Source organism: Dipodomys spectabilis, unplaced genomic scaffold (assembly GCF_019054845.1).
Source record: "Dipodomys spectabilis isolate Male_0828 unplaced genomic scaffold, ASM1905484v1 ptg000085l, whole genome shotgun sequence".
Classification (NCBI taxonomy): Eukaryota; Metazoa; Chordata; class Mammalia; order Rodentia; family Heteromyidae; genus Dipodomys; species Dipodomys spectabilis.
In genome coordinates this window covers 552,815-1,525,000 of record NW_024870762.1, presented here as the reverse complement: position 1 = coordinate 1,525,000, position 972,186 = coordinate 552,815, and the positions used below count along the sequence as shown (strand labels likewise).

The window sequence follows — 972,186 nt, the reverse complement described above, 5'->3', positions numbered from 1 at the left end:
GGTCTGCTCAAGAACTAAGGAATCAGCTTAGATCTCTAAACACCGACACCTAGAATGTTCGGGGGAGGAGGGGCGCAGAGAGGACAATGGGGCGCTCTGAGGACTCCCCCAGTCCCTTCCCACACAGCCAGTCCTATCCACAGGAGAGAGAGTTCCACCAGGGCCTGGGGATGGGCTTGCTTCATTGTCTGCTGCCTCGTGTGTAAATATTTTATATCCCCATTGAATATTTTGGGATGATTATGAATTCTTGATGTGATAAGAACCTTGGTATGTATGAGATGCGGCGCGCCGGCCACTGGGAGGGGGAACGCAGGGGAAGCCAATGAGATCAATCATTTCACACCCAGAGCCCGGAGAACCGCTGCCCTGCGCACCGCTGCTCCCCCAGTGTACGCATGCACACACGTGCAAATGTGCTCACGCATACGCACACACACACACACCACCCACCAATACAGTACCCACACGCCACCCACACCAACTACAAACCACGCACACCACACACACCCCATCCACTTCCTCTCTGACCGCTGCCTGCCTCCCCGTCCACGCAGCCATTCCCGAGGTGGTGACTTCCACCATGCATTTACTACAGCACAGAGACAGAAACCCCCCCTCTCCCTGCCCCCCCTCCCAGCCCGCCCAAGGCCAACACGGAGCCCAAATGACTCTTGGCAAGAAAAAGCTGTTGGCTTGTGTTAAACAACCTGTTTCATTTGGTACTTTAAAATGTCCAGCCCCTGAAGGAGGGGGAGAGAAAGAGGCCAGGAAAGCAGGTCATCAGCATGCCCAGAACTACAGAAGTTAAGCTAGGAGGCCTAGGGTGCCATTAGAGTACGCCTTTACCTAGGGGTAAGTTTGAGGTATTCCATAACAAGGCTCTTTTGTTGTTGTTGTTTTGTCAGTCCTGGGGCTTGAACTCTGGGTCTGGGTGCTGTCCCTCAGCTCTTCCGCTCAAGGCAAGCATTCTACCACTTTGAGCCATACTGCCACTTCTGGTTTTCTGGTAGTTAATGAGGTAAGAGTGTCACAGCCTTTCCTGCCCGGGCTGGCTTGGAGCCACAATCCTCAGATCTCGGCCTCCTGAGTAGCTAGGATGACAGGCATGAGAGCCACTGGCACCTGGCTGAAGGTAATTTTTTAAAGTCTAGTCTGTGTAGGCCGGAGCAGCCCCGCTCCTGTCAGTCCACAGGGCTTCCTGCTGCACACCTGAGATGGGCCCATCCCTGGCACTCTCTGTGAGGGAAGCTCTTTACTTGTCTCTCTTTTGCTTCTTTTCCCCTCCCCACCTCCACACCAGCCCATTCCTTCAAGCTGGCCAATGGGATATACGTGGAAATACAACAGATTTCCTGAAAAGTAGCCATCTGTGCCTTTGTCCTCTTTGACTCTTGGAACACAGAAATGATGGCTGGAGCTCGAGCCACCATTTTTGGATCATGAGGATCAGCAGACAAATCAGTAAACTAAAATGAGCTTGTGTTCTAGCGACTTTATGGAGTAGAGCCCTATCTGGGCTTTCTAGGAAAGAGAAATGACATCTAAGTTGTTGTTAGTTGTAGTCTCTATTATTATAGCTGGATGTAATGCTAATAAAATCAAGTAGAGAGCTAGGATTGTGGCTCTGAGTCTGCAGTTGGGGATGCAGGGAGTCTTGGCTGGGGCTGGGACTGGCAGGATGGGAGGAACATACAGTTCAGGGGCAGATCCCTGCAAGAGGATTGGGGGGGGGCGGTGATATGCAGATGGGGAGGGAGAGGCACTCAGAAACTGAACCCTCTGGTCTACATGGTTGGATGAGAGCCAAATGTGGCACCCCCATTTTCAGACTGAGGGACAGAGAGGGTGGGGTGCCCGTTGAAGGCTTGGAGATCGAGGAAGGACAATTTAATTTGCAAAGGAAGAATCTAACAAATTGATATAGACAAATTGAATTTGAGTTTCCTGCAGGAGAGTCTCATGGCAGTGTCCGGGACACACGGGGAACGGGGTCCGGCGTCCTTGGAGAACGATCAAAATGGAGGTTAGAGATGCATTTGGGGGTTTTCTGCTTGGGTGTTTAAAAGAATGTGATCAAAGTACATTATATGCAAGTATGGAAGTATCATGATGCAACTCTCCATGTTAATGCATACCCATTAACAATCATTTAAAAAGACGCAAAGCTGGCCATGGCGGCTCAGGTGTATTCTCCTAGCTACTTGGAAGGTAGAGATCAGGCGGTGATAGTTCAAGGGAAGCCTGGGCTTGCACGTTCACAATGCGCCATCTCAACCAAAAGCCGGATGTGGTGACTCACGCCTGTGATTCCAGCTACACGGGAAGCACAATGGCTAGGTGCCATGTTGTCCCTAGCAACACCAGGAGGTGTGAGTCAGCAGAGCACAGCCTAGATATGAAGCTAGACCCTACCTCAAAAATAGACAATGTAAAAAAATGAGGGGCTGGGAAGGTGGCTCAGTGGTAGAATGCTTGCCTTGTATGCATGAGGCCCTGGGTTCGATTCCTCATAAACAGAAAAAGCCAGAAGTGGCGCTGTGGCTCAAGTGGTAGAGAGCTAGCCTTGAGCTGAAGAGCTGAGGGACAGTGCCCAGGCCCAGAGTTCAAGCCCTATGCCAAAAAGAAAGAAAGAAAGAAAGAAGTCAGTGTGGCTCAAGTGGCAGAGCAGCTGCCTAGCAATCGCAATGCCTTGGGTTCAATCCCCAGTACCACCTAAGACAAAGGAATGACTTGAAGACAAAAGGATCACGAGCTTATACAAGGAGCTGGCAGTGTGGGATGTGAGCTCAGCTAAGGATGGCGTCCCCCAGGGCTGTCTGCACAGAAGGGAGGGACAGAGAAAGAATGGTAACAGAGTTGAAGAAGATGCCACCCGAGAGGCGGGAGGGAGGTGGTGGAAGAGCTCTGGGTCTGCAGCCTAGAGACAGAGAGTTTCAAGAAGGAAGGAAATAGACACCAAGCATCCTTGCTTAGCCCAAGTCCCCCAGCCCAGCTGGAGCCTATGGAAAGAGGGCGTGGCCCGTGGAGAGAGGGCGTGGCCGGTGGGAAGTGGGCGTGGTCACCTGGAGGCGGAGGACAGACCCAAGCCTCACCCACTCCTTTCAAACTGGCCAATGAGAGCTCTCTGAGCACAAGTGACTCCACGCACCTCATATGAAGTCCATTTTTACATTCTTCTGTGGTGTTTAAATTACTTTCTTTAACGCAGCTAGTCATGCGGTCTCACCTATTTGACAGAGAAATGTTTCTAAATTAATTCTTATTCTTTCTCACCCAGACAAAGGCTTCTTGGTGACAGGTGTTCCATGACAATGTGTGCACAGGACAGCTCGTTTGCAAGTCAGAAGTGCAAGACTGCGTGTGCATGCATACACGTACACACACACGTAAGTGTGCTCAGGGTTAGGGCCCCTGCAGGCCCCTGGCCTGGGGACTGATCTGGACGACAATGCTTGTGTTGCTATCGATCGTTATTTAACTGAGTGTGCTGGTGGGTGTCTTGTCTGGGAAATAGCTTCTATTTCTTATCTCCCTCATCACCCCCATGGTGCACGGGATGGGGGAGGGGAATCCAGCCACGGTGTCCCCAGCTCCCTGGGGGCACAGAGACACTTAAGGGATTCACATTTCCCCTGTCCTCATGCCATGGTGCCCTTTCTGAGATAGTTAGAACGACTCCTGCAGGGCCCCTGATTACCTGCCCCAGGTCTTCAAGCCAGGGAGAAAGGCAGGTTCCCCGTGAGCCAAATAGAACACCCTGGGGCCCCCAGCTCCGCAGTGAGGAGCCAGCACCCCTGCCATCGCTCCCTTGGTCCCCGACGACTACAGCTCCACAGGCGATTTTCACACATGGGGAATATTAATAGCTATCGGGGTGGGAGGGTAGCTCGGCAGCAGAGTGCGTGCTTAGCATGTATGAGGCCCTGAGTTCAGTTCCCAGCAGCAACTAAAAGCATACCGCAAACACCACCAGCAACAACAAAGAAGCTTCGCTCCAGCCACACCTCCCTGTCCCCACAACACCTGTCTACCAGATCCTCAGGTACCCTCCCCTCAGGAGCTCTCCAGGGAGGCCCTGGGGGGTGTACACCCAGGGGGTGTACACCCCCTCCCCCGCTTTTCTTCTTCTTGTAGTTCTCAAGAATTCCTGCAGGCTCTGCTAAGAATGCAACCTCCTGACTGGTGGGACTGGCCAGAACATTCTGGACTCTTTTGCAGTCCCTTCTAGAAGCAAGTAGCTGGAAACACAGTCATGATACACTGAGAGATAAAGCCCAGGGCAAGCTGCTTTCTGAGCTCCCCTCAATTGGTGCAAACAGGGGCTGGGAAGGTGGCTCAGTGGTAGAGCGCTTGCCTTGCATGCATGAGGCCCTGGGTTCAATTCCTCAGCACCACATAAGCAAAAAGAAAAAAGCCGGAAGTGGTACTGTGGCTGAAGTGGTAGAGTGCTAGCCTTGAGCTGAAGAACTGAGGGACAGCGCCCAGGCCCGAGTTCAAGTTCAGCCCCACAACCGACCCCCCCCCACCCCGCAAAAAAATGGTGCAAACAGGGTATGCATAGAGGAGACTCTGCCCCCTCCACCCTGCCTCCCCCCACCCTGCGCCCCACTTCTCCCACCCCCTACCAGGCAGCTCTCTGGAGACTTGGGGAGGGTGCATAAATCCATGGCTTCTGTGGGCCCTGCTGCTTCCCTGTTAGTAACAACCCTGCTTCATGTATGTCAGGTTAAGTGTGTGCATGGATCATGTCTTACCAGACTTGGACAGGCGACCAGCACACCGTGACCCTGCTTTGCGCTGTCAGTGCCTTTTGCTTCTCCTGTAGGCCCCACAGACTTGAACAAGCAAATGGCCAGGTGTCCCCCCTCCCACTCCTATAATAACCGATTATCTATGAAGCCTGGATTTGTCTTAAGACAGTGCACACAGGCTCTCATTAAATCTTGCATCAACTCTACAAGGCAGATGCTCTTCTGACAGGCACCTCATTTTACAGGAAAATGACACGCTGCCTGGAACTGGTTTTAAGACTTGGCTAACAACAAGGTCAGGAACGGGGGGGGGGGGGGGGGGGGGTGTGTGTGGAATACGGAGAGCAAGACTCAAGATGATGTGAGCAAACTGGGTGTTGAGATCATAGGAGCTTGTTGTTACAATCGTAGGGGTGTGTGTGTGTGTGTGTGTGTGTGTGTGTGTGTGTGTGTGTGTGTGTGTGTGTGTAAATTTCCATCATTAAAAGCAAAACAGTAAAAAAAAAAAAAAAGCAGTCCAGACCTATAATATAAGCTTATCTTATGTTTATTATTATCTCCTAAGGATTAAATAAAATAATGTAAAGAATCTACTATAGGGCTGGGAATGTGGCTTAGTGGTAGAGTGCTTGCCTAGCATGAAGTCCTGGGTTCAATTCCTCAGTGCCACATACACAGAAACAATTGGAAGTGGCTCTGTGGCTCTAGTGGTAGAGTGGTAGCCTTGAGCAAAACAAGCTCAGGGACAGTGCCAGGCCCTGAGTTCAAGACCCAGGACTGGCAAAAAGAATCAAAAAACAACAATCTAATAAGTTCTTCTCCAAATAAAAGATTGAGCAGGTCTGGGGCTGTTGCTTAGAGATGGAGCAAGGCTCTGGATTTGAACCCCAGAAACACACACACACACACACACACACACACACACACACACACACACACACACAGATCGAATGACATTATTTGACTGTTGTTGTTGTTATTATTATTATTGCTACCATCCCCTAGTTAGAGCAGGCTCCTCAGTCCTGCCTGTCACTTGATACCTCTAGTACTGCCCCTCCCTCCTACCCCAGACCTGCCTCCTAGCCTGGTTTCCAAGGCCAGCTTCATCCTGCAGGGAGTCTTAATCCCTCCCACCTGTCCTCCCCCTGGACTCTGGGAGCCCCTCTAGCACACAGGGAGCGGGGGCAGAGCCCATCTTCCCTCCATCCAGCAGATTTTGCAGACAAGGCCACCATGGCACCCCTTGCTCTGATGGTCCCCAGACTGCTGGGGTGAGGTGGGGTGGGGCTCTCCTGCCAGTCCCGAGCCACTCCCAGATGCCCACAGTAGAGGGCAGCCTCCCAGAGCTCTAATTTTAACCCCGAGGAAGGTGCCAATCGTTCATTTTCAAAGCTGTTTCAAAGTGACTCTGATAAGCAAATTGCTGGCAGCCCTGGCGGGTGATTATTCCTGCATTAATCAGAGGGAAATTATGCCAGTTACTGATTAACTAATTACAGCAATCAGATCGGCTGGGAGAGCAGGGCAGGGGGAGCAGGCCAAGGTAAACACAACCTGGGAAAGGTGAAGGAGGCCATGGGGTGGGGACAGAGGGCAGAGGCAGGCGGCTGCTTCCGCCTCCTCCTGCCCAATTCCTCCCCCAGCTCTGAGGCCACAGCTGGGTGTCTGGTCTGCTGGGGCAGGCAGGCCCAGAGGCAGATCATAGAGGAGCTGTGCTTGCCCTCACTTTTCCTGGGACGCCCCCCCCTCCATTTGCGGGAGTCCACAGGCTTGGGTATGGGAGGCCTACCTACCCCACTCCCTGGAGGGAAGAGACTGGAGGAGCAGCCCAGCTGTTCCAATCCAGTCTGAAAAGTAGGTGCACAAGGACGAAGAGTGAACCCAGAAACCATCTAGTCACCCCCGTGAGTCACCACCCTCTGCTCACTGGCTCCCCTCCACACCCCAAGACCATGCAGGGGCAAGAGGACAAGCATCTCTGGATAGTCTTCCCTTCCGTACAGGGGTGAGGCTGGAGGGGAGGGGCCTTCCCAGAATCCTTTGGGCTCAGCCCTGATTTCCGGTCTCCCAGATGGCTCTCCTAGAGTTGGTGTGGGTGTAGGGGTGAGGTGGTGAGGTTTGATGGCCATGAAATCTGGCTTAGAAGGGGTCCCTCATGGGGAGCCTGGTTCTAGATAAAGCAGGATGAAAAAGGACAGCTGTTTTCTCTGTGTGGTTTGTAACAAAGTTGGGGGAGTCATGGGGGGACCTGATGTCCCCCGACACGGAGTGGATATGTCCCTCACAGGCCCCTGATGCTGGTCCCAGCTGTGTGTGTACATGGGGTATCTGCGGTTTGAACTGTAGGGTCACCAGGGCAAGGCCCCCAACTCCTCTTCCCCAGTGCTCCTTCGCATGGAGTGATCTGCCTTCTGTCCTCTCCCCTAGTTCCATGTGAGTTCCTCTCTTAGACCCAGAGAATGTCTCTCCTATTCATAGATATTCAAGTTTCCAGTCTCTTTGCTATCAGCAGCAAGAGTGCAGTAGGTATCAAGTACCGATCCCCGGGGGCTGGTGGTTTGGTTTGGTTTCAGTTGGATAAATTCCACAGAAATCAACCTGCTGGGTGAGAGGGACAGAGGCAGACCCACTCCTGGATGGAGAGCCACAAGGGCAGACGAAAAGCTCCTTTCTTGAGACTTCACAGCCGGAATTCCCTTCGCCACCCCCTTTCCCTCAGCCATGCCCAATCCCTCAGACAGTCACCAGGGTAAAAGCTTTTCTTCTTTCTTTCTTTTCTTGGTGCTGGTCCTGGGCTTGAACTCAAGACCTGGGCACTGTCCCTGAGCTTTTTTTTACTCAAGGCTAGTGCTCTACCATTAGAGTCACAGCTCCACTTCTGACTTTCTGGTGGTTAATTGGCAATAAGAGTCTCACAGACTTTCCTGCTGGGGCTGGCTTTGAACCATGATGTTCAGATCTCAGCCTCCTGAGTACCTAGGATTATAGCAATGAGCCACTGGTACCCAGAAGATATAAGCATTTTTACCCAACAGCTGGAAAGGGGATTGGGGCCTCTTAAAACTCACTAGAAGGCCTGCTCAGTCCCAGGCAGCTCATCATTTCCCCGGAGTTAATCTTGCCAGTGACGGGAAGGGCAGTTTAGAAGGGGAGATAGAGGAGACCAAAGGCAAACCCTTATGCAAAAACCCAGAAAATTCAGCTTGAGATTTCCACCAGGGCATTCTATGCAGGAGATGTCTAGCTTCCAGTCATCAGCAGTGCTTACCTAGCAAGCATAAGGCCCTGAGTTCACATCCCAGTACTTCTAGTGCAGTCTCAGGCGGGTCTTCCCTCCCTGGCCTCCATATCCTGTAACGGGAGAGTCACTGCTCTGTACCTCTGCTCAGGTCTGCCCAACCCAGGGCTCCACCTCCCACACCACTCTCAACCCTGCCACCTCATTGTCCTGTGTCCCTTCTGCCACATGATCCAGAAGAGGGGAGTAGTAGCCCCTGCCTCAGTTTCTCAGGTTGCAGTTGAGCGTCCTCATTCCCCTAGGCAGGTAAGTAAGAGCACAAGTCAGGGAAGCAAGCCATGGGCCTAGAGAAAGGGTCTGCAGTAGAGCTGGGGTGGCTGTCAGGGGGGCGATTTAGGGCGATTGCTTTCCGCTGGGCACATTGTTCCACCACGGCAAATATTTCCTCAGCGTGGCTGCAAGACGTCCATTCGGCGGGCCCGCAGGCTTTGCTCTCTGCCGGTAAAGAGGCTGGGCGGGCATTGCTGATGACTGGAGTAAATCTGAGCTCACAATTAAAATCTCTTTAGAGATTGCGGCCGAGTGACTGATGGATAGGACCCCAGGCTCCATCCGTCCCCTCCGCACTCCTGCGCCAAGACAGATATCGACAGGGCATCATAAATAGCCTCGCAAACGCAGGGCCTCTGCAGGCCAGCGGAGGTGTGGCTACAGAATTCAAAGAAAGGGCTGAAGGGGGCTCTGTTCTGCAGGGCCCCGGGTGCGCAGGGGCTCTAGGCAGATCGGCTTGGATGGGTAGGGAAGATGTGGTTTTTTAAAGTTGCCGTTCTGTAATGCAGAATGCTGAGGCCTGGGCGTGCAAAGCCAGGCTTCATGCACTGGAATGTGGGTGCCACTTAAGACTATGGGGGGGGGGGCGGGTCCTGAGGTCGGCATGCAGTTTGCCCTTCCATATGTTTTGCATCCAGATTATCCTTCCCTTCCAACACCTAACAGTGCTGGGTGGCGGTGCCCACTGCCCCTGGTGCCACTTCAGAGCTCACTGGCTTTATGCCCTACCAAGAGAACCGGCATCAATCTGCTTGAAGGCTCTCTCTGGCTGACAGCAGACCCAGGGTACTGGGACACCCGGAGCAGCCTAAAGGAAGAAGAGTATAAAGTCTGGTGCTGGTGGCCCATGCTTGTAATCTAAACTACTCAAGAGGCTGAAATCTGAGGATCACAGTTCAAAGCTAGTGGGGGACGGGGGGGGAATCTGTGAAATTCTTATCTCCAATTAACTACCACAAAGCCAGAAGTGGAGCTGTGGCTCAAGTGGTAGAGCGCCAGCTCCTTCACCGCTCGCTTGGCATAACCCTGAGCCTTCTCTACCCGTGTCCCCGAAAGTCCTGGAGGGGCTGAGCCCCTGTTGCCCCTGGTACTCCTTGAGGCAGCTGTATGGATCTCCATCCTCCGAGTCTGTCCTCCCTCTTCCCTTGCTAGTGCTCCCTGAGATGTCCCCAAACCAACAGCTCACATTCCTGTCCTTGTCCCGGGGCGTGCTTCTGTGGGAACCCACCAAACCCAGCCGAGCCCAATGTGTTCTCTCCATGCAAGAAACCTCTCTGCTCTCTCCCTGTGCCGTGTGCAGTGCTGGACACCCTGGCATGACACCTCAGCGCTTCCTGGTAAAATCAGCGTCCAAATCCATTTCCCCCGCTAGGTAGGAGTCTCGGGCAGGCAAGAGCCTAGGTTGGCATTCTCCCTGTGTTTCCTGAACTCAGCACAGGGCCCGGCACACGGCTGAGGTTCATCACTGTGGACTGAATAATTAACAGAACGGATGAGCCCAGGGAACAAGTTCAATGTTGTTGTCAATTAAACCAGGACCCCTTTCTTTCTACAGACATAGAAATAAGTGAGGAAGAGCCATAGGAACAAAAGAACAACTTAACTTAGCTTTGTTTTGTTTTAAGCAAGGAATATAAAGCATTTTATCGATCTGCCTTTTAAATTAAGAACAGGAAACGTAAAGCCATTCAATAAATAAAACATAATAAAAACACTTCAGCTCCAAAGTATGGCTAATTAAGGGAGACAGAGAGAACAAAGAAGGAGGGGAGAGGGAGACAGCAAGGGGTTGGGGAATGAGACCCCAGAGAGGGATGGGAACCGAGTGAAAGTCAGCAAGACACAGACAGCAAGACAGCTGGTGGCCGTGAGTCACAGGGTTGCGGGAAAATGTCTGAAGCTAGAGGTCAAGCGCAGCTGGGCCTGGCCTGAGGCTGGACAGCAGTTGGGGAGCAGTAGAGAGAATTATCTGTCAACATTTGGGAGTTAAGAGTAGAGCTCTAGGGCTGGGAAGGTGGCTCAGTGGTAGAGTGCTTGCCTTGCATGCATGAGGCCCTGGGTTCAATTCCTCAGTACCACATAAACAGAAAAAGCCCAAAGTGGAGCTGTGGCTCAAGTGGTAGAGCGCTAGCCTTGAGCTGAAGAGCTGAGGGACAGCGCCCAGGCCCAGAGTTCAGGCCCCATGACTGGCAAAAAAAAAGAAAGAGTAGAGCTCTATTACCAGGAAGATGACTGCTTCAGATCTGGAAGAAGAGAAAAGGGGAAATCTTTGATCCAGGCTGATCAGGACTAGAGAGGGCAAGACGGTCAGGTCAAACTGGAAGGCAAAGTTCACTTAGACACTTGCATTATTCACACTAATAAATATTGTGGGTCAAGCATTTCCCACCTGTAGACTTTCTGGGAGAATATTTTGAGTTCCTAGGTGCATGAAGCATTGTAAGAATTCTGCGGGGGCATTTCTTTTTTGATTTAATTTTTTAAAATTGTTATTATAAGGGTGATGTTCAGAAAGGTTACAGCTACATAAGTCAGGTCATGAGTACATTTCTTTTTGGACAATGTCACCCCTTCCCTTGCTGTCTCCCCTGGGGTCATTTTTTTTTTGTCCCCGTCCCACAGACCAGAGAAGAGGCTAAGATGTCAAGTAACTTGCCAGCCCCCCACACCCTGAAATCTGACCTTATACCTTTTGACGTCAGAGCCTGTGTACTGCTCTGTGCACCTCTGCACTGCCAGTAGGAGAGGAGAGGCCACACAGGGAGAGGGGGTAGTAGTTCTGGAAGATTCACAAAGACAGATTTCTTGTCTACTCCTAAGGCCTGAGGGGGTATGGGGTGTGTGCAGGGTCTTCTGTGTGTGCTGTCCCTCTGTCCTTCCGCACCAGTTCTATGGGACCTGGACACTTGCATCTGCCTGGCCTGAAGTCACAGACACTCCAAAGCCCAGAACTTGGCTTTCTTCTGCAGTCAGGTTCCCCTGGCTCTCCTGACTCCCCTACCATTCTTTCAGCCCTTCAGGCCCTGCTCTGGCTTCCTTCTGCTCCATCTTCTATCCACCACGTAACTGGCTGGTCATGTACCAGGGGGACCAGGCCTCAGGGCAGAGGCCTAAGGGCTCAAGGATACTACTCTTCTCTTGGAAAAGGAATTGGGGAGGGGACGACCTCCCCCACACAGGGTTCTCTAAGTACTCCATGATCTCTGGGTCATAATCTAACAACAATGTTTTTGAGTTGGGGAGGGAATTAGAAGAGGAGATTGAGAAGGTGGGAAAAGATTTTGTGATTGAGAGCATTCTAGCCCCCCCCCAGCTCAAAACCAATAACCAGTCAGACATACCCAACCCCTCACCAGTGTCCACCCTGGCACGTCCCCCCCAGCCTCCGCCCAGCCTTTCCTATCCTTCATTCTTGACCTAGGTCAGGCCACGCTTCTATCACCTCCTGGTACCCGAGCAACTTCTCCAGTGGATTTTAATTGCCTGACAAAAGTAATACCAATATTTATAAGGGAACAAATACGGATACCATAAATAAATACATTACTGGCTCATTGAATTAATTAGTGTTTAATTACTGGAAATTACCATCAGTTACTACCAATTACCTGAACAAGGAATGCATTCTTTTCCCATTACCAATGGCAATTCCCAGGAGGAATGCCAGAGACCTTGGCTGCAGCAAAGACCTCGGGGGCCCAGTCAGCTCTGGCTCAGCCCTTCCCCCACTGGCTGCTTGAATGGTCATTCACCATCCATGTGTTTAGGAGCATTCGTGATGTGTCAGGCACTGTCCTTGGTATTGGGGAATGCTCTTGCAGACAAAATTCCTCCTCTTGTGAAAGTTACACTCCAGTGGATAGGAAATTAAAATGATGGTTTTATTATTTTTTTTTAGAAGGTAATAAGAAAACTCCACAGGGAAGCCAGGTGCTGGTGGCTCATGTCTGTAATCCTAGCTCCCTGGGAGGCTGAGATTGAGAGGACAGAGAGTTGAGGTCACCACGGACACTGTGGCATACCTGTTATTCTAGCTACCCGGAAAGCCTATCATGGGCAGGAAAGAGGAATGGATGTGGGGTGCATATCCATGCAGGGTGGCCACCGTGTGGTCAAGGGGGTAAGCTGAACACCTCTCCCCTGCCCTGGGGATCCGCTCTCTAGCCTCTCTTCCCTGGGAGCCTTGGTTTCTGTGGGCTGCTGGATTCTGAGGGGTTTGGTCACAAGGCGGTCCCTGTGGAGAGCAAAGGGCAAGCGCTTGGGCAAGGCTGCATTCCTGCCCAAATACCCCAGCACTAACTACCAGGCCACCTTTTCTGCACAGCCCTCTGGGTCTCCTGGTGCTGTAGCAGCTGCCAACAACCCCCCCACCCCTGCCCCATACCCAATCTGGCCTTAAGGTGGTCCCAGCCCTCCCTACACCACTGTTAATAACCCAAGCATCCCGTCCTGGCCACCATCCCGCCCTACACACGATCCCCACCCACACCCCTTCCACGCATGTCCCAGAGGATCTGAAGTGGGGCTCACCATCTTTCCTCTGGGACCTGGCAGGCGGGGGCAGCCTCCTTGGCAAAGTGACATTAAAGAGAGGTGAGGAGAAGCCGTGTAGGGATGTGGAGGCTCAGGGCACAGCCACTGCCCAAGTCAGAGTCAGGGAAGGTGGCTCAGTGGTAGAGCACTTGCCTTGCATGCTCGAGGCCCTGGGTTCGATTCCTCAGCACCACATAAGAAAAAAGAAAAAAGCCGGAAGTGGCGCTGTGGCTCAAGTGGTAGAGCGCTAGCTTTGAGCTGAAGGACAGCGCCCAGGCCCAGAGTTCAGGCCCCACGACCGGACCCAAAAAAAAAAAAACAAACAAACCAAGTCAGAGTCAGAACTAACTTGGCATCTCTGTGGCTGAGCGGAGAAGACGGCGGGGGGGGGGGGGGTGAACAGCAGACTGTGCCAGGTCAGGCCCCATAGGCATGAGAGAGACTTGGTGCTATCACTAAGACAAAGAAGACTCCTGTGTGGTATTTGGGGGCGCTGTTGGGGTTGGTTGTATTTTATGTTTGGTTGTACAGAACTTGGCCTTGAACTTGCTTTACCACTTGAGCCACATACCCAGTCCCTTTTCGCCTGGGCTAGCCTAGAACTGAGATCCTCTTCCCTACAAGGCCTCCTCTGTAGCAGGGGTGCCAGGCGGGTTCCACCACACCTGGTGTGGGCAGGTTTTAAGCAGAGAAAACGACTTGTCTGGACACCTATATATAAAAGTACAACGTTGGACCATCAGGAGAGAGAGGACCACTGGAGGGTCTAGCCGCAGACACACAGGCAACAGGCGGTGGCACCGGCCCCAGGGTGCAAACACTGGAAAGGGTGAGACAAATTTTGAAGTAGAATGGAAGAAAGGAATTAGCGAGTGACTCCCACATTTGGGGACCTGAGCAGCTGTCAACGATTTGCTAGGATAAGGAAGACCAAGAGAAGCAGCTCCCCCCTCCCTCCCGAAGATGCAAAGTTCAAGCTCATTAGGTGTGCTGTGCGCCAGGAGTTGGGAGGTCACCTTGCCACCCCGACCCCTAATGCATCATTCTGAGTCTCCCCAAACATACTGGACTTCCCCTCCTGTTGTCTGCCCCTCCGTTGGAAGCTCTCCCTTCACTCCAACCCAACTCCCCGCTCTCTGGAGCAGTAGATGGCAACGTGCCCAGGTTGGACATACCTGGGAATAGAGAAGGAGAAGAAACGAGAGAACCCGCAGGAAGAATCCTGCCTGGCTAGAGTGGAGGAGGAGGGAGGTTGTTTTTCTCTTCCAGCGCCTCAGGAAGCATGTGCCAAAAAATAAATGTGGATTGAGGGTAACCCCAATCTCAGCTGGGTCAGAGTAATCAAAATGTAATTGGGTTTGTGAATAACTAATGTTTACACTGATGTTGTCCTAATGGACGATGGGACCCAGAGATGTGACTCAGCCATCCCCGCTCGTGAGAAACGGGTTTTCACAGAAACTGGGTCAGACAGTGGGAGACAGGGAGAGAAGCTACTGCTATCTTGGGCAAGGTGACCAGCACAGCGGGAGGTCCAGAAAGTTCTCTGGGTGGAGACAAGGAGGCTGTCATGAAGAAATGTGTGGCAAAGTGAGCAGTTTCAGCCTGGTATAATGGTGAGGATGCTAATCATTCTATGTGCTACTATTAAACACCAACTGTATACACGACTCCTCACATGTTTATCTACAGTAAACTCATGAAGTGGGTTTTACTAGATCTACTTTGTCTGTAAGACTACCATGGCGCAGGGAAAATGTGCTTGCTCAGACCTCTCAATGGAGTGCCAGGCACAATGTCCAAAGCCAAGTCGACTAGTCTAGAGCTGAGCTCTCCTTGTGTCCCCAAGTCTGCCTCCATCAAACCAGGGGAGCCATATAAAAAAGCCCGGACCCAATCAGGGAAATGGCAGAAATCAAGAAGAGTGTGGCACTTGTGGCTCACGTCTGTAAATCTATCGGGTCAGGAGGCTGAGATCTGAGGACTGACGTCTAAAGCCAGCCCAGGCAGAAAAATCAGTAAGACTCTTATTCCCAACTAATCAGCAAAAAGCTAGAAGTGGAGGTGAAGTTCAAGTGGAAGAGTGCCAGCTGGGACTGAAAAAGCCAACACACACACACAGACACACACACACTCACACACACTCACACAGAGGCAGAAATAGCTGTGAAAATTTGGGTTCCCTGTTTTTCTAAGCCAACCTAAGGGTAATAATGCATCCAGCTGGTGAAGGAATCTCTCAACTCAAAATGCCTGGGAACAGAATTGTTTCGGTTTGGGATATTTTCAGATTTTGAAATATTTGCATATCAGTAGCAATATATATATATACATGGGACGGGACCCAAGTCTGAACATGAAACTCAGTTATGTTTCACGGTGCCTCAGACACATTGCCTGAAGGTAACATGATAAAATATTCCCGGCGCACCTGTGTTTTGGCTGCAACCTGTCGCGTGGGGTCCGGTGTGGAATTTCCTGCTTTGGGATCTCATGTCTGCACTCAGAAGCTTTGGGATTTTGGAGCATTTTGAGCTTCGGCTGTTCCAGTTTGGGAATTGCCCTCCTGTGTGTGTGAGCAGCTGGCGTGATGACGGCAGACTGAAGACCAGGCTACCAGTGGTGGCCCTGTAAGCAGTGGCAGTGGCTGGTGGCTCAGGGGATGCTGCCATGAGTGGATGATGGTGCTGACATGTCCTGGCAGGCTGAGTGACATCCATCCTCCTGGGCTGCCGGATGCAGGCTGCCATGGCTCTGGTCCTGCCCCTCCCCCACCAGGACAGCCACTCAGGGAAGGGGACAGGGCTCGGGGCCTCCTGTAGCACTGGCTTTATTGCATTCCCCATTCTGGACAGTGTAAACGATGGCCCTGCCTCTCCAGAGGGACAAATATGATAAATAACCAGAGAGGACAAGCGGGAGGAGGTGGCCCAGACACCACAAGTCATAAGTCTCTGTCCAGCTCTATGGCAGGCTCATTACAGAACGCTCCAGGGCCATCGCAGGCTCCAGGGCGGGGGACCCGAAAGATCCCCCCCCGCCCCCCCCCCCCCCCCCCCCCGTGCTCCTGATGGATCTGGAATGCTCACAATCTCACCATCCCCACCTCTCCACGCCGCCACCCCACCCCCCCCCCCCCCCCCCCCCCGTGCCAGGTCGGGGCCCGGCCCACCCCACTCTACCTCTGCATCCAGAGGCTCACACTTCTCTTAACCCTTTGACCCTCAAGAAAGGGGGAGGAGCTTTCCTGATGATCTCAGTGATGAAGTGAGCAACCATGAGCAGCACTGGGCTGCAACCGACAGAGGCCAGGCTTGTATCCCAGCTCTGCTACTTAAAAGTTCTGTGGTTTCGGCAGTTCGCTCAGCCCACCTTCTCCACGGCAAAACAGAGACCGCAGCACCAACGATTTCATCAGGTTGAAAACGTAAGATCACACATATAAGCTCCGATTCCCTATTCCCATTTAGCCTCTGGGTGCCTCCGGTGAACCTGTTATGCATCTTTACAAAAATGACCTTCTGTAAGTTTCACACTTACCCAGTACTGGTCAAGTGCTTTCCTGTCTGTATTTACTAAAAAAGAAGCCAAACCCAAAGTTACTATTTGCCGACGGAGACTTACCTAGTTAGTGAAGGAAGCACCCTTTGAATTGGGCCATCTAACCTCAGAGCCTCTTGACCTCTAAATTGCCTGTGTGGAATCCATTAGGGATTCCACAATGGACACCTATTGAGCAGCTACTACATTGAGCTAGACTTTTGGGATTCTCTGGCCTTCAAGAGAGATGACATTTGCATAAAATGTCATCTTTTAGACACGGTTTTCCTATTTAACTTGTGGGATAGGAGTCTTTGGTTCCCAGAGGAGCAGATGCTTAGAAATAGTGACTGACCCAAGATCCAGAGATAGTGAGTCCAAAGCCGGGTACCAGTGGCTCACGTTTACAATTCTAGTTACTCAGGAAGCAGAGACGTGAGGGAGGAGGTTTAAAGCCAGCCCAGGGAAGGCAAAGCTGAGAGATAAGAATCTACAACTATGGGCTGGGAAGTTGGCTCAGTGGTAGAGCGCTTGCCTTGCATGCCTGAGGCCCTGAGTTCGATTCTTCAGCACCACATAAGCAAAAAGAAAAAAGCCGGAAGTGGCGCTGTGGCTCAAGTGGTAGAGCGCTAGCCTTGAGCTGAAGAGCTGAAGAGCTGAGGGACAGCGCCCAGGCCCAGAGTTCAGGCCCCACGACCGGACCCAAAAAAAAAAAAAAAAAGAATCTACAACTAACCAGCAAAAAGCTGGAAGTAGAGATGTGGCTCTCAGGTAAGTACAGTGTCAGCCTTGAGCAAAAAAACTAAGCAAGAGCATGAGGTCCAAAGTTCAAGCCCTGGCACTCACTCACTCTCTCTCTCTCTCTCTGTCACACACACACACACACACACACACACACACACACACACATACACACACAGAGCAAAGAACCACAAAAAATATGGTGCATCAGTGCCTGAACTCAGGGCTCGCTCCTCCCAACTAACCTCAGAGTCCTTCTCAGTACTATGCTGCCCACCCCTCCCATCTTATCCCCCAGCCCTGTTGGGGTGACTTCTTTGCCGTGTCTCCTTCATTCTATCACTTCTGTATTATATCATTTTCCACACTCTCCATCTCTTCTCAAGGAAAACATGGTGGCCTGGCCACAAACAATGGCGAGAATCACAAGCTTCTTCAAATCCAGCTTTTCACTACAGGGGTGCACACGTGCTCGGCTGCTTCCTGCGATCAAATACACTCATTTGAAAAGAAAAGAAATAGTTGAAGTTAAAAGTAGAATAAGGAATCACTCTGAATACAGAAAAGAAAACCACTACAAATCAATAAGAAAAAAGGCAGACAACCCGGCAGAAAAATGAGCCAAAGATTCACATGTACACTTCACAAAAGAAGCTACCCAAATATCTAATCCACACATGAGAAAGTGCTCCCACTCAATGACATGTAACTTAGTGCCCACAGGAGGGACAAAACTAAAAAAAACCAATGATCCCAAATGTTGGTGAGAATGTGGCGGTGGTATACAATGGCGCAACTGCTTTGCAAAGCCCTTTGGCAAATCAACAAAACGCATCCATCATTGACAGAGAGATTCCACTCAACATGTAAGAACATACATGCCTTATATTCCAAATAACAGGACATCAATGTCCCAAACCAGAAGCCACACCGATTGCCAACGATACAACAAATAAACTTACACAGTGCTGTGTTCACGCAAAGAAATACTATATCTCATACATCCACAGTCAGGTACAGTGCAGATGAATTCTGCATACAATGTCGAGCAAAAGAAACCAAACACAAAAGAATTTCTCTTGTATGATTCATCTCCACTCTATGGTGGGAGAGGGTGATTGGAAGCAGGAATGAGGGCTTTCAGGGTACCAGGGCTGGGTTTCTGTTGTTGTCTGTTTTTTATTCTGGGAGCTGATTGTGTACGTGTACTTGGCATTTTTGTGGAAAGTGATTGAAATGTGTGTGTGTGTGTGTGTGTGTGTGTGTACACTTGTAATTTGACAACTCTTTTGAATGCATGCCTCAACATTTTTTTTTTGGCTAGTCCTGGGGCTTGAACTCAGGGCCTGGGCACTGTCCCTGAGCTCCTTTTGCTCAAGCCTAGTGCTCTACCACTTGAGTTATAGCACCACTTCTGGCCTTTTCTGTTTTATGTGGTACTGAGGAATTGAACCCAGGGCTTCCTGCATGCTAGCAAGCACTCTACCACTAAGCCACATTCCCAGCCTCAACAATTTGTGTGTGTGTGTGTGTGTGTGTGTTTTGTTTTACTTTGTGCCTATAGTGAGGCTTGAACTCAAGACCTCTGGGCATTTTCACTCCTGGCTGGTACTCTACCACTTGGCCTATGATTCCATTGTCAGATTTATTTTTATTTTTATTTTTGCTGGTTAACTGGAAATAAGAGTCTGTGTTGTCTGTGAGGGCTGGCTTTAAATCAAGATTCTCAGATCTTAGCCTCCTGAGTAGCTAGCATTACAAGCATGAATCAGTGGTACCAGCTTTTTTCTTTTCTTTTCTTTTCCTTTCCAAGTTGGCCACTCTTCTTTCTTTGACAAGGTTAGTAGACTGACGGGAGGAAACGGTGTCACATGCCATGTAATCTGGACTTCACTGTGGGCTGTGGCAGGGCCGCTCTGATGTCCTTGAGAACAAATGGCCAAGCATGGCTGGGTGAGCACGTAATGAGGTACACCGAGCCAGCATCCCCAAAGGGTGCTGATTACAGAAACTGTGTTTACCCCAGGGAAACGTCTAGTGCTCTGGGCTCTGTCCTCAGCCTGGACAGTGGAACGCTGTTAGCACAAACAGCAATGAAGACATAGCAGGTTCATCACAGCTGACATGGTGGCAGGAAGGAGGGGAAGGACAGGCCACCAGAAACAAGATCCAAAGTGGTTCTGGCAGAATGGCCAAGCAGAGCAAATGTAATAAGAGGAAATTGAGTGGAGGACCACGCAGAAGGCCCGGGATTGGGGCTAAAAGCTCACTTGGTGGGGAGGGGTTAGGGGGAGGAGGGAACATGGGTAAGGAAGGGGATAAAGGTTAAGACCCTACAGCTACAGCTCTGGGAGTGGAGGAGGAGAGTCCTTGAACATAGGGACCCTCATGATTGACATCTGCATGCCCCCAGGCCTATCCTAAGGCCTGGCAGAGATGAAGCTCACAGAAATAGTGGCCAAATTAATCTTTGATTGACAGCTGGGCAGCTCCAGCCGACTGTGACACTTCAGCCCCAAGGCCATTTGAGAGATCAATGGATATATTGCTGGATATCCCCTGGGTGGGAAGGGGGGAGGGTGGGGAGCACGGGTGGGAGGGGGGCTGTCACTCCATTCTGGGGTCATAAACAAACTGCCCCCAGGCAGAAATAAAGACACGTTTTGAAGGACCCACTGGAAACATTGGTCATATTTAATCAGCAAAAGAGAAGGCCAGGGGGTCGGCCCAAAGGAGAGGATAGGTAGTAACCTCAAACACCTGAGATGGTCCTGACCCCTGCACAGAGACTCACTCACCATGCAGCCCAGGGTCTAACCCTGTCATAGTTCATCATTGAAACGCTATCCCACGATCCCACAGCTTCCCATTCCCTCTTTCCCCCAGTCCCTGGCTGAAGATGTTATCCACTCTTGATATGTCATGTAAGTGGATAACACACTATTTGTCTTATGTGACTATTTAAGGCTTTTATTTCTGCCAAAGTTTGAACTCAAAGCCTCCTGCCAGGTCAGCTTGTTTGCTAAGCTGGCTCTCTACTACTTGAGCCATCTGCTAACCCTTGATTTTGTGCACTCCTGTGTGTGCACACACACATATTTATGCCTGTACTATGGTTTGAACTCAAGGCCTGAGTGCTGTCCCTTAGTTTATATGTGTGTATGAGTATATGTATGAGTTCTGGAGCTTGAATTCAGGGCCTGAACCTCTGTCCCTGAGCTTTGTGCTCAAGGTTAGTGCAGTACCACTTGAGCCACAGCTCCACTTCCAGCTTTTTGGTGGATCATTGGAGATAAGGATCTCATAGACTTTTCTGCCCAGGCTGGCTTTGAACTGCCATCCTCCGATTCCAGCCTCCAAAGTAGGTAGAGTTACAGGCATGAGCCATCAGTGCCTGTCATATTTGTGTTTTTTTATTTTTTTAAGGTTATCTTACTACCAAGGAAATGCCTAAGGATCGCTAGCTAGCACAGGGCTTGGGATTAGTTGCTTCCCAGATGATGCTAATAGGTCCCAAGCCATGCTTGGGGAAGCGCTGGTGATTGGAACTGGTGGCTGCCTCCCAGAGCCCCTGGAATAGCATGGGAAGACACAGGCAGTGTGGGGTGCTCAGAGACCTCCCCCCCATATCAAGCCAAGTTTGGCTGAGACTTTGAGTTCCCCCCACACACACTTTCTGAGAAGTCCAAAAAGCACATTGACCCAGCATACAACTCCCCAACCCCTCCTCTCTGCTCCCCAGCCCCTCTTGGGCCACAGGATCCAAGGGTCACAGGGCCGGGGTTGGCAGAACTTACCTGGTACCAGCGTCGGAGTAGCTGTCATGCGGCCTGCTGTGCTGGTGCAGGAGGAGCGGGTGCTGGCTGCTGAGGGCCTCCCTGGATGGATTGATTAATTAATTACTGCCAGCCTGACAGCTCCGGGCTGCTGGCAGGGCCCTCAGCGCCCCTCCTGGCTCCTCCTGGCAGCTGAGGTCTTCATTTCCCAGCACTTGGCAGAGTTGGGCCTGAGGGGGAGGTGAAGGTTGGGAGCAGGGAGGCAGAGGGTACGGGTGGGGCAGAGGGGTTTCCAAGGCTCCTGCTCAGGGTCTTCTTGTAGAGAATTCGTTCCACTGGCCAGATTGAGAAACTGAGGCCTTTAGAGATGTGTCTAAAGTCCCAGATGTGGTGAGGAGAAGTCCACACCCCAAGCTGTTTACCTTAGGAATTGGGTTGGACTGTGGATGGTGAGGGTTGGGTGGCTGGAGAGGACGGATTGGGTTGGATTGTGCATGGGGAGGGGGAGAGGGTCGTTCCTAGTAACTTCTCTCTCCTTTTTCAAAGGCAGTGCCTCCCACCCTGGGGCAGACAGTGTGGGGACAGAGGGCTCCAAATCCCAAGGCACGTTCACAGGTCAGAAGGCTGGAGTGCTCAGCCTGCAACTTTCCAAGCTTCTCCCCACCCCCTGGCCCCTCTCCCTCCCAATCTCCTCTTGCCAGAGGCCCAGGTAGAGCCCACAGCTGTCAGGCTGGGAGGAGTGAGTGACAGATACTCCTTAATCACCACACGTGCAGAGAAGGAGATGGGGTGGGGGAGGGGAGGGCTCTCTGCCAGGAGGGGCAGGTGTGGAAGTCCACAGGGGCCTGGCGTTCCAGGGAAGGCCCCTCTGGCCTTCTCTTGGTTGCCTCCAACCCCTCCAGCTCTATTATGGCTACCAGCTTGGCACTGTTATTTGCAAAGCAGACAGTGGAGCTGTGTGCTCTTTGAGGGAAACCTGAGGGTTCACCTCTCTCTGTGTCAGATTCCCCATCTCTCTGGTGGAGGCAGTGCGGATTCCTATCTCAGGGATGGTTGGAAGGAGTTAGGGTAAAGCAGAACAGTGCCTGACACCTAGTAATCACATATTCTCTGGGACTCTCAACTGTTATGGCAACCGGGCACTGTGGCTCATGCCTGTAATCCCAGCTACCCAGGAGGTAGAGACTGAAAGGGTCACAGAAAAATTAAAAAATAAAAAAAGTAAGACCACGTGTCAATCGACAAGCTGGGCATGGTGGTTCATGCATGCCATACCAGTTATTTGGGAAGCTTAAAAAGGAGGATCATTGAGGCCAGGCCAGGCCAAAAACATAAAAACTACAAAAATGAGATGCACCTTGAAAAATAACGAAAGCAAAAGGGCTGGGGTGTGGCTTGTGCGGTAGAGAGCCCGCTGGCAAGCACAAGACCCTGAGTTCAAACCTCAGTACTGTGAAACAAAAGGAAAAGCTGTCATGTGGTGGATACAGCGTGCAGCTCGTGGAAATGCAAACCAAATAGAACACTTCAGAAAATCATTCTCAGAGTCACTACTTGTAAGAAGCATCCAGTTGCTGGGGTGGGAGGGGCTGGGAGTCTCAGAGAGAAGAAATATGGAGAAATATGCTCCTTGTTACTGCGCCCTAACTGAAGCACTCAACCCCCACCAGCTGCGCGGCAGGTGCAGAATAAACATTTGTTGAAGGGAATGAATGAGTGACAGGTGGGCAAAGGGAACCAGGCACCTCCCACTGCACATCTCCAGTAGCCCTGCAGCACGGTGGAACCTGGCAGGGCACCTGCCCTCTTCAACCCCACCCCTTTGCCCATACCCCAAGCCCCGGCAGCGCTCCCAGCAGTCCTTGTGCCCACCGGCCTGGGCTCCTCTGAAGCAAATGACTGTTGCCTGGGGGAACTGTGTGTGTGTGTGTGTGTGTGTGTGTGTGTGTGTTCCTTTTCTCCTTTCTTCCCTAGAAAGAGGTTCAAATCTCCGCTGAAAGCCAGATTGCCAGTGGCTCACTCCTAGCTACTCAGGAGGCTGAGATCTGAGGATCATGATTTGAAGCCAAACCTGGGCTGGAAAGTCTGTGGCACTCTTGTCTGCAATTAACCACTAGAAAGCCAGAAGTGGAGCTGTGACTCTAATGGTAGAGTGCCAGCCTTGAATAAAAAAGCAAAGGGACAGAATCTAGGCCCTGAGTTCAAACCCTAGTGCAGCCATCCAAAAAGAAAGAAAACCAATCTCAGCTGGCGTCCACAGCAAGGCCGTGGTCCTGCTGCTTAGTTGCCGGAACTTCAGTTTTCCCCATCAGTAAAATGGAACATAGCCATAGTCGTTCCTTCCTGCACAGGATTGAATCTTTGTGTCGGGTCTGGCAGCCTCCGCCTCTCTTCCACCTGCCCTCCTCCATTCCCACTCCTGCTTTTATTCTCTCCTCCTCCCCCCTCCAGCCCTGCTCTATATAGCCTACTTAATGCAAACACTGATTAATTTCACTCTAGCTGGTAAGATGCACTTTAATCCAGGGGGGAGAAGAGGGGGAGGCGGGGAGAGAGGGAGAGGGGGACAGGGGGAGGGAGGCAGGGCCCAAGGCCGGTGGAAGCCCCCAGCAGAGCCGGTGAGGAGCTCTCCTCACACCGAGGCCCCACACTCTGGTTGTTCCCACAAAGATTTAATTTGTGTCTTAATGGGCCTCAACCTTCTACATAAAAGCCCTAAAGTGCCTTTTATTTAAAAAAAAAATACAAGTTGCTGATTGTGTCTTCTGCTTCCTGGGGAAGAGGGGAGAGAAGGGGAGAAGAGGAAAAGGTGGGGGACACGGGAGTCAGCCTCCCTCCTACCCCCCCATCCCCTTTCCCAGGCCCGCATTGGCGGTGCCAGCCCTGGCAGGGGGTAAAGCGGTGGATTCCTCCGGGCTGGCTTTTTGCAGGAGTGTTTACCGCCTGAATCACTAGAGCTTGTTTCTAGGAGCACAGAGTGTCCGATAAAGCTATTCAATCTAACCCAGGCACAACCCTAACTGAGCCTTGCTCCTAGGGGCTGGGCCCCGGGCTCCAGGGAGCACAAGAGAGAGGGGAGAAGAAAGAGAGGTGCACCATTTTGCCAAGTGCTTATTTGACCCTCCCTGGAGATCCATAACCAGTTCCCCCTCCCTCTGCCTGCGACACATAGCAACCCAGCAACCGCTCAGCCCCCTTCGAAGTCCTCTGCTGGAGGAAAAATGAGCCGAGACCTTAGCCTTGTTGAAATACAACATTACAACAAATTTAGTTATGGATCTAATCGGGCTTTTATTTGTGATTCATGAATCAGCAGCCGCTCCCCTTTGACAGAACACAATGAGAATTCCCACGGAGCCACAGCAGAATGGCGGGTTTGTAAGATGGGAGCAAGAGGCAGGCAACAGAAAATACTACTCTCTCAGCAGCGGGTGCCTTGGGGCACTTTTCTTTTGGGGGGGCGGGGCTAGGGGTTGAGGCCCAGAGCCTTCCTTATCTCACAGACTCAGTGGAGTGGAATTTCCAGTTTTTAAGAAAATCTGCTGGGTTTGGGGTGGGGGTGGGGCTTAAAGTCAGCACAGGTGACTCCATTTTAGTTTGGGTGGCCTGTTGGGGCCTATTGCAGGAGTTTAGTACTGGGGCTTGAATTCAGGACCTGGGTACTATCCCTTAGCTTTTTCACTCAAGGCTGACACCTATCCACTTGAGCCACAGCTCCACTTCCAGCTTTTTGCTAGTTAATTGGGGAGCAAAGTCTCATGGACTTTTTTTTTTCAGCCAAGGCTGGCATTGAACCACAATCTTCCTTCCGATCTCAGCCTCATGAGTAGCTAGGATTACAGATATAATCCACCAGCTTCTCCTAGTTTCTAGTGGCTTCAGGTAGCTTGGCTTGTGGCTACAAACCTCTCATCGCTGGCTCCTTCGCGTGACCTTCTCCTCTTCTATCTGTGTTGCTGAGCAGGACACCTTTCATTGCTTTACAGCCCATCTAGACATCATGGATGACCCCATCCAGGATCCTTAATTCTACCTGCAAAGTCTATCCCTCCAAATCAGTTCATACTACTGGAGTCTCAGGTTCCGCAGCCAATGACATGTGTGTGTCTTCTACTACTGGCACACAGCGGGTAATTTACTGGAGAAAGGATAGAGTGAATGTCTCTTCTCCCAATAGTGGGCCTCCAGCTCTCTTCCCCGACTCTGATCTTAGGTTGATACCCTGGGTGAGAGATGGAAGACTGTCTCCTTAGAGAAACAGCCTGTGTATCTGACATTGTATCTATAAAGAAAGCGGCTAGATTTCCTCCCCATCACCCTTCCATGAGGCCCACTGAGCCGACAGGTTTCCCATGGAGCTGTCAAATGATTCCCCCAGTAAACCACTTTTAAATATGAGCAGACAGCAGGGATCCCCACATGTGTATGGAAAGACAGAGACCAAAACCAAGAGAAAAAGAAAGAAAAGAATGAAAAGAACTACGATACTGCCCAGGAGAGACAAAAACTTACAAAAGAAAAAAAAATATTGCCATCTGCAAAGAAAAAGGAATCAAAACAAACTGAAATTTTTTTTTTTCTCATAAGTAGATGCTCTGCTGGGCACTGTGGCTCAAGCCTGTAATCCTCACTACTTGGGAAGAGGAGAAGAGGGAATCACAGTTCAATGATAGCCAGGAAGGATAGCTTGAAGGGCTCCATCCCAGCCAATGGCTGGTCAGGATAGCAGGTGCCGGCTGCTTGGGAAGCTAAGGCGGGAGGATCACTGGAGTCCAGGATTTCAAGACTAACCTGGGCAACACAGTAAAACCTTATCTTAAAAACGAACCCCAAGCACAACAACACAAAAAACTCACTGAGGAAAAAAAAATGAAATGGCTAGGTTGCCCAATGTGTTTAAGGTATCAAAGAATTGGATTTGAATTTTATATCTATCTATGGAGAAAGAAAAAAGAGAGAGAACTAAGTAATTTGTTTTTAAAATAATTAACTCTGCCAGGTGCCAGTGGCTTACACCTGTAATTCTAGCTACTTAGGAGGTTGAGATTTGAGGATCTGGTTCAATCACAGTTCAAAGCCAGCCCAGGCAGAAAAGGCTGTGACACTCTTATTTCTAAAGAACCACCAGAACATGGGAAGTGGCGCTGTGGCTCAACGTGGTAGAGGACTAGTCTTGAGCAAAAGAGCTCAGGGACAATGCCCAGGCTCTGAGCTCAAGCCCCATGGCTGAAAACAGATATATTAAATAAGTAAATAATAAATAAAACCATTAACTCTGGGGGTGTGTGGGGGGGATGCAGCTAAAATATATGGCAGATATCTTACTCACCATTGAACATGTCTGAAACTGCAAATATCATGTACTGATTTATTAAAAAGCAATAAAATTATATTCAGGGGAGGAAAAGTGGAAGGGTAGTACTTAATAAACTTAACTTTTCATTTTCCACAGAACAGAAGTCAAGTCTGAGGTTAGTGATCAATGCTTGAACCTGAAAATAGAAAAATGAGCTCCACCCCTCCTTAAAAAGCTGAAATATTTCCTAGAAACCAAACAACAACAACAACAACAAAAGAGTGAAAATAGAAGACGTGGCCACCTTGGGGACAGGTCTGTAGGATGGGGAAAACGTGTTAGAAATGGCTCTTTCAAGCCAGGCACTGGTGGCTCCCTCCTATAATCCTACCTACTCAAGAAGCTGAGATCTGAGCATCTTGGTTCAATGCTAGCCTGGACAAATGAGAGAAAGAGAGAGAGAGAGAATCTTATCTCCAATTAACCAGCAAAAATGCTGGAAGTAGAGGCATGGCTCAAGTAGTAGAGCACCAGCCTTGAGTGAAAAAGCTCAGCAAGAACAAGAGGCCCTGAGTTCAAGGTACAGACATAAAAGCAAGAAATAGAGAAGGGAAAGAAGGAGGGAGGGAGTGAAGGAGGGAGGGAGGGAGCAAGGAAGGAAGGAAGGATTGATTTTAATTCATTATCAGCTTTGTAGCTGACTTTTTAACCATGTGCATGTATTTTTTTAAATTTATAAACTTTGACAATCTTATACTAATATGATGGCCAAATAGAACTGCATGAAATCTTTCATCTTCAACTCCTGTGTCCAGCCTTTATCCCCAGGTCTCTTTTGGCTGTAGTTCCTAGCTGCACCTTAACGTCCTGCGTGCCTCCTAACTAGCCTGTGAATCTCAGGATCTGCTATAGTTTCCCTCCCACCTGGCTCCTTTCCCAGGTTCCGCCCTGTCCTCTCCCCCTAGATCTCCTCCGCAGTTCAAAGGGTGAGTGGACCATATTGTCTTTTGACCTGGAGTCCAGCATCTCCTGATCCGGTCTCTATTTCAAAGGTTAGCATCATCAGCCTTCTGCCTCTACAAGTTTCACCTCCACAGATTTAACCATCTGCAAATAGAAAATCATTGGAATAAAAATTGCATCTGTGCCAAACACAAGCCTTTTCTTCTTGCCATTATTCCCTAAACAATACAGTAAAGCAACTATTTGCAGAGTATTAAAGTCTATGAGAGGACGTGCATAGGTTATATGCAAATATGATATTATTTTATGGAAGAGGCATGAGGATCTTCAGATTTTCCTGCCCACAGAGACTCCTGGAGCCAATCCCTGGTGACTGCCGAAGGTACGAATGTATTTGGTTCATCACTGCATTCATTTCTTATTGCTGTGGTTACAAATTACCACAAGCCCAGTACCTTAAAGCAGTGCAAATTTATTATTTTACAGTTTCTGTAAATCAGTCTAATGTGTCTGACTGAGCTAAGCAGCAAGGTGCCAACAGGAGTTCATTTCTTTCTGGAGGTCCGAGGGAGCCTTTCCTCGCTTCTAAAGGCAGCTTGTCCTCAACACGGCAGCCCCTGTCATCTTCCACCGCATCTTAGCGCACCTTAGTACCCATCACGCTTCACTTCATTCTGTGTCTGTGGTTACATTTGCTGCCTTAGTCCTGGCCATCCCATTGTCCCCGACAATCTAAGCTCAGCCAATAGACCACCTGATTCTATGGGGAATTCTTTTGTTTCCCTTTGTGCCAGTAGTAGGGCTTGAACTCAGGGCCTGAGGGCTGTCCCTTAGCCTTTTCACTTAAAGGCTGGCACTCTACCACTTGAACCACAACTCTGCTTCTGGCTTTCTTTCTGCTTCGGGCTTTCTTGCCCAAGCTGGCTTGAAACCACAATCCTCAGATCTCACCGTCCTGAGTAGCTAGGATTATAATTATAGCCAGAGCCCCCAGCGCAGCCCAGCCCAGCCTCTATGGGAAATTCTAATTCTCTACAATATTACTTGTCTTAATTACTGAAGTTGTTTTGCCCCATTGCTGAGGTGGGTGGGGCACCTCACGTGGGCTCTGCCCTTCTTACCAAAGTCTAACCCTTCCATCCTTCATCCAGCCCAGTCCAGTAAAGCAAAGCATCATGGGTGGGCTTGAGTCTGCCCAGAAAAGCATCATGGGTGGGCCTGAGTCTGCCCAGAATCCAGCCTACTTCTAGGAGAATGTTTCCCTCTCTGCTCCAGCCTGAGAGGTGGGGGTTTGGGCTGCCGGTGTGGGGTTGGATTTCTGCAGGAGAGATTCTCCCCCAGGGAAGAGCCCAGCCCCAGCCCCGCACACCTGATCCTGCCTTAGTGACTGTGTGCTGGAGGTGCTCAGGGAGGCCAGGGCCTGGGGAAGAGGGGAGGGCGCGGGTGCTGAAAGAGGATCCTCCTAGAGCTTGAAGGTCACAGGCGGCCAGCGGGTATCTGGGCCACCAAAGCAGGGTGGAGAGGGCTTTGGAAGGCAGGGGTCTGATTCCCAGCCACTGTAGCAAGGTCAGGAAGGAGACGGCTGGGGGCAGGGACTGAAGGACTGAGAGAGATGGTTGGTGGGGTCAGAGAGGGGTTAACCAAGTTCAGGGGAGGCTGACATATGGTGGGCAGTACAGCTGTCAGTCTCTGGAGGGAGGCGTCCCGTATTCTAGACCTTGGCATCGCGAGTCCCCACAGTATTTGAACACTCTTCTGGTCCTCAGCTTCTCAGCTGGGTCTCCAGAAGCAGGCAAGATGATCCCATTTTAGAGAAAGGAAGTCCAGCTTTCAGTCCACTCAGAGAGCCCCTCCCCCCATCTCCCAGGTCTCCTTCTTTGCTTCCTAGCCTCTCTTATGGGAAGGTGAAGGAAGATGAAGGAGGAAAGCATGGAACAGGTGACAATTCCTAGGCCGCCACCACTGCCACCTCTAACAATAATGTTCCATCTGGCTCCGGGTATTTCTACATGGAGGGGGCCAGAAATGCCCAAGCAGCTTCTGCTCCGAGAGCCAGCATTCTCGGAGCCTAAAGAACCAGCGCAAGGGTTGGGGACCACCCCTGCTGTACCTTACAGCCTCAGAAACGCCTGGCACCCCTAGCCAGCCACACCCACCATGGCAGAGGGTACGGCATCTTGTTCTGGTCTCAGGCCCTGCAACCCTCTTCCCTAAGGTGAAGTCTGAGCCAGGGGCCTCCCTTGGGTCTTCCTTCTTGCCTCCCTCCTCAGAAGCCCCTCACTTCACAGAGAAAGTGCTACTTACTCTCTGATGTAATTTCCCTACAAAGAACACTTGGGGGCACCCAGTAGGGATATGGCAAATACTGATGGCATTCATTTCTCTCTTCCCTGCTATGGCGCAAGGCCTGCTGGGAGCCTGCCCAGGCATTTGGAAGGCAGGACTCTTCCCAGGTCCTGCCAGCTAGAAGGACCATTCCACATGTCCACCATGGCCCCATGGGAGGCAGGGAGTGGACAAAGTGACCACTCAGAGTCCCCTTCGCCATACCAGCATGGAGGGCAAGTTGGCAGCGCTCCTGGGCAGCCACAGATGGTGGAGTAGGTTCTCTTCGAGGCTGGCTCAGAACACATCAAATGAAAACCTGGTTGCAAAGGAAATGACAGGGGCACAGGGGCACTGATGATGGTAAAGTGTCCAGCAAGGACTCTGAGAGCTGAGGATCTCGGGTCAATGCTAGCCTGGACAGATAAATAGGAGAGACTCTTCTCTGCAATTAACCACCAAAACTGGTGGAAGTGAAGCCATGGCGCAAGTGGCAGAACACAGTCTTGAGAACAAAAAAAAAAAAGCTAAAGGACAGTTCAAGTCACAGTATTCCCCCATCACACACACATATGCACACACACACACACACACACACACACACACCAGACAGAAGGAAAGAAGGGAGGGAGGGAGGGAGGGAGGGAGGGAGGACAGAGGGAGGGGAAGGAAAGGAAATTCATACAGAGATGTGACTATCAGCACCCTAACTGTGAGTCACCAGTCTGGCATCCTGACCCCAGGGCTGAGGGCCACCCTGGCTCTGCCACAGGCAGGATAGTTTTCAACATGAACAAGGGCTTCTCTGAGCCTCCAGCTTCCTACACCCCTCACTGCTAGGGAAGGGGGGGTGGTTAGGATGGTACCCAGGCGGCCTGGTAACCAGAAGCCAGAGGTCTGAGACCAGACCCACCACAGCCATGCCCCGGGTCCCTCCCCTGGGCCCCATCAGAAGCGTGGAGTGCAGAACTGCCAACTATATTACTCAAAGGACCAGAGCTGTTGACCCACAACTAATCACTAATGGTTTGCATATTTTTGCATATCATTTGCATTCTCCTGAGGGTCTCTGCAATCACTCCCTAGTGCTCCTGCTCCTGCTTCTCCGGGGCCCTCCCCACACCCCTCTATCCCTTACATCCTCCAGATCCAGCCTGCATCTCCCTCTGGGTTCCCTCACCTGGTGTCAGATAGGGCAGCATGGAGTGGGGGCTATCTGTAAACCCCAAACCTTGTCCTTTGTGACTGAAGCATGCCATAGGCCAGCAGGGGGACCTGGGGGGTGACTTGGGAGGGGGGTGGCCAAGATATATGTTGGTCAGTCCTCCAGTGAATGGAGATGACCCCTTGCCAGGGATTTAAGGAAATTCAAGGGAGCCCCTTAGTGCTGTCAGCGCGGGCTCTGAGGCCCTTAGCAGGCTCATTAGTAGCAGCCCAGCCCTCCACCTTGCAATTAAGGCCCCCGAGACCCTGAGCACCAGCACCGAGACCCTGAGCACACTTCCTGCCCTTTCTTCTGCCTATTCCTCCCTCCCCCCCACCCCCACGCTCCCTCCGCACTGGCCCAACCTTCTGATGGGAATCCAAAATGACTTTCTTCCAAAGCCCATATGTCATCTGGGAAGCATCCCTGTGTGGCCCAAGGAAAGGAAAGCCCAGGGAGGGATCACCCAGCAAGACTAGCTCAATTGCAGCCCACCTTTTGACTCCCGGCCTCCGGCTCCTCTGCTTTCTTCTCTAGTGGCTCTGTTGGGAAGGTGACCTGGTTGGGGTGTAGGGGGGGATCCCCAGGCTAGCTGCCAAACACAACCACCCAGGGAAGCCCCACCATCTGCCTCTGAAGCTAAGCTTTTCAGCGCACTGGGCCTGGCCTGAGGGACTTCCAAGCCAGGCTATGCAGTTCACCATTCATCTGCTCTATGGCAGTTTTATGATCAAGGAATCCCTTGGGGTGGAAAACCTGTGCACAGCCCATTAGAAGGGTTGGTGGGGGGGGGGAAGATTGGGCATGGGGTGCGGGGGAGGGGGAGGGACTGGGCACAGGGCATGGGGGCCGGGTGCAGTGTCCATCTGTCCACAAGTGAGTTCCCACCCTGAGCTAGAACCTGCCAGGTGTGAAAGGGCACATGGATGAAAGAGACATGTTTTGTTGTGTTTTTCTCAGCAAAACAGGACTCAGACCTGAGGCTCAGGGAAGCCTGGTGGGCTGCTGGGGATTGGGTCTGGTGGGGGGGGGGCAGCCTCAAAGGGTGGAACCAGGAATGGAAAATTCCACAACTCAGCTTCAGCACCTGACTGTGCGGCCCAGTGACTTGCTACTGGTGCCCTGTTGTGTTATTCTGTTGGGTGGTAGTGGCTCTTCTGAGTTCTGCGTCCTAGCCTGGAAATTAGCTACAATAACCGCTTTTCCCAGCTTCCTAACATAGGATAAAGAAATGGCCTTCAATGTGTACCTGCTTTGTGCCAGGCACTGTGGTAGACACATTGCACAGATGGACTTCTTTTTTTAATTTATTTTAGTGGCATGGGGGTTGAACTCTGGGCCTTGCGCTTGCTAGGCAAGTGGTCTTACCGCTGAGCCATGACCCCAGCCCCTTAAATCAGTGACTCCTCATGAGGACCCAACATGATAGCCAATATTGTCCCACATTCCCATTTTAGAGATGAGGAAATCTGGGGCTCAGAGAAGTTAAGTACTAAAGTCATACTGCTTTTGCTATGCAGAGCATGAATAGGCAAAGGATGTTCTTGAAGCTTTCATCATAACAACCCAAATTGGGAAACAGCCCAGCGTCTATTAACAGAACAGTGTAATGAGTCACTGCATATTCATATAATAGAAGACTTCAGAGCAATGAGAAATAATGAGTTGCTGCCACTACAAGCAGCATGGCAACAAACAAAATTCATGGTGGCCAAAAGAAGCCAGACACCAAAGGGTATAGTCTGCATGGTGCTGTGTATATGAGGTTCACTAACCAGTAGAACTGGTCTGTGGCAATGGACTCAGAACTAATAGTTACCTCTAAGGCCCAGGTGCATAGCTCATGCCTAGGATTCCAGCTACTCACAAGGGGCAGATGGGGTAGAGCAAGACAGAGGGACAGAAAAGTTTGTGAGATTCTTATTTCCTGAGTTCAAGCCCAAGTAGCACAAAAAGCAAAGGACAGGAAAAAAAGGAGGAAGGAAGGAAGGAAGGAAGGAAGGAAGGAAGGAAGGAAGAAAGGAAGGAAGGAAGGAAGGAAGGAAGGAAGGAAGGAAGGAAGGAAGGAAGGAAGGGGAGAGGAAGGGCAGGTGAGCTTGGTGGCATACCACTGTAACCCCAGCACTCAGGAGGCTAAGGCAGGAGGAGGATGCTGCTGCCTCAAAAAAAAAAGTGTGTGTGTGTGTGTGTGTGTGTGTGTGACAGATATGTGATATACATATACCATCTTTAAAAAAAAATTACAGAGCCGGGTGCTGGTGGCTCACGCCTGTAATCCTAGCTACTCAGGAGGCTGAGATCTGAGGATCGCGGTTCAAAGCCAGCCCGGGCAGGAGAGACCATGAGACTCCTATCTCCAATAAACCACCACAAAACCGGAAGTGGCGCTGTGGCTCAAGTGGTAGAGCGCTCACCTTGAGCTGAAGAGCTGAGGGACAGCGCCCAGGCCCAGAGTTCAAGCCCCATGACCGACCAAAAAAAAAAAAAAAAAATTACAGAACCAAGATAGAACAGCCAAATGAAGCTTGGTTTTATATTCTAGGAGAAAGTTGCTGAGCCAAACTTGCAGCGATTTCTTCAGAGGGAGAGGTCCTGGTCAGTGAAGGGGCGGGGCTCATGCATCTAATGCCAGCCTCACACCCTGCTTCCAGGGCTGCACCCTGGGCCCTCCAGCCCCTTCCTCCACCTTGGAGGGGGATGGGAAGAGGGAAGGAGAAGGAAGAGCAGCAGGAGAAAGGGCCAAGCAGGGGGTGGACAGGTGCCCAGTTCCTCCGAGCCTCGGGGTGCTGACTTGGGGAGTAAAGGTAACAGGCCTTCTTGGGCCCCCCAGGGAGGAGGTGTGGGGACTGGCAGGCGCCCAGGAAGCTGGAGAGACAGAGACATTTCTGTGCATGCTGATAGGCCATGAAGAGCCTCAGCTCTGAGAGCTCAATGATATGCCTGTACATGCCCCAGACGGGGCGGACAGGAGGCCGGCTCACTGGCAGATCTGCACAGGGGGAGCTCAGATGCTGCCAGCCCCATGTTCCCAGACCTACCTCCCCTCCCCCGCAGGAGCAGGGAACAGAGCCGGCCCTCCCTCCCTCTTCTCCTTCATCCACCTCTGCTCCACACCACCTCGCCTCCCACTGCCTGCTCCTCGCCTGGATTTCCAATCCTCCCTCCCTCCCTGCCCCTCCCTGCACTCTTCCCCCACCCCTGCCTCTCCATCTCCATCTCCCCAGCCCCTCCTCCCCTCCTTCCCGGGCTTGTGTTTCCTCTCTAGCCCAATATAAATAATAGAAATTAATTTGTCAGCCGGCACAGCAGCGAGCTGAGGAGGAAAGCTGGTTGAAATAATTATTCTTGACTTAAGAAATCGTTCTTTTTATTCCTGAAGGCTAATGGAGTGAGAGTAGCGGCTGGCCAGGCTGTGCTGATGACAGGAGCTCGGGCAGGGTAAGTGGCTCTTCTGGGTCTCCAGGAGGGAAGAGACCCACACACATCCCACCCCAGCCCCATTTAAAAGGCAAATGAGGCGTCGAGAGGACTCCCGGGGTTAAGAGCCACAGCCAGGTACAGATTGGAGATAGGATTGAATTCCCCCTCTCAGAGAGGATGAACGATGTGCCAGACACCCTACATTCAATCTTCAAACACCCTAGGAAGGAAGTCTGCCCCGTAGAAATCACCAACCACCAAGGGAGATACACACATCGCTCTCCCAAGCTGAGCAGTGTGTCCACCAATCTTGACAAGAAATGCAGGGCATGTTTCTAGGCTTAAGTGAAGGGGTAAAATGAAGAAGTGATTTACTGAGAGATGACAGGGCAGTTTTCAGGAGATGGGTATGGTGGTGCGTGCCTGTAATTCCAGTTACTTGGGAAGAAGAGCCCAAGAAGATGGTGAGTTGGAGGCCAGTTCACAAAGAGTTAATGAGGCCCTATCTCAAATACAAAATACAAACAGAAGGGCTGCCGGTGTGGCTCAAGGGCTAGAATACTTGTAAGTATGGGGTCCAGTACCAATTTTAAAAAAAAAATGGACATGAGGGCTGGGAATGTGGCTCAGTGGTAGAGTGCTCGCCTAGCACGCAAGAAACCCTGGGTTCCATTCCTCAATATCCCATCAACAAAAAAAAGCCAGAAGTGGCGCTGTGGCTCAAGTAGTAGAGTGCTAGCCTTGAGCAAAAGCAGCTCAGGGGCAGTGCCCAGGCCCTGAGTTCAAGTCTCAGGACTGGTTAAAAGGACATGAATGAGTAATGGTGGCTGGCCCAGCAAGACCAGAGGCACCTGGCGCAGGGGAAGGCTGTGGGAGCAGAGCTTGATCAGACCGGCAGCCCAGGCAGCTCAGGCGTGGGGCCCCTGCCCAACTGCTGCCCAGTGGAGAGACAGGGCTGACACAAGCCCAGGCCTCTCTGTTCTCCGGCCGTGCATCTCTCCAGAGCCTCCCATTGGCTGCCCCCAAGTAGGAGCCAGAGAGCCAGCGTCCAGGCTGCAAGAAGCCAGGGGAGAGGGCGCAGACCTAAAGGAAAGAGAAAAGCCAGCCTCCCGAGGCCCTCTGGGGAGCCAGAATTCTGTGCCAGGCTCAATGACAGTGGTCTCAATCCCTGTCTAGTGGTAAAGGACCAAGTGGGGGGTCCTTGTACCCACATATCTGTTGGGGTGCCAGAGAAACCTTGACAAAATAGCCCTCCACCGCCCCCCCCCCACACATACCCTAGAAGCTGTTGAATAAGTGAGCAGGAAGAGCCAGGGCCTCCCTGGAGAGCTTGGGTCTGCCCGCAAGCTCCAAGAAGGGAGGAGGAGGAGATGGAGCCGGGGCTAATGGAGTGATCACCGGTGCCAAGCTCTGACACACTTGGAGGAGAGGATGGTGACAGGCCCAGTGTACACAAAGGCATCTGGGAGGAGAGAGGCTCAGGGCTGGTGGAAGCCAGGAGTCAGAGGACTGGCAGGAGGCTGGAGGGAGGAGGATGTGTTGGAGGGGATGTGGCCCAAGGGAGGCTCGGATTAACTGTCAGTGGAGGGGGGGGAGGAGTCACAGGGGTTGGGGGGGTTGGCTTCCAGGCCAACCAACGTGGCAAGGCCAGGCAGAGGCAGCATCCGCTGGCCTCCCCGCTGCTCCTGAGCCCCGCATCCCATCCATCTCCCTTCCCGCCCAGCAGCCTTGCCCTGTCTGTCACGCTTGAGTCCCCTGCCCTACTCCCCACTGTACAGATCAAGGCTGAAACCCTTCACGCCTGACAGCGTCGGCCCGTGGGCACCCCCTGCCTCCCCCCACACTGAATCACCAAGTGCCTGGAACATCTTCTGCCCCTGGGTTTCCCATCCTGTGCTGACCCCTGGCCTGACCGCCTCCCACGTGGCTATCTGTAGCTGTCATTACTGGGGAACCTTTAGCAATCCCCCCCTCCCAGCTTTCCAGTTCACCAATGAAATGTTATTCCTTAAAGGCACCTGCCTATTATTGTTGTTGTTGTTGTTATTTCTTTGGTGGTACTGAGATTTGAACTCATGGCCTTGTGCTTGCTAGGTAAGCACTCTCCCACTTGAGCCATGCCCCAGTGTTTTTTTTTTTTTTAACCTGAGTTGTTTTTTCAAGTAGAGTCTCATGCTTTTCCCTCACCTGGTCCAACCCAAATGGAAATCTTCCTGATCTCTGCCTCCTAAGTAGCAAGGCTCATGGCATGAGCCACCGTGCCTCACTCCTGCCTTGTACTACCTGTCACCTCTGATTGGAAATACCCAGGCCATGGGAATTTTGGTGGTGGCCGTTAACAATTCCTCTGCCAAGCTCAGCGCCGGGCCTGGCCCTGTGCGAATATGGCATAAGTCACACACGGGAACAGTAAGGCAGCTACCTAAAAGTGAGGAAGACCCAGCATGCACCACTTGGAGCCACCACCACCATCCCCTGAGAGGAGCTCAGGACGGCAGGGGAGGGCCTGAGCCTTCTCTGTCCTCACAGAACCTTTCCAGAAGCAATGCAAGAAATTGGCTGAGTTGCTGCCTCACAGGACAACTGGCTGGGTATAGATGGGTGCTGAAGGAGTTTGTGGCTTTGGGTTGGGGGGGGGTCTATATAAATAGGTAGTGATCAATTCAATGAAAGCAAAAATTGAAACAAGGTGGGAAATAGTTGATAACTAAACAAGTGACTCGGAAAACCACCCCCCCCCTCCCTCCTCCCCAGGTGTGGAATGTGTGGGTTTTGTGGAAGCAAATTGCTACAGCCACCTGCTGTTCCTGGGATAGCTGGCTGCTCAGGAAGAGGAGGCTGAATGCCAGCTGCCATTTCAGACCCACAGAGGTGGTGAGGAGGCGCCTCTTACATCTGGGATGTAAGTCAGACAGCAGAAAGAGCTCCCGAAAGCCAGACGTGATGGAACATACCTGTAATCCCAGCACTCAGGCAGGAGAGGCAGGTTGTAAGTCTGAGGCCAGCTGTGGCTACATAGAGAGTCCAAGGCCAGCCTGGCCATAAGGGAACCCTGACTCAACCTAGGGCTGGGGACGTAGCTCAGTGGCCGAGTGTTGGATCCGCAAGGCCCTGAGTATGATCCCCAGCGCCATAAAAGAAATAAGAGCTTTCTAGAAGGAAAAGGAAGGGCTGAGCTATTCTCTGTCACCTGTCCTCACAGAGCCCCACGGCTGGCTGGAGGCTAGCGCTCTGCTTTGCAGAGGATCGACTGTGGGTGTTTCTTCTTTGAAACAGTGGCCAGTGAAGTAGTTGTGGAAGTTCTACCTCAGAGTGCAAGATCCCCCCTCCCCCTTCCTGACCCTCCCCCCCCAACTTCCCCTCCGCTCTCTTGACCAGCCAATCCACATCCTTTTCAAACAAAACGGAACAGCAGATTGAGCTGAAAGATGAGTTAGCGTCAGAGGGTCAGGGGACTGGGAGAAGGGAGCTGCGAGAGGGCTGAGTTCTCAAAGGAGGGAGGGCAGCCAATTGGGAAGGAGTGGACCTCTCCCCAGCAAGGGGCTCCGGGGATGCTGGGCATGGATTTAGATGGGGCAGGAGATCAAGAGTTCAGCTAGACACCCCGAGTTTACTGCCCACGGGCAGACGAGAGGCAGGGAGCCCCGCCCCAGAGGTAGGGATGACTCTCCAGCTCTCTCCTCCCGTCCATGACTGACTCATCGCCCAGGTGTCCCCAGGCTGCAGGAAGGGGTCCTCCTCCATCTGGTCCATCTGTGCCCAGACAGTCCCGGCAGCTTTGCATCTGGACTGTTCCTAGGATGGCCACAGGGGGGCGAGAGGGAGCCAGAGCTGAAGTCTCCACCATCTGGGTGATTCTGGTGCTGGCAAGAGCACTGGACTGGGAGTCACAGGACCTAGGAGCTAGTCTTTCCTGAGCCTCCAATGTCTGGCCTCTCCCCACTACCTCCCGCCATGCCTCCACTAACTCTCACATGAGGGTGGTGGCACCTCTTCTGCCTAAAACCTGGATGTCTCATCTCTCTGTGAGGTTGTGCCTCCATTTTCCTGAGACAGGGAAGTCTTCCTGATTGGTTGATGTGGGTAGACATAACTCCAGTTTTGTTCCCTCGAAAGACTTACAAAGAAGCACCTTTCTGGAGAGGGTGGAGGTGAAGAAATGTCTTCTCTGTTAATTTTCTTGTGCCTGGAGCAAATGCCATAATGGAAGCATTATGAATTGTGTTATTTCTTTTTTTCTTTCTTTTTTGCCAATCTGGGGCTTGAACTCGGGGCCTGGGCACTGTCCCTGAGCTTCTTTTTGCTCAAGGTTAGCACTCTACCACTTGAGCCACAGTACCACTTCTGGCTTTTTCTGTGTATGTGGTACTGAGGAATCGAACCCAGGGCTTCATTCATGCTAGGCAAGCACTCTACCACTGAGCCACATTCCCAGCCCAAACTGTGTTATTTCAAGACAGGATCTTGCAACATAACCCAGACTGGTTCCAACTCTCCATCCTCCTACCTCAGTCTCCCCAGTACTGGGGTTACAGACCTGGACCACCAAACCTGGCTCAAAATAGGACTTTTGCCCATTGCATCGATGAAGACACTGAGGCTCAGAGAAGTGAAGCGACCTGCCCGAAGTCACGCAGCGATACGTTGCAGAGCTCATGCTTCTGGAGGCAGAGGGTAAAGGAGAGCTTGAAAGAGGATGGAGGTGCTGGACGCCTGCCTCGTCATTCACCAGCTGCCCGCAAGGGACATTCCTGCTGTCCAGGGCAGCACGACCCTCTTCCCGTCCCCGCGGGGGACCAGAGTGCCTCACCTTGCCTGGAGAGGCCCCTGGGAGGACAGAGCGGGCTCCCATCCCCAAGGCTGAAGCCGGCAAGCCTTAACTTGAGATGTGAATTGAGCTTAAATTCTACGCGCGAGCGAAGCCCAGCAATTTCCTCTTCACAACCCAGCCCGGCAGGTGTCTTGCTCTCTCTCAGGTCTCTTCTGGGGTTGTGTCCAGGCTTGGACTTCAAGATGCTCACCCTCGAGGAAGAAGCCCATCCTGTCCTCCAGGAGGGGCGCTCAGGGCTCCTGCTCTGGGTGCTGCCAGGGCATGGACCAGCCCGGGGCTCTGAGGCAGACTCTGCGTTGGGAGGCAGACTGTGTTGACCTTGACCTCTGAACTCTTCTGTTTCCAACACCTGGGGTGCTCTGCTCCATATAAAAAGCTGTGGGTGTCTGAGGGCTGCCTTGTGAGAGCCAGGCCCTGGGTTCAAACCCCAGACCTGCAGACTGGCTCTGGTGCATTACAGAGGTGAGTGTGAGCCTCCGTGCTGCTCACCCTGGGTGGTTTACTTAACCTCCCGGTGTGGCAAAGACGGTCACTGTTGTCCTCTCCAACATTAGCCCAATACAGGGCCATGGGAAACCTCTTGGTCCCAGACTTCATTGGCCTTTGGTGACCATGTGACTAAGTTTTGGCCAATGATATGCACACAGAAGTATCATGTGGCAGTTCTTAAAAGTCATGTGCCCAGTGCATCATTTTCCATCTTCATCCATCTTCTACCGGCAACATGTATGTGATAGCTGGAGCTCTAGCTGCCATCCTGGACCAAGACAACAAAGGGAGTGACGAGGGATGATGGAACAGTGTTTCCTGAGGACCTAATACTGCAGAGCTGCCAGACAGGCCCAGACAGCTCATAAGGAAATATCTGCGGCTGGGTGCTGGTGGCTCACACCTATAATCCTAGCTACTCAGGAGGCTGAAATCTCAGGATCAAGGTTCAAAGTTATCCCTGGGCAGGAAAGTCTATACAATTCTTATCTCCAATTAACCACCTGAAAATCAGAAGTGGAAGTGTGGCTCAAAGTGATAGAACCCTAGCCTTGAGTGAAAAAACTCAGGAACAGTGCTCAGGCCCTGGGTTCAAGTCCCATGACCAACAAAAAAAAAAGAATGAAGGAAGGAAGGAAGGAAAAGGAAAAGGAAAAAAGGAAGGAAGGAAGAAAATCTCTCTCAGAGTCTTTGTTATCTGTTCCTAACAACATTTCCTCTAAGCCCCAGTGTGCTGATGGGTGAAATCTAGATCATGATGTCTGATCAGGAGGATGGAGGAGAGGAACACACACAGTTGCACAATCGCACACACCAGTGCAGGATTGCACTCAAAGGAAATGCAAATAAAGATCTGTGCTCTTTCTGTTCAGGTGCCCAGCATGACACTGGGAATACAGAATGAGAAGGAGCAGTCACTACCCTGACGTCCCTAGACAGCGGAACAGTGCATGGCCAGTGCTCAGCAGAAAAGGGGGACCACCCCCTCCAGTGGAGGGATAGCCCCCCCCCAAGGCATTTTGGAGGGGAATTGCTGGAGGTGAACCATGAACCCCAGGAGTTCACTATTAACACTTCATGACAGGCAAGTGTGTGTTTGTATATTTTAGAGTAGGAATATATTTATAAATATTTATAAATACATGTGCACACAAAGAGTAAGATAATACACATGTGGGCTGTGGTTATAGTCCAAGTGTTGGGGTCACTGCCTAGCAAGTGTAAGGCCCTGAGTTCAAATCTTAGTGCTAGGGTTGGGGACTTGGCTCAAGTGACGGAGTGCCAGCCTGGAGAAAGAAAAGTGAGCCAGTGGGAGGCCTGTGACAAGCCCAAGTTCAAGCCTCAGACTTGACAAAAGAAAAAAGAAAACAAAAAGGACAATACACATATGTGAGCCTGTGTTAGCACTCTGCTTGCAAGCCATAGAAACTAACTTAAAGAAAGAAGGAGATGTCTACTTTCAAGGAGGAAGGAAGGCGTTGTGGGCACCAAAGCTCTTTTCACAGCTGGCCCCATTATGTACAAGGTCTCTGCCCCAAATCAGTGTCAACTCACACACACACACACACACACACACACACACACACACACACACACACACACACACCCTCTCTGTCATTCATTGACCATGTTGAATTATTTCAAACCCTCATCTCATTCTGTCCTCATCTTCTCTATGACCAACACACTCCTAAGAAAGAACTTAAAATCATTCATCGATCATGCTGGCATGGGAAGGACTGAAATGAGCTCAAAATACTCCTCTGTACTACTGGTCCCTGCAAGGCCATAGTACTTGAGTCTCTAACACCATCTAACACCTATTTATTTCCGAACAAAACCCAAACAGCATCCTAGCATTCAAGACCCTTGAGTCCCTGAAGTCAAGCAATCTCTTCAATCTTTTCTAAAAAAGTATTTTTATTATCTTTAAGTAGCAGAAAGGAGTTACCACTGAACACACAGCGGATGGATGCAATGCGTGTTCATCACTCATCTCTTTCAACTTTCTCACCCATCCCCAATCTTGTCTTTTACTTCCTCTGCACAATATATCTATTAGTTTGCACATACTTCAGACACCTAGAGTTACTGTCCAGTTTCATGAGGGAGGGAAAGGCAAAGAGAACTTGGGAGGTGTTCAAAGAAAAAGTGTCCCGGGGCTGGGAAGGTGGCTCAGTGGTACAGCGCTTGCCTTGCATGCATGAGGCCCTGGGTTCGATTCCTCAGCACCACATAAGCAAAAAAAAGAAAAAAAGCCGGAAGTGGCGCTGTGGCTCAAGTGGTAGAGCGCTAGCCTTGAGCTGAAGAGCTGAGGGACAGCGCCCAGGCCCAGAGTTCAGGCCCCACAACCGGACCCAAAAAAAAAAAAAAGAAAAGAAAAAGTGTCCCCAGAGGTAGGAAATGGTGCTAAGAAGTTGTGGCAGCAGGCGTGGCTGGGAAAAAGGGAACAGGCACGGGATGGACAGAGGGGCCTGAGGAGGTGTGTCTCCCTCCCTGTGAGATTCTCTGCCCCATGGCTGGAAACTAGAAGTGGAGTAAAGAAAAAATAGCAATAATCATAAAGTTAGTGTTTGTATTCAATAAAATAAAACAGCTGCTGAGCACCAGTGGCTCACGCCTGTAATCCTAGCTACTCAGGAGGCTGAGATCTGAGGATTGCAGTTCAAAGCTAGCCTGAGCATGAGATTTTATCTCCAATAAACCACCAGAAAACCAGAAGTGGTGCTGTGGCTTAAGGGGCAGAGTGCTAGCCTTGAGCTGAAGAGCTCAGGGTCAGCGCCCAGTCGCAGAGTTCAAGCCCCATGACTAACAAAAATAAGATAAAATAAAATAAAACAGCCAAGTATGATTGTAAGTACTATTTTTGTGGGGGGGGGGGCGGGGACAGTGCAGTCAGGTCTTGGATGTTTTCCCTTAACTTTTTGACTCAAGGCTAGCACTCTACCACTTGAGCCACAGCTCGACTTCCAGCTCTTCACTGGTTAATTGGGGATAAAACTCTCATGGACTTTGCTGCCTGGGCTGGGTTTGAACTGTGATCCTCAAATCTCAGCCTCCTGTGTAGCTAGGATGACAGGCGTGAACTATGGACACCCAGCTTTTGTTTTGAAGTACTTTTAAGTATATTAATTCATTTGATCTTCACAGTACCTGGTGATGGAGTTTGATTATTGTCCTCATGTTACCGAGGGGGAAACTGAGATGGGGGAGGTGATAGAAAGCATCCTCTTGGCGCCTCTAGGTCTCCCCAGGTCTGGGAACCTTTTTTCTTCAGTCACCTTTGTATCGGCTTCTTGTTCTGCTTCCTGTTTCTGTCCTATCTGTCTGTTTCCATCTGCCTCATCAGCCCGCATCTGTTTAGCATGTGCACACATGCATGCTCACACACACACACACACACACACACACACACACACGGACACTTCCCACTCCCATCATTCATCATCCATCAAAGCCAGGAAGAGGGGAGCTGGCTCTGGTCTTGTGCTGGGCATCCATCCGTGCAGCGCAAACACCGTGTTGGAGACCAGGGGTTGGGGGCAGGGGGTGGAAGGACAGGGGAGCCTTGCTGATTCCTGTTTGTCCTGGATGGACTTGGAAGTTAAAAAAAAAAAAAGAGGCATGGTGTAAGCCTTGGCTTTCCAGTTCTGTTCTCAGGCTGCCTCCTAGAAAGGGACCTAGTTCACGTAGTTCTCTGGTGGGACTAGACTCTGCCGGGGGGGGGGGGGGGGGGGGGCGCTCCATTCAGAGCAGGGAGGCTGAGGTAGGAGGAGGGGTCAGAGCCTCTGTGATTCTGAGACAAACAGGGATCCCACAGGTGACTGGGAGTGTTCCTTCAGTTCCACTGTGCTTGAACCCCATTCCTGTCTATCTTATATGGGGGTGGGGGTGGGGGAGGGCGCCCAGTGCCCAGCAGACCAGGCTGCAGCCTCCCACACCTGGAAGAGCTGAGGACAGATGATGCAAAGATATCATTTGCATTGGGCTCCTAGCAAGGCAGAATTAGCAAGAAAATATAAATGAGTCCAAAGACTGAACAACAAGGGCAGCGGATCTGGCTCTGCGCATTATGCTAAGTTAACGAACCCAACAGCCTGGGTCAAATCAACATCCTGCTAATAACGGCGGCTGGTGGATAGTCTCCAGTTTATGGATGTACTTTTGGGGTGTGTGGCTTTTACCGATTCAGACAGCATAAATTCTGCAGGGAACAGACTTTGGCAAGAGATAGAATGACAGCGAACACATACACACAAATCAGATTAGGATGAATACACAGACAGGAGGTGGGGTATAATTCTTTTGTGATAATGAATCCATATCCCCCAAGGGTCCTGGTATATTTCCAGGCTCCGGCTTTGTCTGTGATTAGAAATATCTTTGATTTCCTCTTGTAAGCTGGAATGTCTGGCCAGGGCTTCTCGTGGACCACATAAAAGCTTTAAGAGATTTATAAATAGAGTTAAAAAAAAAATCACAGGATTGTTTCCCACAGTTTGTTCTAAAATGGAGAGAGATGGGGTGAGGGGACCTTGTTCTTCTTCCCTCCTACCCTGGGTGAAGTCAATGGCCAGAGGCCTATTTCTATTGGAAACCATCTCCTATTTGGATTGTTTCTTTTTTGAGAATCTCCTCTGGGGCAGAAAGTCCCTCCTCTTTGAAAAAGAGCCTCCAAGCTGCACAGATGTCCCCCTTTTGCCCAAGGTACTTTTTTTTTTTTTTTTTGCCAGTGGAGGAATCCTAAAGGATTCTCCTTTCTTGGTTTCTTAGAGGGCAATTCTGGAGTCCAGAGTGCCTGAGGCAGGTGTGGGAGGGGGTGGACGAGGCTACGGAATGGAGGAGGACCAGGGAGGGCTGCTGGCATTTGGCTCAAAAGTTGAGCAAGCATTGGTTGTTCAAGTTAGAACAACATTGCTCGATTTGCAGCTATTGTATTAGGGGGACAGGCGCGAGGAGACTGGAGGCCACCAGAAAGAGCCATGGGCTAGGCTGTGTCTCTTTTCTTTCCGTGGCCCCCCATTTCCTTCTTAGGAGGCACTGGCCCCTGGGAACATCTGGAAGTTTCTGGGGGCACCAAGTGGTCATAATTAGAGGTGGGGGTGGGTGCCACTGATACTCAGTGAATAGAGACCAAGACACTGCTAAAAAATCTCACAATGCCCAGGACAGCCTGGCACAAGAAAGCAAGCATCATGTGACCCGGGATGTCAGCAGTGTGGAGACTGAGCAGCCCTGAGCATTGGGTGGGGGAAAGTGGGGTGTAGCCCCAAGGACCAAGTCCCCATGAGAGCACCACTGTAGGTGGTCCCCCTCAGTCAAAGACATGCTCTCTGTCTGGTGGACAAAGCAAACGATCATTCCACCCTGTTCTAGAATGTTCCCGGAACATGAGCGCTGAAGAGGGTGAAGAGCAGTGACTGTGGGGGTGTCCGTGGAGAGAGACAAAGTGGTCCAGGCTGGCTTAGTCCAAAGTGGGAGAAGAAGATGTGGGTCTGACTCATCCTCCCGGCTCCCTAAACTTATGGTGGGGAGGGTATACCAAGGGAACGGGGTGGGGGTGGGGCCTGAGGGAGGAAGGGGGGGCACAAACCCTCCCCACTGCCTCTGCCAGGCTGCTGTCTTCCCGGCTACTTTCAGAGGCGGCTTTACGGCAGCCATTACTGCCCTAACTAGAGACAAACACAGGAGCATTAATTTAATTTTATTTACATTTCGGGGTCATTTAGAAGGAATAATTTGAAGCAAAGTTGATGGAAAGTGTCCTCCAGGATGGGCCCTGAGCCTCTTCAGCCTGTGCGGCTGTGATGAATGCTGGCAGCGGCCTCTGCCCAGCATCCCGCCCCCCCCCCCACCCAGGGGGAGGCAGAAGGAGGGGAGGCTGCCAGCAGCGCCCAGCCCCTCTCACCCCTCTCTCCACTCCACTTATCCTCACAGGCCCAGGAAGCCCTCCCACCCCCAAAGCCATCTTTTAATTGGATCTGAACACTGCATGCAGGGATCAAGCTCTGAGCATGTGTTCTTCTGACACTTTGCTGCTGCGGTCTGGGGATACCAACAGGCCACCCTTTGCAGACTTGAGAGTCAGGTACAGCTTCTACTGGGATCAGGGCAAGTGATGTGACTTCTGTTAAATCTCTTGTTTCTTCATCTCTGGAGCAGGAAAACCCCCTGGAATGCAAGGCCTCGCCTGTGCAAGGCAAGCACCTGTCAGGGAACCACACTCCCAGGCCCTAGAAGTGCTGTTCTTAAAAAACCTCCTGCAGCCTGTGTGCTGAAGGCTCACATCTGTCATCCTAGCTACTCAGGAGGCTGAGATGTGAGGATCACCGTTCATAGCCAGCCCAGTCAGGAAAGTCCATGAGACTTCAAAAGTTGGAAAGTGGTGCTGTGGCTCAAGTAGTCGAGTATTAGCCTTGAGCAAAAAGAGCTCAGGAATAGCACCCAGGTCCTGAGTTCAAGCCCCAGGACACATACTCTCTCTCTCATACACACACACACACACACACACACACACACACACACACACACACACACACACACACAATAGCTGATGCAGTCTCTTATCTCCTGAGTAGATGGTTCTTTCGTTTAGGAAAATACACTGAGTCTTTTTGCCACCCAGACTGGATGAGGGAACCTGAGCTATGAGCAGGAGGGCAAGAGCAAAGAGAGCAATACTGGCCGGGTCTGGAGATGTGAAGGAAAGCTGATTGTAGGCCCGGGAGTGGGGAGGAGACCCAGGAGTGACCTACCCAGTGGCACAGAGAAGAGCCAATACCTTCATAGGATGTGTGGCATCTAATAAGGAACTTTTGGGCGTTTCCTGCCCTGTGTTGTAATTACTCTCTGTGGACTCTTAAGTCTTGAGTCAAAATCAACAGTGTCATGATTCGTCACTGGCACTTAGAGGGTGTGAAGGAGAGGCGGTGTCCAGGGTGGGGCATAGTGTCGGAGTCAGAAGACAGCAGCCAAGAAGCCTAGGGCAACTGTAAGGCCATCTGAGGGCAGAGGATGGTGGTAACACCCACTGTGTGCAGCTATATGGTGACCCAAATCAGGATGATGTTACTGTGTGTGTGTGTTGGGGAGTTGGCCAGGAGGGGCCTTCTTAGGTGCCAGAAACATTCACTCTCTTTGTATGTGTGTGTGTGTGTGTGTGTGTAAATCAAGCTGTATATTTAAAATTTGTGTTCATTTCTTTATGTGTGTTATACTTCAATATAAAAAATATTAGGCTTGCCAGGCACCGGTGGCTCACACCTGTAATCCTAGCTACTCAGGAGGCTGAGATCTGAGGATCCCAATTCAAAGCCAGCCCAGGCAGGAAAGTCAGAGAGACTCTTATCTCCAATAAACCACTAGAAAATAATAAGTGGTTCTGTGGCTCAAGCGGTAGAGTGCTTGCCTTGAGCTGAAGAGTGCAGGGACAGCACCCAAGCCCAGAGTTCAAGCCCCACGACTAAAAAAAATAATATATATGTAAGGATCAAAACTAACTTAATGTTAATAGAGAGCAATAGGACTCACCCCACACACTGTCTGCCCACTGTGCCTCATTCCCGCACTTTCCCCCCAGCTCTGCCTCTATAGATGGCCTCTGCTGGGCCTTTTGCATGATGGTATCAAGCAGAGATGGATGTGTGCTTCTTATACTGAGCATAATGTTTTGAGGTTCATTTACAGCATTGTAGCATATATCAAAGTAAAATTGTCGGTAGTACTCAAGTTTGAACTCAGGGCCTTTTCCCACCTGCTAGGCAGATGCTCTACCATTTAAGCCTCACCCACCCTGGCTATTTTACCTGCTTCTTGTTGGATACTATTGTAATACATAGGTATATGAAGTATCATTCCCAGTTAATGAATATTTAGGGTATTTCTACTCTGGAGTTATTAATAATGTTGAGTATTTGCATATAAGTCTTGGTGTAGACTTATATTTACATTTCTCTTGTGGGGTAGTTATGAAATGAAATGGCCAATTGTATAGGAAACTCAGACCTGGTGTATTAAGAAAATGACAATTTTTCAGAAGCGGCTGTACCACTTTATATTCCAACACTTGACATTCTGAATAAAGGTTTTAGTTTCTCTACATCTTCACAATTATTGTGTGTCAGGTGTTTGTGTGTGATTGTCATTTGCCCAGATGTGAAGTGATATCCTCTCTGATTTTGATCTGCATTTCCCTAAAGACTTCTGGCGACCATCTTTTCGAACTATTAGCTAATCCTCTATTTCTTTGGTGATCTTTTGTCTTCTTTTAATTGGATATTTTTGTGATTGACCTTAACCAGTTCTTTATATATTTTGGAAACCAGTCCTTTATCAGATTTGTAAATATTTTTCTCCCGATGTATGGCTAGTTTTTGCATTTTGCTGACAGTATCTTTTAAAACTTAAGTTTTTTTAATGGACATCTCGTAGAGGAAATAAAGTATTGTTGTGTTAAAGCTGCTGGAAAGGATCCAAAGCAAGGCTCTTTCCCTGAGTTTCCTTCAGTGTACAGGGCTGTGCAGTGAGAACAGGGTGCTACAGGATCATGAAGGAGAAAGTGCAGAGTCCAAAATGGGTGGCTGAGGAAGGAAGCTTGTAGGGGTAACTGGAATGTGAGTTAGAAGATGAGTCAGAAAGTTTTTCCTTCCTTCACTCAGCTGCCAGCTGTATCTTTAGAGAGCTGATATTCATGGTCTGAGTCACTTTACCAGTTTTCCAAACAAATTCTAGCAGTCTTTGTAATCTTTTGAAAAACACTGAAGAGTGAAATGACTTCAAAGGGAGAAGATACCTCCCACCATCCCCCAACAACATGGCTACATAAGCTTTCATTACACTGCATTATTGTCCCCGGAAGTTTCTCTGACCTTCTTCACTCAAGCCTGGGTGCTTTTCCCATCTTAGAACTCTCCCAGGACAACATTCCTTTGTACAGTAGATCTATCAGCCCTACTGCCGCCAGCAGCAATGCCTCTGCCCAAGCCCTGCCCAGGAGGAATCAATAACTCTGTTCTGGCCACAGCTACCCAGGATGGGTGTGAGGCATCTTGCCGCTGCCAGCCTCTCTTGACATGTGCAAGCTCTCAGACCCCAGAGCATCTTTCTGTGTTGTTTGTGAAGCCACCAGTGCCCAGCTTGGTGTGAGTTTTAAATGAGTTATTACTGGGGTCCAATGTACAATAGGAAACTGTGGCTTGCTTTGGAAAGACTGAGGAGGAGATAGGAGATAAATATCACTAAATATGCACTAGGAACTGCTTCCCTGGATGGCTCATTGGGCCTAGAGAACTTCGGTATCCTTATCTAAAGGATGAAGAAGATAAACTTTCTCTGGCAGAGCAGTGGTAAGGTTTATATTGACCATAATAATCAATGGTGTGAAGACTCCATTACCTTTAGCAGAAAACAAAACACAGTAGCATTATTATTTACTAAGATCTTATTTCTTTTTTGTTTTTTATTGTTTTTTGCCAGTCCTGGGGCTTGAACTCAGGGCCTAGGCTCTGTCCCTGAGCGTCTTTTTGCTCAAGGCTAGCGCTCTACCACTAGAGCCACAGCGCCACTTCCAGCCTTTTCTGTGTATGTGGTGCTGAGAAATCGAACCCAGGGCCTCATGCATGCTAGGCAAGCACTCTACCACTGAGCCACCTTCCCAGCAAGATCTTATTTCTTAAGTCATCTCTGAGAAGGAAATGGCATCCCAACAGCATCGAACTCCCAGTGTTTACATCCACACCTGTGTGCGTGTGCACACACCATATGCCTAGATTTCCACCTGCACGTACGACTGGACCCATGTGTGCACGCACACACACACACACCCACGCACACGCGAGAACACCCCTGCCAGCCTGAGCAGCATGCAGATTTCCCTCCCAGCAGCTCTTTCAAGAAGCACACGCCAGATGGGATTGGATCTGCTACATGACTGAGCAGCCCCCACATCAGAAAGCCATAATCATTGAATCCATCATGTGGCAGAGCCCCGGCGAGGGCACGGCTCCTCGTCCTGCCCGATGGGCCGTGGAGGAACGCCTCCTCCTCCAGAGCAGAGAGCAGACACCGGCAGGCAGTTGCCAGGCAGTGGAGCCAAGAGAACAGATGGCAGCTGTACAGAACCCAGCTCAGATCTCAGGCTTCTGGAAGGAAGCTGCAGGAGGTCTGGATCCAGTGGGAACCAGGCTTCCTGCGTGGGGCCTCCCTGCCCTCTGTACACCCCGGAGTAACAGGAGAAATAGCTTCTGAGTACTCTTCATTGAACTCTTAATTTTCCTTTTGACTGGTCTTGGGGCTTGAACTCAGGGCCTGAGCTCTATCCCTGAGCTTTTTTCTTTTTTTTTGGCACTTGGGTTACAGTTCCACTTGCAACTTTTTGGTGATTAGGTGGAGATAAGAGTCTCGTGGACTTTCCTACCCCGGCTGGCTTCAAACTCTTATCTTCAGGTCTCAGCCTCCTGAGTAGCTAGGATGACAGGCGTGAGCCACCAACTGCTGGCTTAATAATTCTTTTAATTTACATTTTAGGGTTGTTAATAAGATCCATAAAATTTTAATAAAAATTTACATTCATTTTTATAATATGTATATAGTTTGTTTTAGAATTTTTGGATGTTGCTATTTGTGTCCTTTTTTCATTTTCTACAAAGTATAAGATGTTTATGTTGATATTAAGTATATTTTTACTAGAATATATCAATTGTACAGAGGGGTTTCACTGTGATATTTCCATGCACGTTTAAAATGTACTTCAAATTAACTCTTTGTTCCTTTTTCTTGTCCTCCTGTCCCCCCTTTTTTCCCTGTCTCCCCCTTTAAACAAATTTTAATAGACTTCATTATTCCATTTTCATACATGTATAGGAAGTACTTTGATCATTAAGACTGGGCTCGGGGTATAGCTCAAGTGGAACAGCATTTTCCTAGCAAGATGTAGGTCCTGAGTTCAATCCCCTGTGTGTGTGTGTGTGTGTGTGTGTGTGTGTGTGTGTGTGTGTGTAAAATAACTTTAACCCTTTGTGTGTGCACTGCAAATTATTTCTCTATCATTTGGCTATGAAGTGTATCTAGTCTTTTGATTTTTAAGAGTCTAATGCTTGAATAGGCAACATGAACATTTCCCCCACCCAGAAGCCTTGAGTTGTTGCTTAAGGGAAAGAATTAAGGCTAAGGCAGGAAATGGCCGAGGGTGGAGGGCAGAGGACACAGGGCAGAAAGGACTCTTGTCTCCGCAGCCTGTCCCCACCTTCCTGCCTCTTGTGAGGCAGTCTAAGGCAAATGGCCGAGGCCTCTGTGGGTCAGCCCTGCCCCCTGGGTTGGTGCCAGCCCTGAGCTCTCTGGGATGAGCCATCCAGGATATGCACTCTGGCTTTCCCGACTTCCTGTCTAGAGGTTTAAAAAAAAAAAAAAGCAGCCCCAAGCTACAGCCTTTACAGCTATGTGACTCCCCAGCAACTGGCCTAAAGTTTCTCATCTAATTCTTAGTTCATGTTTGCAGAGATGATTTCTAGGGCTGCATGGCTCCAATATGGAAACAGGCAGGTGCTGGGGAGTCAGCTGTAGGCACTAGGAATGCCAAACAGGAGGACTGGCACCAGGAAATGGTTATGATCTAGTCCTACTAGATGCCCAGGTGGGACTGGGCAGATAAGGTTGGTGTTTTTGGTCTGGATTTCCCAGAGCAGCCCCTTGAGACAAGAATTGGCATGCAGAGGATTTCCAGGTGGCCAGTGGAGGGTGTGCCACCGAGCTGCCTATCCTTGGGCATGGCTAGAGCTCTGGCCTGTGGGAACCACATGAAACTAGAGCTTCAAGGCATTCTGCCTGAGCAGTGGGTAGTGGCAGGCCCAGTAGGCGCCCACTTCTGTCTCTTGACACGGATTACAGTACCTCAGGCTGCCTGTGCAGGCAGCTTACCTGAGGGAGTCCTTTGGCAAAGAGATACAGAGCAGAGGGCAGGGGAATTTGCTGAGCTCTCTGAAGTAGCTGTCAGGCCAAGGGACATAGACAGGGAATCTCTAGTATCTGCAATTCTCTCTCTCTCTCTCTCTCTCTCTCTCTCTCCCCCTTCTCTCTCTCTCTCTCTCTCTCTCTCTCTCTCTCTCTGTGTGTGTGTGTGTAGATTTGGGGCATGTGATAGTTGCTAAAATTATCCATAGTTTCTTCGCAAGGCTGTGATTCATTGCCTTTAAATGAACATTTTAAAAAATGTTTTCTTTACCATGAGGATAAGTTAACACTAAGGTAGACAGACTTATTTGTCTCATTCACCACAGTATTCTAATACCTGTAATACTTGATCTCAGAAGATGAAGCTAGCCACATGGTGCAGATAGGGCCCTACTTCTGAGCCATTCCTAACTCCTATGGACAGAGAAGAGGGCTTCCTACCAGGAGCTGGTGGCTCAAGCTTGTAATCCAAGAGTACTTGAGAGGCTGAGATCTGAGGATCATAGTTTGAAGCCAGCCCAGGCAGATAAATCTAACAACTGAAAAAGCCAGAAGTGGAGCTGTGGCTCAAAAGGTAGGCACCAGCCTATTGCAGATTACAAATGACCCTTGTTATAGAGAGAAACGGAGACACAGACATGCTAAATAACTTCTCTAAATTCTCTGAGCTGTTGGTTAGTAGAAGCCCTCAGGCAGTCTGATTTTGGAATCCATGCTTTTATGGTTAATTTTATGTGCTAACTTAGCACATAACCTGACATTTGGTTAAATCTATTCCAAGTGTATCTGTGAGGATATGTCCAGATGAGATTAACATTGGCTAAGGTTTGAATGTTCCTGTTTTCTTCCAAACTCCTAAGATGAGATCTTAACTCACTAAGGAGTGAGGCTAAGGTCATGAAGACATAGCTCTCGCCTACGGGATTAGGCCCTGCTGAAACTGGGCCCAGGGGGCCCATTGGGCCTCCTACCACAGCTAGAAAGCACCATCTACCACTCAGAAAGTTAGGACTTCATCACACCAAATCTGCCAGTGGCTTGATCAGTCAGAAGTGTGAAGAATACATTTTTGGTTTTATTTTTTAGCTGCTACTCAGCAGAGGGTATTTTGTTATAGCAGTCTAAATGCACTAAAAAAAAAAAAAGGTAAATTGAGTAAAGCAGATTGTCCTCCTTAGGGTAGGCAGGCTCCTTCCAATTCATGGAAGGAGTGATAGGAATGAAAGGCTAAACAAAACACAATTTGCTCTCTGCCTGATGGTATTTGGGTTGGGATGAACAGTCTTCTTTTGCCTTCAGGTTCACATTTGAGTTTATAGCTCTCAGCTTCCATAATCATATAAACCAATTCTTCATAATAAATCCCTGTCTCCAGTTTATATACATGTACATACATTCACACACACACATACACACACACACACACACACACACACACACACACACACACACACACACACTTTATGTTCCCATCCACTTTGTTTTTCTGTACAATTCTGACTAAAACATATAGCCTCCAGACTGTACCACAAAGCTATTCACAGAGATACAGTAGTTGTCCAGACATGTTTCAAAATGAAAAAAAAAAATAGCTTATGTTGGGCACTGGGTAGCTACTTGAGAGACTAAGATTAGAAGGATCATGGTTCCAGGTTACACCAGGCAGAAAACTCTATGAAGTTCCATCTCAAGGGAAGAAGCTGGGCATGGTGGAACAAGTCTGTTATTCCAGCTCCAAGAGAAGGCTGATGTAGGAAGCTTGAGGTCCAGGCATGTATGTGCCTGGGCAGAGAGAAAGACTGTATCTCAAAAATAACCAGCAGGGGGGTGGGAGGAGGATGGGAAGGGGAAACAAAGGAGGAGGCTACAATGCTTGATAAGAAATGTATTTGCCCATGTAACTGTAACCCTCTGTACAGTGTTTTCACAAAAACAGAAAACAAAAAAACCCAGCATAGCTGGATGCTGGTGGCTTATGCTTGTAATCCTAGCTACTCAGGAGGCTGAGATCTGAGGATCATGGTTCAAAGCCAGCCTGGGAAAGAAAGTCCATGAGATGCTTATCTCCAATTAAGCATCCAAAAAAAAAAAAAAAAAAGCTGGAAGTGGAGCTGTAGCTCAAGTGGTAGAGTGCTAGCCTTGAGCACAAAAGCTCAGGATCAGCACCCAAACTCTGTTCATGCTCCAGGACTGGCAAAACAACAACAACAACAAACAATGCATAAAAATGGCAGGAGGTATAACTCAGTGGTAGACCATCTGCCTAGCAAGCACAAGGTCCTGAATTCAAACTCTAGTACTGCCAAAAATAAAAAGAATCAGCTTGTGTACACCCTGTCTCGCATGACCCTGTAGATGACTATGCGCAAATGAAATGCCTAGAGGGCTACACACCAAGCTGTTAACAAAGGGTGTCTCTGTGGGAAGTGGTATTAGGGAGGACTTTTTTCCTACTATTTGAATTTTTCCCTACAAAGGTCAAGAAATTCTGGGAAAAACACAATTATTTCTATTCTTGAAAAGAAATGCAAAACTCAGTAAAATCAAATTTCACACTGAGATGGGTATGCGCAGCAGGCAGGCAACAATAACTTCACAAACACAAGGAACACGAAATTCAGTGTTCTCTCCTCTCCTCCCTTTTTTTCCCCATCCCGCTCTTCAGTTTATTTATTTTTAGTTTCCTGAGTGGGGCTAGAGACGGGATGCTTGGCTGCTTTTCCTTTCCCTTGGCTCTTCAAGTTTCTCCAGGCCAACTGGACCATAAGCTAAAGAATCGACTGCACATCAGGAAAGTTGAGGGCTAGAGGGAACAGAGTTCCACAGAGGGTCTGCTTCAGTGCCTTCTCATCACCCCCACCCACTCCCCACGTCCATCATTCCTGGAAAACCCAGCCCAAACAGGAGAGGCCAGCAGAAACCAGACATCTAGCTCTCAGAACATCATTGGGAAGGTTCCTCTCGTTCTGCATAAGGGGCTCAGTGGTTCTGCTCTAGGCCAACTGTAGCACCCAATGCTGAGTCTCACCGGTGACCTGGATTTGCAGAGGCCCGGCAGCTTCTGAATGAAGTAACAGGACATGTCTTGACTGTGCAGGCAAGAGTGAGATGTCCCTATGTTTTCTTTCCTGGAAGACCAAGGCCTTTTTCTAATTATTCAACCTATTTTCCCCAGGGGTCTAGGGTAGCTAAAAGGTTCTCTATTCTACAAGTGAGTTAGAGGAACCAGGAAAAAAATATATTTTACTCTTCCTTAAGCTCATAGAATTAATGTAGGCATTAGGTTTGAAATCTAGGATTAAATGTTACAGATAATATTTGGATCAGGATTAAGATGGAAGTCAGCGTGGGGGTTGAACATGAGGGTCAGTACCAAGTTAAACTGAATCACATTGGTGAACAGCTTTGAACTAGAGTTAAAGATAATTGTGGGGTAAGGATTAGAAACAGAGTAGTGGACCGTCTGCTTATCTGAGGTCCCTACAAGCCATTCCCCCTTATTTTTTGAGCTGGTCCTTGGGGTTTGAACTCAAGGCCTGAGCACTGTCTTTGAACTTTTTGCTCAAGGCTAGTGCTCTACCACTTGAACCACAGAGCTCCACTTCTGGCTTTCTGGTGGTTAACTGGAGATAAGAGCCTTATGGTCTATCTTGCTGAGGCTGGGTTTGAACCATGATCCTCAGATCTTAGGCTCCTAAGTAGCTAGGATTACAGGTGGAGACACCAGAGCCTGGCTAAGTCCCTTCTTTTTGGTTGTCTGAAAAGTCAAGTGGAAGTGAGATCTCTGAGCCTGTTACCAAGAAAGAAGCTCCCCTGCTCCTCAGCCATTCTAAACTTGTCCCACATGGCTTCAGTTGTTACTTAAAAAGTTCTGGCTGCTGAAGCATTACTATTACCCTTTACTAGCCCCCTCTGAGCACATAGATGGCTCCTTTTGGGCCAATGGTAATGGCAAACTACTCCCAAGGGCCACACTACAGGTTCATCTGGAACATAATCCATGCTAGAAAATAGTTAAGACAATGATGACAAAGGCACTTCTGTCAATTACCCTACACGTTAGCCTCTTAATTAGATGATACCCTGGAATGTTATGCGCTCTCTGAGCTTTTAGGCAAGTGAGTGGGCATTTTGCAGGATTTGGACCAAGATTTCTTTAAATAGAGATCTTGGGGACTGAGAGTGAAGAGTTAGCTGGTTAGGAATGAAGAAGCAGATAATCATGGGGTCTTATTTGGTACAGCTACCAGGAGACCAAAGCACTAGCAATAACTTTCAATGTTTTCTAGGGAAGGTAGGTTGGTGACTGAAACAAGCCTCCAGGATAATATAATTAAGATGTCAATCCATATGTGGGTGTCACTTTGATTAACAAATTATTTGCCTCTGTATTCACTCAATAAATATTTATTCAATGTACATAAAATGTGTCCTTAGCATTATGAATCATGGTAGACAAAATACATATGATCTGTGGAGAGGAAACACACGAATACTTAATTATAAACTATGAAAGGTGATACAAAGGAAAAGAGTGTCACGTTGTTGTAGTTCTTGTCATTGTTGTCATCATCATCATCATCATCATCATCACCATTATCCTCATCATTATACTAGGGCAATGTAACTCTAGCCTCGTTGGCTCTTTTTCTGTTTGTGGTAGACATCTTTTGGGATCTTTTCAAGAACACAACTGTTCTGTTTTCTGAGAATTGCAGCCTCTAAGGATGGTCCTCTGGCAGCCATGTTTGTGTTACAAGATCCCTTACTGCCTACAACTTTACTGGCCAACAGTGATCCAGTACCATGGCAGTAATTTTCTTTTTTAGTGCCAGGGATTCACAGGTAATGATTAGTCTCTGCTGTCTCTTGAAGCAAAAATGGTGAGCTTGGATTACAGAAGAATGTGTGACCGCAGAGATGAAGATCTTAGTGAATAGTTTCTTGGCTAACTGCTATTGTAGGTCCTAGTCTGTCTTTTGTGAGATGTTTATTTTCCTTCAGATTTTTTTCCCTACTGGTACGAACTGAGGGCCTTGTTTCTCTCAGCTTGCTTGCTTATGGCTGACCACTTGAGCCGCATCTCCATCCTGGCATTTTGCTTGTTATTGTGAAGTCTCAAAAGACTTTTTTTTGCCTAAACTGGCTTTGAACTGTTATTCTCCAGGACTCAGCCTTTTTTTTTTTTTGGTCCGGTTGTGGGGCCTGAACTCTGGGCCTGGGCGCTGTCCCTCAGCTCTTCAGCTCAAGGCTAGCGCTCTACCACTTGAGCCACAGTGCCACTTCCGGCTTTTTTTTTTTTCTTTTTGCTTATGTGGTACTGAGGAATCGAACTCAGGGCCTCAGGCATGCAAGGCAAGCGCTCTACCACTGAGCCACCTTCCCAGCCCAGGACTCAGCCTTTTAAGTAGTCAGGATAATAGGCGTGAGCCACTAGCACCTTGATCCTTTTTCTATCAATCTATCTCTGTATCTATGCATCTATCTGTTAGCCAAGGTCTTGGTCTTTAGTCAGGCTGATCCTGAACTTCCTTTTGTCCCAGCATCCCAAGTGCTGGGATTGCAAGAGTATGTCATCATCCTGTATCTTTTGTGAAATTGTTGCTTTTTGTACTGTTTTTGCAATCACTGGGGTTCTATAATATCCTCTATATATATGTATATACACATATATGTGTATACATATGCATATATACATATATGTATTTTTGTATTTAGAAGTTTAAATGTGATTGTTACTTGTAGAGAAAAGATCTTTGCCTAAGATTGGATTTTATCAGATTAGTTCTTCCATTCAGCAAATGTGGATTAACTTGGTTCCCACGTTGGTCCCAGGTTTTGTGAGATGCAATTTATATTTCCTGGTTTGTCTTAAAATGAAAATTATATATAGGGGTGAAGGAAGGAGGGACAAATTCTGATGTGGCACAGCTGGAAGGCTCCTGAAGGAATGGAGATGTCAAAAAGTAAGGCGTAGCTGGGTGTGGGTGGCTCACATCTGTAATCCTCGCTACTCAGGAAGCTGAGATCTGAGGATTGTGGTTCAAAGCCAACCTGAGCAGGAAAGTCAATTAACTACTAAAAAGCTGGAAATGACACTGTGGTTCAAAGTGGTGGAACACTGGCCTTGAGTACAAAAGCTCAGGGTCAGTACCTGGGCCCTGAGTTCAAGCTGCAGAATTGGTGTGTGCGGGTATGAGCATGTGCACACCCCCTGCCCCCCCTCACAGAGGTAATTTGAGGGATGGCAACTAGTGTCTGATTTGTAGGCATGCTGTAGAGTGGCAAGCGGAACCTAAGGACAACTAAAGCCAAATCATCTAGCTCTTATACTGGGACCTGCTAAGGATAATGCTACATTTTATTAACCCTTGTACATACTGAGTATTCAATAGGTGCTAGTTGAATTTGCTCACTGGAAAACAGGTAGGCAAGCAAATGATAAAATAAAAAAACAATCACTTTTATATATATATATATATTTTTTTTTTTTTGGGGGTCCGGTTGTGAGGCCTGAACTCTAGGCCTGGGCATTGTCCCTCAGCTCTTCAACTCAAGGCTAGCGCTCTACCACTGAGCCACAGCACCACTTCCGGCTTTTTGCTTATGTGGTGCTGAGGAATCGAACCCAGGGCCTCTGGCTTGCAATGCAAGCACTCTACCACTGAGCCACCTTCCCAGCCCCACTCTTTTTTTTTTTTTGTGTCGGTAGTGGGGCTTGAACTCTGGGCCTGGGCGCTGTCCCTCAGCTCTTCAGCTCAAGGCAAACACTCTACCACTTGAGCTACAGCGCCACTTCCAGTTTTCTGGTGGTTTATTGGAGATAGGAGTCTCACGGTCTCTCCTGCCCGGGCTGGCTTTGAACCGAGATCCTCAGATCTCAGCCTCCTGAGTAGCTAGGATTACAGGCATGAGCCACCAGCGCCTGGCCCCACTTTTATATTAACTTTCCTTTGGGTTTTAGAGTTTCTTCTTCTGAATGAAAAGGAAATTCATCCCGATGTCAATACATAGTGAGAGTCCCACTGAACCTCTCTTAGTTAAAGTCAGTCTTAGCAATGTGGCAATTTTGTCAGTTTAAGTAAAGATTTAATAGTATTATGAATCCACTGAAAGTGAGGTACACTATATGGCATTTTTCCATCCTATGAATTTTGTTTTTAAAATTTGGGCTGGGAAGGTGGCTCTGTGGTACAGTGCTTGCTTTGCATGCATGAGGCCCTGGGTTTGATTCCTCAGCACCACATAAACAGAAAAAGCTGGAAGTGGCACTATGGCTCAAGTGGTAGAGCACTAGTCTTGAGCTGAAGAGCTGAGGGACAGTGTCCAGGCCCAGTTCAGGACCCACAACCAACAAAGAAAAAAAAGAAAAAAAAAAAAAAAGAAAGAAAGGTCATTACATAGCTCAGACTAGCTTAGAACCCATGCTTCCACCTCTCCAGTACTTGGGATTATAAGCATAAATGACTACACCTGGTTCCCTATATACTTTTGGCAATAGTATTAAATATATATTATATATTAAATATATAAAATATGCATATAAATATATAATATATATAAATATATATTTAAACATTTTAAATATATATATTTTTCAGAACTCATTGTGGGGCATCTGGCTTTAAGTGGCTTGATCTGTGCCATTGCTGTCTTCACCATCAACAGCATCTTTAGGGGGATTCTATGGTAAATCTGATCTTTGCTGTTCAGAAGTTCAGAAGCCAAAAGAAACACCACCAGTGTTAAATTGGCTGTCAGAAAGAAGTAAAATGGTTAACACTGTGTAATAAAGTTAATCTAGGCAATGTCCTCTGAAGCTCGGATTGGGGATGGTGGTGGTGGTCCGGACAGTTCATGGTTGTAATTCCTCAGAGGCCGAAGTTAGCTCACAGAGCACTGAGGATCAGGTCTCCCTGCAAGAATTCCGATGGGAAGTTTACTCCGGATTGCACTGAGCCACCAACGACAGGCCTCCGACGCACAGTGAGCTAGAGAGCCAGACGAACGAAGGATCAAGCACCAAGAATCTCAAAGGACTCAAATTCCGGGCTCAAACTTCTTTAGTCCCTTGTGAATTTCCACCACACATTCAGTCCCAGTTCCCTTTTCCCCTTCCCCAACCAAACCTATCCGCTCGAGGAAGAAGGAAGGCCCTCCATGCCAAGGCACTGGGAGGACTCGTAGCTCTGAGGCTCAGGGGCACTATCGACCCGGCCAAGCCCTCCCCTGGCTGATGGCAAGAGGAACCCCTGCCAGAAATGCATTAAGGGCGAGGGAAGAAGGGCTCCGGGCACCACAGGAAGAGCAGACGACGGGCGAGCCACGGGGAAGTGAGATCCAAAGTGTGCACTTCGGGTGTAAACGCTTCCTCGCACCGCCCAGAAGCGAGAACATCTCGGAGGCCTAAAGTGGCCGAGGGAGACCCCGACAGCTGCGGGAGCTTCAGACCTACTTCCGCGTTTGGAGTTCTCCACCCCCCTCCTCCCCTCCAGATACGGGGTCTCTAAGCGCATGCGCCGCCGCTCCGGGACTGGCCCAACTTACCCTAAACTAAGCCTGCCGCCCCCCACCCCCGCCCGGGGCGTACCATTTGCTTTTTGTGTGTGTGGGGGAGAAGACAAGGCGCCACTGTGTACGCAAAAGCCCGCTTCCCTGCCTCAGGCCGGGGAGCGGTAGCGTGTCTCAGATCTGAAAAGTTGCAAGAAGACGGAGGCCTCGGAAGGCCCGTCGCTCGCTCTCCCGGCCCGGCCCACAGTCCCACCCGACGTCTCCGGGGCGCTGAACAAAGTGGCACGCCCGGATCCCAGCTGATCGGCGCCTGGGCTTTGGCGGCGGCCCCCCCCTCCCCGGGCGAAACCATTGCGGCTCCTCGGGAGGGGTGTCCGCGGAGAGGAGGGGGCGGAGCGGCCATTGTCCGGTCAGCGCCGCATCCGGGGAGGGGAGAGTGTTCCGAGGGGGTGGGGGGAGCCCGGGGCGTCACAGCGGCCGCTGCGACTCCAGAGCCGGCGGGGGCCTCAGGTCCTTCCCCGCGCCGCCGCACGGGACATCGCTCGGGCTGGGGAGCGGCGGTGGGAGCTCCCGAGGGCGCCGCGTCTCCCTGCAACCCGCGGTCCTCGGCTCGCCCGCACGCCCCTCCTCCTCGCTCCCCTCCCTCTCCCTCTCCGCGCCTCCCCCGGCCCCCACCCCCCGGCTCCGCAGGCCCAGTGGTGCGGCCCGCCTCCAGCTGACCGGCCTGGAATCCCGGCTCGGAGCCCCGGACTCGCGCCCGCCCGCGCGCCCGCTCCCTCCCCCTCCCCCCGCCCCGAGCCCCCCGACGCCGCCGCCGCCGCCGCCGCCGCCTCCTTCAAGCGGGGCCCAGGCCCAGCCGCCGCCACCGCTGCCGCCGCCGAGCTCCGCCGCCGCCGCCGCCGAGCACCATGGGAGACGCCGGGAGCGAGCGCAGCAAAGCGCCCAGCCTGCCGCCTCGCTGTCCCTGCGGCTTCTGGGGGTGAGTGCTCGGCCGGGTGGGGGCGGGGGCCGGGCCGGGGGCGCGGGCGCCGGGCCGGCCGGGCCAGGCCTCAGGGCCTCGGGAGGCCGGAACCCCGGGAGCTGGGCCCAGGCCGGGCCTACAGGGAGGGGGCAGGGGCCGCGGCCCGGGGAGGGATGCGGGCCGGCGGGAGGGGGGACGGGGGGGGGCGAGGAGGTCCGGCCTGGGTGCGCTGCCACCTCGGACTCGCCGGCCTGAGGGGGAGGCCGGGCGGCCCGGGGTGAGGGAGGCCTGGGGGTGGGGGTGGGGCGGGGGGGCAGTGGCACCTCCTGGAGGGGCAGGGCTGTCCCCTTCGCTTGGCCTGTGGAGGAGGCCAGCCCTCCTCGCTGGGCCTGAGTGGGTGCCCAGGCACCGGGAGGGTGTATTTCCTCCGACTTCCTCCCCTCCTCCTCCCTGTCCCTGGTGACTTGCATCATCACTTCCTAAATTATATCCCAGTGCCCCATTTGCTTTTAGGAAGCTGTTTACACGTCACCCATTTGTACTAGTACCGGGTTCTCGAGGTCGCAACCTCGAGGGGTTGGGTAGATCTGTCAAAGTTCCTTGTGGTAAATATGTATAATATATATGACTATATATATATATATATATATATATAATAAAAGCACAAGTCAGGCTAGGGGAAAGAGAGTTTCCTCATTGGCTCTCAAATTTTTCTTTGCTGATTTAAAAAATAATACAAAATGATAAAAATGTTCACAGAGGGTCAAAGGTATCTTATGATTTGGTTATTTTGTGTTGGGGCAAAAAAGGGTGAGGTAAGGAAATGAACTCTCCTCAACCCCAGTTAGTTTAAATTGTTGTGGGAACACTGGATATTCATGAATTGGCACCTAACAGGTGCCTTCATCATGCCACATGACTGGGAAACTGGAGACTTCGAAGGCTAACTTTTATGATTGAGTTCCCCCCCCCCCCCCTCTCTGGTCTCTGTTTCTCTGTCTTTCTAAGATTCGTTGTATTGAGGCAGTAGGGAAGTAATTATTTCTGGTGAGAATTTTCTCTTTTGCTATCTAATGGCTAACATAGAAGTCAAGGGTTTCATTCTAGTAGTGCAGGAAAAGGTTACAGAATGAATCTGAATGTAAATTTTTGTGGAATTGTTTTTTGAGTTTTCCAAGTGGAGCAGAATATGCTGTGGCATTACCAGTATCCTGAAGATGCGAAAATATTTTAGGTTCATTATCTTCATTTTGATTTGAAAATGATTATTGAATTGTCTACCAAGTGCTTTCATAGGCAATTGTAATTCCCATAAGAATCTCACTGGGTAGGAATCATTGTCTCTTTATTACCAGATGGAGAAACTGGGGCTTAAAGAGGATGGATAATTTGCCTCTCCTTGTAGGGAGTGTAGGGTGGAGCTGTGATTTCTGTAGAGTGCTTAGTGCCATCCCATTTATGACATCAGTCTGGTGCCTGGGAAAAATCTAGTGTCACAAGCCTCAGATTGTAACTCATTATGTAAGACATGTGGCCCAAAGAAAGTAGCTGCCAGTGACAACTGCTGAAATGCCCAGGATGTGTCAGAAGTCTGTTTCCTGGCAACATCTTTATGTCCTTCTTTGAGACTATCATGAGTGGAACACTTACTGAAACACTGATGCCATGGCTTAGAAACTAAGGAAATGGAATAGCCATTTACTTTTAGCCAGCAAGGTTCTGAGGAAGGCTGAGTTTGGTAGCAGAGAAGTTACACTGATGTTGCACTTGGTCTAAAGCAACTGGCACTCCTTTTTTTTTTTTTTTTAATATGTTCATTCTAGCATTTTTAATTGACTTCAGTGTGCCTAAACAGGAGTAGTAAACACAGAGCTAATACTTTTAAGGTGTAAAGAATTTTTTTGGTGTTGTGTTTTAATCCTTTCCTAAGGATGTATGGAGACACCTGTGTAGTTTGTATTTTGTTTTACTGTTTTTATTGTTTTTGTGCCAGAGTTTGTGGGCTCTGTCCTTGAGCTTTTGTTTTGTTTTGTTTTTGTTGGTGGTGGGGCTTGAACTCTGGGCCTGGGTGCTGTCCCTCGCTCTTCAGCTCAAGGCAAGTGCTCTACCGCTTGAACCACAGTGTCACTTCTGGTTTTCTGGTGGTTTATTGGAGATAAGAGTCTCACAGACTTTTCCTGCCCGGGCTGGCTTTGAACCTCCATCCTCAGTCCTCTGCCTCCTGAGGAGCTAGGATTACAGATGTGAGCCACTGGCATCTGGCTGTCCTTGAGCTTTTTTTGCCCAAGACTAATGCTCTATCACTTGAGCCACAGCTCCACTTCTGATTTTTTTTGGGGGTGCTTAATTGGAGATGAGGAATCTTACAGACTTTCCTGCCTGGGCTGCCTTCAAACTGCAATCCTCAGGTCTTAGCCTCTTGAGTAGCTAGAATTACAGGTGTGATCCATTGACTCCTGGCTAGTTTGTATTTTACACAAAAGTAACAAAATTGTCTAATTTCCACCATGTCATACCTGATTTTGAATATATTCTGTTGCATAGGCCACATGTATACTCTGTTCATTAAGTGAACTTAGAATATATTCAATCCATAGATGAGTGCTTCTGATATACTGGTAGACAAGGGGTGTAAGCCTCATCCTCTGGGGCAGGGGACATAGAGATGTAAACTGATAGTAACTATAAATCGTCCGGGGAACCTTGAGAGGAGCACCTACCCTTACTTCTCTTGAGGTAGAAGAGGAGGAAGTGACTGGAGGAAGTGACTCTTAAGAAGAGACCTTTGTGTAAGAAGAGTGGAAGGAAGAGAGAATGAAATGGAAAGGGAAGACTGTTTCAGACAGAGGAAATGTACATGAAGGCCAGGATATGTGAGAGAAAGCACCATAGGAACAGAAAGACACAGTGGAGGGTGATCAACTGGAGATGAGTCTGAGGCAGTACTACGAGTTGGTGATAGCTAAGCTCTCATGGGTAATGCTGAGGTCTTTGGACTTTTATCCTGAGTGCAAGGGGAGCTAATAAAGAACTTTGATCGAGGATTGCTATGGTTATGATGTTGATCTTGAGAGAATGCTGGGTGGGTATGAGTGTTTGTGTCTGTATGAATGTGGCATCTGAATGAATGTGGGGTGTTACAAAGTCTGGATTTATGAAACCTGTTAGGAAGAGTGACCTAAGCTAGCAGTGGCATTAACAGTATAATTGCAGAAGAATAGAAATAGGCAGAGGGAAAGTCATTCAGGAAGAACTGTTTACCTTTTCCCTTCATGAAAATGAAGGCAGGTCTGCAAAAACTTCTGTGTAGCTTAGCACTCTGTGGGATCTATAGGTCTTCAAAATCAGTTGCCAGGGCCCATACACACTCAGCAGAATATTCTGGCATCAGCAGAGGAAAGGCAGTTCCTTTAGGATTGCTGTTTTCTCCAGTGACTCAGGCTGAGGCATTTGCTGCTCAGCATATCTGAGTCAGGACACCAATCAGTGGGACTTGGTAAATTGGAAAGCTTTAAGGCCTGTCCTTTGGGAGCACAAAAGAAAGGAGAATGCCAAGAGGAGCATACAGTTCAAATGTGTTAGTGCTTTGAACACTTAGTTTCCAGTATTCTTGGTTTATACATATAATTGTATATTGGTAATTAAATTCTTTTATCTTCCCTCTGGGAAAATTGAAAATTGTTTGATTGCCCTGTTTGTTAAAAGTTCTTTATGTAATAGATTCAATGCTTTTAGGATGAAAAGTTTGTTCCCTATAATAGGTACTTAAAACTTTGATGAAATAGGAGCATTTTTCTTGCATTTTAGGCATTCAGTAACTGGGCCAAAATTTGATAATGGTTATGAAGTGAAACAGTTGTTTCAATTTCAAACAGTTGTTTGAAGCAATTACTGTATTTTCTTTATATACCTACATACATGAAAGTGCTTAAAAACTATATAGATATAAATAGTAGCTGAATCTGCATTTAAGGTTGTTTATACATTTGGTATATATGAAGGCACATAGACTCTTAAAGAATTACTTTGAAAAGTTGCTGAAAGAACTGATTTAAAACATTATAAAAAAAGACAGGAAAAGGAAGAGAGTAAGAATATACCACATGTACTTTAGGAAAATAGAAAGTAAGAATGGAAGATAGGAGGATAGAAATATTCTACTACTCAGTAGTGTAAAAACTTAATTACTATTATTTATATTTTTCTTTCATAACCGGAGAGAACTTGTCATGAAGTGTTATGGAAAACATGAAAGTACTATGTGTTTCATAAAATAGTACAGTAGCTACAAATTTTAGTTTTGTATTTAGGAAGTAATGGATTATTTAAATATGAGGCTTACTTTATTATTTTGAACACTAAAAAAGAAGCTCTTCTGATAAATCATAAAACAACTTACATAGATATGTTTTCTTCAGGATTTGATTTTATTAATATTTCAATTTTGTCACAATTCCATTGAAGAATTTTGTGTATTTACAAGCTAACGCTTGGAGATAAGAATGTATTTCCGGTGAAGATGAGGATAGGCAGATACATAAGCAGGAGTAATCTTATGAAATAAATACCATCCTTGAAATGGTTACTGGTAGGATGTTGATTGAAAGCATATTTTATTCTATCTATGTGTGTTGGTCCTGGGGCTTTAACTCAGGGTCTTACACTCCCACTTGACTTTTCCGCTCAAGGCTGGTGCTCTCCACCGTTTGAGCCATACCTCTACTTGTGGCTCTTTGCTGGTTTATTAGAGATGAGTCTCACTGAGTTTCTTGCCCAGGCTGGCTTTGAATTACATTTCTTAGATCTCAGCCTCCTGAGTAGCTGGGGTTACAGGTATGAGCCACCAAAACCTGGCTTTCATCACAAGATATTGGATACTGATCTTTGTGATCTCAGGCAGTGAATCATGTGGTTCATCTGGCCAGAGTTCTTGGCTCCCAGCAGTGTGTGGCCCTCACATTCCTTTTGCTGCTTCATTCCTGGTGTCATACTGCTGCACTTCAACCAGCTTAACCTGGGCTTAACCTGTTAATGTGAACATGCATGAATCACAGGTAATCAGTATCATGTTCATGCCCATGATGTCACTAATTATCCCTTAATTATAAAACTCTTTAAACAGTCCCTTAAAAACAAACTAGCTTGTTTATGCAGTTTTACTTTGCATCTTGAGTATGTTTCTGAAGATACAATATGATTTAAATTAAGTATGTACTTTTATCTTTTTTTATTGTGAAAAATACTGTACAGAGGGGTTACAGTTACATGGGCAAGGTAATGAGTGCATTTCTTATCAAACATTGTTGCCTCCTCCTTTGTTTCCCTTTCCCATCCTTTCCCATCTCCTCCCTCCACCCCCTTTTATCTTTTTTTTTTCTGGATTATATTTGCTATATTCAGAGATGTGACTTTTGCTTCTTTGATATAGTGAAACACGGGAAAAATCTATATGTACGTATATATGTACATATGTATGTATCTTTATTTCTGCTGGTTTGAAGGAGTCAATTTTTAAGGCTTAGGTCCAGTTAACATATAGATAAAATGATTCTTTGGCTTTAATCTTTTATTTTCCTTCTCATTTTCCCTTTAGTCTTCTTCCCATTCACCCTCTACCATTCTCCACCACACAAAAAGGAAAAATTTATATTACACAAAAAGAAAAATTCAGTATTTTAAGACATAGTGAAGTGTGTGTGTGTGTGTGTGTGTGTGTGTGTGTGTGTGTGTGTGTGTGTGTGTGTGTGTGTGTGTGTGTGTGTGTGTGTGTGTGTGTGTGTGTGTGTGTGTGTGTGTGTGTGTGAACTCAGGGCTTGGGGGCTGTTCCCTGAGCTTGTTCCCTGAGCTTTTGTTCTCAAGACTAGTGCACTTCCACTTGGCCCCAGCTTCACTTCTGGCTTTTTTGGGGGTAGTTTTTATTGGAGATAAAAGTCTCATGGGCTTTCTCCTGCCTGGTTTGGCTTCAAACTATACTCAGATCTTGGCCTTACTTAGCTAGGATTATAGCTGTGAGCCACCAGTACCCAGTCTCAAATGTTTTAACTAAAAATCATTTCTTATCCTTAATAATCATTAACAGTATCAAAGTTAGCATTAGTTTTCACAATTAATCTTTGCCTAGGTGGAAAAATGAGAGGAGTAAAGAATCTTTGATATGAATTCAGTTCTTTAAGAAAAGCTATGGAAAGTGTATAAAATGTTATTTATTTGGAACAGTATACTAAGATGCAGTATACAAAAAAAATCTAAGAAATTATTTTAAAATATGTGATTTTGTTGTTATTAAGATGTTGTACAGAGGGGTTGTCATTTCTTAAATCAGGTAATGATACATTTCTTTTTTTGGACAATACTACCTCTTCCTTTGCTTTCCCCCAGTTTCCCCTTCCTTTCTTTGCCCAAAAGTTACATAGTTCTAAAATTTAGATTTTTTTAAATGAGTTCATAAGGAGGTTATGTCCATGCACAGTGATGCAGTGTTTTGAAATCATATATAGTTATCAAAATCAACATTGAGGCTAATTCTTTTTTCTTACCTGGGCCTTTTCTTACCTGTGTAGCCAAGGCTAGAACCCAAGCCTAATGAAATTCTTCCTATACATGTGTTTTCCCCTAATTCTCTTTCTCTTTGAAAAAAGCTTAAAATGGTTATTTCAGGAAAGCCACATGAAGGAAGTGATTGGACATGACCTAACACTTTTATAATTTTAGTGATACACACTTAAAAGTCATCCATACTCATTATCTTGCCCATGTAATTGTAACCCCTCTGTATGGTATTTTCACAATAATAATAAAAAAGTTATCCAGGTTTTGGCTTGTTGAATGTTGTAGAACTTTGTGTCAGAGTGGCTAGCAAGGAGGCCTTTATCCTGCTGTGTGGATGGCACTGATGCTACTCACCAGTACAGTGAGCTTTGAGGAACACCGGATGTGCTCTGGGCTAGGAACCTACATAACAAGATCACTTTGCTGCAATCACATTAGTGCAAGATAGAAATTTCATGTGTGTGTGACATGCAGAAGGGATGCTAAGGAATTTTATTTAAAGAGTTTTGTAACCAGATTTATGACAGTATTCTAGAAATACTGTGCATGGCAGCTACAAGTTACAAGTAGCAGTTTAAGTTCAGATTAAATTTAAGTAAAATAAAAGTTTAGTTCCCCAGTCATATTAATTATATTTTTATTACTCACTAGCTGAAAAATAGTGACTATTCTATTGGGGAGCACAAGTAACTGTAGCACATTTTCATTCTCCTGGTCAGTTCTGGATAGTGCTGTTCTAGAACCTTCACCTGATAGGCAGCCAGACTTTCCAGGACTCTCCTTCTTTCCACTTCCCTCATCTACCCTTTTTCTTCCTTCCTTCTTTCTCTCCTCTCCCCTCCTTCCCTGTCCCTCATGCTCACTTGACTGGTTTCATTGGCTGATTCCCTGCTACTTGAGCCATACTGCCAGCCTTGCTTTTTGTTATTTTGGAGGTGGAATCTCAGATTTTTCTGCCTAGTCTGGTTTAGAACCGAAGATCTTACAGATTTTCATCTCTTGAATAGTGAGGATTATAGGTATAAGCCACCTGCCCTGGTCCAAGCCTGCTTTCTTAGAGGTACTTCACATCCCTTTTCTCTGAACTGTAAAATGAAGGACTTGCCTACTTCAGCTCTAAGTTTTTCTTCAGCTCTAATAGTTAATTTCTATTAAGAAAAAGTAGTGTTGCAATGTTAATCTAGATTCCTGGGAAGCATGACTTTGACCAATTTAGGAATTAAAATTTCAGTATCAGTTTGTAATTTGAACTTTTTTCATGCTGGCTTTTAAGCTATCATCTTAGCTCTTTTCTTTCTTTCTTTTTTTTTAGCAGTGTTAAGCTGGTTACCTCAGAGGTGCGGGTAGGTATTGGTTTAATAATCTTTTTTTTTTCTTTCCCTTTTCAGTGAGAGTTTTTTTTAAGTGCTCACCTTTTTGAAGGGCCTGTGACTTTTGTAGGGCATCAACACTTGTTTCCACAAATGTAAATATTACTTGTCAGTTTTTTAAAAGCAAGGCAAGAGGTGTGACTCAAGTGGCAGGGCATCAGCCAATCAAACCAGTCAAGTGATTGTGAAGGGACAGGAAGGAGGGGAGAGGAGAGAAAGGAGAAAGGAAGAGAAAGGGTAGAAGAGGGAAGTAGAAAGAAAGGTTCTTGGAAAGTCTGGCTGCCTATCTGGTAAAGATTCTTTTTAATGAGTAAGTGCATTGGTTTTTCTAGCAAAATCAAATATATGTTTCTGCTGAAGAAAATGGAATGCATTGGAATAGTCAGCAGCAGTTGACAAAACCAACCTAATCTGTGATGTACTGGGCTGTAGAAATGACGTGAGATGGATGAAGATGCCATGTTGCCCAGGTGGCCAGAGGTCAGGGTAGTGAACAGTGCTAGTCAACACCTGAAGTATGGCTGCAGGTGTTAATAGAGGAGAACGAGCTACAAGCTAGCTGCAACTCTTCTTTCATAGGTCCCAGATATCTTGTGTCAAAGGCGGGTTTGAGTTTTTTTGGGGGGGAGTTGTCATGGGGCTTGAACTCTGGGCCTGAGCGCTGCCCCTCATCTCTTCAGCTCAAGGCTAGTGTTCTACCACTTGAGCCACAGCACACTTCGCAGGTTTCTGGTGGTTTATTGGGGATAGAGTCTCACAGACTTTCCTGCCCAGGCTGGCTTTGAACCTCGATCCTCAGATGTCAGCCTCCTGAGTAGCTAGGACTACAGGTGTGAGCCACTGGTACCTGGCGGGCTTGAGTTTTGAATTAGGATAGAAATATGTCTTAGGATAGACCACTTATGCTGACTGCTACTGTTTTCCCTTTGGATGGGGAGAGGAATGTGGATACACCCTGCAACATTCTGAGTTGCTAGTTTTTGGGTAGGCTCTACTGTAACCTTATTGCTGCCTAAGTAATGCTGTACTTGGGGCCTTGTAGAGAATTTTTTTCCCTCTCATTTCCTTTCACTAAAAGTGGAGGATGTGGAGTCATAAGTTGTTGATGGTCTTATATGCTTCTTGTACTCTTACACACTAAGTTGAAGTGCATTTTTACAATACTCTTCTGAGGAGAAACGTTCTGACCATTCAGTAGTATTACAGATACTTTCTTGTGGTCAGATTCTTGGGCTAACATTTATTTTCTCTTAAAAGCTTGTGATGGTAGCATTTCTGTAGGTTATAGTATATAATTGGAAGAGCAGAGGCTGAAGTTAGGAAGGGCCTTGCTGCCATGTTTGTTGCTTTCAAAATTTTGCTTGTTTCAGGTCATTTTAAATTTCAACTCTTTCTAGGATGCCCTGTATGGATAAATGGATAATGTTGGGCAAAGTTATTTCCTGAAAGGACACAATAAAATATATTAAGTAATATAGTTCTTGTGTGCGTACGTGCGCATGTGCGCTGGTCCCTCTTGCTTGAACTCAGGGCCTGGGTGCTATCTCTGAACTTTTTTTTTTTTGGCTTAAGGCTAGCACTCTGCCATTTGAACTATTGCTCTATTTCTGGCTTATTTGGTGGTTAATTGGAGATGAGTCTCACAGACTTTTCTGCCCAGGCTGGCTTTGAACAATGATCCTTAGATCTCAGCCTTCTGAGTAGCTGTGACTACAGGCCTGAGTCAAGAGCTTCTGTAACCCAGCTACCTTTGAACTAAGCCTCTGATGTCAGACTCCTGAGTCTGGGATCATAGGCATGTGCCTGCATGTCTAGCCTAGAAGTACAGTCAGAGTGTTTTGGCTACAAAGAAATAGTATGTGTGTGTTTGAATGTGAATTGTTCCTAGCTTTATGCTTTCTTAGTTTCTGTGCTTGTGAAGGCATGGGTGGTGTTCTTTTTCTTCTTTAGTTGCCATTGAAATCCAGAAAACCAGGCTTTTCAAGTCTTTGTGTGTTTGCATCTGAAACTTTGTATATACAGAATCTTTATAGTGTATGACTTCACAGTTTTGTGTAGTTTGCCTTTTCTTTTTAATATAATCCAAAGATATGCTATGCACTTTGAAAAGGAGAGGAATGTTCTTGGATGTTGTAAAAATATTGTTGCACATGGGAACAAATACATTTGTTGGTAGGGCAGTGTGTATATTCAGGGCATTTTCTGTTCCTTGCCTTTTCCAGGCTAGCTTTTCCAAGATATGTTTGTCATTTATTTTATTTGTAAGGCTAATCTTGTTCTTTAGTGCAAATTAATACTAGTCTTAAAGAATGGAATATTGTACTATATATACTAGAATGTCTTTAGGGATTTATATCAATAATAATAGTAAAGATTAACCACCATAAATCTCTGTGAAATATATATTCCTATGGAATGCATGTATTTACCATTGGTTTAAACTGTCTAGGATTAGATAGACTTATTTAACGGTAAAAGCCTTCTGAATTTGCCTCAATAGTTTTTGTTGTAAATAAGTACTTAATAATTGTATGTGCTTTTTTTTTTTTAAATTTAATTTTATTTGAGTGTGCTTTTTTTTTTTAATGTGAAAATACCATGCAGAGGGGTTACAGTTACATGGGCAAGATAATGAGTACATTTCTTATCAAGCATTGTTGCCTTCTCCCTTGTTTCCCTTTCCCATTCCTATTAGTCTTTTAGTCCTTTAGTGAATACTTTGTCCTGAGTCTCATTTTGTAGTGAGAATCATATATAATATTTTTGAGCATCCTTCTGGAAAGTTCCTGTGCATGCACTGCATTTGTCTTTTTCTAAAGCAGTAGCATACTACACAGTATGCTTTGTGTATTTTAGTGGTGCCCGGGTATCAACCCCAGGGCCTTATGCATGCTAAGGAAGTGACCTTGCTTTTTTCCCCCCACTTAGTATAAATTAGACTTCTTCATATATATGTATTTGTATATATTTCTTCACATATTTTCTAGCTTCTTTTAAATTGCAGTATATTATTCCGGTAGATGCCAGTACCAGATCTTATCTCGTCTCCTCTTGATGGGTATTACTACTTTGCCTAAGTTGAATTTTCAGGACTTATGAACCATCTACATGAGGAAATACTAGGTTTCTGAAGTATATTAATGTTGAATTTTATATCATTTAGTGTCACATAAGTGCATGGGTGTACCTGAAGCCAGGTGTCAGGAAGGGTCGCATAGAGAGCACTGTTAGACTAAAGATTTTCTGTGGGATTCAAGGAGGCTGTTAGAAGCCAGTGTAGTGGGTCAGGTCTGAAGTGAACCCTCCCCCCCCCCCCTTCCTTGACTATGTCTATGTGCTTATGTTTTGTTTTTAACCTCTGTGTGCCATATTTTTGATACTCAGTGGTATAAAATGAGAGATCACTGAGGATTAACACTTGTGAAACAAACGGAAAAAAGAAAAGGATTTTGGAAATGAAACTAGATCGACAGATCAGTATTACAGGTATTTCAAAACCAGGGGAGGGGAGAGTTCAAAGAGGAAGTGATAGTAGAGTCAAAATGCAAAGTGTAGTCAAGTAAGATGTTGGTGACCAATTTGCTTAAAGGTACTAGAAAATTAAAAAAAATTTTTTTCTCTCCCAGGCATAGAAGAATTTAATGCCTTTATAGCCACATTTATTTACCTCAGAGTTCTGCCCCTGCATGGAACAAGGGTATTTTTTTATGGGAATTTGCCATAATTGTATGCCATGCATACCAGAAATGAATGCCTTTGTTAATGCTCTATGAATCTAACAATCATGAATTAAAAGAAATTTAATTGATTTACAGTTTTGGTTTCTATTAATACTTTTCCAATAATACATTTGGCAAAATATTTGGGCAGATTTAATACAAAGCAAAATACCTGAAACTTCAGCTGTTTAACATTGCCTTCAGGTTATACTCCCTTTACTGTAGATTGAGTGGGGCTTGGTGTATGTGTTCCCATCCCTGCTGCTTAGAATATAAGAGATAAAACTATCCTCATTTTGTGTGTCTTGATATCTTACTTAGTTGTACGTAGGGAAAGTTACTTCTCTCCTAGCTTTTATTTTCTTAGAAAGAACTCTCTTTTATTTAGTCTGAACTTTTTAAAAATTTTTTTAATTTTTAATTTTTTGGGTCCAGTCGTTAGGGCCTGAACTCTGGGCCTTGGCACTGTCCCTTAGCTCTTCAGCTCAAGACTAACTACCACTTGAGACACAACGCCACTTCCCGCTTTTTTTTTTTTTTTCTGCTTATGTGGTGCTGAGGAATGGAACCCAGGGCCTCATGCATGCAAAGCAAGCGCTCTACCACTGAGCCACCTTCCCAGACCCCATATCTGAACTTTTAATTGCTGTAAAGATTCAGATTTTTTTCCCCCTAAAGTCTTCTCAGTTGTATGATATGTCTTTGTAAAGTGCACCTGTATTGCTGAAAATACACTAGGTTCTCATAGTCTCTATTTCTTTGATGTTGATTGGGATGGAGTAAAAAGCTGATCATGGCTGGGCATAGGTGACTTATGCCTGTAATCCTAGCTACTCAGGAGGCTCAGGTATAGCAATTGTGGTTTGAGGCTAGCCTGGGCAGCAAAGTCCATGAGACTCTTATCTCCAGTAAACTACCAAAAAGCTGGAAGTAGAGCTGTGGCTCAAGTGGTAGAGCACTAGCCTTGAGAAACAGAAGCTCAGGGACAGTGCCCAGGCTGGCACAAAAAAACAAAAACAAAACCCCAAAGTGGATCATGTGGCAGGTAATGAAATTCCCTTCTTAAAATTTAAAAAACAACAACAAACTTCAAGGTTATATCTTCATGAAGTAAGACATAGTATGAAATAAAATTTTTCTTATGAATCCTTAATAAAGTTTAGTATGTATATTTAGGAAAAAATTAGGTGAACTCTGAGGCAATATGACAAGACAAACTTGGACTGATACTGATTTGTATATATTAGTAAACACAAGAGGAAAGGACATACTAGAATTATTGGAGAAAGCAGTGACAATGAGATTTAAGGTCAGCATTTTTTCAGATATTCAGAAAACTCACTTTGCTGCTTGTTTTCTATAAACATTTTTCAGCTAATTAGCCATATGAATGCTTTTTGTGACTTAAGGGAATTTTAAACACTTTCACATTTGAACTGTGTAATAAAAGACCATCGGGTCATTTTAATTTACACATAGGTTCTTTCAAAAGTGTAATTATATAGCATTGCATAAATGATGAGTGTTGTAAATGTTGATATGTGTTTAATGGTAAATAACATTTTTAACACTTTATAATTATGTTGGCACATTTCAATAGTTTCATCAATATAATGGCAATTAACTATTGCTTTATTTTAGAATATCCCTGGGATGGTGGATGAGAAAGAGCTATTTTGACATGGTGCAGTTTCACAGTATAGAACTGACATAGGTCTGTAGTTGCAATGTGGGTAATGATTGCATCTGAAGACAAGAGCATTGTGCTATTTCATAACCCAGAAGGATAATGAAGTTTGTTCTCGAACTTCTGGCTCAGACATGTTTGAAGTGTTGATCAGATACCATTTTCTAGTTATGGAAGGATTGAAAGATTTTTTTTTTGGTAGGGCCTCTAGATAGTATTACTGAATGTAGAAAGTGTTTTGTTCCTCCATTTTTTTGCTTAATTTTTAAATATTGAAATGTAAGTTATCATACATTTTGAAAGTATAAAATTTATGTAGTGATTTGTAGTTGTTTCATAAAGCTATACAACAACCTACTTACTGTCTAATCTATAACATTTCATCACCTCAAAAAGCAGTGTAAGACTGGGTATGGTGGCTCTGCCTATAATCTCAGATATTCAGGAGGCAGACATTTGGAAGACTGCAGTTTCAGACTAGATCAGACAGAAAGTTAGTCTCACTAACTAACAAGACAGCTGGAGATAGTGGTCCATGCCTATGATCCCAGTTTTATGGGAGGCATAAATATAATCATTGTGGTCCAGGCCAGCCTGGGGAAAAACCTGAGGTCCTGTGTGAAAATACCTAAGGCAGAAGGGGCCGGGGACATTGCTCAAGTGATATAGCACTTGTCTAGCAAGCATAAGAACCCAAATTCAAACATAGTAATCACATACAAACACACAAAAGATCCTATACCCAATGCCAGCCTGTCCACATTTCTTTCTCTTTGCCAGCTTCTACTAACCATGAATCTATTTTCTGATTGCCAGTTCTCACATTTCATATAAATGGAATTATGTGGACATTTGTGCTTGGCTTGTTTCGCTTACCATAATGTTTTAAAAGGTTCTTCCATGTTGTATTATGCATTATGTACTTCATTCACCCATGTTTTTCTTTTTTCTTCCTTTTCCTTTCTTCCCCTTTCCTTCCCTCTCTCCCTTCATAGGTACTAAACCAGCGAACCACCTCTCCAGCCCTTTTTTGTGCTGGTTGTTTGAGTCTTGATATTTTCTTGGGCCTATAGGATCAATTTTATTTTATTTTTTGTACCTATATTGGGGCTTGAACTTAGAACTTTGTACTCTTACTTGGCTTTTTCTGCTCAAGGCTGGCACTCTATCACTTGAGCCACTTCTCTATTTCCTATGATCCTATTTTATACTTTTGGCCATAGCTGTGATGGTAGTACCATTCTGCTAACTTACTCTTGTTGAGGTGGGGCAAACTTTTATGCTCTGACTGGCCTGGAACCATGATCTTCTCTTTCAGCCTTCAAGTACTTAGGATATGGACATTATGCCACTGTACCTAGCTTCCTTAGTTTCTTTCTATGGCCAAATAATAATCTATTGTATGGATCATTCTACATTTTATGTATCTATTCATCAATTGATGGATTTGGGTTTTTTCTACATTTGAGCTGTTATATATAATAGTGCTATGAACATTTATATATAATTTAGTTTTTTTAAACATCTTTTCAGTTCTCTTGGATACATACCTAAGAGAAGAATTGCTGGTGATTTTTATGTTTAACTTTTTGAAGAGCTGCCAGACTCTTTTTCTTTCTGAGTGATTGCGTTAATTTGCATTTCCACTGGTAATGTATGAAGACTTCAGTTTTTCTACATCCTTGCCAATACTGTCATTTTGATGATAGCTGTCCTAGTCGGTGTGAAGTGGTATCTCATTATATTTTGGTTTGCATTTCTTCATGACCAATGATGTGTGCCTTTTCTCCTTTCTTTTATTTGCCCTTTGGCTGTTTGTATATATTTTCTGGAAATGTCGATTGCAAAAACTATTTAGCAGTTCTGGGGCTTGAACCCTTGGCCTTGCTCATAAGCATTCTAACACTGAGCTATACTCCTAACATTGCAAAATTTAACTTGGGTTATATATTTTATTGAGTTGCAGTTGTTTGCATATATATGTATTCTGGATCCTAGTTCCTTGTCACATGTATGATTTACAAGTGTTTTCTCTCATTCTAAAGGCCTTTTCTTTAATATCCCTCTCCCCCTTTAAAAATGTATTCTTTGAAGCACACTGCTTTTAATTTTGGTTTTAAGTCTCATTTTATCTTTTCTTGGTGGAATAATAAGAATATATAAGAATAATAAAATATTATCTAATCCATGGTTAATGAAGATGGGGGGGGTTCAAAACTCTCCATGGATACCAAAATCCATAATCAATTCCCTTATATAAAGTTATGTGTAGTGAGTTCTCCAAGTTACATGTAATTTAAAATTTTATTTATTTATTTTTTACTGTGCTGAGGATCAAACCGCAGGGTCTCTTGTTGGTGAGCTAACTCTTTCTCCCCTATACATTTAGTACCAGCTTGTCAGTTTCTTCAAAACAGCCAGGGATAAGGATTCTACTAAACTATATGAACAGTATTTACTTATCTTTTCCTAAATGAGGGTTAGTGTGGGTTAACTTTCTGTTTATCTATATCTTCAGTTTCTTTTTTTAAAGACTCTTAACAACTAATTTATTTTAAAATAGACAAACTGTTGTAGAATATAGTAACATAGCAATTTTAAATGTGCAGTTTTAACCAGTACAAAGAAAAAGCTAAGCCTGAAGAAACTTCAGTGCATGATCTCTGAACTTCCTAAAATTCTCTTCAGTTTCTTTTAATTGTGTTTTGTAGTTTTTCAGCATACACCTTAAAATTTTTGGCCTGTCCTGGGGCCTGCGCACTGTCCCTGAGATTTTGCTCAAGACTAAGTCTCTACCACTTGAGCTGCAGCTCCACTTGTCGCTCTTTGGTGGATAATTGGAGTAAGAGTCTTACTGACTTTAGTGCCCAGACTAGCTTCGAACATCGTGGTCCTCAGATGACAGCCTCCTGAGTTAGGATTATAGATGTGAGCTACCAATGCCAGCAAGTTTTGAATTTTAAATACTTACACCTATTTTGTTTTTCTATTAATTAGATTGTTCATTGATGGTGTGTACAAATACAATTGATTTTTGTATATTGATTTTCTATTCTGTAGCCATGAACTCATTTGCTTCAGTATATATATTTTTTAATCCTAAGGAATTTGCTGCAGAAAGGGGTAGTTTTACTACTACTTTACCAACCTAGATGCCTTTTCTAAAAATTTCGTTGTCATGGCTAGAACTTTGAGTAAAAGGTTGAAAAATAGGATGAGAGCAGTTATTCCTGTCCTTTTATCTCCCAGTGTTTCAATATTGAGTAATATTGTACAGTGGGTATTTTCTTTTAAACAAGAAACCTCATGTTTCCATTACCTAAAGTTCATTTTGATAAATATAATTTTTATATGATCAGATGCACGTAGGCATATATTGCATCTTTGACGGTTGGTGTTTTGTAGGTGTTTTTTAAAAAATCAGATTGAAGAAGTTGCTTTTGCTGACTATTATTAGTTTGCTGTAGGTTTTCCCCTTCATGAGAGTGTATTGGATATTGTCAAGTGCCGTTTTGAGGTTATTAGATGTTGTCAAGTGCTGTTTCTGTGTCCTAGTGATAATGTGATATTTATCCCTTGACGTAACATTAACTGAGGATTTATACCCCTAGCATTTTGATTTATATTACTTGTTGGCAATATAGTGCTTGTGAAGGTTTTTATATACTAAAAAATATTTTGAGTTAAAGAATGTAAAATTATTTGGTCAAACTAACAAATTGCCTAATAACAACTCATCACTTTGCGTGTGCACATGTGCGTGCATGTGTGTGTGTGCACACGCACGTGTGCATTTGAACTCAGGGCCTTGGTACTGTCCCCTGCTCAAGGTTAATGCACTACCACTTTGAGCTATTTCTAGCTTTTGGTAGTTAATTGGAGTTGAGTTTCACAGGCTGTCTTTGAACTACAATCTTTATACCTCAGCCTCCTGAGTAACTAGGATTACAGGCCTGAGCCAGCATTGCCTGACACAATCAGTTTTAATACTAGGTAGAGTACTGGGGAAGTCAGAACACTGTAGGCACACAGAAATTGATTTGATTGTTTTCCAAATTCTCTATTATATGATATGTAATTAGCACTATTCTAGATGCATTGACAAGAAGTTAAGTGCATTACTTGGGAACCTATTACTTGGAAACAATTCAGCAGATCCTACTCAGAGCCAAATTTAGCCAATGAATTAAGAATTAGAAATAAAGCAGTAGATTTATATTTTTAAAATGTTGAAAAATAATATTTCTATGAAAATTGTGGAACTTAGATTTTGCTGTCTATAAATAAAATTTTATTGGAACAGAGTCATGTTTCATTTGCTTAATTGTTGATGGCTACTTTTGTGCTCCAGTAGCAGAACTGAGTAGTTGTGACAGGTTATCCCCCCCCACCCCAAGTCTGAAATATTTACTGAAAATGCTGTCAGATTTTTTTATCTTAGGGTAATAAATAACATTCTGTGAAATGTCATTTGAGAATGGCAAGATTATGAGGTTGTTTTAATAGTCTTTGGGTTTAAAAGAAGTATGTATATCATAATAGATTTCACAATTTGATCCTTTGCTTATTGTCACTTGGCTTTGACAGTTGCAGCCTAGATTGGGCAACCGACTTCTATTTCATCCTTACGTGCTGAGCTGACTAGTCCATTGTATTTGTCATTTTGAAAAGCACTTTTTAAAATGGCTTACATTGGGGTTTGTTTTTGAGAAGCTACTAATGGGCAGATTGAGGCCAAGTAAAGCCTGTAGGTGCCTGTCAGGCAATGGTGAAGTTAACAATCACCTGCTGTCAGTGCCAGGGATTTCATTATCATTTTTATTTTTGAATAAATGAAGAATCATTAGATTCTTGGAGCTGCAGCATTGAATGGAGAAACTGGTTTTTCTACCTACATGGAGTATTCCCTTTGTCTTTTGTACTTCATAAATTGTTCTCTACTATTCTGTTTTTTACTTTGTTTTTAATTAGGATATGCAGAAACAGAACTGCTTTTGAGTTATCATAACTTGACTAGTTTCAGAACTTTTAAAGTGGAGAGTGAGTAGGCTAGCTTTTACGGTTACTGGATTTGTCATTGAAGATGGGTTAAACCGAGAAGGGTGTTTTTACTGTCTTAATGCTGGTGGTTTTGTATTAAGTGACACTGAAGACAATTATAGACAAGGAAGAGAGAACCATCAAAAACTGTCAGCTTGTTTAAACTTCGACTTTGTATGAAGCTGTAAAAACTGTTTTTGCCAAGCGAGGATCATCAATATAATGTTTTTTTGTTTTTTTGTTTTTTACAGGGGGAGTTTAAATAAAAAAATTAATTGTTAAATTTTGACAGAAGTCTTAAGACCTCTTATTTCCTTAAGGAAATAAGTCTTAAGGAAATAAGGTCTTATTTCCTTAATTGAGGAAATAAACTGTCTTGCAGGAACAGCACATAGCCAGTGAGCCTGAAAAATAATCTGCACTCATTTTTGTTTTTTGCTTTATAAGGCATGACTCTGGATTTTAGAACCTGGGCCAGTAACTCTTGCCATTAGAATCTAATAATACTATGGTTAAATAGTATTTTGGGGTCAATCAGGGAACTTACAGCATTGTGTATGTGTCTAAGTAAGTATAAGTGCTGGTCCTGGGGCAGTGTTCCTGAGACTCTACCACTTGAGCCACAGCTCCACTTCTGGCTGTTTTTGGTGCTTAATTGGAGATGAGAGTCTCACATACTTTCCTGCTTGGGCTGGCTTTGAACTGCAATCCTCAGATCAGCTCCTGAGTAGCCAGGATTTCAGATGTGAGCCACCAGTGCTTTGCAGAGAATTGTTTGTTTTTAAAAGCAAAATAAATTCTGAATTCCAAACAATTAAATTACAAATAAATTCTACTCTCTATAAAATACAATGTGGTTCAGTAAGTACATTATGCTTATGTATAATAGGAATACAAAGTTAGAAGGAAAATATCAAAATCCCTAAGAGTCTAAACTGTTCTGTTAGGCACCTGAATAAATAAGTAAGTTGTGTAAGAATTCTTCACTGCCAAAATAAACTACAGGGGAAAACAGCACAATCTTGTAACATCTGTTGTGTTTTATTTTCTAATTATAATGGTAATGCATACTTAGAACAGAAAACCCAAATACCTAAAAATAAGGCTTTCTCCCCCCTCTTGTTGCATGTCCTGGGACTTGGACTCAGGACTTCATGTTCTTACTTGGCTTTTTCACTCAGGGCTGGTGCCTCTGCTTGGTCTGGGGCTGGCAGAGAAGGGAGTTGCTATGGGGGATGGGGAGTCAGTTGAGTCGTAGTCCATCACAGAGAACATGGCCTGTATGTAGGGCTGGCATGGAGTACTGTGTGCAAGAATTCCTCTTTGCTCTAACTATGGAACTGGGAGTGAAGCTTTCACTCACTTCTCCTTGGTCTGTCTGCTTTACTTAATTGCTAAGGAGTGATAGTTGAATAGGAAGGAAAACCAATAGTAATTGCTGATATTATTGAGAGTTACAAAAGAGGCAATGGAAATGTAGAGAAAGGAGAAATGAAATCCACCTGACAAAATCAGTAAGGGCTTCAGAGGAACTTGGCTAAAATGGAACTTTTGAGTTTATGAGTAGGTAGAAGGGAGTACATATGTTGAGCAGAAGGTATGGCCATTATAATAGAAGTATGGGGTGGATAGTGGAGTTTGATAAGTTGAGATGAGACTTGAATGCAGGGGTGGGGTTTTGAAGGAGGCAGTTTTGTATGTGGATTTGGGAAGCTTAAAGAAAGTTTTGGGAAAGTGAAGGAGGGATATAATTAGATTTTTTTTGATAAAAATATGTCCTCTGCAGTAATAGATGATATAGGTGAGGTGGGGTAATGAGTTGTTTAACACTTTTACATTCTTGGGATAAATTTCACTTATATCTTGTTGGGTTCCTTTTGTTCTTTTGTTAAAGATTTCTTCATCTATAGATCATGATTTCCCTGTCAGATTTTATGTGGTGTCATGCTGGAACAAATTGGTAAATGTTTCTTTCTCTATTTTCTGTAAGGGTTGTGTTCAGTTGGCTAGGCTTTAAATGAGAGAATTTGCCAGTGAAACCAGTGAATTTGCCTATGGGGTTTCCTTGTAAGAATATATTTGATTAGAAATTCAAAAAAAGAAAAAGAAATTCATTAAATTAAAAAAAAAAGAAAAAGAAAAAGAAATTCAGTTAATTGTAAATAGGACTTGCTAGGTTTGTGTTATGCCAGTTTTGGTAAGTTGTATTTCTCATGAAATTCGTTCACTTGGTATTTGTCTTTTTTTTTTTTTTGGGTTGGTGGTGGGGCCTGAACTCTGGACCTGAGCGCTGTCCTTCAGCTCTTTAGCTCAAGGCTAGCCTCTACCACTTGAGCCATATACCACTTCTAGCCTTTTCTGCTTATGTGGTGCTGAGGAATTGAACTCAGGGCCTCATGCATGCAAGGCAAGCACTCTACCACTGAGCCACTTTCCCAGCCCCTGTCAGATTAATTTTTACAAACCTTTAGCCCTTGTTTTCTCTATTAATTTTTTGTACTGATTTTGCTTTTAGTTTTGTTCCTTCTACTTTGGATTTACTCTAGTTTTGTGGGGCAGAATTTCAGAAAAAATTTTTTTCCCCAATATTAAGGGCATAACTTTGTTTCTCAGTACTGTTTTAACTGCATCCTGAAAATTTTGGTATGTTTATGCTTATTTTGACTCCTTTCAATGTATTTTCTAATTTTTTTTTTTTTTTGTCGGTCATGGGGCTTGAACTCTGGGCTTGGGCGTTGTCCCTGTACTCTTCAGCTCAAGGTGAGCGCTCTACCGCTTGAGCCACAGTGCCATTTCCGGTTTTCTAGTGGTTTTATTGGAGATAAAGAGTCTCATGGACTTTCCTGCCCGGGCTGGCTTTGAACTGTGATCCTCAGATTTCAGCCCCCTGAGTAGCTAGGATTATAGGCATGAGCCACTGGTGCCCGGCTTGTATTTTCTAATTTTATTTATACTATATTTCTCTGATGCATAGGGTATTTAGAATTGTTTTATTAATGGGAATTTTTAGGTAGCTCATGTTAATTATTTCTAGTTTTATTCCATGTTGTTAGAGAACATATGGAAAAGTTACTGATCTTATGAAATATAGTGAGAATTGTTTAGGTACAGTCTGAATGACTTTTGCTAGTCTTGGTGAAATGAATATATGTTCTGCATTTATTCATTGAGTTTAATGTTCTATAGAGAGTTCCAGGTTATTGATAGCTATTGATCTTGTAAATGTAATTTTATCAACTAGTGAGAGAAGAGTATTAAAATCTCCAAAGTTATATGGATTTGTCCCTCTGTCACTGCAGTTCTAGAAATTTTTGCTTTATGTATGTGAAGCCTTTCTTTTAAAAATTCTCATTCTTTTTTATGAATTGGTCCTTTTATCATTATTAAATGCTCCTCTTTCTCTTGGGTAATACTATATGAACCCAAGTTACTCTGAAATGAATATAGCCACTCGGCCTTCTCAAGTTTATTTCTTCTTCTGAGACTTGTATTTAAAAATGTTTCTTTTTTTTACATTTTTTTTAATTGTGAAAATACCGTACAGAGGGGTTACAATTACATGGGTAAGGTAATGAGTACATTTCTTATCAAGCATTGTTGCCTCCTCCTTTGTTTCCCCTTCCCATCCCTTCCCATCTTCCACCCCCTCACCCCAAAAGTAAGTTCTTTTAGTCAGACACTGGTAGCTCACATCTGTAATTCTAATGACTCAGGAGCCTGAGATCTGAGGATCCCAGTTCAAAGCCAGCCGAGGCAGAAAAGTCCATGAGACTCTTTTCTCCAATTCTCCAGTTAATCACCAGAAAACCAGAAGTAGAGCTGTGTTCAAAGTGGTATAGTGCTAGCCTTGAGCAAAAAAGTTCAGGGACAGTGCCCAGGCCCTTAATTAAAAAACTGTATTTCCTTTAAACATTGTGTATTTGGGCTTTCCTTTTCTGAAGAGTCCTCTTAAAAATCCATTCAAGAAGATTTGCCTTTTAATTGGAGTGTGCAGTCCATTAATAGGTAATTATTGAAATACTTGAATTATTTGGTATGGTTGCACATTTTAGGCAAGCACTGTAGCACTGAGCTGTAGCTCTAATCCAAGATCTACTCTTAATATTTATTTCATTTGTCCCAATTCTTTTATTTGCTTCTTCATATTTTCCTACGTCTTTTGGCTAAATGAACATTTTCAGGTTTCCATTTTAGCTTATTGACATTTTTGCTGTATCTTTTAACAGCTTTCTGGAAACATTCAGATACTATATAATTCATGCAAAGTATGGAATACACTTTTTTAGTATTGGTTTTTAGCTTCATATGATGATTTTGGATGGACTGCTTATAAGTCCTGTATATCATCCTGTAGCCATTTTAGTTTGTGTAAATGTTCTCTGTAATGGTTATATAATGATGAAAGTGTGGTCTTCACAATGCATTTATCAGTTATATCCTGACCATAGGTGACACATGATTGTATATTCAGAGTTGTACAAACATAATTATAGCCCTTTTTTTGTTGATGTTCTTTTTGGATATGATGCTGGAGATTGAACTCAGACTTCACACATGGTTAGCATGCCATTTACCATTGGAGTATACCCTCAGCCATGATTACCATTGTTTTACCTGCACTACCTGCTGTCTTCTGCGTGTGTATTTCAGGAGTCAGCTAGTTATTTTGGCCAGTTTTTTTTTTTTGGCTAGTTTTTTACTTGCAGACTTTGGGTGTCTCCCTTTGTGGCTCTCTGCTTTCCGTATGTTTTCCCCATCAATTTCTACCTCATGGTGTTACTTAATGTCATTAAGACTAGTTTTTACCCAAATTCTATCACCTTCATGGCTTATGCCTGTCTTCACTTAGAAAGCCATAAAAAATATGGGAAACTTTTTCAGCTGTTTCCTTTTCCATTGCCAATTTCACCTACAGTTTTTGCCTATTTTGGGCCACTATCCAGTGCTTTCAAATAGTTTTTTTATGTTCTATCAGGTGTTTGTAGTTATTAGCTATAGGGCAGTTGGGCCAATTGGAACATATTAAGATGGTTGTCTTAGAAGTGGAGCCTGTGTTAACCTTTTTATTGAAGTGTAATATATCATACACATACATGCATACACGTAGAAAGTATGTCAATCACAAGTTGGCTGCTTAGTCGTCTGTTACAAGTTGAAAATTCGGACGGATGGAAGAAGAATGTTCTGTACCTATCACTGCTCCCACCTACATCTTGAAAATAGCCACTTGGCTACCTTTCAGTTCCCTAGACTAATTTACTTATTGTGGAAATTTATATAAATTCTTATGCTTTGCTTTTTGTCTGGCTTCTAAGTTGTATGCAGGAGTATTTCGTTGTCATTGCTGAAAATATTTCACTGTATGAATTTGTTACAAATAATTTATTCCTTCCACTGTTGAAGAGCATTTGGATCATTTCCAGTTTGGAGTGGACTCACAAAAGCACTTAATCTTTTACATATCTTTTGGTATGTGTATGCATTTCTACAATTGTAAGAGATACTGACAAACAGTTGGCCAGAGTTATAGTAAATTTTTTGAAATTAATAAACAATAGAATTTTTAGTTTTTTGAAAATCGGAATGAAACGTACTTGCTTCCAGTGGTTGGTCAATAAATTGACATTTTGATAGTCAATAAATTGACATTTAATTCATACATAAGCTGTTGTTTGCTTGCTACAACTTGCTGAGTTTCAGTGGAATAATTTTTGTGATCGTGTGCACAGTTCTGTCATTGGCAATCATATGAGGCATTTTCTATAGTTTTTTTTTTTTTTTTAGTTATATGGTAGTATTAGTAGATATATCAGGTTCATGATGCAGGGATAGATACATTGTTTATTGTTCTTAAAGATAGTTACTCCAATTTACTTGATGTGTTGTTGGGTGGGGGAGGGACAATTATGTAATTGTTGTATGTTTAATGAGGCACTTAACATTTCAGTTGATCTGCATTCAGTAGTCTTGGAAAGTAGGTCTTGGAAATGTAGGTGCACTTGACCTCTTCTTAGAAGAAAGGTGAATACTGAAACACAACTGAAAGACAGATGTTAGGGAGTTGAGCTCCCACAGGCTCATTTGTTGAACTTCTCTGTCCCAAGCTGGTGGTAGTATTCTGGGGGGGTCCTGGAAACTTCAGGAGGTAGGACCTAGCTGGAGGAAGTAGGTTACTGCCCCTCCCCAACCTGTCCCTTCCTGTCTACTATGAAGGTAGACAGTCTGATACTCCAGCCCTTGCTGCCGTGATGTTGTGCCCCAAGTAATAGGGCTAAGCAACCATGGAAATCACAAGTAAAATAAATCTTTCCTCTCTTTAAGTTTTTTCCTTAGGTTTCTGCCATGATACAGACTGATCTTGGGAGTGACTCTCTGAAATTTTATGAAATATGGTACCTAATAACACAAATTTTTTTTTCAAATTGTCTGTCATGCCAGTCTTAGGGCTTGAACTCAGAGCCCAAGTGGGTATCCCTGAGCTTTTGTGCTCAAAGTTACACTTGAGCCACAGCTCTCCTGGCTTTTTAGTGATTAGTTGGATGTAATTTCATGGACTTTCAAGCGATGGCTGGCTTAAAACTGTGATTCCCAGATCTTAGCCTCTTTAGTAGCTAGGATTAAAGATGTAAGCCATCTGCTCCTGGCTTGGAAAACTTTTGGTAAAGGGCTAGATAATATAATTTTTATAGGCTATGGGCCTACATGGTCTCAGTAGGGGCTTCTCTGTCTTTATAACATGAAAGCATTAGTCATAGACAATATATAAAGGAATGCATGTTACTGTATACCAGGAAATTTTTGTCTGAATTCAGACTTGAATTTCATCTACTTTTAATGCACCTTCAAAATAGTACCTTCCTCCTACCAGCCACCTGAAAATGTAAAGGCTGTTTGTATTTATGTTAGGACTGTAACAACAAAGTATTAAAAACTGGATGGTTTAAGGGACAGGCTTTATTGCCTCATGGTTCTAGGGGATAGAAGTCTTAACTAAGTCTGTGATTGACTTAAATATATTTATCTGAAACTGTTTTGCCTGTAGTTAAGTAAATATTTAAAAAGACTATTTAAGTAATTGGGATGAGTGAGCATAATTTTTCTCAATATGTAAATATTGTAAAATATAATCTTGCCTGTTATCCTTCAGAATGTGAGTTTGGATATGAGCTTTTAAATCATACTTACAAACAAATATATTTGGTATTTAAGTCTTTTGAAGTAAATACTATATTTTTGTCAGATTGCCTTAATGTGCTAGTTTGGGATTTTGGAAGAACTGTGCAATAAGGAGGCTTTGCTTGGGGACAAGCCATTAGTACTTATGCCTGGCTGTTTAAAGAGGAAAAGCAAAATCTTTTGTATATTTGGCTTTAAAAGGCTCACAAGCTTTTAGAGGTGGTGAGATATGAGTTGTTTTTTGGTATTAAATGTGAATGGACCAACAGCTATTTAAGGACTTAATTTAAAAAAATGTAGCACCACCAAAACACACACTCCGGTGTCACTTTAGCTTCATATGTCAGAACTGCGCTCACAGCTTCATAAGTGACCTGAAAAGGCTGTGTGCGCTTGGCTCGGCTTTTCTCCTCAGCATCATCCTTTGTGTCAACAGGAGTGCTGCAGCAGGTTTTACAATTTTTTTATTTTTAAATTAAAAAAAAATAAAACTTCCTTCTAGAATTGCAAAAGAAAAATATCCATATCTTTTCTTAATTTCCAAATGTCAGACAGTAGAAAAACTTTCCAAGTTGTTCAGTGAGCCACTCGAGCTACTATAGAGTTGACTAGACTAAGCCTTTTGGAATGTGAAGATCAAACCATAATTCCATTCTGGAGGACACTCCCTCTGAATTAAAAATTAAAGAAAAGGAGAAAAGTCTAGATTTAATTTGTGCAGTTAATAAATGCTAGTAACAGTGGGAAATGCAATCTGCATTATGATTCTTTGAGATACAGTTGTCTAAAGTAGTTGTGTTAAGTATTTTGTTTCAGGAGTGTTTTATGCTTTACAGATGAGGTTATATTTAATTGTGGAAAGTATTTTTTTTTAAAGCTATATAATTCTAGATCATACATTTTTGTTCTGTCATACACATTCTGAAAAGATCCATTATTAGATTTCCTACTGTTTACTAGTGTCTCATGAAAGATATACCTTGTAAGGGAAGACTGAGATAGAAGATGTCTTTTGAATTAAAGGTCTAGATGAATGGCTGGTTAGACTTCCAGTCATTATTAATGCCAAAGATTTAGATTTGATTGTTTGTTCTTTCTGCTTAGACCAGCAAGAAGTGGCATTGCTGTTGGAATTGGTTATTAGCCCTGTATTGGTTATTAATCTTTCCACAGGTTCCCCTTTCATTAATTAGGAAATTAAATAGTGTAGCTGTTGGGCTTTTATTGTTTTTCAATCTCATTATGCAGAAAGTACCTGCAAGTAGCAGTACTGGGGCTTAAACCTGGCCTCACCCTCATGTTCTCTCCCAGCCCCCCAAATGCTGATGCTTTACCACTGGAGCCATACCTCCTCTTTGGGCTTTTTTTTTTTTTTTTTTTTTTGGGTCCGATTGTAGGGCCTGAACTCTGGGCCTGGGCGCTGTCCCTCAGCTCTTCAGCTCAAGGCTAGCGCTCTACCACTTGAACCACAGCGCCATTTCCAGCTTTTTTTTTTTTTGCTTATGTGGTGCTGAGGAATTGAACCCAGGGCCTCAGGCATGCAAGACAAGCGCTCTACCACTGAGCCACCTTCTCAGCCCCTGGGCTTCTTTTTTTTTTTTTTCCCCTTCCAGTTAATTGGAAATCAGAGTTTCTCAAATTTGTCTGCGGGAGCTGCCTTTGACCTCAGCCTCCTGAGCAGCAGGATTATATGTGTGAGCCATTGGCACCTGGCTTTTGAACAAAGCAGTAGGGCCCTGAAACCAAGAGTTTTTGGTCTTGGACCATTGTAGCGTTTGTTTTTTGATGGTACAGAGATTTGAATTGAGAGCTCTTCTCTTGCATAGCAGGCACTTACTGCTTGAGCCATACCTCCAGCCCTGTTTTTGCTTTGGTTAGTTTTGAGATTAGGACCTCATATTTTTCCAGGCTGACCTGGACTCTCAATCCTCTTCTTTATCCTTTGCACCATAGCTGAGATGACAGGCACTTGCCAGTATTGATAGCCTTTTTTTTTTTTTGAGATGGGTGTCTTGTGAACTCTTTCATCTAAGTTGACCTGGAGGCGTGACCCTCATGATCTTTTGTTCTGTAATCCTAGCTACTCAGGACACTAAGACCTGAAGAATTGTGGTATGAAGCCAGCTAGAGCAGAAAAGTTGGAGAGACTCCATTTTCAATTAACCAGCAACTAAAAGCCAATCTGGTGATATACTGCTCAAGCTATGTGATTTAAAGGCTCCTGAGTTTAAGCTTGTACCAGCAAAAAAAAAAAAAAAGCGAGAGAATGTGGGAAGGGGAGAGGAAAAGGAAAATTTGAAAGAGCAGGGAATGCAAGGATGCCAGTTAGGACACAAAGTTAAAGACTTGTAGATAGTAATGTATGGTTAAAAGTGTTCTGAGTTAAAGTCTCCTCTATAATTACACAAAGACCATAAATCATTGGGTGTATAGATTAGCAGGTAGTCTATGATGTCAGGATAGTATTGTCCTTTGCACTTCTAATACCTAACTTGATTTCACTGGTGTTACAACAGCATGCCCAGTGTTGAATCTGCACATAGCTAATGCCAGATAACTGTGGTATGATGGTACTTTTTAATAGGCCAGTGTGTGGCCAGGTCACTGGGTATGAGAGAGGTTGGATTTTACTGTAGGCCTGTGTTAATGAAACCATTACTCCTAATGTGTTACTTAAAAACTTCTTATTATATTAGCAATGATTGTCTAATCTGTGTGGGAGTAGCACAGATTAAGTCCTTAAACCTCGGCTCTTCAGATTCAGTTTATTAGGGAACAGTAGTCAAATCAGAAGTGTGATATTCCTCTCTTGTTCTCTTCTCCCTTTGCCTCAGCAGTGGGTGCTTTTTAAGGTTTGAGCTCGTAGATCTAGGATTTCTCATATGCTTGAATGGTAGATTGTATTGGAAGACACTTTTTAAAGGATTAGTCCTGGGAGCCAGCCCCTGTCACTATATTTTTCCCCAGGATAAGTGGGGAACTTAGAGACCCCAATCTCACAGGTCTGTATTGTTCCTCTACTCCATTTGTGGAGAGTAGGTTCCTTTATCTTCCTTTCTGACAAGACGCTTAATCCTAGTCTAGGCCACATGTAAAGACAAAGAACAGTGAATAGTTGGCTAATTCTTTGTCATTTATTACCAGTTTCTGTGTCCATATTTGTTCAATGTGGGACTGTAATTTTTGTGTTTTTCTCATAGACACATTCTCCTTGAGACAATCCATTATTGCTTAATGTTTTCCCAGCATTAGTATATAGTTATATTTCAAGTGGTTTAAAGTTCTGATGGATAAATTAGTAATATAAATCACAAGTAGTACAGTCAATGTTCAGAGCACATCTGGAGGGCAAGTACATTATAGTATAATTTTATCTCATTGTACCAGCAGTATTATTTATCATTGTAGAGAGACTTACCATTGAATTTTTCTGTTTTGTTTTTCTACTTTGTTTTTCTTTCTCTAAGAAGTGCAAGCTTTATTTATTTATTTTTGTCCATCGTGGGGCTTGAACTCTGGGTTTGGGGGCTGTCCCTGAGCTCTTCACTCAAGGCTAGTGCTCTACCGCTTGAACCACAGCACAACTTCTGATGGTTTATTGGAGATAAGCGTCTTATGGACTTGCCTGCCTGGGCTGGTTTTGAACTGTGATCTTCAGATCTCATCCTCCTGACTAGCTAGGATTATAGGCACGAGCCACTGGTGCCTGGCTTGTAAATACTTCTAAAGTAACTAAAGCTTTAAAAATCTGTTCAGTATCTCAGTGATATATCTATCCATTTCATCATCTGTTTATTCTCCCTTTTCCCATCCACCCAAGTAGTTAATGTTGTCCATGAGATATGCTAGTTTCTATGTTATAGTCTCTTTTGTGGTACTTGCATGCCCAAGAGCTATGTGTCCTTTAGAGCTCCTGTGAACACAAAGATGTCTAATGTTCTTGCAAATAGTTATTATTACAATTGAGATTGATTTTGAACTTGGTCATATAAAAAAGTAGGGGCTTGTTGCTGTTTATGTAATCACTGTTTGAAAATGAAGAACCTCTTGGTTGATAAAAGTAGAGTTGGTTATATGTCCTTTGAGTAGTTGGTATGATGTAGTTCCCTTATGGCTTTAGGCTTAGACCATGATCCTTGTGAATGTGTCTCTATTCTGCTATTTTTCTGCTACTCTTAAGTATTAAGTGAGAAGACAATGCTTGGATTGTAGAATCTTTCCAGGTCTGTAGTGATGCTACTGAAATGCTCTTCTAATAGGGGTGACTTGAAACAACAACAACAACAGCAACAACAACTCTCAGTGGATTTCTCAAGCTAATGTTGCATAGAGAACATTTTTCCATGTGTCAGTTTCTTCAGCTCTTTCCATAGAGTAGTTTCCAAATCTATGTGTAAGCTTTTTTGGGGAAAGGATTTCACCTCTAATCTTCAAAATCCATTTTGAGATATGAGTAAATCCACATAATTACTTTTGAGAACTCTTGTTCCGAAAACATTGCTATCAATGCTCACAATATCTTGGGGGAACTTTTGCATTTATCTTCAGTGACTGCAGACCAGTCATCTTTTGGGTAGGAAGTGACTAGTATTTATTTAGACACAAGATTAAAAGGAAAAAAATGGATGATTCTCAAGCTGAAAAATAGTTAGACAAGGAGACAAGGAAAAGAGCCAACAGTGTATCAGGGGATGTGCATCTTAAACCTGTGTGACCTTGGTTTCCTCGTGCCTGAAGGATTGGTGTGTGAAATTAAAGACGTTCAGTGTCTGGTTTATAGTTGGCTTTCACTTAATTTTAATTCCTTCTTTTTTTTGGGGGGCGGGGGTCAAGCCACTTTATTGAGGCTCGGAGTCTGGGAGGGGTTGAAAATGTAACGCAGAGTGCACACTGGTGTCCTCGACGGGGAGGGCCCTTCCCGGATCCGTACTCTCGAAAGAAAAAAGCTTAATTCCTTCTATGGTTATAAATGTCTGTCTGAAGACAATTTTGAAGACTTCCAATTCTTTTTTGAGTAATAACTACTGTTTCTAAGATAACTTCCATGAGATGACTTCTTTAAAACACAGCATGTAATTGTGCATACTTTATTAAAAAAGAAGGAAGAAAAAAAGTGTAATTCTGAGCAAAACAACTTTGTAGAAAGGCTTTAAGTTCAAAGAATATGCTGGCATTTAGCCTTAGGTACAGCCAAACTAGCTAAAAAGAAAACCAGTGTTAGGTTTAAATTGAGGTGTAATATGATCATGACAAACCACTTAGGAATCTCTGGGTCTCATTTTCCTGTCTGTTCAATTAGAAGGATAGACTTGATCTATTAGAATACAAACCTAGTTGGTTTGAATGACTGAATCCTAAAATAGTACTAATTGTTTGGGCATGGCTGGTGATTTCTATTCAGAGGGGTCTGCCATAGTGATAGCATGGGTTCCATATTCATCTTTTCATACTTTTATCCAGTAAAGCTATTACTTTAAAAAATTTATGTGGCTTAGTAGCACATTCATATGAATGCTTGTGCATATACTACAAATGAAAATTCCTTGTTATAGATGTTATGATCAAGAATTATTGGTTATATATCCTGCTTCTGTTTCTTAATTCACTAATTTGTGTGAAAGTTATAAAGCATAAAGAATGCTTTAATGAAATAGAAAATGTGGTGATATGGTGGAAAAAAAGCTCCTTTGGCTTTTCTTTTAAATGTCATTCAAGGTATAAATTTTGTTCTTAGATTTGAAAACAGTGAGATTGAAGAATAATGGAAGTAATTCTCTTGTTAAGACTGCATTGGAACTAGTTCTCAGTTTAAAAGAAATGTGTTTAGTGTTCTTGGCATATGTGAGAATTTGTATTAAATAGATAATCAGGACTTTATAAAAAGTAAATCAGTACTTTGTACTAACTGAAGTATTTGCTTAGTTCAGGATTATTGAAAGAAATAGTTTTTAAATTAACATATATACACATACATATATATGTATATGTATATGTGTATGTATACCAAAGTCAAATTGGACTTTGTGATTTTGGGAATAATCTTATGATAAAAAGAAAAGCACATCTTCAGTTGTATTCCTATTATAAGAATCTTGTCAAGGCCAATATCAGAACAAAGATAAAATTTATATGTTTTAGTTTTTTTCTATTGAGATTGGAGAATTCTCTCTCTGTCTCTCTTTGTCTCTGTCTCTGTCTCTGTCTCTCTCTTTTGGTTGGTTATGGGGCTTGAACTCAGGGCCTGGATGCTCAAGGTTAGCGCTCTACCACTTTGGGCCATAGCTCCACATCCAGGTTTTGAGTGGTTGATAGGAGATAAGAGTCTCACAGGAACTTTTTCTGCTCCATCTGGTTTTGAACTGCGATCATCAGATATCAGCCTCCCGAGTAGCTAGGATTACAGGTGTGAGTCACCAGTGCCCTGCTAGAGAACTCTTTATTTGGTTCTAGATACAGCTCTCATATAAATATATCATATAGATAGTATGCATTTAGATATTTAGATGAATAAGATCTTACTTAGTATTTAGGTGTTCATTAGTGAGAATTAAATCCAGTTAGGCAATGAGGATGTTTGTTGAATACTACTTACATTTTCATGGCAAGTTTGTCTAGCCATTTATGACAGAAGGAGAGGAACATGTTGGATTACTTTTTGAAAAAATTAAGGCACGAAAAGTCTGTGAGACTCTTATCTCCAATTAACCACCAGAAAAACTGGAAGTGGCGTTGTGGCTCAAGGGGTTAGAGTGTTAGCTTTGAGCTGAAGAACTGAGGGACAGTGCCCAGGCCGAGTTCAAGCTCCACAACCGACAAAAAACAAAACAAAACAAAAACAGTAACAAAGAGAAAAACCTGTTTCCATTTCCTAGAGTTCATTTTGATAAATATTATTTTATATGATCAGATGCACATTGTGCCTTCGTGTTCTTATTCTAAGATTATTCTCCTTTGGTCCCACTGTGTGGTTACATTGTAGGACAGATTTGTTTTTCAACTATAACATCACTTAATTACCAGAAATGTCTTAATATTATCAAATATGTGGTGTTTTTATATAGAAATTCAGTAGAGTATATTTTACATATTGTATATTGTCTTTGTATCAAGAATCTTGATTAACTTTTCCTTATCATTATGATCTTTTTTTAATTACACAAAACAATGGGTTTTGTTGTGGTATTTTCATGTATGGATATACACAACTTGCCTTTTAATACTAATAACTTATAGAGGCTTTTGGGGGTTTCTTTTAGGTCCAAGACTGAGACTTGAACACAATACCTGCCACTTTTGCTCATTGGCTAGTGCTCTACCGACTGAGCCATACCTCCAACCCATTAAAGTGTTGGTTATTCCTCCTCCTCTTTTCCTCCCTCTCTTCTTCCTTTATTTCCTCCCTCCTACTCCTCCTCCCTCTTCCCTCTTCTTCCTTATTTTTAACTTTTTTGCTTTTCGGGTTTCTATTTACACAATCATGTATTCTTGATTTTTATCTTTTAGAATTCTTGTTATTTCTTTTTCACAGAACTGATTTGGTTGCCTTGTATAGCACTGAATAGATGTGTAGACATAACAGTGGTTATGTTTATCTAGTTTCTGATTTGAGACAAAGCTCTGAGCTTTATACTGTTATGTTTGATGTTCACTTTTGGCTTTGCTTACTATTATTATTATTATTAATATTATTTTTGTTAGTTGTGGGGCTAGAACTCTGGGCTTGGGCGCTGTCCCTCAGCTCTTCAGCACAAGGCTAAGACTATTGCTTGAGCATTAGCACCACTTCTGGTTTTCTAGTGGTTTATTGGAGATAAGAGTCTCACAGACTTTCTTGCCTGGGCTGGCTTTGAACCACCATCCTCAGATCTCAGCCTCCTGAATAGCTAGGATTAGAGGTGTGAGCCACCAGTGCCTGACTTGCTTATTATTTTTTGTACAGCATTCTTAATTAAGGAGTAATAAATTGAGTGTTAAATCAACTTTCGATTATCAGAATAAACCCAACTTTATTGAGTTTATTTTAGTTTGCTGAATTTTATTTGTATTCCTGGTATTTATGCTTATGCATGATGCTACTCTGTAATTTTTAAAAACTAATGCCCTTGTTGAGGTTTAGCATCAGAACTATGCAGATCTCCTCAGGTGAATTGATGGGTATTGCTTTTCTTCTGTCCTTTGCTGTCATGTTTAGGGTTGATTTATGTTGTTGTGCTTTGTATTGTGGTGTGGTTCAGGTCTGTAATCCCAGCTACTTGAAGGCAAAGATTAGGAGTATCATAGTTTAGGGACATCTCTGGAAAGGCAAGATTTCCCTCTTAAACAAAAATGGGAGAAGGGGAGGAAGGCTGGTGGAGATGGGGTGGTAAGTCCCTGCCATTCCAGCTACAAGAGAAGTTTAAAAAAGATGTGGGCTAAGTTAGCCAGAGCAAATACTTGAGGCCGTATCTCAAAAATAACCAAAGCAGAAAAGGGCTGGGAATGTGGCACAAATGGAAAGCACCTGCCTCCCAGGCTTGAGGCGCCGAGTTCAATCTTCAGTGAAACACATACACACACTTAAATGTGATTCATCATAATTCCTTTTAAAAATTGCTTATAACATCACCTGGACTCGAAATTGTCCTCATTTCTAAACAGGCTTTAAATTATGGATTTTTTCCCCTCATTGTAGGATTGATTTTCTGTTCTTGTAAATTTTGTAATTCTTTTACCCTAGATGTTTTCATTTGAATTTATTGGCATGATATTACTCATAATAGTGTCTGTGTAAACTTAAATGTCTTACAAATAGAGTATTTGATGTTTAATTTCCAATTTCATAAATGTTGATAAATGATTATTGCTATTGGTGTCTGTGACATTATATCCAAGTAATTAGAAGATGAGGATAAAAAATATTTCTGTTACTCCTGTAGGCTTTTTCTTGCCCTCTCCTACTCAAAGACCCCTCTCTAGTGAAACCATTGTTTTGATTTTTGTCAACACAGATTGTTTTGCCTATTTTAAACATCATATGCCTGGAATCATAAGCATTTCTTTATGTTTGTTTTCTTTTGCTCAGCATTTCTCTATATGATTCTTTGTTTTTTTTGTAGTAACAGTTTTTAATTTGATTTTGTAAATACAGAGCATTTATGTTTTGAGTCTCTTTCGAGTAGACTTTAAAGGTTGTCTTTGTTAGAAGTAACATGAATAATGCTGTGAATATTTTGTTTTATATATATACATATATATGTATATTTATCAGCAAAACAGTCGGTCGCTCCATTTCTTATGGATGTGCACAGAGGAAGGAATTGTTGTATAGTTAGCTTTTGCCATATTAGTCATACTAGCCTACTTTCTCAGTACCAGTGTTTTGGTATTCCAGGATCTTACATCTTTGTCAACAATTGTTTTCAGTCTTTTCTAAATTATATCAGGATGTCATTGTAGTGTTTTGTTTTATTTTTGGTTCTAGAATTTGAACACAGGGCCTCATACATGCTAGGAAGATGTTGTAGTATCATTGAATTACACCAACATGTGATTTTTAATTTGAGTGGTATAATGTCTGTTGATATAGAGCCCTTTGCCATTTTGAGCACATAACAAATTGGTGTATTTTAATAGGTTTCATCCTATATTTTCACATGTAGAATGTACTTTGTTCATATTCACATCCATTATTACCCTTTCTCTTTTCCCTCCTCCACACTGATCCCACTCTTCTTCCCAAATAGTCCTCTTCCTACTTTCATGTCCATTTTATTTTATTTTTGTCAGTGTGGGGCTTAAACTCAGGACTTGGGCCTGTCCCTAAGCTCTTTCACTCAAGGCTAGCGCTCTACCACTTGGAGCCACAGTGCCACTTCCGGTTTTTTGGTGGTTCATTGGAGATAAGAGTCTCATGGACTTTCCTGCCTGGGCTGGCTCTGAACTACAGTCCTCAGTTCTTAGCCTCCTGAGTAGCTAAGATTACAGGAGTGAGCCACCAATGCCTGGCTCTCCTTTTATTTTTAAATCTAGGTCCCATAGATAAGTAAATGTGATACTTGTCTTTCTGAGTCTGGTTTATTTGCTTAATAATGATTGCCAGTTCCATCTATTTCCTGCAAGCAACATAATTTCATTTTCTGTAAGGTACCTAGGCTCTTATGAGTAAAGGTCTGGGTATTTCTTTCTTTTTTTCTTTTTTTTTTTTTGGTCGGTCTGGGCTTGGGCTCTGTTCCTGCGCTCTTTAGCTCAAGGTGAGTCCTCTACCGCTTGAGCCACAGCGCCACTTTCGGTTTTCTAGTGGTTTATTGGAGATAAGATTCTCACGGATTTTCCTGCCCTTACTGGCTTTGAACTGCGATCCTCATATCTCAGCCTCCTGAGTAGCTAGGATTACAGGTGTGAGCCACCAGCACCCGGCTGGGTATTTCTATTGTACACAGGTTTAGGTTTGTTTGGTTAGATTCAGAAACAAGAAACCAAAATATTGGAATAGTTGATTTCTTCTTTGTTTAATCATGAAATATTCTAGCAAGATTTTAGACTCTAGTGGAAGTTTGCAAAGATTGAATAAAACTATTACTTTATGACCAATGTGCCAGTCTTTAGATTACCACAGATTTTTTGTGAATTTTATTATTCAGGTGTCAATCATCCATTTTCTGAATTTTCTCAATTACTTTTTAGAGCACTCCTGTTATTAACCTTTCTTGTTAGCTCACTTATACTTACAGGCTTTAATCCCTTTAACTAGTAGAATAATAAATTGAACAAGTAACATTGTATTAAGTCAATAGTAGCTATGATTCTTGAGTGGAAAGAATAAAAGGAAGTTTTCTATTTGGTGATAATTTTAAAGTCAAGGGTAGATTTTAATATCAATAGTAGAGTAATAATGTGAATCATTTAATCATAACTAGGTTGGAGTGATGAAAAGCTTCTTAAATTTGCAGTTCATCAAAAAATAGCTTACTTTAAAAATTGTTTCCCATAAATAAGTTGGACTGTGTGCTTGTACCTTGCTAGCTGCTATTACCAAGCACAAGAGTCCCTTTGTGAGATGTGAGAGTTTTGTTTTGTGGATATTCCCATGAGGCTATATGAGGAAATTCTGAAATAAAGGACCAGATTAACTTAAAAAAAATAAAAAAAACAAAAAAACCCAAACTACTTGGCCTACTTGGAAGAAAATAAACAACTACAGGCTACAGTTTTTGCTTTTCTGGAATGCCAAATTTTAGCTCCGAGCAAATTCTTCAGCAGAGCAATAAACCTTTGAAAATTGCTTTATAATGGAAATGCTGACAGACCATTAACTATAGTGGTGCAAATGCACTGCTCTGACATACATAAGGTTGTCCCAAGTTGCTAAATACAGTATACTGTGTTGGGCAGTGTACATTCTGTGGAAGCTTATATGTGTGTATATACAGTTCATCATGTTATGCCACCTAATTATTAATGGGGAAGCTCAAACATACCACCTTTGACATGCAGGAGAAGTATCATTTTAGAAGGAAAGAGTAGTTTAAGCTCTGCTGATGCTGATAGCTCATTTTATATTTGCCACATTGGAAAAGGCCCAGGGTAAATTTAACATGATGCATTTAATCACCATTCCAATTACAGTGCCACTGAAGCAGATCAATGTTTTCTTACTACCAATTCATTGGAACTTCTAGGTCATAAAGTATCATTATTAGGCATATTGGAAAGTCTCAGCCCAATGGAAATGTGGATTTTGGGATTTTCCAATTGCTATGAAATAGTAATGGAGGCTGTCTGGATGTACATTTTCTCTATGTAAAATGAAAACTGAAACTTAAAGGGATTTATATGCCCTAGGGAAGGAAGTAGCATAAGGTTCACACTTAAAAGTAAAATAAAGACAATGGTGAAAAGGGATGGATACTTCTACAGTACCCCACTTAATGATGGATATCCTTGCTAATAATAAGTGTTGTGAGGGTATATCTTATTCTTAGCTGTACTCATGGAATCTAGCACAATACCTGGCATATAATATGTTAGTATTGGAAGTTACTGATTTGCTTTTGCTTATTTGCTCGAAAACTATTTGAGATTGATTGTGTGAGATTCATATTATCTGTGTGTTGTAGTCTGTGTAGCTGATTTTACTCTAGAGATTACTAAAGGCAATGTAAATATAGTATGCAGAATATACCATGAATTAATGTAAAGACTCAAGTATGTTTTGACTGTAATCATGAAATATAAGTATACAGTAAATGGTTTGACACTAACTAGATTATAAATACTTTGCCTTCTTTTGCTTCAAAATCTAATTGAACTGGACTTACCTGTTCTGTTGATTCTGCTCATTTTCTCATGTGGTTGCCACCTACCTCAGCTCTTAAGAAAGCTTATGACTTTGAACATTGAACATAGAGGTTTTGAATCACTAAGTGTGTGGTGGGGCCTTGGAATCTATTTTAAAAAATAGAGTGCTATGTATAGCTAGTTTCTTTCCTTCCCAGCTGTTGTGATTTACTTTGAGATGAGTGGTGACAATTACCTTGGATGTTAGAGTTGCTTAGAAATGGTAACAGCACAATAATTAATAAGTAATGTGCTTTCCTTGTGGATGGAAAGTAATGCTACCATACCACGTTTTATCTATTTAGCTGGAAAGGTACTCTTAGGACCATGGGGAAGAATATGCTTTTTCATATGCATTGCTATGGGGTTGTATTGCTGGAAGATATATTAGAAATAATTTTGTTTATTCCCTTCCATTTTGAAAAACGTTAGGATTTGAGTCCCAGCTGTACCTCTTATTAAGTTATCTTGTTTTTCTGAGCTTCCTTTTCGTCTATGAAAATAGGGTTTGTAATACCTACCTACCTTACAGGTTTTCAACGATTAACTAAAGTATACAAAAAGTGCCTTGCTACTGTCTTGCTTGTAACAGTGTAGCAAATGTTCAGTAAATATCATGAAACCTATAACATGATCATTGTATATATAAGTGCCAAAATAAATAGGAAAATATTATAATTAGACTCAAGCTTAAAATGCTTCACTCTAACAAGCAGTGTTTTTTTTTTAAAATTGTTGTGTAGTACATATGTAATATAGCCTTCTAACCATTTTAAAGGAAACAACTGAGTGGCATTTAGTACAATCACAATTTTATGCAACCACTACCACTGTCTTAAGTCGAGAACATTTTTCATCACCTTTGTAAACAAAAACTATCTTACTAGAGCAATTACATTTTTTTTTTGCCCCTAGGAACTTCTAATCTGCCTTCCTTCTCTATAGATTTGCCTATTTTGTATCTTTCAGTCTCTAGTATAACAAAAAAAGTGAAAGTAATAATTATGATTCTATACATTGTGCTTGTTGTGTTAGCATGCTGTGTAGACTATTGATCCATACTCCTCTTGTCTACCCTCCCCTCCCCCCTAACACGTGTCTTGGCTATGTAGGGATTCTATGGTCATCATTTGCAGACCTTCGATTGTTGTCTGCAGTGGCTAACTGTTTTATATTACACTAACAAAGCATGTCCTAGCCAAAACTTATTTTTTCTTCTTTTATTTAGTTATTTTTTCTTTGCTTGTTTTTGATTATAGCTGTCCTACAAAGTGTGACTTTTCATTGTGATTTTGGTTTGCATCTTCCTTTTCAGGTGTAGGTGGTATCCAAAGCTTATTATGGATTGTATTTTATTATTAACTTCTCTTAGACTCTTTTCAGTGAAGAATATTAGTTCTCTTTTTTTCCCTGTTAATAGGGTTTGGAAAAGCATAGATCAGTTAACCTACATTTTGGATTTACATTGCTTTCTCGTGAATTGTTCAAACATATTTGGCAGGGATACTGAGCATTAAGTGAGGCTATATAGTTCACTGTTCTAGTGACTAAGAAGTGAGTTAAAGTGTAGAATCATAAAAACTTGTTATGTACTTTATTTTAGTTTAAAACGTACAGTAGATTGAATTGTAGTGACCATAATGTTAGGCTGCGTCCTTATTTTTGTAGTAAGTTTTGTTAACTTAGAGTAAGTTGTTAATACTGTATTTTAATGATAGACCTTTTGGGTTGTGTTTGGCAAGTAAGTAGGTTAATCAAGATACTATATGGTACCTTGTTCTTCATTAATCTTTCTCCTCATTGTTTCAAGCATCCTTACTTGATATAGAACATTGGAGGCTTCCTAAAATACTTTTCAAAAAGAGAATTACTTCTTTTTAAAAACACAAAGAGAATGCTTGTGTGTGTGTGTGTGTGTGTGTGTGTGTGTGTGTGTGTGCATGCACACATGCACACGTATGTGCATCAATGCTATGGCTTAAACTTGGGATCTAGTTCTACTGTACATGTGCAATGGAAATATAAAATGTAGGCTAACTGATCTATGATGCAAGGATTCTCCCCCTCTCCCCCTCTATTTTAGCCTTGTAGTTGTAGTGAATGACTAAAAATAGGAAATGGAAAATTTGAACTTTGAATTTTACTTGTCCATGACCAATGCTACCACCTTTCAAGTCTGTCCAGTCTTCAGTATGGGTCTGATACCTTCCTAACTTCCTCATGAACCCCTTGTGAATGACTTAGAAGACTGTATTATGCAAAAATGTTTGAGATTCAAGCAAATAAAAGGTGCTGTTGAGATATTAACACCATTTTGTATGTCAATGACATCTGAACATTTTAAATTGTCTTTCATTTTTATATTCTGTTTTCTGCTCCGCTCTTCTCTGCTTAGTTGATGTTATGTTCATAATTGTTTCTTTTTTTTTTTTTGGTCGGCCGTGGGGCTTGAACTCTGGGCCTGGGCGCTGTCCCTCAGCTCTTCAGCTCAAGGCGAGCGCTCTACCACTTGAGCCACAGTGCCACTTCCCGTTTTCTGGTGGTTTATTGGAGATAGGAGTCTCATGGTCTCTCCTGCCCTGGCTGGCTTTGAACCGTGATCTTCAGCTCTCAGCCTCCTGAGTAGCTAGGATTACAAGCATGAGCCACCAGCGCCCGGCTCATAATTGTTTCTTAACCTGAGTGGATGAAGCAAAATGTTGTATCATGTAGATGTCTTTTTGCTAGAATATTTCCCAGCTTCTTAAAAGTACATGGTATTTTTTTTCTCAATCATATAGCTGTTCTTACTAGCCTGTTTATGTACCTTTATGGTTTGAACTTAGAACTCTTATCTTCTAGGCTTACGTTTTACTTTTTGACACAGAAAGGTCTGATTGTAAACATGGATAACTGAATGCCTCTGCCTGAAAGCCTGAATTATCTTAATAAAGTAAATAAGTGCCCACTTCACAAGATGCAGTGTGAATATTTGCTACTTGGGTAGGGCAAGTGCATAGAGTATTCTTGAACAGTTTTGAATTAACAGTCATTGCAAAGATAACAGGAAACAAAAGTGATTCTTCAAACACATTGTGAACGCTTCATTCCCCGCCCCCCCCCCCCCCCCTTTGGGTAATGGGGTTTGAACTTGGGGCTTGTGCTAGGCTGATGCTGTACCATTTTTGTCACACTTCTCCAGTCGCTCTTTTTGTTGTTTCTTTTGAAGATGGAGTCTTGTGAATTTTTCTGCCTGTGTTGCCTTTGAACCTTACTTAGTTCTACTGATCTCAGCCTCTGACTAGCTAGGGTTACAGGTCTTAGCCACCAGCACCCAGCTCCATTTAATTATCTTAAACTTGGAGAAAAAACACTTGGACTTTCATAAATACAGTAGCTTCTTATGAGGAAGGCATCTTTTCTATCAAAATAGATTGCTTTCTTTCTGTCAATCTTGTGAGGTTTGTTTTTCTAAAGAGTTCCTGTTTTGGCCAGGTGGTTTGCTGATTACATTTTAGTTATATGGTTTTAATTAAGTGAGAAGCTCCTTGAATTTTAGTTACATACTGTTAATTAAGCCACATCCTTTTGCTGATTGTGAACCTGAGCTCAGCCAGTTAGAGCAGAGAGGCAGGGGGCCTGCTGGGTTAGGGGTTAGAAGAGACCTGCCTGCTTGCTCAGTGTGCTTGTTTGCTGGACTTTGCCTGATGGCCCACCCTTCTCTACAAGTAAATTTTGTCTTGCTGAGTTCCTTTTGAGTTGGGGGGTCCTTATTCCTGTGTAATACCCCAAGATCCTGAGCCAATTCTAACATTCTCAACTCCATGCAGAAGTAGTATGGCTGGCTAGAAGAAAAATAATGCTAGGAGTACCTTCTTACTACATTTCTTAAGTTGATTCTGTCCTGAGTTAAATTTAGATTTTTTTCTCTCATAAGTATTTGGGAAATATTTTTATATTTCAGTGGTACTGAAGTTTGAACTTAGGGCTTTGAATGCATTTGCTAAGCTGCTTGAGCCATGACCCTAGCTCTTGTGCTTTTTTTTTTTGAATAGTGTGTTACATTTATGCTGTGGGTGACCTGGCCCTGAATCCTTGCACTGCTTACTGAGTAGTTAGGATTGTTGGCCTGAGTCCCCATGCTTGGGTCTTTATTGTTTTTAGGCCATTAAAGAATATTTTCATAATAAACCAGTAGCATTGCTTATTTAGTATAGATTTTTCTGATTTTTTTGTGCCAAAATACTTGATTGATCTATAATTTACATAAAATGTTTAATCTTAAAATGTTAATCTGATAGTAACTTTTTTTTATGTTATACTGAACAGTTTCATTACTCCAAAATGTGCCCTTCATTGGTACAGAATTCTGAAAAAAATACCTTATAAAATAACTTGTATTTGATTTTTTTAAGGTAACTAGACAGCTGTTACTTTGACAACAAGAATAAATTTGAAGCATCAACTTTACTTTAATATAGAATTTGAATTTTCCAAAGTGTTATATATGAAGAGACTCATGAATATGGCAATCTTTTATTTTCTAATGAAGAAAAAAGTGTTTTAGTGGAAACCAGTGGCTTATCCTGCTAACTTAGCTACATGGGAGATTGGGAGGATTGTGGTTCCAAACCAGCCTAGACAGAGAAGTCCATGGACTTCATCTCAACTGAAGGAGCTGGCTATAGGGGCATGAGCCTGCCTAAACTAGGCATATGGTGGTGCATGCTGGGGTAGGGAGCAAGACCCTATCTGAAAAAAGTAATGCAAAAAAACAGCTGAAGGCTTAAAGATGCTAACTTTAAACCTAAGTATTGCCAAAGGGGGAAAAAAAGTATTTTGTTCAACATGAGTACAGAAGTATTGATGGCTGTAATGAAATATCCCAACTTCATAAACATGTAATTCACATGCAGATTCGTGTGTATTTGTAAAAATAAAGTTATACAGAGATATATTTCTTCTTTGCTTTACTCTTCATTGCATGTGCATATCTAAGATCACAACTTATGTAACATGTATGCATATATGTGTTTCTAATGGAAATATAAATTTGGGAATACTAGTTTTTCCAAGCTTACTATGAATAAATTTATTCAAATTTATATATCTCTCCATAGATACCAGTTTTTAATCTTCATTAAAACCATTTTAAAGTTGTTAAAATGGTATTTCAGAAGATAATGCACTTCTGCTTTCAGCTTCCAAGTTCTCTGAGATAAAGCATAGGTTTTAAGTCTGTAAATGGAAAAAATCTGAAGATGTTGCTGTCACTAGGAATTGTATCCATTCATATATTAGGAGAGTTGCTTTCATTTTGATATTACTAATGCCATCATTTTGATATTATTCTTGGCATTCTAAGGTTTTTATTGTGTTGCTGCTTCTCGATGATATTTGTAGCCTTTCTTCAGTGGCAGTCACATCTTGTCATTAAGAGATTGAATGTGCCCTCATTGGTATAGACTTCTGAAAAAATACTTGAGTATCAAATCTGTTTAAAATTTTATGTACTGTTCCCCATACCCAGAGAGATATCTTTGTTGTGGCACTTGACAAAGCATCTAAATACTAGTGTTGCTTGATGTTCTTCCAGACTTCAGTGTCTTGGCCTAATGATGAGAAGAACTTCACTGCTTTAGCCCTTGAAAGATGCTGTCTGGATACATGCTCCTGGGACCATGCCCTACAGACCTACTCTGTCTTCCTCTTTTAGATCTCCAAATGCCATTTCCCAGGCCTGAGTACATGCCTGAATTTTTTGCTTCCAGTTTTTTTTTGAAGCCTTCCCCCTCCCCATCCTGTTCATATTCAGTATAAAATGATTAGTACTTAGCTCAAAAGTAGGATTTAATTGTAAAGCAACTCCTTTCAAAAAGATTTTAGGGAAGAAACTCTTAGGTTTGAGTATAAATGGTAATTTGGTTTCATGTACTGAGTATGTACATGGTGTGGTAGAGTTGATAAATTTCTTTATGTGGAAAATGACTTGGCATTTTTATTCAGTTCATTATATGGTTTCCCTCCCCCCCCCCCTTTCTACAAAGACTTTCACAATTGTTGTTCTACTTTCGGCTAGGCTATGATGATTGTACCTCATTTTATTTATAATTGTTAAGATGATGCTAAAGTAGGATTTTAGAAATGTGTACAGGGTCAGAGGTGGTATGATTGGCTTTATGGATCTGTGTATCTTCTAGTGCAAGTACTTAACCCATACAAGACCAGAGGCATGTACCACACTCTGCTTTCCTTGAAGTTTGGTATAAAATGTCAATACAATGCTAATCTCAATTCTAAGTTTTCACATTGAAATTAGTTTGAAATGTGAGCAGGATCCATAGTTCTACATTCTAGACACCAACTCCTTTATTTATAGATCTCTATTCCTTTGTAATATTTCCTTACAAAGAAAACTTGGCAGAATCATTTCAGTGATTAAGAGTGATGTGTAGCCATTCTGACAAGCTGGTTGCACTGCTGAAAAACCTCCTTTGTCATTGCCAGCTAGGATGTTGTCTGTTTGAACTGGTCTTTTCCTTATTTGCCTGGGGTGAGCTGAGAGTGATGGTTTAGTAGAACTGTTTGCTGCTCCCTAGCTGTTGTAGAAATTTAGACTTTCTGGCTGGAAGTATGCTTGGTAGTGGGCGAATTACTGGCTTTTAATTACCTAATCTTACCCTAAAGCAATTGGAATGATTTCTTAGTATGAAGGAGGCACTGTGGTTTTTCTTTCCCTTCATTTACTCTTCCTCCGGCCCCTTTGGCCTATCTTTTGTTTGCCTCCTCTTCTCTTTCCTCCATTTGCTGGGTTAAGGAGATTGAGTCAAGTGTGACTGGTTTCCTTTGATGAAAGAAGACAATTGGTTTATATTCTAGAATTTTTTTTTTGACCCATCACTGACCTACAGAACTTAAGAAACCAGAAGATTACAAGAGGTTGGCATAATTATGTGCTGATACTGATTTTTCTTTTCTTTTTATTATTCTTAAATTTTACTTGGATCTCAGGTTCTTCCTTTACTGTTGGAGACGTAAGGAAGACTGCTTTGTAAGGAACATTGATAGTTGACAGAATTATTTCTTTAACTTTCTATCTTTGTATTAAAGTTTTTTGTTTTTGTAGTCCTGCTGTGTATGTATTTCTTTGGGCAGAGATTGAGAGAAATCTTGAGTGTGGGTTTGGAAAAAATTATAAAAGATCTTTCTAGACTTATGAGAAGTTAAACTTACTGCTACCTGAGCTGTTGCACACAATAAATAAATAATAAATTCACTCACTGTGAATTACTTTGAAGGATTATTTATTTATTTATTTATTTATGCCAGTCCTGGGGCTCAAACTCAGGGACTGGGCACTGTCACTGAGCTTCTTTTGCTCAAGGTTAGCACTCTACCACATGAGCTGCAGTACCACCTCCAACTTTTTCTGTTTATGTGGTACTGAGGAAGCCAGGGTTTCGTGCATGCTAAGCAAGCACTCTACCACTGAGCCACATTCCAACTCTGATAATTTATCTTCTTAAGTTGAAAATTCCTTTTTAAAATTACTGGTACCAATAAACCACAATTTTCCAGGTAATACCAGATCTAATTCAAAGGAAAAGATCATGAACTTAGAAGTAGAGAGTAGGGGCTGGAGGGTATAGCTCAAGTGGTAGAGTACCTTCCTTGCACCTAAGACCCTGAGTTTAATCTCAGTACTGGTCTCTGTTTAAAAAAAGACATAGAGAGAGATATAATGAAGATTGAGACTTTGGTCCTCCAGATAAAGGTAGTCTTGACAGTGGTGGAAGGGCCAGTGAAAGTGACTGAAAGGGAATAGTGAGGCTGAAGGAAAACCAGGGGAGTGGAGGATAAATATGAGCTAGGAACCTTCCCAACTCATAAGGTCCTGCTTCACTCTCCCAAGTGCTGGGATTTAGACGCTTATACTGCCATACTATGCGCTGAGGCTTTCTCTAATGGTAAAATTTAAGAAAGAGGGCAGAGAAAAGTTGGTTTATTGTCTTTGTAGGGGCAACTCTTGATCAAAGGCTTAGGTATTGGAAAGGGAAGTTTTTGATAAATAGGCCCTTGCTCAGCGTGGTGTATTCTAGTAAGTTTTTAGAAAAAAATTTAAGAATGAGTCCATCTTATAGAGGATCAGTAAAGGAAATAGCAGGGAGATAAACTTACCAGACAGGTCATTATTGCTTGCCTATTGTAGACTCTGGACTAATGAGTGGCGCCAGGTGTTGGTCTGTGAGTGACTGAAGGATTAGCTTTAGAGCTAACTCAGACCCAGGGTCAGTTTTGTAATTTTTGAGCTGTTCAAGGGTAAGATGGGAATGAGACTGGATGTCTTTGATCTCCACCCCTGATTTAGGAATACCTTAGAGGAAATGGGGGAGTATTCATTACTGTAGCCAGTTACAGGGTGGTTCCTGGTTACAGAAATGCTCATTTTTTAAATGCATTTTAGAAGCAAAGCAGTACAGTAATACCAAGAGATCCTGGGAAGATTAATAAAATACATTAAATGCTTATTCAAGTTAGTGTTCAGTGACTTCTCACTATTCACAGATGAAAGGACTTGGAAACTAATTTGGGAACATCTGAAGAAAGAATTTTAAACAACAAGGCCATAATGTGATTAGGATCTGAAATAGGACTAGAGTGATGGAAAAGAAGAGGCAGTGAAAGTTGGAATGATGTTAGGAAAATTATGAATATGAGAAGGAACTTTTATTCTTATGGGAATGAAGTTTTTGTTTACAGTGATATATTTGTTGTATATGATTCAGTGTAAACAGGAAGAATGTGCTAATCATTTGAGATAAATTGGCTCCTGTTCTATTTCCTGGATATATTTCGGTATTCCTAAGCCTACTGCTTCTTGAACTGTTGATCACAATAAAGCATTTGCTTATTCAAAATAATAACACACAAATGGGCAGTTAATTCAGGATTTGTTATTAATTTACCAGTTTAGTTGTCTGGCCATGTAATTCTTTGTCTGTGTTTCAGATATATTACTTTTTTTGAGTGATACAGATTTTTTTTTTTTTTTTTTTTTGGTTGGTTGTGGAGCTTGAACTCTGGGCTTGGGCACTGTCTTTGCACTCTTCAGCTCAAGGCCAGTGCTCTACTGCTTAAGCCAAAGTACCACTTCCGGTTTTCTAGTGGTTTATTGGAGATAAGAGCCTCATGGACTTAACTGTCCGGGCTGGCTTTGAACCACAATCCTTAGATCTCAGCCTCCTGAGTAGCCAGGATTACAGGCGTGAGCCACTGGTACCCGGCCAGAATTTTTTTTGTATTCATTCTTTTTTTTTTATTGTCAAGGTGATGTACAGAGGGGTTACAGTTACATAAGTAAGGTAGTGAGTACATTTCTTGAATTTGTTTTCCCCTCCCTCATTTTTCTCCCACTTTCCCTCCCCCGCCCAAGATGTAGCGATCATTTCCAACATATTGTCTTGTATCGCTGTTGCATTGGTTCCACCTTTGACCTTTGTCTCACCATTTTGTTGTTCCCCTTCCCTAATTCAGATAAATGTGATACAGAATTTTTAGCTCTTTCTTTCTTTCTTCCACTCTAGGTCCAGCAAGACTATGAATCTCTGTTCCAAATGCTTTGCTGGTAAGTGCAGAAAATGATTTTTTTAAAAAAGGACTTATTTTTCTTCTTTCTATTGTTTTTAACACTAAATTATTTGACCCTCTTTATATTTATGCATGGAATTCTATTTTCTTGGCATGTAAAAGCAGTTTGTCTTCAAGGTTCTTCATGTATTTTCCTAGGACTGTTGAAACAGTCTTCCCTGAGTGGAAGTTAAATTTCATGTGTATGTACTTGCACCAAATGCTTTCTTCAGTTTATTTTTGTTGGTATACAGAGGGATTATTAAAATGAGGCATTTCTAGTTGGGTGATACATATTCATCTCTTATCTGAGTTGAATGGTTAATGGTGAGTGTTGGCTTACCCATGAGAATACAACTGGAAGGATATATTCATGTTGGAATCAGGAATAGCATCAACCCCTTCTTATCACATCTCTCATTAAAATCACTCAGTAAGTCACTTAATCTCTTTGGGCCTTAGATTCATGACATGTAAAATGAATGGCTGATTGGTGCTTGATATTTGCCAAAGGTCTTTACCAGCCCCCCAGATGCTGATTGACCCCTTGAATTAAGACTGCTTTGTTAGGGGCTGGGAAGTTGGTTCAGTGGTAGAGTGTTTGCCTCACATGCATGAGGCCCTGGGTTTGATTCCTCAGCACCACATAAGCAGAAAAATAAAGCCAGAAGTGGCACTGTGGCTCCAATGGTAGGGTGCTAGCCTTGAGCTGAAAAGCTGAGGGACAGCGCCCAGGACCAGAGTTCAGTCCTACAACTGACCAAAAAGAAAAAGACTGCTTTGTGAAAGTGAAGCCTTCATTTTCAAAAAGCACTTTATTGTATGTACATATTTCATATAATAATCTAAATCTTTACTAACTAGGATATGTTTAATTTCCTTTTATTCATCTTGTCAAAGGCAGACAAAGTTATTAAAGTGATGAATTAAATTTTAATTCCTAATGTATTGGTATTGTAGAGATGATTTTAATTAGTAATATATTGGCATAGTAGAGAAAAAAAGTCTAACTTTAACTGAACTCAACTTTGATTTGTACAGAGGTGACTGGGTCTTTTTTTTTTTTTGTCGTTGGGGCTTGAACTTGGGGCCTGGGTGCTGTCCCTCAGCTCTTCAGCTCAAGGCTCAAGGCTCAAGGCGAGTGCTTGACTACTTGAGCCACAGCACCAGTTTTCTGAGTGGTTTATTGGAGATCAGAGTCTCTCTGACTTTCCTGCCCAGGCTGGCTTTGAACTGTGATCCTCAGATCTCAGCCTCCTGAGTAGCTAGGAGCCACACCCGGCAGGTGACTGGGTCTTTTAAAGGGAGAATAAGGGAATAGAGAGGGGACTGAAAAGAGTCAGAGGAGTGAAATAGTTACAAAAGGAAAAAAATTAGAAAGCGAGAAGCTACAGAGATAAGGCAATGATCAGAGTTAAGATATAGATCCTGGGATAAAGGGTTAAAATAGGACAAAATTCCCCTCTTTCTTAGTTACAATTTAAAGGAATGGCTTTCAGGTACTTGAGAAAGATACTTCCAAGTTGTGGGGAAGACATGTATGTTTTGAAGGGAACAGAGGATGAATTAGAAATTGTTAGGGCTTTCAACAAGTGTTATAAGAGAAGGGTTAGACCTAAGTGTTCTCTAGAACAAATATTAAGTTATTTTGACAGCCTTGAGTTTGAAGAGTAAGACATGTTGGAGTCATACTGTGGATTCAGTCTAGCTGTTAAAAAATAGGGTATTGCTTTTATTCTTTTTCTTTTCATGGATCAGAGGTTTTGAACTCAGGGCCTTGTGCTTGATTTGTTAGTTTGGCTGGTACTCTGCCAGGTGAGCCAGCTCTGCAAATTAATGCTGATTATTTCAGAGACTTTTCTGCCTGGTCTAGCTTCTAATCACAATCTCTGGATATCAGCCTCCTAAGTAGGATTACAGGCATCAGCTACTGGCACCCAGCTTAAAGTAAACCTTGATTCTTGTTTTTTTCTGTTTCCTTGTGAAAATTTCTGATACTGTTCCTGGTGGTAACCCCCTTGAACTTAATTTTTTGTCTACATTGAGGTGGTAAGTAAAAATATGTTATTTTCTGGCTACTATGTATAACTAATAAGTGTTCTTTACTGCTACAATTTTTTTTAAATCACTTAAAAGCCTCCATGCTTGGTTGATTCTAACAATGGGAAATAGACCTAACTGTATGTTAACAATCTAGACTATTTTTAAACATTTCTTGATTTACTCTTAGACTGAATATTCGGTACACAAAATATCCTTTTTTCTTCTCAAGGCTGGTGCTCTGCCACTTGAGCCACATTCCACTTCTAGTTTTTTGCTTGTTAACTGGAGATTAGAGTCTTTTGGATTTGTCTGTTAGGGCTGACTTCAAACCTCAGTCCTCAGATCTCAGCCTCCTGAGTAGATTGTATTACAGGCATGAGCCATCAGTGCCTGACTTGAGAAGGAAAAAAAAACTTTCATATACAACTTTGAATTTCTCCCTTCCTTCCTTCCTTCCTTCCTCCCTCTCTCTTTCTTTCTGTCTTTCTGCTTTTCAGCTCAAGGCCAGCCCAACTACTTGAACCACAGCACCACTTTTCATTTGGAATAAGAGTCTCACGGCCTTTTCTGCCTCTGCTGGTTTAGAATCCATATCCTCTCAGCCTCCTGAGTAGCTAAGATTACAGGCGTAAGATTACAGGCTTACAACTTTGCATTTGAGACGCATAAAAAACTTCTGATTTGGAGAAAAATAGGAACATAAGCAAGAAATGCCAAAAAGTGGGATACTTAGAAGTGAAAAAGTTAATATTTGTGAGAAGAGATGAAAAGCATGCACATTTATGGCTCTAAAAATATAATTAGGTCCTCAAGTGAAGGTAATAGCTTTGGTAGCTGAGGTTTCTGCAGCCCTTTTTCCAAGTTCTTTTGTACAGTATCATCTCATTTGATCCTTACATCAGTGATTTTCTATCTCCATTTTACAGATAAGGAAATGGCACAACAGACCATTGTCATGATCCCAAGCTTTTAAGTAATTTTTAAAGTCAAGAACTGAGATTTTAGGTGTTTAGATTTCCATCCTAACCTTCTCTATTATTTGATGTTAGTAGTAATGAAAGTGGTAGATTTAGATGGGATTGTAGTGAATTCAGATGAAGTACATTTAGATTGGATTGGGTACAAGGATCGGGCAGTATCACTGCTTTGGTTGTAGTGTAGGAGTATTTGCTTTTTCTGTCTGATTCAGTTGCTGTTTGTCTCTAGATCTCCAGGGAACATCAGAGAAACAGTATAGAAAGTGGAACAGATTAGCTAATTTGGGATGAGGTGTGCATGTGTGATGGGAGTATTTTTGTCTAACGAATATTCTATTTTGGTGGTGAGATTTTCATTTCTTAACATCTTTCTTGTTCTTGTTCATATAACTTTTAGCTCATTAACCTTGCTCTCTGCACTGCATAGTGAAGCACAATTTCTAGTTTAGTCTCCTGTGTTTTGCTTTTCAGATTAAAAAAAAATGCTTGAAAGTGTGATTTAATTGCAGGTCTGTGCATTGTCAGTGGGAAGGCAAAGATGAGCTTGATATTTAGTGAGTGCAACCCGTAGGTTTAATTTGTTAAGCCATCTTGTTGGCATTCCTATGCTTTCATACCTATGTGCATAATAGTGTTGAAAAAACTCTGTCCGTATTTAGCAATTGTGTTGAGTTATGGAAAAGTCTGTCCTCTGCTTTGTGTATTTGCTCATTTGGAAATCTTGTATAGTTTATAGAGACAGTAGTGATTTGTTCCCCAGCTTCCCTGTGGATTTTGTTCCATATTACAATCTAATTCCACTACCCTGTCCCATACTCCTGAGCTGTTAATTTGTACATTTTGATGCAGTTTGTTTCATCTTGTGTTTTTGTAATCCAAACTGAATGTAACGAGCTATGTGCTTTAGGGACCTGGCTTTGCCTTGCCAATTAGAACAAAGTGTTACTGAGAAAGAATATGTTTTAAATAAAACATGGCACCTTTGAATGGGACTGACATTCATTTGGGAATAAAAAGATGTAGTTTTAACTCTTTGACTCACAAAGATAGCCAATATTTTGGGGAGAGAAGAAGGCTAAGGGTTTACTTCCATAAATTGGTATTCTATATTTTAAAAGTCAAATATTTTTTTCCTCCTTTATGACCATTTGAGACATGCATTAGCAAAAATTCTCTAAATCCTGGTCTCCCCCCCCCCCCCCCCCCCTTTTCATGTGTGTGTTTGTGTTGGTACTAGGGCTTTGAACTAAGGGCTTGGGCACTATGCCTGAGCTGTTTTGCTTAAGGCCAGTGTGCTACCACTTGAACCACAGTTCCACTTTCAGCATTTTGGTGATTAATTGGTGATAAGAGTGTCATGGACTTTCCTGCCTTGGGCTGGCTTTGAACTGCAGTCCACAAACCTCAGCCTCCTAAGTAACTAGGATTACAAGTGTAAGCCACTAACATTTGGATATTCTGAGTGTTTTAACCAGTGTCTGCTGTGATTTTTGAACTGTGTCATTAAGGAAGGTAAGGATATTATGAAATCAGTATTTACACTTTTATTTTTCCAGTATAAAGCCATATTCCCAGTGTAATGGCTATACTTTCCCAAAGTATGATTGAAAAGTAGGAAAACTAATGTAATGTTTTGTGATTTTATATGGGTGCCATTTTGTTTGTAGGCTCTGATAACATTTTGAGCCATTGGTGGCTGAAAACTAAAAGCATATGTGTTTTGTTTGTTTTGTGCCAGTCCTGGGGCTTGAACCTAAGGCATGGGAGCTGTCCCTGTGCTTTTTTGCTCAAGGTTAGCACTATACCATAGCTACCCTTCTGTCTTTTTGATGGTTAATTGGAGATAAGAGTCTCATGGACTTTCCTGCCTGGGCTTGCTTTGAATCTGATCCTCAGATCTCAACCTCCTGAAAAGTAACTTGGATCTATATATAGGCAATTAACCACTGACACTGGCTAGCCCAGGTATTTTTGAATAAGCTGATAGTTTACCAATTACCTAGCCCAGGTATTATTGAATAGGCTGATAGTTTACCAATTTGCTACTCTAACAATAGTGGAATTTTGTTTTTAGCAGAGATACCCTAGAATTAAGTATTTAGTATAATGGATGTGTGGTGTCGCACATGTTTCTCTGTTTTCTGTAGCAGTTATTTTGACAACAACATAGATTGTGTCAAATGAGGGAAATTCAGGCTTGATGAGTTTTGGCATTTTAGTGTTACTAACCTGTATAATGAGAGAGAATAAGAATGCATTTTATGCAACAATAAAATTTAAAAGTACTTAAGAATGTACCTTTATTGAAAACAATATGCAAATCAGTAAATGTGGTATATTACATCAGAATGAAGGACAGAAACAAATGCTCATTTTAATGACACAGAAGGGACATTCAGTAATTCAGCATATAAAATTCAGCATTGCTTCATAATAAAAAATTTGAACGAATTAGGAACAGAAACAGAAAGTACCAACTCAACATATTTATTAAAAGCTATATATGACAGATGCACAGGTACTGGAGGAAGATGAAAGCATAAGCATTTTCTGTAATATTTGGAGCAAGACAAAAGATAATCCTTTTTTTTTTTTTTTTTTGGTGGGTCATGGAGCCTGGGTGCTGTCCCTGAGCTTCCTTTTTGCTCAAGGCTGGTGTTGTACCATTATGAGCCACAGCTCCACTTCTGTTATTCTGGTGGTTAATTGGAGATAAGAGTCTCACAGACTTTCTTGCTGGAGCTGGTTTCTAACATTGATCCTCAGATCTCAGCTTCCTGAGTAGCTAGGATTAGAGGCATGAACCACCAGTGCCTGGCTTGATAATCCATTTTTATCACTTTTATATAACATAATTTTGGAAGTCTTAGAACAGTTAGGAAAGGGATGGCAGTCCAAATAGGAATAAAAGTACTCTTGTTTTGTATAGGACATGATTTAATATTGAGAGTCAGAAAACAGAACTCATAAGTGAATTCAGTAAAGTTTCAGGATATGAATCAACATAAAACAATCTGGAATTTTTATGAATTGCTAGTGAACATATTGAAAAAGAAACCAAGGAAATAACCTCAGTTCATGGTAACTACGATACATTTCCTGAAGGAACTGAATCATCTCTACAATGAAAATCACAAAATGCTGATAAAAGGAATTGAGGACATAAAAGTTTGTGGATGGAAGAATCTGAATTGTCAACCTATCCCTACTATACACAGAAATCCACAGATTAAGTGCAGTCTCTTTGGGAATACAAGTGGCGTTCTTCACAGAAATAGAAAAGCAACCCTAAAATTAGTATGGAACCACAAAAGACTCTAAATAGCCAAAATAAGAAAAAAACAAAATTGTAAGCATTGCAACATCTGGCTTGAAAACATACTACAAAGCTGTAGTTTCAAAACAGTCTGGTAGGGGCTGGGAAGGTGGCTCAGTGGTAGAGCACTTGCCTTGCATGCTCGAGGCCCTGGGTTCGATTCCTCAGCACCACATAAGAAAAAGCCGGAAGTGGCGCTGTGGCTCAAGTGGTAGAGTGCTAGCATTGAGCTGAAGAGCTGAGGGACAGCACCCAGGCCCAGAGTTCAGGCCCCACGACCGGACCCCCCCCCCCTCCAAAAAAAAATCAAAACAGTCTGGTACTGGCACAAAAACAGACACATAGGTCAATGGAATCAATCTGAGACCCTAGTAATACATTTGCACGACAGCTGCTCTTTTCAAGTTTTATAAAAGCATACATTGGAGACTAAATAGTCTGTTCAATAAATAGTGCAGGGAACTGAATATGTAAAGAACAGAAGTGACTCCAGAATCTTACCATGTATAAAGTTCCCTGAAAATGGATCAGGGTTAAAACCTGACTATGAAACCACTAGAAGAAAATGTTGGAGAAACAAGTATAGGAAATTATTTTTTGAATAAGACTCCAAAAGCATAAACAGTGAAAGCGAAAACAGACAAATAAGACTCTAAGAAGCATTTGCAGAGCAGAGCAAAGAATTGAGTGAAGAGCCAACTGTAGTTTGGAGGATTATATTTATAGGCTGTCCTTCCAATAGGGAATTAATACCTGAATTTGTAAAGAAATTCAACTTAATAGCAGCTCTTATTCCCCAAATTCAGCTAAGAATAGGTATTCTGAACAGACATTTTTAAAAAAGAGGATATGCAAATAGTCAATAAATATATAAAAATGCTCAACATCACTAATCATCAGAATGCAAATCAAAACCGGAATGAATATTATAAAAGACAAAAATGCTGGTGAAGACAAGAAGGGAATTTATACTCTATTGATGATGAGATGTAAATTATTATTAGTTATTATGGAAAATAGGATAGAGATTCCTCAAAAAACTACAAATAGAATTACCATATGGTTGATATCCTGCATATATATTTAAAGGAAATGAACTCAGTATGTCAAAGAGATCCCTGCACTGTCATGTTTACTGTGGTGTTATCTAGAGTAGTGAAGCCAAAGAAGGTGTCTACCATAATAAGTAGATAAAGAAAACATGGTGCCTATGTACAGTGGAGTCACATCCTGTCATTTGGCAACATGACTGGAATTGCAGGATTTTATAGTAAATGAAATAAGCTAGGTAGACAAGACAAATACCACACATTCTCACTCAAATGTGAAAGGTTAAAAAAAGTAAATTTTATAGAAGAACAGAGCAGAATAGAATGGGAAAGGTGGAATGGGAGATAAAGCTAGCTTGGAAAATGGTTATCAAAGTACCGGTAGGAGAAATAGGCTGTGTATTCTCTGGCACATTGGTCTAATTGCACTTCACAACAATGTATTACATACTTATAGATAACTACATGAGTTTGAAGATTTCCAGTCTAAATAAATGAATTTTAAGAGACTTGAAATGCTAATTATATAGATTTAGATATAGTATACAACTGTTATACAGTGCCCAATAAAGGTATATAATTAAAAACGGTCGTGGGGCTTGAACTCTGGGCCTGGGCGCTGTCCCTCAGCTCTTCAGCTCAAGGTGAGCGCTCTACCACTTGAGCTACAGCGCCACTTCCGGTTTTGTGGTGGTTTATTGGAGATAGGAGTCTCACGGTCTCTCCTGCCTGGGCTGGCTTTGAACCGCGATCCTCAGATCTCAGCCTCCTGAGTAGCTAGGATTACAGGCGTGAGCCACCAGTGCCCGGCTAAATGGATTTCTTGTAGGAAGTATGTATTAGGGCCCCCTGCCCCTGGTTTGAATTCAGGGTGTTGAACTTGCTGGGCAGGTACAACTTGAGACACATCTCCAGCACTACTTTTTGATAATTATTTTGGAGATGAACTTTTCTGAACAAACTGGCCTCAAATTATGATCCTCCAGATCTCAACTTCCTGAGAAGTACTCATGTACACTATGAATAAGTAGGATTACAGGTGTTTGAGCCACCAGCACCTGATTCTGGCTCTTTTTAATCTTAACAGCCTCTATCTTTTGATTGACTTATTTAGATTCTTTATACTCAAATGTGATGATTGATAAGATTAGGCTTAAATATGTCATTTGATACTTGTTTTCCTATTTGTCCCATCTTTTCTTCCTCTTTTAGGTTAATTGAACTTTTTTTTAAATGGCTCCAGTTTATCTCTTTTGTTGAGTTCTTTTTATTAGTGCTTACTTTAGGATGTGTTATCTACATCTGTCTCACAGTCTGTCTTCAAGTGATATTACTTTACTTACTATATAAAAACTTTGTAATAGTATAACTTTACATACTTTTCCCTCCTGACCTTTTTGTACTACTGTCATGCATTTTGCTTTGCATATACTATAAAACTTCTACATTGTGTTTTTTCATAGTTCTTGGTTTAAAGACATTTAAGAAAAAAATCTTTTCATTTACTGATATAATAACTGTTTCTATTGCTTTTGACATTCCTTCTTATATATTTAGAGCTGTATCTGATTCCATTTTTATTCTTCTTAAAAGACAGGATAGGGATACTAGTGATAAAGTTTTTGGTTTTGTAGCTTTGAAAAAGTGTTTCTTTGAGGATATTTTCAATAATACAGAACTTGTAAGTTTGCTTTCCCCTTTTATTACTTTAAAGATGTTATTCTACTGTCTTGTTTGAATTGTTTGTAATGAGGCATCTGTTGTTCCTATTTTTGATCTTTCACATTTAACCTTTTTCCTCCCCTTACTTGTAAGATTTTTCTCTTTGTACATGGTCTTGAGGACCTTGATTATGATGTGCCCTGGTGTAATTTTCTACATGTTTCTTTTTTATGTATACTAGGGTTTGAACTCAGGGTCTTCCAGACTTGGCACTAAGCAAGTGTCTACCATGTGAGCCATGCCCCCAGCTCATTTTTTTTTTTTTACTTTTAATTTTGAATAAGGTCTCAACACTTTATGCCTTCAGACCTGATCCTCCTGATCTTTGTCTTTGGTATAGCTGGGATTATAAGCATGAATTAGCACTATGAATCATTTTTGGTGTGATATTATATATTGTGTTTTATCTTGTTGAATTTTGGATATTTTTGTATTTCTATATTTTATTCTGTGGTAATATTACTTGAAAATAGTTTTGACTTTTATGGTCTTAGGATTTGTTAGGTGTAATTCTTTGTCTTTCACCATCCATCGTGTTTACTTGTAGATTTATAGACACAATCTAATTACTACAAATGAGGGAAAACATGCAATCTATGTTTCTTTGGGGCTGACTTACTTCACTTAATATAACTTTAATATAACTTTTTCCATTTCCTTATGAATGGTGAAAAATCATTCTTTCTGATGGAAACATAGAGTTCCACTGTGTATATATACCACATTTTCCTGATCCATTCGGCCTCTAAGGGGCATCTAGGTTGATTCTATATTTTGGCTATGGAAAACAATGCTGCAAAAAGAATACTTGGACATGATGAATTAAACAGGACTCTAAACATTCACATGAGACCAGAGGAGGATATTCTTAGGAGTGGATCACAGAGGCTCAATAGCTGTGTGCATATGATCATATAAAATAATATTTATTTAAATGCACTCCAAGAAATGGAAATAAGAGTCTCTTTCTCTTTCTTTTTCCTTCTCTTTTTCCTTTTCTTGTTGGTCGTGGAGCTTGAACTGGGCCTGAGCACTGTCCCTGAGCTCTTCAGCTCAAGGCAAGCACTGTATCACTTGATTCATAGCATCACTTCTGGTGTTCTGGTGGTTATTTAAAGATAAAGAGTCTCACAGACTTTCCTGCTCAGGCTTTTGAACCATAATCCTCAAAACTCAGCCTCCTGAGTAGCTAAGATTACAGGCATGAGCCACCAGTGTCCAGCCAAGAGTTTTTTTGTTGTTGTTGTTGTTTGTTCTTTGCTTTTTTCCCCTCTTTGTCACTTTTTTTTCCTGCCTTTTGTCTGGTATGTAAATTTGTCTGTTTGGAGGAGGGTAAGGGGAGCACAGAAATGGTGGGACAAAGGGTGAACAAATGTAGCAGTGATATTCACTTGACACTATGTTGAAAATAAACCATAGAACTAGTCAGGGAGAGGGAGCCTGGAGGAAAAAACAGGGACAAGGGAAGAGGTAACACTGTTAAAAAGAAATGTATTCATTACCTGACTTATGTAAGTGTAACCCCTCTGTACATCACCTTTACAATAAAAATAAATTAAAAAATAAAGATTTCTTAGGCAACACTTGAGTAGTTCTCATTCTGGGGCTAATTATTCAGCCATTAAGGCAAAACTGCAAGGCTCTCCAGTGTACTAAACTTAGTGTCCCATGCATTATGAGGTTTTCTTGTATCTTGTGGAGACAGGTACATTTCTGGCCCAGGTGAGCACATAGCATTATGTCACCCCTCCCCTGTTCCTTCCCTTCCCTTTCCCTTTCTCCTCTCTCCTCTTTCTCTTCTCTTTCCTCTCCTCTCCTCTCCTCTCCTGTCATTCATGGGGCTTGAACTCTGGGCCTACACACTGTCTCTGAGCTCTTCTGCTCAAGGCTGGCCCTCTACCATTTTGAGCCACACCACCACTTCCTTTATTTACTTATTTGTTTTTTATTTTGAGTAGCTAAATGGAGATAAGAGTTTCACTGGGACTTAGAACTAACTCCAGACTGGTTTTGAACCACAGTCCTCATATCTCAGCCTCCTGAGTAGCTAGGATTATAGGTATGAGCCAGTAGTGTCTGACTGGCCTTGTTCCTTTAAAGTAGTGGTAAGCCACCTCACACATGAGTTGATCATGTGTGATCAGCTAAATACTAAACGACTGTGTGTTAAGAATTTTGGTTTCTCTCTTCTCCAGGACTTTGTTCTGCAAATTCTAGCTGCTTTGGTCTTTCTGGAGCTGCTTCCTGGTTTTATCTGTACTTTGAAAGTTTTTCCATTAAATTGGTATGACTTTGAACTTCCAGATCCAAAATCAAGTTGAGACTAAATAGAGGCAAATTCACAGGCTTCTAATTTATACTTAAAACTTTATATTTTCTTGAGAGGACACTTAAATGTGAACCTCTGAAACTTGAAAATGAATGTCATATGAAAATAAATTACATTTGTCCAAAAGTAATTTTCTTAAATATCTATCATGTTTATTGCCTTGCATTAAACACTGTGAGAAAAAGTAAATATGTAGTCCCTACTCAAAAAACCTGTAAGTCTACTTGGGGAAATAGGCATTAACATGGTAGTAGCAATACAGGGGAGCCTTGAAATTAGCAGGAAATATATAGCATCTTATTTTTCTTAGGTTAAAATGGGCTAAATAATACCCTGCCTTTCTCAGTTGTTAAGAGAATTAATTGGGGCTGGGAAGGTGGCTCAGAGGTAGAGTGCTTGCCTTGCATTCATGAGGCCCTAGGTTTGATTCCTCAGCACCACATAAGCAGAAAAAAAAAGCTGGAAGTGGCGCTGTGGCTCAAGTGGTAGAACGCTAGCCTTGAGCTGAAGAGCTGAGGGACAGCGCCCAGGCCTAGAGTTCAGGCCCCACGACCAGCCTCCCCCCCCCCCCCCCAAAAAAAAAAAAAAAAAAAGGAGAGAGAATTAATTAAGATTCTGTGTTAAATAAAAATCACAAAGCCATATGAAACTGGTTTTGCTTAGACTCACTAACCAGCCAAACAACTCTTAACCTGCACAGCTCTCCTAATAACACAGGGAATTCGAACTCAATAGCAAAATCACTTAATGTATGCCATGAATTTTGAAACCCCAAATGTCAAATCAGAAACTCAAGTTTCTGTTGGAAATACACTTTGACACAGTACGCTGGAGTTACAAATCATCATCTCAGACCTAATAGACCTTCCCATGTTTATGCTTTCCCTATTTAGAAGTTTACAAAATGTTCTATATTTACTTACTCATTTGGTATAGAAACTTATCAAAGTTTTTTACGGATTTCTAGCTTAAATGAAAGCCATTTGTACTAAGATTCCTTACCTTCATTCTTAAAAACTAAGGCCATAGTTGATTTCTAGTTCTTAGGCTTCTGTCCTGCCTCACTGATAATTTTGAAAGCTTCATTTTACATAAGAATGAATGTTATTTGATGTTGGTATAATTTGTGGAGGGGAAGGGCAAAAACAAACCATTTAAATAGAGATACAGGTGGACGCATTGCAACAATGAGATAGATGTACAAGTCTTTAAGTTGAAAAACGAACTTTACAACTTTGTGGGGGAGGCGGCGGGGAGGCACTATGGGAAGGGATGGGAAGGGGAAACAAAGGAGGCAACAATGCTTGATAAGAAATGTACTCATTACCTTGCCCATGTAATTGTAACCCCTCTGTACAGTATTTTCACAATAAAAAATTAGAAAAGAATGAATGTTAAATTTTGCTGTATATATTGATTATTGTATGTGTTTCATTTAGTTTGTTAGTATAGGAATTAGTTATACTGCTGGTAGTTGTTTTTTTGGGAGGGTATTAGTTGTGGGGCTTGAACTAAGGGCTTAGGTGCTGTCCTTGAGCTCTTTTGCTCAAGGCTAGTGCTCTACCACTTGAGCCACAGCACCACTTCCCGTTTTTGAGTAGTTAATTGGAGATGAGTCTCGCAAAGATTTTTCTGCCTGGACTGTTTTTGAACCGTGATCCTCAAATGTCAGCCTCTGGAGTAGCTAGGATTATAAGCATGAGCCACTGGTGCCTGGCAATACTGATTGTTTTTAATATTTTAATACCATGTATTGTGTTTCATTAGTACTTTAATGTATTGTTGGATATACCTTGATAAAATTTTGCTTAGAATTTTTGGATTTGTATTTATCATAGATATTAGTGTATAGTTATAGTCTTTATCTGGATTTATTATCATTTATTTTGACCTCATGAAATGGGTTAAACATTTTTTCTCTGTAGCTTTTGTAAGAGTTTTTTAGATTTGGTAATATTTCTTCCTTAAAATGTTTAATTCACTAGTAAAGTTACCTCATTTGTCTTTTTTTCATTGTAAGAGGGTTTTTAAACTACAAATGCAATTATTTTAATTATTTGTCTTAATAAACAAGTTTGTTTTTCAGTGAATTTGTTTGTTTCATGAAACTTGTATGGCATGAAGTTGCTCATAATACTCCATATGCTCTTAATATCTATAAAAGTATCTCTCTCTCTACTAGTGTTGGTAATTTGTATCTTTTCCTTTATCAGTTTATTGATCATCTAAAAAAAAAAACAGCTTTTGGTCCCATCAGTCTTTTCCGTGTTATCTATTTCATGGATTTTCACTTTGATCTTTATTTTTATCTACTTACTTGAGTTCTCCATTTTCTAATTTCCTATGGTGGAAGCTTAGTTTATTGAAAATTTGCTATGTAATTTTCCAATAAAGAACTTCAATACTATGAATTTCCACTTCTAAATATTGCTTTAAGGCTAACCTACAAATTTGATGTTTTAGAACTCTGCCATCTGTGTCAGTTCTGGGTTGATTGCCATTGATTGCCTGATGAAGGGCCATCTTTTTCTACTTGTTTGGGTATTTGATTATCTTTGGACCAGATATTGTGAATTTTGTCATCTTAGGTACTGGATATTACCCTACAAATTTTGAGCATTATTCTAGGATGCAAGTATATAGTGGCTCCCCAGTGTCCCAGGGAATAGGTCCTAAGACCCCCAGTGAATGTCTGAAAAAAAAAAGTATATTAGATTTTTCCTGTACATACATACCTATAATAAGGTTTAATTTACAAATTAGGCACAGTAAGACTAATAATAGAACAGATATATATTATGATTAAAATTATATGAACATGAAATTATTTCTAGAATTTTCGATTTAAAACTAGGATAGTTGCTCACCATTGGGTACTTAAAACTGTGTAAAGTAAAATTGCTGACAAGAGAAGACTACATACTATGTTTGGAAACAGTTTAATCTTTGGGACTTTATGATAATGGTCAAACTTGGTCAAAGTTAATTTATTGGTTAACTTACCTTACTTCTGATGTAGTACCTACCTTCTTGAGTATTTACCCTGAATCACAAGGATTCCTGGCCTGGAAACTGCTCAAGGCAGTAAGCAGAGTCTGTTGTAGGGCTGGTCTCCTTTGTCTTGGGATCACTGTCCTTTATTTGATAGATGTCCTGACTCTTGAAAACCCTCATGTCATAAAAGATGCTCTCTTGGTTATTTGGTTGTTTCAAATAGGAGGTGGTCTAGTCCCTGTTAATCCTTTTTGCATAGATGGAGAGAGGTTCTTTGTGTTTGTGTCTTTAAGGACCTTTTGGCTTCTCATGTCAAATCATCTAGGATTTCCCTGTTTGGTTTCTTGGCACCTTATTTAGATCTGTTTGGTCTAGAATTGTATCATTTGCTGTTTTCCAGTTTTAGACGGTTTTGAAATGGACACAGATTTCTTGGTAACTACTATCTCATTTTCTGAATTGGACTACTTGATTTCAAGTGAGTGTTAGCCTCCTGCTTCAAATCATTCTGGGCTTGGTCTTCTCCATGTTGCACTTAAAAACTGCAGATGGGTGAGGACAAGTCCCCCTCACCCCCCCCCTCCCCACTCCTGCAAAACATATCCCCTTGCAATGCAATTTGATCGGCATTTGTGCAATAAAGTATTAACAGCCTTTCAGATATGCCCTGCCCTATTAACAAGAATATACAGTGATACAAAAATGAATTTGTCAAGAGTTTTATGGCTCCATGATCTATTGTCCAATATTAATCCTGCCGCAGCATTATTAAGTCATTTTTCATCTCCACTCAAATTAATGTTGACATTCTATTACTGGATTTGTTCTTGTCCTCAGATTAAAACATAAAGGAAAAAAATACTCCTTGCTACATATTAAAATTAATTGTAAAGTAAGCAGTACCTTGGTTGGTAAAGTAGAATCCTTCTGGAAAAACTAAAATGGGAATTTGTTTTTTAGCTTCTCCTTATTCTTGTGCATCTGCGCAGGAGTGCACATGCATGCATGTGTGCACGCACACACACGCACACATACTATAGGAGACAGGTCTAAGGGCACCAGGAGAATACAGTAAGGGCCAGAAGGTAAATCAAAAGTACAAAATTGTCTAAGGGTGGCAATAAAATCAGTAGCTTGTGGAGGAACTATACCTAATTGGTGTTTCTGTCCTAATTGATGGTAGAAGTGCTAGTGGAGAAGGATTTGAGTTGACTTAGAATCAATCCTGTGTTTTCTCCCTTCTCCCCATAGACATAACTTGAATTCTGAGAAATTTAGGGACAAGTAAACAAAAACCACATCATGGTAAAATCAGCACTTAAAAATGAGGGGCATGTCATAATCAGAATTCTAATAATAATTACCATTGTTTCAAAATTAAGACTAAGTGATGCTTAACTAAGTGATGCTTTTCTGAGGTTTGTGCTCATGTTCTTTCTGTCTTTTGTTCTCCTGTCCTTTCTCCCTACTTTTTTTGGTGTATATTGGTTAAACAGAACTGTTTTGTTACGTTAGGCACTGGTGCTTTATGCCTATACTCCTAGCTACTGGGGAAGTTGGCATTGGGAGGACCATCATTCCAGGTAAGCCTGGTCAGTGTAATGGGCCTGGTGAAGTAGCTCAAGTGGGTCTAATAAGCACAAGGCCAGCCCTTAGTATGTGCCTTCCCAACACACATTCACACTTAAGTGTGAAATGTGTTCTTAAATGAAAGAAGCATACACAAACACACTCTTGTAGTAACTCACTTCTATAGAATCTTTATATGATAAATTGTACATATATGTCTTATGTGAAACCAAATGTATAGTGTTTGTCTCTAGGTGGTAGTATTGAAGGGAAATAATACTATACTTTAAACTTTTCTTTGTAGAAATTTGACATAGCATATATACCAAATTTCGCCAATTTTGAACATTTTTGTATCTTTGAACTAAGTAGTACAGCACCCTTGAAAGAGAGTGAATGTAGGAAGGAAAATGCATGTTGAATCCTACGATCTATCATCCTGGTTCTGATTTACTTGTCCCTCAGCTGAATTTGAACCCAGGGCTTGCTAGACAAATACTCTGCTGCTTAAATATGCATTCTGACTTTTGCCTTAGTTTTTTTTTTTTGTTTGTTTGTTTTTTGGTTGGTTGTGGGGCTTGAACTCTGGGCCTGGACACTGTCCCTCAGCTCTTCAGCTCAAGGCTCGTGCTCTACCACTTGAGCTACAGCGCCACTTCCAGTTTTCTGGTGGTTAATTGGAGATAAGAGTCTCTCGGACTTTCCTGACTGGGCTGTCTTTGAATTGCAGTCCTGAGATCTCAGCCTCCTGAGTAGCTAGGATTATAGGCATGAGCCACTAGCGCCCGGCTTGCCTTAGTTATTTTTGTGATAGGATTTCTTGCTTTTTGTTTCTCCAGAGGCTAGCCTTGGACTTCAGTCCTATTTCTGCCTCCTATGTAGCTAGGATCTTAAGTGTGAACTACCAAGCCTGGCTTATTTGTTGAAATAGGGGTTTTGCTGACTTTTTGTCCAGTCTGGCTTCTGATCTCCCTTTCCTGAGTCTTTGTTATTTGCAGGTATGAGCTCTCTTTCTTGAAAAGGACTGTTACTACTGTTGGACAGGTCTTTAAAGTTAAACATTCTTTAAAAAATGTTCTTTATGATCAGTGTCTCCCAGACTTTCCTGCCCCGGCTGGCTTCGAACCAGGATCCTCCGATCTCAGTCTCCTGAGTGGCTAGGATTACAAGTGTGAGACACTGGTACCTGGCTTTATCCGACATTTTAACTTTCTGTGTAACAGTTGTCTACCTTTAAAAAAGGTAGTACCTGCTGCCCACCCAGATGAGGTGAGAGAAAAGAAAAAACATTTTTAAAAAGTCTTTTGAGTAGACATTCTTGTTTCTTAGGTAAGAGAACTGTCCTCATTACTTGGATATTCTTAGTTTCATAGAACTTACTTTGAAAACTAGTTGTTAAGATTCCTGTAGTCAGAAGAAAATACTTTGTAAGTTAAAATTTTTGTAGTTGTTTTAAAATACCATATCGAAGAAAAATACCAATTTTGCCAATGAATAGAAAAAAATTAGAGGCAAGCAGAGTAACCGTTATCTTTGCCCTTACACAACTGCCTTATTACCCCATTGGACTGTATGATTAATGCTGATAACCATGGAGCACATAGGATTCTTTCTGTATCACTGGGTATGAACTTTAGTGTTGCTTTCCCAGTAAGCTGGGTAAACATGTGGTCTCAATATGTATCTCTAGTTTGACCTTTATGCTTTCCATTCCTGCCAGACTTTGTCCTTGCTGTGCTCTCTTGCTACATCTGTTGCAAACTCTTTCCCATCTTCTCCCTGCCAGAAATGTCACTGCTCTGAAATATATTTATTTTGTCATTTTTGTCTCTCCATTCCTGACATTCTACAATATTTTCTCCCATATAAGTCAAGCTGTTCATTTTCTTTCAGTGTAGTTATTACTAAGCTTACTGGTTTTTGTTGTTATTTAGTAAAATTATATTTCGTAAGTGCTTTTCTCAGCCTGACTTCTCCATTGAAGCCAGTCTTCATTCTGGATTAAACAAATATTTGTTTTATTTTAATAGTTATTTTAACTCTTGTTCATTCCTCTTGCTCATCAAGGGTGTGGCTATTCCTTAGATTGTTAGTGCTCCTCTATTCTTTTTGCAATTATTTGAGTATCTATTCTGTGTCAGGGATTCATTTGGCTCTACATTTAGAGCACTTTGCAGCCTCTTGAGTAGTGGACTTATTTGTAAGTTTTTGAAATGCTTACTTTTTATTCCACAGATACCTTGTTGAACATGTAACATATGCAGGGACTGTCCTGGAAATGGAACAGAATATGAAACTTAATTCTCTCCCAGAAGGAGAGAACAGTATATAGATGATGTATAAATAATTATCTCGTGTATCCAGTAGTGATGACAACAATGAAGAAGACTGAAGCATAGTTCAAAGGAAAGATGGTGCTGGGGAAGGAATGTGTAAATGTGTATACATTTCTTAACTTATGTAGGAGGCTATTCTAACAAAAATGCTATAGACTGGATGGCTTGAAAATTTTATTTCTCATAGTACTAAGACTTAAGCTCTCTAGTATTAAGGTACTGGCGAGTTTGGTTCTTGGTACAGGCCCAGTTTTCTGCTTGTAGGTGCTGTATATATTCGCATAGAGTTGAGAGAGAGAGAGAGAGAGAGAGAGAGATTCTCCTATGTCTTTTTATAAGGATACTATTCCTATTTTTAAGCCTTCCCCTTCCCCCATGACCACCTAATAACCCCTAAGTATCTAACTTTATGATTCTGTCATATTGAGAATTAGGGCTCAGTATAAGAGTGTGTCTGTTGGTGTCCCAAAACACTTGTTTTCTAGGGAGGTAAAGAGGGTATGAACAGCAATGAAGTTCTGGTGTGGGATGAAACACTGAGAGACAGGTAAGAGGTGGGGTCAGAAGTAATAAGAGACTCATTTAGGCTCTTGTAGAGGACTTAGTAAGAATTTTAGCTTTTATTCTGGACAAGATACGAAGTCAATGTAGGGTCTATTTACTTACATCAAACAAGTGATATGATCATTCTTTTTTTTTTTTTTATTGTAAAGATACTATACAGAGGGTTACAGTTACATGAGTGAGGTAATGAGTACACTTCCTCTTGAACATTGTTACCCCCTCCATTGTTTTCCCCCTACCATCCCCTCCCTCCCTCCCTTCCCCGAGGTTCTTTTTTTTTTTTTTTTGATTGTGATTAAGTGATTACATAATTTCAAAGTCACAAGTTCATTCTAACTTCCCTGGAGCAAATTGTCTACCACAGTCTGTAATATATAACAGTGTTCACATGTTATATACCATATTTGTGATCAGCAGCATGGGGATATTTAGTAGTGGTTCAACCAGATGAGCAGGGATATGATCATTCTTAATTCTCTCTATATGTGTATGTTGGTACTAGGGGTGGAACCCAGAGCATGGGCATTGTTCCTTAGCTTTTTCACTTAAGGCTGGAACTTTACCACTTGAGCCACACTTCCCTTTCCAGCTTTTTGGTGGTTAATTGGAGGTAAGAGTCTCATGGACTTTCCTGCCTGGGCTGGCTTTTGAACTATGATCCAAAGATCTCAGCCTCCTAAATAGCTAGGATTATAGGTATGAGCCACTAGTGCCTGGCATCATACTTAACTTTAAAGGGGTTACTTCCGCTGTTATATGAGGACAAATGGGAATGTAACAACAGTAGTTAGGTAGTTACTGCTATAATTCAAGATCACAGTTATGGTTTGAATCAGGCTGTGGAGGTGGGAGAAATTATTAGAATTTTGGATATGCTTTGAAAATAGACCCAAAAGATTAATGCACTTATAAAAACAGAATCAAAGATCACTCCAGAATATTGGCCTAGGCAATAGAATAATGAAATTGTCTTTCACTGAGATGAAAAAGGCTGCCAGAGAAGCAATTTTGATGGGGAAAAAAGGAGTTGGGTTTTAGACATGTTTAATTTGAGATGCTGTTAGGTTGGGTAAGTTCCCCTAAAAAGTTTTCTAATAAAATATTTCATGAAGTTTTGTATTTGCTTAGCTAAAAAGCAGACAGACAACCAGGCCCAATGACTCAAGCCTAGAATCTTAGCTGCTTGGAAGGTGGAGATCTGGGAGGCCATAGCTTGAGGCCAGCCAGGGACATAAAAGTTCGCAAGACTTCATTTCAACCAGTAACTGGATCTAGTGGTGTGTACCTTCATCCCAGCACAAAAGAGAAGCACAAATAGAATTACAGTCCAGGCCTACACTTGGCATAAAGTGAGACCCTTGCTTGAAATGACCACTGCAGAAAAGGGTAGGTAGAGTTGCTCAAGTGGTTTGAGCACTCATGTAGCAAGCATTGAGTTCCTGGGTTCAAATTCTAGCATGGACACTTCCAAAAAAAGATTCCTCCCACGCCAACAAAAATCCTCCAACCCCTAAACAACAAAAATTGCTAGACAGAATGGAACTCCAGTGATGTGTGCTGTACTCCACACTGAGATCATCTCTTACACATATTTCTTTGGTGTAGCAATTATTATATGGCTAGAACCATGAATGAAAATAATAAAAAATACAAAAAAAATAAAAAATACATATTTTAATTGTAAAGATACTGTACAGAGGAATTACAGTTACATGAGTAAGGTAATGAGTACATTTCCTATCAAGCATTGTTACCCTCTCCTTTGTTTTTCTCCTACCATCCCTCCCCTTCCCACGTCCTCAACTTCTCCCTCTTCCCAAAGTTGTAAAGTTTAGTTTCAACATAGTGTCTTGTACATCTCATTGAGTGAAACTTTAAATATACAACTCTTGTGTCTGTATTGTGGAGGTACTTTTTTTTTTTTTGGTTGGAGAATATCAGAAAATAAGTTTGAGATCCTCCATTTTTAAATATCAGTGTTGAGAATGCTGTTTGGGCATAAAGATAGGTTTTCAAAATTATTTTCCCTCCAAGGTCATCTAAAAGGAATTTCTAAAAGAAAAAGCAAGGGGAAAAGAAGGGAAGGGGATACCAAAATAATGAAGAAAATTTCAGTGTTAACTCTGACATCTTCAAAGTGAATGAATAAGCAAGATAAATGAAGTTAGACTTCCTACTCATTGCTAAAATTTCATAACTCAAGAGATTACAAAAGTGCCTCAGGGGAAAAAAAATCGTATCAAGTTCAGTATAAGAGAGTCAGCTAACCAAACTTTATTAGTACATTGGATGTTAGAAATCAACAAAGAACTGTTTGAAGGTTCAGAGTTGGAGAGTCAAATTTTATAGTAACTAGGAAATGCCTTTTAAATAAAATCTGAAGGATATGAATATATTTAACTATATAAGCTATCTAGACAGGCAGAAGGAACACTAGTGCAAAAGATTTGACCATGGGGGTAGAAATGCTCTTGTCGTTTAAGAACAAACTGCAGGGGCCGGCCAGCATGGCTGTGCACAAAGAACGTGAGGGGAGTAGTAGAGTAGGCCAGGGTGGTTCACATCATTGTAAGGGTTTTGGTGTCACGGTAAAGACTTCAGCCTTTAGAGAATGAGATGCTATCCAGTAAAGGATTTAGAGCAGAATGGTGAAATTATCTGATTTACATTTAAGGAGTGATTCATTAAGTAGTGATTCTTTGGTGTTAAGAAATGATTGAGGGACAAGGGCAAGGGCATGCTGTTAGGAGGTTACAGTGATAACCAGGGGAGAGTTCACAATGGATTGTGATTATGGGAAGGATGAAGAAAGTACTTGAATGCTGGATCTTATTTGAAGCTAGAGCTGGCAGATTTACTGGCAGGTTAGATGTTGGGGAGGAAGGAAATGGGGAGAGTAGCACGTCAAATTCTTAATTGTATAAATCAAGAGTTTTGACTTGAAGAGTTTCTGAATTGCAGAAATTGTTGGGACAGGGCAGGTTTCTGTCCTCCCCATATTCCTCATCCCTACTTTCTTTTTAGTTCCTTGTGCATGCTAGGCAGGTTTATCCAGCCCAGAAGCTTAGCAAACTGTTTTCAGACTCTGTACCTGAGTGTTTATGATGCATCTCATTTCAGACTAGTCAAATTGTTCTTCACCTTTTACCTTTGCCAGATAGCAAGCAATTTCATAAACTTCTACCAGAAAGATTATTTGTAGTTATTCAAATTTTTATGTTCATTCAGCATTATTTTTGCACTTAGCCCATTTTGAAGATAAACATATGAAACAGTTAATATTTCCTTGTCCATGGTGATTTATCATGTTCAATAGTCTAAGCTTATAAATGAGCCATTTGATAAGCATTAAAATCATACTACTCTTGTTGATTGGCTTTCTTTAAATTGATTGAGACTTTTAACTTGTGCAGTAAAGTTTGGGTACTATGTTGGTTTTTAGACTTAAGTTTTAAAATGCACTCATCCTTGAAGGGCTCTGTTTAGTATTTTCTGTGCTTTGAAAATACTTTTATCTCTGCTACATATCATACATCAGCATTTAATCTATCATATTTTACTGTAGAGAGAAAAGTCATGATGATTTTGGTGGCATTTGGAAACTGAACCCAAGTAAAATACTGCAAGTGGACGAGGAAGACAGGAGCCACCACCATACCCTTCCTAACTTTACAGTGTAATTATTGCATAATCTTTGGGGGACAGATTCATTTTTGGATAAAATTTTACATGGTCAAGAAGTTCTCTTTTATCTAGGAAAAAAGTCCCACATTATTAGCCTCCCTTTCCTTCCCCCTTTGTCTAGTTTTTGTGAGCTGTGCTCCTCTGACTTTAGGCTTGCTTTAGTTGTCGCACCATATTTGCTTCTCTTTGTTGGGAATGGAGTCCAGTAGAATTTTTCTGTCTGGATTGACCTAGAACTGTGATTCTACAATTCTCAGCCTCCCATGTACCTGAAGATGATGTAATCAGGTTAGGTAGACTACCTGGTCTATCTGTGTTTGGGATTATTTATGAGCAGGCTGAACTGCTTCTTAGGTGTCCACTTCTATGTAGAGAGAGAATGCTTGTTCCAAGCTCAGACATTACTTCCCCCCACCCCCCAGAAATTGCCTGCCATCACTTCCCTAGCAGTAGAATGACTAATTGCAAGTTGGAGTCTTAACATTTTTCACTGTTTTGACATTGTGTGCTTGGCAGGGTGTAGGGTACTTCTTTACTTCTTCAGTGTGTCCGTATTTATCAAGTACAGTGTAGATGCCTTTATAATATTAAGTATGTGATTAGAAACCCTTGCCATACAATTTTCATCAATAATGCACCAATGCTTTATTGGATTAAACAGTTTATTAGATCTTGTGGCTCACTAGAGTTATTTGAAACAATCAAGATTTACCAGGACTATAGAACCAGATATTTTATGTCTTGTAAGCATTCACTTGGCTGGGTTCAGAAAGTTTCTTCTAGGTTTCTAATGTACAGAAGAGATCAACCCAGATGTGCTTACTTATCCAAGAGAGTGTGATCCTAGTGGTTGTGTTTTAGAATGTAGTCTCCAGCTGATCCTCTGGTTCCTGCCTTGGTTGCTGGCAGTGCACAGTGGAGGTCAGCTCTTTTTAATGGGACTCCTTTGAATGAATAGAGACTGAAGGCTCCTGGAAACAGGAAAGGTGACATCATCATGGCATGGAGACACTTAGGTGAGGATGGTTCCATGGGTGCAGCAGTATGCTGTGTTGAGGATAGGAAGTCAGCTACTGACTCCTGGCAGATCCTGTTAGCCAGATGTTTTTCCTTGCTTTTTGAAATGATCAGAGTAGAAATTTAACTTGATAATATTTTAAGGAGAGGCTGGTCTCAAATTCCTGGGCTCAAGCAGTTTTTCCTGCCTCTAAGTAACATGAAGTTCAGGAATTGTTGGTTTCTTGCGCACATTGTTTTAGAATCTTCTTCCCTATCTTCCTCTCCCTCCCTTACTTCCTACAAAATTGCTATTATAGCCTAGGCTGATCTGAAGTCATGATCCTCTTGCTTTAGCCTGGAATTAGTGCTGGAATTTGCAAACATTTGCCACCATGTCCAGCTTGGGTTTTTGTTAATGAAATGTTCTAGAATAAAATAGGGGAGTGTTCTTTTAGGAAACTGCGTTAGGAGTGGAGTGTTCAGTGATAATTGTCTCTTAGACACATGTGTTACCATTTAACTGCAGTGGAAATAAAATGTTTATAAAATTCAGTTGTGATAAAGATTCATTTGCTGAATATATAGTTGCAGTAGGCCTGATACTAGGAAATACAAAAATGAAGTTGGCAGAGCTTGTTGTAATGAAATTTTACTTTTCATAAGTTTTATTTTGTTAGTGCATGAGTTTGAACTTTGGGCATCACACTTGCTAGATAGGAACTCTACCACGGAGCCATGCCTTCAGTCTTCTTCTTCTTCTTTTTTTTTTTTTTTTTTTGCAGTGGTGTTTTAGGTTGTAGTCTTATTTTATGCCTTTTCTCATGGATGAGATGACAGGTACAGGTCCCATGCCCAGTTTTTTTCTTCAAGATGGCATCCTCTGGACACTTCTGTTTTTTTGCAGGGGAGGGAGGGGTAGGCGGGGGAGGGCTTGGCTAGCTAGGAATTATGATCCCCCAATCTCAGCCTTCTACAAATCTAGGATGACACAGGCAGTTGCTGTTGTGCTAAATATTGGTAGAGAAGAAAGGTGTCTTGAGAACTTTCCTGCTGGGCTGGCCTTACCTCTGAGTCCTCTCAGTCTCAGCTTGTCAGGTAGCTAGTATTACAGGTATGAGTCATGGGTGCTTGGATTTTCATATGTGTGTGTGTGTGTGTGTGTGTGTGTGTGTGTGTCCGTCCGTCCGTCCGTCCGTCCGTCCGTCCGTGTCTGTGTCCGTCTGTCCATCCATCCGTCTGACCCAATACTGGGGCTTGAACTTGGCCTAGGCTTTGTCCCTGAGCTTTTTTGCTCAAGGCTAGTTAGTGCTTTACAACTTGAGCCACAGTTCCACTTCCAAGTTTTTAGGTTGTTAATTGGACATAAGAGTCTCACAAGCCTTTCCTGCCTGGGCTGGCTTCAAACCATGATCCTTGGATCTCAGTCTCTTGAGTAGCTAGGATTATAGACTGAATCACCAGTGCCCAGGCCCAGAATTCAAGTCCCATGACTGACCAAAAAAGAAAAAATAGAAAGTACATCACCCAGTTAGAATTACTTGTATTAATCTTCATGTGGAATTAATTTTTTTCAATAAAAGCAGATTCAGATAACAGACTTGTTTTCTGTTGTGATCCTGAGAGGTTCAGACAAGAGCTAGCTTAATTGTCTTACTTTCAAGACACATGTATACTCAGTTAATTGTAAATTCTTCCCTAACTTTGAAATTGAGAAATGAATAGTCCATAGTTCATTGCTATTTATCCTGGTCCTGTGTTTGTCTTCTCTTTTATTTAGTGCTTTTTTATATACCAGCACGCAGGCACACACACGCACACATGCACACGCACACACACACACACACACACAAGTTGAACCCCTTCCCTATTATGCATTGGGTAAAACTCAAACTTTGTTCCAATTGTACTTGAAAGGAGAACAGCTTCAAGAGTGCAGGATAATTTAGAAATGCAACAATGCTTGTATATCCTTCTGCAAAGAGGATTTGGGGATTAAATTAAAAAAAAATCTTCTGAAGGAAGTCTGAGCCTTAGTGTGGAAAATAGTCTTTTTATTTCTCCCTCTCTCTTATACTAGTGTTTGAACACAGGGCCTTAAGATTAATAGGCAGACACTCTACCACTTAAGCCATGCCCTAGCCCTTTTTAAATAAATCACTTTTTTACCTGCAGTTAGGTACTACTAACTTCCAAATTAAATACTATTGTTGATTTCTTAGAAACAGTATTATTTCTGAAACTAGTTCATTGTTCCCCTCCTAATAAGTCCATTTCTAACTTAAAGATCAGATTGCTCATAGAGCAAAAGGAAATAGTCTGGCTTTGTAGGACTTAGTAGATTCTAATATCATTGAAAGTGAGATTATCTGGCACAGTGCTTTCTTTGTATTGACTATGAACAACTATGGTTGTTCAATTAAATATATTCCATCTTTCACAAGCAAGGTCTTTATCTCTGATGATTAGACAAGGAAACTTGATCTAATTTATTATAGATGTGTTTTACCAGAAAAAGTACGGTCAAATGTGAGCTTTGTTTTAGTGCCAGTATGGGTGTTGTGCAAATGCACCTTTTCACTGTGGCTCTGGTGCTTTACCTTTTGAGCCATGCCTCCACTTGTGCTTTTTGTTCATTGCTGATTAATTGGGCAGAAGAAATTTTCTTCCCTGGTTTGTTTCTAAGCATAGTCCTCAGATCTCAGCCTTTTGAGTTGCTAGGATTATAGGTGTGAGTCATTCACACTTACATCTTTATTTTTATATATATATATATATATATATATATATATATATATATATATAAATACATAATATATTTATATATTTAGCCAGGCTAAATGTATGAATATTCTGAATGAAAAAAACTCCAGAAATGTTGTCCAATTTAATAAAATTAATGAATTATAGAATACCTCAAGATGTGATTTTCTTAAAAAAAATACTATAGTTGTTTAAATATAAGCATAAACTAGGGTTAGTTCAACAGCAAACATTTGCCAAACTTCTTTGAGAATATTATTGGTTAACAAAATTGTTACCATTAAGAGGCTTGTGGTTTAACATTAAATTATTTAATTTATAATAAAGCAACTTATACATTATATTTGATTTTAGATAGAACTAGTGGAAGCTGTGTAATTAGCTCTTTTAAAAGCAGAATCCTAGGGGCTGGGAAGGTGGCTCAGTGGTAGAGTGCTTGCCTTGCATGCATGAAGCCCTGGGTTCGATTCCTCAGCACCACATAGCAGAAAAAGTGGAAAGTGGCGCTGTGGCTCAAGTGGTAGAGTGCTAGCCTTGAGCTGAAGAGCTGAGGGACAGCGCCCAGGCCCAGACTTCAGGCCCCACAACCAACAAAATAAATAAAAAGTAAAAGCAGAATCCTAGTACTCTCATTTGTGTACCTGCTCCTTCTGGACTGAGGGGTACCCCTCAGGTATTACTTACACTATGGGTTCTTAATTACCTGTCATCATCTTTCATTTGAATCAAAACATGGACTTTTTTTTCTTCTGAACTCTTTACTGTTTAAGTAGTAATTATAACTTTTTCCTTTTAGCTTTTATTACATTTTGTTATTTAATATCAGACTGAAGGATGACCAAGATTCATTATCTAGCTTTATAGGCTCAGCTTTGTGTGGTCTTTGTTAGGGTTGTCTTGAAAATTTTGGATACTGTGTTTTAAAAGCATGATCATGCTGGGTGCTGGTGGCTCACGCCTGTAATCGTAGTTACTTAGGAGGCTGAGATCAGAGGATCTCAGTTCAAAGCCTACTTGGGCAGGAAAGTCCGAATAAAACCACCAGAAAACCAGAAGTGGCACTGTGGTTGCTTGCCTTGAGCTGAAGAGCTGAGGGACAGCGCCCAGGCCCAGAGTTCAAGCCCCACGACTGACACAAACCCTCCTCCCTCCTCCCCCCATGATCATATGAGAGGTACAGAAGCTGGAGAGGGGCTTGAAATTAGTATGCTAGCATTTGGATATACTTAGTTTGAAATCCTATGATTAGATAAAGCTTTTGTGTGTTTTGTATGATTTCTGATAATACAGTGGTCTGCTTTTTTCGTGGGGAAATATATTCCAAGAGTGACTATGACTGATAGGACAGACACATCTGTTTACCCTGTATACATATGCCTAAGTTAAATTTCTAATAATAGGCACAGTAAGAGATTAACAGTTCTAAAACTGAACTGTAGTGACAACTAAGAAAAATTACTTGAATATCATCTCTCTTAAATATCTCATATCTTACTATACTATCCTGATTCTTGTGATAATATGAAATGATACAATGAGTGATAAGAAAAAAAATTAATGATAGGAGCACTGTGACATGAGACCTATTTTAGATGGATTACTTGAACAAAGCATAATACCTTGACAATCAGTTTGATAATCAGTATAGCTGGTAGTGTATGCAGTTGTATACTGTCATTCTTTGGTATTCATGGGGGATTGATTCCAAAAACCCCACATATACCAAAATCTTAAGCCCTTTATTTAAAATGGTATAGTATGCCCTTCTTTCCATATATACTTTAGATCACTTCTAGATTGTAATACCTAAAATAATGTAAATGCTATGTGGTTATTATACTGTATTTATGGAATAATGATAAGGAAATCTGTACATGTTCAGTATAGACATTACATTTAAAAATACTTCTATTTGTTGGTTTTGTCTTTTTGATTGTGGAACACATGATGGCAGAGGACTTGTGTGAAATGTGGCTGTGATTCGTGACAGCTCAAGATGGTATGAGATTTCTTCTGCTTCTTAGAATGGTACATAATGTGAAATTCATCAATTGTTTCTTGAATTTTCCATCTATTTTTTTTTTTTTTTGTATGTAGTTGATTGTGAGTAACAGAAACCACAGGAAGTAAAACTATGGATAAGGGGAACTAACTGCCCATATTTGGGAGAATCTTGGCAAGGAGGAATCTGATTTCTATCACATTAGCTTGTAGCAGAAAATGACTGGCCAAAGAGATGTGGTCCTTGTTCTTTGTGGGATTTTTTCTTCTTCCCTTCTTCCCCACCCTGCTATGGTTTTGCATTTGTTTTGACTGTTAGGACAGTATTGTCCTGATATAGCAACACCACCCTAGAGTAAATTCAAAAACTTATCTGTTGGTTTTTTTTGTTGTTGGTGGTGGTGGGTTTTTTGTTTGTTTGTTTGTTTTTGGTAGTAGGGGATGAAAAGAAATAGATGTTCATTCAGGTGGAACTTAGCAATACTAAATACAAGTTTTTCCACTTGAATTGTTTTAGCCTTCACTTTTAAAATTTGGAATATTTGAATATGTAAAATATAAACTGATAATTGTCAAACTTGATAGCCGAACACATGTTGTTATAGAGTAGGAGTAATATGGAAAAATGAAATCCAGAGATCATTCTCAACCTTTATGTTTAAGCAAAGTTGAAATGTCTGTCCCTTTCATTCCATATGTCGTTTTGTGGTAAAGGTCTATATGCTGAGAGAGTGATAGTTCTTTTGGAGGTGTTAGCCAAATAAGTTACAGATCTTGACCTAGACTGTCTTTGTGGATGTGTCTGTCTTTCTTGAACGCAGAGGTTTGTGGAAATACATGTGTGTAGTGAATCGCTTGTTAACAAAAGTGATGGATAGCCTTCAGTTGAGATAATCAGCTTTTAAAGAGCAGTCTTTGAAGCTTTTATGTGAGCAAGATGGAAAGAAGAGCCTGTGCATCACATTTGCAGAGACTCAGATAAATTCCTTTAGTGCCATTTCAGATCCCAGGAGCTCCACATGGGGTGGTTTTATTTTGGGCTCTGCTATGGACTGTTCTATATGTCTACTGTAACTATATGGACTTGTCTAAGCATGTTTTGAAAAAGAGAACTGAAGTGTCCCAAATGGGCTCTAATGTCATTACCAAAAGATGGGAGACATTGACAGATGGTCCGAAGGATAATTCCTTGCAATCACATCTTAATTTCTCTACAGTGCCAGTACATAAAATAAATATAGCCCTGTATTATTACATTGCCAGAAAGAACTAACAGTTGATTGCCAAAATATGCTTTTAGTAGCACCTGACTTTCCCGCATTAGATTCATGTAATGTAGTAGTAGAGTCATAGACAAGGTTGACAAGCTTCTATTCTTTTCTCTACTATTGAAGTTGTGGGCAAGTCATTTAACTATTTGAGAGACCATTTCCTTTTTTTTTTTTTTAGTACAATAATGGTACCATGAGCTGGGCGCTGGTGGCTCACGCCTGTAATCCTAGCTACTCAGGAGGCTAAGATCTGAGGATCGCAGTTCAAAGCCAGCCCGGGCAGGAGAGACCATGAGACTCCTAACTCCAATAAACCACCAGAAAACTGGAAGTGGCGCTGTAGCTCAAGTGGTAGAGCGCTCGCCTTGAGCTGAAGAGCTGAGGGACAGCGCCCAGGCCCAGAGTTCAAGCCCCACAACCGACCAAAAAAAAAAAAATAATGGTACCATGTACATTCAATTATATAATTCTTGTGTTGAGTAATAATGATAAATACTAAATCCCTGAAGAATTACTGGATATACTATTGTCATAGGATTGTTTTATAATTGGTGGGGTGCTGGGATAGCTTAAAATGACTCATGGAAACAGTCTGTACAAATTAACTCTTAATGAAACCAGGGATAGTCTTTTATAGCTGAAGTTTCAGGTATAACTGTGTTTCTTGATCAGTGTAATTACTATAGCTTTTGTACCATTATTGATTCAAAGTATACTGACTTTTTTCTTTACATTCAAAATTGCTCATGTGCTTTTTGTCTTCTTTCTCCTGAATAGAATAGAAGTAAAGGATATAACATCTTTTTAACCAAAAGCATTTAAAATAGGCTTCTGAAAGGATAATGATAACTAAGTCACTGAAGTTGAAGGCATAGTCTGGATTTTAAGAGACAAGTACCTGTTTTATTAATTCATATCCTCTGTGGTACTCTTGTTTCTAGCACAGGAAGGTTCTTAAAGCTGGGCTTATTTTAGGGTTATATATAGAACCCATTAAGAGCTCTGTAGCCTTCTCACTTGATCCTAAATAAATTATGATCATGTATATTTTCAACATGGGTGGTAGAATTAATTGTTACAAAAAGCACGTAAGTGTTGACAAGCTGTTTTCTTCAAAACACCATCAAAATTAGGTTAACTTTGCTTCATTTGCTAGTAATGACAAACTGCTTTCTATTTATGCACTATTACACAGGAATCTTGGATATATTAAATCAAACAATTACTTACAGTGACTTAAAAATCTTTTTACTACTTAATGCTTTTTACATTCTGCATAGACAATAAAATGTGACTTGCAAAAATGCATTACAACTAGAACACCTTAATCGATTTCTAGAGCATCTTAAAAATAGACTTCAAACAGAAGTAGTCTAGTAGTATATTTGTTCTCATAAACAGGTCATACAGTTCGGGGGACATATGCACATGTATGTATATTGGCATGTGTTTTGTTGTTGTTGGTGGTGGTGGTGGTGGTTGTGGGGCTTGAACTCAGGGCCTAGGCACTTTTCTTGAGCTTTTTCGCTCAAGACTGGTGCACCCTACCACTTTGAGCCACAGCTCCACTTCCAATGTTCTGGTGGTTAATTGGAGAAAATAATCTCACTGACTTTCCTGCCTGGGCTGGCCTTGAACTGCCATTCTCAGATCTCAACTTCCTGAGTAGCTAGTATTATAGGCATGAGCCACTGGTGCCCGGCTTGGCAGGTTTTTAAGCCTATAATTTTGGCTCCTTGAGAATTCCTTTAAAAAGTTATTAATTAGGTAATTATAGATCATTTACACAAAAGTATCTGGTGTGCTAAATGAACTAGGATAAAGGCCAAGCCAATTTTGAGCAGTCCCCTCTGGTCTCCCCCCTCCCCCAACATGGACAGAATACATTCAAGGCACATAGTATGGTTACTCTTAGTTTGGTGGACACCAGCATCAATGTACCCCAGGTGACATCAACATGTGCCAGCCATCAGAGAAACTCATCCTCACTCACACTCATGCTTGTGAAGGGGGCAAAGGGGTGGAGAGTAAGGGTAGGGTCTTTTTAGCAGTGGGGAAGAGTGTGGGGGTGGGGGGGGGAGTAAGTTTAATGGGTTTAAAAGGAAAGTTCAGAGATGGAAGATAGATGTAAGTTAAGTTGACCAGCTGTGTGTTTCTACTTTGGTTATAATAGACTGTGGGATGGTGAGAAGTTTCACACCAATTTTATTTCACACTAATTTCTTTTTCGTATAGGATATGTGAAATTTGCGTGATTAGGAAATTGTGCTTTCTAAATGAAATGTTAAATTTGTCCCTCCCTCCCTTCCTTCCTTCCTTCCTTCCTTCTTTCCTTCCTTCCTTCCTTCCTTCCTTCCTTCCTTCCTTCTTTTCTTCTTTTTCTTTCTTTCTTTCTTCCTTCCTTTCTTTCTTTCTTTCTTTCTTTTTCTTCCTTTCTTTCTTTCTTTCTTTCTTTCTTTCTTTCTTTCTTTCTTTCTTTCTTTCTTTCTTTCTTTCTTTCTTTCTTTCTTTCTTTCTTTCTTTCTTTCTTTCTTTCTTTCTTTCTTTCTTTCTTTCTTTCTTTCTTTCTTTCTTTCTTTCTTTCTTTCTTTCTTTCTTTCTTTCTTTCTTTCTTTCTTTCTTTCTTTCTTTTTCTTCCTTTCTCTCTCTCCTTTCTGGTTCGTTCTGAGTGCATAGCTCCTTCCTGTTGTGAATCACATAGGTTACAAAACTTATCCACATAGATTTGACTTAGATTCTGGATCTTTCAGAGAGCAAAGAGATTAAAAGACATGGATTCCTTGAAATCTTAGGTTGCAAAGTTCTGAGGACTTCGTGAATTTCTGGATCTCATGTGTCTTAACTAAACACTGTGCTCACTAGAGTCAGCACAGACTTAAAATTGGTGAGGAGGATTTTTACGTGTCCACTAGTGGTTTCTAATGATCCTGCAAGCCATATAAATTGTATTGAAGGTCCAGTTTCCCTGTTTTTAGGGAAGGAAAAGTATGGAGAAGTTACTTGAATTTTGTGGGTTCTCAGATTTTTAGTAGCATCAAGCAGTTAAAAAAATTAAAAAGGTTGGAAAGTGATCAACATAGGCTGTCAACTTGTAGCTGTACCCTTGCCTTAATTTTGGCAAGGTCCTCATGCTTGTTAGGTTGGTGTTTTATCACTTGGAGACATACCTCTTTTTGCTTTTGTTATTTTACAAATAGTGTCTTGCTTTTCAAGCTGGAACTGGCTTGAGGTCCTCCTATTTTACGCTTCCCTATAGCAGATGACCCACCACTGTACCTAGCTTCTTATTGTTGAGATGGGGGTCTAATGAGCTTTTTTCCCCTACCTGTGATCCTCTCAAGTTCAGACTGCAGAGAAGCTACAGTTACAGTGTTAAGCAACCTTGGACATCTTCATTTGGACATTTGAAAGGAAAACCACCAACATACACTTAGATATAACAACCATGTAACAATGTATATTTAACTTTATGAATAATTGTTACTGTTTTAGATTCTTATTTAACTTAGTTATGTAATTTCACTACATAGCCCATGAGCTAAGATGTAGGAATTAACTGTGAACCGATTATACTTAACTTGAACAATACTATAACAGTTAAAAAAACCCAAAAATCTTGATGTTGATCACTTATCACCTCTAAGATTTATTCATGGTAGTCAGAACTGCCGCCATCTTTATTTTTCATTAATTTTGGGCACAACACCTAAAGTACGTTATAGAATATTTGAATAGTTGACTGAGAAAATAATCCAAGGTAGGTAACTCAAAAAGGTGAGTAGTATATATTCCCATGTTGAGATAGTTACAAATGCAATTCTTACAAGATTGCGAAATGAATAACTTGAATGCTTGAAGAATGATTTAGGATCTTGGTACTCAAACTGTGATCTAGGTACTAGCTCCATTAGTATTATTTGTGAACTGTTGGACATTCAGAATCTGTGGTTTAAAAGTCTTGTGCCATGTATGTGATAGGATCTTTAAACACCACAAAAGAATTCCTGCTAATGTATGTAATCATCCTATATGCTTGTGTCCAGGATTCAGAAGTTTTACTTCCCACATAGTTAATTTAGAATCTCATGGGGGCTGGGATGTAGCTTAGTGGCAAAAAGCATTTGCTTAGGAAGTGCATCCTGGGTTCGATCCCCATTACCAAAACAGAAAAGACAAAAAAAAAAAAAAAAAAGACACACACACCCAATACTGGGTTTGATCCCTAGTACGAAAACAAAAAGGACAAAAAAAAAAAAAGACAAAAAGACAAAAAAAATACAGTTAAACAAAAGAATCCTTAGTGTTTGCCGAAAAGCATGTTGTTCTTGTTCAGACACCAACTCCTAAACCAAAATTGGTTCCCTGTTTACTTGTGGTGACTCAAATTGTCCCTGGGGAGAACTGAATCATTGGACCTGGGTGGAGGGAGTTGTCATGCATACCATGTGCCTTTTAATTTTTGAATCTTATTAGTTATATTTTAAATTGAACTTGGAATTAATTAAATTAACTTTTTGAAATTATGTCAGAATTCCTGATGAGACTATTGAGAGGGGTGAAAGTAGAGGAGTAAAAACATTTTGTTTCATTTCTTCTATCTGGCCAAGGCTGCCTTGGAGCCCTTACTGTTAAACCTTTGCACAAGTGATTCTGGAAGTTTATACTGTGATTCTGAAGTTTATACTACATAGTAGTATCACTTAGATTATTCAGTGGGCTTACAGAAAGGTTTAGATTATTAGATTAGATTATTTCAGGTTCACTGTATTTTGCTTTCATTTGCAGCTGTTAGTCTTTTCATACCTTTGTTGAGGCTTTAATGGGAATGAACTAATGACAAGCTGAAAAGCTTTAGTAAATATTTCTTTAAATATGAAAGACAAAATATAAAAGACAGCTGGTGAATGCTTAATTTCAAGGTCACAATTTAAGATATTGGTTCCCATAAGTTATGCTTTACTTAGCTAGTAGTTTGTGGCTAGTCAGATGGAATTACAATTTTTTGTTCCCTTTTGGTAAAATTGTAACTTGATACTAATGTTTTCCTATGATCAGTTCGGTTATGAGTGGCATCAATGGTACACTGGGTATGCCTGAATTCATATTGGATTATTTTACGGTTCTTTGGGGGCAATTTAACAATTTCTGTGTATACTGTATTATATACACAGGCATCTGATTATATTATTTTAATAAATAAGGTGAAGTTCTTAGGTTAAGTATAGTGCTGTCTAAAGTCAGCATTGAATTATTAAACTGGTTTTAGCAGATAGCCTTGACAAGTAACTTCTTGTACATTAATACTTTTCTTTTATAAAAATAGCAAAGTTGCAAGTGTGCTATCTATCAACACTCTGTTCATGTAATTTTATATAGTTCAAGTAAATTGGCTAAGTAGGTTGTTGATAAAATAAAACTGATGAAAAAGTTGAAATGGGGAAAAGGGAAAGTACAACTGTTAATATTAGTTTGTAGAAAAATCGCAGCTTTGTACTAAGAACAGTAGTTGTTAAAGACTTTACCATGGAATCTCCTTCCTGAAGCTTGTACTCTTGATTGTGAGCCCATATATGTGCTCTCATTTCTGCCTCTTACATCCCTGTCCTGTGTTCTACATCCTTGTATACACTTGATATTAGAAAAGTTTAGTCATTCCATTGAGAATGGTAATACGATATCTCATGGTAGTTTTAATTTGCATGCGTGTGCGTGTGCATGCTTGCGGGCCTGGGGCTTGAACTCAAGGCCTGGGTGCTGTCCCTGAGCTGCCTTTTTTTTTTTTTTTTCTTTCTTCTTCTCAAGGCTAGTAGAGCCACAGCTCGGCTTCTAGCTTTTTGCTGGTTAACTGGAAATGAATCTCTCAGACTTTTCTTTCTAGTCTGGCTTTGAATTACGATTCTGAGCTCTCAGGCTCCTGAATAGCTAGGATTATAGGCATGAGACTGTGGCTGGCAGGGTATTTGTTTCCAGTAGATGTGTATTTGTACTTGTGATACTCATTAAAAGCATGAACTGGAATTTTGCATTGTTGTCTTCAGGTTTTTACCATCATTTTCTGTGGCTTTTATGTTCTTGGGACAATATTTCTCCATAATCAGTAGCATAAATATAAATTGGTTTCCTGGTTGTCTAGAAGTCTATTACTGGAAAAATGTGACCAAATACTGTAAATGATTGTGTCATTATGCCTGATCATACCTAATCAGGATTTGAGGACAATAAAACCTTACTGTTAGTTTTTTGAAAATGGTTTTAATCTATTTATTATTTAATAAATACATAGCTATATTTCATAAGCCATTCCAGGTTTCTTTGTGAAATCATAACACAGAAGTTTAAAATGTAAATGTGAAGTCATACTTAAGTCATACGTAAGCATTTGATGCATGTGGTAGTTTAGTGTTCAGAAGGAGGATTTTTTTTTTCAAGCTAAGATGGTTCTCTATATTATGTGATGGGGATGTCAGTATGCAGCATGTGGAACAGTACTTTTACATGTGTATAATGTGAGTTTCTCCATCTGTTTTGGAGAAAGAGAATCTAGTTCTTATGAAGTAGAGGAGAAATTCGATAAAATGTTGGAGCAGTCAAATAAAATCCTAACTATTAACACTTCATTGCCCGGAAGGGAACTCTCCTTTCTTCATAGTAATTTTTTTTTATCTTTAATGAGGTGTTTGAGCCTCAAGTCGAGACATGTTAGACAAGGGTGATGGGAAGCATCAGACTTGGCCACCCTCTAGTGGTTGCTGGTGGCCACATGGAAAGTTTGTCAGTGTACATGGGTATGAGGGTGAAGGGAGATGGCTGTTTATACAAAATTCTTTTGTATTGTAGAGTAGAAAATCTGGAATAACAAGAGGGATGAATACTTTAGGAGCTACTTAAAATGTCAACATTATTTGGGCAGTACAATTATGAAAGACTTTGTTTTCATAATTATAATTTTTTGTATGTTTAAATTTCATTCTGTTTTTTGTTTTGTCTGAAGCTAGAGAAATAATAATAATAAGTTCCACTTATTGATTACCTACCTCTGTGTGCCAAGCATTATAGTATACAACATCTTTAATCCTTAAAGTTTGATTACATTAAAACTCCTAGATACAAAGTTTATGTACGGTGTCTTGACTTTTATTCAACCCCATCCAGTGCTATTTTTCCAGAGTGTTTTTTCCATTCTACTTTAATGTCCTCAAAACCTCTCCTTCCTCTTTGAATATTGAACCTACAGCCTTGCAAGTACTGTGTAAGGGCTCTGCCATTTCTTACTTTGAGACTCGCACTAAGTTGTCCATTCTGATCTGGAACTCACATGTAGCCCCAGCAGACTTTGAACTCACTGTTCTCTTGCCTCAGCCTCCTGAGCAGCTGGGTTTGTGTGAGCCACAGTACCTGACCCTCTTCTTTTTCCTTTAATGGATATCTCAGATATCACTTTTCTGGACCATTCCTCATTCCTGTTAACCCTCAAAGTAAACCTGTACTGTTTCTGTTAGTCTTGAGGTATTTTTAATACCGTGCCTACTGTTCTATGGTAGTTACTTGTATTGCTTCTTACTGATTTTACTGTTCCTCTGATTATCCGGCTGCCCCAGGACAGCACATTGAAAGTACCCCAAAGTATTATCCTAAAACCATATAGCTAAAGCTTTTGCCTGCCTCAGGAATCATTTCTTAAATATTTAATATTTTAGAGTGCTGGGACAATAATATGTAGTTAAGTATCAACTCACCACTCTCTTTGTGCTTCAGGGGAACCAAGTACTGTTTCCTGCTAAAAGTGATGCAGGTACAATTTTAGAAATTCAGAAATAACTGTTGAGGTTTTCTAAACATGAAGTGATTTACTTTTTTGGGCCGGGGGGTGGGAGCAGAGAGCAGGGTTGATCGTGGAGCTTGAACTCAGTCTGGGCGTTGTCCCTAAGCTTTTCTTCTCAAGGCTCAGGCTCTACCACTTTGAGCCATAGCTCTACTTCTGGTTTTTCTGGTGGTTAATTGGAAATGAGAATCTCATGGACTTTCCAGCCTGGGATGGCTTTGAACTGCAGTCTTCAGATCTCAACCGCCTGAATAGCTAGGAGTGAGCCACTGGTACCTGACTTTCTAAAATTTTGTTTTAATCTATTTAATATCTATTTAATATTGTGGTCTTGGGGTCCTAAATGGTTAACTATACTGTTAGAAGTTTGGTTTTAAGGACTGTAGTAATTATGAAGATAGGCTCAATTTTATTACGAAGTCAAGAAATACTTAAAAATTAGATAATTTCATGCCGTTAATTGGCATGAACCAAATGTTAAATTACAATGGCAGTACCAAATGTTAGTGAAGATATATGTGAAGGTTCTTCTCTTGGTATGAATTGATTACTACTTTCACCAGGAGTTTGGCAATATTTGGTAATTTCTTTGGCATACCATTTCTAAGTATGTCCCAGAAGTTTATGCAAACAAGATAGTTTTAAGAATATGCATAATAATAGTGTTTGAATTCGTGGAAAAGTGTGAAACAAGCTGACAGTAGTGGATGAATAGGTTATTTGGTCATATTCTGAACACCACACAGTTGTCAGCTTAGGTGTATGAATGATGCATATATATGGTTTGAAAAATGGTGTTCTTTGTGGAGGCCTATTTGTAGTTGCTTATTAATAGAACTAGTATAGGGCATATAGTGGAACATATTCCTGAACCAAACTGAAGGTAATGATTACCTCTGAGAAAGAAGAGAATAAATAGCCTGCAATGCATTCTGTCTTTTTTTTTGGGGTTTTTTTTGGGTCCGGTCATGGGCCTGAACTCTGGGCCTGGGCGCTGTCCCTCAGCTCTTCAGATCAAGGCTAGCACTCTACCACTTGAGCCACAGCGCCACTTCCGGCTTTTTTCTTTTTGCTTATGTGGTGCTGAGGAATCGAACCTAGGGCCTCTGGCATGCAAGGCATGCGCTCTACCACTGAGCCACCTTCCCAGCCCCTGCATTCTGTCTTTTTAAACTCAGAAGCAAGAATAAAAAGATGTTAAAGTTGGACAAAGATACAGATAACAGGTGTAGACAACATGTTATACTCTGTGTATTTTTGTGCATTTATAAATCCATGGTAAAATACATTTGAAGTAGTATGTGGGCCACATTTTGGTCATCAGTAGTGGTGTAAAACAGCAGATTGCGTAATCATGAAGCGTACACCAGTATGATCTGGAACTTAGATTTTGGAGCCAAATATATTTGGGTTGATATCCTAGGTCATTTGTTAGCTACTGGCTTTGGGTTTAATGTGCTTATCTGTGAGGTAGCAATGGAACTTACCTCCTAAAGGTATATTGGGATATTTGGAAAGGGAAAAAGTATTCAATGTACCATAGCTTCACTTAGCCTATGACCACTTAGAATAAAGAATTCAGAAGAGAGTGCTATGGGTATGTATGTTACTACATATGTAGTATCTCTTGTTTTCTGTAGGACTAGATTCAGTGCAAGGTTTCTAAGAATTCATGCCATAACCTAGAGGACAGTAGAATATTCTATATTGAATCCTATTTACAGCTTAATTATGAAAGATCATTAAAGTTAACCTTGTTATTGTGTTTTCTTCCCAAGAATTTCCTTTTCCTTTTAAGAAGAAGAAAACACACCAGTTACAGTTGGGTGCCAGTGGCTCACACCTAATCCTAGCTAGTTAGAGTTGAGATCTGAAATATTGGTTTAAAGTCAGGACAGACAAATCTTTGAGACTCTTTGTGTTCAATTAACCAGAATAAAGCTGGAGGTGAGAGTGTGTCTTAAGTAGTAGAGCACTAGCCTTGAGCAGAAAAAGCCCAGCAAGAGTTGCAAGGCCCTGAGTTCAAGCTTCTATACTGAAACAAAACATTTACTTGACATTTTCATCAGATAAAGTCTCCTTAATGGTCTGCTCCAGCGAAAATTATGAAGAGCAGATATTGATTTGTAAACATAACAGGTATAGCAAATAATGTGGACAGAAAAGCCAGGCATTGGTAGCTCATGCCTGTGGTTCTAGCTACTCAGGAGTCTGAGATCTGAAGATTGCAGTTCAAAGTCAGCTGGGACAGGAAGGCTGTCAGACTCTTATCTCCAGTTAACCCCTAGAAAACTAGAATGGAGCTGTGGCTCAAAGTGGTAGAGTGCCAGCTAGCCTTAAGCAAAAGAGCTCAAGGACACTGCCATGTGGTAGAAATTTCCAGTGTAGCTTCTTGGAGTGGATTGGTCCAAACAGCAGTCTAAAAGGTAACGCATAACTTAGGGGGCAAGAAGCTTTGAGTAAACTCAGGAGGAAGAGCCAGTGTAAGGAGGTCCAGGCAGGGACTTTTTGGCATTCAGTTAGGAGCACCACTTTTCCATCCTACAGTGACTTCCCTGGTATTTGAAGCTAGTTATTAGTGTGCGCAGTGAGCCATGCATTCCTGAGGTAGCTCCGTGTTTTTAAAATAGGGTCTGAAAGCTGGATCTGCTTAGTTCCACTAAACCACTGTTAATTTTTTTTTTTCTGAAATCACTTTAGCAGAGACTGTCTTTTCATTATGTGAATACAAAACTGTAAAGTAACAATGGTTTTTCAAAACAGGCATTTTTAATGTTTTTGTGTTTGGTACCACATGCTTATGTCTTGGTAGAGAAGGAACATCCCTCCTATCATTAAAAAAAAATTAAGAAACATATACTTCTAATTGTAAATTTCTGTTTTCCAGAAGAATTCCTTTATATTTTTCTTTTTCAGCTCAATTGTAGACTTGTTTATTTCATTAAAAGAATTTTCTTAATGCTCATATTCAGTCTTAAACTCAGGGCCACAGTTTTTTTCCCTTGCCACTAGTACGGTACCACTTGAGCCACGTTTTCAGTTCCAGTTTTTTGCTGATTAGAGATGAGTCTCTAGACCTCAGCCTACTGAGTTATGAGCCACAAGTACCTGGCTATAGACACTGTGTGTGTGTGTGTGTGTGTGTGTGTGTGCGTGTGCGTGTGCGTGTGCGTGCGTGTGCGTGTGTGTGTGTGCGCGTGCGCGCGCGCGCGCACATGTGTGCACGCACCACGCACCTGGCTTTGAACCTTGATCCTCAGATTTCAGGCTTCTGAATAGCTTGGATTACAGACATGAGCCACTGGCACGTGGCTGGAGATACTTTTTTAACTCCTACTGCTCCTCCTCTTCCCTTCCCCCTTCCTTTCCCTCTCCCTGTGCCTCTTCCCACTCAGACTCTTGATCTGAGGTTTTTTTAATGGGCTGATGCTCTATCACCTTAGTCACACCTCAAACCCCTGTTTTAACTATATTTTCTTTTTTTTTTTTTGGTCCGGTTGTGGGGCCTGAACTCTGAGCCTGGGCGCTGTCCCTCAGCTCTTCAGCTCAAGGCTAGAGCTCTACCACTTGAGCCACAGTGCCACTTCCGGCTTTTTTCATTTTGCTTATGTGGTGCTGAGGAATTGAACCCAGGGCCTCAGGCATGCAAGGCAAGCGCTCTGCCACTGAGCCATCTTCCCAGCCCCAACTATATTTTCTTAAATCATTGGAATAAATAATATTCATGTCATTCTTGGACCTCTAAAAAATTTCCTTAATCTCTTTGTTAGAGTGTACTTTCCCTCGACATGACTTACAACCCTCTCCCCTTGTGATTTTGCATTTGTTACTCGACTAAGAAATATACCATCCCAGCTGAAGAGTCAGTTATCTTAGTGTGATATAAATTTAACATGTTTAAAGTGGCTTTCCACAAAAAGGTGGGCCAGGCAGGGAATGTCACCTGTAACTCAGCTCCTGGACAATTAAGGCATAACATAGCAATCTATAAGCTGGTTGCTAGCCTTGCCAGTCATAGTCTGTTGTTGTAAAAGGGTTGGGCTGGGAAGTTGGCTCAGTGTATGTAAAGTGCTTGCCTCCCATGCATGAGGCCCTGGGTTCAATTCCTCAGCACCACATATGCAGAAAAAAGCCGGAAGTGGCGCAGTAGCTCAAGTGGTAGAGTGCTAGCCTTGAGCTGAAGAGCTGAGGGACACAGCACCGAGGCCCAGAGTTCAGGCCCCATAACCAACAAAAAACAAAACAAAAAGGGTCGAACCACTGTCAACGTGAATTATGTCTTATAAGACGTTATAAATGGGTGTATTAAAGTTATCTCAAGTAATTTTTTAGACCGTGCTTTCAAGGCATTCATTTAATTAAGTAAACAAATATTCAACTAAATAAAACAAAAAGGGGTTATGCATTCTAAATGTGTGCTCAACCCCTGAGCTACACCTTTTGCCTCTAATTTTCAAACTAATTTAGTTTTTTTATAGGAAGTACAAACATTGTACAAGTTACTAAAAAGATATGAGAGGAACTGGAAGAGTATGAGGGAAGGGATGACATTGCCAAAAGGAAATATACGCTTTACCTGACTTAGGTAACTGTGACCCCCTTGTAATCACCTTTATAATAACAATAACAAAATTAAATTTAAAAAAAGATATCAGAAGATATATCATGCAAAGTCGATCTCCTTCTTGCCCTGATTGCCATCTGCCTGGGTAGCTAGCTGTATATAGCCTCATTTTGGTTTTCATGTTTAAACTCTATGCTATGCCATTTAGTTTCCATTGAAATGCCTTTAGAACATCATTTCATGTCATTATACAGGTGAAGTTAACCCAGTCTTTTTATGGTGTAGTTTTACATGGTCTTACATTTTATTAAGTTATTTTTCTTTGATATTTAGATCACCTCTCCCAGCTAATAACTGCACTTATCTGGGTATGTAGAACACTTTCTACATGCAAAATTGAACCTATGGGATCAACTTCTAAGCAGAATTGATGGTCAAAAGATACAAACATTTAAAAATTGGATATTGCCAAGTTGTTGCCATAACAACTCATACTCCTACTAGCAGTACTTGAGTCCTGCTCTTGTGATCTTTGCTTTTGTGTCTAGAGATTGAAAATTTTTCATATACATAGTGATTTAGATTTCTTTTCTGTAAATAGTGTTTTCATGTTCTTTTTTTCATTTTTCTTGTAGGCTTTGGATCTTTTTAAATTGTGGCAACGCTTTAAGGAAATACGTACTTTTTCTATACCGTATTTTGTAGATATCTTCCCAAATATTTGTCATTGGATTACTTATGCTCTATGTTGAAATACTGAAGGCATCTGTCAGTCTGCCTCTGTATGTCTCACTATCAGTCAGTCATCTGCTTTTGCTAGTACCAGAGTTTGAACTCAGAGCTTCATGCGCTCCCTTGGCTTTCTCTACATTTGAGCCACACTTTTACCTCCAGTATTTTTGCTGACTAATTGGATCAAGTCACAAAGATATTTTCTGTACAGGCTGGCTTAGAACTTTGATTCTCAGAACTTAACCTTCTCTCCTGAGTAGGTAGGATTACAGGCATGAGCCACTGCCCCCTTTTTATTTTTTAAAACATTGTCATATACATTAGTTTTTTCCTTTATAGCTTTAGGTTTTGTGTCAGACTGAACAGCTGTTACTGTTCTTTGAAATTAAAAAAGATTTGCATTTACTTTTAATATTTTTTTTTGGTTTTGCCTTTTACTCTTAAATAGCCTTACCAGCATTGACAAATGACATCTTACATTCCACTATTATGACATTACTGTTTTCTTACATTGCCTTTGCTACTTATTTGTATGGTGGCTAGTATGGCATAGATTGTAGATCCAGACAGGCTGAGGTCAGGCCAGAACCTTCCCATGCTGTTCTGTGAGATGGACAGATGATTATAACCAAGTCTCTGTTTTCTCCTTTGTAAAATAGGATAATTATACCTACCTTTAGGGGTGCTATGATTAGAGTTGCTATGAAAATTGGAAGCTATCCTGAAATTTGTAATTCACCATGATTTGTCATCTAGCATCTATTAACTCTTCTTTTTTTCTAACCTCAATATAGCAGAGATTGGAAAAAAAATAATTTACAATCAACTGATGGTAAAAAAAAAAGTGGTCCAAATTATGTCATAAAATTAAGTGTTTAAATGATTTAATATGAACAAACAAATCTGTGACACACCTTCTGTCCATTGCATTGTGTAGCATTATGTAGTAGCATTTACTTCCCAATGAGAGGGCAACTTCTGGATTTTACATTATGGCAAGAAAAGCTATACAGTGGCATGTGGGAAATATTTTTAAATGCTTTTTCAAAGGGAAATTTAGAAAATAACTTCTTCTTATTTTGCTCTTTCACCCATTACACAGCTGATATTGTCCAGATTGCTGCAGGTCTTTCCACCAAATGAGTTTTGTATCTCTAAGTTAATTTTCTGCCAGAATCACTTGAGGCTGATGACTGTGGTGTTTGTGTATCCATTAAGCACACTGCCAGGATATGTCCACTACTTTCCACCTCTCCCATTAAACAGCTGTCAGCAGGTTTACAGAGCTGCTCCCTTGCTCTGCATTAATTGTCCTGAGCCATGGGATACAACGTAAAATGGCCTATAAAAGAGTTACCAAGCTGGCTTAGATCTCACAGAAGGGAAACATAAATTCTGTCATCAGTTGGGTTAAATTTATTGGTGCTTTATATGGATATGAATACAAAAGATATGAAAGGAATTGAATTTTTAAAAGTCTGTCTCTTGGTTAACCTTTCACTTATTTCTTTATACAATTTCTAACCAGTGTAATTCAACAGCCCTGAACAGAAGATATTGGAAGCATCTTGGTTAAGAAGCTCTCATTAAAGTTGTGTATAGCACCCTGCTGAGCTTTACAATTGGTTTTGAAATGAAAATCTGTTAGATTAGAACAAATATTGTCCAAGCCGTTGTAATAAGTAATGTAGAGAAGATTAATGATTTGTCTGTGCAAGCCAGTGAGCATTAAGTCTGCTACTTTAGGGGTTCTTATTTTAAAAGGTTGAAGTTAGAAAGGAGGCAGGAAGGAGGCAGAAAAGACTGTTTTTCAAAGCTATATGCTTATCTTCTTTGTGTGAATTAGGGATGCCTTTGATAAAAGAAGGGAAGCTTTAAATTTCCATTATTCTCCCAAATCCCAGGACTTTTCATTGACTAGAAAATATAAGCTAGACCCTAGAAGGAAGAAAACACCTCTTTGCACTTAACATTAAAGTTTCTCACTTCTGTTTTTCTGTCTGTGATATTGTTTTCTTTTTCCCCCAAGTAGGTTTCAGTACTGTAATTTCCCCTCTCAGAACAGAGCTCTGAAGATATATATATATGTGTGAAAAATTACTGATAGTAGAGTCAATACCTTTTTTTCTTCACCCATTGCATGCATTATTGAAGGTAAAATTGAACAGGGATGCTGTTATCACCTTAGATTTCCTTACTAAGCAGGGCTGCCTAAGACAGTCTCTGCTTCCTCCATTAACCACAAGGACCTCTGTGCTCTTCCACCTTCAGTATGAGGCAGGGAAAGTTGTACCATTGTGTGAAGAGTGTTTTGCAGGACTGGGAATGTGGATTAGTGATAGAGTGCTTGCTTAGTATGCATGAAACACTGGGTTCGATTCCTCAGTACCACATAAACAGGAAGAGCCAGAAGTGGCACTGTGGCTCAAGGGGTAGAGTGCTAGTCTTGAGTAAAACAAGCTCAGGGACAGAGCCCAGGCCCTCAGTTCAAGCCCCAAGACCATCTAACTCCCCTCTACCCCCAAAAATAGTGTTTTGCAGAGAAGGATTGGCCTACATGAGTATTATTACAGGTCTACGCATATCATTACAGACTTAGGATGGTGCCAACTCCATTCTAATCCTGTAATTTGGAAATCAAGTATTTATATTACAACTCAAGTTAAATTTTGTTGTTTTGGCTCTGTGTGTGTGTGTGTGTGTGTGTGTGTGTGCATGCATGTGTGTGCATGCACGTGCCCTATTCCTGGGGCTTGCACTTGGCCTAGGCACTGTCCCTGAGCTTTTGTGTTTAGGGCTACCACTCTACTGAGTTACAATTTTGCTTCTGGCTTTTTAGTGGTTAATTCAAGATAGGAGTCTCAAAGACTTTCCTACTCCAGCTGGCTTTGAACCATGATCCTCTGCTTCTACCCTCTTGAGTAGTAGGATTATAGGCCTGAGCCACGAGACTCTTCTTTTTTTTTTTTTTTTTTTAGTGTGATATCCTGTAAACTCCTATTCCATAAAGTGTGTTCTCCATACCAACAGCATTCTTATCACCCAGGATCTTGTTAGAAGGCAGAATCCCAGATTCTGTCACTAAACTACCAAACAAATACTAATTCAGAATTCGCATTTTAACAAGACCCCAAAATTATTCAGGCACATTTAAACTTGAGAAGCTCTATAAGAAGTCATAGCCTGCTGTTCTGAAATAAACACACCTACTATGCTTTCCTTTATGCACAAAATAGCTAGAAAGGCTAAGAAGCCTTAAGTAATATGGTTTCATGTCACCAACAGGAAGTCTGATGATGGTTTTATTTGTCATTGGAATGCCTTGTTGTTTGGTGCTGTTTCTGCATCTTCCTGGACATAGAATTTATAAAGCCAGTGATGCCCACCTAATCTCTGCAACACAGATAAATCAACTGTTTTCAGCTCTTTTAAAGAACGACAATAGTTTTGGAGGTCTAGCTCAGTTGGTAGGATGCTAGCTAATAGGTGGCAGGTTTCAAGGTTTTAGTTCCAGTCTCAGACCAAAAAAACAAAACAAAATAAAGAACAACCATCACTTATTGAAAGTTTTCCATTTCTGGCCCAAGTGTGTAAAATTCTCTAATCTATAGTACCTCACCCACTTTTAAATGAGAAACTAGGCCCTTAGAAATCTTACAAGGACTTGCTTGGATCATGTAGCTCCTAAGTATTGGGATTCAAAATTGATTCATTTGCGTGTACAGCTTTTAGTTATAGTATGGTTTTTCTCTCCTGCAGTTTAGTCAGAATTTATGTGAAAATCGGTGAATAGAATGTATCATTTTTGCTAATTTGTAATATTTGACTTTGGAATTGCCTTTTTTTTTTCTGGGTCCTTTAGCACACAATACAACTTGATTGGATCAGACTAAGACTGAAATCCAAGCAAAAAAGACTTTTGTATAGTTCTACCACTTAGCTGTCTCAATCTTTCCACTTTTGTTGGCCATTCTTTTTCTTTTGTGAATTTAGGCAATGGGTTTGTATGTTGAGGAGGAGTTATATTTAAGGACAAGTAATCTTCATATTCTTTGCAAATAAGCAGTCATATTTGTTCCTAGAATGTACTATCCTTGGTTAAATCTTCAACTTGTAATTTATTGGTGGGAGGAGGATCATGGGTTTAGTACCTTTCAACATACCAATCATGAATCTGTTAAGGGTAGGGGGCCTTCAGAGCTGAACTGGCCAGAAACTGATTTGAGGGAACATTTAATCTTTCTGATTGTTTTTATTCAGAAAAGTTCTCTAGGGAGGGATTTATGAATGTGTATGTAAAATGTATTTTAAGGTAGACAGCCCCCTTTTCATTAAGTGTTGTTGTCCTGATTTAAAATTAGTGCTAACAGTTATGAAGATTTTACAAACGAAAGTTAAGATTTTGCAAAGATTTTACAAACGAAAGTTAAGATTTTGCATTTTAAAATGATCTGAGCTATATACATGGAGTAGTGCAAAAGTTAATTAGTCCAATTTAGCTATATCATAGTGTATACATATTTCAAAACAGTGTACTTTATGTGATCAATACCTGCAGTTTTTTTTTTTTTTTTAATGGAACTGGGGTCTCATATTGGTTAGGTAAGTTCTGGTCATTTTTGAGATAGGGTCTCATTTCCTGCCTTGGTTTGTACCTGGACTGTGATCCACTTATTTTAGATTTAGACTTCTTGTCTTGGCTGAAATGATAGCCATGTACCACCATGCCCAGCTTTTTCTATTGAGATGGAGTCTTTCAGAGTTTTCTGACCAGGATGGCCTAGAACTGCAGTCCTTCTGACTTAAGCCACCTACTTAGCCTGAATGACAGGTTTGTGCAACCTGTCAAGGTTCTCTTGAACTTTCCTGCTCTTGAGCCACAATCCTGCCTAGCTCAGCCTCCTAAAAAGTGAGGAGTATAGACACAAGTCACAGGGGCTTTTGTAATGTATGTAATTTTTATTTTTCATTTTAAAATATTCAAAGAAAAAACATTTGAAAATTTTGCATTGACATTGTCCTCCTTATAATCTGATTTTTCTTGTAATAAGCTAGAGGGTACATTTTATTTTGGGAAGAGGAAATACATATAAGAAAAATTTCATACATCCACTAGAAAAACAAAGTCAGTACTTGTCTGGAAAAAGTATAATGATTTAAGAAAGAAGTATCTTTAAAAAAATTGAAGTTATTTAAACAGTATTTACCCTTGATTACTTAGTTGTGTTCTTTAAAACTTTCTATCGTGGTTTAACTGCGTTGTTAAGGGGGAAAGCCAATTTAGTAACAGCAGCCAATTATAGGGATCACTATAATTGTTCATGTATGCCTTTCTTCAAAAATACATTGCTCAACCTAGCCACTCCACCAGCAGAATTGAACACTTATTTAAAGAAGTAACTTTATGTTCCTAGCAGTGCTAGGCTCCTAGCAATAACCAAAAAAAGTATTAGCCCATAAGTCTCTATTGAATGGGTGATTTAACAAATGGTAACACATATATATTGTTCAGCTATAAACAGGAGTAAACTATTGAAACTTGTCACAACATGTACATTGACAACATGTGAAAGAAGCTAGATACGAAGGACCATATAATGTGGTTTTATGTACATGCCATGCTCTAAGTAGATTGATGTTTGTATAGTTCTGGGGTGGTAGTTGGATGATTGCTAATAGGTACAAGGTTCCTTTTGGGAATTGCAAAAATGTTTCAAAATTGGTTGTTAACACACCTGATGATTACAGGAATGGATTATAGACACACCTGATGATTACAGGAATGGATTATAGACGTGGTGACTCATGTTGTAATCTCAGCAAGTTGGAGGGAGGTGGAGATAGGATAATCACAGTTCAAAGGCAGCTTGTGCAAAATCCTGAGAGTCTATATTTAAAAATCTAAGAGTGGGCTAGGAAGGTGGCCTTAGCACCACATAAGCAGAAAAAGCCGGAAGTGGCTCTGTGGCTCAAGTGGTAGAGCGCTAGCTTGAGCTGAAGAGCTGAGGGACAGCACCCAGGCCCAGAGTTCAGGCCCCATGACTAACAAAACAAAACAAAAAAACCTAAAGGCAAGAACAGCTGGGGGTGTATTTCAAGTGTAGATGTTGAGTTTAAACTCTTATACTACCAAAAAAGAAATGGTTATTATAGTGGTTGAGCAAGTCTGTGGATATACTCAAATCTCAATTGAATTGTGCACTTTAAGTGGACAAACTACAAAGTTTGAATTTGAATTGGTTGCAAGAAGAACCTAATTTAAATTATGAATTGCTATGTCTCAAAACCCTGTTCTTCAAGGAAAATTCCAAATCTCAATTCTCTAAAGACTCATTCATTTGATATGTTATACTGGATCATTCAGTATTTAATGTATTGTTTTTATGATGAATCCTGATTGTCCAGTTCAAGTCTTGGGATGACCTCTTCATTTCCTCCCTCTTTTAGCATTGTGATTGGGGCTTTGTTTATTAAACAGAAGGCAGCAGGACTCAAAGGATGCTTACTCAGTTCTGCATTGTAGTATAGATTCTGTTAGCATTTTTTATTTGCATTATTTCATTATATCTATTCAGACGAGCTTAAAATGTTTCTGCAGCCTGACAGTGCATGGCTATTAGGTGTTGTGGCTCTTTATATTGTAATAAAATACCTTGATATTTTTGTATGTGTGTTTGTGTGTAGATGTAATTTAATACTCTAGTCAGGATTTGGATACTTATTAGGGAAGGAAACTTAGCTTTTGTTCCTACCTGTAGATAAACTAGTTCACTCTAGTTGAAATTCTAGGTACACATTTTTTAATGGGTTAGTATTTAGTAAATAAAGAATCCATTTACTGACTTTTCTTTTGCAACTAAGTAAATTCCTATTCTCTTGGATCTGTTCCCAGTTCGAGAAGAGAGGTCTCTAAGAGCCTACTGGTCTCTATGGACACTAGCTCTAGTGATGGGTAATGGAACAATTAACTCAAGTACAATAGATTAGTCATGTGGATACAAACTTCTATTAGTCTCTTACTGATAATCTTTCAAGATAAGACTATAGTGATTTTTTTCTATGCCATTCTGTCTTCTTAAAAAAATGTTTCTCCCAAGTATAAATTCTGCAAGTCTGCTGAATACTTTATTGATGATAATAACTGGTCTTTTCTCATTCAGTCTTTGTTCAGAAACCAGTGCTGGATTTATGACATCTTTAAGGTCCTTCTCAAAAGAATAGGAGCTTTGAATAGCATATGGTTAACTTTTCAAGGTTAACTTTTTTTTTCAGAAGTGTATTTTAGGCTACAGTTTTCCCTTCTAAACATTCCTCTATTTTAATAAAGCACTTTAAATAGGATATATTGTTTAGCTGCCTTGGAATTAAGTCTATAAAATATTAATGAATGTACTAAGGCTTGAAAAACCCATAGGTGTTTGTGTAACTTATCTAGCTTTCAATAGCTTCAAGAGAACTAGCTTTCAATAGCTTCAAGAGAGTAGCAAGGAATCAAAGCAAAATTTTGGAGAAAAACTGTTCATGGCCGGCTGCCTTGGTAGTTATAAAATATTAATATTTGTAGAAAAGGCTGATGCTCTCAGCAGAGGCTTTGAAAGCCATCCGGATACTTTCGGCGGGTGGGAGACATGGTAGGTGAAGGACTGACTCAGCATAATTTCTCCCTCAGCCACCATCCTAGGCAGGAGCACAGAAGATCTCTGTGCATTTGCTAATTCAGCTCCTATTAATCTCTGCTTCTGCTAATCTCAGTGAGCCTGCTCTGGAGCCTTGCTTTGTTTTCTAACCCTACAGGCCACTTCCTGCTGGACAATCAAGAAGACATTGCCTTGTTCTGAAATTGAGTTCCAAATTGGTTAACTATGTCTTTAAAGGCACATATGTTGTGCTCTGCAAGTTGTCACTCCTTGAGGAGGGCATATATTTCTCCCTGAATGTTTGTCTTCAGTTTCTTGTTTTAAGGAGGAGTATAAGACTGCCTGTAACCAGTATGTCAGGAAAAAAAATACCAAAAACATGTCTTAGGTTCAGGCTGAGGCTTTTCCCTTTTTCTCTGTTCTATAGTTTGTGCTTCATGTGTTCAGACTCATGAACACCTAATTTAAATGCAAACTTTTACAAGATGAGGTTTTTAAATGTCTCATCCTAGTCTTAGTAAGCTTACGACTTCAAATACACAATGGTTTATATTCTATACTTACATTTATGACCTAGTCAAGATGCCATTGTTCCAAGTTAATTTTCTCAGGCAACTGCAGATCTGCTTGATTCGGTTCAGCTGAAGCAGTGGCACAGCTATGTCTCATTTCTCTCTAACCTAGTGCTGTTCTAGTAAAGAACTTACTGACCTCTCCTTTGCAACATAGAAATACAATAAGGTCAAAGTTAGCATACCTGTGAGTAAATTCTAAGTTGCAGCTTTTCACACTCACTGGCTGTATTGTGCTCTGAATCTTGTTCGGGCTTCTGGTTTATCTCCTGTATAGATGTCAAATATTCTAGGTAGGATTCCATTGTAATATGTAAGTGGGTGAGTTGGCTCTTTCTTTTGTTTCCCAAGAAAGCACTCTGAATCACACCCATCTTTTCTGCTTTCAAGGAATTGTTTTAATAGGATGTGCCTTCTGTGAGTGACTGTAACTCTCACTCCTGACGTGTGCTTTTCTCTTAGGGTCCTGGTTGAGCTTTACTTAATAGTGTGTCAAGGGCTGGGAAGGTGGCTCAGTGGTAGAGCGATTGCCTTGCAAGCATGAGGCCCTGGGTTTGATTCCTCAGAACCACATAAGCAAAAAGAAAAAACCCAGAAGTGGCGCTGTGGCTCAAGTGGTAGAGTGCTAGCCTTGAGCTGAAGAGCTGAGGGACAGTGCCCAGGCCCAGAGTTCAGGCCCCACAACCAGACCCCCCCCCCAAAAAAAATAGTGTGTCAAGGAAGTAGGAAGTCACTAACACCCAAATCTTTGGTTTTAAGCTTGCATAATTACTTTAGTTTTATCTGACCTAACCTTGAAAAAAATTAGTTTGTAGAAAAGGCATTAAAAGTAATTCAGTCTTCTTTACTCATCATCTTTAAGCAGAACAGTTTTAAAAACTCTATTTTGAAATGTCACCATCAAGAATTCTTCACACACTAGTGCAGGTTGAATAGCTGTCTTTCTGTTACTCTCAGGGTGCCTAGGGTGACAGTCATCTTATTGATTTATAACTTTTCAACTTAAAGGGAGCTATGCCGATTTGTTTTACCTTTGACTTTATTCTTACATTGTTGTCCATTTCTGTGTTACTAAATACCAATTAGAAAGACATTTTTACATGGTTTCAATAAAATATTTTGTGATTTCCTTATTGAATTCATAAAATATTCATATATTTCCAGTGAAATAGCACAGCAGTTTTGGTTGCAGTTCGTTTAATCATAAGCATCTATCTTGGATATATAAAGAGAACCTATATATTAATTTAAAAGATGACATATCATTCCTTCTCTTTTAATCTATATGTAAATAAACAAAGTCAAGCAGTATACATAGGGGATATGCAACTGGTACATACAAATACTTATAACTTGTAGTGATCAGGGAAAAACAAGAAATGACTTACTGGTGAGGATATAAAGCAACAGAAATCCTCATGCACTTCCAGTGGTAAATTACTGTATTATCTTATACCCCAACCCTGTATGTTGCTATGAACATGCAAAATGGTTGCTGCCTTACCTATTAGAACAAAAGCAAAAATATGAAAAACAAAAGAAAAACATAAAGCTTATGTTTCCATTGTATTATTCTATATTTATGGACTTTATTTCCATGTGTATATTTAGGCTTATGTTTTGGATCAGATTCATTCTTGACAAATGCCTCTCCTGGCAGGAAATTCTTCTACTTTTTTGGGGGTGGGAGAGGGTGGCTGAAAAGGTTTCATTCTTTTTTTTTTTTTTTGTCAGTCGTGGGGCTTGAACTCTGGGCTTGGGCGCTGTCCCTGCGCTCTTCAGCTCAAGGCGAGTGCTCTTACCTCTTGAGCCACAGCACCACTTCTGTTTTTCTGGTGGTTAATTGGAGATAAGAGTCTCACGGACTTTTCTGCCCAGGCTGGCTTTGAACCGTGATCTTCAGATCTCAGCCTCCTCTGGTAGCTAGGATTACTGGCGTGAGCCACCGGCACCCAGCTTCATTCATTCTTAATATGTAAAATTTAGAACTGCATTTTCTCCGAGTCTAGAGTTACAAGTTAACAGTGTTTTGTTTTCATCACTTTAAACTTGGCACCCCACTTTCTCGTGGCCTTCATAATTTCAGATGAGAAATGTACTCTAGTTCTTAGCTTACTCTTTAGCATGTCTTTTTATCTTCTAGTTGTTTTTAGGGCTTTGTATTTTCCCTAGGTCTTTAGCTTTTAAATGGAATATGCTGGGTGTGTGAGTGCATGTGCACCCACATGCACACAGAGGTCTTTCTGTCTGTTGTATTTACTATGTTTTTTATGTCTCTAAGCATCTTGGACTGTGTTTTGATTTTACTAATCTGGAAAAATTTTTGGCCCTATTTCTTGTAAATTTTCCCCTCCATTTTATCTCTAATCCATCTCTAACTTTACAGTTGCAAATATGGACAGGTGATCATTTTACCTGCCATGTTTGCTCCTATTCTTTATTTTCTATGATGCTTTTTCTAATTTTCATCTAGTTTGAGTAATTTTATAGCTCTGTCATCAAAACACTCATCTACATCAGTGCTTTGTCACAGTAGAACTGACTATGAGGAAGGAAGACAGAATTGGAAAACAGTTAAACCTGCTAAAAGCTGATATTTTCAGAAAAGAAAGGGCATGGTTTATTTAAAGAAGCAATAATATGATCATCAGATTTAATCAACAGAAACAAAGAAATACAGAAAGGCAGAGAGATACCATCTTTAAAAGGACAGAAAGAAGATAATTATAAAACAATATTACAAACATAATGAAAATAATCCTCAGAAATAAAAGTGAGAAAAAAGATTTTCAACCTGTCATCTGCAGCTCTGCATTAAAAGAAGTATCAAAAAATAAAAAATTAACCCTTAACAACAAATTCTTTACAAACAGGAACAACACAACAAAACTCAGGAGAGGGTGGGGAATGCTAGGTAGGCTGATAGAGGGAATGAGGAACAGAAGATAAAAGTTGTGGCTTTAATTAAAATGAATATTAACTGTAGAAACTTAACAGTTTTAGTGTCTTCTGTAGAAATGGAATGAATGACATCAATAGCAGAAGAGGGGGCAATAAATGGAGCACAAAACTTAGTACTAAAAAATGCTATAAAATAATGATGTGATTAAATTATGTGCTAGATAAGGAAACATCCAATGGAACTAGCTGTTCTTAAGCTCATATAGCCAGGGTAAAACTCTGGTCTTTCCACATCCAGGTTGCTGCATTATTCACTTGACAATGTTTGTTTGTTCTCTGGTGTGTGTGTGTATGTGCTCACACTTCTTGTGCCAGTACTAGAGCTTGAACTGAGGATCTCATAATCTTGCTTGGGAAGTGCTATACCACTCAAGCCACACCTCCACTATCAGCTGTATTCTAGGTAATTGGAGATTAAAATCTCATGGGCTTTACTGCTGGGGCTGTCTTTGAACTGAGATGTTCAGAGCTCATCCTCCAGAGTAGCTAGGATTACAGGTGTGAACCATCGGTACCCAGCTATTCTCTGTTCTTGATGCTACTCTGTTGTTGTTTGTTCTCCATCTTTTCCCTAAAATTAATACTCTGTAGTCACAATATCTGCTACAACTTTCCTGGCTTAATATTTCAATACGCAATAAAGGTGGATGTTCATTTTTCTTAGCTACCATTCTGTTGCTGTACAGTAGATCTATGTTTTGTGCCTTAAACTTTTTCGTGTGTACTGAATCAGGGCTTAAACTAAGCAAGGCCTCATACATTTCATAGCTGTTTATTACTTGAGCCACACTTCCATTCCAGCTTTTTTATTTTTATTTTTTTGGCTAGCTGATTGATTGCAGCTAGAATCTCATAAATTTTTCTGTGGGTTCTGGTTTTGAACCCAGTTCCTTAGATCTCATCCTCCTGAGTAACTGGGATTGCAGGCATGAGCCATCAGTGCTCAACAAACCTAAACTTTTGTCTGGTGATACCAACATTATAGTGCTACATTTTATCTTGCTCTTTTAGAAGTAAATTTCCTTTCTGTCCTTCATCTTTCTACAAAATTGTCTTTAACGTTGAAGTGTCACTTTTTCTAGGTGTAAATAAAGATAATCATAACCTCCTTTAAAGACTGTTGCTTGAGATATCACTTCATTGCTTAATAGAGTTCCCAGCTAAACTTTGTAAAGACATTTTCATGTGTCTTCTTTGTTACACATTTATTTTATGTCATTGGATTATCAACTTACAGTTTTGTGTCCTGTGTTTTTGATATATTATGATCATTTGTTGCTATAATAATGCTAATAAATCTATACCAGATTATGTTGTAATGTGATCAATGCAGTAATTACACCAATTATTTGTTACAGCAAAAGATAATAATCTTTATAGATACTCTGTTTTGGTTTGTTTTGTTTTTGGAGACAGGATCTTGCTACTATGTAGCTTGCTGGCCTTGAACTCATTCTTCTGTCCCAGCCAAGTACTTACAATCCACTCTCCCCCTTTTTTGGCAGTGCTTGGGATTGGACCCTGGTTATTACTCATGCTAAGCAAGTGCTCTACCCCTAACATGGTTGTATTTGTTTCTGTGGTGCCAGGAAACTAAGCAGGGTTTTGATTATAACTAGTAAAGTGCTCTACCGCTAAACTGCCATCTCTAACCGTAAGATGTTCTTAATGAGTATCTGTCATTTAATCATTCTGTTGTTATGTATTAGTTGCTTGGAAATTTGACCAGTAGAAATAATTCTACAAGAGTTATCTTTGTCAAGAAATCTTTTAGAGAGTTAAAGTTGTATTACAAATGTTATTTAAGATAGGAAATGCCTTAAGTTTCAGAGCAAGTTATAGGAAAATGTAGACCCTGATACCCAAAAGAGATAAACTAAGTAGTTATTGCCCTTAAAATGCAGCAGAGAATCTCTGCAACAGAGATGTTTCAAAAGACCTGTCATAAATATCTATATCTCTTTTAAAAGTTAGTATTTAGGGCACATGAGAAAAGTTGCTTGTTTAGTAATTCCAGCAGACCCAAAGGAGTCACTGGATTGGGTTTATTCAAATATACATGCAAAGTTCTTACCTAGAACCTAATAACCTTCCTTGCTAATATTTAGCATTTCATTATTTGAGATGTATGCTCTGAACTGAATTGTTATTTATTAAACCTAGTCATTAGAAAATAAAGATTATCTTGATTTTTGTGCCTCTGACTTTACTAGAAAGAGCCCATGTTGCTTCTTGTGTGAGACATAGGCCTTGATTATCTTCCCTAAGATGCTAATATATAGGCTACTTTGTTGGCCTAAGGTTATATATTCTGAATATAAAGCCACTGTATTTGAAAAGGTATGAGAGCCTACTATGAAAAATTTCACTATAGCTAGAATGGCTACGGGTAAACCCTTATGCAAAGAGCTACGTTCCTTAGAATGAACTTTGGAATAATTTATTTAGGTCTGGTATTTTATTACTCTATAGAAACTAGACATCATATAATGCAAAATTTATCTGTGGTGCAAAAGGATAGAGTTCAGAGATAGGCTAAGAAATATTAATCTGGCTTTGCTGATCTTTATTAGTTTATTTTCTTTTCCTTTTTTCTTTCTTTCTTTTTTCTCTTCCCCCCCCCCCCCTCCCCCCCTCCCGTGGTTAATTGGAGCTAAGAGTTTAAAGAACTTTCCTGCCTGGGTTGGCTTGGAGCTGTAATCTTTCTATCTTAGCTAGGATTGTGTGAACCTCAGGTGTGAACCATGGGCACCTGGCTTTTATTATCATCTACTTTCCACAAGAAAATGGATATACTCAGAAATATGAAGAGTGTCTCCCCTCCTCCACAGCAGGTCCAGTAGGGAAGGCAAAAAGGGTAAGCCTAAGTTTTTCCCCTCTACAATGGAGCAGAAGTGGAACCCCAGGGAAAGAGGTTCCATTCATCTATCTGGGGGCCCTGAGCCCACCTAGGGCATCAGCGGAGAGCAAGAGGTAAAGGCAGCCATGGTGTGGCCCCTCCAACATTGACATCACCAGGGGGTATCATGGGCTGAGGATTCTAGAGGACATCACCATGGCAGAGCTAGCATAAAGCTACTTAACATCTGCTTGGTGCCTCTGAGCTCTGGGAATTAGAGCTGGTGAAGGAGCAGAAGACAGTGACCCAAGTGACCACTGTTAGCTTAACCATGAGGGTGCATGTGTTGAAGATTATGCTCAGCAGGTTCATGTGGTCCAGTTTTGGGTTGTCCAGGGCTGAGTTACCCTCACTTGGCTGGGGCTTGTACTTATCACCTTGGGCCTTTGTGGATTCAACCAAATTGTTCTTTAGGTGGAAATGTTACCAGAGTTCTAGGCCACATGGGAAACCTGATTTTAAATAATACCAACAGACTGTTGCTACTTACCTCCAGAATTTGAACAGATGAAGTAATGGTGGAATACAAAATCTATCTATTTAATGGGAAGAAGGGGTATTTTAGGTCTGGTTGCTAGGCTGGGGTGTAGGTCATTATTGCTTGAGAGTTTCTGGCTTGAGATGACGGCTCCTGTTCAGGGAAGGCGTTCCCATCATGGAGTATTCTGTTTGCAGGGTTTGTGGTTACTAGAATCTGGAAAATTCCTTACTTCCATCTTTTTTCTGTCTTAAAGAAATGTTAGGTAAATTTAGGACTAACCTATCTTGTATTACCTATTATTAAACAAATATCCCCTAAGAGGGTGACTTGTCTAACTGTAGAGTTCAGCAGGAATCTGACTCCCGAGTTTTAAGGCAGCGCCAGAGACAGGTACAAAATAATCACAGAGATGTGAAATGTTTTTCCTGATTTTGTTACCCTTTGGATGTCTGCAGGTCCAAGAGTCCTTTTTTTTTTTTGTAAAAGCAGCTTCTAAGTCCCTGATACAGAAAGTTTTGCCTTTCTGCATATAAATCAAGTTGAAATGTTTTCTACCTGGAATTGATGTCATTATACTCCCTGATTGTTGGATCTCGTAAGAGGAACTTATATTTACTGTAGTGTTCCCCTGCTTGCCTAACTGTTGAGATCAAACTAGTTTTTTTGTGTGGGGCCCACAGAAATGATCTGTGGGCTGCTTTAACCAGATAATTAGAACAGCATGTGTGTGTGGCAGCTAGTGGTTTAAACAGTGCTTCAGCTCTGTTTGGAAAGATTATTCACCCTGCCATTTACTCACATTTCTGTATTTTTTTCTGAATTTTACATACCAGTCTGCACTTAGTTTTCAATGTAATGCTTATAATTGATTGTGCTTGTTACACAGTTAACAACTGTGCCTTTGGTGGAAAGCCCTTTTTATCTTTGCTTTAAGTGATAGTGCAGGAGCAGGTAGATTTTCACGTCCTCCCTTAAGGCCTTTCAGTGGTGGTTCCACCAGTCACTCTTGTGACAGTTTATCTAATGGCACTTGGTAAGACAAAATTAATAACTTAGATATTCTTAGATATTTACATAATAAGACATTAATAACCTAAGCAGTCCTTTTCAACCTAAGTTTTTTTTTTTTTAGCTGTATTTTTTTGTCTTTTCTTTTTTGGTACTGGGGATGGAACCCAGGATGTTGTACTTGCCAGGCAAGTGCTTTGCAACTTAGCTACATCCCAGCCCTCAACCTAAGTTTTATTTTACAAATGATTTGGAATTTAAAAGCACATCTTCTTTTTTTTTTTTTTTTTTTTTGTCAGTCGTGGGGCTTGAACTCAAGGCGAGCGCTCTACCACTTGAGCTACTGCGCCACTTCCGGTTTTCTGGCGGTTTATTGGAGATAGGAGTCTCACGGTGTCTCCTGCTGGCTTTGAACCGCGATCCTCAGCCTCCTGAGTAGCTAGGATTACAGGCATGAGCCACCAGCGCCCGGCAAAAGCACATCTTCTAATGAAAGAATATTGTCTCATTTGTACTTCAGCTTCCTAACCTTTTGTTAGGAAGCATTGATTTAAAAAAAATTGGACTTTCTACAGAAACTGGTTTCCTCAGATTTGTTTGTTTGCTGGCTTGCTTGAATAAACTTTATACAAAATTTTTTGTATTGCATTTTACTTTCACTTTCATCTTTTGTATGAAAGCAAATGTGTCAAACTATGTATTTCAGTGGTTTTACTTGTGAAATAGTGTCTTCCTCTTCCCTTTGGTTAAGGCATTTACTTTATTCACCTACACTCCAGCCCAAATAACAAATAGAAATGTTGATTGACCAAGTAGGCTCTTGCTAAATTGTTTTACCAAAAGTGGCCACCCAATTGCTACCCTCTTGCATTTGTTTTATTAAGAAAAAAAGTGTGTAATTTTACTTTAAAATGTAGGGAAACATTTAAGGAAGAACTTCACAAAGCCAACAGAGAGAGTTTATCTTGTATTTGATGGTTGTCCTGAATAATATGTAGTATGATTTTCAAGGACCAAAAATCAACAGGATAATTTTCTAGTTGTGAGAAAAAGTAGTATTTTCTTCAAACCAAAATGTATTTGGTATTTTGTATTGACATTTCCTGGAGCTATACTGCTTGTAACCAGCTAACCATGTTAGGAATATGAATCTTGTGTTGAAGGAGTTAAAATAATAAACTCTAATTACCAAGTATGTTGCTTGTAACCAGCTAGCCATGTTAGGGAGATAAATTTTTATCAAAGCAGTTCAAAGAATATAGCTGCAACTACCAGGTATGCTGCTTGTTAAAAAGAGAGATCTTTATCAGTGGAGTTAACCAGAATGCTAACAGAGCTTTCCACTAACCTCAGGCCTCCTCCAGCCATCCCACTCCCAGCCAGTCATGGTGGGTGGGAAGTAAACCTTTGAGAGGAATTAAACTGTGGCCCCTTTCTAACCTTGGTAATCAATTGTACTTCGAAGGTGAGCCTAACTCATTGGAACAGAGGAGGGATAGTTTGGACTGGGATAAGAACATAGCAAACTGCTCTTCCCAGTGTGCCTGTGTAGAGTAACAAGAATTGAGAAATATCGAATGGGATTTATTGTACATTTATGACACTAAGTTTGATAATATAATTGTGTTTTAAAATTTTATATGATGAACTATGAATTTGATGTCCAAACTGTGTATCATAATATAAAGAAATTAACAAGACACACTACAATTTAGAATAAAGGAAAATAAGTACAGTAGCAGAACTTTATATACATTTATATAATATACATTATACATATATACATTAAATATACATTTTATATTATATACATTAACTCACAGCCAGATCTTTTACTAGTTCTTGACTAGTTCATCTCTCTTCATCCTTGTTACCAGACCAGTTTCTCACTTGAAGGAATTGCAACCCTTTAAAGATCTTATGTTTAAGGAAATGACTCAAAATATCATTATTTATTTCAACTCACATTTACTTTCTGTAGGTGCATTCTGTTTAACAGTTTTAGGTGGTTATTTGTGTTGTTAATCTTGTTCTTGTAGCTGTTACTTACTTAAATGTCATTAATGTATGCATCTTTCTCTTAGCTTATATCAAGCAAGAATGTAGGAAAAAGAGTGATAGCGCCTGGTGCTAGTGGCTCACGCCTGTGATCCTAGCTACTCAGGAGGCTGAGATCTGAGGATCACGGTTCAAAGCCAGCCTGGGCAAGAAAGTCCATGAGACTCTTATCGCTAATGAACCACTCAGAAAACGAGAAGTGGTGCTGTAGCTCAAGTGGTAGAGTGCTTGCCTTGAGCTGAAGAGCTGAGGGACAGCTCCTCAGCTCAGAGTTCAAGCCCCACGACTGAAGACAAAAAAAGTGATAGTTGTGGGCCAAGAGTCACTCCTGCCTGCCCGCCCTCCCCCCCACCTCCCCATCTTGTATCATTGGAATATTCTGAGGGTAAGGAACTAGCACATACTGAGAGCAGAAGAGGAACAGTGCAACCAGGGACTAATCCGTGTGATGAGTGGGGCTAATGTACCTCAGGTAAGGCAGTCTTTCTAGCAGAATCCGGCAGCCCAGGTTAGGCTCAGATTGTAGAATTGATCCAGGTTTAGGTAGGGCCTATGGAATAGAAGGCAGGATAGCAAGGAGGCAGGGATTGGTGGCAATGATTCAAATAATGGATCATAGGAATTTGGGATAAGGATATATGACAAAAAGCTTAATGTGAGCTAGGGGGAAAAAGCAAGTATTGTTGGGAATGAAGAAAGAACTACAGATTGTGGAAAGCTTGTCAGAGGAGTGAGTTTAAGATTTTTGAAATGGGTTATTTGGAATCTTGTGGGTCAGGTTATTGCCTTGGGAATTGTTAGCTGAAGTGGAATGGAGGATAAATGTCATTAGAAATGAGGTGAAGGCACGTGGTGACTTCTGTATTGAGTGCTTGCCTACAGAATAAGGATAGTGGTAGCAGGTCCCATTTATTGGTTTTGCTAGGTATTAAGTGGCACTAGACTGTGTTCTTTGAATGTATTAATTCAACAGAAAGCCAGGTCAGACCCTAAGTAAAACTTCGGTAGTTTTAGAATTAGGTTGAATAAAAGATCTTTTCAAGGAAGTAGTGTTTTCTTGGGAATTTCTGAGTGCTGAATCGTGTGTGTGTGTGTGTGTGTGTGTGTGTGTGTGTGTGTGTGTGTGTGTGCGCGCGCGCATATGTGTGTGCGCGCATATGTGTGTGCATGAGCACGTTCACGTGCATGCATGTGCATGCATGTGTGTGCGGGGGCTCCCACAGGTGCCAGTCCTGGTGCTTGAGAGCTCAAGTCCTGGGCACTGTCCCTTAGATTTTATGCTCAAGGCTAGTGATAATTGGAGATAAGCATCTCATGGACTTTCCTGCCTGGGCTGGCTTTGAACCATGATCCTCAGCTCTCAGCCTCCCTCCCAAGTAGGTAGAATTACATGTGTGAGCCACTGACACCCAGTTTAATCATGTCTTTTAAGAAACCATAAAACATATAACCTGGAAATTAGGTAGTGTGGAGACAGCACAGTTACCAACATAGGAAGTACAGCCTTTTCTGCTGAGCTCTTGAATACACACTGTCCTTTATGTTAGTGTGCCTTCTTTCATGTAATTTCTGTACAGCAGGAAAAATGATCCCTACTTGCAGTTTTTTAAGTCTCACAGGATTTGTAGCTCACAAACAGATTCTTTTCCAGAGGACACTCTGGAAGAAGTTTTGATTTAAAAATATATATATATTTCTAAAAGTAATTCTCCTATCCCCTACAGGAACTATAGCCCTTGGCAACCTTAAAAATCATTTTACCTTTTTCTTTTTAAAAAGACATAGTACAGGGCTGGGGACTTGACTTAAGTGGTAGCATGCTTGCCTAGCAAAGCAGGAGATCTTGAATTCAAGCCCAATACTATTCCCCAGTAACCATTCTCCCCTCAAAAAATAAAGCATAAAAAGTCAAAACAAAAATAGAGAATTCTTGCTTTGACCACTTACTTTTACAGTTTATTATTGTTTTTTTATGTTTAGTTTCATTTTATAGGGGTTTGAGCACCTAAAGCCAGCACTTACACTGAGATGATGATTCACAGTAACATACTAATACTCAGGATTTGAATTCACTGAATTATTAAAGCTCACTGTTCTCCTAATCACATTTTAAGTTGCCTATTAAAAGTATAAGGTTGTTCATTGTTTTCATATATCTGACTAAAGCTATAAAATCGATTTGAGTAGAAATTAAGATTTTACATGTCCTGAGCTTGGTGAAAAGTTTGATTTCACATTGAACTCTAGGGGTTCATAAATAGAGGTTAGCTTTTCTTTCATAGTGGTTTTATGACACAGCGATGCATGGGATTATAGAAAGTTTGCAGATACATTAAAGTTCTTTTTCTTAGCTGAACTATGTGAGTTAAGGGATATAAATATATCCATATATCTCCATATCCATATATATATATATATATATATATATATATATATACACACACACACACCCATCTCAAATGCAGTAAAAATTGTTTTTGCTTTAGAAGTTGTCTTTTCATGTGACATCCTACACTGCTTGTTATATGTACTTTGCAGTCTCATTTTCAAAAGATATAATAATAGTCAAGCCATTTTTGTTTGAACTTTTTTTTAAACAAAAGATTCCTTTCTGCTCTCTAATTTTGCTTATTCATGGCATGCCTCATGGTTTCTAAGCAACCAAGATGATACATGGCTGGGCATGTGTATACAGCATTAAGTGATTGTATATTTTAGCTTTGAAGCCCTTAAAAATAACATTCTAGAAAGTGTAGAGTGATACTTTTTCTATTTATTCACATTCTCAATTATCAATATTTTTATTTAAGCACAAACAAAATATTACACTTCTTTAATTAGTATATGAGAACTCCTCATTAGTATTCTATGTGTGTATATGTATGCATGAGCCAGTAATTGGGTTTGAACACAGAGCCTGGGGCTGTCTCAGCTTTTTCTGCTAAAGGCTAGTTAGGACTTTACCATTTGAGCCACAGCTCCACTTACGGTTTTTTTCTGGTTAATTGGAGTTTCATAGATTTTCCTGCAATCCTTAGATCTTTTGAACTGCGTTTCTGAGTATCCAGCCTTTCAGGTGTAACCCACTGGCACCCAGCTAACCTAGTTCTTTATTTAAGATTTTAAAATTTATTTTTAAAAAGTTTCATTTTTTTCTGGGCATTGGTGGCTCATGCCTATAATCCTTAATACTCAGGAGGTTGAGATCTGATGATCACAGTTTGAAGGAAATTCTGTGAGACACTTTTATCTCCAATTAGCTACCCAGAAAAAAATTAGAAGTAGCACTGGGGCTTAAATAGGAGCTCTGGCCTTTAGCAAAAGAAGCTCCAGTGACAGTGACCAGGCCCTGAATTCAAGCCTCAGCATTGGTGCAAGATATACATATGCCATGTCTTGGTGTGGAGGATTTAATGTACATAAAGCTGTACTCTCTCGGTAGTTAGCAGAGGGAGAGAATCTCCAACTTATCATCTTTGGTTGATTGCAAGCTGAATGCAAGCTGATTGAAATGAGATACCAGTCTTCAAGCCACACTAACAGTCAAAGCTGAAAATCTTAACTGGCAAAATAGGTTTAAGCACAGCCTTTGGCCATTAGAGATTTAAAAGGTCTAGAAGATCAAGCTAAAAAAAGTAAAAACAAGGGACAGAATCTGAGTGTGGACACCAGATGTTGCACACTATCAGGATAAATAGATGACATAAATTTAGTCCAGTTAAGCGAGTGAACAGTAAGTACTATAATGAAATACATTACGTTGCCTAAAACGTCCAGTTTTCTTCGAAACGTTAGAAGTCATGCAAAGAAATGAGAAGGGGAAAGAGCAAGAAATGGAAGTTGCCTTTGAGGATGCCTAGAATGTTGTACATAGATCAAAATGTCAAATTATAAATATGTTTGAAAATTAAGTTTAAAGCAGCTTTGGTTATAGTGATTCAGCAAACTGTGAGTATTAATAAGAAACCATTAAAATGAGCCAAAAGAAATAGAAACTCAGCCAGGCCCCATTGGCTCATGCCTATAATCCTAGTGAGGCTGAAATCTGAGGATCACGGTTCAAAGCCAGCTTGGGCAGGAATGTCTCCAATTAACCACCAGAAAATAGGAAGTGGTGCTGTAGCTCAAGTGGTAGAGTGCTTGCCTTGAGCTGAAGAGCTCAGGGACAGCGCCCAGGCTGAGTTCAAGCTCCACAACCAACCAAAAAAAAAAAAAAAAAAAAAGGAAACCAAACTCTAGAAGCCAAATTGATAAGAAAATTTTAACACGTAAAGTTTAAATATACAAATACACTTTATGAGGTAAATCGTCTTCTGAGAAACTATAACATTACAATTAGTCTTATTTACAATGTAGACCTTTCGAGATCCCTAAGGCAGGCAACATTTTTTTTTCCCATTTGGTTCTGTTTAATAACAGACCAAGCTGTTTCAGTTTGTAAAAATGTGATGTAACTCTTACCTAAGGAGCAGGATCTGAACTTTAATCATGTGCTACCTGCAAATTCATCACCCTCTTTTTTCTTTGATATTTCTTTCAGTGAACAGCTTAATTTACCTCTGTTCTTAAAGTTGATTCATATTGTATCATTTGGCAGAATCTCCTTCTCAGGATTAATATTCCATTGTATGTATATATCATATTTTGTTTACTTACTTGTCAATGCTTGCTTAAATTTCTTTTATGTACACATCTTTTAAAAACTGATTATGCTGATACAATTTCAAACTTTAAAACAGCTAAATACGAAAAATATCTGTATATCCTTTACACAGGTTCAGCTATTGTTTACATTTTGCACTGTTTTACTGTTTATGTGTATGAATGTTTGTACACCCCTCATACACATCTCTTCCTAAAGCATTTGAGCATGCTCTTTTTACCCCTAAATATTTTACTGTGTATTTCCTTAAGAATTGGACATTCTCTTAGTTATGGTAAAGTGATTGGCCAGAAAGTATAGTAATAGTACAATTCTATTATCCCTAGTCAGATTTCATCATGTGTCCCAAGGATTTCCTTTATATGTCTAATTCACCCAGTTGTTATGTTTCAGTAGTCTTCTTGACCTTGCCATTAGTGAGGAGGACAGACTAGTTATTTTGTGGAATGTTCTTTAGTGTGATATTTTTCCTGATTCAGATTACCATTTTAGAGAGAAATAATATGAAAGTAATATTGTATCCTCAAGATATTATATCAGAGGGGATATGCAGTTTAAGGTTGTCTTCTCAGAGCTCTTCACTGTAAAATTACTGCATCTCCTCTCATTAACAAAGAATTTTATGGGGGCAATTTGAAACCATGTAAATGTCTTATTTCTAATCAAAATTTCATCTAGTTTTAGCAGACATTTGTGATTTTGTCAATGACATTTTTATTAGTTTTTAAAAAATAATTAACATTTCCTTTCTGCTCATTTTTTTTAATTTTTTTTTATTGTAAAGATACTATACAGAGGGTTACAGTTACATGAGTGAGATAATGAGTACACTTCCTCTTGAACATTGTTACCCCCTCCATTGTTTTCCCCCACCATCCCCTCCCTCCCTCCCTTCCCCGAGGTTCTTTTTTTTTTGATTGTGATTAAGTGATTACATAATTTCCGGAAATTCACAGTATTGTGGAATAATGATGCTCATTTAAAGTCACAAGTTCATTCTAACTTTCCTGGAGCAAATTGTCTATCACAGTCTGTAATATATAACGGTGTTCACATGTTATATACCATATATGTGATCAGCAGCATGGGGATATTTAGTAGTGGTTCAACCAGATGAGTGGGAGTTCTTTGTTTCTTAAGTCCTGTTAGTTTTGTCATATCACCTAATATTTTGGATTTAGCATCCACTTATGAGGGAGACCATGTACCGTTTGTCTCTTCGTTCTTGGCTAACCTCGCTCAACATGATTCCTTCTAGCTCCATCCATTTCCCTGCAAATGCCATTATTTTGTCATTTCTGATGGCTGCATAATATTCCATTGTGTATAGATACCACAATTTTTGGATCCATTCATCTGTGGTGGGGCACTTTCTGCCCATTTTTAATGTGTCATTAAACACCTATTGATTTTTATTATTCAGTAAGTTATAATCCATTGCTAATAATATCCCACAGTTGATCACTGGAATCTCTTTAAGCTGTTGTCTAATCTCCTCAAAACAGATAAACAAAAAAGATTTTTTAAAAAAAAGCAAAAACAACAACAAAGAAAGAAAACCTCATTTCCATTTCCTGGAGTTTATTTTGATAGATATTATTTTATATGATCAGAAGCACCATAGGCACCATAAGCATTGAATGTTTCACTCCTGTGAGTGTCTTCCTTCGGCCTCACTGTATGAGAATGCCTAGAGACCTGTAGAACTTACTATGTCACAGGATTTTAGGTCTAGTTTCCACATATAAGAGAAAATGTGCAGTTTGTGTCTCTGATGTTTGCTCTAGGTCCACTCGAGTACTGTTAATGCCTCCACAAGAACTTTGCTTAGAGAATGGAATTTTCCTTGTCAATCTGCTTTATAGTTTTTAGGAACAATAAAGGGAATTTAACATCCGTTAAATTGATAAATGAAAAAATTTTCAGATAAATTGGGAATGTGCTTATTACTACCTTCCTTGGTGAACTAGTCCTTTCCCTTGAGTGGGCACTGATGGAGAGAGCCCATGAAATTGTATAGATCCCTTTCATGAAACAGGAGCTTTGAAGCGGGTTGTGTGGGGAGGTGTTTGTTTTTTTCTCTTGATAAAGTACATTTGAAGATGCAGAAGTTTCTCTTTTCTTTCTGAGATGATCTTTTTAGATTTATATGATTTGTGCTGAGACAATTGAAGTGCAAAGTGAGTGTGAAGGAAATTGTACTGCCTTTGCAATATTTTAGTTAGCATCCCATGGTCATTTTTGGTTACTGGTCATTTTTCTGTATGGTTTTTAGAGTGGGCATGTCTTGCCTTCAAACCTGGTTGGTTTTATTTAATTGACATTTCTTCTACTTGGATTCTTTGTTTTGAAATGTAAAGTGAGAAAAAAGTCCCTAATTATGGTCTCCAAATGGAAATGTTAACACATCAGTTGTTATTTCTACCTGTATTCTCTTCTCTGAAAGACAAAGTGAAATAAAATCTGTAACTATATTTCCTCACACAAATATTCCAGTGCAGTCCACATAAAATTTTATTGCTAATTTGCTATTACCATACATTTTTGTAGTAATTTTCCTTTTAGGTTTTATCTGAAGCCTTCATTTATAGTTGCAAGATAAATAGGTAATTTCAAATGTTTATCCTTATGAAGCCTCCACATAAAAAGAGAGGTTAATGGTACTTGTTCTTATTTATCACTGGCTCTTTCTAAAGCAAGTAGTAGTTTTAGTAAAAACAAAAACACATAGCCAATGATTTTCAGAAGGCACTTTGATTTTTTGAGACAGGATATCAGTATGTTGCCTCGGCTGACTTTGAATTCTCTATGTAGCCCAGGTTGGCCTTAACTTCAGGATACTTCCATCTCAGTCTCTTAAGTGCTGGGATGATAGGCATGTACCACCGAATCTGGCTTTGCTTTTTAAATGAAGATACTAGACAAAGGGAAAATTCAGATTGATTAGTATGATGATGAGATGAATAATTTAAACACAGATTTATACCATGAACCTATGTAGAGTACAGATTAAAATCTGAACTTCTTAGGGTTCAAAGGGAAAATCAGAAACTTAATAATTGCTATGAGTTCTAAAGTAGGTAGTGAGAAGAGTAGTGAACAGTGTTTCCAGAAACTGCCCTTTTAAAAAATGAGTTCCACATTGTTTCTACAGCACCCTGTGGTAGCCTAGGGACTTGTGTGTGTGGTCAGGATGGACGTATATTTCATTTTTTTTCATCATTGGTCAGAGTTAATAATAAACCTCATCTCAGATGAGTGCAAGATATAAGCCCAGTAAATTAGAAGAAGCCAGAGTGGTTTGTAAATCCTCTTAATGAGCTGCATAGAGTAAGAGCGATAATGAGAGTTGTACTTGCAAAGAACATCGTCACTTACTGTGTTTAGTGATAACAGCGTGAGGAATGTACCTATATTACATGTTATCTGAAATTTCAAATGATAATTTAATTATGGATAACTTTTATACTTTCTTTTGTCCCTATCAAACTACATTTGTGCACACTTGCAAGTGCAATAGAATTAGTCCCAAATGAAAAATAGTCTTCAAATGTATTTGTTTACACAAATTCCTCCTGCCTCAAATGAAATATAGATAAACCAGGTTGGATTATTTCACCTAGGAATAAGGCAATTGGTTCCTAAGAAAAACTTTTTTGTTCTCACTGTGTAGCCCAGGCTGGCACCAAGCTCATGATCAGCTCGAGAGTGCTGAGATTAGCCATATGCATTACCATATCTTGTCTCTAAGAAGAGCTTTGTAGTAACTTTTCTTTATTTGATAGGGAACCACGACTGACTTAGTAGCTAGGACTATTTTATAATTAGAAGTAAAGCCTGAGTTACAATTAGTAAACAGTAAATAAGAGTCAATTTAGCATTGTTTGGACTTGTTTGTTTAAAACAGAATTTTGAATTAAAGTCAGATTATCTTTCACTTACAAAGAATAGGATCTTGCCAGCACCAGTGGCTTACATCTGCAATCCTAGCTGCTCAGGAGGCTGAGATCTGAGGATCACAGTTAAGCACTCAAAAACTGGAAGTGGTGCTGTGGCTCAAGTGGAAGAGTGCTAGCTTTGAATACAAAAAGGCTCAGGAACTGCGCCCAGGCCCTGAGTTCTAGCCCCATAACCAACAACAAAGAGAGAGAGAAAGACACAGACAGAGAGAGACACGAGGAGGAGAGGAGGGAGGGAGGGAAGGAAGGAAGGAAGGAAGGAAAGAAATTAAAAAGAATAGGATCTTTATTGCCTGGAAATCATAGTTGTTTCTGGTAAGATTTCATTGCCAGTAAACCAGTGACTATTTAATATAGGCTTATTACATTCATATACTCAGATAAATATGGCAACAATATAAGTTAATATAGCCTGATACAAAGTTCAGGTTATTTCTCCAGTCCATACTGTCTAGTAACCAGTAGTTGGAAAAACTAGATCTGGTCTTATAAAAACATCACATTAGTAATGGTTATATTGTAGATGTGACTTTTTAAAAACCCAGTCTAATTTAGGTCATTTTGGTCTGTTGGTGCTTTTTACAATATAATATCTATATTTCTTTTTCTGAGGGGAAAATGTACCTGTGTACACATACTATAGTATGTATACACATACTATAGTATGTAATTTAGTGTTATCTAAATTATGTTCAAAATTTCTGTGTACATGTTATGATTATATTATTGTTTTAGTATATTTACTGTGCCTCTTGGTGCTATAATTCTTCCCTTTATCAGGTTTGGTTATATGGCTTCTTTTAGCTAAGAAAATGTAAACGAAAAGTTCATGTGTCACTTAGGACCAGAAACTTAAAGTCTGTAGTGTGGTTACATCTCTCTCTTTTCCTGTGCTGTGTGGCCAGCAGTGTTCTAGTCAGGATCACTCCTTCATTCTGGGTCTTTGGAGTGAGGACAGCTGGCCAGGAACTGCCATGTACCCTTAGTGCATCTGTTATGGGAGCAGAACCCGACACCAGAAGATGTTAATGTCTTTTGTTACTTTGAGTAAACACAACTAATCATAGAAAATTATTGCAGTAGCTTTAGGTTAAGAATATTTTAAGCCAACACAAATTTTTGCATTAATATTGTTTAGTCAGTATAGTTAAAGGGTAGAGCTGTAGCTCAGTGGTAGAGTGCCTACCTAGCCTGCTTAAGGCCCTGGAGTCCATCCCTAGAGCACAAAACAGAAAATAGGTGCATATGAAAAGCACCTATGTTACCACTTCTCCTCACAATAACCCTAGATAGTAGGTTTTCAACATTTCTGCCAACAAGAAAACAAATACAAACACATTAAATAGCTTCCTTGCAATCATATAGCCTTTAATGTAATCTCAGGCAAGATTTAAACGTATTTTGTGATTCTCTCTTAACTCTATACTATTTGTTCTTCATCCTATGTCATATATAGTTGATGAATGATTTCCTTGATAAATGATTTCCTTATAGATGAACGTAATAATGGAGTGTTCAAAATTTATGTAATAAAACTTTAGTCATTTAAAAATAGGAGTCTTACATAATTTGCTTTTGGGGAGTAGATACGTTGCATTGTATTTTTGTCTTTTGATTGAAATTACATGCCTTTAGGTTAGACTTACATGTGTTCTTTAGCCATAGTTTTCAGCCCTCCTTAATGGTTTTGGCCAGCTGATTTTGCATATTTATGATAGCTACTTGATCCCTGAAAGCTTTTGAATTAGTAACTCCCAGATTGGTTTATTTCAGTTTATTAGTACATATTGTTAATGAAGTCATGGGCTTAGGTTTAATTTTAATCTTGTTGACAACAGAAAATCTTTTCCTATTCTCTATTAAAATTAATAACACTTAATTGTACAAATTAATGGGTTTCACTGTGACATTTCCATACTTGCATATATCTTGTTTGATTGAATCCACCCTCCCTACTACTTCCTCTATTTCTTCTCCCCTTTTCTTCCCTACTAGTCCCTCTTATATTTTTAGGTCCTCATCCTTCCCCACTCTCCCTAGTTTCCGCATGTGAAAGTATGCAATAATGTGTTATGAGTGTAGCTTGTTTTGCTCAACACGATGACATCCGATTCCATGTAAATGGCCTGATTTCTTTCTTACAGCTGAATAATACTGTTGTATGTATACACCTTCTTTTCTTGGTTGACTGGCACATGGGCTGATTTAATAACTTAGCAGTAGGTTGGGGCTAGTGTCAGGAGGATACAGGTATCCCTTTTGTATGTTGGCTGCATTTCCTTTGTGTACATATACCCAGGAGTGGTATATTGGGTTATATTGAGGTTCTACGGTTAGTTTTTTTGAGGAACCAGATAAAATCTTTCCATTGCCACATTCTCAAGTCAACAGATTTTTTAAAATGTATGCAATGAGGCAAAAGGGAAATAATCATGATTAGAGAGTTAATGTATGCTAAGCACTATTTTAAGACTTTAACATGCATTATGTATACAATAACTTTATGAGGTAGATATTCTCATGTTAAAGGAGAAAACTGAAACAGGAGAAAACAACTTGCTCAAGATCACATATCTCTTCGGAGGAGGAGATGGGAGGAGGAGAAGAAAGGAGGTTAAGAAAGACTAAGAGGAAGGTGAATTTGATCAAAGTACATTACATGCATTTATGTAAATATCACAGTGTGGAATCCTTTGTATAATTAATCTCTGCTAACCAAGACAGAAAGAGAGAAAAGAAAAGAAAGAAAAAATAAAGCCTGCAATTGATCTCAAGCATTCTGTTTCTGAACTTTACAGTCTGCTGCTGTACTCTCCAAATATTGTGTTATGACAGAGGGTATGTAGATTAATTGTACGTAAGTTTTCTTCACCAGAAGGAGCAACCCTTACAATCAACAGTCTTTATTTAAAGAACTATTAAGTTTTTGTGCTCTACAGCTTTTCCATAACTGTCAGTACTATTCAGAATACACTTTCTACTATTAAATACCCATTGAGATTGTATAAACACATGTGTAAACACATAATGTATTCTTCTGCTACGTTGGGTTCATTGGGTAAAAGTTAGTACTTGTCTTGAGAAAAGCACAGTGGTCTTTCTGAGCATTCCTGATGTACTTTGATAGGACATTTATAATTTTATCCTTTTTTTCTTAATTTTTTTTCTCTCTGGAAGAGACTGACAGTCTTTTTTTTTTTTTTTTTTGCTGGTCATGGGACCTGAACTCTGGGCCTGGGCGCTGTCCCTCAGCTCTTCAGCTCAAGGCTAGCGCTCTACCATTTGAGCCACAGTGCCACTTCCAGCTTTTTTTTTTTTGCGTATGTGGTGCTGAGGAATCAAACCCAGGGCCTCATGCATGCAAGGCAAGCGCTCTACCACTGAGCCACCTTCCCAGCCCGAGACTGACATTCTTAAACTTAGCATGCTTAAGGTGTTGATACTTAGTTCTGAACCTTTTGCAAGTTTTACTTAAGTGTGTCTGGGAAGTAACTCTCCATGTTGAATTTCCTGAAACAAATGAAGTGTTCTGCTTAGCAGCAGCAGCAGTTGCTGGTTGAGTTGAAGATTGGTTGTGACTCCGGTTTAAGACAGTGATACCAAGAACTGAGTGGAAATGGATGATCAAGAGTAGGAATAGGTAATTACTTCAAAAAAGGACCACGTTGGAAGGGTTTTGGTGATCAAGGGGAGAAATCCTGCTGCTATATCAACCACCATCCTCCTTGTTCTCCAAGAGGAAGGTGCCAGTGGACTTACTTTGTCCTTTCTCCTGTTATTTTTCCATAATTTGTAGCATAAGGACTGGATATAGTTATAAAAAATAATCAATGAGTTTTAAAAGGGTATAACCTGTTTGTAATTTATTCCCTAGTGCTATTCTAAATCTGTTCTTGTCATTGAAATCTCCATGGTACATTTAAGACTTAGATCTGGGCCAATCTTGGAGGCTCTAGCTTCTACAATAATTATTACATTCATGCCTCTTTGATGCCCTTTGAGTAACTCCAGAATGACACTAAATCCTACTGGCCTAAGGTGAAGCCCTTAGATGGTATATCAAGCTGTATACAGTAGTAACTTTTTTTTTTTTTAATGGTACTGGGGTATGAATTTAGGGCCTCTCACTTGCTAGGCAGATGCTTTATGGTTGAGTCATGCTTCCAGCCCTTTTCTTTGCATAAGTTCTCACTTTTGGCCTAAGCCCTTACCTGGACTGAAATTCTCTCTTATGCTTCCAATTGACATGGACTCTCAAAGATTTTTCTGCCTTTGCTGGCCTAGAACAGTCTTCCTGATCTGAGTCTCTGAAGTAGCTAGGATTACAGGCACGAGGGTAGTTTGTAAAATCCAAACTGCCTGGCTAATGATACTGTTTTTTGTCAGTGCTGAGGTTTGAATCCCAGACCTTGCTCATGCTTTACTGTTGAGCTACATCCCCAAGCTGATTCAAAAGAAGTTTTCAAACAAAAGATTTTTTATTTATTTTGGATCCTGGAGCTTGAACTCAGGGTCTGGGTGCTGTCCCTGAGCCTCTTTTGCTTAAGGCTAGTGCTCTACCACTTGACCCACTTTCAGCCTTTTTTCTTCTGAGTAGTTTAATTGAGATGAGAGTCTCACAGACTGTTCTGCCAAGGCTGGCTTCAAACATGATCCTCTGATCTCAGCCTCCTGAGTAGCTAGGATTATAGGTGTGAGACACTGGTGCCAGGCTACAAAAGATTTAAGGTCCAACTTGGTTATTTTATCAGTATTGCTTTCTTTAAAAAAAAAATACACCGAGTCCTATTATTTGTTAATTTCTTTGGTCAGATTGTATGAATTTGTACACATCCATTATCAAATACATATTGTGTTGAAATTAGGTTGATGTCATAATATTCAGAAAACTTGTGGTTTCTTTTTTAAAAAGATGTTTTGTGGTTAGACTAAAAGAGTAAATGTGTTTCTTGTGCACATTATTATGGTACTAATGGTTTTTTAGATACTTACTAGAATGTTAACATGTTAATATATGCCCTGTAAATGATATGAGACACTATTACTGTGAAATGTATAGTCTGCACAATAAATGCTGTATAAGAAACAAGCCTAACTCCAAATAACCTTTTTGCTAGTTCACACTTTTGAGCGGTCTCTTCTCAAGGTGTAAAGAACCTCAGGGATATATAATTTTGGTGATAAACTAGGTTATAAAATAAACTTAATTACTGATGATAATAGGCAATGTCAACTTCATGTATTCTCTTGTTTATTGATAGTTTTAGTAAGACCCATTTGAGAGCATGCTCTTGGTAACCGGCCTAATATCTTCTATCATGTAAAAGTTTATAGCTTTGTGTTCTAAGTCTATGTGCATAGGAAGTAAATTGAGGAAACTTTTGAGTCCTTCTGTCAGACCAGTTACCTGTGATGAGTACTTAGGAAGACATTTTTGGGGTGGGAGTGTTTGTATACCTTGGTTGAATGTAAGGCTTTACTCTTGCTTGGCTTGCTTGCTTATCTGATGTTCTGCCATTTCAGCCATACCTTTAACCCAGTGTTTTGCTGATTAGTTTGGAGATTGAGTCTCACAGACTTTTTTTTTTTTTTTTTTTTTGCTCTTACTAGCTTCAGTATCTCTGCCTCCCGAGTAGCTAGGATTATTGGCATGGGCTGGAATTTGTGTAGACAGGTTTTTTTTGTTGTTGTTGTTTATTTGTTTTGGTGTATAGTGGGTTTTTTTCCTCTTAAATATTTAGGGGTAGTTTGTAAAATCCAGATATTATTGACAAGGATGCTTAATGTACTTTGAGTAGAAACACTTTTACTATAAAATTTTATAGCAATTTAAAATCCATTAATAGGTAAGAAAACTAATATTCTTTAACTTTACATGTTCACCACAATCCAATAAATAAAAGTCAACAAGTCTATATTAAGTGTCTACCCTGGGTTATCTATCTTAAAGACTTCCTTGAGAAAACAATGTGTTAGGAGTTCATAGATGAATGGTTATTTTATTTATTTATTTAGTTAGTTAGTCGTGGGGCTTGAACTCTGGGCCTGGGTGCTGTCCCTCAGCTTTTCAGCTCAGGGCTAGTGCTCTACCACTGAAACCATAGTGCCACTTCTGGCTTTTACTGCTTATGTGATACTGAGGAATCAAACCCAGGGCTTCATGCATACAAGGCAAGCACTCTACCACTGAGCCACCTTCCCAGCCCAAGACGAGTGGTTATTACCAGGGTAAACATATTGTCACAGTTTCCCACTTGCCTTCATCCAATTATTCCAGGTTAAGAAAGATCATGAAATATTTGAAAAACCAAAAGGACTAGAGAATGGTTTTGGCAGGGATGGGAGAGGACTGAAAAGATAGCTAGTTCTTCTAACTTTTTAGCCATGTTTAGGACTTTAGATCTGATTGTGCAGGCGGTGGAAGGCCATTCAAGGCTTCAGGCAGGGAGGTAATACCAGATTTTTTTTTCTTTTTTGCAAGTTTTTAAACCACTCTACTGTGGAAAATGGATTCCAGTGAGTCCAATATGGATTCAAAGATTTCAGGTTAATGATGTTATTGAAAGAATCTGACATAATGGATTAGATGAGAGTGGTAATGGAGAAGTGGATGGATTTAAGAGGTATCTTGGAGTTGTGAATGACGACAGGCTTGGTGGGTTTCCTGATATAACATTAAAGAAGGAGAAATGTCGATCTCACTTGATAGGAAGAAGAGCCAGAAGGTCCTTTTTAACTCATTGAAACCTTCCTTAGTTTATGGGCATAGCTGGGGAGCACTACAAATCATCTATCATTAGTGTGTGTATGCATGTGTGTGGATATGTTTATATACATACGCAAAATATGTATTTAAGTTGTCTGAAAACATGCAGATGCAAGACAGTACCGTCATTATGTCCTGAAGTCAGTAAAGACAGTGTTTTGTTTGTTTGTTTGTTTTTTTAAAGAAAAACAATCACAGAAGGGTAGTAAGAATCTGATAAAGATTTTTTTTTCCACTCCTTTTCAAATAACCAAGGGCTGGAGCCCTGCTATGTAGCTCTGCCTAGCATTACACTCCCTATGCAGTCCAGACTAGCCTCAGATTTTTGATCCTCCTGCTTTAGTCTCCCCAGTGCTAGGATTACAAAACGTGAGTTTTGAGTAGTGACTAGCGTATAATTACAAAGAGGTTGTCCATGTGAATAGACTTGTCAGCAGAATAGGACTAAACTGCTTCCAGGAGGCTTCTAGTCTTTTTGAGGTACATTTTGTAGTAAGAAGAGGAACTTGTGAAATGTCATTCTGCAGACTGCTTATCTAGAGTGTGGACAGCTAGCCATAGTGACCATCTTGCCTTAGCTTTCTGTAGCTTATTTTAGGAGGACCTTTGTTAAGAAATTATTTTCCTCCTTAACTGATAATAAGATAAGCTACCAACATTGTGGCAGCTGTTTCACTATTAAGTGCAAAGGCTTTTGCTTAGATTTTACAAATAACAGTTTGTTTTGGAAAAGTGCTATCCATGTAAGCCCCTCTCGCACTCATGGCTTTGTGGAGGATGAATTTGCACCTCTGGGTACACCATGAACAACACCAATTTATAAAAATGGAGAGTTATTCCTAATTATTCTCTCAGTTCTAGGAGTAGACTGGCTTTGGAGATTCTCATTGGTACAGTAACAAGTGAATGGACCTTTACTGTGTCAGGCTCAGATGAAGTAGCCGGGGCCCTTCTGTCTACAGTACCTTCAGTGTAGAGTAAAAGGAGACACTCGCTGTCTCACGTTTTGTTGTTTACCTTTTTCAGATAACATAAATCTAATTCTTCTTATTAGGCTCTTCTCTTCATCATTGTATCACTCCCTTCTTTTTGGCAATAGGGAGAAATTGGATCTGTGTGAAAGGAAAGGTATAAGGGAATATGACTGACAGAAATATCACGACCCAAAGGAGGAGATGACTCTTACATAATCGTTCTTTCTTTGGCCTGGGAAAATACTTTTCACTTCTAATTACTGTCATTTGTTGAATACTAATGTGGCAAATACGTTACTTAGTCCACATTATCCTGAGAGGTTTGAATAACCTCCTCCTTTGGCTTTATAAACAAGACACTGAAAGTTTAAGCACTATACTTTTCTTTTTTTTTGGTCGTTCGTGGGGCTTGAACTGTAGGCCCGGGAGCGGTCCCTTCAGCTCAAGGCAAGCGCTCTACCTCTTGAGCCACAGCACCACTTCCAGTTTTCTAGTGGTTTATTGGAGATCAGAATCTCATGGACTTTTCTGCCCAGGCTGGCTTTGAATCATGATCCTCAGATCTCAGCCTTCTGAGTAGCTAGGATTACAGGCTAGAGCCACCGGCGCCCTGCTAAGCTATATACTTTTACCTACTCATATGCCCAATAAGTAGAAAAGTTACAATATGAATCTAGGTCCATCTACAGCTAACATTCTTGGTGCTACTTAGAGTGCTACTTTTCTCACGGGAATCAGAAAATGCTGTAGGAAAAATTCTGGATTTCTGCTGACTTGCATTAACTTTTATCTGTAAGATAAGAGACTTGAGCTGAATCTTTAAAGACATCTCTAGTTGTAAATAAAAATTTGCAGAATTGATCACCCTCTCTGTGTTTTATATGTCTACTTTAAACTGAATATAAGCAGACTTTATTTCATCTGAATTTTTGTCTTTGTTGGTAAATTTATTTTCTTTATTGTTATTGATAAACACTTATTTCTTCCATCTCTTATGCATTTTCTATTTGCTTTGTTGTTTCCTGTTATGCTATTTTCCTTCTGCCCTGTCCTCTATTGGTATAAAAATTATTTCTTCTTTTTTCTTCTATTGATTGAAAATTTAACATGCATCTTCAAGTTCTCAAGGTCTTAACATTGAAATCAGTATGTGTACCATTCTTCTCAACAATAAAAGGCATTGGGAAACCAATTCTTTTAAGCCCCTACCAGTCTCACAAGTTTTTTTTTTGTTGTTGTTGTTGTTGTTTTTGGGTCTGGTCATGGGGCCTGAACTCTGGGCCTGGGTGCTGTCCCTCAGCTCTTCAGCTCAAGGCTAGCGCTCTACCACTTCCAGCTTTTTTCTTTTTTGCTTAAGTGGTGCTGAGGAATCAAACCCAGGGCCTCATGCATGCAAGGCAAGCGCTCTACCACTGAGCCACCTTCCCAGCCCTCACAAGTTTTTTTGCCAGGATTTACTTCCACATTTTTAATCACCCAAATTATAGATTTATTGTTGCTATGGTATTTAATTTTCTAATACTGATTGTGAGCTCCTTAATATTAAAAACAGTTCTCTCCTTCTGTTTAGATTTTCAAAAGAAACAACCAGACGATGATTCCGCTCCAAGTACAAGTAACAGTCAATCAGATTTGTTTTCTGAAGAGACCACCAGTGACAACAACAATACCTCGATAGCCACGCCAACTCTTAGTCCCAGCCAGCAGCCGCTTCCGACAGAACTGAATGTAACTTCACCCAGTAAAGAGGAATGTAAGTGTGCATAGCCCTGCGGTTGACCTACCAACTGAGCAAGTAAATACAATAAGGATGCCTGGAAGTGCCCAGATCATGAAAGGTAGCAGTGGATAGAATAGGCCTAGAACCTTCCATGAGCTTCTTGGTAATGCCTAATAGCAGATGAGACACGGAAGTTCTTTTTATTCACTGTAAGTTTCCAACATATAGGACCCAGCTCAGCAAGTTAGAGAACAAGTTTCAGTCATTCCACTGAATGTAAGGTCTTCTCAGGAAGATATTAACCATCAAAGCACAAAAGGTTATTAATCAGTATAGAACCCAATGACTCTCTACCCTAGCTGCACATTAGAAGCCATTGGGGATTTTTTTTTAATTAAGAATTTTAATCTCTAGACCATTTGTGGATTCTAATTTAATTGGTCTCAGGGGAAACTTTGAGACTGTTCTTTTTAATTCTGCAACAAGGTTTAGGAATCCTGGTCCAGGAAGCTTCATCCTGATTTAGGAGCCTTGGATTGATTGCCCCTTATTGGGTCTTGACATCACTCAATTTAGAAAATATGTATTTCATTGGACATAGGCTATTTATAGAGACTAGAAAATTGTTTTTGTCATTCTTGTAAGTCTTTAGTGATAATGTATGTGATGTGATGTGTAAGTTCATTTTTACTTAACCTTTATAATGCTAGAACTGTCTCTTCTGGGATACAACTATAACATTATTTGTTGAAAACTATAGGAGTACTATGGTAGTCATTTTTGCCTCTTAAAAGCTTAACTTAATCTGGGCACTGGTGGCTGGCACCTGTAATCCTAGAAACTGAGGAGGCTAAGATCTCTGGGGATCAAGTTCAGAGAAATCCAGGTCAGGAAAGTCTGTAAGACACTTATCTCCAATTAACTGCCAGAAAACTGGAAGTGACACTGTGGTTCAAAGTAGTAGCCTTGAGCAAAAGAACTCAGGGGCAGCGCCCACGCCCATGACTGAAAAAAAAAAAAAGCTTTACCTAGTAAGGTTGGAATTTAGTGTTCCAAGGTTAATGAATATCTAGAAATATAATATGGTAAAATAGCCTGTCTACTAATTTTGGAAAGGGTAGCAAAGAACAAAATAGTTATCTAAATTTTTCATACACTATCCTATTCAGTTATAATGAAAGTATAAAATAAAGATGCTCATAGTTTGTCAAAGAATTTACTATTTAGCAGGGGAAATTAAATTTGCAACATTATATCAGAGGTTGTCAAACAGGAATAGACTCTTCTTCTTTTCCTAAAGCATTTAGTAATGTCTGGAAGCCAAGGATCCTGGTAAACACCCTACATTGCTTGACATGTCAATAATGCCAAAGTTTTAAAACCCTGATACTTAGTTGTATGCCCTGTAGTTGTGTTCATTCTTCTTATATACCAAAAACTGTTTTAGAAGGAAGGCATTGCTTATTTAAGGAAATGATACTGAAGATAGATGGAAGGTACTAGTTGTAAACAACAGTTACCCTCCTGTGCTACAGAAGAGTAGAATTTATTTGTCCTGTTTAACTGGACCTCTGTACCTATTAACTGTCCTCTCCTCGTTCTGCCTTCTTAGCCTCTGGTTACCAGTGTTCTACCCTTGTATGAAATCAACATTTTTTAAAAGTTTTTATAAATATTTTTTTAAAAATTAATTTTATTTTTTATTTTTTGATTTCTTTCTTTTGCAAATTTTTATTGTGATTAAGTGATTACATAATTTCACAAATTTCACAATATTGTGGGATAATAATACTTAATTAAAGTCACAAACACTTTCTCACCTTCATAGGGCAAATTGTCTATCATGGTCTATAAAGTTTATGAGTTCTATGGGCTTTGACAATACAATTATTTCTTCCACATCGGTTTTACAAACACTTTCATAGAACACATATTGTCTTTCTGAGTTTGACAGTTAACTTGATATAATATTCTCCAAGTTCATCTATATTGCTGCAAGTAAAGGCTTCATTCGTTATATGAGTAAATAATATCCCATTGTGTGCTTATATCACATTTTATTATCCGTTTATCCAGGGATGGATAGTTATACTTTCTTGTTTGTCACATTTGTTTGTGCTCTATATTAGAAATTAGATATCTGGTCTATATTTATCTTAACTGTTAAGTGAGTTTCCTGTGTAGGTAACATACAGTTGAATCTTTAAAACAAAAAAAAATTGGTCATCTAGTCTCTGCCTTTCAATTGGGGTAATTGTATTAATTATATTCATGGTATTTGGTAAATTTTATTTCCCTTGGTGTTTGTATTAGAGGATTATTGTATTCCTTGGGGGGTGTCTGTCATGCTTTCTTGTTTGTCATATTTGTTAGTGCCCTACATTAATATCTATGAATCTAGTTACAGCAGTCACCCTCCCTCCCCCCTCCCTCCCCCACTTCCTTCCTTTTCTTCTTTCCTTCCTTTTCTTCTTTCCTCCCAGTGCTGGGGATTGAGTGCATTCTAGGCACCCAGTTGAGTTTGAATTATTGTCCTAGTCCTACTTTTTCCTGTCATGGATAATAGAGTGTTTGTTGTTGCTGGTTATTTTGGTGGCCAGATACCATCTAGCATGTGCTCATTGGTTGTATAGGATGCTCTCTGATGGAGTGGAATTGCTGCTAGGCTTAGATGTGTGTTAGTATTGCTCCCTAAACTGTGTACTTAACACCTGGCTGGCTGTCAGAAGGGCCATCCACACATAGGACTTGTCAGTCCACTAGCTGCATATTAGTTTCCTCTGTGTACAACTCACCTTTTGTCTAAATCTTGAGACGCCACATAGATTGAAAACTCAAGGTCTTGGCCTTTCTTCTGGGCTTAGGGTCTGAGTAGCTAGTGTTCACATTCTGCAGTGAGACATGTGAATGTGGTGTAGCAATCGTAGAGTTCAAGACGAGAGGTATGTGTGGCTGCTAGCACTCGGGAGGGTGCATGCACTACAGCAGTGGGTTCCCTTTCAAGATGGAACACAGTAGCAGATTGAGTAACAGGGATGGGCAGTGTATACTGTGGGATCTTCTTCTGGGACATATTAGAACTGTGTAAAAACTATACTCGTGCTTTTGATGGTTATAGTGTCTTTTGTAGACGGCAGACACCAGCAGAGTGGGGATTATTAGAGTTCTCCAGTTTGTCTCTTCCTTGTGAGAAGTTTGTCTTTGAGGGGAAGGGAAGACAGTATAGAAAAAGCAGGCTGCCTTACCCACATGTCTGTTGTACTGTCCTGGGTTTTTGCATTCACCAGAATTGTTTATGCTTTAAACCTCTAGTATATTTCCTGATTCATTCTGGTTGGAATGTAGTTGATGCATTGTTGGTAGTTTATGTGTGTGGGAGGGGGGGAAAGCAAGCAATAGACAGCTATTCATCCATTTTGCTAACAATGTTGCCTTTAACTGTTGATTGATCTATTGCCTTAAAAGTACATTAAGGGGCTGGGAAGGTGGCTCAGTGGTAGAGTGCTTGCCTTGCATGCATGAGGCCCTGGTTTTGATTTCTCAGCACCACATAAGCAAAAAGAAAAAAGCCGGAAGTGGCACTGTGGCTCAAGTGGTAGAGTGCTAGCCTTGAGCTGAAGAGCTGAGGGACAGCACCCAGGCCCAGAGTTCAGGCCCCACGACCGGACCCCCCCCCCACCAAAAAAAAAAAAAAAAAAGTACATTAAGCAGACTGGGCACTGGTGGCTCACCCCTGTAATCCTAGCTACTCAGGAGGCTGAGAGCTGAGGTTGAGCATGAAAGTCCATGAGACTCTTATCTCCAGTTAACCACCAAGAAAAGCCAGAAGTGGAGGTATGGGTGAAGTGGTAAAGTACCAACCTTTAGTACAAAAACTCAGAGACAGTGCGCAGGCCCAGAGTTCAAATGCTAGGACCCACAGAAAAACTAAAATATTAAAACAGCAACTAGCACTTATATAAAACCATAGTTTACAATAGGATTGATAAACTTCATCACCAGTCAAGGGAGTTCATCATTAGGTTTTGTACCATCCACAAGTAAGGCATGACTTTTACACTCTCAAATGATCAAAGAAATCAAATGAACAGTATGTTGTAAAGTGTGGAAATGAGTAAAGTTTTATTGGCATACATTGTTCTGTTGTAGTTTGAATCGGAAATGGCTCCCACAGACTCAGGTATTGAATGCTTAAGTCTCCCTCTGCACTTGTCTGGTCCTTGGGGCCTCCTGTCCCTGGATCTTCCTTGTCCTTTTGTCTGCTTGTCTACAGTGAAACAGATAAACTTCTCCAGCACAGGCTTCCAGCACTGTTGACATTCTGCAGCTGTGCACGAGGCCAAGTAACTATGGATTGAACCCTAACACTGAGAGCTAGGGTCTTCTATGTTTCTGGGCTCATCCTAATATGGTACAGCACGTAGGAAAGATGTTCTCCTTCCTGCCTACATAGGAGAAAAAGGTTGATGACACACTGTGAGTTACACAACAAGGCTAGGGACAGTCATCCAGAAGATACTTTTATTGTAATCCTAAGAAAACACACACACACACACACACACACACACACACACACACACACACACACACACACACACACACACACACACACACACACACACACACACACACACACACACACACACACACACACACACACACACACACACACACACACACACACACACACACACACACACCCCAGAATGTTAGTGGAGATCTTACTTTTATTGTAATCCTAAGAAAACACACACACACCAGAATGTTAGTGGAGATCTTACTTTTATTGTAATCCTAAGAAAACACACACACACACACACACCAGAATGTTAGTGGAGATCTTACTTTTATTGTAATCCTAAGAAAACACACACACACACACACACACACACACACACACACACACACACACACACACACACACACACACACACACACACACACACACACACACACACACACACACACACACACACACACACACACACACACACAGAATGTTAGTGGAGATCTTTGTGAGCATTTTCAAGGCCTAACTAGAGTTTTCTTAAATATGACATTCATTTTTTTCCAACAGTGAAATTTTGAGAACTTTTTTTATATCATGGTTAAATTTATTTAGTGAAACAGATTTTCATTGCTTTTTTTTGAAACTGGTTTCTGATGATATCCTTGATTCTCCTTGGGGGGGGAGAAAAGAAGGAGGGAGGGAGGTTGGGAGGAAAGGAAGGAAGGAAGGAAAAGTTAATTTCATTATGTAGTTCAGGCTGGCTTGAAATAAATGAGCCTTGTGCCTCATTTTTCTGAGTAGTAAGATTACAGGCATGTGTAACAGTACCTGGTTGATAGTGCCTTTTAAAAAGATGTTTTTGGTAGAGTACCTCTGCATCTAACAAGGCCTTATCTGATCTCTGAAATATTCTGTCACTGCCACCAAGAGGCTAAACTTTGTTTGTTTTTACCAATTGGATTTATAATAATCTCTAAATAAAGCCAGTTTTCTCTTTTTCAGACTTTAGGAGGACAGATATTGGGCAGAACAGTCTGGCTTCTTTAGCAAAGCATTTGGAAAATATTACCTATTAAAATATTTTATTACTTCCTGCTGGGCTGGTTTTAAGTGAAATATGGAAGAGAGATTTATTTACAGTTCTTTCTGTGTGCCTTTCTCTCCCTTCTCTCTAATGAAGCTCAAAGCATCAGACAATTTATCAGAGATAATTATACAACAGATGGAGCATTTCTGATATATAATAGTCTCAAAGTGGAAGATTCTTTCCCATAATGAAAAATGCTCAAACTTTAAATGTCTCCTTTGATTTTAATTTAAAGGTTTTTTTTTTCCTACTGCATTTATTTATTAATCCTGAAGCTGCTTCTGTAAAGCATATGTGGCTTTTATTAGGGCCCTGTTCCAAAAAGATTGATACTTTGTAGTACAGTTTGGTAATATACTGTTCTGTTCTGCATCGAATTGAGTGGCTGTTGTATACCAGGAACCAGTATATGGGACCATTAAGTTAATCCTTATCAAATTGCAGAGAGTATCTTTAAACAGCTGACAGTATTTTCTTATAGAAGTTATTTCTGTTTTATTACATTATCTGGGTGTAGGACATTGTCCAGATACATAAGACCTTTAACTTGGTCAAAGTAAGAGCCAAATAAAGCAAAACCAAAAGTTACTCCTTTGCTGACATTTCTCCCTTTTAAGTTTGCAAGTAAAGCATGACTCCAGTCTGGTTTGTTTTAATTACAAGTTTTAAGTTTATATAACACCTCATACCTTTTAACATTTTTAACACTCCTACTCTTTTGCTACCAAATTCCCACTTCCCAGAAATAACCATGTTTATTTTGTTTATATTTTCTTTTTTACATAGTTGTATATTTGTTTATATATTACATATATACAGACAGACATGTAAGGTTTTGTTTATATAAGTGAGAATATACTACTCATTTTGCTTTATAACTTGCTTCTTACTACATTTTAGAAAGCTTTCTACATTAGTGATAAAGATCTGTCTAATGGCCTTTTAAACTGCTGCATCATGTGATTGCTATAATAATTCACCTTTTCCTCTGGAGTCTTTTCTGGAATTGTACTATTCCAGACTATTGTCGAGTTAACTTTCTGTACACAGCTAATGTAAAAAACAATTTATTGCCATTTTCCATGATAAATACCTGGAAGAGGAATGTGTGCATTTAAATTTTAATATATATGCTCCAAATTTACTTGGCATCCCTTTCTATCCTAAATAAAGTATATGTATCGTCACCAGCATTAGCTAATCCTTCCCTACCTCCCTAACCCTGCAGCTTTGGCCAAGAATAGCTCATTTTCCTAGCATCTTCTGATTGTGAAATTAGCACCATTTCATGTATAGTAGGTAATTCTTCAAGTGATTTGCGTATTTGTTTATTTGCATATTTATTTGTTTCTTACAGATTTGTAGGAATTCTTATATATTCTAGATTATATGCCAGTATATTTTTTTCTAGTATGTTACTTTGCTTTCAGTTCTGTATATGTGTCGAAATTTGTGTATTGTGTGGTAACAGTTCATCTAAGACTTTTGGAATAATGGGAGTTAGTGTCTGTCTTTTCACTGTCTTTCCAAGTGAGAAGATTAGCAAACTTATAATACTCATTTTTCAGGATCCCATAGTCTGAAAATTTGAGATTAATTTTTCATAAAAATTTCCTCAGATACCTGTAAGAGATAGTTATTGATATTCAGACTAGGTTTTGAACAACATTGTCATGCCCTCTCTCTTTGCAAATACAGATTGTAAAAAGTTCTTACTAAATTAAACTGCTCTGTGAAAGTAAAGGTCATGGAAAACATCCACACTTCACCCAGTTTTAGCCTTCTGTAGTTGTCATATTGCTTTCATTTTGCACAGGAACAGATTGTGTAATGGATGACACTACTTATTTTAAACTAAATTTAAGCTTATTTATGACACAATGTTTGACTGAAGGATCATATTATAATAGAGGCATCCATTTGAATGTGGTAGTCATTTTATCCTTACATGAATATATTTTGTGTATGAAAAGTCAGAGGTGCCAGTACCAAAAATTGACTATGCAACTACATTTTATATTCATTTCCTCTGTTATTTCATCACAGAGATGCATTTACTTTTTAATCTGCAACAAACACAATTCTTTAGATTTAGCAAAAACAATGGGATGTCACTTTGGTGAAGAATTTTTAAAATTCTAAAATACTCATATAACCCCTTTATTACGTAATTCAGAGTATGTGACATTTTCAACCACCAGTTGCAAAGAGTGATCTTATTAATTAGTAAGATCTGACAGTATTCACTACTGTTGACAAAACAAAAATTGGACCTTGGTACCTTTCATTTAGTGTCATGTGCATACTGGCAGTAGAGGTACAGCTGCAGGTGGAAGGGAATGGTTGAGCAAAGAAGCAGAAAAGGGCTCCCCTATCAGATAGTACTCATAATCCTGAATTAATATGTTTTTTTCTAAAGAAGAAGAAAGAACATGTATAGATCACTTTGCTTTAAGAAAAAACTAGCATCACTTTGTTAAACCAAGGGGGTTCGTTTTAACATGTCCACTTACGCATGCAGGGTCTTGATCAGCATCATCCCCTCCACCATTTTCTTCTCTCCCAGCTCAAAATGGTTTCATTGTTCTGTTTCATACATGTACATAGGTACTTGACACTTCTCCCTTTTTCATGTTCTCTTCCCTTTGTGAGGAAGGCGTTGTAGCCTTCTTTTAGTTTCCAGTGCAAGCCAGAATTTATGAGAATGTTCTTGTTACCTTAACTATGCTTTTAAAAAAATCTTTCCAGATGCCAAGTGGTGTCTTCATTAATGTTATGAGAGTCATACTTGTGTTGATGGTAAAATGCAAATGTTGAAATCTGAGTTGAGCCTTGGGTAAGTCTGTAAATAGTCAAAACTGAAGCTGAAATTAGAGAGGTGACAGCCCCTGATTTCATATCCATATTAAACATGTTTTGTCACGAGGAAAACAAAACAATGTCTAAAATTAGAACTGATGTTATTAGCCAGGTGACATTATAACCTCCTCAAAAAGGGGCTCTATGTTTGATCCCAAGATGTCGATATGTGGAATTTTACTGTTAATCGTTGTGCATTGTCACTTTGGCACATCTGAAAGACTGATGGTAAACAAATTGGTTTGTACAGAATCCAGAGTTCTATAACATACATTTCCTTTATAAACATGAAAAGTAAAATGCCCTGGTTCAAAAATATGACTGTAGAGTTTATTCTACTATCACCTGCCTTTAGATACTTTTTAATATTCTTTTAAAATAGGAAAATCTTTTGCTGTTGTTTACACAGAGTACATTAGTTTCTGTAAGATTAGAATAAGTCAATTGGCATGTAAGGGTATAAGGAAATTGGGAAATACATTAACCTTTAGGTTCACTATTGTATTCTGTGCCAGTGGTTCTTAGTGTGGTCTGAGCGCCTCAACATCCCCCTCGGGATCCATGGAATCTTCTCCTCTTCCAGTGATTAATCTGTCTAACATGGATTTCCTTCACTATGCTTCATATAAATACTCGCAACGGATGGATTGCATATGCAGATACAAAATTCAAATATCTTTAAGCCAGGTCAGTCTGGGGCCTTTAAAGTATGTTTCATGAAAGAATATATTTTTATGCTGAAATGTGATTACAAATTTTTTTAACACCTTCAAGGAAATTTAATTCATTTTAGATACAAAAAGTGGCTTTCAACTGGATGGAAACATTTTTTTGAATAGTCAAATACGGTTTGTGTTTAAGATTGAAATCCGATCCAAGCCAGGATTGGCTGTCAGATTTAAGGCAGCCGTCATCTGTATCTTTATACATATAGCTGCCATTAAGTGAAAGGATTTTTAAATGTTATATCTCATTTTTAACTGATACAAGCCATTAAGAATTTTTGTCATTTAAAATTTTGGATTGGTAAACTAAGAATTTTTGTCATTTAAATTTCAGATTGGTAAATACTAACAAATATAACCAACATAAACAAGTGTATGTGTTTTACTGTGCTCACTTTTAAATGTATAATGATTAACTTAAAAAAAAAAAAAAGCCTACAGCACCTGGTATTCCCAAGTGGTCTCTCCTATCCAAGCACTAACCAGGCCTGAGATCAGACAAGATTGGTCATACTCAGGGTGGTATGGCCATAGACTATATAAAGATGGTGCTAAGACAAACAAAACAAAACAAAAATAACTGTGAATCTCTTAGCCAGGTCAGCATGTGCATATGAAAATTACTTATTTTTATTTCATTTCCCTTGTGAACAAACTTGGTATAATCAGTATTCGGTTTTGCTTAGATCATTTTAATTCAATGGTGAAAAACATTTTTTGAACACTTGATATATTAGATTACTAAGGAAAGACTGCCACCACCCTTGAGGTTCCTTCCATTAATGCTATTGTTGGGCAGAGAGAGCCTCCCTTCCTCCAGTTCTGGTCTGCATAGGGATGTCATGTCTCTTCTTTGATGAATCCAGAGTATTGGGCACATGGGAAGTCCTCTTGACTTAGATTTGCTGGGCGCATGGGAGAGTTTTTATGAATATTGAGCAGATAGGCTGGTGATTACACATGTACCCATACACTCCATAGTATTGAAGGGATCCTGAACACTGTAATTAATAGGGAGTCTGAAGTTTCATTGAGAAGCTCTTTATGAGCAAAACAGATAGTCTACCAATAGCAATTTCTGACCCACTTTGAAAATCCCATCCTTATAAACTCCTAATTTAGATCTAAATGGTATGAGAGATCATGCAATAAGTTAGGATTATAACTTCTAATTGGGAGATGGAACACTTAAGTTCTGTAACAAGCCTTATAAATGGTTTAATTTGCAAGCTGCAATTGGAGAAATGGGAGGGCTATTATCTGTGCTGATTTCCTATAAACTTAGATTTCCCACACATATCTTTATGTAGCCTTGTTTTTAATCAATGGAGCTTTTCAAACTCAATTATGTAGACAGATGAGGTTTATCCTTTCTAATTAAAACAATTCATGAGATGCAGGTTTAGGGGTGAGGTTTAGGGTTTCTTTTCTAAAGAGATGGCTTCTTGTACATTCTGTGTTCCTCACATTTATTTATTGCTGTCAACTTTGTCCTATTTTAAATTTCCACTCATGTTTCAGACTTTTAGAGAAGAGCTGTTTTACTCAAGAAATGCAGATTATTTGAATATTTTTACATGACAATTTTATATTCTTAACTTGGCCACTTTAGGAGACAGTAGAGTTTATATCTATTGTATAAAATCTCCCCCCCTTTTCTATTTTGAGAGCCTATTCGACAGACTCAATATGTAGAAGAGAGAATTGCAACTCTTAAATCATTCTGAAGTCACCTTTAGGACTATGAACCTGGAAAAGTGAAATGCTACAGAGGTAAACAGTGTATGGATTATAGATAGAGTGAAATCAACAAGCTGGTTAAAAAGGATGATACATTTTTAATTAGCCCACAGTGCTTTTCCTTGGAAATTAATTAGACACTGTTATGTAAATGTCATGTTAATTAAGCAAGAAAATGGAAGCATTATAAATCTGCTAAAGGAATGGCTATTTTTGTGTATTAATGTTTCACAGTTACCTCAAATGGGCTGAGGGTAGAATATTTGATTATTGAGCTTCTGTCAGTTTTTAGCTGACTGAGTCTTTGATAGTCCATTTTTCCTAATTGATGTGTTTCAGCACATGGTTTAACTATGGTCAATGAAGGATAGTGGAACCAGGAGCCAGAAATAACCAATCATCAAAGCTGTTTCAATACAAACCTTTCAGAGTAGATTATTGATCTAAATTTCAAGGTAAAGGAGAAATATAGTTTTTCTGTATTTACTCAGCCTTGGACTTTGAGAGCCTAAGAGTATTGGTTGCATAAGTGCAGCTATCCTCCAAACTAGTATTCTCTAATTACTCTGAGTCATATTCTTATGGTGAGCCTATGGGATTGACTGCTACAGGGTGTTTGAACTCAGGGTTTCTTTTGTGTTGTTGTTGTTTTTGTTTTGGACTTGCTCAGTAACACTTCAGGAGGCTGAAGATTTTAAGAATTCTGCCATTTCACGTTGAAATAGTGAGTATTGATATTTTAAAAAGAATTGTATTGTAGGTTACAGTGAATATGCAAATTTGACCCATATCTTCAGCTTTATAGGGTTGAAATCAGTACATTTTCCCAAGGAATATCTTCTGTAGAAGTTTCTGGTTGTTGGACTACAGGTGAAGAATAACACTTAATGATTTTCATGTAAAATTGTAAATGTGATTTATAATGCCTCTTTACGTGTACGTGTGACACTTTTAATACAATAATAGACACAGCCTTAGAAGAAAACACGATACTCAGGCTGTCTGGTTACAGAACTTTAGGTTGCCCACAGGCATTGTTGCTTTATAGGTTCCAAACTAAATTGTTGAACCTGATCATTTTAGAAAAATACCTTACGAATATAATGTCAAATGCAAATGTTAGTGTGTTATTAAATATACAGAATATGCATGATGACCAAAAGTAGATTGTTTTTCAGGGTTTCAGTTTGTACCCAGGTTGGGCTCAAACTAAAAAAACCTCCTACCTCAGCTTCCCTAGTGCTAGGACTTATAGGCATGCACCCAGATGCCTGACCTACATTTAGTAATCTTGATAGCTACCTCAGAATTTCAAGAGTCTATCTTACACAGAATGTCATGATTTTTAACATTTAGAAGCCCCAAACAAGCCAGGTCCTACTGGCTTACATCTATAATCTAAACACTGAAATGCTAAAATGAAGATTACAGTTGTAGACCAGGCTGGACTGAGTCATCCATTTCACAACGAAGGTGGACACAGTGGCATGAACTTGCCATTGCTATGACATGAAGCCTCAAATAGGTAGATCGTGGCTAAAACACTCACCCTTGCAGGAAGCAAAACTTTTACCTCAAAAGTAACGAGCACAATAAAGGAGGGTTAACTGCATTGGTAGAGCATGTGCCTAGCAAGTATGAGGTACTGAGTAGTGTTTTGATGGTACCATCAAACACTTACATTTTAAAATACAGTTCTGCTAGTAGAGGCTGGAAGATATAACCATGACTCTGTTTTGTGGCAACTTTGCCCAAACTATATTTCATGCCATGGTGACTACTCTATGAACGTGGTGAATGCCAAAAAAAAAAAAAAAAAACGCTACTTGTGAATAAAAACATTCTGAGGATTATATAAGCAAAACTCTTTCCTAGAGCAGTGATAAACTCTGTGCTTGACCCCAGTGAGCTTTCCCTCTATTTTTAACAGCATCCTCAAAACTAGTAAGTGAGATTAATTCTGGTCTCTCCTAGAATCTAGGTTTTGGGACTTGTGAGTCTGAGCCTCAAAGTAAGTGCCTTTGAGATCACAGATTGGACCTCTTTGGATGACAAAGATATGTAGTTTAAATTGCTTCATTCTTAAAAATACATTTATTCTTCCAACTTCAGTCCCACTATACATACTCTCTTTTTCATCCCTCCTTCCCAACCCAAAACCTTGAAAAATCTTACTTTTTGCTCTTTATTATTAGCTCTCTTCCACTCTTTGCTTGGTTAAAAATGGGAGAAGAGTTTGCAGAGACTTTGTAATTCTCTGCATTAGAAAGTCCACAAAGGAAAAGCCAAGTCTTGATTTTTCAATGGAGTAGATACCCTCACTTTGACCTTTACCATCTGCTATAAACACTACTTTGTTTACTATAACCACCCAGGCCTGTGTCCCAATTTCTTTTGGTTGACAGAAGCCAAAAACAATTTCCCCTGAGTTGCCTATAATTTCCTGCATTCATTTTGGCAGAATTGATTTGAAATTAATTATGTAAGGCTAGATGATGTCATCTCCAGTGGTTCTTTTATTCTAGAGCATGGGAGTCTGGGTGATAATACAATTAGTGTAGTGTATGTGTGTACTCATATGCTTCTGCTCCAGATCTTAGTGTTTCCTAGAGTCTGCCAGACCAAACTTAATTCCAGGATCTCTGTTACAATATTGCCCAATTATCAAAGCTTGTATATATTATCACTGCCAGTTACTCTTGCTGTCCATTTGTCTGGGCTCAACTGTAAGTTCTGTTTGTATTTTAATGTAGTGAATACATTGGATGGAGTTGTTAGTTTAACAAGGTCTCGAGAGAACACTTTCATAATGATACATGTTGAGATATGCGTGGTAGCTATAAAGTTATTTTGTGTTTGCTAAAACCTACAGAAATTCATCAATTAGAAAATTTTGAAGGATAAACTCTCAACCTTCAGATAAATTAAACATTCTCTTAGTTGGTAATTACCTAGAACATTAATAAACAATATTCATTCATAAGTCCCAGCCAAATTTCTTTAGGGGTTTAATTTGATGATTTCCTCCCTTCTCATAATTACTAGATGAGTTCTTTTATGTCTTAAAAAAAAGTATTCTGGGGTAACAATGCTTGATAGGAAATGGACTCATTACCTTGCTCATATAACTGTAACCCCTCTGTACAGTATCTTTACAATAAAAATATATTTTAAAAAGTATTCTGGTAGTTATACTCTCATTGAATTTTGTGCTCTCTATAGCTTACTGTGTTTGTGATATCCTAGTGATACTGGCTAGATTCTAAACTAGGGCTTAAAATGATCAACTGGGCATCGGTGGCTCACATTGAGAATCCTAGCTACTCAGGACGCTAAGTCTTGGAGGATTGTATTTTGAAGCTAGCTCAGGAGAAAAAGTCTATGAGATTCTTGTCTTCAAAATAACAGCAAAAGCTTAACTGGTGATATGGCTCAAGTGGTAGAGTGCCAGCCATGAGCAAGATACCTCAGCAAATGTGAGAGCTTGAGTTCAAGCCCCAGTAGCATCAAAAGAAACTCTTAAAAAAATAGAAAACATTATCAAATATAGGAACTGAACTGTTAGTATTACAGTGTGTTCAGCTTGTTTAAAAATGCACATTAACCCAGGCTTCAGTGGTCATGCCTATATTCCTAACCAGAAGGCTGAGGTTTGAGGATCACTGTTCAGAGCTAGCCCTGGCAGGAAAGTCCATGAGTTTTAATCTCTAATTAACTACCACAAAACTGGAAGTGGCTCTGTGGCTCAAGTGATAGAGCACTAGCATTGAGCAAAAATGCTAAGGGACAGTGCTTAGGCTCTCCTCCCCTACAAAAAAGTACATTAATTTCCTCCATGCCCTTCTTAACCTATTGCATCAAAATGTTCAGATTCAGGACTTAGAAGTTTATATTTTAAAAAAATCTCAAATTTTTCTAGAAAGTTTTCTAGTATTTTAACCTGATGATCATTATGTTTTATATATATATATATATATATATATACACACACACACTAAAATCTCTAAGAATGTGCATTTAAGATGTGTGCAGTTTTTCCTAGTATAGATTGAGAATCCCACATCTAAAAATTATGTATGTGTGTGTGTATATATATATGTCTAAAACTGGGACTCAAGCTTGCTGTCACTTGTTCATTGGCTGGTGGTCTACCACCTAACTCATTCCTCTAACCCAAAATTAAACATTTTTGAGCCCCAACACAATGCCACAAAGCAATCTTCCCTATCTATAATCATGTGATGTCACATTCAAATCACAGGCACACTAAGAATGCTACATAAAATTACCTTTAAGCTATGTGTATAAGGAATATGTAAAAATGTAGATGAATTTCTTAATTAGTTTTAGGATTTACCTTATTATGTACATGAAAATATTTCCCAGAAAAATCCCTCAGAAATCCAAACAGTGCTAGTTATACATATTTTGGATTAAGGATACTCAACTTGTATTTGTTTTTATGTCTTTTTGTTATACTCTCATGAAGAAGTTGCTTGAAGTTTTGCTTTATTCCACCTATTAAATCATACTTTTTGTTACTAAATAATGCTGTTAAACACTGCCTATATAGCCACAGCCAAAGGACAAATAACAGTGAGTCTTGATTCTTGGGAGCACAAAGAGTAGTGGAAGAGAAAGTGATGATATAAGCCTTTTATTGACCCACGAACCCCCAACCTACTGACAATTGTACTATTCCTATTAATTTTGTTAAAGAAACTAATTGACGATCACTTAACCCAGGAATACTGAATACTCGGCAAGTAGAAGTAGTTAGAGGACTTAAAACTTTATCCCCTGTAAAAATACGTAGTGTCTCGAGAACAAGAACGCTTCATTTAAAAACAAAAACCTTGCAGTGGAAGTAGAGCTCCAGAATTTTATGGAGGTATACAAGCCTGTGCCTAGAGTATTCTTACATGTATTAGGCTTTTATTTGGCAGGTTGTCTCATTGTATTGCCTCTTTTCATGTCACAGTTGTTCATTTGAGCCTCTGAATTTTAGTGTATTAAGCCTTTCCTGGTGAACTCAATATTTGTAAAGGGCAAAAAAAAAAATTCAACTTTGGTCTTTTTAAACTTTACAATTTATTCTTGCCTCATTTTCAAATTCTTCCGTTTCCAGATAGGGTTAACCAATGACAGATGTTCTTCTTGATTCTGTAGAACTTCTTTTTTCCTTTTTTCTTTTCTTTTTTTTGTAAATACTACTGAGGATTGAATTCAAGGCCTTGAGCTTACTAGACAGGTGCTGGACCACTTGAACCACACCCCTATCTCCTGCATATAAGCATGAGTTCCATATTCTTTGGTATTTGCTCTTGTTTTTTTTTGTCTAGTCATTTATTCCTGTCATGTATTATCTTTTTACTTAAGTACATACATTTTTGCCTCTCAAATAAGATTACAAGCTCCCTGTGGATCTTTTCTAATATGTTTTAGAATTAACAGTGCACTTGCTCAATTTTCCTCTTAAAAATCCCTCCCCCTTTTTTTTGTCGGTCGTGGGGCTTGAACTCTGGGCTTGGGCGCTGTCCCTGTACTTCCCCTCTTTTTTTCTATACCTACTAAGTGTTGTTGCCCTATGGCCTTGATAGAAGAGAAGTTGGGATTAATGGAAAACTTCTTATAGGGGGATCTCCCAAATCCCTGAACCCATGATCGCAGGGCCATAATCACTAGAACAGGTCCCAGATCTCTCATCTTTCCTTCCTTCCTTTCAGTAACACAAAGCCTCATCATAGATTATATGCAGCTACTGCAGTTAATTGTAGTTTGTTAATTGTAGTCATCTAGGGAGCCCTTTCAGAATAGATGTATAACATTTGCTGTGTATTCTGTTCCTTTTTGATCTTTTTGATCACTACCACTGCCCTTGCCAGGTAGGTCAAGACCTACTTGGCCTTCATATTTTGTACAGTGACTTCATATTTCAGAAGGTAGGACATGGTGAGTGGTATGTGTTTATGGGGGGAAAGATTAGGGTGTGTATCATGATCAACTTCAGTATGTGCTGGTGGTTCTGAGCCTATAGAAATTATTGCTTTTGTAGCCTTTTCCTGTGGACTAGATAAATCTCTCGCATACTCTTCAATTATGCCTGTACTACAAATCTCTAGACCCACCACAATTCCATGAAGTCCCTCTCAATGTCATACTTCTTAGGATGAGACTAGAGACTCTTCTTTAGTCAGCACTGCTTTTCTTACATATTCTTACATGTTGTTTCCTAAGGAGTTTTCCTTTTTAAGGCTAGTTTTACAATAAATGTAATGACCCCTCAGATCAAAAGGGAATGCTCTGTTTATCTCTGTTGGTGAACTTATCTCCCCACATTTATGGGGAATTTCTTTTCATCTAGATCTGAACTCTAATCAAAGCTTTTATCTTTCATTTTCTCTTATTGTTTGTGATGCTGGGAATGATCTAGTGCATGCTAGGCCTGTCCTATACCAATGAGCTACATTCCTGTTCTTTAATTTTAATTTTTTTTTGAGGTAGGGTCTAGTAACTTTGTTTGTGCTGGCCTCAAAATCATAATTCTTCTGCTTCTGCCTGCTGAGTAGAGAGGATTACAGCATGTACTATACCTGGTTTCCTTTAACTTCTTACTATAACATGAAACTTAATTTTTTATGAGGCATATTCTAATATGGAAAGACTATGAATTCACAGACTATGAACTGCTGAACTAGATATGGTCCTTAGAATTAGCTCAAAACTACTGTCTTCCCTACCATCCCTCCTCATGCATAGATGGCAGGTTGTTTCTTTGCTCTCTAGTTTCTCTTTATTCATGGTGTAGCAGCTGTGGGCCTGGGGAGGATATCTGACTGATGTGCCTGCCTTTCTGTTTCTAGGTGGGCCATGCACAGACACAGCTCATGTCTCGTTAATCACACCAACCAAAAGATCCTGTGGTACAGGTATGTACAGCATTCTTACATGAATTCATCCATACCAGAATTCTTCTCAGAAATTAACCATGGGTTCTAACTTGGTGTGTTTACCAGGGTAGTCTCTTAGTTTCTTTCATCATTTGTGAAGTGATAGGTTTTTGTGCTTGGAAAGTGAGAATAAGCAGAGGTCAACATGGTGTTCTTGGGGATCAGATTGACTGTGTGATGCTGGTAGCTAGATCTAAGAGCTTTGGTGGGGGGTCATAGCTCATAGCTCAAGTGATGGTCACCTATGTGGCAAGCGTGAAACCAACTCCAGTACCATCCAAAAACAGAAAAAAAAATTGCCTACTTCTTAATATACGAAGAATGTTTCAAGACAGAATGCATAAATAAAAGGTAGACCATTGCCTAGATTATATCATGTGGCTAACTTATGTTGTCTTGGATCTTCTCAAGGAAATTTTTAAAAACATAATGTTTAACCGAACAAAAGTTTTAGTATAGAAAATCAGTAAATTGACTTGACTTTGTAGTATCTTAGTAATTTTGGGAAATTATTTTCTCTCATCTATCTTAAAGCCATAGGATATTCAATAATCATTCTCTTCAAAGACATGGAATCCTAAGAATATCTTGTACATTTATGACTATTTGTTGGGTTTTGGTTTTTTTGTTTTGTTTTATTTTGTTTGGATGGGTGGGTGTGCCAGCTTGGGCTTGAACCAGGGCCTGGGCAATGTTCCTGAGCTGTTTTCCTCAAAGCTAATGTTCTACTACTTGAGCCAAAGCTCCACTTCTGACTTTTTGGTGATCAATTAAAGACAAGAGTCTCACTGACTGTCCTGCCTGGGCTGGCCTTGAACCCTGATTCTCAGATTTCAGCCACCAGAGTAGCTAGGATACAGGTGTGAGCCACCAGTGCCCCACCATCTGTGACATTTTTATTAAATGTTAGTCTATGAATCTTCCTAATACCCATTCTTCCTTAGCCTGTATCTAATTTATTGTTTTAAATAATAACTTGCCTTTTCTAATAATACTGCCTGCTATTTAAAATAACTCAAGGATTATATTTGGAAGTCAGAATAATTATATTGTTTTCAAAAGGTCACAAAGTATTTTTCATAACTAAAGAAGTCCTTGTAACTGCCCCACAGAAATAGCAAAACTATTTCCATGTTCAGCTTACACTTAAATCTTAGCTCCTTTAAATACTCAGAATCTGTTGTTAAACCTCATATAGACCTATCTTAGCAAGATTTTAGAATAATATCCAGACACTGAACTCTAAAGAGCCTAATTTTACTTTTCTCTTCCAAATGATCCGCTTTGAGGCAGAAGTATAAGAAAATCTCTCATGCTCTTACCTAGTTGTACCCAGTCAGCAAGCTCAGTCAGAGTGAATTTCTCTGCTTCATTATCCATTGGAAAGTTGGAAAGCTAACTGTCATCCACTCCAACCAGAAGCCTGAAAACACCTGATGCATACTCATTACCTAGCTTATGAAACAGTAACCCCTTGTACCCCTTCATAATCATAATAAAAGTAATTGTTAAAAAAATACCCAGAATACTTTGATTTCAGGTCTTATACTTGCCCTGTACGGTATACATCTGTTCTATTTCTTTCAAGAAAACTTTATGTCAAGAGTCTTAGGAGATGACCTGGACACAGTTTAAATTCCCCTTCTAAACCAAAAATTCTCCATCATTTTTCTACTAGGAGATAGATAAGGACATTTAAATAAGTTCTAGAAAGTTCATAAGTTCACTGCCTCTTGTCATCTCACACATGTACACCTTAAAATCTTAACCTCTCTTTATGCACATTTTCCTTTTGTCCCTGAGGATTGGGTTTACTTTCAGCACTATCAGCATGCTCAGGTGGCAGGGAAGAAGTCAGCCTTGATTATATTGAGTCATCTATCCTTAGATATTTGAGAAAGAAACTTGTGTACTGAGGTTAGACACTGAAACCATCAGGAACATCTCCTGAATATCATGTGCTTGTTCCATCTTATAGATAGATCTGTCCTCCTGTCTGCTCCCATACTCCTTTGTGAATATTAAAAGCCATAGTAACATTCATTACAGGCTTACTATACTGCTGTATACCATTTAGCATATATTGATTCTCCTACCTCATTGTCAGGAGTGCTAAGATTACCATTACACCTGACTCTATACCCCTTATTTCTGTAGTTACAATAAGAAAAAATTCACTTGGATGCAAGTACTTCATGCCTCTAATCCTGGCTACTTGGAAACTGAGACCCAGGAGTATCAAGAGTTCCAGGCTAGCATGGAAAAAAAATTTGGGACTCCATTCCCTCCCCTGCTCAAAAGAGAGAGAGAGAGAAAGAGAGAGAGAGAGAGAGAGAGAGAGAGAGAGAGAGAGGAGAGAGAGAGGGGAGAGAGAGAAAAGCTTGGACACACAGGTACAATTTTATAAGGAATTCTAAAAAGGGCTGCAGGTCTTTATTCTATATAGCAAGCCTGAAGCCCTGAGTTCAAACTATAGTACTCACAGTTGGTTTTTTTTTTTAAGGAAAAATTCATAGGCAGGTAGGTTTGATTATATGATACTGTCAACAGACTTGCTTCATTATGTCTGTATCTATTTTTACTTTTATTCTAACCATTATATTGGGTAGATGATTTTCTGTCATAGATGTAGACTTTCTTTTTTTATTACTGGTATTTTGAACTCAGGGCCTAAGTGCTAGGCATGTGTTCTACCACTTGAACTACATCCTTAACCCCTTCTGATAGAATTAAAAAATGATACTTTTTTTAATGCTGTGTGTATTTAAAAATACAATTAGTAGACTAGCAAGTAAAATAACCACTTGTGAAGCCATAAGGGAACTGTGGTAGTGTCTTAGATTAAAGCAAACAAGACTAGAAGCTAGTCAGGTTTTTCAAAAAGCACCATCTTTGTGCTGTGTAAGAAGCATGTTAGTTTAGTTAATATCCTTGCCTGCCGTATTTCCCTCTCCCTCCCTCCTTTCCTTCCTGCATATATTTATTCTTGGAGATCACCGCATGTAGACCAGAGACATGAATTAGAATAAGCTTGTATTGTTCATTGCTGCCCCCATCCCACCCCATCAGCCTTTCTTTACTCCTTTCAGACAGGCTAGGTGTGATATTATTATCTGTTTTTACAAAGAGAAGAGAAGAGCCCCCTGTCACCTGGGAGTTAAGATTAATACGCTAAATACTTTCTCCATCTATGTCGAGAAGCCAGTTAAAGAGAAATGTTTGATTGCTGTTATGTTCCTTTATGTTACTAAAAGGTTTATATAAAATCTTTTAAATTGATTCAGAAGCTAAAGGGTGAAGGTGTTAAATCAAAGATGGTCCTGTAAATCTAGAAATACCTGCCTCTGTATATTTTATATACTGACTCCCTGAGTCAGTATTCATGGAAACATTTCAGCTGGTACATTCATTCCTAAAGAGTTGAATCTGCACATTGTACTGGTCAGCATCACTCTCTACAGGCTTTTCAGGGGTTTCATGTCTGCTTTTGCTCTGTTGGGTTTAAAGGAGGTGGCTTAAGGACTTGTTCAACTCTCATTTACTTTTTTTCTTTCTTTTTGGTCCTTCAGATAACAGCTCTTCCTTCAGGTCTGCAGTATCAGCATTTGAGGCAGAAAATTAGAAATTTGACCTACTTATGTAATATTCAAGTTCTCATCAGAAGAATATTAGGGAAGATATAAAGCTTTCATTTTTTATTAGCATTTAATATAACCATTGAGGAAAGATCAAAACAGTAAATCTGTCATGGCAAGGAAAAAAGGATTTAAAAAAATGTTTTACCTGTATACTCATCATCTTGGAGTCCTCGAGTTCATTTGGTTCCTGGGGTGTGGGAAAAAATGAATACCAAATATTTGGCAAAAATTTCTCTAATTGAAAAGATGCCACCCGCCATGGTGAGCCGTGTTAAAGAAGCAGTTCTCCTTGAAGTTTATTGCGATGCTTAAGGTGGCTGGTTACTCTGCTGCTGGCCAGATGTGGCTTTGGCCCATTGAATAGAAGATTGAGGAGGGAAGGAATCTAACTGCTCTATCTTCTTGTTCTTGCTGATTCCCCCCCCCCCCCCTCAGTAATAACTTTAGTCTACCACAGTTGCTTATGCTAAACAATAGAATAAGGGAGTAAGGCACATAAAAAGATGATCTGATAACCAGTGCATATAACAGCATTGAGTTTAAGGGCATACTGTGTGTGTGTGTGTGTGTGTGTGTGTGTGTGTGTGTGTGTGTGTGTGTGTGTATACAGTATATAAAAATATATATACAGCATATAAAATATATATACAGTATATACGGTATATAAAAGCTTACTCGCTTTTAATTGTCACTCTGATTGACAGGTCCTCTTTGCAGCCAGTCCCTGTGTTTGTGTTGCAGGCCAGCTGAGTGTGTAATGCTGAAGTCAAAGGCTTGTGTTTGGATTTTACTCAATAGAAGGCCCCCTTTCTGAGGAAAGGTTAATGTATAAGTGAATAGCAAGCAGGTCACCAGTCTTGTCAAGAGGAATTTTTGTACATGAAAAATAAAAATGTAATCCAGGATAAAAAGGAAAGAGAAGTGTGATGTGTCTTGTTGCTATTTGGGTGGGGGGGGGGGGGTCCTAGGCTTTGATGTTAACCTCTTGTGATCCATGTACTTTTCTTAGATCCATGAATGCAGCTAGAAATTATGTTTTATTGTTGGTTTGTTTTATGGCTTATTTTATTATATGTTACCAGGAGAAAGAGCCTGAACTTACATTAATTAGTTGCTTGTATGCTCCATTGGTGCAGAATACCTGTGCCAACACTATTTATATAGAATTTCGAGGAAATTTTTAATTCTCCTTTTTTGGATTTGGGAGTTTTTTGTGGGTGGAGGGTAGTTCAGATCCTGCTGCATAACACGTTAGTGCCTATCAGGGGCAGCATGTTAGAGATGTAGCGGTCTTGCTGGAAGCAGTGTGCTAGAACAGTCACAAAAAGCTGCATTATAAATCATCGGAGCCTTGCAATGATACTGCCCATTAAGGAGACTCCCCCCCCCTCAGTTCCTGGCTGTACTAATAGAACAGTGCATCAAGCAAGGCTGTAAATAAAAGTTATTACCTAATAGGTGGGTGCCGAAGTGGAACGGACGGGAGCTGAGGCATGGAGGCCTTATTACTGCTCATCAGCAATTATAAACAGGATAAAGTGTCTGGGACTTGCGCTGATGCAGCGACAGCTAATAGGGGTTGGGGATGACACTGGGCCATGATAGGATGATGTATGCTGATGGCTTTTTACTGCCTCATCTTGCCGCTTGCTTTTCAAGACAAGTTGTGTTATCCGTTTTCCTGCTTGCTCATCTGTCTGAAGAGAGACAGTCCCATTGCCTCTCCTGCCAGCAGGTGGGCTGGTACTTATTTCTCATACCTGTGTCTGCTTCTAACGCATCTCCTTCATGAAATGTCGTCAAAAATATTTCATAATCATGACCGATTAAAGCCATAATCTCATTGTATTGCCTGTTGTCATGGTTATAGATCACATCTTCAAAAGTGATTGTTTATGTGGAAGATAGGGCCAGCTGGGGCTCAGTGGTTAGTCAGTCAGTCCAACACTTTATTAAAAGACCACTATGACAGAGCCACATGCTAGTTGATTCCATAGAGACATGCAAAAGAAGTGATAAGTGTGCAGCTTTAGAGAACAGTAGATGTAACTTACATTTATTTCACAAAGTGAAGACTAGAGGAATATGACAATCAGTAGGAGCAAATACAATGCCAATGTGGTCTTATCTCTTAAAGAGTGACCTTCCTAGTAAATTCTTACTAGGAGTAATAAGAGATACTGGAATATGGAGAGAAAGTGACAGTAGGATCCTGTTTTCAATTACTAGTGGAAAGCTTCAAATAAAGCAGTACTTTTGGGTAAAACATGAATATCTAATACAGCTGTTGTTCAATTTTCACCACACACTTCACTAAATCAGAGTAAATAGACTTTTGAGGTAGGGTATTATACCAGAGGTAGGAAAGAATACTTTTGAGAAGGGCTCACCAGTTGATTGAGGAATTTATAGTGCTCTGGTAGTTCACATGTTTATCACTTGTGTCTTTAAGTGATACACTTCTTTACACAATACCTTCCAGACTAACCCATCAAGAGTCTTGTTACTAATCAATAAATTATCTTGTGTGTCAATATGGACCAAAATGAGACACTGTGGTTATTAGTTTAGTTATTACTTTAGTTATTACTATTTTTCTCTGCTTTAAATTATATATACATATATAATATATATAATTTTTATAAGACTGACATATGATAATCTTGTAAAAGAGGTTTTTCCTTGTGCATCTAAAAGAAACTTTTATTTATCAAGAGAATTTCATACTTATGTATTAGGGGAGAATTCTATGGATATTGGCCAGTGGTATGAAGAAAAAGAGATGAATCTGAAAAAGATTCTTTTGAAAACTTAACTGACATGATTTGACAGCTAATTAAAATTAATAAAGAATATAAAGTATAAATCTAGGGAATTGAAGAAGGAGAGATGTGATGTCAGTGAAAAAATGCAAAGGAAAACTGGTTGAAACTATGATATCTGATTAACTAAATTTTAGATAATCTGATAGAGAATTATAAATATGAACCTACTTTGGAAATTGTCAACCGAAGCAAGACTAAGCCGTAAGGAAATGGATGCAGGAGAACCAGGAACTAAGGACTGATTATTCTCAGGGGAACAGCAAAGAAAAGGATGGGTGAGTTAAAGAAGCTTTTTACAGAATCATTAAAGATGCATGTAAAGAGGGGTCAGGAAATGGGAAGGTTAGGAAAAGCTGTTGCTATGGTTTGTAGACCACTGGGGTGGGGCGGGGGACTGAAAGAAGTTAGTATAATGTGATCTGAGATGAGGCCCTCGGTAATATTGAAATAAAATTGGAATTGGGAATTGTTCATTATAGAGCTAGTTGCACTATTAAAAAAAAAATGAATGGCCAGGCACAGTGGTGGCTCATGCTTGTCATCCTAGCTACTCAGGAGACTGAGATCTCAGGATCACGGTTCAAAGCCAGCCTGGGCAGAGAAGTCTGTGAGACTCTTATCTCCACCAGAAAACCAGAAGTGGAGCTGTGGCTCAGGGACAGTGGCAGGCCCAGAGTTCAAGCCCATGACCAAAATAATAATAATAATAATAATATGATGATGATGATGATGTAGGGATGGCTAAAATAGTGGTATATTTTACCCTTGTTAAAATCTAAACAAAAGGGACCCAGGAATAGAAGGAAGAAAATATTAGAGAAGAAATTGAAGAGGTATACAGACAGATGAACTAGTGGCAGAAGCCCCAGATTCATTATTTCCTTCCAAGGGTATTAGGAAGAAGATACAGATAGTGATATTCTCTTCCGATGTAGAGCTGGTTAGCTGAGACAAGATGAACTAGGCAGTTCATCCTAGAACACGACTGTTTTCTGAATAAAAACATAGATAATGCCACAAGCTGAAAGTACAGCAGTAGCTCTTCACATGATCCCTGACTGTTCAAAAGATAACAGAAATGTGGACCGAAGGTATCTGAAGGATGTATTAGGGAGAAGTCGTAGATCGTGTGGTTGGGAAAATTAGGTGGACTTGGAAGCTGGCCGGTCATATTGGAAAATGCGGCTGTGGGAAGAAGGTGGTCAGTGGACTCAGAGAAGGAGAGAGAGTGGTTGAAGTCTCCTATGCTTGAACCAGTTAGAGCTAAAAATGACAGGAAATCAGAAATCCCGTTAGGCCTTGTTTAAAAAGTTAACTTATTATATTAGTGGAAAGTAATCTTTACAGAGATTTCACAAGCTTGCCTTCTTAAAAATCACAAAGTGGAGCTGTGGCTCAAGTGGTAGAGCCCCCAGCCTTGAGTAAAAACACGAGAAAGTTCAAGCCCGAGTACTGGTACAAAAATAAGTCAATCAGTACAAATCAGTGGGCCACAATCTGACAACCTCTTCCAGCAGTTGTTTCCCCAGGTGCCAGTGACTCACTCTATAACCCTGACTACTCAGTAGGCTGAGATCCCAGTGTGACTTAAGCCAGCTTGGGCAGGAAATCCTCTGAGACTCTTATCTCCAATTAACCACTAAAAATCTGGAAGTGGAGCTGTGGTTCAAATGGTAGAGCACTAGCCTTAAAGGGGCGGGGTGGGGGGGAGAGCACAGGGACAATGCTTAGGCCCTGAGTTCAAGTTCTAGGACCAGCACAAAATAGTAATAATAATAATTTTCTCCCTTCTCTCTCCCTGCTCTCATATCAGAGATCTTTTCTGACCTAGTTTTTGTTAGTTTGGTATTTTTGTTTTTCTCTTAATTTTTTAAAATATTTTTTATCTAGTTTTACAAAGGAGTTATTGTCATTCTTTTCTTTCTGGGGTCATTGCAATTTAGTGACCACGAAGCATTACTAGTATTTATATTTTATCTATCTGTATGTTATTAGTAGTTTTTAATTTTATTTGTATTTTAAAACTGGTTGTTGTATCTAAACTTCACTTGCTTGTGATTATGCATCAGATGGTTTAACCGTGGAGGCATTTCTGTCATGGGGGGCATGCTATGATTAGTCTAAAGAGCCATGTCCCTCTGAGGCTCCGTTCACTAGCCTCCCACTATGCATGTAGCATTGGTCTTGGTGCATACTCATACTCTGCCATAAAAGCTATTTAGCCTTACGCTTCCTGCCGTTCTGAATTCTCTTGTTTCATTACCAGGATCCACCTACATAGTTTCAGAAAGCCATTCCCAAATCACAGAACCACAACTCTGGATTTTAAATAAACCACTTTTCCATTAGCGCAATGGATGGGGGAATTTGTTACACACTATGCATTTCCCACATTCATCTACTCTGTAAAACTTATTAAAATATATACATATATGGGCAAGAAAATAGGTATTTATCTCAGATTATGTTCATTTTTCTGTTACTTTAGCAAGGAAGAGAGACTGTAGCAGACAAACTTTACAATTTTTACCTTTAATTTACTTGTAAAAAATATACTAGTGCTGCTGTTCTTGGTTTTTTTTTTTTCTTGAAAAGTTGAAGTCTTCCGTAAAAGATAGTGTCATTACAGTATAGCTTGAATTTTATGTCTAACATAGAAGATGGCTTTTAAAGAAAGTTGGATGGGAAGAGGGAATTTGTGCTGTCTTGAATGGAGGGAGGTATTAGCTATGGCAGCATTTGTTTTCCAGCTTGGCTCTAACTGATAGTTCCTGTAACTGGCAAGATTCAGCTTTACTTTTTCCTTGGCAACCTGTTGATAAGTCCATTTCTAGGAGATTAAAATCACATCTTAAGATCTTGGTCATCTTTATTCCTGGAACAGTAGTTACAGTAATTGACACAATTAAAAACCAGTCTTACTGGGGTTGGAAAATTATAGACTGATGGACATGTAAAAGTCCGTGACTTAATCAGTAAAGTATACTTACAGGTAAGTGTTGATTTCACTAAAACCTGGGGAAGCATGAGCTCTGACCTTTACTGTTGATTGTGTGCTACAACCATTTGTCATGCACTTTCCTATCAGGCTAAGCATAGCCACCTTTTCTGGGAAGGAATTCTGCTAAGCATGCTTACCAATCATCTTCCAAGTATGCAACTGTGGAATACTTTAAATATAATTTTAGAGTTACTAGAAAAGTAATGAGAATATTACATAAAATCCGAATGTTTTCCCACTCACATGCCCCACACTGCACTGGCTTTTTCATCTGTGTGTGTGTGTGTGTGTCTGTATATGTGTATTACCCATATCCTTAACATTAAGTTATAGACTTGATATTCTTTTTTTTTTTTTTGACCAGTCCTGGGGTTTGAACTCAGGGCCTGCGCACTGTCCCTGAGTTGCTTTTTGCTCAAGGCTATCATTCTACCAACTTGAGCTACAGTGCCACTTCTGGCTTTTTCTGTGGTACTGAGGAATTGAATCCAGGGTTCAATTGCATGCTAGGCAAGCACTCTATCACTAAACCACATTCTCAGTCCGATACTTTTTTTGTGTGTGTGTGCAGGTACTGGGGCTTTAACTCAGGGCCCCTGTACTGTCCTTCAGCTCTTTTACTCAAGGCTGGTGCTCTACCACTTGAGCCACAGTTCTGCTCCCAACTCTTTGGTGGTTAATTGGAGATAAGTGTCTCATAGACTTTCCTGCCTAAGATAGCTTCAAACTTCAGTCCTCAGATCTCAGCCACCTAAGTAGCTAGGATTACAGGTATGAGCCACAGCTTCAGTATTCTTTTATATAAGAACTAGTGTATAGTTTTTAAAATCAAGATTCTTTATGGCCACAAATAACTGTCAAAAATGGGGATTTTATATAACACTTAGTCGATTTGGAGTACATCTTGATAATTCTTTCCTCAAAGAGAGTTGAGAAGATTCCATTGAATTAAAATATTAGATATACCTGTACCCCTCATCTTTCAAATGAGAGCAAAAGACTTTATCATATTTTTAGTTTTTAAATTTATCTTTTTAACTAGCATACAAAGGATTTTTCAAATCAGCGTGTCAGTTTATGAGTACAGTATATTTTGATCAGTGTTACCTTCCATTATTTTCCCTTCTCTCCCCTACCCATCCATTCCCTCAAGTTACCTGGCCCATTTGTACATTGAAGACTAGGACTTTATTTTCCCCAACCTTTCTCTCTCCAATTGTCTGCAAAATTTCTTCCCTCTTATTTTGCAGCAACTTGTTTTACAAATGGGATTGTCTTTCCTTTGTATACCACTTTTTAAGACAGCTTTCTTCAGCTCTCCTAAACCTGTGACACACAAGGTTGTACCTAATACAGCCCTACTAAGGAAGGCCTCCTGTACTTGTCCAAATGAGATAAGCCTGCAGGATTATTGCTGGGCATTTTAGAAGACATCTGAATTTAGATTAATTTAGCTTCTCATCAGAAGGAGTTCAAGTGAGGCACATATGTTATTTATTTATAAGCTTACAGATTTGCTCAGAGAGTAATTGTCAGCAGACTAGATTTTGGGTAGGGGAAACTAAGTGATAGGTAGGAAGAGGAACTGAATTAAACTGATGCTAAATTAGAAACAGAAATAGTTTAGAAACAAATCAGCTATTTAATTTTAGCATCTACTCAGTTATGCATTCAAGTTGATTTCTTTTAAACAGCAGAATATAAACGTTCATACATTTTTTCTCTTTCATTAAACCTAGAGCACGTATCCTACAGGATGACAGCCTCTCATAGCAAGATTACAATCATTAGGAACTTGTCCTATTACTGAGATCATCTCCTTTTTTTTGTTTTTGTCCTCCTCTTCCTTCTTTTCCATCAGCATCGTCTTTTTTTTTTTTTTTTTTTTTTGTCAGTCATAGGCCTGGGTGCTGTCCCTGGGCTTTTCTGCTCAAGGTTAGTGCTTTACCACTTTGAGCCACAGTGCCACTTTTGGTTTTCTGGAGGTACAAGTCTGATGGACTTTCCAACCTGGGCAGGTTCCGAACCACAACCCTCAGATCTCAGCCTCCTAAGTAGCTAGGATTACAGGTGTGAACCATCAGCACCCAGTCATTGTTTTGTTTTTGACCATCAAATATGAAACACACCTGATTCTCTCAAATAGGCAAAACAATTAGAAGATTAAAAACACTCAAAGGGAGTGTAGATAATTTATATGAAGTACTTCTCTTTTTGTAAGTATTTTTCTAACAATAATAGAAAATTACCTAAATTAGTGTCTTGTTCATCTTTATCTATTTCTCTACCTCTATAGTCAGTGCTTTTCCATAAAAGACACTTATGTTCAGACCTCAGGCCCAGATGTGGTTCACTCCTGGTCAAGTCATAGGTGTTTTAGAGACCAAGGTACTTCCTCTGCTACTCAAAATAATGTAAGTTCGTATGTAAAATTATATGTGCATATACTTCAGGCATCACTGGAGGTAGAAGGACTTATTCCATATTTGTAGGAAGTTTAACTTCTAAGTACTAATTATTGAGAAATGAAATGAAAGTCCATGTTACACACAGTTGTATGAAAATACATGTGGATATTTAGATTTATTTTTTGGGCTCCTCAAATGTTCTCTTTCCTTGAATTGCTCAAAATAAACCTGATCTTATTCTTCTGATAGTACTGGAAAAGATAATAGAAGTTCAAGGGTAGTCCTACTAAGTATGCCTTTGAAGATGTATGGTTATAGAATGATTTGTAGTCAAGGAAATTGAGAGGGTTGGGTAGATGGACTTTCAGAAGTAACTGTTTCTCTCTGGAGTCTTAATCTTGCTTTTTCTCTGTTTTATTTTGCCTTAATACTGTTCCATTATTTTGTGTTGTTCTCTATTAATTCTACACATGCAGTATTAAAAAAAATCAATTGAATTCCCAAAATACTCAAACAAATTATAAGAAGAAAGGATTATCTATTGAGTGTTATTTGTCAGTTTCAATGAGAACTTAAAAAAAAAAAACTATAGGAATAGTGATAGGATTTAGTTGGGCAGGAAGGAAATTTTATGCTAGCATAGAAGCTAAACCAAGGATGAGCTATGCCAAGGATCAGCCACAAAGGATGGTTACAGTATTCCTTGCTGGCCTGACAGGTTTTGCCGACCAGCCGCCTCTTAGAATTTAGCTTCTGGCGAAGCCCTCTGGTTAGACAGTGACGTGGAAGTGGCACCAAGTAAGGATAGGCCTTGAGACTTTTCAAGAGAGCCCAGAAGTGCTTTATAGGCTTGTAGGCTACCAACCCTAATTTGCACCTTTTTGTAAGGAGGTCTGATACACATGAGCTGTCAGAATCTAGCAGAGGACTTGAGTAGAGGAAGTCTTGACTTCTGCCTGTAGGGCCCACGTAAAATGGAAAAGACATGTTTTGCCTTTTCTCATTATTAAAAGAAACAGAATTTCAAATGAAGATATATGGCTTTTCATGTGAAGGAACCTTTTTGTATTCCTATATGTAATCAGTAAAAAATTTTGTAGATGGATTTTTTTTTTCCAGATAACATGAGCATCTCTTAAATCCAAGAGTTAAGGCCAAGGTATAACAGATGGTACAAAGAGCATAGCAAAAGAGAGGAGGCAGGATGGAGACAGACACTGATTTTATATCAATGAAATAACTACAGCTCACAGAAATTCAGAGGGTTAGAGGGACCGGGAAGAATATAGTAATGAAAAATCTTAGAAATTATTTTCTCTCTTAAAAAATTCTTTTTTTTTTTTTTTCTGTGTGGTAGAGAGGACTGATCGGGAGACCTTATGCTGTTAAGCATGCACTCTAACACTGAGTCACACCTCCAGTCCTGTTTCCCTTAATACCTGTGCTAGCCTGGGCTGCTATCTTTCTACTGTGCTTACCCCCATTGCTGTGGATGACAGGCATACGCCCCTATTCCCAACCATTGTGGCATAGGTCATCATGACTTGTGACTTCTGAGTGTTCTATTCCTATAATTTAAGCTACCTTCTGGGGGTAGTTTGTCTAGATGGCTGGAAATATCCAGTTGGAGTACTTTCCTGTGCATGCTCAAGGCCCTGGTTTTGATTTCTAGGGGGAAATTTGCAAGGAAAGAGGGTTTACCCATGGAAGTGGTAGCTTCTGCTTTTCTGTCATGAGGCACAAAGTCAGACACTTAGGAGATTTTGATGCCTTATTTTTTAATTTTATTTTATTGTAAAGATGCTGTACAGAGGGGTTACAGTTACATGAGTAAGGTAATGAGAGCTCTTTTTTTTTTCTTTTTGAGCACACCAAGAAGTACAGAGAGCTCCAAAGCTTTGGTGTATTCTCAAGATAATCACCCTCCTGTTCTCTCCCCCATCCCCGATCTCCATATTGTATTCCCAGCAGGGAGAAGAGTCATAGTTCTTTCAGTCTCTAGATTGTAAGGCAGCAGCCTACTCTCAGCTATCTCTAATAGCAAAGGAGAAAGTTAAGAGAAAGTAACTTGGAGGTGGGGGAAAGGGATGGGGCTGGAGAAGTAGGGGATTGGTGTTTAGGGATTTTTCTGTCTCACAGGTTATAGACAGCTGACTTTAAATGGCTGTGATCCAAGACTTGGCATCTACATGTATTTTAAGCTCAATCTCCATGTCAAATGAAGATGATTGCATTTCCCACAAAAATACAATAATAGCCTTCAGAACCTCATTCTGTGTCCACATAATGGGTTAACTAAAGACTAATTATTCCACAAATGTTCTAGGGTCATTAGAAAGAGAAGGAGGAAAAAAATCCTAGACAAAAAAAAATGTTTTTAGTATCTTTGTGGCACTCAGTAAAATGCCAGGAGAGGATGAATGAATCCTTCCCTCCCCTTATACTCTGAAAGCCAAACATGGAAGGAAACACAGAAAAACCTACAAAACACTGTTGTTGTTGTTTTCTTTCAAGATTTTTAAAATCAGTTTTTCCAATGAAATGTTGTATTTTTCATGGTCAAATGTTTTAGCAGCTTAAGGTTCTTTTAAATGGTGGAAGGAGAGAGCAGTGATACGTTGTGAGGGTTTGTTAATTACTGTTCTTACTGATGTTTGCACAGGCTGTCAAGATCATAAATGTCAATCTGTCAAGAGACTCTGATAGGTTCTAAAAATCTGATTGAATACCTCAAAAGCTGTCATAGAGCCTGAGATTAAACAGATTCATCTTTCTTTCGTAGAAGTCAGGGAAGGTGTAGGTGAAGGGAATAGAAAAGCTTTGTTGCCGGTTTTCTTCTCCCACTCTCCTGTTCTATATTGAGTATGGGCTTGTACAGAGAGCTCGGCGCCCACCTGAGATGTCACAGTCCACAGCCCTGGTTAGCAGCCTGGGATGTGCTAGCTGCCAGCCTCACGGTGACAGGAGATTAAGAGAGATTGGGATGCAGCACTGACAGGTCTGACACAGTTTATTTGGAAATTTTCAGGAGAGAACATGAGGAATAAAGACAAGAACAGTGACAGTAAGGAACAAATGTGAATTTCTGTCAGAGACAAAACAGAATTTTAGAAGAAGTAGCTCTGTTTGTTGTCTCCAGTGAAGCTTTCCAGCTAAAATGTGTTCCTAAATTGAAAGTCTTAACACTAGTTTTTTAGGGTTTTTTTTCTGTTGCATTTGGCAAGGAACATATAATTAGAAGATTTTCTCTCTCAGAAGATTATTTTTTTTTAAATCATTGTGTTTGTTTTCTGTTACACATTAAGCAGTGGTTGCTGACACAAATAAAAGACTTTTTCTTAATATTTTCCTTAGAAGAGGTGATATGATATCTTTGTCATCCTGTTAAACCTTGGTAGAGAGGGAGGGGTCCTAGCTAAGAACCTAGCTTGGGAGTGCAGCAGCGTGTGTGGGTATACCCAGACTAGATTATATTCTCAAGAGAAAGCATACTGGAAGAAATCTGCTTTGTTGGCTCTTTATGAAGGACCTTAATTAGAAGTCACTCTCAACTCCTGGGGTGGGAACAGTCTCTAGCTTGCCACTACAGTCCTCCTGCTGCTAATGAGCATGCTCCTTGCAAAGACTTGTTTCTTCTGACAGTTAAAGCTGCATATGAGAGTTATTTCTGCTCACCTTGCTCTCTACATTTAACCCTTACCTCCCAAGTTAAGAGGGTGAAAGTATATTAATTAGGTGTTTTCTGAAATTATTTTAGTAAATAGAAAAGGCTTCAAGGTAATGCAAGTGATATTTGTAAGCAAAATTTAAATACTCAACATCTAATTTATTCTAGTATGAACAGTAGATGATTTCTTTAATGCTAGCCATGTTTGGATCTTTTTCTGGTTGTCTTGTTCTAATTGACATTAAATTTATAATTGAATAGTTGAATTATTTATTCAGTTCATTATTATGCAATTACAATCCTGGCCCTGGACATCTGTTTCTCTTATTTAAGAAACTCACTCCATGGCACAAGGTTTCATTAAGTAATTAACAGAGGAGATATAAATTTCTTACACAGACATGATGGTCCTATAGACTGCTATTTATTTCATTAGCTTCTAACTAAAACACAGAATTGACTTGTGAGAAAATGCCAAAGAATGGTTTGCCTCATCAAGAAGCTACCTATGGCACAGTCACCTTCCCGGGTGGGTCTGGAAGATTTCTCCCTCTAATACAGACCATCCGAGTGAAATCTAAGTGGCATATTCCAAAGCTTAAAAGCTATGAATCTTTTAATGTCCAGGCGGTTCCTTGGTGCTAAGGGAAAATAAAAACTACAGATCCTCTTAGCAGCAGAGCCTATACTCGTATGCCTTTGGTTGAAGGCTTGTGCAGATGCTGGGGCATTGACTCTTGGAGAACAACTGGTACTCAGTGGGGTTCTGTGAGGACAGCCAACGCAGTGAAGCCTGAAGCTGTTGGCAGCACCAGAAAGCTCTTTTGGGACCTGTTACTTTAGGAATAGTCAGTGCCTGTTGTGTACCATCAGCCCATAATGTGGTAGACTTTATATTAATGTAGAATAGATAAGGGGAAATTTCAACGTGGGACCATGCAGATTTTCTTTGGTGTTTATTTAATGCTCTTTAATCAGGTAGGGTCTGATTAGAAAAATGAGAGGAAAATAGGTCAAAACTAGACAAGCCTCCTCATTTTGGGGAAATCCCATCAAAGAAGATTGTTTGATGATGGTGGATTATGATTATGTTTATGTGAATGTGATTCTCTTTTCCAATCATAGAGTTAAAAAAAAAAATCACTCGCTCCCTTCCTTATTTGAAAGTAACAGTAGGTAGCATTGCCCTCTCATTTTTCTCTCCCTTCCTCCTCAGCATTATTGCCACTGAAATTAAATTACCTTGTCTTGACAGTGGTGGGTGCACCATGGGTAGACAGTACATTTGACAGTTTGGGCCAGACTTATGGAAAGAACACTTAATATGAACTCTAAGCCTGCAATGGTTCTTTTTTCATATTATACGTGTATAAGACCCTCTAGCTTTTAACAATATTAATAACAGAGACATTTTCTGCTACCTCTCTCTTAGATGGTCCACTACCTTTCATCCCAGGTTGGAGGATAATATTTTGTAAGGATACTACTTCATATTTAGACTCCTCCAAATTGGTTAGGGTTTTGGCTCTAGAATTTTTGTTATTACTAGTTTTTTTTTTTTTTTGTCAGTTGTGGGGCTTGAACTCTGGGCCTGGGCACTGTCCCTGAGCTCTTCAACTCAAGGCAAACACTTTACCACTTGAGCCACAACGCCACTTTCAGTTTTCTGGTGGTTAATTGGAGACAAGAGTCTCATGGACTTTCCTGCCCTGGCAGGCCATGACCCTCAGATCTGTTTCCTGCATAACTAGGATTACAGGTGTGAGCCACCGGCACCCAGCTGTCATTATTATTTTTTCAAAGTATGTGTAGCCAGATGCCAGTGGCTCAGACCTTTAATCCTAGCTACTTCAGGAGGCTGAGATCTGAAGATCATGGTTAGAAGAAAGCCCAGTCAGGAATGTCTGTGAAACTTTTAACTCCAATTAACCACCAAAGAGCTGTGCTAGTGGTAGAGGGCTAGCCTTGAACAAAAAAGCTCAGGTACAGGCTGGGAAGTTGGCTCAGTGGTAGAGCGCTTGCCTTGCATGCTCGAGGCCCTGGGTTCGATTCCTCAGCACCACATAAGCAAAAAGAAAAAAGCCGGAAGTGGCGCTGTGGCTCAAGTGGTAGAGTGCTAGCCTTGAGCTGAAGAGCTGAGGGACAGCGCCAAGGCCCAGAGTTCAGACCCCACGACCGGACCCAAAAAAAAATAAAAAAGCTCAGGTACAGTGCCCAGACCCTGAGTTTCAAGCTCTAGGACCATCATACATACAAAAAAAGGATTGGCGTGTCTAAATAAAGTTATTATACAAACAGTGCCATTGCAGGTCTTTTTAAAAGAATCCTCGGGAGACCAGTGTGGCTCATACAAGGTGAATCCCTTTTGGCCGGCTGCTTTGTGATGATTTACATTTAGATTGTTGTCTGTTCCTCTTGTGGAGGAAGGGGGGTGGGTCTGGTGTGCCAGGCCACTTCAGTCGCCACACAGACTAGGTCCGGACAGCTTCTTCCCTCAGCAGAGTAGGAAAGAGGCTGATCCTAGTTTCAGCTGTTTTCATCAAAAGCCTTATTTAGTTGATTTGTATTGGGGGAAACGTCACACAGGACTGCAAGAATTAAATGAGATGACAAATGAAGTTTGCAGTTGCCAAGAATGGTGCATGGTCTCTATATGCCAGTGCACTACGTGGTGGGGTTGAAGCGATGAGTGAACTGTCCTGGTTCATAGAGAGGGAGGGCTAGGAAAAGATGTCAGACAGCCTTCTGTATCAACATGCTGCTGCTTCTCACTCAAGGTACTTAAAGTAGAAGACCCAGGACCAGATGCAGTCATTGTGGAAATACTGAGTTGAGGAATGATGTTTATGTGGGGCGGGGGTAGGGAGTGAGGTGGGGCAAGCACTCACTGAACAAAAGCAGGTGAGATTTTCTGCCCTTCAAGGGTTTATTTTCTCCTAGGAGATAATATGGTAGCCAGTTTTTTAAGTTGTCACAATGACACACAGATGGAAGGTACACACAGATGATAGACACACAGAAGGAAGGAGAGATTTGTTGTGCTCAAGGTTTCAGACATCGTGTTTCCCTCGTGGTGGGGAGGGCATGATGATGCAGAGCAGCCCCCATCATGGTAGACAGGAAGCAGGAGTCATTACAGGAAGGGGCCAGGGTGCCCCAAGGCATGTCTCTAGTGACCTGTTTCCTTCAGCCAGTCTTTGAACAGTCTGTCTGCTCGAACTTTGAATCCATCAATAGATTAAAGCATTAATTAGATCAGAGCATTTATGATCTAATCCTCTCTGGAAATACTCTCACATATGCAGAAGTGTGCTTCACTAATCTTCTAGGCATTTCTCAATCCAATCAAGTTGATACTCTAGATTAACTGTCACAAGGGATAAATGCTGTGGGGAAAGAGGAGGGAGAATGCTATGAGAAAAAGGGTAGGGTGGTCTAGAGATGATGATCCAGAAGGAATCTTCATTGATGATTTGACTGTGGGGCAGAGACTTACAGGAAATGGAATCCCACAAAGATCTGTATGAATAGTGTCCACAGGAGAGAGAGAAAACAGAAGATGCAATTGTCTTGAGGTAGTGTGATGGCAAGAGAAAGAGCAGAGGGAGAAAGCTGCCTGAGAGTTGTGAGAGAGATGCAGGAAAGCACATTGTCCAAGTCTTTTGAGGGTCATAGCAAGTATTTGGCTTTTCACCCTAGAAGAGGAGAGCAAGAAGATTTTAAACTGGGAAATACTGTGGTTTAACTGGGGTCACTTGGCTGGTATGTGGGAAATAGACAGTTGGGGACAGATAGATGAGCAGGAAGATCAATTAAGTGGCTCCTGTTATACAAGATGGCAGAGGTGGTTTTGGCCTGGGCTAAGGCCTGGTGATGGAGAGGTGAGGAGTAGTAGACTCTGAAGATCGTCATAGAGATTCTTTACTAGAGGCAACTTAGCACACACCACTTGGCAGCCCTGCCATGCTGTCAGTGCCAGCTTTCATAGGCATATAGAGCTCCAGATACTGCCACCCCTTCTTTTGAAAGCAACTTACAACAAGCCTGTAACATGAACACTACATGCATTGTAGTGTCTTAGCTTATTATGGGCACAAATGATCATATATTACATCTCCTTCCACCTCCTCTTGTGGCACAGCCTTTAGTGTTGTGGTGCCACCCCATAGTGCTAGTTTGTGAACAAGCAATGATACTTCCTCACTCTTAAAAAAGGCTGACTTATTTTCAATATTAGAACCTTCTTCTGAGTTTACTAGAAACCTGAGTGAGTTTACTAGACAAGGTTACTCGTCATTAAAAAAACAACAACACTGGTTTGGGGTATAGAATTATGTTAAGCCTACTGATAAAAAGCTACTCTAGGAGCTGGGTGTGCTGGTACACACCTGCAATCTCACATTCAGAAGGCTAACTCAAGAGCTTGCGGCCAGCCCAGCTACATATAGTGTGTTCCACACTAGCCTTTCTCAAGAAGTAAAATAAATCAAATTAGATACAGTCACTTCCAGTATCTGGAGTCCAATGAAGCATGAGTACCAACAAAGAGAAGATTTCATTTCCAGCTGTAATGTCTCCTTCTTCAAACTAGACTGTTCTTTAAAACAATAATTTAGAATTGATTTTTGTGAGCCATCTCAACCTTTTTTTTCCGGCCCAGGCCTGACTTACAGAAATCTGCTCTAAAGGTACAAGCTTGTTATAGTTGGCATAATATAAACCAGACAAGTAAAACCAGCTCTCATGGGCCACAGGGGCAGCAGCCTGGCCAGGAGACAGCATTGGCAGTAATTAGTCAGTTGTGCTTGCAAGGCAGAACACTAACCCTGATCCCCACATGTGTTTTTTGGTCAGATTCACAGTCTGAGAATGAGGCTTCACCAGTGAAGCGGCCACGACTACTGGAGAGGACTGAACGGGCTGAGGAAGCCAGCCGGTCTAAACAGAAGAGTCGGCGTCGGTGCTTCCAGTGCCAAACCAAACTGGAGCTGGTGCAGCAGGAATTAGGATCGTGTCGCTGTGGTAAGCATCTTCCCTTATGGTACTCTAACACAGCCCTTCGTTCCTGTCTTGAAAGCTGTGGGGTTAGAGCTTGAGAAGCCAGGAGCATTGGGTTCTTACTTCTATTTATTTTCTCCCACAACTGTTCTAAGTTACATTATCACAGCCTGTCCCTACTGCTCACGCACTAACTCCTTTCCACTCACGATTTTACACATTAACCAAACCAGCAAAATTTTGTGACATATACCCTAAAATTCAGATGTTAATTCTAAATGAGTTCTTCCTGTTTATAATAAATAAGAGATTTCCCTTCATATCCTTTTAAAATTAAAGTGTGATTGGAAATTTTTTATGAATCTTAATTCATGGGAGGAGTTAACAGTTGTAATAACTTATTACAACTGCTCCTACTCAGTTCTCAAGTGTAATAACACCTCAAGATGGCTGCACAGGAGTGTGCTTACTTTATGCTTACTTGCCCTGGAACAAAACTTAGGTCAGTTCTTCCTCACCTCTTGACCACATGCATTGCATCACGTAGAGGTGAAACTTGGGACCCATGTTATTTTAGTTTTCTTGGCCTATTTTTTACTTTCTATTATTAAATTGGTCAGTGGAGTGTCCTTTGAACCTGGACCTAACTTCTGTGAAACTAGCTTCTCTGAAACAGTCATGGAATAGCACTATTACTGGAGTAATAAAGTTTCATTTCCTGCATCTGTCTTCTGGAGAGGAAGTCTTTGTTGAGTCAGTTGCTCCTCATTTACCTGTCAATTTTGGAAATCACAAGGCAGGGCAGCTGGACTGGCTACTCCTGGTAACTAGGTTGTAGCATCTTCCCAGCATGAGCACCAGTCCCTTTGTCACACACTGCTGTGTGGCACCACCGGGTTAAGAGTACAGGTTCAGCTGCAGGAACAGATGCAGTGGAGGTCAGAGAAGCATTTCCTCTAGGGCATTCATTCAAGCTTCAGAAGGATGTTAAGAAGGGACTGACATGAGGGGTGGGAACAGAGGCTGTCAGCAGAGCTGGCAGATTCTAGTTGTGTCTGTATATATGGAGTAGTATGGGGGCCAGTGCCTCATTTTTTGTGTGTGCCAATCCTAGGGCTTAAACTCAGGGCCTGGGTACTATCTCTGAGCTTTTTTGTGCAAGGCTAATGTTCTACCACTTTAGGCACAGCTCCAATTCCAGCTTTTGGGTGATTAATTAGAGATCAAGTCTCATGGACTTTCCTGCTCCAGCTGCCTTAAAACCACAATTCTTAGATTTCAGACTCATGAGTTCCTAAGATTATAGGCATGAGCCACCAGCACTCAGTTCTGGCACCTTACTCTAGCTCAACCCTAAGAGAATTTTAGAAAATTTTAAAGTTCTTGGTGAAGCAGAGCAAAGACATGATACTGTAATTTGCCAAGGAAGCTATGGAAGAGTTTTTCCTCATACTTGTAATCCTAGCTACTCAGAAGGTTGAGATCCGAGGATCACAGTTCGAAGCCAGTCAATGAGGTAAAAAGTCTGTAAGTCTTTTATCTCCAGTTAACTACCAGAAAACTGGAGGTAGCACTGTGACTCAAATTGGTAGAATGCTAGCCTTGAGCGTAAAAGCTCAGGAATAGTGCCCAGGCCCTGAGTTAAAGCTCCATGACCAAAAAAAAGGGGCGGAGCGGGGGGGGGGGGGGGGGTTCCAGTTCTTTGAGGCTTGCAAATTCTTGTCTTTGGTGGTTCCTCAGTTCAAATGGTCAGATTTTTCAGTATCTACATTCCTGTTTTCTTCGTGTAAGTAACTGAAGCCTCAGTATTACACAGGATTTGCCATAGCAGATGAAGCATTTGGTCCACCAAATGTGCTATCTTGCCTCTGGCAGTGATGAATGCTTCTTCTCTTGTTAGGCAAGCAGTGAGAATTCACAATGTAGTGTGTAATCCAGAAGTAATGTAACACATCTCCTAGTTTACCTTTCAGCTTTGATGCAAACTAACCCATTTCCTAAGGTGTTAGCACCCAGCTAAAATCAAGAAATCGTTGTTAGACAATACCCCATGCCCTCAACAAAACCAGCTTGGCAGTAATCTACCATGGCCTCCTTTGGACTCTGAGCTAAATGTCTACTGGTCTTGGCACAGACTTGCATTTTTTTTTTCTACTTATCTAACATATACTCCCTTACCTTGTGCAATTCTGAAGGTGCAAATAGAGAAAGATTTGACTTTTCTGTTGAGGAAGAAAGCCCTGAGTTTGTTGTAATTCCTTCACATGAAGCCCTGCTACAGAGTTAGGAGTTTGGCTCACTGAGAGTCTTTCACCATGTGCCTAAAAAAATGATGGTGCCGCCCTGTCACACTTTAAAAGATGAAGGACAGCAATGGGAACTTATATTTTCGGGACTTTCTTTGACAAATAGCTTTTGTGTTCCTCACTCCTGTCTGCCTTGTTGGAAAGGGTAAGTTGTACGGTTATTTCCTTGAGGATTCATGGAGTGTTAGAGAGATACTTAACTGCCCTGAAAGGTTTTAGAGGGTTAAAACACAGTAATTTACTACTGAAAGTGAAGACTCAGGAAGGTAGTTTGAACTCAAACAGAACACTTCTTCACCGCAGAAAATCTTTCTTTTATATGCATTCACAATCTTTTCTTCCATTCCCCTTCCACTCCATACAGGTTATTAACTGCTGACAAGAAATTCACATCTCATAAATAATGCTTAAGAGCTATTGCTATATAAATTGAATGTGTTATGAATTGTGATGGGGCCTTTTTGTAGCATTCGATGCCTAGAGCAGGAAGAACAGAGGATGTCATTTTCATTAATTTCTAATGAGGTGCCAATTAAAGGCAGGGAAGAAGCTCCAAAGGGAAGAGTGGCCAAGCTCTCCTGAATCCTCCGCCCCGGGGCTGTCATCCAAACACTGCCAGAAAAGCCTTCTCTAAAAATTCCATTAAATTACAGTCTCATCCAGAGCACACACAGACACACTCACTTCCCTTTGATCTTCAAAAGAGCAATTTGTAAGGCGAGTTCTGAGCCTTCTCACATAGGGAGCAGCTATAGGTGATAGGAATTGTTAATTGCCAAGACCATACTCCATGGATTGTCAGTAAGGAGGTGAGTTTTGAGGATGAATTTTCCTCTGCCTCTCTGTGACAAGATAACCTTTAAGTCAACAATACCAAAGTAATACCCTTTCCTTGTGAAATCTTTCAGGGTGTCAATTAGGAAAGGCATATGGTGAGGCCGGGAAGGCATCCTGCATCCCAGAGCACCTTCAGTACTTCTCACAGTAGAAAACAGTTGCACGAAATGAATGTGTTTGTTTCATTTTCTACTCAGTAGGCAAATTGATCAGCTCATTCTCCTTGTAGGAGTCTTGTTTCCTGAAATGCCACCTAGAGGACATGCTTCTGAAATCTGGCCATCCTCATCAGACCTGGGCCACATTTCAGCCACATGACTGCAGTCTTCCCTAAGCAGATTTTGCGTAATACCCACAGCATGGCGCTTTAATTGCTATACCATTCTAAGAGCTTGCATAAGTTTCAGCATATTTTCAGTTGATAGTGACTTAATAAACTATAAGCAGATATGCTCTCTTTTGGGACAGTAGTGTTTTTATTAACCTCATGAGGAATCTGACTTTATTGATTTCAAAGTAAGTTTCCTCTTCATTTTTGAAACTCAGTGTGCTGTAGCTGTGACCTCTGAAGTAGTTTATTGTATTCATCTGCCTCTATGGTCCTTTCTACCCTGTCATTCATTATCAAGCCAAGTCCAGCAAGTATTTATTGAGTTGACTGTGTCCAAAGCGGTTTTGCTAGGTTTTATAGGAAATAGAGGAACTTTCCTTCTATAATATAGAGGAAATACAGAATCTAGGAACTCCGTCCAGATTCAATGTGAGGGACATCAGAATCACTTTGAGTGTGTCTTAAAACAGATTGCTGAGGCAGGTGCTTATGGTTCACTCCTGTAATACGCCAATATCATAATATGAGGCCACCAGAAAGAAAAGTTGATGAGACTCCATCTCGCTCAGTGTTACATGCCTGCCATCTCAAGCTCAGGTGAGTGGTTGAAGGTAGGAGGATTGCAGTTCCAGGCCAGCCATAGGCAGATAAATCCATGAAACTCTTACCACCATGATGGAAAGCTAGATGTGTAGTGGTGTGTGTCTGTGATCTTATCAACAGTGAAAGCCTAAGTCAATGAATGTGTGCCCGTGTAGGAAGTGAGACCCTAAGTCAAAAATAGCCACAAAAGGAAGGAGGTGTAGCTCACCTTGGCACCAGCCAAGCATGTGTAAGGCCCTGAGTTCAACCATCAGTACCACTAAAACAAAATGCTATACCTCCCCTCCAAAAAAATTAAAAAAGACCCCACAGAAGTTGGGTACCACTCCCCACTCCTGATGTGTGATTCAGTAAAACAAGCCCCAGGCAATGTTGATACTGCTGGTCTTAGGACCACATTTTGAAAACCTTCTCATAAAACATTTCATCTAGACTCAGCATCGTTAATGGTTCTTGCTTGAGCCTACCTTTATTGTGGTGGTTGCAAAATAGTGATTTAAAAGAAAAGTTTTTGTAGCAACTAGGTTTGAACTTAGGATTCATGCATGCTAAGCAGGAACTCTGCCACTTGAGCCACACTCTAGTTTTGTTTTTTTTTCTTCAGGTGTGTGGGTCTTAATGTTTTTGTTGAAGGTCAGTCTCAGGCCACAGTCCTCCTTCCTGTGGCCTCCTGGGTAGCCAGAACTACTGTCATACACCATAACTGGCTTATTGGTTTAAATGGAATCTCAGTCACTTTTTCTCCTAGACTGTCCGGGAACTGATCTCTGCTTCCTGAGTCATTAGGATTATAGGCTTGAGCTGCTGTGCCTAGCCACAGTGATTATTTGGGCTCCAGTGATCCTTAGCAGTTAGCTTTTGATGTGTAGCTATGTAAGTGACGCCTCACTCCTTCCCATTTATTTATTACTGTTACAGATTTTTCTTTTGTAGAGGTTTATAGTTCAATACCATACTTAAATTATTTTGTTGCTCAACTGTCCCCAGGCCTAGCCAAATTGCAATGCCTGCAAGCTGGCTCCTGTGTCCTGTGACACACTTCCCATTTTGAGGGTCAGTAAGCGTGGGAGCAGCAGTTCCTCACTCTGAGGTGCTCCAACATGCCTTAAACTACACCTTTCCCAAGCTGTGCAGTCAGGTCCTTGTCTTTGGATCTAGGGTGATTTTAGTATGCACTCAGTAGTGAAGCATGTGCTAATATACATAAAATCACTATGGCCAAGTGGCTTTTCATTAAAGCTTTACCAAAGCAAGCTGTGTATTAAAAGGATATGGGAGACAGATTCACTCCCACTGGAGGTTCTGGATAGGCTTCTACAGCTGGGGCTCTGAAGGAAGAATGTTTTTTAGTTGTAGAAAACAAATACTTGGGCCCAGCTGGAAATGACCTCTGTGCAACTGTATGGAGCCCTAGTGTCCAGAGGAGGAGCTGCTGGAGAGAGAGGGGAGGGCTCTAGTTTCTTGACTAGAGAGGGAGGGAAGGGCTCCAGGCTGATGACTACAGGGGTAGGGGAGGCCTTCAGGCTGATGACTAGAGGGGAAGGGGAGGGCTTCAGGTTGAGGGTTCTAGGCTGGTGACAAGGGGGAGGGGAGGATTCTAGGCTGGTGGCTAGGGGGGAGGGGAGGATTCTAGGCTGGTGACAAGGGGGAGGGGAAGATTCTAGGCTGGTGGCTAGGGGGGAGGGGAGGATCCTAGGCTGGTGGCTAGGGGGGAGGGGAGGATCCTAGGCTGGTGGCTAGAGGGAAGGGGAGGATCCTAGGCTGGTGGCTAGGAGGGAGGGGAGGATCCTAGGCTGGTGGCTAGGGGGAAGGGGAGGATCCTGGGCTGGTGATCTGGGAGTGGGGGTGCTAGGCTGTTGACTAGTAGGGAGGGGTGGACTCAAGGCAGATGACTGGACAGGGGAGAAAGGGCTTCAGGTTCATGACTAGAGAGAGGCAAGTGCTCCAGGCTGATGAATTTGGATGTTGTTTTTGGCAAGAAGTCTTCAGTGGTTTTGAATATCTGCAATATGATCTAACTTGACTTTTTTTTTTAAGTTCTGCGTGCTGGGAAGCCAAGGAGGCTGTTGGATAGTTGTAGAGAAATGATCTCAGACAAATGTAAGCTGACTCACTGAGTGCCACAGCTGCCACTGCCACTATAGGGGGCTGCACTCTGAGTGAACAAACAGTGTCTGACTAGTGAAGCAGTGCAGAGTGGAGCCCTGTGACTGCGAGGCCTCCCATCAAGTGGGAGCCCCGGCATTCTGCTCTGTCTCTACAGAGAAAGCGAGACTACTCTTGGAAAAGCCTCACTGTTCTCTGGACAGAGTTCTAGACTGGAATTTCTCAAAACCCTGTGGACTTCAGTGGCCCCTGAAGGTTTACATGCTGATGGCACGGCCCCAGCTGATGGCGCTGTTGGGAGGAAGAGTAGACCTGTGTAGCAGGTAGGACCTAATAGAAGAAAGTGGACCCTGGGCGCATGCCCTTGAATGGGCTTACTGGGTCCCCAGCCCTTCTCTGTCTGCTTCTCATCTGCCATAAGGTGAACAGCTCTGCTCTAATAGGCATTCCTTGATGCAGGCCCCCAGTGACAAGACTAATCTGCTTTGGACTGAACTTGTTTATGGACTGAGGGTGTTTATCTCAGGTATTTTGTTATAGTGACAAAGCTGACATGGAAACATCTGAGACCCTTTATCACAACCAAACTGATCTGGCCAATTGGGTGATATCACTGCTGCCACTGGACTGTAGGGTTGTGTAGAGAAAGTCGCTTCCACAGGACCCCTGCCTTTCAGAAACAACAACTACTTCTTCTTCCTCCTCCTCCTCCTCCTCCTGCTCTTCCTCCTCTTCGTCTTTGTCTTTTTTGTCAGTCATAGGCATGAACTTAAGGCCCTGGGTGTGCTGTTTCCTGAGCTCTTTCACTCAAGACTAGCACTCTTACCATTGAGCCACAGCTTCATTTCTGGTTTTCAGGTGGTTAGTTGCAGATAAGAGTCTCACAGACTGCCCTGAGCTGGCTTCTAACCTTGATCCTCAGATCTCAGCCTTCTGAGTAGCTAGGATTACAGGTGTAAGCCACCTGCACCTAGATCCTATATTCTTTTTTTTTTTTTTTTTTTTTTTTTTGTCGGTCATGGGACTTGAACTCTGGACCTGGGCGCTGTCCCTCAGCTCTTCAGCTCAAGGCGAGGACTCTACCACTTGAGCTACAGCGCCACTTCCGGTTTTCTAGTGATTTATTGGAGATAGGAGTCTCACGGTCTTTCCTGCCCGGGCTGGCTTTGAACCGCGATTCTCAGATCTCAGCCTCCTGAGTAGCTAGGATTACAGGCGTGAGCCACCGGTGCCCGGCTAGATCCTATATTCTTTAGATATACTACCTATGACTCAAGAGAAAGAGAAATCCCACTCCTCCCAAAAGGAGTGCTGGGAAACCAATTTAAACCAAAAAGGAAAAATCTCTCTGGTGAGGGTTGTATGAGAGAGCTAAGGAGACTGAAAATCTTGAGGTAAATTCTGAGAAAAAAAATATTTCCTATGCTGCTTTTTTTTGTTGTTTTAACATTTTCCTAAACATAATTAGGCTTATTTTATCTCCCATTTAGTCCTTATAAGAATTCTAGTCTAGCCGGGCACCGGTGGCTCACGCCTGTAATCCTAGCTACTCAGGAGGCTGAGATCTGAGGATTGTGGTTCAAAGCCAGCCCAGACAGGAAAGTCTATGAGACTCTTATCTCCAATAAACTACCAGAAAACCAGAAGTGGTGCTGTAGCTCAAGTGGTAGAGTGCTAGTCTTGAGCTGAAGAACTGAGGGACAGCACCCAGGCCCAGAGTTCAAGCCCCACAACTGATTTAAAAAAAGAATTATAGTCTAAAATCAAGTAGATAAGTCCTTCTGCTTGCCCGACTTTCATTTCCCTTCATATGTTAGAGCAAAGCATATCAAGCCTTTTCCTGAACACAGATCCCCTGTAGTTAGCTTATTAGCGCCACACCATCCTGGAGCTTGAGGCTGCAGTATGTCCCCTGTCAGGTCTGTAGAGAGGACTGTGGCAGGGAGAGCACCCTCCAGGCAGGGTGCTCGGGACATCTGCTCAGCGGGCACCACAGCCCCACCCGTACCAGTGATGTAGACTTGGCAGCTGGTTCTGCAGTCCACATACTCGTAGGAAGCTCTTTGGGTAGCTGCCACACATAGCACATTTCTTTATGGAAGTCATGGGGAGATCATTGTGAAAGGAAGTGAATTGCTGGTGACTTTGTCGTCGTTGTTCCAGTAGTAAAGTTTGTTAATTCTAATTCTTTGCCCAGCAAAAAAAAAAAAAAATTAGCTACGCTTTACTATTGATTCACTCATTTTTATAGTTAAGTGAGTTTTAGTGGATTTATATGTGATGGTCACTCCGTTCCATTTTAAGCTACTTCCATCCTCTCAGAAAGACCCTTTATTCCTCTTCTCAGTGAGCTGCCGCACCTTCCTGCCCATTCTGAGGCAGCCAGTGTACATTGCTTTGTGTTGCTGCGGTTTTGCTTTCTCTAAACTTTTATTATCAGCGGATTCATGTGGCATGTAACCTTACATTGACACAGCATGCTGTTGTTGAGAGTCCCCCAGGATGTTATACATCAGCAATTCATTTTTCTGTGACATTGCTGCATTGAATGGATATACCACATTTACTGCCTTTTAGAATAGTTGATTGCACTGGGTATGGTGGTGTTGTATACCTGTGATCCCTGCTGTACAGGAGACACAGAGGGGAATATTATAGTCCAAGGTCAGCCGTGGCAAAAGTATTAGCAGGATTAAGCTTGGGGGGCTGGGAAGGTGGCTCAGTGGTAGAGTGCTTGCCTTGCATGCACGAGGCCCTGGGTTTAATTCCTCAGCACCACATAAGCAAAAATAGAGCCGGAAGAGGTGCTGTGGCTCAAGTGGTAGAGTGCTAGCCTTGAGCTGAATTGCTGAGGGACAGCACCCAGGCCCAGAGTTCAGGCCCCATGACTGACCAAAAAAAAAAAAAAGCTAGCTGGGTATGGTGATGGGCATCTCTGATCCCAGCTATGTGTATAGCAGAGGTAAGATTGATACCTGGAGCCAGACAAGTGCATGAGATCCTATCTGGAAAATAACTAAAGTGAAAAGTGGACTTTCGTAGCTCAAGTGGTAGAGTGCTTGTGTTACAAAGCCAGTACTACCGAGGAAAAGAGAGTAGATTCTTTCATTCTGCAACCTGGCTCCAGCTCCCTTAAGTTTATCTCTGTCCACAGTCACATGATCTGCAGATGCTGGCAGTTCCACTCTTTTCTGACCTGTGCACCTCTTGTTACCTTTTCTCCTCATTGGGCCTCTGCTGTAAGGCTGAGTCGTTGAGACATCCTTGCCTTTCCTTACTCTTTGGAGGAAAGCCTTCGCTCTCTAGCCATTAAATAAGACTTAGAGGAGTAGGTGTTCATAGCTATCACAACCCCGACCCTCACCCAGCAAATTTTAATGATTGTGTTTGATGAATACTTAGGAAAATGTGGGAAGTGTTCATACACTTTCACCAAAAGGCCTATAGAAGGTCAGTGAATTAGTTTGGCATTCCATAGATTCATTTCTGTTTGCAATTAAAGCATTTTCCTTTTCTTCATTAGTCACATGTCTTCTGTCTGTCTAGGCTGCAGTGGAGGAAGCGTACAACCTCAGAGCTTGTTCTGATGGAAACAGTGAAAGCAAACGATACTGAGACTGATTTGTCTGAATTAAATGAAAAAAAATCACAAAAATGTACAGGTAGATAGGACCAAATGCTACCATGTTTGGAAGAGCCTTAAAAAGTTACTTCAGAGTTTGAGTTTTCATCTCTGTAAAAATGGAGGTCTTGGTTCAGCAGTGCTTTTATAAGGTTACATGATAGAACTAAGTACACACACCTGTATACATGTATCATCATAAAGCCCAACCCCATCTTTATTTCAGAAAGGACTGAAAGCAGAAAGGTAGCCGGTTGTCACTCTCCCAGGTTATATTTGCCTACTAACGTATCGCCTGCACTCTTCAAAGGCAGAGCCTCCTGAGGATTTCTGAATCCTGTGGCAGTTCCTGTGGGGCCTCTCCCCACTAACTCACCTCCCGCCACGTCCTCCCTCCACACTAACTCACCTCCTGCCACGTCCTCCCTCCCCACTAACTCACCTCCCGCCACGTCCTCCCTCCCACTAACTCACCTCCTGCCACGTCCTCGCTCCCCAATAACTCACTTCCCGCCACGTCCTCCCTCCCCACTAACTCACCTCCTGCCACGTCCTCCCCACTAACTCACCTCCCGCCACGTCCTCCCTCCCCACTAACTCACCTCCTGCCACGTCCTCCCTCCCCACTAACTCACCTCCTGCCACGTCTTCCCCACTAACTCACCTCCCACCACGTCCTCCCCACTAACTCACCTCCCGCCACGTCCTCCCTCCCCACTAACTCACCTCCTGCCACGTCCTCCCCACTAACTCACCTCCCGCCACGTCCTCCCCACTAACTCACCTCCCACCACGTCCTCCCTCCCCACTAACTCACCTCCCGCCACGTTCCCTCCCCACTAACTCACCTCCCGCCACGTTCCCTCCCCACTAACTCACCTCCTGCCACGTCCTCCCTCCCCACTAACTCACCTCCCGCCACGTCCTCCCTCCCCACTAACTCACCTCCTGCCACGTCCTCCCTCCCCACTAACTCACCTCCCACCACGTCCTCCCTCCCCACTAACTCACCTCCTGCCACGTCCTCCCTCCCCACTAACTCACCTCCCACCACGTCCTCCCTCCCCACTAACTCACCTCCTGCCACGTCCTCCCTCCCCACTAACTCACCTCCCGCCACGTCCTCCCCACTAACTCACCTCCTGCCACGTCCTCCCTCCCCACTAACTCACCTCCCTGCCACGTCCTCCCTCCCCACTAACTCACCTCCCACCACGTCCTCCCTCCCCACTAACTCACCTCCCTGCCACGTCCTCCCCACTAACTCACCTCCTGCCACGTCCTCCCTCCCCACTAACTCACCTCCTGCCACGTCCTCCCTCCCGACTAACTCACCTCCTGCCACGTCCTCCCTCCCCACTAACTCACCTCCCTGCCACATCCTCCCTCCCCACTAACTCACCTCCCACCACGTCCTCCCCACTAACTCACCTCCCACCACGTCCTCCCTCCCCACTAACTCACCTCCTGCCACGTCCTCCCTCCCCACTAACTCACCTCCCACCACGTCCTCCCTTCACACTAACTCACCTCCCTGCCACATCCTCCCTCCCCACTAACTCACCTCCCACCACGTCCTCCCCACTAACTCACCTCCCACCACGTCCTCCCTCCCCACTAACTCACCTCCTGCCACGTCCTCCCTCCCCACTAACACCTCCCGCCACGTCCTCCCCACTAACTCACCTCCCGCCACATCCTCCCTCCCCACTAACTCACCTCCCGCCACATCCTCCCTTCCCACTAACTCACCTCCTGCCACGTCCTCCCTCCCCACTAACTCACCTCCCGCCACGTCCTCCCTCCCCACTAACTCACCTCCCGCCACGTCCTACCCACTAACTCACCTCCCGCCACATCCTCCCTCCCCACTAACTCACCTCCTGCCACGTCCTCCCTCCCCACTAACTCACCTCCCACCTCGTCCTCCCTCCCCACTAACTCACCTCCTGCCACGTCCTCCCCACTAACTCACCTCCCACCACGTCCTCCCCACTAACTCACCTCCCACCACGTCCTCCCTCCCCACTAACTCACCTCCCACCACGTCCTCCCTCCCCACTAACTCACCTCCCGCCACGTCCTCCCTCCCCACTAACTCACCTCCCGCCACGTCCTCCCCACTAACTCACCTCCCGCCACGTCCTCCCTCCCAACTAACTCACCTCCTGCCACGTCCTCCCCACTAACTCACCTCCCGCCATGTCCTCCCTCCCCACTAACTCACTTCCCACCACGTCCTCCCTCCCCACTAACTCACCTCCTGCCACATCCTCCCTTCCCACTAACTCACCTCCCACCACGTCCTCCCTCCCCACTAACTCACCTCCCGCCACGTCCTCCCTCCCCACTAACTCACCTCCTGCCACGTCCTCCCCACTAACTCACCTCCCACCACGTCCTCCCTCCCCACTAACTCACCTCCTGCCACGCCCTCCCCACTAACTCACCTCCCGCCACGTCCTCCCTCCCCACTAACTCACTTCCTGCCACGTCCTCCCTCCCAACTAACTCACCTCCTGCCACGTCCTCCCTCCCCACTAACTCACCTCCCGCCACGTCCTCCCCACTAATTACACCTCCTGCCACGTCCTCCCCACTAACTCACCTCCTGCCACGTCCTCCCTCCCCACTAACTCACCTCCCGCCACGTCCTCCCTCCCCACTAACTCACCTCCCGCCACGTCCTCCCCACTAATTACACCTCCTGCCACGTCCTCCCTCCCCACTAACTCACCTCCTGCCACGTCCTCCCTCCCCACTAACTCAGCTCCTGCCACGTCCTCCCCACTAACTCACCTCCTGCCACGTCCTCCCTCCCCACTAACTCACCTCCTGCCACGTCCTCCCCACTAACTCACCTCCCACCACGTCCTCCCTCCCCACTAACTCACCTCCCGCCACGTCCTCCCCACTAATTACACCTCCTGCCACAGCTTCCTGCTCTGTTGTGTACATGGAACAAGCATATCTGTTCTGAATTATTCGTGTCTCCTGGTCTTTGCTCTAAACTAATACAGCTTAATTCCTCAACCTCTTCCTTCCCCCCCTAGAGCTGAAGACTGAACTCAGGGCCTTGCACCTGCCACGCAAGTGCTCTTCCACTGAGCGAAATCCCCAAGCCCATTAACCTCTTTTTTTAGCCTCCAAAACTGTATTTAGATTTGGAGTCTTTATGGAGTCTGGCAGCAAAGTATCATAACCAGGACTATTAAGTGTTTTTGTCAAAGTGATTAGATTTGGATTTTTTCTCCTAAAATAATAGTAGTTGTGCATGAGGTTTTCCCAAAAGAGATGCTTCAGTCTGTTGCTTAAGCTAACTTGTATTTAGCACATTATATGAAGATATCTGCTAATAGTATTCTTCGGTCCTTCCAATACATTCTTACTGCAGTTCTCCTTAAGCAGTGCTTCTGAGAGCATGGTTTTGGCTCCGGCTTCAGAGTCAATAGGAAGAAGGGTGTGCTCCTTCTTTTAGGTAATGGTAATGTATTCCACAGTTTGATATACTGTATAGTTAATAGATTCATTCTGTCATAAGAAACACACCGGTAATTTATGACTAAAGTCAATGACTAGAAATTTGGAGTAGATCTCCCATTCTGTGTTCTAGTTATCTCAGTTCATTTCCATTGACATAACAAAATCTCTGTGACTGGAAACTTATAAAGAAGTTTGTTTGGCTCATGGTTCTGGAGACTGAGAAGTTCAGAGCTCTAGTGCCTAACATGGTGGACAGCATCACAAGGCATGACAGAGCAAGGCAACCACCCCAGCCCCCTCTCCTGACAAAGCCTCTGGCTCCATCAAGAGGAGCCCCACTTCATGACCTCATCTAGCCCTGATTACCTCCAGATACCTTTAAAGTATAAATCTGGGGAGTAAGCTTTCAGCACAACAACTTCTGTAGAACTCGTCAACTTCTTCTTCTTCCACTTAGAATCGTTTGCCTCTGAGCATTGGTTTAACACAAGCTTTTCTCACACTGGTCTCCTCTTTCCTATCAGATTCTGAATTTCTCACAAGTCAAATCATGTGGTGGCCTAGAGTATGTGATCTCTGATTGGCCCTCATCACAGAACATACCAGGAAAAATAAAAGTCCGTAAAATGTGGTGGCGTGGCAGGAGACCTTTCCAGAGTAATATTTGAGGGCAAGTCTGGCCACGTCTCCTAGCAAGAGGAATGTCTGGGCTAGTCCCCAAGTAAATTTCTGAGGCTCAAAGTGCAAGGGCAACCTCAGGGTTTCCTAATAGAATATTTGACTGAAGAAATAAGATGTGTATAGAGAAATTAATATTACTGTATTATTTTTATATACTTGCATCTGCCTTGAGTTTGTATCTGCCTTGAATTTTTATTGGTAGAAGGAAAAAATCAGATAAGACATCAGATGGGTGGCATTTCTACTTGATTTAATTTGTTCTTCGGTATGACTATGGCTTCAATTACTCAATTTTGAGGAAAGCTGTATTTGCATAAGTGAAACCTGTGATTTATCACGGGCATTAATAAGATGGTCTGTTTGGAGGTCACAAAGGCAGTAAGTTCACAAACCTGTGTGTAACTGCTGTCACCAGCTTCACAAACCTACCACTCTGATCTAAAAAGTACACGCACTTAATTAAGGAACTGTAGAAACCCTCTGTTGGTTGACCTAGCAATTGGTTAGGGAGAATGCCATTTCTTCTTGGGCAGCTGCAACTGACTAGGTGCTTTTTCCACTGAACCAAAACTGGCTCTCACCTATGATGTGCGTCTCCTCTTCTGCAGGCCAGCTCTTCACATATTCAACTATGATGGCTTAGGCTTTCCAGCCCCTTGCTTCCTCCAGAAGCAGCTCCATTTTCAAGTTCTGAAGAACTGGCATTGGAACATCAAGGTCAGGGTGAGGTACAGGAGAGGCAGACAAGGTTCAGTGCGTGTCTACACATGTTCCTCATCAGATACCCTCACGAAACCTGGGTGTCTTTTTTTTTTTTTTAACAAAACATTTCTCCATCTGGCGATTTCTTCCCAAGACTGCTCAGAAGTCTTCTCTGGGGTCTCTGGTTGGCTTCTGGCCATACATTTCTCAGAGCATATTGAAACTCTCCTTTCTATGGCTGTCCTTCCTCCCAGAGCATGAGCACTTACAGCACAGGGACCATGTTGTCTGCAGTTCTCAGCTTGAGCTACAGGACCTGGAGTACAATCATTGAGTATAGGGCTGCGTAGCTGATTTTAAGTAGACTTGAGAACATACATGATTACAGTTCTGATTTTGTAAGTGAAGGAACAAGAACACCTGCTGTACAGGTGCCTGGACTTGTGTTCTTTCATGTGACCCTTGTTAAAAGCGTTGCTGACAGGGTACTTCCCTTTATTAGAGACAAAACTTAAAATTTGAAGTAACTCAGAAATGCTAAGGCGCTCCCTGAGGCTTTAGATTCGGTGTATGTTTTTATGTCTCTAAGCTGGCCCATTGCATGCTCTAGACATTGAGGATGCAGCTCAGCCTGGGCCGTCCATATTTTCAGTCCTTTAGAATTTATGACATTCCTTAACCACTTCCGCTTACTGTACATGGAGTGGTAAAAACCCATGTGACCTTGTGTGTGGGATCAGCTTGCCGAAGTGCCATGGAGTCATTGCAGTGTACTGTTTCTAGGTGTGTTCCACACTCTACCACATCCGAGGAGATCCTTCTAGAGAACAAGGGTCTGTAACATTGCCCCCATCTGTCTCCCACTTCACCTAAACACAAGACACACTGGCAGTTAATTCTTACTGATGTTCCATTCCTCCCGCGTGCTAATTCACATCCTCCTTGTCTGTGGAAGCTTACCTGCTCCAGGACACCCCCGATTTACTATACACCACTGAACTGTATTGATTTTATTTGCAGTTGATTTCTTGCTTTGCTTCTAGTGACTTTCAGCTATTTTCTTCTCTGGGTATCTCCAGCTGTCTTTAAAGGCAGGAACTAGTGACTTCTTTTTTTTTTAAACCCCTTCTCCTTCACCCAGTACTAGAATTGAGCTCTGTAAACAGTGCACCGTTGACCAATAAATACTTCCACTCCCTGAGCCTGACAGCATCTTTCCCTGGCTGGACTGGCAGCCCAGCACTGGAGCTTGAATCCTTTATTTATTAGATGAGATTTCTATAGCACCTTTCCTCTGAAAGGATCAATATCAATGAAGTTTGTTTCTGCTTCTGGGAAGTGCTTTTACCTAAGCAGACCATGGCCCTGATAAGATCACATGACATTCTTGAGTCTTCAACTACCAGAGCACACAGGCTGGAAACAAAAAACACTTTATACTTCAAGTTTTACTTTCCTGTGACCAGTAAGGGGGCTGAGTAAGCCTCTGTGGCAAGTAGGAGAAACTGTGATATTGATCTACACTGTAGCCCAGTTGGTAAAAAGGACCTGACATGTTTTGGAAGTGGATAGAAGAAGGCTGCTTTCCAAGTTAGTATATCTGCCCAAACCAGACCCACTATGAATAGAATGTTCCTAGACCATTGGCTTTCACACTGTGCGTGGTAATGGAACTGTGGAATGCATCAGTCTGAGATTCAAACCGTGCTGCTAGAGAGCTAGATCCCTGGGAAAGACTCAGGAGGTGTATGACAGTACATTCCCAAAGACGCAGAAGGAGACGTGCTTGGTGGCCTAAGATGTGAAGAGCAGCACCATCCTCTCAGATGTGAGTCGATGGGACCATTGACATGGACAAACGGAACCAAGTTGGATGTGTTGTAGTTCACTGGAGAAAAGCCTGAAATAACTGGGTCAGTTAGCATGTCTAGGAAGTTACTTTTCTACATCTCATTTGTGTTATTCTTCATGTTTGTGTCACCGCGTCCCTCTTCAGGACAGTACTGTTAGAGCTCACAGTGGCTTGCAGACGGAGAGGGGTGCACTCTAACACTGCCCAGGCCTGCCATCCCACAGCTGCACAGTGGAGGAGGAGCTAGAGCTCCAGCTACCAGCTACCGAGGCACTTAGAGAAGACAAGTAAAAGGAGAGGTCAAGGTTGTTGGTGAGGAATGAGAAGGGAACAAAGAAAAGGACCGGAAGTAAGAGAGAGGGAGGGCAGGAGTGGCGGGGGGGGGGGGGGGGGGAACTGCGGGGCATGGTAAGTCTGTCTACTAGCTAGACTGCCAGCCCTGGAGCCTGGCAGGAGCTGCTGCTTCCTCTTTTCTGAGCCTTGAAGGGCGTTTTCCTTTTCTGCTGTCATCTGTGCCACAGCTGACATCTAGTTTATTGCTGTATCCCAGGCAGGGGTGCAGCTGGAAGGGTGATGGGGTACGGTGTCTGATCTGTTTTGTCTTCCTTCTATTTGTTTCCAAGCTTCACTAGCTGGAAACTAGCATGTGCTGATGTGCAGTACCTGGGCTGCCTGAAGGCAGGTGATGCTGGCTCGTGGGTACTCCCCCTGCTTTTAGAGCTTGCTTTCTGCTGGTGTGCTTTGTTGACTGATGAGTTTTCCAGAACACTCCAGGGACGGAGGGAGCAAGACTCAGGGTCCATGCCAGCATTAGATGCTCTCCAGCCAGAAGTTGCAGACAAGTATTAGTCAAGACATTTCCTCTAGCTACTCAGGATGGGTGGTTCTAGGCTATTGGGAGGTGGCAGGCGATGGCTACTTTGGTTCACAACAGGTTCCACGGATCCTGGAAACAGTCTGATAGCTGCCTACCAGCAAACCTTTTTCTTAGAGCATTGTCCAGAAACAGCTGTGTGCTTCCTTCCTGAATTGAGTTGGCTGGCTGTCCCCTGGGGGGGGTGGGAGTGCCACGGGGCTTCTGCCTTCTTGTGACAATGCACCGCAAGACACACACTGTCCTGCATTCCGCTCTACCGTGTTCCATTTACATAGCAAGGGAGGAAAGCTGCAAATTTACAAGTTAAGGGGTCAAGTTTATCCTACTACTCTTGTGTCGATTTAAATTGCCCTTCTCTTGAGCTGAACTGTTACCCAGGGATTCATTTTCCATGAAATCTGGCATAACTGAGCAGACAAGGGAGGGGAGAGAAGCGAGTGTTGGTGGGAACCTATGTGGTCATGTTTTTCTGTAAGCGGCTGGTTTGCAGTCACGTGCCTTGGGAAATTTAGATTCCAGGAGAACATTTAATGCTATCCAGGACATTTCTGGGCAGCATCTCAAATGGGCGCCGTGAATATAAGCTCATATTAGTAATAGCAATAGAAAGGCATAATTAGGAAAGTAAAGCTGCTGGTGTAAAAATGGCATTTATCCCAAGCCAGCAGCACTCACCTTCCCTGGTGCCACCGTAGCCAGTGCTCAATGCGAGGGGCACAGGTGCTAGCATCAGCCCCTTTTTTGGTTTTCAATAGCCCTTTCTATGCTAGGAATAATTTTCTTGTATGTTTCATGAGTAAGCGGTTAACTAAAAAGATTCATTAGGTTCTAGAACGGGATAAAACGGAAAGTCTCTCACCCAGAGGCAGGCCTGGCAGGGGCGGGGCACGTAGCAGGGAGATGGAGTTAATCAAGGAACCAGACATACAAGATCATTTCTGGAAGGAGTGCGGTGCCATGATGTGATAGAACTGACTGACAGGACTGAGGGCGGGATCGCCAGTAGGGAGGGCGTGAAGTCAGGGCTGTGACGTGCCAGCTGAGAACAGGGGTATCCTAGACAGACGGAGATGGGAACAAGGCTGGCGCCTCGGAGAAGAGAGCCTGGACAGTGCGGCTGAAGCAGGGCGCTGAATGGAGGCTGAGGGACTGGTGGGTTTTGAGGCCTTTGCTGGGAGTTTACGACTTTAAAAAAGATCTGATCGACATTTTTCAACTGTCGCTCTTAGGAGAGAGGCAAATGCTGTGTATGGGTGGATTCTGGAGAGGGTAACTAAGAGGATGAGGGAAAAACTTACTTTTGCTAAATGTTATTTTATACAATTTGAAATTTATTCACATGTTCTGTGATTACCTTGAAAGTAGAATAAACAAATATGAAACAAGTATATCGGGGGTAAATTAGTCTTCACAATGAGCCACGGCACCCCAAAGTCCTTCCAAATGCCATGAGGGGACTTCCGCAGGGCAGCAAAGGCAGAAGCAGGCTCCAGCAGGCCTTTTTCTCTGGCATTCTTTCTGTTCCTTCAGCATGCTGGGCTCATTCCTACCACAGCACCTTTTGCAGGAGAAGAAGAAGGGCATCATTTAGAACTAAATCTAATAAGACCACTAATAAGGTCAATGTGAGGAATGAAGGAAAGAAAGGAATCAAGAGTGAGTTGGGAATTTGGCTTGATCACCAGCTTGGTAGGGATTTTGCTCTTTGCCAGGAGGGGAGGGTGAGGAGGTGAAGTGATGGTTGGAGCCAAGCAGATAAGGTTCTGTCTGGAGGAGACTGGTGTTAGTCAGGTTGCTCTGAGTGTTTGTTGAGCAGGCAGTGGTCTGTAGATTTCTGGGTGGATACCCAACCCAAATCCAGAGACATTCACACTGGGTTTGGGTGAGAGTCCATGCAAGGGCCAGGAGAAGGGCCAGTGGCCAGTGAAGGGTGAGGAGGGGAAGGGGGTCAGGGGGTCCCAGGGTGAGGAGGAGAAGAGGAAAGTGGGCACCGGCTGTGGGGTGGTGAGGGAGCTAACCTGCCTCAGCATCTGAGTGCAGCAGGCCCTGGCCTGGGCATGAGCGATGTGTGATAAGATACAGAAACATGGAGACAGGCTATGCGAAAAAAAAAAAACTGTACGAAAACTCTTAAAGTTCAGAGGCAAAGTCCAGGACATGGTGCCCTGCGGGACCGGAAGGTCTCCCTGGGAGGAGATGCCGAGGCCGGGGCCTGAGAAAGCTGGGTCTCACTTCCCCTGGGGCCTGTGTCAGAGGCAGGGTGACTGATGGCATGCTGGGCAGATTCTTGTAGGCAGATGGTGGATACACGGGTCCTTGCAGGCCCTGTGGCTGCTGAGTGAGGAGGTGCACTTGCAGCTCCTTGGTTCTAGGTGGTAGAAGTAGGGATGGTAAGAAGGAAATAGATGATTTGATTTTTGGCTCAGCGAGATTGATAGCATGTAGTAATTGAAGGTGAAGAGTGAGGACGGTACCAGGTTTGGTGGTGAGCTGCTGGTGGCCTGCTCTGGCAATGGCGGTGCTGCAAGGGAGGCCGGTTTGTGAGGAAGGAGGAGGTGTCAGAACTCTGAGATTGCCAGAATCATCGAACAGTGTTGTAGTGCACCATAGAGATAGTTTCAGCACTGTTAGCGCACAGTTAGAATTTTAAACTTGGTGAGACCACAGGTCCCAGCCCTGAGTAATTGGAATTTTTCAAGGACAGTAGAGGACTGACCACCAGGGAAGCAGGGCGAGCAGTTCTGGCTGCTCAGGTGGGAATGGAAAGGGTTGCTGTAGTGGCTGTCTTCAGCCTTTGTACATAAAGTGGTGTTTGGACACACATGGCAGCCACTTCGTGGCATCCTCATGTTCTCTCCACCCCATCCCCCAAGTGACGCGGGCCTGGCTGTGACATTAGCTCCTCTAACAATGGGTTGTTGATTCAGTGAGAGTTTAACTAGAGCCTGTAGTCTGACTTCAAAGTTAAAATACTCAGCTACTGAGTTAGCCCCCTGGACTTCCCAGGAGGTGTGTTTAAATAAGCTACCTTTAAGCACAGAATGTAGAGGCCCACTCCCTCCTGTCCTACCCCTAAAAGTGGACAGCAGGCGCTGTGACTTGGTGAAAAACAGAACAAGGCCACTCTGAGTTAGTGGTGAAGATGAGAGACATGCAGAGAAACTCTGTTCTTAATAGGAGCCCTAAAACAAGTGTGTGTATGTGTGTGCACATGTGTGTGCGTGGTCTGTTCCTTCTCGCCTGTCCACTCACTACACCCACTTACCAATCAGTTTCAGAGACCGATTCTAGGTTCTTCCACACACTGTCTGGGAGTATACCTGGAAATACATACTCTCTGCCTCTGCTCATGAGAGAGCTTGTACAGTGGAAACTCACCTTGCATTCAGGGAGTTCAAGCGCAGTCTTTGTATATTTAAATCAGGTTTCTGTGCCATTTACATCTCTTCAGCAGAACTCTTGTGAGCTAGTCACTTAGCACGCATGCATTTATAGCCTATAAAAACAGGTATGACACCTGTTTCTATATATGGTGCCTGTAGCTCACGCCTGTAATCCCTACCTCGCAGATCTGAGTTCATGCCCCAGGACTACACAAAGCCCCAGGTATGGAGGAGGAGAGGAAACTTGTTAAGTCACATGTTTTGAGCTCCGTGACTTTCTCCAGTGCCAGTGTGTCTTCTTACAGGGGAAGGGAACCTCACATACAGGTCTAGACAGAGGGGCCACATAGGCTGAGGACAGCGGGAAGGGGGTTGCCAGAGCCAGCAGACAGGCCGGCTACTCATCAGGTGAGGGGACAGGGCCTTGAGCAGCTCCCCCAGGGATAGGTAGCATCCTCAAGCCGAGGCCTCACAGGCAGCTGTGCCAGTGACAGCTCCTGAATCGCACACAGCCGGAACTTCACAGTCTTTGGAGTCTGAAGTACGCACTCCTTCTGGATCATCCTAGAAGAGAACCCAAAGAACCCCTGTGTAAGGACCTCACCATGGCAGCAAGGGTGGCCCTGGGCCCTGTGTCTCTGCCGACCGCCATCACCTGTGCACTCAGCGCCCTATACATGTGGAGGGAAAGGCCAGTAGAGAGCGCTGGGGAAGGGGCTCCTGTCTTCTAGGCGCTGCTATGGTGTGGCACTCGAGGCTGATGTCACGTGGACATCAGCCTTGGGTAAACTGGCTCTTTGCTGCACCGGTGTCTCTGGAGATGGCTCGGCAGAACACATTTCTCTGGACGCCTTGCTGGGGAGCCTGTTGCTGAGCTATCTGCGAATCCCAGCCCGGCCCAGCCCTCCTGGATGGATGGGCACTGCCCAGGTTCCCAGCGCTGCTACAGTGCTGGGTCTGATGGTACAGGAGACAGTGCTGTTTGGGAACATCGTCATTCAGACCAGAGCTGAAAGAGAAGGCCCAACAAGTCCAGAGTCTCCTGAAAGGATGAGAAGCTTACCCAAGAAGTAGGCTTCCTGCCAGCACAGCCCCTTCTCCCCTCTCGATGCAACGCCTGGAGAGGAAGGGCGCCTTCCCACGGCCCCTCCTGGCCTTTCCCGCCTCGTGCAGGTCCCAGGGCAGTGCACTGGTGACAGGTGGCAGGTGTATTTGGGGAGGGGCCACCAAAGAGGCCCGCAGCATAGGCACTTAGGGAGGTTGTAGGCCCAGAGCACCCCCATCTCTCTTCTAAGAGGCTCATGCTGGCTGCTGGAATGTAATGGTGTCTGGAGAAATGAACCACCGTGCCTGTGGCAAAATTGCCCTGAGCCATTTTCCCTGCCCCAGCCCCCTTTTCCTTGTGTGTAGAGGGTTAAAGGGCTTGGCGCCGAGCAGAGTCCTCACAAGTCAACCTGTCCCCTCTATTGCCAACGTAGAAAAAATAGGTTTGCCTAGTGGAGGCCAAAGTGAACTGCGGAGACTCGTTCTCTACTGTCAGTAAAGTGAGAGCCGGGACCAGGCAGCCATTCACTCCTGTGCGGCTGGAGAAACAGCACTAAAGGAATTCAGCAGTGCAGCTGTTTCACAGTTTAAAAAGGCATCCAGGGCCTGGTCCAGCTGAACTGTGACAGTTTCCTTCCCTGCTGGCTACACCCAGAGCCATGTGACCACTATGCCCAGGAGGCCTGTCCCCACCGGCCGGTGTGTGAGGGTGTGGAGTTTGCCCCGCACAGGCGCCTGGGATGGCTTAAGCGCCTCTGTCTGCTGTTTCTTGAGACCTTCATCTTGTATGTAGCTGATTCTTAAATTGATTTGGGGAGAAAACAAAAAATGATTGCTTCTGCTGTAGAATCGCCTTATTGTGGTTGGGTGCTTATTATCAGCTTGTTAAGAAGTAGAGTGGGGAAGTGGCACTGTGTCTCAAGTGGTAGAGCACTAGCCTTGAGCACAAAGAGGCGGAGGTACAGCAACAGGCCCTGAGTTCAAGCCCCATGTCTAACCCAGCAAGAGAGAGAAACAGGCGGCGGGGTGAGAGGGGGGAGGGGAGAGTGGGCTTATCTGAATTGCATCCACTCCTTCCCTTTGGAAAACAGAGGGAGGGCAATGGGAGGGAGGGCAACGTGGTGAATCACTGTGGCTCTCCTCCCTGGGACTGGGTGGCCAACCTCTTTCCATTCCCAGGATTTCTTCTCCAGCCCAGCAGAGCACTGTGTCAGCCAACTCAGGGAGCTAGGATCCAGTTTTGTTTCTCGGAATGCAGTGATTTCCCTCCGCCATGCAAAGCCAGGGGTGGAGGAGAATGTAAAGCAGACATACTCCATTCTGAAAACACCTGAGGTGCTTTCTCTGTGCCATGGGCTGATGAAATAAATGTGTTAAGATCCTTTAATGCATTTCTGTGCTACAAATTCTGCATTGGGTGTGGGGTTGAGCAATGTGGTGTAATCTAGGATGGCTGCTGGAGGGGATGGGGGTGGCTTAGTGTAAATGGTTAAAGGTTCCCAACAAGCCTCCTGTAACCACCTGCTGTTCTCAGCAACGTGTTCCTGAGATTTAGCAACTTCTACCTTCCTGGGTGCCTGTGACTCAGGCCTGTAATACTAGCTACTTGGGAGGCTGAGAGAAAGATGATCATGTTTTGAGGCCAGTCCAGGAAGAAAAGTTTAGGAGAGCCCTTTTCAAAAAAAAAATACTATAGCAGGATATGGTGCCATGCACCTGTCTTCCTTTCTGGTGTTAGAGATATTGGGTGTGGCATAGAAATAAAGACACCAACTCAAAAGGAACGCAGCAAGACAAAGTTTACTTCTGCAGGAGAGCATGCTGCTGATGAGACCCCAAGTCAGTGAGTTAGGCAGGCAGTTTCTTCTGCTTTATTCCTAAAAATGCAAGCTCCACCCCTCCACTCGGATTGGCAGAGCTCAGGCTAAGTCTCTCACGATTGGCTAACACCCAGCATTTGAACCAAAGGCTAAGGAGTTTTGCTGGTGAGTTCTTAACAAACCAAGGGTTTGGCTGTGAAAAAGTAAAATGGAGTCTTAGGAAGGAATGTAACACTTGCGTGGAAAAGAGGCCGTGACAGGGTGCGTCACAGTTCCAGGCCAGCCAGGGCAGAAAAGTCCATAATGCTGCATTTCACTTCGAAGAAGTTGGGCATGATAGCACACAGGAAGCCTAGACCCAGGTCCAGGAGTGATCCCGAGCAGGAAGCAAGCCCCCATGCCAAAATAACTAACCCGAGGCATGATTCAGTGGTAGAGCACCTGCCTAACAAGTATAAGATCCTGAGGCCAAACCCCAGCACCACACACACACACACACACACACACAAACACACAAGCTTTTTACTAGCTTGCTAGAAGTCTTTTCGCATTGAGCTTGCTCAGTCATTTCATACATTAGTGAGCCTGGCATTTTTTTTTCTTTTTCTCCCCACTTTCAGTCCTAGAGCTTGAACTCAGGGCCTAGGCACTGTCTTTGAGCTCTTTTGCTCAAGACTGTGCTCTACCACCACTTGAGCCACAGCTCCACTTCTGGCTTTTTGTGCTTAGTGGAGTTGAGTCTCCTGGACTTTCCTGCCCAGGCTGGCTGTAAACCATGATCCTCAGATGTTAGCTTCCTGAATAGCTAGGATTACAAGTGTGAGCCATCAGGGCCCGCTTGTTATTTCTTAAATAGAAGATGCTACCTATTGTGTTGAAATTTGAAGGTGGTAAGTTGGTTCTGTGTGCTGGCATCCATGTGCATCTAGTATGATTGACGTGGGATGTGGATGTGGACAAATGGCCCAGGCCTTGTCCCTGTGCCTTCCCCAGCACAGGTTGAGGCTGGAGGGCCGTGCTGTGCAGACGGCACACCCGTTCCACACCAGCACGCGTTTGCATCACTCCGTCCCTGAGGCTTGCCAGTATTTTTAGGTTCTGCTTGAACCTATGAGAATTTGAAATTCAAATGAGGAAGGGAGTGTAAAACATTGCTTGTGAGTGAAGTAAAAACAGCATCAGCTGGAGCTGAGGTTTGCCTTGGTCTGCCCTTTAATGAAACAGCCACTGGGGGAGCCTGCAAATGGGGGAGCCGGTAGGTGGAGGCCTGCAAGAATGCAAATGTGAAATAGAAGGCAGAGTGTGCAGAGCTGGCGGCATTGCCAGCTCCCAGGCAAAGCAGTAAAGCAGCGCTCTGCTTAGTGTGGGTTAAATAAAACGATCGTGAGTGCAGACTTGGGAGGTGAATTTTGGTATCACTTTGCCACCCTCCGCATGCTCCATGGAAAAGGCTGGCTCTGACCGGGCATTAGAGGGAAGTGTTGGCTAGGGTCAACATGGGGTCATCCCATGCCCTTCCAGCTAGCACTGCTGCCAGTTAGAGAGCAGAGCCTTCTCTTGGACAGTGATTGTTGTTGGGTTTTGTGCAGGAGTGAAATAGGAATATCCTTATAATCTTTGTAGTTCTTACAGAGCAAGGGGCTGGGTGCTAGAGCATTTTTGCCTAATGATGGCAGTTGTACAAATTGCTCTGTGTAATGTAGGTTTAGTCTCAAAATACCCACTTCTCCCTTCCTCCCTGGGTAAATATCTGAATGAACTGGGTAAATTTCAGGTGTTAACTTGCAAAGATGTGGAGTAGGCCCAGTGTGGTAGCCACACTTGTAAGCCTAGCTACATGGAAGTAGAAATAGGAGGATCACAGTTCCAGGGCCAGTCAGGCAGCAAACTTTGTGAGACTCTGTCTCATAGAACAAGCTACGGATGGGCTGGGCTGCGGCACGAGTGGAAGAGCACTTTTTAAGCACTTTCTTGGAAAGCCCTTAGTTCAAACCCCCAGTCCTAGTGGGGGAGCTAAACGGAGGGGAGAATGAATGAGCGTGAATATGGCTTATGTAGTGAAAGTAGACCCGTGCCACCTATTTAAATTGATTTTAAGATTGGGGAGTGTGGATAGAGGAGATGAGGGTCATATACACATGTAGAAATGTCACAGTGACCCCCCTCATACAGCTAATGTATGCTGATGACAATTCCCACCAAATTAATAGTTGAAAACGCCTGTGTGTCACACCAGGCCTCTTGGAAGCGGGTGCGTCTTGTTTTTTCTTGGGAAGGTGTTTCCAGGGTCTTCCGGGTAGTGTCCCACCTCTTGGTGGGGTGTCCACAGTAGAAGGCTGGGTCTGGATATGGTGTCTTCTCCCTCCGGCTCCCCAGCCTGCATGGAGGCTGCTGTTTCAAGTCCACTTGGGCTTCTTTCAGGAGGCAGGTTCGGGCTCTGGCACTGTGGGGAAGGAATTGCTTTCTGTCCATCCACTCCCCTGCTGTGGGTGTCCCTGCCTTATGCCTACCAGTGGCTCAGTGCTGGCTCGTCCCTGCCCCTGTGTGCGAGCCAGCGTGCCCTCCTGCCCCGTGCACTTGTCAAACTGAGGCTGGAGCCAGATTGTAGGTAAGAGGGCCTGGGCTACTTGCCCCGAGGGCTCCTCCCTCCTGCCCTGCCCCTGTGTCAGAAGACAGGGCAAGGGTGACCTGTGTGCTAGAGAGGGCACAGCCCAGGGGCAGGCAGAGAACCGTGGAGCTGCTCCCTCAGCTGCCCTTTGAAATTGCTCCCGAAACTGCTCTTCAGGGCAGCAAGGGAAGAGACCCCCACACAAGCTCCCGAGCATTTTGTCAGAATTGCGGAAAGCAGCTCACAGCCTCCTCGTGGGCCAGCACTGGTGGAGACGGGGCGAGGAGGGCTCCGAGCGCGTGGAGATGCGGGGAGGAGAAGGGGCGAGGAGAGCTGAGCGCGCGTGGAGATGCGGGGAGGAGACGGGGCGAGGAGAGCTGAGCGCGCGTGGAGATGCGGGGAGGAGACGGGCGAGGAGAGCTGAGCGCGTGGAGATGCGGGGAGGAGACGGGGCGAGGAGGGCTGAGCGCTCGTGGAGATGCGGGGAGGAGACGGGCGAGGAGAGCTGAGCGCGCGTGGAGATGCGGGAGGAGACGGGGCGAGGAGAGCTGAGCGCGCGTGGAGATGCGGGGAGGAGACGGGCGAGGAGAGCTGAGCGCGTGGAGATGCGGGGAGGAGACGGGGCGAGGAGGGCTGAGCGCTCGTGGAGATGCGGGGAGGAGACGGGCGAGGAGAGCTGAGCGCGCGTGGAGATGCGGGAGGAGACGGGGCGAGGAGAGCTGAGCGCGCGTGGAGATGCGGGGAGGAGACGGGCGAGGAGAGCTGAGCGCGTGGAGATGCGGGGAGGAGACGGGGCGAGGAGGGCTGAGCGCTCGTGGAGATGCGGGGAGGAGACGGGCGAGGAGAGCTGAGCGCGCGTGGAGATGCGGGAGGAGACGGGGCGAGGAGAGCTGAGCGCGCGTGGAGATGCGGGGAGGAGACGGGCGAGGAGAGCTGAGCGCGTGGAGATGCGGGAGGAGACGGGCGAGGAGAGCTGAGCGTGTGGAGATGCGGGGAGGAGACGGGGCGAGGAGAGCTGAGCGCGCGTGGAGATGCGGGGAGGAGATGGGGCGAGGAGAGCTGAGCGCGTGGAGATGCGGGGAGGAGACGGGCGAGGAGAGCTGAGTGCGCGTGGAGATGCGGGGAGGAGACGGCGCGAGGAGGGCTGAGCGCGCGTGGAGATGCGGGGAGGAGACGGGGCGAGGAGGGCTGAGCGCGCGTGGAGATGCGGGGAGGAGACGGGGCGAGGAGAGCTGAGCGCGCGTGGAGATGCGGGGAGGAGACGGGGCGAGGAGGGCTGAGCGCGCGTGGAGATGCGGGGAGGAGAAGGGGCGAGGAGAGCTGAGCGCGCGTGGAGATGCGGGGAGGAGACGGGGCGAGGAGAGCTGAGCGCGCGTGGAGATGCGGGGAGGAGACGCGGCGAGGAGAGCTCCGAGCGTGCGTGGAGATGCGGGGAGGAGACGGGGCGAGGAGAGCTCCGAGCGCGCGTGGAGATGCGGGGAGGAGACGGGCGAGGAGGGCTGAGCGCTCATGGAGATGCGGGGAGGAGACGGGCGAGGAGAGCTGAGTGCGCATGGAGATGCGGGGAGGAGACGGGGCGAGGAGGGCTGAGCGCGCGTGGAGATGCGGGGAGGAGACGCGGCGAGGAGAGCTCCGAGCGTGCGTGGAGATGCGGGGAGGAGACGGGGCGAGGAGAGCTCCGAGCGCGCGTGGAGATGCGGGGAGGAGACGGGCGAGGAGGGCTGAGCGCTCATGGAGATGCGGGGAGGAGACGGGCGAGGAGAGCTGAGTGCGCGTGGAGATGCGGGGAGGAGACGGGGCGAGGAGGGCTGAGCGCGCGTGGAGATGCGGGGAGGAGACGGGGCGAGGAGAGCTGAGCGCGCGTGGAGATGCGGGGAGGAGACGGGGCGAGGAGAGCTCCGAGCGCGTGGAGATGCGGGGAGGAGACAGGCGAGGAGAACTCCAAGCGCGCGTGGAGACGGGGCGAGGAAAGCTCCGAGCGCCCGGGCTGCTGCTGCGTCACGCCCTCGGGATCTATGGCACCTTCAGATCTCTTGCCCTAGCTGTTTTCCTCTCTTTGGGGGGTGAGCCTCCTTTTAATCATTCAAGCATCTCCACTCAGCTCACTTTACCCCTCCAAAGCACTGTTTGGTGTTCTGCTGGGATAAGCAAAAGAATGTTGGAGTTGTTAAAATTACGTGCTGCTGAGCAGCGGGACCCCAGGAGCGTGGGGAGGAAGCACAGTGCCCGCTCCACCCCATGTGCATGAGGAGAAAATGATTCCCCGTGCATGCATGTGTGTGTGTGTGTCTGTGTGTGTGTGTGTGTGCGCGCGTGTGCGTGTGTGTATTGGAGGGGGCGGTGACTGGTATAGAGGCAGTGCAGAGCAGGCCCAGTCAAGAGGAGCTTTTTAACAATGTCTCATCATGCTTTGAGACCCTCGTCCTGCTGGCAGTCTGACTCCTCTCCACTCATAGCTCCAAGGCAGGCTGGAGGAGACCTCCCCGCGGCCCAGGCAGTCAGCTGCTAGCTCGCCCCTCACTGTGCTGGCCGCAACTTGCGAACAAACCCACGCCTCACCTGTACGTTCCCCCAAAAAGATCTGTCACTCCCACTCAGCCTGGCTGGTGAGCCACTACCACGTACCCCGGCCACCAGCTACCCCCACTCACCTTCCCCCCCCCCCCAGTGCCTGGTCAGTCCTGCTCACCCTGGCCACACCTCCCTTGCCCAGGCTGCACACTCAAGGCCATGGCATTTCGCATTTAGCTGGTCCGTGGACAGTGCCCACTCAGCACTGGGAAGTGGTCCCAGCATGTAGCTTCCCTAGTGAGGATCCTGACCAGAGGGAACTGAGCTTAATTGATGCCATCTAATAACCTCCGCGCAGCAGTGTGGGAGGCCAGCCCTCCAGAGCCGCCCCCAGCCTTTTCCCCGCTGGTCACGAGCAGCACTTCTCATCTGTACAGCCTTGCTTCCAAAGTGTACCTAGCTGGAGAAGGTCACACCTTGCAGACATCAACGCCGGTGGGAGGTGGGGGCAGGGATCGCGCTTCTGTGGTGCACGGCCAGCCTGGGCAAGAGAATGTTTTGAGACTCGCTTTTGGTCAGCGATGGGGGTACAGTGTTGTGTGCCCGCGTCCCAGCCACAGGCAGCGTTTCAGTCAAGGCGTAAAGGTGTAAAGGGCAGGCCCTGTCTAAAAAAACAACCACTTTTTAAAAAGTGTCTGTCAGAGTGGCTCAAATTGTAGAGTGCGTGAGGCCCTGAGATCAAACCCCACTACAACCAAAAAGAAAAGGAAAATTGTTAGATGTGTCTGGACAGGTACAGGGAACTTGGGTTACGGAATCGTCTTTTTGACTGGGTGAGGAGGTGGCGAGAGTGAGCGGCAGGGAGCGTGGTTCTGTCTCTCTCGGAGTTGGCTGTCGCCAGCAGCAGAGGCGGCTAAGCTGTGTGTGTGTGTGTGTGTGTGTGTGTGTGTGTGTGTGTGTGTGTGCAGGCATGCGTGGGGAGGTGGGGGGGCTTCACACCTTCACTGTAGCCTCTTCCCTCCTCCATGTCTGTCTTGACTAATGAGGTCTTACGCCAAGACAGGAGCCAGGTTAATTCCAGCCGTAATCCGTTTCCTGCTGCTTTTACTCAGCCAGCCACGCTCGCAGCGAAGAGCCCCTGGGACGACTCCTGGCCCTCCCCACTCACGAGAAGGATGGAGGGGCAGCCGCGTCCCTCCCGTGCGCAGGTGCTGCCGTACAGAACCTGTCGGGACTTGGTGGACAGGCATACTCTGGTGCCATTCTGCCCGTGCCCCAGGGTGGACCCTCTCCAGGCAGAGGCTTTGCTGCGCGATGCGGGGCGCGCACTGAGGCCACGCCTGCCTCTGCTGCAGTCCTTTAGGAGAAAGACAACTGGTTTCCAATATCCGCGAGTAATGAACTTATCAGTAACGGTAACGCGTGAGCTCATTAATCTTAACTTTGCTTGTGGACCGAGTGGGAGTACAGCTTTCTCCAGAGACAAAATTTCATCTCTGTTCTTTTCCTTAAACCCAATCCCAATTTAGAGTCAGACATATTGCCCTGCTCTTCCTGGGAAGCAGTTAATAATGTGTTTTCTTGAACCAGGGATTGCCCAAGTACTCAGAGCCCCAGGCTGCAGATGCGTCCCGGCCCCAGCCTGAGCACAGGGCTTCCCAGCCGAGTGCCATGGTGGCCTTGAGGCCATCTGGGAACATGGTCCACGTGGTGTTCATCTTTAAGGCTGTGGCCACCGAATCACAAGGTGGCCCTAACCCTCATGATGTCTGATTCTTCTACAGCCACAACCTCGTCGCTGTGTCTCTGAGAAGAAATGGAGGCTGTGGGCCTGCGGGGGGCGGGGGGCAGGGAGTGGGGGGAAGTGGGGGGCAGGGAGTGGGGGGGGGGAGGCGGCCATGCATTTGGATTCATTGGGAAGTCTTCTCCAAGCCTGGACAGACATCCGGGTGGAATGAGGAGGCCGGGAGAGGCAGCCGGCAAGGACAGGTCTCCTCTCCACCTCCTCGAAGGGAGGGAGCGGCCAGACCCTGGGGCGTGGCGTGGGTCTGCCCCACAGGCTCCATCGTCCTCTGGAGGGCTGGCCACTTCCTCCTCTGCGCCTGCCCCGAGGCCTCCACGTGCCATCCCGTCGCTCTGCGTCCCACTGCCTCTGGTGCATGAGGGCATCAGGGTGTCCCTCAGACCTCCACTCCAAGGGAGGACCCATGGCCTCTGGGCGGGGTGGGCAGGGCATCTGGTGGACACCAGCAGGAAGTGACTGCAGTGGGGCCCGCGGAGCTCTTCACTTCCTCTGTGTGCCCGTTTTCCTTGGAGAGGAGGCCACCATGTCTCCCTGTCAACCTCCGGGGACTTGGGGGTGTCCTGTGGTGCTGCCGGGCAGGTGCAGGGCCTGCCCGTGTGTGCTGAGTCTCCTGCTCGCCCTGCAGGGTCTGGGCAGTGCCAGCCGCTGCAGGCGGTCTGCCCGGAGGAGCTGGGGAGAGGCAGGGAGAGATGGGGAGGGGAGGGGAGGGGAGGACCGGAGGCGGGAGGGGAGGGGAGGACAGGAGAGGGGAGGGGAGGGGAGGGGCGGGGCAGGGAAGGCCTGCAGGCTCCCTGTTAGGGCAGGCACAGTGCCGAGGATGGAGACGCTGTGGCGCCCGCCACCCCCGCGACGCCCTGACCGCCTGTGCGCTCTCCCCGCAGGTTTCGTGTTCTGCATGCTACACCGCCTCCCGGAGCAGCACGACTGTACATTCGACCATATGGGCCGCGGCCGAGAGGAAGCCATCATGAAAATGGTGAAACTGGACCGGAAAGTGGGGCGCTCCTGCCAGCGCATCGGGGAGGGGTGCTCCTGAAGGCCGGGCGCGGCCACCACTCGACGCTGTTCTTAGTTCACTAATGTTAGCCTTATTTAGGACAAAGTCAGCCAGACACCTTGTACTGGGCACGCGTCAGACTCCAGCCACCCTGGTACTGTAGTTTAGGGGTTGATGGTGGTTGAAAGTGATTTCTGGCTGGTTACTAAGGTGCCTGCTAGCCATTGTATAAAATTAAAACATGAAGAATATTTTTTTGAGCATGGCTAGTGGATTTAAAACAACACATACCTGTCACTGCTGGAGTCTAACTTACAAAGCCTTAAGCAGAAAGCGTCCCCGGTGGAGACTGAGTTCGTAGAGGAGTAGGAGCTGGTTCCAGCTCCCGCGCACGCGGCTTTCCGGAAGCTCTTTCACCTCCTCACCGACCCCTGTCCAGCAGCCGGACCCGCTGTCCACGCGGCCGCCCGCGGGGCCTCCCCGGGAGCGGCGACGGCGGCCGGCTCCGACCGGTGACGGAAAAACTCATCAGCCAGGAGAGGCGGCGGGACCTCCGCCGGGGCGGGGGCGGCGGGCGGGCGGGCGGCGGGGCCGGCCCGGGCAGGGGGCGGCGGGCCCGGGCACGCGGCGGGGTTTCCTTTTTGGTTTTGGCCTCGGCTTTTGTGAAGACGTTTTGTAGGCACCAGGAATCCATGATTGTGCGGCCCGCGGCCTCTGCCCCCGGGCGGAGCCCCCCGAGCCCCCGCCGCCCCCGGCCGTCCCTCGGTCAGCTCAGCCGCGTGGGAGAGCAGCCAGCTCGGAGAGACGGCTGCGGAGGCGGGGCGGGCGGGCGGAGTGGTGCGGGCCGCGGGGGGGGGGGGGGGGGGGGCGTCCGGCCCGGGCCTGCCGTCCTCGAACCGGCAGCCTGGCCCCGCCAGAGCCGCCCGCCCGCCCCGCCCGCCCCGCGGCCCGCGCCGCCCCGCGTGCCCGCCGCCGACAGACGCTTTTTGGCCCCTAGTAACGAGATGGGAAGTCCCGCTCCGGAGCGCCCGCCGCAGTCTCCAGCCTTAATTCTCGCTTCAGGACCCAGCGCGCTCCAGGCCGCCCGGCGGTTACCACTGTCGTCAAGCCACGGCCCTGGCCGCGCCTGGCCCGGCCTGAGCCCGGGAGGAGACCCGGGAGCTGCCGGGGCAAAGGGCTGACCGCAGCGTCCGTTCGTGAAGTCCGTTCCGTGTCGGAAAGCCCAGACCTGTACTGAGAGGAGACCTTATTTAACCCTTTGTGTTCTAGATTTACTCACACCGTAGCCTAGAGCTCAGTTTAGTTTTAACATTGTGAAGATATTAAGAGAATCTTGTAACTTTATTCTTTTTTCTCCTGCTGAAAAACAAATTAAACCAATCGTATGAAAGTGTGGGTTTCTGTGTTCCCGCCGCCCCACGGGGCTCAGCTCCGCCGCCCGGGCCGGCCTTGCACCCCCCCAGGCGGTGACCGTGGGGGCCTGACGGCTCGAGGCTGGGGCGGGAGGGAGGGAGGGCGTGGAGGCCCTCTGGGGGTCGCGAGCGCGCGGACGGCACCGGGGAGCCGTGGTGAGGGCCAGGCCAGAGCGGGGTCAGGGGTCAGGGGCCGCGCGGGCGCCCGGACGCCCAGCACGCCGGCCCGCTGCTTGTCTTCCACGGAGGCCGCGGACTCCCCGCCGGCCTCTTCCCGGGCGTGGGCCGCCGGTGCCCGGCTCACGCCCACTTTGGAAGCTCCTTCGGTGGTCATAATTGTTATTGATTGCCCAGGGCCGGGTGCAGGCCAAGCGCGCAGCGACCCTGGCTGAGCCCGGCAAACCGTGGGCGCCCGCCCGGTCACCGCGCCGCGCGCCGCTCCGGGGACGGCGGCGGCGTGGAAGCTGCGGTCCAGGTTTGGTCACCGAGCACCGAGCAGGCCTCGTTCCGCGCAGACACGCAGGTGGCGCCGCTCGCCCCACGCAGGCGCTTCCGGAGATGTCCCGGAGCCCCCCTCCGCCGCTCACAGGCCTTTCACCCGGAAGTCGCCTCCTGCTCCCCAGGGGCTGCCGCTGAGGCCTTGCTGCCGAAGAACCGCACACGCAGGAGCAATGCTTCCCAAGCTGCCGGCTGGGCGGTGTCTGGGCAGCTGAGGCTGGACATCGCGGAGTCCGGGGGGGTGGGTCGCGGTGGGTGATGGTGACCCCTCCTCTCCCGTCTGCCTCCGGGGACTTGTGCCTTCGTCCGGAGCTGACCGCCAAGTCTGGCTAGAAACGTGTGGGGAACCTGGACCTGCCGGTGCCTGGCAGGCCGGCGCTGGCACACGGGCACCGCGCCGCGGCGCACCAGCGGCCGAGGTGGGTGTAGGAGCCCGGCTTCTGGCTGGCACTGACCCCGAAGGGCAGCCAGCCACGAGCCGCGCACAGCGCTGCCCGCGCGCCCGCCCCGCGTCAGAGGCCCCGGCAGGGCCTGTGCGGGGTCCGCCGTGCGCGACGCTCAGGACACAGCCACCTTTTTCAGGTGCCACATCAGGGTCCACCCAGGGCGCTGTGGGGACCACTGGGGTGGGCCTGGCTCCAAGGCCATTCCAGAGGCTGGCCCCGCGGCCACTGCTGCCCCCTGGAGGAAGAGACGGGAATGGCTGCGCACCCTGCTAATGGAGTGGGCCCTTCCACAGCGGGCGGACGAGCCAGCAGGTGAGGCCCAGGGACGAGGGACCCGCTTCAAGAGGGCCCTTAGTAGCACGCAAGGACCCCCTTCAGCCTCCTTGGCAGCCCCTCTTTGCCCCTCAAACAGCCTAGGGACCCCCTTTGCTCTCTCCCCTTCCAAGCTCTCAGGACCACACACTCTGGGGTGAAGGTAGATTCTGGGGAGCCCACCACCTCACCCCAACCCAGCCCTCGCCCCTCTGGCTGGCGGGATGCCCGGCTGCAGCCACACGCTGGGTAGGGCTCGTAGCAGAGGGCGGGCAGTGCGAAGGGCGGGCAGTACAGAGGGTGCCTAGGGTTCCTGCCAACCCCAGGACCCAGGGCAGCATCAGCACTGTGGAAAACACACACACACACACACACAGAAAACCAAACTGACACCCTGAGCCCAGCACGCGTTACAGTCATTCATCCTGGCTCACCTGGCTCTCATCAACTCTCCCTGTTTTCCACAAACTGGAATTCCCATGTGAACAGTTGGGCTCTGCTGGTGTGCGAAGGCCGGGTGCAGTCTTGGACCAGGGTCACAGGACGTCTCTGCTTTTCCGTGGCAGGCTGACGGCCATGAACTTGGCCACGGTGACGTTCGTGTGGTTTTCCTTCGGCACTTGGTTCTCCCTGCTCATGGCTTTGGTGAACCCAGCGGAGCCCCAACTGTCCCCACCAGCCCGGCCACGTGCAGAACCCTGGCTGCTGCTGCTGCCGCCTGCAGCACATCCCGTGGTGAAGCACACCCCATTGACCCCACGCTCCCCCCAGCAGCCAGGGGGCGCCACTCGCAGTGGAAACCAGACCAGGTTCTGCTCAGGACCTGCCATGCACATGAGCCCAAAGCACCACCACCTACAGGGCCGCCTCAACCCCACTCCGCCCAGCCCTGCGTCCCCCAAGACTTTGCTCAGCCACATTCATGGAAGTCTAGCCTGGCCCGCATGCCCTGCCTGTGTGGCGGGAGCAACATCCAGATGTTAAAACAAAGTCAAGTCCTGACTCAGATGGGAGCGGGAAGCTAGTGGACTCCACGGAGGCCCAGAGTGGCTGAGTGCAGCCTCCATTTGCCGTCTCAAATTCTGGACCCCTCTCAGCACTTCCACTGATACTGGGGATGCCGGCAGCATTGGGGGCCACAGGGCAGAGACATGCTGCTGGAGGGGGCAAGGTCAGGACCTCCACTTCCCCCACACCCTGGCCTAGAGCAACAAAGAGAAAGCTGGCAGCTGGGGGTGGGCAGGAAAACGGACAAGAGATGCAGACCTGCACTCAGACTCGCAAGCCATTTTCACCAAAAACAAAGGTTAACCATGGGGCGGAGCCTGGGACCCCTGTGCTGGGGGGGGGGGGGGGGTCCACTGCCCTCTTCCTGGCTATGACACCCGAACTGGATCTGACAGCACCGTGGCAGGGCAGGGCACCCAGCGGATGCAGATCGAAGGCCCAGTGACCAGACGGGCACAGAGGGGCTAACCTGCCCGGGTTCTCGTGGGGCAGTGCGAAGTGCCCAGGTGGCCTCTGCCAGTGTCCACGCTCTCCCCACAGCACACGTGGCCTTGGGGGCCGTGGCCCGCACACGGTGGTGGCTTCAGGAGCCGTTCTGTACAACAGGAAGCTGCCTGTGCTCACAAACAGACCAAGTTACAACAGCCCGCAGCTCTCAGGCTCCTTCAGAGTTGGGAATCAACGCCCAGCGGGACGGCGTCCTAGTGTGGACCAGTGAGGGTGGGGGTGGGAACGCCCCCCTCACAGCCCATGGCCAGTGGCAGAGGAGAGGCTGCTCCAGAGTCTCTGGGGAATCTGCACTATTCATGTTTGACAAAAGCAGCTCAGGGCCAGCCGTGTCACTCCAGGATGCCACCTGTCCTGCCACCCACACCAGAGGCTGAGCCCACAGACAAGGCCCCGGATAGGATTGGGCGGCTCCAGACATGGGTGGCAGGCAAGTCTACGGGGAGGCCCCGCCCACTCAGGACAGGCGGCCTCCTCGAGGGTCCGCCTGGAAGGCTCAGAACCCTCACAGCTGCCCCGGCCCAGGTCCCCAAGGCCAGCAGCACCCTGGCTCAGACCCCAGGTCCCCGATTCCTGTTGTGCCCAGTCGAGGGTCCTGGCTTCCAAGCCAGGAAGAGCCTGGTTTTAGGTGGTGGACGGGGACCCGGATATCCCGTGGGCTGCGGGGGGGAGGGAAGGGCTCTGTCACCAGCCTAGGCCAGGTGGAAGGAGCCACCACCCAGTCAGCTTTCAAAGGTGACATTCTTCACCTGTGGAGTGACAGTCCTGGCGGGGGAGGGGGGGGAAACACTGTCCTGGCAGGGACTATAGGCAGCCAGGTGTAGGGCTCCGGGCCACTACAGCTTTGCCTGCTCTGGGCTATAAATAGTCCCAAGGCAAATGGCAGATGTGAAGACATTTATCCTCAATTACAGGGGTGATTGTGAGTCTTCAGGCCTCGAGGAAATGTTGCAGTTCTTTAAAAAAAAAAGCAGCTAACCCAAGTTGGCCAGAAGGCTGAGTCTGGGGAAGCAGTGGGGGTGGAGTGGAAGGCTGGGGCACAACAGGCCTGCAGGGGCACCTTGCAGGGGCCGGTGAGGGGCAGCTCCGCCAGCCCAGGAGGGGCCCAGCCTGCCACTGCTAGGCTGCAACCTTGTTCTGTGGGCGGGGTTTACCGAGAGCTGTTCTGGACTGGCACCTGTCCCCTGTCGTGCTGGCCTAGCCGGAAGTCCTGGGCCTGGGGTGTGCCAGGGCCCTGTTCACAGGCCAGGGAAACATCGGCCTCAGGGCCTCAGGGCGGTGCAGTGGCGCCATGGTGCACTTCCCACAGGAAGGACCAGGGATTCCCAAAGAGCCAGGGTGTCCTCAGCCTCTCCGTGCAGGGGTGGCCGCCCCAGCGCCAAGCAAATCCTCTCACCACCTCCCTTCTTTTTTTTTATTTATTTTTTTTTTTTTGGGTCCGGTCACGGGGCCTGAACTCTGGGCCTGGGCGCTGTCCCTAGCTCTTCAGCTCAAGGCTAGCGCTCTACCACTTGAGCCACAGCGCCACCTCTGGCTTTTTTTTTCTCTTTACTTATGTGGTGCTGAAGAATCGAACCCAGGGCCTCAGGCATGCAAGGCAAGCGCTTTACCACTGAGCCAACTTCCCAGCCCGACCACCTCCCTTCTTGCTTGCCCCAGGATGACCAGAGAGGGCCGTGTGTGAGCCCTGGCCCCACGTGCTGGCCGAGCCACTCCCCCCCTTCCCTGAGAGGACACGCGGGCGGCTGTGAATTTAATATTGTAATAACCAAACCCACGGGGCATACAACCATGAATGCATCATAAATTCTGAGGGCCACTAATGAGACCGCACTCCTGCTGGAGCGGTTGTCAGGATAAACACGCAAAATCGATGGCTGCAGCCTGGAAGAGACCCGGAGCGGGGCATGCCTGCTGCTGCTGCCGCCACCACGGCCGGGGCCACTGCACGGGGCCAGCGCGGACAGAAGGGGCCAGCAGCCAGGCCCAGCCTCACACCGCAGCTTAAAGCAAGCCTGTGAGACCCTCATCTCCAATTAATACCAAGAAAACTCGACGTAGAGCTGTGGCTCAAGCGCTAGCCTTGGGCAAAAAAAGCTCAGGGACAGGGCTTAAGGCTCTGAGTTCAAGTCTTGGACCAGCACAGAAAAAAATGGAAGGGGGTGTTATAAAGACAGTAACAGCTAATGTGAAAAAACTTCTGGAATGCAGCCAACCCTGTTCTTTGATAGCTTTCTTCCCCATCCGAAGGGAATCTGACGGGAAGGCGTGCCTCCTCGCTGCCGGAGGCCTAGGCCAGGACTGCTCCACTTCTGCTGTGGATTTCATCTCCCGTCTCCCCGCTGCTCTGGGAAGGCCAGGTGATTACAGTTGCTTGTCTCCTAGTTAAGGGGAGGCTGGGCGGCCTGTGGGAACAGCAGCCTGACAATTGTTGGCCCGTAACTATTGAGCAATTTTTTGCACAATTCAAAACTCATTTTTTTGGCCAAGGAATCGGTTTAACAAACACATCCCACTCTTGCTGAAAATAATTTCTTTTCTTCTCTTTATTTTCTTCTAGGAATAAAGCACTTTAATATATTTGCCAGGAATCAACACTTCATTTAATAAGATTTAAAAAGTGACAATTTAAAGATAAATTGAGAAGTCCCTCACCCCTCCAGGGCTCCAGCTAAAACCAGAGAGAGAGGAGTAGGGAGAAAGCGGCTCTCCTCAGGTGGGTGGCCCTCGGGCGGCCTGGTGGGGGGGAATGGATGGATGGATTCTCCTGCTGCGGTCTCAGGGTGGGGCGGGTTCTGGTGTGGCGTGGCGTGGTCACCTCCTGTCCAGGTGGAGCCGTGGTGCAGGAGGAGGACTCCAGCCCTGTGTGTCTGTCCTGTCCCTCCTGCTCATGTGGCTTTGTCCTACACCTATCTGGTGACACTCTCGAGTGTGGCCTGCAGGCCCGGCTTTCAGGACAGGGCTGAGCTGCCGTGGCCTGGAGCAGAGTGGGTCTGACCAGTCTTGTCCCACCGGCCCATCGCGACAGCGTGAGCTGGGGCCTGAGGGGTGCACGGGGCTCACAGGTTTCAAGTGCCCTGGGACTGGGGCTGCTCCCCCAGTCCTGCTTATCTAATAGAGGTGTCTTCAGAGGGCAGTGGGGCCGATGGCACGGGGAGCCGGGACCTGGCAGAGGTGGTGAACGCGAGGCTGGCGGCGGGGCTCACCGCCACTCCTCTGCCCTTCACCTGCCCGGCCACCTGCCCGGGGCAGCACGGGCTCAGGCAGGCTGGAGGCAGAGGCCCTGGAGATCTCCTGGACATGGGCACAGAGGTGCTGAGCGGACAGCACAGGTAACGGGTGCGGGGCTGGAGCCGCCGCAGGCAGCCCCCCCCGCCCCCACCATGGAGAAGCAGAGATGGGGCTGGGGATGGCCGACCAGGCACTTTTCCCCGCAAGACTGCCGACCCGCAGGGCCCCGCTGCCCACTGTCCACCACAGTCTGGGCACAGACGGCCGTCCCGTGAGATGTGGCCCAGGAGAAAACAGCTGACCGCGCCTCCGCCCCCCCCCACTCAGCCTCCATCCACCCCTCAGCCCCCCATCGCCTCCGTCCCCCCCCTCAGCCCCCATCGCCTCCGTCCCCCCACTCAGCCCCCCATCGCCTCCATCCCCCCCACTCAGCCCCCCATCGCCTCCATCCCCCCCACTCAGCCCCCCATCGCCTCCATCCCCCCCACTCAGCCCCCATCGCCTCCATCCCCCCACTCAGCCCCCCCATCGCCTCCATCCCCCCCATCAGCCCCCCATCGCCTCCATCCCCCCCTCAGCCCCCATCGCCTCCATCCACCCCTCACCCCCCCATCGCCTCCATCCCCCCACTCAGCCCCCCATCGCCTCCATCCCCCCCCTCAGCCCCCCATCGCCTCCGTCCCCCCACTCAGCCCCCCATCGCCTCCGTCCCCCCACTCAGCCCCCCATCGCCTCCGCCCCCCCACTCAGCCCCCCATCGCCTCCATCCCCCCCACTCAGCCCCCATCGCCTCCATCCCCCCCCTCAGCCCCCATCGCCTCCGTCCCCTCCACTCAGCCCCCATCGCCTCCGTCCCCCCCCTCAGCCCCCCATCGCCTCCGTCCCCCCACTCAGCCCCCATCGCCTCCGTCCCCCCCCTCAGCCCCCCATCGCCTCCATCCCCCCCCTCAGCCCCCCATCGCCTCCGTCCCCCCTCAGCCCCCATCGCCTCCGTCCCCCCCCTCAGCCCCCATCGCCTCCATCCCCCCCCTCAGCCCCCCATCGCCTCCGTCCCTCCACACTCAGCCCCCCATAGCCTCCGTTCCCCCCACTCAGCCCCCCCATTGCCTCTGATCACCCCCACTCAGCCCATCTCCTCCGAACCCCCCTAGACCCCAATTGCCTGTTCACCCCCCCACACACTCAGACCCCCCACTGCCTCTGTTCACCACCCCCGCACTCAGCCCCCGCGGCCCTCAGCCCCCCATCGCCTCTGACCCCCTTCAGCTCTTAGACCCCCATCACCTTCAACCCCCTCCCTCATCCCCCCCGTGCGCCTCTGTTCCCCTCCCCGCCCCTCAGCCCCCCCCCCCCCGGTGCACCCCCGTCTCCCCGGCCCTCAGCCCCTCGTGTGTCCCCGTCCTGCAGGCCTGCAGGGTTCTGGAGGCCGCTGCGTGCTGCCGGAGCTGCAGGAAGGGGCCTGGGCTGAGCTGGGAGGGAGGGGGACGGGCCGGGGCAGCGGGGCAGGGCGGCAGCGGGGCAAGGTGGCCGCTGGCGAGCAGCAGGTGGACAGACTACAGCAGTCACTCGCTTCCCCGCCACGAGCCCGCCGCTCTCCGCCGCTCTGCGCTTCGCAGTGGCGTGGCTGGGGCTGGGGGTGGGGGTGGGGGGTCACACAGCGGCTCACAGCCGAGGCTACGCCGAGGCTGGCCGCTGGCTGACCCCCTGGTCTGCCAGGACCGAAGGCAGCAGAGCCGCGGCCAGCCAGGGCTCCTCATGCACTCCGAGTGGCTGCCATGATAACCAGTTCCATCTCGGTCCCCCAAGTTCGGGCTGCTACATTTCAGGGTGACAGGTTACTAACTCAGCAATCTGAGTGATTATTGACTCTAGTCCGGCAGACTGGTTTGCTTATTGTGTCTTTGGTGGATCTTGGTCAGACCAAGAAGCATGATGAGCTACGCTGGGGTCTCCTGCACCCCCCCACCCCGCCCAGCTCCTCAGACGGAGGGGAAGTGGAAAGGGCAGGGTCCCAGGGACAGAGCACATGACTGTCAGAACACCTACGGTAACCCACAAAAATGAGGACCACCTGTGGGCAGAGAACCCTCTTCCGAAGTCACCCTGTGGCCTCCAGGTACCCAAGGCCCATGTGCTGGCCGGGCATCCAGCCGCTCGCTCTGCCCCTGGCCTGTCTAGCATCCTTTGCCTGGGTTAGATGAGAGTCAGGGCCTCCGAGGACTTATGAAGATTGAAGACCTATTTTTTCCCCTGGGGACTAGCCTGATCTGCGAGAGAACGAAGTGGCGCCACTCTCCTTGGGAGTCAAGCTGCGCTGCACGCGTGTGCAGCCAGGCCTGCTCCCGGGGGAGTGGGGAGGGCAGCCGGGCCCCGCAGGGTGCGCCCGCTCTGTCCTGGCCCGCCCGCCACACCGTCCCTCTGTCTAGCTGCACCCAAGTCATGTCTTGTGGGCCGCCTCCTTTATTGGTGCTGTCGGTTGGATGATCGTGAGTCGGGGCTGGGACTGGGGGCCTGCAGGGCGTGGGGGTCGAGCTGCTGGCCGGCAGGGCCCACATCTCCCGTCCCAGATTCCTCGCTGCTTTCTTCCTTCTGACTGTTTTGCTCAGGACACTCAAAGTGCACGCAGTGGAACACCTGGGCAGAAAAAGAGAAGACCAGAGAGTGAGAGGCTGCCAGGCGGCCGCCCCATCCTCATCCCCACCCTCGTCCCCGCCAGCCCAACTAAAGGCTGATCAGTCACCACAAAAGTAAATGCCCTAGAGTCCAAGCATCCTGTATCATGGAGGGGAGAGGGGAGGAGTGCTGGAGGGGGGAGGGAGGAAAGGAGGGAAGGGAGAGTCCCCCAAGATCAGATCTGATAGTTAAAGCTACCCCACATGGGCTCCTACAGTAGCCACAGGCCCAGGGCTCGCGCTCCACACAGTGCGTGCTGAGGCGGCTGGCAGGCAGCAGGCTGGGCTGGGCTCTCACTGCCTGGAGCACAGGCAAAGCACTGGACTCTGATGGGCGCTGTGCCGGCTAGGGTGTAGAAGGGGCGGAACACGCGGCATGGAGAGTGGGAACGTACAGCCCAGGAAATACATAGGAGAACAGCCTGTACAGGATGCCTCAGCTTAGAGCTGTAGCTGAGCCACATCCACATCCCAGGCCAGACCAGAGCCACAGATGCACATGGACGCCAGCACACAGAACCAACCGACCTGTCTTCCCAGGACGTCCTAAGGACCACCTCCAAATTTCAACCCAATAGGCAGCACCTTCTATTTAAGAAATAACAACTGGACACCAATGGCTCACACTTGTAATCCTAGCTGCTCAGGAGGCTGAGACCAGAGGATCATGGTTCAAAGCCGGCCTGAGCACGCAAGTCTAATTAAGCACAAAAAGCCTGAAGTGGTGCTGTGGCTCAAGTACACATGAGCATCTGCAGAGAGCTGTGGCTCACAACCCACAGGGCCAGGGCACTGCTGGCTCCAGGGCGCCTGCAGCCAGGATTGTGGACTGTGCCCTGGGATGCACGGCGGGGCTGGCAGGACACCCCACCAGCCCCGAAGGACAGTGGAAGGGGACGGAGGTGGAGGCAGAGGCAGCAGGGGAGCATGCCGAGCACTCCATAGCCAGAACCTGCACATCTGTACACGCACACGTGCACGCGCATGCTCAAGTTCACAGAGAAACTACGGGAGTCATGCTATAAATATAAACTCCAGGCCCTCTTCCTGCATCACTGCGGTTCCCTTTTCCTATTTGTTCATTTATCAACCACTGTTTCAAAGTTCATGTTTCAAACTCCAGCGAGGAGACGAAGACCATGCGCCTGCCGGTGTGTCCAGGTGATGCCCAGACCAGACCCCTCCCCTAACCATGGGGCCCAGTGCTGCCCAGCCTGCCCCCCCATCTTCCTGTTCTTCCTTCCCTCCCTCCCTCATGTATAAACCTCCCTTACCCTCTCTTCCCCTTCGTATACGCTCCTTCCACCCATCTGGGGCCTTCACCTGTTGAGGGGTGGGCTGGTCAGATGGCACAGCCATGCATAGACCCTTGGGAATGACCAGGGCCACCGGCAATGCCCCGGGCTGGGCGGCGTCCATTTTGAAACCTGCCCCTGCATGTCAGGCATTACTCTACCCTTCCTATTCTTCATGCTTTCACAGAACTAAAAGCCTCTATTGGGGGTGGGGGGGGGAGCCCTTCTTCGGCCTGCTGCACGCAAGTCCTGTGGACCGGCAGCAGGTTCTGCCTGTGTCCTCTGACAAAATGGCCCGGCCCTGCTCTGTCCCCACAGCACGTGCCAGGTCCCCCACCAGCCCCTACACCGCTCCCTGAGCTCGCGGAGCCTCGGGCGGGCAGACACTAATCCCTGAATTGACTTACATTTGTCCTACAGCTTATTACTTCTCAGCTCAGCCCGCTCGCCCTGAATGGGTTTTCTCTCCTTTTTCTCTCACCAGCCTCTTGGCAGGCCGAGCCTGAGCTCCTCCCCAGCGCCTGCCAGCCTTCGGGAGCCTCTGCCTGTGCACTGCACTCAAGGCCTGAGTCCCTTCCACAAGAACTGAATCCATAAATGCCGGGGGCTGGGAAAGGAGTTTCCGGATGAGGTCTTCTTGGGAAAGCCCTGGGAGGGGACAACTTGTGGGTCAGTGGCTCCACGCTGTCCTGGGGCCCGGCTCCAGCGCAGCCTCAGTCTGCGCTTCCCCCCTCCCCCCGCACCACCGGGACCACTGGCCAGTCGGTTTCCAAACAGCAATGGAAATGGCAGAGTGCCTCAGCACTGGCCAGGGCTCTTCTTGGAATACTTCCAGAAGCATCCTAACTGTGTCCTGACAGCCAGCGCCCATCATGTGAGGGGTACTCTGGAGTCCCAGGCCCTGCCCGAGCTGGGCAGCCATGAGGAGCCAGGGCCTCGGGGCCACCCTCGGGAGTGGGGCCTGGCTGGGCGGTGCTCTGTGAGCGTCTGCGCCAAGACACTCAGGCTCTTCCTCCACCCGAGGCCACAGGGGAAATCGTTACGTTTAGTGTGTGTGTGTGAAGGGTCCACGTGAGGCCTGCAGTGGAGGGGAGGCGGGTGCAAGGTGGGCGTCAGTGCAGAACAAAAGACCACTCCAACAGCAGGCAGGGCAGGGTGAGCGGGGTAGCAGGCACCTCAGAGGGCGCTCCTGACCGAGGCGGGCGTGCTTCCAGGAAGGAGACACAGCCCAGAATGCCAGGAAGGGACAGAGGCCAAGCAGTGAGCAGTCCGTCAGGTTGCGGAGTACAAGGGCAATGGCCGAGACAGCCTGGGAACAGGAGCGTGGAAACACGGGCGGGCTGTGGCCCAGGCAGGCAGCTCGGAGCGGGTGCAAGTGCGGGGACTTCTTGCCATTTAATACTCAAAACAGATAATGAAAGGAATATATGTTTGTGGTGATAGTTTAAATGCCATCTACGTGTTTTAAAAGCACATAAACTACAAACCTTTAAACCTTGAAGTTCCTGAGGTAGAACAGCATTTACAAAGAATAAGAAGGAGCTGTTTTGTTTTTGTGTTTGTTTGTTTGTTGGTCGTGGGCCCTGGTCACCGTCCCTCAGCACTTCAGTGCAGGGCTAGTGCTCTATCACTGAGCCACCTTCCCAGCTCTGAGTCTTCATTTTTAAACAGCTCCTTCCCAGGGCTGGGAAGGTGGCTCAGTGGTAGAGTGCTTGCCTTGCATGTGTAAGGTCCTGGGTTCAATTCCGCAGTACCACATAAGCAGAAAAAGCCAGAAGTGACGCTGTGGCTCAAGTGAGTGAGCGCCAGCCTTGAGCTGAAGAGCTGAGGGACAGCGCCCAGGCCGAGTTCAGGCCCCACGACCGACAAAAAAAAAAATAAATAAAGTTAAAAACTCATAGAATTTGACGAGAATTTAGACTGACAAAAGAAAAGATGGGAGACCACAGTGGTCCCTGGGATCTTCTCAAGGGACAGAGCCACCATTCTCCATGTGGCTCCCGGGGCTCAGCTGGGCTGCCCTGGCTGAGCCCTGCCAGGGGCTCTTGGGATCCTGTTGCTGTTACTTATGTATTTATCTAGTTTTGGGGTTTGAACTTGGGGTTTCAAGTTTGCTGGCTAGACAGGTACCCTACCACTTGATCCACACCTCCAGTCTTTTTTGCTCTGGTTCTTTTAGAGGTCCGGGGGTCTCACTTTTTGCTAGGCCTTTTTGTTTAGATCAGGCCATCCTTACCATCCTCCTCGGATCTCAGCCTCCTGCATAACTGGACGGCAGGCATGAGCCACGGTGCTTGGCACTGCCTTTGATTTTGATCTTCAGGGATCGTGCTAGGACCAGCTCTGACCACAAGGGTGTGAGGGTGGGGCAGAGGCAGCCCCACCCGGGGGCTGCCCACTCTTCTCACGTGGAACCCGCCACTCGCCAGGGCGGTGCACTCACTCCCACACGCACACACTGCAGTGCGTGAGGGTGTGCAAGGCTCCTCTCGTCTGGAGAGGACAGGTGCACACACCTGGGCCCTGAAGGGCTGGCAGGTTAGGAGGCAGACAGGAGGGGGTACAGAGAGGGTTCCCACTCAGGGCATCGCAGTGGCAGCCGGTCCTCTCCTGCCCACTCTGGGAACACGGCCTTGCTCAGCTGATGATTCACACTTGCCAGCCGGGGACCAAACACAGCACCAGGGCCAACAGCACCCAGCGAGCCCATGGACCACGGCAGACGTGCAGAATGCTGAGCTACTGGCACCGTCCCACCGCCGCTGAGGGAGGGCAGGGCAGGGTGCCACAGATGGGCCTCCAGAAGGGACTGAATCAGGAAGGTCCTGAATTTCTTCTCAGAGTGGGTGTGAAGCGAGCCCCCCTAGGAAACTGGCCTTCCACAGCAGCCAGGCTGCGCAGGTGGGGCCCGGGCCATCTCCTGAGCCTCACACAGTCCCCCCGCCTCCCCCGGTACGGCAAGGGAGGAGGTGTCTTGAGGTGATGGCTTGGGTGGGTGTCACCACACTGGGGGTGAGGGAGTACTCAGGAGGGCTCCTGTCCATCACGCCACAGCAGGACTCCTCTGGACAGGCCTGTGTCTGCTGGGGCACCCGGGCCTCAGCTTTCTTTTGGCGCAGAAGCCCCCGTGATTCAGTGCGCTCTTCTGAGCCTTCACTTCCCAGGGCGGCACTACCCTCAGAAAGGATGTGACCAGAAGCGAATGAGGCGTACAGGGCAGAGGCACAGCTCTGATTTATGCAAAGCCATTACTCGGCTGCCGCGTCATTTTCCCTTCCCCTTTTTGGCAGTCGTGTATCCCATTAGCCTGTTTGATTGCTGCTGCTCACAAAGGGGCACCTTCGCTGAGCCATCTTCGGCGGGCCCTGGATCTGTCCCTCGAGAGGAGCTGCCTAATTTGCAATGAAGTCGTGTGTAGGGATCTGACACAGCCCCGCCACAGTCTGGCGTCCTTTCTGTAGCTACTGGTTATTATCACTTCGCCTCGCCCTTCTGGGAGCCACAATCCGGACACGTCTCAGGCAGTCTGCTGCGTCCTCTTCCCCATGAACCCTGGGCAGGACAGATGCACACACCCAGTCCCTTCACAGTGACCAGGCGAATGCCCTGGTGTGCACTGCGGCCTTGCCTTAGAAGGACACCCAACAGTCCTGGCCTGATCTATCTTCACGGGTCTTAGAAGCGGAAGCCTGTGATAATTTTCCCAAGTTGGCCTGAGTCCACTGTGAACTATAGCAGAAATTGCGAAAATTTAATAAATGCTGATCAATGGCTCTACCTTGCCTCTGTGGTTTCTCCTGAGTAATTTCCACAGACCACTTCCTGCCAACCAATACAAATAGGATTTCAGATCCAAGCTTTCAACTCACATTTGCAAGGTGACATATCTGTATGGAACAGATACTACTTCACCATAGCTGCCATACGTCAGGGGCAAAGTCACGGTTCTGACGTGTGCTCCCCGCACACCGCTTCCCTCCTCCAGGCTGGGCGTGTGCCTGTCCCTCCCCAGGCTCTGCGGCCACTCACCCCACGGAGGACGGCGTCCACCCCACGGAGGACGGCGTCCACCCCACCGAGGACGGCGTCCACCCCACGGAGGATCGCCATGGCTCTTATGCTCATTCCTGAACAGAGCTCACGGCCATACACAGACTACAGAGCAAAAGGAAGACCAAGAACTTCCAACAAAATGCCCGTTTGCATCAGCCCTGAGCAGAGCAACCCGGGCCCTGTCTCAGAGGGAGTTGCTGGGGACAGTGGGGCACTGAAATCCTCGAGCACACGGCTGGTCCCCCGAGGCGAGGCGTGCCAGGGAGGCTCCAGGTGAGCAGGCTGGCCCGAGGTGGAGACTGACGCCCTCCAAGAGAGCTTTCTCACGCCCACAGGGAACCGCGCCTGATGCTTCGAGGGTTCGGGAGAAGAGCCTTTCCTGAAGGAGTCCTGAGGTTCAGACGGCTGTTATTTATTCGTGTGGCCCCACAGTTGCAGGGACAGCCACTATTGTTTTAATTAGTTTGGTCACAAAGTGCTGGGTGTATTTTTAAGTTACTTAAGGAAAAACAGAAAAGCAAAAACCAAAAGCTAAGAAACAAATAAAAAGACAAGAGAGTTTTTGTTCCAGATTTCTGAGATGTCTGAGATCTCCACTCAGTGGACAGGTCTCACCAAGACCCCCTTCCCGTCAGGAAAGCGTCTCCCAAAGGCCCCCACAGTGAAGGCTCCCAAGGCCCCAGCTGTTGGCAAGGCAGCACAGAGACACCACTTCACAGCCTACTGCTGGCTCAGCACACGACAGTGACTCGTGTGTCCCCAGCTCTGGGCACTTACCTGCCCAGGTCTCTCCCTCCCCCAGGCCAGCTCGGGACAGAACTACTGCAATCCCGATACACAGGTCTAAAGACGAGCAGTGTGGAGACAGCACGCCATCCCTGGTAACACGGCATGTTTCTTCTCTTCCCATCAGAGACTTTCATAACAGCATGAAGATGCTCCCATAAGATTTTATCTCATAATTAGGCAACAAATGAAATGCTTTTGTCTTTCTGACTTGCTGGGAAGGAACCTGTAAGCTCTAGATCATTTCCCCCATTTTAAAGACAAGGCAGAGACAAGTGGTGCTGGGTGAAGCACCGGTGGGAGGTGAGGCTGCCCTGCCTCTGGCCAGGCTCCTTCCTTCCTTTCCCACCCTCCCTTCTTCCCCTTCTGCTCAGGACGCACCTCCCTGTCTCTCATTAGCTGTTTCTCAGTGCCCGCCAGCTAGACCCTCCCTGGTTTTTTTCTGTAGGCCCTGAGCTTGACCCTTATCTGTATGTGTAGCCCTTAAATCAGGGTTTCTGCGGGGATTGGCTCACCAGAAACACTGACTTCCTGGCCTCTTAATTTCTTGCGTGAAATGACCCAGGCTTTCTCCTCACCACCACGGGCCTTTTGTTCTCCAAGGACAAGGGAGCACTGCCTGCGGCCGTCTTCCCGTGTCCCTCCCTCCTTCCCAGATCCTGGGGGTCTTGGAGCCCTGGTGCTAGCGGGCTTCCTGGAGGACTGCCATGTGTTGAGATGGAGATGCTGTAACACGATCTCTGCTCTCAAGTGAGGAGCGACTGCTCAGAGCCTCCTGCGGGGACATTAGGAAATCCTACAAGTCCCAGGCTGCCTACCAGGGCCAACTGTCCCCACCCAGGCCCCGCTGTTCCTGTGCTGGCTTCTCTGGCCAGCACCTCATCCTGACACACCCACACAGGCCTCCTGGTGACTCCCATCTCTACGCTTGTACAGGTTTCACCACACACATCCGGCCTCACCGGGGTCCTCGGGAGTGCGGGGCTCCCTGGCAGCTGGCTCTGTGGGCAAGGGCCTCCCTCCTTTCTGTTGGCTTCAAATCTGAGGCTGTGCCTCTCCACCCGCTGAATCCCAGCTGCTGCTCCCCGGGGTTCTGGCTTCCTGAGCTAGCATGTGGCCTCCGTGAGGACCCTTGGGGGAGGCCTGAGGGGGTCCTGGGGAGGCAGAGGGTGTGGTCACGCCCAGCTAGGGGGCCCAGCGCAGGAGTGTGTAAAATCGTTACCAGCAGGCCAAGGAAGGGCATTTATTCAGATGTTTTAGAATCTGTTTCGTGTGTGTGTGTGTGTGTGTGTGTGTGTGTGTGTGTGTCTTTGCTCCACTAGAGCCACATGTTGCTATGGGAACGAGGCTGGCACTGGGAGCCCAGAGCCACTCTCTGACCTGACAGAAGCCTGTAAATAAATTCTGCCTCGCTCCAGGCTCGGGGCTGAGTGGTCCTGGAGGGCAGCTCAAGTAGCCACTTGCAGATGGTCTGTCCTGCGGATGCCGGCTCGTTCGGAGCCCTGACACACGCTGTGGCCTATCACTATTCCTGACACGGTGCAGGGAAGGAAGCACCCTCCGGAACTTTCCAAGGCACAGTCCCACCACATCCATCTGCCCCACGGACCATTTGCAGATGGGGAAAATGCGCACCTAATGCAGGTGGGCTCGGGCTGGCTCAGGCTCAGGACGGAGGGTGCATTTTCCTCGTGTCACCCGCCCTAGCCTCCCATGGTTCTTGCTGAGATAACCTTCGTTCCACAGCAGCTTTGCCACGTGTGCAGGCATGGGCAGTTGTTTGGTTTGGCCTGTTTTGAGGGTCACATGAACTGGATCCTACACTCTGTCTGTGCGCCAGTGTCTTCTAGCGTGCTCTGCGGTTCATCCACAGGGAGGGTGGTCCAGGCAGGACACACAGGGCTCTGCCCACTCTGTTGTGGGTGGTGACTGCTGTGTTCTGCTGGTGTCTGGGGATCAAGATGGTGGTGAGAGCACTGCCCCAGGCGTCCTGAGCTGCAGAGGAGTTTGTCACAACAGATAAGGGGTGGGAACAGCCGTCAGGCGAAAGTAGCACACACATGCTCAGCCTCAGCACGGAGGGCGGCACCCCTGCCCGAGCACAGGCTGGTGCTGCCCCACGCTCCACACTGGGCTGATACTTGGCACTGTCCTCATCTTTAAAATGAGGACTGGGGCAGCACCCACTTCACATATGAGGGTTAAGTGCAGGGGCTGGAAGTGGGGCCTGACACTTAGCGCTCAATCCTAGCGCTTGCTACTTTCATTTGTAAGTATTCGTGTTGTGTGTAAGGTTTTGAAACTAGGGACATTTACTACATATAGTTTCTTATGTACAAAAAAAATGGCTTAAGAAAATCCTCAATATGATGACTTTAGAACTTTGTTCTCTCAATAGTAAAATTATTCTACTAAATCTTTTCCTTTACTTGTTTGACTGATGGGATGAGAGATGGCTACACCGACAGGATCGTTTGTTCCTTTACTGATTCAACTAACAGGGGCTCTATTCTTACATGTGCTGGACACTGCTGGGTGCCAAGATTCCAAGGTGGACGTGATGCAGCCCCTCTCTTCCCCACGCAAGCCCAGTAATCGCAGCGGAACCTGAGGGCCGGGTGCAGCTGTCAATACCACCCTCAGGGGCTGCTATCGACTTGACATAGCCTTCGTGTGGTCCTGTCTTTCTGTACTGCAGAAAGCTCACTCCTTTTTTAATGCCACATACATCCGTGCCACTGAGCTGCCTGACTCTTGAGAAATCACTTCAGAATGTTCTCTCAAACTCAGATTATCAGAACATCCATAAAAGAGACATATTTTTCATTCTTCTTAATACTAATGACTAATTTTTATAGGTCTACAGACTCGATCTCGTTTAAACTCAGCTGGTTTTCTTTAAGGATGTAGGTGTGTGCCTTTGTTACTTTGCTAAGATAATTAATAAAACGAACATGGAGGGGTCGAGAAGAGGCTTTCAGAATGCGCACAGCCTTGCAGCACGGTAACCGGAGTTGGCGCCTGAGGTCTGCATCAATGGTGGTGGATGGTAACAGGGTTGAACCTTCTCTAGACAGAGAGGCTGACAAGGGGGAGCGCTGTCTGCCCCACCCACCCTCTGGGGCAGGGGAAGGCTCAGAGCTGAGCAGCGGTAGAAGTGGGTGAAGCCACACAGGAATGAATAACCCTACGTTTGCTGTGTGGGCCACTGAGACCACCAAGAGTGGCTGAGGAAATAGTTCAGAGTGACCTTTCTGGTCACAGGCACGGGGAGCAGCAGGAGGACAAAGGATAGGAGGCTGTGGTGCTGTAAGGCTGGCCTCCTGGGGCTGCCAACTAGTGAGAGGCCAGGAGGAAGACAAAGGAAAGCAGCAGAAGGCCAGTGTGAGCTGAGCTGTACAGACAGACAGGAGGAGCAGGAGAGGACTCACATGCTGAAGGGCCCGGCAAGGACAGGTGAGTGTGCTGAGGAGTTGAGACAAGTCTCCGGAGTGTGGAGCAGGAAGTGGAGGAGTCCTGAGGAGGCAGGCGGAGTAAACACAGCTAAAAAGTACATGCACTCATTGCTATGGTGATCACAAAAGAAGATGAGACACGGAGGCCAGTGGCAGCCGAGCACTTCCCAGAGGAGAGGGAAGGGCTGCGGGAGGAAATCAGAAGCATGCAAAAACAGATCACTAAAAAACTGGACTCTCCACGGACCTCGGGGCTGCTGCCACCTGAGAACACCGGTGGATGCTCGGACGGGAGGGCCTGACAGCAGGGTACCTCCGCCTCCAGAGCCCGGGGGGGGGGGGGGGGACGGGGAGAAAACCTCTCCCGGGTTACGTACCCCAGGACAACCACCAGAGAGACCTGCAGTGCAGTGAGGACAGGAGGGGGACACACACCTCCATCCTCCAGAGTGTGTTCCACCTTGAGAAAGAGATGCTCCGAGTCTCCCTTCTGATGGCACAGCTCTGGCTCCCGTGGGGCTGAGAGTGGGTTGTGCTGGGTGCCTCACCCCCAGCCTCCTTCCCCAGGTCAGGCCCCACAACGCAAGGAATGGCCTCCTGCCTGGGCCACCCCCCTCTCTGTAGGGCTGTCGCCAGAAGTACTGCCCCACTAAGATGCCCTCCTGCCCTCCCACCCCGGCACTTGAACTGTTAGAATTCTGAGACAGGTGACACTGCTTCATCCAACTGATATCCCAGACCAAGATGCTGCTTAAAGAGAACCTCTCTTAGAGACTGTCACACTGTGGGTGCTAGGCAAACGCAAGCTTTTGTCTTTCCTGTGCATCCTGAGGATGACAGTTCATGCATCTTGCCTGACGGTCCTGTTCATCATGTAGTTTATGATTGCAGATGTTTTTCAGTTGACAGTGCTACATTGAGACTTTATTTTGTTAATCACAAATGGAGTCAGTAAGGCAGCAGATCACATTACTCACCAGCCAAATGAGACAGATCACGAATTAAGAAGTGAGCCACCAGCAAGGTCACGGGCTGGTCCAGTCTGTACCCAGATGGCTGGTAGCCCTACTTCTGCACAGGTATTTTGGAGAAAATTGTCATGAAGAGAGATTTCTCATGATAACTTTGGAGTTTTATAATGGAAAGCTACTCTTCACCAAGGAAAAGTTCAAAATACCACATCTAAGAATCTTTTTCCTTTCTTTTTTGGTTATGAGAAGATGGGCTGGATTCAATGTATGCCTGGAAGGGACCCTGATCAGACGGGAGGTTCTGTCTGCTGTGACCTGAGATTCCTTCTGTTGTAATAAGTAATTTCAGAATTGGTGTTCTGAGGGGAGCTGCATTGTAATAAAAGGACTACAAATAGAAAATATGTAATTTGAGTTCAATGTTATTTATAAAGATGTTTCAGTTTTTCATATTTAGTAAGTGAACACATAATTAACACAGCTTAAGTGGTAAGTAAAATTTCAGTTTATTGGGAATTTTTTTTGTGGTACTGGTACTTGAACTTAGGGCGTGAGCACTATCCCTTAGCTTTCCTTTTTTTTTCTGCTCAAGGCTGGCATTCTGCCACTTGAGCCACAGCCCCACCACCAAGTTTTAGAACTATTATGGGTTGGGGATAGAATATTAAAATGCAGGTTTACATTTACTTTTGTTATAACACACACACAAAGTGCTTCTATGACCTGATTTTTAGAATTCTTGAATTTTTGTTTTAAAAACACAGAAATGATTTGTTATTGTAACTTTGAGGTCTTTTGAAATAGCCCTGTTTATTCTGAGGGGGTAGGAGAAAACACTCAGTTTCTGTTTGTTCACACGATCCTCCCTGGAAGAAACACACTGTGGGTGTGGATCATTTTGATTCTAAATAAGTAAAAAGGCAAAATGAATCTAAATTGTCATATTTTTTCATTTTTTAAAGTGCTAGATGCACCTTGACTGCCCTGGGAGAATTCTCACTCCACGAATGAGTAGGGCACTGCATGCTGTGTTCTGAGAGCATTAGAATGCTTTCTCCCTCCACAGCTGCCTGGGCCCTGTTTAATCTGCACGCCCTCGGGCAGGGGTGGCCTTCCGGCCAGTGCTGCAGACAGTGTCCAGGGCCCTATCTTGGGACTGGCATTCAGGACTCATACCACACCCTGCTGGTGCCCAGGGAGCAGAGGACGGATAGCCAGTACTGAGAAGGACAGAAAGGGTGGGAGTCAGAGTGTGTGTGCTCTTCCCCTACCCCTCCGCATGGGGTTTCCTTATAAAACACAATGAAAGGAGAAAAACATCTGAGCCACAGAGCATTAAGCCCCAAGCACAGGGCCCCAGCTGAGCATCCTGGTGGACCACCCATGAAGTCAGCCTGGGAGAACTGAGAAAGACCATGGAAAGGGGAAATTGCAGGTTCACAGCTGCTTTCTGGCTTCTCATTTACCTCTTGAATTTCTCCTTGTCTTTTATGTGTTTTCTCTACAGAAAGGCCCCTCAGAGGTGTACACTGCATGGGAATGATGACATACAAGCAAGAGAGGGACAAGCAAAGCGAGCCAACAGCACAGCCTCCAGCTAGACACCACACTCAGAGGGCCAAGGACTATGAGGTTTGGGCCAGGGTGTTTGACCTTTCAAGGTCTTGGTGGTGGCTGATCTGGCGGAGGCTGGAGGAAACCAAAGCACTACATGTTTGCTTTCATCTGCTGGTAGGGAGTATCTACACACGGTAATGATGGCCCCATGGGGCGGGAGCAGGGCTTCCTCTGCACAGAACTGTGGCAACAACAGCCATTAGCAGGCAGAGAAAACCGTTCCACTTAACTCAGATTAGATGTTTACCTGGCCCTCACAAATATCACAGCATTCTCCAGAAGAGAGCCTTACCTCATTCGCTGTGTTGTGTGTTCCAACAATGCGGATGAAGGAGGCAGGCTGTCTTTCAAAGGTGACCGACTGCCAGGACCTGTGAGAGGAAACACAACCATTTGCCTGGTCAGACAGTGCAGCTAACTCTGGAATGGTGTCCACTCCTCCCGTGTGGCAGGAGGGGCTGGGCAGGGCCCCTCTAAGGTGGAGATGGAGGAGGAGGTGGTACACAGCATCCCCTGGGAGTCTGCCATCGTGTGAAGAAGGCACCCTACTGTCTGCAGATGTGACTTAGGGTTCTTAGCAAGTGAAGTGGCAAGAGTGTGGGTGTGGGTAGGTGGAAATGTAATGGAGGTGGGCAGGAATGGGAAACATGCATCCCTTATCTGTGCCAGGAGACATGGCACAGGATGGGGCTGGACCCACTTCAAAGGGCAAGTCCCACTCCTAGGCCCACAGCAGTGGGGTCACTCGCTGCCAAGCCAGAGATGGCACCTAGGCAGGCAAATGCTCCACAATCCTCCCCCCTTTTCTGCTTCCAAATGCAGCCCATGTGGCCTGCTCTCAGGACTGGCCCATCTGTGTTCTCTAGTGTAACCCCAATATTTTAAGGGCAATGCTATACCTATCAACTTGGGTGGAAACCAGCCACACAGGCCTGGAACAAACGCTGAAGGGAGGGGATCTCTTGGCCCAACACTCATCAGCTCATCAGAATGCACCAGAGGAGCGCGGGACACCCACCACTGTAAACTCCAATAATATTTTCTGTAATAAATGTGAGGAGTTCACAGTAGCTGCCATCCCTCCTCCGCTCACACAGTGGAAATGCCAGCTGCTGCGAAGCTGTTTCCTGTAATTGTCTAATTACCAAGTAATGCTAGCAAAGAAAATATATGTATTTGCAGTTTGTTTTTCCCCCTTTGGCTTCAGGTGCTCCATTCTCTCTCTCTCTCTCTCTCTCTTTCTCCCCCCCCCTTCTCTCTCCAAACCTCCCACTGAGATTGATTCACTGCTGCCTGGACACTAGTCCTCTTAAGGTCATTAAAAAGTCATTACCATCCTGTGTACAAAGGCTGTGCCTCTGAAAGCAGTTTTCTGAAAACAGAGTAAGAAAAATCACTCTCTGGGTAAGAATGTTATTTTCATACATGGAGGCAAGGCTGTCTGACCATTGGAGCTTGAGCTCTTGCCTCGTTTCCTTGTGGGGGGACCCTGGTCCTCGGCTCCCCGGCTCTCTCCAGCAGCCTGCAGACAGGAGGCAGACTGTAGGCAGGGAAGGCCTGCAGGCTGTGGGGGTTCCACCGGCTTGGTGGTCCCTCCTGACCTAAGCCTCATTCTTGCAGCAGGTGAGGGGGGGAGGGAAAGAGAATCACTGTGCCCCATCTCCGTCTCTAAAGGAAGCTGCAGTACACATGCCAAAGCTGGTCTGCCACCTGCTTCTCAGAAAAACAGAAGTAGGATGAATGACAACAGCCTGTCACAACTGCTGGGCTTGAGTCAAGAGTTTCACAGAAAAGATGGGGTGGGAGGGAGGGTAGAAGAGAGGCTGCAGAACCATGACTTTTTTTTTTTTTTTGCCTCAGCTTTCTAAACCAGTGGTGCAGGTACAGGGCGAGACTTTGCGCGTGGAAGTTCTCGGTCCTCGTGGCTTGCGTGGCTCTGAACTTGCAGCATGTGCCCCGCCCTTCCTCCTCAGGACAGGAAGTGAGGCCTGAATTTGGTGTCGGAGGCGGATGGGCCTCATTGTCCACCTCCACAAATGTCCTGTCACTGCCCCCCTCCACTCTCTCGAAACCAGGCTTCCACCTGGCCTTAGGGCTCCGGGCAGGGTGGCAGCCTGAGCAGGAGGGAGCGGTCTGTGAGTAATAAGATCAGAAGGTCTCAATTTAATACCAATCCTCCATTACATTGCATTAGTATCTAATCACATTAGAGTTCATTTGCACTAACACAGCCTGAGAGTTGAATATATGATTTCATTTTCAGCAGAACTAGATACCAATCCTAAGAGCAGAGTATCAGCAGGAAGAAAGGCTGGGTAAGATGAGGTAATGAGCACTTCTCCCTCCCCAGCTACCAAATCCATTTCCCCCCAACTTCTTTGAAATAGCCATCTGCTGCTCAACGTAGAAATGACAAACTGACTCTGGATGGACATCACCACACCAAGCCACACTTGCATTCCCTGGGCAGCCTCAAAAGAGGGCAGGAGCCTCCCACCACGCAGCACACGGGGCACGGCCGCTGCCGCAACGCTTTGGTGGCAGACGACCTGCCAGGTCTCCTCTTCAGGAGCACATCTTCCATCTTAGAGGAGAAACAAGAGCCTCTGGAGTGCAGCAGCCACGCAGCTCAGAGCCAGGCCCGGGGAGGAGTCTACACAGCAGCAAAATCCATGTCGTCTTTGAAAGTTTGCCACGAACAAGGAAACTCCACATGGGACTATAGTCCAATCCTCATTGGCTCTATAGCAGACAAAATACAGCCCTTTTCTTACTTGTCAGGACTTCAAGAATGTAGTCTCAATTGTAAATATATGCATCACATGCAATATGGAGAGAGAGAGAGCGAGAGCGAGAAAGAGAGAGAGGGAGAGAACTATAGTCTAGAGAATAATTGGCAAATAGTGATTAAGATTTTAACTTTGTTAGGGAGTGGGGGTGGGGATGGGGGTAGAAAAGAGAAACAGACTGCTGGGGGAGTAGGTGGGTACTAGTAGGAGGGGATCAACCTAACCAGGAGTATAAAGGAGGCTGATTACTGTCAAACAGACCATTTGCAATTAGGTAAATGGAACCTGTTGAAATTGTTTTGGGAAGGGGGAAGAGGGGCAGGAAGAGTGATAGAGAGTGAAATTGATTGGTACACATTGTCTTTTTTTTTTTTTTGGTCCGGTCATGGGGCCTGAACTCTGGGCCTGGGCGCTGTCCCTCAGCTCTTCAGCTCAAGGCTAGCGCTCTACCACTTGAGCCACAGCGCCACTTCCGGCCTTTTTTTTTTTTTCTGCTTATGTGGTGCTGAGGAATCGAACCCAGGGCCTCATGCATGCAAGGCAAGCACTCTACCACTGAGCCACCTTCCCAGCCAACACATTGTAAACATGTATAGAAATATGACAATTAAATCCCACTCTGTAAAACCAATGTAAGCTAATTAAAAAAAATCTTAAAACAGAAGAAAAAATATTTTAGCTTTGAAGATTGGGGGTGTGGCATTGTTGCAGAGTGCTTGCCTAGCATATGTAGGCCATGAATTTGATCCACTGGGGGCAGGGAATACTTTAGCTGTGGATGGAAGAATTTCAAGAATTATTGACTTTAGTTTTGTACTTTCCTGTACTGTTTCAATTTAGTATAGTGTATATGCATACATCTATAAATTCCAGTGATCAACCACAGACCATATAACAGGAAGCTACGGAGACACCATCACTGTAGTGTCACAAAAAATACTCGGGTTCAGAGGATGACGGGGAGTGGGAACAGCAGACAATCTCCATCTTTCATGGTCTAGGGCAGAGTGGCATGTGGTTGACAATTAGGTCTAGTGCCAGGTTGTCTGGGTGTGATTCCCAGTCTGAACTTGGAATGGCTGCTTAACCCCCATGGGCCTCAGCCTCATCTGTAAAATGACAACAATTATCTGAAATACTTTGTGAAGATTAAGCACATTATCAAATGTAAAACACCTAGAAGAATGTGGGTAGGTCTACTGAGCACTAGAAAAACAATGAATGAACTGGGAAGACATGCTGCTTCCCTGGGCCTCATCAAGTTGGATGGGAAAGGGGGTATGACCCAGTAACTACCTGGGCACCCAAGGTGACTCCCACCAGTACCCAAGTCTCTGAGGCAGCTGCGCAGCTGGGCTCTGTGTTAGAATTAGACAGGTATTGGTTGAATGCTTTCTTGGGCTTGGCAGGTGCTGGGTGTTATAAGGGAATCCCTGCAAAATGTAACCTGGTCCTTAAGAAGTTTCTCATGCCACCAGGGAGATCAGCCGTCCCTCCACAAACTAGTTAGAGAACAATGCAAATGGTACAGTGGTCCCAACTTATAGATTGCTGCTGTTCCAAAACTTCCCTCCTAACCAGTTGCGTGATGCCTGGAAGCAATTTCTCCAAAGAAATAAAGCTATAAATTTTGATGGGATTCCTAGGCCCATCCACAAAACTCAATTCAGTTCATAATGAGGCTGAAAAACTACATATATGAAGCTTAAAAAAAGGGAAAAAATGATGTTTCCATAGCAGTAATTAAACAAACCAGAAAAACAAGATTTAAAACCACCTAAGCCGCTCGAGGAATAAGGATTGAATACTGCTGAGAAGTAAAAAGCATGGCTGTAAGCTACAAGCCCTGGGGATCTGTCCACAGCCCAAAGGCCTGTCCCCAGCAGACCATTGTGTGGTTTGCAGCCTTCATCGACCTCATTAGGCTCTGGGCAGCTAGGGTCAGTCTCATGTCAGAGGTGAAGAGGCTGAGGCAGAGTAGAGGTGGGTCATCTGTGTGATGTCCCACAGCAGCCAGGTGGAGAGTCAACAACAAGAGTTAGACTTCATGACTAGTAGTTCTAAAAAGAGCGCAACGGGAAACTTTCAAGAAACTTCCAGAGCTGGGTGCTGGTGGCTCATATCTTAATCCTAGTTACTCAGGGGGCTGACATCTGAGGTTTGTGGTTTGAAAGTCTATAAGACTCTCACCTCCAATTAACTGCCAGGGAAAAAACAACAACAACAACAAAAACCCAACTGGTAGAGCACTAGCCTTGAGTGAAAAAGCTCAAGGGACAATGGCAGGGTTCAAGCCTCACTAGTGGCACAAAAACAAAGCAAAACAAAACAAACAAAAAAATCAACTTCCAGTGTGGGGCACTGGCTGATCACAGTTCCTCTAGGTCTTATTTCCTGAGTCCCAGAGTATTCCTGACAGCTCACTGTGTGTGCGGCATGACTCCAGGGCTGAGGGGTGTGTGTGTGTGTGCGTGCATGCACGTGCGCGCGTGTGTGTGCATCACAAGCTGGTCACAGGGAAGTATCCTCTGCTCAGAGTTGTGAGGAGAAGACTAGGAAGGTGAGTGCACAGAAACGGATGGCAGTACTGATATGGAACCCAGGGCCTCACATTGCCCTGAGCTATACCCCAGCCCTGGTAGAATGTCTTTAATCCTTACATTTGCTGAACTTGAAAGGCCCAACAGACACTCCCCACACAGGTAATAACAGAGACAGATCCAAACCCAGAAGGTGTCCTAAAAACCAAGGCAAGGCCAGCACACAATATGCAATTGCATAAACAAAACTAGACGTTATTCATGAAAAAGTTCAAGTTTACTGAGCAGTGCTAAATATCCTGGAAATATATGTGCTAATATATGTGGTGCTTGTGTCAGGAGAAGGCGAGGAAAGGGACTGCTGGAAACAGACTCAATGTTCACAGCAATATTTCATTTCTTTGATTAAGGTGAAAAAAACTACGAAGTATATGTGAGAAATACTAACCACAGTCAGTTCTGGGGGATGAGAATGTAAGTGAATGTTATATTACTTTTTATTCTTTTATTTTAAATAGCTTCTGAAATACATAAAACGGGAACAAAGAATCCAAACCTTGTGTGCATGTGAGGCAGGACTTGCTAGAGGTAGAATGAACTCAACTGCAAATGTGAAACTTTGGGGAGGCAGCGGCTGGTGGTGGGATCTGCAGCCTGAGGACATCTGCGTCCTTGTTCAAAGGACCAAGATAGCCATGTGTTCCCCAGGGCACGGCCTGGGGTGCGGAGGATACCCCACAAGCCCAAGGTGACAGGAGAAAGGGGCTTGCAGAGCTCTGTGGAGAGCAGTTCTCCAGCCTAAGCTGGGTACTGTCCTGTCTTACAAATCCCATGCCAAGGGTATCTAGTGTTCTCAGATTCATACGTACATTATCGCAGGGTGAAGATGCCAGAGCCTTCTATACAAGATTTTATAACTGTGAGAAGGTGTAGCAAAAGAAAATGTTTATCCAAGGCCAGTTAAATGTGCCAGTGAATCTGTGGCTTAATCTTTATTTTCTTTACTTTTATTTTTTGTGTACTGGTAGTGGGGCTCAAACTCAGGGCCCATGTGCTGTCCCTGAGCTTTCTGGCTCAAGGCTAGGACTCTACCACTTGAGCCATAGCTCCACTTCTAGCTTCTTAATGGCTAATTGGAGACAAGTGTCTCATGGGCTTTCCGTCTAGGCTGTCTTCAAACTAGGATCCTCAGATCTCAAGCTCCTGAGCAGTTACGATTAAAGGTATGAGCCATGGAACCTCATGGCTTAATCTTTAAATCTTTCTCCCTCCACTAAAAGGGCAATAAGGAAATTTAACATATGTCCACACCAACCATATGTGTTATATATCACACACACACAGACCCAGACATCACACTGCATAGTGAAGTCCTAGCCAGCCAGGAGGGTAGGGGTGTGCAGGGGGCTGGGGCAGGAGAACCAGCTGAGAACAGGATGCCAGTGTCTCCAGTGTCCAACCCCCTGCCCCCCCTCCCCCGGCTCCTTCCTGCACAGTGGGGACAGCTACTCTTTACTTGGCAGGGTCACTCTGGAGACCACGACCAAAGAAGTCTGTACTTGGAGATAGCAGGCACAAAGGAGATGGGTCCTGTGGTGGCTGGGTACTGATAGTTGGTGAGGAAGGGAATATCTTTCCCTGGCTTTTAGGCTATGATCTGGGCTTAGCTGGAGGGCAAGAGATTGGAGGAAATACCCAGAATTACTCACTTGCCTTCTTTCTCTTTGTCCCTCCTTCCTTCCAGTCCTGAATATTTATCAAGCTTACTAGAAACAGGCCCTGGGGACAGGCCAAAGAAGAGTTCTTGCCTTCAAGGAGCTTACAGTAGGAGGGAGATAGAGGTAAAGATACAGCATGGTTCAAAACAACTGTGTGAGCAGACTGAGAGGACTCAGTCAGTGAAGCAGCAGCTGAGCCACGACCTTGGGGGATGGAGATGGCCACACACAGCTCGGAGCACTCCGGTGAGAGGTCAGAAGGCAGGCGGCTCTGACTGATGGCAGGGGTCTCCCCGTGACCCACTCAGCCGCAGCCTGCTAACCGCCAGTTGAGGCTCTCAAACCCATCAGTGGACAAAGGGTTGCCAGCCAGTCTTCTCACTGCCTAGTGTTTAAAGGGGAACGGCACATCAAGGGTCACCAAGGAAAGACTAACATAAAAGATAAAGACAGAAAGCAAATAGAAAAAAAAAAAAACCTCAGAGGATATAGACACAATTCAATAAGCAGAATAAAACTTCAGAAAAAGAAATCTACCCTACCCTCAGAGATACAAAAGAAAATACCATTATACATTTGAAATAATAAAATGAGATGAAAAAGAAACATTTGGAAAATAAGAAAAATGCTCTTGAAAATTGTAATTATGAGATGAATAATTCAACAAAAAGGTTAAAAAACTTAAGTGGAGGAAATTTCCCCAGAATGTCAAACATGACAAAGGGAGAAAGCAGAATGAGAGAGTCAGAGTAGAGGACCCTTTCTCCAATCAGCACCTGCTTCAATGAAAGCGCGGGGAAAGCACAAGCTAACAGGGAAGGATGCACGGTACAGAAGCTGCCAAGCAGCCTCCACAGTGAATGGGAGCAATCTACACTGAGCAAAGCACGCTGCAGCTTGGAGACTTCAGAGGGCAGCAAGTGCTTCTGAAGGGGCCTCGAAAGCAGGTCAAAAGCAGATCACATTCACGTGGGAGTTTTCAAAGCGACACCCGGAGTTGGAAGATAAAGGAGAACTTCCTTCTAAATGCTGAGGGTAAAATTAGTCCCAGCCAAACCACAGTCAAGTGTGAGACAGAACGAAGACACTTTCAGTCATAAATCTCAAACTTCACCTCCAATGCAGCTGTAGAAAAGTACCAGAAAAAGTGTTCCACCAGAACAAAGAACTACATGAAGCTACGGTAAAGTTATGGGTCTAGAAACAAGGATTCCACACAGAACAGGCAGGGAGGATGAGATGGGAGGTCCTGGGATGAGCACTGTGCCACAGGACCAGGGTCTCTACTGACTGGGAAGGCAGGTAGTTGCTAGGGGAGAAGGTAAGCTGAAGGGATGGCATCCAGGCCCAGGGTTCAAGCCCAACGTCCACCAACAACAAAAAAGATTGAAAAAAGGTGATAATAGATTACTACATGGTTCTTCTCTGAATAACACTTACACAGTGTGTTAGTGCAACACTGATTTTGATGCAAAGAAAAGTAATGGTCAAACTAAACTGAGGTATACTTGTTGGTGTAATGGTAACAGGTAACAAACCATTTGAAAGGATACTTTCAAAGCAGGAAGACAAAAAAGTAATGTTTGTATTGGAATTAAGAAATGGCAAAGATAGGCGCCAGTGGCTCAAGCCTATAACCCTAACTTCTCAGGAGGCTGAGATCTAAGGACTTTAGTTCAAAACCAGCCTGGGGCAGGAAAGCCCATGGTCCACCAGAAAACTGGAAGTGGAGCTGTGGCTCAAAGTGGTAGAATGCTGGCCTTGAGCAAAAGAGCCCAGACCCCACAACTGCCCCTCCCCAAAATAGAAAAAGCATACTGAGAAATTCATGTCCAGCTATGGTGATGCCCACTTGCAAACCCAGCTATGCAAGAGGAGTAGGTAGGAAGGTTGTGGTCTGATGCCTGTCCTGGCAAAAATGTGAGTTTCTATTTGAAAAATAACTAAAGCAAGAAAAATAAAGGCTGGGGTGGCTCAGAAGGAGGCAGGCCTACTTAGCAAAACAAAAACAAAAAACAAAAACAGGATGAAACCATAGCTTAGAAATATAAATTTACACATAAGAAGAAAGGTCAGAAATGAAGAGATAAGCACATCTGCCCGTGAGCACTGAACAAGTGGGTGAGCGCAATGACACTTGGGACACGCTGTGAGAGGAAGTGTGAACTGAGCACTCCTGACAGTCAGTTTTAGTGACCCCTTGAGCTCGTGCGCCCGAAACTGCTTCAGCTGTGAGAGCAGAATGGTAGGAGAACAGAAACAACCTAAATGCTCATCGCTGAGAACCGGTTACACAAATGATGGCTCATCTCTGCTGTCTCCATGGAGACAGAGGGGAAACTCAAGAGATCGCCAAGGTACATGAAAATTTGTATAAGAAAAAATCATGAAGAAGACACACATTTGTTTTAAACTATCTCTGGAGAAAGATGTTGAGAAAGACATGTTACTGTCTTTGGGTTTTTATTTGGAAGCTATATTAAATGAAAACTGTCTTTTCAAATTATTAAAGTTTTCTAAATCAGGAAAAAGGAAATAGGAGTGCAACTTGGGAGGGGAAAGGTGGAGCAGGATACTCACTTTTTCTTGTAAGTCCTGGGGTTCAATACAAATGGTGTATTATGTACATCTATAAATTTGATAACAAATTTTGAAGATTTTTTTTTAAAAGCAAACCTATCCAAGACATGGAATGAAGCCTATGGCAAAGAGAGATGCAAAGGCTAGAAGGCGGACATCAGCCTGGGGAAAGATTGCTCAAAGGGGAAGAAATAATGAAGGCTGTCCCTGTCAGCTGAGCTTCTAGCAGTGACTGCAGTGGCCTCTCTATGTCGGGGGCACTGAGAAGAGATGTATGTTAGAGGGCGAGTATCATGGAGACTTGCCGGAGGACACCCGTGACCGTTCTTTCTGAGTGCACCTCTCACAATGACCTCACAGCAACCTGATGGTCTCCATGCATGCTGACTGGCTCATTGTTGTGAGGGGCCAAGAACTACATTCATCTCTTTAATCATATCTAAAGATGATCTATGTATGGATGACCTAGGGATTAGTGATCTGAGGAAGAGAGCATTTTCCATGATGCTAAGTGAGGCCGGGATTGTTGTATAATCCAGGCCTGCAGGTCTGTACTGCTGACTCCCTAGAGATAGCTAGAAAGGATGCCTGCTGTGTGGCACAGCCCCCCAGTCAGAACCTGGTCTCTCCTGGCCCTATAACTCCAGTATTGCCAAAATTAAGCCTGGTGGGGCAGACCGGGCTCTAGCTGGGACAGTTGTTAACTGGATTTCATTGCTAGCTCATTGTATGAACTTTGTCCATTCTATTAGCATGCCTTCCATCTCAGGTCCTCAGCCCCTCCCACTTTACTTCCCAGAGGAGCACATACCTCTAGCCCCCCCAGCTACATCCATGGAACACCCTCCACCCAAACCCAAACTCCACCCTGCCCTTCACAAAGACTCTCCTAGGTTCCCACCACTTTCTCTGGGATGGGTCTGCGTTCCCCTCTGCTCAGACCTAGCTGTGTGTGCAGAGTACCTCCTGCCTCTAGCCCTGATGTTGTAAGGATGCCCCTGAATAGGGACAGGGGCCAGATAGCTCCCTCTCCTGTGAGGGAGATGGCTTTGTCAGCCCCTCTGATAAACCTCCTTCTCCTGTACGTGACTGTGCCCACGTGGTCTTCTGGTATAGGTGGCTTTCACATTCAACCACTATTTATTGAGAAGCCCCTGTGTGCTATACTCAGGCAAGATGGGGCCATGTTTGTATATTCTGATTGTAGCCCTGAAGTAGCAGGAAAATTGTGGATCAGGAGCTCTAGACACTAGGCTAAGATCAAAGTTGACCACGGGAAGCTCATAGACATAGTTCGCTAGTTTACTGACTATTTTTAAAGGCTGATTTAGCTCCCACTTAAAATTTGGGAGATTCTACTATAAAGTAGACATTTCTGGTTCCTCACAAGATCTGGCAGGCATGGTGTCAGGGGCTGGGCTACGGATTCCAGCCCTCTGGCTTCTGCTGGCTTCTTCAATGACATCACATCCATCCAAGGAAGTGATCAGGCTTCCCCCTCAGCCTTAGAAAGAACTCAGTCAGGGTTCAAATGGAATGATTTACAATTTAATTCTTGCCCAAGAATCTCACTAGCTTCAAAATCCTTTGGAAATATAGCACCAAAGCAAATTAAGTTTCATTATTTAAAAAAAAAATGAAGAGTTGGAGCAGTGGTGCACGCCTGTGGTAAGAGCTACTTAGGAGGCAGTGATGAGTCAATTACAATTTGAGGCTAACCTAGGCAAAAGTCCTCAAGACTCCATCTGTGCCCGTCACCTGTTACACAGGAGGCATAAATAGAAGGGCCAAGCTCCAGACTGGCCCTGGACCAAAGAGTAAGATCCTATCGGAAAAATAACTGAAGCAAAAAGGGACCAAAAGTGTGGCTCAGGACACCAGCCCAGCAATTATTAGGCCAAGATTTAAGGAGAAAAAAGAAGAAATTAAGTACATCTATCTCCTTACAGAGGTCTCTTCTTGGCCTCAAGACAGGAACAATAAAGCTGGGGAAAGGACTAACTATATAGTCTCAGTCCCTGTCGTGTCCCTTCTTCCTGGGCTGTGGTTAGCAGTCTGGGTCCAGACAGATGAGCAGTTCCCACCCTGGCTGCACCTCAGGAGCACCTCCCTCCTCTACTCTGGGTGTGGGCCCTGCTCTGTCCTTTTCAACAACTTAGGTGGCCAGTGTGCAGGGGCTCCGGTGGGTCCTGTGCCAGGTTGGGGAGCGTCTTGCCAGCATGGAAGAGTGGCGTCTTCATTCCTAATCATGGTCCTCCACAGCCTCCCCTCTGGGATGCCTGGGTCTGGGTGGGCACGTGGTGGCTCTGTCCTCTCTCTGGTAGATATACTTGCATTTAATGCCCTAATAAAAGTTGGTCTTAGGTTTTACCTTCTCTGCTCAGAGGATCAACTTCTCTTTGAGAGGAGTTTCCTCTCAAAGAGAAGGTCAGGACCCAACTGCCAGCCCTTCATATGATCTAAGCTGATAGCTTCTAAAGCCTGTGGCAGCGACCGAAAGGTGTGTGCCCTGGGACCTTCATGGAGTGTTTGAATGAGCCTGAGAGGGGGACTGTTTTCATACTCTACATCTTAGCCCCCACCCCCAGCTCCCGCTCCCACTCTCTCTACCATATAGCCTTCCTTGATTCCCCTAAGGGGGCACAGTAATTAATGATTAGCATTCCAAAGCTTGGCTTACATCCTGCTAGCCCGTCATATTTAATTACATTTTAACTATATTCGTCTTCGATAATAGCACGAACATAATTTAGATAATTATCTCTCTCTCTCTCTTATTCTCTGACTCTGTCTGTCTCACTTAGAGCTCCTTGCAACAAAAATCACTTTCTCGGCTCAAACACATAAACAGACTGTGGGGCCGAGTGCTTTTCTCTTTCCTGTAGCCCCAGCTGTGCTAGAAGCAAAAATGGTTTGGAGGAAAGCAAACTCCTGTTTCTTCCTGTTTCTGGCTGCATGTCTGCACACAACTGGTGGTGGTGGTGGTGGTGGTGGTAGTGTGGATCACACAGAGGCAGAAACCTTTGTGTGGCACAGACATAGGAGAGGCCCGAGTCAATCAAGTTAGTGACTATAAGACATGCTCTTGGTTTGGCATTTCTTTCTTACAAAGTTTAATGGTTTCCCCTCATAAATTTAAGCTCTGTTGAGAACAGTCCCAAATGGCGGCAAGTCTTTAGAAGTGTTCTTTCTAACAGGGCTTCTGTAACAAGTGGATCTTATAATTAATGACTTTTACTCATGTCTATTATCTGCCTTCTCCAGGAGCCCATCAGGTACAAGTGAGAGAAAGACCAGAGACTTCCCCCAGGAAAATGTGTCTTGAACACACTGCTGCACATGGTTACAAGTTGTTCCAGGGCCTCTCAAACATCAAGGAGGCCACAGGACATCTGAGTCCCTGGCCTCAGCCAAAGGGGCTCCGGACTCCTCAGGAACCTTGGTTCTTTTTCTAGTGAAATTGGCAATGTAGCTGAGCTGTTTGATAGTTTATATTGCAAAGTTCAGACATCTAAGAAGATGCTGTGCAAATAAGAGGTTAAGAAATGAGTTCAAGCTAGGTGCCAGTGGCTCACACCTATAATCCTAGTTACTCAGGAGGCTGAGATTTGAGGACTGCAGTTCAAAGCCAACCCAGGTAGAAAAGCTCATGAGACTTTCTTTTATTAACCATCAAGAAGCCAAAAGTAGAGGTATAGCTTAAATGTCAGAGTACCAACCTTGAGTGAAAAACTGAAAAAGTCAAGCTAGAGTGTGAAGCCATGAGTTACGCCCTAGTCCAGGCAAGTGAGCACCAGAAGCTATGATGCCTGAACCTTGTTCAAAGTTCAGGAGTTGTAGTGTTGGAAAGAACTGAAACCAAGATATGGTGTGAAGATGGAAGGCTGGAGACTTTTCACCCCAATTTCTCCAGGCTCTATATCCTTATAGTACTTTAAGGCCTCAATAAATATGGACTTTGTATAAAAATTTCACTTTGGCTCCACCTTGTCTGCTACTGAAGGACTTATCCATTAGTTGGTAATCAGTTGCCTTGTTCACATAAAGTTCTAGGTCCACAGAGGCAAGGTCCCCTGCAGAACACTACCAAGCAGACCCTGTACTGGCATGGGAAGGGCAGGAAGAGGTGAGGCAGGAATGTGTGTGATTTAGATAAAGGGACTTGTCTAGAATTCGTGGCTGCCTCTGGAAAACACTCAGACCAGGTAGACAAAGTGCCCAGCACTGAGCTACATACCCAGCCTTTGGTTTTTTGAGACAAGGACTCAGTAGCCTAGGCTTGTTTTGATCAACTGATCATCCTGTCTGTTTCCTGAGTAGTGGGATTACAGGCATGCCCAACACTTTCCAGTCCCTTATAACAAGTCTACCCCACTGTTGGCTGATGGGAAGAAAGGAAACCAGTAATGTGTGGGTTTTCTAGCCAATGAGCAGTAATCTCTTGGGCCTGTAGAGAAATTATAGCCCACTCAGGGTGGTGACCAGGAGAGGCTGCAGGTCCTCCCTGCAGGAAAAACAGAAGAGTCTGGGCAGAGCTCGCTGCAGGAGCTCTGCACCCATGGCAGAGGCTCTTTTGCAGTCAATGCAGCTGGGTGGAGTATGTCCATACCAAAGGGACATTGTGGATCTTGGCTTTCATATACTGAACTCTTTACAAAATGCATGGTTTACTTTAAGCTAAGCCTGTGCTCAAGCCAGGGAATCTGAAAAGCAGGCAGGATAGGGAACATGATCCTGTAAAGGTTCCAGTAGCTTGATCTGCTCAGGCTGCTCAGTAGGTGCTAGGGGGCACCCCTGCTTTTGACCTCTGAAATGCCTAGTTAGGGGCTGAAATTTTCCTGCAGTCTAGTAACAACTAGGAATGAAGTCTTTGCTGAGCAGCAACCGCAAAGCCAGCAGCTTCAACCATGTTTCTGCCAGGAGACATCTCTGGAGGCCTGTGAGGGGAGACAGTAGATTCAGTCTGCTGCTCCCAGAGGATTCCCTATCCTCAGCAAACAATACTCAAGCAACGTACTGATTTACTGATGTAAGTGGTTCCTTTCAGCAAGGCAGCAAGCAAGAGGAGGCTGCTGTCTCCCCGAGCTCTCCTCCTCCTCCTCCTCTTCCTCCCCAGCTCTGGTGACTGCCCCACACCTGGCTCTCCCCAGCAGTGCACTCCTTCCCAGACACACACTGGAGACGTGAGAACCAGGCATAGGCAGGAGCCAATTTTCAAATGTTAAGATTTTGGCAATTTCATTTCCTAGTGTTTGAAATACCAAAGGGATTTAGAACACAATGAGAACTAAACCCTCTGAGTTTCAGGTTTTAAAATAAAGGGTTGCTTTTCTGGAAATTCGTGCTAAAGGCCTATCCATGCTAAATAAAAATCTGGCCCTGCCCCCAGAAACCCATCAGAGGGCACACAGAGGAGCAAGTGAGGGATCTTCTAGGACCATCAGATCAGAGTGCACACAGACGAGCAAGTGAGGGTCTTCTAGAAAGACCATCAGACTTTCTCACAATCAAAACGGATCAATTTCATACCTAAAAATTACACTACTCTCCTGCGGCATTCCAGAGCTGATGACATGTTGAAGCCGTTCCACACCTAACACCGGGGAGATATTCAGTAAAAAACTTAAAAATAGACTCCTCCTCTCAGCCTGTAAGGGCCTGATATTTGCAGCTGAAGAGATTGGAAATCAGGGGCATTGGGGGAAGCTTAAAAAAATCTCCAGAGTCCACAAAAATGTTCCTTTATGATGAAAACGGTAGCTCTTAGCACTGAGCTGCCTAAGACTAGCCTGGAGCATTTTATTGGGATCTCTGACTAGGAGTTCTGTAATAAAAAGGTGACAGGTCTTTGAGGTAAGCTCCATAAAGGCCCTTTTCAGAATCTGCATTAAGTCCACATTTAACACAATCAATCCACTGCGTTCAATGAGAACAATCAAGACAGTGAATGACGTACAAAGCGGAAGTGATGTTTGTGGCCTGAAAAAAAAAAAGGTTGTGTGTATGCGTGAGAACTACACCATCTCTGTGTGTGCCACGTGAGCGCTCTTTCACCCTCCATTTCTCTTTTTCAAACACTTTATTGAAAACAAAAAACCACTCCTCACCACCACTCAACTTGATGTCAATGACATTCTGGGTCCAGCATCTGTTTGCCTAGACACTCCTAAGACTTATGTACAATGTGTGCATTCCTGTAGGAATGCACAACCTGTGTCCAGCATGTGGCCCCTTCCCCAGGCTCCTTCTGTGCTGTGGCCTGGATACAGGAGAGGGGGCTTCTTCTGCTGCCTCTGTCCTCAGCACCAGAGTGCAGAAGGATCCAGGCAGGCTGCCTGCTCCCTCCAGAATGAGACAGGGCAGGTGACAACAGGGCTGTTTAGTACACAGAGAAGTTAAATAATTTCATTAACCTATGACACAAAATCAGATACCCAAACCAGTTGAATTTAGTGGGCCTCAAGAAGGACTGGAGGTATAGCAGGCCAGGGGAAATCCTCAGATAATTTTTAATGGTCATCCAAGTAAAATCAAAGAAGATTTTGCAGGGCTGGGAAGGTGGCTCAGTGGTAGAGTACTTGCCTTGCATGCATGAGGCCCTCGGTTCGATTCCCCAGCACCACATAAGCAAAAAGAAAAAAAGGCGGAAGTGGTGCTGTGGCTCAAGTGGTAGAGCGCTAGCCTTGAGCTGAAGAGCTGAGGGACAGTACCCAGGCCGAGTTCAGGCCCCATGACCAGACCCCCTTCCCCCCCAAAAAAGAAGATTTTGCTTCTTGTGAGGAATTCTGATCTCTTTTTCAGGCTAGAAACCTCAGAGATTCCCTCTTTGTATTTTTGCAAACCTAGATTTGTGTGTGTGTGTGTGTGTGTGTGTGTGTGTGCATGCGCGCACGCGCGCGTGGTTGTGTGTTTGTATGTGTGTCTAGGGTTAACACCTGCTTTGAATTTTAGCTTTATTGATAGCCACAAGGTTAAGGCATCAAAAAAATTGCTTTACTACTACATAGAAAACAAACAGCGATGAGACATACAGGAAATATGGTTTCCTCTCAGGTTTCCTTTCAATCTACCCCTGGTTATTTGCCATGCTAGGCTCCTGCCCTGAGGGTTTTTAGAGTTGAAGGCAGATGCCAGGAAGTCAGATTGCATTCAACAAGGTTAAAAGTTATCCTTGGCACATGGAAATCTCCGGCAATAAAATACTGCAAGGATGTTGCTGAGCTAAATCGGCTTATTTTTCTGTATTATTTCTTGGAGAAGAAGGTTGCTGGGTGAAAGGGATGGGTGAGAAAAGTGACCAGTAACTCTTTCTGATTCTATTGTCAGGCTTTAAAATCAGATAGATCAGCTATTAATCTCAGAAAGCCAGCAGTGAGTGTGTGCAATAAATTTGTCATCATTTTATGAATAAGCTCTCGGTCATGAGGGCTTACTGTCTGGCAATTCACCTTTTCCATGATATTTTCTATCACTTGTATTTTGGAGCGGCTTAGAAAGAATATTATTTGTGTTCCTGGAGATCAGAACATAAAAAACCCTCAGAGTGATGGAGACATCCAGGCAGGCTTCGTGTCTGCCTCTGGGCTCGCTAAGCAAACAGTTTGCCAATGCTTGAGTACACAGCACCAGGGGACAGCAAGGACTCTTATAGGACCAGGAGAGCACTCAGCCCTCAAAGCTGCTAACGAAGGCCCTGTTAGCACTGGATGACGTCGCCCGTGCCCATTGGCTTTCTGTCAAAGATTGTCAAATACAGCTGTTGGTAATCACAGCTGGCAAGTGGTTTAGTCAATATTTTTGAAAAGTTCAACCAAGTGTGTGAAAGCACAAAGTAGATTTTTCTACGGTTGCTGGGTAGTGTAGCTGGCGCCCCCTTTGTGATGGCTCTGGGCCATGGGGATCACATGGCATCCGCTGGGCAGCCCTGCAGGCCTGCGGGTACAAGCTGCAGAGACGACGGAACTTCAGCAGTTCTATCACTCAGCTGTGTTACTCTCCCACTAAGTCAGCAGAACTATAGATCTGAAATTTTGTACTGAGGAGTCTTTAAACCAGAGATCAACTAGAAAACAAACAGAAAGCCAGAGAGAGGGAGAGAGGGACCCCACAGCAAAGGAAAACCCTTCATGCTAATAACTCTATTCCATCCTTGCCTGAATACATGGGCCCCAAGCAGGTGTCTGTCCTATATTCCTAGTCTAGCTTTTCCCCTCAGTGAAGTGCCTTATATCTGTGACAGCATCTGAAGACTTGGTCATGGCAGAGAAATCCTCACTGCCCCACAAAGGCACCACTGAACAGTGAATTGTGCTGTCAGTACCTGAGGTAGGGGTTCCTCTGTGTGTGCGTGTGCGTGCGTGCGTGCGTGCGTGCGTGTGTGTGTGTGTGTGTGTGTTCAACTGTGACTGACTCCCATCCACATCCTGATGCTATTCTAGTGGTCTCCAACGTGAGTGGTCCACATGGTCAGGGTATGCTAACATACAAATAGCTGGCTCTATACTGAGAAGTAGGTATGATTTGTGACCTGAAATTTTATTTTCTTTCTCTTTTTATGGTAAACTGCTTGTCAGTACATTTTACTTTCCATTATCCAGAATCTCACTCATAGGTAGAGACCTGATTTCACAGAAGGGGAAGAGGATGGTCACTGGAGGCCAGGGTCAGGACAGATTGTGTATCTTTAATTCATCCTAGGTGGTGATGAGGGCCTAGGTGCCACACACCTGGACAAAGACTGCTCTAATGTACAGAGAGAATAAATAATACCACACCTTCTGGGAAAAGGCAGCAAGTTGGACCATGTGCTACAAAGGTATTCTGGCTTGGTGGGGAGGCTCTCCTGCCTAGGGTCAGCAGGATGTGAGAAGCACTGTGGTAGAACAGGAGGTCCCTCAGACTGGGAGTCATGATGCCTGAGTTTTGACCCAGGCCTTACTCCTTGCTAGTTGCATTGCTTTGAATGAATTCCTCAATCTCTAGAGACTTTGCTGTTGACAACTGGAAAAGCCTCCCCTGCAGGTGGTTGAGAGGATGACACAGCAAGGCTGGGAGGCACACAGTAAGCTATCACATTGTTCTTGAGGATCATCCTGCCTTTGCGGGACCCAGTTGACTCTCTTACATGCTAACTCTGCCTGTGAACCTGACTTCAATCTTTCCCCTTCTAGGAATGGGGAATACAGCAGAAACTCAGCAGTTAGGTAAGCATGGACATGCATCCCTGCATGGCAATTGGGTTCCTAAGCTCTACTTCTCATTTTTGGTGTTACAGTCCTGGTTGCAGTACTTATTCTATACTGAAGTCTATGCCTACCCCCAGGATCAGCAAATTATTATTTTTTTTGTGTGTGTGTGGGGGTCTGGTCATGGGGCCTGAACTCTGGGCCTGGGTGCTGTCCCTCAGCTCTTCAGCTCAAGGCTAGTGCTCTACCACTAGAGCCACAGCGCCACTTCCGGCTTTTTTCTTTTTTCTTATGTGGGGCTGAGGAATCGAACCCAGAGCCTCATGCATGCAAGGCAAGTGTTCTACCATTGAGCCACCTTCCCAGCTCCCCAATTGTTTTTTTAAAGGGGCAGCTAGTAATTTTTTTTTTTTTTTTTTTTGGTCGTGGGGCTTGAACTCTGGGCCTGAGTGCTGTCCCTCAGCTCTTCAGCTCAAGGCTAGAACTCTACCACTTGAGCTACAGCGCCACTTCTGGTTTTCTGGTGGTTTATTGGAGATAAGAGTTTCACGGACTTTCCTGCCCGGGCTAGCTTTGAACCGTGATCCTCAGATCTCAGCCTGCTGAGTAGCTAGGATGACAGGCGTGAGCCACCGGCGCCCAGCTTCTAGTAAATATTTTAAAGGCTTCCAGCCCACAGGAATTTGTGTCATTTAGTCTTTACTTTTAAAAAATCCTTTGGAAATGTAAAAAACATACATTCTCAGCTATGCAAAAACAGGCTATGACTAACTCTGGTTGCAACTCCTCCTTTACCAAAGCCCTGGAACTTCACCAAAGGCCTATGTATCCTGCTGTGACCTTGCTGTGCAGCCTTCTTGGGATGCAGTCTGTTTTGTGAGAGCAGGGTCTTGCTATATGGGCAAGGCCAGACTCGATCTCACTCTCATGAGTGCTGGGATTACAGACAATATTTAGTCATTACTTTGTTACTTCTTCTTCTTTAGGCTAGTTCTCTCACTATCATTTGAGTTATGTCCTGATTTTGATCCTTTGGTGAGCTCTCCAAGTTAAAAACCATTTGATTGTGTCATGTCCTCTAGGAGTTCAGTGTACATGTATTTCACTTATGTGCCAACACAATACTGTGTGCCACAAAATATGCTTGTGTTCCTACAATGAAGTCAGCAGTTAATGGCTGGTTTTGCATTTGAGTCACCTATAAACATTTGTTGCCACCTTTCTACAACACACTGACTTAGGTCTGCACATGCACAAGTGCTAATTCTTTCCAAGGGGATGGGTGACTTACCCTGCCCTTCTCTTCAAGCTGCTCTCCAAATAGCGGACAATCAGTCTCTCTTTGGCTAATGTATTTTTAATAGGGCACATCAATAGGCTTTCCTGTGTTATTTAATATGGTAATATGGTACATCAGATGCATGAGTTGATGTAACTATGCTTAAAATAGTTAAACCACCATGGAGGTGAATGCATTCACTATCAAGGCAATGACAGACAGTATACATACACATCTTCCACTGAAGTGTTTTATCACTTTGCCTACAGGCCCTGGAGGTTAGTTGGGTAAGCAAGGGCCAGGATGCTGGGTGATGGGCACAAGAAGGAAGTTGTCCTGGATTGTAGGCAGCTGGTCAGCACTGTGGTTTCTTGCAGTCTGACCTTTGCCAGCTCCACTCCAGAGCAAGCCATATTCTTACACATTTACTACGAGCTTTTTTTTTGAATACGCTACTTTGGCATTGAGAAAAGTTCATTATACCCTAAACTAGCTTGTACTTGATATTCGCCTGTGCTTGAAATATGATGTCTAAGGCAGGAGAGTTCCTTCTCTGTTTGCCGAGATTTGAGGCTATTCTTTCTGCATGTGTTGACAATATGTACTGGCACTGGGCAACAAGGGATCTTTTACTCAACTCTCATAAAGTTTTATAATGTATGATTCATTTCAGAAATGAGACTTGATAATGCGGATTTATCACAATGAGAAACCTGACTTTAAAATGTGATTTAATGATGCCTGTACACATTTGCTGACATCTTTATAAAACGTTTAGTGTAGAAATATATTTGTCCTTTTGAAAGTAATTCTTCCTTTTACAAGTGTCATACAACGTAAGAGCCACAAATTAAAAATGCAGCAGAACGAGGAGTGGTGAGCCTCATTATGCTGGGGCCACATCCCACCACGCCCAGCTCAGAGGCTTCAGAATGCAGGCAGGTCTCTGAGCTCCCACTCAGACATCCCAGCCCAGGGCTGCCACTGTAACTTCAGTAGAGGAGGGCTCTCCAAGGTCATACAGATGCAATAATGTAGTAAATAAACAAGCCACTGATTATGATTTAGTACTGCTTTTCTTCCTACCTTAACCTGGTTTATGAACAGATCTTGATGATTTAACCTTTCAGCCAATTACAACAGAAGGTTTGATTGACAGCAAATGAATAAATAACATTTTAGTGCAGGAGACAGAATCATCCTTCCCTATTAATCAGTCTCTCTGCCTGTGTGCAGGTAACACGATGTTTATCACGCCACTCTGTTACAGTCCCTTGGGGTGTCATTTCATGGCCTACCAGTAAAAACTTCACATTTACAGCAACTGCCCCTCTATTACTGTCGATAACATCTAATTGATATGTCAAACCTCCAAGGAATGCAGTAAATTGGAACACTGCCTCCCAAAAGAAAATAAAGTGGCAAACAGGTAAATCAGCACCTGTCTTCCTGTAATCACCCATCCACCTCCCTTCCCAAAGCCTCAGCCAAAGGAAGCCATCACCATCATCTTGCCTTCCAACTCAGACTCCCCAACACTGAGATGCACAGACACAGGCTCCGCTAAGTTCCTACCCACAAAGAGAATGTCACAATGAGCCCTGAAGCACTGCCTCATGATGAGCCACGGCATAGAAATCATTCTGCAAGGAAAAGCACAGGTAGACTATGGACACCACAGCATGACGTGAGGTGTGGGGGGAGAGGGGGGAATGTTAGAAGAGAACAATGAGGACTTAGCAGTATGACAGACTTCCCCTGAAGCAGGCAATGCTGTCAGAATTATGGTCTCATTTACTTACCAAATATCCCTACAGAATGGGGGAGGAGCTGAGATAATTATTCAGTGTTCACAAGAAGAAATGAAGCCTAGAAAAGGAAGAGACCGGTCTAAGCACTTATTGTGCATCACGCACCTGACACTGAAATGTAAGGTTTGCCTCAAATAACAGGGATCTTGGCTACTACAGCACTTTTAATAAAAATGCTTAAAAACCACACTGATGAAGAAAGAAAAGCCTACATCAGCACTGGTAATTCATTCAGCTTATTTACTGAACAAAGAAACTCTGATTTTAATAATAGACTAAATGAGATGCATTACGTAATACTAGGGGAATGTGTGAAGGTTCTAGCTGAAGAATATACACACTCACCTCTGTCTCTCAGAAATAGAAACAACCACATATGCCAAATGTAAAGGTCAACAGGCAGACATGTAAAACATACACTTATGACTAAATTCACCACACACAGGTGTGGCAGGTGTGCAGCCACCCCGTGTTCTTTCTGGCATTCTCATCTAGCTTTCCTCCTGCTGCTTTCTTTACCTACTTGTCACTTGAAACCCAATCCATGGAAGAGAAATAAAAGGCTGAATTTGGTCAAGTAAGTTATACACATATATGAAAATGTCACAATAAAACCCCGTTGTACAATTAATATATGTCAATAAAAACAAGGCAAACCCTAATTCATGTGGGCAAGCCTGCAGGGATGGAGTTCTTAGAAATCCTGAGTGTGCGGAAGATGTGTAGATTGTTTTAACAAGCAACTGAACGTCACCCTTCCAATCAATCCCACTAACCTAGACAGCCCATTGCTCTTCTAGATGTGGCAAGGCGGTCCTGCACAGGAACTCAAAGTACAGGAATCAATTACTTCCTCCCTGCTCAGCGCCTCCCCGGCCACAGTCTGACCTCACCTCTATACTACATCTGCTCAATATGGCCACTGCTGCCAACCACTCCCTTTGCTTTATTTGTCCTTTGAACAACAAAAGTTGGTTACATTCAGCCCCAATGTCTTCCCAAAATGATACCCATTTCTCTTTCTGCTTTGGAAATCCCCCTTTAAAATAATTGAAACTGTTAGAACTATGAGGTGTGGATCATTCAGTAGTGAGATTTGAGTCTTGTGGCCTGTAGAAGTTTCTTTTCTATGTTTCTGTATCTCCTCTTGGATTTATCTGTCAGCCTGGCTCAGCCTTCTGAGCAATAGTCCTAGTCTTAGATATGGCTGCGAGCATACATCTGGCTGAGGGCCATCTCATTATGAGGAAAAGAAAAGGACTGCTTAAATCCCATGCCACTGCTTGGGGAAGAAGATCCTGGGGGTAAAACCAATGTTGGATGAATAATACTTTAAAACCTCATACAAATGCTTTTGTGAGATTTCCTGCCAAAGTACACTTGATGTGCAAACTGTAGAAACAGAGAAGCTTAGTCCACTGAAGGTCTGAACCAAGGTTAGGGAGTGCTGCAAATGAAAGGTAAAAATAACAGAGGAAAGGCCTGGGTAAGACTATGAGCAGCAAGAGACAGAGTGATCCATTAGTGTGGGACTGGTTCAGGCACAGAATCCCCCACTCCTTCGTCTTTTCATGATTTGTATATTCAATCAGAGTTATCCAAATAACACTCATAATAAACCTTTAGCTGAACATGGTGTTTGTTTCTGAGCATGTGTGTCAGGGGTGCTTATACTGTTACAAGGCTTGGTCATCAGAATGAAATTGTAATTTCAAGGTAATAATAAAATGTCACACTGCAATTCCACAATCTAATTAGGAGAACTCCATAAATGTGGGTCAGAAAGTCAACTGTAGTTCTGAGCAAGTAACTTCTGATGGGAATCTGCCGACACGTGGTGATGCAGGTCTCAATGGGCTTTCCTACAAGAAGGGCACTCGTGTCCTCATGGACAGGGAGACACATAGCAGGCTCTCTCTGTAGTGCCCCAGAGAAGCCACACATGGTCTCCATCCCTGTATTTGGAGCCCCGAAGGGACAAACTTGAACTTCAGGAAGTGAAGTGAAAAGAACAAATGATATACAGAATAGAGTAGGGGAATGGAGTTATGCAGAAGCCCTTTCAGTCATGGAGGAGAGCACTCAGGCATGACAGAGAGGATGCTGCAACTGTACAGAAGCAGCAGGTAGAGAGTTGAAGAGTGGTTACCATACTGGGAGGGAAGGAGAAAGAAACGAGGAGAGACTGGACAATGGGTACAAAGATAGCTAGAAAGGAGCAATAATGTTTGTCCTAAGGTACAGTAGAGTGATATGGATAACAATTTTGCACTGGGAACTCCATCATAGTTAAAAGAAAAGATTTTTTAAGTGTTCTTACCATACAGAAGTGATAAACACACGAGGGGATGAATATACAGATTTGACTATTATACAACCTATACATATACAGAAACATCACCCTGTAGCCTATAAATATGTACAATCACTAGGAATTCATTAGAAACAAAACAAACCTTTAAACCTGAGTTCTAGTCTAAGAACATGTAAATCTTGTATAGTGCTGTCTCAGGTGGAGGACCCACAGATGTGCATGTGCACATACACGGAGAGTCATAGAATCATCTCCCCAGCAAAAGGGGCTCCTAAAGCCATTTGTGGTACCATAGGGATCCAATTAACCACAGTCTCTCACAAACATTAAAACACTAGTTAGACATGAAAAGCACTGCTGTGGCCTATCAAAGGCAAGCCTGCAGCTGACAGAGCGGCCTGGAATAAAACAAAGACTCAAAAGACAGTGGGTTTGCTTTGGAAGCAATCGACTTTGTAACCACAGTTTGACCCAGGATTTTGCAGCTGGGACAAGCAGAGGTTGGGGCAGGGTGAGGGTTACCACTTAACAAGTGTGTCCCGGGGTGGCTCTTATCCAAGGTGTGCCTCAAGTCCCCACAGTGCAGAGCCACTTAAGAGGGAAGCCGCAAATTTTCACTGCAAGGAGAGACAGAACATCATCTGGACAGGCAGGGCAGAAATTTCCTTTCAAGTTTTGAAGAATTCTGGGGTTCTGATTTCTCTCCAAATGAGTCCATTTTTGGGGTTTTGTACTGTGAATTCCTAGCTGCAGTCATGATTGCTGTTACTTAGTCCTGTTCTGAGAACACATATGTTTATTAGTGGCTTACAGCTGACATTTCCAATCTGTATTCTGGTTTCCAAATTCCTTAGCTTTCTCCTAATCAAAATATTCTCGGGGGCCTCACAATGAGTCTTTTTCAAAACTAGCTGTAGAATGAAGAGCCGAGTGCAAACATTCAGCCGCCACGGCTGTCCCCTCTGCTCCGATGTGGCAGGGAAGGCAGTGTGGCTGGCTGTGTTGGCCTACTGAGGATTAGCTTCCACAGTGTTCCCAAGAGGCCATCAAGAAGCCCGAGGAAGTCTAGGAACAAATGAGGGATGGCTTTCCTTTGTGCATGCAGCTCTTACCCCAACAGAGCTCTGTGTGAGAGAGAAATGGGGAAGGTGCTGTGAGGGCACCATGCCCTTAGACTGGGCACCTTGTGCTCGGATTAGCAGACAGACTCCAGAACAGTGGGTTCTTCTACAATTGGCACTTTTGTCTCTAACCATTTTGCCCTCAATTGCTCAGCCTGCTTACTGGTTGCCTCAACTCTGCCCCACCCTGTGTCCCATGAAATCAGGGTGCAGAGTTATAAAGAGATTTTTCCTACCCCGCTTAGCTTCTCTCCTGGGATGCTTTCTACCCTGACTGCCATAGCTCTAGTCTAGAGTGATTACCTTTCACTTACATGAGCACTCCCTGTTTTTCCTGTCTCTGGTCTCTGTTAGTATCTATTCCTTCTGCTTAGTGTTGCTATTAAATAAATCACAGTTTCATCACAGCTCTACTACCTAAAAAATAAGGTTGAACTTGCTCATACACACCTAGAGATTTCCACTATCTGGTCTCAGTTTTCTCTACCATATTTTTTTTTTTTTTTTTGTCAGTTGTGGGGCCTGAACTCCAGGCCTGGGCATGGTCCCTCAGCTCTTAAGCTCAAGGCTAGTGCTCTACCATTTGAGCTACAGAGCCACTTCCGGCTTTTTCTGCTTATGTGATGCTGAGGTACTGAATCCAGGGCTTCCTGCATGCAAGGCAAGCACTCTACTACTGAGCCACCTTCCCACACCTTCTCTACCATCTTCTCTCTAATCCCTTTCCCACAGTACACTAAATTTCAAGGGCTTCCCAGGGAGTCTACTGAACAAATTCTCCATCAAACCAAGAAGAGCCATCCCTTGTACCCTCAGCCAGCTTTCCAGTCAGGCCAAGCCACACAGTTACCAGAATACATCAGGCTTTGCACACACTGCTGCTCTTACTTGGAGCACTCTGAGCTTCTTTCTCCTCTCAGACAGTGCCCTGCCAGTACCTATTCACTGTTTAAAGCTCAGCATGAGTACTTGCAACAGAAGTGCTTCTTGATCCCTCTTGGGCAGGACGGCAACTCTCGCAACTGTCCCCACTGCCTATTTTACAATGGCATCAGGAATCACTAACTTGCATCTCTGTCTCTCTGGACTGTAAGTTCCCTAAGTGGTGGGAACCTTCTCTCTCCTCCTCTTTTCCTTCCTTCCTTCTTTCCTTCCTTCCTTCCTTCCTTCCTCTCTCCCTCCCTCTTTCCCCTCCCTTCCTTTCTCTCCTCTTTCTCTTCTCTCTCTCTCTGAAAGTTGTGTCTGACACTAGTGGTTCATGCCTATAATCCTAGCAACTCAGGAGGCTGAGTTTTGAGGACCATGGTTTGAAGCCAGATGTGTGGAAAGGTCTGTGAGACTCTTACCTTCAATTAACCAGAAAAAAAATCTGGAAGTGGAGGTATGGCTAAAGTAGTAGAGTTCCAGCTTGAGCTGAAAAAGCTAAGCAAGAACATAGGGCCCGGGCCCCAAGTTCAAGATCTAGTGAGTTCAAGCCCTAATACTAGTACAAAAAATGTAATTTGCTATATGTGATATGATTCTAACAACATGGGCTTCAGGAAAATGCAAAACTGTGGAAAAGTAAAGATGGTTGCAGGGAGGGATGAATAGGCCGAGCTGAGAGAAATGTTAGGGCAATGAAAATACTCTGCCTGACATTATGATGGTATATATGTGTCATTAGACATTCATCCAAAAACAGAATATATCAAGAGTGAATTCTAAACTATAGATTTGGGGGAATTGGATGTATAGGTATGGCTGTCCACATGTAACAGAAGGAGGAGTTGATAATGGAGAGGCCATCATGTGGGCAGGATATGTGGGAATCTCTGTACATTCCCTCCCATTTGACTGCTGATCTAAAACCACTCAAAAAAAAATCTCAGACCAGAAACATACTGATCAAGCTGGGTGCTGGTAGCTCACACCTACACAGGAGGCTGAGATCTGAGGATTAAGGATGGAAGCCAGCCCAGGCAGGAATGGCTGTGAGATTCTTATCTCAAATTAACCACAGAAAGCCAGAAGTGGTGCTATGGCTCAAAGTGGTAGAGCATTAGCCTTGGGCAAAAGAACTCAAGGACAGCATCCATGTCCAAGTTCAAGTCCCACGACTGACCAAAACAAAACAAAAACAACACACACATACACACACACATACACACAAAATCCCATATTAACCAGGCATTTCACTTGATGTATTAGAAAACAGTAGCTAGTGAAGACTAGACAGATGTTCACTAAAGATGTGCTGAGGTGAAAGAATTTTAGTGTAACCTCTAGGGTTATACAGAATTAGGGTCTCTAACCCACATTCTAGCTCTGTAGGTACTTAAAGCCAATTACCATGATCCTACAACTCTCTGGATGATTTACCTGGATCTTGTCTTATTCCTAGTTATTTATATTTGCCTTCCAATCCAACACAATCAAACAGCTTTCTGAACTCTCATCCACTTGGCCACCTTTCATGCACCTCTTCTTCAAGTGTGGACACATATGACCAGATGTGTTCTAACCAAAACAGGGCACCAAGAGGAAGGCCTACAAACTCAGGTAGACTCAGGCTGCGCAAGGCCTAGCTCCCCCATGGTAACATTAGCTCGTATCGAGTTTGTGGCCAATTGGAACCACAGCTCTTTTTCCCATAAACCTCTCAAGCTTGAATGCCCTCATCCTGTACTTACACAATTGATTTTCTGAACCTAAATGGAGGGCATCACATTTATCCCCATTAAATCCCATCCTGTTGGTTTGGTACCACATTAGAGCTTAGAAAAATCATTTTGAACCTCACATTGTCATCTATCACATTAGTCATCCCTCCTAACTTTGTCTCATCCAGAAACCTGAGAAGCATGCCTTTCAGAGTATGGGTAAGAATGACAAAATGTTAAGGACAAAGAACAGAGCACGGGCTGGGAAGGTGGCTCAGTGGTAGAGTGCTTACCTTGCATACATGAGGCCCTGGGTTCCATTCCTCAGCACCACATAATCCCCCCTAGCCCCCCACAAAAAAAACCACACACACACAAAAAAAGAACAGAGCAGGGAACTACTCAAAGCATTTTTCTCTTCACCTGGAACACCCTCCCCACCCCAGACTATCAGCTGTTTTCCATGACCAAACACTTCGTACCATATCTCTACTGCCTCTGCCCATGTACAAGTATTCCTTGTCTATTTTTTGGGTTATAGCAACAACCTTGTTCCTGGCTTTCTAGTTCCATAATTACCCCTACCATTCACTCCCTACATAGCAACCAGAATGCATTTTATTTTTTTATTTTGTGTTAATTTATTTTGTGCTGGTATTAGAAACTTGAACTTAAGGCCTAACACTCTTGCTTGGCTTTTTTGTCCAATGCTGATACTCTACCACTTGAGCCACACCACCACCTGGGGCTTTTTACTGATTAATTGGAGGTAAGAGACTCTTGGATTTGCCTACCAAGGCTGGCTTTGAATTGTGATCCTTGTTTCTCAGCCTGAGTAGCTAGGATTACAGGTGTGAGCTACCTGTGCCACCCAGCACTGGTATACTTACAGGCAGAAATTCAATGGAAGAGTGCATGACTCCCTTGGATCCATCTCTAGCACCAATAATGCTGCTCAAAACCTTCCAGCAACTCCCCACTGTTCTTTGAATAAAATTCATACCCCACACCAACACCAAAAGGTGACATTTGATCTGAAAGCTACTGGACTCTCCATTTCATCTCATATCTTACCATGTTCGGCAGAACCATATTGGATTCTGGTCTGAAGCCTGAAGTCTGCTTTCCTTGAGCCTTTGGAGGACTGGTTTTTATCTATCACTCATCTTGGCTCAAATTTCACTTTTTCAGAGAGACTTTTCTGGCCTACACAGTTCCTTCTCGCCTACTAAACCCCACTTACTTCTACTTCTCTGTTTCATTTGCTTCACAGACTCTCAAGAGTTAAAAACTTTCTTATTTATCTGTTATTTCCCCCTACAAGGATGTAAACTTAAAGTGTTCCCTTTGGTGCCTAACACTTAGCAGGTGTGCAATTATTATCTGTTGAATGAATGCATTATGGTGAGAATTAGAGAATGAGAAAAAATTTTTAAAATGTCTGCCATGACTTCACTTGCATTAGTAAGAATGGCTCGTGGTTCCACTGCTACACCATTATTATTATTATCTACTTTGTTATCAAAATTTTATGATGTCATCAAAGAATCAAATTGAATTACCACCACTGAGTTAGGCCAGATAATAATTGGTAGTAAAAAAATGTATTATGTAGGATAACACAGACATGCTACTTAAAAGCAAGCACTTTGAGAGACCTCTGTATTGCTGGTGCAGCTCTGTGACTGCACAATTAGACTGTTTTCATATCAAAAGAGCCATTTATGAGAGCTGCTGCTCAGTCAGGTCAAGTTCATGCAAATGTGTCTAACTCTTTCATTTATATATACTTATGCCCAATATAATATTAAGGACAAGGCTCATTCTGATTTCAAAACCTGAGTTTTATTGGCTTAGAATGCCATTACAATGTCAGTGTAAGACTCTATTTACAGTAAGAACTCACACCGTTGACCTATTGGCCAGCACATAAAGCAGGCTGTAAAAGGGGCTGAAATGGCCCATCAAGAGCCCCAGCAGCACATCTGCCCCAATGCCACAGAGCTGACTCTTAGCACAAGTCTACCCACATGATAAAGGGATTGGAATCGGTGTGTTGTCCCCTTGTAACTCAAAAGCTGCACAGTGAAACCTCTGGATTTTTATATATAAATTAAAATGTGTTCAAAAAGTTAATCTTGAGACAAAGCAAGCGGTCCACATCTGTAATCCCAGCTATTTAAGAGGCAGAGAAAGAAAGATCACAGTTCCAGCCAGCCCCTGAATAAGTTAGTGAGATTTTATCTGACAAACTAAAAGCAAAAAGTACTAGGGGTGTGGCTCAAATGGTAGAATAATTCTAAATGCAATACCCAGCACCATATAAAAAAGTAATCCTTATGTCAAAAAACAAACTCTACAACTTTGGCTGGGGATGGGAGGTATTGGGGGTGGGAGATGGGAAGGGATGGGAAAGGGAAACAAAGGAGGAGACAACAATGCTTGATAAGAAAATGCACTCATTACCTTGCCCATGTAATTGTAACCCCTCTGTACAGTATTTTCACACTTTCACACACACACACACACACACACACACACACACACACACACACACACACACAAGTAATCCTGGTCTTGCCACACCTCTATGAAGAAAGAATCACGGCAAGGGGGGGGAAGGGAGGGATGATGGGGAGAGGGGGGGCAGAAAACAGGAGAGGAGGTAAAAGTCAATCTAGTGGCTCCATTTCTCTTTTCCTTCTCAAAAGAACTGTCAGGAAAAGGTGGAGCACTTTCCTGCACTTTATTCTAGCTTCTTTCTTTAACAGCTAGTGCTCCAATAGCAATTTGTCCTTCTGTAGGCTGAAAGCTGCTGGAGCTCTATAATCTGGAATATTCACACCCACAAAATGGACACAAGGACAAAATGAGGACCTTCCCTGCATAGAGCCTCTCCCTCTCTGACATGGACACAATTCTTATAGAGCTAGTTGTTGCCCTGGACTAGAAATGTCCCCCAATCTCCTTTTCTCTGAATCAATCAATCCATTCATTCATTCATTCACTCACTCATTTTCTCTTATCCCCTTTCCCAATAACCACTTTATCAAAATATAATTAATATACCCTTTTTATTTTGAGACACGGTCTCGCTCTGCAGCCCAGGCTAGCCTTGAACACACTGTTCAGTCTCCCAGGTGCCGTAATTACAGATATGACCATCATGCCTGACTTAAAACCCACCCTTTTAAAGGATACAAGTTAATGTGTTTTAGTATATTCCTAAGAGTTGTGCTATTCTCCCCACAATTAGTTTTAGAAACTTTACATCACATTGAAAAGAAAATCCACATCTTTTTTTTTTTTTTTGGTCAGTCGTGGGGCCTGAACTCTGGGCCTGGGCGCTGTCCCTCAGCTCTTCAGCTCAAGGCTAGCACCCTACCACTTGAGCCACAGTGTCCCTTCGTAATTTTTCTCCTTATGTGGTGCTAACCCAGGGCCTCATGCATGCAAGGCAAGCACTCTACCACTGAGCCACCTTCACAGCCCCGAAAACCCACATCTTTATCTCTCATACCACCCAGACTCTCTATACAAACTCTTCAAACCAAATGACCTACTCTCTCTTCATGCAGTTGTTTATTCTAGACATTTTTGTATACAACGAATCATGGAGCATACTCTTCTATGACCAGCTTCTTCTAAGTATTTTTAAGCTTTGAGACTTTACTCCTTTTTACTATCAAACAATGTTCCCTGAGGATATTAAATTGTTTGTCCTCTTATCAGCTGATGGGTGTTTTCTATCAAGGGATCATCATGACTAATGCTGCTATGAACATACATATCAGGGCTGACATAATTTCTACTTCCTAACAGATCAGTCATCCCATGTATTTGACAAGTGCATCTTCAGCCTCTCTATACTACCTCTTTCCCTTTCATAAATGGTTAAGTTCTTGTAAAAGACAAAAATCTTCTGTTTTGGTAAAACCTATCATTTTTGTTTGTCAATAGGCTGGTGAGTCTTGCCTGCAAAGGCTCCCAAGGGAGTCTATGACATGGGAAATGTATTTTCAGTATGGACGAGCGAGTTCAGTGACCCCTCCACCCTATTCACATCTTCGCCCCAGTATGAGGGTGGCACTTGACTCCACGTCTCGCATGCAGCGGGTGCTGAAGTGCTTGTTGAAAGAGGCCCTTGTACAATCTGTGGTAATGATTTGGAGATCCATAAATAGCATTAGGCAGATGTATTCAGAAGAGCTTTCTCTCTTGGAGCCACCAGCAGCAGCTCACCCCCAGAGGTTCCAGCTTAGGCTGAGGACAGGGGAGGAGGAAGGAGCAGCGAGGGCGCATGAGCTCCTCCAGGAAGAGCTCTTTTGCTTGTGTGAGCCCATCTAGCAGGAAAGGAGGGTGGAAGCGAGAATAGCCCCGAAAAGTTTTCATCACATTCCCCAAGAAGCCAGAGATAAATAAAGATTCTCAAACAGAAAAGAGATAAAAGATACAAGAGAGATGTAGTATAACATAAAGCTCTTTCCCAAAGGTTCCTGTCATTGGACTTCCTAGCTGCAATTCGTTTAATGAGGCCTTTTGAAACGAGTCTCTCTGGACTATGGATTAGTATCACATAAAGAGATCATGCTTCCTTCTAAAGCCCAGGCTGAGCCAGGCCCACTCCAGCAAGCCCTGCCCAGAAATGTTGTGATCTCCCTGGGGATCCATTCCCTGCTGGGATCTGCCCACTGAGAGGTTCAGCCAATTGGATTTTTAATTCAAATTTTAGACAGGGTGGTCATGCTTCCTTAGTGGGAGACCTCTTCTTTCCAGATCTCTAGGATGGTTGGAATTTTTAATCTTCAGGACAGTGAGCAAGAATTTGGTTGGATTAGTTTAAATCTCATTTCTGTTCTTCCATTGCGATAAACCTTTATCTAATTCGCCAATAAGCCTGACAAAATCTGTGTTGCAATTCCAATTTAAAAGAAAGACAAAATTGTACCCAAAATATAACTACTCATTCATTCCTAAGTTTATTCATTCATTTTTTTTTCATGAAATCATTTTTAGGCTCCTACCACATACCAGGCTTTGTGCCAAGCTGTGATTTAAGTTGAATAAGACACAGTCCAGGGCCCTTGAAGGGATTATCACACAAACTTATAAGAGTATCATATTCTTGGCAGCATATATTTAAATTTTGCAACCACAGCTTCCCCTCCAGATTCCCATTACCAGCAGTGTGGTGTCCGGAAAAGAGCAAACCCCACTCTCTACCCAGCCTCATTCTGCCACCCTGCATAGGGCTTGGGAGAGACAAACTTTCAGGAAAGCAGACTTTAAACGCAGCCATGGCACTGTTGATGGAGCCTCCTTACCTGTCACAGCCTTTCAACAATACCTCTTGGCAGGTAGAGTTTAACATGAAGCAACAGCCCTGCTACACAATGACAGAAGAACATATTCTGAGGGTCCATGACCTTTCTGTTCATTTAAACTCAACATTCTCAGCCAGAGAAGTCCTCCACCTCCACTTGAGAGCCGGAATTGGACTGCCACATTTGCATGCATAATGCACCCAAAAGCCTTCTTTATAATGTTTACTTCTCTCTTTCTTTCAAATGAAATCACTGAAGGGCAAATTTGATTTTCAAATCAGTTTTAAAACATCTGCCTTCTAAAAAAGTAAGAGTAGAGAGATAAGGCTTTTAGATTACAGGAAGGGCTAATTATTTTAACTGATACCACTGTGTCCATGCTAAAAATATAAATGTTAAGATATTTTCAATGCACACTCAACACCTAATGGATGCTAATGCTTCATTAGGAGGATTCCAGCCATGAGGATGTATTTGTGATTGTAAAAGAAGACTAACTTCCTGGCCCTTCTTGAAACAGCTCCTCTGACCTTGTGCACTTTTGTTGGTTGTTCCAGATGACTGTTTTGCTCAAACCTACAACTGAACCTGCTATAGCCTTCATCTCCAGGAAGTGAGATATTTAGAATACTGTAGTTTATTCTTTTGTTTCTGTACTTTCCACGAGGAATACCTGAGCTTTCAGACTTTGCTCTAGAGGTGGAGCTGTCACCCTGTAGTTGCTTGGGCTCAGGTTGATTAATGACATTTCCAATGGGCTAAGGAGAGGGAGAGAAGCTGCTGTAGGGGTTGGTTCTACTTCACATAGAACAGGTGAAAGCTTGTGTAACTATTTCATATGTAGTCCATATATGCATGTGGGTGTCTATACATCTATGACAGCAGACTATCCATGTATTCAAATATTAGAAGGTAAATCCATTCTATATTTCATGTAACTAATATATATTTCTGCTGATGACATAGTAACACAAATGCTCTGTTTTAGTATAATCAGCCTTCAAAGCTAACCATGAAGCCTAGTTTTAGGAATAATACTTTATAGATAAGGCAAATGGTGATATGCACAAGGACCTAATATACCAGGAACTATTCCAGGAACATGATCACTAACAGGAAGTTTTTTTTTTTTTTTTGGGGGGGGGGTGCTGGTCATGGGGCCTGAACTCTGGGCCTGGGCACTGTCCCTCAGCTCTTCAGCTCAGGGCTAGTGCTCTACCACTTGAGCCACAGCCCCACTTCCAGCTTTTTTCTTTTTGCTTATGTGGTGCTGAGGAATCGAACCCAGGGCCTCATGAATGCAAGGCACGCGCTCTACCACTGAGCCACCTTCCCAGCTCCAAAGGAAGTATTTTTATGTTAAACACAATCCCAACATTGATTTATACTTTCATACTTGGGTGCCTTTTTGAGCAACCAGCATGTCCTTCCCATGGGGCAGACTCTGAGCTCAACCCCAGTTAAGCACATAGTAGATACACAGTCAACACTAGAACCACAGGACTTTTGCAGCTCTGGTTCCATATTCTTGGCAATCACTGGGACAGCCAAAGAAGCTAGCTGCAGCTCCCTCCCATGGGCTCTTTAATTTTATGGTCAAGTTAAGTTTTTACATAGTACCTGATTTTTGCATAGCAGGTACATTGAAAAATGGGCCAAAATGAACAGACAACCCAGAGGCCTCCAGCACCCATCCCTGCAGCAAGAAAGGAGTTGTGAAAGAAAGTAGGCAGGCTGGAGGACTGGAATATGGCTACATTCCCAGCCCTGATCTTTCATAACAGACCTTCAGGATGTTCTGAAATGATTGAAAATTGGGGTAGTAGAAAGGTACGGCTCACCGTGAATACCATTTGGCTCTCAGCACCATGGGCTGAAGGTTTATACCTGAGATCAACATAATTCAAGGTTTAACACAGGAGATCAGTGGCAAAGATGACATGTTCCTCTTGGCAGCAAATGGCCCCAGACTTAAGGTAGGGCCTCAGGGATGGAACAGGTCTCAGGAAACTAATGGAAATTAGGTTAACAGATGACACAATAACATAGATATCTATAACCAATACTTTGTATTTTATCTACATGTCTGCTTTATCCACAGATATTAATATGTGAGTATGGAGGTGGCTCTCATATCTCTTCTGGTGCTATGGACCTCTCTGGAAGTCTAAGCAGCCTATAAACCAGAATGTTTTCAAATGCCTAAAACAACGAGGCAAGGAAAATAATAATACAAAACACATTCGTGAGCACAGTTCCTTGAGGTGTGACAACAGAGGAGCCCTGGCTGAGACAGAAAGGAAGACCTCTCTTGAAATGACAGTGTTGCACAAAACAGGACCTCAGTGCCAGGAGCTGAGACTTTGGATCTCTTTAGCCAGAAGTTTACTTCTTGAGAAACTAGAAGTTAGATGTTCCCATGTGGGAACAGAGTGCCTTAGTCAGGAGATGGTATGGATGACACCAGGTGTTTTGCTGCTCTCTCATACTCTTTAATTAATACACTTTTTAATTAATCCCTTTTCTTTTTTTTTTTTTATTGTGAAAATACCATACAGAGGGGTTACAATTACATGAGCAAGGTAATGAGTACATTTCCTATCAAGCATTGTTGCCTCCTCCTTTGTTTCCCCTTCCCATCCTCCCCTCCCCCCACCCCTTCTCCCACCCCCTCAATCCCTTTTCTAAATTAAACGGAGACCAGGAATCAGTGATCCTAATATATATTTTAGGTCCTCTCTGAAAATACAATCTAGAGTTTTTGGTCACATTCCCCTTTACTTTTTGATTTCAGTGACATTATCAAACTATATGACCTAAGTATTTCTAAAAAAGAGCACTGGTCTGAGACATCACTGCACAAGTTTGAAAGCTACCCTCAAATCTGAAGCCCACTCAACATCCTGACACAGGTAAATAATAACACCCCTACCAAATGAAGGGTAGACTACCTCTGCCTGAAGGAAATACTTTCATCTGGATTATTATCTGCTAATAATATAATTATCTGCTAATATTTCTGTAATGGGTGATTCTCCATGCAAAATTCCTAAATAAGAAGATCTCAAGAATTAAAAATCCTAATTTTATCTACATGATCTAAGTAAACCTCTAAGACTACATACTGGGCTGGAAATCAAATACCAGAAAGACAAGTGGGAAATGTGGGTACCAGTAGTACGAGGACTCCAGAGCTTTCGGTAGCAAATAGGTTGTTTATTGGCATTTGATTAAAATCCTTCTTCCACCTGGGTCATGCTTTACCCAGGCAGTGTGGCTGCAGCTCCCCATGCAGAAAGCTGGATGCAGTTTCAATGGAGGGCACAGAGGGAGGAAGCAAACAATAGCTCCCGAAGTCCCAGTCCCTGAGATGGTGTGTCCAGACTCAGATATGGAAATCAAAGGGCTGTAAGAGCATGGATGTCCCGGGAGGACAGGAAACACTTTCCCTGAGCAACATTGCAAATGTGGGTCTGGCAGCCTGGTCACCCACCTGAGCACAGGCTTGATGCCGTATCTTGGTGCTCAGCAGCCAAACTTCAAGGGAAAGGCACAACTGGCTTGCTATTTCAGTTCCAACAGATTGCCCTTCCATGATTTGAATGAATTTTTAAGCAGACACAGGCATCAATTCCATACCTTACTGTTACCAGTCACTATGATACTGATTTTAGTGAGTCAGACACACTAAGTGCAGGCAGCTCTGTGACAGGTAAATGGCAGTGCCCAGCGATCATGGAAATACCAGGGCTCCCATCATCACAGTGACTCATAAGATTTCTCCAATATCACAAAATCAACACTGGCTGGTTTTGGTGAAGCCACTGATTAGGGGCAAATGGTTACCAAGAGGCCTACAGAAACAAAGGTAGGAACAGACAATCCCTCAGAAAAGGGGAAAAGAGTCTGATGAGACAACCATCTTAGTTTATTACAAAAAACAAAAAACAAAAAAACCCCCAAACCATGGAATCCTATGCTGTCCTAAGCATCAAGGAAAAGTGAAAAGACCATTTTAAATAGAGGAGGGAAGGTTACAATGCAAAGCTTTTGTCTGTTTTCATTTTAACTGTATTTTCTGATGATTAAAAAATAAATAAAAACCAGAGCATGCAATGTGTCCAATCTTGAAAGCACGAGACTCAAGGGGAGAGAAGCAAACAGCACAGGACTCTGTCTCTGGAAGGGCACAGAGTCATCGAGGGCGAGTTCCCTTCACACTTAAGATGTAATCTCTTCTAGGAAATTTAAAACAATAACTTGAGACTTGGCAGTTTTATCATCCAAGCTATTGGGCTAGCTTTAAGATATCAATCCCTTGAGGAAAAGCACAGCCAGCAGACAGCTGGAACGAGCTTAGGAATGTATATAGTCTTTTTATTATAAATGGCTACTTTGGAGCCATTTTATTTGACTCAGACTTTTCTAAGGCAAGATTAACCAGTACAAATTTTGGACAATCTTGGGAAGCAACTTGTCAATCCATCTTGTGACTAAAAGATGGTTCCGAAAATTCATCATGTTGATGAACAGGGAAGAAACACCCATATTTTGCCTATCTCAAAAAGCCAAGTAGAACCATGTTTTCTAACATAAGTGGAAAATTACAGCTTACTTTATGCAGTATTACACAGTTTCTATATACATTACAAAGTATTATCACACTTCTCTTATAATAGAGTGGGCAGCTGGATGAGCTATACAGTAGTGCAGCAAAACGCCACCCATTTACTATGCATCAGATCCTGTGGCTGAGGTTACTGCTTCCAACAAATGGTAACCAAAGGTCAACTGGCTGAGTGTGCAGACTGTGATCCTGCCATTGCTGGTAAGATCTGAGCTCAAAGGCATGTCTGAACCTCCATCCAGCCAGTTGAAGGAAATGCAGTGATCTTTATCTACTAAGGCAAGCCCACTCATTTATTTACAGTGGGCTTCCAGATTCTGCATGCTGCTGCTTTATCCCTATGAATTCAGCCCAAAAAGTGGCCTAGCTGTGCACATCAAAATTCACATATATCTTTAACTATCCATGGACCAATATCTCTCAGTCTTGATGAGCCCAGAGGCCATTGGGATAGGTTGGCCAGTAAGCACACAAAGGAGGGGCATGCCCAGCAATGGTACCTGACCTAAAGCAGTGGCTTCAAATATGTCTGTCAATGAGTGGATAAATATCAGATTATTGAGCTAACAAAGGCCTATGCCCTATGGCCTAGGGTTCCAAAGGGGCAACAATTCAATATTGGTTATAGTATAATTTTACTGAATGAAATGGCAAAAAAAAAAAAAAAAGAACATGGTATCTGAAAATATCAGTTGTTCCATTGCTAAACATGAAAGGCTTAGAAGATTGCCCTGTGTTCTCATCTCCTCAAAAAATCTATAAACTAATATTAATCTAAGAATACCATATAACTACAATGCCAAAGTTTAGATTTGAAAATTAGACTAGAAATCCACAAATGAGTGTGCTTGTTATTATAGATTACGTGTTTTACTATAAACTTGATTATCACGAGGTAATCATAGCACTCTGTCTTCAAAGGGCAAAATAACCAAATCTCTGTGAAATGGGACTGAGGTCAGTCTGCAAGAAGCACTTGTAGACACTCACAGACTATGACATGAGGCACTCAGTGATGCAGGAAAAACTTGAACTTGGAATCCTGTTAGTTTCAAACCTCCCCAGTAGATTAGCCTAAGTTTGGATTTTTACTTCAGTTAGGAAAAAAAGTGAATGCAGAAGATTCAGAAACATGGAACACACAAATAAGCTCCCAGGAACCTCTCCTTCATAACACCCTAGAGAAAGGACCACACATTCAATGCTTCAGTAGTCAGAACTGCCAAGACCCACAGAGAACTCAGTAGCTCCCTAGAGAATTAGGAAGGAAAGAAGAACAATACAAACAACGCGCTCTCATCTGATAGAGCAAAACTAACACGTGTCATCTTTTCCTGAGCCTCCACCCATCCAATATATACACTGGGGCTCAGAGACTCAGAGAGGGGCAAGCAAGTGATGCCATCCTAGCTTCCTCATCAGGGGAAAACAACCAGGTCTCTGGGACAACCTTAATATGCAATGCTGTGTGGGAGGAGGAGGAAGAACAAGATGGCCAGTCATTGGGTCCAAGCCCTATCACCAGGACTGCAAACATTCTTTTGCACTATTTAGTTGTGTTACATGGGCTTTGTTCTATTGTACAAATTTGGATAAAGAGGCAAAAATGAATTAGCAGAAAGCACTTCCCTCCCTTCTTTCCCAGCAGCTGGTAAATGTGTACAATTCCAGATGGTCACCACCCTGAAACTATACTTTAAAACTTTGTAAGAAATGTTTATTACTGATACTCAGTACATAATTTACAACACCATGGTGGAATTCACTTACAATCCATTTCAACAGATTATGAAAAGAAAATGTCAACTGTGGGGAAAATATGCTTTATGGATCTTGGCTTAAAACAGAGAAAAAACATACATGCAGTCTTTTTTGGTAGAAGAAAATAGTCTAATAAATGGCCTAATGAACAGTGTAATGATTTTTCTTAAGTAGGCAATAGTAAGGCAAAGAGAGGAAAAACAAAGGCTAATACATTCTGTAGCTTGAGAGTAGTTCTGAGATAATGAACTCCTAGATAATCTAGATGTGACCATTGGTGTTAAGGGCTATACTCTTAAAACTAATTTTCAAAGTATGAATTATGATACAGCTAATAGGCTAGACAAATTAATATTCTGTGGAAGAATTGGTAGTGACCACAGAGTAGGAACTCATAAAAATATAGGTGGATTTCTTGGTAATCTATGGCCTTTGTCATTCCTCTGGAAGGTAAGTCTATTTCTGATTTGTTCCTCTATGTGACTTTAAATTCTCAAGTTCACAGGTCCTTTGAGTAGGAAATCATCAATTTTCCAGGCCATGAAATGGGCACTTGGTTCAGCTGTTTGTTTTTGAACCACAATCTAACAACTTTCTGATATTGAGGGAGGGAAAATGTTGCTATAAAAGGGACTAATAGAGTCAGCTCACATCTGTAATCCTTGCTACTTAGGAGGCTGGCATCTGAGGATCATGTTTGTAGCCAGTCCAGGCAAGAAAGTTTGTGAGACTCTTTATCTCCAATAAACTACCAAAAAAGCCAGAAGTAGAACTGTGGCTCAAGTGGTAGAACCCAACACTGGTCCTGAGCAAAAGAAGATCAGGGACAGCATCCAGGCCCTGATTCAAGCCCCAGGACTAGCACAAAAAGCAGAGGTGAACTAACTGAAACTAGGAAAGGAAGAGATAGCTGAAGCTGAAACTAAGACAAAGAAGAAAGCTCCTTCAGATCTAAGAGTTCATTCTACATGCATGCTGTACTTTAATTCACAGGAACATACCCCTGTCCTCTTGACACTCTGGGATAGAGGCAAACTCATGGTCATCAATGCATGGTTACCAGAACAGACTTTGCTCATTAGAACTCAGAACCTGGCTGCTCACTTCTGGCTACAATTTGACTACTTCAAGAAGTTATAATCCAAACTATAATGACTTTCCATCCTCACTGGACAGCATGTAACTTTGCTTTCCCGTCATGAAGATGCCCTTGCTGACCATCTTTAAAATGCATGACTGTGACATCAGTTACTAACCAGATTTTGGTGCCTAGTTTGTTTTCTGGTTAAGGGTAAGCCCCATATCTGCACTGCTTACCAGCAATGGCCACCTCTGGGATCAGACTCTATCCTGAGCAACGCTGAGTATCTCACCGGAGTTTAAGGTCAGTTCTCTCTCTCTTTCTCTCTCTCTTACCTTTTACTCCGAAAATCTGGAAAAATCCATTGAAACATAGTAACCTGACAAACTTGGGATTTTAAATCAAACCAATTTTTGAAATGAAAGGGACACAGCTGGCAAAGAGTTCTAAAAGCACTTGGCCTCTCTAGGAAGAAAAAAAACAAACCTTATTCTCCTAAGAGTGGTTAAAAATAAAGGTAATGGACTTTAAGCCAATAACCAACCTCAATTGATAAAGTGTTACTGGGGGATCTAAGCCATTAACTTGAGGGGCATGAAAAGATGTGGAGACCAGAGAAACCTGAACCTCTGGCCAAGACTAAACGAGAATCTGTGGAGTAAGGCTGTAAATGAATCAAGGATGACAAGTCAGTAATAGATTAATAAAGAAGAGTTGAGAAGACACATTTATAGTGTGCAAAGACTACATCATCTGGGACAACTCTTATTTTCCCAGACAAACTCATCCTTGTTCTATATGACAACATCTGGACCAGATGTGTGGATTTCCTGACTGATCTACACAAGAAGAGCTATAGGATGTCTGGACAGTAACAGGGCACATGAAAGCAGCTTGTGTGCATGATGGGAGACAGGGATGAATCTCACACATCCACTGTTTGGGCAAGTACACACTGTCCCCATCTGCTGCAAGTGTGAGGCCCTGGCTAGGCTACAAAGGATAAAAAGAGAGTGAGGAAAAGGATAGAAAGAAGGACCATTGTACCTTGATAATCATTGCAAATAAGTGGATAATGGGTATTTATCAGAGAAAGGGCTGGGGAAGGGGAGTAAGCTTCAGACGAAGGCCACCATGGCAAGTACAAAGGCTACTAGGACACAGCATGACACAGGGTGCACAGGAGAAGCAGGGAGATGGGTGGAGGTGAGTCTGGTGAGGCAGGAGGGGGGACAGACTGTGCAGGGCATTTGAGCCATGTGAAGGATTCTAGTTTCGATCCAGAACACAAGCGGGCAGGGCTGAAAAGTCCAATGTGGCTAGAGTCATGGAAAGAACGGGTGGTGGGGACCGTAGGGGGTGAGGGCAGCTAGCAGAGGGGTGTGGAGAGGGAGAGAATGATGAAACTTGGATTACTGTGATCTTGAGTTACTTTTGCCACTGGGAATGTTACATTAAAACAAAATTATTTCTATAGTACAAGAAAAACTTTTCTAACCATGTACATTTTAAGTGTGCACATAGAGCTCCCCGAGGAAGTTTTTTTTTTTTTAGAAGAGGCATGGAAAAAAAAAATTATTACCGTCACAGAATAATGTGGCTCCTAGATTAAGTAAGGAAGAAAGAAGTTAAGAGTTTGCAGTTCTCCCTCCTCATCAGCTGTTAAGAAGGCTTCATCTTCCTCCAGCTCCTTCATTTGTCATATGTTGTGCGAGGGGAGAAGCCTTCCTGAGGATCCACTCAACTTAGATACTTCTCATACTTAGCAAAAAAAAAAAAAAAGTCCCTTTTCCATGTCTTCCAATGTGTGGGTAAATTTCTGCAATACAAATATTAAGTCCCCTCTGAAGGTCCAGTTACAAATGACTGACTCCTGTTTTGTTCTACTCTAAAATATTCTAATTGAAGCGATCCTTTCCTTCCCTTTCTGCCTGTCTCCCTCCCTTCCTTTCTCTCTTTCATTCCTTTTGTCACTTGTAGGGCTCAGGGCCTGAGCTCTTTTACTCAAGGCTAGTGCTCTACCACTTGAACCAGTTTTTGAGTGGTTAACTGGAGATAAAGAGTCTCACAGGGTCTTTTCTGCCCAGGCTGGCTTTGAACCATGATTCTCAGATCTCAATCTCTTTAGTAGCTAGGATTACAGCTGTGATATCTTCTGTAAGGCAAGCTCTGATACCTTATTGTTAACATAGGGATGTGCCTCCTATGGGGTGTGTATGTATATGCTTAACTTGTTATTTTTCTTCTTTCTTTTTCTTTTTCTGCTATTCTTCTTACAGGGACATGTTTCTTTACTGCTCAAGTTATAAAAGTCTTGACAAAATTAACATCAGTTTGCCCTTTTAAAAAGTACAGGAAAGAACAAGGCTAGCTTTTTCATTATTGTCAAATGCCGTGTAGAAAAATGGAAATAAGTCTGAAGAAAGAACAACAAAATCTTCACTGAGCAGTTTTAAAATGACAATTACACAACCATGGCCCATTAATTGGCTCACACTTGTGGAAGGAACAAGTAAACACACTCCTCCAACTCTGCAGGAATGAGAAATCTGAGGACAGCATTCCTGGCTATTAGCACAGCAGAAACTCAGGAGCAACAGTGACATTTCAATGTGGGATCTACATGACAGTAGAGAGTGCCAGGCCCTTCCTAGAAGCTCCAAGTGACACTGACTACAAGCTTCTTGTCAGCAGCATGGATGGTGCTTCCTCGTCCTTCATGTACAATCCCAAATCACATGGCCAGCAGCGACCTCTGGAACCAGCCCAAGGTTTTTGTTGAGTGTCCAGCTAAAAAATAGGTAGGAAGATAGCTTTCTCAACATCATCACCAACAATGGGAAAGAAGATGCAGAAAATTGCAGGCAAAGTAAATTGACTAGGTTTAAATGTGCCATTTTTCAATCTTGGTTCACTTTGGAAGAGTTTACTGAAGCTGTATGTCTTCACCTTTAATTTATCCTGCTACTCTCAGCCTCAGCAGCTCTTAGAAGAAACATGATTTGTCTTTCTAAGATTCCTAAATAAATAGCAGTTACAGAAAGAGACCTTAGGTTAGAAAACAGCCCTTACCCAGGTCTAAGTGTCAGAACACTCCACAGGGAGGAAACAGAATTCTCAGATGTGGATATAACCATGCTGAAGACCAGAAAACAGACGGCTGACCCTACCCAGGTCATATAGGACACAGAGACAGAGTATTTCCCAGGGAGGACACAAGGAGAAACCTCCTGAAATCAGACTGCTCCACAGGTCTGCCCCAACCGCCCCCGAAGGTCAGACTCTTGGAGAAGGCAGACTCCAAAGGAAATAGTTTTTGAAGTCCTGGGGAAAGGCAAAGGGAGGAAGTGCTGGAGATCAGGCTTTAAGGGTCCTCCATGAGAAGCATGAAGAGAATGAGGTTCAAGTGTCATTTAAAGGGAAGCACAACTCGTGCTGGGGGTAAGTGGCATTAAGGTCCTGAAGAGCGGCTGGGATACCGCCATGTACAGCACTTATTTAATTTTCTTGATTTATTGCTGGCATTGTATAAATACACCACTCTCCCAGATTATGTTACTTAATTAATGGAAAGGACAAACATCTACATAACATTTATGTCTGTAGCAAAAAAAAAAATCATGCCCTTCTCTTGAATTTTGAAAGAAACACATGTAAATTTATCAGAAATGTAGAAAATTAGAAAAAAATGTTCACAATTCAACTACACAATCATTGTTAACAACCCGACATTTCCCTTTGGTTCTCCTTTAAACTTGCATTATTTCCCCTCTAATTGTGATGCTACTTTTTATAATTTTGTGCTCTGTTTTGAAATAAAAATATATCATGTATTTTCTTTAGCTATTCCAAACTGTTTGAAAATTCATTTATTTATTTAGTGCTTGAGATGAAACCTAGTACTACCTTGGGTATACCAGGCAAACACTCTACCAGCTGAGCCACATGCCCTGCCACTACATCATTTAATTTTTTTTAATTTTATTTTTAGTGTTACAGGGGTTGAGCTTAGGGCCTTGTACCTGCCAGGCAGGGCTTTAAAATGAACTCTTGCACTGGAGAAAATATTTTCAGAAGGGAATCTGGGAAGTAAGTCTGGCAGGCAAAGAGAAAATTTGTGAGAAAATTGGAAGTTAAAATCTAGAAAGACTAGATAATAGTTCTAGATTATAACTGTCTATTTACATTTGCCAAGATGTTTTCTAAGGCTCCAGTCCTAGAGATTCTGGATGAGGTCCCTAACTGTAGGCAGAGCTGTTATTCAATGCAACGGTGGCCTACTGAAGAAATGGTTAAATGAGTGAAGTCAGTTTGTGAGGACCTATATCTGACAAGAAGCAAGATAGCTATATAATAGGACAGAGCAGTCTGGAAGAAATAAAGAAGGCCACTGGGAATTATAGACAACTGATTCTTTTCATTATTATCTCTTTTTTATATTTTAAAAATTGTTATTATAAAGGTGATATACAGAGGGGTTACAGTTACGTAAGTGAGGTAATGAGCATATTTCTTTTTGGACAATGTCACCACTTCCCTCGTGCTCTTCAAGTATTATTATCTTTAAGTAGTTATACAAAGTGGTTTCAACTCAACATCTTGATCAATGTCACCCCTTTCATCATTTTCTCTCCATCTTTTAAAAAAACTTTGATTTGAAATTCAGTTTAATAAATCCTATCAATTGTAGCAAGTAGAAAGTAACGTTCTAATAAACTCATATTCATTTGAAGTGGACATTTATTGAAGACATAGGTGTCTGAGTTCCATATGCTCTGGTTATAATAAAATACTCTAGAGAGAAGATAGTCTTCCTACTTTAATTTAAAATTAACGTTTTGTGTTTTAAAAATAGTTTATTATCTTTAAGTAGTGGAAAAAAATCATATTAAGTGAAGTAACCTAGTCCCAAAGAAATTTAGGTCCCATGGTTTCTCTTATTTGCAATAATTAGTATACATATAGGATAATCTTATCAGATGAGCTGAAAAGCTCAAAAGCCATGTATATCATTAGACTCAGGGAAGCCCAAAGTTATAGTTTCCAACCAGATCCTTACAGACCTGTCCATGACAGACATAACTTATGGGCTAGGGATTCTTTTTATAATAAGCAATCAATGTTGCTTAATAATACAGCTAACATTACACTTGTAGCATGTACTTAGGGGTGCGGATCAAGAAAAAGGGACCTAGACCCAAGGTCAATACTCTATAGAAAACATAATCTAATGCATACTACTGCTACCCTAGATAAGAAAGAAAAAGAAAACTTTAGGAGCACAGCTGCAGAGAACGTGTAAGATGCAATCTGCTCAAAATTAACCAGAAACTTCTGTAACAGGAAAAAGAGGCAATTAGTAACTTCAAGAAAACAAAAAGCTGGCTAATAAAACACTATTTAATATGTGGAATAATTCTAAGCATTTGTAAGAAAACCTAATCTATTTGATGTGAACATGGTACAATTCTTCCTAGCAGGGACATATTCGCTGGCACAGAACATTTCCTTCACCGAAGACCCAACCAATTTAGGAGATAATTTGTGAACAATGTTTATATAACCAGAATGACAAAATGCCTTCTTAGTCATTGGTTTGTTAGTTATGTGTTCTTTTATTTAGGATCATTTTATGGTTAAAATATAGAATCATAACTCAGTGGTAAAAGGATAAAGAAATTTCAGCCATTTGGCTCTATCTTGTGTCCCGCATAATCTAGTTCTACACAAAAAGAACCTGAGTTCTTTTATATATTGTGATACTCGGTTATTCAGAGCCTCAGAATCCTTCCTCCTAGATGTTGCTGTAAACAGGTAAGTTCTTACAAAGCCCCCATGCCAAATGCATTAAATGTCTATGTTGTGCATGAAGAACCTAATACATAGGCTTTTTTTAGTTTAGGTGGCAGTATAGTTAAACACTGAGATAAATTTTTGGCTAGCCCTGAGAATGATGAGGGTGGAAAGTAAGATGGAGCCCAAGAATAAAGGTACTGAAATAATGATCACTCAAGCAAAACTCTCTACGGCAGAAAACAATCCTAGAGAAATAGTATGGGATACAGGGAGGGACTGAGACTGGACTTCCTAAAGAAAGTATCTGTCTTTTTCCTTATTTATATTTATATGTAAAGTCATTTTCAAGTCATAAAATGAAGCTTGTTTAGTCATATCAAGTAAGTTTTTTGCCAGTCCTGGGGCTTGAACTCAGGGCCTGGGCACTGTCCCTGAGCTTCCTTTTGCTCAAGACCAGCACTCTACCACTTGAGCTATAGCATTACTTTCAGCTTTTTCTGTGTGTGTGGTACTGAAGAATCGAACCCAGGGCTTCATGCATGCTAGGCAAGCACTCTACCACTAAGCCACATTCCCAGCCCTCAAGTAAGCTTTTTATGAAAGTACTTGATAGTAAAATAAAGGATCGTTGGAATATGTTTTTAACTTGTAAATAAATATAATTTGGTGGTTCCATGAATCTTCTCTGGAACATCTGAAGCCATAGGGAAAGACCATCTTTGTGACTAGAATAAAATCCAGAAAGGGCACAACTTACTTGCAAGAGACTTTTGTTCTGTCAGCCACCATAGTCCACTGCTGCTGGTTGGTAGAAACCTCAACATAGTAGCTGTAGCTTCGGTCATCACAGTCCCAAAGCAATAACCTGAAGAAAGAGAAGACTAGACTGTCACAAGGCTACTAGCACAGGAGGCATTTAGTGTCTACTTTATCCAATAACTCCAACCTCCACCTCCTTTCCCTCCTCCCTCCCCCCGCCCCCCAATTCTAGAAATGGAGAAAGGTGAATCCCAACAGCCCTACAAAGAGATAGCTGGAGTCCCTCTGTAGCTCATCTCCTTTGGAATCTATTCACTAATCGCCTAGCAATACGTTCCTCAGACTGCCTTAGGAGGGAGTATGCTCTCCCAGCTCTCAACTGCAGTTGCCAGGGCTGACCAAGGGTAACATCTTGCAGACCACGCTCACTGATGTCTGTGCTTTCTAATTTTTCTAACTGGTGACAAAAAAGCATGCTTTTGTGACCTTTACTTATCACATTGTTTCTTCTCATTTTCATCAGTGTTTCTGCATAACTTCAGTAAGATTACTTGATTTGGAGATAGCATCTATGGGTGACTGGTCCTAGGACTACCATCCCACCCAAGGTATGTAGATGCACACGTGCTGTATATAAAATGGCATGGTAGACAACTTACACACATCCTTGGGTGTACCTTAAGGCTTGTGCAATCTTTCCCTCTGCTTTGAGACAGAATCATCCTATGTAGTCTACACCAGTGGGAACTCAATCATCTTGCCTCAGTCTCCTAAGTGCTAGGATGTGTGCCAATGTATCTGGCCTGCCATATTCTTTAACAGAAAGACAATGCTATGTAATAGTTGTATTTTTTAGGGAATAATGACAAGAAAGTGCTTGCTGCAGACAAAACTTTTTGAAAGGAATGTTTTAAAATTGGAGGAATACACCAATCCAGAATCGATGCAAGCAGAGGAAATAAATGTACAGACATTAAATATATGCATTAGTAAAATCTTTCTTTCTTTTATGTTGGCAATGAGTTTTGAATTCAGGGCAGGTGCTCTACTGCTTAAGCCATGTGTCTATCTCTTTCTTTGCTCTAGTTGGTTTTGAGATAGGGTTTTGCTTTTTGCCAAGATCAGTTTGGACTGTGATCCTCCTATTTGCACTTCCGGCTGCAGTTGAGATAGCAGGTACATACCATCATGCCCAACTTTCTCCTGTTGAGATGGGGTTTCAGAAACTGTTTTTTTTTTTTTCCTGTGCTGATCCTGGGGCTTGAACTCAGAGATTGGGAACTGTCCTTGAGCTTTTCTGCTCAAGGGTACTCTACTACTCGAGCTACAGTTCCACTCAGGCATTTTTAGTGGTTAACTAGAGATACTCTCCGGCCCTAGCTGACTCTGAAGTGTGATCCTTATCTCAGCCTCTTGAGTAGCTAGTATTACAGGCTTGAGCCTCTGGCACCTGGCTGGTTTTACAGACTGTTTTGCTTGAGGCTAGCCTGGAACTATGATCCTCCCAATGTCGGTCTCCAGCAAAGCTGGAATGATAATCAAGCACCACTTTTCAGGCTGGCCTTGAACTGTTTTTTCTCCTAATCTCTATCTCTTGAGTAGCTAGGATTATGAGTGGCCAGCTAGTAAAAACTTTAGTATTTAGGAATTTATTATATTATCTTTTCTATTATTATCTTCTTTTTCTGCCAGGTAAGAATTTAGTTATTAACAGTATGATTCCTCTCATACAAAGCTCAAAGCAGACAAAATTTATCTACTGGCTTCAGAATAGTGGTTACCTCTGGGGAAGGTATTGATTTGGAAGTGGTATAAGAATCTTCCAGAATAGAGAAAATGTGATCATTTTAATCTGAGTGGTATGTACATGGATATAGACACATGTAAATACTCATCACACTGTGCATAAAAGATTTGTGAATTTGTGTCTTTTTTCCTCAATTAAAGGAAATAGAATCTGAGTGCTGCAATATAGGGTCAATATTGCTTCTGGCAGTTCCACAGAGGATACTGTTTTCTATGATTTTAGCCTTTAAAGTCCTTCCTATGCAAGATACATGCAATATCTTACTGTATATTTTTGTCACATGCATTTGCTTCTCCTCCATGGTAGAATAGTGAGCTCCCTGAAGGCAGTATTATGTTTAATTTTTCAAATCCCAATATCTGCAACAGTGTCTTACACATAGCTCACACTTAGTAAATGTCTGCTGGGCAAATATATTCCTTTTTTTTAGAATAGTGTTTGAACTCTGGGCCTCACACTGTGAGGCTTCAACTCTTACCACTGAGCCACATCTCCAGCCCATTTTCCTTTTTTTTTTTTTTTTTTTTTGGGGGGGGGGTCCGGTCATGGGGCCTGAACTTTGGGCCTGGGCGCTGTCCCTCAGCTCTTCAGCTCAAGGCTAGTGCTCTACCACTTGAGCCACAGCACCACTTCTGGCTTTTTTCTTTTTGCTTATGTGGTGCTGAGGAATTGAACCCAGGGCCTCATGCATGCAAGGCAAGCGCTCTACCACTGAGCCACCTTCCCAGCCCCTCCAGCCCATTATTCTGTTGGCTGTTTTTTGAGATAGGGTCATGCATCCTGCTAGGTGCACTTGAGCACACTCTGCCTATTGTGGTCAGCTTTCTTTTGCAGCTGGGTTATCAGTCATGTACTGCCACATCTAGCTCTGTACTGGGAAGTGGGGTGGTGTCAAGAACTTTTTTGCCCAGGTTGGCCTTGAGCTGCAATCTTCCTAATCTCAACCTCTCAAGTAGCTAGGATTACAGGTACAGTACACTCCTTTTTAACAACAGTAATAATAATGATCATGATAGCCAAAATTTCTTTGATGTTTATTACTGCCTTTAAGACACTGTGTTAAGTGCCCTACATAATTTGTCTTAACTCCTAAGTAGCCTTTTAGCAAGTACTATTATTTTCATTAAGGTATAAATGAAAAAAGTGAGGCTTAAACTATTAAGCCATCTAAGGCCATAGTTCATGAGGGATTGATACAAGTTCTAACCTGACCCAAAGCCCACTTCTATAATCCCACTGCCAAATGTCTCCTCCATTTCCAGTTTATATGCCTGGGTCACATTTTCAACCTGTAAAAACCACTTGTATTATTTTTCATTAATCTTGCAATTACAGTCAATAAAAATCCTTTGCACAAGTTCAGCTTAATGTTACCTATAAAGCTACTGTTGAAGATTAGGACTGCTTTGTGTCCTTTTCCCCTTAGTTCTTTGTTTGCAGTGGTAATTGTGCCTGGTATCAGCAATGTATGTGTGCTACTAAAATTAGGAAAAGACTTCTAATTAGTAATCATTCTCTTCACATGATAGCTGTGTTGGAAGACAGTGCAGAGGCTGAATCCCTATTGGGATTCGGGGTTATTTCTGAAGACCACGTTTGTCACCATCCCTGTTTCTCCAGATAAGGAGTGAGTATCTCTACACAGTATCTAAATGAAAACAATCCATCCCTTTTGGGAAACTACCCAACTGGATCTCAAAATATTTCATGGAAAAAGGCTGCCTTGAGGACATGGTATACACAGAAGATAAAGAGGACAGACAATTATCCTTCAGTAGAGATTCTCGGAGTGAAAGTGATTTTGGAAGAATCTTTGAAGTTCTGCACACATGTCCTGTAAGTAGCATAAAGAATTTCTCTGTGATATTTCTTTCTTTTTTTTGGGGGGGGGGGTCTGGTCATGGGGCCTGAACTCTGGGCCTGGGCACTGATCCTGAGCTCTTCAGCTCAAGGCTAGCGCTCTATCACTTGAGCCACAGCACCACTTCCGGCTTTTTCCTTTTGGCTTATGTGGTACTGAGGAATTGAACCTAGGGCCTCAGGCATGCAAGGCAAGCGCTCTACCACTGAGCCACCTTCCCAGCCCCTGTGATATTTCTATACATGCATGTAAAGTACTTGGATCAAACTCACTCCATTATTCATTTCACCCCTTCTTTGAAAAATTTTAGTATCATTATTTTCTTTTCATATATGCACATGATGTTCTTTGATTATATTCATCCCTTTCCCTGTTTCTCTTTTCACCGTCTCCCAATTAGTCCCTCCATTTTAAACTCATGTCATTTGTTTATAATGTCTAGAAAACATGTTATATCTGTCTTTGTCAGAGTAGTTTATTCACTTAAAAATTTCCAGCTCCACTTATTGTGGAGGGGGGAAGGAAGAAATGGGGATTTAAACTCAGGGCTTAGTACTTGTACTCAGCTTGCTTGCTTTACAGGTGCTCTATCACTTGAGCCATGCCTCCAACCTGTATTTTTGCTGGTTATTTTGAAGACAGAGTCTTAAAGATTTTTCTGCCTAGGCTGACCTCGAATTACAAACCTCTGGATCTCAGCTTCCTGTGTAGCTACAACTACAGGAGTGAGCCACTGGTACCTGGCTCCAATTTGTCTTAAGGAAAATTTTATTATTTTAAAATAAAGATCATCTATATGTCATGTAAGTAATGTAAAAACATATATATAATACATAGTATTTGCACATTGCTTTTGTTTAATGATTTACTGTGAACTTTTTTGTAGTACCAAATACTCACCTACATATTTATGTCCTATGTGCTAATTTCATAATATGTCACTTATAGATGTGTCATAATTTATTTATCTCCTGTTAAACACTTAGGTAGCTAATAAGATTCCACCGTAATAAAAACTCTGTAGTGAACTGTGTGTGTGTGTGTGTGCGTGCGTGCGTGCGTGCGTGCGTGCGCGCGCGCGCGCGCGCGCACGGTAGTCCTGGGGCTTGAACTCAGGGCCTACGAGCTGTCCCAGAGCTTTTTTTTCCTCAGGGCCAGTGCTCTACCACTTGGGCCACAGCTGTACTTCTGGCCTATTAGAGATAAGAATCTCAAGGACTTCCTGCCCTGGCGGGCTTTGAACTGTTATCCTCAAATCTCAACCTCTGGAGTAGCTAGCATTTCAGGCTTGAGCCACTGGCACCTGGTGTGGCTTTGGTGTGAACATTTTTAATCATATCTATTATTATTGCCTTTGAAAGTTTCTACAAGTAAAATTCCAGGAGCAGAGATAATAGCAATTTGAAGCTTCAGTATGCACTACAATATACTTCTCCCTGTACTACAAAGATCTGTAACAAGTGACACACTATTACCATCGTCACTAATGTTGTCAATTGTTAAAAAAAAATACTGCCACGAATATATTTCATTAATTTGCAGTGTTTTGTCTTTGAACTTGAACATTTTACACATTTTCTATTTATATGTATCCTTTTGTTAATGACTTCAAATGCCCTCTACCTCTAAAGGATATTAATCTACTGCCTATCATAGTTCTCATGCTGAAGATATTAATTTTTATTAGGCTCGTCTATCGATCTTTACCTCAATAATTTCTCCTGGTCTAAATTCTTTTTCTCTGAACAGCAGCCAACTGTACATGCTGGTTGAGATGTCTCTCTATTTCTCCATTAAGAATCCTTGGGGGCTGGGGACGTGGGGTCATGGTGACTCTTGAGTAGAAGGGACACTGATGGATTGCAGGTTATCAAACCAGGCATGAGACTCCTACATTGTAGAGTTTGTAAGAGGGATTCTAATTCATGGGTCAGGATGGATAGTTGCTTGAATTTAGGTTCACCAGGAATGAAAATCCTTTTCTTGATTCAATTGAAAAAGCAAGTTCACTGAAGAAAACACTGGTTCAGTCCCTTCTCCTGCATGGGGTGGAACTGGGTTCTCACACCTGCTGTCCCTTCTTATGTCTTCATGCTTGAAGAAGCAAAGAGGTCCCTGACTTGTAATCTGACTGGGTATGTTTTCACAGTGTGCTTGCTCAGGACAGACACTCTATGACCTTAGCGAGATGAATTTCTTTACTCTCCTACCCCACAAAAGAAAACCAACTACATACCTCCAATCAATTCCCAGAAGCCATTTTCAATAGAAGTTGAATACAAGAAGTCACTGGCCAAGATCTGTTGATGCATTATCAGGTCTGTTTAGTTGTTACCACAAACCCTTCTGTCTAATGAGCGCTGCATGAACCTAGTAAAATTAAATGGTGTCTTCTCCATTCTTCCTATTCTTACTATGGTGTTTCCCTAAAAGCAATGAGGTGCTGGGTTTTCTAAAATTGATTAGTAGATGGGATTCTGCTTACATCTTCCATAAATGCTCTGGCTGGCTGCATACCATTGATTACCAGGGGTTCAGTTTACAGCAACTAATTGCTCTCCTTGCTGGTGTTTTGATACAAAATTCAATAGCAAATATGATTTCAAAACTCTTGTCAGAAGTGACTTGAGGCAAACCCAATGGACTGAGTTTTCCCTTCTTAAAATAATTGCTCTCTCATCAGTCTGTGCAGAAAGTTTCCAAATTGTAGCATTCTAATTGGAAAGTCTGCATTATGCATAGGATGACAAACTGTGTTGTGCTGAATGGCATTTTTCCCCCATCCCTTTCTTAAGGGATTAATCCTATGCCAGATTGTAAACAATGGCTGAGGCCTAACTGGTGAGACCAAGAGCTTCTCCTCTGAACTTTTGGGCTAGGAACAAGGCCCTGCTGCATGTTTCTAATCGCCCATTAATTGTGCAGACTCCCCTGGAAGGCCTGGGGACACACTGCTGCTGTTGTTGAGAGTTTTCTAAACCAGAGATCAACTATGAGGCTATCAGTTAATGCTGTGTTAACTTATCAAATCCATTTCTAATGGTTCAAAGTCAAAGATACTCATAACCTCAAAATTTTATACAGATAGTTCTTTGCTAAAGAACCCTAGAAACAACGATTCAAAAATTCCTGAGCACTCAGTACTAAGTACCACGAGGCAAGTTGCTGGGCATATTTATGCTTTAAATTTTCCCCCTGTAAAAAAGTCTAGATTCCATGTTTTCCCAGGGATCCTTTGGCTCTAACAGTTTAAAATCCTCTGCTAGTGGACAAGTGGTAGATGTTTTTGGTAAGTCTGTGACTCCTCACTTTGAGAACTGATTTCAGTCGTACTTCAAAGTAAATGTGGGTAGTTCCTGAGCCTAGTTTGTCCTGTAGACCTGACTGCATCCTAGGACTCATGCTGGGATAATCAGATCTCCTTTCTCAAACATTGAGAATTAAGTAAGATTCTGTCTTAATTGGCCTGTTCACTTAAATGAGATAATGGGATGCAGGCATTCTGGGATGGCCCTCTTTCATCGTAGGTGCAAGAAGGCAAAGAAGTCAAGCGAATTAAGTAGAAAAGACAAGCAGTGCATCCTGGGGCAAGGGGCTTCCCAGGCCCCTGACAGATCCCCATATCTGGGTTTAGTCCCTGTGATGGACATCAGAGTTTCTGCCCGAGTATTTGTGAGAATACTATTATCACCATTAAAGACATGAGCCATCTTTATTCAGTTTCTGACACTTGGAACCGAAGAGAAGGGGCATAAACTAAGCTCCTAGCAGAGTGCTTTGGACAGGAAAGATATTCAACAGAATAGTCGTTACGGCAATGAACAAAGCAATGACACCTGGATCTCTAGAGAAAAGCAGGTGGAGAACAGGAACGGTGGGCATGAAACGATGGCGGTTTTTCATTCAAGTAGGAAAGGAGTTTCTTCACACAGGGGGAGATCAGCAGGACTGCAGTGTGGGTGGAAAGGCAAAGCAAGCTTTGGGAAAAGCTCAGTGAAGACAGTTGAGCTGCAGGACAAGGGCTTTGTGAAAATGGAACAGTCGGTACAGTTTATAACCCACTGGCAGGGTTACTGGGTAGCAGAAGGATACAGTGTAGAGTCAAGGAATGAGGGCCAAGAAGAGCACTGACCACTTCCATGCCTAGGAGGCAGACTAATTTCAGAATAGAAGCTGGGGTTGGGGGTTGATACAGAAGAACAGACATGTCAGTGAGGGCCAAAGGTAAGAAGCTGTGATCGTTCAGGGAATCTAGGGTGTAAGCTTCATTCAGAATAGTCTATTTCTCATTCTTCTGAATAAGAAACTGGAAGAAGACATGTTAGGAGTTCCATTCTAATCTCTAATGTCTACAACAGGCAGAAGGAACCATGCAACCACTGCCAGGGGACTTAACATAGCTTCAGAGAACCAACTCTGTTGGTGAGAAACTGGGATTTTTCCCAAAGAGGAGAGCTATTTCTTACTGCTGGCTGTCACAAGGTTCAATTATTTAGTTTCCTCTTCAGATAAGGAGCAAGTTCCAGCTGAGAAGGGCTGCTGGAGAAATACAAGTCCAGAATGAGATTCTCAGCAGGAGATCAGAGCCAAGGAGCAAGACTTTATCAAAAATGCGTGCTGGAGACTAGGTGGCTGTCCTGCAGATTTCAGACATGAGGACTCTGAGGAGCTATCACCCCAGGGCCTTACTTCTAAGTGTGCCACAACTTGTAGGGAAAAGGGGATTCCCACCTTCATATAACATCAGGAGAAGGGAAATATAGGCTGCTTACTAGATGGAGTGTGTTTTTGGGAAATAAGTTAGTCAGAGGACATCAGAAGTCCATGTGCTATCCAACACCTGTTTTAATCTCTCCAAGTTGGGATGTTGTGGTAGTCAGCTTTTGGCCACTGTGACAAAACATCTAACATAATCAATTTAAAAAGAGGGGAGGTTGCCAGGCACTGATGGCTAACACCTGAAATTCTAGCTACTCAGGATCTAAGGATCATGGTTTGAAGCCATCCTGGGCAGGAATCTCCAATTAACCACTAGAAAACCAGAAGTGGTGCTGTGGCTCAAAAGGTAGAGAGCTAGCCTTGAGCAAAAGAGCTCAGGGACAGCACCCAGGTCCTAGGTTCAAGCCCCATGACTGACCACAAAAAAAAAAAAAAAAAAAGTGGCAGTTTATGTTGGCTGATAGTCTTAGAGGTTCCAGGCTATGGTTGGCCGGCCCTTGCTTCTGCGCCTGTGGAAACACAGCATGAGTAGAGGAAGCTGCTCACCTCGTGGCAGCCAGGAAGCAGTAAAGAGAGAACCAGGAAGTGGCTGGGGCCATAATATCACCTCCAAGGGCATATGCCTAGTGACAGCTTCCTTCCAGTAGCCTTCCCTCTTAATAGTTCTACTTTCCAAGAATACTATGGACTAGGGAACCAACCCTTCAAAAATACAGCAAATGTAGGTGACTTTTCTAAGACAATTAGAACAATGACACTGGGCAGGGCAAAAGCAAGCTTGTGATATCTGACCTGTGTGGTGTCTGTGTTCAAGCACTGGAAGGCCCAGGATGAAATAAAGTGAAGTGAAAAATACACTCAAGTTCCACCATGTGTATCTCGCCACCTCACTTTATTTTAGGGGAAAGGACAGAATAAAAGAAAGGAGCACAAATTGGGTCAACTCTTACATCTGATACATCATCCAGGTAAATTATAAATCCATGTAGAGAGACCAAGCCTTCAGGAAATAACTGTAGATAGCTGAATCAAAGTAAGCATTCCAAATCTTTGAGATATTACAAAGCAATCAAGTTTGAATAGCTAGTTGAGGCTATATTTTCACACCTTAGGAGGATTAAGTTTTAATTTCAAGGTTCAGGTGATAACGTAAAAAGTGAACTCTGTTCCACCCAACAGCACAGCTAACAGCTGCAACACTGAGTCCATTCGGAGTGTGGAATGTGTGGTGAACAACGAAACAGTCCCACCTACATTCACACAGACCTCACCCATTTCAAAATGTTTTTGCATACATTATCACATTCAGGGAAAAAAAAAACAATTTATAATCAGCACATTTCCTGCTTTCAATGCAAATCTATTTTTCTAAGTGCCATGGTTAATTTTCTTACATGTGGTAAACACTGCCCAAGCCATCTTTCACAGATTACTTAATCACTTGTCAAACTTTTAACAAGTTTGGCCCAGGCTTAGGATCTAGATTTCAAACTACACAATCAATCTGAAGAAAATTCTTTCATTCTTTGTTTTCAGTGTGGATAGATGAGAAAATTTTGCCCAGCCCAAACAGCCCTTGGGAAGAAAAACACTTTCCTTATATTTTTGAAGGTGGATATTTCCCATAGAGACCTTCCTTAAGCCAGCTGTTGGTATAAAAAATATCAGAAATGTATCAAATGGTTCTGTGATATTTTTCAAAGGTAAAGGCTCATTATGTTCCAGACCTTTTGGGCAGGGGCACATTAAGCAGGGATATAGCTTTTACAGATCTCTCCCTCCACCAAGGCCATCTGCCTTGATCGCAACAGCCTCCTCACTGTGATGTGCACACAGTCAGTGGGATAGGCCCGATTTGGCTCACCAGCAGGATCAGAAAAGGGTAAGTGAGAGTCAGATAACAGCGCTGGGCTTCAGAGTCCATATCCCATCAGCTTCATTTGCTGCTGAGGTTATTAGGCAATGGGACTAAAAAAAGGCCAGAATTAGTGTCTTCTAAGAGCTGATGGTAATAAGCATTTATGTGAACTTTTCTGTCCCTCATCCTCAATTCTAATAAATTATTAGGAAGATGAGACGAGATAGGCTCAAGAATGAGCTCAGGGCTCACTTTAAGCTAAGTGATAGGGATTTTACTTCTTTGGTCTTAACATATATGACTGCCATGGAATAAAAAGACCCATCTAACAGCCAGAGAAGTAATGTCACCTAGCTCCAGGCTCCTCAGGTAAAAACATCCAATCATATTTCACCAGAGTTTTTAAAATAAAAAGGACATTATTTTGTCTTCTGAGACCAAAAAAATAAACAAACATCCAAGCACCTCTCTATCACAATTTAAGACCAAGACCATTCAGGATCTAATGTGTAGCATGGTGGATGGTCTGGTAGCTTCCATGCCACCAGCACAATGCCTTTGAGAGCATATGCTCCACTAAGGAACTGTAGGAGATGTGAGGAGCAGGGCAGGAGAGGATGATGGAAGGGGAAAGGAATTACAGGTAATTTCTCACAAAAGCCAGGTGATTCATCTAGGTACAACAGCTTTAACACCCTACAGACTACATTAAGTTTCAATCAGAAAATAACCTCCTGCCAGCCAATCCTCCTCCCTAGCCCTCACAGCACTTATGAAAATGACAGGAGATAATTTTTGAAAAATATAAATTCTCTGTTATTTCATCTCTTATTCTTCTGTTCTGCCTCTGGATACATGCGGGTACGTGCCCACATGCTCACGGATTACCAACCACTACAAAAAGGAGCCAAAAAAGAAGTTCAATAAGCTCCATGGCCCCCGCCCTACTCCCTTGGGTCAAGTTTTCATAGGACTATGTGTCTGTGGGATGCCTCACAATTTAGCAATAGGCAAATCTTGGTGTTCTCTCAACCAGGTGATAAAGAGAATGGAAGGGAAAGCAAGGTGGGAACACTCTTTACTGACTATTACAAGCAAGAGAACATTCCAGGAGGGACAAACTATAAGGAAAATCTCTTCCTGTTCAATCACATCTCCTATTTTTGTTCTTACCAAATCTCTTTTCTGGTCTCTCTTAACACAGCTAGTACATTTTCCCACATCATCTCCTCTCTTTTATCGGCCTGACCTCTGCACTTGAATCAGATCGGGGTTTCAACCTTTGCTCTAGCTGTGAATCATCTTCTTTTTTCCCCCACAGGGCACAAGCTGCAAAGTCCAAGAGATCTTTCTGAAAGTGATTTTAAAACACTTCTCCCCCCACCTGGGGCCCTGCTCCCCTTGGTACCACCCGTGCTGGTGGCTGCTCATTCCTCCTCTCTCTCTCCTATACTGGCTCCTGTACACCCAGCCAGCCAGCCAGCCAGTCTTTAAAACTTCTCCCCATATGTCCCTTTTGAAAGCAAGTTCTCTTAACACTAAGATGCACCCCAGTCCTCATGTTCCCTTTTCTTTTTTTGGGGGGGGGCGTCCGGTCATGGGACCTGAACTCTGGGCCGGGCGCTGTCCCTCAGCTCTTCAGCTCAAGGCTAGCGCTCTACCACTTGAGCCACAGCACCACTTCCAGCTTTTTTCTTTTTGCTTATGTGGTGCTGAGGAATTGAACCCAGGGCCTCAGGCATGCAAGGCAAGCACTCTACCTTCCCAGCCCCCTCATGTTCCCTTTTCTGATTAATGTCCTTCCTGAGATCTTTTATGAGGACTTTCACAGAAAGACTACCATTCTCTAAAACACAAAAATAAAATGCTATGTTGCAAGTGTTATACAACTTGAACACTTATAGTAAGTAGATTATTCTGTTTGAAGGCTGAGGTATCTGATAAATCTTAATTATTCCTGTGATATATAACATACCAGTAAAATAAAGACATTAATGGGAATAATGATAGCAACATCTTCACCCGTATATATAGGCCAAAATCTTATCCATTCTTACAAACAAAAGATAATGAATCAATTTAATATGTCACTGTGCAATAAATCTTTTGAAGCATGGCAAGAAGCTAGAAAATAAGCAACATTTTATGTATTTTTTTTTTGCAACAGCTGGAGGAAAAAGTGTCTAATTAAGGTTTCCAATGGAATTCTTTTGATCACTGGCCACTCAGTACAGTTTTCTTGATCCAGGTCTTCAAAGCTGGGATCACAAGTTTTAATTCAAACATTTTCAACTGAACATTAATAACTCTAACTTTCCTAACTGCTAAACAGTCATAATTAAACCAAACTGGTGTGGGTTAAAGGACCAAAGGCTAAATGAACACCAGTCCTAATTCCTACCCCTTAGAATCACCCACATTGTTCTTCCCAGAGCACAGATCTAAGGAAAAGAGGAGGGCTAGTATTCTTCCCTTCTGCTGTTGCTGAAAATAAGAGGATGCAGTTTGGATCTCATGCATATTTGCTGGAATTGTGGGGTACTTTCCCCCACTCCCACATTTGTTTGGCTGAAGGATCCTCAGACAAGAGAAAACACTCTCTCCCTCTCTGGAAGTATTCTAGAAGAGCAGCCTTTTTAGAAATAACCCATCCAGGTGCCAGCATGAATATTCACCACATGTACTGAGCACGGGGGCTAGTCTCCAGGCCATGTACGTAATCCTTCAAAATGTATTCTAGGCGAGCTACTAGGGAAAACTCCCACACAGAAATCAGGCTCTCTGTTGATAGTACTGTGAGGCCAAAGATGTAAGTGAAGGAGGCTGAGATGAATAAATCACTCCTATCAAAGGCTCTGTCAGCTCAAGCACAGCATGAGGCTTCATTAGAATACCACACTCTGTCACTTTTGTTCTGCTGGCTCACCCTTCCTCATCCAGAAGAACAAACATTTATGCCACCCTTTTACTTTCTTCCTGTGTTGGCTGATAGGATCCAAATGGACAGGCTGAAAGCATAGCCTGGGTGCCCAATGTACACAGAGCCAGTGTACACCCACCCCCTCAAACCACTGTCCTGATTCATGTACACAGAAGTGAGTAGGGAGGTACTTTCACAAGCTGTCAAGCAGACGAGGCCTCAAACTTCTTGGGATCCTCCTGCCCTAGCACTGAATCCCCAAAAGCCAGTGTTAAAATTTATGCTGAAGGGTACAACAAGGCCTGACTAAAGCAACCTGTTTGAGTCACACATGAGTGTTCCAACTATCAGTGCTTATGTAACAAGGCTAGGAAGCATTTTAGAGACGACCTTCAAGGAGCTCATGCTAGAACAGTGTGCAGTTAGCACAGCCTGAGAATTTGGGAGATGAGACCCCTAGCAGTCCAAGGGAAGGTGAGTGTAGATGGGAAGAAAAAAGTGGTGAGGCTTCTAGTTATCTCATCAGACCACATGGACCTTAGAGGGCTCCACAGGCTCTGTGTCTGTCCTCTAGTAGAGTATGTCCCAAGAAAGTGGTGTCACAAGCCACAGTGGCAGTAGATGGGCACAGGAGCCTCATCTTATCCCTGACTTTGCATCCAGGGCCTCTTCTAAGTGGGTGTGATGGATAGTAGGAGAAGAAAGGAAAATAGATTTTTTTTTCCTTTTTAAAAATATTAAGTACAAAGTTACATGTAATAAATCCATTGGTACTTTTTCTAGAACACCCATAATAAAATGGTAACATGCTAATTGAGAAAATGGAAACCAGTACTTTAAAAAGGAGCAGAGAGCTTTTTTTTCTTTAAAGCAAATATCTTGAAGATACTCAGTAACTAAAATAGGTAAAAGTAGAATTAGGGGATGAAGATAGCTCAGCGCTAGAGCACTTGCCTACAACATGTAAAGCCATAGTTTCAAACTTTATCACTACTAGAACCAACAAAACAATAAAAAAATTAAACTAAGATAAACAACAACAACAAAAAGAACTGCACTTCTGAATTCAGATTTTTTTGTTCCTCCTTGTGGCAGCCAGCCCACAAGGCTCATTCCCACTTGTTCAATCACTCTAGAAAACACTATAGAGGTTCTTCAAAACACTAAACATAGAGCTCTGCTATGACCCAACAATCCCACTCCTGGGCATTTATCCAATTGACTGCAAATGAGCCCATAATAAAGCTACCAGCACAACCATGTTCACTGCAGTATTATTTACCATAGCTAAGATGTAGAACTAGCCAAGATGCCCCTCCACAGATGAATGTGGTATATATACACAATGGATTTCTATGTTTCAATCAGAAAGAATGACATTGCCCCATTCATTAGGAAATGGAAAGACCTGGAAAAAATTTTATTAAGCAAACCAGGCCCAAAGAAATGTAGGTCACGTATTTCCCTCATTTGTAATCATTAGAATGTATCTATGATATTCTTAGCAGGAGATCACAATAGCCCAATGGCTAAGTGCATAGGACCATATATAATAGAGCATATAAAAATGAACTCCAAGAATTGGAAACAAGAGGTTCTTATTATATTCTGTTTGCAGTTATTTCTATTTTTTTGTTTTAGTTTTCTGTACTCTTTTTCTTGCATATAAGTTTATCTGATCTGTGGAAGGGAAAGGGAATCACAGAAACAGCAGAACAAAGGATGAACTAGTACAACAATGATATTCACTAGACACTAAGTCAGAAATGAACTTTACAACTTGGGTTGAGTGGAGTGGGGAGGGGAAAGTGGGAGAAAATGAGGGAGGGGATAACAGTGTTCAAAAGAAATGTATTCATTACCTCATGTAACTAAACCCCCTGTTTATCACCTTTATAATAAATAATAATTAGAAAAAGGCTCATTCCTCCATAAAACACAGTAAAAAACTACTGGTCCATGGTATATATTTGTCCCAAAACTAAATGCTGATTTTAAACATTTATATATTTTAATATCAGGCTTGTAAGCGTTATTAGTTATGTTGTTTTTTTTTAACTCTGAAAGGTAAATGAACTCCCCTGACTCTTCTTTCACCTACATGGGTCAGGAAATGCAGTGAGGAGAACTGCTGAACAGATGAAGCACTGCTATTGTTAATAAAGTTTTATTGGAACACAGTAGTACCACTAAATGGAGTTGAATAGTTACCATACAAACTATGTAGTCTGCAAACCCTGAAATATCTACCACCTGTCTCTTTACAAAAACAAGCTTGCCAACCCCAGTAACAGAAAACTAAAGCTGCTCTCATTGAGCAGTAAAGAGTTACGGCACCAAAGTTGGAAATAAAGGTACAGTTTAAGCTATGCTTGGGCTTAACCTAGAAATGTCTAAAATCTTTTTCTTCTGTTGACTGTTCCAAAGATTTTTCATGTAGCAAATTCCACATGGAGTTTTTAGATTTTGCTCTAGTCACAATTCCATCTTTGTTACTGTGACAACAGTACTGACTTGCTTGGCTTGCTTTTCCCTCTCAATTTGGGTATTTCTCTCAAGAGTAAAAGAACAAAAAAGATATGAAACCAAAAAAAGAGGGCAAAAAAAGCCTTTCAATTAAAACTGAAAAGTACTCCTAAGCCCTCCTATTCCTGGAACTGATAAAGTACCTGGGAATTACATTCTTAAATTGACGACATGAAAATAGGATAGTAACTAGCCAGCACCTTCCAGATCTGAACCAGAGGGAGAGAAATAGTAGAGTAGACTGAGGAAGTTATACTTACTTTAAAAAGTCCATAAACAATATGTCCAAAAGTTATATAATCATTGATGGGGCAATTAACAAGACAGCAGTAAAATAATAACACATCAGTTAGAGGAAGATGACCCCACAGACAAAAACCACTCCAGGAGAAATGGATTAGTACAAATCTATCTGCTGCCATCTCTCTCAGCTCTGCCTATTGTGGCTGTAAAAAGCATTTTACGGGACAGCTGGCCAGGGAAGCCTCTGACCACAGAAGGATAAAAACCTTATGGTATTTGCTGTTTTAACAGAACAACTCATTTAGAATCCTTAAAGAACCCATTTTTAAATGAATGACTGTTGAAGACACTCTTCCCAGATAAATCAAACCAATCTACCATGGTCAGCTAAAATCTCACTCTATTGAGCACCATCGTGACAAAGCCATTTTCCTATTTTCCTAGAAAGGTTGTTATCAATACAATATTGTTTCTCTGATTACCATGAATTTTCTATAGATGACGCCTTACTAATTCTTAACAGAGTTCCTACAGACAGTATTTGATGAAATGTGCTTAGCTATATTGTTAACCTCAGAAAGAAATAACACAGAAGGGTTAAATATCAGGAAGATAATTGATGAAATTCACATTGATTTCAGTGGACCATTAAATGGGACATTGTTCCTATTAGGAAACAAAGGGACTTAGAAACAAGATCTATCAATCTAGGCTCCACCCACCCCTGTGCTAAGGTTCCTGAGCTAAGCATATGCCAAGGAAAATTTCAGTGGACAAGTGAATCTTTCAAATTTCTATTGCTAAAACAAAGGAGGAGGCAACAATGCTTGAAAAGAAATGTACTCATTTCCTTGCTCATGTAATTGTACCCCTTCTGTATGGTATTTTCACAATAAAAAAAACATGAAAAGTTTTTCTATTGCTAATAGAAATTTGGGCTCAAACTTCTTAGGCAAAGGGTACTTCTTGTTCCCAAGTTGTTTTAAATAACTGAAAGTTCAAAGCAAAACAATTAAGAAAGAGACTTACTCTGTCCCTTCTTCAACACTCAAAATTTACTATTGGTTCTTAACACTAAAATTTAAAGAAGAATCAATACAATACATACTCTAGTACCAGAAAATCAGGGCGAATATAGGAAAGATATTGCTCCCCACTGACTACTACTGAGTTGTCCCTGGGAAGAATCAACAGTCTTATCCTAGTTACTGTAGACAAATAAACAAATGACAAACTAACAAAAATGAAGTGTAGAGAAAGAAAGACCCAAAGAAATGAGGGAGGAAACTCAAGAACATTTGAATTTCTTCTCCAGCAACTTAAATTATGTCATTGCTTTAATAATATTTCCAGTGACTATACTTCTAGTTTCAAAAATCTCCAAAGCCAGACCATCCACTGTAATCCTATTAAAAACAAAAACAAAAAAACCCCAAACCCAAAACAGAAATGCCTACTTACTATATCCCCTAAGAAGCTACAGGAGGAACAGACTAGAGTCAGTGACACATCTTTGAAAGTCACAGGTCTTGTATACATCCTTTCATTCCAAGGCAGGAGGACATGACTTTTTAAGCTCCAGATTTAAACACTGAAATGTTATCTCCAGAGGGACTTTTGACATAATTAATTTGCCACTACAAGATAACATGAATATTCAGTGAAGCTTCTGATATTAGAAGTTTTTGTGTACATATGAATAGACAACTCTCTATAACTTGGGTAAGTAAATAGATGCCTTGTTGATCAAGTATATTTGGTTATCAGATTCTGTATGGATTTTCAACTTAAAAAGTTCTTCCATCTGATATTCTTCTATCTATGCCTCCTTCCCTCTAATTTTTTTTAAATAGGGCTAGGATAGAACCTAGAGCTCTTCCATAGTAGGCCAGCATTCTCCTTCTAAGCTAATCTCTAATCACTATTCTCCATTTGAACAGTCAGAAATTTAAGATCTTGACTGCTTCCCAAGCTTCACTTTATATATATGGTTTATCATTATGTTGATAAAATACAGATCATTTAAGGGAAGCCAGATTAAACATTTGTAACAGAAATGTAAAGTTCTTCTTAGGAAGTAATTTCATGAATAAAAAAAAAAAATCGACCATATATAATCAGTAATGCCTCTCATTTTGGGTCAGAATTATACAGTAAGCAGTACCTTCTGAAATTGAGAATAATATAAAGCATAACTATCACTGTACTTTTTTGGATATACCCAGATGCTGTGGGCTAAAAGAGATAACTTTAAAAAAATTAATAGACAAAAGCATGATGGTGCATGCCTGAAATCCCAGCACTTTGAGGCAAAAGCTGGAGAATCTTGAGTCCAATGCCACCCTGGGCTATACAGTGGGAATTTTTCTCATCTCCATCAAATAAATGAATAATAATAAGGAAAGCTGGTAGTGTAGTCTGGTAGTAAAGCTCTCACCTAGAATGTTCAAGGCCTTAGGTTTGACCACCAGCATTGAAAAAAAAATCTAAAAAATAAATGGGAAAGACAGCTTCCGCTGAATGGGTGAATTGTGTGGGATGTGAACTGCATCTCAACAAAGCTGTTTATAAAAATAAAATAAGCAGAACTCATGAAATAGAAGTTTTGGGTTTTTTTTTAAACTCCAAAGCAGATGTGACATATTCAGTACCAGGCAGGGATATGTGACAGACTTGTTCACTAGGTGAATCAATCTATTACCATGGCCTTCAGTTTCTTAGCCAACCTGTTAGGGGCTGTCTATATTATATAGCGCCATCTAATAATTGTAAATGGAAGTCAGCTGGGCTTCTCCTTTTGCTTAAGGGACAGACTTGGAGGTAAAGCTTTTTATCCTTTTATCCCTTTGCCATTCTCCTCCTTCCTGCCTAAACACAGACATGGTGATTAAGACAAAAGCAATTGTCTTGTTTTCTCTGGGGCAAAAATATACGTGGAAAAGACCAAGAAAATGGCATGCTCACTGAACAGAAGAACCATATCCCTGTAGAGTTTTTGTTATGTGAGGCCAAAATAAACAAACAAAAGCAAAACAAAAATTAAATTAAAAAGAAGTCTTTCTCAATGTGATTTTCTGTTATTTTCAGCCAAATGCAACCCAAATACAACCTCTTTGGAGCAAATGAGTGCTGGTAATAAAAACAAATGCCAAGCTTTAGTTGCAACATTTAACAGGAATTTCTATAATGGACGTTTTAGGAGCGGGCTGAATCAGAGGGTGCAGCAAAGGCTTTTCTTGTTTTCTTTGAGGGCTACAGTGGCCTGTATAAGACAGTGCAACAAATGTAATCTTTGGAGCTGGAGTTTTAATGCCAGCTGCCTCTCTACACTTTAGCCCAAGTATTCTTTTGAGTTCTTCACCTCCTAAATGAAGACAGTGGTGGCAGCTAATACTCAAGAGCTGCCGAAAGATATGCCATCTGGGGGAACCATTAAGCCATTTCTAAAAATTAAACTGTATGGAAAACCTAAATCATCTTCGGTGGCATCTGGTCATGATTAAAAGCATCATGTCACAGACTGGTGATGACATCATTATTGAGGGGCATGGTTTCAGAAGGAATAAAAAAGAGGATCCTTATCATAGGCTTAAGGGCAGCAAGGAAAGAAAATCCAGGCAGAAAAGCATAGTCTACATTTATCTATGTAACCAATACTTTTTGTATTGAATCTGATACATTATTGAAAGAGGCAACGCAGCAGAAAATAAATGATTCCTCAGCAAGAGCTAATCCCTGAGTGTCCAGGAGAAATGCTGAAGGAGTCCTTGAGGAGCACCTGACAGCCAGCTGGTCACCATAATTATTATTCCTAGGCAAGGCCAGAAGAGGAGACAGAAGACTTTCTTGGTCTGAATAGCATATATAAAAATGTTCCTGTCAAATGACTCTGTTTTCTAGTGTACAAAGGGCTAAGTTTGGGGTGGGGTTGTGTATGTGTGTGGGGAGGGGAGATTCCTGACATGAGCAGCTATTAAGATACACCAAAAGCATCTTAACAAGGTGACAAATTTGGGCTCTTGTGGAAAAAGAGTCTGAGTTCAGGCTGCTTAGGCAATGAGATTTTCAAGGTAGATTACTACTTTGGCTTAATTTAAGGATTAAATTTAAAATGTGGCTATGATCCTTCATCAGTTTTTACAATAGCTTTACTTACTTTACTGTCAAAAGTTCATTAAAGCAATTTGATCTACCTAAATTTCATCAGCTTGCTGAAATGTCTTTGCTTCTGTTAGCTCTCATGAGAGCAACCACATTCCTGTGACCCTATGTGGTTCGCCCTGGGCCAGCAGTACGCATAACATCTGCCAAAGCATGCTCAAGAAGGTGTCTTCTAGGAGCTAGCGCACAGTAAGTTACACTCATTTGCTCTTCTAGGGTGAATAAGTATTTCTAGTTTTCAAAATGAAGAGTGAGTGTTTAGGAAGGATCTTAAATAGCAGTTCTGAATAATTAATAAATATATGTTTATGTTTGAAATACTGAGGCAAAACCAGGCTGAATCCTCTGTAAAAGTATCTTTTTAAAGGGTTCATCTTTGAGAGAGAAAAAAAGGACTTCTCTTTTCATATATCCAGCCATATTTTAAGATGACTAGTTGTCAAGTTCCCCAATCACTCAAGAGAGACAAATGGTTGACATGTAAAGTAAATCATATACACAAACATATTTTAGGGGTATTTAACCTTTCCTGCTCTTCCAAACAACATTGGAATTCTAGCGTCCCTCTGTATTTTTCATACACAACTTAGTTGCCATAGCAATATTTTCTGGTCTTGAAATTTCTCTAGGATGAAACTGGCTGAGGCCAAATTCCCATGTGCCTAAACTCTGCTACTGGTTTCCAGCCTCCAGGATTTCTGGCCTTTAAGTATTCACACAGTTTAGATCCAGTATCTATCTACTGGGGACCATAGATATGATTCCTTATTTTTATTATTTTTCTGGAAACCAGAGCTCTGAAGTCTGAGGGTGATAAGGGAAGACTTCAATGTGATGCAGATTGGCTCTCAGAGAAACAACACTTAGCAAATAAATCAAGGATCAGTGAGACAAGAAAAAATTCCTCAGCTCAAGGCTGTGACAGATGACGCTCAGCATGACTGATACAAGGCAAATTTTGTAACATATCTTTCCAATTTCAGCTAGAATTATAGGCAATCTTAATCCAAGGCAGAGGAGTCATATATTTAGATGTTTGTTGTATTCTTCAGACTATAAAAAGGAAATTTCTGGCTCTCTAGATTGCAAAGAAGGCTGTCTTAATGTAAATAGATGTGCTTCTTGCCTGTGCCGCACTCAGATGGAATGAAATGGAATGAACAGAAGGAGGGAGGGAGGCATCCTCACCTGTGTTAACGACTAACTCCAGAGCTTCATCTCCGTCATTGGCTGGGGTGCCAGATCTTTAACAGTTTCCTCACATACACTTAGATCAGACACACTGAGCAAATATGATGTCCAATTTAGCTGATAGATAGAACTCCCTTTAGTTGCACTAACACGGGAAGTTGTCAGTTCAGTCAATGAGTGCTTATTGAGTACTCATAGCACACAGTGCCGAAGTAGGCACTTGTGGTCTGTTGCCAAAACCCAAGTTCATCACGGTATTAAAAAATCATTATCTTCAATTTGAGATTATCTGTGAAGGGCAGCATAGTGGTAGAAAATACTCAAATAATTATCAAGGCTTATTTGAAACATTAGCTCCAAGTCCTTGCCCCAACCTATGGACTAAGCCTTTATTTAGTGTTATAAAGTAGGAAGCTATGACTCCTCTCCTCTGGGTAAGAAGAAGATAATTAACAGTTGGGTAGAGTGGAAAGCCCAAGGAAGAAGAGAATCAAAAGGGGGCACAGAAATTTAAAAACTGAACAGATAACCTACAGTAGGCTAGAGCCAAGCAATCGGGAAAGAGCAGCTCAATACAGAATGGACTTGATGGGTCACCAAGAAACTAGGCCTGAATGAGCACAGTAGGACAGATTCCTTCCTTCCTTCCTTTCTTCCTTCCCGTCTTCCTTCTTTCCTTCCTTTCTTCTTTCTTTCCTTCCTTCCTTTTCTCCCTCCCTCTTCTCTCTTTCCTTTCTTCCTCCTTCTTTCCTAACTTCTTTCCTTCCCTTGGATCATTTGCTTATTTCTTTTTATCTGTGTTTAATAACTGTAAACAAATTATTTGTGGTTCAGACACACTGTGCTAGACCTTTTATAAGTGGCAGAATTTTTTCCCTTCTCCAAAGTAAAAGAGTTTCATACCCACAGACTAAAGAAATTATGAACACCTATCAAGAACACACTTTGGATACTCATTTTGTACTAATAATGCATTTATATATGTTCCCACTTAGGAACTAGAAATATTTAATCCTCACAACACCTATAGAGAATCTGGGTCTGTTTAGCTGTGTCCTCCATTGGCATCATCTCAATTTTGGACAGCCTATTTACTTAAAATTAAGTTTGCTATGCAGAGCATCATGGGTATTTTGCCTGCACTGTTGCACATGTCCATTACAAAACCATTATTTTCTAGCTGCTATAAAAATTGTTAATTTAACTGACTATCTTATAATTAAGGTTTCAACAAAGTGCTGGTGGCATTTATTAGCTGAAAAAGACTGGGTTACAGGTGTACTTAATGCATAGCATATTTGATTTCTCATCCTATTCTGAAAACACTTAACAAGATATCATGATTAGCAAGTAGAAAGATAATAAGTCTTAAACTAAGGTGGCAGAGGGACTATAAACTAAGACATTAGGTAGATTTGGTTAGTTATTATGACTCTGCTCTGGTCTTTTTATGTGGTCAGGCCTCTGAAGATTTCTTGTTATTTAAATTTTAATGTTTTTAAAATGGCATAGAAATGATATAATTACAACTCAATTATCCACTTTTAAGGCACATTCCAGGTAATTTCTTTTTCTCTAAAACAAAATGAGTAAATTTTGTTGTGCCTATAAACCTAGCAACAAGGACAAGCTCCTTTACTTCTCAGTTACACTGTCTTGGGAAAGCGCAAAAGATAAAGGAGTGTTTCCCTATTAAATGGTGGCGACTAGGAGGCTTGCCCTTGCTTTTCCAGAAGCTGGCTGGGCAGGCTAAGTGAGAAGAGGTGGAGGCACACAGGCCTTCTACCATTCCTGCCCCCCCCACACTCCCTCTTCCTGAAGTTCACTAGGGGTGGCCTGGCACTGTCTATGGTGCACATCCTGGATCCTTAAGGAGCTTGCTTCTTCCATCCTTCAGCTAGCTTTCTCAATATCACCCTGCTCAGTGAACTTGCCCTGAGCACGCATTCCAAAACCGCAGTCTCTTCCCCCTCTTCCTCCTCCCTCTTGATTTCTTCACAGTACTTCCAAGTAGCTAAAATATTACAAATGATATTATTATTATGTTATTATTACTGGTTGTTTCCTATCCCCAGTAGAGTGTTAATTTTATGACACCACTAATATTTTGTTTATTCAATGCTGTATCCCTCAGTGTCTGTTAGACACTATACTTGGCACAGAGATAGAGGCTTAGTAAATGCTTGTTGTTGAATGAATGAAAGGAAATAATGGTACTGGTACTGGACACACTAGGAGGACTGGGCTCCTGAGACCTTATGCATACTCAAGTACTTTGTGCCAGAAAAAAAGGATCTGCATACCTATCCAGATACAGGGCAAACTCTCAGGAGAGGAAGAAAGGATTTTCTGTAGGTAAAAAGAAATCTTATCCACAAAAACAATGGTGTCCTCTCTACAGAATAAAGAACACAATGATCAAGGTAATTCATTACCTGTGACATCACCAATCACAGAGAAACCTGAGTTTTATAGCCTGAGAACCACATGATAGCCTACCTCACCAGGGTTGGAAGAGATACCAAATTTTCAAGCTGAGGAAACAATGAGTCTCAACTCTGTAATGTTCTCCCAGTAGGTGTTGATTCTAAATCCCAGGGCTGTTGCAGATACAGTGACTAGGAAAGCAAGTCAGTCATCACAAGAAATAGAAGCCATGGGTCAAATGTCACTGACTAATCAACCTGTCATTGGCCAATTACCCATCTCCATGAAGAAGTGCCACTGATCTAGTTTCATATCAATAAATGTCTATCTGGGCATATCAGCTGCTGCTAACTGCAGCCTGCCAAGATATCCAGCATTGTCCACAGGCATTGGTGGCTAGGAAATCTCTCTCTCTTTTCTCTTAATAATGTCACAGAAGAGGCAAATGCAGTTCCTGACAACATAATGTTAGTTTCACCAAGACGTGTCTCTTTGAACGCTCAGCTAGTTATACAGAGCTTCAGTTGCATGGATTTTTTTTTTTTAACTGAAAAAACAATAGTTGGGCTTAAAGAAGTTGGATGCTTCATACTGTGTTGTGATACACAGTTCTGCCTTTAGTTGTGTGCCTGCTCACCATCTTACCACCCCACCAAGTAAGGAAAGCAAATTTGTTTGGGGGGAACCATTTTCATTCCACATTTAAAGAAAAGCAAGTGGGCCCATTCTCTCTTGCTTAAAACCCTAATGACATACTTTCCTGGAGTCAGATTCAACATCTGTGATTCTTCAGTGATACTAAAAGCCAAGATGGCTTTGTGTATTTTCTGTTTGAGTTGTCACCCCAAGTAATGACTTCATGAGGTCCCTGCTGGATCTGAAACTATAGATTTCCTACTAAACCTGTTATATTTCCCCCTTCTGTCTTGGCACTCAACGACATTGGAACATTCAACCAGTCATGAAAAGCTTATTCAGTTGCCATAGACTTTATTATATACCAGCTGATGCTGGGTGGGGTCAGTAAGTAAACTATTATAAATAACTGCTGTGACCACAGTTCTAATACAGAATGTGCGTGTGGCTGAAGGGGCTGTCTCAGTATGCCCAGAAAATGATGTCAGCTAGAGAAGTATTCCCAAAGAGTAAAATCTGGACAGTAGAATAGAAACATTCCAGTAAAAAGTGGGGTTGGGGGAGGGGAGAGGGAGACACAAACAAGAATGTAATGAGTATGCAAGCAGTGAGAACAGCACGATGAGATTTGAAGGGCCATGGACAAGAGGTAAGATCCACAGGAAAGAGGAATCACACTGGTGTGGGAAGGAGGAAGATAATAAAACCTACATAAGCCATCCTGGTTGAACCCTCTTAGATTGGGAAAAAGCGGGCCTAGAGTACCAGGTAAGTGAATGGAATGCAAAGAACATTAAAAGAGAGTTGGTAGAGCTACTAAGCTGCCTGCTTGCTTCAATCCTCATTGGCAAGAAGACTGGTCTTCAAATTAGGAATGGCAGAACAAACATAATAAAGAGAAAATTGAAGTCTCAAATAGGTGAAGTGAAAGAGAGTATCTAGTCAATTTAAATGATTTCAAGTCTCCTGGCTCAGATGAGTTACACCCCAAGCCTGCTGAAAGAAATTGCAGATGTAATCTCAGAGACACGATTGGTAATCTTGAAGAAATTGTAGAGACCATAAAAGTGCTGGAAGACAAAGGAAGGACAACTGTTTTCTAGTTTTGCTTTGTTTTTTTAAGTGAAGAGGGATAAACTATACTGGGAATACATTTCACATCCCTGACAAAATTTTAGAATAGCTCACTTAATAAATGAGTTCATGAGTATTTTAGTTAATGTATGCAACTAAATAACAGGAAGGAGGGTGTTTGTGATTTGAAAAAAGTGTATTTGTACCAGTAGCTTGTTGAGATTGTATATGGCTGGTTGTTTCCCTCTGAGTTTAATCTAACCTTCAGTCTGAACTCCATGTTGCTAACTCTCTGACTTGTTGCCTGTGGTACTCAGTTTGTGAGGTGGCCCTTCAGAAAAAGGGGATCTAGCAGTCTGAAGTCACCAAAAAAAAAAAAAAGGACTGTCTACTCCTCAGTGTCTGCAGAAATAAGCAGCATTAATCTCTGTGATTATTAGCCTGAACAGCAACAAACCCGTGCCCATTAGACTCCTATTGTCTGACTTTTTGTGTTCTCTCTTTCAAGTGAAAACAGGAAAGACTAAAATGCAGTAAAGCACAATGGGGAAAGCAGTCATGTACTGTTAACACATCTATGCCAGGCAGACTAAATAAGATGGACAGATAGACATGATTTACATGAGCCCTTCAAGAGGCCCCCTTTGAAGATCTTTAGGAGCTACAGGTAAGAAAAAGGAAGGAGAAAAGAAGGGAGGGAAAGAGAAAATAACAATCTAAGACCCAAAGGGCTCTAGTGAACTAAGCATACACTCTGAGAGTATCACCAGACTCACACTTCAAAATTATATAATCCACTAGTAGGCAGTGCCAGCTAAGGAGTGCTACAACTGTAATCTGTGCTATTCAGGAGGATGAGTCCTAGAGGACTGAGGTTCCAAGCTAGCCTCACTGGAAGTCTAAGAGACTCCATCTTCAATTTACTAGCAAAAAATTAGACTGGAAGGATGGCTCAAGCAGTAGAATGCCCGCTGTGAGCATGCAAATTGAGTTGATGCAAGGCCTAGTGTTCAAGCCCCCATACCAGCAAAAATGTAAAAATAAAAAACAAATTGTATAATCCTATAAATCAAATAGAGTTAAAGTTTCTTAAAAGAAATGAACAATAATCAATAAAACAAATACAAAAGTCATGCATATTTGGGTCATCTGAATTTTATAAACGTATTTATTAAAGTTGAAAATGATTTTTTTCATCCATATAAGCTCTCTTGACATTTTTCATAGCCAAGTTGTACCCAAAAAAAGCCTCTTTACTAGTCCCCAGAAGTTGAATTAGGGGCTAGAGTTGTGGCTCAAGTCTAGTAAGGAAGCAAGTAAGCTGAGACCCTAAGTTCAAACTTCAGTATCAAAAAAAAGAAAAAAAAAGTTGAATTTTGGTGTCTTTTACTAACAAAGAAAAACATTTAGTATCTCTTTGCTTGTCCTCTTAAACATTATTTTGCCAAAATAGCATTTTTCACATGCATTAAAAAAATTTTTTAACTAGTGAACGCAAAGAAATCTTACCGTATTGACCCAATCATGTATGGCTGTGCCAGCTGAACAACAATTGCACCGCTCCCTAGCTGGTGACACGTGTAGCCAGAGTCCCAATCATAATTCTTAGTGTCCCCATTTAGCAAGGCATTTCGGCTCCGACTGACTCCTTCAATCACACTGGCACAATCAGCAATTGTTGCAACATTCTCCATGGGAACTGTGAATCCAAACACAATATTTGGCATCAGGATGTGAAGTACATATATCCCAACAGCATGCTCAGAATAAAATTAATTACCATCTCAAACCAATAATAAAATGCAAACTATAACATCTTGCTTAAGAGCCAAATAATTTTTTTAGGTTGAACCTAAGGTTGGAATAAACAAAACCATGTGTAGCAATTAGTCCTAAAGTATTTTATTACAAAGAAACACGATAACCTAGAAAATACAGAGACTATACATTGTAGAATATAACTGAAACAAGAAACTACTAAACAAGTAAGAGGGGTGTGTGTGTGTGTGTGTGTGTGTGTGTGTGTGTGTGTGTATGTGTGTGTGTGTGTATGTGTGTGTGTGTGTATGTGTGTGTGTATGTGTGTGTGTGTGTAGTGCTGAAGATCAGTCTAGGGCCCCCCACATACTAAAGCAGAAGCTCTGTGAGCTTCAGATATAATATCATATATATATATATAGAGAGAGAGAGAGAGAATAGAAAATTTTTAAGTTCAAAATTTTATAATACATAAAGTGATCCAGGACATCGTATTAATTCCTTTTTAGAATATACAATTGGTCTCAGTAAATCCATTTCCTTCTTTTGTTTGTTTACTATTCTGTGCACTGAGACACATATGTTCGTTCTTGCCTTTGTTCATGAACTGCTGTATCTTGGAAAAACAGCTGTGTTTTGATTCTTACTCTCTTTCTCTCTCTCTCTCTCTCTCTTTCCACTTCAAGTTCCTATCAACCTGCTCATTTATAAAAAGTCAAGAGCTCCCACAAAACGATGGCTGCTCAATGTGATGGGATTCTCTAAACACTGAGAAGAGATAATAAAAGATAAGAGCATTTTAAGTCCCACGGGCCTTCTCTATATGTTTATGCTATTCAGCCAAAAATCTATATTTTCTTTAGACATATAACCTATTTCACCAAAAGCTACAACATTAACCTGCTCTACTTTTTAGTATGTTAGAATCTCTGAAAAGATGGCAAGCAATAATACCGCCAAGCCCAAACCCTTGTAACTTTATAATGATGTGAAGTAGTGATTCTGCAGCTATCTTCTAAGCAATACACTTATTTCCCAAAGTTGGACATGCTTGTATTTTAAGCCTTCATCTGACATCCTTTACTAATTGGTTTGCTCTCTATACATGAGTAAGGTCATCCACAAATAAAGAAGTAAGAGAGAGAAGAGGGGAAAGGGGGAGAAATGGGTTTTCCCATGATGAATCCCTTGACTATTAAGCTTAATTCCAAAGCAGCAAACAAAATAGTGATAAAATTGTCTTTAAGAACAGTTTCCTAACAGAAATGGGGCTCAGAGAGGTTTCTGATGACTTTGAAACAAAACAGAGGTGAATAACTAACTTTAGAGGGTAAGTCTTGGTATCTTTATCTCCTAGAAAGGAGCCAGTATTCTATAATTTGGAAGAGAGGGAATAAGATACACAGTAAATTGAACTAAGATAGCAAACAATACTCTAGGTAAGTTATGCTGCAGGAACATAGAGCTCCTAGCCCTTCAGTGGCTCAATGTAACATATATTTATTTTCCAGTCTCATTTTGTATTCAATTATCCAGGTGGCTCTGCTCATTTCATCACTCAGGGATCCTGGTGACAAGAGGATTCATACTGACCTTTCCTCAATCACAGCAGCAGTAGAAAGAGAATGAACAGAGCACTAGCTCTGAAAGTATTTCTCCTTAAAAGTAACATACATCATTTTGCTGACAATTTCATTGGCCAAGCCCAGTCACATGGCCTGCCTAACCTCCAAGGATTAAGTAGGGAGAAAAAGTAATCCAGCCCAGGATGAAAAAAAAATGTGTGTTTGAGAAACGATAGTTACACCTATCACAGATATTAAACCAGGATGAAGAAACATTCAGTAGACAATAAAGCTAATAATTTGTTTAAATCATTTGTTTAAATTGATTTCAATGTGTGAGTATTCCAAAATAACTATCTGTTCTGCTGAGGGACACTGAGATCATCACTACTGTTTTCTTGGCAAACAAATGTCCTCTGGTTTTTGGGTAAGAGTTTCTTAAAGGAATATGTAGTATATATCTATATATTTATATAGATATATGATATCTATTTATGATATATCTATATATCATAAATGTCAGTACAAATATATACACAGAAGCTGAATTATACATACAGGTGGTTGGACACAGTGATATGGATATATTACATTCAGGTTCTCTACGTCTTAAATTGTTCACCAAAGTCATCATTTAAAAAAAAGCATACTCTTGACTTACTGCTCCACATTGTCACCAACTCTTGGTAAAGTCAGACTAGTAAGTATGAAATGATGCATCAATGCGTTTGTAGTTTTTCACTTTTTGTCAGAGAAATTTGAACATTTTTTCTCTTATTTGCCATCTCTTCAGTAAATTGCCTATTTTTATCTTTTGTCTATTTTCCAGTTAATTTTCTAACTGAATTATAAAATACCAAGCTTTTGGAGGTCAATATAATTGAGTTGAAATATTTAATATTTGCCTTTATGATTTCCTTTCTTTCACAAATTAATACTTGCCTATATTTTCTCCTTAAAGTTTCCAGATTTTTGTTTTTTTGGTGTCAGTCCTACACCTTGAACTCAGTGCCTGGACGCTGTTCCTGAGCCTCTTTTTAGCACTCTAACCACTTGAGCCACCGAGTTACTTCTGGCTTTTTTTAAGTAGTTTTTTGGAGCTAGTCTCATAGACTTTTCTGCCCAGGCTAGCTTCAAACGATGATCCTCAGATCTCAGCCTCCAGAGTAGCTAGTATTATAGACATGAGCCACCAGCACCCAGCCAGATTTTTCAGTCGTGGGGCCTGAACTTGGCCTGGGAGCTGTCTGTCAGCTCTTCAGCTCAAGTCTACCACTCTGCCACTTGAGCCACAGAGCCACTTCTAGCTTTTTCTGCTTATGTGGTGCTGAGGAATCAAACCCAGGGCCTCATGCATACAAGGTAAACACTGTACCATTGAGGCATCTTCCCAGCCCCCAGATTTTTCTTTTCATGTTTAGTTCTCTAATCTACTTAGAATTTATCTTTGAATACTGTGAGATGGGTATAATCTTCATCTTATATTCAGAAGAATGGGCAGCTTCCCAAGTGTCATTTAATAAATAGTTCACACTCCTCTTATTAACCTGTTACTTTTAATCACATGTGAAATTCCTTTATATATTTGCATCTGTTTATAAGATCTATTCTGTTTTATGAGTGCCTTGCCTACAAGTTACTATAGTTTTATAGTAATCTTAAAATCTCCTAAGGTTAGTGCCTCTCCTTTCCACCTTTCTTTTCTTTTTTTTTTTTTTTTTTTAGTCAGTTATGGGGCCTGAACTCTGGGCCTGGACACTGTCCCTCAGCTCTTCAGCTCAAGGCTAGCGTTCTACCACTTGAGCCACAGTGCCACTTCTGTGATGCTGAGGAATCGAACCTCATGCATGCAAGACCAGCACTCTACCACTGAGCCACCTAACCAACCCTCTTTTCTTCTTTTTCTTCAAAAATTTCTTAGATATTCTTGTTTTTTTCAGGAAAAAAAATGCACACATTAAGTTTTCAAATATATTGGCATTAAATATGTTCTATAAGATATTACTTCAGAGGATTTGAGATTTGCTTTGTGGCCTCCTACTTGCTTAATTCTGGTTAACATTGCATGTGTGCCAGAAAAGAATGTGTGTTCTCTGATCTGAGGTCTGCATGGTTCTATATATGTTCTGTCAATTAAAAAAAAATTTTTTTGGTCAGTTGTGGGGCTTGAACTCTGGGCCTGGGCGCTGTCCCCCAGCTCTTCAGCTCAAGGCTAGCAACTCTACCACTTGAGCTATATAGCACCACCTCCAGCTTTTTCTGCTTATGTGGTACTACGGAATTGAACCCAGGGCCTCATGCATGAAAGGCAAGCACGCTACCACTGAGCAACCTGCCCATGTTGTTTCACTTTTGCCATCTAAGTTTTATTTTCTGGTGGGCTGGATCTTTCATTGTTATACACTGGTGTTCTTTATTCCCAATAATACCTTTGCTCCAATGTCTACATTATCGGGATGCTAAATCACTATAGCACCTTTACCTTTGTTACTATTTTCTTAGAACCACTTTCTATTTTCTTGACTCTTATAAATAACATACAATTGCTTAAAAATATCCAGTCTCCTTTGTCTTTTCACTGGAAGGTTTATATGGCTTACATAAATTGTTGTTACTAATATATTTGGATAGTTTTACTTTTTATTAAAAAGTTTCTTCTTTGTTTCCCTTAGCTTTCTGTTCACTTTGTTCGCATTTTCTAGCAAATTTATAGTTTCTGTTGGGCATAGTGGTGCATTCTTAGCACTCAAGATGAGGCAAAGAAAGGCTGTATACTGTCTTTAAAAAAAGTTTCCTTTATTTCCCCCATGAGTTATCGCTACTGATTGGTTTAGATGTCATATATTTCATTTCTTCTCATTATTCTTAAACTTTGGACAACCATCTCAGACTTAATGCCTAAAGTTAAAAATTACATAGTATCTTCTAATGACAGCAACACTTTTTAATATCAATCAATTCCCAGCTTGTCACTGTGATCTAAAATTTTAGTTCTACTTCGTTATATATTCCCCATCCAGCTATTACTTCATACAGTTTAGACTTATTTACCTACATTTACCAATTTGTTTACTATTGCTTGTGTTTTGATATAAGGTCTCACTACATAGCCCAGGCTGGTCTCAAATGCTCCATCTATCTCTGCCTCAGTCTCCTGAGGCTTGAACAGGCACTCAAATTCCATTTTTTATAGCCTTTTTATAAAGGGGAATATTAAAAAGGATACTCTCAGTCTCAAACATTTTCTCTAAGCAATTTTGCTTGATAATATACTCTTGACCCTCTAGAATCTTAATGTAGTCTAATATACATGTTACATCAATGACTTTTGCTTTCTTAACAAGGAATCTTATTTCCTCTGTGCTGAATAATAGCATATCATTGTTTCTATCATGGTCTTGATATAGTTTTTTGTTAATGTTTGGTAGTCAAAGTCTAGATTTATGAAGAGAGACCAATCTAGACACATCCCACATGTATACACCAAAACTGACTAGATTAATGAAATCGACCTCAAGTCCTACATTTCTTTTCAAAAAAATAGCTTTTTCTAGAACTGCTAGCAATTTGATAATCAACTCTACTATATACTTCATAGGCTACAACATCAAAAGAGCACTACCTTCTTAATTCTCATTCTTACTTTTTGATCATGGATCAAATTAACAAGTATAATGACCAAATGATGCCAGTGAGGATAAAGGAGAGGACAGGGATCTCGGCACAGACTCAGTGCAAGATGACCTCCTATAAATTACCAAGATGAGAAAATGATCTTGGCATCATCTCAACTCTTAATATCAAATAAGTATGTCAGTCTCACCTATTAGAGGTTTGGAATACATTTCCAAAGTACAAGAATTCAGGTTCTTATTCATTGCTACATTCTCATTGTATGTATGTGTATGTATGTATGTATGCATGTATGTATGTGTGTATTCATCCATAAGTATACATATATTTATATATACATACATATATGGAGGGGGAGAGAGAGAGAAAGAGAGAAAGAATAAAGATCAATTGAATGAATGGATCACACCCAGAAAATCATGCCTATTTAGAGGTTATAGAACTTTGCCTTGCTAACCACAGTTATTTACCAATAGCTAAAAAGATCTAAAATGTACCAAATAAAACAGTAAAAACAGTGAACGTTTTCTTAGAAAAATAAAGTATGATCAGTTTCTGGGTCTTGACCTAAACATTAAAAGAAAATAAATGTGCCCGTGCAGAAGAGCTGCTATATAATCATCACACACCTCTATCGCCCTTCCAACTTCTCTGAAAATTTGGCCCACATGCATAAAATTTGGTTACTCATGGTAAAATGAAGTGTTTTTGACAGAAGTCATTTTGGAGGGCAAGAGGGAAGGAGATATGTAGATTACAATGTGGTTTGAGAAGGCTATCCAAGGTCTTTTTTTTTTTTTTTATCTATTTGCTTCAGATATACCTAGGGAACCTAGAAGGAGAAGCTTGTCTGGAATATTGCCATTGTGTTTATTAATATACTGAGGCCACTTTCTCCATTTCTGAAAAGAACTACTTGGGCTACGGGTAGTTGTTTTTGAAAGCACAAACCCTGGTTTGCTTAGCTGGGTACCCACTGCTTAATGGTCTATATATGTTCTGGTGGAGTGATTTCACCTGACTGCCACCCAAGAAGGTGCCAAGCTGTTTTCTTTCCCAGAGGGATAGGGCCACTCCCCATTCTGAATGTTCATTACCCTCTTTCATATGCGTCTGATAAGTTTATTAGAAACACCATCTGGATGGGACTCGGCTTTGTGCTTCATCTCCAGTCTTCTAGTTTCTTCCTTGTCTCACTGGAATTTCTGCCCCAATTTGTGTCACTTTGTTTACAAACTCATACTGCCAGAACCCAGCATCTTGCGTCTGTCTCATCCTGGGTTTCCTCTGCCACCCTTCAGCTATATGCCTTCTACAATGGTTTGTAGTAGGAGCTGAAGGCAAAGGGGAGCTGCCTGGGCAGAAATTACTTTTCTCCCTCTGTGCACACAACAATTCTGCTCAGACAAATTTAATTTGCTGCTGGTGAATGAGAAACTTGCATGTTAACAAAGTGTATACATTCTGCAAGTGTGTGAATACTGGAATAGCCCAGACTATGAGGAACAGCAGAAAGAGAGATCTGAAAATAATTTTACTGTTCCCCATTCTTACGTAGCACTAGGGGTGCCCAACAGCCTGCCAGTAAATTGAATTCAGGAGTAATAAATTTTTTTTAAGGCAGTATTACTTCACTAGGACATGACCTTAGGGCCACCTGTACCAGCTATATTTAAAGATAAGACTGACATATTATTTAACTGTCTCCAGAGATGACCTTTGAGAGGTAGGAAAACCCACTTGAAGTAGATTTTCTTAAATGAAGTAACATACACAGCTCACTGGAGACTGTAACCTTCAAAACTGTGCTTGTGGAGGGCTTACTCAATACTTCCCTTGCTGTTTCATTACAAAAATTGTTTTCTAACAGCAAAGAGGCTCACAATGGCAAACAAGTCTCACAATAGGTTTTTCTCAGATTTTCTTAGTAGATTGCCAAGGCTAGGATACAAATTATTTTCTGATAATAAAGATAAATAAAGCTATTTTTAGCTTAACGTTCTGCTTACACATTCCTCAACAGTCCTACTGTTTGTTTGTTTGTTTTTGAAGGAGGCTAACTAACACCCTGTGGCTGGTCCCAGGCTTATCTAAGAACTTGTTGCCGATCACACAAGCTTCCAATCCAATTGCAATCCAGCCTTCTGTGGAGTTATTCTAAAAGGAAAAATACCCACAGCTGTTGTGTCTGAACAGCTGTAAAAGAACAATAGCTAATTAGAGAACAAGCTCATCTTTCCTGGAAACTATCAAAACACTGCAAAAAAAAATGTATTCCCCAACACACACACTTGAGTTACATCAATTCCTAGTTTTATCAATCAGATAAAGGAAAATCACTTTTCAACCATACATTACATCACATGTCTAAGAGGGAAAAAAAATCAGTTACAGGTAGCATACATTTTTGCAGCTCCTTTCCAAAAGCTTTCTAGTTGCCTCTGCCAGGCACAGTCCCAAAAGATTCGGGAATGCCCACTTGTTTCTCTTGGCCTTGCAGGGGACACGGATGGTGGGAAGGGCAGAGAAATTGGAAGAAAACGGGCTATGCCTGTTGGATCCTGGATTCTTCCTTCACTTTCTTTTTTCTTCTTATCAGTTGTAATTAGGATTAATCTGTATATTCTGATCATTCTTATACCAGTTCATATTTTTCCATTACTGGGTTTGCACACATAAGGCCACATCTTGAAATTATGCTTTGCCAGTCATACCAGACTCTATCTCCGCCAAGGAGAGGAGTTGGGGGTGGTGGGGGAGTGACACTTTTCTAAACTTCAAAATGTAGCACTCCACCCCAAACAGATACAGACATCATGAAGTTATAGCTCTAAAATCTTTTGAAGAAGTGGCCTACTTTCTATAAGATGAGAAGTCAGAGAAGGTTATCCTCAGGGATGGAGATAGGGTCAGGTGGTCTCAATTGTGCAAGTTCCCTAGGCCCTCTCACTAGGCTAGTTTAACTACAGTTTTCTTCCTCTGAACTTAAAATGCTGGGATATTTAGCTGAGAAAATCTTCAATTCAAAAAACCTCAAGGAAGGGGAGCATCAGCTATTTAGCAGCAGCAAGCAACTGCAGGGTATCAAAGAAGGACTCACTACCTGCCAGCCTTGAAACTGAGGACAAAGGCATTTCAGGTGTAAGAAAGATAGCCCAAACATTCAAATGTGCTTGAACTAATAAGGTAATATCTCATTGGGGTGATTTTCTTTTCTCTGGACATAATCTATCAGGGAAAGATAAGTTATTTGCTCCCTAAACATATCGAAAAGTTATTTAGGCCAGTAATTGAAAAAAAAAATCCAACATACTGGACCTGGGTTTTCAAGGTTGAAAATCTCAATGAATTTGAGCAGAGCATATTTTACGTGAAATTATTTTTACTTATATTGTAAAGGATATTGAAATTAACAAATTCTTGGTCCATGATACCCATTTAAAAGCCTTGTCAGGTCACAAAAATTCTGCTACCCAAGACCAGAAATATCACTACAGCTGAGATTCCTCATCCTCAGAGCATATAAAGAAGATTACTAAAAGCCACACTGAAGTTGTAAGCTATTTTTAAAAATTACCCCTTTAATAAAGTAGTAACTTTTCTTTAAGCTGGAGGCTACACCTTATTCAAACTTTAACAAGTATACGCGCCAGGTTAGTTCTGAAGTCACAAACAGATCTTAATTGCTTGATTAATGTTTCTTTACAATGCATCAATAACTATAAAGTTTGTGTTTTTACTAAAAACTCTAGCATCAGTGAGGTATTCAAACATTACATGGGCCTGTGGGTGATATTGAGAACATGATCTGGTCAGATCAGCTCCTCCAACTCTACTCTGCTACAGCTTTTTGAGGTAGAAAGGTTAGCAATGACACCCAGTTCTCAAATACTTTAGCACTTCCACACTATCTGGATTATGTGGTCTGGCAGTAGGTCTGAATGTATGTGGATAAGGTCGCCAGAAGTTTAGAACACTGGCTCAGAAGTAAGAGCCTGTAGTCAAGCCACACAGGATTCTCCAGGCACTATCTCAGCTGTAGTCTGAGGCACCACAAGGGCAAAGAGTGGGCTGGAAAATCCTCTAGGTGACTGTGGTGGTGCAGCCTGGGCAAGCAATGGTCCTAAGGGGATTGGACCACTCAGCTGGAAAAAAAAAAAAAAGTCTGGAGTAAGCCTGGTGCGTTAGTGGCTTACACCTAATTCTAGCTACTCAGGAGGCTGAGATTTGATGATTATGGTTTGAAGCCAGGCTCAGTAGGAAAGTCTGTGAGACTCTTATCTCCAATTAACCGCCAAAAAAAAAAAAAAATCAGAAGTAGAGCTGGGTGGCTCAAAGTGGTAGAGCACTAGCCTTGAGCAAAAGAGCTCAGGGACAGGGCCTAGTCTCTGAATTAAAGCCCCACAACTGACCAACAGCAACAACAAACAGAGAATGCTGGAAAAAACTCTATCCATACTTCTAAAGTAAAAGTTATCACTCTAAAACACAGTTTACACTAGTTTCAGGAGGTCAAAGTGAATCTAGATTGAGGAAATGGAATCATGCTATATTGTCTTCAGAAAATTTACACAATATGGTGGAAATGAGGCTTGTCTGAAATAAGTACAATACTTAAAAAAAGCCTTTTGCTACTGTTTTCAGTGTTCTGGAAAATAAAAAAATGAGCACAGTATTTTTAAATAATATTCCTGATAAATATTTTCATACCTGTCTGTTAGGGAGAATCTTATTTTTGCATTAGATCTAGCTCTCCTTCACCACACCTCAGTACTCTAAGTCTGAGGGGAAATGATGCCCTCCCTTTCTTCTTTCTCCTCTGGAGACTCTGTACCAGGCAATAGCCTGGAAACTAGGTACCCAGAAAGCTAACTTCAGCTCTGTGAACATCTCTCAGGCAATCTTGAGCAAGTCACTTAACCAAGCCCAGGTAGTTTCTCAACCTTATAGAAAGCAATTCTGTCTTCCTCTTTATCTTCTTTATTTTTTAAATAAAATTTTTTTGGCAGAACAGGGATTTGAACTCATTCTCCCTATCTTCTTATGTCCCTGGACAGCTAAGTTCAATGAGGTTTACAAAAGCATTTTGAGTTTCACACAATCAAAATCCCAAAGTGGCCCTTCCCAAATGTGGAGTACTTAGCTGTAAGTGTGGAAAGATAGGTGTGACTGGCATTTCAGCAGTCTGTGTGTTACATAAGAAGAGAGACATTTAAGCTCATGTGCTACCTTATAATTGTAAGAAGATAGGGATAAAGGAAGGAAGAGACAATAACGATTCTACTGACCTGCAAAATACTATTAGTACCTGCAAGCATAATATGCAGCTGGCGGTTTCAGAATAACCGAGAAAGCAGTTCCTCCTGGTCGATATTTGCAGGGGACAGCAATTTCTGACCTACTGCATCAGATCAAGATCATCCGAGTCATTAGACTAAAGAAGCCTTTTGGGTTAACAGTACAGTGGCTAGGGGGTCTCTTTTAATCACAAAGAGTCTGCCCACAGCTACCTTCTAGGAAGGCGCTGCTTTCAAGATGCAAGAGCTAACACAAGGGAAGGAGCAAATCAAAACTCATTAAAGAAATTATAGATACAAATGGCTTATAATTTATCTGTGAGATGGAGAGTGAAAATGCCATGTGTCTGTCCCGCTCTTCTTGGGGGAAGGCAGGAGGGAGAGGAGAGGAAAGGTTCCCTGCAGTATTTAGATGGTCTTCAAATGTTCATCATTTCCTTGGGGTGTGCTCGTTGCCAGGCTGACAGATGTTGCAGGAAAACCTGTACTGTTCTGAAGAAAGGCTAACCTTTCGAGAGTAGAAGGGGGAGGGAGGCGCCTACCCGCTCACTTCCTTGCTCACTAGCTGAAGAGATGACATTAAACCGGACAGCAAAGCACCCTTCGTGTGCTGGATCTGTGAGAAACAGTGTGATAACCCTGCCACACAGAACTGTCCTAGAAAATACCTCGCTGCATAGCTTAGCTTTTCTTGTAGTGACTGTAAACTAGATTTTAAATAAAATATTAAAATGCCCCATAGCCAAGTAAATGGCTGCTAATTATTATTGTGTTAAAACACTATGATTCTAAGTAAAGAGCTGCAAAAACATTTCCCCTGTAAGGGAAATCCTGAAAATCCCATTTTGTACTCTTTCCTAGGTGGGTTCCTACTTTCCATTCACTCTTCCTTCTTGTCCTAGCACACAGACACAAATACTCATGTGCAGAGGCAGTGGGGAGGTGGGAGGAGAGAATGTGTCAGAAGAGGCTGTCAGTTCTTCACCCCAAACTTCCTAACTGGATGCAAAACTTACATGGCACTGGCTCAGTCCATGACATTCTAGCTTTCTAACTGAGAACACTGAGTACTAATTTCTGATACAAGGTGGTAGGTTTGTAAAGCCCTAATACCTTTTCAACAAGTAAGAAGGAACAAGGCACATTCAGGCTTTCTTATTCAGTCTTGGGCAACATCAACATTCAGGCTGACAATGGCTGGGCAGAGAGGAGGAGGAAGAGGGAAAGCTGAGCCATGGCCCCTTGCAGCACACACCATCCCTTCCTCTTCCTAAAGATGCTGCTTTCAGCTGTCTCCAAGATACTTTCCTTGCCACTCCAACTCTAAACCTTGCATGCAAAAATCATAGGCTCTTGCTCATTAATGTGGCCATTCGTCTTTTTTTTCCTATGTCCTAGTTTCACTCAATGTTTTTGTGGGTTCTAATAAGGGGTGACTCACCTAATGCCTTCTTTGGGAAGGCAGGCAGATTAACTAATCTATCCATTTAAAGATGAACAATAAAATGCCATAAGGAAAATTATACCTCCAGCCTGAAAATCTGCAGTCAGGGAACCATTTTACAAGATCACATTCATTTATATCAATTATCTTGTTTATCAAAGACAATGAAACATCAACTGGTAGTAAAGAGGTACAGAGTGCACAGTGAGGAAGAATTAGGGCTCACCTCTGGAGGCCAACAACCACTTGCCACTTCACTCGGGGTGGTAACGTTTACAGAGGGGGTTTTATAACTCTCTTTGAATTAACTTTGAAATGTCAAAAGCAGGCAGATAATTGTTTATTATACAAAATGTCACATATGTAAAACACTGAGATATAAAATTATTATAACTCATCTACCACAAGAAATCCTGCCTTTTAGCTTTTATAGCTTGTTTGTCAGTCTGTGGAGCTCAGCTTAATTGCCATTATGTAGCCTGTGCGTGCCAGGCAGTTACTGTCTGACAAATAATGCTCTCTGCATGCACTGTGTCTTCAACCAACTGAAAATAAAAATAACATGATGTGAAAATTACCATGATGCTTTAAAGTAATACATACTCAGAAGAATGGAGGCTGTCTGAACAGTAATATCACATGTTCTGATTTTGTTCTGGTGGAGATTCAAAGTCAAAGGCTTGATCAAGAACTTATAAAAGTTGGCCGGATGCCAGTGACTCATGACTGTAATCCTAGCTACTCAGGAGGCTGAGATCTGAGGATCACAGTTCAAAGCCAGGGAAAGTCCACGAAACTCTTATCTCTAATTAACATGAAAAAAAAAAAGCTGGACATGGCTCAAGTGGTAGAGCTCTAGCCTTAAGCAAAAAGAACTCAAGGACAGCACCTAGGCCCTGAGTTCAAGCTCCAGGTCTAGCATGCACACACATGCACATGCATGTGTACGTGTGTGTTCACACACACAATATACATACAGACTTATGAAAGTGGTTTAAATTTAGCCAGATTGGCTAGACACTAGCCATCATGTTGAAATTAGCCTATCAAGTATCTGTTTCCAAATCTCTGAGTCAGGAAATTATACCCCAGAAAATAAGTATCGGAAGTGTTACTGTGGCTCAAGCGGTGTGCCTTAAGCTGAAGAGCAGAGGGACAGCGCCCAGGCCCCAGTGTTCAAGCCTCATGACTACAAAAAAAAAAAAAAAGGTAGAAAATAAGTATCAAGAAAGAAACATCTCAGATCTACAATCATCAAATAAAGAAATTTTACACTGAGAAAAGACAGAGAAGGCTTTTAGGAAGAAGTGGCATTAAGATGAAATTTAAAGGATTAACAGCAAGTAAAGAGGTTTGATGAGGTGAGGATAAGGAAGAGAAGCACGGAAGCAGCATTTCAGACAGAATGGTAACTGTAAAGGGCGTGTGATCTCTCAAGTGTAAATAAGTCCAGCCCAGGCTGAATACAGAAAGCCAGGTGGGGATTTATTTGCATAAAATGCAGCAAATGCACAAAATGCAACAGAGATTAGACAATAAGGGACATGATGAAGATTCTGAAGTTTATATGGCAGTGATTTCAGCCAAGGACATGTTCTGACAATATAACTCTAGGAAGACAGTAGGAATGATTGGAGGTGATGTGGGAAGGCCAGCTAGTAGACAGCAGTAACCCACCAAGGGGAAGTGGCTGTGGCTTGCACTAGGGTGGCAGCCGAGTAGCAAGGGGACAGATCTGCCATTTGGAACATAGTATCAATGTGAAGGTTATTATTATTATTTTTTTGTCAGTCATGGGGTCTGAACTCTGGGCCTGGGCGCTGTCCCTCAGCTCTTCAGCTCAAGGCTAGCACTCCACCACTTGAGCCATAGCACCTCTTCCGGCTTTTTCTGTTTATGTGGTGCTGAGAAATCGAACCCAGGGCCTCATGCATGTAAGGCAAGCACTCTACCACTGAGCCACCTTCCCAGCCCCAAGTTATTTCTATAATATAAAAATATCTGAGCATGTATATTTTAGTACGCTGCCACAGCTCACAGGTTTCACTGAACTATGCTTCCCATTTTTTACAACAGGCATCTTCTGAACATTAATTCATCAAAGAATCCCTGGGACAATATGATAATTCTCACAGGGTGACTGGTTCCCTGAGCCAGAAGGGGGAAAATCAGTTGTAAGCCCTTTGGTAAACTATCAATTGCACAAAAACCCATTTCTTTGCCTCTCAGCAACTCTGATGATTAGTACAATGGTAGTGGTTAGCAGGTCAGGCACCACTCCCATAGCAGGTCCCATCCCCAACAGCCATGGAACCTATCTGCCTGTAGGGCTGAGAGTTCCAAATGAAGAACTCAATCAATTTGAATTTGATATTTTACAGAATCATTTCGCAAGGATGCCAATTTGAACATTCTACCACCTTCTGCACTTTTATATCTCATTCGAGTCCCTCACTTTTACACTCCATTTTATTGCCATTTTAGTTGATTTCATCAGAGCTTCGTGGAAAACAACTTCACCAACGACCATTTCCTGTCATTATAGGGGCAGAATTGCAGTCATCCCCTGCTTGAGCACTAGGTAGTTTTTATGATAATTTTACCATAGGTAATGTTGTGATTTTTAAGTACATTTTCTCTTGTGGCACTGTACAGTTTCCTTTCCTAAAAAGATAAGTATCTAATGCTGCCATAAAAGAAACATACCATCTTCACAATATTAATGAGCCAATAAATTCAAAAAGATTGCTACCCCCAGACTGGCTCACCTACCAGGCTTCCACTCTCATGTAATCACTTCATTTTATTCAAATCAGTGACCTGCTCAAGTCCTGTTTCACAGGATTATGAGGCAGGAAGGGACATTGGGTATAAATGCCCCTCTCCAGATATTTTATAGAGCAGTATGCTCAAACAGCCTCCAATTCTGAATGGTTTCCTGTGGTCCCTAGACACCCTGTATCACTAGCTTAATAAATAAGTGATGCCGTAATGCCCCAGAGACTACCAGAATCGTTCCTCCAGTCCCTCCTCCCATTTTAAACATCTTTCTTGACCTACACAGAGAACTGACACACTGAACTGCACATATTTGAGCTGGGTAGTTTGATGAGCTTTGGGAGATGCTTTGTAAACTATCAGCACCAGCACAACCAGGATAATGAAGCTCTGCCCCACCCCAGGCCTGGGTCTTCCCCAGCCTCAGACAAACCAGGACATGCTTTCTGTTGCTATAGTCTGGTTGTCATTACTCAAAATTATTATCACACAGTATATACAAAATTATATCACACACTATATGTATTTGGGAGGGGGGGTTAGTGGAGTCTGAACTCAAGTCTCATGCTAACTACCTGCTCTATCACTTGAGCCACAGCTCAGCCCCTTTTGCATTGATTATTCACCCTCCTCTTTTTGGAGGTACTGGGTTCTAAACGCAAATCCTCACACTTGCTAGGCACTCTACCACTGAACCGTAACTCCACACTTTTTTTGTACAGCTTATTTTTTTAGATAGAGTCTTCTATCTATCTTCTATTTTTGCTTCCTGCCATAGTTTGGGATGATATGAACATATCATCACATCTAGCTTCTTTCTGTTGAAATGGTATTCTGGACTTTTCTGCCAGGGTTGGTCTAGAACTGTGATCATCCTGATCTCAGCTTCCCACATGGCTAGTAGGACAGGCTTGTACCACCAGGCCTAACCATTGGTTGAGAAGGGGTCTCAAAACTTTGCTTGGGCTAATCTTGAACCACAATTCTTCTGATAGCTACCCAGTTAGCTAAGATCAAAGAAATGAGCCACAAATATCTGGTTGCTTTAGTTGTGTTTTTTTTTTTTTTATATTGAGCCTTGACTTTTCTTTTGCCCAAAGCAGGCTTCAAATTATGATCCACCTATCTATGCCTCCTGTGTATCTAGGACCACAAGCATGCTCCATCAGGCCCAGCTTTGGCCCAGCTTGTTGTGTGAGATAGGGCTCTTTAACTTTCTGCCTCAGCATCATCTTCCTATTCTCTGCCTACCAAGTAGCTGAGATGATAGGTGTGCATTAGCACATATCAGCTACCTTTTTTTATTTGGCATTGTTCATCCAGTAGAATTGGCATAAAGATATTTCCCTGTCTCAGACAGGAAGAGAACTTCGATGAATTTAGTGGGCTGTGGAATATTCAGGCTCTGGAACTGCCTCTGGCCACTCTGCCTCAGCTCTTACTTAAGAAGGCAGCACGGAAAATAGCTTAGTAAAAAAGGAAACATAAATTTCCTCTGATTATAAAATTAACACATATGCACTGAAGAAAATATGTATAGCAGAAAAATATTATAACAAATCATCCATAAGCCCACAGCAAGGAAACCTGTTAGCATTTTGATGGGCTTCCATATGGACATTTTATGCCCTATTAAGACTGAATTGTGCCTTCCCTTCTGAATTCACATGTTGAAGCTCTCACATCTTAGAATGAGGTTCAACTCTGATTTAATACTAGCCTTTGGCTGTGGCTCATACCTGTAATCCTAGCTACTCAGGAGGCTAAGTCGTAAGGCGGTTTGATGCCAACCCAGGCAGGAAAATGTGAATCTTATCTCAAATAAACTACCCAAAAGCAAGAAGTGGATCTGTGGCCCAAGTGACAGAGAGCCAGCTTTGAACCAAAAAAGCTAGGGACAGAGTATAGGCCCTGAGTTCAAGACCTAGGACCAGCACAAACCAAAGACACAAACAAAAAGACAGGGCATTTAAAGAGGTAATGAAGTTAAATTAGGACATAAGGGAAGGCCTTAATATAGTATGTCCTTATAAGAAGAGCAAGATTCAATAAGACAGAGACAAGGACAGGTGAGGACGTAGTGAAAAGCTGGCCAACTTCATGTCAAGACCTTGAGAGAAAGCAACCCAGACAATACCTTGCTCTTATACTTCAAACTTTCCAGAACTGTGAGAAAATGAATTTCTGTCCCCTAAGTTATCACATTTATTACTGTCTCAGCAAACTAATGCACCTGGAAAATAAATGTATGTGTTTAACTTTCACAACTTGGCATTTAGTGTAATGCATGAAAATAGAATGATGAAACCTCCTAAGGGAGGTTTTAAAGAGTGGGGAATGGGATAAGGGAGAGTGATGGAGGGAATGAGGTTGACCAGGACACATTATATGCATGTAGGGAAATGTCACAATGGGACCCTCCCCCATTATACAACTAATGTATGCTAAACCTTCCCCCAATGTAAAAAAAATTATCTTATATCAGTGTTTACTGCTGCACTATTCACAAAAGCTAAGATACGGAAACAACCCACAACAGATGAGCAGATCCAAAAAATGTAGTACCAATACACAATGGAATTTTACACAGTCATTAGAAAGAATAAAATAATGTCATTTGCAGGGAAATGGATGGAACTAGAACAAATCATGTTAAGTGAGGTAAGCCAAGCTCAGAGAGACAAATGCACATGTTCTCTCTGATATGTGAAAATTAGATCTAAAAAATGCTGGGATATAGTAAGTTATACAGGATTCTAGATACTCATACACAGTAAGGCCAAAAGAGGATACTATGAAGAGAAACAAAAAGGCGCAATGTCTATGTACCTCTTCATATTTATATAAATGATATATACATATTGAAACCAACTCCAAGATATAGACACAAGAAATATTTTTTTAATTTTTATTTTTGATGATTCTGTTTTCTATTCTTATGTATGGTATATTCAAATGTTTATCTTTTGGAGGGTGGGAGGAGGGTACAGAACTCAAGGCAAAAAGAGTGAAAAAATGCAGAAATGGAGCTCACTGGACATGGATGACAGTGAACTCTACAAATTGTGGGTAGAAATGGGGAAGAGGGACTGGGAAAGAGTGAGGGAACATTAGAAACTGTATGAAAGGAAATGTACTCATTACCTGGCTCATGTAACTGCAATCCCTCTGCACATCACCTTTATTATAACAATAAAGCTAATTAACTAAACAAAACTACTGTAACTTTCATAGATTGGCATCAGTCTGGCTATAAAAGATTGTATCTACTTACATTTTACATTGTATTATGGGCTGATATATGAATGTCATGATTTATTTCATTATGCCTTTGTTGTTGGGCTTTTATAGATCTTCTCCATTTTTGGTTATCATACACAGTACTATGTTGGAGATCTGTATAGAAGAAATGTTCATATATCCATGGTGTAAATTACTAAACGTAGAAGAAGAAGATCAAGGGGCAGAGTCTCCTAATAGACATCACCATATTGTTGTACCATTCTTACTTCACAGGATGGAAGACTGCCCATTTCTCAACATTCTCACTGTGCATTTTCATTTTATAACATCTTTGCCAACAGGATTTTAAAATGAAACTTGACAAGCTGATTTTCAAGCTCACTGGAAAAGAAAATTTGAAAGAATAGCCTAAAAAGTTAGAAAAAAAGTAACTATGAGTGTATATTTGTAGTATGAGATAGCAAAATATAAAGCACAGAACTAGAATAGATGTAAGTCTATGATACATGGTCATTTTACATCAATGGAGAGAAAGAGGAATTAAGAGATTTCAAGACAATTGTTCTCATATTTTAAAAATGAAAGCTAGATCCTTATCTCAGACCATAAACACACTCCCCTTCTCTCCCTAACAAAACTAAAAAACAACCAATCTTCAGTAACCACTGCAGAAAAGTGTATTTTCATATTGTGGACTGGGGGCGGAGTTTCTAAGCAAGTCACAACATGCAGAAGCATTACTGACAGGTATACTTAACTCAAAATTCAAACCATTTGACATGAAAGAAATCATAAACAAAGAAAAAAGGTCACTCACAGCCCAAGAAAAGATAGCTGTAATATATAGAAAAGGCAAAGAATGAATGTCCATACAATACATACCAAATGCCAAGCTATCAAAAAGAAAAGTTAACAAAGAATATGAAGAAGTAATCCCTAAGAGAGAGAGATACACAAGGAAACATAAAACAATACTCAATTCTAATAACAAGATAAAACAGAAATTTATGTTACTGAACACATTTCTATATTGTTTGAGGGTTTTTAACTATAAATTGACAGTTTATAATTATATAAATTATAGTATATGATGTAATTTGTGAATACAATGTAGAATAATTTAATCAAATGTTAACATATCCTTTACCTCAAATACTTAACTTTTTTTTCAATGAGAATGTGTGTGTGTGCGCGCGTCTCTCTCTCTCTCTCTCTCTCTCTCTCTCTCTCTCTCTCCTGGGGCTTTAACTTAGGGATTAGGCATTATCTCTGAGATCCTTTTGCTCAAATTTAGCACTCTACCATTTGAGCCACAGTGCCATTTCTGGATTTTTCTGAGTAGTTTATTGGAGATAAGGGTCTTGCAGATTTTCCTGCCTGGGCTTCAAACCACAATCCTCAGATCTCAGCCTCCTAAGTAGCTAAGATTACAGGTGTGAGCCACCAGTGTCCATTATGAAATTTAACTTTCAGTAACTTAAAATGTACAATGCTGTATATCTGTGTGAGAGAGACACTGAGGATTGAACTCAGGCCTTATGCTAGGCTGCTTTTTATTACTTCTAAGTCATGCCTCCTGTCCTTTTGTTAGCATTTTGTTTTTGAGCTAAGGTATCTCTAATTTGGCAGAGCTGGCCTTACCATCTTCCTGCTTCTGCCTGCTGAGTAGCTGGCATCATGGGCATGTATTGCCATACTAGGCTTACAATACTCTACCAACTATTTTTATCATGCTGTATAATAATAATAAAACCTATTCTTTCTCAGCTTTCATTGACTTTCTTCTCCCAGTCTGTGTAAGCACCATTCTGCTCAGATTCCGGGTGCTCAAATGTTTGTGTAAGCGTGTATAGTGCTTGTCTTTCTATGCTTGGTTCATTTCACTTAGCAAAATGATCTGCAATCTATCCATGTTGTCACAGATGATAGGATTTCCTTCAAAATAAGGACATTTATATTTATATGGGACATTTTTTTTATCTAGTCATATGCTGAAGGGCCCCTGAGTTGATTGTGTATTTTAGTTATTGTGAATAGTGCTGCATTGAACATGGGAGTTGTAGACTTCTTTCTGACAAACACTGTAAATCTGTTAGGTAAATATGCAGACGTGGGACTGCTGGATCATGTGATAATTCTGTTTTTAGTTTTTGTGAAAAACCTCCATACAGGCTTCCATAATGGCTGCCCTAATTTAAATTCCTACAAACAGTGTGCAAAGGATTTCTTTCTTTCCACATTCTTGCCAATACTTGTTAACTTTCATCTTTTGATAACAGCTATTCTGACAGGTGTGAGACAATGTCTTATTGTGCTTTTAATTTGCATTTCCCTAATGATTTATGATTTTGAGCATGTTTTCACACATCTGTCAGCTATTTATATGTCTTCTTTGGTGAAATATCTATGTGGGTTATTTGCTTCTTTTTTTTCAACTGGGAGGTTTTTTTTGGTGGGGGGGAAATCTCTTGGTGTTGAGTTGTTTGAGCTCCTTGTATATTTTGGATATTATTTCCCCTGTTTAGATATATGACTTACAAAACACTATAAGCCAATCTATAGATTATCTCTGCACAGTGTTAGTTGTTTCTTTTGCTGTGCAAAAATGCTTTAGTTTGATGTAATTCTATTTGTCTATTTTTGCGTTTTCTGTCTGGATTTTGGGAGTTAAATCCAAAAATTCGTTATCCAGACCAAAATCAAGCTAGGAGTAAAATCTATAAAATGAAAACTGTAAAAAAAAAACTTTTCAAGGTAGTTTTTAATTGGTTAAAAAAAAAACAATTCTGAAAAAGGAAAGGATAGTGAAAAGATACATATGTATATAACTGGGCACACACTGAACTGGGGGTCCTAAATGAATATGAAGAAGCTATTTTCTAACCATCCTCCCACAGAATCTGTAATGTGATAACTGTATCCCACTCTCTTTGAGAATACATACTCTGTGAAAGGTAAAGGGACAACTGCACTATATTCTTTTTTTTTTTGGGGTCCGGTCGTGGGGCCTGAACTCTGGGCCTGGGTGCTGTCCCTCAGCTCTTGAGCTCAAGGCTAGTGCTCTACCATTTGAGCCACAGCGCCACTTCTGGCTTTTTTTTCTTTTTGGCTTATGTGGTGCTGAGGAATCGAACCCAGGGCCTCAGGCATGCAAGGCAAGCGCTCTACCACTGAGCCACCTTCCCAGCCCCAACTGCACTATATTCTATCTGTATTCTCGTATATGCTTCTATAGTGAAAAGTGACTGCTGCCAGTAACCATAGCCCTCTCCTCAGCCTGCTACAGAAGGAGGCCCACCACAAGGGCTCTGAATGCATGACATGGGTAGGAAACAAGGCCTTCCACAAGGCTCACCAGATTCATCCCCTGGCACTGGGAGGTCCCATCCACCCCAGCTCAGGATGGCATTCTTCTGTTCAGTGTTCTTGTTGCATATGCTGAAACCTCTCAATACATGACTTATTTTATTGTTTATTGCCTGGTGTTTCTGGCTTTCTCCACTATTAGCGCATCTGAATCACCAAAGCAGAAACTCATCCGTGTCTCTTTGTTTTTTTTTTTTTTTTTTTATTTTTTTTTTTTTTTTTTATTGTAAAGCTACTATACAGAGGGTCACAGTTACATGAGTGAGGTTATGAGTACACTTCCTCTTGAACATTGTTACCCCCTCCATTGTTTTCCCCCTACCATCCCCTCCCTCCCTCCCTTCCCCGAGGTTCTTTTTTTTTTTTTTTTTTGATTGTGATTAAATGATTACATAATTTCAAAGTCACAAGTTCATTCTAACTTCCCTGGAGCACATTGTCTACCACAGTCTGTAATATATAACAGTGTTCACATGTTATATACCATATTTGTGATCAGCAGCATGAGGATATTTAGTAGTGGTTCAACCAGATGAGCGGGAGTTCTTTGTTTCTTAAGTCCTGTTAGTTTTGTCGTATCACTAACCTTTTGGATTTAGCATCCACTTATGAGGGAGACCATGTACCGTTTGTCTCTTCGTTCTTGGCTTACCTCGCTCAACATGATTCCTTCTAGCTCCATCCATTTCCCTGCAAATGCCATTATTTTGTCATTTCTAATGGCTGCATAATATTCCATTGTGTATAGATACCACAATTTTTGGATCCATTCATCTGTGGTGGGGCACCTAGGTTGTTTCCATATCCTAGCTATTGCGAACAGTGCTGCAATAAACATGGAGGTGCACGTGTCCTTGTATATTGGTTCCTGTTGTTCAGGGTAGATGCCTAGAAGTGGTATGACTGGGTCGTAAGGGAGGTCAATCTTTAGCTTTCTAAGGACCCTCCAGACTGCTTTCCAAAGTGGTTGTATAAGTGTACATTCCCACCAGCAGTGTAATAGGGTTCCTCTTTCTCCACATCCCCTCCAGCATTTGTCGTTGGCTGATTTGTGGATGTGGGACATTCTGACTGGGGTAAGGTGGTATCTCAGGGTTGTCTTTATTTGCATTTCCTTCACCACCAGGGATGATGAACATTTCCTCATGTGTTTCTTTGCCATTTTTATTTCTTCATTTGAGAAGTCCCTCTTTAGTTCCCTTGCCCATTTAGTAATTGGTTTGTTAGGTTTGGGAGGGATTAGTTTCTTGAGTTCCCTGTATATACAGGATGTTAACCCCTTGTCTGATATATTGCTGGTAAATATTTTTTCCCAATTAGTTGGTTGTCTTTCTAGCTTAGTTGCGATAGATTTAGCTGTGCAGAAGCTTTTTATTTTAAGGTAGTCCCATTTGTCGAGTCTCTCTCCAACTTGTTGTGACCCTGGGACTCTGTTCAGGAAGTTCCTTCCTGTGCCTATTAGTTCAAGTGTCTCTCCTACTCTGTCCTGCAGTAGTTTCAGAGATTCAGGTTTAATGTTAAGGTCTTTAATCCATTTTGAGTTGATGTTGGTGCATGGTGATAGGCTGGGGTCCACTTTTAGTTTTCTGCATGTGGCTGCCCAGTTTTCCCAGCACCAGCGGTTGAAGAGGCTGTGTTTCTTCCATTGTATGTCTTTGGCTCCTTTGTCGAATATCAGCTGGCTGTAGGCCTGTGGATTTATATCTGGATCTTCTATTCTGTTCCATTGGTCTTCGGGTCTGTTTTTGTGCCAGTACCATGCTGTCTTTGTGATTATAGCTCTGTAGTAGAGTTTGAAGTTCGGCATGGATAGCCCTCCCATATTGTCTTTATCCCCTAGAATTGTTTTGGCTATTCTAGGTCTTTTGTTGTTCCATATAAATTTTTGGACTGTTTTCTGTATTTCAGTGATGTACGTCATTGGGATTTTAATAGGAATTGCATTGAATTTGTATATTAATTTTGGAAGTATCACCATCTTTACTATATTAAGTCGGCCTATCCAGGAGCATGGGAGGTCTTTCCATTTCCTAGTGTCTTCTGCAATTTCTTTCTTTAACTTTTTATAGTTCTCATTAAATAGTTCTTTTACATCTTTGGTTAGGTTAATTCCTAAATATTTTATTTTTTGGGAGGTTATTGTGAATGGGGTTGCTCCCTTTATTTCCCTCTCTTCCTGTGCGTTATCAGTGTATAGGAAGGCAACTGATTTTTGTGGGTTTATTTTGTATCCTGCTATTTTGCCGAAGTGACTTATGATTTCTAAAAGTTTGGGGATGGAGTTTTTGGGATCGTGGAGGTATAGTATCATGTCGTCTGCAAAAAGGGATAGTTTCACTTCTTCTTTCCCTATGCGGGTCCCTTTAATGTCTTTTTCTTGCCTTATTGCCCTGGCTAAGGGTTCTAGGACTATGTTGAAGAGGAGTGGAGACAGTGGACATCCTTGCCTTGTTCCTGTTTTTAGGAGGATTGGTTGTAGCTTTTCCCCATTAAGTATAATATTGGCTATTGGTCTGTCATAAATGGCTTTTATTGTTTTTAGAAATGTTCCTTCTATTCCTATTTTCTCCAGAGCTTTTAGCATGAATGAATGTTGAATTTTATCAAAGGCCTTTTCTGCATCTGTGGCGATAATCATGTGATTCTTGACCTTGGCTCTGTTGATATGCTGGATTACATTTATTGACTTACGTATGTTAAACCATCCCTGTGTCTCTGGGATGAAGCCTACCTGATCATAGTGTATTATTTTTTTTATGTGTTTCTGGATTCTGTTAGCTAGAATCTTGTTAAGGATCTTTGCATCTGTGTTCATCAAGGAGATTGGCCTGTAATTCTCCTTTTTGGTTGGGTCTTTGCCTGGTTTGGGGATGAGTGTGATATTGGCTTCGTAGAATGAGTTTGGGATAGCTCCCTCCTTCTCTGTTTCTCTGAAGAGCTTGAGGAGTATGGGTATTAGTTCTTCTTTAAAGGTCTTATAGAATTCTGCTGTGAATCCATCTGGTCCTGGGCTTTTTTTTGTTGGAAGACTTTTGATAGCTTCCTGTATCTCATTATAGGATATTGGCTTATTTAATTGGTTAACTTCTTCTTTGCTCAGTTTGGGTAACTTGTATTTCTCTAAAAATGCATCCATTTCCGCCAGATTTTCTTCCTTTAGAGAGTATAGCTTTTGAAAGTAGTCTGTTAGAATTGTTTGGATATCTTGGGTACGTGTTGTGATGTTTCCCGTGGCATCCCTAATCCTATTAATATGGGTTTCCTCTCTTCTTTTTTTAATTAATCTTGCCAACGGGCCATCAATTTTGTTTATTTTTTCAAAGAACCAGCTTTTTGTTTGGTTTATTTTGGTTATGGTTTTCTGATTTTCTAATTGGTTAATCTCTGCTCTCAATTTGGTTATCTGGCTTCGTCTAGTAGCTTTAGGTCCCATTTTTTCTTGTTTTTCTAGCTGTTTTAGTTGCAACATGAGATTATTTACTTGGTCTGTCTCCATTCTCTTGATGTGGGCACTGAGGGCAATAAATTTGCCCCTCAGGACTGCTTTTGCTGTGTCCCACAAGTTTCTTTGTGAGGTGTTTTCATTTTCATTGAGTTCTAGGAAATGCTTTATTTCTTCTCTGATCTCTTCTGTTACCCAGGCCTTGTTAAGGAGTGTGCTGTTCAATTTCCATGTATTAGAGAAATTTCTGCGGTATGCTTTGTTATTGAGAGCTAGCTTGATTCCACTGTGGTCAGATAGGATACAGGGGATTATGTCGATCCCTTTGTATTTGCTTAAGTTCCTTGAATGAACTATGATATGGTCTATTTTGGAGAAAGTTCCATGAGCTGCTGAGAAGAATGTGTACTGTGTTGTTTTAGGGTGAAATACTCGGTAGATGTCAGTTAATTCCGCTTGAAGTATGGCCTCACTTAATTCGGTAGCTTCTTTGCCAATCCTCTGGTTGGTAGACCTGTCCTTTGGTGAGAGTGGCGTGTTAAAGTCTCCTAGTATTATCGTATTGGGATCTATTTTATTCTGTAAGTTTGAGAGCATTTGTTTAACATATCTGGGTGCACCGATATTTGGGGCATATAAGTTGATGATGGTTATATCCTCCTCTTGGATTGTTCCCTTTATTAATATGTAATGTCCGTCCTTGTCTTTCTGTACTGATTTTAATGAAAAGTTTATTTTGTCAGATATCAGGATAGCTACACCTGCTTTCTTATTGGGGGAATTTGATTGGTAGATCCTTTTCCACCCCTTCACTCTGAGTTTGTTTGTATGTTTGGCTGAGAGGTGGGTCTCCTGAAGGCAACAGATGGATGGGTCTTGTTTTCTGATCCAGTCCTCAGTTCGTTTTCTTTTAATTGGCGAATTCAGCCCATTTATATTAAGAGAAAGTATAGAGAGATGCATTGTTGTCCCTGCCATTCCGTTTTCCTAAGTTTTTCTTCTTTCCTTTCCTCCTGTGCTTGCTCAGTTAGACTTTGAGTAATGCCTGTTTGGGGCAGGTCCCAGTTCCTGGTTGCTTTCTTCAGGTTGTGTCCCCCCTCTTAGAATTCTTTGTAATGCTGGCTTAATGTTTATGTATTCATTTAGTTTTTCTTTGCTATTAAAAGTTTTCAGTTCTCCATCGAATGTGAATGCTAGCTTTGCCGGGTATATCAGTCTGGGTTGGCAGTTATTGGCTCTCAGGGCTCGTATGGTGCTTTCCCAGGCTTTTCTTGCATTCATTGTTTGTGTGGAGAGATCTGCAGTGATTCTAATTTTTTTCCCGTTGTAGTATAGCTCCTTCTTCATTTTTGCTGCATGCAGGATTGTTTCCTTATTATTCAGATCCATCATTGTTACTATTATGTGCCTAGAAGTGTTTCTCCTGGGATCTTGCTTGTTGGGTGTTCGATAAGCTTTTGTGATGTAGTTAAGATGGTCGTTTTTGAGGTGGGGAAAATTTTCATTGACTATCTTGTTAAATAGGTGTTGCATTCCCTTGCTCTGGAATTCCTCACCTTCGTCCACTCCGATTATGCGAAGGTTAAATTTTTTAGCATTATCTGCTTGCTCTTGAATTTCCCTTTGGTTTAATTTGAGTGATTTTTCCATATCTGTCACTTTTTGGTCCAGTTGGTGTATTCTGTCTTCTGTATCTGACACTCTACCTTCCATTTCATTCACTCTGTTGACCGTGGCTTCTATTGTGGTTTGCATGATGGAAATGGATCCCTTTATGGATTCAATGTTGGTTCTCAGAGTACTGATCTCACCTCTCAATGAGGTGATATCAGTATGCATTACCTCTAATTTGGCGTTTATCTCACTTCTTACTGAGGTTTGTGCAGCTTCTATTTTTGCATCCAATTTTTGTTTGATATCCTGTATATCTTTTGATAGTTCATCCTTGTGCTCTTTCAATTTCTGATCCATTTCTCGCTTTATTTCTTGAGTCATTGCCTCCAGCAACCCTTGGATGTAGTTTTTGTCTTCCATTCCTGCTTTGCTCCCACTGGGGCTCTCCCCTGCGTGGCTGCTGGCTTTTGAGGTGAGCTTGCTGTCCTGGGTAGTGGTAAACCTTGTGATTTTTCTCTGTGATTTTCGCATGGGGGTTCAGGAGACTGCTCTTCAATCTTGTTTTGGTGTGTCTGTCTTTGCTTGGTTGCTGATTCTCTATTGGTAGAGAGAGTCTGTGTCTGATCTGGATTCTGTTGGGAGCCTATTTCCAGCTGCTATTCACTTAGGATTCTCAGCTCTCTGCTGTAGCAATTCCCGCCTTTGGAAGGGTTGAGCAGCCTAGACTGCTTGTGTTTGCTCCTGCGGGTGCTCTTGGGAAGATCAGATGCTCTGGATGCACTCTCCCAAATACTGGAGTCTGCTATGGGCTCCTGATGTGTTTTTGTTTGTTTTGGGCTGGTTGTGGGCTTGAACTCTAGGTTTGGGTGCTGTCCCTCAGCTCTTCAGCTCAGGGCTGGCACCCTACCATTTGAGCCACAGCCCCACTTCTGACCCTTTTTGCTTTGTTCAGGCGCCGGTCCCCTGGCCTGGTTCCGGCCCCAGCCTGGAGCGCGCTCGTTAGGCCTGTGCTAATGTGTATACCACCTTGGTTATGCAGCCTGGAGGACACAGTTCAAATTTCTTCTACTGTTGGTAGTCTTGACCCAGGGGCACTGTTCCTGGCTTGAGCATTTAAGCTCCCTTCCCGGGGCGCTCTTGCTCTGGCCTGGCCAGCAGAGTGTGCTCCACCGGCTGGTGGGGCTCTCGAACAGTTCCCAGTTTTAGTGGGTCCTGTGGTCCGGGTGTTGGGGTAGGGAGTCTAGGTTAGGGTCTGGGGGTTCCCTCCAGCTCTGTTCTCCCTTGATGGATTCCCTGTCCCCTGATGGGTACTCACCCTGTAGGTCGTCAGTTGTTGTTGCAGTCCGTCAGTTGTTGTTGCAGTCCGAGTTCAGTTGGGGTGGTTGCGGGCTGGGTTGGGCGGCCCCCCGCCGGGTCGTTGCGATCGCGACAGGTCCCTTTGTGGCGCTGCTGGTGCCGGGTGGCTTTGGCGGGATGGAGCCTCTCCGCTCCGGTGGAGAGTGATGGGTGGGGTGGGATCCTCCTGGAGACTCCCGGCTGGTAGGTTTCTCTGTTCCTGGCGATCCGCTGTTCTGCAATCCGGTACCTGGTGATCTGCAAGCAGCCCCCTGTGTCTCTGTGGCTCCGGCAGCCCCTGCCGGGCCGGCTGGCCGGCGGCTTGGCGCACTGCCGCGCGGCCAGTAAAGGTTGGGGGAGGGGTCTTCGCTCTTCTCTGTTCTGAAATTCTTCTTTTCCTCTCTTTCTTTTTTTGTTATTTTCCACCTCTGGTTTTTCTCTGAGTGTTCGTCTTTTTGTTGTTGTCGGTCTCTTGGGGAGATTAAAGGTTGGAACTCGAACTCTCTTTTTGGTTGGAGAGAGCTGTGGCGTTTCCCTACTGCCCCGTCGCCATCTTGAGAACTCTCCTCCCGTGTCTCTTTGTATCCCCAGTGCCTACAATACACTTTGTAGCCTCTTTATAAAATGTCTACTTTATGCAAGTAATTTACAGTAGTTAAAGAATTTAAGGTTCACTGACAATCAGAATTGGGCTAATGTCTGGTTAAAGAAATGAGTCTCGGAAGCAAACAGCCTCCTGGAGGCTTATCAGAGGAAGCTACACCAACTACACCCTTGGCTACCATGCTAGCAGTGAAGGCTACTTCTCCCACTCTCACCCCCTCCCTGGCTAGTAAGCTTGATCTGGCTCTGCTATAGGACAACTTATTCTCCAAAACACAGTTGTAAAGCTCAGAAGTCAGACTATATCTCCAGTTCAGACAAAGCCAAAAGCTGTTCACCATCCAGATTTCCAACTCTGTTTACTTGCCCAGAAATTTTACAGCATTCTAAGCATACTGTTACAATCTCAAAGTACTTTTAAATGAGAATCACAACCATAGACTACCTATTTCTACTTCCTGCCTTCAGCTCCTCTGAGGGAAATAAGTGTCACCTATTTTTGTTGCTGCGTAAATTAGCACTTTTTGTTATGCTCTATAAAATTTACTGAATTCTTCAAGGCCCAGCTCAAAACACCATTTTTTACCAAGCCTTATCATACCAGGAAAGAAAATATGTTTGGTTTCCTCATACCCTACTGAATAGTCTTTCCCACATGTCTTGTGGCTTTCTCAGTTGTTCTCATTTTCATACCTACTTGGTGTGTTTTCCACAGGCTTTGAAATGGAGGGCAGTTTCTGACTGAAGGACCCCTTTTACAAGGCAGCTGTCTTTCCGGCTTTGTGCCAGCCATCTGTTTGCTTTCAGCTTCTGTCTTTGCCTCTCCTTCTTCTATCTCTGAGGTTAAATCTTGGCAAACTGGAGCTCTCGGACTCCCCTTACCAGCCTGGCTTTTGGTTCAATCAAGTGAAGAAGCAGATAGAAGATTGGAAGATCAGAGGAGAGGAGAGCATGTTTCGTTCTATCAGCTTCGTTAGTGATGGGAGCAGCAGATAAGATGGGTGCCAGCACTCTTGTTCAAAAAACACAGTTCCAGAGCTGGTGACAGTCAAGTGTCAGACAGCTTCAGCAACAGAGTTCCTATGCTTACGCTACCAGTATAGGCTGCCCTAAGTCAATTGATAACCAGAAAAAAACTAACTACAGGTATGAACTATACAACTTTGGGGGTAGGGAAGTTGGGAAGGGAAAAACATGGAAAGAATGAAGGGGGGGGACACTGTTCAAAAGGAAATGAACTCATTACCTGACTCTTGTAACTGCAACCCCTCACTTTTACAATAAATTTTTTTTTTAACAAAACAATGAAACAACATGGATATAAAGCCTACAGATAGAATTTTTTTTTAAAAAAAAGCAAAATACGGGGCTGGAAAGGTGGCTCAGTGGTAGAGCGCTTGCCTTGCATGCATGAGGCCCTGGGTTCAATTTCTCAGCACCACATAAGCAAAAAGAAAAAAGCTAGAAGTGGCACTGTGGCTCAAGTGGTAGAGCACTAGCCTTGAGCTGAAGAGCTGAGGGACAGCGTCCAGGCCCAGAGTTCAGGCCCCACGACCGGACCCAAAAAAAAAAAAGGCAAAATACTGGTCAGCTGAGGGTGTAGTTTAAGTGGTGGAGCAATTCCCTAGCAAGGCTGAAGCCTTGAATTTAACCCTATATAACCAGAAACAATAAAGGAACTGGTCTTCCTAGCCTCATGCTGGTAGACATACAGGTAATACTAAGGCTGATAATAGGATTGGTTATCTTCCTATGTTTGGAACAAGTCACGATCCTGAATATTGCTGAGCACTGCAGCTCATGCCTATAATCCTACCTACTCAGTAGGATGAGATGCAGAGGACTGCTAAGCCAGCCTGGTACAAAAGTCCATGAGATTCCATTTCCAAAATAGCTAGAAAAAAGCAGTGCTGGGGTGTGACTCAAGTGATAGAGTGGCAGTAAGCCAGAAAGTTGAGCAAGGACAAGGCCCTGAGTTCAAACCCCAGTATTAGATACTGGATATTGAGCCTGCCTCAATGCTTTAGTTCCTATCTCTTATGCACAGCAAAGGAGCCAAGAACCAAGATGGAGAGGGACTTATGGATAATTCCCAGAAGATTCAGGAGACCTTAACAGGGAAAACCAGATCCCTGTAATGCGAGTACCATAATGTAATACCAGCTGAAGTTAACTGCTCCCCCAGGTTTACTAAAAGCGGATTCTCTATTCATCTAGGAGACTCATAAGAAGAGAAAGGCTATTTAAAGAAGGGGAAAAAAAGAAGTGGAGATGGTGTTTAAACATATGAAAAGATGCTCAATTTCTCTCATGAGAATGCAGTTAAAACTGCAATGAGATATCATTTCTTACCTATTCAACTTGCAAAAACCCAGAAGTTTGTCAATATATGCTCTATTGGCAAGGCTGTGGGGAAATGGCCTTAACCATATAATGCCAGTACAAATTTTAAAATGGTATCAACCTCTATAAAGACATATTTGGCAATAGTGAGCAAAATTCTATGTGCATTCACCATTTGATCATGCAATAACTCCTTTAGGAATCTATCCTAAAGATACACTGGCAAAATGAGAAAAACACCTAAATGGCTTATCATAGGGAGCTGGTTGGATAAACTATGGCATACCTAACACTGAGTACCACATAGCTAGACAAAGGAAACAAGTACAGAGGAAAGTTTGTATAGAATATAGTATGTTGTCAATTATTTTAAAAGGTAAGAGGTATAAAATATAAATACTACATATCAATATAAATAGATCAGGTATATATATTTATTAAAATATTTAATATAAATTTTAAACAAAATGTTAAACTTCAGATATTTATATCTGAATATACTAAATATTGATATATTTACATGTATGGATATATTCTGAAATAGAAGGCTAGCCAAATACACTAGCAGGAAGAGGGGACAAAAATAGAACCTTGGTTTTTCTTTTATAGATTTGACTTTGAAACCATGTATTTCATATAGCTACAAAACAAAAACATTTCAAAGAAAATCCCTTCATACTGAGAGGAAAATGTACCATATGAACCTAACGATATACTAGTATGGTGAGTTCTAGTGAATTTCAAGTGATTTTAAAGCAGCCATTTTACTAAACACTTACAGTGGACTATATGATCTAGGGACAAAAAAATTATAAAAGCTTTAAATTATTTTGAGTGACCATATGGTTCATGATATTGTTGGCATGGTTGCTCTACGACTATCTTGTACAAATGGGACTAAAGCAAATAAATTATTGTGCTATAATACTAGTAACCAAGATTTTTGTTATGGAAAAAAGTAGATAGAAGAGAGATCAAAAGGTTAACTAAAGCCCCCATAGAGCTGAATCTGAAGCAGAAGTGTCAGGACATACGATAGATAGATAGATAGATAGATAGATAGATAGATAGATAGATAGATAGATAGATAGATAGATAGATAGATAGATAGATAGATAGATAGATAGATAGATAGATAGATAGATGTAAAAATATATATTATATGTCATATATATAAATATATAATATATATATTTTTTAATTTTGTCGGTCATAGGGGCTGAACTCAGCCTGGGTGCTGTCCCTCAGCTTTTCAGCTTAAGGTTAACGCCCTACCACTTGAGCCACAGTGCCACTTCCAGCTTTTTTCTGCTTAATGTGGTGCGGAGGAATTGAACCCAGGGCCTCATGCATACAAGGCAAGCACTCTACCACTGAGCCAACTTCCCTGCACCTCATTATTATATTTTTGCTGATAAGTCTATCACATATAAATGAATAAACATTATGTGCATATATATCATACTTCTGCCTATTGAAATACCCAGGAACAGTGACAAACACAGTAGCAAGGACCACCTCTCATTCTTTCACTAAGCTTTCTAAATATCATCTCCTACTACACAGAAACAAGACTGTTTAAAGAAATCTCTAAGTATGACTAAAGTGGTAGAGTGCCTGCTTAGCTACTATGATGCCCTGAGTACAAATCCCAGCACTTCCAAAAAATAAAAATAAATGGGTAATTCCACATCAAGCCAAGAAATGTGCAATATGAACCTGGTGTATCATGTTAAGACAGAAATCAAAGAGCTGCCCATGTTCTGAAGTTACATCAAAAGGGCTCAAGGACCAATTTGAAGAGGCTAAAGATGAGACATTTTGAAGAAGAAAAGCGGTAATTGCAAATGACTAAAAGATACTAAATGTGTTTAATGCCATAAATTCAAAATAATGTGTATCCACTTCCCCTTAAGAAGCCCACAAACAAGCCTCTTTGGTAATCTTTGAAGGATGCTAGGGAACCACTTCTGCATTTGCAAAGGGCAAATAAAAAGAATTTAACAATTATCCTACCTTTTCTGGGCAAAATGAATCTTAGGATCACTAGAAGCTGTAGTGGAATGTTTGACTATACTTTAGGAATATAGTTTTAGCTATTCTTTATAGTTAGTAAGTAAAAAAGGCAAGAATGATAGAATTGGAATATAAACATTTTGTGATCCCAAATTACAAAAAAATGAATCTAGGAAATAATCAATGGACAGAAACATTCAAGGACAACTACACAGCATTTTTGTGCTTACTGGTGGACACATCTAACACTGCTTATGGAGACATAGTACTAAATAATTACTTGAATCTGATTTAGCATCTAACTATCAAGTCAAAGACATAGGTGACCATGACAAACATTACCATTAGCACTCAGACTCAAATCCAGGCTTTCAGAAGTTCTACTGTATATAAATCTAGTTTGTTCAAACTCAATAAACTGGAGAAAGTTAAAGAAGCCTATACATCTAAAGAGATTTAGGAGTAATAACTATTGGCAAATGGAACTTATCTGGATTTGATTGTGCTGAGGACCACACCTAGGTCCTTGCACTGGTACAAGATACACAGTCTCAGCCCTGCTTTTTTCCCCCCTGAATTAACCTATCAACACAAACATTCTTCCTCCAGAATTTGAAACAATGGGGGAAAGTTAAATAATAATTAGCAATGTTTCTTTTCTTCTTCTTTCTTTTCTTTTTCTTATTTTTTTATTTTTATTTATTTTTAATTTTTTTATTTTTTGGTGCTTGTCCTAAGGATTGAACTCAGGACCTGGGCATCATCCCTGAGATTTTTTTGCTTAAGGCTAGTGTTCTACCATTTGAGCCATAGTCCTACTTCTGTCTTTCTGCTAGTTAACAGGGGATAAGAGTCTCCTGGACTTTCTAGCCCAGGCTGGCTTTCAATCACAATCCTCAGATCTCAGCCTCTTGAGTAGCTAGGATTACAGGTGTGAGCTATCTGTGCAGAACCTAACAATAACTCTTAAAAGTATTACTATTTAATTACAATTGGGCCAGGGGAAACTATGATTATGGCTACAAAAAGGATGTCTTAATTTTAGAGATATGTAATGAAATATTAACAGATAAAACAATAAAACATTTGTGACTGACTCTAAAATATTATCATGAGGAGGAAGTAGGACACAGAAAGATAAACCATGTTGACTGTGAGGTACAGTTCTTGAAGAAGGCTGATAGGGATATTCTCTGTATGAATAGTAAGACATTAAAGGATGTGAATGTAAACACAAGATTCAACAAAAAAGGGAAATATGGCAATCCTCATGAAAAAGTACAACTTGGCAAGTGCAGCATGTATCACAAACTGTATTGCCAAGGCTAACAAACACATTGCTTTGGAGGTTAAAAGCTTACAACATCGTAGTGTCTTCTGTTCTAACTATAGCCTCCATGCTCCCTTTGCAAGACAGATTAGGGGGCTTCTACATGTGCCTTAAACACAATGTATCTCAGCCAGATCCGGAAGGGGCCCCCAAGTGGAAACGTAGCTGGAACTCATTCCCAAGGATATATGAACCTGGAGGACTTCAAAGCTTGCCGCAAATAAAGAAGTATGTAGAGTGACATACTGTTATCAAATGGGGTGGGAGGAGGGTGGTACATGCATGTTATCCCAGCACTCAGGAGATAGAGGCAGGAAGCTTGTGTGTTTGAAGCCAAGCTAGGATACATAATAAAGCCCTGTGGTAGGAAAAGAACACCAAAATCTCATATAGCTCATGCAGCATTACATCCTTGAAGCCATAACACTAATCTCTGATCTTAAAAATACAGATATCCTAAAAGTCATTTTTAAGGCCTACAGGACAATAATTAGAGGAAGAAGTTCCAAAGCTAGAAACAGAAAGAAATTAAGATTACCAGTTATTATGACATTATTGTCCTTTTACTTTTCAGGGGAGAGTGAATATTTCATAGACTATAGATGGAGTAATAAGGGGAATCTACAGAGTAAAGTAATCCCTGAGCTGGGTGCTCAGAGGCATGTGCAGTCCTAGCTATCTAAAGAACTGAGACTAGTCAGGTGCTGGTGGCTCATGCCTGTTATCCTAGCTACTCAGGAGGCTGAGATCTGAGGATTGCAGTTCAAAGCCAGCCCGGGCAGGAAAGTCCGTGAAACTCTTATCTCCAATAAACCACCAGAAAACCGGAAGTGGTGCTGTAGCTCAAGTGGTAGAGCGCTGGCCTTGAGCTGAAGAGCTGAGGGACAGCGCTCAGGCCCAGAGTCCAAGCCCCATGACCAACCCAAAAAAACAAAAACAAAAACTGAGGCTAGGGATTATTGCCCAGGTTAGCCTGGGCAACTCAGTGAGGTTTCATCTCTAAATAAATAAATAAACAAATCTTCTGATAAATCCTGACATACCTGAGTCCCCACTAGCAGACAATTCGTTTCTGAGAGGCCTGTGTATGAGATAATCAACCAGGAAAGCTGGCCACTACATTTCAAACACCTCTGCAACCTAAACAAAGCTGCAATGTCAGACAGAGGATAATGTGATCCCCTGCATCTGTCACATTTACACCACCTCTCTCTCTGCCCCACACAGCAGCTCTAAGCTGTGAAGATGGTCCCAAGAAGGACCCAAGGGGTTCCCACTGCAGGCCATCTGTTGGCAAAGGTACTTGCAGAGCTACCTACCTGCACCACTGTTCCCATTCGGTTGAGGGACCATGACAGGTAGATGATTACAGTGTTCTTTGTAGTCATAGAAAAAGAGCTCAGAGAAAAGTACCTGGCTAGACAACAAAAATACTTTTTGCATATCTACACTCTTCTTTCCTCACCTGACATTCCTGAGACTATTAGGGTTTCTGATAATGCTGACTGGTTCAGCTTGGACAGAACATGCAGCCAACAGCCACCTCCTTCACTACAACCCATACTGAGTTTTGTTCTTGTAATGGCCTCTCTGTGAGACAGGCCTGTTTTTTGGTTTGTGCAGTGTCCACAAACCTGTTTTTCCTCAATAAGAAGGGAGACTAATAAGTAGATGGCACCTTCAATATCACATGTTCAAAAATGCTGCCCATGGAGTTGAGATGATGCTATATATCTTGGGATTAAAAAGACCTTGGTTCTTCAGACTCTCAGCAAGGCCTCTCCTGGCTGCATGATCACACATAGGCAAGCCCCAGGTTACAGAAGCACCAGGGCAGTGGGAGAAGAACTCTGGCCTACAGCCCTATTTCCACAAGCCTATGACACCACATAGTGCTTCAAACCACATAATGTTTTCAAATTACTTAAAAGTAACAAAAATTAACATTGAGGTCTAATTTTTAAAATTACATCCATAACAAAGTTAAAACCAAAACAATTACTTTAGCTGAGTTCTAAAAGCTCTTTATGCAGTAGAATTTCCACTCTTACAACTATATTAATATTACTCTCCAAAATTTCCATAAGAATAGGATTATAGCAACAGGTGTTAGGAAAATATAGGCAATGTCTGTTCAAAGATGGAATTTTTAGTTTACATTTAGTGCCAAAATTCCCATTTTTCCCATTCTATCACTACCAGTTTTTAATGACATGTATCAATGTGGATGTGTGTTCCCTACACGGACAGGGCTTGAGAAAAACATAAGAAGTTCTTTCTCAAAGGCACAGAATGTTATATGGCGTTCTGCAAGCAGGGGCATCTGGACATAGAGAGCTACTTCTCAAAGGAAGCAGAAGTAGAAGCACAGATGCAAGGACCTCACTAGCCCACCTGTGATCTTTGCTGAAGTAGGGTAAAAAGCTGTGGGCAAAGGGAAGAGAGAAGAGGAATATAGGGAATAAGGAGTCTGAAGGGAAAGGCCACTCATGCTATTTCAAACATCAAGACCTGGGATGAGGTGCACACAATGCCCACTAAGCATTACCTAAGATAAAACCAAAACCAAATACCATGAAAAACAAACAACTGATCCAAAATTAAGAATACTCTTCTCAAAGATCAGTCAGGGAGAATTTCTTACCCAGCAACTTGATTTCTGCAGCAGCAGCCCAGCTATTCTGGTTTTATTTAACTTATAGGCAGGCATTTTTCTTGTGGTCAAGTTGACTAAACATGGAAATATGGACTGACTTGTCCATGAAATCAGCTGAGCCATACCATTCATATCAAATCAAAAGCCAACATGCCCTCATAGCCCTACAAAGTGTAAACATCCAATTCATATCATACGGAGCCTTACCAATCTCACCTACTATTAAATCCAGAAAAGCCCTTGGTGTGAGAGTTTTTGCTTGATTATCAAGAGCAAATCCTACACTGCAAATCTGGATGAATTACTAAAATATTTCAATTTTAATTACTAATATAATATTTACATTCTTTTAAGTTTACTGCAATTATTTTTATTGCTTCTAAGAATGTAACATATCTCTGTCATTCAGCCATAAGACATTCAAATTACCCAGTCCTTAGAGCAGATTAAGATGAATTAATGTAATAACAAGTATCTGAAGACAAAATATCTAAATACATATACAAAAATGTAATTTTAACACTTACCTATCAGCCCCTTCTCCAGAGTAAAGGTCTTGTTTGTAAACATGCATTCAAAAGCCACGATGTGAAAGATCTTGTTCACTGTGTTATGAGTCCCAACTATTCGAATATACCTGAAGGTATAAAGAAAACTTATTGAAAATGAGCTCCACCAACCAATCAAAAAATAACAGGATAAGGTATACCATTTAAACACATAGTAACCAGGAGAGCTGGGTCCAACTAAACCTAGAAGAAAAGAGCAAACACAGGGAGATGTCACGTCCCAGATAATGAAGTAAACTTGGATGTACCTAGAAAATCACATTGAATGTCAGTCCACGTATATGCCCACAAAACACTTGTACTAGAGAATAACTAATGGCTACATATGGGTATATCTCTGCATATATGCACAAACAGAGGCAAAATCAAGTGCATCCCAGCTGAAGGGAAGATTTTATCCACTGGAGACAAAAGCATGAAATCACTATTGCTTCCCTGTTCAAAAGGGAAAATGCATATCCTTCACTGAAAACCTCAGTGTCTTTTAAGGACTGCTTCTAGGTTCCATGAGAAAGTTAACCCTACATACTTACGCCAGCCCCTTTACCCCCAAATGACTGTTGGGAACTCTGCTCCTAAACTGAGGAAGTGATCTGCAGAGGGCCCAGCCTGCTCTGCAGCCTCCCTCCAGGCCCTACAGATCTGGCCTCTGCACACAGTGCAGTTTTGTCCAGTAGGTCTTGGCCTGTTCACCCTGCCCATCTCCCTGGAGACATCAACACCAACAAACAAGCATTAGCTGTGGAGTGACTTGCTCCCTTCGCTCTCCAACAGAACTGACAGTTCACAGGTTAATGATCAGACAAACTCACTCTTCTGAGAGCCTCACAATTCCACAGGGAATGTACCACACACTGTCTTATTGGAATTCAAAGGAAGAACCAAGAAAAATAACTATATTAGCTGATAATGCTCTTCCAAATTATAAACTATATACTCAGGATAGGGCATATTAAATGAACAGATTTCAATTAGGATTTGACAGACTAGGCAAGGTTTTGGTAATATCCTCTCTCTGTGGGTAAAAGAACCTTCAGTTTAGATGATATAATTTTACTTTTGAGTTAATCACTGCTCACTAATTCAGTAATTTCCTTAGATTTCTCATCACTCTAAGTTAACTGTATTAGGTAAAAACCAATTTTAAAAATTCCCATTAAGGAGTCTATATTTAGGGATTTCATATCAAGAGCTGTTTTCCCTCCTGTTTCTTCAAGGCTATATCTCATGGTGTTCCCTATGTACCTCATTAGGCCATCTGCTCCTTGACATGAGCTGATCACTCATCTTCATAACCAATATTAATGTGATCTCTTGGCTGTCAGTGTGCTCATCCTTACTGCAGGGAGACACCACTCTTCCTGAGCTGAGAATCAAGCAACTGTCCCTCTTACCAGAGCCTGTGGGGTAAGTAAAAGGCTGGGCCTGATCTCATCAACCTTAAGGGCAAACAGAAGGGGCTGGTTCCACTGGACTCAGCTAGGTGGAGTCATTTTAAAAAGTTCTTAATGGTCGGAGTGGTTTGGATTGTGTTGTTTGTTGTTGTTGTTATTGTTTTACTGATGGCAGTAGCAAGCTCCTTGGTGCTTTCTGGAAGGGAAGGGGTGCATTCAATTTGGCACCTCAGCCTAAATCTAATTTTGTCCATTTCCTTAAACCCACAGTAACTTAACCAGGGTAGCATTTTCAACCGCACAGAGCCATGACAGCCTGAGTGCTGTTGTCTGCAACCTTGGAGGGAACACGATTGGTGGAATTTGATCAGATCATTTTCCTATTCCCTAGGTCAAGTCTCTACCAACAGAAAGATAGTTCTCCCAGTGTGCACAAAGAGCCAGGAAGTGACTAATGGGGCCTTTCCCCTGGGTTATTCTTAAGATTAAATATAGTCTAGACAGACCAAAGGGGATACTGGGAAGTTCCCTCCTTCCTTGTCTTTCTTTTCAAAACATTATAAGGAATCAAGTTTTCTAAGTTTAGATAATAGTCCTTTCTCAAATTTTACCCTAGTGTAAATGTGAAAAAAAATTTAAAAAAGCAATGTTCCCCTCCCTGTGTCCCTGGTTATAAGCAATTGAAAATAAAAAAAGATGCACTGGAATACATTTTACAGTTTTAATGATAGTGTTTGTGAGAATAAACAAAATAATATATATGGTTGGAAAAGCACTGAGAAATGTCTCCAGATAAAAATTTCTCTCTCTATATATGAGGATAATGTTATCTCCACTGCATAATGCTGAGGTCAAATTAGCAGTTCACCACTGTATATCACACTTCTTGATTAGTCTACTATATGTAACATTCATAACCACTTTAATTATTCTATTTCTATAATACTTTCTAAGTCTCTTTAAAATTATAGCATAACTTACAAAACTGGAGTACATTCCTTATTGAACGCACATTTAAAATGGTAGCATCAAAAGAAAGAAGGCGGCTCCCTCTTCTCAAGCACTTCCTCCTATACTAAAACTCCAGAATAGAATGGCTTATTGTTTCAATTAATGAATAACCTCATTGACTGGTGGTGGTAGCTGAGAAATTAAGACCTGGTAAAAATTATGTTAAGTGAAGTAACTCAGACCCTGAGAGATAAAGTTGCATGTCTTTCCTCATATGGAAGTTAGAATTAGCTTATAAACATATGAGTAAAGGGCTGGGAAGATGGCTCAGTGGTAGAGTGCTTGCCTCACATGCATGAGGCCCTGGGTTCAATTCCTCAGCACCACATATGCAGAAAAAGGTAGAAGTGACGCTGTGGCTCAAGTGGTAGAGCACTAGAGTTGAGGGACAGAGCCCAGGCCCAGAGTTCAGGCCCCATGACCGGCAAAAACAAAAAAACAAACAAAAAAAATGAGTAAATACGTTGGATGTTAAGCAAGTACAGACAAATACATTAGCTGAAATATGGTCGACTCAAGGGAGAACTCAAATAATGTCATTACTTAGAAAGGCAAAGTCAAAGTTAAAAAATAAGCACCAGGAAATGCATACTTGAAAGGGGTGGGAAAGGGGTAGAACAAACGAAGAAAAGAAGTGGGGAGAATGCAGTCAAGAATTCAAGGTATATCCTATAAAAATAAGCCAAGTGAAGGAAAGGATAGGTTGGGTGGGAGGAGTGAGAATGTTGAAAGGGTGACTGATCAAGATGCACTGTCTTCCTAAACTGCTTTGTTACATGGCAACTCCTTTGAACAGCTACTTAAAGATAATAAAATTAAAAGAAAAATAGTTCAGAGACCCTGGAGAGCTTAGGAGTAACAATTAGTTGGGGTGAAGAGGTGTACCACTCTAGACTTGGACAAGATTCCTCAACAGGACTCACAATAAAGCATCCCAAAAGCAGAAAAGAAGTTATAACCTGAGTTACTAAAACAAAACAAAAAACCCGGGGATAAGGATGAAATAGAATTTTCTTTTTTACTTCCTTTGAAAAAGTAAAGCCAATTTTCATCTTAACTCCTGAACAGGTGAAGTAGATGCCGTCTTTTCTTTAGATTCCAAACAGGTGAAGTTCAACAATGACTTTCCTTTTCAGCACTCTTTCCAGTAGAGTCACTCTCTGATTTAACCTGGTAATAAGGGCAGTGGCAGCTAGTGACTTCATCAGTGATTAGAGAAGACCACAGTTGAAAACTGTAACAGCTATCCTTTGTGTTCTCTGAGGTCCTCAACAGTGGCTCAGACAGTTGGAAGATAATTAAAACTTAAATGGTGCTGCAGAAGGCAGATAGGCAACAGATTGGCTGGTTCTGAGGCGGGTGGATGGTGTCCACATGAGCCCAGTGTAAAAGGCAGTTTCCAACATTCTTGCTTCACTGTGTTAGCTGTCTTCAAGTGGCTGACAGAATCTGGATCCTGAGCACAGCTCAGAACAAGATGTTTCAATAACGAAGCTTCTCAAAGCTGTGAGACTCAGAGTGAAAGGGATTCTGTCTCTATTAATGCCTAAAGCCTCCCAGGATAGACAGCCTGCTAAAACTAGAAAGCATGGAAGGGTTTGGAACAGAATGGCTTTGGAGTCCAATAGGACAGATTTGTGGTCTAGTGCTCCCTGCTATTAGGTGTGTCACAAAGGGGAAAATATATTGTTTTAAAACCTCTTTGAACCTTACTTCTCTCCTCTATGAAGAAGGGTCAGTAACACAAAATTCACATAGTATTTAAATGAGTTAAGTATTTTAAAAAATACCTACTTTGTCTGACAGAGAAGCATACCTTTAGATGGCAATTCCAAGAAGAGATTGCTGGATGGTGACATTCTGGGGTTGGACTGAGAAAGCCAGGTGTCTGGGAAAGCATTCCTATTTGCTGTAGTGGTATGTTCACTAGGGGGCAGGCCAAGGAGCAGGCTTCACCAACACAGGCAGCATCCTGTTCTCCCTCTTAGGGAGCTACAGGATGGGCACTATACGCCTCAAGGAGCAGGTGATGTTTAGAATGTAGATTTCCTGGCTCAGTGGTTATTATCAGCTTTGACTCCTTAGTCTTTAAGGAAGCAAGGAAAGAATCTTTTGCCCATATATAGAATTACAGTTTAGGTTCTTCCCTCTTCCTACATTCCTCCTCCCTCCTCTTCCTCCTGGCTTCCTTCTTTGGTAGAGAGGGCAGAATTTAAGGAGACTGGTCACAAGACCATGTGATCTACTTATCCATCCTCACTGAAGGGCTTACTACTATTTTTTTCTCAAATCCTGGGAGTTTAGAATTCTCACTTACTGGAAAAAAAAAAAAAAAACTATTTCCTTACAGAGACATCACAGTACTGTGCCCTAGGAATACTTTGCTTTGGAGATTTCCCTATAATCCCTACTTACTCTGGAAAGGTACAAATTCTTTTACTTTACTTTTCCATCATTTCATCTCAGGACATTACCAGAAACAATTTCTAGCCATATATCTTTATTTAACATATTAATGAAAATACAGAAAGCTAGCAAAATGTACATTCCTGCATTAACTCCCCAGAATTCTGTAGTCTTTGGTTCTCGTAGCCCACAAGCCACTGTGGTTAGAGCTAATCCTTAACCTTTGCCTCAGTCATGTACTATTCTCTGTTCAGTATGTTCTACTCTGAGATAAAATTGAATTTGGTAAGAAATATTTAAATACGTTCTCAAGGGATCAAGTAAAGCCAAACCCCATCAGAATTCTAATCTTAGATAAATGAAGTTTTATTCTCAAAGTGAACTTTTATATTCTTGGGTTAAACAAAGAATAATGAAAACCAGAGCTAGCCAAAGACTGGTGCATACAACAGGATCCTTAACATCTGGCACAGAGAAATGGAAGGCCATGGAAAAACTGTTACCTGCTGTGGTCAGAGAGGCCATGTAGCAAGAACCTGAACCACAGCATTTACTAGAGCTTTAGGACACCTGGGGTTTGAATTCGCCATTTCCAGGACTACTACTTGACCTTTCCTGTCTTTCCACTGAGAATGTACAGAAACAATTCTTTTAGCTATAAGCAGGGAAATTCTGCAGGTCCCCATACTTTAATATTTTCTTCTGGTTCTGGGTATAATGTTAGTGCTCTTGTAATCAAACCACAGACTAGAAGAGAAGTGACTTCAGGTCTTGTTGCTAAGGCAGCAACTGGAAAACAGTTTGCTGCCAGAATGACAAAAAGCTTCTAGAAAAAGCATGTTGCAACAGGAAAGATTTGTTACTCTTACAAAACCTTCCCTCTGGCTGATCTGTGGAGCTATAGATTCTCCTCTACTGACTTCAGCAAAGGGCCCTGGCAGCATTTGCTTATTTTGGGAGAGCAAGAATTATGGAAAGGTTAAACACGGTGTGCAGTTAGCCTAAGCAGAGGCTACTGTCTGTGAGAATAGCCGGGACCATGCTGTCTGGCCATTGGCCCTGGAAAGGAAGCAATCATGTTGGGTACCTGCACTATTCAACCTGAAGGGCAAACAAAACAAGAAGTCATTTTGTTTTCCAGAGAAAATTCATGCTATATAGAACCTGGTGTAAAGAGGGCATGCGATGGGTAAAACTAATTACTAATACATCAAAATTCAGTGCTTTCCAAAACAGAAAGCCATTCTAACACTAGTGATAAGTATTTGTTGGTTTTATGGAGGGGGGAGGGATGAATCTGGAACAATAATTTTTTCCTGTCTTCCTCTAAATTTTCAGAGCCTAGCATATGCTATTATGTGTTTCCAACTTATTTAACAGAGTTTGGAATTAGTATCGCAAAAATAACATAATAGTATTTGCACAAATCATATGAAAATGCCAGTCAGTAGCCCTCCTAGGTATCCTGGGTAAATGTGCTATTAAATCAAGATTCAATAAACACCAAGTAGGTACAAGAAATCATGCCAACTCCTGTGAGGAATGGATCAGAAAGACAGACAAAAAAATCTAAATTCAGAAATGTTTATAGTGGATTAGAAACTCATTATAACCAGGAAAAAGAACAAAAAGTCTGAGGCAGATATGAGCCAGTCAAAGAGCACCATAATGCATTCAGTATGGAATCTAGGTAAGTTCCTTACTTCTCTCAGCCCCACCTTGGCCTCAGTGGCAGAGAGGACAGAAGAGTTTATCACCATTCTCACAGGATGCTTAATCTTGAAACACCAATCTAGCAACATGAACTTTAGAATTATTCCCTAGGAACCTCCTGCTTTTACCTCAAAGACTAAAACAAAACAAGGCTAAGGAAGAAGTAATTTCCTTCTTTCCTCTACCCCAACAATCAGTGTCTCATCCCATAAAAATTAACTGAATATTTACTATGTGTCAACTGCTGGCTTTGGGTCTATGATATAGGGCTGACATACAAATAAAACCTCTCCCCCATGGAAAGTATATCTGAAGTCAGGAAGCAGCAGATTAAGAACTGAAATAATTGTCCAGTGTAAACAAATTTGCTGAACTGGAAGGATAAACAGTTACCTAGAAGAAAAATTTAAAACTGGTCAAATGGGAAGGCACAACTAGCTCTGTCTTATGAACATGTCTACAACACAAATCAGCTTGAGGTACATATATGTACACCTTTTATAGATATTTAGCTGGACAAAACAAAAAAATCCAATGATATAGTAGTCTTTCTAGGAAGAGGAACAGGAAAAAAGTGGAAGAGAGGAAAAGAGTAACAGAATTTTATGGGAAGAAACACTATCTCAGTTCAGTTTTTTTTCCATCTTATTTTCAGAATGTGGTTTTTCAAGGGATATATAAAGATAAATGGAGGTAAATAAATATATATATATATATATATATATAAAATGAAAATAGAATAAGGGAAAGAGGCAGGGAGGGGAAGGAAGGAGGAAGTGAGGGAGAAGGAGAGAGAATATGAATAACCCAATTCCTTCTTCTGTGCTAATGTGAATAAACTCCTATGAGGGAATAATGTTAACCAATTTTATTACTCAATAAAACATTTGAAGCCAACACAAAGTATATTTTAAGAAATAGAACTAAATTACGGAAAGTTCAACATTTGCATTTTTTATTAACTTCTCTCCTAGCCCAAGATGCTAGGGGTGGGGAAAGGAATTTCACTAGTTTTATCTTTAAAATGGCTGCATTATCTCTTTCCATTCATCCAACAGACTGTATATTTTCACAAATGTAGACAAATGAGCCTAATGGACCTGTGCACCAGAGAAAAAGCTGAAAAAAATTAAATTTGTTAGTTTCCTTATGAATCTGTAAGAACTCATTCGGCAACTGCTTTGGTATCATGGTGACCAAGGTAACTTTCCCTTTTCTTCAGCCTGAGACTAAAGTGCATGTATATCATGTATAGCAACAAAATTTACAGGACTAGAAATTGCTTTTTGTTCCTTTTAGAACTGGAGAATACACACACACACACACACACACACACACACAAATGTACACAGACACTCATGTACACACATATTATCATATACATGGTGACACATATATACACACTGAAACCCACTATTTTGTACAGTTAATATATACTAGTAAAAACTTTTTTAGAAAGAGAATTTTTCTCTTCAAAAGGAAAATTTAAGAATTTTTCTAAGAATATAAGCATGAGATACTCTGAAAAATAAGATAAGAATCACCCAAGACAGTCTCAAAAGAAGAAGCACAAAGTGTCAAAACTAAGAAGGCAATAAAGAGAGAACAGGGAGTGAGAGAATCACAGATCTTTGCTCCACACTCCTAAGAAAGCAGCACTGGAAGGAAAATCAAAGCTGCTAGCACGAAGAACATGCATGTGCAGCTTTTGCAGGTGTTATTTCTTCATAGAAAACCCGTATCCAATACATACAACTGGCTGAAACACAGATTTGGATATATTATAAAATAGATACTTTTTCTCAGGGTGTCTCATTCTTATATTCTTAGAATGATTCTTAGATTTTCCTTTTAAAGAAAAAAATCCCTTTTTAAAAGATTTTGTTTACCAGTGTATATTAATTGAAAAATGTCTATTATATAATATATACTAGTATATATATTATAAAATAGAAATTATAGCTACATGCACTTATGGTGATATAGATTCATCTTCAGGATATGGATTTCAAAGCTTGATAGAACCTATGGTCTTTGGAGCCTGACTATTCTTTTTAACTATGTAAAGAAAGTTGTGTTCCAGGCACTAGCTCCTCAGAGAATTAACTAGAATATATTTAGGGAAAACAAGCCCAACTCATAAAAGCCCCACACATGCCTCCTACTATCCATAGACTCTTCAATGATCACAGAAAATGTCAGGAACCCTCTTTCTCCCTTTGGGAAATTCCAATACCTGTACCTAAAGGAAGGGGTAGGGATAGGAGAAGGGAAAATGGAGGGACAGAAGGAGGGATGGAAGCAGTGAAAAAGGAAGGGAGAAAGGAAGGAAGGAAAGAGACATTTATTTAGCATGTAATACAAGCATCAGTATAATTATGTACAAAGCTATTAACAAGAAGCAGAGTACTAAACAGAACAATACTAGACTAAATGAGATGAATACTTTCCATCAACAGACAGGAAATGCAAACAATAACTGTAGACACACACATATTTTTGTCCTGGAAGCCTAAACTGGTATGGATATGTATAATGCACCATCGCAGGGTTAAAGTTCAAGTGCCTGATTTAACATAGAAGGCTGTACTCCAATTTCCAAACAGCATGAAGCATTACTGCACTAATTTCAGCACTACTAGTACTAGAGATTTTGCATCTAAACTCTTTCAATGTGATAGAACATTAACACAAATGAAACAGAAAGAGAATGGCAAGATGCTCCAAGTGGTACTATTTGGTGGTGTACAGAGTCTGCTGTTTGCAGCAGGAGCTAAGCAGATAGAAAAAGATTCAAACCTGACAGTCTGCCTAATCAACTTAAAGGTCCTTTTACCATATGCTGACTTGGTTTTAGGAGTCCTGTGCAATGCTAAATTTAATTTGAAGCCTGTCCGAAATCTGTATTGCTAGTGGATTAGCAAGCAGGTTGTAAGATGGAGTAATTTGGCAAAATAATAATAATAATAATTTTTTTTCCTCCCCAAAGCTTCTTGAGAGTCAACCATTCATGACCTATCCTATTCTGGCACAGTATTAGTGCTAAGTCAGTGATCAGAAAGAAAAAACAATGTAATGGATGTAAAGTAAAACATGTACTTTGTTGAAAAACTATTTATTTTAAACAAACAAGAAGATTCTACATTACTAATAAATACTGCTATTACAGAGGCCCTTGGACTCTTCATTAAAACAAAGAGAGGTGGCTTAACTCTTTTTCTTTCTGTACATTTAAAAATAAAGTTACACATATACATAGTTCTAGAAAGTCAAATCTTCCACACTTCTCCTCCCAGAAGCAACCATTATTACCTGCTTTAATTTATTATTTTAGGATTTGTCTCACATCTATAATTAATATGCTTTTAATGTTTTTTCTTGATCTTTTGGCTTTAGGCTTTATCCACCAATCTCCTACTACAGAAAGAAGCAGGATTTACCTTTCCCCTCTCTGTATACATCCTTCTCATACCAATTTAGACTACACTGCAACTTGGTTGGACCAACAGGCTGTTTACATAATGATGATTGTCAGCTCAACAGTAAGTTATCTCCTTCATCTGATTCTGTCTCAACTGACCATGCTTAGATGTTTAGACACATGGGGTATATCTAGTAATTTCTTCTTTGTGACATCATCTTGATTTCTGAGGTCTTCTAAGCCAGTCCAGCTGCCCTCTAAGTCAATGCAAATTGTCATTCTAGATGTGCCTTCACCTTCTAGGGACTGCTGTGATGGTCTTCCTGTGCTAAACAGCCTGTACCCTATATTGCATGCCCTTCCTTCTTGGTAAGACTGTGCTCTTGGTGGAATGGCCCTCCAACAGTGGGTCTCTGGAGGTTACAAATTTAAGACTGAATATATATGTTCAATAGAACTTTGTATGTGATTGGTAATTTGGCTGGATATATAACTTTGAGCTGGAAATAATTTTCCTTTAGAGCTTCAAATGAATTGTTTTATTACCTGCCATACTTCAAGTTTTGTATTGTAAAGATATTATGATACTTAATCTAGTTTTTTTTTCTTAAAAATATGTCTCGCTATGGAAGCATGTACATTTTCTTCTACATTGCTAATGTTTGGAAATTATTTTCTTCCATTGTACTGGACATTCAGAAGGCACTTAAAAGTTAGAAACCCATATAATTCAGTTTTGGCAAATTTCTTGAATTGCTATTGATTTCTCCCTCTGCATTTTTTGCTAATTTTTTTTTCACAAAACTACTAGTTTTAGATATTGAATCTTCTAATCTTGCCCTGCATATTTATACCTTGTCTTTTCTATCTTTTTGTCATTTTGATTGATTCTTTCAACTTTACCATCTATGTTGTCTATTGAGCGTTCCATTTCTGCTTTACTGTTTTAGATTCTAATTATACTTCATAATTCTATGATGCTTCTTTTTATGGTATCTTGTTCTTGGTCTGGAACTGCTTATGTACTTTAACCTCTCAAAAGATAGTAATGATACTTTTTAACTTTCTTAAAGTTTTTTCTCCCTATATATTTTCTTGTTTATTTTGATCTTTCTGTTTAATATTAGTTTTCTGAATACAACCTGCTACTACCACCTTCACTACCATTCACAAGGGACACCTGTCCTTTTAGTTATTCCCAGTAGAGCAAGGGTTTGAGCAGAGACTCTAGGAGTTTGAGACTTTGGTACTTCCAAGCTGGTATGGCCACAAAGATGTAATCACTAAAACTATCTGATTCTTGGGACTGTTATTAATACAGGAGATAACAACTTCTCCTCATTTCTAGCTCCTCCTTTAGCCTTAGAGCTACAACTCTCTATTCCTTCTTGTCTTGAAATAACACTGTCACCTTGTTGCTGCTCCTCCATCAGCGCCTTGTCCCTTTCCTTCTATCTGGTCTTCAGATGTCTGCCTTTCTATCTTTTGGACAGATTTTTCACTAATAAAATGTGAAAACAAGGATATGTCCAGAAAATCCCATAAATTATCACAATTCTGAAGATTCAAATCACTGAGTAGTTTTGTTACCCACGATCCCTCTCTCTTGGAAAGAAAAGGGGAGATGTGTTAATTTCTACTGAGTAAAAATAAAGTAATTCAGCTCATCCTCACACTGACACAGCTGCACAGACAGCCCAGGCTGCTCTGTTTATCTTGATAACTATGGAAAAACATCATCTCCTCCCCTTCCCACTCTCCAGCACAATCACCAGCTCCACATGCAGATGGGGTGATTTAGATCCTCTGGGGTAGAAACGAGCCTGTCTGGTGTTCTTCCTGCACATGGCACTACATCCTTCCTTTGCTGCTGTCACTTCAGAAAACAGCTGCTGCAGGGGACCTGACAGGTTCAGCTGTGGGTTCCATGGAGGTTCCCTAATGCCCCAGCTCAGACAGCTGCATCTAAGCACAGCCATGGGAAGTGAGTGCCAAAGTAGGAGAGTATATGTGCATACATCTTCTCTCATGCCTTAAGCTACCACAGCAGCACAGGCAGCAGGCAAGGGTAGACTAAGACAAACATCTTGGGCAGGGAAGCAGGACAATGGGACATAGGGAGAGCAAGATGCCAGAGGAATAGGCAGAGAACTTTAAATCAAGAGTCCATTCTACTGCATGCTTCAGGAGTCAAGAGGAAACATGCAGGTTTCTTGTTTGTTTTCGTGGGTCATCCAATAAGTCAGAGAGGAATAAGGGCAATCAGAAGTCATTTCAACAAACTGTGACCTTTTTGTTAAGCTAAGGAAAGTTCAGTTAAACACACGGGATGGCCATCTATCCAGATGGGATCTGGTTTTAGCATTGACCATCTCGCATCCCAGGAAACCAGGATGGTTGTTCATCCAGTGCCACCAACATCCATTTCCATTCTAGGACCTACTGTAGCCAGGTTGCATTCATATTCCTCTCAGCAGTTTCCCTTATCTTCCAGGGCCGCTCCTGCCACACAAATGCTTTTCAGCCCATATCATGTACAGTCTAACAGACAAGGGCATTTAAAAGGCCATTCTGTGCTTGACTCTCAGCAGAAAAGAGAGCTATGTCATCTGAGCTCCTGCAGCTTCTTTTCTAGAGTCTCTGTCAGAGCATAAGCTGTCTAGCCTTCAGAGCTGAATTAAAATGATCACAGCAGAAACCAAAATCACGGCTTGTCTTGGTGTCAAAAGAAACAGTGCATCCCTCAATGACTTTAACATGGTGAACTCTGGAAAGAAGGAAGGCCAAGAAAACTCAATTACACAGAGCCTGGCAATTCTGAGTGGATTAACCACCATCTCCACCCTACTTTTCCCTCCTCTGGCCCTTTATTAGGCCACTACACTGCTTATTAGTGGAGAAAAGGAAGAAGGCAGGAGGGGGAAGGTTGAATTAACCAATCTTTCCATTTAAAAGCATGTTTCCTAGGGAAGACCTTCAAACTACTGGCTTAAGAGGCTATTCAGTGGGAGGGGAGAATAGGACATTGGGGCTTTGGCAAAGTCTGTTGGCTTTGCTTATCTGGTCTCTCTTAATTCTTAAACAGAATGAACTACTGAGACTCTACTTTCATTGGAGGGCTAGAAAAATTACAAATATTAAACAAAAAACAAATTAGTAAGTAAGCCATATAACATCCAAGCTTTTAAAAAATTACCTTGGCAAATGCCAGAGATAATTAGTAATGCTGCCAACTTACAAAATACTGGACTGGTTATATAGTATTCTTTAAAATTTTTACAGCCTAAATTTAAGAAATACCCTAATTCTGATTAAGTATAAAATATCCATTTCATTAAAAATATTAGAAAGAGTAACTCTGTTTTGGCTTATTCACTTAATTCTTTGAAACCACAGCTTCCTCATTTGTAAAGGAAAAAATAATAGTACTTAACTGGGTGGGTGGGGGAACTTATGGGAACAGGCACACACTAAAAACTCAGTAAGTGGGAGGTGACATAGATACTCAAAGATATTTAATATACTTACATAATTCATTGAGCACTTATTGGAAAACTACTACCTGCTGAGCACTGTTAAGGGTACTATAAGGAAACAAATATTTAGTTCCTAAAAGGCCCACTGTTTTAACAAAAATATTTAATTCGGGCTGGGAAGGTGGCTCAGTGGTACAGCGCTTGCCTTGCATGCATGAGGCCCTGGGTTCGATTCCTCAGCACCACATAAGCAAAAAAAAAAAGAAAAAAAGCCGGAAGTGACACTGCGGTTCAAGTGGTAGAGCGCTAGCCTTGAGCTGAAGAGCTGAGGGACAGCGCGCGCCCAGGCCCAGAGTTCAGGCCCCACAACCGGACCCAAAAACAAAAACAAAAACAAAGTATTTAATTCACAATACAAATTAGTGAATGCTATACAACTTCAACACTTATAGCATGGCAGCTCATAAAAAGATGGGAAAAGTTTCCCACATGTGACCACTGAGTAGTAAAAGATGAGGGAGAGATGCAATAAAGAGGTGTGTGTGTGGAAGGGAAGTCTAGGCAGAAGGGGAAACCAGGATGGTTGCTCATCCAGAAGCATGTGCAAAGTCTGGGAAGGTGAGATGCTAGGAGGCAGGGGAAGATGGGGAAGACAAGTGGGACTTGAGTCTAGACTACAGTGGAATAGAGCAGGTGGAGTGGAGCAACTCCCCACTCCCTGAACTTGGCTGTGAAGACAAAGACAGGACAGTCAAGAGGGATTCCTTTCATTTACTAGTATGTAGAAGAAATATGAATAAGTTTAAATGCTGCAGTGATAAGGGTAGGGGCATGAGCAGAGGAGGGAGAGGCTGCCACTTCCTGCCAGTATAAGGGAGATGCAGGTTCTGAATTAAGAGCACTCCACATAGTTTAATGAGGTTCTCCGTGGGTGCCTTCCATAAATCTGTCAAGTGTTAATACTCTGGATCAACGTTCTTAACTCTGATTCTGTATCAGAGGGGAGCTTTAGAAATAGATAAATGCTATCCTTAAAAGATTGTAATTTGGGCTGGGAAGTTGGCTCCGAGGTAGAGTGCTTGTCTCCCATGCATGAGGCCCTGGGTTCGATTCCTCAGCACCACATAAGCAGAAAAAAGCCAAAAGTGGTACTGGGCTCAAGTGGTAGAGCGCTAGCCTTGAGCTTAAGAGCTGAGGGACAGCGCCCAGGCCCAGAGTTCAGACCCTACGACCGGACCTCCCCCACCCCCCCAAAAAAGATTGTAATTTAGCCTGGCACCAGTGGTTCACACCTGTAATTCTAGCTACTCAGGAGGCTGAGATCTGAGGATCGTGGTTCAAAGCCAGCCCAGGCAGGAAAGGTTGTGAGACTCTTATCTCCAATAAACTACCAGAAAACTGAAGTGGTGCTGTGGCTCAAGTGGTAGAGTGCTCACCTTGAGCTGAAGAGCTCAGGGATAGTACCCAGGTCAAGAGTTCAAGCCCCACAACCAACAAAGGAAGAAAGAAAGAAAAGAAAAGAAAGAAAGAAAGAAAGAAAGAAAGAAAGAAAGAAAGAAAGAAAGAAAGAAAGAAAGAAAGAAAGAAAGAAAGAGAGAGAGAGGATTGTAATTTAATTGAAAGAAAGAACGAAAGAACGAAAGAACGAAAGAAAGAAAGAAAGAAAGAAAGAAAGAAAGAAAGAAAGAAAGAAAGAGAGAGAGAGAGGATTGTAATTTAATTGAAATGAGGCAGAGAATCTAATGTGGAAGTCATTAGTCTAGATCATAATAACCATAACATAAAAACACACATTTCAAAAGCAAGTGTATTATGGGGGGGGGTGCCAATGTTCCTTAGGATAACTGGAATATTGGTCCATTTTTTTAAAAGTGTATGCCTGGCTCACTTTTCTGGCTCTATTATTAGCTACTTCTATCATATGCCCTGTATTTGAATCATGGGTCATTCCTGGTATCTCTTATGCATGGCTGGAGGGGGGGGCGGTGTCTGCTCTTGGAAATGGTTTTCTTCCTGAGTGAACCCTAACTTCTCACATAAAGCTGAACTAAATGATATCTTCTTTATATAATATTCTATGAGTACTGATTCATCCCAAGAAGCATTAATCTCCCCCTCATCAGTGTTTACTATCATTACAATGTAATGATACTGTAAAAGAGTTAAATATTCACTTTTGGGCTTCTTCTACTCAACTTCTGTAAAAGCAAAGACCATACTTCACTTTGCTTCTCCAAGCACCCAGTCCAATATACAACATGCAGCCAAGTGTTCCATAATTGAATTACTATGGATAAGCCAACAGTAATCATTATAGAACTACATTTAGATATGTAAGAATATTTAGAGCTGGGTGCCAGTGGCTCACGCCTATAATCCTATACTCAGGAGGCTGAGAACTGAGGATCGCAGTTCAAAGCCAGTCTAGGCAGGAAAGTCTATGAAACTCTTTTTTGTTTTGTTTTGTTTTGTTTTTGTTTATGTTTGTTTCTCAGTCGTGGCACCTGAACTCTAGGCCTGGGCGCTGTTCCTCAGCTCTTCAGCTCAAGGCTAGTATTCTACCATTTGAGCCATAACACCACTTCTGGCTTTTTCTGCTTATGGGTTCTGAGGAATCAAACCCAGGGCCTCATGCATGCAAGGCATCTTCCTACTACTGAGTCACCTTCCCAGCCTCCTATAAACTCATCTCCAATTAACCACCAGAAAAATGGAAGTGGCATATAGCTCAAAGTGATAGGGCACAAGCTTCAAGCATAAAAGCTCAGGGACAGTGCCCAGGGCCCCCAAGTTCAAGCCCTATCACCCCCCCCCCCCCCCACACACACACACAAAGAATGTTTAGGACTGGGTCTATGGCTCAAGTAGTAGAAAGTACCTTCCTAGCCAGTACAACATCTTGAGTTCAAACCTCAGGACTATCAAAAACAAGTTTAGAAATTGCCACTATTCATCAAAGTAGACAGTATGTATGTGAAATTGTTTCTGAAGCATATAAATTATTCCCAAAGAACAAAAAGTAAGTAATTTTCCCAGGGGAATAAAGAAAATGTTTCTTTTCCACAAGGAAGGGATACGCTGATGGGATGACATCACAATGTATAGTTGCAGGATGAGGCAGCAGAATCTGATGAGTGCTGAAGAAAGGAAAACCAGCCCTAAGGCTTCTAGGTGACAACTGTCAGCAGGTTGGAGAACTGCTTATAATACAGTAGAATTAAATAACCATGGGGTGATGGCATTGTTGCTCAAATATCATTACTATGAAAAAATTCCTACCTAGAAGATTATTGAAATCTTGGAGTCTTAAAGAATGACCTAGAAATGACAGAACCAAATTATCTAAGAGAAGAAAACAATGCTTAAATTTATTTATTTGTTTATTTAAGTGCTGGAGATTAAACCCACAGTGCCTCATTTGAAAGAAAAGCACTCTTCCAATGAGCTGCATCCATAGTCCTTTAAGAAAAAAAAAATTTTTTTTGTCTGAGACCAGGGCTTGAACTCAGTACCTGCTGCTTTAGCTCATCGGCTAGCACTCTACCAAATGAGTTACAACTCCATCCCTGAAGAAAAATCTGTTTAAAAATCAAAAGTATCTTACCTATTGTTATGAGAAGAAGTTTATTAACTATATTCATGGGACTTATTAGTATCATTACAAAAATTGCCCCAAATCTGTAAACTCTGCTTGTATACACTGCAACTATATTGGCAGAATTAAGTTTATCATCAATACTCTGGGGGGGGGGGGGGAGTAGGAAGCAGAAAGAGAAGAGATAAAGGGAAGTACAAAGAGAAGAAAATAAAATGGCTTGAGAGGTATATTACCAGGAGTAACGGGAAGAAATTAAGAAAGAGGTACAATTAGGTTATGTATCAGACATTCTCTCGGCATGATTTTTACTGCAGTATGAAAGTATCTTCTGGAATAATAATGCTAATTTTAAATGCCCTCTTAATAAAATGTGCAGGTTGCTATAGCCTATTAGGCAGCAATTAAAGCCTTGTGCGCTCTGCCACCCCTTCCTCAGGTCTGCCACAGTAGAGTTGTCACAGGGAATGAGTTCCTGGGCACTTGGGGGTTATACTGGCCAGGTAAAAGATGGAAGGCCCATCACTCAAGTCATTTAAAATTGGACACAACATTAGAGAAAATGCAATGGAGCTGAGTGGGATGAACTAGAGAAACTAATGTAGCATTAAAAAAATTCACATTCATTGGTGCCAAGGGACATTTGGAGGACACTGTGTTTAAATTTGGGGCTCATTCTGTAGGAATGAGTGTCAACTGTCCTTGGTCTTGGAACTGAAACTACACCTAAGAACTTCTGCCTAAAAATACTAAGAAAAGGGCTGGGAAGATGGCTCAGTGGTAGAGCGCTTGCTTTGCATGCATGAGGCCCTGGGTTTGATTCCTCAGCACCACATAAGCAAAAAGAAAAAAGCCAGAAGTGGAGCTGTGGCTCAAGTGGTAGAGTGCTAGCCTTGAGCTGAAGAGCTGAGGGACCGCGCCCAGGCCCAGAGTTCAGGCCCCACGACCGGACCCCTCCCCCCCCCAAAAAAAAACCTAAGAAAATCAGTGCTAAGCTGATAGGGGACAGTTTAAATCTTAGGCTCAATAAATAATTTCCTTTGCTTCCTTCTTTGGTTCAGTGATGATGTCATTATACATCTGTGGTTTGTTATTTTTGTATGGACACAAAAAGAGACAGAAAATACATTAAAGTTATATGTAATTTTCCATGCAAACGCTCTCAGACTAACAAGGGCTGTGCTTTATGATTAAGTGGAAATTGGTTATTTGCATTAAATATTTATGATAAAGTATTTAGAATTAACACTGAAGCAATTCAATCCACAGATAAAAACTGCAGTACTTCTTGCTGACCTTGGCAGTAAATGTGATATGACATTTGTTACCTCAGCTGTGGAAAAATTCTACACAATAAATCATGTCCACATAGGGTAGTCAAATGGTTCTGTACCTAGTTCTGCTACCAAACCCAGGCAACCCTAGAGTAAATCCTCTAACCTTACTCCCTTTCATCTCATCCAACACGATAAAATGGAAAGGGATGATATAACAGAGACTGGAAATAAAAAAATAAACCAAACACGTTGATGAGTAAAACAGTGTTCTGTCAAAATCATTTGACAAGGTACTAGTTTTGTGTAAATGAATCAAGCCTTAAAAAAAAAAAAAAAAATTTTCCCCAGCACCACATAAGCAAAAAAAAAAAAAAAGCCGGAAGTGGCGCTATGGCTCAAGTGGTAGAGCGCTAGCCTTGAGCTGAAGAGCTGAGGGACAGCGCCCAGGCCCAGAGTTCAGGCCCCACGACCGGACCCAAAAAAAAAAAAAAAAAAAGTTACATCTTAGGGCTTCTCCAATGTCAGGATCCAATGTTAATAAGAATTCCAAAGAATTTGGAATTTGGGGAGTCTATTAACTAAGTCGGTCTTCAAAGGTGTCTTCAAAGCTGGGATAAATTGCAATATCTTTAGTACCAAGGCTAATGTTGAATGGTCCATAACACAATAATAACGGCAAGTTTTAAAGAAAAACCTAACATTTATTGAATTCTTAGTCCACACTAGGCACTATGCTAAGTACTTGTTTTATAGCTCATTAAATTCTCTTCACTTATATGACACCTGTAATCCTAGCTACTCAGAAGGCTGAGATCTGAGGACTGCAGTTCAAAACCAGCCCAGGCTGGAAAGTCTGTGAGACTCTTATCTCCAATAAACCACCAGAAAACTGAAAGCGATGCTGTGGCTCAAGTGGTAGGGTGCTAGCCTTGAACTGAAGAGCTGAGGGACAGAACCTAGGAACTTATGAGATAAGAATTATCACTATCTTCACTAGGGAAGAGTAAACTGATTTATCAAAATGTAATGAATTCTAAGTTATTTTTAAAAAAAAATCCACACTCTCTGATTTTTACTTCTCTCAAAAACTGGTCATAATTAAAATTTGCAAAATAAGCACCACTTCTTCACCTGCATTGTGGCCTGGTTACAGTGCTACCCAGCCACAGCTTTACAGCCTCCTTTCAAGGAAAGTCTCTGTCTACAGATTAATTGTGACAGCTATCTAAGTTACCAAAGAACCACTCCATTTCCCTACCACTGGCACCAAAAGTAGATTTGGGCTGTCCTAAGCCCAAGCACATCATACAAACCTGGATGTACTCCATGTTTTAACCCAGGGAAGAACAAAGAGCACATGTAAAAGACAGGCTCAGTCTTTCTTAAAAGAAGAGAATTCATTACCGGTTTATAAATTAAGACTAAGAGACTTGCGTAAAGACCAAATCTTCTGGGAATTCTTAAACACTGAAATGTTCCCAGACTTAAGCATACAACTAAAGGAAAATAGACATGAATGATAAATGTAATGGTGATCTATCTTATGAGGGCTTTTGGGTAGACTGGAAAAAAAAAAAGATGACTTTCAGCTTTATGACCATTCACGAGGAGTGGAAGAAGAGTAATTGTCCTTTCAAATGATATATGCTGCTTCCTCTAGCATTCCTATATGTTTGCCACAGCAATTTTGCTGCCTTTGGTCTTTGGCTAGTTAAGGTAAGCGCACTAGCTGCCCTAAGCATACTAACTGATGGCCTGATGAGTCCCATATACTATAACACGGCTTCAAGATGAATACAGGTTCAAAGGGCCAAGGTGTTTTTCTTAGAAGTGCACAAAATAGACCCTTACCCTGTGAAAACCCTCACCCACACATTTAAAAATGTGAACACTTCAGAACAAGAGTTAATGCAGATAAACGATTTCTGATTTAATGAACCACTGTGGCTAGAAACCTGCTGATCTTGCTTTCCCCTTCCAAAATTTGCTTCTCTCAGCTGGCCCCAAGGATGGCCAATAACTTACATTAAATAAAATAATGGAAAGATTAGTAAAATTTGGTTAATTCGTCCATCCCTTCCTAGAAGCAATTCATAAAAGAATTAAGATTGAAATATACAGTATGCATTACATGAAGTGGCAGCTTCCAGGTACTGTGCAATGATTAGGATCTTCCTGAGAAGGAGCACTCAGAGCATAGCTTCTGATAGGTACTCAGCAACAAGGACTTGCTCTGAATGAACTGGGAAGGGAAGCTCCTCAGGATGGGGTCAGGCCCTTGTTGAATTCTTTGTAACTAACTCAGCATTTAGATCTGGTGTCAGGTATACAGTAAGATTTTGATAAATATTCGATAGAGAAAATTACTAGACACAGGAGGGAGGTAAGCCTAGAGGTGTACAATTTTTGGAAGCTTTAAGCTGTCTTATCAGTCAGCAGACAGGATAACCAGATTCTATTAATGGGGGAGGCTGGTTTAACTAGACATTGTAACAATTATAGATAACATCTTGAAAGAACACTAGTCCATGAATAGAAAAATAAATGACTACTGTTTGAAAAAGCCAATATTTTCTCCTTATTTCCTTTACCCTTACTAAACTCAACACACTGTAATACTTTCCACAAGTGTGAGTGGTGGTGGTGGTGATGGCCATATGATAAGAGGATGGAGAAAAGGGGTGGTATGACGTCACGATGCCCTGTAAAAATCAGTCTTTTTGGTCCTCAATTTTTAGGCACCAACAGTAAAACAGATAAGAACCACTGCCTTCTTACCCCACATTAAGGTTTTACATCTTGTTCATTATCACAGATACAAGGAGTCATTTAAAAAATAATCTCCACCTTAATTTCTTTAAGTCTTATCTTTTTCCTTTGTTGTTCTTAGAAACTCTTCTTTGGACTGGTATTGAACTTGGAAGATGAAGCTCTCAGAAAGAGGACAGCTTGCAACTCTTGGCATTGCGTGTAGCCATTTTCTTCAGTTTCCAACACTGTCTTGGCCCAAAACTAAGTGTATTCTGCAGCTTCTTCTTCATTTTTCTTAGTATGTTGGTTCTCCAGCGCAATATGCCAGCTTTTTGTATTGCAGAAAATGTGGAACAACAAGATATTGATTCTTGGTGATTTGGCCCTGGGTTTCTTAATGTCTTTAAGGGCGTTCAACAACTTATTGGTCAGAAATGAAAAAGTATGTGGATTGTGCTAGCTCTTTTAGGTCCCAGGTGACAAGGCACCACAGTATCTGTCAGTCCAGGAACTGCCTTCTCTCCTTTGTTGTTCTTTGTGCCAGTTGTGTGGCTTGAACTCTGGGCCTGGGCTCTGGCTTAGTTTTTTTTGATCAACCACTCGAACCACTGTTCCACAAGTTTAGGATGCTCAGCTCAGATCAGCATCTGCAGTGCAACTCCAAACACATCTGCATCTTCTTTGTTCAGTTCCCCAGGGCGAGCAGCAGGAATGTCCCTTACTCACTAGCAGGCAGTCATAGCTGTAGGTAGAGACCTTGTTCCACTGAGAAACTTTGTTTCTTTTCCCACTGCTGATTTGAACCACAAAACCCTTCCATTTTTCACTCAGAATATCAATGGCAGCTTCTGTGGACAGGCATGTCTCAGAAAAAGTATCAAGTATGGATTGTGGGTTGAACTCAGTGGTAGACCTTAGTATGGACAAGGCTTTGGGTTTAATCCAAAGTCTCCAAACAAAAACACCAAGTCTCCCTTAGAAGAAAAAAAAAGTCTCCCTTAGCTCATTGAATGAACCCATATCCATCTTAATATCACAGATATACTGTATTCCTGTCTGCTGATATACTGTCCATCCACCTGCATCATGTACATTAAAGAGTAAAATTTAAGCTAGGCATGATGGTTCACACTTATAATACCAATATTTCAGAGGCCAAGGCAAGAGAATGGTGAATTTGAGGTCAGGTTGGGCAACAAAAGTCAGTTCCAAGCTAGCCAGAGCTTTTAAGCAAGATCCAATGTCAAACCTTTAACCCCCCCAAAACAAACAAGAATTGTTTTATCCTCTGAAGAATAATTTTGTATGACCTGGGGGAAAATACTGCCCACTTTGATAAAGATACTCAATAGCAGAGCTCCTTACATATTGTTTGATTCTTGGGCTACTAATATGATAAAGTTATAGACAGTCTACTTCCTTCCCTTTAAAGCGCACGTGCGCACGTGCACGCATGCATGCACGCACGCACACATACACACACCTTATGTATAAAATTCTGTTCACAACAGGGTGTCTACTGGACCCTCTGTAGCCTGCTGGTGGACTGCAGACCAATCATCTCTACAGCCTGCAGAGCTGGCTCTACTTATTTTCATCCCTCTCACTGATAACTGATCATCTGCATCATGGCTTTAGTACTGACCTCCTCATCATACTCAGATGCTTAACCTAAGAGGAGTGTCTGTGTACATGTTCCACATATATTTCAGCCTCACCATCTTTTACTCATTACCTGCTCTGGCTCCTAATTTAGTTCATGCTACCACATTTTCCTAATTTGCCAGTAAAAATCTGGCTTTTCTTCAATTCTTTTCTTCTCATTTTACAGCCAATCAATGAGTCCTTCCCACTGTTCCAACAGTATTTCTCAAATGTGTCTCCTTTTTCAATATTCTGACCTCATTTAGAGCTTTAACTTCCCCTGTGACATTCAAAAGAGGCACCCACCTCTATTTCCTTCTCTCCAAACCATCCTCCAAACTTCTCAGAAAACAAAATCTGTTTCTGCTTGAAGTCTTTCAACAACCAACCCCACTAAAGACAACTACAAATGTACAAATGGCCTTCCACATACAGTCCTAAATTTCTAACACAATCTCCAGCCTCCCTGGCCCAGGGTCTCGTTTCCAGCCCACTCACTCCCCACTTGAGGCTCTAGTACCAAACTCCATAGCCACTCTGTACCTTGTGCACCCTCATATTCCTGCAATTTCCCCTGCCAGAAAAATGTACCCTGTGACATTAACCGGTCTGAAATAGCTTGTAGTACTCAAAGAAGAGATGTAGGTAAGAAGGAAGAAGGAACAATAACAAATACCTCAGGCAAAACCAGAACTTTAGCTGAAGTACCTTCCTAGTGCTGAGCTACACTGGCTACTTGGCCAAAGCCCTCTGAGTACCTGATAAAGTGGGGCCAATCAGATTCTACAATAGAAATCAAGGCTCTAGCTCATTAGTGGGTATTCCTTTAGTAGAGAAGGAATATGAATGTGAAACAAAGGCAATTATAGCTGGCCACATATTCTCACTGAAGGAGAGAGAGCCAGTCTGCAAGTGAAGGCAGTAGTAAAAGAGAATGTTCAGCCCTGGGAGGACAGCAAAAGGTACAACAGCTCATGACCACATTCTATTCCCTGTTCTGGTTTCTAATGGAGCTTAACCATATTTCCTGCTTGGTTCTGTGTCCTGATTATATACTCTAGTTTGTTTCACCTAGTCCAATATTGGTGGTGAAGTGATAACCCAGTATGGAATCCTTATCACCTTCTACTGTTTCATGGCCAGTATTACTCACTCAACCTGCCTCTTTGAATATAATATATTACTTTCTGTGTAAATGGGAGGGCAATCATATTAAGAGTCATAAATGTACCTCATTTAAATAAACTACCCAAGCTTCAATGCTCCAAAACACATAAAACAGAATTGAAAACAAATGAATCTTTGCTTGGGGCTTTAAAGCTTATGAATTAAACCAGCTATTAATCAGACTTGGAAAAACACTGGCTTCTTTCCCATGGTCATTATTATAGAATTATTTTAAAGAATCAATAGTACTGACTAACCTACATGACTTTCTGGTACTTTCACTCTCTAGTTTCCCCTAGAACTTATTGCTAATTACAGTAGGTCTAAGAGAATCCACACAGAAGTGACAAAAGACATAAATTATTTACAGTGCTATTCATCTACAATGGACATCCCATCAGATTCAACCTTGTAAGTGTCATAGGACCAGTTATTTTTAAATCAGATTGTATTTTATAGGAAATAATAAAGATGCTATAGCAGCACAATAAATTCACACTAACAGCAGATCTGCATTTCATTGCAACAAATGTCTGTACTCTATTAAGCAAGTACTGGAATTTGCCCTTAACATGCCTTGGATCAAGGGTTTACCTGGGGCTGTTTACAAACTTGCAGGTAGCTGAGGCTGAGGGTCTGGTATGGGACATTACATTTTTTTTCCCCCTTCCAATTTCCACATAGGAAAGAAGACTGGTATATCTGAAAGGACTTGCTTTCATCTAAAAGGACCTTGCTCTTGGCATTTATCTCCTCATCTGAAACATTTTCCCTTCTCTGCTGTGATCCATTTTGTCTCTGCAATAGAACCATGTTTATCATCCAAGACTTAGCACATTGCTCTTGCTGACTGACTGAGTGGTCAGCAAAAAAACAAGTTGATGAGTGTAGGATGTGAGTACTTGGCAGCCCCCCATGGCTTTAATGGATCTCAGCAGTATTAGTTTACTGAAAGATGATCCAGTCCCCCGGGACAATTTACCGTTCTATGCTTCATGCACAGATGAGACCTTTTATTTTGCAAGAGTTTAACTTTGGCTCTCTCCAAAAGACAGAGAAATTTAAACCCTGAAAGTGTCTACCAATCAAACAGCAATGAATAAAATTAACTTGATGTAATTGTGGTGGATGCTAAACGCACTTAGCATTACCAGATGAGCACTGGTTGGAAGGACCAGGGGGAGACTGGTCCTTCCTTCCCCGGATCTCACCCACACAAGACAGGCAGGACTGTTCTACCTAGGGGGTTTTGTGAGACACCGTGGTGTGCAGAAACACAGTGTGAATGAGATGGATGACTTCTCAAGGTCACTGCCATAGCCATGATTCATTAATGTTGGACAGGCTGCTGCTCTGAGCTATGTGTTTTCCTAAAGCAATAGACTCTACTGTCCACCTTCTGTAAATAATAAATCTTGCAGCTTCCCAATCTTTCTGTAATCTGTACACCAGCACATTGAAAATAATGTAAACAAGGTTAGCTCACAAAATAAGGTGAGCCCCAGAGTGAATCCAGTAAGTACAATACAGCCATTCTTCAGGCCTCCCCACTTCATATCAGTCTCTAACTTGAGATTACAACTGGAGAAATTAATAAAAATTTAGAATTCTTGTTCCTTATATGATCTCAATGTCTATTTCTGATTTTTATAAAACTGAAAGGAAGCTTTATACAAGTCTTGGACAACTTGAATAAAACAAGACAATTCTTATTCACGGACTAAGAACAACAAATCACAACACCTCAATGTAAAATATGTAGGTCCAATTAGATACCCCCTGCTCTGCAAATCCCACAGGAATCACATAATGTACATAATTCCCTCTCTCCTGGGCCATCAGTCACATGTGTCAACACAGTATTTTGGGAACTCAAGTGACAGAATTTTTAGCCAAAGCAAGCTTACTCATAACTCCAATTCTAACGTGATTAAAATTCAAATATCATCAAAATTCCTGGGAGATTATATCTTTGTAAAAGTGCCAGTTTATTCTCTTACCATGCAGAGTCACACTCATTATTAAAAGACGCTAAGCCTAATCACGGTATGATGAGGCACACTCATTTGTCACTTCCTCAGGCTATTTCTGCAGCTGTGAGTTGGGGTTTTAGTGGCTTGGTGTGAACTGACATAACCCATTTTCTAAAAATCAAACATATTGCTATAGCAGCTAAAAGAAAATCCTGCTCCATCAATCCATGGATCCTTCAAGAAAAAAATAACACTTTAAAGTATGAAGCAGAACACGATAAAACCCTTTCTGCCCATATTTTCAGGAACAACAAATTTATCATTTTCTGTTTATTTTCCTTTTGTAGGAGATATGTTCTTGGCTTTTCAGCACTAAGATTATGGTCCCATCCAGTGCTAGAAGGTCCTAGAAGAGCAGATCAGATGCCCTGGCTTTCTTCTTGGTATCCTCCACTCAGACCATGTGAGGTTCTTTCCAGTCTTCCTCCCAAGAATTTACCCAAATCTGACATGACCACTACCACTTCCTGTCTCTGACACATCCCAAAGCTCTCCCCTCTAATCATAAGGGTCATATATTTGCCATTTACAACTACAGCAAAAGTCTGTGAGATTCTATGAGAACTTTAGCTGGGGTTGAGGATGGAAAACAGCATGGGAGAGAGAGGTGACTTCTATATTGACCTTACTTCATATATTTTTTCTCCACTGTACCCTCTGGATTTCCGTGAGCCCTATGCTTGCATGCATTTATTTTTCCATGGGAGAACAGTGGAATTATGTCCTTCTATTAGCTTTTCTGCAGTCTGAGGGCTGCTGGCTATCTATGTGGTGACCAGCACCAAGAACATAGGACTAGTCATCCCAAGAGATTCGCTAGAGATCCAAAGAGTAAGATATATTATTTTTGTTATTTCCAATGACTCCCTGGACACCACTGAAAATAACTTAGGATTCATAAAAATTCCTCATTAAACTGATTAGTAGACTGTACATTTCAAATGGTATTACATTTAATTACTGAAAGACTACTCATGGCAATCTGTTGCTTTTAGGACAAATTGTTTTGTGTACTGATTTATTTCTCTCCTTTGGACCAGAATTAATAAGATTTAAGGTTCACTGAATAAAGGAATTATGATTAAATCATCTGTTTTCTCCATTATTAGTATATTACTTAAATACCCAATATGTATTGAAAAATTATTGTGACAGTTTCTTTTTAGTGAAACCATAAAATACATGTTTCCAGAAGCATTCCTGTGAGATACAAATACACTTGTTAAATATTAGATTAGAATTCAAGTTTAGCAGCTAATATTGTCAAAAATCAGAACTGAAAAAAGAATATAAGGTATCAGGGTTAACAATAGTCAACATTACTTCCATATCTGCCCTCTGTTTAAAATACAAGCTTTCTAAGCATCAAAATTCAAACTACATCAGGGTAGGAAAAGATTGCACAGACAAGTTACAGTATGTAAACTTCACAGCTAGACTTATTAACACTCAAAATTTGTATTTTTCACAAATACTATTATGTAGAAACTGAACAGAGCTTTAAACTTATTGTATCCTAATGAAAGAACTATCTCCCTGAGCCTCCTTATTTTTAACATAATCAAAAGAATAAATGAACTAATTAATGGAAATGCTTTCAATTTAAGACAGATTATTTGAAAAAGAAAGATCTGCATGCAGTCAGATGGGCCCAACCCCCACCCCACTCATGCACACACAATAGAGAGCTAGGGAGAGAACTACCCCTGCATAGAAATCAGCATGAAATCAATACCTTTTATGTGGCCCTGAAAGCACTGATAGACCTATGGATATACCTACTGTGTCTTAGAAAAGTGTCACTAGCTTTTCTTCCTTGACTATAGTGTCAAGAAAAGGGATTCAGTTAGCAGCGACATTTTAGTGATCTTTGGAACACAATGTCCAAAAACCACAAGGCAGTCTCTAGGAGCAGTTGTGGTATGATAGCCATCACTCTAGAGATATGAGGGGAAAAGAAGCTATGATTGTCTTTCATACATTCCAGCCTTTAAGGCAAGAGCTCAGACTGAATCACTCAATAGTCCTTCCACCTATGGAATTCTATGTCCCTCGATAAAACCAGCATTACAGGAAAAGTCAGGAGGCAAGATATGCCAAGATTAGATAAATGCTGGGAAAGGTTTTGGAAAAAAAAATGCTGCTGAACTGTCTGTGGGACCTCTCCCACAATGTAAAGCCATAATGAAAAGAAACTTGGCCAAATTTCATGTTCAGTAGAAACTGAAGCACACCTATATTGTACATCCTGCTTTCTATTACATCAATATTTATGGGCAATCATAAGATGCACAGTAGTGTGCTAGGGTCTTAACATTAAGAAGTTTTAGTGTGAGATACAAACTCTGTGCCTTCAGGGTGCTTACAATCTTCTAGCAAGTTTGATCTAGTGGTAGTGACTGCAGAGAATAGGAGGTCAGAAAGCTTCTAGGCTTGGGAGCTGGGGCTGGGAATGACCTCCTCCACATTGTTGTCTATCACCTCTAACCACAGCAGGAAAGGTTACCAGATACTTGAACTCTGGCAACAATATCAAGAGGACTTTATCTGAATTATTGCACAGACTCCTGCCTGGAAGACAAGATCCAAAGGAAAAAGACAGACAGGAAAAAAAATGTACCCGTGGCGGGCTTGCTAGGGATAGATAGAAACATGCTGTGCACTGTGTAAACCCAGTTCTTTGCAAAGCACTACCAGTGTATTACCTAAAAAATCTAAATATGGACATGGCTAAACTTCCCTAAGGGAAGTAACTTTAGCCAACCAAAACAAATAAATAAACATGTAGGGGTAACTAAGACAGGAAAAGCCATATATTGCTGTAGTCTCACACATATCTCCTTCAGAACAACCTGAAAACATATCTAGATTTGGGAGCAAAAAGAGAACTCCAGGATTATCCCTTGCAGATGAGTATGGGAAGACATGTACATTCTTTCTGTGGCACAGCTTGTGCTTCACCCCCCCCACACACACACACACAAAAATATGTTACACCAAATGTAAGGAAAAGTAGTGTATATGAAGAAAATCTCAGAGAGAACAGTTTAAGCAGGACTGTAAAAATTTACAGTTTGGCTGGGTGCCGGATGCTCACCACTTGTAATCCTAGCTACTCAGGAGGCCAAGATCTGAGGATTGCAGTTCAAAGGCAGCTGGGACAGAAAAGTCAGTGAGACTGTTATCTCCAATTAGTTTCCAAAAAGAAAAAAGCTGCAAATGGAGCTGTTGGTCAAGTGGTAGAGCACTAGTCCTTAGTAAAAAAGCTCAGAGACAGAGTCTAGTCCCTAAGTTCAAGCCCAGAACTGGCACCAAAAAAAAAAGACTAAGTATGAACATATGAACATAATTTCTACAAATAATCTTGAAAGGTATCCCAAAAAAAATTGTAGTATATATTAGTGTGGTAGAAAACAAGGAATTGAAATAGAACAGGAAAGAAATTAAGGGAAGGAAATTTTATTCTAAATGCCAAAACTTCCCCACAATCTGTGTAATACTAATATCAAGCATGTATAGAGGTTGACATATAAAATATCCACCTCTCAAATGATAAAGGAAGGGCCATATGTGGACAGACTTTTAAGTTAAAAAGAATGAAAGCTGAACAAAATATTCTAAATCCAGAAACAATAACGTTGTGAACTCCTGATGAAGAGGACATTATTAACCACTAAGAAACCTAACAACCCACAATACACATCAAATGTTATGGCAACTGTGTACAAAGAAAATAGGAGACAAACTGATGGATTCTGCTAACATCCATGCACTTGGGGCACTCAATAGCTTTGTAAGGTTATTACCTAATACGTGCTCTTCTTGGAGTCATTATTATCATGAAAACCTATCCAGTATCTTGAATGGACTGGATAATTAGAGTTACAATGACTGCCATCTGAATATACTGCATGTCATAATTTCTCTTAAGTGCACTATCCTAGTCAATGACAAGCACATCTCCTTCTTTGCCTGATGCTACAGACTGCTCTCAGGTATAGATCACTATTGGAGCAAAGGTAGGCTTATCTCAACCAATTTCTTAAGGTGATGGATGAAGTCTCCCGTATTTCATCAGGTTTACTTGCCTAATTTCAGGGTTTTACAGAAGGCCTATGTGGATAACTGAGAAGCTAAATAAGCATGGACTTTGGGTGGAATTTTACTCCACTCCATGGCTGACTGACAAAGTAGCTGGAGCAGAGACAACTGGAGAGCTTCACTGGAACTTGACACTCCTCTTCCCTTTGGCAGGCTGAGTTACAGAGAATAGCTTCAGTCTAACTTTTAAAAATGGCAGCATATAAGGCACAGTGATTCTGACTCAGTTGCAAGATAAGTGCACAATTAGAGAAAATTCTGTCCTTAAATCTCACCTTAACATTTCCTTTTCCTTTTAAGCTTGCAATTGATTCTTTCTATAAAGTGTCTTGTGATACTGTGAATTAGACTATATAAAAATAAAGCACACTGCATTATATAAAGTTTTACTGCTTCTTTGCTATCATATGAAATGTGCTTGATTCTCTAGGCCTAATTTGTGTATCTTTAGACTCACCCAATAGTTTTCACCTTAGGAAGAATTCAATAAAATGGTATTAAAGGAGACAAAGACTGCTGTCAGATATAAATCCCTTTTTCTCTTTCCTCTGAGTCTAGGCCTTTGGCAAATGGTTCTTTTGGATATGCAAAATGTACTCCACCAACAATAGGTTGTTCAGCTCACACAGAAGTTAGATCAGTTAGCACTTACAAATTAGAATAACCCATCTCCATAAAGTACTTATTAGAAAGTCCTCACAAACAGTAACACAGAGAGAGGTCCTAGATTAAATCTAATGAAAATCTCCTTATGTACTTAACTTACAAAATGGTTTTTTTAATTAAAAGTAGCTGTACAAAGGGGTTTCAATTCAACATGTTGATACACACATCTTAACAGTAAACTGTTGATTATGTATTTATAAAGTGCAAGGGTAAAATTCTGTAACAATATTGATAACTACATAAAATTAATTTTATGTGTGAAATTAATTATTAAAAACTTCAATGGCTGAGTAAGTGGGGAAATAGGTTAATAGTACACACATAAAGAATTTGGGCTCATGCCTATTATCCCAGCTACTTGACTGCATTTTTAGGGTAGCTCTGACAAATTTCAATCAACCAATTAAAAGTTGGCCAGAGTGGCATATACATGTCATCCTAGCTACATAGGAAGCATTAACAGGAGAACCATAGTCCAGGCCTTCCTAGGCATAAATCTTATCTCAAAAATAACACAAGCAAAAGCCGGGTGCCCGTGGCTCACACCTGTAATCCTAGCTACTCAGGAGGCTGAGATCTGAGGATTGTGGTCAAAGCCAGCCCAGGCAGGAAAGTTAGTGAAACTCTTATCTCCAATAAACCACCAGAAAACTGGAAGTGGCACTGTAGCTCAAGTGGTAGAGTGCTAGCCTCAAGCTGAAGAGCTGAGGGACAGCACTCAGGCACAGATTCAAGCCCCATGACTGACAATAAAAAAATTAAAAACAAACAAACAAACAAAAGCACTGAGCACTGGGGGCTCATGCTTGGAATCCTAGTTACTCTGGAGGCTAATAAGGATCACAGTTCAAAGCCAGCCCAGGCAGGAAAGTCTGAGAGACTCTTATGTCCAATAAACCACACCCCCTCCCCCCAAAAAACAAAACAGAAGTAGAGCTGTGGTTCATATGATAGAGTGCTAGCCTTGAGTATAAAAGCTCAAGGACAGTGCCCAGGCCCTGAATTCAAGCCTCCAGAATAGCACAAACAAAAAATGAATAAGGGAATGACTCAAGTGACAGAGGACCTGCCTAGTAAGTATAAGGCCCTAAATTCAATCTCAATACTGCTCCCTCAAGTGTGCAAGTTATAAGCAAGATGTACTCCATTATTGTAAGAGAGCTTAAGCAACCTTAGAATCTGGTATTACATGAAAATCTGGGAACCAGTCCCTCAAGGATACCAATAGGCAATTGTATTTTATGTATTTGTAACCTACACTGCGTAGTAAGGAAACGTTTTTGCAGACAAAAATGACCAAAAAACTTTAGGAGTTTGTTCTTAGACACTTAACCTTCTAGGAACTTCTAATGATCAAATCATGATTCTTTTCAACTACCAGTATGTTTCTGAATGAAAAAATTTATGTCTGTTGCTAAAAAATTTAGAAATAGTAAGACAAAGGCACATGAATGGATAATGTCACTAATATTTGTTATCCAGCAGTTGGTATCTGGTTGCTATGACAGAGATTATGAATAATAGCTACATAATCTTACATATGGATTTGGGAGATAACTTGTAAAAGTGTATCATTCATTTTATTCCATCTGTGCCCAGAGGAGAAATCATCCAATAGATGAGTTATTTCACTAAATTCTTGGGAAAAGGACTTGCCCAGATGCCAAATACGTTTGTGCAGAATCCTAAAGGAGAAGGCAAATTCACAGTGTGTCAGACATTTGTAGGAAAGAGGCCTGAAAGCCAAGTGAGAGAGAAAAATAATGGGCAGTTTCATTAGCATGCCATGCTCTTGGAGGCAGTACCATCACTTTCATTGGAAATGCATGTGCTCACTTCACATTGATAGGACATACCGATCCTACCTTCTAATCACAGTCCATGGCTGTCGCCTAAAGTGAAATGTAATCTCGAAGTGAAAAATAAAAAATGATGGAAAAAGTATTTTCTTCACTCAAGTGAAATCTGTTTTTATGGTGCTGTTGCTCAAGAGACATCTGTTAGCATATCTGGATTTAAATGTTCGGATGTGCACTTGGTGCCAAGAAAACATTTCCAGTATAACTGCCCCTGACAGAAAGCCCGCTTTGGTAAACAGCTTTGAGGTTCACAGTTTAATTGGCTGGAGCCTGACCGTGTTGTCAGCAACTAGGGGCCTTGTCCTATCTGACTTGTACAATGGCAGCATCAGCAGCTCTCCAACATTAGGGGACTTTCACTTTCACTTTATGCTTTTGAAAAATGAAAGGAAGACAGTAGAACTTGATACCTGTATTAGCTGTTAGGATACTGTTTACTTAAGACCATTATAATGAGTTGTTGCACAGCTTTATGTTGTCCACTGAAGCAAAGGGAGTACATGAGCTGTGTACCTTCAGCATACAGTATATTAATCTTCCCCTTTCTCTCTACCATATTCCCAAAGTTCCTATCAGCTGACTGGAAACCAAGTTAGTGTATTTATAGATTGGATACAGACCCTTTCAAATATAGTGTGCTAGTCATAGTCATATGCTTTCTGTTTCTGTATAAAAACACCTATTCTATCTCTAAACTTTAACCTTGAAATGACACTGTTTCTAATAAATAAGAATACCCAAAACCTCAGAATCATTTAAACAGAAATGTGAGGTTAAAACTTTATGACTTCTGAAATATTAAAATGTAATCATAAAAGCTACATTTTAAAGGGGTTAATAAATTTTGCTTTATGATGTATTGTCTTATCCTTTCTAAAAAAAGAAATCTAAGTCATGTTAGAGCACAGGCTTTAAACTAGCAAAAGAGTTCTTTTTAAACAAAGGAGGAAACTGTCAATAGTGTAATAATAATTTATTTTTAGGACTGTGTAATGTACCCTATTTTCCACTTGATCACTTAACTGTCTTTAACTGGCAGAAATCTCTGATAATTTATAGTGTAGAAATTAATTAATAGAAGTAAGAATTTAATAAAGAATCTTTTAAACTTATTTTTACCACATTTTAAAGACATACATTATAACCATAGCCAAATTTCTTTCTACCTACCCTTACTGGGAAAGTCTCATTTCCTTTAACTCAATACATAAAATCTGCACCTCTGTCTGCCAGAGAAATATGCTGAAGACGTGCTCTGTTTCATGGCTTGATGTGCCACAATAAATTACTAATGATACATGACTGCACCAAAAAACAAGTAAAGGCAATGTTGTGTTCTTTGCACATTTCAGATGGAGCTAGGAAATTTAAAATACTTCATTTACCCTTTCAACGTCAACATCATGATAAGAAACCCTTGTGAAACATCCTGTTCTGGGTAGCAGTGGGTGTACACATTCCTTCACAACCAACTGTGCTCTACAGTTGACTTTATAGTACATAAAATTTTTATGTGTTGTAATTGCATACTACTCTTTCCAAGAGCCAATCACTCAAATGCACTAATATCCAAACTGATGACTGTCTGCAGACATGATAAAGAAATGGCACAAAGGATCAAGAAGACATCACAGATAAAAGAAAATACTGAATAAATACAATGAGATACCTTAATCTGATACATAATTGCTTTAAAATCTTGGACCTCAGGACTGTACCCTAATGGTACATTGTGCAGGTTACATTTTTCTCTCTGCTTCTGAAGTCTCAAGTTTCAGTTGATGATTTATGATTTATATTGTCAGTCTAAGCTCTTAATAAAAATAAGGCTTTATGTCATGCAGCTGGGAATAGGATCCTTCCTTTCTCTCTGCACAGAGTTGCACACACATACTGAACAGATTCTAGTAGTAATAATGAAATATGAGATTTTGGGGCTATCAGTGATTGCCATCATTTGCTACTAGGACCCCTCTGTAATGGTGAAGTGACTGGAAATACCCTCGACTGGTGCTGTCACAGACCGCAGTGGGTAACAGAAAGCTTTCATTCTCAAGATGCAGAGATGATTTCAGAGATTTTCACGAGGAAGTTCTATCAGACCTGTGGACTCAGCAGGCCTCACTTGCCTCACACACATTACAGTCTATCTTGCAGTCAAAGAGTGATGCCCAAAGTGGGGTGCATATACTTCAGGAGTCTATAAAATGGAAGTGTACATACAATTCACACACTTATAGTATACAACGCAGTAATTCACAGTTGCACAACCATCACCACTAGTGCAGAAAATTTTTATCACTCCATAAAACTTATCTGTGATGGTACAATGAAGTGACTGGAAACACTCTTCTGCAGGAAAGTATTCTTTATCACCTTCCCATTCTAGCGGTCCTAAGCAACCACTAATCTACTTTCAGTCCCATAGATTTGCCTATTCTGGACAGTTTCATATAAATGGGGTGACTGACCTCTTTCACGTAGCATACTGCTTTCAAGGTTTGTTCCTACTATAGCTATATCTGCATCTCATTCCCTTTTTTGTGGCTGAACGGTATTTCACAGTGTGATCTACTACATATTGTTTACTTAATCATTACCTGACAGACAACTGAATTGTTTCTACCTTTTGGTTACTATGAATAATGCTACATAAACGTTCATGTTCAAAATTTTATGAGAATAAATGTTTATTTCTCTTAAGTATATACCTAAAGGTGAAATCTCTAAATCAAAGAGTAACTAGACATTTAAAATTTTAAGGAACTGCCAGGTGCCAGTGGCTCATTCCTATAATCCTAGCTACTCAGGAGGCTGAGATCTGAAGAGTATGGTTCAAAAACAGGCCAGACAGGAAAGTCTTATCTCCAATAAACTACCGAAAAGTTGGAAGTTGAGTTCTAGCTCAAGTGGTAGAGCACTAGCCTTGAGCAAAAGAAGTTCAGGGTCAGCGGCCAGGTCCTGAGTTCAAGCCCCAGGACTGGCATGCCCGTGTGTGTGTGTCATGTGCGTGCGTGCACGCACACACACACACACACATTTAAAATTTAAGGAATTGATACTGTGTCCAAAGTAGCCGTGCCATTTTTAATTCCTCCCAACAGCTTTTGAGTTATAATTTCGCAATAACCTTGCCAACATTGTTACCAGACTTTTCTTTAAAAATCTGAACATGTTGCATTTAAGAGGAAATGTCACACATACACATAGAAGTAGATGAGGAAAACAAACCAGAAAGATCATATTAAAGCTGTTAAAATGAAGACAATGGGTTTCTCAAAGAAGAGATCTGGTATCACAGATTAATGTCAGAATTACACACACAGTTCAGTGTACCTAGGAGGCTATCCTACAGAGCTGCTCTATCCTATAGCATAGCACAATATGGAAGGAGCAAATAACTAAAATTTTAATTTAAACTTAAAAGCTGATACTTACTTCAACTACTATAAAACATATAAGTACACCTAGGTATGTGACTTTACTTTTCCACTTTATACAGAACAAATACTGCCAATTTAAAAAAAAAATGTGTTTTGAGCCAGGCACCAGTCCTCATGCCTATAATCCTAACTACTCAGGAGGCTGAAATCTGAGGATAGTAGTTCAAAGCCAGCTTCAGCAGAGATATCCAAGAAACTCTTCTCCAACTAACCAGAAAAAAGCCAGAAATGGAATTGTGGCTTAAGTGGTAGAACATTAGCCCTGCACACATGCACGCGCACACACACACACACATAAAACCTAAGGGACAGTATATAGGTACCCAAACCCCAGTACTGACAAAAGGAAAAAAAAATGTGTTTCAATTGGGTTATACACATGGGATTTTGAAGACTCAGTTTGAAAATAAGAATATCTTATCAAAATGATATTATCTTCAGAAAGCTGGGTTAAATATATTATGAAAATTAATTTTACTTATTTGTTGCTTTTTTAATATAGGCATTAAAATTACTGAATTACATGTGACTTGCAATGGCACAGCATTCCTGTAGAAAAGCAATATACTGGTCTGTGAAGTTAATGTACAGGAACTGTTCAAAGTAAGAAAAGAAACCCAACATCAGGCTTTTTGGCTCTAGCTATCCAGTGAGTATTAAATAATACCTCATTGTAGTTTTTATTTGCACACCCCTGATGACCAGTGAGACTGAACATCTTCTCATAGGTGTGTGAGTGAAAGAAGTTGTAAGACAACTGGTATAATGGACAAAAAAAAAGTGTAATAGACAAGCACAACATACAAATCATGACAAAAAACATGTAAAACCAATGGAAGATCAAACACAGATCACACGTAGATATCCAGATATAACCTTTCAATCAAAGGTGTCAACCAACCCTCACCAGCACGCACAGCATTAAGGACGCTGTCAGCACTGCTTAAATTGATGCATAGCTCCACTCCTAACAGAGGAAGCAGCAGTAGTGCCTCAGTCACTTCTGCAGAGTTGGGTCAAAACTCTGACAGAGGTATCCTACAAGGAAGGACCAAGCCATTGGAGGTCAGTGTCTGTGCCCCTGGTAAATAAACAGCAGAAAAAACTACAGACTTTTACATATAACAAAAGACAATCAATTTAAAGAACTCTCCCCGACTTTTGCCAAAATTGTACCTACTTTATATTTTGTTATTATGGAAAAGCAGTGATAGTTTACATCATCACTTAGCAGAATTACTTTCGGAAATTGAACTTATCTATGAGATCCAAGTGTGGAAACTCCTGTTTGAATTTGTGTCTTCCATTCTAGAAAGGTCTCCTTGATTCATTTTATCATTCCTGCTTTTACATATTTGCTTCTGCTGCTTCCCTAGCCCTGGAGAGCCAAGTCTTCAAATCCTTTCCTGACTTAAAATCCTAACAGGACCTATGCGCTGTCACTTAAGTTTTTGTTCTCAAGGCTAGTGGCTCACTAGCCACAGCTCCACTTCCAGCTCTTTGGTGGTTAAATGGAGCTAAGAGCCTCACAAACTTTCCTGCCTGGACTAGCATAGAACCTCAATCCTCACATCTCAGCCTCCTGAGTAGCTAGGATTATAGGCATGAGCCACTGGTGCCCAGCTGACACCCAATCTCTCATCATTCAGTCTGTTAGTGATAATCAGTTTACTCAAAGTTTTCTGAGCATTCTAAGTGAAAGACACCATGCAGAGGCTGAAACTTGGGGAAGGAACATGTGCCCATAAATTCATGAATCTTGCTCTCAGAGGTTTTATTTTTTGTCAGTCATGGGGCTTGAACTCAGGGCTTAGACGCAGTCCTTGAGCTCTTTTGCTCAAGGCTAGCACTTTGAATCACAGCTCCACTTACAGTTTTCTGGTGCTTAATTGGAGACAAAAGTCTGATATTCTTTCCTGCCTGGGCTGGTTTTGAACCACAATCCTTGTATCTTAGTTTTCTGAGTAGCTAGGATTACAGGCGTGAGCCACCGATGCCCACCTTAGAGGTTTTATATGCTACAGTTTTCATCAAGTTTTCTGTGATAGACTGATTAACAATTCCTGGATCACATCATCTGCTAATGGAATGAGGAGAGGCTATGCTATTTTAAATCAGAGTTGCTTTAGAAAATCTAGCATAAATAGATTGCAATACCTATTATGAGACATAGTCTCTTAGATAGGGTTCTTTGGATGAGTCACAGCTTTAAATAGGGAAGACAGCAATAAAAAAAAAAAGGCATGTACCTTAAGTCAAATCACTGAAGCAATGTTCCTTATCTCCCTAAATCTAAGAACTAATGTCAACAAATCTTCTGATTATTTTACCAAGAAGAAAAATGCTCTAATGAGTCTTCATTAACTAATTCCTCTTATACTTCTAACACCAGAAAGATTGCTTCAGAATAAGAAGTCCCTTGCTTCTTTCTCCTCTCCCTCTCTCCTGTCTGTCTGTCTCTGTCTCTGTCTGTCTCTGTCTCTCTCTGCCTCTCTCTCTGTCTCTCTCTTCACAGCCTTTCTCTAATCCTCACCCTGCTGAATTTAATTGCCTTGGCAACACCAAAACAATGTCTGATCCTAATAGGTCAGCATTGATCGCTCTAAACCAATTGGTTCCTTCATTAGCAAGAAAATGAAGTAAAGAGAAAAGGCAGGTGGCTCCAGAACAGGCAGCCGGCTTCTGCTCCTCTTGCAGTGCCTCTCTCTCATTAAACAGGAGCTGATCGATTGGCAACTTGCTCAAAATCCACAAAAACTATTCATCACTTTTGACACAGACCTGTTTAACAGGCCACTCAATTCATGATTTGGATACCTCAGTCAGTGTATTTGTGGGGTCCATCACATTCTTCCCAGACAGATCACTCTGAAGATCTTATGGAGAAAAATGAGGACACATAACCAAACCATCACTTCCTAGCAGGTCGCCAGGGTGAGTTTTTGGAGCAAAGTCCTCCTAGAAATCTCCTTTTCCTCCCAGACAGTAGATTTTACAGCATGGCAAAGGCAGAAAGGGTGAATAAGTAGTCTTGGCAATACCACCCACAGAAATAAGCAGGGATCTAAAAAAAAACTGTACCAAAGGGAAGGAAAAAACAACATAGTCCACAAGCTTTCAGAACACATCTGATAAGGGTTTAGTATCCCAACTATATAATAAACTCCCCCAAGTAATCCAAATTAAATACTGAGTATATAAACAAACAAACAAAAAAAAACTCAATTTAAAAATGGGCAAAGTGGGCTAGGAAGGTGGCTCAGTGGTAGAGCGCTTGCCTTGCATGCCTGAGGCCCTGGGTTCGATTCCTCAGCACCACATAAGCAAAAAGAAAAAAGCCGGAAGTGGCGCTGTGGCTCAAGTGGTAGAGCGCTAGCCTTGAGCTGAAATGCTGAGGGACAGCGCCCAGGCCCAGAGTTCAGGCCCCACGAATGGACCCAAAAAAAAAAAAAAAAATGGGCAAAGCATGTGAACAGGACATTTCTCCAATGAAGATATACAAATATCCAAGAAGTACATAAAAAGACACCCAGTATATAGTCATAAAGTACAAATCAAAACCACAATAAGATGCCCACAAGGACTGACTGGTAGGGAAATTTAGAGATTAGGACGGTCCACCCTGCTGCTGGGAGTGTGAAGACACACAGCTCCCACAGGAAACAGTTCATCAGAAGTTGCCACATGACACCAAGCTATAAGAAGAAATATATACCCACCCCTTCCCTTATGAATACACCTAAGACACAGGACACAAAAGGGTACAATTAAAATATCTCTAACTATTGTATTTCCATAGAATGGTGCATTACTAAGCTGCAAACAGAATGAGGTTCTGATACATGCTGCAATACAGATGAACCTTAGAAGACATTTTGCCAGGTTAAAGAAACCAGACGCAAAACGCCACACATTATGAGACTTGATCTATATGAAAATGTTCAGACAGACAAATCTCTAGAGACATGGGCCTGGAGTCCTTATGTGGGTAGAAATATTAGTATTGCAGTGATGATTGCACAAGTTTCTAAAATAAACTAAAAACCACTTAATTACACACTTTATAATGATGACGTTTATAGTATGTAAATCACATATTAATTTTTTAAATTCCCCTAAAGGTAACCAATATAAATTTTCTCTTGAGCACTAGCCATTTTCCCCCTTTGCCAAGTGAAAGAGCATAATTTTATGAGTCTTTTCTATCTTAGATCAGCAGTTGATCAATTCAATTGTGTAAACTAGGTAAAGGAAGAAGACAGACACATTTTCATCTCCTCCCACACAGTTCCAAAATAGGGATGCATTCATACTGACAAGGCAGCTAGGACAATAGGAAGGAGAGTCAGACATTTAAAAACGAGAGCTCCTGCCCAAAGACAGTCAATAAAAATAGAAAACAAAATTCCAACCTACTAAACACACATCCCTGAGCCTGCCTGGCATGCATAGGATTCTCATTCTGCCAAATACCAAACTCAAAATAAACACCAGGGTTCTAGGGAGGGCAAAGCTCAAACAAGCACAAGCATTTCTAGTTGTTATTACTGATAAGGGAAAATAAACAGACAGGCTCTGTTCTTGGCTTATTATCAAATTAGTCTGGCCAGCCGAGCAGAGGATAAGATTGGGAATGCTGAACTCCAGGTAAAATGGTAGAGCTTGGCTCCAGAGCAGCTCCCACTAGAAATATCTTTACTTCAAGTAATTCTGCCACACCAGAGGGGAATTCAGAAATCTCTTCTGGTTATAACTCTAGCCTTATCTTTGTAGTGTTTAAAAATTCAGACTGGGAAGAGGCTGGGGTAGAAAAACGCTACTATTATCACCGAAGCCTTTAGTGCTGACTGTTAAGTCACTACAAACCAATTCTAGTTCGATTCATACCTCTAAATAATCAGAAGGAATCAAAGTGAAAGTTGCAGGAATAAGTACAAAAAAACTGCCTGATGTTTGTGGATCTGACCTGGGCAATTGGCAATTCTAGGAATGTACTGTGATCTCTGGCTTCTGTCCACAGTGCTAAATAATAAGTCTGTCTGAGGAAGGGCCTCTGGTCCCCTCACAGCTGACCTGGACAGGACTGTGACCAAGTGTATATCACCCTCTTTGATCCTTTTTAAGAAAACAGATGCCCTCTAACTGAAGATAATTTGAAAATTGGCACAACAGTTAAAAAAATAAATCCAATTGGACAGTTGTTGTAGGGCTCCTGCCAACTTCTGGTGTCTTGCCATGAGGAGTAATGATTCCTGTCAGTCACTTTAAAAAAGAATACCTTCTAGAAAAGCCAAATTGCCGTGACCTAAAAACAGCAGCCCTGCATCAGCACATTAAAAACTTGTAGGGAGTTGGAAATCTGAAAAATCAAATTCAAATTCAGAAACTTAATTCTTGCTCCAATATTGAATCTATAAGAAGAATTAAGTGCCTGCAAAAATATTATTAGTAATTTTATAGGCTCTTCTGTAACACACGTACACACGCACGTGTGCACACACACAAACATGCACACACACGTACACATATACATGCATGCCTCTGTAACATTCCCAAAGCCAATGATATGTTGCTTTGAGACTATAAAGTCTTTGAATTTTTTTTTTTTTGTCGGTTGTGAAGCTTGAACTCTGGGCCTGGGCGCTGTCCCTCAGCTCTTCAGCTCAAGGCAAGCGTTCTACCACTTGAGCTACAGCGCCACTTCCGGTTTTCCGGTGGTTTATTGGAGATAGGAGTCTCACGGTCTCTCCTGCCCGGGCTGGCTTTGAACCTCGATCCTCAGATCTCAGCCTCCTGAGTAGCTAGGATTACAGGCGTGAGCCACCAGCGCCCAGCAAGTCTTCGAATTATTGTATCCAGATTTATTCTACAGATTTTTGTTTTTGTTGCTGTTGTTGTCGGTTGTGGGGCTTGAACTCTGGGCCTGGGCACTGTCCCTCATCCTTCAGCTCAAGGCAAGCGCTCTATCACTTAAGCCACAGCGCCACTTCCAGTTTTCTGGTAGTTTATTGGAGATAAGAGTCACACAGACTCTCCTGCAAGGGTTGGCTTTGACCGGCAATCCTCAGATCTGAGCCTCCTGTGTAGCTAGGATTACAGGCATGAGCCACCGACACTCAGCTATTCTACAGTTTTTAAAAGCCAAATGCTCTCAAATAAATAGAAGTCAAATTAGTAATCATAACACTCTTACTTGTATTTCCATATTAATCACAAATATTCTAGATGCCAAAAAAGCCAAGTATGATGGTGCATGCCAATAATCTCAGCATTCCCAGCACTCCAGAAACAGAGGCAGAAGGACTGTAAATTCAAAGCCAGTCCAGCTACATGGTCTCAAAGAGAGGGGAAAAAGATGGTGTAGAGGAAGGAGAAAAGATAGGAGGAAGACCACAAAGAAAGGGAAGAGGAGGTATTGGAAGAACCCAAAGAATTCAGTAGCACCTAGAATAAACCTTCCCTTCAGCTAAAGAAGTATTTGAGGAAGGAAGAAGTTGGGAGGGTGTTGAGGTATGTGTGCTTCAGAGATCACAGTAGTGAAGAGAATACCACCTGTTAAGAAATCTGAGAGAGATATACTGGTCAGATACTCAAGTGGGCTATGTTTGGGGCCTCTAAACCCAAAACCTGAGCTTAATCCAACACATGTTTAAAGGGCCTTAGGTAAAGGTCAGGTGAAGATAAAGAAGGCAATTCTCTGCAACTCTGTGGGAGGGAACCTGTAGCTTCTTATTAAGCCTCAGCTCATATAGAGCACTAACATTTTAGTCTCAGCAACGAGTAACAACCAGGAGCATCAACACACCAAAGGAGAACTCCTCTGCCAAGCTGTAAGTGCGATTGAGGTTGTGATCTACAGCCTGAGAATTTATTTATTTTTGAAGCCTCCAAACTCTACCAATTATCAGCAAGTTTAAGCAAGCCTCACATCAAACTGTACAAACATACACATATATTACTAGTCCATTAAATTTCTTGTCAGAATTGGAAAGAGTTCTTAGATGAGGGAACTACTCTTTTCATTTATAGTTCGAAGTTGATATTCTGATTCCAGTGCAGTGGTTGGTAATGGAAGGCCTGGGAAAATAGTTCACTGATACTTCAACACTTAAAAATAGTGTTGGAAGAGTAAAAGACTGTTCCTGGCTGTGTGATGTCTGAGAGGAGAATCATACTGGGGAAAATGAAAAGTTTCCCCATGCATCACTTCATCTAACGTCAGTTCTTCCTTGGTAAGAGAGAGGTAGAACAGGTAGTTTTACCACCCTGCTCAAAGAAGCTCAATGACCAGTCCAAAAAGGATTTACATGGCTACTAAGTGGCAGAACTGGACCCAGAATGACCTTTTCAGGGTGCAGATTCCTTGTTCTGTCTTACTCCCATCTTTCATAAAGGGACACATGGACATAATAAGAAATGTGTTTCAGGGCATCCCTGAGTGTGGCTCCGTGGAGCATGTGCTGACGCATCATTCCCAGAGCCAACCCTCAAGAGTGCTGCAGCCCACTGCTTTGCAAATGAACTTTAAATTTCACTTCCTTTCAGGACAGGAAAACTTTCTGAGGACCACACAAAAACTGTTTAAGATGGCATCTACTTTTTGAATCCAACCTGTAATGTGTGTATTATTCACATACTAAAATAAAAATTACTACAGATTAAGCAGTTATTTTCTGTAAATTCCAACACTTATTCCTAATGGAATTCAGTGGCAGTTTAGAATGAGTTCAAACTGCAAGATTCTTTTGGAGCACTGAAACTTTTATTTTCTTGCATGTTTGCCTTTTCTGAAGTCTATGCACAAGGCTGAGTTGGGACAGAGAGCAGGCCAGTAAGGTCATCTTCGTGCAATCTGCAGCAACCCCTTGCCGAGTCTGGCTGAGGTTATACAGGATTCCAGACATGTGCTTAAAATCATTTTCCCAGCATGCTAGACTCACTTTAGTTCTAACTGAGAAAAAGGGAGACTGGCTGGGTGGTTAAATGCAGAAAACATATAAAATAAAATCATTTAAGGGACTATTTTCAGAAAAAAGCAAAAATACATGTTTTTCCAAGGGCAGTTTATTGTTTCCCTGTTTGTGACCACAAAGGTAATCAATAGGATATCCTGAAAGAGCTATATGCAAAGAGTCATCAAAGGTGGATCTAATTACAAAGTTAAAAAAAAAAACATAATGTTTCCTTACAAATCCAGACTGGTTTAGGAATCCTTGCATTCAAGGACCCATAGACCAATTCAATATTATCCAGATAAAAGAACAAAAGAAAGCTCTTTCTTGCTTTCTTTCTGGAGATAACTGATTTGTTGTTTTTTTTTTGTGGTCCCAGAAATGGGACCACAATAAACAATTAGCTTCCTTATGCATTCACACTTGTATAGTGGCCCTGGGGACAAAGTTAACAGCTAGCTTCCGTCACTGCCACCTGGGATCTCTCTTGCCAAAGGCTCTCCCTGTCCTGCCCTTCTGTTTAACTGAAATTTACTAGGTAGTCTGAGTGGCACTTTTTCCAACTTTGAGACAGGGTCTTACTCTGTAATTCAGGTTGGTCTCAAATTTACCCTCCTTTGCCTCAGTCTTCCTGGTAGTAGGAGTATAGATGTATCCCATCAAATCCATGTCCAAGTTTTGTTTTTTAAAATGTTCACACATTGCTTTTGCCCCTTTATTTCAATTATTCTAGTATCCAAAGATTAAACACAAGAATACTGAAGAATATTTTAGAATCCAAAGCTTTGTAAACAAGGAAATAGCAAAAATTTTCTCCTACCTGGGTCAAAATAATTCTAAGACTATTACGTCATTTCTTCTTTCCTTCTTTTTGCTTTCCTATTCCCTGGAGGATGGTAACACCCTGCTTCTCAGTCATATAGCTTAGATTAACAGGTAAATCGGAATGGGCATTGGTATCATCTATATGGTACCCATTAGAGGAGCAGGCATGTTGAAGAAAAGCAGCCATAAGTAAAGAATGGAGATATGATGTTGGTACATTGCTGTTTTTCAAAAAGTACTGGTGATTTTATATTTTAAAAGGAAACTTTCAATTTTTATGAGTTAAAGTCCAATTCAGATGTCTTACATCATAAATCCAACAAGAACAAGAATTCTGCTTTGTAAGGCCTGTTTTTATTTGTCTTTTCTCAAAGGCTATCCTTTTTAACCAATTAATGATCGGGGCTGTTCTCTCTAAACCAGTCACTTCTCAAAATACAAAGATCACAAAGATCTTTGGTACACAGTATGATTACCTTAGTTTTATGTATCATTCTTTTCTTAGAATTGTTTCTTAAGGAGCAGAATATCCACCTTACCCTGCACAAGACCTTATTCTTTCTTAAGGAACCTGCCCACAGTCACAATGCTACTTTTTATTTCCATTTTTTTGAAACACAGAGCCCAGATTAGGAAAAAAAACTGTTTCTTTGGAGCCTGTCCTGTAATGAGTAATGCAGAAGAAGCTTTTGAGCCATAAAATGGGAATAAGATAGTATCTACCAGAAGGTTAGAGAAACTGAGAGGCCTGGTATGTCATGAATGTCCTGCACAATACCTGGCACACAGACAGCACTACCTGAAGAAAGAGTGCTGCTCCTGCCATCTGTGATGCCAGCAATAGTGCCACTTAACCTTCACACAGTTCACAGCACCTCTAAAAGTTTTGCCAAAGCTTGGATATATGTTGATTAGTTGCTTTGTAGGCTTGTGGACTGACAATGGCTTAACAACCAGAAAACTCACTGTTTACAGAATTGCAGTCGTTGTTATTCTGTGCCTGGCACTTGTCAAGGTGCTTATTTTAAGTGGCATGTTTGATGACATGTTGTAACACTTTCCCTGCTATCTGGAACAGGAAGGCATCCCTAATTACTGGGGTCATCCAAAGACAATTCTCTACTTTTTACTGCTGTCTTTTGTGTTTCACGGCATCTGAAAAATAATAGCCTATAGTGGCTCTACCAATAAATTTTACTAATTCTTTGAATAAGTGATAGTGTAAGCCAAATGGCCATGCTGGTTTGAATTCATAATTTCCCCCCAGCATGTATTATTTTATAAAAAGGAAGAAAAATATACCCTTTCTTTCAACCCCTGTCATCCCTCTGGTTATTGCCCTTTCTCTTTTCTTCCTTCACATCAATCTCTTTCCTTCTTTCTTCCCATTCATTCATCAGCAAGCAGCCACTGTCACCCCCTGCCCCGTCAATGGATCTGTTCAGCTATTTCTCAATCCTGCTGACTGCTGTGCAGTTAACACAATAATGTGCTGTAATGTGACTGCCTACCTAAATCTTCACTCCTCTTTTTTCTTTCTGCTCATTATTATCTTTCTTCTTAAGTATGGTTCTCTTTCTTTACCTTTTTCCTTAAATTCAGTGAACTTGAGGATTTAACTGGCCTTTATTGTAGATGCTTATTCTAGGATACCTGGGGTAGTCTTGACTGGGTTGATTGTTTTGTTGTTGTTGTTGTTTTAGCTTGTTTTGTTTGTGCCAGTCCTGCAGCTTGAATTTAGGGCCTGGGCACTGCTGCTTAGGATTAGTGCTCTACCACTGGAGCCACAGCTCCATTTCTGGCATTTTGCTGGTTAACTGGTATTAAGGTGTTAAGTCTCACAGACTTTCCTGCCTGTGCTGGCTTCCAACAGGGACCCTCAGATCTCAGCCTCCTGCCTATCTAGTATTACAGCCATTGTGCCTGGCTTCATTTTAGGCTTTATTGCTATTTCAATCTATGTCCTCTGCCTAGAATGTAATCTCCTAGAGGGTAAGGCTTGTCGTATCCACCTCAGTGCTCTAGCAGTCAATAAAACATTCACAAACAGCTAGGATTTGTTGAATAAACAAATAAGCTCATGAATATTAGTTTTAATTGACTTTTTACAATATGAAATAGTATTTGTTTTAGATAATTGATCATCCCAGCTCACTTTTCTCCTCCAAGGTGGGGATATGAGAGAGAGAGAGAGAAAGAGAACTTTTAAAAGTCATTTATCAGCTTTCCACTCCATGGAAAAAGAAAGCAGCTGAACACTGTACCCAGAACTCTTGCCTCCTATAATTGAAGAATGTTTTTTCCTATTATCATTTATGTCTTTGCTTATGGCCCATAAAGAGTCAGATTTAACTGCAATGGAAATTTAAGGGAAAAATATAAAGGATTTTGATGAAACAAAAGTGTTGGTCTGAGATGAGCCTTCCAAGGGAAATAAATTACACAAAATCACTTTTCTGACTCTAAGTACAGGGAGAAATATGTTGAGGGCTGCACAACTACCATGTAAATGTGTTAAGGCTCAGATGCAGAAATTGGCCTAATTGTATACAGGGCTATCCATTCTCAAATCAGACAATCAGTGCTCATCTACCCAAGTGCATTCTGGTCCATTTCTCCCTCTCCTCCCTACCCTGCACCGAATCTCCAGCAATGAGAAGGAAGCGGGGGAAAAAAATGTGTGTGTGTGAGTGAGTAGGCAAAGGAGTTACCTGGTTAACACAGGAGACCCTAAGGGGTCTAAAATTTCCTAGGTCCCTCTAAGTAATTAGTTTCCTCTTTATGCAGGACTTTCCAATCTATTTGCCCTCAAGAGTTTTTATGTCTTTAATCTTTTTTTGAACAGGGTCTTACTAAGTAGCCCAGGTTGGCCTTAGACTTAGGACCTTTCTATCTTAGCCTCCAGAGTGCTGGGATTATAAGGATGCACCACCATTCCCAGCTTACGTAGGTGATTGTTCCCTTAATACCACAACTACATTGTATCTCTGCTACGTACTAGGCTGGAGTATGTATTAAGCTGGGGTACTGTACAGTGGTACAGTGTATACTACCTTTCAGCAATAACACCCTGGATGAGAATACATAGTCTGAGGGATATGAGTACAATACCACTGTTCTTAAGCAAGGTAGGGTAAAAACCATTGGCCTATTCTCATAAAAACAGCTATTTGCATTGAAGGGGAAAAATGAAATTACAGCATGGAATTTACCTTTATTTAGAAGTATCGGTAATTTGCTCCAAGAATGCATATATTTTATAATTTTTTTAAGGATAGACCTTGTCTCCCTCACACCCTACCCATCCTGATGGCCCAAAGGGATTCTGTTTGGGAGACATGGGAATAGATTTTGTGCAATCTCTAACCCCAAAAAGGTTATGGAAAATAAAGGACTAAAACACTGTTTCCTTTAGCTGATGACTTTTTTTTTTAGGAGGGGGGGGGCGAGGTGGGGGGGGGGTTTTGAGGGGTGGCTGAAGCAAAACTTCTTACATCCATCCCAATCACCAAGTAAACCCTATCAGCATTAGGGTAAGAAACTAAGTTCTGAACAACCCCATTCCAACTGTTGCATGTAAACACAAACATGGTTTATGATACAGTGGAATACGAATTCCTGTAAAAGCATGGAGAGACGTCCCATGCCTCCAGCACAGGGAGTCAGGAGGAAGTCATGTTAGGTGGAAGGCAGCAGGTAGAGACTTGATCCCCCAGTGTAGTGATTAGGGGGTATGTGTAGGAGGTGGGCCAGCAGGCTGCTGTCAGTCCTGCTGTTAGTGATGCCCTGAAAGAGGTTGCTATGTGGTTTTCACAAGAGCACTTTCATGTAAGGACATGCCTAGCAAGCCCCAGCTACTCTTGCTTCCTGACTCACTATGTGACCTTTCCCTCTCACCGCCACTCCTTCCAGGATGCCACCAACGTGAAGGGGCTCACTGGGTCCTATGCCATGCTGTTGAGACTTTCAGCCTCCGAAACAGCTAAATAAACTTCATTTCTTCCTTTCTAAAAGTCCCAGTCTCAGGTATTTCATTACAATAACAGAAAATGGACTAATACAAGGCCAAACACAATATAGAGCACATATGTGCATGCACATGCACATACAACACATTACATACTATATAATTCCACTCGTATGAAACACCCAAAACAGAAGACCAGAAGAACGGTGGGAAGGTTAGTTGTTGCTTAGGGCTAGAAGGGGTAGAAAAACATGGAAGTGACAACTACATACCTCAGGTCACCAACTGAGGTATGAAAATGTTCTATGATCAACTGTGGGAACAGTTGTTAAAATCTAAGTAAACTAAAAGCCACTAAATTGAATCTCAACTCAGAAATAAAGCCAAGTGCTGATGGCTTAGGCCTATAATCCTAGCTATAGAGGAGGCTAAGATCTGAGGATGGTGGTTCAAAGCCAGCTCAGGCAAAGAAAGTCCATGAGACACCAATTAATCACCAAAAAAAGGCCAGAAGAAGAGCTGTGGCTCAAGTGGTAGAGCTTCAGCAAAAAAGCTCAGAGATAGTGTCCAAGTCCTGAGTTCAAGCCTCAGGACCAGCAATACACACAAAACAAAAACCATAAAACATCAATGCTTGGATATCTCACTGATGAGATCTGTTGAGTGTTTTTTGCCTCGTCTGAAATTTCCAATGCACCATGACTAAAAGAGAAGATGTGGCTAGTATCATGGCTTAGTGGCAGAGCACCTGCAGAGCATACTTGAAACCCTAGGTTCCGTCCCAGCACTGAAAGAAAAACAAACATTAAAAAAATGCAGAACATGATCTAGTGCAGAAAGAAGCAAAAATGCTAATTTTAAGAGACTTTAAAATATTGGCTTAAAAACAGTGAGAGGAGAAAATATTTTGGCACTTTCTACAGTGCTCCAAGCAATCTTCCTTCCAATGAATACAATGGCAAACAACACAGAAATATAAATTTAATTATACTCCATCTGAAATACTCTAAAAGTGATTCATCCCAAGATACTTTTAAGTCTAGAAATTCAAAAAATTTAAAACCACCACTGACAACACCTCATCTCTCTCATAACTAAATAAAGCTGAAAAAAAAGTCTAAACTTTTAATTATTCTTTAAATAGAAGACTACAACATTTCCTAAGACTATAAAACAAAATTGTCACTGTCATTACTATGGTGACCAATGTCTAAGAACACACCTGGCTCTAGGAGAAGATTTTTCTTTCACTTCTTTGTAAGAGTCACTGTGCATATAGCACTGGGAAAGAACAAGGTAATGCTGAATCACTTAGATAAGTAGGGCCTGTGACACTATGGAGCAAGAAAAAAAAAAAAAAAACACCTCTCCACTCACAATCCAAGCAGCAGTGACTCACACCTGTATCTTGGTACAATCCTCATGTCACAGACATGTTTTAACTCTTTCATTAAATCCAACAGTAGGGTTTCATTAGGAATATGAAATATCATTCAGCCATTAAAACTAGGACCTGACATAGCTACATGGAGCAAGTTTTAGAAATACTACACAAACAAAAAAAGCATAAGCATTTTTGAAAAATTTTATATTTTACAAAATATGTACAATTTTTAACATTTTGTAACTACAGAGTAGGATAAATATATCTAGATTGTGGTACAACACTTGTCTAGCATGTGTAGGGCTTTAGGTATAAATCCCAAACATTACAAAAATAATTAAAATGTTACAGTTGTAAGACTGGATAAAGCTTTCACAATTCTGAAAGAACTTATACAGTCTTAGGAGGCATAGTTACTTAGAAGTTGATTGTTTTTAATCACTTTTTAAAAATGTATGCTTCAGTTTAATTTAGTTTTCATTTTTGCAAGGAAACCTTTTTTTTTTCCCCAGCATAAAAGTTTGAACTCAGGGCCGGGCACTGGTGGCTCACACCTGTATCCTAGCTACTCAAGAGGCTGAGATCTGAGGATCACAGTTCAAAGCCAGTCCAGGCAGGAAAATCTGTGAGATTGTTATCTCCAATAAACCACTCAGAAAACTGGAAGTAGCACTGTGGCTAAAGTGGTAGAGTGCTCACCTTGAGCTGAAGTACTGAGGAACAACACCCAGGCCCAGAGTTCAAGCCCCATGACTGACCAAAAAAAAAAAAAAGAGTTTGAACTTGGGGCCTTACACTTACAAGTTCAAGCCCCAGCGAACACTGCAAGTGGTACTATAACTCAACTCACTAGCCTTGAGCAGAAGTGCTCAGGGACAGTGCTCAGGCCTTGAGATCAAACCTCCTTGAATACAAACTGGGACAAGCCATCCCAGCAATGAGAACCTAGACTCAGCCAGTCTGGGGAAAAAGGGAACATGGAGACGAGTAAGAGGAGATGATGTGCCTGCCCTTTCAAAATTAACCAGAGCCGGGAGGTCAGTAGAAGTAAGAAGTCTGCCCATCCAATGTCTATACCTGTCTATCTATTAACTGAACAGGAATTTATATTCTTGCCTTTGTCACCTGACTCTCTACCTAGTTGCCAGATGTCAGAAGTAGCTAGGGACATTTCTACCTACATTTTCAGCCCCAAGTCCTTCCTCTTGCCATTTATTTGCTCTCTAGTATTTTTTTTTCCAGCCCCTCAATGCTCATGAGACTTCTCCAGACTTCATCAAAGGACTCATGCCACCAAGGGAAAGCTGCTGCTCACTGCCTTCTCTGGGAGGGGACCAAATTCCAGCCTTTTACCCCTATTGTCGATGCCCCTTGTCAGCAGGAAGTAGCCAAAGAGAATCCGCGCCCTATTTCATGATTATTAAAAGGCTGGAATGTAAGGTCCGCTCCTGGATGGCTAGCAGACTCCACCCTCCTCACAGCAAAGTCTCCACCCAGTACCTGCGTTACCTAGGCAACTGGGACACCTGGAAGAGGTCACATCTGCATCTGCTGAGGTCACATCTGAATTTGATGTGGCCACATCTTTCCCCTCCCATACCCTAGATAAGGCCTAGCGCAGGCCCAGGCACTCTCTCTCTCTGCTCTCTCTCTGCTCTTGTCTAGCTCTTCTCAAGCTCTTTTCTCTCTTTCCTCTCTCTCTTTCCCAGCTGTCTCTCTCTTTCCTAGGCCTTTCCCAGCCGCATGGAGGGCCAACCTTGCCTGGTCCCAGCAGGTCTACTGAATAAACCTACCCCTTACCTGAATGCCACGTGTGTGGTACTGTTCTTACTTGGCTACCTCTTTTTAAAAACCTAACATGTTTTAGGTGATTTTTCAGATAAGGTCTCATGCTTTTTGCTCAAGATTGACCTCAGACTGCGATCCTCCTACCTATGACTCTGTTGTTGCTGAGATTACAGGAATAAAACCATCATGTCTGGCTTATTTTTTGAAATAAGGTCTTGCGAACCTTTTACTGAGACTAGCCAATGGTGATCTTAGTTTTGCCAAGTAGTTCCTTAGTTTGCCAAGTACAGTAGTTACGTTTTATTCTTATGTAGGAATAATTTGATGATATTTAAATCTGTCTTTTGTCTGCCTTTGTAATACATGTTCTAGCTGCTTTACTGAGAAGTCAGTTCATCTCAAAGATGTCTGTTACTGTACAACTGGCCTTAGGATAAAGGTATATGGAGCATACAATATTAGCAGCTTCTCATAAGATGGCTATTCATAACCATGTTGTAGTTCTAACATTTTCACTCATTACCAAATAAATTGGTTAGAAGTATATTTGGCTATATTTTGAGTTGACATAAAACAGTAAGGTCTAGAAGTTCTGACCAAAGTTAAACCATTGATGAATAGATGATTAAGTTCATTAGTGACATGTACAGGATACATCAATAATGCAAAAGAAAAATAAACAACGTAAAGGGAAGAAATGGGAAACATGTATGTCATGCTGAGAGCTTGACCCAAAATGTGAAGGCCTGCTATTGAAAAGAACAGTTAGTCAGTTTCCATGAAGGACCACTATTAGTGAGCTAAACACCAGGATGAGGGACTTAGAAGAATAACACACAACTACTGCAAGTATTTAAACACAGTGGAATATTATTTAGCCCTAAGAGGGATGAAATCCTGCTGTTTGCCACAAAACGAACTGAATTAGAGGACATTATTTTTAAGTGAAATAAATCAGGTTCAGAAACACAAATACTACATAGTCTCACGTATATGTAGAAACTAAAAATGGATCTCAAATAGAGAACAGAGGGGACCAGATGATGCGAAGAACAGAGGAGAACAATGTTTAAAGAGCCTGGATATGGGTACAAGAATTCAAGAGAACAGGAGAAATGACTTGAAATGTTCTGTAACACACATTAAGATGCTATAGTTGACAACAACTAATTTAATAATTGAAAATAACAGAAATGGTTTTGAATGTTCCCCAAAGAAATAATGTATAATATAACCAGATGATGTAACAAATGTCATTTATCCTGATCCAATCATTACATTAGATAGACAGACATAGACCTATCTATCTATAGACATATAAGATATATGTTACATATCTAATATATATTACCTATATATTATCTCTATATATAGAATTGTCACGCTGTACTCCATCAATATATATGTTTACTATTTATCAATTAAAAACTAAATACATATATTTTAAAAGGAAGCAGCTCTTCAATCAGTTAAAGTACATCAAGGCTATATACCAAGTAACTCTCTACACAGCAGAGGGAGGGTGCTGCAGAATCCTAGAGCTCTTCAATTTTAGTTTCATTCATTTATTTCTCCTGGATAGATAGCACAGCCAGAACATCATATTGATTTGTTCAAACCCCTTTCATTGTGATATGACCAACAAACCCAAAAATAAAATACAAACGTTTACTTAGCAAACTGCTGAAAAATGAACTCCTTACCCAGTACCTCACAAGTCCTCTTGTATTCCTTCTGGGTAAGTCTTGAAAGCTAACAAGTCAAGTTTTCCATCGTGTTCTCCCTAAGTGACTTGCTATTCTTGATCCTTTATGTTTTCTTAATAAATTTTAGAATCAGGCTATTAAATTCCACTAAAAAACCCAGTTGGGTCATATTGATTTTTCTAAAAACATTATGTCTGTAAGTAGTTTGTATTGTCTATGAATTTTATCTCATAGAAATAAAAAATACTGCATTATATGCCTTTTAAAAAGAGAGTGTTGGGCCTGATAAAAATAAGAACACTGATTTTTTCTGTGAACTAAAGATGGGACCCTTCTGCAGAACATGGACTTAAAGTTCTAGGACTAGACCTTCTGCAGACGGATATAAGGTTCTAAGACTAGACCTTGTGTAAAAAATAAAACTCACTTAAAACCACTAAAGTATCACCATTTGAAACTTTTCTTAGATGTCATGATTTGGCTATCTAATTATTTCACACAGTTTTCTAGGCACATTTATGGCTGGATGTCCTTGCTCAAATCCATTAACTCCATTACAAATTATCATGTGGTCACCAAAGGACCACATACTAACACCAAATTGGTCATAATAAATATGCCCTAACTTTTGTTTGGGAATTAGAACCCAAATAACTAATAAAAATTTGAAGTGTACCAAATCAAAGGACAAAAGTGCTGAGATTAGCACTGGTGACTTACGCTTGTAATCCTAGTTCATCAAGAAGCTGAGACCCGAGGATTGTGGTTCAAAGCCAGCCCAGGCAGGAAAGTCTGTAAGATTCATCTCCAATTAACCACCAGAAAAGCAGAAGTGGCGCTGTGGCTCAAAGAAGTAGAGCAATAGCCTTGAGTGAAACAGTTCAAGGACAGTTCCCAGGCTCAAAGACAGTGTTCAAGCCCCACAACCAAACAAAAAAAAAAAATCAAAAGAAAATTAATGCTGAGCTCTGTGGCTAAATAGTTAAAAATGGGTTAAAAGAATATATTTGGGAAAGAGAACTATAGACCCATTTCTTTGATGAACATTGATGCAAAACTTCTCAACAAAATTTTGGCCAATCGACTTCAACAATTCATCCAAAAAATCATATACCACGATCAAACAGGATTCATCTCAGCGATGCAAAGCTGGTTCAATATACGCAAATCAATTAATATTATTCATCACATCAACAGAAGCAAGAATAAGAACCACATGGTTATCTCAATAGATGCAGAAAAAGCATTCGACAAGATCCAACACCTCTTTATGATGAAGGTTTTGGAAAAAATAGGAATCCATGGAACATTCCTCAATACAATAAAGGCTGTATATGACAAAGGTATAGCCAGCATTATACTTAATGGTGAAAAACTAAAGCCATTTCTTCTTAACTCAGGAACAAGACAAGGATGTCCACTCTCTCCACTTCTCTTCAATCTGGTATTAGAATGCCTAGCTACAGCAATAAGACAAGATGCAGACACAAAGGGGATCCAAATAGGGAAAAAAGAAATAAAACTCTCCCTCTTTGCAGATGACATGATCTTGTATTTAAAGAATCCCATAGACTCCACTCCCAAATTACTCAAGCTGATTCAAAACTTTGGCAAAGTAGCAAGGTATAAAACTAACCCCCCAAAATCAATGGCTTTTCTGTATGCCAACAATGAGAAAAGTGTGGCTGAAATTAGGAAAGCAACTCCATTTGTAATAGCCCCACAAAAAATAAAATACCTAGGAATTAACTTAACCAAAGAAGTGAAGGACCCCTATGATGAATGAAAAAGGAAATCAAAACAGAACTTAGAAAATGGCAAAACCTCCCGTGCTCCTGGATTGGAAAGATTAACATCGTGAAAATGGCAATACTTCCCAAGGCTATCTACAAATTCAACGTGATACCTATCAAAATTCCAACCTCATTCTTCAAGGAAATAGAAGAGGCAATCCAAAAAATTCATATGGAACAATAAAAGACCCCGAATAGCAAAAACGCTCCTCAACGGAAAGAACATTGCTGGAGGAATATCAATACCAAATTTTAAACTCTACTATAAAGCCATAGTAATCAAAACAGCTTGGTACTGGCATAAGAACAGACCTCAGGACCAATGGAATAGAATTGAAAACCCAGAAATGAACCTACAGACCTATAGCCATCTAATCTTCAATAAGGGAGCTAAAAAAATAGAACGGGGGCTGGGAAGGTGGCTCAGTGGTAGAGCGCTTGCCTTGCATGCCTGAGGCCCTGGGTTCCATTCCTCAGCACCACATAAGCAAAAAGAAAAAAGCCGGAAGTGGCACTGTGGCTCAAGTGGTAGAGCGCTAGCCTTGAGCTGAAGAGCTGAGGGACAGTGCCCAGGCCCAGAGTTCAGGTCCCACAACCGGACCCAAAAAAAAAAAAGAATGGAAGAAAGATAGCCTCTTCAGTAAATGGTGCTGGCAAAATTGGTTAACTACTTGTAGAAAACTAAAGCTAGATCCTTATATATCACCCTGCACCAGAATCAATTCCAAATGGATCAAAGACCTCGGAGTCAAAGCAGACACTCTGAAACATTACAGGATGGAATAGGAGAAACCCTAGGTCTCCTTGGCACAGGCCGAAATTTTCTTAATAGAGACCCGGAAACACAACAAATCAAAGAAAGGTTGGACAAATGGACAAATCAAAGAAAGGTTGGACAAATGGGATTGCATGAAGTTGCAGAGCTTCTGCATGGCAAAGGACATAGCTAGCAAGATCAATAGAAAGCCCACAGATTGGGAGAAGATCTTCACTAGCCATATAACAGACAAGGGTCTCATATCTAAAATATACTTGGAACTCAAAAAATTAAATCCACCAACAACAAATCCTCAAAGAAACAACTGCCCAATAAATAAGTGGGCTAAAGACTTAAAGAGAAACTTCTCTGAAGAAGAAAGAAGGATGGCCAATAGACACATGAAGAAATGCTCAACCTCCCTAGCCATAAAAGAAATGCAAATCAAAACAACATTGAGATACCACCTCACTCCAGTTAGAATGGCAAAAATCAAGAACTCTAACAACAACAGATGCTGGAGGGGATGTGGACAGAAGGGAACTTTACTTCATTGTTGATGGGAGTGTAAACTTGTTCAACCACTTTGGAAAGCAGTATGGAGGTTCCTCAAAAGACTTCACATGGAACTCCCCTATGACCCAGCAATCCCACTTTTGGGCATTTACCCAAATGTTTACAAACAAGACCACACTAAAGCTACCAGCACAACTATGTTTATGGCAGCATTATTTACCATAGCTAAGATATGGAACCAACCCAGAGGCCCCTCAGTAGATGAATGGATCAAGAAAATGTGGTATATATACACAATGGAATTCTATGCCTTCATCAGAAAGAATGACATTGCCCCATTTGTTAGGAAATGGAAACACTTGGAAAAAATTATATTAAGTGAAGTAAGCCAAGCCCAAAAAAACATAGGTCCCATGGTTTCCCTTATTTGCAATATCTAGTATATGTATGAGTCAAGCAGAAAAGGTCAGATAATGTGATGTTAGGAAAATGAACCCTTAGATACGTACTTTAATGTTTTTTTCATGCATTTGTTTCTAACCCATTTATAAGATTATTTCTTTGTTGCTTTGTATGTCCCTCCCCCACAGTATAACCCCTGCTTTCACTATATTTGATGTCAGTATAATTTGTGGAGGAGATGGGGGGAAAACAAGTCGTTTAAGGATACAGGTGGACCTGTTGCAAGTTGTCATGTCGAAAACGAATTTTACAACTTTGGTGGGGGGGGGGGGTGAGGATTGGGGGGGGGAGGCTGGGAAGGGATGTGAAGGGTAAACAAAGGAGAAGGCTGCAATGCTTGATAAGAAATGTACTCATTATCTTGCCCATGTAATTGTAACCCCTCTGTACAGTATGTTCACAAAAAAATTAAAATTTAAAAAAATTAAGAAAAAAAATATATTTGGAAGGTCATTAGTCTTGGGTGAATTTTTAAATCCTCTGTGAAAGGGTTCATGTCTTGTAGGACTTTCACTTGGGCAACTTGCCCAAGGGCAAATTATTCCACCTTTCAAGACACTAGCATATGCAAAATAAAAATATTAATAGTTTATTTCCTTCCCCCTTCCTTTCTAATTTTGAGTGAGTAGGTACATGGGTGTGTGCATGCAGGCGTGTGCACATGCCTGTGTGTGCATACATACGTGTGTAAGTGGTCTATCTCTTTCCTCTCTCTCCTCTGTGTCTCTGTCTCTGTCTCTCTGTTGTCTAGACTGGCATCAAACTCTTGAGTTCAAGTAGTTCTCCTGCCTCAAGTCTACTCAGTAGCTAGGACTATGCATTCATACTACCTGGCACGGCTCTATATTTTGTGTGGGTGCATGGTGTGGTGTTATGGTTTGAACTCAAGGCCTTGCTCATTCTACCATAGAGCTATATTCTCAATTCCTGGCTCCGCTTCTCTTACGAGTTAACAGAGATAAGTATTCAAATGCATCTATGTGGGAGCAAGGTACCTAAAAGGAACTGAGGGTTATTCATATTATTTTCATTTGTGTTCATTGACTGTAACTTGTGAATGACTTTAGATGGGTTAAGTGCACAAGGTATTTACATCTTATGGCTTTCACTTCTAATTATGGAATGAACATCTTAGGCTACTTCAGAGAAATTTTAAGCATCAGCAAGCAGATGGCAGAGTCCATTCAAAATTCATCCCACAAGGTCATGCTGTCCATTCAGTTTAAAAGCAAGAAATTCTGAAACAATTGAGAAAGTGTGTAACACAGAAAAATATGTCCTACTGCTTAACAATGGGCTTGATAACAGTGCTCCAGCTACTGCAAGTTCACAGTCAGTTATAGGTTACAAATATTAGATATATCTCCCACCCTACTAGGCTTCAATCTGAATGAGTTATAGAAGTTTCCAAAGTTAATCTCTCTACAAGGTATGGAGGTCTTTATTCTACTGGAAATATTCAAAATATACTAGAAATTTGCAGCCAAAATGAAGTGGATCTTTACTGCAGCTCCAGCATTAAAAATGCTAGTGTAATATTAGGCAACATATTTAACTCCTACAAGTTTTAACTCCTCAACTAAAGAGGGACAATCCTTTCAGACCTGCTCCTGTGTGTAAGGTACATCCAAAGGGAGACAGGCGCAATCTTCAGTTTGCCTCTTGCTATCACATGTTACTGAATGCCAAGACCATCCCAGAAGCTAAATATGATAAAGCTTTTCATAAAGCCTTTATAAAAAAGACTGGTCAGGATGGACCTCTGGGAAGAGACATGGTGCTGTTGAGAGTTGCTTTAAGCCTATTCCCAGAAGCTGCAGTAAATGATGCAGTATCCTGTCTGGAAGAGGAGATAGACCAGCCTGCCCAAAATGACCCCAGAAATACCTGAACGAAGCATCCATTCCCACTGTGGAAGAGTCTCTCTAGGCTCTGTATCCTACATCCCAGGCCTGTTAAGGATGTCCTGCTGGGATACCCTCTATACACCATGATCCTATCAGGACAAATAATCAAGAAACTTCTGCATCTTTGTATTTTACAGGCATTAGTGTTCAGCCCTAACTGCATGTTTAGTGATACAGGGAACTAAAAACAAACAAAAAGAAACATACTATGGCAGGGCTACTGTGGACCAGTCAGACTCTCTCTTGAGGTAGATCCAAGCACAGTGTACAGCTAAAGCTGAGAAAAGCCCAGCTCAGGAAAGAAGAGCAGCCACATACTACCTACATAGGTTCCCCAAGCACAGAAAAACAACCCTCTTGACTAAGCAAAAGAAGTTCAACACAAGTGCTAGAATTTTGTTTTTCAAACCTGTATACCTAAGGATTGCTGTGTTTATGAGTATACTAGAAAGCTTAAATTATAGTAGTCTCAAGAAAAATTGTCAACAGTAAAGATAATTCTAGATAATGGAAAACTAACAAAGGGACGAGAAAGACCCTCAAAGATCTATTTTCACTTTATAAAAGAAGTACTAATTGCATTTTCTTGGGTCAACCAGTCTGTCTGACTAATTATGATGCAGCACAGTAACTATGAGGTATGCTATGAGTGCTGTGCTTAACTAGAAAAAGACTCATTTGATTACAAGATTATACTGTTCCAGGAGCTTAACCTTCAGAATGTGTTGCTCCAGAACAGCAGAATGTTTGAGGGAACATTGCTCCTGGGCACCAGGAAGTGTGAGTGTTCAAAATTTGCATAAGTGAAGTTATCTTGCCATATTTGCATAGAATCCACTAGATCTTTCAAGGGAAAGAGAAACTGCAGCGATTCTCAAGGTCTGGGCTCTGGGAAGAAGGGTTTTATGAGAGTGGTAGAGTAGGGGAGAGCCAGCCAGGACTCAAGGATTAAGGAGAGAGAACAGTGAAACATCTAGAGGCGCTCCACCAAGGACCTTCATGGCTGTGATGTTCCCTCCAAAACTCATGCTGAAATTTATTGTCAATGTGGAGAATCACAGGTGGATCTTTAAGAAGCAATTAGATCACAGAGCCTCTGTGCTCAGAAAAGGATTAATGGCTTCATCTCCAGAAAGGGTTAGTTGTCTGGGGGAAGGGGGAAGGTCCAGAGTGAGGGATGTTCTCAAGCTAGTTCAGTCTCATTCCCTGTCCCATTCTTCCTTCCCTCTCCCCACAGCTCTCTGTCCTTCCTTCTCACTTCTTCCCAACCCCCATGTGACATTCTCTGCCATGTTAGGACAACAAGAAGGCCCTCAAGAGATGATCCTCCCTTGATAACTGAACTCTCAAGACTGTGAGAAAATTTTGCTTTTCTTCAGAAATTACCAGCTGAAGGTATTCTGATACAGTAGCAGAAAATGGACTAAGATAAGGACTTTTTTTGGTACCAGGGATCGAACCCAGGACATTGCACCTGCAAGGCAAGTGCTTTGCCACCGAGCTACATCCCAGCCCAACACGGTGGCAAAGGGGAGGTTGGAGGGCTCAGTGTCCCTTGAGAGATGGCTTTGTGGAAGGAGGGTTGCACAAAGCAGCATCTTGGATAAACTGATCTCCTCCACCTTTAGACCCCCAAAGACCTTTGTGCGCACCTCAGTGATAACACCTGCTCTATTCAGGCATTCATTTCAGCAGAATCTGGAAAGGTACTCAAAGGCACAGACCATGAGTTGTTGCTCTTTGTTTTCCCATGTATTCCCAATACCAACACTTTCAATAAAAATCACACAACACTTTCAATAAAAATGAATGAGTATTTCCCATGTTAAATAATGAAGCGTCTCCTGTTCATTTGTCTCATCTCCTGTGTTCATCCTCTGCACTTGCCTATTATTTTCATCTGGGTCTCTGGTCATGAAAGAGCCAAAGTAAAAATTCTGTTACCCCACTGGAGAGTTTATGGGCATCACTGATTGAAGAACCAATGTACCAAGTGCAATTACACCATCTCATCAGGCACTTCATAGCAACAGGTGCTCAGTACTAGCTTACCCTTGCTCCCATTTAAAAAATGTTTCATCAAACATTTGATGAAATCAGGACATGCTTGCTCCATTAAAAAAAAAACCGCCAAGAAAAAAATCTTATTTATCTAGTAATAATTTATTTTTCAATGAGTGGAAAGTATGGTGGAACATACTTGTGATCCCAGCTACTCAGGCAGAGAACAAGACTGCAAAGGACAATCCAGGGCAAAATGCATGCATTACTTGAAAAATAATCTAAAATCAAAAAAAGAGTTGAGGTATGGCTCAAATGGTAGATTACCTGCCTAGCAAAGTCCTGAATTCAAACCCCTAGATGCAAAATATAAATAAATAAATAACTTCAAGAAAGCATGATTTTAAAACATCTGAAATACAGTAAAAGGTTAAAAAAAAAAAAAAAAAAAGGCAAAAAACACCAATCACTAAACCTTACAAGTAAAGAATTCAATGAAGTTCTGTATTTCTAATCATAAGTGTATTCTGCTATAACCACAGATCTGTAGGAATTTCAAATATTTACATTCTGAGTTCAAGTTAACAATCTAGAGCAAACCCACTGAATGTCATAAATGTCTTAAGTCTCCTGAAACCAGAAGTTACACAGACTCTGCCTGTACTAGAGCAAGTAGTAGGTAGGCAGCAACATTTTAATGAATGTAAAACATGAGGCTAATGGTGGAGATGCATCCCCATAGTTAATATAAGCAATAGAACAAAGGAGCATTCAAATAGGCACAATGCTAATTACTCATCTTAAATCTAAAATTCCCCCTTACTGATCCCTAAGTACTTTAGTCAATATTAAGAGGAAAGGCTTTGGAATCTTTTCTATGTGAAGCTAATGAAGCAATAATATGCACCACTATTCTAATCTGCATACACATTTACATTACCATTCTCATTTGTGGAGTTTTAGTGAACAGGACAGGTGTGGATGCCTTGCTTGGGCTCCCTGGTCTCTAGGCCCAGAACCACTGGCTGAGTATACCTTGGCTGTCATTATTCAAGTCACAGAGCAAGCCTCTCTCAGTGTCTATAAACAGGCAATGTTCGCAATGTCTATGTGCCTCTTCATATTTACATAAAGTAATGTATATCAAAATGAACTCCAGGATATGGAAACAAGAGATCTCTCTTTTTTAATTTTTATTTTTTGATGATTCTGTCTTCTTTATGTATGGTGTATTCAAGTGTATATCTTCAGGAAGGGCAGTACAGAACTTGAGGGAAAAAGTAAAAAAAAGTGCAGCAGTGGAGCTCATGGATGAAAATGAACTATGTAACTGGTGGGTGGACACAGGAAGGAGGGACTGGGAGAAATGTAAGAGAAGGGAGACATTGTACAAAAGCCAATTACTCATTACCTGATTCATGTAATTGTAATCCCTCTGTACATCACCTTTATAATAACAATAATGTAAACTAACTTCAAAAAAACAAGCAGTGTTATAAATGATACACCTACCATGATGACAGTTGTATTGTGATAATACATATATATGCACACTCCAATCACTCAGCTCTTCCCCTGAATTTCTATGGTATTTAAGCAGACCAGTTTCTCTCAGTCCTCCCAAAGATGGAGAATCAAACATAGAATCAAAAAGGCTTTCATTGGTGATAATGTACATTGATACAGATTATAATAAATCCTAGGCTTGGGGAGTAAGGAGAATGACTCTGCATAATAGATACAGTCAACCATAATCAAGGTATATGTTTAAGACTGAAAGATCAAGGTGACAAAAAGACAGAAAGAATGAGGAGAGTAATGACAAAGTTCCCTGCATATAACTTACTGCCTCCAGGAAGGCACGGGGGAACAGTCCTAGACAGTACCATGCCCAATCCTCCAAGGCTCTGAGGTTCATTAACTGTGGGATTTGTCAGTTCACAACAGTTTGAGGAAGTAAAAAATAGAAAATGCAAATAGCTTATCTGGATTCATGTTCTTTTTACATTATTATTAATTTTTTACCTCTATTCATTGAAAAGAAGTGTGAAAATATTATCTGACTTTTTCTGCTTTAATGTCTTTTTTTTAAGAAAGCCATCTTCAAAAGAACTGTGAAAACTGTAATGTACTTTCCTCACATTTTTTAATGTAATCATCGTTAATCTTATCTCCTAGACCTATCTATCTTACTTTTCAATGCTTGTAATGTGACGATTCCAGGCTTACTATTCAGTACATACTTCACAGAGACAAGACGGTTTCATTAATAATAATTAAGGGGGAAAGAACCTCCTTCAATGTTCAAGACTGAAAAGACTTCAGGGACAGGGTAGAAGCTTACTCCCTAGCACCGCCTGTGGCAATAATCCAGGCACAAGATAAAAGAGGGAAGGAGTGGCCAAGGCTGTAGGTTGTTGAGATGATAAAGGAGATAATGTTCTTCAACTCTTCTGAGGCAGAACTAGACTGGAGTTGCTATTTACCAAAATGCTGAAATCTTGATAGGAAGAGGGGACTACTGAGACGAGTTCTAAGTGTGGCTGGGTCCTGTTCGAGTCAGATGTCTATTTAAATCAGAGTGTCAAGTGTGTAACTTAATTATGACTTGGAATACACAATTAGGAGTGATTAGCATAGAAGTTGCTGGCCTGAAGTTTCTAAGACTGGATGAGATCACCAAGAATATGGACATGAGTACACGTGGAGAAGAGGGGAAGGTCAGGGATGAAGTACAGAGCTCTTCAGGGAGGAAGAGAAAAAAAGGCAGGGGAGAACCGTGTCCTTAAGAAAAAATGAAGATGACGTATTCCAATTCCAAGGAGCAGAGCACAATCCAGTGAATCAAGTGCTGCTGACAGCTGAAGAGTGACAAGGACACAGTGCTGACCAATGCATTCAGCTCTAGTCAGTACCTGGTGATTTGATAAGGGTCAGGGGTTAAGGGTATAGCTGAGGAGAGACTAATCAGAAAAAGTTAAGAATAAACATTCCTGAACAACTTCTAAATTCTTTTATTAAGTCCCTTCCAGATTGTAAAAAGGCAAGCACTATTAAATGTTTAGTGTATATTACAGACGCCATAATTACTTCTGAAGATGTCAAATTTATGTCATAATAGACATATTCTAATGTGTTGAATGCCTACTTTATAGTACATTAAGATGTTCTGCCCAATATATACTAATTAAACAGTATGCATATTTCACTAGATATGTAAAAGAGAGATAGTGAACTACAGCACCTCTCTTGGCTAGAGGTAGGTTTTCCAATTTAGTGTGAGCCAAATCTACAGTATTTTTGATATTGCACTCCTAAGTTAACCAAGTAATTTCGATTTTTCCCTATTAGAAAAAAGAATCTCATTTATCATGTTTCCCAAAATCCTATGGAAAAGTAGAGAAGGCAGTTAAAGAGATTCAGAACCCCAAGGGTAATCATTGTTATTCTTCAGAGCTCAGAGCTAACACTAATGTAAAGAGAACCTCAGGAAAATGGTAGGAAAGAAAAAACAAAAAAAGAAAACCTTAGGAACACTGAGTCCCAATCCCATCCAGTGTGCCATGGGGCTACAAGTAAGGGCCAGGGCAGAGGCAGGTGTCCACTTCTTATAGGTAGCAGTAGTTACTTTCCACTGGTTAACCTTTCTCCATTTCTTTGCCAGATCCTGGGGTGGAGGGAAAAGCGGGGAGTGCTGGCTGCAGAAGATTTCTGGTTTCTGAATACTGACTCTGTATTAGATGCTACTGAGAATTACAATGAGGAAAAACTAGTACCTCATCCTGGGAGATACAAAGAAGGCAGTAATTGCAACATTTATTGAGCTTTGACTCTGTGCCAGATATTGTTGTGTTTTTTATCATTATTCCTGATAACCTATGAAGTACCTGTAATCAATAGTTCAATTTTACATATGACATAACAAAAGTTAAAGCCATACAGTTGCACAGTAGGAAGTTATACAATTAGGAAATACAACTGGGAGACAACCATTCTCTCAAAACTGAAGCCTGCCTCTGCTATCAAAACTTCTCAGAGAGGGCAGAAGTTCCTATTTTAAGGAACCATGGCAAAAGAATATAAGTACTAAGTACTTAGTAATCAGATTCCTAAAAATGTATCAAACAAAATCACAGCACCTTAATAATGCAAACTTTTGTTAGATGCCACTGTTATCTAGCAGAGAGCAGGGGTCCACGACTGTGGGCCAGATTAGACAGCTCATCTCAACTATTACAAAGCTGTGTGGATATGGTGATACATGTCTGTAAAGTTATGCAAGAAACCATAAATGGGAGAATCTCAGTGTAGGTATAAACTCAAACCCTTATCTCAAAAATAACCAAAGCAAAAAGAAATGGGGAAAAGAGGGCATGAGGCAAGTGGCAAACACAAACCTCTGAGTCCAAATCCCAGTACTGCCAAAATCACAGTACTGACAACCTAAAGGAGATCGTGTGTACCCAAAGATATACTAAGATAATGCCATCAGAATCTTTACCCTGTCAGCTCTGCTCAGCCATACACACACCTGCTCTGAGGAAGGAGAGTTGGAGAAGGCATGTATCATCTCACTTGTACTATTAAATATAAAAGAATCAAAAGCACTACACAAAACTCAGTCTGGATAGAATTTTTATTTCTCCTTTGTCAAGCAAATATTTACTTAACAGGAAAATGAATTGTGAGGGCTTGGCCTTGTGACACAAGGGCCACAAGAACAATTTCCTACAAGAAAGGACAATACTAACTTAGAGAAGAAATGACTGTGACTGCTGTGTTAAGTATCAACAGGGACTGAAACACTGACAGATGTTTCTTCATGAACAGAAAAGCAAAACCATAGCACACTTAAGATTACTTCCTACACTTCAATCCTTAGAGGTGCATCACCACCTACTACTCATTTTTGTTTGCTCACTCACAATGTATATCCATCCCTACCTTACAGCCCTTTATCTTGGCACTTCCACACTGGCTTCCCATTACAGAATATCCAGTCTCCTACTCTTCTCTGAACCAATAACCTCACTATTCTCTATCATTTTAGGGATTAGTGTACAGAAAATCAACCTCAGTCAGTCTCTGTCCCTCTCTTTCTCACTCTCCCTCCTTCTTTCTTCTTCCTCTCTTCCTTCCTCTCTTCCCCTATCCTCATAGAAACATCAAGATATGAAGTCCTAAATTGTCTTCCTTCTAAATAACCACCCTCCTGAAAAAAGGAACTTATTTTAATTATTACTACTCACTGTTATTGAGATCTAGTTCTCCTTTCTAGGAAAATGAAAGACTTAATGTGGTATGGGCCTAAGTGGTAGAGTATACACCTTGAGCAAAAAACATAAGGGAAAAGACAAAGCCTGGAGTTCAAGCCCCCATACTAGCACAAATAAAAATGGGTGCCACACCAGAGAAAGAAAAGGCATGAAAATGGTGACTTTGCCTCATCCTCTACTGCTTTACCACCACCATTGTACCTGAGGTAAAAAGGAATGTAGATAACCTCTCTAACCCAATATGTGCAAAATATTTAACACACAAAGAAAGGAAAGGAAAAAGAAAGAGAGGGGGAGGAGAGGAAGAAAGCTCTAACAAGGAAGACAGAGGTGGGAAAAACATTTTTATAAGCTAAGATGTAAAAAATAAGAACAGTATCATCATTTTCTATTACAAAGTTTAGCAGCTGACAGTTACCAAGAACACTATAAGCCAGTTTCTATCTCGTTATCTTTTGGCTGTCATATAATCACTTAATAAAGGTTATTCTAATCAACCCTTTGTCCCTACATTTCCATTACAATATTTATGAAGACCATACGAGGAAATAATTGATACGAGCACACGGCCCATTTGGGTACTATTCTCTCACAATTCAGAGACCTGGCAGTAACAGGGTTGGGTTCTGAGTGTTCCACTTTACAAGGTCATAGAAAAACTGGAATGCATTTAGAGCCATGTGTCTAGGAAAGGGAAAGGACTCAAAACCAGAACAAGTGAACATCTGGGTATGTTCAGCTTACAGAAAGGAAACTTTTTAACACCTAAAGGGAAAAAGGGTAGCATTGTCTTCTGTGGCTCACTGAGGAGGAGGGAACTATATCATGTACAGAATAAACAAAGTCAGCTCAATGAGGGAGCGAGGGTTGGCATGCTTCAGAGGCAGAGGGCAGGCAGGTGGAGAGAGTGAAGGAGGATGAATATGGTCAAAGAAGGGGTAAGGGAGAGGGACAGAGGGGTGAGTTTGAATGGAATACATTGTATACATGTATAAAAATGCCCCTATACAAATAATGTAAACTAATAAAAATTTGTTTAAAATGAAAACTAGTTTAAAAAAGAAATAACTAGCTTAGTGTTAGTGACTCACATGTGTAATCCTACCTACTCAGGAGGCTGAGCTCTGAAGACTGTGGTTTGATGCCAGCTTGGGTAGACTCTTATCTCCAATTATTACTCTAACGCTGAAAGTAGAGCTGTGGTAGAGAGCTATCCTTGAGCAAAGGAACTCAGGGACAGCACCTAGGCCCTGAGTTCAAGCCTCAGAACAGACAAAAAAAAGGGGGGAGGGGAATAACTTTTTAGCTAGCAGGTCTACTCAAATATAGAATCAGTTACCTCAGAAGACAGCCCCAGCTCATGCAAATAATAAGACAACTATTTATCAAGGTGCTTTGAACGAAGTTGAAGAACTGACTAAATGTTGAAGACTAGGTCATTGTTTTTCTACGTATAGTCCAAGGTCAGAAAATAACAAAAATTCCTCAGCCACTATCAAGGTTCCATAACTTGAATGAGAATCTATCTGGGAATGTGTAGTTTAACCAGCTCTCCAAGACTGAGTACTAGACTAGACAATCTACCAAGAAGGACCACCAATCACTTATCCTTTAATATCACCTTGATGTCCAAATAGCTTTCCTGTTTTGACTGGTTCGTGTTCAGAAAACTGTTGCTGCCCATTCTTTGTCTACAAAAAGTCTAGCCACTCTTGGAACATAAGCCTAAAATGATAAATGATTTCTAACTTCCAGTCATAGACAATCTTTGGTTAGCCTAAACTCCTTTATTGCTACTTTGTACCCCACCAGTGGAACTTGTTCCTGCACAAAGGAGTTAATATTAAATACTTCTATGTACATAAATACTTTAGGAAAGAGTCTCTAATTCTCCATTTCACCTTCATTGCTTGCTATAGCAGTTGTTGTAAATATATGGTAACAAATATTTGCTGAATGAAAGCATGTTTTATATTGTGGTTATTCTTTAGTACAGAATTGTAAGTTTTCCTTTTGTATATGCCTGACCTGGAGCTTGAACTCAGGGCTTGGGCATTGCCCGCTGAGCTTTTTTGTTCAAGGCTAGTACTCTACCACTTGAGCCACAGTTCCACTTCCAACTTTTTTTTGATGGTTAACTGGAGATGAGTTTCACTGACATTCCTGCCTGGGCTGACTTTGAACCATAATCCTCAGATCTCAGCCTCCTGTGTAGTTAGGATTACAGGAGTGAGCCATCAGCACCTGGCTTAGAAGTCTATGTTTTCTGAAGGTAGATGTTCATCTCTGCTCTCTGTGGTCCTAACATCATCCATAAGTAGACAGACAGTCCACAACTCTTGACTCAAACCCACTCATTAATGGCTGCCATTCTCTTCCTGGGTTTTCAGGTGCACATGCGTGCGTGCGTGCGTGTGTGCATGCGTGTGTGTGTGTGTGTGTGTGTGTGTGTGTGTGTGTGTGTGTGTGTCCCCATGTCCTCAGAGCATGAGCACTGCCCTGAGCTAGTTTTGCTCAGGGCTAATGTTCTACCACTTGAGCCACAGCCTACCTCTGTTTTGTGGTTTTTTGTTTTGTTTTGTTTTGTTTTAACATTTCTTGGAGATAGAGTCTCACTGACATGCCTGACTGGGCTAGCTTCAGCAAAAAGGTATTTTTAATGGTTATTTCATACAGTGTACATGACCACCTCTTAAAACTCCCATTAGCCTCAAAACTGTTTATAAATGGCAATCATTTTAAGATTCCTCAAAGGCCAAAACAATCATAAAGTGCAGAAGATAGGCAAAAAGAACCACAGTTTCATGTCTTTTCCCTTGCCTACGGATGGGGACACTCATGAAGATAACAAAAACTGCCAAGTCACCATGCCCAGGTGCCATCGGCAACTCCAACTTCTGGGTCCTTGTTTCTACACTGTCTAGTCCTTCCTTTCTTCTAAATACATAAGGCACCTGGTAATCTGTACATATCTAATCCCCTTTTACCCTAACTTACTGAATAAAATGGCTACCACTTTCTGCATCATTTATCCCTAGTATCTGCTGCTGAGGTCTCCTGATTCATGCTCAATCTTTCTCTGATTGTTCCCACCTGGCACTAACTGTTCTATATGAAATTACCACGTGAAAAGTCAGCACAAAAAAAGAAAGGAAGGAAGGAAGGAAGGAGAGAGAGAGAAAGAAAGAAAGAAAGAGCGAGAGAGAAAGAAAGAGAGAGAGAGAAAGAGCGAGAGAGAAAGAGAGAGAGAAAGAGAGAAAGAAAGAAAGAAAGAAAGAAAGAAAGAAAGAAAGAAAGAAAGAAAGAAAGAAAGAAAGAAAGAAAGAAAGAAAGAAAGAAAGAAAGAAAGAAAGAAAGAAAGAAAAGTCAGCACCAAGTTTCCATGATCAAAACCAGTGGTCTTTCAACTGGGTGTACAAAAAATGCTTCATTCATGTATTTGAATAAAACTGGCTATGGAAAGACCTAGACATGTTTTAAAATGTTAACATTATAAAAAAAAGTACAGATTTTTAAAGTCCACATTTTTCCCAAAGCAGCATTTGCAGATGTAGAAAGGCTTATTTCCCTTATGTGAAGGCATTTTCCCACATCCCTTTCCACTCCCAGCTCTGGTCCAGTTCTCTGTTTTGTCCTCCAGACTATTGCTAGTAACTAGCATTCATCAAACCCACTAACTCATGTATTTTACATATTGTGGTATTTCTCATAACAACTATTGTTTCATTCTCCCTACAATCAAATGAGGGCCCTAAAGCCCAAAAAGGTCAAGTAATTCACTCCCTAAGGTCATGCCACCGACAAAGGGATTAATCTGGAATTCCACATCTTAACTATTTGGTTCTAAAGCCAATATACCACTATATTGTGCTGTCTCTTAAAATGATTCAACTATTATTTCAAATACCTCCAAAGTTTCAAATTGCTAAATTTAAGAAAGCCATGCTTTAGTAAGATATAGTGGTGGTGCTCAGGATGAATTGGAAGTGAATGAACAAGAGGTTGGGAAACAATTAATGATGTTAATAATTTAGACATAAGGCCATACTGTTCTGCATTGGAATTCTGGCAATGGGAATGGAAAGAGAGACAGATATAAGAGAAATTATGAAAGATGAATCAAAAGAACTTGGCAGTGTCTTAAATATTTGAAGGAAAAGAAAAGAATTAAAGATGACTTAAATTGGGGCTGGGGGTTTAGTCCAGCAGAAAGGTGCCCGCCAGGAGCGCCAATTGTAAGTCTATGTGTCCAAGAAATAAAAAGGGTATCATGAGCTGAAATCGGGAAGACAAAGTTTATAGGGGAGGAAATGATCAGTTGTTAGAATTATTAGAAGAAAAACAATGATGTGGCCTAGATGTAAAGATTAAGCCACTTCTACCCACATCCTTAAAATAAGCATAAAAAAAAAGCCTTCCCTTCATGTGAAAGGCAGTCAGTTCACTCACGATAGCAGATATCTGAACTGGTACAAATATACTGTGTCCTTCGCATTTGATCCCTCCCTTTTCCCCATGTTTAAAAATGCCAGTGGCTGCAAATTCCAACAGAAACTGGTTCTAAGGCAATAGTTAATAGTTCTCATCTGTTTAGTTGGCAAGCATATAACAGGTCCTTCCTGAGAAGACCACAGACAATCATTTCAGTGAAAATTTATGCAAAGTAACAGATTAGTAATAGTTTTACACCATCAAGCCTTCATGTCTCATCATTTTCTACAGACTACTAATAGAGTTTAGTATTAGAATTTGAAAAGGAACAGAAAATGAAAAACTCTCCTTGCAGAATTTATTGTACTCTTTCAGCTATTATGGGTTTCATTACAGATTTCTACTCCAACGTGTTATTCTTTGTTTTATTTTCAAAATGTGGCTTTAAAACTGGCTTTCTGGAAACCTCTACATTTGCATGAATCCAAATGAAACTCTTCTCTGTCTGCTGTCATCTTTCTGCTTAGCAGCTTGTTACATATTTTATAGGGTTAGGACATGATTAACAATGGACTTCTCTATAGCAGTCCATAAAACAACAAAATCAATGGCAAGGCTCAGCAAAGCAAACAGTGCTTTTAAATATTTGGTTTTATAGTTTTTAAATGACACATTCTAAAAGAAATGCTATGATGTAGATGAGGATGCACCTACAGTACCACTGACTGAGGACAACCTGACAGCTGGCTGGATTCTGTGTGAGGAATGATCCCTACATAGCTCTTCAACATTCTAATATTCAACTGGGACATCAAATGTCCTCCTGCATATCATTCCAAATGGAGGGAGAAGATGATGGAGGGAATTAAAATGGTACAACTGCATAATTGCTACATCAATAAATCAAGCTGCTTAAGACATCAGAAAATGAGTAAGTTTCATAGTGGTGGACTATAGAGGACACATTTGAAATCCAACCATACATCCTAGATACAAATGAAATGCAGTCATACACACCAGGACAGGCATCAGCAGAGAAAAAGAGGTTCTGTTCAATTTAGAGAACTAATGAAAAAATAAATGGTAGATATTTCCAAAGGAGATCAAAGTGTAGTGAATGACTGGTGCATTTCAAAATGGAAATTCTTCAAGCACATAAATCTAGAATTCACGTAATTGCACAATAATTACCATAAAACATAATGAAGTTAAAGTATAAAATATTGTCTGATAAATGTTAAGTCAATGATGGACTGAGAGGTATTTTGAGATCACAAAGTATTTAAACAAAAATAAAAACAACAAAATAGGGGCACATGCCTGTAATCCTAGTTACTTGGGAGGCAGAGATTAGCTCAAGGCCAGCCCAGGCATAAAAGTTCATGAGACACTATATCTTACCCAGTGGCTAAGTAGAGCATGCCTGGCATTCTCAGTTCCCTGAGGAAACACAAGTAGGAAGATTGCAGTCCAGGCTGGCCAAGCATAAAGTGAAAGGGATTCAATCTTGAAAACAGCTTATGAAAAGGGGGATAAAGACACAGCTCAAGAGGAAGAGCAGTTGTTTAGCAAGTATGAGGCCCTTAGTATCACCAAATATGTATGCATATATACATATGAGACATCACATATCTTATTAGTCTAATTATTGGGGTTAAAAAGTATAAAGTTCATTACATAGAATACTAAGTTAAAACACATTGAAAAATCCATTTCCTTAGGAAAATTTAAGTTTAAAAAATCTTTCCAAAGTGGCTTTTAAAAAGCCATCACTATTATAATTAAATACTGCATATAATCAGATGATGAGAAAATGAAATCTCACTCATTTAACAAAAGCTACTTTTTTTTAATGAGGAGAACAAATAAAGAATATCAGTTATCTGGATTTTCAAGAGAAACCAACACTTCCTACAACCAGATACTTCTCTTCTGCAAAGAACAAAAATTGCATTTTGAAGCAACCATCATGATAAAACCCAGAAACCAAAATCAAGATCTACCCAGTGTTTACAGAGTACTGCCCATGATTTTTTCATGTTAATATTATGTTAAAGTTTAAAAGAAATAAAATCCATACTTTTAGCATATTGTTTTATTGAATTTAATTTTTTTTATTTTTGGGTCCAGTTGTGGGGCCTGAACTCTGGGCCTGGGCGCTGTCCCTCAGCTCTTCAGCTCAAGGCTAGCGCTCTACCACTTGAGCCACAGTGCCACTTCCGGCTTTTTTCTTTTTGCTTATGTGGTGCTGAGGAATTGAACCCAGGGCCTCAGGCATGCAAGGCAAGCGCTCTACCACTGAGCCACCTTCCCAGCCCCATGTTTTATTGAATTTAAAAGATGCATAGACTCATGGACTTGCCATATAACAACCACAAAGGTTTATCACTCTAAAATAGGCCCTAATATGTTGTCATTCTGTAGAGAAATTCTGATCCCATCTCTCTCCCTGGCAAACATTGTTCTTCCTTTCAGTACTATGCATTTTCCCCCCACAAAATGACATGTAAATGAAGTCATATCATATATAATCTGTTGAATCTTATTTCTTTTAACTAGCATGAAATACTTAAGATTCATCCAGACTATTACACCTATCAATAACTCATTTTTTTTATTGGTGAGTTGTATTTCATAATAGATTCATACCACAATTTGTCTATCTGTCTGCCAACTGAAGGGACACTAGGATTAAATCCAGTTTTTGTCAGCTATAAATAATATTGTTGCAAATACTCTTATTCAGGTTTTTCAGAGACATAAGTCTGCATTTTTCTAAGGAATAGAATAGCAGGCATATTAAATATAGCTTGATATAGCTTGATAAGAAAATGCCAAACGCTTCCCTCAAGTGGCTGGGCCATTTGCAGCCCATGAGAACTGCACATGTCTTTCCTCCTTGCCAAGATTGGTACTATAGGAGTTTTACTAAAAATCTTCACTATGATTTCAATTTGCATTTCCCTCATAACTAATGTCAGGCATCTTTTCATCTTTTCTTCCTTTGATGGAAGTACATGGTCAAATCTTAGGCTTTTTTTTTTCCAGTCCTGGGGCTTGAACTCAGGGCATGAGTACTGTCCCTGAGCTCCTTTTATTCAAGGCTAGCACTCTTACCCCTTGAGCCACGGCAGTACTTCTGCTGTTTTTTTTTTTTTTTTTCTGTGATTAATTGGAGATAAAAGTCACATGTACTTTCCTGCTTGGGCTGACTTTGAACCATAATCCTCAGATCTCAGCCTCTGAGTAGCTAGGATTATAGGCATGGGCCACCAGCACCCAGCAAGCAAATCTTTGTCTTCAAAAAAAAATTTTTTAGTTGTTTCTACTTATTGTTGAGTTTTAAGAGTTCTTTATATAGCTGGGTGCCAGTGGCTCACATTTGTAAAACTAGCTACTAAGGAGACTGAGATATAAGGATTGCAGTTCATAGCCAGCCCAGGCAGGAAAGTCCATAGGAAAGACTCATATCTTCACTATACTACCTAAAAAGCCAGAAGTAGAAAGTGAAGTTGTGGTTCAAGTGGTACAACACAAGCCTTGATCAAAAAGTAGCTCAGGGACAGTGTCAGACCCTGAATTCAAGCCCTAGGACTGGCATGTATACACATACACACAAACACATAAACACACATATACACACATGGACAAACACATGCATGTATGAAGAGTTCATTATATATTCTAGATTCAAATCCTATGCTACATATGTGATTTGTAAATATTCTTACCCTTGTATATTGTTTTACATATCTTCATATCTTCTCAAATATCAGTTTGCTTTTTAAGTTATTCTCTGGCTCAAATCTTTTGCTAGAGCTTTACATTAAATTATGTGACATGGCATTATAATAAGCATTCTGAAGGACAAAAAAAAACTATGACATGACACCATACAACTATTAAGAACAATTTGGAGAAGGTGACATTTCAGCTCAGATCCAAACAATAAAAAGCCAGAAAAAAAAGAATATCCAGGTACCGAGAGACAAGCAAAGCAAAATCCTGGAAGAGAGAAAACTAGGCAAGCTGGAGGAAGAGAATTGTAGCTGGAGCTCAATGAGAGATGGACCCCAAAGAGAGATACCTAGGCAAGCTCAAGGAAGGGAAGGTAGTCTGTTGTGGCTGAGTTCAATGAAAGATGCATAAACGAGAATGAAATGAGGATTTAAGATCTTACAGGCCTCAGAGAAGTTTGAAGGTATGATACCAGTGAAGGTTTTTCAGCAGAGAGTAACTTAATCTTCCTTAAAATGTGTCTGGCTACCAGAGGAAGAATTAGAAAGTCAGCAAAGACCAGTAAGGGGTCTACTGCAAAAGGCAAGGACCATGCTGCTGTCAGCTGGAATAGCGGCAATGCCGATGAACTGCAGTGGACAGATGCAGGGTATGTCCAGGAGCTGAACCTAACAGCACTTATCCATGGACTAAAATGTGGAGAAAACACCAAAGGATCAAGGGTGACTCTGAGGCTTTGGGATGAAAGTAGAGAATGGCTAACACTAATGTTTATTGAGATGGAAGAGAATGGACCGAATATTAATTTGAGGTCACCATTTGGGACATGTTAAATTTCAAATCCCTGAGACATCCCAGTAGATATTTCTAATCAGTGGATGGGAACACAAGGAAGAGCCTAGAGCAGAGAAATAAATTTGAGAATTAGATAGACATATTTAGAAGAGAGGAGAATATAGATAGAGAAAATAGGGGAATTAAGGTCAAACCCTCAGGACTCTGACATTATGTGAAATATAACCTCACATCTCTCTCTCCCTCAACTTGGGTTGTGACTGCTTCAAGTGCACAGATCATGTCTTTTTCATATCTGTGTCTAACAAATTGTAGTGTCTGATATTTCATAAGTGCTAAACAAGTGTTTTAGATTCACACAAGCAAAATATGTGAAAATGGTATCCCAGTATACAAGATGTACAAGGATTAAAAGATAAGACACTTTAAGGAGACTGGAGTCCAAAAATAGGAGCCTTAGATATATTTGTAATTTGTCATGTTAGGACCAATTTCAGGATGCTTTAATTTTCATTTCCTACCTGCAAAATGAGTTCTTTTATATGAGAGTTTAAAAGGGAACAGGATAGATGACTGGGCTTAACTGAGATAAGATGTCTTTAAGATTTGATGATCCAAGTATGAATAACTCTGGGTGTTTCTAAGAATGCAAAGGACCCACCACTGCCTGTCACTGCAAACAATTCCCTTCCTATTTAACTGGCCCCACTGAAAGATGAAATTAGACTCAAAAGAATCTACTATGTTGAATACAAACTATACAATTTGTGGGTGGGGATAGGAGGGAAAAACTGGTGGTGGCATTGTCCAAAATGAAATGTACTCCTTACCTGACTTATGAAATGGTAACCCTTCTGTACATCACCTCTATAATTCAATTTTAAAAAATTTAAAGAGATAAGCTGGATGCCTGTGGCTCATGCCTGTAATCCTAGCTATTCAGGAAGCTGAGATCTGAGGATCACGGTTCAAAGCCAGCCCAGGCAAAAAAGTCCGTGAGACTCTTATCTCCAATAAACCACTAGAAAACTGGAAGTGGTGCTGTGACTCAAGTGGTAGAGGGCTAGCCTTGAGGCTGAAGAGCTCAGGCCCCCGAGTTCCATTACCAACCATTTAAAAAAAAAAAAAAAGATAATCCACTTTGACACTAAATTCTCCACTTGACAATTTAAGTTGTTACTATTGTTTTTTTTTTTTGGGGGGGGGGGGGCTTACTAGAAGCATAATCCTCAGATTCCAGGCTCCTAAATAACTAGAATTACAGGCATGAGCCACTGACACCCGACTTGGAACATGTTACTTTTACTTCCTCTTCATTCATGGAAGACTCCTATTCTAGACAATATAGCTAGCTATAAGGTGAGGAGCTTCCACCAGACTAGGCTCCTGAAAGACTATTTTTTATGCTAAGTTTTATTCTAAGTTTTGAGGTTTTATTTTTGTTATTACAGCATAGCTTAGCCTCTTCTTACCAATAAGCCTTCATGGTTGAAAATCATGTCTACAGTAAGAGTACTCAGAAGAAGGTAAATTCACAGACTAACTTTTATCAAAGGATCCATTTTACATACACAAATATACATTTGCAAATACAATGATTCCCAAAGACCAATTCCTTTAAAGTAGAGGCCAACATTCAGTCTTGAATTCTAAAAGAGCCATTTTATTATTATTACTCCCAAACTGGCTTGTCTGTTGTGACTGAGAACATTAAACAGACTTTTAACTTTGTGTTGTTTCATTTGTCTCATCATTTTTAGATCATCTCAATCAAGTCACAATGCAATATCAACCAGAAAACCAGCTGATTTGGCCACAAACTAGCAAAAAAGGAACTAAAGAGAATGGAGGGGGTCCACACCAAAATAATTTGTTTAGAGAGGTGATATGTTTGCTTATATGTTAACGCTAAGTCAACAGCCTCCTGCATTTGTAACACTAAATTCTAAGGCTCTGCATCTAAATCTTAAACAGTCAGAAAATGCAAACAATCTTATTTGTATATAAGCTTGGCTGTGTATTTAAAGGTTGTGTTTTCTTCCTTTTTAGTATCACAGCAATCATCAAATAGTAGGATCCAAGAGATGATAAAGCAGACTGCCCCTATGTCATTTCCACTCAGGAAGCTGACAGTGCGTTGCTGTTTGGTTTTGGTTGGTAACATTGGTCTGAATATCATTATGCATGTTGCAGTTTTGTATTTATTCCCCTTCCAAGAGAAAAGGAAAAAGGATTTACTAGGGTAATATAAGAACAATGGTACATTCTAATAGCTAGTGAATGTATAATAAACAAAAAGAAATGTTTCTCCTATACCATATAGACACAGCCAGTCCATGGAATTTGTTACATTTCATAATCAGAGCTTTTTTTAAAAAAAAAAAGCTAGATAAATACTAAATACTTGATGAGATCTTTATTTTCATCCATGTAACCATTGTGAATGAATTTTGTGCTTCAGGAAATCATCTTCTGGTCCTGAATGGATCTCTCCCACTCACCTTGTTTGCCCTCTGGAGGCAAAGAGACTGACAGCTTTACAACTGCAGACCTCAGTGTCTCCAGTATGAATACCTTGGGCAAACTGAATGTACCCACAGGTCCTAAAAAAATCTCTTCTAGGCTAATCAAAACCCTAAGCTTCATAATTCCACTCCTTCCTTTTTCCCATTTATTTTGTTAGACTGTATCGTCTCTAGTCAATTCTCCATCTTTTTTTGGAGGGGTGGTCTACTGGAGTTTGCTTGGCTTGCTTGCTAGGCTGGTCCTTTACCATTTGAGTCACGCTTATAGACCACATATTTGCAGGTTAATTCAGAAATAGAGTTTTGGGAACTCTTCTGCCTGAACTTGCCTTGAACCTTGAACCTCTTGATCTCAGCTTCCTCAGTTGTTACGAGCAAAATGGAGCTTCTCTCCTTTTTTTGGTTAGGCTGGCTAAGGGTTTTATCAATCCTGCTTATCTTTCAAAGAACCAATCTTTTGTTTGTTTCACGGAGTCTTTGCTATGCTTTTCAATCTCCATTTCATTAATTTCTTCCCTCATTTTTATTATTTCTTTCCAGCTGTCACTTTGCAGGTTTGGCTAGTTCTTGTTTTACCAGGAGCTTGAGGTGTATCATAAGGTTATTTGAGAGCTATCTTTTTGATGTAGGTGTACATACCTATACATTTTTTCTTAGCACTTCTTTTCCTGTGCCTCAAAGGTTGTGGTAACTTATACTCTTATTTTCATTATATTCTAGGAGTGTGTGTGTGTGTGTGTGTGTGTGTGTGTGTGTGTGTGTGTGTGTGTGTGTGTGTGTGTACACGTGCGTGTGCTCATGCACATTCTGGTCCTGGGATTGAACTCAGGTCCTAGGTATTTTCCTTGAACTTCTTTTGATCAAGGCTAGCACTCTATCACTTGAGCTGCAGCTCCATTTTTGTCCTTTTTTTTTTTTTTTTGGTCCATCATGGGGCCTGAACTCAGGGCATGGGTGCTGTCCCTCAGTTCTTCAGCTCAAGGCTACCACTCTACCACTTGAGCCACAGCACCTCTTTTGGGTTTTTCTGCTTATGTGGTGCTGAGGAATTGAACCCAGGGCCTCATGCATGCAAGGCAAGCATTCCATCACTGAACCACCTTCCCAGCACCCCCTCCCCCTTTTAAGTAGATAAGGGTCTCACAAACTTTCCTCCTTGGGCTTTGAACCACAGATCTCATATCTCAGCCTTTGAGTAGCTAGGAGTATAGGCAGGAGCCACCAGTACCTGGCTATTCTAGGCATTAAAACACAAACACACACACACACACACACACACACACACACTTCTCTTATTTCTTTAATGATTCATGTGTTGGAATACTTTCCACAATTTTTTGCTGTTATTCATTTCTAGTTTTATTCCATGGTGGTCTGATGAAATACAGTGAATGCCAATCCAATTCCTTTGGGGGAGGAGGGCATTGCCCCAGGGTATGAACACAGGGCCCCTGCACTCTTGCTTACCCAGAGTTCCACCTCTTGGCTGGTTAATTTGAGATGCAGTCTCATAGACTATTATGCCTGGCTGGCTTCAGGCATGATCCTCCGGTCTCAGACTCCTGAGTAGCTAGGATTACAAGAATAAACCAACAGCTCTGGGCTCCAATCCCTTCTTAGGCAAAGTAGTTTTTGCTTGTTATTTTAACAGCTTTATTGAAATTTCATCGAAACAAACAGCATGTATTTGAAGTGTCCAATATGACCTTTTTTGGGGGAAGGAGGGTCATGGGGCTTGAACTCAGGGCCTAGGTGCTGTCCCTTAGCTTTTCACTCAAGGCTAGCACTCTATCACTTTGAGCAACAGCACCACTTCCAGTTTTCTCGTGGTTAATTTGGAGATAAGAGTCTAATGGACTTTCTTGCCTGGGCTGGCTTTGAACCATAATCCTCAGAACTCAACCTTCTGAGCAGCTAGTTCCTGACATCATCACAATGATTTTACTCAATGATTAATACTCTGTGACCTCACTAAATTCACTGATTAGGTTTAGCTCCTTTTTAGTAGATTCAACTTTCTACATAGACAGTAATGATATCTAAGAATATTTCTCTTCCTTACCTGTTCTGCATGAGATAGAACTTCCAGGAAAAGTTAAATGGAATGGAGAGGAATGGATATTCCTGATGCTTTTCTGATGTGCAGGGTTGGGAGGTGGTGCAGGGGTAGGGGTGGCACATGGAGCATTCAAGCTTTTGCCACTAAGTATTAAGTTAGCGGTTCTTTTTTTATGTTTTAGGAGGTTTTCATCAATTTCTCATTTGTTGAAACTACTGAATGAGAAGGAGTGTAGAATTTTATAGTCATTTTACTACCTTTATTGCAATAACATAATTTTACTTAGTGGATATTACAGGCTTAATTTGCACTCCACCCTAAGTCACAGGTTGCAGTCCCAAGACCCCAGAACCCCAAGGTGCAATTGAACCTGGAGGAGAGCCTCTGAATAGGCAATTACACTAAAATGGGACCACTGGGATGAGCTCTAATTCAATATGACACTGTTCCTTATAAAAGAGGTTGGACAGAACACAGATAGCCACATACAGAGAAGAAAAACCAAGAAAAGATGCCTCAGAAGAAATTCCATTTGTCAATATTGTGATCTTGGGATTTCTATCCAAGAGAAGTAGTTTTTTGTTGTTTTTGCTTTGCTTTGCTTTGCTTTGTTTTTCTAGTAATAATGTTTGAACTCATAACTCAGGGTTTTGTGCTTGCTCATCTTCCTTGCTCTATTTGACTGGCATTCTACTACCTGAGCCAGGTCTCAAGCCCTGCTTTTGCTGGTTATTATGCAGACAGAGTATCTCTGCCCAAGCTGTCTTTGAACTGTGATCTTCCAAATCTCAATCCCCTGAGTAGCTAAACATACAGACATGGGCCACCAGAATACATCCTAAATTTGTGTGTGTGTGCGTGTGTGTGTGTGTGTGTGTGTGTGTGTGTGTGTGTGTGCATGTGTGCACATGCACACATGTGTCTAAAGCATCTAGTCTGTAGTGTTTTGTCAGGACAATCCTAGCAAACTAACACAATTGTTAATACAGTAAACTACGTATTGATTTTGAACATTAAACCAGTATTGAATTCTTGGGGGGAATAAGCCACTTGATTTTGATACATTGTTCTTCTTATGAATATACTGATTCAATTTGCTAAGCTTTGGCTAATATGTGTTCTATGAGGAGTACTGGTGTAATTTTCTTTTCATATAATATTTCTTCCTGGTTTTGAATTAGGGTAATTCTGGCCTTAAAATGTAATAAGAATTTTTTTACTGTATTCTATTTTTTTCTAGAAGAGTTTGTATAGTGGTCTCATTTCTTTCTTAACTAGAATAGGCTAGGTTGAACCTAACGCCATCTAGGCCTAGTGTGTCTTTATGGGAAAGCTTTTAGTTTATATTCAATAAAGACATGTGACTATTCTAGTTTTACTTCCTGTGTGACTTAGACATTTTTTGTCTTTCCATAAATTTGTCCATTACAACTAACTTGTCTGAATGATAAAGCTGTTAATAATATTCTTCATTTTTCTTTTAATGACTATAGAATCTGTAATGATGTCAGCCTTTTTCAAGCTAACTGAAACTGTAAGCTCTGCACTTCTTTTTTTTCCTTAAAAGGCAAAGTGGGATTTTGTTTTTGCCTGTAGTTTGGAACTAAAAGTCCAAAATATTTCTCTTTAAGTATAAGTCAGCTATAGAAAATGGGTAAAATAGTTTGAGTATGTACTCTATCTCTGGCTGGATTACTACTTTTAAAATACAAATATAAAGGTAGAAAAGCCAAAGTCAGAAGTGTGCAGAAAGCACGAGTGGGTACCCTGAATAAACATAACCAGCAATAAATACTTGCCACTAATTTTTAAAATGTAACATTTTTCAATATTTTAAGGAAGCTAGAAGATCTGAAATACTTCTCATGTCCAGAATAGCTATAATATTGATAAATGAAAAATACAAAAATTCAAGAGCAGTAACACACCAGTAACCAAGCAAATGTACAAAGCCACTGAACTCCAATATGTCAGAACATACTAAACCAAAATGATGGTTTTTTCTATATATGTTAGTAATTAAAACATAAAGCCAGAATCATAGTAATAGAAGCTATTAAGATAAATCATATACACATATAGAGAGAGGGAAAGAGGGAGAGAGAAGGGGAGAGAGAGAGAGAAACTGTCAGAAAAGGATCCATTCTACTTTTTCCTTTTTAGTTTTGCTTTCCAGAAATTATTAGGTGCTTTTTTTCTACACACACACACACATACACACACACACACAAACCTGTGCATGTCCACCTGTCAATCTACATAACAGGTTGACTATCATCTTCACATAAACAAAATTATTTGTCTGTTTCTGAATTTATGTTCTGTTAGCATTTCTGCCTACAAATATCTCAGTAATAAATCCAGCACAAACATCTCAGAAGTCATGCTTATCTACGTCAGGTTACAATACCAATATAGATACTAATCAAGAATACTAGGGAAAGCTAGGCACTGGTGACTCATGACTATAATCCTAATACTCAGGACACTGGGACGCTGAGATCTAGGAAGCAATGTTTAAAGCCAGCCTAGGCAGAAAAGTTTCCAATTAATCACTAAAAAGCCAGAAATGGAGCTGTGGCTCAAGTGGTAGAGCACCAACCTTGAGCACAAAAGCTCAGGGACAGCCCCAGACTGAATTCAAGCCCCAAGATTAGAACCAAAAAAAATGAAAGAAAAGAAAGAAAAAGAAAGAAAGAAAGAAAGAAAGAGAGAGAAAGAGAGAAAGAGAGAAAGAGAGAAAGAGAGAGAAAGAGAGAAAGAAAGAAAGAAAGGAAGGAAGGAAGGAAGGAAGGAAGGAAGGAAGGAAGGAAGGAAGGAAGGAAGGAAGGAAGGAAGGAAGGAAGGAAGGAAGGAAGGAAGGAAGGAAGGAAGAAAGAAAGAAGAATACTAGGGATAGTTTACTGTAGCGTTGTAATAAATCTTCTAAGTAATGTCTTCTCCTTGTAACTGTAGTTCAACTTTGCAAGGTGGGCTGAAACCTAACCTACCACACACAACATGGCTCCACATTTCGACCTTCCTCCTGACAAAGCCATTTTGATATCTTGCTAGCAAATTCAACTTTAGTATGCTCATGAGATTCACCTATCCAAACAACAAAAAAGGTGCTTTATCTTCTCTCCTCTGACTTCTCTATTTCTATTCTGGCTCCACAATTACAAGAACTTAAAATTTCAACCACATTTGAATCTTACTCCTCCATTTGCCTCCAAACTTCTCTGCTTAATAACAGTTGGCACTCTTTGGAGATTATATTCCAAGATGCCTTTCAAACCTGACCTTTTTTCATACTTTCACACTCAGGCCCTTATATATTGAGGTTTAATTAACATATAATAAACTGTCTGAATTTAAAGTGGATCTACTTTAGTTTGCTGTAGGTAATTCCAAATAGGTGCTCCAAGCTCTACTCTTTCTGTACCCTCTAGCCCTCAATCTAATCTATTTTGTTTATGGCTTCCCAAAACACATTCTAAAACACAGTTCTAGCTGGGTGTTTTCCTAGTGTTTTCTCCTCACCAGACTCAGTTGCATGGTACACAGTCAGATCTCAATGTCAATTGCTACGATCTCCCTACATATCTGACCTTCATTTAGGTCAAACAAAAGTCATTATTCTAAATGTCCTTTTATATATCTGAGAAATACATTTTATCTCTTCTGTCTAAATAAATGCTAGGTGTTTTCCAAAGCCTAGTGTAAACAGGTTTTTAGAAGCCTTCTCTGATCATCCATGCAAATATGAGCTCCCTTTCACTAGACTCTGATTTCACTTAATACCACTACTTTATTAGACTTATTTTGCATCTACCATACAGCCAGCTCTTTAAAGGCATGATTTATGTTCTATTTCCCTCTCTAATTCTCATGATTTCCTTAGATAGCTCTTAAAATTCAATTCAAAAGAGATTAGACTCTCATCTATGTACAGTTTGCCTCTGAAGTCAGAGAAGACACTCAAACCTTTAGTTAAAAAGTCAATGAAAGACTATCACACTATCATTACAAAAGCTTTCTTAAGAACAGAACAGTTACAAATAAAAATACAGTTTCTATACTTCTATTCAAAGTGTATTTGGCTGACTCTTTCTGAGCAAAGTTTCCTTCAGCCTTATACAAACTATGTAACTTTGTCTACATTGGGAAAACCCTAGAAGATAGATTTGGAACTCAATGAAAGAATGAAAGAGATAATTCCACTCCTTACTAAGAAAATAAAGCAATTTATTTCTATGTTTTTAAAAATCTAAAGCTACATCTAAAAAAAATACACAAAACCACTTATTCAGAAAAGTATGACTGGCAACAAGCAAACATTCTGAGTGAGGTAAAAGCAATGGACGGTTTAGCTCACCATTTACCACTGACATTTGATCAGGCTTCAAAGATCCCCTCATTGTCAAATGGTCTCTGGGCCCTACTTATCCAGGTATGCTGAGGAATATGGAAAAAGGAGAACATGGTGTCTTAAAAAGTCCACTCTTCAAATATCCTGCATGACTTGTAGCATCATAATGTCTTCCTGAGGGGGACCATTAAACATGTAGCATTAGCATGATTGTTTATCTGAATAATTTTAATATGGACTGGGCAAATGATTGCTTAATTTTCTCCTTGAAAAAGATAAACTCTAATCCACAGCTGCATTTCTGCCCATACAGTAAAGTCTCACAGCCAGCTACCCTTTTGGTCTTGAGATATTTGGGAACCATATAAATTGTCCCTGTACAGAGCAATGTAGTAGAAATGTCTCCAAATTTTCTTACTAGCAGGTTTTTCCTCAAGAAACAAAAAATGCCAGTGTAAAAACCTATAAACCAAACTGTTTCACCTAACACCAACAGTTTAAAAAAAAAGATAGAAGAAACAATATTTATTTAGTGAGTAGTAAATTTCAATTCCTTATTAAAGACATAAATATGTTTTGTTGCCAGTAATCATTAAAGGCTCTGCAGATTGCATGCTTTGCAGTTGTTACATGGGCTTTGTTCTCCTTTCCATAGGAACAGAAAAACATAACCAAAGGATGAGAAAAAATAAGAAGGGAGAGAAATGCAGCTCAATTTTCACACTTGTCATCCTATCCAGCGCAGCCACATGCAATGTCTAGCCAAGCTTAACAGAAAACACCTGTGATCCATGCCACAGAACTTCCTACTAACCAAAAGAAGACGCCTTGGTCTTGAAGATGGAAGCCCTGGCTGAAGACTCCAAGGAGTCATGTACAATGTCCTGTCTGTGGATAAAAATGTTGATGAGGGAGTGCTGGTTCTATTGTGAACTCAGGAAAAATTTCGGGCCTTTTGGAAAACCTTAATTACTCAGTTTTCATTCCATTCATCCTAATGATCTAGTAGTTAGCTTTTGGAAAAATCTGTATCATTTTAACTCAAACATCTCTGACATTTCTAACTAAAAGCCACCAAGAGAAGTGGTAGAAGGCGTAGTTACATACAGTAAGGAGATGAAGGCTTGGTAAGCAGTGTGCTGATAATACAGCATCCTTTACCTTCCATCTGCCTCACTTAGTCAGACAGGCCAAGCACAATGCCAGCAACAGTCAAGTGTTACCTATCTCAGAGGTCCTAAGAGTCAGATTTAATATGATTCACTAGAAAGAGAACAGTTTCCAAGATTCTTTTGCTACATTAAGATTCTTAGATGTTGCTGTTGTAGTTAAATAAAAAATATCACAGATGAGCCAGGCGCTGGTGGCTCATGCCTATAATCCTAGCTACTCTGAGGATCGCGGTTCAAAGCCAGCCCAGGCAGGAGAGACTGTGAGACTCCTATCTCCAATAAACCACCAGAAAACCGGAAGTGGCGCTGTAGCTCAAGTGGTAGAGCGCTCGCCTTGAGCTGAAGAGCTGAAGGACAGCGCCCAGGCCCAGAGTTCAAGCCCCACGGCCGACCAAAAAAAAAAAAAAAAATTATCACAGATGATAGCCTTTGGAGAACTGGGGAGCCATGTAAATACAGGATGGTAAACTTAACACAGCAGCACTATTTTAACACCACAACCAATAGGCTTAATTTTCTGCAAATGTGACTGATTGGCTGATTGAGATAGCATCTCATTACTAGCCCAGGCTGTCTTCATCCAAAATGGTCCTCAGCTGGCCACCCTATCACAGCCTCTCAAGTGACGGGATTATAGGCCTGCATGACTACTCCAATGTAGGCAGGTATTTTAAACAAGTTGAAGTGTTTTTTCATTTATGAACATGGCTATTAAATGTCAGTATACCCTTGTAAAGTGACAAAAGCCCAGATCTAAGCAGCTAATTTGGAGGCACAGTACACTTTTTAATTGGCCAACAAGTTATGTGTCTAATACAAAGATGAAGTAATATAGCTTGCTTACCCAGGAAATCAGATGCACTAGGGCCTGAATAACTGTGTAACTAGAACTAACAATTAATTTACCCTCCACCCCCTCAAGAAAGGACAGGACTAGAGCTGAGAATTCAATACAAGGAGCCTGTGACTTACAGAACTGAAAGCTGATCAAAACAATCCAAAGAAATTCTTCCAAAGTCTTAAACCAATCATCCTGTAAATCAGCTCCTGCATCTAAGGACACTCAGAGAAAGACATCAACATGCTGCTCCTGAGAATAATGTTCCTTCATTACCAAAAAGAAGATCCAGCTTATGTTATTTCTGCCCCCATTTAATAAACATTTTTGAAAGAAAAATAAAGCCATAACAATGGCCTCTTTTGAGCTGAATATATTTGCACTTTAAATCCTCTATAAACCAGTTAGAAATATGGAGAATACAGGAATAACAGAGCTTCCCTGAACAGTCTACAACATTCCACATTGTCTTTGCAGAGAACATATTATATGTAGATTTTCTGCAAAGCACTCTGAAAATTCCATAAATCCCATCCTGCAGGGGTTTCATTTTCCTAGTCTTTCCACCATGCTTGCATTCCTGGCCCCTCTAAATATATGCTGCAATACCAACATTTCCATAGACAAAGCACTGCACACTAATAAAACAACACTGTTTACATACAGTGCAAATATATAACATATTTTTAGCGTAGGTTATGAGCAATATTTTTAGATGGATGGAGCCTGCAGTGATATTAGTAACAAACTTCTACTGTAAATTAGTGGCCTAAATAGAAATTTATGTACCATAAAACCCAGCATGAAACAATAAGTTAGAAATATTTAAATAACATTTTACAGAGCGTTAAGCAGCAAGTACAATTGTGTCAGGCTGAGTTGTTACTGAAAGGGGAGTGGTGCTGTCATAGAAAGGTGCCCAAGCAGCAAAAGACAAGTCCTCTGTCTTAAAATGGTATATGACCTCCCTATACATTGTGCCTTACTAACATATCAGAGGTAGCCTACATCTTAAAAATACATTAACAATCCACAGAGAAAAAACTGTAAATTCTATGGCTACAAGACCAAAAGGTACCCACATGAGTTGAGGTTTGGATTCATATTTTCACTCATTTTCTAAAAAATATGTGAGGCCTTGTATCTAGATTTGGCTTTCTAAGATCATAATCTTGTTCAAGTATAATCAAGCCCATTCTTGCATTCACAGAGCAAAGGATATTTCTATTATTTCTTCAGAAAGACCAGTTTCCAATTTAAATCTATCTCCGCAATTCTGCAAAATACAAGCCTTTGAACACTATGTTCAAAATCTAATATTGCAAGCTTGATACTATGGTTGGATCTGGATAATATGAAGACATAGGTACTTTTAAATTTTGTCACTTGTTTTTCTGAAATTATGGAAGTGAAGGTTGCTGGGAAGAGATACGGCTAAAGAGGCAGGAAGTGGGATATGTTTCCCCCTTTAAAAAGAATGAAGATGTGCCATGCCAGAGATTTACTAGTATTGGAATAGCAGAATGTCACAAATTCAAGAGAAAAATAAAATAATGGCTTTATTTTTCTATTTATCGACACATCAGAAAAATAAATCAGCCTTAAAAAGTGGGGGGGGGGGGGGGGGGGGGAGGAGCTCAGTTTGGTGACCGTCATTCATGCCTGTAGTACTAGCAACTCAGGAAACTGAGATCTAAGGATTAGAGTTCAAAACCAGCCTGGGCCAGAAAGTCCATGAGACCCTTATCACCAATTAACCACCAAGAAGCCAGAAGTGGAGCTGTGGCTCAACTGGTAGAGCATTAGCCTTGAGAAAATAAGCTCAGGACAGCACCCAGGCCCTAATTTCAACAACCGCCCCCCCCCACACACACACAGTCTTAAAGTTCTCTGATGCATGAATAATGTCCACATATACAACAGTAACAATATGGTTTGTTTCATTAAGGCAAGAAATTGGTACTGGTATGCTGGGTCTTTCCAATGGATTTTATTCAACTTTTCATCCTTAAATCTCAATGCTTAAGGTGAAATTCATCATATGTCAATGATCTAACTTAGTTCTTAGCCTAACCATTTCTGTCAACAACATTTTTATCCTATCGACCATCTAAATTAAAGCCCCATCAATCATTTCTGATCCTCTTCTCCTACACTTAGAAGCAATGTGGAAGCTCAATAAGAGTTCAAATCCTATGAAGCCTAGAATGACTTATTTTTCATTCTTCCACACAACAAAAACAGTGAAAATGAAACAAGCAGGACCTGTGCCCCCTCATGGGGGTTATAGTTTAGTGTGGGAGACATTTGTGTCATTACAAATAAATTGTGAGAAGTGCTTTTAAAAAATACTTGGTCTCTATAAAAGAAGCACACAAAGAAGTTAAGATACAGAGAGATATGGTTATAGGGGCTTTCCTTGGTTAGTGAAAACTGAGATGTAAGTTGTTGGGTGAGGAATAACCCAGGAAGGCAAGCAAGAGGAAAACCATGGAACCAGGAAAGAGGACAGCATATTTTAGAAACTGTAAAGTCAATAAGCCTGGTGATAATAAATGGGCAACGGCTTTCCAGGTACTATTTAGAGGTTGAGTTTGATGTGATGTTGCCATACAATGGGGAGCTTAAAGGATTATGTATAAATCAGACAGGATCTGATTTGTATTTGCTAGTTGCTGGGTAGAAAATGGAAGGAACCACGAGTGAAAATGGGGAAACAGGCATGAGGCTAATCCAACAGTTCTAGAAAAAACTGAGACCGACTTCTAGTAATAGAAGCCATCTTCATTCCCAGGGTCCATTGAATGAATCAAAACAAAAATGGGGGCTAGCAATGTGGCTTAGTGGTAGAGTGCTTGCTTAGCATGCATGAAGCCCTGGGTTCGATTCCTCAGTACCACATAAACAGAAAAAGCCAGAAGTGGCGCTGTGACTCTGATAGAGTGCTAGCCTTGAGCAAAAAGAAGCTCAAGAACAGTGCCCAGGCCCTGAGTTCAAGCCCCAGGATGGCAAAAAAGAAAAAGTTATCAGAATCAATTCTCATAACTCTTTTTTCATATTTCCACCTGTTCCACAATAGAGACAGCCTCTACTACCCACTCTGCTTTGGTGATAAGCTTCATACTTGCTAGACAGGAGCTGTACCTCCAGACCCTTTCTGTATTGGTTATTTTTAAAGTAAGGTGTTACTTTATGCTTGTATTGGTTAAGCTAGGATCTTCCTATTTGTGCTTCCCTATGTGTGTGAGAATGACAGGCATGTACCACTGTACCCAGACATTGGTTGAGATGGAGTCTCATGAATTTTCATGCCCAGGATAGCCTTCAGCTTTGACCCCCAAACCTCTGCCTCCCCAAACATTACATGATTGACTGCAGCTCAGTCTCTTTCTCAAACATAATTCTTTTTTTTTTATTGTGAGGATGCCATACAGAGGGGTTACAATTACATGGGCAAGGTAATGAGTACATTTCTTATCAAGCACTGTTGTATTGGTTTTCTACAGTCAAATTCTTATTAAACATTATGATTAAGAAAAAAAGACCATATCTAATGCTTTCAGTAAGTTTAAACTACTCACTTGCCTCATTCAATTCTATATGAAAGTAGAAGCATACTTTTTAAACAATTAGATAAGTAAAATTTATATGCAAAACTATTCATCACAGCATTGTTCATAACAGCAAAATAGAAATGATCTATATGATTTAATATAGAAAAAACAAATTATCTTTATATAACAAAATATTATGCAAAAGTATTTTCTTTTTTTTTTTCTTTTTTTTTTTTTTGTCAGTCGTGGGGCTTGAACTCTAGGCCTGGGCGCTGTCCCTCAGCTCTTCAGCTCAAGGCGAGCGCTCTACCACTTGAGCTACAGCGCCACTTCCGGTATTCTGGTGGTTTATTGGAGATAGGAGTCTCACGGTCTCTCCTGCTCGGGCTGGCTTTGAACCGCAATCCTCAGATCTCAGCCTCCTGAGTAGCTAGGATTACAGGCGTGAGCCACCAGCGCCCGGCTTGCAAAAGTATTTTCAAGGCATTTTTAGTAGCAAAAAGTGAAATGATGTTAAATGAAAAGAGCAGAAATGAAACATAAATAGTACAGTCCAAAGTTCAGTTTTTAAAAGGAACATATACAGACACATATACATCCTCCTAAAGAAATACCATTGTCAGAGTAATGATCTAAGGACAGGTGGTAATTTTTACCTTTCCAATGTTTTTTTTTTCTACTAGAAAAATATTTACACTTGTAATCTTTTTAGTTTTTAAAAAAAATCTCCTAGTAATGGTTACATTTTAAAAAGAAAAAAACTTCAGTCTATCTCCATCTTGGTCTTCCATTCAATTTCCCATGGGCCTACTCTGCCATTGTGTACCTATGGCACATATTTGTTCTTCAGGATTGGCCTGGAAGGCTGCCCATACTCAACATCTACTCCACAGAGAACTCATATGACATAGCTGTAACATGAACTGATTTGATTAATCAACTACTCTTCTGTGAGTTTTTGACCTGTAACCAAAAGCACCAAACATAACACTGTATAAACAGGCATTAAATAGTTGCAAAATAATTTATTCCAACACAAGGACCACTGTTCACTTCTGAGAGAAATACAACATAATCTTCTGGGACTCTGCTATATGACCTAAAGCTGCTGCCATACTTCCTGTTTTGAATCATAGATGATTAGGGGAGAAAGAGACCTAAAGAGTGTGACCCAACCCTGAGACTCTGAGGGTCCCAAGAAGCAGTGGCAGTGGCACTGGCAGAGCCAGGACTGGAAATGTGAGGCTCTAGATTCAGAAGTCTTCTCAAGTGCATCCTATACTCCTGACTCCAAGAGCTCTTCTCCTTAACTATTCAAAGTGATTTGGGACAGTTCCATTTGATTTCTTGAATGTCCATTTGGCAGACAGGACAACATTAATCTAAGATTGTGATTGTGTTTTTCACTCCATATAATCCAACTATTGAATATCAAAGGCTCACTGTAAGTAAATGAAAGTACTACTTTTAAAGCCTAACCATTAGGCACTTTAAAAATGACTTTCAAGCCAGCACAGCACTAAGGCCAGAATAATCTGATCACAAATTCCTCCTAGGCATATAAAATTAAAAGCATAATTCAGTGTACTTGGGAGGCTACATCTTCCCTCTTATACCCTGGAATGGATGATGTAGGCCTGAGTAAAGCCAAGGTGTAGGGTATATGTTCATGAACTGACAAGGAAAATAAGCTATTAACAGCTCCAGGAAGAGGTATTAAAGTCACTGATGAATAATTATTCTGATAAAGCACTAAGATCCTATGAGGCTAGGCTGTGATTTGAGTTGACAGCTTTGCTTATAAACATTAGTTGTAGGAAATACCAATTAATGGTTCATTAGAATCCTGCTATGCTCTGATACTGTCCAGATTCTGGCATTTCATGTCATGTCATCCACTTTTACCATACACACTTCAGTTTGATCACGGCAAAGGGGGTAAAAATTACTTTCAACTGAAAAATATACAAATAACAAAGGATTCATTTTACTGCTGTGAACTCTGACAATTTCCTCTTTGTATTAAAAAAGATAATAAGTGTCAAACCAGTTATTATGGCACATGACAGCTTTAGAATAGAGACAGCATATCTAGCTCACATATTCAACACAGGCACATGGGAAAAGAGCAAACAGTTTTTCTAACAGATTTCTCTGCTTCAATGCCAATATGGCAAATAATCATGCGAAAATGTTATTACTCTACCTAATTTTCCCTTGGAGCTTTTAAATAGAAACTTTTGTCAACTGATTTCTGAAATATGCGCAGGAAACAAGTAGCAACAACACTAAGAGAGATCCTGTCAATGATGTACAGGCTTCAGTGAGGTGGCACCTGGGAGGGTGGGGTTTTCAAGATGATTAAGGGCTGCAGACCAGGCGGTGGTGCACAACAAAGGCAGATGTCTTTCCTAAAAGGGAAGAGCTCCTGAAATGGCATGAATTCCACTGAGGCAGAAGGTGAAGGCAGAAAAGGGAAACTATAATCTGGGATTTCTTCTCTAACCACTGGGGATGACAGTAAGAGGAGAAGAGAGAAATACAGATGGTGAAGGAATAGAACAAAATGAAGTACAAAGGACCCTAGTATCCTTGGAAGCAGGTGCTACGAGACCCCAGTGGATGTCCTACATGTGCTATGTGTTTCCTTATGCATACCTACAACAGAGCTTAATTTATAAATTAGGTACAGTGAGAGATTTAAAGCAACGATAAAGTAGAACAATTACAAAAGTGCACTACAATAAAAGTTATTTAAAATGTAGAATTTATTTCTGGAATTTTCAGACCATAGCTGACCACAACACTGATATCTGAGAACATAAAAGTTAACCACAGTTAACAGGACTGCTATAGCTAAAAGCCATTTTATTAGAAACCCGTTGGTTCACTTCAACTTGCATCTACCTACTACCTACCAAGTGCTATATGTAATGTCTGAATAAAGTTGAATACACATTGCTTATTTTACAAGACTAAATTCTTGTCTATAGCTTCCAATACCACACTCAAATGCAGGACTGAGCCAGATGCTGGTGACTCACAGCTATAATCCTAGCTAATGAGTAGGCTGAGATCTGAGGATCACAATTCAAAGTCAGCCCAGGCAGAAAAGTTCCCGTAAGACTCTCATCTCCAACTCACCATTCAAAAACTGGAAGTGGGGCTATGGCTCAAGTGGTAGAGCGCTACCCTTGCCTTGAGCATGAAGAGGCTGAGGGACAGTGCCCAGGCCCTGTGTTCACCCCACAACTCACATACACACACACACACACACAAAAGCAAGATTGAATTTTCCTGCCTATCACAAAAAAAGCTTGTTTAGCAAACAGTTATCTTTATCTGAAATGCTTCTAGAGTCTGCACTTTGTATTTACATCCATACTTTTTAGATAAGACCTACTGTAACTGCTGCCACTTCTTGAATCTTACTCATCTACAGAGCAGTATCTATATTTGCTGATTTTATTTTCTTTCACCCTAATGTTATCATAACTTAATGCTATCAGGGAATAAGAAACAATCAATGGTGATTATAGTTAAGAAAGTGAGAGTGAAAGCAATAATAACTGAAGACATTTGTTTATGTAAAGACTCTACAAAGGTCTTTTTCTTTTCTTCTTTTCTTTTCTGGTACCAGTCCTGGGGCTTGAACTCAGGGCCTAGGTGCTGTTCCTGAGGTTTTTGTGCTCAAGGCTAACAGTCTACCACTTAAGCCACAGCAACATTTCTGGCTTTTTTGGTAGCTAATTAGAGATAGTCTCACAGACTTTTCTGCCCAAACTGGTTTGAGCCACCTGTGTCTGGCCTATAGATCTTTTTATCCTGGAGTCCTTTCAGGATCACTAACTTGACTCAAACTGAGCAAGGCTGCTAGGCTGACATCAATGGCACTCAGGTTAGGCATGGTTAGACAGAAAAAGATTCCACACAAAGCCTACAGAATCAGACAAACCTATTTTGTCTTCTCTGGTTTTGACACGGAGTTTCACAATGGTACCCAGGCTGATCTTGAGCTTCTTGGCTCAAGTGCTCTTTTTGTGTCAGTTTCCTGAGTCAGAGGAACAACAGGTGCCAACTAAGCCTTATTGTTTAAAATCTGGTCACATCTTTTAAAACTGTGCAATTTTTCTAAGCTCCAATTTCTTCATCTACAAAATTGAGAATGTTCCTGTTGCACAGGGATACTGAACAAGATTAAGTGAGACAAAAATATGTATGGTTGTAAATCAGTCCAGCCTTTTGGAAATCAGTATGAGGTTTAAAAAAAATGCGGGGACAGAGAAATGGAGGGACAAAGCTGTGAGCAAATGCAGCACTAGGCACTATGTGGAAAATGAACTATATAACCTGTGGACGGGAATGGAAGGAAAAAATTGGGAAAGAGTGAAGGAAGGGGTGACACTGCCCAAAAAGAAAGGTACTCGTTATGTGACTTATGAAATGGTAACTCTTCTGTATATCACCTTAATAATAACAATAATAAAAAACTATTAAATAATCCAGCTGTATTGATCCTGGGTATATAACCAAAGGAATCTCAGCACACAATAGAGAAACCTGCATCCCCAAGGTCACTGTAAACTATTCACAAGAGCCAAGTTGTGGAGTCAGCCTAGGTGCCCAACTACAGACAAATAAAAAAATGGAAAAAATATATGTACACATGTATGTACACACGTGTGTATACACACAGTTTTACTTAGACATAAAATTATGTCATCTGCATGAAAACAAGTGGAATTAGAGATGATCAAATTAAGCAAAAAAGAAGCCAGAATCAGAAAGACAAAGTTATATTCCCTCATATATACAATCTTGATTTTTTTTAAAAAAGGCATGAAAGTAGAAGGAGACTATTTGAGAAGATTAAGTGAACCAGATGGATAGGCAGGGAGGGTGGGTAAATATGATCCAAGTATACTATATACATGTATGAACATGTCATATGAAATCCTTTATTCTGTATAATATATATCAATAAAAGTAGAAAGTTTTTTTTAATTTAATTTTATTTTATTTGTGAACATACTGTACAGAGGGGTTACAATTACATGGGCAGGATAATGCGTACATTTCTTACCAAGCATTGCAGCCTCCTCCTTTGGTTTACCCTTCACATCCCTTCCCAGCCTCCTCCCTCCCCCCCAAAAGTAGAAAGTTTTTAATCTAAGAAAAATACCTAAGATCAGTACCTAAGTAGTAGTAGCAAGTGATGGATACAGGCTGTTTCCTCTCTTTACCCTCAAATGTTTTCTTCTGGGGAGGGAAGCTCAGTCCCAAAATTTTACTACCAATATCTGTGTGAATGGGTAAATGAGGGCTGCAAAGGTTGTATTGTTAGGAGTCCTATGTTCTCATTAGCTTTGCCACCTTTAAAGTGTTTACCTTTGTTTTTACCTTAGTGATTTGAATATTAGATTAGTTTAAGTACATATATCACCTGACATCCATTTACTGTTTTGTTTTTTCTGGCATCTCTGGGCATGAAGATGCTTATAATATAGTCTGTTACTATGATCTGACTGCCTCCCCTCTCCCCACCCCTCACCTTTTTTGGCAGCACTGTTATTTGAACTCAGACCATGTGCTTGTTAAACTGACAGGTACCACTGAGCCATACCTTCACCCATTTTTCACTGGTTATTTTAGGATAAGATCTCACTTCCTGGCAGGGCATGCACCTGACCCAAAATCTCCCTACTTTAGGCTTTCAGTGTTGCTGAACCACAGGTATATGCCACTGTGTCTTCCCTCTGTGGAGACAGTCTCAAGGACTTTTTCCACTCAGGCTGATCTAGAACCCCAATCCTCCCAACTCTCAGCCTCCCATGCAGCTTGAGATGAGAAAATTGTGCTACAGTGCCCAGTTATGGAAATGAAAACCAGTTTCATGAACTTTTTTACCTGTGCTGGCCTCCAATCACATTCCTCCTGATCTCAGCCTTCCAAATACCTAGGATTATAGATGTGAGCCATCAGGGATCATCCTCTCTCTGGTGACCAGCAGGGAAGCTGGTATCAAATTTCAATACTCAAAGGGTGCTAGTGGCTCACACCTACAATCTTAGTTACTTGATGAGCTGATATCAGAAGGATTTCATTGGAGGCCAGCTGGACAGAAAAGTTCACAGGACCTCATTTCAACCAATAGCTGGGAGTGGTGGTTTGTGTCTGTCATCCTACATGGCAGACTAAGATTGGGAATATGACCGTTTCAGGCCAGCCTAGGCAGAAATAAGATCACCAAAGTGAATCTCAATGGAAAAAAAAAGGAGGGCCTGTTGGCATATGCCTGACATTTCAGGTATGGTGTGAAGCAAAAAAAAAGGGGGAGTGGGAGAACTATAGTCCAGGCACAGAGTAAGACCCTCCCTTAAAAATAACCAACATAAACAAAGGTGAAAGTGTAGCTCAGTGGTTTAGCAGCTGCCTACCACACACAACGTCCCAAGTTCAAACCCTAGTACCACATACCATCACCCCTTTCCTCCCCTCCCCCACCACTGCACACCTTCCATCACTCTTTCACAACCATTCTTCTCTTCCTGCATCACTAAATTTAACCATTTTTTACATGCTGCCCTGCAAAGATCACTTCCATCTGTCTTTATGAGAAGAATGCAGACAGGCAGACAAAGCAGAAAACTGAAAATGGGGAGTAAAGGTGGGCTTTTGGCAACAGACTGGCCTGCTTCATTTGCCTTCAAACTTGATGGAAATCTATTTCAGCAACTCAGGACTGAGTTGAAGAAAGCACTGAAAAATGACCAAAAGACACACAAAAAGAATCAGAGGAATCTTTGGAAATTATAAGGAAGGAAACTACTATATAATGACTACATTGTCTGGTATGCCTAGGAGATAAAATTCTATCTCCTAGTTATGATACACAGAAAGAGAGTCACAGCTCCAGGAGGAACTGCACATTGTGTCTCCTCTGGTCTATCTGAATATTCCCAACAGCAGCATACTCTACCTTAAGAAGTGCTGGCAAGATAGATTGACAATGCTCCAATTATCTTGGCTGCAAATGAAGACAAAATAAAAGTCTCGGGAGATCTCAGAAAGCTTGAAAAATTCTCCACAAACTATGTTCTTATCAAATGGAAATTACGTGAGTACAACCAACATCGGGAGATTTCCTTGCGCTTTGCTCTGCTATGAGACAGTTCCCAAGTACATGATGAACAGTGAGTGGAAGGGGCCCAATGCCTAAGGTGTACCTTTTAAAAAGTCTGCCAAGAGAAACAGAAGAATTCATTTATTTAAAGATTTTAGTACCCTTGACTTGCATCTTGAATTCTGAAAGTGCTTGTTCTAAGGTGGGATTGAACGGTAATGGCTTGGTGGTCCCTTCTCACAGATATAGTGCAGAGGATTCTAGTGATAGCTTTAGATCCAGTGCCCATCCAAGATCTAGCCATTCCTGAGCAGCTCATACTATAAAGAGATACCAAATAGCCATCCCACAAGATTCAGCAGTAATAGGTAATGGCATGGTGTGCACTTGGGGAAGCACAGTAACACCTGGCACCTCCAACATAAATAACCTTCTCCAAAAAATGCTCTTCTCCAAAAAGCCTTTCCTCTAAATATAGCGCATTATATTTAGACTTAAAAATGCTTCTCCATCTGTACTAGTGTCTCTCAGGTAAAGGAAACAAAGACAGAAGCAATGAATAGGGAGAGGCAGGAGTATTTAATTCTAACAGGAGGGAGCTCCATGATGACATGAAAAGGAAAGGAGAGAGAAGAGGAATGGCACGGAGCTGCAAGTCTCAAATTCATTCACAGACAGATACTTCCCCCTAAAGTGTGCAAGAATCCAGTTCTCTTCAAGGAGACAATCATAGCATCATGTAATTCAAATTAATTCCTTTCTGAAGGAGAATAACAAAGACAGGACTTGGCAAGATGGCACAGCACAATGAGTGCAGAATTGTATTCCCAGTTGATACTTGGTGAGATGTTAGGCTGTCAGCTCAATGTAAAATAAAATGAAGCTGCACGTTAAAGTGTTTTGAAAAGTAAAAATGCAGGGGAATGATAAAGGCAGCACTGTAATGAGTCTGGAGCAAATAAACTCTGGGTTGGGGAGCTCTCACTGAGCGTGTCTCCAGCTAGTATCCTGCAGGCCTCTGTGAAGGAGGAACACGTGATAAAGAGGCCATGCTGCATCCAACCCCAGTAGGGCGGGCGGCAGCACAGCTGCCAGCACCTGGCAGCTGAAAGAGAGAAAACAAGGTTTGGAGGTCTCTTATCAGCAAAGAAAAGACAGCAAAACCTGGGAAAGAAAATTCCCAATATCAACAGTGATGACCTGGGGTCATGCAGTGAAGAGATATAAAGGCATAAGAGCGTCTCTATTTAGATGGTTCCTTTCAGGGCAACTCATTTCATGACAGTTAATGCAGGCAGTTAAAAGAACAGTTTGGGTTAGACATAACATACAGTACGTCACACAAACCTGCAGCGCCCGTGGGACATTAATTTCAGGGCACACATTGAGATTATGCTCTGACAACCAGCCTCTTTGCCAGGGGCAGCTTGTAACTCTGGAGAGTCATGTTTCATTTAGGATGTGCTGCATAAGATTGAAGGGAAAAGTAGCTCTTTTGTTTTGTTGTGGTTTTCCTACTCCAAGTAGAAAGCATTTTGGAAAGAGCTACAAATGCTCACTGCAACTGTCTGCAAAGCTGCGCCTTCTCACAAGTCTGGGCACAAGTCTGCCTAGGCCATCTCTTGCTACCTCTACTCCCTCTGAAACAAACTGGCATCTGTTGTCCACACAGACACTTGGTTCCCACATTTCCCCAAACCTAAAAATGGACACCCACCAGAGAATGCCCACCATTAATACAGCCACATTTCAAGGGGCTGCGAAGACTTCACCTCCTCTCACATGGTCAAGAGAGAGTCTATATTTCACCTTTAGCCACTCAATTCTGCTGATCAGTGACAATTTAGTCAATTTTTTAAGAAACTCATTAATTTTTTATAATGCAAACAGTTTTATTCATGTTCTCCACTCACTTCCCTTTGTAGTACATGTTTGTGTAGCCATTATACGAATCCTTTGTAGCATTGTTGCTGTCATTCCCTCAGTTCAGTTCTTGCCAAACATTCAGCTGTCTGAAGATACAAAGATAACTGCTCTTGTTGAAGAGATGCCAGTTTAGTAGGGAAGACAGACATATAAACAGGCCTGTATCTAAGATGCAGGCCTGGAGAGGGAAAAGAAATTACACTGCACAAATATTAAGGCAGTGAAAAGAGAGCTAGAGAGCCATCACAGCCACTAAGACCTAGCATAAGCACAGAGGCCACCAGTGCAATAGTGCTGCTTCCATTCTTGCCTCATTCCATCTACCGTGCACATCCACTCCACCCACCTAGCTTCTCCTCCTGGTAAAAGGAAAACAATGACCTCAATCCTACCAAAAGCTTGTTTGCCTGACCGCAGGATCTGGCCGTTGCCCAGGATCAGGGACATGGCCACTGCCAATACCATTCTCATCCATTATCCAATCCTTCCTCCTTTGGTATCATTCCAGTTTACACACAAACATACCCTAATGTCCTCCTCCCTTGACCCAGGATCCTCCTCCAAAGTTATCTGTATTTTTCTGCTTCCCTTCCCAATTCTAGTACTCTCACCTCTACATGTATTGCCAGCCCTGTCTCCTAAATTCTCTCCTCCCAAGACTCCTCTGAAATGGCTCCCAACAAGGTCACCAATAAGCTTCAACTTGCTGGACAAGTTCTTATTTATCTTGTGTAGCATCCACTTCCCTCTCCTCCCTCCCCTCTGCCCAAGTGGAAGGACAATCTTTCTCAGGTGTCCTTGACAATGCTTGTCCTACCTCACTGGCAGCTCCTTCCCAGGTTCCTTTGCTACTTTTCCTCCTTATCTGACTTTTTTGTCTCCTCTACCGTCTATCCTCACTCTTGGGTGTTGTTTCCAGACTATAAATCAAGTTACTGTTTCATGTGGCTTAAGCCACTCCATTTTTTTCATCATCCTTAGAATACATTCTACATTGCCAAGCCCTGCAGGACTTGTTCCTGTCTACCTACTTTGCTCTCGTTTTCTGAACAACTTACAGAGTGCCCACCGGATTCAGACAGAGAAGGCCTCTTATTCCACAAAAACCCAAACTGGGTCCCACTTTACAGATGTTACCCTTGCTATTTGCTGCCTGAAACACTCTGGCCAACTTCTTATAATTCAACTCATGGCTCAATTGACTTCCTCCGAGAGACCATCCCTGGTTATCCTGCTCAAAGACTCTTTGCCCAAACTCAGCCATGACTTACATCCCAGTTTCTTTAAAATATTACAAGTATCCTATTTATTTCTTCAAATTTCACTTGCATAACTCATCTACTATAAAGTAGGAACCGGGTCTCATTTACTGCTGTTTGGTTCTAGTCACATTATTTAGCATACTGTAGGTGCTTGGAATGAAAGGATGATGAGATCTTATTTAGGAGCCTACATTCAGCTCTTTGCTCTTCAACTGCAGAAGGGCTCAGGGAGGATAAAGGAAGATGTAAAAATAACTAGTGCACAGGGGGATCTACCAGACCTCAGCAACTAGAACTATAACTGACAAGGAAGGATTTTGGGACAAGCTCTAAGAGTAGACAACATGGAGTTAGAGTTATGAAAACACTTCTTTGGATTGAATAGTATTTGAGATCATAATTAGCATCTGAGCTAGAGAGAGAGAGAAAGAGAGAGAGAGAGAGAGAGAGAGAGAGAGAGAGAGAGAGAGAGCGCACGAGGGAGGATAGCAGGGATTGGAAGGGTCAAGATATGAGCCAAAAAGTTTACAATACCTATCTATCATAACCAATAAAGCTGAGCACAGTGGTATACATTTGTCATCCCAGCCACACAGGAAGTATAAATAGGAGGACCAAGGTCTTGGCTAGCCCCAGCAAAAAGCAAATGAAAGAAAGAAGAACTGGGGGTATTGCTCAAGTGGTAGAGTACCTGCCTAGCAAGTACAAGGCCCTGAGTTAAAACCTCATTATTACCCAAAGAAGAGTGAGCAAGGGAGCACCAGTTTTGTTTTGTTTTTTACAAGCCTGACGGCTTTTGGCATTTGAAACAACCCTGTGAAACAGAAACTACAACCATCCTCTTCTTAGAGATGAGGAAATTGAAGATTAGCATGTTTAACTTGTCATGGCCATACAGCTGATAAGTGATCAAGTTGGTTAAAATCTGTGTTTTTAGGCTGCTTAGCAAGGAGAATTTAAAGCACTAAATGCAGTGCTACTGAAAGCACAAGGGTCAACTTTTGAGTTTTTACCCAAATCCAGGGTTCTACAGGAATGGCTTAAGTGTATGATAAGAACAACAGTCCTAATTGTGACAATTCTGTCTTTCAACTTTTGGGTATATAGACATTTGAGGAATTAGACAAAATAACGTGCTTTTACTTATCTATTATTCAAGTTTTCTTCTGTCATTTCTTGTTGCCTCTCAGAGTTTGACAGATGTCAGAAAATTATATCTGCGTATGGTCTATGAGCTAAGAACAGTTTTTTCATGCTTAAATGGATGTTTAAAGGGAAGAAGAAATGCCTACAAAGGTTTACTACTTGGTCCTTCATCAAGTTTGGTGACCCTGATCTCTATCTTAAAAATGGATGCAGAGGCCAGATAGGGTGGTAAATGCCTATAATCCCCATCTTCTCACAGGAGGATCACGGTTTGACATCAGCTAGGACAAAAAGTTTGCAAGTGAGACACCCCCCCCATCTCACATCATATGTGTGACAAGGTGACATACACCTGTAATCACAGATACATCGGAGGCACAGGTAAGATCATGGTGTGAGGCTGGCCACAGCTCTATTTGAAAAATAATAAGCAAAACTAAGCTAGAAGTATAGCTCAAGTGGTAGAGCAGCTGCAAAAAGAATGCAAACTCCAGAACAGGGAGGAGGGGATGGAAAGATGTGAAAAGTATTAAATACTTGTAGTTGGGGATAAAATCCCATTGAGTTCCATGATGGCCCTGGGAATCAAAATCCAAGGATTCCTCAGTCCCTTATATAAGACAGTACATCATTTACATGTCACCCACACACTTCCTCCTGCTGTAGACGTCAGACTCTCCCCAGATCACTTATAATACCTAATGCAATGTAAATAGCTTAAAAGGAAAAAAGTGGTTCCATGAAGGTTTATGAAAGTATATCCAAAGAGGGCATAGGCCATAAAACTTGCCAGAGTGAGATTTTAAAGTAGATCTGCTCTCAACATTGGCTCCATCAGACAGTAATAGGAGACATAAGCAGGGAAGGAGGAGGCTACAGGGCTTGGGGAAGAATCAGAATCGCCCAACTGGAAAGCTGCAAGAGGTCTCATAGAAACTGTGGACAATGTCTGTCTCTGTAAATGAAGACAGGTGACAACCTTGGAGGGCAGTGACTTCAGCTGTTCTGGCACAATCACAGCTCTACTCCTAGGCCATGTCTATCTTTTCAGTGCTGCGTGGCCTTTACCACACTACAGAGACATGTTGTGCAAACCCAGGGATGGTAGACAGCTTTGTAAAAGGTCAGACAAAGTCAGCAGCTCCACAAACAATGTTTGATTTTAAAATTCTCATTTTCTCTTTTAACAATACTTTTTAAATTTCAAAAGTAGTATCACTCCTTATGTAAATTTTAGAAAATATAAAAAATTTAAAGAAAACAATAATCATTCATAGTCTCCCCACACAATGATAAATGCATTTTAACATTTGGTGTATTTCCTTACAGCTTTTTTAAAAAAGCATATACACATATGTCATTAAAAAATTAGAACATTATTTTAGCATTTTTCCACCAAAATTGTGAGCATTTCTATATCATAAAAATTTCCCTAACATCTTTAATGGCTGCACAACTGTGTAGTATACATCTAGGTAAAACTAATCCTTCCAGGACCCTGAACATTAATGAAAACATTTTTCTATTTGATAATCACAGCATGAGTTTCTCTGTTTCACAATGAGCTTGATTCTTTCTTTATACAGCCATTTACAGTCTTTTGCAGAAACACTGAGCTCCATGATGCCCTTGGATATCAAAATCCAAGGATTCCCCAGCCCCTTAAATAAAACAGTGCATCCTTTGCATATCACCTACACACTTCCTCCCTCTGTACGCATCAGATCACTTATAAAACCTAATGCAATGTAAATAGTGTTATTTAGCTTGTCTGATAAGAAAAAATCTGTACATGCTCAGTGTAGGCAGAAGTTAACATTTCTTGTTTTGTTTTGTGATTGGTTGAATCTGGAGATGCAAAACCCAGATCTGGAGGGCCAACTAACCTAACATCTTTCATGAAGAGCCTAATTCTAATGCTAGAGATCCTGTTCACAGGAAAAGTCAAATAGGAGGAGACATGTCTTAATCTGTGGTTTAATTTAATCTTAGCAGTCAAACCCTGATGATACTGCTTGTCTTATGAAAAATCAACCTATTATGACATGCCAAAAAACATTTCTTTAAAGACGTCATTCTCAATTGAGAAGAAACTACAAAGTGAGGAGCCAATGCAAGAAAAAATCAAATCATTAGTCCTCTCCCTGGTCCAATGGAAATCTCAGGGGTGATAAAAGTAACTCTTTCCTGAGTTCTATGACAGAGGGTGCCCACCCATCTGCTCACTTCCAATGCTTTCTTTTCCAACTTGCTTACCATCTTTCATGTAAAGCAAAAAATAACCAAGAGCCACTTTCCCCTTCCAAAACCAGAAGGTAAAAACTACACTGCAAATAGTTTTATCCCCTCAGGCTCAAAGTTCCTATTAAATCAAAACTCCTTTATTGATTACTGTATCTTAAATACAATGGGATAACCAAGTCTCTTTTAGAGAAGAGAAGATAGGCACACAGAAGCAACACACTAGAACAAAAACCTGTAATACAGAGGGAAACAAAAGCCAACCTTCCCACTCAGAGGCCACATCCTGGGTTCCTGGTTCGAAGCTTCTATTCAGGCTTCAATGTCCTCACCTATACCTCGCCTTTGCTGGATAAAGGAGTAGGAAACTAGAGCTTTATCTCACATAGTTTCTGAGGTATTAATAGTTTTCATCTTCCTTTGCATTTCATAAAATGAGGCATGTTTACACTGTGCAAAGATCAAATGCAAGGCAGGGCTCCAGCAGTGCTAAACACTTTTTTTATTGAGAGACAGAAAGGGGATGGGGGGAAGGAAGCAACTAAATCAATGCACTATGAACTTTCGTCACTCTCATTCATGAATTTCATGACCTCATCTCAAAGTACGGGACAACTTATATTTAAGAATGAGCAGTCATTTCCAATACCATCACCATGGAGATCATGTTTCAACAGATGAATCTGGAGTAATGGAACACAGATATTCAGAGCACATCAATTCACTCTCTTTCATGTGTGGGTCAATATGCTCATATATGATTGTGTTTGTCTCTCTACATGCTTACATTTTCTTATGAGTAGGAATAATACATGGATTTCATTACAAAAAAAGGGAAACATTTTTTATTTTAATTATTTACTTTACCTATCTGTGTATGTGTTAAATCTAATATTTAAAATTATGATGTAGCACAAATATATAAATTTTTTATAAAACTGTTGATAAACTTCAGTAATATGCTGAGTAATAAGATTGCATTTTGTTCATGAAATTAAGCTTTCAATTTGATTTTATTCACAAAACAGTGCTACCATATATAAAAGCTATATGCTATAAAAATTCATGAGAAACTATTTCTATTCAACAACAATTTTATTCTATTACAACAATCCTAATCCAGTATTTATTCTAAAAAGAATGAGACACTTCTACAATTTTAACCATTAAGAAATTATCCAGATTACAAACAAAATATCCATAGAATTTAAAATAACAATAAAGTTTGGTGTCACTTAATTATCTTGGACAAAGGATATTTATCAACAATTATAATGGGTAAACATGTTCCTTTCTCTGGCACCTATAGGAAATAATGTTTAAAAAAAAGAGAATAGAGCTATAACCAGCAGTTTCAATGTAACACATCACAGCAGTATAAGCAGGTAGCAGAAACCTGTTACCTGGTTTTGACTTGTGCTCATATGATTTCCAAGACCAGACTAAAGCTCTGAAAGCAGCAGTGACTTAACGCTTTTGTTTTCCTGCTTTATTAGAGACAGTGGCAGCAAGAGCTGAGCTGACAGGGTCTTCAGGCAGGGATCCTGAGGTTCCACCTTTTCCTGCTGAAAATGAGTTCTCACTCATCTCACAGGTGCCAAGACTAGTGATGTCAACACAAACTTTTCTTTTTTTTTTTTTCCTCTCTTTTTAAGCATTGATAGTAATTTAGTAGTCTCAGCCATTATTCCATCCATTTTGGAAAAATAAAACACTGTTAGTAAGGGCCCTGCCTGGGATGGGCAAGTTTTAGCAGGAAAAGACTCTACTGTAAATCACTTTTGCTATCAATCCTACCTGTAAGGATATGAAGATGAGGCTAAGTACAAAAGCAGCAGAGAGAGGGCTTGTACAAGAGGCCAAAGGCAGGACTAAGAGGAGGTGGAATGAAGCCTCTCTATAGTCTGATCATGTGAAAAGTCAGGGAGATTGGTTTTAGTGTTCTTAACTCTAATTAGTTACATTAATTAATGCTAAAAACAATGTTAACAGTATATTATTTTCATCTAGTTAAATAAAGGATTATACACATTTGAGTAAATTACACAGCATTAAACATTTAAATAACTTGAAATGAAGCCATTACTGTCATTCAAACAAGTTTCCACAGCTAAAGGCTGAATGTTAAGTATGAACTGATTTGGCATTACAAGAATATAAATCCTTTATCTTTTTAGTGAGAAGAAAAAAATGAAGAGATCTGATGACGACTACAATAAGTGGTTTGCAGTAGCACAGCGCCCTCCAGTGACCTAATGTCCAAAGTGCCGATTCTCAAAGGCCAAAGTTCAGTAGCAAATTTTTTTGTGTCAAATGGTTAACTTAAGCTTCTTTTTTTTCAATTTCCTTTTTAATTCAATTGTTTATATCTATACTTATTTTGATGTCATAACATTTTCCCATTGCCAAACTTACACTTTTGTTTTTTAATTTCATCTATGACATTCTGGACAATAAAAAAAAATCTTTTACTCATTTTTTCTATATATGAACATTTAAAATAGTAATATAAATAGTATAATAACATAAATAGTATAAATAGTAAGTATAAAAGGGTCATTGTAACATGTTCGGAGGACAGGGCAGCAAGGAGGGGGTACATAAATGAAAGGAGGAAGAGTTGGCAAACACAGTCATATGCAATGTACATTATGTAAAAATTGAACTATGGGTAGGGATAGGAGAAGAAAAATGGGAGAATGAAAGAAGGGGTGACAATAAGAATCATTGTATTCATAACTTAACTTATGGGATTGTAGTGTCTTTGTACAACTACTTAATAAAAATAAACAACAATAAATAAATAGAATCAGTCTACAAGTCTGAAAAAAGTCACTGCATACTAATTTTTCATCACTACAACTCCTATTAAAATAAATCCAGAATTAAGAACTCCAAATGCTTTTGAGGCTGTAGGAAAAGATTACTTCAAATACTTTTAACATGTTATCAACTTCCTTAGGGCAACCTATAAAACTTCTATTCTTGAAAGTATATTGATTTCTCACATAAAAGGAATCATAATTCTATTTATAATAAGAACCTAAATAGAGTAACTTAGTTCTAATAGTCATAGTTTTCTACTCCATAAAAATTGGAAGGCATGAAAGCAGGGCCCAGATCTTTCTCCCTTCCAATTACTACATAGAATGAGCCAATTTATTTTCAAAAGAATAATGACAATTTTTTTAATTCTTCCTCTTCTACCTACTTCAAAAAAAAATTTTTTTAATGAATATCTTGGGAGAATCATCCCTTTCTGTGGAACATCCAAAGCAACTCTTCGTAATGTGAATAGCAATCAATGGCTTTGGGACTACTATGTACTAGATGGGCAAATGACTGTGCTGTGATTAGTTTCTTCAACAATCTTCATGGAATGCCATGAGGATTCAATGTAATGAGGTGAGCATAATCATTCAGCCCCACTGCCTGGAATCTACACAGATCTTACATCCTTACCACTGAAAATGCAGAAGACATAGTCAAACCACAAGGAGCACTGAATGAATCAGTAAATCCACCTAGAATTACACCTATGAAACCCCTGTCCTCTTTAACTATCATACATCAGAAGACCCAAAGACAATGCTCAAAGCAAAATCACTGAATCCTGAGAAGGAGAAGAAAGGGAACAGACCTGTATTTTTGTTTTTGTGTGCTTCATGGGCTGCTTTTGCATTCAGCTGACATACATATAATATATAATATATATATATATTCTCACTACCTAAGGTACTACATGTCTCTACAGAGTAAAGGTTACTGTTACCATGATGAAAATGAGAGAGGCTGGCTTATTTTTGTGCAAGTAAGACTGGAGGACAGGGCCAGACCCTCTGGCCACTCAGCTAGATCTGGGATGGTAAAGACAGTGCCGAGGAGCAGCAGTGACACAGTCTCATGGGGCTATTGGCTGAGAGGGGGGATGTGCTCTTGAATAAGAATGTCTTACTTATCCCATCTTGATTATTCTCATCTGTTCCTCTCTTCATATTTAAGTATTTAAAGCAGGAAGGAGGTAAGATGATATAGGAGGTATATTAAAATATATGTGGGGGTAAATAGGTACATATATAGTCTGAAAAGACACTTTCTAGAATTATAATAAGGCCACTATATTAGAGAGCAGGCTTTCTATCTTGTGTGACCATGAAAACAAAGCAGTTGATCAGGCTTGGTGTGAAAGCGACCTACACCATGCTCTGTCACCAGCAAAGACAGTGAAAGCACTCATAGCCAGCAGTCCAGGCTCACTTGCACACCAATCCCACTTGGCATTTAAAAAAAAAGGATATCTTATACGGAGTCATTCTTGCCATTTTTATTTTTTTAATTGGTATCTTAAATATTAAGGCAGGTATAGAATTTCTAAGTTTATCAAAAGAGGTATGGGTTTTAAATGTTGAGAGATAGGGGGTTTCTTGTTGATTTTTTTTTTTCTTTGAGATACACATCAGATTGAGAAAAATAGGAGGGTAAAAGGAGAAAGGGCTCATGGGACAACTTTTAAATTTTGAGCTTTAGGCTAATGGTCATGCCAATTAAAATGCAAATGGATAAGGCTTCTAGCTTTTACCAGCCAGCCAAGTTCCCTGATGACTTTACTAGAGGCACAATAGCCATCGGTCCTTCCCTTGCTGCCAATGTCCTAAACAATGCCCTAAGAGCTTAAGAGAGATAATGCCAGATCATGAAACTGGCAGAACCTAGTGACACATCCTCCCTCTACCCCAAGGGCAGGAAACCTTTCATTTATAGCGGCAAAGGTGCCACCATGACCCCCTCAACACCACCAGAAATGCCTTTTGCTCAAAAGGCAAATGCCACAGTACAGAACCAGAACCATCTAGCAAGCAAATGACAGATGGGTCTAGATACATAAGGTAAAGGACAGAACTGGTTTGGGTGACTCTCTGAATATTCATAGGATCTATAAAAGTCCAATTCTTTTAGGATGCAGTCTGTTGGAAATGAATATGCAACTGTACCAAATAAAAACACTGTATCTCTCAAAATGTACACAGGGAGGGATTTTTTCCACCTCCCACTGCTGTCACATACAACTGCTGTATACAGTATTATGTGAAATTCATGATTTTTTTATTATATTCTCTAATGTAGAATATGAATATGCTCTCTTTTCACTATGTATTCATTTCACTTACCACAAAAGATGCTACATTCAACAGATATTTTTTGAGGACAGTGTTAGAACTGGCCAGTTCCTCAAAATGATTAAGATCCCTAGACCCTGTGGCAAGAGTACAAGGTCCATTTCTTCAAATCTGCCAACCAGTTCACTATATGGAGAGAGGAAGGAAGGGGAGATGAGGAAAGGAGAGGACTGGAAAGACAACAGGAGAGGAAAACTGCCAAGAATATTCACCAAAGAAAAACTATTGCCACAAAGTAGGTGACCACTCCTTACAACTGATCTATTAGCAAGAAAAAGCACTGATTACTAGAGGATTTCTAAACTACAAAATTCCCACTACTAATCAACCATTCCAACAAGCAATAGCTTCAGATTTGGCAATTGACTCAAGTTCCAGGCAGAACTGAAGGTATTATTTCAAGTCTTAATTGAACAAGCTTGGCTAAAGTCAAACTGCAACCAACCAACTGTGGCAGTGGCAGCCAGGTTTACAGGAGGCATTCACTAAGAAGATGTGTGTTAGGCATGCTGAGAACAAATGGACTTAGAGCTAAAGTGCCCGGAGTCTCAACGCTGATTCATTTGAATCCCATTGGCTTGAAACAAACACTCTGAAGTGACTCCAATTAATAAAAATCTTTAACAAGACTAGCATTCAAGTGATTCCCAACAACTTATCAGGAACACTCATTTATAAAAGTAGCTTACTAAATGAATCTGGCTGCCAGGGGCACCTATCTATAATATCTAAAACCAAATTCAGGCTTTCTTAGTTTTCTCACAATGAAGCTTTTTCAGGCCTCATGAGAGATCAAAATGAGTCACAACACTAAACCAGACTATAGTCCACGTTCCTGGACAGGGAACACTATAAAAATATTTCTAAATAGCAGATTATGCTACAGCACTGTAGGTAACAGAGGCTAAATTTCTTTCATATTCTTCTCAAAATATGTATGGATCTGTTATATAATAACAAGAAGAGGAGGAGGAGGAAAGAGAAAGAAAGAGAAAGAAGGAAAGAAAGAAAGAAAGAAAAAGAAAGAAAGAAAGAAAGAAAGAAAGAAAGAAAGAAAGAAAGGAAGGAAAGAAGGAAGGAAAGGAAAGGAAGGAAGGAAGGAAGGAAGGAAAGGAAGGAAGGAGGGAAGAAAGAAAGGAGGGAAGAAGAAGAGGAGAAGGAGGAGGCAGCGGCAGTGGCGGCGGCAGCAAGAAGCAAGAAGTAACCAGAAAATGCTGGGAATCTTTCTTTCTTTTCTTTCTTTCTTTCTTGTCAGTCATGGGGCTTGAACTCTGGGGCCTGAGTGCTATCCCTCAGCAATTCAGCTCAAGGCAAGCACTCTACCATGTGAGCCACAGTACCACTTCCAATTTTCTCATTGGAGATAAGAGTCTCACAGAATATTCCTGCCCAGGCTAGTTTTGAACCGCGATCCTCAGATCTCAGCCTTCTGAGCAGCTAGGATTACAGGCGTGAGCCACCAGTGCCCAGATTAACACAATGGCTTTTAAATGCTTTAGCCAGAAGTACCCTGTATCCCTTCCTAAAAAAGTCACACAGCCCAAATTCAACAACAGAGTATTAGTAGCATAGGGTATACATGAAATATTGTGAGCACTATTGCTCCTGTATACATACCACTTTAAAACATTTTATTCTAAAAATAAAGAAGTCCCATATCCCACCTCTTGTAAGGCTTATTTTCCATATGAAGGATCCAAACGTTGCCTCAACTTGGACATCTCTCCCCCTATCATTTATTTCCTCACAAAATAACCTATAAAATAAGTGAGGCCCTACTGGGAAAAATTCCACAGAACCAAACCCTGTGCAGTTTAGTTAAATCCCTACATGGTTTTATCCATATCAGTTATGTACCACTTAAAAAAAAAAAAAAACTAACACACACACACACACCCTAATGAATGATCTAGTGTACTGGAGTCTAAACAATGCCTGTCAGCAACTGCTAGAGGTTCATCTTTCATACTTGGCCTTTTGCTTGGACTATGTTTTGTCAGCTTCCTTATTTTCTCTTTAATTTGGCTAAGTGAGCACTATTTTGACAAGGGGTTAAGCAATACACAAAAAGCACAGAAGAAAATACTAACAAATTAAGCACTTTTGTCTCATTCTCCTCAGAACCCAATGCCAAGAACAGCACATTCCACGCGGCAATCTCAGAAAGCACTGAGCTCAGGGACCGCCTGCTCTGCATTCAGCACACAAATCACTTTGACCATGATCCCACGCATTTATCTTTATTTTTTAAATATCCTCATTGTTGCCAATCGCACTTGAACAGTAGTATTACTAACCCAGCTATTCCTAATAATAGTATTTAAGTAACTTGTCATCCAGGGAACTTTATAGACAATAGCTAATTAATTGTCAAGCATTTACTATAACAGGATTCTAATCTCCAACCTCCAAAGCACAGTATTTATTTGTTATAATAGTAAAACTTTTGTTTGAATTGCTTATTTATGCAATATATATTCTCTATCACCTCAATTCTAATTTTTGTATCTGCTTTGTAAGTAAAATAAAGAACTGCATGCAGAAAGACACAGATAGTACACTTCACAAACAGTAATGAATCTCTAGCGACTCCTTTTATTCACACTACAATAGGTTCTATATTACCATGCAGGAACAAAACAAAACAAAACACCATAGATTATTTCCCTTGTTTGCAAGATGTGTTCACAGTACGCTGATAGGAACAAGAACTTGAAGGTGCAGCAAGCTATGCCTTAGGAGTGTGAGTAAATACGATATTCTGTTGACATCTTGTTCCTGCTTTCAAACAAACAGGTATGTTCCATATGAAATGTGTGAGCAGCTAAATAAGTTTTTCTGTTGAAATGTGACCACAGTCTTTTCAGAGTCTCATCTCAAGCTGGGCTGCATATCTTAGTTGAATACCATGGTAACCATTTCTTAACTTGCAATAGTCATTTGAAATCAATATTTAAAATGTATAAAAAACAACTACGTTTGTATGAAAACCTCCTTATACATGCCACACATACTTTCCATGTGACAATGCAAATAGTCTAAATCCAGCAGAAAACAGAAAGGTGTCAAAGAAAGAGAGATAGAATCCTTTCTCAGGCCCTTAATGAGGTCTCCAGAGCCAAAGGCAAACCAATAACAAATGGTACCTTCCACATTTGGGGAGGGGGAAATAGGAGGAGGGGAATGGAGGTTGTCATCTGAAATTAATTGAACTCAGCCATGCCAAGAAAACACTGGTAATAAACCCTCCCCATCTAAATTAAGGGTTTTATGCCATGAAAAAAAAATAAAAATTTATGGCAGTAATTTCATCTGGGTTTTTCAAGAAGTGCTTGCTGATTTTCTTGTACTCAGTAGAAAAATCCCCAAGGAGCAATGCAGACTGCAATAAGGCAGACTTCTAAAAAGATACCATTTAATTTCTCACTCCTCCCCTTGCAGGAGGACCACACTTCTACTTTTCTCTAACTCAGTATTAACTCTCTCAACACAGTTCTTATCCCTGAGCTCTCAGCAACATCTCACTGGGCAGATGAGGTTCTTTCTTGATCTGCAAGTACCCCATCCTTGCTCTTGGTAACAAGAACATTCAAGGAAGAGAAATGGAAGCTCACACATCCATCTCTAGTTTTCCTTCGTATTCTGGCCACCTTGATTAAAGGCATCAAAAGTCTTAATGGTTTAAAAATGACCTCCAGACAAATCTATCACTTGTCACCTTTATGGCTGGAGTCAAGAAGTGATGAATAACTTCTGCTTCCAACATATGCTTCCGATGTTGGCAGGTCAGGGATGTGGGGCAGGCACAGTGTTACTGGCAAGGATTCTGCAAACCCCCAAGGCACCAAGCACTGCCTACTGTATCATGTGTAAAACACAGACACAGTATCTGCTTCCATGAATATTGCTGTGATTAATATGAAATTTCTTAAAACAAAAAAAAAGTTAAACCAGAGCTAAATTTACACCAGCTTTTTTTTTTTGGTGATTTTCTCAGCTAATGGATGCTATAAGTAAAAGAGCTTACAGTCCTGCAATCATTTATGTCAGTGTGCTTGTACTGAAGATGGTAAGAAACAACTGGTCAAAACACACAGCACTTATAGTACTGCAGTACCCTGCACTTAGGCACCCAGACGGCACTCAATACTTGCTTAGTTCAGGTGTAAGGACATTTTCTTCAAACTCCTATATATTCTTTTTCCCCCCTTTCGTTGCAATCCCTGTCAGTTTACTTCATCAGTTCACCTTACCTCTTAGTACAAAGGAACCAAAGTTCTCAGACTGACGTTTAGGGACCCCAGCAGTCCCAGACCTTTTTGAAAGGTCCGTGAAGTCAAAACCTCTCAATTCTAAGGAATTAAAATATATCTGAGCTTTCCATAAGGCTCCATTGTGCCTGTGATACCAAAACAGATTGAATGAGAAATAGATTCTATTATCGTATCAGAAATCAATGAAATTTGCAGGGCTACTCTCTTCACTAAATTTGCTCCATTCAGGAAAACAAATACTTTTCTTTGAAAATCTTAATTATATGAATATATAATTGATTTATTGGTGTTTTCAAGTTTAATTAACAAATATGTCTTGATAGATATATCCCTACAAAAGCTTTTTAGGGTCCTGGGTAATGTTTAAACCCTCCTGGGAGCCAACATTTGAGGACTGTTACAGGGCCGCCATCTGCATTCTGCTAGTAATTCATGCAGAACCTAGTTTCTGGCTTACCACTGGAAGAAGAAGCAGAGGCGGACCCCCAGCTGATGGGAATGGAGAAAGGTAGCAAATGTGGGGCTGGGGGCTGGACCACTGCTCTCTCCGTTCCCTTCTAAAATGGCATTCCATAATTCTGTCTTAGGGGGAATGTAAGGAAGCTTCCAGACCTGTGGCTACTGACATGAACTATGAATAATATTTAATGGACCTTTCATTTTACTATCCACAAAACAATATGAGCACATTAATGAGAGAATTAATATTTTTCCATGGTTGTATGCGCTTCATGTCAGTACAGTATTTCCAACATTTTGGAAGCAAGGTGACTTCTTTTAAATTATTGCTGTTTTTTGCATTCCTTTTTATAAGAAAAGCTCTGTCTTTTCTGTCCAGCCTCCTACAGCTTTCAAACCCTATGTAGCCTGGTAGCATTTACTTAGGAAAGCAAGAAGGCTGTATCAGATGAGGGCTCAGAGAAAAATGACCACTCATCGTATTTTCAAAGCATGTCCTTAGGGTCAAATAACAAGATGAACCATCTTAGGACCAAGTGACAATGTGAATTACAAGCCAAGCAAACATTTTACCGACAGCAATCCCCAAAGCAACCAAATGATGGCAAGCCTGTGGAGATGAGTGAAATATCTTCATCTTCTGCACTGGTCTTGCTGTTGCAAAATTGGAAATAGCATGGTTTATCCTTAATGAGCACACTGTACCCACAGAAGCCACTAGGTTGTTTAGAATACATGGCATCAGATCCATGAAGGAAAAGAACTATTAGAAAAATTAAATGAGCATACTTGTGTAATTTGCTTCAATTCGGTGAACGTTAACTGAGTGACTGTTAGGTTCCAGTCATTAGTCTAGGTGATCACGAAGTGAGGATAAATGAGACACAAGCCCATAGCAACCAAGAACTCACACCTTGAAAGGAAAAACAACTAAATCTCTGTAGCACAATGTGGAAGTCAGTTGAGAAGAAAAGGAAGAAAAAGAAATTCAGTCTGATAGGAACAGGGAAAAATAGATATTACACATGTAATAGGAGGGAAGGAAGAAGTTTGTGCCTAATTCTCAGTTTCCAACCTCATCAGAGACTTCACTTTCACCCAACAGTCTTCCAAGTATCACATCTATTCAGTGGCCACATCAAACTTTTTCCATTCTTTTGCCCTTCCATCAAATTCCCTGTAGTCCTACAACAGTGGTTCTCATTGCCTTCTGCAAAGAGAAAAAGAAGCATTCGGTTCTGGCTACCCACCCTACAGCTGCTGACCTCCCACACTCTCCCTCCAGGAGAAGCCAAAGCTAATCTCTTCAGGAAGACTCCCTTGTCAGGACTCTACTCTCCAACCTTCCTCTCATCCTCTCCCTCACTCCAGATTTCCTATAGCCAGCAATTAAAACATTCTTCTTCAGCATTCGTCTTGAGAGATGACTTATTCTTCTCAATGTGCCATAAATCCTTGGACCAGAAGACAGGAAGACTATCCTTATCTAAACCATTTCTTCCCCTTCTGCCAACAACTCTCCCAGCCCTTTCAGAGCTCAATTCCTCCCTTTTCTCTCCAGACTCATTCCTCCAAACAGAAACCATACATTACTGGCTCACATTACCTCTCCCCATCCCTGTCATCACATGTCAACAACCCTGTGCAGTGTACAAATAATATATGGGCATTCAGGGTTCTAGATAGTCTCATTTCCTTAACTTTGGTGACTTTAGTGACCAAAATCTATAAGGTCACTCTTGACTTGGTCAAGAGTAATCATACCTCTGCCAAAATTCTAAATTCAAGTATCCCATGCTCTAATAGTCTTTCCCATTTGCTTGCATTAATCCTTTACCAAAACTTTTTCTACTTCATTGAACTTTCTAATCCACTAACCCCAACCACACCTTCACAGTCCCTCTCTGTTCTCACTACCTTGCTCCATTCAGCTTAGACCATACAATCCGTGGGCTGGGAAGGTGGCTCAGTGGTAGAGCGCTTGCCTTGCATGCATGAGGCCCTGGGTTTGATTCCTCAGCACCACATAAGAAAAAAGAAAAAAGCCGGAAGTGGCGCTGTGGCTCAAGTGGTAGAGCGCTAGCCTTGAGCTGAAGAGCTGAGGGACAGCGCCCAGGCCCAGAGTTCAGGCCCCACAACCGGACCAAAAAAAAAAAAAAACCATACAATCCGTGTCTAATCCTTCACTTGCAGAGTATCCTCACTTCCCGGCCTCAATTCCCTTTGTTCATTATACTTGCCTGGAAAACTACAGCTCTAGATGACCTCAAGTATCTGAGGTCAAGCTGAAGCTTCTCTGAACACAGCTAAGAAACCTCATGGAGCCAGAGAAAAATCACACAATCAGATTTCATTTCTTTTTTTTTCTTAATATATATTTTTTATTGTAAAGATACTGAACAGAGGGGTTACAGTTACATGAGCAAGGTAATGAGATCATTTCCTATCAAGCATTGTTACCCCTCCTTTATTTTTCCCTTACCATCCCTTTCCTCCCCCGCCCCCAGAAAAGTTGTAAAGTTCATTTTCAACATAGTGTCTTGTACATCTCATTGTTACAATGGGCCATCCTGTGTCCTTATTTCATCATTTTGTTATTTTCCTTCCCCTCCCCAAATTAGAGATGCAGGACATCGGAATCAAATATAGTGACAACAGAGGTTGTTGTACCATGGGGGAAGAACATACAAAGAAACAAAAAAATCACATAGCACATTATAAGCACATTAAAAAGAACAACAAGAAAGATAAAATTTCTTATGTCCCTATCTTGGGGTTCATTTCGCTTAGGACCAGGTTATATGGTCATACGTACATAGCTTTTGACCTCTTCTGCTTGTCCTAGACATATACTAGTTATTGCAGATAAGTGAAATCATGGGACCTATGTTTCTTACAGTCTGGCTTATTTCACTTAATTATTTTTTTTTTAGGGGGGGGATCGTGGGGCTTGAACTCTGGGCCTGGACATTGTCCCTCAGCTCTTCAGCTCAAGGCTAGCACTCTACCACTTGAGCCACAGCACTACTTCCAGTTTTCTGAATGGTTTATGGGAGATAGAGTCTCACGGACTTTCCTGCCCCGGCTGGCTTTGAACCACGAATGTCATTCTTTCTGATGGAGGTATAGAATTCCATTACACACACACACACACACACACACACACACCACATTTTCTTGATCAATTCATCTACTGAGGGCATCTGAATTGGTTCCATATCTTAGCTATGGTAATAATGCTGCCATAAACATAGTTGTGCTGATAGCTTTGTTTGTGATCGTTTGGGTAAATGCCTAAAAGTGGGATTGCTGGGTCATAGGGGAGCTCTATGTGTAGTCTTTTGAGGAATCTCCATACTGCTTTCCAAAGTGGTTGAACAAGTTTACATTCCCACCAACAATGCAGTAGGGTTCCCTTTTGGCCACATCACCTCCAGCATCTATTAGTATTAGATTTCTCGATTATAGCCATTCTAACTGGGGTGAGGTGGAATCTCAATGTTGTTTTGATTTGCATTTCTTTTATGGCTAGAGAATTTTCTTAATAAAGACCCAGAAACACACACAAAAAAAAAAAAATCAAAGGAAAGTTGGACAAATGGGATTGCATGAAACTGCAGAGCTTCTGCATGGCAAAGGACATAGCAAGCAAGATCAATAGCAAGCCCACAGACTGGGAGAAGATCTTCACTAGCCATACAACGGACAAGGGTCTCATATCTAAAATATACTTAGAACTCAAAGAATTAAATCCCTAACAACAAATCCTCAAAGGAACAACCACCCGAATAATATGTGGGCTAAAGACTTAAAGAGAGGGCTGGGAAGGTGGCTCAGTGGTAGAGCGCTTGCCTTGCATGCATGAGGCCCTGTGTTCCATTCCTCAGCACCACATAAGTAAAAAGAAAAAAGCCAGAAGTGGCATGAGAGACTTCTCTGAAGAGGAAATAAGAATGGCCAAAAGACACAATTTTCATTTCAAATTCAACACTACCCACAAATCCTATATTTCCTTCCTTACTGTCTAGGAACTATGTGTCTTCTAAGTCCTTTCCTTCCTTCTTACCTTTCTCTATTCATTCTTAGTCAAGTCTGTAAGGTAGACATGAAACTCAACAGAGCACATGTTCTTATGCACACTAAGCATATGCTCTGCCCTGATCTGCCCACTCCAGCACCTATGTCCTTCCTTTTCTACTGGCGATTTTCTATCTTATGTCCTAAAACTAAAGGAGTTTATGTTATTACCAAGACTACAAAATTAAGGGCACCAAAAAAAAATCTTCTTTTAGAAAGATACCGGTGACTTACAGCTATAATCCTAGCTACAAAGGAGGCTGAAATCCAGAGGTTGGTGGTTCAAAGCCATCACAGGAAATAAATCTTGAAAGACTTTATCTCTAAAATAACCAGAAAAAATCCAGGATAGAGGCATGGCTCAGTAATAGAGTGCCAGCTGAGCAAACAAACTGAGCAGGTACAAGACCCAAGTCAAACCAACTGGGTACCAGAAAAAAAAAAAAATCAACCTTTTCTTCATTTATCAAAGTTCCATTTATCAATATATCCTTCGGCCACATCTCCTCTTACCTATTCAAAGACTTCATATTTTAGTTAGATCCCCTAATCTCTCATAAACGGCTGGTAAAATTGTAAATTATTATAGCCTTTGGGGGCATAATTAACAATACCAGTTAAAATTATATAAAACACATACAATCTTCTCAGTAAGTCCATTTTTAGAATCTGTCCTCTATAAGTAAATTCACTAGAGTGTGAGAAAGAAATGAGACAACATACGTTTCATGAAAAATGGAAAACAAACACTCATCAATAGTGAAAAGCTCAACGAACCATGGTAGAACCATCCACAGGCATAATATAGTCCTTTAAAAAAAAAGACTACATTGTGAGGTACTGGTGCTCATGCCTATAATCCTAGCTACTCAGGAGCCTAAAGTCTGTGAGACTCATATCTCCAATTAACCACCAAAAAAACTGGGAGTGGAGCTGTAGCTCAAGAGCACTAGCCTTATGGGGAAAAAACTAACTAACTAACTTAAGGACAATGTCCAGGCCCTGAGTTCAAGCTCCAGGACTGCACGCACGCGCACACACACACACACACACACACACACACACATACATGCACGTGCACGTGCATACACACATAAAAAGACTAGATATATCCTAGTGCAAAACTGATGAGGTTCTATGACCTCAATTTCCCTACCACAACACTTACAGTACTGGAAATTGTATTGATAACATTACTGATGCTATCCACAGAGTCTATCATCCATAGACAATGTCTCTAAGCTCATTAGAACCAGTCACCAAAGCCCATTACTGCTTTCATCTCCTATATATTCCTCATGGCTTCCATGACATCATCATCTTCTAAGTTTCCCTCCTGCTTTCTTAGCTGTTTCCTCAGCAAGCTATCTGTCTCCTCTGTCAGATCAGGGATTATCCCTGAGTCCTCTTCTCAGGTGATCTCATTCATTCTCATGGTTTAAACACATCTACACACCAATAGCCTTCAAATATACTATCTATTTGAAATGGGGCTGAAGGAAGGCACAATGCATCTACAGACTAAATTTCTCCTCTAACTTTCATAGATCTGTATTCAATTGCCTATTTAAAATCTCTGATGCAACTGAATTTCAGCTTATAAAAAGTCTTAGTTTAAAAAAAAGTCTGGGTGCCAGCGGCTCACACCTCTAATCCTAGCTACTCAGGAGGCTGAGATCTGAGCATCACAGTTCAAAGCCAGCCCGGGCAGGAAAGTCTATGAGACTCTTATCTCCAATAAACCACCAGAAAACTGGAAGTGGTGCTGTAGATGAAGTGGTAGAGCACTCGCCTTGAGCTGAAGAGCTGAAGGACAGCACCCAGGCCCAGAGTTCAAGCCCCATGACTGACATAAAAAGTCTTAATTCTACATACTCCCAGAAATGTGAGTACATCTCAGCAAAAGGTATTACTGTACATGGAGATACTAAAATCAGAAACCAAAGTGTTCACCCTTCCTTGTGTCTTGACCTCCTCCTCAGATATTAGTGAAATCATGTTCATTCTACACAGTGCATTTCACTAACTACCCCGTTCACTCTACCCCCATTGCTAGTAGCCTATAAAGAAACAACTAACTGACCTCCATGTTTATTTCTGCTTCACCTTCATTAAAAATTTATCTTCCATAAAACAGCCATTAAGAATTAAATCAATCCCAAGAATATAGTTAGACTATTCTTCTACACATGGGTAAAAAGATGTATTACCAGGAGTGCAATCTCTAAGAATGAGACCTATTTTGCTTTCAATGCTTTCAGTTTTTCTTTGCTGCAGCTAAACTATGTTCTCTTTGTATCAATGTAAGTGAAGAATAGCAGCCAAGATGTTAGGCCTAAAAGGTTCAGTACAAATCCACTTTCACATCTATAACTCTTCATGCTCCACCTTCTTGATCCTATAAATAGTGACTAGAAAGGCACAATACACAGGAAAATGCCAGCCATTTGAGCACACGTGCTCTCGTCAAAATACAGAGTAAGAATTCCAGTAATAAAGCAGTGGAGTGGGCTAAAATGGCTCTAAATCTTCCAGAGAGCACTAACTACATAGTACTTCGGTAGCAAGCATGCATAAAACATAATAAAATGGCATAGAATTAACACATCTCAAAAGAAAAATCCAATGAAACAGAGAATTTGGGGAAGAAGCACTGCACAAAAATAGGGCAGAAGCATCTTTATATTTCACTCTTGCCATAAGCACAGTAGCCTCAGTATATATTTGTTGAATGAATACCTGATGAACAATGAATACATATGATTATTAAAGGACAACTCACATTTTCCTACCCTGCTCAGAGCCAACTAGGTTCATGTTTCAACACAAATTATTTACAGTGTGCCTAAATCTAGCTAGTAATATGCTTACACCACAATATATTAACAGAGCTGCCTAAGCTTGATGTTTCCTTCCAGACATACCAGCATTACCCACCACCAAATAAACATGGACATCCTGCAGTACAGCAAATTTTAAACATGCTGTGCTTTTTGGAAACACCTTACACCCTTAATACTTCCTTTGCCTAAAAGATAACCTTCCCCACCTGGAAAACTCCTACTTATCCTTCTAGACCTAGATAAATGTTAACTTCTTTACCAAACCATTGCTGAATCCTCCAGAAACAATTAATCATTTCCTACCTTGTGTTCAGCTCCCAGTGTTTCGTGAGTATCCTTAGTGTGGCTTGAATCCTCTCAATTAGGCACAATCAAATGCATAAGAAGAAATCAGAGATTTGGGGCTTTATCTCAGAGACAGGGAGATGTTCCATGGAAGGGAAAAGAATAAAGGTGATAGGGAAATGGTGCTGTGGCTCAAAGTGGTAGAGCACTAGTCTTGAACTGAAGAGCTCATAGACAGCGCCTAGACCCAGAGTTCAAGCCACCCAACCAACAATAACAAAAAAAAAAGAATTTTTTTAAAAAAGATGATAGGAATACCGGGAAGGACTGAATCTCAGATAGGTAATTTGCAGAAAAGGAAAATGAGAAGGTTGGAGACTATCTTCAAAGCAAAGAGTTAAGAATTTTATCCTTAGATCAAGAAAGAACTGTAAATAAGCTTTAAAGAATGGCTAGGAACATTTGTATCACTCATTTAATTACAGAGTGCCCATGGAACATGTGCATATCAAACATCACATGATGTCTTCAGCTGAGATGACCCAAGGAAAATTCATTATTCATGTAAGCTGTGAGCTGTTTAAGAACTGGGATGTGGGCTCATTCACCACTGTACTGCAGTGCCAAGAAACAGGCAGGGGCTTGCTTACTGAAGTGAACTGAATTCTCTTAACAGTTTTATGAAACATCTACAGCAAAATCTTTACCAGCTTCCATAACAGAGTGGATTGTATTGCTGAAAAGTAAGCTAGTATATCTGAATCTCTCTCGCTAGGTCACTCACTCGCTCATGCTCTCTCTCACACACATACACACACGTGTGTGCACACAAGCACACAACACATATAATCTGGTTACAGGCAGTCATCAACAGTTTATAAGAGAAGCAAGGTTTTTTGTTGTTTTTTAAAACTGCATATAGTATTAAAATTTTTCAAAACATGGTAGAGTATTAGCTTTCTCCATCAGACTCTGTAAATGAGAAGAGTCTGTAAAACAAGGAAGATACTCTATTTGGAAAAGAAAAACAGAGGAAGGGCACAGAGAACCATAAGAGAGGAACAAAACAACTGAAAAGTATGGCAAAACAGAAATCACAGAGAAAACTAGGAAATGGCCTGCAGTTCCAGCATGCCTCCCTTGCAGACTAAGGGAAAGAATGAAGCCCCCACTGCAAAGTAAGCTGCAACAGACCAGCAGGTATAGCTGTGGGACAAATCCACACCTTCTGGAAGCATCCTATTTGACAGAACAAGGTTTTCCCCAGCACCATCCCTTTCTTCTCACATCTTCAAGAGCAGCAGCAAGGCTGCTCATTCCCTGCCTGGGAATGAGGGTACCCAGGGTATCAAATTACATTAGCTGAATGCATCTGTCACACCTAGTGTCCAGGTGGCTGGCTGACAGGTATCAGAAGTGGACATAGAGGGAATAGACCCCTTCCCCAGTGAGAGCTACTTCAGAGCCATTCTAGAATACAAAGGACCTAGCATGCTCATAGAGAGCTCTGATCACTGAGTGGTCAGTGTACATGGATTTCTAGAAGACAGCCTCTGGCCAGGCAAGTAGTAGGACTGAGCCACAATCTGGGAGAGCCTAGAAATTAAGGAACGTTTGGTGATGGGAAGGTCTGGGACACAGAGCCTGGATCCAGGTGGCAGACTACCACAAAAAAACAGACATAGAAAGGAAGACTCTCAACCCAGGCCTCAGCAGCTGAGCCTCAGAGGCCTGGCGAACACTTCAGAAAAGAAAAGGTTTAGCTCTACTGGTCAACAGGAGGAGAAGCTTCCACAGTGGAAGAGGCACAGAAATGGACAGCTGACTCTTGACCAACCTGGCCCTCACTCGCATATAAGCCAATCCAAACACAAGAGACCTCAGCTGGTTGACATCTAGCTGAGCAGTACAGGGGACTAGGCCTGGTTCTCAGAGCCCTGAGCATGTGAATTTAGCCACTAAGCCATCCCCCAGTTTAGTGGGGAGAAACTACACTTCCACCCTCTCAATATACAGTCCTGTGTGAGCACTGGGAACACTTGGACTATAGTGATTAAAACACCTAACTGATGAGCTGGCTTCAGATGCATAAACCGCATCCTCCATAAAGGCAGGAACACAAATATGAAAAAAAGAAGGTACCATTACATCTTGAAAGGTCAACAACCCTACTATAACAGATGAAAATACCAATATAAATGGAAGAGAATAACTATTTCCTTGGGCTGATATTAAAATCATACTAGTTGTAGAGGTGGGAGGGAAGGGGGGAAAACAAAGGAGGAGGCAACAATGCTCAATAAGAAATGTACTCATTACCTTGCTCATGTAACTAACTCCTATGTACAGCATTTTTACAATAAAAATGTACAAAAAAATAAATAAAATCACACAAGTAGTATTGCTCATAGAAATGAACCAACAGAGTAACTCCTCTTTAGAAAAAGAGGTCACTAAAGACACACACCATTGACTCTTCTATTTACAGCTCTTATCACTGTGTACAACTGGTTATAAAACAATCAGGGAAGGTGAAGGAGACAAGTAGAAGTTCTAATGACTAAATATGTCCAGGTTTTGGCTTTTTTGATGGAAAGGCTGTCTGCAGGTCACCAACACCAGTTAATGTTTTTATTTTTATGGTCTTACTAACATATCCTAGGCTTCAAAATGCACTATATGAGTCTTGTCTGTGGAAACAAACTGCCAGCTGTCTCATAAAGGACAATCTCATTTAGTAGAAGGCAAATGGTAGCATAGAACAAAAGTAAATAAAGATGGCTACATATGCTCTAGATTTCCAACTGGTAAACGACAATGATGAGAGAAGCTGAGGAGGGAAAAGATTAAACATGAAGAGGAACAGCTGCCACCAATAGCAGACTATCTGACTGTTCAAGCAGTCTAATAATACAGTGCACCAAGAATGCCCATTAAAATTGCTAGTGAGGAGGTTTAGATGCAGAGGAGGTTTAGATGCAGAGAGGTTCAAGAAACCATGGGAGTCTGGGCAATCCACTTCCCTGCTATCATGTAAGACCACACCAACCTCAGGTGAAGTGTGAGAAAAGTTGCTCTGTAAACTGTGATGCTCTATAGATACACAGTACTGCTGTCGTCCTCAAAACCGCGTCTATTCTTCTTTTCCTTGTACCTATATAAAAAGCCCCAATTTCTTCAAGTAAACACAACTGTAATTAATAATATTAGTATTACTTTACTGTGTAATTCCTCAAAAAAACCATCAAACAGCACATAAGAGGCAAATTTAGTATCCTACAAATAGAATATGTAACTTAAATGAAAATGAAACATGAACAAAGCCCACCTCCTTTTATGTCTTACAAACACATCTTTAGAATGTCACTCAAGCCTATTAAAATGCTCACATGTCCTGGGAGTTCTTGTATCTTCAGAACCAAGCACTCATTAAAGGTTAGGGCAGGATGGAGAAGGAGTGACTGGCCTTTTCTGACAAAGGAAACGGGCTTGGTGATGTGCTTTCAGTGGTTGGAATGAAAGGAAAAGGTTTTAAAGGGGTCAGAGCAAGAGCCTGGAGAGAAGCTTAACTGTCTAACTTCACCACCCACCTTAAAGGGGCTACTTCATCCAACTGAAAGGTAAAATGGACCACCACTAGTTGTTAGGGGACCAGTTAACAAAGAAAGAGTTTCTACAGTGACCTCTGAGTACCCTTCAACACTGCAGCTCTTCCTGACTGGCACTGAAGTAAATGTAGCTAAAAAGAACCTAACTTTTATATCTCATGATTTTATTTCAATTTTTCATATAATTTTAGTAGGCCTACTTATGTGGATATAATTTAATTTAAAAGTATTTGGGAAATACATTTCGTCCAGTTGTGCCTGAAAAAAAAGAAAAGAAAAAGTAATTTTCTACTTTTACAGATGCTTCCAGAATTCTGTCTGAAGATGGATTAATCTACAGTTACTCAGCTGCAGAATATTACTTCTATTCCACAGACTTTGTACATGAACTATTAAATCCATTAGATTCATACTATTCCTCCCACCTACTCTTAAAGAGCTGGTTTAATGAGAACATCATTCTCCTAGTCAAGGCTTTCTCTTTTAAGGAAACATGGACCTATATGACAATAGTCAACCTTTTCTCTGATATCTTGAAAACTTCATATAAAGATGCACAAAACAATGAGGCAAAGTGCTGGGTGATAAATAAGCAAATTTCTTAAAAAAAAAAACACCATTAAATTGAGAGGATGGGTGGGTTGGGAGAGAAAGGGAGAATGATAAAAGGGTGACATTAATCAAGATGCATGGTACTCATAAACTGACATGTTGAACTGAAACTTCTTCGTACAATAACTTAAAGGTAATTTTTAAATTAAAACTAAATTAATTAATTTTAAAAATGACACATACCATCAGGGAACTTGAGCTTAAAACTAGAAACGTGGATAAGATATGAGACTAAGATAAACTAACATTAGCCATTTTCTTTTCAAAAACCCTTCATATCACACAGGAACTAGTAGTAGCATGACACAGGTGTGTTACTTTATTACTACTAAGAACTTCTAACTATCAAATAAATGATTCCAATATACTTGCTCTACATTTGCCTTCCACAACTACAAGATAACAGTGGGAACAGATTTCTCCTTTTGTTCTCTCTAGATTGCATATTAACAGAGAAGACAGAGACTTTGTATCTGTTATTCTTGGCTTGGATAATATAAACAATGGAAGCTCAAGATACAGTCATCAGTTACTGAGCTTTTTCTCCTCTGAGCCTTTATATGTGAAAGCACTGACTAAATCACAAAGCACTACTTGATGAACCAAAAATTAAAAATGGAGACAGAGGGTGGATCAATGTGCATTCCCTCACAAATACAGTTTCAAAGATAATTGGTAATGTTCTCTTTTTCCAAAGAAGTGAGGGTTAAATATAGTCACTTTATACAGAGATGGGTGATCTTCAGGATGTATAAATTATACATTACAGTTACATAACAACTAAATCACAGTCATCAACAAAAGAAAATTTGGCACAATTCATGAATTTTTATGATTCTCGCTCCTAAGCAGAGCCTCAAAAAGAAGGAAAAATCTCACCTTAAATCAGTCTCATACAACTAACCTCATACCCCAGGGCAGGAAACAAGTGTCCATGGTAAATGGGAGAGAAAAGTGACCATCTTCAGTGGTCTAGAAAATGGAGGGAAGGGAAACAACCCATGGGGATACAGACCTTTTGTTTCAAGATTACATTAAATAAAATAAACATACTGCCATCTCATGAATTTTTAAACATGAAGAGATGAATTCAGAAATTCAAATAATGTGCTTAACTATGTGTTTAAATATCAATAGACTTAATGCAACTTTACGTCCCTACATTAAATACTGTCCCTAACATCAAGTAAAGGAAGGCAGGTTCTTTTAGAAAATGTCCAGATTCGGAAAGCACAAACCAGAGCTTAGCAAAGAATTCTCATACCTCCAATGCAGCTCAGAAAGCTATGTGGCCCATGATCTGCCTGTGCAGGAAGTTCAGAGCAGGTCAAAAGCACACGGCTGGTGACATGCTGGGAATATCCAAATGCTCTGTCTAAGTTTCTATCATGACACACAAGCAGGACAGCTCCTCGGGCTTATTAGATGCACCCAATTAACATTCATTTCTGACAAGCTCATCCTTTAATCTCCCACACAAAAACAGCTACCATAGATATTACTCTGTAATATCTATTAAGCAGTCATAGTGATCTGAGTAAAGTACATTAATAGAAAAAACAGAGTTATTTAACAACAACAAAAAAAAGACCTGTAAGAAGAATCCAAAGACCAAACCAACTCAAAACATTCCTTCATTCCATCAGATTGTGCCTCTTCTGCCACCAATTCAGCACAGTTTTCTCACTGCACTCTGAATAAAAAGTGAAAATTGCTCTCTTTGAAAACAAGTTGGCCTTGTAAGAACTTTCAGAATTCAAAGCCTATACTCAGAGGATTTCCAAGTGTCTGGAACTCCAAAGAGCCCATCAATTTTGATAAACCTGGAGAGACTGAGCAATCTAAGGGTGCCCAGAGTTATTCTGCTCCACCTCAGTCATATTTCAGAATGACTAGGAGTGAATGTGTACCCCAATCCACTACCAAGATGATCTGTGAGTTCTGGAACACTGCCAACATTTCTTATAAAAGAAAAAGTAAACCAGTTAGTCAGATGTTTATCTTAAACTTTATAGCTTTGAATAAGCTGGCTTGCTCTATGAAGCTAACATGTTTGCTACTAATTAAATACCAAAGTAATGTTAAGGAAAAAGAAAAAACAGAAGACTGACTTCAACCTTGGTTAGATGCATGGGGATACAAAAACTATGTGACAACTCTTACTCTGAAGACAACTCTTACAATGATTACATAAAGCTTCTTAGTGGGTTGGAGACACATTTGAATGACCTATTACATGCTATGATAAGGTCAGATTTGAAAAGAACTGGTCTTTGCCCTCAAGAGCTTACAATCTATTTTGTTTAAGAAAGCTGAGAGAAAAAATGACTTATCAATTAAAAAATAATGAGCTCTGATACACAGGAAAACAAAGCCACCAGAGTAACATATTTAGGGAAGCTTACTAAAGGAGAAGAAATTGATATATATTCTTTCTCTACAACACAAAATTCGATTAACATAATTCAACTTATAAGAAGTTCTCTTGCACAGGCCTCTATAACTTTAGTTTCCAACACAGCATATTCCTGCATTTGGGAAATGGTTCTTCTACTCATAAATGTTGGGCAGATCAAAAAACAGCTAGATAGCCAAATTTTTTCAGATTTTTTAAAAAATGTAAGATCACTAAAAATTACATAAATAGAGCATTTGGGCATTCATCAAAAAGTCAGTGTGTACATAGTCAAGATTTATGTTCTTGTTTGTTAGTTTGTCTTTGGGAGGGGACACAGAAAAGGTGGAACAAAGGGTGAACAAAGACAACAGTGGTACTCACTAGACACTATGCAGAAAATGAACTATACATCTTGTGGGTGAGAACAGGAGGGAAAAAAAGAGAAAGACTGAGGGAAGAGGTGAGTGCATAGTTCAAAAAGAAATGAGCTTATTCCCTGGCCTTATGCAACTGCAACCCCTCTGTATATCACACCGCTACAATTACAACAACAAATGTTTTTTTAAAAGATTTATACATTTCTTTGCATTAAAACTTTACATCAAGCAAAAAATATATGTCACAAACCTGTAATTCTAGTCTTGAGAGTCTAAGGCAGGAGGAACATGAGATAGAGGTCAGCCAGTCTGGGCTATCTGGTAACCCTACCTCAAAAAATAAACAGGCCAGCACCTGGGTGCTCACGCCTATAGGATACTCAGGAGGCTGAGATCTGAGGATCATGGTTCAAAGTCAACCCAGTCAAGAAAGTCTGTGAAACTCTTATTGCCAATTAGCCACCACAAAACCAGAAGTGGCGCTATGGCTCAAGTGGTAGAGTACTAACCTTGAGCTGATGAGCTCAGGGACAGTACCCAGGCCCAGAGTTTAAGCCACTCAACCAATCAAATAAATAAATAAACAAACAAACAAAAAATAACCTGGGTACAGTGTCTCAAGCCTATAATGATACTTAGGGGGTAAAGATGGGGGATCATGATTCAAAGCCTGGACAAATGTTCATGAGATTCCTTTCAACCAATGGCTGAGTACAATGGCACACAACTGTCACCCCAAGTTATGGAGTTAATGAGAAGCACCAGTCTACTCTATCCCAAAAATAACCAATGCAAAAAGGGCTAGTGGATGGCTCAAGTGGTAGAATGGCTGCCTAGAAAGTACAAGGCCCTAAATTCAAACTCCAGTACTACCAAAATAAAAGTAAGCAAATACTGAACTCTAAACTTAAAATATAAATACAGATGTATTTAGGATAAATGTGTTGATACCTAGGATTCTGAAGTAGATTTGATAGATATGTGATAAGCAAGCGCAGTGATATGCTTGCATTTATACATACCTGGATAGTAAGCTGTCACCTTAAAATTGCTTCAACTTTGCTTTGTTTTTCTTTTCTGAAAATGTCCCAATAAATTTGAGCGCAAACTGCAGTCCCACTCTGTTGGCAGTACTGAGAACAAGACTGAGGAGCTATCTCAGGTCACGTTTTCCACAGGCAAAGTGGCAGCTTGTTTGTAAATGAGCATGGAGCCAGAACCAGAAACAAGTACAGGGATGTGAAGTGTCAAAATTGTTTTCTAGCTTGAGCTGCCCTTAAGGCCTGGGTGCATCTCTGCCATTTCAGCAGTTACACAAGCTAAGAACCTCTGCCTTTTACCTAAGCTAGTTCAATGTACATCCCTAGTGCTTATAACCAGCATCTACTGCCTAAGGTAACAGTAAGAATTTTAGACAAAGAAAGATGGCACTGCAGTAAGAACAAAATACAGAAATGACTTGATTGTTAAAAGAAAAAAAATGTATGGTATGTTTGATGACACTAAATAATGTTTTGGGTAAAATTTTAAATAAACTCTATATGTATATCATATGTAACCGACACAAATATATATGCATATATATATATATATATATGTACATATATACACACACTGAGATCCAATTATACAAAAAGTTAGGAGGAAAGTATCTGAAAATACACAAAACTGTCAACCTTGGTTGCCTCCAGGTTAGGCGCATTGGTGGGCACCTGTTATCCCAGCTATAGGGAAAGCACAATGGCTGGGTGCAGTGACATTGCCTGTCGTCTACAGAGATAGGGTAAAGCACAACTAAGAGGACTGCAGTCAAAGCAGACTTGGGAAATAGTGAGCTCCTATGTCAAAAAGAACCAAAGCAAAAAGGAGATGTCCATAGTTATTAACTGCTATCTACAAATATTATAGTGTAAGTAAAAATATAAGAAAGCACCATAGGGTTGGGGGTTTAGCTCAGTGGAAGAGCACCTGACTGGCGAGCACAAGGCCCTGAGTTCGGTCCTCAGCTCCGGGGAAAAAAAAAAAAGCACCATAAATAATAGTAATTAGTCATGACTTTTAAATCTGGGAGGTGACTTCCAAACTTGTTTGTTGTTGTTGCTGGATTAGGGTTTGAACTCAGGACCTAGCATTTACTCAGGTCTCTTGCCTGGCTGGGAACTTTACCACTTGAGCCACACACCTCCAGCCCAGTTTTTTGCAGGTTATTTTGGAGATGGAGTATAGTGGACTTTTGTGTTCAGTCTAACTTTGAACTGTGATCTGGATTTCAGCCTCCTAAGTAGCTAAGATTACAGAAGTTAGTTACCAGTACCACGCTATGGAAGCACACGTATATGCATTTTGCTTTTCATTTTGTTTTGTTTTTCTTGTGCTATCTTGAGGTACTAAGGATTGAACTCAGGCCCAGTGAATTCAGCGGCTTGTTCTTACAAGGCAGACATGCTATCACTACTGCATGCCTCAAGCACCAATCATTTTTAAACATAGAAGTTTTTGCTAAAGGACAGTTGGCCAAGTTTCCATTTCCACATGACAAAACAGCATCAGAAAACCTCTTTTTAATTATTATATATTAAATAGAAGAAATTTTTTCTTTTCCTGAAGATCTCTACAAATAAAGAATGCCTATGAAAAACTAAAAAAAAAAATCTTGCCTGAAAGTAGAGAAATGGATTAGAATTAGACAATGAACACATAATGAGAATTAAATCAATGTTTAGTTAACAAATGAATGAGCTACCTTGACCACAAAAGTATCCAAGATGTTGCCTGTAGAACATGATATTTATGCAGAACTATATTCCAGTAAGTCCAACATTATGAGTCTTCTGAAAAATGTACACATTGACTAAATAACATGGGGTTATTCTATCCACTCAGAAACTAGTCTCGTTTTGGCATAGGTGATATTTACTTTAACAATATTTGAGTCACAAATTTAGTTGCTTCTTAAAGGCACCCTTGCTTAATAAATACTATAACACAGTGTTTTGAGTTCTGTCCTCTACCTAAGTTTTTCAAGACTCATGACGAAGGAGCCAACAGAGATTAAAATAATTCATCCCTCCCACCTTCTTCCTTTCTTCCCTAGCTCACTCCCTTCCTCTGAATCTACAAGAACTAGTGTTGAACAGGGGGAGGGCAGTCATGTGGTCACTGCCCATGTAATCAAGCCTTTAAAAAGACTTACCCTTAGTGGACTTCACTTAAGTAATGGAATGACTCATTAGTTTACAATAATATTATATCACATAGGTGAAAAAAACATATGCTCAATGCATTCTACCCATTTAAGTTAAACTTCTTCAGGAAGTGGCGCTGTGGCTCAAGCAGTAGAGTGCTTGCCTTGAGCTGAAGAGCACAGCGACAACGCCTAAGCCCAGAGTTCAAGCCCCATGACCAACAAAAAAAAAAGAAGAATGTTTAAGTTAAACTTCTTCAATCGAGATCAAAACTTCAACTCTTTGAGGGGCTGGGAAGGTGGCTCAGTGGTAGAGCGCTTGCCTTGCATGCCTGAGGCCCTGGGTTCGATTCCTCAGCACCACATAAGCAAAAAAGAAAAAGCCTGAAGTGGCGCTGTGGCTAGCTAGCCTTGAGCTGAAGAGCTGAGGGACAGCGCCCAGGCCCAGAGTTCAGGCCCCACGACCGAACCCAAAAAAAAAAAAAATTCAATTCTTTGAAAGGGCAACTATACCACTATGATTATAACCACTTACTTTATTAAGAAAGTTAACTCTCATGGAAATATTTGTAGGCTTGATATGTAGAGAGAACTGTGCAGGAATCAAGAGCGTGCCTGTCTGATGATCCAGAGAAACAAAGGCACTTATCCACAAGGCCATTCTTGACACTGGAAACAAGTACTCCCCTATAAAGTGCTTAGCTTCTCCCAGAACTTAGTGCAATATTTCTTCTAACTATCATCCGTTAATGACCCAAAGGCCTGTTGAATGATGCATTTTTTTTTTAATTTGGATGATCCATAGTTTATTTCTATAGTGCATTTCTGCATTTTTTCATTAACATACTTTTCTTTTTTTTTTTTTTTGAATGATGCATTTTTGAAGATATACAAATTGCAAAGATTACCCAAGACTCCTGCAGGGTAGGGAACAAAAAATTCTATCAATTCTGCTGATTTTGTAGATCTAATTTATGTAGCTAATCCTTCATTTTAACACAAAATAGGTATGTCTTTAGTTTGTATTTATTATTTAGAGGTGGGGTAGACTCAAAGAATGTGTCTCACTTTGGCTCTCAAATACTGATATGACAATGAATTGTTATGTAAAAAGAAGGAATTATATACATGTTGGAGAAGCAGGCCTTCCAATTTTGTTCTCACAGGGCTACAAATTTGAGACTCCATACCTTGGCTTCCTTGGCCAGTAGTTGTAGCCAGTAGTCACATCTCATCACTGAAATGTTAAGGGTAACACTTCCAAGTTGTGGGCCTAATGCATGGACTCATACTCCTCTGCTAACAGTCCTTTAGAGTGTAACCATGGAAGTTACAGCTGGAGGACAGCACAGCCACCTTGTCTCACAAGCATAAAAGAAAGCCTGTCTATCTACATTGGACTGTTAAACAAGAGAAAAACAACCTTCTAGTTATATCCAAGCCACTGAGTTTCTTTGACATAATATCTTAATCTCTACCTTACTAATACAGATGCCAATTAAGCTGAGCCTAAGAACCACATATTAAAATCTACAGCCACTCTTGCATGCTCATAGTGTAGAGCTATCTATCTGACAGGAAAAATAAATAAATCTCCTATTACAGTGTCAATCTATTCATACACTCTTGATGCCTAGTGATTCATTAATTTCTTAAGGTAAAAAAGTACAAAAAGGTTTTTTTAACACGAGCTTTTTTAATATGAGTTCATAATATTAAAACCAAGAGGTAAAATTACATATTACTTCAGGGAAATTAAGGGGTTTCTGAAGAATCCATGCATTTCCAACAATAAGAGGGAAACGGGAGTGGGAGGAGCGGGAGAAATGATACAAGTGTAAGTCTCTAAGTAAATTCTAGGTGTGACAGGTATTAGCTACAGAACATCCTTTTAACATTTCTTACAAATTTTGTGATACTCAAAATTATTATCTAGATCAGTTTTTAATATAAATTTACAAAGTCTACAACCTATTGTTGACCTATGTTAATAATCTGTTTTATATTTAACTAATTGTGAACAAGTTAACATTAATTAAATGTTTATAACTTCATTCACCCCCCGAAAAGATCAACATCAGCCTTATTTCAGTACATTTACTTAAAAGCATATTTACCTTTTTCTCAGGATAATGTGAAAAATGACTAGTATTCCCTGGGTACAAGCCAAAATGATGGAAGCAAAATTGGTACTTAAACCAATTCAAATTGGGAATAAAAATCAACCATAAATAAAATGGCACACAGACCAATTACAAGAGATAATTGACTATAAATACTGAAAATGTCTTTAGTAAGCTCTCTATGAAATACAGTCATAAATATACAACTTTTTCTCAAAGTTCACAAGCTAATGGAAATATCCATTTCTAAATACTCTTAAGTGGCTGGATTGCTTTTTTTTTTTCTGGTCAGTCGTGGGGCTTGAACTCTGCGGTCTTGGCACTGCCCCTGATCTCTCCAGCTCAAGGTTAGTGCTCTACCACTTGAGCCACAGTGCTCAATTGGAGATAAGAACCGTGATCTTCAGATCTCAGCCTCCTGAGTAGCTAGGATTACAGGTGTGAGCCACCAGTGCCCAGCAAGATTGCCATTCTTAAAGGTTTCTCACAAGATGAAGGACAGGGATATGCTGATATTACTGGTGCTTTCCCCCTTTTAACTTTTTTATTTTTATCTTTTGGTGCTTTCCTCTTAAAAGTCACAGTTTTCATGAATAGGACAGGTGAATCATAAACATTTCAATATGTATTCCAAATTTTTAAATGGGTCTGAAACAGCTAAAATATCACATTATACATAAGGGCCCAGGCACTAAAAGATGAGGCACACAGAAAAGTGAACCTATGTCAAATTTGACTTGGGTCAAGTTGTCTTTTGGGATTTTTTTTCAGTCCCCATGAAAGTGTATTTCATTTAAAGTGGTAAGCAATAATACACATATTGGAAGTGTAATAAATTAATATGAAATGCTCCACCATGGGGTCCATTCTACTGAAGAGGCTAGTAATCCATGAGCCATACTTTTGGTAACCAGTTTATGTTACAATAAACTTTGTTGTGTTACAAAAGATTCACTGGTTTACAGTTTGTTACACACTTGCAAATCCCTAACCTATAAGGCATTTATTTTTTACTTAAGATTTATAAAATCATGTCCATCTTAAGATGCCTTTGGGCACTCATGTAGTATAAAAGCAGAAACAAAATTCTAACAAAAAGAATAGCCTGGCTCTGTTCAGATTTACTTTTTGTTCTTTTTAAAGCACTAAACAAAAGCAGTATGTCTTATTCCTGTAGGTCAACCCAAAGGGCCAGCTCTATAAAGATTTATACAATAAAAAGTCTATCTCAAGAAAACACTGCTATCTATGGACACTAAAGAGTTGAGCCAACTAGCAGGAGAGCTTCAGCAATGCTTCCCTGGAAGTAACTGCTAAGATACCTAAAGGCTTAAAGTACAAATTAAAAAAAAAAATACTCTGAACTGAACTCCAAAGCCTCGCAGGACTACGTATGGTGCGTCTCCTGCTGCACTCTATGATGCCATATATACGAATATGGCTATGCACTGCACTGACAGAGCTCTTCTTTTTCATATACATTCACAGCTTGATCAGAAGGACTAAGTCAAGAAAACACAATAACTATTTTAATGTTAGACAAAGGTGAAATGGTAAGTAGAAAGTTAATGACAATGTAAGCCAGCATGATGGCTTCATGGTACAAGCCTATAATCCTTGCTACTTGGAAGGTGGAGATGGGGAAGAGGAATCGTGGTTCAAAGTCAGCCTCAGCACCTCACAAAAAAGTTTGCAAGACTACATCTTGACCCATGTCTGGGTGATGGTGTGCACCCATCATCCTAACCCACGAGGGAAGCACGGTGCCTGGATGTGGTGGCACATGCCTGTCCATTCCAGTGACCCAGGAAACACACAAATAAGTAGATTGCAATCCAAGCAGGCTGTGCTATAAAGTAAGACTCTACCTCAAAAACAAAACAAACAAAAAGCAACAACAACAAAAACCTGCAAGAAAGGGGCTGGTGGAGTAGCTTAAGTGGTAGAGTACTTGTCCAACATGTATAATGCTCTGTATTCAAGCTCCAGTACCCCCCCCCCAAAACCAAAAAATATTAATGTCAATGTTTCTGATATCCTGAGAAATTTTAAGCTAGAGCACAGAAATGAAAAGCAACTACAAAATTCTGGGATTGACCATGTCTTGAAATCTCTATTAAGAGCTAGTCAAAATCCTGTTTTTCTTCCCTTGTTTCTAACAAGTTTAATATAAATCCAGTTGATTCTTCTAGTTGTAAATAAGTAGAATCCCTGAGGTATCTATGACTTTTGTCATATTTAGAAAAAGGTTAAAACAGTATTTTCTTATATAGAAAACTTACAAAAATTAAACTACATATTTAACTCACATATATACAGAAAGAGTGCACAAAGAGGTGGTTATTCCAAGAGTACAGTTGTGACTCAAGGCTGGACATAGGCCCTCTTCTCTACTCTCTCAGCAACACATCTCATCTCCCTCAACAGCTTCAACCAAACTGTATCTCAGTAATCCCCAATTTGCATCTCCAATCAAGTCCTAGTATCAGCTCTCTGGAAACCTGTTTGGATGACTCATACCAATCTCAAACTCGCTCATATGCCAATACGAAATGTGTGGTATTATGACATTTTGAATATGCCCTTCTTCCAAATTTTTCCTATCTTAGTAAATGGTACAGCCACTGACTAAGTTGCTTATGCCAGAAAACACAATGTCAAAGTTAAGTTCTCCCTTGCTTTTCCTCTCTCTTACACATCCATTTTGTCCTCATTTGGGGTCACCACCTTTAAAATACATCTCAATCCCATCTACATCTTTTCATTTCTACTACTATCACCTAATCCAGAGCTTGCCACGCCATCAGGTCATCTCTCAGACCTGATTTTACCCACAGACCGTCCTGCTTGGCCCATAACATTTTCATAAAGCTAATTGGATTAGTAGCTTATTACTTAAGGAGTTTAGCAAAACATTCTGGATTCCTGACTGGTCTTGGAATTAACTGAGCTGGCAACATTTGGCATAAAATTAGACTTGTTAGGGGCTGGGAAGGTGGCTCAGTGGTAGAGCGCTTGCCTTGCATGTCTGAGGCCCTGGGTTCAATTCCTCAGTACCACATAAGCAAAAAGAAAAAAAAGCCGGAAGTGGCACTGTGGCTCAAGTGGAAGAGTGCTAGCCTTGAGCTGAAGAGCTGATGGATAGCACCCAGGCCCAGAGTTCAGGCCCACGACCAGACCCAAAAAATAAATAAATAAAAATAAATAAATAAAAAATAAAATTAGACTTGTACTCAACTTGGTAGGACTTGTGTGAGACTTTCCACAGACTGAGTTCTCTGATTTGTTTGCCAGTATTCTGTTAGCTAGAGGAAAGGATGCCATCAGCAATGCTCTTTCAATAGTGCTATGCTTATATGAATCTGCTATGTCACTTGGTCATCGAGAGCAAAAGTATTTATGAGCCTTGTTTCAGTTCAAGCTACCCTTTAAAATCTGAATCAGGCAGGATGCTGTGGCCCACACCTATAATGCTAACTACTCAGGAGGTTGAGATCTGATGATCAAAGCTCAAAGCTAGCTCTGGCAGACAAACCCTTGAGACTCTTATCTCAAATTAACCAGCAAAAAGCCAGAAGGAGAAGTATTGCTCAAGTGGAAGAACTCCAGTCTTGAGCAAAAAAACCAAGCAAGTTGTGAGTGGCAGGTGCTATGCATGTGTAGGAAAGCCCACAACTGTAATAGAGTGATTAGAAGGGCCCTGAAAAGGGACCTGGATAAAGGGGATTGAGACGGCACAGTAAATATACATGAATTGAAATAGCAGCTTGTCTGGCATGGAACAATAGGGGCCAGTGAGGTTGAAACAGAGTGACAAGGGAAGCAGTTTCAAGAAATAAAGTCTGAGAGGCATAGGGAGTCAGAGTCAGGAGGATCACAGTTTAAGGCCAGCTCAGGCAAAAAATTAAGACACCTCCCCCCTCTATCTCACCAAACAAACCAGGCACGGTGGTTCAAGTTTATAATCTCAAGTATGCAGAAGAATAAGAAGGATCATGGTCTAAGGCCAGTCCTGGACAGAAAGTATGAAACCCTATTTTAAAAGAAAAGTACTGGGGGTGTGGCAAAGCACTTGCCTAGCAAGTGTGAAGCCCAGGGTTCAAGCCCTGGTACTGCTCAAACTGTTTTTTACTAGAAATGGGGGGAGGGGAGGGGGGGGGCTGGACATGATGGTATGTGCCTGTGGTCCCAGCTACTTGAGAGGAAGGGAAGAGAAGCATTGAAATTTGAGGACAATCTGGGCAACGTCAGTGTAAGAGCCTATCTTAAAAACACACTAGACCCAACCAGCTCCAAGCCAGCCAGCGTTCTACCCCTGCCAGCGTCCTCGCAGGAGCCACCAGGCCTCCAGTCAAGATGAGTGATAGGCCAGACATGTCCAAAGTGGAGAAGTTTGACAGATCAAAACTGAAGAAAACTAATACTGAGGAAAAAAACACTCTTCCTTCAAAGGAAACTATCCAGCAGGAGAAAGAGTGTGATCAAACATCCTAAAATGCAGATTGCCTCTCAAGAGAAAGCTTCAACATCACCTGACATTCTTGCTTAATTTAGGCTTATTTCTGTAAAACTATGTGTTTGTGGAGACTTGAGACACCTGTAGATGATTTCTCTTCCATATTCCCTGGCTAAAAGGTCAACAGTAGCCAGTGTCCCCTTAAATTTGTTTTTAAAGGGAAATTTCAGATGGTAGATGACATGCTGTCAGTAATCTCACTATTGATGACCTTTGAGGGTGTGGTCCTTGTGTCCCCTACAGAGTGAGTCAGTTTAACCTGTAATGGGTGCCTTCTGCTTCATAATACTTTCGTAGTCTCTTAATTTTCATTTACAATAAAGCATTAAAAATATTTTTTAAAAACACTAAAAGCAAAAGGAACAAGGGAGTGGCTGAAGTGGAAAGCAGAAGGAAAAGAAGAAAGAAATTTGGCTTCTCCGTGAATGAGAAGAAAGAGGTTGATCAGAAGGGTCAAATGCTTACGAAGGTGCCTCTCCAGGTCAAGATAGTGGCAGTAGTTGCATAACCTTCCAAACAAACTACAAATCACTGCAATACACATTGTAAAGAGTTATACTTTATGGTATGTGAAATATGTCTTATTTTTTCACTAAAAAGTATGCTGTAGCTGAGCACAGACTATGAAGCAGTAAACCATACCATGGTGGGAGGTTCAGGGGGGGTGAGCTAGGGATAGTGAATGTGGCTCCAGTCCTGATTGATTCTGGAAATAAGACCAACAGAGTTTGTGACAACTAGGTGTGCTACTAGAGGAAAAGAGGACAGGAGGAAAAACTAGTAGAGTGAAGGAAGGGCTTGTCTAAAAGGAAATGGACTCATTACCTCACTTAAGAAATGGTAACCCCTCTGAACATCATCTTTACAATAATTTTTAAAAATTTTTTAAAGAAATGTACTCATTATTTGCCTTGCAAAATGGTAACTACCCCACTGTATATCACCTTTATAATAATCATTTAAAAAATTTAATAATAGAGAAAAAAGAATGTAGGATGATGCTCAGTGCCTGACCTGAACTTGGACTTTGTGAGCCCATATTTTCCCATCCTGCCAGGAATACCAACAAAGGACTGGAGATGGAGAAACATTTGTCTCCCGAGACAAGTATAAGGACAAATGTCAACATAAGAAGATATGAAAGTGACACAGAAGAGCTGGCCCTGACCACACTGCTGAGCTCAATTCCAACCTCAGATTCCTTATCCCAGTTACTTAAGCCAAAATTCCCTGACTTGTACTAGCATGTATTTCTAACTGAGATAGCTAGTAGGTTTCAACTTGTGTGCGTGCATGCGGGTTGCGGGGTGGGAGGGGGTAACTGCAGTTTGAATTCAAGGCTTTTAACTTGCTAGGCAGGCATTCTAATACTGAAGCCATACCAACCAGACTTTTTTGCTTTTGTTAGGGTCTTATGCTTAGGCTGGCTTCAGTCATGATCCTCTTTCCTATGCCTACCACCTAGCGTGAATCATGGGTCATGCCACCAGACATGGTTTATTTTGTTATGGGAGTTTTAATCTTTTTTGGGGGTGGGGGGGTTAGACTGGCCTTGAACCACAATCCTCTGATCTCTATCTCCCACAAAGCTAGAATTAAGGTCATGATCTACCCCACCAGGCCTTCTTTTAGCCTTTTTAAAGTGTACAATTCAGCAGCATTAAGTACATTCACCATTACCAATATTCAGTTCTAGAACTTTTTATTTATCCTCAACAGAAAGTCTGTGCCAATTAAACAATAACTCCCAATGTACTATCACCCCTAGACTCTGATCATCTGTATTATACTATCAGTTTCCAGGAATTTACCTATTCTGGGCACTTCATATAAATGAAATTTTTAAAAAAAATTGTCCTCTTGTGTCTTGTCTTATTTTACTCACTGTAATTAAGCTTTCAAAGCTCATCTATATTGTGGCATCTATGAAAATTTCTTTTTTTTTTTTTGTCGGTCGTAGGGCTTGAACTCTGAGTTTGGACACTGTCCCTGCACTCTTCAGCTCAAGGCAAGTGGTCTACTGCCACAGCGCCACTTCTGGTTTTCTAGTGGTTTTTATTGGAGATAAGAGTCTCGGACTTTCCTGCCCAGGTTGGCTTTGAACCGCGATGCTCAGATCTCAGCCTCCTGAGTAGCTAGGATTACAGGCGTGAGCCACCGGCGCCCAGCATGTATGAAAATTTTATTCCTTATCAATGCTGAATAATATTACACTGTATGTAGATACCACATTTTGTTTACTGATCCATTTGTTATTGATCATTTCTGCCTCTTGACTATTGTGAAAAGTGTTTCCATTAATACTGGTGCCACAAGTATCTGGGTAGGTCCCATTTTCACTTCTTTTGAAATAGAACTACTAAATATACAGTGAATCTATGCTTAACTTTTTAAAGTAAACGGTTTTACGTTCATATTGACAATGCACAATTTTTCCACACCCTTGCAAACACGTGAATTTTTTTAAATTTTTTTTTGGGGGGGTCCAGTTGTGGGGCCTGAACTCTGGGCCTGGGCACTATCCCTCAGCTCTTCAGCTCAAGGCTAGCGCTCTACCACCTGAGCCACAGTGCCACTTCCGGCTTTTTTTCTTTTTGCTTATGTGGTGCTGAGGAATCGAACCCAGGGCCTCAGGCATGCAAGGCAAGCACTCTACCACTGAGCCATCTTCCCAGCCCCAATTTTTTTTTTAATTTTTGACAACTGTCATCCTAATGGGTATAAAGTGGTTCCAATTGAGGCTTTTATTTACATTTTTAAATGACTGATACTGAACATCTTACCACGTGTCTTTGGACATTTGTACACCTTTGTACATCCATTTCTTTGCACATTATCCTTAAAAACACCTACCTTCTAAAATTCCTCTAATAGCTTCCCCCTCCTATAGTTTGAAGTTAAAAATCCAGAGCACTACCTAATATTTAGAACCTTACTTTGCACCTCTCCTCTAGCCTGCTGTCAGCTCTAGGCTCCTCTCAGTCTCAGGAACCCACCAGGTTCCTCCTGTCAAGGCTTTGTACATGTGGCTCCTGCCTGCACCTCTCTCCTCCACTTCACTGGTTATACCTCTGACTTCCTCAGGTCTCACTAGGACATCACTGCCTTTTGGGAGAAAAGGGAAAATTTCTGCACACAACTCATCATTTGGCAAATGAGACGACAGAATTGCCCAGGTGACCACATGCTTATTACCATCTTGCGCTCTGGAGTCCAAGCTCCTTAAAGCAAGTAAGTTTCCCTGTCTTACTCATGTTACTGGAAAACTCCAAGCTTCCAATAAATATCTGCTTCATGATACACAAATGAAGTTTCTCTCCTTTTTATGAAAAATCTGCTAAGTTCTAAGTTGTTTCAAAAATACTCCTGGCCACAAAAGTCATATTTTAAAATTTCAAATTCTGTAGTGTAAATGATATAAAACTATCATGCTTTATTTGTGATACTCATTTAGTTACCCAATTCAGAATTGTCTCTTTGCAGCAAATCTGCAAGTACACTGCTCTCTAGAAACACCTCAAAAATATTTATATATTTTCAGTAAAGATGGACAGAATTATTTCAATTTCAACCATTTTCACTCCACCCAAATGCTATAGGTTTGCCAGACTGAAACAATTCATTTCCTACTCATTTACACACTTCCCTGTGAAGGCAGCATGAAGAATGCCAAAAGGAGTGCCTCTCTCTACAGACTATATGTATGCTTTGCAATTTGCTGGAAATTGAAATCATCAGTAATCATTTCTTTCTATTCTCTTGTCAAGATAGTCTTTTTCCTTCTTTTTTTTTTTTTAAGAGCTTTCTTTTCAGGTTTTGCCAATACATTTTAAGTCATTTTTCCTCTCCTTTTACAATTTTTTTTAAATAGTGCATTCCTTAGAAAGGAACAGAGAATTTCAAAGCAAAATTTCTTTTTTGCTCAATTTCAGCATTTATCTCTCCCTAGAGATATGCAAATCAGAAGTGAGATCCCTACATGAAAAGAAAACATTGCAATAAGATGTTTACCTGAAAAACCACACTATAATTCAAATTCTGTTAAGGGTCATTGTCAACATGCTTGGGCCAAGAGCACAATCTACCTTTAAATTGTTGTAACCTGATGGAAGGAATAAAAGTTTGCCATAGCATTCCTCTAAAGAGAGTAGACGTGCAATAAATCTATAAGGAAGTGGATACAGCCAGCAGATATTATAGAAAAGGCACCAGGAAAAATCAATGACTGCACACAGGGACAACAGAGCCCATGGGGAAGAGGGGGAAACCTATAAATTCTAAAGATTTAGGATCTTGGAGAGGGTTTACATTGTATTGGGTATTTTCCTCCAAAATCTAGGCTCTCGGTTTAAGACTGTGAAGGCTAACTTCTTAATCAGAAGTTCACATCTTAACAAGTAACCTAAATGTTACTCCTCTTAATGCTCAGTTCCATAAATTTGCTTGGTAATTCAGAGACAGTCAGTCATAAAGCATCCCTGGGCATTCCAATGAGCTACGAAGATGGAAAGATAAAGCAGGATGCTAACAGGGTCATCACAAATCCCAGATATCTACCTGTAATGTTCTCTTTCTAAAGCTGTCACTTCATGTAGCTATTACAGTGAAATGGATAATGGATGTGAAACATCAACACTGCTGGTACAGGACAGATACTAACAAATACTATCCGCCCTCCTTTGATCAGATGGGTCTTACCCAAAGTCTTATCACCATAGTCCTGGTAACCTAATTGGGAGAGCAGTATCTCTGTACTCAAACAGCATTTTTGCAATTTGAGAATCAGAAAGAATACAAGATTTCATTAGGCTCTAATTTCAGCAATGTCACACTAAAAGAGAGAAGCGATGCAAAATGACATTTGTAAGGAAAGGAAAAGCCTTGATGATGGTACCTACTGGGCGTTGGCAAAAAACTTCCACAGGCAACTAACACCAGTAGTGACAGTAGCTGAGTCTCAGAATAACACACTGCTTCTCCCAAGACCTCTCCATATATACTGTCCTCTCTGCCTCGAGACTCCTCCACAGTGCTTCTCAAGGGGACCAGGAGCTCCCATTGCCAATCCTATCTTTTATGACCTCTTGGCAGCCAATGCAGTGGATCACCCGGTTCTATAAACACTTCCTTGCTTAGCTTCCTGTAAATTTACCAAGACAGCACTCTGCCGCTGCCCCACCCTGGGTCTCGGATCCTCCTCCGGTCCTCAACTTCTTCATACTAGTGATTACATTCAGTCTCTCAGTATCTTATGCTGAATACTCTTAAATTTAAGAATACTGCTACTATCCTCAAGATGTATCACAATTTTTAAGTACGTTTTTCTACCTTTACTGCTTCCATCCTCTTCCAAGCTACCATGAAGACAATCACCTGTGTGCAGTCTGTGCTGAGCTCAATGCTTCTGATCTAGCTAAGTCTGAAGAATGCTATAGGGAAGGCAAGGCTTAGACATCCGGTGGGGTGAGGATCAACCTGGGCAAAGGACATTCTAAAGAGAAAGAATCAAGAAACTAGCACAATATAAACTTGTAATCTATAAACACCTTGCATGAGTTAAGTATAAGGTTTCAACAGATCTTGAGACTTGCAAAGCAGATGGAGGGGCTAAACTAAGTATTCATTACATGTTGGGTATGATTTCAATTCCTTTATGATGTTTTCAGCCAATGCAACCTAGATTGTTACAATCTTTCTCCTATAAAGGAGTCACACTGTCACTATCTCCATTAAATTTAGGACAGAGAAGTTAAGTGACTTTGCCAAAATCACTATAAACTAAAGACCAGACTGACTCAAAAATGTACCCTTCAACAGTAAACTGAGGGCTGGGAAGGTGGCTCAGTGGTAGAGTGCTTGCCTTGCATGCTCAAGGCCCTGGGTTCGATTCCTCAGCACCACATAAGCAAAAAGAAAAAAGCCGGAAGTGGTGCTGTGGCTCAAGTGGTAGAGCGCTAGCCTTGAGCTGAAGAGCTGAGGGACAGTGCCCAGGCCCAGAGTTCAGGCCCCATGACCGGACTCAAAAAAAAAACAGTAAACTGAATTGTCTATGTGCAAAGGACCTTTGTTTTCATGGCATAGATGAAGAGGAACCATTCGAAAGTTCACACTAGGGAAAAATATGGCATTGCATTTTAGCAAGACAAGTGTAAAATATGGACAAGATAGGGCAGAAATCAAAGTCAAAGTAAGAGATGTTGGGGGGCAAGACATAAGGTAAGGGGCAAGACAAAGGACAGATTAGAGGAACAACCTAGAAGCAGAAATTATTAAGATTTTCAAAGTGTGGATGGAGGCTGAAGGCCCAGGTATTCTTACTATGCCTTTTACCACTCCCCTCCATGTACTATTATTAAAATAAGAAATCAAAAGCTGAATTTAAATCAAAGAATCATCATGTCATGAACTGGGTCAGTATCCAAATACCACAGAACAGGAATCTAATAAACCTGGATGGGAGCATTTGGCTTAGGACCAAAATGTAATTAAGTGCTTCTGCCCTTCCTTATATTCAGTTTTGTGTCTTACAATTGTCTTATCTTCAGGCCAAGTCAGAACAATTGCAACCTGAAGCATGACCAGCACATTTAGACTTGTGTGCAAAGAAAGAGCACAGAATGACATAATGGGATGAATGGCTGAGTTGTATGCAGTGTTCTGGTTGAATTTACTGTCCTGACCACATGGTAGTGCTTAGTATAAAAGTCGTCTGGACAGAGAATATAGGAAGTAGGAACCACCTACTTGAGAATGAGATGACTAGGTGGGCTCAATCCCAAAGAAAAAGAAATTGTGAGAGGAATCTATGGCGCTTGATTATTTAATACTCACTAGTCATACTCAGGGGCAAATAGAGTGATATACATATTATTAATATATTAGAAAAGGCAAAAAGAAAATGAAGGGGGCAAAAGTACACAGAATCACCATACCATGTCAGGTCACTCTGCAATTACATTTAGTGTCAAGACAATGGAAAGGGGCTATAATTTTCACTTGATATTGATTAGGTTTTGAGGGAACCTAGTCACTAATAAAACAGGTCAAGGATCCAGGAAATGGAGGGTTTTTTCTTTGTTACTGTTTTCATTTTCTTTTCTTTTTATTTTTTTGTCCGTTTATGTGTCTTTGGGAGGATAAGGGGAGGAAGAGAAACAAAGGGATAAAGGATAAACAAATGCAGCAGTGGTACTCATTAGACACTATGTTGAAAATGAGCCTTTTAATTTGTGGGTAGGTATGAGAGGGAAAAACTGAGAGAGTGCAAGGTAAAGGGTGACATTGTCCAAAAAGAAATGTACTCATTACTTTACTTGTATAACCTGAACACCTCCATACATCACACCATTCTAATAACAATTTAAAAAACAGATCAAGAAACAAAGCTGTCATCAAAGCTAGCTTTACTTGAATCCTAGCACCAGTAAGTCTGACATCTTGAGTATTGAGGGGACAAAGAAATAAATAACCTAGGCCAATCTTATACCACAGTCCCGACTACCAGTAAAGGTTGAGAAGGTTGGGACACATGGTCTCTAAAAGACTCAGGGCAAAAATCTTGTTAAAAGATTCTAAATAGATAATGACAATTTGCCTTGTGAAAGTGAAAATGTGTTTGTGACTTTAACTAAGTATCACTATTCCACAACACTGTGAAATCTATGTAATCACCTAATCTCAATTTTTTTAAAAAAAAGTGAGAGAAGGGATGGGTTAGGAGAGATGGGTGACAATGTTGTCAGACACTTTGTACTCATATACTGTTTTGTAGATGGGAACTTCTTTGTACAACTACTTAAAGATACAATAATAAAAATGGATGCCAGGCGCTGGTGGCTCACACCTGTAATCCTAGCTACTCTGGAGGCTGAGATCTGAGGATCGAGGTTCAAAGCCAGCCCAGGCAGGAAAGTCCGTGAGACTCTTATCTCCAATAAACCACTACAAAACCGGAAGTGGCTCTGTGGCTCAAGCAGTAGAGCGCTCGCCTTGAGCTGAAGAGTGCAGGGACAGCACCCAGGCCCAGAGTTCAAGCCCCATGACCAACCAAAAATAAATAAATAAAATAAAAAATGTAAGAAAAAAAAGACTCTAAATAGGATGTCCTTGGCCACAAATGCCAACAGAAATAATCCTTCTACTTATGAGAAAATGTGATCAGACTTCCCAGTGGTTATCTAAAACAACTAGAATAACAGATAAATAATATAACTAAAATGATTTAAGACCAATTACTAAACCATTGGGAAGAAGTTGCATATCTAGTGGTTTCTACAGCTATTAATACTGGGCACATGGAACACATCAAGAAAATACACTGTTAACTGAGTTCATTTTTTTCAGTTCAGCTTTTCTACTACTTGCCCCAACCCACATCTCACATCATAAGATTCTTCTGGAAAAGCTCATTAGTCTTATCATGGAAATATGTCTTTTGATTATAGAAAGTTAATGATAATGATTTTAATACCTAACTATTATACCAAGAGTTTGGTGGAAGGATTTAAAAATTCTGCCAATTACAACAGAATCATTCAGGTATCTGACACTTTTTGCTTTAGAATTCAATTGGGAAGAAATGACAAAATACCATCACTATCACTAGGTAAGTCTACCTTGAAACAATTATACATACAAAACAAAGAAGAATAGTAGTGATTAGACAGTATAGAGAAAATTAAACCAATTGCAACTTTAAAATTTTTATTTTTACAATAAATTGAGACTCTTTTCAAGTCACAGTTTTGGTGTTTCATTCTGTATATCAATCATACATACATGGCTGTTCAATAACACAAAAGAATGTTTTGTTTTGTATAAGTCTGCCTTCTAAAGGGGTTTAACTGAGTATTCTTTGTTTTGCTGCAATCTTTGATGGACTCCAAATTCCTTGAGGGTCACACCTCCAGCCCTGGAATGCACACTGCAGAGAACAAGTACTGGGTAAATACATGTGTAATGAATGAATGAAATCAAAGGAGGATTGAATGATGCCTAATGTGTGGGATGAAATTCTGGTGGCAACAGAGAAGGGTTTGTTTTGGGGGGGTCTTTTGGGTTTGTGGGTTTTTGTTTTGGTTTGTTTTTGGCCAATCCTAGGGCTTGAACTCAGGGCCTCGATGCTGTCCCTAAGGCTCTTTGTACGTAAGTCTAGTATTCTTCCACTTGAGCCACAGCACTGCTTTCTGCTTTTTCTGAGTAGTTTATTAGAGATAAGAGTTTCACAGATTTTCCTGCCCACCCTGGCTTGGAACCACGATCCTCCAATCTCAGCCTCCTGAGTAACTAGGATTAGAGGCATGAGCCACCAGCGCCTGACTTCTTTTAATTAAAAAAAAAAAAAAAGTCTTATGAAACCTTCTTGTCTTCAGGTCACCTCCGTGGTAAGGAGCTAAAAGCATTGCCCCCATTACAATGGGGCCTGAGACAGGACTGGGAGTGGAGGACTGCTCTGCCTAATGAGGACAGGATTTGCCATTCCAAGAAGAAATCATGAAATGCAGGCAACCACTGAAGACTGAGAGCAAATGTATATGAAGAAAATACAGGCAGTAGCATAACGGAAAAGAAATGCTAGAAACACTTTTGTCTGTACTCCCTTACCTCTAAGCCCTTATCACCAGATAATTCCTTTTAATATTCACATGTCTCCACCACTGAAAGTGAAGTCAAAGCTATCCAAGAAATGTTCTAAAAATGCATGCCTCCTTTTCATAGCATTAGCTAAATGTCATTCCAGCCAGATAATATATTTCTGCAGTTACAATGTAACATAAAACATTATAGCTACAGATGACTTTAACAGATTTTTTTGAAATTCTACTATATATGTCACATACCTTGAGATTATGCTTCAAAACATATTTTATTTTAAGATTTTCTAAATAATCCAGTGTAAAAGATCTATACTTTATATCTATTAGATGTAAGTTTAAAAGGGGAAAAATAAAGCAAATATATCAATGTATTTAACTTTTTTCTTAGAATAAACAGATGGTACATTTTGATGAAAACATATTCTTGATTATATGGATAAAAGAAACCATATGGTATTGAGCCTTTTCAATTTCTAAGAAGGTAAATCTGAGTAAAATTCTTAGACAAACACAAATTAAGATTTATGGCTGGCATGACAAACAAGCTACATGATCTGCCATAAACTAGAGGAGAAGGAGTCAATCATGAGACCCACTATTCAGTGAAAAGTCATGTCAACTATTAAGAGAGTCATGATGTATTCCTCATACAGGTGCTGGCCAATGCTCCGCAAATCCTGCAAATGTTCTATCCCAAGACAAAAGAACTTATCTGAATTACACAATGATTCAACTACTCTCAAAGGGATGAACTTTCCTATTAAAAAAAAAAAAAAAGACTGAAATGCCACCTGCTTTAAATCAAGCACTTAACTAACATGTTGCTATTTAAATTGCACAGATAAATATTCTGGCCTAAATTGAAGGAAAGCATGAATGGAAATGTGAATCACAGTGAACGAGCCCTATCTGGAAAACGGCTATATACACTGACTTTTCAGTGTCTTAAAAAGAAAGAAAGAAACTAATCTGATTTTTGTTAGAACATGGATCATATGTTATTAGAAGTTACTAGAAAATCAACCATGTACTATAGTTTCAGCTGTTATATATTCTTTACACACATTTCAAAGCCCAGAATACTGTACTGTTGGTGGGAATGTAAACTAATACAACCACTCTGAAAAGCATTCTGAGGGTTCCTCAAAAAACTAAATAGAGTCGGGCGCTGGTGGCTCACGCCTGTAATCCTAGCTACTCAGGAGGCTGAGATCTGAGGATCGCGGTTCAAAGCCAGCCCGGGCAAGAAAGACCGGGAGACTCCTATCTCCAATAAACCACCAGAAAACCAGAAGCGGTGCTGTAGCTCAAGTGATAGAGCACTCGCCTTGAGCTGAGGAGCTGAGGGACAGTGCTCAGGCCTAGAGTTCAAGCCCCACGACCACCAAAAAAAAAAAAAAAAACTAATCAGAGACCTTACCTACAATCCAGCCATACCACTCCTCGCCATCTACCCTTAGCACCAGGATATGACAAGGACACCTGAACATCCATATTCAGATTGCACTATTCACAACAACCAAGATATGGAAACAACCCTGATACCCCACAATAGATGAATGGATGAAAAAAATGTGGTACCTACATACAATGGAATTTTACACAGCTATTAGAAATGGGTAGAACTAGAACAAACCAAGTTGAGCAAGGTAAACCAAGATCAGAGAGACAAATGATGCATGTTCTCCCTGATATGCAGGAGTTAGATTTAAACATAACAGGATATGACAAATTATACAGGACTCTAGACACCTATATACAGTGAGACCAAAAGAGGATAGTCTTAGGAGAAAAGCACCAAGTTGTGATACCCAAGCACCTCTTCATAGGTATATAAAATAATATACATGCTGAAACAAACTCCAAAGATAAGGAAATAAAGGAACCTTTTCTTAATTTCTTTGTGTTTTCAGATGACTCTGAATTCTTTACCTCGTATACAGTGTATAGATGTGCACATCTAAGAGAAGATGGGGGGAGAGCACAGAATCAATGGAAAATAGGTTGAAAAAGTGCAGCAGCAGAGCCCCCTGGCTGTACTGGACCTTGATGAAAGTGAACCACACAATTCGTGGACAGAGATGAGAGGGAGAGAATGAGAGAGAATGAGGGAACAGATGATACTGTTCAAAAGGAAGGAAACATACTTATTACCTGACATATATAAAGGTGACCCCACTGTGTATCATCTCTAAAGCCACAGTAATTAAAATAAAATTTTAAAAAAATAACTAAAGCAAAAAAGGCTCAAGGTGTGGTTCAAGTGGCAGAGCATCTGTCTATCATGAGGCCCTAGGTTCAAACTCCAGCACCACTACCAAAAAGAAGGAGCCCAGCACTGGTGGCTCACACCCATTATCCTAGCTACTTAGGAAGCTGAGATCTGAGGATTGAAATTGGAAGCCAGCCCAGGCAGGAAAGACTGTAAGGCTCCAACTAACTACCAATTAACCTCCAATTAATCATAAAAAGCCAGAAATAAAGCTCTTGCTCAAGTGGTAAAGTGTTGCAAGAAGCTCAGGGACAGCACCCAGGGAGAAAGGAGGAAGAGGAGGAGGAGGAAGATTGTTGCCTGAATTTTACTTAATTGTTGGGCATATCCTACTATGGACAGTTTTTTTTTTTAAATCAATGACAGTAATTTGGGAAGTTCATTCATAAATTCTCTCAGAATTCTCAAATATTTAACATGTATATCAAGAAACTTGAACTCAGCTTATCTGAATGATCTAAAATTTATTCATCTTGAGTATCATGTCCTCCAAATTAATGTTTTAAGTTAACATATCTTTATATTTTGGCCTAAGATTTGTCATTTGATGAACTAATTAGAAATAAAATGGTTCAGGAGAAAAAAAAAACAGAATACGAAATTGTTACCATCTTGGGATATTCCTGGACTCTGAAGACTTAAAGCAACAGAAACCCAAAGGGGGAGATGTCATCCCCAGGAATAATGTAGTGTCCTAAACCGTGGCTGAATGAAAGCAGAAGCAGGGTACATGAGCCTCCACCCTTGCTCTTGAATCTGCCGAGTCTACCGATAAATTAAGGCTGATGAAGTAATAAATACTCATCTTAAGAGTCTGAGCAACATTACTGCTAAAGGCAATACTACAGAACAGAAACAAAGACTTCAAAAATAATACTGCTATATTCTCAACCACCTTAAAACTGGAAATCTTTACATAATGCCTTTTCATTTAATAAGACTTAAGTCCTTTCTGAAAGATAAAAGTGCAATCTGAAGCAGGGCACCGGTAGCTCATGCCTGTAATCCTAGCTACTCAGGAGGCTGAGATCTGAAGATCGTGGTTCAAAGCCAGCCGGGGCAGGAAAGTCTGTGAGACTCTTATCTCCAATAAACTACCAGAAAACCAGAAGTGGTACTGTGGCTCAAATGCTCAAATAGTAGAGTGCTCACCTTGAGCTGAAGAGCTGAAGAGACAGCACCCAGACCCAGAGTTCAAGCCCCATGACCAAGCTAAAAAAAAAAAAAAAAAAAAAAAAGTGTAATCTGGTTAGTATATCCTCTACAAGAAACAAGTGCCTATCAAGGTTCTATTTTTCAGCCTTACTGGGTAATAGTTTTACTCAGGATGAGTCACCACTACCTCCAAACTCCACACAACATTGCTTCTGCTGTGGATTACCAGCAACACTGGGGTGAGAAGACACAGACACATGTGCAAATCGATAATCCATTTCAAAGGGTCCTCATTATTCCAGGACATTTCCATTGAATTCACATAAAACACAATTTTCATTAGTAAATGTTAGAAGAGTTTCATTAGGTTAAAAACTGAGATCAAAGTACATTTTATCTTCTACTTAACAAAATTTAAGTAATAAACACAACTATGTGTCAACCAAAACAGCAGGAATAATAAATGGTCATCAAATATCTTCCAGAGTAGTAGCTTTTTGTTTAGTCACGGAGCTTGAACTCAGTGCCTGGGCACTGTCCTTGAGCTTTTTTGTTCAAGGCTAATGCTCTACCACTTTGAGCCACAGCTCCTATTCAAGTTTGCAGATGGTTAACTGGAGATAAGAGAGTCTCACAGCCTTTCCTACATGGGCAAGATTTGAACGGCCATTCTCAGAATTCAGTCTCCTGAGCAGCTAAGATTACAGGTGTGAGTCACCAGTGCCCAACTCAGGAAAATCTTTCTAACATTTCCTGGCTAACTTTCCTAATACAATTAAAGTGAGGAATGCTTTCAAAAATACCTGGACATCACCAATGTTCTCTTAATTTTAATTGTCAGATACTTTTCTTCAAGTGTCTGTCTGCTCATCATTTTGGCAGGTGTTTCTTTTTCAATTGTTGCAGCCAGAATTTCACTTGTTTTATGGCTTTATATGAGAATCTGGCAGTTCGGTAACCTCACCTTTTTTGAGTTCATGAAATCTTTATTGCTTGGATTTTTTACAAAATCTGCCATTTGACTTTGCAATTGAGTACAGTGATTTTTACATCTTTCCAACAATCAGTGAAACACTATAACTAATGGATGGGCAGGGATAGTATTCATCAGGGATGAATATTTGAGTGGGAACTAATTTTACACCTGGACAGTTCATTAGTGAACATTTTTATATTATGATGACTTGTCTCCCTATGCAACCTCTGAGACTGCAAAGCATTAGATAATGAATATTCAGATGACAAGGGCACCCATATATGAAAGGCAACAAACATCACAGAAATACTCTGTCTTCTAACACTAGGAAAGTTTCTCTGGGGACTGGAAGCACATCCTGTCTGCATGCAGGATCATCACTGTACAAACAGCCTGAAAAAAATCATACTGGTGTGCATCCCACTCTCTGATAATGGAAATTATTTTAATCTGGCACCATTCACAAACCACAGTGGCAAGATTGAAATCTTGACTTAGGAATTTAAGCATCCAATATGTATCTGGCAAGTGCCAAAATCTAGAGGCTATGACATGCTTATAGGAAATTAATATATGTAGCATATGAATATCATGCTTGTCCCATAAAGTAGACAGGGGATTGGAGGGAAGGAGAGAGATTTGATCATGCTGAAGTAATGTTACTGAAATATTTGTTATGCCAGAATCCTAAAGTTCAGAATAAAACCATTTTATCTTTGAAGACTCACAAGAAACAAAGGTACTGCACAAGATGAAACACAAAGATGGAGAAACAGTGTTGAATGTTAAAACTTGCTTCTCTGAAATACACATGCTTCTCTAAAAATGCATGGGGATGTCACAATGAAATCTTCCCACATGCTTGTATTTTTGCTATTTTTTTTTAAATTGCTTTCTCTGATCCTTAATGTAAAAATCTGAATTCCAAGCTGGGCACCGGTGGCTCACGCCTGTAATCCTAGCTACTCAGGAGGCTGAGATCTGAGAATCACAGTTCAAAGCCAGCCTGGGCAGCAAAGTCCGTGAGACTCTTTTTTTTTTTTGGGGGGGGGGGGGTCCGGTCGTGGGGCCTGAACTCTGGGCCTGGGCACTGTCCCTCAGCTCTTCAGCTCAAGGCTAGCGCTCTACCACTTGAGCCACAGTGCCACTTCCGTTTTTTTTTCTTTTTGCTTATGTGGTGCTGAGGAATCGAACCCAGGGCCTTGAGCATGCAAGGCAAGCACTCTACCACTGAGCCACCTTCCCAGCCCGTCCGTGAGACTCTTATCTCCAATTAATCACCAGAAAACCGGAAATGGCACTATGGCTCAAGTGGTAGAGCACTAGCCTTGAACTGAAGAGCTGAGGGACAGTGCCCAAGCCCAGAGTTCAAGACCCATGACTGACAAAAAACACACACACACAAAAAATCTGAATTCCACTGGGAAAAATATACAAGACAAATGTGACACACACACACACACACACACACACACATGTGTGTGTGTGTGTGTGTGTGTTATAGCACATAGTAGTACATGCTTATAATCCCAGAACTCAGGAGGTGGTGAGTCAAGAATTGAGAGTTCCAGGTCAATCTGGGCCACATAGGAAGACTCTATCTTGATGCTGCTGCAGGTGGTGATGGTGGTGGTGGTGATGGTGGTGGTGGTGGTGGTGGTGGATGGGGGTATGAATGGACTACTTACCTAGGGTTCATCTCCAGGCCCACAGAAAGAAACAGGAGAAAATAAATCCTCTAGAGTCAAAAGCCTGAGTTTGAACCCCAGCTATTTTATGTTCTAGCTGTGTGATCTAATTATGATTTCTGAATCTAGTTTCCTTATAGTGCAATAGGCATCTAAATGCAATAGATGCCTTTTAAAAAATAAAACAATAATTTGTAGGGTTTTTTTAATGCCCCAAACATAAGTGAGATATGAGACATCCTAAGACCCAAATTCTGTAGGGTAAATGTGAAAACACATCATGACAGCAATAAACAACATTCCCAAAGTCTATTCCAAAGATGTCAAATCTATTGGCCATGTCTTCTCTAAAATGACAACATAAATAAGAAACTGATAAAATCAGTGGTATAATAGTGAAATGATGAGTATTGCTCAATGACAATGCTCAAGATAATCCCTCAACTGATCAAGCAATTGAAAAGTGTGCAAACCCATCATCCATCTAGGTATGATACTGCCTTGCAACTATTTTCAGTTTCAATTAAACTTCCTTCTTGTTTAATTTAACCTTTTTTCTTACTGTGTTTTCTTTGCAGATTCTGGGCATATGCATATATTTCTTGAAAATTTATGCTTAAACAACAGGATCTCTGTTTTCAATACAGGACAACCAGAAAATAACCATGTTCATCATTAAACCTTCACCAAAGCTGTTTGTATAGGCATGTGGAAATGGTAGTGATGGAGAGGCAGTAGTATAACACAAAAGTGGAGTATAGTATAAAACAAAAGTAGAGGCAGAAAGCAGGCCTGGGTGTGAAAGGACTAGATCATCCCAAGCAGCAGTCTTCTCTAGACTTTGCCTTTGAGTCTCAAAAGATACTTTCCATTGTGTTGTCTTTCCCACATTCTACTGCATTGGACTGGATAACTTTCCGTCCTACATGAACCAAATAACCTGCTTCTCTAAGCAAAAAACTGAACATCTGAATGAGAAAGGCACACCAGATGATGGAATCACTATAGATCCATGCTTACCAACCTCAAATGGATATTGAACCCTGTCTGGCATTCTAGCTTCTCTAGAAACTCCTACTGTCCATGAGACCCATATCTCCAATTAACCACCAGAAAACTGGAAGTGGTCCTGTGATTCAAAGTGGTAGAGTACTTAGTCTTGAGCCAAACAGCTCCAGCACCCAGACCCTGAGTTCACGCCCCACAACCAACAATATAAATTTATGAGGGTTGGGAATTTCATTCAATGGTAGAGCACTTGATTGCAAGGCCCTAGGTTGATCCCCATCATGGCAAATATATACATATTTTTAAATATGTTAAAGATCATGTATAGCAAGAATAACAGACAAACATAGTCCTAATACTTTATTCCTTTTCTTTCTCCTATTCATCCTCATTTTCCTAAGATTTTAATCTCATAAAATTACATTTTCCTAAGTTATTATAGCTTGATACCCTTTATACCATTCTCTATGCTCATATAAATCCATATAAATTCATAAATACATCTAAAACATTGTTAGCTGACAATAAAAGGCACGACAATTAATAAGATCTATTGTGTGTGTGTGTGTGTGTGTGTGTGTGTGTGTTTTGTTTTGTTTGCCTGAGCACTGTCCCTGAGCCTCTCTGTGTTCAAGGCTAGTGCTAGTGCTCTACCACTTGGAGCCACAGCTCCACTTCCAGCTTTTTCTGAGTAGTGTATTAGAGATTAGAGTCTCACAGACTTTTTTGTCTGAGCTGGCTTGGAACTGTGATCCTCAGATCTCAGCCTCCTGAGTAGGTAGGATTATAGGCATGAGCCATCAATGCCAGGCCATAATATGTTTTTTACCTAACAACTTTCATGGAAATTTCTCTTTGAATTCATATGGATATGATACTTGGTTTTACTGAGACAAGATCTTGCTATGTTGCCCAGCATGTACTTGAATGCATGATCCTCCCACCTCAGCTGTGCAAATACCGAGAGGTACAGACATACACACCATACCTGGATGGATACAATTATTTTAATAATTTCCTTACTGATGAGCATTTGGTAGTTCTCAGTGTTATAAACAATGATACACAACGAGCATCCTTACCTATATATTCTGTTAAAATTAGTTTTACTAACAGTAGACTGCCAAATCAACAGGTGTATACATGTTTGCATTTATAAGATACACATTTACTTCTCTAGCTCAGTCTAATCTGAAATCCCAGCTCTAGTTATCAGAACTGCTACTGCCCAGAGGTCCAGTACACTCTGAGCTGCAAGTGCCAATGACATTTCCATTCCGTTTCTACTGATCTCTCAGAAACACCTGGCATCACTAGCCTGTACCCCTTGAAAACACCCTTTCTTGCTTGCCCTTCTCTTTGGGCAAATTTTGGAACATTTCAGACTCTTTCTTTTCTCCTACATTATTCTTCTTTTGGATCTAGTCAACTCTATCGCTTTAAATATCATCCTTAAACAGTAGCGTTGAAGTTTCATTTCCAGACCTCCTTCTTGGGCTCCTACATTTAACAATGCTCCCTTGAAGTCATATATCCCAATTCCAATTCCATTGCTACCATCTTTACACAGGCAACCACCATGTAACAAATATCTCCCAACTGGCTTCCTTACTTCCCCTCCCTCTCACTTCAATCCAAAGGGGGCAAGGTTAGTTCATGACTATAATCCTTTAACTCTGCTTGCTTACAGATAATCAGATAAGTGAGAAAAGACTAATATTGTTTTATAATAGGGAAGCTGAACACATCCAGAAGCTCCTCAACCGGGAAATGTTTAGATAAACAATACCTTCCAAATACTCTACTATTGTTAAAAAGGATGAATCAGATTTTCATCTATTAACATAGAAAGATAGTCACAAGTAGAACTGAAGGCATGGCATGTATAGCTACGTACAAGAGCACAAGGCCTTGAGTTCAAGTCCTAGTACCAGCACTAAAATACGCACACACACACACACACACACACACACACACACAAGACTTCAAACTAGCATAAATATAATATACTTAGATATATACACTATATATCCTGGTAAATATGTCAAAATATTAACGAAATTTCTGTAGTCAAATCATTTACAATATATTAGGGGAAGTGCTACATCTTTAAAATTCTCATCTCTTGGTTCTGGTAATCATTTCTTTTGCTGAGCATAAATTCTTAATTTGACGTAGTCCCATTTGTCAATTCTTGCTCTTATTCTCTGGATAATTGAAGTCCTACTCAGAAAATAATTACCTGTGCCAATATCTTCCAGAGTTTTCCCTTAGCAGCTTCAGAGTTTCTGATCTAACATTTCAAATCTTTAAGTGGGAGGAGGATGGAGGTGGTGAGTTTGATTAGGGTACAATGTAGGAAAGTCTTGCAATGAAACACTTGCCTTGCTAATTTAAAAAAAAACTCCTTTTAAATTTTCATGGAAAAGTCAAGCTTTTGAAGCCATACCTTAAATTTTTTAGTTTGCTTAAAGCAGGATTACACATTCACCATCTTTATTCCAAGTAAATATCTTGGAGTATTATCTTAACCATATTTTTGCCTTGGAGAAATCAATGATAAAGAGGAAGTTTCCAGAAAAAATATTTTTATGTGTATGACAGTTTACTAGTATGATATATTCATGAATTATACTGAATATATATCCCTTGAAATCAAGGAAAACAATAGGTTTACACAAAGAATTGCCCCACAGATTCCCAATAAAAAAGTGTTTAATTAAAATATTTGTTGACAGTTGGTTAGTGTACATTCTAAAGGAGAAAAGAAAATCAGTGTCACTGCAGTCTTTTGAGAACAAGAGCTGAATATGCAAATTAGCCCAAAATGGAGACTCATTATCTGTTTTGCACTTCAAGTGTGCTTTTAAGCACTGTAGGTATACACACACACACATACAGAATCCACATATATCTCAACAAACCATGCACATCATCTGTTCAGAACTGGGAAGCGCATGCATGCTTCTACAACATTAAATGGAAGGCAGATGGTAGTCTCTGATCAACAGACATAAAATAAAACCATTCTAAGCCCTACTTCCTCCAACAGTCCTTCTAATTTTTTCTTTAGAAAAATATCAAGCAGTTTTTCATTACTGTTGATTTGCAACTCCAAAATTACAATGAGTAATGCAAAAGAGGATTTCAAAGAAAGAAAAATGTCTTTTGGCACAGATTTGCTTTCATAGTCTTAGGCAGGAGATAACACTAACTTTGAAACTCACAGCATACTGTAGTTTTATCAGTATCTAATGTGTAAATTAGCTCTTTCTATAACTGGAGGTTTAGCTTTCAAAATACATAATTACTGATCATTTTGGTTTGCATCACATTTCTTTTGCAGGGTGAAATGAACTAAAACAGCTGCTACATCCTAATCGTTTTATAATGTGCACAGAATTTCTATGAGTATTAGAAATCAAACCTATAGCTTCCTATCAAGCAGAACATATTCATGTGTATATATGACCCACATTATTTGGAAGAACAATTATTAACTTATGAAATTATAATTTGAAACATAATGAAGTCATGCTTATGGAGACAATATTACAGCTCTTAATGGGGTCAAAGACACCAGTCCACAACAATCAGCTCCCCTACTTTCCTGTACATCAAGAAAGCCCTTTGGGTGGAAAAGTCCAAGTGTTCATGCTACCACCATTCTATGCAAGGATCGAGCCCTCTATTTTTATCTTGGGAGATGAATTTTTAGAAGGTGAACCAAGGCTGGCCCTCTGCCCAGAATTTCTGGCAGCCGACAAGCAATCTTGTTTTACTTCTGGTCCACTTTCCCTTGAGCTAACCTTGTATCCACAGAGAGCACCCTGATCTAGGGAACTTGTACCATGTATAATGATCACTAAGAAAGCTCTGATGATTTTATTAACCATGGAACTTGTATGTACAGTTCTTTTTAAACATATTTCATGGAAAGAAATATTAAAAATCTTGTTTCCTAGTATCCCCTTTCCAAGGCTAGGAGGGAAAAAAATATCAGTTTTAAGAGGATTTTTTTTTTTCCAGAAAAAAAATTATTATCTAGGCAACTGCATTCAGGGATAATGGAAGACTGAAGAGAATCAATGAGATATCTAGTGAGCAACAGCAACCAACCAACCAAAGGAATATAAGACAAGGCCCAGGAACCACAAATAATTAGTACACAAGATATATGGTGAATGACTAAATGAATGTTATGAAAGGTCAGAGTAGTTGCTGCTAATCAGGATGAGGTGAAATTTGAGTGTACACAGGCCTAATTCTCCACTGTGAAAATTATGAACCACATATCCAAGATCTTTAGAATACCATTTCTAAAGTAAGCTGGACAGGAAAATGACTGTGATTCACAATAAATTTGTGTCTAAGCTTATTTTCTATCTGTTCTTCTGCATTTTTGTCTTCCAAAATGAAAGTAATTGAAACTTTTATCAACTGGCAGCATTTCTCATCCAGTACAGAAATTGAGTTGGGGATCCTAGAAATTCTTCTCCATTAGTGCCGTAATTTCTGGGGTCCCAGTCCTAGCCCCAGGCCCACTTTTGTCTCTGTGCCACTTGCTTACCCCCGGTTTACATTCTACTTCTGTCCTTGCTTTCTACCCAAAAAACCCACTGTCCATGCCTAATAGTTCAGTACCTGGCTTCCTGGTTCCAGATTTCCTAAGTTTCATTAAACAGATTCCAAACATATACTTGAAGAATGTCACAGGGAAGAACTTTAGAAAATTTATTATTTTCCTAAGCAAAAGGCACACTAGCTCAACTTTTTATTCCAAAAGAGAGACTTTTCTTCACTATTCAGGAATTTTAACTATTCTTTGTGACAATTAACTCAATCTACAGTTCATAGAAGCCCTTTAATCTTGTCAGAAGATTTTAAAACATAACTTTAAAATCAGGTAAGTCTCAGAAGCCTGACATCATTTACAAAGTAACACAGAAAGAGAAGACTGTCATTCATGTATGTGTTATGAGCTTCGGGACATAGGTAGAAAGGAGGAGTAGATGATAAATTGTTCTGATTAGTGACACACACACAAAAAAATTTTCTCAAAAACTAAGGATGAGCTAGAGCTGTGAATATACACAGTGAAGGAGGGCTTAGATTTGGCAAAATCCATTGTAAAGTCTGCCTTAGTAACTGTCCTGAATGCAGAACATCCTTTCTCTCATCTTTTCCCCACACAATTTCTTGGTCTTTGAAGACTCAGTTCAAGTCTGTTGTAACCCTGGTCCTGTCCACTTATGTTCTTCATTACTACCACATTTTACTTTAACAATTTTTAGAAGGTTGTCATTCCCATTACATCATGACATTCTTGAGAGCAGCAACTGTGTCCTGGCACCTAAACCAGGTGATAAGAGCAAAAACAGTAGGTATTCAATAAATGTGTGTTGGGTGGGTGACTGAATAAATCCTATTAGTAACAAAGCAGCGTAGAGAAGATGGAAATCACAGGGAAAGTAGTGTTTGATGATCCTTTAGGGAGGTGCCATGTGAAACTCACTGTGGATCCAACTTGGGAAGCAAGTGTTAGCAGAACCAAATATAGTTCTTGCCCTTCAGAATGAAAATCTGACAATGGCTGTTTGGGTTAATAATAACAGGTTATTAGTGTCATTAGCATCATCTCATGCAATGGGTTTATTAAAACACTAATTTATATTCTAAACTTATAAAACAAAATGCAAAGGGAAAGGACAACTCTATTCTCTCATGCTCCAGTCCCCCTTCCACACACAAAAGACACTTAACATGTTATTACACTTTAAACAAAACAAAGTGAAACCAATACTGAATGCAACTGAATAATTTAGGCACAAACAACCATTTCATAAAGATACTGAGTATTAAGCACAGTATTTGGGGGCTATTATTTTGTTTTGTTGGGTTTTGTTGGTTTTTACCCTAACAAGAGGAATCTAGGTGAAAATAATAAATTTTCAACTTAAAAAAAGATGTTGAGGAGCTCTTGTGAAGACAAGATTTAGAAACAAGTGTTTCTAAACACTGCTGAAACCAAACCAACCATGAGTTAAGAACATTCCTTCCTAAGAGCTAAGCTAATCTTAAGGGGAACTCAGGGCAGGCAAATTCAAAGCTCTATTGACAACCTGACAAAACACACCTAAATAAAGAAATGCCACACTTTCTTTGGAGCATTTTTCAAAAGAAAACTTTTGCAATTGCTCATCATCATTATTAGTGAGCATGTGCTTGTTGTCCAGGTGGCTGTGTCTAGCACTAGCAGCATTTGGTCATAGGGGCCTCTTACAGCATTCTTAGAAACTGCTCCTCTCAAACAGGCCACAAGACCTTCTTCAGGGCTCTGTCTCCTCTGCAGAGTTTGTCTGTCTGTCTGCATATCTGTATGTATACAATCTTGTTTGGGTTGAGTTTTTGGTGCTGGGGCTTGAACTAAGACTTTATGTAGTTCTACCAGTGAACTATACTCCTAGTCAAACAAATCATAAGACAGGAATTGAACAGATTTGGCTACAAATTAAACTTCTCTAAGTCTCAGAGTCTCTTCATTCACAAAATTGAAGGTAGTGTTCGTTCCCACACAAGCCTACTGTGAGAATCATGTAAAGCAACACCATATACCTGACCAAGGGCAAATGCCTATTAAACATTAAGATGACCCATCTCGGTACTTCCTTAAGGTCCTGCAACCACCAAGTCTCCATCCTCCTTCCTCCTTTCTTCTATTTGTTAGTTCTCATAATTATTTGATTATTCTGTCTCCTCTAAGTTACTCTTCTATTTACTTAAAAATTTCAAAGGAAGGTTAAAAAATCTTATTTGTGTGAAACTGAATACTAGAGAAGCCCTCGTATCTCTCCTGCGCTGAGCAGATGACAACAGGAGCCTGAAGCACTGAGGTACGTCTATGGACTCTGGGCATAATTAATGCTCCACATCAGTAGGAAGACTTAAATAGTACAAATAGTTTCACATGTTATTTCACAAATCACAGACTTCAGAACAATTTATATTTAAATATGGCTTCATAAAAAAAAGGAATTTCAAATTCTCTTTGGCTCTAAGTAAAACTGTTATAAGTTAGTGACACCATGTGGTTACATTTTGCTTTGCATTCTTAGAAGAAAATGATTGTAGGCAAAGTTGCTCTAGACTAGTTCTATTTTTGTATCAAAGTTGTAGGACGAAATGGAGGGACAAAAAATGAACAAATGCAACAGTGGTACTCAATAGCCACTATGTTGAAAATGAACTATAAAGTGTGTGGGTGGAGATGGAGGGAAAAAGGAATGTACTCTTTACCAATTCATATAACTATAACCCTTCTGGTACATCACCTTTATAACAATTTTTTAATAGTTGTTGGTAGAGGAAAATCTCCAAGTATGAATTAAAATAATCGTTTTTAAGATAAAATTATCCCTGCTTCTTTTATAGATGAATTAAGCACTGTTTGAATGGAGAAGCTCTCGGGCCACATAAAGAAAGTATAGAGGTTCAGTATAACTCTAGCTAGGATTTGAAACCCCTCTGGTGAAGCACTGAACAAAGCAAATGTGCCTATCTTTAACAGTAAATAAATGTATCAGTGCCTGGTCAGAGGGAAAGGAAGAGGAGAGAGATGAGAGAAAACACGCATGCTGTCCTAAACATTAATATGGCAGGGAGAAGCAGCAATACTTATTTTTCATGTTTATGTCTCTAGATCTACAGCACTGTGTAGGTACTGTAATCTAATGAGAACAGTGAGAAAATGATGCTGTGTCTAATGACAGCAGGGAGGAGGGGACCAGGAATGTATAGAGGCAGTAAAAGAGATGAAAGGGCCTTACACTACAAAACTGTACAGTTTTAGTATTCACCTAATGAGGCCTCCTGCAGTAGACCAGCTACTATGAATAACATGCAGTGTATATACCAAAGAAAGTCTAAACAGCTAAGGCAATAACAAGAAAATGTCAAAGAAACCCCTCTGTATAACTAGCAAATGCTAATAAAAACCTCCTACCTACCTCCCTAGGTAAAACAACCACCCTCCAGCTCTTGCCCAAGCACTATCACAGTGCCATCTTTACAACAACCATGCACTCTTAGAAATGTGTGTTCTGAACGTATCTCTCTCAAGAGAGACACAAGACCTCAGCATCAACAACTCTGAACACACTAGATGCTGATGCTGCCTATCCACTGAAGACAGCGGCAAGTGGACAAGAGATAGGGAGTGAAGGCAAACCTACTTCCTCTGCTGGTGAGGCATGCCTAACTTGTTGCTGTACCTGGGAACAGCCATTTCATGACATGCTTATTATCCCAACAGCCCCTAATGCCACCCAACAGCAAAAGACAGGTGCTCTAGAATACTCTTTCTTCGGTAATACATTTGGCACTTCATAATTTCTCATTCTAAGAAAATAGGAAAAGGAAGGAAGGGAAAATACAACAATTAAAACATTCAGCAAGACAAAAAGAAATCAATGGAACACACTAGAACTCAGCACTTGATAAATGTGGCCAGTCACATCGGTGTGATGAGAAATCCTTAAGAGAACTGGGCAAGGATGCGTACATCTCCAGTCCTTAGCCACTCCTGAGGAAAAGGCAGGCAGGTTGTGAGTTCACAGCCAGCTGAGCAAAGGGAAGGATGAGACCCTATCTCAACAACAATATATAAACAAGGGTCAGGCATGGTGCACAAAGCTACTCCAGAGGCAGAGATACAGACGACTGCAGTTTGAGACCAGCCAGGACAGAATAAAGGCTGGTGTGATCCCATCTCAAGTAAGCTGGGCATGGTAGCATGTACTAACTACCTGGGAATATTATGGTTCTAGGCTAACCCAAGATAGAAAATAGAAGATCCTGTCCAAAATACAACTTAAAAAAAGACTGAGGTACCACAAAAGATAGATATATACTGGATGATCTTTTTTATTAGTTTGTTTTTTGTTCCAGCTCTGGAAAATTGTGCACTCTTTACTTTTCTCCAGTTTGTTCTAGCATGCTTCTAATGATATCAGAATCACCTGGATCAATGATAACCAATGTGCACATTCTGTAGTATTTCCCACATGCTATGGTGATGGACACCAACACAGTATAGTATTCTACTTCAGATTTCCTCAAAGCTGGGCAGTTGTTTGCGAGGATGACTTAATTTCCCTTTGCTTATCTTGGGGTTCATTTCCCTAAAATCAACCTGTCTGACCTTTTCTACTTGACTCAGACATATACTAGTTATTGCAAATAAGGGAAACCATGGGACCTATGTTTCTTTGGGCCTGGCTTACTTCACTTAATACAATTTTTTTCTTTCATGCGATTATTTCTAACATATTTATAAGATGATTTCTTTGTTGCTTTGTATGTCCCTCCCCCACAGTATAACCCCTGCTTTCACTGTATTTGATGTTGGTATAATTTGTGGAGGGGAAGGGAAAAAACAAATTGTTTAAATAGGGATACAGGTGGACCCATTGCAACATTGAGATGTACAAGTTGTTATATTGTAAAACAAACTTTACAACTTTGGGGAGGGGAAAGTGGGGGAGAAGGGAGGATGGGAAGAGATGGGAAGGGGAAACAAAGGAGGAGGCAACAATGCTTGATAAGAAATGTACTCATTACCTTGTCCATGTAATCGTAACCCCTCTGTATGGTATTTTACAATAAAAAAATCAAATTTAATAAAATTTTTAATGTAAAAAAAAATTCCCTTTGCCCTGTCTGATCATCTTCAGAGTCTGCTTGCACCCTAGCACATACTTTCCTTTTTTTTTTTTTTCTTTTTTTCTTTTTGGTCGGTCATGGGGCATGAACTCTGGGCCTGGGCGCTGTCCCTCAACTCTTCAGCTCAAGGTTAGCACTCTACCACTTGAGCCATAGGGCCACTTCCTCCACTTTTCATAACAAGTTGGAGTCTAGAATTGATCAACTCCAGGGACTTTTTCATCTTCTTGGCAGCCCCCATCTTCCTGCCTTACGTGAGGGAGGACTCACAACCAAAAGCAGCTGACAAGATGGCCAGGTAGAGAGAAAACTTAGTGGATGATCTTAATCAACTGGGTGTCCCTACCTGAATCATATATATGTTAAAGAATATTCTGGCTACACTGAAGGTATTTTTTTTTAAAAACTATATGAAAATACAGCATTCTTTATTAAATTTTCTAATATTAAACATTTCTAAAGATGATATAAAACAAGAAAGCAAGCCAGGCCCCAATGGATCATGCTAATCCTAGCTATTTGGAAGGCTGAGTCTGGGAGGATCACAACTTGAGACCAAGCAGCAGAAAAGTTTGTGAGACCCCTTCTCAACCAAGAACTGGCACAGGAACACACATCTGCTGTCCTATCTATAACAGGAAGTCTAAAATAGGCAGGATCATGGTTCAGGCACATGCCCTGGCAGGAAGCAAGACCCCATCTCAAAAGTAAGCAATGTAAAAAACAGGTTGAAGGCATGCATCCACAAAACAACACCTACTTTGCAAGCATGAGGCTCCACATTAAAATCCTAATACTGCAAAAATAGAAACCATAAAAAGCTTTGATCCTTTTTAAAAAGTACAATTCTAAAAATGTATGTTGTAAAATATACCAAAAATACATTACAAACAAAAAAGCATTATATAGAGATTATCAATATAAAGTTTTCACAAACCAAAGGGATAAAGATAATCATCCGAATAAAAGATAGGTAGAATACTATAGGATTTTCATAAGTAAGAATTAAATGGTAAGTATTCAAAGATATATATTAAGTCATTGATAAAGAAATTCACAGTAAAGACTACTATTATAAGCCATAAATTACACTGACAAGATGTTCAAAATGCCTGCATTTGTGGTTGTTTGGAGAAAGGAGTATCTTCATGTTCAATCAATAAACACTGAGTGGAGTCTTTTGTCAAATATATATACACTTAGTTCATATATAGCCCAAATATATACTGCTATAATTTAATAATTAAAAACAAAAATCCCCCAGATACTTAGCAGGCAGAAATTGGGAAGACAGAAGTTTAAGGTCAGCCCAGACCAAAAAAAAAAAAAAATAGTGATATCCATCTCAACACGCAAGTCTGGCAATGGTAGTTCATGCTGTAATCCCAGCTACTATGTCTTAGGAAGGGGGATCACAGTCTAAGCCTGGCTCTGGACAAAACAGTGTGAGACCCCATCTGAAAAATAAAGCAAAATGGGTTGGGGGCATGGCTCAAATGGTAGAGTGACCTTGGCAAGAGTAGTCCAGAGTTCAAACCCTTGTACTGCCAAAAATAAACATTAAAAAATGGTACAAACTTAGTTGTGTGTTAACCAAGCTCATGCTACTGATACACAAACTTGTTTTAAACTCAAATGCTTTAAACTGTCACACTTCACACTTCACTTTCTCAATACTCTATCTTCAGTAAACCACATTCCTTCAATTCTCAAGTCTCTTTGGTCGGTCCCAGCAAGGATTACCTCGGTCATCTACTCTTTCCTTCCTCTCTCAGCATCTACTCTTTTCTTCCTCTCTCAGAACTCTGCATATTTCCTCTACTTAGCTCCTAGATTTGACACCAAGGTCACATTTGTACTATCAGCTACCATTCACAGGAGCTGCTGTGGTTTGCATATGGTTTGCAGGTGTCTCTTGATCACTATGTGTCTCGAAGCTTGGTCCCCAGGGTAGCAGTATGGAGAGGTGGGATATCTACAAGGTAAATAGCCAGGATAGGAGATTGTTGTAATGTAAGCTACCCCATGAGCACAGGCCCTTCCGCACATGACATGGCCACCTCTCTCCCACATTATCTCATAGCCAAAGGCCAGCACCTTGTTATGTGGATCTCCCAATGATGGGACCCACTATTCTTTATAAAGAACCCAGCCCGTAGTATTTCATTTCAGCAATATGAAACAGATCAAGATAGAAGCCATGTTATGGAGACTTCTCATAGCAGTATTATATAGCTGCCAAATTAATGGTACTGTTTTGAGAAACAGCTGGAAACCATAAAGAATATGGCCAGGGTATGCAAAATTGCTGTTCCTTACTAATCTAAGAAAATGATTTAAAAAGTGAGAGAGAGTTTATTATTTATCCAAGACAATTTCCAAGGCAGTAGAAACTGCCTTTATTGAGAAAGAGAAGGCTGACTAGACATAAAATTGTTCTGAGGTCACAAAAAAGGTTGTTCATAAATTGACAAATCAGTTTTCTGCCTCTCCAGCTAAGGACTGTGGCTTCTGGCTACATGGATGAGTCCCCACTTACACAACAAACATTCCTAAAGAGTCCATCACTCCCTCCTCAACTCACAATCATGGCTGAAACAACTGCTCTGGTTTGAATATTACCTTACTGGTTTGTGCCTGGTTGTGACATTACTGAGGTAAATGCTGCTTACTGCCTAAAATACACTGCACAAAGTAGAAAAATGGCAAAATTTATATTATACTATACATTTTACCAAACTGAAAAAAATGTTTTATCAAAAATAAAATATATAAAAGCTGTGGAGCTGGGAGCAGTAGAACATCCCACCTCCAGTGAGATCCAGCCCGAGCCAAAAGTTCACAAGACTTCTTTTTCAACCAATAGCTGGACATGGTAGGACACGTCTGTCATTCCAGCTATGCAGGAGGCTGAGATTGAGAGACTTGCAATTCCAGGACAGCTTAGATTAAGAAGGAAGGAAGGAAGGAAGGAAGGAAGGAAGGAAGGAAGGAAGGAAGGAAGGAAGGAAGGAAGGAAGGAAGGAAGGAAGGAAGGAAGGGAGGGAGGGAGGGAGGGAGGGAGGGAGGGAGGGAGGGAGGGAGGGAGGGGAAAGGAAGGGAAAAGGGAGGGAAGGGAAGGGAAGGAGCTGGGCATCGTGGCTCACAACTATAATCTTAGCTACTCAGGAGGCTGAGATCTGAGGATGGCAGTTCAAAGCCAGCCCAGGGAAGAAAGTCTGCAAGACTCTTATCTCCAATAAACTAACTTAGAAAAAGCTGGAAGTGGTGCTGTGGCTCAAATGGTAGAGTGCTAGCCTTGAGCACAGAGAGGCTCAGGGACCCAGCCCATAAATAAGTAAAAGGAAGGAAGGAAGGAAGGAAGGAGGCAGGCAAGCAGGCTAGAGATTCCATCTTAACAGAAGAAGCTGAGTGTAAGGTCCACCAGGAAGGCGCCTCCCTCCTTTTGGTTAAGTCTCTGCCCAGTACCTGCATTACCTAGTAACTGGCACACCTGGAAGCAGTTACCTCCCCTCCTCCGAGGTCACATCTTGGGCTGCCCCTGGTCACACCTCCCATTGGACTGGGGAAGGGTCCCAAAGTGGCTACACCTTACCTCACCTGGCCACACCTTCTCCCCCACCTACTTACACCCAGGCTGGACAGTGGCATGCCCCTTTTGACCATATGGGTCTCCACCATACACAGTGAGGCAGGCAGTTCATTAATAAAACTTCTCTTCCTGCCTGAATACCACGTGGTGTTCTCATTCATCGGCACCTACTTTATCTTACACTGAGCATGGTGCACCTGTCATCCAAAGAAAGAAGGGAAGGGGGAGGGGAGAGGAAGGAAGGGAAGGGAAGGGAAGGAAAGAAAGGAAAAGGGAAGAGAAAGCCAGCCTAAAGATTCCATCTTAACAGAAGAAACTAAGCATGGTAGTGAGTACTTGTCATCCCAACAATGGTAGGAAGTATAAAATAAGAAGATCATGATACATTTGAGGCCCTGGCAGGAAGCAAGATCTTATCTCAAGATAACAGCTGCAAAAAAAGGGCTGGCTGTGTAATTCAGGGCTAAAGCTCCTGCCTAGCAAGGGTGACTCACTGAGTTCAAACCCCAGTATAATCATGGACAAACAAACTCCCGGAAACATGCAAAGTAATGAGATTATTAAGATAAAGAAAATTATTTCAGGCAGGCTTACGATTGCTATATATACACTGACAATACAGAAAGTACCAAAAAGACCCATCTGAGAAAAGAAGCTACGTTCTCACAGGCGAGCCACCACAGACAAAGACGACCCACAGGGTGGCTCTCTTCCTCTGAAGGTCAAACTCCAGTTGAAGGCCAATTTCAGTTAGGGTTTCAGAAATTAGGAAAAATAATAAAAAGCAACTACTAATTACAAAATCTCCACTTTAGATCAGACACTGTGCTCAGCATTTATAAGCAACAGCAAATTCATGAAGAAAGGCTTGCTCCTGCTCTTTATGGATACAGATACAACACCTCAGAAATGCCCACCTTGGTTGCAATGTAAATATGAGGGGAAAGAGAATTTGGTAGGAGTAATATCTAACTTCACAGCCCACAGTTTTTCTACTATATGTGCTGATTTTTCTTTTCTTTTTATATATTTTTTAATTTCTTTTTTTAAATTGTTATTTATTTTTTATTGTGAAAATACTGTACAGAGGGGTTACAAATAGATGGGCAAGATAATGAGTACATTTCTTATCAAGCATTGTAGCCTCTTCCTTTGTTTTCCCTTCCCATCCCTTCCCAGCCTCCCCCCCCTCCACCAAAGTTGTAAAGTTCGTTTCGACATGACAACTTGTACTTCTCATTGTTGCAATGGGTCCACCTGTATCCTTATTTAAATGACTTGTTTTTCCCCTTCCCCTCCACAAATTATACCGACATCAAATACAGTGAAAGCAGGGTTATACTGTGGGGGAGGGACATACAAAGCAACAAAGAAATAATCTTATAAATGGGTTAGAAACAAATGCATGAAAGAAAAAAAACATTTGAATACATATCTTAGGGTTCATTTTCCTAACATCACCTTATCTGACCTTTTCTGCTTGACTCATACATATACTAGATATTGCAAATAAGGGAAACCATGGGACCTATGTTTCTTTGGGCTTGGCTTACTTCACTTAATATAATTTTTTCCAAGTCTTTCCATTTCCTAACAAATGGGGCAATGTCATTCTTTCTGATGGAGGCATAGAATTCCATTGTGTATATATACCACATTTTCATGATCCATTTGGTAGGAGTAATATCTAACTCCACAGCCCACAGTTTTTCTACTATACGTGCTGATTTTTCTTTTCTTTTTCTTTTTTTTTTGCTAGTGCTCAACCACTTGAGCCATGCCTACAGGCCCACAATGCTAATTTATATGTAGTTCTGCCTAGATTCAGACAGCACTAAAATATCTCTTTTGTCAATACAATAAACAAAATTTTCATCAATATGTGACACTCATATCCTCAAGATTAACCTCAAAATTCAGGTTCCTGAAGAAAAGCAGAGAAAGCAACCTTTACACAGTACACAGCCACTTCCATTCACAGAGCCTTCCACCATTCATACATATGTTGATAAAAATGAGCTAATAAGAGGCCTGGGAAGGTAGCTCAGTGGTAGAGCGCTTGCCTTGCATGCATGAGGCCCTGAGTTTGATTCATCAGCTCCACATAAGCAGAAAAAGCCTGAAGTGGCGCTGTGGCTCAAGTGGTAGAGAGCTCACTGAGAACTGAAGAGCTGAGGAACAGTGCCCAGGCCAGAGTGCAGGCCTCACAACCGAACAAAAAAATAAAATGAGCTAATAAAGTACACACTAACATTTATATCATTTCATTTTATATCATTTTATATCATGGTGTCAGTGCCCTGACACCATGCAATTCATACTAACAATTACAGAGAACCTACTGCATACAAGGTCACAGTCTAAGTACTATTCAAAAATACTAAAAGATAAGAGTTTATATTTCTTGCCTCTAAGAATTTGTAATTCTAGCGTTAGAAGCAAGACAAACATGCAAAGGACACTTAAGAATAAAAGTGACATATAAGCATATTATTAACATAGCACGACTGAATACTTACATGCCAAGGAAATAAAGCATTTTTTGGTCCAGTGAAGTTCCTAGATAACATGTCATTCTTAGCATTCTTGACTATTGCAAATGGCAGATGTAGTTAATAATGTCAAAATGTTAAAATGGATATAAGGATTTAAAAATCTTTTAAAAGTAGATATAATATTTTCTTATTTATATGGATAAAGACTCCTTCCTTGATGGAGGCATTATTCAAGTGATGGAATGCCTGCCCAGAAAACCCTAGGACTATTAAAAGAAAAAAAAAAAAAAAACTCCCTTTTCTTATCATTACTATCTCCAACACTACCTCCACTTAGTTTTGTTTAGAGTCTGGTGCTGACATACAAAAACAAAGCTGGTATCACGAATACAGCCAAGATCTAAACACATCAAAGTTTTCTTGGCACTGTCAAAGGCCTAAAATGAGACATAAAGTAAGGAAAGAATATAAATAATATCATTAATAAAGAACAAGTATGTTTTCTAAAAAATAGAAGGCACATGCTTCTATCCTTAGAAATGGAGCTCAGGGGAGTAAGGCACCTAAACTGTTTGGGCTGGTATTATATTCATGATTGTTTGTTCTAGGCTCATGTTCTTATTGTTCCAAATTAAATACAAACATACTGTCCTTCAGTCCCTATCAGATACTCTAACTGATATGCTGTTTGTGTTTTAATACCCTACTATCATAACCTGACTCAACACAGACTTGATCTCCTCCTCCACATGTGGGCCCTCCATCCGCTCTCCAAGTATCCCTTGGCAGCTCTTAGAATTGGAATCTTCACTCAATCTCTTGTCTCTTACTTTAATCTATTCAAAACTCTTCTGATAAAAGAGCAACTGCTAGACCTGAAACACTTTAGTCTTTCTTTGGGGAAATGAAATGGATTTTCTTCATTTTCACACAAGAGAATCCCTGGGTAACAATTTTGTGTCCAGTCATGCCCATAATAAAAAAATATATAGGGGATGTTTTTTACTTTACTAGAGGCTGAAATGGTTTATGGAGTTCTTGTGTCGAATGCTGTTAGATCATGAGGTCACCGAGTGTAAAGGTGACTTGCAGCCAGGGGACTAGGGGCAGTAGGGCATCATCGGCACTTCATCAGCCTCAGCAGGAGGCTAGCTAAGGTCACAGGGGGAAGGGGCCAGCTCTACACCCCCTGAAGCCCTTCTCTTCTATTCCTGCCCCACCTAGACTAAATGAACTCAACCACTCTATGCATATGACCTCTGGATTCGAAGGCAAAGAATATCAGAGGGTAATTTCCAGTGAGAAAACTACAGAAGAACAAAACTGCAGCATTTGAGAGGGCGTTAGTGACCTTTCCCAACTCCCAAACTCATTAATTTGTATAGGTTATGCAGAATTTCAGAAAGTTTAAAAGATGGTTTATTACTAAAGGGAGAATACGATACACTAGAATAACAGCTTTTGGATACTTTTTTAAAAGCTATCTTACCTAGGGCTGCAATATAACACCAGCTAGGGTGGTAAGGAAGGGGGGGAGGATGTGCTGAGGATGAGGGAGGAGTAGGGGAGGATGAGGAGGTGTATGGTAGATAAGGGAAGAGTAAGGGACAATGAAAAGAGGAGGAGGGGAGGGTGCACTGAGGATGAGGGGGGAAGCAGGAAAGGAGGGGAGGGTGCACTGAGGGTGAGGAGTAGGGAGAGGGTGCACTGAAGATGAGGGGAGAAGTAGGAAAGGAGGGGAGGGTGCACTGAGGATAAGGAGGAGAGGAGGAGATGGGGAGGGTGCACTGAGAATGCAGAAGGAGGGGAGGAAGGGAGAGGACACTGAGGATGAGGAGGGAAGGAGAGAAGAGTACACTGAGAATGAGGGGGGAGTGGGAAAGCATGAGGGGAGGATTAAAGCCCACCCATTAAGCCTCCTTTGCCCCATGCCAACCAAATATAAACACCTATTCTGTCAAACCCCCTTTGATGGCTACTGACTAGAGACAGATTACAGACATTTAGAAATGCACATGACATCCAAAGCTCTCCTAGTCTAGGCATTGTCAGGAACGCCTCCAGAAATAATTCCCTTAGCTTTTGTGGGAAGAACACATCCCTAACATTATTTCCATTTGTAATATGTAGCATGCTGTTTAAAAGGCATTTCTACTTCTCATGTGTCCCCCTTGTCCTTTTTTTTCCATGTTTCCATACATAAATTGCATATTAAATAGCTTCATAGTACTTCCTAAGTAATAAGACACATTATTTTCCTGAAGTTTTCTTTTGATTCAGTAGCTGATAACCTTGAAAAACTCTTCTTCCATTAGAAAGAAAAAAAAATGCTTGCTCCTTCTCAAAGTCGAAATCTCCTTAAATAAAAATTAAAATCATTTATTAACTATGAGAACTAACCTGCATACTCGGGCTGGAAAATACAGCTTTTGCCAAGACCGGCACAGATACTGTGAATGATCTATCACTCTGATCCAATCAAGTTCATCCATTGATACTTCAATAAAGTAAGAATAAGACCTATGAGGTAAAAGGTAGAGAAATTATTATATTAAATTAACAATACAAAGCTATACTTATATAAAACATTAAAAGGTACCAAAAATGCAGAATTCACTGATTACATTTTCTGCCTAACAATAAAATTCAGATAATAATGAAAGCTGTATATAAGCTACTAGTAGCCAATAGTATACCATTCATCACAGTGTATTAAAATTAGCTCTCAGCTTGTTTGTCTGCTTCATCCAACCATAAACTGCTGCAAAATAAGGACCACATGCCTGGCACATGTTAGGCTTTCAAGACATGGTTCTTTTCAAGCACAGCCAGGGTAATCTGGATATATAACCACATTAGCAATTAGTGAAGCTGGGGATGGGGGGGGGGCGGGGCGGAGAGTGCAGGCAGAGTAGGAAGGAAAAAAGGCGAAAAAGGAGGTATGGAGGGGAAGGAAGAGAAGCAGGAGGTGTGCCTTCTTCCTCCAGGGTCCTTGGCCTGGTGCTGGCCCTCCTTTCTCAGGAGTAAAGCTGCGTTGGAATGGCTCCCCACAGGGGCCAGCTCATCTCCTGCTACCTCTCAGTCTCCCGATGTCTAACACATAAAAGCAACCTCAAGAAAAATAAATGACAATGAGTATGTGCTTCTTTGGGGTACAACTTAAAACTTGCTGGCTAATACCCTGGCAATAATGAAAATAGCCTATCATCCTCCTCTAGTCAGCTACCCTGGACTATTACATGCTGGTCCCACACTGAACAAATCTATATTGCATTGTCATAAGACAAATTTAAATTTGAGATGCAGTTATTACTTGTGCTGCAATATCAACAGGAACAATCTTGGAAGATTTAGGTGACCATAAATGTCAGGCTGCAGACCACAGCTGTGACCAGAAAAGGTCAGCTTATTTTGTGTCAACCCCTCACTTTCTTCTGTCCTCTCAACTCCCATTCATTTTATTGCTCAGTCTCATACTGCTTATAACCTTTTATTGAACCTGCCTGGGTTATCAGTAATACAGGATATAATTTTACAACATGTCAGGATCTTTTTGGCTTAAGATTTTGAATTTTTCACCTTTGCTAAGAATGTTATCATCTGTGAGAAAAGAAAAGTTTCACAGTAAACTTAAGTCCTAAGGAGTATAACAGGTATTAAAACAAAGTGACCCATAAAGTTTTTGTATCATAGAAACAATGATCATCACTTTCAGTTTCAAACATACTTTTTCTTTTATTATTTTATATCTATTTCATTATTAATTAAATGAGTAAAATATGGAAGCTCTTAATACAGTGCCTACCACATAAAAGTGCTATGTAAATATTATTATACAATTACTAATCAGACACACTTGAAAATGAGGTACATGAATTACTTCTACTTTGGCAATTAAACATCAAATTATATTCACTAAGACACATGTCAGGAAATATATTCTTAAGAAAAATGAAACAGAGAACAATCAGTTGAGGACACCAAACACCAGTCAGAGGAAAACACCAGAGGAAATGCTGAATCTCACCTCATAAAACTTCCCTACTACTTGGTTTAAATGGCCATAAAAGCCAGCGTGGTGGACAGTGGCACTAAGAGAAATGTCATACTTGTAAGTAGTCTGGGACACATTTACTACCACTATCAAAACTTCAGCCCATAAGACTGGGGTAGAGTGCTTGCCTAGCAAGCACTGGGTTTGATTCCTCAGTACCACATACACAGTAAAAGGCCAGAAATGGTGCTGTGGCTCAAGTGGTAGGGCACTAGCCTTGAGTTAAGGAAGCTCAGGGACAGTGCCCAGGCCCTGAGTTCAAGCCCCAGGACTGGCAAAACAAAAACAAAAAAAAAACACTTCAGCCCAGACCCAAAAAAGACTGAGTGGGGCATAGTTTCCAGGTATGCAGAGTTCAGCAATGACAAGCAACCACAAGACAGTCAGCTGTGCTCATCCACTACTCCAATGCTTCTGCCATTATGGATGGACGCAACAAGCCACAGTGGGCAAAGGCACTGCAGTGACTGGAAGGAGCCCTGAAGCAGCTGTGGAGCTGAATGGGTTCTCAAAACTTTCTTTTGAGAATATTTATTCACACACCTAGGCAGTTTCTTTAACCATAAGATGAAATGTACTTAAAAAGTTACTGAAGCCAGGGCTGGGAAGGTGGCTCAGTGGTAAAGCGCTTGCCTTGCATGCATGAGGCCCTGGGTTCGATTCCTCTGCACCACATAAGCAAAAAAAACAAGCCGGAAGTGGTGCTGTGGCTCAAGTGGTAGAGCACTAGCTTTGAGCTGAAGAGCTGAGGGGCAGCGGCCCAGGCTCAGAGTTCAGGCCCACGACCGGACCCAAAATAAAAACAAAACAAAACAAAAAGTTACTGAAGCCAGACGCCAGTGGCTCACACCTGTAATCCTAGCTACTCAGGAGGCTGAGATCTGAGGATCACGGTTCAAAGCCAGCCTGGGCAGGAAAGTCCATGAGACTCTTATCTCCAATAAACCACTAGAAAACTGGAAGTGGCACTGTGGCTCAAGCAACAGAGCACTCTCCTTGAGCCGAAGAGCTGAGGGACAGCACCCAAGTCCAGAGTTCAAGCCCCACAACCGACAAAAAAAAAAAAAAGAAAGCTACTGAAGCTGGGTACCAGTGGCTCATGCCTGTAATCCTAGCTACTAAGGAGGCTGAGAGATCTGAGGATAGAGGTTCAAAGTCAGCCTGGACAGGAAATCAACAAAAAGCCAGAAGTGGAAAAGTGGCTCAAGTAGTAAAGCACTAGCCTTTAGCAAGAAAGCTCAAGGAAAGCACAACTGACTTCAACCCCAGGACCAGTACAAAAAAAATGGGGAGGGGGGCAGAGAGAGAAAAAAGATGAGATCAGCTTTTGGTATGTAATCTTTACTTTGAAAGCCACATACAGGTAGAAGTTAAAAAATGCTAGGTAGAGCTGAGCACCAGTGGCTCATGCCTAGCTACTCAGGAGGCTGAGATCTGAGGATAGCAGTGCAAAGCCAGCCAGGCTGAAAAATCCTTGTGAGACTCTTATCTCCAATTAACCACTCAAAAACCAGAAGTGGCACTGTAGTAGAGCACTCACCTTAAGCACAAACTGGCTCAGGGACAGCACCCAGGCCCCCTGAGTCAAACCCTACAACCAACAACAACAACAACAACAAAAAAAAAAACGCTAAGTAGATCCAAATTTTAACAATAACAGTTGAGATTACTAACAATTTTGATATGCTTTTCGATATTTTCTATGCTTTCCACAACAAACACATATTCAGTTTTATAAACAGTTTTAAAAACTGTTTTTAAAAGGAATATAACCTTAACTCTTCCCACAGAACTTCAAGAGAAATGTAAAAATGATCATAAAGAAATAAACTGAAATCTGTAAAACCAAAGTGGCCGACCATGAAGTCAGCTAAGTTTCTCTTTATGTCACATAAATGACTCACCTGCTGTCTCGGTCCCACAGGAGTATCCGTATGTGGTTGATGATGGATGGCTGACCTAGCTTAATCTCAATGCCTGAACGGCAGTCATCATCAATTGGGTGCCTAGAAAACCCATGATCCAAATCATAATTTTGAGTGTCACCATCGAGCAAGGCAGACTTCAGCTCCCCTTTTACAACCTGGGCTCCATACTTCATAGTTGCAATGTTTTCTTCTGGTACTTCAGTTAAAAACAGAAAAACAAAATTAACGGTTACTTACAAAATTATTATTCATTTAAAGAAAAGGATATAATTCTAGCATTCTAATTGATTCTGTTATCTGCATTCAATTTTAAAGGGTATAGCCATGTCTATAGAAATAGAAGATTTGGAAATGCTGATGGGGTTTAACATACCATGTAGAGTCTAAATGTAATGCCACTGTCAAAATCACAATGTGCCAGGACTAAATGTTATAAAGAAAAAGCTAATAATATTAAGAAAAGCATGTACCAGGAAATGCAAAAGAACTCTGTTGAGTTCATATTACTAGCTTGAATTTACTATCTACTAGACAAAAATAGCTTGTAGGATGACCTGTGCTGCCATCTGGACTGAGCACAATATAAAAAAGCAAAACAAGTATCTGAAAAAACAACAGAGAGACAGGTTTCAATGTAGCATGGCTGTTAGGTCATACACATATATGCTGAATCAATTCAACTACTTTTTTTAAAAGATAATATTTAAAAGAAAATATATTTTACTGCACTTCAGACTTTTTTAATGGAAAGTCAAAATCAGTATAACATTATTAAACCTTTCCCTCTCCAATATGAAATTTAAGAAGTACCAATTGCACCTGGGACTTTGAAGTCTTCACACTTCACAGCTCCAGAAAGTGTGTCCCTTAGGTACTTTCATTCTAAAACCAACTCTCCATGGAAAGTCAAGATGCTGTGTGTTAAGGAATCACAGTTTAACCATAACCATGACTCCATCTTTAACTAGGTAGGTCCCTTGGCGAAGTTTCTCTCTCAACTTTATTTCTTTTTTTTTTTTTTTTTTTTTTGCCTTATGTCCCCTAGCCTGGGCCCCATGAGGAACATCCAGCCTGCAGGCCATACAAGGAGCACAAAATCATTCAGTACATGGCAGGACAGACATACATATTTCTCTTCAGCTGCCTTACAGCCATCTGCCTGTATTGATCATTTTGTATGGCCCATAAATGTTATATATATCCAAATGGCAGAAATAAAGACTTCCTACCCCTGCATAGGCTTAGAAGTTTAAGGACTTGGGATAATTCTCGTAAAGTACATAGCATGGTCTTTAAATACAAAAAACCAGCCATACCACTATTGGGCATAAATGTGAAGGAGTATAAATCAATATCCAAAGAAGGTACTTAAATACAAGTATATTGTATACAAGCTTACTGAAACACTGCAACACCCTTCACAAGAGCCAAACTGTAAAATCAGCCAAGGTGTCTCACACCAGAGGAGTGGAACACACACACACACACACACACACACACACACACACACACACACACACCATGAAATATTATACAACCATAAAGAAAAATGAAATCATGTCATTTGAAGAAAAATGGGTGAAACTGGAGAACGGCACATTGAGTCAGATAAGCCAAGTTCAAAAGCCAATTATCATATGACTTTACTCATCTGTGGAAAGTAGACCTAAAAAACATACATATTCATAAATATGCATGTCTATACACATACACAGAACATGACTGTAACTATGGGACTGTGGCAGGGGTAGGAGAACCTCCAGCCCATGGACTATATAAGGCTGAAAGAATTATTTGGTACATAATGTGTGTCATCATCTGCCCATGGCCTATATTGATAATTTTGGCAGGTGGCTCATAATAATGTTAGCAAAAAAAAAAAAAAAAATACCCTTAACAGAGAAAAGGTTCCCTACCCCTGTGAATGAGGGAAAAAGGAAAGGGAAAGAAAGATAGAGGGTGAATAATGTCAAAATATGTATGTATGTATGAAGATGACATAAGCAACTTCAATAAAAGCTGTAAATCAATATGGGGCTTGGCGGATGTGAGGAAAAAGAACCCAATAGAGAAGGTTATTCAAATTATAATATATGCATGTCTGACATACCAAGGTGAAACCTCCTGGTACTATTAATACATACTTAAAAAAAAGAAAATGAATGACAAGAAAGTAAAACAGGCTCTACTCAGGAACTGGGAAGGAAGAGAGCTACAGGAAAGGGAAAATGAAGATGTATATGGTCAAAGTAGTTTATTTACACATATGAAAATAGAACAATGAAACTTGTGGAAACTGTGCTACGAAGGGGGAAAAGAGGTAAATGGAAGTAACATGAGTTTGATTAGGATAATCTGTTTTTGTGCTAGTCCTAGGGCTTAAGCTCAGGACCTGGGCACTAGGCTAGTGCTCTAACACTTTGAGTCACAGCCCCAGTTCCAGCTGTTTGGGCAGTTAATTGGAGATAAGAGTTTCAGGGAATTTCCTCCCTGGGCTAGCTTTGAACTGCAATCCTCAGATCTCAGCCTCCTAAGTAGGTAGAATTAATCATGTGTGTATATAAATACATGTGTGTAGTTCAAGCCCCACAACTGACAAAAACTAAATAAATACGTGTGTGTGTGTATGTGTGTGTGTGGTAAGAACTATGAAAATTTGTAGGCTGTAAATATAATCTGAATTCTCAGGGTTCACACACTTTGGCTATGTGCTTTGCAGGGGAGAAAGTATAAGTTATAGCAGGCTATTAGGAAGAAGACTTAAGTAATTCATCATTATAGAGTTTTGGGAAAACCGGATTTTAGAAAAGAGTTTTAACAAGGACAGGTAGAGAGTGGCTCCAGAAGAGGACAATAAATGTAGCTGAAAAAGTTGAGGTCTGGTAGGGTTTCAGTAACTAGCAAAAGACTGAAGCAAGTAAGCAAAAACAAACAACTTCCGTCATGCTCAACTTCTTACCATCAGAAGCTTAAGTGATACAGATTTAGAACTTTCTAAGGTCCATTAGCTTGTGATAATTACCCATATTCTTCCAATCTAGTCAACCTTCCATGATAAGTACTATATGCTACACGGCCACTGCTCTGAGAAGTTCACAACATTAACTCCTTTGATTTACTCCTGTAGCAGTCCTTTGAGTACAGTACCACTATTTCTACATCCATTTCACAGAAGAGGAATGAAGGCAGAGGAAAGCCCCATGGGCTTATCTAAGATCATGCAACCCACAAGCAGCAGAGCTAAGATCAGGACCCAATACTACCACCATGGATACCATTTTTTATGATCTTTTACCCACATTCATGAAGAATTTATGATAGAATGAACATACTTTTTCCCTCTTTCTAAACCCTACCTTCCTCTAAATGCACTGAACATATGAAAAAGCTAAACAAAATCTAGACTTGAGACTTAGGCTCTAGTACTCACCACCCTTGAGTAAGGTCTCAGTCTCTTTGTATCTGCTTTCTGTTTGTTTGTTTGTTTGTTTTTTTTTGGGGGGGGGAAGGGGTCCGGTCGTGGGACCTGTACTCTGGGCCTGGGCGCTGTCCCTCAGCTCTTCAGCTCAAGGCTAGCACTCTACCACTTGAGCCTCAGTGCCACGTCCGGCTTTTTTCTTTTTGCTTATGTGGTGCTGAGGAATCGAACCCAGGGCCTCAGGCATGCAAGGCAAGAGCTCTACCACTGAGCCATCTTCCCAACCCCTGTATCTGCTTTCTCATCTAAAAAAAAAATTACCTAACTACCTTATAAAAATTACACTACAGAAAATGCTGAAGTGCTATATACTGTATACAACAGTCACTCCATACAAGGTACTGTGAAAGGTACTGGGATTTCCTGATGCCCCAAGTAAGAGCTTCAAAGCTGTGCTTTTCAGATATCAATCATGTATAGCTACTTGATAAACTGTGTGTGTGTGTGTGTGTGTGTGTGTGTGTGTGTGTGTGTGTGTGTGTGTGTGTGTATTTGGTATAAGATGTGGAAACACAGTCTGCCACTGCTGACCAGTGGAACCCTCTTCTCTGATTTTTTTTTTACCACCACAAGTCATGAATAAGCCTCAGAGAGGAGCATCATGTTCCAGATTTAGAAACTGATGATACATTTTGATTTTCTCTTCAACATAAGCTTCCTCAGCATCAAAATTTATCAAGCTAGGAATAATATACTACGCACAAGAGTTTCAAATGACTATAACTAAAGTCTAAAATAGAAATGAAATTTCTAGCACAAGTCTGTTTTCTCTTGAAGTTTATTTCAAGAGTACTTAAGAACTATTTGAGCCATTCTTGATAGATGCATTCCCTGAGAGTATCTTTCACTGCAAAATGAAGAACATTTATACAAGTGGAAATTCACTCATGGTAACTAGAATGTGACTATCTTGCTGGATAAAAATATAACTCCAAGGCTGGGCACCTGTGGCTCACGCCTGTAATCCTACCTACTCGGGAGGCTGAGATCTGGGGATCATGGTTCAAAGCCAGCCCGGGCAGAAAAATCCGTGAGACTCTTATCTCCAATTAACCGCCAGAAAACCGGAAATGGTGCTGTGGCTCAAGCAGTAGAGCGCTCGCCTTGAGCTGAAGAGAGCAGGGATAGAGCCCAAGCCCAGAGTTCAAACCCCATGACCAACCAAAAAAATATATGTATATAACTCTAAGTATTTTTTTTGAAAATCTATAGTTAAGTTGCAAACTTCAAAAGAAAAGTAATCCTGAAAAAAATCAAATCATAAAAAATTCAAACTCAGGAGGAAAACACTAGGAGAAAGCAAGGGAAGGGGTAACACTGTCCAAAAAGAAATGTAACTGTAACCTCTCCCTACATCACTTTTATAATAACAACTTTTTAAATTTTTTAAAGAAAAAAATTCAAACTGTAAGTACTCTTAGTTCCCATATTTATCTATCAGTAAGAAAACTAAAAAAAGGGGCTGGGAAGGTGGCTCAGTGGTAGAGCGCTTGCCTTGCATGCATGAGGCCCTGGGTTCGATTCCTCAGCACCACATAAGCAAAAAGAAAAAAGCCGGAAGTGGTGCTGTGGTTCAAGTGGTAGAGCGCTGGCCTTGACCTGAAGAGCTGAGGGACAGCGCCCAGGCCCAGAGTACAGGCCCCACGACTGGACCCCCCCCCAAAAAAAAACAAGAAAAAAAGAAAACTAAAAAAAATACAAGATGGTAGGAATTAGCCAAAATAATAGGTAGCAATCGTAAAAATTTTTTGCACTTGTAATTTTGCATTTTACAACTACTAGGGACAAAAAGAGTTTTGAAACTCTAGCTAAGTAGAAACAAGTTAATCATTAGATAAGAAGAACCAAAGTACCTACCCCTAGCTACCCAGGACCAAACCTTGAATGGTGCTGAGCTGACCATCTTATGTTTTTCTTATTCTGCTTTATATTATTTGGGGGGGGGGGGGGGGAGTCTGGTCGTGGGGCCTGAACTCTGGGCCTGGGCGCTGTCCCTCAGCTCTTCGGCTCAAGGCTAGCACTCTACCACTTGAGCCACAGCGCCATTTCCAGCTTTTCTCTTTTTGCTTATGTGGTGCTGAGGAATCAAACCCAGGGCCTCATGCATGCAAGGCAAGCGCTCTACCACTGAGCCACCTTCCCAGCCCCTGTTTTATATTATTGTCTTTATTCAGACTATTATATATAGATGGACATGGTCATTCACCTGATGGATTATTTGGATCCATACCATGTCTACCCATCAGAATCTCCTTACCTAGTTATGTAACCCAAATCATATCTACTCCCAACCTTTCTCCTCCTGAAGAAGGTATGGACCCTCTCTTCCTAAAATACTCTCCAGTAACCACAGCATTACAAATGACTTCCTCGACAGCTCCTGTCTTGCTTTACCTTTCCCCAATATCCTCACTCTCTGAGGTCTTCTTCACCCAATTGACAAGACTGGTATTCAAAACATGCAAAACAGAAACAAAAAAAAAAAATCCAGACAGGAAAATCTATGGATGAGTACTGGCTTCATGAGACAAAGTCCAGCCATCTGGTCTAGCTTAGGCACTAATTTCCCTCAGTAACTGTAGACAGGTTAGCAAGAAAAACACAGAGAGCTAGATGGATCTTCATGCTAAGTATTTAAGGGGAGAAAAAAAAAGTCTTAAGCTACTTCCTGTGTGTGGTTCACCACAGGACTCTCCCTTAGGAGTGTGCTTTTTAATGCAATAACATCTACAGACAACAAATGTTTCTACAGAAAAACACTCAATAGAGATGATTTATGAACCCCCCAATTAGTAAATGATATATCCCCATCACAACAAACAACAGTTGAGAAGGTACAATAACAAAAGAAGTCAGAATTTTTAAAGGTTCATTGTTGTTATTACTGTCTTGCTAAACAGTTAAGACAGCTTAGAAGAAATGAATTCATCTAGTCGAAGTCTAGATTCACTCGCTATGCTAAGTACTAGAAAATATAGGCAAAAATACATAGCTAAATACATAGTTTTCCAGAATCTCAGTCTGGTAGAAGCCAAGCCAGGTAAACCAAGAATGACACAGCATCATAGCAGCAAAGATCCCTCAGCCTGCTGACTAGAAACTATGGGAAGAGATCCTGAACATATAGGACAGATTTTTACACACACACACACACACACACACACACACACACACACACACCATTAGCCAATAATTTGCCTTAGCAATACACTGGGGCAAGTACTCAACCAAAAAAAAGTATTCTCAGGACAGAATCTGTAAATATAGCTCTCTGCTATAAATACGCAGAAACTAGAAATTATTGTTCTCTTTCTCAAAGTGTAAAAAATGAGTTACACAAAACAAAATGCAACTCAGCCTTCATTGAAAAAGCACTAATATTCAAGACAGAAATGTTTCCATAGCTAAAATAAAACTAAACGCTAAAGAAATGAGGTAGGTATGGCCAAGCACTGGTGGTTCATGCCTGTAACCTAGCTACTCAGGAGGCTGAGATCTGAAGACCATGGTTCAAAGCTAGCCCAGGCAGGAAAGTCCATGAGACTCTTATCTCCAATAAACCGATGGAAAACCAGAAGTGGCACTGTGGCTCAAGGAGTAGTGCACTCGCCTTGAGCTGAAGAGCGCAGGGACAGCACCCAAGCCCAGAGTTCAAGGCCCACAACCGAAAAAGAAAGGAAAGAAAAGAAAAGAAAGAAAGAAAGAAAAGAAATGAGGTAGGTATTTCAAATATCCTAGAAAAAAATAATTTCACTAAAAAGCTAATTACCTTTCCCCAGCTATATAGATAAATGCTCATCATTATATATACCTATAAAGAACCAACTATCACTCATAAGTTAAAAACATCCTCTGAATACTCTTTTTCTCCCCCAAGGGGGAAGAAAATCTTTGTAATGTAGTAAATTTCGGGATATGCAGCTGTAAGAAAATAAAAATTCAGTAACCAATAGTAATGTACTCAGAGAAAATGCATTAGTGTCTATGCCCATAGTTCAAGAGAGGGCCACTTTGAATTCCATAAAAAGGCCTTCAACATACTAAACATAGTCCCAGGGAAGAGAAAAAAATGAACCAGTAAATTCTGTCAATAATTCCAAAATAAACAGACCTATCTTTCCAAATCCTCAAGCCCAGGAACATGTCTAAAATGTTATTCTCCCTACCCCCACACAACCTTTACAAGAAAATAAAAAGTAGTCATCTGAATGTGTGGATATTTTAAATAAAATTTATTTTAAAATAACCTATTTTTAAAGAAAAATAATAACATTAGAAATAATTAGGCTTCCTTAGTATTGAACTATTTATTTTACTAGTCAAATACTTGAAAAGTCAGGGAGAAAAAGTCCTGCTGTTTAATCATTATTCAGGTTTAGAAGTTCAATAAAAGATTTCCAAACATTTTCATAATCTACTCCCTGGCTCCTTATAACTTACTCCAAAATAACACTAATGAATAATTATCACAGTAAATATGTTTTAAGAGTTAATAATCTCAACTGGTTGATACTCCTTTCATAAATAATATCACGGTTTATTATAACCCAGGTCTTATTATGCTGACCAGCTGATCAATTCCAACCTCACAGTAACTATGTAAAGTGTCCAAAATAGCTCACTCCTGAAGCCGTATCTCAAGCCCATTCCTTCAATGAATCCCTTTCTAGGGCAGCTCAAATCAAATAAGATGGGGGAAGGGGAAGGGAGTTACATAAGAGGATTTGTAAAGTCTAAAATTAACTACTCCTCTTGCTACCTCTACAGTCTCCCACTCTAACCAAGACCTCAATTCTTCTGACCTCTTCCAACCTGTTCTCTGTAGCTTCCGTACTACTTTCCTACGACCTTTCATCCCAGTTTACTAATCAAATCATCAATACATTACATATTCTATCTTTTCAAACATCCATGTTCTAATTCCCTGTTAGCCAGGATTCTGCCCAAACTACTCAGTAACTCACCACAATGTACATCCAAAAGTCCTCCCAGCAGCATGACCCCATTAGCCACTCCTCCACTTAAAAGTACTCTCCTATAATTACCCTTTATAATGCTCCTCTGTCTTAGTTGGAAGCTATCTTCCTACTTCTCCAATGCTTCCTTCTCTACCTTAAATTCCCTAGAATAGATTTTCTACAAGTCACAGGCTTTGTTTTTTCCTTCCTACTCTATATTATGGCTCAGGTATCAACTCTTTCTTTCTTTTTTTGTCTTTTTGGTGGTATTGGGGTTTGGAACTTAGGGCCATGCTACCACTTGACCAACACTGCCAGTTCCTTCTCACCTTGGTTATTTTCAAGGTGGTGTTTTGGTTTATGGCTAGGCTGGCCTGGACTACAATCCTACTATTTGTGCTTCCCTCTGTTACTGGGATAACAGGCATGTGCCAACTCAGCTGGCCATTGGTTGAGACAATGTCTTTCGAACCCTGGGCTAGCCTTGAACCACTGTCCCCTAATTTCCATCTCCCAAATAGCAAGGATTATAGGCTTAAGCCACCATACCTAGCCAGGTTTCAATTCCTTATCTCTAGCTTTGACTGCTTCTGAAACAACAGCAATGTGTATCCCATTCCTATTATATCTTTCTCTGAAGTTGTTGTTGTTATTGTTTGTGTTTGGGCGGGGGGAGGGGGGGAAGGGGGGTGCCAAGCATTCAACCAGTACCTGCTATCTGCTATTCTGTATGTTAAACTGCCAAAATACAAAGACCTACAAAGATCATCCCTGCCTTCAAGGATCAAAGACAAATAAAGCAAAAAAGCTTAAAACAATGTAATCAATGTGAAAATTCCCATACAGATGTGCAGAGATAAGGAAAAATGAATCAGTTATATAAACAAGCTTTCTATGTTGAACTATATACATTTGTAGACACATTATTTCAATTAATTCTCACAACATATGAAATATAAAACTAAAACTCCTTAAAGTAATTTATGACCAGATCATAAAAGTATTGTGACGAATTCAGGTGCAGAAATAAAAGTTTTTTGGCTCCTAAACCTATGCCTTTTCTACTACGTCTAGAAATAGACCTGATGAGTCAGGAGAGAAACAGACTAAAGATACCGATTTGAGATCAATTAGTATGTCAAGTATATGTAAAGCCATGGTCAAGAAAGAGATTGCTCAAGAAATAAGCAGGAGATAGAGCCTATACCTTAAGAATCCTGGAAATATTAAAACATGATAAACTCCAAAACAAGTTTAGCATCTTCTTTAAGGAAGTACCATATTTAATTAGCTGTAAATCATACATTTTTCAAATTTTAGCACTTCTGAAGTTGGGATGTAGACATTGTGATGTGTTGCAGCAGAAAGTTGAGAAAATATGGTAACTTTATTCTAAACTTAATCTCCAAATTTAAACCCCTTATATCACACCAAGATGTACTATTTTTCCACAATATTCCTTCTATATATTTATTTTTATTTATTCTATATATTTATTTTTCAGTTAAACCATTCTGGTTTAAAACCGTATCAACTGTGCAGAGATTAAATTCTCACTTCATTGGTCTTACTAGCTCTGTTTTTTCCTTTGGGACAATCTTTACAAACCACTGTACACAGGTGATTCCCTCTCTTAAAATCAGCTCCTTGCTACATATAAAGGAGATTTAAGGGGCTGGGAATGTGGCTTGTGGTAGAGTGCTTGCCTAGCATGCATGAAGCCCTGGGTTCAATTCCTCAGTACCACATAGACAGAAAAAGCCAGAAGTGGCACTGTGTCTAGTGGTAGAGTGCTAGCCTGGGCAAAAGACTCAGGGTAAGCACCTAGACCCTGAGTTCAAGCCCAAGGACTAGCAAAAAAAAAAAAAAAAAAGGAGATTTAAACTGTTTCATGATTTGGCTTCAAGTGACCTATACACTATTATGAACCAATATAAACCTTCTGTTGTAATCAAAATACTCTAGTCATGGTTCCTCATGCTTTGATTCCCTTCAAATCAAACTCAAGTTTCATAATCTACATGAAATCTTCCTCCATCATCCTAAGGCACTCTTCTGAATTTCCACAGCATGTACCCCTCTTGAAAGCTGCTAAATTTAAATTACCACAGGTGTTATATTTTGCTTCCATGATGAAATTTAAAAGTTCCAAGACAGAGAGAGTATGTTTTGTACATATGCAGCATAGTTTAGTAGTAAATTACATGGCCTCTGGAGCCAAACTATAGGTTCAACTCAGAGCATCTCACCTTTCTGTCTGACACTGGGCAAGCTATCTAATTTCTCTGTGCATCACTTTCCTCATTTATAAAATGTAATTAAAAATAGTCCCTGAAAGGACTGTCAGAATTACATGATCATGTAGGAACTAATCTCAATACACCATAAACATTTTGTGTTAATTACTATTATTTTTTCATTGATAAGAAAACTCACAACATAAGTGCTAGAAATGCTCTGTTAATATTACTTATTGTGGCTGTTATTTGGAACATCAAGGTTTATATTACCTAATAATAAGTATGAAGCGTGTCCTTAGTACTTGCTTGATGGAGAAAGGGAGGTAAAGCCTTAACACAAGAATAAATTTTTCAGCAAAGTGTCTTTTTCTAACATTCTGCAGAGCAATTGGAGAAATCCATTCCAGAGTGGCAAGAAATACCTATTGAGGTCTGTAATGGCTACGCAATATCAGGAAAAATGAACTTGAGGATGTCAGGAAAAGACATGCTACAGAAAACAGCGTTATGTGTTTATGGTTTTGTGTATATCATGTATACAAGCACTGCAGTTCTCCGGCTACTTTTGAGAATGGCATAAAATGCAAGCAAAAGTTCTTGGTGAGTTAGGGAAAACAGGAACTTACTGAGCATGCCTCTATAATTGAGGTCCATATCCCGGCTCTCCGATCGTACTTTAATAGCATCCAGAATAGCATCAGGAGACAACAGTCCCGAAGGTCTCACAACATTCAGAAGTTCGGTGAGGCTCATCAGAGGTAAACGAACAGCCTGCATGATTTCAGCATGATCCTCCTTTGAATTGTGCTTACACCAGTTTAACAAGGCTAAGAAAATATCTTTTTCAGGGGCTGCAAATGAATCTCTTAACACGATGTTTAAAAGTGCTGCCTGAAAAGGATAAAGAGAAAAACCAGTTATGATGGGGCCAAATCATGTGCATGATCAATCAGTAAACCTTTACAGAACCATTGATATTACTTATATTTAGACAATTCTTTTGACCCTCTTATTTCTTTATACTTTGTGCCAATACTCTCTTGACCCTTACAGCTCTGTGAATATTAAGAAAGGATGGTAGCGCCTTTCTTTCCTGCCCAGGCATTCTGTACCACTACATAAAAAACTATTATTCTAAACTTAACCCTTTCTAATACCAATCTCAACAATCTTGCTTAAAATATCAAAGTGGAGTGTTATCAACGTATTATTTTTTTCTTTTGGCAGTAATTTTGTTTGAACTCAGGATCTCATGTTTGCTAAGTAGTTGCACTACCACATAAGCCACTCCATCATTCTTTTTATGTGTTCATTATTTTCAACATAGGGTCTCATTTCATATTCAGGCTGGCCTAGACTGCAATCCTATTTCTACCTCGTCCTGGGATGATAAGTACATAGTACAGCATCTAGCCACTGGTTGAGATGGAGTCTAGAAAATGTTTTTGCCCAGGCCAGCCTTAAATTGCCCCAAACCTTAACCCGATCTCTACCTTCCAAGTACTTAGTAAACAGGTTCTTTAGAAGAGTGCGTATTTGTAGGTCAATAAGGATACCTCTGGCACTTAAAAGTCAAAATATTTTGATTTTGCACTACCATTTTTTGTTGTTGTTCTCAGCTCCCAACACTGACTCCATCAACACAAGTACTACCTAAAAAATCTTGCCTGTAAAAATTAAGTAGGATAGTAAAAAATGTTTATACTCAAACTTGGCTTTTCAATACATCTCACTTGAGATATCCAACACATCAAGAGGAACACAAAGAAGAGAGAGACTACCACCACTCAGAGTTCAGAAAAGATTTGAGCAAGGTATTTTTACTTGAGCAACTGGGGCTGGGAAGGTGGTTCAGTGGTAGAGTGCTTGCCTTGTATGCATGAGGCCCTGGGTTCGACTCCTCAGCACCACATAAGCAAAAAGAAAAACGCCGGAAGTGGCGCTGTGGCTCAAGTGTAGAGCGCTAGCCTTGAGCTGAAGAGCTGAGGGACAGCACCTAGGCCCAGAGTTCACGCCCCACGACCGAACCCCAAGAAAATAAATAAATAAATAAATAAATAAATAAATAAATGCAGTAACTTAGAGACCTTTAATGATTTCTACTTTAGCAATTTTCCTCTTAAAGAACTATTAGTTGTACTCTCTATGTTCTCTATCAGAGAAAATGAAACCAAAAAGTGTCTGTAAGACCACAAAGAATCATATCTGTCGTCACATTAAAAACACTAAAGAACAATCTCTTTTCCACATAATCCACACCAAAAGATCTTTAAAACTGAGAGATAGGGGCTGGGAATGTGGGTTAGTGGTAGAGTGCTTGCCTCGCATGCATGAAGCCCTGGGTTCGATTCCTCAGTACCACATAAACAGAAAAAGCTGGATGTGGCACTGTGGCTCAAGAGATAGGCCTTGAGCAAAAGAAGATCAGGAATAGTGCCCAGGTTCAAGCTACAAGACTGGCAAAGGGCAGGGCGAGAAGAAGAAAAATAACAAATAAATAAATAAATAACAAGTCAAGCACTGGTGGTTCATGAACTCCAAGGATCACAGTTCAAAGGCAGCCTGGGTATAAAACTTAAAAAATAATCAGCAAAAAGCCATTATTCAAGTGGTACAGCACCACTGAGCTTACTCAAAGCCCTGAATTCAAACTTAAGACTGTGAAAGACAGAGAGAGAGAAAGAGAAAGAGAGAGAGAGAGAGAGCTCCAGGATGCAGAAATAGCGAAACCAGACAATCTCTTTGGTACCAATAATCTCTATTTCCTCAATCTCAGTCAATGCTGTATTATCACTATAAAGACATAAAGTAATAGATGCTTACAACAAATTACTTGCAGACTATTATATACCTTGGAAAGGGAGAGAAAACCTTCACTTGAGAGCACCTCCTGAGCATTTCTGTCCATGAATAAGCAGCACATACATGTTAACTTGGGAAGTGAGTACAGACTGGCAACATCAAAAGTCATACAGACATTCTGAATGTTGAGTATGGTACAGAGATACTCAGAGGTAGAATCTTCCAGCTCTGGAAATCCATATTTATGAGCCAGACTCAAAAAATCCAGCAGCACCTCCTCCTTCTCATCTGTCAGTGTTGCCCTCCCAGTGTAGATATATTTAAGCAGCATTGTGAATGCTTCTGCAGTGGTGTCTTGCAGAGGGATTTCTGCTTCAGGCTGAGACTCTCGCATTCCACCATACAGTAATGCTCTGCACATCAGAAGAGAAGAAATGTAGGAGTGAAATTTCAAATAGGATTTGCTGCAAAATACATTAAATAATTGCTAATAATACTATTTAATCATAAATTTGCTTAACAACGATCCAAGTAAAGAAACAAAAAGTAATCATCTAAATGGTTCTGCAAGAAGCCAGCTGGGGTATGACTCAAATGCAAAGTACCTACCTAGCAAGCATGAGGTCCTGAGTTCAAACCTTAGTACCACCAAAAAAAAGAATGATTTGTGTGTGTGAATGCACACCAATATTGTGTCTTGAACCCAGGGCTTCATGTTCTTGCTTAGAACTCTTCACTCAAGGTTAATGTTGCTGATGCTATATCATTTGAGCCATACTTTCACTTCTGGCTTTTTGCTTATTAACTGGGGATAGGTATCTCTCAGATTTGTCTTGAAACCTAGATGCTCAGTCTCAGCTTCCTGAGTAGCTAGGATTACATGAGCCACCTGTACCCTAAAAGAGAAATTATTTTAAAAATAATCTTAAATTAATTCCATAAATTCCATAATTTTAAATTAATTCCATAAAAACCAGGGTAAAGATGTCAAAGGTTAATAGGCAGTTTCAAGCTCAACTCTAAATGGAAGATATAAAATAAAAACAAACAACATGGGCTGGGAAGGTGGCTCAGTGGTAGAGTGCTTGCCTTGCATGCATGAGGCCCTGGGTTCAATTCCTCAGCCCCACCTAAGCAGAAAAAGCAGGAAGTGGCACTGTGGATCAAGTGGTAGAGTGCTAGCCCTGAAGCTGTCCCAGGCCCAGAGTTCAAGCCCCATGACTGACAAAAAAAAAAAAAAAAAGTTTTGTCTTGATTCTAAGAGCTATGAAACTTAGTTTCAGTAAATACTTAGAAATGTCAAATTTTACATCTAAGAGGTTGCTTATAGGTCCTAGACCTCAGTAGTCTGAAACCAAGAGGCATATATGTCCATTAGCTAATTGGAAGAGCAGCTTACCTACAACGAGAAGTCTATCTGCTAGTACATTAGTGTAACTCACATTAGTCATCTACTATAAGGAGAAATAGTTGAAAGTAGTTGACCAGTACTGTGTGAAAGATACACTTTCTAAGTTTTCATTTCTTTTTTTTTGGGGGGGAGGGAGGGGCCCTCCGGTAGTGGGCCTGAACTCTGGACCTGGGCACTGTCCCTCAGGTCTTCAGCTCAAGGCTAGCACTCTACCACTTGAGCCACAGCGCCACTTCCGGCTTTTTTTTTCCTGCTTATGTGGTGCTGAGGAATCGAATCCAGGCATGCGAGGCAAGCGCTCTACCACTGAGCCACATTCCCAGCCCTAAGTTTTCATTTCTAAGGTAAGTCTCAAAACAAAAAATAACAAGAAGTCAATAAAGATGGAATTTTTTACAGATGCTGACTTGAAAAATTGCTCGAATTTGTCTCTGCTTGTTTATATATTCTCATAGAGGAGAAAATACCAATGTTTTCTCCAAGTGACTTGAATCTTCAAAAAACAATACTATACTTACCGAAAATATTGGCACCTGGCGGCTAAAATCACCCTGTGGGCAGGGAACCGTTTCTTTTCCACAACAAACGTGACATCACCATACTCTTCCCCAATCAACAAGGCACCAATATGTTCAGACAAAATGTGCACATGATCTATCTCCCCCACGGCAGTGAAGGGGCGCAAGGGATGGCTGTTACTCATCTTGTGGAACAGGCGATAGTCGCTGACCTATTTTAGAAAGAAGGGATGAGAGTTAGTGGAGGACAAGGGGAGCACTTTAAAAAAAAAACTGATCATAAACATAGCTAAGTAAACATTTAAAGTGCTTAAGTTAAGTGCTGGTGGCTCACTCCTGTAATCTAACTACTCAAGAGGCCAAGATCTGAAGATCCACCCTAGCTGGGGCAAGGAAGTCCCTGTGAGACAAATCTCCAATTAAGCCCTACTCAAAATCCAGAAGTGGGGCTGTGGCTTAAAGTGGTAGAGCACTAGCCTTGAGCACAAAGAGGATCAGGGACAGTGCCTAGGCCCTGAGTTCAACCAACAAAAATAAAATAAAATAAAATAAAATGCTCAAAATTTTACATAAGAAAAAGTTCATCATTAATGTTTGGGTTTTTTCTTTTCTTTCTTTTTTTTTAAACAAAATCTCACTGTGTGGCTTAAACTGGCAATCTTCCTGTTTCAACCTCCAGAATGTCCACAAGTCTCCTTATTAATCTAACTCTAAGTAACTCAACTTGCTTTCATTAATGCCATTGCCTTCACTGCCTTATCACACTATGAAAGCAAAAACACTATGAGCACTTGAACCATCACAGCTTAGAAAATTGAGCCAAATACAGATCTCATATTCCTTATGTACCTCAGAAAAAGAAAATTCAACAAGCAGAATAATCTTTTAACATACAGTAATTTAGTAAGGTTACATACAATTATACCCAGACAAAGTCTTTTCAGGCATAGATCTAGACCCAAATGAAATAATTAGGTATTATGCAAAAAATTTGGGTCTGAAATAATTTTAAATATTTTATAAAAATATTCTGGAAGCCGAGCACCAGTGGCTCATGCCTGTAATCCTAGCTACTCAGGAGGCTGAGATTTGAAGATCCAGGTTCAAAGCCAGCCCCCGGGCAGGAAAGTCCATGAGACTCTTTATCTCCAATAAACCACAAAAAAAAAAAAAAAAGGAAGTGGTGCTGTGGCTAAGTGGTAGAGCGCTAGCCTGAGCTGAAGAGCTGAGGGGCAGTGCCCAGGCCCAGAGTTCAAGCACCACAACCAACCAAAAAAAAAAAAAAAATCCAAAGTCAGCTGGGTGCCAGTGGCTCACACCTATAATCTTAGGTACACAGAGACTGAGACCTGAGGAATGAGGTTCAAAACCAACCTGGATAGGAAAGTCCCTGAGACACATCTCCATTAATCACAGAAAAAGCCAGAAGTGACACTGGGGCTCAAGTGGTAGAGTGCTAGCCCTGAGCAAAAGGAGCTCAAGGACAGTGCCCAGGCCCAAAGTTCAAGCCCCAGGACTGGTTAAAAAAAAAAATTCTGGAGTCATAAAAATTACTAAACATTTATTAATGAAAATATATAGGAGCCTAACCACTCTCAAATGAAAAATTACCCTGGCATTATTATCAAGACATAACTTCACAGACAGGCTTAGTAGGCTAAAAATCTAATACCAGAACTCAGTGGCTAAAGCAAAAGTATCATAAGTTTGAAGGTAGCCTGGACTACACAGTAAGGCCCTGTCTCAAAAACAAAAACAAAACAAAAAGATGACCAGTCTAAATGTGTGGCTCTGGTGCTAGTGTTTACCAGAATGTCATTACATCTTCTTTCACTGATAGGCGATTTCTTGCTTTCCACGCACTACCTTTCTACAAAAGTAACAAAGTCAAGGGACCAAAAGTTGATTAACAGTTTTACGTGTTAGAAAGGGGAATTGTGATCTTAGAAAGCAAAAAAAATGTTTAGCTTTAACTCTCTACTTTCAAGTACTCCTTTTCTAGGTGCAAGGAACCTAGAAAGTGGACGAGGGTCTTAACTAACATACAAGTGCCCCAGGTAGTCAGAAGTAACTGGCAGTTCAGAGGTAGCTCTATGGCACTGAGATTAGCAGATCTGAGTCAGATATGCTCTCTCCAACAGACCTCCCTCAACCTTCTTTAACCCCCTATTTGGACAAAGATTAAAAAACTAAATAGCTCTAATCTTCCATTCTTAGCAAGATGTGTGAGAAAGTTAGGTGCCTGCTATCATGTGCCTGCCCTCAACACGGGTGGGAGAACATAGTGGATGATCTTGGCAAGGAGATAAATGCCAGGTAAGTGAGCAAAGCTGCTGGTCCCCTACAGTAGACTCCTCAAGAAGACAGGTAGCTTACTTTCCTTGTTACCAAGGCAAGTCTCTCCCTCAACTGCAATCTCTACCTGAAAGTCCTCAAACACTATATTATTCATTTCTAGTTATTTGTGTATAAAAGATCAAATTCAGCTTAAAATGACCTATGTTGCAGATAATGTACGATAAAATAGACTAACAGGGGTTGTCAAACTTTTTGCAAATGGCTAGAGAATAAATAGTTTAGGCTTTGTCCACTACACAACCTTTGTCACAACTATTCATCTCTGCCTGGGAATTCCAAAGCAGCCACAGGCCATAAGTAAATGAATGAACATGCCTGTGTTCCAATAAAAGTATTTCTGAGGAAAAAGAAGCTGAACTTGGCCCAAAAGGCCACGGTTTACCAATCTTGCCCAGTCTAATATAAAGACATTGTTCAGCATATAAGAACTGAGACTCTAGAGAAAGGATCAGACAGAGTTTTTGTCATCTTGTTTCTTCTGGGTTATCCAATTGGTGCTCAAAACAACTCGATTATTTCATAACATTGACCATAAAATTCTGAAAGCTACTAAAGCCTGACTTCAAAATTCCATTAGAGATTTCTCTCAACAGTAATGCTCACATTACTATCCACTAGTTCAATAATGACACGTGACTTTAAGCAAAACAGACTCCTTTTTCCTAGATGAAGGGATACAATACTCCTGATAAATGATGACTGATTTTCAGTTAACTAGCTCAGAAGAATTTACAATTCTTCAACTGATGATGTATCATGAATATTAATACTACATATGTAACTATCTTAACAGGTTCCCAGATCTTCTCTTTTCAATACATATAATTTCATTTTTGCTAAATTTACATTTTAATTATAGTTTTCCAAGTGGAGTCATAAAGAGAATATTACTGAGCACAGAAAATAGCCGCTTAGTATGGAATAAACACAATTTTATTAGTGTATAGAAATAATTTAAATTATACCCGTAATTTTCAACAAGCCCACCTTTCCCTGGATCTACAAGGAGAGCTTTTGATAAAAAGGAAAATATAGGATGCTTGAGTCCCACCCATCAGATTTGTACTGAACTGATCTGAAATGGGGCCCAGGCATCAGAATCACCACTGTGAAGTGATTTTAATAAGTAGCCTGGAAAAGAGTCACTGATTTAGACAGTTGTTGCAGGTACATGAATGAGCTTTGTCCCACAAGGGTCTGTGTATTATAGTCTTGGTCACCAAGAGTGATAGTATTAACTTTTAGGAGGTGGGGCCAAGGTGAGACCCCAGTGAGAAGTCCTTAGACCCCTGACAGCATTGCCCTAGTAAATGATTAAGGGATTCTCATGGAATCCTTTGGGAGTTCTCAAGAATGCTACTATAAAAACAGCCAACTATCACCTACCCTGCTCTCTGGCTTCCTGTTTTAGAAGTGATTTCTTCCTTCTTCATTTGTTCCCACAATTGTATTACTATTAGCCATGAGGTCCTGAACTAAGCCAGCATCTTGTCATTGAACCTCCAAAACTATAAGCTAAACAAACCTCTTTTCTTCATAAAGCTAGCCCAATTGGGATATTTCATTACAGTAATGCAAAGCTAAGAGTGATCACAACCCTTAGATACACAGGTTCACAATCAAAACATCCACTGAGGAAATTCAACTAGAATATATTTGCATTTTGAATATTATTTTAAAGAGGTAAATAATGTTCTCAGATACAAAGTGTCCTGAGATTCTGGTCCTTTTACAGCCCTGGAAGCCAAACTTGCTAATGCAGCAATGAGCATGGGTGTGCCAACTGTGTGCATTGCATCCTGACTGAAATATGTTGGATAAATGCTTGAGTGGTATTGCTAGGTTCTTTGTTTAGTTTTTTGAGGAATCTCCAAGCTGCTTTCCACAGTAGTTGCACCAGTTTACATTCCTACCAACAGTGTAATAGGGTTCCTTTATCTCTCACTGACTCTTCAGCATCTGTTCTTGTTTGTATTCTTGATGATGAGGAGGAAAAGTCAGATTTAGAGAAACAAAGGATACACATTTTCCCTCATAGGTGGAACTTAGATCTAAATGATAAATATATATTTGAACATATACGGGGGTCATGTGCATTTATACACAAATATTATCTAAAAGTATGATATATGCTGAGAAGGATTACAAGGGTTGTAACTCCTTTGAACAACTAACTTACAGTTTGACAAAAAGAGTACCAAGAAGCTAGACCATGTGTTGTGTAGGAGATGAAGTGGGGAGGAGGCAAGGGGACAGGTAAATGGAGAGGGAACAGTGAGTGAATGCAGGCATAATATTCAATATCCATATGTGAAAATGTAACCAGGTAAATTAAGAAGATGGGTGGGTTTGGGAATGATGGGGAAAAAAAGATGAAAGAGGTAACACTGATCAAGATGATTGGTACTCACAAATTTGACATACTGACTTGAAACCCTTTTGTATTAAAGATAATAAAAAATAAATTTGCTGATGCAAAAAAAAAAAAAAAAAAAAAAACCCCAAGGGTCAACTGTTTGCTCAAACTACTCCCTCAGGTTAAAAAAAAAAAAAAAAGTAGAAGGGCTTAGAAGAGAGAACAGCCATGTTTCAACCAGGACATGTTATCTGTCATGGTACCATAATACCATTATTAGTCGAGGGTACTAGGCTCCCATATAGATTTATTTTCTAGGGACAGTAAGGAAACTACACTACTTTTCTTGGTTGGTTGAATTTCATTGATTCAAATACATCAAAAATAAAAATCAAATACATCAAAAAAAATCACTGTATTAATACTAAAATATTCAGGGTTACTGCCTGTTTAATATGCAGTAAGAAACCCATACCTATTATTCTAACCAAAATAATAAACAATGTCCATCAATAAAAATGAGGGCACCATATGTACCTCATAACCTAATGTTCTCTTATGGAAGAAAAGAAAAAGCAAGTTGTTGACCTAAGTATCTATTTCCTTAGCTAAAGCTCACTTTCAGCAGAACTGTTTACAAAATTTAACAAGTTCTAAATACATCTTTTAGTAATAAAGTTTATTCTCTTAGCATTAGTTAGGAAATAGTGGAAGAATAAGTTTCACAAGGTAGAGATGCCAATGAGTCCTTGAACACTGTATGAATGTCCATCCCCTGGGAAGCCCTCTCTGCCCCTCGTATTTCCTGACTGAAGAGCCTTTATGGGGGAAAAGACCTTCTGCTCTTTAATTGCAAAATATAAATGATCCTTCTCTTGAGGAAAGAGATGGCATTTACAAGCATATGGTTTAGCAATTTTCTCTCTGCTCTTGGTACCCATGTGGTGTGTAATTTGAAGTAGTATTCCTTAAACTTTAAATTGATACCGCCTGGGGAGATACATGATATCCTGTCTGCATCTTAAACATTCTCACAAAAACACCACATGCCACTTTTTCATGGCCAGGATACTGTGCTTCTTTTGATATATACTCCACTTGTCACCAAAAAGTCTAATGGGAAAAGATGAAGACTGAACATACTGGGAGGTAGAACTTTGACTCTGCTATTCTGGAAGCCAAATTCTAAATCATAAAGTACTCTCCAGGCACCTATGGCTCACATCAGTAATCCTAGCTAATCAGGAAGCTGAGATCTGAGTATTGTCGTTCTATACTAGCCCGGGCAGGAAAGTCTGTGACACTCATCTCCAATTAACCACGAAAAAGCCAGAAGTGGAGGTATGGGTCAAGTGGTAGAGGGTTAGTTTTGAGCGAAAGAGCTAAGGAGCAGCACTAGGTGCTGAGATCAAACCCTCGTACCAGCACAAAAAAGTACTCACACCTGGACAATGAAATGCGTAACAAGGAGAAACATGATTGAGGTTCACATGGGATGTTGTTGGCATGTCCTTTTCTCTGGGAAAGTCTGAAAGTCATGTCCACTTCAACTTCAATGTTGTGTTATTTGTCCTTTTAAAAAAAAATAAGGATCATCTTTCTAAAAATGTTCTGAACTAGGCAATGCTGCAGGCTCAGTTTAGCAACATTAGTGAATCCTGTGATGGCTGGGAGAAGCTTTTACTTTATTATTCAATCACAAAATACTTAAGACTCCAAAGGTCAAAAAAATAGTTTACAATATTATTTTTATTTTCTATTTAATTCAAGCCTTCTTTTGTCTCTTGGGGCGTAATCTCTAATTAAATTAATCTTCCCATATACCTGAAAACAAACTCAAGCATTCAAATAGGGGATCCTAAGCAAAACAAATTATCAAATGCCCAAAAGAGTTGCATTCTGTTTTAAAGTTCCACCAAAATACAAAAGCTTAATGCTGCTTTCTTCCCTACAAAATATCTTCTTCAGCTACTTCAGAAAACAGTGAGATGCAAGAGTGTACCAGATTTTCTTAACCTAGGTTCTTGATGTTTACTGAAGACCTTGATCATCTAGCCATCAAACTTCCCTCCCTCTCTCAAGCTAGTGCTGGCTCCATGTGACATTTTCATGAGACAATTTCCTACAAGAGAAATGCCTTTTGGAAAGACAAGTCACAAATTAAGCTTCAAGAAGTAGCTATCACTATCTCGGTAAATATCCCTTTTCAGGACTTTCTGCCTTATTGGTCTCAAGCTACTGGATTCATTGAATGCTGACAGCAGAAATGCATATGCACCTAAGGCCAAAAGAAAGAAAGAGAGAGAAGTCATTATGGGCAGATGTTAGTTGTATATTTGAAAATACAGAATAAGCCATTTGTTTTATTTCTTCATTGATAACCTAAAGGTTTGTAATATTCTTCCCCAGATTTAAATTATATGCTATTTCTCTAATTTTAATAAAGGTTACTATAGTATGAACTCTCATTAAGGCATTGGAGTCAGCAATTGAAGCAATTTCTTTGTAGCAAACCTATGGTGAACATCTGCATTCTCTGTGTAAAGCAAATTGGCTTTTCATTTGTAAAATATTTAATGTGTACTATAACTGTAGTTTCTCAAACCACAGTATCTTGGCTATTTTCTATGAAGTTGTGAAATAAAAAGAGATCAAGCTGGCCACAGTGGCTCAAGCCTGTAATCCTAACTACTCAAGAGGCAGGGAGGTGAGGATCACAATTCAAAGCCAGCACAGGCAGGAAAATCCATGAGACTCTTATCTCCAATTAACCACCAAAATGCTTGGTTCAAGTGCTAGAGCACTAGCCCTGAGCAAAAAGATTGGTATAGCACCTAGGCTCTGAGTTCTCAAGCCCTAATACTGGCATATACACACACAAAAAGTCAACTCTGAGAAATTAGTCTAACTTTAAATCTTGATTTATAAGTTTATCTGTGCCATGTTAAATTATACCAAACTTTTTCTGCCCATGTGATTTCTTCCCCTTTAGTTTTATGAGCCATGTCTTTATTCTAACTCCAGCATACCATTCTCTACCATGATGAAAAAAATAAATAAAATAATTATCCCCATGTAGTCTGGAAGTTACTACCAAAAGTAAAGCCACTGACTGACTCATCTAAGGTGCCAATGAATTGACCAAGAATTCTTCCCCCGTCTAATCTACAGTGTGTATGTAAGAATAAAGGAGACAACAGACACAAGCCATACTTTTGTATTTTAGAAACAGAAAATCTTGGACAAAAAGAGTTTTAGTCTAATAAACTCATTGAGAACAGATTTTTTTCCCTATTAAATTGTCTCCTTTTCATGGTTTAAATTCGTTTTTATTCCCAACCCACAAGCCCTCCATGAATGGAATGAGCGGATACGTGGCCTGCCTTTCACCCTCTCTGGTGCACATATGTATATACTTCACTTTCACTGTGGGAAAATAAAACTCATTAAAAAAGAGAGGAATATATTTTTCCTTCTGTTCTGGAACAAAAGCTGTCAAGTACTGTGGATAAATCCTCTGTATTCTGTGCACTAATACCCCCAAGAGGCTACTGAAAAATTGATGAGCTTATGATTAGACTCCTAAGTTTTGAACAACACTCATGGACCAAGTTTGTTCACATTTAATACTCAATTCTTTACCATGACCAAACATCTCAGAGTTTATATAAATATGCCAAGGCTCATCTCTATTTCTTAGACTTTCATTAGTTGGCTCTTTAATGTCTAATCTTGATATGTGTCCAGTTCAGCTGGACACCAACTTGGGATGTCACTGACACAAATTCTCATAGCCTGTCAAATAAGGGTACTAGAACTAGCCTTTAGAAGAGGGGCCTACAATGAAAACAGATTATCAATTAAAGGTCATTCCTAAGAGAAAAATATAAACTGTGGTTAATACATTTTTACATATTAAATTTAACTTCATATCATTGAACCAACACAGTATTTGATAAACATAAAATAATCACATGTAGCAGATAACTGTAAAACACCAATTCCTGTAGTCTTTTTCCTTCTCAGACATAAATGGGGGCTGGAGACACTTGCCTAGCAAGTGTAAGGCCCTGAGTACACCAGAATTGCCAAAAAAAAGGAAGGAAGGAAGGAAGGTAGGAAGGGAGGGAAGGAAGGGAGAGAGGGAGGGAGGGAGAGGGAGGGGGAAAGAGGGAGAAGGAGGGAGGGAGGAACGGGAGGGAGGGGGAGGGGGAAAGAGGGAGGGAGGGAGGGGAAGGGGAAGAGGGAGAGGGAGAGGGAGGGAGGGAGGGAAGAAGGAAGGAGGGAGAAAACAAAGTGCCATTTATTGGCCAATGGTGGAATTAGCTGCTAAAGATAAAATCCCTTGCTGGAGACTGATGGCTCACATCTGGAATCCTAGCTAGTCAGGAAGCTGAAATCTGAGGATCACAATTCAAAGCCAGCCAGGGCAAGAAAGTCTGTGAGACTCTTATTTCCAATTAAACACCAAAAGGCTGAAAGTGGAGTAGTGGCTCAAGTGGGTAGAACATGAGTCTTGAGCAAAAAAGCTCAGGATACCTACTGTCCAGCTCCTGAGTTCAAGCCCCAGGACAACCCTCCCACCCATTCATAGAACACTCTGCAATGATCATGAATAAATCTAAAGTAACCTACATATCCTGTATATAAGATGAGGTCTAAATAATGGACGAAAGTGGCTGTTTAAGGACATTAAATGAAAAATGTTTCATGCATATACCACAGCAAGGGAAGAGGACTCAATGGCACTGACAATATAAGACTGAAAAGGAAGTCTGAGTTAACAGAGAAGAAAACAGATAAATACTGGAGGAATTCCATAACACAAAATGAGTATTAAAACTTTAAATGCCTAGCATTTGCTAATTTTCTTTCTTTCTACATCATGTTGTAAAGTTTGTTTTTGATACTCAAGTTAACATTATATTTTTATTCTAGTCTTTTTTTCCAAAATCAATTTAAGGTTTGAAAGCCTTTTTTCATTGTCCTCATCAATTATTAACTACTTACTAGGCACAAAACACTATTCCTCAAAACTAACCTTCACAATTAAAGAGACCTTTAAAGCTTCTAATTCCTTTCCCAGCACTCATTTTTCAAACGTAAACAGAGAATTGTCATAATCTAGTGGCTCATTATACATGCTATAAAATATTTCACTCCAGCTATGAAGTTGGCCTTATATTTTGTTGCCTTAATCAAGATTTATGATAATATAATAATGTATTTTTAAAGGCCACATGCCAAAGTGCTTCTTAAATTAATAAAAATACTTAGCACTTAGCCTATAACACACTTTAAAATTATCACACAATCTTGCAGGTACAACTATCTGCTTATGTGCCCAGGGCCAGTAACAATTGATGAAGGGCCTATCACCAAACCTATTTACATGATTTATTTTACACCAGCCCTTTGAGGCCACATACATAATAAGTACTCACTTTGTGATGGGAAAATAAATATTTTAGTGTGAACAAGCTGATAGTGTTACTATTAAGTTATTAACTCACTGGCAGGATTCCCTTATTAGCCTTTTCTCCTGCCCAAATAAATCTATTAGTAAGTATTCACAGATCCCTAGAACTTAGACCTGGAAAGAACTTAAGACTCACAAGCAGGGCTTTTTATAGATGAGCCACTACATGGTAAAACCTAGGACAAGGGAAGGAGAAATAAGGTTCTACAGTGGGCTGCCCCTATAGGGTGACCATCTAAAAAGTAAAATAAAATATATGAGGGAGAGATCACAGTGCCTGACATTTGTCACTTCATACTACCATTTTCTCCCTATGGTTTCCTTCACCACTACTACCCAGCTTCTTGTTGTTGCTGCTCTGTGTCAAGATATAAGTTAGAACAAGTTATTCCTGTGATGATTTCTTAATGCAAATTATACTCCATTCAGAAATAGGTAAAATTCACCTAGAGGCTACTGAGGAAGCACCTGACTCCAGTGAGTTAAGTCTATATAGTTTCAAGAACTTCGCACTTACTACACTGAGCCCAAACCAGCTTCCTCAGGTTGAGAGTACTCAGGCTTTACAGCCAGCTTTTCCATATATACCTTTTAATTCCTCTGCAAGTTTTCACTCAAATTTTAAGATGATCAATAGTCTTCGACTCTTCTTTCTAACTTCTGATTCATTCCTCAATACACTGAATGAAGTTTTGTAATTGGGCCACCACTCCACTGACATGGATGTCACCAAAGCTGTCAGTGACTTCCTAACTGGAATGTACAAGTCATTTTCGGTCCTTAGCTTCCTAGCCTCTTGACAGCATCTGACATTGTAGAACCTGCTCTCTTTGACACTCTACTCCCTAGCCACTCTCCTCTCCTGGCTCTCCTTTTAGCCCTTGGTGCCTTCTTTCAATACTGCTTCCTCAGGTTCTGCTCCTAGAGATGTACCTTCCATATGAGTAATGCCTTCCAGATAAAATTTACATCTTTCATTTACATCTTTCATGTAGTCTCCAGATTTCCACCACTCTCACTTTCTGCTAAAATAATACCAAGCTAATTATGGTTACTTACCCTAAAATACCTTCAACAAGAAGACTTCCCTGAGTACCAGAGTTTATTAAGGTGTCTCCTTCAAATTTTAGGTAAATTTTCTCAGCATATAAATTCTAAGTTAACAGTCTTCTATATTTCTATCACAGCTTCTATTGTTTTTTTATTACAAACATTTACCTTTGAATCTGTTCTCCCACCAGATTACAAATTCCTTGTGGAAATGGATCATGCAACATCCTTCTTTGCAACTAAAGCACCTATTAGAACCTGGCATGTGGTCATCACAGTGCTGTGGATAAAAGGGAGGATCTGCCTGGGCATCTTGTCCCTATTTCTCCTGAGTTAGATAAACTCTTACCATAAAGTAGTCACACCATGGTCTAAATAAACTACTTACATACACAGAGAACTTAGAAACAGTGGGAGCTACACTACCTAATGATCTGCTCTAATCCAGCCTAAAACAGAAGGTGTGAATGACTAGAAATTTCTCAATCACTGATAAATAAGTTCAGGCAGCAAAGAATTAACTGAAAGCTGTAGAGAAACACTGACAATAGAAAACAAGTTATCCAGCTTTAGGACAAACTCTTGCTGGGTGATTTCTTAACATCAAAGGAATTTAATTAACACTGAAAGAAATGACATACTATTACCTCAACAGTTAACAAAGTACACATATTATAACATTTAGGTAATTAAACATCTAATTGAGGGTGACAGAACAGTACAGAAGGAAATCAGTAGAAACAAAGCAAAGGCAAACAAGATTATTACAATGACAAAACAGCAAGCTAAGTATCTGAGAGAGCCTCACCAACCCATCAATTATGTAAGTGCCAAGACAGCTTGACAATGGTGCTCCTGGTGCCCACCCACATGAGGAAATGCCAACACTCCTGAAGTGGTGACAGCAAATCGGGAGTTCAAATAAGAGTAGTAAAATGAAATTCTCATAATCCAAATCAACTTATTGTAGGATGAGCCTGTATTAAGAAAAGCATAGTATTGTACTCTATAGGCATTAATGTGCTGATCTCCAACAGATAAAAAGAGCAAACATTTGTGTTTAAGAAAAAATATTAAGGCTGGGAATGTGGCTTAGTGGTAGAGTGCTTGCCTATCATGCATGAAGCCCTGAGTTGAATTCCTCAGTACCACATAAACAGAAAAGGCCAGAAGTAACATTTGTGAGTCAAGTGGTAGAATGTTATCTTTAGGCAAAGAAAGCTCAGGAACATGGCCCAGGCTCTGAGTTCAAGCCCCAGTACTGACAAAACAAATAAATAAACATTAAAGCTATGTGCTGGTGGCTCACACCTATAATTCTAGCTACTCAGGAGGCTGAGATCTAAGTATCTCAGTTCAAAGCCAAGTCAGGGAGGAAAGTCCCCATGAGACTCTTATCTCCAATTAACTACCAGAAAACTGAAGTGGAGCTGTGGTTCAAAGTGATAGAGCACTAGCCTTGAGCAAAAGAGCTCAGGCACAGGACCCAGGCCTGGAATTCAGGCCCCATGACAACCTCCCACCCCAAAAAAAGATAAAAACAATAGCCATTAAAACTTTTCTTCTCATTCTCCCTCTCCACTCTTCTTAAAACAATTTTAAAAGGTTTCAGTGTTCTATTTTTATACTATACATAGAACACTTCTATGTTTTGTTTTCTTTTCTTTATGCTGGGGATGGAATCCAGAGCTCCTACACTAGGAAGTGTTCTTGTTCTACTACTGAGTAATATATTTGAACCCAGGCCTTTGTGCCTAGGTGCTCTTACCACTAAATCATACCTTCAAGCCAGGAACATTATTTTTAATCCACCCCACCCCCAATCAAATGAAAGCTAGATGCCAATAGTTCACACCTGTAATCCTAGCAACTCAGGAGGCTGAGCTATGGAGAACTTCGGCTCAGAGCTAATCCAGGCAGAAAAGTATTCAAAATGATATCTCCAAAATCATGAGCAAAAAGCAGTACTGAAGGTATGGCACAAGTGGTAGAGTAACAGCAAAATAATTATAAAGTCCTGAGTTAAAACTCTAGTACTTTTTTAAAAAGCACCATAAAGGTAAATCTTTATTTTGTTCACTTCTGCATATCCAAAACTAGAACTGTGCCTAATATCAAAGAAGCACTTAATAAATGCCTGTGGAATGAATTAGGAGAAGGATAACAGACTTAAGTTCCACTGAATGCTCTTTTGTGTTTAAATTTTGTGCTATAGTCAATATTTCTATAATGCCTATTTAAGAGAAATAGTAAGTTGGTGAGATGAGATTTACAAAGGGAGTATCCTCATTAGATTGCCTTTCTTCTCTTTTGCCAGTTACTGAAAACTGTTAATATAAATATTATATAAATAGAATTATATAAATATAATATAATGCTGTTAATATAAACACTCAAAATAATAGAAATATTGAGTCTGTTTAACCACACCCTACAATACGAATATCTGCAGCAAGCTCACAGCTTCTTAGTAGATAAATACACTGGCTATAGGAAAGTGGGTAGAAGAAATAAGATAAAAATGCAGAAAAATGTAGCACTTCTGTGAGAATACCTTTTAAGTTCTAGAAAGTAGTTTGTGTTTCACATATTCAAAAAAAAAAAGGACAATAAAGTCAATAAAAATGGAGAAAGGCTTACCCTCAAATACTTTGTAACAGAATCAAATTGTATTTCACTTACCCTGTAACTTTTTTTTAATTTTTTTAAAGGAAATCTTTATTTATTTATTTTTAATTTATTTTTTTGGGTCCGGTCGTGAGCCTAGACTCTGGGCCTGGGTGCTGTCCCTGAGCTCTTCAGCTCAAGGCTAGCACTCTACCACTTGAGCCACAGCACCACTTTCGGCTTTTATTTGTCTGCTTATGTGGTGCTGAGGAATGGAACCCAGGGCCTCATGCATGCAAGGCAAGTGCTCTACCACTGAGCCACCTTCCCAGCCCCAACCCTGTAACTTTTGGGCACAGTATTTGAACTACAGGCCCTCAGGCTAGCATTAGAAAAGAATGTTGAGCTCTTGTTAATATGTTTCTTTTGCATAGGAAATTAGACTTAGCAATTTGAACCTACATCTAGGTGCATTAGAAGTTCAAAAATACTGTAAATGAATATGCTTTCAATAAAGGAAACTAGGAAATAGCTGTTAAAGAAAGGAATTCCGAATACACATCCTTGATGTGTAGGGATGGAACTGGAAGATTCTCTGTCTCTTTCTCTTATACAAGCACACAACCTCTGTAGCTGTCTGTTAAAAAAGACTAGAAACAAGTAATGTCACCCCCCTCCCCCCCCCAGCCAAGGGCACACCTAACACTGAGAACTTATTTCTAACTACACATACCTTTCCACTAAGGCTTCTTTGGAGAAATAGCTAGTTCCAAGGCAAACATGAGGAAAATACATGAACTTTGTACCAGAAAATCAGAAGGAAAAAAAAATCATCAAATGAGAATAATGTTAGAAAGAGAGAAACAACTAAGGGTTCCCGTTAATCAAATCTCAATTTGAGTAATAAAAAATATATAACCAGTGAGCAACAAAAGAATTCTTACATGAAATCAATGTCAGTTTTAAGCCTTTAAAACTGTCAAGTTTTAAGAACATGATAGTATGTGCCTGAGTGCTGTAATCCCAGCACTCAGGCTAAAGAAGGATTTCAAATTCAAAGCCAGTCTGGGCTATTTATTAAGACTCTCAAGAAAAAGAAAGGAAGAGAAAGAGGGAAGAAGGGAGAGAGAGACAGGGAAGGAGGAAAGGAGGGAAGAAGAAAGAAGGAAGAAAAGGAGGAAACGAGGAAGGAAGGAGAAAAGACAAAGATTAAGTAACTAACTCAGATTGAAAAGACCAAAGGAAAGCAATTAAATGCACCATATGTCTGATTTGGGATTTTTGTTTTGTTTCTATAAATGCTACTCATGAATAAGCCCACTAAGTCAATTGGTGAAATATGAGTAAGACCTACAAGTTAGATAATCATATTTGATTACAAGGTGATTAGTAAGAGAATATTCTTACTTTTAGAAAATGCACCCTGAAAGACTGGACATTATAGCTGCAATACTTCTAACAGTCCAAAAGGAAAATAGGGAGAGAGAAAAGGATAAAACAATGTATAAGATATTAACATTTGGGGACATACAGTGTAGGTTACGTGAGAAGTATAAGAAAAATGAGTAAGCATGTAATTGATACTAGCTGTGGGTAAGGATAGTGAAGTTACAATCTGGTTTCACCTAAAGATATAAAGTACCAAAATACAAACCTATAATGTGTTCTCAAAAGATTCTCTGACTAAACCAATTACATTTTTTATACATCTTCTAAACAAAGTGAGGTTTAGATAAAGATTCAGCTACGTAAGGCTCAAGAAAAAGAGCTGTGAAGTAGCCAAAAAAATTTAATATGAATGAATGGGCTCACCTAAGCTAAGCCCAATGTCACTGTGAAATTCCAGTGTGTGCCTTCAGAGGGACTAAGCAAGTACTCTTGAGACACCTTAGCTAAAACTGTTTGTATTTTGGATTCATTCATTAAGTATGAATGAAAGCATTTAAGAACAAGTGTACAAAACAAGATAAAATGAAAACATTCTGGCTGTACAAAATTTCAAGGAATCCACAACAAATCTGACAGAGATGAAAAGTTGCTTTAAAATGTAAAAACCAAGCCCGGTGCCGGTGGCTCACACCTGTAATCCTAGCTATTCAGGGGGCTGAGATCTGAGGATTGTTGGTTCAAAATCAGCCGGGGCAAGAAACTCTGTGAGACTCTTATCTCCAATAAATCACTCAGAAAACCAAAAGTGGCACTGTGGCTCAAGTGGTAGAGCACTGGCCTTGAGCTAAAGAGCCAAGGGACAGTCCCCAGGCCCTGAGTTTAAACCCCATGACCTACAAAAAAAAAAGTGTAAAAACCACTGGGCACTGGTGGCTACTGCCTGTAATCTTAGCTACTCAGGAGGCTAACATCTGAGAATCACAACTTGAAACCCTTCAGGGCAGGAAAGTCCATGAGACTCCTACCTCCAATAAGCTACTTCAAAAAAGCAGGAAGTAGCACTGTGGCTCAAGTGGTAGAGTGCTAGTCTTGAGCACAAAGAGACTCAGGGACAGCACCCAGGCCCTGAGTTAGGGCCCCAGGACCAGAAAAAAATAATAAGTAAAAAATAAATTTAAAAATAGGACATCAAAGATACCAACAGTCATCTGGGTGTGCCATCGTGGAAGCAGAAACTCCAGCCCACCAGAGCCTTCAGATGACATCCACAGAACTTCTCAAAAGCTTAGCTTCAACTCATCAGCAGCCCTAGGCCAAAATGACCCCACAATGTTGCCCTTGAGTTCCTGACCCACAAAATAAAAAATATTTGCTGGGGCTGGAAAGATGGCTCAGTGGTAGAGCACTTGCCTTGCATGCATGAGGCCCTGGGTTCGATTCCTCAGCACCACATAAGCAAAAAGAGAAAAGCCGGAAATGATGCTGTGGCTCAAGTGGTAGAGCTCTAGCCTTGAGCTGAAGAGCTGAGGGACCGTGCCCAGGCCCAGAGTTCAGGCCCCACGACCAGACCCCCAAAAAAAAAATTTGCTGTGGCTGGGCATGGGTGGCTCATGCCTATAATCCTAGCTACTCAGGAGGGTGAGATCTGAGGATGGTGGTTCAAAAGTCAGCCTGGGCCGGGCGCTGGTGGCTCACGCCTGTAATCCTAGCTACTCAGGAGGCTGAGATCTGAGGATCGCAGTTCAAAGCCAGCCCGGGCAAGAAAGACCGTGAGACTCCTATCTCCAATAAACCACCAGAAAACCGGAAGTGGCGCTGTAGCTCAAGTGGTAGAGCGCTCGCCTTGAGCTGAAGAGCTGAAGGACAGCGCCCAGGCCCAGAGTTCAAGCCCCACGACCGACAAAAAAAAAAAAAAAAAAAAAGTCAGCCTGGGCAGGAAAGTCCATGATACTCTTATCTCCAATTAACCACCAGAAAACCAAAAGTAGTATTGTGGCTCAAGCAGTAGAGAACTTGCCTTGAGCTGAAGAGGACAGGGATAGTGCCCAAGCCCATAGATCAAGCCCCACAACTGAAAGAAAAAAAAAAAAAAATGCTGCTGGGTGCTAGTGCCTCACACCGGTAATCCTAGCTACTCAGGAGATTGAGATCTGAAGAACATGGTTCGAAGCCAACCCTGGCAGAAAAGTCCCCGTGAGACTCTTATCAACAATTAACCACTCAAAAACTGGAAATAGAGCTGTTGCTCAAAGTGGCAAAGTACTAGTAATTGAGCCAAAGGGACACACCTGGGCCCTGAGTTCAAGCCTCACAACCAACCAAAAGTAGCAGTTAATATAATGTTTATTATTTATTCCATTTGTAGAATTATTTTACAGAAGTATATATTATGCAGTGAGCTGAAATTATTATCTACAAAATTAATTATAGCCTATATTTCCAGGAATATAGCAAATAGGATAAAAAAAGTGAGACTGCCAATATGCAATGGATGAAGCAAATCAGAATAACTACAATAGACTATAAATAAAATACCTTTATTGTGTGAACAAGTATTTTTAAAAATTTTTGGAAGGAATATGTGGTATGGACAGAGAAGAGATTAATTGGGAAATCTCAAATACTACATTGTTTGAGATGAGGTTTTGGGTTTTTTTTGGGGGGGAAAGGGGTCCGGTCATGGGGCCTGAACTCTGAGCCTGGGCGCTGTCCCTTAGCTCTTCAGCTCAAAGCTAGTGCTCTGCCACTTGAGCTACAGCGCCACTTTCGGCTTTTTTCTTTTTGCTTATGTGGTGCTGAGGAATCGAACCCTCATGAATGCAAGGCAAGCGCTCTACCACTGAGCTACCTTCCCAGCCCTGAGGTTTTAAAGGATGAAAGAAAAAGTTCTCAGTTTGCTTTAAATAGAACTAGCTTGCAAACTACTATCCCTTGTAGATAACTTCATACCTATATTGTGGAAAATTTGGGTAGTGCTTAAGTAAAATGTCCTGTGAATCTACTAAAAACATTTTGAATCAAACACTGAGCATCTTCAAAGGACAGTCAGCATTGGGACCTTTAATTGTCCCATCCTTTCCCCTCTATCCCCAACTATGTTATCAAATTTTCTTCAAATACTCAAGTTGTTACTAAAATTCTAACTTCCTCTGGGAACTTTTCCAAAACCAGCAGAAATGAGTATTTCACCATCAGGACATCTTCATGCTAGATGCTGAAACCAGGAGCTGACAGAAACTAGAAAGAGCATAGGCCTCATAGGCCAAAGCTATGGCTAAAGTAATGCCATCTCTCATTAGCCACAATTAGAGACAAAGACAACCTGTCCTTGCAGAACTCAATTTCCTTATTTGTACAATAGAGATTGTCTGATTTACAAATAATACATATTAAGGATCTTACATAATATAGCCACTAGGTAAATAACTCCTAATTGTTAGTGACAAATGTATTAGGCAGCTTTGTGTCACTGTGGCCAAATACTTAAGAAAATCAACTTAAAGGAAATGTTTAATTTGTCTCACTCTTTCAGAGATTTTAGTTCAGTTATTTGATCCACTTCTTTTGGACCAATGGTGAAGCAGTACATTATGGGAGACCAGGATGAAGCAAGGCTGTTGACATTATAGTGTCCAGAAAGCAAAGAGAAATCGGTAGGGCTGAGTTTCCAATATTCACTGTAAGGTGCAGCTCTAGTGGCCTCCAATGATCTAACGTCCTTCCATTAGGCCCACCACCTCCCAATAGTGCCATAGATGGCAAAAAAGCATTTAGTAGATGGGCCTTTGTGGGAAACTTAAACTATAAAAACTCTTTAGTTAGAATGGAAGAAAGACAGCCTCTTCAGTAAATGGTGCTGGCAAAATTAATCACTTATAGAAAACTAAAGCTAGAACCTTATATATCACTCTGTACCAGAATCAACTCCAAATGGATCAAAGACCTCGGAGTCAAAGCAGACACTCTGAAAACATTACAGGACAGAACAGGAGAAACCCTAGGTCTCCTTGGCACAGGCCAAAATTTTCTTAATAGAGACCCAGAAACACAACCAATCAAAGAAAGGTTGGACAAATGGGATTGCATGAAATTGCAGAGCTTCTGCACGGCAAAGGACATAGCTAGCAAGCCCACAGATTGGGAGAAGATCTTCACTAGCCATACAACGGACAAGGGTCTCATATCTAAATATACCTGGAACTCAAAAAATTAAATCCCCCAATAACAAATCCTCAAAGAAACAACTGCCCAATAAATAAGTGGGCTAAAGACTTAAAGAAAAACTTCTCTGGGAAAGAAGGATGGCCAATAGACACATGAAGAAATGCTTAACCTCCCTAGCCATAAAAGAAATGCAAATCAAAACAACATTGAAATACCACCTCACCCCAGTTAGAATGGCTATAATCAAGAACTCTAATAACAACAGATGCTGGAGGGGATTGTGGACAGAAGAGAACCTTATTGCATTGTTGGTGGGAGTATAAACTTGTTCAACCACTTTGGAAAGTAGTATGGAGGTTCCTCAAAAGATTCCACATAGAGCTCCCCTATGACCCAGCAATCCCACTTTTGGGCATTTACCCCAATGATCACAAACAAGATCATACTAAAGCTACCAGCACAACTATGTTTATGGCAGCATTATTTACCATAGCTAAGATATGGAACCAACCCAGAGGCCCCTCAGTAGATGAATGGATCAAGAAAATGTGGCATATATACACAATGGAATTCTATGCCTCCATCAGAAAGAATGACATTTCCCCATTTGTTAGGAAATGGAAGGATTTTGGAAAAAATTATATTATGTGAAGTAAGCCAGGCCCAAAGAAACATAGGTCCATGGTTTCCCTTATTTGCAATTACTAGTATATGTCTGAGACAAGCAGAAACAGTCAGATAAGTTGATGTTAAGCGAAATGAACCCCAAGATAAGGATTCAAATGCTTTTTCTTTCTTGCGATTGTTTCTAACATATTTATAAGATTATTTCTTTGTTGCTTTGTACGTCCCTCCCCCACGGTATAACCCCTGTTTTCACTGTATTTGATGTTGGTATAATTTGGGGAGGGGAAGGGGAAAAAACAAATTGTTTAAGTAGGGATACAGATGGACCCATTGCAACAATGAGATGTACAAGTCATTATGTCGAAAAAAGAACTTTACAACTTTGGTGGGGGGCGGGGGGGGGGGGGGGGGGGGAGAATGGGAAGGGATGGGAAGGGGAAACAAAGGAGGCAACAATGCTTGATAAGAAATGTACTGGGCTGGGAAGGTGGCTCAGTGGTAGAGTGCTTGCCTTGCAATGCATGAGGCCCTGGGTTCGATTCCTCAGCACCACATAAGAAAAAAAAAAAAGAAAGAAAGAAAAAAAAGCCGGAAGAAATGTACTCATTACCTTGCCATGTAATTGTAACCTCTCTGTACGATATTTTCACAATTAAAAAAAAACACTTTAGTTTATATGCATGGTATAGTTTGGATTAGGAATGTCCTCCAAGGACCATGTGTCATAAAGTTTGGTTTCCAGCCTATAACAGTATTGGTGAAAGATAGGGAGAGAGTCTTTAAGAGATAGAACCTAATGGGTGATTTTAGGCCATATGGGTGTGCCCTTAAAAGGACTTATGGAACCCTAATTTCTCCAGCCATAAAGTGCTCTATGTAATACTCCTGCCATCACAGTACTAAAAGTAATGGACTTGCCTGATTATGGACTAGAAACTCCAAAACTGTAAGCCAAAATAAACCTGATTTGTCTTAGTTGTCTATGAAAGCAGAAAGTTGCCTAAGACAATGTTCTGTGAGTATATTCCTAAATCAAGAAAACAAGGACACAGGCCACCAGAATATTTATTTTTGTTTCCCATATTCAGATGCAAAAAGCAGCCCATGAGGTGAATATGAGTTATGAATTGTTATAATTTCTGAAACATCTTAATGGCTTATGAATTGAAATAAAAACTGAACACTCAGCCACTCAACAATCAAGTACCTAGACTGTAATCAATATTTATAGATGTTTCTATCCTTTGTAGTAATCCAAATATAGTCTCTCTTCTATCAAATTGCAAATCTGATTGCAAAAAACAAAAGTCTATACATCTCTATTCTGCTCATAGCCCTTGCATAAAGCTGAGTAGATTCAGCATCAAGTCCTCAACATCTGTTCTTACCAGTGTTGTAAAAGTCAGATATAGTCCCTGACAGTATGCATATGTTTACACATAATTTCCAGGGAAACAATAATTGCTTAATGAATGAATGTTACCTAAAAAAAAAAGAACAAGTACCTAGAAAGTATGGTGATCATTTGGCAACTTTTTAGTTAGGAAGCACCAACTAAACTCCTGAAATTCCTTTACAAATGTGTTCAAAACTTTACACAAGCACTGTTTGCTTTCTTTCTATGGCAAAACTCTCTTACAAGCTCCTATCAAAGACTAGGACTAATATTTGTACTATACGTCAAAAGTCCTCATATATATGACACATAAGACCCAAGATGGGTATCAGACTCCTAAGTAGCTAGGATTACAGGATTGTAGGGTTAGATGTGACATAGAAAGGCTGGCGCTGGTGGCTCATGCCTGTAATCCTGAGAGCTGAAGATCAAGGTTCAAAGCTAGCCCAGGCAGGAAAATCTGTGAGACTGACTCTTCAGTTAACTATCAGAAAACCGGAAGTGAAGCTGTGGCTCTAGGTGACAGAGCTCTAGCTTTGAGCAAAAAGCTCAGGGATAGTGCCCAAAACCTGAATTCAAGCCTCACAATTAAAAAAAAAAAAAAAATGCTTTACAAGTTGGGCACTGGTGGCTCATACCTGTAATCCTAACTGCTCAGGAAGCTAAGATCTGAGGATCACAGTTTGAAGCCAGCCAGGTCAGGGAAGTCCATAAGACTCTTATCTACAATAAACTACTAAGCCAGAAGTGGCACTGTAACTCAAGTGGTAGAACATTGGCCTTGAGCAAAAAGCTCAGGGACAGCGCTCAGATCCAGAGTTCAAGCCCTGTGCTCACCTTGAGCTCAAGAGCTGAGGGACAGCACCCAAGCCCAGAGTTCAAGCCCCATGACCAACAAAAAAAAAAAAGGAAGTTAAAATCTATTGGGGCTGGGAAGGTGGCTCAGTGGTAGAGCGCTTGCCTTGCATGCATGAGGCCCTGGGTTCGATTCCTCAGCACCACATAAGCAAAAAGAAAAAAGCCAGAAGTGGCGCTGTGGCTCAAGTGGTAGAGCGCTAGCCTTGAGCTGAAGAGCTGAAGGACAGCGCCCAGGTCCAGAGTTCAGGCCCCACGACCAGACCCATGCCCATCCCCCCCCCAAAAAAAAAAAAAGAAACAGAGTTCAAGCCCCAGAACTGGCAAAAAATAAAAATAAAAATAAAAGCAGCTAGAGGGAAAATACAAATATTTCAACATCTAGAAACCTCTCATCAATGTATGCATTTCTTTCCCACTGGAATGCTCTTTTCCTCTCTTTCTTCAGGTCTAAGTCCTATACTCTTCTATTCAAAGCAATCTTTTGCTATCAAATTTTTTACCCAAAGCTATCTATTCCTCAGCACTTTATTCATTCCAGAACTTATTAAACATATCACACCATATAATGGCTAGTGATTATCTGATGAATCCTGTTATGTCATATCGTGTTCAGTTATATCCTCCCAGAACCCAGCAGAATGGCTAGCATAGCCAGCACCCAGTAAATACTTGTTCAGTTGTTAAATAATGCAGTATATTCTGTGTAACCTTACTCATCATGGCTAGGAATCCAACTTCAGGTTCACACCATTACTCAAGATATTGTCATACAACAAAAGATGTTATAAATTAATAGTCAGCAGCAGAGTCTGTATTATCAAATATTTCTGTCAATATTTTTGAGTTTTTCTGCAAATAAGACTCCTTTTCCATTTTTATTTTTCATAGGCTAGGCAATAACTGCAAATCTCATACACCACTAAGAGATAATCCCAAGCAAAAACTGTGCCACTGATAAGGCTGGGTAACTACTTCAGCTACCTCACTTCAGTAAATTTCCAATAGAAAGGCCTGAAGCACCTTAGGTCGACTTCAGAACTGAGGCATGCACTACTGATTACATAAGATACATACACATTAGAGACACTTATTCCAATCAGTAATTGAAATTAAAAATATGTAACACCTTGCTACTGGCTCAACCAGAGTATCTGATAATATTAAGTAAAAATACCACTCATTCTTCTAAAAGACTTTAACACAATCCCCACAATCCCTAAAAGCAGGGACTATGAGATGCTGACCGTCTTTAACACTACCCCTTCCCATCTTCTTGAGCACTCTCTTTCCAAAATTTCCCTCTCAAAGACCTTCTTCCCTTCTTCTAGTCCAGTCATAAATTAGTCTCAACATATCCCCAATGATCAAATTCCCATTAACTTCTCTGAATTTGATTCCTTATCTCTTTCCTAATTCAAATTTCACACTTCTTTCAAAGACCACTTCCAGGCTTACTTCTCCCAAAGAGATCCCAACCCTGACCATATCTTATCTTTTGCAAGTTTCCACTGTGCTTAAGAGTTCTCATATAACCCTTGCTTACACACTACCTCAGTTGGTTTCATAATTCTTTTACACATGCCTGCTCCCCCCCCCCCCCCAACTGAATTGTTCAGGAAAAAGCCAGGTCTTCTATGTCATTTTTTTTCATGGAGTTTGAACTCAAGGCCTGGGTGCTGTCCTTGAACTCTTTTACTCAAGGCTAGTGTTCCACCAGTTTGAGCCACAGTGCCAATTGCAGTTTTTAAGTGGTTAATTGGAGATAAGAGTCTCACCGGACTTTTCTCCCCCCTGTGGCTTCAAACTGGGATCCTCAGATCTCAGCCTCCTAGAGGAGCTAGGGTTACAGGCATGAGCCACCAGCACCAGCCTTTCTGTATCATGTCTAACCCTACAATCCTCCTCCCGCATCAAATGTAACACTGGAGGAAGTGTATAAACTGTATAAAGTGAAGGAGTAAACTACTTTCTACTCACAGATACACACTCAGTTGTGAATGATAACAAACATGTATTGTGCGCTTACTCTGTGACAAAATCTCCTCTTGGTGGAGATATGACTCTTGTCCTAAATGCTGTTACCGGAAGTGTCTTTGAATTCTGAATAATACAGAGCTGAGTTTACTGGCTCCAAGATGTTAAGAACCTCAGTTCAGGTAACATACTCTACAGATCCTCCATGATGAAATGCAGAATTTTAGGGCTAGATTGAAAAGAAACTTTGAAGTTATTTCCCTCCATATTCTTACACAAACCATGATTCAATTTCAATATAATGAGGGGGGGGAACTGTCCTGAGGCTTGAACTCAGGGCCTGGGCTCTGTCCCTGAGCTGTTCTTGTTCAAGGCTAACCGTCTATCACTTTAGCCTCTACTCCACTTTTGGGCTTTTGGGTGGTTAATTGGGGAGGAGAGTCTAACCCGACTTTCCTGCCTGGATTGGCTTCTAATCTCAGCCTCCTGAGTAGCTAGGATTACACGCATGAGCTATTGGCCCCCAGCCAATACAATCTTTTTTTTTTAAGTTCTTGGTATTGCCTTAATCAACAGGAATTCAGGATTTTGTTAATAATGGAGTTATTCCCTGCCTCCAATACTCCCTTTCTAATGATAACTAAGACCACCACAAATCTAGCATTGTGGGAGTCCAGTGCACTGGGCTATGATTTGGGGCACCTTTGATGCTGGCATCTCCCATCCAATTCACATGTTGAACAGAATCATTATTTTCTACCTAGTAAACAAGTCAGTACTGCCTAAGCTTTGGTTTAAAAACACACAAGAGTGCTTTCATGGTTTAAAAACAAACAAACAAACAAGAGTGCTTTCATACTTTCATGTCCCTGATAATGACACAGGCAAAACAGGTGTCTGGAAATAGATAGAAGGAGATCTGAGTCTATAGGGAAGTAACAACAGAAGACAAGTAGGTACCAGAGCCTGGGCCTCAAAATCTACAGCAACACTGGCAGAAAACGCCAAGGAAGCACGTGGGCACACACGTGAGGCTGGAAAAATCCAGGCAACAGGTGGGCCGCCCCCGTCCACCCGGACAGGTGGCCCTGCCCCGAGGTCGTGGGTGTGTCCGGCGCGGGAGGCACCGGCGGGCCACTCTCTCCAGAACCACCCGCTCCGGCCCCGAGACCAGGAGGGGAAAGGTCCGGCGAGCCTAGATCTTATTTTCCGCACCCCAGTCCCGCGGCGGGGATGAGTGCGGGGGGGGGGGGGGGGGTCCGCATTTCCGCCTCCTGTCGCTCGCGCGCGACCGCCTGTCAGCGACGACGCGAGGCCGCCGAGGACCCGGGCTTCTCCTCAGTCCAGTTCCTCAGGGCGGTTGTTTTGGGGGGAGGAGAGGAAGCCCGGCACAGTCAACCCCCAAACCCACTGCACCTCCCAGACGTACGAGCCCCTTCCCCACCGGACCCCCCGCGCGGCCGCTTCCCGGCACGCCGGGCCCGGGAACTGACCCTCGTCAGCCCCCGTCCCCGGCTCCTTCCCCGCCCCCCGGAAAAGGCGGCGGAGGGGCGTGGAGCGGCGCGCGCCCCCGCGCCCCGGGCCCGCGCAGCAGGTGAAGCGATCTCTCGGCTACTCACCCCGACAATGTTCCTCTGCGACCGGGCCCGCGGCACAGACGACTCCGCCGCCTGCCGCGCTCCCCCCACGTAGCCGCCGCCCCCTCGGCCGCTGCCGTCGCCGCCGTCCTCGCTGCCGCCGCCGCCGCCGCCGCCGCGGCGCGCGTCCGCTTTCACGCACACCGCCGTGGCCGCGCACGCGCCCTGCGCGCTGGCGTCACCTACCAACCGGTCGAGCGCGGACCGGCGGGCTCCGGGATCTGAGGCTCCGGGGTCTCTTGGGGTGGAGTTTGAGGCTTCTTCCCCACTAGTCCGACCCGCTGCCCCTCCTGAGCGGGGTCCCCAGGGTGTGGCTGCCCGGCGGGCACCTGGCTGCGGGTCAGTCGCGTCATCGCACGTCACTGTATGGCGTCACCCGTGCGCGTCACCGCGCACGGCCAGGTGTCCCGGGCGCCGGTGTCCCGGGCGCCGGTGGAGATGGCTTGGGACTCGCCCGGACCGGTGCGGAGCGGACGGAGCCGCGCCTTCTGAGAGGCGTCGGGCGGCCCTCGGAGCCGTGGAACCCGGGGGGCGGGGAACGGGCGTTAACGCGGCAGCGAGCCGTGACGGACCGAGCCTCGAACCCCCCTGCCCCCCTCCCCCCCACCCCCGGCTCTCAGCGTCCTTAGTGGGAAGAATTTAATGCCCGTCCTGACCCCGTCGGTGAGGATTTGTCTGCCTTGTTTTGTGCCGGTCCTGGGCTTGAACTTGGGACCTGGGTTCCGCCCCTGAGCATTTGCGCTCAAGGCTGGCGCTCCCCCACTCCAGCTCCTGCTCCACCTCCGGCTTTTTGCTGGTTGGTTAGAGAGAAGAGTCTCACGGACTCTCCTGCCCCGGCTGGCCTCCAACCTCGAGCCTCAGATCTCAGCCTCCTGAGTAGCTACGATTATAGGCGCGAGCCACAAACGCCTGGCTCTTGGAGAGTATTGATGCTAAAAGGAAATCCCATGGATGAGGCTGGTGGGGCACATGGGCTTCTCCTGCTTTGAATTCCTCGTCTGGGATCCTGGCAGTGCCACCATGCACCTCCACAGCACCTTCAAGGACCACAAACAGCCCATTAAGACTTTGAAAAGTCTTAATGCAGGGAGTACGGTCTTGGTGGTATAGAAACGTGGATGCAAGTCTGAACCTGCTCAGTATTGAAAAGTGACTTCCTTTGGGCAAACTGGGGAGGTTGGGGTGAGGGGGCTAGGAATGACATAATTCCAAGCCCAGGAAGCTTCTCGAGTAAAGGTAGGAAGTGAAGGTGACCGAGACACTCTTGAGGCCATTGCAATCCTCCGGCAAGAAACTTAGGGCATGAAAGGGAAGAAGAGGAGAGGTGAAGGAAAAGAAGAAAGCCTCCCCAAGGCATTGAGAACGTAGAGGATGGCAGTGCCGTGGATATCTGTGAGTGTAAGATGAGTAGTATGGGTGGTGGAATCAGTGGACAGTAACATCAAAATGGGAAAGGAGTCAGTTATTCACAGGCAAGCTATTTTGCTAAATTGTGGTGATGACATTCCTTAGGAGGCTGAGTAGATGGAGTAGATAAGGCCTGGTTCTAATGGTAGTGTGTCAACGTCTAAGGCATTGGGGTCCCTGGGTAAGGGTCGCCAAATCACCAGGACACCGGTGATGCAGAGTGCAAACAGCAATTGCCACTGTGTACTGTACTTTATTGCATTATCTTTGCCAAGATTTAGTCAGGAGACATTCACACAAAGAATTTCAACAGATACAATTTTGCTTAAACAATGAGACAATGTCTTTGTATATTTTTATCTAAACTATTTTAGAGCAAGCTCAGACCACTTCCCTGTACTCAGGAAAATGCTTGGCTAGCTGCTCATCTATGCTTAAATAAGCAGAGCTACTTCCTCAGCTCCCAGGAATCTGTGACACGTGCTTTGAGATAGGGAGAGAGAACATGTTCCCTCTCTAGCCTGGTATGCCAAGAGCTTTTCACATACACAAACACAGTCCTCAGATAATCCTGAGGCCAGAGCCTGCATCATTCTGTCCCTCTAACACAGACCCTGAGTCTTCACAGTAGTGTACTTGCCTAACAAGCACAAGTCCCTGAGTTCAAGCCCCATTATTCCCCAAAGTGGATAATATCTGCTGAGGAAACATTTACTCCTACTCACAACGTTTCCTTCCATATGGAATGGCATCTATTAATATAATTGATTAAACTGAAAGCACTCACCTTTCCCCCCAGACAGGCATACCTACTTGAGATAAAGATTGCTCTCCCACCCCACATACATCCCACCCACCCATCCCAGCTGACTTCACTTTTTCTGCCTAATATTTAAAGGGGGCCTAGTTGTAAGGGGGGGGGGGAATTACACCATTTCTCCTTCAGCCTGGGTGGAAGGAGACTTGGTTGCCCTTCCCAGGCAGACCTTCCTCCCAAATAAACCTGGTGGTCTTGAGTTTGACCTTTGTGCTCTTATTCTTAACAAGAGTATTTCTAGCTTCTTCATTTGTCCCCAGTTTACTTCTCTCTGAGGGTTGATTTTTTGGTTGGTTTACTTAAAAGGACAAACTGGACGTGTGAAGTCCATCCTTATTCTTTTTCTCTCAAAAAAAACAAAAACTATCACATTTTACTCTCCTGCTTCTCCAACAGAGGAGATGTGGGGTAAGGGTGCCTAGCCCAGCACTACAGAACAAGTAAACCTACAGAATTACAAGGTTTAACACTAGGAAACTGTCCACAGGGAATAACCACTACCAGTTTTGATCATTGTATTACCAAGAGTATCACTACAATAATTTCCATAACCGTGGCAGTTACTTTTCTTACTGCTGTAACAAAATACCTGGTAGAAACTTAAGAAAGGAAAGAAGCATCATGGTTTCAGAAGTTCAGCACCTTGGTCACTTGGCTCATGACTTATGTATAACCATGGCAGCATGAGCATATGGAGGAGAAAACTGCTAACCTTGTGACAAACCGAGAAGAACCCAGGAGAGGATGAAGGCAGAATATCTCAAGGACACATTCCCAGTGACCACTTCTTCCAAGTAGTCCTCACTACTTTTCACTACCTCCCAGCATTGCCATCATACTTTGAGTACATCAGGGGAGCAACCCATTGATGAGGTCAGACCCCTCAAGATCCAGTCACTTCCCCAAATCCCATCATTCATGGCCACCACACTCCCAGTACGTGAATCTATAGGCAACATTTCATATTCAAACAACAATTATATCTGGAAACTGCTAAAGTGTTTGATGGCAAAAGATATTTTACAGGTATGATTTAGAATCTGGGAGAAGTAAGGTGCTAGTGGAAAGTCCATCTCCAAAATAACCAGCAAAAAGCCACACTGAGGATGTGTTAGCAAGCAGGCTGAGCAAGCTGGAGACCCTGAGTTCAAACTCCAATATTGGCACCAAGAAAAAAAAAATCTCGGGGGGGCTGGGAAGGTGGCTCAGCGGTAGAGCACTTGCCTTCCAAGCCTGAGGCCCTGGGTTCGATTCCTCAGCACCACATAAGCAAAAAGAAAAAAGCCAGAAGTGGCGCTGTAGCTCAAGTGGTAGAGCGCTAGCCTTGAGCTGAAGAGCTGAGGGACAGCACCCAGGCCCAGAGTCCAGGCTCACGACCGGACCCAAAAAAAAAAAAAAGCTCGGGGATGTTATCCTGAGTTGTGTATCAGCCTGGAGGCAAAAGATGAAGGGCGCTGGATGTTGGTGGCTCATGCCTGTAATCGATTCTAGCTAGTCAGGAGGCTGAGATCTGAGGATCGTGGTTCAAAGCCAGCCTGGGCAGGAAAGTCCATGAGACTGTTACCTCCTATAAACCACCAGAAAACCAGAAGTGGCACTGTGGCTCAAGTAGTAGAGCTCAAGCTCTTGAGCTAAAGAGCTGAGGGACAGTACCCAGGCCCAGAGTTCAAGCCCCATGACTGACAAAAAAAAAAAAAGAACATGAAGGGGAAGTAGGGATCATGAGTTTGAAGAAACTATACTGTGGGTGACACTGTTCAAAAAGAAAAGTACTCCTTACCTTAGTATTACCCTTGAAGATAGATCAAAGGGACAGGCTATATAGCTACTTGTCAGTTCTTTAATCAAAAATACAATACACAACTTAGTATCAATCTGTATGAAGTGAGGGGTGTATAACATGATACAGAGGAGAGAGCAATCAATTCTGCATAATAGAAGTCAAGGTGCTATACATCCTGTGCAGGAGAATTTTCCTAATCAAGTGAGATCACCTAATAGCCCTTCCAGGGGGTTATCTTGTGATATGTGTTAGCATAACCTCCTCTACTTTAGGAGCCACTTGGCTATCTTAGGCCCTGCATTTAACATGGCCTTTCCCTGAACTCTGATGACATAGACACTTCCCCCAAATTAGCCTTATCTGGTGACACAGGCAGCTACAACTATAAATCTTAGCACCTCCACAACAAGATCCCCCCCATACACACTTTCATGTCATGTCTCACCCAAACCCCATATAACCAGGCTTGTAGTCCCCCTAGCTGCTACACTCAGCCCGACAAGGTAGCTTGTCAAGTTACTGACATTAAACTTTATAGGTAACCATGTGTCCCAAGTGATTTTCTTGGGGAAGTCTTTCAATCTGAATGTTTATGTACAACTGTGTCTAAACTATAGTTGTTCAAATGGGAAAAAAAAAGATATGACCACAAATAAAAATTGAATGTAATAGTAATTTATTTTTCTGTCAGATCCAGAACACATTGTTATAAATGACATGTTCTGGCACATTTGCCTGTGTAATCCTCATAAAGTATCACATTCAGTTTTGGAAACAGCTTGTTGCACTAATCACCGACGTTATATCTCAGTTTTAGCAGATAGGATGCAGTTTAAATAATTTATCCAAGGTGAAAGCAGTTAAGAAATAAAACCACGGCCAGGAATATGGCTTAGTGGTAGAGTGCTTTCCTAGCATGTATGAAGTCCTGGGTTCAATTCCTCAGCACCACATAAACAAAAAAAGCCAGAAGTGGCACTGTGGCTCAAGTGGTAGTGAGCTGAAGAGCTGAGGGACAGCGCCCAGACCCACAGTTCAGGCCCCACGACTGGCAAAAATAAATAAATAAATAAATAAACCTTAATATAGGATTGTTATGTATGATAATCACTCTGTTGGCTTTTTTGTGTGTGGGTTTTGGGGGGTTTTTTGTTTTGTTTTTTGTGGTTTTTTTGGCTAGTCATGAGGCTTGAATTCAGGACCTGAGCACTGTCCCTGAGCTTCTTTTGCTCAAGGCTAGCACTCTACCACTTGAGCCATAGAGCCACTTCCAGCTTTTTCTGTTTATGTGGTACTGAGGAATCAAACTCAGGGCTTCATGAATATTAGGCAAACACTCTACCACTAAGCCACATTCCCAGCCACTTTGTGTTCTTTATATAAACACAAGAGAAGTTTCTGAGTCAAAAGACATGACACACAGACTGGGAATGTGGCTTAGTGGTAGAATGCTTGCCTAGCTTGCATGAAGCCCTGAGTTCAATTCCTCAGTACCACATAAGCAGAAAAGTCCAGAACTGTGCTGTGTCTCAAGTGGTAGAGCTCAAAAAACTGGTTTAAAAAAAAAAAAAAGATGACACATTCGACTACTCTTGATAACATTTGGTACTCTTGGAAGGCAATGTGAATTACATAACAACTATTTCATAAGGAGAAAGGGTGTTCTGGCTCATGGAGAGTTTCAGTACAGGATCAATTGGCCCATTGTTTTGTGCCTTAGGCAAGTCAGTACACCATAACAGGAGTATGTGTTGCGGTAAAGCTGCTCACCTTATGGCTAAGAAGCAAAAAGAACTACGAAGGGTCCAAGGTTCCACGGCCCCTTCCAGGGCATGCCTAGAATGACTGGAGGACTTCCCTTTAGGCTCTACCTCTATGTGTTCCATTACCCAATAATGCCACGCTGAGGGCCCAGCGTGGGCATCTAAGGAACATGTAAGATCCCAACTGAAGCAGTTGGTTTGAGATTTTTCAATAGCAAGAGTTGCAAATTTTATTATAATTTTCCTTATTTTTCTAAATTGTTGGCAATATACATTTCATAATTTTAAAAAAACTTTTACAAAAAAAGTGCAACTTAGATTTCTTATACTTTGATTTCAGATGAGTTTCAGATTAAGATACAAGGGTTAAATAGAACATTCTAGTTCTTGGGAAACCAGGACTACTGTATGACCTTGAAAGTCCAGACAAATCAGAACACACTGCAAGTAACATAAAATGGCCAAGTTACGACCTTTTCTGTTTTTCACTTATGTCTTAATAATTTGGGATCACTTGTGGGCTATTTGGACATGTTTCCTTACTTAGAGCTAAGAAAATCCATTACCTTCTTTTATGCTGATGATATTTACATAATGAACTTTAAGATTTCATTGATCCCATTGCTTACCATTTGTCAGAAAAAAAATAGATTTAAACCAACTGTTCCAAAAGTAAAATTATGATCTTAGTGCATGTTCTTGAATATAATTGGCTTAGATTCAGTAACTAAATACTAGGTGGTTTTGTCAGGGTGAGGGTTGTTTTTGGTTTTTGTTTTTGTTTTTTTTTTTTTTGCCTAAGGGGAATGTTTTGGAAGTAATTCTTCCAGGTAGATGCTCTTTGCTAAAAGCCATGTATTTCATAAGAACATTATTCTAACTTTCTGGAAAGTGAAAATAATTTCTTCTGTGAAGTTTTTCAGTACAGATCTTTATCGCTGTTGGACAGGGTGCACCAGTGTCTAACAGCTCAGCCTGGTGACAAGTGCCCAGTGCTCAGCTGATCACATTGTTGCCATGTGCTGTGAAGGAAGCATCCACAGTTACCAGATCTGAAATCTATTGAGCTCTAATATGCTTAAAAATGTGAACGTTAAGAAGAGGAAAAAGCATAACTTACAAGCAGACATTCTGCTCTATTGTATAGAACTCAAAAGTCTTAAATACTTACTTTGTATTTTTGAAGAGTTGATTTTAAGGGAAATCCTAGATTGCCTGATTTTCTCTACTGCTGTAGAGAAGGGAATGTTCTTATGAAGGTGACAATCATAATGGGGTGACTCACTCTTCACAAAAGGCCGTCAACCCTTTGCAGTCTGCCAGTCTGAATTCTGAACAATGTATAATCCTAGCTGGCTCAACAGAAAACCACATACTGGACCATATTATCCTTAGCTCACAAACCTCTGACCCTCCTTACAATTTCTACGTTCAGAAATGGGTCTTGTGCATGTCTTAAAGGATTCTAGAAGTACAGCTCTATAGAACCGACCTGTGCCTTTACAATGGCACTGTTAGGTGCTCTTACTCTTTTTATGTCCATATAGGAAATCCTACATGGTAAATTGATTTATTTCAGGGCCAAGTATGAAATGCCTGAGTACCCCTTAGTAACTAAGGTGTCCTCTCCTTGGGCAAGTGAATTGTATAACTGAATGTGTTTCCCTTTTCACCTAGGATGACACAAAACTCTGAATCAGATTTGTCACTCAGGGCTGACAATGTGGCTCAGTGGTGGAAGGAAGGAAGGAAGGAAGGAAGGAAGGGAGGGAGGGAGGGAGAAAGGGAAGAAAGAAAGAAAGAAAGAGAGAGAGAGAGAAAGGAAGAAAGGGAGGAAAGAAAGAAAGAAAGGGAGGAAGGGAAGACAAAGGGAGGGGGAAGGAGAGAGAAAGAAAGAAGAAAGGGAGAAAGAGAAAGAAAATAATAAATGGTGGCTTTGTCTGGGTATGAACCTGTGGTTTACATACTTGTATTATAATTTATTCCCTGTACTTTCAATGTGCATATGAGTTTTTCTTGCTCTGATTTTTAATTTTTTTTGGTACCAGTCTGGGGTCTTGAACTTAGCTTAGGTGCTGTCCTTGAGGTTTTTTGCTCAAGGCTAAGCACTCTACCATTTGAGCCACAGTTCCACTTCTGGCTTTTTTTAGTGGTTAATTGGAGATAAGAGTCTCACAGACTTTCCTGCCTGGGCTGACTTCAAACTGTAATCCTTAGCCTCCTGAGTAGCTAAGATGATAGGCATGAGCTACTGGCACCTGGCTTATAATTTTTTAACATTCTGAGTATAATTCCATTAACAATCTCAAATTGGTTGTGGGGAAAAGAAGATCAGTTCTGCTGGGTGCTGGTGGCTCACGCCTGTAATCCTAGCTACTGAGGAGGCTGAGATCTGAGGATCTCAGTTCAAAGCCAGCTAAGGCAGGAAAGTCCGTGAAACTCTTATCTCTGATAAACCACCAGAAATCCGGAAGTGGCACTATAGCTCAAGTGGTAGAGCACTAGCCTTGAGCTGAAGAGCTGAGGGACAGTGCTCAGGCCCAGAGTTCAAGCCCCGTGACTGACCAAAAAAAAAAAAAGAATATCAGTTCTGCTTATGTTGAACAATGTCTATCTTTTCCCTCACTTCAGGACAGAGTTAAAACTTTATCATTATTGGGGCTGGGAAGGTGGCTCAGTGGTAGAGCGCTTGCCTTGCATGCATGAGGCCCTGGGTTCAATTCCTCAGCAGCACATAAACAAAAAGAAAAAAGCCGGAAGTGGCGCTGTGGCTCAAGTGGTAGAGCGCTAGCCTTGAGCTGAAGAGCTGAGGGACAGCGCCCAGGCTCAGAGTTCAGGCCCCACAAAAGAAAAAAAAAAAAACTTATTCATTATTCTATGCTGATAAGAATGTGTCTTATGAGTTTTCCAGAGTTTCATAAGAGATAAATAAACCCTTGAACAATGAATCACCTTCAAAGCAGTTTTAATGTTATTGCAACTCTGCAGAATGTCATTCTTTTAAACTTTGATTTTTTTTTTTTTCCTTCTGAGGGAGACGGCTAGGTGAGATGATGGTTGTCAAGCTGAAATAGGAAATTTCAAGCCCCAAGTTTTCCAGTCAAGTAATTTCTCACTGTCTCTCACTATTCTCTTCTAGTATGTCTGAATTTGACAGACTAGTTCTCTGTATATCTAGTCAAAGTCAAAGTCATAGGCTTTGTTTTTGTGGGGTTTTTTTGGTTTTTTGGTTTTTTGGGGGTTTTTTTGGTTTGTTTTTTTTGGGGGGGGTCCGGTTGTGGGGCCTGAACTCTGGGCCTGGGTGCTGTCCCTCAGCACTTCAGCTCAAGGCTAGTGCTCTACCACTTGAGCCACAGCGCCACTTCCGACTTTTTTTTCTTTTTGCTTATGTGGTGCTGAGGAATCGAACCCAGGGCCTCAGGCATGCAAGGCAAGTGCTCTACCACTGAGCCACCTTCCCAGCTCCCCATAGGCTTTGTTTTAAACTGCTTTCTACCTCACACATTAATGATCAAATTATATTCTCTCTATATTTCACATACATGTTTTTGTTAGTATGAGAACAGAACCCAAGGTCTTTGTACATGAAAAGCAAGTGATCTAACCCACTTGAGTCATTCCCCTGGATCTTTTTGTTTGCATTTTTATTTTGAGATGGGGCCTCACTAACTTTGCTGTGGCTGGATCCAATCCCCTTCTCCTCCTCCCCCAACCCCCACCATCTTTGCCTCCCAAGAGGCTGGGATTCCCAGCATGCATTACCACACCAAGTTTCCCACACAGATCCTTTAACTGAAGGTACATGGAAGCTCTGAAGGCAGCATTCGTTACTGTCTTAGTGTGTCTTTTATATTTGCTAAGCTGATGGCAGAAAGCTAATTGAGTGTTCTTAGGCATTGTCATCAGATGCCAATGTCTGTGCTTTAGTATCTTAATCCATAATTCTCTTGAGACTGGTAAAGCTATTTTGTCAATGTAAACATGAATATATACTACAATTTTTGTGATCCTCTTTTGGCATTTGTTTCCTAATATCCCAAAGAACCTAAACAGTGGACGTAGCTTACTTCTTATTTCAGTTTTGATTTACTGCGTTACTTTGAGCTAGGTACAGGGAAATACGGACATTGAAATTGAGTTTTGCTTTCAGAGAACTAACAGTCTAAAGCTGCCCTGTTCACTGTGGTAGCCTCTAGCCTGCAAAGGGTTATTTCAGTGTGAATTAAAAATTCTGTTCCTCCATCACACTTGCCACATTTTAGGAAGCCACTAGTCATAATAGTTACTGTATTAGACCATACATGTATAGAATGTTTCTGTCATTGCAGAAAGTCCTGTTGGATTGTGCTAGCCCAAGAATCATGTGAGAATAAGTAAAAAGATGAAACAATTTCAGACTGAGACAAGTCCTGAGTGTGCATGAGACTTGGGCATCAACTGTCAAAGGCAGTATTTGAGGGCTATTGGGGGAGCCTGTGGTTTAAATACTTGCATGTGATTCTGATGCAGATGTGTGGCTACCTGAGAAAAGTCATGCAGGGTATGTGGGGAGGTATTTCATATTCTCTGATTTGTGTGAATATGAATAGGAAGGAAAAATTCAGTCTTAACTTGATGGACAGAGAGCAAAACCAAACACTAACTGAAAGACTAGGGGAGTATTTCTAAAACCTTAGAAAACCCAAAAGAAAAAAAAAATGGACAGAGGAACTAAACAAACATTGCATAAAATAGAGAATGCAAATCACCAAAAGATGAAAAAGTACTTAAGTTCACTTCCACTTGTCAAGTAGAAGTGTGACTTTCAACAGCTTTCTTGGGAAATAATCTATTGATTTTTAATAAAATTGAAAATGCACACTGGCTCATTGATCTTCCTAAGTCGATTCTTTATTCCCCACCAAAAAACAAATCCTAATGTGAAATACATGTACATATTAAGGATGTTGATTATGGTACTATTTGCAATTTAAAAAATTGTTAAGCAACTAGAATGACCATCATAGGGATTGAATAAGAAAATTGTGAAATATCCATGCTATAGACTGTTAATTATATTGAAAAGAACGATATCTAAAAGGGCACCAGTGGCTCATACCTGTAATCCTAGCTGCTCAGTTTTGCTTTTTGCCAGGGCCAGCATGAACCATGGTCTTCCTATTTGTACTGCATCTGGGATGACAGGTGGGAACCACTTTACCAAGCTTTTTATTGGTGAGATACATTTTTAATCTAGGCTGGCCTCAAACCATGAGCCTCCTTATCTCTGCCTCCCTAGTTGCTAGGATTACAGATGCAAGCCACCTCATGCAGCTGTTTCTACCTCTTTCATATGGTTTAATCTTTCATGATTAAATTTAGCTCTCACACCCCAAGAATAGTCTCAGCTCAAAATCATTAATCACATTGGCAGTGACGCTTTTTCTATATAAGATAGCATTGACAAGTTTCAGATTAAGACCTCTCTATTTTGGGTGGACTATTATCTAATATAACACATGTTTGTAAACTTAGAGAATGATGTCAAAGTATATACACAAAATTATTAACAATAGTTTCTTTAAAATCATGTGATTGGAGGAGAAGAAAGCCACTAGTTTTTTTTTCTATACACATTAATTATTTGTTAAAAATCATAAAGTGGAAATATTTAAAAAGAAAGGAAAATAGCAAGGATTTCAGGTAAATAGAAACAAAAAACATAGGTGGCCAGATGTAGTCATCCAAAGCCAACATCATTACACTGAAAAAGGATATTTTATAATTTTTAAAAAGGATAGTAATTGAAGATAAAACTGTTATAAAACTTTATGTGTATGTATAAACTTCTATGTATGCTTAGCAACAAGCTTAATAAAGCAAAGCCTTTTAAAATACAAAGATACTTTTATAAAAATTTTAAGGTCAAGTTGGGCACCAGTGGCTCACAGTTGTAATCCTATCTGCTCAGAAGGCTGAGATCTGAGGATCCTAGTTCAAAGTCAATCTGGGCAAGAAAGTCCATGAAATACTTATCTCCAATTAACCACCAACAAGCTAGAAGTCGAGCTGTGGCTTAAATGGTAGAACACTAGCCTTGAGAGGAAAAAAAAAAAAAGATGGGCTGGGAAGGTGGCTCAGTGGTAGAGCACTTGCCTTGCATGCATGAGGCCCTGGGTTCGATTCCTCAGCACAACATAAGCAGAAAAAAAAAATGCCGGAAGTGGCACTGTGGCTCAAGTGGTAGAGCTCTAGCCTTGAGCTGAAGAGCTGAGGAACAGCGCCCAGGCCCAGAGTTCAGGCTCCACAACCAGACCCAACAAAAATAGTCTCAGGGACAGCACCCAGGCCCTGAGTTCAAGCCCCAGGACCAGCACAAGAAGAAGGAAGAGGAGGAGGAGGGTGGGGGGGGGGGGGGAGAGGAGGAGAAAAATAAAAGATATAGTTTGTTCTCCATCCACAATACACTAAAACTAGAATATTCTCAAAGGTTTCAAGGAGCTTAGTGCAGTGACTCACACTTATCATCCTATATACTCAGGAGGTACAGATCAGAAAGAGCATAGTTCAAGGTCAGACTTTGCAAAAAGTTCACAAGATTTCATGGCAACTGAAAAACAAAAAAGCTGGGTGCAGTTGCACATGCCTGTCACCCCAGCTATGCAAGATCACTATTATATCCAGGTCAGCCTAAGCATAAATGCAAGAACTTTTGTGAGAAAGAAAGCTAGGCACTGGCAGCTCACGCCTGTAGTCCTAACTACTCAGGATGCTGAGATCTGAGGATCACAGTTTAAAGCCAGCCTAGGAAGGAAAGTCTCCAATTAACCACTCAAAAACCAGCAGTGGAGCTGTGCCTCAAAGTGGTGGTAAAGTGCTAGCCTTGAGCAAAAGCAGCTCAGACACAGTGTCCAGGCCTTGAGTTCAAGTCCCACGACAGACCAAAAAAAAAAAAGGAAATGGGTACCTTACATAGCAAAATCTATATAACAAAGCAGTCCTCAGAAGAAGAAAAATGTACTTTTGAGCTCCATGTTATTTTCACAATATAAATATTGCAAATAAGTGGATTAAGGGTCCCACTTAGGTTGGACAGGGCTGGTGATGTAACTCAGTGGGGAAGAAAAGGGCCAAGTGTGGTCTTAGCCCTCCAGAGGCTGGGGCAGGAGGATTGAGAGTTTTAGGCTAGTGTGGGCTACTCAGGGAGACCCACGTTAAAAGAAGAGGAAGCAAGAATCCGGGTGGAGAGGGACGGCTTAGAAGGTGGAGTCGGCACAGAAATGCTCTGCAGCCTGCAAGCACAGCATCTCAGTGGCACACAGCAGTAGGCACTTCCTCCTTATTCGCTCTTGCCCAGGCAGTTCAGCTGAGGTCTCTCTCATTCTGGGTGTGGGACACAGGTTGGCATTGCTCCCTGTCTCCATTCTACAGCCCAAGGCAGGAAAGGCAGGAGTTCCCTGGAGCATGGCATGAGCCCAAGAAGACGAGCCCCCCCTCCCCATCTCTGCCCAGGCCACCGCTGCTCAGCCCCTCCACCACTGGCCTCTGCTCTGCCCTCTGTCCTCAGCTGTCCCTGCAGCATCGTCTCCCACGCAGCCCAGGACTTCACGTCCCTCAGCTTTCTGCTTCTGGTCTTTGCTGTCACGTCACTCGTTGCTGTGTGACGCACGCGCATGCGCACACCCCCTTGATGCTCTGCGTTCGGTCCCACTATAAGGTGTGTGACTTCAAGGGTGTGACTATGGGGCTGGGAATGTGGCCTAGTGGCAGAGTGCTTGCCTAGCATGCATGAAACCCTCTGTTCGATTCCCCAGCACCCCAGAAACAGAAAAAGCCAGAAGTGGTGCTGTGGCTCAAGTGGTAGGGCGTTAGCCTTGAGCAAATGAAGCTCAGGGACAGTGCCAGGCCCTGAGTTCAAGCCTTCAGACTGGCAAAAACAAAAATAGTGTAACTATTCACTGCTGTGTCCTCAGAACCTTCTAGCCGCATGTGTTTATGGGCAGAGTCTAGCTAGGAGGCTCAGCTATCTTCAAACTCACAAGCCTCCTGCCTCAGCCTCCCCAGAGTTGGGATTAAAAGAAGCACCACCTTGCTCTGATCGTTAGGACCTAATTTTTTTAATTAAGTAATTTATGAGAAACCATTTTATAGTATTCACAGTATAGCCTCTCTGCTACTACTGCAGTGCCTGCTCATTTACTTCCTATGTTACTTGAATCTTTCTTCCTTGGTACTAGGATCTACTACTTTTAGCAGAGCATTTGGTTATCCAGAGCAAAGGCTACATGTATCAAGTTCTCCTGCAGCCAGTTATGAACCAGTCACTGTGTTCTGGTCCCTGGTATGTATTTGTACTTGAAAGTCTTTCAAGAGGTTGGAATTTGAATATCTATATTCTACCATATGGTTAAAAAAAAACACAACATGCTGACCATAGTGGGTCTGCAAGCTAGAACTCTTCTGTCTCACTAGCCAGTGATCCCTCCTTGCCAGCCTACCTTCCACACATTTTAAGTGAGAGAAATGTGATGCCACTTCTTACCCAGTGATATTTTTGTCCTCGTGGCACTTGCAGCTTAACCTGATCCTAATAGATAACTCTCTTTGGCATTACCCTGCAGGCACTGAGGATGCCAGGTGCCAAGACCCAGAAATTCCACCCCAAGGTAGAACCCTAAGATACAGCCACATGTACTCATGAAGACACACATAAAGTACTCACAGTAATGTGTCTTCTAATGAGAAAAAAAATAGGAAAACTAAAAATAAATAGTGCTTCACTTCCTTTTTTTTTTTTTTTTGGTCGGTCATGGGCTTGAACTCTGGGCCTGAGCACTGTCCCTCAGCTCTTCAGCTCAAGGATAGCGTTCTACCACTTGAGCCACAGTGCCACTTTCAGTTTTCTGGTGGCTTATTGGAGATAAGAGTTTCATGGCTTTTCCTGCCAGGGCTGGCTTTGAACTGTGATTCTCAGATCTCAGTCTCCTGAGTAGCTAGGATTATAGGTGTGAGCCACAGGTGCCTGGCTTTCACTTAGACTTTTTAAAAGAGGGATATGAACTAATGAAAGCATACATTAACATGGATTAACTCACAATATAATAAGAAAGCAAGCTGTGGGGCTGAGGGTGTAGGATCTTCTCAATGTTAGAGCACTTGCCTCACATGTGGAAAGCCCTGGGTTTGATACTCAGTCCTGCAAAAAGAAAAGGGAATGTGGGGAAGAAAGCAAACATCTGTAAAGGTACGTTATTACTGTATTACCTTTTTTCTCCCTGAGACCATGAGTCAATCAGATGCTTTCTCTTATTGGCTGGTTCTCTACCATCTGAGCCACACCTCCAGCTGTGTATTAGCTTTCTTTTTTAGGTCGGTCATGGGGCCTGAACTCTGGGCCTGGGCACTCTCCCTCAGCTCTTCAGCATTCTACCACTTGAGCTGCAGCACCACTTCCAGCTTTTTCTGTTTATGTAGTTCTAAGGAATCGAACCCAGGGCCTCATGCATGCAAGGCAAGCACTCTACCACTGAGCCATCTTGTTAAAAGATACTAAGAATCTAAGATTTTCTAAGAGTGAACATACATCATCTTGATCCTCAAGTGTTTTTCTTACTTTGTTTCATTCACAGTTGTTTCCTTGTTTAAGAACGTTTGCAGGGGCTGGGAAGGTGCAGGTAGACGAGGAAGTGTACAGAGAATCATTATGCAGCAGTTTGGGTTTTCAAAACAAACAGATCAAGAAATAGAGCATCAGCTGGACCCCAGTGCCTTATGCTTTGCAGTCCTAGCTACTCAGTAGTCTGAGCTACTGAGGATCAAGACTCAAAGCCAGCTCTCACAGACAAATCCTAGAGACTCCCCTTCAATTAAAAGTGGATATGTGGCTCAAGTGGTAGAGTGCCAGCCTCAAGCAAAAAAGCTAAGTGAGAGCATGAGACTACTTCAACCTCCTTCCAGAAAAAAAAAAAAAAAGAACTAAAACAGAACCAGTATCCTCAGACAACCTCCACTGTAGTGAAGGGAAGAGACTTGGTTTTGTGGCAGGGAGAGTCCCTTTCTCTGCTTCCTCCAGCTATAAATCAAGGAACAGTTAGCTCCTTGTTAGTAGCAGCCATTCCCAAACTAGCAGAGATGCCACTACTAGAGTTCAGAGTGAAGATAGAATGTGCCTGAAACCCTTCGGTGACCCTACCCTGACCCTATGCTGACCATTCACTGACCTTTTGCTGGCATTTGGATCAGATTAACAGAGGCTGGAGTGCACTTTCCCTCAGAACGCCAGTTGGATGAACCTTTAATTTCCTCATTATTTAAATCTGCTGGAATTGGATTTTCTGTTTCTTCCAGCTAAAAGTATTCTATGTGGTAGAAACAGGTTAAAATCTAGGACTTGAAACACGTGACATTTTAGTGGCAGTTCAGAATTCACTGAACCATTTATCCTTTTCTTTCACTTGCTGGTACTCTTAGGGAAACATAGACGAGTATTACCTGACTGAAAATATATATATATTAATTCATGTATTAATTCAACTTATGTCCTTAACTATCCCATGAGGTACGTCACTATGAATCCAGAGTTTTGGTAAAAAAAAAAAAAAAAAAAAAAATTCCAGAGGTCCCAATTAGCCCCATCCATACATGCCTATTAAAGATCTCTAGTGAACAGCAGAGAAAGGAGACTTGATTGAATGCAGCCACACTGGGAAGTTAAGACCTCAGTGGCCCTGAGATTGCCTTTGGCATCTGGTGTAAGTTTTAGGCTCTGCCTTCACCAAAACTGTGATGTGAAATAAACCTACCTTAGAAGTTCATTATTTCGGGCTGGGAAGGTGGCTCAGTGGTAGAGCGCTTGCCTTGCATGCATGAGGCCCTGGGTTCGATTCCTCAGCACCACATAAGCAGAAAAAAAAGCCGGAAGTGGCATTGTGGCTCAAGTGGTAGAGCACTAGCCTTGAGCTGAAGAGCTGAGGGACAGCACCCAGCCCCAGAGTTCAGGCCCACGACCGGACCCAAAAAAAAAAAAAAGAAGTTCATTATTTCAAGTATTCTGTTCGATACACCAGCCCTCCATGTGCTGGTTGTCTTTTTTCTCTAACAGCTGTGTTTCTCAGTACGTCAACAGATCATGATCCCCTCTTCAGCTCTATAGAAGGAAATCTTAATCCCACTGTCAATCATTCCTCATTCCCAAACTGTCATCCCCAGGCAGCAACTAATCTGCTTTCTGTCTGCATGGATTTGCCTATTCTAGAAATAGAGTCATTCAGGATGGGGTCCTGTACTACCAGCTTCTTTGACAAAGTACAAAGTTTTCCTCTGTGGAATCTGATTCACTAAAAGTTGAAAAATGCTGTTTAGGGTAGAAGTGGAAAAGAAGCAACCAGTCACAGGGAGTGTGAACAAACAGGGTAGGAAAAGAATTCTCTGATCATGAGAGGGGAAAGGAAATGAAATTAGAACATAAATACCAACAGGTGAAAGGCAATTTTCCTGTGGGGAAGTAGGCTACCAATCTGGTTTCCAAAGTTTGGAAAGGTTGATACTGAAGCCAAATATGTTTATACAGTTATTGCATTGCTTTATTTGCTCTGCCTATGTTATAACTTTAAAGTGTTTTGTGTGTGTGTGTGTGTGTGTGTGTGTGTGTGTGTGTGTGTGTGTGTGTGTGTGTGTGTACTCAGGGTCTTGTGATCTTTCTTAGCTTCTTCTGCTCAGGGCAGCACTATGCTAGTTGAGCCACAGCTCCATTTTTAGCTTTTTGCTGGTTAGTTAGAGATGGTTAGAAATAAAAGGTCTATGATCTTTTCTGTCCAGGGTGGCTTCAAACCTCCATCCTCAGATCTTGGCCTCCTAAGTAGCTAGGATTACAGGCAGCGTGAGCCACCATTTCATCTTTTTATCTGCTTAAATAGTTTTTATCACCTTGATGATAGTTAAACTTGTGAAAGTAGGTGATAACATCAAAGAAGGAAGAGATCATACCAAAAGAAAAGGCTAGCGGTAAGGACAAAATGTTGAAGTAATTATTTACATTCCTGGCACAGTTTACAAAATGTTTCACAGTCAGTTTCCCCTTGAAGGTAGCATTGACCCTATGAGGAAATGAGTACAGCTGGGTTGGCTCATACTGGAGAGAGAGCGTCAGCATTTCTCACTTTTATTTAAAGAGAAAAGGAAATGAAGATGAATGGAATAATCAGAAAAGTAGGATTAAGACAAGATGAAGCCAGGTACCTGTGGCTCACGCCTGTAATCCTAGCTACTTGGCAGTCTGAGATCTGAGGATTGTGGTTCCAAGCAGAAAGGTCTGTGAGACTCTTATCTCCAATAAACTACTCAAAAAAAAGTTTGAAGTGGTGCTGTGGCTCAAGTGGTATAGAACATTAGCTCTGAGCACAAAGAGGCTCAAGGACCATGCCCAGGCCTTGAGTTCAAGCCCCAGGACTGGCAAAAAAAAAAGACTAGATGATTGATTACAGTTTCATGGTAGCAAAGGGAAGGCCATCTATGTGCTCCCTTCATTTAAAAACATTTAATGAGCAGAGTGTGATCTGTATTTACTCTGCAGGGAGAGTTACCAACAAGATGACCCAGGGAGGGTGTCCTTGGTCTTTGTCAGAACATACAAGGAATCCCTCTTATCACTATTTCCTTGTTTGTGGTAGTTTCCTTAGAAACCAGAACTTTGGTTTATAAGTCAAGCCTAATAAGTACAGTAAGGTACACATATCATACAGTTTGTTGGTTTTTTTCACATAATGTACCCAGATCAAGAAACAAGTCACTGGCATCTCCAAAATGTCCTACACTTCCTCCCCACTTACTGTCTTTCGCTCCTCCCCCAATGGGAGGACTTCTAATACAATTGGTGAATTGAAAGTGCCTGTGGTAAAGTGGCTAAATACATAACTTAGTTACGGCAGAAAACCCACCAGTTGATGATGTCCCACAGGACAGACTGTAAGACAATGAAGACTGCGAATGAATGACACCACTGTCCACAAGAACTCAGTAGTGGCTCCATATCGGGTAGTTGGAGATTGTGCTAGAGAACTAAGCTGCCCGATCAGTAATGAGAATGAAAGGTCCCACTATAATAGAGGTCGTGCACTTAACCTTCAGAAACAGAGTGGCTGCAATTATCCCAATGAGCAGTAAGGTCAGGTGGCAATCAGCAAGGGAAGCATCTCCTATGGAGAGAGAGCCATGGAGAAGGTTAATAGAATGTGGTCTCTCCAAGGGAAAGTTGAGGTGCAGCCAACACAGGTATTGCTCAAATTATACCAAAAAAAAGAAAGAAAGAAAGGAAGGAAGAAAGAAAGAGAGAAAGAAAGAAAGAAAGAAAGAAAGAAAGAAAGAAAGAAAGAAAGAAAGAAAGAAAGAAAGGAAGGAAGGAAGGAAGGAAGGAAGGAAGGAAGGAAGGAGAAGAGAGAAAGAAAGAAAGAAAGAAAGAAAGAAAGAAAGAAAGAAAGAAAGAAAGAAAGAAAGAAAGAAAGAAAGAGAAAGAGAAAGAGAATGGAAAGGCTGAAGGGCATTCAATATAAAAAGAATCACAATTTTTTTTTTTTGCTCAATTTCCTGAAGTTGTATTCAGCCTCAGAACTCACTGGCTGAATGGCAGGCTGGGTTCTGGGTTGCCAAGGAGAATGAGCTGCCACACCACAGCAAGCATGTCAGTAAGAATTCTCCTGCACGTCCCCAGAGGAATGGAGTCATTTACTAGGGCAGTCATACTTGGTTCCAGTGAGCCACAAGGGCCTTTGGCACTTTCCCAACTTTAGGCTCTGCTCATCCGCAGGTCCATGGAGAATGTTGATACTGTGGTTCTCAAAGTGGGTCCATGACTGATAGTGTCTGAGAACCTGGTAGAAATTGTAGAACCTATCCTAGATCTGCCAGACCTCAGTGGAGCCCAGACACCTATGCTCTGACAAACCCTCCAGGTGAACCAGTGGATGATCAATGGTGAGAGCCACAGACAGGCGTGAGCACTTGAAACTGGTCTGTCAGATGCTATCACTTATCACAAACAGCCCCCAGTAGGGTGGCTCATATTGCTTTTCAACCTTCTTGAGTCATGGTGAGCTTTTGATTGTTATTGTTCTGTTTCATGCAGTTTGTCTGCATAGATTGGAACTTTTCTCAGGGTAGTATTCATCTATTTTCAGCCTCCTTGTTCTGCAAGGACATTTAACATGATTGTGTGTACACCCTCCATTAAGTCTTTTATATCCTATTACCTGAAGGCATTTAAATGTGGTAACAGGCCTTCCTTCCTGTGTCTCCTTATAACTCACAACCTACCTCATTTCAGGCACCAAGGACACAGGGGTGCTATGAAAGAAAAGGGGCTGTTGACTTGCAATGAGCCCTTTAACCACAAAAAGCTCAAGTGGTTGATGTGCTACTAACAGGTGGAAGGCCCTGGTTCAAGCTTCAGCACTTTGAGTGAATGATGGATAGGTTCTGGATCTGTAAACGTGAGATAAAGCCTGAAATTCTTGATTTTTTTCACCAGTTGCACTAATGCTGGTGCTATTGTTACAGGGTCCAGCCTTGGACTAGTGATGCCATTGAAATACTGGTAAGATACACTGCTACAGTGGGTTATGAATTCAGAAGCTTTCACTTGCTATGCTGGTGTTTTACCACTTGAGCCACACTTCCAGCAGTTTTTCAGCGGTTATTTTTTAGGATAGGTTCTCATTTCCTATCTTGGCTGAAATCACATGTCAGCACTGTGTAACGCTTCTCTCCATGGTGACAAGGGCTTTTCTGCCCAGGCTGTTTTGGCACTACAATCTCGCCAATCTCAGTCTCCCATGTGGGTGGGATTACAAGTGTGAGCCACTTAGTCCAGCCCCCTTCTGATCTTTAATGTTACCATCTTGAATACAAGTCTGGATATCATACAAAACCATGTGTTAAGATACTTCATTTTACAAAGCTTGTGTGCATCTGATCATCAAGATATTTATCAAAATGAACTCTAGGGAATGAAGGCAAGTTTTTTTTTTTTTCTTTTTCCCTTTTCTTTCTTCTTCATCTTTTTTTTGCTATTTTCATTTTCTTTTTTGTTCTGTTTGTTCATTTATGTCTTTGGGAATGTAAGGGGAGGCACAGAAACAGAGGGACAAAGGGTGACAAATGCAGCAGTGGTACTCACTGGACACTATGCTGAAAATGAACAATACAACTTGTGGGTGGGGATGGGAGGGAAAGACTGGGAGAGAGCAAGGGAAGGGGTGACATTGTCCAAAAATATGAACTCATTACCTGACTTATGTAACAGTAATACCTCTGTATATTAACACCCTTATATTAATAATTTAACATTTTTAAGTACCTAATTTTACTCGAGGTGAAAAAAAGGAAACGTGAACAAATCCTTACTCATTTTAGAGAATTTAGAAAACATAGAAAAATATATGGAACAAAATCATTACTAATTCCAGTAGTCAGGAATAATCAGTTTGGTTTGTTTCCTTCAAAGCATTTCTGACTGTGTATAGATTTTTTTCTTTCTTTCTTCAACAAAATTGAAAACATAATTGAAGGGAAATGGAGTTAAGTCAGATTCCTCACTGTAATTTTTGGAAGGGCCTGAAGCCCAGGACTGTGATGAACATATCCACGTAACCTTGAGTCACAAACTTGTGTACTACCTTCAGACCTTGAGGCCATATCAAGCCAGATGTCACTTTTGTCTAATGGGAGTAGAAACAGGCAACCCTGCCGGGCTGTTGTGTTGTTGCTGGTGCTGCAGCTGCATCCGTGGGCAGAGAGCTCATGAATAAAACATAATCGCCATTCCTATTGTACCTTGCCTTTTCTTTGGTCTGCCCAAATCCCGTTTCACACTAGCTGGAGCAGAGAAGAACCTGCAGCATTACCATGATGTACCTGAGTTTGCATCCTGCTTTCCCACTTACTTAGGCTCTCATGAGCATTTTCCTAGTGTTTTTTGAAAGCACAAAATGCATAGAGCTTTGAATTGTGCTTAAATGATGTTAGAATAGAAAACATTCCATTGTTGAATTACAAGAGTCAATTCCCCATTTGGGGTTTCTGTTTCTAAGCTTTTATTATTATAAAAAATAACACAAGCATCAAATTGTATGCAGTTTAGAAATTTAAATCTCAGATTATTTTCTAGGAAACAAAAATTCCCATATCACAGTAGTACCTAATAAAAGAACCTCATAGTTTTGTCGTTAAACTCTTGAAACCTATTGCAACATTAATGTATGGAGAGTTCAGATTCAGATGAAATTTCCATTTTATTACAACCATAGCAACCCTATGTATTGGTGTTAAAAAAAAAAGCTCTATAATCTTTACTAATATTGCTAGGACTCAAGCCTATGCATTTACAGTAAATTTTTTATTTTTTTATTTTTGGGTCCGGTCGTGGGGCCTGAACTCTGGGCCTGGGCACTGTCCCTCAGCTCTTCAGCTCAAGGCTAGCACTCTACCACAGGAGCCACAGCGCCGCTTCTGGCTTTTTTCTTTTTGCTTATGTGGTGCTGAGGAATCGAACCCAGGGCCTCATGCATGCAAGGCAAGCGCTCTACCACTGAGCCACCTTTCCAGCCCAAACAATAAAATTTTCTTAAACCAGTTTTTACTTGACCACTTATTCTATCAACTGGATTCACTATTTCCTCAATAAAGAACTGGTACTCTAGCCGGGCCTCAGTGGCTCACGCCTGTAATCCTAGCTACTCAGGAGGCTGAGATCTGAGGATCATGGTTCAAAACCAGCCCAGGCAGGAAAGTCCATGAGACTCTTATCTCCAATAAACCACTCAGAAAACTGGAAGTGGTGCTGTGGCTCAAGTGGTAGAGCACTAGCCTTGAGCTGAAGAGCTGAGGGACAGCACTCAGGCCGAGTTCAAGCCCTACGACAGACAAAAAAAAAAAAAAAGAACTGGTACTCTGGCAGGCCAAGCAAATTATAACCAATTGTCACTCTCTGGAACATTGGTGCAATTCTGCTTCCCGGAAAAGTTACTTCTCAATTGTGTCCATTACAAACATGTTCAAATCCGGTTACCTTGTAATTATAAGTATATAACTTAATACAGTATTGTGTAAAACATAAAAGAGTTTATGTAAAAATGGAATGCTTTGAAGATCTCTTAATAGCCCTCATAAATGAGTGCTGAATTGGGCAAAGGTGTATGTAAATAAGCACAAATCTGTATTCTACTTATGTTGCTTTGTAAATGCTTTAAGTTCACATGTACTTTAAAGAAACTAGCAGTGGCACTCAGACAGCAATGGCTCTCAACAAGGCAGTGCTGACCCCTAGGGGTTTGTTGGGAAATTCGAGGGACATATTTTCAGTTGGGTTTACCTGGCACTGAGTGGATGGGAAGAAGGACCTGTCATGGACCGCAACCATTGCAAATCCCACTGAGCAATCAGGTAAGTGCAACACCTGTTTTTCCCTTAAATAGAAATGCAACTCCCCAATACATGTGTACTTCAGAGTGACCTCCTCTGGAAAGGGGGTGGGCAGAGAACTTTCCATTAGAGGATAATGCCATGTTCATAGTATGTATTCCTCATATGCGATGTATTTTACCTCTGTGGTCTCTCATAAACCCATGACCTCAGTATCTTCATCATCATCATCATCACCACCACCACCACCACCACCACCACCACCACCACCACCACCACCACCACCACCACCACATGCACTCAGAAAATCCCAATTGAGGGGCTGGGAAGGTGGCTCAGTGGTAGAGTGCTTGCCTTGCATGCATGAGGCCCTGGGTTTGATTCCTCAGCACCACATAAGCAAAAAGAAGAAAGCCGGAAGTGGCGCTGTGGCTCATGTGGTAGAGCGCTAGCCTTGAGTCGAAGAGCTGAGGGACAGTGCCCAGGCCCAGAGTTCAGGCCCCACGACCTGACCCCCCCCCAAAAAAACAAACAAACAGAAAGTCCCAATTGAGAAATATTCTACAAACTAACCAGTACTCTTTAAAACGGCCAGGGTCATCTAAAGCAAAGAAAGTCTGAAAAACTATTCCAGTCTAGCAAAGTCTGAGACATGATAAGAATTCTGCTGAAGAACTCTGAAAAAGGTTTCAGACCTTAAGTGAGGGCTAAGTTTTTTTTTTCTTTCACTGCACATTGTTAAGGCTATAAGTGACACTTGAGATGATGTTATCTTTGATCAAAAATATTGTTGAGGGGCTGGGAAGGTGGCTCAGTGGTAGAGTGCTTGCCTTGCACGCATGAGGCCCTGGGTTTGATTCCTCAGCACCACATAAGCAGAAACAGCTGGAAGGGGCGCTGTAGCTCAAGTAGTAGAGCACTAGCCTTGAGCAGAAGAGCTGAGGGACAGCGCCCAGGCCCAGAATTCAGGCCCCACGACCGACAAATAAAAAATTAAAAAAATGCCGGGCGCTGGTGGCTCACGCCTGTAATCCTAGCTACTCAGGAGGCTGAGATCTGAGAATCGCGGTTCAAAGCCAGCCCGGGCAGGAGAGACCGTGAGACTCCTATCTCCAATAAACCACCAGAAAACCGGAAGTGGTGCTGTAGCTCAAGTGGTAGAGCGCTCGCCTTGAGCTGAAGAGCTGAGGGACAGCGCCCAGGCCCAGAGTTCAAGCCCCATGGCCGACCAAAAAAAAAAAAAAATTAAAAAAATATATTAATATAGTTGGCCCAAAGAGAAAACAAAACACTAGGCTGGGAACACTAGAAGAACCTGGAGCTCTTGGCATCTTAGAACCATCTTACCTTCCCATACTAAATCCTGAAGTACTTGCTATGTCAGATGGTGGATTTTTTTCCCCTTATTGCCAGAGCAGACATTTTTACTGATATGACGCTCCCCACAGGCAGCCATACTGCCGAGGGCTATTTATACATGAAGTGGACTGAAGTTTGTATTGAGCCAATTCTTAACTGATAAGACTTCAGGGAAGCAAGTGAGTCATGAGGGTGGCACACTCCTGAATGAAATTAGAGATTTTACAAGAGACATGAAAGATGAGTTCTTTTTGCCACATGAGGAAGTATGGTAAGAAGACACCTGTCTACAAGTCACAAAGAGGACCTTCACTGGGTCTGCTGACGCCTTCAACTTGGATATCTCAGACTCCGAAACCGAATTCATGGTATTTGTTACAGAAGCATGAACTACAGCAACATTACCCAGTCCTGGTTAAGTATCATGTAGGGAAGCCACAGCTCTTAGTTCAAACCACCCATATTATATCAGCTGTGTAGGGCTAATGGGATTGACATCCTAGTGACCATATGCTAGATTTCTGCTGCCTCATCATGAAAAATTAGGGAGCTTGTGCTCTAGCTCATCCCTTCTCATAAGCACGTCCCTGGCAAGTTTATTTAGAAGTGATTGCTCTAATCCTTAGCAAGATCTAAAAAATTACCATGTTTTTGGGCTGGGAAGGTGGCTCAGTGGTAGAGCGCTTGCCTTGTATGCCTGAGGCCCTGAGTTCGATTCCTCAGCACCACATAAGCAAAAAGAAAAAAGCCTGAAGTGTCGCTGTGGCTCAGGTGGTAGAGAGCTAGCCTTGAGCTGAAGAGCTGAGGGACAGCACCCAGGCCCAGAGTTCAGGCCCCACTACCGGACCCCCAAAAAATTACCATGTTTTTGTTTTTGTCAGTCCTGGGGCTTGAACTCAGGGCCTGTGCAATTTCCTTCAGCCTCTCTGTGCTCAAGGCTAGTGCTCTACCTTTGAGCCACAGTGCTACTTCCAGCCTTTTCTGTTTATGTGGTACTGGGGAATTGAACCCACAGCTTCCTGCAAGCTAGGCAAGCACTCTACCACTAACCCACATTCCCAGCCCTGAACCATATAATTTTTCAATGCATATAGATACGGATTTAAGGAACAAGGCCCATCTTAGCAAGTGGAAAGAAAGTTTGAATTATTGAACTTAAAAGCTGAATAGACCCCTTATTTATTAATTCTAGTACTTGGAATGGGAAGTTGGTCTTCCTAAATTGCCGTAACCAAATTTTGGTATTTGGTCTTCTCTTATACCACAATCCTTTATTCCTTATCTCATTTCCTTTCCCATACATCCTTACCCAAAGAAATACCTGGCTTCCTGGCTATACAGAATTACAACTATCTCTGGTTCAGAGTGAAATGCAAGTCCTTTCAGATTATTTCCCTAATAAGGGTCACCTTTAGTTAATAAATTGATGGACAAAAGTTTACAAATTAAAGTAATACTTAAAATTTTATTTCAGCTTATATGTACAATTTGTTTAAATTGCTGACATAAACCTGTTTAATCCAAAAAATAAATGTGAAAAATGTGAAGTACTTCTACCAAAGAAAGAACAAGTTGGTATAGCCTATCCAAAACTCTTCCACTAGTCTCTTCAGAAGATCTAACTGTAGTTCAAGCACAGGTTGGATGTCTTTATCCTTCAGGCTGTAAGAGATTTTCAGATTTAAATTATTTATTTATTTTTTTGGTTGGTCGTGGGGCTTGAACTCTGGGCCTGAGCGCTGTCCCTGCGCTCTTCAGCTCAAGGTGAGCGCTCTACCACTTGTGCCACAGTGCCACTTCCAATTTTCTAGTGGTTTATTGGAGATAAGAGTCTCACAGACTTTCCTGCCTGGGCTGGCTTTGAACAGCGATCCTCAGATCTCAGCCTCCTGAGTAGCTAGGATTACTGGGTGAGCCACCGGCGCCCAGCTTCAGATTTAAATTTCTACAACTCATTGAACACTGTAGGGAAGACTGCTAAGCCTACTTCCAGTATCTCATTTGTTGTTGGATATAATTGATCATGAATGGCTACTAGCATCATGAAGACCTTCTGGAAGGATGACTCTTCAAGAGCATCACAAAGATCATAAGGATCATAAAGGTGGGAAGCAGGTTTCCTGGAGGCACTCTTACTCTATCAACCTCTATGCCATTTCTCTCAAAATGATATTCAGGCCTAAGAGCCAAGAGCACAGTGCACAAACTCATAGAAGATTTTTACAAGAGACTAATACAAGAGTATTATAAGGTATAATATTGAGGCATAATCTAAATGATTAAAATGATGATGAGAACTTGAGTGCTCAATTTATTCACATTATTCTATACATCCTGCTTTCTTTCTCATGGGATGATTAGTTAGTAATAAAGAGCATGTTACAGCCTAGTCCAGTAGCCGGGTATCCAGTAAAAACTGTGTCTTCCTTCCTCCCCACTCTCAGGTAAATGAGGTTAGTCCTTGAACTCTGAAATTCTTTTATAAAAGAAATGATACTCATTGTTCTATTAGTATCCTTGTCAGTATGATTCTGAATTGCTCTCAGGAATTCCTTCTCTTTTGTAAAACAAACACTTTGTATTGTTTGAAGTACATATGAAGTTTCATTTTTGTTCAGTGTTCTTTTTTTTTGCATTGTGAAAAGTATTTCTGAGGAATGGAAACCCCAGAAGATAATGACAAAAAAAAAAAAAAGTTAAGTTAAAAAAAAAAAAAGATCCAAAGGCATACTGAAGAAAGGTAACTTGGGAGCCAGAAGGCAGCAAATGCAGCCTCTGAAGAGACTTGTTCTAATTATTACCTAAAAAGTAAAGTTATACAACTACATTCAAGGTCATTGATAAAGTACTACTTTAAAACTAGAAATAACTACACAGTTATGAAGGGCAGGGGAATTGCTGAAACAGGAAAGGAAAATGGACTTAAATAATTTGAATGAGGACACAATCCATCCATCGGTCCTAGAAGCTCCAAGTATCTGAGTATCTCCAATTCACTGTTTCCTTTCTCTTTCAGACTTCACTGCACCTCACAGAAGTGTTCTCACACAACTACACAATAGTTGCTATACTGTTAGGATTCAAAATTTCAATCCAGTAGCCATCAGGATCTTGAATAAATGCCAGACCTTTCATTTTACCTGTAAAGTGAAAATGTTCGTTACTGACAAGTGAGCTCATAAGATGAAAAATTTTTCTTAACTTGATTCTTAATTGGCACTTTCAGGAACCACATTATTTTATGTATGGTTTTACTGTTTCAAGTTCCATGTTGTCAGTGTTGCTCAAATGCACATTTTTCATAATGCCCCAAATGTTATCTTCCACACAAAAATGAAAAGCAGCCCTTCTAATGTCAACTGTGGGATGGCCTGGTCAGAGACCAGGTATTTGCCTCATTTTCCTGTTACCATTTCTACCAAGTCAGGAGTCACTGGAATTGTTTTTTTTTTTTTTTTTGGGTCCGGTTGTGGGGTCTGAACTCTGGGCCTGGGCGCTGTCCCTCAGCTCTTCAGCTCAAGGCTAGCACTCTACCACTTGAGCCACAGTACCACTTCTGGCTTCTTTTTGCTTATGTGGTGCTGAGGAATCGAACCCAGGGCCTCATGCATGCAAGGCAAGCACTCTACCATGGAGCCACCTTCCCAGCCCCTGGAAGTGTTTCAAAGAAAAAAACAAAGACTGGGAGGTTCTCAAGGGAGTGAACAGAATAGGTTACCTACACAGCCAAGTCACCCTCATGGTGGGTCTAGAGAATGGGAGGAGCCTAGATTTTGATGACTCCCTGGATCCTGGGTCCACTCTCTGGTGAAACTGCCTTCAGTGCTGTTCTCTGAGATCCCCAGCTATTCTACTTTTCCTAAGCTGGTTGAAGTAGAGTTCTGTCACTTACAACCCAAAGGGTTTTATTTCAACAGGGCATTCTATACAGGTGCTCATAACATTATTTAATTAGGGAAAGGCATAACTACAATAATAGTCTCACCATCATCAGGTTTCTTCACAAATTTGACTCCTAGTTCTTCAAATCTTTTACAAGCACCATGAACATCAGGAACAGCAATTCCAATGTGACCTTAGGTGACAAACCCCCGAAACACACATACACACACAGAGAAAAAAAAAAGGTAATCACAACAGTGCCACAGGTGGCTTCCAAAGTAATTTCAAAACAAAAGGCAACTGAAAACACACTGAGTCAGGTAGGTTCCAAATCTATATTAAAGAATGAATACAGTTATAACTAGCTGAGTATAATGGAATAAATAGTTGGTCTGAATTATAAGTTATTTAAAATAAACCAATACAGGCTCATATAGTTCAATCTGTTAAGAATAATCTATACCGATGTAGGACTTTAACCAGATCAAGGAGACAGTAAGAGAAGTTATTGTTAACTCATACTGAATAGGTTTACTGGTAGCAGTGACAATATATCAGCCTTTGCCTTGTGGACTTGAGTGATTTTTACATTAAGGCAGAAGTGTACACTACCAGAAAATTAAGATTGCTATTAGCAACAGATTTCTTTGGTTTTGTTTTGTTGTTTTAATTAAAAAGTGTTATGGAAGAAGCTGGGGAACTTAAGTGGTAGAGCAATTAAGTTCAAGCCCCACCACTGCAGAGAGTGAGCCAGATTGACAATGTCTACTGAAAGTATAATACTAAGGCTTTAAAGTAAAATCATCATGAAAGAATAAACGCTATATTTAGGCCAAGACTCAAAAATTACATACTCCTAAATAAGATTATTTATGGAAAATAAAGATCACTATATCTCAATAACTTATTCTTAGTAATCATTACTGCTTTAGGTTTATTATAATACTAACATGCACACCATGTAACATCAATCCATACATATTCCATACAAATAGTAAAACATACCAAATCCCCGAGGGTCTGAATTGCCATTGTGGTAACTTTGGGTCTCATCATCTTCCGTGCCCCAGTTGCTGCAAAAGAAGGGAAACTAGAACTCATACCTCTGTCCTGCAGAACAGATACCCGAAAAAGAAATCTCCATCTTAAAATCTTCTCCTGTGTACCATTTACAGAGCTGATCTAAGCCTGCTGCTACACTCTAAATTGTCAACTGTAGACAGGACAAGAGGGAAAAGTATGGTTTTAACCAGATCAAGGATAGAGTAAAAATAGGCACTGGGATAAGCAGCAATACCAGCAACATCCTTTATTGTGCTAAATACATCATATTGGATTAAACTATAAAGCTGAACATTTCCATTTTATAGAAGAGATGTGTACAGAAAAATATAATTTGTCAGGGTCAGCCAATGTCTAGGACTGTTTCATTCTAAGATTTTGTTCTGAGTCAAGACACATTTTGCAACAAATGGTCTTTTAGTAATTAGTAAGGAGTACAAAGAAACATTGTAAAGATACTAAAACTGTAAACATAACAAAAAGGGAAAAAGGGAATTTTTACTTCCATTCTCTTAACTGTTGAAATTATAAAAATACTTTAATTATAACAAAATGGTTTGACTTCTTGTTTTTCCCTTTCTCTTTTTCTTTCCAGTACTGGGGATTGAACCCAGGGCCTTGCACATGTTAGGCAAATGTTCTACCACTGAGCTACATCTCCAGCCTTCCCTAAACTGATTTAATGACTTTTTAAAGAACTTATTTTATACACACACACACAAATACATATATATATACGTATACACATATATAACTTTTAGATAAAAAATGCAACAAAATAATTAAAGGACAAAAATTTGAATGACGTAAGATTTTAGAAATAGTATCTGCACATTAATTAATTACAGTTTTGATAAATACCTCATCACTACTTAAGGTTTTTATATTCTCTACCTAAAAGACAAATGTTCTTACTGGCCCTTGTGATACTATAGTATCACAAAGACCCGATTATTTTTCTGTCGGTTGTGGGGCTTGAAGCTAGACCTGGACGCTGTCTCTCAGATCTTCAGCTCAAGACAAACGCTCTACCACTTGAGCCACAGTGCCACTTGCAGTTTTCTGGTAGTTTATTGGAGATAAGATTCTCACAGACTTTCCTGCCTGGGCTGGCTTTGAACTTCAATCCTCAGATCTCAGCCTCTTGAGTAGCAAGGATTATAGGTGTGAGCCACCAGCACCTGGCAGACCCAAAAATTTATATAAAAAATTTGAAGTCAGTCTAGGCTAAACAGTGAGTTCAGGAATAGCTTAGGCTACATACTAAGCCTGGTCTCAAAAATCTAAAAACATTCAAACTGTGACAAATTGAATTAAACTAGTAATCAGAAAAAGTGAATGAAGGGGCTGGGAAGGTGGCTCAGTGGTAGAGCGCTTGCCTTGCATGCCTGAGGCCCTGGGTTCGATTCCTCAACACCACATAAGCAAAAAGAAAAAAGCCAGAAGTGGCGCTGTGGCTCAAGTGGTACAGCGCTAGCCTTGAGCTGAAGAGCTGAGGGACAGCGCCCAGGCCCAGAGTTCAGGCCCCACGACTGGACCCCCCCCAAAAAAAAAGAAAAGAAAAAGTGAATGAAGGAAGGAAGAAAGAAGGGAAGGAGAAAGAGAGACTCTTAAAGATTTGAATATAGAAAATGATAAAAACTCACTGTGTCAACTCAAGTGTGGCTTTTCTGGAGAATGTCCATGCGATTCTTTCATTTTTCTCTTTGGGGATGTCATTTTTATCCTCATAAGCCAAGAAATAGAGTGAAAATTTCATAGAAGGAAAATCAAATTTTTGGAGTAGGCTGAAATGAAAAACAAACGGGTAAATTCGTTAAGAGGAAAGACCAATTCATATTAAAATCAATGTAACTTTAATTGAGTGAGACAAGGAAGAGGAAAATCAGTGGAAGAAAAAAAATCTTTTAAAAACAAAAGTGAGCCGGGCACCGGTGGCTCACGCTTGTAATCCTAGCTACTCAGGAGGCTGAGATCTGAGGATCACGGTTCAAAGCCAGCCCAGGCAGGAAAGCCAGTGAGACTCCTATCTCCAATAAACCACTAGAAAACCGGAAGTGGGCGCTGTAGCTCAAGTGGTAGAGCGCTCGCCTTGAGCTGAAGTGCTGAGGGACAGCGCCCAGGCCCAGAGTTCAGGCCCCATGACTTACAAAAAAAAAAAAGTGAAACATAAAAATAAAAGAAGCCAGGTGCCAGGGGTTCACACCTGTAATCCTGGCTTCCCAGGAAGCTGAGATCTGAAGACTGTGGTTCTACAGCAGCCTGGGAAAACAAATTGGTGAAATTCTCATCTCTAATCAGCAGAGAGCTGGAAGTGGAGGTGTACCTCAAGTGGTAGAGCCAGTCCCAGTCCTGGCACCAGGAAATAAAATACCTTTGTAATTCACTGATTCTTCTTACTTAATGGTATTTAGCTAGAATTACAGTATTTGTTTCTAAGTAGAAAAATGCTATCCTTTTAAAAGATTTTTATCAGCATAAATTATTTGTGTAAGGGGGTTTTCACTGTGACATGTCCATACTTGAATACAATGTACCCCACCCACCTTACTCCCCTCTGTCCCATATATCCCCTCTTACCCTCTTAAAACAATTTCAATAGGTTTCACCATTCTATTTTCATACACAAATATAAAGTTTACCTTTTTATTTTTTTGACCTTGTTTCTAATCAACAAGAACAAATGGTTGTGGTATTGCTAAGGGAACATTTCTCAAGGTTGACTCAAAATCTTTCAATTAATTATCCCTGCTATGCAATACGCTTCAGCCCACTGAGACCCTGGTCCTGACTTACTATTGACTAAAGTACCTCTGGCACCTACTAAATAAAGGCATAGACCTTACTAACGCATCTATTGTGACTTGCATTGAATAAATCCTCCACACTATTGCCAGGCTGCACCTATCTGTGAGCTCTTTAAAAATACAGTCAGGGACTGGGGACTTGAGATGGTACAGTGCCTGCCTAGCAAATGTGAAGCCCTGAGTTAGTTAAAACTGCAGTACTACCAAAAACACAAAAAAAGGTCAGCACTGGAGTCAGTGGGGCATGGATTCAAATTCCAGCTCTGATCTGTGCGGTCTGGGCTCAGTAGTATCATCATGTTAAGGTTTGGAGGTTTTCTTATTTGCAAAATGGGAATCAGCCCCCCAATGACCTGCCATGACTGAATGAAGTGACATGGAAAGTACACCACAAACAGGAAGTGTCCAGTAAGTTTCTTTTCTACCCTCTAAACATATAAACACACTTATTATAAAATTAATGTTATTATATAGATTCTTGCTTCAAATATTTAAAAAAACCCATGCTGATTTATGCTAAATAAATACATTATGCTAAATTCTGGACAGAATCACAAGAAACTATTAACAGCAGTAATCTAGAGAGAAGGGCTAGGAGAAGGAAACTATTGGTCTTCGTTTTCTATTGTTCCGACCTCATCAGATTTTCTTAATAGACAAACACTACTTGAGGTGTTCTCTTAAAGTCAATGGAGGTTATGTAGGCAGTAAATTAAATATCATTTAATTTTGTTCTTCATATTACCAAAAACAATTAAAAACTTCATGTTATTTGGGGAAACAAATCAAGAAAAGTAAAACTGCCAGTTATATCTGACAACAGGCAAAAGTGAAGATAAACAAACACGTTAATCTTCCGTGGTTACCAGCTCAGTGGCCATTACCAGGCCAAGAATGAAAGTGCTGCCTACGAAGGGAACAGGCCCTTTGAGTAAACCCATTCATTTTCTGAGCAATAGGCCCTTATATTTATGTTTTCTGAAGTAAACACAAAGCCACAAACTGTCAGAACATTTAAAGAGATCTGAACGAATAAAGGACTTAGATGGAATTTGGTTGCTTATGGGCTTAGCTTGAATAGAGAAGGGAACTTAACCTGTCTACGCAGGCCCCCTTACAGAACCCTGGCAGAAAGAATATCTGTTACTTTTAAATGGGCCTGAAAACCTTCCCTGTATTCACACTACGGAATAAACATCAAAGGCTAATGCTTTACTTACGTCATTCCAAGAACTCTAGTATAAAAATCCAGTGACTTCTTAGGATCCTTAATTCGTAGCATGGTCTGCTGTAATAGAAAATCCTAAAAAGAAACAGTTACATTAAAAACATCTTTAAAAACATCTTTAACTTTCACTTGTGCTTCTTATAATAAGATACAAACAGACCACAATTGTTACCGTGTGTGTGTGTGTGTGTGTGTGTGTGTGTGTGTGTGTGTGTGTGTGTGTGTGTGTGTGTTCCAGTCTTGAGGCTTGAACTCAGGTCCTGGACCCTGTTCTTGAGTGTGTGTGTGTGTGTGTGTGTGTGTGTGTGTGTGTGTGTTCCAGTCTTGAGGCTTGAACTCAGGTCCTGGACCCTGTTCTTGAGCTTCTTTTTGCTCAATGCTTGCACTCTGAGCCACAGCTCCACTTCCAGTTTTTTGGTGGCTAAGTGGAGTCTTCTCACAGACTTGCCACCTGGCTAGTTCTTACAACTTTCTTTCTTTTTTTGGGGGGGGGGGGGGGGAATCAGTCATGGGGCCTGAACTCTGGGCCTGGGGGCTGTCACTCAGCTATTCAGCTCAAGGCTAGCGCTCTACCACTTGAGCCACAGCGCCACTTCTGGCTTTTTTTTTTTTCTGGCTTATGTGGTGCTAAGGAAGCAAACCCAGGGCCTCATGCATGCAAGGCAAGCGCTCTACCACTGAGCCACCTTCCCAGCCCATAATTCTTACAAGTTTCTAACCATATGTAAAGCAGTTGGGCTTTGAGGTTCTAGGTTTCCAGAAGGCTTGAGGTGCTTTTCTCAGTCTTGGAGCTATCTTAAAGGTGTCCCTTTGGGCAAACAGGTGAAGAAAGGAAAAGTAGCTCCTGATATCCAGGTGCTAGCCTGGCACACACAGCTAGGCCTTAGTTCATCCATACTGAACAGACAACTCCTACAGTCACTGTGATTGCTATGAAGGAAAACCTTTTTTTTTTTGGTCAGTCCTGGGGCCTGAACTCTGGGCCTGGGCACTGTCCCTCAGCTCTTCAGCTCAAGGCTAGTGCTCTACCACTTGAGCCACAACGCCACTTCTGGCCTTTTCTATTTATGTGGTACCCAGTGCTTCATGCGTGCTAGACAAGCACTCTACCACTAAGGCACATTCCTGGCCCAACCCAATTTTTTTTTTTTTGGGGTCCGGTCGTGGGGCCTGAACTTTGGGCCTGGGCGCTGTCCCTCAGCTCTTCAGCTCAAGGCTAGTGCTCTACCACTTGAGCCACAGCGCCACTTCCGGCTTTTTTCTTTTTGCTTATGTGGTGCTGAGGAATCGAACCCAGGGCCTCAGGCATGCAGCAAGCGCTCTACCACTGAGCCACCTTCCCAGCCCTCAATTTTTTTTTAATTTTAAAAGAAAATTATAAATAGTAGCAACACTGTTTGTCACATGTTTGTCCAAGTACAGATTAAAACAAAATACTGAAAATCTGACAAAAACAGCAAGCAACTCTTCCTCTCTGGTAATGTGAGTGACCGGAGGCTTGCCTGTCAACCTCCATGTTTGCTTGGGGAGGCCAAGGCCTGGAAATCTTACTGTGCTCTGTCAGCAGACCACAGGCCATTTCCAAGGCAGCACTTGGCAGCCTCATGGGGGAAGCTGTTCTTGGTGCTCCGCCAGTGCACTGCAGTCTCTGAGAAATTACAGGGAAAGACTAAATGCTAAGATGCCCCATATTATTTGAGCAAACACTAATTTATACTGCTCTGAGGAACTTTACAGATAGAATTAAGGTTATTAATCAGTCAGCCTTAAAATACAGAGATTAGAGTGAGTTCAATGTAATCACACAAGGACCTTAAAAGCAGAAGAGAAAGGCAGGAAAGCCAGAGTGAACACAGAAGAAAGGTGTGGCAAATAACGGAAGCAGGAGCCAAGGCAGAGCAGTCTCCCAGTACTAGTTATGAGGTATGGGAGCACAAGATACAAGGAGATGAGACAGATCTCCCTGCAACCATGAGCCAGCCAGGAAACCACAGAAAGGAAATGCCCAGTGGCTCACCCCAGCTACTCAGGAGTCTGAGATCTGAGGACTGCGGTTCCAAGCCAGCCTAAGCAGGAAAGTTTGTGAAAGTCTTTATTTCCAATAAACTACCAAAGAAAAGAGAAAAAAGCCTGAAGTGGAGCCCAGGCTCAAGTGGTAGAATGCAAGCCTTGAGCAAAAGAAGCTTAGGGCTGGGGAGGTGGCTCAGTGGTAGAGTGCTTGTCTTGCATGCCTGAGGGTTCGATTCCTCAGCACCACATAAGCAAAAAGAAAAAAAGCCGGAAGTGGTGCTGTGGTTCAAGTGGTAGAGCACTAGCCTTGAGCTGAAGGGCTGAGGGAAAGCGCCCAGGACCAGAGTTCAGGCTCCATGACCTGAACTGAAAAAAAAAAAAAAAAGAAGCTTAGGAACAAGGGCCCAGGCCCAGTTCAAGCCCTAGGACTGGCACAAGGAAGGAAAAGAAAGGAAAGGAAAAGGAAAGGAAGAAAGGGGGGGCGGGGGAGGAGAAAAGTAAAAGGAATTGCATTCACACAACCAGAGTTTGGAAGCAAACTGGTTTATTTGGGTTTTTTTCTTTTTCTTTTTTGTGCCAGTCCTGGGGCTTGAACGCTGAAACTGGGTGCTGTCCTGGAGCTTTTTTGCTCAATGTTAGTGCTCTACCACTTGGCTTCCACTTTCAGCTTTTTAGTGGTTAATTGGAGATAAGAGTCTCACAGGCTTTTCTGTCCAGTTTGGCTTTGAACTGAGATCTTAGTGTCTTGAGTAGCTAGGATTACAGGTATGAGCCACTGGCATCCCAGCTTAACGTAAGTCCTGGTTTTAAACTTTGATTTTAAACCAAAGGGACGCATGTCAGTCTTATAACCTAGTGGACAGTGAGCTTATGTACCCCTAACCAATCTACATCCCATAGTATTGGTCTTTTCTTCAGTCATGAGGCCTTTCATCTCTCAAGCACAGAGATGAAAACATACAGATGTGAGAGAAATTATTTTTGAGACAATAGTGGTTCATATGCTGGATCTACATCTGTGATCCTAAGTAAGTCATTACTTTTGTTGAGCCTCAACAAATATTACCTTGAAATACTACTTGAAGTTCTGTCACTCACATAGGTTAGAGAATGTAATATATCTCATGTCATTTTATTTATTCTTATAGCAGATCTCTGAGCTGTCTTTACTTTCACTGTACAAACTCGAGAGAGTCCTGCCAAGGTTACTGTAACCAATGAATGGAGGATACAAATGGAGGTCATCTGACTCTAAATTCCATGAATGCAATGTTTGAAAATCTCTTTTTCCTGTTCTCCAAAGTGCTTTATAATGTCAATAGCTAATTAGTCCACCTCACATTAGAGCTGGTGTATCGGGTAGCCCATTTTGTTTATCTTAGTATTACCCAAAGTGTCAGCCATGTTTTTTTTTAATATATCGGTCGTGGGGCTTTAACTCTGGGCTTGGGTGCTGTCCTTGAGCTCTTCAGCTCAAGGCGAGCACTCTACCGCTTGAGCCACAGCGCCACTTCCAGTTTTCTGGTGATTTATCAAAGAGTCTCATGGACTTTCCTGTCTGAATTGGCATTGAACCGTGATCCTCAGATCTCAGCCTCCTGAGTAGCTAGGATTACAGGCATGAGCCACCAGGGCCCGGCTAGCCATGTTCTTTATAAATGTAGATAATCAGCAATCAAGCTGAATTTAGTTCATTGAGGATCCTTTTTTCTCTTCATGGCAAATTCCCAAAATTACTGTTTTGAATCAGTATCCTAGAATCAGACAAGGTGGAAGCCAGGTTCACCCTCTCTGGGTGAGTCAACACCTGTGTCTAAATCTCCTTATATGCCTATTAGAGTTGTGAGGATTAAATTAAGTAATTGACTTACAATGCCATACCTGGCCTGGCACACTGACTATACACCAGCTATTATACATTCCATTTTTATGGCCCTACTCAGAACTTTTAGGACCCAACACTACTGATCTCAGAAAATAACTCTTAATCAAATAAAGTTTAGATAAGTGTATCTATTTGTATTTCTAAGTATCTTCCTAGAATTGTGTGTGTGTGTGTGAGAGTGTGTATGCGCACTAGGAATTGAATCTAAGGTCTCTTGCATGTTTCAGTGTGTTCTCTACCACTGAACCACAGTTCCAAGAATCTTTTTTGTTTGAAACAGTCCAGGATATAAAACCCAGTTATCTGGGAAATTAACTCACACTACACAGTCCTGAAATCATTTTGTTTGTTTGAAATAGTCCAATACATAAAATCCTCAGTTATAGCCGGGGGCTGGTGACTCACGCCTGTAATCCTAGCTACTCAGGAGGCTGAGATCTGAGGATTGCGGTTCAAAGCCAGTCCAGGCAGGAGAGACCGTGAGACTCCTATCTCCAATAAACCACCAGAAAACCGGAAGTGGCGCTGTAGCTCAAGTGGTAGAGCACTCGCCTGGAGCTGAAGAGCTGAGGGACAGCGCCCAGGCCCAGAGTTCAAGCCCCATGACCGACCAAAAAAAAAAAAATCCTCAGTTATCTGGGAAACTAACATACTAAATGACTTAATTTATACAATATACAATACGTAGGATGATTAAAGGATATCTAAGTTAAGCAGAGGAATAATTCACATACATGTATAATCTAAAGATATAAATCTCCCTTTAATTTTGCAATGATTAACGTTTTTCCTAAGTACACACTAGGTGCTAGTCAAAATTGGAAGTTTCTGACTCTGCTCTGAAGACAAATCCCCTCTTGCCTTCTTCACGGGTCTTAGTAACTTAAGACCAAGAAAGTGGATCTTCAAGGAATTTACAAAAGATGCAGTTAATGTGAATCACAAGTAATTACAACAGATGTAATCCGCTGACACGGCTGGCTCCACAGGTACAAGTCCCGAGGCGTCGGCGGGGCCTGGCCTTGGCTCTGCAGGGAGGCACCGCACCTGGGTGAGTTACGGGCTTCAGTGCCGTCCCAGGAAGTAGTGAAAGCCTCACGGGCAACAGGTCCTTCCTCTGACAGGCTCGCAATCGTAAAACCCGAGGGTGAGCGGGGGAATTCCTGCGATTCCCCTTCCGTTCGAAGCCCGGAGATCTGTCTCTCCTCCAGGTCGGAGGGGTTGCCGTGGGCAAACAGCAAAAAAAGCCAAGCCAAAGCGGTTGAGTGCGGGGCGATCGCAGAGGTTGGGAGGGGTGAAGCCGGGGGCATAGCGACAAGAGCTTCGGGCCTGTGCCCAGGAGGTCTGGGCGGCTCGTGGTGTCCGACCCGGGAGCAGGGACAGCACGGCCCAGGAACCTGACCCGGGCTGGCCAGGCTTCCAGCCACGTCCCCAAATAGACAGGACCAGGAGAGCCGCAAGCAGATCCCACGTCCCCGAGCCCGTGCATCCTCACAGGCCGTCCCCATCCCCGGACTGGACCACATCCACCCTCTTCCCGGCTCGCTCCCGTCCGCCCGAGGCCGGCCGACCTGCAGCAAGAGGCCGCACCGAGTTAGAATTCCGCCCGGGACCGCGTCCTCTGAAGGCGGGAGAAGGGGATCGAGGGCCCACCTTGGTGCTGGGGTCCGCGTCGGAGCAGCAACTGAGAGCAGCCTCATCAGTGAGGCCCCCGGACGCGGGCTGTGATTCTGCCATGGCTGAACTGCACAGTCAGGAACGGCTGCACCCAGGAGCAGAGACACCGCCGACAACCCCCTCCAGCCTTAAACCCGCCTGCCCTCACGTCAGCCAACGCGACGGCGTCGCGGGGGCGGGCGGCAGCCACGTCTAGCCAAACGCTGCGCGGAAAGGTATAGGCTCTCTGCTGATTGGATGCCTGGCCTCGGGGGGGGGGGGGGGGGCCCCCCCCATGGCTGAAGACTACAACTCCCAAGATGCTTTGCACAAAAAAAATGAAGTAAGAGCTTTAAAAGAGAAAAAAAAAGTCTGCAGGCGGGAAGGTGAGTTTTTAGTGTGACTCATGACCTAGTTTTGTTGCCATTTAATTATTAAAGCTCAAGGGCTGGAGATGTGGCTCACTGGTACAGCACTTGCTTTATACCATAAAAAAATAAGGGAAGGGGCTGGGAAGTTGGCTCAGTGGTAGAGCGCTTGCCTTGCATGCCTGAGGCCCTGGGTTCGATTCCTCAGCACCACATAAGCAAAAAGAAAAAAAGCCGGAAGTGGCGCTGTGGCTCAAGTGGTAGAGCGTTAGCCTTGAGCTGAAGAGCTGAGGGACAGTGCTCAGGCCCAGAGTTCAGGCCCCACAACCGGACCCAAAAAAAAAAAAAAAAAAATAAGGGAAAAACTTTAAAACATATAGAATAAGCAGGACATAGTGGCAGAGGTTGTCCGGAGCATGGACCAGGACAAAACGAGACCTTAACAAGTTGTAGAAAAATACGTGTAATACAAATGTCATTTTTTGAAAGTTTAGAAACATAAAAAATAAGTTCGTGTATTGTGTATAATGGAACACTCATATAATAATCTTATCAGGAAATGCCCAAGAACAAACAATTCCTAACAGGAACATGATTTCCCTTGAGGAGCAGCCCAGGAAGCTGCCTCAGACTTCCAAATCAATGGAAAAAATAAACAAAAACAAAACAAACAGCACAAAAAATGACAAAAGAGAAAAGGATCAGTTTATAAAAGAAGGAATACATTTTTGAGTATACAGAGAATCCTCTTTGATACCCTTGAGATGGAATGAAGTTAAAAAGTATCTGTGAGGATCAAGGGTTGATGTGCATGAAGAGCAACTGAAATTCATATGCAATATTTGAAGGATTGACTCCCATTCTATTACCTCAGGTATGCATGGGTGTGCTTTGACACAGGCAGGAAAATCCAACCTGAACCTGGCTGTAAATATTCCATTCTGGACCTAGCCTGTAAAGTTGAGGCCAAGTTGTGAGGCTAAGAAAGCATTAAAGAGGTTGGAAGACAGAACTGGATCATGTGAAGGTCAACTGTGTAGACAAGACAGATGCAGAGCTGTTTGAACATTAAGAAGGCCTAAGACCTTAGATAAGGAAATACCCTATTCTCTGCCTGCATCTACAGTCATCCTCCCCACCCCCCCCATGCCCCTTCTTACACTAAACCCAAGTAACCTCTGTTTCCTTACTCAAACCCATAGAAGCCCCATTCTGGGCCCACCTCCTTGCACAAACCTCCTTTTCCGTGGGAAGGTTTGTTGCCCCTCGCTGCTGTACCTCAATAAACAGCCCTAGCCTGTTGACAATGGAGTCTGGCTTTTTCCTTTTCCTTTCTCCTCCATTTCTCTTTCTTTTTTTTTCGGGGGGGGGGGGGGGGTCCAGTCCTGGGGCCTGAACTCTGGGCCTGGGCGCTGTCCCTCAGCTCTTCAGCTCAAGGCTAGCACAATACCACTTGAGCCACAGCGCCACTTCTGATTTTTTTCTTTTTGCTTATGTGGTGCTGAGGAATTGAACCCAGGGCCTCAGGCATGCAAGGCAAGCGCTCTACCACTGAGCCACCTTCCCAGCCCCTCTCCTCCATTTTTCTAACATTATTGAGTCCTAGGAGTCCTGGGATTATAGGTGTGCATTTACTACACCATATACAACATTATTATTTTGCTTAGTGAGTTGAGTTCCATTTTATGAGTTGCCTAGGTTCCTATTGTCAGATATTTGGGATTTCTATATTGGTAGATTTGGGTTCCCCACCAATTACTAGGGTTTGAACTCCATTTCTTGTAATTTCCAAGCAGTTGCTCTACAACTTGAGCTATAACCTCCCTTCCCAAAAGTTATAATAATATGGATAACTAAATATAAATGTGGGGTATAAATAATCTTGGGGGTAAAAGCCCGAAGGAAATTGGCTGTGTATAGTTACTCAATATTTATTTAATATTTATTCCATGTTGAATAAATGGCTGGCTACTTAAATTCTTATCTGTAGTAAGATCATGTGGCTATGTTAGGACAATTACAAAATAACCAATATTGACTATCTGAACAGTCCCCACAAATTTAAACAATTTCCAGTCTGTTGTTTTGGCATTTTTATTTGTCAATGAAGGATTGGCCCCTACCCTATTACTCCAGGTATGCATGAATGTACTTGACACAAGCAGGAAAATCTGACTTGAGCCTGACTATAAACATTCCATTGTGGGCCTGGCCTGTAAGGCTCTGAGGCTGAGCTGGGAAGCCAGGAAAGGGTTAAAGAGGTTGGAAGACAGGACTGGGAAGGTAGCTCAGTGGTAGAGTGCTTGCCTTACGTGCTCAAGGCCCTGGGTTCGATTCCTCAGCACCACATAAACAAAAAGAAAAAACCCGGAAGTGGCACTGTGGCTCAAGTGGTAGAATGCTAGCCTTGAGCTGAAAAGCTGAGGGAAAGTGCCCAGGCCCAGTGTTCAGGCCCCACAACTGGACCCAAAAAAAAAATAAAGAAGAAGTTGGAAGACAGAACTGGATACTGTGAAGGTCAAACTCTGTAAGCAAGACAGATGTAGAGTTGTTTGAACATTAACAAAGCTAGAGACCTTGGATAAGGAAATACTCTATTCTTTGTCCAAATCTACAGTCAGGGCTGGGAAGGTGGCTCAGTGGTAGAGCGCTTGCCTTGCATGCCTGAGGCCCTGGGTTCGATTCCTCAGCACCACATAAGCAAAAAGAAAAAAAAAAGCCGGAAGTGGTGCTGTGGCTCAAGTGGTAGAGCCCTAACCTTGAGCTGAAGAGCTGAGGGACAGCGCTCAGGCCCAGAGTTCAGGCCCCATGACTGGATCCCCCAAACAAATCTACAGTCATCCTCATACTAAATTCAAGTAACCTTTGTCTCCTTGCTTGGACTCTGTAAAACCGACTCAAACCTCCCTTAGCTCAGACTCCAAGCCCAGGGTAAGGCTGGGTTCCTTGCTGTTGTATCTCAATAAATAGTCCTAGTCTGTTGAGAATGGAACCCAGCTTTTTCCTTTTCCTTTCTCTTCCGTTTTCCTAACAGTCAATAATATCTCTTCCTCTGTTGATGAAACTTGGAACAGACCACATCATGGAGTTAAAGGTTTGGGGAACAGTACAGAAACTTAGAAGAGATCTCATTGTCTCCATTTCATTTTCTTTTTTTTTTTTTTTGATTTTTTTTTTATTGTGAAAATACTGTACAGAGGGGTTACAATTACATGGGCAAGATAATGAGTACATTTCTTTTTTTTTTTTGGGGTCCGGTCCTGGGCCTGAACTCTGGGCCTGGGTGCTGTCCCTCAGCTCTTCAGCTCAAGGCTAGCACTCTACCACTTGAGACACAGCGCCACTTCCGGCTTTTTTCTTTTTGCTTATGTGGTGCTGAGGAATCGAACCCAGGGCCTCAGGCATGCAAGGCAAGCGCTCTACCACTGAGCCACCTTCCCAGCCCCAATGAGTACATTTCTTATCAAGCATTGTAGCCTCCTCCTTTGTTTCCCCTTCTCCATTTCATTTTCCAAATGAAGACACATACATAGGACAGCAGCAATTGTACATTCAAGGTTATTTAGCTAGTTAGTTGATTTATTTCATTGGGGAGTACAATCTACACTGAACCTCAGGTTCCTGATTATCAATCCAGTATTTTTTCCAGTACATAGTACATTAGTACTAAGCTACTACTGCTAATATTGATTAAGCCATTTCTATGTGCTACTATGCTGTATTTTTTAAAAATCTCATTATATTTTCATAGACATTTATGGTTTTATATATGTGTAACATGGTGTTTCTTTTCCATTAAGCTCCAGAAAACTCTGTGGAAGGTGTAGCTTCCCTATATATTAGACATTCTCAAGGGACTCCCATGTGGGAGTATCCCATGGACTTAGTTTTTTGCTAGAGTAAATGAAACTATTACATAGATCATGGTACTAAAAATTCAATATGGCAGGGCTGGGAAGGTGGCTCAGTGGTAGAGTGCTTGCTTTGCATGCCTGAGGCCCTGGGTTCGATTCCTCAGCACCACATAAGCAGAGAAAGCTGGAAGTAGTGCTATGGCTCAAGTGGTAGAGCGCTAGCCTTGAGCTGAAGAGCTGAGGGACAATGCCCAGGCCCAGAGTTCAGGCACTATGACTGGCAAAACAAAAACAACAACAACAACAACAACAAAATTCAATATGGCAACACACGCCTTTAGAACCAAAAGCTCTGTTTCTGTTTAGCATTATTTCTTTAGAATATATTTTCAAAAGAAGAATTTGTCAGTTGATGCATATGAGTATATCATAACCCTCTTCAAGGGTTATGATATTCTGGAATTTGTTTCTTACTATATCAGAATATACAGAGGTACCTCTGCCTAGGTAAGATGGCAAAGGAGCAGATCGCCACAGATTTATAAATGCCAAAAGTGGACAAGGAGACCCAGTGAATAGAAGTGTGACATTTATTGCTCATAGCCCAACAAATGGCAAGAATATCGCATGCAAGACAGGTTTCCTTGCTTCCAAACCCCAGTGGACAGAATCATTGGTCAGAGACAGGTATTGATTGTGAGAAGGTTAAGGAATCCAGGGCTAAGTGGTCAGTGTTCTTTTGTAATGAGCAATGAACAAGAGGGTTCCTTTCTCCTGGGAAGTGATGTCAAGTCAGGGAATTAGTTATAGGAAAAGCATCAATAAACCGGAAAGGGGAGGAGGTAGATCTTGAGGAGCCCCTTTTCTTCACCCATTTCTGTCTCACTAGTCGTAAGTTTCTCAGCACAGAGACTCAACAGAGAACTCAAATGCAACACTCCGGAAAACAGAAAGGTCATAGGAAACACTATCCTGTATTGACACAGCTCTGTGCCAATACCCTCAGAGCATATCTTACAATCCCCCCAATGCCTTCAAACTTGGAGAATGAATTCTCAAGGTTTGGGGGACATCGTGTCATATGCGTCAGAGAGCACATCCATGTGTCACAAGCAGGAACCCCACGCCCTGCAATTTCCATGTGTAGATGGACGCCCTCCGTGCCCAGGCCTGTCCCCCCACCCCATCCCCTGGCTGAGCAGATGACCCACGCGCCTGGGCCCGCGCCCCATCCCACCCCCACTGCCCTCTGAGTGCGGCGCCCCGCGGAGCCGCGAGGTAACCCCAGAGGAGAGAACCCGTTTCAGACTTCCAACGGCCGTGGTGGTGGGGTGAGTGAGTGATCCGTCCGAGGTCAGCTTCAGCCAGCCCGGAGCCCTCCTCCTGTAGCATCCCACCTGGAAGAGGAAATTCGCCCCCCCCCCTCCGTCCTCCCTTCCTCCCCCCCCCCCTTTGTCTAAACCAGTGACCCAGCTCCAGGATGGAAAAACCCAAGGAAGTCACTGCCCCCCTCCTCAATCCCAGGCTTTTCCTTGGACCCCACACCCTACTCCTTAAAAAAAAAAAACCAATCAAAAGTAAGAGGCTAGGGATATAGCTCAGTGGCGGAGTGCTTAGCTAGCTAGCAGGTACCAGGTATTGGAAGCTCAGCCCAGGCACCAAATGGCAGTAATTGAGAGTCCTAGATAAGTAATTTTATTGTAAATTTAAACTATAAGAATTATCCATACATACTTTTTTTTTTTTTAGTTTTCTTCATCACAGTAGTGATTAGCATCTGCTTATTAGTTGTCAATGTCCACAGATTCTTCAGATTGATCGAATAGGGGCTGATCCTATTCTCAGCCTGAAATACATAAAATTAAGCATTCAATTACTAGAACCCACATGGAACTCTTTACATAGAATACTCTGTGAGGCATACTTTCCTAAATTTTCAGAAATTAAGATGCTTTTTTTCCCCACCTTTAAATTGAGAATGTGAGGTAAGAAGATATACAGAATGGAAAACATGTTGTGTGTTCCATGTAAGCATGTTTACCTGCATGGAGGCTTTAGATTTTGTTGACTAGACTGCTAAATGAGCAGAGCAGCTCACAATGAACTCACTCTCAGCATTAAACTTGACCAGTGATAAACCTGACCAGTTCTTCACATTGAAAAAAAAAATCACCTTGGAACTCAAGCTGAAAAAGTAGAATTGAACTTGTACCCAGTTAACTTAAGAGTTTCTACTTGTATATAAACTACACTTATTATTGGTATATTTTAAGTGACTCTGAATACTTATTTGGAGTCTTTGGAAGAATGAATACAATATGAAATAGTTCTATACTACTTTTCCAGCTACATTTTTCTTTCTTCTGTTGTATTCATGGCTTGACCTCAGGGCTTTGGACTATTGTTTGGCTTTTTTGCTCAAGACTGGCCCTCTACCACTTGAACCAAGCCTCTACTTTCAGCTTTTTTTTTGTCTGCTGGTTAATTGGAGAAAGGAGTCTCAGCGTCCTGAATAGCTAGGATTAGAAACTTAAGCCTCCTGGGCTAGGCCTCTCCAAGTCACCAATTTCTCTTTCCTTTTTCTTGCTAATTCTCTGCTTCCTCTCCCCAAACTACCTCTTAAGTGTAGTTGGATCCAGGGCTTTGTGTTTTTTATTCAGACAATCTTGTCGGTGCTCATAATTCATGTAGACCAAGGTCAGCAAATGAAGAGCTTCCCCCTTTTGTAACCCCCAGTACACTTTCTCTTCCTTCTTTCTTTCTTTCTTTCTTTCTTTCTTTCTTTCTTTCTTTCTTTCTTTCTTTCTTTCTTTCTTTCTTTCTTTCTTTCTTTCTTTCTTTCTCTTTCTCTCTTTCTTTCTTTCCTCTCTCTCTTTCTTAAACAAGCCAATCTCCTCTCTAGGCCTGTAAGGAAAAAAAGGATGATTTTTGTTACCTGCTTAGTTTTGAGAAGAGGACTAAAACTCCTCATGGTCAATATATTCAATATATTGCATAATATAGAAGAAAACATTTTGTAATCCCAGGTTTTGACCTTTGCGATAGTCGGCAGGACTAAAGGGCTGAAGGCATGAACCCTGACGATGCTTCTGGAGAAAACGCTCCGCCCTCGGAGGAAGCGGCAGCCCCGCCCCCTCTGGCAAGCGATGCCACGCCCACCACCGAGGAGGAAGCCCCGCCCACATCCGGAGACGAGGCCCCGCCCACCACCGGAGAGCTGACCCCGCCCACTACCGGGGACGAGGCCCGTTCCACCACCGGGGAGGCCTTCTCAGAAGCGGAGGTCACCGAAGGGGTCACGCCGGAGGGCTCCGCCCCGCTTTCCGCAGAGGCATCTTCGGTGGCTGATTACCGGACTCTCATCCCGTCGGAGGATGAGGAGGAAGAGGCCTCTCAGACTAGAATCCGGCCTCGGCTGGCCCCGCGCCCGGTGCAGTCCACGCTCGCGGACGCGCTGGGGTCCCAGGCCTCCCGGCGTCCCTCCAAGTTCCGCCGGAGCATGAGCGGCATCCCTAACCTCCAGGAGACCCTGAAGGAGAGGCAGGTGTGCATCCCCGAGGGGCCGGCTTGTGTTGGGTGCCAGGGCCCCGGCGCAGCCCCTGAACTTTTTGTGCTCGAGGCTGGGGCTCTACCACCTGAGCCACAGCGCCACTTCCGGCTTTTGGGTGGTTCATTGGAGATGAGTCTCCGGGACCTTCCTACCCTGGCTGACTTCAAACTGCGATCATCAAATCTCAGCCTCTTGAGTAGCTAGGATGACAGGAATGAGTCACTAGCAGACTGGCAAAAAATACGTATATTTTTCAGTGACGTTGTTTGGCAGCGTGGTCCTTCATAATCACGATTTGCATGCATGGTTTCATTCTTTAGGCACGGTTTAGAGATGCAAGGGAAAACCGAAGAATGAAGATTGAGTCAGCATTTAAGTATATCTTTGAAGTTGTAGCGGAAAAGCTTGGCCTGGACATAGCAACAGTTGAAGAATTAATTTTGGATTGCCTTTCCGTAAGTTGAAGTCCTATTTATTGTTGTTAGTAGTAGTAGTAGTAATAATATTTGGTGCTAGGACTGAACATAGCTACAATCCCCACAGCCCCTTCCATATTTTTTTAACTCTTCTCTGAGAAACTTACTGCATGTTTTGAAAAACAGGTAAGAAAGAGAAGGCTGGAATCTCATGGAGTAGAAAAGCAGCTTTATAGCCAGCTGAGTGACATTTCTGGTCAAGCCTGTAGAGGGAAAATGAGAAGAGTTAGCTACTAGATTGGGCAAAAATTCTAACTCGCAGGTGATTTGAGAAGTCAGAGGGACTGTCAAGCAGAGGGAGATTAAGAATTTGTTTACAAGTAAGGTTTTATAACTATGTACGGGAAACGTGACAGCAGGAACCTAAGGTCAGTCTCAGTGACTCTCCCATGTACAAATATGAGATGATCACAAGTCAAATTACCACATGTCTGTGTGGCTGGGACAGTTCTGGGTCATGCCTGTTTTCCAGGCACAGTTTTCATACTGTGCCTCCTTCTACCCCTAAAAGCAAGCCAGTTTGGGATGATAAATTTATGTGGTCAACCTCATTATTGTAATAGATGGCAAATGTGTATTAAAGCTTTCTTCCTGATAGTTCTGGGTCTCAGTTTTCAGCAGAACTCTCACTAGTTGCTTGAGTTGGGAGGTGGAGTTGTGTTGAGATTGTTGCGACTGTTGGGAGAGTGATACCCCTGATTTTACAGTGAACTTGGGCAGAAGTCTTTTGTTCCAGGAACCAGGATTAAAAGAGCTTCTCCCTAATGGGAGGGAGGGAATGAGAGGGAAAGAGGGAACAGTTAACACTAAGCATCAGGAAAGAAATGAACATATATACCCAACTTGGAAGAAATAGTTGTAGTGACAAAGCTTATAGAAATAGAATTCACAGACTTTATAGACCAAGATAATGACAGTTTGCCTCATGAAGGTTAAAATGTATGACTTTAAGCATCACTATCCTACAATATTGTGAAATTTATGTACTCTCAATCTCAATAAAAAATTATTTAAAAAAAAAAAAAAAGAGCATCTCCCGTGCTGGATGCAGTGTTGCCTCGTGTTGCACGAGTTCTGCTGTGCACTTCTAGAATCTTTGCAAAAATTGCTTTCTGGTGACGCCTGCAGTATGAGTGACATTGTTCCCTTTTCCTGCTCCTTTAGAGTGTGATTGTAACCATGAGATGGGAGGGTGGTTGACATGGGGCAAAGACATCAAGAGCTTTATTTTAATGACCAAGCCTGAGATCATGTGGAGATGTGGGAAATGTGTTCAGGTATCATAGCAAGCAAACGTACCAGCACTGTGGTCAAGGCTGGCTTCATGGGCTTATGCTACTATCCAGAAATTCCTGTGAGTATGTGTGTGTGTATATTGCTAGGAATTGAACCCAGGGACTGCTCTGTATCTGAGTTACATCTTTACCAATCTAGTAGCCAGACATTTCTGTTGTCTTTGTGTGTGTGTGAGTGCACATGTACACGTGTGTAAAGCTGTACATTTAAGATTTGTATATGCCCCTCCCCGTTTTGGTGCCAGAACTGGTGCTTTTCACTGTCTCGACTTTTTGGAGAGGGGCTATTGCTCTATCACTTAAGCCACAGCTCTGCTTCTGTCATTTTGATGGTTAATTGGAGATAAGAGTCTCACAGAGTTTCCTGCTTGGGGCTGGCTTTGAACCTTGAACCTCAGATCTCAGCCTCATGAGTAGCTAGGATTATTGGCTTGAGCCACACTTGCCCAGCTTTGCTTTGCTTTCCCTTTTCCTTTCCTTTCCTTTCCTATCCTAGCCTATCCTATCTTATCCTCTCATATCCTATCATATTCATGTCTCAGACTTCAACAAAGTCTTACACTTCAAAGCAAGGAAATGCTAATGAAACTTGTGTCCTTTAAGTTGTAAGTATATGAGACAGTCATCCATGTGGGAGATGGAAGAGTAGTGAGTGAAAGGACAGAGTTAGGCACATCCTGGGCTCTGCTTCCTGTCCTTGGATGTTGTTTCTCAAGTGTGGTCCCAGAACCAGCAGCAGCAGTACCATCTGGAACTTGTTACAGAAGCAAATTCTTAGACCCAACTTCTTGGCTCTTTAAAAACCCATTGTGTGATTGTCTAATGTAGACAAAGATTCTTGCCCTAAGAGAAGTGGCATGAGCACTCCTGGGGTACTTCCCCCAAGTGGTCAGTAAGTGGAGAGAAGCTCACTGCGCAAGAGAGACTCCTGTTTGGAGCCAGTTGGGCTAGAAGAGGGTTGTTCTTTTGTGTTCACTTGGGATGTGGGGGGACTTTTGCTTACCCAAGCTGTTAAGTTTTCAGCTCACTAAGATTTTACACTGACTCCTCAGTAATTGAATATAAACTTCATGCTCATAAATATGAAAGAACCTCATTATAATAATCAGTTTTTATATTTGTTGGGCTACAAAGTGGGTCAAATTACAATTGCTGAAAACATCATTGCTTAACTAATCAAACAAAACTCTTAATTGGAAGGCCAGTTTTCTGATCTCCCAGTTAGGTTTTAAGAACAGTTTCTTTTAGGGGCTGGGAAGGTGGCTCAGTGGTAGAGCGCTTGCCTTGCAAGCCTGAGGCCCTGGGTTCCATTCCTCAGCACCATATAAGCAAAAAGAAAAAAGCCGGAAGTGGCGCTGTGGCTCAAGTGGTAGAGCACTATCCTTGAGCTGAAGAGCTGAGGGACAGCGCCCAGGCCCAGAGTTCAGGCCCCACAACCGGACCCCCCCCCCAAAAAAGAACAGTTTCTTTTAATAATGATTCCTTCCATTTATCTCCAGTTGCATTCACCTTTCTATTCCTGTGACATTTTGTGAGGTCATTTGACATTTTGTCCAAGGTCAAAGGAAGTGGGTGCAATAATGTAGGTTGGAATGTAGAATTCATTACTTGAGCTTCATGGTTCGTTATAGTCACAGTTACTCAAGGGGCTGGGCAGGAGAATGAGGTCAACCTGGGCATCACAGAAGATCTCTCCCTCTTTCTCTCTCTTTCTCTGTCTCTCTGCCTTTTTTCCTCCACTTCCTTTTTTATTTTTTATTTTTTTTGAGACTGTTTCTGTGTGTAGTAACAGCCTGGTTTTGAACTCATGATTTTCCAGCCTCAAGGTCCTCTTCCTCGAGCTGTGCACCATCCCACCTAGCTGAGAAACCTTGACTCTTCAAATACAGAACTACAGCAAAATAAAACAAAAGCCCACATACAACAATAACAACAAAAACCATAAAGACAAACAATCTTGCTCTTCATGGAAGTGTTGGAGTTAAATTGTTGTAGACTCTAACCTGGCCTCAGAGAGCCTGTGTCTGTGTACTTCAATAAAGTCTTCGAGCTGCCTTGTTATTCATCATTACAAAAGGAGGATGATTAAGTAACGTGTGAAGATGCCTCACTGGGGGGTTGGTTCCTTTTATTGTCATTCCCTAGTCACTGATCACCATTTTCTCTTTTATTTCATAGCTGGATCCATTTGTCCACTTTTTTGAGAAAGACGGCTGTAAGACTTTGAAAATTTTGTATCAGGAAGGAGATGTTCCTAGTCTTGGTAAGGGTGCTTTTGTAAGGTCACTAGGAAATAATGAATTTTAAACTGGAACAGTTTTTTTTTCCCCTCTTATACATAGTCAATTTCCTATTTTACATTGAATACATTTTACCAGAAGCTCATATGGGGGAAAAAAAGTAGTGTCTTAAGAATACCACATTTTTAAAGCCCAAATATGTTACTTCAGACATTGCTTTAATGATGGAAGGAGAAACGTGCTTACAGAAATCATTGACCTCTGCTGGAGAACACACATTTCCATTCAACTTAATTGCAGTTCTCTGGGACAGGTGGAGCTATTTGGTCCATATGTTTTCCAATGAGTAGAATTAGCCCTGAGGCCACTCCAGAGCACGGCAGCTGCCCCTTGTGGCCCTGGCTCAGCATCTTATGACTGGTCCAGCTGTCACTTGCAATATCTGGCTCTCCCAGCTGTTCTTATTATGCCTAAAATAATTAGCCAGGCAACCAGGCTGTGAAACCTTTGTTTCAGTGACTAGGTAACATGCACCAGCCTTTTGGTCTTAGACCATGCCATCTTCTGAGTCCTGTGGATTTACCATCAGTGTGTCCCTCCGCCTAATTCTTTGTCACTTTCTTCCTCTGCTGCCTTAGGCAAGGATCATGTCTCATGTCTGTCCCACTATTCTCAATAGAAAAATTGTGACATCTCTATTGTTACCATATTCCCTCTCTGACATTTTTTATTTCTTTTTTTTTGACATTAAAAAAAATGTATGTGTTTATGCTGGGGCTCGAACTCAGGGCCTGGGTACTGTTCCTGAGCTTCTTTTGCTCAAGGCTTAACACTCTACCACTTGAGCCACAGCTCTACTTCTGGCTTTTTCTGAGTAGTTTGTTGGAGATAAGAGTCTCATGGACTTCCTGCCAGGGCTGGCTTTGAACCATAATCCTCAATACTCAGATCTCAGTCTCCTGAGTGAACCGCCAGCACCTGGCCCTCTCTGACATTTAAATGACCGATTCCTGCCAAGTAAATCTTTGATTGTCCCCCCTTTTTCTAGATTGGCTCCAAATCCCCCATTATCCAAAGGCTGCCATCATCAGGATGCACAGTACTTGTCTTGCATGATCTTCTCTTTTCTAGATGTGAATTTGCTGCTCCCCTTTATGCCCACCCTTCACTATTCATGGCAGAGTCACATTTCTGTCTCTGTGCACTCTCTAATTGCCTGTCTTCTCCCTGGTCCTTGTGCTTTTTTTTTTTTCTTTTGTCGGTCATCAGGCTTGAACTTGGCCTGGGCGCTGTCCCTGAGCTCTTCAGCTCAAGGTGAGCACTCTACCACTTGAGCCACAGCACCACTTCCAGTTTTCTAGTGGTTTTATTGGAGTGTCATGGACTTTCCTGCCCTGGCTGGCTTTGAACTGTGATCCTCAGCTCTCAGCCTCCTGAGTAGCTAGGATTACAGGCGTGAGTCACCAGTGCCCAGCTCTCATGCATTTTTCTCCTCAGAGCCCTCTCAATGTGCCAGTCTAGACACTGCTCTCTAGACTCTTGTTCCATTGAAGGGTTGCATTGGAAACGCAGCACTCAGCATGTTCTGCTTTCCTCCTAATTGTTTAATGTATACACAGTCAGCCCACTGTATCTATGGATTCTTCATCAGGGGTTCACTCCACCAACTAAGACTGGAAAGTATTGGGAAAAATCACATGTGTACTAAACACTTAGAGATTTTTCTCCTTGTCAGTATCCCCTAAATGATATACTCTGACAGTTATTTACCTTGTGCCTGTCTGGTGCTTGAACTAGGCCTGGGTGTTGTTCCTGTGCTTCTTTTAGCTCAAGGCTAGTGGTCTACCACTCAAACCACAGCTCCAGTTCTGGAGATAGAGTCTTATGGAGTTTCCTGCCACGGTTAGCTTTATTTCTAGTCCTCAGATCTTAGCCTCCTGAGTAGCTAGGATCACAGGCATGAGCCACCTGTGCTGAGCAATACAATTATAGTTTATATAAAGGACTTGGCCATGCATGGACTTTGGAGTCCCTGGGGACTCTGGAACCAACTTCCCTCATGTATCCAGAGTTATTTCTGCAACAAGATATGTAAACTCAAAATTAGTGACTGAGTCTACCCTGGATTTTCTATTTCTCATAACTCTTATCCTGGGGGAATTATTGTTTAAGCTCATATTTTTACAACTGGTTAAAAATCACAAGGCTAGCTGGAAATTATAGAAAAATATGGAAATATCTATAATTAGGAGAAAAATAGCCATGTGCAGTCCCGTTTTTGTTGGGAAAAGTATTAGTTCTTTGATAAATACCCCTCATAACTGCTTTGGTATTGACACATATTTTATGAAAAAAAATAGGATCCAACTCTATTGTGTTATTCCACAGTGGCTTTTAAAGTTTGACAATATTGTCTTCTCCATCTAATAAAAACTTGTTCTACAATTAAAATTTTAACAGCTGTGTTGTATTTCATTAGGGTGATAGAACTATAATTTTCAGAACAGATCTCCTATGATGATTTAGGTTGTTTATAGCTCCCTGAAACAATGACTGTTATTATCACTGAAGTCAACTCCCTGCGGATTAAGGAAGAAATCCGAGGAAGAATGTTCAGAGCCCAATTTGCCTAAACAAAGGGGAAATTGTGTTTGAGCCTGTAAAAATAATACACGTGATCAGTTTGTTAAATATTTCTCTGTGTCTTTGTCATATGCATATGCTATCATATAAATGCACATCATTTTTTAAGTGGATCACAGTAACACATTTAATTTAATTTCTTTTTTGTGAGTCCTGAAGCTTGAACTTAGGGCCTAGGCACTGAACTTGAGTTACTTTTGCTCAAGACTAGCACTCTACCACTTGAGCCACAGTACCATTTCTCACTTTTTCTGTTTATGTGGTACTGAGGAATAGAATCCAGGGCATCATGCATGCTAAGCAAATACTCTACCACTAAGCCACATTCCCAGACCACACATTTTATTCTTGACTTGCTTTTTTTCTCTACTCGTATACCTTAGACATTTTTCCTATGGCATTACATATTTCCTTCATTTAAAAAATTCTACTTGGAAAAAAAAATTCTATTTGGCTGGACACTGTTGCTCATGCCTATAATCCTAGCTACCCAGGAGGTTGAAATCGGGATTGTAGTTCAAAGACCGCTGGGTCAGGAAGGTCTGTGAGACACTTTTATCTCCAATTAACCACCAAAAAACTGCAAGTGGTAGAGCACTAGTCTTGAGCAAAAAAAGCTCAGGGACAGAACCAAGGGCCTGAGTCACACACACAAAAAATTCTATATAGTATCCATTGTGCCGTTGGTGGTCATGTCTTCCTCCTTTATCAGGAGGAACTAGGTCATGTGGCTGCTCCAGGGCGTAAAGAGGTGGGGAAAAGCTGTTTTCTCCCTGAGGATGAGCCCGTTGCCAATGGGACAAAAATAGGGTGTTTTAGCAAGGAAAATTGGGGAGGATGTAAGTATAGGTGCCATCTCCATGAATAAGTATTTGGGTTTTTCTATTGTTAATAGGCCATGAATCAGGATTCTTTGGTTGTAAGCAACAGAAACAGACCGGCTGTGTAAGCAAAAGCAACTTTGGGGGAGGAGCGGATCACAAAACTCAACAGTTACTCAGCAGGATTAAAAAAGTATCAGAAGCTACAATTTCAGAATTGCAATCATGGGTTCTTTTGATAGACAAAAGGTTATTTCATGATAATATTTAAAAATTTCTTACAACAGGAGTAAAATGAGAACCACAATAATTTATCACATTGGATCAGCCAGGAATCCTGGCTAAGTTGCTGGTTTTTGTTTTCAGAATGTGGTCGAAGTCTTCCTGGAGCAGGCAAAGGGGCGAAAATGATGAGATTGTTTATAGACAGCACAGCTCCCGACAAACTGAAAGGGCTGTGTCTCTTTTTCGTTCGCCTTCGTAATGACATTGCCTTGAATGCTAAAAGTGTTCATGAGGTATGTTTAATTTTCCTCCCAAAGATACAAACATTGATGTGTTTTCATAGTCACATTTGTGCTTTCCTCTGCTCTCTTTTTCTATATATAGGACTGAATTGAGTTCCAAGAAAATAATGTATTCATATATTCAAAGAAACTAGAAGATTGGCTATAATGTAGCTTAGTTATATTTATCCTTTAGATACTGCTTCTTAAAATTCATGAAAATTCCATTTTTTTCTAGATGGTATACAAATAATTTCCATTTCTTTCCTATTCACTAGGAATACATTCAATTCTGTATATGGAATTTTTCATTTCTCTTTTTTCCCTTCCTTCCTTCCTTGGTTCCTTCCTTCTTTCCTTGGTTCTTTCCTTCCTTGGTTCCTTCCCTCCTTCCTTCCTTCCTCCCTCCCTCCCTCTCTCCCTCTCTTCTTCCCTCTCTCCTTCTCTCTTTCTTTTCTTTCTTTCTTTCTTTCTTTCTTTCTTTCTTTCTTTCTTTCTTTCTTTCTTTCTTTCTTTCTTTCTTTCTTTCTTTCTTTCTTTCTTTCTTTCTTTCCCCTTCCTCCCTCCCTCACTTCCTTCTTTCCTTGCTTGCTTGCTTCCTTCCTTCCTTTCTTTTTTTGTGCCAGTTCTGGGGCTTGCTTGAATCTGGATGCTGTCCTTGAGTTTTGTTTTGTTTTTTTTTTTCTCTCAAGGCCAGTGTTCTACTACTTGAGCCACAGCTACACTTTTGGCTTTGGGGTGGTTAATTGAAGATTAGATTGAAGATTAGAATGTCATGGACTTCATTGCCCAGCTGGCTTTGAACCACGATCTCCAGATCTCAGTCCTGAGTAGCCAGGATTACAGTTGTAGCCACTGGGATCTGGCAAAATTTACATATAGTCTTAAGTATTAGTTATATTACTTAACCTTTGCTTCACTCATTAACTCATTAGTAATTTTAGAAGAAAGAAATTGAGATATTGCTAAATGGAGTCCTGGGAAGGTAGAATGGCTGAATGGAAAAAAACAAGCAAGTAATTTAGCCTGACAAACCCAAATTTGCTTCCTGGTTCTCCACTGACTAGCAGCATGTCCTCCAGCAAGGTGTTCACCCTTTCTTAGATTTTGGACACCCTTAAATTGGAAAGAATAGCACCCTACTTTCAGAATTATGATGGTACCTTTAAATGATAATATAAGCAATTAATATATTGTAAACAAGTATAATTAATACAATTAATGTAAGCAGTTCCTGTTATATTGCCTGACATACTGTAGGCACTCAGCAAATAATAATTCTCTTTATTATTCTTAATATCTCTTTTATTTGGTCGGTCATGGGGCTTGAACTCTGGGCTTGGGCGCTGTCCCTGCGCTCTTCAGCTCAAGGCCATTGCTCTACCTCTGGAGCCACAGCGCCACTTCCGGTTTTCTAGTGGTTTATTGGAGATAAGAGTCTCATGAACTTTCCTGCCTGGGCTGGCTTTGAACCATGATCCTCAGATCTCAGCCTCCTGAGTAGCTAGGATTACAGGCATGAGCCACTGGTGCCCGGCTTCTTAATACTTCTTATATCAGGAAAAGTAACAGAAACCCAATCTAATTGTCCTTTTTCTGCTTATAATAGAAAAGATTGCTGAAAGATTGTTCAGGTTGGCAATAGGACTCCTTATAGCTAGTTGATTGCCTTCTCTCCCCCCCCCCCATATTCATCTTATCTAATCTATCATCTATCCCATACACTGTCTATCCAGTACTATTATCTATCATCTATCTATGTATCTATCATCTATCTAACTTATCTATCATCTGTCAATCTAATATATCCTATCTAATCTATCTCTTCTGGCTGATGAAACACCCCTCCCACCTTGGTGTCCTATTCATAAGAAATTTGTCTCCTGTCTTCTTTCTTCTTTGTCTTTTGATGTCTATATGTGTATACAATTTGCTTACTCTAGCTTCAATCCTAGTCATTTCTCTTCAGTTTAGTCCATTATGTAAGCTAGTCTTTTCATAGTTGAGGTGTTTATTCTACCCATCCCCTTCCCTACTACTGGGGATTGAACCTAGGACCTCACACATGCTAGGAAATGTTTATATTTTTAAAAAGGATGTTGCTATGTTTGGCCAAGTTGACCCTAAACTCCCGGGTTCAAGTGATCATACTACCTTAGTATGGGTTGGAGTACAGGCATGAGTCACCACACTGGGCTTATGTTCTAGGGGTTTTTTTTGTTGTTGTTGTTATGGTTAGATGTGCACATAGTTAAAAGAGGAGGGCATTCTTTAAGGCTTGTTATGCAAAAGCTGAGCAATCATATCTTGACATGTTGACCAAGAAGTAGAGAGAAAGAGACAGACAGAGACAAATAGACAGAGAGAGAGAGAGAGAGAGAGAGAGAGAGAAAGAGAGAGAAAGAGAGGCAGATAGATACAGACAGACAGAGGTGGGGGGGGCCCAAAATCCCTTTCAATGTCATGACTGTAACTGAAGAACTTCCCACTAGGTCTCACTTTGCCCAGTTTCACTACTTCTCAGTAGAACCATTCTGATGGACCCAGCTCTTCATATATGGACCTTTGTGGGATGTAACCCATATTCAAACCATAGCATCCAAACATTCACAGTTGAACAGCAAGCAACCAGTTCTCAGTAGTTCATGATTAACTTTTCCTCTTAGTTAGTTGGTTTGGTAGTTCTACCCTACTTAAGTTGTATTACTTGAAAGGCCACACTATGTATGGATGGTGGAATTTTGGTTTCTAGGCTTGTGGGTCCTTCTGCCTCATCATTCATTCTTTATCCACAATTTTGGCTCAAGGGTTAATTTCTTTGCTCTTTTGCTCACTGGGACAGCGATATACTTAAGACTTCTATATGTGGGGGGGGGGGCTGGGTTGCATTTCTCTTACAACAGCAGAATTTAAAGCAGTGGAAGAAACATCCCTGTCGTGAGCTGACAGGTACATGGTCAAAATGGAGAAGAATATAAAGTTTGTTGGTTTCAGAGCTCTAACTTTCATAATTACTTGAGTTTACCTGATACTTTACAAAACATAGGAATTGTCCATTTCTTGCAATGAAAAATAGCTTATTTTTCATCCTTTCATGGAATCAGTTTATAAAACAATGAATGCCCCCCTTTCAGGAGGTGATGTTTACTGTTTTGGATGCATCGAAAGGACTCTTAGAAGGAATCAGGAAGATGCTGTCAAAGCTATTTCTCCCAGCTATTCTTGCCACAAGCAACTGGGGTGCTTTAAACCAGTCCAAGCAGGGAGAATCTGAAAAGCATATTTTCATTGAGACAATTAACAGATACCTTTCATTTTTAGATGGTAAGTATAATGTTTAGGGTTTAAAAAACACTAAAAATTAGCATATTAATGAAATGATGTAGTTATTAGAGAGCTGGGTATAGTGGTTCATGACTGTAATCTCAACTACTTGGGGGAGGTGGAGATCAGGAGGATATTACTTCAAGGCTAGCCCAGGTGCCTCCTCTCCCCACCAAAAAAATGATCAAGCCTGCTTCTCATCCAATTAGGCTGAATGTGATGGCAGATGTCTGTGTACCCAGCTATTCTAGAAGCATAGGTAGACGGGGAACCAGTAGTTTATGTTACAATACTAGCTACTCAGGAAATTGAGAGCTGAGGATTGTGGTTCAAAGCTAGCCTGGACAGACAAATCTGAGACTCTTATTACCAATTAACTAGTAAAAAGCTAGAAGCAGAGGTGTGGTTCAAGTACTAGAGCACCTGCTGTAAGCCAAAAAGCAGTATAAGAGTATGAGGCCTAGATTTCTAGCACTGGTAAAAACAAGAGGGAGGAAGGGAGAAGGAGGGGAAAGAGTGAGGACAGAGAGAGGTGAGAAAGGAGAGAGAGAGGCAAGAAAGAGCAGAAAGGGGCACATATGTAGAGGAGGTGGTTTGAGATTGGCCCCACATAGATATATGAGGCCCCACCTCAAAAGAGAGAGGGCTGGGGATTGTAGTTCAAACAGAATGCCTGGCTAGTAAGCATGAGGCTCTGAGTTCAAACTCAAGTACTGGCTGAGGAAAAAAAAAAATAGAAAATTTCCATCTTAGATAATGTTTAAATAATTATGAGACATAGAGATAAGATATGAAAGCATGAGGGCCCCTGGTTTCTAGGGATCTTTGCAGGGACAAGGTATGTTTTCTTTTGTATTATGAAAGGATGGATCTCTTCATTTATGTGTGTGTGTGGGGGGTGTGTGTTGGTGCACTGGAGTTTGAACTCAGGACCTAATGCTTGCTAGGCAGGCATTCTATCACTGAGCCACTCTGTCAGTCTTCTTCCTATATCCTTAATTAAAAATTTGTGTAGCCATATTTAAAAATATAAAACCTTTAAAATGTCTAATCAGCCAATATTATAAAAAACACACAATTTTATTAGTAAATTGAGTCACACTCTAATGACCAATGTAGAATCTTATTTCTGTACAGTGTTAGGTCTTGGATGTTTCAGTAATTATGACTTAGACACATGTATTGACAATCAACACACTGACATGAAAAAAATTCTCTTTTTCATATTATTTTTCCCCTTTAAGGTGCTAGAATAAGTATCGAGGGAACTGTGATGTTAAAGAAGATAGACAATATTGATTTTTCTAGACTGCTCACCTTTAAAGAAGTGACAAGCGCAGCAAGCAATTCAGAAACTGTTCACCAGCTGGAGGAGGTATTGATGGTGTGGTACAAGCAGATTGAACAGGTGCGACCACTCAGATCTCTTCACCTTGAATCCTAGTTCTCATGTGCGTTCAGCCATCTTAGTTTGACCCTAAAAGTCAAGGGAAGGAGAATCTTTGATTCTCTGCTAGAAACTGTTTTAAAACTTGGCCTGATCTTGGCTCTCGAGCAAGATTGTTCTTTTTGTGGGGTGGGGGGATCTGGTCGTGGGGCCTGAACTCTGGGCCTGGGCACTGTTTCTCAGCTCTTCAGCTCAAGGCTAGTGCTCTACCACTTGAGCCACAGCACCACTTCCGGCTTCTTTTTCCTGCTTATGTGGTGCTGAGAAATCGAACCTAGGGCCTCATGCATGCAAGGTAAGCATTCTACCACTGAGCCACCTTCCCAGCCCAAGATTGTTGTTCTTTATGCATCACTTAAGATCAATTATAAAAAGCCAGATGCCAGTAGCTTATACCTGTAATCCTTGCTACTCAGGAGGCTGAGATCTGAGAATTGTGGTTGGAAGTCCACCCAAGGCTGAAAGGTCTGTGAAACTTAGCTGCAATTAGCCACAAAAAGCTAGAAGGGGAGCTGTGGCTTAAGTGGTAGAGTGCCAGCCTTGAGCAAAGAAGCCAAGCAAGAGCATGAAGCCCTGAGTTCAAGCAGCCTTCCATTCAAGACCCAGAACCAGCAAAGAACAACAACAAAAAAGCAATGATTTTTTTTTTTTTCCTTTTATTTGGTGCTAGCCCTGAGGCTTGAACTCAGGGTCTGACCCTGTCCCTAAGCTTCTTTTTGCTTAAGACTAGCATTCTACCACATGAGCTACAACACCACTTCCTGCTTTTTCTGTGGTACTGAGGAATGGAACCAGGCTTCATGCATGCTAGCCAAGCACTCTACCACTAAGCTGTCTTCTCAGCCACAAAAGCAATGATTTCTGCTTGAGTGTGACTGGTGTGGCTCCAGTGGTATTTTCTAACATTTTACCCGTAAGTATAATATTTGTTGGGAGTTTCATGGAGATATTTGAAAAATCTCCATTGCTCCTTTTTAGTCAGAGAGTTTTTAAACATTATTCAGTGTGGAATATTATTCCACTTTGTAGTCTCCTTTGAGAATATGCTTTGAGATTTTTAACAAATAAGAATATGCCAAGCCAGGCGCTGGTGGCTCACACCTGTAATCTTAGTTACTCAGGAGGCTGAGATCTGAGGCTAGCCTGGGCAGGAAAGTCTGTGAGACTCTTTTTTTTTTTTTTTGTCGGTCATGGGGCTTGAACTCTGGACTTGGGCTCTGTCCCTGCACTCTTCAACTCAGGGCGAGAGCTCTACCGATTGAGCCACAGCGCCACTTCCTGTTATCTGGTGGTTTATTGGAGATAAGAGTCTCATGGACTTTCCTGCCTGGGCTGGCTTTGAACCGTGATCCTCAGATCTTGGCCTCCTGAGTAGCTAGGATAACAGGCGTGAGCCACCAGCGCCTGGCATCTGTGAGACTCTTATCTCCAATAAACCACTAGAAAACCAGAAGTAGTGCTGTGGCTCAAGTGGTAGAACACTTGCCTTGAGCTGAAGAGCAAAAGCACCCAAGCCCAGAGTTCAAGCCCCACGACCGACAAAAACAAAAAAGAAAGAAAAGAAAAGAATGTGCTATTTCCATAATCAATGATTTTTTTTTTTGCAGGTACTTACTGAGATCTATGTTGTTATTGTTATTGTTTTTGTTTTGTCGGTCATGGGACCTGAACTCTGGGCCTGGGCAGCTCAAGGCTAACGCTCTACCAATTGGGCCACAGTGCCACTTCCAGCTTTTTCTGCTTATGTGGTGCTGAGGACTCGAACCCAGGGGCCTCATGCATGCAAGGCAAGCACTCTACCACTGAGCCACCTTCCCAGCCCTGTTTTTTTTTTTTTTTTGTCGATTGTGGGGCTTGAACTCTGGGCCTGGGTGCTGTCCCTCAGCTCTTCAGCTCAAAGCGAGCGCTCTACCACTTGAGCTATAGCGCCACTTCCGGTTTTCTGGTGGTTTATTGGAGATAGGAGTCTCACTGTCTCTCCTGCCCGGGCTGGCTTTGAACCGCGATCCTCAGATCTCAGCCTCCTGAGTAGCTAGGATTACAGGCGTGAGCCACCAGCGCCCGGCCCTGTTGTTGTTTTTAATTGCAGGTACTTATTGAGAGCGAGCAGATGAGAAAAGAAGCTGATGATTCCGGTCCCCTCACTGAGCTAGAACATTGGAAGCGGATGTCAGCCAAGTTCAACTTCATCATCGAGCAGATCAAAGGACCAAGCTGTAAGGCTGTTATTAATGTCCTCAACGTTGCGCATTCCAAACTGTTGAAGGTAAAAGGCCTTACTTAATTTTAAAGCTTGGCATATTCTACAGGGACTCTTCTAGGCATTTTGAAACACGGCATAGATTGTTGAAATCAGTAGTTTACCAGTGAGTTGTGATTAACTTTTGTTTTTCATGTAAGATTTATTAGCAATAATGATAATAGTAGCTAACAGCTACCATGTGTGACCATGTGCGAACCACCATGCTAAATACCTTACCTGTAACATCTTATTTGATCCCTGTACCAATTCTGTCTGATGGTGCTATTTAGTTCATGGACCCCCAAAGACTTGTTCAAGGTCACAGTGCTAGTAAGAGAGGAAGCAAGCTATCAGGCCAGACTCAAAAATTTGTTTTTGTCTAAGACTTGGTGGATAATAAGGTAAATGTTTTCAAATGTTTGAAGGGGTGCTGTATATTCTCTGATGTTGCATTAGGCAGAGCTGTACTAGTGAGTGGAGACAAAAAGAGGACAAAAATCTTTTTTCTAGTCCATTTTGCATTGGTCTAACAGAATGACAGCTTTTAGGTGACTTATGAGGCAAAGAGGTTTCTGTAGCTCCCAGTTTGGAGGCTATTAGTCTAAGATCAGGTGACTCTTTATTCAGCCTTGTGTGGCCCGTTTGACAATGACATCATGGTGGGAGCATGGGGAAGAGTGGGAGCAGCGCATGTGTGCTAGACACACTTTAAACATTCCCCTCTGTGGGCACAAATGTCATACCACGAGAGCTGAAAATCATCTCCCACAGACCCCAGCACCTCCACATTGTGGTCCTGAGGAATGCAGGCTCAGCATGGTGACAAAACCACATTCAAACCATAGTAGATTTCTTCTCAGAATAAAGAAGAACTTTCTCATAATTGCATTTAGTTGAGCAGAGAATATTTGATGATCACTTGCAAGGAAATTTTGATTTCAGATTGGAGTTGCTTCAAATTAAAGGTTTATTTTTACAATGAAGTTCTGCATTGATATCTTGGCCCATTCTTGAAGACCTAGAGCCATACAGTATCAAAGAATTAATCCGGAAAAGTCACTTTATTTTACTTGAATTTTAATTTTTTGTGCTTGAACTCAGGGCCCCTGTGCTCTTTTTTAGCTTTTTCTATCAAGGTCAGTGCTCTACCACGTGAGTCAAACCTCCACTTAATGGTGTTTTGCTGGCTAATTGCAGATAAGACTCTTTCAGATGTGTCTGCTGAAGCTGGCTCGGAACCCAGGATCTTTAGATCGCAGCCACCAATACTTGGCCTTGGAAAAGTCACTTTAGGTAAAAGCCAGTCTATTTCAAGGCTACAGATAGGATATTAATTGCAAAAGGAGTGACCCTTGAGTTTTAGTAAATCATTGAAGATGTTTATAATAGCATTTAAAAACTATAAAAAGATATGTTAATAACTCTTAGATGTCTACAATTTCAATATATATTTGATTCAGGAAGACAGTAAACTGGGTAAACTCGGTAAACTGTAACACACTGACTTAGTGGATTTGCAATGGAATTCTGCCATTTCTCCTTAGAACTGGCGTGATCTGGATGCCAGAATCACAGATACAGCAAATGAATCAAAAGATAATGTTAGATATTTGTACACTTTGGAAAAAGTCTGCCAACCTCTCTATAACTATGATCTGGTAAGTGCGCTTTAATTTAAATTTAATTTATTTATGTTCCTTTGTAAGTAGTTTTTTTTTTTTTGTCAGTCATGGGGCTTGAACTCTGGGCCTGGGCACTGACCCTCAGCTCTTCAGCTCAAGGCTAGTGCTCTACCACTTGAGCCACAGCGCCAGTTTAGGCTTTTTAGTGGTTAATAGAGAGTCAGAGTCTCACAGACTTTCCTGTCCGGGCTGGCTTTGAACCATGATCCTCAGATCTCAGCCTCCTGAGTAGCTAGGATTACAGTCATGAGCCACCAGCGCTCAGCTTATAAGTAGATTTTTAAAAGAAAAGTTTTAAAAATTAACTTGTGTACTTAATTTTGAAATTACAAATAATTATAGTAAATTATATAACTAATGCAGTTAAAATATAGAAATATATATACATATACAAGTGAAAAGCACTCACTGTCAACATTTATTTAAATAATATGTTTTCCTTTCATGTATTTATAATGAATTAAGGAGTACGTTTAATGTGTTAACCCCGTTTAAATATTTGGCATTACTGTAAGCATGACTTTCATTTGTGAATTAAATAAGATGAACATATTATCCATTACTGTATAGCAAATTACCCTGGGACTGAGTGACTTAAAATGATGAGCATTTATTATGTCACAGCTTTTGTGGGTCAGGAGTCCAAGTGCTGAATGGCTTAGTGCTTCTGCTCTGAAGTTTCACATGTAGTTACAACATGATGTGAACTGGGGCTACTGTGGTATCTTCGTAAGGGAAAGCTGGCTGGCAGGGTCCACCTCTAAGCTCACTTACATGGGCCTTTCCATACAAGGACTGGCTTAACCCAGGGGAGGGAACCCAGGTAGGAGTCAGAGCAGGCTAGTTGGAAGTTGCTGTCTTTGGCAAGAAGGGAAGGTGGTATATGTGAGGAAGTACTAGGGCTTGAACTAGGGCCTAGTGCTCTTACTTGGCTTTTTCACTCAAGGCTGCACCTGGCCGCTTGAGCCAAACCTCTACTAGCAGCTTTTTATGGTTAATTGAAAATAAGGAGTCTCATGGATTTATCTGCCTGGACTGATTTCAGACAGAGATCCTCAGATCTCCGCCTCCTTAGAGGTGAGGATCACAAGCCTATACCTCCTGGTGCTGGACATCTATTCTGGCCCAGCATCTCTTTGTGGTTTTTTGTTTTGTTTTGTTTTTGTTGGTCATGGGGCTTGAACTCTAGGCCTGAGTGCTGTCCCTCAACTCTTCGGCTCAAGGCGAGTGCTCTACCACTTGAGCCACAGTGCCACTTCGGTTTTCTGGTGGTTAATTGTAGGTAAGAGTCTCACAGACTTTCCTGCCCAGGCTGGCTTCCAATCTCAATCCTCAGATCTCAGCCTCCTGAGTAGCTAGGATGACAGGTATGAACCACAGCTGATCTCTTGTGATTTTTGAAGAGATGGTGACATTTTTCACTCAGGTGGCGTGCTGGCCACATGGTTTGGTTGTCCAACCTCCTTGGGTAATGCTGGCTCATACTAGAGGCAGGGAGAGGAGAAGTGGCTATGACCTCGGTCACTTAGGTCTGCAGGGGAAGGAGTTCCAGGAGTCGGTCCCTCTATCTTAGAGGGCATTGATTGCCAAGAAGTTTGATATGGGAAGAGGGAAGAATGTGGGTTGAGCACTCTGGGCAGATGCAGTTCCTACTCTCACATGGGAATCTGTCATCTATCAGGGAACACTAGGAGAGGGCATCAGAAGACTGGTCAGAGGCAGATTCTGTGCAGATGGTGGGCTTTATTTAAAACTTGGATTATTTGTGTGTTGTTTGCAAGGAATTATGACTTTGTCAGGCTCCATTCCTTCTCATTTCTATCTGTAGCACCAGCAACTAGAGTTCTGTAGGGAGCCCTTTTACAATTAGTTTATGTAATAACAGAGCTGTCACTTCTTGGGTCTTTCTGCATATATAAGCATGAGTAAAGAAAACTGAATTGTGTAGTGCTAGAGAAATAGGGCCATTGCTTGATTTACTCAGGGGCTTGATCCCCTGACTTTATAAGAGGAGCAATTACAACTTATGTCAGAGAAAAGTGAGAATTATTAGATGTCATAAAGCATTTGAGGTTAACTCATGGGAGTGGAAGGTATAATTATAAAATATCTAGGAATATCTGCAAGTAGCTCTTGCTGTAAAAAAAAATGGGTATAGTGAATATTGCAAAATGTTAGCATTTATCAAGTCCAGTGATGGGTATGGGTGGTCATTATACACTGTACATTCCTATGTATTTAATGCTTTTCATTGTAAGAAGTAAACTTGGAAGAAAAATACAGTGTCTTTTATTGTTGGCAGAACTGTGGATATTAAACTCTACTGATTTCAACTACTTTATTCAAAAGATGTGCTTCAATTCATATAATTTAAAACTCATTTACTTCTGGTGTTTTGTTTCAGCCTGGTAATTTTAAACAGAAACTTCTGTTCAACTGATCTAGGTTGCTGCTGTTGAGCCTTTCTTAGCCTGTGGTAGAGGAAGCTTTTATGCATTACCTTTGGAAGGACGAAAGTACCAATTGCAGAGAGCCACGTAACTGCTCCTACGCATACACCCACTGCTTCTGTGGCTCAGAAACTCTTGTTTACTTTATTATCATTAAATGTAACCAGCAGTTACTGCTTAGCTTATTACTGTCTCATGGGTGGAAGAATACAAAAGATTCATGCTTGGATTTTTAGTTCATAAATCTTGTGTATGCTCTTCTTCATTGTACTTTAGAGAGATTTACTGTTACATATTTCACATATAAATATCCAAGCACTCTATATGAATAGGTAAGTCCTGTGAACTCAAGGAGCTGTTATAAATGATGGTTAAAATTTGGATGAAAGACTTGATTTATGTTACCACAGAGGTCTCTTTATTGCTTTATAGTGTTTTGTAGGTTTGGTTTAGCAAGGGTAAGATTTTTATTGTTGTTCTGGTACTGGAGTATGAACTCACATTCTCACTTGGCTCAAGACTGGTTTTTAGCTACTTGAACCACAACTTCACTTCTGGCTTTTTGCTGGTTAATTGGAGATATGCGCCTCACAGATTTTTCTGCCTAAGCTGGCTAGGAACTGTGATCCTTTTATTTCAGCCTCCTGAGTAGCAAGGATTACAGGTGTAAAGCATCAGAATCTGGTGCTAAGTAGGATTTTTTTGACCTACATATAGAATATGGAGTCTGACATACAATGTTAATTCTTATGGAATAGTGTTGATTTTCATAAGTCACATAAAATTGACTTAGTTATTTTGCAGTTATATTTCACACCTAGCACATATATTAATCAGTTTTTTTCTTGGCTTTATTCCATCACCATTAAAAGGTCTTTTTGTACCTTTGATCTTAACCTAGCCAGTAAAAAGGAAGGTATTCCTTCTCTGTTCTTCCATAGTGATTTTTTTTTTTTTTTTGGTCCAGTCGTGGGGCCTGAACTCTGGGCCTGGGCACTGTCCCTCAGCTCTTCAGCTCAAGGCTAGCACTCTACCACTTGAGCCACAGTGCCACTTCCAGCTTTTTTATTTTTGCTTATGTGGTGCTGAGGAATCGACCCCAGGGCTTCAGGCATGCAAGGCAAGCGCTCTACCACTGAGCCACCTTCCCAGCCCACCTTCCATAGTGATTTGCATCTGGATACGGAGCCTGGTCTCATAACTTGGGGATGGGACCTTGAGCAAGGTGTTTTGCTCCCTATGTCTCTTGTTTTCTCATTTGCACAATGAGATAATACTTAATGCATATTTTAACATCTGAGGATGCCCTTTGCAGACAGCCAAGTATTATGAATCATTGTGGGTGCAGCTTGATGACAGTTTAAATAATTAGTTCTCTTTGGGAAGATGGGGTTTTTTGTTTGTTTGTTTTGCTTTGAGTACTATTACTGTGAATTTTGATGTCAACTAAATACCAGTTTGTAGTACAAATTCTCAAGGGAATTTGTCTTTCCACCCCTTCTCCCTCCTCCAGACAGTAGGATCAAGACAAGCAAGTTTTGCTCTGCCTTTTTCCCCAGTGGTGGTTTTATTTCATCGTTATCTGAACACAAGAGAATGCGGCCTGTGGCCAGCTACACAACTTCCTTTTTTTTTTTTTTGCCTGTTATGGGACCTGAACTCTGGGCCTGGGTGCTGTCCCTCAGCTCTTCAGCTCAAGGCTAGCACACTACCACTTGAGCCACAGTGCCACTTCTGGCTTTTTTTTCTGCTATGTGGTGCTGAGGAATCAACCCAGGGCCTCATGCATGCAAGGCAAGCGCTCTACCACTGAGCCACCTTCCCAGCCCCTGGACTTCTACTCTTATCTCTGTTTTAATAAGTCACTCTGTTTAAATAAGTCACTTCATCCCTCATCTTTTTTTTTTTTTTTTTTGTCGGTTGTGGGGCTTGAACTCTGGGCCTGGGCGCTGTCCCTCAGCTCTTCAGCTCAAGGCAAGCACTCTACCACTTGAGCCACAGTGCCACTTCCGGTTTTCTAGTGGTTTATTGGAGATAAGAGTCTCACAGACTTTCCTGCCTGGCTGGCTTTGAACTGTGATTCTCAGATCTCAGCCTCCTGAGTAGCTAGGATTACAGGCGTGAGCCACCAGCACCCGGCTCCTCCCTCATCTTTAAAGTCACTTTCACCTGTGAATGTCTTTCTTTTTTTTTTTTTTTTCTGCAGTGCTGAAGATCAACCATGGTACATACTAAGTTGGTGTTCTACCACTTGGCTACCTTTCCTCTGCTAATTCTATCTATCTATCTATCTATTGCAGACCTGTGGCTCAAACCCAGGTCCTCATGTATGCTGGGCAAACACTCTACGAGTGAGCTACATCCCTAACTGAAAATGTTATTATTAAATAAACTTTTAAGTTCAAATTTACAGAAAGATTGTAACAATAAGATAATCTCTTTCTCCAGCTTTCCCTGGGAACACCTTACATTAGCTTAGCACAGTTGATATAACTAATGCCCTTCTATCCTTTTTTGGTGACAGTGAAATTTGAACTCAGGGCCTCAGGTACTCTATTCCTTGAGCCACACCTCCTACTAATGTCCTCTTCCCCTCCCTCCCCCTGCCCCTCCAGGATCCAGTTTAGAATATCATATGCATTTGATGTAATGATAAAAATGTTATTCTATATTATGTATATTTAGAGTTCTGGCTGTTGTAGGCAGTGACTGTTAATTGATACACCTAGGATAAATTCACTTAATATATTTCAATTTTAGGTTTCCATGGCCCACGGAATACAAAACCTGATTAATGCCATCAGAATGATTCACAGTGTGTCACGGTATTACAACACCTCAGAGAGAATGACTTCTTTGTTTATCAAGGTGAGTTTCTTCTCTCGTTTCTTTTTCCTTTTCCCCTCCCTCCCTCCCTCCTCCTTTTTTTGTATGCAGGGTGTCACTGTGTAGATAGACCTGAACTCTCAAGTATCTGGCTTCCAGGATAAAAGGTGTGAGCTGCCATACCCAGCTGAGAACATTCTTAGTTTCATTTAACTTTTTTTTTTTCAATAATGAGTCAGACAAATTCTGACCAAAATGAAAGTATTGTAAGTTTCTTTGATCACCATTGTCTTGTGATTTTTCCCTACATCTTTCTTGTTTGATCCCTTATTTTTTTGCTGAAAAAAAAAATCCTTGAGCTTATTTTTTCAGAGAAGGTACAAGAGGGAACTTCCTGACCTCCCCTTTAAGTGTCTGTTTCTCTTCCTCTCCTTCTTCCTTCCTTCCTTCTTTTTTTTGTGTTGGTCATGGGACTTCAACTCAGGGCCTGAATGCTGTCCCTCAACTCTTTTTTTTTTTTTGGGGGGGGGGCCGGTCATGGGGCCTGAACTCTGGGCCTGGGCGCTGTCCCTCAGCTCTTCAGCTCAAGGCTAGCGCTCTGCCACTTGAGCCAAGGCACCAGTTCCAGTTTTTTGAGTGGTTTATTGGAGATAAGAGTCTCATGGACTTTCTTGCCTGGACTGGCTTTGAACCTCAATCCTTAGATCTCAGCCTCCTGAGTAGCTAGGATTACAGGTGTGAGCCACTGGCACCAGCTTCCCTTTTGTGTGTGTGGGGGGGGGGGTCGGGTATTGGGGCTTGAACTCAGGGCCTCAGCACTTTAGCTTTTTCACTCAAGACTAAACTCTACTACTTGAACCATATCTCCACTTTCAGCTTTTTGCTGGTTAACTGGATATAAGTCTCAGATTTGTTTGACTAGGCTGACTTTGAACTGTGATCCTCAGTTCTTAGTCTCCTGAGTAACTAAGATTATAAGTATGAGCTACCAGCACCCTGCTGGAAGCTTCTGTTCATTTGGTTTTATTATCATTATTTTTTTTTCCCCCGGTACTGGGGCTTGAACTCAGGGCCTGGGTACTATCCTTGAGCTGCTTTTGCTCAAGTCTCTACCATTTAAGCCACAGGGCCAATTCTGACTTTTCCTGAGTAGTTTATTGGAGATAAGAGTCTCATGGGACTTTTCTGCCCAGAATAGCTAGGGTTGTAGGCACGAGACACCGGCACCCAGCCCTCATCATTCTCTCTCTCTCTCTCTCTCTCTCTCTCTCTCTCTCTCTCTCTCTTCTCTCTCTCTCTCTCTCTCTCTCTCTCTCTCTGTCTCTCTCTCTCTCTGTCTCTCTGTCTCTCTCTCTCTCTGTCTCTCTGTCTCTCTCTCTCTCTCTCTCTCTCTCTTTCTCTTTCTCTCTCTCTCTCTCTCTCTCTCTCTCTCTCTCTCTCTCTCTCTCTCTCTCTCTCGCTGGTGCTTGTTTCAGACTACAGTCCTTCTCCGTCTATGCTCTCTCACAGCTAGCACCTACCATGTCGGCTTATTGATTAAGGTTGGGTTTTACTAACTTTTTGCTTGGATGATCTTGAATCACAGTCCTCCTGATCTTTGCATGGGATTGGGTTTTCTTTGTATTGAAATTTGTATTCCCTACCCCCTCTTTTATAAATTCCAAGATTCTATTCACTCTATAAGTTGAGTACTTAATCATATATGTAAGTTTGTGCACAGATTTTTTTTATCATTTATCTACATGTATTTTAGGTAACGAATCAAATGGTGACGGCGTGTAAAGCATACATTACAGATGGAGGAATAAATCATGTATGGGATCAGGAAACTCCAATAGTACTGAAGAAAATTCAGGTTGGTAAAAGTGGTTTATTTTCACAGTAAATCCTTCCAGCCTACTGTTACTTACTTTGTTTATACAGAAAACATGTTAACTTTGTGAGAATCACATACAGACTAGCGTGAGAATACACACACACACACACACACACACACACACACACACACACACACACACACACGTCATTTCTAAATCTCACTGGCCTTGAGAGGATCAGGTTAAAATACGATGCACAGGGGCTGGGAAGGTGACTCAGTGGTAGAGTGTTTGTCTTGTATGTACAAGACCCTGGGTTTGATTCCTCAGCACCATATAAGCAGAAAAAGCTGGAAGTGGCACTGTGGCTTAAGTGATAAAGTGCTAGCCTTGAGCTGAAGAGCTGAGGGACAGTGCCCAGGCCCAGAGTTCAGGCCCCACCACCGACAAAAAAAGAGATGCACAGAATGGGAACATTTTCAGAGGCTTACACTTCCCTCATCTGAGGAAGCATTAGGAGTGGGGCAAAAAAAAAAAAAAAAAAAGCCCAGAAGTAAATGAGCCAGGAGAGTGGAACCTGAGGCTTGCGTTGAAAAGCATGTAAGAGGGTGGAGAAATCAATCATAGGTCTGGCAGTGAGAATTGGTCAGAAGAGGATCCGTGTGAAGTGACTCCAGCTGGGAGCCCCTTCCTCCTGGCAGGCATTCAGGATGGAAAGTTATTGCCAATTATATGAACATCCATCCTCCTGGAGTCAAGAGAATTTACTGACAAAAAGAACCTTTGAGAAGTGAGTCCTCATCAGAAAGCTGTCAAGAAGACTGTCAATAATTTTAAAAAGAATCTGGAGTAGCACCTCGAGTTGATAATACAACACCCTCAGGATGCTGTGGAAGCTGGTGAATGGATTTCACCTTTTTGATGATAGAACAGAAGCTTTTGGAACAAGCTTTGAAAATGTATACAGCATAAACACACACACACACACACACACACACACACACACACACACACGGGAAAGCTACCACACACACACACACACACACACACACACGCACACACACACACACGGGAAAGCTACCACACACACACACACACACACACACACACACACACACACGGGAAAGCTACAGAGCAGTGCCTAACAGACCAGCAGCAGCAACAACAAAAGGACTGCAAGAAACAATAGAAGGAATATGTCAGATGGGAAAGGCAACCTCGCCGAGTGCAATTTTATGGGCAATAAGGAGCAAGAGGTGAAAATAGAATATATATATATAAAATATAATATATATATATAAGATATATATCTCTCTATATAAAGCTGTGTTGATTTGCATAGACCTTAACGATGTAGGCAGACAACTTGAATTTTATTAGCAGCAACAGCCCCTGTGTGAGGGGCTGATGTGATCAGTTCTATGGCAGGATGGGATTTGTGACTTCCTGACTCCTGAGCAAATGTCTCATTGCCCTCTCCTCTTCTTTTCATCCTCTCCTAGGATTGCATTTTTCTATTCAAGGAATATCAGGCATCTTTCCACAAAACAAGGAAACAGATTTTAGAGTCCTCAGGGGAAAAATCTTTTGAGGTTTCAGAAATGTATATTTTTGGAAAATTTGAAGCTTTTTGTAAAAGATTAGAGAAAGTAAGTATTCCACATACCCTGCCCTCAAATCATGCTATTTTGATTATTTTAGGCTTTCTGTAGTACCTTTGAGAATTACCACTGGGGCGTTCTCCTTTCAGTATTGATCCAACTCATATTATTAACTGGCTCACAGATTCCTGCACTTATTGCGATTGACTTTTCCATCCCTAGTTTTTGCCTTCTCCTAGCTATGGCAAACTTCCCCATCTCTCAGGATGTCAGTTCTGCTTCTGTCTCTGGGTCTGGAACATACAAGCTTCTGCTCTTGACCACTGCATTAGGCTGAGATGAAGTGCTATGGTAACGGACAGACCCAGGAGCTGTGGGCACGTGTGGAGGCTGGTGTCAGTGCTTCTGGACTAGTGTGTATGGTGTGCTCTTTGGCTTTGTTTTAGTTTGTTTTTAGTAGACAGGGTCTTACTCTGTAAATTACTAGCCTGGAAATTGCTATGTGTCTGATGGTGGCCTTGAACTCCTGATCCTTCTGACTCAGCTTCCTGAGAATTATAGGAATACACCACCACAATCTGCTTGTTACTTTTGCTTTTGGTGCCTTACCTAAGAAACTGACATATGAAGAAGGGATATATTTTTAATTAGAAAGATACTGTTATGGTTCAAATTCATAAATAGGCTCATTGGTCAGAGCCCATTCCACAAAGATGTTTATGTTTCATAAGAGCATTACTTTGAGCTGGGTTCTAATCCCCTCTGCCTCCCCAGGAACTAGAAACCTTACCAATTTACAACTGGATGTACTTTGGTCATGGTAGAGTTTTAGAGCTGGATCTTAATTGTCTGTTGGCAGTAAAGCTCTTTGGTGGCATGTCTAACTCTAGATATTTGGTGTCACAGACAATCCATTGATGCTAGAGGGATGGGGTGGTAATGCCTGGATGCATGAACTGTGCTCTGTCTCTTGAGAGTTCAAAATAAAGTCTCAAGAGTTCTCAAGCAGACAAATGCAGCAATCTCTAGAGGTGCAGAGGCCTCACCGGATTGCTGGGTTATCCCTTGGGACCACCTATCTTGCAGATGTATTTTTGGTAGGGCTGATAACCTTGCCTTGAATTATTGTCAGGATTTTCCCATAGTTCACTAGCAATGGTTAGTAAGCTGCCTGGATGGGCTTTCCCAAATGAGCAAGGCACAGAATGGGTCCCTGTTAGATTAACCCTGTGAACTCTTTAGTAGTTAAAGATAGAGTCAGAAGGGCAAAGTCAGATTCTATGAAGGAAAGCTGAGATTCTAAGTGCCAATAAGCAAATGGCAAAGTCAAAGGACAGATAGGGTTGAGTTTGGGGCTGAAAAGCTGATATGGTTCTAGGCCCTATTGCTTGCTTTTTTTTTTTTTGTTTGTTTGTTTGGTCATGGGGCTTGAACTCTAGGCCTGGGTACTGTCCCTTAGCTCTTCAGTTCAAGGCAAGTGCTCTACCACTTGAGCTAAAGCGTCATTTCTTGTTTTCTGGTGGTTAATTGGAGGTAAGAGTCTCACAAACTTTCCTGCCCAGACTTTGAACCGTGATCCTCAGATATCAGCCTTCCGAATAGCTAGAATTACAGGCATGAGCCACCAGTGTCTGGCTATTGCTTGCTTTTTTGGTCAATGATTCTTCAAGAGTTTGTTAAGAACTAGTTCTAAAGGAGGGTCCTAATATTTAAAAATGACATTTTTCTTTTTTTTCAAGATTACAGAAATGATAACAATTGTACAAACATATTCAGCCTTGAATAATTCTACAATAGAAGGCATAGATATTATGGCAATAAAATTCAAAAATATTTATCAAGGGGTTAAGAAAAAGCAATATGACATTCTGGATCCACGAAGGACAGAATTTGACACAGATTTCTTAGAATTTATGGCAAAAATCAATGGTTTAGAGGTAAGGAGTTATATAAACTTGTACTCAGGAAAGCTGATGAGTGGCCAGTAGTACTGTCCAGCACTGTAATTACAAATGTTCATATACATTAATGTTTGCATACTTCTTATTTTAAAGTCGGGTTACAAACTGATTGAATATATTTGCAGTGTGGATAATTTTTTAAAGTAGCCCACAAAATATTTTCCATCTTGTTGAGCACTGGTGGCTCATGCCTGTAATTCTGGCTACTCAGGAGGCAGAGATCTGAGCATCACCGTTCAAAGCCTGGGCAAGAAAGTCTGTGAGACTCTTACCTCCAATTAACCTCCAAAAGTGGAGCTCTAGCTCAAGGTGGTAAGTGCTAGCCTTGAGCAAAAAAGCTCAGGGACAGCACCCAAGCCCTGAGTTCAAGCCTTAGGACCAGCACAAAATACAAACAAAAGAAAAATTGTATTTGATTTTTGTTGTGCCAAGGAATCAGGGGTTCAATAGAGAGTTAGGGAACATGGATGGCCAAGTAAAATGGCTTCGATATTGATAAAACAAATCACATCTTGTTTAACTGATGTGAGATAGAACAACTTGAGACACACAGGTGGGTCTGGTTGAGACACAGCCCTCACTGCCTGCAGGGAAAGGAAGCCATGATCTAAGGATCCAAGGCAATAAAGTGCCTGGCATGTGGGCGGAGTTGATGCTTCAACTGACTTCTGATACAAAGCTCTCACCTTCTGCAGGTTTCCTTCCATCTTACTGTATAGTAAGTGGTTGCTCTCCCTCAATTACTGCTTCTTTGCACTCTGGAGGTTAACTATCACCATCAGTTCAGACCCCTGATTGTAACTCAGCTTCTGACCCTTCCTGGCCCTAGAGGAAGAAGGTCCACCAGGGCTTGCTGTGGGTGAACAGATAGCTCCTGCAGCTGTGGCCCACAGAGCTGGCATGGCATCTCTATATGCCTTCTTTATTTATTGAATTTAAAAGTAGCCAGATGCCAGTAGCTCATACTTGTAATCCTAGCTCCTTAGGAGGCTGAGATCTGAGGCTCAAGGTTCAAAGCCAGCCCAGGCAGATACATCTGAGAGGTTCTTATAACCAGTTAACCAAAAAGCTGGAAGTGGAACTGTGGCTCAACTGGTAGAGTGTTAGCCCTGAGCAAAAAAGCTCAGGGACAGGTCCTGTGTTCAAGCCTGGCACAAACAAAAACATTATTGAGATATTTTAATTTATCTTTTTTTGCATTAAGTCTTTGAGATCCAGCATGTATTTTTATTATTTTTATTTTGGGGAGGGGGGTCTGGTCGTGGGGCCTGAACTCTGGGCCTTGGCACTGTCCCTCAGCTCTTCAGCTCAAGGCTAGCACTCTACCACTTGAGCCACAACGCCACTTCTGGCTTTTTTCTTTTTGCTTGTGTGGTGCTGAGGAATTGAATCCAGGGCCTCATGCATGCAAGGCAAGCACTCTACCACTGAGCCACCTTCCCAGCCCCCCCAACATGTATTTTTATACATCCAGACATTGCACTTTTTTTTCTTTTTGGTCTGTTGTGGGTCTGGAATTCTGGGCTTGGGCACTGTCCCTCAGCTCTTCAGCTCAAGGTGAGTGCTCTCCCACTTGAGCCACGTCGCCACTTCTGGTTTTCTGGTGGTTCATTGGAGATAAGAGTCTCATGAACTTTCCTGCCTGGGCTAGCTTTGAACTGCGATCCTCAGATCTCAGCCTCCTGTGTAGCTAGGATTACAAGTGTAAGCCACTGGCACCCAGCTCAGACATTTCACTTCTAAGTAGTGACCTGTCAGGTACACAGTAGTGATGCGTGGCTTGGTTTCTGCCATGTTGGCTGAGCCTTAGGTAGTATGTCTGTTTGAGGCTATTTTGATTCTGTAAGGAACTCATTATCTTGTTCAACAAAGCTAATCTCTTCCTTGACATTGAACATTACTCAAGTTATTAATGTTTTATTTTAGTTACAAATACAAGGGTTTATGAACACTACTTTTGGAAAAATCTTATCATCTCAGCAGGCTCTTCAGCTACTTCAAAGGTATGTATAATGCTTCTAAGCAGGGTCTTGTCTAGGCAGGATAACTTTCTATCCAAAAATACAAATTTCTTGGAAATCTTTCCTGTATAAACCATCAAAGTTATAAATATTAGTTTGTTTTCAATGATTACTACATAGACTGGCAAAATGGGGGAGTCCTGTGTCAGAGGCCCTTTTGGATCAATCTCTTTTCCCTTCCTCCCTCCCTCCCTCCCTCCCTCTCTCCCTTCCTTCCTTCTTCCTTTCTTTTTTTTTTTTTGTTGGTCGGTCATGTGGCTTGAACTTAGGGGCTGGGTGTTTCCCCTGAGCTCTTTTGCTCAAGGCTACCAGTCTACTACAGGACTTTGAGCCACAGCTCTACGACTAGTTTTTGAGTGGTTAATTGGAAATAGGAGTCTCACAGGGCCTTTTTGCCCAGGCTGGCTTCAAACTGTGATCCTCAGATCTCAGCCTTCTGAGTATTGAGGTTTATAGGTATGAACCACTGGCACCCAACTTCTTTTCTGAGAGCCAGCAGATCTGTCTTTGGACCTGGCTTGGCCATTGCCCTATACTGTATAGTTGTTCTACCTTGACAGACCATTACAAGATTAAAAGTAGACATGAAATGACTTTGAGATTGACAGAAGTATCATATTTTCTCCTCCCCCCTCTATTCATTTCTTTACCTACAATATGCTGTTGTCAATTCATTTCTCTTACCAAAACATTATGGCAGCACTTCCTGTACATGAGTTAGTGTGCAATGGAAGTGATGTTTGGCTGACAGTCGGTATTGTGACTGTAGATGTTTGTAACTCTGGAACCATGGATATTGGCAGTGGTAGTCAGTATGCTTCCCACCATCTCTGCTATATCAACTTCCCATACATCCTTTTAGTATTCATTTAAATGCCACTTTTCCAGGAAAGTCTTTCTTCATTACTCAGCTCCTCAGACTGGCTAAGTTTCCCATTATATGCATTTCCAGTACCCTTCCATCTTTTCATTGTACAGCAAGTGGTTGTCTGCCGTAGTCCCTGCTCCTTTGCACTCAGGAGTTTGGCCACTACCACCAACCCAGTCCCTGAGTCTCTTGACTGTCATCTGTGATGGAAGGGTCTAGGAGAGCCAGGAACATGCCTTGTTTATCATTGTATAACCCAGGATAATGCGTGAGGCCTAGCACAACTGTTTGTCAAATGCATGAATAAGCCTTTAGTACTCCAGTAATTCTTAGTATATTTCTCATTTCCCTTTTTAATCACTCATCACGAATTCCTTTCAGATTTCAGAAGCTGAACATTCCCTGTCTGCAGTTAGAAATCAATCGTACAATTGAGCGAATTCTTCAGTATTATGTGGCTGAACTTGAAGCTACTAAGAAGGTAATTGTCAATTTATAAGTGGAATAACACATTAATACCAAAGGGGGAAAAATTTTGTGTGTGTGTGTGTGTGTGTGTGTGTGTGTGTGTGTATGAGAGAGAGAGAGAGAGACAGACAGACAGACAGACAGAGACAGACAGAGAGACAGAGAAACTGGAACTTGTCAGGGCCTTGGGGCTCTTGGCTTTTTCACTCACTTCTTTTTTTTTTTTTTTGGTCCGGTCATGGGGCCTGAACTCTGGGCCTGGGCACTGTCCCTCAGCTCTTCAGCTCAAGGCTAGCGCTCTACCATTTGAGCCACAGCGCCACTTCCGGCTTTTTTCTTTTTGCTTATGTGGTGCTGAGGAATTGAACCCAGGGCCTCTGGCATGCAAGGCATGCACTCTACCACTGAGCCACCTTCCCAGCCCCCTTGACTCACTTCTTTTGGCTGGCTAATTGGAGATAAGAGTGTCATGGACTTTCCTACTGGGGCTGGCTTTTAATTGCAATCCAAAAATCTCAGCCTCTTGAGTAGCTGGGATTACTGGTGTGAGTTACCAGTGCCAGTCCTGGCCTTGAACTCAGGGTCTGGGCATTGTCCCTGAGCTTTTTGCTCAATACTAGCACTGTACCACCACTTCTGGCGTTTTCTGTTTATGTGGTACTGAGGAATTGAACCCAGGACTTCATGCATGCTAGGCAAGCACTCTACCACTAAGCCACATTCCCAGCCCAAAAAATTCTTAAAAGTATCTGCCAAGGTTTTCAGAACCATTCTTTTATGTGAAGGACAGGGAGTCACCTCAGTAATGTGGGAAGGAACTGACAGCATACTGCTGGACATCTAGCACCACACTTTGCTCATAAGAACTATCTTCTTAAGCCAGTACCATGGCTCACACCTGTAATCCTAGCTACTCAGGAGGTGAGCTCTGAGGATCTCAGTTGAAAGCCAGCCCGGGCAGAAAAGTCTGTAAGACTCTTAAATTAATACCAGAAAACCAGAAGTAGTGCTGTGGTTCAAGTGGTAGAGTGCTAGCCTTGAGCTGGTGAGCTATAGGACAGTACCTAGGCCCAGAGTTCAAGCCCCAGGAATGAAGGGCGGGGTGGGGTGGGGTGGGAAGAAACCCAACTGTCTTCTTTTGCCATAGTAGTCGTTTGTGTATACAGGTGCGCATTTAGGTTCACCATTTTTTTCATACTGGTTCTGGAGAGAATTACAGTGGATACTGCAAAGCTCTTCTTTTGAATACCTCTTTAAGATTTGAGATAAGGGCAGAAGAAAATGTAATAAGAAACAAAGGTTAAAAGAAGATTAAGTATCACACATTATAAATACTGTTTTTGATCTATGGGTTATCCTCTCTGAAGTATATTTACATATTTATTAAGTATCTCTTGTATATACAACATGTAATAATGGTGTGAATATAGCTGTGCTTTTTTTCTTTTTTCCATTGTATTGAGTTTAAACATTAGCATATTTTTAATTACAGCTTTATCATTCTCAAAAAGAAGACCCCCCTCTTGCTCGCAATATGCCCCCTATAGCAGGAAAAATCCTCTGGGTGAGACAGCTCTATCGGCGGATAAATGAGCCCATCAACTATTTTTTTGTAAGCTAAGCTATTAATTAAATTTATAATATGCAAATTCTGGTGGTTGGGATGCAAGATTACATTACAAATGCATTGTATCCTGTCCTGCTTGTGCTCAACAAAGCAGTTGGAATCAGTGCTTTTACCGAGCAAAGGAAATTTAGCTTATAAACGTACTGGAGAGAGACGAGGCCAGGGCTTTTCCCTTCAGCTGATAAGCCAGTTCAATTACAGTTATCTCTACATTGGAGAGTTTTATACTGCTATGTCTTTTAACAACACAAGGCACTTGATAAAGGCTTTTAAATACAACTGCTTTGCAAACACAATAAAGTGCTGGCCTGCCACTGAAGCTTGCATTCCGTGGGGACTGATAGGTCACTGATGTGTATGTAATGTAAGAGACTGTGGGTGTGCTTACATGAGGAACTGGATGGAGAATGGCAGAGTGCACGCATGCCCTGCACTCTTGAGATGATTACACTTCTGAAAAACATCCACTGACTTGTGGGGCTGCCACTTTGTCCTTTTGTCCTTTTGTGTTTTGTTTTTTTTTGTTTTTAGTTTCGTTCTTATTTAAGAGACAATGTAGCTGAAATAGAGTTGATTTGTTTGATGCTTATATCTACATACAGAACAGAATTGTTTTAGATGATAGTCTTGCGAGTAACTTTGTTTAGAGGACATTACTAAATATGTTTCTGCTATTTCTCTTTAGCTGCCATCATTTATGGGGAATATTTAAAAAAAATTAAAATTCTGGCCTTAGATCAGAAATCACCCTGGCCTCTTTTTGAAACTTCATCCCTTCCATTTGTATTTTTATTTTTGTAAGTTTTAAAATTTGTTTTTGTCAGTCGTAGGGCTTGAATTCAGGATCTGGGTGCTGTCCCAGAGCTTTTTTGCCCAAGGTTAGTGCTCTACTACTTTGAGCCACAGCGCCACTTCCAGTTTTCTGGGGGCTAGTTGGAGATAGGAGTCTCACAGCTTTTCCTGCCTGGGCTGACTTTGAACTGCAATCCTCAGATCTCAGTTACCTGAGTTGCTAGGATTACAGGCGTGAGCCACCAGTGCTCTCTCATTCCTTCAATCTTCAACAAAAGGGGAATTTGTTTTTTTATCCTTTCGTAGATGGCTACTGTTTTTTTAATTGTTTTATTGTTATTATAAAGGTGATGTACAGAGGAGTTATGCTTTTAGGAAAGTACCCTCATGCTCACAGTTCAAGGAAACCCAGCCAGAAAAGTGGGGATAGGGTTAGAAAATTGGAGGTGGGGCTGGGAAGGTGACTCAGTGGTAGAGTGCTTGCCTTGCATGCATGAGGCCCTGGGTTCAATTCCTCAGCACCACATACGTAAAAAGACAAAAAACAGAAGTGGCGCTGTGGCTCAAGTGGTAGAGCGCTAGCTTTGAGCTGAAGAACTGAGGGACAGCGCCCAGGCCCAGAGTTCAGGCCTCACAACCGGGACCCCCCCACACACACACAAAAAAAAAAAGAAAAAGAATTGGAGGTAGAAATAACTAATGTCTGAATCTGGCTATGGGTGGTAAATAATCTTTATGTCTTCATCTTTCCAGTGTTCTTTCTACTGATAAGGCTTACCCTCTCCTTATTCTAGCTTCTCTTGCCATTCCTACCTCCATCTTTTTCTGAGGCCAAATCTAAATTGCTAGCACAATTATATGATGACTTTAAAGTATTAACAGTTTATGAAAAAGAATCTGTAGCCTCTTAAAATACACCTTTTTTGCTTTTGTCCCTTAAAAAATAAACAGAAAAACTCAGACATTTTATCAAGTAATGAAGGGAAAGCTGTGATCCGACAGTACAACAAAATCTCCTATGTCCTAGTGGAATTCGAGGTGGTGTACCACACGGCCTGGGTCAAAGAGATTTCACAGTTACACTACGGTGAGTGGCAGACCGGGGCTTGCTACTTCTGAATGAGTTCCTGACGCCAGAGAATTTTTTTTAGAATGTGAGGCTATTCAAAGTTTAGATTTAAGGATGTACAATGGTTTATTTGTTTATAGTTTGTTAATATTCTGGCATTTCAAGCAAAAGTTGTCATGACCTTTAAAAGTGATAAACTAAGTTATGACTTTCTTTGGAAAACAGTATTTAAATGTGAACATATCTCTGGAGATATCTCATAGATTTACGTAGGTTTTACTAGTCATTTTCTTATTCTTATTACAGATTCAAAGGTTAGTCCCATTTCAGAGGAGATAAATAAATTTGTAGCCTCTTCTCTCTGTGTCTTCTGTCTCTGTCTCTCCCCTGCCCCCTTTTCACGTTCCTTCTTATTTTCTTTTCCTATTGCTAAGTTCATTTCAGTTTTAAGCTCTAGCATTTTAAAAGTGTTGGGGTTTGGGCTTTGGATGGAGTTGAATTCAGGATTAGGCATAACTCTTTCCTTTCACCTTCCTGGCATTGTGTAGGATATGGATCCTGTGTGGACTCAAATATTGGTCAGCTAATCTGCCCATTTTGTCCTTCCTTAATCTTGACCTCTTAATCATAACTTGAACTCTAAGCCCTTGCCCGTGACTTTGGTGGAACTATATGGTGTACTGTAATAGTTCTCACTCTTCTGTCCGATCACCTCTGAGCAGGGATGGAACTGCAGGGACAGGTGCGACAAATTTTTCTGTCACTCGCAGTAGGAAGAGATGGGGCTCAGGGCCATTTCTATTTCTACTTCTTGGTTTCAGTGCTCATATTGTTTAGCTCTGGGGACAGAGGTGCTGTCCACAGGCCACTGATTCCCTGCTAAGCAAATCCTAGACCACAGGGACCCTACCCTGCAGGTGCCATCCGTAACTAGCACCATAGTTAAACCTGCAGTAAGCCACTTTTTCAGGCCTGTTCTTGGGGGTAACTGCTATATGTGGGGTCTATGGATCATAATGCAAACCTCTAACTATACCACTACTTTCAAAGGAGTACCAAGGTAAGTTTAAACTGGGTGCCAGTGGCTTATTCCTGTAATCCTAGCTACCCAGGAAGCTGAGTTCCGAGGATAGAGGTTCGAAGACAGACTGGGCAGATAAATTCTTTCTTTCTTTCTTTTTTTTTCTTATGTGGTGCTGAGGAATCGAATCCAGGGCCTTAGGCAAGCGCTCTACCACTGAGCCACCTTCCCAGCCCCTGGGCAGATAAATTCAAGAGACCTTTATCTCCACTAACCAACAAAAAACTGCAAGTAGACATGTGGCATTAGTGGTAGAATACCAGCCTTGAACCAAAAAAGCTAAGTGAGAGGATGAGGCCTTGGGTTCAAGCTCCAGTATTCACACCCACACCCACACACACACAAGCTCCAGTATTCACACACACACACACACACACACACACACACACACACACACACACACACACACACACACACACACACACACACACACACACACACACACACACACCCTCCCTTATTTGCCTTTTTCCATAGTTTAAGTGTTAAACTTTGTTTGTGAGTGTGTGTATGCATGTGAGTGTGTGTATGCATATGCGTGTGTATGTGCCAGTACTGGGTTTTAAATCAGATTATGAGTTCAGTGCATCTTGATCAATGTCACTCCTTCTAAATAGAATTTTTAAGAATGGAGGGCTGGGAAGGTGGCTCAGTGGTAGAGTGCTTGCCTTGCATGCCTGAGGCCCTGGGTTCGATTCCTCAGCACCACATAAGCAAAAAGCCAGAAGTGGCACTGTGGCTCAAGTGGTAGAGCGCTAGCCTTGAGCTGAAGAGCTGAGGGACAGTGCCCAGGCCCAGAGTTCAGGCCCCACGACCACACCCCCCCCAAAAAAAAAAAAATGGAAGCATGGAGTATGTCCTTTTTGCTTCTGCAATGCCCCCACTTTTCTTCTCCTCCTCCTCCTCCTCCTCCTCCTCTTCCTCCCCTCCCCCTCCCCCTACCCCTCCCCCTCCCCACCCCCCTCCCCCTCCTCCTCCTCCTTCTCCTCTTTTTTTTTTTTTGTCTGTAATAGGAATTGAACCCCCAGGCTTCCTTGTGCTAGGCAAGTACTCTGCCACTTGACCTACATACCTAGCTATCTACATATTTTTTGTCCTACTAGTCTTTTTTTTTGGTTTGCATCATCCCTGAGCTTTTGTTCAAGGCTGGCACTTGAGCCACAGCATCATTTCTGGCTTTTTCTGTTTATGTGGTACTGAGGGATCAAAACTAGGGCTTCATGCATGCTAGACAAGCACTCTACCACTAAGCCACATTCCCATTCCCTGTCCTACTAGTTTTTATGTCCACATACCTTCCTTTATTTGAACACATTCAAAACAAGCTCAACATATACTAGTTCCATGAAAGCCCTTTCTTAATCTTCCTTGGAACAAAATAATGCCTCGCTCCTCCAGAGTCTTTTTTTTTTTTTGGGTCCGGTCGTGGGGCCTGAACTCTGGGCCTGGGCGCTGTCCCTCAGCTCTTCAGCTCAAGGCTAGCGCTCTACCACTTGAGCCACAGCGCCACTTCTGGCTTTTTTCTTTTTGCTTATGTGGTGCTGAGGAATCGAACTTAGGGCCTCAGGCGTGCAAAGCAAGCGCTCTACCACTGAGCCACCTTCCCAGTCCTCCTCCAGAGTCTTTATACATCTGTCTTATCTGCTCTACACAGTCTTTTTTTTTTGTTTGTTTGAACTCAGGGCCTGGGCTTTGTCCCTGAGCCTCGGTGTTCAGGGCTAGCACTCCACCACTTGAGCCACAGCACTATGTCCAGCTTTTTCTGTTTTGTGGACTGAGGAATCGAACCCAGGACTTCATGCATGCTAGGCAAGCACTCTACCACTAAGCCATATTCCCAGCTTTGCTCTATACATTCTAAGACATGTTCTGTGTCTGTCATCTTGAATTCTTTAACTGACAATGCTAACTTTTTACATTTTCTTTTTTCTCTTTTGGTACTAGTCATGGGGCTTGAATTTAGGGCCTGAGTGCTGGTCACTGAGCTTTTATGCTAAAGGCTAGCACTCATCCACTTAAACCAAAGCTCCACTTCTGGCTTTTGGGAGGTTAATTGGAGATAAGAGTGTCACCAACTTTTCTGCCTGGACTGGCTTCCCACCATGACCCTCAGCTGTCAGCTTCCTGAGTAGTTAGTATTGCAAGCATGAGCCACCTGTCCCCAGCTCAACATGGAGATTTAATTTAGGGAAACTTCAAGCCCCTTTAGGATCCAGGCAGAAAAAAGTTTGAAGTCTATGGTGTGTATCATCTTTTGTAGTTCTGTTCCTCTTACCATTCTTTTTTAGGGGTTAAGTCATAACTCACAATATAAGCTATATGTGGGATCTAGACCTTAAAAATAAATGACAGAAGTAAATAATGGGGATTATTTTGGAGTGGAAACTAGTGGCAGGTGAAAGGAGAGGATGAATATGATTGAAGTATTTTATACACACGTATGAAGATAGAATAATGAGTGATAGGATAGGAATGAATAAGAAATAGAAGGGGAGAATTTGATCAGGTTACACCATGTGCATGTATGGAAATACCAAAATGAGGACTCTTGTACAATTATCATATGCTAATAAAAAATAAACAGCAGGTATCTTCGATCTACTCAGTAAAGTGTTGCAGGCTACAGGACAATGTCTTGGTCAAATACTATTTATCTGTGATATCATGGTTCTACAGATACTGTACTGGCATTTCTCTGAGTCCTGAGTGCTAGCTATGTGCTAGCTACTGTGCCTTAGCACTGGAGCCTCCAGAATTATCGTATTACCTTTAAGAAAGAAGTGAACCAGCCGGATGCCGGTGGCTCATGCCTGTAATCCTAGCTACATAGGAGGCTGAAATCTGGGGATCTCGCGTTTCAAAGCCAGGCAGGAAAGTCCATGAGACTCTTATCTCTGATAAATCACCAGAAAACCGGAAGTGGCACTGTGGCTCAAGTGGTAGAGCCTTGAGCTGAAGAGCTGAGGGACAGCGCCCAGGCCCAGAGTTCAAGCCCCACGACCAGAAGAAAAAAAAAAAAAAGGAAGTGAACCATTCAGTGGCGAAAGCCATGTCATGTACGTACTCTTAAGCAGGAAGGAAGTCAGAGTGAACAGTGTCCCTACTCATTCTCCACAGCCTTACAAGCCACGCTTTTCGTGCGACATCCAGAAACAGGAAAGCTGCTGGTCAATTTTGATCCCAAAATTTTGGAAGTTGTTCGGGAAACCAAGTGTATGATCAAGATGAAGTTGGATGTTCCCGAACAGGCAAAGAGATTGTTAAAATTGGAAAGTAAATTGAAAGCAGACAAACTATATTTGCAGGTAAGATAGATGGAGTTTTCTGATTATTTTTTGAAAGAGAATTTTGTTGTTGTTGTTGTGTGTTGTTGTGTGTATCCCTACAGGTATGCTGACATGAAGAGGAAGTTTGTCATGATGTTGATTCTTTTTTATGTTATGGGGCTTGAACTCAGGGCCTGGGCACTATCCCTGAGCCTCTTTTTGCACAAGGCTAGCACTGTACCACTTGAGCCACAGTATCACTAGGATGTTGATTCTTGACAGACGTAAAATGCTGACTTTCAAACACAGGAAAGACTGGAGATGGAAAGTAGGAAGGGAGAAGAGCATTAGACTTACTCTTAGACTTCTGGACAATAAATGAGAGGATAGTGATTTTGAAAAAGGTGTTCATAATTTTAAGGACTAAGTAGATTAAATATAATAATGTATTTAATACTTGAGTACTAATAAGATAAAAGTTAAGAAAGAGGCTGAGTGCTGGTGGCTCATACCTGTAATCCTAGCTACTCAGGAGGCTGAGATCTGAGGATTGCCAGTCTGTGCAGGAAAAGTCCACGAGACTCTTATCTCTAATAAACCACCATAAAACCAGAAGTGGTGCTGTGGCTCAAGTGGTAGCATGCTAGCCTTCAGCTAAAGCGCTGAGGGGGACAGTGCCCAGACCTGGAGTTTAAGCCCCGTGACTGACAAAACAAACAAACAAAGCATGCATGGAAAGCATTCTTCAACATTGTGAAATAGGGGGATATTCCCATGCCAGTTTACTAGTGGCCAGACTAAAATTCAAAGAAAAAACAACAACAGAGAAAATGGTTTAAAAAAAAAAGTGACATTCAAGCCAGGTGCAGGTGGCTTCACACTTGTCATCCTAGCTACTCAGGAAGCTGAGAGCTGAGGCTTGAAGTTCAAAGCCAGCCCAGGCAGGAAAGTCCGTGAGACTCTTAACTCCAATTAACCACCAGAAAACTGGAAGTGGGGCCCTGTGGCTCAAGTGGTAGAGCAGTAGCCTTGAGCTGAATTGCTTAGGGACAGCGCCCAGACCCAGAGTTCAAGACACATGACTGACAAAAAAAAGAAAAAAGTGACATTGTAGAAGATGAATCAAAATATATTCAAATCCTAACACACAGTTTCTACGAAGAGAGTGTAAGTACAACTAGGATTCTTTAGAATAGCAGTTCAAACAGTAAGATGTAGTGCGTCACAGGTGGCTCAGGCCTGTAATCCTAGCTACCCAGGAGGCAGAACTCTGAGGATTGTGGTTCAAAGCCACCCTGGACAGACAAATCCATGACTTTCATTTATGTATTTAAGTTAATTAATTAGTTAATTAATTAATTTTTTCAGTCATGGGGCTTAAACTCTGGGCCTGGGCGCTCTGCCTCAGCTTTTCAGCTCAAGGCTAGCGCTCTACCACTTGAGCCATAACACCACTTCTGGTTTTTTGGCAGTTAATTGGAGATAAGAGTCTCTTGGACTGCCACAGCTGGCTTTGAACTTTGATCCTTAGATATCAGCTTCCTGAGTAGCTAGGATACAGGTGTGAGCCAGCGGCGCTTACCTCCAATTAAACAGCAAAAAGCCAGAAGTGGAGGTGTGGCTAAAGTGATAGCACACTAGCATTGAGCGGAAAAGCCAAGTGAGAAAGTTATACCCTCTGTTTAAGCCCCAGTACTGGCATAAAAGTAAAAGCAACAAACTCTACTAATCTCAGCATTCTTTGGGTTCTTCAAGATGGCTGTAGACCTATATTTGGGATGTATAGGAAGACATATAAGTACAAGAATGTTCTTTTCAGCATTACTGGCAACAGTAAAAGATGAATCTGAATCCAACAGTAGAGGATTGATTAAATATGGGTCATGGAATAAATACAGAACAGTTAATAGAATTGCTGATTACTCAATGAGAAAGATTTCTGTTTGCTCTGATGCAAAGTGGGTTAACTATTTTCATAATCAGTCCTGACATAAGTAAATACAGACTTCTTGTTTCTGGCTAGAAGGAATAATATCTGTCATTTTCAATATGTCACTGTATTTAAGGCTCTTGGTTTAATTAAAATCCGTGTCTGGGCATAAGGGCAAACAGATAATGAGGGAGTCCTTTTGGAATCAAACACAAATCAAAGACGATTTCAAAATTTTGTCGCATTAGAAATTATAATTTAAAATTAGAGTTATATGTGAAACTAAGGATCAGTAAGGCTAAGAATATTAGAATAGTGATTCCCCCCCCCAAACAGTTCTTTCAGAGTAACAGCTATATTGAAATATAATTCACAAGCCATGTAATTTATCCTCCAAATATATAATTAAATGGTTTTAGTATATCCACAAAGCTTCACATTCAATTTTAGAACATTTTCATCTCCCCTCCCCCAAAGAAATGCCATTTCCATTAGAGTTTGTTTGCCATTTCCCCTCTGTTCTCCCCAAACTCAGCCCTGGAAACCACCCAGGCCCATTGTCTCTGAGGATTTGCCTGCTCTGGACATTCATACACATGGAATTAGGTCATATGTGGTCCTTTTCTTGGATTTTTTTTCACAGTTGCTTATTCTATTGTGGATGTAAAGGACTAGCTAATCTATTTAGTTTCGAGAAGCAATTGTGGCCTTAGAGATGAGTAAGTTTTAATGTGTTAGAAGATAATGAAGAAAGGGGAAAATGTATAAGATTCACAAACAGGTAATTATCCCCGCAATTTAAAATAAATATGACACCCACCAAGAGAAATAATCAATATGAAAAATGAAAATCCAAGTAGTGCCATTAACTTGTTGTTTAAAGAGAGACTGCTCAGAGAGCCAGGCAACTGGCTGAGATCTGAAGACCACAGTTCAAAGCCAGTCTGGGCAAGAAAGTCCATGAGATTCTTATCTCCAGTTAACCAGCAAAAAGCCAGAAGTAGATGTGTGGCTTAAGTGGTAGAGCTCCAGCCTTGAGTGAGAAAGCCAAGCAAAAGTGAGAGACCATGAGTTCAAGCCACAGTCTTGCATGAAAAAAAAGAAAGTTTAAAGGTGATGAAAAATATAGTCAATTGGTATAAATTTAAATTAGCATCTCTCTCTTCATGATAGCCAGACTTGAGACAACAGGTATAGTAACATCTTTCTGGTCTGAATAAAAATGTGACTACTGCTGGGCACTAGTAATCCTACCTTCTCCGAAAGCTGAGATCTGAGGATTGAGGTTCAAAGCCAGCCCTGGTGGGAAAGTCCTGTGAGACTCTTATCTCCAAATAATCACCAGAAAACTGCAAGTGGTGCAGTGACTCAAATGGTAAAGTACTTGCCTTGCGCTGAAGAGCTGAGAGACAGTGCCCAGGCCCAGAGTTCAAGCTCCACCACTGACCAAAAAAAAAAAAAAAAAAGTGACTACTGCCTTTAAGTGAATTAAGGTAATATATACTATTCTACTTTTTTTAAACAGGGTCTTCTGCAGTATTATGATGACCTATGTCAGGAAGTGCCTTCTGTATTTGTTAATCTGATGGCTCCTAAAACAAAACAGGTTGGGAATGTTGAAGATTTTTTTTTATTTTCCTGTTATTTATAATTAGACTCCGGATCTATAGATTATCTGGATTTTGGACCACATAGTCTTGCTTATCCTCTGTCTTTCTAGTTAAACTTCATAGCTCTCATTTTTTCCCCTATATTTCTTGTCTATGTTTTGTTGCCTTTGAAAAATAACTTAATCTAAAAAAAAATCACAAGCAGTTTCTGAAAATCCACAGTTGGCTTCCAGGACAGCCAATGATGATTTCAAACTTTTTTTTATCAGGTGTGTGGGAAAACACAGTAAAGGAAAATTAGCTTGTAAAATTTGTAGCAAATAAGATAAATCCTTTTTTATAAACACAGATGCTCTCATTAACAGGGAAGCTGTTATGTTTTACCTTTTTTGTTCCCCAGGTGGAGTTTGTGTTGAGGCAGGGTCTCACAGTCCTAACGTGGTCATCTTTAACTCTGGAACGCTTCTTTCATGAAGTTGAGTCTGTTTTGGATATGTTCAATCAACTTTTAAAGAAGGTAAATTGATAAACATTAAAAATCTGAATACAGTCATATTCAGACTATAAGTATTGATTTGGTTAAGGATTGAAGTTTTTTAATGAGTATGATTTTTTTTAAACAAACATCCATTAGTTAAAAAGTAATGTTTTTGGCTTCTTTTGCTGATTTTAGTCTATCTTTTTCTCTGTGGGGGCGGCGAGGAGAGCATGTATCCTTGGGCTTGAACTCAGGGCCTTGTGCTCTTGCTTGGTTTTTTCACTCAAGTCTAATGCTCTACCCCTTGAACCACAGCCTCGTGTTCAGCTTTTTTTTTTTTAAACTTCTGGCTTTTAGTTGGTTAATTAGAGATAAGAATCTCAAAGGCTTAAGTGTGAGCCACCAGTGTGCAGCCACTAATTTGGATTTTTTTCATCTAAGTTGTCTTGTGCTTACTCCTGAATTACTACCTCTGCCTTCAATATGCTAAAATGATGGCTCAGTTCCAATCTATAGTTTACAAAACAAGCTGATTGCAGGGTGTTGAAGGTGGAAAAGTAGAGTGTTTAAATATTATTATGAAGGCACTTAATGTTAAGTAGGTGAGGTCTTAGTGTAATGGGAGACACTGTCTATTATTTTCTGACATAATTGCTGCATAGACCGTGCATATTTTTTTGTTGTTGTTGTTGGTTTTGGGGCTTGAACTCTGGGCTTGGGCGCTGTCCCTGCACTCTTTAGCTCAAGGTGAGCGCTCTACCACTTGAGCCACAGCGCCACTTCCGGTCTTCTAGTGGTTTTACTGGAGATAAGAGTCTCACAGACTTTCCTGCCCAGGCTGGCTTTGAACCGTGATCCTCAGATCTCAGCCTCCTGAATAGGATTGCAGGCCTGAGCCACCCGCGCCCATCTCGTGCGTATGTTTTTAAATGCACTCATCTGTCTGTCATGTATCAGCATGTTATAGACAAACTCAGAATCAAATAAACCCCCAGAGGATCTGCCTTTCCTAGCTGTGTTCCTCTCTAGGTTACTTGACTTCTCTGAGCCCTGGTGTCTTTCTCTACAAAGCCAGGTTATTGATGCTTCCTTTTCTGGAAGGAGGATCAGAGGATCCCATGCAGGAATACAGTATGAGGTGATTGGTGTGTGGCTGCTCAAGGAAACATACGTTGCATGCTAAGTGTTCTTGATACACGTATTCCTAACACTTGACCAAATTATGCTTGACTCAAGATACAACGTCCCAGATCTAGTCTCCTACATCAATTTATTCTTCTTCTATATTTTGGGTGCAAAGCTAGTGCTAAAGGATAAAACGATTATTGATTTGGATTTTGTTGTTGGTAGGTCAGTGACTTGTGTGAAATGCATATTGATACAGTTCTCAAGGAGATAGCCAAAACTGTGTTGATATCTTTGCCTGAAACTGGTGCTACCAGAGTAGAAGATATGCTGACACTCAATGAGGTATGCAATATAATCATATTATAATCACAGAAGTACTAAGCTACAAAATGAAAATGTAAATTATTTATTTTTAAATTTATTTTTATTTTTTATTTTGTCAGTCATGGAGCTTGAACTCTAGGCATGCTGGCTGCCCCTGAGCTCTTTTTTGTTCAACACTAGTACTCTACCACTTTGAACCACAGCACCACTTCTGGTGGCTAATTGGAGATGAGCGTCTCATGGACTTCCCTGCCCAGGGTTGGCTTTGAACCAGATCATAGCCACCCACTCTGCTGGTTTGAGTCACCATGCTGGGTCTTTTTTGATAGGTCTGAGGATGGCTCCTTTCCCAAGGGTGCAGTCTGGTTGCATCCATTTCATTTCTTTTGGCCTATTCATAACAAAATCATTTTCTTGCGGTATGTATTTATAACTGTGTTGACACTACAGATTGCTAGGAGAGGAAGTCTACACTACAGGAGAGAACTTGTATTGAGTACAAATGAACAAAGGTAATTATATGCATAGATAAACAGACACACAAAAGAAGGAAATTGGGGTAAAGTGTGACTGGGTGGGAATGTAGCATTTTTATTGATGGCACAAGAAAAAACCCCACATGATTATTATTGGTAAGTCAAGATTGGGGACACAGGTGTTTATGTGTGTGGGGGGGGGAGGTTATTATTGTTTGTTTTAGTTCTAGTTTTTTTCCTACCACAACCTAGCCTCTTTTTCTTTTTTTTTGGGGTCCGGTCGTGGGGCCTGAACTCTGGGCCTGAGCTCTGTCCCTCAGCTCTTCAGCTCAAGGCTAGCGCTCTACCACTTGAGCCACAGACCCACTTCCGGCTTTTCTTTTCTGCTTATGTGGTGCTGAGGAATCGAACCCAGGGCCTCATGCATGCAAGGCAAGCGCTCTACCACTGAGCCACCTTCCCAGCCCCCAGCCTCTTTCTTGCTTGGCTTTTTTACTCAAGGCTGGTGCTCTAATACTGGAGACACAGCTCCACTCCTAGCTTTCTGCTGGTTACTGGTTAAGATGCTCATGGACTTTCTTGCCCAGGCTGGCTGTGCACAGCCATCCTCAGATTCTCCCAGATTAGCTAGGATTACGGATTTGAGCCACTAGCGCCTCCTGTGGCAGAATTTTGCAGAGCACCTTTGTTGCATTCATTTCCCCTGAGTCACCTAAGAATTAGGTCTGTCTTCCCACAAATTTACCATCAGATGGTTCATTGTAGTGAGTGCAAGCTTCCTATGATGCAGAGAAAGGCAGAGGAGAGAAAATGGGGTGGCATGAATCGGAGAATGACACCTTAGAAGTGTCTGACAAAGTGGCCTCAAGGGGGAGAGGCAAGGATTGTCTATAGGTTTCTAAATTAAAGTTATGGAAATGCTTTTCACAGTTACCTTGTTCACTGCTCCTGCCCTCTATTTTTCTTCCTTCTGCTTCCATGGATGAGGTGTCCCATTTTGTATCTGAAACATTACGCCCCTGGCAACGATTTTCATTAATTTACTCATTAATTCATGTATTGATGGGCTGGGGATGGAGCTACGGGCCTGGAACAGCGGGGTAAGTGCGCTACCGCGGATCTGTCTCAGCCCCTCTAGTTATTTTCAGGTGAAATTAATTAGAGTTTTATAAATTAAAGTCTGTTTGATAATTTCCTAGAGTTTTTAGGTATCTGAAAGTTAAGTCACATTCGTTTGCTTAATAGACATGCACAAAAGAATGGGCTGATATTCTAAACCACAAAAGTCGGCACGTGGAAGAAGCTGTCAAAGAGCTTATATTAATATTTGAGCAACTTTATGAAGTTAAATACACGGGGAAAGGAGTAACAAAAAAGTTACCAGGTAATTTCACTAGTTAATGTGTAAATCACAGGAGCTACAGATAGGTCCTCATGTAGATGCCCTCAGCTTTAGCAGATGACAGAATTGCAGATTCACAGGAAGAAAAGGGCTGGCTAGCATAAACTACTATGCTGTTGGTACTAATTGCTCAGGGAGCACTTTTTGTCAACTGCAGCATAGTGAGGACCCTTCTGAAAGCCAAGTTCCTCATTGCCAACAGGAGACAATCCCCATTTCTATGGATAGCAGTTTCAGGCTTGCTGTGCCTGCCTGCCTGCCTGCCTGCCTGCTTCCCTCCCTCCCTCCCTCCCTTCCTTTTCCTTTCCTTCTTTCCTTTCCTCCTTCCCTTCCTTTCATTTCTGTCCTCAGCATTCTAATCCCAACCCTTTGACTGTGTGATTGATTTTACTTTTTTTTTTCTTTTTCCATAATACTGGGGTTTGAACCCAGGACCTTGTGCTTGCTATGTAAGTGCTCTCCCATTGAGTCCACACCCCCAGGCAAAATTTCATTCTTTTTCCCCCCCTCAAACTAGCCAGGCATGAGTAAAATCTATAATTGTCACAAATCTAGAAAGTTTAATTTGGGTGAAACTATCTTTTAAAAATACCTCCTGCCCACTCTAGATTTTTCTCTGAATGAAATGACCTGTATATCCCTTCTTAGAACAGTTTTGAGGTTCAGGGTATAGGTAAATAAGTGGGGCCTAGATGAAAAATGTACTCTTAGGGAGGCAAAGATCTCAGCACGGGCAGCCCTCCATTTGAGAGATTCCCAGGGAGAATGAGTAATGAATATCCTAAAAAGTGTTTTGTCTTCCCTTTTGATGACCTTACCACCCTAGTTCAGTTTAACTGGAAGAAATGTCCACATCATACCCTCTGTTGAAGCAAATCTGTATCACAGAGTACCTGGATTGTTTAAAGACAGGGGGCCATTTCCACCTTTCTGCATTTCCTGTTCTCCCCACCTCAGAATCTCACTTTTCCACCTAAGCGAGTCCTAGATTCCTAACATTTTAGTAAATACATGTAATAAGCACAAGAGATAAGCTGCTGAACTTGAACTCTCAGTATCAGGGGTGGGGAATTTGAAGAAAATATTCTCCAGCAGGGGAATTGTTTTGTTTCCCTGTGTCCTAGATTAGGGTTTTGAACGTGAAACTTTTTCGTTTTGTTTAGATTGTCCTACTCTTAGAATTTTTTTGGCCAAATTTGAAGAAGACTTGTTTGGAATCAAATATTGAAATTTGTTTTCAAGCTCTAAAGCAGAGCCAATTAAGTAAATATTTATAGTTGAAGGTTTCCCATGTTATTATAAGAGGATGTGTCTGTCAGTCAGAAGCCCTGCTTGCCCAAATATGGACTTTCCTACTATCCCCTGCCCAGGGACAGTGTAAGGTGGCATCTGACTGGATTCTGTGTTAGAGGGGTTTCCAAGGACATGAGAGAGGAGTTGGCTTTGCTACCTGCAAGTGTGAGGGCACCTGTTGGGAGCTAGCTTTCGTAGTGAGAAGAGAACATTTCAGTCAAGCAGATATCCCATGAAAGTGACATTGTAAGAAGAGAGAGAGACAGAGTGGGGGAGAGAGAGGAAGAGAAGAGTATCTGTGCCTTGAAAAGTATTTCTCAGTGTGGCAGCAGGAAGGACAGTTGGTGGCAATATTTGGGGACATTTTTTAACGTGAGCTTCCTAATAAGAAGAATTAGCCATATAAAATAAAACTTAATCCTAAAAACGAATCAAGTGTCACTATTTTGGTCTTCTGTTTGTAGAACAACGGAAACGTGTTGTTTTTGGAAACGACACAGAAGAGGCGGACAACAATGAGTACGAAGAGATGGTGAAGGAAGTGGATAGCAACGACAAGGAAGATGAATTTAAGAAGGTCATTCTTTTAGATGGGACATCCACGTGCAATTTTGCGGAGTTATGACTCAAGGGGGGCTTTTCTTAAAAAGAATTTTAAAAATTGTTATTATAAAGGTGATGTACAGAAGGGTTACAGTTACATAGGTCAGGTAATGAGTACATTTCTTTCTTTTTTTTTAATCTTTTTTTTTTTTTGGTCGGTCTCTGGGCTTGAACTCTGGGCTTGGGCGCTGTCCCTGCGCTCTTCAGCTCAAGGCGAGCGCTCTGCCACTTGAGCCACAGTGCTACTTCTGGTTTTCTAGTGGTTTATTGGAGATAAGAGTCTCACGGACTTTCCTGCCCAGGCTGGCTTCGAACCTCGACCCTCAGATCTTAGCCTCCTGAGTAGCTAGGATTACAGGCGTGAGCCACCGGCGCCCAGCTATAGTACATTTCTTTTTGGACAATGTCACCCCTTCCCTTCCCTTGCTCTCTTAGTTTTTCCCATCCCTGCCGACGAGTTATATAGTACATTTTCCACATAGTGTCCAATGTGTACTTCTGCTGCATTTTTCACCCTTTGTCCCTCCATTCCTGTGTCCCTCCTCCCTCCCCTTACCTCTCCAAAGACAGATAAATGAACAAACAAGAAAAAAAGAAACTCTTGTTTCCATTTCTTGGAATTCATTTCGGTGAATAGAATTTTATAGGATCAGAGGCACAGAGGCATTGCGCCTTTGTGTTCCTCAGGGGGGGCTATGTGTAGGCAGGCGTGTAACCAGTCCCTGTCTCATTTAGAGCAGAAGCCAGAGAATTACATGTTTCCACTTTACACTGCAGGACGGACAGAATCCAGCAGTCTTTGCAGGTTTCCAATAGCGTGGACTTGAGACATGATTCTGCCCATTGTGGATTACACAATCTTCCCTTGTGGTGACTCACCTTGCTCTATCTGTCAATCAATCCATCTGTCTGTCTCTCTGTCTATTTTCTGTTGGTCCTGGAGCTTGAACTCAGGGCCTGGGTACTGTCCCTGAGTTTTAGTGTTCAAGGCTAGCACTCTACCTCTTGAGCTACAGCTCTACTTCCAGACTTTCCTGCCTGGACTGGCTTTGAACCCTGATCCTCAGTTCTTAGTCTTCTGAGTAGCTAGATTTACAGGCATGAGCCACAAATGCTTGGCTTATTACCACGTATAATGGAGTTTTCTATACCACAGTCCCAGTTCTTAGTTTCTTGGGGCCCAAGCTCTGCTTTTGTAGCTAGCCCTGTGGGTAGCCTGTAGCCAGACAGACCCTGGACAGGCAGAACTTTGTATTGTCTTGGAGAGACTTGAGCCTGACTATTGAGAAGGAGGTATTGGTTTCTCTTCTCTGGTCATGGATCAACTATGAATGACATTTTTCTTTTTCTTTTCTTTTTTTTGTCCGTCGTGGGGCTTGAACTTTGGGCCTGAGCACTGCCCCCAGCTCTTCAGGCTCAAGGCTAGCACTCTACCACTCTACCACTGAGACACTTCTGGTTTTCTGGTGGTTTATTGGAGATAAGAGTTTCACGGACTTTCCTGCCTGGGCTGGCTTTGAACCCCGATCCTCAGATCTCAGCCTCCTGAGTAGCTAGGATTACAAGCGTGAGCCACTGGCGCCCGGCTTCCATTTTTCTTTTTCTTTCTTGGAAGTACTAGGGTACTTGCTAACTAAGCAGCACTCTTCCACTTGAGTTGTGGCCCAGTTCTTTTGCTTTTTCTTTTAAGCTTTCCCCCCTCCTCAGTAGAGTCTCATGAGTTTTGCTACATACAGGCTGGTCTTGGGCCAAAAAGCTCTGCCTCCCAAGTAGCTGGGACCGCAGGTGTGTGCCACCACACCCAGCTTCCTCCTGTCAGTTTTCATCCATTAGACTCACTTTTCCTTCTTTTTCTGTTCTATTCACTTTTTGTATATTCTTCTAGGGTTTTTGAAATAAAGACTACACATGCGTTCTCTTTTTGCGCTGTTGCACACAGAGGACTTGGAGCCACTGTTTTGCAGATTAGCCCTAGACTCCATTCCACACCCTGACTGCCCTGGGGGCTGCCTGGGGAGGAAGTGCTTTTCCCCTCAGCAGTCCCTCTCTTGCTATTGCTTCTTTGGGTAGTGCTGGGCTCCGCAGAGCAAGACCCAGAGCCATGGAGCCTCTCTTACTGGGGCAGTCACTTGGTGCTGCATCAGGGCAGTTCCAGGTGCCTGTTTAATCCAGCTCCCACATTTTATTGCCAGAATGGTCTCTCTGACATTACAATCCAATTGAGATTGTGCTTTAGCTCCCTAATCCCTCTGCCCTGACCAAATTGAAAAGCTTGATATTTTTTTTGGTTCTGTTTATTCTGACCCAGCTCAACCTGATTCTCCTGCCAACCTTAAGGGGCCAGTAGTGTGGCCCTGGGTGTGTGATTCACCATGCTGGGGGGTGAGCGGCAGGCCTGGGGTGGCAGTGCAGTGCAGGTGGCTGCTTGGCAGTGCAGCGCTTACCTAGCAAGTGGAAGGCCCTGGGCTTCATCCCTACCGCTTTCCCCATACACAAGAGAAAGACTGGAGTTCATCCATACCTACCAGCCTCAGTGTCTCTTCTGTGCTCTTGATCCTTCCAAGAGAAAGAAGGGTCCAGAAAGAAGGTCAAGGTACGGTCCTCAAGGTGGAAAGTTCATCCATGTATTTAGGTCTTGTGTGTTTTTCTTTTTTGTGGTTCTGGGGAATGAGGCCAGGGCCTTGCACATACTAAACAAGTGTACTGTCACTTGACTGTATCCCAGATTTTTTTTTTTTGGTTTGGTTTCTGAGACAGAGTCTCGCAACATTTTTCAGAGCTGTCTTTGAGCTTGAGATCTTCCTGCCTCAGGAGTCAGAGTTACTGAGATTGCAGGCATGTGCTCCTATACTGTGCTTTGTATCTATTATCTTAAAATAAGTTTCCCTACCAGGCCTGCCTTCTTGGGGATGGGGACTCATCGGCCTCCTATGTCCATACCCCCATATTTGAAATGTCTCAATTTGGGGATGTCTTTGTGTGAATTACTGAGTGTTGAGCAAAACAGGATTATTTAGAACATACTATTTTTGAATTTCTGCCCTTGATTAAGTCCTCTTGTTTTGCTAGGTTGTTCTGGCAAGCACACATTTCAGATGTTGCTGTTTAAAGAAATCCACACAAGTAGTTCAGTATTAAACTTTGTTCTGCAGTGTCACTGTGATTGTATAGTTTGTTATTTCTTCCATTTCCCATGTCACTTTGAATGTGAGGTTACTGCTTTGGAAAGGATAGAGATTTATTTCTGGGAAGCAAATCTAATGATTTCTCATTACAGGAATGCAAAGAGGTCTTTGCTTTTTTCTCTCATCAATTACTGGACAGTCTTCAAAAAGCGACACGTTTGTCTTTGGATACAATGAAAAGGAGAATATTTGTTTCAAGGCAAGTTGAAAATATGCTAAGTCTATCTGGTAATTCTGCCTGAAATAATACAGTTACAATAGTGTGTCTTATTATAATTAAATTATTGAGTTTTAGTGACGTAGAATGTTCATCAAAAAGCTGTGTGGGAAAACATTGTTTAATACTACAAGAGCAGAGATCAGCTGGGTGCAGTGGTTCACACATGTATTCTCAGCTATGTGAGAGGTAGAGATGGGAAGATTTCTGTTTGAGGCTAGCTTGGGTTAAGGGGAGACAAAGTTAGTGAGACCTCATCTCAATCAACAAGTATATGTGTTAGTGTGCATCTTATGATCCCAGCTATGTGGGCGGCATAGATAGAAGAATTGCAGTCCAAGACTGGCCTGGACAAAAATATAAGCCTCTACTTGAAAAATAATGGAAACCAAAAACGGCTGGGTATTGCTAAGTAGGTAGGGAGCCTGTCTAACAAGCAAGAGGTCCTGAGTTTAAATCCCAGTACTGTGAGAAAAAAGAAGAAAAAGAAGGTCCAGAAACCAAACCAAAACAAAGAACAGTGATGAAATGAATAGCCATATTCTTAGCATTCAGGCCAAGATGAAGAAGACTCCTGACTAGGCCCCTGCTCACCTGAGTGTCGAGCCATCTGGATGTTTATGACATCATTCTCTTTAAAATTTATTTATTTTTTACCAGTATAGACAGACATCCATGGCATCTGGTGAGAATCACACATAACTGTCTCATCAGACACCAAATGATTTTGAGGGTCTTGTGTGGCAGGCGACCCCACCCCTGTAACATTCTTATGTACATCATATCCTGTCCATGGTTGTGATGTGTTTGGAAGAGTGGGTTTGTGTTGATTTACAAGTTCTACAGGACTTAAAGTGGTTTCTGGAAAGGGGTCCATGGGGATGATCCTCAAAATCCTCGCCTGTCTAAAACGTGTTTCTCTTACCTTCATGCACAGATACCAGGTCGGTCTTCTTATATCACAACCCCTGTCTCTCACACTCACAAATGCAGATCCATTAGCTTCCTTCCTTTGTTTCCCTACTCAGCCGAGAGCTCTGCCTCTGATCCAGTTTGCCTTTCTGAGTAGCTATTTGTATGATTATTTTGATGCTTATAGAATTTTTGCTTGATTCTTTTTATTTTTCGCGGGGAGGGATGGGGTCTGGTCTCAGGGTTTTAACTCAGGGCCTGGTGATGTTCCTTAGCTTTTTTTTTTTTTTTTTGCTCAAAGCTGGTGTTCTACCACTTGAGCTACAGCTTCAGTTTCAGGTTTTGCTGGTTAACTGGAGATAAGTCTTTTTGGTCTTCCTTTACTCAGGCTGGCTTTGAGCCACAGTCCTCAGTTTGCTGAATAACTAGGGTTATAGGCATGAACCATCAGTGCCTGACAGAAATGTATGTTTTTTGTTGTCAGTATCCTCCATTGTATCATAAGGTTGAGAGCAAAGAATGTTAGAAAGTCACTACTGAGGGAACAATATTTAAATACTATGTGTGACTGATGTTTAACTTCCAAGACTGTTAAGTTGTCATGTTTTCTTAGTTGTGTGCAATTTGTGGTTCTATTGTAAACACTCTTTTGGTTGGCATGTTGAAGAAGGATTATTGTTGGGAAGCTTGTAAGCTGTTAAATTTCAGGATAAGGTTCATCCTCAGCTGCATGTTTTTCTTGTTACAGCCCATATGGACGAAGACGGTCAGAGGACATTATTTCCTTTATAAAATCGGAAGTGCATCTTGCAATTCCTAATGTGGTAAGTATTATTCAAATGAGTGCCTTGTTGGTAATGTACTTAAAGAGTATAATATTAGGTAGAGCCCTGGCCTAGCATGAACCCTGGGTTCTATCCCTAGCACTGCAGATAAGTAAATAAAGAAAAACAAAGACTAGTGCATAGCTCATGATCTACATGATCTACTGAAACCTGGCGACAAGTAAGCACCTATCCTGCAAGTACAGTACAAATCGCCTTACTGTTCTTTTAGTTCAGATCACAACAATGCCTCCTCACCCATTCATCTCCTAACTCAGCCTTCTCAAGGTTGGCCCGCTCACTCAAGGTGGAGGTATAAGTCACATGTGCTGGCAGATTATACCCTGGCTGTTTGTTTCCACAGGTGATGGTTCCTAGTCTAGATGACATTCAACAAGCCATTAACCGCATGATCCAGTTAACCCTGGAGGTCAGCAGGGGAGTGGCCCACTGGGGACAGCAGCAGTCCCGCCAAATCAAATCCGTTATTGCCAGTAGCTCCCGCTCCGACGACCAGAATCACCCAAGCTCAGGAAAACAGAAGAAAGAAGAAAGTAAGAGCTCTAAAACATCTGGCTTGGGGGGGAGGGTGGAGTGGGGTGGTGGTGGCGGGGAAGTAGGAGGGACTAGGGAGTTAAAACACAACCTTAGAACTGTAATAGTAAATGGTTTTCATAGAGTTTCTTGGGTTTGACAGTGTATAGATTTTTGTATGTGCTGCCATATATATTTTTCATATTTTATATGTTGACTTGTTACATTTTTAATTAAAAACACCAGTAGTCCATTCTTTTCATCTAAAACCAATACGTAGATAGTTCTTATTTTTCAGTCATAGATTTCTGTGTATGTGTGGCTTGAACTAGGGCTTGAACTCAGAGTTTAGGTGATGTCCCGTAGCTTTTGTGCTCAAGGCTAGTGCTCTACCACTTGAGCCACACCTGCATTTCTGGCTTTATGGTGGTTAATTGGAGATTAGGGTCTCATGGACTTTTCCTGCCTGGTCTGGCTATGAACCATGATTCTCAGATCTCAGACTCCTGAGTAGGTAGGATTATAGCCATGAACCACAAATACCTAGCAAGTGGTTTTGTTGTTGTTGTTGTTTGTTTTTTCTAGGTTGTGGGGCTGAAACTCAGGGCCTGGGAGCTGTCCCTGAACTTTTCTGCTAAAGGCTAGTGCTCTACCACTTTAGGCCATAGCTCCACTTTCAGTTTTCTGATGGTTAGTTGGAGAGAAGAGGCTCCTGGACTTTCTAATCTAGGCGGCTTTGAACCACAATCCTCAGATCTCAGCCTCCTGAGTACCTAAGATAATAGACATGAGCCACCAGCACCTGGCAAGTTTTTTTTTTTGTTTTGTTTTATTTTTTAAAATCATTATAGTAACCTTGAAAGATAAAACTTCAACTTTAGCTCCGATTTTCTTTTCAGCATGATACTCGATCTGGGAAACTTGTCTCATTTTTTTTGTAGCTGAATTATTAGTAACATTCCCAAACTGCTAACCAAACAAATGCCTACAATTAATGAATAGATAAACAAATGAGGTATATCAGTATAGTGGAATTCTTTTCAGTGATTGGAACTGAGAATTGAATTGTCACGGCATGCTGTGTCATTATTTAATTAAATTAAAGGACTAGGCATATCGTGCAAGTATAAAGTATATTAACTAAATTATTTCAATATCTTTTTTTTTGCTCTAATTTTTTTTTTGTCGGTCATGGGGCTTGAACTCTGGCCCTGGGTGCTATCTTTGTGACTCTTCAGCTCAGTGCTAGTGCTCTACAACTTGAGCCACAGTGCCGCTTCCAGTTTTTTGGTGATTTTTTTAGAGCTAAGAGTATCACAGACTTTCATGCTGGCTTTGAACTGTGATCCTCAGATCTCAGCCTCCTGAGTAGCTAGGATTACAGGTGTGAGCCACTGGCACCCAGCTTTTTGCTTAGATATAAAATAAAGTCATAGAGTAAGGCTTAAAGCAGACTGTGGTAAATTTAAAAGAACTAGTCAGCTTCAGCCAATTAACTGTTCCTGTGTGGGAATGCCTCAGCTACCGGATTATACCACCTTAAAAGGAGAAACTGGGCATCTGGAATTGGATGTGGAGGCTAAGATTAGGGGCATGGAGGGTCAAGTCCAACTGTGGCAGAAATGTTCATAAGACTCCTTCTCAATTGATTGCTGGGCCCAGTGGAACACACCTGATCATCCTATCCAGGACAAGAAGCCTGACATAGGCACATGGTGATAGGAAGCAAAATACATTCTCAAATTTAACTAGCAAAAATCAGGGATGGAGGCATAACTCAGCAGGAAGAGCGCATGCTTACGAAACTCAAAACTCTGAGTTCTAGTGCCAATGGATAATGATTGTTCAGTCTTTATTCCATTGTGAATTCTCTCATATGGGCCAAACAAAAGTATCTGTATGATCTCTGTTTAATGAGACAAGAGTTTTCAGTCAACACAGTGACATGAGCAGATTTGTGTTTTGGCCAAAGCTTTTGTAGTAGTGGTGTAGTTATTGCCTGATCTCTGTGTGCCAGACGCTGAGTAGAAGACAGCCATGGGATGTCTCATGTCCCCTGGAGGTCAGCCATGACAACTGGAGGTCATTTGAGTGATAGATGTGATCTTTTTCCATTGACTGTCTATACTGTTCCAGAGGACCCCGTTTTAACTCTTTTAACCTTTCATTAAAGGACTTTATAAAACTCAGGGGCTTTAACCAGTGCCTCATAGTTCTTCCTTTCTTACAACCCATTTTCTCCTGATGAGAGAAAGCCAGACCTCAAAATCTTAACTCAGTATTTTCTTATGTGAAGTCGGCAGCTTCTAACTCTTAATTATTTGGAGAGAGTGCCTTTAAGAAAACCCATTAAATAGGAACAGTATGGCTATGGATATTGATGACATTTAAAGCTAAGTATAGACATTATATGTGGTGTACGAACATCTGTCTTCAGGATCTTTTGAGGAAGTTATTCCTGCAAGAAAGCTGAAGAACTTTTACCCCGGGGTGGCAGAGCACAAGGATATTTCCAAGCTGGTCCTTCTCCTTTCCTCCTCCGTGAATTCTCTAAGAAAGGCGGCCAACGAAGCCCTGCAGGACTTTCAAAAGTACAAGACTCTCTGGACGGAGGACCGAGATGTGAAAGTGAAGGTATCCCTCCACCACGCGTCATGTCCTTTAGATTTCAGTTGTTTGTGTCTAACTCTTGGGTGGGGGGAAATCATGAAGATTTCAGGGAGAATGACAGGAACTCATAAACAGGCTACAGATCCATGGGTGCCAAGCACTACACGCATGTATGGACAGTCTCAATGATTGTGGGCTCTGCCAATTTTCATGTAATTCCCTGAAACATCAGGTACAGCCTGGGTGGCCAGTCCTGTTCAGAGGCCAGGGTCTACCACACGTCTACAGACCAAGCTGTACTTCTGTTTAGTCGAGAAGCTTTAGAACTCTTCCAGTAAACTGGAAGATCTCCTGTCCAGCCTTTCATCTTCTCTCAAGATTTTTGGGATATCCATTCTTTTCCAAGCCATTGGCCCATGGTACATCAAGGGAAAAAGTGTATAAGAAAGTACAAATTTCTTCATTTAACTATTATAAGTGTGTAATAGGTTAAAAGTCTTTATACTTAAGAGTATTAATAATGAATAAGAAAAAATACGAATTGTTGCCTTACTCTAGGAGTTTTTGGCCAACAACCCTTCCCTGACTGAGATCAGATCCGAGATTCTCCACTATGCTACTTTTGAACAGGAGATTGAGGAGTTGAAGCCCATCATTATTGTAGGGGCTCTTGAATTGCACACAGGTAACTAAAAAATATTTATTATGTAACGTATCTATATTTTCACCTGAAATGGTATTTTATTCATTTTATTTTTCTGTGACAGCTGGGGATTGAACTCAGGGGCTTTAACTTAGCACCTTGCACTCTCATTTGGCTTTCTTGATTATGATTCTTGCTCTACCACTTGAGCCATGCCTTCAGTCTGGCATTTTGCTGGTAAATTGGAGATGGAGTCTCATCATTTTCTGTGTCTCATTTTCTGTCTAAGCTGACTTTGAACTGAGATCCTCTGGATCTCAGCCTCCTAAGTAGGAAAATAACAAGAAAATTAGGGCTGAGGTTTGACAGGGGAAGCCATAAATTTCACTCCATTGAAAGAGGTTTCTTTGAGGATAATAGGGGGCTATTAATGAAATGACCAAGTTTGGAGCAGTGACTTCATCTCACACATCTCACCTGTAGGCTGTAGTGTCTTCTTGAGTATGGATGAACATACCATGAAGAGAGGAGATGCATTTTCAACATGTGGCAAGCATATAGCACATCCAGCCAGAGCAGCCACGTTTCAGGTGCTCAGTAGCCATGCGTGATTGATGAGCACTGAATCCCACAATCTGTTTGTGTCTGATTCTCAGATTACATGTACAGTGAATTTCTCTCAAATGCTGACTGTATGCTACTTTAATCTTTCTTGTCTTCATCAGAGCCCATGAAGTTAGCTTTATCAATTGAGGCGAAGGCCTGGAAGATGTTGCTCTGTCGATATTTGAATGAAGAATACAAAAAGAAAATGTTAGACATGATAGCATTTATCAACGAATACTTGAAAAAGTTGTCCAGACCCATCCGTGATTTAGATGATGTCAGATTTGCAATGGAAGCCTTGTCCTGTATTCGTGATAATGAAATCCAGATGGACATGACTTTGGGGCCAATTGAAGTAAGATTCTTTCCTTAGGTTAAAAATAAAATACTGAAAAGTGATGCTGTTTGCACATTTTTAAATCTGTTATATGGTAAATCTACTTTCTGATATTGGGAGAATTTTATAAGTTGTTTCGAGTTAACAATATAGAGAGCATTTTAGGGATCTTGTACAGGCCTAGGTAGTGTTGAGTTTTTGATGGGGACACTATTGTTTCACAGAGAAGACAGGTTGCACCCTCTCTTGGAATTCCTGATATGGTAGGCAAGTCTTTGTTTTCTGTAGAAACCACATGTAACCACAGACAAGCCATGGGCATTCCAAAGGCAGTAGAGCCTAGCCAGCCAGAAATTGCTAGAGTCGAAATCAGCAAAAGACAATGTTAGTGGAAAGTGGGGTATTCGTTTCCTATTGCAGCAATAACAAGTTAATGAGAACGTAAATTTGAAATGGTTTAGTACATGTTTAAAGTTTTTAAAACAACACAAACTTACTTTCTAGTCCTAGCCATCAGAAGGGAATAATGGGTCTTGTAGGGCTAAAATCGATCAAGATTTCAGCAGGACTGTGTTATTTTTGGAGCTTTAGGGGAGAATCCATTCCTAGTCTTTCTCTAGCTTGTATAGGCTGCCCACATTCCTTGTCATGGCCTACTACCAGCAATGGTCTCATTCCTACCCCTCCTTCTGTCATTAGATCTTCTCTGACCGACTATTCTGTCTCCCTTTTCCTTTATAAAGAACTTTGTGATTAGATTAAACCCACCTGTGTACTCTGGCATACTTCTCCACTGAAATCTCCTTAATTGAGTTAGAGTTTCAATGTCCCTTTTGTCATATAGCATATTCATAGGCTTTGGGGAACCCAGACTATTGACAACATTGGAGAAGCCTTTATTTTGTTTGTCACAAGTATTTTCTGACTCATGATGAAAATAAAAACCAGGCTCCTCATTTTATGATTATTTCTTAAGTTTTACCTGCAGTATTTGAGGAGTTGACACTTCCCCTTCCTCTCCTTGATACCCAGTGCTGAGAGCTATTTTATGCTTTCTTTAACACATTTAGAGTTTATACTCTGATAGCTGATGGATTTCATACTTTTAAGATAAAGTCTTAAAGTTTTTGGAGTTTTGGATGTGATCATCCCTTCCTCAAGATGTAATAAATTATTTTATCTTTCCCCTGAATATGGAAGCTTAATGCTTTGGTGTACCTTAGTTTGGTAAATTCAGTTGCCAGCCGTTCCTTGAACCATTCAAGATTCTTTGCTTCAGACTATAGTGCCCATCATCATTTCATTCCACTCCTTTTTTGGCCAAGTCCAGTTTAATACAGTATGAGAAATTATTCTGCATGGCATTGGCACAAGAACAAAGAGGAGAAAGAGAGAGAGACTGAAAATAACTCGAGGAGTATTTTTCTAAGGTAATATTTCTTCATGCAATCTGCTTATACCTCCACCAGAATCACCTAGGTGCTTGTCCAATGCAGATTTCTAAGCCTAACTTCTGTAGACAATACGTGGAAGTCAGTAAAATGCCAAAGATACTTTCTCTGTAGCTTTACTTTTGGAAACCATTCTTGTAGAATCTGCTGTGTTTGAAGACAGAACCTGTCTAGAAGGCATGTGAGTCCTTTGGCAGTTGCTTCCCGGGATATTTCTGAACTCCATCTCCTCTTTATAGGAAGCCTATGGTATTTTAAACAGATTCGAAGTTGAAGTAACCAAAGAAGAATCTGAAGCGGTTGATACCTTGAGATACTCATTCAACAAACTGCAGAGCAAAGCTGTAAGTATTTTTTTTCGTTAAGTCACTATTTCTAGAAAGATTCATTCCATACTTTTTGACAATTTAATTGTCATTGATGACATACAATCCATGTATATTCCAGGTTTCTGTACAAGATGAACTAGTTCAAGTGCAGCCAAAGTTTAAGAGCAATCTCCTTGAAGCTGTTGAAGTTTTTCGCGAGGATGTCACAAACTTTGCAGAAGCCTATGAGACGGTAATTGACATGTTAGCACACTGGGTCGTACAAGGTCCTGTGATAGTTCATATGAAATGAATAGTAAACCTGGAGACACACATTGTCTGTAAGCAGCTTGTGTAGGAAATGAACTGCCTGGTTTTAACCTGTCTCAGAGCCAGAATTCTCAAAGGGTTTCTGGTGGAGAATATAATAGATTTGTTCAAAAGGTACACAAAACATACCTAGTACTTAGGCTAGCATGCAACTCAGTTTTCATTGTCACTGACTCTTAAGAGAACCAAAAGGATTGTTGAAAATGAGTAATACACATCATTCTGGATTAGTGCTACAAACTTCCTATATATATATATATATATATATATATATATATACACATAAGTACACATGTATGTGTTTGTATATTTTACAGGTATATGTGTGTGTATATATATATATATATATATCTTACACATACATGTATACTTTTTTTGAGACAGGATCTTGCTATATAGCCCACACTGTCTTGAACTCACGATTCTCTTGCCTTACCCTCCCAGAGAGTCACTACACATGACTAACACGTTATTTTTAATTTTTAAACTGGTATTAAACTTATCTCTTTTGCTTGAATTAACTAATATTGGTTTGCCCTTTTAGTTTATTGTTGAAGTTAAAATGGAGTTGAGATTTAAAGAAACCTTGAGTAGACAGAGCAGTTTGGGCACCAGAAAATGACATTAAACTTGCTCGATTTGCAAACAGAAGCAAAACTTAACCCAAGTTGTTTATAAAAGTCTTTTCCTTATTAGGAAAAGCTGAACTTAATTGAAACAAATGAGAAACAGCAGACAACCTGGCAATTAAAATACCTGGGGCTTTTCAGCTGGACGAGTAGAGAAGGCAGAGCAATAACTGTGACCAGTCACATGTTTTCTCTGTATTTGTTCCATGTGAATCTCATAAAACCCATTCCTTACAGCAGTGGGTGGAGCCCTGAGCCACTTCTGGTTTGGATCAGTCTGATTCTTGAATCACTGTGTACTCAAACTCTTCCATGCCTCAGTTTACCTTTTACACATGATGTGATCATCTTCATGATTGTACAGCACTTGTTAAGATCATTAATACTCATCATTTCCTACTGGGAACAGTCTTTGTTCTTTTGATTTGTTACTGTGTAGGATGTTCTTTCATTCCTTTGTTTTGGGGGGTGGTTATTTTTGGGGAGATTGCTGTGCAAATGTGTTTGCACCATGAGAGACTGACTGCTGCTTCCACATACCCAACTTAATGTGTGTCTCTGTTTTCATCCTGGCCTGAACAATTAGCACAACAGGCCATTTTCATTATTTTAATCACAGCCACAGCATCATCCTTCATAATCCTGAGCAAAATTCAGCCCAGCTCTTCACATGGGACGTAGTTTAGGCACAGTCTTTATTAGCTGTGTCAGGTCCTTTAAAAATGAATGGAGGGTGGAATGATGGAAATAGTTCAAGGTGATTGTGGTCATGGTTGCCCGGCTTTGAAAATAGTAAAAGCCACTGAATTGTGCGCTTAAAGTGGGTAGATTGTAGAGCATGTAAATTAGATCTCAGTAGAACTGTTACAGGAAATAAATGAGAGTACAGAATTTTACCATTTAAATGAAAAAATGTGTATCTAACAGGAAATACTAGATACTGATAATAAGTATGATTAAGAATGAAAATGGAGATTATATTTTTCCTTACAGGAAGGACCTATGGTTCCAAACATACCACCCCAAGAAGCCAGCAACAGGCTACAGATATTTCAGGTAAGAACCCCACTTTTTTTGTTGGTTACATTGATGTACATACAGCCTTTTGAAATACAGTCTTCTAGAGTCTACTTAATAAAGAAGTAATTTAGTTGAGTGTGGTAGTGCACTACTATAATGAATCCCATATAACTGAGAAGCAGGGAGAGAGAGAAGATTGTGAGTTCGAGGCCAGTGTGGGCAAAGTTATCCAGACCCTGTCTCAAAAACAGAAATCAAACAAAAAGGACTGAGGTGTAGCTTAACAGCTGTGCATCTAGTATGAAAGAGGCTCTGGGTTCAATTCCCAGTACCACAAAAGAGAAAAAAAAGAATTTTATATAAAAAAACAATTTTATATAAAATGAATAATTTTAGAATGTGTGGAAGTAAGCTTTCCTAAGTGCTTTACTTCCCTATGCTATATAGGTAGGTATACACATAAATTTGCTAAATAAACTGCAACTTTTATTATGATGAATTCTACTTTAATGGGATCTGACACAATTTAAAAATCTTTGTTGCAGGCCAACTTTGATGATCTCTGGAGGAAATTTGTTACCTATTCATCTGGTGAACAGCTTTTTGGATTGCCCGTAACCGACTATGAGGTTTTACACAAAACTAGGTAAGTTTACAGAATGCCCAAAGAGTAATTCTCTGTAGAGAATTACTGTTGCAGTAGGAGATTCTGGTCATTGTCAAATCCTTCTCTCATGCAGGAAAGCACAAAGTGTAGAGACTTCTACTATTCTCCTTATTCCTGCCACTTTAGACACCAACTTTATATATAAAAGGAAGCTTCTAGGGAAGTAGAAAATACTCTGCAAAAACTCTGGATATTTATGACCAAAAGTTAACTTGTAGCCAAACACCAGTGGCCCATGCCTATAATCCATTTTTAAAAACAGCTACTCAGGAGGCTGAGATCTGAGGAACATGTTTCAAAGCCAGCCCAGGCAGGAAAAGTTCAAGAGACTCTTATCTCCAATTAACCACCAAAAAGCTGGAAATGGAGATGTGGTTCAAGTGATAAGAGTGCTAGCTATGAGCAAAAAAGCTCAGGGACAGCAGCAGGTCCTGAGTTCAAGCAGCAGGATGGCATACACACAAAAAGTTAGCTTGTACTTTACATTTTCTTTCACTAGTTTTGAATATGTCACAGATAGCTGCACTATTTTATCATATATACATGTATTACCTACTTCTGGTCCTTGTTCATGTGTGAAATGTACCAAACAAACCTTGCTTAAACAATTGTAAATAATAAAAACACAGGGTTACTTGTCTATCTCAGAAAATTCTTATTACACAATTTTGCCCAATGGGGCCATTGGTTCTCCTGAAATATATGTATTCAAATCTCTTGTATACTTATACAGTTGAATAAAACTCACCTAGGCAATGATCTGGAGACTCATATAGGATCTTCAGTGTGAAGTGCAGCATTCTGCCTCTTTGCTATCGGCTACTGAGGAAAGAGATTCTTTTATCCATTTTCTTCTCTGCTGTGTTAGGAAGAAAATGAAAATTTCAGCTGTAGTAAGTGGAACATTATAGACATGTTTCCAAATTTCTGTCCTGGTGCTTTTCTTGAGAGATGGTATATTGCTTCCAGAAACACAGGAAGGAACTGGAAAGAGGATTTTTGTACTGTGTATTAGCCTTTAGGAAATGGTTTTCCTTCTTTTTTATTATTTTCGTCATACTTGGCTCAGGTGGGAATATGCAGTGGGGATAATGGAATCAAGAATCAGAAAAATACAATAACTCAGAGTATAGTACATTTGTCTTAGATTTATAAGAAGATCTAGTTCTTTCCTTTTCACAAGGAAAGAGGGAGTTACAGTATGATTAATATCGAGTTATAGTACCATTTGGAGTGTTAAGGAACTTGATCTTATTGGTAGAGTTTTAACAGAGTCTTCATATGAGAAGCCATGGTCTTATGACTAGGAGACACAATACACATAATTGTGAGATACTGATTGAATGTATGTGTCCTGTCCTGTCTACTAGTGGAATACATTCTTAAAAACAGACTTGTGATGACTTAATTGTTTTATTCTCCAGGAAAGAACTGAATTTGCTGCAGAAACTGTATGGCCTTTATGACACTGTCATGGGCAGTATTAGCGGGTACTATGAAATTCTCTGGGGTGATGTAGATATTGAGAAAATCAATGCAGAATTACTAGAATTTCAGAACAGGTGAGTTTCCACTGTGTTAATTTGTCTTTTTATACTGCTTATCTTTTTTTTTTAGTATCCTATTGGTTTTTCACAAGGTAATACTGATATAATATTCTACATATTATATAGAAATAGATTCCCTACCATCTTTTTTTTTTGTCAGTCCTGGGACTTGAACTCAAGGCCTAGGCACTGTCCCTGAGCTTTTGGTCAAGGCTAGCACTCTTATCACTTGAACCACAGCACTACTTCCATTTTTTTATGGTTTTTTTTTTTTTTTAGTAGTTTATTGGAGATAAGAGACAGATTTTCCTGCCTGGGCTGGCTTTGAATCATGATCCTCAAATCTCAGCCCTCTGAGTTGCTAGGATTACAGGTGTGAGCGACTGATACCCAGCTTTCTACTACCACCTTTAACAACATGCAAAGATAATGAGTTTTTTTTTTTTTTCTCTTTCTCTCTGAAAGATGTCGTAAACTTCCTAAGGGGCTTAAAGATTGGCAAGCTTTTTTGGATCTAAAGAAAAGAATTGATGACTTCAGTGAGTCTTGTCCGCTACTAGAAATGATGACCAATAAGGCAATGAAACAGAGGCACTGGGATCGAATCTCTGAGTTAACTGGAACCCCATTCGATGTGGAATCGGATTCTTTTTGCCTTAGAAATATCATGGAAGCTCCACTCCTTAAAAACAAGGATGATATCGAGGTGTGCAGGTGGATGGGGTCTATCAGTGGTTCATCTAGACTATCACTTTTGTCTTTTCTGAGTATTGTACAAATCAACGATTTGTATTTTTCTCTCCGTGTGACTTAGCTTTCCTTGCTTAATGGTCTTATAATTTACTCTCCCACTGCCCACCTCTCCCTCAGCCCCAGGCCAAGAACCTACTGTAGTAGCAGTAGTATCTCCCTGTTGTGCTTTGATAGATGGATCTCAACTCTGGGTGGTGTGGTCAAGACACTGGCATCACATCCTCCAGGCCCACAGCATCTTCTCATCACATAGCTAGATGGCACCTGGAAACCTCGGCCCTGCAGATCCTCTTAGGCCAGTTCTAGTTGCCTATTTTACAGGAACCAGAGGCCTGGTCCCTACTGGCCGTGGTCCATACACCTGAGCTTCTGTGCTACCCTGTGATTTGCATCTTTCTCACTTCTTACTCACGGCCTTTATTTTTAATGTGTCTTTGTGCTTTGTGCTGTGTGTGTGTGTGTGTGTGTGTGTGTGTGTGTGTGTGTGTGTGCACGTGCATGTGCGTGCATATAAAGTTTACACACCTGTGATTCCATCTATTTGGGACACAAAGGTAGGAGGATGGAGGTTGTCTCCAATTAGTTCCCTTCCCTGCCCTCCCCCTTCCCCACCAAGGAAAAGCCAAAAGTGGTAGAATATAAGCCAGGCACTGGTGGCTCACACCTGTAATTCTAGCTACTCAGGAGACTGAGATTAAGGCTTGTGGTTCAAAGCCAGGCCAGGCAAAAAAATCTGTGAGATTCTTTATCTCCAATTAACCACCAAAAAGCCAGAAGTGGAGCTGTGGCTCAAGTGGTAAAGTGCCAGCCTTGAGCAAGAGAGTTTAGGGACCTGAGTTCAAGCTCCAGGACCAGCATAATAAAAACAAAACAAAAAAGCCCAGCAAGGATGCAAGGTTCTGAGTTCAAGCTAAGTAATTCTAGGGGTCAGTGATCAGCACTTGGTGCCCTGAAAAGCATCCTGTTGGTCCACACACAAGCCCTACTGTTAGCCCACTGGATTCCATAAGTGACTGGGTTCCCTGCCACTGCAGGAAGTATTTTCCTTCTGGCCATCTTCTGCTGGACTCCTACCCGCTCGCCACGAGACCTTTCCTACACAGAGCAGCGGCAAATCGGCACATCAACTCTCCTCCCTCCCCACTCACACAGGGCACGGCGCACGACATCACTGCGTACTAATTTGTACTATATTTAATTGTGGAAATTCCTTGTAAATCCCTTTCCTTCTCTGTGATTCTATGACTTGTGTATGAAGTCAGTTGAGGTATGATAGGGAAAATACATTATTACCTTTATGACACTTTTATATCAAGAATAATATAAAAAAAAAACAAACCCACAAAACTGTGGGGAAACCCATGAGAAAAAAGTAGTGTTAACTTGTGAACAAATGAGGTATTGTATTAGGGCCAGAACAGGCAAGAATATGGTAATAGTTGTATGTCTCTTGCAAACATTCAGAAGATTCTCATGCATATTATCTTTTGACCTCTGGGATATATGGGCAGCTAGGATTATCTCCATTTTATTATTATTGCTTATTATTTTAGTTTTTATTGTTATGTTTATTGTCTCTACATAGTCATACAAAGAGGATTCAATTCAACATACAAGTTTATGAGTACTGTCCATCTTGATCAATGTCATTCCTTTCATCTATGTTTGCAAAACACTCCAGTTAGAGCTGGGCCACACATTTAATCCTAGCTACTCAGGAGGCTGAGGTCTGAGGATCACAGTTCAAAGCCAGCCCAGGCAGGAAAGTCTGTGAGACTCTTATCTCTAATAAACCACTAAGAAAACCGGAAGTGATGTTGTGGCTCAAGGAATGGAGTGCTCGCCTTGAGCTGAAGAGCTGAGGGACAGTGCCTAGGCCCAAAGTTCAAGCCCACGACTGACCAAAAAAAAAAAAAAAACAACTCTCCAGTTAGAAACATAATAATAATAAAAAGACAGGTTCCCTTGTCTTCTGTGTTACAAGAAAATAATGAGTAATTATTGTGTCCCGTGGGTCTAGACTGAACCTGCAACACAGGGGTTCTTTTCTCAGTCACAAAACCACTCACTCAACTGAGTGACTTCTGGATCCCTTCCAAGTACAGGTCCTTCTATTTCATGATACACTTAATTGATTTTATGATACACTTAATTATATGTAGTTAGGAACATCCTGACATGTTCTTTGATCTTTCTCTGAAGGATATTTGCATATCTGCCAGTAAGGAAAAGGATATTGAAGCCAAGCTGAGTCTAGTGGTTGATAATTGGACCAATCAGAACCTGAGTTTTGCAACATTTAAAGGGAAGGGAGAACTCCTGCTCAAAGGAACTGAATCGGGAGAAATTATCACTTTGATGGAGGATAGCTTAATGGTCTTAAGTTCCTTGCTAAGCAACAGGTAATTTTTTTTAACTTGGGGGAGAGGTTTCGATTTGATATTTATGGTTATAAAATACTAGCAAAAGCCCAGCTTTTCATTGTGTCTGCCCTACACGGCTAGTTCTTGTCTGTTGTATATGAAGTGCTTGTTTTCCCTAAAAATCATGACTCTACCTCTTGTTTAATGGCACTCATCTCACCTTCCGTATTTTTCCGGAGTGTGCCCTCATAATTATCCCCGCCCCCAAGTTGATAACTTATCCTCTGAACATTGTAATTCCCCACAGAGGCAACCACTTCATTTTATCTTCTTTCTCTTTTGTTCCTCTGATTTGTCACCATTTCTCTCGTTGGCTAACACTGTTCAAGAAGTCATCCAATGCAATCCATTCTCAAAGGAAAGATTTACATTTTTTTCTAAGGGTGAAAAGTGGCTATTTCTGTTTTGGCTCCACGGTGGCTACCAGTCATCACTGAACCACGGGACCAGCTCAGAGGTGCATGTATTCTCAAGTACAGAAAATTCCAGTGGGACTCAGAGCTTAGTCTGGATATTTGCAACCTCCTATCTCCTAGCTGAACTGCAGTAGTTCTTGACTATTCCTTCCCCTAATATGCCTAAGGAATGTGTCACCAGCCCCATCATTCACAGAGATCAAGTCTGAGGAACATACAAATTCTAATCCAATTGGATATGAAGTTACAAGGGGAGTTACACATAAAATGATTCCAAGGACATAAGGAACCCAGTTGTCTGGGTCATAAAAGGCATTTTTCTTTACAACATTGCTTCCAGAGAAGTTACGGGTCACACAGCCACGCATCAGATAGTACCGGCAAAAATTCCGTTCTGTGGGTGGGTACCTTCAGGTCTGCATCAGGAAAAGTTTGAAGGCCCTAGATAACAGGGTCCTTCTCCCCAGGAAAGGCTGCTATGTTGCTTTACAGATGTTTCATCTGGTTCTGTTTCTTGTCTTTCTCCATTGTATGTAGCTTGATTTCTCACAAACACTTCAACTATCTCTGGTGACCAAAAAAAAAAAAAAAAAGGAGCTGTGCTATTTGGGGATAGCTCTCCTGAATCCCTCTCTGGTTTTTAACTTTTAATTTTCATTTTTTTTTGGTTTGTTTCTTTTGTGTGTGCTGGTATTGGGGCTTGAACTCATGGCCTGTATTCTTGCTTAACATTTTGCTCTAGGCTGGAGCCTAACCACCTGAGCCATGCCTCCAGTCCTCTCCTGACTCTCTAGCACTGCAGAATCTAACTGCAGCTCTTGTAATTCTCCGTGTGGGGGGTGGGAAAGGGAAACCTGCATATGGACATGAGATTTCAAGCTTGATGCCAGTATTGGAGCAGTCCTCTCTCCAAATGACCTGGCAATGCCTCTTTTCTGATCTTAGAGGTCAGATTTGTTCTGCTTCTTTCCAGATGGTCTTGGGGATGAACCCAGATTCAGAAATTCTGGAGGCATATGGCAAACTGTCTTTGGTGCTGCTCTGACAGTGACACAGAAGTCAGGGAAAGCATCTTACTTATTCCTAATTATTCTGTCCCTCTCAGGAGCAACCAGAGCACTAATCCCTTTTAGGATCTTTGCCCTCAAAGTAGGTCTAACTTCCTATCTATGATTGACAACACAGGCCAATATGTAAAATACCTGTAATTATATGCATTTTATTCACAATTCATTAGCTGTGTGATTCTTATTAAGGATTATCTCTTTCACTTACAATGAATAGTTCTCTGGCAATTTGCTTTGTGAGGCTGTACTGTTTTCTAATCTTCTTGAAACATAATCAAGTTTGTTGTTCTCACTCTTAGATATAATGCTCCATTTAAAAAAAGTATCCAGAATTGGGTGTATAAACTGTCTACTTCCTCGGACATCATTGAAGAGTGGCTGGTGGTGCAAAACCTTTGGGTCTACCTTGAAGCCGTCTTCGTGGGGGGAGATATTGCCAAACAGCTGCCTCAGGTGAACACAGCCTTTGTAATTCCTGAGGAGCCCATCCTGTGTAGATTACCTCCATGTCTGACAAAGTCTTCTCGATGGTATCAGGGATTGGCCCACTTAGCTGTTTATTTCAAGTTTTATGAGGGGGACGTACACACACGTGGTATTGACTTCTGATTTGTATTAGTAGAAAGAAGAAATTCACATATTTTCAAACAATGAGAAATCATGAGATGTAGTGCATTTTCTAATTCAGTACCATGAAATTATAGTAGGTCATCTTTTTCAAGAAGTTCATCTTTTTCTTTTTTTTTTTTTCCATTCCTGGGGCTTGAACTCTGGGCCTGGGCACTCTTCCTCAGCTCTCCAGCTCAAGGGAAGCGCTCTACCACTTGAGCCACAGTGCCACTTCCAAGAAGCTCATCTGAACATTACAATAATCCTTAGAGAATATTAGAATTAACCTGGGGGCTGTTGGAAGCATGGCTCAAAGTGATAGGGCACCTACCTGGAATTGATCTGTATTCTATAAACATATATTCTTAGTAAATCTACTACTAGCAAAACATACTGGCCAGAAAGGCAGCCTTAACTGTCTGTAATAAAACTATAAAAATGGCTTAAAGAAGCAGTGGCTCACTCCTTCCTATAATCTTAGCTGACATCTGAAGATCACAGTTCAAAGCTAGCTTGGGCGGGAAAGTCTGTGAGACTCTCATTGTCAGTTAACCACACAAAAAATCAGAAATTAAGCTGTGGCTCAAATGGTAGAGCACTAGCCTTAAGCACAAAAGCTCAGGGATGGTGCCTAGCCTCTGACTTCAAGCCTCAGGACCAGCATAGAAAAAAAAAGTTTCTATTAAGCACTATTGAAGTCTTTAAAATAAATGTCAGTAAATAACTGACACTTTTATTATACTAGGAAGGTAACTTTCCTCATAAAATTAAACTAGCTCTTCCTAAATTTCTCTATCTATAAGCAGGATCTATATAGATTATAAATCAAGGACAAAAGGTATTGGAAAATGACACATTCTCCTTCGTAACCTATTTTTGGAGCATAAAACTAAGATATGTTGTTTTTATTTGAATTAGAAAGTTGCATTTTTAAAAGAGACATGTTTATGCTAATTTCTGGTGGCATTTTTGCAATGGAATGGAAAGCCTAGAGCCACCCATAGTAAACAGGAAATTTTTATTTACAATATTGTAAATGAAGCTTTGTTTTGGGTTTTCTATGTGTTGCCTCCCCTCCTCCCCTCCCTACCTCCGCCCCCAGGGACTATTGAACTGTAATTATTCCAAGGACCCTCAGATAAAATTATTTTCATGCTTCTTTGGTTTGTTCATCAAACCAAAACACCTGGGGTGCAGAAATACTAGATTTGAACTTGGAGTTGATAGCTCTGCGAATTAATCATGTGGCACTTCAAAAATATATTCAATGCGAAGAAACAGAAATAAGTGATAAACCCTATTGTGGTAGAGCAGTATTGCATTAAGCAGCTTTATGAAGTCTGAAGCTTAGGGCTTCAGAATTAATTCAGATGGAAATAATTGTCTAAATTCTGTAGCCTGGGATGCATAGAAGCTGGTTTGAAGAACTGTAAGAAATTCCAAAGTGAAGCCTTTGCTTTCTTAATTATCCAGATGCTAATCTTTAGTGGCTGTGCATTTGTTTCTAGGAAGCAAAACGTTTTCAGAATATTGACAAGTCGTGGGTAAAAATCATGCAGCGAGCTCACGAGAACCCCAATGTGATCAGTTGTTGTGTTGGAGATGAGACCATGGGACAGCTTTTGCCTCATTTACACGAACAGCTGGAAGTGTGTCAGAAGTCACTTTCAGGGTAGGAACTGCATTTTAAAATTACAAATCAAATAATATGCAATGGTGGTTGGCTTTTGTTGTTGTTTTTGTCAGTTGTAGGGCTTAACTCAGGGTCTGGCTGTGCCTGAGCTTTTTTGGTAAAGGCTAGTACTCTACCACTTTGAGCCATAGCACCACTTCTGGTTTTCTAGTAGTTAATTAGAGATAAGAAGCTCACAGATTTCCTTCCCTGGCTGGCTTTAAACTACAATCTTCAGATCTCAGCCTCTTGAGGAGCTAGGATTACAGGCATGAAGCGCCAGCTCTCAGCCTGCAATGGTATTCTATCTCCACCCAGTTACTAACACTGACTGCAAGTCTGTGAGGATTTTTTGTTTGTTTTAGTGATGGCTAAACTAGGACTAGGAATTTCAAATTCACATAAAGCTAATTTTTCTGTAAGAAAAGATACCTTTTTCTTCGTGTGGGTGAGTGAAGGCATTGTAATAGTTTCCTATGGCTGTGGTGACAAATCACCATCACCCAGGGGACATTTATTCACTCACATGAGTAGTATTCTATTACATAGACTTCTAGAAAGCCAAGGCCAAGGGTCCGTTCCCTCTGAAGCTTGCCTTTCATGTTGTGGGGGCTCTAGGAATTGCCATAACTCTCATTTCTGTCTTTGTCTTTCCATGGCCTTCTCTTTTCCCTCTGTTTCCCCAGGAGCACACTTGCCACTGGATTTTGTGCTTACTTAGTTGCTAAAGGAGAGAGTCTTCTCCTGATCCCACACTTCCTTACATCTGCAGAGACCTCCTTCCAATAAAGGCGCATGTGCAGATTCCAGGAAACAGAAGACAGACCTAACTTTTGCAGAGGTCTTTCCCTTCATTCCATTGCTGAAACTAGAGGCATTTTTGGAGGATAGTTTACCAGGCATATTCACAGATAATTAAAGAAATTCCTAAAAGGATTTTTTCCCCTTAAAATTGAGTTTGTCATAATTTGTATAAGGTGGTGATAATGCACATGTCCTAGTTTCATGGGGAGTTGTTCTACATTCTACTCTCTATGTCCTGGTTTGGAGATAAAATGGTAGTCTCGACTGGGTTTAAGCCATAAGGTTCCCAAAACTTGCGCAAAAGCCCCAGGAGTCACAGGGAACCTGTAGCTCACATCTAGTCCTAGCTACTCAAGAGGCTGAAATCTGACGATCACGTTTCAGAGCTAGCCCAGGCAGGAAAGTCCCTGAGAAACTCTTATCTCTAATTAACTACTCAAAACCTGGAAGTGATACTCTGGGTCAAAGTAGTAGAGTATACTAGCCTTGAGCGGAAAGAGCTCACGTTCAGAGCCCAGGCCCTGACTTTAAGTCCCGTGACCTAGAAGCATGGGAGTACTAATGATGAGATAGGTGATGCTGGATGAGAGGAGGCTTTGTTCTGAATCATTTCCCCTAGTGTCCTCGAGGCAGAGTGTGGACTTTGTTCTTACCAAGCATTCCAGAAGAAAGCAGGGAAATCCCAATAGGTGTTTGCTGTTATCTTACTGAAGATGTTAGTGATTAAAAAATGAATAATGCAGTAAAAATCATCTGGTAACTAGTTGTCATTTTACTTGAAGGTATTTGGAGAAGAAACGACTATTGTTTCCAAGATTCTTCTTTGTATCTGATCCAGTTCTTTTGGAAATCCTTGGACAAGCCAGTGATTCCCATACCATACAGGTATGTTATAGGTAACAATGATTTAGATGATTTTTTTCACTTATGCATAATCATAAAATAAAATTTACAAAACTAGATGCCTGTAATCCCAGAGGCATTGGGAAGCAGAGATGGTTGGGATCATTGAAGCCAGCCCAAGCAGAAAAAAAGTTTCAGAGATTCCTTCTCAATGGAGAGCCGAACGTGTTTGTCATCCTAGCTATGGGAAATCTCTTGTGCGGGTGCATGCCTGAGCTGGAAGTGAGATCTTATCCCAAAAATAATGAGCAAAATTCAGAGCTGGAGTTATGGCTCAGTGGTAAGAGTGCCAGCTTAACAAGAATGGGGCCCTGAGTTCAAATCTCAGTACCCTTAAGTCAGCCAAGGCAGAGTTGGTTTGTGTTTCATTTTGTTGTTGTTGTTAAGAGACAAAGGAGTTAATTCTTTTATATTTTATGAAGACGCAAGGTACTAAGGTTTTTCAGAGTGGCTTTTCAGAGTGTTTTTTCAGCCTCAGGTGTAATTTGTTGTCTCCGACCTGTGTTTCTTACAGCCTCATCTCCCTGCAGTGTCTGACAACATAAACGAGGTAACATTTCATCCAAAAGACTACGATCGGATGATGGCCGTCATATCAAGAGAAGGAGAAAAGATTGTTGTAATTTACTTTCATTAAATTCTGTTACCAGGATTTTTTTTAAAATTTAGGTTAAGGATATACAGTTCTCTTATGAATAGTAAAGTGATGGTGAGGAGGGCGGGTAGCAGCCTTGGGTTCTAATTCTATACCTCTGGTTTTGTTATGAAAGTAGATAAATCACCTCACTTCTCTGAATTTCATTTTATTTCTTATAAAATGAGATTTTACACTGGATGACCTCTATAGTTCCTTCTAATTCTAGTTAAGCAATTTTACCCATGTTTCAAATACTTTGTTGAGGGCTGGGAAGCTCAGTGGTAGAGTGCTTGCCTTGCATGCATGAGGCCCTGGGTTCGATTCCTTGGCACCACGTAAGCAGAAAAAGCGGAAGTGGCACTATGGCTCAAGTGGTAGAGCGCTAGCCTTGGGCTGAGGAGCTGAGGGACAGTGCCCAGGCCTAGAGTTCAGGCCTCATGACAGACAAAAAAAAACAACCAAAAAACAAAAAAAATAAAACAATTTGCCTTGCATTGAGGTATTGTGATTACTGAGTGTGACATTTGTTAAAAAAAAAAAGAGCAAAAACAAATTCCTGTCTATTTGTAATGCATGTGTGTTATGTATTTTAGTTGGACACTCCTGTCATGGCCAAAGGTCCGGTGGAGATTTGGCTTCTGGACTTGTTAAAAGTGCAGATGTCATCATTGCATAATATAATTCGATCTGCATTCTATCAGATCAGCGATTCGGGATTTCAACTCTTACCTTTCCTCCAGCACTTTCCAGCACAGGTGAGAAGACTATTAGCAATAAGAAATGAAAGTTGAGGGGCTGGGAAGGTAGCTCAGTGGTAGAGTGCTTGCCTTGCATGCATGAGGCCCTGCGTTCGATTCCTCAGCACCACATAAGCAGACAAAGTCGGAAGTGGGGCTGAGGCTCAGGTGGTAGAGTGCTGGTCTACAGCTGAAGAGCTGGGGGACAGCGCCCATGCCCAGAGTTCAGGCCTCACAACTGACAAAAAAAAAAAAAGAAATGAAAGTTGAAAGCAGGGAGAGGGCAGGAAGCCTAGAAGATGATTGGTCTGATGGTGTGGAGGCTGTTTAGCTTTGAACTTCTTGGAGTGGCTGTTGACCCTCACTTAACCACAACTTCCAACTCCCTGTCAGCCAACACCATCCTGGGCCAATATAGCCCATTCCCCAGAAGAGGACTTGCCTCTTACTCCAGACTTAAACCACTGATATCTTTAGTGGGATACCAAGGACAAGCTTTTCCCATTCTCACTTTCTCTTCAGTAGGTAAATATATAGATAGAGCAGTTGACATAAGGACATGGTAATTACATGTGGAGATCAAGAACTGTGATGGGCAGAATAGTGTTTAAAAGCTGTGAAGAAACCTTTTGAAAGTGCTGCTCAAGAAAACAAACAAACACAACCAAAAGTCTGTCTGGGGTTCTGTTCTTGTAATGGATGAATGCCATTATCATGGGAGTAACCTATCACGAGATTCGTTTTGTTATGAAAGCAATTTCTGTGTGGCACTAGCTCACACACACGTGTCTTGTTCTTCTGCCTAGTCTATGGTATTCTGTTATAGCACTACATGATGGACTCAGAAACATAGTTTTCATTAAAGACTCGCCATTATCTTATTTATCTGTTTACATTGAAACAAAAAGTGATGGAACGTTAGAAGGTATTTTCCCCCTTTTGAAGTAGAGAAATGCATGTCTTTTTCAGTTTAAAATGCGACAAATCCTATATGCCTTCAAAGTATTTAAATACTTGAAAAACAATGTAAATATCTGCCTATTATAGGTTGGGCTCCTGGGAATTCAGATGTTATGGACGCATGATTCAGAAGAGGCTTTAAACAATGCAAAAGATGACAGGAAAATCATGCAATTGACTAATCAGAAATTTTTGGACATCTTAAATACACTTATTAGTCAGACAACACATGACCTGACCAAGTTTGACAGAGTGAAGTTTGAAACTCTAATTACCATCCATGTGCATCAAAGAGATATTTTTGATGACTTGGTAAAGTATCCTTTTTTATCTTTATTAAAGTAATTTAGTATAATCATTAATAATGACTAGTAAAGATCTATATATCTATATATATTCTAATTTTTATGGACTTTTTATCTATTTGGTCCTTTTTGCCTCCTCCATCTCTATGTGTACCATGTCAATAGATACCTGCCTGTATTTGGAAGTATTTTCATTGGGTACTCTTTGACAGTGTGGAACCCATTGATATAATATGAACCTAGATAGATGCCCAGGAACATGATGTAATTGAGGCAGAATGGGTCATGATGTTTTGGTGGGTAGCTGGGAAAGGAGAAAGTCAAGGTGAATGGAACTGGGCTTCAGGGACCTCTCCTGGCTGGCTCGTTGACAGCATCTAAGTGGGTTCATTTGGGAAGAGGGTGGTTGTAAAAGAAGTGTTTGAATTCCTCTTGGATATAGAACTCTAGCCAGCGCATTGGGCCAGGTGAACTCTTAGAGATCCTGAGATCTCCTGAGATCCATGTGCTCTGTGACAGGAGGGCTCCCACATGGTTTTAATATACAACAAAAGTCTCTTTGTCTCAATTTAATTTGTCTTAAAAGCAGCTCTGTCCTTAATTACACACATAATCTATACAACTCAGGCCCTTTTTCAGAGATGATCATCACAGGCTATGCAATTTAAACTTTTACCAAAAGTGCTGATCATGTAAGTTCTGTTTATTAAAGATCATGTGAAAGATATGCAGCCAGTCCATCTATTTTCCCTTGCACTTTTCAAAATGTGACATGTATTGACCTCACTTGATAGCTTGTTAGAAAGGCAGACTCTTTAGGCTTCTACCCTGACCTCTTACCTACTAGATCAGAAGCTACATTTTAACATGATTCCTAGGTGAATCCCATGCTTGGTGAAGTTTGAGAAAAACTGCTGCGAGGTTTTCTCTGGATCAAAGTAATCATTAGAAAGCTGTGTACTTAGACAGATTGCTTTGGCCTTCATTGAATTGCAATTGCTATTCTACCTGGATTTCCATTTTAGTCCACCTCAACACCCCCTGCTGTGGAATCCATTATCATGTCTATACTGTGACAGTGCAGTCCATACACTTCTCACTGACGTGTAAAGCTGAGGTTCCATAGGAGACATTTCTTTTATAATGGAGTTTTTAGCAAAGCTAACTGTGCAAAGCATCAACAACTACAACAACCATGCTATGCAGCGACAATTAGAAAACTCTTCTCTTAGCATTACTCAGTACTGACCTTACCCCAACTAAAATAATACCTCATGGTCAGAATATATGCCTTTTCCCTGTGTAATGCTTCCGACAGTATAATACTTAGACAACCAGACTCAATAAATACATTGGGCATTGTTACATTCTTTCTTATCCATCTCCTCCTTACATCTTAGTGCATTTTTGCAAATACCTTGCTGACCATATCTCCATAGTTGTGGGTTTCTTAATGTAGGAGAGCAGGGCCTTGAGGCCAGTCTCTTATTAGAGACGGGCATTGGTGGCTCACCTGTAATCCTTAGCTACTTAGGAGGCTGAGATCTCAGGATTGTGGTTCAAAGCCAGCCTGGCAGGAAAGTCTGTGGGATTCTTATCTTCAATAAACCACTAGAAGTGGCACTGTGATTCAAGTGGTAGAGCGCTAGCCTTGAGCTGAAATGCTTAGGGACATCATCCATGCCCAGGGTTCAAGCCCAATGACTAACAACAACAAAAGCAGTAAAAACTGCTTGGAAGGCAGGAGAACTAGATTCCTTATTATTTTTTAACTGGAGGGGCATCATGGTTATAACAATACTACAAACAACAGTCTACTAAAAAGGAAGAATGTTTGCTGCTTTTTTTTCTTGATTGCCTGGAGTGAGCAGGACTAAGGAATCTTCAGGTTAACATGAAGCATCTAAGATGTGGTTGTGGTCTGATGGAGCTCCTAAGAATGCTTCCCTGGGTGGATTTCTTCTAGTGGACTAAGTGTTAGAGCATGCATCCTCCTTGCTCTCAGGTATTTGCTGATGACAAGGGAGGTTGGCTGGCCTGGCCCTACTGCTGGTGTAGGAAGATGTCTGTGATATATAAGCACATATTTCTTTGCCCAGTACCTTCAGTGGCTTCCAGGCGCCATGATGATAATTCCCCAGGGAGGATAATTTTCCCATGGTCCTATAAAGCTTCTGACTCACATCTTTCTCTAGAGTCCTGGGGCTTCAGTTGTACCAAACATGCTAGGTCTGTGGCCTTTGGCTTTTACATTCCTGGCTTTACTTCTATGTATCTTAATATTTCTTCTCTGAGTGTTCGTCTCTCACCCCCCTAGACTAGGTTAGGAAAATTCACAAATCCTGAATTTCTTTGGTGGATTTTTCATCATTTGTTGAAATGCCTTTTTCACTGTTTGTCCTCCCCTCCCCATGGCTTTTTGTTTGGTAAGTTCCAGGGGGCACAGCCATGTCTGTCTGTGTCCACCCAGTTTAGTATCCTGATCGAAGAAGGTGATCAATGACTATTTGTTAATGAAGGAAAATCAGTTCACAAATGAGTGACAGTGTCATTCATTGAAGACTATGTCATTGAAATTCAGTATGTAACTCTCATATTTCATGTCTTTCAGGTAAAAATGCACATCAAGTCTGCCACTGATTTTGAATGGCTAAAACAGAGTCGATTTTATTTTAAGGAAGATTTGGATCAGACAGTGGTGTCTATTACTGATGTTGATTTTGTTTACCAAAATGAATTTCTGGGGTGCACTGATCGCCTCGTTATCACTCCATTAACCGATAGGTAGGAAACCAAGTATTTGTGATTCCACTTTGTCAGTAAATAATGAACTTGAAATTGCTTTAGGATTACATTTGAAATATTCACAAAACCATATTGCTGTCACGTTGGATCTTGGCTAGTTCATCAGTTAGTCTAACAATGAAATAACCTTCGGCTGTTACTTAAATGAACATGTACATGAAATTTTTATGAAGCCAAGAAAGATAAAGGATGAAAGCAAGCTTGAATATTGACTTTGAGTAATTTAATAATGAATTTTAGATTACAAGATGGAAAAAATACCCTCAGGATCATAAGAGAAGTTTTTAGAACTGCAAAGAAAGAAGCTATGGTGGATATCATTGAGTTTTAGTCTCTTGGTCTTTTAGTTGTGAAAATGGATATCTAAAGTAAACATTCTTGGCCCCAGTCAATCAATCAGTGACAGGTCCCTTCACAGTTCTGTCCAGCATAGGACTCTAGCAAGAACTGGTTGTTGGTGGTATTGGTTTTTTTTTTTTTTTTTTCATCTTCATATCTCCCACACCACCAGTTCAATATGCTGCACAAGGAAGGTACTCAATAAATGTCTGTAGAATTGATTTAAATTGGATTTTACAATATTTAGTTGTTTTGTGTCTTTAGGTCTGCTCCTGTGTAAAATTATGGCCCAATCAAAGTACAACTTGGGCCCTGCCTTACTTTTCCCAACCTTTCCTCTCCCTTCTGCATGGCCAGGGCTGGGGCAGCAGGAATTTGTCGATGTGCTTTCCCTTTTCACTGATTTTACACATTGTGCTTCATGTCTGAGGATGCTTTACTAAGGCCTTGGCTAAATTTTACTTAGATATGGAACAGATATAACACAAGCTGGCTCATAGATACAGGACGATTTATTATATTAGTCATTTATACTTCTTGAAGTCATAACGCAACAACTTATGTGCAGTGTGCTGCGCTGACTTGTATCTGCCAGTGAGAGCCAACTATCCATACTTCCTTCCTCTTGTGTGTTTTCCACATGCCACGGGCCATGGTGGAGTGCTTCTACCACAGAAAATGGCAAGCAGAGAACAAAGCAGGTGTATTCCCCGCTCTCCCTGGAGGGCCAGTTGTTAAAACATCTGTTAGCACATCACTGTTGATTCAGTGCTTATAGTGAGCAATAGGAAGAGGGCTAGAGCACTTAAGGTTGATGGGTTTAGAAGCTTGTTTCAAGAAGTGTCTAGTGTACTGCTTGTAATGAATATCAAACAGTTCAACCTTGTCTGGTGGCTGCTTTTACATAGGCTGCACAAACACTAAACCAGGCTTGAAATCACTTGGACATTTGGGCATTAGATTTCACGTACTGTGTTTCCTGTAATGTGTGTTATCCCCTGTTCACAGAGCTTCTCCTGAATAACTCTTGCAGATGCTATATCACGCTAGCGCAGGCGTTGGGAATGAACATGGGAGGTGCCCCAGCCGGCCCTGCAGGAACTGGCAAAACAGAAACCACAAAAGACATGGGCCGGTGTCTTGGAAAGTATGTGGTGGTATTTAACTGCTCAGATCAGATGGACTTCAGAGGCCTAGGAAGGATTTTCAAAGGCAAGTGTCAAATAATGTTCAATTATGTTTTTGCCAAGTTTAGGGTTTTTTTTAAATGGCCCATTAACATTATTTTTGGATATAAATCTAGCATGACATTATCCCACATAACCAGTATTAGTATAGGTTGATCTATATGATTTGCCTCTTTTTCTGGATCCGAAAAGGTGACTAGTTATCATCAGTTTCATATTAATACTGTTAATATTAATATCAATACATATTAATACTCAATGCTATTTCATGGTGCTACAGTCTACATTCTACTGAATGTGTATTGGATTATAAAACACAGTGTATGGTGGTCTGAAGCAGTACTGGGACAGGGGCTGAGGTCAAGGTGACGGGTGAATGACATGGCTTTCCTTTCTTTATTAAATCCCCAAAATGAAAAGTTTTTAAAAAGCATAGAAACCTTGAAAAACAAGAGGGAGTGTCCGTCAGCAGTTGGGGAATTTTGAGGAAGTCTTGGAAGTTGAAAGGAGATGATTTCAGATAGACAGAACAACAAGGGAAAATACTCACGGGCCTTTCTGTTTTAAAGCTTTCTGTTTTAAGCCTTTCTTGTTTGTTTGTTTGTTGTTTTTTTTTCTTTTGTGGGTCATGGGGCCTGAACTCTGGGCCTGGGCACTGTCCCTCAGCTTTTCAGCTCAAGGATAGTGCTCTACTACTGGAGCCACAGCGCCACTTCCGGCTTTTTCTGCTTATATGGTGCTGAGGAATCAAACCCAGGGCCTCATGCATGCAAGGCAAACACTCTACCACTGAGCCACCTTCCCAGCCCCTGTTTGTTTTTTAAAATCCATATGCATTCTTTTGGTGAGCTCACAAAAACACTAGCATTAAATACCATTTATAGAATGACTCCCAAATTTATATCTCTAGACCAGTCTTCTTCTTGAAACTCTGCCTCCACTTATACACCAATGTCTACGGGACACCTCCACTTAAATGTTCCTTAGGGGCAAGTTCACTATATTCAAATCGAACTCCTGATCTCCCTCTGCAGACCTACATCTGCCTCAGCCTTCTCCATCTTCCATTTCTCCATCCTTCTGATTTCTCAGACAAAAAAAAAACAAGCAAACAAACTGACCTATCCTTCATGATTACATTCTGCAAATAGTACTCATTGTCAGCAAGTACTATTAGTTTCACCCTAAAGATTCACCCCCATATTCACCCCACTGCTGTCATCCTGGCTGTCCAACACCCATCATCTCTTACCTGGGCCATTTCAGTCATCCTCCTAGCTGGTCTTTTGTTGTCTAACCTTCCCCTCCATGCTAGTCTCAAAGTCACAGCACCACCCTCTGTTCACATGGTGGTCAGATCTCAGCAGCCCCTGCTGAAAGCTGTCCTAGTGGTTTCACTCAAAGCCAGTGTTTTTACAATGGCCTATATTCTCTCATAGGAGGACACCAGTCCTCCCTACATCCCCAGTGCACTGCCCGCCCTCTGAGCTCATCTCCTAATTCTTTATCCTAATTTGTTCACTTTCTTCGACAGCCATATGCACTCTCCTGATATTTCTCAAGCCTCTGAAGCCTATTCGGCCCCCAGAGCCTTCACATTTGCTATACCCTGAGCTACCCCATGACACCCCTCCTCATGGCCCATTTGAGAAAGGGCATCTGCTGAAAACCCATCTTTGAGATGACACTTCTTCCTATTCATTTACTGCTTCTTTGCTGGTGTGTTGGAACATCTCCAGTCCAAAAGAACCACGTTCTAATGGAAGAGATGGGCTCTTGTTAACCTGAGAATTGGGGATGGTTGAGAGACACAGAATAGAGAGTAACAACATAAGATGCCAAAATTATATAGTAGAAGGATAGAGAAAAAGGAAAGGTATTTTTTCTCTCTGTAAAAGGAGTAGTAAAGCTCTGTGAAGTGGATGTTCTTGTCAGAGGTCAACACTAGATGAGTCTATGCCAGGGAGGCAGGGCCCAGGAACTGGGGCAGATAGCAAGTACCAAGCCCAGAGCAGAAACTCTTCTGCATTTGCCATCTCTTCCTGCAAAGCAGTAGAGGCAGGCATAACCCTGAAAACAGGAATTTGCATTTGGAGTGAGAGTAAATACGCTCAAAACCATTATGCAGAGATAACAGAGTCTTACACAATATTGGAAAAACTGAAGAAGGCACCCAACAACAGTAGACCTACTGATGGCTAAACTGAATTACAGAGGAAACAAGAAAACTCAAAAGTAAGTAACAATAATAGCATCAGAGAGATTTAAGCATTAATCACGTTCAGCCTATTAAGGAAAAACAAGTTGATGTGAGAAAGTAACAATTGGGTTTCTTACAAATTGAAAGTGCAAATCTTTTTTTTTTTTTTTAAAGCTCTTGAAGTAGAACATTAAGTCAAGAGAAAAGATTGCAAAAAGAGAAAGTTTGACAGAAAAATTTAAAGGTCAAAGATACACATAGACACAGACACAGACACACAGACAAAGACACACAGACACACACAGACACACAACACACACATACACACACACACACACACACACACACACACACACACAGCTGATATCCATAGAATAGAAGTTCCCAAGAGAGAGGGAGAGAGAAGAAAGATGAGGTGGGTAATAATAAAAGAAATAAGAGCATTTTATATAGCTGCAGGTAATGAAGGTTTTCTTCCTTGGAGAATACACAGGAGCGGTGGTCAGGAGAGCTCAGGTCTAGGTTTTGTAAGAAATAAATAAAAAATCCCTTTGGCCATTCCCTTTCTTAACCTGCATCCTGACATTTCTATCACATTGCAATAAAAAAAAGAAAAAGAACAGAGCGATCTGAACCTGAGGAGACAGGCCTCATTTTGTGTATTTCCCCAGACACTCGTGTCTCTTCTGCCCTCCTCCCCACTGAAGGCAGCACCCCAGATTCACCTGGAGTCCATCACCCATCAGCATCCTTGGATTGAATCAGAAGTTTGTGCTTTAGTTATGATAGTCTATTATTTTATTGTTTTTGGTAATCTTATCAAATAATCAAATCATCGTCTTCTCGCAGGCACTAAATGTCTTTATAAATTGCCAGATAGGAAACTTTACATAATTGGCATTTAAAATTATAATCGTTGGGGAGCACTTTGGAGAAATGATTGCTATCAAGAACATGGATTATTGAGGAAAACTTTACAAATGAGATGTTTTTCATGCCAGGTCTTGCACAGTCTGGTTCCTGGGGCTGTTTTGATGAGTTTAACAGAATTGAATTGCCTGTGTTATCAGTGGCGGCCCAACAGATTTATATTGTTTTGACAGCGAGAAAAGAGAGGAAAAAACAGTTCATTTTTTCTGATGGTGATTGTGTTGATTTAAACCCAGAATTTGGAATCTTCTTAACAATGGTGAGAACATGGGCTTTAATTACAATTTGGTTAGTTTAATAGTTACAGACTTAAAAAAACCTGAATATTAATGGATAATAACTGATAACTATATTCTTATGGTATATTAATGGGTATTAATGGGTACTATGCTCTTAGGGTATATTAATGGGCAACATTATGGTATATTAATGACTAAATAAATGATAGCATACTCTTTTTGAGTAGTAAAAGTAGCCCATCTGGAAGGTTAATACCAGCTACAAATATTTGTTGAGTACTCATTATGTGTAAGAGTCTGGTCTAAACATTTCATATTACTGAATTATCATGACTCAGGCAGTGACAAACAAACCTTAGTTGCTTTAAGTCAGAAAGATTTGGGCTGGGATGGTGGCTCAGTGGTAGAGCGCTTGCTTTGCATGTCTGAAGCCCTGGGTTCGATTCCTCAGCACCACATAAGCAAAAAGAAAAAAGCCGGAAGTGGCGCTGTGGCTCAAGTGGTAGAGTGCTAGCCTTGAGCTGAAGAGCTGAGGGACAGCGCCCAGGCCCAGAGTTCAGGCCCCACAACCGGACCCAAAAACAAAACAAAACAAAAAAAAGAGAAAGATTTAGTTCTCCTTTGTGCCATGTGTCTATTGTAGGTTGACTAGCACAGAAGTGGGAAAGCTAGAGTCTGCTATTTACATCCATACTCTACTACTAGGCTACTAAGGTAGCCACTATTTCAGTAGTTGCTGAGAATTGTGCTCTGGCTCAGTTTCTTTCTAGAAGTGATACAGGTCACAAGTCTTACTGGCCAAAGCAAAAGACATGGCAGTGGGGATGGGGAAGGACTATCCTATTATGTACCTAGAAGGAGAAGGGACCTGAAAGATTTTGGTCAATAGCCCTAATGACCCATATGTGGACCTTATTTTACTCTACAGCTGTGATGGCTCTTGGAGCTGGATATTTTCTTAACTGAGGAACCCTAAGCTCAGAGAAACAGAAAATCCTGCTAAAGTCCCATGAGCAGGAGAAATGAGCTATTGTTGTATTTCTAACATCCACATTTGACTGTTTCATCTCTACACTTAGTTTTTCCCTAACTCTTAAAGTAGCAAATGACTTAAAAGTTTGAAGTAATTTGACAAGTTCCAAGCCCAAAGAATTGTCATGTAGTATTTAGGTAGCATATGGTTATGGGAAGACCACTGACATGAATTATTTTAAAGATTGAAAGCCAGAGGTGTGAATAAACAGGAATTCTGCATTTGGGAAAGGAAGTTAATCTGAACCACTTTCAATGTTTATATGTATATATTATCTTTCAAGTCTCTAAGAGTTGTAAGATAACATGAAAGTCTCTGTTTGAAATGTCCCAGCAGATAAAGATAAATTATAGATAGCAAGAAAAATTTCTGATAAGGCTTTTTGCAAAAATACAGTAAAGCAGTTAGGGGAAAATAGCCGTAATCCAAAATTATGGGATTTAACTCATGGGATGAAGAAATTAACTCAGTGTGGAAGAATTTATAAGAAGCTTAACATTCTCGTGAATTAATTATAATAGAAATATCAATTAGATATTGCATTAAGCTATGAAAAACTAAGACAAAAACTCTCAACAGCTTAACATGTAAGAATTTATTCTCTTCAGATCTCTCTGTGTTGCTATTCAATCACAGTTTCCCTCTTGAAGGTCACTTTATGACCCAAAGGCACAGAAAGCAAGTCTGTATAATTAGACAATATACTGACTCAACTCCCTCCAGATAAACATCTATTTCCTACTGTGCCTCACTTTGCTTCCTACTGTATAGAATCTAAGCATGCCAGTTGCAAGGCAGGCTGGGAAATGTAGTTTTTTTGTCGGTTGTGGGGCTTGAACTCTGGGCCTGGGCGTTGTCCCTCAGCTCTTCAGCTCAAGGTGAGCGCTCTACCACTTGAGCCACAGCGCCACTTCCGGTCTTCTGGTGGTTTATTGGAGATAGGAGTCTCACGGTCTCTCCTGCCCGGGCTGGCTTTGAACCGCGATCCTCAGATCTCAGCCTCCTGAGTAGCTAGGATTACAGGCGTGAGCCACCAGCGCCCGGCTGGGAAATGTAGTTTTAAAAAGACTCCTGGGTGGTGGTGATATATCAGCTTGGAAGTGGGGTTCTGTGATTAAAGAAGGAGGAGTTCTGAGAGGCAATCAAAAATCCTTGTGTTTCTAGCACCTAGCAAGGCATCTGTTGTTAGCACCAGTGTTCAGGGGCTGAAGGTTTCTTAATGAACTGTCCTAAAATAACCACGATCGGCCTTTCTTGTATTGGAACCCTCAGCCTTTCCTTTGGGACTTAGAAGACTTGAACTCACAGACTTGTTGGGGAAGCCTTCTACCACTGGAGCCACACCTCTTGCTATCAAAGTGCTTTTAAACAATGCCCACAAAGAATAAGTGAAGAGATTAACTAAAATTACCTAGTAAGCTTCTTAGTACAAAATCCTGGTTTTTCTCCCCTTTCAAGGACATATTTTAGGCCATAATTATTCTGTTATTTTGTTCAGTTTTCTATTCTTTTTCTATCTTTTAAACTACTACACAGATAACTTCCTTTATGCTATGTGAACTTGTGTGTGTGACTTTAATAATATGAAGGAAATGGATATATACATACATATAGGGATGACTAGAACATAATTAGATATGAATGGTACAATATACATTTTGAGAAAGCAAGAGTCTTTTATGAATCTAATATTTTTCCAATGCTGCCTCAGAATCTGAACTAGAGAATCTGAAGTATATTTATAGTCAGAAAAGGAAAATTGCATCAGTAATGGGAAATTAAGAATATATGTTTTCAACTCTTAGAACCCTGGATATGCTGGGCGCCAGGAGCTGCCAGAAAACTTGAAAATCCAGTTCAGAACTGTTGCTATGATGGTCCCTGACCGACAGGTACTCAGCGGCATTTAAAGCACCAGTGATGGGCTTTCTCTGTTTTCTCTTAATTGCTGGGGGTGGGAGAAAAAAATCTCATTGCCTCCATTTTCAGATCATTATGCGGGTTAAACTTGCAAGCTGTGGCTTTCTGGAAAATGTGATCTTGGCTCAGAAGTTTTATGTGCTTTACAAACTCTGTGAAGAGCAACTTACTAAGCAGGTAACTGTATGGTTAGTTTTTCACTTTGCTATTCATTTATTTATATTTATTTTCTTTTGGTGAAAGTCTTGCTATGTACCCCAGGCTGGCCTGGACTCACTATCTGGCCCAGGTCGGCCTCCAAGCTGCAGTCTCCCTTTCCTCAACCTCCCCATAGTTGCTGTGGTACAAGCGGGCACCACCACATCTGGTGTTTATTTTGTGAGTTTACCTTGACATATGCTAGCTAGTTTAAAATAATTCTCACTGATTCCTCCCCAAATATGCTCATAGTAATCATAGTTTTTGATTATATATGCTTAAAACCTGTTTATTTAGAAATAACTGCAGATTCACAGGAAATTGTAAGCCACAACGGGACCTTTTCTAATACTGACATCTTGTAACTGTGGTACCATATAGTTCCAGAAATTGATAGTGTACTATCCACAGAGTGCATTAAGGGTTCACCAGTTACACATGCACTTGTGTACGTAAAATTCAAGTAGCCACGACCACCACAATCAAAGTGTGAAGCAGCTCCGTCCCTGTAGGGCCCCTCTTGTCTGTCCTTTCTCCCGAGTCCCGAGTGCTTTGTAGCTCCTGATCTTTCTTCCATCTGTAATTTTATTTCAAATTTTATTTGTAAATGGAATCGTGTAATATGTAACTTGTTGCTTATGCATTTAAAACCTATTTTTTGTCTTTCAAATGGTATCAGGCTGTGTAATTTTTCAAAAGATTTAAGGTATGTGCAAACATTTAACAAAGGAGAAGAATTTAAGCATCTGGTTCGTGGCTGCACAACAGCTATCTGTGTTTGCATGGGTCTACCCATTCAAAGGTTTTTGTTGTTGTTGTTGTTTTGATTAAATAACCTGTCCCCCTCCTCCCCCATCTTAGGTCCATTATGACTTCGGCTTGAGAAATATTCTATCTGTATTGAGGACACTTGGATCACAAAAGAGAGCCAGACCAGAAGATAGTGAATTAAGCACGGTCATGAGAGGACTGAGAGACATGAACCTTTCTAAATTGGTATATTTTTTCCCTCAACTCACTTCTCTTCCAAGACATTGACCTGGTTTCTTTGTGTTAATCTGATGAGTGAGAGGGCTGGTTGATTCGGTCCTGTGAGCACTGAAATTACAGGAATAATGGAGCTTCCAGGAGCAGGCCTCCTATTACCCTCTCCTCTCTACGGCCAAGTGCCCGTGTATGGGCATGGACCATTGAGGGTTTGGGTGGCTCCAGATTTTCAGCCCAGTCCTTTTCCATTATTCATAGCATAACACAAATTGAAACTTAAAAATCTGTGTATACAAGGAACCAGGAGAACTTTTTACTCTGTATTATAAATAGCTTAATCTCAGATGTGCCTCTGACAACACCATTCATACTTTGCAAGAAACCTACTGTTCTTGGTGGGAATTATGTGGGGGGAGGGCATTTCACTGCTTTCCTGCTTGTCACGGTAATGACTAGATGTTGAGTTTTCTTTTGTTTTTATGCTGGTATGAGGACTTGAATTCAGGGCCTGGGTGCTGCCCCTTAGTTTCTCTCTCTCTCTCAAGGTTAGCACTCTATCACTTGAGCCATAGCTCCACATCCAGCTTTTTGGTGGTTAACTGGAAATAGGAGTCTCTTGAATTTGTCTTCTAGGGCTGGCTTTGAACTGTAGTGTTCAGATTTCAGCCTGCTGAGCAGCTAGGATTTTAGGAGTGAGTCACCACTGTCCACCTTACGTTGCATATTTTTCAGGTTAATGTGACCATCCCGCTGAGAGGGGCAGATCATTCATGTAACGAGACAATGAGCTCACACTTTGGAGCAGTAGGAGAGGCTAGATTGTAGACTGCCAAGGAAATTTGGGTGCAGCGTGGACTCAGGGTGGTACTCAGGAGAAAGCACTAGAGGCCACAAGTATGAATAGGAGAGCAATAAATGACTCTCAGACATGAAGTGATGAGTGCGGCCAAACTACCCCAGTAACGTTTGTTGACTGACTACTTGTATTTTAACCTCTGCTTGCCTAGGTGGATGAAGATGAGCCCTTGTTCCTCAGCTTAATCAACGACCTGTTTCCAGGATTACAGCTGGACAGTAGTACATATGTGGAACTGCAAGCTGCTGTGGACAACCAGGTTCAGCTAGAAGGACTGATTAACCACCCGCCCTGGAACCTCAAACTTGTGCAGGTGAGAAATTTTTTTTTTTTTGAGATAGTAGTGGAGCTTGAACTAAGGACCTTGTACTTTCACTTGGCTTTTTTACTAAGGCTGATATTCTATCACTTTAGCCATAGCTCTACTTCTACTGGACATAGGAGCCTCATGGACTTTCTAGTTTAGGCTGACTTTGAACCTTTTTTTTTTTTTTCCAGTCATGGGGGTTGAACTCTGGGCCTGGGTGCTGTCCCTCAGCTCTTCAGCTCAAGCCTAGCACTCTACCACTTGAGCCACTTTCAGTTTTCTGGTGGTTTATTGAAGAATCTCACCGACTTTCTTGCCCGGGCTGGCTTTGAACCATGATCGTCAGATCTCAGCCTCTTGAGTAGATAGGATGACAGGTGTGAGCCACCAGCGCCCGGCTGGCTTTGAACCTTGATCCTCAGTTCTCAGTCTTTATGACTCTATGGGCAGTACAGCAGACAGTGTATGTTGTTTTTGTTTATTTATTTATTTTTGGGTCCGGTCGTGGGGCCTGAACTCTGGGCCTGGGCGCTGTCCCTCAGCTCTTCAGCTCAAGGTTAGCACTCTACCACTTGAGCCACAGCGCCACTTCCAGCTTTTTTCTTTTTGCTTATGTGGTGCTGAGGAATCGAACCCAGGGCCTCATGCATGCAAGACAAGCGCTCTACCACTGAGCCACCTTCCCAGCCCTAGACAGTGTGTATTGTTGGAGATCTCCATGTGACTGCATGATCTTGGTCTTCCTTAATGGTAGTAGTGAAGGTAAATGAGAATGTTATGTGGACACAATTGTAAGAGTACTCAGGGCAGGTGTTCATCTGAGGGCAAGTATGGGTTGGCCCGGACTCGCAGTATACAAGATCATAAGCAGGGTGGTAACCTGAACAAACCTCAAGGACATTCGTGATATAAATGCATCAACCCAGCTGGCCTCTTGTTCTAATATGGCAGTATTGCCTGCAACGGGGGCCTTTGTTGGGCCCAGAGCCTGGAGGTTCTGAGTGTGCTGTTTTCCTGCTTTGTGTGTGTGTGTGTGTGTTTGTGTATGTGTGAGAGTAAGTGTGTTATCTCTGGTTCATATATTTCATCCTTGTGGCAGGCAGGAGGTTGTAACATACAGTATTTCCTTAGATCCTGGTCCCTCCCCAGCTTCTGTATGTTTTTGTTCCTAGTAACTAACTAAGGACTGAAGCCACTTTGTGGGTGGGCACAAAGAGCAGACAGTACCAGAGAGCTTCTTCCCCCGCTCCCAAGCCAGCCTCTCCTTGCACAAAGACGGATGGATGATGGAATAGCAGTCACGTTCCCCTTTCTGATGGACAAACCCCTCAGTGTTAACTCCCGCTGGAGAGGCTCCCATCCTTGTCCTTTTCTCCCATTCCTGCCTCCATTTCTCCTGGGAGCAGTCCATAAATAAAGCACCTGCACTCCAAGGTGTGCTTGGGGGAGGGGGGGGGCAGGGGGAGGGGCCCACCAGTGCTGGGCTTCACTGCTATGCTTGGCGTTGCTGTTTTCTACCACCAGGGGGCATTATCATCACACTGGATGCAGATAAAGTTTGCTTGTGGAAAATGACTTCTAGTTCAGCAAACCCAAATCACAAATAGTTGTTTGAGAAGCAGAAACTAGATCGTGAATTAATTATGTCCAAAATGTAATTCAAGTCCCCCCCATTTCCATGACTTTATCACTTAATGTCCTTTTTAATGTGACGCTCATTTGCTCTCCCCATCTAGTAAAACAAAGAACATTTTTTACATCCTTTAAATACTGAACAAGTTGCTTTAATAAAGAGCTTATTTCAAGCCCTTTAAATTTCAGCTAACTACTATGAATGTCAGCCAGAGACTCATCAGCTACATTTTTCAATTTATTGTTTAATTGTGCAGTTATATGAGACATCTCTGGTACGGCACGGCTTGATGACTCTTGGGCCCAGTGGTTCTGGGAAGACAGCGGTTATAACAATTCTGATGAAGGCGCTGACAGAATGTGGAAGACCCCACCGGGAAATGCGAATGAACCCCAAAGCCATTACTGCACCCCAGATGTTTGGCAGGCTGGATACTGCTACCAATGACTGGACCGATGGGATTTTTTCTACTCTGTGGAGAAAAACATTAAAGGCTAAAAAAGGTATACACAGGCTTGCCTTATCAGTCACCCTTTACCCGCACCAGGTCATCCATCATGATCAATATCAGTATTAATTGCTTGTGGATGGAGAGTGATTTTCCTGTTTGAACATTTTGCAGGTGAAAACATTTTCCTCATTTTAGATGGTCCCGTGGACGCCATTTGGATTGAGAATTTAAACTCTGTGTTGGATGACAACAAGACCCTCACGTTAGCTAATGGGGATCGCATTCCTATGGCCCCCAGTTGTAAGCTTCTGTTTGAGGTCCACAATATTGAGAACGCATCTCCGGCCACCGTGTCTCGCATGGGCATGGTCTACATCAGCAGCTCCGCTCTCAGCTGGAGGCCAATATTACAGGTAGGAACAAGAAGCTCCCAGCAGTCCTGTTCACTTTCTGCCATTTCCAACTTGCTCAATAAACAGAGATCCTGTTCCTCCATTGCAGGCATGGTTGAAGAAGCGTACTGTTCAGGAAGCCACCACATTCCTGAGTCTGTATGACAGAGCATTTGAAGATGCTTATACATACATGAAACTAAACCTCAACCCCAAGATGCAGCTCTTAGAGTGCAACTATATTGTGCAAGTAAGAATTTGAGGGGTTTATTTTCGTTAATACAGTTTATAGAAGAAACCTTAGAACATGGTTGTTAAGCTCTGAGAGGCTTGCTTCCTATTTTAAAGAACTTGTGCTGGTTGCTGGTGGCAAACACCTTTAATCCAGCTATTAAGAAGGCTGAGATCTGAGGATCAAGGCTCAGAGCCAGCCTGGGCAGGAAAATCTTTCAGACTCTTATCTCCAGTTAACCAGCAAAAAGTCAGTTTAAGCCCTAGGAATGGCCTGTACGTGTACATGTGCGCATGCGTGCATGTGTGCGCACACGTGCCTGAATTCATACACACATATCAAAAAGCTTTTGCAGATGATCTTACTGTCTGCCATTTCTTTATCATTGTCTCTTTGGAGGGTTGTCAGGGAAGAGGGATGGACTTTCTTTCCCAATATCAGCATTAGGAACTTGTTCCAGGGAGTGTGTACCAATAATGAGGGGAGATAAAATAAGCCAAATAAGGCTTGTTACAAAGATGAAGGAAAAAAAAAAGGAGCTTGTAGTAATCAGGAAATCTTGGTGCTAATCTTATCTTATCCTGTACATTTAGTATAAATCAGATAGAGAAAAAGTTTAAGCAAAAACTGAGTAGTGGTTTTCCTCTTAGTTCTATTTTTTGGATTACCCTTTGAGAAACCCCAGAAATAGTCATAGATTGTGTGTGTGTGTGTATCTGAGAGAGAGAGTGGTTTTTTCATATCACAAAGAAGAAACCTTTTGTTTTTATTTCCTGGAATAAATATTATGTGTGTCATCAGATGCATATAAGCATTACAGTTTTGCATTCCTCTCCTGAGAGTCTCCTCCTTTGGTCTTATGTAAGCACAGTTTTAAGGACCCTCTTAATTCTGGTCTGTTGGTGGTCATCATCCATTCCAGTGCTTTGATTTTCAGTGTCATGGCTGGTGTATAACCCAGAGAGGCTGGGTAGGCTGGAAGTAATACGTAAGGTCCACATCAATGACTTATTTAGTAATGATATTTTAGAAGTATAAGAGAAAATTTTATCTCAAAATAATTATATTTTCTTAGCTGGGCACCGGTGGCCCACGCCTGTAATCCTAGCTACTTAGGAGGCTGAGATCTGAGGATCGCGGTTCAAAGCCAGCCCGGGCAGGAAACTCTGTGAAACTCCAATAAACCACCAGAAAACCAGACGTGGTGCTGTAGCTCAAGTGGTAGAGTGCTAGCCTTGAGCTGAAGAGCTGAGGGACAGCGCCCAGGCCCAGAGTTCAAGGCCCAGGACTGACCAAAAAAAAAATTACATTTTCTTAAAGGATCAGGTAGAAAATATGTTAGTCTTCGCACAACTTTGCCCTATCCATCCTGTACTGCTATTATAGCATGAAAGCTGCTGGAGACAGAGATGGAAGTGTCTGGATGTCAATTTCCCAATAAAACTTTATTGATCTCGCTTCTCATCCCCCCCAGCCCAGACCACAGTTTTCCGAGTTCTGAAGAATATTACAAAGAAATAAAACTTTTGATCTAGAAAGTTGGATAATCAGACAACTTTAGAGAACATCTAGACCAGGCTTTTCAACTTTAATCAGATTAGGAAAATAATACCCAGAGAGATTAGTGACTTCACAAACTGAGAAGAAGCCAGGACTTCAGCTTGCCAGCCCAGGATCCTTTCTGCTAGGCCTCCCAGCCTAGCGGAGGTAGATTGGTCTTTTCTCCTAAATGCTGGGACTATAGGACACTAATCAAAAAATAACTTGAGTTAAGACTTTATTTGTTTTCTCCTCCTGCTTTTAGTCTTGTTTTATCTGGAAAATTTTTATTTAAAAAATTTCTCTTATTTAACCCATTTTTCAGTCTCTCAATCTCCTGGAAGGTTTAATTCCCTCCAAAGAAGAAGGTGGTGTCTCGTCCGTTGATCACCTCCATAAATTGTTTGTCTTTGGTCTAATGTGGAGTTTAGGAGCCCTTTTGGAACTAGATAACAGAGAAAAACTTGAACTCTTTTTACGAAATCACGGAAGCAATTTAGACTTGCCCAAAATACCTAAAGACACAAATCAGACTATGTATGAGTTTTTTGTTACTGATTATGGTAAGTGCAACAGATTATACCTTAAATGAAATAACTTTTTTAATGAGAAAAATATAAACTTCCATCACCTCTTTTTGAGAGGAGATAGCTAATTACGAGTAAAATAATCATGTATACCATTTCAATATCAATTCAGCATGTTAACATATGAGTATAGTGCATCTTGGTCTTTGTATCCCAGCTCCACACATCCAAGTAACCTGGTTCCATTTTCATATGTGTACATTGAGTGATACCTTTCTTGGGATGGGGGTAAGGTGGAACTGTGGTTTACCCCAGGGTCTCTTGTTTGCTAAGGCACGCCCCCTACTTGAGCCACATGCCCAACCTTGTCAATCCTGGGCAAAAAAGGAAAAGAAAAAAAATAGCAGTGTCAAAAGTAATTACAATTTCAGACTTCAAACTTTACTACAGAGCTATAGTAACAAAAACATCTTAGTACTGGCACAAAGATAGGCCCAAAGACCAATGGGACAGTCTAAAAGTCCCAGAAATAAACTCATATACCTACAGCCTTGACAAGGGAACCATAGATATAGGTTGGGGAATAAAAAGACAGTTTCTTCAACTAATGGTGTTGGGAGTACCAGATATCTATATGCAAAAACTTCTTCGCCCATTTGCTGAGTCCCTGCAACTCTACCCGGGAAGTTCCCGTTTATGCCAGTAAGTTCTCATGTTTCTCCTATGACTTCCTGTAGTAGTGGTAATGTCCAGGTTTCTGGCTCACTGAGGTCTTTGATCCATTAGTACAGCATGACAGATAGGGACCCGTTTGAGTTCATTGTCTCTTCATACATCTTTTATATGTTACCTTTTTTTTTTTTGGCGTGAATATGAACACTTTTAGAAAGACTTTATTCCTAGACTTAAAGTCAAATATGGAAACATCTGTTTCTAGGCAAGATGGAGGTAATAGAAACTGGGTTTAGTTACTGACAATAGAAAGCTAGGAAGTTGGACAAAATGTATGGCACTGTTTTTCAGACTTTGGATAAAAGACAATGAAAATAATGGAGTGAAGTGAAATCAGGTGACTGGGTCAGGTCACTGAAGGAAGTTTCCAGAAGCAGCTCAGGGAGGGGAAACCCAAACCAAAAAGATGAGGCAGAGATAGACCTGGGGGAGAGACCAAGTGGCTAGAGCTTGTGGGACAGGGCCCATAGAGAAGTGGGCACAGAGAAGGGTTAGAGCAGCAGAAACAGACAGGCAAGCTCACAGCCAACGAAGAGGTGTCACAACTCTTAGCAACGGATAGCACAGACAAAGTATATGGAAGAGTTGAACAACCCAGCTGACCCCTTTTACCTAGTGGACCCAGTTTAGAACAGTGTACTCCAAGACAGAAGAATATACATTCTTTTCAACAGTACAGAAGATATTTACCAAAATAATCTGGGTATCTAACATTTCTCGAGAGCAGAGCTTGGGAATGCATGCTTGTAACCCCATCTGCTCTTCAGGTGGAAGAAGGAGGATGGTGAGTTCTAGACCAACCAGGGAAACATTAACAAGACTCTGCCTTAAAAAATGGGGTGGGGTGGGGTGAGAGTCGTGGCATGGCCCAAGTGGAAGATGGCTTGCCCAGTAAGCAGGAGGCCTTCAGTTCAATCTGTAGTATAGCCAAAACCCACCAATCAGCTACCCAAATTACCAGCAAAACGAAACCGGTGAAAACCTCCACGGCATGCTTTGTGTCTATATTACAAAAAGAATATAAAGGTTGCCATTAAGCCCCAGAGAAATCAGAAGAAAGAAATAATAATGATTAAAACATAAATCAATGAAAGAGAAAATAGAGTAATAGAGAAAAAATATCAAGGAATCCAAAAGGCAATTCTTTGAACATATCAATAAAATCAATAAATCTCTAGCTAGAGATTTCAAGTTAAAAAAAGATATAAATTACTTTTACCAAGAATGAAAGCAGTGGGAGGGAACAGATGGGATGAGGAGAATGATGGAAGAGGTGGATTAGAATAGAGTGAATGGTGGGGGGGGAAGAGGGGAGGCGGGTTGGGTAGGGGGGCAGGGGGAGGATGGGAAGGGATGGGAAGGGGAAACAAAGGAGGAGGCTACAATGCTTGATAAGAAATGTACTCATTATCTTGCCCATGTAATTGTAACCCCTCTGTACAGTATTTTCACACACACACAAAAAGAATAGAATGAAAGGGCTGGGAATATGGCTCAGTGGTAGAGTGTTTGTCTAGCATGCATGAAGCACTGGGTTGGATTCCTCAGTACCACATAAACAGAAAAAGCCAGAAGTGGCACTGTGACTGAAGTGGTAGAGTGCTATCCTTGAATAAAAGAAGCTCAGGGACAGTGCCCAGGCCCTAAGTTCAAGCCCCAGGACTGGCAAAAAAAAAGGGGCGGGGGGGTGGGGGTGGAAAGGAGGCATTAGATAAGTAGATTTGTGAGCATGTTTTAGGTTAAGTACTTTAAATGTTTATATTGATGCAACTGATTGCTTATGCAAGTTTTACTTTTGTTGCTGACATACTTTTTGAGTGCATGTTTATTGAGATGAAATTTCACTTATTGCCTAGGTGATTGGGAGCACTGGAATAAGAAACTTCAGCCATATTATTATCCAACTGATAGTATTCCAGAATATTCATCAATTTTGGTTCCGAATGTTGACAATATTAGAACAAGTTTTCTGATGGAAACCATTGCAAAACAATTTAAAGTAAGTTTCATAGATGGATTCTTAGTTGATTATAAACCATGGAAGGAACACATCTGCTTTCACGTTCAGTGATAGAAAAATTCAACTCTAACACCAGGGGGTCTGGAGGTAGAGTCACCAGACAGAGACACTTTGCCAGATGAACCCCCAGGTCCCAACTCATATCCTTTGAGCTGCAGAGAATCTGGATTTTAAAAACCTCTTCCTCCTTCTCAGGTCATGTGACTAGGTGGCCATTCATCTTCTAGCCTTACAGAGTACTGTATGCATTTACATTCAAATGTTCATCTCAACTTGGATTTACTTGGATGTAGGTATAATTCAAAAAAATGCAATTAAAAAAAAAGTCCTTGTGGTAGTTTGTCAGAGTAGCCAGCGTAGTCATAAGATAGTGGGTCCTAAGTGGGTTGCAATACCACTCAACACAACCTTCACAATTGCAGGCTGTTCTGCTCACGGGAGAGCAGGGAACTGCAAAGACTGTGATGATAAAAGCCTATCTGAAAAAATATGATCCTGAAGTCCAGCTATCCAAATCCGTCAACTTTTCATCTGCCACAGAACCAATGATGTTTCAGGTAAAAGGCATCATTTTCTGTAGTAATAAACAGTAAAAACCTTAAGTGGGGTTGGAGGCCTGGCTCAACTGGTAGATCATCTGTCTACCAAATGCAAAGCCCTGAGTTCAAACTTCAGTAATGTCTGAAAAATTGACTACAGTATAATGTATATTCCACTATATATGTATACGTTTCCACATATATATATATATATATATATATATATATATATATACACATATACACACACACACACACACACACACACACACACACACACACACACATATAAATCAAAAGAGATAGGGCCATACTGATAACCAACTAGTTAGCCTTATGGTTAAGGTTGAAGTAAAACTCAAATAGCATACTTTGGCCTAATGTTGATGTTGAAGCTGAATTTTGTTGGTGGTGGTGTTGAGGGCCTGGGCATTGTCATTGATCTCTTTTTTCCGCTCAGGGTTAGTGCGCTACCACTTTGAGCCACAGTGCCACTTCCAGTTTTTGAGTGGTTAATAGGTGATAAGAGTTTCATGAAGACTTTTCTGCCTGGACTGGCTTTGAATTGTGATCCTCAGATCTCAGCTTCCTGAGTAGCTAGGCGTGAGCTAATAGCTAGTAGCTCACAGGTGTGAGCCACCAGTGACTAGCTGTGATGCTGAATTTTTGAGTAATCTATTTTGATATAAATTAATGGTTAATATCATTTATTTAAAATATTTAAATATGTATTTCTTCTGTGTGTGTGTGTGCGTGCATGTATGTGTTGGTACTGAGGCTTGAACTCAGAATTTTATGTTCTCATTTGGTTTTTTACTCAAGGCTAGTGCTTTACTGCTTGAGACACACCTCTAACTTGATTTTTTGCTAATTAATTGGAGATAAGAGTCTCAAGGAGGGGCTGGGAAGGTGGCTCAGTGGCAGAGTGCTTGCCTTGTATGCATGAGGCCCTGGGTTCCATTCCTCAGTACCACATAAGCAGAAAAAGCTGGAAGTGGTGCTGTGGCTCAAGTGGTGAAGTGCTAGCCTTGAGCTGAAGAGCTGAGGGACAGCGCCCAGGCCCAGGATTCAGGCCCCGTGACCAAAAGAAAAGAAAAGAAAAGAGTCTCACTGATTTGTTTTCTGAGATTAGCTTTGAATCTTGAATCTCAGGTCTCAGCCAGGGTTATTGATTTGAGCACCCCCCCCCAGTGCTCAGCTATAATATATAAAAGTGTTCATTGTCTTTAGAAGTATCTTTTTTTTTTTTTTTCTGGTCCTAGGCTTGAACTCTAGGCTAGGCTCTACCACTTCCAGCTTTTTCTGTGGTTAATTGGAGATCAGATTTTCCTGCCTGGGCTCGCTTTGAACCATGACCCTCAGATCTCAGCCTCCTGAGTAGCTAGGATTACACGTGTGAACCATTGATGCCCTGCTGAAACATCTAAAATTTAATGCATAAAACAAACCATTTCCTTTTCTCTAGAGAACAATCGAGAGCTACGTGGATAAGCGAATGGGAAGCACATATGGGCCCCCAGGAGGGAGAAAAATGACTGTCTTTATTGATGACATTAATATGCCTATTATTAATGAGTGGGGAGATCAGGTATGACTAAATTATCTCATTTGGATGACGCTTCATCAGTATTCTTAGCTCTGTCAGTCGCCTGGATGTTTCAACTAATTAGTTCAGTGTTTTTTTGACTTCTCTCTCATTCCCTGGCAACTTTGACTTCAGTATCTTTTTGGGTCCTTTCTTGCTTCTACTTTCCTTCAGGTTTGTCCTTGAATTCACTCCTCCTTTCCCCTCCCCATCCTCTCCCCTCCCTTCTCTTCCACTCCAGATTAATTTGGGAGTGCTGTTACCATTGAACCAAGTATCTCATAATCATTCATGTAAATGTATTTGGTAGCTAGTTTTATCGTTATAGGGAAGGGCGTTTCTTTGACCATCCTCTGCACACCTGTGATGGTGGTGAGAACACAGGTGGCATAGCTTAGGTCAGATTGTCCTGAAGGTCATCATCACTGTCAATAAGCACTTCCCTGGTTATGGAGGTGAATGTTTTCTGCTCCTCTCATCTCTATTACTTTACAGAAGCTCTGGGAGAAAATGAGAGTGATACGTTACAAAAATATTGTTGTGTGAACTTGCAGATTACTAACGAGATTGTGCGGCAGATGATGGAGATGGAAGGGATGTACAGTTTAGACAAACCCGGAGACTTCACCACCATCGTGGATGTCCAGATCATCGCAGCCATGATTCACCCCGGAGGGGGTCGGAACGACATTCCGCAGCGGTTAAAGCGACAGTTCACTGTCTTCAATTGTACACTGCCATCCAATACTTCAATAGACAAGATTTTTGGTATGAATGTTCTTGGGGACAGAAGCCATACAGAACTTGTTCTTTTTTTTTCCTCTATTTTTTATTTTATTTTATTGTAAAGCTACTATACAGAGGGTTACAGTTACATGAGTGAGGTAATGAGTACACTTCCTCTTGAACATTGTTACCCCCTCCATTGTTTTCCCCCTACCATCCCCTCCCTCCCTCCCTTCCCCAAGGTTCTTTTTTTTTTTTATTGTGATTAAATGATTACATAATTTCAAAGTCACAAGTTCATTCTAACTTCCCTGGAGCAAATTGTCTACCACAGTCTGTAATATATAACAGTGTTCACATGTTATATACCATGTTTGTGATCAGCAGCATGGGGATATTTAGTAGTGGTTCAACCAGATGAGCGGGAGTTCTTTGTTTCTTAAGTCCTGTTAGTTTTGTCATATCACCTAACCTTTTGGATTTAGCATCCACTTATCAGGGAGACCATGTACCGTTTGTCTCTTCGTTCTTGGCTTACCTCGCTCAACATGGTTCCTTCTAGCTCCATCCATTTCCCTGCAAATGCCATTATTTTGTCATTTCTAATGGCTGCATAATATTCCATTGTGTATAGATACCACAATTTTTGGATCCATTCATCTGTGGTGGGGCATCTAGGTTGTTTCCATATCCTAGCTATTGCGAACAGTGCTGCAATAAACATGGAGGTGCACGTGTCCTTGTATATTGGTTCCTGTTGTTCAGGGTAGATGCCTAGAAGTGGTATGACTGGGTCGTAAGGGAGGTCAATCTTTAGCTTTCTAAGGACCCTCCAGACTGCTTTCCAAAGTGGTTGTATAAGTGTACATTCCCACCAGCAGTGTAATAGGGTTCCTCTTTCTCCACATCCCCTCCAGCATTTGTCGTTGGCTGATTTGTGGATGTGGGACATTCTGACTGGGGTAAGGTGGTATCTCAGGGTTGTCTTTATTTGCATTTCCTTCACCACCAGGGATGATGAACATTTCCTCATGTGTTTCTTTGCCATTTTTATTTCTTCATTTGAGAAGTCCCTCTTTAGTTCCCTTGCCCATTTAGTAATTGGTTTGTTAGGTTTGGGAGGGATTAGTTTCTTGAGTTCCCTGTATATACAGGATGTTAACCCCTTGTCTGATATATTGCTGGTAAATATTTTTTCCCAATTAGTTGGTTGTCTTTCTAGCTTAGTTGCGATAGATTTAGCTGTGCAGAAGCTTTTTATTTTAAGGTAGTCCCATTTGTCGAGTCTCTCTCCAACTTGTTGTGACCCTGGGACTCTGTTCAGGAAGTTCCTTCCTGTGCCTATTAGTTCAAGTGTCTCTCCTACTCTGTCCTGCAGTAGTTTCAGAGATTCAGGTTTAATGTTAAGGTCTTTAATCCATTTTGAGTTGATGTTGATGCATGGTGATAGGCTGGGGTCCACTTTTAGTTTTCTGCATGTGGCTGCCCAGTTTTCCCAGCACCAGCGGTTGAAGAGGCTGTGTTTCTTCCATTGTATGTCTTTGGCTCCTTTGTCGAATATCAGCTGGCTGTAGGCCTGTGGATTTATATCTGGATCTTCTATTCTGTTCCATTGGTCTTCGGGTCTGTTTTTGTGCCAGTACCATGCTGTCTTTGTTATTATAGCTCTGTAGTAGAGTTTGAAGTTCGGCATGGATAGCCCTCCCATGTTGTCTTTATCCCCTAGAATTGTTTTGGCTATTCTAGGTCTTTTGTTGTTCCATATCAGAACTTGTTCTTTAAGAATTAAAAAATCTCTGTCTAAAATAGGGTTCAAGGTTGGTGACAGCGAAACCTTGAAAAAAAAATAAACCCTCATGTATTTATTATCAGTAAAACTGTTTGAGTAAACTATGGCAAAGAAGCATGGTGTTACACAATAGAGATGTGAAAATAAATGAACACAACCTCGGCAGGAAAATAGCCCCAGAGAGATGGAGTAGAAACCCCAAACCAGGGAGCAAAGTGCAATTCTATTCCATTCCATTCAAGTTGAAGTTCCAAAACACCAGTGAACTCTAAAGAAAAAGAGGGACATTGATCAAGATGCATTATACTCATAACCTGACATCTTTGTAAAACTAAAGGTCATTAAGTAATTAGAAATAAAGCAAAGCAATTATTGCTTCTTGCCAAGTTGGTTACTGGCTCTGGCTGGAGGAGGAAGAAGGCACGTGAAGCAACACAGAAGCTTCCAGTATCCGGGGCCCTGTCATGCCTTCATAATCTGTATGTGAGTGTTTACTGCTCAACACGTTCTTTGGAATGATTGGTGTATTTCAGTAACTGCTTGGTGAAGACCATTTCCCTAGCGCCTGGCATGGTGCTAATCTCTACTTCCTGATCCCAGGTCCAATGGTTCTTACACACACACACACACACACACACACACACACACACACACACACACACACTCGTCCCAGGAAGGAAGACCACACACACACACACACACACACACACACACACACATCCCAGGAAGGAAGACCACACACACACACACACACACACACACTCATCCCAGGAAGGAAGACCACACACACACACACACACACATACACACACTCGTCCCAGGAAGGAAGACCACACACACACACACACACACACTCATCCCAGGAAGGAAGACCACACACACACACACACACACACACACTCATCCCAGGAAGGAAGACCACACACACACACACACACACACACACACACACTCGTCCCAGGAAGGAAGACCACACACACACACACACACACACACACACACTCATCCCAGGAAGGAAGACCACACACACACACACACACTCGTCCCAGGAAGGAAGACCACACACACACACACACACACACACACACACACTCATCCCAGGAAGAACACACACACACACACACACACACACACACACACACACACTCGTCCCAGGAAGGAAGACCACACACACACACACACACACACACTCGTCCCAGGAAGGAAGACCACACACACACACACACACACACACACACACACACACACTCGTCCCAGGAAGGAAGACCACACACACACACACACACACACACACACACACACTCATCCCAGGAAGGAAGACCACACACACACACACACACACACACACACACACACACTCGTCCCAGGAAGGAAGACCACACACACACACACACACACACACACTCGTCCCAGGAAGGAAGACCACACACACACACACACACACACACACTCATCCCAGGAAGGAAGACCACACACACACACACACACAAACACACACACACACACACACACTCGTCCCAGGAAGGAAGACCACACACACACACACACACACACACACACTTATCCCAGGAAGGAAGACCACACACACACACACACACACACAAACACACACACACACACACACACACACACACACACACACTAGTCCCAGGAAGGAAGACTTCCCAAGTATAGGACTTGAGTAAGGCAGGGGTCATGATAGGCAGCTAGCAGAACCAACCAGGACGTTAGAGGGTGGTTCCATGTTTCCCCAGGGCAACTCCTGTGCAGTACATCTTCGGTATGCCCTGCTTTCATAAGCCTGCTTTCCATCTCCGAGCAGATAATCATATTCATAGTCCTAGGAAAATGCCATGTTCACAGCTGAACACACAACTCAATATGTAGTCTCACTGGAGTCTTTTAGAGTAGTCTATACACCTACTTACCCAGCCTTGCCCAGGGAAATGGTATCTATCATATTGTCTCTGTGCTAGCATTCCTAGAAGGGCTACTTGCCCATCTCAGGTCCAAGTACTGACTCACTGTGAGTCAAGCGATGTGGGTATCTATGTGTGTCTCAACCAGCAATCCATGTGACCCAGAGCGATTTCCTTTGTCCGAGCTTGGTCTTTTTCTCTGTAGGATGAGTCCAACTTGCAGTTGCTTCAGTATAGTTCTGGTTTACAGATTCCAGAGCCAGGCTACCTGGTTTCAGAGCTCAGGTTCACCCACAGGTGAAATCTGTGCCTATGAAACAAAGTACTGAGCTCGTGTTAAAATGGGGATGATGTTGATGATGACAGTCACCTCAAATCCTTTCTCATGGAGTGTCAGGAGGATTAAATGAGTTAAAACATGACTCATTTATTAATAAACTTGGCTAGTCACTTCCCTTCTTAGCTAATCCCTTAAGAGAAGTCTTAACATCACATGGTTTGTTAGCTTGATATACACTTGGATAAACATATACCTTGTAATCTTTATATATATAAACTATATGTAAAATATATATATATAGATTATATATATATAATCTTTAGTTGTTGTACAAAAGAGTTGCCCTTCAACAAAGCAGTGTCTTGATCAATGTCACCCCTTTAAACATTCTTACCCATCCCCCCCAACCCCACCCCTTTCCTCACTTTTTTTTTGGGGGGGTCAGTTGTGGGGCTTGAACTCTGGGCCTGAGTGCTATCCCTGAGCTCTTCAGCTCAAGGCTAGTGCTCTACCACTTGAGCTACAGTGCTACTTCCAGTTTTCTGGTGGTTATTGGAGATAAGAGTCTCACGGACTTTCCTACTTGGGCTGGCTTTGAACCGTGATCATCAGATCTCGGCCTCCTGAGTAGCTAGGATCACAGGTGTGAGCCACCAGCACCCAGCTCCATTCCTCACTTTTAAAAATGTTGTAGGATATCCATTGAATTCTTGACTGCATTCTCCCCTACTGTCTTCCCTTCATCCGCCTACCCCTCTCTTCAAGTAAGCTTGTGTCTTCACGCTTGTTTGTCTTGTAGGAGTGATTGGCTGCGGATACTTTGATCCTTGTAGAAAGTTCAAGCCTCAAATATGTGAGATCATTGGGAGTTTGGTCTCAGTGGGCAGAGTGCTGTGGCAGTGGACAAAGGTACGGCAGAATGGTTTCTCCATGGTCACCTGTCTTTAGCCTTGCTCTCACCCTGTGGTTCAATAAGTAATAATGCCATCACATTAAGTAGTGTTCGTTGGAAGAGACAAATGAGGCGCTGAGATAGATTTATATCACCTTTTCCTTCCAAGGAACAAATATTCTAACCAAATGATGCTTTTCATATGTGTGAGATATTACTATCAAGCACACATGATGTCCAAGACAAGGCACAATTTTGCTGAAATGAGAACACCGTTCTTGTGCTTGAGTCTTGGGTTTGTAGCTTTGTACGTCTGTTACCCCCTACCAAACCGTATCAGGCAAACAAATACTTACCAGCTGAGTCGATGCGTGGCCTTCCAGATCTTGGCAGCCTATGACTTGATGTAACATATATTTCTTGGCAATGGAGCATGGATGTTAGTATTTGTTCTTCACAAAAGAGGCTACATTTTGGTAGTTCCCTAAAAAGAAACCCAAGAAACTTGTAGCTGTCAGCAGATAACTGAAGGATGTACTCAAAAGTGTAGATATGGGATTACAAGGCAGACATAATTTGCCAAAAAGTGGTGAAGGATATAAGGAACAGCTGTCTCATTCACTATGCATTTATTCAGCCAACTGCCCACATCTAGGAACTTGGAGTACTTGTGGCCTGGGAGAATTCTAGCTACAGAATTATCAGGAGAAACATTGGATATTTCCTAAAGAATGTTCTTTTTTTACTTCTTCATTATTTAGAAAATACTTTGTTAGTTTCTATAATCAAACAAGAATGTTCTTAAATAGGATGTTCTTTCAGGATTTGCATTGTGATTAACACCCACAGCAATTATTTAAGCCAAAACACTTGTCACCACTGGGTACCACTAGGTACCACTGACTACCTCTGGGAACCCCTTTTTAATTTCCCTGACTCATAACTTTCCATCTCCATCAACAAGTCTCAGTGATCTCACCTGTAAACACTTTCCAAAGCCTTAAAAAAAAAGTCCCCTCTTAACCATGGGATCTTCCTAGGAGCAGAAATTGGCTAAATTTATGATGTGTTTTTTGTGACAAGAATATGAACTTAATTAATTTGTTCAGTTTATTTTATTGAAAATAGAATTTGTAAAATGCAAATAGTTCTTTAAAAAAACTCAGCCCAATTCTTAGTTTTATCTGGAAACTTAATTAAGAGTATTAATTTTTTTTTATCTTTAGGTGAAGATGTTGCCGACACCTTCTAAATTTCATTATATCTTCAATCTTCGAGACCTTTCCAGAATTTGGCAAGGAATGCTAACTATAAGAGCAGAGGAGTGTGACTCTCTTGCTATTCTCCTGTCACTTTTCAAACACGAGTGTAACAGAGTGATTGCAGACAGGTGTGTATTAAATGTACAACCTAAAAGTTTGTACTGCTATGTTCTGACAGCATCTACTCAGATCAGTGAAATAAGGACACTCTCTCAAATTTTTATGAGGCTTAATGAGGTTTAATGGATGACATTTCCTATCCACTAGTCACCTTAAGGACATACTCTTACCACCTGAGCACAGTGGCTTAAACCTGTAATCCCAGCTCCCTGGGACCTGGAGATCAAAGGATCTCTGTTAGATGCCAGCTGAGGCATAAAGGGAGCCTCTGCCTTAGAGTAAGCAAGGCAAAATTGTATTAGAGGTCTGGTTCAAGTAGGAGAGCACCTGTCTAGTGATCATGAGTTCAATCCCCAGTCTTTAAAAACAAAACAACAAAAAAAAACGCACAACAAAAAAACCCTCAAAATGCTCTGCCAGTTTACTGAAGCAATACTGTAAGAATATATATCTTTAACAATCACCCTATCATCAGAATTGACAGAACTTAGCAGTAAATTTTAGTTGTGTATGTTTTATGAAAATAGTGAACTCCATGTGTAGATTCTGCATGGTTGAAAGCTGGTTTTTAATCCCATTAAAGTTAAATCCAGTCATCTTTCTCAGCTCCAGTTTCCTCTTCTGTCATACTTATATGACAACATTAGTCGCGCAAAATAGCAAGGTGTGCAGCACTCCACATCATATTTCGACGGTCCTCCTCACATGAGTTCCCCCTTCTTCCCTCTTCCCTTTGTGACATTGTAAGTGTGCAAAGGACCCTCATGCATGGTGTTCACAAATCCTGAGAGAGGACTGACATCTGCCTGGTCTTGACCCCCATGTCTGTACTTCCATTGCCAATTTTAGGCATCACAGACTTCCCCTAGGGGATTCACATCTATTTTCTATAAGCAGTAACTGCCTTGGATAGGGTATAACCATCTTATTCAGATGGAGAGCTTATGGTTCCCCTGCCCTGTGGTGTGGGCCAGAGAGGAAGGGGGAGGCTGAGCTCCTGTGTAGGCAGAAGAGATGTGTTCCTTGTTTGCGTTCTTATGGGTGTGTCTTCCTTCAGATTTATAACTCCGGAAGACGAGTACTGGTTTAACACACATCTTGCCCGTGCAATTGAAGAGACCATTGGTTCGGAGGTAGTGTCGTATCTTCACCCAGAACCATATTTTGTGGATTTTCTCCGTGACATGCCTGAACCAACTGGCGACGAACCTGAAGACTCTGTATTTGAAGTGCCCAAAGTCTATGAATTGGTATTTATCTTCAGCTCCCATAGAGTTGCTATGCCTTCTAAATTGCTTCTGTGTTGTAATTCATAGCCATCACTCACCAAGTAAATAAGTCCCTTCAAGGAGATGCAGAAACCATCCTATTAAGTCATATACAATACATATATGTCACCCTACTGTCACCTCTTTACTTATAGAATTACTTTGAAAGTTCCAAGCTAAATGCACCATAATGACAAAAATAGGTACTACTAATCAGATAAGGAACCCATCCAAAAAATGTTTCGGTAGGGGATATGATTACCTAATTATATAATCCAAGAGAATTTTAAATCTGTTTTAATAAGAATTTCAATAAGCAAGGATTTTATAAATATGAAACACAGTAATTCTCCTCCCTAAAAGGAGCTGGCAAATTAGACCACAGGTCATACCTCCTGGTGCCTGTTTGGAAGGAGCTTCTTACTTTTTTTTTTTTTGTCGGTGGTGGGGCCTGAACTCTGGGCCTGGGCGCTGTCCCTCAGCTCTTCAGCTGTAGACTAGCGCTCTATCACCTGAGCCTCAGCCCCACTTCCGGCTTTGTCTGCTTATGTGGTGCTGAGGAATCGAACTGAGGGCCTCATGCATGCAAGGCAAGCGCTCTACCACTGAGCCACCTTCCCAGCCCCGAGCTTCTTACATTTTTAATGGTTAGGAAAGAGTCAAAAGGAGAATAATATTGAGTGATGTGTCATCTATATAGAATTTAAATTTCAGTCTTCCTGAGTAAAGTTTGATTGGAATGCATCCCAACTCAGGTGGTGGAAGCTTTTGTGTTGCCAAAGTATGGAGTATTTGCATTAGAGCCTGTACCAGCCACAAAGCCTACAGTATTCATTATCTTCTCTTTCCAGAAAGTTTTGCCATCTCTGACCAACAAACAAAAGATTGAAAGGAGAATATAGAACTATTCCACTCATCAGCAACAATATGTAGAACTTAGCAGGATAAAACTTCTTCTGAAATGAGAGCATATAAGTTTTCCTAAATGAATATATTGGCTTAATGGAATTTTTTTAATATCTAGGTTGGAAGCAAGATTCCAAAGGCCTCTTTTTTTAAAAAAAATCACAAGATTACATAACAAAGTAATTTAAGTGCATGGACAGCTAACAAACAGAAAGGAACAAATAGCAAAACAAAGTGGGGGGATTTGTCTACATACACAATGTAAAACTTGTGAATGTTAAAGCCATAAACAGAATTAAAAAGCAGACCCAAACTAAGAAAATTACTTGTCACATTTCACCATTAATTGCATGACAGGAATCGGTGCTGGGCCTCCTGAAGGGAAAGATCAAACATGATGTCTCACTGGAAATCCATTCATGTTATTAAGTTTCAAGGCTCTAAAAAATGGAAATAACTAAAAGTAGACTAATGCCTATAAACACCCATAAAGTTTACAAAAGCTTTCTCTATAGAACTGGGGTTAGAAATCAGAGCTTCGTGCTGGTTAGACATATGGTTCAGCCCTTTTTTCTTTAGTTTTTGGATATTGTCCTGAGCTTTTGCCCTGGACTGGCAGTGACCTCAGTCTCCTCCCTCTACTATTCCACATCTGAGATTACAGCTAGGTACCACTCTGCCCCACTTTTTGTTGAGATAGGTTTTTGCTAACTTATTACAAGGAAGCCTTGAACCAATATCCTTCCAGTCTCTACCACTTGAGTAGCTAGGATTACAGGCATGAACCACAGAGCTTTGGGTTTTTTTTGGTGGTTGGTTTGTTTTCTTTTCTTTTCTTTTTAGCAAGAGTTTATTTTGAGAGTCTTTACAACTGTGGCTTAAAATTTGGGGATATTAAATATTATCTCTCTGTGTCTCTCTTTCTCTACAGATACCATCATATGAATTTCTGGCTGAAAAACTGCAATTCTACCAAAGGCAGTTCAATGAAATCATTCGAGGAACTACTCTTGATCTGGTGTTTTTTAAAGATGCAATGACTCATCTTGTTAAGGTTCTAATTTACAATTTCCTGATACAAATATATGTATCCAAGCTTAGTAAATTTCACAGACAAACCTGTGGTGAAAGAATAAATATGTCCCTCCAGATAACACTGGAGTGAATATTCTAGGTCAGGTCTTGGTCAGAAAACAAAGACTTCCTTAGAAACCCCATATCTGCATCCATGCATTGTGGCAAATGCTTTTCCACAGCAAATTGATGGTTTCTGTGTGCAGAGCTTTTGGCCATGCCAAGTCAAAGAGCTTTACCTTTCTCATAAGGAAGCCAGAGGACCGGAAAGGATCCCCTCCCAGAATTACACTGTTGATGTCCCTTGAATCTTGCTCCCCAGGGAGGAAAAAGATGATGCTTCCCAAAAGCCCATTGAGCGGTGTAAGGTCCATTCCTGGACGGATGTGACCTCTTCCAGGTATCCCAGTTGCCTAGGTAACGCAGGTACTGGGTGAGGTCTGTTCGCCGTCCAGGAATGGACCTTATGAAGAAACACGCCGGTGGGGGGGGAGGGCTGGTCTGGTGATCAGGCCTGATGATCCAGCAAAGTCTACTTGGTTAGAGGGTCCCAAATGGGTCCCTGGTTTGATTGAAACTTGAAGAGTTACAGAAAACAGTTTATTAACTTAGAGGATTGGTTGATTGAAAAGGACTTCTTCCCGGAACTGATGGCATGGACTAGTAGGCAAATTTCATAAAGAGGAATTAGCCTGAGATGATGAAATTCCAGATAGCTAAGGTTTCTTTCTACCTTTAGCATTCAACAAGTAATTCAACCATTCCTGCATGGCTACATCATGAGGAGCCTGAGACGCTGGATTTAGGTGCAAAACCACACAAGTGATGAATGTGCTTGATACAAAAACAAAAAAGGAAAAAAACCTAGAATTAACACTGGGCACTGGTGGCTCATGCCTGTAATCTTAGCTTCTCAGGAGGATAGACCTAAGGATTGTGGTTTGAAGCCAGCCTGGGCAGGGAAGTCTGTGATATGTAAAAGAGAGCTTTTTAGCATTGCCTGCAGTTGTCCTGAAACCTCCATTCGAGCCTTCTCCTTACCAAGCTAATCAACCATAGAAAAGCAACACAAGGCTGAAGGCCACCTCTCTATAAGTCTTTTGTGTATCCATTTACCGAGGGCTGTCTGTAAATAGAATTTTGGCACTTTTTTAGAGCTGTGACAGAGGCAGTATTTGTTGTAGATAGGTGCCTACATGACTCCATGTTGACTAATAATTCCACCCCTCCTTGCATCTCCTACAGCTTGAGAAGAGGGGCTTCATCAGCAAGTCTAATAAGAATTAAATCACACACACACACACACACACACACACACACACACACACACACACACACACACACACACACACACACAGCAGGAGTACACACAGGAGCTGGGTACCCATGGCTCACGCCTATAATCCTAGTAACTCAGGAAGCTGAGATCTGAGGATCGGGCTTGAAGCCAGCCCAGGCAGGAAAGTCTGTGAGACTCTCATCTCTCACTAACCATCCAAAATCCAGAAGTGGAACTATAGTTCAAATAGTAGAGTGCTAACCCCGAGCGAAAAAGCTAAGGGAGTTAACAAACGGAGTTCAAGCCCCAGTACTGGCACATGTACACAAAAAAGAATACTCACAGGAGAGAATAGGTCATTTGTTCTGTTTTTCATGACATAAGTGTGCATGGATAAAGAAGGAATTTGAGTAGAGTAGATGAACATGAGGCTATTCTTTAAAAAAAAAAAAAAAGATTAACTGTGACAAGGAAAAAGTCAAATGTAACCTAGTAATAGATGGTCAAGCCTTGGATGCCTTTAGTGCAAAAAAAAAAAAAAAGTGACAATTTGCATCCTCGTTTCTAATAGTCACATGTTAATTTCAAAACAGATTTCCCGAATCATTCGAACCTCCTGTGGAAATGCGTTGCTGGTGGGTGTTGGTGGTTCAGGAAAACAGAGCCTTTCAAGATTGGCTTCTTTCATTGCTGGATATCAGATATTTCAAATAACATTAACCAGGTAGAACAAAATGAAACATGATCATATGTTTTTCTATAGTTAATTTCTTTTGAATTTGTATTTAAGTTGTACTCTTGTGTACTTATTTTTAAGAAAGCAACCATTTGGTTTTTTAGTATATTTTTAATTTAAGAATTATCATATATGTCATATATAAGCATATATATTTTCATTTAAGAACTATATATTTTATTTGAGATATATCACGTATGTTACATTTATCTATCTATCTATATGAATGTGAGCCATGCTGTTTCTACAGGGGCACATTAAGACTTGTAGCATGGCCAGAGGCAGGCTCACGGTTCTAGTTGAAGGCCACGTATAAAACAAGTTATTTATTCATTTAAATGCTCTATCACTTTTAATGCCTACAACAAGCTTCACAGCTAGGAGTCCTCTTCAATTTTGTAGATGAGGGCATGATGGTTGAGAAGTGTGAGGGAACTTTTCTAAAGCTGCCAAGGAGCCACTTGAACCCAGGACTTTTAGGTGCTGTTAGACCCCGTGGTTTACACGAAGCTCAACCTGCCTTGTTCAGTGGTGCCTCCCTCAGGTGGGCCTCCTTCACAGTGTGCCTCCCCCCCCTTCCCCCTGCTCACCCATGAGCATTTTTATACAGAGCAGTTACAGTTACATGAGTTAAGGAAGTGAGTACATTTCTTGTCAAACATCATTATCCACTTGTTTGTTTCCCCCCCACTATCCCTTCCTTCCCCACTCCTCATCCTCCCCCTCCAAATTGTAAAATTCATTTCTGACGTAGTTTCTCACAGCTAGTAGCTGATACCTACCAGGACACAGAGTAAGCCAAAAAACAAAGGCCAGGGTCTTTTCGTGATCTGTAAGCACCTTATGACAGTATTTCTGTCATCTGTATGCCAGAAATTGTATCTACTTCTGTAGGCTTTCTCTAGAATTAAACATGTAGCCATGTAAGCAACTACTCTGTATAATCTATCACTGATTTTATCCAGTTAGATGCATCCAAACTGGAGATTTGTTTTAGGGATCTGACACACATTCACTTGAGGAAAGTCTATTGCTGGCAGGTGACAGGGTGGAAAGTTCATTTCCTGTCCCCACAACTCTTCCCGGCTCACTTCCGGTCAAGTCTGCACCTCACAATTCCCAAGACAGATGCAGCACACTTACTTTGGAGGGGAGCACATAGCGCTCTAGTTTTAATCCCCAGGTTTCTGATGGCTCCTATTCCTTAATACTCAACAAAGTTGGTGCAGACCATGCTCTAATTGCATGACTTATGACTGTGTTTTGAAATAAATGACTATACATATGTAATTACATTTTGTAAGCACTTCATTCCAATTGAGCTCATGAACAATTCAGAATCCCCTCCCACGTCTCCCTCTAGGTCTTACAACATGAATAATCTCATCGATGACTTAAAATTTCTGTATAGAGTTGCGGGCGGCGAGGGAAAGGGCATTACTTTTATCTTCACTGACAACGAGATCAAAGATGAGGCATTTCTAGAGTACCTGAACAACCTGCTGTCCTCGGGGGAGGTAGGTCTCCCAAGGGGAAACACCTGTCTTGCATTTTGGAAACACAGAAACACTGAGTTTCTGTTAAGGAAGTCTGTGTGGGATCCAGCGTCCAATGATCTCATTCAGAACTGGTACTCCCTGCCTAGCCACACCCACCATAATTGCAGACCCAGGGAAGAAAAGTAGGATTCCTGGTAGAACACAGTGCTTGTGGGGACAGCTGAACAACCTTTGCAATGAGTAAAGGGGGAGGTGTTCCTGAAGCCCCGTTGCCAGACACTGGCCAAGCACCAATTTCCCAAACTCAGCCTTCTCAAGATTAGGCTTGTCCTTATCTTTGCCCCATCCAGGGGTGCCACAGATGCGTAATGGTGCACAAACGTGTTACAGTCTAAGCTGCATTCTGGCACCAGAGTTGACAAAACTTACTATCATATCAGTCACCAGACACTTAAAAAACCAAGACTTGATGAAAGTCTTAAAGAAGATTGTGTGTGTGTGTGTGTGTGTGTGTGTATGTATGAGAGAGAGAGAGGGAGGGAGAGAAAGAGACAGAGAAAGAGAGAGAGAGAAAGAGCTACTTAAACATTAGGAAACATGATTTGCTGCTCAATAAAACATGGCACTCTTGTGGGGTGCTGGTGGCTATACCTGTAATCTTAGCTACTCAGGAGGCCAAGATCTGAGGATCACAGTTTGAAGCTAGTCCAGGCAGGAAAGTCCATGAGACTTTTTTCCACAATGAACTACAAAAAAAAAAAAGCCAAAAGTAGAGCTGTGGCTCAAGCCGCAGAGCACCACCCTTGAGTGGAAAACAGCTAACGGACAACATTCAGCCCAGAGTCCAAGCTCTAGTACTGGCGCTCATATGCGCGCGTGGGGAGAAATGGGAAGACCACACTTTTGGCTATAGTTGACCGTGGGGAACTGTTCACTCTCAAGACATTTTTTGTCTGTTGCTTAAAGATCTCCAGTTTGTTTGCACGAGACGAGCTAGATGAGATCACCCAAGGTCTGATATCTGTGATGAAAAAGGAGTTGCCTCGCCATCCTCCTACCTTCGATAACCTGTACGAATACTTCATTTCCAGGTCCAGGAGGAACCTGCACGTGGTTCTCTGCTTCTCCCCTGTGAGTCTTTGTTGTTTTGAGCATGGTAGGAGGAATTACTTATGGAAACAGGTTTATATGGGTTACTTTCTCCGGTAAGATGTTTGCCAAGAAATGAATCTTTGTCCAAAATCTTGATATCAGTGTGGTAACAAAATATCCATGCTATCAGGACATAAATTAGAAATTATTGTATGGCTGGGTGCCAGTGGCTCATACCTGTAATCCTAGCTACTCAGAAGCCAACCCAGACAGGAAAGCCCATGAGACTCTTCACATGTGCGCAAACACGTGGAGCTGAGCTGTGTCTCATGTGGTAGAGCACTAGCCTCAAATGAAAAGGAAAGGGAATGCCCTGAGTACACACACACACACACACACACACACACGCACGCACGCACGCACGCACGCACGTGCGTGCGCAAGTGATTATGTAGCCAGCCTCTCTAGCTGATGGGTCCTTTTGATTTCTAATGCTTTTTGACTTTGCTGTTAATAGGTTGGTGAGAAGTTTCGAGCTCGTTCTCTGAAATTCCCTGGCTTGATATCGGGTTGTACAATGGACTGGTTCAGCCGCTGGCCGAAGGAGGCTCTGGTGGCCGTGTCCTCCTACTTCCTGTTGGAATATAATATCGTCTGCTCTCTTGAAACTAAAAAGCAAGTTGTAGAAACAATGGGCCTCTTTCATGACTTGGTTTCTGAGAGCTGTGAAAATTATTTCCAAAGGTATGTGATCATACATATATAATCCCAGAGCTGCTGGAGCCACCAAGTTTCCTCCAAAGAGAAATTAAAATGTAATATCCAGTAAAAGGCTCTTCTTATTGGCTGAGCTGCAAGCCCAGCTGCATTTCGATTTGTCTTGCATTGATTTGCTAGTGATTATATATTGAAAAGATGGCAAATAAATGAGATTTAAAAATTAAGTGGTGTCCACACTTAAATACCTCTTCATCCTCCAGGCCTGCAAGTAACAGATGCTTAATGCATCTCCCTCTTCCACTTCCTTAATTTTGTTTTGAAAATGACTTAACTAATGCATTATAAATGGTTCAAAATTAGTTTCTTATTCTGATGCATTATTTATTTTGATTAAAGAAGTCCAGTGTTTTTAACTTTCTTTATTGCCTTATGTTAAGGGAACATTTAGGTTTTGTATTTGCATAACTTAGTCTTACCAATGTTTTTATGCCAAATAATTATGAAACAGAAATCTTGATTGACTGTAGGAAAACTGCTCATGAAGAGCAGTGTTGGTGTGTTCATTCTGTGAAAGCTGCTGCCAACACTCCAAAAATACAGGGCTTTCACTTCAAAAATGCAGTGGCTCAGGCCTGTAATCTAAGCTACTGGGGAGGATAAAATTGGGAGGATCCTAGTTTGAGGTCAGTCCAATCATACAGGCAAGACCACATTCTTAACCAAAAGCTGAGCATGTGTACTCTGATCATCCCATCTATGATGGGAAGCTTAAAATAGGTGAATCAGTGGGAAGTAAGAGCCTATTTCAAAAATAAACAAGTGCAAAGAAGGACTAGTATGGCTTAGTAGTAGAGCACCTGTCTAGCAGGGATAAAGCCCTGCTTTCAAACCTCAGTACTGCCAAAGCTGAAGTCACTGAGTAAGACTGACAGATGTAGATGAAGATGGATCCATTAGTGCCTCCAGAGGAGCGAACTCCTCTTCAGGGGCTAACAGGCTTCAGAACCTCCTGTAAAAGCTATGCCTACCTTTCTGCCTAAGGCCTAGATAATTCTTCAATTCATTTTCAAGGGATAACCCTACCTTGAAAAGTTTAGTTAGGTCACTCACAGTAGAGGACAAGGTCAAGTGTAAGGCCCCTCTGGGTCAGACCGGGAGAGACATTGCTCATTTACCTTCAAGGGGACCACTCCAACTTCTCAGTGGATGAGGATAGGAAGGGACTTTGGATGGATGAACACCAGGATGACAGAGGTGGCCATTTCTACATTCTCTTTCAGGTACCGCCGACGAGCGCATGTGACTCCCAAATCTTACCTTTCGTTTATAAATGGCTATAAAAACATTTACACTGAGAAAGTGAAATATATCAATGAACAAGCTGACCGCATGAATATTGGTAAGAGGAAATGGAATCTTGGCCTTTTAATTTTTTTAGGATACATCTGATAGCAACATCATTTTATTGAATATTTTAAAGTAAAATACTAACTCAACTCTAGCAGAGATGTTTAAAGAATGCCCTTTAAAAATCTTGTGAGCTGTCAAGAAACTGGGCAGAGACGGTATAAACAGAAGTGGCCTGTGTTCTTTCCACACCCACTGCTTCCAGGTCTCTCGGCTCTGCTCTTCATGTGGCAAGCAGCCCCGCAGGCCCCAAGCTGCTGCTGGCCAACAGGGAGAAGGCAGAACTTGAGAAACAACTACTACACTTTCAGTCTTTGGTTTTGATGTGATTTGACTTGATGCATATCAATTCTGCCATGTTGAGGCCTCTCAGATCTCTCACATACAGGAAAAAAGCAAAGCAAATACAAACAAAAATGCAAAGGAAAGGTAGTTTACCCGAGTATGGACTTTGTGAGTGAGCATCTGCCTTGGTATAGAATAAGGAGGAAAGTGTACAGTGGAACCAATTGCTTGTCCAGAAAGTATGGGGCCGGCTATGAGTTCTGTGAAGAAACTCGTGTGGTTTCTCTGATAACATCACTACTCACTGCTTTTCTGCAGGATGTTTTAGAATCCAGGATATGGTGAAGCCAGGATATGCTGAAGCCGACTCACTCTGGTTATGAGAGCTGACTGGCAAATTTCAGCAATTTTACAATCTGATTTTTAAACACAATCAAGTCATATATAATTATCTTTAAGTAAATCCCATTAAAATTAAGAATATTTAATACTCAAAACTCATCACTCTTTTAAAAAACTATTTTACTACTATTTAATGTTTTGAGGAAATTGATCTCTGTTTTGTTTATACTGTGGAGATAGACAGTGTTATGCTCCCAAGGGTCTCTTGGAAGCTTGGAATCAATCATGGTGGGGGTGTTTGCAACAGCAGATTGGAAAAGAAACAATGAGTATTTCCCTGCCCCCTAGAGACATTTATTTCCCTCATACCACTATCTGTTTGCAGTGTGAAGAAGTCACTCTGATTCACAGTCCTGAAAGTTACAGGGTCAGTCATGTAACTTTTAGCAATTACCTTCAGGTTTATTTATACCGGAAATGTTAAGGTGGATTCTAGTTCTTTTACTAACTCAAATATGGTATGCTACAGAGGCAGAAATGATTGGTATGAAGTATGAACAGAGCCAAAGTGACCTTAAGCCAGCCAAGCAGATTTCCCGGGCCAAACTAATCTTATTGGATAGGACATGATGACTTTCCCTTAAATGTAGCTAAATAATCTTCTCTAATTATTATCATTATTTTTTAAAATTATTATTATTTTGTGGTACCAGGTGAGGGTGTCAAGTAGATGATATTCTTTAGTCAGAGCTGTTTTCTTTCCCTTGTTGAAAGTCTTAGAAACGTGGCCAGAGTTTTTGTTCCTAAGATAGGTGTATTTTTTAAAAGCTTTTGTTCATAATTAATTATCGTGTGCTTGTTATATTACATATACAGTGCCATATAAATAGTAAGTACTGAGTAAATATTTGAGGGAGGGAATACGCATGGCTTAGCAAGAGTATGTCTGTGTGTTTGTCAAGGTCTCGATAAGCTCATGGAAGCGAGTGAGTCAGTTGCTAAACTCTCCCAGGACCTTGCCGTCAAGGAGAAGGAGTTAGCCGTGGCTTCTGTGAAAGCAGATGAAGTGAGTTTGCATTTGCATTGATTCTGTCACTAACGATAAGGCACATTTTTCATATTAAAAAGTATTATTTTTAAGTGCCATTAAAAAATATAATCTAAAGCCAGATGCTGGTGGCTCAGATACTCAGGAGGCTGAAATCTGAGAATCATGGTTCAAAACCAGCCTGGGCAAGAGAGTCCGCGAGACTCTTATAGCCAATTAACCACCAGAAAACTGGAAGTGGTAGAACACTAGCCTTGAGCAAAAAAGCTCAGGGACAGCACCCAGTCCCTCAAGCCCCAGGACCAAAAAAAAAGTACATATATATATATGTATATATATATAATATGTATTATATATATATATGTATATATACATACAAACATACACACATAGGGTATAGACCTACAGATTTGTTCTCTCTCTCTGTTTCTCCCTCTCTCTGTCTTTGTCCCTCTCTCGTCTGTCTATGACTATCTGCTTTGACTGTGACCTACTTTTAGCCCAGTTTTCTAGGATGGCCCAAATCTCCTCAAATTTTTGTTGAAGAGAGAGAAGGGTAGCAGGAAAAACCAGTAAAAATTAAAGCAATGAAAGACCATCCATACACATGGTGTTCTAGCCACTGCTTCAGGCTTTCAGCACCACCAAGAGTCAGTTAAAAGTAGAGACTTAAGCTTGGCCCTTAGGCAGCTGCTGCGGTGAATGAGCGGCCCTCTGACTGAGGGCAGCCGTACATTTGCTCTTATTTACATGTTTTTATAGTCTGTTGAATGAATATTCCCTCATCTATGGCCATCTTTTCCTCTTTGCTTCCATCTGTTTTCTCTGTTGAGCAGGTGTTGGCGGAAGTCACGATAAGTGCTCAGGCTTCAGCCAAAGTGAAAAATGAAGTGCAGGAGGTGAAAGACAAAGCCCAGAAGATCGTGGATGAAATTGATTCTGAGAAAGTCAAAGCAGAGTCAAAACTGGAGGCGGCAAAACCTGCCCTAGAAGAAGCAGAGGCCGCCTTGAATGTGAGTGAGCAGCGCGTGGTTAACCTCCCAGCACAGGGCCGAGCAGGCGCCATGTTGCATGCCACACAACTGGAGTCTTGCAATCAAGAGAAGCAAACCCAATCCTTACTACGATTTGAAATCTTGCCAGGATTGGTTCAGGGTTTTGAAGTTACACTTGTTTAAAGTTGTCACTTCTGCTTATCTCTTTTTATCCCCAAAAATCACCCTTGCAGGGGAACTGAGGAATAACCCTGGTGAACGATCACCTAAACCACAGCATGAATGAATCAGGTGACAGTTACAGAACCTCATGGGTCCCCACAGCGTCCTCTCCAAATATCACTACCCCACCTGTCTTGTGATACAGTTCCAAGCTAGTTATCCACAGCCATGATGACGCCTTCCTTTCCTTTCTTTACTTCTAAAAAAACAAACCCAAGAAAGCACACTAGAGACATTCTTTGTTTTTGTTTTTTTCTGCTAATATTGAGATTTGAACTTAGAGCCTCCAAATTTGCTAGGCAAACACTCCTCCACTTGAGCCACATGCCCAATCCTCCTCCTTCCTTCCTTTCTTGCCTCCCTGTCCCTTCTCTTCCCACTCCTCCCTGTATAACCAAAATGTAAGCTAATGAGAGAGAGAGAGAGAGACAGAGGCAGAGACAGAAAACAATGTCATCATTGAACCAAGAGAATCTTGGGATAATTGATTAATTATACAGTCTCCCAGTCTTTCTGGCTTGAATATTAGGATCAGGCAATGTTTGAACTCCAAACAAGTTCACTGAGCTCTCAAAAAAATTTTTATGAGCTATATTTTTATAATAACTTCTCTTATTTCCTTTTAATCCCAACTGTCTTCCCTACACAAGACAGCCTTCTAAGTGAAGACTGCAAGTGAGATTTCTGAGATCCAGGGCTTTGTCACCTCCTCCACATCCACATGGCTGTGGATTCTTTGCTTTGAAGATGCAGGTTATTGAATGTTACACATCAATAAGACTCATTAACACATGTCTGGGGTGCTGGCAACGAATGGTAGTGATGTATTTTAAGTCAATTAATTGGGGCAGCAGGGAAAAGGGAATTTAAAGCAAACAAGAAATCAACTGAAAAATCTGTAAAGAACGAGAGATGCCTTATGTGAAAATCTTAGAATTCAAACCTTTCAGGAGATAATGGCAGGAACTGGTGATTAAATATGTTTTGAAGGTTTTGGTCTTAATTTATTAGTTCTCCACATAGGTGACAACACCACTCCACACAAATGTTGATTCCTGTTCCCAAATTACAGACTATCAAACCAAATGATATTGCCACGGTCAGGAAGCTGGCAAAACCCCCGCATCTTATTATGAGGATCATGGACTGTGTATTGTTACTGTTTCAAAAGAAAATCGACCCTGTTACTATGGATCCAGAGAAACCGTGCTGCAAGCCATCCTGGGGGGAATCATTAAAGGCAAGCACACTTTATCTTTGTGAAGTCTTAGTGGGGCATGTGGCCCCCAGGTGAGGACACTACCTATAGGCCAGCTGACAGTGACTGACTGGTGTGTATGGAAGAGTTGATCGTAAACTACATGTGTTACTCAGTGTTCCATTGCTGTAACAGAATACTCGAGAAAATCAATGTATAAAAGAGGTTTAATCTGGGCACTGGTGGCTCATGCCTGTAATCCTAGTTACTCAGAAGGCTAGGATCTGATGATCTTTGTTCAAAGTCAGCTCTGGCAGAGAAATCTGAGAGACTCTTATCTCCAACTAGCCAGCAAAATACTGAGAGTGCATGTGGCTCAAGCAGTAGAGCACACCAGCCTTGAGCAAAAAAAAGTCAAGTGAAGGTGCAAGTCTCTGAGTTTAAGCCCCTAATTCTGGCCATACACACACAGTTACACACACACACATACACATACACTATAATGTAGGGGCAGACTTGAAGCTAATTGTTTTGATGAGATCTGTACACACACACACACACACACACACACACACACACACACACACACACACACACACACACACACACACACACACACACACACACACACACACACACACACACACACACCCATAATGTAGGGGCAGACTTGAAGCTAATTGTTTTGATGAGATCTGTCCAGAACCAGTGGCTTGGCTTGGTTCTGTAGTCTCAGGGGCAGCCCTGCCCCATCTGTAAAAGAAGGCCTGCATGGCCAGTGGTATGGCCTGCGTGGCCAGTGGTACATAGACACACTTAGTTGGTTGGAAAATGATACTTTCTTCTTCTTTTGCCATGGAAACTGGGAGACAAATTTGCAGCATACACATCTAGATTGAGTATTGCCAGTAGTGGTAGGTGGCATTCTTAGAGCAAATTGACTTGTTACTTCTTTGGAAAAGAGAAAGTCTATTTAGGAGTCTACACTGGTGCAGGAGGAAAATATCTCTTTTTCTCCCAGGCCTGAGAGGTTGTGATACTGTTTTTCAGCTGATGAGTGCGACAGGATTCCTGTGGAGCCTTCAGCAGTTCCCAAAGGACACAATCAACGAAGAGACAGTTGAGTTGTTGCAACCTTATTTCAATATGGAGGACTACACCTTTGAAAGTGCCAAAAAAGTCTGCGGGAATGTGGCTGGTCTGCTGTCTTGGACACTTGCTATGGTGATATTTTATGGCATCAACAGGGAAGTGTTGCCTCTGAAGGTAAATCTTCCTTCTCCCAGGAAATCATGTTTCATAAAGTTAACCGTCACTCTTCTGCTATTAGCAGAAGCCAGCCTGGGGAAGAAGATTCCACAAAATTTCATCTCCAATTCATCACAGACATGCTGGACCAGAGGCATGGTTCAAATAGTAGAGCTCCAGCAGTGAGCAAGAAAGCCAAATGAGCATAAGGGCCTGAGTTCAAATCCTGAAACCAGCACATTAAAAAAACAAATCTCTGTGAAAGAAAGAAAATAGTATCTGGTTATGATTACATAACACATGAGCATCTTAATTGGAAATGAACAAAAACAATTTCATAACTTGAAATTGTTGGTGACACACACAGTCTGTCCTCCACAGAGCTGGTGGTCAGAGGGCCATCCTTGCGCGTGTGCACACAGGATGCATGTGTGGAAGAGCTTGAGCTAGTGTACTGCTCTTCTTAAGAATATTTTAAGAGGGGCTGGGAAGATGGCTCAGTGGTAGAGCGCTTGCCTTGCATGCCTGAGACCCTGGGTTCAATTCCTCAGCACCACATAAGCAAAAAGAAAAAAGCCGGAAGTGGCGCTGTGGCTCAAGTGGTAGAGTGCTAGCCTTGAGCTGAAGAGCTGAGAGACAGCGCCCAGGCCCAGAGTTCAGGCCCTACGACTGGACCCAAAAACAAAACAAAACAAAAAAAAGAATATTTTAAGAAAGAGTGTCCTACATTTTCATTTGCATCAGAATTGTTCTGCCAGTTCTGGGAGGGGTGTAAATTAATAGCCATATAGAAATTTCACACAGGATTTTTGTTTTGGCAGTACTGGGGTTTGAACTCAGGGCTTCAAACTTGCTAGGCAGGTGCTTTATCACTTGAACCATACCCCTAGCCCTTTGATTTTAGATCTTTTCAGGCAGGATATTGTGGTTGTGCCCAGGCTGACCTGGAATGCAGTCCTCCTATTCAAACTTCACGAGTAGCTGGGGTGCCAGTGACGTGCCACCACCCCCATCCTTATACATTGAGATGAGGGGAGGTCTTGATACTTTTTTTGCTTGGGCTGGTCTAGAACCACAGTTCTCCCGATCTCCCTCCCCGAGTGGCTGAGATTACAAGCATGAGTCACCATACTCAGAATCACACACTGATCTTTTTCAGTTGATGAACTACATTGCACTTTCTTCAATATAAGCAAATAATACTAAATTATATCTCACTGACAAAAATGAATTGTATTCATGAAGTCCTTGAGTAAATTCCCCAAGGCAGTAATTCCTGGGGTCACATGCAATAAAATTAGAAAATTTATATATTTTTTAAAAAGTACCAGTTACTTCTATATAGGGAATTACGGGAAATATAGCTGAAATGGTTCATTCTTGGCCTTTAAGTGCATTAGAGAAACTAGACTTTCTACTGAAGAGTTAAAAGTACATACTCACAAACACACATACATACTACGTGTAAAGAAAACACAACAGAGCTAATAAAAGTAACATTAAAATCGAGAGGAGAGAAAAGCAGTAGAATTAATGAGCAAATCTAAGAACTGGTGCTTGGCAAAGATAAATAGTCAAGAGCTACGCTCCTGGAAAATCTAATCAAGAAGAAAATATACAAAAATAAATGAGCAGAGAAAGAGAAACCCATATAATCATAGATGTGTGGGTTTCAATAATTAAAGAACCAAGGTTTCTAAAATTACATGTAAATTCATCTGGTAATCTTAGTGAATGGAAAGTTTTCTTCAGGAAAAAAAAAAAAGAGCTGAACTAAAGTAAGTCAAACATTGAGAAAGAAAAGAAGACAGTTATTGCAGAAGCTGTACCAAAAAGAGCTCCAGGCCTAGATTACTGGTTCATTATTTTAATTGTACAAGACACAGAAAATTATGGTGTTATAAGACTCAGAAAAAAAGGTCAAAATAGATTGTTTGTAGCTATGTAAATAGAACAAGAAAACATAATGAAAATTGTTTTGGGAAGAGGAGATGATGGGGGAAAGAAGAATATTAGAGGGGACAAGATTGATTGGGATACACTGTAAACATACCTAGTAGGTAACAGTGAAATCCTTCTCTTCTGTGTAACTAATGTAAGCTAATAACTAAACAGAGAAAAAGATGAAATGCTGCTGCTGTTTCATTTCAGAGAATCCTTACAAAAGGAACAATGCAAAATGTTTAAATATCCAATAGAATTTACTGCCATATTACATGAATTGCAAATGGAGGGAGGGGCAGACATGCATAAAAGCAGTGAAGAGGCTAAGTTATGAGGTATTCACCTCGTGCATGCTTCCATATCACTGAAGTTCTTCAAAATGTTTGAGGATGTGGAAAAATGATTCAGGCTACATTAAACAACACCAACACCTCCCCTTCCTCAAAATACCACTTATCACCTGCCTACATTTGCAAATAATGTCTTAGAAAAATCAAGGGTGGTAATTTCTCTGCTTCCTAGCCATTGCTATATTTTTCTATTTTTTTCATATTGAACATTAATAAAAGGGAAAAAATTTGAAATACTACTAAGACCTTCTCTTCCCACACTGTGAACGCACAAGCCACTGTAAAAATCGAGTCCTTTCTGCTATCATTTGCCAGTTTAAATCACACATGCTTCATAGAACTGTTAACTGCTCTTTGCACACCACCTGCTCCTGTGTTTCAGGCGAACCTGGCCAAGCAGGAAGGCCGCTTAGCCGTGGCTAATGCTGAGCTAGGGAAAGCCCAGGCACTGCTGGACGAGAAGCAAGCCGAGCTGGATAAAGTACAAGCGAAATTTGATGCAGCAATGAATGAGAAAATGGTGAGATTAAACATACTAAATGATGCAACCTGAGGATGTATTGGGAATATTAGGCCAATATTCATGGTGAAAGTGCTCACCAGAATGTCCTTATTCACCGGCCGTGTCTTCTTAGTTTGAGTTGTTGGTTCTCAAGTTCTTTTTGTGTTTTTCATCATCCTAAAAATGTAGATCAAATCAAGAACACTATCTTTTTTTTTCAAGTTAGAACACTGATCTAGGGCTCTTGTACTTATTAACTGTGCAGATTGGGGCCCATTGACCTAGCTTTAGCTGATAATGGGTTCCAATATGACTGACCTCTTGAGACAGGCTGTAGGCTATACTGTAAGTGTTGGAGTTGCATCATGGGGAGAGACATTTGATAGGAAGAGTTTATTGATTTCTGGGTGTGATTGCTTCCTCCACTGCCTATGTTGAACTACCAGTGTGACCCATAGCATATATTTGGGGGGAAAATGCACAGCAGACAACTTTATATGCTATTTCTACCCAACTTAAATAAAGCCAGGCTCAGGCCTGTAATTTCAGCTTCCCGTTAGTCTGAGAGCTGAGGACTGGGGTTCAAGGTTCGAAGTCAAATCTGAGGGACGCTTACCACCAGTTCACTCACAAAAAGGCAGAAAACTAGGAAGTGTGGCTCAATTGGTAGAGTGATAGTCTTGAGCAATAAAAGCCAAATGAGAGCATAAGGCCCGGAGTTTGAGCTTCAGTACTGGCACAGACCAAAAAATGAACTTGAAAAAATTTAAGAGTATAGATAACATTAAAATGTAAATACTGAACTTTTTTTCATTATGCATTACCTTTGCTTTAAATATAATTTAGTTGTAAGTTTTTATAATTTAGTTTTTAAGAGTGGCTGTGTTTAATACCAGTGCAAAACAGTCTGAAACTTGAACAGTATAGACTGCCTGCCATATACAATCTTTTGTGTGGAAAAACTTGATAGAGAATTTTATTATTAAATACAAGACTTTTAAGGTGCTGTTCTTTACTGGTCTAACATCTTAAAAATATTTTTTTTTCTGTTGGTCTTGGAGCTTGAACTCTTGGCCTTGGCGCTGCCTCTGAGCTCTCCAGAGACCTGCAACTCAAGGCTAGTGCTCTACCACTTGAGCCACAGCGCCACTTCTGGTTTTCTGGTGGTTCATTGGAGATGAAAGTCTCACGGACTTTACTGCCGGGGCTGGTTTTGAACTGCAATCCTCAGATCTCAGTCTCCTGAGTTACTAGGATTACAGGTGTGAGCCACCAGCATCTGGCAAACTCATACATAAAAACAGATCATTAGAATTGGAGGTGTGGCTCAGATGGTAGAGCCCCAGCTTTAAGCAAAAAAGCTAATAGACAGCGCCCAGGCCCTATGTTCAAGTCTCCCCAGCACAAAAACAAACCACAAACAGGTTCTTCAAATGCTTGGGGAACCACATGATGTGGTTTGTGTACATGACTTGAGTTCTCTCCTACAAAATTTGCTTTTCTTGACTGAATGATCAGAACCTAATATGTGATGTCTGTCAGTGTTCTCCGTGTGGCATTATGTGTGTTTTGTGGACATTCCATCAAGCACTTCAGCAAGTTCTCTGGAATGTTCTTTCTTTACATATGCAGGATCTGCTCAATGACGCGGACATGTGCCGGAAGAAGATGCAGGCTGCCTCTGCCCTCATCGATGGGCTGAGCGGAGAGAAAGTCCGGTGGACCCAGCAAAGTAAAGAGTTCAAAGCTCAGATTAATCGGTATGGGTTTCAGACTTTGTTTATATTCCCTCTCTTCTTTCGCTGATTGCTCCAAATCTACCTCTTTGTCCATGGACAAGTGCTTTTCCCCTTCTCTTTCATCTTGGAATCCCATCACTTAAAAAGGTATGAACAGCTGGAAACATGCATCCAGGAGACAGGGGAGGAGAGTGGTGAAGCTTTTTTACCACAGTGGTAACTGGGCAGTGTGGGCTTGCAGGTGAGGCCCATCTGGTAGTGGTGGTATTTGTCTGGGCGGTCTAGATCCTCATTCAGTTCTTGACTCTTGATCGCAGTGATCTTGAAAGTGTGGATCCACAGTTCTAGATTCAAAGGTTTTGTTTGGTGCTGATATCTAATAGAAATTCTTGGAAAACTTAAAGGAAGGAAATAAAAAAGAAATAGGAGCCAGGTGCTGGTGGCTCATGCCTATAATCCTAGCTACTCAGGAGGCTGAGCTCTGAGGATCATGGCTTAAAGCCAGCCCAGGCAGGAAAGTCCATGAGACTCTTATCTCCAATAAACCACTAGAAAATCAGAAGTAGTACTGTGGCTCAAGCAGTAGAGCGCTCACCTTGAACTGAAGAGCTCAGGCCCAGAGTTCAAGCCCCATGACCAACCAAAAAAAAGAGAGTAAGAGAGAGACAGAGAGGGAGACACAGAGAGAGAGAGACAGAGAGAGAGGGCGAGACAGAGAGAGAGGGTGAGAGGGGGGGGAGAGAGAGAGAAGGGGGAGAAGAATAGGAGCTAGGCATCAGTGGCTCACATTGTTAATCCTAGCACTTCAGGAGGCTGAGATCCGAAGACTGAAATTGTGAGCCAGCCTGGGCTGGCTGAAAAAGAAAAAAGGGAAGGAAAGCTAGTTGAGTGGGACTCTGGTTGTGGTATGTGTTCCATCGGAGCCTAGCTCTGTACCTGTGGCTTCAGGAGGGAAGTTTCTTCTTCCTTGGCCTGCTCCTTTGACCTCTTTAGATTTGGAGGTTCTCATGCAGGTCTCTTAGTGCTTGGCAGCAATAAAGATGGGTCTCACAGGACCAAACCACACTGTGATCTTCCCAGCTACTCAGGGGGAAAGCTTGAGACACATGAGATAAGGGACTCTGGTGTTCTTCCCCAACAGACTGGTGGGTGATGTGCTGCTCTGCACTGGCTTCCTCTCCTACCTTGGGCCTTTCAACCAGTTATTTAGGAACTATTTGCTGAAAGATCAATGGGAGTTGGAGTTGAGATCCCGGAAGATTCCTTTCACGGAAAACCTGAATCTGATTGCGATGTTGGTGGATCCTCCAACCGTGAGTCTTACTTTTCTATCATATTTGCGTTTTAGCCTCATCTTAGTTCTTAACAAACAAATGATTGCCCACCTATTGTTCTCCTGCCCCTCCCCCATTTCCCTTTCATTGAAAATATTGTTTTTAAAAAGCTGAAGGATGAAAAAAGAGAAGAATTTTCTTTTGGTATAGGAGTTCCTTTACATTTTGTGGAATCTTGCTTTCCAGTGAAAACCAATGGCACTGTTGGAAACTGAAAGATCATTTGTGAATTCCATGCTTTCACACACGGAGCTGTTCTCATGTCTTTGCTATTTATATAAACTATTCCAGTGGCGCACGCCTGTAATCCTAGCTACTCAGGAGGCTGAGGATATGAGGATCATGGTTTGAGGCCAGCCCAGGCAGGAAAGTCCGTGAGACTTATCCCTAATAAACTGCCAGAAAAAGCCAGAAGTGGTGCCATGGATCACATGCTAAAATCCTAGCCTTGAACACATAGTAGCTTAGGGATAACACCCAGGCCCTGAGTTCAGGACTGGCATACACACGCAAAATATATTCCTGCTGTCCTACTGTCTTCCAAACATTTAAGGCAAATGTAGGCACTGTAGTGCTGGCATTAACCTTTTTTAAATCACTTACCATCTTGTGATGTCTAATGGCATTCTCTGGGATCCTTGCAGTCATGTGGGCCCCACTCTTAGCCCTCCTCTCTGGAGTTCAGTGCCAGGCCCCATTGGTTTCCAGCATAACTTTCAGAGCTCTAGTGGAAATACATGCTTTCCAGGCAATTTGTATTTATGACTTTCATTCTCAATTTGCAAGTATACTCTCCAGTTGCCGCTTCCTTAGGAGATGTAATGCCATTAATTTTTGGTTGACTGTTTAAAAGTTAAAAATTAGTCTTCTTCAATTCTAAGAACATTGAGCATATTTCCTTACAGGGATTATGCGTGGGTGGTACATGGGGCTCTCTCGAAGCAAGGTGGGCCAAGGTATTCCTTATTCATTATGGCCCTTACAAGACCAGGGGGATAATTTCACAAAGGTGGAGGCTGGCTGCATTGCAGGATCTCCGGTAATTTTACTGACCTTATGTGATTCTCCCACATTTGGGGCAGGAAATGTCATAAGCGTCAGCAGTAAACTACAAGAGTACATCTCAGCTAATGCTTCTCCTGATGTACGATCCCCTACACAGGTGGCCAGAACCCAAGGGCAGGAAGAAGTGTAGTGGGCTTCTCCGTGGGGCCTCTCTTCTTCTCTGCCATCTCATTTCCTTCGTGGTCTGCTCTATCTTCCAACCTGGTCTGATAGGCCTTAAATTTACACAGATTCCCCTGAGAATGAAAATACAGCAGCAGAAAGGTTGGATCACCAGTGAAAGGACTCAGTTGCTTTTTTATAAGTTTATGTTATTTGGTTCATATTTGCAAGTGTTTTTTTTCTTTTAATTCTTAATACCACATGTATAGTCTCCAAGAAAAAGAAATAGGTCCATATTTGAACTTTGTTTTTTACATTATGTAAACTCTTAACCATTAATGAAAGCATCTCTGTTCTTACTTGAATGGCCCTTCTTACTTCCTGTTAACCAGATTGGCGAGTGGGGGTTGCAAGGACTGCCAGGAGATGACCTCTCAATTCAGAATGGCATTATTGTGACAAAGGCCACCAGATACCCACTCCTCATAGATCCACAAACTCAGGGCAAAACTTGGATTAAATCAAAGGAAAAAGAAAATGATTTGCAGGTATGTAACAGTTTGGTGTGTGGGAAATTATAATTTTTCCCCCAAACTTTCAATCCAATTCGCCAGTCATGAGGTTGTCACCCTTGTCAGCTTCCCATGAATGTACCAGATGCCTGAGCGAATCAGCTTAGAATACAAAAGGGTTATTTTAGCTCACCGGTTTGGGGATTGTGTTTGGACCTGGGACAAGTCTAGGCGGCAGATGTATAAAAAGAAGTTCACTGTGAAGCCTGTATGTTGGTTATTTTTGTGTGACTCTGACAAAATACTTCACACAGAACAGCTTAAAGGAGGAAGGACCTGGCTGCCCAGATTCAGGGAGCTCTGTCACGTGGTTACTTGGCCCTGGGCAATTGGGTGGAACTTCATGGTGGTGGGACCCTATGGTGGGGGAGCCTGTGGTAAGAAACAGCCACTGAGGACACCCCCCCACACACAAGGACCCAGTTCCTTCAGTGAGGCCTCACCTCTGTAGACTTCACCTCCCAAAATAGTGCCATCGTCTGGGGACTAAACCTTAAATACACAAACCTGTAGGAGGGGAAAAAAAGAGAGGAAGGAAAAGGCTGGGGTTCCATTATCTCCTTCAAAGTCATCTTTGTCATGACCTAACGACCCCCACTAGGCTTCACCTCTTCAGATATCTATTGAGCCTTTGGAACCCATGAGGACATCCCAGATCCAAACTCTCTGACGGATGCTCACCGATTCTCTTCACTTGGGTAGCAGCCATGTGGAGCAACAGCTCTGGTTATATTTGTTATTTTGCATTTTCTCCTGACATCCTGCTCCCTCATCTTGTTCATTCTCCATCTCTGTTGTTGCTTTTGCCAGTGTTGAATATGGGGGGTTTGAAAATTTGTATTTATGGGAAAGCAGCAAAGATAGTGATCTCAGGCAGAGGCCATTTAGGCTCTACAGAGCAGGCCCAAGTTCATTGTTGGCCTTGAAGTCATACAGGGTTACATTTGAAGTGTGGGTAGAGCTGGGCAGGATCGTCCTGTTGTTTAATAGGGTGAATCCTGACAGCTCCCTCCATTGTCAGAGGCAGAGCTCTGACACGCCATCTTCCGGAAGCCAGTGGTGTCTCCCCTGCAGATCAAGGAAGAGACGGCATTGTCTATCAGGACATCCAAAATTCAGGACCCTACCAAGTTTTGAAATGAATTTTGCCTGTAGCTTTTACTTACTTATTACTATTTTATGTATATATATATATATATATATATATATATTTTTTTTTTTTTTTTAATAAAGAAGGCTTCCTGTGCTGCCTTTAATGTTGCTAGTCCCTTGTCCAACAGCCTCTGATTCTCCCTTGGGAACAGGGACATTCCTCACAACATTTGCAAACCAATGCCTGTATTGTTTTTAGGTGACAACTCTGAACCACAAATACTTCCGCACACATCTGGAAGACTGCCTGTCCTTGGGGCGACCCCTTCTCATTGAGGACATTCGGGAAGAACTGGATCCCGCCTTGGATAATGTGTTAGAAAAGAATTTCATTAAGTCAGGCACCAGTTTCAAGGTGAGCTGAGAGCAAGAGAGGCGCAATGGTGACATCTACTTATCTTTGTGAGCATAGCAGTGCAAGCGCTGGGAGTGGAGGCCGCCAGAAAATCAGCCGCACCGTGCACACTTTGAGGGGTTGTTTTTTAATCAGGCATAAAAGTTGTTCTCATTTCTTCTCTTTCAAAGGAGCAGCTGTCACTTGGTTTTTCATTAACTGGGAGCTAACAGTTATACAGATTTAGAGGGTACAATGTAGTGTACATTTCAAAATTGCTAAAAGTTTTTAAAAATTAAATTTCCTTTTTTTGGTGGCATTGGGGTTTAAACTCAGGGCCTTGTGCTCTACTGCTTGAGCCACACCTCTAGCCCTTTTTTGTCTGATGTTTTTACCTGGGACTGGCCTCAGCCTATAATCTTTCTTCTTATGCCCAATGAGTAGCTGAGATTACAGGTTTATACCATCATGCTTGGCTTGTTGGTTGAGAGATGGGACTTTCATTAGACATTTTTCCCAGACTGGCCTTGAACCACAACTCTCCTGACCATTTAATTTACTTTTTAAACTGATATATTAAAACATAAGAATTTTCAAATTAATTGGTACAATATGATATTTCAATAACTTATTTTATGAAAATATAGAATGTATAAAAATTTATACAAATTTTAATTTATAAAAAAACACAGAGGAGAGCAGTAGCTTGGTAAGAGTGGCCATTTAGTTAAAACTAAATGACATTTTAAGGAAATAGACTTCTAGTCTTAGTAACATGATGTTAGCATTACACAGGGAAAAAATACTTTGTGGCAATTCTGAGAACATTGGTTTTTTTTATTAAGTCATGTGCATGTTTTTAAAGAAAATCTGGATTTCCCCACTGGAGAAAATAGCATTTTAATAAATGGGTATTGATTTGTCCATTGCTCTCATTATTCACTTTCAGTCTAAATTCACCAGTTTGCTAGAAGCTATGGAATATTCTTTCTGATAATACGAATTGTTTTCCAAGTTTCTCTTTTAATTACAATTAGTATCTCCTTTTAGCTTTTTTTGGTTTTTACTTCCAACTAAATTTTTTTCCACCTTATTCTCCATATTGAGCCCAAGTATCAATGAATAAATAAGGAATGCACATGTTCTCTTTAAATGAAGACAGATTTATTTATAAAATTCTGCTTATAATGTGAATTATTTTATATGCCATTTTGGTTTATGGAGCCTCTGGTGTATCCTTAAGCTTGCAAACATTTGTGGGGGAAATTGAATGAAACTCAGTCAATGTTGTGAAGAATCGGTGTAGTTTCTCCTCTGAGCTTCGGAAGCAGAATTTGTCTGTTTCAGATAAGGGAGCTGAGAACAAAATCTGAGTGATTTGTTTAGCTACTGTGGGCTTGTGTACATTTTTTAAAATGGCACTGAACTGTTGCATTGACAGAGATTTCATATATGTGAAATACCTGATGTGATATTTTGATGTAGTGATGTGTTATGTAATGGTAACCACAATCTAGTTAATTAATAGATCCACTACTACCTAGGTGGTGCCTTAGACCCAGGGAACTTGTCCATCGTACAGATGGATGTCTGTGCCCTTTGACCAACATCTTCCATTTCCACCTCCAGACCCAGGTGACCTTGGTTGCCTCCTCTGCTTCCAGGAGTTTGACTTTCTGAAGCTCTTGCACATAAGTGAGATCATATACAGCATTTCTCTGCATCTGGTTTATATTTATATGTTCTTTAACATACCAAAGGAGTTTACAGAAACTCTGTTCTGAAGGTCTTTTTTTTTAGAGCAAGGAATGATTGATTCATGCCTTTAATCCTAGCTACTCAGGAGGCTGAAGTCTGGAGGATCAAGGTTTGAGACCAGGCAAAACTCTGTTCCCAAAATAACCAGAGAAAAGCAGGGCTGGAGGTGTGCTCAAGTAGGAGAGTAACCTAGCAAACCTAGGCTCAAATCCTAGTGCTCAGCTCAAATCCTGGTTCCCCGCCCCCCCCCCCCCCCCCATCCAAAGAAGCCTCTAGATTCTTGCCTTCAGTGTGAAGGTCTGATGCTTGGGATGCAACCTTGGTCTTAGGTTTTTCTCATGCACAGGATTGAGATTAGCCAGAAAGCCAAGACACTGTAAAACTGTAACTTCCACCTGAGATTTAGATTGCAAAAAATCCCAAAACATTGTCTTCCAATGTACTGAAATTGCAACATTTAAGAAATTAATCATCACTCAATTATCAGTTAATTATCAATTCATTAGCAATTAAATTAACACTCTGGGGGAAAAGTTTGTTTTTCTTAGAAAATGATAAACTTTTTCTGTAGTCAGATATGTTTGAGACAGGGCTATGGAAGGTAAGGTAAGACTTACTATAAACGCAATGAAGTTTCATAATAGGAAATAACTTCCCTATCCAGAAAAGAATGATTGTAGCTTCTGTGCTATATAGAGCAATGAGAATGATAATTAATCACTAAATTTTTGCAGCCAAGTCTTAGGTGTGTCCGCATTTTCCTTTATTCACCATTTGTTTGAGATAATTCTTCCAGTTGAGTTGCTTAATATTATGGCTTAAAACATTTTCAGCAGAACTGGGCGCTGGTGGCTCACGCCTATAATCCTAGCTATTCAGAAGGCTGAGATCTGAGGACCCAGATTCAAAGCCAGCAGGGGGCAGGAAAGTCCATGAGACTGTTATCTCCAATTAACCAGCAAGAAGCCCGAAGTGGGGCTGTGGCACAAGTGGTAATGCACCAGCCTTGAGCGAAAGCCAAGCAAGAGCCCCTGAGCCGGCATCTTCGGCAGGATCTCAGATCTAAATCACTTGCAAATGTTCTGGCTTTATTTTTTAAGACCAGTGATTAAATGTTCACAGCTTCCCTTTGAGTTCATTAAAGCTTCACAGCCTGGCTTGCGGTAAAAAAAACACGCTGCCACAGGGGGCCAGATTCCTGGTGCTATGGTGAGCGTCCACTAAGGTGCGCTGGTCTGTGCAGGTGAAGGTGGGTGACAAGGAGTGCGACATCATGGACACCTTCAAGCTGTACATCACCACCAAGCTGCCTAACCCGGCCTTCACGCCCGAGATCAACGCCAAGACCTCCGTCATCGACTTCACCGTCACCATGAAGGGGCTGGAGAACCAGCTGCTGCGGAGGGTCATCCTCACCGAGAAGCAGGTCCATGGGCAAGGGAGAGGGGAGAGCTCAGAGGGCAAAGGTGACCTGCACTGAGAAGCAGGTGCATAGGGCAGGCGCTGGGGTGAGGGCAGAGGGCAGAGAACATGCCCTGGCCGGGACACACACCGTACACACATGCATACTCCATACACACACCATACACATAAGCATAGCACGTACCATACACACACTATATACAACATACACACATGCATACGACACACACATACCATACATACACACATACCACACACACACACCCTGTACACACAGATATACACGCTTGTGTGTAGGCCTTGGCATGTGTGGGGGTGTAGATGGATGGTGTGCAGGCAGGTGGGCTGGCAGTCACGGGGGCCCTCCGAGGGGCACTGGCAGGCAGAGCCGAAGCTCCCAGGAAACAAGGAACTGCTGAGCCCTGGAAGAGTCTGAGAGATAGATTTAAGATTAAGTTAATTTTGGAGGTAATGCTCAGAACACATTAAATGTTATGCATAAACTATATTTGCATACATTAAAAATATTTGCATAGAGCACAAGAAAGTTGATGTTTGCTTAAATATAATTGATTTTAGTATTCAAGGAAAAGACAAGGTTAGAAATCATAACAGAGAGGCGTGCGGAGCGGGAGGGAGGGCAGAAGACGAGGAGCAGACAGGAAGGGGGCAGGACACACACACCCAGGGAGAAGGAAAGGAGAAATGGCAGGGCTCCCTGAGAGGCAGGGCTCCCTGAGAGGCAGGGCTCCCTGAGAGGCAGGGCTCCCTGAGAGGCAGGGCTCCCTGAGAGGCGTTCCTGCCCTTGCACTCCCCCCCCCCCCGTGTATCAGGTGTCTCACTCTGGGGCTGGCCCTGGGACGGGGCTGGCCCTGTGGGGTGGACAGGGCACTGTCCCTGTTGTCATAGTTGTTGGCTCTCAGTCTCCAGCAAACCCGGGGCTTCTGCAAGGCAGGCAGGGCCTGGAACTCCCTCCCCCCTCCCCGACAGAGCTGGTCTGCAGCTCCCAGCCCCCTCAGGACCATGGTGTGAGCTTGGAAACCAGTCCCCGGGTAGACCTGGCACTGCTGGTCTATTTCTACATTTCTCTGGTCCACCTCCCCCATGAGGCCGTCCTGTCTAATGGGAGCACTTTCCTTTTTTTCCAGTACTGAAGTAGAGCCTCACATTTGCTAGGCAAGTACTCTGTCACCTGAGCCACACACCCCATCTTCCCCTACTTTTTTGCTTTAGTTATTTTTCAGGTAAGGTCTCATACTTAAAACAAAACGAAAACTAGAGCCACCCTCAGACTGAGATCCTCCTGATCTCTGCCTCCTGAGTCGCTGGGATTGCAGGCATGCACCACCGTACCCAGCCCAGAATGCACACTTAACATGCAGGAGGGTGACCTGAATAGTTTAGGTAACCCTCCTCACATTTCTGCTGTTATACTCCCACATTTTTTGTACAAATGAGCCAATGGAGACCAGTGAGGAAAGGGTCTTATCCTATTAGAACACGTGGATTTCCTACCCTGCCGGGCCTCTCAGATGAAACTTTAGAGGTTATGCTGCAAAAACTTGGCCAGCTGTTAGGATACCTGGTGGGCCACATCATTTTTGAAAAGGAAGTGTGCATGATTTCATTTTGTCTGGACTCCTGTGCTACCACATAGGAGCAATCCCTTTATTGAAGATGATTCAGGAGCTTTCCCCTTCAAGCACAGATACAGTCCACATCACCCAGAAGATACTACCCACCCATCATACAGTGGCAGTTACACTGGTCTTGGTGTTGAGCAAGGGCATTAGCCTGTCTCAGCCAATAGGTATATGTTCTATTGTGATACTACCCATGTTGCTGGTGCCTCCATTTCCCCAGGTGTAGGCAAAGGAGTCCAGCCCATTTCAATTTCACAACTATTTATAGGGTCAGTTCCTTTCTCTGCAAAGCTTCATGATACAGAAACACGCTTGTCTGCCAGGTGCACGCACACGCCCTGGCGGGGTCATGTGCGGGCAGACTGAACCACAGCAGGGCCGGTGGCAGGTAAAGGCTGTGACGAGGTCGGGAAGGCTTTGGAGAGTGGTGGAATTCCTGAAGTAAGTGTACTCAAAGGAATAGTTAGAATTTACCTTTCAACAGAATCCCACGGGAAACAGATGACTGGCTAGGATGAGAGCAAATTGCACCAGAGGGTGTTTTTGAGATGATTTCAGTTTAGTACGTGTTAAGAGGAACTGTGTTGGTGTTAAACTTTCTGGATTTGGACACTGGGCTCTGGTGATGTGAGAAGGTGCTACCCTTAGGGGATTTGTTAACAGGTTTGAGGGTAAAGATCATGACACTGCAAGAGGAGAGTCTGCAATAACTCCATCACCACCAGCAGCTGCAAGAATAGGGGGAGAGAAGAGTAAGGCAGCGTTGTTTGGGGAGCCAAGTAAAGGGTGTAGGGATGTTCACTGCATCATCTTACAAACTTAGAAACCTGTGGAATGATTCCCAGGCAAAATTTTGTTGTTGTTGGCCATGGGGCTTGAACTCAGGACCTGGTCATTGTCCTTGAGCTCTTTTGTACAAGAATAGTGCTCTATCACTTTGAGTCACAGCTCCACTTCCAGTTTTCTGGTGGTTTATTAGAGATAAGAGTCTCTTGAACTTTCCTGCCCAGGCTGACTTTGAACCATAATCCTAAAATCTCAGGCTCCTGAGTAGTTAGGATTACAGCCCAGACATGAGTTTTAAGATGTGTCATTTCCGTAGGACGGAGGCCTTTCATAACCCCTCTGGCTGAGGAGTTTGAATTTGCACTGGCGAGTTCTCACACCACAGCTGGTCCTGGTACTTGGACAGGTGGGACTCATGCCAAGAGCTCACAGTTGGCCTCGGTGTCCCCCTTGGTTTCTTGCTATCTGCCTGGGTATCCCCAAGGCCTCTCTCTTTCTGTGGATAGAGTTCGTGTTTCTCAGAGGGGCAGGGTGGGAGGAGGGAAGAGAGAATGGTACACTCTTCTGCACGAGCTGGAGAAGAGACTAGGGGTTCAGGGCATTGGGGTGGGGGGCAGTACTGGTGCTGAGTTATCTCATGCATGCCAGTATAAGTACTATGGAAGCTGAACATCTGTGGATGTAGACTTAATTATTCAGAGAAACAAAAATACAGCTAGAGTTGACTGATGGTAGTCATTGCTTCCATCTTTGGAAAGACACAGTGTTAAACCTTTCAACTTGGTAATAAACACTAACATGTTGGGTTTGCCCAGCTGGTAACTACCATTCTGATGTTGTTATTATTTACTGTTTTGCTTTTCAATAATAGGAGCTAGAGTCCGAGAGGGTTAAACTTATGGAGGATGTTACTTTTAATAAGCGGAAGATGAAAGAACTTGAAGATAACCTGCTGTTTAAATTAAGCACCACTAAAGGTATCGTGTTATGAAGAAGTAAGCGAATAATGGATCATGAGGATGCATTTCTCTGACGCCCTTTGCTGTGACTGCAGGTGTCAGGAAAATAGGCCAGTTGCAAAGGGGAAAAAAGCGAGGCAGCTTCTAGATAGCTGTTAAGCAGGACTGCAGAGAATGTGCCTTTGGAATTAGCAGCCAGACGCTGACCACCTGAGAAATAACAGTTTCCTTGATATAATTGATCTCTCCTGAGAAAAATAAGGGTCCCAATAGAGCTAGGAAACTCCTAATAGGCTCATTTGCTCACCCACAGGAAACTAATGTGCCCAATCTATTCTTTTCCTGCATTGATTCTTTCATTTGGCATTGAAATGCAGCCAGCAACATGGTAGATTAGGACTTGTGAAGCCCAATAAGGAGAGCCTGGCTCCCAGTGTAGCCCAACTCATCTCGACTTGACTTCTCTCACAAAACCAAGGGCAGGCCTCTCTCGCAGCCAAAATTGCCATAGCACACCCACTTTGGGGATGAAATCTCTCCACAAGATAGGAGAAGAAAGTTTTATTCTAAAAAATAATAATCACATCAATAAATCTCATATTGTTCTATTGTAGGCAAATCACAGCGACCTAATTAAATTCTGTGATTTGTTAGAATCTAATCATCAATACTTCTACTGCCACTTTAATCTCTGGATTAAAAGCAGGAAAGAAAAACTACCTCTTAAAACTCTGCCTCAAAGATGAGCTCAAGGCTGGGTGCAGTAGCCCATACCTGTAACCCCAGCTGTTTGGGAACCTGAGGCAGAAGGATTGCAAAGTCAAGGCCAGCCTGATCTGCATTGCTTCAGAATGAATTTCTTTGTTGTTGTTGTCGGTTGTGGGGCCTGCACTCTGGGCTTGGGCCTGAACTTTGGGCCTGGGCGCTGTCCCTCAGCTCTTCAGCTCAAGGCTAGTGCTCTACCACTTGAGCCACAGCGCCACTTCTGGCTTTTTTCTGCATATGTGGTGCTGAGGAATCTAACCTAGGGCCTCATGCATGTGAGGCAAGCACTCTACCACTGAGCCACCTTCCCAGTCCCCAGAATGAAATTTTTAAAAGTGGGTGTGGGTCGGGGAAGGGAGGGAGGGAGGGGATGGTAGGGGGAAAACAATGGAGGGGGTAACAATGTTCAAGAGGAAGTGTACTCATAACCTCACTCATGTAACTGTAACCCTCTGTATAGTAGCTTTACAATAAAAAAAAAAAAAAAAAAGTGGGTGTGGGTATGGGCATAGCATGTGTGAGGTCCTGGGTTTAATCCTCGGGACCAAAATGAAAAAGATATGTTTTTTTTAATGTGCTCAGTGAAGTGTTTTTATCTAACCTAATTGAATTGCCTGGGTTGGTAAGCTGTCTGTCTTTGCGCCAGTGACTTCTCCCACCCATCCTCCATGTCAGCAGGGAAAACCAAGAGCTGGCCTTCATTCAGCTAAGAGTGAACCAAGGTCAACTTCTCTGCCAGGACATGAGTCATAGGCTGAGAGTAACTCAGAACTTCCTGTAGCACCCAACTGACTTCCAGAACTCCAGCATAAGCCACAGTGCTCCCGTTTATAGATACGGTGATTCTGAGCTTAGCGTATCAAAGTATCTTTCCATATTTTAAATTGACTTCATTGCCCTATGCATGTGTTACCTCCTTTCCCCTTCCCTCCCTCCTTCCTTCCCTCCCTCCCTTCCTTCCTCCTATCCATGCTTTGCTGGTGCTGGGGCTTGAACTCAGGCCTAAGTCCCTCAGGGCTAGTGTTTTATCACTTGAGCCGCAGCTCCATTTCCGGCTTTTTTTTGTTAACTGGAGATAAGAGTCTAATGGACTTTCCAGCCTGGTCTGGCTTTAACCTTGATCCTCAGATCTCAGCCTCCAAGTAGCTAGGATTACAGGTATAAGCCACTGGCGCCAAGCATCATGTGTCATTTCTATTAAAAACAAAGAGGGGGCAACTAAAAATAAGCATAGGAGGTGTCTTGTCCTGGTGAGGCATGTCTGTTGTCCTCCAGGTCATTCTGGCCAGCGATGACCATCAGCTAGGACTCTTGGCAATGAGAACCACTCCACTGGGGCAGAGGAGGGACAGAGCAACAGAATGGCTCTGCCCCTGCCAGTTTGCCAGCTTCAAGTTCAGTGTGTGTCCCTGCCCATACGCCGGGCAGGCTGGGGACACTCAGAAGAGCAGCCAGGGGGGTGATGGGGGGAACCTGTGGGACTGTGACCACCATCCCAGACAGGAAGATCTAGCCAGTGAATCTTTTTTTTTTGTGTGAGTCGTAGGGCTTGAACTCTGGGCTTGGGTGCTGTCCCTGCACACTTCAGTGCTCAAGGTGAGCGCTCTACCGCTTGAGCCACAGCGCCACTTCCAGTTTTCTAGTGGTTTATTGGAGATAAGAATCTTAGAGACTTTCCTGCCCGGGCTGGCTTTGAACCATGATCCTCAGATGTCAGCTTCCTGAGTAGCTAGGATTACAGGCGTGAGCCACTGGCGCCCAACTTCCAGTGAATCTTTTGTCTTTTGATGCAGACAGGCAGAGTAGGGGACTGGCCCTCGACTGGAAGGCTTAGAAAGGTCTGGATCCAGGTCCCAGTTGGACCAGAAGCCCTTGAGGTTTTAAGATTCTAGTTTCCTAATATTCTGTGGACTTGGGGATCAAATTGGATCATACTCATGTATACACACACATACCCATACATGTGTATATACAAATAACACACATGTAAATGTATGTGTGTGTATGTGTATGTTTGTGTGTGGGGGTGTGTGTGGGTGTGTGGGGGTGTGGTACTGGGGTTTCAACTCAGGGCCTTGCCCCCAGCCCTGTTTCTTCCTGGTTATTATTGAGATGAATGCTTTTCCTGGGTGCTTGCCTGAGCTGTGATCTAGACTTCCCTTATAGCTGGGATGACAGGCCCACCCCAATACATCTATGGAGATGGAGTCCTGCAAACTGCCCCCACCCCCACCTTGGGCTAGCCTAGAATCCTGATCCTCCCATTCTCAATCCCCCACGTAGCTTGGATTATAGGTATGAGCCCCCAGCACCTAGCTTCAAGTTGGAAATCATCATTTCCTAAGTGATGCATGTTGATTTCCCTCCATTCTCTCTGTGCCCACAGTTTTCCTGTTTTGACTTTCAGGTTCCTTGGTAGATGATGAGTCTCTCATTGGCGTCCTGAGAACCACCAAGCTGACGGCCGCGGAGGTCAGCGAAAAACTGCACGTAGCAGCAGAAACAGAGATCAAGATTAACACAGCCCAGGAGGAGTTCAGGCCAGCAGCCACCCGTGGGAGCATCCTCTACTTTCTCATCACAGAGATGAGCATGGTCAACATCATGTACCAGACATCGCTGGCCCAGTTCCTCAAGTTATTCGACCAGTCCATGGCCAGGTGAGCTCACCGCCCCCCTCCCAGGGGCTCTGAGCTGGGAATGGCCAAGGTTTGGTGGTATTTCCAATTGTTCAGAATCAGCTCTCAACCTCTTTGACTCTTAACATCCCACACAGATCTGAAAAGTCTCCATTACCTCAAAAGAGAATTGTCAATATTATCGAGTATCTGACATACGAAGTTTTTACGTACTCTGTCAGGGGCCTGTATGAAAACCACAAATTCCTCTTTGTCCTCCTCATGACCCTGAAGATTGATCTTCAGAGGGGGACGGTTAAGCACCGGGAGTTCCACGCTCTCATTAAAGGTAAGAAGTTTGAAACAAGGATGTGGAAAGGATATTCTTGTGATACACTAGGGAATTGTGCTCCAATTAAGGTGGTGTTCTTACAATGTCTTTGCTTTCTTTTTCTCTCTCTTTCCTTCTTCCTTCCTTCCTTTCTTCCTCCTTCCTTCCTTCCTTTCTTCCTTCCTTCTCTTTCTCCTTCCCTCTCGCCTTCTCTCCCTCTCTGTCTGTCTCTGTCTGTTTCTGTGTCTCTGTCTGTCTGTCTGTCTTTCTGTCTGTCTGTCTGTCTGTCTGTGTGTCTCTCCCGAGGAGGGGCTGGTAAAGCATCTGAGACTTCCAGTCTGTGTGCTTTGGGTCTGGTTGATTAACAGAGAAGCTGGTTTGAGACTGTTGGAATGGGACTTGGGGACCTCCTTTCAGTCAGAATAGGCCAGGTTTTGCCACCACAAAATTCCAGTGACTTAACACTACAAAGGTGATCTTCTTGTTCACGAGTTCTCCAGCATGCTCATTCTTAGTCTTGCTTCTGTAATTATTGGGGCAGAAGAATGCGATAGTGTGCTGGCTCTAAAAAGTGACATGTTATGTATTCCCATATTTTCTTGACCAAAGCAAGACACCATCCATGTCTAACTCAAAGAGACCAGAGAACACAACCCACATCTCCTTCTTAGAACACAGGGAAACCTGATATTGGTGAATAGCACAGTGACAATGCAGACTTTGTGAATTTGAGAGACCCAAGCTCTCCCTGGGACTTTGGGCTATATCCCCAGGGGTTGGAGGGCGGTGGAGCCAGAGGCCTTGAATCCTGTGGGAATCTTGGAAGCAGTAACATCCAAAGAGCTTGGGTCTAGAGACTCACCCTGGTGATGTGGTCACAAGGAAGTGAGAGGATAATGACAGGTCTCAAGCATCCTCCCTCCCAAGGAAGAACCCGTCTTGTCACCCCACTCTCTACTGGATAAAGCCAGCCAGGCTAGAGCTTTTACCTGAAGAAGAGGAAGCCTCTTTGAGAGAAGATAAACCAGTAGAGATTGAGACCTCTGATAATACAGATGAGAGGGAATTCCTCAGGAGAATTAGGTTTATCCCAGAAAAATAAAGATGGCTGCCACCTCTGAGCTATGTGGGTGACCCCATTTCAGAAAACTTGTAGAGTCAGGAAGAAGCCAGCTTGTAAAAGGCCAAGAGTTCGGGGTACATTCAGAGGAGAACAGGGAGCTATCAGCTATTTTTATGGGGAGGGATCTTGCATGAACAGAGCAGTACTTTAAAGAGATTGATTTGGAATTAGGTGATAGGTTGATTGACAGAAGTATAATCAGTTCAGCACTAAGAAGAGTGGGTTGTTTGAAACTAGTTTGTTATACCATCTGTTTTAGTTTTGAACTGGTTAATTTTTTGACATTTTTCTAAAGAGGTGGTACAACTTGGTTTTTAATATTTTTACACAAATATAAAATATGGCTCTTAGTTCATAGTCTTTTTACAGTCATTGTAAGTGTAATACTTAAGGGAAGAAGACAGTTTATTTACTGTAGCAGCAATATTTGATTTCCCAAGAGCGAGTTTTTGTGTGTCAATTACTCCTTGTTTTTCTGAAACGGGTCTAAGGTGCCTTTGACTTTCTTCTTCAGTGAAGAATGTCAGAGCACTTTGAAAAATGAAATGGATACCAGGGACAATTCTGTACTAGAGAGAATTTCATCTCCTTGTTTCCCCAGCCTGGTTATTTTAGAAAAATTTCCTATTTTTGTATATACTCTAAAAAAAAAAAGATACTTTGAAAATCTGTTTATATCTTCCAGTTGGGACTGGACCTGGGACTTCTACAGGTGGCATGTACATGTTATGTACATGTATGTGTATGTGTGATATTAGTGTTAAAATTCTAATAATGCTAATGATTTTATAGCTCTTCTGCGGCCTGAGACCATTCTGGCTTTCTATACTCACAGCTAGTAGACTGTGAGATTCAGTCTACCACATTGACAGTTAATGTGGTAGATTCTGTGGTTGCACCCATTTGACAGATGAGGAAACAGAGATTAGAGTTCCTGCCCAAGTTAATGCAGCTGGTAAGCAGCATAGCCAGGATCCTCGGGGCAGCTGGATCGGCAGTAATGACTGTAAGTTAGTTCCAGGATGCCATGTGTTTGAAAATACCAAGGCAGGATTGATGTCTTCCAATGCCTCTAAGCGCCTAGGGCTGTATGTGTTTTTCTGCATGTGTGTGGAGAAGCAGCGCCTGGCAGCAGCAGGTGGCCCTCTCCCATGATAGCTTTGCCTGCCATTAACTCCCACCAGCAGGGGCGAGGCAGAGAGGGGACGTTTCCCATGATGCTCTGCTGATGAGGTGGTAGAACACAGGTGTACATGCAAATGTTCCCCACTCCCTACATCCTCTCAGGAAGACATTAGGTTAGGTGAGCAGAGACCTGTAGTCTACCCACTTCCCACAACTGCTTGCTTGTGTTATATATGTGAAGTGGAAGGATGTGAGGAATTCTTAAGAAAGGCCCGGAGATTTAAAGTTCTAGCATCTCTGTCTCCCATATATCTGAATTAAGTAACAATGGAGCTGGAATTAGGAGAGTTTTAGAGGATTTTTAGAATTGAAATATAACAGTATTTCATTAGAAATATCTACCCCTTGAGTACGTTCCTTTGAGTTGTGATTTGCTTCAAAATAGGATCTGATGTAGGAGCTCATATTCTCTATTGGCCTATAAGCTTGCTGAGAGCAGATTTGGTTTTTTGTTTTTGTTTTCTTTTTTTTCTACTAAATCCCCAGCGCTTACATCATGCAGATACATGGAGGGCACTCAGTAAATATTTGTAGAATAAATGAATAAATGATTTGACCAGCAGTCATTCCCTAGAGATGTATGATATTCTTTCCTCCTTCCCTCACTCCCTCTGTTCCTCCCTCCCGCTGTTCCTTTCTTTCCCTTCTTTCCTCTTTGCCTCGCCATCAATTTAACTAGGCAAGGAATAATGTTGAATATCACACCTCTGACTATGAAGTGATAATAAAAATCATATGTGAAAAAAACAAACCCATTTATTGATATAAAAATGATAGATTTAGTATAGTTAAGACAAATAAAAAAGGCAAACAACCATAGCCACCTGAGAAAAATTCTCTGCAGGGAAAGATGACAAAGAGTCGCTGTTCTCTTTGATAAGATGGCATAAATCAGTAGCAAAAGCACCAGGACTTGGAGGAAATGTACCCCAAAGTAAAAGATAACCACATTTTCTGTAATATGACAATTTTTTCCAATTTTCCCATGTTTTATGGAACATGGTTACCTTGCTTTTATTATTTGGGAAATAAATTTCTCAAAATGAAGTCTGAGCTGACCTGATTCTTGAGTCTGACGTGTGTCCCCAGGGGGTGCTGCGCTGGATCTGAAAGCCTGCCCGCCCAAGCCCTTCCGCTGGATCCTTGATATGACGTGGCTGAACCTTGTGGAGCTGAGCAAACTTCCTCAATTTGCAGAAATTATGAACCAGGTAACAAAGGGCTGGCTAAAAGGCCAGATCCGTTAACCCAAACCCATCCAGGCCACTTTAACTGAGGTCCCCTGCTGACAATTGCTTCCTCCAAAGGATTCAATACAAGAGTTTGAATTTATGTGGGTGAGGCGGTTGCCCGTCTATAATCCCCTTACTGAGGAGCAGGCAGGAGGATTGTGAGTTCAAGACCAACACAGGTTATATAGCAACTTTCTTTCACATTTGAAGTAGATTTGGCTATCATTGGAAATGAATCGGGCAATACATAACAAAGACAGTTGTTCATTTCTGGTGCTTCTGATTTACCACTGCCCGCCGCTGATGGTGCTTTTGTGTGGTTGTCTGTGACTGATAAAGGACCCATATTGGATGGTAGGTTGGTAGAGCCTAACTGGGGACTACACTAGCTGGATTTTCAATGCTGTTTCTGAAACATTGTGTAGACTCTTTGTGTTCAACTGTGCTTGGGTCCGAGTGAATTGGGGGAAGCCCAGGGTTCCAGCTGCGAATAGGCATTGGGCTTCCTTTCATATTTATTATTGTCTGCCTTTCCCAACTGGATGTTAAGCGCCCCTGGTGCAGACTGGTGGCTGTTTCTTACTATACGATAGGTTCTTCGCAATCACCTTCATGGGAGGTAGCCATCCTTCTTGACAGATGAGAAAACAGAGCTTCAGAGAGGTTAATTGCTTGCCCAAGGCCAGCAGCCAATAAATGGTCACACTGTAGCTTAGCGTTGTCATTGTGAGTTATGTCTCTCCCACTCCTCTTACGCCATCACTGGACCAGTAGCAGAGAAGCCATTCCCAGGAAGACTGCATGAATTCAACAGGGACCTGCCATCATGTAGCTGCCAATTGTCTGGCCTGTCCATGAGACGGAGGGAAGGAGCAGAGCAGTCTCCCAGCCCTGTGGAGATGAGGGGTTGAAGCAAAACCACCTCACCACCACCTCCTGGCCTTGGCTTTCCAGGCTGTGCTGTGTAGTGCCCCGGAGTACTCTGTACCAGTAGTTGAGAGCAGGGAAATGAGGTGGTGTTAAGGGGCTGCGTGTCATCCTATTGCCTTCCCATTCTGGTGGTCACAGTTAGCAGGTGGAAAGCCAGTAGGTGGAGGATACTCCACTGCGTTCTCCTTGTGCATCCTTCTCTTGGGCCTCTGTGTGGCCTGCAGGGGGCGCTGTGGACAGCATTTTATCAGTACATGGAGGTGGGGTCGGGTTGACGGCAGGCAGGCAGGCAGATTCTGTGATGGCAGCCACACTGGGAGAGTGAGTACAATCTCCAGGAGGTACATGATGCTGTGAAACAGTGATGCATGTCAGAAACCCGCTCCATGCCCTAGCACCCCAGGCAAAGTTGAAGCAACTGAATCTCAGAGTAACTGTTTCGTTCATGGTTTGCATCCTGGTTCCATCCTGTGTGATAAAGCAAACACTGTGTGTAACTGCGGGCACTTTTTAACCCCTCTCTGCCCGCATAAAAAGTCAGGATGGTAGAAGTAAAACTCCAACCCATACGTCTGGCCTGGAGCAGCTGCAGGATGAGCATTCACTGGTTCCTGTTCGGGCTTATCAGGAAGTTTAAAAAGTGCTAAAAGCAGGGTGCTCATGGCTCACACTTACAATTCTAGCTACTCAGGAGGCTGAGATCTGAGGATCGCAGTCTGAAGCCAGCCTGGGCAGGAAAGTCCCTGTGAGGCTCTTATCTCTAACCACTCAAAAACTGGAAGTGGCGCTGTGGCTCAAAGTAGTAGAGTGCTATCCTTGAACACAAAGAGGCTCAAGTATAGCGCATAGGCCATGAGTTCAAGCTCCACAACAAGGCTATCTACAGTTCTGTAATTAGTCTTGACAGCTCTTGGGCTGTAGAGGGCAACTTTTAAAAGAGGGGTCCCCTCCATGCCTCTCGGAGGGCAGTGAGCAGCTCTTGAAGGGACTTCCACCATACTCAAGTTTTAAAGGCTCATGGTGGAGGGTTATGAGGGAAAAGGTTTTGACCTTGTTACCTATTGGTATTTTTAAATAGATATTCAGAGATTTGGTCCTCAAGGATGGTCAGTATTATGAGTCTGGAATGAAGGTAGTTTTGCAATATGGGGGGTAATGCCACCTTTAGGTTCCTCAGAATTTATAGTACCTTCCTACCACGTATCGTCTTACATCTGCTTCTTGGCTTGTTGCTCTTAGATATCACGGAATGAGAAGGGGTGGAAAAGCTGGTTTGATAAAGATGCTCCGGAGGAGGAGATCATACCCGATGGGTACAATGATTCGCTGGACACCTGCCACAAACTCTTACTTATCAGGTGAGAATAGGGATTATCAGCCCATTATTGGCAGCTCATCATTAAATTACAGGTCTGACCTTCAGTAAGTTGACTTTATATGTCTCCATAACTATTGTAAGAAATGGGTGTGCTACTAAACTAGGAATTTCAAAGGTGACTCTTAAAAGCAAAATATATTGGCAGTAGTGTCAGGGAGTGGTAGACTTTGATGATGTGTGAATGATAATAGCTTGTGGCCAGAGCCAAAACATGAAAAATATGTTTAAAAAATTTACCTTGTTAATTTGCTTTTGAGTGAATCATCCATTATGAAGTCTGCTCCCTTAAAAAAACAGAAGTCCCAAAGTATCAAGGCAATTAGTTTATAAACTGAGGATTTATCTGAGGGGAAACCCTAAGAATATTGCACCATTGGAATGTATATAGACACTTCTGGCTATTGAAGTGAAAGCATGGGTCTGAAGCTGAGGGTAAGAGCATTGAACTTCTCATTTTCCACATGTCTTCAATATCTAGTAGCTCCGTGGCACCTGGTAAACTAGAACAATCCATGTATGTGGGGAGGGGGAAAAGGAAGAGGAGAAGAGGAGGAGGAGCAAGAGGAATTGGAAGAGGCAGAGAAGGAGGAGAGAAAGGAAGGGGAAAAAGAGGAGCAGTTGAAGAGGAAAAGAAGAGGAGGAGAAGGAGGAGGAGAGGAAGAGGAGAATAATAGAAGGAAGGGAGAGAGGGAAGAGGAGGCAGACTGGGGGTTAAGTGGAATGATGATGGTACATGGGCGATGAAACCATCAAGTGAGTAACAAGAGAATACTGGGTCATTCTGTGGCAGTCTCATCCTTCCTAATCTTGTATCCTGACCTTGTACTGAGGAAATAAAGGCTGTTCCCTGAAGATTGTTACTCTTTAAGATGGATCAGGGCAGCAGGGATGGTGACCTCATAGTCTCGCTTGTCAAAGGCTACCTCTTATTACTGAAATGAATGTGTTTGTCTTTTATTTGTTACACTAAGAATAGATCTGGGTTGAATGACTAATATAATCTGCTAGGAAATAAGAACCTGGAGAACTTGACTGAGATCAGATGACATTTATTTAATGTGTCTAGGTGTATAGAACTGAGTGTGGCATGTAACGTATAAATAATATGACATAAATGCTTACTGATTAGCTCACCTTTGACCTCTTGGACTTGTCAGTCTGCTGCAGGGTGAGGACCATGGGGCTTCAGAGCATGGGGCAGAGGGGACCCTACTGTGTACTGGAGCTGGCAGAGGATACGCTGTGGGTTTGGCTCTGCTCTACTAATCTAATGTCTAATAACAAAACCACATGATGAAATTTGTGCTCATCCAAGGCCAGAAAATCTTCCCAACCTTTATACACAGAGAGAACTGCAGAATGTGAGATTAGCTTGTTAATTAAGTGCATGCCCTTTATGGGCTCAGAATGAGGCAGAATAAAAAATAAATGTGCTAGTTTACTTCCTTTAACTTGTATTCATGCCTAGGTCTTGGTGCCCAGACCGCACTGTTTTCCAAGCAAGAAAGTATATTGCCGACTCTTTGGAGGAGAAGTACACAGAGCCGGTCATCTTAAACCTGGAGAAAACATGGGAAGAGAGTGACTCCCGGACACCGCTCATCTGTTTCCTGTCCATGGGATCTGATCCCACCATTCAAATCGACGCACTGGCCAAGAAACTGAAGCTGGGTAGGATTGGCAAGTCTAGGAAATGTAGCTAAACATCCATGCTTTTGTCCTAAATTTTCTGTTTCATAATTTAATGACTGATTCTTAGAAATATTCTGTAAAACTGAGGTAGAAAAAAATCCATAAAGCTTCCTTTTTCATCCCTTCATATTCTAGAGTGAAAAAGTAATGTAGATATCTTTGTACAGAGAGGAGCTCACTCATCTACCGTGTACTGTTGGTTTTTTTAAAAAAAATGTGCTTTTATCTCCTCTTCCCCCCCTCCTACCCCCCTTCCTCCTCCTCTTCTTCCTCCTCTTCTTCCCCCTCCTCCTCCTCCTCCCCCTCCTCCTCTCCCTCCTCCTCGTCTTTCTTTTTCCACTGTAACCAGATGGCTATGCCTCATGGATAGCAGATTAGCAAGATTGAACATACAGGAGCAATAGCCCACATTATTGCCATGTTTACATAAAGTTACAACAAAGTGTATGTTGTGACAAATCAAAAAACTAAAGCCGTTACTGTAATGCATAGTAATTAGGGATTTGTTCTTTCATAAATTATTTCTAGTAGTGTAAGGAGGTCTCATTATGTTTGTTACCAAAGGTAGCTGTTTTAAAAAAAAAGCTATTGGGCAAACAATAACATATTAATCTAATCTCAATGAGTGGATAATGGATAACCAACCTCGCAAGGTTGGTGAAGGAGCTCAAGGTGAAGGAGACTGGAAGTCTGGAAAGCCAGCTATCTTATTTTACAGCTGGGGAAACCAGGAAGAGAGGAGGAATGGCCCCCGAGCAAGTTGGAGACAGATCTGATTGAGAGCTGAGCTCCAGGCCTCTGAACCTCACTTCCGTGGTCTCATTACTGAGTGGTCTCATTAGCTTTTATCAGGTGGATTAACCTGTTGCCCTGACTCACTGGAGTAGGGGACCAGAACAAAGAGGAGAAGGAAAATGTCTGCTCATGGATGTTCTCTGATGTTGCTGGCCAGGCCCTACAATGAGAGACTGAATAGACAGGCTCATGGTACTGAGTACAGGGCAAAAGAGAGAGCAGGAGGAGGAGCAGGATGGGGGAGCAGGAGTGCCATATTAGGGACCTGGTGAGAAAGGAGGAGGAGGTGGTGAAAACAATCCAAGTACAGCTGAGAAGGAGCACACACACGATTCAAGAGTCTAGAAATGCAGATTTGCAATGAGAAGGGAGCATAACCCCATGTGCAGGCAAAATAATGTGAGAATGGTGTATTGTTCTCCTAGTAAGTTAGAAAATCTCATCCAAGTTGACAAGTGTGTAGAAAAACACAAGTGTGTTCAAACTTTCTCAGAAAAGAGAAAAATTTAAATAGACTCATAATCAAAAGTGAGAGAAATTAGAAGAGGTTTTGTTTTTGTTTTTGTTTTTGGTATATGTGTGTGTATGAGTTGGTACTGAGGCTTGAACTCAGGGCGTGGGCGCTGTCCCCTAGCTTTTACACTCAAGGCTGGGGCTCTACCGCTTGAACCACAGCTCCACTCTGACTTTTTGGTGGTTGATTGGAGAGAAGAGTCGCACAGACTTTCCTCCCAAGCTGGCTGAAAACCATGATCCTCAGCTCTCAGCCTCCTGAGTAGCTAGGACTATAGATGTGAGCCACCAGCTCATTTTCTTCTGATAAATCATCTAAAATGTTCAAGGGATTTCACACAGGGTACATTTGGTTCTAAAACACAGACGAAAAATGGGATATATTTTTCTCTTCGTTAGCATTAATTATCCTGCTATCAACACTAACCAAGATAGTAACTGCCTAAGAGAAAGAAAACCACCAATTTAAATGATCCGTCTAAGTATAAACATCTTGGCCAAAACATAAGCCAGAAGAATATAGTGGGACACTAAAAATGACAATCCAACAGTCATGAATTTGAGGAGGGAATATACATATGAATACAGAAAGCTGTTCTAATAAGTTTCATCATTTGCACTTAGCTAACATATGGGGCTCTATTGGCTTGAAGACATCTCTTCAGCAAGCAGAAGACTTGTCCTTAAACCCTTGCATTGTGACATGATAGATGCTTTTAAAAGCATCTCCATTTGACGTTGGAAAGATAGGAACAGAAGAATAGTTTAGGAATGTGGTATTGGTACAGCAGGCCACCCACCCCAGACTTGTTGGTGAGTGAGTTGGGACGCCTGTGTAAACCATGCCTTCTCTTAGTATTGTGGTAGAAGATACGGCTAAAGCATTGTAAGGATCATAAATAATGGATTTAACTACTGGAAAGGAGAGACGAAGATCATCGTTACTCTCAGAAAATGTAATTGTTTAACTAAAAAAACCACATATGAATCAACAGAAAAACTATTAGATAGTTCAGGAAAGTGAATAGTCACAAAACAAATAGATATTTTTTTTTGAAAAATCAATGGTGCTTTCTTGTAAAATGAGATGTAAAAAAAAATCCCATTAACTATGGCAATAAAAATAAAACTCAGAAACAATTTAAAACTGTTTGAAGGAAACTGGGAATGTTTTCTTAGCGACAGAAATCTTCAAATAAATGAAGAGTTAAACCCCATTCCCAATGTAGATTCAATATTGTCAGAATGACAAGATTCTCAAGATTAATCTATAAATCAAATGCAAGTATAATTGAAATTCAAACAGTGTTTCTCCTGTCATTGAGTAGGATGGCGATCTTAGTTTATCTAGAACTGTAGCTCAACAAGAATAACTAAGAGAATTGGAAAAGAAAAAGAAAAGAAAGACAGCACTGGACATTAAAATGTCACCGAACGGCAGTGATTTAGAGAGTCAGTAGACAAATCAAGGGAGGCCCCCAAATTAGAGCCTAGAGTATGAGCTTTGCATATGATCAGATTCACATTTCAAATTGGAGGAGAAAAAGGGATTAGCCAAAGCGAGAGCCGAGACAGCAGGTTAATATTAGAAACAGGAATGGCATCACCCCAGATGAAACTGCAGAGAGAGCCGAGGGTTGAGTGGGATACTGAGTGCTTTAGGTTAAGCTGTAAAAGAAGAAAACTATTAAGCTAGTTTGTTATGAATGAATAGTGAAGCTTTCCCTGATCCCAATACCAGAGTCTAAGACCCAAGGTAGGTAACATACCATAGAGATGATGTGAGACTGGATGGGGTTTTGAAGACACCAGAAGACAATGAAAACCCCAACAAGGAGCAGAGTGGGGGCGGGAGTCACAGTATCCCGTTTAAGTGGGAGTCACAGCATCCCGTTTAAGTGGGAGGCACTGGTAGCCCTCTTTATATGCACACCAGGAATCTTTATAATACTGTTGTATTTTGTTCAAACTATTCTGCATGCCTGAATGGCTCCTAAGAACATATGGAGAGTATGCATGAAGGTTTACACAAAGCCATGTTTCATCTGGTAACATTGAGGATTCAGAAGGTCCTCTATATATAATGAACAAAGATGTGTCATCAAGATGAGATTTTAGTTCTGGTACTAAAAATCATTTACTAATAATATGGGATGGCAGTAAGGTCATCACAACATACTGTTTAATAGTAAAGATATGAAATATGTGTAAAAATACATGAGAATATATACATTACCTAGTTAAAGACTTACATTAATGTAAGTGTGTTACATTTGAAATTTCCATAGTCTCTTATTCAAAACCCTTGGATTTAGATATGATTCAGTATATAGAAATTTCCACCTTTTAATATTCTGACTGAGCATAGTGGTTTGTGACTATAATCTCAAGAGATGGAGATCAAGAGGATCATGGTTTGAAGCCAGCCTGGGCAAAAAGTTAGTGAGACCCTCATCTCAACAAACCAACCATGTGTAATGGTGTATGTCTGTAGTTAAGGCCAGTCTCTGGCAAACATGAAAGAACCCTATCTGAAAAATAAAAAACTGGAGGTGTGGCTCATGTGGCAGAGCATTTGCATAGCAAATGCAGGGTCCTGAGTTGAACTTCCAGTACTGCTGTTGTGTGGACATACAGTCACGTTTTGTTTACCCACTCATCTGTTCATGGAGACTTGGATTACTTCCACTTTTTGGCCAGTGACTAATCCTACTTGAACACTACAAGATTTTTCCTCATCTATAGACTTAGGAATGGATTTTCTGGGTCTTGTGGTAACCCTATCTTTAACCTTTTGAAGAGCTATCAGACCTTTTACTTTAAAGCAGCTGCACTGGCACTGTAGAAAGATTCTAGACTAGCCAGGAGCTGGTGGCTCACACCTGTCATCCTAGCTACTCAGGAGGCTGAGATCTGAGGATCACAGTTTGAAGCCAGCCAGGGCAGGAAAGGCCGTTAGACAATTTTTTTTTTTGTCGGTCCTGGGGCTTGAACTCTGGGCCTGAGTGCTATCCCTCAGCTCTTCAGCTCAAGGCTAGCACTCTACCACTACAGCGCCACTTTTGGTTTTCTGGTAGTTTATTGGAGATAAGAATTTCATGGACTTTCCTGCCTAGGCTGGCTTTGAACCACGATCCTCAGATCTCAGCCTCCTGAGTAGCTAGGATTACAGGCATGAGCCACCAGCCCGGCTTCGTGAGACTCTTTTTTAAAATATTTTTTCTTTTTTTAATTGTGAAAATACTGTACAGAGGGGTTACAATTACATAAGCAAGATAATGAATACATTTCTTATCAAACTTTGTAGCCTCCTCTTTTGTTTCCCCTTCCCATCCCTTCCCCCCCCCCCCCCCATCCTCCTCCCCTTCGTGAGACTCTTATCTCCAATTAACCACCAGTAAACTGGAAGTGGCGCTGTGGCTTGGTGTGGTAGAGCACTAACCTTGAGTCGAAGAGCTCAGGGAGAGCACCCAGGCCCTGAGTTCCAACCCTGTGACCAACAATAATAACAAAAAGATTCTAGACCTTCTACCTCTTGCTCACCCTTGCTGTGCCCCCCCCCCCCCCCCCGTCCCGGAAGCCATACTATGCCCTTTGCTGTGGGTCCCAGCCCTGCCCTTCCAGGCAGTGTCTTCAAGTCTCTGATGAACACTACCAGAGGCCAGACCTGCTGAACAGCACAGGCTGCAACGAGGCCATGAAGGGAGGGTGTGACAGTTCAGAAATTATGAGTCCACCACCCCTCTCCCCCTCATCCCTGGCCCGGTTAGGAAAAGTTCCATTATCTCATCACAGACCTTCTCCTCCATTACAGAATGTAGAACTATCTCCATGGGACAGGGTCAAGAAGTGCATGCTCGGAAACTCATTCAGATGTCAATGCAGCAGGTGGGTGACTGGCCACTCCTCCAGTGCAACCTTGTCTCTTGCATTCCTCCATCCATCTGGTCGACCCGGACCCCCTTCTTCACAGGCCCTAATCCAGACTCCCATATTCATTTACGAGTATACAGTCAACCTAAGAATTTAAAACACTAATTTCTCCTCCTGACAGCCTCATGAGTAATACAACTCATGTTGTACTAATAAGCTCCATTTTATTATTATTTATTTACAATTTGGAAGGCATGCCTTCTGATTCCTAAGGGTGCGACTTCAGCTATCTTAGAATGGCATGATCAATATTAATTGAATCATCCCTATGAAGTGACAGATTGGGACCATTAGATTCAATTTTTGGTTACAGGCAGGCTTTTGTTTTTCACTAATGGGTAGTTTCAGGCAAATAAGAAATATTTGAGGATTTTGTGTTTTAAGTATTTGTGTGTGCGTTTCAATATTGATAGATTTTTTTTTTTATTGAGAAGTGTAATTTGAATGGGATGTTGAGAAATCGTTTCTATTACACCTAATAAATACCCAGGATATTAATTTCCTAGATATGCTCTAGAGACAGCCATCTCATCCACAATAAGAAATTGCATCACTTATAAAAATAAAATAAGAGCATTTGATCTCATCACATGCAAAGTAACTGACAGTCCCTGGAACTTAATGGCTAGATGGGTTAATGAGCTAAAACGCTACTTGGGTCATCAAAATTTGAAGCCAGCCATTAATTCTCGAGTGCCCTAAGCCTTAATCTTTATCACTTAATTAAATTCAATAATAAATTATATTTAACTTAAATATATCAGGGCAATGATATATAATAATTTTGACTTGGATCAGCTTGTTCACTCTATTGAGTGATTTGGCAGTTTAACCTGGGGCTTAACTCATTTCATTATGTCTATGAATGAGAAACTTTTTCATTTAAGTGCTATATTCACATTAACCTCTTTTGGAATACTGGGGTGTTTTTTTTTTTGTGGGGGGGGGGGGTGGTGGGTAACTTTCATGGTCTGTTTCTTACCAGGAGGTACAGATTGATAATAATGGCATTATCAGAGAAAATAAAAATGAGCAGGTACAGCCAACTTAAGGGATACCAGATTCAGGATACAGCTGGCACAGTAGAATGCCCAGTGAAGGCCCAGAAGAACACTGGGTCCACCATATCAACACCACTCCAGAATTCCCTCCTGTGTGTTCCCTTCGCCACTGAAGCCAGCCGAGTCATGTTTTCTCTGATGGTTGAAAACATGATATGTATATCTTATGATGGAGTTATTGCACTCAATATATTATATAAGAGCATTGAAATATTAATTAAAAAAAAAAACACATTGATTTGCCAGGCATGGTGGTGCATGCCTGTTATCCCAGCACTTGGGAGGCCGATAGGAGGATCTTAAATTTGAGGCTAGCCTGCACAGTGAGCCTGTGCCTCAAAACAAGCAAACAGACAAGCAGCTGTTCTCATATGGCCGTTAAGGCTATGTGACATATCATGAGAGGTAGTTTGATCAAGTACTTACCGAGTGCTTTATAAGTTACATGGTTTCGCGGATGTTCAGGAAGAATGCTGAAACAGTGAGCGAGGTGTAGTGACCCTTGCAACAAGGGTCACTAAAAGTATCATCACCAAGAAAGATACTGTGCATCTTTGCAGCTCTGGGGGACACCGGGTGGGTTTCGTTGGTTTTAGAGCTTGTCAGTTCTGCCTCAGCTCCAGAAGGACAGTTCACATTCCCGTTCTCACCATTAGGTGGTGCACACGCTGTACATTCCCAGGGCTGGCCTCGGTTCTCCTCTCTGTTCCTTTCTGAGCCACCCTGGCAGGACGCCAGCACTCTGGACCCAAGTGCTTCCAAGTCTCTTGTACCAGTCACTGATGTGGTTGTGTGGAAATAGTTTTTTTTTTAATCTCTACTTAAAACAAACATATCTCTAAGCAAAGCCTTTTTTTTTTAAAGAAAAAAAACAACAAATGTGCATTAAAAAAAATTTAAATCCTAACAAAAAGTTTCAAGCAATCAACATGTACTCATTTTTGGATATAGGGCGGTTGGGTCTTACTGCAGAATTGTCACCTTGGCCTGGAATTCATGGAGGAATTACTAGAGACACTGATGACCACAGAAGCCAATGATGATTCTTTCCGAGTGTGGATCACCACAGAGCCTCATGACCGATTTCCAATCACATTGCTTCAGGTTTGTTAAGTAGACTGCCCTTGCATTGAGATATGGGTCAATTAATGGCATAATTGATGTGTATGTACCAGTCCTAGGACTTGATCTCAGGGCCTAGATACTATCCCTGAGCTCTTTTGCTCAAGGCTTGTTCTACTACTTGAGACACAGCTCATTTCCAGATTTTTGGTGGTTAATTGGAATAAGAGACTCATGTACTTTCCTGCCCAAACTCCAATTCATAGATCTTAGCCTTCTGAGCAGCTAGGAGGCATGAGCCACTGGCACCCAACAACATTATTGAAAAATAGAAACATAGCAGAACCTTTTTTGGCCCAATAGAATCTGACCTGCAAAATGTTGTCATTATCAAAACAATAATTTTTGACTGTCCCTGAGCTGCTTCATTGCTCAAAGCTGGTGCTCCACCACTTGTGTCACAGCTCCACTTCCAGGGCTTTTTTGTTGTTGTTTGGGGTTTGGGGGGGGCAGTTAATTGGAGATAAAAGTCTCCTAGATGTTTCTGCCTGGGCTGGCTTTGAACCATGATTCTCAGATTTCAGCCTCCTGAGTAGCTAGGATTACAGGTGTGAGCCACCAGTGCCCAGCCATTATCAAAAACTATAGCCATAAAGGTCAGATAGTATTTTCACAGGAGAGTTAGAAGATGGGATATGAATGCATTGGGTTTCAGCTCTGATCAGTGTAAGCAGATTACCCTGCTCTGAATCCCTGCCTGCATTCAGGATGTCAGAAGCAGATTGCTGCCTGATGTGTCGTGATTTCTCTTACCCCTTTATAGTCACTTAGAGCAATAAGACAACTGTTTCCTCTTTGTGACAGACTTCTCTCAAATTCACGAATGAGCCTCCCCAAGGGGTGCGTGCGGGTCTAAAAAGAACATTCGCCGGGATCAATCAAGACCTTCTGGACATCAGCAATTTACCCATGTGGAAACCCATGCTCTACACAGTCGCGTTTTTACACTCCACTGTGCAGGTAACCAGGGAGGCAGTGTCCCCTCCGTGGGGTGCAGGGAGAGGAGGAGTTTCTTCATGGTAGGGAAACCTGGGAGGGCACTGCCTCTGCCTCCACTCTGTCCTTAACCTCTGGTGTTTTCTTGCTTCTGCTTTCCTGTGTCTGGCTTAGCGTGATAGTTACAGATGTCACCTGTGTCCCCCACCAGGCTGATGGAGGATTCCTAAGGGCAGAAACTCTGACTTTTTTTGTTACTGTCCATGTCTGCCTATCTGCCTGTCTGCCTGCCTGTCTGCCTGTCTGTCTTTCTGTCTATCTATCTATCTATCTATCTATCTATCTATCTATCTATCTATCTATCTCTCTATCTATCTATCTGTCTGCAATAGATGGTCACTTTGATAAATACGTGAGTGATACAGTTGAAAGGAGGAAAGCTTTATTTGGGCTCATGGCTTCATGTGATGGTCATCTGATTCCATTTCTGTGGGCCTGAAGAGAGGCAGAAACACTTCCAAAGTAGGAGTGTGTGGCAGAGCCCACTCACCTCATGGTGGCCAGGAAGCAGCGCATGAAGGCAGGGAGAGATCAGGGACCAGACACCCTTTCAGAGGCACCCGCAGGGTGACACACCCTCCCTCCAACCATGCCTGTACCGTCTACAGTTCCGCCAGCTCCCCAAAGAGAACCTCACGCCAGGGACCAAGACTACTTGGGATGTTTCATATTCAGACCATAACTCGAGCTCAATACATACTTGAGGAATGAGTGAACAGGTTATTAAGAAAGGAGCCTGGTCTCGAAAGTGCCTGTACGAGCCACGAATTTTATGTACACCATCTTACATAATAACAACCACCACATTTCAAAACAGGATTAATCACTGCGTTAATAATAAGGCCATTGAGACTGGGAGAGGTTAGGTACACATCATCGGCCGCGGTGGATCTGGCTCTGGCTGAAGTTCGGGGTGGCTCCGGTTATTACCAGGCAGTGAAAGTGACGGCTGGGCTGGGGGAGGAAGGGTGGCAGCGGCGGCTTGCCTCCCGCAGGCCATTCGTTGGCTGTTGGCTTTTACATGCTAATTACTTATATAGTGATTTGTCATCTTAGCGTGATCAAGCCACTTACCTGTTGGATTTTTAAAAATTCATTATTGCACTGTCCTCTATTTGAGTTTTATAGGTTGTTGGGTACTGGAAAACTGCATAACTATAATTCACTTGGTTCACTCCTTGGTTTCACAAAGAGGTGAAGAGCCTCCTTTAACTGCTTGCCACAATACTCCTTTCCTGGGACTGGGGAAAAAGGATAGACTGAGCCGCTGTTGTGTCCCAGGAGCCACAGACACTCAGCTGTGCCCAAGGGTTGTTCAGACTTTCCCAAAGATGGAGGCAAATTGTTCCCACTCCGTGTTGACCCCACCCTGCCACCAGAGGGAGCTGAAGTGTTTCTCTGTCTTCTCAGCCCTGGGAGAGGGACCATGCTTTGCTGGTGATGCTTTTTTGCTGATTTCTATCATGGCCTCTGGATTGTAAACTTCCACCTCCAAGTCACTGAAATCTACTTCGCACGCTCTTCTCTGTGAATTGTTCCCTCTGCTAGAGCTTATCACGTTCTAATCCAAATAATGCTTCAAATACTGCATTTGGTTCCCAGTAGTGGTGATTCAACCCTTCCTCCGTGCTTGAGGATGGGGGCTTCTCCATGTGGTCAAGGTGGTGACCTAGGCTATCCAGGGTACCTAAGCAGGAAGAGAGCAAGGGGATGGCAGTCTATTCATGAGGCAAAGTGTGAACCACACTTGGATCAAAACAGAGAAGAAATCTCATTTCTGCTGGGGCTGGGCAGCTAATAGTAGAGCGACTGTATATTAGCCAAAGACCGAATACCTCTTAAAATCAACTAGTAGTGTGCTAGGAACAGCACTTCCTGGGAGTCAGGAGGCTCACCTTTGCTGGGCAGTTAACCAGGCGAGGTTGCTTAGTTATGCCCCAAAGACCTCTCTTCCCTCTCTATGAAGTTTTCTCATTTCTGAAATTTGGCCATCCATTTCTATGCTTTTTTCCCCCCATTCATGTTCAACAGTCCATTTCTTAGTATCTTTTGTGCATGTCCATGTGTGTATACATGTGTGTGTGTGCTGGTATTGGCATTTGAACTCAGAACCTAGGTGCTGTCCCTTAGTGTTCTTGCTCACAGCTAGTGCCCTACCACTGGAACCACAGCTCCATTTCTGGCCTTTTTGTGGTAGTTAATTGGAGATGAGTCTCAAAGACTTTTCTGCCCAGATTGACTTTGAACTACAATCCTCAGATCTCAGCCTCCTGAGTAGCTAGGATTACAACAGTGAACTAATAGCACCCAACATTGTCTTAAAGTAAAAGTTTATCACATGGGATTCTAAAAACGAAACTAGTAACAGTCTGTATAATAAACATCTTAAGCAGTGGTGCTCAGCCAGCCCTTGGGCCTTGGACCTGAAGGCTCAGTCTTTTTAAGAACTTCCCAGGTGATTTTAATATACAACAAGAATTGAGAATGCTGGGACAGCACAGAGCTGTAGTTAAGGGGGATAGTTAAACTATCATTACATCTTTCTCACTCTTGCGCTTTGATCTGCCCACTTTGAGGGTCCATCTGGGACTTTTAACAGCATAGACACAGCTCTTTGCTGTGGTGGTTTGGCTGAAGTCATTTTGCTGCCAGCTCAGGATAGCAAGTCCCTAAGGATTTCTGGATTTAAAGTCTCTGAGGGCCTGCAGTAGCAGCTGCAACTGTGCAAGTTTTATCATGGCTCTTAAAAATAATTTAAATATTAAATAAAAATGGCTATATCACCAGAGCCCAGGAAATTGCTCCATTAATACTTCCTCATTCAGAAAAGTGTTTGCTTCCCTTACATTTTGTTTTATTCTGCTCAAGTCCTGTCCAACACTTGTTCCAACTTTAAAAGTGAATGTGAAGGTCTTGCTTTGGGGCAAGGTGCCTATCAAAGTTTTAGCTTCAATGTTTTTGAATAATTACAATGTCAGGGCTTGGGTTTAACATTTGCACTGTGATGGAGCATGATCCCCAGCAGTTTTGGTTTTGTTCATTATTTTTCACCTATTCAAATCCCTCTAATGTTATCTAGTATGGGTTGTATTTTTAATTTGTATATCAGCACCAGTTATTGGAGTCTGGCAGTTAACTGCAGTTGTCTCATTTGAGGATGGAGTGGATTGATTCTGTAGAAGGAGAGTCTACCATAAGGTTGGAAATAGCTCTGCCATCTTTGAAATAATGAGTTCACTGAGCAAATCTCATCAGTGGTCTAAGGAGTTTCCTGTATTACCACGTTTCCCAGATTACATTAGTAGTTCTGGAATAAAAAGAAGAAACTGGCCAGGCGCTGGTGGCTCACGCCTGTAATCCTAGCTACTCAGGAGGCTGAGATCTGAGGATCGCGGTTCAAAGCCAGCCCGGGCAGGAGAGACCGTGAGACTCCTATCTCCAATAAACCACCAGAAAACCGGAAGTGGCGCTGTAGCTCAAGTGGTAGAGCGCTCGCCTTGAGCTGAAGAGCTGAGGGACAGCGCCCAGGCCCAGAGTTCAAGCCCCACGACCGACAAAAAAAAAAAAAAAAGAAGAAACTGGATTGTTCAGCCTAAGGGGGAAGTAGACGGATACCATACTCGAGCTTCACACTGTGTAATACCTTATGCTGAATAAAGATGTGTGTGTGTGTGTGAGTGTGTGAGTGTGTGTGTGTGAGTGTGTGTGTGTGAGTGTGTGTGTGTGAGTGTGTGTGTGTGTGTGAGTGTGTGTGTGTGAGTGTGAGTGTGTGTGTGACTGTGTGTGTGTGAGTGTGTGTGTGTGTGTGTGTGAGTGTGTGTGTGTGTGTGTGTGAGTGTGTGTGAGTGTGTGTGTGTGAGTGTGTCTGTGTGTGTGTGAGTGTGTATGTGTGTGAGTGTGTGTGTGAGTGTGTGGGTGTGTGTGCGTGTGTGTGTGTGTGAGTGTGTGTGTGAGAGTGTGTGTGTGTGTGTGTGAGTGTGTGTGTGAGTGTGTGTGTGTGTGTGAGTGTGTATGTGTGTGAGTGTGTGAGTGTGTATGTGTGTGTGGGTGTGTGGGTGTGTGCGTGCGTGTGTGTGTGTGAGTGTGTGTGTGTGAGTGTGTGTGTGTGTGTGAGTGTGTGTGTGAGTGTGTGTGTGTGTGAGTGTGTGTGTGTGTGTGTGAGTGTGTGCGTGTGTGTGTGTGAGTGTGTGTGTGTGAGTGTGTGTGTGTGAGTGTGTGTGTGTGTGTGTGTGTGAGTGTGTGTGTGTGTGTGAGTGTGTGTGTGTGTTGGTACTATGGCTTGAACTCAGTGCCTTGTGCTCTTGTCTCTTAGATCATTTTTCACTCAAGGCTGGTGCTCTACCACTTGAGCCACACCCCCACTTCTGGCTTTTTGCTGGTTAATTGGAAATAAGAGTCTCCTGGACTTTTCTGCCCAGCTGACTTGGAACCCTCAATCCTCAGATCCCAGCCTCCTCAGTAGCTAGGATTACAGCAGTGAGTCACCAATGCCTGGCTGACTGGATAAAGTTTTTGTGTTCAAATCTGTCTACCTTCCTCCACTGAAGAAGCGGAACCTGTTAGTTCCTGCTTGGAATAGCACCGCCTTGAACGGGAAGCCCATGACTCTGTGTTCATCTCTCTGCTTGTAGCCTTTGCTGGTTCTCAAAGTCTCTTCTTCTCAAACATCAGCCCCAGTTTCATTCTGAACCTGAAGCCTCTGAATGAATGTGCTTTTCAGGCTGACATGTGTTGAATTTTGACAGTTAATTCCAGTCACATTCACATTCTCTCTTTCTTGTTTCTGAGACCTATTTTCTCACCTGGATCCAAATGTCTTGACAACACCCGTATGTTAATGTTCTGCTGTTGTGCTCATTCGTGACTTCCAAAATACTAATTGGACTGAAGAGATCCAATATTGTATCCAACTGAGAAAAATTCCTTGCTTTTCAACCTCCAAATGAGCTCTTAGGCTCCAGTGGTTTGAATTTATGCCAAGGTGATAATTCAGGCTTCTCTGTCCTTTATTGTCACCAAGAGAGACCAGTGGGCACCAAAAAAAAAAAAAATAGCAAATGACATGACTTCCTTTATGAAACAAAAAGACAACCACCAAGACAGAGTCGAGTCTTTTTCCCCTTAAGACAAGCTCAGCAGACTCTGACTTTCATGAACCAACTTTAACAGTGAATGTTCCAGATGAAAACAGATAGGAAATGACATAAATGGGAGGCAAATTTTAGCATTGGGGCAATTTTCAGAGATCACATTTAAAGAGCAACTAAATTGCAATTGCTCAATGCATATAAATGGGAGTGTTTCTGTAGAGCCAATTTGAATAGCTTCAGTAATTGGAAAGAAAGAATTGGTTCTCATTCCAGTCTCTGTCTAATTGAACCTTAAATTTTAAAAATTAAGTCAAACATATAGATAAAACTAGCTGATTTTGATTCTCGTTCTCTCTTTTGGAAAATGGGAAACATTCCCATTTCATTAAGTATTTAACATTCTTGTCTTTGAAGACCTCACAATGGAAGAAATCCTAGACACCAAAGGATTTGCTGAACCCTTTAATATTTTAACATTAATATATTATAGACTCTTAGTCCATCCTTGTTCTTGGAATAACTTAGAAGAAACTCATCTAGATGAGTCTGAAAACATTCAACTCTAGTCACTGAAAACTGGTTAGCCAGCCATGAGTCTCTCCCAGTAGCTCAACAGGCAGTAACTAGGGAAACCAAACTAAGACAACAGAAAGACTGAGGCAAGGAAGCCATCCAGAGAAACCGACAGTCTGACAGGCCATGGCCTCCGTGCTCACACCCAGGGCCACCATCTCTCTGTCAACACTTGCCCTCTGTCCCTGTCACCTCCTCCAGGCACAGGTGGAAGATGATACAGCCCAAGGCTGAGTTTGTAGGTCCTCAGCATGAATTCCCAACTCCAAGGAGGAAGAGATTGGGAGACTCCTAGGCTAGTGGTCCACTCTGATCCGGTCAGCGCATGAGGGTTGGGAGTCACATTGTGTAAGTCTCAGGAAACACAGGTCAAGAGATAAGAGTTTGGGTATTCCCTACCCCCTTTTTGTTCTCCCTCTTATTTCCCAGGGTCAGAACATCTGGATCCAAATTAATGTTAATGGATTCCTTAATATGTTAAAAGCACACCCTGAAAATCCAGTCAATTAAAACCTTCTTGCATCCTGAATTTCTTCTCTGACCTGTGCATGATTTTTTAGCCAAGCCTCATGTTCATTTAGATCTCTTTAAAAATTTTATTGTGCGTGGTACCGGGAATGGAGCCCATGGCCTCGCACTTGAGCTATCCTACCACTCTTATTTTGAGGTAGGGCCTTGTATGTTTTACCCAAGCTGGCTTGAAACTCACAATCCTCCTGCCTATGTCTCCCTAGAAACTGAAATTCTAGATGTGCAACCAATATGCCCAGTAGATGCCTCTAAGCAGTGAGGACATTCAGAGTGTGAGCTGCCGTGAGGATGCAATAGCTTGTGGAAACAATGTGTGTGTGTGTGTGTGTGTGAGAGAGAGAGAGAGAGAGAGAGAGAAAAAAACATGCACATATATTTGGATGTTAGATGGGGGAAGGTGGAAAGAGGAAGAAAAATTAGTACATCTTTAGAGAAGTAGACTTCAATCTTCCCATAATGCACAAGCATTCCACTTTCCACATAGGTCCTCACTTCAGATAGCTGTGCCTGTCTGTGTGGCTTGCTGGGTCCTCAAAGTCCAGAGGTGTCCGTTCTATTATTTGCATACCTATGAAATATAGTGTCTGCAGAACTTCAAAGCCACTGGATCATTTGGACTGAGTCGAGTTTAGTTAACTGTAGGTACTTTGGTGATTCTAAAGTTTGCGACCATATGAGAGGAGTCTGTAAAGCTTTGATGTTAGAATGGAAGTTTTAAGACAGGTACATCTTGTGTGCAATGGAAATTTGTAATTTTCAAAATCTGAAGTGACAAGATTACACAGCAGGAGGCTTAAATGCTCTGGAATGCTGGCATTATTCAGCTTGAAAGATGCATACCCTTACATTTAACATTTCCCAACTTTCAAGGGTCTGATTTAGAATAACAACTCAGAAGGTGTTTATTGAATACCTCTAAGACCTAGACAATTTTTTAAAACCTAAGAATTCCAAATTATCATATGGAGATTTGCTACTTTGTGTTTTTATGAGCTTCCAGAGGACCATTACACAGACGATTTCATTGTTACATTTCCACGCGTTTGCACGTTTACAATCAGCCTCACCCTATCATTCTCCCTTCCTCCTTTCAAAGATTTGCTTATGTAAACCATTTGACTATAGTGTCATGAAATAATATTTCTGTGTATGTGTGTGTGCACGCGTGCGTGCGCGTGTGCGCTGATACCAGGGTTTGAACTTAGAGCCTCACACTCACTCTGCCTGGCTTGCTCTTGGCTGGCTCTCTACCACTGCAGCCAGGCCTCCAGACCAGTATTTTGCTGATTAATTGGATATGGGGTCAGGGGGAGTCTCTTGGACTTTTCTGTCTGGGATGGCTTCAAATTGTGATCCTCCAGATTTCAGCCTCCTGAGTAGCTAGGATTACAGGTGTGAGCCACCAGTGTCCCCACATAAAAGAATATGACTAACCATTAACATATCCAAAATTATACATAATATTCTTTTACAACAGTGTCAACTTGCCTTGATAGCATACCTTTAATTTTAGGATAGCTCATTTTAACAGTCACAAAAAAGGAATCAGCTATGTACAATTTTTTAAACCTACTTAAAAAAAAAAAAAAAAAAAGCTTACTCAGTACTTTCTTTCTTGTTTTAAGGAAAGACGAAAATTTGGTCCCCTAGGATGGAATATTCCCTATGAATTCAATTCTGCTGACTTTTCAGCCAGTGTTCAGTTTATTCAGAATCACCTGGATGAATGTGATATTAAAAAGGTAAGAGAAATGGTCTCTTTTTTTCTATTTTGTATTTTATTCTGGGTCTTAGTTGGGTTTGAACTTGGGGCTTCGTACTTTTAGGTAGGTGCTCTTCCACTTGGGTCATACCGTCAGTCCTCTTTTGGCTATGGTTATTTTTTCCAATGAGTTCTTAAGTTTATGCCCTAATCAGCTGGGATCATGGCCTTCCTATTTACATTTCCCATTTGCTGGGATGATAGGAATACTCCACAATGCTCAGTTTTTATTGGTTGAGATGGAGGGGGTCTCTTGAACTTTTTGCCAGGGATGGCCTTGAGCAATGATCCTTCCAGTCTCTGCCTTCCAAGTAAATAGGATTTTGGACATAAGCCAGCCACCAAGCCCCATCACTCTGCTTTTCTGTTTTTATTGCTACCTGTGACATAGCATGAACTTGACCAGGTCTCCCCTTTTGAAGGGGACTGGTCAGTCTAATCAGCTGATTGGTCCAGTGTCTCCTTCCTCCTCCCCACACCAACACATTTGCACACACCAGGCTTGCCTCTCAGCACAAGGATGGAGCAGTGTGCTACACAATACCACCATTACCTCATATCACACCCAAATGCCAAGGGACACCTCAAGAGGAGGAGTGTCCAGATGGTCTGTCTTCTCTGGTTCCATCAAAGAGAACATGGTAGCTGCTAGCACACAAGGAAATTCTTTTTCACTTTTTTCATTTCTGGTGGCTGGGTATAGAACCGTGGTTGGTACATGCTAGGTGAGGGCTCTGCCACTGAGCCATACCCCAGCCCCATCTGTCTTTTTATTTGTTTATTTGTACTGTACTAAAGCTTGAAATAAGAACCTCACACTCTTGCTTGGCATTTTTTTACTCAAGACTAGCACTCTACACTTGAGCCCATAGCTCCATTTTCAGCTTTTTGCTGGTTAAGAGAAGAGATAAGAGTCTCCTGGACTTTCCTGCCCTGTCTGGCTTTTACTCTCAATCCTTAGATCCCAGCCTCCTGAGTAGCTAGGATGACGATGTCAGTCACTAGTGCCTGGCTGTGGTGGTCATATCTAACAGTGGTCATTGCTCATTCCTGTGTAGTGCTTTCTACTTACTAAAGTGTGCACATTTGCAGGAGACAGGCACAGAATGCACTGCTGGTATCCCCATTGTACTGATAAGGACCAGGTTTGAGGGTTGGAGGGGAGACTTCAAGGTCACTGAGCTCGGAGTGTAAGCTGAGCTGTCACTTACTCCCACGTCATGGCTTTGTATAGCCCTAGGCGAGTTAATGAGCCTCCGAGTCTATTTCCTGTTTCCAGGTGGCCATAGAGTGTGTGAGGAATACAGATGTTAGGTATTTGTGAAAGCTTAGTACATGGCGCATAATAAGAGCACAATAAATCCCACTTGTACCGCGCACCTGCTCTTTCTTCCCCTTGTAGGTCCCTTGTAGCACCGGCATGGTGACACTGAGCCAGGATAGATGTCCTCTCACTCAGGGAACAGCTCTAGAACCAAACTATCATTTTCCCCGAAATGACAAAGGGACATTAAATTAAGAGTATGACGGTTTGGTGAAAAATGGTATTGTGTGAGTTCATATTCCATAGTTATTTATCACATCTCTGTACATAAATAATAGTTACCTTGAAATTGTTGCTTTGAAAGGCAACCTAGCTGAAAAAATAAAAAAATTTACCAAGAAAAAGTAGATAAGAGTGGTACATTCTCACATATCTTTATCCCATGTGGACTGAGGAATTGTTTTAAGGGAAATAACCGTTAATATCTAAAGTGCATTGCTAGCAGGAGATTGCTATAGAAATTAATGAATCGTCGCTCGAGTGTTAGCTCACAGAATACAGTGGGAAGGATGGCATCATAAGACAGTCTTGTGAACACATACATCTTTTTTTCCTATTTGTTCTTCAAACTGATTCTCAAAAATACATTGCTAGGAAAACACATTGAAACATTGATTACTTGATTGTTCTTTTTTCACTAAAACACAACTTTTTTCTCTCTAACAGCTTGACATGACTGTAATGAGTATTACAGATGATTACAACCCAGAGTGAAAAAAAAATACTCCACCCTCCCATTTAAATCTATCCACTAGCACTTACGATGGTAGATTTCACCCCCTCCTTGGAAGAAAATCCCCCAGCCGGAGTCACGAAAGCTACTCACATAAGATAATGACTCATTTTTAAACAGTCTCGCAAGCCCTTGCTTTTTCAGGCCTATCCCCATAGAGAAAGACCCCAAATGTTTGTTTGGATTGACAGTGAGTAGCCCGTCTTTGTGTTTTAATATAGGGTGTTTCGTGGAGTACGGTTCGGTACATGATTGGAGAAGTACAATATGGAGGCAGAGTGACAGACGACTTTGACAAACGTCTGCTTAACTGCTTTGCTAGAGTAAGTCAATTTAGGGGGGAAATGCATAAAGCGGAGACATGTTTCATTGCCTTTTTCCCTTTCCAACAAGAATACTTTTTGTGTGTAATGAGTATGCCAAACTTTAGAGGGGAAAAATTCAAAGCAGAGCTGCTCAAAAACAACTTCGCTAAGAAACTCCCTTCCCCACCACACAGCCCCCAGCCAACACCTGACCTCAGAGTTCTATGGAGCCTCCTCTCATGAGCAAAATGCGCATGCCCAGGCCGCCCTGGCACCACAAGGAAAGTGATGGCCCCTTTAAGCCCAAGACTCATAGTATCTTCAAGTCCCAAATAAGTGATGGGGGAACTTGCCATAATTTAGGTTTTCTCATTTATTCTATTAGAACAGATCATTGAAAACAGATAAAATGTTCATTCCTTTCTCTGTACCTAATAAAATTCACATAGAGCATGTTGCTAAACCACTTCTAGAGAATGTTATTCCTTAGCAATTACAGCTTTCACAATATCGAGGATGGACATTATAAACAACATCTATTGGACTCAAACTCTTTCTAAATCTTGGTTCATGTTAAAGAAGCAATGTACATTACCTAATAGGTTAATAATTTATTTCCTTTCTCTCTTCTTCCTCCCTCCCTCTCTTTTTTCCTTCCTCTCATCTTTTACTGAACAAAATTAAAACTTCAACAAATACACACACAAAAGCTACTAGGGCATATAGGTAAACTAGGGGTTAACCAGAAGCCTGGAGTTTCTTTTAACCCTGAGATCCTGTGTTCGTGTGTGTGTGTGTGTGTGTGTGTGTGTGTGTGTGTGTGTGTGTGTGTGTGTGTGTGAAACCATATGTGGAGAATGATGGAAAATAATGTGTTGGTAAGAATGTATAGAATCAGGACCCTAGTGCTTCGAGGCTAATTTGGGTGCCTCTTAAAAGCCATCTGGAGATGTAGAGGTACACACTGAGGTCAAGAATCTCAGGTAGGGGCTGGGAAGGTGGCTCAGTGGTAGACCGCTTGCCTAGCATGCATGAAGCCCTGGGCTTGATTCCTCAGTACCACATAAGCAGAAAAAGCCGGAAGTGGTGCTTTGGCTCAAGTGGTAGAGCGGTAGCCTTGAGCAAAAGATGATCAGGGACAGTGCCCAGGTCCTGAGTTCAAGCCCCAGGACTGGCAAAAAAAAAAAAAATCTCAGGCAGGTATATTTCCGACCACATTCAAGAGAAGTCCACACAGAGTGTGTCCAACATGGTTTATGGAGCCCAACACAGTCATCACAGGATGTTTTCCCTGGGATGGAGAGCTGAACAGGAGTGTCCCCAAGGCACTTTCCCCCAGGTCATGACAGTGGCTGAGGCACTTCACTTCTGGGAAGACAGGGCAGTGTCTGGCAAGCAGCAAGGCTGCCTGGCCAAATACTGGAGCCAGCTTCAGTGAATGTCCGGCCCTGAAGAAGAAAGACCAGGTGGTGTCTCGTAGCATCCAACACTACAGCCCTGGCATTCTAAGTGGGAAAGATGCAGTGGCAAACGCAGTGGTGTGCCATCGCTCAGCCTGGCGCATAGGATGGGAGCCGTGTGGTGTGACAGCGTCCCGCAACGGAAGTGTGGCCTAGAGGAATTCCCACAGTGGACAAAGACGCCGGTAGCCTTGTCTGTGGTGGGACTTGGAGGCCGTGTCACCACCTGGGATGATGTACCAAAGATCACCCAGAACACAGTGGGCTCGGGACAAAACTTGGTGGTGCTTCTATTGACAGCAGCTGGCAGCACAGAACCGGTGTGTTGTTATCTAAAGGTCTAAGGCCCTCTAGAGAACCTTCCATTCAAGTCATCCACATGGCTAAAAAAGAATAAAAAAGAGGAAATCTCATCTTTCTGAATAATGGCTCTGCTCTTAACACTGTTCTTTTTAATAGCACTCAGCTGCTCCCCATTCTTGTTTTTTTTTGGGGGGGGGAGAGGGGGTCCAGTCATGGGGCCTGAACTCTGGGCCTGGGCACTGTCCCTCAGCTCTTCAGCTCAAGGCTAGTGCTCTACCACTTGAGCCACAGCGCCACTTCCAGCTTTTTTTTCTTTTTGCTTGTGTGGTGCTGAGGAATCGAACCCAGGGCCTCATGCATGCAAGGCAAGAGCTCTACCACTGAGCCACCTTCCCAGCCCCGTGCTCCCCATTCTTAAATTAATCATTGTCACCATCTCAGGATGGTGTACAGCCAGCCCTGCCTCACCTTTCCTCTGGAGGTGTCTCATCCGGCTCTATTGTATTTACCCTAGACTTCATTACTGCCTAACATTTGTTTTGCATCCTTTATTCCATGCCTTTGCTTGCATGGCTTCCCCAACCCCAAATTCTCCTGACAGAATCCTTACTTTCAGGGCTCCTCTCCCTCCTTAATAAAGCCTTACCTGACATCCACTTGGCCACTCTTTCCTCCCGCTTTAAGTACCCATAGTGTTTGGCTTATTTTTCCCCATTCTGGCTCTTCCCTTAGCATGCTTTGTATTGTGGTTGATAGATTAATTCTCTTGTCCCTCTACTGGGACACAGCCTCCTTGAATGAAAGGACTGCGAGTCTCCTCATCCTTGCATTCTGTTCCAGTTCTCAGCTCAGTGCCTTGAGCACAGGAGTTGAATAGGATAGAACTACAGAAAATGAAGCTTTTGGGACACCAGGTATTTCTGAGCAATCGCTGGACCTAAAAAGAGCTGCAAGAAAGCTATAGAGGGAAACTTGCAGAGGTGGTGAGACTGACGAGAGAGACAGCAGAGTCCTTTCCTCCTCAGCCCTCTGAGTGACCCAGACATTATGCCTTTCCATTATTTCTCTCCCTGCTGGGAAAATCACTTGGAGAGACATGAAGTCGTTGCCTCAAACAGGCTAATAGGCATTCAGCATCATTTCCCCCTGTCTTCAAAATAAGTCTGTTCACGTCAAGTGTACATTTCTTCTCGCACTGTTTTGTTACAGATAATCAATCAATTCATATGGAATGAAAAAAAGGATATCTTAAGGGGAACAAGGCGGCAGGATGCATTTGCTTCTTGTGGACAGGGACAGGACGTAATTAACAGGGGATGCTCTCAGCCTCGAGATGATGGCAGGGAGAGGCTTAGAAGTTCTTCTGACCTTGTGCAGGTGCTCCGAGTCATTGCAAGCAAATTGCACGTGCCCAGCCCCCCTGGCAGGACCCTTCCCACACACACATACCGTGGGGGAGACAGAGGGCAGTGAAGATACCCAGAGGCCCTCTGTAGAGGTGCTGCCTTGTGGACTCTGAGTATGTCCCCCTCTGCAGGAGTGGAAGTGAGGGTTGTCTGTCGCATTCCTCTAGCAGGGCTTGTGCCTAACCCCCACTCCTGCCTCTTGGCCACACCTCCAGTTCAGCTCTGGTCCCAGGGCTCTGGGCATGTCTCCCTCTCTGGTGCTAAAAGAGGGCTCATAAATGGTTTTGTGTTGTGACATCTCTCTTTTCTTCATGCGTGTGCTAATTATTCTCTCAGTGATTTTTTTGGGACGCATTCAAAACCATATGAAAATGGAATTCAGGTGACCCTTCCCCCAGAGTAGCAGTTTTCACTTGATGTTCAACATATCCTTCCCACCCTCCCTCCCTTCCTTCTTTGTTTTTCTTTCTCCCTTTCTCCTTTCCTCCCTCCCTCCCTCCCTCTCTCTCCTTCCTTCCTTCCTTTCCTTCCTTTCTTCCTTCCTTCCTTCCTTTCTTTTTTCTTTTTCTTTCTCTCCTTCCTTCTTTCCTTATTTCTGTTTCTCCCTCCCTCCTTTTCTCCCTCTCCCTCCCTCATTCTCCCTTTTTCTCCATCCCTCCCTTCCTCCCTTTTTCTTCTCCCTTCCTCTCTTTCTCCGTTTCTTCTGCCCTTTCTTTCTCTCCTTCTGTTTTGCCTTATTTCTTTCTCCTTCCCTCCTTTTCCTCTCTCTCCCTTCCTTTCTCCCTCTTTCTCCCTCCCTCCCTTTCTCCCTTCCTCTCTTTCTCTCTTTGTTCCCTCCCTTCCTTTCTTCCTTTCTTTCTTTCTTTCTTTCTTTCTTTCTTTCTTTTCTTCCTTCCTTCCTTCCTTTCTTTTTTTCTTTCTCCCTTCCTTTCTTTCTTCCTTCCTTTCTCTGTCTCTTTCTCTTTTTCTTTTTCTTTCTCTTTCTTCTTTCTTTCCCTCCCTCCCTCCCTCCCTCCCTCCCTCCCTCCCTCCCTCCCTTCCTTCCTGTACTGGGGCTTGAACTCTCAGGACTTGGGCAATATCCCTTAGCTCTTTTTTGCTGAAAGCTGGCACTCTACCAGTTGAGCTATAGCTTCATTTCTAGCCTTTTGGTGGTTAGTTGGAAATAAGTCTCACAGACTTTCTTGCCCTGGCTGGTTTCAACCTGGGATCCTCAGATCTCAGCCTCCTCAATAGATAGGATTACAGGTGTGAGCCACCAGCGCCCGGCTTCAATTTCCTTGCATTTCTTCTCTCACTTACAGGTCTGGTTCAGCGAGAAGATGTTTGAACCTACCTTCTGTTTTTATACTGGCTATAAAATCCCCGTATGCAAAACCTTGGACCAGTATTTTGAGTACATCCAGTCCCTGCCGTCCTTAGATAACCCTGAAGTCTTTGGGCTTCACCCCAATGCTGATATCACGTAAGTTCTCCACAGCTTTTTAATTTGAAGGGCTCATTTGTAACTCAGCCTGGCAAAGACTGTGCATTTCATTTTCTCTCTTAATCTTTCTCCTTTCCCCTCTTTTTATGTTACTGTGAAAAATAATGTCTTTTCCTGTCTCCCAATTACAACTTTGTCACATCTTGGCCTGCTCTCCTCTCACTAAATCCTGATGCCCTGGTGTTTATGACAACCTGAAAGTTCTAATTTATGCATTGATTATTTCTCCTCTGTCATGTCATAAAACCAGTTGGTGTTATTGGTATTGATGTTCTCCATTGATAGGACAGTAGTCTGGAAACTCGTTATCTCTTTCTCCTAAAATCTATGACAAACACAATGCTCATTAATGCAGCCTAAAAAGGCCCAGTATACAGATAGAAGTGGAATTCCTGCCTGACCCTCTTGGATGGCCTCCCTCCTCACCCTTGCCCACCTGGCTCCTTCCATCAGGAGCTGCCCCCTGCTCAGACCCAGCCCAGAAGAGACAAGAAGAGCCTCTTTGTCCCAACCCCATGGATGAGGTCTCCCTGACTCTCCTCTCTGTAAAGATCTCGGCCCCAAACTCCAAACCAGACCACCAGACTCCATGGGGAGGCCCGAGGGACCCCATCCGAGCTCCCTGCCTGCTCTTCTGCGTGGGCATTGCCTCTGTGGCCCATTGGTCAAAAAAAAAAAAATTATGTACAGAAGAGGAGCTTCTTGAAGTTCAAGGATCCCAAACTCCTCTGGCAGATCCGAAGCTGACCCAACAGCACTGTGCCATGCGTCTCCCCCAGACCCTCACCTGTGCCTGCGGTCTCACTAACCCTGCCATCAGGCATGGCCGGCCCCCTCCCCACTGCCTCTCTGTCCTCCCTGCGCACCCACCCTACCCCGCAGACATCTTAGTCCTCACCTCTTCCATGCCCTCTAATCTGGCTCACAGTGATTTTCATCTCCAAAACATGGCATGAACAGAGACACTGTGCCAGGAAGCACTTTGTTGTTGCCTCTAGCTATGAACTTGGAGAAACTATACGAAGTTAGCTGGGAAGAGGAAAGGGGCAGCAGAATAAGAGAAGGTTTGGGGATCCACTTGAAAATATACTTGCCCTGGAAGATGGACACAGTGAATTAAGTGGTCTTGTTCTGAGGGTTAGACTGTAGCCGACTGCTTGAGGGCCTGTCTCTGTGTGTCTCACACACAGACCTTCAAGGTCCAATAACACCATGGTCTTCCCCACCTCACCCCCAGACCTCAGCTCCCCTGGCCCTCCCCTGCTTGTTCCCCCTTAGCTTCCTGTTAGTCGAGCCACAGGCCCCCAACCACAGAGTAATTGCACTTCCTGGAACATAACCTCTCCCCTGAAATACTGCAACACATCTTCCACATTGCTTAAATGTCACTTTGTTAATGACACCTTCCCTGGCTACCCTGAATACAAACTGCAACCTACTCCCCTACCCGTTACCCTAAGCCCTGACCTCCTGGCCTATAGTTGTTGGTTTTCTTCTGTAGTGTGTATCACCAACTCATATACTACTTTATTCATATGTGATCATATATCACCACTACTGAAATATAAATTCCATTGCATCCGGAACATCCGTCCATTTCCGGTGCTGAGTCTTTAGATACTCAGAAGTAGATACTGATTTGCCAGTTGATATTGATTCTGTTGATACTGAATCAATGATACTAAATTCTCCAAGACTGAGAAGAATCTGACCAATGGGATCACTTATAAAACAGTCTTCACATAAGTGGACAGAAAAATGCAGGCAAATCTCCATGTACTTGTAAATTTGTGATTTAAAAAAAATGCCCACTTATTGGCTGGGTTTGATTCCCCAGCACTGAATGAAAGTGTTCACCTTTGAGAGCTCTGAGCTTTGATTCCATTTTGGCAAGAGCCTGAAGAGTCACAGTTGCAGGGGAATCTGATCCTGTTGAGGAGCATGGAAAACCACATTGAGACAGTTTCTCCTTGGCCTAAGAAGGTCAGCAATCCTCTGCTGTGATTTACTGTAGCAAGTTTGGCCACTAGCTTTCAAGAAAGATGAAGCAGCTAGACAAGGTCCAGAGACACAGAACCACAGAGCAAGTGGGGTCGAAGGCTTCCCTTGGCTTTATTGTTAACTGTTAGAAACCATCAATAAAGAATCAGTGAGGGCTGGGAAGGTGGCTCAGTGGTCGAGTGCTTGCCTTGCATGAATGAGGCCCTGGATTCAGTTCCTTAGCACTACATAAGCAGAAAAAGCCAGAAGTGTCACTGTGGCTCAAGTGGTAGAGACTAGCCTTGAGCTGAAGAGCTGAGGGACAGCCCTCAAGCCCAGAGTTCAGGCCCCACGACTAAAAAAAAAAAAAAGAAGAATCGGTGAACATCCATGCACCCCCCTATCCTAAAGCCCACCATCATTCATTTTATTCAATTGCCTATTCCCTTTCTGTAGCTCTGTATATTTATACACCTGTCGCTATGTCCATACAACCACATTTCCTCCTCCTTTTTCTCCCCCTGCTCGCTCTCTCCTTGTAGGCCTTCCTAGTGACTACATCTAATGCTAATAACTTGCGTGTGTGTGTGAGAGAGAGAGAGTCTTTCCTCTTATTCTACCTGGTATATTTTCTCTTGCACACTGAGTGTCCTGGTTCCCTATCACTTCACTGTATTTCTCATTTGCTTAGAATTTATGCACTGATTCCACTCCCAGCAGCAGAGCTGAGAACTAGAGGTCAAGATGTCTCTGCAATCCTTTGTCCTCAGAATATATCCCATGGAGAGGACATAGAGCACTGTGTTCAAAAGTCGCTCAAGCGTGTTTGCATCTCTGTCATGCTGCAGTCACTGAGTGCTATTTGTATGGCCTTTAGTAATTGATTTGACGATGTAAAATCTGAACGTGGTTCAGAGGCCACAATTAGATACTAAAGTGTTCTCCGGGAACGCCTTTACCCTTTCCAGGTAGCACTGTGGTCTGGGACATCCCATGTTTTTATTTTTTCATTTTCCAAATTTTATTAGGACCCATTACTTTGACAAGCATTGTTGTTCCATATCACATGTGCACATGAAGTATTTTAGCCAGATTCACCCTCCCTCTCCCTTTGTGTTTGCCCTCTCCCCCTCCCACGAGGGACCACCCCCAGGACAGAACCTGCTTTGTATGCATGTCATTCATGTCTTTAGTGCATGCTAATTGTTCACAGGTGTTTCCCTTTAGTATTTTACACATCCACATAAAGAATTTTAATCAGCTCCACTCCCACATTTACTCTTACCTTCCCCATTCCTACCACCCCTATTTGTCAACAGTTTTCAGTTGTTTTAGTTTGCTCTCTTTATTCACAGATACATTGTATTTAAAACATGCCTCTCCTTTTTAAAAAGTCTTTCCTTTGCCTGCCTGCCTCTCAGTTCCCTACCTCTGCTCTGCTCCAGTCCTTCCGCCAGGCTCTCCTGAGGGGAGCTTATCTGTCCCAATGAACTTTAGAAGAGCTGTACACAAGCCTATGCTGTCCAGACCACGCCTCTTAAGTGACTTCAATGAAGTATCTACTTGGGTGTCTTTCAGACAGCTCCACCTTCAAGAACTCCCCACTGAGCCCATGATTCCCTCACTTCTTCTCCATCACAATAGCACTTGGAATAAAAGACAAGTTCCCCACCATCCCCAACCAGGCCCACCCCCCCCCCCCCAACCTCATTTAGAGCCCCGTGGTGACTCAAGGAGCAATCTTACAGAGCCTGTGCATAAATCAGCCTAGATTGGAGATGATGATGGGGCCGACGGAGGGACAGGACCAGTGTAAACTGGAGCTGATGGGCTTTGGTGAGCAGGGTGATGGTTGCGAACCTTCTTCTCCAGTTGGTGTCCATCCACTGACACTAGCAAGTGGTAGAAAGGGGACAGGACCCACCTTTGTGCAAGGCTGTCTTCACACCTCTGTCCACAGGCCCACACTCATCACTGGTACTCACGCTGTAGATTACCACAGTGAGCAATCTTTTCTCACATTGAGTGAGGTCAGGTAGAAAGCCAGCTGCCTCAAATGGAGGGGACAACTGGCTGGCCTTCGAGACTTGCAGCATCCTGCCTCTGGTCTGTTTCCATTCAAGTCCCATTTGCCCCTGCTCCCCCTCTCACCTACCCATCGCAGGGCACTCTTTCTCCAGCACATCTCAGCCCATTTTGGATCCTTGCTCAGGTAGTTGGCCATGTTCTGCAGCTCCGTGGTCATCTGTTTGGGGTCTCTTCATTCTAGATTGAATTCTTCTTTCTTCTGGGCTCTGAAATATCTGGTGAATGGCATTCTCCCCAAAATGATCCTCACTTTGAATGGCTTCTTCGCTCTACTTTCTTGCTGTTCCCCCAGCAGCCACCAGGAGACAGTAAGCAATAAGGGACTCGGCTTCCAAGCTAAAACCTGCCCCGTGTCACTCTGGAAGATGGAACTCTTGAATACAAGTTCTATATGAAATCAAGGAAAGACTTCAAGATATCCCTCCTGTATCTGGCCTGGGGAAAGGAATGGTGGAGGATTGGATTTACTGGTATATACATGAGAGGAGTTTAAGTCCCATTTGAGGTGTGTTAAGGTGGGAAAGATGGAGAATTGCGTCTGAATGAGATGAGAAATATAGGCACAAGCCCAAGTGGGAGACAGGAAAGACACCATGTGATATGCTCAATAATAGCTAAGTCTGTGCAAATGCCAGAAGAATCCTTAATTTACATAATTACCCTCGCCACTAATCCTGCTTCTAGATAAGCTTGTGGGCTGTACTGGGCCATGATAAAGAACTCCATGTCTCTGTTCATCAGAATGTGTCCTCTGAAGTTCATATTCATAATTTTTGAGCAGGACAGAGATTTGGAAAAAAGAGCCACATGCCTCTCCCCTCCTTAGTCTTTGCTTCAAAATGCAGTATCTTGGAGAGGGGATATGGATACCAAGCTGAATAAATACTTTAAAATAAGTTAAAAATTTCTCCCAAGGGGGCAGACATCATGGTGACAGAAACTATAAAAATGCACAGCGTATTCACATTTTATTATCTAGATTTATAAGGTTCTAACACTGCAGATTCAACGATCCCAATGTCAAAAGCAAGTTATTTATTTGGGCTCTTTTTTTCTCATTAGTGGTTATGCATATTTTTCTACTGAAATTTATCAAATCTTATTATAACTTTTCTATTCATTTCTATGCAGGACAAATTCAAATGTGTGCCGTTTAGTATTAGCTGATGCTTCTGAAATTTTAGATTTTTTTTTTTTTGGTAAATGCTTACTGAATTTCCTGTGCAAAGGTATACATGAATCCAGTCTGATTTGGATACGCCTGTGCACTACTATCTCATTAGAAGGCTAATTGTTTATTTTCTAGGTAGTTCTGGGTCTGAACTGCTTTGCATTTTTATTGCCCATGACCCTGACTTCTCAAAAAATCATCAAGCCACACAGATTGAACTTCTTCCCGTATTCAGAGAAATTTTCTTCAAGAAGTAACTCAGGCCCCAAAATCATGGAATATTACAATTCTCAGTCTCCACCTCAGAGCCTTTATGGAACCTGTTTCCCTGAAAACCCCCTTGGGCATTTGAAGCATATAGAGATATTTGCAATTCTCCATTATATTATAGCCAGTTGACTAGGCTTCTGCCTTTCACATCTTTGCAGACATAAAAATCACATTGTGGAAAAGGAAATCTAAGTTGGATCGCTGTGGAATACTAGACAATTGCATTCTGTGCTTAATCAAATGTGTATTGGGGGGAAGGGGTTGGGGGGTTCAGTGGGGGGGGAGGGGAAGGGAAGGGGGGATCTGCAGAGCTGGTCCCACCCTCATTCAGAAGGAATCCTCTCTTCACACTCCTTCCCAACTGGTATGTTTTGAGGACTCTTTTCAGATAGCCTCATAAAAGAATTTAAAAAAAAAACATAAAAGGGGGCTGGGAAGGTGGCTCCGTGGTAGAGCGCTTGCCTTGCATGCATGAGGCCCTGGGTTCGATTCCTCAGCACCACATAAGCAAAAAGAAAAAAGCCAGAAGTGGCGCTGTGGCTCAAGTGGTAGAGCGCTAGCCTTGAGCTGAAGAGCTGAGGGACAGCGCCCAGGCCTAGAGTTCAGGCCCCACGACCGGACCTCCCCCCCACCCCCCCAAAAAAAATAAACACCATAAAAGTGACTTCTTAGGTAAGAGGTAGCGGCAGCAGCACCCTCCCCATCAGCCTCTCCCCAGAGTGCCTGGGAACTTAGTCAGAGCCAACAGAAACAAGATGGGGGCCCCCACGAAGGCCTGTGCCGTTGCTCCCGCCACGGGCACAGAGCACATCTGCAGAGGGGAAGCAAGCTGGGGGCGAGCCCAGTGAGCGCCCGAGATCCCTACACATTGGGGTCCTGCTCTTTTTTCTTTGTAGTGAATGATTTTGTGCGCATGAGTGGAAATTTACAGCAGTTTTCCTTTTTACCTTTGAAGACCCGTGTTGATAAAAATAATACTAATTGTCAAGCAGGCTTTCCTCTTTCTGATTCTCCTGTTTTGAGGAGAAAAGCATCTGCAAGCCATCCTTGAACTTTTCTTCTTCTTTTTTTTTTTTTCTTTGTCGGTTTTGGGGCCTGAACTCTGAGCCTGGGCTCTGTCCCTCAGCTCTTCAGCTCAAGGCTAGCACTCTACCACTTGAGACACAGCACCACTTCTGCCTTTTTCTGCTTATGTGGTGCTGAGGAATCGAACCCAGGACCTCATGCATGCAAGGCATGAGCCACCTTCCCAGTCCCCATCCTTAAATTTTTAACAGCTGCAACAGTCCCAGCATTTAAAAGTCATTGGAAAAAAATATAAGGAAAATACCAGTAACCCCAAGAGAAGAAAAGTCACTGAAAATAGCCTATGAAAACAACAAAATTAAGTTATCAGAAGTCAAGGATGCAATATTATATCTATATATCTACATAGATATATGTCCCTTTGTAAGGTAGAGACGTGGCAAGAAAAGAAAAATAGCAATATTCGTGTGCTAAATTTTTACCATAAGAAGGAACAGATAATTAAATTTTCATGCCCTTTAAATATTGGAGAATTGCTTTCCGTTGTATTTGAAGTTTAATACAATTCCAGCCAACTGGCTTTAATTCAACAAACAAACATTTATTGAGAACTTGCTGTCTGGCTACCTTGGAGATGCAAAGATGAGTAAGACGCTGTCCCTGCCCTTGGAGCTCATCCTCTCCTGGGGAAAAATGAATGAATGGCAAATACTTATGTAATGTATTCTGATAAACTCGAAAACCAGGTCCTGAGAAATTGCTGTGGTGTATATGGACAATACAATGAAGGAACAATACATTCCAACTTTGGGATCAAAGTAAGGTAGTGTGGGATGTCACATTTAAGTTATGCCTTAAAGGATGCATAGTTCTCAGGTTAGAAATGAGGTGCAGCAGGGACCGAGTACAAGGAAGAGAAACGTGGGTGGAAAAGACCACACCATAGACGAAGAAATAGTCAAGATGACTGGGGAAAGGGCATGAAGAAGGAACAGTGTATTGGGTAGCTGGGAACCAAGCACAGCTTTCTCGGACGGGATAGGGGAAGACAGAGCTCACACAGAGGTGAAGGACAGACGCAGTGTGGTTTGTGGAGATTTGGGATGTTGTAGTAAGGAATCTGGGACCGTTCTGCAGGTCGTAAGGCTAAATACAAGAAAGGATGTGGGGATGGGACTTAGAAAAGCAAGAGAGCCTGGGAGGGATGGTTCAGAGGCCCCATCTCTGAGGATTCCAATTGGGCAACTGGGAGAAGACTGCCATTCAGAGAGATGGGATGAGAAAGAGTTCAAGAAGGGATAAGAAATCACGAGACTAGTTTCAGATTCTCATGGGGTAAGACTCAAAGGGTTCGAGGAGCCCAGGGAAATGTGGCAGGAGCAGTTTGTGGGGAAGTCAGAGACTGGGTGTTACTCAGCCTGGCCTGGTGTTTCTGGTTCTGTGTTAGTCATCACCGTGGGTAGCAACACCTCCAGTGTCCCTAGGAGCAACTTGCCAGCATGTTCTGTCTCCACAGAATCTAAAGCTAGATGGAGCCCACGGGATAGTATGAATCACACACAAGTTTAAGTTTCTGGGAAAAAAAAAAAAAAATGAGGGCTGGGAAGGTGGCTCAGTGGTCGAGTGCTTGCCTTGCATGAATGAGGCCCTGGGTTCGATTCCTCAGCACCACATAAGCAGAAAAAGCTGGAAGTGGTGCTGTGGCTCAAGTGGTAGAGCGCTAGCCTTCAGCTGAAGAGCTGAGGGACAGCGCCAGGCCCAGAGTTCAGGCCCCACAACTGACAGGAAAAAGAAAAAAAAAAAAAAAAAGGTGAATGACAGCCTGTGAATCCACCACCTGTAATGATTTCATTTTGTTGTCAGATATTGTTGTAAGACTTCTCCTTTAGAGTTTACTTGCATTTTGCCACTACTACCTATGCACTTTGTTTAAAACCTAGGATTGTGTGATACACAATTATTATATATCAAGTAAACATTTTTTTTTTGGGGGGGGGGGGGTCCGGTCATGGGGCCTGAACTCTGGGCCTGGGCGCTGTCCCTCAGCTCTTCAGCTCAAGGCTAGTGCTCTACCACTGGAGCCACAGTGCCACTTCTGGCTTTTTTTTTTCTGCTTATGTGGTGCTGAGGAATCGAACCCAGGACCTCATGCATGCAAGGCAAGCGCTCTACCACTGAGCCACCTCCCCAGCCCACTCAAGTAAACATTTCTTAAAACACTAGATTGCACAAAACTCCAAAGTTCAGGAATGGGCTGTGAGTATCTTTTGTGCCATTTTACTGAAATACTTTGCTCTCTGTTCACATTTTCAAGGGTGTGAATGTTCAAAGTACTCATCTTTCCATCTTTAAAATGAGTGTCTTCTTGAATCTTCTAAGAGCCCAATATTTGAGTAGGAGTTGCCCACAAAATAAAGTAATTTTACAGTTTAAAAATTATACATTACTGGACTGGGAATGTGGCTTAGTGGTAGAGTGCTTGTCTAATATGCATGAAGTCTTGGGTTCAATTCCTCAGTACCACATAAACAAACAAAAATTATACATGACATATATAATGCAAACTCAATTCTGATTCATTAAAAGCAACTTCTATGTGATGAGCCCTTACTGTGAAGTTCACATATGTAAAGGTAATATGGAAACAATGACCTGACTCTGTATTTTGTGTTCTTCTTGTTGTGGGGCTTGAACTCAGGGCCTGGGTGTTGTGCCTAAGCTGTTTTTCACTCAAGGCTAGCACTCTACGACTTTGAGCCACAGCTCCACTTCTGGGTTTTTTTGGTGGTTAATTGGAGATAAGAAGCTCATGGACTTTCCTGCCCAGGCTGGTTTTGAACTTTGATCCTCAGATCTCAGTTTCCTGAGTTGCTAGGATTACAGGCATGAGCCAACAGCACCTGGCCAGTGACCCAACTCTGGATGGGGATATAAGCATTCACTAAGTCTGATGTGAGGACTGCCCTAATCACTTTATTGACGAGGAGTCCAGTATGTAAAGCATGGTGCCATATGCATTTACCTGGCTGAGACCCTTGGATGGGAGGCAGTTGGCTGGATACAATGTCTGGGTTCACACGTACTATTCGACCTGCTCATCAGACAGAAGTGCTTTGGGGAGTATGTCCCCCCTTCCTGTGCTTCATTCCTGAGGGGTTGCAAAGGCCAGCTGCTTAGGTTCCCTCTGTTCCCACAAAAGTGCGAAGAGCCGGGATAACTTTTATCAGTGAGTAGCTCCTTAGAATTCTGACAGGGCAGCAAGTTCCACAAAAGCTTGTTTAATTCACACCTAGGAATAATGAGAGAAAAGGGTGTGAGTTTCTCTTCCCATACACTAATGAGAAAAGTGAGAGGAGAGTCTTTGAGGGGGTGGGGGAAGGGAGGGAGGCTGGCAACACACACACACACACACACACACACACACACACACACACGGGTGAGGTGTGTTTCTGTGGGGGGGGGAACACACCTCAGACAAGATATATGTACAAGACTTTATAACAGTAAGTCTTTATAACGGTAAGTCTTGATAAGGCTCTCTGAAACTGTAGAGTCGACAGAAGAGGTGCTGGACTGTGTATTCACTGCTGAGGTGAGGCATCATTTGGAGGCTGCAGAATAACCTCACGGGGTATAATAGTCAGTTATGGTCTCATTTTTGTGTATCATATTCTGGGTTCAGGTATTAAATTCTAGAAAGCCAATCTGACTGAGATTTCTGTATGATAGGTTATTTTTTTTTAAGTCATCCTTTTTGCTTTATGTTTTTCTGTATTATGTTGTTCTCAGTTTTAAAAAAGTGTCATTTTCATAATAGAATATTAAAACCACTTCCATTCTGAAAAGCAGAGAAAGGCAACCTTCCACTGGCGAAGCTGCCTCAAGGTCAACAAACCAACAGAGGCAAGTCAGCGACAAATGCTCCAGGTTCACAGAAACATACCGCACTCATGCATTTCCCCCCCCCCCCCCCGCAAGTCAGCGACAAATGCTCCAGGTTCACAGAGACATACCGCACTCATGCATTCCCCCCCCCCCCCCCGCAAGTCAGCGACAAATGCTCCAGGTTCACAGAGACATACCGCACTCATGCATGCCCCCCCCCCCGCAAGTCAGCGACAAATGCTCCAGGTTCACAGAGACATACCGTACTCATGCATTCCCCCCCCCCCCCCCGCAAGTCAGCGACAAATGCTCCAGGTTCACAGAGACATACCGCACTCATGCATTCCTCCCCCCCCCCGCAAGTCAGCGACAAATGCTCCAGGTTCACAGAGACATACCGCACTCATGCATGCCCCCCCACACACACACCAAAACATACCTCACACTTTCTTTTAAAAACTACTTTATCAAATACTGAGTAAATGTACAAGAGTAAACCCATGGTTAAATAGAAAGAGTATAAAACATTGCCTTTTGTATACTGTTTCTATATTATGTTTCTTTCTCCTCCTCCCTCTTCTTCCTCCACCTCCTCTACTTCCTCCTCCTCTTGTTCTTCTTTCTCCTTCTCCTTCTCTTTCTCCTCCTCCTTCCTTTTGGTGAGTAAGTTTTTCCCATTCCATTTCCCCCTTTCTCTAGTTTACAGCACCCATAGAAATCATAATACCCATTCTGAACTAAGTCTAAAATGAATGTATTCATCATTCAGAATCTCTTAGTTCTAAAGCTCTCTGCTGAGAGTCCCATGCTTTAATTCTATCTTGTTTGGTTTTTTTTCCCACCTCCCAGTCCCACAGTTAGATCCGCAATCGTTTTTACACTATAATGCTTATTTAGATTTACACATCAGTTCTTTTCTATACCTCACACTTTCATTAGAATCATTTTTCTCCTTTCTCATGTATATTCTTTGGATTTCCTCCAGTGAAGGCTTGTTGGTGGTGCTTCAGTCTTTTGCTCTTTTCTGATGTGTCTTATTTTTGCCCTCCTTACTTGAAAACTACTTGTTTTAGTTTTAATTTTTGCAATGCTGGGGAAGGAACCCAGGGCTTTGAGCTTGTGAGCAAGTGCTCTACCACTGAGCAACATCCCCAACCCTGGAAAATAGTTTTAATGAGGCATAATGTGCTTCTCTAAATCCCTTCCTGTCAAGTGGACATGAAGATGATTTTTAATGTTTGTGGGCCATGTAACAACCACTGCAGTCTAATTTCTGAACATTTCCATCATCCTCAAATAATGTCTTATCTGGAGTTAATCTCCACTGCAACCCATCCTCAGCCCAGCATCGGGCAACTAATAATCTGTTTCCTGTCTTTCCTGAACATTACTTGCAAGTATAGTATAATATATAAATATGTATATATATACATATATATATATATATATAATACAGTCTTTTGTGTCTGGAGCCTTGCATTAAGCATGTTTTTGAAGTTCAGATATATTGTAGCATGGGCCAGTCAATATTGTATTTCACTGTCTTTTATTATCCAGTAGTGTCCCTGTGGATGGCCACCCCACATTTTGTAGATAGACATTCATTCACAAGTAGATAGGCATTAAATGACTAGGGAGGAAATTATTGGGTCACATGGTTGATTTTTTTTGTTGTTGTTGTTGGTTGTGGAGCTTGAACCTTGGGCCTGGACGCTGTCCCTGAGCTCTTTAGCTCAAGGCTAGTGCTCTACCACTTGAGCCACAGTGCCCACTTCCGGCTTTTTCTGCTTATGAGGTGCTGAGGAATCGAACCCAGGGCCCCATGTATGCGAGGCAAGCACTCTACCACTGAGCCACCTTCCCAGCCCAGTTGATGTATTCTTAACATGTCAAGAACCTGCCCAACTATTTTCCAAAGTTGACTGTACCAGTTTACCTACAATGGATACTAGATAGAATACTCTTTTCCATCATTGTAGATTTTGTTGCTGCTGTTAAGAAACTGTGTCAGTATGTTATTTTTTCCTAAATAGTCTGGTTTATGAATCTCTGGCTGCTTTTTAAGTACTCTGTTTGGTATTCCTCAGTCTTACTGTGTTGCATCTGCATGCAATTCTTATTTGTTTGTGCATTCTATGTAAGGTTCATCTTACTCGGAGTCATTATTTCATTTATTTTCTCTGTTTTATTGTCAGTCTTCTATCTCTCCAAAACTTTACTGAGCTGTCCATTAGAGTTTATCCCTGTGGCCTACATGTCTCTTAGCTTTTCTCTCATCATTTTCTACTTATTTTTTCCTGTGCAGAGTCTACTTAATATCATCAGATCTATTTTCCATTTCTTTTTCTTTCTTTCTTTCTTTTTTGGTCATGGGGCTTGAACTCTGGGCCTGGATACTGTCCCTCAGCTCTTCAGCTCAAGGCTAGTGCTCTACCACTTGAGCCACAGCACCACTTCCAGTTTTCTGGCAGTTTATTAGAGATAAGAGTCTCACAGACTTTGAACTGGCTTTGAACTGTGATCCTCAGATCTCAGCATCTTAAGTAGCTAGGATCATAGTCATGAGCCACTGGTGCCTGGCTGCTTTCCACTTCTAAAGTTCTCTCTTCATCTGTATCTAATATGCTATTGAATCCATTATGTACTAGCTGTTATGGCAGGCAGAATAATGGACCCTTCAATAATATCAGTATTATATTCTCCAGAAGCTGGAGACAGGTGTCAACCTTATATGACAAAAGACATGTAGGGCTGAGACAAAGGGACATTAAAATAGGGATGTTGTTCTGGGTTATCCTAGCAGGCCCAATCTAATCACAAGAGCTCTTAAAGAGGGAAACAGAGAGTTGAAGTGGCAGAAGGAGGAGATTCAAATGATTAAAGGCACTTAATCTGTCCTTTCTGCCTTGGAAGGGATAGGAGAAGGTTACCAGGAATGCTTCTAGAAACTCTGGAGGACCCTCAGCTGATAGCTAACAAGGAATTGGGGATCTCAGTCCAAAACCAAAAATAAATGAGTTCTGCCAGTAATATACCGAGCAAGGAAATAAATCTTTCCCAACCACTTACAAGAAATCTAGCCCTGCCAACACCTTGATTTTAGCCCAGTGAGATCTGTGTCATACTTGACTCACCAAACTATAAGATAGTAAATTTGTGGTGTTTTAAGCTGCAGACTTAGTAGTAGTTTGTTATAGCAGCGATAAAACACTAATATAGGTTCTAAGTTTTAGAACCTATCTTTTTTTTTTCCAGATGTTCTGGTTTGTTCTTTTTTAAGTATGCTATTCATGTGTATAGTTTTCTATTTCATTCTCATAGCTAGATAGAATGAAGTATCACAGGCAGACTCTTTCTACATCACCCATTTCCTGAGGGCACAGCCCCAGTGGGTCTCAGATTTAGATTTAGATTTAGAACATCAGGGTCAGATCCCCAGAGTACAGTCTGACTTAACACCTCTGGATTCCAGTTTTCACTCTGCGTTTTGTTGACTTGGAGGATTTATTTTATTTAGTGTCTTTTATTGTAAGGTAATTGTACTCATCTCTTCGAATCTTACCAGTGTTTTCCGTTATCTTTAGAAAGGTTGTTCATGAAAGCAGTCGCATCATCTTGTTCAGATGGGCGTCTCACCCTTTCCTTAAGGTGACTGGGCAGAGGTGTAACTGCTCCATTAGCAGGATGCAGATGTACAATTTCAGTAATATCACCATATCTCACTAAGGCTTCGTTCCTTACTGCCAGGTATCAGAGCAACACCGCTTCCGACGTTCTTGAAACAATCACCAACATTCAGCCCAAAGAGAGCGGAGGAGGAGTGGGGGAGACCCGCGAGGCCATCGTGTACAGGCTGTCTGAAGACATGTTGAGCAAGCTGCCCCCGGATTACATTCCCCACGAGGTGAGCCACGCCCCTGCCCACTGGTGTCCGGGCTCCACCCAGCTGAGCACAGGCCTGGGTGGTATGGGTCAGTCACTCCTGCTCTCTGCCATTCCCCCTTCATTTTCAGCATGCATTTTACCCTTTGTTCTTCTCTTCCTTACCCTCCCTCAAGCATCCTCTGAATTATGACTGCCATTCATTCTGACCCCTTTCCCCATTGTCTTTCATGCCTTGAACCAGGAACTTCCAACCTCTGATACTTGGGTAGTTGGGACCACAGGCATGTACCGCAACACCCAGTATTCTCCATTTGTGTGTGTGTGTGTGTGTGTGTGTGTGTGTGTGTGTGTGTGTGTGTGTGTGTGTGTGTGTGTGTGTGTGTGCGCGCTCTCCTAGGGCTTGAACTCAGGGCCTAGACACTGTCCCTAAACTTTTCCACTAAAGGCTATAGGGCTCTACCATTTGAGCCACACCTCCATTTCAGGCTTTTTGGTAGTTAATTAGAAATTAAAAGTCTCATGGACCTTCTGCATGGGCAGCCTTCAAACCACAATCCTCAGAGTTCAGCTTCCTGAGTAGCTAGGATTATAGGCATGAGCCACCAGTGGCTGGCTCAATTTCTGTGTGTGTGTGTGTGTGTGTGTGTGTTAACCTCAAAACACCTTTACAAAGTAATCTATCATTCAAAAAGATTTTCTATTTGACAAATATAATATTTTAATATTTAAAGTACTATACATGTTTATTGATATTTTAAAATATTAAACTATTTTAAAAGAATGGTAATAAACCAATTTACATGTTAACATAAATGACACTTTGTTTTTTAAGATAACTATTTTCAGAGGCAAAAATTTTATGAAGATGAGTGTGGATTAGCCAGGTCTATAATCTCAGGTACTCATAAGTCAGAGATAGAGAGGCATGCATTGGCAAAAGTTAGAAGATGAGATCATCTCAACAAATGATCAGTGGGTGTGGTAGAGCACACGTAGTCCCAACTACTTGGGAAGTTGTATTCTAAATCACATAGCCTTTGATGAACCCCACTACAAACTCCTGAGGCAATGAAAGAGTCAACTAATATGTTTCTGGTATTACAAAAGCAATCCACTCTCTAGACTCATATTTACTTATGGTAGAATGTCAGACTGCTCTTAAAATTCAGGAACTCTTCAACTCAGCCTCCTTCATGCAAGTGGGAAGGGTTGTGTTTTCTGTCCAGCCTGAGCCTCCTCTTTCCTGTTTTTACCATTGCTGGACATAGCTTTGCCTGAATCCTAGACTGGCCTGGGTCAGATTTAACATCTTGATGGACAGGTCAGCGGCTTTAATGGCTTCACCATTCTGGGGCACCTGGCAACCAGGAGCCCTGAGGCTGCCTGGACTCCAGGCCTCCTGCCTGCCGCTGGTTATTGTTTGGAGCCTGTGCTTCTTTTGAGGCTTATCATCTGGCTCTCCTGCTGCCATTTTTCTTCCTAGAGTTGTTGGTTTTCTCCTAGAGTTGACATGTTGCATTTGGCTGGTTCAGTGAAACTCCACTCTGATCATTTACCCATACATCTGAACAGAAGCTGTTTACCATGGAGAACAGTAACTTACCTGCCCTAGAATGCCTGGCAGATGGCCTGTCTAGCAAAGTTCCATCAACTACATTACTAAACTCTCATGTTCATTTAGCTTAGCCATTTTTCAAAACTTCAAAACAAAAAAAAAGTTATTCTCTCTTTTTTTTTTTGGGGGGGGGGGGTCCGGTTGTGGGGCCTGAACTCAGGGCTTGGGCGCTGGCCCTTAGCTCTTCAGATCAAGGCTAGTGCTCTACCACTTGAGCCACAGCGCCACTTCCGGCTTTTTTTCTTTTTGCTTATGTGGTGCTGAGGAATCGAACCCAGGGCCTCGAGCATGCAAGGCAAGCGCTCTACCACTGAGCTACCTTCCCAGCCCCCTTTTTAATATTCCTTTATGAACTAATCCCTAAGTGCCTTATACACATGTTCTTACTCCTCAAGAGAACACCAGCAGAACCAAGCTAAGGGGTAGAGCAAGAATTTGAGCAAACATGATCTGGCTCCAGAAACTTCACTCTTAACCAGTTCTCCAACAATACAAGCCGTCTTAAAGCTGTTTTGGGTTTCTGCTACATGGATGACACCAAGGCATTTGGTTAAGATTTTGAAATAAATGGCTTCCTGTAGAAACAAAGATTTTGAAAGCTGCCCTGTGAGGGGCTGAGAATGTTGGAACACGCGCTTAGCACGATAAGACTCAGGATTACACCTGGAGCGCCAGGAAACAAACAAGTAGGGAAGGTGTCTGCTGCTAAGCCCCCTTCTGCCCCATGCAGAGGCCTGGTCTGTAAAGTGGGAAGGAAGGTCTGTGAGACCGGGAAGCTCTCACATCCCATGCCTCAGGAAGGGGGCGTGGACTTCTCCAGCACGGAATCCTACAATCGCTGGCTTGCTAGTGATTGGACTGACACAACCACATTAAATTCTCTCCCATTGCCTGTGTCCATCCTCAGCCTCCTAATCCAGCATGTCTTGGGCCATGGCCAGCAGGAAGTTCAAGGCCTCTTCATGAGCTCCTGCCAGTATTTTCAGTCAGTCTTTTCTTGGCATATATCACCACATTAAAATGTGAATGTGTATAGGTTTAGTTTTCAATCATTATTTTTGTTTATTGTTCCCACCAACCAGAGGCTTTTGTATTGATCTCTTTAAAGTCGTCAGTGAATGATACATACCCAAAGGAAGAAATGACAAGTGCTCAGTAGCTCTCTTACAGAGTCAGATCTTTTCATTGATTAGCTCAGGCGAGACACTCTTGTAGCCACCGTAGCCATAGCCGTCACCATCTTAGGAAACTACAGTTAACGCTATTCACTGGCGGTCGCTCAGTAAAGATTTTGTCGATGTTAACTTTTTTGTGACATTCTAATAACTCTGCATGCATAATGATAAGAAACCCCACAGTGCTCTCATAAAGGTTAGATTGTGAAAGAATATCTAACTGACACTTAGTACTTAATCATTTGAAAGGGGAAATAGGTACAATTTTCTTTCAGCTTTTTAAAGTACATTTCCAATTATCAACGTAGTACAATCAGTAGGAAATAAAAATCATTTCAGTTGAACAGTGGTTTTTTAAGCTCAGAAAAAATGGGTGATTTAATGGCAAATTCAGTTCTGCAAGAGCTATTTTAGAGTCTGTTTGGTCAGCTAGAGATCTAGTGAGAAGAAGAAAAAGTATTAGGATTGGAGAGGTCACGGGGTGGGAATGACAGATGACTTTAGCCGTCTCTTTTAGGCATGTGGTAACTCTTTCTTTTAGGTGAAAGCTCGCTTGGTAAAGATGGGGCATCTTAATTCAATGAACATATTTCTCAGACAAGAAATTGACAGGATGCAAAGGGTCATCTCAATACTTCGCAGCAGCCTGAGTGACCTCAAGTTGGCCATTGAAGGTACCATCATCATGAGCGAGGTGAGCCGTTCCTCTGTCAGCCGTCTTCTCTCCCCTTCCTCCCTTCTTTTTGTTGCTCTTTCTGAATTCACCTGTTTGGAACTTTCCCTTCTCCAGAACCTGAGAGATGCCCTGGACAACATGTATGACGCTCGAATCCCTCAGCTCTGGAAGAGGGTGTCCTGGGATTCCTCCACCCTGGGCTTCTGGTTTACCGAACTTTTGGAAAGGAACGCTCAGTTTTCTACCTGGATCTTCGATGGGAGGCCTAATGTGTTCTGGATGACTGGTTTCTTTAATCCCCAAGGTAGGTAGGTGCCCGCAGGGTTAGGCAGACTTTCGAGATGGAACGTGTAGTGCGTAAAGCAATATGGTGGTGGAAGTGCTGGACACACCCTTTCTAAAGCTGGAAAACACAGGTTATTCTTCTCCATTGGTGTAGCGCGTGCAGTCCGAGATTCTTCCTCTGTGTCTTCATGTTCGTGTGCCTCAGCAAACCATCAGTCTGTCAAAACACATACAAGAGTGAAAACAAATTCTCTCCAACATTAGCTTAAAAAAAAGCTAAAAGATGCACTGAAAATTGTAGAGATTGGGAGATCAGACTGACTTTTCAAACCATCCATCATGAGACAAAAAGTATGCGGAGTTTGCGGGCCTCCCCCTCCCCTGGGGTGCTCTGTAACCCTGCCTCCTCCCACATTTGCTCTAAAAATGTGTGCTGAGGAATTGCCAGCTGTATGCCATAAGATAGGCAGTTATACTTGGAGTGACTCTCCGCTGGAAGGAAGAGATTTGGATGCTTATGGCTCGGCAGCTGATGGCTCCGTTTGTAATGCAAGTGAAGAAACACTCGCTTATTGATTTAAGATGAATTATTGCTACTCAAGACAGCATTGGTAGATCTCATCAAATAATGTTGAAGACAGGCAGCCAAGCAGAAAACTGTGTCCTGTGTAATCATTTATTCAAAGGGCAGGCGCTGATGCAGTGGATCTGCAGTGTTAAAAAGTAAGAATCACGTGCTGGAGGCATGACTCAAGTGGCAGAGTGCCTTCTTAGCCAACACGAGTTTAAACCCCAGAAAAGTAATTAGTTAAAAAAAATCAGGGTTGCCGAGTGCCAGTGGTTCACACCTGTCATCATAGCTACTCAGGGGCTGAGATCTGAGGATCGCAGTGAAGACAGCCCAGGCAGGAACATCTGTGAGACTCTCATCTCCAGTGAACCACCAAAAATGCTGGAAGTGGAGGTGTAGCTCAAATGGTAGAGTGCAAAAGAAGCTCAGGGACTGTGCCCAGAGTTTAAGCCCTAGGACTGGGGGAGGTGGGGAGAGACAGGGAGGGAGGAGAGGAGAGAGAGGGTAGAGAGGGAGGGGGAGAGGGGGAAGAAGACAAGGTGGAAGGGATTAGGAGGGATGGAGAGAAGGAGAAAGGGAGAAAGAAAGAAAAAGGAAGAAAGAGGGAAAGATAGAGAAAAAGAAGGGAGAGAGAACTGAGACAGACAAAGAGAGAGAGAGAGAAAGAAAGAAAGAAGGAAGGAAGGAAGGAAGCGAGAAAGAGAGAGAGAGAGAGAAATCAGGTTTGTGGTTGTCCTGGGAGTCTGGCAGGCAGTGCTTAGACAAAGCATACACCAACTTCTCTGACCTGGACACTGGTTTCATGCCTGTATTCCCTTGATGAAAATCCACTGAGCTTCTGTTTAAGATCTGTGCATTTATCTCATATCAATAATACTTCAGTAATGATTATACTTTAAAACGTATGCATTTAGCTGTTCTCTGTGGACGTACATTCATTTGCCTCATGCATTTTCTACTGCCTTAAAATTTTCTAAATCTGTAGCACTCACCATGGTGATTTCTACAAGCAACCAAATTACCCATAGTAATTTACCGTGTCTGCGGCTTTTAGATTTGTAGGGAGGACAGCTGCCAGATCCTACTGGTCTGTTTTGCTCCCAGAATTTCCATTGACTGTGTGTGTGTGGGGGGGGGGGGGGGGGAGGGGGGAGAGGGGGAGTCGTTGTTGTTGTTGTTGTTCTTAGATTTCATGTATCTGTCTGTATGTGGATGTGTTTTCCTCTTCGCCAGCCATCCATTTGAGTAAGTTGTCACTAGGTAATTCATGGCTGGGGCACTTGAAGAAATAACATGTAACTTCCATTCGCCAGCCCCTCTGCTAGGTGCTATCAAGAGAGAGATATTTAAGACCCTGATCCTGCCCTAAAGGAGATCATAATCTGGTTGTAAGTCAGACCCACCAAGAGCATTAGTGGGATGTGGGTAAGCCATTCAGCCTTGGGAGAATGAGTGCTACAGGGGTCCAGAGGGCAAGAGAGAGAGAGAGAGACCAAGCCTGCCCAGGCAGCCCTGGACAAAGAGCTTGACCTAAGAAGCAGTGAGTAAGCTTGGGGATGGCAAGGATGCAGCAAAGGGCGTTGCAGGCTGCAGGTCTGAGCAAAGACAAGGCCACGGCTCAGGAAGCGAGCATGGATGGTGACTGAAGCTGGAAGACAGCAGGAATCATCCGAGATCAGAACACAGCCCCAGGAGACGGTAGAGGGTGGGCAGGAACGTGGAGACTCAGCGCCAGGGTCCACAGAAGCCGGGGCCCGGCGTAAGGTGCAGAGGAAGGGACAGGTCTGCTGGCGTGATTCAGTGGGGATCCTGAGAGAGCAGGTGGGGACAACAGCTTGCTTAGGTTAAAGGCCGAGTAAGGTCTGGAGGCCAGGGAAGAGTGGGCAGGGATGCAAAGAAGGAGCCCTGGACTTGTCAGTTCATGCATGGGGGTGGGGCGGGGCTCCACACCTGGAGCGGAGCAGAGGCATCTTAAGAACAGTAAGGTGGGGCCGGGTGCTGGTGGCTCACGCCTGTAATCCTAGCTACTCAGGAGGCTGAGATCTGAGAATCGCGGTTCAAAGCCAGCCCGGGCAGGAGAGACGGCAGGAGAGACCGTGAGACTCCTATCTCCAATAAACCACCAGAAAACCGGACGTGGCGCTGTAGCTCAAGTGGTAGAGCGCTCGCCTTGAGCTGAAGAGCTGAGGGACAGCGCCCAGGCCCAGAGTTCAGGCCCCACAACTGACAAAAAAAAAAAAAAAAAAAGAACAGTAAGGTGGTTTTAACATTTTTTTTTTTTTAGTATTCAGCAACCAAAGTTTGGTTCCTCTTGGCTTTCCAAACATACTAAATACATCATTCATGACCCACAAACTCTTTCAATATGCTCTTTTCCTTTTTTACTTAAAATAGCAAATTAACCTTTAACACTTGGAACTAATCTTCAATTCTTATGAACTAATTTGTCCTTGCCTCTGGCCTGGCTCTCTTGCTCACAGCAGGCACCCTACCGCTTGCTCCATGACTTCTCTACTGGGGTTTTGGTAGTCAACTGAAGATGAGTCTCATAGACTGGCTTCAAATCATGATCTTCAGATCTCAGCTTCTTGAGTAGCTAAGATAACAGATGTGAGTTTTGAGCTAATTTTCTAGTTTATATTTGTTACGAAGGTTTTTTAATGCATGCTGGTACTGGGGCTTGAATTCAGAGTCTGGGCACTGTCCCTGAGCTGCTTCTACTGCTGCTGCTGCTGCTGCTTTCTTCTCCTCCTCCTCTTCCTTCTTCCTCCTTTTTTTTTTTTTTTTGTCAGTGTGGGAGCTGAACTCTGGGCCTGAGCACTGTCCCTCACCTCTTCAGCTCAATGCTAGTGCTCTACCACTTGAGCCACAGTGCCACTTCTGGCTTTTTTCTCCTTATGTGGTGCTGAGGAATCCAACCCAGGGCCTCATGCATGTGAGGCAAGCACTCTACCATTGAGCCACCTTCCCAGCCCCTCTTCTCCTCCTCCTCCTCCTTCTCCTCCTCCTCCTCCTTCTCCTCCTCCTTCTCCTCCTCCTCCTTCTCCTTCTTCTTCTCCTTCTTCTCCTCCTTCTCTTCCTCCTCCTTCTCCTCCTCCTTCTCCTCTTTTTTCTTCTTTTCTTCCTTCTTGAGAGCTAAGACTCTACCATTTGAGCCACAGATCTACTTTCAGCTTTTTGTGGGGAGCAGGAGTGATTAATTGAAGATAAGAATCTCATGGATTTTCCAGCCTGGCTTGGCTTTGAACCACAATTCTCAGATCTCAGCCTCCTGAATAGCTAGGACTTACAGGCATAAGCCACCATTGCCGGCTGTTGTGAAAAATTAAATAAAATAAAATTAGCAAATTAATTTGAGCATCATTTTAGTTTTTTCAGTTGTTTTTTTAATTAATTTATTTTTGTTGTTATTATAAAGGTGATGGACAGAGGGGTTACAGTTACCTAAGTCAGGCAAAGAATACATTTCTTTTTGGATAATGTCAGAAATATTTTTAAAAATGCAAATGCAGGTGCATATTTCAATTAACGTCTTACTTGCCATCTTCTGTTAATAGCATTCATCTTTTCTCTTTATTTTAACTTCACTTTTCAAGTTACAGTTCAGCTCTTCCTCTTGTCGTCACTTTCAAAACCAGGACTTATTCAAGCGAGCACTTTCCTCATTCTGGCACACACACCCTTATCTCTCTGCTACTTGCTCTAAACTGAGGTCAGATCTTCCTTTCCCTCCTCTTGACTTGAGGGACAAAATGCTTTCTGTTCCACATCACTTGGCCAGATCTAGAAAACAGATTACGGTAACTGCACGCATGTTTGCAGGCAGATAACACCCACACTTTCTGGCTTCCATTTTGACATCAACAGTAGAATTCTTGATGAGGCTCCTCCCACAAGATTTCTTTAGTTCAAAACACTGAAGTGAATAACTTTAAAATTAACCCCACACTTTAAAGGAAAAGCACCAGGTTCTCTCTCTCTCTCTCTCTCTCTCTCTCTCTCTCTCTCTCTCTCTCTCTCTCTCTCTCTCTCTCACACACACACACACACACACACACACACACACACACACACACACAGAGTGGTACCTAGACTGGAAAGAAAGACTGTAACCCACGTGAAAATGCTTCATTCATACATGACTTGCTTTTAGCTATCTTAGAATGCCATAGAACACCCCTGCTGTGTATTTCCCATCATGCTCCTGGTCACTTCTCAGAGTTAAGTGATTTTAAGGCCCATGGTACCATGATGGTAAGACGGGTACCATGTTTCATTTGTCCTCCATTGGCATCCAAGCTGGTGCTTTCACCACCTTGCTCCTTTACCTTCTGACTGACCTGATATTCTGTCACATTTGAAGTGGCTCAGCAAATCAGCCTCAGACATCATCTGATGCTTCCAGGCCCTTCCCCGAATGACTTCTGTAGCAGCTGTGCGGCAATTAGTCTTCATTATTAAAATGGTCAAGCGCTCTGCATCTGTGACCCTGTGATGTTTGTTCAGTGACATAGCATTTTGGGGGAGTAGATCTTGCCTCCCTGGGGGCCAGGAGAGCCTTAGTCCTTAGCTGGTTTTTTCCAAGAAATGGTGGGTGCCTGTATCACATCCTGTTCAATATCTTGCCCTTTAGGTTCTCAGAGGATTTGTTTTGGTCTTTTTTCCCACGGGTACACCTTTTTTAGGGTATCATGATTTCGATTGTATGTGTGTGTGTTTATGAGTATGTGTGTGTGTGTTTAAGAGTGAGTGTGTGTGTGTGTGTGTGTGTGTGTGTGTGTGTGTGTGTGTGTGTGTGTGCTGTATATGGGAATGTGCTTAATGGCTTTGAACACCAGCACCTCGACTGCTCTGTGAAATCTTTTAATCGACAGCCATGTTTTGCCACATGATGCCAGTCATGACTCACAGGTGCTAATGGTGTGGAAGAGTGGAGGCTCACACCTCTGTTCCAGATCAAACCACGCAGTGTTATTATTTTCCAAATGTTTCACTCAGGCTGGAGCTTAATGCCACTTAGATGCCAAACTGCATGGGGTTTTTTTTCCCTTTAGTACCTTGACAGGCCATGTTAGTGTATTGTAGCAAATATCAATACTGACTTAGTATTCTTTCATATAAATTGAGATTGTTTTTTCCCTTTAAGGGGATCTCACAGTAGCAAGGAGATGGGTCACTTTTGTCCTGTTCCCTTGTGTTTCTATAAAAAGCATTGACACTCTGGCCAGTGTATTTGTTTTCAGGGAACATGGCATTGGCCAGCTGCAGTTCTGATTGCTTGTATGGCAGTAGCTCTAACAGCTGCTGTTGGTTGAGGTAGAAATGTATGCCGAGGCTTAAGGGAACATCCGAATTGGAAGGCAAATCTTAACACTCCCCAAACAAAGCGGCCCGTCATATCTGAGAGAATCTGAGCGAATGGAATTTGAATCACAGCACTAACTGCCCTGTCCCATGAGACTGGCTATGTCCGAAATGCCCCTGAGCCAGCAGCACCTTCTCCGCAAGGAGTTTGAGGCACTGAACAGTCGCAACCAGAGCTCCACTGACTCTAGCCTTGCACTTGGGTACTTTCCTCACATGTGGGCTGGCCATGCCCACTGCCCTCCCCAAGGCCCGCCATGCCCAGGTCTTCCCACCAAGTCCATTCCCTTGATTACAGTTGGATGCTGGTTGTGGAAACTCTTTGAACCTTTGACTTCCATTCATGCCCTTTCTTGGCCCTCTGCTGCCTTCCAGGAGGCTGCTGCTTTAGCCCACTTTGGGGGCTTTTCTTAGGCCAGGTCTGCCCTTGGCCTCAGTCCTCTTGCTGATGACCTCAGCCATCCTCCAAGGTTCATCCATAGTCTCTACCTATGGCCGACTTATCCAGAATCCCAGTGTATGATTCTGATTCTTTTTTCCAACTGTCAATGCATTCCATCTTCCTATGACTACCCACATCAGAGCCATAATTGGGTCATCTTTCTCCCAGACCACCACCATTGGAATTTGGCTTTGTTTCCCTGGGTCCCACCCTCAAGACCATGAGGAATCTAGTGAATGCCCCCTGCCCACCCCCCACCCCCAGACAGGTTGGGAAAGGGAAGCCAGGAGAGCATAGGCCAGAGGAGGAGGAAGGGAGGGTGGCAAGTATGTTGCGTCAGATGGACCTGCAAGGGTCAGAAGAGAACCATTAGGCAGGTGTGAGGTGAAGGAGTCAAGATACCAGCTAGGGGGTGAAAGAAGCAGGAGGGGGGGATGCATGCCACAGAACTTGTGGGTGGAGGGACTCCAGGACCCCTCGCCCATTTCAGGAGGAAGGAAGAGGGAAGGGATGGCCATGCATGCTCAGAATGGATAGGAAGAGTAGGCTTGGTGGCAGGAAGTTGGAGCTCCCACCTGCTGCTCTCATTTTCTGTTTGAAGAAAGTGGCAAGGTTGCCTTGAGAGCAAGAAGATGTTGGAGATTTCCAGGAGCACAGTGGACCCTCAAGGATAAAGGCTAATGAGGAGTGTGGAGAGGAGGTGCGGAGTGCCTTTGAGAATCCCCCGAGCTTCCTGGGGGCTGTGTGGGTTTCCTGGCATCCTTTGGCAGCCGCTGTTGGTACACAAAGGGAGGTATTAAGATTCATCCACGTTTGGTTTTGTCTGGCAGGTGACGAGAAAGATGGCTTTACCCTAACCAGGAAAGGAAGCGAAGAAAAGGGGTGGAGTTGATGAGTTTTAAAATGGTGACGTCAAAGATGGGAGGGGCCAGGCTGCTGGATGAGGCTCTGAAAGACCCGCAAGTTGGGGACAGACGTGGTGGATGCCAGACCGTAGAGATCCTCCTAAGGGAACGAGGACCATCTGGGAAGGGAAAAGTCTTCAGGGCTGAGCCGGGATTCAGCAAGGGCAAGAAGGTAGAGAGAAACGTGTGGTGAGGCAGAGGGAAGACGGGAGAGGTTTCAGATGAAGGGGAAATGTAGGATTGGAGGTCAATGGAGAGAGGCATAAAGCAGCACAAGGAGAAGACAAGTCCAGGGGGGGATTTAAATCTCAGGACATGAGCACCACGCGAGCAGCAGGGCCCGACCTTTTTCCCAGCTCCTTCTGTGCTTTTGCCCAAGCCTGTCTTCTCCCAGGTCTGTGACTATCGGCGACCTAGCTTGAGTTTTGTACTGAGCAGCTGTTCCTAGGCGTGCCTTCCGCCGGAGGCTTGCCCAGGGGTGCCTTTAATACATTCGTAATGTGTCGCACCTTCTTTCAAGGTGGTGCCCCGCTGTCGCCTTCCGCGACAAGGGGAGCCCCAGAGCATCTTTCTTCACAGGAACCCACCCCCCTTCTCCCCCTCACCCCCCCCACCCCTGTCCACAGGTGCCCGCGCTGGGTTTGAGGCTAGCAGGCCTATGTTATAGTTAGAACCGGCATCTCTCACCAGGGACCTCCATGTTCCTTACCCTGTGAAGATGCCTTCGGTGTCTCCGTCCTCCCAGGGATTCTCATTCTGGTCTAGGAATCCGCAGCTTCCCCTGCCTTGTTCAGTCTCGCCAGTCTCCCATGTCTGCCTTCCAGCATCCAGCAAGGAGTCACAAAAGATGCCCAGTCCCTTGCTTTTATTCGTTCAACTGCGTTGACAACTCCATCTTTACTCGGTGATTTCCGACCTTTATTTAACTCACCAATGAGCTACATTTGCTTCTCATGTGGGGAAAAAACTGCCTGTCATAAACTGATGGCAGGAACATCATTTCTCCTCATCTTCAAAGATGCTTCTGGGAGGCTCGGTAACTGTTTAGACAGGAAATACTGCACAACCTAGGGCCCATTACACAAGGACCAGGTCATTTATTAGAGAAAAAAAAAAGCAAGTTGCCTTTGACTGGTACAGCACTGTCACCACAGAATGCCAGCCGGCTCCTTTTAAAGTTGAGACGAGCAACCTTTCTGAGTAGCTGTTTCTTCTGCCTTGTCTAGGACCTTGTAGGAAATAGCACTTAAAGCACACCACCACTTTCTTTAAGCCAACTGATCGCACACATCAGGCAGCAGTAATTAAGTTACTGAGATGTGTGATTACCAGCATAATCCTAGCTCAAAAGTGATACTTGAATAAGCTGAACCAATGTTTTAAGAATTCATTTTGGTGTTTTTGGGGGTGGTTTGGGGGTCCAGTCGTGGGGCCTGAACTCTGGGCCTGGGCGCTGTCTCTCAGCTCTTCAGCTCAAGGCTAGCTCTCTAACACTTGAGCCACAACGCCACTTCTAGCTTTTTTCTTTTTGCTTATGTGGTGCTGAAGAATCGAACCCAGGGCCTCAGGCATGCAAGGCAAGCGCTCTACCACTGAGCCGCCTTCCCAGCCCCTGAACTCATTTTATTTTATGAATTTGGAGGCAAAGTTTTCCTTTTTAAGGATCTCATTTAGACCACATGCAACTTAGATGTTTAAATACTCAAAGCATTTTAAATACATCACCCATTTCATGTGGGTGATTAACTTCCATGAAGAATAGGTTATTATTGTTGCAGACTTTCACCAACTTTTGGGTTTTTTTTTCTTTCCCTTCGAATTATGAACATATAAATTGCTTTTCCATCTGTCAAAATGATTAAAAACTAAATGTACACCAAAAAAATAAGTTACTTAATCTTCAGGCTCTTACAAAGAAAACTGTAACAATAGTCCTCAAAAGTGATGTAGTCTTTAGAAAGGACAGCTCTTGATTAGAGTTGACCTCCATCCCCAAGAAAGATGGCCACTCATTGTTTTTTTGTTTCTTTTGTTTTTTGTTTTTTGTTTTTTTTGGTCCAGTCGTGGGGCCTGAACTCTGGGCCTGGGCGCTGTCCCTCAGCTCTTCAGCTCAAGGCTAGTGCTCTACCACTTGAGCCACAGCGCCACTTACGGCTTTTTTTTCTCCTGCTTATGTGGTGCTGAGGAATCGAACCCAGGGCCTCAAGCATGCTAGGCAAGCGCTCTACCACTGAGCCACCTTCCCAGCCCCCACTCATTGTTTTAATTCAACCCTGAACCCTTCAGCAGGTTCACTAGCCACCAAATGCCCCAAGATCACATTCTTTTTCAGAAACTCGAGACTTGAACCATTAAGACTTGAAAAACAGCATGTTATTTTCTCCAGGTTGTGGGAGGTGGAATGATCTATCGGACAGCTCTCTCCCTTCCGCTCACGTACATTTATTTCACATTTTCCTCTCTTAATCGTTGAAGCCGACATGCACTCCAGATTCTGTCTGTTGGCATACTAAAAAAAAAAAAAAATGCCCGTAAGCATCAGGAAACTGACTGGAGAAGATGGGAAATGCTCCCTGGAGCCCTGGCCATGGCTGAAACCCCACGCAGCAGGCTGCTAGATTAGAGAGAACCCAGCTCATTCGTCATCTGGCACCTCTGGCACTGCCCAGAGAGCAATATAGAGTGAGGTCAATTTTGCAGTTTAGTTGGATGTTAAAAAATCTTGACAAGAAAAAAAAAATTGAATGACTCAACTTGTGCAGATAGGTGGTTAAGACCGGGCTGGGTGTCTTGCGCATTATGACCTCACGGACTCATACATCAGTGGTGGGTTTTAAACTATTGTAAAATAGGTTCAATTTAATTCCACGTGCTCTACTCAAGATATACAGGGTCTTCTACATCACATGGATGAACACATAATGTTGAATGATGAAAATGACTTTTTCACGGAGGAACTGAAAAATTGAATTTTATTATTGTGGATCTATCTATCATACCGCTGGTGGGTGAACATACAAAGTGCTGTATTATTAAAATATGGGAGCCTTCGTATTTTACATGGAAGTCAGCGAAATCACATGCTGCCTCGCTCACCTCGCGGCTCCGCAGAGCTCACGCCGTGCTCAGCATCCCGCACGAGGCAGACTTGTGTTTCCTGCTTCTGTAAAATCATTCTTTTCTCTGCTGGATGACTGATGAACTTTTCTCCTGGATATGTGCTAAGGCCTTGTTTTCCACTCCAAATCCTGAGGAAGAGGTTACTTTGAGGAATAAGCTTTCGACAACGCAGCCTGGTCCACATCTCCACCACCCAGCCACAGCCTCTGAGCTGTGCGTGCTGCCCTCTGCCTTGGTTCTGACTGTAGCCGGCACCCTTGAGTCCCCAGTAGCCTCACCGCCCTGCCCTGCCACAGGCTGGTTTTCTAAGAGGCATTACCCCATCCAGCAGACTCCTGCGCCCCTATCAACACTGACATCCAAGCTTCTCAATGAAGCTTTCCTGAAGTTGTCTTCCTGAGGCCTCTTCAGACCTTCCTTCATAACCTGTCAGGATCCTATCTGTCTCCCTCCACGCGCCCTCTAGACCGAGCGCCGTGAATGCAGGTTCCACAGATGGCCTCCTCTTCAGCTTTTTGGTCAGTCACTCCACCCAGCATGGTGCTTGGTACACAGTGGCCACTGCAGAGGGAGCTGACCAGCGAATGAAAGAATGGCCCTGGGAGCTTCCCCTGCAAGTGCCGGCTGTCGTCATGGGGAGAAGTGGATCCTCTTGGTGAAACCAGGCTAGGAGCTCTTCTCTCCTTCAGCCCCAAGCTTTACTTGGTGCCTGTGACTGCACCTTGCCCCATGCCTTCCTCTGACTCCCATTCAAACCCAATGAAACACCACCATCGCGCTTACCTTTTGGTGTCGGAATGTACTGGGCTGGCTCTTGCACTTCACTAAGAGTGGCAGGGCATACACATTCCAGAACTTCATTTCCTGGAGAGATTCATGATTTTCAACATCTAACAGGTAGATAGCCCAAATACAATAGGTAAGTCACATAAAACACTGAAGGTTTTGAAGTCATTTTGAAACCGATATTTTCTTTCCTAACATCACATGCCCCTCTCCAACAAAGACTTCTCTTATTGAATTGAATGGCCTGATTTGCAAATATTAAGTTTAAAGAAAGGCCATAAGATACGGACCCACGTATTATCCTAAAATAACTGTATTATGCACATTAAAATATGTAGTTTTCCTTTCCGGTGTGATTGCTTTGTTTGATCAAATTGAAAGTCAGGTTTCCTATTATAGCATTATGTCTTATTTCCTTAGACGAAATGAAATTGTTCCATTATAGCAAATAGAAGCCTGATAATGGTTTGATTTGAGTCTAATTGGAATACTGTTTCTCAGAATACTTTGCTATTCCCGTCACACGTTTGATATGTGTTCTCTGACAGACTATGAGTTGCATTGGGCTGTGACCCCCATCGGATCTGAGAGATTGAGATCCCAGGGGACTGTGGAACTGAGGCTCAGGCTGAGGCAGCCGCGAGGGTGCTGTTCAGCTGTCAACTGATGGGAAAGATTTAGAAATAAAACAGTGGGAGAATGGGCCCCACGGGGTTCAGTGTCAGCTTCCTCGTGGGATGGCTGCAACAGGTTAGAGTGATTACCAGTAACACTCGCCATTGCTTCCACTGTGTTTCTCACACGGACTATACTAAGGCACCAGAGTCTTATCTGCTTTTTCCTGAAGGATTCCTCACGGCAATGAGGCAAGAAGTGACCCGTGCCCACAAAGGCTGGGCTCTGGACACGGTGACCATTCACAATGACGTGCTGCGGCAGACCAAGGAGGAAATCGTGTCGCCTCCTGCGGTAGGTGGAGCGGGCCCGTTCTAGGGCTGGGATGGAAGTTCAAGGTCTGACCCGCAGTGTTCGCTTGCATCAGCTTGCTTGGTTGTTCTGAAGGTTTTTCTTCCTTTGTGAGCAGAAGAGCTCTCTCTATCACTGCCCGTCTAGCAGGCCCAGACCTCCAAGGCTGCCTTGCTTTCTAATGACGTTACTTCTGGGTTTGAATAGAAGGATTTCCCTGTGATCTCCTGCCTGCTCTATGTGGGCTGCTCACAGCATGCCCTGTGGGCAGCGGAGCTGAAGGCAACAGAAACCAATGGGCCTGGCATGCCGGAACCCTGGGAAGTGACTTTGAGATTGCAGAATAGAAGCATACCAGCCATGTCAGAATACCCCAGTTCTCATTTCCAAATACATTCCGAGGTTCCGGGATTCACATGATCTTAAGGATGATACTTTTCATCTACCATACTTCTGACAATGATTTTTAACTTCCTAAGATTACAAGGAACCTAGAGAAGAGGACATTCACCATAGGATGGCTCCTACAATGTATTTTTTTTATTGTTATGGGACTTGAACTCAGGACCTAACCAGTGTCCCTGAGCTCTTTTTTGCTCAAGGCTAGTGCTCTGCCACTTTTTTTTTTTTGGGGGGGGGGGGGTCCAGTCGTGGGGCCTGAACTCTGGGCCTGGGCGCTGTCCCTCAGCTCTTCAGCTCAAGGCTAGCACTCTACCATTGGAACCACAGCGCCACTTCCAGCTTTTTTCTTTTTGCTTATGTGGTGCTGAGGAATCAAACCCAGGGCCTCAGGCATGCAAGGCAAGCGCTCTACCACTGAGCCACCTTCCCAGCCCTGCTCTGCCATTTTGATCCACAGTGCTATGTCCAGTTTTCTGGTGGTTCATTAGAGATAAGAGTCTCACAGACTTTCCTGCCCAGTTTGTCTTTGAACCTCAATATTCAGATCTCAACCTCCTGAGTAGCATGAGCCACTAGCCCCTGGCTTACCTATTCTTTATACAGGTAACTGTCAACCACTAAGCTAATGAGAGGAAGACTAAGTCTTGATTTCTGGGTACTGTCTATGATTTTTCTATGTCTATGGTCATGTGCCTCAATTAGTGGCTCAAAAAATAAAGTGCACATGATAACCTTGGCAGCACGGATACTGGAATTGGGACGATGCAGAGGAGATTAGCACGGCCCCTGTGCAGGGATGACTGCAACTCTGAAGTATTCCTTGTTTCCTTTTCTTAGCACATACTAAAAATAACGAAGGGCAACAATGTAAAACAGATCCTGTCTGGGGGGGGGGAGTTTATGGGGGGGGAGGGCTAATGGAGAGGTCGAAGGCAAGTGAATATGGCTAAAATACCTTGTGTATACATGTGACAATGGAACCTTGAAGCTTGTTAATGCTGCTTTGGGATGAGAGAGAAGGGTGGAAGGTCTGAGTCTAATCAAAGCAGCTTGTGTGCATATATGGACAGGTCAAAATGAAACCCCATGCCGGTCACTGGCGGCTCACACCTGTCATCCTAGCTACTCAAGAGGCTGAGATCTGAGGATTGCGGTTCAAAGCCAGCCTGGGCAGGAAACTCCATGAGACTCAAGTGGTAGAGTGCTGTCCTTGAGCTGAAGAGCTGAGGGACAGTGTCCAAGCCCGGAGTTCAAGCCTCACGACTGACCAAAAAAAAAAAAAAAAACCCCATGTATGACTAATTGGTGGCAATACATAAAAAGTTGTTTTAAAAATGTATATAGTCCTCATTCTGTTAGCCAAGGGATTAAAATCACACTTCATAGTTAATCTCCCTGTCCTTTATTTTAACCTACATTTGCTTTTACCCGATTGTCACTGGAAATGGAAAAATGTTCACATCTTCTCCATAAATACCTACTTTACGAGCTCCCCAGTGATCCTCGGGCCTTTCTCTTCTTTTAAGAGGCTCCCTGGTGCCTGTAAGATAAAGTTCAGACCCTTCATCAGACTCCCATGCTGCAGCCCTAACTTATTTTATAACCATTGGACCCTCTCTACACATCCTGCTCTGCTCTGTAGCACCGCTCCTGCCCAGAACGCCCGTCCTCTTTCCTCCATCTTTCCAAACACAGCCCACCTTTCAGGGCCAGGACCTCCACGAGAGTTCCTGAGCATCTCAGTCCCTGTGACCTCTCTCCTCAGAACTTACAACTGTTCACCAGGCAGCCTGCTGCTGTTCAACTCAGGCTTTTAATTTTTCCCCCTGTACATGTGTGTCCCATCTCCCCAGTTATACAGGTGAGGACCAGAAAGGCAAGTCCTATTATATGAGAGAACCCTGGAACGACTCTCCCTCCCTTGCTCCCTATGACCCCTGGCTGTACCACTCCTGGCCTGTGGGGGCGCTCTAACCTCACTTCATCCTGTGTCGAGGTAGAATTTGAGAGAAGGGAGTTTGCTAGGCCGGCTGGCTCAGCCTGAGATCCCTTGTGACACTAGTTCTATACCCTGTTCTTTGCCCCATTTTTCACCAACTCAAACAGTCCCTTTCAGAGACCTACAGCCTCCGGTGGAGGTGATTTGGTCCTTCCGTTGCCCAGGTGTGCCACCCACACGCCAGCAGCCACCACTCACATGCATGTCTGCATGGTTCTCTGGCCTAGATGCTGCAGGAAGAAGCCGGGCCCAGGGTTTCATGAATACGACGTGCCCAGTATGTTTTCTTCATCTGATTTAAGACTAGCATATGTTTTCTTTCCAAGTGGACAAACCTTTATGACACTAATAGATACCCATCTTGCAGCCCCTCTGATTTTTTTTTTTTTTTTTTTACATCTTCTATTCCTTCATGCTTGACTCTTCCAGGAAGGCGTGTATATTTATGGGCTGTACATGGATGGCGCAGGCTGGGACCGGAGGAACGGGAAGCTCACAGAATCCACCCCCAAGGTGCTCTTCACACAGCTGCCTGTGCTCCACATCTTTGCGATTAACTCCACGGCGCCCAAGGACCCCAAACTGTACGTGTGTCCCATTTACAAGAAACCCAGACGCACCGACCTGACTTTCATCACTGTGGTGTATTTGCGAACAGTGCTGGCCCCGGATCACTGGATCCTGAGGGGCGTGGCCCTTTTGTGTGACGTCAAGTAACCTCGTTTCCACATGCCAGTGGCGCTGTGGGGAGACTCAGCCCTGTGTCTCTCCTCCCTACTGACTGCTCTCGTACTCTTTCTCAAGTAAAAAGTTTACAGCCTCCTGTTGCCTGGGTTATTTCTTCCTCTCATATCAGTATTCAAAATGATGACTTTTGAATTCATGCTTTCGATTCCAGGAAGTCTTGTTTTGTTATCATTACTTTTTAAATCTGAAGTCCTATTTTCATGTTTGAACACTGGAAAGTTTAAATGTTAGAAAGCTAAAACAAGTCTTAAGCAGATATACCTTAAAAGGAGCCCAGGCTGAATGTTGGTGACTCGTGCCTATAATTCTAGGTATTTAGGAGGCTGAAATCCAGAGGATCAAGGCTTAAAGCTAACCGAGAAAAGTCTGAAAGACTCCATCTGAAGTAAACCAGTCAAATGTCAGACTCAAGTAGAACACCATGGTAAAACATCAGTCACGAGCAAGAAAGCGAAGAGAAAGCTCAAGGCCATGAGTTTAAACCCCAGTTTAGCACTAGAGAGAGGGGGTGGGAGAGGGAGGTAAAGAGGGAGAGAGAAAGTAGATAAAACTTTTCTTTGCAATGAGTGCTTTCCCTTGTATGAAATCCACCCATGCCTGGGTTTATGCTGATGTGTATCCTTGGCTCTTTTGAGTTTTCTCATTGCCCAGAGCTCATAAAATGGGACCTGGAGGTTCAGGCCAGAGCCCCACAAGTACTATAGCAAGGGGGTGGCGTGAGGTGTGAAGTGTTTACAACAGGAAGTCCATTGGGATTCCTTGTAATTTATTTTACATTTACTTACTATTTTATTTTTGTAGGACCTTTGAGGCCCAGGGAACTGGAGCTTCCTGCTCTCCCTCCTGGCCCGTTTCCCCGGGAGATAATGAAACACATTTCTAGGCAGCAACTGGAAAAGCAACAAAACAAACTCTGTCAACGTGAAATTAGGTTACAAGCTGAATGTCTTCAAAAGCAGAGTCTTTTAGAAGTGAAGCTATTTCTTACTCTGTAGTTGGTCTGAAACTCGGTTTGAACCTTTATTTCCTGCTAAAGGAAATTGTCAATTGGACAAAGCAGACAGGATCTTCTCCTGAGAGCCCCGGCCCTTCGGATAGCCAGGAAGCCCTGGATCCACGCTCTTCTCATCTGGGCTTTCACCTGCCCCCAGCTCAGCCCCCAGGCTCCATTCTCTCTGCTCTGAAAGACAGGAAGTGTCCCAACATGCCCCTTCTGTCATTCTGATCAGACATCAGACACTCTGTTGGTAAGTAAACTTTGATGGCCCACAAATAGCCCAGGGGAGACTCAAGAAGTCTTGTGTGTTTTCAAAACATTGAAAACAGGTATGAAATGCAAATGGTAGCCAGTCATGGCCTCTGGTATGCCCCCTATTCAACATCAAAGCCATACAACTAATAATAATAATGATGCCCACATGTTTTGGCACTTCCCATAACCAATGCATACACTGACGCTCAAGTGGTATTCTCTGGGAAAGACTGCCCTCCTAAAATGGGGGCTAGAATTTGAATCACCTGCCTGTCGGGTGGGCACATGAGAGCAAATCCACCTGGCATTAATAACAAACCAATTGGTTCCAAAATTAAATACATGCTGGTCTCTAAAGCAGTTGAAGGCAGTTCCATGGAGATCGGAGGTTGCAGGAGATTTTTAGAGAAGAGTAGCTGGGTTCCGTGTTCTCTTGACTTGAACATCTGAGGTGGGGGCGGGGGAGGAAACCGGGAAGAAACAGTGAGAGATGAACCTAGCAAAGGTCTGATCAGTTTAAAACCACCTAAGTACCACTTCCTGGGAGCTCTGCTGTGACTGAGTATGTTACTCTGAGTCGACAGAGAGGGAGCCGAGCACCGAGGCCCAGTCCAGGTGGTCACCTGTCCCCAAGGCAGTGACCCCAAATGGGCTTCTTTTATGAGGCGTATTTCTCAGCGATCTGCCAGAGCTGGTGGGGTCCCAGCTCTGCTTCCTTCAGCTGGGTTTAGTAAATGGTTTCTTACACATTTGGAGCCATTAAACTTCCATAAACACATAACCATTTTCTCTGCAAAATTGTTGCTGTCACTAATTACACAATTTGCTGCACTTGAGTGAGGGAGCCCCGGGCGGATCCAAGGACAGAGGCCGGGGAGGTCTCGCCCCTGAGCTGGGAGGCGCATGCGAGGTCTGGCCCTTGAGCTGGGAGGCGCACGCATGCGCTCTTTTTCCCTTCCTGGGCAGCCGTCCACATCTTCAAATTTTGATCTCTGGGAAATGAGCGATGAGATTTATTCCTTCATTGACTTCAAATGTGTCTTTACTTTGGACTTTATGTAAAAATAAGAAAAGTGCCTGGGAGACGGCCTCTCAAGTGGACTGGGCTGGGCTGTGTGGTGGAAACAAGCCATACTGTCTACTCGTGGAGACCTCAGATGAACTGGAGATCGAACCCCATTAAGACTTGGTGACAGTGCTCTAAGGAAGGGCTCAGCAGGAGGGAGAGGAAAATTAAGATGGGGTATGACATGGAATGTCCAGAGATGGAATCTTGAGGAAGTTTCTATCACCTGGAAAACACCAGAGTCTTCTGGGTCGGTCCAAAGATAAAACTGCCTGCCTGCCCTTTTGTCGTCATCCGTCTTGCCCAGTTGCTTTTCCCAGTAGGACTGTTTGTTATTCCTTGAATGCCACATGTACTTTTTACCCTTGTGCTATTGCCTTAATACACACAAAATCCCCTACTTGGGAGGCTGAGATCTGAGGATCATGGTTTGGAGCCTGCCTGGCAGAAAAGTCCTTGTGAGACTCCTTATCTCCAATTAATCACTCAAGAGCTGTAAGTGGCTCAAGTGGTAGGCTACTAGGCTAGCCTTGAGCACCGAGAGGCTTAAGGACAGCACCCAGGCCCTGAGTTCAAGTCCCATGACTGACAAAAAACAATCCCTCTTGAGTAGAACACCTGAAATCTCTGTATCTCACCAGAGGGTTTATTGGTTCTCTCAATAAGCTCTCTTCTGCCTGAACCGAGCCGTGGTCTCCTGGCAGCTCTTACAGGTAGCAGGAGCCCAACGGCATATGTCCACGCAAAGTTGTACATGGGAGCGATCGTAGGAGCTCTGTTTTCAGTGGCTGTTACCAACAGCCAGCAAGCTCAATGTCCATGCACCGGGGGGTGTGGTGTTCGCCGACAGTAGGATAGAAACATTCAAGAAGTGTTAAAATGCATTGAACATGGGTGAATCCCAAAATAATTAAGCTGAGGGAAAAAAGTCAGACTCCCTCTCCCCATATGAAATTGTTTTTTAAAAAAGCAAAACAACCTATAGCAAGAGAAAGCAGCTCAGCGGTTTTCTGGGAAGAGGGAATAGGAGACAGTTACAAAGAAGGAAGCCGAGCCGTGCAGTGCTGCAGGGGGGGGGGGGGGGTGTTCATTCTCTTGATGATGCTGAGAAAAGAGGAGGAAGAAGAGGAAGAGGAAGAAAGAGAAAGGGAAGAGGAAAGAAAAAGTGAAATTGTAGCCAGATGCCAAGTCTGTAATCCTAGCTGCTGAGGAGGCTGAGATCTAAAATGAACACGTTCATTTGCAAGGGCTTTGTTCAGCCATAGGCGCCCGGGGGCGGGGAGCACCGAGTCCATCTTTGGCATTGCTCATGCCAACCGCTGCACAAGTGCCCTGGGTGCTGTGGAGTCAAGAGTTGCCACCAGGACTCAGGTGAGAAGGGAAGAAACCTGAGCTTCCTCAAGCAGCGGCACCAGACACTCGGGGAACTCTTGAAACAGACATGAGCCTCAACCAACCTTCCCTTAACCTCTGACACAGTCTTCAGCACTGAGGCTTTTGACAGCTGAAAGAGAAAATTTGTCAGCCCGGAGGCATTTGCTGTAGACAAGGTTCTGCCATGATACCGACTCCCAAATTTATCTCTTGCCCTCTTGCTTGAATGTCAGGCTTGTATATCCAGCTGTTTTTGGAACATCTGAACCGATCGCTCGATTTCAAAATAACCGGAGCGTCCTTGTTGCCTTAAGACCGGCTCTGTTGTTGTCATCTCCATCCAGTGAATGTCTATGGTACAACTCAAACTGCCTACTTATACTTAATGAAGAGACTTCCTGGGTTAAGAACTGTTATTTTAGTTTGTTTAGTGTTTTGTTTTTGTCTTTTCCTGTTGATTCATCTGTAAGTATCTGACATGCTGTCTTCCCTGAAAATCTCCCAAGAAATGGAAGCAAAAGGAGGCCTGGAAATTTGGATTTTGTTTGGTCCGGAAAGCAGATTGTTAATCACCTGCAGTAGCCTGGCTTTTAGTCCCAGTTCCACCATTTACTACTATGCAACTAGGCCACTTACTTGGTTTCTAGAAGATTCAGGTCTGTGCAGAAAAAATAATGGTTTTATCAGTATCAATCTAAGAGGAAGGGCATAAGGCAGGAGAAATGTAGTCACTGGTATTGAGTAATCACTCAACAGACTACCGGCCATTCCTCTTTATCTCAGGATTTCTTTTTTTTTTTTTAACTGTGTTTTTTTTGTCTTTTCTTTTTTGGTACTGGGGATCGAACCCAGGACATTGCACTTGCTAGGCAAGCGCTTTGCCACTGAGCTACATCCCAGCCCTATCTCAGGATTTCTTGAGTTAAGAAGAAGGCAAAAACATGGGGCCTGAGGTATGGCTCAAATGCTAGAACACCAGCCAAGCAAGCAAGCTGAGTGAGGTTGAGGTCCTGAGTTCAAACCCCAATATCACCAAATAAAGAGATAAATTAAAAATTGAAATTGTAGCTGAATGCCAGCCTGGAATCCTAGCTACTCAGGAGGCTGAGATCTAAGGATCACAGTTCAAAGCCAGCCCGGGCAGGAAAGTCCATGAAATTCTTATCTCCAATAAACCACCAGAAAACCGGAAGTGGTGCTATGGCTCAAGTGTCAGAGTGCTAGCCTTGAGCTGAAGAGCTGAGAGGCAGTGCCCAGGCCCAGAGTTCAAGCCTACACCCAACAAAAAGAAGGAGGAGGAGGAGGGGGAGGGGAAGGGGGAGGGGGAGGAGGATTAGGAGGGAAGAAGAAGAAGAAGAAGAAGAAAGAAATAATTGTGGGCTGGGAATGTGGCTTGAGTGTTTGCCTAGCATGCATGAAGCTCTGAGTTCAATTCCTCAGTACCACATAAACAGAAAAAGTCAGAAGTGGTGCTGTGGCTCAAGTGGTAGAGTGCTAGCCTTGAGCAAAAAAGCTCAGGGACAGTGCCTAGGCCCTGAGTTCAAGCCCCAGGATTAGCAAAACAACAACAACAACAAATTGATTTAGCAAAAGAAATTCTGAAATTCACAAAGAGAAATATATAAAATATTCACTGAAGAACTGAAATGGAAAATGGTCATTGTTTCATAAATTGGAGCCACACTTCCTAATTCTTGCTTAATTCTTCCATTAATTCAACATGTACTAACTGGGCAAGTGCTATATGACAAGCAATGTTCTAAATGCTGGGGGAGGACATCAACAAAACAGAAATACCTGTCCTGCAGCCAGCCTAATTGTGGGCTAGGTGTTAAACAAATTATACTTCAGGTTAGAGAGGAGATGATTTGTATGAGGGTTTTTTTTTAATTTTGTGTGTGTGTGTGTGTGTGTGTGTGTGTGTGCTGGAGCTTGAACTAAGGGCCTGGGCACTGTCCCTGAGCTTTTTTGCTCAAGGTTGGTACTCTACCACTTGAGCCATAGCTCCACTTCCAGCTTTTTGCTAGTTAATTGGAATTAAGAGTCTTACCAACTTTTCTGTGTGACCTGGCTTCAAACTATAATCCAGTAGCTTGAATAAAAAAGTTAAGGGACAGGGCCCAGGTCCTGAGTTCAAGTCCTAGTAATAACCAAAACCAAAAATAAAAACAACCCCCCCCTCAAGAAAACAAAAACCAGTACAACACAGAAACAATGAACCAAAGCCCTGGATGCTCAGTAATACCTTTGCCTCCAGATGTGACCGCTTGAGAATGGAGGAAGCCACGGCTGCCGTGGGTTAACCACAGGCACTGTCACACAAATAGCCTTCTGCTGCTGTTCTCTAAGGCCATTTGGACCCATTCTCTAGAGATGTGGCCACATCCCACTGTGGTCTGTACTTGAAGGAGCCCTCACGCACTACATACAGGCCACACACAAGTGGGGCTGAAGAAAAGTATTTATTTTATTTCGTTAAAGCAGGAGGAAGTTTCCATTTTATTTTATTCTAATTTTATTCTGTTCCTTATTTTAGTCTATTAAAATGTGAAGAGGTTCCCATTTTATTTGTATCTATTAATTTTTCCCCCTTGCCAAGAATTGAACCCAGGACCTTGTACATGCTCGGCAAGCACTCTGTCACTAAATTCATGCTTAGCCTCCTATACCCATTTTAGATTGAACTCTAGAGGAAAAAAAGCAATCAGGATGTGTGAATCAGGAAAACCAGATTTCTTATCTGAGCTTCCTTGGTTAATGTTATATGGGAATTGGATTGTGAGATAGAGAAGCCACATACTGAAGGGTTCAACTGGGAGTCTTCATTACAAAGCGGCCACTGTGAGTGGACTCATGTTCCTCCAAAACTTGCAGCCTCGAATGCACTCAATACTGTTAGGAAACTGAGACATGAGTGTGGTAAGAGCAGAAAAACAACCTCAATAAACCAGATCGACATTATTGGAGAGCTGAAGAGGGACACCGTGGTGACCTGAGGAAGTCAGGAGCCATGACGCAAGACACAAAATGGCAGCCAAGGTCCAGGGGTCTAAACAGGGTCATGGTCAGGGGGTGGGGAGTTCAAAGTCAACAGTAAGGGTCTGACAGGTCCGAGTCCCCACCCAGCTTCTTGGAATTCAGGCACACCCATCACCTGAGGGTGGGGGTTTCAGAAAGTCCCCATCATCTGCCAAGATGCCAGGATGGCACCAGCATCCATATTACACCTACCTAGCCTTAAGCAGACCACTACATATCTTTGAGCCTCAGTTTCCTTTCCTGTAAAATGGGGAAAATGTTAGGGCACGTCATGGGGTCAGTCATTGTAAAGGTCTAATTAGACAATGCACTGGAGTATAGACCTGGCATATGGAAAGCGCTCAACACACACTCCCTTTCAATGATTATTTTCATCTAGACAAATACAAACGAGGATGAACGATTAAATATTCCCACTGTAGAACTCTGCCTCCTTTAGAATGGTCATTAAATTTGTCCCTTCCCAACCTCTGTCAGCTACACACCTGACCCCAGAATCCTGCCTTTTATTCCTGCCAGTTCTGGAGTCCCACGATTGGCCCCACTCTTCTTGGTGCCTCTCGACACTGTAGATGTCTTTGTTCCTCTGTCCACTCATCTCCCAGCTAGGGGCCAGTCAGCTTCATGCAAACTATGTTCATCCCAAGCTTGCAGATGTAGAAATGGATCGGCTACAAGGGTCCAGATGGACAAAAAGTGCCGTCATACAGTTGTTATACCGGAATTTGATCAGCAAGAGAGAGAAGCCACACTTTAAGAATTCCAGTTGGGCCGGGCGCTGGTGGCTCACGCCAGTAATCCTAGCTACTCAGGAGGCTGAGATCTGAGGATCGCGGTTCAAAGCCAGCCTGGGCAGGACAGACCCTGAGACTCCTATCTCCAGTAAACCACCAGAAAACCGGAAGTGGCGCTGTAGCTCAAGTGGTAGAGCGATAACATTGAGCTGAAGAGCTGAGGGACAGCGCCCAGGCCCAGAGTTCAAGCCCCACGGCCGGCAAAAAAAAAAAAAAGAATTTAAGTTGGGGGCTGGAAAGGTGGCTCAGTGGTAGAGCGCTTGCCTTGCATGCATGAAGCCCTGGGTTCGATTTCTCAGCACCACATAAGCAAAAAAGAAAAAAAAAAGCTGGAAGTGGTGCTGTGGCTCAAGTGGTAGAGTGATAACCTTGAGCTGAAGAGCTGAGGGACAGCGCCCAGGCCCAGAGTTCAGGCCCCATGACCGGACAAAAAAAAAAAGAATTCCATGTGCTGATCACGTGATCCAAAGGCCCTGTCCACGTGGTGATCACGTGATCAAAGTGCCCTGCCCAAGTGCCTAAAAAGCCCTGCCCACTTGCTGATCCCGTGACCCAAATGCCCTGTCCAGGTGCTGATCACGTGATCCAAATGCCCTGTCCACGTGGTGATTACGTGATCAAAGTGCCCTGTCCACGTGCTGATCACGTGACCCAAATGCTCTTGTCCAGGTGCTGATCACGTGATCCAAATGCCCTGTCCACGTGGCGATCATGTGATCAAAGTCCCTGTCCACATGGTGATCACGTGACCCAAATGCCCTGTCCATGCGGTGATCATGTGACCCAAATGCCCTGTCCACGTGATCAAAGTGCCCTGTCCATGTGCCTAAAATGCCCTGTCCTCCAGTTGATCTGTTGCCCAGATTGCCTTGTCCATGGGGTGATGACTTGATCAAATTGAGGTTTCCATGTGGGCTCTTGTGATCAAAGTGCCGTGTGCCTGTCATGTTCACATGACCTTAGAACATCAGTCCTCATATATGTGAAATTTAAGTTTTATGTTCAGGCCAGTGCAGTGGCTCTTGTCTGTAATCCCAGCTACTAGGAATTTGGAGATCCAGAAGAGGACAGTTTAAGACCACGTGGCCATAGAGCTAATGAGATTTGTTGAGATTCCCCATCTCAACAAATACCCTGGGCGCAGGGGTGCACCCCTGTCATCTCAGCTACAGAGGGGGATAAACAGGAGCATTGTAATCCTGGCCTGCCCAAACAAAAACACACGTCCACACTTGACCATTAAAATCGCAGGACATTCCCCTTCCTTCCTGTCTTAGCTGTCTAGAAACAGATAGAGAGATAGGGATTTGTGTGTAGGATTCCTGGAAAGAGCCCTTGGCTGTGGCTTCTGTGGGAGGCAGAGGTGGCAGTCAAGACAGAGAAGAGGCTGGGAGCAAGCTGTGGGTGAGAATGGTCCTGCTCGGTGGGGGGAGGGGGGGAGAAAGAGGGAATCTTTGTACAGAACACCCTCTTGTCTTCCTTTCTCCATATGTTCCTTTGCTTGCGCTTTTATATCCTTCCCAGAGATCCTTAACAACTTAATTGAGAATTATTTGTGGAAGTGGTGCTGTGGCTCAAGTGGTAGAGCGCTTGCCTTGAGCTGAAGAGCACAGAGATAGTGCCCAGGCCCAGAGTTCAAGCCCCATGACCGACAAAAAAAAAAAAAAGAGAGAGGGAGAGAGAGAATTATTTGTGACATCTGTTTACAGACTCCATATCTCTGAAATGCAGGGAACTTTCCAGAATACCTGAAGTGACAAAAAAGAGTTCTGAGGAACATGTGAATTGTCTTTACTGAGAGGCTAGAAAGAAAGGGAAGTCTCTGCTCGAGGGGGACCCCGGACTGAGCTGAGTTACAGGAATAAATTTTTGTTGGTGGTAGTGGTTGTGGGGGCTTGAACTCTGGGCTTGGGCGCTGACCCTCAGCTCTTCAGCTCAAGTGCTCTACCTCTTGAGCCAGCAGGCCACTTCCAGGCATCAACAAAGACAACTAAAATCTGGAAGCCTCCGTTCTTGACTGCTAAATCACTTCTGAATTTTGGAACGGGAGAGCTGCGCTTCACCTTAGGAGAAATCACCTGTGCAGCTGGAGGAAGCTGCTGGCTTACCTCTGTCCTCCGGCATTGGGCCCCGCCCTGCAACACCTGACATCATTGTCAGGCTCAACTGACATCATTGTCTTCCGTGATGACTGTCAACCCTTTAGAGTAGTGTTCAAGGAATGAAAAGGTTCTTCATCTACTCCCAAATCAATATGAATTCCTTCCAGAATCTGTTGGTTTACAGATTACCTTAGGACCATTTCATTCTCCCTGAAAGTTGCCCGGGAAGCAGGGAGGGGCTCCGGCTCCCGTCCCTCTAGGACCAGTGAGATCCCCTGGCCTGGTGTGTGAGTGGGGGGGCGGTCACTGGGTTTTATGGAACAGGTGTCCTCAGGCCCCAGGGCAGCGGCTGCCTGGCTGCTGCACCCATTCTCTCGTGGAATGGGACTGATGAATGAAAGAATTGATTTCCAGCCAAGAATCCTCATTTGACCTGGTGCCCAACATTCAATGCTTGCACCTCTACTTTCCTGGCCCCTTCTAGGCTTTTCTCCGGCCTTGTGTCTGTGAAAGTGGGTGGGGGGCTTTCTTCCTGTCTCCCAGTGTGAGTCCGCGGGCATTTCTGTCTCTGGCAGCCCAGCATTTTCTGACAGGTGGCCAGGGAAAAGGGCACCCATCATTTGTGGTTTCCATGAATGTCTTCCCGATTATGCAAGCCCGCTCTTCCCTATTATTCATCTCGTATTGTCCCCCGAATGAATGTCCAGTGTCCTGTCACGATAAAACTGGAAAGACAGGTTGACAAATAGAAAAGGTACTTCTCTCTGTGTCTCTGTCTCTCTCTCCCCATCTGTCTGTCTCTCCTGTCGATCTGTCTGACTCTCCTCTCTGTCTCTCCTCCTCCCCCTCTCCAGCGGGAAGCTCGCCGGATGGTGTTTAAGCAAGACTGCTTCGGCGTTGTCTCTCAGCTGTGTATCTCCTCTCTTGGGGAAGCAGTCTCTCTTCGGTTTTTTCCATGCTTGTGGAATTTTTTTTTCGAGAACGGACTTGCTCTTTCTGCCGCATCTGCTTCCTCCGAAAGCACCAACTGCCACTGCCAGCAGTTGGCGGTGCCCGTCCCTGCTGGGTCTGGAGCCCACGTTCTCCCCAGGCCTCTCCTCTGCCCACAGAAGCCTGGGTGGAGGCCCAGTGGGCCCGGGGAATGGACAGGGAAATGTGTTTGCTAGACCCTGCTCCTACCCCTGCCTCCCATGCCCACCTGCCCATTAGCCTGGGAGGAACGAGGAGGGTCAGGCTCACGGCCAGTGGCTCACTCTGGGAGCCTTGCAGGAGAGAGCAGAGGTCCCTGGCAGTCACATGGGGCACCTCTGGGCACCTCTCACAGCACCCTCCTGGGATGTTCATTCTTTCTCCTCCTTTTACCTGGGGGGGAGGGGAGGGTGTGCTCTCTGGGTGTAAGCAGAGGACACGGGTAGGAAGGGACTGGGTGCTGTCATGCCTTTTTCATGACATCCTTCCATCAGCCCTGGAAAGTTCTGGGGCCTGTGCTGCAAGGCAGCATCACCAGCCCTCCGTGTCACACGCCCCCTGGGTGCTGCGTGTGAGCCTCTCCCCTCGCCTGCATTCTCCCAACCCTCGATTAGAGTCGTCCCAGCCCCCAGCATCTCTGAGACTCAACTGCCAGCTGATGTGCAGGTGTGCCCAGCCCCGAGGAGCCCGGGCCGCACCCCACTCCATCCTCCTCATCCGGCCTGTGACGTAGATGTCTCGAGGTCAATTTATGTATTAATTTGTCACTTGCTGCATAATATTTAGCACCGCGATAAAAAAAAAAACCCACAACAAATAAGCCAATCCTATGAGGAATTGATTTTCCCTTCCACATCTGTTCATGAAGACATAAATCTAAAGTTTTGCTACTTAAAAAGCCTTCAATGCAAATATAATCTAAAATTGCTAGGCTTTGAAGTTGGGCTTTTCTGTCAAAAGATGTTTATAGACCTGATCCCGGGAGCCTGGCTACTCATCTTCTGCCTCCAGGCTCCGAAAACATTGATCACCTTTGGAGATGGCCTCCGATTCATCGTGAGTCCACACGATGGGGTCCTGTGCCTCTTGCACACATCAGCTCTGTACCAGCCCTTGGGAGAGATGGGGAGGGTCACGGAGCCCGAGAACCACAGCTCTGCATAGAAGTCACCACCTGAGCCAGGAAGCTGGGTTTTGCCCCAGAGATGGGGTACTGGGCTAGTGCAGAGGCAAGGAGACTGGACTCTCCCTTGGGAAAGGAGATGCTGAGCCATGAAGGATGGAAGGGATCCGACCAAAGGAAGTAAGGGGAAGAGCATCATGGGGGAGGAGCAGCAGCGAAGGCAGGCTGGGAGAGAGCTTAGTTTGTCTGCAGCGCAGGATATTTGAGGGGCGCAGCTAGGAAGAAAGGCTGCAAAGGTGCAAACGTGTAGTAGCCTCAAGAATGTGGTGGGCCTGGCGTGACCATTCCAAAGCTCTTTGCACATGCACTAATTATCCCAAAACGAAGACCACCTGCTGTAAGGACCAGGGAGATTCTCAATGAGAACCAGAATGAGAACTCAGGCCTTCTCCCCCTGTGACCAGAGCCTTGGTCCTAAGCCACACTGGCAGATGGCAAGCTTGCTTCTTAGTGATTGATACAGTTGGGCTTTCTTAGTGTGCATGACGTGGGATTTAGTTCCCTGATTTTTCTTGTGTAATGGTACCACGTGGTAGACACCTCTGAGTACTCTGGTACGAGACACTGTCTTCCCAGAGGTCGTAGTGGCTGCTCTTGGATGTGGCATCAAAGATGGTCTTGGCAAAGCTGGCAGTGGCATAGCAGTTATTAAGGTCTGCTGCCCGCTGCAGCTTCCTGGGCACAGGGGCCGGGACAGTGCCAAGAGCCAGGCAGGAGGTGGAAGATGGCAGGGCTGTACACACGGAGCTTGCTCCTCTTGTCTCCTGCAGAGATGGCAGAGATCCGGGCAGGCTGAGGGGTCTGCAGAGGACAGCGGGCATCTCCTGAGATCACTCAGCACTCAGCACTTCCCTGCTATTGTCCCTGATGGTAACAGTTGCCTTGCACTTTGCCCGTTGGCCAGTGGTCTACCTTTTCATAAGCATGATCCAGCCTTGAAGGGCATCTTCAGAGAACATTCAGCCACCTCCGACCCCTGAATGAGAAGGAAGAAGCCAGATCTTCCCCACCCGATTTTAGGGTCCTCGTCCTGATTGTATAATTCAGCACTGGGGACTCATTTCTTGGTTTAGATAATCTTCCCCAAGCTATGGTGGTCCCAGGCTTTGGCAATGGCCATAACCAAGACCCGCCAAACTGGTACTGACAAAGCCTCCCTCAGTGACCCAGCCTCCCTCCAGGGACCGCCAGCCCCTCCCTCATCATCAGATTCCACCATTCTCTCCGAGACATAATTATAGCTTGAACGTGAAGCATTCCCAACAGGCTTGTGCTGTTGAGGACTTGGCCTCCAGCTGGTGGTAGTATTTTGGGAAGTTCTAGAAACTTTAAGAGGTAGGGCCTGACTGGTCTTTGCTTGGTCTCCCTCCCCCTCTCCTCTCCCTGTTCCTCTCCTTCCTCCTTTCCTCCCTCTCTCTCCCTCTCTCTCTCCCTCTCCCTTCCTCCCTTCCCCCCCCCAAAGTGTGTTTTGTCACAGCAACAAGAAAGCTAACAGTTTACAGATGTGTTTGTGAGTTTTTCATTTCCCCAAATAGGGCAGTTTTTCACTGCCCTATTTGGAGGTAATTCTGTGGGCCAGCTCCCCTGCAGGGCTCCCCAGGGAGCCCCGGGTGGTGGCATCGGACATCTGAGCCATTAGGTGCTGTGGCTGCCCATCAGCTCTGTTTGCCATCCCATTTGGCAAATGACCCAGAAATCAGAAATCGCGTACACTGGGAGTGAGGGCTTTTAGGCCAGGGAAGGAAATGATTCTTGAGCTAGCCTCGCGAGGAGAGAGGGCAAGGTAGATGACATCCCTAGGAAATGACCGCTCCTGGGCAGTGGCACGGGTCCGGAGGAGGCGGCACGGCGGTCAGCCCAGTACAACAGAGTGAGGCCTGGAGCCTCCCCACAGCCACAGGCCAGCCTTCAGTCATGGCGGGAGACCACGCCACAAGCCGGATGGGACTGGGGAAGGGATGGGAACACTCTGGAAGGGATGGGAACACTCTCAGGGCTGCGCTCCTGTCTCGAGACACCCACAGGGTCCGTCCTGGGGCCTTCCGGTGCCCCGAGCTGGGTCCTAGGCCCACGCTGGGATCCCAGTGGTGCTCTGCTCTTCTGTCTCCTGCCTGACGTCTTTGACTTAGAAGGGAGCGAGTGGATCATCAAATGCCTGCTTAGAGGAGGCAATTTTGTGCCTCCTGTGTGTGGCCGGTGGGCAGGGGAGGGGGGGAGGGGGGCCCAGGAGGCTCTGGGATGAGAATTCTCCTGAGGTTGGGGTCCTGCCTGCCCAGAGGGCTCATCTCTCCTCCACTTGGGGGACCCTGATCAAGCGTGACAGTGGCCCAGCCTTGTAGGTAAACCATGCTTCCTGCAGACCAGGGATGGTCCTTCTCCACTCCCAGAGCCAGAGTCATTCTGTTCAGAGAAAATTCCGGTGCCCCGCTGGCCCTGTTTCCTCTCTGGGCAGGTTGGAGGGGAGCAGCAAGGGTCTGGGTGGAGAAGGCCGCTGGCCGGGGTGGGGGCGGGGGGCTAGCACACTGGCGTGAGGAAATCTCTCATTTCTGACTCAGGATGATGTTGGCTCCTTTCTCATTTTGGTCACAGTGGGTTTCCTCGCCATGACGGAGGAGCTCAAAAGCTACGCGGGAAGAAGGCCCTGTGGGACTCTTCTTTTCATCTGATTTCTGGATGAACTTTGTCACACATTCTCTTTCCCCACAGGGGCTTTAATTCCGTGAAGGGTCAGTGTGAGCTGTCAGTAGCAACCCCTGCCCAGAAACCCACGTCCTTTCCAGAGAAAGAGGCAGATGCGTGGGGACCCCTGGGGATGAGGGACGGCAAGGGACAGCTCGCTTGACAACTGAGTCAGGGCCACACAGAATCCCAGAATCCCCTTTCTGATGCTGTGGTCCTTCGAGTTGGAAGACCCAGGGGAGAAAGCCCCTCGGTGTCGCCATGGACTAGCCAGCCTTGATCTCAGACAGGCCCGGGGATCCTGCCAGCTGTGGCCTGCAGGGCACATTAACTTCAGGGACAGCTGGTTCCCAAATTTCAGTGGCTTAACAGGCTGCAACCCAAACCACCACAGGAGGCTCTGCCTACACCATCATTCAAGGGTTCAAAAGGCCCCTTCTGTCGGTCCTGTGGCTCCTCCCATCTTCTGGAGCTGGGCATCCTATAGTGATCTGCTGTGTCTCACACAGAAGAGAGCCAGGAGGGCTCCGTGTAAGGTTTCAGGGGCCCGGCCCGGAGGTGGTTCCATCACTTTCCTCCAAGTTGCACTGGTCACACGTAATGCGCCAAGAAAGACTAAGAAAGGTGGCTGAAAGAGCCAGGCGCTGATGGCTCACATCTGTAATCCTAGCTACTCAGGAGGCTGAGATCTGAGGATTGCAGTTGAAAGCCAGTCCAGGCAGGGAAGTCTGTGAGACTCCTCAATGAAGCCCCAGAAAACCGAAAGTGGCTCTGTGGCTCAAAGTGGTACAGTGCTAGCCTTGAGTGAAAAAGCTCACTGATGGCACCCAGGCCCTGAATTCAAGCCCCCCGACTGGAGGGGAGCGGAAAGATGGCTTTGGCTGTTTTCTGGGTGAAAGTGTCTCCCTCCAAAATTTTGTCCTAACTCTCAGTATGCAATCTGGTTTGGAAATAGTAACTAATCTAACTGGAGGTTTTACAGAGAGGGAAAATTGGATTCTGAAAAATACACAGGGAAGACAACACAAAGACCCAGGGAGAATGTCACCCACAAATCACGGAGCACCCCAGGCTGCCAGAAGCTAGGAGAGAATCCCTCCTGGAGAAGATGCCATTATGGGCTTGTTACTTACCTGTTCTCCGCATCACCATCTTGTATTTGTAAAACTGGGATTATTCTCAGACAGAACTAGCTCTGTCAGCACTGTAATCTCAGCCTTTGAGGCTCCAGAATGCTGAGACTTTGTCTGTTTGCCACCTCGTTTGTAAGACTTGGTTACCTTCCCGGTTGTCCCCCATCGGTAAAATACACATGGTGGGTTTGGGACATCTGGGAAGCTGCCAGCCTACTGCGGCCCCAGCCCTGGTCAAAGAGGGACAAAAAAAGAAACTAGCCTCCCAATAGCAGCTTTCTGCCACATGGATGTGCTGAGCCCCTTACCGGATGCCCCAAGCCTCTCCTGGGACATCTGTCTCCCTACTCCTGACACTAATCCTTCCAGAAAGAGAGGGGGGGGGGGTCCCAGGCATTTCAGGCTACAGTCCCGAGGAGGAGAAGGGCAGCGGTGCTGTTCCCACCTCGCTGTTTCTTCTCCCCTGGTCCAGAACTGCAGGAGCGCTGCCGGCACCTTCCTAAGGGACCTCAGACATTCCAGCCCCTCATGCTGTGGGACTCGGGTCCCTCCTCGTAAGGTGAGTGTCCTCCCACTGACTTTCCTGTCCACACAGGAGCCCGTTGGCAAGCGGTGCTGCGACATGGTGGAGACAGAGCGTGCTGCATCCCCTCAAGAGAGCAATAATCACCGGGAGCTCAAGAGGCCGTAAATCCTGCCCGCCGACAGCCAGCGCTGGACGGGGCCCAGTCCCTGGCAAAGGTGGCTGGCATTGGGAAGGGGTTGCAGCCAGGGTTACCAAGGGGGAAGGGTTCCCAGGTCTGGCGGGGGATCGGCTAGATCTAGAAAGTCTGACCTTGTAGACCTGAGGTGCCAGGCAGCAGCCACCTGGACAGCAAGGGGGCGCTGAGTTGAGGCCTCTGGGCCTTGGCAGCTGCACCTCCTCCTGGCTGAGACCTGGCCCAGCCAAAGCTGCCATTCGTGGAGGAGTTCATCCGGGCCAGGCTCTGGCCAGGGCCTGTCTCTGACTGTGAAATCCTCCTTCCGCCTGGTCAGTATGGCTCGTGGGGTCCGTGGGTGAGTGAGGCTTTGGGTGGGTTCACAGCTCACTTCTCTTGGGCTGCCTCAAGCCGTTGTGGGCTTGTTACTGCATCACCAGCTTTTGTTTGTAAAACTGGGACTATTCAAAACAATCCCACTTTACAAGCCAGTGTTGTGTGGGTCAAGTTGCAGAGGGCAGGGATGGTGCTCTGAGAAGAGAAGCAGGAGGCAGAGAGTCAAAGACCTTGTCTGCAAGGGCCTGCGTCTTCCCAGGTCAGGCTCTCTGCAAGGGCAGCAGCAGCCGGGCTCTCCCCGGCTCCGGGAGGTGGCCGAAGACCCTGCCTTCTGCCAGAGGCCGGGTGAGGGCGCTGGTGAGCAGTAAAGAAGTGACACACAAGTGACAAGCAAGTGCCCAGAGATGCTGGCCCTCATCATGATACCCATGCTATGGATCATGAGTTCCATAGATCCTTCTAGATCTAGCCGATCCCCTACCAGACCTGGGAACCCTTCCCCCTGGTAACCCTGGCTGTTTCCCAGTCTCAAAGCCAGCCACCGTTGCCAGATGCGGAGCCCTGTCCAGCACTGGCTGTCAGTGAGGATTGATGGTTTAGTGACACTGAAGAGCCTACAAATGCCTGAGGTGGATTTGAACCCATGACTCTACAATCCATACATGCCTGTGTGTGTTTATAAGTATAGGCTACAAGGTGGTGACATTTTCTTCATCTCATCACTCAGAAGAGGGATTCGACCTTGAACTTCAGGATACAAATGACTTTCCTAGGGAATCTCTCCCCTCTTCTTCCTCCCATCTCTATCCAAGTGAAAGAGCTGTCCTGCCCGACTGTATCTTCCCACGGAGGACAAGACTTGCCTTGGACAGGGGTGGAGTGGGTGGGTGGCTACCTTTGAGCCTGCCCCTCCCGCCCCCATGGTAGCAGCTGGTAGCAGCTTCTCCTCCTGGGTGCACACCAGCTGCCCCTGGTCCCATGTGTGAGCACACTCTGAATACCAGGTGTCTGTGGAAGCTGGCAGGCCCGCCCGTGGGCTCCTTGAGAAACCTGAGCCTGAGGGAGGTAAGCAAGCCCCCATACGTGCTGTGGGGGATGGAGCCCTGGGAGGTACACCTGATATGGGCTGGGGGCAGGGAGCAGGAGCCCTGAACCTCTGGGAGGGCTACAGATCCATTTGCCCATCAAGAGCTTCTTTCTCTACCAGCTTGGGGCAGGGCGTGGGATGCTGGGTCTGCTCTGATAAGCAACCACTTTTTATTCCTGAATCCCATCCATAAGGTAGGGTTTAATAACTACTGGACTATAATATTTGATGAGACCAGACCACCAAGCTTCGATTAGTAGCTGTTTTTCTGTCTCCATGGTTACTGCGAATACAGTTTAACTACAGGACTTCTGAACTCGTAGGGAGTCATCCATCCTCTTGCTCCGGGGAGCCTGAGCAAGGGGTTCTGCTAGCAGCATGCTGACAGAAAGCACGCATGCCCAGTGCGTGCCTCGTCCCCTCTCCTGAGGTGGTTTTGGGCACCTATTGTGAGCCAGGCACTCACAAGCCGGTTGCATGGATGTGCCTCAACTGCAGCACACAGTTACAAAGCCCCTACTACGTGCTCTCCTGGAGAGAGCACAGCTGCAGGGACAGAACCTGGCCCCTGCCACGACTTGCTGTGCTTGTTCTTCGAGAGTCCTGAGCACCACGATGAGGGGTGCCGGGTGTCCACGCCATGGAGCTCAGCGATGCTGTGGCCACATTGCTGTCATTGCCTAGTTCCGCTGTGTCCCCACAGCCAGGACCCCCGGGAGCTAGGGGTTATGGAGGCCTTGGGCCATCTCTACCCTGAGACTCTGAATGTGGGGAGCAGGGGGGGCCCTGGACCCAGTGTTTAAAGATGCTTCCCAGCACCCTGGCTGTTGTCAGGGCCACCGCCTGAAGTCATAGGTAGGCCCAGGAGAAGAAAGGTCTTCTGGAGAGAGGCTCTCTGAGCTGAGTCTTGAAGCCTGAATAGGAACTCGAGCAGAAGGATGGTTCAGATGAAGAGGCCGGTGTGTGGGAGCAGGGATGTGGGAGGAAGTACTTGCCAGAGGCCCTGGGTAAGCAGGGGTGGATCCAAGAGGACACCTTGGAGCTGTGAGTCTGGAGGATTTGTTCCTAGGTAGTAGGGAACCAATGGATGGCCTTAGAGTCAGGCTCAGAGAAGAGTGTGAGAAAGGAAATCCTCTAGGATTGTGATTTTAAAAAGGAAGAGCTGGTTGGGCGCCAGGGGCTCACGCCTGTCATCCTAACTACTCAGAAGGCTGAGATCTAAGGATCGTGGTTTAAAGCCAGGCCAGGCAGAAAAGTCTATAAGACTCTTATCTCTAATAAAGTACTCAGAAAAGCTCAGAAGTGGTGCTGTGGCTCAAGTGGTAGAGTGCTAGCCTTGAGCACAGAGAGGCTCTCACAGAGCCCAGGCCCAGAATTCAAGCCCCAGGACCAGCAAAAATAAATAAGTAAGTAAATAGGAGAGCTAGAGGCAGGGTTCAAGCTGTAGAGCGCCTAGCCTAGCAAGTGGGAAGCCCTGAGTGGAAAGTCCAGTACTGGAAAGAAAAAAAAAAAGAAAGAAAGGAAAAGAGAAAGAACGGAACCTTCCACCTTGGAAGCTTACTTACTTTGCAAGCCAGGGAGGCAAACGCTCACAACCTTCTGACAGCTTCAAAAATGTTGTGGCTCAAGCAGGGCAGGGCACCATCACCCACACAAACAAAACAAGAGGGGCACTTGTTAGAGACAGCCCTGCTACGCTGAAATACAGCATCGGTTCCTCCCAGAGCCATGAGAGGGACAGAGGGAGAATCTGGGACCACGTTTGCTGAGATCAGAGGTGGCATCAGGGACACTGGGTGCCCAGACTGGCCGCTCCACTCCTAGAGACCCTCCTATGCCTTTGTCTTCAGCTGCATGCTCCCAGAAGCAGACCCTGGAGATGCAGATTGGGATACGTGGTCTCTCTGTATTTGGGGAGTGAGCCGGATAAACACGGCCCTCTGTTGTTGGAAAGGAAGCCACCTCGGGTATGTTACTGAGCAGGTGGCTACTATAGGAATGCAGGGATGGCTGGGAGCCTGTAGTGGACACTCCAGGCTATCCCATCCAAGGATCCATCTGTGGCTGGCAGCTACCCTTAAGAATGCCTAGATTTCATTGATTACACACACACACACACACAAAAACACTTCTCACAACCAGAGAAGGCTCCCTGGCAGAGAGGAAGTTAGCCTTTTCCGTGTCTGGAGTAACTGACACCATCTTCCATCATGACAGTGGCTGGCTCCATTCAGTAGAAACGGCAGAGCTGTGAATACCCTTGCTGGTTTCTCCTTCCAGTGATGAAGCCCTCACTACCTCTCTGAAGGTGCGGGTGGATGCCACGTGTCTGGCACGTGCAGGTTTGCAATAAATATTTGTTCCATAAATGGAATTCTTGGGTTGATGAATTCATGGGGGAAAGCCCCAATTCTGTCCAAAAGTTCCCTCTCCTCTTCCCCCCTTTCCTCCCCATCCCTTACCCAGATGAGCAGAGTCTAGAAACCATTTTTCGCAAGAAATTTTTTGGAGTCTTCCTCTAGTAGAGAGTTGAGGTTTAAACATGACTTGTCTCCTCCGAACTCACATTGAAATTTCACCCCTGAGATAGGACCAGGTGGGACCTTGAATTGCTGATCAGGGCTCGGCCCTCATAACTGGTTCATGCAGGCGATGAATGGATCGGTGGGTGAACAGGTTAGTTTGAGAATGTGTCCACTGTCAAGGCCATTTGGGCTTAGTGAGAACTCTCTGTGAGTCTTCCATGCAGAAAGGCCTTTCACCAAATGATAGCACACACCTGTAATCCCAGCCATATCTCCAGTTGTTGGTGAACCTCGCCTTGGAGCAGAATTAGGAACCAAATCAAAACTCTTTTCTTAATGGCATGGACCCGGTTGGTGGCACTGTAATACTTAGATGTACCCACGCCTGCCTGGAATAAAGCGAGTGCTTGCCAGCCTCCCTTGCAGCTAGCAGTGCCCTTATGACTAAGTTCTGACCAGTTGGTTCAGAATGGACCTGGCCACATTCAGGATATGTCAAGATGGATAATCAGCTAGTCCCCTGTGGGTTCTTCCTGTTGGCTGGAGTTTGGATTTCATGACTGCTGTAGATCATCAGGGAAAAGACTTGGACCAGAATATTGGAAGTTAGAGGATCTGGGGACCCCACTGATTAGGGATGGAGATGATAGATTAATTACCAGAGTGCACACCGCACAGTCACTCAAGAATTCCGGCTGAGCTGCCTGCCCTGGTGACCCTAAACACCTTGCTTATCCACAGTGTCGTTGTGACACAAGACAAATCGGGATTGGACAAAGACAGGAAGACACACAAGCCCCCGGCAGAGAGCAGGGGGGTCTTTAAATACCTGAAGTGAGACTTGGACAGCATCTGCCGCCAGGGGAGGGCTTAGCTCCGTGGAAGTAGCAACACTGGGAGGCTGCACTTATTAACACCCGCTACCAGGGCTGGAGTATCATCTCTCCAAGGGTGCCCAAGGCTTCTCTTCTGGTCTCCAGGATGGAGCTCGGGGCCTGAGACATGAGCTGTGCAGAGTTCTGTCACTTGCGGGTGTGAATGTGCTGACCGTAATTCACAGGAGGCACCTGCGTCTGGGGGGGGGGGCGCTGGGTGGGGGGGCCTCTCAGGAGGGTGGGGGTGCTTGTTGGAGAGGAGGATCTCTTGCTGAATGGAGTGGCCATCTCCCTTCTGGGGCTCAGACAGGTCCTGCTTTTCTCAAGACTTCGAGAAGTTCTGTTCTCTCCCTGGACAGCAACCCTTCCGAGCTCCATAGTTCACTTTGGACTGGTTCTGCCCGGCCCCACCGCAGGTCCGGGGCTGGGCGCTGCCACCCACCCACCCACCCATCGGGGTTCCTTCCTGGGGGATCCCCTGTCCCACCGCACAGTGGGGGGGGGGAGCGGTGGGCTGAGACCCGGGCGGTCCGGGGGAGGATCGCAGCCCGGGAGGCGCGCGCTCCTCGGGTGTGACCTTGGGCCGGTCTCGTCCGCTCCCGGACCTCAGTTTTCTTTGGGGGGGGCGTCCTCCGCGTGGCTTTCCTTGGCGGGGTGCGGGCCCCGCCGGTCGCTGCCCTGCGCAGGTGGCCCGGCCCCCCCCCCCTCCGCTCGCCCCTCTGCGCTTCCCAAACCCGAGCGGGGCCCCGCGGAGGAGCGCGGGGCGCGGGGGGTCCCGTCCCTCCCACCCCCTCCCCCGGGCCGCGGGGACGGCGGACCCCGCCCGGCCCCGCCCCGCCCCTCCCGCGCGGGGCGGCCCCTCGCCGGCTCCGCCCCCGCCGCCCGCCGGGGAGCGGAGCAGTCGCGGCGCGCGCGGTTCCGCAGGTGGCCGCGATGGGCCCGCGCTGAGCGCCCCGCCATGGCCGGCGCCCCCCGCCCGCTGCGCCTGGCGCTGCTGCTGCTCGGGGCGCTGGGCGGGGCCGGCCCCCGCCCGCAGGTGAGACTCGGAGGGGGGTCCCGGGCGGGGAGGGGCCGGCGCGCGCCCCGGGCGCGGGGTCTGCCCGGGGGGCCCCAGACTTGAGCCAAACTCCGAGGTCGCGGCCGCCGCGCGGGGAGGAAGGGCTGCGGGCCCGGGGGCTCAGGGCAGCGCAGGTCGCGGGGGGAGGTCGACGCCCCGACCCCCGGGCCGCCTCGGCCCCCGTGCCAGCTGCCCCGCGTCGGCCCGCGCTGACTTGGGCGTCGCGTCTCCGTCCCTCCCGGACCACTTTCCCAACTCCTGCTGCTCCGGGAGCCCAGCCCCTGGCCCGGCCCCGCCGTGCGCCCGGGACCCCCGGCCAGCGGGGGCCCTCCCCGCGCACTCAGCCCTCCGGGTGGAAAGATCCGGGAACGCCAAGAGGACCAGGATGTGGGGACCCGGCGCTTCCCCACCCGCCTCCCCGCACGGCCTTGACTCACAGCCCCAGAGACCCTGCGGTGGCGGCGAGTCGTCCTTCCCGGTGACCTCCCACGGGGAACCCCCCCACGCACCCCCGCAGCAGGCGGCCCCGGGCCGCCCGGCCCCCTCCACCCCGCTGCCGGCACCCCGCTAATCCCACCCACCCCCCGCATTGAGGCCCTCACTGGAAGGCACATGGGGACACGCAGGGAGTCCAGATAACGGGCTGCAGGTGGACCCTTGAAGCGCCAGAGCTTGCCCTGCCCGGCCTGCTTTTTCTGCCCCAGGTTCCTGCCCATGGGAAGGAGGGAGGGGGGCGGCCGGCGGGTGTCTGGGGTCTAAAGATGCTGGGGCATGATTGAGCAGAGCGGAGGTGGGGGCCTGGGTGTCCCGGGAACTGCTGTCTTCCCATCCCCTCCTGCTCTCCTAGACCCCCCGTACCTGAAGAACTGAGTTCTTGAGGTGTGAAGGCTCAGGTGTGTGGCCAGGTGGGTCTCTCGACTAAGGGCACCAAGCACCTTTTTCTGTTCCACATTTAATCGGCCCCTCTTCTTGTTCCCCCTGCACCAACCACCGCCCCCAGTCTCTTCCTGGCCCACGCTGTCTCCCTCCCTACGACCTGCAGGCTCTGGTTCTTGGGGTGACATTGGGATCTGTCCCGGCCACCCACGCTGAAGGGCCGGCCCTATGGTGCTGCTGCCATAGACCAGGTGCAGATCTGGTTAGGATTCCAGAGCAAAGGTTCCTGGGGTGCCTGCCTTCCCCCTACTCCCCTCTCTCCACCCCCACCCCCAGATGTCAGGCTCCTTAACTGGCCTCTCCCTCAGATCCCTCCCCCTACACCTCTGAGCCTTGGCCCAAAGGACCGGAAGTGCAGGTATTGAGCAGGGAGCTTGGATCTTGGGGGAAGGGCTGGCCTCCTGTGGGGCACAGGCCAGTGCCACTGCAGAGATGTGAGCGACAGGCCGCTCTGAGGTTAGACCACAGGATTTGTGGCCAGACCTTATGCAAGTGGACAAGACACTAACAAATATGTTTTGCCTTTTTTATTTTCTGAGCTCAGCAAGGCTGGCTGCCCACCGTGTGTCCCTGAGTGTGGGGTGGTGATGGCGGGATGAAAGCTGGGGAGAAGATGGTCCCCTAGGCAAAGTGGTGTCACAGCTTGGGACCAGAGAGGCAGAGGGGTGGGGGAGGAGCTGCCCTGAGGTGGGCCTGAAGGCAGTGCAGAGGAAGCAGCCGCCTGACAGGTGTGAGAAGCTGTTTCCTTGCAGGTAGGGAGGTAACCAAGCCCTCAACCCCCCTTCCCCCCCCCCCCCCCCCCGCCCCCCAACTCAGGTGAGGGATCAGCATTAAAACCAGATAGCATTGGCTTACCCATCTGCTCTGCTCATGCCTGGTGATCTTGGACGGGATGCTTACTAACCTGAGCCTCAGTTTCCTCATCTGTAAATAGAGGTCATTAACTTTATTGCTTAGGGCCTTGAAGCGGAGGGGACGTTGCCATCTTGAATCCGCAGCCTTAGCCCCTGGGGCCGGGACGGAGGACTTTTGTGCATTTGTCCTTGGGGACCTGGCGCGTTCCCACGGCTGTGACTAGAGCCTGAGAGAGGATACTGAAAGGCCCTGGCCTCCGCCTTCCAGGAACGCGTGATGGAGGCCAGAGCTGTGTGTTGGGCAGTGCGGACTTTGTCCTGAGCTGGGAGGGACACAGACCCAGAGTGACAGCGGCTGGAGCAGACAAGAAACCACAGCCTGCCCTCAGATGCCTTGCACAGAGGAAAGCCAGGCCCTGGCTTAAGTGCAACCTATCCTTGGGGCAAATTTGTGAGTGTGTGTGTGTGAGAGATAAAGAAATATATAAGATAGGCCATGGGGGGAGGAGGGTGCAGGGTATGAGCCCCTGGTACAGTGTGTCTAGCAACACTTTAGTGTGTGTTTGTGTGTCCAGTGGTGGGCTGTTTGTGCCCCTGTGTGTGGTTACCTTGACCTGGGAGAGTCTTGCAGTGTGAGTGGCATCCTGGTGAGTGAACAGACGTGTGCTTGTCTGTGTCTGGGGTGGGGAGAGGTGTGTTGTGGCAGTGTGTCGGCAGGTGAGTGTGTGTCTGGTCATCTGTGTGGTTTTCTTGGAGGAGTAGACTCAGGGTCAGGGTCTTGGGGCTGGGAATGCCCTTGAGGGTGGGTGGGGTGACCCGAGTGGCTGTATGGGGGTGCTGGGGATCCTGAGTTGAGGAGAGCTGGCTGGTTGTCCTGCCCTTCTGTTCAGAAAGAACCAAGTGGGGCCAAAGGCAGGAGGTCCACACCCCACCTTCCAGGGCCCCGTGATAGGAGACGCTGTGCGGGCTGTGGGAGGTGAGGGAGGAGGCTAAGGACCTGGGAGGAGATGAACTGGTTGGAGCTTCCAGAAAGTTCTTGGATCCACTGCTCTGGGGAGCCTTCCTTCCTTGTCGTTCCCTATGCAGCGGCCCAGACAGGCTGGGGCTTTTTTCCCCCTTCCCTTCAACCCAAAAGCTTTCCAGAAAAGGAAAGAATCTGGTGCCTGGATTGACGTGGAGAAAAACAGCCTTTTCCATTTGTGGTCAGGCTTTGCAGAGGGGTTCGTTCGTTCTCCAGGTGTGGGAAGGCCCACCACCTCGGGAGCTTCCTTCCCTCCTGCTCCCTCTTTCCCCTCACCTCCTGCTGCTGCTCCTGCTCCACCGGCCTTGCGGGCTTGGGCACTGTGGGCTTGGGCAGGGCATGGCAGGTCAGAGCTTCTCTCCCGCCCGCTCCACCTGCTGGAACACGGAGGGGATGAGAGGCCCGCTTGCCAGGTGGGGAATCCCAGGCCCAAATGGATATACTGCGTGAACAGATGAGAGCCGAGAGATCAAGGAGACACGCGTGACTCTCTGTGCAGTGCTCTCCCCCGCAGGACCCCTCCACAGCTTCCTCTTTCTCTCCCCAAGTCCTCAAACTGCCAGGTGTCCCCTCGTTGTCCCCCTTGCCCCCCCCCCTCCTCTGAGGGACTCCTGGTTCTGATTCTGCCAGTCTGCTCTTCCTCTGCGCTCCAGGGCCCTTCCCGCCGCGGTGTCCGGCCAGTGCTGCCATCCAGGGATGGGACCCTGGACACCAGGCTTGGAGAGGGGCTCAGGTCACGGAGGAGGGGGAGGGGGCCGGTGGGTCTTCCCCCTCCCTGGACTTTTCTTTGCCTTTGGCTGTGGTTGCTGTGGAAGACATCACCAGTGAAGCCACCCGTTGGTCCTTGGATGTAACAACGCTGGTTTCCCCTTCTGGGAGTCAAGGGGAGTGGGTGGAGCCCCCAGATCTAGGACGCCAGGCCTCCCCTCTTTAGCAGAAATCCTGAGGACCGCTGCACTGACCGAGCCTCCTTTGCACACACAAGGTCTGCTCCGAGCCTTCCCCGCTACCCACGGGGCGGGGAGCAGCTGCCGTCCCGCGTGGCTCACAGGCAGGCTGCGGCTGCAAGTTAGAAGTTGCACCAAGTCTGTGCCTGGTTCCTGGGGTGCCCAGATCAAGCTCAGACCAGGGCCAAGGGCCATTCCCCCCACCTCCCCTGCCGTCTCACCGGAGGCCCAGGCCTGTGGTACCCCGGGGCCTCAGCCTCACCTACCCAGCCTCCTCCCACGAGAGCCTCCATCTGTCCCACCCTCTCTCCCATGCCCCAGAACATTCCACAGAGCACCCATGTTCCATGCTCCTCCTGCGGGCATGGCCTCCCCCGACCCGCTCTTTGTCCTGTTCCTAACTCACAGTCCTAGGAGGACCCTGGTCCCCAAGTCCACACCGAGACCTGCCCCCCCCAAACTCCTGCGAGGGCTACTTGATACCTCCTCTGTGTAATCATTTGTCCCCAGCTCCGCGCAGCCTGAGGACTCAGCCAGGCTCTGCCCACCACCGCTGTAGCCCACCCAGAACTGGCATGGTCATGCTTCCCCTGAAACCCTGTGTAGGAGAGGCCCGAGGCCTGGGTGTGTTCTGCATCCGTGGAGAACAGGAGTGGAGTGGGGGGGGGGGGGTTAGCAAATGCAGGAAACCTTGTGTTATTGAGAGCCCGCCCCCTGCCTCCAGTGGGGAGATTCAGCCCTCTGACCAAGGGAGTCTGAGGAAGACACCGCTGGGCCTCGGGGAACCCTGGTTGGACCTCGGGGAACCCCGGTGGGACAGTAGTTTCATGTCACACTCTGCCCAGTGTAGGTGACAGGCCACCTACATTGGATGGCAGCAGGGTGGACGTCCTGTGACCCTCCCCACTCCTGGAGACCTTGACTAGACTCCCCTCAGCCAAGTTCCCAGCAGCCCCCTCCCTCCCTCCCTCCTCTCTCCTCCCTCCCTTCTCCCTCCTTTCTTCCTTGGTGCTCCTTCCTTCCCTCCCTCTCTCCTTTCCTCCTTCCTTCCCTCCCTCCTTCCTTCCCTCTCTGCCTCTCTTCTTCCTTTCTTTCCTCCCTCCCTCTCCCTTCCTTCCCTCTCTCCCTTTCTTCTTCCTTTCTTTCCTCCCTCCCTCTCTCCTTCCTTCCCTCTCTCCCTTTCTTCTTCCTTTCTTTCCTCCCTCCCTCTCTCCTTCCTTCCCTCCCTCCCTTCCTCCCTCTTTTTCCTTCCCTCCCTCTCATTTCTTCCCTCCCTCCCTCTCTCCTTCCCTTCCTCCCTCTTTTTCTTCCTTCCCTTCCTCCCCCTTTTTCCCTCCCTCTCTCCTTCCCTCCCTCCCTCTCCCTTTTTCCCTCCTTCCCTTCCTCTCTCCTTCCCTCCCTCCCTCTCTCCTGTCTCCCTGACTCTCCGCCCACCCACCACTGGCAGCCGCCACCTTGGAGGCTGGCAGAGAAGCTGGTGGTGCGGGGCCTCACTGGCAGACACCTCCGCTGTATCACAACACTCCTTTAGCTTTTGGTATTCTTGATTTCTTTTTCTTATTTTTCCCCCAAACAAATACAGTTGATTTTTGCCATCAGAGGAGCTCTCTCCTGGACAGCCTCACCAGCTCACTCCCTCCGAGGATGTTTCTGGGGCCCAGAGCAAGCAGAGCACCTCTCTGGAACTTTCTGTGTGGCTAGGGACATGGCAACCCGTGTCTTTGTGCCGAGGGATCTTGTGAAGTGGCTTCAGAGAATGCTGGGGCGTTGGAGGTCCTGGGCCCTGGGTCTGAACCGAAGCCGTGTGTGTGTGCGCATCTCAGCCCACGTGTATATCTTGTGATTTCAGGCAGTGAAATTTCATTTTGAACTTACATCTAGATCTTACATTTTATCCACGGAGCGCTCTGTCATTTTGACAATTGAAACTCCTAAATGAGGAATATTTATCATTTTTAAGGCTGCTGAGGGGGAAAAAGAGGTGAAAATTTAAAAAACATCACAGCCCAAGAAATAACCAAAGGAAGAGCCCAGGGATGTGTAGAAGGGATGTGGTGGGCGGAGAGGGTGTTGGGAGCGGCAAACCCCTCTGTACATCATCTTTATTGTTTTTTATTTTGTTCTTGTTGGTTGTGGGGCCTGAACTCAGGGCCCGGGCACTGTCCCTGAGCCTCTCTGCTCAAGGCTAATGCGCTACCACTTTGAGCCTCAGCGCCACTTCTGTCCATCACCTTTATAATAACAATAAAAGTATTTTTTTAAGCCAATGCCAGGCCAGATGCCGTGGCTCGTGCCTGCAACCCTAGCTACTCAGGAGGCTGAGAGCAGGAGGATTGAAGTTCAAGTCCAGGCAAAAAAAAAAAACAAACAAAAAAAACGTTCACAAGACCCCATCTCAACCTGTCACCCAGCTACCCAGAAAGTGTAAATGCAAGGATCACTGTCCAGGGTGACCTGGGCATACATGCTACTTAAAAAGAACTAAAAGAAAAAAGGGGGGGTATGGTACAAGTGGTAGAACACCACTTAGCAAGCGTGAGTCCCTGAGTTCAAACACCAGCACCACCACCCAGAAAGATTTCTTTTTTGGGGGGCGGGGGGAATCTGGTCATAGGGCCTGAACTCGGCCTGGGCACTGTCCCTCAACTCTTCAGCTCAAGGCTAGCGCTCTACCACTTGAGCCACAGCACCACTTCCAGCTTTTTTCTTTTTGCTTATGTGGTGCTGAAGAATCGAACCCAGGGCCTCATGCATGCAAGGCAAGCGCTCTACCACTGAGCCACCTTCCCAGCCCAGGATTTCTTTTTTTAAGCTGATGCTCTTATCTGTAAGCTAAGGCTTGTGTTCCCCACTCAAGTAGGAGCCCTCTCCCATTGCAGGTGGGACTTCAGTGTTCTGGAACCTTCCTGACTCCCCCTCACCCTCCCGTCATGTCCTCAGGACCCCTCTTTCTCCTGGTGGATCGAAGCCAATCTTCATGTTGGGTCTGTGTTATGTTAGAAGGGATCCAGGGTGTGTCTGTGGCCCTCCAGGGGTGGGGGGTGGGGTGGCAGAAGGGATGTCACCTGACCCCCTCACCCTCAGTCTCTGGCATAGCCCCAGAGTGAAATCCAGGCTTCACTCTGCTTCTCCAGCCGCTGTGTGCTCTTGGTTGAGTTAGTCTCCCACTCTGACCCGTGTGTCCTATTTTCAAATGGTGGAAAGTACCAGAAAGCCTCAAGCAGGCTGGCCAGAACATGATGAAGCCCTGGCTTCAGGCAGTGATTCCTAGGTGAAGACAGACAGACCCCTAACTCCATACACCCTCTGCTTTCCTCTCACCTGCCCTCCAAAGCATCAGGCATTCCCTGGGCACCTATTACCCCAGGCACAGTCCCCTGGGGAAGTCTCCGCCTCTGCCCTGAGCCACAGTCCTCACCCCTTTGCAGAGGTGGCCGGAGCCTGCTGAGGTTTGCGGCTCTAAGGACCCCTGGAGACCAAGAGTGGAGGGCTGGGAAGGTAGCTTAGTGGTAGAGTGCTTGCCTCACAGGCATGAAGCTCTGGGTTCGATTCCTCAGTACCACATAAACAGAAAAGCCGGAAGTGGAGCTGTGGCTCAAGTGGTAGAGCGCTAGCCTTGAGCAAAAGAAGCTCAGGGACAGTGCCCAGGCCCTGAGTTCAAGCCCCAGGACTGACACAAACACATACACACACACACACACACACACACACAGACTGATCATGGAAATGGGTGTAGATGAAGGGCCAGCCAAACCCACGGCCCCCCTTTCTGTCCTTCAGGGTGCCACCGTGTCCCTCTCAGAGACAGTGCAGAAATGGCGAGAGTACCGCCGCCAGTGCCAGCGCTTCCTGACCGAGGCTCCACTTCCTGCCACAGGTGAGTCCAGGTAGGGCTCTCCCCTCTCCTCCCTCCCCTTCCCCCCCCCGCCCCTCCCCCGCAGCGTTGATGGTCCCCATGGCTTCTGTAGAGTGCCGCCACCCCTGGTCCCCTTCCCTGTGGCTGTGCCGTCACCTCCCTGCGTGCCTTCCCTCACCACCCAGGTTCATGGATTCCAGCTCCAGCATCTCCCTCCCCGCGAGTCTCTGTGGTCTTTGCCTGTCGCCTGTAGGCAGCTTTGGGGTGTCTTCCTTGCTGCTACTTTATCTTCACTCCCTGGGCCCTGGCCTTACTGTGAGTCCAGAGACCTGACCTTTCTGTTTTCTATTCTGCTCAGCAACTCATCCCAGGCCTAACAAACACTTGCCAGAATCAGCTGACATTAGCTGGGCGCTGGTGGCTCACACCTGTAATTCTCACTACTCAGGAGGCTGAGATCTGAGGATCGCTGTTTAAAGCCAGTGTAGGCAGGAAAAGTTCGAGAGACTCATCTCCAGTGAACCACCAGGAAGCTGGAAATGGTTCTATGGCTCAGAGTGGTAGAGTGCTTGAGCAACAGAACTCAGGGATAGCACCTAAATCCTGAGTTCCAGCCCCAGAGTGGAAAAAAAAAAATTATGGAGGTTGGGGAGTTGTTGGTACCGTTCCATACATACTTATCAGAATCTTTTGGAGAGGATCTTTTGGGAAAGGGGATGGTTAAAGGATATGGTCTTGGACAACGCTGGGCCTGAGTTCTGATCCTGACTCCAATCCTAACACGGGAAGGTTTCCTCAGCCTCATGAGCCACCATTTCCCTCTGATGTGGGCAGACAGGAGTGTTTAGTAAGCATTTTCTGTTCAGTTGTCTACCCACTCGCAGCCTTCATGCCCTGTGGCGCAGAACATATCCCAAGTAGCCTGCTCAAGGCCCTACCCTAGGTGGGTGGCCAGTGCCCTTGCCTGACCCCTGCTGGGAGGTCAGGGTGCCTCACACTGAGTAATGAGTGCGCAGCAGAGATCAGCCAAGTCGGCCCCGGTGCTGAGCCAGGTCCAAGCGGGCTCAAAGGCGCTTCCCATCACCCACAGGCCTCTTCTGCAACCGGACCTTCGACGACTATGCCTGCTGGCCGGACGGGCCCCCCGGATCCTTCGTGAATGTCAGCTGCCCCTGGTACCTCCCCTGGGCCAGCAGTGGTGAGTGTCGCTGTGCCTGGGTCAGGAGGGAGCCCGGCTTCCCTCCCTGAGACTCTGTCCTCCCACCCCAGGAACGTCCCCAGGCCGCCTAGTAGTAGCCCACCTGCCTTTCAGAAGTGCCAGGTGTCAGGGTGGCCTGAGGTATGCTGCCAGGGATGGGGGGGGGGGGGTCTGAGTCTGATGTAAGGTAGAGATGTAACCCTGTCTGATTAGTGGTGAGGGGAGCCAGGTGTGAACAGATCCTGGTGTGTATGTATGTGTGTGTGTGTGTGTGTGTGTGTGTGTGTGTGTCTGCCTGTGTACATGGGGGTTACGACGTGCATGCACAGGTGCCTCAGTTGCTTCCTGCCTTTTTAGGGGTTCATGGGGATCGGTGGCCAGGACGTGGGTGGGAGGCAGCTCCCCGCTGCCTGTGGGGCGAGCCTGGGTGAATATGGAGGGGTAGTGCGATGCCCCCCCTCCACCCCTCTACCCTGACTTCCTCTGTGGGGAATGAACACAGGAGGTGTTCAAGGAGCCACAGACCTCATGACGGGTGCCCACCGTGCACCAAGCCCTGTCCTTCAGTCCTTCCCACCAGTGTCCCTCCAAGACAAGTCCCCAGATGGCTTCCCATTTTCGGATCAACACACTGAGGCACAGAGAGGCTGAGTAGCTTCTCCAAGCTCACACAGCTACGGGGCAGTCGGCCCCGGAGTCTTTCCTGGAGACTGGTGTTGTCACTGTGTTTATTGCTACACCAGCTTCCTCTGTCTGGAGAAGGGTGCTCACCCAGAGACAGGCAAGTGGCCCCGACCCCTGCTGTCTAGAGGCAAGTAGGAAAGCAGCGAGCCCCTGCCCCCTCCCGCTGAGCCCCTCAGTCTCCTAGGTTTTTGTTTGTGGATGGCCAGGGCAGCTGTGTGAGCAGGGACCAAGTTTGCCAGACCTCTCTGGGCCCTGGGTCTACCTAACCCCTTGGGGGCTGGGATGGAGTCAGGCTTGTGGGATCGCTGCTCCTTTCTCCCACCCGTCCTCCCTGCCTCTGGGAGATTTGGGAGCCCGCTGCGGCTCTAGACCCCGGGGAGCCAGGCCGGGGACAAGGCCCATCACTCAGCACCGAGCGCCCCCAGCGCTGCCTGCCACGTGTGGCGCCATCCATCACCTTTAATTTTATTTGAGCAGGAAATAGGTCCTGGTGGTGCCCGTTTATGAGCGCGCATGGTTTTATTGCTTTCTCCATGAAGATAACGGCCTCTGCACAGGCCCCCCGCCGGCCTTCCTCCCCCCGGCCTTCCTCCCCCCATCCCCCCCATGCTCACCAGGATAATTCACTCAGAATCTGCCTCCCCTTCCCACCTGAGGTGGAGAGACACCCACCTAGACTCCCACCACAAAGTGGACATCCCAGGCCCCATGTGGAGTTCTCCCCCACTTCTCCCGGGAACTGGGGCTCCCTGGGTTCCCCTCAGGGAGTGGGGGAGCAGTTCTGAAGCTTGCTTTTGGGGGGGGGTGACCCAGGAAGCTGCCCATGGAGAAACTTGACCCTATGAGTTGAGGAGTGGATGGACTCCATCCCTGCTGACCTCTCAGACCCATTTAGAAGGATAGAGGGAACGGGAAGGACTTCCCCGCAGAGGTTGGGCAAGGCCACGGGACCGTGAGGTGGGAGGCTTAATAATCCTAGATCAGATGAGTCGGGCAGGAGTGAGGACACCGGGGCAGCCATGGGAAGCCAGAACCTCAGAGCCCTCCCCAGGAGGGGGGGCAGGGAGGAGGGAGGGAGAGAGCGGGGGTCAATGCCCAGACTCTTTCTCTCCGCCTCCTCTTCTGCCAGCGCCTCCCACTGGCCAACGCTGATCCACCCTCTGGGATAAGAACAGGCCGAGAGAGGAGTGGGTGATCTGAGAAGGGATTCGCTTCTGAACAATAGCCAGACGTACGCTAAGTCTTCATGAGAAGCCTTCATGAGAAGGTGTGTGGAGGGTGGCCGTGGAGAGAAGGATCTTCTCCCTGGAGCTGGTGGCACGGGTGCGGGTGCTGAGGAAGGGAGGACGGGAACCCTCTTCTGCCTGGGGTGTGGCTTTGGGAAGGCGCAGATGACCCTGAGGCCTGGAGGAACGGGAAGACGGCGCAGGGCCGAGGAGGGCCCTTCCCCGGGGAAAGACATTGGGGTGGTGCATTGGACATGAGCCACAGGCTTCAGGCATGTCCCAGGGCAGCCAGGCCCCTGTCATTGGACCCTTCTAACCGAGGACTTGTGACTCTGAGGGAAGCCGATGAGGGAGAGTCTGGTCAGCCCACAGGAGGAGGCCTGAGTGCCGTAGGCCGCCGGCCGCCACCTCCAAGCCTTCCACGGCCTCCTTACCCACCAGCAGCGGATCTGCTGCTCACCAGCCGTCCCAGCCTCATTAGCTCTCCTGCTTCCTACCTGTTTGTTAGCTTAGCTCTAATTATAGGAGAGTCATAAAACGCTTTTAAAATAGCCTATCATTCACAATTCTTAGAAACTCTGGCAGGCATCTCCTCTAAGTCATGTTGAGCCTGGGAGCTTTAATGGCAGGCTGGGTTTGCCAACGGCAGACTGAGGCTCGGCCCCGGAGTTGTGCTGGCAAACGTGGCATCATTACGTCCGTCTCCGGCCTCGGTGGCAGAGGCCACAGGGCCTCTGTTATGACTGTGCTGTTTGGTTTTGTTGGTGCCAGTACGGGGGCTTGAACTCGGGGCCTTGAGCTCTCACTTGGCTTTTTCACTCAAAGCTGGTGCCCTAGCCTGTCTTGACCTCCACCCCTCACTGCCGCTTTGGGGACAGCACCTCCCTGAATCTCAGCATCCTCATCTGTGAAATGGGGTCCTGTGGTCCCTCCCAGCTGCCTCGGTTGCTATGGTGCAGGAACTAATGGATTCGCTAGCAGCCCTCCGCCATGCTGAGTGCCTGTGTCCATGTGGACGGGCACCAGTAGCTTGAGTTCAGACGCCGTGGCAGCTTCTGGGGGGTGGGGGAGTGTTTAATTGGGGGTTTTTATTTCCAGCACCAGGGGCTGGCTTAATGAAATAGTCCTGGGCCTCCTGGCAAGTGGCCACCCAGTTGCCTCCGGTGTAGACAACAATGAGCCAAATGACTGGCAGCTCCTCCCAGCCAGATAAGGCTGGGCTGATAAGCAGCGCCTACCACCCCACCTCCAGCCTAGACAGGTGTCTGGGGACCACAGGGTAACCAGGAACCAGCCCTGGCTTTTAATATTTAATGCTAATGAAGAATAGCTGATGGGCACTTGTGCAAGCTGGCTGAACTTCCTAGGGATAACTGGCCCCTTGACTGTGTGCCAGGAATGCACACATCTGTGCGCATTCACATACGCTAGCTGGCCCTGGCCCTGGCTGCCAGGAGTCCACATTGACACACGTGTCAGGGAATCCAACCCCGGAGGAGAGGCAGAGGAGGAGAAATACTACAGGATCATTGTTGACTTCTCAGCAAGCCTGGCTGCTACCGTTTGACCTATGCAGTTAAGACACCTAGGAGTTAGACTCCTGACTCTGCTGTATGGTCCGGGACAAACTACTGGGGTTTTGGAGCCTCAGTTTCTTTATCTGTAAAATGAGTTTCACCGTGTCTACCGCACAAAGATGTGCAACACCCAGTGGGTGATCAAACATGAACTGGTGATGGACAAGGCTTGGATACCTGCAGTTGTGGAGTGCCCACGGTATACAGGTCGTGGTATGTAGCAGCCGCGCTGCGGGGGCTGGCTGTTTGTGTGTTAGGATCTCCCTCTCTGTGTCTTCTCCCTTCCTGTCCATCCCCAGCCCCTCTTCTTCCTCTTCCTCCTCCTTCCCATCCAGACTGTTGCCAGAGCTGGTGGCGTTGACACCAGTTTCATTCCCCACAGGGTCGGGCCAGGTCCAGATTAGTATTCTTGGGAAATCCATAGCCCAAGACTCAACCCTGGTCCAGGAATTTCAGGCATCTCTGCAGCAGATAAGAGAGGCATGTGGGGGCCCGAGAAGAGCTCTTCAAGTTGCTAAAATGAGACTGACTGCATCCCCTTCTCTGCCTTTGTCCATGCCCGACTTTGCTCTTCCACGGATACGGGGGCTGTCCAGTGTGCCACTCGCTGTTATTCCCAGGGTGGGCAGTTTCAAGTTTTCGTTTCTCTTCCAAGGGAGGACTCTGTTTAAAAAGCAAGTTCTTCCAGAAGTAGTAACAGCTGAAGGTGATTTGTTACTGTGGACCCCGACATCTGTCATCTCCAGAAGGACCTGGCTCCGTTTGTCCGTGAAAGGAAGGCAACCCACTCTGAGTGATGGGTGAGGGGGTGGCTGGGGAAGGACCGGGCCCTGAGAAACGGGCAGTTAGAGTCCTTGTATTAGAAGGCTGCCTGGGAGCAGGGGTAGGCCCGCGGGGTAGGCCCTCGGTTTCCCACAGCCCCCAGCACACGTCAGCCTTTCCTTATTGCTAATCTCACCATCCAGAAATCTAACCATGGTCTTTTCGCCATGCTTTCTTTCTCCCTCACACTTGTGCCTGCCTCCTATAGCTAGGAACTTGGTCTTCACAGTCTTTTGTGAGTCTTTTGGCCTCTGTTCCCTGGTGTCAGATTTGAGTTCCCTTGCAGGGAGCAAGCGTGAAGAAGCACTTTGTCCCAACTACAAGAGCATACTTTCCTCCCTTCTCATCAAACCTGAGCCGCCCCCTCCCAGCCACGCCTGTCCCTGAGCAGGGTGGCGTGGGGCATGATGGGAGCTGGATGCTCAGGTAGCTGCAGTGGGCAAGGTCCATCTGTCCCCCACGTTTCCTGGGCCTGTGTTTGGTCCCTGCTGCTTTGCATAGTTTCTATTCCTTTCTTAGGACTTCTTGTTTTCCCCCCATGGTGTTTGTACTAGTGGCTGCACCTTCTCCCTCCGATTGTGAGCTCCGGTGAGTAGGGCTTACATGGCTTCTTTCTGAGAAGGGTGTCTTCATCTCCAGCATATGATTGGGGAAGCTTTGTCTCCCCACCTTTGAAGGGAGAACTTCCGAGGGCATTTCCTTGTCTCCACAGCAGGACATTATGTGTTCCCTTTAGAATTTTCTGTCTTTGAAGGAAGGTTTGTCTTCTCTCTCAGATTGGGGCTCTCTGAGACACGCATTCGCTTGCTCCTTAGGAGTTCGGCACTGGGATTGTTCTTGGGTCTTCTTCTGACAGAGCGTGAGAAGAAAATGACCCTCGGTTGTGACAGTCAGAAATGTTTAGCTACCTTGGGTTTGAACCCAGGGCCTTTCTCTGTCTTGCTATGCAGGTACTCTACCACTTGCGCTAGGCCTCCAGCCTGGCAGGACAGCTTCTGTTTAACCCCAAGCATTGTCAGTTATATGATTTGACACTGGGGTTAGGAGATGAATCTGGACTACTCCTATCTCATTTAAAAGATACGGATTACCAAGGCTCTGGTGGTTCACACCTGTAATTCTAGCTACTCCGGAGGCCGAGATCTGAGGGTTGCGGTTCAAAGCCAGCACAGGCAGGAAAGTCCCCGAGAGACTGTTATCTGCAGTTAACCACTCAAAAACCAGAAGTGGAGCTGTGGCTCAAGTGGTAGAGCCCTAGCCTTGAGCACAAAGAGGCTCAGGGACAGCGCCTAGGCCCTGAGTTCAAGCCCCACAAACAATACACAAAAAGATACAGATTTATCTAACTGTGTTTCTGGGTGCCCAAGAAGAAAAGCTGAGGGCGGCTAGGTGACCCTCACCTCAGTGACTCCCTGTCCAGTCCCTGAGCCATCGAGGTGTATCATGAGCCATGGCCTGAGGGCCGTAGAAGGACTCAAAGTCATGTGTCACATGTATGTTTCTCAGTGGTGGGCACTGGCCATGTGCTTATAGAAGTAATTTTATATGGGCCACAAATGATTTTTAAATCTTTTATTATAATTTAAAAAATTATCTTTAATTGTACAAAGGGGTTTCAATTCAACCTGCCAATTCATGAGTGCAGTGCATCTTGATGAAGGATGTCATAAATTTCCAAATGGCCCTTGGCGGGGGGGAAAAAAACGGGGGTGGGGGAGAGGGTTTCACCTTGGTTTTGTGGTATGAGAGGAAGGCCGCCCAGAAGTGTGTGTGTGTGTGTGTGTGTGTGTGTGTGTGTGTGTGTGTGCGAGCGCGCGCGCACATGCATGCACTTGTACGGGGGATGAGCACTAGCATGGCAGGGTTAGTTCTGCTGGGGGGAGCAGGGGTGCAGCTCCGGAGGAGGAGGGGTGAGGAGGGACTCTCACCAATCCTCAGCCATCTCACGCGCTCTCCCCAGTGCTGCAGGGCCACGTGTACAGGTTCTGCACGGCGGAGGGCCTCTGGCTGCACAGGGACAACTCCAGCCTGCCCTGGAGGGACCTGTCCGAGTGCGAGGAGTCCAAGCGAGGGGAGAAGGTGAGCGGAGGAGAGGGGGGGGTCTCTGAGCCTGCAGGGACGGGCAGGGCTTCTGACTCCTGGGACCAGAGACCCTGGCTCTTGGTGGGCCTCATCGTGGTCATCCCCTGCCCCCGTGGGGCACGGGCCGCGCTCCGTGATCCAGGGTGGCGTGCACTGCGCCTCTCTCTGGCCCTTGGCCTCCAAACCATCTCCGTGGGCCCTTCTCATCTTTGACTCTGGAATCCCCAGCGGGGCCTGGCCCGGTGCCCACCTGAGTCCCCGTGTCCCGGAGACAGGAGGCCACGGGCTGTGTCACCGACGCTGTGTCCCTGTGTGCACACAGAGCTCCCCTGAGGAGCAGCTCCTGTCCCTTTACATCATCTACACGGTGGGCTACGCGCTGTCCTTCTCTGCCCTGGTCATCGCCTCGGCCATCCTCCTCGGCTTCAGGTAAGGGGGTGGGAACCCCAGGGAGGCGCTTCAGCCTCACCTGAGCCTCAGGTCCCCTCCTCTGGACCGCCGCAGAGCGGGGCTGAAAACACGGGGCACAACTCCGTATGCACAGTCTAATCTCTGCGTGTGTGCAGACTGCAAAAGAAGGAGAAAGAGGGATGGGGGGGGGGGGCAAACCATTCTTGCCCTCACTCTGGGTAGCAAGATCATGGGGAAATCTTGAGAAATCCTCTCACGTGAACAGGGGTCACATAAATAATCCGTGGGATTTTAGAGCTCTTGGGGATGGGAGATTTTGCTCTCTTTGGAGCTTGATAACCCTAGTGGAAAAGTTCTTCCTTAGGTCTAACCTAGACTAGCAGCTGGGGAGTCGCCTCTGTCTACCTTTCTAGCATTAGAGGAGTGAGGCTCAGGGACAGGAAGAATTCTGAAGGCAGGGGCCACATCAGGACACCACTAAGACCCAGTCAGTGCTCTAGCGCATGGTAGTAAGTGCGGACACCAGCCAGCCTTAGAAATAAAATAGCCCAGGAAGTTTATCCCACCCGGCCCTGCTCCCTACCCCCCAGCCCTCCGCAGAAAGCGCCTAATTCCCACTCCATTCCAAATCCCGTTAGCGCATTTCTAAGTCCCTGAAAAAATGCAAAGCATGGAGCCAAGAGCGGGTGGCTTACGCCTATAATCCTAAGTATAAGAAGAGGCTGAGATCTGAGGATCATGGTTTGAAACCAGCTCTGGTAGAGAAGTCAGCAGCAAAAAAGTTGGAAGTGGAGCTGTGGCTCAAGTGGTAGAGAGCCAACTTTGAATGAAAAAGGGTATTGGTAAGAGTGTGAGGCCCTGAGTTCAAGTCTTAGTGCAAGAACACAAAACAACACAAGAGCTGGGCTTTGCCTGTAATCCTAGCTACTGAGATCTGAAGATCACAGTTCAAAGCCAGCCCAAGCAGGAAAGTCTGTGAGACTCTTTTTTCTTTCTTTCTTTTTTTTTTTGGGGGGGGGGGGTCCGGTTGTGGGGCCTAAACTCTGGGCCTGGGCGCTGTCCCTCAGCTCTTCAGCTCAAGGCTAGCGCTCTACCACTTGAGCCACAGTGCCACTTCCAGCTTTTTTCTTTTTGCTTATGTGGTGCTGAGGAATCGAACCCAGGGCCTCATGCATGCAAGGCAAGCACTCTACCACTGAGCCACCTTCCCAGCCCCTGTGAGACTCTTTTATCTCCAGAAAACCAGACGTGGCACTCAAATGGTAGCGTGCTCACCTTGAGCTGAAGAGCTCAGGCCCAGATCCCAGGCCCAGAGTTCAAGCCCTACAACTGACAAAAACACAGAGCCTGGTTTTGTGCATTTTGACAACATGTTGTCTACATGTATACAAAACTTTTGTCCCCCTCACGTTTTTGTAAGATTCATCCAGGTGGATAGACAAAGAGAGCTTGATTAATATAAACCATCTGCTTCTGTATCCCGCTGTTCTAGAGGGGTTTGTTTACCTATCATCGTTTTGGTGGGTATTTGTTTTCTTTCTTTCTGAATGACAATCCTGTGGTAGTGAACTTCTCATCCATGCACCTGGTGTTTCCAGAGTGCAGACAGTGAGTGGTAGAACTGGCACCTGCTTCTCCAGGTGTTAAGTTGTTCTCCAAAGTGATTGCTGCCCATTTGTTCGCTTCCCTGCAGCAGTGACAGACAGTTCGCCTTGCTTCAGACACTCACCATTTTCAGAATTAAATGCTGCCAGTCAGATGTGTGCACACCATCTCATTATGATTTCACTTGCCTGTCTCTGATTCCTAGAGGACTCGGGCACTTTTCCCTGGTGTGGTTTAGGAGCTGTTCATTCATCTCCTTTGATTGTTTTTAGTGGTTAATGTGGCTATTTTCAGTAGTTTTTAGGCTCTCAATGTTCTGAATACTGGTCAGGAATATCCCTTTTCTTTGTGATTTATTTCCTCATTCACTCAACGGTGCTTTCGTGTACAGAAAAGGTCTGCATTTAAAAGTTCTGTGTTTAAGACAAGCAGCCGTGGCTCGTGCCTGTAATCCTAGCTACTTGGGAGGGCAAGAGCTGGTAATCTTGATTTGAAACCAGCCGAGGCAGGAAAGTCTATGAGATCCTTATCTCCAATTAAATCACAGAAAAAGCTAGAAGTGGTGCTGTAGTTCAAGTGGTAGAGCGCTAGCTTTGAGCAAAAGGAGCTTAGGGACAGTGCTCAAGCCCAAAGTTCAAGGCCCAGACCCAGCAAAAAAAGAAAAGAAAAAGAAACACCCTCATGTTTCCAGTTTGCTTTCTGTTTTCACTCTAAAGGATGGCGACATTATACCCCATATCTTCTGCATTCCTACCCTGGGCCTAGCCCCTCTCTGCCTGTGCACTGGCCAGAAGGATTTAAGACACAGATCTTGTGAAGCAAAGCTCCATTGGGGTAATGGATCTTCACACATACATCTTTGTGGAAGAAGATGCCATGGTGAATTAAGAATGTAGGTGGGAGGAAGATTGACAGCCTCGCTGGGCGCTTCAGGGAGAGTCAGGAAGGACGCCATTGGCTGGGAGGATGTTTTCATAAAACGATGTAGTAGGAAGCATTCTCAGAGCAAGATTGGAACTGGAAACACGCCCCACGTGGGGGTTGGCCTGGGAGCCAGGGGTGTGGAATAGAACCGCTGGCCAGCTTGCCAGGGAAGGACCCTGCTTTCTCCCTCAGACACCTGCACTGCACGCGGAACTCCATCCACCTGAACCTGTTCGCGTCCTTCATCCTGCGGGCGCTGTCCGTCTTCATCAAGGACGCCGCCCTCAAGTGGATGTACAGCACGGCCGCCCAGCAGCATCAGTGGGACGGGCTCCTCTCCTACCAGGTGAGCAGTGTGGCCACGAGGAGCCTGGGCAGGGATGGGAGACGCAGCCTATTCTGGGGAACCCCTGCTAGGATCGTAGCTCCGCCATTTTCTGGGCTGTATAATTTGGGAGCCTTTAGTCCACGTCTCTGAGGCTGGGCTTTGTCACTCGTGTGAGATAAAATACTTCCTTCCACTCACAAGAGGAGGAGGGTTGCGGGTGGGTGGGTAAAACACACATGGTTCGTGAGCAGCAGCCCTGGCATGATGCGCTCCCGACCTGCATTGGACAGCCAACCCCGGGGTGAGAGGGAGAGGCTGGGCGGGGCTTCCATCCTCACTAGACCCTTCCTCTGCCCCCAGGACTCTCTGGGCTGCCGCCTGGTGTTCCTACTCATGCAGTACTGCGTGGCGGCCAACTACTACTGGCTGCTGGTGGAGGGTGTGTACCTGTACACGCTGCTGGCCTTCTCCGTGTTCTCGGAGCAGCGTGTCTTCAAGCTCTACCTGAGCATAGGCTGGGGTAAGGCTGAGGGGAGGGTCGCAGCTCTGAGCCCCTGTCTAACTTGGGATTGGGAACACACCGCTGAGCCAGGCCCCACAGGACGACCCTCTCCTGGTGACAGGACCCTCATGGGATTACACAAACCCTCCACACACACACCTGTGCCTTGACTCTCCTTTCATGGAAGCCCATGTCCCACCTGGCCAAATCCCCTCCCCACGCTGCCACTGGGACACACACCCGTGGAGGTCGCGGCTCTGTCTTCGAGTACCTCTGTTGGTGAGAACCTGGGGGTCAGAGCCCCTCCCCCCTCCAGCCCGGGGAAATGGGGGAGTCCTGGCTTCAAGGTGGGAGGGGATGGGGGATGTGCTGACACGTGATGAAGAAAGAAAACCCAGGGGCGTGGCCGGAGCCAGCCCAGGTCGGGGTTGGACCGCGGATGTGTCTGGAGCCCAGCTGGAAATGTTCTAGCCAAAAAAGTTGGCCAAGAACCATCACGTCCTTTTTTTTTTGCTGGAACATTTCTGGTTGTGCTTCTGCCTCTCGCCACACCACGTGGGATTCCGATGCGGAGCAGGGCCGGGGTTCTGGAGGGGCCCACGAGCTCTGGCCCCACAGGGAAACTGAGGCAGCAGCCCCCACAGGAGCGGCCAGTGACACTCTGCTGGCACCGAGTCTGAGAACGGCACCTGCCTGCTCTCCTGCCCTCTCTGATTTGCCGCAGGCCCACCTCCCCTCCCCCCCCCGTACCTCCCCTCCCCCCGCAACTCCCCTCCCCCCATACCTCAGGCTGTCCAGACCCCTGCTACCCCTTCCTCAGCAGCCTCCTCTTTCCCATGCTGGTTCTTTCTTTAAGATTTTATAAAACTGTTCTTGGTCCAGGAATGTGCTAGAAGCATGCTCCCCTTCCCCTTCCCTCCCCACTACTCGTCCTCATCATGGCTGCTAGCCACCAATGCAGGAAGCTGCTCCAGACCTCATGCCCTGGCTTTGCCCTCTGCCCTCTCTGCCCCCTGCCCTGTCCTTGCATTCACTGTTTGTTCCTGGTGTTTTTAGCCTCCCTGTAGAAGAGTAGCTCTGCCCAGATTTCAGTGTGGCCAGTGCCTAGGAACGCCAGGACCCACAGAGGGACAGGACGTTAAAGGCACAGCAGGCACCGCACCCCAGGCTCCTGGGCCTTCTGCCTCCTGCCTGCCATACACAGGCCTCAGCCCGTGTGCATTCCTTCAGCCCCCTTCAGCACCCATCCAGTCTCTGCACAGGTGGCTTGTGCACAGGCCTGGCTTCTGCACACAGATCCTTGATTCTCTCCTTCCACACCTTCTGCCCTCCTCCCCCAGCACCTGCCCCCACCCCCTGACACCTTCCTTCCATCCTGCCTAGCAGCCAGTCAGGCAGTGCAGCTGGAGATGCCTACATCTCCCTGAGGGTGGGTGCAGAGGCAGGTCACAGGAAGGAGAGTCCTCAGGGTGCGGGGTGTGTGTGTGTGGTGGGGGGACAGTGTCTGTCCATTCTGGGAAATAGCATCAGCACTGTTAGCGCCTGTCACCATAGCAACCTGAGGGCAGGACCAATCAGGGATGTGAGGGCAGTGTACAGAAGAGCAGGGTGGTGGGAAAGGGCTGGTGGAGACCCACAGCTCTGGAGATCTCTGAGTGGGAAATGGGGGGACAGGGAACAATAGTCCCTTGTACCCCAGCTCACACCTGAGCTCAGACCCAGGGATACCCTTCCCTATGCAGCAAGGCTTTTCTTTTTAGGAATTGGGGTGGGGAAAGATAGACATGGAAAGAAGAAACAGGGGTCCAAGGGTTCTTCTGCAATGCTAGGAGATGTCGTCCAAGTTAGGATGGTCAAGGATGGACTTGAGCTTTATGACAGCAGAGGAACTAAAATGAGGATTCCAGCATGGCTGGGCGGGAGGCGGGGTGAGGGCACCCCATAAGATGCAGTAACTTCTGCTGCAGTCCACCAGCAGTTGGGTGCTCAGAAACTGCAACGCAAGGAGGTGAGTGATGGATTGGGGTGCTAGGTTTGCCTCGCACTGAAGTCTGTGCAGTTGTCGTCCGGGGTTGCTGGGAGCTACTTCCAAGATCACTGCGGAAGTCCTTTGCTGGGGCCTCCTTTGGACCTCTGTGTAGGCTAAGTGTCCTCATGGCACACCAAGTGCTTTTCCCCAGAGTAAATGGAGACAGACAGACAGACACAGAGACAAAGAGGAATCAAGACAAACTGCAGGGTGACCTGTGCTACTGGCCACACAAACCAAGCCTGAGGGAGCGTGGACCACATGAGTTGGCGATCGTGGGGGACTGGCTGCCACGTCAGCCACTTGCCAGCTGGGTTTGTCGGCTTTGTATTGCTATAGAGAGATGCCCGAAGTAAATAACTTACAAAGAGAAAAGGCTTGTTTAGCCATTTTCTGGAGTTTGCATCCGGTGTCAAGCTTTGATGTGTGTCCAGCACACAGGAGCAGCTGGACTATAGAGGTCTCTCAAAGGAAGAGTCCAGGACATGTGTGTGTGTGAGAGAGAGGGGGAGGGGAATGGAGAGAGCGAGCGTGAACGTGTGTATGCGTGCTTCTGCTGCCTGACTTCTCCCAAGCACCCAGACCAGCCTAGAAACATATTTGGGGGCAGGCAAGAAGGGGGGGGTAGATGAGTGAGGGGTGTGGCCAGGCCTGTGTGCCCCGCGGCTGTGACAGTGGCCTGCCAGTGCCCTCCCTTTGTGTCTCCCTCTCTCCTCTTAGGTGTTCCCCTGCTGTTTGTCATTCCCTGGGGCATTGTCAAGTACCTCTATGAGGACGAGGGGTGAGTGTCTCGCTGTGTATGTGTGTGTATGGGGCGGGGGGGGGGGGGTACTGCGGTCCCCATCCTCTAAGCCCAGGGGACTCTTCAATCTCAGAGCATCAGTTGGGAGGAGACACCAGGGGACCAGAAACTTAATTTGTGAGTTCCAGGTCCCCCCTTCCCTGCCCCTTCTTCTGCCCCTGCCCTGGGATGGTGTGGTGGCAGGTGGCCCATGGCATCTTCTGCATGGAACACCCCCCCCCCCCCCCCCCCGCCAAGTGAAGTGTCTTGTTTCGTGTAAGATATGCTGGAAGCACACATCTCCATGAGAGGCTAGTTGGGGACTATGTGTGACCATGTACTGGGGATGAGTGAGTGTGTGTGTGTGTGTGTGTGTGTGCACGCGTCTAGGCTTGTGGGGCTGGTTGTTGGTAGCTGCGGTGGCTGTGGGTGGCAGGCCCTCTGTCTTTTCTGCCCTGGGCTCTGGACGCATTTGTGCCTCTCGCGCTCTCCCTCCCCAGCTGTTGGACCAGAAACTCTAACATGAACTACTGGCTCATTATCAGACTGCCCATTCTGTTTGCCATCGGGGTGAGTCACGGTGTGGGACCCATGGGAACGCGGGCTGGGGTCTGGGCAAGAGGGGAGGGAGAGAGGATCCCAGCCTCCTTCCCACGCGCTCCACAGGTGAACTTCCTCATCTTCATCCGAGTCATTTGCATTGTCGTGTCTAAACTGAAGGCCAATCTCATGTGCAAGACGGATATCAAATGCAGGTGACCGGAGCTGGCTGGCTCTGCGGGGTCCCTCCGTCCTCCCCAACAGCAGAGAATAATCCTGGCATGCGTAGCATGGAGCTGTGTGACCCTGTCTTCACCCAGGCCTGAGACTCCCTCTCCCCGGGCTTTTCCTTCAGCCTGTCTTGGGTCAAACGCTGGGTTTCTGGAGCCTTGAGCTCTCTCCTTCCCACCAAACAGCTTGTCTCAGGAGAAGAAGGGCATCCATCACCCAGAAGAGGAAGGGGGGAGGGCACCAAGGGGGAGGGGAGTCCAGGCTTGAGGCCCAGAATGACTCCACGGGTCTTCCTGTGCCCTTCCCCCTCCCCCCAGGCTTGCCAAGTCCACCCTGACGCTCATCCCCCTGCTGGGGACCCACGAGGTCATCTTTGCCTTCGTGATGGATGAGCATGCGCGGGGGACCCTGCGCTTCATCAAGCTGTTCACGGAGCTCTCCTTCACCTCCTTCCAGGTGACTCGCAGCCCGGGAGATGAGCATGGGAACTCTGGAGTTGGGGGGTGGGGATGAGGAGAGAGCCAGCTTCATAGATGGGAAAGACAGGCAGAAGCCTGGGGGAGCGGCCCATGCCCAGTCGTGGATAGAAGCTGTGCCACAGGTAGCACCCAGCCTGTCTTGTCTGTAAGTCATCAGGACAACAGCTTTCCCGGACAGAGAGAGGTCCGCGCCATCCCACGGGAAGGCAGGAAGTGCCCTGCAAGATGGTTTATATACCAGTGCAATGCACTGCACTGGTGAGCAAGCTCACCCTTGCGTTACAGCGCAGGAAACAGGCTCAGAAATGTTGCGGCCAGATTGACCGGGATCATGTAGCTTCGAAGCAAACCCGACCTCTCGGCTAGCCTTAGATGCTACTGTAGGGGTGTAGGAACACAAGAAACTGATCTCAGCCCCTCATAGTGTTGTAGGGTGCCCCAAGCGTGGGGGCTCACGTGGGTGCACTCACCTCCACAGAGAACCCAGTTGTGGAGCTCTGGAAGTGACAGATTCTGGGCCTTCATGAGCTCGGGCATCCTCAAGAAACAGCAACAGCAAAGGTTTTGAAGCACCGAGTAAGGGGCCTCTTACTCCTCAGAAAGGAAATCAGAAGGAACACTTCCCTGGCTCAGTCTGGGAAGTTGAGGGGCGGGGCCAGTGTTGAAGTTCCCAAGCACTTCCTTCCCGCCAGGCGCCTCCCTCCTGCTCCCTTCCTGCTCACGTACCTCTTGCTTCCAGGGGCTGATGGTGGCCATCTTGTACTGCTTTGTCAACAACGAGGTAAGATGCTGCCACTGTCTGGGGTGTAGCTGTGCCCATGGGAACTCCCAGCGGCCGTTTTAGCCAAGACCCCCACATAACCCACTGCAGCCTAGGATTGGGGACACATCTTGTTTGGGTATTGCATGCATGCCTTCCTCCCTGTCTCAGCCCTTATCTATGAGACAGGGGTAAAAACCCCAATTAAGTAAACACAGCGTGCCAATGGTGGGAAATGGAGCCGGCCCGAGAATAAGACCTTCCTCCAGCTGGGTGCTTGCTAAAGGCCCGTTCCATCCCACTTGGCATGGGAAAATATGTGCTTCTATCTCATGGATGCTCAGGAAACAACAGTTCTTCTGTTTCCTTCCAAAATCTAGAGTTTCCCAGGGACAAAGGGCATTACAGAGGAAGTGAGGCAGGGCAAGAGGGAGGAGAGGAGAGTTTTCCCCCTTTTACAAGGTCTCCGCCAGCTTCCAGCTTCCCTGAACTGGTGTGTGTGTGTGTGTCCGTCCGCCAGCTTCCAGCTTCCCTGAACTGGTGTGTGTGTGTGTGTGTGTGTGTGTGTGTGTGTGTGTGTGTGTGTGTGTGTGTGTGTGTGTGTGTGTGTGTGTGTGTGTGTGTGTGTCCGCCAGCTTCCAGCTTCCCTGAACTGGTGTGTGTGTGTGCGTGCGTGTGCGCGTGCATGTGTGTATGTGTGTGTGCGTGCGTGTGTGTTGGTCCTGGGGCTTAAACTCAGGGCATGGGGCCCTTGAGACACAGCTCCATTCTAGCTTTTTGGTGGCTAATTGGAGATGAGCCTCACAGACTTTCCTGCCCTGGCTGGCTGGCTGTGGACCACGATCCTCAGATCTCAGCTTCCTGAGTAGCGAGGATGACAAGCGTGAGCCACTGGTCCCTGCCTGGGAGCACGTGACCTTCAGATCTCTAAGAAGTGAGGGAGACCGTGTTTCCGATGTGCCTTCTGCATGCAATGTGCACAATCGGTTTATGATAGCCAGTCCTGTGCAGCAGACATTCCCCCATACCACAGAAAGAGAGAAGTATGGGTTGGAAAGGTGAAAGGCTAGCCCCAGATGAGTCCTCATAAAGAAGCTGGTGTGGACTTTGGAGGACCAGCTCTGCGGGGCAGCCTCCCTTCAGGAATGCTTCTGAGCTGGAGCGGGGATGAGCGCCGGCCTGGAGCTCTGAAGCTGGCGTGCCCGCCTGGCAGAGCTGTGGACAGGGGCAAGGCATCCTGAGTCCCTGGGGGAGTGAGGAGCAGGGGTGCCTGAGGAGACACTGAGGCACCTTACTGCCACCCCATCAACTCGAGGCCTTGTCTGCCCTTCTCCTTCCTGTCTCCAGAGCCACACATTTGCTGCCCATGTGTTTGTAGAATGTCTCCCGTCTCCTTCTCCTGACTCCATCCTCCCAGCCAGCACCTCCCTCCTCTCCCGTCATCCATGGCTGGCCCAGCTTTGTAAGGAGAGAGGTCTGGGAACACATGCCTACTCTGCCCCTGACAGAGAACTTGACCCTGAATCCCCAGCATTGCATTTTTCTGACCAGACCTATCTAACTGGCCTCTCAGCGGGCTGGTCCCACAGGTCTAGGAGACCCCATTCAAAAGATGGGGGGGTTCTATCTCTTTACCGTCTACTGCCCACTCCCTTTAAGCCTGCCTCAGTGTCTCTTCCCGCTCTAGTATCTCCAGATGCCTCTCCAATACCGGTTCACAAGGGACACAGTAGCTCTTGGGCTGAGGTCTCTGCCCACAGAGCCAAAGTTGCCATGGTAATGCCAGGTACTTAGGACTCGAAAAGATGGCCTGAGAATTGTGCTATTGTGGCTGTCAAGGCCTGTGCCTGCTTCCAGGAGGCAGAGAGCGGGAGCAGGGACAGGTGCCTGGAGATGGGTCTGCGGGACCTCAGGTCTGAGGGCCAACACAAGTGGACTCAGGAGCCATGAATGCCTGGCTATGTGACCCAGGGCAAATCACTACCTCCTTCGCCTCCTCTCCCCGGGTGTGAGCGAGGGTCACTGAAGTGTGGCATGGTGGCTGACCAGGAAGGGGGCTCAGGGCATGTTAGCTGGGCTGCAGAGCTCAGGGGGCAAGGAGGACGTGAGGTCAGACCAGGAGAAAGTCCTGGGCCAGGCCGGGGTCCAGGAATCCATGTTGACTTACTTGATTTTCAAACTTGAAAGATCAGTGAAGTCAGGTGCCCATCCATGTACTCGTCCCTTTATCTGACTCATTCAAACCCAGTGAGTGAGTTCCGGTGCAGGGATACACAAAGGAGGAAGACATATCCCAGCCACATCTTACCCTCAAGGAGACCCTCTGCTAACAGGGGAAAGGAAACATGGCTGGGGACAAGCAGAGCCTTAAGAGCTGTTGTAGGCAAGGGACCAATCATTAAGAGCTGGGCCCTGATGCCAGGTTCAATCTAGGTTCAACCTGGGCCAAGTCCTAGGGAAGATGTTTAAGAACTCTGAGCCAGCTGCGCACCAGATGCTCATGCATGTAATCTCAGCTATTTAAGAAGGCTGAGATCTAGGGATCAGTTCAAAACTCTTTGGGACTCTATTTCTGATAAGGCAGCAAAGAGCCAGAGGTGGAGGTGTGGCTGAGGTAGTAGAGCTTTAGCCTTGAGCAGACAAGCCAAGTAAAGCCCCGAATTCAAATCCTGGTTCCCACACACAGAAAAAGCAAACAAAAATCCTCTTTGTCTCTCTGTTTCATTTCTATGCGGAGAGTGAAAGGGGACTAAGGAAATGGATGGGAAATGCTAGGTCCTTGCATAACGCTTCTTAAGGTAATTGTGATTATAGGAGCCACCATGGAGGTTCAGAACAAAGTGCCAAGGGTGCTGGAGCTGGAGCAGGCCAGAACTAAATCCAGCTGCTGCCCCTGTGGCTTCTTTAGTTTACTATCATTACCTGCATCCCTGGTGCGAGGCTGTGGGAGAAGATTGCAAATGTGCAATCTGCAGATGTGCAAACGGAGGTCACCCTCTGTCTCAGTGTCCCCTGTCAGCTGCCTGATTGTTGAGCCGGTCAACAGGATGCTGGCCATGGGGAGTATCTGCTCAGCCTCCTTCCCTCCCCGGCCTGGACCTGGGCTCCCAGACGCTGCCCGGGATACCAGGCCGTCCTGCCAGGCAGGGTCTGGGCGATCTCACTCAGCTTGACTCAGAGCAGAAGTTCTTTTAAGGGATGGCATGCAGCCACACCAGGCATCTTGCTGGGCTTAGCAAGCTGGGTGACAGAGGAGGAGAAGGGCTGTTTGTGCAGGAGCCAGCGGGAGATTGGCTGAGAGCCCCTGAACTCCCAACTGCTGGCTCTCCTAGTAGTGTGGTTTTGAGACGAATGGAAGCCCCGACAAGGCTGGGGCAAGATTAAGGGACATCAAGCCCGGCACCAGTGGCTCACGCCACTCAGGAGGCTGAGATCTGAGGGTCATGGTTCAAAGCCAGCCCGGGCAGGAAAGTCTGTGAGACTCTTATCTCCAATTAATCAACCAGAAAACTGGAAGTGGCACTGTGTCTCAAGTGGTAGAGCACTCGCCTTGAGCTGAAGAGCTGAGGGACAGCTCCCAGGCCCAGAGTTCAAGTCCCATGATTGACAGAAAAAAAAAAAAAAGGGACATCAAGAGAGAAGGCTCTTTTTTCCTCCTCCTCCTCCTCCTCCTCCTCCTCCCCCCCCCCCCCCCCCAGCACAGTGGGAATCCTGGTTGGCTGAGTTCATCTGGATTGTCTGCCCGAAGCCCTGGGCCACAGTTACCTCTGCCTCCTTGCTTCCTTCTCTATTCCACCCCCCACACCCTCAATGTGGTGGGTGGGTGGGGATTGGAGGAACAGCCTCAGGGCTGGAGTGTAGACCGTGGGGGAGGGCCAGGGATGAGCCCTCCATCAAAGAGCACATTCTAAACCCACACTCCTCTCCAGGGATGCTTCCATCCCAGCATGTCTCCTCACTCTCATTCCCTTCTGTGATGGATTGTCGGAGGTACTTAGCTGAATCAGGATTTAGAGATGGAAAAGGCCAATTAGGTCACGAAGCCCATCCTCTCTCCTGAGGAGAGGCAGAAGATCAGAGACAACAATAAACAATTTTATTGCGATATTCATTTTAGGCGCCCGAAGGCCTTGACTTGTGTCTCTTAATATAATGCAGCGGGTTTTTCCCCCTTCCCCACTAATGTAATAATAGGGCTATTCTGTGGGCGGTCAGTTGGCATCGGTGCCTTTTGTTTCTCTCCTTGTTTCCCCTCGGAAGGTCCAGATGGAGTTTCGGAAGAGCTGGGAGCGCTGGCGACTCCAGCATCTGCACATACAGAGGGACAGCAGCATGAAGCCCCTCAAATGTCCCACCAGCAGCCTGAGCAGCGGGGGCACCGTGGGCAGCAGCGTGTACGCGGCCACCTGCCAGGCCTCCTGCAGCTGAGCCCCGGCCCTGCCCTTCCTGTGGTCCTTGTCAAAGCAACCATCCCAGGTGGGAGAGACCCTCCCAGGGACAGGGGAGAGACACCCACACCTACATCCCCGCTTTCCCTCCTCCACCCCATCAGACGGGCAGATGGACAGGGCCTCCTGGGATCCTGGACGCATTTTCTCTGAGGAGAAGCAGCCGGCTAATTTGATCACGGTGGCAGGAGGAGAGGAAAAAATGACTTGAGCTAAAAAAGAGGAAGGTTTCTTCCTGTTAAGCCACAAGGCCCTTGGGGTTCCCCCCCGCCCCGCCACCTAGACAGAACAGCAAATCAACCCCAGACTCAAGCTTAAACTCAAGGTCAATGGCTTATTAGTGGGGTCATGGCTTACAAGAGGAGGTTGTTCTGCAAGAGGCCGGTGTAACCTCCGTCCAACACAGCACTTTGCCACGTGAGCCAGCTCTGCCCGCATCCGCCTGGGTGCCCACCCTCGTCTGCCTTCTTCAGGGAGGCTCTCCTCGTGTCTGGGTTGCTTGTTTTCATCACCCTTCTGCTCAGTTCCTCCCCGGGAGGGCTGTGCTTGGGCCACTGGGAGCAGCTGTTTCGGGAAACGGCTGTGTGTGGTACCAAGAATGCCATGATGGTCTTCCCTGGCTGGCACCCCACTTCTATGCTGTCTGCTTCCACCGTATCCAGGGGATCAGGGCAAGCCTGCCGCTGGTGCGCCTGCCCTGGAACACGCATTCCCAGGCCTGTTCTAACGATGCTGGGGGTTCCAGTGAGGCTCATCTGGGGCTGTGTAAGAACATCCCCCCGCTGTGGGAGTAGATTTCCCGCCATGGCTGGGAATGGGGGAGTCACGAGGTGGGGGTGAAGAGAGCCATCGCCCCCCCTCCCGTGGGAATCTCAAATGGAAGTTTGGGTACACCCTATAACCTCAGAGAAAGCTAATGAGACCCAGCCCATGTCAATACAGCTCCCACCCCCCCACCTTCAAAATACACACACATGCACGCACACATGCACATGCACGCACACATGCACATGCACGCACACATGCACAGACACACACACTGGGAGTGTGTGTATCTCTTACTACTTTTCCTTTATTTCTGTGAGTAGTCTGTGTGCAAATGTGCCATTCTGACTTCTCCCACCTGCTCAAAACAAGAACTCAATCATGTTTGCTGTGCTGATGTTTGGGGGAGTGGGGCAGTAATTAATTTGATTCACCCACACTTTGAGCTAATTAATGTTTGTCCTGCTGCCAGCCTCTCATAAGTAATGAGTAGCACAAAGGGTGGATGGGGGGGAAATTATCTATTAATCCTGTCCCAAGCCATGGGAAGGAAGCAGACAAGCAAGCAGCATGACAGAGACAGACAGGAAGGCAGCCATCATCAGGAAGCCAAGGAAGTTTCTAGAGCAGGAGAGGACCTCCTGGAGTCAAGGGCTAAGGGAGGGTCTTGGGTGGATTCACTTGTGCGGTGATCTTCCTCCTCTTGTTTACACCAGACACATCCTCCTCTGCCCCTCAGAAAAGACATGGTGTACTGGGAGAATAATAATGGCACATAAAACACATCAAGCAGAAAATTCCTTAGCCTTCAGTCTCAGTGAAGTGTTGGGTCTGTGTTAATAGGGAAGTGGAACCTTGGGCTAACGAAGGGAAGTGCAGCCAAGTTGTCTCTGACCCAGAAGATGAGGCAGGTAAGCGGGGGGGGGGGGGGGGGGGGGGGGGGGGGGGAGGGTTTCTGTTCCCCCCGGAACCAGGACAGGACAGCCTTCCCACTATCATCACACACTTGCAAAAAGTTCTGTCTGGGAGCAGCTGGAAGATGTGAGCTGCCGGGTTGATGTCACTACAGCTGGGGTTCAAGAACCTCAGTTTGGGGTCGATCTTTTATTATCATTAAGTAGTTGTACAAAGCGGTTACTGTTCAGCATGACAAGTTAATAAGTACAATGCATCGTGATCCATTTCACCTTCTCATCCCCCATCTCTTCCAAGCCACCCCCTTCCTTCCGGTTCCCTGGCTTCACAGGCTATACACACACTGTGTTCTGCCTGCTTCCTCTCTTCAGACACACACACACCCCACCATGGAATGATTTTTGAGGATTGTTAATACATCACACAAAGGCCAAGAAAAAGATAGATGCATAGAATCTTACAGAAACGACCTGTCAAGAGGGAAAAAAAGCACTCATAGGTCAACCAGACAATCTGGCTTAAACTCTTTTGTTCTTTGCCCAGCTGGAACGGGTGGTTCCCAGTGTGGGGACCCACGCCCTTTCCACGCTGAGGAATCCGGTCTTAGATGCATAACAAATGCAATGAAAGGAGTCTTCCCTGTTCTCAAACCTGTGCTATTAATATGCATGTGGTTGGTTCTAAACTCCCTTGGAGCTATTCCCAAACTTGCCTAAGCTAAATATAGCTCCCACAGGCAGGTCTGGGAATGGTTGACGGCAAGTATATTCTGAAATTCCGCTAGCTGTTTACATGCCTAGTCAGCCTAAGCCTCTGGATTGCTGAGAACTCTGGCCTGCTCCAGTCCCAGGGCTACTATACTAGCCAGAGGCTACAGCAGGCCCTGATTGGCTTGCACTCTGAAGGCTGGTGTGAGTGGCATCTGACTTCAGTACTCTGGCCAGCTCCCTGGAACTTAGGAGGGGCTTACTTAGATTCTGTCAACTCCTCTCCACCCTTTGTCTGAGCAGCTACATCTCAGAACTTCACAAGTCACACTGCCAAATTGTCTTCTCTGTAAACTGGCTTTCTGGATGGCAGGCATGAATTGGGTAGCTTCGCGGCCACCTCTAGCCCACAATTTAATGGATTTCTGGGTGACCCAGGGGCAGGAAAGATCTTGAAGACTTCTAGCCTGATCCAGAGCAGCAAGGAGTAACACTGGCATGGGCCACAGGCTCTGCTGCAGAACTAGCTGCCCATTCCAGTGGGGCCTTTGGGAAGGACGAGGGCAAAGATACATGAGCATTTGACATGTGCTAAGTGGAGGTCAGCACAGATACATCAGGTGGTGCAAACAGCACCCCTTTGGTAATTTACACTGGCAAGAGGAGGGAAAGATATGGTTTATGTTCTCTTCTAATACCTCATTCATCTTTGTCTTAAAGTTAGAAAACAAAAGTCATAGCAATGGCATGTGAGCTATTTTGGATAAGCAAATCCAGCACACTTTATGGGATTAGCTTCATTTTTGTTTTGTTTAGGTCTCGTGTGTGTGTGTGTGTGTGTGTGTGTGTGTGTGTTTGAAAAGTTGTGCTTCTAGCCACACAGAAATATACTAAAAAGAACCCAAAAGAGGTCTTGAACTTCCCCTTCACCTCTCTTGTACTTCCCTGTACGTGGAGGAGACTGGCAAAAAAGAATGGAGCCATAGCCACCTAGTCAGGACAGCACAGTGGCATGAATGGCAAGTGGAGTCCATGAGCATCTACATCCCAAGAGGCTTGCCTTCATCAGAGCTGCCGAGAGGCCGATTTCCTCTTCCTATGCCTTCCCTTGTCTGTCTGTCTTCCACCCTGAGAGAACTCTGTGTGTGTGTGTGTGTGTGTGTGTGTGTGTGTGTGTGTGTGCGTGCGCAGCATCTTGGGCCTTCCAGCATAAAGGGCATGATGCATGATGAGTCGAATCATCGCCTCGGCCGGCTGAGTAGCGCAGGGATGAGGAGGGCTCGGGGTCTGAATGCTAGATGCTTCCTTTCCATGCGCACACAAGCTTCCTATTATGGCTAATTCCTGCGACGTGCTCAGGGAAGGCAAAATATATTCCAAAGGTTTATTTTCCCTCCATGGAATTTATTCTAATCTACAATGCTGACCCTGCTTTTGGCTCTCAGGAGGTAAATAGTACACACACATGATATGTAGGCTTACTCTGCTAGCATGGCTATATGAATGACATTCTAAATATGCAGCAGAAACCAAATTAGCATCAACTCATTTTTTTCCTTCCTTGCATGGCTGGAGTAAATTATTCTGGGAAAGAAAATATGAAAAAGAAGAAAAGTGGGGTGGGGGAAGCATGTGTCAACATTACCAATGCCCCTGCACCTACCCTGGACCTGCTGGCTGGAACCAGCCCTCCCCGAGCCCTCTCAGGAAGTGTGGTTAAGCAGTCTAATTTCAAACACTTTACTTAATGCCACAGTCTGTCTACAGTAGCTATAATTATTTCTACTCTGTCAATGGATACAGACTGGCAGGAAGCAGATAAGCGTAATGGTTTTCCAATAACCAAGTCTCCTGTGCTTTGCCTACATCTGAATCTCTCCGAGGAGAGAGATTTCTGGTCTCTGCCAGTTTTTCAGGGCCTCATCTAGTCATGCCTGTGCTCTTCCCGAATCCATCCACCCTCTCTCCCCTCACTCCATCCCCACCCCCCATCTTTGAAGAGGTGACCCTGCTTTGCTAATAGCACAAATGCCATGCATTCAGCTGTGACCAATTTGGGGGTGCAGCCAGGGTTGAAAATAATGGACTACATCCCCTGGCATGGAGAGGCAGCCCATGGCTTGGAACCCCACATACACTGATTTTATGGACCCTTGCTGAGCAGGCCTGTCAAACCATCAGTAACCATTCAACCCAGACAATTTAGCAGGACTAATGTCAAAGCAATCAAAGAGAAGACAGACATATGTAAATGAGAATGTGGTCAGCCAAGAACTCCCTCTACCCCAATTCAGACTCTGGAGCAATGTCATAATTTAGGGAGGGGTTGAAGGGGGGGGAGCCTGGGAACCACTGAGGCCCTCACAGAAAGGGCAGAATTCACCCAGATGCCCTGGGATGGGTCTTGACAAATGGCTCACATGCAGCTTCCAAACCTGCAGTTCAAGCTTCCCACACTAACAACCACCATCTTTAAAGCAGGTGAACTTCAGTAAGCCATTCGTTTCCAAGGGACTTGATGCAGGTCTTGAAATGAATGTGGCTAGAGAGGGGAGCCACGCTCTCACAAGAGATGACGTCACCTTTCTGTCCCTCGGCGCCTGCGGGAGATGTTTGCTCTTCATGAATGTTTAAACAAGATCATTTTCATGCAATTCCTTCATGTATAAATTCATGTAAGATCCGGTCTGGGTCTGTGTGTAGCAAATGTGTGTGGTGTATAATTCTTTGTACAGTTGTGAACGGATGTGGGCTCTTTCCTTAATTTTGCTCTGTAAGTCAAATACAAGCCTGACGCTGCTGCATCCGTCTTGCTTTTTGGTAAAGGAGGTTTTCTGCAGTGTCAGCCCAGGTGACCCATGGTGCAGTAGGAGAACACAAAAGATGCCGTTTCCAGCCCAAGGAAAAGAGCTCTTGGCTCATTACTCACATCGAGATTTTCATCTTCAAAGCACTTACCAAGTACTAATTTATCCACTGCAGCCTTTCTACAGGACAGCAGTACCATTTAATTAGAGAAGTTGGGTGGTCGAGTGGCTTACACAATGACTGATGGCCAAATGGATGTGTATTCTAATTCTGCTCATTCATCTGATCTCCCCTGTCTAAATGAACTCAGTCCATTAAATCCATTTAAAGAAAAAACAAGTCATAAAAGCTTGAGACTTGTTTACAAAGCGGCCACAGAGTGTGAATGGAGCTGCTGTTTAGAGATTCAGCTTCAGAGAAATAAACTTTCCTGTAATTTCAATAATCACTAGCCCCCTGGTTTGCAGCTCATCCTTATAAGAAAACAGGAATTGCAGATTCCCCCCTAGTAATTCCCTTGGGTATTTGGGATTATTCCTATTTGAAGATCACTGTATTTATTTGAAGGTTTATCTTTAACATCCCTTCCCACCCTCTTTTTGGTGCCAGTCATGGGGCTTAAACTCAGGGCCTGCCTGAGTACTGTCTCTGAGCTTCTTGAACACAAGGCTAGTACTCTACTACTTGAACTCCACTTCTGGCTTTCTGGGGGTGTGGGGGGGGGGGGAGATGCGAGACTCGCAGGCTTTTCTGCCCGGCCTCCAACCACAATCCTCAGATCTCAGCCTCCTGAGTCACTGGGATTACTTGTGTGAGCCTGGCTCCCTTCTCCCCCACCCCTCTTGTTTAGATGGAGTTCTAGAAACTGTCTTTGTGATCCTAAAAATTCTCACGGTGAGAGGAAGTTACCAGTTGTGCCAACCCTTGGATTTGCATCTTATTTGCATTCCTGGTTCTCTGACCAAGTCTGGCTTTGGACCTCATTCACTCCCCAGGTGACATCCTCACCTGTCTGTGTCCCTCCTCTGCCACTCAGTGGGAGCACATTGTAGGTATCTCTCCCCATCCAGAAAAACAACTGGCCAAATGGAGTAGCCAGTAGCCACCCCCACATTTCTAGGAAGGGGGACACCCAGCAAAATGCATAAATGTTCTATTCTGATCTTGCACTCAGGCTTAGTAAGGTTTGCATCCCACCAGAGAGAGGGAGCCAGGAGCCAGACACCCCAACTCTGAGGAGTCCCAGCCCTGCAGAGACAAATGAGAATTAACCTCCAGACTCATGTCAAAGTGTAAGATCCGAGTGCCCGCGCACCTGCACCCACTGCTGCTCCACAAGGGTGCTGGGCAGGAGCTCACCCCGTCCCCATGTCATGCACATTGGCACTCTTAAAAGGTTTGGAGACCCCTCGACACTTCTCTATTGTCTCCAAATCCTAGGCATTATCTATCACATGAAGTGTAGGCTCATTCAATTCTGTCTTTGGATGGTTGGAAGAGATGAGAAGAACAGACCTGCCATCGTCAGCCCGAGGAAGGAGTAGGCATTGCTATCTGCAAATGCAGGAAAGGTGTAGAGAAGTTGGGTGTGGTGGTTCATGCCTGTAATCCTAGCTACTCGGGAGGCTGCCCCGGGCAGCCAATTAACCACCAATAAACTGGAAGTGGCGCTGTGGCTCAAGTGGTAGAGCGCTAGCCTTGAGCTGAAGAGCTGAGGGACAGCGCCCAGGCCCAGAGTTCAATCTCCATGACTGCCAAAAAAAATTAAAAAGACAATAGAGAGACCAGATCATGAGTGAACAAAACAGCAAACTGTTTGAAAAGTGGAACATGACTGCAGGAAACACGAAGGGAATTATAGGAGTGGAGAAAAAGAATGGGCTACAAGAAGCAAGTGATGTGAGCTAGTTCAGGAGCCCCAGGTCTAGCCAATGTTTAAATCACCCCTTCCATAAATCTGAGCTCCCTTTCTGTGGAGTTCCTTCATCCTCAGTCATAACGGAGTACTTCCTCTGGTACAAAGGATCATTTTAACTAGCACAGTGATTTTGGGGAAAGGAAAAAGACCCATACCCTAGAGTAAATCCAACAAAACTTTTCTATTTCACCCCCAATGAGAAGGCAGCAGTGTAGAGTGTGTTACCACGGCTCCCCTTTGTGTACGGCCAGTGGACCTCAGAATTTATCTGTGGTACAACCTCCTACGGAGAACAAAATCGATAGCTGAGAATTACAAATACTAAGCCGTCCCTTGCCAAGAGCTGGAGTCCCATGGGCTGAAGTGAACACCCAGAAGAGGCCTGGCGGGCAGTGTATGTGTGCGCATGCGTGTGTGAACTTCGTAAGTCTCTGGGGGTGAAAGAACCAGACTTGAGGCTTTCAATAATTTTTACACAGGATTTTGCCATCCAGTGGCCTAACATGGTGTCAGAAGCACGGTGAGAACCTGGGAACAAGTTTAACAAGTCCTAAACGGTGTCTCTGACAGCTACAACAAGAAAAGGGACGTGGTTACCTGTTAGCTGGGTCTAACTTTTCAGTAATCTGTAACCATTATGTATGTTTCTGTCTGGAAGTGACAGGTGTTTCACCACTAAAATTTTTTGCCCTCCACAAAGCTTCAGAAGCTTCCAGAAGCCGAACATCAGTGGCTCACACCTATAATCCTCGCTACTCAGGAGGCTGAGATCTGAGGAACAGGGTTCAAAGCCAGCCTGGGCAGGAAAGTCTATGAGACTCTTATCTGCAATTAACCACCAGAAAACTGGAAGTGGTGCTGTGGCTCAAGTGGTAGAGTGCTTGAAGAGCTGAGGGACAGCGCCCAGGCCCAGAGTTCAAGTCCCATGACTGACAACAAAAAAGAAAAAATAAAAAGCTTCCAGAAGTTTCTGTGGGAAGCTCATTGTTTCAATGTGTCTCACTGGTAGCCACCAAATTAGATGCTACTTGACAAGGAACCCACCCTCCAGCTTTCTCACCGCTCAAAAATTCCTGATGTTCAGAGTCGTCACTAACAAACAAAAATATAGAAACCAAACACCAAAGCCAAGATTTAGCGCTTTCTGTTTTCAAGCTAAAACTGAAGTCTTTACAATGACATTGTTTGGAAAGGCACAGTTAAAATGTAGATGGGAAGAAATCTATGTACACGCAGACTATAACATATGGCTATCAGACAACCATCTATAACATCAATGAGATGAGAGATTTACAAAAACAAAACAAAAAAATAATGCCACCTTCAGGAAAGTGGGCAGGGCCACAGCAGGGCGGGGCCACAGCACGGTGGGGGCATGATGGGCAGCTCTCTGGAGCCCCCTTTCCCGACCTTAAACTGTGCGTGGTCTCAGGACAGGGCCCTCTGCTGGCTGTGTCTGAGGTACAGATGCTCTGAGAGCATGCCCCCTCCCGCAGCCCGGGCTATCTCTAATGACACTCAGCCTCCTGAGTAGACAGGATTGTAGGCTTGAGCCACAGACACTCCTTCAATCATAACACGGGTAAGAGTCAATCAGGGCAAAATTCAAAAAGGCATCAGAGAAGGATTTTTAAAAAGATGATTAAAGAAGCAACCTGTAATGGAGATCTAAAAATATGCTTTTTAGTTATTACAAAATTGAAAAATGCTTTAAAAAGACAAAATACTTTATCTCATGAACATCACTGATGTAGAAATATAAATAGGAACATTAACAGACAGAATCAGCACATTTAAATAATAAATCACAATCCAGGGCAGCTTAATCCAACATAAAAGGATGCTTTGAGTGAGTCAGTCATATGATGGATTATATTAACCCATCAAAAAGGAAAATCATGTGATGACGTTTATTGTGCTTAAAGGCAGCTGTGAGAAATTCAACATCCTTTTAAAAATTAATTATTATAAAAGTGATGTACAGAAGGGTTACAATTACATAAGTCAGGTAAAGAGTACATTTCTTTTTGGACAATGTCACCCCTCCCCTCACTCTCTCCCCATTTTTTCCCTCCCATCCTTGAGATTCATTTTTAAGGGGGAAAGGAAGCCCTTCAGTAATGAAAATTCAGGTGAATAATTAGCTGCAAGATGATCTATTTGTCTCCCCATAACATATTCAGTAGAAAATCCTAAAGCGTGCTCATTAATGATAAGAACAAAGGCAAAGATACTACCACTTCCTATTCTACTTAATGTTCTCCTGTGGATATTCCAGCCAAAGAGGGTAGGAAAAAACAAAAGTTAGAGAAATTGGGGAAAGAAGAAGTAACTTTTATATTATTTGAAAAGAAAATCATTCCCTATGCAAAAAACTCACAAAAAATAAGGTCAAGCAAAAAACCCACATAAGAATTAGCAAGACAATTTCATTAAAGGGCAGGAACAAAATTAATATGCTCAAATTAATAGCTTATACACACATGCACGTACATGTACCGCACATACACAAAGTAGCTGGAAGAAAGAACAGAAGGAAAATTCTACTTTGTTTATAGAAAAAGACAAAATGACCAGGAGCATAAAGGAAGCTACACAATACAGCTGAATGACAATAAAGGGGTTTAAGCAAATGTTAGATAGATGTTATTCTTTTATTCAAAGAATAACATCAAAAGAACAGTCAAAGAACTTCTCATTAAATTATCTGTAAATTTATGGCGAGACCAATAAATACCTCCAACAGAAGGGAGTGTGAAGGACCTGGCCAAGTTAATTCTAACATTCAAAAGAAGAAAACAAACATGCAAAGACGCATTTTTAAAGTTTACTTTGTTGTTATTATAGAGGTAATATACAGAGAGGTTACATTTACACGAGTCAAATAATAAATACATTTCCCTTCATACAGTCATCTGTTCCCTCATTCTCTCCCACAAGAGTATATTTTTAGCCGGGCGCTGGTGGCTCACGCCTGTAATCCTAGCTACTCAGGAGGCTGAGATCTGAGGATTGCAGTTCAAATCCAGCCTGGGCAGGAGAGACTGTGAGACTCCTATCTCCAATAAACCACCAGGAAACTGGAAGTGGTGCTGTAGCTCAAGTGGTAGAGTGCTCGCCTTGTGAGCTGAAGAGCTGAGGGACAGTGCCCAGGACCAGAGTTCAAGCCCCACGGCCGACCAAAAAAAAAAAAAAGAGTACATTTTTGAGGAAAGAAAATATTTTAAATACTACTAATGAAGATTTTAAAACACTCTTTAGAATTATAATAACTTTTTAAAATGAAGTATAGAGTATAAAAAGACTGACAGATCAATAGAGCAGACCAGAAAGTCTAAAACAGAAATGTGTGAAACACAGTACACACCAGAGATGGCTTTTAAATTAGCAGGGAAGAGGTGGGTTATTCAATAAAGGACGCTGAGAACACCAAACAAAGAAAGCTGGATCTCTACTTGTAACATGACTCTAAAATAAATACTAAGATGATTTAAAAAACCTAAGTATAGAAAATGCAAACACTAAGTAAACATGGAAAATTCTTGCTGTATGTTATGAACCTGGAAGTCAAAAAATAAATGCCATGGCCAGGTGCCAGTGGCTCACGCCTGTAATCCTAGCTACTCAGGAGACTGAGATCTGAGAATCTCGGTTCAAAGCCAGCCCGGGCAGGAACGTCCATGAGATTCTTATCTCCAATAAACCACTAGAAAACCAGAAGTGGTGCTGTGGCTCAAGTGGTAGAGCACTTGCCTTGAGCTGAAGAGCACCGGGACAGCGCCCAAGCCCAAAGTTCAAGCCCCATGACCGACAAATAAATAAATAAATAAATAAATGCATGAATTTGACAGCAAGAATTCCAATTAAAAAAATACATTTGCACAACAAATTGAGCAAAATTATTTGAAATTCATAACTCTAAGAGTCAATTTCCTTTATTTATAGAGTTCGACAACCACCATGGAAATCGTCAAAGAATGGAACAATTCGTAGGCAAATACAAATAAGTTTTTCTATTTATATAAAGAAGTTCATTCATTTAAAAGAGAGAGAGGAGGGCTGGGAAGGTGGCTCAGTGGTAGAGCGCTTGCCTTGCATGCATGAGGCCCTGGGTTCCATTCCTCAGCACCACATAAGCAGAAAAAAAAAAAAAGCCGGAAGTGGCGCTGTGGCTCAAGTGGTAGAGCGCTAGCCTTGAGCTGAAGAGCTGAGGGACAGCGCCCAGGCCCAGAGTTCAGGCCCCACGACCGGACCAAAAAAAAAATGAACATGGAGTCATTTAGTAATGATACAACAAATTATTTCTTGAGTCCTGTTTACTGTCATATCTCCTTGCATTTTGGATTTAATATTCACACATCAGGGAGACCATGTGCCATTTGTCTCTCTGCTTTTGGCTTACCTAAGAGTGAGGAGCTTTTAAAAAGGGAAAATTGAATCAATGTCATCCCTTACATAAATACTTCAAATGCACATAAATAAAGCTCAAGCTCGGAAAGTGGAAAGAACAGAGCAAGCAAGGGTCAGAAGTGTGATACGATGCTATCATTCTTGAGCTTAAAAGGCCGGGCCATAGCAGTTTATAGTCTAACTGTACACTCGACGTACTTCTTGATTTCTAAAATATATGAACACAAGTACACCACCACTTCACTCTTCTCTGTGTTTCCAAAGTGTTCTAAATTACAAAAAAAATTAAAGGTACTTTTTTGGAGTTAACTCCTTGTTGTTGGTGTGTGTGTGTGTGTGTGTGTGTGTGTGTGTGTATGTGTGTGTGTGTGTGTGCGCGCGTGCATGCGCGTGCGCTGGTCCTGGGGTTTGAACTCTGGGCCTGGGCACTGTCTCTGAGCTTTTTCTCAAGGTTACTTCTTGAAGCACAGCATCACTTCTGGCCTTTTTTTTCCCCCTGTGATTAATTGGAGATAAGAGTCTCACAGACTTTCCTGCCTGGGCTGGCTTCAAACAGATTCCTTAGATCTTAGCCTCCTAAGAAGCTAAGATTACAGGCGAGAGCCACTGGCACCCAGCTCTCCTTGTTTTATAACTGTTTCTTAATCTCTGAATACTTTCATGCTTTTTTTTTTTTGTTTCTTTCTGGGGTACTGGAGTTTGAATGCAGGGTATTGAGTTTACTAAGCCTTCATGCTTGGTTAGTGCTCTACCCTTTAAGCCATACCTCTATCCCTGCTTTTTGCAGGTTATTTTAGAGATAGAGTCTAGTGTAATTTTCTATCTGGACTGACCTTGAACGTCAGGTCCTCTGATCTCAGCCTCCTGAGTAGCTGGGATTACAGGCACGAATCACTAGGCCCAGCAGGAAGCAGTGCTTTGGAGTAAAAATCCTGCCTTGTAGACTGGTCCCCTCTATTCATGGTTTTACATGTCCTTTGTGTCTGTTTCTCATGTGGATGAAAAGGGACAAAACATATTAAGTAAAAAATTCTAGGAGTGAATAGACCATTAATTTTAAATATCCTTCATCATAGTATATTGTTACAAGTGTTCTATTTGATTGTTAGTTATTGTTATTCTCTTACTGGGCCTGATTTATAAATTAAACTTTAGCATAGATATGTATAGGAAAAAAAAGTTTATACAGGGGCTGGGAAGGTGGCTCAGTGGTAGAGCGCTTGCCTTGCATGCATGAGGCCCTGGTTCGATTCCTCAGCACCACATAAGCAAAAAGAAAAAAGCCGGAAGTGGTACTGTGGCTCAAGTGGTAGAGTGCTAGCCTTGAGCTGAAGAGCTGAGGGACAGCGCCTAGGCCCAGAGTTCAGGCCCTACGACCGGACCAAAAAAAAAAAAAAAAGTTTATACAGACATCCATGGAACATATTATGTTTGATTAAGGGGTCAATGACTGGAACTCAGAATTCAAAGTGCTCTGATGACTCCTTCCCCAACACACACACACACACACACACACAACCTGTATCATGTCACCAACCTTATGATGTAATTCTTAGTGCTTTCATTTCCTTCTCTCTCAGCTATTTGAGGATGAGGTCTAAGTCTTCATCTAGCCAGTGTTCCAGATGTGAAATAAAAGTTTGGATCACAGACACCAAAGCGGTTAGTTCCAAGTTTTCCTTTTTTTGTGGTTACTTCCAAGTTTTCCTTTTTTGGCTTAAGGACCAATTGTTCTCTCTCCCAGCCATGTAAATTCCGAGTCCCCCTCTGCCTGCCCCGCCCTCCCAGCCCCCCAACTACTGCCTGCTAAATCTAGAGAGTATTGTCATTTGGTTTAAAAATATAGATCTCATAAATTACATCTAGGCCTTTCCCAGGCCCTCATGGGGTCTTTCCTCCATGAATCTTAAAGAAGGCCTGAAGAAAAGCAGCTCAAGTGGCTGGGAAAAACATCCCTGTGAGTTTCCCCATGGAGAAAAATGATCAAGTGTAACCTGAAGGTGCCCAGGCCGGGGAGCGGTGGCTCTGTGCTGTCCCCTGGTGGCAACATGCTTCATGGCATCCCAGCCTCACCCTTCATCCAATGAGCTCTGGGCTCACTCTACCAGCCAGCAGTGCCCAGCCCAGTGTGCCTGCGAGTATTCACAGGCGTGAGTGGCAGAAGCCAAGACCACAGAGTTGAAATCTTACTTACCTCTGCCTGCCAGAGGGCCGCTGGATCTTCTAGTTGTGTGTCTTTGCAACATGCAGCAGCACAAGCTTTGCAGTCAAAAAACAGATGTGGGAGACACTCTACTCACATATAATCCTAGTAGTGCAAAACATTTATGCCTTAATCCTCATTGGTGAAACTCCAAAGTTTAGCCAGGTACTAGTGATTTATGCCTGTAATCCTAGCTAGGTACTCAGCAGGCTGAGATCCGAGGATCAAGGTTCAAATCCAGCCTGGCAGGAAAGTCTGTGAGACTCTTACCTCCAATTAAACACTAAAAAGCAAGAAATGGAGCTGTGGCTCGAGTGGTAGAGTGGTAACCTTGGGCCAAAAAGCTCAGGGACAGTTCCCAGGTCCTGAGTTCAAGCCCCAGGACTTGCATAGAAGAAAGAAAACAAAACAAAACAAAAAACACCTCCAAAGCTTCTGAGAAATATTGTTGCATCTACCAACTGGGACAGTCACCCTTGCCCTGCTCTGAAACTCTCACATGTCAGAGCTGTACAATTGTAAGATCAATTTTAAGGGGGAAAAAAAAGGGTCTGGGGAGGTAACTGTGACCCAAAGGTCCAATTCTGACTTAGCTGGAAGGACAAAGAGAGCTAAAAGAGACCATTCTGACCCCCCCCCCCCGCCCACACACACACACACACACATACACATACACACAGGGAGAGGCCACGTGACCAAGCCTATGCCCGTGCTCCAAGCCAGTGGAGATCAGAGTAAAAAGAAAAGCCACAGCAGCAGCCCAGGGTGGCAACAATTTTATCAGTAAGAGAAAGAAATAAGGTGTGGTTCTTTTTTTTTTTTTTTTTTTTTGAGTCCGGTCGTGGGGCCTGAACTCTGGACCTGGGCGCTGTCCCTCAGCTCTTCAGCTCAAGGCTAGCGCTCTACCACTTGAGCCACAGCGCCACTTCCGGCTTTTTTCTTTTTGCTTATGTGGTGCTGAGGAATCGAACTCAGGGCCTCAGGCATGCAAGGCAAGCGCTCTACCACTGAGCCACCTTCCCAGCCAAGGTGTGGTTCTTATACCTGCATTCTTCCTCTTTCAGAGTAAATAGAAACAAACCATCTTTCATTAGGATAAATGTGTCCCACTCAAGGTGGGCAACTGATGTCATTCTGGGGTCTTTTCCCGAGGTTCCCTATGAACACACAAGATGAGATGAGAGAACATGAGCAAAAACCAATTGCTGGTTAGACCTGGGCAGTAACAATGTCTCTTGTGCCCACTGCCTCCACTCCACACACCTGCTCGCTTCCCCTCAGGACAAAGGAAGCCTTTGATGGAAGCCTCACTGCAGGCTAATGATCAGGCCCTAAGTGGAAATTCTGAGATCAACAGACTCCAATTCTAGAAATCAAGACTGTGACTAAAGCTTAATGGTCTGGTAAGAACACATTGTCCTCTCTTCTCCCTGCCAGGCCTATAATAGGTTCATACCTGCTTTTCCTAGAAGGCAATGCCATCATTACAGACCACTTTGGGGAAGAGGTGACCCATGGCTCATGGAGAATTCTATGAATGACAGCCTTTGGGCGATCTGGGCTCCTCACTAGAAACAGTCCCATTTTTAAAGAACCCTACTGAACTCCCTTCATGTGTTGGGTCTCTGGTAGACTGAAGAAAAGCCTTGCCCCTCCTAGAAAGGACTGAAAGGATCGAGACCTCCTGATGTGGAATAACAGACACCCTGTCCTTAAATATCAATTCACTCTCTTCCAGGAGTTGGAGCAGAACTTTAATCAGGGAGACTTCTCCCTTAGTTGAGCTTTTAGGAAACAGAGAAGTTGACATGAAATAGTAGGGACTAAAGACAGCATTTAGTTCGGGCGCCGGTGGCTCACACCTGTAATCGCAGCTACTTAGGGGGTTGAGATCTGAGGATCATGGTTTAAAGTCAGCCCAGGCAGAAAAAAAGTCTGTGAGACTCTTATTTCCAATAAACTACTCAGAAAAGGCTGGATGGTGACTCAAGTGATAGAGTACTAGCCTTGAGCACAAAGAAGCTCAAGGACAGAGCCCAAGCCCTGAGTTCAAGACCAAAAAGAAAAAGAAAAAAGAAAGCATTTGGAAAACAAATCTGGAAACAAAAATTCCACCTAAACTCCAACCAAAACCTTCTTGTGTTATCTGTTTCGCATCCTGTCTCAATGCCAAGTTCAAACAGATGAAACGGGAGAAAAGACCATCTGTGAGCTCGGATGGACCTTCTGCTCATCGGGTGACATGAGGGACCCTGGGACTCCCAGTCCACCAAGGGCTGGAGAAGGTTGAAGGTCAGGGGACACAGCACTGGGCCAGAGAACGTACCCTTCTGTACTGTCCTAGAACTAAACTTGCCTCCCACCCACCTGCAGCTGGATGGTGCCGGGACCACGGCAATATGTCTGCTTTCTTCCACTCTCATCTCCCAGGTACCCGGTGAAGGGTTAGCATTCAATAAGTAAGAGCCAAATGTAAACAAAGCTAGGGGTGTGCTTAAATAAGAAAGAATAAAAGACAACCATCAACTTTTATGACTTTGCATGACTTTCACATTCTGAAAGTAAAAACTTATTGAATGAATCAACCTTTAAAACAAAACAAAACTGCTGGGTGTCGATGGCTCATGTCTATAATCCTAGCTACTCAGGAGGCTGAGATCTGAGGATCTGGGTTCAAAGGCAGCCCAGGCAAAAAAGTCCCCATGAGACTCTAATCTCCAATTAACCACTCAAAAATGGGAAGCAGAGCTGTGGCTCCAAGTGGGAGAGTGCTAGCCTTGAGCAAAACTGCTCAGGGACAGCACCCAGGCCCCTGTTCAAGCCCCATCTCTCACACACGCACATGTGTGCGCGCGCGCGCACACACACACACACAAACTTGTTGGGACCAAACTACTGCCTTTAAAAACATCAGTCCTTTTACTCACCGGTCTGAGCCATGGATAAAGTGCATGCCGGTTGTTAAGGCAGACTCAGATGTGAGGAGAGACACACTGAAGTTGGCCTGGCCTGCAGTCAGGGCTGCAGCACTGCTCACCAGAGCCAGAGTGAGCGGAGGCCTGCCTACCTTGGACCCTGGACAGCAGGAGGCAACCTGAGCAGCATTCTGGAGTTTTTCCAGCCTTCCTCTGCTCTCCCTCAAGCATTTCTCACTTGAAGACATGGGTGGAGAGGGGACAGATGGGAAGGAAGAAGGAAAGGAGGGAGGATGGTGGAAGGAAGGCCTCTGATTGAAATGCAGGTGACGATGGAAACCTCTTTGTGCAACTATCTGAATAAAAAAAAAAAAAGGAAACAAGGGGCTGGGAAGGTGGCTCAGTGGTGGAGCGCTTGCCTTGCATGCATGAGGCCCTGGATTTGATTCCTCAGCACCACATATGCTGAAAAAACCAGAAGTGGTGCTGTGGCTCAAGTGGAAGAGTGTTAGCCTTGAGCTGAAGAGCTGAGGGACAGCGCCCAGGCCCAGAGTTCAGGCCCCACGACCGACAAAACAACAACAACAAAAACCCTGCTATCACTATCAAGACTTAGAGAGAGCCCTGGCGCTGAGCCCGCAGCCCTGGCGCCTCCCTCAAGCTCCTCTAGCAGCTGGGAACTTGAACAGAGAAGCCGGCCTCCCTGGCCCTCACATTGCCCTTCAAATGATGACACACATGGGCCTCCTTGCTGTTTGTATAGAACTTTTATAAATGGCTGCTACCCCACAGGGAAGGTCCGAAGAGAGCGACAAAACTAGGAGAGAACAGTGTGTCTGAAGTCCACCTGGTCCTGTGCGCTGAGGCTGAGTTCTCCTTCAAGGCTCAGGCGGGCCAGCCGGGGTGTGGAGGGCTGGGCCAGGGCGTCCTACCTCCCCTCTGAGGGTCTAAGCTGCAGCTCGCGTTCCAACTGCTCTGCAGTCAGGGTGCCCTGGATGGCCTCGCAGCCCGGGTTGAACACGGAGTAAGCGCTCTTCTCCCCTTCCTGCTTCTCCCCAGGGCCTCTTGTCCCCACGTACATCCAGTAGAACAAGGACAGGACGAAATAAACCAGGCCGAATTCCAGTTCCACAAACAATCCCAGCAGGACCAACCAGAGGAGAACCTTCAAGAAGGTGACGTTGATCAGGAAAGATTGCTGACCGCTGGAGGGTGGAGGAATGGCCGGATTCCTGGGGGGCCGTGGCGGGCTGCTAGCAGGCCCAGCGGTTCCCTGGGATACACAAGCAAACAGAAGTAAGAATAAAAGGGCAATGGAGCCAGGAGGATCAAAACTAATCTAAGCAGGCAGTCCTTGTGGCCCTAGGAAGACTGCAGCTCATTGATTTCTATTTTCTTGTCCTCTGTTTTAAAATCCGTCACAGCCAGAGAGCTTATGTGCCCTGCCCTAACCCAAGCAAATCTCATCAGCACTTAGCAAGAAGTGACCCAATAAAAACCCTGCAGCTCCCGCACGGGCTCCATTCATGGAGTCATTGCTTGAGATTAGTCTGCTGCTCAGAGAGGCTCATTCGCACACCACATAGATTCTAGCCCGTGATTGCTAATGCAATCGCCAGCCAGTCACCGTCAACATACCGTTAGCTGATCCCATTAGATGGCTAAACTATGATGAGTGGCTTGATTCTAAAATAAACATCTATGCCCCACACAGGAAACACAAATCTCTTTCATGTATGAAAGCATCACTGTCATGGCCATTACCGGCCATTATGGCCATTACCGTTCCACTCCACCACCATGCTCTGGGGCCCTCAACACTCAGCCCAAGGCTGGGCCTGTCTCCTAACTAGACTCCATCTCCTCTTGCTCCTCTCTCCAAACTGACCCACTAGCAAGTGAATCTGCTATCTGGGCTACCACCTCCACCCACAAACCTTCCACTAGGCCAAGGCCCCTAGATGTAGTCAAGGGAAACACAAGCACACAGGCTGGAGGATAATGGGGAGCAAGGCTAAAAGCGGCTTTAGGAAGCATCAGCTCCAGGTCAGTGCTTCCTGAATGTTTGGGGACACCACCTATAATAAGAAATGCATCTTACACTGCGGCCCAGGTATACGCTTAAAGTCATACCAATTTCACAGGACAGCACCTGCCCTCCCTGAGAAGCCCCGGTCTCCTTCCTATTCTGGTTTCTTTTTTTTGTCGGTCATGGGGCTTGAACTCTGGGCCTGGATTTTGTCCCTCAGCTCTTCAGCTCAAGGCAAGCGCTCTACCAATTGAGCCACAGCGCCACTTCCAGTTTTCTGGTCGTTTATTGGAGATAAAAGTCTCACAGGGGCTGGGAAGGTGGCTCAGTGGTAGAGCGCTTGCCTTGCATGCCAGAGGCCCTGGGTTCCATTCCTCAGCACCACATAAGCAAAAAAGAAAAAAAGCCGGAAGTGGTGCTGTGGCTCAAGTGGTAGAGCGCTAGCCTTGAGCTGAAGAGCTGAGGGACAGCGCCCAGGCCCAGAGTTCAGGCCCCACGACCGGACCCAAAAAAAAATATTAAAAAAAAAAAGAGTCTCACAGACGGGGCTGGGAAGGTGGCTCAGTGGTAGAGCGCTTGTCTTGCATGCATGAGGCCCTGGGTTCAATTCCTCAGCACCACATAAGCAAAAGAAAAAAGCCGGAAGTGGCACTGTGGCTCAAGAGGTAGAGCGCTAGCTTAAGCTAATAAGTTGAGAGACAGTGCCTAGGCGCTGTTCAGGCTCCACAACCAGACTCCCCCCCCCCCCCCCCCCCCCCCCCGCCAAAAAAAGTCTCACAGACGTTCATGCCCAGGCTAGCTTTGAACTGCGATCCTCAGATCTCAGCCTCCTGAGTAGCTAGGATTACAGGGGTGAGCCACCAGTGCCCGGCTCCTATTCTGTTTTCAGACAGTCTAACAATGTGCTGCAACCTGGCCTGGAATTCACTATTTGTAGCACAGGCTGGAACTCACCTTCCTGCCAGAGAGCTGGGATTACAAGCATGCACCATCATGCCCAACTTACACAGTTTCTAACCGAAAATATGACGCTCTGTGTTGATTCTGTCATCTACTCTAAAGGGATCATGACTTGTAGCTTGGGGAAAAAACAAGCTAAAAATTTCCTACGGCAATGTTAATGATTGGTCTTGGTGCCCGAAAGACCCTCTGAGGCCTGGAATGGATTGTGGCTACTCTCCTTCCCCATTCCTTGCCTTCTTCCCAGGCCAGGACCATGTGGGAGCCGGCCATGTTCTGCCACTGAGGAGGGTGCTCTTTCCTTTTAGCACCAGACTGTTCTGCTATAAGTGTTCCTTTTTAATTCAGGACACATATCGTCCTCTGTTGTTTGCATGTACCACAGAGTCAACGGACCATCTTGTCTTTTAGTGTCTCCATAGCCAAACACAGCACCCCCACACAAGGCAAAACTTAAGTCTAGTTTCTCAGTTACCCCCCCCAACCCCCACCTCTGTTCTTTAATGAATAGTTAGAAGAGGGCCACACATATTAGTCTCCATAAAAAGTATTTGGCTGACTTATGGCGCTTTAGAATCCTGTTTGGTTAGAAGCTGCTTTTTTTTTAGCACTAGAATTGTAATTATTATCTTTCCAATGAGACTGGAATGTCTGAATGGACAGACAATAAACATATCATGAGCGCAGCAAAGCTGACACTTCTACCACATTACAAAAAGGCACAAGTATTTTTGTCTAAATGTAGTAGAACTTTACCACAGAATTGTGATAGATTTTTTTTTTTCCTCCAAGCAAAATTTGGGAGAAGGGAGATGAAGGGTCTGGAAACTTCTCTTGACAATGAGAATTGAAAAGCAGCAATTACAAATGGCTGCTAAAGAAATCTCCAGCAGCCAACAGTGTGCCATCAAAATCACTAGAGATAGATTAGAAAAAGTTGGACATTTAATGAGAATTGTTTACGCCAAGGCAAATCCAGGGATGATAAGCATCCATGAAATCAGCCTACAGCCAAGTAGGAAGGCAGAGCAATTAATAAGAAGCATCCTGAACTTCCTCTCATCTTGTTGTCATGCCATTGGCTTTGGGGCTTTTTTAATAATGAAAGCTTTCCCCCAATCCGGCTATCACTGGGTCAAACTCTGTGATCTCATATTCCTTTGGAAATGAGACATACAGTCAAAAGCTCATTGTGTGGCTTAGACATTTTTTGGGGGGGTTGGGGCAAAAAAAAAAAAAAAAAGGTAGAGGAAATAGGTTCTAAAATCCTGAGCAATTGTGCTCAGTAACTTTGTATCTATGATAGTTATCCAGGGACAATCCTGACGGAATGCACACAAAGAAACGGGTTGTTAAACTCTGCTGCCCCTCTTTACCTTTCGGCTGGTGAAGGGGTATCCTCTGCTTGTGGTGGAAAAAAAATACTGAATCAAAATTGAATTACAGTAAGTTCTTCCTGATTTTTTTAAGTTTCTGTAGGGCACTGGTGGCTGACACCTGTAATCCTAGCAACTCAGGAGGCTGAGATCTGAGGAGGATGGTTCGAAGCCCTCAGATAAAGGCAAGTGGTCAGATCTAAAAGAACTGGGTTTTGCAAAAGTGATGTCCAAGCATGTGTTAGCACCGGCAGGGAAACCCACGACCACTTGTGTGCTCCAGTCCCATTGGAGCAGCACAGGCTGCCTGCGCCACCACTGAGAACCCCAGACCCTAGCTTCGGGCTGGGAATCTGGAGCTGCTGGCCCACAGTGAAGAATAAACAGCCACCTGTCCAGACTGCTGCTGACACAAGTCCCAGGGCACCCCAGGCCCCGCCTCCAGACAGCTGGGCGGCCCAGACCCCGCCCTCCCTGTAGCGGAGAGGGCGTGGCCCCGCCGCCGGGTGGGCGGGGCCTGGGCGGGGCGGAGCCTGCGCGGGCTTCAGGCCGGCCAGGAGCCTCAGGCGGAGTTTCCAGAAAAGTCCGTGGCGGAGTCCCTGGGGCGCCGCGGTGGCTGAGGTCCTCTCTCCTCACCTGAGCGGGGCTGGGCGAGGCCTGGGTATCCGCGGGCCTCGGATTCCACCCCAGGAACCGCGCTAGCCAGCCAGGTGCTGCCTCTGGGGACGCGGCTGCTTCCGCCTTCTCTCCGGCGGCCGGTGCGCTCTGGTTTTCAGTGTTGAGCTGGGCCGCCAGCTCGGCCCGTTTGCGGGCCGCCCGAAACTCAGCTAATCGCTGTTCCATGGCGCGCGCTCACACTCGCTCGCCCGCGCGCGCCAAACGCTCCTCCGCGCTCCCGCGACGCGGCCGGGACGCCCTGCGCCTGCGCGGCCCGCTCGCGGCTGCGCCTGCGCACTGGCATTCGGCGGGAGCCCTGGCTCCCGCGGGTTTGTGACGCTCCGGGGCCGCCCGGCTCGCGGCTCGGGCGCGGTCCTCGGGGAGGTCGCGTCCAGCATCCCGGAGCACCGAGCGGGAAGGGGGGAACGGGACTTGGAATGTGTCGTGCTGGACGCCGGTGCTCACGCCTGTAACCTCGGCTACTCAGAGGATCGCGGTTCCACACCAGCCCCGACAGGAAAGGCCCTGGAACGCAGGTCCACCCAGCCACCCCCAGCCGGAGTCGGGAGTGGAGCTGTGGCTCAGGTGGTGGAGCGCTGGCCTTGAGGGACCAGCTGAGGGACAGCGCCCGCGCCCAGAGACCAAACCCGAAACGAATGATGGAACTGCCCGATCTAAATCATGCCAGCACTAATGGGGAGAAAGAAGACACACAGTGCTCCCGGAGCCCTGGAATGTTGTTCTTCTGGGTGTGGTCATACAGATGCACATAATGCCATTACCCCGAAGACACGTGGGTCGTAAATTGCACCCCAGCGTAATTTTTAAGCTGTCTGGCTTAGCAGAATATATCAATATAGCCTTCCAATATGGCCAGAACGGTGAGGTATATGCACAGCCTGCGTGTGAGTCTCATGGACTTTAAACAATCAGAAATGGAGCTGTGGCTCAGGGCTAGTGCTCAGGCCCTGAGTTCAAGCCCCAATACCAGAGCTCAGAGAGTCTCATGGACTTTCCTGCCCGGGCTGAGATCCTGAGATCTCAGTCACCTAAGTAGCTAGGATTACAGGCGTGAGCCACTGCTCCCCCATGGGCATGCAATTGAGAGAGTTTGAACAGGAGATAGATGGGTATATGGGTCACACTGGCTGCTGGAAGCAGGGCCCTGGGAGAGTGCAGGTGTAGAAGGAAAACCATTCGGGAGCAAATATATAGAATAAGAGAGACTGTGGGAGTTTGGGCTGATGTAGAAGTGGTAAAAATTGGTGGGATTATAAAGTTTTGGAGATTTGAGCCAGTGTTACGTGGATGGGTTGGGTGTGGAGTTTGAGAAAAAGAGGAATCAATGCCAGTTGCCAGTGGCTCACACCTGTAATCCTAGCAACTCAGGAGGCTGAGATCTGAGGATCACAGTTCAAAGCCAGCCTGGGCAGGAAACTCCATGAGACTCTTATCTCTAATAAACCACTAGAAAACTGGAAGTGGCACTGTGGCTCAAGCAGTAGAGCGTTCTCCTTGAGCTGAAGAGCACAGAGACAGCACCCAAGGCCAGAGTTCAAGCCCCACGACCGACAAAAAAAAAAAAAAAGAGGAATCAGAATCTGGAAACACCTCACTTAGGAGTTGCGCATTTTAAGTTGCACCCCAATAAGAACAGTTGTTCCGATGGACTGAAGAAGTGGTTGACTTTGTAAAAGGACTGGGAAGACAGGAATAAGACTAGAAAGTGAACCATCATTTCAAAGTGATTTTCCTTATAAAGTTGAAAACAGAAGAAACTCTCTTATCATACCAGCTTCAAGTTTGCCTCTTTGGGGGTGGTGGTGGTGGTGATTCTCTCCTGAATCCCTGAAAGGCTGGATAAGCAACTTACGTGTGGGTTTGATGGTGCAGCGCTGTTAGCAGGAGTGACTCCCCTTCAGCTTGGCCAGTCCAGCCAGCTACGTGCAGAAGCTCAGTCCGAAATGATGGCTCCAAAAAATATCACTTAACAGCCTCTGGCTTATTCACTGATGTCCTGGGCAAACAGGTGAATGCTGCTGGGGCCTTTGTCTTTTCAGGAGGACCACTCTGAGGAGAGGATCATGGAGTGAACAGTGGGAGGAAGTTCTCTTTGGGACATGACAAGTGTTTGGGGTGCCTGTTGGCTAACCAAACATAAGCAGCTGGATAGTGAGGCCTGGAAGCCAGGACGGCGTAGTTTAAGCTATAAGGTGACCTGAGATCAACTGGAGAGTGTGCATAATAGGAAATTTTAACCAGAGACAGGTCACAAGCCACAAAAGGATGGCGTTTCTACACTACATTGTCCTTCAGTGAGAAACCACTGGAAATGCTTCACCCCTGTTGGTGTTGGGAGCAGATGTGCTTCTCTATGAGAGACTAGAGATCCTTATCTCATCGTCTTTGCCACTTGATGATGAATCCAAGACCTGAGAGCTGCGTTTACGGCCCCCCCACCTAGCGGGCATATAGAATTAAGGCATGGACTTTGTAGATGTTGAAATAGGGACTCTTCAAAAGGTTAAATAAGAAGGATTTTGTGAAGAAGTTGGTTATGAAGATGAGGCGGGATGAAGGAAGCCAGCAAGGGAGGGTGCACAGGATGTCTTGCCAGAGTCTAGGGCTGGAGCACGAGGAAGTGTGGTTGTTAAAATGGAGTAAAGCCTGCAGGTCTAGGCAAAGCTAAAAGACAAGGAACCTTTTACATGTCCTAGACAGGTAGAGAAGGCCACATAGGGGATCTGCAGGAAGCAATCAGATCTAAGCAAATATGAATGTCATTCCTTAGGTTGCTTAGGTAAGCTTATTTTCCCTGTGTTTTCTTATTCTGAATTCATTTTGTCTTGATACTTTGTAAGCCTGCTTAAATCCTTTGGAAGAGGTTGAAAGAATGGGGAAAAAAAAGAAGAGCAACGATCATGAGGAACAACTCCTGCCAAACCAATTTAATTTCCTTTCAGATAGGATTGTATGACCAGAAGGGTCCCCCAAAATGTACTTGATGTGAATTTAATGAACTTTGTTTCCTTGAGGGGATAGGGGATGGTGAACTTAATAACAGGAATCCAGTTGTTGAAGCTAGGACACTGACAAACATGAACTACAGTGATAACAAATAAACTACAATGACAAAGAGTTATCCGGTCCCAAATGTGGAGAGTGCCAAGGCTGAGAATACTGCAGCTAAACCAGTGGAACTGCAGGTTTGCTTGAGGTCTGGGCCTGAAACCCATAGATGATCACTTTCATTCCATTCCACTAGTTGATGGACTAGAAGGCTAGGAATTGAGGAATAGATTCTACCTTTGGTTGGAGGAAATACAAAGAACTTATTTTCATTTATTGTATGTGTGTGTGTCAGTTCTAAGGCTTGAACTCAGGACCTAGGCATTGTCCCAGAGCTTTTTTTGCTCAAGAATAGCACTGTGCCACTTAAGCCACAGCTCTACTTCCAACTTTTTTATTTTTGGTCAGTAGTGGAGTTTGAACTCTGGGCCTGAGCGCTGTCTTTCAGCTCTTCAGCTCAAGGCTAGTGCTCTATCACTTGAGCCACAGCACCAATTTTCTGAGTGATTTATTAGAGTTAAGAGTCTCATGGACTTTTTCTGCCTAGGTTGACTTTGACCCTCGATCCTCAGATCTCAGCCTCCTGAGTAGTTAGGATTACGGATTACAGGCGTGAGCCACCAGCTCTCAGCCAACTTTTTTTTTTTGGTGTAGTTAAGTGGAGATAAGACTCTGACAGACTTTTCTGCTCAAGTTGGCTTCAAACTGAGATCCTCAGATCTCAACTTTCTGAGCAGCTAGGATTACAGGAGTGAGCCACTGGTACCCAGTGGATTCACAAACATCTCTTATCTGCCACAAGAGCAGACGGTGAGGATAGCTCAAGAAAGGTTGATGTTAGTTCGTGTAGAGCTGTCCTTAAGAAAGGATTGTTACGGGGCTGGGAAGGTGGCTCAGTGGTAGAGTGCTTGCCTTGCATGCATGAGGCCTTGGGTTTGATTCCCCAGCACCACATAAGCAAAAAAAAGCTGGAAGTGGCGCTTTGGCTCAAGTGGTAGAGCGCTAGCCTTGAGCTGAAGAGCTGAGGGACAGCGCCCAGGCCCAGAGTTCAGGCCCCACGACCGGACCTCAAAAGAAAAAAAAGAAAGGATTGTTACTCTCCTGTGTCCTTGAGATTTTTTTGTTTTGATCTTTTGCGGGTTCCACATATCAAATTCTGAGCACAGGCTTTGTATGACACGACACAGAAGATGAGGCAGTGGCCTAGATGAGGACTTGAGGGTTTCTCAGTCTTGGCACTTGGGGCAGTTTGGCCCAGATACTTCCTGTTGCAGGGTCTGCCCTGTCCCTGTGGGGTTCTTAGCAGTGGGTCCAGCCACTCCCCACTGCTTCCCAGAAGCACCGGAGCTGTGCTACCCAGCCATGTCTGCAGACAGCGCCACTGCTCATGGTAACTTGCCCCCACGTTGAGAACTGCTAAAGACCCTGTCACAGAAGGGTAGAGACAGGGGATAACGAGCCGGATGATAGTCATGGGGACAACATACTGGTTGGTTCTAGAACCACCATCAACTGGGGAGGAGAACCATTTTTGTGGCAAAAAGCCAGGAGATCCTCTCTAAAAACTCACCTAAAACAAACAGGGCTGGAGGTGTGACTGGTGGTAGAATGCTAGCCTGGCAAGTGCAAGACCCTGAGTTCAAACCACACAACACAAAAATGGGGAGGAAGAAGAGGAAGGAGGAGAGGGAACATTCTAGAAGAAGGTACCAAGACTACAGCATCCAGCCAGGCACCAGTGGCTCACGCCTGTAATCTTAGCTACTCAGGAGGATGAGATCTGAGGATCACGGTTCAAAGCCAGCCTGGGCAAGGAAAGTCCATGAGACTCTTATCTCCAGAAAACCAGAAGTGGTGCTGTGGCTCAAATGGTACAGTACTAGCCTTGAGCTGAAGAGCTGAAGGATAGCGCCCAGGTGCAGAGTTCAAGCCCCACGATTGAAGGGAGGCAGGGGGTGGGGGGGGTGGGGGGTGGGGGAGAGAATCCAGCATCCTGGAGGAGGAGGGACTGCCTGGCACAGCCTGGGTTCTGTCCATCATCCTGCTTGAGTTTTGTATGGCAAGGATGCCCAGGGCATGAGAGCCAGCGTGAAGTACTCTGGGGGCTCCTCAGTGTCCGGGCAAAGCAGCATCCACACAACTGAGCCTCCACACCCCTGATCAGCCTCCTGTGGTGTTGGGGAACTGGCTCACCGTGGAGCCCAGGCGCGTGTTGATGGTGGCCATCTGTCTGCGAGTAATAACGTTGCTTTGCCTGCTTTGTTATGCAATTGTTCTGTCTCGTCGGACTTAGTCCAAGAATGTAAGTGGCGGAGGGACGGCTGTGCGGGCCGCAGGGTCTGCTTTGAGCCCCTGCCAGAGTCAACAGCCCTCGCAGAAGCCCAGTGGCTGTGTTGGTGCAGAAGCTCCTGCCCGACTTAGGGACCCTGGCAGAAAATGGTGCAAGGAGTCTGGGATGGGCAGCTGGTCTCTGGAGTGTCCCCCCGCAAGGATCAAAAATTCATGGCATTCACATAAAATACTGGTGTCACTCACCCCCGGTGAGTGCGCGCAGATGCAGGAGTGGCTTCCGCAGGTGCGTGAGGCAGAGTAGCAGTGTTAGGGGATCATGTCCCGCCCCCACATCCATCCATCCATATACCTACATACATACACACATACTGTTGGTGGACCAATACCAACTGGCTCCCCCACTGGCTCTTCCTGGGAAATGACTCTGGAATGTGTGCCATGGTCTCCCAGGGGAAGGCCTCAGCCAGACCAGCCTGGTTGCCCCCAGTATCACCCTCTCATGAACACACCCATTGCCTTCATTTCCTTTCCGGTCTCATTCCCCACACTCACCCCCACCCCCGCTTCCCTATTGGTGTTTCCTGGGATCTTTCCCCTCACAAAGAAATCTCTCACGTTTGACCTTGACCTCAGGATCTTCTGAGAAACTCCAAGCTGAGACTCCAGCAAGACCTAAGCAAGGCTCCTGGAGAAAAGGGGGGGGGGGGGATGATTGCATCATCAATGGACTAGCCCATTGACAAACTCTCAGCTGAATGAACTATTCGCAGTGGCAGGCCCCTTTGGAGGAAGCAGATCATCACGGACTTGTCCTTGTTGGTCCCAGTCCCTCCTTTCCTCTCTCTGTCTTTCCCCTTCCTGGTTGCCATAAAATGAGCACCATGTGTTTTTTTTGTTGTTGTTGTTGTTTGTTTGTTTTGTGGTCATGGGCCTGAACTCTGGGCCTGGGCACTGACCCTCAGCTCTTCAGCTCAGCCAACACTCTGCCACTTGAGCCACGGCACCACTTCTAGCTTTTTCTGCTTATGTGGTGCTGAGGAATCGAATCCAGGGCCTCATGCATGCAAGGCAAGCACTCTACCACTGAGCCACCTTCCCAGCCCAAGCACCATGTTTTTCCAAGATGATTCTCCCTTGCTGCTGGCAATGGAGCCCAAATGAACCACAGGCCAAAACAAATCTTTCTTCCCCAAGGTGTTTATCTCACGTATTCTGCCACAGCAGGAGAAGGAGGATAGTTGGAGAGAGACATAAAGCAGCTAAGAACCAGGAAGGGGAGGGGAAGAGCCTGTCAGGACCGCTTCTGGGAAGGTGACTAGCTCATTCTTTACTCTAGCTCTGGAGGTCACTCCTGTGTTCCTGTCCTCCAGGGACTTCAGAGACCAGACCATGCAGTCAGCAAATGTTGGTTTGAGTAGCTGCTATCTGCCTGCAAGATCTTTCAAAAAGATCTCAGGATTCCAAGCTCAGGAACACACAATTACAACACAGAGGCCTGAGCCAGCGAAAGAAGGGTATTAACTCAGGCTAGGGAGTGTTATGACTTCTTCAGATTTAAATATGGAGAAACTGAGGCACAGAGGGAGCGAAATAGGAGTCCGTAATTCCCTGGCATTGCTGTGGACACTCAGTGGCTCTGGCAATCACCCAGTTCCTTGTCCTCCAGGATTATCTCTGTGTTTGCATAGAAGGCTTTGCTTCGTGGTCCCACCCCATCTCACCTTCTCTCTGCTTCAGCCTTTGCCTGCGAACCTTTGTCATTGGTTAAGCTTTGCATTTCTCTTCCCCCATGGTGCTACTATCTGAAGCCTATGATGAACTACCTCTTTCATACTCCTGGAGCTCTCTTCTGCTTCCAAGATCTCAGGTGTAGCAGTTTTTCCATGCATTTGGCCTGCATCACGTCTCCATTCTGTTGTGCTTGGCTCTGTTGCTCAGAGAAATAACCTCCTGTGGTGGCTAAGCTGTTCAGAGCCCGCAGCAGCACAGCACGGATGATCTGTATGTAAATCTCTACCCCAAAATTCTCTCTCTGAAACCATCAGAAAGCATTTGGAAAAGACTCTCTGTGCAAATTGATAGGGCACGCACAGAAAACGACCAGCATCATATACATTAGAGGAATCTGCTAGCAATTATGCACAGAAATAAAATTGGAGAGAAAGAAGGCAAGCTTTTGATCTTGAAAATCTGGGCACTGGCAAGTCAGTCATCACTACTCAAGAGATCTGAGGATCGTGATTCAAAACCAGCCTGAACAGGAAAGTCCATGAGATCCTGAGCTCCAATTAACTCTCAAGAAGCTGGAAATGGAGCTGTGGCTCAAGTGGTAGAGCATCAGCCTTGAGTGAAAAAGCTAAGGGACAGTACCCAGACCCTTAGTTCAAAGCCCCAGTGTGAGGTTTATTTATGTACTTATAAATACATAAATAGTATCAAAATCCTTGCAAGAAATAGGCTGTTTTGCTCAAATATATGCATGTGTACCCAGAGCAATGTATTTCCTGACTCTTGACAAAACTGGCTGCTCAGCCACTTTCATAGAAACCTCTTCAGCCCTTGCATTTATATCCAAACACTGACCAAGAACCTTGCCTAAACACCAGGGTTTGGAGACCCAAACAGACGCATCTTTTATGTGTTAGCATTGGCTCTGCTGACATTCAGAGGCTGAGCTGGTTGCTTCTGCCTGGCTTGATAATGGGGTCCCCCACGCCCCCCTCCTGATTCTACTCTGTCACAGTAGTCACCTGCTTGGCTGTTAGTCATTTCCATGCTCTGTACCTGGGGGAGTCATTACTGCAAGTCTGTTGCTTGCCAGGTGGATGAGATGGAGGGGAAGTGGAGTGGTCCCCCCCACATCCCACAACCAGACCTCCCTGTAACGTGTGAGACTCTTTTTCCTACACTTATTTCCTATGGAAATGGGATTTTTTTTCCTACCTCTGAGTTCATTCTCAAAAAAAAAAATCTTTATTTCACCTTGAGGATCATTGACTCATTCACCACAAACAACCAACACGTCCAGAGCTCCTAATAATAGCTGACCTTTGCCGAGTGACTCACGTGTTAGACTGGGAGTTCGTATGGACTTCATTTCTCAACAACACTTCAGGAGGGCACTGGGCACATAGCTCGGCCATCACACAGCGAGCAACTAGCAGGGCCAGGACTCAAGAGCCCCAAACCCACCATTCTGCTTCCTTCTATATGCAAATCACTGCCAAAGTTCCAAGGAGTCAAACAAATGGTATCATTAAACTCCACAACAACAATAACAACAACAACAACAACAACAAAGTACCTCAGAGGGGAGGTGAAATGCGAATGGGAAGTGACATAGAATGCCAGAAATGGCTTGAGGGACAGACAGGATTTAGGGATGTTGAGAAGAGGAAATCAGCCAAGAGGCAGAGGGGTTTGAATAAACCTAAGGTTCAAGTTCATCTCTGACATTGTGCAGGACTGTTACAGGAAAGGTAGTCACTCCCTGTAGTAGTGTATTTGCTTTTCTGTAGAGAGCGGTTCAGGCTTTCAGTGATGTAGAGACTTGGGACTAGAACTCCTGCCTTCATACAGGTGGGGAGGGAGGAAATAAGGCTCTGGCCAAAACAATAGTAATAGTAGTAGTAATGATGATGATGGTAGAACAAGATCCTAAGTCCCTCTGTGGCTCTCGAACCTCCAAGTCAGACTCAGCCATGGACCAGTCTTCGTAAAAATCCTCACCATTGTTCTAATGAAGAACTGGCTTTGGCCTCTGTGTTCCCCCCAGGAGACGTGTCCCCACCCTGCATTTATTCTAACTGCAGCTTCGCCCAGCAGCACCTCTTTTTCCATCATGGTGGAAACATTGTTTCCTCTTTGGATGCATGGCAGGTAATTCTTGTCTCACATTGTGTGACTTCTAAGCCCCAGGTTATTGCTAAAGTCCAAATCACGTTGGACCTTCTACAAGCATGTTCAGCAATGAATCCATTCTCTTGAAGCTTAAACACCAAACTGAGCCATTCAAAGCATTGGCTTAAGCACAAAACACTCCACTATGCACCTTGGGAAGAGGTTGGGAAATTATTAAACCTCAAGTGGATTCTGGATAGAAATAATTTCTTCAATTTGACCTTACAGCCCCCATGGTTCTCATCTCACTGGTCTCTTAGGCAAGACATTCTGTCTTTAGAAAATTACCTGAGCAGGAACTCTGTTGTAATAGGGGAACTTTTATTTCACCCCTTCATGAAGAGTGAGTTTTGTCTACATTTACTATCAACCCCCATGAAAAGCTGAGGACATTGGCACTGTTCATTCCACTTTATAGATGACAAATCTAAGGCCAAGAGGAGTGGAACTGGGTTTCAAATGTTCATCTATTTGAATTCAAATTCTGGGTTACTAAACAACTTCTCGTGTGTGTGTGTGTGTGTGTGTGTGTGTGTGTGTGTGTGTGTGTGTGTGAAAGGGAGAAGAAGGCAAGGTATAGAGAAGCAGCATTTCCTTACCAGAATTTGCTGCTTTTCCTTTTCTGTCCCTATTTTCCCTTTATATTCCTATGCCAAGAGCGGCCAATACAGGAAAAACCAAAGATACTTGGAGGGAAAGATCAGCAGAAAAAGTTGAGCCTGTTCTGCAGAAACTAGCTTCCTCTCTGCATCATTTCAGAGTCTCAGTGGACTCACAAATAGCATTCTTGGCTAATCATGTACGCGTCCGACAGTTATGATCAACAATAAATGATTAACAGACTCATTTGGTTCCCTTGACCCCAATCCACCACATTTTTTGGAAGGCATTTTATTCAAGAGCGCACATGAATTCCTTTTTATTCTGCATTTCCATCCGTTGCTGATTCACTCTGCTTTGTGCGTGCATCCCTGTTCTAACTCGGCAGAGCTGAATGGGAGAGGTTTAGGTACATGAATATAGCCAGGAAGGTCTCATATCTGTCTCCTAAGCAGTAATGTCAGAACTTTTTGGTATCAGAGTTACTCTGTTTTGTTTTTACCAGTCCTGGGGCTTGAACTCAGGGCCTAGGTACTGTCCCTGAGGCTCTTGTTTACTCAAGGCTAGCACTGTGCCACTTGAGCCACAGCTCCACTTCCAGCTTTTTTTTTTTAGTATATTGGAGATGAGAGTCTCACGGACTTTCCTACCCGAGCTTCACACTGTGATCCCAGATCTCAGCCTCCTGAGTAGGTAGGAATACAGGCTATGATTCATCGGCACCTGTGTTCAGAGTTAATCTAAATTGGAGGCACTAGAAGAGGGACAGGGCAAGCACACTGGGTTCAAGGCTTTTCTCGGAGATTGAGTTCATCTCTTCGACTGCTATTATTTGCAGATGGAGGAGCATTCTACTGGATTCCCTTGGTGCAAAGCAATTAGAAGTTCTCCCGTGGCAGGCTGGTACCTCCAGAGCTTTAATTGGCTCTAATGTAGAGTAGTTTAAAATAATTCACTCTTCCACAGACTAGTCTCTTGATTGAATTGTTTGGAAATGAACCATGGAGAGAAGGCTTCATGCTCAGCCCAAAGTGGGTTGCATATTTTTCTAGAAACGAAGTCTATGTAGGGACAGGGGTAGGAGAAGCCAGCTGTGCTTGAGTCCAGATTTATTTCCTCTGGTCTGGACAGTGCACTCCTTTTCCTCTAACTGCGGCTGATGAGCCCAGGGTGCTGTGCATTGAGTCGTTGCCTTAGTGCACCATTCAGAAGACAGGCTGGTCAAGATATAATGGCAGGTGCTGGGACTGTGGCTTAGTGGTAGAGTGCTTGCCTAGCATGCATGAAGCCCTGAGTTCAAATCCTCAGTACCACATAAACAGAAAAGGGCAGAAGTGGCACTGTGGTTCAAGTGGTAGAATGTTAGCCTTGAGCAAAAGCAGCTCGGAGACAGTGCCCAGGCCTTTAGTTCAAGCCCCAGGACTGGCAAAAATAAAAGACATAATGGCAGCTAAGTGCCAGTGTATGGAAAGCAGACACAGACTGAGCATTTGCTCTGTTTCTTGTCTACAGATTGCACCAGCTGGACCCACTGCTGTCTGAGGGCCCTTGAACGGATGGAAGAAGATGTTTATTAAATCCATTTCATGATTCCACATGAACACCAGATAATTCTCTGCTGCAGGAGCTGTTAAATCTACGCTGTTTATAAGCATCCATGGTCTCTCCTTACAATGTGCCAGGAGCATCTGCCCCATGGCTGTGACAAATAAAGTTATTTGTAGATGTCAATAAAGGTCTGTTAGGGAGGAAAAAACTGCCCCAGGTTGAAAAACGTCTGCAATAGTCCCTTACTCTCTACCAGAGACGCAGTCACTTACTCTTACATATTTTCTGAGTACTTACTTTTTCTTTCTTTTTTCTTTTTGGCCAGTCCTAGTGCTTCAACTCAGGGCCTGGGCACTATCCCTGAACTTCTTTTGCACAAGGATAGCACTCTGCCACTTGAGCCAAAGCGCCTCTTCTGGCTTTTTTTTGTTTATGTGGTACTGAGGAATCAAACCCTGGGCTTCATGCATGCTATGCAAGCAATCTACCACTAAGCCACGTTCCTAGCCCCTTTCTGAGTACTTACTAAGCCTAAAGGTAACTGAGACTCAGTCCCTACATGTAGTTATAATCTAATGTGCAACATTTTAATGTCCAAGAGACATTGCAGAGGAAGGATGGTGGAAGGTAGGAGAAGCTCAGAAAACTCTCTGGAGCAGTTGATGATGAAGGGAAGCACAGAACATCCTTAGCTGGGCGTTCCCAACCAAGGAGGAGGATGGGGTGAAAGAAAACAGCAGCCCATTCCCTCAAAGCTCTTTGGACAGGTGGTGGTGGTGATGATCAATCCCTCAGGGACCAAGAGAGCGCCTCAGTTCATGAATCCCACATGTGTATGATCTAACATGCTTGGGGGAAGCTATTCAGAACTCTGAAGAGCTCCTACCAAGGCGGGTGTGGAGCTCTCCAGGGTGCTGAATGGTGTCCCTGTGGACCCTCTTTAATCAGAACTCTGCCTAAGACCCTGTCTCTCCTGGCTATGACTATGACTGCTGCCATTGGCTAGTGCCAGGTAGTGGAAAGAGTCCAGGTTGGTCAACCTAAGTGGCCTGAAGTAGAGGAGAATCCAATAAGTGATCGTTATTATCCTAAATTGTAAATTATGCTGCAGTCCTATGAAAGAAGAGAACAAGTGTTTTGATAGCCCTGTTGTTACATTTTTAAAACAACTCTATATGTTTTCCAGGATATCTATAATAAGTGTGAATTTCATTACTCAGGAAAAATAGCATTAAAAATAATAGCCAGGTGCGAGAAACTCATGCCTGTAGTCCAAAATAAAAAAGCCGAACATGGAGGTATGGCTTAGGTGGTAGAACGCCAGCCTTGAGTAAAAGCTAAGGGATGGAGCGCAGACCAGCTCCAATACTAGCACACAGAAGACAAAACAAACAACTGCCAAGAAGAACTTGGTAGAACTTTAAACTATGCAGGGAAATAAAATTTCTCTCCAAATTTTGTCTTGAAGAAGCAATAGAATGATTCCTATGAAATATAGATAGGGTGTTATTAAAGAGAACTTGTGTCAGTAGCTCACGCCTGTAATCCTCGCTACTCAGGAGGCTGAGAGCTGAGGATGGAGGTTCAAAGCCAACTGGAGCAGGAAAGTCCATGAGAATCCTAACTCCAATGAGCCACCAGAAAACTGGAAGTGGCGCTGTGGCTCATGGTGGTGGAGCACCAGCCTTGAGCCTTGAACAAAAGAGCTCAGGGACTCCCTGAGTTCAAGCCCCAGGACTGAAAAAAAAAAAAAAGAATTTTCAAGGGCTAGACAAAGCTCTTTGAAGTCAGAAACCCAATAAAAGAAGTGAAAATGTCTACCTCAGAAGGAGGATGATGTTGAGGAGGTCATGATCCCGGGGAAACGTTTCAGAATCATACAAACAGCTCCTCATTACGTTCTCCACTTGAATCTTTCCAAATCCCCCTTCTACTGCTTGTCTGGGTTCTGGCTGCAATACTGGGGTTGGTGTGTATGTCCCTCTGTCAGGGGACCCTCTGAATGTTACTATGGCTTTGGGGGGCAGTGTGGAGAGACATCCTCAGAAGCCCTGCTAAACAGCTCTCTGCCAGGATGACCTCTGTGTGTGTGTGTGTGTGTGTGTGTGTGTGTGTGTGTGTGTTCATGGGGCCTGGGGCCTGAAATCTAGGCCTAGGCGCTGTCTCTCAGCAATTCAGCACAAAGCTCGCGCTCTACCACTTGAGCCACAGCGCCACTTCCTGCTTTTTCTGCTAATGTGGTGCTGAGGAATTGAACCCAGGGCCTCATGCATGCAAGGCAAGCGCTCTACCACTGAGCCACCTTCCCAGCCCCCAGGATGGTCTCTTGAGACCATTGTAGAGACTGTCCCACACTTGCCATCCACTGAGGCTCTGCACCTGGCTCTCCTCATTATGGCCTTGTCCACCAGGACGTACACATCTAGACGCCTACTTCCATTTAGCTCTGGTGTGTGTATGAGTGTGTGTGTGTGTGGGGGGGGGGGGGTAATGGCCACACATTGGTTTATTATTTGATGACTTATGCTGGCTAGCCAAGTGTAGAGACGTCTGGAAGGCTTCAGCCCAGGCTCGTGGGATTTTTCTTCCTCTTACACTTCTGACCTAGAGGAAAGGAAATGGTCCCTCCGGATACTGCTCAGCGGCGCGTCCTCTCCGCTTTCTTTGAGAGAACTCTTCTTCTTTTTGCCTTCTTCTTTCCCTGAGTGAGCGAGATGTTGACCTCTTAGCATCTCTCATCATCTTCCTGTTACCCTTTCCGTCTGGAGATCAAAGCTCACCTCAGGAAAGCCTCGGAGGGAAAAACCAGCCAACAAACTCCCAGGGCTGGGGGGGAGGGGAGCAACTAAACAAATGATTGACGCATTTGTAGGCCAGCCTCGCTGGGGGTGAATGTGAGGAGGGAAGTCGAGGAAGCTGTCCAGGATGGGGGCGGGGCCTGGAGGACTCCAACGGCTCATTGTTCCTAGGAGTTCCCAGGGAACAAGGTGGACCTCCCACAAAACAAACGTGCCAGGAGGATCGGCTGTTTGTGTTGATAAACACGGAATGAGGGGAAGCGGCCGTGCGAAGGAAGGTGGTGTAGCAGGAATGAATGTACCTTGTGGTGGGAATGTGTATCCGAGCACCTAGGGGACGCCAGGGGAAGGAGAAGGAGCTGGGACAAAAGGAGGTGGGGGGAGGTGTTCCACACAGGACCTGGAGGGGGGGAAGACGTTGGTTCAAATCCTGCGGCCTTGATTTCCTAAAGCTAGGTCCCTTAGCCCTTTTGTTTCATTTCTCTGGGCCTTAGTTTTATTTTCTGGGAGATAGGAGTGACAATTCCTTACCCAAAGTTTTGTTTTGTTTTCTTCCTTTGGTTTTGTTGTTGGTGTTGTTGTTATTTTGTCGCTTGTGGGGCTTGAACTCAAGGCCTGGGTCCTGGAGCTTTTTCCTCCGAGGCTAGCATTCTACCACTTGGAGCCTCAGCACCACTTCCAGTTATCTGGTAGTTGTTCAGAGATAAGAATCTCATGGACTTTCTTTCCCTGGAGCTGACTTCAAACCACGATCCTTAGATCTCAGCCTTCTGAGTAGCTAGGATTACAGATGTGAGTCACTGGTGCCCGACTCCCAAAGTTTTCTGGGTTTGTTTTTTTTTGGGTCCAGTCGTGGGGCCTGAACTCTGGGCCTGGGCGCTGTCCCTCAGCTCTTCAGCTCAAGGCTAGCACTCTACCACTTGAGCCACAGCGCCACTTCCGGCTTTTTATTTCTGCTTATGTGGTGCTGAGGAATCGAACCCAGGGCCTCATGCATGCAAAGCAAGTGCTCTACCACTGAGCCACCTTCCTAGTCCCTCCCAAAGTTTTCTTGAAGGCTTAATAAGATAGTTCACTTAGTGTCTGACATCTAAAAAGTTCTCAACAAGATGTTTAGTCTTGGTGGGAAGGTGGGATGGTGGTCTATCAGTGAGGGGGAGGAAGAGGGAGAGCAAGTGGTGTTCCTTGGCCACAGCATTGTATTGTCACAGACTTTGTACCAGGTACTTCATAGGTATTTTGGTGTGAGACTTTTGTAGCACAGGGGTCACTTGCCAGGAAACAAAGAAAGGGTACAGGCTGGGATCTAGATTTTGCCTTCAAAGACTCACCCCCAATGACCTAACTTCCTTCCCTTAGGCCCCGCCTCCTGAGGTCTCTCCACCAGACATAGTGTCACAGCTGGGAGCCAAACACACCACACACAGGCAATTCTAAACCTTGACGCCATCCTGGGTGGACCTGTGGCGCCCCAGTCCCAGCCTCCATCCAGGAGGAGTGGGTTCAGCCTGGAAGCTACCAGCCCCGTTCCAAGGCTGTTTACAAAAATCCCTCATTTGAGGCTGCCTGAATGGCTTCATCAGACCCGGAGATAGAAACATTTCCTTCCAATGATCAGTGACATTTAGAGCTCCAAGAACTGCAAGGGAAACATTTTTCTTGCTGACTCCTCTTTCTCTGGCTAATGAAGTGGTCACTAGAGTCTTTCAAAGGGGACTCTGCCAGTCAAGAGCGTGCCCTACCTCTCGCAGGGGTGGGGGGAGAGGGGGGAGTCATGCCCTAAATGTCACATAGCTCTGTGTGAAGGGCACCAAGCCAGCTGCTCAAAAACTGGGAGACCCAAGTCCTGTTTCTTCATGATCTGGAGCTGGGCTGGCTTCGGGGGTGTGCCCGGCAGGCAGGTAGGATCATGAAGGGCCTCCCCGCTCCTAACTGATCTAGAGCCGGGTACTGGTGGCTCACGCCTCTAATCCTAGCTATTCAAAAGGCTGAAGAAGTGGTGCTGTAGCTCAAGTGGTAGAGCGCTCACCTTGAGCTGAAGAGCTAAGGACAATGCCTAGGTCCAGAGTTCAAGCACCATGACCGACAAAAAAAAAGGTATAATTGCCAAAAGGCTGAGATCTGAGGGTTACAGTTCAAAGCCAGCCCAAGCAGGAAGGTCCGTGAGACTCTTATCTCCAATAAACCACAAGAAAACCAGAAGTGGCGCTGAGGCTCAAGTGGTAGAGGACTCACCTTGAGATGCAGCGCCCAGGCCCAGAGTTCAAGCCCCACAACACCAAAAAAAAAAAAAAAAAGGAGGCTGAGCTCTGAGGATCATGGTTCAAAGTCAGCCTGGGTTGTTCCCATGTCTTCCAGCTATATCCTCCTCCATGCCCACATCTAGGAATAGACATGTTCCAGCCACCAGGCCACACCTCTTCCTCTCAAGCTACATTTATGAACTGCCATCTAGCCAGAGGCCAACTGAGTGGCAATCACCCAGGCTCCTGTGTTAGTGACCCAAGGTATTTGGAAAGCATTGCATAATCATTCCATGCTTGGAGACCCACAGAACCCAACAGCATGCTTTAGAGGCTCTGACTAGTCCTTCAGCAAAACCCAGAGCTAAGCAAAAAGGGTTAGGCTCATTTTTCAAACTCTGTCTCAATTCCCTTCTTCGCTAGGACAACCTCCGAAGGTCTTCAGAATCATCAGTGTCGCAGCGCTTCCAGCCCAGGCCCCGCGCTCCTCAGCCTCAAGCACAGGGCCTGAGAAAACCTCTCCGTCTTTCCCAGTTGCCGCTTTTTCCCCAGTGGAAAAGTAGGATTCTTGATCCCATTTTGAATGGCTGTCACATCATAGTTGACAGTCATTTATGTCACTGCTGAAGATTCGAGAAAACCATAGGTGAAATATACGTAGCAGGTGCTGAATAATGGCGGTGTTATTAAAGTCAGAATGACTTGCCCCCTTCCTACCAAACTGCCCGCCCTCTGCGGCTGGCTGAGGTCTGTCTCCAGCAGTTTTTTTGTTCATTTTAGGTTTTTGTTTTGTTTTGTTTTTGTTTTTGGTGATACTGGGGATTGAACTACAAGCCTAACACACTTCAGGCATACCTTCAGTCTCCTGTTTGTTTGTTTTGCTGGTCCTGGGGCCTGAACTCTGGGCCTGGGAGCTGTTCTTTGGCTCTTCAGCTCAAGGCTAGCCTAGCGCTCTACTACTTGAGCCACAGCACCACTTCCTGCTTTTTCTGCTTATGTGGTGCTGAGGAATCGAACCCAGGGCCTCATGCATGCGAGGCAAGCTACCACTGAGCCACCTTCCCAGCCCTATTTGTTTGTTTTTATCTCCTATTTTCACATGTCAGGAGTGAGGGCGAGATCTTGGGCCAGTCTTAAACAACAACAAAACAACAACAAAAAGCCAAACAGGAGCTCAAGGCCCTGAGTTCAGGTCCTAAAAATGAATCCTTTTTAAAACTCTTGTACAAGGGGAGCCTGCACTTCTGAGCAAGGTAGAGAGATGTGGACCAGATTTAGCCTGTGCTAAAACTTATTACTCGAAGCAATGATGTTTAGAACCATTAGATGTAACTCAGAAATGGGGGTGGGGGGTTAAGCAATCCTCCTCAGCCTCCTAGGTAGCTGGGACTACAGGAGTGAGTCATCCAGCCCAGCTCAGAAAATGCGAATTAATCGAAAGTGACAGGAAGCAGATCTGGGTACAGGTATGGAAGGAAGGAGAAAGCATGAAAAGAGAATCATGAAGGACACTAAGAAAGTTCTGGAGTGGGATGAAGAAGGCTTGCTCTTTGATGTGTGGTGATCACGAGTGAATGCACATGTCAAAGCATGCGTATCAAATTGTATGCTTACATAGACATTTGAATATATAATTATTGCCACTTCAATATATAATTACATGTAACTATCCACTAATAAATATATACATGTTATTAATATAGTGAAGAAAATGATTTTTTTTGGTCGGTCGTGGGGCTTGAACTCTAGGCCTGGGTGCTGTCCCTCAGCTCCTCTGCTCGAGGCTAGTGCTCTACCACTTGAGCCACAGTGCCACTTCCAACTTTATCTGTTTATGTGGTGCTGAGGAATTGAACCCAAGGCCTCATGCATGCGAGGCAAACACTCTATCACTGAGCCATCTTGCCAGCCCAGAAAATGATTTTTTTAAACAAAAACTCAAAGAAATATACAAATGAATACTGCATAAGGAAAAAGGCAGAAATTACATAACACCAATGTTTTTGTTGGTGGTGGCATGTTGGGGTTTGAATTAAGGGCCTGTGAGCTTGCTAGGCTGGGGATTTACCGCTGAAGCCATGTCCCAGACCCATTTAGCTATCATTATTTTTTTGGATTGGGTCCTTCCTTTTTGCCCCTGCCAGCCTCGGACCTTGATCTACCCATGTATATGTATTTACCACAGAGTCACGAACTCACACATGCAATTTGTTGGCTGAAATAAGTCTGTTAACCAACTGGGCATTTTTTGCCCAGGCTAATCTTGAATCTTGGTTCTCCTGATTCCTGCCTTCTAAATAGCTGGGATTATATGTGTGAGACCTCATACCTGGCCAAACACTCAAACAAATGGAGGTCAATTTTCTCTTCTTTTTTGTTTTTTTTTTTTTGGAGAGGGGTAGTACTAGAATTTGAACTCAGAACCTTGTACTTGGTAGGTACACGCACGTGCGTGTGCACATGCACACATCACATCACATTTTCTCGATGTGGTGACACATACCTATAATCGCAGCATTCAGAAGGCGGAGGTAGGAAGATCATGAGTTGAAGTCAGCTTGATTTATTGTCTCAAAAAAATAAAAAAAGGAAAATTCAGTTTAGGAATTATCATGACATTCTAACAGCAGTTGTGTTTTGGATATTAGAATTAACTGTTAATTTTCTGAGGTATGAACATGACACCATTAGATAGAAAAATATCTTTATTAATTAGATATTTATCCTGAAATATAGGGAAGTGAAGCAGCATAATATCTGCAGCTTAGTCCCACATTCTTAGTTAAAATGGATTTTACACATTAAAAACAAACAAATATGATGAGCCAGACACAGGTGGCTCGTGCCTGTAATCCTAGCTACTCAGGAGGCTGAGATCTGGGGATCCTGGTTTGAAGCCAGCCCAGGCAGGAAAGGCCATGAGACTCTTATCTCCAATGAAACACCAGAAAACTGGCGGTGGTGTTATGGTTCAAAGTGTGAGAGCTGTAGCCTTGAGCAAAGAACTCAGGGACAGGTCCCAGGTCCTGAGTTCAAGCCCCACAACTGACAAAAAAAATAAAAAGCCATACAAAAGGCAAAATGGTAGTAAGAATTTGCAAAACTGGCAAAGAGTATATAGGGTGTTTGGTATTCTTAACCTTTTACGTATAGAGTTTCTAAAAATATAGAGATATCCCATTAGCAAGAGAACATCAGAGAGAAAAAAAAGATAATCATCTAGAGAAATAAAAACCCAAAATACACATCTCCCTCAGGAAGCATCTGGGCTCAGAGATACAATCAGATAACTTGAAATAATTCAGATGAACAGGAAGATGAGTTCACTGGGGGAACTGAGAAAAATTAGAACAAGAAGAAGATATTGCGAAGCTGGAACTCGGTGGGAAAATGACACTCTCTCACTAGTAATTTTATTTTTTTAAAAAAAGAAAACTTCTAGAGGAACTAAGGTCCCTAGTGAAGAGAAGCTAAGTAAAACAAAGATGATGCGTGTCCTCGATTTAAAGTTTAAGAAGGAAAACTTCCAGACTTACGTTGAGTAAGACTGTCATTCTGAAGAATTACTCGGCTTTTAGAACATCAGATGACCAGGGCAAGAAGATAGAAAGTTCAAGAAGACTGACAATAGCTACTTCGCAAACAAACTTAAAACTGGTTGAAATAACTAGAGTCTATTTTTATCTAATACTTCTCCAGTTAACCACCAGAAAACTGCAAGTGGTGCTGTGGCTCAAGTGGAACAGTGCTCACCTTGAGCTGAAGAGCACAAGGACAGCACCCAGGCCCTGAGTTCAAGCCCCATAACTAACCCCCCCCAAAAAAAAATTGCTCTCAGGTGTCTTTATTTTTAGCCATTACAAATCTTCTTAGACAGAGGACAGGGTTTTAAAAACAAAAAAATAAATCAGACAGATGAAAGCGAGGTGTTCCAATAGAGCTAGTGCCCCTTCCCGGCCTGCGGCTCAGTGCCCAGGACAGGGTCCCCAGAAGAATGACAGCCTGTCCCCCACTTCCAACACCCCCCTTCATCTTGCCTGCCTTACTGCTCTGGCTGTGACTCCAGGCTGTCCCCAGGGGCTGAAGGTCAATTTGATCTAATATTTATAATTATCTGTCACCTCCCAGCTGAACTGCTGCCTCTGCTTTGATTATCAGAACACCCACCACCCCTCCCGCGGTGAGGGCAGGCGGGGAGAAGCTCATCAGTCTTTATGGCCTGGGTAATAGTTCACTGGAGGTGGCAGGTGGCACCCCCCTTCTTCGCCTTCCCCCCGCCCCTTGCACTGCCAGCTTCTCAGCGATGCGTGTCTGGCTGCAGGTGCTGACTGCCCACGTGATGATACAGAGGGTGGTCTCTGCTGGGGGACGTGCAAATACCTCCACTCCCCGTGGGGAGAAGAAGGATCTTTGTCAAAGGTACAGATGTGTCCTCAGAGAGGATGAGCGCAGGCCTTGCTGGAAAAGCTGGTTATCTGGTGACATTCCTCCCATACTCAAATTCTGTGTGTGTGTGTGTGTGTGTGTGTGTGTGTGTGTTGAACTGTCTCCTACTTGGCTTTTTCACTCAAGGCAAGCACTCTATCACTTGAGCCACAGCTCCACTCCTGTCTTTTCTGGTTAATTGAGGATAAAAGTCCATCCAATTTGTCTGCCTGGGGTTGCCTTCAAACCATATCCTCAGATCTCAGCCTCCTGAATAGGTAGCTAGGATTACAGGTGTGAACCATGGGTATCTTGCTATGTCCCGTCTTTGTTAAAAAATGGATGGAGTGGAATCGCGAGCCATTAGATTTGCCAAGGAATGATGTCAGAGCCCCAAGAATCGAAGAATTTCTCACAGTTCTTGGAGTGTCATCAGATCTTTGTTTCTTTCCCTATTCCGATGAGGAAATAGAGAAGATCCTAAATCTTCAGGACAAATTTCCCAAACATCGTCTAAATGTAGATGGCCAGGATGTGAGCATTCCTCCAGCAATCACGAATAACAACAAATAACAACGAAGCACTGGAAGCGGAGAACCAGGATGGTGGCTTTTTCCCCTTCCAGATAGGAAAAATGTGTTCAGACAGAACCCTGCATCCGCCTGGAAGCAAGGTAAGAGCAGAATGAAGAAGTTTGTCTCCCGGGAAGGCCTGGCTCTTCACTGAAGCCGCTTATCTAAGGCAGTGCCTGGCCCGGGCCGAAGGGAGGGGCAAATATTCACTGAGGAAAAGAGCAGAGCCCACCCCCCCTTGGGAATCTCTATAGGAAGTTTTTGTGAAGGAACAAAACAAACAAACCCTAGCCAGACAGGTCTGGAGTAAGGAAAATAAAGCAAAATGAAATAGAGTCCAATTAGTTTGCTTAAACAATATTAAATTCCAGAGGCACACAGAACGAAGCCCTGCCGACTGTACTTGGAGCTGCCGAGGGGCCAGGCAATTACATTGGAGAAAGCAGATAAGTTTGTGAGTTTGCCAAAAAAAAAAAAAAAAGACCCCAAACAAAAACCAATCACAGAGATAAAAGCAGGCACTATTCCCAACCCAGAGAAACAGAACTAAATCATTCCTTGACTTCCAAAGCAAAGCCTCAGCACCTGATCTGGAAGCAAACAAGGGATTTTTTTTTTTTTAATGGTGTTATCAGAAATTGCCTGATTCCTTTGCCTGGAGCTAATGTGGATTAATCTAGCTCCCCAGGAGGTGATAAAATTCTTCCTCTCCTGAATAAACCCTTGGGAGGACAGATGGTCACTCAGCTGCAAATGAAGTTTGAATTTTCTTACCACTCTGCCAGGAAGGTGAAGGGGAAATGTGGAAATGTGGGTGTCAAAAACAGGGAAGGAAGCCTAGGGCACGGACAGAGACCAAGCCCTTTGTCCTGTCTTGTTTGGAAGTGGAAAAGTACCTTCAGCAAGTCTCTGCCTCCTTCCCTTCTCCCTTCCTTCTCCCTCCCTCCCTCTCCCCATCTCTCTCTCCAGTTTGAACTGATGCCTCATGCTTTATACTACTTGAGCCATGCTCTACCCCCTCCTTTTTTTTTTTTTTTTGGTAGGTCATGGGGTTTGAACTCTGGGCCTGGGCGCTGTCCCTCAGCTCTTCAGCTCAAGGCTAGCGCTCTACCACTTGAGCCACAGTGCCACTTCTGGTTTTCTGGTGGTTTATTGGAAATAAGAGTCTCAGGGATTTTCCTGCCTGGGCTGGCTTTGAACCGAGATCCTCAGATCTCAGCCTCCTGAGTAGCTAGGATGACAGGCGTGAGCCACCAGCACAGGGCTCCCAGCAACCCCCAGCCCTTTTTGCTTATAGTTGTTTTCTGATCTGTCTCTCTCCTTCCTTCCTTCCCTCCTTCCTTCCTTCCTACTTTCCTTCCTTCCTTCCCTCCTTCCTTCCTTCTTTCCTTCCTTGTTTCCTGCCTTCCTTCTTTCCTTCCTTCCTCTTCCTGGGGCCAGCTTCTGATCCTATCTCTGCTAGTGTTACTTGCTTTTGCTTTTTCTTAAAAGGATCTCACTAGCTTTTTTGCCCAGGCTGATATTAAACCTAATCCTCTAGTCCCACTTCCCAAGTAGCTGAGCTACCATACCCAGCTCATGCTCATTTTTTTGTTTTTGGAGTGTTTTTTTTTTGCCGGTCGTGGGGCTTGAACACTGGGTCTGGGCACTGTCCCTCAGCTCTTCAGCTAAGGCTAGCACTCTACCACTTGAGCCACAGCGCCACTTCTGGCTTTTTTCTGCTTATTTGGTGCTGAGGAATGGAACCTAGGGCCTCATGCATGCAAGGCAAGCACTCTACCACTGAGCCACCTTCCCAGCCCTTTTTTTTTTTTAATGGTAAGTCCCTGTCTTTTGTTTAGCCTATGTCACCATCACCCTAGGACAAGGATTTTGTCATCTCTGTGGAATCTTGAATTCCTTTGGGAATCTGGATTCTCTTCCTTATAGAAGACACACACTTGCTGAATCCCATCTACTCAGGAGGCTGATATCTGCGGATTGCGGTTGAAAGTCAGCCCAGGCAGTAAAGTCCAAGAGACTTTTATCTACAATTAAACACCAGAAAACCAGAAGTGGAGCTGTATATCAAAGTGGTAAAGTGCTAGCCTTGAGCAGAAAAGCTCAGGGACAACATCTGGGCCCTGAATTCAAGACTACGACTGACAAAAAGCAAAGTTAAGCATGCACATACATGTACACACACACACACACACACACACACACACACACACACACAAAACCATTGTCCAGGCTATAGAGAGGCCAGACTAGTTCCATGAAGAAGTGTTCCTTAGGCCTCAAAGGAAGCTCTGCTTCTCAGCGTATCTTTTCTGAATTCCTAAGTCCTCATGATGGTTAGCATGAATTACCAGCACTCCAGCTCCCCGTGCACGGGTCCCGTGTGCAGGATGTGTGTGTGTTTACATTGGCCAGGTGGCTTTAGTCACGTGTACACTGGGCAGCACCGAATCCTCCTGTGAGCAGGATGTGGGTGGTCAGAGAAGAGCTGGCACAGGCACAAAACGGGAGGAATGAGTTCTAGGACATAAAAGGGACAAGGGTGCCCGGCACCCATGGCTTCTGCCGGTAATCTAGCCACTCAGGAGGCTGAGAGCTGAGGATTGGATTGAACACAGTCCAGACAAGAAAACCTGTGACGCACTTATCTCCAATTATCCACCAAAAAGCCAGAAATGGAGCTGTGGCTTAAGTAGTAGCAGCCAAAAGAGCTCAGAGACAGAGCTCAATCCCTGAGTTCAAGCCCCAAGATCGATTGGCACAAAAGTGGAGGGTGGGGGTGGAGAGAAGACAAGGTGGCGGGAAGGTGGTAGGAGAGAAGTCGAAAGGGCTGGGAGTAGCCAGACAGGAAGGGACCTTGACAGTCAAAGTCAAGACCTGGACTTGGTTCTGTGGGAGCCAGTGATGTTCCCAGGGGAAGAGCAAGGTGTGGGTGAGCAGGGCCAGTGGGAGCCCACCATGCCTGCTCTGGGGTGGAGCACAAGGGGCTGACAAGCAAAGGTAGACTCGAGTGAGGTGGGGGGGAGGGGGGATGTGAAGTCCCGAGTCCCAGGGTCCTCCACTCATGATTTCCTCTTTCCCACTCCCCACTCCTACTCCAGTGTGCACCTGCAGGCCCTGATGCAATGGGTGTGCCAGGGAGACTGGTCAGACAAGAACCGAGCCCTGTTTTATAAATGCTGATGAGGAGCCTCAGAGAGGTTGTGGAGACTTATCCAGGGCACACAGCGGGCTAGAGGAAGTGGTATCTGAGTTGTTCTGAGTGGCAGCTGAGAAACCAGCACCCGGACGCTACATGGCTCTGGTTTTCTTGTGACTCCTGTTTGGGGAGATCTGGAGACAGGGAAACCTCACGCTCCCCAGTTTTGTCCTCAGCCAGGGTGCATCTCTTGGGGGAAGGTCCCTGTCGCAGTGGGATGGGGAAGGGGGTGTTGGGGGGGAGGCACAGTGAAAGACCGGAAGCAGCAGCTTCACCACTGGTGTGACCACAAGGGGGCAGTAGTGTCCTGTGGTGCCTGGTGGGCAGCGGCCAGTGCGGGCTGCAGAGTAGGGGGGAGATGGCCCTGCAGCTCCCTGCAGCTCCCTGCCCATCCCAAACTTCCCGGATCTGATCCACACTGGTCTGTGTTGGGTCTCCTGAGCTGGCCTTGAGCTCAGTGATCATCCATATTCAGCCCCAGCTCAAACCGTCTGGGAACCCTCCTTCCGGCCTCCAGCATCCACGGTGACCACCTCTCTGCTGACCCGAGGCACCGGGCCCAGCTTCTGCCTTTATCTCTTCCCTTCCCAGGCCCTCCCATAGTGGGAGAGGATGAGCTTCTCAACGTGGGTTCCCTGGGAGCCTGGGGAACCTGGGGAGTGAGGAGGGCTGGGCAGGAAGTGGACAGGATGCACACAGCTATGCCGAAGGACGTGGTAGAGATGCTAAAGACCCACAGCTCAGTACATGCCAAGGAGCTGGGGCCCTGACTGAGGGGGAGTCAGGGGAGAGGTGGTGGCTACAGGGCTGCAGACCTCACCTGAACCCCAGGAGCGTGACAGCCCTGGCCAGCTGGATCTGCTGTCATGGTAATGTGGACAGGAGCGGGGTGACACTTCCAACCCTGGAAGCTGCTTCCTCGGCACTTGTCGACTCTGAAAGTCAGTCTGGGGGCCTGGAAGGCTAAGAGCAGATTCCATACAGAAGATGCTGGGGGACAAGGACATGGGAAGAGTTGGAGTGGCTACTGGTGTCTTGATTCCCAGGAAAGGCCAGGACCAGAAACAGAAAAGCCTCTGCGACAGATAGACAGACAGACAGACAGATAGACAGACAGACAGACAGACACACACACACACACACACACACACACAGAGTGCAGGGCTTAGTATCTGCTGTGGACAAGGTCAAGGGTACAAGCAGAAGGCTTGGGTGCTGTGGTGCATGCCTGTAATCCTAGCTACTCAGGCGGTGGAGAGCAGGAGAATCAAGGTTCCAGGCCAGCCAGGGCAGAAAGTTAAGTGAGATGGCATCTCAACAAAATAAGCTGAGTGCGGCGGCATACTTCATTGGTCCCAGCTATGTGGATGGTCTCAGTGGGAGGAGGATTCTGGTCTCAGGTAGGCCTTAGCCAAAAACATGAGACTCTATCCAGAAAAATAATAAACGAGGGGGGGGGCTGGGGGACAAAATCCAGCCCAGGCAGGAAAGTCCCTTTGACTTATCTCCAATTAACCAGCAAAAAACCAGAAGTGGGACTGTGGCTCAAGCACTAGCCTTGAGTGAACGAGCTGAGGGATGGTACTCGGGACAGTGCCCAGGTCCTGAGTTTAAGTCCCACAGCTGACCAAAAAAAAAGACAAAAGTGAAAAGAGCTACAGGTGGTAAAGTCCCTGCCTGGCAAGTGCAAAGCCCTGAGTTCAAATTCTAGTACCAATGTAGAAGGTACCCTAAGCGGAGTTCCAGTCAAGACTTCCACCTTCCATGATCCTGGTGGTCGTTTTCTGCCTTGATGATCTATTGTAAACATAAAAAGCAGTCTGATATCTGGGCACTGGTAGCTCAGGAGGCTGAGATCTGAGGATCCAGGTTGGAAGGCAGCCTGGGGAAGGAAAAAGTCCAGTGAAACACCAGAAAACCAGGAATGGTGCTGTGGCTCAGAGTGTTAGAGCACTAGCTTTGAGTGAAAGAAGCTCAGAGACAGTGCCCAAGCACTGAGTTCAAGCCCCACTACAGACAAAAATTTAAAAGGGGGGGCAGTCAGAGCTGGAATTAGTGCAGTCCAGTGAGAGGCAGAGGATGCGGCGGGGGGGGAGGGGATGGGTGCCCTGGTAATTGGGCTTCCGGACTTCTACTCAGCGCCCTAGGTTCTCTTCCTAGCATTCCAGTCTGGAGGTACAGGATGAAGAATTCCACGTCCACAATCACAGATGCTTACAATAACAAGATCACGTGACCCCCAGGGAGCAGCAGGGTGCCTCTCCCTCAGAGCCACACACACACACACACACACACATACCTCAACACGGCTGAATCTAACAAAGAAGAAGATGGGGCCCTGGACCTCCCCAGTCTTCCTGGTCTGGGAGCTCCTGCTGAGGAGTGGGGTGCATGGGTACAGCGTTGCTCTGAAACAACCCTGCTGTGGTCAGGGCAGCACCAGGACGGGGAGATGATAAGGCAGAGGCTGGGCCGGGCTGGGCAGGGCTATACCTCTGGGCTCTGCTCAGCTCTGGCCCATGGGCAGGCTGGGGGGAGGGTAGGAGGCGGGCACCTCAGACCTAGCCTGGCGCCTCTGACTTGGCATTTCCCATGCCTGGATTATGGTTTAGCCAGACTTCCTGTGCAGGCCTGGCCAGTCCTGAACCCTGCAGGGACAGGAGGAGGCGTGGATGGTCTCAGACTACTTAGGTTGTCTGATGAACAAATGCTTATTCAGTAAAGGTAAACAGGGGGGGATGGGCGATGAATCCACTGGGCCCTTCCAGGTCCCCCCTCCCCCCACGGCGCAGGCCACCCACGGCGCAGCGACCAGAGAAGGCCCAGGACACCAGGCAAGAGCCTGGCATTAACAGCAAGGGTCTATGGATGCAGAACCTCATCCCCACATACACACTGGCACATACAACATGGGGACCCCTGTGACAATTCCATGCTGTGACTTTCACACACACACACACACAGCCTTTGTGTCTTAAAATCAAAATCAAGGGACCTGGAAAAACACAATGTCAAAGGGCTGGCTATGCCCTAAGGGTGGAGAGAGCCATCAGTGCCAAGGTGGAGAGTTGGCTAGCAGGAAAAGGGAAGAAAGGCACCCGGCACAGGGGACAGGCAGGCCGGGTGCAGCTGCCAGGGCTGTGGTGTGGCACCTCTGGGTTGGATGGTCTCCTGGGAGGACATCTAACTCCTGAGCTGTGGAGCCAGGGCTTGGGGCCCAGCTAGAGACCAAGGTAGGAAAGCAGACAGCAGGACAGACAGATATCAAAGGCATCTGAGACCTACTGGGGCCATGCTATTCGAAAGTGTGGCTAGCAAGGTGCCAGTGGCTCACACCTATAATCTTAGCTACTCCGGAGGCTGAGATCTGAGGATGGCGGTTCAAAGCCAGCCTGGGCAGCAAAGTCCGTGAGACTCTTATCTCCAATAAACTACTCAGAAAAAGCCAGAGTGGCGCTGTGGCTCAAGTGGTAGAGTGCTGGACTTGAACAAAAGAAGCTCAGGGACAGTGCCCAGGCCCTAAATTCAAGCTCCAGGACTAGAAAATTAAAAAAAAAAAAGGAAGAAAAGAAAGCAGGCTCATGGGTACTGAATGAACAGGGCCTGGTTTTTTGTAGTTGTTGTTTTGTTTTAATGGCCCTTGTCCTTGTAGACCGTTCAGGCTAGTGGGGCTGCCAGGAAGTTTTTCGTAATGAAGTGTCACCAGAGCTGCATATGCAGAAGTAACACAAACTGTGACTGCCTTCTGGAACACAAAGTTGAGTATGGCCAAGAGACAGAACAGGAAAGGAGGATGAGGGTGAAATTCTCCATGGAGCCAGAGAGCCCTGGTGCTAGCCACACCCTCGAATAACACAGCTCACGGAAGCCTAGAACATTAAAAATGGAAGGAGGGCTGGGAATGTGGCTCAGTGGTAGACTGCTTGAAGTGGTAGACTAGCATGCATGAAGCCCTGGGTCTGATTCCTCAAAACCACATAAACAGAAAAAGCCGGACGTGGAGCTGTGGCTCAGGTGGTAGAGTGCTAGTCCTGAGCAAAAGAAGCTCAGGGACAGTGCCCAGACCCTGAGTTCAAGCCCCAGGACTGGCCATAATAATAATAATAATGATTATTATTATTATACAATTTTAAAAATAAAAATAAAAATGGAAAGAACATCAGGCTTCATCCAGAATGCGTAGGGCATAGTTCAAGATGCTGTCCCATCATATATTAGCTGTAAATGTGACCTTAGGTCCCAGGTCTCTCATCTAAAATGATTGGGAGTGAAGGAGAGACACCCAGGTTGTCTAGGCTGGGAGTGGGTCATGTGGGCCTCGCATGTTGGGCATAAGCCAGAATATTATTAAAAAGAGAGTCTCAAAAACAGTGACTTAAGGAAATCTCACTTTTCTCATGAGCCATGGTTAGCACAGCGTCTTGTGGTGGTGAAGAGCCAGCCGCTTTCTTCTAAGTTATGGCACTGATACCCATAGCACATGGCTCCCATTTCATCAATCCAAGATAGTGGCTCCAGCTCCTGCCATTGCATTTCCACCCTTTCCTTTTAAAGACATGATCCAGATATTACACACAGCACAGCTGCTCCTAGGTCATTGGCCAGAATATAGTCATGTGGTCACATCTAGCTGCAAGGGAGTCTGGCCAAGTGTAGTTCTTGAGAAGAGCAGCTATAGGTCTGATTAAAGAGTAAAATACTGCCAGGCGCTGGTGGCTCACGCCTGTAATCCTAGCTACTCAGGAGGCTGAGATCTGAGGATCATGGTTCAAAGCCAGCCAGGGCAGGAAAGTCCGTGAGACTCTTATCTCCAATAAACCACCAGAAAACTGGAAGTGGCACTGTGGCTGAAGTGGTAGAGTGCTCGCTTTGAGCTGAAGAGCTAAGGGACAGGACCCAGGCCCAGAGTTCAAGCCCACAACCCACAGGGAAAAAAAAAAAGAGTAGGAGTTTGGATACTAAGTGCACAAGTAGAGATAGGCGACTCAGAGGCTGAAGGTAGAATTGGAACCCAGTTCTCTCCATGGTTATTGCCTTGGCCTTGAGCTGCCTTTCTTCACTAAATTCATCAGGCCCTGGCTCCATCCTGCCTGTAATCCACCCAGTGCTGGCTGAACTCAGGCAACGGGCTCAGCCTGTGGAGGCTTTGGTGGTGTAGAGTTACAGTGATGGAAAGTGGGGGGGGGGGGGGCGGCGCTCATCTTGCATCTCACCCCATGCTGGATTCTCAGGGGTTTCCTGGCAGGCTAGGGGAAAGAGGCAGGGTTTTCCCCCACAGGCACATTCGTCAGAGCTCACCCTGTCAGTGGCTACTGCGCTCCGCACACAGCAGGCAAAGGCAGGACAGGGGTGGGTGGGTGGGAGGCCAGCCCTGTGTTCATTCCCTACTCCTGAGCCAGGACCGGGGTGGTCCCACAGCCAGGTAAACAGCTGGCGGCGGCAGCTGGAGTGGTTGGTGAGCTCTTTCCCACCAGATGATCTGACCCTTCCAACGCCAAAAACAACAGCAGCCGTTCCAGGGCCTGCAACCTGCCCACAATCTGGGCTGCGCATCCCTGCCAGCTGCTGGAGACGACTCCCTCTCAGGAACTCTGCTCTCCACTCTTGTTTTCTCTGAGGATTAGGGGTGTGGGCGAAGTTGGGGATAGAGGAGAGCAAAATTTCCCAACTTTGCCATGACTGATCATTGAAGCTGGACAATTTCTTTTCTTCTTTTCTTCCCCCCCCCCCTCTCTCTCTCTCTCTGTGTTCATTCAGTTGTGGGTCTTGAACTCTGGGCCTGGGCACAGTCCCTCAGCTCTTCAGTTCAAGGTGAACACTCTACCACTTGAGCCACAGCATCACTTCTGACTTTTTCTGCTTATGTGGTGCTGAGGAATCAAACCCAGGGCCTCATGCATGCAAGGCAAGCACTCTACCACTGAGCCACCTTCTCAGCCCCTTTCTTTCTTTCTTTCTTTCTTTCTTCCTTTCTTTTTCTTTCTCTTTCTCTTTCTTTCTCTCTTTCTTTCCTTCCTTCCTTCTCTCCCTCCCTCCTTCCCTTCTTCCCTTTCCCTCTTTCCCTTCCTTCCTTCCTTCCTTCCATTTTTCCCTCCTCTCTCCCTCCCTCCCTCTCTCCCTTCCTTCCATCCTTCCCTTCTTCCCCCTCCCTCTCTCCTTCCCTTCTTTCTTTCCTTCTTCTTGGAAGCACTGGGGTGCTTTCAAGAACTCACAGCCTTGATCTAGCTAGGCAGGCTCTCTACCACTTTAGCTATACCTCTAAGCCCTTTTTGTTCTAATTGTTTTCAAGAGTGGGTCTTGCTTTTGCTCTCATTCATGCTTCCTTGTATAGCAGGGATGACAGGTATGCACCACAATGCTCAGCTTTTTCTGTTGTTGGGATGGGATCTTGTGAACCTTTTTTGCCCAGACTGGCCTGGAACCACGATCCTCCTGATCTCAGCCTCCTAAGTACCTAGAACTATATCTGTGAGCCATTGTGTGTGGTGTTCTGCTCTCTTATCAGGACATAGAGTCCCCTCAGTGCCTCTCTAAGCTTGAGTGTCATGCCCAGAGAATGGGCCATCACTGAAGAGGAAGTTTGGAGAACTGTCTCTGCTCTCTCCTAAAATCCCACCAAGGCAAGAAGATAAGGCATAATCCACAAGAAGAGGAAGAATGGAGTCATGGGGTGGATGTTATTCAGACGTTTTGCCAGTGTGACCAATACCTAAGACAGGGAAAACAACACTATTTTTGACTCACAGTTTGGGAGGCTTCAGTCCACGGGCAGCTGTCGCTGTTGTCCCTGGGCCTGTGTTCAGACACAGCTTCATGGCTTCAGAAGGGCAGGGTGGAGCAGAGCTGCTCACCTCCTGGAAGCCAGGAAGCAGAGAGACAGAGGAAGGAGCTGAGGACAAGACATGCCCTTCCAACTCCCGCCCCAAGTAATCTACTTCCTCCCGCCAGGCCCGCACCTTAACCTTCCCACCACCTCCCCAAATAGTACCACTCAGCGGGAGTCATGTTTAACCACGATCTCTGGGGACCTTTCACATCCAGCATCAGATCACATGGCATCATAGGTTGAGAAAGTTATCAGGAAAAGAGGTTTGTTTGGGCTGATGGGTTCTGATCCAAGGTCAAAGGTTACTGAGTCTATGGGAGCAAAGAAAGGGATGTATTCTTTACCTGACTTATGCAACTGTAACCTCTCTGTACATTACCTTTAAAATAACAATTTTAAAAATACTTTGGCTGGGCGGCAGTGGCTCACACCTGTAATCCTAGCTACTCAGGAGGCTGAGACCTGAGGATCACAGTTTAAAGCCAGCCCAGGCAGGAAGATCTGTGAGACTCTAATAAACCACTAGAAAACCAGAAGTGGTGTTATGGCTTAAGCAGTAGAGCGCTCACCTTGAGCTGAAAAGTGCAGGGACAATGCCCAAGCCCAGAGTTCAAGCCCCATGACTGACAAAAAAAAAAAAAATATATATAAATATATATATATATACTTATTTATTTATTTATTTAGGGAGAGAGAGAGAGAGAGAGGCACTGGCAATGTGGCTCAGTGGTAGAGCGCTTGCCTAGCATGCATGAAGCCCTGGGTTCGATTCCTCAGTACCACATACACAGAAAAAGCTGGAAGTGGCATTATGGCTCAAGAGGTAGAACGCTAGCCTTGAGCAAAAGCAGCTCAGTGACAGTGCCCAGGCCCTGAAACAACAACAACAAACAAATAAACAAAAGAAAAGGTATTTGAGAATTACTGTCAATTATCACAAGTGTGATAAATATCCTTAACCTTAGGATCTGACAGTTATTTGGAAACCAAGTATAAAATCAAGTATAATATGGTTTATACATTTCTTTCAAGTCATTCTGTCAAAATACATAGGCAACCAGGTGCTGGTGGTTCATGCCTGTAATCCTCCTCAGGGGACTGAGATCTGAGGATCATGATTCAAAGCCAGCTAGAACAGGACCATCTGTGAGAGTCTTATCTCCAATAAACTACTCAGAAAAAGCTGGAAGTGGCGCTGTGGCTTAAGTGGTAGAGCTTTGAGAAAAAGAATCTTGGGGACAGTGCCCAAGCTCTGACTGAGTTGAGGCCCTAGGACTCACACACACAATAGCTAGATGATAGATAGATAGATAGATAGATAGATAGATAGATAGATAGTAGTCATGTAATTAACAATTATTCTGGCCCTTCCCTGTCTGACCCAGTAGACTGTTCTGACTAGTGGCCACTAGAATTTAAGATAATCTGAACTGTTGAGAGCATAAAGCACACACTAGATTTCAGGCTTAGTATCAAAAAGGGGATGAAAACCATTTGATGAACCATATTTAGTTCACTGCATATAAAAATGACATTTGGAAGTAAATAAGGTATGTTACCAAAGTTAAGTTCATCTGTTTCCTCTTATCTTTCAAATGCACCTACTAGAAAATTTTAAATTAAGGAGAGGAGGGACAGCTCGGTGGTAGAGTACTTCCCTAGCCTGTGGAAGGTCCCAGGTTCAATCCCTAGCACAACCAAAAAGTAAAATAAAATTACATACAAGGGGCTGGGAATATGGCTCAGTGGTAGAGCGCTTGCCTAGCATGCATAAAGCCCTGGGTTCAATTTCTCAGTACCACATACACAGAAAAGGCCAGAAGTGGTGCTGTGGCTCAAGTGGTAGAGCACTAGCCTGGAGCAAAAGAAGCTCAGGGACAGTGCCCAGGCCCTAAATTCAAGCCCCAGGATGGGGGGGGGGGCAGGGAAGGGAAATTACATACAAATGGCTTGTATTTTCCCATGGAACAGCTGTTGACCTAGATGATGGGAAATGAAGATTAAGCAGCCTCTTATTTTTTCAACTTTTCTGTACATTTGAAATCCTCTTAATAAGAAGGAAGAACAATGCCAGGTGCTGGTGGCTAGCATTAGCTAGTTACTTAGGAGGCTGAGAGCTGAGCAGAACACTTCAAAGCCTTCCTAGGCAGGAAAGTCCGTGAGATTCTTATCTCCAACAAACCACCAGAAAACCGGTAGTGGCTCTGTGTTCAAAGTGGTAGAGTGCTGACTGAGTGAAAAGTTCAGGGACAGCACCCAGGCGTTGAGTTCAAGCCCTATGAGGAAGTGGCTACTTCTGGGTTTATTTTCATGATGCTGGGGATTAAAGGCAAGCACTCTGAAGGTAGCTTCACCCTCAGCCCTAACCCTCATCCACTATAGCAGGAAGACAACGGGAAGAGAATCATCAGTGCAGATGGGCTACATTGCACGACCCTAACTCAAAAAAAGAAGAACCATCATGAGAAAACTCACGAAGAGCTAGCTCTGACTTCGAAGAGTGAGCGGGAAATGGGGAGAAGTAACTTGGAAGTCTGCAGGAAAACACGTGTCCCTGGAGAAAGGCAAGGCCAGGCTGCCGCTCTTTTCCATTGCAATCCGAGGAATAATACTTGACTTTTTAAAAAGTATTTATATCTATCACTTAGCTATAAATAGAAGCTGGATTACAAGATTAAAAAAGAGCCCAGGTCATCTCAAGCAAGACAAATGACTACCCAGAAGTGAAGGTCATTCTAGATGCCTGTGAGCTGCCCACGTCACCTCCTCTTCTGGAGCCCTTTTGGAGACACCCCCTCTCTCTTTAGGCATGACTCACACATCCCATTGTTCCCCGCCCCCACCCACCCCCATGTCCCACGTAGGATGTGGGTGAGCGCCCCATAGGGAGGGGTCCAAAGCAACCTCCTGGTGCTTTTGTTTGCTAGACTGCCCGCTCCCATCCCCAGGGGTACTGGCTTCCTTGCCAGGTACCGAGTCAGACAAGGGGCACTGAGTGCCAAGGAGGAAAAAAAAAACAATCTTAAAAATATCCACTGTGGGAATTCAAGATCACATGGGTGAGACCAACTTACGGGCATTTATAACAGGTAAACATGTCCCTCTGCCCGAACACTTTGTGTGTGTGTGTGTGTGTGTGTGTGCACGCGTGCACACGCACCAGTCCTGGGACTTGAACTCAGGACACTGTTCCTGAGCTTTTGTCCTCAAGGCTAGCTCTTTACCACTTGAGCCACGCTCTACTTCCGGCTTTTGGTGGTTTGTTGGAGGATAAGAGTCTTACGGGCTTTCCTGCCTGGGCTGGCATCAAACCACAATCCTCAGACCTCAGCCTCCTGAGTAGCTAGGATGACAGGCGTGAGCCACCAGTGCATGGCCTGCCTGGGCACTTTCAATGACAGGGGACTTAATATCTTAGGGAGACACATTGGAGTGCAGGGGCAAAAGGAAAAGCTGGATTTCTTGCAGCTGTGGGCATCTGTATTTTCCCTTTGGCTCAGCTGGGATTGGGCCCTTTATAGAAACAAGGGGAAGCTATTAAGGAGTGAGAATGTGAGAGGAAAGAGCCAGGAGGCAGGTACCAGTGGCTCGCGTCTGTCATCCTAGCTACTCAGGAGGCTGAGGTCTAAGGATCGTGGTTCAAAGCCAGCCTCAGCAGGAAAGTCTGAGACTCTTACCTCCAATGAATCCCAGAAAACTGGAAGTGGCGCGGTGGCTCCAGTGGTAAAGCACTCGCCTTGAGCTGAAGAGCTGAAGGACAGCGCCTAGGCCCAGAGTTCAAGCCCCATGACCAACAACAACAGCAAAAAAAGGGAGTCAAAAGGTCAAGGGTAACAGGAACCACCCTCTTGTCCTATAGCCATCCACCATGACCCATCCCCACCCACCGTTAGGTCACAGCAACAGGGTGCCATCTTGGAAGCAGACAGCATCCTTCACCAGACACCAATCCTCCCAGTGCCACCACCTCCCAAGCCACAAGAAGTCGATTTTTATAGCTTATTAATTACTAGCCTGGGGTGTTTTACCATAGCAGCACAAATACACTGTCCCCACGAGTCTGCGATGCCTTCCTATTTCTCTCCACCCACCTTCTTCCTCTTCACCCTGGGCCCAAGCTCAAAGGCCTACCTCTGCTCCCAGGCCTCTGTGGACATCTCTACATCCTGAGTTCCAGAGCCCACCCCCAAGTCATTTCATTGGTCCATCTTGGTTTAGGTTTCCTCTCCTAGACCAATCAGCTTTCCCAGAAGGGGTCACATGGCTCAAAGCTACCTAGGTTGACTCCTTTTCAGCAGGTGATTCTAAGAACCTCCCATGTGTCTCACTGCTCATCGCCCTTCTTCCTCTCCCCCTCCCTGCATTTGTGGATGCCTCAGCAGCTAGGGTATACCAAGCGCCTGCAGAATGAGCACTGGGAGTGTACGGGCAGAGGAATCAGGCCCCAATCTGTGACCACCAAGAAGGCAATGCCCTTCTATAGGCCTCAGTTTCCTCTTCTGTAATGTAAGAGGGGCCTCTGGTAACTAGCTCAGAGGTTCTCAACCCTGGGAGAACCCTGGAATCACCTGAAGAGTTTTCTTTATTTACTTTTTCCCCCTTCTATACAGTGAGGGACTTGAACTCAGGGGCTGCGGGATTGCTTGACTACATTATTCATAGCGTCTCCAGCCAAGCTTTTCACTGGTTAATTGGAGATAAAGTCTTGTGTAGGTTTCTGCCCAAGCTGACTCTGCACCATGACCCTCTAGATCTCACCTTCTGAGTACTTAGTATTACAAGCACGAGCCCCGGCACCCAAGACCTAATTCGTTTTGCAGTAAATTCTGGTAAGTTGTCTCATCATCCCCTTTCCACCAAAGCCTCTGCTTGCCTGGTTAGAGCCGGTCTGGATCCCATAGCTGACAAAGCTCCCCGAGTGATTCTGATGTGCAAACAGATAGGGGTGAGAGGCACGGGCAGAGAATCCAATCGCAAGGATCCGCAATGGCCCCTGACTTGAGAAGGAGGGTCCTTGAAGGAAAGGGGTCAGCTGTAACATTCTGTCCCGAATTCAGCAGAAGGCTCTAGGGTTCTGGAGAGTTCCAACTGAGCCAAAATGAAAAGGACTGGCCTGTACCACGTAGGTTTGTGTGGATCTATGGAGCTGAGTGCACAAGGGAATTCCTCCGGGACGGTTCCGGACCCTGTTCCTGCATTCGGCAGTGTGTCGCTGTGGCTGAGCTGCTCAGAGCGCAGCCGGTCCATGGCTCCTGGGCCCTGAACAGGCTGGCAGCTTGCACAAACCACTGCCATGGCTGGTGGGCCTTTCCTGTGACTGGATCACCATGGATGACAGAGGCCAGAGGGTTCTGGGCTGAGACCGAGGGGCCCTGACCCTCGGTAGCAGCCACTGGGCGCCGTGAGCCACCCTGTCCTCTGGACTCGAGGGAAGTTTCTGGAAGGCCTTGGATTCCCTGCTTTGGCATCCGGGTTGCATGAGGCACAGCCTGGCGGCTGGGTGCTTCGCTCGGTGACATGCCCTTTGAACACCACAGTCTGGATACAAGCCGCTCCACAGCCTTGTGCTGGGACAAAGTCACTCCTGGACCGGCTTTGGGCAGCCCCAGAGCTCCACTGAAGGCCCAGACATATTTCCCTTCCAGCCTCCAGTCTAGGCTATGGCCCTAGGGCCACACATATCTGAGGAAGCCCACCCATGACTCCCAGCCCCCCTTACACCCCAGGACCAGAGGCCTTATGAAATATGTCCCCTCGAAGCTTGGGTGGTTATCCTTTCTATAGGGGCCAAAGTCTGTCAGTGCTCCGCCCCCGCCCCCCAGCCCTTATGGCTTGTCCAATGGGAGGCCGGTACAGAGGCATGTTGGTGAAGCATACCAATATGGTGTCAGAAAAACAGGACTTGGGCCTGGTACTAATGGCTCATGCCAGTCAACCTAGCTACTCAGGAGGCGGAGATCTGGAGGATTACAGTACAAAGCCAGCCTGGGCAGAAGAATCTGAAAAGATTCAATCTCCAAACTCACTAGCAAAAACAGCAAGGCAGTAGAGCACCAGCCAGCACAAGCACAAGGTACTGAGTTCAAAACAAGGCACTGCTAAAAAACAAACAAAAAACAGTAATTGGGAGGAGAAACATAGTAGCCTACCATTACATTTTATCTGCACCATATGCCCACAAAACCACCTCACCGCAAAGACAGGGATAATAATAACATTGAAAGTATCTATGAAGCAATGACTTTTGAGTACTTGTGACCTTTACTCTTAACAAGACTGAAATGTATACTCATGGTTTAATTATGGTTCAAATGCAGGCCCAGGATGCTCACTGTTTCTTAGCTTTTTCTCTCAAGGCTACCTGTTCACCCCTTAAGCCATACCTCTACTTCTGGCTTTTGGGAGCTTCATTGGAGAAAGGCTCAGACTTTCCAGCCCAGGCTTGTGATGTTTTGTTGTTGTTTGTTTGTTTTGGTAGGTTATGAGGCTCCTGCCTAGGCTGGTTTTAAACTATGATTCTCAGATCTCAGTCTTCTGACTAATTAGAATGTACAGGTATGAGCCACCCATGCCTTGTATACATGGTTTAATTTTCTTTTCTTTTTTTTTGTATATGCTTGTCCTGGGGCTTGAACTGAGGGCCTGAACGCCGTCCCTGAGTTTTCATACTCAAAGCTAGCTCTCTACCACTTGAGCCACATCTCCTTTTCCAGCAGTTTTGGTAGTTTATTGAAGATAAGAGTCTCACAGACAAAAGGTCAGATAAGGTGATTTTAGGGAAATGAACCCTAAGATATGTATTCAAATGTTTTTTTTTTTCTTTCATGCGATTGTTTCTAACACATTTATAATATTATTTCTTTGTTGCTTTGTATGTCCCTTCCCCACAGTATAACCCCTGCTTTCACTGTATTTCATGTCAGTATAATTTGTGGAGGGGAAGGGGAAAAACAAATTGTTTAAATAGGGATACAGGTGGACCCATTGCAACAATGAGATGTACAAGTCGTTATGTTGAAAACGAACTTTACAACTTTGGTGTGGGGGTGGGGGGGGGATTGGGTTGGGGGCGCGGGGAGGATGGGAAGGGATGGGAAGGGGAAACAAAGGAGGAGGCTACAATGCTTGATAAGACATGTACTCATCTTGCCCATGTAATTGTAACTCCTCTGTACAGTATTTTCACAATTAAAAAAAAAAAAAAAGAGTCTCACAGACCTTCCTGCCTGAGCTGGCTGTGAACTGCAGTCCTCAGATCTCAGCCTCCTGCAGTAGCTAGGATTACAGGCGTGAGCTCAGCTGGAGCCCCAGGGTTTACTTTTTAAGAATGGCTGTGGCTTATTATCTTGCCCATGTAATTGTATCGCCTCTGTACAGTATTTTCACAATAAAAAACACAAAAATACTTTTAAAAAATGGCTGTGGCTTGACAATGAACTTGCAAACTTTCTGAAAAGTTAACCATTGATCCCAGGAGCCAGCATACACGGACCTTCGGGACCCCAGTGGATAGAAAAGCAGAGTTCGATCTGATTGCCTGGCGGGTCATTGCTGCTCCCATTCTTTCTTCCTCAGCCCCCAACACAAAGGATGCTAAGCAACGTGGGAGAGGCGCGGCCAGCACAAGCCCTCTGAGCTGCGTCAGTGTGATGCCCACGGCCGCCCAGCTGGCCAGGGTGCGCAGGTGGGGCTGTCCAGGCATGAGGGGGACATTTTCCGTCACTCGGGGTAAACACAAGTTTCCATGCAGAATGAAAACACAGGCAGGCTGGCTTGGCAGAGGATGCTGCCAGCGGGCACACCTGACTCCCCCCCTCTACAGGGATTCCCAGAACCCGGCTATTTCTAGGTTTCCCTCCTTCCCCCAGACCTTCTGAGTCACCATCTCTCCAAGGTAATGCTCAGGAACTCCCTAGAAGGTCTTGGGTAGTGTAGTCACCACCGGCTGGGCCAGGACGCTGGGCCTATGACTGCTTTTGCACACTGACCAGGTGGAGCTGTGGTTCATCTCTGGGCATCCCCACCCTTGAGCAGGTGAGTTTGCCCCAAACAGACTTATAGAGTAGGGAATAACACAGGTGCTGGGCTCTCAGATTAGAACCCAGGCTCTGATGCTAGCTGTGTGCCTTTGGGGTGAGTTATATAACCACTCTGAGCCTCCGATGACAAGTGAGAGCAATAATGGTTGTTGTGGAGATTAAGTGAGATTGTGTGCATAAAGAAATCATGGTCAGCCACGTGCCGGTGGCTCACGCCAGTAATCCTAGCTACACAGGAGACTGAGATCTGAGGACCATGGTTCAAAGCCAGCCCAGGCAAGTAAAGTCCATGAGACTCTTACCTCCAATTAACTACCAGAAAATCAGAAGTGGCGCTGTGTTCAAGTGGTAGAGAATTCACCTTGAGCTGAAGAGCTCAGGGATAGTGCCCAGGCCCAGAGTTCAAGCCTCATGACTGACCAAAAAAAAAAAAAAAGGAAGAAAGAAATGGTCAGTGTCTGAGCTGGGCTGGTGATGATGCCTGTAATCCCAGCTACTCGGGAGGCTGAGATCCATAGAGGATCAGCAGTTGGACACTAGCCAAGGTAGAAATGTCTGTGAGACTCCATCTACAGAATAATGAGTGAAAAGCAGGACTGGAGGCGTGGCTCGAGTGGTAGAGGGCCAGCCAAGCAAGGACAAGTCCCTGAGTTCAAAACCCCAGAACTGCCCCCCACCTCCCAAAAAAGCACCATGACCAGTGCCGGAAGCGGTCTGCACCCTTACCAATGGCAGGTGTGGTTATGAAGTGCACATGGCTGGACAAGCAGCATGTTTGAAGCCGTCCCTAGAAGTCCCAAGCCAGTGGGATCTCTGCAACCAAGAGCTAATCAAAACCTCTTTCCTTTATAAAGCACCATGTCTTGGGTGTTTTATTATAGATGGACTAAAAAGCGCAGACTTACAAGACATGTGTCATTTATTTATTTGTGGTTCCACAGTGTGTAAGATGGTGAGGATCTACCTACTTGGTGGGATGGTGCCTGGGGCTGGAATGGGAGGAATGTTCAAGATGGCACCTCAGCTGGGCCATTCTCTCTCCCCCTCCCCCTCCCTGCATCTCTTCGGGGCTTCTTCACAGCATAGTTTTCAAGGTACTTTGATTTCTCCCATCATCATGTGGCTTCCTCCAGAGCACAGAAGTGGACACTGCGGCTTCCTTAACAGGGGGGCTTCAGAGTGGTTGCCACTTCTGCCCTCCTGCGTTGACTACTATAGCCCAGGGTGAGCTGGCCACAGGGAGCCCGGGGCTGCCAGGGAGGGGTCAGTGTCCCCCAAGACCATTCTCAGCCACCAAGCAGCGACAACCAATGGAAAAATGAAGTTACCAAATCTTCAGCGCGATGACGACTCTGTGTGCCCTCCGCATCCGCTGCCGGGCTGGGCCCTGGCTCTCTTGCTCTTTCTTCTCTCTCCCTCTCTGCCTCCACTTCCCTTCCTGCTACTGCTGACCAGCTCCTGATCTAGCCTTAGGCCTTGCTCCTTGGCAAAGCCAAATCAAGACATTGAGTTCCCTTCTTTGAAAAGTTAAGCTGGGTCACACAATGCTGCAGCTGGCTCTGGGGCTTGAGGAATGGATGTGAAAGGTTTCTGTGGGCTGGGTGTGAGCAGAGGTATTTCCTGGTTTGCACAGGGCGGGGGGGGGGGGGGGACGGCTTTGGGGGGGGGGGGAGCGAGGACTGCAGGGAAGGCAGACCCAGCTCTGCTCTCATCATTTGAGGAGGGGGGGAGGGGGGAGGGAGGGCTACATAAGATGCAGACAGCCAATACTGCCTGGGGCGGGCTGTGTCCCCAGCCTGCCCTCCAGACTCAGGTGACTTGGCGCTAGGTGAGGTGACTCACCAGGCCACCTCAGCCGGCGACAAGGTACCTCAAGATCATCCACCCAGATCTGCCGGGACTTGCCCTTGTGGAACAAGCTTTGCCCCCTGGTTTGGCCAGCCCTGAGACTGCCAAAGGGAGGGACCCAGGTTCTGGTCATTCACCCAACGTTTAGTAAACACTCTGGGCCTTGAGCTGGGAACAAAGGTGAGCCAGTCACTCCCCGCTACCCGCTTCCTACCAGGGGAGGGCGCTTGAGAGCAGGAGACCAGGAACCAGATCACTGCACAGCAGCTGAGAGGCAGACTGCTGAGGGGCCTTGCCACAGAAAAGACACCTGGCCCCAAGCTAAGATCCACGGTCAGTGCAGCAGGTCTTAGGCCTGACCAAGGAGGAAGAGAGGAAGGGCACCTAGGGGCTCCTGAAATCTCATGGGCAGAAGTGCAGACCCCAGAGAAGTGGGTGAAAGAGAAGGCTGGAAAGGTCCCAGGGATAGCAGTGGGAGCTCCCCCCACCCCCGGGAGGTTGCCTTGAGGATAAACCCTGCAAGTGGATGG

At 43.0% G+C, this 972,186-nt stretch overlaps 7 protein-coding genes, 1 long non-coding RNA gene, 1 other non-coding gene and 1 pseudogene across 11 annotated transcripts; 6 read left to right on the top strand and 4 right to left on the bottom strand.

Moving 5' to 3' along the window:
- Positions 1–60,758: 60,758 nt before the first annotated feature.
- On the top strand, positions 60,759–256,979 carry Zfand3 (zinc finger AN1-type containing 3). 2 transcript variants are annotated; one of them, XM_042684276.1, is made up of 6 exons: positions 60,759–60,879; positions 108,281–108,321; positions 186,604–186,786; positions 204,538–204,603; positions 225,018–225,185; positions 256,613–256,979. In XM_042684276.1, the coding sequence occupies exons 1-6, from the start codon at positions 60,809–60,811 to the stop codon at positions 256,765–256,767; spliced, it is 684 nt and encodes a 227-aa protein (XP_042540210.1). In that variant the 5' UTR covers positions 60,759–60,808; the 3' UTR covers positions 256,768–256,979. The 2 variants fall into 2 exon arrangements, with proteins under 2 accessions (XP_042540210.1, XP_042540211.1); XM_042684277.1 differs by lacking the exon at positions 204,538–204,603.
- LOC122111442 lies at positions 73,307–88,572 on the top strand. The gene is made up of 2 exons (XR_006148010.1): positions 73,307–73,346; positions 88,500–88,572. It is a non-coding gene; the product is annotated as an uncharacterized LOC122111442 (long non-coding RNA).
- A 9,607-nt stretch (positions 256,980–266,586) lies between the features above and the next one.
- Positions 266,587–607,992, bottom strand: Btbd9 (BTB domain containing 9). 2 transcript variants are annotated; one of them, XM_042684270.1, is made up of 11 exons: positions 607,887–607,992; positions 582,010–582,221; positions 580,130–580,493; positions 577,905–578,169; positions 566,579–566,798; positions 563,021–563,140; positions 390,692–390,801; positions 353,251–353,440; positions 326,317–326,424; positions 279,284–279,362; positions 266,587–266,776 (listed from the first exon to the last, which is right to left on the bottom strand). In XM_042684270.1, the coding sequence occupies exons 2-11, from the start codon at positions 582,192–582,194 to the stop codon at positions 266,603–266,605; spliced, it is 1,815 nt and encodes a 604-aa protein (XP_042540204.1). In that variant the 5' UTR covers positions 582,195–582,221; positions 607,887–607,992; the 3' UTR covers positions 266,587–266,602. The 2 variants fall into 2 exon arrangements, with proteins under 2 accessions (XP_042540204.1, XP_042540205.1); XM_042684271.1 differs by lacking the exon at positions 607,887–607,992 and adding an exon at positions 598,572–598,576.
- Positions 527,959–528,130, top strand: LOC122111436 (thymosin beta-15A-like). The gene has a single exon (XM_042684272.1). The coding sequence runs from the start codon at positions 527,959–527,961 to the stop codon at positions 528,094–528,096; it is 138 nt and encodes a 45-aa protein (XP_042540206.1). The 3' UTR covers positions 528,097–528,130.
- LOC122111435 lies at positions 553,779–554,823 on the bottom strand (annotated as a pseudogene).
- Positions 607,993–634,715: 26,723 nt separating the features above from the next.
- Positions 634,716–647,100, bottom strand: Glo1 (glyoxalase I). The gene is made up of 6 exons (XM_042683924.1): positions 646,952–647,100; positions 641,396–641,478; positions 639,015–639,155; positions 637,312–637,379; positions 636,410–636,499; positions 634,716–635,564 (listed from the first exon to the last, which is right to left on the bottom strand). The coding sequence occupies exons 1-6, from the start codon at positions 647,033–647,035 to the stop codon at positions 635,476–635,478; spliced, it is 555 nt and encodes a 184-aa protein (XP_042539858.1). The 5' UTR covers positions 647,036–647,100; the 3' UTR covers positions 634,716–635,475.
- Dnah8 (dynein axonemal heavy chain 8) lies at positions 646,472–858,194 on the top strand. Its single transcript, XM_042683923.1, has 91 exons — positions 646,472–646,477; positions 658,676–658,760; positions 662,568–662,719; positions 665,842–666,031; positions 667,276–667,439; positions 669,568–669,744; positions 671,265–671,378; positions 676,613–676,720; positions 678,432–678,533; positions 679,998–680,144; positions 681,836–682,033; positions 683,984–684,060; positions 685,328–685,427; positions 686,907–687,026; positions 688,785–688,920; positions 693,101–693,288; positions 696,705–696,785; positions 697,190–697,306; positions 698,618–698,737; positions 700,441–700,579; positions 702,355–702,467; positions 705,771–705,877; positions 707,556–707,631; positions 707,996–708,185; positions 710,603–710,799; positions 711,334–711,460; positions 712,144–712,379; positions 714,052–714,156; positions 714,260–714,373; positions 716,073–716,135; positions 716,645–716,745; positions 718,191–718,328; positions 718,779–719,019; positions 721,269–721,468; positions 723,272–723,425; positions 725,090–725,253; positions 726,840–726,942; positions 727,475–727,579; positions 728,191–728,352; positions 729,382–729,606; positions 732,211–732,383; positions 733,777–733,955; positions 737,132–737,319; positions 740,138–740,224; positions 740,322–740,429; positions 741,312–741,446; positions 742,445–742,606; positions 744,490–744,736; positions 744,856–745,097; positions 745,186–745,326; positions 747,173–747,410; positions 749,963–750,105; positions 750,549–750,683; positions 752,131–752,253; positions 752,805–753,018; positions 757,764–757,873; positions 759,083–759,246; positions 760,296–760,488; positions 762,344–762,466; positions 764,359–764,489; positions 765,865–766,018; positions 766,967–767,131; positions 767,610–767,836; positions 769,093–769,211; positions 770,809–770,912; positions 771,731–771,907; positions 773,184–773,351; positions 774,360–774,575; positions 777,234–777,371; positions 778,986–779,113; positions 780,234–780,405; positions 781,986–782,141; positions 783,517–783,672; positions 786,653–786,835; positions 790,132–790,237; positions 793,392–793,644; positions 793,761–793,951; positions 797,331–797,452; positions 799,643–799,761; positions 801,250–801,452; positions 806,596–806,669; positions 808,727–808,879; positions 809,702–809,857; positions 817,713–817,829; positions 820,128–820,229; positions 824,685–824,845; positions 839,034–839,190; positions 842,503–842,655; positions 842,752–842,941; positions 854,958–855,079; positions 857,907–858,194. Exons 3-91 carry the CDS (start codon positions 662,609–662,611, stop codon positions 858,192–858,194), a joined length of 13,476 nt encoding a protein of 4,491 aa, XP_042539857.1. The 5' UTR covers positions 646,472–646,477; positions 658,676–658,760; positions 662,568–662,608.
- Positions 856,203–856,306, top strand: LOC122111574. Its single transcript, XR_006148025.1, has one exon. It is a non-coding gene; the product is annotated as a U6 spliceosomal RNA (small nuclear RNA).
- Positions 858,195–880,263: 22,069 nt separating the features above from the next.
- On the top strand, positions 880,264–908,845 carry Glp1r (glucagon like peptide 1 receptor). Its single transcript, XM_042684210.1, has 13 exons — positions 880,264–880,372; positions 887,932–888,028; positions 889,098–889,205; positions 895,475–895,593; positions 895,919–896,025; positions 898,729–898,882; positions 899,225–899,384; positions 902,116–902,176; positions 902,677–902,746; positions 902,843–902,931; positions 903,265–903,403; positions 904,166–904,207; positions 908,447–908,845. Exons 1-13 carry the CDS (start codon positions 880,295–880,297, stop codon positions 908,612–908,614), a joined length of 1,392 nt encoding a protein of 463 aa, XP_042540144.1. The 5' UTR covers positions 880,264–880,294; the 3' UTR covers positions 908,615–908,845.
- A 17,190-nt stretch (positions 908,846–926,035) lies between these two features.
- Positions 926,036–930,531, bottom strand: Saysd1 (SAYSVFN motif domain containing 1). The gene is made up of 2 exons (XM_042684213.1): positions 930,277–930,531; positions 926,036–926,548 (listed from the first exon to the last, which is right to left on the bottom strand). The coding sequence occupies exons 1-2, from the start codon at positions 930,481–930,483 to the stop codon at positions 926,204–926,206; spliced, it is 552 nt and encodes a 183-aa protein (XP_042540147.1). The 5' UTR covers positions 930,484–930,531; the 3' UTR covers positions 926,036–926,203.
- Positions 930,532–972,186: the final 41,655 nt, after the last annotated feature.

Excerpts from the sequence above, each read along its gene's own strand:
- Glo1 (XM_042683924.1), bottom strand. The coding sequence starts at position 647,035 with ATGGCAGAATCACAGCCCGCGTCCGGGGGCCTCACTGATGAGGCTGCT. Across the intron at positions 637,380-639,014 it reads GCCACACTTGAGTTGACACA|CAACTGGGGCACGGAAGATG; the intron begins GTGAGTTTTTAT and ends CTTCTTTTGCAG. Across the intron at positions 635,565-636,409 it reads TGTGAAGAAACCTGATGATG|GTAAAATGAAAGGTCTGGCA; the intron begins GTGAGACTATTA and ends TTCACTTTACAG.
- Saysd1 (XM_042684213.1), bottom strand. The coding sequence starts at position 930,483 with ATGGAACAGCGATTAGCTGAGTTTCGGGCGGCCCGCAAACGGGCCGAG. Across the intron at positions 926,549-930,276 it reads CCTCGCCCAGCCCCGCTCAG|GGAACCGCTGGGCCTGCTAG; the intron begins GTGAGGAGAGAG and ends TGTGTATCCCAG.
- Btbd9 (XM_042684270.1), bottom strand. The coding sequence starts at position 582,194 with ATGAGTAACAGCCATCCCTTGCGCCCCTTCACTGCCGTGGGGGAGATA. Across the intron at positions 580,494-582,009 it reads GCCAGGTGCCAATATTTTCG|AGCATTACTGTATGGTGGAA; the intron begins GTAAGTATAGTA and ends TCTGATGTGCAG. Across the intron at positions 326,425-353,250 it reads TACATGATTGGGTCAATACG|GTTATTGCTTTGGGACTGTG; the intron begins GTAAGATTTCTT and ends CTCTTTCTTCAG.
- Zfand3 (XM_042684276.1), top strand. The coding sequence starts at position 60,809 with ATGGGAGACGCCGGGAGCGAGCGCAGCAAAGCGCCCAGCCTGCCGCCT. Across the intron at positions 60,880-108,280 it reads TGTCCCTGCGGCTTCTGGGG|GTCCAGCAAGACTATGAATC; the intron begins GTGAGTGCTCGG and ends CTTCCACTCTAG. Across the intron at positions 108,322-186,603 it reads CTGTTCCAAATGCTTTGCTG|ATTTTCAAAAGAAACAACCA; the intron begins GTAAGTGCAGAA and ends CCTTCTGTTTAG.
- Dnah8 (XM_042683923.1), top strand. The coding sequence starts at position 662,609 with ATGATGAGATTGTTTATAGACAGCACAGCTCCCGACAAACTGAAAGGG. Across the intron at positions 714,157-714,259 it reads ACAAACTGCAGAGCAAAGCT|GTTTCTGTACAAGATGAACT; the intron begins GTAAGTATTTTT and ends TGTATATTCCAG. Across the intron at positions 842,656-842,751 it reads GTACCATCATCATGAGCGAG|AACCTGAGAGATGCCCTGGA; the intron begins GTGAGCCGTTCC and ends TCCCTTCTCCAG.
- LOC122111436 (XM_042684272.1), top strand. The coding sequence starts at position 527,959 with ATGAGTGATAGGCCAGACATGTCCAAAGTGGAGAAGTTTGACAGATCA.
- Glp1r (XM_042684210.1), top strand. The coding sequence starts at position 880,295 with ATGGCCGGCGCCCCCCGCCCGCTGCGCCTGGCGCTGCTGCTGCTCGGG. Across the intron at positions 902,932-903,264 it reads AAGACGGATATCAAATGCAG|GCTTGCCAAGTCCACCCTGA; the intron begins GTGACCGGAGCT and ends CCCTCCCCCCAG. Across the intron at positions 903,404-904,165 it reads TCTCCTTCACCTCCTTCCAG|GGGCTGATGGTGGCCATCTT; the intron begins GTGACTCGCAGC and ends TCTTGCTTCCAG.